This window comes from Moschus berezovskii, chromosome 3 (assembly GCF_049115385.1).
Source record: "Moschus berezovskii isolate FMDL1 chromosome 3, NW_MosBer_1.0, whole genome shotgun sequence".
In the NCBI taxonomy this organism is placed as follows: domain Eukaryota; kingdom Metazoa; phylum Chordata; class Mammalia; order Artiodactyla; family Moschidae; genus Moschus; species Moschus berezovskii.
In genome coordinates this window covers 90,954,371-92,028,859 of record NC_142462.1, presented here as the reverse complement: position 1 = coordinate 92,028,859, position 1,074,489 = coordinate 90,954,371, and the positions used below count along the sequence as shown (strand labels likewise).

Here is a 1,074,489-nt window from a genome sequence, read left to right as displayed (position 1 = left end):
TCCCGGGTTCTTTTAAGGAGGAGTTCGTGGTACGGGAGGATGAGGAGGGCCCCAATTCTCTCCAGAAAAAAAAAAAAAAAAATGAAGGAAAAAAAGGGTTGGAGATAGGAGAACCCGGGAATGTGGAACTGGAGCAACTCTGGGGTGGAGGGGATTGGGCTGGTCTCACAGAAGAACCAACTGGAACACCCAGGGCAAAAGGCGCACCCCTGGATTATCTGTGTGTTCAGGAACACACTCTCCCCTCTGGCAACCTTAAAAGGGATTCTCCATGCTCAGTACACTTAGCAAGAGTAAGCTTAATAGGGGTAAACTTATCCTATATGTACCCAGAGCTCTTGAAGTCTCTGCAGGAAGATCCTACTATTCCTATTCGTTTCTCTCTGAGAGTGTGAGGAGAATAAGGCAGGCGGCCTTGCAAACAGGCCAGAAGAGAATCAGGCACCTGGAATTCTGTGAGTCCCAGAGAGCATCTCACTGCGCCTCTGGAGTAAACAGTTAGGTTGGCAGCACCCATGAACTGCCCCTGGATATCCACTCCTGGGGTAGTCCCCTCACCTTGATTCTAGAAGGCCCTGTGACCTGACTTTCACTAATAAGATGAGATCCAACCAGTCCATTCTAAAGGAGATTAGTCCTGGGTGTTCATTGGAAGAACTGATGTTGAAGCTGAAACTCCAATACTTTGGCCACCTCATGCAAAGAGTTGACTCACTGGAAAAGACTCTGATGTTGGGAGGGATTGGAGGCAGGAGGAGAAGGGGACGACAGAGAATGAGATGGCTGGATGGCATCACCGACTCGATGGACATGACTTTGAGTGAATTCCGGGAGTTGGTGATGGACAGGGAGGCCTGGCATGCTGTGATTCATGGGGTCGCAAACAGTCAATCACGACTGAGTGACTGAACTGAACTGAAGTACACTGTGCCAATTCCAGACCTACACCTTGAGAAACCAGGCAGGTTTTGCTCCTACTGTGTCACCCAGTAAAGCTTCAACTACCCTGCTGTATAAAGGTCCTTGGAGTTCAGTCGCTCAGTTGTATCCAACTCTTTGCAACCCCATGAACTGCAGTTTGTCAGGCCTCCCTGTCCATCACCAACTCCTGGAGTTTACCCAGACTCATGTCCATTGAGTCTATGATGCCATCTAACCATCTCATCCTCTGTTGTCCCCTTCTCCTCCTGCCTTCAATCCTTCCCAACATCAGGGTCTTTTCAAATGAATCAGCCCGTTGCATCAGGTGGCCAAAATATTGGAGCTTCAGCTTCAATATCAGTCCTTCCAATGAACACCCAGTGAACACCTGATTTCCTTTAGGATGGACTGGTTGGATCTCCTTGCACCCTGTAAAGCTTCAGCTACCCTGCTGTAAAAAGGCCCTTGGAGAGATTCCATGGAAAGGGAGAAGCCCTGAGATTACTTGACAGGGAGCAAAAGCCAAATGTCCCTGCATCTCAGCTGAGACCAGCCTCCTGGAGACACACTGGCTGAAAGCAGCCACACAAGAAGTCATAAGCAAGACCAGCAGAAGAACCACCCAGCCAATCCTAGACAAGAATGTGGAATGGTGAGCCAAAAAAAAAAAAAAAGATAGTGGTTTTGTTCAGTTCAGTTCAGTCGCTCAGTCGTGTCCGACTCTCCGTGACCCCATGAATCACAGCACACCAGGCCTCCCTGTCCATCACCAACTCCCGGAGTACACTCAAACTCATGTCCACAGAGTCGTGATGCCATCCAGCCTTCTCATTCTCTGTTGTCCCCTTCTCCTCCCGCCCCCAACCTTTCCCAGCATCAGAGTCTTTTCCAGTGAGTCAACTCGTCGCATGAGGTGGTCAAAGTATTGCAGTTTCAGCTTTAGCATCAGTCCTTCCAATGAACGCTCAGGATTGATCTCCTTTAGAATGGACTGGTTGGATGTCCTTGCAGTACAAGGGACTCTCAAGAGTCTTCTCCAGCACCACAGTTCAAAAGCATCAATTATTCGGCGCTCAGCTTTCTTCACAGTCCAACTCTCACATCCATACATGACCACAGGAAAAACCATAGCCTTCACTAGACGGACCTTTGCTGGCAAAGTAATGTCTCTGCTTTTTAATATACTATCAAGGTTGGTCATAACTTTCCTTCCCAAGTGTAAGCATCTTTTAATTTCATGGCTGCAATCAGCATCCGTGGTGGTTTTGTTACTGAATGCCAATTCATGTAGCTGATGCACACGCAGTGAGCCCAAGCAAACCAAAATGTCAGAGTTTGGAGCAGAGAAAGGTTTACTTCAGGGCCACATAAGGAGAGGGGTAGGTGACTCAGGAGAGGGGTGGGTGACTTGTGATCCCCTAAATCCCCTAAATCCTCAACTCTTTGAAGGAGTTTCAACAAAGCATTTTAAAGGCAAGGTGAAGGATTGGCATGGGTCACTGTTGCAAATTTTTTGGTGTCAGAATCCTTTGTTCTTGCAGCTGTCCCTGGAGTTCAGTTCAGGGTGGTCCTGTAAACTTCCAACTAGACAAATGTTTTTCTCTGTTCTGCACATTTTTAATCTTTATATGAATGCAAAAGTGACCCTTAAAGGTCAGAGCCTTGAGAATGGTCTGTCCTGTACATTTCAGGCTATAGGCAACATTCTTAACATTAAGCAAGAACAATAGAATACAAAGTTTAAAAGAAACAGATTCAGTATGGAGTCAGATTTGTTCTTCCCAATTACAGTTATAAGCCACTAACTTTTGGGATGGTTTGTTACTGAAATATTTATTCACTTGGTTCTTGTTTCCTTAGGCTTCCTATTTATCCCAGCTTGCCTGGGAATGAGGGAGTTTCCAGGACATAGGACTTTCAGTGTTAAAGCCAGGAAAGACCTAGGTAAACTGCTTGAGTTGATCTCCCTGTTTCCAACATCTCAACAAAATAGGTGTTTAACTTCAGAGCAAAGTAAGAGAAATTTGATTCTTCTTTTGGTTAGTATTCAATAGAAAAGGCTACTCAGAAGTTAGGAATTTTGAGTCAGGGGCTTCTGAACCTTAGCTCTGCCTCAGAATGTTGGAATATACTAGAATGTTCTGGAGTATATCAGTCCATGCATGCTCAGTGGCTTCAGTCTTGTCTGACTCTTTGTAACGCATTGGACTATAACTCACCAGACTCCTCTGCCCATGGATTTTTCCAGGCAAGAATACTGGTGTAGGTTGCCATTTCCTCCTCCAGGGGATCGTCCCAGCCTAGGGATTGAACTCCCATCTCCTGCATCTCAGGCAGACTCTTTAGCTTAGCCATCAGGGAAGCCCATGGTTACTCATACTCTGAACACCAGAGTCCCCTCCGCTCCCTTGATGGGCCTGTCTACAGCCCCCATTATAGCTGCCACTGCTTTCTCTTTGATAAGTCAAGGGACAGAGTTCCAACCAATGAGTTTACTTTTTCTCACTTCCTTAGAGGCCAAGCTATCAGTTCCCACTCTCCCAGCCTTTGTCTCTCTTGGCAGTTACTCCCCCACCGAGATAAACACAATGAATATCTTTTGAAATAAAATTGCAAATGGTTAACTTTTCTTATCATTGACATGCCCAAATCTAAATCTGTAGTGTGGGTGGAAAGGCAAACTTGTCACTTCTTGATAATTCTATTTGGAATACATGCTGAGCATATTTTAAAAATTGTCATGTGCATACTGTTATCAAATCAACCAGTATCCATTTTCAGGTTGCCCTGTGGCTCATTCTAGCCACTCTGGAATATTGAGGAAGAATTTTGGGTGATACTTAATTGGTGCGTTATAAATATTTGATGGGGAAAAAAATGCAAGCACGCATGAGACTAGTTTATGAGGATCTATTCTTAGCTATTTATTCTCCTAATTCTATAATAATGCTACTGGAACATGGGTGGAGGGAAAAGCACTCAAACTATTCAGTGATCTTTTTCCTTGGGATAATTTTTTTTCAATTATAATTATAGTTGATTTGCAATATTGTGTTAGTTTCAGGTATACAGAAAAGTCATTCAGTTATACACACACGCATGCACACACACACACATTCTTTTTCATATTCTTTTCCTTATGGTTTACCTCTGCACATTGAATATAGTTCTCTGTGCTATATGGTAGGTCGTTATTGTTGACCTATTTTATATATGTGTTTCTGTTCATCCCAAACTCCTAATTTGTCCCTCCCTCCCTCTCTCCCCTTTGGTAACCAAAAGCTTATTTTCTATGTCTGTGCATCTATTTTCTTTTTGCACATAAGTTCATTTGTTTCATTCTTTTAGATTCCACGTAAGAGTGATATCATATGATCTCTGTCTTTCTCTGACTGGCTCACTTCACTTAGTATGATTTTTAAACATTGTTATGCCATACAGTGGAGTCTTCTTTATACAAAACCTTATGAAAGACTCAAATATATTAACCAGATGCATCATCTTGGGGTGCAAAGAATATTGAGTGCCCAGAGCTCCACCCATGAGGCAGCTTCTTTATTCATTATGATTGTCTTTTATTAAAAATATTTATTTATTTGTCTATTTCTTTATTTATTTGGCTGTGCCAGGTCTTAGTTGCGGCATGTGGAATCTAGATCCCTAACCAGAGAGGGAAACCAGCCCCCCTACATTGGAAGCCCAGAGTCTGAGCCACTGGACTGCCATGGAAGTCCCTCCCTGTGGCTGTCTTTAAGGAAGATCCTTAGAGTTACAGACTTCCCAGGTAGCGCTAGTGCTAATGCAGGAGACAAAGAGGCCAGAGTTCTATCCCTGAGCCAGGAAGATCCAGGTCGGGAAGATCTGGAAGATCCCCTGGAAGAGGGCATGGCAATCCACTCTTACCTGGAAAAGTCCATGGACAGAGGAGCCTGTCAGGCTACAGTCCACGGGGCTGCAAAGAGATGGACATGACTGAGCAACTGAACACAATAACACAGCCTACAGTTAAGTAATTCCCGGTACACAGCGGAAGTTCATAAGATGAGCAGTCTTAGCAGCACCTCCCATCTCTAATATTGCAGGATCCATACTTCTGTGTATGTTTCCTTCATCTCCAACACCACTGGGGCTTCCCAGCAATATTCCTTGTTTGTTTGTGCCTGTTCCTTATAGTGACAGACATTATTCTCCTTGGTCGTTCAAGGAAAAAATGTTTCTTGCACTCCCCACTGTGTGCAGGCTTATGTACAGGCTTATTGACTTCTTATGATACCATATTTCTCCAGATGCTATCTTGTTCACATAGTTTGTTCACAAGATTACTGAAGGGAAAGCTAGGGAAGAGATCGAGTCATCTGTTAACCACTTATTCTTCATTTCTACTCCTTTGATCTATGGAAAGAGTCAACACGACAGGCAAAATATTCTGTGATCAAAAGTGTGTTTTTGAAAACTGTGATTGGGCTGGAGGTGAGTAGAGCATGGGAGTGCCTTGTATATGGTTAGTGTCAAGACAAAACGGGTCTCCTGCAGAGAACTCTTTCCTGCCAAAAGCTGCTTTCTGCCATGTGCTGTGCTAAGTTGTGGCCCACCCTCTGCCATCCCATGGACTGTAGCCTGACAGCCTCCTCTGTCCATGGGATTTCCCAGGCAAGAATACTGGAGCTGGTTGCCATTTCCTCCTCCAGAGGATCTTCCCAACCCAGGAATCGAACTCCAGTCTCCTGCCTCTCCTGGACTGGCAGGCGGATTCTTTACCACTGATCTACTCAGCTACTTACAGGATGTCAAATTATAATATACTTAATGATTATTCAGGTTCATAAACAGCATCACAGCTCCAACCTCAGATCTTCATGTGAACAAGGCAGAATTCCTGAATTAATTCTAACTTCCAATTCACCTTCCTGTCTTCTAAATTGCATTTCAACTTGGTTGATAAGTTAAAAAGACAATTATGACAGGTTTGGGTAATTTGGACAACAGATTGGTTCCAAATAGGAAAAGGAGTACATCAAGGCTTTATATTGTCACCCTGCTTATTTAACTTCTATGCAGAGTACATCATGAGAAATGCTGGGCTGGAAGAAGCGCAAACTGGAATCAGGATTGCCGGGAGAAATATCAATAACCTCAGATATGCAGATGACACCACCCTTATGGCAGAAAGTGAAGAGGAACTCAAAAGCCTCTTGATGAAAGTGAAAGAGGAGAGTGAAAAAGTTGGCTTAAAGCTCAACATTCAGAAAACTAAGATCATGGCATCCAGTCCCATCACTTCATGGGAAATAAATGGGGAAACAGCAGAAAAGGTGTCAGACTTTATTTTTGGGTGCTCCAAAATTACTGCAGATGGTGATTGCAGCCATGAAATTAAAAGATGCTTACTCCTGGAAAGGAAAGTTATGACCAACCTAGATAGTATATTAAAAAGCAGAGACATTACTTTTCTAACAAAGGTCCATCTAGTCAAGGCTATGGTTTTTCCAGTGGTCTTGTATGGATGTGAGAGTTGGACTGTGAAGAAAGCTGATTGCTGAAGAATTGATGGTTTTGAACTGTGGTCTTGGAGAAGACTCTTGAGAGTCCCTTGGATTGCAAAGAGATCCAACCAGTCCATCCTAAAGGAGATCAATCCTGGGTGTTTATTGGAAGGACTGATGCTGAGTTTGAAACTCCAATACTTTGGCCACCTCATGCGACGAGTTGACTCACTGGAAAAGACTCTGATGCTGGGAAGGATTGGGGGCGGGAGAAGAAGGGGACGACAGAGAATGAGATGGCTGGATGGCATCACCTACTCTGTGGACATGAGTTTGAGTGTACTCCAGGAGTTGGTGATGGACAGGGAGGCCTGGCGTGCTGTGATTCATGGGGTCGCAAAGAGTCGGACACGACTGAGCGACTGAACTAACTGAACTGAACTGGACTTTGGTCATACCCAAATTATTGACTAGTGCTTACTCTTACCTCTTTGTTTAAAGACTAAGTCTTTAGACTAAAGACTAAGACTGTTTTCTCTCACAAATGTTAAAAGAGCAGTGAAAGGAGGATGTACTGTACAATTTTTTTGACTGTTTTGTACATGTCAGGTGAAAATATTCATCTCTTCAAATTATGCCAATTATTTATATTTTTTGTTTCACATATATTTTTTTACTAAATTTTGCTTCAATGATTGTCCTTTCCTCTCCTAATTTAAACAAGTCTAAAAATAAAAACTTCCTAACTCTATAAATAATGCATCACTAATGTATCCCAAAATACCACATAAGAGGCAAAAGCTTGGTTTTAATAGGTGAACCACAGGGCACCAAAGAAAACAATAACATTGTATTAAACTGTCTAGTAACTTCAAAGTATTCCACATCATCTTTGATGCTTTTATGCAAAATAGATGAAAAACAGCTTATATACACTAAAACAAATTTGCTTGAACATCACTTAGTAGCTTACAAGCCAACTGAGAGGTCAAGGAGCAAAATAGAAAAGAAACTCTAATTAGCTGTGACTCGTTCTGAAAAAAGGAACAATTCCCTGAAAATATTTTAAGCTATTTTCTATCCACAAATAAGCTATAAAAATTCCCTGTGCACTCTGGGAAAAGGCACATTTGTCTGGGCTACCAAGAACATCCTCTTAATTGCATATAAAGCTGGACTGTTTTAATGGGAAGTTTCCAGCTTGGACAAACCCCAGCTTTGTAACATTGATCTACTTTAAAACCTCCTTAACAAATGCTTAATTTTTATCATGTATTGGCTGGAGACTTATTAATTGGTCCAAGGAATTCATTTTTTATTAAATTCGTCCATATTTATATGTTCCATAAGTATAGCTATTCACATGCCTGTCTTTGGTTGCATGGCTGCTCGCCCAACTCAGCCCATCTTTTGCCAGCACACCCCCCCACACACACACACACCTCTCTCCAAACTGCTCCTGGAGCTGTGACTGCTGACATAGTAGAGGTATTATCAGTTTCCCTCCATTCCACACCCATACTTCAACCAAAAAAAGTGAAGTCGCTCAGTCGTGTCCGGCTCTTTGCAAGCCCATGGACTGTAGCCTACCAGGATCCTCCGTCCATGGGATTTTCCAGCTAAGAGTACTGGAGTGGGTTGCCATTTCCTTCTCCACCCCTGGTTAATGAAGCCAGTCCATGGTCATGGTCTGATTTCATGTGCTAGTAGCCTGGACTTGGCAACGTGTCCTCCCAAAATCTGCCTCCTCCTCTAGAGTACAGCATCTTTCCTCTGTAGAGACCACACAACCTTGTGTCTGGTTACCTAGCCCAAGCTTGGACTGCTCACCACACAACTGACCACTAAATGGAGAGACGAGTCACTGGGGAAAACAATAGTAACTTCATTTGGAAAGCCAGCAGACAGATAAGATGACGGACTAGTGCCCCAAAGAAGTATCTTGCCCAAATTTGGATGGTAGTTTCTTTTACAGAACAAAGAGGGGAAGGTTATGAGGTAAAGTAAAAAAGACAGTAAGTTGGTGCAGACACTTCCTGGTTCTGACATATTCTAGAGGGGATGTGTTAATTTCTTCTTTCTTGCTTTCATTTATAGGGAGTCTGGTCGGGATGTTTCCTGTGAGTTTGCATGCATGCTTAGTCACTTCAGTCATGTCCAACTCTGCAACTCTATGGATTATAGCCTGCCAGGCTCCTCTGTCCATGGGACCCAGGCAAGAATACTAAAGTGGGTTGCCATGCCCTCCTCCAAGGGATCTTCCTGACCCAGGAATTGAACCCGAGTCTCTTATGTTTCCTGCATTGGCAGGTAGGCTCTTTACCACTAGTGCCACTTGGGAAGCCCTGTGAGTTTAACAAAGATATTTTAGCTTAACACTAAGGTATGGGAGGCAGGGTTCTCAGAGATGGGCCATGACTTATACTTTAAGCTACAGGCAATATGTGTGTGTGTATGCTCAGTTGCATCTGACTCTTTGTGACTCCATGAACTGGAGAAGGCAATGGCAAGCCACTCCAGTACTGTTGCCTGGAAAATCCCATGGATGGAGGAGCCTGGTAGGCTGCAGTCCATGGGGTTGCTAGGGATCGGACACAACTGAGCGACTTTACTTTCACTTTTCACTTTCACACATTGGAGAAGGAAATGGCAACCCACTCCAGTGTTCTTGCCTGGAGAATCCCAGGGACGGGAGAGCCTGGTGGGCTTCCGTCTATGGGGTCACACAGAGTCGGACATGATTGAAGTGACTTAGCAGCAGCAGGAGCAACAGAACTGTAGCCCACCAGGCTCCTCTGTCCTTGGAGCCTATTTTCCAGGCAAGAATACTGGAGTGGGTTGCCATTTCCTCCTCCAAGGGATCTTTCTGACTCAGGGATTGAACCTATGTCTCTTATGTCTCCTGCATTGGCAGGTGGGTTCTTTACCACTAGTGCCACCTGGGAAGACTAGACTAGAGTCCAAGGAATCAGACAAGCTGGGTAGTGATGATAGTAGTAGTTCCTATTAGTATTGCTTTCCATGTTACTGTTGTAGGTCAACATTACTGGGCTTAGAGAGGCTTCTGTAAATCAAGTCTAGGACAGAAACTGTCATGGATTGAATTGTGTCCCTGTGATATTGTGATTTATGATAAGAAATATTATGTTTGGTGTTTGTCTCTGTTTTTGCAGTGTTCACCAACCCTTGAAATTTCTCAAGTAATTAGAACAATGAAGGTATTTTTTTGCTATTCTTAAGAAAGCTTCTTTCAATCACATCTGAGTGTATGTTAGTGAGGTGACTTTTGGAATAGTCCTAAGAATGGGGACTTGATCACCAGGAGAATCAACCTGGTGATCATTTCACCCCCTACCCCCCATACCTGTCCCTCCCTCAGACTCTCGGGAGAGGAGAATCAGGCTGGAGATTGAGTTAAATCACAAATGGCCCATGATTAACTCTACCATGCCTATGTAATGAAGCCCCCACAAAAACCAAAAGGATGAGATTCAGAGAGCTTCCAGCTTGGTAAACCCATGGTGGGACAGAGAGATTGGGGCCTGTAGGGGGCTCAGAAGCTCCACACCCTTGCCCACATATCTTGTCCTATGCATCTCTTCCATCTGGCGATTCCCAAGTTATACCCTTATAATAAACCAGCAATCTAGTAGGTGAAATGGTTCTCTGAGTTTTGTGAACTGCTCTGGCAAATTAATTAAATCCCAGGAGGGGCATCATGGGAACCTCCAATTTACAGCCAGTTGGTAAGAAGCACAGGTAATAACCTGGACTTGCCATGGGCATCTGAAGTGGAGGGTGGGACTGAGCCCTTAAACTATGGGATCTGGTGCTGACTCTGGGCGGACAGTGTCAGGACCAAGATGACTTGTAGGACACCCAGCTGGGGCTTCGGAATTACTTGGCATGTTGAAACTACCCCTTGCCGCCAGCATTTGGTGGCCAGAAGTATTGAGATAGAAAAGAAACACACTAAAGGAGTTTTTTATTTACAGTCCCCACAAGAGATAATTGAAGTCTTAGCCCCTGGTACCTGTTAATTTAACCTTATTTGGAAATGAGTTTCATTCCAAGAGTGTGTTCATAAGTCCAATTTGTTTGCAAGTCCAACAAAAGTTAGCCTAAGTACCCAGCTAACACAACTGGCTATATAGTATTGTACTGTAATAGGTTTATAATGCTTTTCGCACAAATAATATGTACAGGAAAAAAAACACAAAAATAAAGGAAACAGTTTTAATCTTAAAGTACAGTACCTTGAAAAGTATAATAGTACAGTATAACAGTTGGCACACAGGGGTTAGTACCCACATTCATCTTTAAAAGTTCACAACTGGAAGGTTCATATGTAGGGGACTTAGCGTTCAAGGTCAGGGGGGGCGGCCTTGAGGAGATACCCCTCATCCAAGGTAAGGTACAGCGGCTACACTTTGCTGGAGCGGCTGTGAAGAGATTTTCCACGACCAAGGTAAGAGAAACCCAAATAAGACGGTAGGTATTGCAAGGGGGCATCAGAGGGCAGACAAACTGAAATCATAATCACAGGAAACTAGCCGATCTGATCACATGGACCACAGCCGAATGTGGTCCACTGGAGAAGGGAACGGCAAACCACTTCAGTATACTTGCCTTGAGAACCCCATGAACAGTATCAAAGGGCAAAATGATAGGATACTGAATGAGGAATTCCCCAGGTCGGTAGGTGCCCAGTATGCTACTGGAGCTCAGTGGAGAAATAACTCTAGAAGGAATAAAGGGATGGAGCCAAAGCAAAAACAATACCCAGTTGTGGATGTGACCGGTGATAGAAGCAAGGTCCAGTGCTGTAAGAGCAATATTGCATAGGAACCTGGAATGTTAGGTCCATGAATCAAGGCAAATTGAAAGTGGTGAAAGAGGAGATGGCAAGAGTGAACGTAGACATTCTAGGAATCAGTGAACTAAAATGGACTGGAATGGGTGAATTTAACTCAGATGATCATTATATCTACTACTGTGGGCAGGAATCCCTTAGAAGAAATGGAGTAGCCATCATGGTCAACAAAAGAGTATGAAATGCAGTACTTGGATACAATCTAAAAAACGACAGAATGATTTCTGTTCATTTCCAAGCAAACCGTTCAATATTACAGTAATCCAAGCCTAGGCCCCAACCAGTAACACTGAAGAAGCCAAAGTTGAACGGTTCTATGAAGACCTACAAGACCTTTTAGAACTAACACCCAAAAAAGATGTCCTTTTCATCATAGGGGACTGGAATGCAAAAGTAGGAAGTCAAGAAACACCTGGAGTAACAGGCAAATTTGGCCTTGGGGCACGGAATGAAGCAGGGCAAAGGCTAATAGAGTTTTACCAAGAGAATGCACTGGTCATAGCAAACACCCTCTTCCAACAACACAAGAGAAGACTCTACACGTGGACATCACCAGAGGGTCAACACAAAAAACAGATTGATTATATTCTTTGCAGCCAAAGATGGAGAAGCTGTATAAACTTGGCAAAAACAAGACCAGGAGCTGACTGTGGCTCAGATCATGAAATCCTTATTGCCAAATTCAGACTGAAATTGAAGAAAGTAGGGAAAACCACTAGACCATTCAGATATGACCTCAATCAAATCCCTTATGATTATACAGTGGAAGTGAGAAATAGATTTAAGGGACTAGATCTGATAGATAGAGTGCCTGATGAACTCTGGACGGAGGTTCGTGACATTGTACAGGAGACAGGGACCAAGACCATCCCCATGGAAAAGAAATGCAAAAGAGCGAAATGGCTGTCTGAGGAGGCCTTACAAATAGCTGAGAAAAGAAGAGAGGTGAAAAGCAAAGGAGAAAAGGAAAGATATAAGCATCTGAATGCAGAGCTCCAAAGAATAGCAAGGAGAGAGAAGAAAGCCTTCCTCAGTGATCAATGCAAAGAAATAGAGGAAAACAACAGAATAGGAAAAACAAGAGATCTCTTCAAGAAAATTAGAGATTCCAAGGGAACATTTCATGCAAAGATGGGCTCGATAAAGGACAGAAATGGTATGGACCTAACAGAAGCAGTAGATATTAAGAAGAGGTGGCAAGAATACACAGAAGAACTGTACAAAAAAGAGCTTCATGAGCAAGATAGTCATGATAACATGATCACTGACCTAGAGTCAGACATCTTGGAATGTGAAGTCAAGTGGGCCTTAGAAAGCATCACTAGGAACAAAGCTAGTGGTGGTGGTGATGGAATTCCAGTTGAGCTATTTCAAATCTTGAAAGATGATGCTGTGAAAGTGCTGCACTCAATATGCCAGCAAATTTGGAAAACTCAGCAGTGGCCACAGGACTGGAAAAGGTAAGTCTTCATTCCAATCCCAAAGAAAGGCAATGCCAAAGAATTTTCAAACTACCGCACAATTGCACTCATCTCACACGCTAGTAAAGTCATGCTCAAAATTTTCCAAGCCAGGCTTCAGCAATATGTGAACCGTGAACTTCCAGATGTTCAAGCAGGTTTTAGAAAAGGCAGAGGCACCAGAGATCAAATTGCCAACATCCGCTGGATCATGGAGAAAGCAAGAGAGTTCCAGAAAAACATCTATTTCTGCTTCATTGACTATGCCAAAGCCTTTGACTGTGTGGATCACAATAAACTGTGGAAAATTCTGAAAGAGATGGGAATACCAGACCACCTGACCTGCCTCTTGAGAAACCTGTATGCAGGTCAGGAAGCAACAGTCAGAACTGTACATGGAACAACAGACTTGTTCCAAATAGGAAAAGTGTACGTCAAGGTTGTATATTGTCACCTTGCTTATTTAACTTATATGCAGAGTACATCATGAGGAACACGGGGCTGGAAGAAGCACAAGCTGGAATCAAGTTTGCCAGGAGAAATATCAATAACCTCAGATATGCAGATGACACTACCCTTATGGCAGAAAGTGAAGAGGAACCCAAAAGCCTCTTGATGAAAGTGAAAGAGGAGAGTGAAAAGGTTGGCTTGAAGCTCAACATTCAGAAAACAAAGATCATGGCATCTGGTCCCATCACTTCATGGGAAATAGATGGAAAAACAGTGGAGACAGTGTCAGACTTTATATTTTTGGGCTCCAAAATCACTGCAGATGCTGATTGCAGCCATGAAATTAAAAGACGCTTGCTCCTTGGAAGGAAAGTTATGACCAACCTTGATAGTACATTAAAAAGCAGAGACATTACTTTGCCAACCAAGGTCCGTCTAGTCAAGGCTATGGTTTTTCCCGTGGTCATGTATGGATGTGAGAGTTGGACTGTGAAGAAAGCTGATTGCCGAAGAATCGATGCTTTTGAACTGTGGTGTTGGAGAAGACTCTTGAGAGTCCCTTGTACTGCAAGGAGATCCAACCAGTCCATTCTAAAGTAGATCAATCCTGGGTGTTCATTGGAAGGACTGATGCTAAAGCTGAAACTCCAATACTTTGGCCACCTCATGTGATGAGTTGACTCACTGGAAAAGACTCTGATGATGGGAAAGGTTGGGGGAGGGAGGAGAAGGAGACGACAGAGAATGAGAAGGCTGGATGGCATCACCGACTCTGTGGACATGAGTTTGAGTGTACTCCGGGAGTTGGTGATGGACAGGGAGGCCTGGCGTGCTGTGATTCATGGGGTCGTGGAGAGTCAGACACGACTGAGCGACTGAACTGAACTGAACTACTGTAATTAAGGTATAAATTAAGATGAGGTCACACTGAAGAGGGTGGGCCCTTTTCAATAGGACTGCAGTCTTTATTTTTAAAAAATGGAGAAGAGACCAGAAATCAGACCTACACTGAGGAGAATGCCAGGTGTAGACAAGACGCAGAGGGAAGAGGGCCATGTGATGATGGAGACAGGGGTGGGCCTTACATAGCTACATTCCAAGAAGCACCAAGGTTTGCCAGCAACTCCAGCAGCTCGGAGGCTGAGCATGGCCTCACTGACACCTGGATTGCAGACTTCCAGCCTCCAGAACTGAGGTTATAATTTCTGTTGTTTTTAGCTACCCAGTTCCTGTTACTTTGTTATAGCAGATCTAGGAAACTCATACAGAATCCAACCTCCTTCTTCAAAACAGCATGCATCTCCAAAAAAAGTATTCCCCAATCCAAATCACTGACAAAGAGATTTCCGAAAACAAGATTTTCATTAGATGGAACACCTCGTGCTCATCTGCTGCTTTCTTCTGAAACAATGTATTTTTTTAAGTGTATGATTTGTCCTTATTTTCCTTCTTAATTTAGTGGAAAGCAGTAGCTTTTGAGTGAACCTGTTACAGGTTGGGTTCTAAGGAAGCAGGAGTGGACTTTGGGGTGCAAATTAGAGATCACTGCATCTGTGAAAGGCACAGGGAGCGAGCAGAATTAGCAGAGGAGGAAGTTGGACACCCAGGCAAGCCTGGGGCTATGTAGTGATCACTGCCCCTTGACTGTCCCCATGCTGCTCACAGGGCCTGGGCCATTACACCAGCCACTGGAGGCCAGTGGCCCTAGGAGGGGTGTGAACTTGGGCCAGACAGCTCTCTGCCAGGGAAACCCACTTGGTAGGCTCTACTTGGGTAGCAGACCCTTCCTGGAGGGAGAACTGGACAGTAGTCACAGGCCATCCTCTACTCTGTGGTTCAGGTGAAGAGCATCTTGAAGATGGTAGATATGTGTGCTTTGGTCCCTTCCAGACATCATCTGCTGTTTCTTCACCCTTTCATCATTTCCTGCCTCCCACCTACACTGAGATATTTGTGAAGCTGATCATCCCCCATAAGGCCCATCCTGCATAAGGCCCTTTTACATTTAAACATGGACCTTTTGACCGTAACTGATAAAGTTAGCAGTCATCTGTGTTGTCAAGGCTCTCTGCTCAACAGCTACTGTTTTTTCAATTGTAATAAACAAGGAAGTTGAAAGTAGACATTCTGAGACTATGTAAATGCCTCATTTTTTGCATCAAAATCTCCCTCCCTCAATTTGGTGTGCATAATGTTTTTTACCTACATTCATTTTTACTAAGATGGCTTTTTGGTTTAGGGGTTTTTTTGTTTGTTTGATGTGGACCATTTTTAAAGTCTTCACTGAATTTGTTACAATATTGCTTCTGCTTTATGATTTTTTTTTTCTTTTTTCCCTCAAGGCATGTGGGATCTTAGTTCCCTAATCAGGGATGAAACCCACTCCCCCTGCATTGAAAGGCAAAGTCTTAAGAACAGGACCACCAGGGAATTCCCTCTAAGATGGATTTTAAATGGTAATTTTCTACTTCTAACAGTCCTACTCTATTTGTCTATTGGTAAGCTGATCGCCGAAGAATTCATGCTTTTGAACTGTGGTGCTGGAGAAGACTCTTGAGAGTCCCTTGGACTGCAAGGAGATCCAACCAGTCCATTCTAAAGGAGATCAATCCTGGGTGTTCATTGGAAGGACTGATGCTGAAGCTGAAACTGCAATACTTTGGCCACCTCATGCGATGAGTTGACTCCCTATAAAAGACTCTGATGCTGGGAAAGGTTGGGGGCGGGAGGAGAAGGGGACGACAGAGAATGAGATGGCTGGATGGCATCACCGACTCTGTGGACATGAGTTTGAGTGAACTCTGGGAGGTGGTGATGGACAGGGAGGCCTGGCGTGCTGTGATTCATGGGGTTACGGAGAGTCGGACACGACTGAGCGACTGAACTGAACTGAACTCCACTGTATGAAAGAGCTTTCTATTTCTTCCCATATCGTTACAGATTTATTATCTATTGTCAATATGGACTTATGATTCTTTTTTTATTCATTCTTATTGATGCCCAAATTATTCCAGAGTTGGCCTGTAAAAACCCCCTTCATTTTTTTTTAAATGTGGCCTCATCATTTTGGCTTCTCAAGTGGTGCTAGTGGTAAAGAACCCACCTGCCAATGCAGAAGACATAAGAGACTTGGGTTTGATCCCTGGGTGGAGAAGATGCCCTGGCAGAGGGCATGGCAACCCACTCCAGTATTCTTGCCTGGAGAATCCCATGAACAGAGGAGCCTGGCAGGCTACAGTCCATGGGGTTGCAAAGAGTTGGACATGACTGAGCATGCATGCATTCTTTTTTATATTATTTTCCATTCTGATTTATTATAAAACATTGACTATATTTCACTGTGCTATCCAGAAGGACGTTGTTGTGTATCCATTCTATATGTAATAGTTTGCATCTGCTAATTCCAAACTCCGGATTCTTCCCTCCTGCACTCCCTAGAGTACTCACTTTTTTTTTTATTGTGCCCCATTTTAAAGTCTTGAATCTGTTACAATATTGCTTCTGTTTTATGTCTGGATTTTTTGGCCGGGAGGCATGTTGGTTCTCAGCTCCCTGACCAGGGATCAAACCCACACCATTTGCATTGGAAGGCGGAGTCTAAACCACTGGACCTCCAAGGAAGTCCCTAGAGTGCTGCTCTTGATGGAGAGGGATGTGCCACTTCTGACATCTCAGAAGTTTCAGGAACATTTGTGGACTTAAGGGTTTCAGGGTTTGCAACCCAGGTGTTCTCATCCCATGTGTTAGTGTCTGTTGTTTCTCAAACAAGAATCTAATCTTGGCATTGAACATCTACCATGGCTGAGAGTTTAACCTTGGAACCCTGCTACCCTGGTGACTGAGTCCTAGGACTCATGGTTAGATTTCCCTGCACCCCCACCGCAGATACCGCCCCCCCCCCCCGCCTCCACTGCACCACAGCATGCCAGACCTTAGTTTCTTGACCAGGGATCGAATCCACTCCTCCCGCAGTAGAATCTCAGAGTCTTAACCAGTGGACTGCCAAGGATTCCTGCAGATACTTTTCAGAGCCTCTTTGCAGTCTCCAGAAGTGAAAGTGTTAGTGAAACTATTAGTAACTCAGTTGTGCCCAACTCTTTGTGTTCCCATGGACTGTAGCCCTCAGTTTCCTCTGTCCATGGAATTCTCCAGGCAAGAATACTGGAGTGGGTAGCCATTCCCTTCTCCAGGGGATCTTCCCTATCCAGAGATTGAACCTAGGTCGCCCGCATTGCATTACTGTCTTAATCATCAGAGAAGCCTACTTCCCTGGTAGCTCAGCTGGGAAAGAATCCGCCTGCAATGCAGGAGACCCCAGTTTGATTCCTGGGTCAGGAAGATTCCCTGGAGAAGAGATAGACTACCCACTCCAGTATTCTTGGGCTTCCTTGGTGGCTCAGACAGTAAACATCCGCCTGCAATTCGGGCGACTTGGGTTTGATTACTGGTTTGGGAAGATACCCTGGAGGAGTGCATGGCAACCCACTCCATGATTCTTGCCTGGAGAATCCCCATGGACAGTGGAGCTTGGTGGGCTACAGTCCATGGGATCACAGAGTCGGACACAGCTGAGCTACTAAGCACAGCACAGCACCAGGGAAGCAGTCTCCAGCAAGGTACTCATGGTGGCCTTTCAACTTCCAGTCAGTTGCTTTTAGTCTTATTTTTTTCTAGATTGTCAATGAATTTTGCACTAGGCATCTGACTCCATAATATTTTTGGTTACTGATTCCTGCTTATTTTTCTTTTTTAATGTTTCAGATGTATGTATATTTATGGCTGATTCATTCTACTGTACAGTAGAAACACACAGCATTGCAAAGCACCTATACACCAGTGAAATTTGATTTTTTTAAAATTTCAGTTTATTGTAATACAAATACTTCATATGAGATCTGCCTGTTCAAATTTTTCAGTATGCAGTACAGTATTGTGGACTGAATCACATCGTACAGCAGATCTCTAGGACTTACTCATCTTGATTAACTGAAACTTTTCACCCACTGATTAGTAATGTATCGTTTCCCCCTCCCACTGGCTCCTGGTAACCACCATTTCACTCCTTGATTATATGACTTTGACTATTTTAAATACTTGATATAAGCAGAAACATGCAGATTTGTCTTTCTGTGTCTTACTTGTTTCCCTTGGCATAATATTCTCAAGGTTTCACTATGTCATGCATATCGCCAAATTTCCTTATTTTAAAAAAAATCTGCCTGTTATTCCATTTTCTGTCTGTACCATATTTAATTTATTGATTTCTATGTTAATGGACATTTAGGGTGTTCCCACATCTTGGCTATTGTGAATAGCACTGCAGGGAACATAGGAGTACTTATATGTATTTGAGATCCTGATTTCAATTATTTTGGGTAAGTATCTGGAAGTGAGACTCCTGGATCATATGGTAGTTCTATTTGTAATTTTTTAAGTAACTGCCCTACCGCCTTCCAGAATGGCTATATCATTTTATATCTCCACCAACAGTGTATAGTTGTTTTTTTTATTTTCCCGTGATAACTGTCTTGATGTGTGAAGTATGATTTTGGCTTGCATTTCCCAGTGATTAATGATGTTAAACATTTTTTAAATATGTGTATTGACCATTTGTATCTCTTCTTTGGGGAAATGCCCATTCATGTCTTTAGTTCATTTAAAAATCAGTTTATTAGCTTTTTGGCTGTTGAATTGTAGGTGTTCATCATAGATTTTGGAGATTTACCCATTATCAAATGTATGGTTTGCAAATATTTTCTCCCATTCCCTAGGGTGCCTTTTGACTCTGCTGATTGTTTTCTTTTATGCACAGAATTTTTTAGTTTAATGTGTCCTACTTGTTTATTTTCGTTGCCTATGCTTTTGTTGTTGTATCTTTGAAATCATTGTTAAGATCAATATCCAGATTTTTTTCTCTACACTTTTCTGCAAGGGTTTTTACAATTTCAGGTCTTTAATTTAATTTAAATTGAAATCAGCTCATTAAACCATTTGAGATGATTTTTATGTAAGATATAAGTGCCCAGTTTTTTTCTTTTGCATATGGCTACCCAATTTTCTCAATATTATTTGTTGAAAGAAATATTAGTTCTGCACTGTGTACTTTTGGGCACCCTAAGATCAATTCCGTCTAGTCAAGGCTATGGTTTTTCCTATGGATGTGAGAGTTGGACTGTGAAGAAAGCTGATCGCCAAAGAATTGATGCTTTTGAACTGTGGTGCTGGAGAAGACTCTTGAGAGTCCCTTGGACTGCAAGGAGATCCAACCAGTCCATTCTGGAGGAGATCAATCCTGGGTGTTCATTGGAAGGACTGATGCTGAAACTGAAACTGCAATACTTTGGCCACCTCATGCGACGAGTTGACTCGCTAGAAACGACTCTGATGCTGGGAGAGATTGGGGGCGGGAGAAGAAGGGGACGACCGAGAATGAGATGGCTGGATGGCATCACCAACTCTATGGACATGAGTTTGAGTGAACTCCGGGAGCTGGTGATGGACAGGGAGGCCTGGCGTGCTGTGATTCATGGTGTCACAAAGAGTCAGACACGACTGAACGACTGAACTGAACTGAACTGAAAGATCAATTGAGTGTGTATGCATGGATTTATTTCTGGACTGTCTATTCTATTCCATAGATTCCTTGGTCTATACTGTTTTGATTACTGTAACTTTGTAAAATATTTCAGAATCAGGATGTGTGATGCCTCTCACTTTATTCTTTTTGCTCAGGATTGTTTTAGCTCTTGGGGTGTTTTTGTGGTTCCATACAAGGTAAAGAATAATTCTTTCTCTTTCTGTTAAAAATGCCTGTGGGATTTTGATAGGGATTACTGAATCTGTAGGTCATTTAGGGGTAGTATGAGCATTTTAATAACATTATGCTTTTTAATCCATGAACATAGGGTGTCTTTTCATTTGTGATTTTTTTTTTAGTCAGTAAATCTGTGTCATAGTTTTTAGTGCCCAAGTCTTTCTTCCTTGGTTAAGTTTACTCCTACATGTTTTATTAATTTCAGTGCTATTATTAATGGGATTATTACACTTATTTCCTTTTCAGATATTCATTGTTAGTACATAGAAATGCAATTGATTTTTATATGTTGAGCTTATGTCATACAATTTTACTGAATTCATTTATTAGTTCTAACAGTATTTTGCCAGTATCATACTATTTTTCATGGAGTCTTTTGGATTTTCTGTACCTAAGATCATACTTGCAAACAGGGATGATTTTACTTCCTTTTAGATTTTAATGTCTTTTATTTATTTTTCATGTCTAATTATTTTTCCTAGGATTTCCAGTACTATGTTGTATAGAAGTAGTAAAAGTCGACATTTTTGACTTGCTCCTGATTTTAAAGGAAAGTCTTTCAGTTTTTCACCATTGAGAATGATACCAGCTATAGGATCTTCATATTTGGCCTTTAATATGTTGAAGTACTTTCCTCCCTCACACTTTCTTTTTAAAATTTTTTTAATGTGGACCATTTTTAAGTCTTTATTGAATTTGTTACAATATTGCTTCTAGTTTTTTGGGTTTGCTTTATGTTTTGATTTTTGGGTCATGAGGTGTGTGGGATCTTAGCTCAACCAGGGATTGAACCTATAGACCCTGCAATGGAAGGTGAAGTCTTAACTACTGGACTGCCATGGAAGTCTCTCCTCCCCCATACTTTTAAAATATTGGCTGTTACGTTTCACCAGCTAGTACATTCTCTTTACGTGCACGTGCATTCATCACTGCTGAAATTTTTAACAACTGTCTGTGCTCCAGTTATCACCAGTGATGAGGTCTTCAGTGGCAACTGGTTAGAGAGTAATATAGCTACAAAATTCCCACTTTAATGTTCATTTATGGGGCCATTCCTGGCAGTAACTGTGTACAGATGGAGTTCTCTAGTCAGTAGTTTCTGAGACAAAGTCTGAAGCACAGTATGGTTTTTAGGAATCAATATCAATAGGAGAGAAACGAAAGAAGCAAATAGGTAAGTCAAGCTATAATGCAAACACAACTCCAAAGAGTCCTGGGATGAAATGGCCAGTCACAGCTTTCCTGTATTAAGCCAAAATGCTTCTATCCGTCGTTAGGTATAGGCCACCCCCAGAAGGGTGTGACTTCGGATGGGTTGGCTTTGGTCTGACAGAATGTGGTCCACTGGCGAAGGGAATGGCAAACCACTTCAGTATACTTGCCTTGAGAACCCCATGAACAGTATCAAAAGGCAAAATGATAGGATATTGAATGAGGAATTCCCCAGGTCGGTAGGTGCCCAGTAGGCTACAGGAGATCAGTGGAGAAATAACTCTAGAAGGAATAAAGGGATGGAGCCAAAGCAAAAACAATACCCAGTTGTGGATGTGACTGGTGATAGAGGTAAGGTCCGATGCTGTAAGAGCAATATTGCATAGGAACCTGGAATGTTAGGTCCATGAATCAAGGCAAATTGAAAGTGGTGAAAGAGGAGATGGCAAGAGTGAACGTAGACATTCTAGGAATCAGTGAACTAAAATGGACTGGAATGGGTGAATTTAACTCAGATGATCATTATATCTACTACTGTGGGCAGGAATCCCTTAGAAGAAATGGAGTAGCCATCATGGTCAACAAAAGAGTATGAAATGCAGTACTTGGATACAATCTAAAAAACGACAGAATGATTTCTGTTCATTTCCAAGCAAACCGTTCAATATTACAGTAATCCAAGCCTAGGCCCCAACCAGTAACACTGAAGAAGCCGAAGTTGAACGGTTCTATGAAGACCTACAAGACCTTTTAGAACTAACACCCAAAAAAGATGTCCTTTTCATCATAGGGGACTGGAATGCAAAAGTAGGAAGTCAAGAAACACCTGGAGTAACAGGCAAATTTGGCCTTGGGGCACGGAATGAAGCAGGGCAAAGGCTAATAGAGTTTTACCAAGAGAATGCACTGGTCATAGCAAACACCCTCTTCCAACAACACAAGAGAAGACTCTACACGTGGACATCACCAGAGGGTCAACACAAAAAACAGATTGATTATATTCTTTGCAGCCAAAGATGGAGAAGCTGTATAAACTTGGCAAAAACAAGACCAGGAGCTGACTGTGGCTCAGATCATGAAATCCTTATTGCCAAATTCAGACTGAAATAGAAGAAAGTAGGGAAAACCACTAGACCATTCAGATATGACCTCAATCAAATCCCTTATGATTATACAGTGGAAGTGAGAAATAGATTTAAGGGACTAGATCTGATAGATAGAGTGCCTGATGAACTCTGGACGGAGGTTCGTGACACTGTACAGGAGACAGGGATCAAGACCATCCTCGTGGGAAAGAAATGCAAAAAAGCAAAATGGCTGTCTGAGGAGGCCTTACAAATAGCTGTGAAAAGAAGAGAAGCGAAAAGTAAAGGAGAAAGGAAAGATATAAGCATCTGAATGCAGAGTTACAAAGAATAGCAAGGAGAGATCAGAAAACCTTCCTCAGTGATCAATGCAAAGAAATAGAGGAAAACAACAGAATAGGAAAGACAAGAGATCGCTTCAAGAAAATCAGAGATACCAAGGGAACATTTCATGTAAAGATGGGCTCAATAAAGGACAGAAATGGTATGGACCTAACAGAAGCAGAAGATATTAAGAAGAGGTGGCAAGAATACACAGAAGGACTATACAAAAAAGAAATTCACAACCAAGATAATCATGATGGTGTGATCACTGACCTAGAGCCAGACATCTTGGAATGTGAAGTCAAGTGGGCCTTAGAAAGCATCACTATGAACAAAGCTAGGGGAGGTGATGGAATTCCAGTTGAGCTATTTCAAGTCTTGAAAGATGATGCTGTGAAAGTGCTGCACTCAATATGCAAGCAAATTTGGAAAACTCAGCAATGGCCACAGGACTGGAAAAGGTAAGTCTTCATTCCAATCCCAAAGAAAGGCAATGCCAAAGAACTCTCAAACTACCGCACAATTGCACTCATCTCACACGCTAGTAAAGTCATGTTCAAAATTCTCCAAGCCAGGCTTCAGCAATATGTGAACCGTGAAATACCAGATGTTCAAGCTGGTTTTAGAAAAGGCAGAGGCACCAGAGATCAAATTGCCAACATCCGCTGGATCATGGAGAAAGCAAGAGAGTTCCAGAAAAACATCTATTTCTGCTTCATTGACTATGCCAAAGCCTTTGACTGTGTGGATCACAACAAACTGTGGAACATTCTGAAAGAGAGGGGAATACCAGACCACCTGACCTGCCTCTTGAGAAACCTGTATGCAGGTCAGGAAGCAACAGTCAGAACTGGACATGGAACAATGGACTGGTTCCAAATAGGAAAAGGAGTACATCAAGGTAGTATATTGTCACCCTGCTTATTTAACTTATATGCAGAGTACATTATGAGGAACGCTGAGCTGGAAGAAGCACAGGGCTGGAATCAAGATTGCCGGGAGAAATATCAATAACCTCAGATGTGCAGATGACACCACCCTTATGGCAGAAAGTGAAGAGGAACTCAAAACCCTCTTGATGAAAATGAAAGAGGAGAGTGAAAAGGTTGGCTTGAAGCTCAACATTCAGAAAACAAAGATCATGGCATCTGGTCCCATCACTTCATGGGAAATAGATGGGGAAACTGGAAACAGCGTCAGACTTTATTTTTTTGGGCTCCAAAATCACTGCGGATGCTGATTGCAGCCATGAAATTAAAAGACGCTTACTCCTTGGAAGGATAGTTATGACCAACCTAGATAGCATATTAAAAAGCAGAGACATTACTTTGCCAACCAAGGTCCGTCTAGTCAAGGCTATGGTTTTTCCAGTGGTCATGTATGGAAGTGAGAGTTGGACTATGAAGAAAGCTGATCGCCAAAGAATTGATGCTTTTGAACTGTGGTGTTGGAGAAGACTCTTGAGAGTCCCTTGGACTGCAAGGAGATCCAACCAGTCCATTCTAAAGGAGATCAATCCTGGGTGTTCATTGGAAGGACTGATGCTGAAGCTGAAACTGCAATACTTTGGCCTCCTCATGCGACGAGTTGACTCACTGGAAAAGACTCTGATGCTGGGAGGAATTGGGGGCAGGAGGAGAAGGGGATGACAGAGAATGAGATGGCTGGATGGCATCACCCACTTGATGGAGGTGACTCTGAGTGAACTCTGGGAGTTGGTGATGGACAGGGAGGCCTGGCGTGCTGTGACTCATGGTGTCGCAAAGAGTCGGACACGACTGAGCGACTGAACTGAACTGAACTTGAAGAGTTTAACAAGGAAAGGTTGTCTTCTGGCATATTCCCAACAGTTGAGCCAACAAGCTTTTTCTTGGTGGTTTTTGAGTGGCACATCCATGCTACCAGAAAGGATAATTAAGCCCACATGTATACAGACTGCCATTCATTCCTCACTTGGAAAGGGCTTGCCTGGTTCTGTAATATAGGTCATTTATACTTTATGGTTTCAACAGGTCTTCAATGTCATTTTTTTTATGTAGTTAATTTATTTTTTATTGGAGGCAAATTATTTCACAATATTATATTGGTTGGTTTTGCCATACATTGATATGAATTTGCCCCGGGTTTACATAAGTTCCCCCTCCTGAACCCCCCTCCCACCTCCCTCCTCCCTTTATCCTCCCTCTGGGTCATCCCCGCATGCCAGCCCCGAGCATCCTATAACATGCATCGACCCTGAACTAGTGATTCGTTTCACATATGACAACATACGTGTTTCAATGCCATTCTCCCAAATCATCCCACCCTCACCCTCTCCCATAGAGTCCCAAAGACTGTTCTATACATCTGTGTCTCTTTTGCTGTCTCGTATACAGGGTTATCATTTGCATCTTTCTAAATTCCATATATATGTGTTAGTATACTGTATTGGTGTTTTTCTTTTTAATACCATTTTAAAAATAAGAATTTTTTTTAGTTTAACTGATACATTGTTGTTTTGGAAGGAACAATGATATTTTATAATGTCAACAGCCTGATCAGCAGTCAAACTTGTCCAACCTTGAATTCTTAATTTCAGTTTTCTTTCACTTCCAGAATTCCTATTTGATTCTTCTCTATAACATCCGGTATATGGTAAAATTCACCATCTTGTCATTAGATTCCTTGAGCTTCTGAGTCACAACTATGTTCTTATCTGATAACTCTAATATTTGAACTTTTCATCTAAATGATTTTTGCCTTTTTCTTTTCAGTCAAATAATTTTCTTCTCCCTCTTTCCTTCCATTTTGCATACCAAGTCATTTTTGATTGAATATAAGATATTTATGTTATATATTATCAAGATAAATTGAGGCTCTTAGTGAAAGTGAAATATATTTTTCTCTTCACCCAAGTGAAATATATTTTTGCTTTTGGTGAGCAATTTGAGGACTGAAGATCATCTTGACCCCAAAAGAGATTAAATTCATTCAAACCTTATTTTGTGTGTGAAGGTTGGGCAATTTATGATTCATTTAATTTTGAGTATCTATCCTTTTGTGGTCCCAACTGATAGCTTAGGGTGTTTGCCACATCTCTTCCTCCTTTGTGGGCTTGTATTCCAATTTTTAATATCTAACTCCCCAGAGACTTCCATAAATTCTACTCATCCTCTGTCTCTATAAGCCTTGGTTGTCTCCTCAACCTCTTGGCCTTGAAACTGCTTTTTAACCAGCAAAAGTTCCCAGCTGACAGCTGGGAATGAAAAATAGTGCCAAATGTTTCAACTACCTCGCTTCCCTAATTAATGTACTCTTACCTTGGAGTCCTCACTGGCTGGGTAGTTCTCTGATGCCTTCAAATATTGTGTGTGAGTGTACATGTGTAATTCTATTCAGCTTTTCTATGCATTCTCAGCAGGTTGGTCTACTACAAAACAGTTCATCTTTGTCAACAACACAACTCCAACCTCTGGATTTACTGAGTTTATATTTTTAGTAACTTGTTTTACAATAAAAAAAACACATGTAGGGAGTTCCCTGGTGGTCCAGTGGTTATGACTTTGTACTTTCACTGTAATAGGCCGGGGTTTCATCCCTGGTCAGGGAACTAAGATCCTGCAAGCCATGTGGCCTGACCAGAAAAAAAAAGCAGCGTGTAGTTTTTGTCTTTATGTGTATAGTTAATTTCACTCGGCATAATATCCTTAGAGTTCATCCATATTGTCACAAATGGCAGAATTTCCTTCTTTTTTCTGGTCAGATGATGTTTCAGTGTTTCATGTTTTATCTATTTATTCATCAATGAACATTTAGGTTATTTCCCTACCTTCATTATTGTGAATGATGCTGCAATAGACATGGGAGTGAAGATAGTACTTGAAGTTCCTGATTTTGTTTCCTTTGGATTATAACCCCAAAGTGGGATTGCTGTTGGTCTGATTGTGCTGTTTTAAACTTTTTTGAGGAATCCTGTATCGCTTTCCATTGTGGCTGTACCAATTTGCCACCAACAGCGCACAAAGGTTCCCTTTTCTTCACATGGCTGCCAACACTTGCTATCTCTTGATTTTTAAAATAATATCCCTAATAGATATGAAATAATATCTCTTGATAGTTTTTAATTTGCATTTCCCTGATGATTAGTGATGTTGAGTACCTTTTTGTATACCTGTTCAACATTTGTATGTCTTAAGTTCAGTTCAGTTCAGTCACTCAGTCATGTCCGACTCTTTGCGACCCCATGAATCACAGCACGCCAGGCCTCCCTGTCCATCACCAACTCCCGGAGTTCACTCAAACTCATGTCCATCGAGTCAGTGATGCCATCCAGCCATCTCATTCTCTGTCGTCCCCGTCTCCTCCCACCCCCAGTCCCTCCTAGCATCAGACTCTTTTCCAGTGAGTCAACTCTTTGCATGAGGTGGCCAAAGTATTGGAGTTTCAGCTTTAGCATCAGTCCTTCCAATGAACACCCAGGATTGATCTCCTCTAGAATGGACTGGTTGGATCTCCTTGCTGCTTATTTAACTTATATTCAGAGTACATCATGAGGAACGCTGGGCTGGAAGAAGCACCAGCTGGAATCAAGATTGCCGGGAGAAATATCAATAACCTCAGATATGCAGATGACACCACCCTTATGGCAGAAAGTGAAGAGGAACTCAAAAGCCTCTTGATGAAAGTGAAAGAGGAGAGTGAAAAGTTTGGCTTGAAGCTCAACATTCAGAAAATGAAGATCGTGGCATCTGGTCCCATCACTTCATGGGAAATAGATGGGGAAACAGTGGAAACAGTGTCAGACTTTATTTTTGGGGCTCCAAAATCACTGCAGATGCTGATTGCAGCCAGGAAATTAAAAGATGCTTGTTCAGGTCCCTAGTCTATTTTTTTTTAGGTTATTTGTTTTCTGTTCATGAATTTTGTTTCTGATTTCATTGAATTATCTCTGTTCTCTTGTAGCTCTCTGAACTTCTTTAAAACAATTTCCTTTAATTTTTTTTATCAAATTTTTATCAAAAAAGATCTCATGGATTTCCATTTGTTTTGTGTCAGTGGCTGGAAATGTATTGTCTTCCTTTCATGGTGTCATGTTTACCTGATTTTATGTTTTCCCTGCAGTCTTTTCACTGATATCCTCACATTGGAAGTATTTTTAACAGTCACTTCTTCCAAACTTTATTGACTGGCTTCTGCAGGGGAAGATCTTCACTTGAGAGTGGATGTCACAGCATTAATGTTACCAAACCAAGTCCGTTTACCCAGCACACTGCAAGCCAAATGCTGATACGCTGAGGTTTACAGCCAAGAAAACATTTATTCACAAAGCAACAAATTGAAGAGACAAGAGAACAAGTCTCAGATTCATCCCTGAAGGCAAGGGGGTTGGAGCCAGTATCTTAGGCTGGGGGAAAGGTGATTGGTGGTAGTGGAAAAGTGCGCTGAGTAAGTTCGTCCAGGTTACATTCATTCATCTGGCATATTCAAAATGGAGGCGCTTAGCCTGATCTGAGAGCAGAGTTTTCCGTCTCTCTGATGTCAAAAGTCATCCACTGAACATATACAAATCCAGTTTTAAGGTCAGTGGCCTGAACCAGCTCCAGCCAGTTCACACTAAGTAGAAGCTGACTCCACATTCCTATAAACCAGCTGGACTATGTGAAATTGAACAGGTATGTATTTAAAGATATTTTTCTCCTATCTTTAAGGAAAAAGAGAGACTTCCCTGGTGGTCCAGTGGGTAAGACTACGCTTCCAATGCAGACCATGCAGGTTTCATTCCTGGTCAGGGAACTAGATCCCTCGTGTCTCAACTCAAGATCCTGCTTGTGGCAACTGAGACCCGGCACAGCCTAAAAAGAAAAAAAATTTTTTTAAGTGAACTTAATCAGTGAAGGCAGTCTACAAACAAAAGGGGTTTTGACATGTTGTTCCTTTGTCTGTTGTTTTATAAGACAAGTTCAACTATTTCTATTAGTTATCAGCTTCTAGTGACCGTTTCACTGATTCAGTGGGGAACACTGTTGTGGCAAGTTTGGTTCTGGGTCCAAGGTCATGTGGGGATACCGGCTTCAGGTGCACCAAATAAAGGGTGCACATAGGCAGTAGCACTCAAACAGGGACTTGAGGGGAGAGGTAATTTCATGATAACATTGGTTCCAGAGAGGCTGAGTGGTGTGGGCTCTCAGAAGCTCCATAGCTGTGGTCCACATTGGTGCAAACTTGGGAGATTCTCAATGGCAGAGGCTGTAGGAGTCCACAGGAGGAGTGAGGCCTTTGTGGGGTCCTCATGGTGAAAGCTGCTGGGGTTCTCCTGCACCTCTTTTCTTCCATGGAGAGCGCCAGGTCCAAGAGGAGTGGCTGAGCTGAGGGATGGAGTGATGCACGTAAAATTCTTCCTTCCCTTTCTTATGTGGCCATTCTTTGTTTTGGGGTTCCACTAGGTTGTTGCAGCTTCTTAATTGTATTTCAGAGCTTTCCCTGAGCTACTTTAGTCTGTGGATAATTGTTAAATCATTGTTTATGTGGGAATGTTAGTGGATGAAAGTTCATATGCCCAACACAGTGAGACCAAACAATACCAAAACCTGGGATTTGGGAGCAGAGAAAGGTTTGTTGCAGGGCCAAGCAAGCAGACGAGTGATTTGTAGCCCCCAAAACTCCAAACTCCCTCAAGGATTTCACCAAAGTATTTTTAAAGGCTAGGTGAGGGAGGGGCCAGGCTGGCTTTTGCAAACTTCTTAATGCAGCTGTCCTTTGTCCACAGAAGTAGGGTATCAATGTTCCTGTAAACCTCCAACAAAACAAATGTTTTTCTCTTTTTTACAACTTTTTGCCTCCATATGAGTGGAAACGTGTTATACCCTTAAATGTCAGACCCTTGAAAATGGGCCATCCTGTATATTTTCAGGCTACAGGCAACTTTCTTAACTCAAAGCAAAAGTAGTAGAACACAAAGATTAAAACAAAACAAGCAGATCTAATATGGAGACAGACTACTTCTTCCCTATTATAGAAAGACACATTCTGGGACTTTCTATCTTCCCCACCTTGCAAACATTGTTTCTAACCTGGGCCCTTGGACTCTTCAGTCAATAGAAATTGATAAGAGGTCAGGTGAGAAATTCAGACAAGGCTTTAATGGGACTCAAGCTGCAGCAGGAGGGAGTGAAAACAAGTAACGGGTGCTCTTGCTTGCTCCCTGCATGTGGGGTGAGGGAGGGAGAGGGTGGGTCAGGCCAGAAGGGTGGTTTAGGTGGTCAGCCTTGATGGTGCTGTGTGCAGGGATCATGCTAAATATCCTGATTTTGCTCCTGACACCCTAGAAGTGGCAGTTGGTTTGTGGTGCTACGTATAGTCCATAGGTTGCAGAGTCGGACATGACTGAAGCAACTTAGCACACACATACACTTATGTGCAGTTATTCTAGTCGTTTATAGTTTCTTTGCATTCTTTTGCTTGAGGAGATGTTTGTCCCTGTGCAAGGGTCCTAGGTCCCAGCCTGTCTCCACATCAGTCCCTGCATATCTTAATTTTGACTGACAGTTGTCACCGCTGTATACACTGCACCAGGCACTCTCCACTCTGCTGCAGAGACCCTTCCATGCAGGCATGTATGCATCTTTCTTCATTCTTTCCTCCTTTGCTTCTTACCTCTCTACCACTCTTTCCTCTTCTTTCTTACTTCCCACTCAGAGAGGTTCTGGTATTTTTTTTTTTTTTTGCTCCTAATTTTACAGAAACTGAAGGGAAGAAGTTGGAAAACTATACACTTTTTTTTTAGTCAGAAAATTCCACTATACCTGGGTTTGTTCCTTTAATGTCATTTAATATTATTTCTGAAATAATACCTTCTAATTGCCACAAAATAAAGTAATGTGGGAATGTTTCATTACCAAGGACTTATACAGTGCTTACTGTGTGCCAAACTCTGTTTTAGGTACTTTAAGTATTTTAATTTCTTATTAAATTCTCTGAACAAGTCTGTGAGTTAGGTATTATAAACCTGTTTTACCAATAAGGGAAACTGAGGCACAGGAAATTCCATAAATATCATAGTTAAAAGGCAGTGGAGGTGGACTTCTGATCCAGTCCATCTGGCCCTGAAGTCTGTCTTCTTAGCTGCCGTGTTCTGAGGTCCATCGTCAGAGTCAAAAGACACTACGTTTGTTACTGACTAGGGTCTTTGAACTGTTTTAATCAATAGAATGGAGAAGGAAATGGCAACCCACTCCAGTGTTCTTGCCTGGAGAATCCCAGGGACGGCAAAGTGGTGGGCTGCCGTCTATGGGGTTGCACAGAGTCGGACACGACTGAAGCGACTTAGCAACAACAAATCAATTAAAGAGGCCAGATGAATTCAAGCAAGGCTTTACTGGGACTCATGCTATAGCTTGAGGGAGTGAGAACAAGTTACAGGTGCCCTTACTTTCGCCCTGAGGCAAGGGAGGTGAGCTGCTTCCTTAATTGTGGTGAAAGTAGGGGTGAATAGGTGGGTTGGACCTGGAGAGTGGCTTAGGTTGTCTGCCCACCCCTTTGGTGGTGTGGTGTGCAGGGGCCACGCACAGTACTCTGCTTTCGTGTCCAACTTTGCCACCCCATGGACTGCAGCGTGCCAGGCTTCCCTCTCCATCACCAACTCCCACAGTGTGTTCAAACTCATGTCCATCGAGTCGGTGATGTCATCCAACCATCTCATCCTCTGTCGTCCCCTTCTCCTCCCACCTTCAGTCTTTCCTAGCATCAGGGTCTTTTCAAATGAGTCAGTTGTTTGCATCAGGTGGCCAAAGTATTGGAGTTTCAGCTTCAGCATCAGTCCTTCCAATGAATATTCAGGACTGATTTCCTTTAGGATGGACTGGTTTGATCTCTTTGCAGTCCAAGGGACTCTCAAGAGTCTTCTTCAATAACACAGTTGAAAAGCATCCATTCTTTTGATTAAGGAGACATTTATCCAGATATAAGGACAACAGTTAAGAATCCCAGATCCCAGCCTGTCTCAGGGCCTCTTGGAAACCTCATATCATGCAGTGTCCACAGTGATTTTCAGTGACCATTCTTCCGTGATATTTCTGTGCCTATAGTTATGAACATATACATATTTCTATATAAGTAAACCACACAAATATACAATATACTCATGTGTAAAAACAAGTGCCTTTTTTGTCATTAGCTTTCACAAAATTGGGACTGTATTCTACATATCCCTCTCTCTCGTCCTCTCTACCCACCCCTACGTCCCTCTCCCTCCTTCCGTCTCTCCATTCCTCCCTCCCTCTGTCTATCAGGATCTCGCACGCCTAGTTTAGCAGCTTCAGGAATCCCCCCAAGTCAGCTTGTGCAGCTCTCCGTGATTCTTTTATAACTGCAAGCTATGCCTTAGTCAGCTATGCCTCCATCTACATAACCATTCCCTCCTTGATAACCATTTGTTTCCAGGAGTTTTAGTACACAAAGACTGCTGCAACCGACATCTGAGTACATGTTTCTTTTTATACGTAAAGATTATATTTCCAGGTGTTTAGATTGTTCTCTTTTTTTAACAGATTTTGTGAGATTGTTTTCAGAAAACTCTGAACAGTTCACGCGTGGATCAGTAGCACATGAGCACCCTGTTTTCCTGATGATTAAGTGCCAACAGTAGGTAGGTGAAATTTTCTTTTAATTTTTGCCAATATCATTGATGTACACTAATACTTCATAGTTACCTTTATTGGTTTTCCTCTGGATACTAGCAAGCTTAAAGGCCTTTTGTTGCTGTTAGCAACCCATTTGGAGTTGTTCTGTGATCTGCCTGTTTCTAACCTATGTCCATTTTTCTATTGCATTGTCTTTATTGGTGTGCTTATAATTTGTTGTTCATATGCTACAGACTCTTTAGCTTTTTCTGCTATAAACTATAAACATTTTATACAATATTTGTTATATTTCACTTTTTAAAATCTTAACATTTGTAAAATCAAATAGAACTAATTTTTTTAGAGGACTGGATAGTTGAGATGAATTTTTATTTATTTATTTTTGCAATAAGGGTTTTGCTTTTTTAATGTATTTTTTGTGGTAAAAGTCACATAATATAAACATAGTGGCATAAGTACATTCACATTGTTGCATAACTCTCATCATCATCCATCTCCTGGATATTTTACCATCCTAAACTCTGAAACTGTCTCCATTAAACACTAAGTCCCATCCCCCTTTCCTAAGCCCCCACCCTCCTGGCCCCTGGCATCTACCAATGTACCTTCTGGCTCTATGAATTTTTTCTAGATATCTTGCATAAATGGAATTCAAGCAGTACTTGTCTGCACCTAATGTATACTGGAATGCATTTAAAATTTTTTTATTTATATTTTTGGCTGCTTTGGGTCTTCATTGCTATGCTATGGCTTTTTCTAGTTGTGTGAGTGAGTTTCTCATTGCAATGGCTTCTTTTGTTGGGGAGCATAGGGTTATAGGTTGTGCGGCTCAGTAGTTATGGCACTCAGGTTTAGTTGCCTCATGGCACATGGGATTTTCCCAGACCAGGGATTGAACCTGTGTCTCCTGTGTTGGCAGGCGGATTCTTAACCATTGGACCACTAGGGAAGCCCCTGGAATGCATTTTTGTGATTAACTTAATATATGTCCTACAAACATATTTTACCTTCTTTTTTCCCACTATGCTACACAGTAGGTTCTCATTAGTTACTCTTTTATACATGGTAGTGTATGTGTGTTAATCTCAACCCCTCAGTTTATCCCACCCCCCACCTTTTCCCCCTTATTGTCCATACTTTTGTTCTTTACATCTGTGTCTCTATTTCTGCTTTGCAAACAGGTTCATCTATACTGTTTTTCTGTGTTACACATATATGCCTTGATAGACAATATTTGTTTTTCTCTTTCTGACTTACTTCATTCTGTATGACAGTCTCTAGGTCCATCCACATCTCTTCAGATAACGCAATTTTATTCCTTTTTATGGCTGAGTAATATTCCATTATATATATATGTATATGTATCCATTCCATTGTTGATGGACATTTAGATTGCTTTCATGTCCTGGATATTGTAAATAGTGCTGCAGTGAACATTAGGGTGCATGTGTCTGTTGGAATTATGGTTTTCTCTGGGTAAAGAAAGGTGAGTGTGGAAGAATTGATGCTTTTGAATTCTGGTGTTGGAGAGGACTCTTGAGAGTCCCTTGGACTGCAAGGAGATCCAACCAGTCCATCCTAAAGGAGATCAGTCCTGGGAGTTCATTGGAAGTACTGGTGTTGAAGCTGAAACTCCAGTACTTTGGCCACCTCATGCGAAGAACTGACTCATTTGAAAAGACCCTGATGCTCAGAAAGATTGAGGGCAGGAGAAAAAGGAGACAACAGAAGATGAGATGGTTGGATGGCATCATTGACTCAATGGACATGAGTTTGGGTGAGCTCTGGGAGTTGGTGATGGACAGGGAGGTCTGGCATGCTGAGGTTCATGGGTCGCAAAGAGTTGGAGACGACTGAGCAACTGAACTGAACTGGGTATATGCCCAGGAGTGGGATTGTTGGTCATATTGTAGTTCCATTTTTAGTTTTTTGAGGGACCTCCTTACTGTCTTCCATAGTGATTGTTTCAATTTACATTCTCACCAACAGTGTAAGAAGGTTCCCTTTTCTCCACAGCATTTTTAGCATTTATTGTTTGTAGATTTTTTGATGATGGCCATTTTGACCAGTGTGATACCTCATTGAAGTTTTGATTTGCATTTCTCAATAAACTGTGGAAAATTCTGAAAGAGATGAGAATCCCAGACCACCTGACCTGCCTCTTGAGAAACCTGTATGCAGGTCAGGAAGCAACAGTTAGAACTGGACATGGAACAACAGACTGGTTCCAAATAGGAAAAGGAGTACGTCAAGGTTGTATATTGTTACCCTGCTTATTTAACTTATATGCAGAGTACATCATGAGGAACATTGGGCTGGAAGAAGCACAAGCTGGAATCAAGATTGCCGGGAGAAATATCAATAACCTCAGATATGCAGATGACACCACCCTTATGGCAGAAAGTGAAGAGGAACTCAAAGGCCTATTGATGAAAGTGAAAGAGGAGAGTGAAAAGGTTGGCTTGAAGCTTAACATTCAGAAAACGAAGATCATGGCATCTGGTCCCATCACTTAATGGGAAATAGATGGGGAAACAGTCGAAACAGTGTCAGACTTTATTTTTGGGGGCTCCAAAATCACTGCAGATGCTGATTGCAGCCATGAAATTAAAAGACGCTTACTCCTTGGAAGGAAAGTTATGACCAGCCTAGATAGCATATTAAAAAGCGGAGACATTACTTTGCCAACCAAGGTCCGTCTAGTCAAGGCTATGGTTTTTCCTGTGGTCATGTATGGATGTGAGAGTTGGACTGTGAAGAAAGCTGATCCCCGAAGAATCGATGCTTTTGAACTGTGGTGCTGGAGAAGACTCTTGAGAGTCCCTTGTACTGCAAGGAGATCCAACCAGTCCATTCTAGAGGAGATCAATCCTGGGTGTTCATTGGAAGAACTGATGCTAAAGCTGAAACTCCAATATTTTGGCCACCTCATGCAACGAGTTGACTCACTGGAAAAGACTCTGATGCTGGGAAGGATTGGGGGTAGGAGGAGACGGGGATGACAGAGAATGAGGTGTCTGGATGGCATCACCGACTCAATGGACATGAGTTTGAGTGAACTCCGGGAGTTGGTGATGGACAGGGAGGCCTGGCGTGCTGTGGTTCATGGGGTCGCTAAGAGTCGGACACGACTGAGCGACTGAACTGAACTGAACTGAACTGAATAATAAGTGATGTTAGCATCTTTTTGTGTACTTCTTGGCCATCTGTATTTGGAGCAATGTCTACTTAGGTCTTCTGCCTATTTTTTGATTTGGTTGTTTGGTTTTTTGGTACTGAGGTGCATGAGCTGTTTCTACATTTTGGAGATTAATCCTTTATCAGTTGCTTCATTTGAAAGTATTTTCTCCCAATCTGAAGGTTGTCTTTTCATCCTGTTTATGATTTCTCTGACTGTGCTGGGCAAAGGCATTTATCTTTAGGTCCCATTTCTTTATTTTTATTTTCACTACTCTAGGAGTTAAGTTAAAAAAGAATTCTTGCTGTGATTTACATTAAAGATTTTCTGCATATGTTTTCCTCTACGAATTTTATAGTGTCGAACCATACATTTAGGTCTCTGATCCATTTTGAGTTTATTTTTTGTGTATGGTGTTAGGGAGTGTTCTAATTTCATTCTTTTACATGTAACTGTCCAGTTTTCCTAGCACCACTTATAGAAGAGACTATTTCTCCATTGTATATCCTTGCCTCCTTTGTTAGAATTTAGGTGACTTAAGTGTGTGGGTTTATCTTTGGGTTGTCCATCCTGTTTTACTTTATCTATGTTTCTTTTCTTGTGCCAGTATCATACTGTTTTAATGACCATCACTTTGTAGTATAGTCTGAAGTCAGGAAGCCTGATTCTTCCCAGCTCCATTTTTCTTAGGATTGCTTTGGCTATTCAGGGTCTTTTGTGTTTCCATACAAATTTAAATTTTTTTTGTTGTAATCCTGTGAAAAATGCCATTGATAATTTGATAAGGATTGCATTGAATCTAGAGATTGCTTTAGATTAGATTCTTCTAATCCAAGAACATTGTATATCTCTCCATGTGTTTATATCATTGTTGATTTCTTTCATCAGTATCTTACAGTTTTCTGAGTAGATCTTCTGCCTTCTTACGTATGCTTATTCCTAGGTGTTTTATTCTTCTTGTTGCAGTGGTAAGTGGAATTGTTTCCTCAATTTCTCTTTCTGATCTTTCTTTGCTAGTGTACAGGAATGCCAGAGATTTCTGTGCATTAATTTTGTATTCTGCAACTTTACCAAATTCATTGATTAGCTCTAGTGGTTTTCACATGGCATTTTTAGGATTTCAATGTATAGTATCATGTCATCTGCAAACAGTGACCTGTTTTACTTATTTTCCAATTTGAATTCTTTGTATTTCTTTTTTTTTCCTCAGGTTACAGTGGCTAAGACTTCCAAAATTATGTTGCATAAAAGTGGTGAGAGTGTTCATCCTTTTCTTGTTCCTGATCTTGAAGGAAAGGCTTTGAGTTTTATACCACCAAGAATGATGTTTTGAATATTTGCTGTGGGTTTGTCATGTATAAACTTTATGATGATGAGGTAGAGTTCTTTCTATGACCAATCAAATATGACTAATTTTTAATAACTTACTTTCCTGCCTCCCCAACCACTAGTTTGCATATATGGTCTCCTACACTTGGAAAAGGAAAGATATAAGCATCTGAATGCAGAGTTCCAAAGAATAGCAGGAGAGATAAGAAAGCCTTCCTCAGTGATCAATGCAAAGAAATAGAGGAAAACAACAGAATAGGAAAAACAAGAGATCTCTTCAAGAAAATTAGAGAATCCAAGGGAACATTTCATGCAAAGATGGTCTCGATAAAGGACAGAAATGGTATGGACCTAACAGAAGCAGAAGATATTAAGAAGAGGTGGCAAGAATACACAGAAGAACTGTACAAAAAAGATCTTCACAACGAAGATAATCACGATGGCGTGATCACTCACCTGGAGCCAGACATATTGGCATGTGAAGTCAAGTGGGCCTTAGAGAGCATCACTACGAACAAAGCTAGTGGAGGTGATGGAATTCCAGTTGAGCCATTTCAAATCTTGAAAGATGATGCTGTGAAAGTGCTGCACTCAATATGCCAGCAAATTTGGAAAACTCAGCAGTGGCCACAGGACTGGAAAAGGTCAGTCTTCATTCCAATCCCAAAGAAAGGCAATGCCAAAGAATGCTCAAACTACCACACAATTGCACTCATCTCACACGCTAGTAAAGTCATGCTCAAAATTCTCCAAGCCAGGCTTCAGCAATATGTGAACCGTGAACTCCCAGATGTTCAAGCAGGTTTTAGAAAAGGCAGAGGCACCAGAGATCAAATTGCCAACATCCGCTGGATCATGGAGAAAGCAAGAGAGTTCCAGAAGAGCATCTATTTCTGCTTCATTGACTATGCCAACGCCTTTGACTGTGTGGATCACAATAAACTGTGGAAAATTCTGAATGAGAGGGGAATACCAGACCACCTGACCTGCCTCTTGAGAAACCTGTATGCAGGTCAGGAAGCAACAGTCAGAACTGGACATGGAACAGACTGGTTCCAAATAGGAAAAGGAGTGCGTCAAGGCTGTATATTGTCACCCTGCTTATTTAACTTATATGCAGAGTACATCATGAGGAACGCTGGGCTGGAAGAAGCACAAGCTGGAATCAAGATTGCTGGGAGAAATATCAATAACAGATATGCTGATGACACTACCCTTATGGCAGAAAGTGAAGAGGAACTCAAAAGCCTCTTGATGAAAGTGAAAGAGGAGAGTGAAAAGGTTGGCTTGAAGCTCAACATTCAGAAAACGAAGATCATGGCATCTGGTCCCATCACTTCATGGGAAATAGATGGAAAAACAGTGGAGACAGTGTCAGACTTTATTTTTTTGGGCTCCAAAATCACTGCAGATGCTGATTTCAGCCATGAAATTAAAAGATGCTTACTCCTTGGAAGGAAAGTTATGACCAACCTTGATAGTATATTAAAAAGCGGAGACATTACTTTGCCAACCAAGGTCCGTCTAGTCAAGGCTATGGTTTTTCCAGTGGTCATGTATGGATGTGAGAGTTGGACTGTGAAGAAAGCAGATCGCCGAAGAATTGATGCTTTTGAACTGTGGTGCTGGAGAAGACTCTTGAGAGTCCCTTGTACCACAAGGAGATCCATTTTCTTTTAAAATGTATTGTTATTCTTTACCTTTAATATTTTATTCTATGTGGAATTTATTCTTATGTGAGAAACAGAATCAAATTTGTTCTTTCCCAATGCATAACCAAGTTTGCTAGTATTATTTATTAAATAAAATACTATTCCCTGATGAACTATAAAATATTTTCCTATATTAAATTCCTAAAAACAGTGGAATCTACTTTAAGGGATCCCACTTTTCATAGTTCCACTTATATCTTTGCCTATTCCTATGCTAACATTATACTGCTTTTTTACAGAGGTTTCACCTGATTTAATATCTTGTAAAGAGTTCCTTTTCCAAATTTTCTTGACTATTCTTGAATATTTATATTTCTATATGAATTTTAAATTCATTTAATCCAAAAGAAAAAACCCACATACCAGGGTTCTAATTTGGATTGCACTCATTTCAATATTAATGGGACAGTTCACATATTCATGATTTTAAATTTACTCAGTAATGCAGTACAACTTTCTGTTTATTCATGTTTTACTTTCTGTCTTCATATGGAATTGACCTTTGTAGGCTCTCATTTGAAGTCATAAAGACAAGAGCATTCTTCCACCTCAGTTAACCCTGAAATAGGAGGAATACATGTAATTTTTGCATCTGCTACATGATGTCCCTAACGGTGACTTTAGCTGATCTCATCCCAGTCTCTTGCCTCTTCTAAGACATTTTTATCCTAGTAGATTTGGGATATCTCCCTTTCTGGCATGTTCTAATCCTTGATGACTCATCCAGATTTCTCCTTATCACAGTCACAACCCTCCACTCTTCCACAGCGCCCTCTAGTGTGTTTTGGAACACCCGCAGGTGGTCAGACATCCAACACTCCCAGGAATTGAATCAACAGCCCTAAAGCCATCCTAGTGAGCCACTCCCAATGACCCCTGACCCAGATTCACAGGAAACTTCAAGAGTCGAATGGCTGTAATCTTGCAGACCTCCAGAGAGACCTCCTCACTTGCACATTATTCCTGCTGTTGTCGCCTAATGTTCTCATGGGAAGTTCTTACCTGGATCTCTGGGATCTTGTTTACTGAGCCACCATGGGATCCTTATATTCACTGATTCCAGGGGCTAGAACATTTGCCCTCCAACTTATTCAGACCCTAATGCATTATTTTCTGAGTATATATGTGCTTTTACTAATGCACAGAACTTTGGCCTCTTGTTCAGTTCAGTTCGGTTCAGTCGCTCAGTTGTGTCCAACTCTTTGCGACCCCATGAATCACAGCACGCCAGGCCTCCCTGTCCATCACCAACTCCCGGAGTTCACTCAAACTCATGTCCATCGAGTCAGTGATGCCATCCAGCCTTCTCATTCTCTGTCGTCCCCGTCTCCTCCCGCCCCCAATCCTTCCCAGCATCAGAGTCTTTTCCAGTGAGTCAACTCGTCTCATGAGGTGGCCAAAGTATTGGAGTTTGTTAAGTAGCTTCAATTTCAGATCCCTCCATCACTTGCTAAGTGACTCCAATTAAACTAAAAACATCCTTACTCTGCACACTCTTCCTTTACAAAGAGGAGAATGGCCTTCTGTAGTTTATTTTCTGAGACACACATAGTTGATGATACACCTGGCCCTTGAATCCAAGCAACATGGTCAGGATCTATACGCAAATGCATCAGGGACCTAAGACCACAGTCTTCCATGCTTCCAGATTCCACTCTACCCCAATTTTTGGAAATGAAAAATGTTCACTCCCACAAGTGTCCATTAGTCTAATTATCAAGCCCAGCAAGGATTTGGTTTAAGTCTTCAACATGTTCAGAAAATCTGTTGATTATTAAGACATAGACAGATGAATATACCCACCCAACAAGTAAGCAACCTTTAAAGAAGGGAGATTTACAAACAACTGTGGGCCCAGACAACAACCGTCCCATTAAGAGTCAATCCTCATTCTGGATCTAGTGGCATGTTTCCTCTCACCAGTATCATTTGTTCATTACATGGAGTATAGGATGCTCTTTAGTCACGCCTAAATGCATTTTCTGTTGAAAAAATTTATAACCGTGACACGACATTGATTATCCTGGGCAAGTTACTCAGCCCATTATGCTCCCATTTCCTCATCTCTAAAATTAGGATAAAAATAGTACCGCTTTCATAAAATTATGTTGAGGATTAAAATAATTAATATATAGTAAACCCTTGGAAAATGGTTTACCAGGATCATGGTCAGTGCCTTGAAAATGTTTCTTATTCTCATCTGCATTGTCACTGAGTTTCATTCTATTCTCTCTACTCAAAATAGAATTCTTTACTTTGGCAGCCTCCTAACCTTGACTTTAATCCCCCTTTGTTACCATTGCCAGGAGGCCTCTTTTGTGGTCTTTCTAGGATCCTCTGAGAATGGATAGAAAAAAAGATCAGTCTGCTTGTAAAAAAAACTTCAAATATTCTTGTGTTCTTTATGAATTCCTCCATATTCAGAAAAGCAGACATTACATTTAAAGCCTATCTCAAAGGAAGGGACTTTAACCCAAAGTTTATATAGACTAAGCCCCTATCTGCATTGTAATGTCTTCTCAAATAGCTGCCTGCCTCCTTGTTACCACAAGAATCCATATCCAATAATATAATTTTTAGCTTCTAGCAAGAGAGGCTTTTAAGCAAGAATGGAAGCCAGTGGAGGCTTTTGATGTTCATTTTCAGGAACAACTTTCTTAATATTCTTCCTGTGGGTTCCTGGCATCTTATCCTTCAGTGTCTGCAGTGCTATGACAATTCCAGGTGTATCAGAGTGTCCAGCAGGCCACTGAAATCCATAACTCTCTGGATATTGATCACACAACAAAATGAAAGAGACACAAAATAAAACAATCCAGACTGCAAAGTAAAACCAGGATCCAAATTACTTAACACTTAAAAAGAGAATAAATTATATCATACTACATACGAATCATTCATTTACTTATGATTACACACACATAATTTAAACAAATGTTATTTCTTAGTTGAAGTATAGTTGATTTACAGTGTTGTATTCATTACTGATGTACAGCAAAGTGATTCAGTTATACATATATATGCACACATATATTCTTTTTCATATTCCTTTCCATATGGTTTATCACAGGATACTGAATATAGTTCCCTGTGCTATACATTAAGACCTTGTTGTTTATCCATCTTCTATGTAATTGTTTGCATCTTCTCATCTCAAACTCTCAGTCCATCCCTCCCGACATCCCTCCCTCTTGGCAACTGCGAGTCTATTCTCTACATCTGTGAGTCTAAACAAATATTACTGAGTGCCTGCTATAAGAGTGTCCATTCACTGTACTGGACAACAGTGACACTGAAGTAGCAACAAGGGTAGTCCCGTAGGGGAGGCTGTTACGAGTTCAGTAGAAGCCCTAGAGATTGACTGAATAATCACACTAGTTAATAGATGCAAATATTTACATTTATATAAGTGCTCCAAGGAAAAGGAATGTAACCTGGAAAGCTGATCTACACTTGTGGGACGTGGACGAGTTCTCTGAGGAAGAGATATTTGACATATAAAGAACGTCTGGCATTACCTACGGAAAGAGAAAAAGGGAGAGCGTTGCAGGCAGCTAGATTGAAATGTGCAAAGGTCCAATGGTGGAACAGAAGATGGCCAGTAAAAGTTGCATGAGGCATCGTTGAGACAGGGTTTACTGGCAGAAGATCAGATGTCTCAGGGAAGAGTCTGGGTTTGGTCTTGGACGTAAGACGCCTTTGAGACAAACCAAAGGATGGTATGAATATTCTGTTGGATATATCCATGTGGCCCTCAGGGAAGTATCTGAGCCTAAGATATAAAAGAGTATGAATAGCTTTGATAGAACAGTTAAAACTAATGGTCTTGGATAGAGTTGCCTAGAAAGATAGCATGTATTAAAAAAAAAAAAAGAACACCTAGGCCTTGGCAATCTTCAAATCAAATGGCTGAGTGTCGGTAGACTATGAGTCCACAAAGGAGGCTGAGAAGGAACAGCAAGGGAAACAGGAGTGTGGTAGCAATGCAGGCAAGGGGAAGAAGAGTTGCAAGAAATTGGAAGTGGTTAATAGCATTTAGGAAGACTGATGAATTGTGCTTTAAGATAAGGTCTAAACAGTGTCCAGTATTTGAAGACAGGGAAGTCCTTGTTGACCTTATCAGAGCTGGTTCAGAGGAGTGATTGGGGCAGAGGGTGGGAAGGAGAGCGTGGGACAGAGCATCCAATCTGGAATAGGTTGAGGAAAGATTGGAAATTAAGAATGGGGAGTCAGAAGACACAGGTGTCTTTTTCAAGAAGTCTGCTTGTGAAAGAAAAGAGCAATTTACAGCATAACAATATGATGATGGGATACAAAAATGATATTGAGAAGGTTTGGTTTGCTTTTCCTTTTGTAATTGTGAAAAATTCATACATACAAAAGAGCCTATGTATAAAGAGTAAAATAAACAGCCATGGACTCACAACTAACTTCAGGTGAAGGATATTATCAGAATTTTAAAAGTCCCTGTGTTTCTTCCCCAATCACATCCTGCTGAAGGGAAGTTATTCTTCAGAGAAAGGAGACTTAAGCACATCTGAATGGTGTTGATAAGGGTCCAGTTTGTAAGGACTGGTTGAATATGCAGAGGGAAAAGGGATATTTGCTAGTGGGGACTGATGGTGATATCAGGAACAAATAGGGGCCAAGGCACAGGAGAAGGTGTGTGCTCACAGGGAGGGACTGTTCTGATGATGGGTACAGATGTGGGTAGATTATGTAGATTTCATATCAGGAAGTTGAAGGAGGACCTGTCTGGGTTCACAGTTCTCAGTAAAATAGGAAATGGTCTCATCTGCTGAAAACCAAAAGGCTTCAAAGTAGGGTGAGGCATGATTTTAAAGCATATTATTGTCTGGAGACGTGTTACTTGAATGTTACTGACTGGAGACATATTAGTAAGTTTTTAGAGAGTGATACCATTAACATCACCATGCAAAGTTGTCAGAGCTTAAAATTGACAAAGGGTTCATTATACAACTTACGATTGTCATTATCATTCACGTTTTGCTCTGTTAGGTTTTTTTCCCAAAATTGTGTGTATTATAAATGCAAGTTTATTACCATAAAATTTTTTAATATGCCACATCATGAAATTTTGAGTGAAGAATTTTGCGGTGAATTTTATGCAGATACTTTCTCTGATTGTCCAAGTGATAAATACACTAGTGTTTCAGAAGATGATAGTTCTTCAGAATATAGTTCTGATTCAGATGATCTTACTATTAGACCAAAAAAATAAAAAGACACAAAAACTTAGTGATTGATTCTGATGCAGAAAGTGAAAATGAAACTCACAGTGCTAGAGAAGTCTTTACAGGTGTGTCAGGTGTAACTATTGAATGTAATAACCTGCAAAATGATAATGAAATAACAGAATTAGTTTTTGGCTGACCAAAATAAAAATCACTGGCCATAGGAGTTAGTTTCTGTACAAGTCCCTGGTCAATAGTGAGTTAAATAGGCATGTTGAGAGCAGAAGAATGATTTGATCTGAGAAATGTGTTAGTACTGCCGGTCAGTCTTGAGGGCATATGAGTCTTGAGACTGATGACCATGTATTTTGGGCATGTGTGCTCAGTTGTATCTGATTCTTTGCGGCCCCATGGACTGTCACCCTCCAGGCTCCTCTGACAATGGAATTTTCCAGGCAGAAATACTGGAGTGAGTTGCCATTTTAAAATTATATCAAGTTCTGTGTTGCTTTTCTCCATGAGTATTTGGCAATTTGAATACAGGTGTAAAACAACCCAGAATCTTACAGGGTTAAACTTCTGCTAGACATATGAAGAAAATACAGAGGGGCAAAGTAGCAGAGAATATTAGTAAGAGCTTAGAAAGAAATCTACATTGTAATAAAAGGAAAATGAACAAGAAAGTCATAACACTGTAAGTTCCAATGAGGGTACACTGTAGTTGGCTAGGGAGTAGGAGGCTCAAATTAGTGATCTGGGGGATGAAGCAATTTTGGATGATGATGTGGTCCAAGCTGCAGGTGGGAAGGATACTTACCCTCCACATTTGTAATTTCCTTTCACATAAAGTAATTCTCTCTTGGGCTTTCTTTCAACTCTGGAGGAGCTGGGAAGTAGAAATTAAACGTAAGTACCCAACTCCTTCTCCTTTATCTCTTTTGCTGCCCAGGAGGTGTACATCCTGATCTGCTTCTCTAACTTCCTCATTAAGAACTTGTGCTTACTCAGCTGAGTTCAATTAAGTTCACTCACTCAGTCATGTCTGACTGTCTGTGACCCCATGGACTGGAGCATTCCAGGCTTCCCTGTCCATCACCAGCTCCCAGAGCTTACTCAGACTCATGTCCATTGAGCTGGTGATGCCATCCAACCATCTCACCCTCTTATCATACCCTTCTCCTCCTGTCTTCAATTCTTTCTGAGCATCAGGGTCTTTTCAAATGAGTCAGTTCTTCCCATCAGGTGGCCAAAGTATTGGAGTTTCAGCTTTAGCATCAGTCCTTCCAATGAATATTCAGGACTGATTTCCTTTAGGATGGACTGGTTGGATCTCCTTGCAGTCCAAGGGACTCTCAAGAGTCTTCTCCAGCACCACAGTTCAAAAGCATCAATTCTTCACTGCTCAGCTTTCTTTATAGTCCAACTCTCACATCCATACATGACCACTGGAAAAACCATAGCTTTGACTAGATGGAACTTTGTCAGCAAAGTAATGTCTCTGCATTTTAACATGATGTCTAGGTTGGTCATAACTTTTCCTCCAAGGAGCAAATGTCTTTTAATTTCATGGCTGCAGTCACCATCTGAAGTAATTTTGGAGCCCAAACAATACAATCTGTCACTATTTCCATTGTTTCCCCACCTATTTGACATGAAGTGATGGGACCAGATGCCATGATCTTAGTTTTCTGAATGTTGAGCTGTAAGTCAACTTTTAAACTTTCATCAAGAGGCTCTTTTGTTCTTCTTCACTTTCTGCCTTAAGGGTGGTGTCTTCTGCATATCTGAGGTTATTGATGTTTCACCTGGCAATCTTGATTCCAGCTTGTGCTTCATCCAGCCTGGCATTTTGCATGATGTACTCTGCATATAAGTTAAATAAGCAGGGTGACAATATACCGCCTTGCTGTACTCCTTTCCCAATTTGGAACGAGTCTGTTGTTCAGTGTCCAGTTCAAATTGTTGCTTCCTGACCTACATATAGGTTTCTCAAGAGGCAGGTCAGGTTGTCTGGTATTCCCATCTCTTTCAGAATGTTCCACAGATTGTTGTGACCCACACAGTCAAGGGCTTTGGCATAGTCAATGAAACAGAAGTAGATGTTTTTCTGGAACTCTCTTGCTTTTTTGATGATCCAATGGATGTTGGCAATTTGGTCTCTGGTTCCTCTGCCTTTTCTAAATCCAGCTTGAACATCTGGAAGTTCACGGTTCACATACTATTGAAGCCTGGCTTGAAGAATTTTGAGCATTACTTTGCTAGCGGGTGAAATGAGTGCTATTGTGTGGTAGTTTGAGCATTCTTTGGCATTGCCTTTCTTTGGGATTGGAATGAAAACTGACCTTTTCCAGTCCTGTGGCCACTGCTGAGTTTCCCAAATTTGCTGGCATATTGAGTGCAGCACTTTCACAGCATCATCTTTTAGGATTTGAAATAGCTCAACTGTAATTCCATCACCTCCCCTAGCTTTGTTCATAGTGATGCTTCCTAAGGCCTACTTGACATCATATTCCAGGATGTCTGGCTCTAGGTGAGTGATCACACCATCGTGATTATCTGGGTCATAAAGATATTTCTTGTAGAGTTCTTCTGTGTATTCTTGCCACCTCTTCTTAATATCTTCTGCTTCTATTAGGTCCATACCATTTCTGTCCTTTATTGTATCTATCTTTGCATGAAATGTTCCCTTGATATCTCTAATTTTCTTGAAGAGGTCTCTAGTCTTTCCCATTCCACTATTTTCCTCTATTTCTTTGCACTGATAACTGAGAAAGGCTTTCTTATCTCTCCTTGCTATTCTTTGGAACTCTGCATTCAAATGGGTATATCTTTTCTATTCTAGGTCCCACAATGGCCACATAGCTAAGTCAAAATCTCTCTTATTATCTTCAGTAAAGATAAATTCATTTCTATCTGTCGTATTCCTCTCTGTATTATAATTTGTATAGAACTTAATTAGAAGAGAGGAGTGGGTCTATTGATTGCCCTCTTCAATCCAATACCATGTCTTTGGGAGATGGTAGCTGGAGAAGAATGGAAGAAATGGTCATTGGAGATGAAGTGATCAAAGATCTAAGGAATAGATTTATCAGATAAGTTTTCCCAACAGATTGTGAGGTCATGCAGGATGCAGAACTTTACCGGGAGCTAATGGCGTGCTGTTCATGGGGTTCTCATGAACAGCACGCCATTAGCTCCCGGTAAAGTTCTGCATCCTGCATGACCTCACATGCAGAGTACATCATGAGGAACGCTGGGCTGGAAGAAGCACAAGCTGGAATCAAGATTGCTGGGAGAAATATCAATAACCTCAGATATGCTGATGACACTACCCTTATGGCAGAAAGTGAAGAGGAACTCAAAAGCCTCTTGATGAAAGTGAAAGAGGAGAGTGAAAGGTTGGCTTGAAGTTCAACATTCAGAAAACAAAGATCATGGCATCTGGTCCCATCAATTCATGGGAAATAGATGGGGAAACAGTGGAAACAGTGTCAGACTTTATTTTTTTGGGCTCCAAAATCACTTCGGATGCTGATTGCAGCCATGAAATTAAAAGACGCTTACTCCTTGGAAGGAAAGTTATGACCAACCTTGATAATGTATTAAAAAGCAGAGACATTACGTTGCCAACAAAGGTCTGTCTAGTCAAGGCTATGGTTTTTCCTGTGGTCATGTATGGATGTGAGAGTTGGACTGTGAAGAAAGCTGATCACCAAAGAATTGATGCTTTTGAACTGTGGTGTTGGAGAAGACTCTTGAGAGTCCCTTGTACCGCAAGGAGATCCAACCGGTCCATTCTGAGGGAGATCGGTCCTGGGTGTTCATTGGAAGGACTGATGCTAAAGCTGAAACTGCAATACTTTGGCCACCTCATGCGACGAGTTGACTCACTGGAAAAGACTCTGATGCTGGGAGGGATTGGGGGCAGGAGGAGAAGGGGACGACCGAGAATGAGATGGCTGGATGACATCACCAACTCTGTGGACATGAGTTTGAGTGAACTCCGGGAGTTGGTGATGGACAGGGAGGCCTGGAGTGCTGTGATTCATCGGGTCGCGGAGAGTCAGACACGACTGAGTGACTGAACTGAACTGAACTGAAAGATTATCAATCAGGTTTTAACATCTTTAGTAAATGAGAGCATAGAATATGAGGACTCTGCTGAGTAACTGGCAGGTCATGTGTGATAACTCCAACTGTGTGAGTTGCCAAGGAGCAAAGTTTGGTTTTATTTGGAGAGATGGTCCTTTTATTTGAAAATGGCCATGAGAGCCAAGAAGAAACAGTCTCCATAAACCGTAAATGGATTAATAGTAAAATCACTTGGAATCATTGAGAGATGTGCTATAGAGAAATGTGGACATCCAGGAGAGCTTATATTTTGGCACTGAAGGACAAAAGCAGAGATTTCAGGGTTGGTTTGGACTAAGCAGTTCCTCTGATCAGTCATGAGTTTAGCTCCCTCAGCCTAGAATGAGAAGATGAAAGGATACATTCTCAGCAATTGCACTCCCCGCCTCTATGGACCAGGTGGGTGAAAAATTCAGAACTTCACAGTCTTTGCATTCATTCGGAGTTGGCCCCAAAGGTTTTAGGCCCAATATTTGTCATCTAGGAAGGTTATCCTTCAACCTAGTAGGGGGAGCCCTGTGGCTGAACATTCACAAAGCAGGATGTATTCATCCCCTCGTGACCTTTCTGTCATGAGCCCCTCCCCAGCCCAGCAGCTGTACCCACTTCTGTACCCACACACCTCAGCTGAAAGGGAATTTCTCCAGGTGCTTCTATCTTTTATTAAGAAAAAAATTGAAAGAGATCTGAGAAGACTTACCCATCATAAGTATTGTTTAGTTTTTTAAATTTTTTACTGAAGTGTAATTACTTTACAATGTTGTGTTAGTTTCTATGTACAGCAAAATGAATCTTTTATACATATAGTTCCTTTTTTTGGATTTCTTCCCCATTTAGGTCACCACAGAACATTGAGTAGAGTTCCCTGTGCTAAAGAGTAAGTTCTCATTTGTTTTCTGTTTTGTATATACTTATCAATAGTGACATAAATGTTGTTTTGGATGGCTCTTAGATAAGGCCATCCTGCCTAATAGGATGGGTTTTCTATCATAAGGGTTTCTCCCAAAGTTGTAAAGGAGCTGAGGAAGGCAAGCCCATTGGAACTTTAGTATCTTCTACCTTTAAATGGGGAGTGACAACGGTGCCAGGTACGTGACAAAGGGGATGTGTGCAAAGGTGAAATTATTTTCCTAACAGATCTTATTTCCATTTATGAGCTCCAATATGGGCTTTTCAGTAGTACATGACTGGTTATTGATCTTGTCTCTTCCAGCTATTTTAGTCACTCCTGTTTTACTTAAAAAAATTTTTATTGACGTATAGTTGCTTTCAGTACTAAAAGTTACAGGTGTACACTATAGTGATTCATTATTTTTAAAGGTTATAATCCATTGATGGTTATAAAATACTGGCTCTATTCCCCATGTTGTACAGTATATCCTTGTAATTTACTTTATACCTAATTGTTTGTACCTCTTACTTCCCTTTCCCTCTATACTGCCCCTTCTCCCTCTCTTCTCCCCACTTGGAACAACTAATTTGTTCTCCATATAATTGAGTCTGCTTCTTTTTTTTTTATATTCACTATCTTCTATCTTTTAGATTCCACATGTAAGTGATATTATACAATATTTTACTTTCTCTGACTTACTTCACTGAACATAATGCCTTTCAAGTCCATCTGTGTTGCTGCAAATGGCAAAATTTCATTCTTTTAATGGCTGAGTAGTAGTGTTCCATTGTGTGTGTTTGTGTGTGTATGTATATAACCTCATGTCTTCCTTTATCCATTCATCTGTTGATGGACATTTAGGTTGCTTCCATATCTTGGCACTAATAAGCAAGATGTTGGCCACCAGCAGCAGTGTTCATGCAGTAGAAGGTTCCCAAATGTGGCTGTTGCCAGTCTCTATCCAGAGTGAGCCTCAGCTGCCCCTGCCTCTCCAGGAAACTCCCCAAGGCCAGCAGGTAGCTTTGGCCCAGGCTCCTATCAAGTTACTGCTTTTGCCCTGGGTCCCAGGGCACATGAAATTTCATAAGCACCCTTTAAGAGTGAAGTCTCTCTTTTCCCCAGTCCTGTGGGGCTGGCTCCCAAAATTAAGCCCCACTGACCCCAAAGCCTTATGCTCCTGGTGCAGGACCCCGGGGTCTGACATGGAGCTCAGAACTCTCGCTCCTGTAGGAGAACCTCTGCAACGTAATACAATTATTCTCCGGTTTCTGGGTTGCCCACCCAGGGATATGAGACCTGATTATATCATGAGTCTACCCCTCCCACCCTTCTCATTGTGGTTCCTTCTTTTATTTATTATTTGGCTGTGCCACACAGCATGCAGGATCCTAGTTCCCCTGAGCAGGGATCAAACCCATACCCTCTGCATTGGAAGCTTGGAGTCCTAACCACTGGGCTACCAGGGAAGTCCCTGTGGTTCCTTTATGTCTTTAGTTGTAGAATATTTTTTTTCTGGCAGGTTCTGGTCTTTTTCACTGATGGTTGTTCTGCAGATAGCTGTGATTTGGCATGCTCATGAGAAGAGGTGAGCTCAGGGTCTTTCGACTCTTGCGTCTTGGCCTGTCTCTGCCAAGGTTAAATGCATTTTAAATGTAATCCTCAAACAAGATCTGGGTCATTTGATGGGATAAACCCTTTCCTGATACCAAACTTGAGATATTTTAGGTTATGTTTTTCGAAGATATTTATCACAAAGCTGACATCTTTGGACAACCTTCTAGTCACTCCTGTTTTAATACTTTGTCTCATTCAGGTAAATACTCAGCTGAAGTGAAGTATTACTTCAAAGCTTATATATAGCTCCCTCTCCCAGCTCTTTCCCATCCTAAGTTCTTCCTCTTATCTCCTATTGATTCTCTTTCTCTTTCCATAGCTTTTAGTGTTCTCATCTCTGGGCAGCATCAGGGAGAAGAAAGTCGTGTCTGTTTCCATGGGTAACACACTTGGGTGGGAATGTGAGGGAGCCATGTATGTCTTTATTTGCATCACATTTGCTTGTCCCTTGTGCCTAACTCCAGCTGGTGGCTGCTGTCACTCCATCATCCTGGATGTAACCAATGTTGGCAATGCTCTTCAGGTACCTAGATGAGCCTTCTGCAGCTCTGTCACTGGGTGATCCTACGGAGACCTAACTGCTTCCTCCCACACTCTGGTGCCTGGTCCACCCAACAGCCTTGAGATCACTTAATCTTAGCAACAAGGATGACTGATAGAGTCTGCCTCTCAGCAAGCTTCAGCAAAAAAAACACTAGTCCTCTATTGTCGAGTCAAGTTCCCTGGAAACTAGACTGATTATGGTGATCATTTCACAATATACACAAATTATATACCTGCTATACACCTGAAACTAATATAACGTTGTATGTCAATTACACCTCAAAGTTAAAAAAAAAAAAAAGGTTCCCCGGGGAAGCCTCTGAGATAAGGATTTGGGTGCAAATGATTTGTTAAGGAACTGCTTCCAGAAAAAGACCACAAAGGGAGCAGGGGTGTTGGTAGGAGGAGAAGGTAGAGAAGGCAAGTAAGGGTGAGCTTTCAGATGGATTCTTAGGGGAGGGTGGCCGCACCCTGATTCCTTAGAAGTCTTTGAGTATCAAATGAGCCTCAGAGCTGTCTGGACCTGAGCAGTTGAGGCCAGGCAGTCATTTTCCACCCCCAACACCGACATACACACATACACACACGAGCGCGCTTGATCATTGGTTAAGAGTCCCAGGGCTGGGAACACCTGGAGCTCTGTGCTCCTGCAGACAAAGTCTGCAGGAAGCTGAGGAAGTCTGGAAGAATCACAGGTACAGAGCTCTGGAGGCAAAAGCAAAGGGAAGCGGGGAGAAGGGTGCAGAAAACTATCCTGGGGGACTGTGCAGAGCTCAGATGATGGCTGCCACATCTGTATTTAGAATCATTTTCAAACTTCTGGGAAGAATTTCTTTAGTTCCTTCTAGGTTATCTACACATGTTCCTCCCTGCTGCACAGATCCTGTCCCCTCCTCTTCCAGCTCTAGGAGCCCTGTATCTTTACTCCAGTAGAGCTGGGTGGGCTGTTCTTTGGGTCTGTATACCTCCCCCCGTAACTCTTTCATCTCACAAGTGGCCATTTGGTGAATGCCATTCCTGTCATATTCTCAATCAGCCCTCAGTTTTATGTATCTCTGTGTTTGTCCACATGTGTCTGTATGCACACACGTGTGTATGAAAGAAAGCATCAGTCACAGGGAAAAGGAAGGAGAACTCACCAGTTTGGTCTCAAATGATCAGTTATTTACATCTTACCTTAAAGTAGGAGGGTTGCCCTTTTGTTTTTATTTTTTTGATATTTTATTTATTTTTTTAAAATTTATTTTATTGGAGGCAAATTATCTTACATTAATATATTGGTTGGTTTTGCCATACATTGACATGAATCCGCCCCGGGTGTACATGTGTTCCCTTTCTTGAACCCTCCTCCCACCTCCCTCTTCCCCATATCCTCCCTCCATGTCATCCCCGTGCACCAGCCCCAAGCATCCTGTATCATGCGTCGAACCTGGACTGGTCACTTATGATAATATACATGTTACAATGCCATTCTCCCCAATCATCCCACCTTCACCCTCTCCCACAGAGTCCCAAAGACTGTTCTATATGCCTATGTCTCTTTTGCAGTCTCGTATACAGGGTTCAGGTTACCATCTTTCTAAATTCCATATATATGCATTAGTATACTGTATTGGTGTTTTTCTTTCTGGCTTACTTCACTCTGTATAATTGGCTCCAATTTCATCCACCTCATTAAAACTGATTCAGATGCATTCTTTTTGATGGCTGAAAAATACTCCATTGTGTATATGTACCAAAGCTTTCTTATCCATTCGTCTGCAGATGGACATCTAGGTTGCTTCCATGTCCTGGCTATTATAAACAGTGCTGCGATGAACATTGGAGTACATGTGTCTCTTTCAATTCTGGTTTCCTCGGTGTGTATGTCCAGGAGTGGGATTGCTGGATCATATGGCAGTTCTATTTCCAGTTTTTTGAGGAATCTCCACACTGTTCTCCATAGTGGCTGTACTAGTCTACATTCCCACCAACAGTGTAAGAGGGTTCCTTTCTCTCCACATCCTCTCCAGCATTTATTGCATGTAGACTTTTGGATAGCAGCCATTCTGACTGGTGTGAAATGGTATCTCATTGTGGTTTTGATTTGCATTTCTCTGATTATGTGGGATGTTGAGCATTTTTTCATGTGTTTGTTAGCTATCTTTATGTCTTCTTTGGAGAAATGTCTGTTTAGTTCTTTGGCCCATTTTTTTATTGGGTCACTTAGTTTTCTGGAATTGAGCTGCAGGAGCTGCTTGTATATTTTGGAGATTAATCCTTTATCCGTTGCTTCATTTGCTATTATTTTCTCCCATTCTGAAGGCTGTCTTTTCACCTTGCTTAGAGTTTCCTTTGCTGTGCAGAAGCTTTTGATTTTAATTAGGTCCCATTTGTTTATTTTTGCTTTTATTTCCAATATTCTGGGAGGTGGGTCTTGGAGGATCCTGCTGTGATTTATGTCAGAGAGTGTTTTGCCTACGTTCTCCTCTAGGAGTTTTATAGTTTCTGGTCTTACATTTAGCTCTCTAATCCATTTTGAGTTTATTTTGGTGTATGGTGTTAGGAAGTGTTCTAGTTTCATTCTTTTACAAGTGGCTGACCAGTTTTCCCAGCACCACTTGTTAAAGAGACTGTCTTTTCTCCATTTTATATTCTTGCCTCCTTTGTCGAAGATGAGGTGTCCATAGGTGCGTGGATTTATCTCTGGGCTTTCTAGTTTGTTCCATTGATCTATATTTCTGTCTTTATGCCAGTACCATACTGTCCTGATGACTGTGGCTTTGTAGTAGAGCCTGAAGTCTGGCAGGTTAATTCCTCCGGTTCCATTCTTCTTCTTCAAGATTGCTTTGGCTATTCGAGGTTTTTTGTATTTCCATACAAATTGTGAGATTATTTGTTCTAGTTCTGTGAAAAATATTGTTGGTAGCTTGATAGGGATTGCATTGAATGTATAAATTGAGGGTTGCCCTTTTGAAGCCTATCCAGTCACCCCTTCCTTCATCCAGTGTCAGCCCAGTGTAGCCCTGACTGCTGGGCAGAATCTAGGAGGAGCTGGCATCTTCCCCTTAGGCTGTTGGACCTCTTCTTTTGTTGTCCATGCATCCTATTCTCCCTGTTACAGATGGCCCCTGCCAGCTCTCTATTCCTTCTGGTCACACGCTGGGTCTCCCTCGTTCTGTGCTTATTTCTTAGAAAACTGCCTGTAGAAATATCAGTCACTCCTGCTCACCCCTCTAGTCATTCAATTCTGTACATGTTGTGAGTTAAATGACCAGGTACAGGATTCCCCAAATCTGCCCTACAATCACACCCCTCCTCCCCCCACATGCTGAAACTACCCACGAGGTAGAGAGCAGGATGACGCAAGTGCCGCTGTGCTGATAGACGTGGGAGGGGACGTATTATAAAGCATCAGACAAGGTGTTTCCTCTGCCTCCCTGTACTCTCATCCCTGATCCTTGTCAGGGCACCAGATGGGGCCCCCCGTTGCTCCAGGAGGAGTTATCACTGCACAACAGCAAAGCAAGGCATCAACATTTTTATTTAAATATACTTAAGGTACAATACTGTTACAAATGAACCTATCTATGAAATAGAAACAGAATCTTGGACACAACAGACTGGTGGTTGCCAAGGGGGAGGTGATTGGGGGAGGGATAGAGTGGGAGGTTTGGGTTAGCAGATGTAAGCTTTTATATCTAGAATGGATAAACAACAAGGTCCTACTGTATAGCACAGAAAACTAGATTCAATATTCTACGAAAAACCATAATGGAAAATAATATAAAAAAGGAATGAATATGTATGACTGAATCACTTTGCTATACAGTATTAATTAACATTTTGTAAATCAGCTATATTTCAGTAAAAACAAAACAAAATAATATTAGTTTCAGGTGTACAGTGAAGTGATTTAGTTATATATATGTATTTATATTCTTTTCCATTATAGGTTATTATTAATGTAAGATATTGAATATCACTCCCTTCAGTTCAGTTCAGTTCAGTTCAGTCGCTTAGTCGTGTCCAACTCTCCGCGACCCCATGAATCACAGCATGCCAGGCCTCTCTGTCCATCACCATACTATACAGTAAATCCTTCTTATCTTTCTCTGTTATATGTGGTGATGTGTATTTGTTAATCTCGTCCCTCCCTCTATTCCCTTTCTCCTTTGGTAACTAGAAGATCGATTTCTATGTCTGTGAGTCTGTTTCGGTTTTGTAGATAAATTCATTTGTATTATTTTTTAGATTCCACATGTAAGTGATACCATATAATGTTTGTCTTTGTCTGACTTACTTCATTCAGTATGATTATCTCTAGGTCCATCCAGGTTGCTACAAATGGCATTATCTCATTTTTTTAGGGCTGAATAATATTCCTTCGAATACGGATAACACATCTTTTTCCATTCCTCTGCAGTGGAAACTTAGATTGCTTCCATGTATTGGCTACTATAGATAGTGCTGCAATGAACACTGAGGTGCATCTGTCTTTTTGGATTAGAGTTCTTGTCTTTTCTGGATATATGCCCAAGAGTGGGATTGCTGGACCATATAATAGTTTTGTTTTTAGTTTTTTAAGGAAGTGCCATACTGTTTTCCATAGTGGCTACCTCAACTTATTTGGTACATTCCTATCAACAGTGTAGGAGGGTTCCTTTTTCTCCACACCCTCTCCAGCATTTATTATTTATAGACTTTTAAACTGTTGACCATTCTGGCCACTGTGACTTGGTAGTTTTGATTTGCATTTCTCTGATAATTAGTGATGTTGAGCATCTTTTCATGTACCTTCCAGCCATCTGTATGTCTTCTTTGGAGACATCAATTTAGGTCTTCTGCATGTGTGTGTGCTCAGTTGCCTCAGTAATGTCCAACACTTTGGAACCCCATGGGCTATAGCCTGCCAGGCTTTTCTGTCCGTGGAATTTTCCATTCAAGAATACTTGGAGCAGCTTGCCATTTCCTACTCTATGGGATCTTCCCAACCCAGGGATCAAACCCAAGTCATCTGTATCTCCTGCACTGGTAGGCAGATTCTTTTCAACTGAGCCACCTGGGAAGCCCTAGGTCTTCTGCTCATTTTTTTTTTTTATCTTTCATTTTTGTTTTCAAATGATACAGCTTCATGGTAGAAATATCTCAGTAGTAGTTAAGAACAGGTGCGATCTAAAACATGCGGACATTTTTGTCAACTCTAGCTACTGAAGTAGCATCACTTCTGGAGGTAGATATAGAATTAAGTTTGGTTATATCAATGCCAAGGATATGTTTCTTTGCAGTGTATGTTAGTACAAGGATCTTGGAAACACTAAGAATGTACTTCTCTTTTGAAACATTTCCCCTTCATAATACATATTTTAACACTGCAGCTAGTAGACTTCACACCTGAAACTGTCACTTAAAACTAATAACCTTGAAATGTAGCTTTATTCTGAACATCCGTTTTAAGAATGACATAGGTAAGAGCTCTGAACAAAGGTCAGTTCAGTTCAGTTCAGTTCAGTCGCTCAGTCGTGTCCGACTCTCCGCGACCCCATGAATCACAGCACGCCAGGCCTCCCTGTCCATCACCAACTCCCGGAGTACACTCAAACTCATGTCCACAGAGTCGGTGATGCCATCCAGCCATCTCATTCTCCGTCGTCCCCTTCTCCTCCCGCCCCCAACCTTTCCCAGCATCAGAGTCTTTTCCAGTGAGTCAACTCGTCTCATGAGGTGGCCAAAGTATTGGAGTTTCAGCTTTAGCATCAGTCCCTCCAATGAACATCCAGGATTGATCTCCTTTAGAATGGACTGGTTGGATCTCCTTGCAGTATAAGGGACTCTCAAGAGTCTTCTCCAACACCACAGTTCAAAAGCATCGATTCTTCGGCGATCAGCTTTCTTCACAGTCCAACTCTCACATCCATACATGACCACGGGAAAAACCATTGCCTTGACTAGACGGACCTTTGTTGGCAAAGTAATGTCTCTGCTTTTTAATATACTATCAAGGTTGGTCATAACTTTCCTTCCAAGGAGCAAGCGTCTTTTAATTTCATGGCTGCAATCAGCATCTGCAGTGATTTTGGAGCCCAAAAAAACAAAGTCTGACACTGTTTCCACTGTTTTTCCATCTATTTCCCATGAAGTGATGGGACCAGATGCCATGATCTTTGTTTTCTGAATGTTGAGCTTCAAGTCAACCTTTTCACTCTCCTCTTTCACTTTCATCAAGAGGCTTTTGAGTTCCTCTTCACTTTCTGCCATAAGGGTAGTGTCATCTGCATATCTGAGGTTATTGATATTTCTCCCAGCAATCTTGATTCCAGCTTGTGCTTCTTCCAGCCCAGCGTTCCTCATGATGTACTCTGCATATAAGTTAAATAAGCAAGGTGACAATATACAACCTTGACGCACTCCTTTTCCTATTTGGAACCAGTCTGTTGTTCCATGACCGGTTCTAACTGTTGCTTCCTGACCTGCATACAGGTTTCTCAAGAGGCAGGTCAGGTGGTCTGGGATTCCCATCTCTTTCAGAATGTTCCACAGTTTATTGTGATCGACACAGTCAAAGGCTTTGGCATAGTCAATGAAGCAGAAATAGATGTTTTTCTGAAACTCTCTTGCTTTCTCCATGATCCAGCGGATGTTGGCAATTTGATCTCTGGTGCCTCTGCCTTTTCTAAAACCTGCTTGAACATCTGGGAGTTCACGGTTTACATACTGCTGAAGCCTGGCTTGGAGAATTTTGAGCATGACTTTACTAGCGTGTGAGATGAGTGCAATTGTGCGGTAGTTTGAGCATTCTTTGGCATTGCCTTTCTTTGGGATTGGAATGAAGACTTACCTTTTCCAGTCCTGTGGCCACTGCTGAGTTTTCCAAATCTGCTGGCATATTGAGTGCAGCACTTTCACAGCATCATCTTTCAAGACTTGAAATAGCTCAACTGGAATTCCATCACCACCACTAGCTTTGTTCGTAGTGATGCTTTCTAAGGCCCACTTAACTTCACATTCCAAGATGTCTGGCTCTAGGTCAGTGATCACATTTGAACAAAGGTATCTGATGCAAATACAAACGGCATAAACAGACCAAAGGACTGATTCAAATTTGTAATTTAACATGAAAATGCTTCAGCATTAAAACTTGTTTTCAAAGAGAACTATGTGAAGGAAAATAGTTTAATATCAGTTCAGTTCAGTCGCTCAGTCGTGTCCGACTCTCCGCGACCCCATGAATCACAGCACGCCAGGCCTCCCTGTCCATCACCAACTCCCGGAGCACACTCAAACTCATGTCCACAGAGTCGGTGATGCCATCCAGCCATCTCATTCTCCGTCGTCCCCTTCTCCTCCCGCCCCCAACCTTTCCCAGCATCAGAGTCTTTTCCAGTGAGTCAACTCGTCGCATGAGTATTGGAGTTTCAGCTTTAGCATCAGTCCCTCCAATGAACATCCAGGATTGATCTCCTTTAGAATGGACTGGTTGGATCTCCTTGCAGTATAAGGGACTCTCAAGAGTCTTCTCCAACACCACAGTTCAAAAGCATCGATTCTTCGGCGATCAGCCTTCTTCACAGTCCAACTCTCACATCCATACATGACCACAGGAAAAACCATAGCCTTGACTAGACGGACCTTGGTTGGCAAAGTAATGTCTCTGCTTTTTAATATACTATCAAGGTTGGTCATAACTTTCCTTCCAAGGAGTAAGCGTCTTTTAATTTCATGGCTGCAATCAGCATCTGCAGTGATTTTGGAGCCCCCAAAAATAAAGTCTGACACTGTTTCCACTGTTTTTCCATCTATTTCCCATGAAGTGATGGGACCAGTTGCCATGATCTTTGTTTTCTGAATGTTGAGCTTCAAGCCAACCTTTTCACTCTCCTCTTTCACTTTCATCAAGAGGCTTTTGAGTTCCTCTTCACTTTCTGCCATAAGGGTGGTGTCATCTGCATATCTGAGGTTATTGATATTTCTCCCAGCAATCTTGATTCCAGCTTGTGCTTCTTCCAGCCCAGCGTTCCTCATGATGTACTCTGCATATAAGTTAAATAAGCAAGGTGACAATATACAAACTTGACGTACACCTTTTCCTATTTGGAACCAGTCTGTTGTTCCATGTACAGTTCTGACTGTTGCTTCCTGACCTGCATACAGGTTTCTTAAGAGGCAGGTCAGGTGGTCTGGGATTCCCATCTCTTTCAGAATGTTCCACAGTTACTTTCATGTTTTATATTTCATTATCATTATTTTAAAATATGACCTGCTTTAACAAACAGTTAAGTAGCAAAATATGAAGTAGATTTAGGAAAATATAGCTGCTGTGTTGATCAGTCACTCAGTCATGTCTGACTCTTTGTGACCCCATGGACTGCAGCACCACAGGCTTCCCTGTCCTCCAACTCCTGGAGCTTGCTCAAACTCATGTCCATTGAGTCAGTGATGCCATCCAACCGTCTCATCCTCTGTCATCCCCTTCTCCTCTTGCCTTCAATCTTTCTCAGAATCAGGGTCTTTTCTAGTAAGTCAGCTCTTCACATCAGGTGGCCAAAGTATTGGAATTTCAGCTTCAGCATCAGTCTGTCCAGTGAATATTCAGGGTTGATTTCCTTTAGGATTGACTGATTTGATCTTCTTGCAGTCCAAGGGACTCAAGAGACTTCTCCAACACCACAGTTCAAAAGCATCAATTCTTTGGCACTCAGCCTTCTTTATGGTCCAACTCTTACATCCATACATGACTATTGGAAAAACCATAGCTCTGACTATACAGACCTTCGTTGGCAAAGTGATGTCTCTGTTTTTTATTTTTTTTTATTCTAAAATTTTTATTTAATAAATGGTACAAAGCACAATGCCAAAAACATTAACAGTTAAAATTTCACCAAAAGAAAAAATACTATAGAATACACAGTTGTAAAAAGCTACATTAAGTTATTTTACAACTGCCTCAGGCTGCAAAAAGAAAAAAAAATCCCAATGCCGTACCTAAGTTATCCCTCTCTCAAAGTAATGCCATTTATGTTATAAACCATGAGCACCCCATCAAAAGACGGGAACTGCTTTTGTTAATTCATATATATATATATGACTGTGTCACTTTGCTATATACCTGAAACAAACACAACACTGTAATTGAAATATAGTACAATATAAAATAAAAATAAGTAACAGACCTTTGGGGCTTTACACAGAGTTAGAGTTCCTATCAGAGGGACAACAGCACCACAGCTGTACTGAATCCTCATGAAGGAGGCACATGAATGACTGGATTACAAGAGTTACAGGAATGAGAGCTGCTCATTTCCCAGAAACTATAGCTCACAGAAAACGAACAAAGGCACGAGATACAGACCATTTACTTATGAATGTGTCGAACTCAAGAAAGTCCACATTATTCCTACAACACGTTGAAAGTGCTTCAGAATTCACACAATACTAATTTTCTTTTGGTTCTGGTTAAATTATATATACCGGTTTATCACAAATGGTAAAATTTGTAACTCTGTTCAAAGTTTTAAAAGATTACTTAAGAATAGTTTCTTGTGTTTCTATGCCACCTTTATAGTTCTGGTTTCTCATTTCTTAATTAGTAAATTCAGCATGCAGGTTCTATCCCAGGCTAATTTATACACTTCCAGAAGGAACGGCCTCTTGAATCCACAGAGTGCTGAGGTGGGGAGCCCCCAACCACGTCAGATTCGTTTCACATATGATAATATACATATTTCAATGCCATTCTCCCAAATCATCCCACCCTAGCCCTCTCCCACAGAGTCCAAAAGACTGTTCTATACATCTGTGTTTCTTTTGCTGTCTCGTATACAGGGTTATCGTTATCCTCTTGCTATATTCCATATGTTTTTTAATATGCTGTCTAAGTTTGTCATAGCTTTCCATCCAAAGAGCAAGTGTCTTTTAATTTCATGGCTGCAGTCCTCATATGCAGTGATTTTGGAGCCCAAGAAAATAAAATCTATCATTGCTTCCACTTTTCCCTGTTTGATTTGTCATGAAGTGTTAGGACCAGTTGCCACAATCTTAGTTTTTTTTAATGTTGAGTTTCAAGTCAACTTTTTCACTCTCCTCTTTTCACCCTCATCAAGAGTCTCTTTAGTTCCTGCCATTAGAGTATTATCATCTGCATTTCTGAGGTTGTTGATATTTCTCCAGGCAATCTTGATTCCATTCTGTGATTCATCCAGCTCAGCATTTTGCATGATGTACTCTGAATATAAGTTAAATAAGCAGGGTAACAATATACAGCCTTGACATTCTCCTTACCCAATTTGGAACCAGTCCATTGCTCCATGTCTGGTTCTAACTATTGCTTCTTGACTTGCATACAGGTTTCTCAGGAGGCAGGTGATGTTGTCTGGGATTCCCATCTCTTGAAGAATTTTCCACAGTTTGTTGTAATCTATAGAGTCAAAGGGTTTAGTGTATCAATGAAGCAGTAGTAGATGTTTTTCTGAAATTCCTTTGCTTTATCCATGATCCAAGGAATGTTGGCAATTTGATCTCTGGTTCTTCTGCCTCTTTGAAACCCAGCTTGTACATCTGGAAGTTCTCAATTCTCATACTGCTGAAACCTAACTTGAAGAATTTTGAACATAACCTTAATAGCATGTGAAATGAATGCAATTCTACAGTAAGTTGAACATTCTTTGGCATTGCCCTTCTTTGGGATTGGAATGAAAACTGACTTTTCCAGTCCTGTGGCCACTGCTGAGTTTTCCAAATTTGCTGGTGTATTGAGTGCAACACTTTAACAGCATCATCATTTAGGATTTGAAATAGTTCAGCTGGAATTCTATCACCTCCACTTGCTTTTTTGTAGTAATGCTTCATAAGGCCCACTTGACATCACACTCCAGGATGTCTGACTATAGGTGAGTGACCACACTGTTGGAGTTATCCAGGTCATTATGATCTTTTTTCAATAGTTTTTCAGTGTATTCTTGCCACTTCTTCTTAATCTCATCTGCCTCTGTTAGGTTTTTACTGTTTCTGTTCTTTATTGTGCCCACCTTGCATGAAATGTTCCCTGATATCTCCAGTTTTCTTGAAAAGATCTCTCTTCTTTCCCATTCTACTGTTTTCCTCCATTTCTTTGCATTGTTCTTTACACTTGGGAAGGTTTTCTTATCTCTCCTTGCTATTCTCTGGGACTCTGTATTCAGTTAGGTACAACTTTCACTTTCTTGCTTGCCTTTTGCTTCTCTTCTTTCCTTAGCTATTTGTGAAATCTCTTCAGACAACTGCTTTGCCTTCTTCCATTTCTTTTTCTTTGGGATGGTTTTGTTACTGACTCCTGTATAATGTTATAAACTTCCATCCGTAGTTCTTCTGGCACTCTGTCTACCAGATCTAATTTCTTGAATCTACTCATCACCTCCAATGTATAATCATAGGGTTTGATTTAGACCATACCTGAGTGATTCATGGGGTCGCAGAGAGTCGGACATGACTGAGCGACTGAACTGAACTGAACTGAATGGTTCCAAATAGGAAAAGGTGTACGTCAAGGTTGTATATTGTCACCTTGCTTATTTAACTTATATGCAGAGTACATCATGAGGAACGCTGGGCTGGAAGAAGCACAAGCTGGAATCAAGATTGCCGGGAGAAAGATCAATAACCTCAGATATGCAGATGACACCACCCTTATGGCAGAAAGTGAAGAGGAACTCAAAGGCCTCTTGATGAAAGTGAAAGAGGAGAGTGAAAAGTTTGGCTTGAAGCTCAACATTCAGAAAACGAAGATCATGGCATCTGGTCCCATCACTTCATGGGAAATAGATGGAAAAACAGTGGAAACAGTGTCAGACTTTATTTTTGGGGGCTCCAAAATCACTGCGGATGCTGATTGCAGCCATGAAATTAAAAGATGCTTGCTCCTTGGAAGGAAAGTTATGACCAACCTTGACAGTATATTAAAAAGCAGAGACATTACTTTGCCAACAAAGGTCCGTCTAGTCAAGGCAATGGTTTTTCCCGTGGTCATGTATGGATGTGAGAGTTGGACTGTGAAGAAAGCTGATTGCCGAAGAATCGATGCTTTTGAACTGTGGTGTTGGAGAAGACTCTTGAGAGTCCCTTATACTGCAAGGAGATCCAACCAGTCCATTCTAAAGGAGATCAATCCTGGATGTTCATTGGAGGGACTGATGCTAAAGCTGAAACTGCAATACTTTGGCCACCTCATGCGACGAGTTGACTCACTGGAAAAGACTCTGATGCTGGGAAAGGTTGGGGGCGGGAGGAGAAGGGGACGACGGAGAATGAAATGGCTGGATGGCATCACTGACTCTGTGGACATGAGTTTGAGTGTACTCCGGGAGTTGGTGATGGACAGGGAGGCCTGGCGTGCTGTGATTCATGGGGTCGCGGAGAGTCGGACACGACTGAGCGACTGAACTGAACTGAACTGACTGAATGGCCTAATGGTTTTCCATATTTTCTTCAATTTAAGCCTGGATTTTGCAATAAGGAGCTCATGATCTGAGCCACAGAGAGCTCCAGGTCTTGTTTTTCCTGACAGTATAGAGTTTCTCCATCTTTAGTTGCAAAGAACATAAGCAATCTGATTTTGGTATTGACTATGTAGTAATATTCATATGTAGAGTCATCACTTGGATTGTTGGAAAAGGGTGTTTACTATGACCAGAATGTTCGCTGCCTTGCTTCATTTTGTACTCTGAGGCAAAATTTGCCTATCTGGAGTGTATCTTGACTTTCTACTTTTGCATTCCAATTCTGTATTAGTTGTAGAAGGTGTTGTAGGTCTTCACAGAGCTGTTCAACTTCAGCTTCTTCAGTGTCAGTTATTGAGGCATAGACTTGGATTACTGTGATGTTGAATTGTTTGCCTGGGACACCTGCCCATATATATATATATATATTTTATTTTTTTGATTGAGTTGTTTGGTTTTGTAACATTGAATTGTATGAGCTGTTTATACCAAATTTTTAAATTCTAGTTTTAGAGTAACTTGTGTGCCTTCTATAGCAGTAAAAAGTTTTTTTCTGATGCTTCTTTTATTATAATATTGGAATAAACCTCTAAAGCACCTATTCCTTAAACTGTTTTCTACCCTTTTCAAACCAAATGGGCAGAGTTTAAAATCTAACTGGCTTGTGGAGTAGTCCTGTTTCCTCTCTAGCACACATAGGATGAAAACTGCACCATACTGGGGTGCTTTTTATTCCTTTCTCTTTGTTTTTGGGCTTAAACACTTCTTTTCCTAACACAGTCACGTATAATTTATCTTATTGGCTTCTCTACAATAAGAAATATAAATATGCCAAGTTCTGAGTCTATTAAACATCTATTTCCCAAACAAATCATGCACAGGTTTGCTCTCCTATCTATCTAAATGAGGCAGTTTTACCCAGGATGCCATGACTCCAACATTTAACCTATCTAAGCAATGGTTTTTCCCGTGGTCAGGTATGGATGTGAGAGTTGGACTGTGAAGAAGGCTGATCGCCGAAGAATCGATGCTTTTGAACTGTGGTGTTGAGAGTCCCTTATACTGCAAGGAGATCCAACCAGTCCATTCTAAAGGAGATCAATCCTGGATGTTCATTGGAGGGACTGATGCTAAAGCTGAAACTGCAATACTTTGGCCACCTCATGTGACGAGTTGACTCACTGGAAAAGACTCTGATGCTGGGAAAGGTTGGGGGCGGGAGGAGAAGGGGACGACGGAGAATGAGATGGCTGGATGGCATCACCGACTCTGTGGACATGAGTTTGAGTGTGCTCCGGGAGTTGGTGATGGACAGGGAGGCCTGGCGTGCTGTGATTCATGGGGTCGCGGAGAGTCGGACACGACTGAGCGACTGAACTGAACTGAACTGAAGCAAGGAGATCCAACCAGTCCATTCTGGAGGAGATCAATCCTGGGTGTTCACTGGAAGGACTGATGCTGAAGCTGAAGCTCCAATACTTTGGCCACCTCATGCGAAGAGTTGACTCACTAGAAAAGACTCTGATGCCAGGGAGGGATTGGGGGTGGGAGGAAATGGGGACGACAGAGAATGAGATGGCTGCATGGCATCACCGACTCGATGGACATGAGTTTGAGTGAACTCCGGGAGTTGGTGATGGACAGGGAGGCCTGGCGTGCTGTGATTCATGGGGTCGTGGAGAGTCGGACACGACTGAGCGACTGAACTGACTGAAGCCTGGGTTAGATGGACTACATTAGTCCCATAATGGACTACATTATTGTGGTTCTGCCTGTCTTGTATTCCCTGTTTTTCATCCTGTTTTTCTTTGAGATTCCCATAAGCAAAATGTCCAAGTGCACCTAGATTTATTTCTAGCCTTTGATTTTATAATATTTATGTATGACTCAGGATAGGTTAAGTTATGCAATAGTAACAGCTCCAAATCTTAGTGACTCACAATGATAAAGGTTTCCTTTTCACTCACATTATCTATTTATTGTGACACATTGTTATGGCTTTTGCTCCATGTCATCTTCATTCTGGACCCAGGCTAGCAGAGCAGCCTCTACCTGAAATATTGGCAACTGCTGTGGCACAGAGGAGAGACATGAAGAACCCACATACTGGCCATTAAAGCTCCTGCTTAGAAAGTATACACATTACTTCTATCCTTATTTCATTGGTCAATGCGAGTCACATGGCCACTCCTGTGTAAGAATGTATAACACTCTTGCAGAAGCATCTAAGGAAGAAAGCTAGACTATCTGGCCTACAATAATATAATCTATCAGAAGCTACCTTAACTCAGGTAATGCAGTCTTGCATAAGGTCCTCAGGTATCTTTATTTATTTATTGGTAAAATAAATTCTATTACCTGCTGTGATTGAAACCACAGTTTGGGTCATGAAATCCTGAAACTGAATCAAAGGTATGTAATTAGCAACCCAAAGTGAAGCTGATACATGGTGAGGGGGAGGTAGGGAATCCAAGGAACTTCACAAACTGCACAAATCCAAGAAGTTACTCATGCCATGGTTGCCTTTGTGGCTCTGGATACACAGTCTGGCAATATGGATCCAGAATCATTTGTCTGTTCCCGGAGTTCATGAACCAGAGGCCCCCAAGGGATGTGTGGAATGTGGATGCTTTCTGCAGTTTACAGTCCCTGTTTGCTGTCCTCGCTAAGAAACAGATGAAAGTGGGAAACAAGCTGATAGCAAAATAGCATTCTCCCCACAGCTGCCGAAAAGTGATAGGCAACTAATACTCCCCCCAGTGTTGGAGGCACCCACTGTTCTGAAGTCAGCCATAAGTGGAACTGAAAGAATCTTATTTCCCAATCATCGCATGCTAGCCTGAGCCAAACCGTCGACATGCACAGAGGCACAAGGAGATGTGGCCTTTCCAGAAAGAACACTGGTCTCTGAACACTGCTTTGTCAGTGTCCTCATGTGGCTGGGCACCCATGCATCACAGTTACGACCCACTGCTTCTCTTCCTTTTCTAGTGACTTCTGTGGAGGGACTGAGGATTAACAACCAGATAGGGAAATACCAAGTTTGTTTATCTATCTTTCTATTTATTTAAGATTTTGCAGTGAAGGTTAACTCAAGCAATGCTACTGCTAAGTCACTTCAGTCGTGTCCGACTCTGTGTGACCCCATAGACGGAAGCCCACCAGGCTCCCCCTTCCCTGGGATTCTCCAGGCAAGAACACTGGAGTGGGTTGCCATTTCCTTCTCCAATGTGTGAAAGTGAAAAGTGAAAGTAAAGTCGCTCAGTCGTGTCTGACCCTTAGCGACCCCACGGACTGCAGCCTACCAGGCTCCTCCATCCATGGGATTTTCTAGGCAAGAGTACTGGAGTGGCTTGCCATTGCCTTCTCCGAACTCAAGCAATAAGTCCCTGTAAAATGGGATCTCTGAAATTATCAAGGAAACTCAGTCACACTCTTTCAAATGAGGTCATTCCCCTAACAGAAAGGGTACAGAGCTCTCTGTTTCTGTTCGTTTCTTTGTTTTTGGCTTCGTGCCTTGTAGGATCTTAGTTTGCCAACCAGGGATCGAACCCCCTACCCCACCTCCTGCTTTGCAAATGTGGAATCTTAACCACTGGACGGCTGGGAAATACCAAATATTAATACTACCTTTATCAACAGCTAAGTATACCATTTATCATCTAAGCTTGAATATTTTCGAGACTGAGAAAGTCTGCTAGGAATGAATCATATAATTTGAAATAAATATTTAATTATTGGCCTTCAACAGATTTTATGATGCTGATAGGCTTCTAAAATAGTCCTATAAAAACTATTTTTTAAAAAAAATTCTTGAGCTTCCTTGATGGGCTCAGTGATAAAGAATCCACCTGCCAATGAAGAAGACATGAGTTTCATGCCCAATGGGGGAGGATCCCACACGTTGTGGAACAATTAAGCCCCTGTTCCATAGCAACTGAATCTGGTCTCTAGAGCCTGGGAGCTGCAACTACGGAAGCCCACGCATCTGGAACCTGTGCTCTGCAACAAGAAAAGCTACTCAATGAGAAGCCCAGGTACCACACTGGAGAGTAGCCCCAGATTACCACAACAAGAGAAAAGCCCACACAGCAACTAAGACCCATCACAGCCAAAAAATACATACATTTTTCTTTTTTAAAAAATAAGAGTTTATAAAAATCACTAAAAAATAAAATAATAAAAGGTAAAATTTTCTCTACAAAATAAAGTAACATTTCCATGTCCGTTAAAGCAAATTTTACAACAGCTTCTTTATTAAGCATTGAAATAATGTAAGTAAAATAATTATTTCTAATACCTATGTTCTGTTCTGTTCTGTTCAGTCGCTCAGTCGTGTCTGACTCTTTGCGACCCCGTGGACTGTAGCCTACCAGGCTTCTCCGTCCATGGGATTCTCCAGGCAAGAATACTGGAGTGGGTTACCGTTTACTTACTTTAATCTGCTACTCTCTTAATCTTTAATCAGGCATATCTCTTTCTCTGTCACTGACAGTTCTCTGAAAAGTTTTTTATTTACTTTTTAATTTTTAAAATTGAAATATAGTTCAGGTATAAAGCAAAGTGATTCAGTTATACATGCATATATACATTAATTTCATTCTTTTTTATGACTGAGTAATTTTCCTTTGTATGTAGGTACCATATCTTCTTCATCCATTCCAGTGTAAGTGGACACTTAGGTTGCCCCATGTCTTGACTATTATAATAGTGCTGCTGTGAACATAAGGGTGCATGTATCTTTTTGAATTAGAATTTTCATCTTTTCTTGATATATGCCCAGGAGTGAGACTGCTGGATGATATGATAACTCTATTTTTAGAAAAAAACTTACTTTAAGAAAAACATTTAGTTTATTGAAGTATTTAGTTAATTTACAATATTGTGTTAATTTCTGCTATACTGCACAGTGAGTCAGTTATATATACATTCTTTTTTTTGGTTTAATCACAGGATATTGTTTGCAGTTCCCTGTGCTATAAGTAGGACCTTATTGTTTATCCATTCTATATATAACAATTTGAATCTGCTAATCCCAAACACCCAATTCGTTCCTTCCCCACCCTCCTCTGCCTTGGCAACCACAAGTCTGTTCTCTATGTCTGTGAGTCTAGTTCTGTTTTATAGATAAGTTCATTTGTATCATATTTTAGACTCCACATATAAGTGATATCATATGGTATTTTTCTTTCTCTTTCTGAGTTACTTCACTTAGCATTGTTACTGAAAATTCTGCCCTTGTCCCTGATGCTGATGAGAATAATGAGAACAAGGTATTGAGAGTAAAGGAAAAAGAAATCTATTGATTTGCCAATAATTGAAGTGGGTAGCCAACTAGTGTCTTGAAATCAACCATTCTGGGAAGAAGCAAGTGTAAAGAAAAGTCTTGAGACTGGGGTTAAGATAAGAGGAACAAGCAAAACAGCGTGAAGGCCTGCCCACGTTAATCAGTAACAAAGAATGCTGAGTTTAGTTCGCAGCAACTGAGGGAGAAGAGAAAAACAGTTTTGCTTAGAAATCATTCATCAAACAGTATTAGCCTCGTGGCCCTGTTACAATATGATGGTCTCTAGGACCATCCATGTTGCTGCAACTGGCATTATTTCATTCTTTTAATGGCTGAGTAATATTCCATTGTATATATGTACTACATCTTCTATATGTACTATACCCATTCATTTGTTGAAGGACATTTTGGTTGTTTCTGTCTTGGCTATTGTAATTAGTGCTGCTATGAACATAAAAGTCAAGTCACTCAGTCACGGCCGACTCTTTGCGACCCCATGGATTGTAGCCTACCACGCTCCTCCGTCCATGGGATTTTCCAGGCAAGAGTATTGGAGTGGTTTGCCATATCCTTCTCCAGGGGATCTTCCTGACCCAGGGATCGAACCCTGGTCTCCTGCATTGTAGGCAGATGCTTTACCATCTGAGCCACCAGGGAAGTCATAAGTGTGCATGTATTTGTTTGAATTATGATTTTCTCTAGTTGTATATCCAAGAGTGGGATTGCTGTGTCATATGACGATTCTCTTTTTAGCTTTTTTACTGTTTTTCATAGTGGCTGTACCAATTTACATTCCTATCAACAGTGTAGGAGGGTTCCCTTTTTTCTACACCATCCCCAGAATTTATTATTTTCAGACTTTCTAATGATGGCCATTCTGAGCAGTGTGAGGTGGCAGTTTTGATGTGCATTTCTGTAAGCATTAATGATGTTGGACATCTTTTTGTGTGCCTGTCATCTGTATGGCTTCTTTGGAGAAATATCTATTTAGGTCTTCTGCCCATTTTTCCGGAGAAGGCAATGGCAAGCCACTTCAGTACTCTTGCCTAGAAAATCCCATGGATGGTTGAGCCTGGTAGGCTGCAGTCCGTGGGGTCGCTAAGAGTCGGACACGACTGAGCGACTTAACTTTCACTTTTCACTTTCACACATTGGAGAAGGAAATGGCAACGCACTCCAGTGTTCTTGCCTGGAGAATCCCAGGGATGGGGGAGCCTGGTGGGCTTCCGTCTATGGGGTCACACAGAGTCGGACACGACTGAAGTGACTTAGCAGCAGCAGCAGCAGCAGCCCATTTTTCAATTGGGTTGTTTATTTTTTGATACTGAGTTGTGTGAACTGTTTGTATATTTTGGAAATTATGCACTTGGTTGCATAGTTTGCAAGTATTTTTTCCCATTTTGATGCTTGTCTTTTCATTTTATTTGTGGTGTCTTTTGCTATGGAAAAGCTGGTGAATTGGTTTAGGTCCCATTTTTACTTTTGTTTTCATTTCAGCTGCCTTGGGAGATTGACCTAAGGAAACACTAGCATAATTTATGTCAGAGAATGTTTTGCCTGTGTTCCCTTCTAGGAGTTTTATGGTTTCATGTCTTGTATTTAAGTGCTTAAACCGTTTTGAGTTTGTTTTTGTATATAATGTGAGGGAGTGTTCTAACTTCATTGATTTACATGCAGCTGCCTAGCTTTCCCAGGACCACGTGCTGAAGAGACTGTGAGAAAAACTTACTATTTTAAATAATTTAAATATTTTTTTTGAAAAGCTTGCCAGTAATCATCTTCAAATGTACATTTTATTAGTAAATTTAAAATTGCTCAAACCTTCACTTTACTCTTCTCTACATACTGCTATCTATATTTTAATTTTAAAAAATACTATTTTTACAGGTATAACATGCAAGTAAGTGTAGAAGAAATTCTGCTCAATGGAGAAAATGTTAAATTCTAATTTCCTTTATACTGATATTTGTAAATATTTCAACTTAAATATTCTCAGAATTTTTATCTCTTGCTTCCATTCAAAGTTTCTTTCAAAGTTTTTTGGGCATTTTAAAATTGTGAGTAAACATACATGAAATTTACCATCTTAACTATTTTTTATAGACATTTAAAAAATGTATTTTATCTTTTTCTGGGCACAAGTATGTTCTTTCAAAGAAAATATCTGTAGTTGATTTTTAGGTGTTAAACCTAACATCTAGAGGAATTCAAAAAGTTACTGAATGAATAACCAAACTTTTTTTTCCTTTTTTATACTTTAAAAGATAACACAACACACAAGTATTTTTATTTTTTAAAATAGGATAGAACACAGACTTTTAGGATACAGTATAGACTTATTACATATACTTTGTTTATATTTTGCCTGCTAGAAAAAGCTATATTTGAAATTTGAAATGTTTCCAGATTTACTTTTAGCTAAAACTAAAATATATGTATAATTGCTTGTGCTTAATATATATTTGAAGCTATAGTAAAAAGAAAAATATTCTTTAATTTTATTCAAGAAAAGAGTTCAGTAGCATTAAGTACATACACATTGTTGTGTAACCATCAGCATTATCTCCCTGCAGAACTCATTTCATCTTGCAAAACTGAAATTCTGTACCAATGGGATTATAGCTTCTCATTCTCCCATCCCTCCAGTCTTTGGTAACCCCATCCTACTTTCTGGCTCTAAATTTGACTACTCTAGATAAGTTACCCAAGTGAGACCCTGAAATATTTATCCTTTTATAACTGGCTTATTTCACTTAGCATAATGCCCTCAAGGTTAATCTATGTTGTAGTATGTATCAGAATTTTCTGCTTTTTTAGGGCAGGATAATATTCTGTTTTGTATATACTATACATATAATATTCCATTTATATATATGGATTTATTATCCTGCCTTATATATACCATGTTTTGTTTGCCCATTCATTCACCAGTGGATACTTGGTTTGCTTCCACATTTTGATTATTGTAAATATTACTGCTATGAACATAGGAGTGCAAAAATGTCTTGACATCCCTACTTTAAATTCCTTTGAGTATTATCTTGAATTGGAATTGCTGATTATATAGTGGTTCCATTTTTAATTTTTTGAGAAACTGCCACTTTGTTTTCCATAGAGGCTGTAGCATTTTATACACCCACAAACAGTACATAAGTGTTCCAATCTTCCGGTATCCTCACCAATACCTGTTGTTTTGATTTTGATAGTAGCTGTCCTAATAGGTATGGGGTGGTATCTCACTGTGGTTTGTGTTCGTATTTCCCTGTTGATTAGTTATGGTAAGCATTTTTTTTTTTTAGTTCAGTTGCTTTACAGTGTTGTGTTAGTTTCTGCTTGTACAGCAAGCTGAATCAGCCACATGTATACATATATCCCCTCTTTGTCAGCACAGAACATTGAGTAGAGTTCCTGGGTTATACAGTTGATTCTCATTAGTTATTTCTTTTATACATAGTAGTGTATATATGTCCATCCCAGTCTCTCGATTCATCCCACCCCCTTTCCCTACTTGCTGTTCATGTGTTTGTTCTCTATGTCTGTGTTGCTATTTCTGCTTTGCAAATAAGTTCATTTGTACCAGTTTTCTAGGTCCCACATACATGGGTTAATATACAATATTTGATTTTCTTTTTCTGACTTACTTCACTCTGTATGACAGTCTCTAGGTCCATTGATGATCTCTGCAAGTGGCACAATTTCATTCTTTTTTATGATTGAGTAATATTCCATGTTTATGTGTGCCACATCTTCTTTATCCATTTTTCTATTGATGAACTTTTAGGTTGCTTCCCTGTCCTAGCTCTTGTAAATAGTGCTGCAATGAACTTTGGAGTGCATATATTGTTTGCAATTATGGTTTTCTCTGAGTATATGCCCATAGTGGGATTGCTGGATCATAGGCTAGTTCTATTTTTAGTTTTCTAACAAACCTCCACTATGGGAACTTAGTGGCTATATCACTTTACACTCCCACCAACAGTGTAAGAGGGTTCCCTTTTCTCCACACCTTCTCCAGCGCTTACTGTTTGCGGAGTTTTTGATGATGGCCGTTCTGACTGATGTGAGGTGATACCTCATTGTAGTTTTGATTTTAATTTCTCTAATAATTAGTGATGCTGAGCATCTTTTCATGTGCCTATTAGCCATCTGTATGTCTTCTTTGGAGAAATGTCTGCTTAGGTCTATACTGAGCATCTTTTCATGTGCTTGTTGACCATTTTTATATATTCTCTTAAGAGCTGACTATTTGAGTCCTTTGCCCATTTTAAAATTGGGTTGCTTATTTCTATTGTTGTTGAATTGTAGGAGTGGTTTGTATAGTCTAGATATTAACCTCTTGTCAGATAGATGATTTACAAATATTTCCCCTCATTCCTTGAGTTGCCTTTTTACTTTGTTGGTTGTGTCCTTTGATGCACTGAAGTTCTTAATTTTGGTATAGTTCAATTTATCTGTTTTTTTCTTTTGCTACCTATCAAAATTGATTTTCATTGGAAAAACTAATTTGTATCTATGATTCTTTCCAATGATAATAAAACTTAGATGTTGCAAAATTAATACATTCTATCTATAAAATAAGATATTCCAAAGTATATTTGCAGAACCTCAAAATTAAATCTTGTATCCCCTTTGCCCTATCATTGTCATTTTGTTCAGTTCCTCTGTAGCTTTAGTAGGTGTGCATGTCAACAGCTTCCTGTCTGCAAGTGTAGTTTTCAAACTGCAATTAGGAAAAAAAAAGTTGAATATTGAGATTTTAAAGACTACAGTTGTTTAATATTTTGAATACAATGCAAACAAATCATATTCACACAAAAGTTTAATACTATTTGCAGGACACTGAATTTGATTCACAAAGTATTTTTTCAATGACTCAAACATCTCTGGGATACTCAGGTGGTTCTGTGGTAGTGAATCCACCTGCCAATGCAGGAGACACAGGTTCAGTCCCTCGGTCAGGAAGATCCCCTGAAGAAGGTAGAATGGCAACTCACTCCAGTATTCTTGCCTAGGCAATCACAGGGACAGAGGAGCCTGGCAGGCTATATGTAGTCCATGGGGTTGCAATGAGTCAGACAAGACTTAGCAACTAAACAGCAGCAACAGCAGCAGCAAACATCTCTAAACTCAGTTGATGATAAGCATCAAAATTTGTATTGCCCTTCATCAGCGTTCTCAGTTTTGACTTCGAGTTTCCACCAAGAAAACGCAGTTCAGATTTACATATTATATATATGTGTGTGTGTGTGTATATAAAGTATTTTTAAAATTTGACAGGTAAAGCTGCTATTTTGATTGTAGGGTGTTTGAATGCAACTGTGAATTACTTGCTGCACAGGCTTCTTAATTTAGTAAGAACATTGCTTTTTTGCCATGACTGTGCTGCATCAAGAGTTGTATTCAGGACTTCCTTGCCAGTCCAGTCATTAAGACTCCATGCTTCCAATGCAGCAGATGCAGGTTCTAACCCTGGTCAGGAAGCTAAGATCCTACCGGCCTTACAGTCAAAAACCCAAAACATAAATTTAATAAAGACTTTGAAAACAGTCTACATAAAACAGGGAGTTGTATTTACATTAACCCAGTAAAAAATTTATCTTAGTTGGATTCCCCCAGAAGCAGACACAGAAGCTAGCACTGAGTGCACATCATCTATTTGGAGGCTCAGGAAACTAGAGAAGACTCTTGACAGTCCCCTGGACAGCAAGGAGATCAAACCAGTCAATCCTAAAGGAAATCAATCCTGAATATTTATCGGAAGGACTGATGCTGAAGCAAAGCTCCATTACTTTGGCCACCTGATGGGAAGAGCTGACTCATTGGAGAAGACCCTGATGCTGAAGACGACTGAAGCAGCTACCCTCTGCAGGAGTCCAGTGCACCCACATTGGGCCGCAGTTACTCATGGATGGATAAAGATCAGGCAGTCTCTCATTAGATGACCAACTCCTTTGGACCACATGTGTGCCCATAGTTGGGACTGAGAGGAGCGGGCAAGGGGTTGCAACCTTGGCTAGGACACAGGTCTACAATGTCTTTGGCTCCACTGTCATGTTTGAGTTTAGAGAGTCAGAAAGCATGTTGCAAATACACTCTAGATAAAGTAGCATGGTGTAGGCATCTAGCATGAAGAAAGTAACGGGGATAAAGTCCACTGTCCAGGAGTGAGAGAGCCACACTGGAAGCAGGAAGGAAAACTCTTCCTCCTGCAGTCTCTCCAAGGTGATTGTTACTGAGTCCAAACTCACACTGCTCATCACATGACACGCCAATAAATCAAGAGACACGTGGTTAGTGACTTTATTCAGAAAGCCAGCAGATGGAGATGATGATGGACTAGTGTTTCAAAGAATCATCTTGCCTGGGTTTGAATGCTAGTTTCTTTTTTAAGGCAAAGGGAGGGAGGTAAGGAGGTTAAATGAACAGGGGTGATAAGTCATTGTGCATGTTTCCTGGTTCCAGCCAGACCCTGGAGGAGCTATTTTAATTTCTACAGCCATTTACAGGTAGGCCTGGTCAGAATGTCTCCTGTGAACTAAACAAAGGTATTTTACCTTAAACTCAGGCAAGGGAGGCAGAGTTATCAGAGATGGGCCATTATGTATACTTTAAGCTATAGGCAACACCCCTTTAGCGATAAATTTGTAGCAAAAGCAATAGAATACAAAATCTGTTAGTTGATCAGTAGTGTCTGAATCTTTGTGATGCCATGGACTGTAGCCCCAAGGCTCCTCTGTCCATGGAATTCTCCAGGCAAGGATACTGGTGTGGATAGCCATTCCCTTCTCCAGGGGATCTTCCCAACCCAGGGATCAAACCTGGGTCTCCTGAATTGCGGGCAGATTCTTCAGTGGCTGAGCCACCAGGGAAGAAACAGATCCAATATGGAGTCAAATTTGCTTTCCACATTAATTTGAAAGCTCTGCTCACTGCTCAGGTGAATCATTCATTCCTAGATGAAACCACAGTAGCCATCAAATGTACAAAGCATAATCTACCAAACTCATCCCAGCTTACTTTAATGTTACTGCCACTACTTTTAAAACAGAAATATTTAGGACAAAGGCTAAACCAGATAGGATATAACGTGACTTACCCTATGGATTCCACATGTCAAATCCTTAAAATTTAATTGGAAACTGTGGCTTAGGCCAGGAAAATCAAGCTGGACTTCTTCCAACTACTGTTCTCTCTGGAATCTAAAAGGCTCTTTTCTCTAAACAGCCCACTGAGAAATGGGTCTGCTTTCGTCACCCAGGCATGGTGGAACCGAGAGAACAGGGGGACATGCAGCGCTGTTCCATGCAGTGGCCTCACCCAGGAAGGAAGCGTGGTTTGAAGAGTATCAGACTCTGACCAATGACATCAGCAACCCTTCCTTTCATGTGGGTGGATGAGTACAGGGATGGAAAGAGACAAGAGAAATACGGGACAAAATACTTGCTTCAGGCACCTCTCTACTTCCACTGAGTGGAAGAACCCCCCAATCACTTCTGCCTCTTCTTCTCCAGCAAGCAAATTTTATCCAGTTGGGCTTCCCTGATAGCTCAGCTGGTAAAGAATCTGCCTGCAATGTGGGAGACCTGGGTTCAATCCCTGGGTTGGGAAGACCCCCTAGAGAAGGGAAAGACTACCCACTTCAGTATTCTGGCCTAAAGAATTCCATGGACTGTATAGTTCATGGGGTCGCAGAGAATCAGACACAACTGAGCAACTTTCACTTTCATATCCAGTCACTCAGCCCTGTCTCCTCTTCCTCCAAAGTATACCAAGAATCTACCCCATCTTTTGTCTCTCCACATTACCCGCTAGAGTTATCTTTCCAGACATGTTTGAAGTCAGCATCCTCTAGTGTCTTTTTTACAAGTAGGGTGAAGTTCAAACTTCTTAGTTTGAAGCTGATTGTGCATGCAAGGTATCTGAAGCAGTTCTTTAAACAGCGAATAGGGAGTTACCTGGTGGCCTAGTGGTTAGGATTTGGGGCTTTCACTGCCGTGGTCCAGGTTGAATCCACGGTTGAGGATTAAAGATCCTGCAAGCCCCAGACACCAAAACAAACAAACCAAAAACTAACTCAAAAGTCATAGCAATTGGTGGTCTCCCTCTCAAAGGCTTGCATGCTGGGGCAGGAGCAGAAATCTGTAGAGAGCTCTCCATCTGTATAGTGCAACCCCAACTCCACTCTCCCCCTCCCCACAACCGTTCATAACCTGAGGCCACAGAGACTTTTCCATTTTCCTACCATGACACACACTTCCATGCAGAGTAATTTTACTCATCTTTCTAGCTTATTCTTTCCTGTTTTTCTTGCCTTAATAAGTCCACATATTTAAACATCTTGCACCAGGGACTGCACTGTGAGGTCCTTAGATATCCGATGGGAAGAGATAGTGTCCTCTTAGTGTCCTATCATACTTCTTATACTTCATCAGGCAGTTCAGTCACTCAGTCGGTCTGACTCTTTGTGACCCCCATGGACTGCAGCATACTAGGCCTCCCTGTCCATCACCAACTCCCGGAGTTTACCCAAACTCATGTCCATTGCATTGGTGATGCCATCCAGCCATCTCATCCTCTGTCATTCCCTTCTCCTCCCACCTTCAATCTTTCCCAGGATCAGGGTCTTTTCAAATGAGCAGCTCTTCACATCAGGTGGCCAAAGTATTGGAGTTTCAACTTCAACATCAGTCCTTCCAATGAATACTCAGGAATGATCTCTGGAATTCTCAAGGAGGAGGAAAGGACAAATGCTTTTTTTCCCCCTTCTCTACATTCCTTAGTCTTAGTCACATAAAAATTTTTTTATCTTTAAACCCAGAACTGATGATAACACAACAAACAACTCAGTTTAAACTCTGTAGTAGGGATTATATAACAACACTGTATCCTGCTTGAGGAGAGTTTCTCCTTCCTGAAAACTTTCTGACTAATCCTGATATCATAAAATGTGTATTATGGGAGTGGGTCTGGTCAGTTCAGTTCAGTTCAGTTGCTCAGTCATGTCCGACTCTTTGTGACCCCATGAATCACAGCACGCCAGGCCTCCCTGTCCATCTCCAACTCCCGGAGTTCACTCAAACTCATGTCCACAGAGTCGGTGATGCCATCCAGCCATCTCATCCTCTGTCATCCCCTTTTCCTCCTGCCCCCAACCCCTCCCAGCATCAGAGTCTTTTCCAGTGAGTCAACTCTTCGCATGAGGGGGCCAAAGTATTAGCATCAGTCCTTCCAATGAACACCCATCGATCTCCTTCAGAATGGACTGGTTGGATCTCCTTGCAGTCCAAGGGACTCTCAAGAGTCTTCTCCAGCACCACAGTTCAAAAGCATCAATTCTTTGGGGCTCAGCTTTCTTCACAGTCCAACTCTCACATCCATACATGACCACGGGAAAAACCTTAGCCTTGACTAGACGGACCTTTGTTGGCAAAGTAATGTCTCTGCTTTTTAATATACTATCTAGGTTGGTCATAACTTTCCTTCCAAGGAGTAAGCGTCTTTTAATTTCCTGGCTGCAATCAGCATCTGCAGTGATTTTGGAGCCCAAAAAAATAAAGTATGACACTGTTTCCCCTATTTTCCCATCTATTTCCCATGAAGTGATGGGACCAGATGCCATGATCTTCGTTTTCTGAATGTTGAGCTTCAAGCCAACCTTTTCACACTCCTCTTTCACTTTCATCAAGAGGCTTTTGAGTTCCTCTTCACTTTCTGCCATAAGGGTGGTGTCATCTGCCTATCTGAGGTTATTGATATTTCTCCCAACAATCTTGATTCCAGCTTGTGCTTCTTCCAGCCCAGCGTTCCTCATGATGTACTCTGCATAGAAGTTAAATAAGCAGGGTGACAATATACAACCTTGACGTACTCCTTTTCCTATTTGGAACCAGTCTGTTGTTCCATGTCCAGTTCTAACTGTTGCTTCCTGACCTGCATACAGGTTTCTCAAGAGGCAGGTCAGGTGGTCTGGTATTCCCATCTCTTTCAGAATGTTCCACAGTTGATTGTGATCCACACAGTCAAAGGCTCTGGCATAGTCAATGAAGCAGAAATAGATGCTCTTCTGGAACTCTCTTGCTTTCTCCATGATCCAGCGGATGTTGGCAATTTGATCTCTGGTGCCTCTGCCTTTTCTAAAACCTGCTTGAACATCTGGGAGTTCACGGTTCACATATTGCTGAAGCCTGGCTTGGAGAATTTTAAGCATGACTTTACTAGCGTGTGAGATGAGTGCAATTGTGCGGTAGTTTGAGCATTCTTTGGCATTGCCTTTCTTTGGGATTGGAATGAAGACTGACCTTTTCCAGTCCTGTGGCCACTGCTGAGTTTTCCAAATTTGCTGGCATATTGAGTGAGGCACTTTCACAGCATCATCTTTCAAGATTTGAAATAGTTCAACTGGAATTCCATCACCTCCACTAGCTTTGTTCATAGTGATGCTTTCTAAGGCCCACTTGACTTCACATTCCAAGATGTCTGGCTCTAGGTGAGTGATCACGCCATCGTGATTATCTTGGTCGTGAAGATCTTTTTTGTACAGTTCTTCTGTGTATTCTGTTATCCTAAAATGTAAATTGTGGGCATGGGTCTGGTAAAATTTTCAAAAACTTGACAATCTTTTTATTTATTGTGATAATCTAATGAGGAGGGCAGTCTCTGTCCCCCTTCTGATGTCTGTGTCAGAAGCTTTCTCTGTCCTTTTACTTACTTTAATAAAACTCTTACACAAAAGCTCTTGAATGATCAAGCCTGGTCCCTGGTCCAGAAGCTAACTCTTTGGAGATCACAAATCCAACATTGTTCACCATAAGCTATCACTGATAGACCCTATCTTGGAAGACGATACTAAGTGCGTGATCTTATTGGCTTATGACTATACTTTGCTGTCTGAGTAAAACTGTTTCATGTGGGGTAGGACCTACCTTTAAGCAGAGTGTCAGAGAGCTTAAGAGTAAAAGTAGGGTGAGGAGAGAGAAAAAGAAGCAAAGAAGCCAAGTCCATTTTCCTCTTAAAAATTCTCCATCAAATAATTCACCCTTAGCCTGGATACCAGTGAAGGGGAAAGGAGAGAGGTGGAGAAAGGCCTGATAATATGTAATAAAAGTTTCACATGAAAATGTACAAATTTGGGAATAAATGCCCCTTAACAGTACTGTGGGCTTGCCTGGTGGCTCAATGGTAAAGAATCTGCCTGCCAGTCTAGAAGACCCAGGTTTGATCCCTCGGTTGGGAAGATCTCCTGGAGAAGGAAATGGCAACCCACTCCACTCTTCTTTCTTGGGAAATCCCATGGACAGAGAAGCCTGGTGGGCTACAGTTCATGGGGTCGCAAAAGAGTCAGTCATGACTTAGTGACTAAACAACACACCCCCAACGGTACTGTAATTATTTTATATGATCATTTCTCATTCTGCCTCTGTAGACTCCTAGAATCCCAAAGATAACTTTATTTATTTTTGCATTTCCTGTGCCTGGTACAGTGTTCAATAAATAATTGCTTGATGAATGCTTAATCCTGGGTTGAAATTAAGACCTTAGATTTTACTGGTACTTGTACCTCAGATTTCTAGATCACACAGCTTCTAGTACTTTCTAATTCCCAGCAGTCTCTCAACATAATTACATGCATTTTCATCATATTTAGACATTGTCTACAAGTGTTATTTTTTGCCTAATTTGCTTCCCCAAATAGCTGAGACATATATCTATTTTTAGTTGCTCTCTTCATTTAAATTCAAATAGGACAAAAGCCAGAATCCAGTGTCCTGCTGCAGTGTACACAGCTTGAGAATGATTTCTAAATATTTGCCAGCTTCTGTAAGAAAAAGAGACTTTGTGAGGCATCACTAATATAGGTTGATTGGGACCAGACATTAATCATATAATTCTAATTTCCATAATCCTTCTTTACATAGGAAAAGGTTTGGTAGGCAGCAGCAGAAAGATGCCCTTTTTGTAGGGGGAACCTATCCCCTAGGCAGCCTGTAGCTGTGTCTGCTTAGTTAAGCTGTGGAATAGTGTGGGCATCAGTAAAGGTGGGGAGAGGCTGAAACAGACCTCGGGAATGAAGTGGGAGGGGCAGAGACCCTTGGGTTGGAACTTCGGTGTATCACTTACATTTCAGAGCTACAGTTTCTTCATTTCTAAGGGGAGTTAATAACATCCCTTTGGCTGGGCTAGTCATAAGTTCTGAGTGAGGACAGAGAGGGTACCATTGGGGAGCAGACACATTCATTTCATTTGTATGTCAGGTTAACCTGTATCATGGGAGCATCACCCCACTTCTCTGTCAGCTCTGTGGACACAGAGCTGGAAGCATTTTCTGAGCAAATTTATTTTTCAAAACCTTCTTTTGAGGCATTGTCCATATGTTCTACACTTGAATTTTTTCATCATGTGTGAAAACGTAAACAGACGTTCAGGCACTTTGACCATATTACAATTACCATACTGTTTATCTTTTTTGCTTGAACACAGGCTGTAAGTTTCAATGCTCATCTGGTCTCCTTGGCTAAGAGGATGACTTCTATGCCACTTCGGAATGGTTGACATTTAAATCTTAGCAGTGACTGTTGGAACACTTCCAGATTAATTTTGAAAATTGATTGAAATCCAATTTTTTTCCTCTGTAAAAACTCATAAGAAATTATTAAGAGTGAAAGGTCCGTCTAGTCAAGGCTATGGTTTTTCCCATGGTCATGTATGGATGTGAGAGTTGGACTGTGAAGAAAGCTGATCACCGAAGAATTGATGCTTTTGAACTGTGGTGTTGGAGAAGACTCTTGAGAGTCCCTTGGACTACAAGGAGATCCAACCAGTCCATTCTAAAGGAGATCAATCCTGGGTGTTCATTGGAAGGACTGATGCTAAAGCTGAAACTGCAATACTTTGGCCACCTCATGCGAAGAGTTGACTCACTGGAAAAGACTCTGATGCTGGGAAAGGTTGGGGGCGGGAGGAGAAGGGGACGACAGAGAATGAGATGGCTGGATGGCACCGACTCTGTGGACATGAGTTTGAGTGAACTCCGGGAGTTGGTGATGGACAGGGAGGTCTGGCGTGCTGTGATTCATGGGGTCACGGAGAGTCGGACACTACTGAGCGACTGAACTGAACTGAACTGAACTTTTGAATGAGAGGTTTGTGAGGGGCAAATGAGCTGTGATGGACATCCTCTGAGACAATCTACCTCCTGGGATTCAGACCCTGTGTTATCCCCTCCTATCTCTTTTTAAGTCTTCACTGATTTTTTTTTTTAAACAATATTGGTTCTGTTTTATATTTTGGTTTTTTGGCCAAGAGGCATGTGGGATCTTAGCTCCAACCAGGGATTGAATACGTACCTCCAGCATTGGAAAGTGAAGTCTTAGCCACTGGACCACCAGGGAAGTCCCCTGTTATCCCCTCTTCTTGAATGTAGACTGAATGTATTTGCTTACCTCTGGTAAGTACAATTCAGCAGAAGAGATGGATATCACTTCCACAATGAGGTTATAGAAAGACAGTGACTTCCATCTTGACTGTTTTCTGTTGCTTTCCCTTGTTTGCTCACCAGAAGGGAAGCTGGTGGCCATGTTGTGGGCTACCCTATGAATAGCCCACATGGTAAGGAACTTAGGGCAGCCTGCAGCCAACAACCCATGAGAACTGAGGCCCTCAGTCCATTGCCTGTAAGGGGCTAAATGCTGCCAGCAACCATGTGAGTGAGTTGGAATATATCCCCCTAGCTGAGCATTTAGATGAGACCGAAGTCCCATCAACAGCTTGACCACAGCCCAAAAGATCTAGAACCAGAGACAACCATCTAAGCAGCACCTGGATTTCTGACCCGCAGTAACTGAGGCAATAATGTTTTGTTAAGTTGCTGCTTTAGGGGGTAAATTTATTACTTGGCAATAGATAACTCATCCAGGAAGAGGGGATGGAAAAGAGCTATAATAAACAGCATTTACCTTTTTTTTTAATGTCTTCGATACTATGAATTTTCTATTTGTATATATGCACTATTTCTACTTTGGGGGGGGCGTCTGTTTCAATGATGGGAGTTTATTATTCAGCTCTTTGGTGAAATATCAGAGTACAGAAAACTTTTAAAAATACTGTCAATGGGTATTATTTAAGAAGGTAGATTATGGCAAACTACAAATTGGCTCACTCAACACCACCACTTCTATTGCCTTCCCATATTATAGAAGCTAGAAATTGATAAAAGAAAAGCAAACCTACGTTTTCCACACTCTTTAGTAGTGGGGGACCAACATGTAACCTAGCTTTCACCAAGCACATGTACTACTTGTGTAAAACAGAGAAGAAAGAAATTCACAACGTGAGATGGTAGCAATTTCTGGCAAATTTGTGGGTAGAGCTGCTGATTATTCTACAGTAACTGCGGCAGAGATTCTGTTGTCTAGGAGCAGATTAGACAATAATCCAGAAGTACCAGTGAGAGGGTGGGGTTGCCATGGAGCTTTTGAAAAAACAGTTTTATAGAATTTGTTGTTGTTGTTCAGTCACTAAGTTGTGTCCAATTTGTGACCACATGCACTGCAGCATGCCAGGCTTCCCTGTCCTTCACTATCTCCCGGAGTTTGCTCCAACTCATGTCCATTGAGTTGGTGATGCCATCCAACCATCTTATCCTGTCCCCTCCTTCTCCTCCTGCCCTCAGTCTTTCCCAGCATCAGCGTCTTTTCCAGTGAGTCAGCTCTTTGCATCAGGTGGCCAGATTATTGGAGCTTCAGCATCACTAAATGAATATTCAGGACTGATTTCCTTTAGGATTGACTGGTTTGATCACATTGCTGTACAAGGGACCCTGAAGAGCCTTTACCAGCAACGTGATTTGAAAGCATCAATTCTTCGTCACTAAACCTTCTTTATGGTCCAACTCCTACATCCGTACCTGACTACTGGAGAAACCAGAGCTTTGACTATACAGATGTTTGTCAGCAAAGTAATGTCTCTGCTTTTTAGTACACTGTCTAGGTGTGACATAGATTTCCTTTCAAGGAGAAAGTGTCTTCTAATTTCATGGCTGCAGTCATCATCTGTAGTGATTTTGGAGCCCAAGAAAATAAAATAAAATCTGTCACTGCTTCTACTTTTCCCCCATCTATTTGCCATGAAGTGATGGGACTGGATGCTATGATCTTAGCTTTTTGAATGCTGAGTTTTAAGCCTACATTTTAGTCTCCTCTTTTACCCTCAAGAGGCTCTTTAGCATCTCTTTGCTTTCTGCCATTAGAGTGGTATCATCTGCATATCTGAGGTTATTGATATTTCTCCCAGCAGTCTTGAGTCCAGTTTGTACCTCATCCAGCCCAGCATTTCACATGATGTACTCTGCATATAAATTAAATAAACTAGGTGACAATATACAGCCTTGTCATACTCCTTTCCCAATTTTGAACCAGTCAGTTGTTCTATGTCCGGTTCTAAATGTTGCTTCTTGACCTGCATACGGGTTTCTCAGGAGACAGGTAAGGTGTTCTGGTATTCCTGTCTCATTAAGAATTTTCCACAGTTTGTTGTGATCCACACAGTCAAAAGCTTTCTCACAGCCAATGAAACAGAGGTAGATATTTTTTCTGGAATTCCCTTGCTTTCTCTATGATCCAATGAATGTTGGCAATTTGATCTCTGGTTATTGTACCTTTTATAAACCCATCTGCCAGTTCTTGGTACACATACTGCTGAAGCCTAGCTTGAAGGATTTTGAGCCTATTCTTGCTAGAATGGGAAATGAGCGCAATTGTGCGGTAGTTTGGGCATTGCCCTTCTTTGGGATTAGAATGAAGACTGACCTTTTCTAGTCCTGTAGCCACTGCTGAGTTTTCTGAATTTCTGGCATATTGAGTGCATCACTTTAACAGCATCATCTTTTAGGATTTGAAATAGCTCAGCTGGAATTCCATCATGTCCACTAGTTTTGTTCTTAGTAATGCTTCCTAATGCACACTTGACTTTGCTGTCCAGGATGTCAAGGTGCGTGACCTAGAGAATAACTGGGTATCATTCATTTGATGCCATTGTTCCATGTGGAGTAACATCCAACATAAGGATTTAACTGACTTTACTACTTCTCTCTCCTCTCCCCTACTCCTTCCAAAATTTTTTAATTAAGTTACATTTAATTTTTCCTTTAGTATCCTAAAACCTTAAGTAATATAAAGCTTTATTTTCATTGCTTCAATCAAATTTAAACTTCCCATAACACCCCACCCCATTAATCTCTAATGTTCCCTCCAACTTTATTTCCCTTTCTTTCCAGTAAAACATTTTTGAGTGTGAAAAAAATGCAGCATTAATAATTACACTGGAACAGTAAGTGTAATCAAATAAACTTTAGTTCATGCCATTTAAATAGCTATATTTCTGCCAGATCTCTCCATTTGACTTGGAAAATATACTTAAGATTTCCTATGGAAAATGTAAGGTCAAAATTGAGTTATATAGTTTTTCTCTCAATAAGTTAAAATACATAGAAAAATATAGAAAGGAAGTGGGCAAAAATATTAGGATTGGTTTTTTCCAGATGGTTAGATAATGGACATTTCTTATTTCCTATTTCTCTGTTTTCTACGTTCTCCTAATTTTCTCCAGTGAGTATGACTTAACTGTTTTTAAACAAGGAAATTAAAGCTGCTGAAAATTTTGAAAAGTTCTTCCTTACAACCCACATAAATAAACAGAAGTTTTAACTCATTGTTCAGAGAACTTTGTCTATTCAGGCACCACATGTTTTCTCTAAATGTCTCTAAATTATGAAAATTAGCTAATAGATCGGCTTTTGCTGGTGGTCCAGTGACTAAAACTCTGCATTCCCATTTCAGGGGACCTGGGTCTGATCCCTGGTCAGGGAAGTAGCTCTCACACGCTGTAACTAAGACTTGGATCAACCAAATTAAAAAAAAATTTTTTTTTAATAGCTAATAGATCATTTATTTCTGACCATGTTGAAGGAGTGTTATTGGGACCTACTGCTCACTGCTTACAAAATCAAAACTCAGAAATGTTGATTTAAAGGAAAGCTGCCTTTAATCAGAAAGCCAGCAATTGGGGGAAATGGTGGACTCAGTGTCCCCCCTAAAACCATCTCTGAAGATTCTGCTTGGCATGAAAATTTTAAAGGGAACAATGGGAGTAATCTCAGTCATTAAGATCAGGGTCAGAGTTGTCGCTGACCCCCAGTGACTAAAGGCTCATTGACTTCTTGTGATCTTCCTCTATAGCATTGTAACTTTGTAAAATTTTTCACCCAGCCACAACCAGCATGCGGTAATCTTAGTTCCGGATCAGAGATTGAAACTGCGTCCCCTGTAGTTAGAAGCACAGAGTCCCAACAACTGGACTGCCCGGAAAGTCCTTGTGATCTTGTTCATACAATTTGATCACACACTTTATTCATGAGATTATTGAAGAGGAAGCTAGGGAAGAGATCTGGTCATCTATTACTTACTTTTCATTTCTACATCTTTGAATCTACAAAGAGAAATAACTAGTTAGGCAAAGTGTTGTGTGATCAAAAGATTTGAAATATGTGCTTGGGACAGAGATGAGCAGAGCATAGGGGTGCCTGGCTTAAAAGTTAGGTACAATATAGCTTTGCAGAAGTGACAAGAAAAGGGGCTTCCTGCAAAGGGTGGTTTTCTGCAAAGATCTGCTTGTAGGAGAAGTCAAAATACAGTTCTACTCTTTAAGAGCATGTGGCAGACAATGAAGGGAACGGAAGCATAGGAATTCTTGAAGGAAATTTTGAACTCTCAGAACAGTGTTGCTTAAGTGCAGTCTGTAGACTGGCAGCTTCAGCATTCCCTGGGATCTTGTGAGAACATCAAATTCAAGAGCCCTACCAGAGACACTGTGATATCAGTTTTATGCAGGTGGGGCCCAGAAATCTGTCCTCCAGGTGATTCATTTTTTAGTGATTTTAGTGACTGTTTTTTCATTTATTATTTTTCACTGGAGTATAATTGCTTTCCAAAGTTATGTTATTACACATGTTGATACATATGTTTGAATGCCACTCTCTCAGTTCATCCAACCCCTTCATCCCGTGTTGTGTCTACAAATCTATCCTCTATGTCTGGATCTCTGTTTCTGCCCTGCAAATAGATTCATCAGTACCATTTTTATAGATCCCATACATAAGCATTAATTTGTTTATAATATTGTTTTTCAAACAAACATACGATATTTATTTTTCTCTTTCTGACTTATTTCACTCTGTATAGCAGGCTGTAGGTTCATCCACCTCACTAGAACTGACTCAAATGCCTTCCTTTTATGGCTGAGGAATATGCCATTGTATATATGTACCACAATTTCTTTATCTATTCATCTATTGATGGACATCTAGATTGCTTCCTTGTCCTGGCTACTATAAATAGTGCTGCAATGAACACTGGTGTGCATGTATTTTTTGGAATTATGGTTTTCCGGTATATGCCCTGGAGTGATATTGCTGGGTCAGATGGTAATTCTATTTTTATTTTTTTCATGTTGTTCTCCATAGTGGCTGTATCAATTTACATTCCCACCAACAGTGCAAGAGGATTACTTTTCTCCACACCCTCTCCAGTATTTATTGTTTGTAGATTTTTTGATGATGACCATTCTGAGCAATGTAAGGTGATTCTTCATTGTAGTTTTGATTTACATTTCTCTGATAATGAGCGATATTGAGCATCTTTTCATGTGTTTGTAAGCCATCTGTGTGTCTTCTTTGGAGAAATGTCTGCTTAGATCTTCTGCCCATTTTTTGATTGGGTTGTTTGTTTTTCTGGTATTGAGCTGTATGAGCTACTTGTATAATTTTTAAAATATATTTTTATATTTAAATGAACTTCTTAAAATATGATTTACATACAATAGACTGCACCATTTTAAACATACAGTAAATAACTTATGAAAAATATATACACTCATGTAAATACCACCACATGGCAGGAGATTATTAATTTTGTTCTTCTAGTCAAAGGACCAGATTATGGCTTTCTGTGTGTCTACTCTTCATAATTATATTCTTTATTTTTCCTTCTGCTCTTTATTTTTGGTATTATAATATGGTTCCTTCTGAAGTAAGACAGACAATCAATTCCATGCCACTCTCTAGCCTCTGGTGGTTTATATATGTTTATACGATTATTTATTTATTAGCTCAACAGGTACTTGACCATTTACACTATGCTAGGTGCTATTCTAGGCACTGGAGATGTAATAGTATTTTTTTTTTTACATCAATAAAATAATTTTTTTTTTTTTTTACTTTACAATATTGTATTAGTTTTGCCATACACTGACCTGAATCCGCCCCAGGTGTACATGTGTTCCCCATCTTGAATCCCTCTCCCACCTCCCTCCTATCCCATCCCTCTGGGTCATCCCAGTGCACCAGCCTTGAGCATCCTGTATACATGTATAATTTTGAGATTAATTCTTTGTCAGCTTCATTTGCAAATATTTTCACCCATTCCAAGGGCTGTCTTTTGACATGTTTATAGTTTCCTTTGTTGTGCAAAAGGTTTTCAGTTTAATTAGGTCCTTCCTGTTTATTTCTGTTTTTTATATTCATTACTTTAGGATATAGGTCACAGAGGATATTGCTGTGATTTATGTCAGAGTGTTCTGCCTATGTTTTTCTCTAAGAGTTTTATAGTTTCTGGCCTTATATTTAGGTCTTTAATCCATTTCAAATTTATTTTTGTGTATGGTATTAGGAAGTGTTCTAAATAATTTCATTCTTTTACATGTAGTTGTCCAGTTTTCCAGCACCACTTATTGAAGAGGCTGTGCTTTTTCCATTGTATATTCTTGTCTCTTTGTCAAAGATAAGGTGCCCATTGGTGTGTGGGTTTATCTCTGGGCTTTCTACCTTGTTCCACCAGTCTATATTTCTGTTTTTGTGCCAGTACAATACTCTTTATTTTTATTGCTTTGTAGTACAGTCTGAAGTCAGTAAGGTTGATTCCTCCAGTTCCATTCTTCTTTCTCAAGATTGTTTTAACTATTCAGAGTTTTCTGTGTTTCCATACAAATTATGAAATGTTTTGTTCTAGTTCTGTGAGAACTGCTATTGGTAATTTCATAGAGATTGCACTGAATTGTTTTGGGTACTATAGTCATTTTCACAACATTGATTCTTCCAGTCCAGGAACATAATATATCTCTCCATCTGTTTGTGTTGTCTTTGATTTCTTTCATCAGTGTCTTATAGTTTTCTGTATACAGGTCTTTTGTCTTCTTATGTAGGTTTATTCCTAGGTATTTTATTAGTTGCAATGGTGAATGGAATTGTTTCTTTAATTTCATTTTCTGATTTTTCATTATAAGTGTGTAGGAATGCAAGGGATTTCTGTGTATGAGTTTTGTATCCTGCAACTTTACTAAATTAATTGATTAGCTCTAATTTTCTGGTGGAATCTTTACGGTTTTCTATGTGTAGTATCATGTCATCTACAAACAGTGAGAGTTTTACTTCTTTTCCAATCTGGATTCCTTTTATTTCTTTTTCTTCTCTGATTGCTGTGGCTAGGACTTCCCAAATGATATTGAATAATAGTGGCAAGAGTAAGCACCCTTGCCTTGTCCCTGATCTTAGAGGAAATGCTCTCCATTTTTTGCCTTTGAGAATGTTTGCTGCTGGTTTGTCACACATGGCCTTTATTATGTTGAAGTAGGTTCCTTCTGTGCCCATTTTTTGGAGAGTTTCTTTTTTTATCATAAATGGGTGTTGAATTTGTCAAGGGCTTTTTCTGTATCTATTGAGATTACTGTATGGTTTTGATCTTTTAATTTGTTTATGTGATGTATTAAATTGATTGATTTGTATATATTGAAGAATCATTGCATTCTTGGATGAACCCCACTTGATCTTGGTGTAGTACTCTTGCCTGGAAGATCCCATGGATGGAGGAGCCTGCTGGGCTGCAGTCCATGGGGTCGCTAAGAGTCAGACACGACTGAGCGACTTCATTTTCACTTGTCATTTTCATGCATTGGAGAAGGCAATGGCACCCCACTCCAGTGTTCTTGCCTGGAGAATCCCAGGGACAGGGGAGCCTGGTGGGCTGCCGTCTATGAGGTTGCACAGAGTTGGACAGGACTGAAACGACTTAGCAGCAGCAGCAGCATGATTCTTTTAATGTGTTGTTGCATTCTGTTTGCTAGTTGAAGTTTTTGCACCTATGTTCATCAGTGATATTGGTCGGTAATTTTCTTTTATGTAACATTGTCTCATTTTGGGATCAGGGTGAAGGTGACCCTTTAGAATGTGCATGGGTTTATTCCTTCATCTGCAATTTTTTGAAAGAGTTTGAGAAGGATAGGTATTAATTCTTCTCTAAATGTTTGATAGAATTTGCCTGTGAAGCCATCTACCCCTGGGCTTTTGTTTATTTGAAGATTTTTTTTTTAATCACAGTTTTGATTTTTGTGCTTGTGATTGGTCTGTTCATGATTTTTAATTCTTCCTGGTTCAGTTTTGGAAGGTTTTATTTTCCCAAGAATTTTTCCATTTCTTCCAGAGTGTCCACTTTATAGTTGCTCATAGTAGTTGCTATTGATTCCTTCTAGACTGTTTTCAGTAATGGTGTAGTTCCTTGATGTTTGTTATTCTTTATTTCTTCTAGGTCTTTGTTAAATATGTTAAATGTTTCTTGCATTTTCTCCATTCCATTTTTAATATTTTGAAAACATCTTTATTTTCATTACTTTATATTATTTTTCAGATAGGTTGCCTATTTCCTCTTCATTTATTTGGTCTTGTAGATTTTTACCTTGCTCCTTCATCTGTAACATTTTTTATCTTTATTTTTTTTTTGTTTGTTTTTGATGTGTGGTACTGTGTTCCTGTCTTACTAGTTGTTTGGCCTCAGGTTTGGAGTGGAGTTTGTAGGCAGTTGGAGAAAGCTCAGTCTTGGTGTTGAGATGGGGACCTCTGGATACCCCACACGGATTAATATTCCCTGGGACCTGATGGTCTTTGTTACTCTAGCAGTTCAGACTCAGCACTTCTACCACAGAGGTTGATTTCTGGCCTGTGAACCATGATCCCACAAGCCATGGGCCCAGAAATAAAAAGAAAAGAAAGGTGCAGAAAAATAACAAAAGTTAAAAGTATGATAAATCTAGATAGTAACAGGTATATTGAAGAATTAAGAGTATATTTGAAACAACCCATAGAGGGTAAACCCAGGTTCCAATAGCAAAGAGAGAAGAAGAAGAAGAAGAAGAAAATATATATATATAAAATAAAAAATAAAAATAAGAGGGAGCAGAATAATAATGAAGAGTAAAAAATAAGTTTAGAAAACTTATAGAAATAGTGGGAAAAATAAGCTTATATATTTAACAACCCTTGAAAGATAAAAATTAACTCCACTGGAAAATAGCAAAACAAAACAAAGCAAAACAAAATCCCCCGAAAAAACAAAGTAACAACACCAACAAGAAAAGGCAGAAAAAAAAAAAAAAGAAAAACCTTGTATGTGAAGGGCTAGGCTTAGGTGGGAGGCAGGGCCTCAGGGGGTGGCTTGGTCTGGGGCCTCAGGAGGCTCCTCAAGGCCGAGTGGGCAGGAGAACACAAGGCAGTTCCCTGCTCCTCGAATCCGATGGTAACCTCCCCAAGCTGGTCTGCCTTTTCCTCCTCCTCCCTCCCTCTCACATCTAGAGGACCCACCCTGGCTGAGTGGACCCTGATGGAGAGAGGGCCCTGGAGGACCACGGGAACCTGGAATGCAGAGAGGGTCCTGAAAGACAGAGGTGGTCCCAGAGGGCGAAGAGGGTCTTGAAGGATGGAGGGCTCTCAGTCAGGAATCTCAGGGGGCTCCTTGGGGCTGTGTGGGTGGGAGAACCTCAGGTGGTTCCCCAACCCCTCAAGCCCCAAAGGAGGCTTCCCCATTGGCCTGGCTTTTTCTCCTGCCCCCACCTCCTCATGCCCATAGGACCCACCCAGACAGAGGGTGCCCAGGAGGGCAGAGAGCTTGGCCTGAAGGACAGAGGGTCTCCCAGGAGTGGAGGACCAGGCCCGGGGCCCCAGGAGGCTCCCCGGGGCCAGGTGTATGGGAAACCTCAGGGGCTTCCTCTAATAGATCCTCTGATGGCTGAGGATCCCTCTTTTCCCTGCCAAGCAAATATGTCTTTCCTGGCACCAGATCTCCCCCCATCACCCAGCAGCTCTTCAGTTGCAGTCTCCTGCCCATAACCTCCCCCAACTCCTCCCTGCCTGGGACCTAGTCACCCCTTCTGTCAGCCTAGCTATGGAAGGTCCCCCACCAGCATTTGGTGAGTATCTTAGGCAAGGGGAGACATGGACTCTCAGTCTGCCCTCACCACCATCTTGACTCTTCTCCCCTCTCCCCACCAGAATTTATTATTTGTAGACTTTTTGGTGATGGTCCTTCTGACCAGTGTGAGGTGATGTGTCATTGTAGTTTTTGTCAGTTTAAAAAAATTCACAAGTGAGAGTTGCCAGTTAAGGTTTATTTGGGGTAAATGAGGACCATAGCTTGAGAGACAGCATTTCAGACAGCTCTGACAAACTGCTCCAAAGAGGTAGTGGGGGGAAGGTCAGTATATATGTGACTTTGGTGAAGGGCAATCATGCAATCAAGCACATACTTTTGCAGAAGGTTACTGCTAGTCATGAGGAGCAGATGTCACCATGAACGATTTTAGTGCTTTTCTAGATATGAGAAGATAGAAGAATTTGGCTCATAAAATTTGCTCCTGAAAATATCTAACTCTCTGAAGACCTGTCCTGCCAGTTTTTTCCAGAGCACAAAGTGCTTCATTTCTGCTCTCTACCCTGCACTCCTTTCAGGGGGTGCTGAAAATCAGCAGCTACAGCAGCACGTAATTTAATCCTTATAGAGGAAGACGGCAAGTGCTAATTTGTAGTTGACATTTTGATTTGCATTTCTCTAATAATTAATGATGTTGAGCATCTTTTCATGTGCCTGTTGGCCATCTGTATGTCTTTTGTGGAGAAATATCTACTTCTGCCCATTTTTTGAGTGGATTGCTTGGGATTTTTTTGATATTGAACTGTATGAATTGTTGAGCATGTTTTCATGTGCCTATTGGCCATCTGTATGTCTTCTGTAGAGAAATATCTACTTCTGCCCATTGTTTTTTGAGTGGATTGCTTGGTATGAGTTGTTTGTATATTAACAAGTCTTAAGTTTTAAGTTGCTTGCTGTTCTTAGTAGCATGATGAAATTTCAAACCATTTTTCCCAGTCCTACCCAGGACCTGAAACATTTCTTTGTGCAGGATATCCCACCTGATAGTAGTTGTCTGGGTTATCAGATCTACTGTCACAGTATGGTAGTGCTTGTGTTCATGTGACCCTTATTTTACTTAAAAATGGCACCAAAGAGCAAGAGTAGGGATCCTGACAACTGGTAAATGCCAAAGAGAAGCCGTAAAGTGCTTCCTTTAAGTGAAAAGTTGAAAGTTCTCGACTTAATAAGGAAAGAAAATAATTGAATGCTGAGGTTGCTAAGATCTATGTTGAGGATGCATCTTCTATTCATGAAATTGTGAAGGAGAAAGAAATCTGTGCTATTTTTGCTATCACAGCTCAAACTTCAAAAGTTATGGACACAGTGTATGATCAGTGCTTAGTTAAAATGGAAAAGGCATTGGATTTGTACAATAAGATATTCTGAGAGAGAGAAACAACATTCACATAACTTACTATGTGTGTGCGCTAAGTTGCTTCAGTCGTGTCCCACTGTTTGTGACCCTATGGACTGTAGCCTCCAGGCTCCTCTGTCCATGGGAATTGTCCAGGCAAGAATACTGGAGTAGGTTGCTGTGCTCTCCTCCAAGGAATCTTCGCGACCCAGGGATCACATCTGCATCTCTTATGTCTCCAGTATTGGCAGACAGATTCTTTACCACTAGCGCCACCTGGGAAGTCCAACTTTTATTACAGTATATTATTATAATTGCCTTATCATTCATTAGTGCTAGTCTCTTACTATGTGTAATTTGCAAATTAAAATTTATCACACATATAGGGAAAAACATAGTATATACATCTGCTTGCCAATGCAGGAGACATAAGAGATGCAGGTTCAATCCTGGGTTGGAAAGATGCCCTGGAGGAGGAAACAGCAACCCACTCCAGTATTCTTGCCTGGAGAATCCTGTTGACAGAGGAGCCTGGCAGGCTACACATATATGGGGTCACAAGGAGTTGGACATGACTAAGCCTGTACACACACACTATCCACAATTTCAGACGTCTACTGGAGGTATTAGAATGTACCCCGTGTAGATGTGGGAGGACTGCTGTATCCCTGAGACTCATGGGGAGTTGGTGCCTGGGATGCTTCAAAATGGACAGAGAAAGAGACGTCTACTCCTTTCCTTCATCCTTCCAATTTTTTTCTCTATCTGTCATTAGAAAAACCTTGCTGAAAACCAGTTGACTCAAGAACCTGGAAAAAATATCTTGCAGGGGATAGTCTCTCTAATAGCTCAGAGCAAGTAGAAGTGAGGAAGGAATCTGAGGTCTGCAGGACTTTGCCCAGGTTGGGTGCAAAGTCTTAATTCAGTCCACCGATTGATAAATCAGGAGGACTAACAAAGAGTGAAGTGGGATAAAAAAGAGTGGTATGAAAAAGTGTATGTTCTATGAAAAAAGTGGCATGCCTGTCTTTTAGGACTTTAAGATTTGTATAGACATATATACCAAACCTCATGCTTAAAAGAGCCCCATGTGGTTTATATTCTGCTGTTGCCATCCTAAAATTCTTGATAATTTTAAACAAAAAACCTCCAATTTTACTTGCATTGTACCCTACAAATTATGCAGTCAGCTGACTGACTGGAAACATTAAATTTTTAAAACATAGAATAATTGTATTCATAATATAATATGGAGATGCTACACCTATTTATAAAAACTCCAAATGATTTAAAATTGAAGTATAATTTACAATGTTGTGTTAACTTCAAGTGTATAGCAAAGTCATTCAGTTATACATGTTTCTGTTCTTTTTCAGATTCTTTTCCTTTATAGGTTTTTATAAGATATTGATATAGTTTCCTGTGCTATATAGTAGGTCCTTGTTGTTTATTTGATATATGGTAGTTTGTATTGATAATCCCAAACTGCTCATTTGTCAACCCCCCACCATACCTTTTCATAACCATAAGTTTGTTTTCTACATTTGTAGTAGAATTAATTTATTCTCATCACTAGCACCAATCCATTTATGTTTCCATGTTTCAGTTATTTTCATAAAACTATAAGGACAAAGGGAAATAGGGTAACAGTGGAAACAGTGTCAGACTTTATTTTTTTGGGCTCCAGAATCACTGCGGATGCTGATTGCAGCCATGAAATTAAAAGACGCTTACTCCTTGGAAGGAAAGTTATGACCAACCTAGATAGTATATTAAAAAGCAGAGACATTACGTTGCCAACAAAGGTCCGTCTAGTCAAGGCTTTGGTTTTTCCCATGGTCATGTATGGAAGTGAGAGTTGGACTGTGAAGAAAGCTGATCACCGAAGAATTGATGCTTTTGAGCTGTGGTGCTGGAGAAGACTCTTGAGAGTCCCTTGTACTGCAAGGAGATCCAACCAGTCCATTCTAAAGGAGATCAATCCTGGGTGTTCATTGGAAGGACTGATGCTAAAGCTGAAACTCCAATACTTTGGCCACCTCATGTGACGAGCTGACTCACTGGAAAAGACTCTGATGCTGGGAGGGATTGGGGGTGGGAGGAGAAGGGGACGACTGAGAATGAGATGGCTGGATGTCATCACCGACTTGATGGACATGAGTTTGCGTGAACTCCGGGATTTGGTGATGGACAGGGAGGCCTGGCGTGCTGTGATTCATGGGGTCGTGGAGAGTTGGACACGACTGAGCGACTGAACTGAACTGAACTGAACTGATAAGGACAAAATGTAATTAATACAAAGTCTTACTTCAGCCCACCAAATGATGACTCAGAAGACCTAACAAAGGGTGAAGTTGTATTGAAAGAGAACAGCAGGCCTGTCTTTGAGGACTTTAAGATTTGTGCCGGCACACCAAGCCTCGTACAACAAAATAGTAACAATATTAAAAGTGGACTATTGATGGACCGCCAGGTCCCACCACTGGGGAATAAATAGAGAGCTTTTGGGTCACCTCATGTAGGCAAGTCTGAATTTAGTACCTCAGAGTGATAGACAGGAATCAGTCATTAAAAAATTTATATAAGTTCACCTTTTATGAAAATCAAATGTAAAAAGTCAAAGATTATCTTTAAGGCAAAAGCTACTGAAAATGTAAAGAGAATGTGACATAAATATAATCATAGACACTGAAACTTGGCATTAATAGCTTATACAGATAAAAATTATACCTGAATAATACAATTAATAAATATGTTTGGTCCCTAATTTTGAGAATATATCTGCTTTAAGAAAACTATAGGCATATTTTCTAGTTGGATGCAAAGATTCAACATTGTAGAGAGATCACATCTTCTCAAATATATCAATGAATGTAGTTGCAAACAAAAAACTCTGATTTGATCAAAGAATTTAAAAGGTCATAAAAAAGAATAGTAGTAGAATAGATGGGAGAAATTATAAAAATAAAAAATAATGAGATGAGTTTGACCTTTGTACATAAAAATGTGTGGCATTATAGCAGTTAGAATAGTAAAGTGAAAGGACCAGGAAATGAATGACTCACAGGAAGTTGGTATATGATAAGAATCATCAGTAACTGGTGTGGCTATACAGTCAATGGCTAACTGCTTGGGGAAAGTAAAGCTTAATTCCTAGCTCACTCCTTAAAGCACACAAAAAATCCAAAAATGGATCAAAATATATGTTACAAAATATGAAAACATAATATACATAAATATTGACCTACATTTTACTACTTTTAGTGTTTGTGTTTAAAGTCTTGTTTACACTTATATCTTTAAACCTTTTTGATAGTTACAGATAACTATCTATTCCTGTTATTATAGCTTTATTGTGCATTTTAATATCTGCTAGGGACAGTTTACCTTCATTACTTTCTTTTTCAAACATTATCTAAATATTCTCACAGATTTATTCTTCTATATTAAGTTTAGAATTATTTTTTATCAAGATTTATAATCTTTTTTAAAGATTTCAGCTGGAATTGTTATACAGATTTTTGTGGAAAGAACTGGTATCATTTTTAACTTTTTATTTTATTTTGGAGTATAGTTGATTTATAGTATTGTGTACATTTCGGGTGAACAGCAAAGTGATTCAGTTATATATACATATATATCAATTCTTTTTCAGATTCTTTTCCCATGGAGTTTATTATAAAATATTGAGTAGAGTTCCCTGTGCTATACAGTTTGTTGTTTAATCACGAAGTCGTGTCTGACTCTTTTGCTACCCCCATGGACAATAGCCCATTAGGCTCCTCTGTCCATGGCATTTTCTAGGCAAGAGTACTGTAGTGGGTTGCCATTTCCTTCTCTAGGGGAACTTCCCTACCCAGGGATTGAACCCACATCTCCTGCATTGCAGGCATATTCTTTACCACCAAGCCACCAGGGAAACCTGTGCTATAAAGTAGATCCTTGTTGATTATCTGTTTTATATATATTAGTGTGTATATGTTAATCCCAACCCCCTAATTTATCCCTCCCCATCTCCTTTCACTTTTGGTAACCATAAATTTGTTTTCTAAGCCTGTGAGTATGTTTCTGTTCTGTAAATAAATTCATGTGTATCATTCTTTTTTAAGATTCCACATGTAAGTGATATCATATGGTATTTGTCTTTCTCTGACTTCCTTCACTTAGTATGATCAATCTCTAGGTCCATTTATGTTGCTGCAAATGGCATTTCATTCTTTTTATGGCTGAGTAATATTCCATTGTATATATGTAGCACATCTATATCCCTTCATCTGTCAATGGACATTTAGCTTGCATCCATGTCTTGGCTATTAATAAATAGTGCTGCAATAAACATTGAGGTACAAGTATATCCTTGAATTATGATTTTCTCTGGGTATGCCCAGGAGTGAGATTGCCAGATCATCTGGTAATTCCATTTAGTTTTTTAAGGAACCTCCATAGTATTCTGCATAGTTGTTGTTCCAGTTGACATTCCCACCAACAATGTAGGAGGGTTCCCTTTTCCCCAACATTGTTTGTAGACTTTTGATGATGACCATTCTTATTGGTGTGAGGTGGTACCTCATTGTAGTTTTGATTAGCATTTCTCTAATAATTACTGATGCTGAGCATCTCTTCATGTGCTTTTGGTCATCTGTATATCTTCTTTGCAGAAAGGTCTATTTAGAACTTCTCATTTTTGACTGGGTTTTTTTTTTTTTAATATAGAGCTGCATGAGCTGTTTGTATGTTTTAGAGATTAGGCCCTTGTTGGTAACTTTACTTGCAAATATTTTCTTGCATTCTGGGGTTGTCTTTTCACTTTGTTCATGGTTTCCTTTGCTGTGCAAAAACTTTTGCATTTAATTAGGTACCATTTGTTTATTTTTGCTTTTATTTTTATCATCCTAGGAGCTGGCTCCAAATAGATATTGCTGCAATTTATGTCAAAAAGTGTTCTGCCTATGTTTTCCTATAGGGGTTTTATAGTGTATGATATTACATGTATGTATTTAATCAGTTTTGAATTTGTTTTTTTTATATAGTGTTAGAGAATGATTTGATTTAATTCTTTTATATGTAGCTGTCCAGTTTTCTCAGTACCACTTATTGAAGAGACTGTCTTTTCCCTTGTATACTCTTGCCCCCTTTGTCATAGATTGACCATAGGTGCATGGGTTTATTTCTGGGATTTCTATCCAATTCAACTGACCTATATTTCAGTTTTTGTCCAGTACTATACTGTTTTGATGACTGTAGCTTTGTAGTATAGTCTGACATCAGGGAATCTGATTCCTCCAACTTCGTTTCCCACCACCACACATGATTGCTTTGGCTATTTAGGGTCTTTTGTGTTTCCATACAAGGTAAAAAGTTTTTGTTCAAGTTCTGTGAAAATGCCATTGGTATTTTGATAGGGATTGCATTGAATCTGTAGATTGCCTTGGGTAGTATAGTCATTTTGACAAAATTGGTTCTTCTAATCCAAGAACATGGTATATACTTCTATTTGTGTCATCTTCAGTTTCTTTCATCAGTGACTTATAGTTTTCAGAGAACATGTCTTTTGCCTCCTTCAGTTCAGTTCAGTTCAGTCACTCAGTCGTGACCAACTCTTTGAGACCCCATGAATCACAGCACGCCAGGCCTCCATGTCCATCACCAACTCCCGGAGTTCACTCAAACTCATGTCCATCCAGTCGGTGATGCCATCCAGCCATCTCATTCTCTGTCATCCCCTTCTCCTCCTGCCCCCAATCCTTCCCAGCATCAGAGTCTTTTCCAGTGAGTCAACTCGTCACATGAGGTGGCCAAAGTATTGGAGTTTCACCTTTAGCATCAGTCCTTCCAATGAACACCCATTGATCTCCTTCAGAATGGACTGGTTGGATCTCCTTGCAGTCCAAGGGACTCTCAAGAGTCTTCTCCAGCACCACAGTTCAAAAGCATCGATTCTTCGGCGATCAGTTTTCTTCACAGTCCAACTCTCACATCCATACATGACCACGGGAAAAACCATAGCCTTGACTAGACGGACCTTCGTTGGTAAAGTTATGTCTTTGCTCTTTAATATACTATCTAGGTTGGTCATAACTTTCCTTCCAAGGAGCAAGCGTCTTTTAATTTCATGGCTGCAATCAGTATCCGCAGTGATTTTGGAGCCCAAAAAATGAAGTCTGACACTGTTTCCACTTTTTCCCCATCTATTTCCCATGCAGTGATGGGACCAGATGCCATGATCTTTGTTTTCTGAATGTTGAGATTCAAGACAACATTTTCACTCTCCTCTTTCACTTTCATCAAGAGGCTTTTGAGTTCCTCTTCACTTTCTGCCATAAGGGTGGTGTCATCTGCATCTCTGAGCTTATTGGTATTTCTCCCGGCAATCTTGATTCCAGTTTGTGCTTCTTCCAGCCCAGCGTTCCTCATGAGCTGAGCTTACACCTAGGTATTTTATTATTTTTGATGTGATGGTAAATGAGATTGCCTCCTTAGTTTCTCTTTATACTAGTCCATTGTTATTGTGTAGGGATGCAAGAGACTTCTGTGTATTAATTTTGTATCCTGAAAATTTACTGGATTCATTGCTGAAGCTCTAGTTTTTTGGTGGCATCTTTAGGCTTTTCTGTGTATAGTATATAACATCTGCAAACATTGACAGTTTTACTTCTTCATTCCCAATTTGGATTATTTTCATTTCTTTTTCTTCTCTGATTGCCATGACTAAGATTTCCAAAGCTATGTTGAATTAAAGTGGCAAAAGTGGACATCCTAGTCTCATTCCTGATCTTAAAGGAATACTTTTTCACCATTGAGAATGATATCCTTTATGGTTTAGTCATAAATGCTTTTATTATGTTGAGGTAGGTTCCCTTTTGCCCACTTCCTAGAGAGTTTTTAATCACAAATAGGTGTTGAATTTTGTCAAATGCTTGTTCTGCATCTACTGAGATGTTCATATGATTTCTATTCTTCAGTTTGTTAATGTGAATCACACTGATTAACTTGTGGATATTGAAGAATTCTTGCACTGAAATAAATCCTACTTTATCACAATGTGTGATCCTTTTCATGTATTACTGAATTTAGTCTGCTGGTATTTTGTTGAGGATGTCTGTATGTTCATCAGTGATATCGGCCTCTAATTTTCTTTTTTGTGGTATCTTTGTCTGGTTTTGGTATCAGGGTGATGGTGCCACGTGGAATGAGTTTGGGAGTGTTTCTTCATCTGAAATTTTTTGGGAAATTTTCAGAAGGATAGCTGTTAATTCTTCTCTAAGTGTTTGATATAATTTGCTTGTGACGCCATCTGGTCCTGGGCTTTTCTTTGTTGAAAGTTTTTAAACCACAGTTTCAATTTCAGTGCTTGTGACTGGTCTGTTCATGTTTTCTATCTCTATCCTGGTTTAGTCTTCAAAGATTAGACCTTCCTAAGAATTTGTCCATTTCTTCTAGGTTGTCCATTGTACTTGCATATGGTTGCTTGTAGTAGTCTCTTATGATCCTTTGTATTTTTGTGGTGTCCACTGTAACTTCACCTTTTTAATTTCTAATTTTATTCATTTGAGCCATCTTTTTCTTCCTTGAGTCTGGCTAAAGGTTTATCTGTTTTATTTATTTTTTCAAAGAATCAGCTTTTAGATTCATTGATATTTTCTATTGTTTTCTTTGTCTCCATTTCATTTATTTCTGCTCTGATCTTTGTGACTTCTTTCCTTCTGCTAACCCAGGTTTTGTTCTTGCTTCTCTGCTTGCTTTAGGTGCAGGGCTTCCCTGCAGGCTCAGATGGTAAAGAATCTGTCTGCAATGCAAGAGACTTGGGTTTGATCCCTGGGTCAGGAAGATCCCTTGGAGAAGGAAATGGCCACCTACTTCAGTATTCTTGCCTGGAAAATCCCATGGACAGAGGCAGGCTACAGTATGGGGTTACAACAAGTTGTACACGGCTGAGCAACTTCACTTTCTTTCTATCTCATAGCATTGGCAATGACCAGTGCTGACTTCTGGAGCTCATGATGATGGATGAAACTTGCACCCACCCCAGAGCTCCTGTAGGTGGTGTCCTGTTGCCTGAGAGCATGCACAGGGAGGAAAAAGCTCTTAGAGCAGTCCCTCCCCTCTCCTCATGCACCACGCAACAGTGCTTGTTTGGCAGGCCCAGGCTTCCTCCAAGTGCACTCTCAGTTAACCACACTCCAGTTTCTTCAAGCTGTCTCCATGCAGCCAACCCTGGTCCTCTCCCTGGATCTTACCTCTGAAGCCTGAGCTTCATACCCAGCCCTGCTGACACGGGTGGAGGTGAATCTCAGGCTGTGGAGCTCAGGGTGGTGGTACTGACTGTGCATGTCATTCTCCATTTTGTCTTCCGAAAACTGGTTACTGAACTCTTCTTTGAGACTCCAACGCCCTCCCTCTGTCCAGGCTGAACTCCTTGCCAATGAGGGGATATCTTAGGGTTAGGGAACCTTTCCTCCTTCTCTGTCCTCTCCCTGGGGCACAGGTGCCATCTTGATTTTTTTCTCCCTCTCTTTTTTTTTAAACATTTTTTCTTTTGCTCTGCCCAGTTACATGGAGGTTTTCTTGACCTTATAGAAGTTGGAAGTCTTCTGACAATGTTCAGTAGATACTCTGTACTAATTCCACTTGTAGATGTGTTTTTGGTATGTTTGTAGTAGGAGGAGACCTCCACATTCTACTCTTCTACCATCTTGATTCCTCCCTCCACTCAAGAATTGGTATCTTTATCATTTTAAACCTTCCCATGGACTTCCCTGGTAGCTCAGATGGTAAAGAATCCGCCTGCAATGCAGGAGACCTGGGTTTGATCCCTGGATTGGGAAGATCCCATAGAGGAGGGCATGGCAAACCACTCCAGTATTTTTGCCTGGAGAATCCCCATGGACAGAAGAGCCTGGCAGGCTAAAGTCCAAGGGGTTGCATAGAGTTGGACACGACTGAGCAACTTAAGCAGAGCACATCCACAAATCGGAGTTTTCTCTCCATTTGTTCAATTATTCATATGTCTCCCTACATTGGTTTTTTTCGTACTGATCTTTTATATTTCCTTTTTTTCCATTTGCTAAATATCTTATAATTTAAGTTCCTATTATAGTTTGTTTCTTCTTTACAGTTTGGTTGCAGAAGTTTGAGTTTAATCATGCTCATCAGTCTGCAGAAGGCTTCATGCTCACTTGTATTTTTTTGTTGTTCCTTTAGTTATTCATTTGGAGAAGGAAATGGCAACCCACTCCAGTGTTCTTGCCTGGAGAATCCCAGGGACAGGCGAGCCTGGTGGGCTTCCGTCTATGGGGTCACACAGAGTTGGACACGACTGAAGTGACTTAGCTTAGCTTAGTTATTCATTAGTTACCAGTTGCTCCACCATTGGATGTGTGTATATTTAATTAGACTAGACTTTGCTCTCTAGAATGGCTATGTTGATCTTCCTGGTATCACACTTTGCAGTGTATACCTTTAGGAGTCACCAGATGTCTCAGTGGTGATTTCCATGCAGTTGTGGAAGTCCTTTTCTCTGCAGTTCCCTTTTCTCCAGGATCTTGGCTCCTCAATTCATAGCTGCGTTGGTTGACCTGAGCTCCAATTTAGGTCTCCCCATTCATGTGAGACAGTGTCAACTCCTCGATCTCAGTTGGCTCTGTTTGCCCTGTACTGTGAATGAGTAAACGCTCTGCAGATTAAAACTCTGAAAGAGGCCCAGCTCACCTCTGAGTGCTGCCTTTCTCTCTCCAAGGTCCTAACTACCTTAGTTGCTCTCTGATACCTTCATACAGGTTTGTTTTGTTTTGATGGGTTTATTGTTGTTTTCCAGCTTTTATTGTTGAGCAGGCCAGGTATCAGCCACTCTGCCATTGCCAAGCACACGCCTCTCCAATTCTCTGAATCTGGAGGGATTCCTCTCCTTTCTGGCTGAATCTAGTGGAGATGAATCTCAGAGTCAAAAACTGTGCTCAAGCCCCCAGGATGTGAGTGGTAGAGAACCTGTTAAAATGAGCTTCTCTAGGGCCTGGGAAGAGAGAGGTTGAAGGGATTTCCCTGCTGAGTGTGATGGGTGGCATATGTGACCCTGGAGGGATTATCATGAACAAGTTTGCTGGAGACTGAACTATTATAATCTAATTGTAGGAACTAGGAAAACAAATCGGAATAGAGAATTGCATCCACATCTTAGCTCAGCAGACTCTGTGTGGCTGGAATAAGTCACCTGTTCTAAGTCTAGGACTGAGCATCTTCCCTATTCCCTATGTACCTAGTTGACTTTAGTGATCACAGGCTTCAGACAGGCCCATCCTGGGTTCTAACCAGGCCATGTCATGGATACATATGATTGGCAGATGCATTTTTAAGGGTCTACCTTGGGAAGGCAGACTTTCCTTTCCCATGGTGGGGAACTATCCAAACTTGGAGAGGATGTTCAGGTCATTTGGAACCCTTGTGAATGATAGATCCCCCTACAGATGGAGGCCTCGGAGACAGAAAGCAGCAAAAACTGACTGCTTCTGATCTTAAAATAAAAAGGAAGGCAAGCAAAATAAATCTTAAAAACATCCAGAAGCACACAGGCCATGGTACTTATCATCTGTTGAAGAGTTATGCCATGCCAAGCATCTTCAAGTCCTAGCACCACCTTTGGAGGTAGGCATTACCATCCTTGTTTCCTAGAGGAACAAGCTGAGGCACTGAGAAGTGAAGTAGATCATCCCAAGTCCCACTGGTTATGTGTGGCAGAACTAGGATGACACGCAGGTGTCCCCTTCTGAAACCTGGGCTCCTCACCAGCACGACAGACTGTCTCTCCTTTTTGGGGACCTCAGTGGCTGGAGGCTTTCACCAGTCAGTCCTGGTATATATAATTATGACAAAGTTAAATGATGTCTAGTGACTCTGATTAAAAAGATCAGTAGATGTACCATGGATAGAAAGATTTTCACTAAATGTAGAAAACTTTAAAAAAAATTTTTTGCACTTTCTAGAGAAAATCTAAATTTATTTTAAAAATCCATGGGTGTGGATAACTTCTGTGACAAATGATAGAATGTTCCACAATTGTTCTATGAATCCTCATGAGTTGTGGCATTTTATATAAATTATATTGCAGCGAGACTCTCACAAATATGGTGGGGGAGGAGGTGACCGTTTACAAATGTCCATGGAAAATAGAAAGACCTTTATATGTGACCTCAGATACTGTTCCCTGTACAAAATTTCATTCTCCATAGAACACAGTTAAGGAACAACCAGCATGAGAACCAACTGGCAAGAAGCCTGGGATCTTAAGATGGCACATGAACTGTATGAACTTTCTCAGGCTGTTTGGAAAATCTGCTTGTTAGAAGCTAAAATGTCCCAGTGGTCCGGTTTTAGAACTTTCCCTCTGAGTCTTTACAGTGTACTAGCGCACTTAGGGTGGGAAGAGGGAGCTCTCGGGAACTTTGTCTGACCCACAGCAGATAGATGCACAATCTAGCTTGTGTCTGGCACTCATTAGCCCCGTGGCTTTTCTGTCCTCAGTTGTGTGGCCATCAGTCTCTTTTCTAGCTTGTTTTCCTCCACTATTAAAGAAAAGTTGGAGCTTCTTGGAGGTCCGGTGATTGAGACAGCCTCCCAATGCAAGGGGTTCAGGTTCTTTCCTTGGTTTGGGAACTAAGATCCCATGTGCCTCATGATCAAAAAAGGAAAACATAAAGTAGAAGCAATATTATAAAAAATTCAATTAAGACTTTAAAAAATGGCCCACATAAAAAATCTTTTCTCTTTCTCTTTTAAATGTGACACAGATGTCCTTTTTTTCGCTCGGTTGTAGGGACTTTGAAGGGCCTCCGTGGTTGTAAAGAATCTGCCTGTAAGGCAGGAGATCCAGGTTTGATCCCTGGGTCAGGAAGTTATCCTGGAGAAGAGAATGGGAACTAACTGCCGTATTCTTGCCTGGAGAATTCCATGGACAGCGAAGCCTGGCGGGCTATAGTCCATGGGGTCCCAAGGAGTCGGACACAACTGAGTGACTAACACTTTCATTTTCATGGACTTTTAATATACTAATATGATTTTCAAAATACCAGAGGGGTGGGAGAGAGTTCGCAATATTTCTCAAACTTATCTTACCACAAAGCCCCTTGTTCTCTGAGCTTGATGTTCCACGAAACACTTTTGGGAAATGGGGTTGCTGAGAGTTCTAAAGACTTCATTCTAATGTTCTCCATTTGTTCTGAAGGTGATAATGATCCTCTCTTTTTTGTATTCAGAAACATTCATTCTGTATTGCAACACGCTAGGTCAACTTAGGTAAGAAAAGGAAAAAGTTCACTCATTTACTAAACAAGCAGGGAGTGTCCACTTAGAGCTATGTATCGTGCCCACTCTTGGCATTAGATTATAGAGACATGAGACACAGTACTTGCTGGTACAGTAGTTGTCCGCCATCTGTGATTTCCAAAGAGTCCTAAGTGCCCTGTGTTTGAGGCCTTGGATTCATTGTACTAGGTTAGATAGGAGAAAATGCTATGACAATAGTGTCACAATAAGACAGAACAGCCAGGGGCTCAAGAGGGAGTGGATATATGTATACATACAGTTGATTCACATTGTTGTACAACAGAAATTAACACAACATTGTAAAGCAATCATACTCCAATTTAAAAAGAAAAAAACAGAGGGCGGCCAGAATCACTGAAAGTGAAAGTCACTCAGTCGTATCTGGCTCTTTGCAACCCCATGGACTATACAGTCCGTGGAATTCTCCAGGCCAGAATACTGGAGTGGGTAGCCTTTCCCTTCTCCAGGGGATCTTTCCAACCCAGGGAGTGAACCCAGGTCTCCTGCACTGCAGGCACCAGAATCACTAAATAAAGCTAACAAAACCAATTACCTATTCAGGGAGAACTAGAAAAATTGACTCCAAGTTGTTAATAATGGTTACCACTAGATGTTGTAATTATAGGCAGTTTTTGTGATTTTATTTTTTTAATTCTTTTTTTTAAAATGAACATGTATATGTTTTGTAATAAGAGAAGAATGCATGTGTGTTTAGTTCCTCAGTTACTACTCTTTGCAACCCTATGGACTACAGCCCACCAGGCTCCTTGTCCATGGGATTTTCCAGGGAAGAACACTGGAGTGGGTTGTCCTCCTCCAGGGGATCTTCCCAACCCAGGGACTGAACCTGCATCCCCTGCGTCTCTTGCACTGCAGGCATATTCTTTACCCACTGAGCCATCACAGAAGCAGCTATATCTAATGTTTTAAAAATTATGGCTAGGTCATTGATCTAAGCAATAAATCCATTTCAGAATAATGAAGTTTCCAGAGAAAGTGGTGTTAAGAGATGGATAAATGATTTGACATATTGTTTTTAAGCAGTGAGAAAAGATCAGGGAAATAAACTATTTGGCGCTCTCTCCTTAAATCCTGTAGAAATGTTTATTAATGGTGACTCCAAAATTAGGCTGCCATGATGGAAATTTAATATAGGCTTTCTCCCCTACACTAAGTAAATCCCATAAAGGGACATATGTGCTTACAAATATGCACAGACAAATATACACTAGACAATTTTTTACTACTTTTTTTCAGTTTTTGATCTTTCTGTGTGGTTTACTTCAGTTGATAGCTGAAAACATAAGTCACTGAGTCAGTGAGTCACACTTACGAGCCACACCACTCACTGTTACGGGTTTTCTTTCTTTTTCTGTCTCTTTTTTTTAGTTGGATAAACAATGCCTTTTTTTTTTTTCAGCCAAAAATGTTCTGATTTTTTGACTCTATATTCCTAGGAAATATGTTCTTCCTACTGACTTTCACCATTAGAACCATCTCTCTATGACACTCTTGTCATCTTAAGCATGCATACACAAGCACACCAACCTAAATATTTCACAAGAAGGATGGGGGTGCCCTTTAACCTGTTTCCCACAGCCATCACGGCTCCCCACAGCCATCAACCTCATAGAAACCCAAACCTGCCTTGTTCTCTCTCCTTAACCCTTCTCTTCTACCCTCCTGAATCTTCCTTCTGGGCACTCTTTAACCACCCCAATTTCCTGACAAATACACACCTCTACACCCAAGAATCAGCTCTTCCATGTTCCCTCCATATCCTGGTCCATCCTCTCCCTGTCCATGTTCCTAGGGGTTCTCTCCAATGCAAACAGCTGCCTCAGCCAGCCCTCCATACCAGGAGGAAGATTCCACGAGTCTGTATCACACCCCCAGTGATGCCTGCGCATCTTTCCTCAACATCTTGGTGAATGGCTACAACAACACACACACCCATCTCCAAAGACATCCCTTCAGCTACCTGCTGCCAAGGCCACACTGTAAACCTTGCAGTTACCCGGAATTACTCATCTCAGAAAAATGTGACTCAAGCACCCCACTCTCCAACCAAAATCTCCTGTCCTCCCAGCCCAGCACCCTTCTTTCTATTTTCTTTGTCTTCATCATAGCATCCATATGTTTGGTCTTCCCCATTGTCAACTGTGCTCCAGTCAAAACTATCTCATCCCTCACTTTGGCTCCAAGAGCCTATCAGTTCAGTTCAGTTGCTCAGTCATGTCTGACCCTTGTGACCCCATGGACTGCAGCACACCAGGACTCCCTGTCCATCACCAACTCCTGGAGTTTACTCAAACTCATGTCCATTAAGTTGGTGATGCCATCCAACCATCTCATACTCTGTCATCCCCTTCTCCTCCTGCCTTCAATCTTTCCCAGCATCAGGGTCTTTTCAAATGAGTTAGCACTTTGCATCAGGTGGCCAGAATATTGGAGTTTCAGCTTCAGCATCAGTCCTTCCAATGAATATTCAGGACTGATTTCCTTTAGGATGGACTGATTGGATCTCCTTGCCGTCGAAGGGGCTCTCAAGTCATCTCCAACATCATAGTTCAAAAGCATCAATTCTTTGCCACTCAACTTTCTTTATGGTCCAACTCTCACATTCATACATGACTACTGGAAAAACCAGAGCTTTGACTAGATGGTCCTTTGTTGGCAAAGTAATGTCTCTGCTTTTTAATATGCTGTCTAGGTTGGTCATAACTTTTCTTCCAAGGAGCAAGTTTCTTTTAATTTCATGGCTGCAGTCACCATCTGCAGTGATTTTGGAGCCCCCCAAAATAAAGTCTGTCATAATTTCCATTGTTTCCCCATCTATTTGCCTTGAAGTGATGGGACCAGATGCCATGATCTTAGTTTTCTGAATGTTGAGTTTTAAGCCAATATTTTCACTCTCCTCTTTCACTTTCATCAAGAGGCTCTTTAGTTCCTCTTCACTTTCTGCCATAAGGGTGGTGTCCTCTGAATATCTGAGGTTATTGACATTTCTCCTGGCAATCTTGATTCCAGCTTGTGCTTCATCCAGTCTAGCATTTCTCATGATGTACTCTGCATAGAAGTTCAATAATCAGCATGACAATATACAGCCTTGATGTACTCCTTTCCCGATTTAGAACCAGTCTGTTGTTCCATGTCCAATTCTAACTGTTGCTTCCTGACCTGCATACAAATTTCTCAAGAGGCAGGTCAGGTAGTCTGGTATTCCAGTGTCTTGAAGAATTTTCTACAGTTTGTTGTGATCCACACAGTCAAAGGCATAGTCAATAAAGCAGAAATAGATGTTTTTCTGGAACTCTCTTGCTTTTTTAATGATCCAGTGGATGTTGGCAATTTGATCTCTTGTTCCTCTGCTTTTTCTAAATCCAGCTTGAACATCTGGTAGTTCATGGTTCACATACTGTTGAAGCCTGGCTTGAAAAATTTTGAGCATTACTTTGCTAGCGTGTGAGATGAGTGCAATTGTGCAGTAGTTTGAGCATTCTTTGGCATTGTCTTTCTTAGGGACTGGAATGAAAACTGACCTTTTCCAGTCCCTTGGCCACTGCTCAGTTTTCAAATTTGCTGGCATATTGAATGCAGCACTTTCACAGCATCATCTTTGAGGATTTGAAATAGTTTAACTGGAAATCCATCACCTCCACTAGCTTTGTTTGCAGTGATGCTGCCTAAGGCCCACTTGACTTCACGTTCCAGGATGTTTGACTCTAGGTGAGTGATCACACTATCATGATTATCTGGGTCATGAAGATCTTTTTTGTAGAGTTCTTCTCTGTGTAATTCTTGAAGAGCCTATCAGTTCAGTTCAGTCACTCAGCTGTATCCGACTCTTTGCGACCCCATGAATCACAGCACGCCAGGCCTCCCTGTCCATCACCGACTCCCGGAGTCTACCCAAACTCATATCCATCGAGTTGGTGATGCCATCCATCTCATCCTGTCATCCCCTTCTCCTCCTGCCTTCAATCTTTCCCAGCACCAGGATCTTCTCCAATGAGTCAGCTCTTTGCACCAGGTGGCCAAAGTATTGGAGTTTCAGCTTCAACATCCGTCCTTCCAATGAACACCCAGGACTGATCTCCTTTAGAATGGACTGGTTGGATCTCCTTGCAGTCCAAGGAACTCTCAAGAGTCTTCTCCAACACCACAGTTCAAAAGCTTCAATTTTTCAGTGCTCAGCTTTCTTTATAGTCCAACTCTCACATCCATATATGACTATTGGATAAACCTTAGCCTTGATGGGACGGACCTTTCTGTTAATGAGCCACCTCTCTTTTTCAGTATCCTGATCTCCAGCCTGACTACAGAGAAAGTCACACAGCCTCACAGAACAGTAGTAGTGACTTGTGTTCTTTGACCTCAAGTGGATCCTCACCCAGCCTTGCCTGGCAGCTAACCTTCCATTCTTTGGCAGTGATGTAAAATCTTCAGAGTTTGAATATAGCCCCAAGCTCTCCTTTCCCCTACTCTGTATATAGCAACAATGTCCTTTTTGCCTCTCCTGCCCCTCAAAGAAACTAGTGGTCTCTGGGCACAACTCAGTCACCTTCCTACACCTCCCTCTATTGGTTGATCTATATCTCCCCTCCTCACACAGCCACTTCCTCTGCTTGTCCTCCAGACTGACTTACTCATGCCTCCTCCTTCATCACATTGCATCTGTTTGTCTCTTATGTCTCTAGCCACTTCTTTTTTAAAATTTAATTTTACTATTTTTTTTTATCCTTTGGCCATGTTTCACAGCATGTAGGTTCTTAGTTCCCTGACCAGGAATCAAATGCATATCCCCTGCACTAGAAAATATAATCTTCACCACTGGCCCAGCAGGAAAATCCCTCTAGCCACTCCTTCAATTTGACTCTTTTTTGCAAGCATTAAAAATGCTCTAGCCTTTCCCATCTGAAACAAGTTCTTTTTCCAGTCCATGTCTCCTTCTGGTTATCACTTGTTTCTGTCCTTGTTCAGCTCTTTGTGTTTTAGACATGGTGAGTTTGAAGTGATTGGGCAAAGTAGATCTATCTAGTAGCTATTCAAATGTGTACGTCTGAAGTTTCAAGAGAGCTGCTGAAAGCATGAATTAAGCCATGGGATTTAGTTGTTGCTGTTTAAACACTAAGTTATGCCCTTCTCTTGTGCGACCCCATGGACTGTAGCCCACCAGGCTCCTCTGTTCATAGGATTTCCAGGCAAGAATACTGGGGTGGGTTGCCATTCCCTTCTCGAGAGGATCTTCCCAACCCAGGGATTGAACCCATATCTCCTGCACTGCAGGCAGAGTCTTTACCACTGAGCCACCTGGGAAGCCCCATGGAATTTAGAGCAACTGGCAAACAAAAGATGATCATTGAATTTACAAGAGTGGAAGTGATTGCTCAGAGATGGGGTTTAGAGACAGAAAAGGCTCCAAGGTAGAGGAACCACTCAGATGCCACAACCTTTATGCAGCTTGAGAGCCACTCCTGCCAGGAGTAGTTTCTAAAAATGAGAAGAATTAACATATACTGAGCAATAATTATATGCCAATGATCACTCTAAATGCTTCATAACCCTCATGACAACTCTAAGAGGCAAATATTATCAACACCCCTGTTTTACAGAGGAAGAAACTGGATCATAGAAGTTGTGTAATTTTGGAAAAGTTGCATCTAAGCAAATAATAAGACCATGGCAGGACATTCTAAAATCTGATTGTTTAACCATATCACTTCTTCTCAACGGTGAGCAGAGAGATGATATGAAGGGTGGGGAGAGTTTGTATTTTGTGTGATGACAGTTTTTTGTGTATATATAGACAGAGTTAAGCAGGAAAAAACTTCTTGTATGGTTGTTTATAAGGATTTATTTGCCTAACAACCTTGTCAATCTATAAACTATTCTTTAAATTGCTTAGAAATGTATTCAAACTGTTTTTTTTTTTCTTGTATCAAGCCTAATGTCTGATAACAGGGATGCAAATGTGGATGAAATATAGCCCTAGATTTCCAGAGGCTCACTGCTTTGTGCAGGATGCAGCTGGAAAAGTTTATAGCAATGGGGCATGCTTTAGTGAGTGGCATGCTCAGTCATGTCCAACTCTTTGTGACCCTATGGACGGTAGCCCACCAGGCTCCTCTGTCCATGGATTTCTCCAGGTAAGAATACTGGAGTGGGGTGCCATGCCCTCCTCCAGGGGATCTTCCAAACCCAGGGATTGAACCCAGGTCTCCTGCAGGCAGATTCTTTACTGTCTGAGCTACCCGGGATTCATTACCATCCGAGTACACTTTTGGTGGAGTGTAAAAAGTTACCTTTTACATTTGTTGTGTATTCCTCTTGTGTAAAAAGATTCTTTGCCAGCTGACCTACCAGGGAAGCCCATATTGGGCTGAGTTCTAAACAATTTTATGCAGATATGGATATGTGAGCAAAAATGTTGTGGGAGGCTACTGAGGATTCTAAGCAGGAAACTGATGTGCATATCTCTGGATTTCTGTTGAACCTTTCTGATTATAGCAGGTGTACAGATAAAGCTGGCTCAGCGATAAAGAATTTGCATGCCAAGCAGGAGACATGGTTCAATCTGTGGGTGGGGAAGATCCCCTGGAGAAGGAAATAGCAACCTACTTCAGTATTTTTGCCTGGAAAATTTCATGGACAGAGGAGCCTGACAGGCTACCATACATGGGGTCGCAAAGAGTCAGACAGGACTGAGTGACTAAAAAACAACAGCAACAGATAAACTGCAGCAAAAATTAAGGCAAGACCAGTTAAGAAGTGTTGCTGTAGTCCAAGTAGTCTTTCCAAATTCCCAACAGGTTAATTTTTGGCATTTGTGAACAATAAGGTGGAATTCCTGGAAATTTTCATGAATTCTCCAAATCATGTTATTCAGTATTTTCCAAAAAGCCCTATTTTTAAAAATTTTTGAATTAATTTTTATTGGCGTATAGTTGCTTGGGGCTTCCCTTGTGGCTCACCAGGTAAAGAATTTGTCTGCAATGCAGGAGCCCTGGGTTTGATCCCTGGGTTGGGAAGATCCCTTGGAGAAGCGAAAGGCTACCCACTCCAGTATTCTGGCCTGGAGAATTCTGTGGACTATACAGTCTGCAAAGAGTCAGACACAACAGCAACTTTCACTTTCAACAGTTGCTTGACAATGTTCTCTTAGTTTCCACTGTACAACAAAGTGAATCAGCTGTACAAATTACATATATTCCCTCTTTTTGGGGTTTCCTTCCCATTTAGGTCACCACAGAACATTGGGTAGAGCTCCCTGTGCTGTACAGTAGGTTCTTATTAGTTACCTTTTTTTAATATACGTAGTAATGTATACATGTCAGTCCCATTCTCCAGATTCATTCCCTCACCCCTCCTTCCTCCCTTGGTATTCATATGTTTTTTCTCTATGTCTGTGTCTCTATTTTTGTTTTTCAAATAAGATTATTATATCATTTTCCTAGATTCCACATCTATGCATTAATATATTATTGTTTTTCTCTTTCTGTCTCACTTCATTCTGCATGACAGTCTCTAAGTCCATCCAAATTCTATTTATGTTTTAAAGTAATAATGAGTGTCCATGATAATAAATGATAACTCATTTTTCTGTCATGTGGTTGTATATTTAAAGTTTCTCTTTTATGCTAAAAAAAGATATGGTAGTAAATGAACCATTTTTTCCACTGCCAACTAATCTATTATGACAAGAAGATATATTTCAATAACATGTAAAAATGATCCCTACCTGATATAGACACCTGATAGTAAAAACATTATAAGATGGAGCTATTAGTATAAAATAAATGCCAGCTGAAATCACTTATACAACTTGAAACATCACATTTAATTTCTAACAGCTATCCATTCTTAAAATGAAAATTTTAAACATATCAGTACAAAGTACCATTGCCCTATCCTATGACTTTGATCTTTCTTTCATGACAGATATCCCAGACATAGAAAAAATTCTTTCTTTACCCCTTGACACTGGGCTGAACTGCTATAAGTGCACCCAAAAGCATCCTCAGGTTGGCATTAGGGTAGCTGCTGCTTCACATGAACTTATTCCCCTTTATCAATGAAACAATTTTGTCTACTTGTCTTAATTTTAGCTTTGCCATCAAAATTTATAATCTGTGTTGCTTTGCTGATTCAGATATCTATGTTTCTAATTTCCCATTGGCAACATTCATATCTTCTTTTCCTGTTTCTTCTGTTAAAGCATTTACACAGAACTGTAACCTATATGTTCACTGGAAAACAATGAATATGACTGGGTAGTATTCGAATAAATGTTTGGATCTCCTAGCGAGATTAACATGCTAGACAGAATCATGTGTCCAAACTTGTAAAATTTGTTATTTCTTGGACTCCAACTCATAGGATTTATATGGAGTATGCTACTGCTACTGTTACCAAGTCGCTTCAGTCGTGTCCGACTCTATGCGACCCCATAGACGGCAGCCCACCAGGCTCCCGTCCCTGGGATTCTACAGGCAAGAACACTGGAGTGGGTTGCCATTCCCTTCTCCATATATGGAGTATACTATGTGTATAAATATTTGTTTCAAGAATGACTCACTAGCAGAAGACAGGACCACAAACACTTGTTTGTAAATATGGCAACAGCTACAAGTAAGACTGTCTCATCAGATGGTAAATTCTCTCTCCAGTCTCCAATCCTGGTTCCTGAAAATGCTGAGCTTAACCTTTGATTCTCAGATCAGGGCTTCCTGTCTTTGATGCCACTGGAGTTCCTTGAAACAATAACATCTTTCTGTTGACTATTAAGCTTTAACCATCACAGAATTAAAATACTTTATCCATTTTCCCAATTTATGCCTTCTTTTTCTTAAGATTTGCAAAATCATAAAGAAAATTTGCTGTCAAAAAGGAGGAATTCCTGCATGGAAATACTAAATCCAACAGCCATAGTATGTTGGAAAGTAGGCTGAATTCAAGCATTCTTTTGCAAATAGAGACAAAAACATTCAGCATCTGCTGAGCCAATGCAGGAGACACAGATTTGATCCCTGGGTTGGGAAGATCCCCTGGAGAAGGAAATGGCAACCCACTCCAGTATTCTTGCCTGGGAAATTCCTTGCACAGAGGAACCTGGCAATCTAGACTTATAAGTTGCAATCATGGAGGATGCAAAAATCATGAGGTTGCAAAAGAGTCAGGCACAACTTAGCAACTAAATAACAACAGGCATGTGAAGAAAAAGTGAGAGACTATTCTAGAATGATTAGAATCATAATTTATTTCTATGCAGGCAGGGCTATCTATCCTAGAGAGTGCTCAAGAGAAATGTGATTAATTAATATTCTGATTATATATTTCTGTGTAACTAATCATCCTAGAAGTTAGCAGCTCTCATTAGGGAAATGCAAATCAAAACCACAGTGATTCACATTCATGAGGGTGGCTTTTATGAAAACAAAAATATAAAGCAACACCTGTTGTCAAGGATGTGGAGAAATTGGAACACTTGGGCATTGTTGGTGGAAATGTAAAATGGTGCAGCCACTGAGAAAAATATTATGGCACTTCCTCAAAAAACTAAACATTGACTTCACCTATGATCCAGAAATTCCACTTCTAGATATATACCTAAAAGGTTTAAAGTAGGGACTTGACTAGATATTTGTATAGCAGCATCACGCATAATAACCAAAGTGTTAATTGCTCAGTCGTGTCTGACTCTGTGCGATCTCATGAGCTGTAACCTGCCAGACTGTCCGTGGAATTCTCCAGGCAAGGAATACTGGAGTGGGTGCCATGCCCTTTTCCAGGGGATCTTCCTGACCCAGGGATCAAATTTGGGTATTCTGCATTGCAGGCAGATTCTTTTACCATTTGAACCACCTGGAAAGTCCATAATAGCCAAAAGATGGAAACAACACACACGTCCACTGACAGATGAATGGGTAAACAAAATGTGGTATATCACACAATGGAATATTATCCATTCTTTAAAAGGAGTAAAACTCTGGCAATATGGATGAACTTTGAGGACATTATGCCAAGTGACACAAGCTAGTCCCAGAAGGACAAAAACTATGATTTTACTTATATGAGGTCCCTGCTGCTGCTGTCACTTCAGTCGTGTCTGACTCTGTGTGACCCCATAAATGGAAGCCCACCAGGCTCCCCCGTCCCTGGGATTCTCCAGGCAAGAACACTGGAGTGGGTTGCCATTTCCTGCTCCAATGTGTGAGGTCCCTAGAATAGTCAAATTCATAGAGACAGAAAGTAATATAGTGGTTGCCAGGGCCTGGGGGAAGGGAGACTAGGGAGTTAGGTTTAATGGGTACAGAGTTTCAAATGGGAAGATGAAAAAGTTCTGAGGAGGAGTGGTGGGTGATGGTTGTAGAACAATGAGAATATGCTTAATGTCACAGAATAGCACACTTTCAGTTCAGTTCAGTTCAGTTCAGTCGCTCAGTCGTGTCCGACTCTCTGCGACCCCATGAACCACAGCACGCCAGGCCTCCCTGTCCATCACCAACTCCCAGAGTTCACTCAAACTCATTGCACAGAGTTGGTGATGCCATCCAGCCATCTCATTCTCTGTCATCCCCTTCTCCTCCCGCCCCCAACCTTTCCTAGCATAAGAGTCTTTTCCAGTGAGTCAACTCGTTGCATGAGGTGGCCAAAGTATTGCAGTTTCAGCTTTAGCATCAGTCCTTCCAATGAGCACCCAGGATTGATCTCCTTTAGAATGGACTGGTTGGATCTCCTTGCAGTACAAGGGACTCTCAAGAGTCTTCTCCAACACCACAGTTCAAAAGCATCAATTCTTCGGCGCTCAGCTTTCTTCACAGTCCAACTCTCACATCCATACATGACCATGGGAAAAACCATAGCCTTGACTAGACAGACCTTTGTTGGCAAAGTAATGTCTCTGCTTTTTAATATACTATCTAGGTTGGTCATAACTTTCCTTCCAAGGAGTAAGCGTCTTTTAATTTCATGGCTGCAGTCAGCATTCGCAGTGATTTTGGAGCCCCCCAAAATAAAGTCTGACACTGTTTCCACTGTTTTTCCATCATACTCTCACCAGCAGTGTTTTACTTTTTAATTAAAAAGTTTTTTGTTATAGTTGATTTACAGTGCTGGGTTAATTCCTGCTGTGCAGTAAAGTGATTGTTGTACATAAGGATAGATTATTTTAAAATATTTTCTGTTCTGATTTACCACAGAGTATTTAATATCCCTGTGCTGTACAGAAGGACTTTGTTGTTTATGCATTCTATATATAACAGTTTGCATTTGCTAATTCCAACCTCCCACTCTGTCCCTCTCACACCTCCCCTCCCCCTTAGCAACCACAAGTCTGTTCTCTATGACTCTGTTTCTGTTTCATAGGTAAATTCATTTGTGTCATATTTTGGATTCCACATACAAGTGATAGCATATGGTATTTGTATTTCTCTGACTTATTCAGTTAATGATAATCTCTAGGTCCATCCAGGTTGCTGCAGATGGCATTATTTCATTTTTTATGGTTAAGTAGTATTTCATTGTATTTATGTACCACATCTTCTTTGTCCACTCATTTGTTGATGGACATTTATGTTGTTTCCATGTCTTTGCTATTGTGAAGTCAGTGCCAAGTCAAATCGATTGGTTTGGAAAGGTCAAGAAAGTCTTTTGCAATCTAGAGATGTTATATCTATTTGACCAACCTTACACAAAAAAAGAACTAGAGCCAACTATTTTTATTGACCGGGACCAGGACCCAGCAATGAGCCATTACTTGTGGCTCCTTCAGTCCTCAGTGATGAAGAGAGATTTAGAACCGTGGCTTCTGTTCCCAGTGTGCCTTTCCCCTAGGGTGCCAGAGGGAAAAGTGCCCTGTGCTGGCCCTTCAGGCTGGACTAGCCATTTCCCCCTCTGAAATAAGGGGAAGGGACCAGACAACCTGCCAAGTCCTTGCAGGCTCATCTTGTACCTTTTCAAGGGACAGGCTCTAGACTCACCTAGATTCAAGCCAGCTGGGTGACCTAGGCAGCATTCCTTAACCTGTCTGCCTCACTGGTCTCACATTTAATAATAGGATGGTTGTGAAATTTAAATGACAAATGTGTGTATAATGCGGAACAGTGTCTGCCACATAATAATTGCTTAAGTATAATTATTACTACTTAAAAGAAACACCCTAGTAGTTCAGAACAATAGCAATCATTTTATTATTTTTTTTCTTTTTTTTTTTTTTTACAATAAAGTACTTGGGTTTGACAGGGCTCAGCAAGGTCATTCTCATTTGATATTGCACTCACATGGTAGCTGGGGTTGGAGTCACCTTGAAGCCTTCCTCATTCATGTTTATAGTGCTTGATGCTGGCTCTCTGCTGGGACCTTAGGTGGAGCTGCTGTCTGGAGGCACCTTAGGCAGAGGTGTTTTGCTGTGTGTGTGGTCAGGACATTCTCAGCACCCTGGGTGAGTTTTAAAAGAACAACATGTAAGTGCAAGGCATTTTTATGACCTAATCTTGATCACCTCTGCTATACCCTAGAGATCCAGATGGTCATACTGTAAAAAAGTATGCAAGATATAGTGTACTAGTCACTTAATAATATTTGCTAATAATTCTTTTCTCTTTCTTTGTTTTCTTTAAGTCCCTTTATCCATGATGTGCTTGAAGAAGGCAGAGAATTAGGGACTTTCCCAGACCATAAATTGTCCCAAGTATAACACCAATGTTATACTTCCTGTTTTGCATGTATTTCAGTGTTCCTGTAATTTATTTAAATAGTCGTCAATGAAAGTGATAGGCACCTAAGAGTAAAAGACAGCAAGCAGACAAAGTAACTTAGAATTTGTTTGGAGCAAACAGAAGACCTTAGAAACCCGTATACTGAGATCAAAGGAGCCTCCGTGAATATTTTCCCCAAAACCACTGCAAAATGCTTTTACATCCAACACTTGCATCTGTGATCAACCTGTTGGAATGGATATCCTCTTCACCCCCTTCATCTTAATAGATCTTCTGTAGATTTTTTCAGGAAAGACCACATTGTTCATATTGTGATCTTGCCTGTCTAACATTTTCTAGGTTATCTTCTTGAAAAGACTACAGAAACATGATTTTATTTCTTTCTTAGTTTAGCTTAAAATTAAACTATTTTTTAAAAGCATTGATCCTAGTAATTTTCCCAGCTACTGGTCACAAGATACACAGACTGAGAAAATAAAATCACGCCTTTCAAAAGAAGGCAAGCCAAGTTTTACCGCCTTCTTAAAAACAGTACATCACCCACAAGCCTGATGATACAGCAAATCCACAGCTTGAGCTGGCTCTGAGAAAATGCCTTAGAAGAGTCATTCCAAAAGTGTATCTTGACCTTATTAAGCAAGACTACAAAGTCACAGAAGTACCTAAATACATCAAAATGGTAGTGATAGAAATATTCTCCTTTGGAGTCAAGAAACACACTTACTTACCAGTGGCACTCAACAGAGTCTTTCCAGGTCAGGGTGAACTTGGAATTGAACTGTTGTTGGAAGAACTAGCAAGAGTGTTTTCTTTCTTAGTCAAGTAAGATACTGAGGGACATACTATATATTAGAAGATGCAGAACCATAGGAATATTTACTTTCAAGAAGGAGACATTCAAAGAAATAGAACCTCCATACTGATAGAAGGAAATTCATTACTGTAAGAATCATATCCTGCTGCTGATCCTTTTAAAATTTGGTATATGCTATCTTTTAGTCACCTAAGTAATGAATATATACATTCCTATGAAAACAGTTCAGACAGCCAAAAAACAATCCCTTTTCTGGTTTTTTTCCCAGGGCCTCTTCCTACCCCAGAGGTAAATTACTGCCATTATTTCTCAGCATTTACCTGCTAATATATGTACCTGAAGAATGTGATTGCTTTATTGTACGTAAGTGGAACCATTTTGTTTGTACTGTTTTGCAACTTTCCCATTTACAGTTTAAAATATGTCATAGAGGTTGGTCCACTATAACCTTTAGGCTGTGCTCTGGAATTCCATGGCATAAACCATGGCTTATGTAGGCTCTTACTGATTGACATTTACAGTGAGCATCATTGGTCATGCTTTTGGTTCACAGGTGTAAGAATTTCTCTAGGATGGATATCTATAAGTTGAATGTCTGCATGAGGTTGTATGTATTTTTAATTTTAATTAATATTGCTAAATTACCTTCTAAAAAATTGTGATCAATTTACACCTCCAACCTACAGTTTATAAAATGCATCTGTTCCCTGTCTGCTTGCCAACAGCCTTGGCATACTTCATTCATTCCCTTAGCATTAGTGAGGTTGTACTTTCTCTATCTCACTTTTTGCCATTTATCTTTGCTTTTCAGTGAATTGCTTCTTTGTATTTTTTATCAGTTTCTTACTTGGGTTGTTTGACTCTTTTTTCTTAAACTTGATCTTAGTTGATTATATGCTCCAAAAATTTAGAGGAATGTCTAAGCTTCTGGAAAGCAGGATTCATGTCCTAATCCTTTTTGTATTCTTTGGACCTACTGCTGTGCTCAACTATTTTTGTGGCGCTTATAAAATTTAAAGACTCTTTTGGGTTAACAGCTTCATGTGACATGACAAAGTCACACCAAAAAATAAGCATAACATATTAACTAGACTAAAAGTTGATACCCTAACAACCAGCTCTGTGTAGAAAAATCTGGTTGGGAAATGAAAAAGATTAGAACACATTTTTATCAGGAAATTGGCACATCTTTTTTTTTATTAGAAATTGAAGCAGGAACAAGGGAAAAAAGAAAGCTGTGTCCAAGGATAGGCTTACAGTCTGATTTTCACCATCAGGAAGGCTCCTGGGTGAATGGACGGGAGCTGCCTGAAATGGCTTTAATTCTCAGTTGTCAGGAAAACAGACTGTGTCAGAGGATTTCTTCAACAATCTTGACCTTCCTTTGGCTTATAAAGTTCTCTGCTTGACTTAAAAGTCGCCTTAATAAACCGTGTTGTTACATGGCTGTTGGGTTAAGAAGCAAGTGATGTGACTCCATTCCCAAGGACAGCCCTTCCCTCTTCCCCAGAACTCCCTTCCTGCCACTCTGACACCTCTAGATTCAAAAGGCTTCCCTTGTCTTTTCCAAAACAATCAATTTTCTATTCCAGCTCCACTAATCACTAAAGATTACGTTCATGTTCTCAAACACCGCCAAAGAGAGTCTTTCCGGAGGGCAATTTGACAATGTTTCAAAAATCTTAAAAATGGGCATATGATGGGCTTAAAAATGATTTCTCTGTCTTGGCCAAGTCTATTGACCTGCTAACACTGAAACTGATTCCCCTTGGCAGAGCCTTGGGACCTCTGTCTTCATCTCCTTCTCCAACCTCAAAGATCACCCTGACTGGGCAGAGACCATGCCCACAGGATTTATGCCTTTAGGGTGAAATCAACATGTCTTGTTCAGGAATTCTAGTAGTAGGGTTGTTCTGGTCATCTTCTCCATTCTCTTGCTTTGTTGATGTTACTGTTAATGAATGTTTGTATTACCATCCAGTTACCACAGCTTTTGAACTGTGGTGTTGGGGAAGATTATTGAGAGTCCCTTGGACTGCAAGGAGATCAAACCAGTCAATTCTAAAGGAAATCAGTCCTGAATCTTCATTGGAAGGACTGATGCTAAAGCTGAAGCTCTAATACTTTGGCCACCTGATGCCAAGAACTGACTCATTTGAAAAGACCCTGATGCTGGGAAATATTGAAGGCTGGAGGAGAAGGGGATGACAGAAGATGAGATGGCTGGATGGCATCACTGACTCGATGGACATGAGTTTGAGCAGGCTCTGGGAGTTGGTGATGGACAGGGAGGCCTGGCATGCTGCAGTCCATGGGGTTGCAAAGAGTTGGACACGACTGAGCAACTGAACTGATTACTATCCAAAGGAGAATGTCAGCCTTTTAAAGGTGAGCAATAGTTAATATTGTGGGTTATGCTGTTCCATCATCCATCCTAAATGACCTCAGTTTTATCTCTCAGCCTCACATCTGCCCTTCTATACCATGGGTTGTGTGCATGTGCGCTTAGTCTCGTCCGACTCTTTGTAACCCTATGAACTGTAGTCTGCCAGACTCCTCTGGCATTTTTCAGGCAAGAATACTGGAGTTGGTTGACATTTTCTCTTCATGGGGTCTTCCTGACCCAGGGATTGAACCTGAATCTCCTGCTGCTCCTGCATTATCAGGTGGATTCTTTACCACTGAACCACCTGGTTCAGTGTATATGAAGTGTATATATGTATGAAGCTCATATACTTTGGGTTGGATGTCTGTAATCTACATTTCCTAAGCTTTCTTAATGGACAGGTTCTTTTTTTTTAAGGATCTTTTCTTTTTTTTAATATTTTTTATTATGGTGAAAATCACAAAATATAAAACATACAATTTTAACTATACTCAACTCTACAGTTCAGTGGCACTGAGTACATTCACATTGTGCAACTCTCACCATCATCCATCCACCGAATTTTTCACCTTCCTAAACTAAAACTCTGACCCCATTAAACGCTAACTCTCCATTCCCCCTCTCGACACTCTGTTCCCTAGTATCTACGAATGTTTTTCTGACTCTATGAATTTGATTCTTCTATGTACCTGATATAAGTGGAGTCAAATAGTATTTGTCTGCACCTAATGTATGTCGGAGAAGGCAATGGCACCCCACTCCAGTACTCTTGCCTGGAAAATCCCATGGACAGAGGAGCCTGATAGGCTGCAGTCTATGGGGTCGCGAAGAGTCGGATACGACTGAGCGACTTCACTTTCACTTTTCACTTTCACACATTGGAGAAGGAAATGGCAACCCACTCCAGTGTTCTTGCCTGGAGAATCCCAGGGACGGGGGAGCCTGGTGGGCTGCCATCTTCGGGGTCACACAGAGTCGGACACGACTGAAGTGACTTAGCAGCAGCAGCAGCAGCAGCAATGTATATCAGAGTATATTTTTAAGGTTAACTTACTATATGTTATATAACCTCCCCCCATGTTATACAGCAGGTTCTCATTAGTTATCTCTTTTATACATAGCAGTGTATATATGTCAATCCCAATTTCCCCCACTTCCCTCTTCACACCTTGGTGTCCATATGTGTGTTCTCTACATCTGTGTCTCTTTTCCTGTTTTGCAAATAAGTTCATTTGTGCTATTTTTCTAGATTCAACATATATGCTTTAATATATGATATTGTTTTTCTCTTTCTGACTTACTTCACTCTGTTTAATAGTCTCTAGGTCCACCCATGTCTCTGCAAATGGCATGATTTCATTACTTTGAATGGTTGGGTAATATTCCTACTGAAGAGACTGTCTTTTCTCTCTTGTATATTCTTCCTTTGTCATAGATTAGATGACCAGAGGTGTGTGGGTTTTTCTCCAGACTTTCTATCCTGTTGCACTGATCTATATTTCTGTTTTGGGGTTGATACCATTACTGTATGGAGTACTGTAGCATTGTAGTGTAGTCTAAAGTCAGGAAGGTTGATTCTTCTAGCTCCATTTTTCTTTTTCAAGGTTGATTTGGCTATTCAGGGTCTTTTGTGTTTCCATACAAATTGTAAAATATTTTGTTATAATTCTGTGAAAAATTTGATAGAGATCGCATTGAATCTGGAGATTACTTTAGGTAGAATAGTCATTTCCACAATATTGATTCTTCCATTCCTAGAACATGGTATATTTCTCCATCTATTTGTGTCATCTTTGATTTCCATCATCAGTATCTGTTACAGTTTTCTGAGTACAGGTCTTTTGCCTCCTTAGGTAGGTTTATTCTTAGGTATTTTATTGTTTTTGTTGCAGTGGTAAATGGGATTGTTTCCTTAATTTCTCTTTCTGATCTTTCATTGCTAGTGTATAGGAATCCAAAAGATTTCTGTGTATCAATTTTGTAGCCTGCAAATTGACCAAATTCATTGTCTAGTAGTTTTCTGGTGGCATCTTTAGGATTTTTTATGGATAGTATCATGTCATCTGCAAACAGTGAGAGTTTTGCTTCTTCTTTTCCTATTTGGATTCCTCTTAATTCATTTTCTTCTCTTATTTTTGTAGCTAGGAGTTCCAAAACCATGTTGAGTGATAGTAGTAAGAGTGGACATCCTTGTCTTGTTTCTGATCTTAGAGGAAATGCTTTCAGTTTTTCACTATTGAGAGTGATGTTTCCTTTGAATTTGTCATATATGGCCCTGGTGCTTTAACGGTAAAAGTGTCTGCCTACAATGTGGGAGACCTGGGTTCGATCCCTGGGTCGGGAAAATCCCCCGGAGAAGGAAATGGCAACTCAATCCAGTACTCTTGCCTGGAAAATCCTACGGACGAAGGAGCCCGGTAGGCTACAGTCCATGGGATCGCAGAGAGTCGGACACAACTGAGCAACTTCACTTTCACTTTCCCTCTATGCCCACTTTCTGGAGAGGTTTTTTTTTTTTTAATCATAAATGGATGTTGAGTTTTGTCAAAAGCTTTTCCTGCATCTATTGAAGTGAATATAATGTTTTTATTCTTCCATTTGTTGATATATTGTATTATATTGATTTGTATATATGGAAGAATTCTTGCATACCTGGGATAAATCCCACATGATCATGGTATATGATCATTTTAATGTGTTGTTGGATTTTGTTTGCTAGTATTTTATTGAAAAAATTTGCATGTATGTTCATCAGTGATATTGGTCTATAATATTCGTTTTTTTTTTTTTTGTGATACCTTTAATTTTGCTGTCAAGGTGGAGTGACCTTGTAGAATGAGCTTGGGTGTATTCCTTCCTAAGGATTGTGTTAGCTCTTCTCTGAATGTTAGGTGAAATTCCACCATGAAGCCACATGGTCCTGGACTTTTATTTGTTGGGAGATTTTTAATCACAGTTTCAATTTCAGTACTTGTTATTGATCTCTTCATATTTTCTATTTTTTCCTGGTTCATTTGGAAGGTTGTACCTTTCTAAGAATTCATCCATTTCTTCTGGGCATCCATTTTATTGGCATATAGTTTCTTGTAAGAGTCTCTTATGATCCTTCTTATTTCTGAGGTGTCAGTTGTAATTTCTCCTTGTTTATAATTTTATCAATTTGAGTCTTTTCCCTTTTTCCTTGATGAATCTGGTTAAATGTTTATCAATTTTGTTTGTTTTCAAAGAACAAGCTTTTAATTTTATTGAGCGTTGCTATTCATTTCTATTTCATTTTTTTCTGCTCTGATTTTTATGATCTCTTTCCTTCTACTAACTTTGGGTTCTGTTTATTCTTCTTTCCCTAGTTGCTTTATGTGTAAGGTAAGGTTGTTTATTTGAGATTTCTAATTTCTCTAGGTAGTATTGGATTGCTATAAACTTCCCTTTTAGAACCGTGTTGCTGCATCCCATAGGTTTGGGGTCACTGTGTTTTTGTTTTCATTTATTTCCACATATTTCTGATGTTCTCTTTGATATCTTCAGTGGTCTTTTGGTTATTTAGTAGCATATTTTTTAGCCTCCATGTGTTTGTGTTTTTTATAGTTTTTTTTTCCCCCATGATTGATTTCTAATATCATAGCATTGTGGTTGAAAAAGATGCTTGATACAGTTTCAATTTGCTGAGATTAACCCAGGCTTGATCTATGACTCAAGATACAATCTACCCTTGAGACTGTTCCATGTGCACTTGAGAAGTGTATTCTACTGCTTTCAGATGGAATGTCCCATAGGTCTATCTAGTCTAATGTATCATTTAAAGTTTGCGTTTCCTTATTAATTTTTCTGTCTAGATGATCTGTCCATTGGTGTCAGTGAGGTGTTAAAGCCCCCTGCTATTATTGTGTTACTGTTGATTTCCCTTTTTATGGCTGTTAGCATTTGCCTTGTGTATTGAGGTGCTCCTATGTTGGGTGCATAAATATAATTGTTCTATCTTCTTGGATTGATTTCTTGATTATTATGAAGTGTCCTTGTCTCTTGTAACAGTCTTTATTTTAAAGTCTATTTTGTCTGATATGAGTGTTGCTACTCCGGCTCTCTTTCAGTTTCTATTTGCATGGAATACTTTTATTCACCCCCTCACTTTAAGTCTGTATGTGTCCCTAGGTTTGAAGTGTAGCTCTTAGAGACAGCATATATAGATCTTGTTTTTGTATGCATTCAGCCAGTCTGTCTCTTTTGGTTGGAGCATTTAGTCCATTAACATGTAAGGTATTATGTAATACCTTACATATAAGGTAAGGTATATCTTATGGTTCTATTGGCATTTTCTTAATTGTTTTGCATTTGTTTTTGTAGGTCTTTTTCTTCTCTGTGTTTCATGCCTAGGGAAGTTCCTTTAGTATTTGTTGTAAAGCTGGTTTGGTGGTGCTGAATTCTTTTAGTTTTTGCTTCTCTGTAAAACTTTTGATTTCCCTGTTGAATCTGAATAATATCCATGCTGGGTAGAATAATCTCGGTTGTAGGTTTTTCCCTTTCATCACTTTAAATATATCCTTCTACTCTCTTTTAGCCTACAGAGTTTCTGCTGAAAAATCAGCTGATAACCTTATGGGATTTCCTGTGTATGTTTTTTTTTATTGCCTTTCCTTTGCTGCTTTTAATATATTTTCTTTGAATTTAATTTTCGTTAAGAGTACTGTGTGTCTTAGCATGTTTCTCCTTGGGTTTATCTTGTGTGGAACTCTGGGCTTCTTATACTTGGGTGGCTATTTCATTTGCCATGTTATCGAAATTTTCAACCAAAATCTTTTAAAATAGTTTCTCAGACCCTTTCTTTTTCTTCTTCTGGGACACCATAATTTGAATGTTGGTGCATTACTGTTGTCCCATAGGTCTCTCGGTCTTTTCTCATTTCTTTCCATTCTCTTTTCTTTATTCTGCTCCTCAGCAGTTATTTCCATCATTCTATCTTCCAACTCACATATTTGTTCTTATGCCTCCGTTATTCTATTGATTCCTTCTAGTGTATTTCAGGTGTTGTGTTGTTCATCACTGGTTTTTTGTTTTTGTTGTTGTTGCTGATGGGCTAAATAATAGCTCTTCTAGGTCCTTGTTAAACATTTCCTGCATTTCCTTGATCTTTATCTCCATTCTATTTCTGAGATTTTGAATCATCTTTACTGTCATTACCCTGAATTCTTTTTCAGGTAGTTTGCTTATTTCCCCTTCATTTGTCTTCCCCTTTATTTGTCTTTTAAGTTTTTACCTTCCTCCTTCATCTAAAACATATTTCTCTGTAATCCCATTTTTGCTGATGGGTGGGGCTGTGTTCCTGTCCTGCTGGTTGTTCAGCCTGAGGCATCTAGCCCTGGAGTCTGCAGGCAGTTGGGCTGAGCCAGGTCTTGGTGCTGAGATGAGGACCTCTTGGCACACTCATACCAATTAATGTTCCTTGGGACCTGAAGATCTCTATTATTCCAGCATCTTGGACTCAGTGCTCCCACCAGAGGGGTTCAGGTTAGACCCCTGGCCTGAGAACCAAGAGCCCACAAATCACACAGCATGGCAAAAAAAGAAAAAAAAACTAAAAATAAAAAGAAGACAAAGAGACAACAAGCAGAAAACAGCAGGAAAACGACAGAATAAAAAATAAAATTGAAAAATAAAAAATAGAAAGTATATGTCTGGGCCACAGTCCAAGAAAGGACCGGGTGTTGCTGGGCAAGTTCCTTTAGCAGAGGCAACAGGGCTGAGACTATAGTGAGGGTACCAAAGCAGCAACAGTCCAAGGTGATGGCAGACTGGGCCCTGCAGAAAGTTTTCTTATAATGGTAAGCTTCTGTGTTCTAATGGATCAAGGCATAAAGGCGGGTGAGATTTCCAGAGCTGGCTCGGGGCACAGCTCAAGAGAGTCCTGGCAGGTCAGAGCCCCAAGGGGAAGGGCTGGTGTCTGCATGTACCTGGCTGGGCCAAGGGGACCCAAGCGATGCCACACCCAGCCCGGCTGTTGGCCAGATGCTTATGTGTCCTGCCAGTAGAAAACATCATGAAGAGATCAGAAGGGAGGAGTAAGAGAAAAAAATGTCCAGTTTCTGGCTCCAACAATGTGGGAGTGCTTGCGGCAGCTTGCTTTTGCTTGTGGTTGCAAATAGTGCTGCTATAGTGATGTGGTGCAGTGTGATACAGATAGTGATCTGGTTATAGATCTAGTGATATGCAGAGCAGTGCCATAGTGACCTAGATATAGATATAGGTAGGGTGATAGTCCAGTGCTAATAATGTTACAGTGCAGTGCTGGGGTGCTTTCTGACTAGCAGCCACTGTCAGCAGTCCCACTGTGGCCAAAGCAGCACTGCTTCAGCACACCCAGAACTGACTGGAATTTTCTCACTGCAAACCAGCTCGTCTCACTTGCCTCGGGGACGGCAGTCCTGTGCCCTTAGCAGCTTCTCATCTGTGGGTCTCTCCCCTGCTTCCTGTTTGCCTCTCCAGTCTCCCTCATTCTTTCTTTTTAGTCTTCAGGTCATCTTTGTCACTACTTCCCTGTGTTAGATTTCCTCTGCTTTAGGTACTGTATGGAGGTTTGTCTTCACCTGATCAGTTCAGACACTGATTATAGTTTCTTAAGGTCAGGGACTGTATTATTCATCTTTTCTTTTAACCCTACTGCCTCGTATGACACACAGAAGCAGTAGTTTTGTCAATGTGAGGATGTATATTGTGGAAAATTCTTGGAGATTGTTTTGTTTTGGTAAATGGAGGTTATGCAGCTTATTTAAATGTATTCACTTTAATGCTTCCTCCTGAGCCAGACTCCTCCCCCTCTTAATCAGTATGGTTTGGATGGGACTGGCTCCATATGAGTGCCTATGAACCACTTTAGGCCAATCAGAGTCAATATAGAGTTTTCTGGAACTGTTAGGGAGGGTCTCTCTTTCCTCTTAGCTGTGCCTCCAATGCATTCTAACAGACTTTCAGGGAAAACCTTAGCTCAGTTCTCCTGAGGCTGATATGTCTTTTCCATTCAGAAACTTTGCCATTTGCCACTGGAAAAAAATGAAATTTCCATGATTTTTGAGGCCACAGAGAAAAATTATATTCATAAAATCTGAGCTGTGGCTACTGCCAGTGACCAGCTGCTAAGGTTATTAAAGTCATTTTTCTCTATTAAATGAATTTAAGAAACTTCAGGTACTTTGGGAAGAAAACTATAATCCAATATGTTTCCAGCAATCTTGAAAAAGTATGCTAAGCATGTATTAAGGGTGTAGCCTTAAAAATAGGGTCATCTAAAGGTTATATGGCATAAAATCAAAGATATTTCAGCCAGGACGGAGGTGCAGAAGAAACCAAGCTAAAACCAAGCAGCTTGGTTCCTTTGTGGGTTTTCCATACTGTGCCTCAGTCAAAATGGTGCCCCTTGGGAAAGCGCCCATTTCATGAATACTTTTTGGATGGCCATGAGGTCAAATCATTCTTCTGTCTGGCTCTGCTTCTTGATCTGTTAGCAAGATGAGAGGACTAGACAGTGACAGCCCTTAGCAAAGCTGTATCAGCTCCCTTTGGAAGTATTTGAATTAAAAAAAAAAAAAAAACCAAACATATATTGAGAACCACTGTGTTTAAAATCCTTTGAAGTGAAGCACAGAACATTCTTCATCTTTCATTCTTTGTTTTATTCCTATGACAGGGAGGCATGTGAATAGAAATTAAAAGTACAGTATGAAAATTGGGAGCTTGCTTCTGACTTCTGACTCTAATGTTGTCTGACTTGGGCAAGTTATTCTGATTCCTTTGGGTCTCAGCCAACATCTTTGTAAAATGAGGGTAAAAGCACTTAATCTCATGGGATTATGATGATGATTACATGAGATGGTATATGTGCCTGGAAGAAAGAAGTGAATGTGGCAAAACGTCCTAATTGTGCTTTGAGGGGGCAGCCTTGAATAAAGGATCATCTAAAGTCAGAACACACCCAGCTATCTTTGGTACTGTTGTCATCTTCGGAGAGTTCTTCTCCATTCCTGGTGGACAGTCATACGTGTATCACAGTTTCGGCTTCCAGAGTTCCCATTCCACTGGAGCTGACGGGCACTTCAGTAACTATGATACGCTATGCCAAAGATGTGTACAAGATACCAGGTGGGCACAGAAAGAGGAGAGGTAAATTCTAAATATTATGGACCTGGAAAAGCCAGGGGTTCTGGAAAATGGCAAGGAAAGTGAACCTTTAATAGAACTGCTCTATCATTAGAGTATCACAGGTCACCAGATACTGATCTCTTCACTATGCTCTATAGAAGATCTGGACTTCCCAACTGAAAGGCCAATATTATTTTCCTCTGTCTTCCTTCTTTATCTTACCCATCTTCCTCTCCTTTCCTCCTCCTCCTTTTCTGCCTTTTCTACCTCCTGTTGTTCAGTCACCAAGTCATGCCCGACCCTTTGTGACCCCATGGATGCAGCATACCAGGCCTCCCTGTCCTTCACAATCTCCCAGAGATTGTCCAAGTTTCTGTCCATTGAATCAGTGATGCTATCCAAGCATCTTGTCGTCTGCTTACCTCTTCTTTTGCCTTCAGTCTTTCCCAGGATCAGGGTCTTTTCCAATGAGTTGGCTCTTCACATCAGGTGGGCAAAGCTTCAGCTTCAGCATCAGTCCAGTGAATATTCAGGGTTTGTTTCCTTTAGGATTGACTGGTTTGCTCTCCTTGCAGTCCAAGGGACTCTCAAAAGTCTTCTCCAGCACCACAATTCAAAGGCATCACTTCTTCAGCGCTCAGCCTTCTTTATAGTCCAACTCTCACATCAGTACATGACTACTGGAAAGACCACAGCTTTGACTATATGGACCCTTGCCAGCAAAGTGATGTCTCTGGTTTTTAATATGCTGCCTAGGTTCATCATAGCCTTTCTTCTGAGAAGCAAGGGTCTTCTAAATTCATGGCTGTGGCCACCATCTGCAGTGATTTCAGAGCCAAACAAGAGAAAATCTGTCACTGCTTCCACTTTTCCCCCTTCTATTTGCCATGAAGTGATGGAACCAGATGCCATGATCTTAGTTTTTTGAATGTTAAATTTTAAGCCAGCTTTTTCCACTCTCTTCTTTCACCCTCATCAAGAGGCTCTTGAATTCCCTTTTGCCTTCTGCCTTTAGAGTGGTTTCATTTGCATATCTGAGGTTGTTGATATTTCTCCCAAGCAATCTTGATCCCAGCTTGTAACTCATCCAGCCTGGCATTTCGCATGATGTACTCTCCATAGAAGTTAAACAGGGTAACAATATACAGCCCTGACATACTCCTTTCCCAACTTGGAACTTGTCAGTTGTTCCCTATAACGTTCTAAGTATTGCTTCTTGACCCACATATAGGTTTCTCAGTAGACAGGTAAGATGGTCTGGTATTCCCATCTCTTTAAGAATTTTCCACAGTTTGTTGTGATCCACACAGTCAAAGGCTTTCATGTGGTCAATGAAACAGAAGTAGACATTTTTCTGGAATTCACTTACTTTCTCTATGATCCAGCGAATGTTGGCAATTTGATCTCTGATTCTTCTGCCTTTTGGAAACCCAGCGTGTATATCTGGAAGTTCTCCATTCAAGTATGCTGAAGCTTAGCTTGAAGAATTCTGAGCATAATCTTACTAGCATGGGAAGTGAGTGCAATTGTCTGGTAGTTTGAACATTCTTTAGCCCTGCCCTTCTTTGGAATTGAGATGAAAACTGACTTTTCCAGTCCTGTGGCCACTTCTGAGTTTTCCAAATTTGCTGACATCTGAGTGCAGCACTTTAATACCATCATCTTCTAGGATTTTAGATAGCTCAGATGCAATTCCATCACCTCCACTAGCTTGTAATACTTCCTGCAGCCTACTTGACTTTACATTACAGGATGTCTTGCTCTAGGTGAGTGACCACACCATCCACCTCCTGCCCCTTCTTTAACCTCCCTGCAGCTCAGAGAGGTTCATGCCTGATTCTTTGGACTCTCTCAAAATCACACTGTGGATGGTGCTACACTTGACCACTTGAACAGAGAGGAGAGACTGAATGAAGACTGTGCCAGATCAGGTTCTGCAGGGGCCACCTTCAGCTGCTAGATCTGGGGTGAGCAGACTGCAGCTGATGCAGAGTTAACTCCACTGTTGTCCCACTAGTCAGTGAATTTGAGTGTCTTTCATATAAATCTCAGGCACTCAACTAGGCACTGGGGATAGACACTGAGTTAATGACACTCCTTGCTGTCTAGGAATGAATAGTCTAATGCGAATCAAATGAATAATTAAATAACTTCAGGAGTTCAAAAGTCTTTGGGGAGGTCCAGGTTGCTACGGAGTCACTTATCAGGGAAGCCAGCCTTACCTGGAAAGGCAGAGAAGGCAACTCTGGGGAAGCGATGTTTAAGCAGAAGGATGGGTAGGAAATAGGAGGCTTTGGGGGGTACCCCCATTCCTATCTGCCATCACTTTCTTCCCAATATCACTCATGGAGGGGAGTGACCCCCTACTCTGGCTGACACTATTTACAGCTGAGAAGCAATCTGTGAAAATGTAGCTTAAAGCAGCAGCTCAAATACTGGGACTTGCCCATGCTCATGGTAAGGCTGTTCCAGGCACTCAGGGGTTCTCCTAAGCTCCCCAGTGTGTTTCTCTTGATTGCACTGGGGAAGTAGACTGTGGGTGCCACCAGCTCCAGGAAGTCAGCCTCATCTCCTCAGGCTGTGTGAGGTTTCCTTTTCTTATAGAGCACTGGCCTCACCAGAGTCACAGTGGCTCAGGCACACTTCCCCCACTTGCAATCTAGAGACTTGACTAAGGCAGTCATGTTCCTGAATGTTCACATGGCTGACAGTTCATATTTCGAACCTAAACCTTTGCCTTTGTTGTTGTTCAGTCACCTAGTCATGTCCAACTTTTTGTGACCCCATGGACTGCAGCACGCCAGGCCTTCCTGTCCCTCACCATCTCCCGAAGTTTTCCCAAGTTCATGTCCATTGCATCGGTGATGCCATCCAGCCATCTCATTCTCTGACACCTTCTTCTCCTTCCGCCCTCAATCTTTCCCAGCATCAGGGACTTTTCCAAGAGTTGGCTGTTTGCATAAGATGACCAAAATACTGGAGCTTCAGCATCAGTCCTTCCAAATATTCAGGGTTGATTTCCCTCAAGATTGACAGGTTTGGTCTCCTTGCTGTCCAAGGGACTTTCAGGAGTCCTCTCCAGCACCACAGTTGGAAAGCATAATTCTTTGGTGTTCTGCCTTCTTTATGGTCCTGCTCTCACAGTCATACGTGACCACTGGGAAGACCATAGTGTTGACTATACAGACCTTTGTTGGCAGAGTAATGACTCTGCTTTTCAACACATTGTCTAGGTTTGTCATAGCTTTCCTGTCAAGAAACTATCTTCTAATTTCATGGCTTCTGATTGTCTTCTGATTTCATGGCTTCAGTCATCATCCATGGTGATTTTAGAGCCCAAGAAGAGGAAATCTGTCACTACTTCCACCTTTTCCCCTTCTATTTGCCATGAGGTAATAGGGCCAGATGCCATGATGTTATTTTTTTTTTTTAATATTTAGTTTTAAGCCATCTCTTTCACTCTCTTCCTTCATCCTCATCAAGAGGCTCTTTAGTTCCTCTCCAATTTCAACCATTAGACTGGTATCATCCACATATCTTAGCTTGTTGATGTTTCTCCCACCTTTCTTGATTCCAGCTTGTGACTCATCCAGTCCAGCATTTCTCATGATGTGCTCAGCAAATAGGTTAAACAAACAGGGTGATGGCAGACAGCCCTGTTGTACTCCTTTCTCAATCTTGAACCAATCAGTTGTTTCATATAGGGTTCTAACTGTTGCTTCTTGACCCGCGTACAGGTTTCTCAGGGAACAGGTAAGATGGTCTGGTATTCCCATCTCTTTAAGAGTTTTCCACAGTTTATTATGATCCACACAGTCAAAGGGCTAGCATAGTCAATGAAACAGAGGTAGATGTTTTTCTGGAATTCCCTAACTTTCTCTATGATCCAGTGAATGTTGGCAATTTGATCTCTGGTTCCTCTTCCTTTTCTAAACCAGCTTGGGCATTTGGAAGTTCTTGGTTCACATAATGCTGAAGCCTAGCATGCAAGATTTTAAGCATGCCCTTACTAGCATGGGAGATGAATGCAACTGTTCAATGGTTAGCACATTCTTTAGTACTGTCTTTCTTGGGAATTGGGATGAGAATTGACCTTTTCCAGTCTTGTGGCCACTGCTGGGTCTTCCAGATTTGCGGACATATTGAATGCAACACCTTGATGGCATTATCCTTTAGGGTTTTAAATAGTTCTACTGGAATTCCATCACATCCACTAGATTTATTAACAGCAGTGCTTCCTAAGGCCCACTTGACTTTGCTGTCCAGAATATCTGGCTCTGGGTGACTGAAAACACCATCATAGCAATCTAGTTCATTAAGATCTTTTTTGTACAGTTCTTCTGTATATTCTTTCCATCTCTTCTTGATCTCTTTAGCATCTACTAGGTCTCTAGCATTTCTGTCCTTTATTGTGACCTTCTTTAGGTGAAATGTTCCCTTGATATCTTCAATTTTCCGGAAGAGGTCTCTAGCTTTTCCCCTTCTGTTGTTTTCTTCTAGTTTTATGCACTGTTCATTGAAGAAGGCCTTCTTGTCTCTCCGTGCTGTTCTTTGGAACTCTACATTTAGTTGGATATACCTTTCCCTTTCTCCCTTGCTTTTCACATTTCTTCTCTCTTTAGCTATTTGTAAAGCCTCCACAAATAACCACTTTGCCTTCTAGTTTTTCTTTTTCTTTGGGATGGCTTTGTTCATTGACTCCTGTACATTATTATAAGCAAAGAGTAGACATTAAACTGGCAAAAAATAAAAGGAAGCAGCAAAATGGTCAGATGGGAGAGACAAGTGAATTTTGAGAGGGAGGATGGGAGTAAGGACCCTGTAGGGACACTGAATTAATAAGCCAGCCATAGATGTGGGTATTTAGACACGACAGATGGGCATGGGATCTGAGCATCAAAATAACAGAGCGTGAGAGAAACTGATTACATTTGCTGTTTCTAGAGGGATTTAGATATGCTTAGAGTGGAAAGGGGCTTTATAGACAAACTCTTCTAACAGGCAGCCTTGCAGTCAGCCAGTTGCGGCCCTGGTCAGAACCAGCCCCTCTCTACCAGAGCAGGACCCCACTGAGAGGGGCATAGGTATCTTCTTACATTGCAGGCATTGGACTGTTCTCTCAGGTTGAGTTTACATTGCTCTGGTGTTAACTTTCACTCACTAACTTCAGCAGTTGGACTTCTGAAGCAACATGAATATATCTTCTTTGCATGTGACATCCTTGTAAATCTTGCAAATCAGTTCAGTCAGTTCAGTTCAGTTCAGTCGCTCAGTCGTGTCCGACTCTCTGCGACCCCATGAATCAGTACACCCCTCAATTTTCACATCTTTGGAACAATTCCTTCACTTGTACCTTAAATGATATGACTTCAAAGTCTATCATACTTCCAGCTACTCCTTGCTACTTTGTCAAAATCTGTTAAAAATGTTCTGATTTGAGAGAACAGCATTGAAACATGTATATTACCATATGTGAGATCAACAGTCCAGGTTCGATGCATGAAACAGGGCACTCAAAGTTGGTGCACTGGGACAACCCTGAGGGATGGAATGGGGAGGGAGGTGGGAGGGGGGTTCGGGACGGTGGGTCACATGTACACCTGTGGCTGATTCATGTCGATGTATGGCAAAAACCACCACAATATTTTAAAGTAATTAGCCTCCAATTATAATAAATAAATGAATTTTTAAAAATGTCCTAAACAGAATACTCTTACATGGAGAACAGAGAATGCTGCTTTCTGAGAGTAGAACAAATATCCATGAAAATACCACATTAGATTACTTTTTAGCAGTCACTGATGGTCCCTATCTGTGGGAAAGCAACAGCAAGCAGACTGTGTTAGTTAGGTACTGCTTCATAACAAATTATCCCCAAATTTAGCAACGTACAACAAGAAGCATTTATGAACTCACACAGTTCCTGAGATCAGGAATCCAGAAGTGGGTCAGGTGGCTGGTTCTAGCTCAGGGTCTTTTAAGAGTTTGCAATCAAGTTGTTGACTAAAACTGCAGACTCTGAAGATCTGACTGATGCTGAAGAATCACTTTCAGGATCCCTATGCTGCTGGTTGTGGGCTTTTGTTCCTCACCAGGTATGCCTCTCCAATCAAAACCTGGCTTCCCCAGGGCAAGTGGTGTCAAACCAGTGTCTTTTATGACCTAACCTTGAGTGAGGTGCCATCAACTCTGCCATATTCTGTTGGACACATGCCAGTCCTGGCAAAGGTGGGAATCACAGGGGCCATCTTGGAGGCTAACATTTCTGAAGCATTTGCAACATACTAGTTGTTTTCCTTGTGCTTGTATTAGCTGAAACTGTATTATGCATCACTTCATTTAATGCTCTCAACATCCTCCAAAGTAGATGCAACTGAGGCATAGAAATGTTAAGTAATTTCCCAAATTGTTTCTTAGCAACAGACCATGGATTAAAATATAGGTCTAACTTTAGAGCAAAATATACCTGTTGTTTTTTTTTTTAAGATTTTTTTTATATGGACCATTTAAAAAGTCTTTTTTTGAATTTGTTATAATAGTGTTTCTGTTCCATGTCTTCGTTTTTTGGCTGCAAGGTATGTGGGATCTTAGCTCCCCTACCAGGGATTGAACCTGTACCCCCTGCATTGGAAGGTGGAGTCCCAACCACTGGGATGCTAGGGAAGTACCAAAACGCATTTGTTTTTAACTTGAGGTATGTTTTCATTTGGATGACTAACCAGGTCTCTCCTGATATACCCTGATACAAATGACTTTTCTGCACATAACTGAAGAACTTTGCATTTCACTTCCATTAAGATTTGGCATACTTTTATTTTAAATTTTTGCAGTCTACATCATTTTGGCATACTTCTTAAATATTACAAGGCAACTTTCTTCTATCATTTGTGAATTCCTTTCAACATCTACAAATCCTCTTCCTTGCACACAGCACATGATGGAAAACAATCTTGAAGCAACCAGAACACACAGATGTGCCTACAAAATATGATAACATTGTCAGGATTAGACTAAAAGCCTCGTGACAAAATGTACATAGTTTCTGAAATAAAATTAGCCAAGAGATGATTAAAGTTGTACTTACTCCATAGCGAAATTTTAAAAGAAAATTTCTGAAGTATAGTTGATTTACAATGTTGAGTTAGTTTCAGGTGTACAGCAAAGTGATTCAGTTACACATACATATCGTTCTTTTTCAGATTCTTTTCCCTTATAGGTTATTAGAGTGTTGAATAGTTATCTACTTAAATATAAGTATATGTTAATCTCAAACTCCTAATTTACCTGCCCTCCATAGCCATGCCTACCCTTTGGTAGCCATAAATTTGTCTTAGAAATCTGTGAATCTGTTTCTGTTTTGTAAATAAGTTCATTTGTATCACTTTAAAAAGTTAGATTCCACATATGGTAATGGTTGTTTTCTGTCTGACTTCCTTCACTTAGTATGATAAGCTCTAGGTCAACCCATGTCACTGCAAACGGCAGTATTTTGTTCTTTTTTATGACTAATACTCCACTGTGTGTGTGTATGTATGTATGTATGTATTTATAACGTCTTTATGGATTTCTCTGTTGATGGACATATTTAGGTTGCTTCCATGGCTTGGCTATTTAGTGCTGCTATGAATATTTGGATGCATATATCTTTTTAAATTATGGTTTTCTCTGGACATATGCCCAGGAATGGGAATGCTGAATCTATTCTTAGTTTTTTAAGGAACCTCTATATTGTTCTCCAAAGTGACTGTACCAATTTACATTCCCATCAACAGTGTAGGAGGGTTTCCTTTTCCCCATAGCCAAGTTTTGTCCATATAGATGTGAATATGGACCTCAACACAGCTGGGGTCACCCAGTCTGTCCTGTGACATTTATATAAATTGTTTGAAGGCCTTTATCCATTTCCTTTAGGAAGGCCAGTCTTCTGCCATCATTTCAGCACATTTCAGTGTTCTTAAATTCTTGTCACTTGCAGGTCTGAACTCTTGTTCCCAGGTAAGTCAAGCTCTTGCCTCTGGCCACTGTTTACTTCTGTTCTTCATAGTCTTAGATACAGAACACAGCTCCTCTCTGTTCCCTAAAAACTGTTCACAGATACCTTGTTTATGTACTAGACTTTACTGAACATTTCAGGGAGATGAAAGGATCCAGTATCGATTTTCCTAAAATTGAATATTAAGTTTCCTTTGCTTAAAAGTCCTTTGAGCATCCAGGTTGCTTAGTCACCTTGTTCCCTAAAACCCTCCCCTTTCAACTGCATTCACTTCAGAAAGCAGAACCACTCAGATCTGCATCCTCGATAGAGCTCTGGGCTAATTTCACTATCTAACAAGTCAATAATTTGCTCTGCTGTGTGGTGAGGAATTGGAAGAGGTTTTGAAGCTTTCTCTCTATCACCCCCCAAGTCTTTACACATGGTAGTTTTTAAAACTGATATGACTTACACAATTTCTCTAGGTGGGCAGAACCTAGTGTCAGTTTTGTCTTTAAGTTACATTATTTTCATCCTCTGTTACATGTAGGATTGAACCAGTAGTGCTGAGTCATTGAGAAGATGACATAATTCTGAGGTAGCCAGGCAGAGTCCTGTTGGCTGGGAGTAGTTTCTAATAGTGCCCATCTCATTTTCAGAATTCTCTGGTTGTGAAGCACAAATTATCTGACTACAGTCTAGTTCAAGAGAAGTTGACAGAATCTTGAAAATGTATCATTGGTGTGCCAACACCAAAGCGAAAAGGCAGAGAGAGGCTATTGAGAACAACTGGGACAAAAAGCTAGATTCATTTTAGAAAAGTATATTTTACTTAAGTTTTAAATTTTATTTATATTTATTTTCAGCTGGGCTGGGTCTTCATTGCTTTGCACGGGCTTTGTCTAGCTGCAGTGACTGGGGCTACTCGTTGCTGTGCTGCGCAGGCTTCTCATTGTCGTGGCTTCTCTTGTTGCAGAGTACAGGCTCTACATGTCAGTAGTTGCAGTTCACAGGCCCTGGAGTGCACAGGTTTCAATAGCTGTGGCATGCGGGATCGTTGTGGCACATGGGCTCAGCTGTCCCACAGTATGTGGCATCTTCCTGGACCAAGGATTGAATCCTGTTCCTGCATTAGCAGCAGATTCTTATCCACAGTACCACCAGGGAAGTCCCTTTAGTTTACTTTTAATTCATTTGAATACAGTAACCTGTGGTGATCTGACTTATTTAGGCGTTTATAGGGTCTGGAGCTAAAGACCTTACCAGTGTGTCTTTTTATAATATTTTATTGAAGTATGGTTGACTTACAGTGTTGTATTAATTTCTATTCTATAGCAAAGTGATTCGATTACACATATTTATTTTTTCATATTCTTTTCCATATGGTTTATCATAGGATACTGAATGTAGTTCCCTGTGCTGTACAGTAGGACTTTTGTTGTTTATTCATCCTATATACACTAGTTTGCAACTGATAATCCCAAACTCCCAATCCTTCCTTCCCTCACACCCTATCTTGGTGACAAGTCTGTTTTCTATGTCTGTGAGTCTGTTTCAAAATATGTTCGTCTGTATCATATTTTAGATTCCACATATAAGTGATATTACCTGGTATTTGTCTTTTTCTGACTTCACTTAGTATGGTAATCGCTAGGTCCATTCATGTAGCTGCAAATGGCATTATTTCATTCTTTTTTATGGCTGAGTAATATTCCACTTCATATATATATATGTGTGTGTGTGTACACACCAAATCACACACAACAAATCTTTATCCATTCATCTATCAATGGACATTTTGATTTTTTTCATGTCTTGGTTACTGTAGATAATGCTGCTATGAACATAGAGGTGTATGTATTTTTGTGAACTATAGTTATATTTGGATATATGCACAGGAGTGGGGTTGCTGGATTATATAACTATTTTTAACTTTGTGAGGGACCTTAATACTATTGCAGACTTTTTGATGATGGCCATTCTGATTGGTGTGAGGTGGTACCTCATTATCGTTCTGATTTGCATTTCCTAAGTAATTGGTGCTGTTGAGCATCTTTTCATGTACCTGTTGGCAATATGTATGTCTTCTTTGGAGAAATATTTATTTAGATATTCTGCTCATTTTTCAATTTGTTTTTTCACTATTGAGTTGTATGTGTTGTTTGTTTATCCAAACTATCTGGGTTTAGTCAGTGAATAGGAAGGTTTGTTTTTAGAAAGCCACAGCATGAACGGGGAACTATAGAAAGTGATGCATCCATGGAGCTATCAGGTTTCAAGAAAGATGAGTCACAGGAGCTACCCAAGCTACCAAGGCTCTCTATATTCTCGCTCTGTCAGAATATTTCCAATACTGCTTCCTAAGGAAAGAACTTCACACCCAGAGGGAGACTGAGGTCTTGCTTAGTCTATCAAGGGACATTTAGTGAGTGTCCCTTCTGTAATATACCTTTGGAGGTTCTAAGATACTAATTTCCTATGAGAAACAATTTATTTGATGAGATAAGACATATATACAGGATAATGTATCACATAAATAGCTTTGTTATGTTTGGGCCACAGTATTGGAGGTTGGAGTGAAAACTGCTTTAGGTTGGGGACAGAGTATGTTGGGGAAGAAGACATGGAGGTTGGACTTTGAAGGCTGGGTGGACTTGGAACTGATGAGGAGGTGGAAGAGGGGATGTGAAGACTTGGGGAAAGATGTATCAGAAGAAATTTCAAACATTGTCAGTATTACACTATCTGAGAACATGATTGGATCAGACTAGAAGGAAGATTAATGTAGTAGCTGGGTATAGAATAAATCAGAGAAATGTGGATATTGGAGGCAGGAAAATTGGGAAGAAATTGCTTATAACCCATCCAGATGCTAGATATTAGGAATCTGGGTTCAAAACTGTGGCAGTGACAATGCAAAAAGCAGAGTGGTGGCAAGAAAAGATGGCAGACTGGATGGGGACACAGAGGAAGAGGGGTATTCAGTTATGAAGCTACAGCTAGGATGAACTTGAGATGGAAGGAGGCAAAAGAGATTTTTTTCATGGTGGTGGGGAGACTCAAGGGAGGAGTACAAGGAGGTGAAATGACAGTATGTCTGTGATGTGAACATCCATCAGGAGAGGTTCACATTTACAAGATATGTCACTCATGTCACAGAACATTATATATAAAAAGGATATATCTCCGTGTGTCTGAACAAGAGAGGAAGACCGGGAGTCCTTTGATTCATCCAATAGACATTTTCAAGTGCCTCATTTGTGACACACTATCATGGGAGACGAACAAGATATGTTCCTTCTTCTTTGCTGAATTCATAGTCTACACTCCAGGACAGACACATAAGTGGAATTGGCAGGATGGTATTTTGATGTAGTAACCATGGTGGGTTGTTTTCCCCTTTGTAATTTCGGCTATTGTTCCCTTGTTTATAAAAAGGCAAGGGTGACACAGCAGAGAGGCAAAAGTTCTAAGAGAGATTCTTAAAAATTTATACAGTCAATAGTTTGCAAAGATGATTACTCCTTGGAAGAAAAGCTATGACAAACCTAGACAGCATATTAAAAAGCAGAGACATCACTTTGCTCACAAAGGTCCATACAGTCAAAATTATCGTTTTTCTAGTAGTCATGTATGGATGTGAGAGTTGGAGCATAAAGGTTGAGAGGCAAAGAATTGATGCTTTTGAACTGTGGTGTTGAAGACTCTTGGGAGTCCCTTGGACAGCAAGGAGATCAAACCAGTCAATCCTAAAAATGAAATCAGTCCTGAATATGCATTGGAAGAACTGATGCTGAAGCTCATATACTTTGGCCACCTGATGTGATGAGCCGACTCATTGGAAAAGACCCGGATGCTGGGAAAGATTGAGGGCAAGAGGAGAAGGGGGTGACAGAGGATGATATGGTTGTATGGCATCACTGATTTAATGGACATGAGTTTGAGTAAACTCCAGAAGATAGTGTAGGATAGAGAAGCCCGGCCTGCTGCAGTCCATAGGGTTGCAGAGTCTGACATTATTGAGCAACTGAACAAAAACAACAGCTTTTTGAGTACCCAAACCCAAATTTACAGAGAAAATAAGATGTGATCACGTAAGAGCTCGTTTCACTGCGCCAATAAGGAAGTGTTCTGCTGCACTGAGGTAGAGCATGAGGATGAGACAGGCTCTGGGAGAAGAGAGCTGAAAAGGAAGGGGTGCCTTGCTCTGCGCCCCAGGAGTGAGTTCTTTGGTCGGGATGTGGCACAGATGGACGCTGCAGAGGTCTAAAACTCTGAACAGAAGGACCTCTCTATTTCCTTTTAGAGATAGTGAGTCTTGCAAACCAAATGCCCACCTTCTCCAACCCTTCTCCCCACCCCCACTAATCCACCTCTTGGATGTGGTGAGGAAGCCACAGAGAATGACCACCTCAATGGGCAAATCTGAATTTTCCAGAGCTGCAAGGTGTGGGGGTGCTGGGAGAGGCTTAGTGGTCAGAAGAGAGTCAGAACGAGGATCAAGGACCAGAGACGAGCTGGCTCTGCAGACAGCAGAGATGCTGGCAGCAGATGCAGGTGATGGAAGGCTGTGGGGATGATGGCATGCATCTCCACCAATGCCAATGTGGACAGAAGACAGTGATGCCTGGATGCCTCCTCACTGCTACTGGACAGAAGGAGACCATCCCCACCACCAGCCCTAAACTCAGAGACAACCAGCAGAGAAGAGCTCCCTGAAAAAATTCAGAAAAGCGTGATTCATCTGAGTTAACAATGAACTAACATAAAATGTATGCTACCAGGTAGAATATGGACTCAAGAGAAGACTTAAGGGTTCTTATTTTTCAGACTTAAGTTTGTGGACTAAGATGCTGCTTGCTACAGAGACAAGCGTAGTGTGACAAAGATGGAGCCCTAGGTGTTCCATGAGGATGAGTGAGAGGTGTCCTACCCACCATCTGCAGAGGTGAGAGTGAGCGAGGAGTCACACTGAGCAGAGCATTGTAGGATGAAGGACACAGACAGAAAGTGAGGGGCACCTGAGGTCAATGTCATGATGGCCAGAGAGGCTGCAAAGTGAAATGCAGTGGGTGGCATCCGTTCCGTTCCGTTCAGTCGTGTCTGACTCTTTGCGACCCCGTGGACTGTAGCCTACCAGGCTTCTCCGTCCATGGGATTCTCCAGGCAAGAATACTGGAGTGGGTTACCATTTCCTTCTCCAGTGGGTGGCATAGGTCAAGCCAAAACCCCAAAGTCCTTTCACATGCAAGGCGAGGGGTTCCTGAGAGTTTAGAGAAATGATGTGATGGTGTTTTCATTCCAAAACCACTGTTCTGGGTGAATGTTAAGAAAGGCCTGGGAGTTGGCTCCCTCCTGGATTCCTGCTTCTGGAAGCTTTTTCCTTCTTCTCCTGCCTTACTTTACTACTAACATCATACCGCTTCTCATCACACCCAAACCTGCATTGTGGGAGAAAAGCAGAAGCTATTTCTTTCTAGATTTTATAAAGTGACAGTTTCACGTCTAGGAATAAGTGTTTGGGAATGAAAGTTAGAATTTCTGATATTTAGCACACAGAAATGTCTCCTTACACAAATATGTACATATAGAATACTTATTGCTACTGAGAATGAATTTGAAAAGAAATTGAGAAACATGTATATTCACATTTATAATGTTTACTTGAAAATGATTCATACTTCTCTGTGCAGCCTGTCCCCTGATGGAGTTGGGGTGGAGGGTCCTAGCAGCCCAGTTCTGGGGGGCTGGGTGAGGCATTCCTGGAAGCTTTGCCTCCTGTTTCTTCAGCCTTCTCAATGATTCTGGAAGCTCTTTGATCACTTTTTGCTACTAGAATGGATTTTGTTTTCAATACACTGACCAAAAATAGGTTCAAAACGAGCCTTTTTTTTTTTAAGGATCAAATATGCACTGGTTATGATCACGGGGCTCTGAAGGCTGACTGCATGTGTTTGAATTCCAGCTGTACTCCCTGCCTGTTCCTTACCTTAGACACACTGTTTAAACTTTAAGTGCCCCAGATTTTCCATTTGTAAAATGATGATGCTGATGATAATAATAATAATGCCTGTCTCATATGGCTGATATGATAATACATGCAAAGTGCTTCAACAGTGCCTGACACAGTGAATGATCAATGTTTGTTTTCATAATACTAAATATGTAGATGTTAGTACTGAAATCACAAATGTAATTAAAGATTTATTGAGAACATCTCAAATTCTCCAAGATGGACATACTTAAACTAGTATAAGATTCTTTTGGCTGAAAACAAAAGCAAAATAAAACCGCTATCACAAAATCACTGGCTTTCTTTAAGGAGGGGAAGGGAAATATGAAATCTACAATGGTGTTCCTCTTCTCCAATACAAATGGTATACCTTTGCTTTTCAGCTATGTTTCATATTGGGCCCACGTGTAAGGTTTGTGTGTGTGTCTTTGTGTATGAAGTAGGAGTTTCTCGGGTTAAAACAAAAAAGAAAATGTAGCAGCATAGCAGAAAGATCCCTAGATTTGGAATAGAGAAATACTGAGAGGGCTGACAGTAACAACAAAGACTTTCTAGTTTTAAATCCTGCATACTAACAGAAATTCTGTCGTCTGCTACTTTAAGTCTTAAATACTAGCGGAAATTCTGTTGTCTGCCACCCAATATTCTTTTTAACTTCAGTGGGAAAAGATGTCCTGTGCATTTGCTCTGAACTTGGACATGTAATTTCATTTTTACTTTCTTTTTTTAAAAACTGAAGTATAGTTGATTTACAATGTTGATTTCTGCTGTGTTGCAAAGTGATTCAGTAATACACTCACACATATATTGATACATTCTTTTTTATAATATTTTCCATTATGGTTTATCGTAGGATATTGAATGTTGATATTGTGCTATATCATAGGATTTTATCCATTCTCTATATAAAAGCTAACATCTGCTAACTCCAACCTCCTACTCTGTTCCTCTGCCGAGCCCCTCCCCTTGGCAGCCACAAGCATGTCCTCTGTCTGTGAGTCTGTATTTGTTTCACAGGTAAGTTCATTTGTGTCATATTTTAGATTTCGTGATATCATATGGTATTTGTCTTTCTCTTTCTGACTTACTTCAATTAGTCTGGTCATCTCTAGTTGCATTCATGTTGTTGCAAATGGTATTTCATTTTTCTTTATGACTGAGTAGTATTTCATTATATATGTGTATCACATCTTTATGCATTATTTTGTCGATGGACACTTAGATCGCTTCCGTATCTTGGCTATTCTGTATAGCATGTTACTTTTCAAATTATCGTTTTGCTGGATATATTGTCACCCTGCTTATTTAACTTATATGCAGAGTACATCATGCGAAATACCCGGCTGGATGAAGCACAAGCTGGAATCAAGATTACTGGGAGAAATATCAATAACCTCAGATTTACAGATGACACTACCCTTATGGCAGAAAGCAATGAAGAACTAAACAGCCTCTTGATGTGAAAAGAGGAGAGAGAAAAAGTTGACTTAAAACTCAACATTCAGAAAGCTAAGATCATGGCATCTGGTCCAATCACTTCACGGCAAATAGATGGGGAAACAATGGAAACAGTGACAGACTTTATTCCTTGGGCTCTGAAATCACTGCACGTGGTGACTGCAGCCATGAAATTAAGAGACGCTTGCTCCTTGGAAGAAAAGCTATGACCAACCTAGACAGCATATTAAAAAGCAGAGACATTACTTTACCAACAAAGGTCTGTCTAGTCAAAGCTATGGTTTTTCCAGTAGTCATGTATGGATGTGAGAGTTGGACTATAAAGAAAGTTGAGCACCAAAGAATTGATGCATTTGAACTGTGGTGTTGGAAAAGACTTTTGAGAGTCCCTTGGACTGCAAGGAGACCAAACCAGTCAATCCTAAAGGAAATCAGTCCTGAATATTCATTGGAAGGACTGATACTGAAACTCCAATACTTTGGCCACCTGATGTGAAGAACTGACTCATTGGAAAAGACCATGATGCTGGGAAAGAATGACGGTGGGAGAAGGGGATGACAGAGGATGAGATGGTTGGATGGCATCCCCAACGTGATGGACATGAGTTTGAGTAGGCTTCCAGGAGGAAGCCTGGCGTGCTGCAGTCCATGGGGTTGCAAAGAGTCGGACATGATTGAGCGACTGAACTGAATTGACTAATTGATCCCCAGGAATGGGATTACTGGATCATATGGTAATTGTATTTACCCAAGCTAGCAAGGCTCTCTCCACTCTCTCTGTCATATTTCCAGTACTCCTTCTGAAGGAAAGAACTCCACACCCAGAGGGAGAATGATATCTTGCTCAGTCTATCAAGGGACATTTAGTAAGTATCCCTTTTGCAGCATGATTTTTCAGATTATAAGAGATTTATTTCCTTTGAGGAACAATTTTTTCAGAAGGTAAGATATGTATACAGAATAATGTATCACATAAATAACCATTATGTTTGGGCCCCAGTATTGGAGGCTGGAGTGAAAACTGATTTAGGTTGGGGACACAGTATGTTGGAGAAGACGACATGGAAACGATAAGACATTAAGTAGTACTTTGCAGGCTAAATGGGCTTGAAATTGATGAGCAGGTGGAGGAAGGGAAGTGAAGACCTGGAAAAGATGTATCAGGAGAGGTGTCAAGCATTGTGAATAACAGAATATCCCGATCAGACTGGAAGGAAGATTATGGAGAAGCTGGGTGCAGAATAAAGCAGGTAAGTGTGTATATCAGAGGGAGAAAAACTGGGAAGAAATTGCTTATAACTCATCCAGATGCTAGATAGTCAGGATCTGGGATCAAAAGAGTGGCAATGAGAATACAAAAGATGGTGTGATGGTGAGAAAAGGTGGGGGACTGGATGTGGACAGAGAGGAGGAGGGATACTCAAAGATGAGGTTTCAGGTGGTATGAACTTTGAGAAGGAGGCAAAGCTTTTTTTTTTTTGATGCTGGTGGGAAGTCTCTCAAGGGAGGAATATAAGGTGAAATGACAGCATGTCTATGATGAGAACATCTATCAGGAGAGGTTCACATTTACAAACCATGCCACCCATATCACAGAATGTTGATATATATATCTTGAACAGGGGAGGAAGATTAAGCTTACTTTCACTCATGGAACACACATTTTCAAATGCCTCTTCGTGTCACTCTGCCACAAGAAAGATGTGGCAATACATTCCTTCTTCTTTACTGAGTTCATAGTACACACTCCAGGCCAGACCCATAAGTGGAATTGGTGCATAATATTTTGATATAGGAACCACTATGGGTTGTTCTTCTCCTTGGGCCTTCTAATATCATTTCCTTGTTCATAGAAGAGCAGAGTTGATACAGCAAAGTAGGAGAAATTCCAAAATAAATTCTTAAAAATTTAGAGTCAAGAGTTTGTAGCAGCCTCGGCCTTTTGAGTACCCAAACTCACAAGTTTTACAGCAAAAACCAGACTTGATCTTGTGAGAACCAGTTTCACTGCCCCAGTAAGGAAGTATTCTGCTGGGCCGAGGTAAAGCAGGAGAAGACAGGCTCAGGGAGAGGAGAGCTGAGAAGGAAGGGCGCCTTGCTCTGTGCCTCAGGACTGGGTTCTCAGGTGGGGATGCGACACAGATGGACCCTGCAGAGAGGACAGAAGCTCCAAAAGCAGAAGGACCTCGCTTTCTGTTTTCTTTGAGAGGGAGTGAGTCTTCAAACTGAACACCCACCCTTCTCACCTTCCTGCCACCTACCCACCTTCTTGGGCATGGTGAGGAAGCAACAGAGGAAGACTACCTCAGCAGGCAAGTCGAGTGAGTATCCCAGAGTCACCAGGTAGACAGATGTGTTGGGGACTGGGAGAGCTGTGGTGGTCAGGAGAGCAGGGTCAAGACGAGGACCAAGGACCAGAGACCAGCTGGCTCTGCAGACATCACAAGAGATGCTGGCAGCAGATGCAGGTGATAGAAGGCTGTGGGAATGATGGCATCTCCCCCAGTGTCAGTGTGGACAGAGGTCAGCTGAGGCCCAGATGAGGCCCTGGAGGCCTTAGAGAAATGACGTGACCGTGTTTTTATTTCAGCACCACTGTTCTGGGTGAACACACAGAACGGCCTGGGGACTGGCTCCCTCTGGGGTTTCTGCTTCTGGAGGTTGAGTGTTTCTTTCTCTCTCCTGCATTATCTTCACTACTAATACCACACTGCTTCTCATCACCCCTAAACCTGCATTGCAGGAGATGGGCATTTCTTTCTAGATTTTATAAAAGGACACTCGGCTCCATGTCCAGGAGTGTTTGTGAAGTCAAAGTTACTGTTTTGTATTGAAATTAGTCTTGATTAAAATTTATCAAGCCCAAGTCCTGATAATCAGGCTCAAGTGGTGTGATATTTAGCACACAGAAATGTCTCTTTGCACAAATAGGTACATAATATCCTTATTTAGTGCTACTGGGAGTGAACTTGAAAAGACACCGAGAAATGTGTATACTTTTACTTATAGAAAGTTTACTTGAAAAGAACGATTTGCACTGCTCTGTGCAGCTCATCCCCTTACGGAGGTAGAGTGTGAGGGCCCTGGCGGCCAGTTCTGGGGGGCCGGGTGAGGCATTCCTGGAAACTCTGCCTCCTGTCTGTTTCTTCAGCTTCTCGGTGGTTCTGGAAGCTATTTCATACTTTATGATAAATCTGTTTCTGCTCCTATAGCAGATTTTGTTTTCTATACACTGACCAAAACAGGGCAAATACTTTTTTTAAAGATCAAATGGGTACTGGTTAAGATCATGGGGCTCTGAAGGCTGACTGCATGGGTTTGACTTCCAGCTCTACCCCCTGCCTGCTCCTTGACCTTAAGACAAATTGTTTAAACTTTATGTGCCCCAGCTGCCCCATTTGTAAAATGATGATAATGATAATGCTTATCTCATATGGTTCATATGAATGATAATACATGCAAAGTGCTATCAGTTGCTGACACATGATATGGATGTTCAATGTTTGTTTTCATATATTAAATATATGTATTTTAGCAATAGAACCACCAAATTAAAAGCTATTGAGACTGTTTCAGAAATTCGCAAAGACAGATATACTTAAACTAGTATAAATGTGATTGCTCAATTTTTTGTTTTCATAATGTTAAATACAGATCGTTTAGCATTAGAACATCCAGTTACATTTTTATTGAGAATGTCTCAAAAATTTTCAAAGATGGACATACTTAAACTAGTATAAAGTCTTTTTGGCTAAAAACAAAAGCAGAACTGTTAACACAAAATAACTTTGAACTTAGTGGTTTCATACTCAGAGAGTAGCTTTTTTTAAGGAAAGGACATGAAATTTGAAGTCAGCAACTACATTCTTCTCAAATATAAGTGGAGTAGCTTTGCTTTTCCGGAGAAGGCAATGGCAAGCCACTCCAGTACTATTGCCTAGAAAATCCCATGGATGGAGGAGCCTGGTAGGCTGCAGTCCACGGGGTCGCTAAGGGTCGGACACGACTGGGCGACTTCACTTTCACTTTTCACTTTCACACATTGGAGAAGGAAATGGCAACCCACTCCAGTGTTCTTGCCTGGAGAATCCCAGGGACGGGGGAACCTGGTGGGCTTCCGTCTATGGGGTCACACAGAGTCGGACACGACTGAAGTGACTCAGCAGCAGCAGCAGCAGCAGCTTTGCTTTTCAGCTATGTTTCAAATGGGGCTCACTTGTAAGGTTTTTTTTTTTGTGTGTGTGTGAAGGAAGAGTTTCTCTGGTTAAAAGTAAAACCTAGCAGTGTAGCAGAAATATCCCTAGTCTTGGAATACGGAAATACTGAGAGGGTTGACAGTAACCTCTAACACTTTCTAGTTCTAAATATTTAAGACTAACCAGTGAAGTCTGTTGTCTTCTACTTAATATTCTTTCTAACTCCGGTGCAAAAAGATGTGCTGTGCATTTCCTCTGAACTTGGCCATGCGATTTCTTAAAGCATAGCCCTGCTCTGAAGTGAGACAGTCACCTTTGTGATAACATCTCTGCACTTTGATTTCTCTGCTGGTAAACCTGGGCATATAATATCTTCTTCTTGGGGTCAGGAGGTAGTCTGGGGAGTCCCATAAGAATGAAATGAGATGCTGCTCATGGGACGACTGTACCAAGTTCAGTAGATGATATGTGTTTGGTGGTCATTAGCATCCCACCCTATCCTCAAAAAGGCAGACACAGAAAGCTGCATTTATTCCCTTTTTTGGGACAAAGAGAGAAGGGACAGCGAATACGTGTTTTTCACTGGGTAGAGGATGGCAATGTAGCCCAAGGAAACGAAACCAGTAACTATGAGACATAGGCACAAATCTGAATTCTCTCCCTTTGTTTGTTTTATGCTGTGTTCCACAAGGGCAAAGGAGGCTGCAGAAAACGTCACGCCCATCCTCCAGCATCAGCCGCCTTTCTCCTGAGATCTCTCAGATTCCACAGCATCACCCCTATCCTCCCTGCTAGCGACACCCACCCACACTCCCTCACACTCTAGGTGCTGAAACTCTCTTCCATTCCTTACGAGGGTGCCAGAATGCTTGATTAAAGTTGCACAACCCAGTACAAGTGAGTCTTTCACAGTGGGAAAAGCTAACATTTATTCGATCAACAAATGCTGAGTGCCTGCCAGGGGCAGACACTGCTGGTCATTGGGACACAGAGAACGTGTCATCGGTCAACATGGCATCAGACTGCTCTTGTTATTCCCAGACATCACACAGTCAGTGACAATATGCACAGTGTTTCATTCAATGCCAATTAAGAAGGTAAGCACAGGTGATGACATACAAAAAAAGCCAAACCCAGAATCTGAGAGTGGCTGCTGGCAGAGGATGTGAAAACAGGGTTCCAGGTGCTGCTAGACAGCCTCAGTGGTGAGGCACTCAGCCATCTGGGACAACTCTCAGCAGTCCATGTTATGGCTGGACACTTTTACTAAAATGTTACTTCTAACTCCAAGACTTCAGCTTCTTTTCCTAAATAATGAGTCAAACAAATAAATGATAAAATACTGACCGTGAATGCACATCTTTCAAGGTATGGCTGGGGAAAGCCCTAACTTCTTTATCAACTGCAAAGAGAAACATCTAGTAGACAGAAGATGCAGAAGCTCTTAAGCATAATCTAAACACGTACGAATCTCCTAACAGCACTGGTGTCCACAAAAGCTTCTGTTGCTGCAAAAGCAGTCCTCAAAGAGCGGCGAGGAAGAGGCTGACAAACAGAACCGAGCTATTTTTTCATCTCCAAAATGGCACTTCCTGGTCCCCGGTGCTTCGCACTGCAGATGTTACAGAACTGCGCAGGAGAGGTCTAAAAAACGCAAGTAAAAATGCAGACTTTTAAAAGATCATCTCCTTCGACTATCATATCCAGATGGGATGCACTGGTGGAGGATGGGGAGGAGCCCATGCGATGTCGCTCCTTTCCCTGGAGGGTACAGCTGGTTCACACGGGATTCTGTCTAGACCAGCTGTTGTTCTGAGACTCAAAGGACGCCCCACAGAAAGATGAGCCTAATGTGACCCAGGGGCACCCCGGGGAACCCACCTTGACACTGAAAAAACAGTAGTGTCATGATACAGAAATCAGGTTGAGAAAGTCAGACAATAAAATACGGTTCTCCCTGAAGTTCGCATCTCTAGAGCCCAACAGTCATCGGTTTTATCTGAACAAATTTATATACATGAGTATGCTTTTATAATGTTTAGTATCATGTACTAAGCAGTTTTACATTTGAGAAATAGGCTCATCACTTTTTCTGATGCGACAAACTGTAACTGTGAGACACAGATGGAGGTTATAACTTTGAACCAGAGGATGTCATAAGAGGATGGTTATCATTTTAAGCACATCCCTCTGGCTGCACCAATTGCTTTCAAGTTGGTGGTGGCCAAGCCACCCACTCACCATGCTGGGCACAGGCAGGCACTCCTTGTGGAACATATGCCGGCAGTGGAAGACCACCATGCTGAAGGGCTTTGCTGCGTCTAGGGGAGAGGGCAGGGAAGAGAGAAGAGCTCAGGGCAAGAGCAGTTTCATTTTCCAGCCAGAAGCTGCCCTGGGAGTATTGCTAATTTACAATCACATCCCAGCCAGGTGGCATGGCTGAACCACAGGGGCAGGGGTCCCTGGTTAGCTGCCTGGCTTCCCAACAGTTACTGCAGCTACACACTGGGGATGATTTCATGGCACGGCAGCAGCCTTTATTGTTTAAAAAAAAATCAGCATGTATATGTGACTGTACAAGGTTCTCCGTCCCCCAGCCCTGTGTACACAGTCGTGACACACCACATACTGAAGTGGCTTCTGTGGTTTGTAAGGATGCTTTCTGCCTGAAAGCATCTGTGTTTGCTAAGACCCTTCACTGAATTCAGGGCAGAGCTGGGCTAACGTCCTTGGTGTGACCGTGCCCTGTGCTGTAAGTCCACTTGGGCACTACACCTCCTCTGCTCCTGCTCAGTGTAGCCAGCTTAGTTCCAGTGAGATTTAACCTTTAACAGATTAAATTAGAAATCTGACTATACTGTGCAGGTGCACGTGATTTCCTCCCATTAAAACATTGAGTAAAACACTACAAAAGCTCACTGCTTTTCCTCCACCCACTACAGGTTTTTTTTTCTTCTATTTTTTATTAAAGTGGATTTATAGTGTTGTATTAATTTCTGCTCTACAGCAAACAACAAGATCGTACTGTGTAGCACAGGGAACTACGGTCAATATCCTAGGGTAATCCATAATGGAAAAGAACATGAAAAAGAATGGATATGTGTATGCATGCATGCTAAGTTGTTTCAGTGCTGTCTGACTCTGTGCAATACTATGGACTGTAGCCCGCCAGGCCTCTCTGTCCATGGGATTCTCCAGGCAAGAATACTGCAGTGGACTGCCACGCCCTCGTCCAGGGCATTTTCCCAACCCAGGGATCGAATCCACGTCTTATTATGTTTCCTGCATCGGCAAGTAGATTCTTTACCACTAGCCCGACCTGAGAAGCCCTGGATATGTGTATGCTGCTGCTGCTGCTACGTCACTTCAGTTGTGTGCGACCCCATGGGTGGTAGCCCACCAGGTTCCCCCGTCCCTGGGATTCTCCAGGCAAGAACACTGGAGTGGGTTGCCAGTTCCTTCTCCAATGCATGAAAGTAAAAAGTGAAAATGAAGTTGCTCAGTTGTGTCCGACTCTTTGAGACCCCACGGACTGCAGCCCAGCAGGCTCCTCCGTCCACGGGATTTTCCAGGCAAGAGTACTGGAGTGGGTCGCCATTGCCTTCTCCGGATATGTGTATAACCCACTGCAATTTTTATCATAAGCACTTAAAATCCAAACCTCGACAGAAGACCTCAAGTGGAATGACTTCCTGTGCTCCTGCCCTATTAAATAATCCCTCAAAGCTAAGTAAATGCTACACAAACTAGGTCGTGTAGTGCTTCTCCATGCTGAATTTACACGAATGAAGCATTTTCTTAGCATCTCAAAAACTGCTTTAAATTCTGCTTCAAAATATGGAAATCTCTCTTTTCACATCCTGTGTGTTATTTGCTCAGTCATGTCCAACTCTTTGGAACTCCATATTTTGTAGCCCATCAGGCTCCTCTCTCCATGGAATCCTCCAGGCAAGAATACTGGAGTGGATTGCCATTTCCTTCTCCACGGGATCTTCCTGACCCAGGAATCAAACTTGGGTTTCTTGCATTGTAGGCAGATTGCAGATTCCTTACTATCTGAGCCACCAGGGAAGCCCAACACATCCTAAATGAGCCATATGTAAAATGCTTTAAAAAAAAAAAATTTATTTGGCTGTGCCAGGTCTTAGCTGTGGCATATCAGGGATTGAACCTGGGCCCCCTGCATTGGGAGCACAGAGTCTTAGCCACTGGACCACCAGGGAAGTCTGTAAAATGCTTTGATTGTAGTTGGTGATAGCTATCTACACAGAAATAAACAAACGTGCACATCTTTTAAGGAACCACAGTTTCCAATTAGAAGGTGAGTAACCATTTCCGTTGAAATACATATGAGATAACTCAAGTGCCTAGATCCACAAAGCAATGAAAAGTTTAAAGAAAAGGGAAAGCTACCTATAATTTTTTTTGCCAAGTATACATATGGTTCTACCTTGGAATCTAAACAATTAGATAGTAAGTTTTCATTTTGTTTTGTCTTATGCTAAGGCAGTGGTTCTTAAAGACTGGCCCCTGAACCAGTAGCATCCACATCACATGGAAACTTGTTAGAAACACAGATTTTGGGTCCTACCCTGAACTACTGAATCACCCGCTACAGGGGGTGGGACCAGCAATCTCAGTTTTAACAAGCCTACCCACAGATGCAGACTCACTCTAAAACTTGGGAACCTTACCCCTAAGGAATTGGCAGCACCAGCATGCAACTGAGTAGGGATATGGCTGAAATTCTTCTCTAAGCTGAATTACCCCAAAGTTTTATGAAGTATAATTTGCTAATTTCAAATTTTTAACTCTGTTCATCATTAACACATAACTGGGAATTTTTTTCCTCCACCCAGCCATCTTACCTGATGGAAGAATAGGGGAAAGGCAGGACTCACAGATGTTCTCCTCTGCAAGGAAACGCACACAGTAAGTCTCCTACATATGAACCTTCAAGTTTCAAACTTTCAGAGATGCAAACGTGCCCCTGGATGCCAGCTGTTGTACCACAGTACTGTACTTTTCAAGGTAATGTACTGTAAGATTTTAAATGTCTACTTTTGGGTTTGGTGGTTATGTATGATTTGTGTGACAAAGCATTATAAACCTATTACAGTACAGTACTACATAGCCGATTATGTTGATACCTAAGCTAACTTTGTTGGATTTACGAATGTGCTCTTGGAACATATGCAGGGGACTTACTGTACACTTGGGATTATACAATGTTTCTCTTTGTCCTGTCTGAAAGTGAGGCATGCAGTTCCAATATGATTCTTTCCATTTGACTCACCATCAACCAGAATGCCTTTCATTTGAGTTCGGTGCATCTTTTTTAGTAAGGACAGTGAGTCGGCTACAAGAATCTTCTTGCAGCCTTCACGAAGCAGAATCTAATGCACACAATGTAAAAGAAAAACCACCTTAAAAAGATTCAAATATGGGGGAGAATCCTCTTACTATTCTCAGGTGGGGGTCGGAGAAGGGTGGTTCCTTTCCCTTTTAAACCAGTTCCTCCGGCCACACTGTGAGCTTCCATTTTGGGTTTGGGGGTTAGGTATTGTATTGGAAATTGGGAGAAGCTGTGTGAGGTGTGCTTAAGCCAGATGTTGTTTTTCACTAGAACTTGCTGCTTTTCAAAGAGGAAAACATTCAAGGCCTTCTGGGAGGCTCTGGTGCAGCATCCATGTAGTCTTCTTCTGGCCCAATGGGTCTGAGCGCACATGGTTCCGTGCGGCTCCATGGACTTTCACAGGATAGAGACATTGCTGCCTCCCAGCTGCCCAGCTCTGGGTCACGACACAGCGCATCTGCCCTTCTTCTCATCAAAGTCATTCTCGACTCTGAAACCTCTGTGGCTGTTCTGCGTTCACACAGTTTCAATTCGTGCCATCAAGGAAGGAAACTGGAAGCAGCCAACTGTGGTCCTCCATCCCGGATCAGCTGTGATAACGCATCTTCCTCTCAATCCCAGGGAGCACAGGTATTGAGTGCATGCAGCCCAAGAGCTTCCCCCCTCATTATATGAGGGCAAAGAGTCATGCAAACAGAAGTGATGCCCAAAGTTCTATTTTAAAAGACTCTTTGAATGCTGAACTTTTTGCTGACACTGCCTTGTTTGTACTGTAGTGCTTATCGTCAGCATGGCACATGAGATAGTCACCTGGTTTCATAAACCCCTGATGTGATACCAGAGCTAGACTGGGAAACCATTTTACCTACTTTCTACTCCATCATTTAAATCACAATGCAATGGGATTTAAATTTTATTTGAAAAAAGCTTCGCCTTTTGTCAGATTTATTATCAAAGATGAATTGCAGAGAAATAAGGCAGAAAGACTCTTAAGTTCTCAGGTTGGAGTTGAAAAAATGATACAAAGTATGCATGTAACTAAGTGATTAGAGAAGCTATAGTTGGTTGCCATAAGCACCTATGTGATGAGGCCAAAGAGAAATAATTTTAAAGGAAAAAATAGATTTTATCTTAAATGTTTATATAACTTTTATTTTCAAGAATATTAAAAACTATCACTTAGAAGAAATTACGAGCTTATATACTGTGTGTTGAAACCCATGTGAGACCAAGAAAAGGTAAGAAAGCAGCCACTGTTTCCTCTTAATCTGTCTCTGGATTTCAAAGTAGAGACCTATGGGGAAATGATAAAGTCATAGGGGACAGTGTGTACATGTGTGCTCAGTTCTGTTTGACTCTATAACCCCGTGGTCTGTAGCCCACCAGGCTCCTCTGTCCATGGAATTTTCTAGGCAAGAATACTGGAGTGGGTTGCCATTTCCTCCTCCAGGGGATCTTCCTGACCCAGGGATCAAACCTGTGTCTCCTGTCTTGGTAGGTGGATTCTTTACCAACTGAGACACCTGGGAGGCCTCTACAGGAGATTATAGAAAAAGTAACTATGGGGAAAGGACTTAGATAAACAGATGTCTGGAGTCATTTATTTATTTAACTGTGTGTGTGCACATGTGTGAAATTTAACTAAATGGAAGTGTTAAGCTTTTTGCTTCTCCTAGGAATATTTAATTCAGCTCAAGAGCCGCTTGAGCAAAGGGCTGCATTCTGCTCACTTCCTGGTCCATGAGATAATACGTGGAGGCTCTGTGAGTACCTATCCAGTGTGGGATCTAACACAGTAGGCACTCAAATATTTAAATCAATATGTCTATAAGCAATCAAACATATAGCATTAAAAAACATATACTGATTGCTTCTTGGTATTTTGGCTAAGATCAAGTGTAAAAAAGTTATATGGAAAAAATCTAAGCTACTTTATTATACGTTCTAAAATAAGTATTATGGATGATTTCCACAGAAATATTACATTAATGCTATGCAGCTGCATTTGCTATAGAAAGACATGTTTATGAAAGGACCCTCTTGAGAATTTGATAGAAATTCTTTAAAGACCATCTAATCTCGAGGCTCTTAAATGTCAATGCAGAACCCAGTGCCAGGCCGAGTGTTTAAGAAATACCAGGGTGGTCTAAGGATCTGCTCCCTGTTCCTCTCCCACAGATCTGGGGTGGTACCAGAAACTAAGTAATTTTTTTAAAAAAAATTCAGAATATTCTGGTGTACAGCCAGGCTTAACAAGTATTGATTTAACCTAATGGGAAAACTGACAGCCAGAAAGTTTACGGGCCCCTTCCAAAGGTCAACAGACTCAATGGCAAAGCTGGGACTAGAGTCTGGGTCTGCAAACACCATGCCCACAGCTCCTTAAAGAAAATAGGCTACCTGTTCATCTTCTAGGCCAATCCTACATATTCCTGTTGCAACCTGCCCATCTCCAGCGACCAATGGGACAACCAGTGAGAAGTACACAAGGTTTAGTCAGAAGGTCTGGGTTCAAATCGAGTTCATCACCTTCCCAGACTGCTAAGTCAAAACTTTCTGAAATGCAAGTCTTCTTATATATAAAACAGAGATGAGAGTTCCTTAAGGACCATTGTAAAGATAAATGACTGTCAAGTGTTTAAAAGCAAAGGTGCTAGGACGCTTAAGAATTCTAAATAAGCTCTAAAAAAAAAGGGGCAAGAGAAGTGGATATAAATGCTAAATATTGGGTTGGCCAAAGAAGTTGTTGGGATTTTTCCATAACATCTTACAGAAGAACTGAACAAACTTTTTGGCCAACCCACTAAATACAAGAACTAAAATTATTTACAAATATAAAACACAGCATAAAAATTGGGAAATTGCGGTTTCTTATAAAAATGGAAATATCATTATATATTGTTTTGTAAGTAACTTATATCAAAACAAATGCTATTTGTCCTTGAAATCAGACCTAGAAACATTTTAAGTTTACGAAGTATGATAAAGGCTACTTTTATCTTTCTTCATGAAGCTCTGAAATTCTACTGAACCATCATACTAACAATATAACAATGTATACAAACGTGTAAAAAAAATTGATAATGTGGTTAATTATTTCTTTAACATTAATGATGTCATAGACAGTTGAAGCTTAGCTGTCAGCTTCTAATTCCGTTTAGATGGAATTAGACATGATACTGAGAAAAGTTATTGCACCTTAGAAAACATGAAATTTTAAAACCAGAAGTGATGTTCAGTTTTTTTCCCCCAACTTTCTAACTTTTCTCTTTCCAAACAGCAATTCACTTGAGGAGTCCTCCCCCAAAGCACTTTCAATACCAAGTAAGTTGTAAAATTCTGTCCACTGAATTATAAATCTGACCCTTAGATTACCAATGCAAATCAGCAAAAAAGGTGCCGAGAAGCCCTGTGATAACCTTTGTCTAACACTTGACCACAGTTTCCTACATTTTACTGAATGGTTCTTAATGTCTCCCAAAGTCATTCCCCCAAACTACCTGTCCCCAGGCAAAACAGGGTCCAGATTCTTGCTGATGCATGGACCTGCAAAATTTCCCCTAAACTTTTTGGGTGTCATTGTCAGAGTTGAAATTTTTTAGCCTGTTAAAACATGTAAAAATCAGCCATAGTTTTATGAAACAACAACAAAACACTAGACAGAATTTTTAAAGTATGTGAAACCTTTCAAGAAAATTCAGACTGCTTTATAAATAGATTCAAGTTATTTTTATAGTGATCCCCAGTAGGTTGTCAGGGAAAGAAAATAGTCATTAATGAAAAGAAGTAGCCTTTTTCATAGAAGATAATTCTAAACTTTTCATATATAAGCAGGAAGTACTTCCTGGAACTCTGAACAACCTGCCCCTGTAGAGCATTTTCTCTCTGTATCCTCCAAGGAGATGTCTGAGGTCTAGAAAAGACTACAGATGCAGCTGTTGCCACAGACCCCGCCCCTTTCTCCATGAGTCCCTCCCATTCTGTCCCAGAAGCCCCTCCCCATGGTTGGGCTATTACAGGCTACCTTGGACCCCCAGGCAAAATAACTCCCAGCCTCTTTAATACACCTCTTTAAATACACCTCTTTACACATCTTAAGGAAAAGCTCTCACTTAAAAATGTAATGAAAAGGATAAAATATTGACTTAGTGGCTAAATTTTTAGATGGAATTCACTTTGCACCTAATAATTTTATTTTATTCCTGGCTGACTCAGAACTATGCAAATATATTCATAAAACATTAATGAGCAGTGAGACCTAGCAGTGCCGCTGAGCTTGGTTCTCTGGAAAGAGCCTAGGAACAGGGATCTATTAGGTATTTTTGGAGGTACTGCAGAGGCTGAGAAAAAAGTAACGCATAAATTTCAACTGAGAGGCTAGGCTTCATGCAGGAGAGCTGGAGGACAGAAGAGGTAATTATTTGGTCACCTTTCTTGGGGTAGAGGTGTAGAGACACTTAAATGACTTCTTGACAAATTGCAATTTGCAACTTCCAGGCAGACCCGGGGTGTTGAGAGCCGGGGAGCTACAGATCATTGTCAAGCTCACTCACATCCAGGGCTTTACAGGGTCTGACACTGGAACTGCTCTCCCTAATGCCAAATTCAAGCTTCAGGATGAAGTGACTCATTTCCGGTCTGGACGGTTCTTCTGCATCTCTTGAGAGCTGCACAAAGCACAAACCCTCCTTGTCACCTCTCCTCACCTTCTCCAGCAACCTTTCTCTGGGTTACCCACAAGCCTCCAAATTCCACTGGAAACAAATGCTTATTTCTCTGGAAGGCTTCTGTGGAAGAGACTGTTTTCCTACTTGCCTAAACCAAGTACTTTTTTCTCTCCCATGATGCCAACTTCCCACAAGCCTTCTAAGCCAAGGCTTCTAGTTTTGTCATATCCACCCTCAGGAAAACCTCTTCTCCTTAAACCTGAGTTATCCAGTAAGGCCAGTCAGCTTACTGGATGTTAACTCCTAGTTTGAGGAGAAAGTTGGACCCTGGCTCACAGCTCAGGGCCCAGCAGACAACTCCTACCCTCACAGTTTCTTGACTAATTCCACTCCCATGACCTCTCCCATCACTGTACGTTCTGAACGCGGTCACAAAGACTACTTTGGAAATGTTTAACAATATCTTCCTCCCTGGCCACAGGCTCCTGGCCCTCCAGTTCTGTCAGTCCTTGACAATTCTTATTTTTCTTTTTGATACCACTGATCTTGCGCATTTTCTTCTCCTTTGCACCTAGTCTCTTACCTGAACTCCAAGTTCAGCGGGTGCTGCGCAAATCCTCATCATGTGCTCCCACTTTCTTACCCTGGAGGCCACTTTTTTCCACCTGCAAAATCTCTGTTTCCGGGAAAGCAATTTCATCCCCATTTAACCAAAAACTCATTTCCAAATGAGCTACAGAAAGAACAGTCTGAATTTTTCAAGAAATGTGCTTTAAATAGTTTCAAGTTCTCTGGACGCTACTAGCGTTCCAAAATACAGTCACGGCTTAGAGGCTATTTTAAGGAAAAGACCAGGATGCTCTGTAATTGGCATGTTAATTTTTTATATGAAGATAATGAGTTCTATGGCTCTTATCACAAATTCTGAATTGAGGGTGCTAAACTTGTAATACTCTAGAAAAACAGACAAAAGGCAAAACAAAATTCTTTATTTTAAAATCTTTTAGGCAATACGATACTGAGGGGCTTCAAGGAAATGATCAAACTATTTGGAGGAAAAAAAAAGTGGTTTTTTTTTTTTCTTTCATTTCTCCAAATGAACAATGCTCATTCTACTTCAAAATGGTTCAGGTGGTCTGATCTGAAAGCCACTGTAACATTCCCTCACACTCTCTAAGGCCATGCTAAGTTTACCCTATAAATGTGAGAATGCCTGCTCACAAGGAGAGAAAATCTGGGGATGGATAAACAATATGTATGCTTCCTTAAAGGGTGCTGCTATTTGTAGCTTCTTTATTTGAAAAATATTCCAAATATCTGGGCCTAAGTACACTGTGACTATCAAATTGAATGGATGTCCACAATAAATCCTAGAAATGTTTATCCAGTAGTCAGTCAATTTACTCAGCAATGTCCACTTATTCAAGAAAGCATGCTTACTTGTAAATTGTAGTCTTGTAGAATTTTAACTAAGGAGTCTCTCAAATTAGGAATCTCCATTCCTTCCTTAATACGGTGAATTAGTAGAATCGGGTCAACATGCGTGCCAATGTTGTTTAACAAGCCGGTGATAAATGCTACAGGATACCACAGAAAACAACATATAAGCAATGGAGTGGATGCAATTTTAGGCAAAATGTTATTTCCTTTTAGTAACTGTTAAAACCATCTGAACTAATGATGAACTAATCCTCCCAAGAACTAATCTTCCTTTACTTTTCTCAAAGAAGCAGCTAAATGAGAAGAGACTTAAAAAGAAAATGAATTGGAGAACAAATGATTATTTCAGAACACAGTTTGTGATGTCAAAGAGAGGTGACTAATATTTATTGAGAATATACTATGGTGCAGTTATCATATACTTTTCTCCAATATTCTGCAAGGTGGGAATGTTTTTTTGTTCCCATTTTACGGAAAAGGAAAAAACAGGATGGTTAATGAATTCGTCCAGGATCACACAACTCGCAATTTTTGAACCCAAAATCAAAGCCAAGGTAGGCCCAGGTTCAAAGTGTGCTTCATTACCACTTTACCTCCTGTAAGATCCTTGAACTGCTACTCTATTATGCTAAACTAGATTCTCAAAGTACCTTAATCTGTAATGAACCTGAATAACACCCTCTTGTATCTCAGAAAAAAAAATTGTAACAGTGATTTCTAGAACTTGAAAATCTTGAAATAGATAAGCCTTCTGACCAAAAAATAAAAAGGGGGAAGGGAGAGATTTTAAACCATGACTAACAGTTTCTGAATCATATCTGTATCTTTAAAAGAGGACTTTCATTAACTTTTGTTTCCTTCCAAAATGGGAGACCCAAGCAGATGGTCAAGGAGAGGCAGCAAACAGACATTCCTGGTGTTGCACTGATAAAACGAGGCAGGAGAGAGAGGCTCGATGCTACAGCAGCAAACCTCCAAACATAGTCAATGTCCAATAATGGTTATGGGTTTCCACAAAGAGAAGTGATAAGGGCTAGACTACACACTTTCAAAATAAATGCCCCCTGTGTACAAACAAAACCAGAATCTTTTATTCCGTGTGGGTGCAGTAGGTAAAACTATGCTTCATGGGAGCAGAGTTAATATCATGTCAATCATTTGTTCTTTATCAAGTTCAGCTAGCTGCTGCTGCTGCTGCTGCTGCTAAGTCACTTCAGTCGTGTCCGACGCTGTGTGACCCCATAGACGGAAGCCCACCAGGCTCCCCCATCCCTGGGATTCTCCAGGCAAGAACACTGGAGTGGGTTGCCATTTCCTTCTCCAATGTGTGCAAGTGGAAAGTGAAAAGTGAAAGTGAAGTCGCTCAGTCGTGTCCGACCCTTAGCGACCCCACGGACTGCAGCCTACCAGGCTCCTCCATCCATGGGATTTTCTAGGCAATAGCACTGGAGTGGCTTGCCATTGCCTTCTCCGTCAGCTAGCTAACATGAATTATTAAGGCTCTCTAATTCCGTGTATAGGGAGAGTTCGGGAAATCATTACTATGTACCTGACCAATTTTTATTATAGATACTTCACCACATTTTTAACTCAGTGCATCTTGAGATGATTCTTACCCTAGACACAACTGGCTAAATGGAGAGAAAGAAGTTATGAAGCCAGATGGGTTTCCTACTTACGTGGTTTGTCGATGGAATATAAAATCAGATCTTCCCAGAGTTCTGCATCGTCCTGCTCCTTGGCAAATTCAATCGCTTTATCAACGTCATGCAATTCCTCCATGATCATCTTTAGGGCACTTCGGCTGTTACCCATTCGGCCTAGAACAATGTGAGAAACACGTTTAGGATAATTTAATTAAACTTTTTAAGAGAAACCACATCTCGCTTTATTTGTTTACATAGTTTGATAGCTATGAGAAAAAGCGTATTTCCTTCTATGACAACTGTAATTTAGTAAAATAAATCCTAATTACTAGGTATTTACTTTGTACTGAGTATTCACTTAAGTGCTTCACATGAATTACTTCGTGTAATCACTATAATTTGAGGAAGTATGTTCTACTACAATTTCAATTTTATAAAAAAGGACAGACATGTTAGTCACTTGCCAAGATCATATAGCTACCAAATGGCAAATCTGGAATCTGAAACTAGGTCTGTCAGACTGACATCCTTCTGATGAAAAGCATAAAAAGAAAAAAAGAACAAATTTGTCAACCCATCCACAATTTATTTTGATTTGCACTGTAAAGTGTGAACTGATAGTTTTATTACACAATACTAATTATTATCTCAGTTCAGTTCAGTTCGGTTCAGTCGCTCAGTCGTATCCGACTCTCCGCGACCCCATGAATCACAGCACGCCAGGCCTCCCTGTCCATCACCAACTCCCGGAGTTCACTCAAACTCATGTCCACAGAGTTGGTGATGCCATCCAGCCATCTGATTCTCGGTCGTACCCATCTCCTCCCACCCCCAACCTTTCCCAGAATCAGAGTCTTTTCCAGTGAGTCAACTCATCGATGAGGTGGCCAAAGTATTGGAGTTTCAGCTTTAGCATCAGTCCTCCCAATGAACACCCAGGATTGATCTCCTTTAGAATGGACTGGTTGGATCTCCTTGCAGTCCAAGGGACTCTCAAGAGTCTTCTTCAACACCACAGTTCAAAAGCATCAATTCTTCGGTGATCAGCTTTCTTCACAGTCCAACTCTCACATCCATACATGACCACGGGAAAACCATAGCCTTGACTAGACGGACCTTGGTAGGCAAAGTAGTGTCTCTGCTTTTTAATATACTATCTAGGTTGGTCATAACTTTCCTTCCAAGGAGTAAGCGTCTTTTAATTTCATGGCTGCAATCAGCATCTGCAGTGATTTTGGAGCCCAAAAAAATAAAGTCTGACACTGTTTCCACTGTTTTTCCATCTATTTCCCAAGAAGTGATGGGACCAGATGCCATGATCTTTGTTTTCTGAATGTTGAGCTTCAAGCCAACCTTTTCACTCTCCTCTTTCACTTTCATCAAGAGGCCTTTGAGTTCCTCTTCACTTTCTGCCATAAGGGTAGTGTCATCTGCATATCTGAGGTTATTGATATTTCTCCCAGCAATCTTGATTCCAGCTTGTGCTTCTTCCAGCCCAGCATTCCTCATGATGTACTCTGCATATAAGTGAAATAAGCAAGGTGACAATATACAGCCTTGACGTACTCCTTTTCCTATTTGGAACCAGTCTGTTGTTCCATGTACAGTTCTGACTATTGCATACACGTTTCTCAAGAGGTTGGTCAGGTGGTCTGGGATTCCCATCTCTTTCAGAATTTTCCACAGTTTATTGTGATCCACACAGTCAAAGGCTTTGACATACTCAATGAAGCAGAAATAGATATTTTTCTGAAACTCTCTTGCTTTCTCCATGATCCAGCGGATGTTGGCAATTTGATCTCTGGTGCCTCTGCCTTTTCTAAAACCTGCTTGAACATCTGGGAGTTCACGGTTCACATATTGCTGAAGCCTGGCTTGGAGAATTTTGAGCATGACTTTACTAGCGTGTGAGATGAGTGCAATTGTGTGGTAGTTTGAGCATCTTTGGCATTGCCTTTCTTTGGGATTGGAATGAAGACTGACCTTTTCCAGTCCTGTGGCCACTGCTGAGTTTTCCAAATTTGCTGGCATATTGAGTGCAGCACTTTCACAGCATCATCTTTCAAGATTTGAAATAGCTCAACTGGAATTCCATCACCTCCACTAGCTTTGTTCGTAGTGATGCTTTCTAAGGCCCACTTGACTTCACATTCCAAGATGTCTGGCTCTAGGACAGTGATCACATTATCGTGACTATTCTGGTCGTGAAGATCTTTTTTGTACAGTTCTTCTGTGTATTCTTGCCACCTCTTCTTAATATCTTCTGCTTCTGTTAGGTCCATACCATTTCTGTCCTTTATCGAGCCCATCTTTGCATGAAATGTTCCCTTGGAATCTCTAATTTTCTTGAAGAGATCTCTTGTTTTTCCTATTCTGTTGTTTTCCTCTATTTCTTTGCATTGATCACTGAGGAAGGCTTTCTTCTCTCTCCTTGCTATTCTTTGGAACTCTGCATTCAGATGCTTATATCTTTCCTTTTCTCCTTTGCTTTTCGCTTCTCTTCTTTTCACAGCTATTTGTAAGGCCTCCTCAGACAGCCATTTCACTCTTCTGCATTTCTTTTCCATGGGGATGGTCTTGGTCCCTGTCTCCTGTACAATGTCACAACCTCAGTCCAGAGTTCATCAGACACTCTATCTATCAGATCTAGTCCCTTAAATCTATTTCTCACTTCCACTGTATAATCATAAGGGATTTGATTTAGGTCATATCTGAATGGTCTAGTGGTTTTCCCTACTTTCTTCAATTTAAGTCTGAATTTGGCAATAAGGAGTTCATGATCTGAACCACAGTCAGCTCCTGGTCTTGTTTTTGCTAACTGTATACAGCTTCTCCATCTTTGGCTGCAAAGAATATAATCAATCTGATTTCAGTGTTGAACATCTGGTGATGTCCATGTGTAGAGTCTTCTCTTGTGTTGTTGGAAGAGGGTGTTTGCTGTGACCAGTGCGTTCTCTTGACAAAACTCTATTAGCCTTTGCCCTGCTTCATTCCGTGCTCCAAGGCCAAATTTGCCCGTTACTCCAGGTGTTTCTTGACTTCCTACTTTTGCATCCCAGTCCCCTAAAATGAAAAGGACATCTTTTTTGGGTGTTAGTTCTAAAAGGTCTTGTAGGTCTTCATAGAACCGTTCAACTTCCGCTTCTTCAGCATTACTGGTTGGGGCATAGGCCTGGATTACTGTAATATTGAATGGTTTGCCTTGGAAACGAACAGAGATCATTCTGTCGTTTTTAAGATTGCATCCAAGTACTGCATTTCGGACTCTTGTTGACCATGATGGCTACTCCATTTCTTCTAAGGGATTCCTGCCCACAGTAGTAGATATAATGGTCATCCGAGTTAAATTCACCCATTCCAGTCCATTTTAATTCACTGATTCCTAGAATGTCGACATTCACTCTTACCATCCCCTGTTTGACCACTTCCAATTTGCCTTGATTCATGGACCTAACATTCCAGGTTCCTATGCAATATTGCTCTTTACAGCACCGGACCTTGCTTCTATCACCGGTCACATCCACAACTGGGTATTGGTTTTGCTTTTGCTCCATCCCTTCATTCCTTCTAGAGTTATTTCTCCACTGAGCTCCAGTAGCATACTGGGCACCTACCGACCTGGGGAATTCCTCATTCAGTATCCTATCATTTTGCCCTTTGATACTGTTCATGGGGTTCTCAAGGCAAGTGTACTGAAGTGGTTTGCCATTCCCTTCTATTATCTCAGTAGCATTTATTAAATAATGCTACCTTCTTTATTAAGCTATTAAGTCTCCTTTTCCAAATATTAAATTCTTATATAAAACAGGCTTTAACCTCTGTTACTATGTCCATTCTTGGAAAATTTATATCACGTTGTTACCCCACTCTAGTTTATGGGGACAAAAATGAAATAAAGCTACTTACTCAGAAGATAAACTGTCTCTTCTACAAAGTTTCTCTGTTGACAGATCTCAAGAGCCTTCAAATAAAGCAAGGTAGAAATGTTATGTGTTATCATATAAAAACAAGTATCTATAGTCACTTAAACATACAAGTTTGAAAGAATTTTTCCACTGCCTCCCTTCAAAAACAAAGCAGAAGTAAGTAAGCCTCTTTAAGTTTTGCTTGTAGCTGTCCAGATATTCCTGAGAGGTGCTGGACCCTACACAATTTACCTAATAACATATTTGAGGCAGAACATTCCAGAATGAAGGCAGAAAGCAAGATTCTGAAACGAAGGTTCTTTCCCACAAAGCTTTCTTTCTTTCTGCTACTTGAGGTTTCTTCATGGCACTGGTCTAAGCCCTGTTTCCTTCCACTGGATTGTAAGCTCCAGGAAAGGACTACTGTTCACAGCTGTATGTTCCCTGTACAGAGCAGTAAACATTTGCTGCATAAAGAATTAAACACTGGGGTGGGAATATTTCTACTGCTGGCTTACAAGGTCTAGAAGAAAACTCTGTTGAAGGATCTGTCAAAAGTGGGAGGAAAACTGAAAAGATATGTGCACCCTAATGTTCACTGCAGCACTATTTACAATAGTGAAGACATGGAAACAACCTGAATGTCCATCAACAGATGAATGGATAATGAAGATGTGGTACATATATACAGTGGAATACTACTCAGCCACAAAAGGAACAAAACTGGTTATTTGTAGTGATCTGGATGAACCAAGAGTCTGTCCTACAGAGTGAAGTCAGAGAAAAACAAATATCATATATTAATGCATTATATATAGAATCTAGAAAAACTGTACACACTAACCTATTTGCAGGGCAGGAGCAGAGACACATATATAGAGAATGCTGGACATGGGGGTGAGGAGGGAGGGAGAGGGTGGGACGAACTGGGAGAGTAGCATTGGCGTACATACACAATCGTGTAAACTAGCTAGCTAGCGGGAGGCTGCTGCAGAGCACAGGGATCTCAGCTTGGTGCTCTGTGATGACTTGGAGTGGGATGGAGATGATGGGGTGGGAAGGAGGCTCAAGAGGGAGGGGGCATACATATACATAATAGCTGACTCACTGCTGTACAGCAGAAACACTGTAATTATACTCCATTAAAAAAAATAGCTTTAGAATTGGAATGAAACTAAGACAATGCTTTAGAGTTTTTAGTAACTAAGTCATGTCCAGCTCTTTCGGGACCCCATGGACTGTAGCCCACCAGGCTCCTCTGTCCATGGGATTTCCCAGGCAAGAGTACTGGAGAGGGTTGCCATTCCCTTCTTCAGGGGATCTTGCTGGTGTGGATTCTTTACTATTGAGCTACCAGGTACACAACCATTTAAATGAGAAAATGAGAAGACCTGAAGGTCACAGTGAGGAAGAAACACCACTGATTACTCACACAATTCCTTTAAAAATTATGGAGCAGATAAAAATGGAAATATAGATCAGAGGAATAGGATAGAAAGCCGAGATAAATCCACGTACCTATGGTCACCTAATCTATCACAAAGAAGGCAAGAATATACAATGAAGAAAAGACAGTCTCTTCAATAAGTGGTGCTGGGGAAACTGGACTGTTACATGTAAAAGAATGCAATTAAAACAATTCCCAATACCATACACAAAAATAAACTCAAAATGGATCAAAGACCTAAATGTAAGGCTGGACACTATAGAACTCTTAGAGGAAAAGATAGGATACTCTTTGACATAAATTGTAGCAAGATCTTTTCTGATCTACCTCTAACAGTAATGAAAATTAGAACAAAAACCAATAGGACCTAATTAAACTTAAAAATTTTTGTACAGCAAAGGGAACCATAAACAAAACAAAAAGACAACCCTCAGAATGGGAGAAAATATTTGCAAATGAAGCAACTCACAAGGTATTAATTGCCAAAGTATACGAACAGCTCATGTAGCTCAACATCAGAAAACAACCCACTCAAAAAAATGAGGGGAAGCTCGAAACAGATATTTCACCAAAAATGATATACAGATGGCCAACAACCACATGAAAGATGCTCAACATCATTAAATGTTAGAGGAATGCAAATCAAACTACAATGAGGTATCATCTCACATTGGTCAAAATGGCCATCATCAAAAAATCTACAAACAATAAATGCTGGAAAGTGTGTGGAGAAAAGGGAACCCTCTTGCACTGCTGGTGGGAATGTAAATTGATACCATCACTGTGGAGAACAGTATGGTGGTTCCTCAAAAACTAAAAACAGAGCTACCATATGACCCACCAGTCCCACTCCTGGGCATATACCTGGAGAAAACCGTAATTCAAAAAGATACATGCACCCTAATGTTCACTGCAGCTATTTACAACAGCCAGGACATAGAAGCAACTTAAATGTCCATCAACAGAGGGCTGGATAAAGATATTACTTATATACAATGAAATATTACTCAGTCATAAAAATGAAGGACACTGCCATTTGCAGAGATGTAGATGGACCTTGAGAGTGTTATACAGAATGAAGTCAAAAAGAAAAAATGTCATATTAACACTTATATGTGGGATCTCAAAAATGATACACAAGAACTTATTTGCAAAACAGAAATAGAGACACCGAGGTAGAGACCAAACGTAAGGCCATCAATGGGGGCAGGGGGTGGGATGAATTGGGAGACTGGGATTGACATTTCTATACAATTCACACTATGTATCAAATAGATAACCAATGAGAACCTACTTTATAGTACAGGGATTTCTACTCAGTACTCTGTGGTGACCTAAATGGGAAGGAAATCCAAAAACAGGTGATATGTGTATAACTGATTCACTTTGCTGCATAGCATAAACTGATACAACATTGTAAAGCAACTGTTCTCTAACAAAAATTTAAAAAGTGATGCGGCAGAGATGGTGAGATGTTCCCTAGTATCCGTTGCCCATTTCTTCTATAGTAGTAAGATTATAGGTGTTGAGTGATTGCCCAGAATTAAAACCTCAAGGCCTCTCCGGTGGTAGGAGACCTATGTGACCAGTATCCACCATGGGGATGAACCAGAAATGTGGGAGGGCAGCCTCTGGGTCTGAGAACACCCTGCTCTCTTATTTTTAATCCTTTCGTCCAAATTGCTCTTGGAAACATGGATGATACAGGAGACGCAGGAGACCTGGGTTCGATTCCTGGGTCAAGATTCTCTGGAGGAGGAAATGGCAACCCACTCCAGTATTCTTGCCTGGAAAATCCCATGCACAGAAGAGCCTGGCAGCCTACAGTCCACGGAGTCACAAAGAGTTGGACACAACCGAGCACATACACAAAGCATAAAAGCATGTTTTCTTATTTTAGATTCTTGAATGTTCCCGAGCTATAGTGCTCCATCTAGAGGAAAAAGTAGGCAAACTAAGATTTTTAAAGCCAACAGGACATACACAGGTGCATGTGTGCAAAAAAGGAGAATGACAGAAAATAAGTGACAAGACAGAATAATAACAAAAATTGAGTAAAAAATGATGTAAAAATAATATTCAAATTTTTTCTTTCCTTATTTAATGTAAGGCTATGGTTTTTCCAGTGGTCATTTATGAATGTGAGAGTTGGACTGTGAAGAAAGTTGAGCACCGAAGAATTGATGCTTTTGAACTGTGGTGTTGGAGAAGACTCTTGAGAGTCCCTTGGACTGCAAGGAGATCCAACCAGTCCATTCTAAAGGAGATCAATCCTGGGTGTTCATTGGAAGGACTGATGCTGAAGTTGAAACTCCAATACTCTGGCCACCTCATGTGAAGAGTTGCCTCACTGGAAAAGACACTAATGCTGGGAGTGATTGGGGGCGGGGGGAGAAGGGGACGACAGAGAATGAGATGGCTGGATGGCATCACCGACTCAATGGACGTGAGTTTGAGTGAACTCTGGGAGTTCATGATAGACAGGGAGGCCTGGCGTGCTGTGATTCATGGGGTCACAAAGAGTCGGACATGACTGAGCAACTGAACTGAACTGAGGCATAAGCAAATCAGATTTGCAAATTTGAAAACTAGGACCTGATGACCACACCTGGAAATGACAGAAGAATGAACAGTTTAAAAACTGATGTCTCTCACAATTCTTGCAATATTGAGGAATATCTTTATTACTATTGCTGTTGTTGTTATTTTACTTAACTTTTTAAACCCGAAAAAAATGATTTCTTATCACAGAGGAAAATATATGGGACCCAAAGTTAAGAGACTCAGGTTCTAAGGCTCAGTATGTTGTCTTACAGCTCTAGACTGGGGGGAAATCTCCTTAGGTTTTAATGAGTCAGTAGTTTTTCTATGTTACAGGTAAACATAAAAGGAATTTACTTCTAAGATGAAACAAAGTGTGCACAGAATTATTATTTCTAGGGAGAAAGGAATGAGATGCTACATGAATTAAAGTCAAGAAAATCTGCTTTAAGATGGCTTGGGGTACCTGAGCAAGGACAGTGATATATTTTTTGCAAATATACAGACTTCCCACAATGGAGTCTCAAGCAAAGATAATCTCCAATAAAGATGTCTCAAAGATCTTTAACATGAAAGTCTAATGACTTGATTACAGTGACATGTTTCAAACATCACTATCTCAAATCCATTTTGTTCAAAATTCTCTTTCCACTGAAAGTTATCTTAAAAAAAAAAACAACAAACTACTTCAAACAAAATTGTTCTCAGGTTTGTGTTGAATTCTCTTATATGCGATTGATTTTTCCCAGTAGCTCAGAATAAAAATTCCAAAGAGTCCACACAATGCTCCAGGTGAGTTCTCTGTATTAGAAATATCATGTGTGGAGATGAGAATTTCTGATGATCCCTTTGTGGGCAAAGCAGTGTGTTTTCCATTGAATACTACCAGACTGTAAAACTGTAAATCAAATGGGTTGAAAGCATGTTCTAGACACGGACGTGCTGGAATCCAAGTGGAGCCTTTGTACGGTGTTCAGTGAAGGGGAAGAAGGATGCCTGGGTGGGTGCTGATCACTCTCGTGTGCGGGGCTCTGGCTCAGGAGTCAACAGGGCAAGGCCAGGTCTGCCTGGAAACACACGATGTTTCCTTCAAAGTGAGGTGCAAACACAAGGGCACAGTTCAAAGATTAAGATTCTCCCTCTTTTTCTAGCTTACAGATTCAGAAGTGAGAAAAGAGAGGAATGTTTGCTTTTCTCAGATGATGTGTTTCCAAATTTATTCTTGAGAAAAAGCCTTAGGGCCCAATGTAAACTGTTAATGTTTTCCATAAACTAATATGCAGGCAAGATTTTTTTTTTAATTAACTGCAGATTCAGAAAATCCACTGAGCTGAAACTGGTTCATAGTAATTTCAACACATTTGAAGTTAATCATCATGGGCTGAAGAAGCAACTAGAAAAGCTGTGACTGCACATAAATTGCATGTTGTCAAGTCAATTCTTAATACGTGTCTTTTACGGGTCAAATACTTTGTTTTGTTGCTACATATGGCTGATGGTAGAAAGTACTTGCTCTCTGGCCATCTGAATTTAGGAAGATATGTGTAGATGATAGAGAGCATTGCAGATGGTGTGAAGAAACATGGAAACAAAACTAAGGGTCTTCAATCATCCAGTTTCTAGTACACACATGGTGAGTATTGTAGTTTATTTTGAAACAGCAAGCTCATAACACTTACTAGTTCATATTCAGCCCTAACTAGAACCTCGCAGAAAACTATTCATTCATCAACTGGCATGCAATAAACATTTAGTGTCTAATGTGTGGCTGGCAACTGAGTTTATGAAAATCAGTGAAACAAACTCCTTTTCCTTGAAGAATTTATAGGATGGTGGGAGAGACTAGAAACTGCAGTTGTAACTACAGTCAACTACATTATAACTATGATGGAACTGAGTGTGACAGAGATAGAGAAAAGTACATCATGTAGGTATTTAAAGCACACAGGATGCAGGACTGAAGTTATGTATCAACTTGGAGTCCTGACTGGGGCAGCTGCCTCTGGCTTTGGGTGGTCCATGTCCCCCTCCCAGGCTGACTTTGCTGGTAAATGCATCAGACTCTGGACAGTGTTTTATGGTTGACAGAGTCCTAGACCTTAGATCAGACCTTTATCCCAGTTAAACCTGGCATAGAGATATTTGAGGTCCTTACCAAAATCTGATCTGATGGACCACCCATTGTGATGGAATGCCCAGCAAAACCTCGTGCCTGGAGAGCCAGTCTTTCCCTTGAATGAGCACGGATGAGCAGAGACAGAAGACTAGAACCCAGAGCTTATCAACAATGACAACTCTCACCTCGCAGCGTCTGAGCCGGGGCATCTGGGACTTACCTTTTCAAGTGGGCAATGGATACTGTCTCGGAGAAATGGAAGCAAGTTGGGTCGGTCGAATTCAGCATAAAGGCTGATCTGCTTCTCATGGTAGCGCTGTCCCTTATGATGGTCTCTTTTGAAAAGCTTATGCAGATACTAAAATGAGCAAAGGAACAAATGAGGGATATTAAAATATGGAAGTGATACCTGTCTAACATTGCTATTTTCAGCCACAGGCTGGCGGAAAAGCAGTTTTTGGGAAAAATCTCTAGATGAAGGGGAAGTGGAAAGGAGACACCTTGGCAAGAGTAAGGAGGTGCTGGTACTTCCTAGAATGGCCCCGAGTGACCTGTTTCTGCCTCTTACCAACCATGTGGCCCTGGGCAGGTCACTAATCTCTGTGACTGAGTTTCTTGATTGGCAAAAATCTTCAGTTGTAAGGACTGAATGAGTTACTATTTGTAAATCACTCAGAACCACACCTGGCATGTAATAGGTACTGCAGAAATGTTAATAACAGGAGCTGTTAATATTCTCACCATCATCTGCTTCACCTCAGAAGTAAAAAGCTTGATCAGTGGTGTTTCTAAATTGTAAAAATTCTCATCCTTTATATAAAAGGTGGTACAGTCATGGAGCAAGAACATGTACTCAAAAATAACTCCAGTAGCAAGTGCTAAATTAATTCTCATATTTTCTAAATCTCCTCTCCTTAAGTTTTACTGAGATCTCTGCCATGAAATGCTGCCTCCACTAGGGACCTCAAAAAGTGAAAAAAATCAAGAAGAGTCCGGTGTTTTGAACCCATTGTCATAGCTGATTCCTTTTTCTGACTGTCTGAAAAAGTTAATGGACCTTCAAGGGAGTGAGTGATTCACTTTCAACTTGGAGTAGTAGCAAGGCTATCAATATATTGCACAGAACTCAGAAATCGACGTTCAATGTTTAGTTCACATTCAGTTCAGTTCAGTTCTGTCACTCAGTCGTGTCCGACTCTTTGCGACCCCGTGAATCACAGCACACCAGGCCTCCCTGTCCATCACCAACTCCCGGAGTTCACTCAAACTCATGTCCATTGAGTCAGTGTTGCCATCCAGCTTTCTCATTCTCTGTCGTCCCCCTCTCCTCCCACCCCCAATCCCTCCTAGCATCAGACTCTTTTCCAGTGAGTCAACTCGTCGCATGAGGTGGCCAAAGTATTGCAGTTTCAGCTTTAGCATCAGTCCTTCCAATGAACACCCAGGATTGATCTCCTTTAGAATGGACTGGTTGGATCTCCTTGCAGTCCAAGGGACTCTCAAGAGTCTTCTCCAGCACCACAGTTCACGTTAAATGGACACAAACACCCTAGAACCCACCTGAGGCAGGAAGACGTCATCACACCAAGTGCTTCGGTGCATCTGCCCCCTTGATTGGATTGGTTCTTCAACACAGAGCAGCAGCCTGCCCTGAGGTGTGATGGGGAATGAAGCTGCTGGAGCCTGACTCTTGCTGTTGTATACGGTCACTAAATAAGCCTAACCAGGACACAAACACGCTGAGAAACCCCTCCTCGGGTTAACCGCTCCCCCTCTCTCAGGCAAGAACTGGGGGAGTCCAAGAGAAGTCCCTGCTCTGATGAAGACTCTGGTCACTCCACTGGCATGGCGTCTGTGTAAGAGCTGACACACTGCAGTTTCCCAGAGGTGCGAATGGATTTAGAAGGTTCTGTGACATCTTTGGGGCAAATGTATAGAGACACTACTTTGCCTGACAGAGACGATGGGCCACTTCAGTGTGAGTGCTGCCGCCATTCTACCACTGCCCTAAACACACTGTCACTCGATACCCGCCGCCTGTAATCCTGTCTCATGGCTGAAGGAAGCCAGAAATCACTGCTTTGCAAACAAATTCCATGATGACCCACACAGAGGTACCTTGCTTGGGTAAGCAGATAATCTGGCGATTTTCAATCATGAACAACAGAGCAAAAAGAATTCAGAAACCACTGAGCAAACAAAGGGACAACCCCTGCCCCTGCCCCCCACCCGGTCACTTCACTTTCCTATATTGGAGTCTTCAAAATCTTCAATGCATGAAACCGACTTATAAATGCTCTATTTCATAACCCTCCTCCCGGGGTGCAAAGAGGTGCGCACAGATACAACAGTCTTATATGATGCTCACAGGCCTACTGGAACAACCCCTATTTTCACTGAAGACTTCTCTGGCATCATTTTGAAAGGACAGAGAAAAACATCTCTTCCTGTTTTGCTCCCATGATGACAGCAATGCAGAGAATCAAAGGAGCCCCCCAACAAAAGAAATCTAGAGTAATGGGCCCAATGGCATCACCACACGACACCGTAAGAAAATAAGGCACAGGCAGTGTCAGAGTGAGATGTCAAGAAATGAGGCTCTGATCTGTGAGTGTTCTGTGTGGTCCTGGACATGGGACAGCTGGGTGGTGTTTCCTTAGCAGGAAAACTTGGTATCTTTGGCGCACAGTCCGGGCACTGGCTTGGCTGTAATTGATGCCATAATTACATTAAATGGTAACTAGAGAACTGTGGACAAAGAACACTACCTGCCATTCGTAAATGATGAATGTTGCCCACAATCAAGCCCTCAAAGCCACTGCAGCCAACCCAACAGTGCACCCTGAGGGGAAGTCAGCTTGGAGGAAAACACACACTGGCCCTGGACAGTTAAGATGCATATCAAAGGGATGATTTCAATGAGCCCAGACTCTACCATCTTCCTATACAAAGGAAGGCACTAAAATCATTAACTTGAGATGTCTGTTTTCTGTGTCTGTGGTTAGCAATACTCTTTTGATGTTTCACTATATTTTTGTTTTTTTCCCAGCAAAAACTGCTATACGTCCTGGCTCCCCTGACCTCTTTGGAACAGTCCCTTAGCACTCTCTAGAAGGCTGCTCTCCCAGGCTATAGTTCTCTGTATGTGCTCAATAAAACATAATTCTCAACTTTCGTGGTGTGTATTTTTTTTTCTTCAGTTGACAGAAGGAAGTTGTTTACTCCTAGGCATAGTTTGATAATACAAAAATGTGGTAACTTTTTTTTTTTTGAAATCACAATTCAACTGTGAGTCAAAGTTAAAGTTCCTGATCTGTTATTAATTCCTACTCTGGATTCTGATCATCTGCTGCATTATAATAATTACAGAATATTGTCTGTGTTCATTCCAGTCTTCTCAAACCAATACTGGAAGGTGACTTGCTGCTCTATTCAATCAAAGGGCAAAAGAGGAGGACTGTCATGCTTACCACGTGCTGCAACTCTGGTCTGTCTTCTAATTCTTCCACTACTTTTTTAATCTATAGAAAAAGAAAATTAAATGTAGAGTTATGAAGATACAAAAACAGCTGTGAAATTATCTGATAAACATCTCTCTTCTTTATGTTGATAGTGGTCTCAGACACTCATCTGTTTCAATACATAAAAAGGCACTCACTGAAATTTTATCTTCATTGTCCAGAAGCATGTCAACAGCTTTCTGCAATATGAAAAAATACCCAGTCACTAAAATTTGCCACAGAAAAAGAGAACACAGAACATAATGTGTTATATATGGTATCACCATGAAAGGCAGAGGGCCTGTTTTACATGGATAAGAGGTTTCTTAGCTTTAGAATGGTTCTTGAGATATTTCTAAATGTATTTTAAAATTTGTTTCAGTCTGCAATCTCTGTTTTGCATACAACATAAAATGGTGCTGTGCTACAACTCACAATACAAAGCATTTGTATTATTACCAGTATCACAAAAAAGAGCTTTCTTTCTGGCCATGTGAATATTGACAGAGTCCCTCTACAGATTCCACAGATACAAGGAGCTGGTCTTATGTAGAGAAGAGGATAAGACACAGAAGGGGGAAAAAAAAAGACACCTGAAGTTTCATAACATTATAAAGCTTATGGATTTACAGAATTGAGTTTAGCTACCTTTATCATTCATGAAATACAAGTTAGACAGTGTTTGTAACAAGAGGTGGTAGGAAGACAGCCCACCAGACTAAGCCTCATACAGAGGCCCTGGGTCTTGTTCTGGATTCTGCTATTACATTGCCTACCTGTCTGCTGCATTTTTTTCCCTGAAACATTAGGATTTTGGAAGAGATTACCCTTAAGTTATTTTCTAATTGGAAAGTTATGTGATTCCTTGAGTTCATGCTCTTGAATAGCAATGAATTTGAACTCATTCATCTTTTGTCTACAGCTTCATATGGAAAATAAGCTCTTGAGACACATGAGGGGTGGGTCAGTCATAAGGGGAGAGTGGCTATGGGAAATTAATTTCTATATAAGTTGCTCATCCCCTTAATCATCTTCTGCCAGAGAAGCAGAACCTCTATACCTGAACTTCCTGGGAACTGCACTATTTTTAGATCTGTACTCCCTAAGGACTTGACTCATTCAGTATGAAAAAGGGGCTTTAGCATCTTTCAGAAAAAGTAGATTTAGCTTCTATTTAAATTAAGTGTGTGAAGGCTAACACATAGCATGTAATAGACACATAATATAGCACATATATACCCCTAGATACAGTAAAATAAAATTTTAATAAGTCCAAGTAACTGTTTTGGAGCCTTAAGTGTTCTACTCTTTATCTAAAATTTCAACCTTCGCGTAACAGCCACTGTTTTATGAATCTCTTTCTTTTCATCACTAGCACTTGGCATTACCTTTCTTTTTTAAAATACATAGAAACAATTTGTATCACTTTGCAAGACCCACTGTGAGATGTGGAGGCTGGATGCCCTCATCAAACAGAAGTGAAAGTGTTAGTTGGTTAGTCGTGTCTGATTCTTTGTGACCCCAAGGACTGTAGCCCTCCAGCGTCCTTTGTCCATGGAATTCTCCAGGTAAGAATACTGGAGTGGGTGGCCATTCCATTCTCCAGGGGATCTTCCTGACCCAGGAATTCAAACCCAGGTCTCCCACATTGCAGGCAGATTTTTTACCATCTGACCCACCAGGGAAGTCATCAGACAAACATGCCACTATTCAAATCCACTTTATTATGAAATATTACATCCCACATGTTCTGGCCTGAGCATCATCTGAACCAATGGAAACTCCATATGCTAAAGCTATGAATGCCAAAGAATAAAAGTGCAACAAACAGGCCAGAATAGTTCATACAGCTTGAATTCTGGGACATATAATTAAGATGATTCAATGAGCTAAAGCAGATGGCTAGTTTCTCTGTTCCTATGAATTACAATGAACTGTTTTACTAAAAAAGAAAATTACTTCACATACACACAACTTTAAAAGTTCCACATCAAGTTATGATTGCTTTTACAGAAAAACTGCATCAACTAAAGGAGTCCTGAATGTCAACTACTAAAGGCACATCTGGTGAGGGTCAGAGTGTTCTGAACAGTTAGCATACAACAGGTTATGTGATTTATTAACTACTCCAGCATGTGGACAAATGTCTATTAAAAACTTGGGACAGCACAAATAATTTATCAGTAGTAAAATAAGAAACACATTATAACTGATTCACTTTGCTGTACACTTGAAACTAACATACACTATAAATCAACTATACTCCAATAAAATTTTTTTAAAACTAAAGAAATCTTAAAAAAAGAAAAAGAAACATTACCTCAGAATCAAAATCCATTAATAAAACAATTTTATCCTTGATAGAACTGAAGAGATTATGCTTGTGGATCAACTGGAAAACATCCTTATGTCTTAACGTTAGGTATATTTCCAAAGCATTGCCATAGTTTTTGTCATAGGTGTACCTGGTAAGACAAAAAGTTTTTACATTAATGTTCATCAACACTTCTAATAAAACATGCATATATATTCAATAAATCATGTTTTACTTTAATGGAAACTGAAACACTTGTTTAGAGAGAAAAATTAACTTTATTGAGAAAAGTGTTCTTTGGGATTGAACTATATGTGACTAGTATTTCTTTTTCAGAACCTTGAGAAAATTTTAGAAAATTGAAAATATTCTATTGTCAATATTGACAAAAACTGAAGTAATTTCTTACAGAAAACTCTCAAAATGTTTTAGAGAAATCCATATACAAAGAAATTATGACCCCAAATGAAGGAAATTCTTATTCTAGTAATAGAAAAATCAGTTACAATTCTTACAAGCAGTATTCAGCTGACAAAAGGGTGATATTCCAAAACTCATCTGTAAGGAGGTTGTATAAAATTCAAATGTGTTTTTGTGTTGAAACAATGTTTTTCACATTGCTTAATTTCGCCAGTCAGCTCCTAAAGGCCAACTGATGCTAAGCCGCGTTGGGTCCATTATTAGTACTACAGAATTATCAGTACTGTTAGTGTTAATACCTAAAGAATCCAAGGAAAACTAGAACAATGTTTCCAGAAGAAAATGATTAGTATTCCAACTCAGTGCCACAAACAAAACTTCTTTGGTGGAAAGTCTTAACAGACCCAATTCTAGGCCATTGATTGGGTTTACTTTACCTGGTCTTGGGCAAAAGATGTGAGAATGATAGAAGGGTCTGTCTGAGATGGTGGGAGTGTGAGGAGGGACTGAAGCAAGATGGTCCTCCTGAGATTAACTACAGTGTGCTTCTTGTTTCACTAATCAAAGGTCCTAGGGCACGGGTGTACCTTATCTGTCTGCCTCTCAGGCATTTAGCACAAAGGCCAAGTCACTGAAAGTGCCCCAAAATACAAAAAGCATTGACCAAGCTTCCATTTTCTGAGAACTGACTCAGTACCAGGCACTGCACTCAGTTCTTAAGAAATTTCATGAAAACCAACCCATACGGAATTGCCCCCGTGATCTTATAAAGAGTCTACAGTTTGAGAAATTTACTAACTTGCAGATCCAAGAATGACAGAAACCAGAGCCTCACTAGGAAAATGACTTGCTGCAGTAGTCTAAGACCTGGCATCCTTTCCTCCCCAAACCACTGCCTCCACCAAGTGGTGCTGACCAAAGTTCCTCTCCTCTGGGAAACAGATTACAATTGTAGTTTCACACATTTCCCTTACCTTACCTTCCAGTTATACACTGGAGGCTTATGAAAAGTTTTTTCTACTAAGAGTGAATATAGGAAGATGGAACATACAAACTTGCATTCTCCCAATTCAGTTTGCTAGATCTAAAATATGAAAACTTTTCATGACGACTGATTTGGGGGGTGGGGGGAAAGCATTCGAATATACTCACAATTCTGCCAGGGTTTTAAGTAAGGTTCTGTTCTGACTATCTTTCTTCAGATGATCCCGAACCGCTTGAACTATTACTGAATTGTTGTACAGATCTCCCGGCCATTCTCGGATCAACGTGGCAAAACCCTAACCGAGGGGGAAAAAACAGAACACTCTTTAAAAAGGAAAGCAATCCCAAGAGTTCAAACAATGCCTGAAAGTTTTCATGGAAAACACACAAAACCATTTTATGATGAAAACACTGGTCCATAAACATATCAATTTTCAGACTATGGGTTTGGTGGTGGCAAGGGAGGCAGAGAATGGCCACATATCCATCTCCATTGGCCATTCCTGAGAAGTGGGCAGAACCATCCCTGCTCTTATTATTGAATGAAATGCACAAGGACCCCGGGGTCCTTCCATTAGGCTCTACTGCACAGAGTTTAGGTCTACTTGCTCGCTCCTCATTGAGGACTAACTGTAACACCTGGAAGGCATTCTCTGACATCTTACAGATACTGTCCAAGTCAGCAGCACAGCCAGCACTGTGCACTTTGCTCCCATGGTGGAATCACCCAGCATCCCACGTTCCGCAAGTTATCATCTCTATCTTCCTTCCACTGGGTGCCTCTGACTGTAGTTTTGTTTAGGGATTTGGGACTTTGGTTCAAGTCTTATCCCCTGCTCTTACCCTGATTTCTTTCTGGATTTCAAATTTTGTGGTTCTCATAGAAAATTCCAGATCCCCTGATTTAACTATCTCTGGGGCTGTCTCCAGAGCTTTCCAGTGCTGTGAGTCAGTGTCCTGGGCAGCCTCTGCCCTGCTGATCCCTAACTTTAGCCCTTTTAAGTCAAAGTACTGGGGAGCAGTTTACTTACTGATCTTTGGCAACTTGTAGGGGAAAAAAAAAAAAACAACCAAAAACCTTAGCTGTTTCTATAGATAGCAAAAGAAATAAAAATATTCACAATATTGAAAAAATTATTAATATTAAATAACTCAACGAAGGCCTTAATAAGGCTTCCCTGGTGGTGCAGATGGTAAAAAATCTGCCTGCAATGCAGGAGATCAGGGTTCAGTCCCTGGATTGGGAAGATCCACTGGAGAAGGGAATGGCAACCCACTCCAGTATTCTTGCTGGAGAATTCCATGGACAGAGGAGCCTGGTGGGCTACAGTCAGACACGACAAAGGGTCAGACACGACTGAGCTACTATCACTTTACTTCAGTGCCTTAATGAACTATTTTTAATTGGTTTAAATGACACTTAGAAATGAAAACAGCGTGGTGGAATTTGCTTCTGTAAAGTACTAGGATTTGGTAAGAAAAAAAATCATGAAAGAATCAGGAATATAGTTTCAAGCCCAGTTTCTACTCAAGTAACCCCTGGGAAGGATGGCAAGAGAGCAGAACAACAGGCTGTATACTTTCTATTCAAACTGCAACTTTCCTTCATGTGACCATGACTATAGTTTGATCTGTGAGATGTGGGAAGGAGATTCACTCAGTAAAGAGGACATATTTTATAAAACCATTGAATCACAACATTAAAATATTCTCTGAATCAAAACGATACTTTGGATCGAGTACAAAGGATCAAGTTTCTGTTTTCTTAAGACTGTAGCTTATAAGATTAAAAGAAAAAAGTCCTGACAAGATTTCTACCCCAACACTAGCAATTCTCAGTAGCCCTAAGACCAGGAATGATACTATTCAGGGAAAGATGAAAGCTTGGCTCCTTTTTTATTTTCCTGATTCAGTTAATACCCTTGCAGCACTGCCAACTTCTAATGAAAATAAGACAAAATGACCGGTCATACGGTGTGATTAAAAATGAGACGACTCCAACATAAACTGAAATAAAACACATCACATTTCACATTAGGCTATTCTCTGCTTAACTGATTTTATGTACCTCTGATTAAATATGAAAAATACTGATGAAATTACCCTGAAGCCTTTAGTAACAATTAGAAGACAGAGTTATCAGGGAGCTATTAGGATCCAGTGGCAAAGTAAGAGAATCCCTTGGTGCCCATCATAGGAACTAAAAGGTTAAGGCCTGTTCATTAAATGAAATGTCACAAAAATCACCTCATTTTTAACACGCTTATATATCTGTTATTAATATTATGAAGCAAGGCTTAACTATTTAAATAATTCCGGTAGGCTGTAAATTAAAAATTAAATTAAAAAATTTCAGTAGAAACTCCATACAAAGAAACCATGAAGCACCAGTACCTTTAATAAAATACTTTTAACTTCATATATTTTTTATATTTTTTATCAATGTTTAGAAAATAATTTTTGGCTGTGCTGGGTCTTCGCTGTGGGCTTTTCTCCAGTTGCAGAGCGTGGGGGCTACTCTTTAGTGGTGGTGCACAGGCTTCTCCTTGCACTGGCTTCTCTTGTTGCAGAGCGTGGGCTCTAGGGTGTTCAGGCTTCAGCAGCTGCAGCTCCCGGGCTCTAGAGCACAGGCTCTATAGTTGTGGCTCATGGGCTTAGCTGCTTCGTGTCATGTGGGATCTTCCTGGATCAGGGATTGAACCTCTGTCTGTGACACTGGCAGGCAGATTCTTTACCACTGAGCCACCAGGGAAGCCTCTTATATTTTTATTTTTAATCTGACCTTTAGTACTTTCACTTTTCACTTGCATGCATTGGAGAAGGAAATGGCAACCCACTCCAGTGTTCTTGCCTGGAGAATCCCAGGGATGGGGAGCCTGGTGGGTTGCTGTCTATGGGGTCGCACAGAGTTGGATACGACTGAAGTGACTTAGCAGCAGCAGCAGTACTATTTAGAGGCACAGAATTTTCATCCACGTTATATGTGATCAAGTCATGCAAGACAACACTGCTATCTGATCAGCTCCGTGACAGTTTAATTCAAAACTAAGTATGAAACTGAGAATGATGGGAGCTAAAATATGAATTACTTACAAGAGCGTATGACAAAACCAAATTACTCATAAACTTCTTAATAATAATGACTAGGAAGACACCCTAAAACATTCAGCAAAAAAAAACATCTATAAGCTTTAAGTTATGCTTATTTCTTCCACTCACAGTCAAAAGTTTCCAGGTATGAATCAACAAGATACCTTTAATGATAGAGGATTTAAAAGTTTCTGGAAAAAAAATGAGGGTTGAATCATGAATTGTAAGAGAATCACACAAATAATAAAATTGCTGTCTTTATTGTTAAATTATATTACTTGAAAAAGAGGCCAAGTATACTAAGCTTTGGTATTTTGAAATAAAGTTCATATTCTTCCCATATTTTCACAGAACACTCATAACTCCTTTTTTTTCTTTGGGAAGATGTACAAAGATGGAATATTTATGACAATTATTCTAGGTACTCAGAACATACTGGAAAGAAACAGGAACAGTCCATCACAAGTCTTTTTTCACTGAAGAAACCTTTTCCAATAACTACAGCCAATAATGACCTCTCATTTTTTTATATAACACGTTACTCAGCCTGTTTTACATATTTTCTGGTTCCGTTCCGTCGCTCAGTCGTGTCCGACTCTCTGCGACCCTGTGGACTGTAGCCTACCAGGCTTCTCTGTCCATGGGATTCTCCAGGCAAGAATACTGGAGTGGGTTACCATTTCCTTCTCCAGGGGATCTTCCCAACCCAGGGATCGAAGCCGGGTCTCCCGCATTGGAGGCAGACGCTTTAACCTCTGAGCCTTACTTGAAGCTTATTTATACCATGTCCCCAGTCTGTAAACCCACTGAAGGCTGGGACTGTGTTTTTCCTCTTGGATCCAAATGAGTACTCAGCCCAGTCCTCGACCATGGTAGGTTCTAAAGATGTGTTGAATTGAACTGAATAGGAAATAAATAAGGAACCATGATCCTAGACTGCATGAGTTAGAACCTAGCATAAATAGCATACCCGATTATCATAAACTCTTCTGTACAGATCTAGAAAGGAATAGATCCAGGCTGGGAGGGAAGACTGGATCTTGACACTAGAACACACGCTAATAAGAAAAGGACATGAATAAATTCTGCCCCATTAGTATGCACAATTAATAAAGAAATATTTTGTTCAATTTTAACTCATACTAAAGCACTTAATCCCCCCCAATGATAAAAATACAGGCTTATAACAGTAAAAGAATTACACTGGTGATACAGGCATCAGAATGCTTGAATTGAACATATCCAGAAACATTTGGCTGACAGTAACTGACCAAGTCCTTGAGTTATTAAAGGATTACAATCTTAAAAGTCCCTTTAGATCTTAAGCTCTAAAAATGAGTGAGAATGTAGTATTTGCATTATTACTTCTCTTTAAATGGACTCGGTTATTGGTTAAAAAAGTGCCCAAGTAGGCACTCAACGGAGAAGGCAATGGCAAGCCACTCCAGTACTATTGCCTAGAAAATCCCATGGATGGAGGAGCCTGGTAGGCTGTAGTCCATGGGTTCGCTAAGGGTCGGACACGACTGAGCGACTTCACTTTCACTTTTTACTTTCACACATTGGAGAAGGAAATGGCAACCCACTCCAGTGTTCTTGCCTGGAGAATCCCAGGGACGGGGGAGCCTGGTGGGCTTCCGTCTATGGGGTCACACAGAGTTGGACACGACTGAAGTGACTTAGCAGCAGCAGCAGCAGCAGGCACTCAAAACACAGTTCTTTTTCTCATGCCCTCTCTGGTTGCCTCTTACTATTTCTATTAACCTTTCTGCAAGTTACCGCACATTCTTATGGGAAGGAGGAAAGCTGTAAATAAAGTCTTCCTTATTTTCAAAACATAACATCAGAGTGTGTGAAGGCAAGGACAACTTGTAACATACTGTGAGGTACCAACAATGAAAACAGATCACTGGGTTAGGCCCCTGAACATTAATAGGAGCTGAAGATGGTACCACTTTTATGAAAGACGGTGAAGGTTGGACAGAAGCTGGAGAATAGGAGCCCAGGGTCTGCAATCTACCAGGGTATGGATCCTCCCAGCAGTAGAAGTCAGCCTTGTCTAGAAGCTGCCCATCAGAAATCTCATCTTTCCCTCTGGTCAGAAGTAGGAGAAGGCTGTCTTTCCACAGCATTTCGTGGACAGCCTTATGAGAGCACCCAACATATGATGTAATAATTTATCTGTTTATCTTCGGGGTTTGTCAACCTCAGTCCTGCTGACATTTAAAGACAGAATTCTTTGTCATAGGGAGCTGTCCCACGCATTGAAGGATGTTTAGCAGCATCCTGCTGGCCTCTACCTACTAAATGACAGTGTTGCCAATTTCCCAGTCATGACAACTAAAAATGTCTCCATCACCAAATACTTCTGGGCGAGTGGAGGGGGGTGGTGTCTGCCCCTGATGAGAACTGCTGGTTTACGTGCTTGGGTGTGACTAGGACTATGTATGAGCTATTGCTAAATGCACATCATTTCATTCACACCTGCAAGCCTAGTGCCCAGCACATTCCTGGAATACAGCAGGCATGAAACAGATTTTCCGAATAAATGTGTGTTAAAGGAACAACTTTAAAAATTATAATCCATTTTGGGAGACTTCACTGACGGTCTAGTGGTTACGATTTTGCACTTTTACTGCCGAGGGCCCGGGTCTGATTCCTGGTTGGGGAATTAAGATCTCGCAAGCCATATGGTGTGGCCAGAAAAAAAAAAAATCCATTTTGGGTACATGCAAACACCAAATTTAAATTCAAACCTAGGCATGCCTATTATATATGGCCATGGGCAAGTTATCCCTTTAATCTTCAGTTCTCTGTAAAACTGGATATTACAAGGTATAGTATTGTTGGGAGTATAACATCACAATAGGCAAGTAAAAGTGCAGAGTATATAGTAGATAAACAATTTATGTACTAGTTTTCTCCTTAATCAATAAGCAAACAGATCACTTCCAATTCCCTTCCTGCCTCCCAACTTCTCTGATCCCTCTTTGGCAAACTGAGTTTCAGAAAGTTCTACATTTTTTAGGGTAGTTAGAAGCATTGTTAGCAGATGCTATTCAATCTCTGAAAAACCCCAAATGGTACTTGATCCTTTTCCTTTAGCTCTATCAAGAAGCTAGCTTTAAGAAAATCTTCAGAATGTCCACAGATTAGACATTTTCTCTAACAAGGTGTACATGTTTTTAATTGTCATCAGAGTGTATGTACCCCCAGTTTCATCGACCACACAGAAGCTGCAAAGCTGTTGCCTTTAAATCAATTGCTCCACTGTGCTATTTTTCTACATTTCTTAACATTTTCCACTGAGAACAAGATGACCATGTTAGAATGTCATACCTCATAATCACTTTCCAAAAATTCATGTAAGATCATTTCATAGATGAGTGGTTTCAGAACTGGATCCCCTCTTGGCAAATAAGGACTAATCGCCTAAGAAAAGAAAAAAAAAAAAAAAAACTTTAAAAAGTAGCAAAGTAAAACTGTACTGCGATAGGAAGCAAATATAAAAGTATACATTTACTTTAAATTTTAAGGCAATACTTTGGAAAAATATTACGAAGATAAAAGATTCAAATAAGCTCTTTTTATAATACATTTTTAAAAGTACTTATGGGGTGTCTACATGTATGAATAAATTTGAATCAAAAAAATTCCCCCTGTTAAGTAAACTTTCTCTCTTCTTCTTGATGAATAATGAAAATCTAAGTTATAAGAGAGAATGTCACAGAAGTTACATGACATCTATTCATGTTTTGAAATTAAGGGGAAATACATCTTGTGTTTTTAGCTTTTTCAGTGCTGTATTAAAAGTTTCCAATTTCCAAACACTTGAAAATAGCTCCACAATGTACTGCCTTACCAATAACCATGCTCTGTCCTGGGGACCCAGAGCTTGGGGCACTGTGTCCAGGAGCTCACAGCCTCAGAGGGAAGATATGCTAATATTTAAACAACCAATTGCGTGCTAAGTGTCTTGAAAGAAGGATGAACAGGAAGCTGTGGATCTTGGAGACTGAAGCAGAAGTGACAGATGCCAGGGGTCTGTCAGGCAGAGAGAGAAGGGTAAGGGTACCCTTACAGAGGGAACAGCATGGGTAAAGGCATGGAACCATGAGCACCCACTACGCACGCAGGGAGGTCAGCATGGCTTGGAGATGAGGCTCGAGAAAAAGCTGAGAGGGGGTTCATGAAAGGAATCTGGATTTGATACTTTCAGCAGGAGGGGATGAGAGGAACATGCTTATTTTTTCAAATAGCTAATTCCAGACTGGGCTTTCCCTATGGCTCAGTGGTGAAAAATCTGCCTGCAACGCAGAAGACTTAGGTTTGATCCCTGGGTCGGGAAGATCCCCTGGAGAAGAAAACAGCTACCCACCCCAGTATTCTTGCCTGGAGAGAGGAGTCTTGCAGGCTTGTGAGACCATGGGGTCTCACAAAGGATCAGACATGACTGAGCAACTAACACGTTCACTCTGGATTAGGGTTGTCCACCGATCTACCAGAAGGCCTTTGTAAGAGCTCAGGCGGGAGTTAAGGCAGTGGTACTGGAAGGGGAGGAAAGGCCCAATCAATACTGATGATGTGAAACTGACAAGGATTGGCAATTAAACAGAAGGAGGAGGTAGGTTACATGTTCTCATCAGGACAGTGGCTTTGAGCTATTAAACATGGAGAAATAGGTATATTGTGATGTCTTCACACACCGATTGAAAGGAGAAAGACCACGCTTGGGTGGGATTGGATTCACGTTGAGTGACCACTGTCAGCAGTATGTACACACAAGGAAAAATGGCCACCACAAACTTCCAACACAGATATGGAATTCATATGGAGTTCTAAGTGATAGAAACATCACGGTAAAAATGGCCAAGGACTGGAGAAGACCCTCTAGGATTGGCCCAATAAACATGACCATAAGTGTCCTTGAGGGTCTCCCGGAGAAGACTTATATTTATGGGGCAAGGACAGGATGAGACACAGGGCTGGTCAGCTGAAAAACTGCAGTTTTTAAAAGCATATTCATAATTCTAGGAGAACACTGTAAAGGCTCACAAAAACTGAAAAGTGAAAATGTTTCACACATACCTACAGGCACAGGAACACTTTACTGATTAGTTTGGATGTTGCACACTACATTGAAAGATTAAAGAAATATCAAAATTATTTGTTGGAGCTACCTGGTCAAAATGTTTCGTCTATCTTCCAGTAAGTAAAATACTGGAAAATGCATTAATTATTCAGTACATGTGAAAAAGCCTTCTGTTTATAATCTACTATAATGAGACCATACCTGTTTTCCATACTCATTAAAAAGAACATTGAAACTTCATCTGAACACCAGGGGAAGTAGAGGGAGATAAGAAAGTGAACATATCATACATGTAATATATATGTATATATTTTATGCACATAAAATGTGAACCAGGCTTCTGTTCTGTTACTAATTTCTAAAAGTTTTTCTTTCTAGTTGAAATGGTACTCGCTTCCCAATAAAGAGCTGATTACTACTGTCTCAATTTTATTTCCATTTCAATATTAATATTGTTGTCGTTGTTGTTTAGTCACTAAGTCATGTCTGACTCTTTTGCAACACCATGGACTGTAGCCTGCCATGCTCCTCTGTCCACAGAATTCGCCAGGCAAGAATACTGCAGTGGGTTGCCATTTCCTTCTAAAGGGGATCTTTCCAATCCAGAGATCAAACCCGAGTCTCCTGCACTGGCAGGTAGATTCTTTACCGCTGAGCTGCCTGAGAAGCCCTCAATATTAATATACTACGTACAAAAATTAAGAGTTAAATAAAGTTTGCTTACCTTAAGCTGTCCAATTTCTTTAAATTTATAAACTTCGTATTCCCAGAGTGCTGCATTTTTCCCAAGAATTTTCTGGCATTTGCTGGTTATAAAAAACATCCCAGGGAGAAAGAAAGTATAAATAAAGAAAATAAACAGAGACAGAATAAGCAGACATTTCCCCTAGTGGTTTAGATAAAACTCTTATCCCAGAGTTTTGAAAAGTTTCCATCTCAAGTGCCAATGAACATAAAGGTATTTATTACTGGTACTCACTTGACTGCATGTGAGTTGATGGAAATCAAGAAAATACAAAATACTTATACATAAGATGAATCTCTTTCAGAAAACTTTGATAAGGGTTTTCCCAATGATTTTCCTGTTCTGCATTTCCTATTTAACCAGATGAATGCTGCTAGTTTGGGGACCCTTATGCCTTGAAGAAATACCATACCTATAAGTATCCATTTAAACCAATTCTTCACTGGCTTTAAATAATGGACTATAAAGTCAGACTTTAGAACATTAGAATTCTACCTCAGTGCATAATACAGAAAAAATGTTTATGTATGAATAAAACGTTGATTTACACATCAAAGAAACACATTTCCCTATATCAGGGGACAAAAATGTAGGCCTGAAGACTATCTTTCCAGGCTGCCTTATAAAATGGGTAAAATCTCAGACTGTCATGTTTTTTGACACCTCTTTCATTGAGAAAAACATTTTTCATTTGGTAAAAACGAGACAGTAGGTGGGTAAATAACATATCAATTCATTCTGCAGTTAAAACTATTACTATTCAAAATTATCCACTAGAAAAATGTAAAAAAAAAAAGTCAGTTGTAAAGAATGACATATCTGTATTGCTAATATGGCTCAATTCTATTTATACTAACAAATAGCTGTGAAAACATCTTGATTACCGTGCTGCTATATCATACTCTCCTTTTGCCACCAGGTGGTTTATATACGCCAAGCCGATGTCCTAGGGAAAATGAAACGAAGGAATTTCCTAATTAACTGGAACGCATGGAGACTGAAAAAGTTGGCTTAAAGCTCAACATTCAGAAAACTAAGATCATGGCATCTGGTCCCATCACTTCATGGGAAATAGATGGGGAAACAGTGGCTGACTTTATTTTTCTGGGCTCCAAAATCACTGCAGATGCTGACTGCAGCCATGAAATTAAAAGAAGCTTACTCCTTGGAAGGAAAGTTATGACTGACCTAGATAGCATATTAAAAAGCAGAGACATTACTTTACCAACAAAGGTCTGTCTAGTCAAGTCTATGGTTTTTCCAGTGGTCATGTATGGATGTGAGAGTTGGACTATAAAGAAAGCTGAGAGCCAAAGAATTGATGCTTTTGAACTGTGGTGTTGGAGAAGACTCTTGAGAGTCCCTTGGACTGCAAGGAGATCCAACCAGTCTATCCTAAAGGAGATCAGTCCTGGGTGTTCGTTGGAAGGACTGATGCTGAAGCTGAAACTCCAATACTTTGTCCACCTGATGCGAAGAGCTGACTCATTTGAAAAGACCCTGATGCTGGGAAAGATTGAGGGCAGGAGGAGAAGGGGACTACAGAGGATGAGATGGTTGGATGGCATCACCAACTCAATGGACAAGGGTTTGGGTGGACTCTGGGAGTTGGTGATGGACAGGGAGGTCTTGCGTGCTGCGGTTCATGGGGTCGCAAAGAATCTGACACAACTGAGCGACTGAACTGAACTGAAGGAAAATTGGGTCTCAGTTCTTGAGTAAGACATGACATTGGGTCCCACTAGCACTGCTGACGAGAATCTATTCATAATATACCTCAGTTTGCTTTATGTATAATTATATTTATTATAATTATGTATAATTATGCTCATTTCTTTCTCAATCATATTTAAATACACCTGCATTTTCACAAATTTTAGAATTCATAATTTTTAAAAAGTTACTACTTTAATAGCTCCTAACCTGCCCTTTTCTAAAAAAATTTCCTACATAAGAAATCTCTGATATGAGAAACACAATCTAATCATTTCATGTTATCACTAGATATAAACTTGTTTCTTGTGCTTTCATCTGTAAAATGTGAGTTATCTGTCTCTTCTACATCAAGTCTGAGGATATGCTGTAAAAGAAAAGAAATGACAGGACACCACTTGAAAGGGAAATATTCAACTTGACATCAATGTGAAAATGAAAAACAGGACATTCAAACCCACAAGTTTTCTGATGAGGAAACAGCCTCAAAGCAGTGAACTGACTGGCTTCCCAGTACTCATGCTCATTCACTTATTCTACTTTGGCTCTGAAACGATTTTGGGTGGCCTGTGTCACAGATACAGGGGACCTCTTATGACTCTTATGAAAGATTAGTTCCATGCAAAAGCATCTGCATTAGAAGCTTAACTCAATATATGTTAAAAATTAGATTTTTAAGTTCTACAAAAAACATATTTTGTGAACTTTCTTCCTAGATGGCAGAAATGGTAGGAGCCCATTTTTCTCTGCTTGCCTTGTCCTAGGAAGGAAATACCCAGGCATGACTAATGTAGAGGACATGCCCATTTCAAGAGAGAAGGGAAATACCCAAAGTTCTTAATTGATTCAATTTTACTTTAAGGACAACTATGTAGGAAATCATATTCCAAATCTGTTGAAACTACAGGATAAAGAAAGGGTGACTAATTTTATTTCTCTGAAAATCACAGATCACACTACCATAGTGAGTCTACAGGTTCAGAGAAGAGAAGCCTCCTTTGCAGAGTCAATTTCTCCAACCTTTTTTCCCTGTGTTCCTTTAACCTTCACCTGATTTTCTCTTTCCCCTTATCATAAGCATGTTAAATGTCCCTCTTACACAAAATACCCAGGACTACTGAAAACCTGCCCGTGATGTCATAGTCCCCACCTGCAGTCTTGAATCTTTTCCACTTTCAGCAAGCCTAATAGTCTCTATTCTACTCGACTTCATCATCTCCTATTCACTTTCACTCTGCCAAGCATGTTAAGAATAAATAATACATGTGCAGAAAATGGACGTGTCACTTTCATGTTACCAAATCCAACGTACAACTGACTAGCTAAGTTAATCTTAATTTTGACCTGCTTAAGTTCAATTATACTCTTGTACTGGCAGGGCCACTCCATTTCTAGATAATTCTTCGTTATTCTCTACAATTTTTAGTGAATAAGTTCCTGAGTTATTTTCTTTGTATACTCTTTGAGAATTAGGCTATTTTGAGGAATTTGAAAGAGAAGTTTAAGGTGGGAAAGTGGAGGCAGAAGAAATTTGCATTGGAACCCAAACAGCCACAAAAGACTAATCTTCGAATCTGCATTTGTCAACCAGGGTCCTGGGCTAGATGATCTCTAGGGATCTTTCACACTCAGAGGATACCATTTCTTTTCTGCCTTTCCATCTGTACATTCATTGTCACAGTTAGCAAAGAAGTGGTCTTTTATTCACAATATTTTCCAGAGTCCAAATGTAATAAAAATGTATCTGATTGTCCTAGATTAGTCACCATAACAAAATAAATTGGGTCTGTTCTTATGGAGACATGGAAGCAATCTAGCTTTATGAAACTACTCTCTTGATAAATTTCATGACAATGTGATTTTACCTATGATTTAAAGAAACTTCCCCATACATAACTGGAAAGCTTTGTATTTAAAGGCTATTTATAAATCCAGGTTCTAAATTACCTAAGACTGCCTCCTAGCAGGTGTTCAAGTTTCTTGTTTACAAGCAGAAACTGATCCAATAAAATGAAATATTTTGACCTCACAGGCTAGAAAATTCATGGGAAATAACTTCTCAAAATGTAGGAAGAATCTGTTCGTCTCAAATTAATTGCAATCTCATAACATATTGAAAGGTAAAGTTACATTTCAAATAGTAAAATTACATACTTACCAGAATCTTATGTCTTTTAATGTTCTTTTGGCTAATTTCAGCTGCCATCAAAGCTTCCTGTGTTTACAAAAGCATGACAAAGCAGGAGGGGAAAAAGGGAGCGAGTAGGAGAGAAAGATATTGAGGTTATAAACACTACATTTATTATGTTTTAAAGTTATGGGCTACATAAATAAGCCCCGCTTTCCCATGGCTTTTGCTTCAAGCACAGGAATTTTTAATGCTATGGTTGAGTGAACCTCACTGAATTCAAACTGAAACAAAAGCAGTCAACCAAAATGAAGACTTCTCTTATTTCCATGTGAATTCATTTCCACATTAGGATACTGGAATCACATTTCAGACACAAATTAAAATACAATAAAATCTCCTAGGTTCAAAGAACAAAAAAAATCCATCTGTCATTCTAAATCTATTTGACATGTATTAACCAAGGGGCACTTTTCCTTTATGAAACAAAAAAAGTAACCTATATACATACATATAGGTATAACTACAGTAAGATTTTGAAAATCTCTGATTCTGTTTTTATTTTATTTTATTAAGTTCACAATGATTACTTTACCACAACTGTTTGAAACCCTATTTCTTTAAGAAACTATTGGATTCAAAGCTATCAAGGTAATAAAGGTTGATATTTAAACCTTTAAATATCAATAACAATAAAGTATCTTAGTACTTGGACTAAGATTAGTACCTGGACTCCAATATTTGGAGTATCAATACCTGGATTCCAAAGAGTTTATATATTATTCAATAAAAACATTTCTTTTCAAATCATGTCAGGTGGTTACAAACTTAAAGCATCAAATAAATGGAACATTTTTTTTGTTTTTTAGCAGCAGATAAGCCTCTCCAGAGAGCTTCCCTAACTAAATCACCACAACAATGCTTTTGCAGCTATTAAAATAATGTTTTCCTTTTTTTAAAAAAAAAAAGTCACGATAGGACATTATTTACTCAAACTAGTCTGACCCAATATTCAATGAAGTGGACAACATCATTCTATCTAAAAAGGCAGCTCAAACCATCCTAAATGAGTATAATTTGATAGCTTTACTTTTACATATGAACTAAGCACAATATAAATGAACTAAGCACCAGATAAATGATTTCACTAAAATATTCAAATAGTTGATCCTGAAATACTAGCTCAATTTTATTTTCCTTGAAAAACCACCAAATAAACACATCAGTAGGCTGGATTTAACCTACCCCCTCCCTCCATCGCCAACTCTTCTTCCATTGAACAGTAAAGCCAGTCAACCTCCTGCCATCTTTATTCCCTCTAATTTTTGAAAACCACAGTGGAAAGTTGTTAGCCTCCCACATATTATTAGTTTAGAGCACTCTAGTTGACCAACATGAAAGATTATTACAAAAAACGCTTTTATCCTCTTTATGTTACTGATCTGTCAATACTTTGAAAAAAGTAAAAGCAAAAACTACTTCATATTTCTTCTTTTCAAGAAGCCAGTCGATGTGGTCATCTTGGTCTCGTTCCTTGGCTACAACAACATCCCTTGGACTCACGATGTAAAAGAGTGACTCCCCTTCTGAGTACTCTAGAGATAAGAGAAGAGAGGAACAACTTGGTGACTCAATAGGAGAAACCTTGGCAGTGGTTTGGGAGGACTTGGTTAGACTACCCAACTTGAAGAGTGAGTAGAAAACTCTCCTACCTTTGAAATAAATGTGTTTGGCTGTGTTTCAAGAGGGTGGGAGACTAGAGGTGAGAATGTCAGAATCTTTTCCAGTGCTTTAAAAAATATTTACATGTAAAAAAATTTGAAGGAAAAAAGAAGGAAGAGAAGGAGGAAGGAAAGAAGAGACGGAAGGAAGGAGGGTGGGAGGAAATACCAAAAAAATATTTTAAAAAATAAAGAGGGCTTAAAAATTATGTTTCATAATTAACATTCTGACCCCAGTTTAAAGTGTTGAAAATTCTTGGTGTCTATTATACATAATTTATCTACTGTATATAAACTTTATTGATGAGCATTTACGGCACTATTTACGTTCTATTTTTACAGAACAATTATGCCCTACAGTTGGCGATAAATGTTTCCTCCTCATCAAGGTCAAGGCCATTTAAAGCATAAACGACAGATGACCCAAGGCCTGAGGATATCATCTATCACTGCAGCATGTTGTGCACATTGCCGATGGTAAGGGTTTCCCGCAGAATTCAATTATAAAATCTGTTCAGAAGGGTTTCTAAGTGTGCAGCCAAGTTTGCTTTAAGGAAAAATACCTTGACTGGATGCATTCTCTTGTAAGTCACATTTGCTTTTTTCTAAGTCCAGAACAGACACTCCCATTTCCTGGCTGATCATGGGCTTCATATAAGAAAACTCAGATATAGCTAATTTCTTCATTTCTCTTGACCAAAATAACTGACAATACTCTCAAAATATGTTAATTGCTTTTAAAGAAGGAAAGACTGTCTCAACAGCCAAAGCTGTTCTATTTTTTCGTCAGTGTATTTTTCAAGAAATAGAGTGACACCAAAAGACCCTGATACTGGGAAAGATTGAAGACAGAGGATGAGATGGTTGGATGGCATCACCAACTCAATAGACAAGAGTTTGAGCAGGCTCTGGGAGTTGGTGATGGACAGGGAAGCCTGGTGTGCTGCAGTCCATGGGGTTGCAAAGAGTCAGGCACTACTGAGTGACGGAACTGAACTGAAAATACAGATGCCCCTGGTATGACTACAGAGTAATGGTTCTCCTTTTCTTTCCAAGCAGTAACTAAATGTATTCATTCATCGACTCGACAAATAATAGCGAAAGTCTAGTATGTACCACGTACCCTTTCAAGCTCTGAGCATTCAGCCACAGAAGGACAATTTCTCTGCCAACCCAGAGTACGCCAGAGTGATCCGGCAACCACAGAACCATGCTGCTTGACATCACTGTAAGTCAGGTGTCACATGAACTAGTTTGGACAGGAGACCAAATGTAAGAACAAAGACCACAAAGCTTCCTTACCTTGGTCTTGGCCCCATCTCTTTCCCTCCCTTCTGCTCTGGGAACTCAAGCAAGTTCTCCAGCATCTCTGGGCCTTGGCGTCTTAATTTTCAACATGCCCAGATTAGCTCTAAGAGCCTTTCAGCACCTTAATTTAAACTTCTGGTTGTGCTACTCAGGTGAAGGGGAAAAAACAAATACAAGAAATCACATGAGTCAGATCCTTGATCTCTCTCACCTAAGTGATAATCTCTACATTCATTTTCCTGAAAGCCCCTCACAGTCAGAGCATCAGAAGAAATCTCTTCACAAGTCTCAGAAAGTGGTTGGATGATATCCAATCTGGGTCTGGCGCAGTATTCTCTTTCCTGGGGGAGGAAGAAAGGCTCATTGGAATTACATTTCTATAAATGATACAAATTAATTCTAGGTATCCATAATTAAATGCCTTGCTTTGATAAATTGGCAGATATAAGCCCTTCTCACCAGCGGCTGTGGAGAGCTTCAGCAGTGGTTTATTTTGACCTTTTGTATGTACTGTATTGTATGTATTATATTGTAATGAGATATACAGAACAGATAGCACTGTACCATGTCAGCAGTCACGGCTGGCTACTGAACACCTGAAAGATGACGACTATGATTGAAAAACTGAGCTTTGAATTTCATTTAATTTTCATTAATTTCAATTTCAATTTAGATAACCCCATGAGGTTAGTGACTACAATTCTGGTCACTGCAGTTCTAGACCAAGATAGAGGAAAATATGCTTTAATGAGGGCCTATGACAATTCCATAGCTTAGTAGGTGACTACAGATTACTCTCCTGAGTCCTTAAATCACCCTCGGGAAGTATTGTTGTTCCTCATTTTATGGAGGAAGGAACTGAGGATCAAAAAATTTACTGAGGTTAAAGTTATGTAAGTAAATGGTAAGACTGGGATTTGTGGAAAAACTGGGACTATATTTGAAATCAAGTTTGTTTTACTGTAAAGCTCATGCTCTCTGAGTATTCAGCACAGGGGCATGAAACATATACTTGGACTATTTTCCAAAGCAACAAGAGCTAATGCAGTGTGGCACTGGTACAGAGAATACCGATGAAAGAAATAGCATGAAAGAAGCCCAGAACTACCTCTGAATCTCCAAGGTCCCCCAATAAAACAGTAAGCCTCACAGATCCCTTTGATCAATTTTTTTAGGTTAACTGAGAAACCATTAGGTTAGCACTGCATCTCATATATTTAAAGCATTCAAAAATTTAAAAAAAAAAAAAAAAAAAACAACTGTAAAAGGTCAACTGGTGGAAGAAAAAACCCCAGTGAATATACAGGATAACTGATCAGATCTGTGGAGAAATGACAAATATCTTAATTTGAAAACAACAAAAAGGAAAAAAACTGAAAGATTTGAATATTTTTAAAAACCATTAACCGCTGTTAACAATGACAAAAAAAATTATCAAAATTAGAATCAAAAACAGAAAAAAAGATCGAACCAAACAATGTTAAAAGAAGCCCACCTCACTAGACCATATAAACAGCTCTGTCATATGTAAGAAATCCATCAGCAAAGTGATGGACGAGAAATCTATCTTCTCACTATTTTACAACTTTTGTTCACTGGTCAAACAGTCCTGCTTATGTGTGAACTTCCTAGGAGCAGGAATTTGGTCCTGTTGACTTTTTTTAAGTCTTTATTGCATTTGTTACAACACTGCTTTTGTTTTACGTTTTGGATTTTTGGCTGTGGAATCTTACTTCCCTGACCAGGGATAAACCCACACCCCCTGCACTGGAAGGTGAAATCTTAATCTTACTGGCCCACCAGGCAAGTCCCTGGTCTTGCTTCTCTTTGATACTCCTTGTGCAGCACCATTCTTAACACACATGTGCTTTATTAATGAATGAAAAAAAAAAAAAACATTAAGGGAGCAGCTTCATAGATTAGGTTATATCAACGAGATGAAATAGGTCACAAGCACCATAAATAATGATGAGAGACCACACAGCCATATGCACAGAGAATGGAATGATGCTCCCCAAAATACAGCAACACAGAGGAGCTTGTAACTATCACTACAACCGTGTGGGGACAGGCATGAAGGTAAAAGATGTGATGGGAAAAATATGCTGGAGTAACATTAAGCCTGGTAGAAAAAAATTTGTTTACTGTTGCATTTAACCTGTTTGATATGAAAAGTGGGGAGGGCAAAGTTGGCCCAAACATGCTTCTTTACTATTTCTGCCTTAATTTTATCAGTTCATTCTGTGCTGAAGGATTTCAGGTGTCCTTTGGTGGTACAGAAAACAGAGTTATATACACCAACACACACATTTTTAAAACATCTCTAAGACCTTCGCTTCTTCCTCTGAAAAAAATTCCATTTTCTAATTTGCTCTTTGAGGTTGGCCTTTCTTGGGTTTTACTCCTTTCCAATATTCTCTTTTATTAGCAAAGATTTCCTTCCTTTCCTTCTTTTTTTGGTCAGGGGTTTATTAGGCTTTCCCTTTTTCATTTTACTGCCTCTTTCCTATGTCTTTCAATCACATTCTCAATCCTCCCCACACTCCTCATCAAAAAGCATTGTATTTACTCCCTCAGGAGCCACTGCTTTTCTTTCTTTTCAAAAAAAATAAAATAAAATAATAATAAACTGATGTCCTGCACAGGGCTAGAAGCCAGTCCTATTGATTTTAGCAGGTTTGAGTGTTCACTTAAGTCTGCAGCATCCCATTGCCTAGCAACATGGGCACCCAGAGCTCCAGGTTACTATAGAGATGGCTTCCTGATGTAAGAGCTCACTCAGAGGCATGCTGGAGAGCAGCGACCACTTCAAAACTGGGACTCCCAGGGTTTTACTCCCCATTTTATTCTCTGCTGTTTGAAAGGGAAAAAAAGGGGAGAGAACACAGATAAGGGGAACTCACTCACTGTAGAGGGCTAGATGATCAATTGTGTTTCTTTTATACACAGTATCCAAAAGAAAATCCTTTACAATAAACTCTCCTTGTTTATACCCTGAAGCCACCCCTAGCCCCTTCCTAGCAGGACCCCTGGACTCTGACAATAAAGATAAAACTAGGAATGCAGCCGACCTAGGCTTCAAAGAAAGACTCAATATGCAGGGCCCTCCACTGGACCCTATAACAGGCTTCATTCCAAAGTCATGTATAATGAAATGCTGATTCTCTGCTGCTTCCTATTAGCTATGCATTTCATACCATCATTTGCACTGATAACTGAGACTTAGCAAGAATCTGATTTCCAAGCAAGAACCAAGCTACTCAGAATCACCAGGCCACTGGGAAGTAAACAAGTATGTCTGGACCACAGGAAATAATGGACTGCCCTCTCGGTAATTCACTCTGACCACAGGGACCCCTGCTGATGCTGCAGATCAACTTCATCGCTGTCATTTCAGTTAATGCACAGTGTCAGTTTAGTTTCTCTGCCTTTCAGCAAAAGGAAATCCTTCATTCCTTTCGACTGGAATACCAAGAGAGATGGAAAAAAAGGAAGAACAATTAAAAAGAAAAAAAAGAGACTCCCTTTTGCTTGGCAAAAGGAACAAAGGCAACCAAGGAGTGGAGCTTCTGAAAGGTAAATACATTAAGTCTGCAGGGTAATCTCTCTGCCCTTGTTTTATAGGTCAGGAAGTTCTGCCAAGGCTGGATCTGAGTTCTTTCATGGCAACATGATCTGGGGGAAAATGCTACAGATGAACCTGCACTTCCCATTGTATTTTAAGTGAAAAAAATTACCGTTTTTTCAGAAACCTCCTTTACGTAGGAAAGTACAACAAGCTGATCACAGAGAGGTGCCAGTCCACTGATGTAGAATTCAGTTTCAAACTGAGACACTGCAGACAAAAGGGGGAGAAGATTCACCATTAACAGCAGCATAAAGCAGCAGACAAAGGAAAGAACACATCTACCAAGAACGCAGAACAGGAGCATTTTAGAAATGTAACAGAAAGGGGGCAGAGATAAACATACTTTCCTGATGATAATCAGGGCCAGAAAAAGATATCTGGGAACTTATCCTTGAAAAATTCTTTTACAAACAGTAAGCAAACTCGACAATAGTAGTAAGCATGAATGGTCACAAGTAACATTACCTAGTTAGTTTAAAAATGACAGTTAAGCCCCATGAAGACAATTTGAATCCATAAAATCCAATCTAAATTATTCAATAACAATTTTCAATTAAAAAATTAAATATTTTAAATAAAAAATACTATTAATGACAAAAATACTTCTAAAATAATTTAAACGCAAATTTAAATCTTTCACAATTAGGGCATTACCATGGTATTATGGTCATGAGAAAAGCTCATGGTAATTGTGAAACTATTAATACTTTAACATTTAATAATCATTTTATCTAAACTCTAAAATAAAAAAGTGTGGATACAGATAACACTATGATGAAACTGATGTTTATTCTTCAGTATTAAATTAAGGTCAGAGAAAGTAAGAAATTTCTCTTCTCTTTTAAAAGACAGTCATTGAAACTTAGAAGTTCTATTTCTTCTATTGCATCACCTACGTATATAGATTTAATTACAATAAACTGCAAAGACCTTACAGACAGATCAATTGTAGAAGTCCAAATACTGCTACAGTATGATTCTAATGACTAGCTGTTGTAATATTTTTAACAAATGACTGTTTAAGCAACTAATTTTGAGGATGGTTTGTTACACAGCAAAGCTAACTGATACAGTATTAGTACCACGAAAAGACTCTTCCCTGAATTATACATATTACTGATAGATTTATTTGGGAGTAAACTCTCATTCGAACACACCACGTTTTCTAAGAATTTCTTGATTCAGTTCTTCTCCACAGTTCTGTGGTATGTGCTTCAAGTTTAGTTAACTTTTATGATAAAATAACCATCTTTTCCAAACCAGGAGGACTCAGTGTAGCATACTGGAAACAATACTGATCGTGGAGTCAGGAAATGGAAATCTGAGTTGTAACTGCAGTTAAATTGAACATGGACAATTCATTTTGATTTCTGCTGATATAACTTTTCCCATGTACAATATAAAGGTATCAGAGTAGAAATAAACCCATAATACAAATAAAATGAGGGGTTAATGAATTTTTATTTTTCCTCCTCTCCATTCTCCTCATAAATCACTTAGTGTTACTTGTCTCTGCTTATTTTTAATGCCTACTCCTTATACGACTGTTTTCAAAATTTAATTTTCATACCAAATTGAAATTGAAGATAATAAACAAAAATAGTTAATGTCTCTTTCCAGGTGGCGCTAGTGGTAAAGAACTTGCCTGCCAGTGCACTAGATGTAAGAGACGCAGGCTTGATCCCTGGGTTGGGACAATCCCCTGAAGAAGGAAATGGCAACCCACTCTAGTATTCTTGCCAGGATAACCCCATGGACAGAGGAACCTGGCAGGATACAGTCCACAGGGCCGCAAAGAGTCAGACACAACTGAAGTAACTTAGCATGCACACAAACAGTTAACAACATAAATATGAAAAAGGATAACATATTTAAGCTGTGTCCTTGGTTGTGACCCTAACATAGAATAGTCAGGGTGCCCTGAACAGAACCAGATGATCTAACTCCAAATTGTGCAGCTCTGCCATGAATACATTTTCTTCTCAACCTCTGAACCTGAACTGAATATTCTTACCCAGCCACTTAAAAATAATTTTGGTAAAGTGCTAATGTGATAAATACTCACATGAAGCATGCTCAGAGATGAGCATGTCCATTGTGCAGCCAGGCAATGAAGGTTGTGAAGAAGTTTCCCCAGTGCTCTGTGTGAATGGAGTGTGTCAGCAGGGACAGGGGAGGGCTGGAATGTGCAGATGCCACTGATCAGTGTGGGGCCACACATGACCTAATGGCCAGAGAGGTGAGAGTTTCACATTCTTGAAGACCTACAGGCCTATTAACAGGAGGTTTTGGATGCCAGTACTCCTGAGGTTGCTTAAACTCTGTTTGGTAGAGAGGGACTTGTGTTCTTCTTTACTAAATCACATTTCATTATTGAAATGCTCCATACCCGGTTCCCTTACCAGCAACTTGGGTGAAGATCAGTCAGTCAGAGGTGCTACAGAGGCTGCTTCACAGGACTCATATGGAGCCTTTGGTGTGCCTCTCTGAAATAGGAACCCGCGGGAGAGCATCATCTAAGAAATCGTGGGTGAATGAGGTATTCTCCCCACTTGAGATGCCAAATAGGCTGTTAGCCTCACTGCCAAGAAGTATCAGACAGTATCCATCCTAAAGGTAACCAAATGCACATCAAGGCCTTGGTGCATATGCATGACTCATAAGACACAGAATAGAAAAGTTAGAAAATAATTCTACTCAACTCTTCCCTCCTTTACATCCTGATTTCTGTCAAGAGCTTGAATTAATACGGAACTGAGTTAATAATGCATAAAATTTCCTATTATTTAATTAAGAACAAAATAAATTATCTAATGTGTTCTTAAAGAAAACAAGGCAATAATGTGAAGAAGCAGATATCTGTTTCCTTCTCAATTCCAGAAACTGTCGCAAATGCTTATTTGTTAAGAGCTAAAGCTGACTACACTTTACTAACTGAAAATTAGTAATGATTTAGGTAGAAATGACATGCAGTGTCTAAAGGACAAAGGAAAAACAAAAAGAAATGTTATTTATGAAGAAAAGATGTGGTATATAAAGACAGCATTGTCAAGATTTCCAGAGGCACAGTTAAGCAAGTTATCACCATTCATAAAAAGTTGTAATTGAAGTAATTCTTTTCATTTTATTAAAATGATTTCAAAACAACAGAAACCTTATGGAAAACAAAACTGCAACTATAGTCACACCCACTATGAGTTATAATTTAATAATTCTTAAACAGTGGCTGCTTTTCTTAGCTTTGAACATTCTACCACTTAGAAATTCATCTCCATGAATACACATTAGTAATGGTATCATGTAAAAAAAGGATTCACTTCCTAGTTTGAAGTCCTAGTTCAGGGAAAGGTCTACAGCTATTCTACATTAAAAAGACATTTCAGGGATTTCCCTGAAGGTCAGAGGTTAAGACTCTTGTGCTCCCAATGCAGGGGATCGACCAGTTTGATCCCTGGTCAGGGAACTAAATTCCACATGCCTCACAATGTGGCCAACAAAAATAAAAACAACAAAAAAACCAATACTTCTTAGGATGAATGATGGGGTTCTGTTTTACTACTTTAAGGCAACAGAACAGGGCTGTTTTAGGATCCATCATGATTCAGTGTATCCTTTATACTAATGCCAAATCCTTGAAGGGCTGGTATGAGACAGTGGTGTCAGAATGAACAGAGAAGTACAAGGAATATTCTAAATGAACAGATAATAACGAAGAGAGTTAAAGAAAGAAACACTGGATGGTAATATTTATTCTTCTAAAGAACATACATAAATTATGTAATAAGTTTATGGACCAAATTTATAAAATGTCTTCACGTCATTACTCCCCTATTTTAAAATTTCTATAGACTAATCAAAGTTTCAGTTATTTTCCCCGAAATATATTTTCCAAGAGTTGTCATAGTTTTAATGAAAAAAAAAAAACAAACAAACTCATTAAAGGAACATAGTTTGAACGTAGGTGGTTTATGGTTCTCATACCACAGAATCTTTCCATTATCTGAAAAAGATGAATCATAAAGAAAAAAAAAAAAGACAACTTCTGTTGGAAAGTACTAAGACAAAATAGAAAGCAAAAGCTGGGGAGCTGGGGGGAAGAGAAAAATGCAGAATTTCTAGAGAAAGTCACAAAAGACAGTAGCTATACTGCAGATCAAGGAGGTGTAGAAGTGAGTTGATGGCTCTGGGGCCCTGCAGGAAGTACTCTGGGGTCCCTGAATTATGCTGGAGGTAAGCCAAGATACCCAGGTTCCATCCTTGAGTTTGGAAGATCCCCTGGAGAAAGAAATGGCAACCCACTCCAGTATTCTTGCCTGGAGAATCCCATGGACAGAGGAGCCTGGTGGGCTACAGTCCATGGGATCGCAAAGAATTGGACAGGACTGAGCAACTAAGACTTTCACTTTCAAGCAAAGACAACATTATAGCTGCAGCACAGCCTTCACCCTGATGGAGATAAAGACTCACTGTACTCTAGTTTATTTGGGAGGATAAAGCATTCCTAGATGTGTTATAAGACATAATTCAAGAAAAGAAGAGATTCTAAGCAGAATAAGAGAGAAAGAGAAAGAAGGTTTCAGAAGGATTATTTACATAAAAATTGTATTCAAGGAGTTATTTGGATTCAGAAAGAGGGCAATTCTATACAGACCTGATCTAGAAGAGAAGCTTCAGATCTTGATCAGTGCTATTCAACAGAGTATTAACATAAGACAAAAACATAACTTATGTATGTTAGTTTTTCTCATAGCCATATTTAAGAGTAAAAAGAGGTGAAATTTAAAAAATATATTTTATTTAATGCAATATATCAACATACAAATATTTCAAGCAAAAACATTAAAAAAATATTGAGATAATTTACTTTTTATTTTCACACAAGTCTTTGGAATCCTAGACACAGCACATCTCAGCCCACACCTGCCACATCTCAAGCAATTAATAGTTAAAAGTGGCAAGTGGTTACCTTATTGGACAGTACAGGTCCAGATACCCTATAATTTTTTGTCTTTAAAAATCAAGTAAGTTTACTCAAGTATATCTTGATGCGCATTGTGGGTTATAATTTTCATATATACACTGTACTATTTTAATTTACAGTTTCTAATTTTTATATCTATTTTGCATGTGTTTTAACACAAGTTTCAGGAAATTTTTCTTGAATTACTGTTTTTGGTATTTATTCTATTTCCTTGTTTTGTTTCCCAGGACCCTTATTTGCAGGCTAATTTGCCTTTGCCCATCTTCAGTATATATCATTTAATAAAAAATCTTTTTTTCTCTTTGCTTTTAATTCTTCAATTTTTATTGGAGTATAGTTTTGTATGAAGGTCAAGAAGCAACAGTTAGAATCAGACACGGAACAAGAGACTGGTTCAAAAGTGGGAAAGGAGTACATCAAGGCTGTGTATTGTCACTCTGATTATTGAACTTTTATGCAGAGTATATCATGCAAAATGCTGGACTGAATGAAGCACAAGCTGGAATCAAGACTGCCAGGAGAAATATTGGTAACTTCAGATTTGCAGATGACACCACCCTAATGGCAGAAAGTGAAGAGGAACTAAAGAGCCTCTTGATGAAGGTAAAAGAGGAGAGTGAAAAAGCTGGCTTAAAACTCAACATTCAAAAAACTAAGATCACGGGATCCAGTCCCATCACTTCATGGCAAATAGATGGGGAAACAATGGAAACACTGACAGACTTTATTTTCTTGGACTTTGAAAATCACTGCAGTCAGTGACTGCAGCCATGAAATTAAAAGACGCTTGCTCCTTAGAAGAAAAGCTATGACGAACCTGTCTGTGTGTTAGTCACTCAGTCGTCTCCAACTCTTTGTGACCCTATGCACTATAGCCTGCCAGGCTCCTCTGTCCATGGGATTTTCCAGGCAAGAATATTAGAGTGGGTTGCCATTTACTTCCCCAAAGGATCTTTCCGACCAAGGGCATGAACCTGGGTTCCCTACATTGTAGGCAGATTCTTTACTGTCTGAGCCACTAGGGAAGCCCTACATATTGATATACTCCTCGGAAAAAAAGCTATGACAAACCTAGACAGCACATGAAAAAAGCAGAGACATCATCTGGCCAACAAAGGTCTGCATAGTCAAAGCTATGGTTTTTCCAATAGTCATGTTCCAACGTGAGAGTTAGACCATAAAGAAGGCTGAGCGCCCAAGAATTGATGCTTTCTCATTGTAGTGCTGGAGAAGACTCTTGAGAGTCCCTTGGACTGCAAGAAGATCAAACCAGTCAATCCTAAAGGAAATCAACCCTGAAGATTCATTGGAAGGATTGATGCTGAAGCTGCAGCTCCAATACTTTGGCCACCTGATGCAAACAGCCAACTCACTGGAAAAGACCCTGATGCTGGCAAAGATTGAAGGCAGGAGGAGAAGGGGACGACAGAGGATGAGATGGTTGGATGGCATCACCAACTCAATGGACGTGAATATGAGCAAACTCTGGGAGATAGTGAAGGACAGGAAACCCTGGCGTGCTGCAGTCCATGGGGTCGCAAAGAGTCGGACACAACTGAGCAACTGAACAATAGTTGCTTTGCACTGTTGTGTCAGTTTCTGCTGTACAGGTGAGTCAGCTATACATACACACACACATCCTCTTTTTGGATTTCCTTCCCACTTAAGTCACCACAGAGCATTGAGTAGAGTTCCCTGTACTATACAGTAGGTTCTCATTAGTTACTTTATACACACTCCTTATTTGTGATTAAAATCTTTTTCCTCTTCCATTTCTCTTGCAGCACTATCTTTACATCTATTTGCTCCCATGTTCCTTTCAGTTTAACCTTTATTTCTGAAATAATTTTTTTATTTATAAATATTTACTGAGTTCTTTCACCTCATTTGAAATTTAATACTGATTTTTGGTGTTCTTCCATGTCTTCTGTAACTTCTTTCAACTATCTTGTATCTTGTTATGAAATAGTAAATTACAGTTGTGATCGATTTTGTGGGTGTTTCTGTCTGATATGCTTTCATTGCCAAGGATGTTATTTTGTTCCTTATTAATTTTTTTCTTAAACCTTAGCAGAGGATTTGAGCTTTGCACTTTTTCAGTGCTTGTTTTTAGGTAAAATCAGTCACTGATCTTGTGGGAGAAGGCAGGAACTGGGGTAACTCTTCTAACCTTGAAGAGTTCCTTCATTCAGAGTTTTCACGTAGTTAAAAATGTTTCCTTGTTTTCTGGTTTTGTCCCCTCCCTGCTTTCATCTGGATTTTCTCTTTCTTTTAGGGCTTCCCAGATGATCCAGGGGTAAAGAATCTGCCTGCCAATGCAGGAGATGCAAGAGATGAGGATTGGGAAGATCCCCTGGAGGAGGAATGTCAACCCACTCCACTTTTCTTGCTCGAAGGATTCCATGGACAGAGGAGCCTGGAGGGCTACAGTCCATGGGGTCACAAAGAGTCAGACACGACTAAGCACACCGGCACAACCTCTCTTTCATTTCTTCTTGCTCATATTGCTTGGGATTTATTCTCCTGCATGAACCCAGCCCTGGCAGGAAGCACTGGCCACTCAACTGTGACAACTCTGTGGGCTGCCCAGCTGTCTGAGCTCTTCAGCCTAACTGCAGGACTTCACCCAGACCTCTCAGAATGGCCTGGGGTCTCTTTTAGAAAACACCCACTGGCTGTTTTGGCATTCTCCTGGGAGTTCTCATTAGAAGCCCCCTTGCTCTCTCGGCCGTCTCTCACACCAAAGCTGGAACCGCAGTGGTTCCTGTGGCTGCTGGTGGGTTTTGTCATTTGCATGCATGCTGGCATTCCTAGGGCTACCTTGCTGTAAATATTGTCTATGGGTTTTTGGTTGTATGATCAAGTTGTTCCATTTCTCTGGAAGAACTCAGCAGGATGGAACAATTATGCAGCAATTAGCACATCTTCCTATAATCCTCCAAGCACAAAATGTTAATGTATCAGGGTTAGATATCAACTTGATATAAGCCAGGGCCAGGATTATAGTCACAAATACATACTATCACTGGGCCATCAACAGTGTACATGCTGTAAGTTTCTGAATGATTGCGTCTGATTGAAATAAAAATGAATAAGACAGAGATTTCTTGTATCTTGAGTTTTATATCTGAGGGTTAGCAATAACTTAATTCAGTAAGGAATTACTGAGCACCAGAAGACACTCTTCTAGAAACATCAGGAAGATGAGTTTGCCTCTGACTTAAAAGAGATTGTGAGTCTAGAAGCTGAAGAAATAAAAAAAAATTCCATGTGCTATGTAAGAATGGAAATAGGTGTAAAGCAACAAAGAGTACAGAGCAGGACAATTTATTCCCAGAGGGGAGGAGATGGGCATAGAAACAATAGCAATTATCATGACTATATATGCCTGTTAAGGGCAGGAATGGTAGTTATACATGAGAGAACAACATTTCATTAAATTTCATTCAAAAAAATTTCATGAAAAAAACTTCATTTAAAAAAATATTAAAAACTAATGTGTATTAGATTGCCAAAAATAAAAATCAAGATTTTATTTGGGCCTTGATAAAAAGATCATCCTCCAAATAATTCACAGATAGTTTATCTCAATAATATCATTGTATTCAGCCCTAAAGAATGATAGTCTTGATTATTATGTGTATCTATGAGCTGTCTTATGAGCTGTATTAACCTTTTCAGAATAATTTAGTAAATCCTCATTTATATCTTTCCCCCCATTCTCTTTCAATTGACTTTATGAAACACGAATGTTTTAGTCTTCTGACTATTAAAAGAAACTGTTTTTCTAACAAAATAAAATAGTCATATTAATAATAGCTTCCATTTAATGAACATTGCTGACAAGTAGGATGCTGAATATATTACAAACATGATCTTTTTTCACCATGATACCTTTATACTTATCTTAAAAGGGACTTGAAGCTCAGGGATGTTAAGTAACTTGACTAAGGTCACTTAAGTAGAAGGCAATAAAAGCAGGAATTTGAAATCTTACTCTCCCGAGATATAAGTCACACTAGAAAACATAAACAAGCCCACAGAATTGCTAAGGGCAAAAGTGTACTATGTTAGCTGGAATGGGAAAAGTGAAGGGTCTGACAACTTGCTGCCACTTCTGCTGCATGCAGCCAGGGTGCCGGGCCCTTCTTTGGAATTTTCCGTGCACTGAAGCACAGAGAACATGTACTGCCTTTTATTTTGGGTTCTTGTTTTTCCTTTGCTGGTGCAAAATGCCCATTAGTTAGATGTGACCTAGAAGGATTAGGGATCTTCACTGAAACTAAATTAAGTTATATCCTATAATTTTATTTAAAGCTTTTTTTTTTTAAATTGTGGACTATTTTTTAAAGTCTTTATTGACTCTGTTACAGTATTGCTTCTGTTCTACGCTTTGGTTTTTTGGCTGCAAGGCATGGGAGATCTTAGCTCCTTGACCAGGGATTGAAACTACAGCCCCTGCATTGGAGGGCGAAGTCTTAACCACTGGACCACCAGGGACATACCTTTCTATAAATTTTGGTTTCTATGATTCTTCAAAAAAGAAAGAAAATTTTAAGCAATTTATAAATAAGAACAATTATCTTCCATTGTCTTATATTCACATATGAAAAGCATCAAGGTCCCTTTATGATAGTTCCTTATTCCCAAGAAAATCTGACCCTTTAGTCACCAGATATTAGTATTTCATAACTGGATACAATGTCCACAGACTCTGAGAAATTTGAACACTCTGTCAACGTGACCACTGATCTAAGAAAATATATTTGGAAATCACATTTCAACATCCTCAGGATTGATATGAAGCTGATGCACTAAAGCAAAAGTGATTTTACTATGCTTTATGTCAGCAAGTTATGGACAAGGTCTCATATAGAGGAGTGAAACAGAAGGGAATGGCTAAAGGATAAAATTACTAAAACATCCAAATCAGGAACCAATATTACATGTAGGCCAAAGCTATTTAAGACAAGTTGAGCCTTCAATTTAATTTCATATTATCAAATCAATACTCAGTACACACTGTGATCAAAGCTAAGCAGATGTGATTATCTCATATACCAAACTTCAGAACTCACAAAGAAACACCAATGCTGAGTGATTTAGTGAGAAGCTGACCACACGGTACTTAGACCATAGACAAGGGGATGTACGAAGAACTTGGGTCAAAAGGTTCAAACCAAATAGTTATACTTTAAGATGTAAAAGGGCTATTTTCAAAAAAACAAAAATAAGTGTTGGTACAGATGTGGAGAAAGTTGGTTGAAATGCAAAGTGTAAAACCACTATGAAAAATAGTATGGAGTTTCCTCAAAAAAAGTTTCAGATAGAACCACCATATGTTCCAGCAACGTCCTTCTGGGTATCAATCCAAAAGAACTGAAATCAGGATCTTGAAGAGACATCAGCACTTCCACGATCATAGCAGCACTATTTACAACAGTCAAGATATGGGATCAACCCAATGTCTATCCACAGAGCAATGCATAAAGATGGAATACCATTCAGCCTCAAAAAAAGAAAATTTTGCAACATGCAACAACATGGATGAACTCTGAGGATATTACGCTAAGTGAAATAAGCCAGTCACAGAAAGCCAAATATTACATGATTCCACTTGTATGAGGTACCTAAAATAGTCAAAATCATAGAATCAAAGAGGAAAGTGGTGGTTGCAAGGGCTGCAGAGGGGAAATGGGGAGTTGCCAATCAACAGACATAAAGTTTCAGTTAAGCAAGATGAATTAAGTTTGAGATCTGCTGTACAACATTATACGCGTCAGCAATGACAATGTATCATACCCTTAAAAATTTTGTTAAGACAGTAGATCTCATGTGAGGTGTTCTTACCATAACAAAATAAAAAAATTCAGAAACATAACCACCTGCACCCCCACAAAAGTTTCCAAAACTACCTTGATGCACCCACTAAACTTATGTTGAACACTAAGAAAGCACACATAAGAGCATTTCCTCTTTTTCAAAGCGCTGCAAGAATCACATCCCAGCCTGGATGTGATTCCCTTTCCTCAGAAACAATTTTGACAGCCATCCAAGGCAACTAGGTTCTAGAGTTCTCTGAGAAAATAATGAAGGGCTGTCAGTCCCAGAATACAATAAGAGGATATAACATTTCTACTTTTCTAAATGAGACACTTCACTGAACCCAAATAAAAACAAATGTACTGCATTTCCATTTTATCTGGCTATTTGAAGAACAGGTAAGCAGACATCCTCACTGGCATATTTAAAGAATCTTCATAGAATTTCTACCCCATGGTTTGTATCTGAGTGCCCAGAGCAAACTGCTTTTCATCAGTTACTCTGGCTGCAAAGGAGGGCAGGGGTTAGACAGAAGGCATGCAGGGAAGAAAGCATGGCACAGTAGTTAGAGGCAACAGCTTTGAAACTAGGCTTATCTGGGTTCAAATGCTGCCTTCTCTGCTTTTGAAGTCATCATCTTAAGCAGGTTACTTGATCCCTCTGAACCTCAGCCTCTTCACCTGTAAGATGGTGTAACAAACCCCTCCACTGGAATCACTGTGAAGATTAAATGAAATTCTTTTTGTAATGCACGTAGCATGTGCCTGATGGTGGGGATTATAAAATGAACAAAATACACTTCTTACTTCAGGTGCTTCAGGTTTCTTACCACTCCTTATTGTAGAGAAAATTTATTCATTCTACTTGCAACCAACATTTGAGCCTCCAGAATGAGTGAGAAAGAAGAGGGGGAATGGACAGAGGAACGGACACGTAATAAAACAAGCACAATAAAACCTTAGTTGCAGAATCGAGGAGGTGAGTAAATAGGAACCCACAGTGAAATTCTTTACTTTTTTGTATGTCTAATAATTGTCATAAGAAACCGTTGGGAAAAAATTAAGGCAGAAGAGAAGAATTAATAGATTAGAGAGAATCGGACTAAATTCTAAGAGATCAGAAAACCACACAGAGTTAAACCCGTCACCAAAACACCGTGAACTATCCTGATTCCTGCTGAGACTGTGACATGGAGATAAACCTTGGTACTCTCGTGCAGAGAACTGTCCCACTGCTGGAACCTGAGTGTCTGGGTCAGAACGCTAACAGGTGGCTGGAGAGAGAGACAGCTAGATCTAAGAAGAGTATTGATTTCACAGCTCTCTTATGTCATGCAAAAAGTCCTTCAATTTCCAAGTCACTGTTTTCCCAATCAAGAGGCTGAAAATAGAACAATGTACTAAACAGAGCCACAGCATATAGTCAACTAAAGATATGGACTCTGTTTAATTAAAGTGAAAGAGATGTCCCTTGCTTTTCTCCTCTCTATCTTCCTGGCTTCTCTCATTCTATGTAGCTTCCCATATAGATTTTCTCTTATTATTTTTTTGAAACAAATTTCCACACGAGATCAAGACTAGGGAGTTAATCATTAATTCCTTGCATGTAAATTGTCTGCCCCTGACAGGAGATACCCCCCAAATGACACATCAATATTGGATTCATTTCCCAACAACATAATATCAGCTCCCAGTTACCATTCCATTAGGACCAAGGATGACTTTAGTGAAAAGTTTCATCTCTGTGTCTAAATCTGAAAGGGAATCAGGACAGTTCAGGGTGTTTGTGCTTAAGGATCTAGCCCTATATGGTTTCCTCCTCTGTTATATTCAGTTTGATTATCTCTATAATCTACTAATTCTTCTGTACTGAGTATTTTCCCCCAACATTTTATTATGAAAAGTACCAGAGGGTTAGGGAGTCCCGTGACAAGATACCCAAGTTAAGTTAAAATAAGTAAAGCAGTCATGGACCACAACACATTTTAACACTGTAATATGGAAGAATAAATGACATCTGAAAAGTCTTAAGTAATCTTAAGTCTTCATGGGTTGGAGACTGGCCAGTAAGCTTCATATTTACTATCAATATTATCTTTCGCTTACAAAAATAAATTAATATCTTATTGAGAGGAATAACTTTTACACTATTTTTAAGATTCTGCCTTGTAAGGAAGAGCTATAAACATCTGGCTTCTAAGAAATGTACAGCCACAGACATTTCTTTCATCTCAATGTCATTTTCACTTCATTTAGTAAAGAACAGTGGCTTATAATGTCTAGGGCTAAAGCAAATTGTAATCCAAACCCGCTAATATTTCTCTTTTCTTTTATCCTAGTCAAGGACTCTTATCCGAACCACTTTGCCTCCTGCTGGGGAAATGGTTTATATTCTTAAAGCTTTGCTCTCAAGAGGGGACAAAAGTGGTACTTAACCCCTAACCATAGTAGTAAAATGTCTGTAATGTGATATTGTTGGTACCCGCACACGGTCTATTTCGTGGAAATTGTAGTACAGATGAACTACACTTTAATAATGTGATCCCAGGGCTCTAGCTACTAGCAGTTGAGGAGCTGGGATTAAAGTCTGCACAGTGATGATAACCACTGTGGTTCAGTGAGCATCTACTGTATGCCAAGGAGTGTGTTGCAGACTTTCCTTACATCACACCTAATTCTCCCAGCCATCAGGGATGGTAGGTCTCATCATCTCCATTTTATTTCTTTTTATTTTTTACTAAAAAATATATTTTTTTGGCCACACCATGAGGCAAATAGGATCTACTTTCCAGACCATGGACAGAACCTATGCCCCCTTCAGTGGAAGTCTGGGCCACTAGGGAAGTCCCTAATCTCCATTTCACAAGTGAAGAAAGTCTAGCTCAGGGACATTAAAGTACTTAATCAAGATCAGACAGGAATTCGGCAAACTGTCTGACCTCCTTGCTTGGTCATTCTCTGGGCTTAGATTCTATCCATTTTAATGCCACGGCATTAAGATCTTGGATGAGTTATTTACCACGAGTCTCAGTTTTTTTATCTATAGAATAAGAAGACTACTACCTGCCCTTCAAAGGGCTGCTGTGATGGTTCAGTTCAGTTCAGTTCAGTTCAGTTACTCAGTCGTGTCCGACTCTTTGCGACCCCATGAATCATAGCACACCAGGCCTCCCTGTCCATCACCAACTCCCGGAGTTCACTCAAACTCACCTCCATCAAATCAGTGATGCCATCCAGCCATCTCTTTCTCTGTCGTCCCCTTCTCCTCCTGCCCCCAATCCCTGCCAGCATCAGAGTCTTTTCCAGTGAGTCAACTCATCGCATGAGGTGGCCAAAGTATTGCAGTTTCAGCTTTAGCATCAGTCCTTCCAATGAACACCCAGGATTGATCTCCTCTAAAGGACTGGTTGGATCTTCTTGCAGTTCAAGGGACTCTCAAGAGTCTTCTCCAGCACCACAGTTCAAAAGCATCAATTCTTTGGCGCTCAGCTTTCTTCACAGTCCAACTCTCACATCCATACATGACCACGGGAAAAACCATAGCCTTGACTAGACGGACCTTGGTTGGCAAAGTAATGTCTCTGCTTTTTAATATACTATCTAGGTTGGTCATAACTTTCCTTCCAAGGAGTAAGCGTCTTTTAATTTCATGGCTGCAATCACCATCTGCAGTGATTTTGGAGTCCGCAAAAATAAAGTCTGACACTGTTTCCACTGCTTCCCCATCTATTTCCCATGAAGTGATGGGACCAGATGCCACGATCTTTGTTTTCTGAATGTTGAGCTTCAAGCCAACCTTTTCACTCTCCTCTTTCACTTTCATCAAGAGGCTTTTGAGTTCCTCTTCACTTTCTGTCATAAGGGTGGTGTCATCCGTATATCTGAGGTTATTGATATTTCTCTTGGCAATCTTGATTCCAGCTTGTGCTTCTTCCAGCCCAGCGTTCCTCATGATGTACTCTGCATATAAGTTAAATAAGCAGGGTGACAATATACAACCTTGACGTACTCCTTTTCCTATTTGGAACCAGTCTGTTGTCCGTCTAGTCAAGGCTATGGTTTTTCCCCTGGTCATGTATGGATGTGAGAGTTGGACTGTGAAGAAAGCTGATCACCAAAGAATTGATGCTTTTGAACTGTGGTGTTGGAGAAGACTCTTGAGAGTCCCTTGGACTGCAAGGAGATCCAACCAGTCCCTTCTAAAGGAGATCAATCCTGGGTGTTCACTGGAAGGACTGATGCTAAAGCTGAAACTGCAATACTTTGGCCACCTCATGCGAAGAGTTGACTCACTGGAAAAGACTCTGATGCTAGGAAAGGTTGGGGGCAGGAGGAGAAGGGGACGACAGAGAATGAGATGGCTGGATGGCATCACCGACTCTGTGGACATGAGTTTGAGTGAACTCCGGGAGTTGGTGATGGACAGGGAGGCCTGGCGTGCTGTGATTCATGGGGTCGCAGAGTCGGACACGACTGAGCGACTGAACTGAACTGAACTGTTGTTCCATGTACAGTTCTGACTGTTGCTTACTGACCTGCATACACGTTTCTCAAGAGGCAGGTGAGGTGGTCTGGTATTCCCATCTCTTTCAGAATGTTCCACAGTTGATTGTGATTCACACAATTAAAGGCTTTGGCATAGTCAATGAAGCAGAAATAGATGTTTTTCTGGAACTCTCTTGCTTTCTCCATGATCCAGCGGATGTTGGCAATTTGATCTCTGGCGTCTCTGCCTTTTCTAAAACCTGCTTGAATATCTGGGAGCTCACGGTTCACATACTGCTGAAGCCTGGGTTGGAGAATTTTGAGCATGACTTTACTAGCGTGTGAGATAAGTGCAATTGTGCGGTAGTTTGAGCATTCTTTGGCATTGCCTTTCTTTGGGATTGGAATGAAGACTGACCTTTTCCAGTCCTGTGGCCACTGCTGAGTTTTCCAAATTTGCTGGCATATTGAGTGCAGCACTTTCACAGCATCATCTTTCAAGATTTGAAATAGCTCAACTGGAATTCCATCACCTCTACTAGCTTTGTTCGTAGTGATGCTTTCTAAGGCCCACTTGACTTCACATTCCAAGATGTCTGTGATGTTAAAGTGGACTAAAGCAGATAGTACCCATAGCACAATACCCCATACCTAGTACTTGTATTGGAGAAGGAAACGACAACCCACTCCAGTGTTCTTGCCTGGAGAACCCCAGGGACGGGGGAGCCTGGTGGGTTGCTGTCTACAGGGTCGCACAGAGTCGGACACGACTGAAGCGACTTAGCATCATCAGCAGCAGCACTTGTATAATAATACAAAGTAAGGAGAAAAGATGGCACTGCTACATTTTCAGGCCTTCCAGGCAATTTTTACATCCTAAAATTCCCACAGCTATTACCCTTTTTTATCTACCTGCATTTAAAATATTCTAATACTTATCTCTTGGGACACAGCATCGAGACTTTCAGGTTTTTTACTGGTGGGCACAGGAGAGGCAGGAAATAAGAGAGACTGAAATAACTATCTTTATCTTCTAGTTCTGCCTTTTTATCAGGTTACTCAGTTTTTCTCAGTACCATTATATTCTGCATACGCCTATTTTGTCCATACCCCAAGCAATCCAAACTGTGAATATATAGATTCATTTATCCTTCTACGGCAAACAACTACAATGATCAAAACCTTACCACCAATTTATGACTTCCAGTATAAAATATTTAAATGTTACACACATATTAGCCAGGTGGGAATATCTTTCTGTTTGTAGAAATACAGTTTTGTGCAAATGATTTATCTCAGCTTCTCCCTGTTTATAACAACCCATCAAATGTATATTCCTCCTCTCCCATCGAAATGGGTAAACAAACTATTTACCTGACACATAACATGGCAAACCTTTTTTTTTGGCCACAAAACTCTGTCTTCTATTGTTCAGTACTAAATAATACAAAAAGAGTTTTTATTCTATTTGTTTAATCGACAAATATCAGTCAGTTTTCACCTTTTCTGTTTGAATAACTTTGGCACTAGGTCATAAAGCTCAAGTTATAAAAGTAGTGGCATAGCCTCCTTGGCATACTTTTCCTGAATACTTGTTTCCCAGAGTCCCTGATTCATTCAACCTAATATTACTTTGTACCTACTATGTGTCATGCATGGTGCCAGGTCCCTGAGAACCAAACACTGAGCAAAACCAAGGAGGTTACAGTCTGATGGAAGAGACAGAAATGCACCAAATAATCACATGATCACTGCAACTCAAACAACATTCAGAAAGGGAAATGCTACCTGTCTATCATGGGGGGATGTGACCTGCTTAGGGATGGCCAGTGGGCTTTCCCAGGAAAGCAACATTTGATCTGAGGTTTAATTAAAGGTGATAATAGATCCATAAGCAAAAAGAGGCAAGACAAACATTCTAGAGAGAGGGGAAGAAGCACAGAAGCAGCATGCGTAGGTGGAAGAAAGCCAGTGGGGCTGGAACACAGAGATCAAAGAGACGCCTGTTACGAGCTGAAGTTAGGAAGGCAGGTGAGTGCCAGTGCAGATCCCTAGGGTCAACTTAAGGAGTCTCACCTTTATCTAAGAACACTGGGAAGGGACTGAAGAGTGGTGACACTGTCTGATTTGTATTTTGACTGCAGTGGGGGGACTAGCGCACAGTAATTCATGGTGGAAAGAGATGAACCAGTTAAGTGTCTGCTGCAGTGATCCAGATAAAAGACCACAGCAGCTTGGACCAGACCAGTGACGAGGAGGTAAATACCAAGACGGCATAAGGAATCAGGACCAAGTGTGAGTACTGTGTTATGAGCTGTGCATGGACTCTTGGAATTCTCACAAACAACCTATGGGACGCATATTCTTTTCTGCATTTTATAGATGAGAATATAGAGGCACGTAGACATCTGTCCAAAGTGCAGGTAGTTTAAATAACAGAACCAGAACCCCAACCCCATGTTTATTTAATGTCAAAGCCAATTACAATTATTGTTAAAAAGTCGAAATAGAGTTAGGACAAAAGATCTCTACAGCCAAGTTTCAAAACTCAGAAGCTTCTTGATCCATTTCATTGAGCTGCCAATGGTGAGCCCTGAAGAACATGGCCTTAGATCCCCCCCTCATAACATGGATTCTCTTTTGAAGGTTTATACCACAGAAAGCATACCTATTTCAACATATCGACTTGGTAAGTCCCTCATTTCACTGGCGTGCCGTTCCTTCACCGAGCATATCTAGAAAGGAAAGCCAAAGGTCATTTTTATTCATCTGATAGAAAACTCTTGATCACATCTCATTCACTATATGGTACTTTTGCTAAATTAGCTACGTAGCACTGAAGACAGGATGCACACATCCTACCCTATGACTTGAGTAACAGAAATTAATTTCAATGACATTCAGCAACCATTACTTATATTCTCCAACCTGGTATGCTCGGTTGGTCAGGTATGTCCGACTCTTCGTGACCTCATGGAATGCGGCACCCAGGCTCCATTGTCTATGGAATTCTCCAGGCAAGAATACTGGAGCAGGTTGCCATTTCCTACTCCCGGGGATCTTCCAAGCCCAGGGATCGAACCCACATTTCTTCTGTCTTCTGCATTGGCAGGCGGATTCTTTACCACCGAGTCACCTTAGGAGCCCTACTCTCACGGTGCCAGGTCCCAGAGAGATTATTCTCCAATAAAGTTTTATTCAGGGACAAAGAAAATAAGGAAGTGAATATAGTTTTAAGACTTTTCCAATGACCCATTTTCTGCAACTCTATTGACAGACTCCCTCAGTCATCATCCAAATAAAACTCCAGCAAAAGCACAGAGCCCCAGATGCCCAATGGCTAGTTTGGGCAACACCCATATAGGTCTAGTGTTTCTGATCACATTTTAGTAATTTATTTCACTGTTGCTAAATACTACTTTGCAAAAGTGTCACACGCTCTTCTTCTCTCAAGCTCATTAAAATAAGTGTATTACATAATTTAAATCAGAGATGGTAACTACAGCCGAGCCTCTGGTCTATTTTTTTACAGCTTGTAAGCTGAAAATAATTTTTACATTTTCAAAGGTTTGAAAAAGTGAAAAGGAGAGGAGGGAAACTGGGAAGGAAAAACAAATAAAAAGGAAATTTCTTGGCAGAAACAATATGTAGCAGGCAAAGGGCTTCCCTGGTAGCTCAGCTGGTAAAGAATCCACCTGCAATGCAGGAAAATCTGGTTTGATTCCTGGGTCTGGAAGATCTGCTGGAGAAGGGATAGGCTACCGACTCCAGTGTTCTTGGGCTTCCCTTACAGTTCAGCTGGTAAAGAATCCACCTGCAATGCGGGAGACCTGGGTTCAATCCCTGGGTCAGGAAGATCTCCTGGAGAAGGGAAAGGCTATCCACTCCAGGATTCTGGCCTGAAGAATTCTGGGGTTGCAAAGAGTCAGACATGACTGAGCAACATTCATTTACTTCACTTAAAGTTTAAAATCTTTACCACCAGCCTTTTACAGAAAGTTTTCCAACTCATATTTTAAATTATATGTATACAGTTTGAATAGAAATTTTGTGCATTTATTTTATATATATGTGTGTGTGTGTGTGTGTGTGTGAGCCACACACACACAGCCGTTAACACATACGTGTGTTAACTGTGGACGTTTTAGGATAATAAGACTATGGATATTTTATGATTATTTTTTGCTGTGTTTTCTAAAGTAAACGTACTCTATTTTGTAATAAGAACTGAGAAAAATTTACATAGTTCAGCCATCCAGTTTAAGACTGTGCTGCAAATGTCCATCAACAGATAAATGGATACACAAGATGTGGTACATATAAACAATAGACTATTACTCAGCTCTAAAAAAGAATGAAATAATGCTACTTGCAACAACATTAATGGACCTAGAGATGATCATACCTGTTGCCAAAGGGGAGGGGACAAGTGGAAGGAAGGATAGGAAGTTTGGGGTTAGTAGATGCAAACTATTACATATAGAATGAATAAACAAGGACCTACTGAATAGCACAGGGAACTATGTTCAATAACCTACGATAAATGATAATGGAAAAGAATATGAAAAAGAATATGTGTATATATATACATGTGTGTAACTGACTCACTTTGCTATACAGCAGAAATTAATACAACATTATAAATCAACTACAGTTCAATTAAAAAAAAAGACTGAGTCATAAGTACTGATCCTATACAAACTTCTTTTATACAGTATTTATTGCATTATTTTATAGCTGTATCCCTAAGTGTACCTGCTGCTGCTACTGCTAAGTCACTTCAGTCGTGTCCGACTCTGTGTGACCCCATAGACAGAAGCCCACCAGGGTCCCCCATCCCTGGGATTCTCCAGGCAAGAACACTGGAGTGGGTTGCCATTTCCTTCTCCCTAAGTGTACCTACAACATGAAAATTTCTAAACTACAGAAAATCCAAAGGGAAAAAACAAATCATACAATGACCCAGAACAAACTGAACACTATTAACAATTCACACTTTTGGAGAAGCTACTTTTCTTAACCTAAAATTACTACAAATAGTTTAATGTGCTATTTAAATATCCTTACATGATTCTTCAATATCTTTATAGTATTTCATTACATGAATGAACTGTAATCAATCCTATTTTAGACATTAGTTTTTTGCTTCTTATCTCTTTCTGATGCCAGCAATAATGCAATCAACATGCCACTATATAAAACTTTTGGACTTCTGTTTAGTTAGGATAAATTCCTAGAGGTAGAATTGATAGATCAATGTACATTTCTGCAGTCAGCAAAAACAAGACCTGGATCTGACTGGTTCAGATCATGAGCTCCTTACTGCAAAATTCAGGCTTAAATTGAAGAAAGTAGACCATTCAGGTATGACCTAAATCAAACCCCTTATGATTACATAGTAGATGTGATGAATAGATTCAAGGGATTAGATCTAATAGTCAGAGTGCCTGAAGAACTATAGATGGAGGCTCGTAACACTGTACAGGAGGTGGTGACCAAAACCATCTGCAAGAAAAAGTAACGCAAGAAGGCAACGTGGTTGCCTGAGGAGGCCTTACATGTAGCCGAGAAAAGAAGAGAAAAGAAAAGAAGAAAGGCAAAAATATATCCAACTGAATACAGAGTTCCAGAGAATAGCATGGAGAGATAAGAAAGCCTTCTTAAGTGAACAATACAAAGAAACAGAGGAAAACAATAGAATGGGAAAGACTAGAGACCTCTTCAAGAAAATAAGAGATACCAAGAGACCGTTTCATGCAAAGATAGGCACAATAAAGGAAAGAAAAGGTATGAACCTAATAGAAGCATAAGATTTTAAGAAGAGGTGGCAAGAACATACAGAAGAACTATGCAAAAAAGGTCTTAATGACCTAGATAACACAATGGTGTGGCCACTCAACTAAAGCCATATATCCTGGAGTGTGAAGTCAAGCAGGTCTTAGGAAGCATTACTATAAACAAAGATAGCTCCAGCTGAGCTATTTCAAATCCGAAAAGATGATGCTGTTAAAGTGCTGCACTCGATATGTCAGCAAATTTGCAAAACTCAGCAGTGGCCACAGGACTGGAAAAGGTTAGTTTTCATCCGAATCCCAAAGAAGGCAATGCCAAAAAATGTTCAAACTACAACCCAATTGCATTCATTCACATGCTAGGCTTCAACAGTACGTAAACCAAGAACTTTCAGGTGTGCAAGCTGGATTTAAAAAAGGCAGAAGAACGAGAGATCAAATTGCCAACATTCACTGAATCACAGAAAAAGCAAATGGAACTCCCCTCCCTCCAAAAAGAAACATATCTACTTCTGCTTCATTGACTATGCTAAAGTCTTCTTGTGATCCATCACAACAAATTGTGGAAAATTCTTAGAGATGGGAATATCAGACCACCTTACCTGTCTCCTGAAAAACCTGAATGCAGGTCAAGAAGCAGCAGTTAGAACTAGACATGGAACAACAGACTAGTTAAAAATTGGGAAAGGAATAGATTAAGGCTGTATATTGTCACCTTGCTTATTTAACTTATATGCACAGTACATCATGCAAAATGCTGGGCTGGATGAAGCACAAGTTAGAATCAAGACTGCCGGTTGTTATAACAACTTCAGATATGCAGATGGTACCATTCTAATGGCAGAAAGTGAAGAGGAACTAAAGAGCCTCTTGATGAAAGTGAAAGAGGAGAGTGAAAAAGCTGGCTTAAACTCATCATTCATTAAACAAAGATCCATGGCATCCAGTCCCATCACCTCATGGCAAACAGATGGGGAAACAATGGAAACAGTGACAGACTTCATTTTCTTGGGCTCCAAAATCACTGCAGATGGGGACTGAAGCCATGAAACTAAAAGATGCTTGCTCCTTGGAAGAAAAGCTATGAACAACCTAGACAGCATATTAAAAAGCAGAGACATTACGTTGCCAACAAAGGTCCGTGTGGTCAAAGCTCTGGCGTTTTCAGTGGTCATGTATGGATGTGAGAGTTGGACTGTGAAGAAAGCTGATCGCCGAAGAATTGATGCTTTTGAATTGTGGTGTTGAAGAAGACTCTTGAGAGTCCCTTGGACTGCAAGGAGATCAAACCAGTCAATCCTAAAGGAGATCAGTCCTGAATATTCATTAGAAGGACTGATACTGAAGCTCCAATACTTTTGACCACCTGATGCAAAGAGCTGACTCACTGGAAAAATCTTTCATGCTGGGAAAGACTGAAGGTAAAGGAGAAGGGAGTGACATAGGATGAGATGGTTGGATGGCATCACTGACTCGATGGACATGATTTCAGCAAACTCCAGGGGAGAGTGAAGGACAGAGGAGCTTAGGGTGCTGCTGTTCATGGGGATGAAGAAAGTCAGACACAACTTGGTCACTGAATAACACCACCAGATAATGCAGGATAAGCTCCCCATCTATGGAGGCTCGGTTAGTCATATCTTTTTGCTCGGCTCTTTACCGCATAAAGAAACATTTATAGGTGGTAGGAATCAGGATTGCTATCTTGGGGATCATAATTCAGCCTAATGGAGGAAGCATTTCCAGTAGCAATCATCAAACTTCTTTCATGTCCCAATAGGCTAGTTTCCCTTTTCTTTCACCAAAAAAGAAAAGAAAATCCCAACTTTAAAACAAGGGAAAAAGCCACTTGGTCTATTTAAGATACTTAAAAACTATCAAGAACATCAGTTTGCTGGATCAGTACTGGGATAGGGAGACGGAGAATCCCTCTCTTGTCCTTGACTTTGAGGTACAACCTCCTTCCTATTATCTTAAATGTAACTGTTGTGTTCATTTAACACAAGGAAACAATTACGACGTGTTCTACTAAGAAAGAGAACCTGAATCATAACTAAATCTACCTCAAACTAATAATGCTTATTTTGATGATAACAATCGCCACATTAATAACTTTTATGCTTTCTTTTCCACAGAGGAATTTTCAATAGCCATGTCTCTTTCATGGCCTTTCTGGAATTTTCTGACATAACTATGACAGTTTACATTTCCTACGCACGGTATGCCAGATCCTATACTAAGTTCTTCATTAAACTGCCCCAAAATGTGTGATGTGAGAACTATCAGCGCTCCCATTTTGCAGATGAGGAGAGTGAGGATGAGAGAGGGTCACACAGGAAGTTCGGTGGGAAAACTGGAATGGATTCCAGGTCCGTGTGACTCTACAGCCTGAGCCCTTCCATTAGACTACTGCTGGGATATCTTCTTACAACACCTTTATCTCAGCTAAGTTTTTTATTTAGATGAAGGTATATACTTTTAAAGGGAAACAAAAAATTTTTGCTCTGAAATACCTAATACGAGACAAGCGCTGCTAGGTACGAAATAAAGGTGAATGGACTTTGGGCCTTGTTTTGCAGAACAGCTTTATTTACCCAGGCATATAAAAGGCAGGCGATATATGTGACAAAACAGTCCCAAGTCGTGTCATCCATAATAAGCCTGGGCCTTTACTCCACCAAACTACTAGCAAGCAAGCAGGATGATTTCATTTCAACCTTATTTTCCCACCATAAGTTCTACTGAAGAAGCTCAGAATCAAAGCTAAGGGAAATGGAAGGAAACAATGAAGGAAGGGACCCAGGTGAACCAGCAACACAACGCATATTCCATAAATAGCGAAGGCCGACTGGGTTACAGGAAATTTAAAAAAGATCAGAAAGGCTACACCATTCTGAACATGGATAAGGTCACGAGAAAAGACAGACACGCTTATCCCATGACCATAAGATGCAGGTGAAAATATTTTGGCTCTGAGAAGCCATTCAAGAACTCATATTCTTGGACTTCCCTGGAGGTCCAGTGGTTGGGACTTGGCCTTCCAATGCAAGGGGTGTGGGTCTGATCCCTGGTCAGGGAACTAAGATCCCACATGCCTCGGGGTCAAGGGACCAGAACACAAAACATAGGCAATACCATAGCAGATTTAACAAGGACTTCAGAAACAGTACACACACACACACACACACACACACACACACAGCACACACACACACACAGCACACACACACACACACAGCACACACACACACACACACAGGAACACATTCCTTTGGACCATCATCAGTAGCTCTATAACAATATGGACTCATGAGAAAGACAAGTAAACCCACCTTGACAGACGTCCCCCAGCCAATGATCAGCGTCACATCGTCCTTCCAGCAGAGGCTACAGGGATACATATCTGGGCGAAGACTTATATCATCCCGGGGCACGTTCGTAATTCTCTGCTTTGAGGTGATGTCAAAAATCTTCACGCCCTGGAAAATAAAGGAGCATTAAGCATCCTTGACTCGAGAGAAGGAAAGTGAAAGGAAATTTAATAACGGCCACTGCTGTACACCAGTGATAACAAGCACTGCAAAGTATTGACAGTGTTTATTGGGTGCCACTGGGAACAACAGAAACGTTCCGACTTCACAGGAATCCGGTGAAAACCCAGAACAAAAGGAAACCTCCATCCTTCTTTTCAGGCAAAGGAGATTTTATGAGCAGATGGCACAGGCAACACAATGGGTAAATGTTTAGATATCAGCAACTACGTTTCCAAAATGACAGACAAGAAACACTTATACATGTATTGTTACACCTCAAGTATGGGAGTTGATTTTCAGAAAAGCTTTGAATCTGAAAACCCACTAGGTAAAGAAAACTACACCTGACGTTTTAAAGTACTCAAATCAAGAAACTTTGAGCAAGCAGCTAAGTGATTATAAACCAAGAGGCCATACATTCAGTGACCGTGACTGTGATCCAGTAAAGACGTAGGAAAAGTCCCATCTAGCACAGCAGCTATTCCATGCAAAATGGAATAGCTGGGGACTTCCGAATGCAAGGGGCTTGGGTTCGATATCAGGTCGGGGAACAGAGCTCACATGACATTGCAGCATGGCAATATAAAAAATGGAATAGCACTGATTTGCTAAATTGTATGTCAAAATTCCAAAAGCTATAGCTATGCCAGATGTCCTAAAGGTAATTTTTAAACTTTCTATTCGCCCTAACTCATATCGACTAAACTTGAGGTAAGTGAAGCATCAAAAATTAGGATCCACTTTTTCAAAGGCAGGCCTATTTTGTGTCTGTGATTATTCTGGGAGTAAAAGAAATCAGCAATATCCTGCCCTTGTTTCATATCGACTGGCACTTGCCCTTGGCTAATAGGCAAATGGTATTTTCAAAACCATGTTCCCATTGCAGCCCTTCCATTATTAAGATGCCTTTTCATTTTCTTGGCTATTCTCCATGCCTCGGGTTTCTTCCTCTAAAATAGAGCCCAGAATATGTTGGAAATTACTCTCTGATGAAAGCCAAAAGCAATCTAATTTCTTTACCCTTCCGGGTATGAGATAAATCGCCATGTGCACCTTTCAGAAACGGCGGTGGGAGGAGTGGCATCCCCACCCTTTGTCACAGCCCTCTGGGTTTGGCCGTCCTTCTGGCTCTGAACAAGCCTGAGAGAGATGGGGGTGCACTGTTACCATATTATTGGCCCAGGCAATCAGATGGCCCCTCCACTTCACACTCCTTATGTTCCCTTCCCCTTCATGCAGAACTGAAGACTTCCATCTGCTCATCCAAGATCGTTCAAATAGCAGCAACTAGGGACAAATATCATAAAAACAGAATTGTAAAAACCAAAAGATATGTTAAATTCCTTATTATTTTTGCCTGGACATTCAACAAGTAACAAATTTAAAAAATAATTAATTGAAGGATAATTGCTTTAGGATGCTGTGCTATTTCCTGCTGTACAAATCATGAATCAGCCATATGTATATATATATTCCCTCTCTCTTGAATGCCCCTCCCATCTCCCACCCCTCTAGCTCATCACAGACCACCAGGCTGAGATTCCTGTGCTACACAGCAACTTCCCACTAGCTTCCCACTATTATACACATAATAATGCCTGTATGTCAATACTACTTTCCCAATCTGTCCCACCCTCTCCTCCCGCTGTGTCCACAAATCCAAGTAACAAAGAAATTACTCTCAATATTTTAAATACAGACTTATAGTGGCACATGATTCGCATTTTGGAAAGTATTCCCAGTCTATCTTATCCTGTCCAGGACACTGTTTAAAATGTTTCAGTACTGAAGTTATTACACAGTCTAGCCACAAGATGGCATCAAAACACCAAAAGTCAGAGAAAAAAGAGCGCATGTATGGTATTTAGCCAAAAGATTTTTACCACAGAAAGTTCTTCAAGTAATTAACCAGGATTAATTTATTTAGTAATTTGGGAAATCAAAACTTTAGAGCTTTTCTCTGAAAATAAGATTAGCCACAGATTCAGCTGCAATGATTAGAAAGGATCTTTCATTTAACTCAAGAAAAGTAACAATGACTTGAGCAGTAATTATTCTTGTCACAAGAGAAATCTGCTTTAGAATTTAACTTCTACAGAAATTTCAGAGTAGCTACCTATCAAAAAAATATGTTGAATAAATTTTATGACTAAAAATAACTGGTCAAACCCTCTACACAGAGATGTAATTCTAGAAATCACACATTATTAAGGAATCAAAAAAAGTTTTTCTTGCTATATCCAATTTAAATCCTGCAAGAAAAGACCTTTATACAATATATAACAATACATACAAAATAATTTATACAATGTAGAACTTAAAATATGTAAGTTAGACATAGAATTCTGAAACACAGTTATCTTTTAAAAGCATTCCTTAATGGAATTTAAAAAATTCCTATTATAAGTGTCAATTTCAATATACCTTAGTATAATGCCCAACCTCCAAAAAAGGAAGAAAAAAAGGTGACAGAAAGTAAATTCACATTATTAATATTTTTATATATCTTTCTCAGTAGCCAGAGGGGCACACACACAAAAAAAGGTGAGGGGGACTTATAATTAAATAAGTGGCCATCATCATAAATAAGCTCAGTTTAGTCTCATAAAAATGCTAGAAAAGTTTCAAGTTCTCTGTCATCCATGCAAGAGCAAGGCAGCCTTACAACATCCTTAGCGGAGACTGGAGTCAGAACTTTTACAAAAGACATGTGGTCCTGTGTTCCCATTGGACATACACAGGACAGAGCTCTTCTACATGCTCAGTGATCTTCTAAGCCATCTCCATTGGCCCAGGTTCTAAGAAATTCTCACCACCAAGGCTGCCTGCCTCCAGTTAGCGACCCTTAGGTACAGCCTCCAGCTGTGACTCAGCCTCTCCCTTGGGTCATGACGCAGAGAACAGAGCTAAGGTGGTCACTGTGTGCGTGTGGGGTTTTGTGATGGGACAGGTCTGAAACTGAGGATCAGAGGTGAAAGCTTGAGAGTATGGCTCCTACCACACATCAGGTCACACTTCACTAAAGACAGGTAGCTACTGACAACTGTATTCAACATGAGGAACCAAAAGGTCTGTCATCCCCACCTCGGTGGCCTTGGTCAGGTGACTGGGACTGTATAAAAGTGGGGAGGGCCAGGGAGAGCTCCAGCAGCACCTGTTGGAAGGGCGGCTCTGCTGGATGGCCAGGGGGAGAGGCATGGAGATGCAGGGTGAGGCATCTCCCTCACCAATTCCCACCAAGAAATGGCCAATGGAGTATTAAAAGGGGAACAGTCTGAACCTGGGTCAGAAAAATTAAATACGCCCTCAATTTCAAATTAAAGTTCTATAAAATATTACAGAAGGAGGAGCCCGGTGAAGGCTGTGAGCTGACTCATTACAAGAAAGAGCCCGCCTCGGTCAAGTATACAGCAGGATACCACAGTGCATTGGGGGCTGGGGCTGAGGGGCGCTCTGGGGAAATCTCAGGCAGGGACACAGGGCCCTTGACCAGCACTGGCAACAGCACACCTGAACTGCCACGCTGGCCGTTGCTCGGAGAAACAGCTGGGAAGGAAAAAGCAAGCAGGCTGGTACTGGAGGGGACCTCCTGAGGGCAACCATGCCCGTTACTGAGGTGGGCAGTACCTGCCCTTCATAAGTACAGAGAACAAGTTTTGTTTTTGTTTTCTTATTTTTTAAAATACAGCACTTCCCTGCTGTGCCAATAATTACTATGTTGGCCAAAAAAGTTCGTGTGGATTTTTCTGTGACATCATACCGGAAACCCAAATGAACTTTTTGGCCAATCCAATGCATTCTTTTGTATCCATTTTCCCAACAGACAATTATGTTCCAATTCAGCAAAATGGAAAACATAAAAGCTCTCCCACCACTGTCCAGAGTAAAAGATTTAGACAAGTTCTCACAAAATCTCTGGACAACTTCACAGCCACGTCTCGTAAATATGAGCTCACAAGAAGAAAACACTGGCAATATGGAAAAATTCAGGATTTGAAAACAATAAAACTTATCTAGGGAATAAGAAAAAAAATCTCCCACTCCTACCACCACATGAATGAGACATAACGTAAAGCAGAAAAGAACTTCAGGAATAATTCTCTTTATTCTCAGGTGACAAGAAAATAAAACAAGAAATTGATAACAAAAGACAAGAAGAGCAAAACAAGAAGAAAAAAAACGGAAATAAAAAAATAAATACTCTCTATCCTTGGGTAAAAGAGGAAATCAAACTGCAGCCAGAGCACTTGGAAAATGAAAATACAAACAGTACAAACCTAAACTTTAGGGGATGCAATCAAAGTTGTAAACAACGGCAAGTCCATAGCTCTCAAAGTTAATAATGGACAGAAACAGATGTGTGTGTACTAGCTACACGGAGAACAAAAACACTTTATTGAGGGACAGAGGAGGAGAGCAAAATAAATGGAAAGATACAGCGTGTATCTGGATGACAAGACTCAGAATTCTCACTGAAGAGCTTAAGTCTTACGAAGTTAACCTACAGTTTTCATGCAAACCCCAAGAAAATCCCAAAGGAATTACTTCTAGAGCTTCTAAAATGCAGTGAACTCATTTGAAAATGCGTGACAATAACCAAAAAAAATTTTTTTTTAATTAAGCAATTTGGGGGTGGGGGGGTGATCTGACCTGCTAGATACTAAAACATTTTTTCTTTTTTAATTAATACCCCCAACAGTAGAGCAGTGGTCTCAGAACTGACAGGTGAAGGAAAAAGGAAAGAAAAATTGACAAAGATGAACCAAAATGATAAGGTCAGACACTGGGGGGAGGGACATGTCTGTGTATATATGGTGTGTGGGTGTGTGTGTTTTAACTATGGACACTTATTTATAGGAAAAGATGTTCTGGGCATATTAAGCAGATTGCAAAATAGATTAAATACAATGACTTTGAAATAAAATATGAATGTGTATCCATATATAAAACCTGAGAGACAAAGCGATCATCACTCCAGAAAGAGAGGACAAGTGATTTTGTATTATTCCTCCTTTTATAATTATTCTACATAGCACACATGAATTATTCTTTATAATGTTAATAGATATGGGGATGAAAGTCAATCCTCTAATTTTAACAGGATAATTTAGGGGAAAATTTGAAATAAAACAAAATAAAAAATTCACTGGAGCTAAGTGAAAAGATCATTTATGGTCTCCTGTCTATGGGTGAGAATTCACATAAACGGTATCTAATTTTTAAATAAAACACTAACTTCTTTAGAAAATTCTTAATAAAATATTGTTGCAATTCCCACCCAAGCCAAGGTCACTCTACTTCATCATTTCTGCTGTGGTCAGTGTGATTTTTGCAATGGGAGGAAGCTGAGACTGCTGGGCCCCGGCCTCCCTTTGTCTCCTGCTCTGGCTCCAAGGAAAACTTCCAGCAGAGGGCAGGAAGGAAAGGAGAGAATGTTGAATTCTGCCTGAATTTCCAGAGTCCTATTACAATAAACCTTGTGTGCCCTGCCCTGACATGAATCAAAGGAGCAAAGAGCCTGGTCCCTTAATGTTATTTTTATAACACGGCATCAGTAGTACCTATCTGATATCACTGACTCACTGATGGGTGCTTGAAAACAACGGGGGAGGGGGGCGGGTGGGTAGCTAATGATCCTAGCTTCTGTAAACTAGTTAAGTTTTAACTCATTTCCATTACAGTTTTAGACACGTTTCATATTATTTTTCTCATGTCTTTCAAATAGTGGTAGTTTCATCACTTTACCTTTATATTTGAAAATTAAGAGATGATCTCTAAACAAATAGCCTTAAATATGTTAGAGAAGATCATTATTTTGGAGAATTCTTTTGCTAAGTCAAATACTGGTTCTGAGTCATGGGATCATGGGTGCCACATCATATCTAGTTCACTGAGAACAATGTATTTACTTCTCATCTCCCCAAATGTATCGGGGAAAGAAACCCAAATCTTATAGATGCTTTGCTAGACACACAAGGAATAACAAATATTAGATACTGAGTAGGTTTTCCTGGGTCTAAAAGTCATTCCTTCTTTCCTTGTCCAAAAATACAATGTATTTGCTAAGGAAGGAGCTGTGTAATTCCCAAATCCTCTAGTCATTTGGCCAGCCTTTAGTTGGCAACGTCTGTACCCTATTTCAGACACAGAAGCATCTGCCCTCACTCACGCATCTAAAGGAAAGGGCCCTACGACTGATTCATCCAAGGAATACATCCGCACACTCTGAGAAAGGGCTCATGTACACTGACACCATGTCCTACTCCTAAAATGCTGGTCTCTCTCCTTTAGCTCAATGTCAGAGGATATAACTTGTGCACAACTTGTCATAAATTTGAAAAGTCCTTTGAAGGTGCTGTGCCGTGCTCAGTTGCTTCAGTCACGTCTGACTCTTTGAGACACTATGGACTGTAAGGCGAGACCTTCTCTATTTGGCTTAGGTTACTGCGGCTCCTTGGCTTCAGGGATGTCCACTGGTCTCCCCTTTGGTCTGAGCAATGATGTCCTGGAATGGGTTTGTCCGCTTGCACAAAGCTTTCTGGAACGTCACAGTACCCACTTCTCCTGTCCTCCCCCCACCCAGCCTGCCCTTCTCCTCTATGTTACTGGCTTGATCCCATGAAGTATTTCTTTCTGTCTTCCCTCTGCACTCCATTCAATTCTTTTAAAAATGCTTTTATTTTATATTAAAGCACAGTTGATTAACAATGCTGCGTTAGTTTCAGCAAAGTCATTCAACTATACATATGCATCTATCTGTTATTCTTTTTCAGATTCTTTTCCCATTTAGGTTATTACAGAATACGGAGCAGCATTCCCTGTGCTATACAGTAGGTCCTGCTTGGTTATCTGTTTTATTGGTTATATATTTATCTATCAACAGAGCAGTGTGTGGATGTCAATCCCAAATTCCCAATTCACTCAACCCTTTACTCATGAGTCCTATCTCCTAGTCCATACATAGCGTAAACTCTTAAATGTCAGCTAGAAATTACAAAATTATTGCCATTATTGTCCTTTGAAACTCTCCAAATAAAATGATGCTGTACATGCAGCATTTGATGGATAACATTTTCCAGTTTCAGATAGGAGGGGTTAGGATTTTTCCATCCTAATCTATGGGAATTTTGGGCAGAAACACATCATCTGGCAGGAAGACCAAGGAAAGTTCTGTTTTGGCGATTTAAGGCATGATAAGTTGCTTTTCTTACACACACTCTATGCTAATTTAACTACCACAAAACTACCTGCTTGTATTTCACTGACATTTAATAAAATCCATCTCTTTCTTCCAGCCATAAAACTGCCTAGAGACCTACTGAGCACGAATCTTCTACAAAGCATTTTGGAGGGGAAGCCATTGAGGGAACTACCCTTAAAAGCAGCTGGTTAATTTATTTGGTTCATCTTCCACATCCTGTAATATTGAATTGTCATTATCACAATACTGAGAGCAATTTAAGCTCAATGGGAGCTAAGTACAGAGATGGGAAAAACTGTTTCCAAGAGGCCTATTTTTTTGTTGGAGAAAGTATTTTAGGGCTTTATTTCCCATAAATCCACATTCTGGCAGTCAGCACTCTTGGTACTTATATTTCAATAGGAGCCCTCACATCCTCAGCAATATACTTTATTCTCCTATGTTTTGTGCTGATAAATCTATCTAGTACTTTCTTATACCACATCCCAGAATCTCCCACACACAGGCTGGGACTCCTATGGGGCTGTAATAAAGCTGCGATTCTGGTAGCCTAACACCCATCATTACCCATCACCCATTCTTCCCTGGTGGAGGAAAAGGAGTATGATTGGACCTTTTTTAATCATCTTGCACTCTTCCAAGTATATAAATCATTTGAGTCATTTGGGCTCCCTAATACCAGCAACACTGCTTGCTGAGGCTGGGGTCTGAGCCCATGGGTGAAGGTGTTTCCTCCAGAAAGGACAGAGAGGCTTGGAGAAAACAGACTCCACAAGAGATAAATGCTTAATCAGAGAAGATACTGGAGCTCAAGATGACAGAGGAATAAAGACAGCAAAATGAAATCCAGCAAATTAGAATACGCTGAATATTTTACTGTCCCAGTAAAAACAAAGGGTATAATGATGAGGAAGGCTTGCCACAGAAGGATTTTTAAATCCAAGATCGGAAGAGATTAGGGATAAAACTGAAGGCAAGTGAGAAAAAAATTGGTGAGCATGGTGAAGACTTGGGGTGGTGGCTGGCAGCAGACAGGAGTCTTGAATCTTGATGGAGACAGAAATGACCAAGAAAAAGCAGCCTGCAGAGCAGGGGAACACCTTTGTACTGCTTCCTGCTTTGGCTCAGTACCGAAGTTTAAAACACACAGCCTTCCTGACCATCACTGAGAAAAAACTCACATCATGTAAGAAGAAAATGGGGATTTCCTAAATATATGACTGCTTTAAACTCAGTGGTTACTTTCTGCACAAGTTCTAGTCCATCCATCTCCTTTCCTGAAAAGTGGGTTAACCTGATTAAAAGCAGTTCAACACAGGCCAGATGTTGCTACCAGAGAAAGTCTTTGTACACAGGTGGATTTCCAGAGCCCATGTGACAGGCCATTTGCTTCCAGGCAATATCTGAACAAACACAACTGAAAAGCAACACAGGTTTTTGATAAATTCTTAAAGTTAATTAATCCTGTGTAAATTATGTACCAGAAATATGCTTTGGAATTAAAAAAAACATCATATCAACCTAAAGTAGCAGTCAATTTAGTAGTCAAGAAATCCAAGCTATGAATTCAGTGTGAACCAAAGAAGTTAAACACAAGAGGTGCCACTTAGGAGCATTTCCTTTATATTAAAAACAAAACAAAAACCTAGCAATGACAGAAATATAGATCTATGTCTACACGCCCACCTATATGGGTTTAGCAATCAATTGTAGCCAGCATGTGGGGAAGATTCCTATTCAAACTAGCAACCTGCAATTTCTGCACATGCAACTCACAACTGCAAATGGGATTCCAGAAATGAATGAGGCATTTAAAAAGTAATTTTTCTACCAAAAAAAACCATACAGCCTTCCACGTGGATCCTGAAGACTTAACAGAGCTGGTTGTTCAAATCAAAAACCTTGAGTCTGTTTTTCAGTTTGCAGCTGTCTGAGGATCTATTTCCTGGGATTGGGTTCAAGGTTGGACACCTTCCCCAGTAGAATAAACACCCACTGGGTGATGCAACTTAAATGAACGTTCTGTGTGATGAACAAATATCTCTAATTTTAACTACACATAATCTCAATCACAGATGACTCAGGAGATTTTTGCACAGTGAGGTTATGAAAAAGAAATACAAAACTGCTAAGTCTTGAATAACAGGAAGAGTCACCAGAATACACAGGTTTATGGATGTGAATAAGCGCTTCACTCAATTCAAATTAAAGCAAAAAGGAACCAACAAGGACCTACCATATAGCACAGCATACTCAATATTTTGTAATACTCTATAATGGAAAAGAATTTGAAATGGAATATATATATATATATATATATACACACAAACACACATATATATATACACATAGATATTTAATGGAATCACTGTGCTGCACATCTAAAACTAACATGATACTTTAAATCAACTATGCAAGCTATGTGTGTTCAGCTGCTCAGTCATATATGACTTTCTGTGACCCCACGGACTGTAGCCTCTCAGGCTCCTCTGTCCATGAGATTCTCCAGGCAAGAATACTGGAGTGGGTTGCCATGCCCTCCTCCAGGGGATCTTCCTGACCCAGCGATCAAACCCGAGCTCCTGTGGCTCCTCCTGGGAAGATCCCCTGGAGAAGGAAATGACAACCCACTCAGTATTCTTGCCTGGAAATCCCATGCTCAGAAGTGCCTGGTGGGCTATAGTCCATGGGGTGGCAAAAAAGTTGACACAACTTATCAACTAAACAACAACAACAACAAATCAACTATATACTTCGATGGAAAAAAAAAATGAATCAAAAGGGGAAAAAGTAAAGATCAGGACACTGCTACAGAAGAAACCAAATCAAATGAACCTGCCTTTAACTGGGCATGGTGGCTTGTTTTTAAGAGCCTTCAAGGAAGCAGCAGGACAGACGGTCTAAGAGCAGACACATCTGTGGAGTAAAATATACTCATCTTTGTACACAGTTCAGCATCTACTCAAAAGTCTCATTATGACTCCTATATAATGCCTCCCTAGAACAAGAATAATTATTCCAGGTTTAGCTAAAATTGGACAAAAGGCTGCAGGCTATTCAGTAAGCAGCAATAATTTGCGCTCAAACTGACAATAAATATCAAATGGACAGTTGTCATTGTTCTGGCTTCTATGGTAATATTAAAAGCTGCCCCGAGCAAAGAATACAACCAGAGAAATCACAAAAGAAGGAACATAAGTGACTAGTAAATAAAAATGCTCAAAATCACTAATAATTCAAGGAAGTTACAAAATAGAACAATGGAGTCTCTTTCTATGTGTATCAAATTGGCAAGTTGATATGGTAAAACAGCTCCTCTAAAACACACAGCTGGTATAAATCAGTATGTTTTCTAGAATGTACCTTTACTTGGCAATATGTATCAAGAGCCTAAAAGATACTTGGAATCTTTGACCCAGTAATTCTAATCCTAAGAATCAGAGCTAGGAAAACATTCAGAAGCACAAACAAAAGTTCATGCCCAAAGATTTCTAACTTCAATACAGCATGATTTATGATAACCCCAAACTGGATACAACCTAACAGTCCAATAATATGAGACCGATTAAGAAAATTAAATTGACCTGCAGGATGGAAAATTACATAATCATTAAAGAACGTCTGAGCTAAGATTAGACTTCAATAATGTAGGGAATTTCATATGATTTAGAATGCTAAGTTGAAAAGAGAGCCAAAATAGTTGAGATTACTTTATACATTCTTTTATTATTGCTTTTTATTATTATAAAAGGCATGTTTTCTACAAAAAAGCAGAAAACAAATGCTAATGAAGGCCAGAAAAAAAAACTAATAATCTTGCTAAGATATTGTTAATAACATGTTAATATTAATATTGTTAATAATCAGTATACAGCTTTCCATGAAATTGCTACACCATACATTTATATTTCTACCAGAAAGGGGAATCAAATAGTATGTATTATTTTCATAAAGTACCTCAATAAGCCATTTAACAAATGTTGGGCATTTTATTTGTCACAATGAAGAAAGAGGAAAAAAGGTGGCATGCAGGAGCTGGTCTGCCATTCAGAGCAGGGCCCTGGTGTTCTCTGGATAAATATAAACAATTTCACACAACACCGACATAAGACAAGGCCCTGTGACCATAAGATGAGGAGAAAAACAGGACCACTCCATAATCACATCTGAACATGGACAAAATATCAACATTTTCCAAGCCACATGAATGATCAAACACCTCCCTATCCTGGCTAAAAGGAAAGACTGCTTCTTTACCAATGTCTTTAGCCTTGATTTTATCTTTCCTCCTTCTGGATATGATGTATTAAGATACCCAGTGGTGGAAAATCTCTTGCTTCCAGACAGCACCTGACCCAGCGCAAAGTCCTACTTCTTGAAAGCCTCCCCACACCACCTCTTATCAACAGCCCAAATCCTGTAACACCCTCCTTCTAACACACCCTCTTCCTCACACCCTACAAGTGTGTTCCTGGAGATCTAGGGTTGCACAGCACTGACACGGCTATTCACTACCACATACACTGCCATTAGAGTGGGTTCAAATCTGCATTGTTACAAACATCAAAGAGGAATATTGGCTGAAAATGAATTAGAAAATTAAAAGGCAACAAACTAACTTATAATGGGGGCGGGGGATCCCCAAATGCTTAATGACAAAGGCCTGAAAAATTACTCCAACAGTAATTTTGCACAGGCAATAACTACTCCAAATACTAAAGAACAACCACAGCATTCTCAATACGCAAAGGAAGATATTTTCAGCAAGGAGCAAAGGATGGTTTGATTACTCTAGGAAGACAGATGGTAAGCTTAACATCAGAATCCAGGAAAGGGCTGCAAACAATACAGAAATATTACACACGGAAAAGTTAGCTGAACTCATTAAAGAAAAAAAGGCTTCTGTTCTCACCAGGTTTTTGATGGCTATGAAACAAGGAGGACGACTAAAGAAAATGTGGTTGCCATGGATCCATCTCCAGGATGTTGGGAGCTCTACATACTGACATCAAAAAAGCAACTAATGTTTGAGATGGATGAACTTAATTTTGAAAGCAAGGAAAAACATCTGTCACTGATATTGAAAATGATTTCTATTTTTAAGCCCTGGATTCAAAATTTTAGCTTCAACCAGTTCAGTACATAGAGAAAAACCCACCAAAATATACTTTTACAATATAGCTATTTACAACTTGGGTTTTACATATCTAAGAACTATTTGTAAAGGTTACATTATGTTTTACTTCCTATTAGGTGGTAGCTTTTAATCAATTTTGGTATGCTTACAGCATAAGATGAATTTCTAAGAATGGAACCACAATTTATAACACCATGCCTAGAAGAGATGAAGGTGTTTATTTACAATGGTTCTATGTGCAACCACTTGGACATAAATTTGGTGGTTGCCTGAAAAGTGATGTGTGAGAAAAGTCTGCATGTAGAAAACTGCCTAAGATCAAGCTTCTAAATGCCTGCAGAAGTATCATTCTCTAGATCCACTGGTCAGCAGACTGGGTGGTATAACTGACGTCAAAGACTTTTTCAGGATAAACAAGGTCTTACTGTACAGTACAGGAAACTATACTCAATATCCTGTTGATAAACCATAATGAAAAAGAATACATATAACAGAATCACTTTGTTGTAGAGCAGAAATTAACACTACATTGCAAATCAACTTCAACACTTCAATAAACTTTTAAAAAATTAAAAAAGATCTTTTATGACCCCAAGAACCCCAGCTTCCACTGACCAGGAGACAAGCAAATATATAAGGAAGCACTCTTCCCTTGTGGCTCAGATGGTAAACAATCTGCCTGCAAGGTGGGAGACCTGGGTTCAGTCCCTGGGTCAGGAGGATCCCCTGGAGAAGGGATAGATTACCCACTTCAGTGTTCTTGGGCTTAAGACTGTGGCTCAGCTGGTAAAGAATCCATCTGCAATGCAGGAGACCTGGGCTCAATCCCTGGGTCAGGAAGATCCCCTGGAGAAGGGAATGGCAACCCACTTCAGTATTCTTGCCTGGAGAATTCCATGGACAGAGGAGCCTGGTGGGCTACAGTCCAACGGGTTGTGAAGAGTCAGACATGACTGAGCGACCAACACCTAACTCTACATTTCACATTTAATGGTCAGAGGAGTTTACTGGGCTATGGGAATTTTTAAAAGATTTGCATTACTACAAAAAACTGCTCCATTGTATCTTCTTCCAAAAAGAATCCAACATGCAATTTGTTGTTTGCTGATCATTTTGGACCCTGAGAAGCTAGCTGATGCTTCTACCTCTGTCCTTCAGGTAAAATCTGCCAGGAGCCTACAACCCTGAATAGTGAAGCACTTTTTCTCATTTCATGCATGCAGGTCCTTGCCTTGTTTGCTGACTGACACTTTCCAGCTTACAAAGCAACCTGTCCCTGCGGCCAGGTCCCCTCATTCTAGTTCACTTCAATGCCAAACAGCTGACTACTTCGTTTCTAAAAATGAACTCCGCTGCAAACAGCAGTGCGACAATTTAATAATTTGTCAAAGGAGGAGAATCAGTTATTATGAAGTATATTTCAGAGTTCAAAGGTAAAGGTCATAGGGAGCTCAAGTTTATCTGCTGACAGAGAAAGCTGAGCAATTAAAAAAACAACAAACAAACCAGACAAGATCTGCCTGGCAGACTTATTTCTAGAAGACATACCTCATTTCTATGCTCATGCATTAGAATTCTTGCTACACAAGAAGGTTTACACTTTAAAAAAATCCATCGATTCACATGTTTGAAAGTTCTCTCCAATGGCACTCTTACGAGATGCGCTTTTTCTTTTCTTTTTTCAACATGGAAACAAAACAGAATTTAGAATAAGCTTTTTATGCTCATGTGTCAAGCACTGGAGTCCATAAATCCAGCTATGCCATTCAACTACTAAAAAGTTACCTTGAAAATCTAAAATAAAAGTTTATGCCAGACAGAAATACTGCCTTCTCTTTCCAGTCCCAGGTGGATAAGGAGCTATCTCCAAAGACCTAAGAAGCTAGAACCTTAAAAAGGAAATATAAACAACTGTGTCAAACTGCAGTTTCAGGTTTTTTGGTTTTTTTCCCTTCATGACTAGTTTGTGGAACTATTCTGAAATGCATGTTCTGATTACTTTTTAAAAAATGTTTACCCCTTGCCCAGTAACTAAGTTTTCCCATCAAATCAACTAAATCTTAAATTAAAAATCTCATTCAAATTTTCTTATGAAATGACATCAAGATTCTCCCTCTGTAGGACATCCATCTTTCCTATTTTGCTTCTGTAGTCGTTGTGTACCTTTCATCATTGTTTACAGAAGTTGACATATAATTCCTAGATGCATTTAGCTGTCAGTCTAGAGAAGATCAGTATTCTTAAGGGTTAAGAATGCCTTTATTCCACATTACACCTTCATTTGGCTAGTCACTGTTTCACTTTTTTTTTAAAGATCAAATTAACCTCTTAGTTATATGATACTTGTCTTGGCTCTTTTTCCGTCATATGATCTGCCATCTACCCTAAACAGGGAGGTCTAGTGCAAGGTTATCACCATTTGCTAAATGCTGGACTCTTCAAACTTGTTCTGCTTAGTTTATGGCACTGGTTGTAAACTGCGGTTGGAATGATCAGAGTTGTGATTGGGCCAATGAAGATTTTTATTGTTTTCTCATTTACAAAGGTATAAAATGCCATAACTCGATTATAAGAAAAAAATCGACTCCCCCTAAAAATTTGCTAACACCTTAAAAAAATTTTTTTTCACAGTATTATCTTTTTCTTAATGTCACCTTCCAAAAGGCTTTCTCTTAGTTTTTAAAATCAAAGGTGCATTCCTTAATGAAATCAGAAATATTCCCTGAAATAACCTCAACTAAATAAATCTATTTTTAAAACAGACAAAACACATTAATTCCAAAACCATGTAGTGCAGGTGATCTTCGCAAGTGCACAACATACACATACAGAAGGAAGAAATCTTTCCAGAGATGACTGCAAAGCATACCAAGCTTCTGTATGTTTTGGCAATCTCTAGCTATTTAACTCTATACAAAGAAGTCACTGTAACTTACTAAATAAACACTAGTTTTTACTATTCACTAAATACATATTTACACAATAAACTTTAATGAATTCAGAGAAATCAGTCAACAGCTTGTATGTTACAAGTTCCTGAATAGAGGGCACGTGCGTGCTAAGTTCCTTCAGTCATGTCTGACTCTTTGGGACCCTATGAAATGTAGCCCTCCAGGCTCCTCTGTCCATGCGATTCTCCAGGCCAGAATACTAGAATGGGTTGCCATTCCCTTCTCCAGGAGATCTTCACAACCCAGGGATTGAACCTGGTTCTCTTACATCTCCTGCATTGGCAGGGAGGTTCTTTACCACTAGCACCACTTAGGAAGCTCGAATAGAGGGCATAGTCACATACTAATGTTTCTTAAACCTCTAACATAAATAGGAAAAAATGTAATGCCCTTTAATTCTATTTTCATTATTTTGTACTGAAGTAGATGCACAGCAAAGTGATTCAGTTACACATATATATTTATCTATTCTTTTTCATATTCTTTTCCCTTACAGGTTATTACAAAACGTTGGGTAGAATTCCCAGTGCTATATGGTAGGTCCTTGTTTATTTTATATATAGCAGTGTGTATCTGTTAATCTCAAACTCCTAATCAATCCCTCCTTTCCCCCTTTAGTAATCATAAGTTTGTTTTCTACGAATGTGGGTCTATTTATGTTTTGTAAATGAGTTCATTCATATTATATTCTTAGATTCCACATATAAGCACTATTATCTTTGTCTGGCTTACTTCACTTAGTATGATAATCTCTTCTCTATCCTTGCTGCTACAAATGCATTATTTCATTATTTTTATGGCTGAATAATATTCCATTGTGTGTTTGTGTGTGTACACCACATCTTCTTTATCCATTCACCTCCTGATGGACATTTAGATTGCTTCCATATCTTGGCTACTGTAGAATAAACAGTGCTGCAATAAACACTGGGGTACATGTATCTTTTCAAATTATAGTTCTCTCTGGATATATGCCCAGGAGTGGGATCCCTGGATCATATGGTAACTCTATTTTGTTTTTTAAGGAACAGACATGTTCTTCTCCATAGTGGCTGCACCAAGTTACATTGCCACCATTAGTGTAGGAGGGTTCAACTTTTCCCCACAGCCTCTCCAGCATTTGTTATCTGCAGAATTTTGAATGATGGTATAAAAATGGCTTTTTAAAGATAATGAACTCAAAATCAAAACGTTTTAAAAGGAGTTAATTTGTTTGTCATCCCGTAAGTAATCAGTGGTTCTAAAAACTAAAAAGGGTACTGGCACAAGGATAGATATACAAACCAATAGAATCGAAAGTCCACAAATAAACTCTAACATTTATGGCTAACTGATTTTTGAGAGGGCCCAAGACGATGGCAAAGGAACAGTCTTTGCAACAAAGAGGGCTGGGATAACTGGATATCCATATGCAAAAGAATGAATTCAGAACCCTACCTTACACCATACACAAAAATAACTCAAGGTAGATTCTAGAGCTGAATTTTAAAGTTAATACTATAAAACTCTTTGAAGAAAACACAAGCATAAATCTTAATGACCTCAGATTTGGCAATGATTTCATAGATACAATACCGAAAGCACAAGCATCAAACACACACACACACAAAACAAAAATTCCACACAAAAACAGATAAATGGCACTGCAGGAAGATTAAAAACTTTTGTACCTCAAATGACACCAGCAATAAAGTGAAAAGACAACTCAAAGACTAGGAGAAAATATTTGCAAATCACATACTGTCAAGAGACATGAATCCAGAATATATATAAAAAATTTTACAATTGTGTAAAAGAAAAAGAAGAAAGACAAATAGCCCAATGGAAAAATGGACAAAGAATCTGAATAGGCATTTCTCCAAAGAAGATAGACAAATGGCCAACCAGCACTCAAAGATGCTCAGCAACCTTAGTCATTCAGTTCAGTTCAGTTCAGTCGCTCAGTCGTGTCCGACTCTCCGCGACCCCATGAATCACAGCACGCCAGGCCTCCCTGTCCATCACCAACTCCCGGAGTTCACTCAAACTCATGTCCATCGAGTCGCTGATGCCATCCAGCCATCTCATTCTGTCGTCCCCGTCTCCTCCCACCCCCAATTCTTCCTTAATCAAAACAAGGAGATATCACCACTTTCCACACACCAGATGCCTACAATCAAAAAGACAGCTACAAATGAATGAGGATGAGAATGTGGAGAAAGTGAAACCCTTACATATTGCTAGTAAGAATGTAAATGGTGCAATCACTTTGGAAAATGACTGGACAGTTCTTCAAAGTGTTCTACACAGAGTTACTATATGATCCAAAAATTCTACACCCAAGAGGCATTAAAATATGTGGCCCCATAAAAAAGTTGTATGTGAATGTTCACAGTACCATTACTCATAACAGTCAAAACATAGAAACAATCCAAATCTCCATCAACTGACAAACAGCTAAAAAAAATGTGATATACCCATACAACGAAAGATAATTTGGCCATAAAAAGGAATGAAATACTGATACATGCTACCACATGGATGTACCTAGAAAACTAAGGAAAGAAATCAGTCACAAGGTCATGTACTCATGATTCCATCTCCATGAAATATCCAGAATTTACATGAAATATCCAGAATTTGTGACCCCCATGGACTATAGCCTGCCAGGATCTCTGTCCATGGAATTCTCCAGGCAAGAATCCTGGAGTGGGTTACCATTTCCTTCTCCAGGGGATCTTCCCAATCCGGGGATCAAACCCAGGTCTCCTGCATTGCAGGAGGACTCTTTACCACATAAGCCTCAAGGAAAACCATTCAGAATTTACATGAAATATCCAGAATAGGCAAATTTATAAAGAATTGAAATAGATTAGAGAGTCCTTGGGACTAGGAAGCAGGGAAAAGGGGTTAGGGAGTGACTGCTAATGGGGACAAGGTTTCATTACTGGGATGATGAAAATGCTCTAAAACTGTATTATGGTGGTGGTTGCACAATTCTGTATACATATTAAAACAAATGAATTGTACTTTTTTTTTTTGGCTGTGCCACATAGCATATAGGATCTTAGTTCCCCAACCAGGGATTGAACTTGCATCCCCTGCAGTGGAAGCGCAGAGTCTTATCCACTGGACTGCCAGGAAAGTCCTTGAACTGTACTCTTTAAACTGGTGAACTTTATGATATGCAAATTATATATCAATAAAGCTATTAAAATAAAAAGACATGACAATATCACTTCCATTGACATGTGAAATCCTATGATTCTTCACTTCAGAATATCACACATACACTTTCATCAAGCTCAATAACCTAAGTCCTTTATACAACATACTAACCCTTTGGTGTGTGTTTCTTTTAAACTATTTTAAAGTGAAGTAAGCCAGAAAGAAAAACATCAATACAGTACACTAATGCACATATATGGAATTTGGAAAGATGGTAATGATAACCCTGTATACGAGACAGCAAAAGAGACGCAGGTGTATAGAACAGTGTTTTGGACTCACTGGGAGAGGTGAGGGTGAGATGATTTGGGAGAATGGCATTGAAACATGTACATTACCATATGCGAAACGAATCGCCAGTCCAGGTTCAACGCAGGATACAGGACACTCGGGGCTGGTGCACGGGGATGACCCAGAGGGAGGATAAGCGGAGGAGGGAGGTGGGAGGGGGGCTCAAGAAGGGGAACAGAGGCACACCCAGGGCGGATTCATGTCAATGTATGGCAAAACCAACCAATATAATATTGTAAAGTAATTAGCCTCCAATAAAAAAATAATAATAAAAAAATTCAAAATAAAAAAAAATTTTAATAAACTATTTTAAGTCAGAAATTCTAACTCAACAGTATCAAGTTTTTCACCAGATAACTTGAACTGTTTTTATATGTACATAATTGAGCATCTTTTGTGCTTGGGAAGAAACGTCTACACATGCAATTTTGGAGACGTGAATAGGAAAATAGAAAAGAGAATGCTCCCTCTTAGAACACTGAACACAGAAAAACCTGTCAAGCAGAGAGTGAAAACCAAAGAGAGGAACCGAATCTTTGATGTTCTTGTCTGTTCAGCGTTCAGTGAATTCTACTTATTTTAGTACTTATCACAATGTAATCTTGGTATCAATTCCAACTTTTTCCCATGTGACCTTGCCTGCACTTGGATCCTGGACTACTTTGTTATCCATACAATTGCTCCACAAGTTTTGGCCCAAAGAGTTACATTCACTTGGTCCTTTCTACAGATGTCTGTAAGCTATGTCAAATGCTACGTAGAAGGATGAACACGTTATTGACACAGTTAACTTGGGCAGCGTGCAAGTTGACAAGACATTCATGTAGCAAAAACTACTCTGGCAAATCAGTTCAGATGATAGGTACCCTTCACAGTATAAAAGCAATTATTAAACCATACCAACAAGGTGACTATTAAGAACACAAATCTATACAGAAACTCCCACCATCAAAGTTTGAGTCCATGTGGACATCATTCATATTATCTCTAATATGTTCTTTCATATCAATACCTTGAAAAAATATGGGACAACTCTAAAGTCTCTAACTTCTGGAATTAGAAAGCTAGAACTCAAAACTGTATCCTCACTTGGAAAATACTTAAACTAAAATGATTTATCAATATTTTAAGTTATCAACATTTTATGAGGGATTGCTATTAAGAAAGCAGCAGACAGTTTAGAAGCAGAATCTACAACCCCAGTCAAGCCTTCAGATGAGTGCAACCCTGGCCAAAATCTGGACTGAAATCTCATGACAGGCCCTAAAACAGACCATACAGGAAAACAACTCTTATATTTCTGACCTGTGAGATAATGACAGTGTGTTGGTTTAGGCCACTTAAAAAACAAAAAACCTAGTGACTTGGCATTTTTCATCCCTAATGAGTTTTAAATAAAAATGAATGGGTTTAAATTATAGCTATGTGAATTCATGCTCTGTCTCACATAAAATTTTCTAACTAGAAATGTGTTTACTAAAGAAATATCAACACTTTATCAGGAAGAATTTTGAAGCTACTCTTTCCAGAGATCAACAAAGACAAGTAAGGTAGCTATTTTTTCCTAGCAGTAAGTCAGCTGCAGATCTAAAATAGAAAATGTTAGCTTCAATCTGTAATTCCTACTGATTAATTCCATACATGCTTCCCAGGTGGCACAGTGGTAAAGAATCTACTTGCCAATTCAGAAGACACAGGAGGCATGGAATGGATCCCTGGGTTGAGAAGATTCCCCAGAGCTGGAAATCACAACCTGCTCCAGTATTCTTGCCTGGAAAATTCCATGGACAGAGGAGCCTAGTGGACTACAGTGCAAGGGGTCACAAAGTGTCAGACATGACTGAGCAACTGAACACAATCCCAAAGACATTTCTGTGTGAGGTTAGTGCTGCTAGAGCCTAAGGATAACAGTAAGTCCTGGGGAGGGGATGAAAGGAGCTGGTTCTCAAACAGAAATCAGAGCTGGTGCAATCTTGGCTTTGTGCCTTGAGATGCAGTTGGAATCTAAAGGACCTGCTACTTAGCCATTACGTGGAGCTAAAACCACTGCTTGAAAAATGCCAACAACTAGTATGCAGTCCTATCATTCTATGAAGCAACAGTCAAAGTGAAAAGGACAGATAACTACCACAGAACATTCAAAACCATTTGGTAGCTAAGCCTCGAAGTATCTATTCCATAGCTATACCTTGCTATAGAAATAAACACATACTGCCTGCTCTCCACTAAGCCCTAAACTGGATAGGAAACAACATTCAGGGTTCTAAGACAGTGGGAACATTTTATTATTAAAAAAAATCACTGTTGAATAAAAACAGAAAAGACATTTAACTTATTCTACGGACAGGGAGGCCTGGCATGCTGTGATTCACGGGGTCGCAAAGAGTCGGACACAACTGAGCAACTGAACTGAACTGATAAGCAGAAAGATTCTTTTATTTTAAAATCTGCTATATCTACAAACATGTCAATGTATAAAACAATTCTTTTACTTTCTCATGTTTTAAATAGCACTAAGATAATAAAAATATGCTAGGAACATGTCACTAAAAAAGAGCCATGGCAAGCTCAGCTCAGTGCTCTGTGTTGGAGGGGTGGGATGGGGGTGGGGAGCGGGAGGCTTGAGAGGGAGGGGATATATGGAAACCCAAAGTCCAAGCAGTTACAAGAGTCGGACATGACTTAGCAACTAAACAACAACAAAACAGCTGATTCACTTCGTTGTACAGCAGAAGCTAACATAACATTATAAAGCAATTATATTCCAATAAAAATAAAATATAAAATTTAAAAAAGAGCCGTTTTTGTTCTAAAACTTTCTCAAGACTTGCAAGAGAGTATCAACAAGTGGAAAAAAATCACTAGTTTACTTGCTCTTACTTTTTAAATGCTACCTATTTTTTGTGTGTGGAGGAGGCTATATTTAATTTGAGTAACATCTGTTTTTGCCCACAACTATTCCAAAGGGATGTCACTGACAAGCACTGAGGCCACACCTCCCCCAAGAGGTAATGGTCTTGCTATTTCACTACACTGTGCTTTCTCAAATTTTCTCCGAATGAAGAGTCAGATGATTTGGGAGAATGGCATTGAAGCATGTCTATTATCATATGTGAAACGAATCACCAGTCCATTTTTGACACATGATACAGGATGCTTGGGGCTGGTGCATGGGGATGACCTGGAGGGAGGATATGGGGAGGAAGGAGGTGGGAGGGGGGTTCAAGAGGGGGAACACATGTACACCCGGGGCGGATTCGTGTCAATGTATGGCAAAACCAACCAATATATTATTGTAAAGTAATTAGCCTTCAATAAAAAAAGAAATAAAATAAAAATATTAAAGATAAATTAAAGAGCAAACAGAACCCCTCAAAGACTGCCTGTGATATCAACACGCAGCGTTTACCTTCTTCCCTCCCGTCACAAACTGCTTGCAGCTGGATCTCACGAAATGCGGGTGCACAGCAATGATCTGCAAGGAAGAGGGAGCCAACACGTCACTGGTTAGGAGTCACGGCTGCAGAGCAGAATGAAAGCCCCTTGTACATGACAGGCAACATGATCGAAAAATCAACCTGGTATCTAGGGAGGAAGTAATCTATTCAGGGAATATTTTGCACCCAGGGAGAGCAAGTTTCTCTCTGGTGTGAGAGGGTCTGTTCTACGAAGTCGGGTCAAAGCTAAAAGATGGGAGTGAACAGCTGTAGTTTCTGGCTGAGTGGGATCCTCTGAGTGGGCGCTCCTCTTTTGAGGCAGCCAAGGAAGGTAATCAAGGCAGCGAGATGTCACAAACGTTTGTAACTGAAGACATTTCATAGAAGAAGTCTAGATTATTTCCTTGTCAGGATGCCTCCCAAGTGGAACGAGGGCTGCAATGCAGCCTCACAGTCTGGAGTGGGCCTCCATCAGTGGGAAAGACAACGGCGCTGCAGAACTGAGCGGAGTTCCTGAGCTCAGAGTCCAGGTCCTTCCCTTTTACCTCCACCGTCAGTTCCTGGGCCCCTGGTTATCACCTGCTCTCCACAATCTCCTACAACCCCTCACAAAGGTTTCTCCCAAGGCTGCCCCATCCCTTATCATCATTTATTTCATTTGTCAGTGGCTTTCTGAGAGTCTGATAGCTCAGCATAAGTTCATCTTCGGGGCTCCCTTACATGGCTGCCAGCCTGCAAAGACCCTGCCTCCTCATTTTCTTATCCCCAAACCCACGTAATCACCAACTAACACAGTGTTGTTTTTCCAGCCCAACATACAGGATTATTTCTACACATTAGAAAAACTGACACAACTATACTTTCACAAACCTTCAACTAAAGACATCTTCTATTCTTATTAATGAATGAATACATCTCCATCTTCCAATGGGATAGATTCCATTTCCTACCCTGTCATTTTGAGGGCATTTATTAGTATGTGACTCTTCATTTCTCTAACCATTCCTCACTTCCAGGTTAGCCCTTCTTTCCTTCCACGCGTGTCTAATCCATCCTGGATACCAATGGAATCATTTATACATTCTGTCGTTACGTGTTCTTAAAATCTTTCTTGAGGGTCCTCTTAGCTTTCTTATGATGCATAGTCCTAGATCACAACTACGAGTGCAGTCATGTCTGTGCCCTCAACCACATAACCTTACCCTTCATTCTTCCTCACCAAGAAGAAACCAAGGCCATCACATCACTGGCCCTGACTGCAGAACCTTCACTGCCCAACTTACTGACACTTGGCTTGGTCTCACCAGCAGAGGCTATAGGACTCACATCCAAGGTCTCCCTCCCTCATCCCTACATGGTGGATCCCATCCCGCAGAGCCACCCCACTAAGTATTCCCTTTTGCTTATTTTTGATCTTTCCCCCTATGATTTTTTGTTTTTTTATACAAACAACCAAAACATGACCGGCAGAAATCCTCCTGGACTTTGGTTCTTTCTCCACCTACCAAATGAACTCCCTTCTACATCACAAACTTTCTTGAAAGAAAAGTCTACCTTGCTTGTTTCTACTTCTTTATCTCCAATTTACTCCTTCCTACATAGTGAGCCTCCTCCTCCTAGACCCTCCTCATTAAGGTCGCCAGGAGCTCATAATTACCAAATAAAGTGCCCTGCTCTTGTCCCTACTACCTGGTAGCTCCACACTGCCTTTTCCGTGCTACTCACTCCTTCCTTCTGGAAACCCTCTCTCCTTTAGTTTCTCCTCCAAACCTCCTAATTCTTCTAAGATCCCTCATTGGTTTTTTTTCTTCCCACTGCCTGAATCTTTAAATTAGCACTACAGGGGACTTCCCTGGATGTTCAGTGGTTAAGTCTCCATGCTTCCAATGCAGGAGGCATGGGTTTGATCCCTGGTTGAGGAACTAAGATCCCCCATGCTGTGGGGCCAGAGAAATAAATAAATAAGATAAACCACCACAGTGATACTGAAAGAAATAATTTTTAAAAATTTAAAACAAAATAAGTTAGTGCTCCAGAATTTGACCCTCAGTCTTTTTCTTCTTCCTCTTTAACTGGATGATAACTTTCAAAATAGTTTCATCTTACTCAGCTGTAAGTACAGCTGGCTACCTATCCAGTTTGTGATTTTGGGGGCCAATCTCCATTCTGAGCTCTACATTCATATTTCCAAAACCTGGACATTTCCACTGGATGGTATGTCTCTACAGTTATCTAGACTCCAGACCAAACTAGCAATATCCTGCCTCAAACCATCTCTTATTTCAACTGACAGCCTTACCACATACCATAACTGAAGCAAGAACCTGGATCTACCCTCAGCTCTTTCATCTTTTATTACCTGAGGTCATCACCAAAGCTTATTAAATCTCCCTCCTCCAGGCTTTTCCAATTCATTACTGCTACTCCATCTTGAATATTCACTATCTTTCTTTTCATTGAGCTCCTGTAACACCGTGTCTAGGGTATGGCTTAGCCTTCTAAATAGTCTCCTGGCCCCAGTCACTCTCTTGCTTGCATACCCCTGCATTCTGGCAGGGCTGGCTTTCTAAAACCTCTATCAGATCCCATCTCTCTTATACCTGTTGATCAATAAATGTTTGAATAAACACGTGAGAAAACTGAACAACCTCTTCCTTGCCAACTATAATAGCCACTGTAACTACAGTGGTATTCTCCCTCATGTCTGCCAGCCTTCTCATCTATACTGAATATAGTTGCTGTATTACTTTGCTTTCAGCTTAGCTCAGTTTTATGCCGCTTCTTTACTCCTCGGCATTCCATAATTTCTCCTTATCTACCAGACAAATTCCTTAGCCTAAATATAAAGCCACCTCAATCTGCCCATGCAGCTCTCCTGCCAAGTCAGTATTTTATGCACCATCTATACTCGACTATTTGCCACTTCCTGAACACAATTTGAACTTTCTAGCCTCTTCATTTATATTATACTGTTCTTCTGCATGGGAAGTCAGCTTTCTCCCTCTGTCCTGTCCATTTATTAAAGCCCAGTCAAACATCAATCCATCTATGGGAGCCATCACTAACAAGAACAGCTAGAAGTAATTCCTCTCAGTTTTAGACTCAACACTGTTTTTACCTCTTTCTGAGTCTTTAATCACAGATTGTGTGATTTGAGTCTTTAATCACACAGTGTGTGTTTATCACCTTACCCACTACATCAAAAGTTGGAGGACACACTGAGGTCACAGTCACATAATATACATTCTGTGCACCTCCCAGGCATCAAATAGTATCCGGTATATTGACTGATGATGCTTACTGACAAAATTAATGCAAGATTGGTAGTGTTCAAAGTATTAGTTTTCTTACTGCCTTTGTTGAGAAAAATCCTCTAAAAAATTAAAAACTTACTGAATACTTACTTTAATGGGACAGTCAAAAGTCTCATGAAATTCTTCTCCAGAATACAGGCCAAACACCTGCACCTAAAAAGTAAGTGGATCCTGTCAGTTCACCATGACAGTAACAAAGAAAGCTGCTGAGTCAGTGACAACACGTACTATCAATAAAAAAGTCAAGCACTTAGTAATCTAAGGTCTTTGTAATCTCTATTAAATATCCTATGAAAACAATTCCATCAGGGAGAATATACCACTGCAATTAAGTTTTTTTACCAGCATATCATGGAGAGAGTTCCCTTTGCCCATCACAAATTTATTTTATTAAATAAATGTCAACTTTAAAAAATGAAATAGAGATTAATAGGTTATTAATATTTTTAATGAATTTTCCATAGGCTACTTCTAAAGGATTTATTTGTTCCTTTCCTTGAAGGAAAAAGGAGCTTCTTCTTTGAGTCACGGATATATAAATCAACCGAGCAGATCCAAGTCGCAAGAGATTAGAACTGCATTTCTTTTACCATCTTATCTTGAATCTATTGAGAGCATATACAAGTAAGATTTAATTTTCTACTTATCAGTGTCTCCCTTAAAGTTGTTTCATCTTAATCTTTCCTTTGAGTAGTTGACTTTAATATTCAATTGTATAATGTACATAAAGGGTCTTCCCTGGTGGCCCAGGTGGTAAAGAACCTGCCTGTGATCCAGGAGCCCCAGGTGCTATCCCTTGGACATGAAGATCTCCTAGAGAAGGAAATGGCAACCCACTCCAGTATCCTTGCCTGGGAAATCCCATGGATAGAGGAATCTGGTGGGCTACAGTCCATGCGGTCACAAAGAGTCGGACACAACTGAGCAACTAACACTTTTACATAAAGGGTACAGATCATAGATTTAGAAACTGACAAATGTTTATGATATGAACATACCCCTGCAGCCACCACCCATGTCAAGAAGCAGAACCCAAGAAACTCCCCTGTGTTCCTCAGAAACTAACTGCTCCTCCAAAATCTATCATGTTTGGTAAGCTGTGCTGATGTTTGAATTTTATATAAAGAGAATCATAAACTATTTCACTGGCTTCTTTTGCTGGATATTTTCCTTCTGATATTTATCCACACTGCTATGCACATATGGCAGGAGCTGGTTCTTTGTTACTGCTGCATATTTCAATGTATGTACATTGCCATTTGTGTATACATCTTCCATTGATTACTTCGGTTATTTCCAAATAGAGGCTATTATGAATAATGCCAAAGAAAGGCAATGCCAAAGAATGCTCAAACTACCATACAATTGCACTCATTTCACACACCAGTAAAGTAATGCTCAAATTCTCCAAACCAGGCTTCAGCAATATGTGAACCATGAACTTCCAGATGTTCAAGCTGGATTTAGAAAAGGCAGAGGAAGCAGGGGTCAAATTGCCATCAAAGAAGCAAGAGAGTTCCAGGGAAACATCTATTTCTGCTTAAATGACTATGCCAAAGCCTTTGACTGTGTGGATCACAATAAACTGTGGAAAATTCTGAAAGAGATGGGAATACCCGACCACCTGACCTGCCTCTTGAGAAACCTATATGCAGGTCAGGAAGCAACAGTTAGAACTGGACATGGAACAACAGACTGGTTCCAAATAGGAAAAGGAGTACATCAAGGCTGTATATTGTCACCCTGCTTATTTAACTTATATGCAGAGTACATCATGAGAAACGCAGGGCTGGAAGAAGCACAAGCTGGAATCAAGATTGCCGGGAGAAATATTGATAACCTCAGATATGTAGATGACACCACCCTGATGGCAGAAAGTGAAGAAGAACTAAAAAGTCTCTTGATGAAAGTGAAAGAGGAGAGTGAAAAAGTTGGCTTAAAGCTCAACATTCAGAAAACAAAGATCATGGCATCTAGTCCCATCACTTCATGGCAAATAGATGGGGAAACAGTGGCAGACTTTATTTTGGGAGGCTCCAAAAATCACCGCAGATGGTAACTGCAGCCATGAAATTAAAGACGCTCACTGCTTGGAAGAAGAGTTATGACCAACCTAGACAGCATATTAAAAAGCAGAGACATTACTTTGCCAAAAAAAGTCCATCTAGTCAAAGTTATAGTTTTCCAATAGTCATGTATGGATGTGAGAGTTGGACTGTGAAGAAAGCTTATCGCCGAAAAATTGATACTTTTGAACTGCGGTGTTGGAGAAGACTCTTGAGAGTCCCTTGGACTACAAGGAGATCCAACCAGTCCATCCTAAAGGAGATCAGTCCTGAATAGTCACTGGAAGGACTGATGCTGAAGCTGAAACTCCAATACTCTGGCCACCTGATGCGAAGAACTGACTCATTTGAAAAGACCCTGATGCTCGGAAAGATTGAAGGTGGGAGGAGAAGGGGACGACAGAGGATGAGATTGTTGGACGGCATCACCGACTCAATGGATATGAACTTGAGTAAACTCCGGGAATTGGTGATGGACAGGGAGGCCTGGAGTGCTGCAGTCCATGGGGTCACAAAGAGTCGGACACGACTGAGCGACTGAACTGAACTGAATGAATAATGCTATAATGAACACTCTTTCCAAATCTTTTGGTCCACTTACATATCCATTTATAAAGAATGGGATTGTTGAGTTGCAGGTTATATCTCTGTTGACATCTAACAGACAGCTGAACAATTTAACAAAGTTGTTCTGATCAATTTACACTCTCACCAGCAAAGCATAAGAATTCCAGGAGCTCTCAAACACTTGGAACCAGCTATTAGGGGCACTCAGAACTATTTCCCAACACTTGGGATGTGTTCACTCTTTTTCTAGTCTCTAGAAGAAAGTGGTGTTATTTTTTTCTTTTAAATTTTTAAGAATTCACCAGTGAAGCTATCTGGGTCCAATGGCTCTATATAAGAAAGTATTTCATTACAAATTCATTTTTTAAATAGACATAAAACCTTTCAGACTTTCAATGTCTTGTTTTCATCTTAGTAAGCTGTGAGTGGTTCATCTGTGCAAGTTTCAAGAGGAAAATGTACTCATATTATCATTCTGGGGAGATATGTTCTTTCACTAAAATATAATATCTTTAGAATATCCCACTCATTTTGTGACTCCTGTGTTTATACTCTTACGCCAAGTATGTTGTTTGGGTTCCAAGAATAGCACATCATAGAATGTAATGTCAAGGGGATATGATCTACTCTGAAGTAGTCTGATAAAACATATTCTTGACATAGCAAATGCATGCAGGCCCCACTACCACCATGCTGCTCATTATTCAGAGGGCACTGGCTCATGCTTTTACATAAATGTATAAGCACCACGTGGCTTCCCAGGTGGCTCACTGCTAAAGAATCCACCTAGAAACTCAGGAGATGCAAGAGACATGGGTTCTATTCCTGGGTCGGGAAGATCCCCTGGAGGAAGGCATGGCAACCACTCCAGTATTCTTGCCTGGGAAATTCTATGGCAGAGCACCCTGGCGGGCTACAGTACATGAAGTCGTGAAGAGTCACATGCGACTCAGCAGTTAAGCACAGGGTACACTGAACTTCTTATAAAATAGAATAATAGAATAATAAAATAGAATGCTCATAGAAAGAAAGTGAAAGTGAAGTCGCTCAGTCGTGTCCGACTCTTTGCGACCCTGTGGACTGTAGCCTACCGGGCTTCTCCATCCATGGGATTCTCCAAGCAAGAGTACTAGAGTGGGTTGCCATTTCCTACTCCAGGGATCTTCCCAACCCAGGGATCGAACCCAGGTCTCCCGCATTGGAGGCAGACGCTTTAACCTCTGAGCCACCAGGGAAGCCCATAAGAATAGCATTATTTGCAAAGTTTTACTCTGCCCAAGGAAGCTGAATGTGAATGAGCCCAAAGAATCCAAGAAAAGAGGCTCAAAGTAAGACAGGTACTGTATCACCTGGATCTTAATAGACTAAATGAGCAAGGGGCCAACTTACTAAAATTACATCAGTAGAAATTCATGGTACTCTAGGAAGTTTATATTCTTCTAACATAAAGCTACTTCTATTCACTCCAACTATATCACAACATGGTCCTGTGTCACATCTTATACTCCTACTAATAACTTGGATGTCAAAATGCTTCCACACACCTTACCTCAGTGGTTCTGATTGGACTACATGGTTAAGATCCCTGGATACTAATAGCCAGACCCTATCCTCGACAAATTAAACTTTTTGGTGGGATAAAATATATATTTTTTCAGTTGAACGTATTTATTTCACTCATAGTGGTCAACTTCTATCTAGAAATGTCTAAATGTTCCCCTGAGCTCAAAATTTATTATTATTATTATTAGCTGTAATTTGACTCAATTTTAACCTATGGAGAAGTCTTCGTTACAACGATGTGAGACCAAGATTCCATTGGGAAAGTGTATTTTAATAACATCGCCTCAAAGAAGTGATGCCATTTCTCAGTTTTCTCAAACTATGCAGGGAAACAATCTTCTGGAAAAGGTCTCTATTGAAATAATCAGTATCATTCTGGTTCTTTAAAAAATGTTATTCTGAATTAAACTATCCTTATGGACTTCAAAATGACAAGAAATACATTTAAAACTGATTTTTAAATGTTCAAAATTCATGGTAAGTAACTAGGACTGAAAATCTTGCTCTTCCTCATTTGCCCCTTATAGCAAGAGGCTGGGGATGAAAGCAAACACCTTTGTTGATGTTCAGTCACTGAGTCATGTCCAACTCTTTTGTGACCTCATGGACAATAGACTGCCAGGCTCCTCTCTCTGTTCATGGAATTTTCCAGGCAAGAATACTGGAGTGGGTTCCCACTTCCTCCTCCAGGGAATGAAGCCATGTTTTGTGCATTGGCAAGCGGATTGTTTACCACTGAGCCACCAAAATAAACAACTCGTCTAAAGTCGTAAAAATCAGGACGACTATTCCAAGCTCTATGCTTCTATATATTGTCATTACAGGAGCTAGTCCAAAATTTGTAAATAAAGAAGATACCTTTCCATATGAAGTGTAAGAAAAGCAAGACTGGAAAAAAATTCGAATGCCTCAAATATCTGCCAAAATAAAGTGAAAGGGAATATCAGGCTATGAATTAGACAACTCTACCACAGAAGCTGAAGTTAAATGCAGCAGACAGTTCAAATGGACAAACTTCCTTCCACCCATAACAGGATAGATTTTAACAACAAAAGTTAAGTGATTTTTATTGTGGGGAAAAGCACACGAGCTGTAAACAAACAAATATGGGACTGCTGAAAAAAGACTCGGGTATCAGTAAGTGAGAAAATATTAGAAATATTGTGAATCTTATGGGGAAAACTAAAACACATATTTCCAGGGGTAAAAATTGTGAATCCAACAAGAAAACAATTATGAATTCGTATGAAGATATAATAGTCGAGTGAGAAGGAATACTAGCGTAAGAAGGCAGGAGGAGAAAAGGACAACATAGGATGAGACGGTTGGATGGCATCACCGACTCTGTGTACATGAGTTTGAGCAAACTCCGGGAGTTGGTGATGAACCTGGCGTGCTGCAGTACGTGGGGTCGCAAAGAGCTGGACATGACTGAGCAACTGAACTGGCTGGCTGACTGAAGAAGGAACAAGCAGAAAAAGAGAACAAGTCATGGAAGTTCTTAGCAAACAGGCTGACACTAAGAACTGCCCTTGAGAACTGCTGCTGCTGCTGCTAAGTCACTTCAGTCGTGTCCGACTCTGTGTGACCCCATAGACGGAAACTGGTCAGAAGCAAAATATCACTATTGTACCCACTACAGAGACTGGAGGGGTGTTTGCTGAAGGCAGTGAGCAAAACTACAACTCTTAGGTTAGTCTTTCTCACTTTTTTTTTAAGATTTTTCATGTGGATCATTTTTAAGTCTTTATTGAATCTGTTCCAATACTGCTTCACTTCCATGTTTTGTTTGACGATGAGGCATGTGGGATCCTAGCTGCCTGACCAAGGATCAAACCCACACCCCCTGCAGTGGAAAAGACTTAACCACTGGACCACCAACGAAATCTCTCTTAGGTTAGTCTCTATTTCTACGCTTAACTGAGTAATATTTTCCTCAACTGTCCTTATTTTCTCTTTCAGGATAGAAAACACTGAAATGTCTCAAAACAAATCTCATAAACTTGATATCAGTATAAGCAGGGTGAATTGTAAAACCTTTGCTATTTTGGTTAATTTCACTGACACCCAAACTAGTAGGTCACAACTTATACTAATAAAGCTCACAAAACCCCAAACGATTCTCATTCATTTCCTCTCTTTTTCATTTTCTCAGTGAATATCACACTGTGAAAAGAAATCCACTGAATGATTGCCTGGAGAGACCTGGCTTTTAGGAAGATCTTGCCTGAGAAAAGAATTATATTTAAAGGTTAAAATTGAAAGGATCCTTTTGATAAGGGTATTTCCTATAGCAGCCCTGACAACTTCTCCCAACTTGTCACAAAAATACCAAATGAGAAAAAGAAAATTCAGAACAATCAATCTTATAGACAATCTACTGCAAAGTCCTAGAGTACTTCTCATTAACTACAAACCCATAGAGCAACATGAGGACCACAAAAGCTATGTGCTATGTATTTACCACCAGAAAAACAGAAACCCTACCCTCATGAAAAAATCAGGAAGGTGTCTGTCTCCACTTTAGCACAGACTTCTCTGAATCTGCCAACCAGAAAATTGGGTGACAGGCCACCTGACACAGAGAAACTGTGAGTAGGGTGGCCGGAGTATCAGAAAACTCTCTCAGCTGGTACTTCATTATAACAGCCCCCCAAACCCAAGCTTCCCAATAACAACTGGTCAAGCATTGAAACAAGAGTGAACACATAAGCTGTAATTCCATCTAGGGCAGTGGCTGGAGGGACCCTCACAGGGGAGATGGCAGGTTTTCATATTCTCCACCCATGGAGGGTGTTACAGACCCAGGAGAGAAGATAGGCGAGGCTCCCAGTTCACTGGAGGAGCTGCCTCAACTGGATACCTCCAGGCAGAGGAAATGGAGCTCGTTAACTGGACCCTGTGTGGAACTGAAGTGTGATTGTACAACACCCAGCAGGATAACACCAAGAAGGATAACAAGCAGGGCTCAGAGCAAGCGGACACTGAATCTGTTTGCTAACTGAGGTTCAGAAAGAGCTTGTCTCCTTGTTTTGGAATGGATACAAGAGTAACAAAAATATACACAGGATCTATAAAAAGAATGAGGCGGAACACAATTTCAAGGACTCCAAGGGAGAAAAACCATGCTTTAAAAAAAATGTTTTAATAGAGACTTTCCTGGTGGTCCAGTGGTTAAGACGCTGTGCTTCCACTCAGGGAGTATGGGTTCGATCCCTGGGCAGGGAACTAAGATCCCATATGCCAAACGGTATGGGGTGGGGAAGGGGCTCGTGTTAACAGTTAACAACAACAACAAAAAAAACTACAAGACTGTTGACTTCAGTAAGAAGAGACCTCTATGAATCTGGAGCAGAAGAAAAGGATGGTGATGATGAGAATGGTGATGAGGATAACTACGGACAATTACTACCTGTGCCTTCTATTTCAGATACTATTCCAAACTACTGACACATATTAACTATTTCCCCTAATGATTAACGGAGCAATAATCATTACTAGATAGCATATTAAAAAGCAGAGACATTACTTTGGCAACAAGGGTCCATCTAGTCAGGCTATGGTTTTTCCAGTGGTCATGTATGGATGTGAGAGTTGGACTGTGAAGAGAGCTGATCGCCGAAGAATTGATGCTTTTGAACTGTGGTGTTGGAGAAGACTCTTGAGAGTCCCTTGGATTGCAAGGAGATCCAACCAGTCCATTCTAAAGGAGACCAGTCCTGGGTGTTCATTGGAAGGACTGATGCTGAAGCTGAAACTCCAATACTTTGGCCACCTCATGCAAAGAGTTCACTCACTGGAAAAGACCCTGATGCTGGGAGGGATTGGGGGCGGGAGGAGAATGGGATGACAGAGAATGAGATGGCTGGATGGCATCACCGACTCTGTGGACATGAGTTTGAGTGAACTCCGGGAGTTGGTGATGGACAGGGAGGCCTGGCGTGCTGTGATTCATGGGGTCGCAAAGAGTCGGACACGACTGAGCGACTGAACTGAACTGAACCCCCTTTTACAGAGGAGGAAAACAGGCTGATGCTCAGAGAGGGCTGAATCACTTAGCTGACACCACACAGCTCAAGCATGGCAGGATAATTCCACTTCCAGCCATTTGATCTCTAATACTCTTAAAACATCTAATACACTAAGAGCTAAGACTTCTCATGACACAAGAAGTCATCATTTTCGTTTTGAAAATTAAAGACAGATCAGGCTGACATGAAAAGAGCTGGGAGAGATCGAAAGAGTTTAGGAAAATTTTAAAGATCCAACAGAATAAAACTCTACTCCAGAAAGCAACATGGACATTGGAAGCAAAGCACATCAGCCAAGGGACCAAACAAGAGAAACTCTCCCTGACTTCAGAGAAATGAGATGATAAAAACCATGAGAAAGCAAAGCACATGTGTGTGTCTGCGTGTCTGTGTGTGTATGACAAAACATGGCCAAGGTTTCTTACAATATATTTTTGAAAGAGAAGGGTGAATAGGACTTATCCATTCACTCCTGTACCTTGAAAAGGTGACAGACAACAGTGCAGGAGGGGACGAGACCAGACTACAATGTTTCAGAAAAGGTTATCAAAATAAAGCAGAAAGATCTGAGAATTTCCCACACACCCCAAATTGGCTCTGCCACATCCCCACCCAGGCCTCACACTGTGCCCACTGCCCAGCTGAGTCAGTGGAGGGCGCTGGGGGTCAGGGAACAACCCTGACCTAACAGAGCAGAGTGGGAATGGAGCCTGGGCAGGTGAGTTGCAAAGCGAAGCTCTCAGCCTCTGTGCAATACCGCCTCCAGCCTCAGTATTATTGAGTTTCTTTGAAGAAATGAAAACACATGGAACTGCAGCAATAATCAAAATCAGGACTGAAGTCAACTTTCCTGAAATGAAAATAATACTTCAGTATATAGATCAAAAGGACTAACTCTCTTTCAGACAAAATGAATGAAAATAGACCTGAACAAGACATTAACTTAGCAAACTGAATTACAAGGGCTGTTCGTTGTTGTTGGTATTGTTGTTGTTATTATGATGAGTCTGAGCTCCAAGGCAGGACAAAAAAAATTTAAAAAGGTTTTGTGAAAGAACAAAGTAGGCTGGCCTCTGACATGTCAATGAAAATAAAGGTTAGACAAAAGAGAGCAGGGTCTCCAAAGCTTTGAGAGAAAATAGTTCAACCCAGAATTCTATATTAAATTAATTCTAGTTTATATATGAAGACAACACAGGCAAGAGATCAGAAAATAAACCTTGTATGTATTTATCCTGAAAGTTACCTAAAAATGTATACCAGTAACATGAAGAGACATCTCTGAAATGGAAGGTAATGATTTTTCTAGAAATCCTAACACACTAAAGAAAGAAAAACCACAACAGCCATTTAAAGATGCACGAGATCTAGATATCTGGAGTTGATCCTTTTAATAATCTTTACATTGCTATCATTACTAACCACTTTACCAGATCATGCTATATTATTAGCTCCTCGGTTTTCACAATACTGACTAACCCATGGTGAGGGCTAGGTTTCATTAACTATGTGCACTGACATATTTCTTTTCAAGTCTATCAATGTTGGTAAAACATATGAGAAAACCACTTTTTAAAATGCATCATGGGGGCTTTCCTGGTGGCTCAACGGTAAAGAATTTGCCTCCCAACGCAGGAGACATAGGTTCAATCCCTGGTCTGGGAAGACCCCACATGCCACGGAGCAACTAAGCCTGTGTACCACAGCTCTTGAGTCTGTGCTCCAGAGCCTGGGAAACGCAACTGCTGAGCCCTGATACCACAACAAGAGAAGCCACCACAATGACTGCCTCACGCAACTAGAGAGTAGCCCCTGCTGGTCACAACTAGAGAAAAGCCCATGCAGCAACAAAGACCCAGTCCAGCCAAAAAACAAAGTTATTTAAAAAAAAAAAATGCACCATGGGTCTACAGCAAAATATGACAGTTACAAATCTGACTAAAATAGGAAAACAGAGGTGTCTGCCAAGAAGTGCACCAGCAGATATCTGAGGGTCATCTCATTATTCACCAGACACAGTAGTTAAAATATCCCACTTCACCATATCAAATAATAATTCTTCAAAATGTAGAACTCTGAAAATTCTTAGATGAAGCAGCTTCCTAAAACTTCTCTTACAATTCAAAAACAATATTCTCCTTCAACAATTAAATTGGTATTAACCCAGAAGGAATTCCCCCTTGCCTTTCAGAAAACAAAAATGGAGATAATCTTTCATTATCGATACAAAATGTTTCAACGCTATGGATAATTCTCAATTTCTGCACAAACCAACTCTTCCCTTATCACTCTTTTGACAGTCTGGCTCATTTCAGAATTTCAGCAAGTACTGTAAAATTTGATAGTGCTTTTTGAAAAGCACGAGTGTTCCAATGACTTTCAAAAGACTCCTTGGACAACGTTAGGCTTAGATACATCAAAATGCATTCATGTATGTCAAGAAGACTTCATTTTTCTTCTGTTAACAGATTAAATGGGTATAAATCTTTTACACTGAGTACATTGTTTTTAATTTACTCATCCTAATGGACCACTGAATTTAGATCACATAAAGAAACATAAAATTAGATTAGGAAATCTGCCGTATGCAGGCAAGAATATGTAAGGTTCTGTAATGATTTTTAATGCATTCTCTTCTTAAACTGTTATTTTAGAAAAGTAGCTTAAATACACTGTGCATTAGAATTTTATCATTGCAAACCAACATTAGAAAAGCCTTCCATTGACTGAAAAACAAAAAAGACGTTCTTGTAAGTGGAAAATCAATCACCACAACCACTAAATGTCACAGCTCAACATCAGCAAGAAGCACTGATAATTGTTAGTTATACACTGCACAAATGATGTATGTCTTTGCTTGAGGAAGTGGGGGCCAGGTTTTTAGAAAACTGTACATATATTGATTTTACATTTATTTAATGCGGCCATTGCAAGACACTTTATTCTTCTGATAAACTATGACTGCTTATCAAAAGATTCTATAATTCAAGAGAAACATTCATAACTGGTGTGTGAAAATGAAAACCACCGGCCCACAGAAATCAAGCCCACAAAATCCAATTTTGTGGATTTATGGCAGAAAGGCATTAAACCACTGTCTTGAAGGAACTGCAGACCAGTCGCTGAAGTCTAAGTGGCACGCCAGTAATGATTAAGGTGACATGTCCCCCTGCCACAGTTGTTAATCAGCTTAATACTAGTTACATTATTGACATTCTTGTAATTACTTTTCCTTAAGGCACATTAGCGCAAAATATATTTTACTTTAATTATGAGCAATCAGGAGTAAGTCCGATACCCAAAAAGAATAATCAAGGTTCTCCGAATGCAGATATCCAGTAAGTGCAGTACTGTTCTGAGGCCCTGGAAGTGGTTACATCACAGTCCCTGGGGCTGGAGCAGTGCTTTCCATGTGATCAGGCAGTCCCCATACCTTGCCATCCTCTGCACACACGCCCATGTGTTCTCCACTTTCATCCAGGCTAACCTGATTAATCTTCACAGGACTCTATTAAAAACAAAGAACAAACACACATGAAAAACATTTTTATGTATCAGAAGTCAAATGTTTCACCTCTTTGTAAAATGTAAATGATACAAGTTTTCTATTCGTTTAGATGCATGAGTCCAAGACAGTTTACTTTTGCAAATGAAAATGGTAAAATATAGCTTTGTTCCCAGACATATAATAAGGGGAGAAACCTCAGATTTCCCCAAATTACCTATTTCATATTCTAAAGTCCAGCTAAAATGGTATTTTTGTTACTTGCTACGTGTGTTTTTATTTATTCTGTTCTATTTACTCCAGAGTCCTATAATTGTTCCCTCGCCAAATTCATTCAAAGAAAAAAAACCCCAAATAAAAATCATGATGTAATGAAAACTATTAGCTTTTAAAAAAATTGAAGTATAGCTTGTTTCTGGTGAATAGCAAAGTGATCCCATTTTATACACACATGCACACATACTTTTTCATATCCTTTTCCATTGTGGTTTATTACAGGATATTGAACATAGTTCCTTGTGCTATATAACAGGACCTTGTTCTTTACCTATTTTATGTATAATAGTGTGTAGCTTCTAATCCCAAACTCCTAATTTACCTTTCCCTCACCTGCTTTCCCATTTAGTAACCATAACGTTTGTTTTCTATGTCCATGAGTCTGTTTCTGTTGTATCATATTTTAGATTCCATATATAAGTGATATCATATGGTATTAGTCTTTCTCTTTCTGACTTTCTTTATTTGTTATGACAATCTCTAGGTCCATCCAAGTTGCTTCAAATGGCATTATTTCATTCTTTTTTATGTCTGAGTAACATTCTTTTGCATGTATATACAAATCTTCTGTATCCATTCATTGGCTGATAGATGTCATGGTCGCTTCCATGTCTTGGCTACTGTAAAAGGTGCTACAATGAATGCTGGGATGCAGGTGTCTTTTTGAATTAGCAACTCTAAAATCAGTTGTTTTATTCTGCCTTACCAGCCAATTCATTTGTTCTTCTCTTATAAATTATGAAATCAACTTTTTATTTATACTTTATGCTTATTACTTTCTGGGGGAAAATCCACAGGGTTTAACTGCTATTAAGTTTGTCATATCCTAACTTTGTCATTCTCCATTCTTTGGAGTAATCTCAAATTTAAAAATCTGTGATGATAGGAATTAGGCATTCCAGTTTAGATGTATTTTCCCAAGAGGAAACACACTGCACATTTGACATTTTTCAGAGATTTCCAGTTCTCTATGTAGCCAGCTGTTTACTCACTATAATATTCACACGGGTGATTTTCTAAATGGAAGGCAAAATCAGGAAATGCTGACAACAGTAAAAAAAAAAAAAAAGGCAAGCACTTCTTTTCCTTTTTAATTTTTTTTTAAATTTCTTTCTTTTTTAATGCAACAAGTGGTATGTGTGATCTTAGTTCCCTGACAAGGGCTCAACCCTGTGCCCCCTGCACTGGAAGCATAGAGTCTTAACCACTGGACCACCAGGAAAGTCCTTTTTCTTCTTAAACGGTGACAGTATCCAACCACCTTTCACAAAACATGACAGAACAAATTAACCATAAAAAGAGAAATAAGCTTTCTTCATTACAATATAAGCCTGCAAATTAGTTTCCCAAAATACCTAACCTTAAAATAATCTGATGAGTGTGTAAAAATAAAATGGAAATACACCAAATTGACTGTTCCATTCTTACTGGAAAATATCTCTGAGTTAGAAAGTAATGGCCAGGGCAGACCAAGACTCCCAGACCTTGAAAGGCCACTCAGGGGCTGATGACACTGAGAGAAATTCCTATGTTATAGGTAGAGACAGCTGGCTATAGAACCCTTTGTTATCCGGATCCCAAAATCTCTCCTGAAATGCAGCTCATGAAAGCCAAGCTACTCCTTAAAAGTTACTAAAATATTAGAAGAGGAAAGGACCTTGCAGACAGATCTTTGATCCATTTACAACAGAATAAACCAATCCCACATGAGATTCACAACAGAAGAACAGAGCCAGAGTTCTGACCTTGAGAGCAGTGAAGAGAACTTTGTGATGGGCAGCAAAGAAGATGCAAAACAAAAGCTGAACTGAGAAAGCATTAAGGCTGGTATGTCTGGACTTTTGGTCAATGAGTCTGGATGACCGGCTTTTAGAGTCTCCTTTGGATATGTTGTTTCCTCCCTGAGTACCTCCTGTTAACAATTTTCTGATTCTGACCTTTTGTTTACCAATTTAATACCCATTTTACTCTTGGCAAATATAAACCCCACCTACCTCTGACTGTAACTTAATTGACATTTGATTATAATCTACCTCAGACTGTAATTTAATAGGTGCACAGAGCATGATCACTGCCAAGGTTTCCTGTCCTGACCAATGCAGTGCTATCCACATGTGACTATACAGAAAGTTTAATTAAAGTCAATCACAGTTAAAAATTCCCTTTCCCACTTGTGCCTGCACATGCCAAGCACTTAATAGCCACATGTGACTAGCAGATAATGTATGAAAAAGCACAAAGATCACAGAACGTTTTCATCATTTCAGAGAGTTCTATGGACAGCGTCATTCCAGGCCCACAAGACTGAGCCGCAGTGCTTCTTCACAAGGCTCTCTGTACAACTTACAGTCGGAAGTATATTTTCTCCATGTATTTGTCAAACTGTTTTCTGTCATTTCTTCTTGGACTCTGTGCTCATGGCCTGTGCTAAGATTCTCAGAATTGTACTATGTTATTTAAAAAAAAAAAAACTGGCATACATGTTAGCTGATCCTCACAACTTTTGAGGAAAGCAGTCAGTCTGAGATGGTTATCTCCATCTCACGATAAGGAAAATGAGGCCTCAAGAGTTTATTTGTGAGCTGATCTTCACAATTAAAATATATCCCAAATCATGAGTCTGATCTTCCTTTCTGAAAGGGCTTCCTGTCTGAAAGGGCTCTTCCTGATGTCTTCCCAATCTGTAATGACTGATACATTCTTCTAGTTGCTCAAGACAAAAAACTTTGAATCAATTCTTGACTCTTTTCTTCTAGACTTTACCTCATTATCTATCAGCAATTCCTACTACCTCTTCAAAAAACATTTCATCACTTTCGCCACCCCAACAGCTGCCATCATGATCCAAGCTACCATTATCCTTATTTGAATTACTGTAATGGTCTCCTAGCTAGCAGACCCACTTCTGCCCTAATTCTCCTAGAAATCCCCTAGAAATTCAACAAACTAGCAGAGTATATGTTTTTAATAGGTGGATCAGACAATGTGATTCCTTTGTTCTAAACTCTCCAATGACCTCCCATCTCAGAATAAGGTCCAAAGTGTTCACTATGACCTGACAGTCTGAAATGTTATGGCTAGAGCCAGCCTTATCCTCTCTTGGCCATGTTCTCTCTCCTCCAGCCACAATGATCTTGCTGTTTCGCCAGCCCTAAAACCTCTGAATTTGTTCACCAGTGCTTTTCTGCCAACTCTTCACTGGTAATCTTCTTGTCGGTGATACTCTCTGGCCACTGGAGCTGAAGTTTCAACATTCTGCCCAAACATTTCATAGCTCCTTCGCTGTTACATGTAGTTTTCCTCCTTAGCACTTGCCACTATTTTACTATGTATTTTACTTATTTATCTTATTTACTGTCAAATTCACTCACTGAAATATTAATTTCATGAAAGATAGTTCAAAGAATACAAACTTTCAATCATACACAAATTCTTTCAGAGAACAGAATAAAAAGAAAATCCTCCTTGACTCATTCTACCAGGACAGCATTACCTTACAAAAACAAGCTTAACAAAGGATGCTAGAAGAAAGAAAAAAATACAACTAAATCTCACTCATGAAAAAAAATGGAAAAATCCTAAAGAAAATATTAATAAAGGCAGCATATACAGAATAGACAATTTTACTCCAGAAATACCAGGCTGATATATGAAAATTAACATATTTTTGCATTGATAAAAGAGGAATATCATAAGATCATCTCAAGAAGAAATTTATAAGATCATTGCAATGATGCAAAAAGTGCTTGATGAAACTGAACACTCATTCATGTATTTGATGAAACTCCACAGTCATTCATGGTAAAAATTCTTAGCATGTTAGGATAAAACTTCCTCAATTTCACTTAAGGTTTAATGTTTAGCTGTCTTTACAATATTGACTCTTCTAATCCATAAACATGGAGCACTTCTCCATTTATCAGGCCTTCTTTACTGACTCTAAATAAAGTTTCCTATGTCTCCCCTTGAAGGTCTCATCATGCTTTGTTTTATTCTGGGAGTAGCAATGACAGTCAGCAGGATTTTCTCATTCCTGATATGTACCATATGACTCCATTTATATAACCTACAAAAATAGGCAAAACTACAACATAGTGTCCAGGGGGTGTACACAGAGGACATAAAACAAAAAAGAAAAGCTAAGCATTTATTACTAAAAAGGTCAATACAGCAGCTCCTTCCAAGAGTACTATGCATAGAAGTGGGAGAAGGGATCACACAGTCTATTCTTGACAGAACAGTAGTGATAAGATTGCTTGCTTTATTACTATTTGTTCTACTGAGCATTTTAAAGTGTACTTTAAAAGTTATATTTCAAAATAAAAGCAAACATCAAAAAATTTTAAATAAAATTTGAAAGAATTTGCCCAAGAAAATGTCTGGAACCTATGCCTTTAATGGGTTATTTCTTGGTTTACATTTTTTCCCCCCACAACTGTCAAGCTACTCAAATGCACTGATTCTATTCTGGTCATTTATATTTTCCCAGAAAACTGTGTATTTCAGATTCTTAATGATGAAATATTTTTATTTTGTATTCTTGTAATATTTTAATAATACTGATGATATTAATACTACTTCTAGAAAGTAGTACGGAGAAGGCAATGGCACCCCACTCCAGTACTCTTGCCTGGAAAATCCCATGGATGGAGGTACCTGGTAGGCTGAAGTCCATGGGGTTGCTAAGAGTCGGACATGACTGAGCAACTTCACTTTCACTTTTCACTTTCACGCATTGGAGAAGGAAATGGCAACCCACTCCAGTGTTCTTGCCTGGAGAATCCCAGGGATGGCAGAACCTGGCGGCTGCCATCTGTAGGGTCGCACAGAGTCGGATACGACTGAAGCGACTTAGCAGCAGCAGCAGCAGTAAGTAGTAACACAACTAGCACTATTACTAGTAAGTAGTTAATAAAACTACCACTGCTACTAAGCAAATATTTACTATATGCTTCTTACGCATCAGTCTCTAGTCTAACAGTTCTATTAAATATTATATCCTTTAATCTTCATAGAAATTACCCCATACCTATGAGATAGGTACTATGCGTTTTACTATTTGGAAATATGACAATATATACATAGTGATATCATGCATATTAATATTTTATTTTTTTCTTTGATTTCCCTTATCAGGTACGTATCAGTTATATTGATCTTTTAATATAAGCAATACTACCATTAATTTGCTTTATTTTTTAATGTTCTCTATTTTATGAATTTCTACTCTTATTCCATATTAATTTTCCGCTTTTGCTTTAGAACAATTTTGTTGACCCTACTCTAATTTCCTGGAGTTAATATATTGCCCATTAGTTGTAACTGCTCATTAGTTAATTATAAAATAATTAAATGTTTTGCATTTCCCTTTGGGTATAACAATGGCCACAAATCAGAGACCAGATAATACTGTGTAATTATAATAAGTATAACACCTTTGAGAAAAGTATTTTGTTTTGTTTCATTTCTAAGGATAGTGATGGTGATATGTGACTATCAAATTATTTAAAAATTCTACTGTAACTAAAATTATGGTCAGATATGTAGTTTGCATCTGTCTCTTGTTAAATTAATTGGTTGTTCCTTGAAACCTAAGACATCATCATTTTGAAATAATTCATATCCTGTATCTTGGAGTTCAAAATACATATATTTTCAATCAGGTTGCATATATTATTTAATTTCTATACATTCCTGTTTATGTTTTTCTTCTTGACCTAGAGAAGACTGACAGAAATGTTTCAAAAACTTCCCAGTAAAATTGTACTTCTGTCCATTCCTCTTTGATTTGCAAATACATCTTCATCTAGATATTAGATGACCTAAAGTTAGGCAAAATATGAGTAAATTGTTATAGTTTCCTTTTAAATTGTTCATGCCATCAATATACTATGCCTTCTGCTGCTTAATGATCTTTTGCATTATCAAACTCATTTTTTTCTCACATTTTTACTGCCAAGATGCTTAATTTTTGCTTGACTTTTTATATTTTTGATCACATCTTTATGTTTTACTTCCATCAGCTTGTAGGGTATTTGTTCTTCAAATGATAAAGCTATTTTCCTTTTATTAACAGAATACCTGGCCCATTTAGTGCTGTCTTAGTTGCTACATTATTTTATATTTTTAAAAATTATGTTTCCCTATTTATTATTCTTTTTTTTTGTAATTAATTTATTTTTTATTGGAGGCAATTATTTTACAATATTATATTGGTTGGTTTTGCCATACATTGACATGAATTCGCCCCAGGTTTACATAAGTTCCCCCTCCTGAACCCCCCTCCCTCCTCCCTTTATCCTCCCTCTGGGTCATCCCCGCATGGCAGCCCCGAGCATCCTATAACATGCATTGACCTTGAACTAGTGATTCATTTCACATATGACCACATACGTGTTTCAATGCCATTCTCCCAAATCATCCCACCCTCACCCTCTCCCACAGAGTCCTAAAGACTGATCTATACATCTGTGTCTCTTTTGCTGTCTCGTATACAGGGTTATCATTTGCATCTTTCTAAATTCCATATATATGCGTTAGTATGCTGTATTGGTGTTTTTCTTTCTGGCTTATTATTCTTTTGTTATGTTACTCAAATTCATTTCTCTTGGTCTTTCAAAGAATTTAGATGTGTTTATTTGGACTGTGAAGAAAGCTGATCGCCAAAGAATTGATGCTTTTGAACTGTAGTGCTGGAGAAGACTCTTGAGAGTCTCTTGGACTGCAAGGAGATCAAACCAGTCCATCCTAAAGGAGATCAGTCCTCGGTATTCATTGGAAGGACTGATGCTAAAGCTGAAACTCCAATACTTTGGCCACCTCATGCAAAGAGTTCACTCACTGGAAAAGACTTTGATGCTGGGATTGGCGGCAGGAGAAGAAGGGGACAACAGAGAATGAGATGGCTGGATGGCATCACCGACTCGATGGACATGAGTTTGAGTGAATTCTGGGAACTGGTGATGGACAGGGAGGCCTGGGGTGCTGTGATTCATGGGGGCGCAAAGAATCTGACACGACTGAGCGACTGAACTGAACTGATTCTATTTTCATCTTATTAGTGATTATCTTTAAAATTACTATAATAGCTGAATTATGTCTCCTCCTCCTGCCTCACATAAATGCAACTGTATTAACTGACTCATTTAGAAGATGAGTTATTTAATACAAGTTTATTTACTCCTCCTTCCTTCCTTATTTTAAAACAAGAGTACAAATATTTTCTATTTCTTAGCTCATTTCAAATAGAATTGAAAAGAGAAGCTAGTTAACATATCCATAAAAACTGCAGTCTTAAACTATATGCTCTAAGCATGAAGCCAGAGGAAGAAACTATTTTGTTATCAGGGTGGCCATAATTTTAAAATTGATTCACAACAGGTTATTATAGATTAGGGACATTTATCCCTTAGTGTGAATACTGCAAACAACTCTGCAGCTTACGTACATTTTAAAATACTCTACAGTTTTTGAAGAAATCTGGATTATTTTTCCTCACATAAATCAAAACAAGTAAATAGACAACTCACAAAAGAAACAGAAAAACTATAAGTTAACAGGAACAATAGGCAACCTCAGTAGTAATCAATAGATGTAAAGTAATGCAATGAAGTATTTCACCTGTAGAATCAACAAAGATTTTTTCCAAATATTTAGTTTTAGAAAGGAAGCACAAAAATAGACACTCCTCTTACACTGGAAGTAGTAATTCAAATTTGGAGAAACTCTGGAAGATCACTTAGCAATGTGTTATCAAAAATTTTAAAAATATGCACTGCCTATTACAACTAAGGAGAAGAACGAAGATTATTTTGCAAAAATATGCTTTCCGTAGCAGATCTCTCTTTTAAGACACTAAGAAATGGAAATTAACTATAGTTCTAAAAGTGAGACATCTAAATGATAATTTTTTTTAAATGATAATTTTTTTAAAATTAAGTTTGTTGTTGTTCAGTTGCTAAGTCATGTCTGACTCTTTGCAACCCCATGGACTGCAACACAGGAAGCTGGGCTTCTCTGTCCTTCACCATCTCCTGAAGTTTCCTCAAACTCAAGTCCATTGGGGCTTCCCTGGTGACCTAGCTGGTAAAGAATCCACCTGCAATGCAGAAGACCTCAGCTTAATCCCTGGGTTGAGAAGATACCCTGGAGAAGGGTAAGGCTACCCACTCCAGTATTCTGGCCTGGAGAATTCCATGGACTGCATACTCCATGGTGCTGGAAAGAGTTGGAGCAACTTTCACTTTCTTTCACTTCCATGTCTATTGAGTTGGTGATGCCATCCAACCATCTCATCCTGTGCTGTTCCTTTTTCCTCCTGCCCTCAATCTTTCCCAGCATCAGGGTCTAAAAAGAAATATTACATAGAAAAAAATTTGGCTTTGATCAAAGAGAGGTCTGTCCTTTGTCTTTGGTTTCTAGAAAGTCATCTATGCCACACCTACATAGCTAACAGGTATGTCTTATAGTCGGGGCTACTCAAAACCAAAGCTGTGATTTAGGGTGATCTCAGAAGCTGAGATCAACCATGTTGATCCAAGGTTGGATCAACCGTGACTCATCAACCAATCATGCCTCCAGAATAGAGCCCTAATAAAATCCCTCAATACGGGAACGGGTGTGCTGAGCATCCTGGTAAGCACACATGTATGTTGAGGTGGGGGTACCAAGCTTCACTCTTTGGAAGCATCCCAGGTACTGTCCTTCCTTTGGTTCAATTATTGATCTGCATCCTTTTCCCGTAATAATCCATCATTGTGAGTAAAACAGAGTTCAGTTGAGTGCTGTGAGGCCTTTTAACTAATTATGAAACATGAGGACGGATTTGGGAACCCCCAGAACTTACAGTTGGTTTCAGAAGTCTTCAGCAGACTTGGGAGCCTAGAAGACTATGCATTCAAACCTTTTAATTTAGCTATATGATCTAATGTTTATAAATGTGTGCGTGCTCAGTTGTAGTCAACTCTTTGCAACCCACTAGCTCCTCTCTCCATGGAATTTCCCAGGCAAGAATATTGGAGTGAGCTGCCATTTCCTACTCAAAGGGATCCTAACCCAGGGATCAAATCACTACTATATTTACAGGTATATATATATATATATGTCTAGAAGGAGATTTCCCAAAATATTAGCATTATTTCTATCTGAATGCTGACATACTAATACTGTGACGACTGCTCCTTTCTAGGTTTTGCTGATTTGGGGCGGGGGCGTGGCAGTGGGGAGCCATGTTATGTAGCACACGAGATTTCAGTTCTTCAACCAGAGATCAAACCTGTGTCCTCTGCATTGGGAGCACAGAGTCTTAACCACTGGACCACCAGGGAAGTCCCTGCTGATTTTTTAAAACAAATATTTATTTTGTTTGTAATTAAAAGATAAATATTTTTAAATTACTATGTAGTAAATCCATGAATCTAAAAACAAAAAGAAATCACAATTAATCTTACTTGTTAAAGCCATCCTTTGGGGGACCTGCAGCATACACTGTTATCTGGAGTGGTAAACTGTGCATGTTAGTTTTTATCAGTTTCATAACATTTAACAAAGAATAAACAACAAGATTTTAATAGTACGGCTGTCAATGGTACATAATCATTCCACTCAGGAACAAATGCCTCACATATATCTGTCTTTTCTAAACACTAGAAATAAGCAGCAACAACAAAAGGAATAAGAAAGGATACAGGAAGAAACCAGGAGTGCAAGATTCAGCTTTCCTTCAATGCTGATTTCTTCCATCTGCCTGCTTTATACATATAATGTAGGGAGCATGCTGCAGAAAGATAGACTACTGGAATAGATGCGGACAAGGTTACAGAACCAGAGGTAAAACAGACTAGAGAAAAATGGCCTCAGCTGTATTTTCCATTAGCTACAATTTTATTCCTAATGGAGACATGTTTGGAATTCTGGACAATATAAGTGAGTTGGTTCAAAAATCAATAATGTCAAGCTGACACCATAGAACATACGAAAATGTTTCCTTAATGGAACAAAAAAAAAGAAGCCCGAGGAAACAGGAGGGGCCCAGGACCAGCACATACCTTCTAAAGCCAAGTCCACGACAGGTGGTCCCAAGGTCTTAAATTTAAAGAAAAGGCAAAATCACCCGCATGTCCGCCTCATGTGATAATCAATTACCTAATGTACGAGGCTTGAAATAAATACACTTAGTATGGATTATGTCAGCTCTTCAATTAGGAATAAATTCACGGTCGTTTCAAAAGCTGCTTTTAATGGTGTTCTTTGTGGCCACTTCTTTTCCCCCGATGCTCCTCATCATCCCACCTTAAGCTATTGGTCCCCCAACGCGAACCTCAGAAATCAATCTGCTAATGTATAATTGGTAAGGCTCCTCTGACTAACAAATGGATAATTGATTCCTTCACAAATGCTGCATCCCCATGGACATGGACTGGAAAGAATAAGAAAGAGAAGATGGGGTTTCGTTTACATTCTCCCGGAGACCCACTACTCAGCAATGGCAACATCCACAGGGTTGCCCACGCAGTTCCATGCTCTGTAGTCACCATGAGCAAGCAAGCTGCCCTCCATCACACGTGTGAAAAGCACATGTGTCCTTTCAGACTTGGGAAGAGCTCAGTTTACTGCTGATTTTCCTCTCCCCTGAGATAAGCCAGACCTCCAGTTGGATTTAAGAAGTCTCTGCAAAATACATCTAATTGTAGGTTTTCTACACATCTACACAACAAAAGTAAGCAAAAGAAACATTTATTTTCTGGTGGACTTATTCTATGGCCAGATGGCCTAACTTAAAAAAGAAATTTATTGAAGAATAGTTGATTTACAATGCTGTGTTAATTTCTGCTGTATAGCAAAGTGACTCAGACACACATACTCATATATTTATGTATTTATATTTTTTCATGTTCTTTTCCATTATTTTTGTATCACAAGATATTGAATATACAGCTCCCTATATTATACAGCAGGATCTTGTTTATCCATTTTATATATAACAGTTTGCATCTGCTAATTCCAAACTCCCCAATACATCCCTCTCCCACTTCCTTCCCCTTGGCAACCACCAGTATATTCTCTGTGTTTCTCTCTCATAGCTAAGTTCATTTCTGTCATATTTTACATTGTGGAATATAAGCCATATCATGTGGTATTTGTTTTTCCCCTTTCTGACTTATTTCAGTTAGTATGATCTCTCTAGGTTCATCCATGTTGCTGCAAATGCAGAAGGGCCTAACCTTAACAAAAAATTCTCAGACCTTCTTAGCTGCTCTTAGATTTCATTTCTAGATTTGCTTTAAATCCTTCCAATCAAGATGGGGAATAATCAAGAGAGGCAACACTGAAGCTGGGGAACCTGTGTGGGATTTTCTCGAAAATCTCAGCATACAGCTTCAGTAAAAGCAAAAGAGAAGACTTAAAGGCTCCAGCCCGTTCCTTGGGAGATCCTCTCAATGTCCCTGTCACTCCTAAACACCATGACACGTGGCCCAGCCCATCCTTACTGCCAAGAGGTCTCCTGAGGCCACCAAGAACTTCCTGAGGTTGAAGCACTTGGAGGCCTTTCAGCTTCACTTTGCTTGATCACTCTGTGACAAATGACCCTGCTGCCCACTGCTTCCCTCCAACTTTCTCTTACCTCAGCATGAGGACCACACCCTCTCCATTGTTCAACCTACCACGAAGGGCTATAAAGCACTATTGAATAACACACTAAACAAACCAAAAGGATAAGGACTCCATGTTACTTATAGACTTGGGACAAAAACAAAATACATCATTCTTACCTATCACATTACAAAAATAAATGGCTAAAAAAATCATAAACCCACAGTATGTTGTTTAGGAGATACAAATATAGTATGTTTTCCTTTAAGAAAATGAGGGAGGAAGAGAAACCATCAAAAAAACTTTAAATCATAAGTGCACATGTATGACAAAGGCTAAGTCAAGAGACTGAAAAAAATCCTAGAAAAAAAGGATGAAGTTTTACTTCGAAGCAATAATAAATTCTGGATATGGAACAAACAGGCTTCCCAGGTGATGCTAGTGGCAAAGGACAAGCCTGCCAATGCATGAGATTTAAGAGACGTGGGTTTGATCCCTGGGTGAGGAAGATCCCCTGGAGGAGGGCATGGCAACCCACTCCAGTACTCTTGCCTGGAGAATCCCATGGACAGAGAAGCCTGATAGGCTATAGTCCAAGGTTTGTTAAGAGTCAGACATGACTTAAGTGATTTAGTAACCATGTAATAAAATTTAAATGAAATAAATGAAGATCTTAAAAATCTTTCACAACAAAAACAAAAGAGTAACAATAATGACGAACACATAATAAGACGCTGGTTCAGGAGTGAAACAATGCAAGAATAAATACTAAAATAACAGAGATAAAAATTAGGAAACTAGAAATTTCAGTTACCATCAGGAATTTAAATTACTGAATTAATTACCAGAAAGCTAGATGATGACCATCATTTAAATGGTAAAGTTATTTACTGTTTTTCACAGCAGGGCAGATAATGAACAGGACAGCACCTACACATTCTCTGGTCCAGTTCACCAGCTTTATACTTCAAAGGTGCAAATTGGTTTCTTAGGTGACTTTCCTCTCCTGTCACTGAATAGCTGAGAGTCACCACTGTGTTGTCAGTGACTTCTCTTCCTGTCCCCTGTTTCCATTCGGAAGCAAGAGATGATATTTAAAGTTGGAGGCATACAGATTGTTAGATAAGTATGCTTAGAATTGAATTATGATAACCACCTTACTCCTTGGAAAGAAAGTTATAACCAACCTAGATCGTATATTAAAAAGCAGAGACATTACTTTGCCAACAAAGGTCCGTCTAGTCAAGGCTATGGTTTTTCCCGTGGTCATGTATGGATGTGAGAGTTGGACTGTGAAGAAAGCTGAGCGCCAAAGAATTGATGCTTTTGAACTGTGGTGTTGGAGAAGACTCTTGAGAGTCTCTTGGACTGCAACCAGTCCCTTCTAAAGGAGATCAATCCTGGGTGTTCACTGGAAGGACTGATGCTAAAGCTGAAACTCCAATACTTTGCCACCTCATGCGACAAGTTGACTCACTGGAAAAGACTCTGATGCTGGGAAGGATTGAGGGCATGAGGAGAAGGGGACGACAGAGAATGAGATGGCTGGATGGCATCACCAGCTCGATGGACATGAGTTTGAGTGAACTCTGGGAGTTGGTGATGGACAGGGAGGCCTGGCGTGCTATGATTCATGGGGTCGCAAAGAGTCGGACACGACTGAGCGACTGGACTGAACTGAACTGAACCACCTACGAAGAGTCCAGAACGTGTCTACAAAATACAAGAGTAACAGTGTTACTGTTTTGTTTTTTTGAGTATTATATATTTGAATTTGATCACAGTCATTCACCAGTGAAAAAGCTTGGCTCACTGCCTTATTTGTACCCCTTTTCCATTTCTCACAGGCATGGATGTGGGAAATATCACATGCTGTGCTGCCATTTATGCCAGCTAATGAGCAAAGGAAGACCCTCAAAAGAAACCAATCACATAAGGTATATTAGAGAAAATAAAAAAGTGACTCCCTTCAACTCCTTAAGCTGATTCATTCACTCACACAGTAAAGGGTTTTTGCCTGAATGCTGCCACCAAAGCTGCTTACGGAAAGGTCACCAACACAGACCCAGCTTTCAAAGTCAGTGGATGTCCTTTGGTCCTCATGACCTTCTGGCATCTGCAACTCACCTCCACTGGCTTCCATATATACCCACTTCTCGTTTCTGTTTTGCCTTTCTGATCACAACTTTCCATTATGCCTCCTGGCTACAGTTCTTTAGTGTCTGTCTTCACTTCTCTCCAGTCTCCCTTTAGAGTGATCAGCTCAAACTCAACAGCTACGCTCAGCTCCATGTCAACTAACCATCTGCAGAACCATGGCCGCCTTCTGTATCTCAGTTTCACCAAATGACCCTCAGCCTACTAGTCATCCAGGACCAATCCTTCTCCCTCACACCCTACAAGAGCAACTGAGAATGACTAAATCCTCTCCTCCTACCTCTCTCGATCAGAGCATGCCTGCTTCACAACAATAACTCGCTTTGTTGTCTGCCTCCGGCACTTAACTTGAGCTCCCAGAGAGCAGAAATTTACTTTATTTACTTATTTACTTTTGGCCACAGCACATGGCTTGTGGGATCTTAGTTCCCCAACCAGAATTTGAACCTGGAACCTCATACAGAGAACTAACCATTGGACTGCCAGGGAATTCCCGCAGAAATCTACGTTAAGCCCAATGGCTGGCACAGAAGAACTTAACGATGCTGCCAAAAGAATAAGAACCCCAGTCTTTCCAAGTGCGACGCTCTGAACCAGAAAACAGGTTAAATAAACAAACAAATGCTCTGTAGGAAGAAAACTAATTAAGAGCAGAATAGATAAAAACTCAAAACAATTTTGCTATAATGCTATTTTCCTAAGAATAAGAGAAGTTTTAAAGAACGGTAAGGCCTCAAAACAAGTTCAACAGGAAGTCAAGTTCTAACACACCCCTGCTCTTTCGAGATCTAAGGTTTTCAATATTCAACATCAGACTTTAAAAGCTGAAGAGAAGCTGATGGCTTACACATAGCAATCAATTTTCCTCGTGGTACCTACTATATTTCACAGTTGAAATGACTATACAAAAACTGTGTCTTCTTATTAAGTCTTAACGACAGCCCTACCATTCTAAGATTTAATATCTACATTAGTTTGAGGTTCTTGAAGTGATATTTCAGTTTTTATAGAAACTGCTCTTTCTGCAGATGGGGGACAATGCTTTATATTTCAGTAGTGATTCACTGCAACTTGAGAAAAAGTAATTTATTTTCTACTCTGAATAAACAGAAGGGACGGTGATGAACTGTAGCATAGCTGCATATAAGTTACATTGAAAATTTTGCATAATAATGTGACTGGAATATCCCTTATTCCACAGCTACTGATCAACTTTTATAAATTTATACCTTCAAAAATACATCCCTTTTCATAGAAATAGAAAAAACATTCCTAAAATTCAAATGGAATCACAAGAGACCCTGAATAGTCAAAACAATCTTGAGAAAGAAATGGAGACATCACACCTCCTGACTTCAAAGTGAAAGTCGCGCAGTCATGTCCAACTCTTTGTGACCCCATGGACTATACAGTCCATGGATTCTCCAGGCCAGGATACTGGAGTGGGTAACCATTCCATTCTCTGGGGGAATCTTCTCAACCCAGGGATCACACCCAGGTCTTCCATGTTGCAGGTGGATTCTTTACCAGCTGAGCCACCAGGGAAGCCCACTTCAAACTGTATTACAAATCTATACTAATCAGAACAGTAGAATTACTGACATAAAAACAGACATGTAGATCAATGGAAAAGACACAATAAATCCACATCCATAAGGTTACCTAATATTTGATAAGGAAGCCAAAAATATTCAATGGGGAAAGGATACTACCCTCAGTAAATGGTAGGAAAACTGGATATTCACATGTAAAAGAATGAAACGGGACTCTTGTATACCACTCACAAAAATTAACCCAAAAATGGATTAAGAACTTACAGATAATACCTCAAACTGTAAAACTCTTAGAAGAAAATAACGCAGAAAAGCTCCTTGACATTGGTCTTTGCAATGATTTTTTGGATAAGACAGCAAAGGCTCAAGGAACAAAGTCAAAAGTCAACAAGTGGGACTACATCAAACTAAAAAGCTGCAGAAGAGAAAATAAACAAAATGAAGAATGGTCTAAAGAACAGAATAAAATATTTGCAAACTACATATCTGATAAGGAGTTTATATCTAAAATATATAAAGAACTCATACAATAACTCTGAAAAAAAAAAGCTGATTCAAAAATGGGCAGAGACCTTCCTTGAATAGACATTTCTCCAAATAAGACATACAAATGACCAACAGTACTTGAAAAAAGTGCTCAACAATACTAGTCATCACGGAAATGCAAATAAAAACCACAATGAGGTATCACTTCACAGCTGTTAAAATGACTATTATTAAAAAGATCACAAATAACAAATGTTAGTGAGGATGTGGAGAAAAGAGAACCCTGATGCACAGCTGGTGGGAATGCAAATTTGTACAGCCAGTCAGGAAAACAGTGGAGATTCCTCAAAAAATTAAAAATAGAACTACCATAAAATTCAGCAATATCACTTTTGGATATATATTCAAAGGAAATGAAATAAGGATCTCAAACAGAAAAATCTTTGCACTTTACATTCATTTCAGCATTATTCACAACAGCCAAGACATGGCAACAAAGTAGATGACCGCCAACAAATAAATGAATGAAGAAAACGTGATGTGTATCTATATATAATATGATTTAACCATAAAAAAAAAAACCCCACCATTTGCAGCAACATGAAAGGATTTTCTGGTGATTATGCTTAGTGAAATAAGTCAGAAAGACAAAGATAAAAACTCATACATGGAATCTAAAAACAATGAACTCATAGAAATGGAATAAAACGGTGGTTGCAGAGGCCAGTGGGTAGGAAAATGCAGAAATGTTAGTCAAAGGGTATAAACTTTTATTTATTTATTTAGCCTTAAAAAGCTTCTCTAAAAAGGGAAACATCAGGTAACAATAATCAACAAGAAAAATCTTGCAAATAAACAATACTCAAAATGGGAATTATTCATAGAAGCATTAAGAATATAAATAATAGAAACAACTTTATGCCTATACATTCAAAGATTAGTTGCCTCCTATACAGGGTTATCGTTACCGTCTTTCTAAATTCCATATATATGTGTTAGTATACTGTATTGGAGTTTTTCTTTCTGGCTTATTTCACTCTGTATAATGGGCTCCAGTTTCATCCACCTCATTAGAACTGATTCAAACGTGTTCTTTTTAATGGCTGAGTAATACTCCATTATGTATATGTACCAAAGCTTTCTTATCCATTCGTCTGCAGATGGACATCTAGGTTGCTTCCATGTCCTCGCTATTACAAACAGTGCAGTGATGAACACTGGAGTACATGTGTTTCTTTCAATTCTGGTTTCCTTGGAGTGTATGCCCAGCAGTGGGATTGCTGGGTCGTATGGCAGTTCTATTTCCAGTTTTTTAAGGAATCTCCACACTGTTCTCCATAGTGGCTATACTAGTTTGCATTCCCACCAACAGTGTAAGAGGGTTCCCTTTTCTCCACACCCTCTTCAGCATTTATTGCATGTAGACTTTTGGATAGCAGCTATTCTGACTGGTGTGAAATGGTACCTCATTGTGGTTTTGATTTGCATTTCTCTGATTATGAGTGATGTTGAGCATCTTTTCATGTGTTTGTCAGCCATCTTTATGTCTTCTTTGGAGAAATGTCTGTTTAGTTTGGGCCGTTTATTTTTCTGGAATTGAGCTGCAGGAGTTGCTTGTATATTTTGGAGATTAATTCTTTGTCAGTTGTTTCATTTGCTATTATTTTCTCCCATTCTGAAGGCTGTCTTTTTACCTCGCTTATAGTTTTCTTTGTTGTGCAGAAGCTTTTGATTTTAATTAGGTCCCATTTGTTTATTTTTGCTTTTATTTCCAATATTCTGGGAATATTGGAACTTGTAAATTTTAATTAAAAGATAAGTTAGTTCCAGGGATCTCATGTACAGCATGGTGACTGCAGTTAACAATATTGCATCATATACTTGAAAACTGCTGAAAGAATAGTGCTTTAATGTTCTCATCATGACAAGGACAACAAAACAGCAGTGAAGTGAGGTGAAGGACATGTTAACTAATCTTACTGTGGTTAACACTTTACCACATATATAGGTATCAAGTCATATATCAAAGCATACCATGGTATACTTTAAATTTATGTATTAAGTCAATTATATCTCAATGAAGCAGAAGGAATGAAGTAAAGCTGTATTGTATGATATCAAATGTGGGATTTAAATATATTTGTATTTATATATAAATATACATAGATTTTATATATTTATATATTACATTATTATATATTAATAAAACATATTATTTATATATATAATATATCAATATATGTTTTATTAATATATAATATATATAATATATAAATAACTTATATAATATAAATAAATATTATTTATATTTATTATTCATTTAATAAATATTAAATTATTTAATAAATATTTATATAAATAAATATTATTTATATTTGTTATTTATTTAATAAATATTAATTTATTAAATAAATATTTATTTAAATAAATATTATTATATATGATATATATTATATTATTATATATTAATAAAACATATATATTGATATATATTATCACCCTGCTTATTTAACTTACATGCAGAGTACATCATGAGAAATGCTGGGCTGGATGAAGCACAAGCTGGAATCAAGATTGCCGGGAGAAATATCAATAACCTCAGATATGCAGTTTACACCACCCTTATGGCACAAAGCGAAGAACCAAAGAGCCTCTTAATGAAAGTCAAAGAGGAAAGTGAAAAAGTTGGCTTAAAACTCAACATTCAGAAAACTAATATCATGGCATCTGGTCCCATCACTTCATGGCAAATAGATGGGAAAACAATGGAAACAGTGAAAGACTTTATTTTGGGGGCTCCAAAACCACTGCAGGTGGTGACTGCAGCCATGAAATTAAAAGACACTTGCTCCTTGGAAGAAAAGCCATAACCAACCTAGACAGCACATTAAAAAGCAGAGACATTACTTTGTCAACAAAGGTCTGTCTAGTCAAAGCCATAGTTTTTCCAGTAGTTATGTATGGATGTGAGAGTTGGACTATAAAGAAAGCTGGGTACTAAAGAATTGATGCTTTTGAACTGTGGTGTTGGAAAAGACTCTTGAGAGTCCCTTGGACTGCAAGGAGATCCAACTAGTCCATCCTGAAGGAAATCAGTCCTAAATATTTATTGGAAGGACTGATCCTGAAGCTGAAACTCCAGTGCTTTGGCCACCTGCTGCAAAGAACTCACTCACTGGAAAAGACCCTAATGCTGGGAAAGATTGAAGTCAGGAGGAGAAGGGGATGAGGGAGGATGAGATAGTTGAATGGCATCACTGACTCAATGGACCTGAGTTTGAACAAGCTCCAGGAGTTGGTGATAGACAGGGAAGCTTGTCTATTGTGCTGTAGTCCCCAGGGTCACAAAGAGTTAGATATGACTGACCGACTGACTGACGCACAGACACACACAAATGAACTTTTCAGAAAAAAGAAACAGACTTACAGACATATGAAACAAACTTATGGTCACCAAAGGGGAAAGGAGGATAGGATAAATTAGGAGTTTGGGATTAACATACACATACTGCCATATATAAAATAGGCTAAAAAAAACACACAACAGTAGATCCTACTGTACAGCACAGGAAATTATACTCAATATTTTCTAATAACCTATAAGGGGAAAGAATCTGGAAAAGGACAGATATATATGTAAAACTGAGTATCTTTGCTGTATACCTGAAACACAACACTGTAAATCAACTATACCTCAATTTTTTTTTAAAGTATAGCCTATTCATACAAGCAAAGCGGATTTCGAAGTGAAAACTACTTGAATAACTTACATTTTAGTTAATATTGAGAGTATTAATACTGTATTGTAATAATATGAAACGATTACATGTCTTATGTCAGGCGAGGTCTGCCATACTTCTAACACAAGAGCAGATGTACAACTTCTATACTTCTAATATAGTCCCCAAATATCACCATTTATTGAACTACAGATGATTCTCCTCTCACAGTGACTTTGAACTTGCTGTTCAAAGTGCTTCAGGTAACTTTAGGGTTCATCACAGCTTTCCCTTGATGCTACAGAATTTATGTAAATAATGGGAAATGTTAAAAGTATGGAGAGTCCTCTGTCCACACTTGACACTGGATAGCCTTCATATTCTACTGATATAACCTCCACAAGAATACTGTTTGATAGGAAAAAATATATATTATCTCTAGTTCTCCACGTAAATGTAACTTCGATTCTAATGATCAAATAACCAAATTATCCTTTTAGATAGTGAACTCTTTAATTTTAACTCTGATATTCTGAACATCATCCAAAAGAAATAATAATCATCTGGGAATGAGAAATAGTTTTGAACAAGAGTTACCTTGCTTGAAAAGAATTTTGTCCATCCACTGTCATCGCTGTTTTACATGAACACTTAAGCTTACATTCTCTGCATTTATAAGACTGCTGATAAATCAGTCCTGCTGTTCACAAAAACCTTCCTAAATATATTTTTTCTGACCTTTGAAAAATATTCTCCAACAAGAATTCTTAACCATTCCCCCCATAAGAGCACACTGGGTGTGCCTCGGATGCTGGCAACTTATAAGGACCACTTGCAACCTCTTCTGACCCCTCAAGGCCCGCTGCTGTCCCCACCTTGCAGCGACAGATGCACGCAGCTGGCTCCCGACAGGCTCAGGGTTCATCTGCTGGACATACAACCTCAGCACAGCAGGGGCACGAATGGTCTTGCTGCTGCAGAAGACTTACTAGATACATGTTCGTTTTCTAAATCCCAACAACCTTTATTTAAAAGCACAGGGAGGATTTGGAAGGGATTGCCTCCTAAGAAGCAGACACACTGCTGATTCCTAGAGCTGCTTTCCTTTTGTTAAATTTCATCTTCTGCCCGTGCCAGCCACATTCCCTGCCACAAGAGTAGGAGGAGGCTGGCTTGCACACACCATGTAACCAAGACAGAGAGTCACGATCTTGGCACCAATTAAAACATAACTTTCATAAAAGGCAAAAACAGCCTTTTGGTCCACATTTCCCTTAATTCATCTGCAAGGGATTGTCCTAGATGTCAGGGGCATGTCGTGAACAGGCTAAATGGGATCCTTGCCCTTAGGAAGCTGGCAGATCACTGGAACACTGTTCATGTTTACTACGGGGACCTTCTGGGGACACAACAAAGCTGCGGTGGTCCCCAACAGTGAGAGGGATGAGCAGCACATTGAAACCGGAGCCTGTCTTCCCCAGAGCGTGCGATGCCTATGTGCTTAACACTTGAGAGCAGACACCTTGGGGCAGTCTTCCTGTGATGACTTGCCTGGCTGTCTACAATACTAAATGTCACATGTGAGGGAGGAAAACTTTAGCAGAACCTTCTAAGTAAATCAGTCTGAGCAACAGCAGAAGGAGACAGCAGTATCTTTTGCTGGTATTTGTACCAGACACTATGCTGAGTTGTGATGCCACCATAAAAACAATCTGTTTTGCTGGAAAACCACTAATGAAGGAACTTTTGCTTATATTTGTACCAGACACTGTGCCGGGTTGTGTTGCCATCATAAAAACAATCTGTTTTACTGGAAAGCCACTATTGAAGGAATTAACATCTGTTACATATATAAATGACCTGAAAAGAAATACAATTGATAGCTTTCAAATGGTGAAATCTAATGTGTGAAGTGTGTCTTAACCTGAGTCAATAGTTTTCTTGTTTATATATGTTCCCAATAAAGATACAAAGGAAGGAGTGATAGAAAAAGGAAAGCAGGGACTTTTCTGGTGGTCCAGTGGTTAAGACTCTGCTTCCGTTGAAGTTGGTGCAAGTTCAATACTGGTCAGGGAAAGGAAGATCCCACATGTTGCATGATGTGGCAAAAAAAATAAAATAAAACTTAAATTAAAAAAAAGAAAAGAAAAGGGAAAGCAGAGGGGATTCCCTGGTAGCCTAATGGTTAGGATTCCACGCTTTCACTGCTGTGTCCCAGGTTCAGTCTTTGGTTGGGGAACCGACATCTCAGAAGCCACACTGTGCAGCCAAAGAAAAGAAAAAAAAAGGAAAGCTGAGTCATGAGAGAAATGCAAAGTCATCAGTTTAGTGTAAGGGTAAAATGCTAAACGACAGCTCACTAACAAATGCATTTCGCAAAACAGCAACTGGTATCAGCAAAACCTTTACATAATGCACAGAGAGTTAAACAACAAACAAGGCCTGCCTTCATGGTGTTTGTGTATGCAGTCTGGGACCACAGTGCTTCGCACACACCTCTAATCTACAATTTAACACATTAGATTACAGATGGTTGTTTATGTAACTAGTTCCACAACTGATTCAACCTGAGAACAGGGGCTGTGTTTTATTATTCTTTATACCTCTTACACATCTTTACAGAATGCTGGCTAGGAATATGAAGCCATCATTGAATGAATATGAAGGATGGACTCTTCTGAGTGGGGTCATCAGGAAGGTATCACAGAGAGGGAAGGACACTGAGCATTTCCACAAAGACAGGAAAGCACGTTCCAGCAAAAGCCAAAGGGCGGTCTGGATAGAGTGCAGGCCATGATGTGGGAGAACAACATAGCTCAGACAGCAGAAGGCCTGGGACAGCTGTTTTATTCCCAGGCATCAAAGAGCCACAGAAGTATTTTCAGGGAGGGGAATGACAAACTCCCAGCTCTCCTCTGAGATGATTTCTTGGGCCACTGGGCAAAGGAGGGATTAGGGGAGACGTGGGGTGTCTAGGGCAGATCAGTGGAATTTCACTGCAAATTACTCAAGTGAGATTCACTGAAGACTTAAACAAGGGTGGTGGCGATATAAAGAACCAGCAAGAGTGTGAGCTATGAGCAGCATCCAGGGGCGATGTGGGGAAAGATGGGAGGCAGACGATGGAAAACAAATGTCACAGAGACAGAAGTAAACAGCAAGGAGGAGCAGAGATGACGCCTTCCAAAGGGATGCTCTTCATCAGGGGCCAGGAAAGCCCAGTCTTTGCAGGTAGTTGAAGACTGGCTTTGTGTCAGAAACCGTGTGTGCCTTAGTCACTTAGTCATGTCCAACCCTCTGCAACCCCATGGACTGGGTCCCATCAGGCTCCTCTGTCCATGGAATTCTCCAGGCAAGAATACAGGAGTGGGTAGCCATTCCCTTCTCCAGGGGATCTTCCCAACCCAGGGATCAAACTCGGGTCTCCTCCATTGCAAGTGGATTCTTTACTGTCTGAGCCACCAGGGAAACCCGGCAATAGTAGTTAGATTCAAAGAGAAACTCAACATTGTCTGGCCCACTAGAGGGCTTCCCAGGTGGTGCCAGTGGTAAAGAACCTGCCTGCCAATGCAGGAGACATAAAAGACGTGGGTTCAATCCTTGGGTCGGGAAGATCCCCTCTGGGAAAGCATGGCAATCCACTCCAGTATTCTTGCCTAGGGAATCCCAATGACACTACTGATAAAGAAACAAGGCCTTATGAGGGCTACATGGTCTAATTAAAAGGTAGGACCTTGCTGAGGGAGGTTAAGTGCTATCAGCTCAGGGAGCCAGGACTCAGCAGAGAAGGCACAGTGTAGGCCCTTCAATAAGAAACCACACAGAACACAGTCCAACTTGCTAAATATTTCAAATAATAACTTAGGTTGGAAATAAACACTGATGTTTGACGACCCAAATACGTTTGACAGACAGGTGATGAATACCGTGTCCTCCACTGCTGGCGGTGTCCCCAAGATTCCCAGCCTACAGGGTTCAACACTATGATTTCAAAATATAAAATTACATTTTTTTCCCAGAGAACACTGCCCCAGAGCATATAATACATTTTTCTATAAGAGTTAAGGCAACAAAAATGGGGCTGTCACCTCTAAGTCCATATACAGTAAGCCCCCTACACGAAACTTCAAGTGGCGCACTTTCAAAGATGGGGATGAGCCCCTGAATGCCAGCTGTTGCGCTGTACCACTGAACTTTTCAAGGTACTCTGCTGTAAGAGTTAAAATGTTTTTGGGGTTTGTTTTCGATGTATTATTTGTGTGAAAAGTATTACAAACCTGTTACAGTCCAGCACTATGTAGCCAATTGTGTCAGTTGGGAACCTAAGCTAATTTTTTTGGACTTAGGAATGCACTCTTGAGACAGAACTCATTCATGTGTAGTGGACTTCCTGTAACTAGAAAAGAATTAATAAGCATATCACTAGTCTTTAAAATTAAGTCTGAAAGGGTTATCCCTTAGATTGTCCAGGTTCTAAGAGTCTGCTATGTCACTGCTAGTCCATCTATGAGCAGAAACGTAACTAACAAAAGCTGCTCAAGAAAGGTGAACACAATGGAAACTCATGACGACTACAGAGCTATCTGAATATCTATCTCACCAGATATCTTTACTTAATTTCTCAATATCAAGTCAAGAAACCATCAATGATAAAGGAAAAGCCTGTCAGGAGTACAAATGTTCTTATCCTTCTCCCTTTTATTTGTGACTTAATAATAGCACAGGGATGCTAATGCATTCTCTTTATCTCAAACCAATCTCTGAGAAAGTAAAGCCTTTGTGTTTCCACAGGTTGGGGGGGGGGGGGAAATCACTTATCCCAAAAGGGCAGTACAAATAGTTTAAATGACTGAGATCAAGTTATTAACCAAATAGAAAATGCCCAAGTTCCTTTTCAGGCATAAGATGAAGAAGACCATTTAAAACTTCACAAATTCATCTCTACTTTTACCACAGAAATTACTGTTCTAATGCTCTCCGGTGTACAATCACTACTTTTATCAATTCTCCATTAAGTCATCTCCCAAGTAGACTGTAATCTCTCAACAGTTCTTGAAAGAAGCATCTTGGAGACCACGTTACAATATCTCTACACTGAAAAGAAACTCCTGAAGTCAACTCACTAGAGCTGCACTGGGATCCATTTGCAGAACCAAGTTACTTAAGTAACATGTTCTTAAAACTTCAAAGAAGTAAGCCTACTTGAGCCCAGTGATAAAAGATGCCTGCTTCCCAAGTAAAAAAGGGATCTGACAGAGCGAGAAGCAAATTAGTAGATAAGAACAAGAGTGTCTTCCCTTCTTTCTCTTTTTTTTTTCTTCCTGCCTCCCCCACTCCTTCCCTTTCTCCCTCTCCCATGTTTGCCTGCTCTACAGAACAGAGTGAAAGCCAACCATACAAATGAATTCAAAACTGACAGCGCTCCTTCAGAAAGTGTCGTAAATGTCATAAAATCAGTCTCTTGACTTGACCCCATTCCTCTTAAGGGCTATCAGTGACTGATCCCTCACATTACATATTTTACAATACATTATTTTACAAAGAATCCTTAAAATAGTCACATAAATCAGGGGAGTGACTTTACATTTTATAAAGAAAGTGAAGGAAAGGTAAAATAACCCACTTAAGCTAATGAAAGATTTATTTGCAAGTTATTAAATTTGACTTGTTGGTGACTTCTGATTTTGAGACATCACATGACTTGCCCAGATCAATACTGTTATTTCTGCTTGACAACAATGAACTTTTTAATTACGAATCAACTTAGAAGTTTACATACATATTGACAAAGTATAGGAAATAACAATTCTCAAAAGAGTACATGGCCTCATTAGTAACCAAAAAACAATATACCTGAGATCAATTAATTCCCATTTTCTAGAAATTAAAGTGGCAAAGAATGTTTGAATGACAGTCAACACAACTTGATGAGATATACCGACATATTCTCACCCAGTGCTGGTGGGAATATAATTTGGTACAACCTTGCAATGAACGAAGAAGGCAATGGCACCCCACTCGAGTACTCTTGCCTGGAAAATCCTTTGGGCAGAGGAGCCTGGTAGGCTGCAGTCCATGGGGTCGCAAAGAGTCGGACACAACTGAGTGACTTCACTTTCACTTTTCACTTTCATGCACTGGAGAAGGAAATGGCAACCCATTCCAGTGTTCTTGCCTGGAGAATCCCAGGAACAGGCTAGCCTAGTGGGCTGCCGTCTATGGGGTCGCACAGAGTCAGACACGACTGAAGCGATTTAGCAGCAGCAGAAGCAGCAAGTGCAATGAAATACTCAACAAACCTTAAAAATGTTCATAGTATAGCACAGGAAACTCAACTCAATACTCTGTAATGACCTACATGGGAAAAGAATCTAAAGAATGACTATATGTAGATGTAAAACTGATTCATTTTGCTGCACACCAGAAACTAATACAGCACTGCATATAAACTATTTGTTGTTGTTGTCTAGTCGCTAAGTCATGTCCAACTTTTGCAACCCCATGGACTGTAGCCCAACAGGCTCCTCTGTCCATGGGATTTCCCAGACAAGAATACTGGAGTGGGTTGCTATTTCCTTCACCAAGGATCTTCCCAACCCAATCAAACCCACATCTCCTGCTTGGTAGGTGGATTCTTTACCACTGAGTCACACGGGAAGCCCCAAACTCAACTACAATCCAGTAAAATAACTTTTTAAAAGATGTTCATAGCATCTGCCCTGGTGATTTCACCTCAAAGGATTTGTTCAAAGGAAAGAATCAGTCACAAGATTCTCCAGCCCACCTAAGAATGTTTGTCCCTCTCTCTCTCCTAGATTCAGCATCGTTCATTTAGGTGTATAGGGCACTGAAAAGTTGGCTCCAGGCAGTTTTACACCTGCTTTTTTTTTAAATTGAGAAACACATTCTATATGATTAGAATGCAATTCAGCCACCCCCTCCCCCCTCCCAATTTCCGCTTTCAACTCAGGCCTAGCCTAAACAACCAATAACCATTAATTCAGGTAGAACAATGCAACCCAACCAGACTCGTCAAAGTCCTTCCTGGTAGGTTTTACCCACAGTCACCGATGGACTCCTACCTTGTTTATGAGGATTATAGTTCTGAGGCATCATCAGTCTTGGACTACGGGCTGACCATGGTGCCCACCAGACAAAAAAAAAAAAAAAAAAACTATCCCAGAAGTGAACATTGCTCTAAGATGCTATGCGGATCCCAAAGACCCACTTCAGCACCACTTGACTTCAAGAGAGCCAGTAAATCCCATGGACAGTTAAGCCTGGCTGAGATGGATTTCTGTCACTGGGCAACCCAAGTTCGCTGACTAATATAATAACTTTTATACACTACAGTAAAATGCAGTCAAATGTTAAGACTACCTAACGGTATTTAATTCTCTCCCTCTGAGATGAAACTCAATTCCTCCAGAAAATCAAATGAAATTCTGGAAGACTTTCAGCTAACAAGGCAGATGTACCCAAACGAGATATTCAGTACAGAATTTGCTCATTTCATTATTTCAAACAAACCCATTTTTCCTGTCTAAAATAGAGTACCCATGCTATGGGGGAACCTAAAACAAATCCTAACTTATTCAGTTATTCCATTCTGAGTTACTGTATGATTTCTATAAAAGGTAGAGCTCCCCCTAAAAGGGATCTACAATATAGAAAATGGATTACTTGTGCAAATACAGAACCAAAACAGAAAAAAGATATTGGCAATACTGGGAAAATTCTTCCATTTCACATGTGTGCTGAACTTCTCGTATTTTCCCCAACCATATTTCATTGGTCAGAAACAAAGAAAATACTGTGTAAGTAACCACGCACTAATCAAGGATGCCACTGGACCTCCAAAGAAGACATTCAGATGTCTAACAGGCATGTGAAAAGATGTTCAACATCACTAAGTATTCAGTTCAGTCGCTCAGTCATGTCCAACTCTTTGCGACCCCATGAGTCACAGCATGCCAGGCCTCCCTGTCCATCACCAACTCCCGGAGTTCACTCAAACTCACGTCCATTGAGTCAGTGATGCCATCCAGCCATCTCATTCTCTGTCGTCCCCTTCTCCCCCTGCCCCCAATCTCCCCTAGCATCAGAGTCTTTTCCAGTGAGTCAAATCTTCGCATCAGGTGGCCAAAGTATTGGAGTTTTAGCTTCAACATCAGTCCTTCCAATAAACACCCAGGACTGATATCCTTTAGGATGGATTGGTTGGATCTCCTTGCAGTCCAAGGGACTCTCAAGAGTCTTCTCCAACACCACAGTTCAAAAGCATCAATTCTTCATCGATCAGCTTTCTTCACAGTCCAACTCTCACATCCATACATGACCACTGGAAAAACCATAGCCTTGACTAAACGGACCTTTGTTGACAAAGTAATGTCTCTGCTTTTTAATATGCTATCTAGGTTGGTCATAACTTTCCTTCCAAGGAGTAAGCATCTTTTAATTTTATGGCTGCAATCAGCATCTGCAGTGATTTTGGAGCCCCAAAAAATAAAGTCTGACATGAGAAATGCAAATAAAAACAAGATATCACTTCATACCTATCAAAATGGCTATCAACGAAAAGTCTAAAATTGCACATGTTGGTAAGCATATGGAGAAAAGGAACCCTCCTACACTGTTGGTGAGAATGCAATTTGGTGCAACCACTGTGGAAAACAAATGAAGGTTACTTAAAAAAATAAAAACAGAACTACTATATGATCCAGCAACTCCACTCCTGGGTATATTTCCAGAAAAACAGAAAATACTAATTTGAAAAGACAGATGCACCTCAAGGCTCATATCAGCACTACTTGCAATAGACATGACATGGAAACAACCCAAATGCCCATCAACAGCAAATTTGGTTAAGAGGTGGTTGGTATATACATACACACACAGTGGAATATTACTCGGCCGTAAAAAAGAATAAAACACTGCCTTTTGAAGCAACATTGATGGACCAAGAGAATATTATGCTTAGTGAAATAAGTCTGACAGAGAAAGACAAATATGATATGATATCACTTTCATGCAGAATCTAAAAAGACAATACAAATGAATGTATGTGCAAAACAGAAATAGACTCACGGATATAGAAAACAAAGTTATGGTTGATAAAAAGGAGAGCGAGCTGGAAAGAGACAAATTAGGGGTGTGAGATTAACAGATATAAATTACTATAGATGAAACAGATAAACAACAAGAATTGCCACATAGCTCAGGGGATTGTATTATCTAGTAATAACCTATAATGGAAGATAATCTGTGAAAATACTACTGAATCACTATGCTATATGCCTGAAATTAACACAATATTACAAATCAACTTACTTCAACTTAAAAGAAAGAAACAAGGAAAATGTTAGATAAAAAAATTGTTTCTCTTAATTTTCCCCTTTGACTCAAAACCTAAAGAAAGGCCAAAGAAGCCCAAAATAAGATAATTTAGATCCCACTCTGTATGGTGTCGCTTATACTATCAAGCACCTTGAAGAATACCCAACAGTTACATAGACACACCTAACGTTTTGAAGTGTAGATAACACCACTGTAAACATGTTATTCTTTCTATAATTTGCCATTTTTATTTTTAAAAAAACAGCTTTACTGAGATGTAACTGACATACAGCAAACTGTATATATTTAAATTTGACAAAGTTGTGACATAAATATATACTAGTGAAATCTTTGCCACAATCACTATAATGAATGTACCACCCTGAAAGTTTCTTAAAGACACTTTTCTTTTGAGATTTTTACATATTTTTAAAATTTCATAACATATTTGATTTATAATGCTGCATTTGTTCCTATTGTACAGCAAAGTATATCAGTCATACAAATATTCACTCTTTTATAGATACTTTTCCCATATAGGTCATTACAGATTATTGGGTACATAGTTCCCTGGGCTATACACAGTAGGTCCTTATCTATTTTATATATAGTAGTGGATTTTCAGGCAGTAGGTCCTTATCTATTTTATATATAGCAGTGGATTTTCAGGCTTTCCTGGTGGTTCAGTGGTAAAAAATCCACATGCCAATGCAGGAAACATGGGTTCAATCCCTGGGTCATGAAGATCCCCTGGAGAAGGAAATGGCAACACACTCAATTATTCTTGCCTATGAAATCCCATCGAGAGAGGAGCCTGGCAGGCTCCACGGGCTCACAAAGGAATCAGACACAACTTGGCAGCTAAACAAGTATACATGTCAATCCCAGTCTCCCAATTTATCTCTCCCTGCCTGCTTCCCCTCCCCTGATAACTGTAAGTTTGTTTTCTATATTCATGACTTTATGCTTGTTTTGTAAATAAGTTCATTTCTGCCACTTATTTTAGATTCCACATATAAGCAATATCATATGATGTTTGTCTTTCTCTAATTTACTTCACTTAGTATGATAATCTCTAGATCTATCCATTCACTGCAAGTGGCATTATGTTGTTCTTCTTATGACTAAGTAATATTCCGTTGTATATATGTATCACATCTTCTTATCCATTCCTCTTTTGATGGACATTTAGGTTTCTATACTACCTTTATAATCTCACCATACTGTTAGGGGAAACATGCTGACTGAAATCACCCATCCTGGCCAGGAACCATAGTAACCACTGCATGAGTTACTTTATGACAGGAAGTCCTGGTAAGGAACATGGAACTAAAAAGTCACCACCAACTGGAAGGATTCGGAAAGGTCAAAGGAGACGCCACGTGTCCTACCACCTACCAGAATTCTTCTCGTTTGGCATCCATGTTGGCTGAGCAACGGGTGCACCACCAGGAAGGGCCCTGCGTCAGAATGACTGGCCACAGACAATCTGGTAACTAATCCCATCACCATAAAACCAGAGACTGTGCGCCATATGACAGAGTAGTCCTCCTGGGTTCCCTTACCCTCCTGCTCTCTGCCCAGGCACCCCTCTCCAATGAAGTCTCTTGAATTCTCAGCACACATGTCTCCTTGGACAATTCAATTCCGAAAGTTAGACAAGAGCCCCCTTTTAGGCCCTGGAAGGGCATTCTGTTTATCTGTATGTCTGGACATACAGACTCACTTTAGAGATATTATAAACAAAAAATTATATGAATAGTCATGCACAAGTCTTCAGATTAGCATATGTTTTCATTTCCTGAAATAACTGGATCATAGAGTAAGTGCGTGTTTAACGTTTTATAAAACCATCATACTGTTTTGCAAAGTGGTCACATCTTTTGATGTTTTCACCAGCACTGGATGAGTTTCACTTTCTTTACACCCTCATCAAGATTTGGTATGGTCAGTCCTGAAGTGTAATTTTAGCCATTCTACGAAGTGGGAGAAATATCAATAACCTCAGATATGCAGATGACACCACCATTACGGCAGAAAGTGAGGAAGAACTAAAGAGTCTCTTGATGAAAGTGAAAGAGGAGAGTGAAAAAATTGGTTTAAAGCTCAACATTCAGAAAACTAAGATCATGGCATCCGGTCCCATCACTTCATGGCAAATAGATGGGGAAACAGTGGAAACAGTGGCTGACTTTATTTTTCTGGGCTCCAAAATCACTGCAGATTGACTGCAGCCATGAAATTAAAAGACACTTACTCCTTGGAAGGAAAGTTATGACCAACATAGATAGCATATTAAAAAGCATAGACATTACTTTGCCAACAAAGGTCCATCTAGTCAAAGCTATGATTTTTCCAGTAGTTATGTATGGATGTGAGAGTTGGACCATAAAGAAAGCTGAGCGCTGAAGAATTGATGTTTTCGAACTGTGGTGTTGGAGAAGACTCTTGAGAGACCCCTGGACTGCAAGGAGATCCAACCAGTCCATCCTAAAGGAGATTAGTCCTGAGTGTTCACTGGAGGGACTGACGTTGAAGCTGAAACTCCAATACTTTGGCCACTTGATGAGAAGAGCTGACTCATTTGAAAAGACCCTGATGCTCAGAAAGATTGAGAGCAGGAGGAGAAGGGGACAACAGAGGATGAGATGGTTGGATGGTATCACTGACTCAATGGACATGAGTTTGGGTAGACTCCAGGAGTTGGTGATAGACAGGGAGGCCTGGAGTGCTGCAGTCCATGGGGTCGCAAAAAGTCAGACACAACTGAGCAACTGAACTGAACTGAACTGAAGAAGTGTATAGTATGCATCATTTCTATCAATTAAACTAAAAAAAGCTAAAGTGCAAAGAGCTAATAGCTGCCTGTACAAGTAATGGATTTCTTATTACTAGAGATACAAACTAAGTACTAAACAACTAAATGATAAGGAAACTATAGAAGAATTTCATGTCTTAGATGAACAAAATATCCTTTAAGTTTCCATTTATGATACACATCATGGTTTTGTCAAATGCAAAAAACTTGGTAATTATAGCCAAAGAAATAATTTTTAGAGAAGGCTCATAAAGCAAAGCAATTCTTAGGATTAACATATACACACTACTATACATAAAGTACAACACCAACTATATATAATTCCTATGGTATAGCACAGGGAACTATATTCAGTATTCTGTGATAAACCATAATGAAAAGAACATGAAAAAGACTGTATACATATACATATATATATATGCATGTGTGTGTGCAATTGAATCACTTTGCAGTCAGTACATCTGAAACTAACACAACATTGTAAATGAACTATATCTCAATTTAAAAAACAAAACAATTAAAATAGAAAAACAGACCGTGTTTAAGGAAGAAGTAATACACCCTTATTTTGAAACATGCTTTTTCAGGGTTTCCAGAGACCAAAAGTCTATTATGAACAAAACAAACTCAAAGCATACACTGTTATTGCTGTTCTTGTTCAGTTGCTAAGTCGTGCCCAACTCTTTGAGACTCCATGGACTGTAGCACGCCAGGCTTTCCTGTCCTTCACCATCTCCTAGAGGTTGCTCAAATTCACGCCCAGAGTCAGTGATGCTATTTAACCATCTCACCCTGTGCCACCCTCTTCTCCTTTTGCCTTCAAAGGTATAAATTATTTGTTATTAAACTGTATACACAGACTCTCGTTTCCATATATAAAGTCTTCTGGTTCAGGACACCCAGTTTCCCATCACTGTTGGGGTTTCACTCACTTCCTTCAACACTCCAAACTCAAAGCCCACGAATATACTCAGGGAAACACTTCTTTTGTTTTTCCTTCCATCCTTCTGGCAAAGCTCCTGCCTAATTCGCTCTCATTGCATCTCATGATCCATTCTTTCCTCTCCAGTCCTTTGTATTCCAGCTACTGGAGGAAGAACAAAACGTATGTGCAGATTAGGTCTATGACCAACATTCCCTATCCCCTGTTTCATAGGTGTATTTCATGCAATACTCTGTCTAGATCCACTCCAACCATCAAGAAATGCTCATCCTTCAAGATTCACCTCAATTTTCACTTCCACACATGTACAAACTTGAACACTCCTCCTCTAAGTCTCCACACTGTTCATGATCCTTTTACTGTTCTGACTTTGCCAAATAAAGATGCCGCATCTGGAATTGTACACTATGGATGGGATATGCTTCAGGTTGATAAAGAAGTACCCTATGGCCAACAGTAGAGCAGGGTTATCTTTGTTCAGGGATAGATGGTTTATGTTTTTAGATCTGCTCCGAAGGTTCTTTTAAAGAATCATCACCCCACACTATCGTGGATACACTATGAGTGAGCCTCAAAGAGCTGGGTTCTTCAGGATAATAATGAATGCCTGGGATTTGCATTTACTCTCAAAGAGATGATCATGCCCATATGACTCCCCTTAATGTACACACAATTATCTTTCTTAATATCTTATTTATTTGCCCACTCCAGGTCTTAGTCGCAACATGCAGGATCTCATTCACTGAGACCAGGTATCCAATTCATACACCCTTCACTGGGAGCCAGAGAAGGCAATGGCAAGCCACTCCAGTACTATTGCCTAGAAAATCCCATGGATGGAGGAGCCTGGTGGGCTGCAGTCCGTGGGGTCGCTAAGGGTCGGACACGACTGAGCGACTTCACTTTCACTTTTCACTTTCACACATTGGAGAAGGAAATGGCAACCCACTCCAGTGTTCTTGCCTGGAGAATCCCAGGGACAGGGGAGCCTGGTGGGCTTCCGTCTATGGGGTCACACAGAGTCGGACACGACTGAAGTGACTTAGCAGCAGCAGTTAGCAGCAGCCCTGGGAGCACAGAGTCTTACTAGCCTCTGGACCACCAGCGAAGCCCCACAATTATCTTGATGGAGAATAAGAACAGGAAGGTGTAAAACCTTGATTATCTGGAATATGGTGCAGACACATGAGACTTTACAGACACAGAACTATTGGTACAGCCAGGTTTCATCAATTTCTCACAATCACCAGCTTGTATGCTGACCACTAAGGATGCAAAGATAAATTAGAGAAACTGCCTCAGGAAACACATTTTCTGGATGGAATGACCTCAACACAGATACAAATAAACTTTGACAAAAGTACTAGATATTCCAGAAGAGAACGAGATGATTAAACCATGGAAAAAATAAAAGATGTGGTTTTGAATACTAAAGATGCAATCTAAGAAGGGAAGTTTAAGGGAACACTCAATTTTCAGGATTATGTTGGCCAAGAAAACAAGAAGAAAGAAGATAATCATTTCTTTTGCTGAAATGTAAATATAAAGATGGGTGAGCCTACAAACAACATTTATATAGCAATACCCAAAAAAAAGAAAACAGGAGCTGATTTATAATATAGATGAATTCCTCTAAACCAAAGAGAGCTAGAAATGCAATCCAAAGATGACTGAGTCCCAAAGCCCTGAGAAATCAGACCATGGTCCCTCACTCCCAGGCAGGATCCAGTCACAAAAAAATATCGTTTTAAACCTCAGGGGAGGAAAATGTCTTAGATATGTGAGGAAAACCTATAATGAATCAGAAGAGCAGAGCAGAAGAGTACGTGAGCAGTGAACAGAGAAACAAAGCAGCTCGAGTCCAGTTCCCCTGCAGCATCTGGTCTTGGCACCTTTTATATCTAGAATGATCCCTAAAGTCTCCTCAGCTTCTACACTTTATTGACTGTATGAATTCCCCACAGCAACTAGGAAAAGTCTGAGTATATCTTAAAAACTTGCCAAGAATCACTGAATGACAAGCTTATTTTCCATAAGTAGGAGTTAACATTCTGATAGCAATATAAAAATTCCTAATTACAAATCCAATGGGAAGGTGAGGGTTGAATAATACACAATAGAGTGGAGATCTGACTCAGAGGCGCTCCTGAGACGCTAAATAATGACAGAAAAAGGACCAGTTTCATGGGTATGTTTCAAGACAATATTATCAGCCCGTATGTTTACTGGGTACCAAAAATCCCCGGAGACGAGAGAGGGGAGAAGTATTGCAGGAGACATGGCCCCCACCCTCCAAAAACTTGAGTGTGAAATATGAAGCTGGAATTGACACGATGAGGTATTAACACTTCAAATGAAACAGCAATACTTCAGGAGTTTGAAGGAGAGGACACTTCAGGACACGCACATCACATAAAGAATGGGACTTAATGGAAGAAGGACTTCCTTGGAATATGTGATTAAAAGGTTAGAACAAACATATCCAAGTCAATACCCAGAAGACAGTGAGTAGATCACAATGACTAGGGAGGAAAGAAACTAAAACTGATACTAGAAACATAGGTTTCGGCCATATGACAACGGTCTTGGCTGCTTAGACCTCTTAGGGGGGTGTTAAGTTACTGTAGTGTGAGCTAGTTTTCACAGAAATCGAGGTTTTTAATTTCATGTGATCAAAAAATTAGCAGTAAGGAATAGAATAATGCCGTTGGCAGCAACATACATAGACCTATAGATTATCATACTAAGTGATGTAAACCAGAGAAAAACAAATCATATACCACTTGTATGCAGGAATCTAAAAAAAGAAAATGATACAAATGAACTTACTTAAGAAAGAGAAATAGACTCACAGACACAGAAAAGAAACACAGTTACCAAAGGGGCCAGGAGTGATAAATTAGGAGTTTGGGATTTAAACAGACACACTACTATATGGATATGTGTGTGTCTATTTATATATATACATAATAGATAACAGAAAAGGACCTACTATACAGCTCTGGAAATTATACTCAATATATTGTAACAACCTATAATGGGAAAGAATGTAAAAAAGAAATATATACACATATATATGTGAGTGTGGTGTAACTGAATTGCTTTGCTGTACACCTGAAAAACAACGTTGTAAATCAACTCCACTTCAAAACAATTCAAAACAACAAAAAAAACAGGAACAGAGCCCACTTCTTCAAGAGATAAACTTTATAAATTTCCCAGTAAGGCTTTTCAATTTTACTTTGCCTTCCAATCCCTTTCTTTTTGCAACCATCCATTTTAGAGGTACTTAACTAATGTCTCCTACCATGGCGCCAGGAGAGCCAAACCTCTGCATTTCCTATTTTTAACAAAGAAAACACCTAAAGATAAAGAGCAGAGATTTGCTTGGTCAGTGGAGTTCCTTGCTCTCCATCTGGCACACTTAGAAGAATAAAGATTTAAAACACATGAAATAAGGCTCCAAAAATAGTTTGCTCATTGCTTCAAAGTAAGTATTCCTAATTAATAATTTGCTCATTTCATAGTATTCCTAATTGAACTGTGGTGTTCGAGAAGACTCTTGAGAGTCCCTTGGACAGCAAGGAGATCAAACCAGTCAATCATAAAGGAAATCAACCCTGAATATTCATTGGAAGGACTGATGCTGAAACTGAAGCTCCAATACTGTGACCAGCTGACACATAGAGTCGACTCATTGGAAAAGACCCTGATGCTGGGAAAGACTGAAGGCAGGAGGAGAAGGGGACGACAGAGGATGAGATGGTTGGATGGCATCACCGACCCAATGGACATGAGTCTGAGCAAGCTCTGGGAGACAGTGAAGGACAGGAAAGCCTGGTGTGCTGCAGTCCATGGGGTTGCAAACAGTTGGATATGACTGAGAGACTGAACAACAGCAACAACAAATTAATATAGTTAAGAAGGCTATTGAAGAGAAAGTAACTACTATGATTAATGACATCATATGGGTATGGACACCATGTGGGAACTTAAAAGGAATTTGAGATTCTCTAAGGATTGTGAAGTCATATGTCACACACTGTGTAAGCAATTAAGACAGCCTTTACTCAGGAGAATATGATCTGATCCATATTTAAGCAGGCAATTTTCTAAGCAACTTGAGCCCTTTACCTGAGAAGCTAGGCCTATTTTAATTTTTATTCTGTGAGTTAAGTAAAATTGAACTTTATCAATTCAATCTGAATATAAAGTTATTCCTAGGGATAAAATCTTTAAAAAACACATGTGTGGCTAAAGCATTTTAATGAGTATCCTTTCAGATGTATTGAAATCTCAACATCAACATGCAAAATAAACCATTACCCTGGTGGTTTTCACTTTTGATCAACAAAGAAGAGTCATAGATGGATGGGAAGCACAGGCTCCTCTCTATCAACCTTTTCATGTACTGATAGAAGAATATACAGTGTAAGAAAAATCTCAGTGGTGTGATTCATTTATATAAAGATCTCTGAACAAGATACCAACTTAGGTACTGGTATTTAGAAACAAGTAGAGGAAAAGGTTGCTTCAACAGGTAGAGGATAATTTGAGCACTGCTCAAGGTTAGAGAGACATACACGTGTGGAGGTATTTCTGTAGGTGTGTGTGCACGTTACTGAGGTATAACTCACACAGAATAAAGTGCACAAATCTCAGATGTGTGGTTCAGTGATTTTTACACATGTACACACCAAGATAGAGACAATTGTTAATACTTCAGAAGATTCTACCTGTGCTCTCTCCCAGGTCAAATCATAATCTGACTTCTATCACCATAGTGTGATTTTTGCCTTCCCTTGATCATCATAAACGGAATCATGCAACAAGAACACGTTTGTGTCTGGTTTCTTTGGTTCAACAATAAGACAGTAAAACTGATTCATGTTGCTGCATGTTGCAATAGTTTCTTCTCTTTAATCACTGAGAATATACCATCATTGGTTTATCCATTCTATTATGGACGAACATTTGGGTTGTTTCTAATTTGGAGTTATTACAAATTAACCTATTAACATTCTTCTACACATATATATTTGGGGGGAAATAGGCACTGCATTCAGTTTTCTTGAATGTGTACTTAGGAGCAGAATTACTAAGTCATTAATAAGCCATCTCTTGGCTTTTGTAGAGTTAATCTGCTAATCAGTATTTCTCCTGAAATATTAATGTGAAAGCAAATCACTTGCAACATGCAGAATGATTTGTTTAGTTATTCCTTCTTTTTTATCAAATACATTTAAAGTAAAGTTATACAGCACCTAATGTAATGACTCTATTCCAATACAAATAGCAGAATCATTTGGGAAATCTTTTAAAAGCAAAGATTCTTCTACGTCCCCACCTCTGCCAAACAAAATCCTATTAATAAATGAGAATTGTGAATACTGCTTTGTTACTTCAATGAAAACCTATAAATACAATGAATGGGTTAAAGAGACAGTTCTTGAGAAAACAAAAAAAGTGTTATGCAAGTGTAAGGTATTATTTTATCTAATTTTAATTTGTTTAGTTTCACCTAGAAGTAATTCACTAATTTTTTTAATACTTGTTTCATTCTTGCTGCATTTCAAATGAAGAAAAAAGTTCTTGACTGAATATGGCAATCACTGCAAAGAAAATCTGCAAATTAAAGCCATAATGGTGTTTTTAGAATCGAATGCTTTTTCAAGAGCACTGATACAGAGCCCCCCCACCCTCAAGCAACCACATCATCAGAAATGGGAAAATAAAATAACAAAGCAGAAAACTCATCTGAGATAAGAAGGTAAAGATTAAGGCCCCTTTCAAAATATGCCATTCTGAAATTTGTCACCTCAAAGTCATATACCTAATACAGTAATGGTTCATGCAGACTCAGGGCCTCATGAAAAACTCTACAGCAGACTCTTAAACTCTAGTGTCAGGTAAACAAACAAAAAGAGCACCAAACCATCTTCCTCTCCTACCAAAAAATAAGTGCAAGCTATAAAGCACTTAAATTTCAAAGATGCCATATGGGCAAGACTGAATACAGAGAACCAGGAATTACCTGGAAAAGGATGTAGAATATACCTGACATAAAACTAACATCAGAGAAGATAAAGCTGAAGGCTGACAGGGAGTAGACATGAGGACTGCATGAAGGAAGGAAGGAAGGAAAACATGAATAAACTCCCACAGTGTTTCTCCTGGTTTCTCTTTTGGCCATGAAACCAGCAGTGTCTGTCTCGTGAACCTGAGGAGTCAAGCAGTTTCTATACAATATTTAAAAGACTTACTTAGAAGCAGAGTGTTAACAGAATCATTAAACTGGAGCTGGAAATTTAAGACAGCATCCAAGTAAGCTTTTTCTTCAAAGTGAAGAGAGCTCTGCCCAGCACCAGCTCATGTTTTAATGGATGAGAAACCTGCATGTGGGTCAAGAAGCAGCAGTTAGAACCCTGTATGGAACAACTGATTGGTTTAGGATGGAGAAAGGAGTGCCACAGGGCTGTCTGCTGTCACCCAGTTTGCTTAACCTATATGCTGAGCACATCATGAGAAATGCCAGGCTGGATGAGTTACAAGCTGGGATCAAAATACACGCGAGAAACATCAACAACCTCAGACATGCAGATAGTACCACTCTAATGGCAGAAAGTGAAGAGAAACTAAAGAGCCTCTTGATGAAGGTGAAGGAGGAGAATGAAAGAGCTGGCTTAAGACTAAATGTTAAAAAAACCTAAGATCATGGCATCTGGCCCCATTACTACACGGCCAATAGAAGGGGAAATTGTGGAAGTAGAGACAGGTTTCCTCTTCTTGGGCTTTAAAATCACTGCAGATGGTGACTGTAGCCATGAAATCAGAAGACGTTTGATTCTTGGCAGGAAAGCTATGACAAACCTAGACAGTGTGTTGAAAAGCAGAGACATTACTCTGCTGACAAAGGTCTGTGTAGTAAAGGCTATGGTGTTCCCAGTGGTCACATACAGTTTTGAGAGCTGGACCGTGAAGAAGGCACAGCACCAAAGAACTGATGCCTTCGAATTGTAGTGCTGGAGAAGACTCCTGAGAGTCCCTTGCACAGCAAGGACATCAATCTGAAGGGAAATCAATCCTGAATACTCACTGGAAGAACTGATGCTGAAGCTGAAACTCCAGTATTCTGGTCATCTGATGTGAACAGCTGACTCACTGGAAAAGATGCTGGGAAAGATTGAGGGCAGAAAGAACAGAGGGTGTCAGAGGATGAGATGGCTGGATGGCATCACTGACGCAATGGACATGAACATGGGCAAACTTCAGGAGATGGTGAGGGACAGAGAGGCCTGGCGTGCTGCAGTCCATGCGGTCACAAAGAGGCTAGGTCCTCTACCATATGTCTGGGCGACTAAACAACAACAATGGAAAGACCAAATCTTTGTTAAATCATCAAAATGGATATCCAGCGTCAAGTAGGGAGAAGAGAAAAGGTCTACAGTATATCCCCCTTGGACTTCTCTGGTGGTCCAGTGGTTAAGACCCTGAACTTTCAATGCAGGGAGCACAGGTTCGATTCCTGGTTGGGGAACTAAGACCCCGAATGCTGTGTGGTGTGGCCAAACAAAAAATAAAGGTATATTCCTCTTGTCTTAAAAGGGATGCTGAAGTAAAACAAGAACCCACCATTTACCTGATGGGATCAGTGATTAGAGTGCATATTTCTCTCCCTGGACTATTCCAAAATTTCCAAGGATTCCTTCATTATTTATGGTTCTTTTTTCTTAAAGCAAAACAAAGCACCCTGAAACCTTTCATATACAATGTGTCAGCTTTAGAAACCTTTGTAAACTACACCAATTCCTTATGATGAATCTTTCAACAAGTGCTGAGTCTTTCTTCACAAAAGGAATATCTGCTCCCTAAAATGATCACCTTTTTGATCGCAAAGGTTCACATTCTCACAGCCTTGGACACTTGATACTTTCAAGGCCCATCTTAAACACCAAAATGAAGCTTCAAATTCAACACTGCTTTCATCCTGGTGATTCCAAATCACAGTTAGAGAAATAAAAACACCTGGCTCTTCTCCTTCAATCAATATAATTCCCTAGAGTTCAACCCTCAAAACATTCACATAAAATATTAGCTTTATATATTTAGAAGAGATAAACTGAACCAGCAAGGTGATCAATCAATTTTCAATTACATTTGGCATCTGGAGAAGATGATGGTACATGTTCTTACAACTGACATTAGTCATCAAATGAGGGGCTTCACACTTCAAGGATTCCACAACGCCCACCCCCTGGCTATGTAAATCAGCACCATGAATCACCAATAAAAGTAATACTTTTTCTTTTAAAAGCAATCCACCTAGACATCCCACATTGTTACAATTTAAAATGAACACACATAGGGATATTTTAAATGCTCCATTTAAAGCCAAATAGATGGCTACAATTACCTAAAGATCTATAATTAAACAGATTCATAAAAAATACATTTTTAAAAGGATTTTATATAGAAGATACCAATGAAAATACATAATGTGTGTATGTGTATACCTATAAATAGAACTCTCTCTTTGTAAGTTCACCTTTAAAATTTTTAACATGGGCTATAAAGTTCAGAGTAGAACTCTTAGCACTCTTGATTTAACTGATAATGACCCTTTCTTTATGTTCTTAAAACAAATGGCTAAAACAAATATTCCAAAGCACAAATTTTAGCATGAAATTCAGTTCACATGTTATTTTATACTGGATACTTACTACATCAAACTTCTGAGTGATGTTCCCCTGGACATCAAGTAAATAAACCTTGCCATAATGTGTGCCCAGTGCCAAGAACTGTAAGAAGAACAGAGGGGTAGAGGGGTCAGTTTCTTAATGGACCATCCATACAATTAGCAATTAAACCATCTGCCAAGTCAAGACACTTAATGCGTAAGTGATCTGCAATGCCGTGGAAGATACACATTCCTTCGAGAAGGCTTGTTTCCAGCTTCAAGGAAATCGCAGAACAGGGCCTACTTTATTGTGATCGTGCAAGCTAGCTGTCAGAATGACTCATGAGGACTCCCATCTGCTGACAACTAATGGTGTGCATGCGGTCTGTACACAATGCCTGATGGACTGAGGCAGCAAATTAAAAGGTATTTGTGAAAGCACGATCAACCTATGGCTGAACTCAGAGTCTGAAGAGAATGATTAAGAAACTCCCCTTCATTTATGGCAAATGTGTAAATCTGTGCTATCATTTAAGTTCAAAAAACACACACACAGACATGCACACACAAAAAAAAGTATTCTTCTGTAGAAAGGAAAATCTGTGCCACAGTGAGAGATGAAAAAACTCCAATGTACTTATACTATCATCATTAGAACACCTCACTAAATGATATTGTCAATGTTCATTTTCGAATGCAAAAAACAAAAAAATCCTTTTCTGTCACACAATAACTGCTGAGCTACATATTCATAGTATGACACAAAACACTAGTTCATAACTCCCACAGCTACTTAATTCTTTGAACTAACCCTAAAGAAATGAGAAGAAACTTTAGGAACTACCTGAAATAAGACATGAGATTTCTCTTGCCTTTAATTTCTCTAAGCAGTCCTCAAATAGTTCCAAATTCTCTGTATTTCATTGCATGTGAGCCTGCCTCATCACAACCTAGAACAAAATGCTCAGATTTACAGGCACTACTGAGCATTTCAGTCGAGCAGCACCATCTTGAAAAAATAACCTTACGGAAAGTCAAGATTTAAAAGGATTTCTTGAAATGGAATTGCTGAAAATGAAATTTCAGATCAGGTGCTTAAAATATGAAGCCACATTAAAGAGTCACAAAAAGGGAAAGAAGGGGTTCATTAGAAATTCAGCCCCTGCAATGCCTTTCACTCCTGCAAGGTTGCCTTTTTTCAGAAAGAAAAAAAAAAAAAGTCCCCCGGGTAAAAAATCAATACTGGTTAATAAAACATCAGGTGTGCAGACATAACTAGGTGTGACGATTCCGCTGCACAGGCCTGCCTGAATGCACCAGGTGCCAGGCCGATTACTCATCCAGGGCAGACAGTGGGCCTGGTGAAAACAGGATGCCGGGGCCCTGGAAAGAGAAGGGGAAAGAGGTAACTCTGTGGGGAGAGGAGCCTTAATATTTAAACCAAACAGGGCTGTTTCCTCCCAAGCAAAAGAACATTCTAATCAGAAATAGAGGACTCAGAGGAGTGTGATTTTTTCTCTGTAGCGACACTCCGACAATATCTGAAGAGAAAAACACAACATAACACTAGCTACGCACAAACAATACTTCATTCTGGGGCATCTGTGGTCCAAGAACAGGTTTTAAAGCACACTACACCCAAGTGCTTGATGGTACTGACTCTCCTCATAATACTGTATTTATTGATAGTTTGCTAAAAACTAATGGGCTTGGATCCTTAAAATATTTTAATACTGGGTCACTCTCTGATACCTCTTTGAAGGCCACTCTTGAACTTCCAATTATATTTTATCAAAATTTTAAAGGTTCCATGCAGAGTACTTTATCCAAACGGGAATTCTTTCCCCCCACTTCTTTTTTTTTCAAAATCACTAATTTCTTTTGTTTGATGTTTAAGATAGGAAATATAAAATAATTATTTTAATGTTACACTTTCAACCTAAAACTATAATTACTTTAGCAGATCTCTGGGGGAAAAAATGGACCGGTTTTGATAACAAGCTAATTTCTGCTTAGAAAAACATTTCATCCTTTGGATTAGACAAACTATTGTTGCTTTCTTTTAGAAAGAAATAACTATGGGCTCTTAAAACAATCAAATTTGATATGGCAATTGTACAGTTCTTTAAAAATTTAAACATTGAAAGCTATTAATGTTTTATTATTTCATTTGCTAGTGATTTTGACTATTTGAAATACAGGTTAAAAAATGCATAATTGGCCACAAATCACAAACAATATAAATCTTTTAAATATGATCCTCCTTCCAGACATGAAAAGCTTTGCACTTTTGTAACTACTGAATTTTATTTTTTCCTTTTAACCCAAGAGAACTTAAAATCCGGCATGGGCAAAGAATAAACTTAATTAGCCCCTTTCAGATTTAAACACAGAAACCTGACCCATAAACTATCATTTGGGCATCCGATCCTTCTGAAGCATCCGCTAACATAAGTGCTTTCACTTTGAATAAGTAGACTTTCTGTTAAGTAAACAAGCAGAAGAAGTAATAAGCAGTCTTTAGGACTACAAAAGAAACAAGCAGCAGCACGTTTCACATGTGGTCAGCCATAGAATAATATCTATGTTTCACCTAGTGCTTCACAGTATTCAAAGCACTAGAGCAGAGAGTCCCTACAATTAAACATGAGGAAATAAGTTCTGAGTGTCTGTGTGACTTCCCCAGAGACAGTCAATGAACAGAAGAGCTAGAGTAGGAATTAAGAGCTCAACTACCCTCAACTGGATCAGAAACCTGGTAAATAGAGACACTCAGACCAAGAGTACATGTACTCAGGACTTCCCTAGTGGTCCAGTAGTTAAGACTGAACCTTTCAATGCTGGAGGTATGGGTTTGATCCCTGGTCAGGGAGTTAAGATCCCACATGCCTTGGGGTCAAAAAATCAAAACGTAAAACAGAAGCAGTATTGTAACAAATTCATAAACACTTTAAAGAATGGTCCATATTAAAAAAAAAAAAATAGTGTGCATATTCTCTTTTTATTTTTAATTTATTTTTTTTATTTGACAATATTATATTGGTTGGTTTTGCCATACATTGACATGAATTCACCCCAGGTGTACATCTGATTACAGTTTCCACCGTCAGGCTCCTTGGCAAGTTGGACTAAGTATGGTGTTAATGAAACTTGATCTCTGAAGAGGAACTTTGTTCTCCTTTTCACCCATTTTGTGGTTTATTCAGCACACACACAAAACACCTACAATATGGTTAGACAATAAGCAAGTATGACGTAAAAGGATGAAGGTACAATGACAGACATAAAAAATTGATTAAAATTAAATTTAAAGAGTATCCTTAAAATGCAAGTACAGTTGACTCTTGAACAACACAGGTTTGAACAGGAAGGATCCACTTATACCCAGATTTCTTTCAACAGGAGATAGTTGGTCTTTAAACAGTGGTAGAGGGGAGCATGTGTAGGGGCAACAACCCGTCCTACAGTCGAGAATCTGTATGTAACTATAGTTGGTCCTACAGATCCATGGTTCCTTCAGATCAGGGGTTCCACAACCTCACATTCAACCAACCAGGGACTCAGTATTTACTATTTTGAAAAAAAAATCTGTGTATAAGTGGACTGAACCAGTCTAAACCCATGTTGTTCAAGGGTCAACTTTGAAGGAGAAGCTAGACAGCAGACACCAAGGCAAAGAGGGAAAGCCTGTGGTAAAGACCATTTGAGGCAGCAGAGGATACAATTTGCACAAAGGCATGTGGTCACAGAAAAAGCAAGACCAAGTCAAAAAATTAAATGTAGTTTTATATGGTAGAAGCATCTGGGGGAGGATGCAGATAATGAGACTGACAAGGTTGGTTAATAGAAGGCTTCTGAATAATTATGGAAGAATGAAAGGTAGCAAAGTTGGTGGGGGGGGCTGGTAGGCAGGGGTGTCCAAATCATAAAGACACGAGGAAGCCAATACAGAATCCCACGATGGAGGAGTAGACAATCAGGTCTGAATTCCTGGAAGATTATTTCAGTAGAAAATGTTATAAATGGATTAGGGTGAAATCAAATTTGAAGGAAAACAGTTTGGTTCATGGCACTTTCACTAGTTCAGGGTAGAAATGACAAATGCCTGAACTAAAAGCTCCTTGCCTCAGGATGGATATGGATTCAAGCAGGTGACTTCAGACTAGAATTCAGGCAGAAGAGATGTTGTAAGAAGAGCCCGTGGTTGCTGCCAGAGCACTACACTTGTGGCAGAAAAGTGTTCAGACATCGGGCCAATACACAAGGAGGCAAGATCTCAGAGAGCCATAAATACAACATGAAGGAGCTCAGACTTTAGCAGATGAGGAAAATCAGACCTGAGTTACATGATATTTTCCACAGAGCATTCTGCCAACTAGGTGGCAAAGAGTTAAAAGCAAATAAAATAATAATAATAAAAAATAAGATATACACTAGTACCTCTACTTTACGCTAGTAAAGTAATGCTTAAAATACTCCAAATCAGGCTTCAGTAATACGTGAACCGTGAACTTCCAGATGTTCAAGCTGATTTTAGAAAAGGCAGAGGAACCAGAGATCAAATTGCCAACATCCACTGGATCATGGAGAAAGCAAGAGAGTTCCAGAAAAACATCTATTTCTGCTTTATTGACTATGCCAAAGCCTTTGACTGTGTGGATCACAATAAACTGTGGAAAATTCTGAAAGAGATGGGCATACCAGACCACCTGACCTGCCTCTTGAGAAACCTGTATGCAGATCAGGAAGCAACAGTTAAAACTGGACATGGAACAACAGACTGGTTCCAAATAGGAAAAGGAGTACGTCAAGGCTGTATACTGTCACCCTGGTTATTTAACTTATATGCAGAGTACATCATGAGAAATGCTGCCCTGGAGGAAGCACAAGCTGGAATCAAGATTGCTGGGAGAAATATCAATAACCTCAGATATGCAGATGACACCATCCTTATGGCAGAAAATGACGAAGAACTAAAGAGCCTCTTGATGAAAGTGAAAGAGTGAAAAAGCTGGCTTGAAACTCAGCATTCAAGATACGAAGATCACGGCATACTGTCTCATCAGTCCATGGCAAATAGATGGGGAAACAATGGAAACAGTGACAGACTTTATTTTCTTAGACTCCAAAATCACTGCAGATGGTAACTGTAGCCATTAAATTAAAAGGCACTGGCTTCTTGGAAGAAAAGGTATGAAAAACTTCAACAGTGTATTAAAAAGCAGACATTACTTTGCTGACAAAGGTCCATCTAGTTAAAGCTATGGCTTTTCCAGTAGTCATGTATGGATGTGAGAGTTCGACCATAAAGAAAGCTGAGCGCCAAAGAATTGATGCTTTTGAACTGTGGTGTTGGAGAAGAATCTTGTAGGTCCCTTGGACTGAAAGGATATCCAACCAGTCAATCCTAAAGGAAATCAGTCCTGAATATTCACTGGAAGGACTGTTGAAGTTGAAGCTCCAATACTTTGGCCACCGGATGCGAAGAGCTGACTCACTGGAAAAGACCCTGATGCTGGGCAAGATTGAAGGCAGAAGGAGAAGGGGATGACAGAGGATGAGATGGTTGGATAGCATCACTGACTGGATGAAGGTAAGTTTGAGCAAGCTCCAGGAGTTGGTGATGGACAGGGAAGCCTGGTGTGCTGCAGCCAGGAGGTCGCAAAGAATCAGACACAACAGAGTGACTGAACTCAACTGAACTGATCTCCACTTCATGGATCACAGCCTTATCATGGTGAAGGGACTTGTATAACTTAATGAAGCTATGAGCCACACTGTGCAGGGCCACAGAAGATGGATGGGTCATAGGGAAGAGTTCTGACAAAGCGTGGTCCACTGGAGGAGGAAATCGCAACCCACCCCAGTATTCTTGCCTCAAGAACCCCATGAACAGCATGAAAAAGCAAAAAGATATGACAATGGAAGATAAGCCCCCCAGTCTTTGTGTGGATCACAAAAAACTGTGGAAAATTCTTCAAGAGACGGGAATACCAGACCATCGTACCTGCCTGAGAAACCTGTATGTGGGTCAAGAAGCAACAGTTAGAATCGGACATGGAACAATGGACTGGTTCAAAACTCGGAAAGGAGCATGTCAAGGTTCTATATTGTCACCCTGCTTATTTAACTCATATGCAGGGTACACCATGCGAAATGCCGGGCTGAATGAATCACAAGTTGCAATCAAGATTGCTGGGAGAAATATCAGTAACCTCAGTTATGCATATGATACCACTCTAATGACAGAAAGTGAAGAGGAACTAAGGAGCCTCTTGATGAGGGTGAAAAGAGTAGATTGAAAAGCAGGCTTAAAACTCAACACTGAAAAATCTAAGATCACAGTATCCAATATCATCACTTCATAGCAAAAGAAGGGGAAAAAGTGGAAGTGGTGACATATTTTACTTTCCTAGGCCCCAAAATAACCGCAGATGGTGACGGCAGCCATGAAATTAAAAGACACTTGCTCTTTTGAAGGAAAGTTATGACAAACCTAGACAGCATATTAAAAAGGAAAGACATCACTTTGATGAAAAAGTTCTTGTATAATCAAAGTTATGGTTTTCCCAGTAGTCATGTACGGATGTGAGAGCTGGACCATAAAGAAGGACGTGGCTTAATCACTATCATGTCCAACTCTTGCAAATCCATGGACTGTAGCCCACCAGGCTCCTCTGTCCATGGAATTTTCTAGGCAAGAATACTGGAGTAGGTTGCCATTTCCTTCTCCACAGGATCTTCTCTAGCAGGGATTGAACTCAGATCTCCTGCAGTGCAGATGGATTCTTTACTGACTGAGCTACCAGCTCACAAGAATTGATGCTTTTGAACTGTGGTGCTGAAGAAGACTCTTGAGAGTCCTTTGGACAACAAGGAGATCAAACCACTCAATACTAATGGAAATCAACCCTAAATATTCTTCACTGTATAGTGAATACTCTTCACTGAAAGTCCTTCACTGGAAGGACTGGGATGCTGAACCTGAAGCTCCAATACTTTGGCCATCTGATGTGAAGAGCAGACTCATTGGAAAAAGATCCTGATGCTGGGAAAGACTAAAGACAAAAGGAGAAGGGGCGGCAGAGGATGAGATGGTTAGAAAGCATCACTGACTCAATGGACATGAATTTGAGCAGACTCTGGGAGACAGTGAAGGACAGAGGAGCCTGGCGTGCTACAGTCTATGGGGTCACAAAAAGTCATACATGACTCAGTGACTATACAATAACAAAAGCATGAAATATCAAAAATGGGCTCATTTACAGAATCAGAAAGTCGATCAGTGGTTACGTGGGGCTAGAAATATGTCTGTTCCATGATACAGCATGGATCACTAGGACAGAAGGGATGAAATGAAGTGAACAACAGATGTGGCCAAAAAGGACCATAAGCGGGAGGGGAAGGATGAGCTGGGCAAACAGTCAGAAATTGAGGCTGATCATGCGTGATAGCTTCCATTTTCTTAAAGAAACAGAAATGACATCATTGTCTGAGAGTGAAGGGATGGTGGCCAAAAAGGCGGATTGGGAATGAAGGAGCTGATGAAGGACAAATAAGTATCAACCCTTTAAGTGACATGTACACCTCACACACAAGGTGTACCAGCACATGGCAGGTGACCTTGTTGATAAAGCACTGACTTTAAGCTGAGAGTTCAGCTGGGACAGTGGGGTTGAGGTGGGTGGCGGGGGGTGGGGGGCGTCCTTGAGAGCAGGGCCATTAGAGAACTGAATCTTCCGGTAAACTTAAGTTAGAATGGCTGACCACTTGACACAGACAGAAAAGAAAAAGAATGGATTAGAGATCAGGGCTCCATCAAGTCACAAAACACGGTTAGTGGGAAGATGAACACAAAAGCCTGAAGGATAAAAAGATTTAGAGAGTTGCCCAAAATATCTTCAAGTTCCAGGGACGGACATAAAGCCTCCAGAATGTGGCCTTAGGGGTAGAGAGATGAAACAGGGCTGAAGGAGAGGGTTCTGGAAAAACAAGAGAGAAAACACAGGTCCTGCTGGCATGCTGAAAGCAGGAATCTATTTACAACAGAATGAAATCTGTAATAAAGGGGAACTGGGAAGAGGCAAGGAGACAGATGAGGCAATACTGCTGGTAACAAGGGGATAAAGCCAGGAGATGGATCAGAGCCAGGTGCCTGCCTTCAGTGGAGGTACCAAGCCTCACGTAGGGCTCATGCGGAAAAGGGAGCAATGATCAGAATGCCTTGCGTCTAATATTCCAATTATGTCCTGGATTGTTTTGGTCTATAATGGGATAAGGGTCTTGTATAGTACTTAGTCTGGACTCAAAAAGTTGGTGGGGGGCTTTTCTACAATGAAGACTGAGATGTGGAATATATTTATTCATTCATAAAATACATAAAAAATAATTTGGGGCCTTTCCATTGATTCCTAAGGCCTCCAATGTAATCTCTTCTACTCTTACAAAAGCAATGAGCTCCAGAATATTGCTCATCTTAACATTTTCCTACTCTACTATATAAGATCTGAGGAATCAAGTGCCAGAGTTTCTGAGAATCACTTGCTACAGATCTTTCACAACCATCATCCTCTTCTATTTGATACACTGTGGCCATGGGTGGTGTGTGTGTGTGTGTGTGTACAAATACACTGATATAATGTCTCTGGTTGTTGTTTCAGTTTTTCAGTGGTGAGAAAGAAGAGAGGAAGAGTGGCAGGGAGACACAATTACCGTAAAAATCCACCACCCAAAGCACCAGACCTCAAAGTATCAGCAAACATACAGCAGAAACGAGTTACAGAAGCATCCGCTACAGGCCACCTTACCTTGTCATGGACCGTCATGCAGCTAGCAGCATCCTTCTGAAGGATTTCAGTTACCCCATTGGAGAGCCTTTCGTACTTCAGTTTGGGCTCCTCTTCACTCTCTTCTTCCTGCATGGAAAACAGAGATGACAGCCCTCAAGGACATATTTGAAAGAGTCAAAGGCTCAAAACACACGTTATAAGGCGGAACCAGAGGTGGTTCCCTCAATGACTGTCAACAACCACAACTACAGCTAAGGGTTAAGATTCTCATGTTTCATTTTTCCAACTGGCCTATCAACTGCTACAACTTCAGTGGCAGAATAAACCTGAAAGCTGGAAAGAGGACTACAGACACCTTCTGTTAACAGTAATCAACTTCAGCATATCAAGAAAATACAAAACTGTCTGTCCCACTATTCGGACAAAAGCCAATAAAAGGTGCACAGGCAAAGACCTTGTCAATGTGCCCTCATGGACATAAAACATAGCAATGAGACAGGAATACAATAAACTTCCAAAAGACACAAATTCTGTATTTCAAGATTGCAAGCATTTTTGTCAGATTTGAGAATATCCCATTTTACTTAGAAAAATTATAAACATTAAAATGAAAGAAAATCAGAAACTTTATATAAAGCAAAGTACATACTTACTCTTCAGATAAAAATATTTTAATATTAATTTAAAATAACTGAGAAACCATGAATGGATATTATTACTTAGTTTATGTTAGAATATGCACTGTTGACTCTCATCTGAATAAACCTACTTATGCATTAAAATGTTCTTAATCTTTTATACATGTTATTACTAACTTTAGATGTTCAATTTCACTGTTGATATAGCATCATAAGACATCCTTAGACTTCAGAGTTACAAAGTTCAGAATCTAGACTGTCTATAAAGGCCAGGAATTAATAAATCAAGATTAGTTATAAAAATTATGATAATGATTCAGAAAAATATTTATTTTACTGGATCAATATACAAAGAGAAGGAAGTATACATATAGTGACAACTATGGTAGAATAAAACTGGCCAAACTAGTCCACAAAAACAGTTTACTCATCATTTCCTTCAAAAATAACTGTGTGGCCTTCACCTTCCAGCTAACATTTGGGTAGTTTGAGGTACATCAATGGTCCCACCCAGAATACCTAGGAATGTTTAATGAAATATAGAGCAATAGCAGTCTAAAGCATCAATTAAAGGGCTGCTGAAGCAGTCTGAACTAGAACTGTGATTCCAAGGTAGTGGAGAAACCAGAGAGGCCAGCTGGAATTCTACAGTCATTTTCTTCCTGGAGGCATTTATCAAAAGGAGGCTGAGACTCTCTGCCTGGAAAGATGGCCACACCTAGAAGTGTGGAAAACAGCAAACCTTCTGGGCTTTCTTGGTGGCTCAGATAGTAAAGAATCTGCCTGCAATGCAGGAGACCTAGGTTCAAGCCCTGGACCAGGAAGATCCCACTCCAGTATTCTTGCCTTCAGAATTTCATGGATAGAAGAGCCTGGCGGGCTGCAGTCCATGGAGTTGTAAAGAGTCTGGTAAGACCTGAGTGACTAACACTTTCACTTTCTGGTACTTGTGGGAACTGGAAGTTTGATGGGGTAATACCCAGTGGAAGAGAGAGGCAAAGAAGGGAGTCTGTTACACAGCCACTTTTCCCCAAAAGACAACTGCTAATTTCCAAAACCACAGAAGGCAGGAGACAAAAAAACTTGCCTCAAAAATGCAAACTCACTGCCTTGACATGTTAGGAAGAAAATGAGATGAGGTCCTGGTGACTACCAAAGCCTCTCATTTGGGACTCCTGGTCCCCAGGACACAAACACAAAGAGCTTCCCAAAACTTCTGTCCAGCTTTGCCTCAATTCATCCCCTGCCTGGAGGAAGGTACACAACCCCCAACCTATCTGTCCAGTAAGGTGGCTCCTTAGCTGCTGCTGCTAAGTCGCTTCAGTCGTGGCCAACTCTGTGCGACCCCATAGACGGCAGCCCAACAGGCTCCTCTGTCCCTGGGATTCTCCAGGCAAGACACTGGAGTGGGTTGCCATTTCCTTCTCCAGTGCATGAAAGTGAAAAGTGAAAGTGAAGTCGCTCAGGCGTGTCCAACTCTTAGCAACCCCATGGACTATAGCCTACCAGGCTCCTCCACCCTTGGGATTCTCCAGGCAAGAGTACCGGAGTGGGTTACCATTCTTAGAGAAAGAATACTATTCAGTTCAGTCGCTCAGTCGTGTCCAACTCTTTGTGACCCCATGAATCACAGCACACTAGGCCTCCCTGTCCATCACCAACTCCCGGAGTTCACTCACTCATGTCCATCGAGTCGGTGATGTCATTCAGCCATCTCATTCTCTGTCATCCCCGTCTCCTCCTGCCCCCAATTCCTCCCAGCATCAGAGTCTTTTCCAGTGAGTCAACTCGTCGCATGAGGTGGCCAAAGTATTGGAGTTTCAGCTTTAGCATCAGTCCCTCCAATGAACACCCAGGACTAGTGGGCTTCTACAATTCTTCACTTACAGTACTAAGAATTCAATTAAAAAAAAACTACCAGGTGTGCCACAAGACAGGACCAAATGACTAAACATCAAGGAGGAAAAAAGTGTGTTAAACAAAAGGAAAACACAGACCCATGGATGACCTAGATACTGGATTTAGCAGAAAAGGACCTTAATATAATTATGTTAATTATTATAAAGTATGTTTTTTTAAAAAAGATGAATGAAATAGATAAAAAGATTTCAATACAAAACTGCAATCTGTAAAAAAAAAATCAAATGATAATTTAGAATTGAAAAATATAATTGAAATTAAGAACTCAATACTATAGTTCAACAGAAGATTAGCAAAGCAGAAGCAGGATTACTAAAATGGAAAACAGGTCAAAAGATATCCAAAGGGAAGCTCAGGGAAGGAAAATGGATGGAAAATACAGATAAATTATGTGCGGTATGTGGGACACAGTGAAAAGGGTCTAACATTTTAAAATATAGTCCCACAAGGACAAGGAAAATAGAAAAATGGGAAGGAGGAGGGACAGGAAGAATATTTACAGAGGGAGCAACTGAGAATTTTCCGAAACTCATAAGACATCCACCCACATGATCAAGAAGCTTTGCAAACTGAAGCAACATAAGTATGAAGAAAATCACACCTAGGCATATCACAGTAAAAAGAAAATTACATAAAAGAAAAATGACTTGTAGACTGTTAAGTACTGGACTTCTTAAAGATTATAATACTGATCAACAATCACACAGAGACCATGAACTCAGATGCCTCCAGAAATCTTTATCCCTGGGGAAAGACCTACTTCATATGGAAAGGAGCTCATTTCTGGATAAACTGAAAGGATGAGATATATCAACCATTATGTTATAGACTTAACACTAGATATCTCATTTCATCCTGACTTAAAAAAAAAAAAGATTATGGTGAGTTAAATATCATTATTCCATTTTACAGATTTTTTAGTAAAAACTGATGATCAGAAATTTTAAGTAATTTCATTAAGATACACAGTGGATAGAAAGCAAAGCTAAAATTAAAATTCAGTTATGAATGCTCTAACATCAATGCCTTGTTTAATATAATACCCCAAATTCCTATGAAAACTACACTACAAATCACAATAGACACCTCCAAGATTTTTATGCCTACAAAAAACTATAAACTGTGATCAACAGGAAATGTATAAAATATATTCATTTAGCAGGTACATTAGTTATAGTTAGATGGATATTTTTCCAACATTTACTGACTTAATACAACAATACTGCTGTTGTTTAGTCACTAAATCACGGTCTGACTCTTTTGTGACACCATAGACTGTAGGTCTGTCAGGCTCCTCTGTCCGTGGGCTTTCCTAAGCAAGAATACTAGAGTGGGTTACCATTTCCTTCTCCAGAGGATCTTCCTGACCCAGGCCTCAAACCTCTGTCTCCTGCACTGGCAGGTGGATTCTTTCCCACTGAATCACTTGGGAAGCCCTAAAACAACAATAAATATGTGCTATTTAATGGAGATCCGGTGGGTAAACAATACACAAGTGGCTTCATTGGGTGCCTGAGGTTTAAGATTTCTTCTGGGGTTGCAGGCAAGGTGTGAGCTGGGCATCTGAAGACTTGACTGGGGTTAGAGTAATGATTTCCCAGATGGCTCACTCAAACGGGTGGCAAGTTGGTGCTGGGTGTTGACAGGAGGCTTCAGTCGCTGGTCTCCTGGACTTCTCCAAAGGGCTGCATCAATGTCCTTAGGATATGGCAAAGGAGACTTCCCCCAGAGTGAGTGGTGCAAGAGAATGCACAGTGGAAACCCTAATGTTATGTACAACCTAGCTTCAGAGGTCACATGCTGTCGCTTCTACAGTATGTTGATCATACAGACCAGCCATGATTCAATGGAAGGGCAGGACATGAAGGCAGGAATAATAAGAGGTGAGAATCACCGGGGGGCATCATGCAGACTAGCTACAAGAGGAGTAATAAAATTTTAAGAGCAATAAACCTTGTTTAATAAAAAAATCAATATTCCATGTCTACTGGTGAACTGTCTTAAATTTTCTTCTCCAAGTATACACAAGCTATTAGTTGTTTATTTAGTAAAAGGGTGGTAAAACCAGAGATAGTCTACCTACTAACTTTTTAAGAATAACTCCAAGAACCAAAAGCCACAGAAAGAACTAGCATGTGCATGGTTCCCTAAAAGCCCTACCCTTCTTTAAAAACGTACTAACAATAATCGCCTCAACCCAATGAGTTGCTGCATGTCCAAAAAGGATCTGCTGTTAAAATATCAAATAGCTAACCCAGTCTTACAAAAATCTAGAAATAGGAAAATTACAAAAAGCAACAAATAAACACTTCTACTTATATATCTAATATAAGCGAAAAAGAGAAATCATTACAAAGTTAACACCAAATGTAGCCAAGGCACGATGTGTGCATTCTGAAGTAAATGTGTTAAATACAAATTGAATCCTGAATGTTAGTCTTTATAATAAGATGCCACATGTTGTTCAAGTCTGGACATCAAATGTGCATCCAATGTGAAAAGTTAATTCTAGCCTCTGGACTATTTTGCATAAAAGCACTCAACCACGGACCATTAGATAAAGTTACTGTAAATAAGGTCTGCCTGTCTTATTCATAAGTGGAAACTAAATAATTTCTCTCACATAAGTATACAAAAATAAATACTTTCAAAGCACAGCTCACTGAAGCATTCGTGCTAGGCTTCAAAAACCATAAATAAAATGAAAACTCCAATATTAGGCACTTGATGTAGCATTTCACGCTTTTCTGACAGGTATCTTTTATGTTAAGTTAAAAGCGGGCTAAAGGTGAATTTTTTAAGGTGTTTTCTGCTTGCTGTAAACAAAGAAAATGGAAAGTGATTCAAAAATACAATTCACAGAGGTTATTCTACTGCTGCAGACTGAATATCACATTTTAAATAAAAAACATTTTAAAAATTAGGTAGATTTAATATAAAGTTTCACTGTAAAAAAAAATTAAACAACAACAAAAAAGACTTTCATGCAATTTGAACTTTCACAGAAAACAAACCAGTGTTAATAAAAAGCAAATCAATAATTTTTGTTAAATTTTAATAATCTTGCAAGCCTACAAATAAAACCATCAACAGTCTGAGTTGAGATGACAGTTAACTGTGTTTCTATGACAACCTAGAGGCACAATACAAGTCCTGACTTGCAGTTCAGTGAAGATATGAACAGAGTGACATTTACTCATACAAAAAAAATCTGAAGCTTTTCTTTAAAAAGAATCAATTCCTCAAATAATATGGACTTTCACTAAGTGGATAACACTTCTAATTAAAGACAAGTGCTTTAGATCATCCTGTAGGATTCTAAAACATCTGAAAATAAATTTCTTATCATGGTCATTTTTACTGAGTTTTGAACCGAAAGTGAAAAAGTCGCTTTTGGGACAACAGACTAAGGTAATTACAGATTTCTACCTCAAAAACTATTTAACAATTTGTTACTAACAACACAGGGTAAATGTACATAGAGAAAATCCCATCACCTAACTTAGAATTATAAAACCAACAAGAATATCATACTTTTCATCTGATAATTTAAATTTTCCGTACAAGAAAAAACTGTTTGGCATTTATAACCAATTTTTCATCCTGTTTTAACTCTAACCACATCTTTCACACATCAGGACATTTTATATACAATGTGACAGTCTAAATGAAGACCTGAATTTTACTTTAAAAACAAAAATGTGTCATATGAATTCAGCGGTTAACAGAAAGATAATTATATTTTCTACAGTTTTTATGAATCTAGAACTCAAAATTTTATTTCTGGTTATCAGTTCTTTGTTAAAATACAGTTTTGTCTTGTTCCGGTTTTTATTTTTTTTCCTTTTCCCACAAAACAATAGTAGATATACAAGAGGAGCGAGATGAGATGTTTACAAAATCCAAGTTAAACCAGTGACAAATATCACCAGTTGAGTGCTCCTAGACAATTTACAATCTCACTCTACGGAGATGCCTTCATCTCAGCTAGACTCACCATGAGAAAGACCTCAGCTGAACCTCCAGGAATTTTAATAAGAGGAATGGGTGTGTTGATCTCTTGTCATCGACTACATCTGACCAGGAGCAAATTCCTTTTAATAAATATCCAATGTTTTAAAGCTACATAAAATAGGGAACATTAACATCCTCAAAAACAAAACAAAATTCTCATTGTCTAAAAAAAAGAGCAGCTTGAACTTGCACAGGAAAAAAACAAGTGTTAATAAAAAGCAAATCAATCATCAGCCATTGGTCTGAAGGTATAAAGGCTTTCCTTCTCTAGAACATTTTCTTGAGACTATCATCACATAATTGAAATTATACTGTAAGTCAATCAAAACACATAATTTGAGGTCTCAAAAAATACAACTAACAAATTTTTAAGGAATAGAACTCTGCACTACAACAGGAGTTGTATCAACTTTATTACCAACAATTAACATAGAGTGAAGAAATATAGAATCATGTATATACATTTATTTGAAACTGTAATGTCACCGATAAAGGACATCTCCACCTATGTCATATCAGTCTTAAACTTTTCCACAAAAAAGATTTAGGATGAGAAAAGCTGTACAAAAAAAGAACAACCACAAGATTCAAAATTTATCAAGAAATAAGGACTTTTATTTATTTTTTTATTTGTGCCCTTCCCAAATGAATGCCACCTCCTTAAAAGGGCAAGTGCAACTATTAACTATTAAGGCTTACAGCTCTATTACAAAAGGATGATTTTATTTACACAAAAAGATGACTGTCTGGTAGGAAAGCTGGTTTCATATATCCTTCTAAAATGTCAAAACATATCAAGAAAACTACATAAAAAAACCAAGAGAGTAACTTCTAGTTTCCATTTTTAACACAAGGTATTATAGCTGCCTCAATGACCAAACTTTTTAAGAAAGTGACATGGAGATAATGGAATTCATCTACAATAAAACAACTGTGGTCAAAGCTCCCACGATGCCTTTCCATCAGACTGGTGACAGACAAGCAATTACACTCTTATATGAATGCAAATAATGCTGCTGTTAAAGTTTTTTACTTTCAAGCAATACTGCTATTACTGAAAACATATTAAACAAAAACAAGTAGCTAAAATTAGGAGCTCATAAATGTATTTTAGAGGATGTAGGTCTACTTTTTCATATGGATAGAAAATTTCAATGAGCCTACGCATAGGTATATACTATCTTTAAAAGTTTAAAATACATATGGTTAAATAAGTCGTCCTCAACTGAAGGTAATGTTGTTCCCCCGGTTCACTCACCTGGGTCTGGGGACATTTTTGTTGTCACAACTGAGTTGGTGGAGAAGACGCTATTGAGATCTAGTGGGTAGAGGGCAGGGATGAAGCTAAACATTCTACAGTGGACAAGACAATCTTCCGGAACAAAAAATTTTCCCTCCCCAAATGCCAATAGTGCCAAGGTCAAGAAACCCCGGGTTAAACAAATTTCACAAGATTAAATATTACACCGACCTTAAAATCTGTTTTCAAAGACAATCTGATAACAAAGGGGAAGGTTCTCAAAATGTCTTACTAGGTGAATAAGGAGGTCATAAAAACCTGCTTTGCACGATCCAAATGTTACTAAAGAAATGCATATACACATGTGGGAGGTAAATGAGAAAAACATCAAAATGGTCATCCTCCTAAGCTTTTTCTTCACATATAGACTGGGAGTGATAACAGGACTTCCATCGCAGGGCTGCTGTGACCATTATATAAGGCGGCAATTAAAAATCACAACTATGATGGGACTTCCCTGGCAGTCCAGTAGTTAAGACTCTGCACGTTCAATGTAAGAAGTGCGAGTTCGATCTCTGATTGGGGAACTAAGACCCGGCATACTGCATGGGGCAGCCAGAAAATTAAAAAAAAAAAAAAAAAAATTACCATGGCTACTGCCAATATTTTCTAAATTTTCTAAAAGAAATAATTATTTCATTTATTATAGAATTACTGTATTTTATACATTTTCAAGCCATTATTCAACATTCTTTTCAAAACTTTACATCTACTGAACTGACTTATCTCTCAAAACCACTCTCCTTACCCTGTCAATACTTTGCCTACAGAAGTGAGAAAAAGTTGAGCCTCTAATAATTGAAGAAGTCTACTTAAGATTCACAAGATATGCAGTCTTCATAAACCCTGGTCTCTCCTTTGCCCTGTAGAATCAGAATTTCATGTTCAATTCAAGGAGGAAAAAAAAAATAAGGTGAAGGTTTCCATGCCCTAAGCCACATACCATAAACAGGATCAACTCCCATCACTTATTTTATATTGGGAAAGCGATAAGAATATAGAGAGTGGTGGGGTGGGGAATGAGAAAAGCAAATAAGCTTTTCATTTCCTTCCAGCCATATGGAATAACCTGACCAATCTTCAAGATATGCCATTCAGGTGGACAATTTCCGCCACTAAATCCAACATAACCCTCTTTTTCTTTCTTCCCAATATCCCTTGGTGATCACAAGATCCTTAGAAGCAGGGTTTAGGCCTATTCATTGTTCTGAACCTCACCTAACAAAACTGTGGGTACCTAACAAAGACCAGTGAAAACACAAGTACATCGTAACAGCAGACAGAGTTTAGTGAGAAGCTTTTCAGAGACATTCTCATTTAGACTTCCACACAAGAAAATCCAAATCGTAGCACAGCAGGGAAAAGGAGAGATTACCTAAATTTTGTACAATATTATGTAAAATATTTACAGACACAGCTGGGGAGGGGGTAGGCAGGGGGAGGTACCAAAGAGAGGGAAACAGTAGCAAACAGGAGCAGCAGCAAAGGTCCTGCAAATTCAGTTTTCATAAAAAACTTAATGTTTGTAATTTACAGGTTTCAGTTCAGTTCAGTCGCTCAGTCGTGTCCGACTCTTTGCGACCCCATGAGTCACAGCACGCCAGGCCTCCCTGTCCATCACCAACTCCTGGAGTTCACTCAAACTCATGTCCATCGAGTCGGTGATGCCATCCAGCCATCTCATTCTCTGTCGTCCCCTTCTCCTCCTGCCCCCAATCCTTCCCAGCATCAGAGTCTTTTCCAGTGAGTCAACTCGTCGCATGAGGTGACCAAAGTATTGGAGTTTCAGCTTTAGCATCAGTCCTTCCAATGAACACCCAGGATTGATCTCTTTTAGAATGGACTGGCTGGAGAAGTCAAGAGTCTTCTCCAGCACCACAGTTCAAAAGCATCAATTCTTTGGCGATCAGCCTTCTTCACAGTCCAACTCTCACATCCATACATGACCACGGGAAAAACCATAGCCTTGACTAGATGGACCTTTGTTGGCAAAGTAATGTCTCTGCTTTTTAATATGCTATCTAGGTTGGTCATAACTTTCCTTCCAAGGAGTAAGCGTCTTTTAATTTTTTAATTTCATGGCTGCAATCAGCATCCACAGTGATTTTGGAGCCCAAAAAAATAAAGTCTGACACTGTTTCCACTATTTCCCCATCTATTTCCCATGAAGTGATGGGACCAGATGCCATGATCTTAGTTTTCTGAATGTTGAGCTTCAAGCCAACTTTTTCACTCTCCTCTTTTACTTTCATCAAGAGGCTTTTTAGTTCCTCTTCACTCTGCCATAAGGGTGGTGTTCTGTTACATTAAAAAGTGCCACAGGTTTTGAGATTATTTTTGTTAGCAAGGAGATTAAATACCTCTCAAGCATCTTTCTATTGCCCATTCTTTAGCACCTGGCTAGCTACTCCCACCCAAGCCTCTGACAGCTTTTCAAAAATTTCCATAAAAAACAGATAAACTCCCCAAATAGCAATAAAAAATTAAGCCATTACCAAAATTAAGGAAAAGTTGATACATATGGTGAGTATGAATTTGAACTCATGACACATCTTGGCTTGTTTCATGAAAACTTAACCCACCTGAACAAAATGCACAAAGATGCTTTAGGTTCTCCCACCAAAGGCCAGTGGACATGAGTTTGAGCAAACTCTGGGAGACAGTGAAGGACAGAGAAGCCCGACATGCTGTAGTCCGTGGGGTCATAAAGAGTTGGACATGACTGAGCAACTGAACAACCACCATCAAAGCTTCATGCTCATGACTCAGAGCCTATCCCACTTGACAGAGCAGATACCTGCCCCACCTATGAGGGGCTGTTTTCATTCTAGACGGTGACTGCAGTTTTTGCCCACTGTTTCTCCACACCTGCACCTTCAACCCTGGCTACCATCGATTTCCAACTCCCTCCAAAGGCAGAGACTGTAAGACCCTGACACCTGAACAGTGCATTACTGGTGGTTTGGGAGTCCCAGCTTTAAGCACTGCAGGACCAAAAAACACTGGCAGCAGGGAGGTGGGAATTTCAGGCAATCAGAGAACACAAATAAAGATAAAAGCAAAGATGCATTAAAAAAAAAGAAAACTGAATAATTAATAAGTCCAAAGTATGCATGTGCATGCTTAGTTGCTAAGTCGTGTCTGACTCTTTGCGACTCTGTGGTCTGTAGCCCACCAGGTAACTCTGTCCATGGAATTTCCCAGTTAAGAATACTAGAGCGGGTTGCCATTTCCTCCCCTAGGGGATGTTCCCGACCCAGGAATCAAACCCACCTCTCCTGCACTGCAGGTAGATTCTTTATTGCTAAGCCACCAGGGAAGCATAACTATAATATCAAAACTCTTGAAGAAAAGTTTTGAAGGGGAAAAAAAAGGAAAAAAAAAGAAAATAAATAGTTCAGTTATCTCAGACATGAATGTAAATGTAAAATTTTAAAGCAGAATATCATAAAGCAAACCCTATGAAAATAAAAACAAAAATAAACAAAAGGGACCTAATGAAACTTTAAAGCTTTTGCACAGCAAATGAAACCATAAACAAAACAGAAAGACAACCTTCAAAATGGGAGAAATATTTGCAAATGAAGCAACTGACAGGGGATTACTTTCCATAATATACAAAGAGCTCATGCAGCTCAATATAAAAAAAGAAAAAACCCAATTAAAAAATAGAGGTAAGACCTAAAGAAGACATACAGATGGCCAACAAACATGAAAAGATGTTCAGCATCGCTAATTATTAGAGAAAAATGCAAATGAAGACTACAATAAGCTACCATGTTATACCCATCAGAATGGCTATTATCAAAAATTCTACAATCAATCAATGTATGGAGAAAAGGGAACTCGGCTACACTGTTGGTGGGAATGTAAACTGACACAACCACTATGGAGAAAAGTATGAAGGTTCCTTAAAATACTGACTATAGAACTATCATATGGCCCAGCAATCTCATGGCTATGCATACACCTGGACAAAACCATAATTCAGAAAGATACACACACCCCAGTGTTGACTTCAGCACTGCTTACAACAGCCGGCCATGGAAGCAACCTAAATGTCCATCAACTGAGAAACAGATGGAGAGGATGTGGTACATGTATATACAATGGAATATTACTCAGCCCTAAAAAGGGACAAAATTGTACCATTTACACAGATGTGGATGGACCTAGAGAATGTCACACAGAGTGAAGTCAAAAAGAGAGAAATATTGTATATTAGTGCAAATACGTGGAAACTAGAAAAATGGTATAGATGAACTTGTTGGCAAAACAGAAACAGACACACAGACACAGAGAACAAATGTATTGATAACCAAGGGGGAGACGGGAGTGGGATGGCTTGGGAGACTGGGACAGACATATTAATATACACACTTCTACACATAAAACAGATAACTAATGAGAACCCACTGTGCCTACACAGGGAACTCAATTCAATGCTCTGTGGTGACATTCAAGAAAAAGGATATATGTATATGTGTGGCTGATTCACTTTGCCACACAGCAGAAACTAACACAACATTATAAAGCAATTATACTCCAATTTTTTTAAAAAAAAAGCAAACTCTACATATATTAATAGAAAACTTGGTGGTGGGTGGGCCTCACCAAATCAGTTGAAGGTCTAAATAAACCCTCCCATTGAGTAAAAACATTCTTCCTAATTGCCTTCCAAGTGAGTGACTTTTTTCTTGTCTTAGGATTTGAACTGAAACATTGGCTCTTTCTGAGTGTCCAGCTTGCTGACTCACCCTGAAGGTCTGGGGACTTGCCAGATCCATAATCACACAAGCCAGTTCCTTAACAATAAATCTTTTTCTCTCTTTCTAATCCTATTGGTCTTTCTCAAATCCTCCTGAATCTCTCTCAAATCTCTCCCTCTTTTCTCCCACCCTCCCCAGTTCCTGTTGGTCCTAAACATAGCCCATTGGTCCTGTTTCTTTAGAGAACCCTGTCTTGCCAAGACAGAGAGAGCTGGCCTGGCCTGTAGATATGCCTCAAGGGCACTTTACAAAGGCTCAGAAGACTCATGGCACAAACTCCCACTATGACACATATTTTTCAAGGAGGTATTCAAATAGAAAGCAAAAAATATAGGAGATGTAGATGAGAAAGAAGGATGATCAAAAAAATCTTGGTAGAGATTTCCCTGGAGGTCTAGTTAGTAACACCCAGCATTTCCAATGCAGGGGGTATGAGTTCAATCCCTGATCAGGGAGCTAAGATCCCACATGCTGTGTAGTGCAGCCAAGAAAAAAAAAAATCTTGGTAAAGTTCACTAATGTTCAGTTCAGTTCAGTCACTCAGTCATGTCTGACTTTTTGTGACCCCATGAACCACAGCACGCTAGGCCTTCCTGTCTATCACCAACTCCCAGGGTTCACCCAAACCCACGTCCATTGAGTCGGTGATGCCATCCAACCAGCTCATCCTCTGTCATCCCCTTCTCCTCCTGTCCTCAATCTTTCCCAGCATCAGGGTCTTTTCCAATGAGTAAGCTCTTCGCATCAGGTGGCCAAAGTATTGGAGTTTCAGCTTCAACATCAGTCCTTACAATGAACACTCCTTTAGGATGGACTGGTTGGATCTCCTTGCAGTCCAGGTAACTCTCAAGAGTCTTCTCCAGCACCACAGTTCAAAAGCATCAATTCTTCGGCAATCAGCCTTCTTCACAGTCCAACTCTCACATCCATACATGACCACGAGAAAAACCATAGCCTTGACTAGATGGACCTTGGTTGGCAAAGTAATGTCTCTGATTTTTAATATGCTATCTAGGTTGGTTATAACTTTCCTTCCAAGGAGTAAGCGTCTTTTAATGTCACAGCTGAAATCACCATCTGAAGTGATTTTGGAGCCCAGAAAAATAAAGTCTGACACTGTTTCCAATGTTTCTCCATTTATTTGCCATGAATGCTACAGTCCCCTCCTTACTAAGCCAACAATCACTCCTGGATGCTTATAAAGATCAAAAGTAACTCATCCCAGGTCAAGTATCTCAAAAATGCCCAACCACTGATGGAAATGATGACAACAGACTAAAATTTTTAGGTTTATACAGGGTTTCCTCACTCCCAACATTCTGTTACTATTTCGAGAGATTTATTTACTTCACTGAGGTCTTTGGAGAAGAAAGTCATATTCTAAAGTAAAGAAATATGACAACATGGATGTCTGTAAATTCCTATATTTAAAAATGGTTGTACTCAAACTGAAATAGCTCATGGATGATATACATGCTACTTAGATTTTTTACAGCATTTCTTGAACCTGCACAGAAAAGAATACCTTAAAGCCTTGACAGGGTAATATCAGGCCCTAATTGTCAAGTAGAATTATCACTTAAACAACATTCTTGAGCAATTATCAGAAAAGATACGTTTTTATAAGTACAGCTCCGGCAGTAATAGCAATTTCAATACAACTGTTTTCTGTATGTTCTCCCTTGCCAGATGTATTTTACTGCCCAAATTCTGACAATAAAGACTAATGAAAAGTGCTAAGCGAATAAGATCATACAATCACATTATTTATTGTGTTAGTTTGCCATTGCTACTGTAACAAATTACCATAAACTCAGCGGCTTAAAACAACACTAATTTTAGCGGCTTGAAACAACACTAATTTGTCTTACAACCCAATACAGACCTCAACAGACCTCTATACAGATCCCATGGGGCTAAAATCAAGATGATAGCAGGAAACCTTTCTCTGGAAACTCTAGGCGAGAATCTGGTCCCTCGTCTTCCCATCTTCTGGAGGCCACCTGCATTCCTTGGCTGTGGGTTCCCCCCCTCTCCTCCACCTTCAAAGCCAGCAAAAGTAGGTTGAGTCCTTCTAACATAACATTACTCTGACCTTCTCTACCTCTCTCTTCCACCTGTAAGGACCTTGTGACCACACTGATCCCCACCTGGATAATATCCCTATCTTAAAGTCAGCTGATTAGCAACATACTTCCCTTTGCCATATTACATTACATGTTCACAGCTTCCAGGAATTAGGATGAAGATTTCCATTATTCTAGCTACCACTATTCTGCCTATTACTGAGAATAATAAAAGGATCAGAGGTGATAAAAATGATGATGGGATATGGTGCTGGATCCCCTAAGCCAAACCCCAGACTACAAGAGTTCTCATTACTTGTCCCTAAATTAAAATCACAATCCTCTTGAAGACATGGGGTGGGATAAAACAGATCTCAGCTTGAGTCTGGAGGTCAGAGGTGGTCACTGCTACTTGTTTTTGGCAAAGGGACTTCTCAAATCCCTAGTTTCACCATCTTCTAAATAACAATACAGTGCCAGTTTCATATAATTGTTGTGAAGATAAATTCATTTGTTCACTTACAAGCACCTCATTAGTGAAAGTAGCTGGCATACAACTGGACAAAAACAACAAAACAGCAGCACATGTTTACCAATCACCTTTTAATGACAAGCAAAAACAGTCACTAAACAAATGTGTCCTTTAGCATTCTAAATATCAACATTTCATAATACGTAAGCTAAGAATTTCTCTGAGCAGAGACATTTTGCCAACTAATTTCTCTTGGGCCCATTCCAGATAGGTTCCAACACCACCTCCCCACTATGAGCCACCATGACTGCTCTTATAAGGATCACACCAAAGGGCTCACCTTTACAGACCCAAGGGTGAAGCCACAGACCTCATCCTATTCCTCTTCCAAGCAGTTATCTGGTAAAACTGACCGTGTTCTTTCTGCCGAGACGCATTCCTCCCTCGGCCTCTGGGACACTGCTTTCTAATGCTCTATTCTTACTTCACTGGTTGCTCCTTCTCACTCCCCTTTGAAGATTTACCTTCATATACCAGATCTCTAAAAAGTTAGAGTACCCCTAGGTCCAGAATCAGGTCTCTTACACATCTGTCCTCATGCCCTAAGAGATCTCGTTCAGTTTCATGGTTTTAAATACCATCCAGATGTCGATTCAAATATTCTTATCTTCAGCCCAGACCTGCACTAGTCTTTTTTTATCCAACTGCCTACTTGACATTTGCACTTGGATGTCTAATTGATATCTCTGACTTAAAATACCCCAAATGGAATTTCTGATTTACCCACCCTGCCCAACTACCACCATCACCACCAACTCACCCTGAGCAACAAAATCAGTGCTATCTAGAGACCTCCCCTATTTCCATTAACAAGAGCTCCATCATTCTAGCTATTCATCCTTCATTCCTCTCTCACTTATACCGCCATGTCCTGGTTAAGAAATCCATTGGCTCTACTTCAAAAAATACACGAGGGACTTCCCTGGTGGTCCAGTGGCTAAGACTCTGCACTCCCAACACAGGGGGCTCAGGTTCGATCCCTGGTCAGCGAACTAGATCCCACATGCTGCAACTAAGAGCTCATATGAAAGTAAAAGTGACAGTCGCCCAGTCGTGCCTGACTCTGCGACGCCATGGACTGTAGCCCACCAGGCTCCCCTGTCCATGGAATCCTCCAGGCAAGAACACTGGAGTGGGTAGTCATTTCCTTCTCCAGGGGATCTGCCCGACCCAGGGATCGAACCTGGATCTCCGGCATTACAGGTAGATTCTTTACCATCTGAGCCACCAGAGAAGCCCCAAGAGTTCGCATGCCACATCTGAAGATCTCATGTGCCACAACTAAAGACCCTGTATGCCACAACTGAGAACGAGCACAGTCAAATAAATAATTAAATAAATAAGCATTAATAAAATAAAAATAAAGAACCACTGCATGTTTTTAAAAAATACCCTAATCTCCATCACCTCTAGCTAGAGTTTTGCCAAAACCTCCTAACTGGTTTTGCTGCTTCCTACTTGCCACCACTCCCTGAATTTTTTCAAACATCATCCAAAGTGATCTCACTAAAACAATGACCCTCCAATGGTTTCCCATTTTACAGTAAAAACCAAAGTCCATAAGCTGTCTTCAGACTCCAGCTCTTGATCATACATTTCTCAGACAAGACTTCCTACCATCCTGCTTCAGCCCAGCTCATATCCTCTAAGACCTCTATCATGACCCAACTTGTAGGTACCGTATTTGTTCTTCCTTTAATCGAGACCTTTCCCTTGAATATTTACGTAAATGACATCTTATCAGAGAGGCCTCCCCGACTGCCCAGGATAAAACAACAACCCTCAGGCCACTCCACAGCCCCCTGACCCAATGTTATTTTATTTTTATCTATCACATTTATTATTACTTGATATATATGTTTTTGTTGTCTGCCTCCTTTATCAAGTACTGGTATATCCTAGCATCCAAAACATACTACTACTCAAACATTCGCTGAATAAAGAAAATAATCAATCCATCTTGGCTGTCTAAAATAACTTCTTCTCCTTAGGCAGTAAAATTATAAATACTATTCAAATATGTACCATACCAGAAAAAGTCATGTTCATCTTCTCAATTGCTAACAAGTGTCAGAAAAACAGATTCACAAATCTTGCATCTGGAAAGTTTCTACTAAGTTTCCAAATGTATAATTTTTATAATATATGCTTCACAGAGAATGTTTATCCTTGCCTGAATGATGCAATAATCAGCAGAACCTGTTAATATTAATAGCTCATTAAATGAAAAAGCAAAATTTTAATCCAAGGGCTATTTGGAAGGATATATTATAATGCCATGCTCCATTTCTCACACCAATCAGCCTCATAACAAGGTACATTACCATTTTAGTTACTAGTTGCGACAATTTGTTTATTAAAATTAATAGATGTAAAGAACCAATTTAAGTTTCAATAAATGATTCACAATGTTCTACCCACTGGTTAAATACTTTTTGTGTGATGCATTTTGATTTAAAAAACCTATCTGCTGATTTCTCCCAATGCCTGGTTTTCATGTCAACAAAGCTGAAAGAAAATTCTCCTTGTGGTAGATGTCCCAGAAGGTGCATTTAAAATTAATTCCTCACTCAACATAAACTATGTATAGGTTTATTTTAAATAGGCTCAGCTATCTGTCAGTGTTTCAGGTTTGTTAAAATTAATTCAGCTAACACATTCAAGGCCTCCTAATTGTGATATCTGCAAGACCTGAGCCAGATCTAAATGGACATCACTTAGAAGGCAAGTTTACTAACAATGGTAACAAAATCATAAAGACGGAAGTGACACTAATTAACAATTAGTTATCACATGCCATGGCCCAGGCACAGGTCATGTAATTTACAGGCAATTTAAAGAAACACACTTAGTCTTAGTTTCACTATTCAGTTGCATTCATGAATAACAAAAGGTCACTGGAACCCTTACTCAGTAGAAAGCAGATCTCACTACATTTCAACTTCCATTTGGTGCTCTTCTCTTTCCTTGCTATTCCCATTTAGCCTGGTGTTTTCCCTCTTGTTATTCTCTTCTTGCTATGCAAGTTTAATCTTGAAAGGTCAGGCTAAGAATTTGATGCTTCTATTGCAAAGTTTTTTGTACAACCCAACAAACTCCTACAAAAAGGTGGAATAAACTTCCAAATAAATAATATACCAAGAACCTATTCAAAGCTGGGTTTAAAAATTATGTATCTCCATGAAGCAGAACAGCTTGTTTCCAGCTTTATAAACAAAGTTTTCCACAGCACATTATACCTGGTCCACAAAAAGGAAAGACCTTATTTCTGTATTGTTAATACCTCAATTTCCTTTTCCTGAACCACTGATTCTACTCAGAAACAAATCTATGGTGTGTTAAGCCACTATAATTTTGGAACTGTTTGTTACTGCAGCACCCTGCCTAATACAGGACTGCTGCTAAGTCGCTTCAGTCGTGTCCGACTCTGTGCGACCCCATAGACGGCAGCCCACCAGGCTCCCCCGTCCCTGAGACTGCAGCCAATATTAAATAATCCATGTAAAGCAAGGAGCATGACACATGGAAGTCATAAGTGAACTCGAAAAAAAAAAAAAGGAAATAACGGATGATTCTTCATGACTTAAATACTGCCTTCCATTAAAATGTCTAAGAACAAAATGAATCAGGTGTTGGAATTATCTGGCAAAGATTTTTAAAGCAGCCATCATAAAAGTGCTTCAACAAGCAATTATAAATTCTCTTGAAACAAATGGAACAACAGACTCAGCAAAGAAACAAGCTATTTTTAAAAATGAGAATTTTAGAACTGAAAAATATAATACTGAAAAGAAATAACTCAATGTTTGGGTTCAACAGTAGAGATGACAGGACAAAACTAATGGACTTAGGGATCAGTCAACAGAACTTACCCAATCTGAACAACACAGAGAAAACAGACTGAAGAAAATGAATGGTCTCAGGGCCCTGTGAACAATAACAAAAGGACTAACACTCATATTACCAAAGTCCCAGAAGGAGAAGAGAATAAAACTGAAAACGCATTTGAAGAAATAATGACTGAACTTTTTCCAAATTTGGTGAAGGACATAAACCTACAGATTCAATTAGCTAAACAAATTTCAAAGAAGAGAAGTCAAAGAAATACTCTAAGAGACATCCTAATTAAATTTCTAAATACTAAGGTTAAAAAAAGAAATCTTGCAAGCATCTGGGGAAACATGACACGTGACTTATGGGGGAGCACCAATTCAAACAACAACAGATTTCTCATTTGAAATGACAGAGGCCAGAAGGCAGTGCCACATAATTTCTCAAGTTCTAAAACTAAACAACTATCAACCACAAATGCTATATCTGATGAAAACATCCCCCCAAAATGAAAGGAAAATAAAGACATTCTCAGATGAAGAAAGACTAAAAGAATTTGTGTCTTGCAAATCTATCCCTAAAGAATGGGCTAAAGAAAGTTTTCTAAACAGGAAGGAATAGAAGATAGAAGTTAACAGAAAAAGGTTTAGAACTTTAAAAACATAAAAATGGGTGAGAGTAGGGGTAAACACAGCAGATTATCCCTCTTTTCATTACTTCTTAAAGCATATTTGATATTTAAATTAAAATGTCTAATACCAACTGATAAGCTCAATGAACATGAAACCTATTTAAGACAACCATACTTAAAAAATGGGAAGTAGGGTTTCTACATATGACTAGAAATATTACAATGCTGGGGATACCAGCAGACTGTGAGCAGTTACACAGGCATATTTTAACACAAAGAGCAACCATTAAGAATATCACACAAAGTAATGTACTCAAAAATACTGTTATAAATAAATCAACGCAGAATTTCAGGAAAATGTTCCAACAACTCACTGACAGGGAAGAAAAGAGAAACGAGAGAAATGAAAAACAGGAACAAACAAAACAAAAAATGGTAGTCTTAAGCCCTGATGTGTCAATAATTGCCTTCAATGTGAATGTTCTCACCATGACAGGGAAAAGACAAAAGTGGCAGAGTAGGAGAAAGTCAGTCTCAAAAGATAAACACACTGTATGGTTCCATCCATATAATATACTTGAAATGACAAACATGCAGAGATGGAGAATAGAACAGTGGCTGCCAGGCATGGGGGTAGGGAAGGGAGTGATTGTGACTTAAAAGGGAACTTGTTTCTCACCCTGTGATGAATGGTTCTATATCCTGACAGCACTGGTGGTCACACGAATTTTCACATGTGATCAAAGTGCACACAATCAAATATACACTTACACACATGAATGCACAAAAAACTGGTAAAATCTGATTAAGGTTTGTAGACAGCACCAATATCAGTCTCACAGCATATCACATTTGATTGTGCAGTATTAGTTACCCAAGATGTTAGCGTTCTGGAACTAGGTAGGCGGTATAAAGAATCTCTCTGTATTAATTCTTACGTTGGCATGTGAATCTACAATTGTCTCAGAATTTAACACTTTTTAAAAAAAACTCAGGAAAAAAAATGTTTATTAGAGTATAAACTATTCTGGTCTTATACAAAATATTGAAAGAACAGAGGCCAAGAAATAAACCAAAGTTTTCCTCTAATTCCCCTGTTTGAGTTTGAGGTAGGGAAGAAAGGACACAGTTTTATGTCAGTTTCCATAACTTTGCAACCCAAAAGTTCTATAACAGCAACTGCTATATACTTTTCTAACATGTATAGACATTAACATGTTTTGTTAAAAAGGAATACTTGTATTGTTTTGTTAAGTATATAAAGTAATGCATAAGCACTTAAGTGTTAGTCGTTCAGACATGTGTGACTCTTTAGAACCCCATGGACTGACTGTAGCCTGCCAGGCTCTTCTGTCCAAGGAATTCTCCAGGCAATACTGGAGTGGATAGCCATTCCCTTCTCCAGGGGATCTTCCTGACCCAAGCATCAAACCTAGGTCTTCTGCACTGCAGCCAGATTCTTTACCATCTGAGCCATCAGGAAAGCCCCATAGGTAATGCATATTTGTTTTAAAAAATTTAGAAAAATGAAGACAGATTATAATAGTAAATGAGAGTCACATGACCCAGTGATAAGATGGCCTTGTATTTTTCTCTATGATCATATGTGCACTTTGGAAGTTGAAGAGAAACTGGATTATACTCTAAATCAGGAATCAGCAAACTACAGTCCATGGCCAAATGCAGCCAGATGCCTGGTTTTGTACAATCTACAAACTAAGAACGACTTTTACATTTTTACATGGTTACACACCTACATAATATCTTCAATACTGTCTCTTGGATTACAAAGCTTTAAGTAGTTACTATCTAAACACTGACCAAAAGAGCTTGCCAACCACCCCGCATGGTATTTTTGTAAAAAGCTTTTCTAAATTATAAAGATAATACAATTCCTTATTTCGAGATACTTAGCCTGTTTCCAAATTTTTATAATTCAAAGTTGTAATGAACATTCTTGAAGCTAAATTTCTGCACACAGAAATTGATATACTTTTCAAAAGGGATGTAACTCATAATTAACATTATTTTATATGTTTATTATTCTAAAATAATATATATTTTATGACAAAACAGGAATTTTATCAAAATTATTAATGTCATACATACATTAGCTAGACAATCCTCTCTTCTCCAGAATAAAAAGTAAGTTCAAAGATTCTGAAATCAGTATCTTACCCTACTAGTTGAATAAACCAAAATCTGTAACATCATCCAAAATATCATACCTATACGACAGTAGCCATCCATCCCTAAAAACTGAAAAGGTCTTGGAGCTTCAAGATGAGAATGACATCTTTTGGAAGATAATATACTTTTCTGTTAAACTTTACAAGAGAAACAGTGTCTAAAAAATAGTCTGGCTCATCATATCAACATAGAAAAAACAGATGACTATATATTAAAAACAAAAAAATAATCCTAGATATGAGGGTCAGTTTATTTATCCTCCAAATTTTCCATTAATTATTAACATGATCACAAGATCCCTAACTATGTAGTTTATTAAATAAACATTACTTCCTATCTGGGTGTAACCTGGCTTTGAATTTCTACTTTAAGTGTAAAGAACAAGTTAAAATTCTTAAAGATTGACATCTTGACATATATACCACTTTCAATTATTTTAATTATACTCCACACCTCAAATTCATTTCATTTGGCTGCAGTTTTCAAGATTAGTGAAAAATATAATGATAGTTCTGAGTATTCAGTGTTATTTTCTCAAACACATTAAAATAAGAACTTTGAAGAAAACACAGGAGGAAGCTTCATTACATTGGATTTGGCAAAGATTTCTTGGATATGACACCAAGAGCACAAGAAACAAAAGTAAAAAGGGATAACTGGATTACATCCAAATTAGAAATGCCTATATACCAAAAGATAGACTCAAGAGAATGAAATAGCAACCAACCTATGTAATGGGAGAAAATAAATATCTGCATATCATACAATTAAAAAGGGATACACATATTAATATATATTCTTTATATATTACCAATATCTTTTATATACAGAGATATGGATGTAAGTAGGGCTTTCCAGGTGGTGCAGTGGTAAAGAATGCAGGAGACACAAGAGACCAAGGTTCGATGCCTGGGTCAGGAAGATCACCTGGAGTATGAAATGGCAATCCACTCCAATATTCTTGCCTGGAAAATCCCATGGACAGAGGAACCTGGCAGTCTACCATCCATGGGGCTGCAAAGAGTCAGATGTGACTGAGCGCACACACACACACACACACACACACACACACACACACACAGATACAGGTAAATCACTTATAACTCCACAAATCTATACCTACCTACCTACTTACCTAGCTATCCATCTATCCATCCATCCTATCCACAGGTTGTTGAGTTATATTTATAGCTACTGAATAAGGCATTAATATCCAGGTATCCATCTGATATCCATATCTACACCTGAAAAGAGTTAATATTCAGAATAGATAAAGAATTCAACTCAACAACAAAAAAAACAAACAACTCTATCAGAAAATGGGCAAAGAACCTGGATATATCTTTTAAAAAGATATACAAATGGCCCACAAGCATATGAAAAGACGCTTAACATCACTGATGTTTGGGGAAATGCAAATCAAACAACAATAAGATATCTCCTCACACCTGTCAGGATAGCTACTATCAAAAAGGAAAATAAGTGTTGGTGGAGAAAAGTTCCAGAAACAGGTTGCCCAACAATGTGAATAAACTTAATGACACTGAATTATATACTTAAAAATGGTTAGGATTGTATATTTTGTCTTATGTATATTTTACAACCAAAATTTTAAAAATTAAAAGTTAATAAAAGACCGTCAGAATAACCTAACACTGTGGTTTTCCTATAATGTGAAAGTCCAGTTTATATGAAATGCAGCATTTCATAAAGTGGTAGAAAAATAAATTACTACACTACATGGTTGAAAACACTAAGTATTGTTCACAAAAATGGAAGTCACCTGAGCACTTAAACATGCTTATTCATAAAGGAAACTCCTATATGGACAAAAAGAGAAAGCTTAATTAACAGTCACAAACCCAAATAGGGGGGACTTCGCTGGTGGTCCAGTGGTTAAGACTTTGAATTCCAATGCAGGGGATGCAGGTTTGATCCCTGGTGGGGGAGCTAAGATCCCACATGCCTTCCAGCAGAAAAAACAATAACATAAAACAAGCAATATTGTAACAGATTCAATAAAGACTCATAAAAAAAACATCTTTACCAAAAAAAAAAAATACCCTAATGGGAAGAAGGGACAGAGGCAGAAAAGGAAGAATAAAGATTCCCTGGGAATCAAGTGGTATGTCAATACCAATATCAATCTTAAAAGTGGAAAGTGGTTCAAACTGAGTGAGAAATCCAAGAAAATCTTCTCCAAAGACTGGATTGCAAGCCAACTCACTATAGCTACAATGACTTCATTCAGCTCTACCACCAGCCTTACTATTCTGCTGGTGCATAAATCACTAGAATCGGTAATATCTGGGATGGTAACCACTTTCCTAGAGCCAGTGTCGGAAGACTCTCCAAGCCCTCAGGTTGACGCACCAGGCTGTAAAATCAGCCACGAGCACCACAGCTAAAATAGAAGCTGGAGATTACTAATATTCCCAGAGTACTTCCCACGTGCTAAATGCCAAACATGATGCCTTGCAAACATCAATCTTCTCTAATCCTGACAACAACCATACGAGGTTAGCAGTCACTCCCATTTTTCATATCAAGAAGCCAAAGAGTGGAAGAATTGATGCGATGCCCAAAGTAACACAGCAAGTATGAAGCACAGCTGAGAGACGAACACGAGGTACCACCCTGAGAAGGCACCATGGCTGGAAGGCAAGATGACCAAAAGAACCCAGAGTCTGGGGACCAGAATCTGAACCCATTTCTCCCACAAAGCAGCTACGACATTAGACCAAAAGCAGCTACGACATTAGACTGTCAGGTTACTTTTTGGGCCTCAGTTTTTGCAACATTGAAATACCTTTTCTTACCATTTCACTCTTGAAATGTCATTAACTTTATTCCTTAACTTCATAGTTTCTGGTTCATTTCTATTCTGAAATTTTTAAATTTCTGGTTTAAGATAGTTTTTTGTGTGCCTGTTTGTTTCAAGATATTCAGCTTATGATGGGGTGTTATGTTGATGTTCTCTTGGAAAATTTTTGATTCTCACTACTTTTTTATCCTGTAAGCAGTTTTGTATGGATGCTACCATTTCAGATCATTTTAAAATGACTCAGATGTTCCTGGACAGCATAAATAGGTGCTCCCAGGGAGAGGTGAGGTGTTTGGGTGGTTTACTAGGTTTCTTAGTTACACTGGTAAGGGAAGGGCATTTTGTTTGTTGTTAAATTTGGGGCATGGCCCATTATGTGTGGGGCATGTGGGTTCTCAGTGCCTCGACCAGGGATCAAACCTGTGCCCTCTGCAAGGGAAGTGCTGAGTCTTAACCACTGGACCACCAACGAAGTACCACATTTTCTTTAGTAAGTGGCATCCTTTTTCTGGTGGTGTGGAGAGAAGAGGTAAATCTCCTGATTGGACACTAGTGTTTGTTTCTGACACCTTGATATCTCTGCTTTTTCCTTTTCCCTGTACCACCAGACCACCCAGGGGATGCCTCCCCCTTGTCTGCAGACATGGCCCCATCCCAATACTGTACTTTTGGTGTTTCAAGCGTTTCCAAACTCCTTCCTTTAAATTCTCAACAATCAGTTCTCAGATGCACTAGGCTCAGACCTATACTCACAACTTCCCCACTTAGGATTGGACATGATTTCCCCTTGTTTTGTGCCACCACTGGGGATTGGCCACACTCCCCTCATTTCCATCCATCTGATCCTCAGCTCCAGTCAATCCAAAGCTGGCTCTATTGGTTTCAAATATTTATTTCCCCACTTTTTTTGAAGTTTACAGTGCTCCCTGTTGCCTAATTATGCTGGAGGTATGGGTTACAGATTCTTTTGTTTGCTCTCTTTCTGGATCATTTCGTATCTGAAAGATGTGTGGAAAGATTTAGATGGACGCAGCTGCCAACATCCTGCTCACCCTGGAAATGAAATTCCTGGACAGGGCTCCAACACTGTAGGATTCTGAACCGGTGATCCTCAGAACACAGGGTTCTCAGTTAAGTAGAGTTCTCCAAAAGTAAAAACGGTGCTCTAAAATGCTTTCAATGCATTACTGAAAATCAACAATTATTATATCCTATCTATAAGTAATTTCAGTTACACTTTACCAGGATTAAGACAGCATCACAGATCTTTAGTAGTGAAAATGTTAGGAACTACAACTCTACAGAAAAACTACAAATGTATGATGGCATAATATGGAAGATGTTCTCTAAAGGAATATATAAAAGAACACCTTTTCTCCCCAAAGCATAAAAGAGACTATCTGCAATATCAGTCCAAATTTAACAGACTATATTAAATAATACATTTAATAGTACTATATTAAATAGTACATTCGTGTGGATTTCCAAAAAGTTATCACAGATACTTTTATAGTCTTCTGAGCCAAAGGAAATACTATAAGGAAAAAAAAAGTAACTATTATTTTTAGTCCATCCATAAAACTAATAAGCTAATTGATCAGTGTTACGCTTAAACTTATTTTTTATGCATAGCCTTGAGAAGAAATTTTTTTAAAGGCTTCCTTTATATATTATTTTTTCTCCTTAAAATACAATCTTTACTACAACTGAGCTCCCTAACAGTTTTTTAGGTAGCCACTTCCCTTTTTATGAAATATCAGTTCAGTGATTCAGAAATTATACTAAAAAGCACATCATATTCATTAAAAGAACAAAGAATAAATACTGCAGACCCTACAATGGTTATTTTTAAAAATAGGTTTTTAACCGTCAAGATTAGTTTGTTAAATTTGGCATGAATTTCCTCACTGCCAACATGCTTAGGATTAAAATATTGTTCAAAATAAGGAAAACACTTTTTGCTCCTTTTCTCATTTATTTTTTCATTGAATCTATCTAATACTTTAAAAGATAACCAACATATTCCTCCTCGAGCTTTAATCACCTATGATCCTACCTTACCTTCCCAAACCCAGGGAATGTTCCATTTAGCAAGGCATGACCAGCTCAAGATGTTGGCTCAGCTAGAAATTTCCATGCTCTTGAATCACCACCTTACCTCAGACTCATCTGTAGATTCTTCCAGAGATCCAGTTTCCTACAAATCATAGAGGGGGGGAAATGGTTAGAACACATGACAAAAGAAGAAAAAATATTTTCGCGGAATAAGAGTCCTCACGTCCCCACCACCAATACCTATTTGCCCTTCTTTGGCAGTAATCTTCAACCCCAGTTTGAAGAACTCCACATGGTCAGACTCTCACAAGCCTCCTACGACATCTCCACACCCTGCAGGGCTAAGATGGTCATCCTGGGTCCACAAGGATCTGTCACTCCCAGTGACCTCCCTCAATGGGTCAGCAGCTTAACAAATGACTCCAGGAACTTCTTATGGGAGGACCCAGAAAGCTCTTCCTTCACTAAAGATGGAACTCGGTTTGACAAAGCAGTCTTTACTGATTTCAGAAGGGAAGAAGCAACTGCCACTTCAAATTGTCCATAAGCCAATTTTTATACAGCAAAGCTCAAAGCTCTTTTGCTATTAATTATTATGTTATTAACCCAGCTGAGTCAAAATGACTGTCTTGCTTAAACAGCTTTTACAAAAGAATTCCCCTAGTGTGGTACCTTATCAGGCACTGAGCAAACAAGCTGTATAATTTACATCCACTCTTTAAACCATTAACCGGAAGACAAATTCTGCCATTTAACACAGTTTCCCTCTTGCTAGACAATGAATCTTGCTGCTCTGGAGAAAACAAAGCAAAAGGGGGGGAAAAATGGACTTGATCCCGCTAATTTCTCACCTGTCCACTGAAAGAGAGAATCTGCTGATGCCATGCGTCTTCAAAGAGGTCAGCAAAACGAAGATTTACTTAACGTGCTTATAGATATCAATAGCAATAAAAGGTTACAACTAACGTGCTGACAGTGAACACAGGCATTTCTCAACCATCCATGAGACATAAAAGGGTGGGGTGGGAGGCCAAGGACATTCACAAGACAAGACAAAAAAAAAAAAACTGGGGGTAGGACATTTTAGATACAAAGAATAATTTTTTTCAAGACCGAACAAATGAACATTTTAAAGAAAGGTGAATGCACATATCACTCAATGCAAATTGGAATGCAGGATGAACAGACACCGGGTGTGTGAAAATATTTTAATTTCATGTGTCTAAAATCTTTAACAGCCTGGCAGGTGGCAGGCTCCTTCCAGAAGAGCCTTGTGGACAGAACAGTCCCGGCTCACAAGTTCATCTGTAAAACGGAGATGAATAATAGTTGTAATTAAGAATCTGATTGTAGTTATAACATTAACCATAATGAACGTGAACATCTCCTCTATATCCTAATATAGCCTTTGTTTTTAAGATAATCTAAATATTAGAAAGTCCTCATTAACTTGGAGCTATGATCTTTCCACAGCAATGTTTTGTTCTTAGCTCTAACTATGACACATAAAAAATCTAATTCTATTGCTTGCCAGTTCTCCAGTTAATGAAATAGATCAAGCTGACTCTTCTAAATTATTTCTCCCCTGCACTAATCATCCCCTGGTTAGTGCACCTGCCATCCTGATCCTTCTATTTTGGACACAGACACACTCCACTTAATATTAATAGTCACTGTTCTAATGTCTTTACTCAACATCTATAATATATCACTCATGATGCTAAATGTTTCACACGTAGCATCTTGAAATTTCCTAATGCCCTCTGAAGTAAAATGCAAAGGCTTAGAGTTTGAACTTAAATGACTTCCAACATCCCTGACAGTTCCTGCACATTAAGTTAGTAGCATGAGTGAAACCAGGCTTTGACAGCTGTGCCAATAAGCCACAGCAAGATTCCTATCTCCCACCTCTAGAACTTTCAGGCAACACTTGACTACTCTTTTCCAAAACTGACATTAAATCGAAGGAAACATTTTTTTCCTAATTTGGGATCCATTCAAATATACACATGGCGTGGTCATGTATGGATGTGAGAGTTGGACTGTGAAGAAAGCTGATCGCCAAAGAATCGATGCTTTTGAACTGTGGTGTTGGAGAAGACTCTTGAGAGTCCCTTATACTGCAAGGAGATCCAACCAGTCCATTCTAGAGGAGATCAATCCTGGGTGTTCACTGGAAGGACTGATGCTGAAGCTGAAACTGCAATACTTTGGCCACCTCATGCGACGAGTTGACTCACTAGAAAAGACTCTGATGCTGGGAAAGGTTGGGGGTGGGAGGAGAAGGGGACGACCGAGAATGAGATGGCTGGATGGCATCACCGACTCTGTGGACATGAGTTTGAGTGTACTCCGGGAGTTGGTGATGGACAGGGAGGCCTGGCGTGCTGTGATTCATGGGGTCGCGGAGAGTCGGACACGACTGAGCGACTGAACTGAACTGACTGAACTGATATAAGGACAAACATCCCACTTACATGCATCATTAAAACAAAAGATAAGTCCCCAACCAGCAATTTCAATCCAAAAACTCAAAATCAAATTACACGTTTGTTCCCACCAGAAAGCATGCAGTGGTAGAATCTGATACCTTAAGGCATGCAAATATCAGACATGAGTCTTCCAGCCCTCCTGTGGCTGTTGGTATCAACAAAGAACATTTATTTCCGGACACTCAGAGACTTAGCATCAGCACCAGCATGAACCCCCCCAAATGGAACGGTGGCCTCAAAAAATGACACTTTTACCCACGATGCTACCAAAGCCCTGCATAAGTGCCTTCAGGAACTGTCCTGGTCTGTTACCTCTTAGCATCCTTCATTCATCCAGCCCCGCTGCTCAATACTGCAGAGAAAGAGGCCAGAGGAAGATCTAAAGTGAATATACCCAGTGAGGGATCCCAGAAGCAGAAGGCTGAACATAGAGAAATAGTGACTTCCAAACATTTTCTTTTTTTTTTTTTTAACTTCACATACTCCTGGTGGCTCAGCAGTAAAGAATCTGCCTGCCAGTGAAGGAGACGTGGGTTTGATCCCTGGGCCGGGAAGATCCCCGATAAAGGAAATGACAAGCTACTCCAGTATTCTTGCCCGGGAAATCCCATGGACAGAGAAGCCTGGTGGGCTACTGTCCGTGGGGTCACAAAATATCAGACACAACTTAGAGACTAAACAAATAACCTTCAAATCATCAAAGTGTAAGTTATAAAACTGTGCTAGCTTCTAAGATAAATATGTCAGACAAAACAAGACAAACATTGCAGTATTCCATTTATGAGACAGAAAGCTGACCAGAGGTTACCCAGAGCTGAGGGTGGGGGGATGAGAGTTATTGTTTAATGGCTACAGTTCCAGTTTTGTGAATGACAGAAAGTTCTAGAGATAGACGGTGGTAATGACTGCACAAAGGTGAATGTACTTAATGCCACTGATTCCTTACACTTAAAAATGGTCTAAATGGTATATATTATATGTATCTTATCATAATAAGAAAAAACTGTGCTGTTCTAGTTGAAACCAAAATGAAGGGCTGGAAAGCATCTAGTGACACAAATGTATAGTTGGACAAGTTCTGGGCAACAGATTGAAATCTAACTAAGTCAACAACTGTTTCATTTTACCTTTCTTTTGCACATCAGTCCCTTAAACTTAATCATGTGTCCAAACAGCATTAACTAAAAATCTCACTGCTCTGACAGGTGACCTCTTGAATCTACTCAACCACTGACAGAATCATCTTCCCAAAACACACGGTAGACTGGTCACTGCTCTCCAGCAACATCATTGAAGCCCACCCCAATGTGGCCCCCAGTACACTTCCAGCCTTACTCCACTCTCTGTACAGACCCATGGCCCTCCAGGCACACTGGTGACTCCTCACCAAGAGATCATATGTTCAAGTCTCTATGTCATTGGGAGCAAGAGTGACTTGCAGTCTGGAGGTTGACTGTAGGTGTTTTGTTTGGTCTAGGCAGTGTTTTTAAGACCTTCACATAAAAATCTATATTTCTGACTTCATAAACTCAGATACACCTGAAATCCACATTTCCACAGAAGATCAGTTGGAGCTGAGCAGCTATGGTTCTGGAGACAGAATGCACTTCACCACCAACACCTCAAAAGTCCCGACACCAGGCAGTCCCATTCATGGCCACTCCACGTGCCCGCCTTGAGCTTGCGATGCTGGTGCGGAGCCTCCTGAAGCACTTCCCTAGCTCAGAAGGCCCTTGGCCCAACTCCACACACTTCCTAGTGCTCCTCCAACTCTCAGCATGCTCCACAGGACAATTCTTAGGAAGCACCTCCAGGAGGTAGGGACAGTCGGGCTGAGGGCCTTCAATCTTGCTTTAACAACACAGCCTAGATTGTATGTCTTCCATTTCCATGTTGCCAATGCGAAGTTAAAAAAAAAGTTGGCTCATTGGCTGTTTCTAAATCCTAAACTTTCCTCACAGCCCAACCTAGCCCTCACCTCACTCACAGAACTGTCTCCAGTGAGTCCAGGCCACAAGGTCCAGATCTGGCCTCCTATGGCCTCTGTTTCTCCTAATATTAATTGTCTGATCCTAGTAGTTATCCTTTTAAATTCACTGTGGATAAAGCCAAAGGCTTTTGCCTGTCTCCAACTATCCTACCCAAAGGACAGGATTCAACAGCTGGTTGCTGATGATCATGATGAGAAGAAACAAGGTGCTGTAGAGAGAATGTGGAGAAAAGGGGACCCTCTTACACTGCTGGTGGGAATGTAAATTGGTGCAGCCACCATGGAAAACAGTATGGAGGTTCCTCAAAAAATTAAGAGTTGCCATATGATCCAGCAACCCCATTTCTGGGCATATATCCAGAAAAGATGAAAAGCCTAATTTGAAAAGATACATGCATCCCAAGGTTCACAGCAGTACCATTTACCATAGCCAAAACAGGAAGCAACCTAAATGTCCATCAACAGAGGAATGGATAAAAGAAGATGGAATACTATTATGCTACTAGTATACAATGGAATACTACTTTGCCATAGAAAAGAATGAAACAATGCCACTTGAAGCAACATGGATGGACCTAGAGATTGTCACACTAAGTGAAATGAGTCAGAAGAGAAAGACAAATACCATATGAAATCACACATGGAATCTAATATATGGCACAAATGAACTAACCTACAAAAGAGAATCACAGAGAAAACAGATTTGCAGTTGCTGGGGTATGGGTGGAGTGAGGAAGAATGGAACTAGGAATTTGGGATTAGCAGATGCAAACTGTTATATATAGAAGAGATAAACACCAAGGTCCTACGATATAGCACAGGGAACTATAGTATCTTAATGTTAAATGTTTAACCATAACGTTAAAGAATATGAAAAAGAATATATATAAATATATATATATGTATAACTGAATCACTTTGCTGTACAGCAGAAAATAAAATACTGTAAATCAATTATGGTGATCAGTCATTCAGTGGTGTCCAACTTTTTGAAACCCCAGGGACCACCAGACTTCTCAGTCCGTGAAATTTCCAGGCAAGAATACTGCACTGGGGTGCCATTTCCTCCTCCAGGGTATCTTCCAGACCAGGGACTGAACCCACGTTTCTTGCATCTTCTGCACTGGCAGTGGGATTCTTTACAACTAGTGCCACCTGGGAAGTCCATAAATCAACCATACTTCAATAAAATAAATCTTAAAAAAAATAAATAAGCTGCTAATCCAAGGCATACTGTACCTCTTCTGTACATTCCTTTCCCACTTATGAGTAAGAGTAGCTGCATTTTCTTCAGCTCATTAGCTCATGGCTACAGGACAGTGACAGAAGGGAACAGAGGGGTGACAGCGGCAAACAAGGACAGAGTGATTCAAACAGAATTAACAACCGATCAGCAGCCCCAGGAAGGAGCTAACTGGGTGCTCGGAAGATCCCCACAGTAAGGTCCTTCCATGCACCTCGACCCCTAATCCCACCATCAGGGCCTCGTGACAGCAGCCCGGAAGAAGATACAGCACAGCCAGCCTCAGAGGCCAGGAGGGGTTCAGAAGATGGTCAGCCCAGGAAGAGAAAGACAAGCCAGGACCTCCAAGCTGTGAAATCCTCACAATTTGGAGGGAATAGTTTGTTAAGCACCATGAAGAGAATTTGGGGGAGAAATGGGAGACTGGAGCCTGAGGAAGGCCAGCTCCAAACTCTGCAAGATGAAGAAACAGAGCAGAGACCAGGCCCGAGAACCAGAGTGGGCTGGAGACGGACGTGAAACACACACTTACTGCCACCTTCTCTCACGTCCCAACAAACTGTGAGCCTGATGACACAGTGTGACAGGTCCCAACGTCTGTCAAAGGCATGTAAAGAGGAAATATTTTGTGTGAATTGTATTTGATATCCTTGTGCACAGAGCTTCCATTACAGAAAGCTTTGGGTCCCGCAAGGACTAGGCTGTTTGAGTAAGAAAGATGAAAGGGTACCCAGGGAGCTGACAGAAGCGGAAGACTCAGGTTACCAATCTTGTTCAACCCACCAGGCTCAACTCCTGCACTCGTTTTACTGTGCAAATGAAGAAAAGCCTCGAGGACTGCTCAAGCTTGGTGCCTAGTGACCCCATCCCAAACCTGACTTTGCATCAGTGGCACCTAAACTCAGTTTGGGGAATTGGCTAATATTTGCTAATTCACTCCATGATTTGTTGAATATAGTTATGGATTTTTTTGAACTGTGGTGTTGGAGAAGACTCTTGAGAGTCCCTTGGACTGCAAGGAGATCCAACCAGTCAATCCTAAAGGAAATCAGTCCTGAATATTCGTTGGAAGGACTGATGCTGAAGCTGAAACTCCAATACTTTGGCCACCTGATGCGAAAAACCAACTCATTGAAAAAGACCCTGATGTTGGGAAAGATTGAAGGAGGAAGAAGGGGACAACAGAGGATGAGATGGTTGGATGGCATCATCAACATGATGGACATGAGTCTGAGTAGGCTCCGGGAGTTGATGGACAGGGAAGCCTGACATGCTGCAGTCCATAGGGTCACAAGGAGTCGGACACGAGTGAGCGACTTAACTGACGGATTTTTCTTTTCCATTATGGATACTGAAGATAGTTCCCTGTGATATACAGTAGGATCCTGTTGTTTATCCATTCTCTATATAATAGTTTGCATCTGTTAATCTCAAACTCCCAATCCATCCCTCCCCTACTTCTTCCCCAGTGGCACCCACAAATCTGTCCTCTATGTCTTTGAGTCTGTTTCTATTTCATAGATAAGTTCACTTGTGTCATGTTTCAGATTCCATATATAAGTGGTATCACATGGTATTTGTCTCCTTCTGACTGACTTCATTTAGTATCCACTCCCTCTTCAGATTCTGATGCAGCAGGTATAAATCAGAGTCCAGATTCACAAGGACTTGATAAAGCAAAAAAACAAAAAAACCCACTAAGAAAGGTCAAGTTTCTAGAAGAAACAAAGGCGAGTGTGACTGAGTAGCCATGAGCAGGGACCTGCATGAAACACAGAAGCCCGCCTGGATCTGACGAGAGGTCTCTCCGCAAGTAAGCCAGGGAGGCTACTAATGATCAGCTGATGTCATCAGCCTCCAGCCAACCAAGCCAGAGGAAGATGGGAGGAGAAACTCACAAAGTACCAAGCTCATTGGCTGAGCTAATTCATGACTATACTTGTTGCTGCTGCTGCTGCGTCACTTCAGTCGTGTCCGACTCTGTGTGACCCCATAGACAGAAGCCCACCAGGCTCCCCCGTCCCTGGGATTCTCCAGGCAAGAACACTGGAGTGGGTTGCCATTTCCTTCTCCAATGTGTGAAAGTGAAAAGTGAAAGTGAAGTCGCTCAGTCGTGTCCGACCCTTAGCGACCCCACGGACTGCAGCCTACCAGGCTCCTCCATCCATGGGATTTTCTAGGCAATAGTACTGGAGTGGCTTGCCATTGTGGTAAAGGCTGGGTTTCCTAAAGATTTCTCTGATCCTGTGCTTTTGCAACTTCTTGTTCAGGGCATTGCTTTTCCTTTAGTTATTTATTAGTAAGTGAAAGTGAAAAGTGTTAATTTCTCAATTGTGTCCAACTCTTTGCAACCCCATGGACTGTAGCCTGCCAGGCTCCTCTGTCTATGGGGGTTTCCAGGCAAGAATACTGGAGTGGGTAGCCATTCCCTTCTCCAAGGGATCTTCCCAACTCAGGGATAAAACCCTGGCCTCCTGCATTGCAGGCAGATTCTTTACGGTCTGAGCCACCAGAGAAGCCCACTTATTAGTAAAGCTGCTTTTAAAAGCTCTATCTTGACCAAACTATATGAAGACTGTCTGCACCTTAGCCAATCCAAGTTTGGGTTATAAATCATTGTCCTATTTACAAGGCAAATGCTTCAATCTGGTACTGTAACATCCTTTATCTCATTTCACACTCACAAGAATCCTGGGGAGTAAAATCCCCAAGCTACAGGCTTGAAGCAAGAAGCCCGTAACACTCAAATATCTGTCACCTTGATTTTTACTTTTACACAGGGCACATTCACATGAGGGTATACCTGCTCACCAATGTACTATCTCATAATCCTAAAATGCTCTACAGTACAGAGAGAATGGCCCTAATTTCTAAAAGGCAGAGGGAAACTCAATATAGAAGCTCTCCAATCTAGTCAAAGAATAGATGATCTGAGTGACGGAGTATTTTAATGGACCGGGTTCCCTGCTGGTTGGGAGGAAAGAGAGTACCCAGGGAATTCACAGAGTAAGGAACGTAGGAAATGTAACCTACAATCCATGTGAATGAAAAGCTTTCAAATCTTTCAGGTAAAACAACAGAACAAATTCTTTGAACCAAGTTTAACAATTTGATGTTTTGAATTCAGAAGGCTAACATGAGTAAACTCTGTGCTCATTCTTGAGGACTCAGCAAACTGCAGTAGAGCTAAGACAAATACATAAACATACAAACAGCCAGACTTTGGGCAGAATGTCGCTTATAAGCATGGTATGGGCAAATAGTGTCAGGCATCTGTGATTACGAAGGTCAACTATAAATCATTTTGGCGAGAGGTAAAATGGCTGGTTAGAGGATTTCCAGACACAATGCAAGGTATTAGCTCTTTCTGTGAACTTATATGCAGTTATTTTTACTAACCACATTAACCATTCTCAGAATAAACAAGGATTTCCCAATGAGTTTTTTAAAAAAGTTCATTCCTATCCAAAAAGTGATCTTTTTTTTTTTTTGGCTGATGACACAACTTTCAGAATCTTAGTTCCCAGACCAGAAATAGAACCTCTGCCTCCCACTGGAAGCACAAGCTCCTAATAACTGGATCTCCAGGATATTCCCGAAAAAGAGATCTTGAGTTTGTGAGTCTGTGAACTGTGTTATATTAACTCAGTATATATCTCACTCTCTTGGTTCTTCCTAAAATTAAGAGGGATAAAAGAGCCATCACCAAAAACACAACACTCAGAAAAGTTAAGAGGAGAGACTGATTTAGAGCAAGTTTTATTTTCTGTTTTTTGGCCAAGCAGCATGCGGCTTCTTAGTTCTCCAACGAAGGATCAAACCTGAGCCCCATGCATTGGAAGCTCGGAGTCTTAACTACTGAACTACCAGGGAAGCCCCTTAAGTAATTTTTAGAAAGGCAGAGTGGTCTGGTAACAAATCATGAGTGTTGGAGACAGAATACTGGAGATTTGTTATAGACACAAGACTGGGTAGGTTACTTAAGGCATATGAATTTCAATATGCTTATCTGTAAAATTCAATCATTTAACACATATTGAGAACCAAGAACTTTTCCAGGTGTCAGGCATACAGCAATGAGCAAATCCTTGCCATCATGGAGCTTACATTCCATAGAAAGAATATATAAAAATGAATACAGAAATAAACAGAATATACAGGGGAGGGGAGAAAGGAAATTTAAAAATACAGTATGTCAGATGGTCATGAGCACTAAGGAGAAAATTACACAGAAGGCAGTTTTGAAGAATGGTCAGGGAAGGTCTCACACAGAAAGATAACACCAGAAACAAAAAGGAAGTGAGAGAAAGTCCTGTTAATATCTGGGGTCAAAAAAAGGGAGCAGCATGAGCAAAGGTCCTGAGGCAGGTATATGACTAGTGTGTTGAAGGCAGAGTAAGAAAACCAGGGTAGCTGATGCAGAGTGACAGAAAGAGGAGAGAGTAGTGGAAAATGAAGTCTGAGAACAAGAACGGGGAGCAACTGTGACAAGGTGCTACAGGGCAACTAGACTATTCTAAGGACTTTTTTTTTTTTTTCAAGAGTGCATAGGAAGCCACCTGAAGGTTTGGAACATAGGAGGTGACTGATCTGACTCACATATCAGAGTAAAATTTACCAACAGAATTCTTTCGTAAGGACCAAATAAAACATGAGACGGTTCTTTAAACTGGAAGGTCATATACAAATGCAAAGCATTCTTACTATCACGAACTTTCTAAGTGTCTTTTTAATAAAACAGTTTGGCTAAACTCCTATACAAAACAGTAGCAGACACTAGGTAGTAAACAGTAAGAACAACTCTCCCCGCTCCTGACGCTGTATCTAAGAATGAAGGAGCTTGGCTTTTTGCTTTTAAATCAAACTACCAAAAATTTTTATTTTAGGGACTTCCCTGGTGGTCCAGTGGCTAAGACTCTGCACTTCCAATGCAGGAAGTCCAGGTTTGAGCCATGGTCAGGGAACTAAATCCCACATACCAAAACTAAGATATCACAGGCAGCAACTAAAGATCCTGAGTGCCACAATTAAGACCGAGTGCAGCCACAGAATTTTTTTTTTTAACAGGAGAGATAAATAGTGTTTTAACCAATCTCACAATCATCAAATCCAGCTAAGTCATGCAATTACATGCGTTTAATGAGCATATCCTGCTAAACTGTTTGAAATGGAAAAAGGGGCTCTAGGGGTACAGAGGAGACTCATCTGTTAACATAATGAAGACCCAAAAACTTAATTTCACCTTGGCGAATTTATTACCAAGATCCAAAAACTTAATTTCACCTTGGCGAATTTATTACTTATTGGAATGTGCGAAAATTACACAGGACAATTTTCATTATGTAATTGAAGTATGCTGCAAATGGTACACAGTAAATTTTTAAAGTAAGTAAACTTCCTATATGATAACAGATAGCGCGTCAAGTCACTGCTTACAAGCAATTATGGAAACTAACAGCCCTGTTAATTCATAAGGAAAAACAGTGCCAAGCTAAAATAACACTGGAAACGCAATTTTAAGGTATTTCCCCAAATTCCGACCTGCCTTTGGGGGTGCAGGATGTGGGGGATGAGGGGTACTCAATGTTACTTTGTCACTTCATCTAATGTCTGGCTATCACTACTGTCTATATGAAAATAACTACTGCCATTACTAATCTTTCCCTAAACTCCAGTGTCACACTGCCAGGTGTCAACTGAACACTGCCAGCTGATAATCAGCAACAATCCCACATAACTTTTACTGGGCCAAACTTCTTCTAAGCACTTTAAATCTGCATTAGACCCAGTCCTTAAATCATCCTTTGAGGACTGTACTATAATTATCTCCATCTCTGCAAACAACTAGCCCAAAGTCACATTTTAAGAAAAAAAAAAAAAAAACGAGCACTAGAGCCTAAGACTTGTTTGCTCCCAGACTGATGCATTTAACCACTGCCAGATAAAACAGATTTGTAACTAAATGAAACTGATCCAAAATAAAACTCAACAGATAACAACATTGACTTAGCTCTGTATGAAAATGAAACTGACCCGAAATAAAACTCATCAAATGCAACACTGACCTAGCTTGGTACCTAAATGAAATAGATCTGAAACAAACCTCATCGACTCTACTTCGCCTTCCTAGCCCACCTGCAGCAGTCCTACTTCCAGCGGAAAGGAACTTAAATCTCAGTCACCTGACCTCAAAACTCAAATCAGGTGTGATGCCTCCCAGAAGCAGCCAGTCCCTGAGAGAGCCCAAGCTGCCTTCAAGCCAAAATTTCTCAGAACACAGGCCACAACGCTAGAGCCAAAGGGAGGGTGGCCCCACAAATGCTGGGGGTGTGTCGAGGCGCTGTCTCCGCCTGCGGTCCAAAAGACTGCATCCCACTTGCCTCTCGGCTCCCCAAAATGGACTTTTGCCATGCCCCAGCCCCACGTGAGCCTGCCTGACCCCGCAACAGCCCCAATCCTCCGCAGCAACCCTACTTCACGCCCCCAGCGCCCCACCCTCGCCTCCCGTTCCCCCGCCTAGGAACTGCAGCCCTTACCTGCTCCTCTGCTTCCGCCATGGCGCAGCCGGGGAGTCACCTGATCCACCCGGAAATGAGACAAAACAGGACCCTGGAACCCAGCGCATGCTGGGAAATGTAGTTTTAGCGTCATCTGAGCGGAGAAATTTGTTTTAGCTGATGAACCTGCTGGACTTCATTTCAGCTTCTGAATCTCCAAGTTAAATGGAATTGTGCTTTGGGAAATCCAGACATAACCATTTGTTAATGCTATGATTTATTTCATCCTTGAGCTTATTGTTTCTGTGGTTACTGTAGTTGAAGAAAAGTTGCGTTGCTCTAGGTAGCCTGGAGTTAAAACGCCCCTCCAGGTCCTCCCCACCATTCTATGCAAAACAAAGAACTCTCTCACCTAAGAAAATATGGACATTAGGCTGATTTAGCCCAGCTTCCAGACGGTCCAGCCTCTGGCCGATCTCCAAAATTCCTTGCCCAGCCTTTTAAGAGGTAACTACTCCGAACAACCTTGAAGAAGAACAGGCCCCCTTAAGACAGTAACTTTCCACATATATGCCTATATATACTTAATCATTTCTTAGGTTAGTGCAGCAGCTCGCTAATCTGACTGAAGCCCCTTCTCGCCTTATTAAAGGTGATCTGTTCTGTAAAGTGCTGGTCTCCTTTTTTTGAACCTCGCCTTCTCTAATTCCCTTACCTTACAATAGTATTTTATATTTACTGTATACCAGGTCCTGAGCTTTGAATTTTGTGTGCAGTGTCTTATTTAATCCGCCCAGCAATCTTTACTCTTATTCCCGTTTTATAGAGGGGAACACCTTGGTTCGAAGTTCACACAGTTAGTCAAGGAAAGAACTAGGGTTCGAATTTGGCTTTGTCTGATGCCAAAGACTCTGTGATTACCAAATCTTGCTTGGTCTAGAAGTGTCCTTGCTTTAAAAAAAAAAAAAAAAAGTACATTATATGAATATAAAGCAATTTTTGAAATAAAGAACCAGAGACAATTTATCCTCCAAATATATTTAGCTCCTACTCTTCGCAGCTACTGTTAAGTTGTTCTCTTCTGGCACCTGGACATGGTAACTTTTAAACAATGTCCATTGCTTAATTATTTAAGTTTTCGCTGAGTATATTCCATGGGTAAATATTCAAGATAGAATATAAATTTGTCCTTGGTAAAATCTGTAAAACAACTGTATTAATTCCATCCTTTAGAATGAATGATCCCCTCTCCATTTTTCTGGACATTATGAAGTCTCCTTCCTAATCCTCAAAATCTGCAGTATCCTGTCAAATGATGGGCATTTCCTTCTTTCCTCTCATCTCCAGGAGGTAGGAACTATTAGAGGGCATCACAAACGACAGCACATGGTGGGTACCCAGTACTTATTGACTCTTGTGCTGCATGAACTCTGACCCAATATAAAGTCATGGACTCAGCACTCTGTTGCCTCCCAGATCTCTCCCTGTAAACTGCTCAACCCATGATTCGTCAACACCCAGGTGACATCATCTGAGACACTTATTTTCTCCCCTGTGCCAAAAGAGCCTTAGTTCCACCTTCTTCCTCCAAGTTTTGTGGGGGTCCCTCTTCTATTTTGCTGATCACTTAGTCACAGGGAATAAAAATGCACCAACACTGTGGTATCTAGGCATATGTAGCAAAGCACTCCATACCCTAATTATCAACCTTTCCAGTTTGATAAGTTTCTAAAATCTGTCACAAAACTTCCCAGGACCAAATATTCATTACTCATGATGGACTTTCAGTCCCACAAGGATCCTTATACCAACTGAAGAGGCTATGGAAGCCCCCATTAGAGTCATCACAGAAAAAAGAAATAAGCCTAGACAGCTACCATTCTGACTTTCCTCACACACTGTAATTGTTCCTTTTCCATTAGGACATAGACCAACCCATAAACTTCTAGGGCTACACCCTCTCCAAATTGGCAATTTCTTCTGCTTAAAAAAATAACAAACTTTTTATTAGATATTGGAGTATCTCCAATTAACAATGTTGTCATAATTTCAGGTGCACTGCAGAGCATCTCAGCCATACATATACTTGAACTCTTCTGCTTTGATGAAACATAGGCTCAGGATTAGGAAGGAAAATAGAAAATTATAACCACTGTCTTGCCCCTAGGGTGTTCTTGTTGTATTGTTCAGTTTTATTGTGGTGAGCGGTCAAGTAACACTTCTAGAAAAAGAGACTAAATACTGGAGATAAGTGAGAAAACCGCCACCTAAATTCGGAACAAAGTCTTTTTCTCCTAAAGTAGTTTTTCTCTTTAAATTAGGAGTTTGGGATTAACATATACACACTACTATATATAAAATAGATAAATAACAAGCACCTACTGTACAAGGGAACAAACTCAATGTCTTATAATAACCACCTGTAAGGGAAAAGGACCTGAAAAAGAATGATTATATAATAACTGAATCACTATTCTGTACATTTGAAGCTAACAAATCATTGTAAATTAATTATACTTTAATTTAAAAAGAGAAAAAGAAGTAAAAAAAATTGTTTTTCTTTCCCAACAGTGTGTGCACCCTCAAAATTCTGGGGAGGTGCTAGCTTCTCTCTCTCCTTCTAGGCCGGCAGTCTTCCTCCTAACCCCTCTTGGCCTCTGATGCCAGCTGTGCTGAGTCTTCTCCCAGACCCCTGTCACTTGGCCCATGTTGATGGTAAAATTAGAGGTGGGGATCAGGGGAAAGCCATTATGGAAAAGATCTTCTGAGAGTCACAATCAGCTCCTTGCCCAGGGCTGCTGCTCTTTGATTTCATTGCGAATATATGCTACCTTTTCTTTTCTTGGAGGCTGGAGATCCCTAGGTCTGTGTGATGGATGAGTCTTCTTCACAAACTCTCCAAGAGACACATTTCTCTCATCTGGCACACAGGTTCTGCTCTGCGGACCCTCTTGATGGAGAGCACCCAATGGCAGCCCAAGAAAGCAAAGTCGGAGCCTGGCCATCAGCTCTGGGCTTTCCTGGTCTTTCTACTTTCCTGGAATGCAGAATGTTCAGCCTCATTCTTTTCCTCAAAAAGGGTGTTATGTGCTTGATTGAAGATGTAGTCAAAGTGTACAGAATTCTCCTCTGTTCATTCAACCTCAGAGACGATGGATGCCCCAAGTCTATTCCCCATTCAGTATACTGGCTGAACTATGATAAAATATGATGGGTATTATATATATTACTGTTTCCTTTGGAGTAGACTGGAAAGTGAAATGACAAAGATATGGAAAGATGAATTAGAGGAAGAAAGCCCCTTCAGGCTGACAGGCTCACATTGTGCCTGTGAACAAGATGAAATTCATATGTGACCTCTGTGCCCCAAGTTCTCTCCTGTAAAATGAAAGTTTGGGGTTTCTCTTATCTAGAATGTTCTCTATCTCCTGTGACTCAGAATGTAGTCCACAGACCAGCACTGTCCATATCACACTGGAGCTTGGAGCTTGTTAGAAATGAAGAGTTTAGGAACTTCCCTGGTGGCGCAGTGAATAAGAATCCACCTATCAATGCAGGGGACACAGGTTCAATCCCTAGTCCGAGAAGATTCCACTAAGCTTGTGAGTCACACTGCTGAGCTCACATGCTGCAACTACCAAAGCCTGCACAGCTCGAGCCTGTGCTGTGCAACAAGAGAAGTCACCATGATGAGAAGCCCGTGGACCACAAAGGAGAATAACTCTGGCTCCCTGCAACTAGAGAAAACCTGCACACAGCAACAAAGACTCAGCACAGCCAAAAATAAATAAATTTAAATATTGTTTTTTTTATTTTTAAAATTTTGAAAATAAGGTAACACAATTACAGGAGACTTGGAAATTACAGAACAAAGTTATATATGCTTCACTATATATTACGATTATTATTTTCTAAAAAAGGAAAAGAAATGAAGAGCTTAGGGCGCCTCAAGAGACATCCTGAACAAGAATCTGAACTTTAGTAATATCCCCATGTGATAGGTATGTACATTAAAGTCTGAGAAATGTTCAGACTAACAGTCTTTCATTTTATGGAGAAATGACTTTTTCTTTCCCATCATCAGGTCACTCCAGCTTCAAGTTGTGGAGGTAAGAGTGAACCTCAGCATCTCATTCTCAGACATAGGACCTAGTACTGTAAATAGTTCACTGACTTGAAGGCTCTGTTTCATATGTTTGTTGTATGGGCCTGGAAGAGTTGACCAACTTGATAAGTTTAGTCATTTGATTCCTAATAACCTATTTCATTGTTAAACACTATGAGGGGCTTTAATATTTTCCATTATAAGATAGTATTTCTAGAGACTTCCCTGGTGGCCTGGTGGCTAAGTCTCCCAACTGCAGAGGGCCTAGATTCAATCCCTGGTCAGGGAACGAGATCCCACGTCTCACAACTAAGACTTTGAATGCCCCAGCTGAAAAGATCCCAAGACCCAGCGCAGCCAAATAAATAAATAATAAATTAATTAAAATATAGTATCTCTAAATTTCAGAAACTTAAAAAATCAAAGTGGAAAGATAAAGCAAAAAAATAATAATAATCATCCCCTTTATCCTTTCTAATTAGATGATGCTTTAAAAAATCTTTTCCCAAACATTAGCTTCCATTCCTTCTTAGATTGCTGCCTTTTTCAGTCTAAAGGTCTTTCTTGACAAGCAGTGACAAGCGAAGTTGCACCACCTTATGCTACTGACTTCTGAGCTATGATATTAATCTTGCTTTAACTTTCTCTCCCAAATAGATAAAGTAATTTTTATTTTTATCAATTTTGGTATTCCTCCACTTATTTTGCAGCTTGGTTTTTCAAAACCTGTACCCACTGAAACCTGTTCCATTCTAATATTTCAGAAGTCATCTTAAGATATAGCTTATTGTAATTTTCCCTGAGACCCTACACTAGATTTTTTTAAAAAGAAACATCTTTCTAATTACAAAAAGAATGTATAATCATGACAGATAGTTGGGAAAATACCAAAGAAATTTTAAAATAAATTCAGAAGTCACTCATAATTTCTCCCTTCTTGTAAATATTTATTCTCTCTCTCCCCTTCTCTTCCTTTCTTTCTCAATAAAAAAAAAAATTCTATCAAGATTTGTCATCTGCTTTCCTCAGTCAAACTTCAAGATCATTTTCCAATAACATTATAAATTATTAGTCTAAAATGTGATTTAATGCTGCATGTTAAGATTGTATTCTGTGAAAATGCCAGTTTATATAATCAACTCTCCTTTTTTGGAGGGTGAGGTGGGGCTTGCTGTGTGACTTGCAGGATCTTAATTCCCTAACCAGGGAACCCGGGATTGAAGCTGGGCCCCGATAGTGAGAGCCCCAAGTCCTAACCACTGGACCACCAGAGAATTCCCTAATCAACTCTTTTTTATTGCATATTTTGAGTATATCTAATTAACATTCCTGTGCATAATGTTGGCAGGTGCTATATTAAAAGATGGTATCAATATAGACATAAATAGAGACAAACAAATAAGAAACACCAGGGCTATTTATTCAGAAACTTCTCCAGCATGGGCATCAGCCACCCTCATCTGTGTTTTGGCAGAGACTCAGTGGTGGGCAGAGGAGTGAGAAAGCTTTATGGTGTAAAAAAGGGAAGGCATCAGGTCTGCCCTGATTAGAGGCTGATAACAAGGGAAGCCATAAGCAAGCTATGAAAAGTAGGGCATTCTGTGTGATCAGCTAGGGAATACATATTTAGTATTTCAGGTTCTAAGTTGAAAGTAAAGACAAAACTTAGGGAAGCTGTTAGTTACTAATCAAGTCTTGGACACTTTGGGCCAATTATTACAAAAGTTATTGTTTAGCTTCCTGACTATTACTAGAGAGAGCAATCTGACTGCCTACAAGTCTGATTTATAGCAGCCTGGCTTCCAAGACTGCTTGAAAAGGGGTTGATTTCCTGGGCAGGCTGTCAGTTAGAATTCTGTTTTTGTATATGGTTTGGCCACTGTGTATTTGTATATTCCATCTCTCATAATTATATTCATAAGACCTATGTATGAAATCTTTATACTTTCCAACCAAACATTCAAGATTATCATTTTCTTAAAAGCATCATCAACTCGGTTGGAAGAAAAATAGTATTTCACTTTTTGTTTAATTTATATTTCTTTGATTTCTGATGAATCGGCATTTTCTTTTGTTTTCTGAATTTTCTACTCTTATTCTTCACTCATCTTCCGTTGGCAAATAGATCTTTTTCTTACTGACTTAAATTATAACATACAGGAACAGGTTCAGTTCAGTTCAGTCACTCAGTCCTGTCTGACTCTGCGATCTCATGGACTGCAGCATGCTAGGCTTCCCTGTCCATCACCACCTCTCAGAAATTGTGAAAACTCATGTCCATCAAGTCAGCGATGTTATCTAACAGTCTCATCCTCTATGGTCCCTTCTCCTCCTGCCTTCAGTTTTTCCCAGCATCAGGGTCTTTGCCAGTGAGTCAGTTCTTCGCATCAGGTTGCCAAAGTATTGAAGCTTCAGCTTCAGCGTCAGTCCTTCCAATGAATGTTCAGGGTTGATTTCCATTAGGATTGACCAGTTTTACTTTCTTGCAGTTTGAGGGACTCTCAAGAGTCTTCTCCAACACCACAGTTCAAAAGCATCAATTCTTCAGTGCTCAGTTTTCTTTATAGTCCAACTCTCACATCCATATGTGACTATTGGAAAAACTATAGCTTAGACTAGATGGACCTTTGTCAGCAAAATAACATTTCTGCTTTTTAATATTCTGTCTCTATTGGTCATAGTTTTTCTTCCAAGGAGCAAGCGTCTTTTAATTTCATGGCTGCAGTCACCATCTGCAGTGATTTTGGAGCCCAAGAAAATAAAGTCTCTCAATTGTTTCTATTGTTTCCCCATCTATTTGCCATGAAGTAATGGGACTGGATGTCATGATCTTTGTTTTTTGAATGTTGAGTTTTAAGCCAGCTTTTTCACTCTCCTCTTTCACTTTCATCAAGAGACTCTTTGGTTCCTCATCACTTTCTACCATAAAAGTGGTGTCATCTGCATATCTGAGGTTATTGATATTTTCCTAGCAATCTTGACTCCAGCTTGTGCTTCATCCAGCCCAGTGTTTTGCATGATGTACTCTGCATATAAGTTAAATAAGCAGGGTGACAATAAACAGCCTAACGTATTCCTTTCCCAAATCGGAGCCAGTCTATTGTTCCATGTCCAATTTTAAATATTGCTTCTTGACCTGCATACAGATTTCTCAGGAGGCAGGTAAGATGGTCTGGTATTCCCATCTCTTTAAGGAAATGGTTGCTTAGTTGGTTTTGAAGCTAAGAGAATTCCGATGCTAGGGAGAAATAGTCTGAGATCTTCAGCATACAATGGGTATTTGAAGTTCAGGGGGACTAAGCAATCAAGGGAAAATAGAACTTAAAATAGAACCGTTGGGAATATGCAGATTTGAAGGACATTGACAGGATGTAGTTTAGATTCAATGTGGTCATTTTCTGGCTGTGAAAGTAGTGTGCCCGGATTTGAGGATCAAGGGGTTTCGCTGCTCAAATTAAATAGTCACAGAATTTTCCCAATTCACAAGAAAAAAAATTAAATAGTGGAGAACATATACCATTTAAAACTTTTCTCTTACATGTTTTCCTAGAATCTTTGACTTTGTTATTGCTAAGATATAAACATGGAGAAGGCAATGGCAACCCACTCCAGTACTCTTGCCTGGAAAAATCCCATGGACAGAGAAGCCTGGTAGGCTGCAGTCCATGGGGTCACGAAGAGTTGAACGCGACTGAGCAACTTCACTTCCACTTTTATGCATTGGAGAAGGAAATGGCAACCCACTCCAGTGATCTTGCCTGGAGAATCCCAGGGATGGGGGAGCCTGGTGGACTGCTGTCTATGGGGTCGCACAGAGTTGGACATGACTGAAGCAACTTAGCAGGAGTAGCAGCAGCAGCAGCAGCAGCAGCAGCTATAAACAAGTACTAAGCTCCCTCCAAAAAAAGCCACTAAAAATAGTAAATTAATCCCAACAAAAGAATCAGAAAGAAACTATCATATTTGTTTTAACAGCTCCCTATATTTTTAATTTTTTATTGAAATGTAGTTGATTTACAATGTTTGCTAATTTCTGCTATACAGAAAGTGATTCAGTTATACATAAATATTCCTTTTAAAAAATGTTCTTTGCCATCATTGTCTATCATAGGATATTGAATATAGTTGCACGTGCTATAGAATAGGACCTTGTTGTTTATCCATTCTGTATTTAATAGTTTGCATCTTCTTAACCCTGAACTCACAATCGTTCTCTTCCTCACCCCTCCTCCCCTTTGGCAACCACAAGTCTGTTCTCTGTGTCTGTGTGACAGCTCTCTCTTTTTCAATAAACATGTGCCCAGCATCTAGCTCAGTGCTTGAACTCCTACTCAGTCCCACATTAATTCAGTTCAATTCAGTTGTTCAGGTTTCTCTGACTCTTTGCGACCCCATGGACTGCAGCACGCCAGGCTTCCCCATCCACCACCAACTCCCAGAGCTTGCTCAAACTCATGTCTGTTGAGTTGGTGATGCCATCCAGCCATCTCATCCTCTGTCGTCCCCTTCTTCTCCCGCCTTCAATCTTTCCCAGCATCAGGGTCTTTTCAAATGAATCAATTCTTCACGTGAGGTGGCCAAAGTATTGGAGTTTCAGCTTCAGCGTCAGTCTTTCCATTGACTACTCAGGACTGATTTCCTTTAGGATGGACTGGTTGGATCTCCTTGCAGTCCAAGGGACTCTCAAGAGTCTTCTCTAACACCACAGTTCAAAAGCATCAATTCTTTGGGGCTCAGCTTTCTTTATAGTTCAACTCACACATCCATACATGACTACTGGAAAAACCATAGCTTTGACTAGACGGACCTTTGTTGGCAAAATAATGTCTCTGCTTTTTAATATGCTATCTCAGTTGGTCATAGCTCTTCTTCCAAGGAGCAAGCATCTTTTAATTTCATGGCTGCAGTCGCCATAACTGTTTGCTGACTGAATTAATTAATTAGTTATATTCAATTAGTCAATTATAATTGAATATATCTCTATTTCATTATGTTTTCCCAGGAGATAGATTTTCTTGGCATCCTGTGGCCATCTATTTTGTGAGAAAATAAGGAGGCATTGAAGGTTTAAGCAGAGCTGGCCTGATGAGAGTGGTGTTTGGGAAGTTAAAGTCAGAAGCCGTGGGAAGCCTCAAGACTTCATGGAGGAAGCATCATACCAAGTGGTCCTTAAAGAATGGGTAAGAGACTGATGGTAGAAAGCAAAGGAATAATATCCCACATACAGAGAGCAGTATGAGAAGAGACATAAAGATGTGAAATACATCACAAGAGTCAGACAATATTAATTAGGTAAGACGATGCTAGAGTCTGTCAACACCAGGCATAATTTTGCATAGTTTCACAGGCAGTTGCGTCAGAGATTGCTAATTGCCTCCCTGATATCCTTTCACTTCTATTTCCTTAGTAAGAGCATATGCGAATAGCTTAGGGGTCCCCAGAGAAAGATAACCGGGAATGGCTTTCTTGACATCAGAGAACCCATTTTGACCTGAGCCATTTTGTAATCTAAACCTAACCATGAAGCTCACCCTTGAACAAGTCTTATAATTAATGATCTTAAGGGAAAAAAGGAATGCAGGAACAAAGAATAGTCAAACAATAGTACACCGAAAAGCAATAGTCCTGGTTCCTCCTCAAGGGATACACATAATTATAGATCTCTGAGTTCTGTCGGAGTTAAGACTCCCACCCAGGTGGAGGATGGAAGGGTGATGTTGACCCTCCAGGCTTCAATCAACTAAGACTTAAACTCCGTTACCCTTTGCCCCATGTCTATGCTGAATACTCCTCTGCTCTCGCATGAACACATGGGTACACTTCGCTTAAAATGTCCCCAGTTTTGCTGACACTGCTTTGGGCAAGATCATCCCTGGTGTTCTCCTTACTCTGTTATTGTTGTTTGGTCACTAAGTTATGTCCGACTCTTTGTAACCCAATGGACTGCAGCATGCCAGGCTCCCCTGTCCTTCACTGTCTCCTGGAGTTTGCTCAAATTCATGTCCATTGAGTCCTTACTGCAAGTAATAATAAATCCTTCCTTCTCCCAGGCTTTGGCTTGGTTGCATCTATTGACCTGACACCTACCGAGTGGCAAACTCAGTTTTCAGGTACAACATTGGGGACAGCAATTCAATTAGATAAAAATACTACATTTCTTGACCTTTATATCATAGATAGGTGTGTCTGTATGATTAAGTTCCAGTCAATGATATACAAATGAAAGTGTTATGTTCTTTCCTGGAAAGACTCTTCAATGGAGACAGACAGCTAGAGATACTTCCTTTTTCCATTCTGCTACTAGGTCCTATAGCAACCATCTGGGTCCATGAAGTGACCCTGAGGTTGGAAACCAAATGCTAAGGATGAAGTAGAAAGATAGAAGAAACCAGGGTTCCTGATGACTTTTTGGAGCCAACATGCCCTCTTCCCAAATCGTGTGCAAAGTCACTTGAGTTGTGTCTGGCTGTGCAACGCTATGGATGGTAGCCCACCAGGCTCCTCTGTCCATGGGGGTTCTCCAGGCAAGAATACTGGAGTGGCTTGCCATTTCCTTCTCCAGGGGAATCTTCTTGACCCAGGGGTAGAATCCATATCTCTTGAGTCTTCTGCATTGGCAGACAGGTTCTTTACCACTAGCGCCAGCTGGGAAGCCCTGCCCCACTTCCTATCCCGCACCAAACTGCCTGCTTCCAATTTTATCTTTAATGAAAGAATAAATCATAGTGTTATTGTGGGTTGTCTATCACAGGCACCCATCTTTCATCCCAACTGATACAGTGGTATACACTCAGGATTTTTGAAACTAGAAATGACATGGCCATAATGACATCACCTACTGCACGTGAATGAATTATTCTTTTTTATTTGCATATATGAGAAATAAGAAAAGGAGAAGAGATCATGCATGCATGTGTGTGAGAAGAAAAACTTCCTTTATGTAAAGTTTTTGGATCTTGGAACTAAAAAAAGGCTAGAACAGTGTCCCCAGGTCCAAATTTGCCTTTGACTCTGTCTAGTTCATTGTGATGTCTAAGAGCTTGAGAACTGCAGAGACCAGGACTCAAATCCTACCTATGCTATCTATAATACAATCTCCCAAAACTACAAGCTACTTTTTTTAAAAAAAGTACAAAAAATGAGCTAATAGTAACTTTCTCAAGGATTTTTGTGAAAAATAAATGAGAAAAGCAGAAAACAGGGACACAATTACTTTAATTATTTACATGTAGCTATTATGTTTCTTGCACTTGAATATCCACATAGTAAACATGGCAATGTCCTCCTCCGGCTCTATTTCTCCTGACCCTCACCTAGAGGTGCATGACCATTCTCCTGCCTTATTTGTTTACATAAGAAGTAAAAGAATTTTGGAGATGTGCCCCTCGAAGGAAACTTTATGTAGGGTTTATCAGAGGCCTTGTATAGGTAAAAGAAGAGTAGACTAAAAAGTGTTATTTTTCTGGGGACTTCCAATTTCCATTTTTTCATGTAAGGAACTGGAAGTTACCACTCCATCCTCAGTTCAGTTCAGTTCAGTCGCTCAGTCGTGTCCGACTCTCCGCGACCCCATGAATCACAGCACGCCAGGCCTCCCTGTCCATCACCAACTCCCGGAGTTCACTCAAACTCATGTCCACAGAGTCGGTGATGCCATCCTAAAAACAAAAAGCTGAAAAAATGGGGGGAAAAATCACTCTTCTAGTGTTTGTAATAGAAAGTAGGGCAAACCCTTATCCCCCAAATCAGAGAGACTAACAGTGGAATATATGGAGTCAGGGGATCACAGAGTAGAGACTCACAAGGAGAAACCACCATGGAAACCAGTGCCAGGGTAGAAAAACCTAAACTGTACCTGACAAAGTGCTGGAGGCTCAGTGTGGACAAGTGTGGCAGTTAGAAACTCCAGGGGCACCTGGGCTGGGCCCCCCACAATATTGTGAGATTTACCTTCTGGAGCTCAATCAAGTTCCCACGGAAAATATTGGAGAAAAATCCCATTGTGCTTCTAGGAGAAGGAGGGGACGAGACACCATTGAAATTAGCCACAGACCTTGTTCTAAAAGGGCTTTCCTGGTGGCTGAGTTGGTAAAGAATTCTCCTGCAATGTGGGAGATCTGGGTTCAATCCCTGTATTGGAAAGATCCCTTGGAGAAGGGAATGGCTACCGGTTCTAGTATTCCGGCCTGGACTATACAGTCCATGGGGTCAAAGAGTCGGACACAACTGAGCTACTTTCTCTTCATGCTTGTTCTAAACAAGGCCTGCCCTCAGGATAAAGTCGTTAAACAGAACCTAACTGACCTGGGAGAAGGGGGATAACCAACTCCAGTCCCCTCTAGCCACCCTGCTCCACCTAAAAAGGGAGAAAAAATAAAGAGAAGTACTTGTGAAAGTTATAGTCCACAGGCACAGGCTCACTAAAAGACTGACACATAATCACAGGAGCACTTTCCTTCTCCCTACACGTCACCACCACATTGAATGTGAAAGTGTTAGTCATTCAGTTGTGTCCAACTGTTTGCCACCCCATGGGCTGTAGCTTGCCAGACTCCTCTGTCCATGGGATTCTCCAGGCAAGAATACTGGAGTAGGTTGCCATTAGGCCTATTTAAGCAGTTCCTTTTACTTGGCATGTCATGCCCAGCTATCAAGAAAAAATACAAGCATACCAAAAAGCAAAAGCACAATTTGAAGAAATAGAGCAAGTGCCAAAACCAGACACAGCAGAAATGTTGGAATTATTAGATTAGGAATTTAAAACATGATTAACATGCTAATCATATTTATCCAAAATGCTGATGGATAAAGTAGACAGTATGCAAGAATGCAGTATGGTATGCATACAGTATGCAGTATGGTATGTGAGCTAAGAAATGGAAATCCTAAGAACCAGAAGAAATGCTAGCAATAAAAAACAGTGCAATGAAAAATGCTTTTTATGGGATTATAAATAAGCTAGACATGGCTAATGAAAGACTCTCGGAACCAGAAAATATATAAAAAGAACCCTCAAAAAAGCAAAGAGAACAAAAATGGGAAAAAAAAAAGATCAGAATATCCAAGGACTGTGGGACAACTATCAAAGATATAACATATGTGTGATGGGAGCAACAGAAGAGAGAAAGGAAGAGAAGAATTATTTGAAACAATGTCTGAGAATTTCCCCCAAATTAATGGGAGACACTAAACCACAGATCAGAAAACTCAGAACACCAAACAGAATAAATGCAAAAAAAAAAAACTAAAAAACCCACTATATCTAGGCATATTATTTTCAAAGATAAAGAAAAAAAATTCTAAAAGAAGCTGGAGGGAGAAAACACTTTTACTATAGAGGAACAAAGACAATCGTATCTAACTTTTCTCTTTTGCTTCCATGCTAGCCAAAAAGAAAGTGGAGTGAAAGAGTTAAAATGTTGAGAGGAGAAAAAAACTAACTTAGAGTTTGGTAGTCCTAGGAAATGATCCTCCAACAGTGAAGGAGAAATAGGATTTATCAACAAGCAAAAATTTGAAGACTTTCTTGCTAGTAAGCCTGCCTTGCAAGAAATGTTAAAAGAAATTCTTAGGAAAAAGAAAATAAGTCAGAAACTCAGATCTACATAAAGAAGGGAAGAGAAAACAATAAGTGAAAGTAAAATTTTTAAATTTATTTTTCATCTTAATCTAGAAGATAAAATATTGTTCAATGACAGTAACAATGTTTTCAACCACGTGTTCAACATGAAGTGTATACTTAAGAATATAGCTTATATATGTTTTTATATAAGTGAAAGGAGTAACAGCAATGATACAAAGAATGAGAAGAAGAAATTAGGATTATTTAGTCATCATAAGATAATAATTATATTACCTGTGAAGTGGTATAGCATTATTTGAAAGTGAACTTGGATTGGTTGTAAACATATATGGTAAACTCTAGGGCAACCATTAGAAAAAATTTTTAAAGAAGTATAACTGATATGCTAAGAAAGGAGAGAAAATGGAATTATATAAAATGTTAAATTAACCACAAAAAGCAGAAAAAACTAGAAGGCAAACACAGTAAAAAACAAATAAAACAAAAAGTCCAAGAAACAAACCAAGGGCTAAAAATAGGAAGTAGCAACAAATATAGTAAATATGAATTCAAATATATAAAAAATCACTTGGAATGTCAATGGCCTAAATCCACCAATTATTAATAAAAGACAAAGGTTGTCAGAGTAGGTAAAAAACAGTGCTCAACTATATGTTTATTATAAGAAACCCATTTTAAATATACAAACACAAATAGATTAAAAGTAAATGGATGGAGACAAATATAGCATGCTAACACTATAGTATGACACCACTCTTATGGCAGAAAGCAAAGGGGAACTAAACAGCCTCTTAATGAAACTGAAAGAGAAGAGTGAAAAAGTTGGCTTAAAGCTCAACATTCAGAAAACTAAGATTATGGCATCTGGTCCCATCACTTCATGGCAAATAGATGGGGAAACAGTGGGAACAGTGGCTGACTTTATTTTTCTTGGCTCCAAAATCACTGCAGATGGTGATCACAGCCATGAAATTAAAAGATGCTTATTCCTTGGAAGGAAAGTTATAATCAACCTAGACAGCATATTAAAAAGCATAGATATTCCTTTGCCAACAAAGGTCCATCTAGTCAGACCTATGGTTTTTCCAGTGATCGTGTATGGATGTGAGAGTTGGACTATAAAGAAAGCTGAGCACTGAAGAATTGATGCTTTTGAACTGTGGTGTTGGAGAAGACTCTTGAGAGTCCCTTGGATTGCAAAGAGATCCAACCAGTCCATCCTAAAGGAGACCAGTCCTGGGTATTCACTGGAAGGACTGATGTTGAAGCTGAAACTCCAATACTTTGACCACCTGATGCAAAGAGTTGATTCATTGGAAAAGACCCTGATGTTGGGAAAGATTGAGGGCAGGAGGAGAAGGGGAAGACAGAGGAAGAGATGGTAGGATGGCATCACAAATTCAATGGACATGGGTTTGGGTGGACTCTGGGAGTTGGTGATGGACAGGGAGGCCTGGCCTGCTGTGGTTCACGGGGTCACAAAGAGTTGGACACGACTGAGCAACTGAACTGGATTGAACTGAACACTAATCAAAAGAAAGCAGGAGTAACTGTATTAATTTCAAACAGTGTTTGTGGTAGTCACTCTAAAACTAACAATTTGAAATTAGAAAGGGTCAATTCTCCAAAAAGACCTAACAATTCTTAATATGTAGGTGCCTAACACCAGTGTCAACAATGTGAGGCAGAAGACTGATAGAATTTCAAGGAGAATGAATGCAGAGATGAATACACTATCATAGCTGGAGACTTCCACATGCCTCTGTTGGAAATGGAAAAATTGAACAGACAGAAAATCAGTAGGGACATAGCTGGACTGAACCACACCTTCAGTCAACGGCTATAATGGACATTTATAGACTACTTCATCTAACAAGAGATTACACATTCTTCTCAGGATCACATGGAACATGCACCAAGATAGACCATGTTCTGGGCCATAGAACACACCTTAACAAATCTAAAATAATAGAAATTATACAATGTCTCCTCACAGATCACAATGGAATTAAACTAGAAATCAATAATGAAAAGATAACTGGAAAAACCCCAAGATGCATGAGATTAAAAAATAATACTTCTTAAAAATACATGGGTCAAAGAAGAAATCTAAAGATATTTTAAAAATATTTTAACTAGATGAAAATAAAAACATAATTATTAAAATTCATAGGAAGCAGTGAAAGCAACACACATAGGGAAATTTATAACATCATATGTAAATATTAGAGAAAGAGATCTAAATGTGATAATCTAAAGTCTCTAATTTAGGTAAATACACAAAGATAAGCAAATTTAATCCAAAGCGATCAGTAGGAAAGAAATAAGAATTAGAGAATCCCATGAAATTGAAGACAGGAAATTAATAGAAAATAAACAAGAAAGCAAAAGCAAGGTCTTTGAAAAGATCAGTAAAACTGGTTAGTCTCAAGCCAGGCTAACTGGAAAAAAAAAAAAAAAGAGACAGAACACAAATTACTCATCTCAGAAATAAAGAGGGGACATCATTGAAGACCCCATGAACATTAAAGATATAATAAAGGAGTACTATGAACAATCCTATGCATACAAATTTGATAAACTATATGAATGGACCAATTCCTTGAAAGACTCAATCTGCCAAAACTCACAGAAGAAGAAATAGACAACCTGAATAGTCCTGAATCTATTACAGAAATTGAACTGATCAATAATTAATAATCTTAAAAATTAGAAAGCACCAGGCCAAGATGGGCCCGACTGGTGAATTCTACCAAACACTGAAGGAAGGAATTACACTAATTCTCTACAATCTTATAGAGGATAGAAACAGAAGATGTTGTTGTTTAGTCACTAAGTCATGTCTGCTTCTTTGTCACCCCATGGACTGTAGCCTGCCAGACTCCTTTGTCCATGGGATTTCCTAGACAAGAATACTGGAGTGGGCTGTCATTCCCTTCTCCAAGGCATCTTCTGAACTTCCTAATTCATTTAAAGAGGTCAGCACTATCCTAACACACAAACAAAACAAAGATATCTTGAGAAAAACAAAAACAGAATATAGACCAATGTCTCTCATGAACATGGATTCAAAAATCCTACACAAAATATAATCAAAAAAAAATCCCAGAAAGTATAAAAAATAATTATAGACCAGGACCAAGTGGGATTTTTGTCTGGCATTCAATATTTCAAAATCAATTAATAGTAATGCATCTAGTTCAGTTAAATCACTCAGTCGTGTCCGACTCTTTGTGACCGCATAGGCTGCAGCACGCCAAGCTTCCCTGTCCATCAGTAACTCCCAGTGCTTACTCAAACTCATGTCCATCGCATCGGTGATGCCATACAACCATCTCATCCTCTGTTGTCCCCTTCTCCTTTTGCCTTAGATCTTTCCCAGCATCAGGATCTTTTCCAAGGAGTCAGTTCTTCACATCAGGTGGCCAAAGTATTGGAGTTTCAGCTTCAACATCAGTCCTTCCAATGAACAACCAGGACTGGTCTCCTTTAGGATGGACTGGTTGGATCTCCTTGCAGTCCAAGGGACTCTCAATAGTCTTCTCCAGCACCACAGTTCAAAAGTATCAATTCTTCAGCACTCAGCTTTCTTTATAGTCCAACTCTCACATCCATACATGACACTGGAAAAACCATAGCTTTGACTAGATGGACCTTTGTTGGCAAAGTAGTGTCTCTGCTTAATGCGCTGTCTAGGTTAGTCATAGCTTTTCTTCCAAGGAGCAAGTGTCTTTTAATTTCATGGCTGCAGTCACCATCTGCAGTGATTTTGGAGCCCCGAAAAATAAAGTCTCTGTTTCCATTGTTTCCCCATCTATTTGCCATGAAGTGATATTACCAGATTCCATGACCTTAGTTTTCTGAATGTTGAGTTTTTAGCCAACTTTTTAGAATTCATCAAGAGGCTCTTTAGTTCCTCTTTGCTTTCTGCCATAAATGTGGTGTCATATGCATATCTGAGGTAATTGATATTTCTCCCGGCCATCTTGATTCCAGCTTGCGCTTCATCTAGCCCAGCATTTCTCATGATGTACTCTGCATATAAGTTAAATAAGCAGGGTGACAATATGTAGCCTTGATGTACGCCTTTCCCAATTTGGAGCCAATCTGTTGTTCCATGTCCAATTTTAATTGTTGCTTCTTGACCTGCATACAGATTTCTCCGAGATAGTAAGCTGGTCTGGTATTCCCATCTCTTTCAGAATTTTCCACAATTTATTGTGATCCACACAATCGAAGGCTTTGGCATAGTCAATGGAGCAGAAATAGATGTTTTTCTGGAATTGTCTCGGTTTTTCTATGATCCAGTGGATGTTGGCACTTTGATCTCTGGTTCCTCTGCCTTTTCTAAAACCAGCTTGAACATCTGCAAGTTCACAGTTCACGTATTGTGGAAGCCTGGCTTGGAGGATTTTGAGCATTAGTTTGCTTATGCGTGAGATGAGCTTATTGTGCGGGAATTTAAACGTTCTTTGGCATTGCCTTTCTTTGGGTTTGGAATGAAAACTGACCTTTTCCAGCACTGGCCACTGCTGAGTTTTCCAAATTTGCTGGCATATTGAGTGCAGCACTTTCACAGGATCATCTTTTAGGATTTGAAATAGCTCGACTGGAATTCCATCACCTCAACTAGCATTGTTCATAGTGATGCTTCCTAAAGCCTATGTGACTTCACATTCAAGGATGTCTGGCTCTATGTGAGTGATCACACCATTGTGATTTTCTGGGTCATGAAGATCTTTTTTGTACAGTTCTCCTGTGTATTGTTGTCACCTCTTCTTAATATCTTTTGCTTTTGTTAGGTCCATGCAATTTCTGTCCTTTAATGTACCCATCTTTGAATGAAATGTTCCCTTGGTATCTCTAATTTTCTTGAAGAGATCTCTAGTCTTTCCCAGTCTATTGTTTGCCTCTATTTCTTCGCATTGATCACTGAGGAAGGCTTTCTTATCTCTCCTTGCTATTCTTTGGAGCTCTGCATTCAAATGAGTATGTCTTTCCTTTTCTCCTTTGCCTTTAGCTTCTCTTCTTTCCTCAGCTATTTGTAAGGCTTCCTCAGACAACCATTATGCCTTTTTGCATCTCTTTCTTTGGGGATGGTCTTGATCCCTGCCTCCTGTACAATGTCATGAACCTCCGTCCAGAGTTCTTCAGGCACTCTATCAGATCTAGTCCCTTAAATCTATTTCTCTCTTCTACTGTATAATCGTAAGAGATTTGATTTAGGTCATACCTGTATGGTCTAGTGGTTTTCCCTGCTTTCTTCAATTTAAGTCTGAATTTGGCAATAAGGAGTTCACGATCTGAGCCAGAGTCAGCTACCGGTTTTGTTTTGCTGACTGTATAGAGCTTCTCCATCTTTAGCTGCAAATAATGTAATCAATCTGATTTTGGCATTGACCATCTGGTGATGTCCATGTGTAGAGTTTTCCCTTGTGCTGTTGGAAGAGGGTGTTTGCTATGACCAGTGCGTTTTCTTGGCAAAACTCTATTATCCTTTGCCCTACTTCATTCTGTATTCCAAGGCCCAATTTGCCTGTTACTCCAGGTGTTTCTTGACTTCTTACTTTTGCATTCCAGTCCCCTATAATGAAAAGGACATCTTTTTTGGGTGTTAGTTCTAGAATGTCTTGTAGGTCTTCATAGAACCGTTCAACTTCAGCTTCTTCAGCGTTACTGGTTGGAGCATAGATTTGGTTTACTGTGATGCTGAATGATTTGCCTTGGAAATGAAGAGATCATTCTGTCATTTTTGAGATTGCATCCAAGTACTGCATTTCGAACTCTTTTGTTGACTAAGAGGCCTACTCCATTTCTTCTAAGTAATGTATCTAATCAATGATTTAAAAAGGGAAATCACATGATTATTCCAACAGATGCATAATAGTTACTCAAGGTAAAAGAATTCTCAGTACACTAGCAACAGAGAGCAATGTCCTCAACTTGATAAAGCCCATCTACAAAAACCTACAGTTAATGTCATGTTCAATGGTGAGAAATTCAAAGCTTTCTCACTAAGTTCAAGTACAAGGCAAGGATGTTCCCTCTCATCAATCCTTTTAAACACTGTACTAGCACCCTTGCTAATGCAATAAGGGGAAAAAAAGAGGAAATGAAAAGTATGCAGATTGGGAAGAAAGACATAAAGCTATCCTTGCTGCGTATTAAATGATTGTCTATTTAGAAAATCTGGGGGGGAAATCACCAAGGCCTTCTGAAACTAATAAATAAGTGATTAAAGCAAGGTTGTAAGATACAAGGTTAATACACAACACCAACTGCATTTCTATATAACAGCAATTAATTAATTAATAATTATTAATACTTTGAAATTAAAACCACAATGCCATTTATATGAGCATCTCAAAAAGGTGAAATTCTTAGATACAACTCTAACAAAATATGTACATGATCTATTGAGGAAAACTATACAACTCTGATGAACAAAATCAAAGACTGACTAAATAAGTGGAAGGATATTCCATGTTCTTGGATAGAAGACTCAATATTGTCAAGCAGTCAGTTCTTCAGTTTGAAGACTCCACGCAATTCCAATCAAAATCCTAGTGAGTTATTATATGAATATTGACAAATTGATTCTAAAGGAGAGGCAAAAGACCCAGAATAGCCAACACAATATTGAAGGAAAAGAACAAAGTGAAACTACCAAACTTCAAGGCTTATAATGCTACAGTTAACAATGCAATGCAGGAGACCTGGGTTCAATCCCTGGGATGGGAAGATCCCCTGTAGAAGGGAAAGGCTACCCACTCCAGTATTCTGGCCTAGAGAATTCCATGGACTGTATAGTCCATGGGGTTGCAAAGACTTGGATACTACTGTGGTAGGCTATGGTTTTTCCAGTGGTCATGTATGGATGTGAGAGTTGGACTGTGAAGAAAGCTGAGCTTGATGCTTTTGAACTGTCGTGCTGGAGAAGACTCTTGAGAGTCCCTTGGACTGCAAGGAGATCCAACCAGTCCATCCTAAAGGAGATCAATCCTGGGTGTTCATTGGAAGGACTGATGCTAACGCTGAAACTCCAATACTTTGGTCACCTCATGCGATGAGCTGACTCACTGGAAAAGACTCTGATGCTGGGAAGGATTGGGGGCAGGAGGAGAAGGGGACGACAGAAAATGAGATGGCCGGATGGCATCACTGACTTGATGGACATGAGTTTTAGTGAACTCTGAGAGTTGGTGATGGACAGGGAGGCCTGGCATGCTGTGACTCATGGGGTCGCAAAGAGTCGGACATGACTGAGCGACTGAACTGAACTGAACTGAGCAACTTTAACATAGTTATCAAGACAGTGTGGTCCTGGGGAAAAGTCAGACAAATAGATCATTGGAACAGAGTTAGACATGATCTATGAAATAAATAATTTGGATTTCATTACTATTAAAAATTTCAGCTCTATAAAAGACCATGTGAAGAGAATTAGAAGACAAGCCACACTCTGGGAGAAAATGTTTGTAAAAAATACATCTGATAAAGGATTTACCCAAATATACAAAATACTCTGGAAACTTGACACACAAAAAAGCAGCAATCTGATTAAAAACTGGGACAAAGACCTTAACAGATCCCTCACCAAAGAAGATCTATAGATGGCACATCTGCATATGAAAAAATATGTTCTGCATCATATAACACCAGAGATAAGGTGAAATTAAAGTAATAATGAGATACCACTACACACCTATTAAAATGGCCAAAAGTGGAACATTAACAATACTGAATGCTGACAAGGATGTGACTCAATAGGAACTTATATTTTGTTGGTAAGAATGCAAAATGATAAAGTTACTTTCAAAGTCAGTCTGAGAGTTTCTCAAAACTAAACATACTCTTATACTATCCAGAAATCTTGCTCCTTGGTATTTATCTGAAGGAGATGAAAACTTATGTTCACACAAAAACCTGCATTTTGATGTTCATGGCAGCTTGATTCACAATTGCCAAAGTTTGGAAGTAACCAAGATATCCCTCAGTAGGTGAATGGATAAATAAACCATGGTACATACAATGGAATATCTTTCAGCACTGAAAGGAAATGAGCCCAGTTGATAGAAAGCTTAAATGTATGTTACTAAGTTCCAGAAGTCAATCTGAAAAGGCTACATACTGTTTGATTCTAGTTATATGATATTCTAGAACCTCATTGCATAATGGTAGTGTATCTGAGTCCAACTATATGGCATTCTAGAAACAGGAAAGCTACAGAGATGATAAAAAATAATAGAGTTTGCTGGGGATGGAGTGGAGGTAGGATGAACAGGCAGAACACAGAGGATTTTTAAGGCAGTGAAAATATGATTAATACATGTCATTATACATTTGTCCAAATCCATAGAATGTATAACACCAAGAGTTAATTCGGAGGTAAGCTATGGGCTTTTGATGGTTATGATGTGTCAATGCAGATTCATTAGTTGTAACAGATGTACCACTTCTGTGATTGGTATTGATAGTTTCAGGAGGCTATCATGTGTGAGGGCAGTGGGCATATGACAAATCTCTACCTTCCTCTCTATTTTGTTGTGAACCCAAAACTGCTCTTAAAAATAGTGTATTTCTTAAATATATATTTTCTGTTTAATTACAGAATGTACACAGTTGTATCTTACCGGTAATGAGAGTAGAAAATCCTACTGGTCATGTTTTTCCCATAAGTGATCATTGCTTTATGCATGTTAATGCTTTCTATCTGTGGATTTGTAAAAAGAATGGTGAAGTTTAATCTCTTTGTGGGCTTATCCGGTGATTCAGTGGTAAAAAAAAAAATCTGCCTGTAATGCAGGAAATGTGGGTTCAATCCCTGGGCCAGGAAGATTCCTTGGAGGAGGACATGACAACCCACTCCAGTATTCTTGCCTGGAGAATCCCATGGACTGAGGAGCCTGGTGGGCTATAGTCCACTGGGTCACAAACAGTAAGACACAACTAAAGCTACTAAGCACACATGCATGCAATCTCTTTGTAAAAAGAAAAAGGTAATATGTAAGTGACCTGTCAAATATTACTCAGTAATAAAAAAGAGAAAAGATCAAGATGGATATTTTTTCTTATATTTATTTTAGGGTATATTTTCCCAGGTGTTTTTCCAATTGTGTATATACAGGGGACTCCTTATATGTGAGTTTCAAATACAATTTGGATAATACTCTACAGTTCTATGGCACATTTTTATTTTAATTATTAATATGTAAAATGTAATTTCATTTATTAATATATAAAATGTTGATTTCACATAAATATTTTCAACTATGTAGCTACATAATTGTCTACGCTTCTACTGAATTGATTATTATAATTTATGTAGCAATGCTCTACTTTTAAATATTTAAACTGCTTTTCAATTTTTCTATTAAACCATGTTGTGTGGTGCATTGTAACTTTGTGTACTTGACAATTTATATATCCTTAGAAAAATATTCAGAAATTGAATGACTTGGTCAGAGGACCTTTGAAGTTGTCATAAAGTTCTTTGGAAATAACAAAAAGTGTCTAAAAAATCCATCTTTTGAATGCTCTATTGTGGTTGTTTTGAATAATTTTAGGAAATCTTTTATTCATCTTCGGATCGCTGTTGTATGTCTTACTAACAAATACTTCAAATACCATCTGTTTGGGTTTTCCCCAGACAGAGACTGCTTATGTGCAATCCACTTACGGAACTTCTTTCATATTTTTGACAGAAAATCACAAAACTAATTTTTTTAACTTAAAGCGTGGATTCAATCTGTTCAGAATCCAGGTGTTTAGCTGTGCCAAGAAAATGTATTATTTTATAGAGAATCTTTCATTTTCAATCAAAATTTTGAAACAAAATACTTAAACACATCCTGCCATTGGATCCAAATATCATTTGTGAAACAAGGTGCATTTTTCAGCAAGAATCCAATTTCAAGGTTTGTTTGTGGAGCAAGAGACTTTCTCTCCTATATATCGGAGGCCTTCAAACACAAAGACACAACAAATTGAAAAAGAAGAGGAAGACAAGAGAAAAGATGATAAGGAGGAAGGGTCCGCTTCACTAGGTAAAAGCAATAACAATTTTCAGTTGTATTTCAAAATTTAATGTAACCAGTATGTTAATTGTTGAAACTTATTAGTAACTCTTTTTTATAAACAGTAATATAAATGTTTTTAGACAGAAGACTATTTAATCCATAATGCTGTGGAATATGTACATGTTATGAAAAACTGAAAATTACTATTGCAAAAATTAAATAACAAAAATGCTATGATGTTGGTTGAATTATTTTGTACTTACACTGAATATTGGTTAATGAGAAAAGCCAAACCTTATCATCACATGGTTTTCTTTTTTTCACTTGATAGTGTTTTTCCAGGATTCAATAATTTATTAGAATATGACAATCATGGAGTTTCTCTACTATTTAAGGAATCATTATCATAAGACAGTACCACTTTAATTACAGATGCCTGGCCCAGAAATGGGGCTTAGAGCCTTTTGCTTGTAGCATTAAGGAGAGAAATTACCGTAACCATCACTAGAGAAGATTTAGCCCCTAAAAAAGAAAGCATACAAGGAGAAAATGAGAAAGAGGTTCATAAAATGAACATGTAATATAACATTGCGTCCTAAAGCAAAGCCTCTACCTGCATCTTTAGATAATCCTTGTTAGATTCCTATGTGACATTTCTAGCTGGTTTGACAGCTATTGGAGAAAAATTGTTAACTCTGTATCCACCATACACATGTAGCAGCACAAGAACCCAAGGCCTGACATCTCTAATTGATGTATCATTAACTTCTCCTGCAATTTCCCTGGCGGTGCAGTTGTTAAGACTCTGCTTTGATTGCCTGGGGCATAGGTGCAATCCCTGGATGGAGAACTAAGACCCTGCAATCCACAGAGTGCAGCCAAAAAAACAACAAAACAAAACCCAACTTCTCCTTTCAAGTATACATGTCTAGAAAGTTCTGAAGGAAACTCCCCTGCCCCAAATGCCCACCAACCACTTCCCAAGGCCATCTAGAACTCTCCTCACTCTGGTTCCTGTAGTGAAAGGGAAAGCCGCTCAGTCGTGTCCGACTCTTTGCGTCCCCATGGACTGTACAGTCCGTGGGATTCTCCAGGCCAGAATACTGGAGTGGGTAGCCTTTCCCTTCTCCAGGGGATCTTCCCAACCCAGGGATCAAACCCAGGTCTCCCACATTGTGGGCGGATTCTTTACCAGCTGAGCCACCAGGAAAGCCCAGGTTCCTGTTGATCCTACTTCTAACTGGGATGTTCTAGACTTGCTGTTCCCAAAAGCCAGGTCCTACCCCCTTTCCCTTATTTCATTCTAGAGTCACTACCCCCTTGTTTTCACTGTTTCAGTGCCTGACATTGGTGCAAGTGAGTTGAAAAGATTTTTGTTTTTTGGAATATATTATAGGAAAGGTGAGTGGCAGCTGCAGGTATTATGCTGACCTGTGCTGTCAATGTCTTTCCAAGTTCTTCTTGCATGCAGTGGGAGATCCCATAGCCACAACAAGCCACAGCCCTTGGAATGGAAAGGTCTTTATGATAGGACTGGCCATGGAGAAGAAAACCATGTCTTCCTATATGTAGTACATGTGCTATGTCACTTCAGTCGTGTCCGACTCTTTGTGACCCCATGGGTTGTAGCCCACCAGGCTCCTCTAACCATGGGATTCTCCAGGCAAGAATACTGAAGTGGGTTGCCATGCCCTCCTCCAGGAGATCTTCCTGACTCAGAGATCAGACCCACGTCTCTTACGTCTCCTGCATTGGCAGGTGTGTTCTTTACAACTGAGCTACCAGGGAAGCCCTTAAGTTGGTATAAATGATAGGCTTCTCTGTCAAGGCTGATCCTGATTTTCTCTGGACTCTTCATTACAGCTGAGAAGGCTCAGTGGTACAGAAAGCCTGTTATAAGTTTTTATGAAGTATTGTGGTAGACATTGATTAGATTGTCCATCCAGCACCCTTCCCAGGGTTTTCCTCCCTATCACTCCATGCTTCTGGCCTACCACCGAGTGGTGCCTACAAAGCCCTTCTGCTTGCTGGATATATCAATAGTTTATTGATCTTCATCTTTCCCTGGTATTTTTGGAAATGAGGCTGAAAGATATAAAAAGATTTGTTGATTCAGTGAGATATCCAGGAAAATTTTTTGTTGTTGAAATAAGTTTAAATTAGTTTTATGATGCTTTCAGTCATAAAAGTCCTAACTTTTAAATGATATGTACATACACACAAATACAGACACACATACACACACAATCACGCATGCATAGACAGTTGGCTTTCTCCTCTAAGCTATCTTATATCATATCCTCCCTACCCTTGACTCTAGTAAATGGATTTTGGTAGCCAGGGAAACGGTCTTGATTCTCAGCCCTTGGGGATTAAGGAAATGTCTCCAGTAAAGACAGGACTCAATGCCTTGTTCTTTGGATGAGCATATAATCACCACTTTCACCTCTCCTTTGTATGTTTCCTCTCTTGCCTGTAGGACTTTGCCATCCTTCTGATGTTGGGGCTTCCCTGGTAGCTCAGAGGGTAAAGAATTTGTGTGCAATGCAGGAGAACCAGGTTGGATCCCAGGGTTGGGAAGATCCCCTGGAGAAGGAAATAGCAACCCACTTCAGTATTTTTGCCTGGAAAAATTCCATGAACAGAGGAGCCTGGTGGGCTACAGTCCATGGGATCACAGAGTTGGACAAGACTGATTGACTAACACTTTCTTTCCGATGTTAGCTGAATTTCAGCCTGAAACTGAATTGACCATGCTTTCTTTGCTAGATTTCAGATAAATCATTATAGATGAGCTAGATACAGAGTCAGGAGCCATTTGATAGGCAGTTTCAAGTTCAGGAGAAACCATGATACACCCTCAAAGACACTGGTTCAATTACCTGGTTCATGTACTATGTCAGTAGTGGGCTAGCCTTGGTTTCCCAGTTCTCATTGATCTGGAGGTAAGAGGACTATGAAGAAGAGAGTGTTCAAGAAAATCCTAACTGCAATCAGGCAGCCAGCTGAAAACCTACCTGCAGTTGCTCAGCAACCTACCTGAGCGTTCCTATTGTAATAACTATACTTGCTGCTGCTAAGTCACTTCAGTCATGTCTGACTCTGTGTGACCCCATAGATGGTAGCCCACCCAGCTCCCCATCCCTGGGATTCCCCAGGCAAGAACACTGGAGTGGGTTGCTATACTTAGTGTTCAGATAAACACATCCCTTATTTAAGTGGTATATAGTTAGAAGGAATAAAGCGCTGAAGAACCAGGATTTAGACATGGCTTTTTGCAATTCAACCCTTCTTAAAGAAGGTACAGTCAACTCTAAGAGGACAGTTCCCTTCTGTGAATTCTCATAATTCCTGGAGGTCTTTCCTCTTCCACAAACAGACTGGAATGACAAGTTTTTCTCTTTCTAATGATGTAAAGTATTGCTGCTGCTGCTAAGTCACTTCAGTCGTGTCCGACTCTGTGTGACCCCATAAACGGAAGCCCACCAGGCTCCCCCGTCCCTGGGATTCTCCAGGCAAGAACACTGGAGTGGGTTGCCATTTCCTTCTCCAATGTGTGAAAGTGAAAAGTGAAAGTGAAGTCGCTCAGTCGTGTCCGACCCTTAGTGACCCCACAGACTGCAGCCTACCAGGCTCCTCCATCTATGGGATTTTCTAGGCAAGAGTACTGGAGTGGCAAAGTATTGCTAAGTTTGCATTTTGGTCTACAACTTGTAAATATTATCTAATAGCAAGCCTGAAGAAGCATACTGAAAGATTGAAGCAAATATTCAGAGTTTAATAGGGACAGTCTTTGCAGACCTGGTATAATTTCAGTGTAGTTTCATAACCGGGAAAGGATTCACTGGTAACAGTTATATCCTAGGCTCCAAGTAGCACGTTGCTGTGAAACACTGGAGGATCAATGCCTTGACTGCATCTACAAATCCAAAAGTCACTTCATCCTGTAGTAATGGCTCTTCTCTGTATTTGCTCATCCTGTATTCCATGGATTGGGATAGCCTAGTTGAAGCTCTTAGATATCATGCCATAGTGACTCCAGGTCCACTGTCCACATAAGATCTGTGCTACCTTGTGGGTAACATGGGTTACAACCTGAAAGCTCTCTCCTGACTTTAACAAGATGTAGGTTCTTGCAAAGTCAAGGGCTTTTGGCTCCTCATGTGGCACCACACCTACTTACAATGTCAGGAAGTTATCTTTAACTCCATGCGTGAGATACTGGTATTTATAATACACTAAACCTGGTGACAAGTAGTTAATATTGTAAGAGTACAGTGTACTTCAATGCATTCTCTCATTGTTTACTGCAGGAAGGACCCTGGGAGAATTTTTATTCAGTCTATCCAAAGGACTACTGTCCTAGTGTTTCCATGAGTTTGTTCTTGGGCCATTTACTAGATTCTTTCATCCATGAAATGTATCCAATATCCCTGGTTCCCTCTCAGAAATATTAACAACATATAATATGTAATTTGTTTTGAATATTGTTCAAAAGGCATTGTTATTATTACTTATTTTACCCAGATAGCACTCATTCATTTAACAACTGGCTTGTAGCAAGAGTGGATACATGAACCCAAAGATTAAGGGACAGTTCTACCTAAGGGTAGATATCACAGAATATGAGAACATTCAGCTGAATTTACAGAGACTCAAATACATTGCCATCATAAGATATTGCTAAGCCTTTTCCTTCTCTTCTCCTTTTTATGAGGAAATGAGAGGGTAATAGGCAGAAAGGCTAGGGGTCTCCAAACGGAGGAAATAGGCTGCAAGTGTCAGACATTTTTTTATCTTTCTCTTAAGCTACAGGAGGAAACAAACTACAAGTGTCAGATTTTTTCCCCTTCTCTATACAAAATTAAAAGGTTTCTTTTAAAATTCTGTGTTGCCCTGATGACAACAATTCAGGTTCCACCTAAATTTAACTTTCCTCAAACCTTGAGCTAACCAATGCATTTTACTTATGGAAATGTTTTTCGTAAGCTATGTTAATGAACTATGTACCTACCCTAGACTCTGTCTTTGGTTCACCTAAGACTCAGAACCTATAATTGTTCAAAAACCCAGTATGTTTTACTCATGGAAATGTTCTCTTAAGCTATGTTAATGAGACTTCGTATTTGCTTGGAAATCTGCCTTTCTTCAAGATTCATGTCAATGATTTTATGGCCTGGGATGACTCAACTTGTGCCAATGTTATCTCAAAATGCATGTTGTGGGTGAGGGGCCTGGTGCCACTTTCTGAGTTTTGAGACATTTCCTTTTAGCAGCCTGCCATTAGGTATATAGCTTCTTGCTAAAAACTAGCAAGGGGGCATTCTTTCTGCCCCCTTCTGATGTCTATGTCAGAAGATTTCTCTCTTTTATACCTTAATGAAACTTCATTATGCAAAAGCTCTGAGCGAGCAAGCCTCGTCACAGGCCAAGGATTGAATTTCTCTCCTCCAGAGGCAAAGAATCCTGGTGTCTTTCATGGCTCAGCAACAACCTTTCAGAAATATCCCAAACTGAATGGATTGCCTCTCATCCAAAACGTCCTCCTCCTGAGTTTCTTTTTCCCTATGATTGACACCACTTTATAATGTAGTTGCCCCAGTAAGAAAGCTGGAAATAACCTCAATGTCCGTTGACAGATGAATGGACAAAGATGTGGTGTGTGAATACACACACACACACGCACACAGACAAACACACACAATGGAATACAGCTCAACCATGAAAAATGAAATAAAGCCATTTGTAGCAACATGGATAGACCTAGCAATTATCATACTAAGTGAAGTTAAGTCAGACAGAGAAAGACAAATACCACATGATATTGTTTATATGTGGAATTTGAAAAAAAAATACAAATGAAATTATTTACAAAACAGAAATAGACCCATAGACATGGAAAACAAAATTACGGTTACCAAAGGGGAAGTGGTGGGGGGAAGGATAAATTAGAAGTTTGGGATTAACATATACACAGTACTATGTATAAAACAGATAACCAACAAGGACCTACTGTATAGCACAGGGAACTACACTCAATGTTTTGTAATAACTTATAAGGGAAAAGAATCTGAAAAGCATATATATATATATATTTGTGTGTGTGTGTGTGTGTGTATGTATTGAAGAAGGAAATGGCAACCCAATCCAGAATTCTAACCTGGGAAATTCTATGGACATTGGAGCCTGGCGGGATATAGTCCATGGAGTTGCAAAGTCAGATATGACTTAGCAACTAAACAAAAGATGTATATATGTGTGTGTATGAAAGTGAAAGTCTTATTCACTCAGTCATGTTCAACCCTATGATTCCATGGACTGTGACCTGCCAGGCTCCTCTGTCCATGGAATTCTTTAGGGAAGAATATTGGAGTTGGTATTCCAGTCTCTTCTCCATGGGATCTTCCCAACCCAGGTATCAAACCCAGGTCTCCTACATTGTAGGTGGATTCTTTACTGTCTGAGCCACCAGGGAAATCCCAGAATACTGAAATGGTTAGCCATTCCCTTCTCCAGGGGATATTCCTGACACAGGGATCGAACCAGGGTCTCCTGAATTGCAGGCAGATTCTTTACTATCTGAGGTACCAGGGAAGACCCAAGTGTGTGTGTGTGTGTGTGTGTGTGTGTGTGTGTGTGTGTGTGTATACACATGTATCATATACCTGCAACTAACACAATGTTGTAAAACAATTATACTTCAGTTTGAAAATAAAAGGAAGCTGGGTGTCATCCCTGATTCACCTCGTTCAGTTATACTTCTAGATCTCACTAGGTCACCAAGTTCTGCTAATTCAACCTGTTAACATCTCTCTCTGTATTCCTCTCTCCATCCAAATGTCTTTCCTAACTCAGCCTACCACCAATCCTCCCCTAGACTGTTGTAATAGCTTCCTGAAAGGTCTGTGCCTCCATTCCTTTCTCTCTCAACTTCTTTTTTCACATTGCAGCTAGAGTGATATTTTAGAAGTGATACATGATTACAAAACTCCTCTGCTGTATACCCTTCTTTAGTTCTCTGTTGTGCTTGGGATAAAATCTAGAGGCTTTATGTCCATCACCTCTCTAGCCTCACCTGCCACCAGTCTCTACCTCTTCCTTCTTCAGTCATATAGACTCTTTTGAAATGCCTTATGTGCCTCACTCTTCCTAATTTCTGGGCATTTGCACATGTCGACCTTTTTATCTACAATAATCTTCCTGTCCCCTGTCGCTCTAACCCACTTCCATACTTGATTGCTAAAGCCTCAGGCTTCAGAACCATCACTTCTTATCACAATAGCAATAAAAATATCTATTAATCTTTTCTCAAGGAAACATATCTTGATTTGTACTTATATAAAGTTTCCTAGAATTTTAGGCAGGTGCAACATACCATTTTCTATGCCGGGTGACCACAAAGCTATAACATTTCTTTGCAGTCATTGAATGGTTTTTCCATTCTAGGCAAGTGAGTTGGGGATCATGGAAACCAGAGCTCTTCTAAGTCACTAGGGTATTATTCCATAAACAGATGACTATTTACTTCAAAGTAAGCTTTGTCTAATATTGTCTATAACAACATTCCTCCCTCTTCCAGGCTATCATTTGATGACAAAAATGACTTAACACATTACTACATGTCATCCATCCAATAAGGTATATAATAACTTAGCCCTCCAAGCAAATCTTTGACTCTTGGAATCTTAGCTTAGTTTTTTCTGAGTCTTTGCAGATTGTTGTCCTGCTTTCTGAATGACATTCAATTCTGGTATTGCTTCCCCTCCAGCTCTTATAAGACAAATTTGATAAATATATTTGATGAAATGTGCTATTTGTATTGTTCCACAGCCAGCTACGTGGACTGTCTCTGAGGCTCTGAGTTTATAGTAACTGATCAAGAATATTCAAATCATGGGCACTTATTCTTAGGGCTATAAATATTTTGTTTATTTGCTTTCATGAGCAGAGACTTTAGAAACATATTGGTATACAATCATTAAATGTGGAAAGCAAATTTGATTTCTTAGTAGGACTATTTAATCTTTCCAAGTGCTAGGTAGAATTAATTTTCATCTTCTAAAAAATCAAAAGTATGCTTGAAAGTCTCACTGTTAACTCACTGTATCTTAAAGGTTTTTGTTTTGGGTTTTGTTTTTCTTCCTACCTACTGCATTCCACAGAAAGAAACACATTCTACATTATGATCTGGCTAGTTAGATGGGTGATAGACAGAGGATAGATCACACACACACACACACACAAACACACTCAAAACTTCCATGAAATAATACCCTTAGTTTATGTGGTTCACACTGACATCATGAAATTTGTCTTTCTGTGCAGCCCTATGCTATGCTATTATACAGATAAATACATTATCTGCATTTGAGGTCGGTCGGTTGAGTCGCTCAGTTGTGTCCGACTCTTTGCCACCCCATGAATCACAGCACGCCAGGCCTCCCTGTCCATCACCAACTCCCAGAGTTCACTCAAACTCATGTCCATCGAGTCGGTAATGCCATCCAGCCATTTCATTCTCTGTCGTCCCCTTCTCCTCCCGCCCTCAATCCCTCCTAGCATCAGACTCTTTTCCAGTGAGTCAACTCGTTGCATGAGGTGGCCAAAGTATTGCAGTTTCAGCTTTAGCATCAGTCCTTCCAATGAACACCCAGGACTGATCTCCTTTAGAATGGACTGGTTGGATCTCCTTGCAGTCCAAGGGACTCTCAAGAGTCTTCTCCAACACCACAGTTCAAAAGCATCAATTCTTCGGCGATCAGCTTTCTTCACAGTCCAACTCTCACATCCATACATGACCGCGGGAAAAACCATTGCCTTGACTAGACGGACCTTGGTTGGCAAAGTAATGTCTCTGCTTATTAACATGCTATCTAGGTTGGTCATAACTTTCCTTCCAAGGAGTAAGCATCTTTTAATTTCATGGCTGCAATCAGCATCCGCAGTGATTTTGGAGCCCCAAAAAATGAAGTCTGACACTGTTTCCACTGTTTCCCCATTTATTTCCCATGAAGTGATGGGACCAGATGCCATAATCTTAGTTTTCTGAATGTTGAGCTTCAAGCCAACCTTTTCACTCTCCTCTCTCACTTTCATCAAGAGGTTTTTTAGTTCCTCTTCACTTTCTGCCATAAGGGTGGTGTCATCTGCATATCTGAGGTTATTGAAATTTCTCCCAGCAATCTTGATTCCAGCTTGTGCTTCTTCCAGCCCAGCATTCCTCATGATGTACTCTGCATATAAGTTAAATAAGCAGAGTGACAATATACAACATTGACATATTCCTTTTCCTATTTGGAACCAGTCTGTTGTTCCATGTCCAGTTCTAACTGTTGCTTCCTGACCTGCAAACAGTTTTCTCAAGAGGCAGGTCAGGTGGGCATTTGAGGTACAACACTGCAATTTGAAAAGCACTGGATTATAGTTTTTGGCAATAAGAAAACAAGGCAAGAAGATTGGATTAACTCTAGTTTTTTACTTTCTATAACATTTTCCTATCCTTTTTGCTTTGATTTCTAGGTGATCCTGGTGGGGGTCAGTCCCACTGATTTCCTCACCATTTCCAGTCTTTGAGGTAAGCAACTAAAGTTGGGCCTATTGTAATACATTTCCTCCTGGGCACAGTAATACCTCCAAGTGAACAAAGATAATTAACTCAAGGCCCACTGGTCAAAATTTCTCTGCTGGAATGAGTGCAGAGAATGGCCTCTTTCTGTTGGATTTGCCAAGTTGTAAGGATGTGGGTGTGGACAGTTGGCAGCACTCTTCATCTTGCTGGAGAAAACCTGAATGAATAATGAAGTCAAGCTCTACCAACAGAGGGCAAGAGGCAGAGAGAGCCCTGGGAGCAGTGTCTGAACCACTGGATCAAGAGGTAAGGAATCCTAGTTTTATCTTGTATTTCTCAGGTATAAGTGAAGCAAAGTGGCTCAGTCATGTCCGACTCTTTGCAACCCCATGGACTGTAGCTTACAAGGCTCCTCTGTCCACAGAATTTTCCAGCCAAGAATACTGGAGTGGGTTGCCATTTCCTTCTCCAGGGGATCTTCCTGACCCAGGGATCGAACCCGGGTCTCCTGCATTGCAGGCAGACACTTTACCATCTGAGCCATGAGGGAGGAGATAGTACAATTTTCTTTATCTTTAAGCTATTTTGGATTGAGTTTTCTTACCCATCAAGTGCAAGTGGAAGAGTTCTGACAAAAGGTAAACCAGATGGGCACAAAGGAATTGATATTTGTAGTGTGAGTGTAAAGATTTTGTGCATGCTGTGTCTACATGGAAACTATTACTAGAGGCTATTTTCTACCTCCCTTCTTACATCCTTGGAGAAATGGGTTGTTCAGTGGCTTATGTGGCAGGATAATCTATTTTAAGAGTATTTTAAGTATTAATTCATATGTCCTTTCCTGCCACCAGTTCTTTACCCCCATTTTTTTCTCCCATTCAGTTAGTTTGGCATTCCTTATTCATTTCCTCAGAAAAAGCACAGCACAGCAGAAATATAGAGTTTTAGCTTTTAATTTTCAATTGCCTAGGCTTCAGGAGAGCATGAAGGAGGTGCGATGAATAAGATAAAAAGCTTACTAACTGTAAGACCAGTAAGGAATACCCAGGCTCGGGTGGGAGAAATTTGGGAGAGACACTAGGAAAATTCACCCAGTTCTGCTCAAGCATCTGGTCCCACAAGCCGGGTTCAGCTGGGAGACTTCCTGGCTCCATTTTGGTGAGGATGATGTGTTCCCTGTGCTGAGGAGTTTTGTTAGTCATTCAGGCCAGAATACTGGAGTGGGTAGCCTTTTCCTTCTCCAGGGGATCTTCCCAACCCAAGGATCGAACCCCAGGTCTCCCACATTGCAGGCAGATTCTTTACCAGCTGGGCCACAAGAGAAGCCCAAGGGAATATTACTCAGCCATAAAAATAATTAAATAATGCCATTTGCAGCAACATGGAGGGACCCAAAGATTATCATATTAAGTAAGACAGAGAAAGATGAATATCATAATATCACTACTATGTGGAATCTATAAAATAAATGATACAAATGAACTTATTTACAAAACAGAAATAGACTCACAGACATAGAAAACAAACTTATGGTTACCAAAAGGGAAAAATAAGGGGAGGAATAAATTAGGAGTTTGGGAGTAACATATACACACTTCTATATAGTCAACAAGGACCTACTGTATAGCACAGAGAATTCAATACAATATTCTGTGATAACCTATATAGGAAAAGAATCTGAAAAAGAATGGATATATGTATAACTGAATAACAACTGAAACTAACACATTGTAAATTGACTACATACTTCAATATAAAATAAAACTTAAGTTAAAAAAAACACAAAAAATCCAACCTGACCCCCAAACTTCCTAACACATATCATTACCATGACCACCACACACTTAAATCTATAGTATGTGTATATATACTATATATATGTATGTATAGAGTTGAAGAGGATTCAATCAATCTGCAGTTAATATTTTATATATTTTTCTTTCATGGGTTTTCAACAGATGGCAACAATGCTATGCACTGGTAACACAGGGCTGATTACTACATGATCCCAACCCTCATGTTGCTTATAGTGTAGGGAGTGGTGGGTGCAGAAATGTATGTATCTGATCCCATTCAAAGAACTAATGGAATGACGGGTCTGTCTGAGTGGCCTCCGGAGATCTCTTCCCGTCTTTCACTAGACAATTCTTAATTTTTTGGTCAAAAACTACCTGGGATTGTCACAATTTTCATTTCAGTTTAGCCATAAACATTCAGCCGGTATAATTCAATGAAGGAGTTTTCCTATAATATTTCCTGAGGGGTAAAATCTGACATTAATTACAGTTTAAAACACCCAGAATAAATGATGCACAAAAGAACCTCTGATAGATCACTTTCTGCACTTGTATTGATAAATTCTGATGGCAGTGAGGGGGCCATTTTCCACCCACTTCCATCCCCATGCTTTCCGCTGGGTCTGGCTGCTAATCACCACCTTATGAACAGGATGGCCTTCTTCAGTACAATTTCCACTCCAGTGCTGTATCAATTTTTTTCTTTTCATAGAAATAGCCTGCCCTTCCTATTTCCTCTCTTCCTCCCCAAACCCCTTTAGTAATTGAGACTCACCTAGAGCCTGGCACCCTTGGGCAGTCCTTGATTAAGAGGCCACTGAGTGGCCTCATCCAATGTCAGATCGTGGTCTCTGAAGGTCAGCTCCACGCCGTTAAGTGGTGCTTGAAAGAGACGGCTTAAGTACCTGGCTTTGTGGTGGGTTCCCCCCCACCCCGCCACTGCTTCTTCTCATGAGCCTTTCTAAAGAAATATATTTTGAGCTAAAAGCCTCTTCCAGGGCAGAGGGTATATCTGTAGGTTTCAAGGAATTAAAAACGAGGCCACCGCCCCTCCCCCACCCCATCCATCAGGATAGTTAAGATGAAGCCAAGCAACTCTCATGGAGGAGGAGGTTGCTCCTGGTAAGGAAATAAACCAGGAGAGAAGAATTTTCCAGAAATGGTAGGCATATGTTTTTGAAAAGATGTGGCATTTCAGAGACACACACTTGAAGCAGAATGTTCTAATTGGGTGGCTGTGATACAGAATAAGTCAACAACTGAACTAAACGCATCTTGAGAATAGACAAAGCACTTCCTTGAACAGTGTTTTTTCTACATTTCCTTCATTCTGGAGACTTATGAAAGGTATTTTGATGGATCAGGAGCCTTTAAGAACCTCTAACCCAGATTTCAGTTCAGTTCAGTTCAGTTCAGTCGCTCAGTTGTGTCCGACTCTTTGCGACTCCATGAATCACAGCATGCTAGGCCTCCCTGTCCATCACCAATTCCCGTAGTTCACTCAAACTCATGTCCACAGAGTCGGTGATGCCATCCAGCCATCTCATTCTCTGTCGTCCCCTTCTCCTCCCGCCCCCAACCTTTCCCAGCATCAGAGTCTTTTCCAGTGAGTCAACTCGTTGCATGAGGTGGCCAAAGTATTACAGTTTTAGAAAAGCTATAATCACTGCATGCTGACGTTTCATAATAAGCACATCTCACCCCTCCAGGCTCCCAGCCCCCAGATGAACTCCAAAGAATATAAACCAAAAATCAGGAACTACATGCACTAAAAATTATGACCAAAGTTTAACATAACCCTGCCACATTTTGGCAAGGTTATCTCATTGGATTAGGGATTAGATATTGAACTGAAGTGCCATTGCTAATTAATTTATAGAAACACTCAATGTGTGGTCAAGATAATAAGAATAAAATTATTCATGGTCTTCACAATTATGGCAGGAACTTCATCACTTTGATATGTTCCAAGGTTGACAATAAAGAGAAATTTCAGATGGGAAGGACTGGCTGTGTCCCTTGGCTGAGGCCATTTTTCCACATTAATGTAGATAGTTTACGACTTTTTTTTTTTTTTGTGACTTCCAGCAAGAAACGTTTACCTCTGGCTAAGGGTCAGTTTCTAATTTCTTGTTTTGGAATATTTTTCCCAGTATGATGGACACATAGGAAATTTTCCTCCTCTAGAGGAAAACATATCTCTGAACAGTGGGACATGGTCTTACTTTATCTCCACAAGGTATCATATTAGAACACCATAATCTGATATCAGACAAGATAGAGTGTGTGGTCTTTTCCTTACATTATCACCTGTAATTGATCACCTATAAGAAATAGAATTATAATTCACACAAATGTAGTCCATTCACATATAGTTGCTTATTAAATTCTCTCAACATACTGGCCAGTTAATCATGCTCATGCCCCTTCCCTACTCAAAATATTCTAGTAAAGTTAAAGTTAAGTCACTCAGTCGTGTCCGACTCTTTGCGACCCCGTGGACTATAGCCCACCAGGCTTCTCCATCCATGGGATTCTCCAGGCAAGAATACTGGAGTGGGTTGCCATTTCCTTCTCTAAAAATATTCTAGTAACTCCCCTTAAACTACAAGATAAAGTCTTTAGTTTGACATTCAGCATCCTTCAAGAAGTTGAATGAGAAATAAAGTTGAACAGCCCTCCAATGTTTTAGTTGTGGCCAGTTCTGTAGGTTTGGCCAATCCCTGGGCCTGGAAGATTCTCTGGAGTAGGAAATGGTATTCTTACCTAGAAAATTCCGTGGACAGAGAAGCCTGGCAGGCTACAGCCCATGGGGTGCCAAAGAGTCAGATACAACTGAGCATGCACATATAGCACAAACTGCATGGCAGGCAGGATCTTAGTTCCCCATCCAGGGATAGAATTCATGCCCTTGCACTGGAAGTGCAGAGTCCCAACAGTGGACCTCCATGCAATTCATGGCCAGTTTTCTTCTAGATTGTAGTCTTTTTCAAGTGCATGATTGCATTCTAATCCTGTTTCCGCCGTTTTCCATCCTTGGGACTCAGAGAAACAACTCAATGTTTCTGTGCAGGAAACGGTTTCAGAAGCATTAACTGGATGGAAAATGGCAGAGATGGGGTGGGAACCCAGTCTGACTCCAGAGCTGAGGTCCTATGAGTTTGTATGGGTCTGGTCACTGATGCTCCCAGTGAAAGGGCCGTAGTGAAAGCTCAGTACAATTCACTCAGTACAAGTCCACCCACATGGCCACAGAGCTGGCATCACCTCTGGTGATTAGCATCTCATATATCTTTAACTGATGATTAAATTTAATGACTTCCACTTCTCAGATGAGGAAATTTAAACTCAGGGACACTAAATGGCCTTCAGAGTTCTAGGAGGAGAAAGAGGCAAAGTCAGGATTAGAATCCAAGTCCTTTGACACTTATTCTGGTGTTCTTTCTGTGCCACTTGCTAATCCTATATTTAAAATTTAGAGTTAGGTAGATGTCTAACTGAAAATAAAAGGATAAATATTTAAGCTTTCTAAGAGAAGAGGCTCTTGGAGGAATTTTCACCTTATTCCTTCACTGGTAGGATTGACAAAATAGCTATCGTTTTAAAAGTAACCCATGATTGTACTTCTAAATCAGAATTTTAAAGTAAAATCTATGCTTCCCTGTAGGTGAGTAAAACCAGATTTTAGCAGGTAGGCTTAGAGGTGATGGAAGCATATTATGATAAATAGAAAGGAAATCTATTTTTATTGACTCAATCCTTAGGATATCAGAAGGATTTATACTTATATGTGTGTGGTTATGTCTTATCCTCCTAACCATTTCTTCCCTTCAAAGCTCAGGTCATCCTACTTGAAAATATTCAGGGGAACAGGACAGATTCTAGCATTTACAGATTTCTTAGCCTTTGACATGAATAGAATAAAGGCACAACCTAAAAAAGTCAAATGTGGCCTTGGAAAAAGCAAATGTATTTGTTAGGTTTTCTGTTCACTCTTCTTTTTAGAAAATATTATCCATCTAACATTGAAAGTGAATATAGCTTTAAGCTAAAAAAAAAAAAAGGAAAAGAATGTTCCACTCCCTAGAGTTGAAACAGCCTATTAAAAGCTTGAGAATAAAACTTCCTTCCCTATCCATGTTTTTCTTTTCTATTAAGCAAATATTGATTTCCCCTCCCCCGCTTTTAATACAAGAGGCCAAATGACCATGGATGGCCCTTCTGCTCTGTTTCCTTCTTTGTGTGCTGAGGACTGACAAGGCTGTGTTTATGACTGCCCACTGCTTGGGCAGCCGACAGGGGGTGCTCACTGCATATTTGGATGAAGGTAAAACAGATTTGATTCAAAACGATCTTCAGTGTTATTTTTTTATACTTTCAGTGCAAAAGTAAAGACTACTGTTCTCACACACAAAGGTTTTGCAAATATTTTCAGAAACAAAGTGAGACAAATCGCTGGTCAGTGAAAGGGCATTAGGAGAGTCAGTATTTACACATGAAGTGGGGATCGAGTTACCGAAGGATTTGGGTCCCTGAAGGATTTTGGGTCATTGATCAATAACACTTGAATTTTCTTGGCTAAAATGACTACATTTATTGGATAATTTATCATCTTCTTACTTTGTGTTCATTGAAACAGAGTGAGTAGTGAGAAAACATGTTCTAATTTTGCTTTTCCCCCGTTGCTCCTAGCACATCACTTGGTCTTAGCCTTGCCACACAAAGAACAGCAGAAAGGGATGGTGGGTTCCCACAGATAGTTTCTCGTATGAACAAACTTCTTGGTGTCTGAATGGCATATGAAAATAAAGACATTTTGGCGTACAAAATTTGAGGGCAACTGTACATTGTAAAATGAAAGAAAAAACTGGAGCAGTGTTAAGATTTTAAGTAGTTCTTACCTAATGAGATTCAGATTCACTTTAATGTATAAAAATTTCTAAAAATAAAAATACACATGGCATATCCAACTGCTGTAGGATTGGAATGTTTCAATGATCAAGCTTAAACTTGGAAGCAGATTACAAAGAAGTTGCTCGAACACGAGACAAATGCTGAGAGAAACAAGTTATTTAGAATCATTTGCCTCTGAAGACAGATGGAAAAGGTCAGAAGTAAGCAGCTCTCATTAGAAGAAATAAGTAGCAAGCCCTCTAAAAATGATTAGGGTATATCATTAAGAAATATCAAAAGTCACAGGGACTTACTGAGATACTTACATAATTGTTATTGCTGACTTTTGATCAGACTGGTAAATAATGTTTTCTTTAGAATTAGTAAAGCTTTATTTTGATTTATCAAGACTTCAGAAAGAGTGATGGCCTTGTTCATTATTCAACAAAAACCACAAGTAAAAATGTACATCTTAGAAATGTACTTTGTTTTCTCTTTCTGGAGCCCAAACAACTTCTAGCTAAAAGACATATTTTGATTAAGATAATATTTTTCCCTAATCAATATTTCTTACCTCTGGGTTATTACTTCCTTGAAGGCTTCTCTACCTTTTTTTCTTTCTAAATTAGCCCATGTAGTTTATGAGAAATCATCAGCCCTGCCATATGCTGCCGTTTACATTAAATCTTTCCCTTAATATTTACTGCTGGGTGACATGGCTTGTCTCTAGCCTTTATGGTTTGGCATCAAATCCTGAAATGTGTATTTTATATTTAATTGGAATGGGGATAGGAGAGCAGGAGCAGAATTAACCATTAATAAAATAAGACTCCTCTCGACCGACATTCACCAGTTTCCAACTTGGCTGGTAAAAATGCTTGGAAGGTTCCTGGGTTTTGAAGCCATTTTCAGAGTGATGTGCTTGCTTTGTCCATGTGCCTAGAATCATGTACTATCAGATCTGTGTCAAACTGCTAAAAAGGTATCTAGATGCTTACTCTGGATTTCTGTCCTTGTCCCATTGCAGACTGGTGACAGTGGTTTGAGGACCAGCGCTGGTCTGCGCAGCACACTTTGAGAGCACTGGTCTGAATGTGAGAAGGGAAATGGGACTTGCCCTCCCTTTGATATTGTCGGCCCCCTTCTACCCTCCGTTGCCCTTTATTCTCCCAAACACTCAATGGCTGACCATCTCCACCCCCTTCCCACCCCAATATGTGCACATGCGCACACACGCAGACACAAACAAGTGGTTCAAGGTCTCAAATTAAGGCTAATATTATGTATTATGTATTGACAGTGGTACAATTGGAAGCACCTTAGATGGCTTCACCACTGGTCCCCCAGCCCGCTTTGCTTCCATGGATACAGTCACCTCCTAAAAAACTCTCCGTGTCAAAGGACAAGCTCTGTTCCAGCTTTTTCTTTTGTGGTGGGTTTTACTTCTCTGACTATGCATGGAATTATTCAAACAAGCCAATCACATGCTCCCATGGGAACCAGGGGCACCTCGTCCTCTTGATACTACTAAGACCGCCGTTCACAGCTGTTTTGTTTTCAGTACAAAGTGAGATTTATTTGCTAACTATCCCAGTGTGCCTCTGTTCATGTCCTAGTTCACCTTCTAGGTTGTCCACACTGTCCCTGAGCACAAATCTCAAGTGACCCTGTGTGGAGTGTGATGTTGTCTGATTGTGAGTTTATGTAACAAACTGATCTCATCTGTCCAGTGTTGGTATCATGGGCTCAACCAGCCTCCCAGTCCTAAGATTGGGGATCCGTCCCTCACCAGTGAGGTGAATAGGAGAAAATCAAAACATGCACAAACCTGGTGCACATGGACGCACCCATTCAGAGCTCCTGAGAAGGAAGAACTTTACTCCAAGCAGAATTTCTTAGGACAATGCCTTCAATTATAGTCCTGTCCCTGGACTATTGCTCTAAACTAGGGTTTGCACTTTAGAATGAGGAGGAAAGAATTAGAAAGAGGAAGATGTGGATACCCAGGTTTGGAATCCCAAAGATCTAAGATGAAAACAAATAGCATCAAAAACTCCCTGCATATCCTTCCACAACATCATTGTGTGGTCCAACGGTATTGGATGTATTTTTGTAAAATGATGTATGATGTATGATGATTTTTAAAGGGGGAGGATCTTAACATGATGGCTAGGTCACAAATACTGACCCATTCCACCATGTTTGCCCACTGAAGTACCCATAGGATCAAGCCAAAAAATAAAAGAAGTAACATTGCAATTGCATAGACTCAAGGAATGGCTAGTGTCCTGGCAGACACAGAGGCTATGATGATTTTGGTAAGAGAGGTCAGGCAATGCTGCCCTGTCCCTCCCATTTTCTTTGGCCTCATTTGTTCTCCATGTATCCAATTAAATTTTTAAAATTGTGGCAAAATACGTATACTATAAAATAAACCATCTTAACCATCTTTCAAAGTAGTATGGGAACATTCAGTTCAGTTCAGTTCAATTCAGTTCGATCGCTCAGTCGTGTCCGACTCTTTGCGACCCTATGAATCACAGCACACCAGGCCTCCCTGTCCATCACCAACTCCCAGAGTTCACTCAAACTCATGTCCATCGAGTCGGTGATGCCATCAGCCATCTCATTCTCTGTCGTCCCTGTCTCCTCCACCCCCAATACCTCCTAGCATCAGACTCTTTTCCAGTGAGTCAACTTGTCGCATGAGGTGGCCAAAGTATTGGAGTTAGGCTTTAGCATCAGTCCTTCCAATGAACACCCAGGATTGATCTCCTTTAGAATGGACTGGTTGGATCTCCTTGCAGTCCAAGGGACTCTCAAGAGTCTTCTCCAGCACCACAGTTCAAAAGCATCAATTCTTCGGCAAACAGCTTTCTTCACAGTCCAACTCTCACATCCATACATGACCACGGGAAAAACCATAGCCTTGACTATTTGGACCTTGGTTGGCAAAGTAATGTCTCTGCTTTTTAATATACTATCAAGGTTGGTCATAACTTTCCTTCCAAGGAGTAAGCGTCTTTTAATTTCATGGCTGCAATAGGCATCCGCAGTGATTTTGGAGCCCCCAAAAATAAAGCCTGAAACTGTTTCCACTGTTTCCCCATCTATTTCCCATGAAGTGATGGAACCAGATGCCATGATCTTTGTTTTCTGAATGTTGAGCTTCAAGCCAACCTTTTCACTCTCCTCTTTCATTTTCATCAAGAGGCTTTTGAGTTCCTCTTCACTTTCTGCCATAAGGGTGGTGTCATCTGCATATCTGAGGTTATTGAAATTTCTCCCAGCAATCTTGATTCCAGCTTGTGCTTCTTCCAGCCCAGCGTCCCTCATGATGTACTCTGCATATAAGTTAAATAAGCAGGGTGACAATATATAACCTTGACGTACTCCTTTTCCTATTTGGAACCAGTCTGTTGTTCCATTTCCAGTTCTAACTGTTGCTTCCTGACCTGCGTACAGGTTTCTCAAGAGGCAGGTCAGGTGGTCTTGTATTCCCATCTCTTTCAGAATGTTCCACAGTTTATTGTGATCCACACAGTCAAAGGCTTTGGCATAGTCAATGAAGCAGAAATAGATGTTTTCCTGGAACTCTCTTGCTTTCTCCATGATCCAGCGGATGTTGGCAATTTGATCTCTGGTGCCTCTGCCTTTTCTAAAACCTGCTTGAACATCTGGGAGTTCACGGTTCACATATTGCTAAAGCCTGGCTTGGAGAATTTTGAGCATGACTTTACTAGTGTGGGAGATGAGTGCAATTGTGCAGTAGTTTGAGCATTCTTTGGCATTGCCTTTCTTTGGGATTGGAATGAAGACTGACCTTTTCCAGTCCTGTGGCCACTGGTGAGTTTTCCAAATTTGCTGGCATATTGAGTGCAGCACTTTCACAACATCATCTTTCAGGATTTGAAATAGCTCAATTGGAATTCCATCACCTCCACTAGCTTTGTTCGTAGTGATGCTTTCTAAGGCCCACTTGACTTCACATTCCAAGATGTCTGACTCTAGGTCAGTGATTACACCATCGTGATTATCTTGGTCATGAAGATCTTTTTTGTACAGTTCTTCTGTGTATTCTTGCCACCTCTTCTTAATATCTTCTGCTTCTGTTAGGTCCATACCATTTCTGTCCTTTATCAAGCCCATCTTTGCATGAAATATTCCCTTGATATCTCTAATTTTCTTGAAGAGATCTCTTGTTTTTCCTATTCTTTTGTTTTCCTCTATTTCTTTGCATTGATCGCTGAGGAAGACTTTCTTATCTCTCCTTGCTATTCTTTGGAACTCTGCATTCAGATGCTTATATCTTTCCTTTTCTCCTTTGCTTTTCGCTTCTCTTCTTTTCACAGCTATTTGTAAGGCCTCCTCAGATAGCCATTTTGCTTTTTGCATTTCTTTTCCATGGGGATGGTCTTGGTTCCTGTCTCCTGTACAATGTCACGAACCTCCATCCATAGTTCATCAGGCACTCTATCAGATCTAGTCCCTTAAATCTATTTCTTACTTCCACTGTATAATCATAAGGGATTTGATTTAGGTCATATCTGAATGGTCTAGTGGTTTGCCTACTTTCTTCAATTTAAGTCTGAATTTGGCAATAAGGAGTTCATGATCTGAGCCACAGTCAGCTCTTGGTCTTGTTTTTGCTAACTGTATAGAGTTTCTCCATCTTTAGCTGCAAAGAATATAATCAATCTGATTTCAGGGTTAGAGACACCGGCTCCGGCGGCGCAGACGTGAGAGACGCCAGCCCAGACGCCGGCTCCGGGGCAACCGACCACGCACAGAAGCGTGGCGGAGAGGAGCTACCCCACATCCAAGGTAAGGTACAGCGGCTGCGCTTTTCTGGAGCAGCTGTGAAGAGATATTCCATGACCAAGGTAAGAAAAACCCAAATAAGACGGTAGGTATTGCAAAGGGGCATCAGAGGGCAGACAGACTGAAATCATAATCACAGAAAACTAGTTGATCTGATCACATGGACCACAGCACTGTCTAACTCAGTGAAACTAAGCCATGCCGTGTGGGGCCACCCAAGACGGATGGGTCATGGTGGAGAGGTCTGACAGAATGTGGTCCACTGGAGAAGGGAATGGCAAACCACTTCAGTATACTTGCCTTGAGAACCCCATGAACAGTATCAAAGGGCAAAATGATAGGATACTGAATGAGGAATTCCCCAGGTCAGTAGGTGCCCAGTATGCTACTGGAGATCAGTCAAGAAATAACTCCAGAAAGGATGAAGGGATGGAACCAAAGCAAAATAAATACCCAGTTGTGGATGTAACCGGTGATAGAAACAAGGTCCGATGCTGTAAAGAGCAGTATTGCATAGGAACCTTGAATGTTAGTTCCATGAATCAAGGCAAATTGGAAGTAGTCAAACAGGAGATGGCAAGAGTGAACGTAGACATTCTAGGAATCAGTGAACTAAAATGGATTGGAATGGGTGAATTTAACTCAGATGACCATTATACTACTGTGGGCAGGAATCCCTTAGAAGAAATGGAGTAGCCATCATGGTCAACAAAAGAGTCCGAAATGCAGTACTTGGATGCAATCTTAAAAACGACAGAATGATTTCTGTTCATTTCCAAGGCAAACCATTCAATAATACAGTAATCCAAGCCTATGCCCCAACCAGTAATGCTGAAGAAGCCGAAGTTGAACGGTTCTATGAAGACCTACAAGACCTTTTAGAACTAACACCCAAAAAAGATGTCCTTTTCATTATAGGGGACTGGAATGCAAAACTAGCAAGTCAAGAAACACCTGAAGTAACAGGCAAATTTGGCCTTGGAGCACGGAATGAAGCAGGGCAAAGGCTAATAGAGTTTTGCCAAGAGAATGCACTGGTCATAGCAAACACCCTCTTCCAACAACACAAGAGAAGACTCTACACATGGACATCACCAGATGATCAACACCAAAATCAGATTGGGTACATTAGTACTTTGTAAATGGGGCCAGTAATGTTGGGTACATTCTCTCTCATAAATTGTGTTCTGATAAACACAGTATGGACTTTTGGAGATGGATTTTAATTGTTTAATTAATTTAAAAAATAATATTCTTCTCTCTCACCTTAATGTGGAAATAGTGATACTACCAACATAATAGTCATGAGGATTACAATAGATAATGTATATGCAGTATTTAGCAGAGTTATGGTACTTAGCAAGTTTTCCATAAATGGTGGCTACATTAATTCTGCAACATTTTCCAAATATAATATTTCAAAAAATCATTGTTATAAATGTATCAGTTTTACTCAAAAGAATTTATAGATTTAGGGCAATCAAAATACAAGGCAGAGTTTCCTGTGACTCTGAAAAACATTTCTAGTTATTCTTGAGGAATAAAATGACAATACTAGCAAAAAAAAATTTGAATAGAGGAGCACTGTTTAAGTATTCTCCTAACAAATATTACAATGTGTAACAAAGTTACAATAATTAAAACAGTGTGAAAATACAGATTAATGGAATAAAGAACCTAAAATAAATTCTACTTACTATTTGCCCAAAGCAAAAAGGAAACAAAAACACACCTGCACGGTGAAAGATGAATTATTCAACAAATGGTGTTCAGAATGTTGATGCTTTAAAAAAAAAAGATAGACCCATGACCTCATATTTGACACACTGAAATAAACTGCAAATGGAGTTAAGTCTTTAAATGTTTGACAAGACAAAATATAGTACAGGTGAATATTTATAACTGTGCTTAGTATGGACAAAGACTTTCTGATTATAAATGCAAAGAAAAAATGAAGCGAAATGAAAACTTTGATAGAAATTGTGTGCATCAAAAATCCTTTAAAAGGTTACACCACTATAAATGAAACAAATAACCATCAAGGACCTACTGTATAGCACAGGGAAGTCTACTCAATACTCTTGAATAACCTATAAGGGTCAAGAATGTGTAAAAGAATATGTATATGTATAACTGAATCACTTTGCTCTACCTCTGAAACTAACACAACATTGTAAATCAACTATACTCCAATACAAAAAAATAAAATGAGAGCAATAAATATTTTTTAAAAACCCTTTAAAAAGAAACAAATCATAAGATGCTCATTTATATGTATATATACATATATAACACACACACATATTTTATTGGAGTGTATTGACTTACAATGTTATATTACTTTCTGCTATAGATCACAGTGAATCAGTTATACATACACTTATATCCACTCTCTTTTATACACTTTTCCCTGTGCTATACAGTAGGTCTTTATTAGTTAAAATGTCCATCTTTAAAGATCACATAAATTCGTAGCAAACCATATCCAGAAAAAGGGGGAAAAGACAGTTTACAAAAGTGAAGCTGAAATTGCCAATAAACATATGAAGAAATGCAACATATTTTGTTTTCAAAGAAATTTTGGAGTAAAGTAAAAATAGAAAACATATTTTGCTTGACAAATAATGAGGCTGATATTTAACATGTTAACGTCCAATGCTAAAGAGTATCTAGTGAACTGTCTTGGGAATGGGAATGAGCATTAAATATTGCAGAGACTTTGTCCCTACCTGCAGGAGAAAGGCCCTGAAGTGCATTTCAGGTGAAGGAGTGAGGGAGTGCAAAGGTTTTGCAGTCAATGAGTGTGCTGTCACAGCAAGGTACAGGGTGGTAGCCAAGAACAATGACAGGCCAGATGCTCCTCACTGTCTGCCAGTCTTAACGCTGAGGATGACTAACTCTGTGTTATAAAACACATTTCTTTATCGCAGACATGTGAGTCAGTCAATAAATTCTTGTCTTACACTATAATTATATATAAACCCTGTCCATATGAAAAATGTCTGGAGATACCAAAAAAAGTGATCCTTTTTTCCTCCTGGGATGAGGTCACAGGGGATTATTTTTTCTGTTATTGTTCCCCAATACAGGCAATTCTCTTTGTCAAGTGTCCTGCACAATACTAGGTTTAATCGGATGCTAAAATAGACTTTATAGTGATGACAATAAAAGCAATGCCTCTCCTCACAGAAATACATACCTTTTTGACTATAGCATGTACTCAAAGCTTTTAGAACACTCTTGTACATCGCAATTTATACATCTACTACCAGTTGCATTAGGAATAAAATGTAGTGTCTCATGTCTCTTGAAGTCAATTTTAAGGTCATTGGAACAATTTTGTATTATCTCAAAATAAAAATCACAAACTTTTTCTGTTCCAAGACTGATAATGGCATTAAAACAGCTGTAGAATTACAGACATGCCAACCATCATAACCACTGTTTTCCTGTTTTCATGACCTAAGTGCGAGTTTGCCCCAGTTGCTTTGTATTGGTGGATGCATTTCCCTGCCTCCCTGCACAGGTGTACCTATGAGTATAGCAAATCTAGACAATTTAGGATTTGTATAGCTCTATTTTTTTAAGTGCCTCTTAGGTATATGAAAACTCCTTTACACCGTCTTCGCAGAAGTCGATAGGACGAATCTTGATTTCAGTAACAAGCAACTTAAGACGAATGTGACTGGAAAAGGCCTACATTTATCAAAGGCACTGGCTTCCTCCTATATCCAAGGCTGAATATTTCTGGGTAACTCCTGTGGTTGTGTTGTACCTGAACCAAGTTTTCCCAAATAAACTGAAGATTTCTCATGAGAAACTATACAAGTTTTGTGTTTATTTTGACTAGACATAAAACTCAGTATTTTCATGATAACAGGCACTGAAAAAATGAAGTAAAAGCATAACTTGGATGTATCTCAGAAAAAGTACAGCTTAGAACACACTACCTTTAGATATCTTTTTCAAGCTTTGTGGTTCAGCTCACCATGTTTATCATAAGCATGTGGACAAAGTAAGAGGTTATTTGTGAAGGGTCTTGTAATCTATTTTAGTGTTTATGTGCTTTGCTTCCTTGATGAAGGTGATATTTACCAACTGTTAGTACCAAGGCTAAGAAATGCCAAATATATCCTAACTTGAAGCATGTCACTAGGGTCCACATAAACAGTAATGCAAAAACTCCTTTAAAGTGACATGTGGACCCAGACTTGCAAGATTCAATGTTGACCAAGTTTAACGTATAACTTTTCTAGAGAAAGGTATAATTGCAAGACAATCAGAACCTATCCATGGAGAAGAAGCCTTGGCTATCCACTTTGTGCTCCATTGTCAATAGTTTTCCCAAGATAGAAACAGATGAGATGAAACAACGTAACCTGGGTGTTAAATATTTGATTTGCTGATTCATCTACTTAACATCCATGTTTATCAGATAACTTTCATATTTTTACTTATCTCCTCCTTTAGGTTCTTTTATAGGACTTTCCTCCGGGAGTTGGTGATGGAGAGGGAGGCCTGGCGTGCTGTGATTCACGGGGTCGCAAAGAGTCGGACACGACTGAGCGACTGAACTGAACTGAACTGATAGGACTTTCCTTGGTCATGTTGAGCTGAATTTTGGCCCATATGACCTCTGTTTCTCATTATAAATCAACAAACTCGTAGATCTGGGGTCAGAACTAGTTTTGCAAACACTTTGGTTTTGCCAAACAGTTTCCTTTGTCAAACAGTGCAGGGCTTTATCACTGACAGGATTGTCTTATTCAGCACTTCTTGAAAGATTCTATCCTAATCTAGTTAGCTTGTTTCATCTCAGCTCTACCTTGCCCATATTGAAATTTTCACATGACACAAAGCGACAAAGTGAACAAATACAATTAATTTTCTTTATTCTTATCTCACCAGCATCCATTACTCATTCATTCAACATTTATTAGAAATGAGCTACTTGTCCAGCTCTATGCAATGTGCTGCCCAAGTCTACATTGACCCTGACACACTGAAGCTCTGGCTATCAGAGGGTTTTGAACCCATCTGAGTCAGTTTGGTCATGCACAACTGTTAGGTTCTTTTTTGAAGATATTCACTTCAGGTCAGTTCAGTCGCTCAGTCGTGTCCACCTCTCCGCGACCCCATGAATCACAGCACGCCAGGCCTCCCTGTCCATCACCAACTCCCGGAGTTCACTCAAACTCATGTCCACAGAGTCGGTGATGCCATCCAGCCATCTCATTCTCAGTCGTCCCCTTCTCCTCCCGCCCCCAACCCTTCCCAGCATCAGAGTCTTTTCCAGTGAGTCAACTCATCGCATGAGGTAGCCAAAGTATTGCAGTTTCAGCTTTAGCATCAGTCCTTCCAATGAACATATTGGTAGCCACTAAAATTAAAATTTGATTAACTCTATCAACTAACTCTGATAGTTAACTAATTCTCCACAGTCTGGTTTTAATGAAAGCAACAGCTCAGAACAAATTCTGCCATATGCACAAATATTAGATAAACATTTTTAACAAGCAGACACATAAATCATCATTCAATTCATTCTGCAAGTTCCATGGGCACTTAGCCCTGTTATTTAAGTGATCAGTGAACACCTTGAATGAAGGTTCATTTGAAGCAAATGTAGCCACAGTACAAACAGAGATGTTAGTTGACCTGATAATTGGCCACAGAAGACCATTAACCTTTAAAATTGACACTGAAATCATACCCAGCTGCTACCTTGAGGTCTTGCCAGTTCATGCAAGGACAGCATCTACGTAAAGTAATTTACCCAGTCCATAAGTTGCAAATATCACTTGTTCAACTAATTTAACCATTTCTAACATTCTTTGTCCTGATAATCAAGTCCAGTAATTTAACCAACACAAATCCATTTCAATACTCAGTATGTAAATTAGCAAACTGTCTACTTTTGATTGACGATAAAGATAGCTATAGCCTCTGGATAGCTGTGGCCTTTCTGATTAAATGCTAGCTGACCCCCTTCAAGTGTAAATTCTTGATTAGGATAAGTGACAGCCTCTAGGGTATGTATTAAAATTAACACACACATCTATTTACATCATGCTGTTTGTGCTGAAGTATTTTTAAGCAAATTATAGACAGTATAGCACAAGGTTTTAAGATGTACACAGTTTTAAGACCATTACAGTTTTTTTCCAGGAAGAAGTTAAGGATGGAATTTTGGCTCCTTCCCTGAAACTATATTAAATATACTCCTTAATAACAACTCTATTAAGATAGGAAAAATGCTATTTTAAGTTTATTTACTTATCTATTTTTCAACTTAAGCTTGCAGGCCTTGGAGAAAGGTAGAATTCCTCTTAGGGTAAAAGCTTCTGTTTTCTAGAATGAAATAGCTTCCTTGATAGTAAAAATCTGTAAGGTATAGTGGAAAGTTAAGATGGAGGTGTTACAAAGTAATGGGAAATTTTCCCCGTTGGATAAAAGCAGTCATTAGGAGGCTCCAAGCTTGAGTGGGAGTTGGGAGCACTGAGGGAGAGATGGAGATGTGATGTAGTTGAGAGCAGGGACCCAGGGGAATAAGCAAGTGGAGTCTGGATGGGAAGAAAGACTCACAAAAAATTATCTGCAGAAGAGATGACCTCTGGATCTTAGCACAGGGATGTCTAACACTCAATTTTATGTGGTTGCCAATTCTAACCTGTCTGTACGTAATTCACTTCTGTTAGTCTAAGCCTTCAATAAAAGGTCGCTACACAGAATGGCTGTGGTTAGTAGTCCTTTGAGGAAATGCAAGACAGGAGATGGGGTACAGTATGGATTAAAGGAGTTCAGAGAGAGGACAGCAGCCCACTCATTGACCAATGAATATAGGTCTCTCTCTGAACTCACTTGACCAATTAAGAATTCAGAAAGCACATACATTTAGAGTGGGAGGTAACCATGAACTCTAAAATCTTGGGGGAAGGCTTGAACTTCTTACCATATATGGCATCAATTGGTGTCATCCTAGCTCAGATATTAAAGGAAAGATAGCTCTGGAGACTGAGAAACATGTAGACCTAGAAGCTGATATTAAGTAAAAGCATATTCAAGTTTAGAATTCAATGGCAAGCCACTCCAGTACTACTGCCTAGAAAATCCCATGGATGGAAGAGCCTGGTAGGCCGCAGTCCGTGGGGTCGCTAAGGGTTGGACACGACTTAGCGATTTCACTTTCACTTTTCACTTTCACACATTGGAGAAGGAAATGGCAACCCACTCCAGTGTTCTTGCCTGGAGAATCCCAGGGACGGGGGAGCCTGGTGGGCTTCCGTTTATGGGGTCACACAGAGTCGGACACGACTGAAGTGACTTAGCAGCAGCAGCAGCAGCAAGTTTAGAATGTATCACTTGACATCTGTTTGTTACATTTTGTCATTGATAACTGAACAGGTTGAACTTACATTCAGTTCAGTTCAGTTCAGTCACTCAGTCGTGTCCGACTCTTTGAGACTCCATGAATCACAGCACGCCAGGCCTCCCTGTCCATCACCAACTCCCATAGTTCACTCAAACTCATGTCCATTGAGTTGGTGATGCCATTCAGCCATCTCATTCTCTGTTGTCCCCTTCTCCTCCTGCCCCCAACCCCTCCCAGCATCAGAGTCTTTTCCAGTGAGTCAACTCGTCGCATGAGGTGGACAAAGTATTGGAGTTTCAGCTTTAGCATCAGTCCTTCCAATGAACACCCAGGATTGATCTCCTTTAGAATGGACTGGTTGGATCTCCTTGCAGTCCAAGGGACTCTCAAGAGTCTTCTCCAGCACCACAGTTCAAAAGCATCAATTCTTCGGCAATCAGCTTTCTTCACAGTCCAACTCTCACATCCATACATGACCACGGGAAAAACCATAGCCTTGACTAGACGGACCTTTGTTGGCAAAGTAATGTCTCTGCTTTTTAATATGCTATCTAGGTTGGTCATAACTTTCCTTCCAAAGAGTAAGCGTCTTTTAATTTCATGGCTGCAATCAGTATCTGCAGTGATTTTGGAGCATGCCCCCCCAAAAAAGTCTGACACTGTTTCCACTGTTTTTCCATCTATTTCCCATGAAGTGATGGGACCAGATGCCATGATCTTAGTTTTCTCAATGTTGAGCTTTAAGCCAACTTTTTCACTCTCCTCTTTCACTTTCATCAAGAGGCTTTTTAGTTCCTCTTCACTTTCTGCCATAAGGGTGAAGCGCAGAAGCGCGGTGGAGAGGAGCTACCCAACGCCGAAGGCCAGGGGTGGCGGCCGAGAGCAGCAACCCCACATCAAGTGGCCGCGGTTGCATGGCTGCAGGAGGGCCAAGAGGAGCTAATCCACGTTCAAGGTCAGGAGGGGTGGCCGTGAGGAGATACCACTCATCCAAGGTAAGGAGCAGCGGCCGCACTTTGCTGGAGCAGCCGTGAAGAGATACCCCATGACCAAGGTAAGAGAAACCCAAGTAAGATGGTAGGTATTGCGAGAGGGCATCAGAGGGCAGACACACTGAAATCATAATCACAGAAAACTAGTCGATCTGATCACACGGACCACAGCCTTGTGTAACTCAATGAAACTAAGCCATGCTGCGTGGGGCCATCCAAGACAGGCAGGTCACGGTGGAGAGGTCTGACAGAATGTGGTCCACTGGAGAAGGGAATGGCAAACCACTTCAGTATACTTGTCTTGAGAACCCCATGAACAGTATGAAATGATAGGATACTGTATGAGGAACTCCCCAGGTCAGTAGGTGCCCAGTATGCTACTGGAGATCATTGGAGAAATAACTCCAGAAAGAATGAAGGGATGGGGCCAAAGCAAAAACAATACCCAGTTGTGGGTGTGACTGGTGACAGAAGCAAGGGCCAATGCTGTAAAGAGCAATATTGCATAGGAACCTGGAATGTTAGGTCCATGAATCAAGGCAAATTGGAAGTGGTCAAACAAGAGATAGCAATAATGAACGTCAACATTCTAGGAATCAGTGAACTAAAATGAACTTACATTAGAATAATAAGAAGAACTTCATCTAGTATTGACTGTCCCCAAATGCAGGGAGTTTATTCAAGGAAATTTTGCCTGTTTAAATGAGAAAATAAATTGTTTTATTACACTGGAAAAATTTTTAAGGAAGCAATATTCTTTGTGATTAAAATATACCTTCATTAAAATGTTTTTAAAGCCAGAATGACTTGGTGTTTAAAGTAAAACTGTAAAGTAAAACATAAGTCATAGCTGTTATGCCTCTATACCCTACCTAGTACCGGAGATTTGGTATGGTACTAAGGGTTGAGATACACAGAGGAAATGATGGTTACTGTCGTCTTTGAGCTCCTGCAGAAAGTTAAATACTGTTGAATTTTTTTTTTTTTGGCTGCGCCACATGGCATTTGGAATCTTATTCCCCAACCAGGGATCTAACCCACACCCACTGCAATGGAAGGTGGACCCATAATCACTAGACCACCAGAGAAGTCATAATGTTATTGAACTTAAGGAAATCTGATTATTCTTTATTCAATCGAAGCAACCTTTCAAAACTTAATATGATGACTTTGAGATCATTAAATATACATTCTTCTAAAAATGTATCTGAGACTTTTTGTGCTGTGGATATTCAGGGAAGACCCAATGCCAGATTCTGATTCTGAGGAGGCCAAGTTTGCCTTTGAGATTAAAGTTTATTCATAAACAAACCATCTCTACGCATCACTCCCCACCACTATACAAGGTGTTATGATTGTTCTCTAGGTAAATGATCATTTTGGACTCTTCATTAATCTTATTTGGGTTTTAACGTGTCTAAAAAAAATTTAGGCTGTTTGTTTGATTAGAAAATCTTAGAGCAACTAGATGGCAGAGTAGAAAGCTCACCTCCTCTCACAGAAACACCAAAATCACAGCTGACTTCCATACAGCCATTGACAAAAAAGAACTGGAACCTATCAAAAAAGATCATCTACTTTCAAAGACAAAGAAGAAGCCACAAGGAAATGGTAGAAGGGGCACATTTGCAGTACAATCAAACCCCATTCCCACCCACCCATTGGGTAACTCACAAACTGGAAAATCGTTATTTTGCCAAGGTTTTCCCACAGGAATGAGAGGTCTGAACCCCATGTCAGGCTCTCCAGTCTGAGGCTCTGATATCAGAAGGAGGAGCGTTTGGAGTATTTGGCTTTGAAGGCCAGCAAGGCTTGATTGCAGGATTGGGAGAAACAAATGCCAATCTTGGAGGGCACACACAAAGTCTTGTGCACATTGGGACCAGAGGGAAAAGAAGGGACTTCATAGGAGCCTGGGCCAGACCTACCTGCTGATCTTGGAGGATCTCCCAGGAGATGGGGAGAGTCTGTGCCTCACTGATGGGACAAGGACACTGGTAGCTGAGATAGTGGGGAGTACTCATTGTTGTGAGCTGTCCTAGAGGCCACCATTTTGACACCACAAGCTGGCCCCCCTCAACAGCTCAAAGGCTCCATACAGGGATTCCTCAGGCCAAACAACCAACAGGGCAGGAACACAGCCTCATCCATCAGCAGGCAGGCTGTTTAAAGTATTTGTGAGCCCACAGTTGCCTTCGAAAACCTCCCTTGACACAGTCCCGCCCACAGAGGGACAAGGCCTAGCTCCACTCAACAGTGAGCAGGCACCAGACTCTTCTACCAAGAAGCCTGCACAAGCCCCTGGACCAAACTCACCCACCAAGAAGCAAACACCAGAAGCAAGAACCATGATCCTGTAGCCTGCAGAAAAGAGACCACAAATACAGAAGTTTATACAAAAACAAGACAACAGAAGAATATTTACAAGATGAAGGAACAGATAAAACTCCAGAACAACCACCAAGTGAACTAGAGATGGGCAATTTATCTGAAAATGAGTTCAGAGTAATGATAGTAAAGACGATCCAAGAGGCACAGATTGAGATGGTCCAAGAAATGTTTAACAAAGAGCTAGAAGATATAACAGATTTGAACAGTAAAATAATTAAAATGAAAAGGTACACTACAAAGAATAATTACTAGCAGAATCAATGAGGCAAAGAACATACAAGTGAGCTGGAAAACAGAGTCGTATAAATCACTGCTGCCTAACAGAATTAAGAGAAGGAAATGGGAACCCACTCCAGTGTTCTTGCCTGGAGAATCCCAGGGACTGGGGAGCCTGGTGGGCTGCCGTTTATGGGGTCAAACAGAGTCGGACACGACTGAAGTGACTTAGCAGCAGCAGCAGCAACAGAATTAAGAAAAGAGAATGAAAATGAATGGGGACAGTTTAGGAGACTTCTGAGATTACATTAAATGCACCAACATTTGCATTATAGGTATCCCAGAATGGGAAGAGAGAGATATGGCCTAAGAAAATACTTCAAGAAATAATATCTGAAAACTTCCCTAACATGGGAAATAGTCATCCAAGTCCAGGAAGTGCAGAGAGTCCCATACAGGAAAAAGTCAAGGAAGAACATGCCAGGACACATATCAAATCGACAAAAATTAAAGACAAAGAGAAAATATTCAAAGCAACAAGAGAAAAGCTACAAATAACATACAGGGGAATCCCCATATGGTTACCAGCTGATTTTTTCAGCAGAAACTGCAGGCCAGAAGGGACTGGCATGACATAGTGATTAAAGTGAAAAACCTATTAATAGAACCAAGAACATTCTACCCAGAAAGATTCTTATTCAGACTCAATGAAGAAATCAAAAGCTTGACAGACAAGCAAAAGCTAGGAGAATTCAGTACCACCAAACTAACTCTACAACAAGTGCTAAAGGAACTTCCTTTAAGCAGAAAAGCAAAGGCCACAACTAGAATCAAGAAAATTATGAATCAAAACACTTATCTGTAAAGGCAAACATAAAAGTAGGAAATCATCCATACACAAATTTGTCAAAACTAGAAATCAAAACTGCTGCTGCTGCTGCTAAGTCGCTTCAGTCGTGTCCGACTCTGTGCGACCCCATAGACGGCAGCCCACCAGGCTACCCCGTCCCTGGGATTCTCCAGGCAAGAACACTGGAGTGGGTTGCCATTGCCTTCTCCAATGCATGAAAGTGAAAAGTGAAAGTGAAGTCGCTTAGTGGTGTCTGACTCTTAGTGACCCCATGGACTGCAGCCTACCAGGCTCCTCCATCCATGGGATTTTCCAGGCAAGAGTACTGGAGTGGGGTGCATTAAAACTAGGAGAGTAAAAATGCAGGGTGTTGGAAATGCATTTGAAATTAAGATACCAGCAACTGAAAACAATCTTGTATATATAGAGGTTGCTATAGCAAAACCTTACAGTAACTGCAAACCAAAAATCTACAATAAATACACACACAGAAAAAGAAAACGCAATCCAAACACAAAATAAATATAGTCATTTAAATCACAGAAGAGAACAAAAGAGAAAAATAAGCAGAAAGGCCTATAAAACAAGCCCAATACAATTAACAAAATGGCAATAAGAGAGTGTATAAATCAGAAATTACCTTAAGTGTAAATGGATTAAATGCTCCAACCAAAAGACACAGACTGACTGAATGGACACAAAAACAAAATCTGAACATATGCTGTCTACCAGAGATTCAGTTCAAATCTAGGGACACATACAGACTGAAAGTGAGGATGTGGAAAAAGATATCCATGCAAATGGAAATCAAAAGAAAACTGGAGTAGCAATACTCATATCAGACAAAATAGACTTTAAAATAAGATGGTTACAAGAAGCAAAAGTCTCTGGACCACTGTCTTACTAGCCTCCTGGTCCAGGAAAATATTTCCTCTTGTTGCTTTTTCCCATACCCAGAGTCACTTTATTACAATTATTGATCTCATATGGAACTGTCAGTTCAGCATTATATCACAGGCTCAGTGAAACAAGTGACATAGAAAATAATATAGCCATAGCTAGCAGTTATTAGTAGAATAAGAATTATAAGTCAAGAACTTTCGTTACATAAAGCCTGGTATACCCCAAGGCCTGGTCCAATTTTAGCACACTGAGTGGCCCATCACTTCCCTAGACCTGGGAATGAGCCTTCCCAGCACCGCGGGACACAATGGCCATGAAATGGTGTCACATGGTCAGATATGTGGCTATGAAGGGACCCTGCTGACTGGAAGTTGGTCCTTGCCAGCTGCCTCTACAAAGATTACATCATGACCATTGCAAGCTGCTGAACTTCAACACCCCCTGAAAGAAGTTCAGGGTGAAAATCAGATGAGGCACTCTGTGCTCTGAAAAAAACAAAAACAAAAACTGGCAGAACAGGCCTTCAGATAGTTAGATCTCTTCAGAAAAAGGTTTTGTGAGTTCCAATTCTTGCATCTTCTCATACCTAGAAAAACACTGATGTCATTAATGGTGAAATCTGCTTTGGCGATTAAAAAAAAAAAATTTTTTTTTTTACAATTAAAAGTCAAAATAGAGTAGCTATGGTTCAGACATCCTGGGAAATAACTATTTCCCAGATATCCTGAAAAATGATATTATGGGTGTGATTTCAGATTAGACGCTGTGACCTAATGTAGAACTTAATGCTCCTGTATGCACTTTTGCTTCTGTACTTTGCTTGCTGCTCGTAAAACCAAAGTTACTCCATTTTAAGATAAGGTTGTTTTTAAGTAAAGATTCCTAAAATTGTTTTTGAAAAAATAAATTAAAAAAATGCCATGCAAAAAAAATAAAAAATAAAAAAAAATAAGATGGTTACAAGCGACAAAGAAGGACACTATATAATGATCAAAGGATCAATCTAAGAAGAAGATACAGCAATTATAAGTATATATGCACCCAGTATAGGAGCACCTCAATATTTAAGACAAATGCTAACAGCTATAAAAGGAGAAATGAACAGTAATATAACAATAGTAGGAGACTTTAACACCCCACTTACATCAATGGACAGAGCATCCAGGCAGAAAATCAATAAAGAAACACAGGCCTTAAATGACACATTAGACCAGATGAATTTAATTGATTTTTATAGAGCATTCCATCTGAAAGCAGCAAAATACACATTCTTCAATTGCACATGGAACATTCTCCAGGATAGATCACATGCTGGGCCATAAAGCAAGCCTCAGTAAATTTAAGAAAATTGAAATCATAGCAAGTATCTTTTCTATTCTCTTAGTGTCGTGGTCAGAAATAAACCAAAGGAGGGGAAAAACTGTAAAAAACACAAACACATGGAGGTTAAACAAAATGCTACTGAACAACAAATGGCTCACTGAAGAAATAAAAGAGAAAAATAAAAGATACCTAGAGACAAATGAAAGCAAAAAATATGATGATCCAGAACCTATGCAATGCAGCAAAAGCAGTTCTAAGAGGAAAATTTATAGCAATACAATCTTGCCTCAGGATACAAGAAAAATTCCGAATAACCAATCTAATCTTACACCTAGACAAAGACAACTAGAGAAATAAGAACAAAAAATAAAACTCAAAGTTAACAGAAAGAAGAAATTAAAGATCAGAGGAAGAGACAAATGAAATACAGAAGAAGGTAATAGTAGAAAAGTTTAATGAAACTAAAAGCTGGTTCTTTGAAAAGAAATAAAATTTAAAAACTTATCCAGACCCATTTCAAAAAGGGAGCAAGGTCTCAAATCAATAAAAATAAAAATGAGAAAGGAGAGGTTACAATGGACACTACAGAAAATTATTATAGCTCAATTGATTCAGTAAAGTTGCAGGATACAAAATTAATACACAGAAATCTGTTGCTTATCTACGCACTAACAATGAGAGATCAGAAAGAGAAACTGAAGAAACAATCCCATTTACCACTGCATCAAAAAGAGTAAAATATCTATATATACTCTATTCTGTCTTAAGAGAGTACTCATCATCATGTGCTTAGTCATGTCTGACTCTATGGACTGTAGTCCATCAGGTTTCTCTGTCCATGGGATTTTCCAGGCAAGAACACAGGAGTGGGTTGCCATTTTCTTCTCCAGCGGATCTTCATGACCCAGGGATGCAATCTGCATCTCTTGTGTCTCCTTCGTTGCAGACAGATTCTTTACTGCTGAGCCACTAGGGGGGCTCCAAGAGAGTACCACAGCAACTATATGCCAATGAAAAGGAGAACCTAGAAGAAATAGACAAATTCTTAGAAATTTGTCTATCCCCCAAAACTGAACCAGGAAGAAATGGAAGATATGAACAGACCAATCATAAGCACTGAAATTGAAACTGTGATTAAAAAACTCTCCACAAAGAAAAGTCCAGGACTAGATGGCTTCACAGGCAAATTCTATCAAACATTTAGAGAAGAAATAACACCTATTCTTCTGAAGCAATTTCAAAACATTGCAGAGGAAAGAACATTCCCAAACTTATTATATGAGACAACCATCACTCTGATACCAAAACCAGGCAAAGATATCACAAAAAATGATATTACAGGTCAATATCATCGATGAACATAGACACAAAAATCCTCAACAAAATACCAGCAAACGAAGTCTAACAATACATTAAAAAGTTCATACACCACAATCAAGTGGGATTTATCCCAGAGAAGTAAGGATTTTTTTCAGTATTTTCAAATTATTGTAATACACCACATTAACAAACTGAAGAATGAAAACCATACTATCCTCTCAATAGATGCAGAAAAAGCCTTTGATAAAATCTAACACCCAGTTATGATAAAAACTCTCCAGAAAGTATGCATAGAGGGAACTTACCTCAGTGCAATGAAGGCCATATATGTCAAACCTATACCTAACACTGGAAGGACTGATGCTGAAGCTGAAGCTCTAATACTTTGGCCACCTGATGTGAAGAACTGACTCATTGGAAAAGACCCTGATGCTGGGAAAGGTTGAAGACAGGAGGAGAAGGGGATGACAGAGGATGAAACATCACTGACTCGATGGACATGAGTTTGAGCAAGCTCCGGGAGTTGGTGATGGACAGGGGAGCTTGGCATGCTGCAGTCCTAGGGGTCGCAAAGAGTTGGACATGACTGAGCAACTGAACTGAACTGATAGCTAAAACTATACTCTCAGTGAAAAGCCAAAAGCGTTTCCTCTAAGATCAGGAACAATACAAGGATGTCCAATGCTGTACTTTTTTCCAACATAGTTTTGGAAGTCCAAGCCACAACAATCAGAGATGAAATAGAAATGAAAGGGATCTGCATCAGAAAAGGAGTAAAACTGTTACTTTTTGTAGATGACATGATATTATGCATAGCAAATCCTAAAGGTAATACCAAAAAATTGCTAGAACTCAATGGATTTTGTAAAGTTGCAGGATATAAAATACACAGAAATTTGTTGCATATCTATATACTAACAATGAAAGATCAGAAAGAGAAATTCAGGAAACAATCCCATTTACCTCTGCATTGAAAAGACTAAAATGCCAAGGAATAAGCCTGTCTAAGAAGGCAAAAGACCTGTGTTCTGGAAACTATGACACTGATGAAAGAAATCAAAATGACACAAACAGATGGAAAGATACATAATGTTCTTGGATTGGAAGAATCAATATTGTCAAAATGCCTATATATCCAAGACAGTCTACAGATTCCATGCAATTCCTATCAAACTACTAATGATATTTTTCACAGAACTAAAAGAACTTTTAAAAATTTGTATGGAAACACAAATAAATCCAGAAATGCCAAAGCAATTTTTAGAAAGAAAAATGGAGCTGTAGGAATCAACTGTCCTGTCTTCAGACTATATTACAAAGCTGCAGTAATCAAAACAGTATAGCACTGGCACAAAAACAGAAATATAGGTCAATGGAACAGCATGTAAAACCCAGAAATAAACGCACACATCTATGGTCTATTACTCTATGACAAAGAAGGCAAGGATATACAGTGCAGAAAAGAAAGCCTCTTCAATAACTGGTGTTGGGAAAACCAGATAGCTACATGTAAAATAAAGAAATCAGAACATTTTCTAACACCACACACAAAAATAAACTCAACATAGATCTAAATTTAAAACCAGACATTAAAAAACCACTAGAGGAAAACAAGTCAGAACAATTTTTGACATAAACCACAGCATTATTTTTTGGACAATCTCCTATAATAATGGAAATGAAAACAAAAATAAACAAACAGCACCTAATTAAACTTAAAAGCTTTTGCACAGCAAAGAAAACCATAAACAAAATTTAAAACAACCTTCAGAATGGGAGAAAATATTTGCAAACAATGCAATAGATCAGGGATTAATCTTCAAAATACACAAACAGTTCATACTACTCAATATTTAAAAATACCCAATAAAAAATGAAGAGAGGATCTAAATAGATATTTTTTTCCAAAAAAGACATATAGATATACAACAACCACATGAAAAAATGCTCAGCATCACTAATTATTAGAGAAATGCAAATCAAAACTACAATGAGATATCACCTCACAGTGGTCAGAATGGCCATCATCAAAAATTCTACAAATAAAGGAAACTCTTCTATACTGTTGGTGGGAATTTACATAGGTAGAGCCCCTATGGAGAACAGAATGGGTGTTCCTTAAAAAAAGCTAACTATAGAGCTACTATATGATCCCTCAATCTGACTCCTGTGAATATATCCAGAGAAAACCATAATTTGAAAAGATATATGCACCTCAATGTTTATGGCAGCACTATTTACAATAACCTAGACATGGAAGTAACTGACAAAAGAATGGATAAAGATGTGATATATACACACTATGGAATATTACTCAGACATAAAAAATAACAAAATGCCGCCATGAGCAGCAACATCAATGGACATAGAGATTATCATACTAAGTGAAGCCAGAAGGAAAAAGACAAATATCATATGATATTGTTCATATATGGAACATTAAAAAATGATACAAATTAATCTACAAAACAGAAACAGACTCATAGATGTAGAAAACAAATTTACAGTTACCAAAGGGGAAAGTGGGGAGGAATAAATTAGGAGTCTGGGATTAAAATAAACATACTGCTATACATAAAATAGATAACCAACAAGCACCTCCTGTATAGCACAGGTAACTATAATCAATATCTTGTAATAACATATAATGGAAGAGAATGTAAAAAAGTATGCATGTATATTTATATAAGTATAAATGAATCTTTTGTTGTATACTTGAAACTAACACAATATTATGTATCAACTATATTTCAATAAAAATGTTTAAAAAAAAAGACATGGGGCAACAGAGAGCAAACAATAATTATCTGAGGAAACTACTGACCTTGGGGAAAGGATCCCTGAAAAGGAATAGGAAGGATAATCTTGATAACTCATAGAAAGTCAGGGAGAGTTTGTTTTCATTAGCCAGAATGAAGAGACCTCCTAACACACAAGGTATCAGTTAAAGTTCTCAAAAGTGTATTAGTCTGTGGTGGGACCAAACTAAATCTAGTCTGTAAAGTCAAATCTCTGTTTTTCCAGTAGTCACGTATTGATGTGAGAGTTGGACCGTAAAGAAAACTGAGAGTGGAAGAATTGATTCTTTCAAACTGCAGTGCTAGAGAAGACTCCTGAGAGTCTCTTGGACAGCAAGTAGAGCAAACCAGTCAATCCTAAATGAAATCAACCCTGAATACTCATTGGAAGGACTGATGCTGAAACTGAAGCTCCAATCCTTTGGCCACCTGATGTGAAGAGCAACTCACTGGAAAAGACCCTGATGCTGGGAAAGATCGAAGGCAGGAGTAGAAGGGGGAGACAGAGGATGAGATGGTTGGATGGCATCACCAACTCAATAGACATGAGTTTGAGCAAGCTCAGAGAGACAGTGAAGGACAGGGAAGCCTGGCGTGCCCAGTCCCATGGGATGGGAAAGAGTCAGTGACCGAACAACAAAAGGCTGTTTAGCACACAAAATGCAAAAATGATGTTCATGAGCATCAAACTGATTCTCAATAACTTAACTGTGTTTCAGACCAAAGGCTAATATTTTTTAAAGGAAGGGTAATAAAAATCACTCACAGGGGACTTTCCTAGTAGTATAGTGGTTAAGACTTTGCCTTCCACTGCAGGGGTCACAGGTTTGATTCCTGGCTGGGGAGCTAAGTTCCTACATGATTGGCCACCAGGAATCCAAAACCATATTCTAACAAATTTAATAAAGATTTTAAAATTAAAAAAAAAAATCACTCAACAATGTAAAATCCACAAGTTCTGATAACAAATGAGAAATTGACAGGAAAGCAAAGACACAGGAATACACTCTATAACTTAAAAATATATATATGATAAATATATACAATATATACATATAATATAGCTGTATGTCTATAAGACATATATATTTAATAGAAACATTCTCATAATTAACACAGATAATAGATTCAATTGATAAAGACTTGGAGACAACTATTGAACATTACATGTTCAGGAGGGTAGAGGAAAGCTAAAGATAAGCAAAAACACCCAAAATTTTGGATATTAAAAAGCATAATATCTGAAATTTTGGAATTAATGAATGGGATGAGCAACAGGTTAAACTCTGCAAAAGATTGAAATATTTTGAATATATTGAAAACATACCAATAGAAATATCTAAAGTAAAACACACGTATTAACAAGAATAGAAAAACAAATGAACAGTGCATTAGTGAGCTGTGTGCCACATAGTGCCCTGACACACATGAAATTGAAGTCCCAAAAGGTGAAACGAGAAAAGGAAATATTTTAAAATATATTTTTAAAGAAGTTATCTTCAAGCAGAAGAAATGTGAAGAAAAGTATACTAGTGCGTGTCATAATCAACCTATTGAACACTAGTAAGGAAAAATTCTTAAAAGCAGCTGGAGGAAAAGGTCAGATTATGCACAGAAGAACAAAGATGAGAATGAATAGTAATTTCTAATTGGAAACAACAATACAAAATAGAGAACAGTGAAGGACTATTGTTAGAATACTGGAAAAAAAATGCTATAAACTTAGACTTCTATCCCCAGTAAAAATGATTTTTCAAAAAGTAAAGACTTTTTCAGACATATGAAAGCTAAGAGAATCTAGTAGAGCAGGACCATAAGAAATGCTAAAGGATGGAAAAGAATCTGAAAAAGAATATATATGTATATGTGTAGTATGTGTGTGTACATATAACTTAAACACTTAGCTGTATACCTGAAACTGTATACCTGAAACACCATCATAAATTAAGTATACCAAAAAAAAATTACTAAAGGAAGGCTTTTAGGCAAAAGGAAAATGATACCAGATAGAAATTTGGATCCATTTAAAAGAAAACAGGGCTTTCCTGGTGGTTTAGAGGATAAAGAATCCACCTGCAATGCAGGATACATAGGAAACATGGTTTGATCCCTGGATTGGGATCCCTCATAGAAGGAAATGACAACCCATTCTAGTATTCTTGCTTGAAAAATCCCATGGACAGAGGTGCCCTGTGGGCTACAGTCCAAAGTGGTACAGAGAGTTGAACATGACTGAGGGACTAAGCATACACAGTAGAATAAAGAACACCAGAAATGGTAAATATGTGGGTAAATAAAATAAGAAGACTTTTTTGGTTGTTATTTTTAATCTCTGTGAGATTAAGGCAAGGAGAGTATTTGTTTTATTTTATATGACACCTGTTCAGTTCACTTCAGTTCAGTTCAGTCGCTCAGTTGTGTCCGACTCTCCGCGACCCCATGAATCACAGCATGCCAGGCCTCCCTGTCCATCACCAACTCCCGGAGTTCACTCAAACTCATGTCCACAGAGTCGGTGATGCCATCCAGCCATCTCATCCTCTGTCGTCTCCTTCTCCTCCCGCCCCCAACCCTTCCCAGCATCAGAGTCTTTTCCAGTGAGTCAACTCGTCGCATGAGGTGGACAAAGTATTGCAGTTTCAGCTTTAGCATCAGTCCTTCCAATGAACACCCAGGATCGATCTCCCTTAGAATGGACTGGTTGTATCTCCTTGCGGTACAAGGGACTTTCAAGAGTCTTCTCCAACACCACAGTTCAAAAGCATCAATTCTTCGGTGATCAGCTTTCTTCACAGTCCAACTCTCACATCCATACACGACCACGGGAAAAACCATAGCCTTAACTAGACGGACCTTTGTTGGCAAAGTAATGTCTCTGCTTTTTAATATATTATCAAGGTTGATCATAACCTTCCTTCCAAGGAGTAAGCGTCTTTTAATTTCCTGGCTGCAATCAGCATCTGCAGTGATTTTGGGGCCCAAAAATAAAGTCTGACACTGTTTCCACTGTTTTTCCATCCATTAAGTATATTATTTAATGACTTAAATGTTCATGCAAATAAATGTATGTGTGCAAACTATGACACACACTCTGAAATAAAAGTACAGAATACTAGGAAAGAAGCGAAAAGCCTAATCTCTGACTGTCTGGGGAAGAGACATCTAAGCTGAGACCTTGACATTGGCAAGGTGCTAGTGAGGCAGTGCTGGGGGACTGAGAAGTCCAAAGGCTCTTGTGGAAAATATCAACACTTTTTAGTAATTGAGAGGAGACCAGAAGGACTGGAGATTAGTGACCAAGAGGGAGAATCACAGGGAGGAATTTTAAAAACTAGACAGTAAATGTTTGAGTGGAGAAGTATTACGGACAGAATTGTGCCCCCTTGAACCCCAATTCATATTTTGGAGTCTTAACCCCCTCTACTTCAGAATGTGATTATATTTGGAAATAGAGCTTTTAAAGGATAATGAAGGCAAAATGAGGTCATAATCCAATAGGATTGGTGTTCTTACAAGAAGAGTTTATTAGGACACACACACACAGGTAAGACCGTAAAAAGACACCAGGAGAAGGTGGCCTTCTACAAATGGAGAAGGTCTCAGGAGAAATCAACCCTGCTGACACTGATTTTGGACTTCTGGCCTCCAGAATTGTGAGAAAATAAATTTCTCTTGTTTAAGCCGTCCAGCATGTGTACTTGGTTATGGCAGTCCTAACAAATTCATACAGAAACTGACACTATGATTTACTTTAAGACATTTAATTTTGATTTGGATTACCTTATGGTAATCATGCCAACATTCAAGTATGTGTCAAGTAAAATTTTAGAAAGCTATTGTTTGGAAAAACTACTGGTAAATAATCCAAAGGTGGCTATCTAGTCCTCATACACCAGATGCAAACCAAATGAGAATATTTCCCTCTGTCCTGAATCTTCTGTGAGATTGGTAAGAAAAAGACATCCTCTATGGCATTTATTTCTCATGACCTAAGCTGTCTATTTAAAGTATATTTCACAAAGCTTTCAGTAGTTGCCAAAGTCACAGGACTAGGTGTTTTTGGGGAAGCTTAGTCTAATTATCTAGTGAGCATCTGTGGGCTGGATTTGGTTGGCTGTATTGTTTTGCTCTCCTGTTTTAAAAGATACCCATGGATCACATCTATCCAAACTGTTTTGGAGTAGGTGGGCTTGACAGTCTATCAAATTTCAGATTTCTTTCAAGTTTAATATTAGAGGACTTACCTGCTTCATAATCTACTCTGCTTAGCATGTTCAACGTTAAGGCTACAGCATGCTTGAAATTGCAAATATTTTCTTGTGTTGGAAATAGTAACCTTCAGATAGCCCTACACAGTTATAGACAATAACTATTATCTATGTTTAGCTCTTGCAAACTATGATTTCTTGACATCCAATTCATAGCACTGGGCTCTTAAAATAGTTCTCTTTGATGTATTCTCCCAGACTGTTGTTCAGTAAGACATAATTATGCCCATAGAGGAAGATGTGTTGGAAACATTCATAGCAGGATATACTTAAAGTAACTCAAGTTGAATGGAATTACATTATTCAAACTGAAAAACTCAGTGAGAAATTTGTTACAGGATCTCGTAACAAGTTAGATGTCTCATTTGGAGGGACATGATAATGATTTGCCATTTATCATGAAATGTGACTTTTTATTTCAGTAATCAAGTAAAATAGATAGTGAGAGATGTCTTGGATCAGAGTTTTTCAGAATAGCGTCAGCAACTTCAAACACAATGTTAATCATTTGCTCTGGCTGAAACACAAGAAATAACAAAATATCAAAGATTTTATTTTGACATATGGTTTCCCTGCTAGTTATTGAGAAGCAACAGATATTCAGGGTTCAGGAGTAGAGAATCAAAGAATGAAGTTAAGAAAAGGTAAACAGCCTAGTTCTTCAAGATTCAGAAAAACAGATTTGGAAGAAGGGCACAATGTAGCCAGAAGGTCAAGATTTACATATTGCTAAAAAAGAAATTCTACTCACAATAAAAACCAAAACCAAAACCTATTCAGTAAGAACCTTAGAATTGTGAAGTTATAGGAAAATATTAACAGTTTATTGAAACTTTAAAAAAGTGGAAAAGTGAGAATCTTAGATGAGTGACTAAACATAGTAAAGCTGTGAATTATTTGGCTTCCCTGGTTGCTCAGATGGTAAAGGACCTGCCTGCAATGTGGGAGATACAGGTTTGATCCCGGGGTCAGGAAGATCCCCTGGAAAGGGGAATGGCTATGCACTCCAGTATTCTTGCCTCAAGAATCCCATGGAGAGAGGAGCCTGGTGGGCCACAGTCCATGGGTTTGCAGAGTCGGACACAGCTGAGCAAATAACACATTGATATACACATAGTTCTAATAGACAGTATTAGACTATGATTAATTAGTGATATATTTCTGGTGATTTCTATTCCTTTCATTGTACTTTTCTGGAGATATTAAACTGAGTTTATAAAAGCAGCCAATACACAGTTTTAATCAAAAAAAGTTATAAAAATTTATGTAGTTTTAACTATTGAAAATACCTTTGTATGTATGCTAAATGAAAGCATATCATTGGTAATCTGTGGGTTTATTGTCCTTGCTTGACACTGCAGGGACATGTATTGTAAATCTCTGGGATCACTAATCACATCATAGTCTGGAATTATGCAGTGTACAACTTAAGCTGCTGTACAGGGCAACCTGACCCTTCACACTGAGAGATTTTTGTTCTTGCTTTTCCCCTGACTATGGAAAGTCTCCTATTCCTTTTCTTTTTAAAAGATACTACATTATATATATATATATGAAATGTATATACTATGTTTGTATAAATGTATATATTCTACATTATATATATAAATGTATAAAGAAAGAAAGAAAGTGAAGTCACTCAGTCGTGTCCGACGCTTTGTGACCCCAAGGACTGTAGCCTACCAGGGTCCTCTGTCCATGAGATTTTCCAGGCAAGGATACTGGAGTGGGTTGCCATTTCCTTCTCCAGGGGATCTTCCCAACCCAGGGATTGAACCCAGGCCTCCCGCATTGTAGGCAGACGCTTTACCGTCTAAGCCACCAGGGAAGTTATAAATGTATACATATATATATATATATATATACACACACACACACTACATACATTATATATATATATATAACCTGACCCTTCACACTGAGAGATATTTTGTTCTTGTTTTCCCCCTAACTCCAAGGAAAGTCTATCCCTTTTCTTTTAAAAAAATGTATATATATATATATATATATATACATATATACAATACATACATTACATATACACACATACATATATATTTTTTATGGTGTGAAAAGAAGGAGGTCTCATTTAAATGGAGTTGGGAAGCCCCACAGGGGGCAATCTTAAGCCTTGCCACTTTCCACTTGTATTCCACAACAGGAAGAAGCTTACTTTTCATACCCCAGCATGAAGAAAGATTTTCTCTTAGCTAAGCCCTATGAGAAGCCTCTGAGCTTCCCTTGTGGCTCAGCTGGTAAAGAATCTGCCTGAAATGCGGGAGACCTGGGTTTGATCCCTGGGTTGGGAAGATCCCCTGGAGAAGGGAAAGGCTACTCACTCCAGTATTCTGACCTCGAGAAGTCCATGGAGTCGCAAAGAGTCGGACAAGACTGGGCAACTTTCACTTCACCTTCATGTATAAGAAGCTGCTACTCTGAACTCCCACTCTCTAATGAATTTTCATACAGAATAGCTCCTCCCAACTTCCTCCTTTCCAAGACAACATTGTTCTTTGTACTCCAGATTTGCCTGTGATATGCCATAGTTGCATATCCCAAATTACCATTCCTCTTCTAGTTCCTAGTAAACTCATTTTGTTAGTCGAGTAACTGGCTATTTTGTTTTTAAGGTTGATAAGAGGTAATTTACCTTACCCAAGTGTTCACATCTTTATAAAACCTATCTGAAAGGTCATATCACCAAGTGGCTAAGACGTCACCAGACTGAAAACAGGATGGTCACAAAGCTCTTAAAGGTATTTATTTATTTTTTTTTGGTAATTAATTTATTTTTTATTGGAGGCAAATTATTTTACAATATTATATTGGTTGGTTTTGCCATACATTGACATGAGTTCGCCCCTGGTTTACATAAGCTCTCTACTATTGTAATGAAAAAGCAACACACCTCATCAAGAAGTTGCTGAATCCTAGCAAGAACTCTTCATCTAAACAGGGATTTAAGCATTGGTATGTTGGAAAGTGGGCTTCCCAGTTGGCTCAGTGGTAAAGAATCTGCCTGCCAATGCAGGAGACACAGGTTAGATCCCTGGGTGGGGAAGATCACCTGGAGAAGGAAATGACTACCCACTCCAGTATTCTTGCCAAGGAAATCCCATGGACAGAGTAGCCTGGTGGGCTACAGTCCATGGGGTCACAAGAATTAGATTTGACTGAGCATGTACTTATTGGAAAGTAGGTCATTAGCTGTCCATCAGTCAGCTGACTGGTAGTGGTAATGATGCCAACATTGATTATAGAGATTGTGCTATAGAAAGGATAGATTTTAACTTTCTGTAGAAAGGATAGATTTTAACTTTTTAAGAAACCTGCCAAACTATTAGCTTTTGTTACAAAAGTGCTAAGTTGCTTTAGTTGTGTCCAACGCTTTGCCATCCTATTAACTATAGCCCACCAGGCTCCTCTGTCTATGGGATTCTCCAGGTAAGAACACTGGAGTGGATTTCTATGCCCTTCTCCAGGGCATCTTCGTGACCCAGGGATAGAACCCATGTCTCTTATGTCTCCTGCATTGGCAGGCGGTTCTTTACCACTAGTGCAACCTGGGAAGCCCATAGCAATTCCACACTTTTTGCAAAACCTAAATACTCAATAAAGTACCAAATGTTTTTAAATCCTAAACAATGTTGTCCCTCTAAATAGCAACAATGAATTCCATCATCCACATTGAGCACAGCACCTAGGTTTCAACAGAGGCTGTACTTGGTTTTACAGGATCATAAATGTAATTTAGCAAACACCCTCTTGCCTTAAATCTGTGAAGAAACAAATGGCATGCAAAGCAAGTATTACCCAATGATGTGTTTGTCATATCTCTAGTTCAGTTCAGTTCAGTTCAGTTCAGTCGCTCAGTCGTGTCCGACTCTCCGCAACCCCATGAATCACAGCACGCCAGGCCTCCCTGTCCATCACCAACCCCCGGAGTACACTCAAACTCATGTCCACAGAGTCGGTGATGCCATCCAGCCATCTCATTCTCCGTCGTCCCCTCCTCCTCTAGAGAGACTGCATAAAATGAAAAAAATTTTAAAAAGAGATTTTAATTTCTGCTCTCAAAATTTTTCTATTGAATGTTTTACAAAGATGAGATTAATTTCAAATTTTCTTAATATACTATAAAAACAATTAATTTTCAAATTAATTTTTATTTTTATCACAATATGTATAGGCTCATAGTTAAAAAGTCAAATAGTAATAAAGACTTATAATGAAAAGCAGTTTTCCCTTTCCATCTTGCTCTTCAAAAGCAACAGGTTTCAAGCTCTTAGTTTTCCCTTTTTTCTATATAGCTGGCATTTCTTTTCTGTTAAAGTCATGGCAAACCATAATTTCTGGTTTAGTCTGTCTTCAAGGTGTTAGTTGTATGACTGTATCAGGCAACCCTGTGGGTCATCAGGCATCTCGGGTTCCTGATCCTTCTAGCTCTCTAGACCCTTTTGGTAAGATATCATTAAGATAGTGAAGCAGCCTAATGCCTTGCAAGATTAAACTTGTATTTTTCTATTAACATGAACCATGAGATTGCACCTGTTGACTGTGTAGGATATCTTTAGCGTGATTTCATTTCTCTTATTCAAAGTCTTCAGTTTTTGCTGGAATAGTAAAAGCTTTTAGATCCATATTATACTTATTTCTTACATCCCATCTCTCTTAAGTAGCTGTTTTTGTCATCTGTATTAAATGCTAAAAGCAAGTTGCAAAACTGGATGTCAATAGAGCTAACACAGTCCCTTAAGATCTTGTTAAGACTGTTGTCCAAACTTTTACAGCTGGCCACATGACAGGCCAATAAATTGAGAGACAAGTCGTTGAGGCAAGGAATAGCCCCTTTATTTAAAAAGACAGCAGATCAAGAAGATGGTGGACTAGTGTTCTAAAGAGCCATCTTCCAAGTCAGAATTTAAACTTCTGTTATACTAAAAGCAGAGGGAGTGAAGTCATGGTTCTGTTCAGGTTCCAGAGGGAATATGTTAATTCCTGTGAGTTAAATAAAGGTATTTTAGCTTAATGCTCATCACCTGGGAGGCAGGGTTCCCAGGGATGGGTCATTACTCACTTAAGTTGATAGGCAACATTCCTTTAGTGATCATTTTATAATAGAATATAAGTTTGTTTCCTATTACAAGGTCTCATCAGACTGGTGTGTGGACACTGTATGGTTTTACTAAGATCTGTAAAACTTTTCAGAACTTTGTGTTCATTCGAGTTACCTATGGTGGTTCAGATGGGAAAGAATCTGCCTGCAGTGCAGAGGACCCGGGTTTGATCTCTGGGTAGGGAAGATTCCCTGAAGAAGGGAATGGCTACCCACTCTAGTATTCTTACTTGGAAAATTCCATGGACAGAAGAGCCTGATGGGCTACAGTCTGTCAGGTCACAATGAGTTGGACATGGCAGAGTGACTAACACACACACACACACACACAAGTAACCTATGACTCTGAGTTCTTACAACAGACATTCTTCTTAACTCTTCCATCCTTCAAAATGATATTCAGCAAATGAGGAGTATGTGTTTGTTTCCTGAAGTTTCGGATGTGTAACAGGGAAAAGCTGTGCAGGAAGATGGGGGTAGTGATGAGTTCATTTCAGCCTCACATAGTAAAAAATGGAAAGCATAAGGCTGAATGTACCTTCTTATGATGCGTCAAGTTTTTTCAACTCAATGCCAGTGTCTTACTAATGTTTTTGTTGTTTAGTGGCTGTCATGTCCGACTCTTTTGGGACCTCATGGACTGTAACCCACCAGGCTACTCTATCCATGGGACTTCCCAGGCAAGAATACTGGAGTGGGTTACCATTTACTTTTCCCAAGGGATCCTCATGACCCAGGAATCAAACCCACGTCTGCTGCATGACAGGCTGATTCTTTACCACTGACCCAATAGAGAAGCACCTCTTACCAAGGTGCATCAAGTAACGCACCTGTCCTCTCCTGTCTCTCTCCTGTCCTCTCCTCGTCACTCATCTGTCCCCTATTTTCAAGCTCCCGCTAATAAACATTATTATTGTTCATTATTGTTTTTTAATTTATTTTTTTATTGAAGGATAATTGCTTTACAGAATTTTGTTGTTTCCTGTCAAACTTCAACATAAATCAGCCATAGGTATACATATATCCTCTCCTTTTTGAACCCAACTTCTGCCCCATCCCATTCCTCTAGATTGATACAGAGCCACTGTTTGAATTTCCTGAGCCATACAGCAAATTCCCATTGGCTATCTATTTTACATGTGGTAATGTAAGTTTCCATGTTACTCTTTCCATACATCTCACCTCTCCCCTCCCCTCACTATGTCCGTAAATCTATTCTCTATTTCTGTTTCTCCATTGCTTCCCTGTAAATAAATTCTTCAGTACCATTTTTCTAGATTCCATATATATATATATATATGCATTAGAATACAATATTTATCTTTCTCTTTCTGACTCACTTCACTCTGTATAATAGGTTCTAGGTCCATCCACCTCATTAGAACTGACTCATATGTGTTCCTTTTTACGAGTAATATTCCATTGTGTAGTACCACTACTTCTTTATCCATTCATCTGTCGATGGACATCTAGGTTGCTTCCATGTTCTAGCTATTGTAAATAGTGCTTCAGTGAACAATGGGATACATGTGTCGTTTCAGTTTTGGTTTCCTAGGGGTATATGCCTAGGAGTGGAATTGTTGGGTCATATGGTGATGGACAGGGAGGCCTGGCGTGCTGTGATTCATGGGGTCGCAGAGAGTCGGACACGACTGAGCGACTGAACTGAACTGAACTGAACTGAATGGTGGTTTTATTCCTAGTTTTGTAAGGAATCTCCATACCATCTTCCATAGTGGCTGTACCAGTTTACATTCCCACCAACAATGCAAGAGCATTCCCTTTCCTCCACATCCTCTCCAGCATTATTGTTTGTAGAATTTTGATGATTGCCATTCTGCCTAGTGTGAGGTGATATCTCACTGTAGTTTTGATTTGCATTTCTCTAATAATGAGCATGGGCTTCCCTTTTGGCTAGGTGGTAAAGAACCTGCCAATGCAGGAGACCTGGCTTCGATGCCAACATCTGTTGGATCATCGAAAAAGCAAGACAGTTCCAGAAAAAAACTACTTCTGCTTTATTGACTATTCCAAATCCTTTGACTGTGTGAATCACAACAAACTATGGAAAATTCTTAAAGAGATGGGAATACCAGACCACCCGACCTGCCTCCTGAGAAATCTGTATGCAGGTCAAGAAACAACAGTTAGAACTTGACATGGAAAAACAGACTGGTTCCAAATCGGGAAAGGAGTATGTTAAAGCTGCATATTGTCACCCTGCTTATTTAACTTCTATGCAGAACACATCATGCGAAATGCCCAGCTGGATGAAGCACAAACTGGAATCAAGATTGCCAGGAGAAATATCGATAACCTTAGATATGCAGATGACACCACCCTTTTGGCAGAAAGTGAAGAAGAGCTAAAGAGCCTCTTGATGAAAGTGAAAGGAGAGTGAAAATGTTGGCCTTAAACTCAGCATTTAGATGCCAGTCCAGGTACAAAGCATGAGACAGGGTGCTCAGGGCTGGTGCACTGGGATGACCCAGAGAGATGGGATAGGGAGAGAGGTGGGAGGGGGGCTCAGGATGGGGAACACATGTACACCAATGGCTGATTCATGTCAATGTATGGCAAAAAACACTACAATATTGTAAAGTAATTAGCCTCCAATTAAATAAATTAAAAAAAACAACTTGGCATTCAGAAAACTAAGATCATGGCATCTGGTCCCATTACTTCATGGCAAATAGATGGGGAAACAGTGAAAGACTATTTTTGGGGGGCTCCAAAATCACTGCAGATGGTGACTGCAGCCATGAAATTAAAAGACACTTGCTCCTTGGAAGAAAAACTATAACCAACCTAGACAGCTTGTTAAAAAGCAAAGACATTACTTTGCCAACAAAGGTCAATCTAGTCAAAACTGTGATTTTTCCAGTAGTCATGTATGGATGTGAGAGTTGGACTATAAAGAAAGCTGAGCACTGAAGAATTGATGCTTTTGAACTGTGGTGTTGGAGAAGACTCTTGAGAGTCCCTTGGACTGTAAGGAGATCCAACCAGCCCATCCTAAAGGAGATCAGTCCTGAATATTCATTGGAAGGACTGATGCTGAAGCTGAAACTGCAATACTCTGGCCATGTAATGTGAAGAACTGATTCACTGGAAAATACCTTGAGCTGGGAAAGATTGAAGGCAGGAGGAGAAGGGGATGTCAGAGGATGAGATGGCTGGATGGCATCACCAACTTGATGGACATGAGTTTGAGTAAGCTCGTGGAGTTGGTGATGGACAGGGAAGCCTGGTGTGCTGCAGTCCCTGGGGTCACAAAGAGTTGGACACTACTGAATGACTGAACTGAATAATGAGCAATGTTGAACATCTATTCATGTGTTTGTTAGCTTTCTGTATGTCTTCCTTGAGGAAATGTCTGTTTAGGTCTTTTTCCCACTTTTTGATTGGGTTGTTTGATTTTTTGGCATTGAGTTGTATGAGCTGCTTGTATATTTGGGAAATTAATCCTTTGTCACTTGTTTCATTTTTTATTATTTTCTCCCAATCTGACGGTTGTTTTTTTCACCTTGCTTATAGTTTCCTTTGCTGTGCAAAAGCTTTTAAGTTTAATCAGGTCCCAGTTGTTTACTTTTGTTTTTATTTCTGTTACTCTAGGAGGTGGATCAGAGGATCTTGCTTTGATTTATGTCATCGAGTGTTCTGCCTATGTTTTCCTTTAAGAGTTTTATAGTTTCTGGTCTTAAATGTAGGTCTTTTATCCATTTGGAGTTTATCGTTGTGTATGGTGTTAGGCCTTGAAAACCCCATGAACAGTAACAAAGGGCAAAATGATAGGATACTGAATGAGGAATTCCCCAGGTCAGTAGGTGCCCAGTATGCTACTGGAGCTCAGTGGAGAAATAACTATAGAAGGAATAAAGGGATGGAGCAAAAGCAAAACCAATACTCAGTTGTGGATGTGACCAGTGATAGAAGCAAGGTCCGGTGCTGTAAAGAGCAATATTACATAGGAACCTGGAATGTTAGGTCCATGAATCAAGGCAAATTGGAAGTGGTCAAACAGGAGATGGCAAGAGTGAACGTTGACATTCTAGGAATCAGTGAATTAAAATGGACTGGAATGGTTGAATTTAACTCAGACGACCATTATATCTACTACTGTGGGCAGGAATCCCTTAGAAGAAATGGAGTAGCCATCATGGTCAACAAAAGAGTCCGAAATGCAGTACTTGGATGCAATCTTAAAAATGACAGGATGATTTCTGTTCGTTTCTAAGGCAAACCATTCAATATTACAGTAATCCAGGCCTATGCCCCAACGAGTAATGCTGAAGAAGCCGAAGTTAATCGGTTCTATGAAGACCTACAAGACCTTTTAGAACTAACACCCAAAAAAGATGTCCTTTTCATGATAGGGGACTGGAATGCAAAAGTAGGAAGTCAAGAAACACCTGGAGTAACTGGCAAATTTGGCCTTGGAGCACGGAATGAAGCAGGGCAAAGGCTAATAGAGTTTTGTCAAGAGAATGCACTGGTCATAGCAAACACCCTCTTCCAACAACACAAGAGAAGACTCTACACATGGACATCACCAGATGGTCAACACCGAAATCAGATTGATTATATTCTTTGCAACCAAAGATGGAGAAGCTGTATACAGTTAGCGAAAACAAGACCAGGAGCTGACTGTGGCTCAGATCATGAACTCCTTATTGCGAAGTTCAGACTTAAATTGAAGAAAGTAGGGAAAACCACTAGACCATTCAGATATGACCTCAATCAAATCCCTTATGATTATACAGTGGAAGTGAGAAATAGATTTAAGGGACTAGATCTGATTGATAGAGTGCCTGATGAACTCTGGACGGAGGTTCGTGACATTGTACAGGAGACAGGAACCAAGACCATCCCCATGGAAAAGAAATGCAAAAGAGCGAAATGGCTGTCTGAGGAGGCCTTACAAATAGCTGTGAAAAGAAGAGAGGCGAAAAGCAAAGGAGAAAAGGAAAGATATAAGCATCTGAATGCAGAGTTCCAAAGAATAGCAAGGAGAGTTAAGAAAGCCTTCCTCAGTGATCAATGCAAAGAAATAGAGGAAAACAACAGAATAGGGAAAACAAGAGATCTCTTCAAGAAAATTAGAGATTCCAAGGGAACATTTCATGCAAAGATGGGCTTGATAAAGGACAGAAATGGTATGGACCTAACAGAAGCAGAAGATATTAAAAAGAGGTGGCAGGAATACACAGAAGAACTGTACAAAAAAGATCTTCACGACCAAGATAGTCACGATAACGTGATCACTGACCTAGAGCCAGACATCTTGGAATGTGAAGTCAAGTGGGCCTTAGAAAGCATCACTACGAACAAAGCTAGTGGAGGTGATAGAATTCCAGTTGAGCTATTTCAAGTCTTGAAAGATGATGCTGTGAAAGTGCTGCACTCAATATGCCAGCAGATTTGGAAAACTCAGCAGTGGCCACAGGACTGGAAGAGGTCAGTCTTCATTCCAATCCCAAAGAAAGGCAATGCCAAAGAATGCTCAAACTACCGCACAATTGCACTCATCTCACACGCTAGTAAAGTCATGCTCAAAATTCTCCAAGCCAGGCTTCAGCAGTATATAAACCGTGAACTCCCAGATGTTCAAGCAGGTTTTAGAAAAGGCAGAGGCACCAGAGATCAAATTGCCAACATCCGCTGGATCATGGAGAAAGCAAGAGAGTTTCAGAAAAACATCTATTTCTGCTTTATTGACTATGCCAAAGCCTTTGACTGTGTGGATCACAATAAACTGTGGAACATTCTGAAAGAGATGGGAATCCCAGACCACCTGACCTGCCTCTTGAGAAACCTCTATGCAGGTCAGGAAGCAACTGTTAGAACTGGACATGGAACAACAGACTGGTTCCAAATAGGAAAAGGTGTACGTCAAGGTTGTATATTGTCACCTTGCTTATTTAACTTATATGCAGAGTACATCATGAGGAACGCTGGGCTGGAAGAAGCACAAGCTGGAATCAAGATTGCCGGGAGAAATATCAATAACCTCAGATATGCAGATGACACTACCCATATGGCAGAAAGTGAAGAGGAACTCAAAAGCCTCTTGATGAAAGTGAAAGAGGAGAGTGAAAAGGTTGGCTTGAAGCTCAACATTCAGAAAACAAAGATCATGGCATCTGGTCCCATCACTTCATGGGAAATAGATGGAAAAACAGTGGAAACAGTGTCAGACTTTGTTTTTTTGGGCTCCAAAAATCACTGCAGATGCTGATTGCAGCCATGAAATTAAAAGACGCTTTCTCCTTGGAAGGAAAGTTATGACCAACCTTGATAGTATATTAAAAAGCAGAGACATTACTTTGCCAAACAAGGTCCGTCTAGTCAAGGCAATGGTTTTTCCCGTGGTCATGTATGGATGTGAGAGTTGGACTGTGAAGAAGGCTGACCGCCGAAGAATCGATGCTTTTGAACTGTGGTGTTGGAGAAGACTCTTGAGAGTCCCTTATACTGCAAGGAGATCCAACCAATCCATTCTAGAGGAGATCAATCCTGGATGTTCATTGGAGGGACTGATGCTAAAGCTGAAACTGCAATACTTTGGCCACCTCATGCGACGAGTTGACTCACTGGAAAAGACTCTGATGCTGGGAAAGGTTGGGGGCGGGAGGAGAAGGGGACGACGGAGAATGAGATGGCTGGATGGCATCACTGACTCTGTGGACATGAGTTTGAGTGAACTCCGGGATTTGGTGATGGACAGGGAGGCCTGGCGTGCTGTGATTCATGGGGTCGCGGAGAGTTGGACACGACTGAGCGACTGAACTGAACTGAACTGAAGGTGTCAGGAAGTGTTCTAAGTTCATTCTTTTACATGTAGCTGTCCAGTTTTCCAAGCACTGTTTATTGAAGAGGATGTCTTTGCCCCAGTGTATATTTTTGCCTCTTTTGTAAAAAATAAGGTACCCATAGGTACATGGGTTTATTTCTGGGCTTTCTATCTTGTTCCATTTGTCTATATTTCTGTTTTTGTGCCAGTATCATGCTGTCTTGATGAATGTAGCTTTGTAGTATAATCTGAAGTCAATAAGATTGATTCCTCCAGTGCCATTCTTCTTTCTCAAGACTGCTTTGGCTTTTCGGGATCTTTTGTGTTTCCATATGAATTGTGAAATTTTTGTTCTAGTTCTGTGAAAAATGCCATTTGTAGTTTGTTAGGGATCACAAATGAATCTGTAGATTGCATTTGGTAATACAGTCATTTTCACAATATCGATTCTTCCTACCCAGGAACATGGAATATCTCTCCATCTGTTTATGTCATCTTTGATTTCATTCATTAGTGTCTTATAACTTTCTGTGTACAGTTCTTTTGTCTCCTTAGGTAAGTTATTCCTAGATATTTAATTATTTTTGTTGCAATAGTGAATGGGACTGATTCCTTAATTTCTTTTTTTGTATTTTCATTGTTAGTATATAGAAATGCAAGTGATTTCTGTGTATTGATTTTGTATTCAGCAACTTTGCTAAATTAACTGATTAGCTCTAACAATTTTTTGATACTATCTTTAGGGTTTTCTATGTATAGTATCATGTCATCTGGAAACAGTGAGAACCTTACTTCTGTTCTGATTTGGATTCCTTTTATTTCTTTTTCTTCTCTGATTTCTATAGCTAGGACTTTGAGAACTATGTTGGATAATAATGGTGAAGGTGGACTCCCTTGTCTTGTTCCTAATCTTAGGGGGAATGCTTTCAATTTTCACCATTGAGAATAATGTTTGCTGTAGCCTTATCATATATGGTCTTTACTATGCTGAGGTAGGTTCCTTCTATGCCCATATTTTGAAGAGGTTTGATCATAAATGGGTGCTGAATTTGTCAAAGATTTTTTTCTGCATCTATTGAGATGATCATATGGTTTTTTATCTTTCAATTTGTTAATACAGTGTATCACATTGATTGATCTGTGCATATTGAAGAATCCTTGTATTTTTTGAATAAACACAACTTGATCATGGTGTATGAGCTTTTTGATGTGTTGCTGAATTTTGTTTGCTAACATTTTGTTGAGGATTTTTGCATCTATGTTCATCAGTGATATTGGCCCATAATTATTTTCTTTTTTGTGCTGTCTTTGTCTGGTTTTGGTATCAGGGTTATGTTGGCCTTATAGAATGAGTTTGGAAGTGTTTCCTTTTCTGCCATTTTTTGGAAAGAGTTTTAGAAGGGTAGGCATTAGCTCTTCTCTAAATGTTTGATCAAATTCTCCTGTGAAGCCTGGGCTTTTGTCTTTTGGGAGATGTTTGATCACAGGTTCAGTTTCAGTCCTTGTAATTGGGTTGTTCATAATTTCTATTTCTTCCTGGTTCAGTCTTGGAAGATTGAACTTTTCTAAGAATCTGTCCATTTCTTCCAGGTTATCTATTTTATTGCCATATAGTTGTTCATAATAATCTCTTATAATCCTTTTTATTTCTGCCTTATCTGTTGTAATGTCTCCTTTTTCATTTCTAAATTTTTTTTATTTGATTCTTCTCTCTTTTTTTCTTGATGAGTCTGGCTAAAGGCTTGTCAATTTTGTTTATCTTCTCAAAGAACCAGCTTTTAGTTTTACTAATCTTTACTATTGTTTCTTTCATTTCTTTTTCATTTATTTCTGCTCTTATTTTTATGATTTCTTTCCTTCTACTAATTTTTGGGGTTTTTTTGTTCTATTTTTTCCAGTTGTTTTAGGTGTAAAGTTAGATTGTCTATTCTATGTTTTTCTTGTTTCTTGAGGTAGGATTGTATTGCCATAAACTTCCCTTTTAGAACTGCTTTTGCTGCATCCCATAGGTTTTGAGTTGTCCTGTTTTCATTGTCATTTGTTTCTAGAAATTTTTTGATTTCTCTTTTGATTTCTTCAGTAACCTGTTGGTTATTTAGAAACGTGTTATTTAATGTCTATGTGTTTGTTTCTCATAGTTTTTTTCTTATAATTAATATCTAGCCTCATAGCATTGTGGTCAGAGAAGATGCTTGGTATGATTTCAATTTTCTTAAATTTACTGAGGTTGACTTGTGATCCAAGTTGTGGTTTATCCTGGAGAATGCTCCATGTGCACTTGAGAAGAAGGTGGATTCTTCTCCATTTGGATGGAATGTCCTGAAGATATCAATGAGATCCATCTCATCTAATGTATCATTTAAGACTTGTGTTTCCTTATTAATTTTCTGTTTTGATGATCTGTCCATTGGTGTGAGTGGTGTGTTAAATACTCCTACTATTATTGTGTTACTATCAGTTTCTCCTTTTATGTCTGTTAGTGTTTGTCTTATGTATGGAGGTGGTCCTAGATTGGGTGCATAGATATTTGCAATTGTTATGTCTTCCTCTTGGATCGATCCCTTGATCATTATGTAATGTTCTTCCTTATGCCTTGTAATCTTGTTTATTTAAAGGTGTATTTTATCTGATATCAGGATTGCTACTCCAGCTTTCTTTTGCTTACCATTTGCATGGAATATATTTTTCCATCCTCTCACTTTCAGGCTGTATGTGTCTTATGGTCTGAAGTGGGTTTTTGTAGACAGCATATACATGGGTCTCATTTTTGTATCCATTCAGCCAGTCTGTGTCTTTTGGGTGGTGCATTTAATCCATTTACATCTAAAGTAATTATCGATATATATGTTTCTATTCCCATTTTCTTAATTGCTTTGGGTTGATTTTGTAGATCTTTTTCTTCTCTTGTATTTCTTGACTATATAAGTCCCTTTAACATTTGTTGTAAAGCTGGTTTGGTGGTACTGAATTCTCTTAATTTTTGCTTACCTGAAAAGCTTTTTATTTCTCCATCAATATTGAATGAGATCCTTGCTCAGTACTGTAATCTTGATTATAGATTTTTTTCCCTGTCAATACTTTAAATATATCCTGCCATTCCCTTCTGGCCTGTAGAGTTTCTGCTGAAAGATCTGCTGTTAAGTACATGGAGTTTCCCTTGTATGTTACTTGCTTTTGCCTTGCTGCTTTTAATATTCTTTCTTTGTGTTTAGTTTTTGTTTGTTTGATTAGTATGTGTCTTGGCATGTTTCTCCTTGTGTTTATACTGTATGGGACTCTTTGTGTCTCTTGGACTTGATTATTTCCTTTACCATGTTGGCAAAATGTTCAACTATCATCTCTTCAAAAACTTTCTCATACTCTTTCTTTTTCTCTTCTTCTGGGACCCCTATAATTCAAATGTTGGTGCACTTGATATTTTCCCAGAGGTTTTGAGACTGTCCTCAGTTCTTTTCATTCTTTTTACTTTATTCTGCTATCCAGAAATTATTTCCACCATTTTATCTTCCGGCTCACTGATTCGTCCTTCTGCTCCAGATATTCTGGTATTGATTACTTCTAGAACATTTTTAATTTCTGTAATTGTGTTGTTTGTTTCTGTATGTTTACTCTTTAATTCTTCCTGGTCTTTCTTAAATTGATTCTTGCATTTTCTCCATTTTGTTTTCAAGGTTTTTGATCATCTTTACTATCATTGTTCTGAATTCTTTTTCAGGTAGTTTGCTTATTTCCTCTTCATTTATTTGGACTTCTGTGTTTGCAGTTTGTTCCTTCATTTGTGTAGTATTTCTCTGCCTTTTCATTATTTTTTTTTAACTTATTGGGTTTGAGGTCTGCCTTTCCCAGACTTCAAGGTTGAAATCTTTCTTCCTTTTGATTTTTTCCCTCTTAAGGTTGGTCCAGTGGTCTGTGTAACCTTTGTATAGGGTGAGACTTGTGCTGATTTTTGTTCATTTGTTTGTTTATTTTTCTTCTGATGGCAAGGCTGAGTGAGGTGGTAATCCTGTCTGCTGATGACTCAGTTTGTATTTTTGTTCTGTTTGTTGTTTAGATGATGCATCCTGCACAGGGTCCTACTGGTTGTTGGGTGATGCGGGGTCTTGTATTCAAGTGGTTTCCTCTGTGTGAGTTCTCACTATTTGATACTCCCTAGGGTTATTCTCTGATAGTCTAGGGTCTTGGAGTCAGTGCTCCCAATCTAAAGGCTCAGTGCTTGATCTCTGGTCAGGAACAAAGATTACACAAGTAGTTTGTTACGGCATTAAGTGAGAGTAAAACAAATATCCCAAAACGAGAAACCAAAGATGAACCCCAGACAAATGGCAGTTACAAAATCAGGTAAATAATAATTAAAATACTGGAATATACACATATACATATATTCCCATGAGCAAAGTGAAAACAGTCCAACAAATGTAAAGTACAGTAGACTGATCCAGCAAACAAAGGAAATCAAAAATTATATTTACCAGTTAAGAACAAAACTGACTAAAGTACAAACTGGAAAACAAAACTCAAGCAGAATGCCAAGTGGGGAATAAAGCAACGAAAACAAAACTAACAAATATGTTGAGAGGAAAGGAAAGAAAGAAAAAATAAACATGAAAGTTAAATAGAGATAGATAAAGATTTATATACATTAAAGACTAACTGCAAGGGGAAACGGAGAAGGCAATGGCAAGCCACTCCAGTACTCTTGCCTAGAAAATCCCATGGATGGAGGAGCCTGGTAGGCTGCAGTCCGTGGGGTCGCTAAGGGTCGGGGACACGACTGAGCGACTTCACTTTCACTTTTCACTTTCCACTTTCACACATTGGAGAAGGAAATGGCAACCCACTCCAGTGTTCTTGCCTGGAGAATCCCAGGGAAGGGGGAGCCTGGTGGGCTTCCGTCTATGGGGTCACACAGAGTCGGACACGACTGAAGTGACTTAGCAGCAGCAGCAGCAGCAGCAAGGGGAAAAGAACAGTAGGAAAGGCAAACAAAGGAATAAATGTAGAAAAAATATAGTAGATTTTTTTTAAATTAAAGATTAAAATTATAAAAAAGAGAAAAAACAAACAAACAAAACAAAACAGAAGAAGGAAAAAAAAAGGAAAACTCCACAGAACTGCAAAATCCCAATGTAGAGACAGAGGTTTCTAACAGTGATAAAAAATGTGACTGAGGGGAAAAAAAGCTCTCAAAAGCTTAATTAGATTTCATAGTGCCAATAAAATCAGCAACTACAACAGGGGGGTGGGAAGGGGGAGAGGAAAAAGAAAAAAATCCAAAAGAATCTACAGAACAAGTCAAAACATAAGAATAATAAATGTTTTTCTTGAGTCACTGCTGTCAGAGTCCTTTCCCTCGCTGGGAGTCACAGGACACCTCACCTCCCTAGGATGCCTTCTAACACTGTGCTGATCTCTGGACCTGCTGTAGGGGCAGTTCAGATTCTAATCTGGTCCTACTCCTATGTGTTCTTGCTTCCAGTGTCCACAGCTGTCAGAACTAGTGTGCTTTCTTTCGTGGGAGCTTTCAATGACCTTTTTATGTTCCATAGACACAGAGTCTGCCTAGTTGATTGTGTGGATTTAATCTGCAACTTGTACCACTGGTGGGAAGGTTTTGGGTCTTCTTCCTTAGCCATACTGCCCCTGGGTTTCACTTGTGGTTTTATTCTTCTGCATGTGTGTTATCCACTGGGGTTTGCTCCTGAGGCTGCCCTAGAGGACTTGGGTTTGCCCCTGTGAGGGCCAGTTGTGGAGGTGATACAGCTGCTTGGGTCACAGGGTTTCTGGCAGCACCAGGTACTCAGGGACAAGTTGGCGGCTAGGGCAGCAGGAAATATAGTGCTCTAAAAGGGTATGTGGCAACCAGTATTTGCCAATATATACTCCAGTATTCTTTCCTGGAGAACCTTCCTCCCTGACAGAGAAGCCTGGCAGGCCACAGTCTACAGGGTCACAAAGAGTTGGACACTACTGAAGCAACCCTGTGTGCATAGATGTAAGACTTTTTGCCCGTGCCAGCTCTGTCCCAGTGAGAGTTGAGCATGAAAGTGGCACAGCTGCTTGGCTTGTGGGGACCCTGGCAGCCCCAAGTGTGCAGGGACACGGATTGCCTCCACTGCAGGAGTTATGGCCCTATCAGAGACTTTTTTTGAGCTTCTTGTAGCTGGCGATCAGAAGGCCTCTTTGGCCAGCCTTTCTCTGTAGCTCTGCCTAATCAGGCAGTTAGAGGGCTCCCTTGCCTGGGGTCATTCTCTATTGTTGAGTTCATCAGGCACGTAGAGGGGCTCCCCTGGCTGGGATCCTACTCTGCAGATCAGCGTGTCAGGCACTTAAAGGGGCACCCTGGATGGGGTCCTGCTCTGTAGTGGCACATCAGTCATTTAAAAGAGCACCCTGGGTAGAGTCGTACTCTGTAGTTCAGTGTGTCAGGCATTTGATGGGCCAGCCGCTCTATTGTTCACCTGCTGATAATGGTGTGTGGGGAGAGAGAGGCTATGGTGATGGCTCCACCCCCTACTTGTGACTCAGCAGTATCACCTTGCTTCCATGGCTGCCCGGCTTTCCTCCACAAGAATTTCCCATCACCATCCCCTCCCTCACCTCCCCTCGATCTGCCTCTCTGCAATCAACGGCAGCCCTCGCCCTGGGATCACTCCACAATCCCTAAACTCCAGCTCCCAGTTGCTCCACATTCCAGGGGACCCTGGTCCCTGTCTGGGATAAATATGGCTGTGGCAAGGACTGTCTGATTCTCATTCCATTTAGGCTGCCACAGATCAGCTGTTTCACTCTCAGTCTTAAATGTTTCTTTGACTCAGACAATTGCCCCACTGTGGGGATCGGACTCCTGCTTCAGTTCCCCCACCCTTCAAGGGCAGGTCCAGTCCTACTAATACTCCTGTTTTCCCCCCTAGCTCCTTCATCCTACCAAGTTTTCCGTGGTTCTGTATATTCTTCTCCCCTGGTCAGGTACTCCTGTCTTCTTTCAGCTGGTATTCTGCGTGCACTTCTGTGCCTGAAGGTGTATTCCTGATGTATCTGTGGAGAGAGATGTACTCCACATCCACCTACTCCTCCACCATCTTGTTCTCCTTCCATTATTATTTTAAATTTATTTTTATTGGAGTATAGTTGATTTACAATGCTGTGTTAGCTTCTTCTGTGCAGCAAAGTGAATCAGTTACACACACCTATATATATATATATATATACACATATATCCACTCTTTTTAAAACTCTTTTCACATATATGCCATTATGGAATATTCAGTAGAGTTCCCTGTGCTATACAGTAAATTCTTATTAGTAATGAATATTATTAACTGGCACCTAGCTCTAATAACCAGTCCATTCTAAAGGAGATCAATCCTGGATGTTCATTGGAGGGACTGATGCTAAAGCTGAAACTGCAATACTTTGGCCACCTCATGTGACGAGTTGACTCACTGGAAAAGACTCTGATGCTGGGAAAGGTTGGGGGCGGGAGGAGAAGGGGACGACAGAGAATGAGATGGCTGGATGGCATCACCGACTCTGTGGACATGAGTTTGAATGAACTCCGGGAGTTGGTGATGGACAGGGAGGCCTGGCGTGCTGTGATTCATGGGGTCGCGGAGAGTTGGACACGACTGAGCGACTGAACTGAACTGAACTGAGCTCTAATATATTGGAGAAAGCAATGACAACCCACTCCAGTACTCTTGCCTGGAAAATCCCATGGATGGAGGGGCCTGGTAGGCTACAGTCCATGTGGTCGCAAAGAGTCAGGCACGACTGAGCGACTTCACTTTCACTTTTCACTTGCATGCATTGGAGAAGGAAATGACAACCCACTCCAGTATTCTTGCCTGGAGAATCCCAGGGACAGGGGAGACTGGTGGGCTGCCGTCTATGGGGGTATACAGAGTCGCACACGACTGACGCGACTTAGCAGCAGCAGGAGCAGCTCTAATATATACTTGGGCATTATATATACTGTGTCCACTAAATGCTCTCACAACTCTATGAGGTAGATATTATTATTCCCATTTTACAAGTGAGTATTGATCAAGAGTTTAGTAGTGAAATACATTCAGAAACTGTACACCTGAAAATATCTCTCTGTTGTTCCCCTAGAATTCGGACAATACACAGGCCAAAGGTAGAAATACTGTAGCTATTACCTTAACACCATTCCTTCATTTTGCATAAAAGTCTGATGATAATTTGAAATTAAAATACTTCCAGATAATCTGAAATTATCACAACAGTGTCAATTGACTATACTCCAATATAAAATAAACAAGTTAAAAGAAGAAAACCAGGAAAAATACTTCTGAACATCTCAAAACTAATAAAATAGAAATGGAAAACTGAGAGAGAAATCAGATGTGAAAAATTAATCAAGGAGTTAACAATTATCCTCCAGAAGAAAATAAAGCAAACTGATTGGAAAGAAATGTATTACATTACACAAAAGTTTTTTCAGGTTTAAAAAGACTCAGAACAAGCCACATGTTAGAAAAAATTAACAAGGGGAAGACTAGGAAACATCCAGCCTGGAGACCATTTTCTTTATGATGGTGGGGAGATATTGAGAGTTTACACATTTTTTTTTTTTTTTGGCCTCACAGCAAGTGGGATCTTAGTTCCCCAACCAGCAATGGAACCTGAGCTCCCTTCTCCCTTAGCCACACATATTGGAAAGGAAACCTTAACTGCTGGATGGCCAGGGAAGTACCAACACACTGTTTTTATTTTCAATTATTTGATGAAAAGCTGGAGATAAAGAAAATGGAAAGTTTGTGGATGGAAATGGCCCCATTTCAACATGAACAAACCAAAAATGATATAAATCCTGTGGAAGCCATGCAGTCATCCTACAAAGGTATGCAATAACAAATTTTGAGAATGTAGACTGTCAACCACCGATTAAAAGTACTTCTTTGGAGGAATAAGAGAAGATAATTTTTGATAGTATTAGTATCTTAAGGAAATTTCAAGGAACATGAATGCTATGAAAGCATCAAAGAGTATTTGACAGAAGAGTAAGCAATAAAATGAAACCAGTAGAGCTATGAAAAATTGAAGAGACGAACAAAATATATTGCATTTTTGGTTGTTCTTTCAAACATATCTTCAGTTCAGTTCAGTTCAGTCGCTCAGTCCTGTCTGACTCTTTGCGACCCCATGAATCGCAGCACGCCAGGCCTCCCTGTCCATCACCAACTCCCGGAGTCTACCCAAACCCATGTCCATCGAGTCGGTGATGCCATATCTTATAGTAAAAGAACTGTAAATACAACTAAAGCCACCCCCATCCCTTTCTAATCCTGTTCTCTAACATAATCACATTCTTTAATTTGGTGTGTTTCCTTTCTATGCATGATTTTATACCTTTACTACAATGAATGTGAGTATTAATAAGATATAATATTTAGCCTCCAATTAAAATAAATAAATTTTAAAAAAGATATAATATTATTTTATGCTTTTAAAATTCACACGGTCTAGATGATGTTCAGTTCAGTTCAGTTCAGTCGCTCAGTCGCGTCCGACTCTTTGCGACCCCATGAATCACAGCACGCCAGGCCTCCCTGTCCATCACCAACTCCCGGAGTTCACCCAAACTCATGTCTACAGAGTCGGTGATGCCATCCAGCCATCTCATTCTCTGTCGTCCCCTTCTCCTCCCGCCCCCAACCTTTCCCAGCATCAGAGTCTTTTCCAGTGAGTCAACTCGTTGCATGAGGTGGCCAAAGTATTGCAGTTGTTACATACATTAAAATTGCAACTTTTTTTTTCTTTTTCAACTAATTACTACCTTTTAAAAAGTTTTTCCATGATGATCTATTTTGGTCAATTAAACTGTTGTATAGCATTCCATAGTATACATATACCTCAATTTGTCTGTTCTCCTACTGGAGATTTTCTATGTCACTTACAATTTTAAGTGGTTATGGGTAAATATCTGTTTAAATGTTTCCTTAAGCACATATGGATGTGAGATTTTCTCCAGAATAGACTTCTACAAGAGGGTCAGTTTAAGGGTCAATACACATCTTCAATTCTTCAATTTGACAAAGTATTAATTTTCTCCAAATTATATTATCATCATAATGCAAATAGTTTCAATTTCCTCCCATGTTGCCTGATTTGTGTTTTAAACTTTTCAATATATAAGTTTATTTTCACACTTGAATATTTTGCTTTATACTTCCATTGTGTTTCTTTCATATTTTATTTCTTTCTTGTTTCCTATTAAATGGATTATATTTTATTGGCTTTTATCTCTCTATTGGCTAAGTTACCTTAGATTTTCTTCAACATTAGAGACATCTATTTCCCAATGATTTCTTGCCATTTAAAATTTCAGAATAAAACTCTTTTGCAGGTGACCATTTTCATATGTCTATTTGAAAAGTTTTAGTCTTTATTTTAATTTGGTGCTTTGCTAAGAGACTTAGCTTTTGTTACTTTTTATTAGTAAAAATTGCAAAAATATACAAAATCAAAGAATACAAGGAACTTCTGAGTAAGTTACTGTACAATTTCAACAAACATCCTCCCTACCAGACTTGTTTTGTTAAATCCTTTCTGCTTTCTTGGCTAGAGTATCCTAGAGTAAAACCCCGATATTTGTTCATCCAATGATAGACACTTCAGTTCCGTCAGTCAGTTCAGTCGCTCAGTCCTGTCCGACTCTTTGCGACCCCATGAATCACAGCACGCCACGCCTCCCTGTCCATCACCAACTCCCGGAGTTCACTCAAACTCATGTCCATCGAGTCGGTGATGCCATCCAGCCATCTCATTCTCTGTTGTCCCCGTCTCCTCCCGCCCCCAATCCTTCCCAGCATCAGAGTCTTTTCCAGTGAGTCAACTCGTCGCGTGAGGTGGCCAAAATATTGTAGTTTCAGCTTTAGCATCAGTCCTTCCAATGAACACCCAGGATTGATCTCCTTTAGAATGGACTGGTTGGATCTCCTTGCAGTCCAAGGGACTCTCAAGAGTCTTCTCTAACACCACAGTTCAAAAGCATCAATTCTTCGGCGATCAGCTTTCTTCACAGTCCAACTCTCACATTCATACATGACCATGGGAAAAACTATAGCCTTGACTAGACGGACCTTTGTTGGCAAAGTAATGTCTCTGCTTTTTAATATACTGTCTAGGTTGGTCATAACTTTCCTTCCAAGGAGTAAGCGTCTTTTAATTTCATGGCTGCAATCAGCATCTGCAGTGATTTTGGAGCCCCCAAAAATGAAGTCTGACACTGTTTCCCCATCTATTTCCCATGAAGTGATGGGACCAGATGCCATAATCTTTGTTTTCTGAATGTTGAGCTTCAAGCCAAACTTTTCACTCTCCTCTTTCACTTTCCTCAAGAGGCTTTTTAGCTCTTCTTCACTTTCTGCCATAAGGGTGGTGTCATCTGCATATCTGAGGTTATTGATATTTCTCCCAGCAATCTTAATTCCAGCTTGTGCTTCTTCCAGCCCAGCGTTCCTCATGATGTACTCTGCATATAAGTTAAATAAGCAGTGTGACAATATACAACCTTGACGTACTCCTTTTTCTATTTGGAACCAGTCTGTTGTTCCATGTCCAGTTCTAACTGTTGCTTCCTGACCTGCATACAGGTTAGATTGCTTTAATATCTTGGTTACTGTAAATAATGAACATGGGGATACAAATATTTCTTCAATATCATGTTTTAATTTTCTCCAGATATATTCCCAGAAGTAGAATTGCTCCATCATGTGGTAGTTCTATTTTTAATTTTTGAGGAACCTCCATACTGTTTTCCACAGTGGCTGCACCAACAGAGCACAGAGTTTCCCTTTTCTCCTCTTCCTCACCAGCATTTATCTCCTGTCTTTTTAATGAAAACCATTCTAATGGACCTGATGTGATATCTTATTGTGGTTTTCATTTGCACACTTATGATTAGTGATCCTGAGCACCTTATCATGTACTTGTCAGCCATTCATATATATTCTTTGGGAAAAAAATATCTATTCAAGGTCTTTGCTCATTTTAAACTGAACTATTTTTTTTTTGCTATTGAATTGCAGAATTTAATTTACTAGTATAAATGTGAAGATTCTCAAAAGACAGCTTGCAGAATGAGAAAAGTATTTGCAATGACAGATCTAATAAGAGGTTGATATCCAGAATACATAAAGAATTTTGACAAAAAACTAAATCAATTTAAAAATGGACAAAGGACCTGAATAGACATTTTCCCAAAGAAGATACAATACAAAAGAAAACAAAAAAAAAAAAAAGAAGAAGAAGATATAATAGTCAATAAAATATTGCAATCATGCAATCAGTGTCCTTATTTTTAAAGTCAATATAAAAATATTTGCCTTCTAGGGTCAATGTGAAGATTAAATGTGTTAATGTATATAAAGTGCTTTAGGGCAGTACATGGCATATAGTAAACACTGTATTATGTCTGCCATTCGCAAACTTTTTAATCTTAGGACCTCTTGACACTATCATAAAATTGTTTAGCACCCCCCACACACAACTTTTGTGTTTACAGGTTATATTTATCAATATTTACTACATTAGAAATTAAAGCCAAGAAACCTTAAAAAGGTTTATTTATGAAGTCATTTAAAATAACTACATGGTAACCTAATTTTTAAATGAGAAAATAACTGCATTTTCCCCAAAAAATTAGTGAGAAGAGTGGCATTACTTTACATTTTTGTTCACCTGGGGAGCATCTGGCTTACTATGAGACTTGGAACCATACCTGCTTCTGCATCCAACCTGCTATAAATCACACATCAGGAAGCCTTAGGAAAATTCCATGTGCTCTTCTCAGAAAACAAGAGTGAAAAAGGCAAATCTCATTTTATTATTTTGTGAAAAAGTTTTGACCTTGTGACCCCCAAGAAGGGTCTCAGGGACCCTCCAGAGTCCTCAAACCGAATTATACCTTTAGAATCCTTCTCTCCATGTTTTTTATTTTTGTTATGGTTATCGTTATTGATGATGATGGAGAAAGCCAGGATAGAAGTGGGTTTTCCAAAGTTAGAGCTGTGTGTAATAAAACTAGTTCTTTGCAGATATCATTTTAAAAGTGCTTGTCTTTGTGGGACCAGGTTTGGGTTAAAATGCTGTGAACCAGGACTTCCCTGGAGCTCTAGCAGTTAAGATTCTTCTATTCGTCTACTGCAGGGGGCGTGGCTTTCATCCCTAGTCAGGGAACTAAAATCCCACATACTGTGTGGTGTTGCTGAAAAATAAAATCGGTCAGTCAGTAAAAGTCAGGTGAAGAAAATATTTTAATAAACTTCTGTGAACTTACTGATATTCGGAATAAATGGACAGCTGTATTTTGTTTTTTCATACATGTGGAGCTATAGCCATGAAGTAAAAAGGAAAAAATCCCCTTAGTGCATCGTTGCTGTAAGGAAACAAAGCGTGTGTTTGTACCACTGTGGAAAATTTTTATGAGAAATTATGTGTTAGCATTGGGCTCAGACACCAAAACTGCAGCTAGTACAGTGAAATCCAAAAGCATTCTAATGCTCTTTTTTCAAGGATGTTCAAGCAGAAGAAATATATTCTGAAGACCAAAATGCATAACTGTAACCAAAGCATTTCATGAAAGGGGAAAATGGAAATTAAAGGATCTTGGCTCCCTGGCCTGGATTTTTCTGTTTTTATTGAGGATGGTAACTTGGTAGAAAAGGTAACAATGTTGAAATTCTGATAATACATCAGAATATTCACAGCTCAGTCCTGCCCAGACAACAAGGTGTTGAACTTCTTAGCTATTCAGTTTAAAGGCAAAATCTTGTCATTGTTTCTCAGGGAAAAATAATGATTCTAAGCCATGTTGTAAAAAGGAAAAAAAAAAAAATCACAGGTCCTCATGACTGATGGTGTTTGGCTCAGCAAGCCAAACCACTCTGGATCCTATATTCCCTAGGCCTTGTTATGTAGGTTTCCCTCTTCCCCCTGTTCTCTTTTAAAAATACTCATTCTGCATTTGGAATTTTTCCTGTCCTCAATTTTCCCAGAAATATGAAAATAACAACAAAAGATCCCAGGGTACAGAGTAGCTATTCTGCTCAAGGACCTGTGGAAGTAAAATTCATCTAATGTTGAGAATGCTTAGGGAAAATGATTGAAAACACTATTCCAGAGAAATGATCTACAAAACTTAAAAGTGGAGGCAAAAATGTGATATTACGGGGATGGTGCAAAGAGAGAAGGGAATGGCTCATTTCAAAGGCTGATGGTGTCAAATGAAATTTCAGGAAAACCTGACCTTGAGAAAGACGTACAAGATGAATCAAAAGAGAGGGAACTAAAGACCACAAAGAAAGTCCATGAGATGCCTTGACTATGTGTATCTAACTCCTCCATACTATCTCTTGTCTACCTGTTATCCTGGTTCCTACATCAGCCCTGAAAATCCTGAAACAGCTGCATGGTGAGGCATACTCTAGAGGATGTTCTGTCATGATTCATACTCTAGGAAAAAGACTGAAGTCATGTGGACATGTAACAAGAACGAGAGTTGGGAGATCTGGTGAAAAAAAATAAACTATTGAGGTAGTGTTGAAGATGGCGGAGGAATAGGACGGCGAGACCACTCTCTCCTCCACAAATTCATCAAAAGAACTTTTGAACGCGAGTAAAGTCCACAAAACAACTTCTGAATGCTGGCAGAGGACGTCAGGCACCCAGAAAAGCAGCCCATTTTCTTCGAAAGGAGGTAGGAAAAAACATAAAAGATAAAAAGCGAAACAAAAGAAGTAAGGACGGAGCTCCGTCCCGGGAAGGGAGGCTTTAAAAAGAGAGAAGTTTCCAAACACCAGGAAACATTCTCACTGGCGATTCTGTGGCGAGCCTTGGAAGCTCAGAGGGCCACATAACCCTCTTTTTTTTTTAAGATTTTTTTAAAACCCACAGATTACCCACCAAACGGTAACTCCCAGCGGAGAAGCAGTGCAGACGCCTGCATACGCCATTAGCAAGCGGGGGCTGGGCAGGGAGGAGCCGGCTGAACTGCTGAGAGAGAAGACTGGGCTTGAATGCAGCGAGAACAATTTGAGAGAACTGGGGAGAGCAAAGCAGACTGTGGGATAGCTTCCCCACGAAAAGGCGGAAAGCTCTAACCTATGACTTGGCCAGCCCCGCTCACAGAATAAAGGACTGAGCAGAGCGAGCCGGCTGCGGTCAGCCCATCCCCCATTCCCCGCCGAGACAGGCAGGGAGCGCAGCCAGAGCCGGAGCGGGCAACCACGGCCCCAGAAAGGCATCCGATACAAACTGCAGGCAGGCTTGTTGCTATTCAGGACTTCTTGGGCTCGGGCCGGTCGATATCCCCCTGAGAAGGTGCGCCGGTTGTACACCCAGAAAACTGAGTGGTGGGGACTGGGGAGGCGATAAGTCGCAGAGACCGCGCTCGCCAAACACCTGGTCCCCTGAGCTGCTTGGACCTGGGAAGGCACAAAACGCAGGCCCAACCAAGTCTGCGCCTTTGTGGAGTACCTGAGAACCTGAACTTGAGCCGCTCAGACCTGGGAAGTCCTTCAACCCGGTGCCGGCCTCGGACAGTTCCCGGCAGAGCAACCTAGAGCCTGTGCAGTATAGACTGGGACAGCATACGTGCTGTGAGCGGGGGCAAACCCAGTGTGGCCAAGACGCTGAGAGCACTCCCCACAGACGCCAGAGATAATCGACTGCAGCGTTCCTCCCTTCCCAGAACAGGACTGAACAACTGAGCCTTAAAAAGTGTCCACCCACCCCCTAGTATCAGGGCGGAAATTAGACACTGAAGAGACCAGCAGACAGAAGCTAAAACAGAGGGAACCACCTTGGAAATGACAGATAGAGACATCTAGAGACTACTCCAAGAATAAGACCAAAAACCAGAGGCAAGAGGCTTAAGCCCGAATCCTGAGAACACCAGAGAAGTCCTGACTCCAGGGAACATTAATCGATAGGAGCTCATCAAACGTCTCCATACCTACGCAAACCCAAGGGTCAACAAGTTCCAGAGCAAGACATACCACGCAAATTCTCCAGTAACACAGGAAACTAGCCCTGAGCTTCAATATACAGGCTGCCCAAAGTCAATCCAAACCCACTGATATCTCATAACTCATTACTGGACACTTCATTGCACTCCAGAGAGAACAAATCCAGCTCCACCCACCAGAACACCGACACAGGCTTCCATAACCAGGGAACCTTGACAAGTCACCTGTCCAACCCCACACACAGCAAGGAAACTACATAATAAAGAGAACTCCACAAACGGCCAGAAGAGGGAAAGGCCACCCCAAGCAAAGCATTATAAGCAAGATGAAGAAGCAGAGAAATACCCAGCAAGTAAAGGAACAAGATAAATGCCCACCAACACAAACAAAAGAGGAAGATATAGGGAATCTACATGAAAAAGAATTTCGAATTTTGGTGGTGAAAATGATTCAAAATCTTGAAGGCAAAATGGAGTTACAGATAAATAACCTGGAGAAAAGGATTGAGAAGATGGAAGAAAGGTTTAATAAGGACTTAGAGGAAATAAAAAAGAGTCAATATACAATGAATAATACAATAGATGAGATCAGAAACACTCTGGAGGGAACAAACAGTAGAATAACAGAGGCAGAAGACAGGATAAGCGAGCTAGAAGATAGAATTGTAGAAATAAATGAAACAGAGAGGAAAAAAGAAAAACAAATTAAAAGAAATGAGAACAATATTAGAGACCTCTGGGACAATGTTAAACGCTCCAACATTCGAATCATAGGAATCCCAGAAGAAGAAGACAAAAAGAAAGACCATGAGAGAATACTTGAGGAGATAATAGTTGAAAACTTCCCTAAAATAGGGAAAGAAATAATCACCCAAGTCCAAGAAACCCAGAGAGTCCCCAACAGGATAAACCCAAGGCGAAATACTCCTAGACACATATTAATCAAATTAACAAAGATCAAACACAAAGAACAAATATTAAAAGCAGCAAGGGAAAAACAGCAAATAACACACAAGGATATTCCCATAAGGATAACAGCTGATCTTTCAACAGAAACTCTTCAGGCCAGGAGGGAATGGCAAGACATACTTAAAGTGATGAAAGAAAATAACCTACAGCCCAGACTACTGTACCCAGCAAGGATCTCATTCAAATATGAAGGAGAAATCAAAAGCTTTACAGACAAGCAAAAGCTGAGAGAATTCAGCATCACCAAACCAGCTCTCCAACAAATGCTAAAGGATCTTTTCTAGACAGGAAACACAGAAAGGGTGTATAAACTCGAACCCAAAGCAATAAAGAAAATGGCTACGGGATCGTACTTATCAATAATTACCTTAAACGTAAATGGGTTGAATGCCCCAACCAAAAGACAAAGGCTGGCTGAATGGATACAAAAACAAGACCCCCATATATGTTGTCTGCAAGAGACCCACCTCAAAACGAGGGACACATACAGACTGAAAGTGAAGGGCTGGAAAAAGATATTCCATGCAAATAGAGACCAAAAGAAAGCAGGAGTAGCAATACTCATATCAGATAAAATAGACTTTAAAACAAAGGCTGTGAAAAGAGACAAAGAAGGAAACTACATAATCATCAAAGGATCAATCCAAGATGAAGATATAACAATTATAAATATTTATGCACCCAACATAGGAGCACCGCAATATGTAAGACAATTACTAACAAGTATGAAAGGGGAAATTAACAATAATGCAATAATAGTGGGAGATTTTAATACCCCACTTACATCTATGGATAATTCAACTAAACAGAAAATTAACAAGGAAACACAATCTTTAAATGATACAATAGACCAGTTAGACCTAATTGATATCTATAGGACATTTCACCCCAAAACAATGAATTTCACCTTTTTCTCAAGTGCACATGGAACCTTTTCCAGGATAGATCACATCCTGGGCCATAAATCTAGCCTTGGTAAATTCAAAAAAGTTGAAATCATTCCATGCATCTTTTCTGACCACAATGCAGTAAAATTAGATCTCAATTATGGGAGAAAAACTATTAAACATGCCAACATATGGAGGCTGAACAACACGCTGCTGAACAACGAACAAATCATAGAAGAAATCAAAAGAGAAATCAAAATATGCATAGAAATGAATGAAAATGAAAACACAACAACCCAAAACCTCTGGGACACTGTAAAAGCAGTGCTAAGGGGGAAGTTCATAGCAATACAGGCACACCTCAAGAAACAAGAAAAAAGTCAACTAAATAACCTAACTCTACATCTAAAGCAACTAGAAAAGGAAGAAATGAAGAACCCCAGGGTCAGTAGAAGGAAAGAAATTGTAAAAATTAGGGCAGAGATAAATGCAAAAGAAACAAAAGAGACTATAGCAAAAATCAACAAAGCCAAAAGCTGGTTCTTTGAGAAGGTAAATAAAATTGACAAACCACTAGCCAGACTTATCAAGAAACAAAGGGAGAAGAACCAAATCAATAAAATTAGAAATGAAAATGGAGAGATCACAACTGACAACACAGAAATACAAAGGATTATTAGAGAATACTATCAGCAATTATATGGCAATAAAATGAATAACCTGGAAGAAATGGACAAATTCCTAGAAAAATACAACTTTCCAAAACTGAACCAGGAAGAAATAGAAAATCTGAACAGACCCATCACAAGCACGGAAATTGAAACTGTAATCAAAAATCTCCCAGCAAACAAAAGCCCAGGTCCAGACGGCTTCACAGCTGAATTCTACCAAAAATTTAGAGAAGAGCTAACACCTATTCTACTCAAACTCTTCCAGAAAATTGCTGAGGAAGGGAAACTTCCAAACTCATTCTATGAGGCCACCATCACCCTAATCCCAAAACCTGGTAAAGACCCCATAAAAAAAGAAAACTACAGGCCAATATCACTGATGAACATAGATGCAAAAACCCTTAACAAAATTCTAGCAATCAGAATCCAACAGCATATTAAGAAGATCATACATCATGACCAAGTGGGCTTTATCCCAGGAATGCAAGGATTCTTCAATATCCGCAAATCAGTCAACGTAATACACCACATTAACAAACTGAAAAATAAAAATCATATGATTATCTCAATAGATGCAGAGAAAGCCTTCGACAAAATTCAACATCCATTTATGATAAAAACGCTCCAGAAAGTGGGAATAGAAGGGACATACCTCAACATAATAAAAGCTATATATGACAAACCCACAGCAAACATTATCCTCAATGGTGAAAAACTGAAAGCATTTCCCCTAAATTCAGGAACAAGACAAGGGTGCCCACTCTCACCACTACTATTCAACATAGTTCTGGAAGTTTTGGCCACAGCAATCAGCGCAGAAAAAGACATAAAAGGAATCCAAATTGGAAAAGAAGAAGTAAAACTTTCACTGTTCGCTGATGACATGATCCTCTACACAGAAAACCCTAGAGACTCTACCAGAAAACTACTAGAGCTAATCAATGATTACAGTAACGTTGCAGGATATAAAATCAACACACAGAAATCCCTTGCATTCCTATACACTAATAATGAGAAAATAGAAAGAGGAATTAAGGAAACTATTCCATTCACTGTTGCAACGAAAAGAATTAAATACTTAGGAATATATCTACCTAAGGAAACAAAAGACTTGTACATAGAAAACTATAAAACACTACTGAAAGCAATCAAAGAGGACACTAATAGATGGAGAAATATACCATGTTCATGGATTGGAAGAATAAATATTGTAAAAATGAGTATACTACCCAAAATAATTTATACATTCAATGCAATCCCTATCAAGCTACCAACAATATTTTTCACAGAACTAGAACAAATAATCTCACAATTTGTATGGAAATACAAAAAACCTCGAATAGCCAAAGCAATCTTGAGGAAGAAAAATGGAACTGGGGGAATTAACCTGCCGGACTTCAGGCTCTACTACAAAGCCATCATCAAGACAGTATGGTACTGGCATAAAGACAGAAATATAGATCAATGGAACAAAATAGAAAGCCCAGAGATAAATCCACGCATCTATGGACACCTCATCTTTGACAAAGGAGGCAAGAATATAAAATGGAGAAAAGACAGTCTCTTTAACAAGTGGTGCTGGGAAAACTGGTCAGCCACTTGTAAAAGAATGAAACTAAAACACTTCCTAACACCATACACCAAAATAAACTCAAAATGGATTAGAGAGCTAAATGTAAGACCAGAAACTATAAAACTCCTAGAGAAGAACGTAGGCAAAACACTCTCCGACATAAATCACAGCAGGATCCTCCATGACCCACCTCCCAGAATATTGGAAATAAAAGCAAAAATAAACAAATGGGACCTAATTAAAATCAAAAGCTTCTGCACAGCAAAGGAAACTATAAGTAAGGTGAAAAGACAGCCTTCAGAATGGGAGAAAATAATAGCAAATGAAGCAACTGATAAAGGATTAATCTCCAAATTATACAAGCAGCTCCTGCAGCTCAATTCCAGAAAAATAAATGACCCAATCAAAAAATGGGCCAAAGAACTAAACAGACATTTCTCCAAAGAAGACATAAAGATGGCTAACAAACACATGAAAAAATGCTCAACATCCCTCATAATCAGAGAGATGCAAATCAAAACCACAATGAGATACCATTTCACACCAGTCAGAATGGCTTCTATCCAAAAGTCTACATGCAATAAATGCTGGAGAGGATGTGGAGAGAAAGGAACCCTCTTACACTGTTGGTGGGAATGCAAACTAGTACAGCCACTATGGAGAACAGTGTGGAGATTCCTCAAAAAACTGGAAATAGAACTGCCATATGATCCAGCAATCGCACTCCTGGGCATACACACCGAGGAAACCAGAATTGAAAGAGACACGTGTACTCCAATGTTCATTGCAGCACTGTTTATAATAGCCAGGACATGGAAGCAACCTAGATGTCCATCTGCAGACGAATGGATAAGAAAGCTTTGGTACATATACACAATGGAGTATTATTCAGCCATTAAAAAGAATACATTTGAATCAGTTCTAATGAGGTGGATGAAACTGAAGCCTATTATACAGAGTGAAGTAAGCCAGAAAGAAAAACACCAATACAGTATACTAACACATATATATGGAATTTAGAAAGATGCAAATGATAACCCTGTATACGAGACAGCAAAAGAGACACAGATGTATAGAACAGTCTTTGGAACTCTATGGGAGAGGGTGAGGGTGGGATGATTTGGGAGAATGGCATTGAAACACGTATGTTGTCATATGTGAAACGAATCACTAGTTCAGGGTCAATGCATGTTATAGGATGCTCGGGGCTGGCATGCGGGGATGACCCAGAGGGAGGATAAAGGGAGGAGGGAGGTGGGAGGGGGGTTCAGGAAGGGGAACTTATGTAAACCTGGGGCAAATTCATATCAATATATGGCAAAACCAACCAATATAATATTGTAAAATAATTTGACTCCAATAAAAAATAAATTAACTACAAAAAAAAAAAATAAACTATTAATAGTGGAGAAACATTCAGGCCAGAAAGCAGAAGCATAAAAAGCAAAGAGTAGGAGAGAAACAATAACAACAACAAAATTAAATCTGTAAAAAATGAAGAAACAATTAGCCAGAGAAAGAACAAATCTTAACAGAGAGAAAAGGAAGGTAGTACAGATTTTGAATTAAACCAGCATGTTGTGATGGCATCAGTGGAAATAGACTGAGTAGGACTGGATTCTTCTTGGTGACTTTTTGAATGTTTTCTTCTCTTGATCCTCAGTTATATTATCTCTTCTCCCTTTAAACACTGCAGAAGATTTATTGAAAAACAGATGGCCAAAACCTCTATTTTATGTTGATTCCCTGATGGCATCGACTCTGTGGACATGAGTTTGAGTGAACTCCAGGAATTGGTGATGGACAGGGAGGCCAGGCCTGCTGTGATTCATGGGGTCGCGGAGAGTCGGACACGACTGAGCGACTGGACTGAACTGAACTGATCCTTAGGATTTTAGTCATTAAGAAATTAAGGACATACTGGGAAATATAGACAATATTTTATAATAATGATAAATATTTTATAATAACTATACATAACCTTAAAAAATTGTGACTCACTATATTGTACACCTGGAAGGTATATAATATTGTACATCAACTATACTTCAATTAAAAAAAATAAATTTGGACATCTCTATTTTATTTCCTGAGAAGTTGGAGACAGAGTCTGATTTGTGGGGACCTGTTGTCTTATATACCAGATGGTATCAGTTGTTGGGGCTGTTGGGAAATTGGCATGTCTAGATGATCTGTGATGCAGGAAGGGATTGGAAAAGTATCATTTTATGAAAATTTGGCGGGTAGAGGGGAAAGCAGAAGAGACGATGGTAATGACGAACATTTCACTTCAGGAATTTTCTTTCCTAAACTTGTTTGTGAACCTGGGAGTAAAAATTAGCTGAAACGCTTTCTGTCCCTCTCCATTTGTTTTCCACTGTTTTAACCTTAAAAGCATCTGACACCCACACTGACAGAGGAACAGATGGTTCTTCTCATGCCCTTCCCTTTGCCCTAAATAGAAAATGCCCTCTGTTTATATCATAAACAGAATCCTTCCACCATCTTCATGGTGGTGAAGAATTCATCTTCCCTGCCTTCCTATATTCCTTCCATATGGGAAAATAACTACCACTTGCTGGGTACCTACAGCATATAACTCAATCAGCTCTCACAGGACATTACCTCCCCACATTCTTACGGTGCCCTGAAGGACTTACGAGATGAGAAACTCGAAACAGAGGAGTGGCCACTTTCTGAAGACCACACCAGTCAGAGGTAATGACTGGAGGAGATTCTGACCCCAAACTGTATGTTATGGTACCTTAAACTGTAAGCATCTTCTACCAAATACAAGGAAATAATCCCAAGAGATAAACTTTCTTATGCATTTAGTTTATTTTTTAAACAGCAATTTGTGCTGTATTTAAGTCTTTTACATATGTGTGTGTTACCTGCTAAATTAAGAATTTTTGATTGTCAAGAAGCAGGTCTTATTCAAGCCTCTGCATTACCCAGAGTACCTCCCAGTTCAGTTCAGTTCACTTCAGTAGCTTAGTCGTGTCTGACTCTTTGCAACCCCATGGACTGCAGGACGCCAGGCCTCCCTGTCCATCACCAACTCCTGGAGCTTGTTCAAACTCATGTCCATCGAGTCAGTGATGCCATCCAACCATCTCATCCTCTGTTGTCCCCTTCTCCTCCTGCCATCAATCTTTCCCAGCATCAGGGTCTTTTCGAAGGAGTCAGTTCTTTGCATCAGATAGCCAAAGTATTGGAGCTTCAGCTTCCGGAATATTCATTCCTTCCAATGAATATTCAGGACTAATTTCCTTTAAGATTGACTGGTTTGATCTCATTGCAGTCCTAGGGACAGGAGTCTTCTCCAACACCACAGTTCAAAAGCATCAGCTCTTCAGTGCTCAGCTTTCTTTATGGTACAACTCTGACATCCATACATGACTACTGGAAAACCCATAGCTATGACTAGTCGGACCTTTGTTGGCAAAGTAATGTCTGTGCTTTTTAATATGTTGTCTAGGTTGGTCATAGCTTTTCTTCCAAGGAGCAAGAGTCCTATAATTTCATGGCTGCAGTCACCATTTATAGTGATTTTGGAGCCCAAGGAAATAAAGTCTGTCAGTGTTTCCATTGTTTCCCCATCTATCTGCCATGAAGTGATGGGACCGGATGCCATGATTTTAGTTTTTGGAATGTTGAATTTTAAGCCAGCTTTTCACTCTCCTCTTTCACTTTCATCAAGAGGTTCCCCAGTTCCTTTTCGCTTTCTGCCATAAGGGTGGTGTCATCTGCATGTGGTGGTGGTGGTGGTGGTGGTTTAGTTGCTAAGTCGTGTCCGACTATTGCGACCCCATGGATTGTAGCCTGACAGGCCCTCCTGTCCATGGGGTTCTCCAGGCAAGAATACTGGAGTGGGTTGCCATTTCCTTCTCCAGGGGATCTTCCCAACCCAGGAATCGAACCCAGATCTCCTGCATTGCAGGTAGATTCTTTACCTACTGAGCTATGAGGGAAGCCCTATCTGAGGCTATTGATATTTCTCCCAGAAATCTTGATTCTAGCTTGTGCTTCAACCAGACTGGCATTTTGTACTCTGCATGTAAGTTAAATAAGCAGGGTGACAATACACAGCCTTGATGTACTCCCTTCCCAATTTAGAATCAGTCTGTTGTTCCATGTCCGGTTCTAACTGTTACTTCTTGACCTGCATACAGATTTCTCAGGAGACAGGTAAGCTGGTCTGGTATTCTCATCTCTTTAAGAATTTTCCAGTTTGTTGTGATCCACACAGTCAAAGGCTTTAGCATAGTCAATGAAGCATAACTGGATGTTTTCCCAGAATTATCTTGCTTTTTCTATGATCCGATGGATGTTGACAATTTGATCTCTGGTTCCTCCGCCTTTTCTAAATCCAGCTTAAATATCTGGAAGTTCTTGGTTCACATAATGTTGAAGCCTAGCTTCGAGAATTTTGAGCATTACTTTGTTAGTGTGTGAGATGAGTGCAATTGTGCAGTAGTTTGAACATTCTTGGCTTTGCCGTTCTTTGGGATTGGAATGAAAACTGACCTTTTCAAGGACCTATCAGGAGATCTTACTGTTGATGCTAAATAGAAGCTGTTGAGGCTTCCCAGGTGGCTCAGTGGCAAAGTATCTGTCTGCAATGCAGGGGAACAAGTTTGATTCCTGGATCAGGAGGATCCCTGGAGAAGGCAATGAAAATCCACTCCAGTATTCTTGCCTGGGATATCCCATGGACAGAGGAGCCTGGCGAACTATAGTCCATGGGGTCGAAAAAGTTGGACAGGACTTGGTGACTAAAAATTAACAGAAGTTGTTAATTGAATAACTCAGAACTAGCTTTTTATTTTTTCATTCTTCTTTCCTTGCCATGCAAGGCCTGAAGCTCCATCCTTCAGTTTTTATTTAGGCAAGGTCTAGCATCTCAACCAATCTTTTACACCAAAGATGCCTTTCATGCCATCTGGAGACTTGTCATTGTGGGGACTCCTAAGAACAGTTCTAGTTATCAATTTTACCTTGGTTTCCTGGTCCGTCCATCTGTCCAGTCGCTCAGTCGTGTCCTACTCTTTGCGACCCCGTGGACTGTAGCCTACCAGGCTTCTCTGTCCATGGGATTTTTCAGGCAAGAATACTGGAGTGGGTTACCATTTCCTTCTCCAGGGGATCCGGTTTCCTGGTAGGACAATTTTAATCTGCTGGGCAACCCAGACCCACCAACTCATTCCAAAGCAGTCTAATGCAGGTGTCAAGAACCTGGATTTCCCCCAGATGAACCTTCCCTTCTGCTGCCTGACCATGGTCAAGTAGCTTCATCCCTCAAATCCCTAGACTTTTCATCAGAAAAAGGGGGATAATCATTCTTAACCTGAAGATTGTACTGAAAATAAATCTCAAACTAAAATTATGATACAGGGAACTTCCCTTGTGGTCAAATGGTTAGGACTCCACGCCCCAATGCAGGGGACACAGGTTCAATCTCTGCTCTGAGTACTAAGACCCACAGGCTTCATGGCACAGCCAGAAAAAAAAAAACAACCAAACTTAAAACTAGAAGTATAATCGTTACCGTCCTTCACCAACCTGCTTTTCCTTCTGATTCCCTAGCTCAGCAAATGGCATCACCCACTGTACATTTTGTGCAATCCAGAAAGACATCTCTTGTTCCTTCAAGTTATACCATCAGTCAGTCATCAGGTTCTGTGAATTTTACCTCTCATCTTGAAATCACGTAGTTCCCTGCAACACCAGCACCGCCGCCCCATAACTAACTAGTCTCACCAAATCCACTTTTATTATCCCAGGCCCAGCTTTAACTTTCCACACTATTGCCAGAGACATCTTTCAAAATTAAAAGTATGAGACATTGCTAAAATATTCTCAGTGCCTTCACAGTGCTCCTGGCTCGGGTAAAGAATCTTCCATACCTAGGAGACCCTAAGTGCTTCTGTTCTTTGCTTCCAGTCTTCCTTTCCCTTCCAGTCTGCGATCCAACCAAGGTAGAAAGCCTGCTTAAAGTTCCTCCAATAAGCCACAATCCTCCATCACCTTTTGCACATTCTTCTGCAGAGGATGTTTACTCCATCATGCCCTTTCTCCCTTTCCCTGATTTTTTTTTCAACTTTAGTTTATTTCAAGTTAATTGCTTAATTCCCCTTTGCTCAACCTACACACCCACGACTTAGGTCAATGTTTTTGATACAGATTTTGCTAGTACGGTTTTGCCTTCTTCCATCACTCTCAGAATAATTTAAAATTCCTGCGATTATTTGACAAGTTTCTGTACTAACACTAGAATGTAAGACCCCTAAGGAACTACGTTTTGCCATATCTCCAGCACTAAACACAGCACGTGGCACATAGCACAGGTTCCATAAATATTTGTTGAATGAGTCTGTACTGTACATATGGTAACCTGTTAGCCCAGTCTCTGATTTCATATGAAAAACTCCATCTTTGGATTCGGCGCAGGTTTAAATCATGTCCCTGTTAATCTGGAGGAGCTATGTCTTTTGTGCTCATCTGTAAAATGGGAATGACTGTCCCTGCCTCACTGAGTTGTGGAGGCCTTAGTGAACACAATGTCAAGTGTCTGCCTGGCTCAGAGCTCCCTCCGCGATGGACAGTAATTACGGTAATTAACACGGGTCGGAAGGTCCTGTAAATAACCGGAGCGTTAAGCAAACAATTGTCTCTACGCCAACCTGGAGCTTCAGAGGGGGTCTTTGACCTCAGTAGCCTGCCCCCCAGCCCAAACCCAGCCAAACTGTCCTGGAAGTTTCCATCCCAGGGGAAGGCTGAGCCTGCAGGGAGGTGGCAACGAGAGGACACCGGCTGCGCTGCAGAGGTGGGGCGCAGCCCATCCCCTACGTGGCTCATCCGGTTCTCTGCAACTTTCCAGGTCCCGCCGCGCTCCCTGTTTGCCTGTCGGTGTGTCTGTCCCCCTGTCCCATGAAGGAGACTCCAGGAGCGGCAGCACCCCACCTGGCTTCTGCGAGCCCGCAGGCTTCGGGCAAGTTTGGCGCAGCCCTCGCGGGTCTCACGGCGCCCCCGGCCCTGATTTCCGGGCGCGCGGGTGGGGGGCGCTGTCCTCGCGTCCCCTGCGCGGCCGGAGGTGGCGACCGGCGCGCGAGCGGCGTCTGATCTGGGGTGGCTGCACAAATACCCGGGTGTGTCCGTGTCTCCGCTTGTCCGTGTCAAGCGCACTCTGTGCATTTTAATCTTGTCTAGGAGGACCTTCCTGTCGTCAGTTCCTAGGAGGGCTACCCAGTTGGTGCAGTTTCTTTTTCCTTTGGGGGCGCACATTTAAGGGTGTGTGTGTGTGTAAATCTTTATATTGTGGGGCAACTCTTAATTAGAAGTCCATGAGATTTAAATCCTTAGTTTATTCCTCCTAAAGCTTTGTTTAAATATGTTTGCAAGTTGGTTTTTTCTCTTTCCTTACTTGAAGTTCATTTTACTTAATTTTCAAGCAACGATACAATACAATGTTATAATATACATAATAATATGTATTCTGTTGTTAAACATTTCTCAATACTCCTCTATCTTTCAAGCTTAACATTAGATTTGAACCTTGAAAAAATATACTCATTTTAATAATACAAAGTATTCCTGTAAATTTTGTTGAAAAGTTAGAGTACACCAACTAATGAACTTAAGTTTAAAAAGTGGCCAAATGCAAATGTTAACTCCACAAAGTCACCAAATCAATGGATACTATTCATGGTTTTGGATTTTCAAAGAGCAGTTTTGCAGCATCTGTCAGATTATCTTGAAAATCAGGTTCGGATTTTAATCCTGAAAGGGTTAAATAACTTCTTGGTCGCTCTTACAATAGCTGACTACATCAATAATCTTATCCTAGGGTGTGTGGAATCAAATAGTGTAAGTGAAATGAAAATAAGTTGAAATATTTGTCACTACGTTGTGTGTTTTATCAGTTTAGATGAGTTTGCAAGTAAATAATTTCCTAACCTTTTAAGGATGAACAGCTACTATCTACACACTTTGAATAGTTTATAGGCATGGTCATCACAGTTTACACTGGTGATAGGGTATATGCATTTGCAATCAACAAATAGCAAGGTATCTGTGTTATTGGATGGTTAACAGCCCACACTTTTCCATAAAGGTGACATTATATAAAACTGTAGAGATTACTGAATAGTATCAAAAGACCATTTTGAGAATCTGAAGATAAAATCATTAGGGATAAGTTAAGAGACATAGGGTAATGAATTATTGAAAAGAATCATATGGTAGCATAGATATCAAATTCTCAATTAGCACATGAAATAGTTAATTTTGTTTTTGTTTTAAACATAGGTTTCCAGAGCATTAAAAAAAATCCTCTTAGGTTTGTTAAACCTTTAGTAGAAGATTACAGCCAATGTTTTGTGTTTGGTGAATAGCTGTTTGTCTCACTTTATTTACTTGGTATTGGATATTTGTCAATGTCATTTCATATCTACAAAAAATTCTTACGCTCTATGGAGGTAGTGAATGTGTGTGTGTGTCTGCCGGAGGTCACATGACAGTTTCATCCTATTTGGTGGAGCAGCTTGACTCCCCCCCCCTGCTTTGGTGATGGTTGTGAGTACAGAAGTTGATTGACAGATGCATGCCAGAAACCCCCATTCTCCTTTTCAAAGACAACATATGATGGATTGCGATCTCTCAGCCCAGCAGGACACGGGGACCATGCAAGCTGTAATTGGTCAGGTATGGAGTCAGCCATTTCTCAACTCCCCTTTTTTCCACAAGGATCTCACCATATGATTCACATAATTCATATTTACAGTACCATCTTTCTATCTGTATCTTCAGCTACCTGCCAGCGTAGCGCTGAAAGTGCGAAAGGGAAAAGGCACCCATTAAAATCTAGCCAGGAGAGCTCAGCTTCAAACTTCAATGCGATGCTTAGAAAACCAAACTAATACAACCACCACCAAAAAAAAAAAAAAAAGCAGAGAACAAATTGAATTTATCCTTTGGCCTGAATGTTTAAAAAATATATATATTTTAGAATTTATTTTCTGTTGAGAGATAGTGATCTCTGAAAGAAAGTGTGAGAAGAGAATAAAGTAGTATGTTTTCTCGGTAGTAGTTAACAATTTTCTGTTAAATATTTTGATTTGGACTGTCTTCTGTTGCTCTCTCTTGCTCTCTCTCCCTTGGTGTATGGAAAATATAAATACATTAATGCACGTGCCTTTACTCCCAGCCCAGATAGTGTGTGATCGAGCCTGGGAGATGTATGTAGTGGTCTTGGCCGCTGCAGAGGGGCAAGCTGCAAATTAAACACTGCCACAGTCTGAAAGGTCCAGGTGGTCTGCCCGCGTCTCCTAATGCAATCCACACAACAGCTTTAATAAACAGCTCTATTTAGTGCCTCCTCCCTGTATCCAGGGAGGTGAACTGGTCTGGGGCTGCTGTGATGAAATGCCAGAAGAATATCTCTCAGAGGCCTCACAAGCTGATTTTTAGAGCTTTCCTGTTCTGTCGTCTTTGTCTTCCAAATGGGTCAGTGAGTCTTGCTCTTTTCTCTTTTGATGCTTTCCGTGAAATCGGTAGTTTCTGTTTGTGTGTAAATGTTTGCGTCCTGAGGTAAATCAGAAGAGGAAAGGGTCGTTGTATTTTCATTTGCCTTCCAATAACGGAAGGGACGAGAGGGATGAGAGTGCCCTGCTGCAAAAGAAGGGTGATTTTTCTGACTGTGATGGGGGTGGGGTGAGGAAAAAGGGAATATATGTGGTTGCTTCCTGGGTTTTTTTGTAATGTATTTTTGACCAAAATTTTTCCGACTTTTATCTCTGCTTACTTAGAAGCTGTTAACTCATAAATCAGAATATGGTTGCGAATATTTATGAACTCCTAAAAGTTTTTTCTGTTTTTATTTTTGCACACTTTCCAATCAAGACAGTCTGGTGAGGTGATGACCTAAAATTTGTTTGCTGTATGTTAATAACATGGAAGGAAATATACCATTTTACTGTGTTATCAACAGAATTATAGCAAAGCACTTCAGAGGTCTGAAAGCACATGGTTTATTAACACCAGCATGCTTCATAATGCATTTTACAAGGAAAATGTCAGATATATAATGCCATGTTTCCACAGGTTCACAGTATTTTAAAAGCGGTAGATAACTACTTGAACAGAACAGTATTTTTTAAAACTTTCCAGTTGGTTTTTGTTATACAGACATAAACAGAGTGAAGTCTCTGGGCATATATTTGTCAGAAAAAAAACGTAAAGACTGATTTTATATACTGTTAATACCCGTTTCAGTGTTCACTGATGAGCAAGCAGGTGTGTGAAATACAGCTAAAGTAATGGTGCCATGTGGAAATAAATACATACTTGTTAAAATAGATAGCCATTTCATGTAGAAATAAAACTTAAGCTTTGATAACTGTCTTGTCCTGCTAAATAAAACTTTTGTTGGTTGGCAAGCATGTTCTCACTTCTGTAGATCATAGTATGGTCTTAATACTTTGCAAAATTACTGTGTTTCAGTACCAAATATGAAACATTTCCTTTTGTATTTATTTCCCTTATTTGGGAAAAGAAAGCTTGGTTAAAACAAACAGAAGAGATACTTCTAATTTGTTATTTGATATTGTTTATCGGAATTAATTGTTGATATATATATTTTTAAAAGGTTTAAGAACATACTGAAAAATAGGAAATGGCATATACTTTACAGATATCAGACTTAAACTTCTAATTTGTTAGGATTTCATATTGGTTGTTATTACTACAGTGCTCTGGATTTTGTGTGTACTTTAAATGATTTTTAAAGGCTTTTATGTGTATCCAGAAACTATATATGTTAATTATTTGTTATGGATACCTACTAAACAGTTGCATCAAAGTAGCCAATTTTTTTTCTGAGGATTTCATTTCTCATAAATTATTTTATAAAAACTCAGGTACTTATGTCCAACTAGTAAATTATAAAAGCAATTATTCTGAAGGTTGTAAAATTTTCTGTACTAAAAACGGTTTTGTATATTTTTAGTTCAGAAACTGAAACACAATTTTTTGGAAACTGAAACAGTAATATTCAAAAGAAAAGAAAGATAGCATCCTGTCCCATATGCATATCACAAAAATCAGAAAACCTAATTGAACTTATACATAGCTATAACAAGAAAGATGATATCCAGATTTGAAATTATTTCCTTTTAATTGTTATAGCACAGATAATAATACTGACTCAAACCACTACTTCTAACAATAAGGACAAGAATGTGAAAACAATTTTCCTTGCTTTTCAGTCACTTATAATCAGAAAGAGATGGTTTATTTTTCTGCTCTTGATTTCAATATCATCTTTTCCCTACTCATCAAATGTGAATCAGTCTCAGTTGATGATACAAATGTTTGTGAGTGTTCCTTCTCAAATACGTACTGAAATAATAATTATTTTTGTCTTTTATTTTTCCTTCTGGTCTGAGTTCTTTTCCTACATGGCATTGAGTTAGAGCAGCAAATCACTCGTTTTCAATGATATTTTCCTTTCAGAAAGATTCCCATGAAACAGTTCTTCAGGTTTTTTTATTCATCTCTGGGATCACATGTCTAGATGCTTCCACTGGAGGGGATGAGGAGACTTCTCTGTGTTGCTGGTCAAGATCCAGCTCTGGGGAGTGCCAAGGGCTACATGGAAGAGTTCCTGTGTGCCTTCCCCCCCAGGACCTTACCTCCCCAAGCCAGCAATTAAGCAGTCTAGTACTTAAGAACAGACTCTCTGCCTAGTATCTCGAGATCAAGAAACTTGGTTCATTCACACAGTTTTTGGGAAATCAAGTGGGGTTTTTGATAGTTATCTCTAGCAAGCTTACTAAACCTTGGAAGCATAGGATGGATTTTACCTTTAGATGATTTTCAAATCAATTCAGACTAAACAGTTAAGCAGGTTCTGAACCATGAGTTTGAATAGCATTTAAAACTGAAGACACATTTCTACCTCTCATGGCCCTTCAGTGTTTACTGCATCTTTTTTGCAGACCTGAGCTTGTGAGTGACAGATTAGTTTATCAATATTACAGACCTCTTGGGTTTTTTTCTCTTTTTTTTTCTCATCTCATGCAGACGGGTCATGGTGTCCAATCCTCTTCTGGCACCACTGTCTCCAGAGGACCCTTGGCTAGCCTGCCATCTTGATGTGTAGGCCTGAAGGTCCAGGCTTGGCTGTATTTCTTTAGACTGACTTCTGCAAATATTACAGGACTGAGGCTATTAAATTAGTTGTTAATAAAAACAACAGATGAAGCAAATTAGATAAAAATATGTATCAGGCAGATCTAAGAGTTTGCTGGGAATGGCAGAGACAGCAGGATGAAGGGGCTCCTGTGTGCACTCCCAGTGGACGTGGCTGAAGTATGCGGAGAAGAGTGGAAAAGCCATATTTAACAGCATATCAAAAGCTTTTGTGGTTTTCCTTACCAGTAAAATGGGTCTTTTTTTCCCCAAGGTAGATTTGGACGATTTAAAGTGTTTGAAAGTGGCATGTTAGAAAGTGAATGCAGTTGTCTGAGACCGCGGTCAGTGAGTGTGCTAAGAGCTCAGAAGGGGAGTGAGTGTGGCTAACTGGGTGCTTTTGGCTTAACGGTATTTCAGTGTGTGTGTGTGTGTGTTTATGAAGTTTCCAGACACACAAATATTTTGATATTGTAGTATCGAAACAATTTTGTAGTGGGTTTGTTTATACCCTCCCTTGTTCCCAGAAGTATTTTAATGATGCTTAAAGAACAGTATGCTTACCTAGAACATACTCAAGCTGATGTGAAATGGAGGTGGGCTAGGAAGAGAGGACCCTGTAAATAACATGCTTGCAGATTGTTCTTAGTCCATGGAGACTGCTTTCTATGCCCCTTCTATAAAAATTAAACTTTGAGGCTAACCTAACCCTGTCTTATGGGTGCCAAGCATAACCCTCATATACATTTAAAAAGTCATTTTTTTTGTAGGTATGAATGCATATTTTTGGGCAAACTGATATATTCACTTTAACAAATTTACGTATTTTGAAGATATGTAATATCATTTGGATTTAATTAGGAATACTTTTTTCCAGAGTACTGTTATAAGTAACAGTCTATCACTAAGTTGCTTCAGTTGTGTCAACTCTTTGCAACCCTGTGGACTGCAGCTTGCCAGGCTCCTCTGTCCATAGGATTCTCCCGGCAAGAATACTGAAGTGGGTTGGCATTTCCTTCTCCAGGAAAATAGTCTATTAGAAAATATGCAAATTAATTAAGGATTAATTCTTACTTCTTAGTTATTTCTTAGTTCTTAATTCTTAGTTCTTTCTGAATACAGAGTGGTGCTGGTATGCTTTTTCTAAGTGGGGGAGCTCAACAAAACTGAATTTGTACTGTGTATTTCTGCTGCTGCTGCTGCTAAATCACTTCAGTTGTGTCTGACTCTGTGTGACCCCATAGATGGAAGCCCACCAGGCTCCCCGGTCCCTGGGATTCTCCAGGCAAGAACACTGGAGTGGGTTGCCATTTCCTTCTCCAATGTGTGAAAGTGAAAAGTGAAAGTGAAGTCACTCAGTCATGTCCGACCCGTAGCGACCCCACAGACTGCAGCCTGCCAGGCTCCTCCATCCATGGGATTTTCTAGGCAAGAGTACTGGAGTGGCTTGCCATTGCCTTCTCCGACTGTGTATTTCTAATTATCCTTAAATGCTTCATGCAATATTCCATTTAGGCGAAAGTTGATGTTAGCTTTTTATATTCTATCAGATGAACTCAATTTTTATCTTTAAAATATTTTAAAATTGAAGTTCACTGTGTTGCTTGAGCAGTAATTCAAATCGCAAAGCCAATTTTGTCCCTTAAAGTAAAACATGTCAGTATAGTAATAATACTATACAATGTTAGCAATAATACTGAACAAGAAACACATGAAATCTGGTTCTGAAACTAAATTTTGTTTTATATTTTTAAGATTTAGTGAAACTTTCTCTATATACTATTCAGCTATTATTTATTTATTTTAGTGCTTAAGAATTGAAAGCTTTTGGATTCATATCTTGAGAATATGGAGAGAGGTTGTTGAGACATGTCAAACATGAATGCTTATGAAATAAAATTTGAATGCAATGTATTTCCTGTATATAAAATCTATAGTACTTGTTCTTTAGGTCATTGAAAGAAGGTATTCTTTCCTTGACCATTTTTGCTATGTAAACAGTTTGCCCAACAGTTTGAAGCATCTTTCTCTTTTCACCTTCATTGTGTGCTAAAATTACAGTTTAACTAATGTGTTCATAAATATTGAAAAACTCCACTTTTCAGTTGCATTATGATTTCATATAGGAGAAGGCAATGGCAAGCCACTCCAGTACTCTTGCCTGGAAAATCCCATGAATGGAGGAGCCTGGTAGGCTGCAGTCCGTGGGGTCGCTAAGGGTTGGACACGACTGAGCAACTTCACTTTCACACATTGGAGAAGGAAATGGCAACCCACTCCAGTGTTCTTGCCTGGAGAATCCCAGGGACGGGGGAGCCTGGTGGGCTTATAAACTGTTACTTTTTTAAATGCTTGAGTAGAAAATTAAGTTAAGAAACAAAATGCAAATATAAAAGGATCAGACCTGAAGAAACAGTGTGCAAAAAGGTGAGTAATGATCTGAATTTAAACAGTGAAAGAAAATCCAGCTTATAAAACTTTAAAATAAATTTATATTTTGTAACCAAAATTTTACTTGGGAAATAATAGTTGCTCTAAATATATTTTCAAGCCTGCTTTTATATTCTTCTTTACTCCCTTCATTCCTTCCTTCGTTTTTTTTTTTTTTTGGTAGGTGAAAGTGTGTTTCTAATAAAGTAAATTACCAGGTGAAGCTTGGTTCTGGGATCACGTGTCATTTATGGTGTTGATCCAACATATCTTGAGCTGGTCCAAAATTGTAATCAAATTTATAGAAGAAGTTGTGAGAAATTGTCATTACATTTTGGTAAGATTCATTTTCCTTTCTAGCTATTATTTTCTTGTTCTTCCTAGGTATACAATGTGAGCCAATTATGGTGGAAATTGACTATTATTTGGTAAATTCTTTCCTGGTTTGCCCTATGCTTGTATTATTTTCTTTAGCACATCTGGCCATATTATTGTTATTTCAAGGTTTCCACTTCTTTTAAATATAAAACCATTATATGTAAGCAGTAGCAAAATGATTGAAAACATTTCTGATTACTTATATTAAAGACAACTCTCTAAATTTTTAAAAGCACTTTCTGTTTCAAGATGGCTGGTTTTGGAAAATAGCTTTTTGTCTTATCACTAGCTTTAAAACCCCTATGATATGAAGGACTCTTTCTTCCAAAGAGAGAGGTTAGCTGTTGATACTTGGTACTGATTCTAGATGAATTGTAACCTTATTCCCTCGGCAGCATTTTTTAAAGCAGAGAATAAGAAAGAAAACTGAGGATCAACAGAATATTCTAACTTTCACCTAATTTCAGTACACCTGCAAGGGGTGGATTATTCCAGTGGCAAGAGATAGATACTCCTACAATTTCTAGCTCCCGCCTCCTAAAGGTCAGAGATGCAAATCAATGTCTGGACACCTTGAATGAAAAGGACATAGTTACTTAAATGCATTGCTCTGTTATTTTGCTCTCTTCCTTCAGTGTCATTTTTCCATCAGCTTTTCTTCTCTTTTCCACTGTAACCCAGAGTCAGTCAGATGAGTAATAAGTGAAAAGTGAATCCTTGTGGGCTGTCCAGGCAGCAAAGGGCACTGGAAAGAGAGACAAGACCTGAAGCAAAACAAAGCAGAACGCTAGCAGAAAACTCACCAACACACTTGCTTCTGTATTTAATTTTTTGGTGAGGTATTTCATGAGCTTCCTTCATTTCATCTAGCAATAGCAGATCATGTAAATACATAGTAAAGCAGTAGTTTAGAACAAGACCTGTAAAATTTTAAAACAAAGCCAAAAGGAAAAAAATTAGCTTCACGGTGCTGGAAAAAGAATTTTAAAATTAAGAAACACTTTTTTCTGGAGCTTTTTACAAGATTTTTTTATGACTGCCTGGGTGCTGTGAAACTGCAACCTTATTAATAATATACATGTTTCTGGTGGTTAATATGATGTCAACTCTGCATATTTTACAACTTTGACTTTTCATGATTAATCAGAAGCTATTTTAAGAAGAAAACATCTATTTCTAACACCTAAAAACGTAAACATATATACTTTTAAAAAAATGAAATATCTATTACATGGTGCTTTTAACCTCGATCAAAAGAATTCCAGTAGACTTGTCCTTAAAAGAACAAACTGCATCTTTAGAGAAAACTTTGTTTTCAATGCAGAATTTATACACAGATTTTTTTTTTTTTAATAAAAGACTTCATTTTTAAGAGAGGCAAATATTGCACCAATGCAGAGGCATGGGTACCAGAATCCCTAATGGATATTGAAGATATGTGTCAAGAAAGGTAGATATTTCTTAGATCTTCAGTTATATTCCTCCAAAATTGAAGAGCAGCATGGGCAAGAATGAAGCCAGGCACCTACTATTAGGCTATGGCAGGGCAAACTTGCTTCAGACAGACCTAGTTAATTCTATAAGCCTTAAATAACACTTGAAAACAAGGCTCTTTCAACCTTTTGGAGAAAAGGTTGAGAGTTGGGACAAATGTAAAATGCTGCTTAGTGTGCACGAATAAAGCCAAGAACATCAAGCTCATTTCACTCTGTGTCAACCCTGATGATTCATCGTGATGGTCAGGGCAAGCTGTGGTCTCTGGGTTGAAACAATTTTATCCATTTTTTTTTTTTAAACAGAATGTTCCAGCTTGGATCTTATATCCTTAGGGTTCCAATATTGAATTCTGAATCAGGAAACTTAATCTTGCAGCCAGATTTGACAAGATGCTGGTTGAATGGGAGGCAGAAGTGATGATTGTGGGATGAAATGCCCCAGGTCAGAATTTGGGAAAATAAGATATTTTGTGGAAATTTGGCTATGATATAAGAACCCCCCATTTGAAAATTTCTCACTACTCATATTAGCAGATGGTGTTCAAGGATCTGAAAAGTAGATCACTGCTGTATTAATTTTCTCTGCTTCAAGTCTTTCTTTAACAGAGGGAGTTTTTACACATTCTTAGGTGCATTTCTTAGTGTATTTCTAATGTTGCTAATATAAAAGGTGTTTGTAGTAACAGTCAAAAGGTTTCTGGGAACAATGAATAACATTATGGCTCAAATCTGAGATAGTCATACTTTGTTCCTGGCAAAAGGTTAATACTTAGTTTAGGAACTAAACTTTCTTTTTAGAAAACTTTCCATTTGTAAACATTTGGTGGTAGTGGTGGTGGTTTAGTTAGTAAGTTGTGTCCAACTCTTGTGACCTCATGGACTGTAGCCCACCAGGCTCCTCTGTCCATGGGACTTCTCAGGCAAGAATACTGGAGTGGGTTGCCATTTCCTTCTCCAAGGGATCTTCCCAACCCAGGGATCAAACCCTGCATTGCAGGCGGTCTCCTGCATTGCATGTGGCTTCTTTATGGACTGAACCACCAGGGAACCCTAAAACAAAACTATGTATGTATTCCCAGAGACTCAGGGATTTAGGGGTGTCCCTGGTAGCTCTTCCAATGAACATCCAGGATTGATCTCCTTTAGAATGGACTGGTTGGATCTCCTTGCAGTATAAGGGACGACGGAGAATGAGATGGCTGGATGGCATCACCGACTCTGTGGACATGAGTTTGAGTGAACTCCGGGAGTTGGTGATGGACAGGGAGGCCTGGCGTGCTGTGATTCATGGGGTCTCGGAGAGTCGGACACGACTGAGCGACTGAACTGAACTGAACTGAACTGGTGGCTCAGATGGTAACGAATCTGCCTGCAGTGCAGGAGACCTGGGTTCGATCCCTGGGTTGGGAAGAACCCCTGGAGAAGGGAAAGGCTATCCACTCCAGTATTCTGGCCTTGAAAATTCCATGGACTGTGTGGTTCATGGGGTTGCAAAGAGTGACTTTGACTCACTGAAAGGGATTTAGAAGAAAACTGAAAATGAGGCAATGGAGGCCTGGCGTGCTGTGATTCATGGGGTCGCAAAGAGTCGGACACGACTGAGCGAATGAACTGAACTGAACTGAATTATTGAAAACACATACACACACCTCTTAGTCATTATAGGGGTACCTGATGATTTAACCCCTAATAATCTAAAAATGGGCTTTCCAGGTGGCTCAGTTGTAAAGAATCTGCCTACTAATGCAGCAGATGCAGGTTTGATCCCTGGGTCAGGAAGATTCCCTGGAGAAGGAAATGGCAACTCGGTCTAGTATTGCCTGGGAAATCCCATGGACTGAGGAACCTGGTGGGCTACTGTCCATAGGATTAGAAAAGAGTTGGCTACAATTTAGCAACTAAATAACAACAATTCTTAAAATATGTTAGCTCTATGTTTTCGATTTTAATACATAAAAAAATTATGGACCATCATGTTTACTTAAAATACTCCTCCTCTCAACTAAATTGTTCAAGACAATGGATAAATATTTTGCAACTGCTAGAGATCAAGATCATCTTAGAAATCTGATTACATAGTTGATCAATATGCTGCAGAAGGATGATTATTGTGGTTATATCCTTCACCAAACAGGGGTTCTTTGTTGGGCAGTGTAGTTCTATTTTATAACAGCTTTCTACAAGTACTATAATATATCAGCTGAGATTGTTTTCTCTCTTTCTACCGTGATTCATCATATAGAAGTTAAGCAACTAGTTCAGGCAGAGAGTGAAGCATCTGAGTAACACCTGCAGAGAAATTCTTTTTTGGGGGGAACAGAGAAAGGTTTATTGCAGGACTAAGCAAGCAAAACAGGTGGCTTATGCTCAAAAGAAACCTGAATTCCATGAACACAATTCTTATATGCATATTATTGAGGCAAGTTATACAAGCCTACAAGTCTTTTTAAAAATTTTTGTTGAACAAATTATAAAAGTCATGCATGCTTATGACAAATAATTTAAGCACAGGAAAGTTGAGAGTGAAACACGAAGTACCCCATTATTTAACTCCTCAGAAATAATCATCATCAGTAATTTCTTATATCTTCTTCCAGAAATTTTCTCTTCATGTATAAGCATAGAAAATCTTTATACAAGCTAAGTAGATCCATACTGTGCAGAGTTTTGCAAATTACTTTTACATTTTAAAATTGTATTTTTAACATGCCGTGTTGCTATCAGGAGATCTGCACTCTTCTCTATATTTTGCATTTTATGGGTACACTACTTTTTTAACAGTTTTTTCTTTTTTAAATTAAAAAAATTATTGAAATATAGTTGATTTACAATATTATGTTAATTTCAGGTTCACAGCAAAGTGATTCATATATATTTATATGTGTGTGTGTGTATACATACTCTTTTTTACATTTTCTTCCATTATACATTATTACAATATATTGAATATAGTTCCCAGTGATATATAATAAGTTCTTGTTGGTTATCTATTTTGTATATAGTAGTATGTGTATTTTAATCTCAACCTCCTAATTTTAATCTGTTGTATTTTTAAAAAAATTTGATCTGTAATTGACATTTCACATTACTTTCAGGGTATAACATAAGGATTCAATATTTGTACATATTGTGACATGATCAACACAATAAGTAACCAGTTATCTCTTGATGAATACCTGGCTTTTCAAATATAACTTCCTGTCTGTAATGAAACTAGCTAGCAGAGATGTTTCATTTCTTTTAGCATAAAAAATTCTGGAATCTTCCAAAAGGGGTTTTGCTTTATCAAAAGAACTTTAAATAGTGACTCCTAAAAGAAGGTGAGGTGTAATGTTAAAAGTGAAGGATAGCTTATGCCACAAGAATAGATATTTATCACTTATATATTGAATACTCAAACCAATTAAAATTAGCACTAAAGATCATAGTATTGTATTCAGTGACAAAGAAGGAAGTTCAGTTCAGTTCAGTTCAGTCGCTCACTCGTGTCCGACTCTCCGCGACCCCATGAATCACAGCACGCCAGGCCTCCCTGTCCATCACCAACTCCCGGAGTACACTCAAATCCATGTCCACAGAGTCGGTGATGCCATCCAGCCATCTCATTCTCGGTCGTCCCCTTCTCCTCCCGCCCCCAACCTTTCCCAGCATCAGAGTCTTTTCCAGTGAGTCAACCCGTCGCACGAGGTGGCCAAAGTATTGCAGTTTCAGCTTCAGCATCAGTCCCTCCAATGAACATCCAGGATTGATCAGAGATAATAACATAAAGAGACTGTTCTCATTCAGATGTGACCTAAAAAATCTCTTGTTTGTTCCAAGCTGAACAAGGTGCATAACTTATTTTCTTTCATGGGCCTCAGTGCTGTTTATTAAGCTAATTGACAGAGATCTATGCTTCCAATGCCTGATTCAGTTAGTATACCTAGATTAGTGAAAAGGAGACTAGAAGATATTCATGGTAATTAATGTTAGTTAAATTCCTGTTTTCTATATTTCATATTGCCAGACCAATCCTTCAACTGTGATTTGTAGGTTAAATAATACAGTCAGGAGGAGGACTGAATCAAAAGTAACCAGACATAGTGCCTGAAATCAACTAATTTAGGGTTTTGGTAAAGTAGACAAATGGCTCAGATGGTAAAGCGTCTGCCTACAATGCAGGAGACCCGGGTTCAGTCCCTGGATCGGGAAGATCTTCTGGAGGAAAAGGCAACCCAGTCCAGTACTCTTGTCTGGAATATCCCATGGACGGAGGAGCCTGGTAGGCTATAGTCCACGGGGTCGCAGAGTCGGACATGACTGAGTGACTTCACTTTCACTTCACTTAAATATTTAGTAGTTAAGAGTTATGTTTTATGTTTCTTTCTTAGGATATATCTCTCATTCATTTTAACCACATCGTTTCACATATACTAAGATGGAAGTGGAAGAAAGGAAATCGTATTTGTGTAAGAGATGGAAGTGTAGGCTGATTGTGACAAGAACAGTCAAGGAACTCTCTGAACTGATCCTAGGGAGCTCCTAGTTGGGTGGGTATATGCTTCCTCCTTCTCTGTTCTTCTTTCAGATGCTGGGACAAGTAACCTGGATAAGAAATGATCACGTTTCATTTATAACCTTAAAAGTGGCTGACTCCCTTACGTGGAGTTCCAAGCAGACTTTTAGGAACAAACTTCAGAGGAACTCTCTGAAATTAATACTTTCATTTGAAACCCACAACTCTGAGAAGTAGGAAGTGAAAACTGCTCAAAGAGGTTATAGGTCTTATTTATAGCCATATTGCTGTGCTTAGAAGGGAGGTTTGGACCCAGATATTCTTTTTAAGGATTCACTGTTTTTTCCTACACCAGCTCTTAACTGTGGCTGCCTTTTAGAATTACCTTGGGCAATGGGAAAAAATCTACTGATACATAGAGTAAATCCCTAGAAATTCTGATCCACTTTACCTTGGTAGGGCCTGAATATTGAGAATATATAAAAAGCTTTACAGTGATTCTGGGCTCTCCAGATGGTTCAGCAGTAAATTTTCCCCTTGCATTGCAGGAGACACAGGAGACATGGGTTTGATCCATGGGTTAGAAAGATCCCCTGGAGGAGGGCATGGCAACCCACTCCAGTGATCTTGCTGGGAGAATCCCATGGACAGAGGAGCTGGGCTGGCTACAGTGTTCAGTTCAGTTCATTTCGGTCGCTCAGTTGTGTCCGACTGACTTTTTGCGACTCCATGAATCACAGCACACCAAGCCTTCCTGTCCATCATCAACTCCCGGAGTTTACCCAAACTCATGTCCATCGAGTCGGTGATGCCATCCAGCCATCTCATCCTCTATCATCCCCTTCTCCCCCTGCCCCCAACCCCTCCCAGCATCAGGGTCTTTTCTAATGAGTCAACTCTTCACATGAGGTGGCCAAAGTATTGGAGTTTCAGCTTCAGCATCAGTTCTTCCAATGAACACCCAGGACTGATCTCCTTTAAGATGAACTGGTTGGGTCTCCTTGCAGTCCAAGGGACTCTCAAGAGTCTTCTCCAACACCACAGTTCTAAAGCATCGATTCTTCAGCGCTCAGCTTTCTTCACAGTCCAACTCTCACATCCATACATGACCACTGGGAAAACCATAGCCTTGACTAGACGGACCTTTGTTGCCAAAGTAATGTCTCTGCTTTTTAATATGCTATCTAAGTTGGTCATAAAGTCTGACACTGCTTCCACTGTTTCCCCATCTATTTCCTATGAAGTGATGGGACCAGATGCCATGATCTTAGTTTTCTGAATGTTGAGTTTAATGCCAGCTTTTTCACTCTCCTCTTTCACTTTCATCAATTGGCTCTTTAGTTCTTGTAGAAGAGGCAAAAATAAATTATGATGGGAAAATCAAAATAGTGACCGCCTCGCCTCTTTCACTTTCATCAAGAGGCTTTTTATTTCCTCTTCATTTTCTGCCATAAGGGTGTTATCATCTGCATATCTGAGGTTATTGATATTTCTCCCAGCAATCTTGAAGAAGCTTGTGCTTCTTCCAGCCCAGCGTTTCTCGTGATGTACTCTGCATATAAGTTAAATAAGCAGGGTGACAATATACAGCCTTGACATACTCCTTTTCCTATTTGTAACCAGTCTGTTGTTCCATGTCCAGTTAAAGGTTGCAAAAAGTTGGACACGACCGAGCACACACACACACTGCACACACTACATGCTACAGTGATTCAAATGCAGTGTATCACAGTGCCTCTTAAATTGTATGAATTTTTTTAAATAAAATAAGATAATGAAGATTATAATTTAAAGGACTGTCTCCAACCTGGATGGAAGGACTTTTTTCAGAAGAAGCTACACTACACCAGGATGAGAAGACTACGACATCAGAGGTAGACAGCTTGCCCAAGATGCTGGACCTGATTCGTATGATCATTTATAATGTTTTCTTGACTTCTTAGCCCTCTGCATATAAATCAAATGCTTTTCTACCATAGGCCTGATCCTATGCTAGTTTTAGAAACTAATCCAATTGTCGGGTTTGTAGAAAAATAAAAGCTCATTCTGCTTATACAAAAACTCTGTTAGACTTGTGCCATCCTAATGTCCTTAAACCATGGCAACAGTCTACTTCTAAATTGGAAAATTAAAAACAATAGCTGGAAATCAGAGTCAGGGCTATAGGAAATCCAAGATGGCTGCTTGGCTTTTCCCAGCTCCCTGACAAATCTCATTTTTTATTTGATGGGTTAATGCCACCCTGGCTACAGGGCCTCCATAATGAAAAACCACGGAATATTAAGTTTTGTAAATTGTTAAATTAAGTTTCTAGTTTTGTTAATGTTTAGTGTTTACTAAGACTCACTGCTGAGACAGTTCCTTGTTACATGATACTGCTAAAAGATTTAATTAAGTTATTAAAAAGGACACTCTAGGTTAGTTTCTAAGGCTTATCTCAGTAACCAATCTTCAGATAAAGGTCGGATGCTCCATAATGTACAACCAGGAGATTAACACCAGACTATAATCATTTAACAAATGAAGTCAGGACTTGGGGTATACTAGGCTTTATCTAATGAAAGTTCTTGACTTATAATTCTTATTTTACTAATAACTGCTAGCTATGGCTATATTATTTTCTATGTCACTTGTTTCACTGAGCCTGTGATATAATGCTGAACTGACAGTTCCATATGAGATCAATAATTGTAATAATGTGACTCTGGGTATGGGAAAAAGCAACAAGAGGAAATATTTTCCTGGACCAGGAGGCTAGTAAGACAGTGGTCCAGAGACTTTTGCTACTTGCAAGCCCTGGTCCAATTTTAGCACACTGAGTGGCCCATCACTTCCCTAGACCTGGGAATGAGCCTTCCCAGCACCGCGGGACACAATGGCCATGAAATGGTGTCACATGGTCAGATATGTGGCTATGAAGGGACCCTGCTGACTGGAAGTTGGTCCTTGCCAGTTGCCTCTACAAAGATTACATCATGACCATTGCAAGCTGCTGACCTTCAACACCCCCGGAAAGAAGTTCAGGGTGAAAATCAGGAATGAGGCACTCTGTGCTCTGAAAAAAAAAACAAAAAAGTGGCAGAACAGGCAGAACAGGCCTTCAGATAGTTAGATCTTTTCAGAAAAAGGTTTTATGAGTTCCGATTCTTGCATCTTCTCATACCTAGAAAAACACTGACGTCATTAATGGTGAAATCTGCTTTGGCTATTAAAAAAATTTTTTTTTTTTTTTTTACAATTAAAAGTCAAAATAGAGTAGCTATGGTTCAGACATCCTGGGAAATAACTATTTCCCAGATATCCTGAAAAATGATATTATGGGTGTGATTTCAGATTAGACGCTGTGACTTAATGTAGAACTTAATTCTCCTGTAATGCATTTTTGCTTCTGTACTTTGCTTGCTGCTCATAAAACCAAAGTTACTCCATTTTAAGATAAGGTCGTTTTAAAGTAAAGATTCCTAAAATTGTTTTTGGAAAAAAAAAAAAAGATTGCAGTATTGACCTGGACATGGAACAACAGACTGGTTCCAAATAGGAAAAGGAGTACGTTAAGGTTGTATATTGTCACCCTGCTTACTTAACTTATATGCAGAGTACATCATGAGGAACGCTGGGCTGGAAGAAGCACAAGCTGGAATCAAGATTGCCGGGAGAAATATCAATAACCTCAGATATGCAGGTGATGCCACCCTTATGGCAGAAAGTGAAGAGGAACTCAAAGGCCTCTTGATGAAAGTGAAAGAGGAGAGTGAAAAGTTTGGCTTGAAGCTCAACATTCAGAAAACTAAGATCAGGGCATCTGGTCCCATCACTTCATGGGAGATAGATGGGGAAACAGTGTCAGACTTCATTTTTTGGGGCTCCAAAATCACTGCAGATGCTGATTGCAACCAGGAAATTAAAAGACGCTTACTCCTTGGAAGGAAAGTTATGACCAGCCTAGATAGCATATTAAAAAGCAGAGACATTACTTTGCCAACCAAGGTCCATCTAGTCAAGGCTATGGTTTTTCCCGTGGTCATGTATGGATGTGAGAGTTGGACTGTGAAGAAAGCTGATCGCCGAAGAATTGATGCTTTTGAACTGTGGTGTTGGAGAAGACTCTTGAGAGTCCCTTGGACTGCAAGGAGATCCAACCAGTCCATTCTAAAGGAGATCAACCCTGGGTGTTCATTGGAAGGACTTATGCTGAAGCTGAAACTCCAATACTTTGGCCACCTCATGCGACAAGTTGACTCACTGGAAAAGAGTCTGATGCTGGGAAGGATTGGGGGTAGGAGGAGACGGGGATGACGGAGAATGAGATGGCTGGATGGCATCACCGACTCAATGGACATGAGTTTGAGTGAACTCCGGGAGTTGTTGATGGACAGAGAGGCCTGGCATGCTGTGGTTCATGGGGTCGCTAAGAGTCGGACACGACTGAGTGACTGAACTGAACTGAACTGAACTGACCCCCACCCCACACACATCATAAATCCACAGGAGAAGAAAGGAGGGAATTTTGTTTGGTGTTCAGTTTGTGTGTGTGTGCACTTCAGTGGGAAGCTTGTAAGTTTATTGAATAGCCAAGAAAATGTTTGATAACATTTTTCATCCAGAAAAGAGCTAGTCAGTCATTTTAAAAGTTATGTTACTACTAATAACCTACCAATTAGTGAGTGCTTCCTGGGTGCCAGGAAATTTAGACATTTTTGAATCCTTGCAGTAGCTCTGTGAGGTTGTTATTGTCCCCGTTTCATTAAGTAGGCGACAGAAGAGGTGGCACAAGTTCGTATGGACAGTAAGTGGCAAAGCTGGAATTTGACCTAAGGATGTTGGATGCCAAGGCATAGATCTTTAATCGTGCAAAAAATCACAGAGTTGAACCATGGCACTAAACATTACCTGTGGGAGGTATGATTCTTAGTATCATGTCTCTTTTTATTTAAAAGATTTTTTTAATGTGGACCATTTTGAAAGTCTATTGAGTTTGTTACAATGTTGCTTCTGTTTTATGTTTTGGTTTTTTAGCCACGAGGCATGTGAGATCTTAGCTTCCCAACCACAAATCGGACTTGCATCTCCTGCATTGGAAGGCGATGTCTTAACTACTGGCCTGCCAGGGCAATCCCTTTAGTATCATCTCTTGATGAAGGCATATTTTATTGCAGAAATAATTGGTAGGGCTTGGTAGGCCTTGGTAGGACTGAGAAAGAGAAATCTCTCCCTAGACAGTAATTTGAAATTTTTACAAAACATCTGTTTTGTTTACATTTGTGTATTATGTCTATAGAACCAGTAGAGTTTACTCTTAAATATATCCTTTAACTTTTACACAGAATTCAGTTATGTCAGAACTCATAGACAGGTGGTTAGTAAACAATATGATGATTTAGAAAAATGAATCATCATGATCTTCCACAAAGTACTTACTGCTTTGGAACATCAGAGGTGAACATAACACTTGGTAAAGACAGTGTTTTTTGCCTGGAGCTTGCAACCCACTGTAGTATAATACATCTTCTATCTTGGCTTGCCACCTCTTCCCCACCTACATCCCTCCTCTCAGTGACCACTGGGAATAAGAGGTAGGAGAGATGCTCCACAAGACACAGTGGATCCTTATTTTTAGCACATCTTAATGTAGAATCTGAAAGCATGAAAAGGGGTACAATAATTCCTCCTTCCACAGTGGTTCTGGGGCATTTTGGGGGCAAATTTCTTTGCCCTGGGGATACAAGGCCCCAGCTGTTATGGCACCACCAGCAGGTATGGATACATGTGAGCAGACAGTATAGATGTTTTAGAGAATAGAGATCGTCAAGCCTAACTGACCCAAGTCCCTTGTTTTATTCAAAAAAGTGAAATGGTTAGACTAAAGTCAGTGGCCAAACCTCAGTGAGAGAAACTCCACTCTCTGGGCATTATGTCGTCACTCTTAGACCACCTCTGATTGGTCCCTAAGCAGCTATCCTGTTGGTTCAGAAAAATGTGCCAAACAGAGACCATTCTTTTTTTTTTAAAAAAACAAACAATATTTTGTTTTATTTACTTGGTTGTTCTGTGCAACATAAGGTATCTTAGTTCCCTAACGAGGCATCAAACCTGTGGCCCCTGAAGTGGAAGGGTGAAGTCTTAACCATGGATCACCAGAGAAATCCCAAGACTGATCTTTGCAAAATTATCTTTCTACTCTATTTTCTCTGACCAGTTTTATAATAATTCTTTTTTCTTTCCCTTGTTCCCTTTCCTTCCCCACTCCTACCAGCACTATGCCCCCCTCACCCCCTCCCTGCCCCAATAATTATCACATGAACAATGTATGCAGTAGTTATGCATCACTTTACTACTCATTCCAGTTAATAAATTACCTGTAACTTTGCTCTAGACCCTGAAACTTTCTGAGGTCAGAAGTGGGGGAAAGGAATCTTCTCTCGTATTCTTTATCAGGTACACTCTGGCTTGAGCTGTCTTAAGTGATTAAGGTGTACTGGAGTGAATTTTAACAACTCAGGAAGAGGGGTTTGCAGCCAGCTCCCAATGAGAGAGGAAGTTTACACAGTTTACAATATGTCTTATGTTTAAAAAGCATACCTATATTTAGACTTAGGTATATTTTGATATTGAGATGTCATGGGATACCTAGAAAGCCATTAGGAGATCTTAACATTTGTAAATAAGTAGAAGCATGTTCTATAAAATTATTTTTAATGCAAGAGGAATGTTAGGAAAATTTAAGCAGTGAACATTTTTTGGTGTTCATTGTTGTTTTAAGGGTGAATTGGAAGGAGGCAAGAGAAGAAAGGGTGGATCACTGTGTTAAGCTTAAAGACTCAACAGTAGAAAGCCCAGTGATGGACATTAGGAGGTTACTTTAAGAGACAGATGTTAGAGTTGAAGTAGTGCGAACTGGGGGTTGATTTTTTTTTTAATTTTATTTTCTGGATTAGAGAAGGCAATGGCAAGCCACTCCAGTACTCTTGCCTGGAAAGTCCCATTGGTGGAGGAGTCTGGTAGGCTGCAGTCCATGGGGTCGCTGAGGGTCGGACACGACTGAGTGACTTCACTTTTCACTTTCACACATTGGAGAAGGAAATGGCAACCCACTCCAGTGTTCTTGCCTGGAGAATCCCAGGGACAGGGGAGCCTGGTGGGCTTCCGTCTATGGGGTCACACAGAGTCGGACACGACTGAAGTGACTTAGCAGCAGCAGCAGCAGCAGAGTTGATTTACAGTGTTGTATTTCAGATGTATAGCAAAGTGATTCAGTTATATATATATACATATATTAATTCTACTTCAGATTCTTTTCTCATAGAATATTGAGTACAGTTCCCTGTGCTATACAGTAGGTCCTTGTTGGTTTGTTGTTGTTTAGATGCTAAGTCATGTCCAACTCTTTTGAGACTCCATGGACTGTATATAGCCTACCAGGCTCCACTGTCCATAGGATTTCCCAAGCAAGAATACTGGAGTTGGTTACCATTTCCTTCTCCAGGGGCTCTTCCTGACCCAGGGATTGAATCAGACTGTCCTACACTGCGAGGCAGATTCTTTACTGCTAGGGCACGTTTCTGCTTTGGTAACCATAAGTTTGCTTTCAATATCTGTAAGTCTGTTTCTGTTCTGTAAAAATTTGTTTGTATTTTTAAAAAATTAGATTCCACATATGAGTGATATCATATGGTATTTGTCTTTCTCTGACTTATTTCACTTAGTGTGATAGTCGTTAGTTCCAGCCATGTTGCAACATATTGCCTTTATTTCATTTTTTAAAAGACTGAGTAATATTCCACTGTATATAGATACCACATCTTTATACATTCATCTGTTGATGGACATTTACGCTGTTTCCATGTCTTGACCATTGTAAATAGTGCTGAAGTGAACATTGGGATACATGTATCTTTACAAATTATGGTTTTCTCTGTATATATGCCCAGGATTGGAATTGCTGGAGCACATGGTAGTTCTATTTTTATTTTTTTTGAGGACGCTCCATAGTGTTCTCCATAATGGTTGTACCAATTTACATTCCCACCAACTGTGTAGGACGGTTCCCTTTTCTCCACATCGTCTGCAGCAATTATTGTTTGTAGACTTTTGATGATGGCCATTCTGAGTAGTGTGAGGTGTTATCTCATTGTAATTTTTTTTTTAATTTCGTTAATTATTTATTATTGAAGGATAATTGCTTTACAGAATTTTGTTGTTTGATGTTAAACCTCAACATAAATCATACATATATCCCTTCCCTTTTGAACCTCCCTCCCATCTCCCTCCCAGGTTGTTACAGACTCCTGTTTGAGTTTCCTGAGACATACAGCAAATTCCCATTGTCTATCTAGTTTACCTATGGTAATGTAAGTTTCCCTGTCACTCTTTCCATACATCTCACCCTCTCCTCCCCTCTCCCCATGTCCATAAGTCTATTCTCTGTATCTGTTTCTCCATTGTTGCCCTGTAAATAAATTCTTCAGTACTATATTTCTAGATTCTGTATATGTGCATTAGAATATGTTATTTATCTTTCTCTTTCTGACTTCACTTTGTATAATAGGTTCTGTGTTCATCTACCTCATTAGAACTGACTCAAATGCATTCCTTTTTATGGCTGAGTAATTCCATTCTGTATATGTACCACAACTTCTTCATCCATTCATCTGTTGATGGACATCTAGGTTGCTTCCATGTTCTAGCTATTGTAAATAGTGCTGCAGTGAACAGTGGGATACATGTGTCTCTTTCAATTTTGGTTTCCTCAGGGTATATGCTTAGGAGTGGGATTGCTGAGTCACATGGTGGTTTTATTCCTACTTTTTAAAGGAATGTCCATACCATCTTCCATAGTGGCTGTATCAATTTACATTCCCACCAACAGTGCAAGAGCATTCCATTTTCTCCACATCATCTCCAGGATTTATTATTTGTAGAATTTTTGATGATGGCCATTATGACTGGTGTGAGGTGATATCTCATTGTAGTTTTGATTTGTATTTCTCTAATAATAAGCAATGTTGAGCATCTTTTCATGTGTTTGTTAGCCATCTGTATGTCTTATTTGGAGAAATGTCTGTTTAGGTCTTTTTCCCACTTTTTGATTGGATTGTTTGCTTTTCTAGTATTGAGTTGTATGAGCTGCTTATGTATTTCAGAAATTGACCATTTGTCTGTTGTTTCCTTTGCTATTATTTTCTCCCATTCTGAGGGTTGTTTTTTTCAACTTGCTTATAGTTTCCTTTGCTTTGCAAAAGCTTTTAAGTTTAATCAGGTCCCAATTGTTTACTTTTGTTTTTATTACAATTACTCTAGGAGGTGGGTCATAGAGGATCTTGCTTTGATTTATGTGTTTGAGTGTTCTGCCCATGTTTTCCTCCAAGAGTTTTATAGTTTGTGGTCTTACATTTAGGTCTTTTATCCATTTTGAGTTTATCTTTGTGTATGGTGTTAGGAAGTGTTCTAATTTCATTATTTTACATGTAGCTGTCCAGTTTTCCCAGCACCATTTATTGAAGAGTCTGTCTTTGCTCCATTGTATATTCTTGCCTCCTTTGTCAAAAATTAGGTACCCATAGGTGCATGGGTTTATTTATGAGCTTTCTATCTTGTTTAATTGGTCTATATTTCTGTTTTTGTTCTGGTATCATGCTGTCTTGATGAATGTAGCTTTGTAATATAATTTGAAGTCAGTAAGGTTGATTCTCCCAGCTCCACTCTTCTTTCTCGAGACTGCTTTGGCTATTCGAGGTCTTTTGTGTTTCCATATGACTTATGAAATTTTTTGTTCTAGTTCTGTGAAAATGCCATTTGTAATTTGATAGGGATAGCATTGAACTTGTAGATTGCATTTGATAGTATAGTCATTTTCACAATATTGATTCTTCCTACCCAGGAACATGGAATATCTCTCCATCTGTTTATGTCATCTTTGGTTTCACTCATTCAGTTCTGTTCAGTTCAGTTCAGTCGTTCAGTCATGTCCGACTCTCCACGACCCCATGAATCACAGCACGCCAGGCCTCCCTGTCCATCACCAACTCCCGGAGTTCACTCAAGCTCATGTCCACAGAGTAGGTGATGCCATCCAGCCGTCTCATTCTCTGTCGTCCACTTCTCCTCCCGCCCTCAACCTTTCCTAGCATCAGAGTCTTTTCCAGTGAGTCAATTCGTCGCATGAGGTGGCCAAAGCATTGGAGTTTCAGCTTTAGCATCAGTCCTTCCAGTGAACACCCAGGATTAATCTCCCTTAGAAGATTAATGGATCTCCTTGCAGTCCAAGGGACTCTCAAGAGTCTTCTCTAACACCACAGTTCAAAAGCATCAATTCTTCGGCGATCAGCTTTCTTCACAGTCCAACTCTCACATCCATACATGACCACGGGAAAAACCATAGCCTTGACTAGACGGACCTTTGTTGGCAAAGTAATGTCTCTGCTTTTTAATATACTATTAAGGTTGGTCATAACTTTCCTTCCAAGGAGTAAGCGTCTTTTAATTTCATGGCTGCAATCAGCATCTGCAGTGATTTTGGAGCCCCAAAAAATAAAGTCTGACACTGTTTCCACTGTTTCCCCATCTATTTCCCATGAAGTGATGGGACCAGATGCCCTGATCTTAGTTTTCTGAATGTTGAGCTTCAAGCCAACCTTTTCACTCTCCTCTTTCACTTTTATCAAGAGGCCTTTGAGTTCCTCTTCACTTTCTGCCATAAGGGTGGTGTCATCTGCATATCTGAGGTTATTGATATTTCTCCCAGCAATCTTGATTCCAGCTTGTGCTTCTTCCAGCCCAGCGTTCCTCATGATGTACTCTGCATATAAGTTAAATAAGCAAGGTGACAATATACAGCCTTGATGCACTCCTTTTCCTATTTGGAACCAGTCTCTTGTTCCATGTACAGTTCTGACTGTTGCTTCCTGACCTGCCTACAGGTTTCTCAAGAGGCAGGTCAGGTGGTCTGGTATTCCCATCTCTCATAATTTCCCACAGTTTATTGTGATCCACACAGTCAAAGGCTTTGGCATAGTCAATGAAGCAGAAATAGATGTTTTTCTGGAACTCTCTTGCTTTCTCCATGATCCAGCGGATGTTGGCAATTTGATCTCTGGTGCCTCTGCCTTTTCTAAAACCTGCTTGAACATCTGGGAGTTCACGGTTCACATATTGCTGAAGCCTGGCTTGGAGAATTTTAAGCATGACTTTACTAGCGTGTGAGATGAGTGCAATTGTGCGGTAGTTTGAGCATTCTTTGGCATTGCCTTTCTTTGAGATTGGAATGAAGACTGACCTTTTCCAGTCCTGTGGCCACTGCTGAGTTTTCCAAATTTGCTGGCATATTGAGTGCAGCACTTTCACAGCATCATCTTTCAGGATTTGAAATAGCTCAATTGGAATTCCATCACCTCCACTAGCTTTGTTCGTTAGTGTTTTATAATTTTCTGTGTACAGTTCTTTTGTCTCCTTAGGTAAGTTATTCCTAGATATTTAATTATTTTTGTTGCAATGGTGAATGGGATTGATTCCTTAATTTCTCATTATGATTTTCATTATTAGTATATAGAAATGCAGGTGATTTCTGTTTATTGATTTTGTATCCTGCAACTTTGCTAAATTCACTGATTAGCTCTGGCAATTTTCTGATACTATTTTTAGGGTTCTATGTACAGTATCATGTCATCTGCAAACAGTGAGAACTTTACTTCTTCTTTTCTGATCTGGATTCCTTTTACTCCTTTTCTTCTCTGATTGCTATAGCTAAAACTTCCAGAACTATGTTGAATAATAATGGTGAAGGTGAACACCCTTGTCTTGTTCCTGATCTTAGGGGGAATGCTTTCAGTTTTCACCACTGAGAATAATGTTTGCTATAGCCTTATCATATATGGCCTTTACTATGCTGAGGTAGGTTCCTTATATGCCCATATTTTGAAGAGGTTTGATCATAAATGGGTGCTGAATTTTATCAAAGGTTTTTTCTGCAACTAAAATCTCTTAAAAAAATTTCTCATGCCCTTTCTTTTTCTCTTCTTCTTCTGGGACCCCTATACTTCAAATGTTGGTGTATTTGATATTGTCCCAGAGGTCTCTGAGACTGTCCTCAGTTCTTTTCTTTCTTTTACTTTATTCTGCTCTTCAGAAGTTATTTCCACCATTTTATTCTCCAGCTCACTAATTTCTTGTGCTTCAGATATTCTGGTATTGATTACTTCTAGAGTATTTCTTATTTCAGTAATTGTGTTGTTTGTCTCTGTATGTTTATTCTTTAATTCTTCTAGGTCTTTGTTAATTGATTCTTGAATTTTCTCCATTTTGTTTTCAAGGTTTTTGATCATCTTTACTATCATTGTTCTGAATTCTTTTTTGGGTAGTTTGCCTATTTCCTCTTCATTTATTTGGACTTCTGTGTTTGTAGTTTGTTCCTTCATTTGTGTGGTATTACTCTGCTTTTTCATTATTATTTTTTTTAACTTATTGTGTTTGAGGTCTCCTTTTCCCAGGCTTCAAGAAAACTTGATTTGTTTCCTTGTAGAAGGTTGAATTCTTTCTTCCTTTTTGTTTTGCCCTCCTAAGGTTGGTCAAGTGGTTTTTGTAACCTTTTTATAGGGTGAGATTTGTTCTGAGTTTTTGTTCCTTTGTTTATTTTTCCTCCAATTGGCAAGGCTGAGTGAGGTGGTAATCCTATCTGCTGATGATTGGGTTTGTATTTTTATTTTATTTGGGGTGCTACTGGTGATTGGGTGATGTGGGGTCTTGTATTCAAATGGTTTTGTTTGTGTGAGTTCTTGCTATTTGATACTTCCTAGGCTTAATCTCTGCTAGTTTAGGATCTTGGAGTCAGTGGTCCCAATTCAAAGGCTTAGGGCTTGATCTCTGTTCGGGAACTAAGATTTCACTAAGTGGTTTGTTATGGTATTAAGTGAGATTAAAACAAATATCCAAAAATGAGAAATCAAAGATGAACCCCAGACAAATGGCGGTTACAAGGTAAGGCAAATAATAATTAAAATACTGGAATATACAGCTGAAACTCCAATACTTTGGCCACCTCATGCGACGAGTTGACTCACTGGAATAGACCCTGATGCTGGGAGGGATTGAGGGTGGGAGGAGACGGGGATGACAGAGAATGAGATGGCTGGATGGCATCACCGACTCAATGGACATGAGTTTGAGTGAACTCCAGGAGTTAGTGATGGACAGGGAGGCCTGGCGTGCTGTGATTCATGGGGTTGCAGAGAGTCGGACATGACTGAGCGACTGAACTGAACTGAACTGAACACATATATGTATACACCCATGAGCAAAGTCAGAGTAGTTCAACAAAAATTAGGTACAGTAGCTTGATTCAGCGAACAAAGAAAATCAAAAATTATATTTAGCAGTTAAGAAGAAAACTTACTAAAGCACAAACTGGAAAACAAAAGTAAACCATTGCCATTTGGGGAATAAAGCAATGAAAACAAAACTAACAAATATGTTGAGAGGAAAGAAAAGAAAGAATAGATATGCCAAGTTAAACAGAGATAGATAAAGAAAATGTATGTACATTGAAGATTACCTGCAAGGGGAAAGGAACAGTAGGAAAGGCAAGCAAAGGAATGAATGTAGAAAAATAGGTTTAAAAAATTAAAACCAAATTATAAAAAAGAGAAAAGAAATAAAATTAAAGAAGAAAGAAAAAAGGGGAAAAAAAGGAAAACTTAGAACTGCTTAAGTACAACGTAGAGGCACAGGTTTATAACAACAATAAAATGTGTAACTGAATATACACACATACATATACACCCATAAGCAAAATCAAAACAGTTCAACAAAAATAAACTACAATATTGATTGACCTGGCAAACAAAGGAAACCAAACTATATCTACCAGAACAAAACTAACTAAAGCACAAACTGGAAAACAAAACTAAAGCAAGGTGCCAATTGGGGAATTAAGCAATGAAAATAAAATTAACAAATATGTAGAGAGGGTAGTAGAGAAAAAAAGAAAGAAAGAATAGATATGCAAAGTTAAATCAAGGTAGATAAAGAAGATTTATGTACATTAAAGATTAACTGCAAGGGGAAAAGAACAATAGGAAAAGCAAACAAAGGGGTAAATGTAGAAAAAATAATAGGTTTAAAAAATTAGAAAAAAGGAAAATGCCACAGAACTACAAAAGCTCAATGTAGAGGCAGAGGTTTATAACCACAATAAAAAAATGTGACTGAGGAAAAGAAAAAGATCAAAACTTAATTGGATTTCATAGTGCCAATAAAATCGACAACTTCAACAGAGACGGGAAAAAAAGAAAAAAGAAAAGTCCTAAAGAATCAACAGAACAAGTCAAAACATAAGAATAATAAATGTTTTTCTTGAGTCACTGCTGTCAGAGTCCTTTCCCTCACTGGGAGTCACAGCCCATCTAGGATGCCCTCCAACACCCACTGATCTCTGGACCTACTATGGGCACAGCTCATATTCTGATCTGGTCCTACTCCTGTGTATTCTTGCCTCCAGTGTCCACAGCTGTCAGAACTAGTGTGTTTTCTTTTGTGGGAGCTGTCAATAATCTTTTATATGTTCCATAGACACAGAGTCTGCCTAGTTTATTGTTTGGATTTAATCTGCAGCTTGTACAGCTGGTGGGAAGGTTTTGGGTCTTCTTCCTTAATCACACTGCTCCTGGGTTTCAATTGTAGTTTTATTTCCACCTCTACATGTGTGTCATCCAGTGGGGTTTAGCTCCTGAGGCTGACCTGGAAGACTTGGGTTTGCCCCTGTAAGGGCCAGGTGTGGAGGTGGTGCAGCTGCTTGCTTGGGTTGCAGGGGTTCTAGCAACACCAGGTACTCGGGAGTTGGCGGCTTAGGGCAGCAGGAAGTATAGTGCTCTAAAAGGGTATGGAAACCAAGTATTGGCCAATACGCTCCAGTATTCTTGCCTGGAGAACCCCCTCCCTGATAGAGAAGCCTGGCAGGCCACAGTCTACAGGGTCACAAACAGTTGGACACTACCATAGCAACCCTGCGTGCATAGACGCAAGACTTTTTTTGCCTATGCCAGCTCTGTCCCAGTGAGAATTGAGCATGAACGTGGCACAGCTGCTTGGCTTGTGGGAACCCTGGCAGCGCCAAGTGTGCAGGGACATGGACTCCCTCTGCTGCAGGAGTTATGGCCCTATCAGAGACTTTTTTTGAGCCTCTTGTAGCTGATGATCAGAAGGCCTCTTTGGCCAGTCTTTCTCCATAGCTCCGCCCATTCAGGCACTTAGAGGGCTCCCTTGCTTGGGGTCATTCTCTATTTGTTGAGTGCATCAGGTACATAGAGGTGCTTCCCTGGCTGGGGTCTTACTCTGCAGATCAGTGCGTCAGGCACTTAAAGGGGCACTCTGGATGGGGTCCTACTCTGTAATCAGCATATCAGTCACTTAAAGGAGAACCCTGGGTGGGCTCCTGCTCTGTAGTTCAGTGCATCAGGCATTTGATGGGCCAGCCTCTCTATTGTTCAGTTGCTGATGCTGGTGTGTGGGGAGAGAGAGGCTATGGTGATGGCTTTACCCCCTACTTGTGACTCAGCAGTATCACCTTGCTGCTTATGGCTTCCTTTGCTGTGCAGAAGCTTTTAAGTTTAACTAGGTCCGGGATTGGGGGTAGATTCTAATAACATCTCTACTTTGTATAGACTCCTCTTCATGTCATTTGAAGGGTATTATGGAAAGTTTCTGCCTTTTGGCCACAGAGGAAGGAATTCCCCATTCCATGTAGAACCATAACGTCTCAGTGCCATATCTCCTCATCAGCTACTTGAGACAGGGGCCATATTTCTCTGCAGTCTCTAACAAAATGCTTTACACATAGTAGGCTCTCAATAAGGATTTGTCAGGTGTATGAATGCGTAGGGTTTCTGTAAGCATGTGGTTACAAGGCTGTTCAGGTGGTTCGTACTCCATTTTTATTGCCATTCAGAACTTACAGCTCCCATAGTAACAATAACTTGTACCCCTCGAGCATATATAGTATTTAGTATTTCTGTATGTGATGTCAACTTCATGTCATAATATACTATATATGTAACTGGTTAAGTTACAGTTGTGTAGGGAACCACAGGCTTTTTTCTGTTTAAAATAAACTCTTGCTAGCCATCCTAGTCTACACAGAGGTAACATTTGCTGTATGACTGTCTCCTGCCTACATCCCTCCTCCTCATCCCCAATTTGGTAGACACATCTAGTCATAAGCTTAATTGCTGATTATAAAGACAATTCTGTGTTCAATAGTCTTTTTGCTAGTTAACATCATAACATGAATATATCCAAAGGCCACTTTTATAATTGCTACTGTATTTTCAGAGGTACTTTATATTATAGCTGTACTTTGAAAAAGGGGATTGATTCAAGAGTTGGTCTGGCTGTTTGAGATTTTCCTAGAGACAATGACATAGAACACATACATTCCTCATCCTGCCTCCTAGAGCCCAAGAGGAAATGTAATGACTTTGTTTTCCTAAAATAGATCCTGTAAGTTTTACTATTTTGCTCATAATTACAGATTTTCAAAAATTGAAATAGTTAATTTACAATATTCTGTTAGTTTCAGATGTACAGCAAAGTGATTCAGTTACACACATACGCATTATATATATATATATATATATAAAATATATGTATGTATATATACTTTTCAGATTGTTTTCCATTGTAGGCTATTATAAGATACTGAATATAGTTCCCTGAATTGTACAGTAGGTCCTTGTTGTTTACCTATTTTATATATAATATATATGCTGCTAAGTCGCTTCAGTCGTGTTCGACTCTGTGCGACCCCATAGACAGCAGCCCACCAGGCTCCCCCGTCCCTGGGATTCTCCAGGCAAGAACACTGCAGTGGGTTGCTGTTTCCTTCTCCATATAGTATATATAGTAGTATGTATATGTTAATCCAAAACTCCTAATTTACCTCCCCCATCCGCTTTGGTAACCATGTTTGTTTTCTGTGTCTGTGGGTTTATTTCTGTTTTGTAAATAAGGTCATCTGCATCTTTCTATTTTAGATTCCACGTATAAGTGATATCATATGATATTTTCCTTTCTCTGTTTGACATTTCTTGTTGTTCAGTTGCTCATTTGTGTCTGACTTTTTGTGACCCCATGGACTGCAGCATGCCAGGCTTCCTTGTCCTTCACCATCTCCTAGAGCTTGCTCAAACTCATGTCCACTGAATCGATGATGCCGTCCAACCATCTCGTCCTCTGTCATCCCCTTCTTCTCCTGCCTTCACTCTTTCCCAGCATCAGGGTCTTTTCCAGTGAATCAGCTCTTCACATCAGGTGGCCAAAGTATTGAACTGTCCGATATACTTCATTTAATACGATAATCTCTAGGCACATCTACTGATTTTTAAGGAGTCTTGCTTGAAACTTGGAGGAATAACTAAGTCTTACCTTAGTTGTTCTTGTAAGTCACCCGTGGATAGAAAGCAAAGGAAAGGGGGCAGTGCTCCTGTGAGGGGGCAGTTGGGGAAAGTCCAGTGGAGTATAGTGCTCTCTTCTCTGGGTTCCAGTAGCTCATTTGGGAGGATCCTGGGCCACACTGTTTAAGCCAGTTAGCCCTTAGCCAGCAGATATTTCTGTTTGTGTTCCTCGAAGATTAGAGATCTGTGTGTTGTACTCTGTCAGGGAAAATCAGAGCCTATCTGTGTCTTTCTAAATTGAGAGCATCTTATTGTTAAGACTGATTTACTTATAAAGATTTTACCTTTCTAGTGATCACTTAAACCATTAGTGAAGCAAGGATGATGTTTCACCAATGTTTATCACACTTAGGTAACTAGCCTCAGATTCCTCTTCACTGTATTTTTTCTGCTAAAGGTTCCCTTAATCCCTTTTAATCTCTCACCTTTCCACTCTCTCTACACACACACAGGCACACACACACACACACACACACACCCCTCCCTCCTCAACTTACAACAGTAGATCCTATATCTTTTACATTTGGACCCCTGGCCTCGAGACTGAACATATTTAAGATCTTTGTTTCTCCTTCATAGTGGGTTCACTCAAACACAATTGTTGAAATGGAATATAAAATTTTACTTATAGAATATCTGGAAAAAACTGGAGGCCTAATGCCTAATGAGGCATTTTCCCGACTCTTCTCTTCTCTGTGTCTCTAAGCACGGGAAGCCCTGGCCCAGTGTCTGGTCCATCTTTATAAAAAAATGTAACCTCTCCTTTCCCTATATCTTCCAATACCTTTCTCTGTCCTTGGTAAGTCAAAAACCACCTGTTGAGTGTTCTTTGTTCAAACAATCTGATAAATGATTTCATACCTAAGTGTAAATATGTGAAATACTATGTATATTCATATTTTCAAAGGAGTTTCTTGGCATTACAGGATATTAACCTTTAATAAGGATTAATATAATTTGGAGGACTTCTCATTGGGCAGGTGAGAGAGATATTTCTAAGTGGATCACTTAGCCTCTCAATGACTTATTATGGGTATAACAGCACTAAAGTCCATAGTGACGGGCTTCCCTTATAGCTTAGTCGGTAAAGAGTCTGCCTGCAATGCAGGAGACTTAGGTTTGATCCCTGGATCATGAAGATCCCTTGCAGAAGGAAATGGCAACCTACTCCAGTATTCGTGTCTAGAGAATCCCATGGACAGAGGAACCTGGCAGGCTATAGTCCATGTGGGGTTGCAGATTCGGACATGACTTAGGGACTAAACCACCACCACCATACTGAGACAAAATAACTAGAAAGGTCATGTTGCATCACAGTCAGTTTGTGTATGTGTGTTAGGTTAGAGTTAAGGACAGGTGTTTATAATTGATTATTTAAATCATATGCTTTGTACTGAGTACCTGCCATAGGCCAGGCACTGTATAATATCATGAGGCTAGGATGGTGACCAAGAAAATTGTGGCAATTATCTGAATCTAGATTGCAGGAAGGATAAGGAAAAAGATGAAAAATAAGTAAAAATAATACAAATAAAAATACTAATTTTTGATAAGTACTAGGAAAGACATAAAAAATATTACTAAGATGGTGAATTAGGATTGAGGGTTGGAAACCTACTTCCAATGGAGGATATAGGAGAAGGCCATGTTTAAGCTAAGTCTTGAAGGTTGAATGGTCAGCTTGTGGAGAATGGGGCTGGTGATGGGATGGGAGAGATGACGATGATGGTGATGGGATAGATGGTGATGCAGATGGTGGTGGTGGTAATGGCAGTGGTAAAAATGATGGATGAAAGTGGTAGCAGTAGTGGTGGTGGTGATGGTGATGATGATGGTGATCATTAAGCACAATGAGATTTAAAACAACTCTGGTAAAAATAACAGCTACATCAAATGTTAGTCCTTGATATTTTATCTAAGGAGATCTGGAAATAATAACAATTAGGAGAATATTAAATAACTTGTTTAATCTTATCTGTGAACAATTTGCCCTTTAAAGTACATTTAGTACCAAAGAAGTAAACTATACTTCTATAGTCTGTGTGGTTCCTTTTATAGATTATGAATTCTAGGAAAAAACAAACTGACTGCTATTACTTTATTCTTCTTTAGGCAAAATTCAGGAGTTTTGAAACTGGTTTTTTAATATAGTACTGGTTTTGCCTTGAGGTCAACGGTTTACAGGTATCAAGGAGAAAAATAACATTTAAGAGCAATAAACTGATAACTGACCTGCTGTTTTGGTAATTTATTGATTTGATAAATTTCTTCAACCCCCTAAGTTTGTTTTTCTCTTCAGGGGGAGTTTCTAAATATTTTCCAATGGTTATGTCCTCCTTTACTGCCATCTTTTTTTCTTCCTTTTTCTCTCTCGCCTGCCAAAGTAACCTCTCATCTCCTGCCTAGCATAGAAATATAAGGATATCATTAAGGATCAGGTATTAATGTTAAGCAATGAACAGAGATAGTGTTTTCAAAGTTTCTGAGTTGCTATTCATTATAGTCAGTGTTATTCATTATCTATGGAGAAACACATTTGGAAAACACAATTTGGTTACTTTTTTGTTTTTGAATTTGAAAGATTTAATGACATAGAATCTCAGTTATTTCATAAACCAGAAAAAACAAGTTATAATACATTATGTACTACATGCTTCAATTTTATAAATAATAGAAAAATATGAAATACATATATATCTATAAATATACTAAGACATCTGTCTCTTACTAGTGGGATATTTTGAGAAAATATTGTTTTTTCTTCCCTAAGTTCTAAAATTTCATCGGTGAAAGATATACTTTAAATAAACCACAAATAAAACAATAGTTTGTCTTAGCCTTTGACCTGGTAATCCTAGTAATTTAGAAAATAACCAAAGATCTGGGTGAACAAATTGTGTCCTTTTTGTCACTTATAATAGCTCTCACATGTGTAAGGAAAGATCTGATGTCTAAAAAGAGGGGAGTGGCTAAATATATGAAGTTAATCCCTAGATCATGTGACATTAAAGTTGTGTTTCCAAAGAAGTTGAGTGACACAGGTGTGTGCTTAACATATAATGTGCAATGTTAGGTGAAAAAAATTAGTTTATGTAGTAAGATACTAATTATGTATGTAAGAAAAAAAAAGACCATAAATAACCAAATTTTTGTCAGTAGTAATTTCTAAGTTTGAGGAATCATGTTTCTTAATTTTTCGATGAATGTGCATTCCCTTTAAAATGAGATACATTAAACATTATTATAATTTAAAAGATCAGAACAAGATGACAGACAAGAATTTATTTAGATGTTTGGGTGAAAATAATTACGCCTAGAAAATGTTCCATTTCTTTACGTCCCTTCAGTGACTGAAGTAAACAATAGCAAATGATATCCTTGAATTTCTTGGATACGTTGTATAGACTGTCTAAAGTCTAGAGAAATTCAAAGAAATACCAAGTTTTAGGATTGGATTGTTGGATTGTTTAAGTGGGTGTAAATTTGGACATGTTATTGCTAACATGATTATTAGAGACACTATCAACTCTTGTCAATTGATTAGGAGACTTCAGTCAGATTAAGAAGCAACAGAAGGGCTTCCTATATTTTCTTGCATATTGGACATATGGACTAAGAATGGACTATATTAACCTCAGAGACCCCTTTAAGCTACACGACAAACCTGGTGTAGGAACCGATCTAATTACTTAGGAGTCCCTGAACCTCTGGCTCAAGGAAAGAAAGTCTGTAGATTTGCAATGCCCTGTACAGAAGAGACTCTCAATAAACAAATGAATGATCAGAGCACAACTAACACACATTTGATCCTGTCTATATCCCCCTCCACAGTTTTAACCAGAAAGCAAATTCTTCATATATGATAGTTACACAAAGGGTAACTGTCTGGGGTAAAAAAGTCCAAACAAGAAGAGTAACTGTATAGATAGTAATAAAAAGGTGCTGAAAATTATGGCTGCCAATTATTGTGTCTGTGCAGTGTGCCAGGCCCTGCAAGTGCTACTGGTATATTTCTGCTCCTTAATCACTGATGCCCGCCCCAATACGCTCTGGGACTGGCCTTCACTGATGCTTATAACTGTACAAAACACAATGACCAGGCTCTCAGTTCATAGGGTGTCTGATAGTCCTCATCCCCTGTCTGCCCCTGGATCTGGTCTGCACCCTGATGGTGTTCCATCTCTGTCTCAAGCGGATGGCATTCAAGGTGAGAGAAAGAACAAATTCTGTAAGGTAATCCTGTCACTCACCTCATCTTCATAATCTTCCCCGAGCTTCCTCCACCGCTCACCCCGGTATTGATCGTGTCACAGGCTATAGCCGACGGAGGCAGGGGGCTTGAAAACCTTTCCTCCCCAGCCCCGCCGGTGTGCCTGTTTCAGCTCCAAGAAGAAAAGCCTGCTGTGAAAACAATCAGTGCATTTGCTTTAGATCTAAGTGATTCCAACTAGGTCGATGCTTCATGCTGATGTGTTGAAAACATTTTAAAAATTTCTCAGAGTTTGATTTCCACGGGAACATTGTGGCATGTGTCTGAGTGTCTGCCGCTGTTATTTTTCACAGACGCAGCTGACAACTGCTTCCTGCCACTGCATACAAAAGCAAGACAGAAATCAAGGCTTTTGTCTGCGTGGGTATTTACCACGAGGGCTTTTTGGGAAAAAGGAAGGAACATGTGTGCAAGTTTCGTTGATGGTTGCATGTTAGCTTGACCTACAGTGGTTGGGTTCTGTTTTTGTTTGTTTCACTCCGGAAGTGAATATGATCCAACATTGACTAAGTCGAGAGAAGAGAGAATGGGCAATCCTCTGGTTTGGTTTTGAATATTGAGATTTTCTTTGTTTGGGGACAGGCTTTCCTAAGGTCAATCTTGTATAATAATACCAAGAGTGTCTCTTCTTCTAAAAGATACATCAGATCTCTGCCAGCGCAGGTTTATACTCAGAAGCCATTTGAACTCTTCATTGCATATTGGCATCAAGCGGCAAAGTAGACATTGTAGAAAGGAACTATCCTCACCCCAGTTGATAGTTACTTAATCTCTGTCACCAGGACAGTATTTATGAATTAAATCAACAATATAATCTACTAAATTTATTAATATAAAGATATTATAATTTGGGGGCTTTCCAGGTGGCTCAGTGGTAAAGATCTGCCTGCAATGCAGGAGACACTGAAGCCAGGTGTTCGATCCCTGGGTTGAGAAGTTCCCCTGAAATAGGAAGTGGCAACCCACTCCAGTATTCTTGCCTGGAAAACCCCATGGACAGAGGAGCGTGGTGGGCTATCGTCCATGGGGTCGCAAAGAGTCGGACATGACTGAACAACTGAACCACATGCACACGCACATGGAGGCACACGTGCATTATAATTGTAGAATGTACAGTCACAAATTTCCCCTTGAAAAATAGTCCCTACAGGGAGGGAATGCTACACCAGTGTTTATGTGGTGTTGGAAGTGGGGTAGGGGTCTTGTTTTTAGAAATGCAGGTCAAAGGCATTTGGAAACTTATTATACTTAATCACATTTCTAGGTTCCTCATCCTGGTTATTAATAGTAGAGCCCAGGGTTGTTATTAATAAAATCAAAACAAAAGCAGTCTACAAGCCAGACCTTCAAAATGACTTTTTCTTTATTTGGAAATGAAATCAGAGGACTGACATTAGGATGTTTTGTTTTTTCCATATTGTGCCTTGGGGTGGAGTGTCTATGGCTGAGTCAGAATTAGAACTCACTTGGTTAGCATTTCATCTGCCAAGTCCTAGAAAAACGGTGTCAGTTCAGCTGAGTTTTCTTTGCAACACCATCATTTAAATCAAATGTTGGGGTTTTCTTCTAGGCATGAACTCTCTGGGGTTGTGTTACCCTGTTTGCTGTTTACTGTCAAGATGCTGAGAGAATGTTCTTATAAAGATCCAAGTGTTTGTGTGTCCTTAGTCACTCAGTCATGTCCGACTCTTTGAGACCCCATGGATTGTAGTCTGCTAGGCTCCTCTGTCCATGGGGATTCTCCAGGCAAGAATACTGGAGTGGGTTGCCATGCCCTCCTTCAGAAGATCTTCCCAACCCAGGGATCGAACCCAAGTGTACTGCATTGCAGGCAGATTCTTTACCATCTGAGCCACAGGGAAGCCCAAGGATCCAAGAGGAAGTGGCAAATGCGTGCTCCTCATTTTGTTGATTTTTGTTGGTTTTGTTATTTGTTAATTTCTCAGAATGCCTACTGATTGGAAAATCTCTACAAAACTAAAATCTGTGAGTTTGTTGTATGAAATCCAAGGGAAAGAATTGCCAAATGAACTAGAACCCCTGTGCTCTGATCTGTTGCTAACCAAAAGTTAGGTTTATTTTGAGTCAGAAGTTTTCCTTAATGCCTTACAATAAGTCCCCTACCTTCAAAAGAGTTCCATTCTGAGAGCATATTTGTGAATCCAATTAGTTCGTAAGTCCAATAACGTTAGCCTAGGTACACAGTTGGCTATGTACTGCTTTTATGCTTGCTTCTGGACATCCTGGGCTTGAAATAAAGGTCCTGCACTACTGTACTCTGTGCAGCACTACACAGTCAAGTACAGACAAACACAGCCACTTGCAGAGGACGCACGCATGTGAACAGTGTACTGTCTCAGACATGTGAACTAACTTACGTGATTGGACGTTTGAATGCATGTTTGCCTCTTTGAAAGTTGGCAACTTGAAGGTCTGTGTGTAGGGGACTTAGTGTACCTGTTTCCCACCTGTGGTTAGTTCTGTATCTGTATTATGGTTTATTTTGCTGAACATCTACATTGAATACATGTTGTTTGCATACTTAACTATAGAGCTTATACTCCAAATACAAACTGCTTATGGATCACCACTTATGGAATTTTTATTATTTTTATATATCATTAAAAATAGGATATGGAGTATGTGGCTTTTAGAAGGAAAGATACTATGGGTCTTGGTGTATCACCTTACTCTTGTATTTTGATTGATCTGTTTATCTGGGAAGCCCAAAGTGTTTCCAGGGTTTTAAGTCAATGATACTTAGAGCTTCCTCATGAAGAAGGTGGGAAGGACATTTCAAACTGAATGTACTTTCTTCCTCTTGAAGGCTCAAAAGACTTGTGTTCAAGGGGAACCTAGTTCAGTGCTAGTGGATCTGGGAACAGAATTTGTCTCCTGCTTTCTAATTTTCTTCTCTATCAAATATTCGCTTCTCTTAAATGGGACAAGTCTTCCAAATGTCTTGATCTATAGAGTTTTAAGAGCTTGGGGATAATATACTCAACCGATTTAACCATGACAGTGATTTTCAGTGTTCCAAATCTTTAAAAAAGGGAGCATTTATGTAAAACTGTGTCCCTTTTCTTGCTAATAGTAGCGTTTGTTTGAAAACATGGAGGGAGTGGAGCTGCTGCAAGTCAACAAGTGGGGAAATAATTCTAAAATGTCTTCGTTCCAGCATCATTTCATTCATTTAAAAAATACACTGTGTGGGTGTGCTGTAGAACTACTATTTGTGCTTTCAATGTACTATCAAGAGCCCTATTTGTAAGGAATTTATGCACTTAATTTATGTACTCAGCTTGCTAAGTTACTTTGTTTCTACAATCCCCCCCACGCCCACCTTCAGAGCCTTGGGAGAGTCTACATGAGTTGCGGAAAGAAAAACTATAGGCTTATAATAAGCTTATACTGGCTCATGCATGGAGATCAAACTATATAGATTTTCCAGAAAATCAAATATGGATGTGGCAGAAATATCTTTTCTTGCCAAAGAAGTGACTCATTAGGGGACTGTTAACAGGGTATCTCTTGAGAGTGTCTAAGTGATTTTTTGAAAGCCAATGTTTACCAGGAGAATTTTCAGAGAAGCGAAACCCAGTGCTGGCAGTTTGGTAAAGCTGCTTTAGATGAACATTTCCCCACAGGAAATTGTTTTAGATGGGCTTGTGAAAATGGCAGGTGACGCGGATGGCAGGTTCTCTTTTAGCTAATTGGAAAAGCATGTTTTCATGAGAGTAGATTCTATATCTATCAAACTATTTTTTATAACATCTTATAGAAAAACCCAAATGAACTTTTTGGTCAACCCAATATAAAAAAGAAGATGTACAGGTAAAATGAATAAAATTTATTTTAAGGAAATCATTAAATTGTAGACACTGTTTAGCAACTTTTAATGCTAGAAAATCTTTCCTCTCTCTGTTGTTGTTCAGTAGGTAAGTCCTATCTGACTCTTCGCGACCCCATGAACTGCAGCACGCAGGGCTGGCCTGTTCGTCACTATCTCCCAAAGTTTACTCAAACTCATGTCCATTGAGTCGGTGATGCTATCCAACCATCTCATTCTCTGTTGCCGCTTTCTCCTGCCTTCAGTCTCACCCTGCATCAGGGTCTTTTCCAATAAGTAGGCTCGTTGCATCAGGTGGCCAAAGTATTGGCACTTCAACTTCAGGATCAGTCCTTCGAATGAATATTCCGTGTTGATTTCCTTTAGGATTGACTGCTTTGATCTCTTTGCTGTCCAAGGGACTCTCAAGAGTCTTCTCTAGTACCACAGTTTGAAAGCATCAGTTCTTTGGCGCTCACCCTTGTTTATGGTCCAACTGTCACATCCGTACATGACTACTGGAAAAACCATAGCTTTAACTAAAAGGACCTTTGTCTGCAAAGTGATGTCTCTGCTTCTTAATACACTGTCAAGGTTTGTCATAGCTTTTCTTCCAAGAGTCTTTTAATTTCATGGCTGTAGTCACCATCTGCAGTGATTTTTGGAGCCCAAGAAAAGAAAATCTGTAACTGTTTCCACTATTTCCCCATCTATTTGCCATGAATTGATGAGACCAGATGCCACGATTTTACTTTTTTGGATGTTCTGTTTTAAGCCAGCTTTTTCACTTTCTTCATTCACCTTCATCAAAGTCTCTTTAGCTCCTCTTCACTTTCTGCCGTTAAAGTGGCATCATCTGCATGTCTGAGGTTGTTCATGTTTTTCTCAACAATCTTGACTTTAGCTTGTGAGTCATCTAGCCCAGCATTTCACATGATGTACTCTGCATATAAGTTAAATCAGCAGGGTGACAGTATACAGCCTATTGTACTCCCTTTCCAATTTTGAACCAGCCCATTTTTCCATGTCTGGTTCTGTTGCTTCTTGTCCTGAATACAGGTTTCTCAGGAGACAGGTAAGGTGGTCTGGTATTCCCATCTCTTTAAGAATTTCTCACAGTTTGTCGTGATCCACAAAGTCAAAGGCTTGATGTTTTTCTGGAATTCCCTTGCTTTCTCTGTGATCCAGTGAATGTTGGCAATTTGATCCCTTGTTCCTTTTCTTTTTCTAAATCCGGCTTGTACATATGGAAGTTCTCAGTTAACATCCAGCTGAAGCCTAGCTTGAAGGATTTTGAGTATTACCTTGCTAGCATGGAAATGAGCACAATTATATGGTTGTTTGAACATTCTTTGGAATCATCCTTCTTTGGGATTGGAATGAAAACTGATCTTTTCCAGTCCTGTGGCCACTGCTGAGTTTTTCAAATTTGCTGACATGTTGAGTGCAGCACTTTAACAGCATCATCCTATAGTTTTTAAAACAGCTCAGCTGGAATTCCATCATCTCCACTAGCTTTGTTCATGGTAATGCTTCCTAAGGTCCACTTGACTTCACACTCCAGGATATCTGGCTTTTGGTGAGTAATCACACCATCATCGTAATCCAGGTCATTAAAATGTTTTTGGTAAAATTCTGTGTATTCTTGCCACCTCTTCTTAATCTCATCTGGTTGTTAGGTCCTTGCTGTTTCTGTCCTTTATTGTACCCATCTTTGCATGAAATGTTCCCTTGGTATCTCCATTATTCTTGAAGAGATCTCTAGTCTTACCCATTCCATTGTTTTCCTTTATTTGTTTGCTTTGTTCACTTAAGAAGTCTTTCTTAACTTTCCTTGCTATTCTCTAGAACTCTGCATTCATTTGATATATCTTTCCCTTTCTCCTTTGCCTTTCATGTCTCATCTTTTCTTAGCTATTTGTAAGGCCTCCTCAGACAACCACTTTGCCTTCTTGCTTTTCTTTTTCTTGGGGGCAGTTTTGTACAATGTTGTGAACCTCTGTCCATAGTTCGTCAGGTACTCTATCTACCAGATCTAATCCCTTGAATCTATTCATCACCTCCATTGTATAATCATAAGGGATTTGATTTAGGTCATACTTGAATGGCCTTGTGGTTTTCCCAAGTTTCTTCAAATTAAGCTTGAATTTTGCAATAAGGAGTTACAATGATCAGAGCCACAGTCAGCTCCAGGTCTTGTTTTTGCTGACTCTATACAGCTTCTCCATCTTTGGCTGCAAGAATATAATCAGTCTGATTTCAGAATTGAGCATCTAGTGATGCCCATGTGTAGAGCTGTCTCTTGTGTTGTTGGAAGACGGTATTTGCTATGACCAGTATGTTCCTTTGGCACAACTCTGTTAGCCTTTGTTCTGCTTCATTTTGTACTCCAAGGCCAAACTTTCCCCTTTCTTTGCCTTAGACAGTGTGAAAGCAACATTATTCATTAGTTTTAGGGTAACTTTTTAAAGAAAACATTCTATTTTATATTTGAGTATAGCTGATTAACAATGTTGTGAAACTTTCAGGTGCACAGCAGAGTGACTCAGCCATGCATGTACATGTATCCATTCTCTAGGGGAAATATTGTGTGTGCGTTTTTAGTTGCTAAGTTATGTTGACTTTTTTGTGACATCTTTTAGGACATGGACTGTAGCCTGCCAGTCCTCTGCCCATGTGATTTCTCATGTAAGATTACTGGAGTAGGTTGCCATTTCCTTCTCCAGGGGATCTTTCTGACCAAGGGATTATGGCAAGTCTTAATTCCTTTTATAAGTCCCATTAAAATTTTGTGTTCAGTCTTATGGGTTCAGACAAAATTGAACTGCAGAGTATCTGTATTTTACCAATTTGTTTTTATCCTGTTGTAACCTTCTACTTGTCACCAGCGCTTTAGTCCTGGAAAGGAAACTGCAGGTTTCTGTTTTATTTATTTATTTATTTTTGATTCTTTTCCTGGCCTTCTCTGAACTTCGAGGGTCATGTGCAACATCCTCTCACAAATGTTGGAAAGATCTTTTTCACAGTAGGCAATAAAAATATATCCCTGGTTTAATAAATGACAGGCCTTTCCCAGTTCTTAGCTTCCTTTTGGCAAACGCTGAATTATTTCCACAAAGATGTTGCTTTTTCCTTTCTAGAGCTATTGGCTCTATTTTCTGTTAGTGAGAGTCAAAAGCCTTTTGGCAAAAGGATGGTATATGAGAATAAATTATTGTTTTCCTCCTCATCGCTTTCATTCAAATGATCCCTGAGAATATTTAACTATTTACCTCGGGATACAAAAACCACACTGATTTAAAAAAATCTTATTAGGAATGGGGTCACAATATTCTATTTTGTTGACAAACAGAATTTTAAAGCTATTTAGATACCTAATCTAAATTTTGTTCTTCAAATCTATTTCCTCCTTTAAAAAATATATTATGATGACTCAATCATACCTGTAGGTCTGATTACATCTTTTTTCTCATGACATAAAGTGGAAAGAGATTTCTTTCAGAATTGGAGGTTGGTTTTAGGAAAAAGAGTTATTTGCTTATTCATTTGTGCATTCATTTTATTTATTCTTTATTCACCAATCAAACGCGAGATATGTGTTTGGCTTTGTAAATGATGTGCATTTTGTTGAATGTTGAAGATAAAGTACAAATATACCTGATTTCTGCTCTCAAGGAGTTTATGGCTTATTGTAAAAAAAAGTCAGCAAATAATCATAAGGTAAAGGTCTGTCTAGACAAGGCTATGGTTTTCCCAGTTGTCATGTATGGATGTGAAAGTTGGACTGTGAAGAAAGCTGAGTGCCAAAGAATTGATGCTTTTGAACTGTGGTTTTGGAGAAGACTTTGAGAGTCCCTTGGACTGCAAAGAGATCCAACCAGTCCATCCTAAAGGAGATCAGTCCTGAATGTTCATTGGAAGGACTGATGCTGAAGCTGAAACTCCAGTACTTTGGCCATCTCATGGGAAGAGTTGACTCGTTGGAAAAGACCCTGATTCTGGGAAGGATTGGGGGCAGGAGGAGAAGGGGATGACAGAGAATGATATGGCTGGATGGCATCACCGACTTGATTCACATGAATTTGGGTAAATTCCAGGAGTTGGTGATAGACAGGGAGGCCTGGTGTGCTGTGATTCATGGGGTCGCAAAGAGTTGGACACGACTGAGTGACTGAACTGAACTGAACTGTATGATAATTGCTTTCATCCATTATTGAATTCATCCATTCAAACATTTTCTGTTTGTCAATTCTTTCTATATTCTAGAAAGTTCCCTTGACTGTCTCATCTGGTATTCTGTCAAGCTTTCAAATGTCAACAATTACATTCTGAATTTTCACAAACTCTTATTTCTTTTATCATTGCAACCTCTTCTTGTTTTATGGGTAAAATAATTTGTCCAATCTCTTTCATAAAACTAATTAAATTAAGATTCCTTCTTCTTCCTTGAATTATTTCTTTCATCCAGTACCAGTAGATTGTTCTTTTTAAGCTTTTTTGGTTATTTGCTGTGATATATCTCATGCATCTGACAATAACTGGTTGTTCATTTGTATTTATGAATAAAGGAATAAGATAATGATAACCTGTTGCTCTGCAACTTTCCCTTGTAGTTTATCTCTGTCAGACTTTGCTCTGTGACAAATGGAACTAGGAGCAGGTGAGCAAAGTGAATGCTGGATTCTACTCTGAGGTCCCATCTCTCATTCCACAAGCCAATGTCTCCATTTTGAAAAGTGTTGGCAAGGATCAGAGGGGACTTCCTCATTCAGGCCCTGGTTAAACAAAATGATGTCTTTTTAATAAGGCTGTGAGATGAAATATTCAGAAAGATAAGAGAAAGGGATAAAATATTTTAATCTAGTCAAGATACTCAATTTACTACTTAGATTATTATTATATAACCATAAGATATAGCCATATTATTTTCTTAGTCTACTCTTGATGTAATTTCTTTCCTTTCCAGTGTCTGTGCTGATGTCTTAATTTTCACAATTATGGCATTGAGGATAAAGTGCAGACTAACTGCTGTTTCTGCTTTGAGGAATTTGTTGAGATGGTCTTGGCAGTCTCATCTACGACTCCTTTTCATTACTGTCCCATGAAAATTTGAAAACAGTATGTATTTTACATCTGTAAGATACAGTATTCCTCTTTTACTCTTTCTCCTCAATAAATAAAACCCCTTAATTGTGTTATTCAAGGAGTTTCTGTTTTTTATCTACTTGTTCTGTCATTTTCTGAAAGAACTATATATTATCTCCCTTAAGATGGCAATTTTTGCCAATTCCTTATTGTATTTCTAAAAGTTCTTCATCTGATGTATTTTGAGTTTAGATTTTTTTTTCAATCTATAAAGTTTCTTGACATATCTGTTTGGCAGAATATACCTTCCATATATATATGTAATATACCCCATTTAATGCATTTAGCTTGAGCTATGCTTCAATAGTAATATTGCCACCTGCTTTCTTTTTGTTTCCATTTGCCTTGCTCTTAAGGAGACCATTGGATATAAGACTTGTGACTTTCTTCAACTTGGGGAAAATTTCTTTGATTATATTTCTGATCAATTTTCTCTTTTCATTTGTGATATGCTCTATTTGCTTTTTTTCTGTATTATTTTCTCTGGCTTTCCAGTTTACTAAGTCTTTTTATTCTCATTTGTCAGTTGCTCATTTTTCATGCTCGATTGCTCTTTTTTCTGGTCAAGATATTTTCTCAAATTCACTGAAATGACTTGAATATATATGTCTATTTAACATTCACTCTTTTTTTGTGGTTTTATTTTTTCTGTGTTATTATTTTAATTGCTCATCTGGTTACTGCCTCAATCCTCATTATTTTTTACAATAAATAAAACACTCAGATGTACTTTTCAATCAGTTTTGATACATGTGTATAAATGTGTAACCATTACACCAGCCAAAACATAGAGTACTGTCATGGACATGGAAAACTCCCTAGCTCCCCAGAGGCAGTCACTATTTTGTTTTCACATCAAAATTTATTTTTGCCTCTTCTACATGAACTAAAGAGCCACTTGATGAAAGTGAAAGAGGAGAGTGAAAAAGCTGGCTTTAAACTCAACATTCAGAAAACTAAGATCATGGCATCTGGTCCCATCGCTTCATGGGAAATAGATGGGGAAACAATGGAAAGAATGAAAGACTTTATTTTTGGGGACTCCAAAATCATTGCAGATGGTGATTGCAGCCATGAAATTAAATGATGCTTACTCCTTGGAAGGAAAGTGATGACCAACCTAGGCAGCATATTAAAAAGCAGAGACATTACTTTGCCAACAAAGGTCCATCTAGTCAAAGCTATGCTTTTTTCCAGTAGACCTATATAGATATGAGAGTTGGACTATAAAGAAAGCTGAGCACTGAAGAATTGATGCTTTTGAACTGTGGCGTTGGAGAAGACTCTTGAGAGTCCCTTGGACTGCAGGGAGATCCAACCAGTCCATCCTAAAGGAGATCAGTCCTGAATATTCATTGGAAGGACTGATGTTGAAGCTGAAACTCCAATACTTTGGCCACCTGATGCGAAGAACTGACTCATTTGAAAAGGCCCTGATGCTGGGAAAGATTGAAGGCGGGAGGAGAAGGGGAAAACAAAAGATGAGATGGTTGAATGGCATTACTGACTCAATGGACATGAGTTTGAGTAAACTCCAGGAGTTAGTGATGGACTGGGAGGCCTGGCGTGCTGCAGTCCATGGGGTCGTGAAGAGTTGGACACGACTGAGCAACTCAACTGAACTGAACTGAGATCTTCTTATAAACAGAATCAAACAGTGTGTACCCTTTTATGTCTTTTCTTTCCCTCATAGTGTCTATGAGATTCATTCACATTTGTGAATGTATCAGTCTTTCTTTCCTTCTTTCTGCCTTCCTTTCTCCCTTCCTCCATCCCTCTCTCCCAGTCTTGCTTTCACTTCTTTCCTCCCCCATCCCTCCTCCCTTTCTTTTTTTCCTTGAAGGAGTATTCCACTGGATGATAAACCAACCAGTTCATCAATTCATTTTTTTAACTTTATTTTTTAAGAATGGGGTATAATTGCCTTGCAATGTTGTGTTAGTTTTTGCTGTGCAACAGTGTGAAGCAGCTGTCTGTATACATCCAGCCCCTCCCTCTTGAGCCTCCCTCATCCCACCCTTCCAGGTCGTCACAGAGCACTGAGCTGAGCTCCCCATGCTCTGCAGCAGCTTCCCATTAGCTATCTGTTTTACACATGGCAGGGTATATATGTCAGTGCTACTCTCTCAGTTTGTCTCACCCTCTCCTCCCCCAACCCTGGGTCCACAGGTCAGTTCTCTGTATCTGCGTCTGTATTCCTGCCCTGCCACTAGGTTCATCAGTACATCTTTTAGACATTTGGGTTGTTTCCAGGTCTGAGCAACCATGAATGAGCTGCTATGAACATTTTTGTACAAACCTTTGCTCAGACGTATGTTTTCATTTCTTTTGGGTAAATACTTAAGAGTAGAATTGCTAAGTCTTAGGGTAAATATGTGTTGGGCATCTTTTCATATGCCTATTGATCATTTGTGTATCTGCTTTTGAGAAGTATTTGTTCAAATCTTTTGCTTAGTTTCTAAGATTAGTTTGTTTAAAAAATTAATTGTTTTGAAGGGGTTTTAAAATGTATGATATATGATAGCCTTTATTGGATCTTTATATTGTGATTTTTTTCAGTCTTTAGCTTGCTCTTTTATTTCTAAACAAAGACTTTTAAGAACATAAATTTAAATTTAAATTTTGATGAAGTCCAATTTGCCACATTTTTCTTTGTAGGTTGGTGCTTTTCTGTATCTTGTCTAAGATGCTTTGTCCCTAGTGGACATTGACAACTTCTTCAATATCTGGAGCCATTCTTGTTTGTCACAGTTTGGGTGGGTGAGGGGTTGCTAGCATCTAGTGCTTAGAGACCAAGGATACTGCTAAGCCTCCTACAATGTACAGGACAGCCCTCTAACAGCACAGATATTCAGCCCCAAATATCAGTTAGTGTCAAGGTTGAGAAATCCTATTTAAAGGGACACACAACCTCCCAATGAGTTTTCCTTTTTTCTTACTGGAGAGTTTTACTAGGAAGGTTTTCCCATCTAATTTATGAATTTATAAGGTCTTACATTCTCCTGTATCTTACTATGGCTACCACATACTGAGTACTTACTGTGATGCAGGCTCCATTCTATGTACTGTATGTATTATCTCACTGAAGTCTGACAAGTAGGTTTCCTCCCCACTTTACAGATGGAAAATATGAAACCAGAAAGGAAAAAGGCCCAGTAGTCAAAGAGTCAAGATTTCTGTTTAGATAGTGTGAGAATTGACTCTAAGACTCTAAACATTCTTTTGTGTTTATTTTCATATAAAACAAGTGATCTCTTAAATTGCTTGTTTTACTTTGTGGTGCTTAGTCGCTTCAGTCGTGTCTGACTCTTTATGAGCCCTTGGACCACAGCCCGCCAGGCTCCTGTATCCATGGGATTCTCCCAGCAGTAATATTAGAGTGGGTTGCAGTTTCCTTCTCCAGGGGATCTTCCTGACCCAGGGATTGAACTTGGTCTCCTGCACTGCAGGCAGATTCTTTACCACTGAGGCACCTGGGAAGCCTATTAAAATAGTGCTGATATTCAAAAATAGATGTGCTGTGTTGTGCTGTGATGATACAGTATTTCAGGTTGAAAAGTAGGGTAAGAAGGATATAGATAATTTTATTTCCATTTTAGAGATTGCCAAAACTAAGAAACTGAGGCCAAGTGCCTCATCTGATACCCTGGAATGATTTTGGCAATTGACTGCTCCTCCTTCTGTTTTTGTTTTCTGTTTGACTGTCCAACTTTCTGATGATTGAAAGTAGTATTGAGCAGGCTTTGCTTAGGATCTAAGAAAAGACATGAGCAATTTCTCCTGACAGCACAGAAAACAATGTAAGTAAAGTACTTATGAAGATTATAGTGTATTTCCAGAGTGCTTTGAGCAATTTGAATGAGTAATGGGAAATACATTTATATGCTTGAGACATTTGAAACTCCTTTCAAGCACATTGGATACCTTTGATATTATACTAGATATCTTTCCAGAAATCCTACCCGTTACTGTGTATTGAGCAGGTATTCTCTAAAAACAATCCTTACTTAGGCTTTCTGCCACCCTCCAAGTGCACTGAGTTACTTGGGTTACTCTGTCATGTAAATTAAGACTGGCACTACAGAGCTCAAAACACCATTGCCCACAAGGGCTATTTTCCCCCCTGTGCCCAAGACTTAGGAATATTATGATATATCCACAGGGACCACCAAGGAGAGCAACGAGGGGCTGTGTCCCCCTCCTCCCCCACCCTTGGACCCAATCGCTCCAAATTCAGTTAGAGCAGCTCTACTATTGTAATTTTTCATATTTTGGAAGTTTGATTTCAAGGGGTTTTGTGACCAAGGTGCATGGAAAATTTTGATCTGCAGGACAAAGTACAAACCGTTAACACTATAGAAATGGCGAACCATGAGTTGCCTCTTTCCTATATTGCTGATCACATCTCCTTCCCTTCCCTCATAAAACCTAAAACCTTGTTAAGATTTTTAACTTGCATGTCTTTTATGAAAAGAAAATTGGGGAGAATTAACATTTTTATGCTATAGAGTTCCCAATCAATGATCATGGTATATCTCCTCATTGATTTAGGTTTTCTTTCTATAATACTTTATACATATACTTAGAAAATTTGTAAAGTTCTCTTTGTGCAGGGCTTAAATATCTTTTTAGATTTTTTATTAACTACCTTGTGGTTTTGTTGCTTTTGTTTTTAACTTAACTTTGCTAACTATTTGCAAAACTTTTAAATTTAGATTTTCTAACTATAGTTGCTGATGTGAAGATCATAAAGCAGTCTTCTTGTCATAAATTAACCCTTTTACCTGCATTTTTAATTGTTGTTTTTCAGTTGCTAAGTTGTGTCTGACTCTTTGCAACCCCATGGACTGCAGTATGCCAGGCTTCCCTGTGCTTCACTATTTCCCAGAGTTTGCTCAAACTCATGTTCATTGGGTTGATGATGCCATCCAACCATCTTGTCCTCTGTCACCCCCTCCTCCTCCTGCCCTCAGTCTTTCCCAGCATCAGGGTCTTTTCCAGTGAGGTGACTCTTCACATCAGATGACCAAAGTATTGGAGCTTCAGCTTTAGCTGAATATTTATTCATCATTCCTTCCAGTGAATATTCACTGTTGATTTCCTTTAGGTTGACTGCTTTGATCTCTTTGCTGTTCAAGGGACTCTCAAGAATCCTCTCCAGCACCACAGTTTGAAAGCATCAATTCCTTGGTGCTCAGCTTTCTTCATGGTCCAACTCTCACATTGTACATGATTACTGGAAAAACCATAGCTTTGACCGTACAGAACTTTGTCTGCAAAGTGATGTCTCTGCTTTTTTAACATGCTGTCTAGGTTTGTCATAGCTTTCCTTCCAAGAAGCAAGCGTCTTTTAATTTCAAGGCTGCACACATAGACATCACCAGATGTTCAATACCAAAATCAGATTAATTATATTATTTGCAGCTGAAAATGGAGAAGCTCAATACAGTCAGCAAAAACAAGGCCTGGAGCTAACTGTGGCTCAGATCATGAGCTCATTATTGCAAAACTGAGGCTTAAATTGAAGAAATTAGGGAAAACCACTGGGCCATTCAGGTATGACCTAACCCAAATCCCTTATGATTATACAGTAGAAGTAACAAATAGATTCAAGGGGTTAGATCTGGTGGACGGAGTGCCTGATGAACTATGGATGGAGGTTTAGAATATTGTGCAGGAGGTGGTGGCCAAAACCATCACCGAGAAAGAGAAATGCAAGAAGGCAAAGCGGTTATCTGAGGAGGCCTTACACATAAAGGAAGGGAAAGAGAAAAGGAAAGATATACCCAACTGAATGCAGAGTTCCAGAGAACAGCAAGGAGACATAAGAAAGTCTTATGTGAACAATGCAAAGAGATTGAGGAAAACAATAGAATGTGAAAGAATAGAAATCTCTTCAAGAAAATTGGATATATCAAGGGACCATTTCATACAAAGATAGGCATTATAAAGGACAGAAATGGCAAAGACCTAACAGAAGCAGAAGACATTAAGAAGAGGTGGCAAGATTACACAGAAGAACTGTACAAAAACATCTTAATGACTTGGATAACCACTATGGTGTGATCACTCACCTAGAGCCAGATATCCTGGAGTGTTAAGTCAAATGGCCCTTAGCAAGCATTGCTGCAAACAAAGCTAATGGAGGTGATAGAATTACAGATGAGCTCTGTCAAATCCTCAAAGACGATGCTTTTGAAGTGCTGCACTCAGTTTAGCAGTAAATTTGGAAAAACTCAGCAGTGGCCACAGGACTGAAAAATGTCAGTTTTCATTCCAATTACAAAGAAAAGCAATGCCAGAGAATGCTCAAACTATCATACAGTTGTGCTCATTTCACATACTAGCAAGGTAATGCTCAAAACCCTTCAAGGTAGGCTTCACAAGGACATGAACCGGGAACTTCCAGATGTACAAGTTGAATTTAGAAAAGGCAGAGGAACCACAGATCAAATTGCCAACACCCATTCTGATCATAGAAAAAACAAGGGAATTCTCCAAAACTTCTACTTCTGCTTCATTGACTATGCTAAAGCCTTTGACTGTGTGGATCCTAACAAGCTATGAAAAATTTTGAAAGAGTTAAGAATACCAGACTACCTTACCTGCCTCCTGAGAAACCTGTATGCAGGTCACAAAGCAACAGTTAAAAATGGACATGAAACAATGGACTGATTAAAAATTGGGAAAGGAATATGCCAAGGTTGTATATTGTCACTCTGCTTGTTTAACTTCTATGCAGAGTACATCATGCAAGATGCTGGGCTGGATCAATCCAAGCTGAAATCAAGATTGCTAGAAGAATTATCAACAGCCTCAGATATGCAGATGATACCACTCTACCACTCTAATGGCAGAAAGCAAAGAGGAACTAAAGAGCCTCTTGATGGAGGTGAAAGAGGAGAATGAAAAAGCTAGTTTAAATCTTAACATTCAAAAAACTAAGATCACAGCATCCGGTCCCATCATTTCATGACAAATAGATGGGGGAAAAGTGGAAACAGTTACAGATTTTATTTTCTTGGGCTCCGTTTACAATATTTTGTTATATTCTTTTGGATTTTCTATGAAGAAAATTATATAATCAAAAATTTGTGTACTACTTTTCTATCTCTTATACCTTTGGTTTTATGTCCTATTAGCACTGAGGATACTGATTGCAGCCATGAAATTAAAAGATGATTACTCCTTGGAAGGAAAGTTATGACCAACCTGCTGCTGCTGCTGCTAAGTCACTTCAGTCGTGTCTGACTCTGTGTGACCCCATAGACGGAAGCCCACCAGGCTCCCCCGTCCCTGGGCTTCTCCAGGGAGAAGTTCTCAGGCAAGAACACTGGAGTGGGTTGCCATTTCCTTCTCCAGTGTGTGAAAGTGAAAGTGAAGTCGCTCAGTCGTGTCCGACCCCTAGCGACCCCACGGACAAACCTAGGCATCATATTAAAAAGCAGAGACATTACTTTGCCAACAAAAGTCCGTCTAGTCAAGGCTATGGTTTTTCCCGTGGTCATGTATGGATGTGAGAGTTGGACTGTGAAGAAAGCTGAGCGCCAAAGAATTGATGCTTTTGAACTGTGGTGCTGGAGAAGACTCTTGAGAGTCCCTTGGACTGCAAGGAGATCAATCCTGGGTGTTTACTGGAAGGACTGATGCTAAAGCTGAAACTGCAATACTTTGGCCACCTCATGCGAAGAGTTGACTCACTGGAAAAGACTCTGATGCTGGGAGGGATTGGGGGCAGGAGGAGAAGGGGATGACAGAGGATGAGATGGCTGGATGGCATCACCGACTCGATGGACATGAGTTTGAGTGAACTCCGGGAGTTGGTGATGGACAGGGAGGCCTGGCATGCTGTGATTCATGGGGTTGCAAAGAGTCGGACACGACTGAGCGACTGAACTGAACTGAGCACTGGCCAAGTTCTTTGACTCCAATATTTAATAAAAATAGTGATAGTGAGAATGTTTGACTTGCTCTGCATTTTAAAGAGTATTTGCCATTTTTCATGATCAAGATAATGTTTCCCATAAGCTTGTTATAGATGTCCTTTAAAATAATGACATGCTCTTCTGTTCCTAGTTTGCTAAAAATTTTCTTATATTTTATATCTATAGTGAAATTTTAATGATATGCTTCTTCTCAGCATGTTAAAAGACAATCGTATAATTGTTCACTTTAATCATTTAATGTATTGAGTGTCCTTTATAGATTTCAAAATGTTAGATAATCCTTGCATTTCTTGGATAAATGATCATCATGATGTATTATTTATCTACACCACTATATTTTGTTTGTTGATATTTTATATACTTTCTATGAATGAGATCACCCTGTAAATATTTTTTTCCTATATTCTAGTCTAGTTTTGGTATTAATTTATTGCTTCATAGATTGCAGAGTATTCCTTCCTTTTTTCTCCTTTGAAAGAGTTTTTAAAAATCAGATTGACTTTTTAATACTTTCATCTTTAAAATTATCTGAGACAATATGTGTGTGCATGTATATATGTAAACTAAAATTATGGATTCAATTTATTTTAAAATGATGGGAGATGTTCATGCTTTTTTATCTCTTCCTAAATCTTTTAGAAATTTTCTAGAAAATTGTCCATTTTTGACTAGGAATTTATACTCATTGATATATTCTTTACTGAATTCTCTCTTATCTTTTTGATATCTGTTTCATTTGTAGTTATGTTTCCGTTTTTATTCCTAACATGGTTTATTTGTGCATTCTCTTTTTTTTTTTTTTGGCCTCAATCAATCTTGATTGAGATCTGATTATTTATGGTTTTTCAAAGGAATAATTTTTGCTGTTCTTCTCTGTTTAGTGAAGTGAAAGTCGCTCAGTCACGTCTGACTCTTTGTGACCCCATGGACTATACAGTCCAAAGGAAATTTCCAGGCCAGAATATTGGGGAATGGGTAGCCTTCTCCTTCTCTAGGGCATCTTCCCAATCCAGGGATCAAACCCAGGTCTCCCACATTGCAGGCGGATTCTTTACCAGCTAGGCCAAAAGGGAAGCCCAAGAATACTGGAGTGGGTAGCCTATCCCTTCTCCAGCGGATCTTCCTGGCCCAGGAATTGGGAATTGTATTTTAATGGTTTGCTAAATATTCATTATAATTCAGGTTTAAGTATTTTAAATTTCAATTATTATTTCTTAAGTTGTTAGATTTTGTTAACATTGCCAAATATATGGAGATTTAATATGTATGTTGATATTGATTTCTAAATTAATCACATTTTAGTGAGATGATGTGACATTCTTGAATATGATTCTTTTTCTGAGATTTACTTTGTGACCTAGGTAGTTTGCATAAGTGTTCCAGTTTTTGAGAAGAATATTTACTTTATTATTACTAGGTGCAGAATTCTATAAAGGCCAATAGCTCATGTTTCATAATTATATTGTTTACATTTTCTGTATTTTTACTACATAGCAAAAATTGAGATATGTTAAAATCTCCCACTCTGGCAGTGGATTTTTAAAATATCTCTGCAATCTTATTACTTCTTTCTAGATTTTTTAAGCTATATTGCCTAAGTACATGTAAGTTTAGTATATTTTAGCTTCCAGATTAATCAAATATTTTATCACTGGCATGGGTAACAATAAAGAGACCAGTTAAGAAGCTATTGAAATAATCCTGGTGAGTGGTGGCGGCCTGGGCTGAGGTAGAAGGGCTGGAGTTGGTGTCAAGTGGTTGAGTCTGGATATATTTTGATTTACTGTCGAATTAGGTGTGGTATGTGGAAAAACCAAGAGTCAAATACACCCCTCAAAGGACCTGTGCTGCCAGGGGGATGAGACTGCCATTTGCTGAGATGCAGACTCCTAAAGGAGGAACAGGCTTTGGTGGGGGTTGTTGTGGGCTTTAAAAGCAGCCATTCATTCATAGACAAGAAAAGTTTAAGATGCTATGAGATATTCCAGTGGAAATACATGGAAGGAGTGGTTGGATGTTTGAGACCCAAGAATTAGGCAAGAATGAAGTATTTGGGGATGTCAGCTGGTGTGGCTGGACTTTAAAGCCAAGAGCCTGGGTCAGGGGTCCGAAGGAGAGAAGGTAGGTAGAGAAGAGAAAGCCAGGGGAACCAAGTCTCTAGGGCACTTCAGAGCTCAGAGGTGGGAAATGAAGAGGCATCCCCAAAGGCTGTGGAGGCCTGAGAGGTAGAAGGGACATGTGACAAGCGTCATTTCCTGGAAGCCAGGAATGTTTGAAGGAAAAGAGAGTGATGGGTTGTGTGAAAGGCTGCTAAAAGGTCAAGGCATAGAGAACTGAGAATTGACTATTGGATTTGGAAGTGTGGCAGACCTGGTAACCTTTAGTAGAGTAATGTGTTGTAACTGGTCTCCCTTCATGAATTTCTGAGAAGAGAGACACATCAAGCCTTGGCCAGTGGAAACATCCAGTAATAAGTGCTAGACATCATTGTTCATCTGATTGCTGGGCTGCAGCTTGTACTTTGCTTTGTAGGAAACAGCTGCCAAGAAGAACACATGGTTTTTCCACCCACACACATGCTGCTGTCCCAGAGACCCAGGCTTTCTCTAGAAATAGACAGAGGCCAGCCCTTAGACTCTCCCAGTGACTTAATGCCCTGGGACTGTTGTCCACCAGACCAAGGACATGGTGTTCCTTTCCTTCTAGGCAGATGACAACCAGACTCTTTGATTCAGTTTGAGGCTGTCTACTACTTCAAGTGGTCCTCAAGATAAGACAAGAAGGACTTGAAAAGCCCTGTGGGGCAGGGGAAGATGCCAGTGCTGTTGTGGCAGAATTAAAAATCTTCATTGAATAAAAAACGGTATTGACCTTGTCCTCTTTCAATAATCAATATGGGCAGAGGATGGATTAAGCACTTGAAGTATGAAGATGATGCCAGGGTAGGAAATATGAAGCAGAGGATATGAATCCAATCTATACATTATTGATATTCCTCAAGGAAGTTCTAGAATGTTCAGGAATAGAAAAGGAAATTGAGAAGGAGTGGCCAGTGGTGTAGGAGAGTCTGTCAGGGGCAGCATCCAGGTTGACAGGTATCCACAATCTCTGTTCTAACAGAAAATCTCTTTTCTGTGCTATTGCTGCTGCTACTGCTAAGTTGCTTCAGTTGTGTCCAACTCTATGCAACCCCATAGACAGCAGCCCACCAGGCTCCACTGTCCCTGGGATTCTCCAGGCAAGAACGCTGGAGTAGGTTGCCATTTCCCTCTCCAATGCACGCATGCATGCTAAGTCGCTTCAGTCGTGTCTGACTCTGTGTGTCCCCATGGACAGCAGCCCACCAGGCTCCTCTGTCCTGTGCTAAAGAGACCCCAAATCTGTAGACCAAAGGGCTCACTCACCAAGAACTGTTATTTAATAGATTATCTATTTTTAAAATGTTAGAACTTCACCTTACACTGAACACCAAGAGAAGTTTCAGATGGGTTTAATAGTTAAATAGAAGAGAAAATTAGTTTTTGAAAGTCAAATTGAAAAATATGAGAGTAGTTGTCTGTTACTGGATTTGAAAAAAATTTTCCTAGTTATGAACAAGTCTGGAAGAAGATGCAAGAATGGCAAACTAAGAGATTCAGCAAAATATAAATGTGAAACGTCTATAGGTCAAAAAACACTGTAAATAAAATACAAGAGGAAATGAAAAACTCAAAGGAATTTGCATATGGTGATTATTTCACAATATGTACAAATATTGAGACATTATGTTGTATATCTGAAATGAATATAATGTTATATGTCAACCAGATCTCACTTAAAACTTTGCATAAATATTACAAAGGATTGGCATCATTCCTATAAAAATTCATTCAATTTGATGAGAGAAATGATACTTCAGAATAAAAAATATTCAACAAAAATAATAAACATATGAAATAAGAAATACATGCAGGAGCATCTAGGTACACAAAAGTTGAAGGAAGTAATTAAACTTATGAGATGATATTCTTCATTGGGGGAAATTTATAGAAATGAAAAATGACTGACAGTATGTAGAGATGTTAAAGGAAAAGAATGTTGAAATGTAAGGTATTATACTTGGACCATTTTGAAAAACAATTTTACATCATGTTTTTTAGTCCAAAAAACTTAGCGAAAACCCTTAAGATTATAACCTTCAGCAAGGTAATTTTTCATATTAGAAAATGTTATATGATTATAGTGATCTGAAAAAAATGTTTTAAAAAAGATGCTCATAGTCTCCTTAAATGTTAAAATATTGTGAATAGCTTAAATATCCAGCCATAATACAGTGACTACCTTGAATATTACATAGCCATTATGGTACAACTGATGAGGAATATTGAGTCTGAAAAATCTTAAGCTGAATGAAATAGAATAGTAAATATACCACATAATACCAAATTCATGTGTGGATGTATTAAAAAAAATATGCCAAGTAGTGTGACTGTGAAATGCATACATTTTCTAATTCATATGTATATTTTCAAAATTATCTTCAGTGAGCACTGTTTCTTTCCATATTACCCTATATTCATTATGTATTATAAGAATGTACTATTAATACTTATAATAGTGTGTATTATCTAAAGATGAGGAGGACCTGGAGATAAAAGAAAAAAAAGAAAACCAAAGACTGATATTACCAAGAGCTATGGAGTTCATCTAGGGCAATTTAGAGGGAAAAGGACACTTTCTTTTTTTAAATTAATTTTTATTGGAGTATAGATGCTTACAATGTTGTGTTAGTTTCTGTTGCACAGTAAAGTGAGTCAGCTGCACATATACTTATATCCCCTCATCTTTGGATTTCCTTCCCATTTAGGTCATCACAGAACACTGAGTAGAGTTCCCTGTGCTATACAGTAAGTTCTCATTAGTTATCTGTTTTATACATAGTGTCAATAATGTATGTATGTCAATCCCAATCTCCCAATTCACCCCACTCCCCTTTTCCCTCTTGGTACCCGAATGGCAAAGAGATGCTCTCGAAAGTTGATGCTTTTCTCATTCTTCTCAATTGTCTTGAGAAAGCAAAAGGAGTAGATTCTCCCTAAACTTTGAGTAAGTTGGCCCAGAGAGACCCATGGGACGATTTCCATTTTGATTAGCCAGTTTGGGTCAATGAGATTGTTTGCTTTGACCAAACAGTTTCATAGCATAAACCAAAGTGGTCAGGAAGAACTACTCAATTTACCAAAACTTTGATGCACCGGCTGCACACAAGAATGTGGTCCCTTTTACATGATTGGCACCTTCTCTTGTCTGATGAGCCCCAGCCAGTCTGTGCCACAGTCATTTCATCATATTGCCCAAAAGGTGATGCCTTTGGCCAGAACCCCCAGTTATATTGATTTTAGAAAATTATCCGTAAGCCATTTTGTTAGATGCTTAGTAAAGGGTGATTATTAGGATCAGCAAAATAAACTTGTGATAATAATAACACTTTTTAAATATAGAATGCAAATTGGAAAAACATTAGAGGATACATTCCATTTTAAGGTTCCCCCGTGAATAGGAGTATGTAACAAAACACCTACTCTCTACATGTCTATTAGTATTTTATTTACTAAGTGGCTCTTATTTCTTCTTTGAAAGGGGTCTGAATTTCCTCCCTCCTATCATTTAATGTTCCTTAGAATGGCACTTGGCATTTAATAGCTAAGACTCCAGACTCCTTGGTATCACAAGCTTGGACTTAGAGGAATATTAAAATTTATTTACTTATGTTTGTGCTGGGTCTTCATTGCTTCACTCGGGCTAAGTACAATGAGCAGGGGCTATTCTTCATGGAGGTGCATGGGCTTCTCATTGCAGTGGCTTCTCTTGTTGCTGAGCCCAGGCTTTAGGCTTGTGGGCTTTAATGGGTGTGGTACACAGGCTTAGTTGCTCCACAGCATGTGAAATCTTCCCAGACCAGGGATGGAACTCATGTCCTCTGCATTGGCAGGTGGATTCTCATCTGCTGAGCCACCAGGGAAGTCTGATTTAGAGGAATTTGAGTTTTTATATTTCAATAGTTGATCCCACTGAATCTGGGTCAGAAAGGATGCTACTCATTGTTTCTAGATCCATATTCTATTTTGGATGCTTGATAGAAGAAGCATTTCCCCCAAACGTTTAGAGATATCAAGAGCTTTTGTTTCATTTGCTACCCCAGATAACATATATGGTTAACTAGTGGGTATTGGGTGATGACTTTATATAGAAACTTTGACCTGGCATCTTGAAACTCAAACCCCCTCTCCTCAGAAAACATTACAAAGTCCAGATTGTGGGAAAGAACACAATCATATGAGTCCTTCTTCTTTCAAAAGAAATTATAGTCACTCTCTATTGTACATGAATGAGTGTCAATATAGCATTACTTAATGAAGAAAAAAATAAGGAAAAGAGGCATGTAATAAAAGTTTCGGCACAGCCCCCACCCCTGAAAAGATACTAGTACATATAATTCCTATAACATTGTGTACAGTCAATCCAGTGAGATCCATATGCTGGTGGGCTTCCATCTATGGGGTCACACAGAGTCGGACACGGCTGAAGTGACTTAGCAGCAGCAGCAGCATGCCAATTTTCTCTCTCCTTTCTTTGTCCAAGGATGCTGTTTGTGAACATAGCGCATCCACAGAAAACCTTTTTCCCCCAAAGGTGCTATCCTGATGTTAATTCTGACATACTTGCATGAGGAACAGAGAAATTCAGGTTTGAGCCTGTCATGCTGAGATTTTGCTTTGTTTTATCCTGGTCACAGGACACAGGATGTTTAGCATGCTCTGAGGCCCCTGAAATACCTTGCTACCACACAGGCCATCTTTTTTAATAACCACTTTTACACAGTACAAGGGAAATCTCAGCCACATACAGCTCAGGATGCTATAAGCAGAGAAACTCCTGGGAGCCGTCGATCCACTCCTCGGCTTGTTTTCTCATGACACACATCTTCAGTTTGAATTCTTTGGTGAGAATTCTTGGCTCCCAGAATAAGAAGGAGCATGGACACCCCACTTATGAAACAAATGGGGGATGTGGAAGTTGGGAGAGCTGTAGCCACATCAGTTCAGTGTCATAGAACATGTGTGATAAAATCAGTGTCTGAGGTTTCCTTGGTCTTTGCCTGGAGAGAGAAAAAGATATTCCTGAAAAAAAAGAGTAGCATCCCAGGATTAGAAGCACATTACACCCCTGCTATTTTTAGGCACTGGGATAATACACATTCTCTACTGATGAACAGGTACCCAAAAACCACACAGACATATTTGGCTGAGGAATTCTGAAAGCATATCCTGTGGCTCCCCAGAAAACTGATGTGGTTAGAAACATATATGTGTGTATGGCTGTAATGACATTTCCTTGTATCACATCTATCAGGTTACAAGCAGCTTATAATTTTCTTTTTCTAGTCACAGCCAAACATTATAATGGCACAAACCGTAAATCAACATCGACAGAGAACATTGCTTAGCACGTATAAATGTATGTGCATTGCAGAGCGATCTGAGATTACAAAAATATATCAGAAGTCAAAAGGAGCTGGTGGAGAGATGCTATGTCTTTACTTTATTGAGATTGTTTGGAGGATCCTAATGTACTGTCACTGAAAGAATAATTTTTCCTTTACAATCTACTTAGCAAAGATTTATCGATCCTTCCCCCTTCATAGAGAATTACTGATCCATTTTAGAAAATCAGATTTTCACACCTTTCATGAGAATGTACCCAGTGTGGTTCTCAGGGGACCTGCCAGGGAAGTTGACTTTGATACGCGGTCCCTTGAAACTTACACACCACAGCCTAGAGTCTCATCACTGATTTGTTGCACCAGGCAGTAACATACTTCCATACATTTATAGAGAAATGATTGTACTGCAAGGACTTATTTTTCCATGCTCATGGATGTATTCAGAGTACTGTTATTTGTGTAAATAGCATTTTTCAGATGCGTTGCTTTTTATTTTTTCTCACTGTCTTCTCAGTTGTGATGTGATGAACAGTAAGGTAAGATAAAAGTTGTTGAAATTCATGCTGCAAGGCTGTGGGATGCTGTAGAATTTCTCAGTGTGTGTGTGTAAATAACTTTCTTAGTGCCATACACATCTGCTTGCCCCTCATTATGGGATCAGCCGTGGTAGTGAGGCAGCCTGCATGGTATATTGAAGTATGCATCATAATGAAGATGATTTATTATAATTAAAACAGCATGGTGGGGAGCTTTGCATCAGACATACTGTTTCACAGAAGAGCTTAATAAAGAGCATTATTATTAGTTATGGATTTGGGTGAAGGATGTTGTTTCCTGGGAGTTATATGGGTATTAGTTAAAGTCTGAAGTTGCTCTTTCGAGTTGTTCTGGACTGGGAGGTAAGAAAGACTCAGTAAATGAAGAATTTTCATACCAGTGGGAGGCTAGTGTGGATGTGTTTGCGTGTAAGTAGGAGAGAGATGGGAGAGAAAGAGAGAGAAGAAAATGACGTGCACCTGAACTGTTCTCTGCAGGCGCGGTTCTAGAATACTTTATTATATATCTGTGGAGACAATGGCATGGATTATAAGTAGCTCCTGTCTCTTGATGTAATAATGCACATAAAGTCGGGGTCAGACTGGGTGCGCTCTGGGCTTTGATGCTGCGGAAGGTCACTGGGGGAATCAGTGGACCAAAATGAGCCCTGAGTTTCTGCAGTCGACGCGATTTTTCTGTTTACAGTGGACACTGCTGGGTGTGAGCCTCACGCGTCAGATGCGGTTTGGCTCAGCGTTTCTCAGATCCTGAGTAGATGGCAATGCAAAGAGGTGGCTTATTATCATAATTGAGATGAGACGCTGAATGCAGGACTGGAGAGGAAGTCTGCAAACATTGCTTTCAAGCTTGGCGCCCTTGTTCTTTGCACAGCCGAACTAGTAGCTGCTTGATTGCTAGGAGATACCTTGTTCTCTGTTTATTTTGTAATTTTTTAATGAGTCAAGAATTAAGGGAATCGTATAAAAATGAAAGAAAAAAGAATTGTTACTAAAATCAAACTATTTCTAAATCTTTTCTGTATTCTATCTATTCTATCTATCCACCCACCCTCCCACCCATAATCTTTCCATCATCATGATCTATCACTACCATCCATAATGTTTGCTGATTGGATGGTATTTAGAAGAATTCTCTTATGTATTTTCATCGCTACCATTTCTAAAATAAATTTTCTGAAAGTTTGGCCCTGTCAGATGTGAATGGAAGAATTTGATTGTCTGAAAATCTAGATAGACTTCTGATTTTGCATTGATTCTTTAAGTTCTCTGATTCTCTGCAGGGTCAAGCAGTTTCCTGTTTCAAAGGACAATTTATAAATGCAGTTTTCCCACCAAAATGAAAGTTTTGGAGCTACTGAAGGATCTTTTATGGGTTTCTTTTCATCATGTCACACTGCCACTGGGATACACTGTATGTCATTTAAGGAAACAGATTACAGGGAGACAGTACTGTCATTTCTGTTTGGGGGAGAAGGCATATAAGAAAAGACTGGGATTTGTAAAAATATTCTGAGTAAGTTTATGAAGGACACCTCTTTTGCTCTATCCCATAGGAGGACTGCAGTGACTGAGACAAATGTAACTGATAGATCCTACATTTTACTTAGGGCAAAACTTTGCATCTTCCTGGGAATCAGGACTCTAATCCACTGAGAGAAACGCCAGTCTCCCAGTTACTGAAGGGCCAGGAAGTTGGAGGAATTAAGGAAAATTAACCTGTCACACTGAAGCACCTTTACCACTGAATGGCCACTTGATATTTTTTCTTCCACTCTAAAAGACAAAATTGCTGCCTGGCTTTTAATTTAAACTTAATTTAATTGAAACTTCCATGGTTTTAATTTAGTAAAAGAAGGCGATGGAGGAAACAGTTGACACCTCTGTTGACCTGAGGCACAAAACCAAGTTCACACTCTCACACAGGCCCTGGCTCCCTTTCACATTCAAATAAATATTTCCCCTCTTCCCACCCCGCCACCCCACCGCAAAGAGCCTATAAAGGCTGCTTCCCAAATGGCGCTAGTGGTAAACAATCCACCTGCCCATACAAGAGATGCAGGCTCCATCCCTGGCTTCAGAAGATCCTCTGGAGTAGGAAATGGCAACCTACTCCAGTGTTCTTCCCTGGAGAATTCCATGGACAGAGGAGCCTGGCGGACGATAGTCTATGGGGCAGCAGAGAGCCTGACAGGCTACAGTCCATGGGGTTGCAGAGAGTCAGACCCAACTGAACAACTGAACACACACAGTTAACTATACTTGTATTGATATGGGCCAAGTACAGAGGCCTAAATTTATTTGCTGCAACTGGAAAAATGTGCTCAGGGAATAACAGGTGATGAGAAAAAGTGGAGGGGAGGTGTGCAGATAACAAGTGAAGAATTTTACCTGTAGGATCTTGTCGCTGGACTTCTGATGCTGGGGCAGGGTGTTGTTATGCCTGCAGTTATGGGTCTTTATGTGTAGGGTCCAGTCGGAGTAGTTTGGTTTGCATTAGCGTCCTTACCCCTCAAAAAAAATCTTCTTTTAATGATTCAAGAATTTGAGGCTGAAAGAATGATTACAGTTCTTAGCCAAACCATTTTGAGTTTGTGTGTTTAATTATCATAATCTCAGAACAAATAAGAAATATACTACTGAAAATAACATTTTTGAGTATGTTTCTAATGGAGTAGAACCTTAAATCTTAAGAATTTATAATATGCACTTGGTAAAATACCTGAAAGATAGGAAAAGAATGATCTAATCATTATCAATTGTCATGAATGATGCTGCACTGTTAAGTCTAATCACTAAGTTATTTTCTGAAGTGAGTCATCAACATTTAGTCTGCTGCTGCTGCTGCTGCTGCTGCTGCTGCTGCTGCTAAGTCACTTCAGTCGTGTCTGACTCTGTGTGACCCCATAGACGGAAGCCCACCAGGCTCCCCCGTCCCTGGGATTCTCCAGGCAAGAACACTGGAGTGGGTTGCCATTTCCTTCTCCAATGTGTGAAAGTGGAAAGTGAAAAGTGAAAGTGAAGTCGCTCAGTCGTGTCTGACCCTTAGCAACCCCACGGACTGCAGCCTACCAGGCTCCTCCATCCATGGGATTTTCTAGGCAATAGTACTGGAGTGGCTTGCCATTGCCTTCTCCGAACATTTAGTCTACATAATATTAAATACAAAATTTAACTTGCGATTTTTTCCCCTTTGTTTTACTAGTGATTCTATAAAACAGATGCCCTTTAAAAGTGAGAAGGAAGGGGAACTCTGAGATTTGTAGTGGTGATTTGTATTTTCCAGAATTAGTTTATTTGTGAAAATAAGCTGCTTAAACTTTCTCTGCCATAGGTTTATTTTATTTTTTTGTCCGTGATGTGTAGTATGTGGGATCCTAGTTTTCTGGTCAGGGATCAAACCCACAACCCTGGCATTGAAAGGTCAGAGTCCTAACCACTGGGCTGCCAGGGAAATCCCTTTCTCTGCCATAGATTTTTAAAATATCGTAGGCTTTACATTCCAGGAAAACTTGAGAAATAGAAAAAAGGAAATGTACTTTTCATATGAACTTGGAACATATGTCCTTATATATTTTTCCATATATTATGTAATATATTATTTTATTTTTATATTTATTATACATATTGTTCCATTTAACTCACAGAGTCCTAGTATTCTAACTTATAGAGTCCATGGGAAAATTAAAGCATACCCTTTATGGATTATGATTTTTAAATCTTTCTTGCATAGTCCTTCTTTGAAAAATGGATTTGAGTGACTCAGTCACTGCTTAAAGATCCTGTAGATCCTGAACCCTTTAGGGGAGGGTGAATTAAGACTGCCACTGAGATGCTTCTTCCAACAAAATCACTTCCCTTCAGATGAGGATACTGAAATAATAGAAAAATCCTTAATCTCAAAAGCATCCCTGAATGTGCCATCCTGAAAATTAACCTCATTCATCCCCTTCCCCCACCTTCATTTTTTCTCTTTTTTGAGATCTCAGAAAAATTGAGCACATAAATTAGTGTCCCTCTAACTGCCCTAACTTATGCAACCAACATTAACTCAACAGAACCCTGGGTTACAGTGACCTTGACAACATCACAGAGGTCATATTTTCATCCAGATGAACTGCTCAGGAGGAATTTTTTTCAATGTCTTACAGCCAAACAGGCCTTTTTGTTTTATTTCGTTTTATTTCAGAGACAAAGGCTGCCTTCTTTTTTGTCTTAATTTTTTTGAAAAGACATTTATTGTGGCTATTTCTGGGAAAAATCCCACTTTCCTGTTTGGTTCACTTTCTACTTGTGTATCTCCAGCAATAGATCAGGTGAGTAAAGAGGTACAGGCTCTTATCCTGCACTTACATGAATTCTTTTTTCTTTTTTTACTTGGTGGCACTTCTTTTCCTGTTGCCAGTATTACAGTCCAGCAGGCCATGTTTATTGATCTTTCTCAAAAATCTAGTTTTTGAGTCTAGTTCTGCGGAAAGGTTTTGACTGATGGTGCTCTCTGGAGAGATACTTTTCCCCATCACCCTGTTTAGAAGTTCTAGCCGAAGAGGTTAGGATATCTTTCTAAAGTTTTCTGGAGGCCAAGAGTAAATAAAATCTCTCTCCACTCATTATCTCCCCCAAATTAGATTTGGTAAAGAGGAAAGTGTAGTAAACAGTTCCCCATAAAACTCCCATAATTCGAATATATAGCAGGTTTATGTCAATGATCTTGGAAGGCAGGCCCTTGTTGGAATTGTTTGCTCTGCTGGGTAATCCATTGAAGGGACCTGAATGTGTGTGGTCCACAGACCTGTGATGATAGAAACTGTAGCTGATTGAGAAATCAAAAATTAAGGAAGAGTGGCTTAGCAATGTTGGGGAGGAAGAAATTTTCCTTTACCCTTCAAGGTTCTTCAGGATGGCCTAAGAATTAAACTGATGTAAGACAGATTAACAGGAGAAAATCAAACAGAGATTTAATAACATGTATACAAGGGAGACACCCAGGAAAACTGAGCAACTCTTCCAAAATGGCTGAAATATACCATCTTCAGCTAAAGACAAAAGAAGATATTAGGGGTAGTGGTTTGGAGCCTCAAGTGGGATGAAGGCAATTGGTGTGGAGATGGAAAAGCAGATGTTTGGTAAATAAATGTTTGCTGAACCATGCACAGACCATGGGACACAGAGAGTAATTTTAACAAATAGCCTTTCCAGGTTCTTCCCTCTCTATAGACCCTGTTCTTAATGGTGATAGCTCCCTTCCTGGAACAAGTCCTGAGTCTAAATTTTTGATGCAGTTAGGGGAAGATCAAATATTCTTCCTGAGTCTTTGGGGCATTGATTGTTTTCAGTTTGAAATAATTCATATGCCAAAGAGACCTTTTCACGTGGCAAATTTCACTTATCTACATCATTTCTGGAACCCGTCTCTTGTAACATGATTATTCCTTTCCACTCTTGTAAGAACTGTGTGCTGGTCTTACTCTGTTTCACTAAGATGTACATACAGTCCACTTTTTTTTTTTTTTTTTGCCTCCTCCTTATACTGTCCGTTTCCTTCCTTTAGATCATCTGGTCCCTCTAGACACTGCAAAATTTGCATCCATTTTAGAGGAAAATTAAGCTATTTCTAAGGAATTTGAATACTTCTGTGAAGCCTCTAGTTTTCATAGGAAATGCTGTTTTCAAGGAAAATACATTTGAATCCCCAAAGGCTTAAGTTAGTTTCAAAGAAGATGAAAGTGAAAGTGAAAGTCACTTAGTCGTATCTGACTCTTTGTGACCCCATGGACTATATAGTCCATGAAATTTTCCAGGTCAGAGTACTAGAGTGGGAAACCCCTTCTCCAGGGGATCTTCCCAACCCAGGGATCAAACCCAGGTCTTCCACATTGTGGGTAGATTCTTTACCAGCTGAGCCACAAGGGAAACCCAAAGAAAGCTATCTATCAAAGAAGATAACCAATAACAAAGGTTCCACACAAAAAAATTGCATCTCTAAAACATAGTCTTCAGGCAATTAGAATCTTGGAAAAATCTCTTCCCATTTTTCAGTATGGCTTGAGTTTGTGATAACCTTGGAATTAAGAGCAGTGTTTATCTTTCTTGTAGCTCCCTTTGAAAAATCTCTTTAGTGATGCCGCTAAACTCCTAAGAACCTTGTCTTATTACACATATTCACTTTATTTTTTTGTGTTACCTTAACTTTTAGTTCTCTATTTAAATCTTGACTGGCATAGAGTGGGCCCCATGAAAATAACAGTTCTTGGGCTGACCTTAGTTAAACCTTCCTGATTTGACTTGACCAAATGAGAGAATTTTTCTTACCACAGTCTCACCTTCTGTGGACAGAGAATATTATGTCACTACAGAGACATCAGAGGGGAAAATGTGGTTGCTTAATAAGGATGGTAGACAGAAGTGCTTATAAAATGCTTCTGGGTCCTTGGGAGGAAGTAATATATAAATACATGGATTAAGGGCATAGTTTCCAGACAGTTTGAATTCACATAACTTTTGTTGGACAATTGTATCACAATATTGACTCAAATCCAGGTTAGGGCCTCTGGGGTGTCTCTTTCTCTACTGATTTGCAGTTTATTGGTTCTGCGATTCCATTACTCTCTATCTGATTTCCTCAACATTTCCCTTGCTGTTTTACTGTGGTCAAAAGTTCTGTTTGGGAACAGCAGATACAAGAGGTTACTCTTGTATAGAACATTGGCACCACATTTAATTTTCTCAATTCTGGGACATTCACTTTGTTCTCAGTAATTTATTAGACGAAGAATCGATAATTTAAAAAGCCTGTTAGTTAATTTCCATTGAAATCTGACTTTTTTTTTTAGTTATCTCTGTCCTTGGATGTCTACATCTTTAATTTTGTGAAGTATGGATGAGCCCTTTTATGAATGCATCAACTAATTGCTTCACTTTAGGTAAAAAAGAAGAGACTTTTTTGTTTTTTTCTTTACTCACTCATGGTAGACATTCTCCATAATTGAAAAAAGAAAAGAAAGGTACAATAGCCATCCCAAGTAATCCTAATTAGCTCAATGGATATTTGAGCTCTATCAATTACTTAAATAACTTAGGGAGTGGGGGTAGCTGGTAAAGAACCATCAGCCTATGGGTCAGTAGTCCCAAGTAAAACAAATGGCTTGAAGCACAGGTAATGTCCCAGACTCTCATCTCGAGACTTGAGACTCTCATCTTAAGCATCTGACATGCTTAAATATTTGCATTTCTAGTTTTTGAACAATGAGCAAAGGTTAGGTGAAGGGTGAATTTAGAAATGAGGCTATGAAACCAGAAGTTGATTGGAGATGTACTTGGTGAGGTGCCAGATTAAGTACAGAGCTCAATTCGATAACTTCAAATCCATGGTGAATACATGTGTCTGGAATCCTGGGCTTCAGCCTGTTGTACTGAATTCCGTCTCCTGCTTTTTATCAGCAGCTGTATTGACAGGATTTTCATTGCTTCCTAAAAGTCTGCACTGGTTTGCTTTATTTTTCTTGTTAAAGTTTGACATGAATATATATGTATATATGTCACTACCATGTTGGTCACTACCAATTTCATCATCCTTCACATTTATTAATAGTCTTACTGCTGCTGCTGCTAAGTCGCTACAGTCGTGTCCGACTCTGCGCGACCCCATAGACAGCAGCCCACCAGGCTCCCCTGTCCTTGGGATTCTCCAGGCAAGAACACTGGAGTGGGTTGCCATTTCCTTCTCCAATGCATGAAAGTGAAAAGTGAAAGTGAAGTAACTCAGCTGTGTCCGACTCTTCATGACCCCATGGACTGCAGCCTACTAGGCTCCTCCGCCCATGGGATTTTTCCAGGCAAGAGTACTGGAGTGGGGTGCCATTGCCTTCTCCAATTAATGGTCTTAGTTGCTCTCAAATAATTCTTTCCTTCTTGACATATCTGTGAAATCCTTTGAACTCCATTATCTGGAATTAACCCAGTCATCTTCCACTGTTTTCTGTTTGTGTGGCAAGCATAACCATTTTCTTCTTATAAAGTAATGTATATGAAGTGATATACATATGTAACTGTATATATATATATGTAACTGTATATATATACACATATGTAACTATATATATATGTAACTGTATATATATATGTAACTGTATATACATGTAACTGTATATATATAGTTACATATATACAGTTACATATATATATATACAGTTACATATATATATATACAGTTACATATATATATACAGTTACATATATATATGTATATATAGTTACATATGTGTATATATATATATAACATGTATGCTGCTGTAATACCTCCCCTGGTGGTTCAGACGGTAAAGCATCTGCCTGCAGTACAGGAGATCTGGGTTTGATCCCTGGGTCAGGAAGATCCTCTGGAGGTGGACATGGCAACACACCCTAGTATTCTTGTCTGGAGAATTCCATGGACAGAGGAACCTGGCAGGCTACAGTATATGGGGTTGCAAAGAGTCGGACACAACTGAGCAACTAACACTTTCACAACATGTGTACAAGTATATATATGTGTGTGTACATGTGTTTATCAATGTATGTATGTATATAACAAGTCAATAGCATTTTTAATCTCTACTACCATAAAAACATATCTGTGTTAACATTTTAAAATAAAATTTGGTGACTTGGTATTAGCATGAATTGCATGTAATAAGATCTAGTCATTCTATCTTTAGTATCTATTTTGTAATCTTAACCGTTAATCATTAATGAATGCCGCCTTTAAATAATAAACATCATTTCTTAAAGAAATAATCAGAAATGGACTCAAAATTTATATACAGCTAACAGTTGCTCACAAAATGTAAACTTGTTTGAAAAATCCCAAACCTAGGTTTTTCTAGGAAAAACAACTGGAAGAAAATACACCAAACTTTGTGGTTTTCCTGAAATAGAAGAATTAGGAGTAATTTATATTTTCTCCTTTATCCTCTTTTGTATTTTGCAGTTTTTCTATGGTAATAATGTATTACTTTTGTAAGAAAATACTTAAATCTTAATTTAAGGAAACTAATAAAGCAACACATGTTCAATGGAACAAATCCAAACAATAATACCAAAGTATGAGAAGTACAAGGTCCTACTTTTCCTTTTATCCCACTGGGGCTCTGCTCCAGTTTCTATTTAACTTTTCTGATATTTTGTCTGTGCCTCTACCATCTCACACAAACACATGCTTGCATAATTACATACATATGTCTTTAAAAACTGAAAATTGTCCCATATACTGATCTGTGGAATTTTGTAAGCAAATTTTTAAACTTTTGGTAGTTTGAATGTAACTATGGCAAGTGTGTTTACCTCATGGAAATCAGCAACCGAAAATCAAAGCTTCCTTTAAAAATGAGAGCTGGTTTCCCAGCACACCATGGACTTATACTATGTATTTCATTCTGTAATTTCCTTTTTGTTTAGCAATGCAGACCATGTTCCATATCAGGACTTATTTATAGGTCTTATCTAATTCTTTTTATGGTTATGTGATCTTCTGTTGCAATGATGTCATGATCTCTCTATTGATAAACTTTTATGCTTTAAAATTTTTTTGATATCACAAAAGAAATATCATGCTTATATCTCTTGATGTACTTGTGCAAGTCACTCTGTAGGACAGAGTCCAAGAAGTAGGGTTTTTTTGGTCATATAACACAAATTTAAAGTTTAACTACTACTGGCAAATTGCTGTCCAAAATCATTATTCTAATTTGCACATCAACCAATTCTTTATCTCTAGTCATTACTTGAGATGATCAATCCTCTAATCTTTTAATTAAAAACATTTTTTTGGCTGTACCCCGTGTCATGTGGGATCTTAGTTCCCCAACCAGAGATCAAACCTGTACCTCCTGCATTGGAATTGTGGAGTCTTAACCATTGGACCACCAGGGAAATCCCTTATCAATCTTTTAAACTTTTTAAATTTTATAGACAAAATAATTGGTACTTTGTTTAATTACCTGTAAAGCTAATCCTATTTTTATAAATTTCTTGTCCATATGTATTTCTTTTTAGTCTTTTGTTATTGGTTTATAAATGCTCTTTACATATTAAGAATTCTTTTTGTTGTATGTGTAGTAAATAGTTTCTTCCAATATATTATTTTTCTTTGTCTTATTTAAGGCTTATTTTGCCTTCTGGGAGTTAAAATCTTGCTTTATGACAGCTAGGTTTAATTTAAGGATTATAAATTGTTCTCTAATCTAAGGCTACGAAATTATTAGGTGATGTCCATCAGCTTCTTCCACGTTTTCATGGAAAAGGGTACTTCCATTTCTACCCAAAGACCCAAAGAATGTTGAAATGACCTGTTCTCTTCTTTACTTGTCCCCATGAGAGGATTAACTGCTAATTTGATTGGTAAGAATTATGAGCATTTATTGGGTCAAATTTTCAAATGTGTGGCCTAATTGTTAAAAGTCAAAGTTTCCTATGGCACAGCCTCTTGACTTCTTGAAGATATATGTTAAAGTTTGGAGAGAGAGTGGGCAGAAGAGGATGTGGGATGAATGAGAGAACAGTTGGTTTTCCTGTATATATTTTTGTAGATGTGCCTTTTTAATACTTGTCTAAATGGTGAAACTAAGACATTTTAGGAAGCAGAAGAAAATGGGCAATTAAAATGTGAGTGGTCAAGTTGGGAGATACATAGAAAGCAAAATGAATGTAGATCTTAAAATGCTACACCCCATTGTAGTATATATCCCTAGTATTTATAATTTTCTGGTCCATGAGAGGAAACTGTAGTTTTCTGTCTCTTTGAAGTTAGGAAGAGTCATTTAATAAGTTCTGGCCAGTAGATTGTGGAGAGAAGTGATGTGTATCACTGTCCAATCAGAACATTAAGTTGAGGCTTTGAGATCCTTAGTTGCAGTGGTCATGGAAGCACAGTGTGTTGAGAAGGCCACTCTGCCAGCAGGGACTCTGAGTGACTATGATGAGCAGAGCCCCCTTGACAACCTGTGTTTGACATATTGCCTGAGCAGGTAGAAAAATGCTATTTTAAAGTTCCTGAGATTTTGAAGTGGTTTGTTACTGCAGCCTGACTTAGCCTATACTGATTGTCACATTCATCAACAATACTGTAGGCCCTACCTTTTAACTCATTCCCTTTATAATCAGCCTCTTTAGTAAGGCTTGCTTTGCATCTCCTGTCTCCAAGTGGTAAACAAATCTTATCAGCACCTACTGGAGACCCAGAGTCTGCAGGGTAGATGCCTGCTTTTTCTTTGTTTCAGCTTTTTGCTTCCATATGGATGGCTAAGTTATGCTGTCAATGTACCCTGACCTGTTTTTAATTGGGGCAGAGGAAATAGAAACCTTTTCATCTCAGACTCTCTCCTTCTGCATCTTCCTATCAGAAGCCCTTTCAGGGACTGGGGACACCTACCAGGACATGAATGAATTGGCATTTTAATCTGCACTGGGCAAGTGGTTCTAAAGTGTGGACGTGTTCTCTGTAGGTTGAAATCCAGAGTGGGTAATGGAGTATGTTAGATTTCCTAATATTCCACAGAAAACATTCTCCTTAATTTTATTCTTGTGATAATTTATATTTATACCACAGAAACAAAGTTTTAACAACTTATATTTTGCACATCGCCATGTTTACACATGACACATTTAATTCAGGAATGCAGTTCTCAACTTTACTGCCTTTGAGTGTAAAAACAGCAAGAAAATACAGTGGGAAAAAATTTCACTGTCTGGCCTAGGAATGGACATCAGGACAGCAAAGTGAAAGAGTATTTGTGAGACCAATTTGTGTGACATTATTCTGCTGCCTATAAGTATGTCCTAGATGCAAGAAAACCAAGGAGGGGGACACTTCTGTAATACTCCCTTAGGGAAGAGGACTCCTTTCCAAACCGAGGCAAGTGCTGTTGCAGTAATGGGGCATCAAACAGGCAAAATTGTATGTGTTGTCAATGGTGACAATATAATTTTATTGATTTACAATGCTGAGTGTGAAGACATGATTTCTAGCTTATATAAGGTGTCACATTGGAGTAATTGCACACCAACTGGATTTTATGGCCAGAAAAGAGCATGGTTAAGCCCACACAGATTCCTCAGGCTGCCTTGCGTTTAGGGTTGTTCAGTAATCAGAGAGTTATTATTAGCAATTGTCCTGCTTGAATGCTCATGGGAGGCACAGATGTTCTGTGGCTTGGGTTTGGTTTTAGTATATGTATTTGAACCATGTAAAAGAAAGTGTTTTCAAGTTGCTTCCGTGGTTTAGTCCAGAGCCATTCTGTTCTTTTGGTCTCCAGTTGTCCAGACATTCATAAACTTCTAACCAGCATTCTCCGTCATGAACTTTTTCATATCTCAGCTTCTGTACAAAAGTTTTGGGAAATACTGCTCCCTTTAAGCAGAGCACGGGAATCTGGAGTGGTATCTATCGCTCAGTGGATGATTCTCAGACCACTTGTATCAAATCACTGGGTTGCTAGGCACCATTTCAGAGGAAACCTGTCAGTGAGGAAATTCGTACATCAACTATGACTCATGAAATTTTTAAAGAGTATATGGGTTTTGTTTTCATTTTGTTTTATGTGTCATATCTTTATTGAGAGAAATCTAGAAATCCAAGTTTATATCAGCTTTACAAATAATTTTCATATTGCTTTAAGACATGTCACATTCAAAGATTTGTTGTGCATAATAATACATGTCCGTATATTTATATTTATACAGGAATTAGCGTATATTTTATGTAAAGACCTTGCTTGTAGTTCACCTGTGCTATTCTTGACAATGAAATGCTTCAAGATATTTTGAGAAAATTGTATCTAGTGAAGAAGCAGACTGTAGCATTTTTATTTGAAATTAAAACATGTTAGTTTTTCTGAGCCTGAGCGGAGTTTATAAAGTGATTCTAAAAATATTGCCACCTCACTTGTGAAATAATAAATGTTTCCTGAGACTGACCGCTACTGTGATGTGATTAAATTAGAAAGCCATTTCTGTTCTTACAAGTTGCTGTGGTCAAATAAGGGATGTCATTTCTCACAGGCTAAAAATTGCTGACCAAGACTATGAATAAGTTGATAAATATGAGCATTTTTCTACATAAAAAAATATGCTCAAGTTAACATTCAAAAGAAGAAAGGATATCTTTTCATATGATGTTTTATAAGAAGACTGTGATAGTTTTGCAGTTGTGACTGGTTTAGCTGGGAAACATCAGTCAGGAATTATCAATAACCCTCTCTGAAGGCACAAAAGGTAAATTCCTATTTGTGTTCATCCCAAGAGTATGGGTTTGCCCCTTTCTGAACTCTCATCAAATACAAATTTTATGAGACCTACTTTATAACAGTTCTGTAAAAGCAGACTAGTACAGGGGATCTAAGGCTTTCTGTTAGTGACTTCTCTGTGGATACATGCACCCCCACCCCTTGCAATGACTTTTCTTGAAACTTTTGAAGGTTGACAATCTTAGAGTTATGATGTGGGCACATCACTGTATTAGTTTCAGTTCCTTACAGGTAGCATCATGAAGTCACATCCAGATTTGAGAAATCGTCAGCACTTTGGTCAACTCCAGAGCCAGTGGGTGGAAGCCAGAGGGGGGCCTAGAATTCCCACTGTCACCTTAAAATGAACATTCCGTTCAATTCGGTCGCTCAGTCGTGTTCAACTCTTTGCGACCTGATGAATCACAGCACGCCAGGCCTCCCTGTCCATCACCAACTCCCAGAGTTCACTCAAACTCATGTCCATCAAGTCGGTGATGCCATCCAGCATCTCATTCTCTGTCGTCCCCTTCTCCTCCTGCCCCCAATCCCTCCCAGCATCAGAGTCTTTTCCAGTAAGTCAACTCATCGCATGAGGTGGCCAAAGTATTGCAGTTTCAGCTTTAGCATCAGTCCTTCCAATGAACATCCAGGATTGATCTCCTTTAGAATGGACTGGTTGGATCTCCTTGCAGTCCAAGGGACTCTCAAGAGTCTTCTCCAGCACCACAGTTCAAAAGCATCAATTCTTCGGCGATCAGCTTTCTTCACAGTCCAACTCTCACATCCATACATGATCACGAGAAAAACCATAGCCTTGACTAGACGGACCTTGGTTGGCAAAGTAATGTCTCTGCTTTTTAATATGCTGTCTAGGTTGGTCATAACTTTCCTTCCAAGGAGCAAGCGTCTTTTAATTTCATGGCTGCAATCAGCATCCACAATGATTTTGGAGCCCCCAAAAATAAAGTCTAACACTGTTTCCACTGTTTCCCCATCTATTTCCCATGAAGTGATGGGACCAGATGCCATGATCTTTGTTTTCTGAATGTTGAGCTTACTCTCCTCTTTCACTTCCATCAAGAGGCTTTTTAGTTCTTCTTCACTTTATGCTATAAGGGTGGTATCATCTGTATATCTGAGGTTATTGATATTTCTCCCGGCAATCTTGATTCCAGCTTGTGCTTCTTCCAGCCCAGCGTTCCTCATGATGTACTCTGTATATAAGTTAAATAAGCAGGGTGACAATATACAACATAGACGTACTCCTTTTCCTATTTGGAACCAGTCATTTGTTCCATGTCCAGTTCTAACTGTAGCTTCCTGACCTGCATACAGGTTTCTCAAGAGGCAGGTTGGGTGGTCTGGTATTCCCATCTCTTTCAGAATTTTCCATAGTTTATTGTGATCCACATAGTCAAAGGTTTTGGCATAGTCAATAAACCAGAAATAGACGTTTTCATGGAACTCTCTTGCTTTCTCCATGATCCAGCGGATGTTGGGCTGCCTAAATATACACCAGTGGCAACTTCTTCCTTATTTTTCCCAGGAGGTGAAAGAAGGAGTTTCCAGGAAAGGTTATAGCTCTTGCTCCTCTCTTTGCCAAGATCACAATTTGAAGATTTTATGACATTTCCTGATACTTATTTATTTGCCTTTAACCTCACTCTCTTCTGACTTCTCTTTCATTATTTTCTGTGTTCTCATATTGGGATTAGGCTCTTTGGAGTGATGACCAGGTTCAATTTAGAAAAATCTTTACTGAGCCATAACTACCTACTGTACATTCACTCATTGTAAATGTGCACTTTGATAATTTCTAGAAACTTACAGAGTTGTGTAACCATCACCATATACCAGTCTGAGAACACTTCCATCATTCCAAAATGTTTCCTCATGTCATTTTGCAGCTGATCTCCACTCCTACCCCTAACCTCAGACAACCCCTATCTGCTTTCTGTCACTACAAATTTGCCTTTTCCATACATTTTATCTTTAAAAATTTTAATTGCAATAATATTTTATTTATGCATTCATAGTTGTTTGATTGTTTCTAGTCTTTTGCTACTATGAGTAAGGTTTCTATGACCATTCACATACAAGTTTTTGTGTGGACATATGTTTTCACTTTTCTTAGGTAGATTGCTAGGAGTGGAATTTCTGGATCATTACTGATATAGCTATGTTTCCTTTTTAAGGAAAGTGCAAAATAGTTTCCCAAAATGGCTGTTCCACTGTATGTTGCCATCAGCAATGTGTGTGAAGAGTCCAGTTTTTCTAAATTCTTGCCGAAAATGGATCTGGTCTGTATTTTTCATTATAACCATTTAGTAGATGCATAGTGGTGTCTTGTGAACTTGCCTAATGACTAAATAAGTTGGACATCTTTTCAAGAAAAGTCATTGCAAGGGTGGGGTGCATGTGTCCACAGAGAAGTCATTAACAGAGGCCTTCGATCCCCTGTATCAACCTGCTTTTATACAGGTGTTATGAAGTAGATCAGATAAGATTTGCATTTGATGAGAACTCAGAACAGGGCAAAGCCATGTCCCTGGGATAATAACAAGTAGGAACTCACCTTTTATGTGTTTAAATCTTTTACTTATTTTAATATTGAGTTGTTTGTCATATTATTGAAATGAAGAGTTGATTATGTGTAGATGCAAGTTCAGTTCAGTTGCTCAGTCGTGTCCGACTCTTGGCGACCCCATGAACTGCAGCACGCCGCGCCTCCCTGTCCATCACCAACTCCCAGAGTTTACTCAAACCCATGTCCATTGAGTTGGTGATGCCATCTAACCATTTCATCCTCCGTCATCCCCTTCTCCTCCTGCCTTCAATCTTTCCCAACATCAGGGTCTTTTCAAATGAGTCAGCTCTTCACATCAGGTGGCCAAAATACTGGAGTTTCAGCTTTAACATCAGTCCTTCCAATGAACAGCCAGGACCCATTTCCCTTAGGATGGACTGGTTGGATCTCCTTGCAGTCCAAGGGACTCTCAAGAGTCTTCTCCAATACCACAATTCAAAAGCATCAATTCTTCTCTGCTCAGCCCTCTTTATAGTCCAACTTTCACATCCATACATGACCATTGGAAAATCCATAGCCTTGACTAGATGGACCTTTGTTGACAAAGTGATGTCTCTGCTTTTTAATATGCTGTCTAGGTTGGTCATAGCTTTTCTTCCAAGGAGTAAGCGTCTTTTAATTTCATGGCTGCAACCACCATCTGCAGTGATTTTGGAGCCCCCCAAAATAAAGGAAGCCATTGTTTCCACTGTTTCCCCATCTATTTCCCATGAAGTGATGAGACCGGATGCCATGATTTTAGTTTTCTGAATGTTGAGCTTTAAGCCAACTTTTTCACTCTCCTCTTTCACTTTCATCAAGAGGCTCTTTAGTGCTTCTTCCCTTTCTGCCTTAAGGGTGGTTTCATCTGCATATCTGAGGTTATTGATATTTCTCCTGGCAATCTTGATTCCAGCTTGTGCTTCTTCCAGCCCAGCATTTCTCATGATGTATTCTGCATATAAGTTAAATAAGCAGGGTGACAATATACAGCCTTGACATACTCCTTTTCCTATTTGGAACCAGTCTTTTGTTCCATGTCCAGTTCTAACTGTTGCTTCCTGACCTGCATACAGGTTTCTCCAGAGGCAGGTCAGGTGGTCTGGTATTCCCATCTCTTTCAGAATTTTCCACAGTTTATTGTGATCCACACAGTCAAAGGCATTGGCATAGTCAATGAAGCAGAAATAGATGTTTTCCTGGAACTCTCTTGCTTTTTCCATGATCCAATGGATGTTGGCTATTTGATCTCTGGTTCCTCTGCCTTTTCTAAAACCAGCTTAAACATCTGGAAGTTCACAGTTCACCTATTGCTGAAGCCTGGCTTGGAGAATTTTTTTTTTTTCTATTTTAGTCAGTACTGTTTATTTTTTATTTAATTGGAGGATAATTACTTTACATTATTGTATTGATTTTGCATACATTGACATGAATCTGCCCCGGGTGTACATGTGTTCCCCATTTTGAACCCCTCCCACCTCCCTCCCCATCCCATCCCTCTGGTTCATCCCAGTGCACCAGCCATGAGCATCCTGTATCATGCATTGAACCTGGACTGGTGATTCGTTTCACATATGATAATATACATGTTTCAATGCCATTCTCCCAAATCATCCCACCCTCACTCTCTTGCACAGAGTCCAAAAGGCTGTTCTATACATCTGTGTCTCTTTTGCTGTCTCATATACAGGATTATTGTTATCGTCTTTCTAAATTCCATATATATGCGTTAGTATACTGTATTGGTATTATTCTTTCTGGCTTACTTCATTCTGTATAATAGGCTCCAGTTTCATCCACCTCATTAGAACTGATTCAAATGTATTCTTTTTAATTGCTGAGTAATACTCCATTACGTATATGTACCAAAGCTTTCTTATCCATTTGTCTGCAGATAGACATCTAGGTTGCTTCCATGTCCTGGCTATCATAAACTGCTGCGATGTGGAGTACATGTGTCTCTTTCAATTCTAGTTTCCTCGGTGTGTATGCCCAGCAGTGGGATTGCTGGGTCGTATGGCAGTTCTATTTCCAGTTTTTTAAGGAATCTCCACACTGTTCTCCATAGAGGTTGTACTAGTTTGCATTCCCACCAACCGTGTAAGAGGGTTCCCTTTTCTCCACACCCTCTCCAGCATTTATTGCTTGTAGACTTTTGTATAGCAGCCATTCTGACTGGCCTGAAGTGGTACCTCATTGTGGTTTTGATTTGCATTTCTCTGATTATGAGTGATGTTGAGTATCTTTTCATGTGTGGGATGCCCCACAGGGCAAACAGGTTTATTGCAGCTGCAGCCGGTGATCAGCGGTTAGACTTGGCCAGGTGCTCCATCTCGTCCTTCTTCTTGCTGGTGTAGGAGTTGGAGGAGCCCTTACCTGCGTTGATGAGTTCATCCGCCAGGCACTCAGCAAGGGTCTTGATGCTCCAGAAGGCGGCCTCCCGGGCGCCAGTGCACAGCAGCCAGATGGCCTGATTCACAGCGCCCAGTGGAGACACGTCCATGGCCTACCGCCTGTTTCAGCTCGCCCAGTGCGGGTGGAGTTCTCCCCGGGCCGCTGTTGATGATGGCGTTCACCAGGACCTGCAGGGGGTTCTCGCCAGTGAGCAGGTGGATGATCTCGAAGGCATGCTTGACGATGCGCAAGGTCATGACCTTCTTGCCGTTGTTGCGGCCGTGCATCATCACGGAGTTGGTGAGGTTCTCCACGATGGGGCACTGCGCCTTGCGGAAGCACTTGGCTGCATAGCGGCCTGTGCTGTGGGGCAGGTACTTGGCATACTTCTCCTTGACAGCAATGTAATCATGCAGGGAAATGTCGTTGATCTGTACGTCATCGGTGCTCCACTTTCCAAAGAGCTTGATGTCAGGGGTCTCTGCCACAACAGGTGCAGCTGTTTCCCACTCCGTCATCCTGAAGACACAGCCGAGGCATCTCTATCACTCTGCGTTGACCATGCACTGCCCAGGCACAGACAGGAAGAGCTGGTTTGGAGAATTTTGAGCATTACTTTACCAAGTACTTGTATAGAAATATAGCTTGCAAATATTTTTTTCCCAGTTTATGGCTTGTCTTTTTATTTTTTAATGGTGTAATTTGAAGTGTAAGGGTTATTATTTGAACAATATGTTTTATTTACAAATAGACTGTTTTTGGAGTCATATATAAGAACTCTTTTTAAAAAAATTATTTATTTATTTATTTGGCTTCATTGGGTCTCAGTTGCAGTGCAGGCTTCTTAATTGTGGCACGTGAGCTCAGTAGTTTTAGTGCTCCAGCTTAGTTGCTCCAAGGCACGTGTGATTTTAGATCCCTCATTAGGGATCGAATCTGCACCTTCTGCGTTGGAAGCACAGAATCTTAGCCACCAGACCACCAGGGAAGTCCCGGAATGATTTTAAATAGTACCTTTTTGGTAAGCTAACAAAACAGCATGGAAATAGTGAAACAGCAGAGTTATTTCCATAATGACTTCTCAGAAAATGTCACATCATCCTTAAGTGTTCATATAGGTACTCAGTAATGAGCTTCAAGAAGAATTTTAGAATATTATATTTATAGATAATATAAAGATTTTAATTAGCAAAGGAAAGCATTGTTGAGATCTTTTAGGTTAAGTTCTTAGATAAATGCATATGTACTTCTAAGAGACTCAGGTGAGAACAAAGCAGCAGGGGAAATGATTATTAAAAATATTCAGAAATTCGAATATAATGTTTTAAATGAGTGACAAGACCTCATTCATAAATATAGTATTTAAAACATACTCAGTTTTTGGAAATCACACAGGAAATTCTTTACACCCACTAAAATAGCTATAATAATAAAAAATAAGTGGAAAATAACAGATCTTAGAGAAGATGTGGGACTTCTTTAGTGACTCAGTGGTAAAGAATCTGCCTGCTAATGCAGGAGACTTGCAGCAGATGTGGGTTCAATCCTTGGGTCAGGAAGATCACCTGAAAGAAGAAATAGCAACCCACTTCTGCATTCTTACCTGGGAATTCCATGGACAGAGGAACCTGACCGGCTACAGTCGGATCGCAAAAGAGTCAGACATGACTTAGCAACTAAACAATACCAACAGAAATGATGTGAAGTTGGAAGCCTTATACATTGCTGGTGGGAATATAAAAAGGTGCAGTTGCTATGAAAAATAGGGGAAGCTCTTTAAAAATTTAAACATATAATTCCCATGTGATCCAGTAATTATACTCCTGAGTACATTTTCTAGAATTTAAGAATGTATGTATATTTTTAAAACTTGCACAGAAATGTCTAAAATAGCATCATTCATAATAGCTAAAAAAGTGAAAACAACCCAGGTACTTCTCAATTGGTATATGTATATATTGGAATATGATTCAGCCATAAGAAAGAATGAAATCCTGATACATGCTAGAATATGGATGAACCTTGCAAAACAGTGTTCTCAGTGAGAGAAGCCAGTCACAAAAGTCACATATTATATGACTCCATTCATAAACCTATAGAGATGGGATGAATATTAGTGGTTCCTTAGGACTGGGTGGATGAGGAGATAGGGAGGCAGAGCAAAGGAGTTTTTTGTTTGTTTATTTTTGAGTTATTGAAATGTTCCAAAATTTACTGTGGTGATTGCACAACACTGTGAATATACTAAGAATCACTGAATTGTATACTTTAAGAATGGTGAATTTTGGGTATGTGAATTATATCTCAAATTTTAAAAAAAGAAAAATTTTTCAATTTTCCACTGAAATAGATGAAGAAATTGATAACATGAAAATTTACAAAATTCCCAAGTAGAACTGGGGCTTCCCTGATGATGGCTCAGTGGGTAAAGAACCTGCCTGCAATGCAGAAGGCACAGGAAACATGGGTTCGATCCCTGGGTTGGGAAGATCCCCTGGAGAAGGAAATGGCAACACACTCCAAATTTCCTGCATGAAAAATCCTATGGAGAGAGGAGCCTGGCAGGCTACATCCATGGACTTGCAAAGAGTCAGACACAACTGAGCCACTAAACATGTGCACTCACACAAGTAGAACTAATATCCCCCTATTTATTTTCCAAATCTGAAAGGAATCTTTTATAACTTCAAGATGGAAGAAGTTTGAATAAAAAATGCAGTTGATGGTCCAACAATGCTTTTAAACAAGAAGCAGAAAGTAGAAATTTGTCCCTTTCTATCTGCACAAAATGAAGTGGTGGTTCTCAAACATTTGAACTCAAGACTTCATTAGAATCTTAAAAATTGTAGAGAAGTGCAAAAAGCTTCATTTATGTGGGTAATAGCTATTGATATTACCCCATTAGAAATACAAATTGAAGAAAACTTGAATTATTATATACTAAGGCTTTTTTATGGAGAAGGAAACGGTAACCCACTCCAGTATTCTTGCCTGGAGAATCCCATGGACGGAGAAGCCTGGTAGGCTACAGTCCACGGAGTCGCATAGAGTCGGACATGACTGAGCAACAGAACGGAACTGAAGGCTTTTTAAGATAATAAACTGAGAAATTTTTTGTTAGAAAACTATGTTTTCTAAAATAAAATTATTTATGAGAGCGATATTGTTTTACATTTTGACAAATTTCTTTAATAAAAATTTCATAGAAGATAGCTAAGTCTAATATCTATTTCAGCATGCATTCTGTTATGATATGTTCCTTTGGTCGAAGTTTTACAAAGACATTGACTGTCCAGCAGATATGTTACAAGAAGGGGTACTTAAGTTGTTTTAACACAATCACAAGTAGTTATGATTATTCTTTGACAGTACACCACAGTCTGACAAGTGGTAGTTTCATAAAGCTTTATTGCAATGTAGAACCAAAGAGCATATTAACACTTTTTTTTGGTACTCACTTACACAGTCCTTTGATGGGCCTTGCACTTTGAATTAAACTTTTAACAGTGCATAATTTTGCCATATCATCCTTTGGTCATTTGAAAAATACTGATTCATTGTGTCATGCAGCTCCTTCAAATGTTGACACATTTCACTGCACAATATTAAAATAATACTCTTTGTTAATATCACCACTAATTTCAGCAGAAAAGTCTTTAAGTTTTGGGAAGTTCTCAAACTCTTGGTGGCAGATATACGTTTTCCAAAATCCTAATTTTCTCTTTAGAGTTTGAACTTTATTATTAGCAACAAATACTTTCAGATATTTTCTTTAAAGTGACACTCATTTCATTCATTTCCCTTCAAAATGTCTGCCTGTCTCCCACCACCAAAAAAAAAAAAAATCATAGTTTGTCTTCCACTGGTTTTTTAAGTATGCCACTTAAACATCAAACCAATGCTTTTTCTTGAAAAAAAAAATCATGATATTTTGGTATGCAGACAAAGCTCTTTGTGTGTACTTCCCAGTTCATCACACAGATTATTTTTTTTTAATGTACTCAAGGACTCCAGTTTAATATAATTGATAATTTGATCATTTTTGTTGCTCCATCAAGGACATTTTAAAGTGAAACTGTCTTCTACTTTTGAAAAAATTTTAATCTGAGTTCATGGATACTACAAATGTCATTTGGTGCCATTATTATGATTTATACCAAGACACTAGTAATTTTACCCACCATTGCTTTTACATCATGAGTGTTAATGTCAACTTAGTAAAAAGGCAACTAATGTTGAGATATTACCACAAAATACTTTATGTTATAATATTATAGCATTACTATGAAAGTAATTTTGACCCTGCAGTCTCCCTTAAAGGGTCTTAGGGATTTGCCAATTATGCTTTGAGAACTATGGAGTAAGATCACTTGTAAGGCCCCCTTTTCTCATGGAGTATCATATACTGAAGCAATTTGAACTCAGATCTGATTGTGAACCTTCCACCACTTATCTTGACCTTTTATGTACAGTCTGACTTTATTATTACCAAAAGCAATGATGTATAAATAAGAGAGTAGAGGCATTTGCCCATTTCATCTCAAGATAGAAATTTTTATCATGTTAGCATGAGAGGTGGGAGCAGAGATACAAGTGGAGCATGAGAATTGCTACTAGAGGTTGTACTTTCTCATGTACAACCTCAGTCTCAGAAAGTCAGGCAGAGAGGGTAGAAGAAGGTTCAACTTCAGTTTCCAACAAAGTCATACTGGATAAAACTTTAATAGATACATAATCTTTAATGTCTCTTGGACAGCAAGGAGATCCAACCAGTCCATTCTAAAGGAAATCAGTCCTGAGTATTCATTGGAAGGACTTATGCTGAAGCTGAAACTCCAATACTTTGGCCACCTCATGTGACAAGTTGACTCACTGGAAAAGAGTCTGATGCTAGGAATGACTGGGGGTGGGAGGAGACGGGGATGACAGAGAATGAGATGGCTGGATGGCATCACCGACTCGATGGACATGAGTTTGAGTGAACTCCGGGAGTTGGTGATGGACAGGGAGGCCTGGCGTGCTGAGATTCATGGGGTCGCAAAGAGTCGGACACGACTGAGCGACTGAACTGAATCTTTAATGTGACAGTAGTCATTGGAAGGAAGCAATCATATCTAGGACAAAAGAAAAATTATAAGACTCTGCAAATGAGACCAGGAGTTACATGTAAAGCCAACTCCTGGTCAGTGTAGATCTAAGAAAGAGATTTGGTGATTCATTTAAGGGGGCTTCTGAAAATGGGGCCAAAGTCACTTTTTAGCTCTGTATATAGTAGCCTAGATAGCTTTCTTCTGTTGGGTAGATTAAAAAAAGGACAGTATTAGACCTATATAAAGAAGCTACAGAACAAGGAAAATGAAAGCATCTCATGAACAATATAACAGCACGCTTCTAAATATGAATTATGGTAAGAATCGGAAGGTTTTTAAGAAAATTCATTAGCACCATTAAAAGTATATAAAATTCTTTGGATTCCTGCCATAGGATCAGAAAACCATAAGAGAAAAAGGAGCATGACTTCCCTGGCAGTCTGGTGGTTAAGACTGCAATTCCACTTCTGGGGACACAGGTTCCATCCCTGGTCAGGGAACCATGGTGCCACATGCAATGCAGTGTATCCCCACCCTACCCCCCCCCCCAAAAAAAAGAGAGAGACAGGAGCAAAGAAGAAAGCTGAATAAGACGCAGAGTGGAGCTCTGGCAGTGAGAAAGCATTCCAATGACAAAATAAAAATTTAACATTGGAGAATTGAAACTGAGGATTTCTATTGGCAGATTAAATCTGTGTGTAGAGAAAGTGAAGTTGCTCAGTCGTGTCCTTCTCTTTGCTACCCCTTGGACTGTAGCCTACCAGGCTCTTCTGTCCATGGAATTTTCCAGGCAAGAGTACTGGAGTGAGTTGCCATTTCCTTCTCTAGGGGATCTTCCCAACCCAGGGATCAAACCCGGGTCTCCCGCGTTGCAGGCAGATGCATTACCATCTGAGCCACCAGGGAAGCCTGAAGGAACTTGTAAAACTCTTGCAGAACATTGACTCAGAGGAGCTTAAAATGATGAGGCACAGAGTGGGTATAGAGGAAAGAGAATGGAGAGCAATCTAAGACTTCCTGAAGACTAGCTGAAAAAATTTAAAGGAAAGCAGTGATCAAGGCCACAATTAAGAAAAACAATGGAAACTGAGTGGGAGGGGAAAAAAAGTGAGAAATGAAGATTGAGAGGATTCTCTCAGTTTTAAGAAAACCAATGGAATAGACCCACCCCAGAGATAAGTCAGACGTTTTTAAAACTAACTTTTAAAATTATTATTTATTTTGGCTGTGCTGGGTCTTCTTTGCTGCATGGGCTTTTTTCTCTAGTTGTGGCGAGTGGGGTCTACTCTTTGTTGCAGTGCAAGGGTTTCTCATTGCAGTGGCTTCTCTTGTGGAGCTTGGGGTCTAATGCACGTGGACTTTAATAGTTGTGGCTCAAGGGTTTAGTTGCTCTGCAGCCTGTGAGATCTTCTTGGACCGGGGATGGAAACTGTTTCCTGCCTTGGCAGGCAGATTCTTTACCACAGAGCCACCAGGGAAGCCCTAGACTTTTTTTTTTTTTTTAAATAGCAAAGAGAAACAGAATAACTACAAGCATTAAATAGGAAAAAAAAAATGTTATTTACAGAGGAACAAAAATCAGGTTAGTCTAAAAACACTCCCATTCAGAAACAAGTTCTAGTAGACATTTGAATAACCTCTGTAGAGTTCTGAGCTCAAAGTAGCACGATAAGAAAAGTACTTAGTCAAGATAACTTTAATATGTGAAACGAATAGAAGGCCATTATCAGATAAACAAGTACTGAGACAATATACTACTCACATAATCTTCTTTTAAAAATTGCTAAAAGATAATGAGAGATAAATCAAAATTAAGAACCAAGGAAAAGGGACATCACAAGTAAATGGACTGCTGTTGAACTTTGAAGCCAATTAAATACAAAGTGGACTAACTAATTACAGTATAGTTAACAGAATAGAAATATAATACAATATTGATATAAAAGTTTCCATATATTAAGTATACCAATTAGTAAATTTAGTATAAAATTCCAAGTCAACAACTTGGTAATCAAAATAAGATAAAATATACTGATTATGAAAATGAACATAAACATTTTAAATTTTTCCATAAAATACAATCTGCCATTTTGCCTTAAAAAAATCAAGATGTCTTAGTAACAAGAGACATAACCTAAAATAAAATATTGTAAAAGAAGAAGCAATTGTTTATCAGCAAAATTCAAATAAATAAAAACCCAAAGCAGAATTCAAGAAAAAAAAGGCTAAATGAAAAATAGTTCATTTATAATGATGGAAAATGCAGTTGACAATTAATTGAGACATTACACATCAAATATAAAATTAAATATACATAAAGCAGAAACTCTTAGAAATTCAATGCAAAATTGATTACAAAACATAATTCTGAGAAATATCAATATGAGTCAATCAACTTTAGCTAGACCAAATGTTTACAAAGTAAATAATGACACAAATTTCTATTTTAATTTCAAGTGTTTAATTTCAAGGTTCTTATGCAAACAGAGAGAATAATTTGTTTTTATATATCTATAGAACATTTTAAAAAGCTGATCTAAAACTAGACCACATACATAAAATTCTCCCAAAAAAACTTGAAAATCAAGTTCTCTGACATGTAAAATTAAATTAAAAAATAACAGTAAAGATTAATTTTTTAAACCTTTACTGTATTTAAAACTCCTCCAAAATAATTGTTGGCTCAAAAAACAAAACAAAAGCACTTATGAATTAATGAAAATATAAAGGATAAATACAAGGATTCATAGGATATATCAAGCTCATAACCTTCAATTCTCTCATTATTTTTTAAAAGGATACATGAATTAACTAAATGTGAAAATTAAGAAACAGAAGCACGTGGGAAAGAAAGATATACTAAAGATCAAATTATTTTTTAAAAAGTTGACAAATATAAGAATTAATTTTTGAAGAAATGAGTTAATAAAAATATTTGATAAATCTAAATAATATAAAATAAGAAAAATGCATCAACATTAATGAAATTACATTATAAAATGGGAATAAAGGCGATTCCTCGAAAAACTAAAACTAGAACCGTATGATCCAGTAATTCCACTCCTGGATTTATATTTAAAAAGTATCCCACAAATTTGAAAAGAAACATGCACCCCAGTGTTCACAGCAGCATTATTTCCAGTTGTCAAGATATGGAAGCAACCTAAATGTTCAGCAACAGATGAATGGATAAAGAATATGTGAGATATATATGTGTATACACACACACACACACAATGTTATACTACACAGCCATTAAAAAGAATGAAATTTTGCCATTTGTAACAGTATGAATGGACTTGGAAGGTATTATTCTTAGTGAAATAAGACACAGAGAGAAAAATACTGTGTGTTTTCACTTATATGTAGAATTTAAAAAGTAAAACTACTGAATATAACAAAATATTTTCACAGATACAGAAAACAAATTAGTGGTTACCTGTGTGGAGAGGGAAGGGGGGAGGGTAAGATGGGGGAGGGACTAAGAGTTACAATAACTGAAGAAGGATATAGTATACAGCACAGGGAATATAGCCAGTATTTTACAGTAGCCATAAATGGAGTATGAGCTTTAGAAACTGCGAATCATTATGTTGTATGCTGAAAATTTATATAATGTTTTAAATCAATTGTATCTCAACAACAAAATAGAAATTTGCTGCAGAAAAAATGATAAAAGGATATCATGTACAATTCTATTCATATATACTTCAAACTCTTAATTAATATTAATTATCCAAATTGACTAAGCAATAAGTAGGGTTATACTATAGTACACCTGTCTGGCTTTCTTCACTTAGTATAATCTCTAGGCCCATCCGTGTCACTGAAAATGGCATTATTTCATTATTTTTATGGCTAATATTCGGAGAAGGCAATGGCAAGCCACTCCAGTACTCTTGCCTAGAAAATCCCATGGATGGAGGAGCCTGGTAGACTGCAGTCCGTGGGGTCGCTGAGTGTCGGACACAACTGAGCGACTTCACTTTCACTTTCACACATTGGAGAAGGAAATGGCAACCCACTCCAGTGTTCTTGCCTGGAGAATCCCAGGGACGGGGGACCCTGGTGGGCTTCTGTCTATGGGGTCACACAGAGTCAGACACGACTGAAGTGACGCAGCAGCATGGCTAATATTCCATTGTGTATATATACTACATCTTATTTATCCATTTATCAGTCAATGGACATTTAAGCTGCTTCCTTGTCTGTACTATTATAAATAGTGCTGCAGTGAACATTGGGGTGTGTGTTTCTTTTTGAAGGAGTGGGATTGCTGGGGCATATGATAGCTCTATTTTTAGTTTTTGAAGGAGCCTCCATATAGTTATCCACAGTGGTTGTACCAGTTTATATTCCCAGCAACAGGAAGGTACCCTTTTCTCCAGGGCTTCCCAGGTGGCACAGTGGTATAGAATCCGCCTTCCAAGCAGGAGACCCTGGTTTGAACCCTGGGTCAGAAAAATGCCCTGGAGTAGAAAATGGCAACCCACTCCAGTATTCTCTCCTGGAAAATTCTGTGGACAGAGGAGCCTAGAGGGCAATAGTCCATGGGTTGCAAAGAGTCAGACATGACTAAATGACTAAGTACATCCTTTTCTCCACATTCTCTTCAGCATTTAATATTTGTAGACTTTTTGATGGTGGCCATTCTGACCACTGTGAAATGATACCTCACTGTGGTTTTGAAATGGAGCAGGACACCATGGTTCTTGCCCTTAGCCTGCCTTTTGTCTGTAGAAAAACTTTAGCCAAAGAATAAGTTTAATCAGAGAAGTGAGAAAATGCAGAAACAAGGGAAAACATTCAAATGAGACCAAATAATAATAAAAATAATTAAGCAAAGTCAAGGAGTATTAGTTCCTCCTCAATAGCTATAGACTATTCTGAGCCATACCTTTGAACTGCCTTGTACAGACTGAAATCCCCACCAGGTGGAAGAAGTTAACTACCTGATGATCAGATTGTAGCCAAGACATGTGTATGCGTGCAAAGTCATTTCAGTTGTGTCCGAGTCTCGGTGACCCCATGGACTTTAGCCCACTAGGCTCCTCTGTCTATGGGATTCTCCAGGCAGGAATACTGTAGTGAATTGCCATGCCCTCCTCCAGGGGATCTTCTAGACTCAGGGATTGAACCTGCACCTCTTGTTTTCTGCATTGGCAGGCAGGTTATTTACCTGGGAAACCCAAATAAACACTTGGTAGCTCAGATGGTAAAGTGTCTGCCTGAAATGCGGGAGACCCAGGTTCGATCCCTGGGTTGGGAAGATCCCCTGGAGAAGGAAATGGCAACCCACTCCAGTACTCTTGCCTGGATCTTGCCTGGAAAATCCCATGGATGGAGGAGCCTCGTAGGCTACAGTCCATGGAGTAGCAAAGAGTCGGACACGACTGAGCAACTTCACTTTCTTTCACTTTCTCATCCTGGAGATGCTCCAGGATCGAACCAGAGGTCTCATACATACAAAGCATGTGCTCTACCCCTGAGCTACATCTGGCCTCAAGCAGAGGCTGGAACTAAAGACTGTTGAAAACAGTCAAGATGATGCTTATCAGAGCAATGCACACCTCTCCTTCCATCTATAAACACTTTTGCCCCTTGATTGTCAGTGCAGGGAGTCAGCCTCTGAACAAGAGTCTGTCCTCTCCTGCCCCACCCCCCAGTTGCTGGTCTTGGAAATAAAGCAAACGTTCCTTTCTACAACCTTGCCTCTTTATTGGCTTTGAGCAGCAAGCAGCCAGACTCCCCACGTTCAGTAACAGTTCTTCAGCACCCAGTGTGAGTGTGTGTTCTCATGACATCTGGCTCCCTGCAGTTTTCTGAGTAGAGCCATGGCAACAAATGGCTGCAGTAATGAGCCAAGATGGTTGCAGTGAGCCAGCTGCTTGTGGCTAGGTGGCCCCAAGTGGAAGATCCTGGGGGACATTCCTAGCTGCAGCCAAAACCATTTATTTGGGGAACTCCCCCTGATTCTCCCCTGGTTCACACTGACTACCAGCATACGCTTTTCCGTGGTAAAAGGAAAACATGCACCTGGACAAGCTGATGAATTCCAAGACTGAGTTCACCTGGGCAACCTTCTCTTTTGAGCATGAAATGCTATTTGGGCATTTTTGCCAGTTGGTTCTGATGCGTGTCTGATGTTGAGGACTGTTTGTGTTGGGGAAGTATTTGTTTGGGACTCCTTTAGAACAACTTTAGAACAACTTGTGACAGTTCGGTGTTCTTCCATTTGTGTGATTGGTATCTTTGTTGTCTTTTGTAAGATGGGAAATTCAGGTACAATTACTTAGTAAATTTCTTTTAAAATTTTTATTTTATGTAGAAGTGTAGTTGATTAACAGTGCTGTATTAGTTTCAAGTGTGCAGCACTGATTCCGATATACACCAAGGCTATGGTTTTTCCCGTGGTCATGTATGGATGTGAGAGCTGGACTGTGAAGAAAGCTGATCGCCGAAGAATTGATGCTTTTGAACTGTGGTGTTGGAGAAGACTCTTGAGAGTCCCTTGTACCGCAGGGAGATCCAACCAGTCCATTCTAAGGGAGATCGATCCTGGATGTTCATTGGAAGGACTGATGCTAAAGCTGAAACTCCAATACTTTGGCCACCTCATGCGACGAGTTGACTCACTGGAAAAGACTCTGATGCTGGGAGGGATTGGGGGCAGGAGGAGACAGGGACGAGAGAATGACATGGCTGGATGGCATCACCGACTCGATGGACATGAGTTTGAGTGAACTCCAGGAATTGGCGATGGACAGGGAGGCCTGGCGTGCTGTGATTCATGGAGTCGCAAGGAGTTGGACACGACTGAGCGACTGAACTGAACTGAACTGTGAACATTGGGTACATGTATATTTTAAAAGTTGGTTTTCATCTTCTCTGGATATATGCTCAGGAGTAGAATTACTGGATAATATGGTTACTCTATTTTTAGTTCTTTAAAAGAGCTTCTATTCTATAGAAGCAACCGTTTCTGATTAAAAAAGTCAGAAATGACTTTCGAGTTTCCTCCATGACAAAGCTGGTCTTTAAACCAACACCAAAAATGCTGTAAATATACCAGAAGCATTGAGATCTCAAAGCACTATTGTTATGAGCTATTTTTCTTACAGTGTTGTAAAATATGAAATAATCATAAATACAAAGGAGGAGACATCTATTTTTATTTGTGAAAAATATGCATATATATGTACAGTCCTAATAAAATCAACTGAAAACTGAATCCTTGTCTAAATAAGAATAACCATATAGAACTTGATCCTAGAAAGGGAAATTGATTTTATTTACAATAGGAGCAAACCAAAAAATATTTGGAAATGTTAAAGCAAAACGTCTGCAATAGACATAAAAAATAGCCACACGTCACTGATAACAATACGAGAAAATTTAAATAAATGAAGAAAAGGACCAAGTTTCCCGATGTTGACATGAATATTTTAAAGACTTTTATCTGTTTAATTTTGAAATTAGACAAAATGATTCTAAAGTTCTCCTGGTAGAACAGCAGAGACTATGTAAAAAAAAAATTTTAAGAGAAATAGAATATAAAAAAGATTTTTGCTCTGTTATATGAGAAATGAGGTTTTGAGTAAAAAAAAGCATAATGTATCATTGGGTTCATAATACATTCACTGGGTTCAACTAGTTGTGTTCTAAAAATTGACTGTTTAGAAAACTAAGATTTTCAGTAAATGCCATATACTTATATAAATTCTAGATGGATTCTAGAATTATATTAAAAGTAAAATCAGAAAAAAATTGATGACTTTTTGCTTTCACAGATGATTTCTTATAATAAAAACAATAGAATAAGACATAAAGGAAAAGATTGATAAATATGACTGGTTCTAACATTTAAGATATATTTATTAACCAACATTAATAACAATCAAAGGGATAACAAATTCTAAAGAAAAAAAAATGAAGCTCTTGCAGTTTGGAATCAAGAAGACTCTGCCCTGTTACATGCTACTTAACTACATTCATCTCAATTTCATAGTCAATGAAATGGGATAATAATATGCTTGATTGTTTAAAGGACTAGAAACAAAGTCTAGTCTATTTGCAGCATAGTCGATGTTCAACACAATGTGTCAGCCATTGTTTTTTATGATTATTACTATTTTTATATATCTATATGAAGTTCGATGTAAAAATAACTTAGAGCTCAATAGAAAGACAAAAGATGTGAGTAATTGATGAAAGAAGAAACTTAATTGCTTATTAAGCTTAAAAATTTTTGTCTTGCTAATGAGATGCAAATTAAAACATTAATAAAATGCCAATTTCTGTGTAATAAATAAGAACAACTTTAGATATAATATGAAAGCGAAGCTTTCTTAGACACTGGGAGCATAAATTTTCCACCAACTGACCTAGAAGGCAATTTGGCAATGATCCATCCTCTTTTACTTGTAATTTTACTCCTGAGAATGTGTTTAAAACTGTCAAAATTTTATTTTTGTGTGAATAATTGAATATATCATAAATCATACAACTGCAGGGTTTCGTGATAACTCAGCTTTGTCAATGAAAATAATTTTTACCATGTACTATTAATATATGTAAATTTATTTAGTGCTTTTTTGGTATTATCCATTTTTACTGCTCAAAATCATCCACAAAATAGAACTGAAAAAACTGGAATAAAAATAGAAATCCTAATACTTTCTTCCTGAACCTCAATGCATTACATGTACCTCATTTCTTGTGTTCATGTACCCCATTTCAAAGATCACTGCCCAGACTGTTCTGTAATTAGGAAAGATTTCAATAAGCCATGGCACATCTATTAGTGTAAATATTATTTAGTTGCTTGAAATCACAATTTTGGATAGTAATTCACTTGCAGAACATAGTTACACTATAATATAATATCTGTGATGGCAGATATAGTGCTCAGCTGGCTTAACACGTGGTAGCTGATAGAGATTGTTAGAGCTCTAACAAATATTTATTGAATGAAAAACGAATTATAAAAGCAGGATCCTAGCAGGAGAGATAAATTATGAGGTAGGGATTAACATATACACACTTCTACATATAAAATCAGTAACCAACAAGGACCTACTCTGTAGCACAGGGGACTCTACTCAATATTCTGTAACAACCTATAAGGGAAAATAATATGAAAATGAATATATATGTATACATAAAAAACATTGAATCACTGTGCTGACACTTGTAACTAACACAACATTGTATATCAACTATACTTCGATTTTTAAAAATACTTGGCAGAAAAAAATACTTTATTGCCAAATAATGATAGCCATCAAAAAGATCAGGATGCTAACTTGTATATACAGTATGGATCTATAAACATTAACAAAGGTAACAAAGATTGCATATAGACATACTATATGTATCTGTATGTATATATAGATGCATGCACACATACAGATATACAACTGTCAAAGATCTCTACATTGAGATTCATATTTCCAAAGTTCAAGGTAGACACAGATGAAAAAAATAGAGTTTAAAATATAATATGACTCAAAATGAATGATGATATTGAAAGGATAGAAGATAAAAGTTGGAAATATAGAGAATATGCAATAAATGGTTCAATACCCCAAACTTTACAACTCAGAGGACAGAATAAGAGGGAGTTATAAAGTGTTCTCTCACTTAAAAGTTATTAATCTGTCCTTTTCAGTGGCATGCTTTCTTCTGAAATGTTGAGAAAATTTGGTAACCTTTTGTATTCCTCAGAACATACCTTTAAGATAGGGCTTCCCCTACGTTAGTGTTCATAAGAATTTTCTGTTCGTCCACTTGGGTAATAATTTAATCAATCCTGAAAAACAAGAAGGAAGCAGTCAGGGCAGCTTCTGGAAAAGCAGGTAAGGCTGAGAGATCGTTCATTTAATTAATTTCTTAGAAGAAGTTAAGATGATGTGAAGGCTATTGGGGGTAAGATAGCAAGAAAAAATTGTGGCTAGAATTTGGGGTTTTATAAGATTCAGGTTACTGAAATGTTTTCTGGTTCCATAGAAATAATACCTTTTAGGTGGTACAATAGACATTTTGTAAACTTTTATTTTAATAAAATTTTATCATAAAAGGAGGAAACTTTTAGAGGTGATGGAATATGTTCTTGTGATGGTTTCACACGTGTTTGCATATGTCCAAACTCACCAAATTGTATACATTAAATATATAGTTTTTGTGTGTCAGTCACAGCTCAATAAAGCTGTTTAAAATGTTTTTACTCTAGTACCCAAACTATAAGGCATTTCTCTCTAGGCTTCACTCTGCCTCCCACAAAGCAATCTTTTGAAAGACAAGGGAGATCCTGTTGCATCTTGCTCAAAATGGTTTCCAGTCATCAGTTCAGTTCAGTTCAGTCGCTCAGTCATGTCCGACTCTCCGCGACCCCATGAATCATACTTGGAATTAAATCCCATCCCCCAATGGCCCATTAAGACCCCACTTGATTATGCCCATTGATCATGCCCATTGGCCATGCCCATTTCTCTGGCACCCAATTTTCTGTCCTCCCACGCACCACCCACTCATTCCCTCTCAGCCGCCTTAGCCTCCTGGTCTTTAAAGACCCCACAAAGGCTCCCAGGCCAGACTCTTTTTCTCAGAGTCCCCTTATGATGTTCACATGGCCTTCCCCTTGCTCATGGTGGCCTTTGCTCAAGGGTCCCTTATTTGTGCCACCTCTCTGATCATCTTATAGGTTACACACCCACACTCTCCCCACACTAAGTTTCTTTCTTTTTTTTTTAATTGGAGAATAGTTGCTTTGCAATGTTGTGTTAGTTTCTCCTGTACAACGAAGTGAATCATCCATGTATATACATATATCCCCTCCTTCTCGGACCTCCTTCCCATCCCCTCCCTGCATCCCGCCCATCTAGGTCATCACAGAGCAGTGAGCCGAGCTTCCTGTGCTATACCACAGGTTCCTACTAGTTATCTGTTTTACACACTGTAGGGTATACTTGTCAATCCCATTCTCCCAATTCAGCCCACCCCCTCCCACTCCCCACCCTGTGTCCACACATCCATTCTCTATACCTACATCTCTATTCCTGCCCAGCAAATAGGTTCATCTGTGCCATTTTTCTAGATTCTATATTTATGTGTTAATATATGATATGTGTTTTTCTCTTTCTGACTTAGTTAACTCTGTATGACAGTTTCTACATCCATCCACATCTCTACCGATGACCCATTTCCCCCTTTTTATGGCTGAGTAATATTCCACCATGTATATAGATACAGATTCCACATCTTTATCCATTCATCTGTCAATGGACATTCAGGTGGCTTCCATGTCTTGGCTTACTGTAAATAGTGCTGCAATGAACATTGGGGTGCATGTGAATTATGATTTTTATTCATAGCACTTTTTGAATTATGGTTTCTATTCGTAGCACTCATCACCACCCAGTATCATGATGGTTCCTTATTTGTTAAATTTGCTATTGTCAGTCTCCCCAAGCTATTGCAATTGCAGGGTGGCCTACACTTGACCTTTCTTGCTCAATGATGTGTTCCCAAAACCATGAAGAGTGATAGCATGGCACACAGTACTCACTCAATACATATTTGTTGAAGAAATAAATAGCATTAAAAAGCCACTCCCGATATCAAAGTTAAATCAAAAGTAAAGAATCTCTAATAATCCTTCAGTTCAGTCCAGTTCAGTTCTGTCGCTCAGTCGTATCCAACTCTTTGCGACCCCATGGACTGCAGCACGCCAGGCCTCCCTGTCCATCACCAACTCCCATAGTTTACTCAAACTCAAGTCCATTGAGTTGGTGATGTCATCCAACCATCTCATCCTCTGTCTTCCCCTTCTCCTCCCACCCTCAATCTTTCCCAGCATTAGGGTCTTTTCAAATGAGTCAGTTCTTCCCATCAGGTGGCCAAAGTATTGGAGTTTCAGCTTCAGCATCAGTCCTTCCAATGAATATTCAGGACTGGTTTTCTTTAGGATGGACTGGTTAGATCCAAGGGACTCTCAAGAGTCTTCTCCAACACCACAGTTCAAAAGCATCAATTCTTCAGCGCTCAGCTTTCTTTATAGTCCAACTCTGCAATGACAAATCAAACTATTTCCCACTGGATTTAAAAAACTCGATTTTTAAAAATCTATCACCATTGCTTCTATTTTTATATCAAAAGCTCAGGAATGTGTTTCCTAGTTGATTTCAGTGCTGATTTGAATTTACTTTTCTGCTTGTTTTCAATCAAAAAATGATTTCCTCCTGATTTTTTTTCAACTGAGTACTCTACAGGTTTGATTAGAGTTTTGCTTGACATACTAAGGAAATGACTGTCCACAGGTGGCCCTCTCAAGATTCAGAAGCCAAGGGTGAGCCTTGCAGGCAGAGTGTGAATCCCGCAGAGCTTCCCAGCAGGACCCATCTGTTAGTGGGCACGGCGAAAAGAAGAGACATGAGCCCTTGTAGTCTAAGTAGCGAGAAAGGAGAACTCAGCAATAGTCCAATTCTCATTCATTTTGTGTGGGAAACAGGAAAACTTTTCAGGCACAGTGCATGTGCAGGGGAGAAATTGTGCAGAAGCTCAGTGGAGTAGAATAAAAGAGGATTGTATAATGAGTCTGCATTCCAGCTGTGGATGATGATTGAACCTTCTTGGGGCCACTGGTACCGTAATATCATTGGGATGGACCTACTTACATAGATTCAGGATAAGTCAGCTGGCCTTGAGTTGAAATTGTGCATTTTTAATCTGTGAAACAGTCTTCTAGGCAAATTCATTGGGGATGGGAATGAGAATGAAGGCGTCTAAACCCACTGAAAGAGCCAGTTCGTGTATAAAGACTTCAGCAAATCTATTTTTCTCTGCTTTTATGACTGTGCCTTACTGATTTGTCAAAACAGGTCTGTTTTCCTCTTGACAGCACATTACCCTTTTTTGTTACTGTAGGTGCTTGAGAATATGAGGGAAGCAATTCTTTAATTCATAACTCAGATCCTTCATCTGCTCCACTTGGTAGTACAGCCCTTGATTGCCAGTGATCCTGTGGATAGTTGTGTTGCTACCTTGTTTTAGTTTCTGAGTCAAAAGATAGCTGGTCATCAGTTGAAGTTTAAGGTTAGAAAATCCAGTTAAAATGCCCTGACAGGAAGCCCTGGCGTGCTGTGATTCATGGGGTCGCAGAGAGTCAGACATGACTGAGCGACTGAACTGAACTGAACTGAAGCAACATACTTATTTCATTAGCATTTGTAATGATGTTAAAACAATTCTTCAAAGAAATGGTGTTACATGTGTGTGTGCAGGCATGGTCCAAATGCTTAGTTTGCACTGACATTTTACAGAAAAGGAAGATAAAAGGATGCCAAGAAAATGTTGTATATGAGAAAGAAAGTATACAAGGCTCATAGAGGATGCTGAAACCACTCTTTTACTGATATCTATAGATGGTGAATTTTTTGATGGTAGCAAATGTTTTTTGAGCCTTTCATTCCCCATCGTCCCTAGCACAACACTTCGTACATGATGAACTGTCAATAAGCATTTGTTGAACTGCATCAGTTTTGCCTTAAGGAGACCCTGATTCAGAGCCATCCCCAATCATGCAAACCAAAGAGGACATAAATAAATATTAATACAAGCCAACCTTGCTATAAAATTGCCCTCAATTTCAAAGGCTAGAGATTTAAAGAAATATTCAGTTAAGTCTCTTTTTATGGTTGGGTTGGAAACAAAATATTTTTAATAGAGGTTAATAAGATAGCTGAGGGGGTGGGGAGAATCCATAAAAAAACAAAACAAAACTCCCAGCTCATGTATTTGTGAGAGCCCAAATCCCTAGGAATGAGAAGATTTAGCTAATCTTTCCAATCACATTCTCCCTCCCTCCCCACCCCCTCTCCTTGGAATTATGTTATCTCTGCTAGTCTTAAAAGCTCAGAAGCCTTTTGAATTGGAGCGGCATTCAAAGGACAGTCAAGGGTCACCCTTGGAATATTAAAGGAGAGTGGATTACAGGAGAGAGAGGGAAGGGGAGCAGCTGGGGTGAGGCTCAGCCTTGTACCGACCCAAGGCAGAAAAGGAGAGGCAAACCACAGGAGCTAGAGTGGCTGAGAAAAAGCTGCCTGAATTGCTAGGAAGGACAGGAAGTAGAAGGAAGAAAAACCGTGTTATTAGTCCAGCCCAGGTTATTGCATTCTGAGAGGAGAGGAAAGGAAAACACCTATTAGTGAAATCAATTAGACAATGGCCTTTTGAACAGAGAGAGAATGGCTCCTTCAAGAGAATGTGACTACATGAATCTTGGAAAATTAAAAACCAGATACTGTTACAATTCAGGGATACAGTTCTGCAGAACTTACAACCTGCTGACCATTCTTAAAATAATAAGATCTGAGGATTTATAAAGCAAATTCCTTCTCAAAAAGACATCAAAGTAACTTGGTTTTTAAAAATCAAACAAATTTGTGGTCTTTCTCCCATTATTTATAGATGTCGATTCTTGTTTTTGTTTTTCAAATAAAATAGATGGATATTTAGTGAAGGCTTATGAAATGCCAGACACCATCCTAAAATTTGGAGTAGGAAGATGCAATGACAGGCCCTTATCCCTCAGCAATGATTACTTACTGATTTTTTTGGTAGGGAGAGGGGCAGAGGAGATGAGGAGGTAGATCATGAATCCTTTTGAAAATGAGGTGAAGGTTAAGGAACTTTTCCAAGACAAAATGCTCACATATTCATATTTTGTTAGGAGAGTCATAGACCTCGACCAATATATATAAATATATCTGTTATGATTCGTATGCACTTCGCCTGTTGTAAGCATTCTTTATGAATTATTTATTTAATCTGCAAAGCTATCCCCTGAGGCACATACTATTATTACTCCCATTTCCTCTCAGGGAAACTGAGGCTCAGAGAGGGTAGAAAGGTCCTTGCCCCAGACTCTAGCATGGGCTCTCTGTCTCCAGTGCCCAAGTTCTCATCCTAGCACTGGGGTGTGGAGATGTACAAGATCCTGGTGAGGCTGGCTACAGGAGGCCTTTGCAGACCAAAGGGAAGGCATCTCTGTGCAAATTAGACAGGGACTTCCCTGGTGGTCCAGTGGCTAAGACTATGTGTTCCCAGTGCAGGGGACCCAGAATCCATCACTGGTCAAAAGATCCCACATGCCACAACTAAGACCTGGTGTAGCCAAACAAATAATTAAATAGATAAATATTTTTAAAAAATTAGACCAGACAGTCCTGGACACTTTACTGACACCTGCCAGAAAATCATCTTAGTGTGTTTACAAATCTTTACAAAAATGTGAACAGCGCTTTCTATGGCCATACATTGCCTAGCTGTACTCAGCCAGAGAAAAGCTAGATCCAGTCGGAGAGGGAGGGTCTGGCATGTTAAGTAAGATTTGGGCCCAACATAGAAGGTACTGCTAAAACTTCTGGTTTCAAACTGGATTTTTAGGAATGTTAGTCTGACAGCAGGGGGCAGAATGGATTTTTCTATTTACTTATGGAAATTTGAAACTATAAGGAACTCGATACTTTCTGAATAAAAAGTTTTTTTCCTCCACTGTCCGTCTTCGGCTACTCAGAATGGAAGGACAGAATTAGATGTATCCACATATTTAATGGATTACTCATTTCATTCATTTCTTGGAATATTTGCTTCTGATAAAAATTATAGCGTTAGAACATTTGTAATAAAATATTTCTAATGTGCTGTGTGTTTGATGATACTGCTCCTGAATGACCATGGGGTAACTGGGAACGAGAGGGAACGCTGTAGGAGCGGCATCAGAGGGAGAATCTTCTAGGCTTAATGAGAGGCATGGAGAGAGCTATGAGGCTGAGGCACGTGGTAGGCCAGCCAGGCCCTCATCTGAGACCACCTGAGCCCAGCGTTGATGCCTGTGCTTGGTCAAGCTTATCCCCTGGACTAGAGGTAGCTTTGCTTCCAGTCAGCCTCAGTCCTAAGGAGAAAAAAAGGACTCTCCTTTTCTTCTTCTAGCATTACTGTTAAATTCCTCCATTCTTGTCTTATGGTAAACAAAGTAATAGAATCGCATAAAACCAAACTCCCATTTCTGGAGGCAGAATATGACTCAGTGTGTACATGCGTTCAGTGTCAGAGGGGTAAGATAGTCAAGTGAGGCCTCTGTCATTGTTCAGTCACTCAGTCGTGTCTGATTCTTTGTGACCCCATGGACTGCAGCACACCAGGCTTCCCTGTCCTTTACCATCTACCAGAGCTGGCTCAAACTCATGTCCATTGAGTTGGTGATGCTATCCAACCATCTCATCCTCTGTCGTCCCCTTCTCCTTCTGCCTTCAATCTTTCCCAGCATCAGGGTCTTTTCTAATGAGTCAGCTCTTCGCATCAGGTGGCCAAAGTATTGGAGCTTCAGCTTCAGCATCAGTCCTTCTGATGGGTATTCAGAATTAATTTCCTTTAGGATTGACTGGTTGGATCTCCTTGCAGTCCAAGGGACTCTCAAGAGTCTTCTCCAACACCACAGTTCGAAAGCATCAATTCTTCAGCACTCACCCTTCCTTATGGTCCAAATCTCACATCCATATATGACTACTAGAGAAACCATAGCTTTGACCAGACGGACCTTTGCTGGTAAAGTGAGGCCTTAGTTCCATATTGTGTAATTTCAGACATGATTAGATGTATGTTTAAAATATTAAAAAAACAACCCAGAACAATTCTTACTCTTAACGTTCCTCCCTCCCTTCCTCCCTCCCTTCTTTCCTTATTCTATCCTCACAATCAATCAATAAATCACAACACATTTTTTGAGAGGGTTTTTTTTGCATTAGACATGGTACTGGGGATTCTGAGACAGGTCTGTCTGCAAAGGATTCAAACATCTCAGCTGTAGAGTCTATCGCTTAAGTCTTTAGGAAAAGTAAGTGATTAACCAACCGAAAAACTGTCATGATTTTATTGCATCTGTGATGCATTGCAAATATGTAACATGGGCAAACTTGTGAAACCTTTTCTTCAAGTACGCTGAAGACTCCATACAGAATAGATGAGAGAAGCCAAAATGGTGTTAAAAACTGGGAGCAGTCATTCTGGTCCTCCCCTGCCTCCTTTGAGGTCCTAGAGGTACCTCCCTAAAAACTTTAGGGTTTCTAAGATCAATGCTCAGTTTGAAAACTCTGAAACTAGAGACCAAGTCTTTCCATTCCGTGAATCAACTATATCATCCACATTTGCAAAAAGTTGCTATAAATATATAAAGTACCTCTTAAAATTTTTAAGATGCTAGAAAGTAAGTTTTGTGGCATAGAGATAACATGTTTTTTTCTTTGTAACTCTTGTACATTCAAATCTCTACATGCAAGTCCTTTTTAATCTGTGTTGTTTTCTGATTAAATCTGATACCTAGTTGAAGCCATCAGATTATAAAGAATGTATGAATATAGGGTATGTGTATGCAATGTCGATACTGCTGTATAACCCCATTACCAAAAGACCAGATCGAGATGAGCCTGGATTGAACTCTTATTGATGCTTTTTCACGAAGGCAGCAGGAAATTGAATTGATGGTGCTATTAGGTTGTCAATATCAGTGTCTCCCTTTCTTCCTAGATAAGTATACATGAAGCATCACCCATACAGTCCTTTTAACCTCTTGGGAGCAAAGGAACTATGGAGGTTCAAGGTGATGAGCTAGATGAACTAAGTCTATCTGCATACTAGATGCTTTGCAGAAGTCCAGAACTAGCAGACAACTGATTATGATGTTCTTATTTCATCCTACATTGATGGGCTGTTTTGCTTGTTTGTGTTTAAATACAGCTTGTGCCTGATGCACAATTGGAGTTGTCTCTAGACAGTTAGCATAGTTAAGAGGATGTGGCACTCATGGTTGAACACGGAGAAAGATAGGAAACTCTGATAGCAAGTGAGAGGGAAGGAGGAGATTGAACACTTAGCTGAAGTTCCACAAACCTCAACAAAAAGACAAGACTCTTAAACTCTGCCTGTATGTATGAAATAAAATATCATCCTCTGACACCACAGCAAATCAGATATTTTGCAATTTTATTTTGTCCTTCCAAATGATTCTGGGCATTCATCCTAACTAACTATCCCCTAGATAAAATATTGGGGACTGGTGGAGGCAACAGTGTTTAAGTTTCCTGGGCCATTTTTTGAAAATGAGTTCTGGACTGTTTTCCACTCTGTAAATGACCTTACTTGCCCTCTAAGACACTGTGGGTCATCACCCAATGTAATGGCTTATGTTACAATGGCGTAAGACAGATTTCATTTGCATGATTAGTGTGCTCTTTTTGGTGGATGATTTTCTGTTAGTAATGATTTGATATAGGAGAGACCTTGCTTCATCCCCAAAGCATTGTTACCTGGTTACAATGAAAACAAGTTCTGAGACCAAAGCTGCCATACATAATATACTTATTAACTATCACCCAATATTATTCTTAGCCCCCAAATTATTAATCATCCCCAAATAGTCTGTTCAACCTGTCTGTAAGCTTGATAAAGTCATAGCTCTTTGTCATTTTAGGTGAAGAGTGTACACCTGGTATGGAAAGTTCATTAAAGCAGATATGGCAAGATTCTAGAAGCAGGATGAGTTTCCCTCATGGTCATCATTAGGCAACTAGAACTCTCTGACCCAAAGACTGGACATGGGACAGTTTGAGTATCAAACCTTAGGCCACTAGCCCCAGGAGTGTAGGTGACAGGACTTGCTAGATTCTTAATATTCTCTGGTTCCCTGCAAGGATGGGAAATGTCGCCAAAATATTTTAGCCAAAACATAGATCTCGAATATGACTAATTTAACCAAATGAGAACTCCATTCTAACCTCCATTCATGCTGATCAACAATTTCACTAAAAATTACTATTGGTTCAGTTAGTTGCTCAGTCATGTCTGACTCTCTGAGACCCCATGGGCTGCAGCAAGCCAGGCTTCCCAGTCCATCACCAACTCCCCAGAGCCTACTCAAACTCATGTCCATCGAGTCAATGATGCTATCCAACCATGTCATCCCCTTATCCTCCAGCCTTCAATCTTTCCCAGCATCAGTGTCTTTTCCAGTGAGTCGGTTCTTTGCATTAGGTGGCCAAAACATTGGCGCTTCAGCTTCAACATCAGTCCTTCCAATAAATATTCCAAACTGATTTCCTTTAGGATGGACTGGTTGGATCTCCTTGCAGTCCAAGAGACTCTCAAGAGTCTTCTCCAACATCACAGTTGAAAAGCATCAATTCTTTGGTGCTCAGCTTTCTTTGTAGTCCAACTCTCACATCTATACATGACTACTGGAAAAACCATAACTTTGACTAGACAGACATTCGTTGGTAAAGTAATGTCTCTGCTTTTTGATATGCTGTCTAAGTTTGTCATAGCTTTTCTTCCAAGGAGCAAGTGTCTTTTAATTTCATGGCTGCAGTCACCATCTGCAGTGATGCTGGAACCCAAAAATATAAAGTGCTTCACTGTTTCCACTGTCTTCTCATCTATTTACCATGAAGTGATGGAACCAGATGCCATGATCTTAGTTTTTTGAATGTTGAATTTTAAGCCAGCTTTTTCACTATCCTCTTTCACATTCATCAAGAGGCTCTTTAGTTCCTCTTTGCTTTCTGCTATAAGTATGGTATCATCTGCATATCTGAGGTTACTGATATTTTTCCCAGCAATTTTGATTCCAGCTTGTGCTTCATCCAGCCTGGCATTTCACATGATGTACTCTGATGATAAGTGAAATAAGCAGGGTGACAATATACAGCCTTGATGTACTCCTTTCCCAATTTGGAACCAGTCCATTGTTCCATGTCCGGTTCTAACTGTTGCTTCCTGACCTGCATACACATTTCTCAGGAGGCAGGTAAGGTAGTCTGGTATTTATATCTCTTGAAGAATTTTCCACAGTTTGTTGTGATCCACACAGTCAAAGGCTTTAGTGTAATCAATGAAGCAGAAGTAGATATTTTTCTGGAATTCTTTTGTTTTTTCTGTGATCCAATGGATGTTTGCAATTTGATCTCTGGTTCCTCTGCCCTTTATCAATTCACCTTGAACATCTGGAAGTTCTCAGTTCATGTACTGTTGAAGCCTAACTTGGAGAATTTTGAGCATTATTTTACTAGTGTATGAGAAGAGTGCAATTGTGTGGTAGTTTGAACATTCTTTTGCATTGACTTTCTTTGGGATTGGAATGAAAACTGACATTTTCCAGTCCTGTGGCCACTGCTGAGTTTTCCAAATTTGCTGGCATATTGAGTACAGCACTTTAACAGCATCGTCATTTAGGATTTGAAATGGCTCAGCTGGAATTCCATCATCTCCACTAGCTTTGTACTAATTAACAAAAGGTAGGTTGAGGGATTGGTGGAGAGTGAATAGAGATAGCTGTGGGATTGTGGTGGCCAAGCCTGGAGTGGGGACTTTCTGATTAAATACCAACTCTGGATCATGAATATCGATTAAGGCAACTGACCAAACTCAGAGTTGACCTCAGGGGTCTGAAAACCTTTTCTGTTACAGGGGCAGAGAATAAGTCTGGCCTTTGAAGGCCATAAGGCAGAATCTAGGCTGCCCCTAAGGAAGGGACATGACCTTGGAAGAAGCTCCATTTAGGCAAGGTGGCTCCTGGGAAGAACATCCTTGGCCAGCATCTCTGGCAACTGGGAAATGAGTGCCTTGGTCTTGAAACAAGGATCTGTGTAGCACATCACAGCATCCACTACAGCTTACCTTCCTGGTCCAGTTGAAGGTATGGAGAGAAAAGTAACCCACAGTTCACTGGATGCCTTAACGAGGGAAGAGGTGTGGTGAAAAATGGTCTTTCTGTGTAACACTTTCTACCTTTCAAAATGTATTCCTATGCCACTATCTATAGATGACCTTGCTCAGGTCTCATATTTTTTTCCTTGAGATAATAAAGCCATGTTGGCCCAGAATCCAAGATGGAAGAGACAGTGATTCATGCCAGTCATGCAGATGCTAAATCAGGGGACATCCATGTCATGTCCTGAAGTTTCCTGAGTACTTTACTCTCAAAGTCCAGCATTCCTTTCATGTTTTGAATACCCTGCTTAATTTTCATAAAGCATTCATCTTCTTTATTATGGGATAGGATTAACTAAAAGTGGAGAGACAGGAAAGAAATAACAGTTGGGAGTATCAGGTTGAAGAAGCAACCTACGTTGGGATTGATGTGTGACTGTGAAATCTACTGTGGGGTGATTTTTACTGAGGGTGTATACATGTTTGAGCTTTATATCAAATTTACTGTAATACAAATTTTGTCTGTTGAGTATTTGCTAAAAATGTGGGATATCCTGCTTTTCTCAAAAACAGTTTTTGTTTGCAGTCTAGGAAGTCACATTTAAAATAAAATAATCAGTGGTGGGTAAATTTATGGTATTTTTGTTGTCTTGTAGTCTTCATCAATATTCAGAATTTTTAACTGTGTGTATGTTAGATATAGGTATATAGATATGGATATATAGATATATATAAAGGAAAAACATAAAAATGAACGATGGTCTTATATTCAAAAGTCAAATAGAATGTCTTCTTAAAATGTATTGCTAGAAGGAAGAAGTATTGAATGGTAAAATATTAAATTAGAAACTCTGTAACTTTTGGGGGAAAACATTTTTTAGTACATTAAACTTCATATTGAGAACTAACTTCATTAACCTTATTAATACTTGGTAATTGGTTAAAGAAAGAGAAAAAAAAATTCTTTTCATGACTAAGGTAACAAATCCACACTTGAAGTTTCCTTCTCCCCAAACCCGCTAAGGTCTGCTTTCTTCCTCTTTGTGCATTTATGATTTTGATTTTTACTTCTTCGCAGTAGGGGAAATTAAATACAAAATATGATGCTGTCTTTGCATCTTAAATTGGCTGTAAGTAATTTGTTTCTACTGTTTTCTAAATTGAAACATGGCATTTTAAGGGGTGGGGGAAAAGAAATCCAATATAGTTCTTTTTTTTTTTTTATAATGGATGTAATTTTTCTATTGAGTTCTAGAAATAGCTCTGTTGAGTATAACTTTGTCCTACTCTGGCACTTTGTGACCCAATGAATTGTTTCCTTGGATTTCTGAAGCCTGCCTGCCTATCTAATTTACATTTTCCTCAAAGCTGTTCTGATTGCCTGCTTCATAGTTGGTTTGTGTGTACATAAAAATATGCTGGACTTAGTTCAAGCTCAGTTTAGAGGAGCGAGGGTATTTCCAACGCGTGGCTGCCACTGGACACGGATGCTTTGCTGAGTTAATAATCTTGCTATCTTTAGTTTTCTCTGACTATAAAATGAGAATGATTATGCTTACAAAAACTCTGTTGGTTAAGTTATTGAAGCCTTAGCTGAATTGTATCTTTGTTTATTTTGTATTGTTTTTTAACAGCCTGGTGAAAGTCCAAGATGAATCTTCCGTTTTCACAGTACCCTATGTCTGCTCTTCACATAAAGATTTTATGACAGAAATACATAGGGACATCCTTATTTAAAAATTGAAGGGCATCAGAAATTAGCATATGAAGAGAGTATTTACAGTTAGTATAGACTAAACTGTGTATAGTTGTATGTGAATCAACTGTAAGGAATATTAATTGGGTAAACGAGTATGAGAAGCACTGGAAAAATTCTGGACTTGCTGAAGCCTTCTAGCTTATCATTAGAGGGTGGTTAAAAATGAGAACTATGATTTACATTAGCTGCAATCGAAACAGGCACAGTCTACAATGTTTCAAGAAGCACTAGGTCCGTTAGATAATATAATGAAGATTATAAGGAAAAGGTCTTCCATGGTAAGATAATTTGGGGAAATGCTAGCTTAGTCAGAGTTGAATTGGTTTCTTTCCTCATAGACTTTTCTGGTGTATTTTCCATGTGTGTATGATTGCAGAACTCCTTTATTGTAGAGTCTATTTTAGGACAAGTGTTCTGTGGAAAGCACTTTGGAAAATACTGTTTTATTTCGACACCTTCATTTTCCAGATGAGAAAACCGAGGGCGAAGTAGTTAAGTGATTGCTGAGTTTATGTTGAGTGTGACACTGTCTGACGTCCCGCATACCACACCCTGTCACCCCATGGATTAAACTCAGACAGCATCAGACAGAGATGTGTTTTGTTTCTAGAGACTGAAGCAAATAAGACAGTATACACAGCATGCTGTGGGAATCAGTTATCCAGGATTTAAAGCCTTTCCTGGTCCATAATTGATGTTCTGGGAAACACCGTGGATTACCTAATCCATGAGCCTCGGTTTTTTTCACCCAGTAGAGGGTGCTGTATAAAAAAATGCTGATTTTTGGAAATGAATTTCCTAGGGTTCAAAATACAGGTTTGCCTTACTAGCTGTGTGACTTTGGGATAAGTCATCTAACTTCTCTGAGTCTCAGTCCGTCATTCCTGAAATGAGGTAAATACCTTGCATACTTTGAGTGACATTAAATATAGCTGAGTTGCCTATTTGGTAAAGGCAGTCAATATATGTGATCTATTTTTATTTCTTTAACAATACCCAAAGGAGATTTAAATAATTATTTGTGGTTCTGTTGTTGACTGCAGTCCCTTCATTGTAGGACATGGTGAAAATTTTTGTTGACATTTTGTTAATGGAAACTGAATCTCTCATTTCTTTTTTTTAACTGTCTGGCTCTTAGGTCTCTTCTGACCTTTGTGAGTAACCTATATTGGCACATGCATGTCCTGTTCTTGCTCATACTTGAGAAGTATGAGATCCATCTTGGACCAGTCCCTTTCTTTAATTAGGGCCGATGAACGAACTGCAGAGAAATCCCAACTTCTACAACTCTAGTTGTGACAGTTTCAAATTTTCAAGTAAGAAGTCTTCACCCACTGTTTTTTTGGCTTGAAGTAGTTCTTTCTCTTCCTATCTGCTGCTTCAGAGATCCTCGTACATGTGGAAGTGGTACACGTACCCAGGTCGGTGCATGTTGGAAATCCTTTCCTTACTTTGGCAGAAAGTATTTTACACACTGCCATCTCTTTGGGCAGGGAAAAGTCAACTCCCAAGTGCTATTTGAAGGAGGTAACCACCCCCTCCCCCGCCCCCCCCCCCGCAATCCCTTATAAGACTGTACTCTGTGGTTACTGCTTGTGACACATTTTCTAATGGACCCCCCAGTGGCTGCAGCTGTGATTAAAAGCTGTCTGCTCTCTACCTCGCTGGGGGTTTGCTGTTTAACCATGTCAAGCACATATATATGTGGGCTACAGCTGCATCATGGAAATGGTAAAGGATTTTGTAACATGAAAAATCAAATGAGTATATGAATGAGAAACTCCTGAATTTTCGAAGCTCAAGTCACTGAGACACTAGTTGGAAACCTAGCCATGGATGAGGTACATAAAAGTAATTTAAAGAAGAAGAGCTAATGGTCAGGAATATACACCATCTGCCAGTACATGTTTTGCACACATCAGCTAGACTGAAACATCTTAAAGATTTAAGTGCACTTGAACTTAGCAGCTGCATTTCAGCTCCTCTATGGCATTCAGGATTCAGTTTGACCATTCACAAATAAAGCAGGAATAGAATATTCTTTTTCTGAAGTCTGCCCAGATACTCGCTGGTACATAAGTATGCTTGGCTTATCACGGGGTAGAGAATGTCATTCTCAACACAAGTTTTCTTTTAACACCATCTTCAAAAATGCTCAAATGAGCAGTGTGGCCACAGAGACTGAATGTCTCAAATGAGTCACACCCCCTTCTTTGGATCAGAGAGACTGAGGATTCAGTGTTTCATAAAGTAAAATGAATGTCCTAGAATTTAAACCTGGGCACTCTTCTTCATGTGGAGCTACGAGGTAAGGCAATGTTCTCTTTCCTGCCTTACCCTTCCCTACTCACCAAATCAGAAGAATCCAAACACGTGTTCTTTCTTAGCTACACAGTAAAGAAATTGGGGGAAATTTGGAGAAAATTGTGTGTCCTTTCCCCTCTGCCTGTCCCATTCCCCCCCCACCCGATTTTCAAGTGCTCCAAACCTCTGCCTCCAAACACAGTAAATGAAATGCTAATCTATCACCAGCAAATTTAGGCTGACAATACTGTGCATCGGCTGCATTGATGACATTGATTACATTTCAAATATTTACAATACAGTGAGACAAGCCTAATTTATTCTCTAAAGAGTTCAAGGTAGGTCTCACCGTTTTCGAGGGGGAAGACAATGGAGGAATGTTTGTGGTTGCTATCTGCAATAATCTGATGCTGACAGAGAGTAGTATTTTATTTAGTAATTAACAGTGTAAAGGGGAGAGAAGCTGTCATGTTGGTTCTTAAGCTGGGGAATGTGATGAAAGATGATATCTGCGATCTCATCCTTTCCACTTGTTTAGGATTGTCAGGATGAGAAATGTCAGCATTATGAAAGCTCGGCTCTGCTCTTGATATGATAAAACCCTTCAAAAGCCAGTCTTCCTCGCTTCCCTTGGCCCCCTCCTTTCTCCGTCTCTCTGCACTTGCTTTTTTATTTATCCTGTTTTGTTAGATGGCAGAAATATAATTCTTTTCTTTCTTCCTATTATAAGCCACCATTTTTGTTTTATTATATGTTTCACAACCCCTAATGCCCCACTGAAAATTACCTTGTTAAATGACAGTGTTTCAAAGCCATGAATCCTTTCCACCATTCCCTCAGAGGTTTGAAACAGTCAACAGACTGTAAAGAATAAATAATAAAAAAGTATTGATTATTTTGATGACTGTGAGATTCAATTAAGTATTAATTTTGCCCTCCAGTGGACCTATCAAGGTATTCAAAAGGGAGGATTCAGCTCAGCTAAATGCGTGCTGAGTGCTTCAGCCTTAAATAGGGAGAAAATGTGTTTACCTACAGTATTTGAAGAAGAAGTGCATTGATGCACAGAGTCCAATATTTAAGTGCTGTGCAAATTAAGCCCTGGTGACAGTGACATTGTTTTCTGTGGTATGAGTATTGACTAAAGAAGTGCATTTGATGACAGCTTAAACTATTTGTATTGATTAACATTTTCATAGATTATCATGTGTCATATCAAATTCACTTTTCAGGCATGAATACATTAAAAAAAAATAACCACAGGCAAACCGCAACCAATGTAATGATGGGACAGGGAGCGTGTGGCCCCACCTGCTCTGGCACTGGTCACCTGTTTCCTGCTCAGGAACCATTTAGGCATGAACTTGGCAATAAATAGCTCCCAGATAATGCAAAAGGGGCACTTTTGGCTTTTCTGCATCCGATTTCGGTGCCACCACAGTATCATGCGTCTTAGTTAGCAAGTGGAATAAAAGGCTTCCCTTGGAAAATATTGCTGAACCTAAAATGCCCTCCTAATGAGCTGAAGATAAAGCAGATTTAAAATACCGGGGGGTAAAGTTTGCCTTTTTGGAGGTGATTTTTGTTTTCTTTTTCTTTAATGCTCTGGGCGTAGGGTGCTCTTAGGTATCCGAATTGTTGAACAGAGTTTGTAAGTATTTTTTTTCCAATTCCTTTCAAAAACTGTAAACCAATTTTCATCTCTTTTGTTGTTCGCTTTCAAATGTTCATTTGATTTGGGGTCAGCTGCAGTCCCAAATCTGGGACCAGCAAAGTCAACTTCTAAAGGTACTGCTAGAATTTACATAAGAAATCTCTTTCATTCCATTGAAAGCCTTTGGAGGACTCTTTTCTCCCTGTCTCTTTTTTTTCTGCTCTCAGGATAGGGTTTAATTGCTTCTCCCCCAGGGAGAGGGCTTCCTAAAATAGCCCATGGGTCCTCCCTAGGGTGCTCCTTCCTTTGAGTCTGTGGCCGAAGTACAAACCCCGCACTTCTCCCCCTCCTCCTGCATTCAAGACAGCACAAGGTGTAAAAACATTTGCACAAAAGCACATCCCACAATTAAAGCTGTGTTGGTTAGGTTGCTTTCAAAGAAGTTTTTTCTTTCCTTTTTTTTTTTTTTTTCCTCTCGGAAGCCTCCTGCATCTCTCTCATGCTAGTTGAGCTTTAATAGGGTGGGGAGGAATGGAGAACTCGGATCTGTAATAGCTCTTCACTTGACTGCAGCCAGCAATAACAGCGGGAGCAGTCAGAGATAAGAGAGAGGGGAGAGAGGGAGTGTGTGTGTGTGTGGAAGAGAGAGAGAAGAGGAGAGGGAGACAAGGACACGCACACACTCAAGCGGCCACTTTTTTCCTCCCCTTCACTCTTTTCCCCCGTCCTAGGATCCAATGATAGCTGGACAAGTCAGTAAGCCCTTGCTGTCAGTGCGGAGTGAAATGAATGCGGAGTTGAGAGGTGAGGACAAGGCTGCTACTTCAGACAGCGAGCTGAATGAGCCCCTGCTTGCGCCCGTGGAATCAAATGACAGCGAGGACACTCCCAGCAAGCTCTTCGGTAAGTCTGTCTAGGTATTTCATTTCACTCCTACCATGGTGTCCGGAAGAGCCATCCACACCCCCACCCCTCCTCTTTTTTTCCCCCTGTTGTTCATTCAATTTTCTTCTAAGTACCAAAGAGGATCTTGGCATCTTGGAGGGGGCTGAGCCACCCCAGCTGAAGCCAGGCTGGCTGGGAGGGTGTCCTCCAAACTTTTTCCGACCAGGAACTTCCTCCTGCCCCTTTGGACTGGTCAGATATTGCTAGCGTCCCCAGGCTAGAAATCACTGGGGGAAAAAAAAGAAGATGAAAATCATCATCAGGAAATCAGTTCCATTGTGAGAATTGGTTAACGTTTATTGAATAAATATCGACTCGGTTTCGGGTTGCTTTGCCGCCTTTTGTTAAGGGGAAGGAGAGTAAAGAGTTATTATCTGTAGTCAAAAGACCAAAGAGGGGAACTGAAAAAATATCAATACTGGTCATTCTCTGCAGGTAAACAAAGGTGGCTCCTGGTATGGCTCAAAGACATAACATTTTGTAATCACAATTAGAATGAACGTCTCTTTTACAGGCTTGATGAGGGAAGAAAATAGGTCCTTGGCATCCCTCCCCTCAGCCATTCCCTTTTAACAGATGTTTACAGCCTCATCCTAAATGTGAAGGCAGCCCAGATCCTTTTTAGAAATCTTTGTTTCGTAAACAAAACAAGAACAAACAGAGTGCCACTCCAGCAAAGACATCTGTCATTCAAACAGATGACACTCTGTAAGCCAACTCAAGCAACTGTGATCTCTAATCAGAAAGGGGACCAGGCTGTGTTGAGGCGTGTGACTGAGTGATGGATGGTGATAGATGTCTCTGCTGGAGAAGCACTTTATGGGATAGAGTGACATTAGGTTTTCAGAATAGTTGTTCCTGAAACACTTGCTTTTAATTATTTCCAAATGTTTATATACTTATGACACTGAATATATATTATATATACACATATATAACACATACTAATCTGTTATACCTATATATACTAACCTGAGATATGTGTGTGTATATATATATATAGATAGATAGATAGATCAGACAAAGAACAAGTTAAAAACAGTCAAGTGCCTCAATTTTAAAGAAGCACAGCATCATAGTATAGACTGCTTTTTTAAGAAAGTTATTAATTCAATTAAAAAGATAGCTGAAAAATGCAAAACTATAGAAAGAAAGCACCTTAGATAGTTTGGCAACTTCAGGCCAGCTTCAGCAGAGGAGCTTTCGTCTGATTTTAAATACTCACTCAATCCGACATGAGAGGAATGTTGCAGAGAAACTTTCTGTATCAAATTTTCTGTTGGTAAAATGCTGTTTTATACTTAAGAGTATAATAGATGCCAGTTATAAGAAATTCGGTCCTATGACCCTTTCTTGGAAAAGCAGCAGTTTCATCTCTGACATAAATTTTCCATACCTTGGCATTAAGGTTTTAGCATTTTCACTCTCAAGAAATATTTTGTTGTAGTCTAAGTTTTTATCTGTGTAGGAAGAGTTATGTCCTAAAATACTCATTTCATTTCAAAGGGTTAGTGAGAGAAGGCAGATAAAATTGTAAATTACAGGAAGGCTTAAGTTGCACTCCAGGCTCTTTGATGTTGAATATACTAATACCAAGCACTTTGACTTTTAAAATATAATCAATTATGAATTCAACATAACTGCAGATAATGAATTATGTGTTCTTAAACTTTGCGTGCGTTTTTTAAAAGTAAATGCTGTTTGTAGACTTTGACTTGAAACCCCAGATTGTTTTTTTTCCAAGTAAAGCAGTTCCTTTGACTTCTCAACATTTGTTTAGATTTTCCACTGTTGAAAATTGTCGTAGATTTGTTATGTCACCTTTTACTGACTGGTGTGGTGTGTAGAGAAATAAGTTTAAAAAAAAATCCAAGGTGGGAGGGGGATCAAAGAAATTTGAATGAAAATTTCTTTGAAAATATATTTTTTAAGTGGAATCTTTACGGAGTAAACTGAAGAACCATAGTGAAGTTTAGAAATCTTAGTAGGTTTTAGATGATACTCATCTTTACTTTTTGGAATGCTCGCCTTCTGAGTCTATGGCTGAGAACCCTGCAAAATCTACATCTTATATCTAATATATCTTGTTTATTCACTTAATTTTATTTGATATCTAGAGTGCTTTTTAAACACAATGTGAATATGTTTCAGTTTCTATTAGATAAAGTAGAAACCAGTAGATGAGCAGTTTTGAAAACTTAAGAAAAAAACTGAAGAAAATATGAGACAGACAGACTAGAAAACACCCCAGAGGGATGCCTTTTTTTCCAAACTGATTTTACTGTGAAATTCTGATAGATGGAAAATTAAATTGAATGTTTATCCTGTCCATTTCATTTAACAATAATCTTGCCATTTATTGTCTCAATGTTCTTGCAGGTTTCCTTAGCTACTAGGTCTGTTCTGCTCTCTCCTTTAAATATTATTGGGACTTAGCATTAGGAATTCTAGTTTATGTAACTGGCTAAACTTTTAGTATAACTCTTTCAGAATTTTTTTGCAACATTGACAACACTTAACTGATACTAATTTAATGGACGTTTTTTATTTGACCTGAGTATGTTCAAGTTTTTCATTTTTAATATATAGTTATGATTATACTCTTCTCTTGGTAATGGAGAATTGCATTCTTCCTAAATAACTGAGAGGGTCCAGGTTTATCTCTAAACAATGATTTTCTAACGTATTCTCTCAAACCATACTTCTTATAGCATGTTCCTTGTATTTTTGAAAACCAAGTTTCTGGAATGAAAGGAGACGATTAAGACAATTTTTTTGTGTATGATCTGTTTACTTTTGTGGACAGACATTTACTGACAGGAGACAAAAAGTTCCAGTTTTTATTGTAACTGAAATTTCAGTATAAATAGAGTTCTTTGGATCTCCATCCTCATTTTGTGTCTTGTTAAATTAGCAGTCCAGAAGACAAGTCTGTTTCTTTCACAGTATGACACCTTCAGCCCAAAAGTACAGGAGAAAGGCTAATACAGATGCCCTCTATGGATAAACAAAGGAAATTCCAGGAACCATTGGGCCTTTTATGCCTCTCCTTAAATTGCACCTCTGCACTTAACAGCATCCAAAGGGAAACATACTGTGCAGACTGTTTCAGTGCTCTGCGCAGCTCAGCATACCAGAAGGAGAAACCAGCAGCCATATGCCAGCCTAAGGAGAAAGTTCAGAAAAGGACCCTTGTGTTTTATAAAGTAATTACATCAGAGGTAATGTTTTGCTTAACTTGAACAGCCATGGAAACTAAAGTACACTTAGGAGAGATGAATTCACATTTCATTGAGAAACATGTGGTTAGCTTGTTCTCTGTGATATCATTAAGTAGTGCATTATTTGTTCTTGTAAAGACTGTGGAATAAGTTTTCCCTTTTCAGTTTCTGACTTTGTTATGCTAAGCTCTGAGCCGTAGGAAACAGTATGGAGGAAGAGTAAACTTGCACATCAGGAAGTATTATCAGAGAATCTGGTTCTGTGTCTCCCTGTGTTTCAGCTTTGTGATCAGATGAGTGATGCCACACAGGGCCAGTCATTTAATATGTAATGAATGATGTCCATATTCGAAACCACTCTCAAAACTGGCCTTTGGCAAACAATCTCAAAGGGAAGAGGTTGCTGTGTTTCTCTAGTGACATTTATAGCACTTGTGTCAATGTGGTGCTTCGTTTTTAGTTATGCCCATCAAGAATTCAATGTTCCACATTCAGTCAAGTTGGATGCTAAAATTCAAATGGTAGCATCAACAACTTGGTGAGGAAAATGGCCCCAGAAAGGATAAAAATAATATATATCCCTAGAAAAAAATCTGTACTAAAGTTTTCCCATGCAGTCACAGCAGCAGAAGTGAGATCATATAAAACATGCCCTAAATATTTTCTCTCATATATATTTGAAATTCGAAAGATGATTTATTAACAGTCTTTCTCCTGGGAATATTTTTATTGTTTCAAGTTAAACCTTATGATTGCTTTTCTTGTAGTCCCAACTACCTTGGGTGGCTGGGTTAGTTGCTTACTTATACACACTGCATGGGAACTGGGCACACAGCTCTAAAGCCTGAGCTGAGACATAAGCAAACAAAAAAAAAAATCATTTACAAACGTTGTACCTGAAATAAAAATTGGTGGTTGGTTTTCTCTTATGATAAGGTGTGTTTTTAGGTTAAAAGCAATTGCATGCAATGATACTTATAATGGTGGGTATTTTCAATGTCATTTATTTATGAACTATTGCAAAAGGATTGAAAGTTGGGTCAGTGATTCTTCGCCTAGACAATGCACTCTCTATGGGGTTTTTCTTTTCCTTTCCTTTCTGTTATCTTTCTCAGAAACAGGCATTAGGAGATTTTTTTTTAAATTGCCGTCCAGTTTGACTTGATTAGAATTTATGGCAGTGGAGTCGTTTCCAATGACAAAAGGATAAAGAACTAAATTGTCTGTCACCCCTTGAGACAGTGGTCTCTGCAGGTCAGCATGGAGGTCATTGGTGGGGCGTTATAAGAACTGCACTTTGTGGTAAAGCTGCCTTTCGCCTGTGCATTAGTGAAGGCCTTCATCATGGCATCCCTCTGTTACTTTATTTAAACATCTTTCAATGTCTTGATATTTATAATATTCTGATAAAATAGGCTGGGGCCAAGGAGTCAGTTAATGGGGCTTAAGCCCAAGAGGGATTTAGCTGGGAGTTGATAAGGAAAATTCCCTAGAGAAATAGATGTATTGAAAATATGTACCGTGCTTTGGATATTTTAAAGTTTCCATATTATGGCTATTGAAAATAAATACTAGTTTTTCACTGAGGAAAGTGTGTTTTGCTAGAGAAACCTTAAAATAACATCTTTTAAAGTCAGCTAATCTGAGTCAGAGATTAGAGTTAACCAGTGATTTAAAAGAAACCAGTAGAAACCTCAATTTGCATAAGTAAGTGAGGTGCATGATAAGGTATTTGTCAAAAATCAATTCTGGTTTCATAGTCAAACAAGCCCATGCGGTGTTGTTCTCTGACTACTGAGTGGGGAGTGCACCTTTAGGGGCATTTCTTAACATTTAAGAAAGTCTACTGCACCAAGGTATTTCTTTATAAAATCCCTGTGTGTGTTTAGACAAATTAAGTTTAGTGTCCCTCCCCCCACCAAAAAGTATTAATATACTGCACTGATAAATAAATCCACTTTGAATAATACTAGTGTGTAAGCTTGGAAATAAAAATAAATTCCTATGAAATGTCTCTGATGTTCAAACTTCTCACCATGTTCTCACTATGTTACATTGAACTATTCATTTCTATGGGGCACTGTGATGGACGAAAGTGCACCATATATGACATAGATTCAGTGGGAACTTTCTCAGTGTTTTCTTTTTCCATCTCATTGCCATGCCTGGGGTACTGAGGTCAGACCTCTGTATAAAGACTGAAGTTCTATATTGCAGTATCTGAGGATGCTACTACTTTGTAATACATTAGTGAATCAATATACTGCACTGATAAATAAATCCACTTTGAATAATACTAGTGTGTAAGCTTGGAAATAAAAATAAATTCCTATGAAATGTCTCTGATGTTCAAACTTCTCACCATGTTCTCACTATGTTACATTGAACTATTCATTTCTATGGGGCACTGTGATGGACGAAAGTGCACCATATATGACATAGATTCAGTGGGAACTTTCTCAGTGTTTTCTTTTTCCATCTCATTGCCATGCCTGGGGTACTGAGGTCAGACCTCTGTATAAAGACTGAAGTTCTATATTGCAGTATCTGAGGATGCTACTACTTTGTAATACATTAGTGAATCAAAATGCAGATTCAGATTTACACTTTTTCTTTCATTTTGATTGCTAGGATGCTTATAGTTTGTTGTCTTTATGGTTAAGTGGTCCTGTAAACAATTGGAAAGAAGATGAAGTATTAGAAATTACATTACACTGTGCCATCACCCCTTCAAATGATCCCTTTTTAGTATTTTCAATGTCTGGGAGGTTTTGATTTAAAGGTTACATGACATTATAGTATTTTTGTAGTTCATACAGCTTGGTTTATGTCATAATTAATAAATAGAGCGGCATTCTGGATTCAGGCTCCCAAGGCTTAGCCCTTTAGTAGATTGTTTTTTTTTCTAATTACCTAATTTAATGACAATTATTCTTTCCAAGAACTGACCAAATAAATATTTCTCCCACTTCAAAAATGAGATATAAGTGACTTTGGCAGTGGACTTTACTGGTTATTAGACAGTAAACAGATAATTTGTGAGAGAGTAGGTATTTTCTTTGATTGGTAACCTTGCTGGTTTATGTTTGGGGATTAATAATACATCAGACATTCACACATTAAAAAGAAAGTAGATGTGAAGGAGGAAGGATGAAGGATGCGGCTCTGCTATTGGGCTGCTCCTGATTATCTGGGGCCTCCCTGGGAATGGGGGCCGTCGGAGGAGACAGCGCATTTGCCCAAATTTGCACCTGGCTCCACTTCTCATGTTTCTTGATTTTCTTATGCTAAAGAAAAAGATAGCAAAGTGTTTATACCAAACTGGCACCCTGTCAGGGGGCAATCTGTGTAAAGTTTCCTGCTGTCAGGTTAATAAATTTTTAAAAAATATCCAAAGGCAGAGGTAGCTAGAGAAAGCTCATAGTGACAGTTGCCATTCTCCACTGGATGGGTGGATGGGTTTCTCTTTAATATCCAAAGTGGCTCTGAAATTTTCTTGTTTATTGCCTTCCTAGGTTCTGTACTTCACTGGTGTTTTTGTTCAGCTGTCCTTTTATGAAAGCCATTTCAGTCTTACTTTTTAAATGTTTTTCCTGTTTAAATTTCCAATGTCTTTTCTTTGAGACGGAAATAAGTGAGCATAGTTTGTTTTGGAATGGTATTTTACAGTTGCACATATACCCTATGCGATGAGCCTGAATGAGGTTCTAAATCTGTCAACTCTGGGCTTTTCTTTGAAAATAGCTTCAAGTAATGTTTATATTAAAATTCATTCATAAAGGACTACTTGGGCTTTGGCATTCTGGGGGCTTCTGATGAGGTGTGTTTATTAAACCTGTTGACCTGATTCACTGTTTGAAATGTTAACTCCCACCTGCTTCTCAAAATCAAGAGAAAATGTATCTAAAAAAAAAAATGATACAAGTGAACTTATTTAGAAAACAAAAATAGACTCACATACATAGAAAACAAATTTATGGTTACAAAAGGGAATAGCAGGAGGTGAGGGGGAGATAAATTAGGAGTTTGATATTAACTTATACACACTATTGTATATAAAACAGATAAACAACGAAGACCTACTGTATAACACAAGGAACTCTGCTCAACATCTTGTAATAATCTATAATGGAAAATTATCTGAAAAAGAAAATATATATGAGAACATATAACTTTTGTAACTGAATCACTTTGCTGTACACTTGAAACAAACACAACATTTTAAATTAACTAGACTTCAATAAAAAAATGATATAAGAAAAAGTCCACCTTAAAAAAAAATCAGATTGCCTACAAATATGAAACAAAGGCACACTAGTTTGGTTACATCTCTTACTTTATGTTGAGCCACTATTGTGAGCTATCAAAAATGGACCAATCCTTTTTAATATGAACGCAGAGGTCAGGAAAAGTAGCACTGAATCACTTGTGGTTGAAGAAATTTGTCATTCTCAGAGTAATGGAAATTAACTTTTTGAGTAAGTGCTCAAAGATCATTTTTAAAAACCACCCTAGCCAAGGCACATAACTCCTTTTTTAATCGTTAACTGATACTTTTTCTTAAAAAAAACCTAGATGTTAGATAAATATATATATATATTTCATTTGAGTTTTTAAAAGAAACTCTAAGCTCACACTTCTCTTATTCTTTCTTTCAAAGTGCTTTTAAGGTCTTAGAGTGGCAAGAATATACTGGTTTTTATTTTCATTAAAATGAAACAACAACATACCTGGAACAACATAGCTAATATAGTATGAGTCACTTTTATTAGAGGACTGTACTGCTATCAAAACTATTTGAAAATAGAAAAAATGATCATAATGCAATTAAAGAAACTAAGTAACATCATTACATAATTAAATACATTACATAAGAGTTTTGTTGTACTGAAGACCATTTGAAAATGGGATTCTATAATGAAACCTGCATTCCTTAAGATGGTGAATAATTAAAAATCTGCTAGTTTAGCCTGAGAATGAGGTAAAATATTAAAGATATTTTTAAGACACTTATCATGGACCAATGACACCTGACATGAAACAATAAAACAACTTAATGAATGTGTTCTGAGTGCTTTATCTTTTTCTATGAAATAATAGTTTTTCCATGTTGATGTACTTTTCAAATATCTTGTGTTATTTTAATTTCATCCTATTAATGAGGGAAAAAAAAACTCAGGTGAGATAAAAGTTTGTGAAAGTCAAGAAACTCATATTTAAAGATCAGTATTAATATAGTGTTTTAAATTAACAATGCACATTTTCCATTTTCCTATCAATTCTACATTTTATCTTTGTTTTTTCTTTCTAAGGCACTATGAATGCACAGGAATGTAAGACTACCCATGTAAAGCATTTGTGAGTGTCTAATATGTGTTCTTCTCTGTTCTTTCTCCTGTATTTTTGTGATACTTCAAATTGTCTTGCTAAATTTGTAATATGCATGTATTTTCTCTATCATAAAATTAAGAAAGGCATGCACACATCACTTAATTGTCCTTATCCCATACCTATGTATATTTTAAAATATTGTTTCCAGATAAAATTAATAGCTTGCCAGTAAAGGACAACTAGTTATATTATAGCATTGCTTCAGGCACAGTTGGGCTGTAATCCAAGTTCCAGTGTCTTCTTTGAAGCTGCTATTCACTGAGCAGAGGAGACAACAGGATTTCTCAGAATTTGTGCAATTTATTTCAGTAAAGAGATTTGAGGGTTTACATACAGTTGGATTTATATGGAACAGATTTTAAAAACATGCAAAACTTGCCCATGCTAAAGAAGACTCTAAATATTGGGAACTTAAATATTTGTATACTTGTGGGATATACATATGCTACAATGTAATATTTATCTTTTTCTTTTTTAAAGTAAAACGCATTTTTGCAATAGGCAGTAAGCACAATTTTGGTTACACATTTCTGTAAGAATTACATGTGCCTAAACATATATTTACATATACACATAGCAAGATATTATGGGTGGTTGATGCATGTTAAGAAATCACATTTTAAACATTTGCTTTTAAAATACTGTGGTGTAATTAATCTCCTTTCGCAGTTCTTGATGGCCATATATGTGGTGATTTGTCTTTTCATATCAATATGGCAAGATCTATTTTTATAAATTAATGGTTTGGGGTTACTTATTGCATGAGAGAATCATCATGGTTAAAGTAGAAGAGGGGCTGAGGATTAATTTGATTTAAAAATGCAAACATTTGAAGCTGTTTAAAAAGCATATTACTGCACAATGAATTCTTGCAAAACCAACCAAGGGTATAAGAGAATAAAATATTAAATAGGAAAACATATTTTTTCCCATACTAAAAAGTATACAGATGCAGAAGTGGTTTGTAGGGTGAAATGCCCTTTACCAAACCTGATTTTTTTTTCTTTAGCATATCTAACTTCATTTAGTAAAATACTGCAGAATAGAAATGTGTCCAAAAGGAAATATCCAGTTTTCAAAATGAGAAGCATGAAAGGAATATCACAAAAAGCTAACACTTTGGCTCTCTTTAATTATATTTATGTACTTCACTATTATGTATGCAGGGGTATATATTCAAGATAGAGATTACTTGATTTTTGTGGGAAAACTTTCATACAGTTTTGGAAAGCAACATGCACCATTGTTTTAGATGTAGATTAGCTCATCTTATTCTGACTTCTAAAATTAAGGAAGATTTTATTTAAGAGCTACCTATGGAATTGCTCAAATTTTCAGCTATACAAGTCTATTTATTCACTTTAGTCTTGAATCTTTACTTCTCCAATTATATTTCATGCTCATAGTAATTCTGCAACAATTTAATAGGAATCTGCAGGCAATCAGAAAAGTGTTGAAATTAAGCATTACTTTAAAAGGAATTAAAGTCTACAGCTGCCTGCTTTAAAAAAAAAACAAAACTGGTCAGATTGGAGATTGCTGATGGCATTGACATGGTTGTATTAGCCTAGGATGGTAGCTACCTGTCTTGTCGGCTGTAGTGTATCAATATGTTTTTATAATGATACAATAACCTGAACCCTGTAACAGTTTATGGTCCTTTTGAGAATTCTTATGGATTCTTAGAGTGACGGAGGTCTGAGAAAAGATCTTGGAAGCTTTCACAAAAATCTGGCTAGGTGACAGAAAGCTAGCATGACTGTGATTTAGCTGCTAAGGAATCCTATTGACTGGGAACATCATTAAACTTTTAAGTTAAAACAAAAATCACAAGACAAATGGTAGATATGAAGGGCAAAGGGTACCCAGAAGGATGGCAGAAATTAAAAAGTGCTGAAGGGTCTGAGATAAAAGGCAAAATTCAGCAAGCTCAATGTTGATCTGAGTATTCTACTTAGAAAAAGGATTTTTGTTCATATACTGTTCTGAGTAGTGCCATGTGCCCTGGAAATCGGTATGAGTACATTTCCTTCCTGGAATCTATCGGACTTCGTGATTGCTTTTTTATTTTCCCTGATTATTTTTAGTCAATGATAAATAAAGAACTTGAATTTTCAATCTGGCACCCATGAAATATAAAACCAGAAGCAGCAGGAAATAACCAGGACAAGTAACTTCACATCAGTTTATGCCCACAGATATCAATCTTCTTAACATTGGTAATACTGCTAATTTCTCTGGGCTTTTTAAAATACACTTCCACATGAGCTCTCAAAACCCATAAAAGTGTGACATGTAAAGTAAATTGTTTGTCACTTGCCGATGACCTGCCATATTTATTGTCAGGAGAAATGGACATTCTCTGGAAGAGCAGTTGTTAAAGGCCAAACAATTTTTAAAGATGGCAAAGATGCGTGAGGGTTTTCCTTTTTCTAACAATGAGCCACCCCTTCAGACATCAAAAGACAAGATAATAAGACACTTCAAGCACAATTCAAGATTATATTCAACATCTAAAGGCTCATCTCTTGTCAGTTTGCATTTACTCTCTCAGGGATGTGATGCTTCTATCATCTTTCTGTCAAGAGGAGTCTGGCAGAAGAGGCGAGGGCTCTTATTTCACACACTTAGGGTTTTTTATCAAATAGCCCACACTCGTTCTGATTCAGCCAAAATGGGGGGATAATTTGAAAAAGGTCATGCACAAGCACAAAAATCTCATATTGATTTGTGTGATTAGAAGGCATTAAAATTGCACGTTTATGTTAGTTGCTGAGATATTTTGTCAGTTTATTTGGTAATACACTTTTGCAGCCTAGAAAAAAAATGACTTAAAAATATCAAATAGATGACTGAAAGCTAAAATTGTCTCCTTTAATGTAACCATGTTTGAACATTTAACAAGTGAACATAAAATTGATTTAATGCTTTTAGTATAACAATATTTGAAATTATCTTATATATTGAAATACTTCATGCAATGTAAAAGCAAAATAGCACAATTGTGCCTATCAGAGGAGAGAAATATATATGTGAAATTATTTTTAAATACTTTAAAAATCGATTTCATATATTTAATATAAGAGAAAAGATGACATTTTCAATATAAATGTAATTATGAGGTTAGTTTATAACGGTTATCAAATTTTTAACATTTTGTACTGTTTGAAATTACAATGCTATTATATTTGTCATTTTATGCCATTCTTAGTATATATACCCTTTTCTGGAGAGGGTACTAAAGAATAAATAAAGGAATTTTAAAGTTATTATTATTATTCTCTGTCAAAATTCATCCCATTTCCTCCTTTGCTCTTTGAGACTCACAAAGCCATACAAAGAAGCATTCTATTTTTATTTTTGGTGGTGGGGCAGGGGCAAGTCTATAGGAGTTAGAGGAACCAGTTTTTCCTAGAGGAACCAGTTTTTCCTTTCAAAACGGTTGATGAAAACAAAACCATGATATCCTGGGATCATTTCTATATTAAATCTTTGAAATTACTTTTCCTAAGAATTTTCATCAACTCTATGTGTCTTCATTTCTTACATTTTTCTTTGCAGTAAGTGTTTTGAAACTGACCTTCTTACCTTTCTGCTACTTTCACATATCAAAACAAAGGAGGTGTGCATATATACAATGTAATTACGGCATGGTGTAATAGAATTAGAACCCATAATCTGTCCTACTTATTATATGAGTCTTTTCTTTACAGTTTATGCCTTTAACAAGTAACAGTCAATTCATCGATTCAACAAATATTTGTGAGTATCCTCTTTGTGGAAAGGAGCTGTGTTCTGAGCACTCAGTGGAGAATCATCAGAATCAATCACCTAGTCCAGTTCTCCCATTACCAGGATGCTGAGGATGCAAAAATGAACAAGACAGGGTGGCCCCACCAGTAAATAGCCCACAACCAACATTATATACTGACATTCTATATTTACTTCTTCATGTCATGAGACTCTTCAGGAAATCTTAATCTTCAGTGTTATGCATTCCAGAAGTTATTTATTGGTCATAACCTAAGAATTTAGAAAAAATATGACCTGCAAAAAGTGAGAAAGAAGAGAGGATTATGAAGCAATTCAGGCCAGGAGACATTCATAGTGTTTCCATTAGTTTGGTGCTTATGATTTAAAACAAATGCGATTCTTTAGCAATTGTCCCTTAGTCATATCCGAAGGATACATGAAGTCGGTTTATCTTTTCCTCTCCTGCTTTTACAATCCTTCCAAGATTCTTGTTTGCTTATTGTACAGTGTAATATAATGGGCAAGGCTCCAGAGTGAGCTGGTTGGATTTGAGTCTGGCTCTGCTACCTGTCAGTACATTAAAATGCTTAAGCCTTAGCTTGTGTGTGTTATTCGCTCAGGAGTGTCGGACTCTTTGCAACCCCTTGGCCTGTATCCCACCAGGCTCTTCTTCCATGGAATTTTCCAGGCAAGAATACTGGAGTGGGTCACTGTTCCCTTCTCCAGGGGATCTTCCCAACCCAGGGATCAAACCTGATTCTCCTGCATTGCAGGCAGATTCTTTACTGTCTGAGCTACCAGGGAAGCCTCAGCTTCCCCATCTCTAAATGAGTTACTGATGGTACTTACTTTATAGGAAAGGCTTGAGGTTAACATGAGATGACATGTGTAGAGCCCTACTGAGTGCCTGTAATGCAGCCAACAAACACCAGCCTACCACACTTTATTAAGAGTTGAAAATGAACTTGCCATTTTCAGAAAGAATTTGATTAATTTTTAGCAACAGATATCTGAAAAACAACAACCAAAATTGTGAGGACTTTGGAATGAGCCATGCTTCTGGGAAGTATCAGCCCCCCAAAATTTTCTTGGCCAAAGAAAGATTCTGTGCATCTTTCCTTCTGATGACAATACCCTTCCTTCTTTAGGAACGTGAGTCACTGCTTTCTCCCAAAGTCTGTTCAGGAAAGGATTCAGATTTACAATAGATTATGGGCAGTTTCTAGAAGGGACAGTACTTGATGATCTTCATGTTGAAGAGCATGTGGGCCAAGTGGTGAGCCAGAGTGGAGGGACAGTTCCATATCTTCCTCTTTTCTAAATTTGAAAAGTTGGAGTATGTGATTCTTTCAAATCATAGAAATTTAAAAAACAATTTTGGCAGTGGGAAGTGATATGAAACCATATGTCTGTGGGTGACAGCAAATGCTTCTCTAACTTGTAGATCAACTGGATTGCCTGGTGGTGGACTGTGTTTGGGTGGTATTCCTTTAAGGTGGACAGTTTTCTCTCTGATGGAACTCGCTGCTCTCAGACCAAGCAGGTATTTCTTTCCACCTTGACCGCACTGTTGCCAAATGAGGAATGTAGCATTGGCCTCCAGTTAAATGCTCAGAGAGATTTAGCAGATGATCTTCCCTGGTGGCTCAGACAGTAAAGCATCTGCCTACAATGCGAATGACCTGGATTCAATCCCTGGGTCGGGAAGATCCCCTGGAGAAGGAAATGGCAAACCACTCCAGCACTCTCATCTGGAAAAACTCTGGGAAATCCCATGGACAGAGGAGCCTGGTAGGCTACAGTCCACGGGGTTGCAAAGAGTTGGACACGACTGAGCAACTTCACTTCACTTATATGACCTTATCAAGGTGAACTACGCAAAGTTTCAGAGACAGTTAAACATCCCATTGAAGTCACTTGAAGCTAGAGGAAGAAGATAAGCAGAAAGATTGTAACCAGGGTTCAAATCACTGCTCTTGGCCTATGCTCAAAGCTATGCCTCTTTTGTCTCTGTTTCCTCTTCTGTAACACAAGAGCTTGAATGACATTCCGATAGGGTGTTAAAGGGACTTCTCAGGTGGTACTAGAGGTAAAGAACCCTTCTGCCAATTCAGGAGACATAATAGATGTGGATTTGATCCCTAGGTTGGGAAGATCCTCTGGAGGAGGGCATGGCAACCCCCTCCAGTATTTTTGCCTGGAGAATCCCATGGACAGAGGAGCCTGGTGGGCTACAGCCCAAGGGTCACGAAGAGTTGGACATGACTGAAGTGACTTAGCACACACTTAGGGTGTTAAAGATTACATAAAGGAAACAAGTTAGGTGCCTGCTCATGGGAGTGTTTAATAAACAAGAGTTACTTTTCTTACCTCTTAGACCAAATATATCTTTCTGATATTTAGAAGTGACCCTGTAGAGATTCTGGATTAGATATTAATGATCAGATGAGGCAGGGGTTTTGAATGATCAGATCTGCTGTTTGAATTTAACTTTCTCCACAAAAGCCAAACTTCAGCTGAAAATGAGGACTGTAATCTCTGCTCTAGAAATAAAGTGGATTCAGTTAGGCTATGTGTCCACCCCAGTGGGGAGCTCTTTTTGCCTCCAAAGTCAAACACTTTTCTCCTAATGTTAGTTGTGTGTTGATGAGGTATTGAATACTTGGCTGCAGACAGAAGTCCATGGTGTCTTCATACCTTTGGAGATTTTTCTAGCCAATGTTTAATGAGGACTTTCTAATATTCAAGAATGAACTCTTCATATTTTTTTTAAAAAAGGAATAAATCAAAACTAAGATAACAGTCTCAAAACTCTTTCAATACTATTCCACTAAGAATTGAACATGCTGTGAATATTTGAATAGGCTAAATTTACATTTGAAGCCATATTTGTGGGAAATGTGTCATTACCTTTATTAAGGATATTTAGAGACTTTTGGCTGAGTTTAATAAAACCTACTTCCTTTTCTAGATACCAAAGTGGTCAGGATCACCAAGGGAGAATCTTTCTGTTGTTGTTACCATGGTAACCTCACATATTTTAAATTATATTTATTTTAATTATATTTATTTATATTTATTCATGCATTATGCACATTTATCAGAAATTATTGGCATTCCTTAAACCACATATTAATGTGTCAATTCATGTCAATAAATAAGCAGTGATACTGAAATATTAAATCATGCTTTCAGATTGAATTAATGTACATGGTTGTGTTCATATTAAGCAGAAGAGACAAATTCTTCTTGAAGCCAGTGGCAATGACCATCCCCTCCATATATAATGTGTCTATTTGACAGTTTCTACTTTCTTCTCTGAATGTATAGATTATTTTTCCCTTTACATGTCCTGGCTTTTGTTACTGTTTCCTCAGTGAGTTTCTTACTGGGTAAAGAAACAGGTCTGTCTCCACTTTGCTGTGCCACTGGGTAATGGCAGCATGAAAAAGATGCTACTGGGAAAACTAATACAAGATTGGGTCTATTTTGGGGTTTATATTGTACAGAAGGAAGAAAACCCTCCTCTTCAGGCCATGCCAGGAGTTGGGTACAGATTTATTTACTGAGCCTGTCAGCCAGCTCTGATGTGCTTCTCCCATGCCTTTCCCTTCTGGCTACCACCCAGAAGATACTTTCATCAAGTACTGCCCCCTAGAGCTGAATCTTCCAATTTTTCATTTTTTCATGAAAGTTAAGGTGCACTCTTAACTTGTCCTAACTAAAAGTTAGTGCTTAGAAGAAGAATTGCTTCTTCCAGGTAAGATCTGTTTGTTTGCTTTTTCTGCTTTTGTGTTCCATTGTGGTTAAAAATCTTTCTCAAAATCCTCAAGACTCTAACAGTCTTAAACACCCGTAAGCGTTCGTAGTTTATTTTCTTATTAAACATTGAAATAGATGTGCTAACTATTAGGCATTCTTGAAGGCAATCGGCCCTATGCTTTTATGCTACCCTTTGAAAGGACATCTTGGTTCTTGGGCTTCTTATCCTTCAGTGATGCATTTTTTTCCTATCAGATATCAGCCTTTTAGAGAAAAATCTATAGACTCTATTTTGCAGCACGTGTTAGCTAATATCACTTCATTTCAATTAGGTTAAAGGGGTGAGGCGTGAATAACCATTTACTATCTTGATGTGATCTCTAAGTTGCTCATTATGAACTCATTGAGAGATTCATTTATTCAAAAACCTTTATTGTGTCCCAGTCTGCTGCCCACCCTTTTTTGTGGTCAAAAATCTTTGGACCAAGTTTCCTGCTTTCCCAGATTACAGTGGAATGTTTCCTTCCCTTGCTTTCCAACTGTTCTCTCATTTTTTAACCTCTTTTGCAGCCACTTCCAGTGTTTGCCTCGTAATGCAATGATTTGTGCATTTGTCTGCCTCCCTTGTTGAGTAGCAAGCCTCCAGAGGACAGATAATAGATCCTGCATATTTTAAGTGTCAGATAAATGTTTTTTGAATTGAACTGCTTCTGAATTGGATGTTTCTGGACATCATCCACACTTGGTAAATCCTTACTGAATATTAAGGGGAAATAGACTCTACCCACAGGAGTCTACTATTCAACTAAAGTAAGAATGTGTGTGTGTGTGTATTAACAAAAATGAATGACAAAGCAAAGGTAAAGAGACTTCTCTGGCAGTCCAGCGGTAAAAACTCTGCCCTTCCATTGCAGGAGCCATGGGTTCAATCCCTTGTCTGGGAACTAAGATCCCATAAGCCCTGACACGTGGCCAAAACAAACCAAAAACAACGGTAAAGAAGTGTTTATTCACATAGTCAACAAATATTTACTGAGCACCTTTGTGCTTAGTATTGTCCTAGGTGCTGAGAGTATAGTGACGAATTAGAACTGAATTTTTTTTTCATGGAGTTTACAGATGATAGGGAACTCGAATATGAAGTGATGATTGTCTAGAAACTTAGTAATTCACCACTGTAAGAAATGCTTTATGACAGAAGTGGGAATCCTATAGGAATGAAATAAGGGACTCTGACTTAGTTTGAAGGTTCATATGTGATATGCAGATGACACCACCCTTATGGCAGAAAGTGGAGAGAAACTAAAAAGCCTCTTGATGAAAGTGAAAGAGGAGAATGAAAAGTTTGGCTTGAAGCTCAACATTCAGAAAACGAAGATCATGGCATCTGGTCCCATCACTTCATGGGAAATAGATGGGGAAACAGTGGAAACAGGGTCAGACTTTATTTTTTTGGGCTCCAAAATCACTGCGGATGCTGATTGCAGCCATGAAATTAAAAGACGCTTACTCCTTGGAAGGAAAGTTATGACCAACCTAGATAGCATATTAAAAAGCAGAGACATTACTTTTCCAACCAAGGTCCTCCTAGTCAAGGCTATGGTTTTTCCCGTGGTCATGTATGGATGTGAGAGTTGGACTGTGAAGAAAGCTGATCGCTGAAGAATTGATGCTTTTGAACTGTGGTCCTGGAGAAGACTCTTGAGAGTCCCTTGGACTGCAAGGAGATCCAACCAGTCCATTCTAAAGGAGATCAATCCTGGGTGTTCATTGGAAGGACTGATGCTAAAGCTGAACTCCAATACTTTGGCCACCTCATGCGACGAGTTGACTCACTGGAAAAGACTCTGATGCTAGGAGGGATTGCAGGCAGGAGGAGAAGGGGACGACAGAGAATGAGATGGCTGGATGGAATCACTGACTTGATGGATATGAGTTTGAGTGAACTCTGGGAGTTGGTGATGGACAGGGAGGCCTGGCGTGCTGTGATTCATGGGGTCACAAAGAGTCGGACACGACTGAGCGACTGTACTGAACTGAACTGAGGAGATCTCAAGGGAAACTACATAGGCTAAATTTTATAGCTGCTTCCCTTCTTTCCTTCTCTCTAGCCTGAGACCCAGCCAGAGTGTCCATCACTAGTCCTAAGGGTCTTCTACTAAATTTAGATTTAAAGTACCGTTTGATTCTTAAAGTGTAAATACTCTAGTTACAATGATACAATTGCTTAGTCTCATTATCTATTGCTGCATTACAACCCACATCAAAACCTGGTGGCTTAAACAATGACAAAATTTATTTTGCTCCCGTATCTTCAGTTTGGTAAGTGATTGGTCGAGGCCATTTCTCTTCCACATGGTTTCAACTGAGGCCGTTCAAAGGCTAGGAATTGGAATCATATGAAGGCTTGTTTATTCACATGCCTGGGGTTTGGTCCTGACTATTGTCTGGGACTTTATCTAGGGTTGTTGACTGGAATACCTATGTGTTCCTTCATGTGACCTGGGCTTCCTCATAATATGGTGGTTGAATTCCTCATAATATGGTTGTATTACAGGGCAAGCAGTGCGAGAGAGAGAGAAAGCAAAATAGATAGATAATAGTGACACCAGGTGGAATATGACTTTCCTAAACGAGAGTTTCCTAACCTGTCCTTGGAAATCAGCAGCATCACTTATACCAGTTTTTATAAAGCCATCACTGTGGTAATATTACTTCTGCACATCTCTTTTCTCTCTGATAAATTAATATATAAGTAAATACATTTTGGAGGCAATGTCCACTTATTTAGTGAACAGACATTCTAAATGAATAATCAGATCTTGTTTGAGGCAAGGCTATATGGGGGATAACTTCTACATCATTTAATGAGTATAGCTGAATATCTTCTAGATAGTTCTGTGTTTATCCTACTGAAGTTTACCTTACTTTTATCAATTTCATTTTTCTCACAGAAATGAAGAAGTTTACTTTAGATTTTGGAAACTGAGTCTTTACTCTATTTAGTTCAGTTCAGTTCAGTCGCTCAGTCGTGTCCGACTCTCTTTACTCTATAAACATGAATAAATAAAGGAAGTCTTATTTTAGAGTGTCAGAGGCAGATGGAAGGTAGAATCTGGAAGACCACTATGTCCACACTATGACAGACCATTGGTTATAGCAAATGAAAATAGATTTCCCAAACCTAAGATATTAATTTCAATACGTTTCTCTTTGATAATAACACACAGAAATTTCAGTTATAATAAACCATTTCTGAACTTTTATGTCTGCCATCAGACATTCTAAAGAAGGATGAGCAGTAGAAAGAAAGTTGGTATGTTCAAAGTCATTTCATATAACTATTGTCATTTATAAGAAAATCATCTGATTACAATTTTTAAAAAAATATTTAAATATTAAATACATTCTACATTTGAGGAGTTTTACCTCAAAACTTTTCTAGTTATATGAAGGATACATCCTCTTCATATATATATTTTTAATTTTTAAAATTATTTATGTATTTTGAATTTATATAAAAAATTGACTCCACACTTTCTAATGTCTGATAATTTCTATAAAAAGGGTCGCCAGAAGCAAGAATGAGTATTCTATGTTTTAGATAGATAAATGAAGTATAAGGTTTTTTCTGGTTCTGTTGAGAAAAGTGAGGGAGCAAGAAGCAACATAGAAACTCAGAATTAGCTGTGGTTATTTTAAGTATAGACTCAGCAGATTAAAATGTTCTGGACTCCTATTTGTTGTTCAGATGGTGGCCTGACCAAGGGCTTTTAGTAACTGAAAAGTCATGAGCTGAATTCTTGTCAGTATTAGAAGAGTTATAGCCCAAAATCCTGTTTTCCTTGGATCAGTAACTTCCAGCCCTTGTTTTCCCCAGGGAATACATAAGAAGCCAAGCTAGAACTCTGCTGGTCACCAGCCTTCACACACGGGACTGTCAATGAGGTCTTTGGGTGGGAACGGGGAGTAGGGAACTGTGGGAAAAGGACCTTGGGCTCCTAACCATTCTCTATAGGTTAGAGCATGTGGCACAAATATGCAGTAGGAGATGCCAGTCTACAGAACTCCTTACAAAAAATACTTCCTTTAAATCCAGTAAAACAAATTTAATGACAAAGTAGATTTCCAGGTGTGTCTACAAGCTAAATCTCTACTACTTCCAGACTTTCTTTGGCAATGACAATGATGACAATGATGATGATGATGATAGCTGTATAGACTAGCTTCTTCAAAGTATTTCTTCTTGCAGAAATTCTAGGTTTGTGTTTATCAGGACTAAATAAATAGTCTGGTTATCAGACTTCAAGTAATATAGAGTTTATAGGATTATAAGTATTGTTTTTCTCCACTACCTGAAGCCTTACGGTGGCTTCCTATTGAACTCAGAATAAATTTCAAACTACCAGGACATGGCTCCCATGTTCCAGAATATACACCCTCTGTTGACCTACAAGTAATCTATAGCAATGCTGAAATAAAATGCTTTTTTAGTTTGCTTTTTCCTTATTTAGCTTTTGTATTGGAGTTCTATATGGTAAATATTTTCCTGGGGAAACAAACATTTTTATGGCAACAGCTTAAATGGCTATGAGGTATTTTGTCATATGGGTGTGTCATCATCCATTACAGGATGGTTAGATATTTTCCAATTTTTAAAATTGAACTTTTTGTAGATAAAAATTTGCTTAGATCCTTAATCTTGTCCTTAAAAATTAATTAGTATAATTAATTAATTTATTAAGTAGAATTACTAGATTAATAGGTATGCATATTTTAATGCTCTCCAGAAAGGATATGCACATTTTTACATCATGAACAGTACTTGAGACAGTCCATTTTCTGATTCCATTTTGCAAACCTGATTTTTATCTTTAAGTCTTAGATAATTTGAAAGGTAAGGTATGATATCTCTTATACTTTACATTTCTTTGATTACTAATCCAGCTTAAATCTTTTTATGATTTTTGTTTATTGGTAATTCCTCTGGAGTATTGCTTCTTCTTGACTACTCCTGGGAAATCCATCTTTTTTCTTATTGCCTTTTGTGAGCCCTTTATGTAGAAAAACATCAGTATTAAATCTCCCTTATTTATAAACTTTCATAGACATTGCAAGATAGAGCATATAAGACATGTTATCAAAAGTGTGATGGGAAATGTTTTCTTTTGAATCATCTACTTATCTAAAGGCCAATAATTGTTTTATACATAGCAAAATATTATAGCAGCTGTTTTCATCAGGATCCTGGCAGGAAAGAGATGGCACAATCAGATTAGGTGAATTAGGGAAAATGTAATAATAGTACTATTTTTAAATGTTTGGATAGAATGTAAGGAAATACAAGGGACAGTAGAAATGGTCTCCCCCTTTCCAAGATAAGTAACACAATGCCCTGATCACACTGGACCCTTGGAGCTCATCACCCTTGGACCAGTACTTCCTCCCTTTCCTGAAAGGATAAAGTTACCTCAAAAGGGTGAAGGAAGGGACAGATCCAAAAACCAAGAGAGTGTTATTTGGAAAGGACCACCTCTCTTGAGGGATGCAGCCATCCCAAGACCCCACAGGAAGGGCAGCAAGGTACTAAATGTCTCAGTTTTATTCTCTTCCCTCCTTCCATTGTCAATATCCAACTAGAAGCCAGAGGGAAAGAAAGGTTTTGACATGGTGTGTATAGGTCAGCCCCTCAGGGCACCAAGCAAAATGGAAAAGAGTAGAGCATAATCTGTAGGAACAAATGGTTTTAGCACAGTGGGATAGAACTGTGGTTCTTAAACTGGTCTCAAGAAGGCTCACTTCCCCAGTTTTGCCACTTAACTGTTCTTTAATTACGGTGATCCTCATCTGTAACATGAGGATAGCCATAGTGCCCACCTCAGATGGTTGTGATAGTTGAAGATAAAGCATTTGGTAGAGTCTTGGCATATAGTGTATATAGTGTAGAGGCAGTTGAGGGTCCAAGGAAACTGTTTCCTTGTGTTGATGTTTTCTTTCTCTTTCTCCCTCTCCTTTAGTAATCCCCACTTCTAGCCTGGTTGCTGGTTGAGATTTGGCTGGGCATCTGGAGTGTAAATTGTCAGGGGCCAACACTATTCCTTTCCTCAGCCCTCAACTAGATAGTTGATGGCAATGTGCAACGTGCTATCCAAAGACTTGCATATCACCCTATTGATCCTTTGACCACTGATGCAGGGGGAGCTCTGGGGTATCTCATGCCATGTCCCCAGATATTTTATCATATTCTTCCAGCCTAGGCACTTTCCAACTGTGGCATATGCTCTGAGAAAATATTTCCTGGAGATGCTTTCACTTGTTCAGAGAGATTATGAAACAAAATAAATATATCCCCCAAAGGGAATTTTTCTCTTATTCTCACAATAACCATATGAATGTACACACCACTGTATTTAAAATGGATAACCAACAAGGACCTATCTGATAGCACAGGGAACTCTGATCAATGTTATATGGCAACCTGGATGGGAGGGTAGTGTGAGGGAGAATCAATTAAGTTTAGTCACTCAGTGCTGTCTGACTCTTTGCGACCCCATGGACTTCAGCATGCCAGGCTTCCCTGTCCATCACCAAGTCCTGGAGCTTGCTCAAACTCATGTCTGTTGAGTCGGTGATGCCATCCAACCATTTTGTCCTCTGTTGTCCCCTTCTCCTCTTGCCTTCAATCTTTCCAAGCATCAGAGTCAGTTTTTCACATCAGGTAGCCAAAGTATTGGAGCTTCAGCTTCAGCATCAGTCCTTCCAATGAATATTCATTAGTGATTGAATATTCATTGGGGAAGAATGGATGCATGTAAATGCATGGCTGAGGTGCTTTCTTGTGTACCTGAAACTATCACAACATTGTTAATCAGCTATATTCCATACAAAATAAAAAGTTAAAAAAATAAGCATATAAGATGAGCCTTTAGCAGCTGTCCACAGACTTTTGTTTCAATGTTGTTTTCTAGATAAAAATAAAACAAAATCATCAACCCAACAAAATCTATATGTAGAGAATATTTTATATTGAATATGCATGAACACATCGAGTTACATATACTCTTCAGATTTCCTAGGCAGTAATTTGCAACAAAAGTGTGTTTTCTTTTGAAACATTAGTAGAAGAACTTCCCAATCAAAACTCGAAGACAATTGCAAGAATATAATTACACACAAAAATTATTTATTTTCCTGGGAGCTTTTAGTTTTTGTGTATTTGGTTTCCTAATTTTATTGTTTCTTATTACTTTCTGAGAGAAGTAACAATAATTTTACATATAGTTACTACCATTTTAATACTCAGTGTTGGACATGACTGAGCGACTGAACTGCTGCTGCTGCTGCTGCTAAGTCACTTCAGTCGTGTCCGACTCTGTGTGACCCCATAGACGGAAGCCCACCAGGCTCCCCCTTCCCTGGGATTCTCCAGGCAAGAACACCGGAGTAGGCTGCCATTTCCCTCTCCAATGTGTGAAAGTGAAGTCGCTCAGTCGTGTCCGACCCTCAGCGACCCCATGGACTGCAGCCCACCAGGCTCCTCCATCCATGGGATTTTCCAGGCAACAGTACTGGAGTGGGGTGCCATTGAACTGAACTGAAAAAGTGTAAAATTGCCACATTTGTGTTTATTGGTGTTAAACCAATGCATTGATAGCTTACCTGAGTTGGTATTAAAAAGGAATAAATTCTTTCTGATGAATAGTAACAAAACGAATCACTAGTTCAGGGTCGATGCATGTTATAGGATGCTCGGGGCTGGCATGCGGGGATGACCCAGAGGGAGGATAAAGGGAGGAGGGAGGTGGGAGGGGGGTTCAGGAGGGGGAACTTATGTAAACCCGGGGCGAATTCATGTCAATGTATGGCAAAACCAACCAATATAATATTGTAAAGTAATTTGCCTCCAATAAAAAATAAATTAATTACCAAAAAAAAAAATGTGACCATGGATATAATCAGACCTTCTCTCCATCTGCAGAGAAGCAATTTTAATTCTTGTTTATGAGCTTCCAGTATTTTTAGAGGATTGGTAAAAGTAATTGTTAAGTTTTGTAATTTATATTTTATTTTAATGAATTAGAATGAATATTAGACATATAGTTATGGTACATCTATTATGCAGTAGGAAATGTAAATCACGAGTGGCATTAGATTAAGTTATTTTGACTTTAAAATGTGAGTAGTGTTTCCAGTTTGAGTCCAATGATTTCAAAACTCAGAGTGGAGTCAGTAGATCAAGGAAGATTTTGAAAAATTGAAAATCTGTCTAGATGTGTCACTAGTGCTGTGTTGGAGCCAGCTTATGCTGTCCTGTGATCAACAGCCATTATATTTTCACCATTGTGAGTCTTTCGTTAAACGTAGTCACTGTTAAGAACTAAATAATATAATCTTATAATTATATAAATTATATTAAAGAATAAAATTAATGTATATTCAAAACCCATTACTTTCTAAATATTTTGCTATACTTTAAAATCTGTGTTCTTGGAGTTATTTAGATCCATCTGCGTGATGGAAATACTATAGAACAGTATTGTGTATCTTTTCCCAACTCTGCATTCAGTGACATGATGTTGAAGCTGGCCCCGGAGAAAGTATTTATACCATGGAAGCAGGCAATGCTAAAAATCGGGATTATATTTATTGTCTTGCTGACTGTCTAGACTTGAGAAAGTGATTTTAAGGTTAATGTAGATTAAACTTATAAGTATGTTATCTCTATGGGTGTATATTGTGACTAGTGCAAAAATATGAAGAAATACTCTTCCTGTATTAAAAAAATATTAAATGAGTCTACAGGGAAATCACTATGCCATTGACAAACAAGTGAAGTTTGGCATATCTTTTTGTTATATTCACTTTCATTTTACTTGTTAACATACATGAAAATATCAACCAACATTTAGCATGTTTGTCAATGGCATGAGTGACTTTTTGATGAATCAGAGAGTAATCAAGTATCTATCTGTCATCTGATTTTGTAACACTACTGTTGATAATAGAAACTCACAGGTAATTCCCTGGTGGCCCAGTGGTTGAGACTCTGCCCTCTTACTGCTGAGGGCCCAGGATTAATCCCCAGTTGGGCAACTTAGATCCCACAAGTCTGTGGTATGACAAATAAATAAAAGGAAAAAAAAACCTCACAGTAGATTTTGTAAGAAATAGTAAATCATAGTTATAGCTTTACATAATTTTAAATAAAAAGTATTGCCTATTTTGTTATTATTTGTAAACCATGTTACAGTTCTTTATATCTGTTTATAACAAATGTATGTATGTATAAGAAATGTATATATGCATATTCTTTTACCCTTGAGAGCTGGCCATTAAGCTGTTATCAGCACACAGTTAATTGGATGCTATTTGGTCTAAAAACAAGTTTGAGAAACTCTGCCTCTTGGTCTCAACATAGCTTTAGGTTTGAGGGGCCCACAAAGAGATTAAGAAGTTTTACAAAGAATGATTTGACTAGAAAACCATCATGAAGACTTTCAGAAAGAATTACCGTGGCAGTATTTTGGCTCTAGTGCCAACTTATTTATTTTTTCTTAAGAGAAGAAGCTGTTTATGAATTATTCATACTATTTAGATTTTTATGGATAGTAAAATTAAGTGAAATTGTAGCAAATTTAGATCAACATAGTTTTTCTGCCTAATCATTTAGTGTTTTTGGTTAGTGTTTCTCTGAATAAGGAATTTAGGAAATATTACAATCATGGATGTTACCTATTATATTCCCTAGCTGAACTATAGTTATATGTATATACTTACGTTAGATAAGGGTAAAGATTTAAATATAATTATATAGATATATGTAGATATATTACATGATATGCTCTTAAATATATATATATATATTTATATATATATATTTAAATATATATATATTTATATATATATATATATTTAAATATATATATAGATATATGTAGATATATTACATGATATGGGCTTCCCTGGTGGCTCAGAGGTTAAAGCGTCTACTTCCAATGCGGGAGACCCAGGTTCGATCCCTGGGTCGGGAAGATCCCCTGGAGAAGGAAATGGTAACCCACTCCAGTATTCTTGCCTGGAAAATCCCATGGACAGAGAAGCCTGGTAGGCTACAGTCCACGGGGTCGCAAAGAGTCGGACACGACTGAGCGACTGAACGGAACGGATGCTCTTAAAAGTGAGGAACATTTATGATATGTTCTTGAAAGTGAAGTTTTAGATGCCACCTGTTTAGAAAGTGAAGGTTGGCAGCATGTTCTGATGAAATGCCCTGGAAGAGAAAAGGATTCACAATCATGTCACAAAGGACTGAATCATGAAACAAAACCGTCAACCTGCAATAATGAAAACTTAGAAGCCCATGGGTGCTAAGTCGCTTCAGTTATGTCTGACTCTTTGCAACCTCTATGGACTGTAGCCCGCCAGGCTCTGCTTGATCATGGAGTGGGTTGCCATGCCCTTCTCCAGGGGATCTTTCCAAGCCAGAGATTGAAGCCTGCATCTCTTATGTCACTATGGGAGAGATCTGTACATATGGAAGGTGTTTAAAAAATGTTGGAGAAAGACTGGGCTTATTCTGGGTGGTTTCAGAAGGTTTAGCAAATCCCAGTGGATTTGTAGGGAGGTTAATTTGGCACAATGTAAGGAGAATTATCTAATAACTAGAACTATCCAAAATTAAAATGTACCTCCTAAGAGGTGATTTTTTTTTTTTTTTGTCATTAAAGTCCTCAAGCAGAGCTGAGGGTTGTTATAGACGGAATTCAGATTATCTTTGTGGTCATGCTTCCAATTCTATAATTTTGTGCATTACTTGACTGCTCATTGTATATTAAACCCAAAGCAGGAGCCAGCCCTTGTACCTGTGCTGGCTTATTTGAAAACTGGCTGACCATGTCAGTTCAAAAAGTTAAAAATTGAAATTAATCTTTCAGATTTGAACAGGTGAAATACACACATGATCATATACTACCTTTAAATAAGTGAATTGTGGTAAAATCACACTGAAACAAATCCCTCTACAAAGAAGTATTCTCTATAACAAAAATGTTTCTGTATATTGGAGGAACATTTATCTATTAATGATCTATAATAGTAGATCCTGTTATCTATTAATAGTAGATGACATATTGTATGCTTCTAGGATGTGCTATGCTTGATCACAAATTCCTTCTTTGCCCACTCATTTCTCAATACACTTATTTTACAGCTAGAAAAGTGGGCAGGGAAGAGAGGAAACATTCAAAAATACTGTTTAAACTGAGTTGCTACTGGTAAGCTATTTCAATAAGTATCCACAATTGCATGGGCCATGAGAATTGAGTGGGTTTTTTTTTTGTTTTACTTTAAAAATACATTATACCCTCCAGGGGCCAATTATCCCCACAAATCAGTGTTTTGCTTGAAAAAGTTCATAGATCAAATGAACAGAAATGAATCTTGACTTGCACTCTGGAATATTAATTATATTTGGCATGCATCTATATGATAACTACATATTGAAAGGATCTGTGTTGATTAGCAATGCTAATCAGAATTCTAAAGTTTCTCTTCCCCAGAGAAAACATACTGCCATCTTAAGTTATTGTGGATTAGATGTTTATATTTTTAATGCCCTAATTAACTATTCTTGATTTTTACAAGACAGTTGCAATGTTTAAATTTTAATTTCATTCGTAGACAGGGAAAAAATTATTTCCAGGGATCAGAAAACTCACACGAATATCCTAGTTTTATTCTTGAGCCAGTTTGGAATACAAATCACAAAGAAACACAAGAAATAAAGAGAAACATAAGGAAAAAATTTGAAATATATCGTTGTCTTGAATTTAAACTCAAGAGTGTCTCTTGCTACCCATTTTATGAAACTGTATCACCACTGTTTGCAAAGCAGTGAAAGTAGAGAGACTGTGTCCTTGGTTTCAGTCAGTTCAGTTGCTCAGTCGTGTCCGACTCTTTGAGACTTCGGCACACCAGGCTTCCCTGTCCATTACCAGCTCTCTGAGCCTACTCAAACTCATGTCCATCGTGTTGGTGATGCTATCCAACCATCTCATCCTCTGTCGTCCCCTCCTCTTCCTGCCTTCAGTCTTTCCCAGCATCAGGGTATTTTCCAATGAGTCAGTTCTTCCCATCAGGTGGCCAAAGTATTGGAGTTTCAGTTTCAACATCAGTCCTTTAAATGAATATTCAGGACTGATTTCCTTTAGGATGGACTGGTTGGATCTCCTTGCAGTCCAAGGGACTCTCAAAGTCTTTTCCAACACCACAGTTCAAAAGCATCAATTCTTCTGCGCTCAGCTTTCTTTGTAGTCCAACTCTCACATCCATACATGACTACTGGAAAAACCATAGCTTTGACTAGACAGACATTTGTTGGTAATGTCTCTGCTTTTTAGTATGCTGTCTAGGTTGGTCATAGCTTTTCTTCCAAGAAGGAAGCATCTTTTAATTTCATGCTGCAGTCACCATCTGCAGTGATTTTGGAGCCCCCCAAAATAAAGTCTCTCACTGTATCCATTGTTTGCCCATCTATTTGCCATGAAGTGATGGGACCAGATACCATGATCTTAGTTTTCTGAATGTTGAACTTTAAGCAAACTTTTTCACTCTTCTGTTTTATTTTGATCAAAAGGCTCTTTAGTTATTTTTCCCTTTCTGCCATAAAGGTGGTATCATCTGCGTATCTGAGATTATTGACCTTTCTCCCGGCTATCTTGATTCCAGCTTGTGCTTCATCCAGTCTGGTATTTCGCATGATGTACTCTGCATATAAGTTAAATGAGCATGGTGACAACACACAGCCTTGACATACTCCTTTCCTGATTTGGAACCAGTCTATTGTTCCATGTCCAGTTCTAACTGTTGCTTCTTGACCTGCATACAGATTTCTCACGAGGCAGGTAAGGTGGTGTGGTATTCCCATCTCTTTAAGAGTTTTACACAGTTTGTTGTGATCCACACAGTCAAAGGCTTTGGCATAGTCAATAAAGCAGAAGTAGATGTTTTTCTGGAATTCTTTTGCTTCTTCGATGATCCAACAGATGTTGGCAATTTGAAATTTGGTTCCTCTGCCTTTTCGAAATCCAGCTTGAACATCTGGAAATTCACAGTTCACGTACTGTTGAAGAAGCATGGCTTGGAGAATTTCTAGCATTACTTTGCTAGCGTGTGAGATGAGTGCAATTGTGTGGTAGTCTTATCATTCTCTGGCATTGCCTTTCTTTGTGATTGGAATGAAAACTGACCATTTCCAGTCCTGTGGCCACTGCTGAGTTTTCCAAATTTGCTGGCATATTGAGTGCAGCACTTTTACAGCATCATCTTTCAGGATTTGAAATAGCTCCACTGGAATTCCATCACCTCCACTAACTTTGTTCATAGTGATGCTTCCTAAGGCTCACTTGACTTCACATTCCAGGATGTCTGGCTCTAGGTGAGTGATCACACCATTGTGGTTATCTGGATCATGAAGATCTTTTTTGTATAGTTCTTCTGTGTATTCTTGCCACATCTTCTTAATATCTTCAGTTTCTGTTAGGTTCATACCATTTCTGTCCTTTATTGTGCCCATCTTTGCATGAAATGTTCCCTTGGTATCTCTAATTTGCCTGAAGTGATCTCTAGTATTTCCCATTCTATTATTTTCCTCTATTTCTTTGGACTGATGGCTGAGAAAGGCCTTCTTATCTTTTCTTGCTATTCTTTGGAACTCTTCCTTCAAGTGGGTACATTTTTCCTTTTCACCTTTGCCTTTCGCTTCTCTTATTTTCACAGCTATTTGTAAGGCCTCCACAGACAACCATCTTGCTGTTTTGCATTTCTTTTTCTTGGGGATGGTCTTGATCACTGCCTCCTGTATAATGTCACGAACCTCTATCCATAGTTCTTCAGGCACTCTATCAGAACTAATCCCTTGAATCTATTTGTCACTTCCATTGTATAATCATAAGGGATTTGATTTAGGTCATATCTGAATGGTCTAGTGGTTTTCCCTACTTTTTTCAATTTAACTTTGAATTTGGCAATAAGGAGTTCATGACCTGAGCCAGAATCAGTTCCCAGTCTTGTTTTTGCTGACTGTATAGAACTGCTCCATCTTTGGCTGCAAAGAATATAATCAATCTGATTTTGGTGTTGACCATCTGGTGATGTCCATGTGTAGAGTCTTCTCTTGTTTTGTTGGAAGTGGGTGTTTGCTATGACTAGTGTGTTCTTTAGGCAAAACTTTGTTAGCCCTGACCTGCTTCGTTTTGTACTCCAAGGCTGAATTTGCCTGTTGCTCCAGGTATCTCTTGACTTCCTACTTTTGCATTCCAGTCCCCTATAATGAAAAGGACATCTTTTGGGGGCGTTAGTTCTAGAAGGTCTTGTAGGTCTTCACAGAACTGCTCAACTTCAGCTTCTTTAGCATTACTGGTCAGGGCATAAACTTGGATTACTGTGATAGTAATTTTTTAAGCATCAGGAATAGGAAAGGAAAACATAAGTGAAATGAATATGCAACATTTGGTAGACTTTTAAAACACCACCACCAAACAATCTTTTCCTGGGGTTAAGAGTTGATGTCTCAGAGTTTCCTGGATGCATCAGCCCAGGTTACTCCTTGAGGCAGCCCATTAAGGGAAAACATACCTCATCTTTGCTTCTCAATCAGTATAAAAAGATTATTAAAGAAGAGAAGAGTTGAGGAAGTAGAGGATGTTTTTTAAGTTAAAGAAAGGAAATAAGAGTTTAAGTGAGTCAAAGTAAGATCATGACTCCTGATGACCTGGCTACCTCCCCAGTCAACTCACAAATGAGGTAGAAATTGAGGGCAAATTGGCTGTGATATTTTTGCATCTCTCATCCTAGACTTATTTTCATTGCAAATTGGTTATTCAGGGACTGAGCCTCAGAAACAGTTCATCTTTCCTTACTATAACCTAGGGAAGTGCCTCAGTTCAATAACATCTACCCTAGATCAAAATAATCTGTGAACCAAGCTTACAATGGAGATTCATCAAACTACATTTGCTTCCAACATGGTGCATAGCATGGTTAATGGCTGACTGAAGGTTACCAAGTGAAGAGTGCATAAGTACCACTTATCAGGAAAAAATTTCCAGGAAAACTCCCCTCACAGCATACTTACGATATATGGGGTGGTCAGAGTTGTACCTCTTAAGAGGCAGTTTAATAAAACCTTAATCTGAGGTCCACCAGGGTGCTAGACTATAAAGTTTACAAAAATGCATGAATACTTTTGTATATAGGCAAGCATATATTGAATATGGACATGGAATTGCATACAAAAGTACTTAGGTCTCTCTCAAACACATGCACACAAAGATTACAGAGTAAGTGATTGGATAAAGCCAAATTTCTTTGACATTTTTGTCATCATGAACAGATAAGTGATGGTGATGGTGGTCATAATTATCACCTTTCACCTGATAGTAAAAATCTTATCCATCTTAGAGTAATTTAAATAAGAGGTAAGTTCATTCATTTATTCTTAAGGGTTAGAATGAATATTTGACTGTAGGAATTTAGCATGTACCCTTCATGGGTCAATGGGTAAGTGAGTCTTAAACCTCTTTAGGTGGTGATTATTCTAATAGAAACTTCCTCCAGCCCCTTGCCTTTCAAAGGCCCAAAGCAATATTCCATATTTCTTAGGAGAAATGAGGTCAAATGTGGGGAAAGTGCAGATAAACAGTATCATTCACATGGAAATCATCGCTTCAAGTTAATAAAAACATGATTTTTCTGGAAAAAAAAAAGAAGATGGAACTGATTTTTGATTGTATTAAAGGCAAGGAATTTCATTTTAAAAAACTGTTGTTGGCAAGATGCAGAATTATAGTTTTTATGCTATTAAAATGAAGTTATTAACTCTTACGGCAAAAGAAGATGATTGTCCTTTAATGTTTAATAGTAATTTTTTGTGTTGTGAGCACTGTGCTGCTAATTAGAGAAATTCCCAAGGTATCTTAGCCAAAGAGGAATTTTAAATTTTATAGAAGATGCATTACTTAAATACTTACACGAGTTCATATGTAGAGATAGGTAGGTAGATACAGGTTTGTGCTTGTGTTATATGCCTGTACGCTTTGATTTACGCAGGTGTAAATTATAGTGATTTACGCAGCTAAAATACATAATAGCAGTTAAAATACAAGTAATTAACAGTTTATGTTCCCTGTTGTGAAGAGAGAAGAGGTACCCCCATCATTAGGTCAACATAGAAAGCAAGCCTTTAGGATTATTGGCCTTACTCTTCATTCACAAACAAGAACTGTGAGACTGGTTTAGATCCCATGATACTGCAGCCATTGAGGGAAAGCCAGACCCAACCAAGGTCTCCTGACTTTCTGTCCAACATTCTTCAGCTCTCTCTTTTAATACTAATAACTAATCTCTCAGTTATTACTTGTTTAGGTGTCAGGAGGTGTGATGAGCACCCTGTTTTTTTCTTGGTAAACTTCAGCTTCTTTTCATTTTATTAAATCTCAGCTTTTCTCAAAACCTTCAAAGCTTTTTCACTATGCCTTCGATTTATGTTGCTTTTCATTCCTCCTTTGTGTTTGTTTTTCAATATTTGGAGCTCCAAAGTGACAGCTCCAGTTAGAAGTCCCTCCTTATACCTCTCTGGAGGCTGATCTTCTACCTCCCACTGAGATTTCACATCTCTAACAGCCAGATCAGGGCTTACCTAATCCACAGAAGTGTCTTTGATTGCCTGGAAATCTTTAGAAGTGAGAGCAGAAAACTTTTCTATATTTACTGAGACAAAAGTCAAGTTGTGTTTCGAGGAAAGGTAGTTGATCAAGTTGAAGCTCCCTGAACTCAGGTGTCAGGTTTATTTGTTCCCACATGCCATCATTTTTCAAAAATTGAAGCATAGTTGATTTACAACGTTGTTTTAGTTTCAGGGGTATAGTATACATAATTTATTACAAATATTGGGTATAGTTCCTTGTGCAATACAATAGCTCTTTTTTACATATAGCAGTGTGTTTATGTTAATCTCAAGCTCCTAATTTATTCTTCCCCCTTTCCCCTTTAGTATCCATAAGTTTGTTTTCTATGTCTGTGAGTCTATTTCTGTTTTGTAAAAAATTTATTTTGTACCATATTTTTAGATTCCACATATATGTGATATCGCATATTTGTCTTTTCTGTCTAGCTTACCTCACTTAATATGACAATATCTAGGTCTATACATATTGATGCAAATGGCATTATTTCATTCTTTTTTATGACTGAGTAATATTCCATTGTATACATGTACCACACCTTCAGATACGACTATTTTTAACAGGGGGAAGAATGAGAGGATGTGGCAAAAATAAAATGAAGAAAGATCTCCTTTTTAAAAAGGCATCTTCTCTTTGTATAATGTAGGTTTGTTGCTCTGGCAGTGGCTATTTTTACCTGAATTATGGAAGCATTTATTGGTTATAGGCCAAATTCAACTCTGAGCACTTGTTCCCACTTACAGATGAGAAAGTAAGAGATTGTTCTTAGTTAATTAACTCATTCATTTTCTTACAGTAAAGTAGGGTACATCTACTCAGCAGATCTGCACCTGGGTTTTATCTTTGGCACTGAGACACTCAGAGCCATCTCTAGTTCAATTTGGCAAGGCAGTTGTTATCATTATCACTATCATTTATTGAGCATTTATGTGATGCCAGGCACTTTACTAAGCACTTTACATATATAATCTCATTTAATCCCACAACACCTTGACATGGATATCATCTATGTTTTGCAGATGAGAAAATGAAGAAATAGGTTAACTGTTTAATATTACACAACCCATAAATGAGAAAAGAACCTGCCGTGCAATTTAATTCCAGAGTGCCATAACTGGGGCATCTCTTACTGATACAATGGCCAAGAGGAATCAGAAACCCAAGTTAGAAAGGTTCAATGAGAACAAACTATCAGGGCTGCAAAGGAAGCAAAAAAGGCTATGCAAGCGTCTCAAAGGACAGGAATGGCTGCTGCAAAGGCTCCCACAAAGGTAGCACCTAAGCAAAAGATTGTGGACTGTGAAGGTTTCTGCTTCTTGAGTTGGTGGAAAACACTAAGTTAGCAGATCAGATTTTTAAAATAAAGATCTGAGTATAACTAAAAAAAAAAAGCAACAACAACGAACAAAGAGGAAAGTAGGATTTGAAGCCAGGTCTTTCCAATCCCTAAAGCCCTTCTCTTTTCCTCTAAATTACTGATCTAAGCTCCCTAACATCCCTGCCATGGTGGCTCAGACAGTAAAGAATCTGCCTGCAATGTTGGAGATGCAAGTTAGATCCCTGGGTAGGGAAGATATCCTGGAGAAGGGAATGGTTACCCAGTCCGGTATTCTTGCCTGGAGAATTCCATGGACAGAGGAGTTTGGCAGTCTACAGTCCATAGGGTCGCAAAGAGTCAGACATGACTGAGCAGGTAACACTTTCAACCACTTTAACAGGATCTTTGGTGCTTTCACTCTCTGCAGACCAATGCCCTTCTCTTTTTCCAGAACATCTTTCCCTCTTCCCTCCAGTGTTAGGTACCTTGATAATGTCTCTCCAAATAAAAAATCTTCAGATATTTCATTTACACTCAGATTTTTATATAACACCTTCTAAGAGTATTTGCACATCAAGGAGAAAAAGTCTTAGACAAAAAAAAAAAAGAATTTTAGGAAGAAATTTTAGGGGTTCAAGGGTGAGTTAAGCGTCTATTCTCATTTCTCTGAAATGACTTTATGTTGTGGTTACCTTATTATATGTGGAACTTGAGAAAACTCCCTTTTCAAAGTGATAATTACAGCCAAGAGTTGCTTATCAATTTTGTGCTTTTTGAAAGATAGGCTTATTTCAAGAGAATTCAGCAGTGTGTACCCAGAAAATTACTTAATAGCAAATAAATTATTGCTTCACTTGTTGTATAATAAATTCCTATGATAATAAATCTTTGTAGTTGCTGAAAGCCTGAGCTTGGGGATGTGGAACAGCAGAGAAGTAAACAGAAATGACTCACAAGAAGGACAAAACTTGAGTTACCAAATTATCCTCCCCAGAAAACCAAGTCCCAAATTGATAGCCCCAGGCGAGAGATAAAACAAACAAACAAAACCAAATGAAACCATGACAGAAGACTTTTGGTTAAATATGGGAGACTAAGAACACATGCATTTCTCTCTACTTGCTACCAAAACACAATAATAACCACAAAGGAATTTTTAAAGGTATAAAACTCTAAGGACAAAGAGGAGGAAAGAGGAGATGGTCCTGAATAGGGTCTGTCAACAAGCTTTTAGAAGAGGGGAAATAGATGGGTAATGACTGACATCACTGAGAAGAGACAGTGTGAGCCCTTCAGTTCAGTTCAGTTCAGTTCAGTCGCTCAGTCGTGTCCGACTACTGCAGCCAGTTCACGTGCCAGAGCTCCCAGTCCTCTCTGGAACTGGAGATGCCTAATCCCTCTGCGCAGTTTATGTTAGGGAGACAAGAGGATTGGTTGAAATCTTATAAAGGGCAGTTGGAGCTCCAAGACCTTTTTTCATCCCCCCTTAGAAAGAAAGTGAGTGATTTCTCCCCAACCCAGTGGAGACAGCAACCTCATTCTCTCGGGAAACTGAAACAAAGAGATTCAGACCAACTCAGACATCCAGGAACAACCAGACTAATAAGGGGGAACTCAAAGGTCTGAAAACAAAGGCATTGAGTGAGAACCGGATCTACAGAAGTTGGACTCTCAATTCCCATTCCCTGTTCAGCCTCTAGAACACCAGTGGTTAGACTTACTCCCTCATACCACCACCACTACCACATTCTCCCTTAAACAGAAGATTAGAGAAATCTCCTCTGGAGAAATGGTGGTAGTCCAGTGGAAAAAACCTACACGGTTGACATGAGTGTTCCCCAGCAAAATGCCTGGTTCTCTACCTAAAAAATTGTAAGCTGATAAAATCTACCAATGTATAGTGGGCTCAATCAGTGTTTTATTGCTGTACTTTTATATAACTACTGACAGCTAAGGATTACCTAATATTAGAGGAAAACCTTTACTATGAAAGGAAGATGATAAAGAAATAGCTTTGGGGGAGGAGTTCTGAAAAATGGAACTAAATATAGACTAAGATCAAATTGGAAGAAAATAATAATCCCCTCAGCAACCTAAGATGCTACAATTATGAAACAAGAAAAGAGTGCTACAGGAAAGGGACATTCAGAGATCAAGAGAAAGCTCTTTGAAATAAAATATACATATATTTATATATATATATGAGAGTTGAAATAAAAATTCAGTTGAAGTTTTGTTTGGAAGAGATAATTGAAATCTATGGGTCATTTTCAGAAAAATATTAAGCATAAGATAGAATAATTGAAAATCAGAGGGTAGAACCAGGAAATTCACCATCTAATTAACAGGAATAGTGGAAGAAAAATGCAGAAAACGGAAGGGAGGAAACCATCAAAGAAGTAGCACAAACCAATTGCCCATAAATGAAGGACATGAGCTTCCAGATCAAAAGATCAAAAAGTCTGCTAGATACCTTACATATAATGGATGACAAAATATTATGGCATTATGACATTTTACAGCATTCTGAACATTTTCAGAAACAACAAAAGGGGCACATATCAAGAATTGAGATGGTGTTCATTTTCTTGATGTAACTTGAGAGCTTAGAAGACAATAGAGCAATGCTTAGAATTATACGAGGTAAGAGATAGTGTTCAGCTTTCAAAAAATGTATCTCCCATAAACTGCTTCTTGGGGAGTTCCTGAAGGATGTCCTCCACCAAAATGAGAAGATAAACCAAGAAAGGTGAACTGAGAGCCATAGGGGCTGCGACCCAGGGAGGGAGAGAATATGAGGATGGTAAACAAGGCCTGGAGAACAGGCATTTCTGGAAACTGGAGAATGTTGGGGCGTTCAGGGCTGTCTCTAAAGTTTGAAAGGGCTCTGTCAGATGCCTGATGTGTTCAACAAGATTGAGGGCATTTTATAGATTTTGGGAGAAGAAAAAATCATTCGTGGATAGAGAATTACTAAATAACTAATAATGTAAACATCAAAGACTGACTTATTCAAAAACAATGATGTCATTATTTGGGGAGGGAGCCAAAAGAAGAATGGAGCAAGGGAGAGAGAAAATGGGAAAGAAAACTAAGTTCTCATCTTCCAAATGAGAAAGCTATAAGTAATGGCTAAAATAGGAAAATCAAGAAATAGAATGGTGAGCATCTTATTTAGAAATATGAGTATCGAGGGGAGCTAAGGAGTAAAGAAGAAGGGGCAGGGTAAGCAGTTTCTCCTATAAGCTTTGTACTACTTGACTTAAAATCTGCTGGTGTGTTGCTTCAGTAAAAATTAAAAGTGAGTTTACAAGCCTAAAAGTCTGATCTATGGAAAAAGTAATTTTATTTCAGACCTAAAATAAATTAATAGTGGATTTGGTTCATTAACATATCATATCTCCATGACTGAGTGCTAAGTCGCTTCATTTGTGTCTGACTCTTTGCTACCTTATGGACCATAGCCCACCAGGCTCCTCTGTCCATAGGATTCTCTCGGCAAGAATACTGAAGTGGGTTGCCATGTCCTCCTCCAGGGGATCTTTCTGACCCAGAAATCGAAACTGCGTCTCTCTTAAGTCCCCTGAATTGGCAGGCAGGCTCTTTACCACTAGCGCCACCTTGGAAGCCCTATCATATCTCCAGGTTGGTAAAAATAAATGCTATAAATGGCCCAAATACAAGGTAATGTTTGATAAAACCAAGAGTTTGCAATTCATATAAAAGGAAGGAGTCTGTGATGAATTGAAGGTCTTAGAAAAGGGTCACACAAGGCTTTTATATGATGCTATTTGAAATGGTGTGCTATAAAAGTTAAGGTGCTGCATGGTAAGGAGGAATTTTATGCTAATACTTCTTGACCAGACAAGCATTTCACCATTTACTGACCAGAAGCCCATTCAGTTCAGTTCAGTTCAGTTGCTCAGTCGTGTCCAATTCTTTGCGACCCCATGAATCACAGCACGCCAGGCCTCCCTGTCCATCACCAACTCCCGGAGTTCACTCAAACTCACGTTCATCGAGTTGGCGATGCCATCCAGCCATCTCATTCTCTGTCGTTACCCTCTCCTCCCACCCCCAATCCTTCCTAGCATCAGAGTCTTTTCCAGTGAGTCAACTCGTCGCATGAGGTGGCCAAAGTATTGCAGTTTCAGCTTTAGCATCAGTCCTTCCAATGAACACCCAGGATTGATCTCCTTTAGAATGGACTGGTTGGATCTCCTTGTAGTCCAAGGGACTCTCAAGAGTCTTCTCCAGCACCACAGTTCAAAAGCATCAATTCTTCAGCGATCAGCTTTCTTCACAGTCCAACTCTCACATCCATACATGACCACGGGAAAAACCATAGCCTTGACTAGACGGACCTTTGTTGGCAAAGTAATGTCTCTGCTTTTTAATATGCTATCTAGGTTGGTCATAACTTTCCTTCCAAGGAGTAAGCGTCTTTTAATTTCCTGGCTGCAATCAGCATCTGCAGTGATTTTGGAGCCCCAAAAAATAAAGTCTGACACTGTTTCCACTGTTTCCCCATCTATTTCCCATGAAGTGATGGGACCAGATGCCATGATCTTCGTTATCTGAATGTTGAGCTTCAAGCCAAACTTTTCACTCTCCTCTTTCACTTTCATCAAGAGGCTTTTTAGTTCCTCTTCACTTTCTGTCATAAGAGTGGTTTCATCTGCATATCTGAGGTTATTGATATTTCTCCCGGCAATCCTGATTCCAGCTTGTGCTTCTTCCAGCCCAGCGTTCCTCATGATGTACTCTGCATATAAGTTAAATAAGCAGGGTGAAATTCCTTGTAAATGATAATATTTATGAAACAAATTCAGTACTCTATGAAACTTCATACATCTGACTCTATAATGCCCTGTGTGCTTAATTGCTTATAACACTAGGATAAGACCCCAACCAATGAAACAGACTTCCATCTTTCTTGAAAATTCATAGTTTTAATAAAAAGCAACACATTGTACATAATATATTTCTGACTATTACATTAATTTGTTGAGAAATAAAGTATGCTTCTTTTTTGTAGCTATCCCATGAGAGATATAGATGAAGAGAAACCCAAATTTTCAAATTTATTGGCTCAGCTCAGCAAGGTGACCTTTATATCAAAAAATTTTCTATCCCGTTCTTTTATATTTCATTTTTAAAATGTTAATTTCTTTCCAGAGTCATGAAATCAATCGAAGTGAAATAATGATAGCATGTATTTTTAAAAAATAGAATAAAATAGAATGTTGCAGAACATTATGGAATGGAATATTTGTGATATAATTTTAAAAAATAACACAGAATTCCGTATTTGTTCCTTATACCACACAATTCAATATTGCTTCCTTAATAGAAACCCTATCCCTTTTACTATACTTTTCTAAAACCTCATCCTCATTAGAATCTGCTGGAGCAGTGCCAAGAATAGTGAGAATTGTTATCAACCGAGAAATTTGGCAAAACAGCAGTTTTGGTGCTCAACAGAATTTTTAGCCAATTTGCAAGTCTTGTAGGCTACTCGGCTATTTTTCAATTCCTTAATGAAAATGCTTTTTTTAACCATGATACATAGTGAAAAAAATGTTGCTTTGCAAAGAGTCTCAGTGAGGGCAATCACTGTTCTGTAAAATTTTATTTCAGTAATAGATACAGGAGTCCCCAACCTTTTTAGAACCAGAAATTGTTTTGTGGAATATAATTTTTTCCACAGATGGAGGGTTGGTTTTAGGATATTCAAGCACATTACATTTATTGTGCACTTTATTCCTATTATTATTACTTCGAGATATATAAGAAGCTAGTTGGAGAATCTAATGCCACCACTGATCTCACAGGAGAGAGAATTCGTGGTGATGTGAGAGATGGGGAGTATCACCTCCTGTTGTGCAGCCCAGTTCCTAACAGGCCAAGGACCAGTGCCAGTCCATGGCTCAGGGTTGGTAACCCCTGGATGGATGGTTGGATGGATGGATATAGACAGATAGATAGATCAATCAATAACTAGGGCAAGTTACTTATCCTTTGGGAACCTCAATTTCCTCATTTGTAAAATAAGAATATCTTCCTCATATGATTCTTTACAAGATTAAATATGATGATACCTGTTACACTTTTCCCAGTTCATAGCGGAGAGAAAACCCTCAGTAGAGGCTAGCTTTCATTGTCAAAGGTTTTCTCTCACCTGGATAGGTCTCTCACCAGATTTTTTTTGCTAAGTGGCCAAATTAAGCCTAGCAGTTTATAAATGACTTCCCCAACTTCCCAGGTGGTGCTAGTGGTAAGAAATCTGCCTGCCAATGCAGGAAACTTGGGTTTGATCCCTAAGTTGGGAAGATCCCCTGGAGGAAGAAATGGCAACCTGCTCCAGTCTTCTTGCCTGGGAAATCCCATGGACAAAGGAACCTGGTGGCCTACAGTTGATGGGGTCAAGAAGAATTGGACACAACTGGGTGTACATGCTTAGAGAACCCCAGCCGGTTGGGAAAGATGGGTCAGTATTTGTCTGTCAAAACTTGTGCTTCTCATTCTTCTTCTTTCATTACCTTCTAATATTTCTGCTGTTTTCTTATTTATGTGATTTGGACAGCGTATCTTTGTTCAAAAATTTTTATGTCCACCAAAAAGGAAAATTTTAATATGCATTAGCTTAGCTTATTTGATGCCATATAGATAAGTATTTAATAATCAGGTTTAGGTAGCATTGGTGATATGCTGGGAGTAAGTGACCTGATTCCATTCCCATTTTCCTACCTAATTTGAAATGAAATCATAAGCCCATCATTTGAAATGTGATTTTGGCAAATACCTGTTTTATGAAATGTGTGTAGTATATATACTTTGCAGAAGGATTTTGCACTTCCTGAAATTTGTGCTGCAACCTACCTTTAGTCGTGAATTTTCCTTGTGTGTTTAGAATATGGCTGATTTATACCATCAACAGAATTTGCATGCACTGGGATTTGGGCTCAGCACGAGGAGCAGCAGGACCTAGTGGGAAAAGCACACACTCTGAATGAGCAGACCTCCACTCAAAAGCTCCACCTGGTACAGTGGGTCCTGGTGCAAGCTAACCTCTAAGAGACTCCATTTCTCTGGCAATTGAATGGGCAAGTTTATAGTCCACCGTGAGAAGTAAAGTTTGCAAAGTATTTAGCACAGGGTCCCCTGCAGAATAAGCAGTTAAAGTAGCTTTAACAAAAGAATTTGGGGTGTACATATACCTGGGAGAGGGGAAGGAGTCTGAGGAAGCAGGAATATTGCCTTTCCCTAATGCTCTTTTCTTTTTTCTTTATTTTAAACTGACCACTTCTGTCTCAACTTGCTTGCTGATTGGGGTTCAGCTGGAAACCTAAACTGGGGAGGTCATGGATACAGATGCCTCTTAATGTTCCACCAGTTACGAGCAAGTAATCACTTCATTTCTCTAAGTTTCCTCTGGCTCAGCTGGTAAAGAATCTGCCTGCAATCTAAGAGACCTGGGTTTGATCCCTGGGTGGGGAAGATCCCTTGGAGAAGAAAATGGCAACCCACTCCAGTACTCTTGCCTGGAGAATTCCATGGACAGAGGAGACTGGCAGGCTACAGTCCATGGGATCACAAAGAGTTGGACATGACTGTGTAACTAACTTTTTCAAATAAAAAACCACTTTCAGTTATTGTGCCAATGAGAGCTGACGTGCATAAATCAACTGTCATGGAAACAGACAGAAGTATTAATAGTAGGTCCTCAATAAGTGCTAAAATGTTGCAAATGGATAATCTGAACAATAGAAGCCACCATTTGGTTTTGCTATATGTCATATGCACTTTCTCTTTCTTTGTCAGCCTGTTTTCCTGTGACAGGTGTACATATTCCCCAGTCCCTGGGGACAACAACTGGATGATTGATTCCTTCATCAGAGAAATAGGAAAGCCCCAAACACAGATGTAAGTTAATAACCAAGGAATCAAGTGTTCAGAGAGTTGGTAGGAAATAGAACACTTGTTTGATTAGATACTTGCAGGGGGAAAAAAATTTCTTCAACTTTCTTTTCTTTGGACCTAAATTAAAACATGTACTTCTAAAATGTAATTCCTTGTAGTTAAGCACAATTTCTCAAATATTACAAAAACAATTGCTTTTGAATTTGGGGGCATTTTCAAAAAATTGTGGATTTTCTTTATTATCCTTTTTGGCTTGACCAGGATTTGAAATATAATAACATTTCTGTTATCTCTCGCTCATTTTCAAAATGTCTTGGTCATTTTTAAAGCATCTAGTTTGATTGTACTGCCTCATAGCAATGACTCCTCAGTTTCTTGGAGAGGGAGTTTTAGCATTCCTTAATCTTTATTCTATTCTTTATTCTTTTTAAAAATTTACGGTGTGTATACTAACCAATGACTTCAACATGTCAAGAAGATAAAACCAAGTAACTTATTTTAGAATCTATAGATTAGTCTTTAAAAGTATTTGTACACATACCTATGGTATAGATTAATTGCATCTATGCACACCCATGTGACTATACATGACTAGGAAACCAAAAATGGTCTCCAAGCCTACATAACCTTACCCTACCTTCATTTCCTTGTCTATAGAGTAGGCTTTTCCTGACTTATGCTTGTGCAGATATGGTGCAGATTAATGAGTCAATGTCTATGTAACATTATATCTGAATGCTTAGGGAAACAAGGGCAGTGGGAAAAAATACTCCTGGTTGGTTTGCCAGTAAATTTAGTTTGCTAGTAAATTTTCTGGAGAAGGCAATGGCACCCCACTGCAGTACTCTTGCCTGGAAAATCCCATGGATGGAGGAGCCAGGTAGGCTGCTAAGAGTTGGACACGACCGAGCGACTTCACTTTCACTTTTCATTTTCATGCATTGGAGAAGGAAATGGCAACCCACTCCAGTGTTCTTGCCTGGAGAATCCCAGGGACGGGGGAGCCTGGTGGGCTTCCGTCTATGGGGTCGCACAGAGTCAGACACGACTGAAGCGACTTAGCAGCAGCAGCAATAAATTTTCACCAACACGGAAGTTTTATTTATCTTTGCACATTTTCAGAAATGAAAATGCACCATGAAAATGTAGTGTTTGATGGTTAACAATCATACTTTTTAATGAAATGCCCATCCTTGGAATCAATAACTTCCCAGACAGTGGGAGGACTCTTACTGTCATCATTCTGGTGGCAATAGTAGCTTCTGAGACACACTGGAGAGTGTAATTCTCAAATGTTCTCCTGCACAGTACTAAGGACTCATTTCATAGAAGCAAATTAAAGTGGTAACTACCACAAAACCCAAAAGCCCACTGGTTACAATTGAGTCTTATGGCAACACCACGGCAAACATTCAGTGGATATGAATCACATGACTCATAGAGTAAAACACTAGTGGCCAAGGTTCTTCTGTTAAATTTTCCTGTCTCTCTCTAAAACCAGGTATATCTTCAGCAGTAGAATTTACCTACATTTTGGTTGATACAGTTGGTGGACGTACAGACACATCCTTAGGTTTCTGGTCAGGCTTTTACTTTTTGTCCCTTATTTATATTTTTTTGTGTGTGTGTGTGTGTTCATAGAAGAAAGCCATGTTGAGGTTGCCTGTGAAAACACTGATAGATTTACCAAAATAATCCAAGTGTGTATGAAGCCCCTAATGTTAAATGTCTATTAAAATGTCAGTGTCTTACATAATCTAATAACATTATATATCATAATTTACATAGTATTATAGATCGTGAGCCCTTCTGTGAAGATTCTTATCAGAATCCCCTTTATTTTTTCAATCTTTCTTTTTATTTGCACTTTAACTTCCATAGAAAAATACCATTATTCAGTTCACAAATGGAAAAAAACCATGCCTTTAGACTTGAAATCAAGTCCCTACTTTAAAACTTAGGAAGCATGTCCATGTGAGGTAGGCATTTCTGTATCTGTGGCAGTGTGTTAGCAGAAAGATTCCTATACAGTTGAAATTCAACATTAGATGGTATTTTAAAAGCTGAAATTAGATTCTCTGCTTTGATTATTCCATTGTGGGTCCCCAGTTATATTTTAGTGTCCTTCACCCTTTCCTCCTTTATTATTTATAACCTGTACTCTTTGAGCAATGACCAGTACTAATCTGTAACCTTCTGTCCTTCTGCCTGATTCGCTGCCTCTTTTGAAATTCCAAGATTGAAGCATATATTCTGAGACTTTCTGTTAAAAAATATATTACATTTTTTTCATATTTCTGAGCCTGAAATGAGAGTCAGTGCTGGGTTTGCTTGTCTCATTCATTTTCAGCAGGCTGGTTTAAAAAAAGAGATAAAAAAAGAGAGGGGGAGTAGAGAAAGTATAGAGATGTCACACTTTTATATTCATTATGTTATAATATCTCTCACATGAGTACACAGATATACTTTTGCATACACATTTTTACTTATTTTTTCTCTCTCTTGATTGCTAGATTAATGCATTGAGTCTTTCTTATTTCCCTTGTCTTGCTTTTTTTCCCCCTCTATCCACAGTAGCTAGACCTAAATAATAATAAAAACAAAGAATAGCAATTCATTTGTATTTGGTGTGCATTAAAAAGAAGTGGGGCAGAAAGCAGCATTAGTGGTAAATTCCCTGAGGACCCAAGATTCCCACTGGTTCCAGTCTCCTGAATGGTGCCTTTCCCTCCCACGCAGCTAATGACTGAAATAGGATCCATTGCCACCGGGAGCTTTTAATTTCTTTACATTGTTCAGGTCGCTCTGATGCGATGCAAAGTGACAGCTTCCATTTCAGGCTGGCTCATTATCAGCTCTTACACCAGACAGCCAGGATATACATCTTTATCTGCACATTGGAATTAACCCTCATTGCTATGAAAACTGAATTTGGCTTGGCTGAGGTATGCAGTATAAAGTCATGTGGGCCTGTGTGCAAACCATGTCATAGCCAAAGAAAAGGAACGTGGAGGCAAGGCATGGATTCTTCGGGACTCACAAACTGAAAAGCTTCTGTTTGGTTCAAATCCACCACTTAAAGGGCAAGAAAACTTCTGAGGGGTGTCCAGCTGTGAGATGGTGAAGGCAAATTTAAGATGTAGATCTGGGAAAGTATGCAAGGCTCCTTGGCTTTCTGTTGTCTACTCTTGGCTGTTACACTCAGCCATGACCATGCAGTCGTTAATCAGATAGTGGGTCAGTCTGTTCCAGTTTAGTATGTGTCCTGAGTTTCTTTTTCTCTAGGAATGTCTTCATGAACTACGGCATGGTTCATGGATTTCTGCCAAGTTCAGTCTTTCTTTAAAAATCGAAGTTATCAAATCTGGCCTTAGCTTCTCCTAAGCAGGCCATAGCCAACAATTCAGAGTCCAGATTTTCAGTATTTTAATAATCTATTCCCCTTCATCTGAAGACTGACCCTCTCTAACGCTGCATATGAGAAAGCTGAAATCCTTTGTGTGTATAATCTTTCTTAAATTTACACAGAGATATGTCCACACAGATATTTATAATCTATACCAAGGTATACTTACTTGTAAGATGTTTATTGGTATTGAGTGTAGAGGGTGAGTTTGCTCAGTGGGCTAGAGAAATAGGTAAAAGACTGAAAAGTACTTGAAATATGTTTTAGATATACTTTCCAAGCACTATTCAGTAGAAATTAAATGTGAGCCACATGCTCAGTCACTTCATCATGTCTGATTCTTTTGCAACCCTGTGGACTGTAGCCCGCCAGGCTCCTCTGTCCATGGGGTTTTCCAGGAAAAAATACTGGAGTGGGTTGCCATGTCCTTCTCCAGGAGATCTTCCCTACCCAGGGATCAAACCCACATCTCCTGCATTGCAAATGGATTCTTTACCCACTAAGCCGCCTGGGAAACCCCATATGTAATTTTAAGTTTTCTAGTAAGAACATTTAAGAAGTAAAAAGAAACAGGTGAAATAAGTTTTGAAATTTTTATTTAATCTAATATATATAAAATGCTACCATTTCAACATGCACATTAAAATTGTATATGGGTTCAAGTTAAAATTATTGGGATATTTTATATTCTTCTTGTTTGTATTTATAGTCTTTCAAATCCTATATGTCATTTACACTTCACAGCATGTTGCAATCAGACTTGGCAGATTTTAAGTGCTCAAATATCCACATGTGGCTTGTGACTGCTATAACAGACAGCAGAGCTTTAGACAGACATAGTGACTATTGAGAAGTTATTATTCCTTTACCAAAATGTTGCCCGTTGAAAAATAATGAAGAGGAATTATTTTAGTATGTTCTGGCTGCTGTAACAAAAAATGGCTTAAAAAAATCCTACAGATTCTACATATAAGTGATATCATGCAGTATTTGTCTTTCTCCGTCTAATTTATTTCACTTAGCATAATGCCTTCCAAAGCCATCCGTGTTGCTGCAAATGGCAAAATTTCATTCTTTTTTTATGGCTGAATAGTATCCCATCTTGTGTATATACCACACCTTCTTTATATATTCATTGGTCAATGGACATTTAGATTGCTTTCATGTCTTGGCTATTGTAAATAGTGCTGCTATGAACACTGAGGTGCATATATCTTTTTGAATTAGTGTTTTTGGTTTTTTTGGATATATACCCAGGAATGGAATTGCTGGGTCACATGGTAGTTGTTTTTAAAGAAACCTCCATACTGCTTTCCACAATGGCTACACCAATGTACAACAAAATAGTGAATACAACAAAAAAAGCAGCAGCCTGAAAGCCAGGAAGAGATTTTTCACCAGACCTGACCATGCTGATATCCCAATCTTGGACTTTCAGTCTGCAGAACTATATATATATATATATAAAGTGTCCATTGTTCATAAAAAAAAGAAGTAGAAGCAGACTCACAGATGTAGAGAACAAACTAGTGTTTACCAGTGAGGAGAGGGCAGGGCTGGGGTGGGCAAATGGGAGGCACAAACCACTGGGTGTGAGACAGGCTCGAGGTTGTACAACATATACAACAAGGGAAATATAGCCAATATTTTGTAATAACTGTAAATGGAGTGTAACCTTTAAAAATCATGTAAAATTTAAGCAAATTAAAAAAAATAATCCACTCAGAAATATTATTTCTCACAGTGCTTAGTCCCAGATCAGGGTGCTAGCCTGATTAGGTTCTCATTCAGACCCTCTTCTGGGTTGCACAGACAAACTCTCAAGTATGTCCTGACTTGGTACAAGGGGTGAGAGATCTTCGAGGGGTCTTTTTTTATGAGAACATTCATCTCATTAATGTGGACCCCACCCCATGATCTAAGTACCTCCCAAATGCCCTACCTCTTAATACCATCATATTGGGCATTAGGATGTCAACATAGGACATTCGGAAGGAAACAAACATTCAGACCATAGCAGGGCTCTTGATGGTATCTTGGTTTAAGCAACTAGCATTCAATCAGTGGTTCATTCAACCAGTGTCCAGGGCCTGTTATGTACTGGACATGTAAGGAATGAAAGGAACTATCTTGTAGGATTAGGGGTGGTGTATAAGAAGACAAAAAAGACAAAAAAGGTCTCTTCTATCATAAAGCTGACATTACAGTGAGGGGTACAGGAAGAGAGAGGGAGACAAATAATTAAGTATCCCATCAGATGGACAAAATAAAACAGGGGAGAGAACTAGAGAGTGATGGGGGTGCCATGCTGGATTGGATGGTGTGACAAAGGTGTCTGGTAAGGGGACATTTGAGCAGAGACCTCAAATGAAGGGAGACATTGAGTCCTGTGGCTCTCTGAGGAAAGACTGCTTCAGGGAGCAACTGCAAAGGCCCTGAGGCAGGAGAATAAATTTCATATTCTCCTGTAGGCCACTGTAAGAACTCTGGCTTTAACTGAAAGTTCTGAGCCGAGGTTTAACACGATCTATTTGGATTTTCCCTGGAGAAGAGACAGTTTAGCATTCTGTTTAAACATCTGAGTAATATTTATGTGTGTATGCATTTATATTTGTACTTCTTTGTGTTGATCTACTTTTAAGCATATCATCACTCGAAGATTAAACTCAGTATGGAGCAAAATGACATTTCTAAATTCTAGTCAAACAATACTATTGTTCATCAAGGAACTAATGATGAGATCTGCCTCCCCAGTAGAGAAGAACTGAATCCTGGACATAAATTGCTTTAGGGCAGAGATCAGGTAGTTAGTCTGAATATAAGCAAAAAATGTGATGTGCAGATTACTGCATATAAATGGGTTGTAATAGATGTGTATCTTATTTTGATGATTAGCAATGGGAAATATACTTGCATAAGGACTGCATGTTTGGGCTTCTTGGTGTGTACATGTAGTCTACTGTCAGTCTTTACACAAAATTCTGATTATCAACAGTGATGAATGTGCACAGGATGGTATTGGTAGTATTTTCATCTTATTCAAAGTGTGTATCACTAGGAAATAAGAAAGAAAACCAAAGGTATCCAGTTGCTTGAATCTATGATCGCCATGTGTTCTCAAGCAGCCTCGCAGCCGGATATAAGCCATTTCTTATCTCCTATTAGAATCACAAGTTATTCCTGCTCCCTGATTTAAGTTTTCTGCAGAGTGAAAAAAAGTACATTTACCTCTGAAAAGGAATTCAGCTGAAATTCTGTGGAAGTATATTGGACTCTAAGAACAAATCTCTTGCCAGCATCCTTATTTAGTAAAAGACTCTCTAAATGCAGTTAGGATGAAATCCAGGATCAAGGTAAGAGTAGATATTGCTTTTAGAACATCATGGTGAAAATAAACATATCTGAAAAGACATGAATGCCCCTCAGGAGTTCAGACTGAATAAAAAAGACTGGCGAAGGATTCAAACGGGAGAGTCTTTATCTTGGTAATTGGTTATTTCTTAGTGTGGTCAGAAAAATTGTTTTTAAGTTTTGCTTGGTCATTATAACTGTGCTTTCTTGGGAGAATAGCTCTCTTGTTGAGAATCTCAAGATTCAGTAACACCAAAGAAGTCAGTTAGAATCCCAAGCTCCATGAGAGCAGAAATTGTGCTTATCCTGTTCAGCATTGCATTCTTATTGTCTACAAGGGCACTTACTCTACAATAGATGCTCTAGAAATATCAGTGAGATGAAATTTGACCTGAATGGACTTAAATATAAAATATTCTTTAAGAAAATCTTTAGAACTACAACCGATTCCTCTCCCCCACACCCCCATCCTCAGTTTAACTGACAATGGACTTATGTGATGTGGTTTTCAAGTAATGGATGTTCTTTGGCATTTAATCATAATGGCTGTTTTTCAGTTGGAATGTTATACTCAAACTACTAACAAAATGTGTTTCATGTGTCCAGATAGATAGTTGTTAAATAGAATCAAACTCCTGGCCCCTTACTCATTATTTTTAACATAATTTGAAATTTTTTTTCCTGTCAGATAACAATTCAAACTTTAGCATTATTATAATTATTATAATTTTTTTCACAGCATAGACTAAAAGAATATAATTTAAAAAAAAAACTAAAGAAAGGTGTGTGTGCATTTTAATGTCTTTTTCTTTATGTAGGATCTACTTTATTAACTGGGGAAATTACATTTTGTTATAAAGAAAAAAACAAAATGAATGAAGGTCATCAAATTCAAGTAACTTCCCACTCTTGGAAGGCAAAGCAACACAGTACCTTTAGAACAGGTGACTTGCATTTTTCCTTAAGAATTTTACTCTTAAAAAATAGGATGCCCAGTTTAGACCCACAAAGACTATCCTATTTGACTTGGTTGAAAATATATGAAACTGCATCAGAGCTGTAAAAAAATTCACTTGGGAGAAGTCACATAGGTACACACTGAGCTGAGTGTGCTAGGGCTTGGAATTTTCTGACTGAAAGTGTTTCCTTCTCTCCCTACACAAAAGTAAAATGAAACTATCAATACATGTAAAAACGAGGGAATCCTTCCTAGATTGTCTTTTAGAAAACAGTTTGCCAAATATATACAGCAAGAGCACAGTGAAGTTTATTACTCAGAAGAACAACAGAAAATGCATATTTTTCAAATAGGAAGAAAATGATTTGTTCATCAAAAACAATCTCTTCTGGACCAATGTCCTCAAATGCGTCTGAAATTTTAAGATGCTAAGTCGGGTTTGGGTGGGATTGTCCGTCACCCTGAATGAACAAGTGGTATCTTAAAAGGTGCTGTTTAATTAAAAGCGCACACTTGGGATATCCTTTCCGGGCATTTGGGAGGCATCCGGGCCGTCAACCCTCCCACCTGCTGCCCGGCGCGCCGCCAGCGCTGTCACCGTGTCTAGCAGATGCAGGTGAAGCTGGTACTGAACCACTTTCACAGTCCAGAAAGCATGACATTCCCTGTTACCAGTGGGAGGAAAGGCTAATTGAGAAGTGTGTATAAAGGCTGTAATGAGTAGCATTTACATGTATTGATTAGAAGTAGGGCCACCGTTTCTCATTTATCACCACCGGCAGCTGTGAAATTTTCCCCACGTCGATTGGCACGGCTCATATTCCCGCTCCTCTAGTTCTTTATTGCTTTTTCTTCCCCTTCCCCTCCTGAAGCAGAGGGCTGATCCACGGGCTGGAATGGCCTGGTAATTACTCCAGCTCCTCCACCAGCTGCCACAATTGCCAAACCGCTGGAGTGAAAAATTCCATCCCGCATTTCCGATTTTTTACATTACCATTGCATAATCATATTTGACGAATAATTAACCTGGGTTAATACTTCAGGGAGCCATTTGCAAGTAAATTGATAAGCTGAGTGCTGTAACAGCGCACGAGGGCTGGGAACTGGGGTGACATGCTGCCGCTGGGGCCTGGGAGCATCCAGGGGAGGGAGTATGCCCTCTGATCACCTAAATCCACCTCTGATGCTGGCTTTTAACAAGAGCCCTTGACCATGACTCAGTTTGATCAGAGAAACAAGGGCGCGAAATCTAAGATCACCTTGAATGACTGGGAGCTCTTTCCTAAAGGACTACCCTCATTGTCCATATCCTGGAGGTGGAATGGATATTTTAAGTGCTATCAGCCCATTTTGAGAAATAGACTAGCTCAGGAGATTGTGGGTCGGTATTTAGGAAAATATTAGCTTGATTTTGCTTTATCTTCTGATGTTTCACCGAAGCATGGAGAGGTTTTTTTTAGGTGGCTAAGAAATGGTACGCTTCCCTCTTGTACAAGTGGGGTGATTTCAGAAGTAAAAGAAAGATGTACTACTAAATCTACCTATGAGTACATGTTAGTATGTGACAGGAAGAATGCTTAGAAGTCAGTAATAACCATATTTCCAGATTGAAAATAATTGGTCTGGCCATTTTGGAAAACTCTTTGTAGGACTAAAGTCATAGAAAAGGACCAAAGTCTAACCATCTAAATTTAGTGTTGTTCATAAACCGGTATTTTGTGGCCAAATGGGATATTGAATTTTTTTTTTTTCAGTTGCCTAATTCTGCTACCTCTTGATTTCTTATCTCTTTGCTGTTGATTTTAGGCGATGGTCTCTTTCAAGGCTCATCAAGGGTGTAAGGGCTAACTTTATGATTTCAGAGAGATATTTGTATCATGCAGGCTGGGCTTTGAGATGTGAGCTGACTATCCTGAAAGTGGAATCAGTGGTGTGTACAAGCCAGAGAGTCAGCACTCAGCATTTGTCACCGCATGAGGCACTGCAAGGAAAAGCAGTTCCTTTCAGACTCAACTGTAGCACTAAGTGAAATCAATGGCCAAACGATCTAACACAATTGGTCACATATTGATAGAATTAAACACTGCTGTTAACGTGACTTGTCATTGATCTGACAAAAATGGAGTTCAGGGTAAAAGTAGCCTGAAGCCTTTCAACTCTGTGTTTATGGGGAAGGACCAAGAGAAAAGAGAATGATTTAGCACCATCTGCTTAAACCGTGATTTTGTTTTCTCTAGCCACCATACTTCACAATGGAATACACGTTGAGCATCTCAGTTTTTTCCATTGGAGACATGAAAGGGGGAATTAGAGGTAGCTCATTTAAAGTTCAGATTTGATGTTTTGCTATCTTCTTGGTGGTGTGTGAGATTACCTCTTGGAGAGAAGTCCTAGAGATTCCTGTGGACAATGAAACAAATCAACCTAATTCCTAAAAGATCGCATTCTACCCTATTCCATATCACTGCCTAGGAAAAGGAATCTTCTTTTCCAATACAAACTCTAAATTCATCCTTTACATGAAGTCAAATCATATTGCAAAATATTGCAGCCAGGAGACCCAGGCCATATCATTCCTCATGGTACCTCTGAGCACTGGAGTCAGCTGTTTCTGGGCTCCATCTGCCACAGGCACACGTAAGACTGATAAGAGACTATCCTGGTTGGAGCAAGTCAGCTGCTGCATGTAGCCTGTGTCTGTGGTTTGAGTCAGAGTAGCCACATCAATTGCTGTTTCCAGGGGTATTTTGAAAGAGGAAGCAGGGCTATGTCAGTGCCTTGTCTCTGCCATAAATAAAGTCAAGAGATGGAATATGTTTGAGAGGAAGGATCTGTCTCCTTACTGTGTTTCATAATGATTGTAGGTGCATTGGTGAATATACTCAAGGATTTGAATATGAAATCTTTTTCTCCTTTATGTAACCCACTTGAGTTTCTTCAAAGTACTCTCAGAGTCTACAGTTATGCATTTTTTTAAGCAGTTTACTGTCTTCCCCAAAAGAAGGTAGATTCCATGAATACGACAACATTGTCTATCTTGTTCTCTATAATATCACCTTAATGCAAAACCATGGTCAGAGTAACAGCCTGTTGTTTGGTAGATTGTGCTGAACACTGCTTAACTCTGGAGTGGGGGCTAGTAACATAGACTGCAATGTGCAACCTGTATAAGCTCTACATGGTAGCCCTGACAAACCAGAACACAGGAGACTATCTCCTTGAAATGAATGAATTTTTTCTTATATTAATGTGGACCTATAAAATACCACTTTATTTTATTTAATTAGCTAAGTTTTTATTGCAGTATAGTTAAATGACAATGTTGTGTTAATTACTGCTGTACAGCAAAGTGACTCAGTTATACGTATAAATACATTATTTTTCATATTCTTTTCCATTATGGTTTATCACAAGATATTGAATACAGTTCCCTGTACTATACAGTAGGGCCTTTTTCTTTATCCATTTTGCACATACCATTTGTATCTGCTCATCCTGAATGCCCAGTCCAACCCTTTCCTACACCCCTCCCCTTGGCAAGCACCAATCTATTCTCTATGTCCCTGATTCTGTTTCTGTTTCATAGATAGGTTCATTTGTATTGTATTTTAGATTCCACATATGTGATATCATATGGTATTTGTCTTTTCTTTCTGGCTTACTTCACTTAGTATGATAATCTCTAGCTCCATCCATGTTGCTGCAAATGATATTATTTTGTTCTTTTTTATGGCCAAGTAGTATTCTATTGCATATATGTACCATATCTTCTTTTTTCACTCATCTGTTGATGGACATTTAAGTTGTTTCCATGTCTTGGCTATTGTGAGCAGTGTTGCTATGAACACTGGGTTGCATGTACCTTTTTGAATTATAGTCTTGTCTAGATTTATGCCCAGGACTGTTTGTGTGTGTGCTCAGTTGCTCAGTTATGTCCAACTCTTTGTAACCCCGTGGAGTGTAGCCCTCCAGGCCCCTCTGTCCATGGCATTTTCCAGGCAAGAATATTGGAGTGGATTGCCATTTACTACTCCAGGAGATCTTCCTGACCCAGGAATCAAACCTGCATCTCCTGAATCTCTTGCATTGGCAGCCAGATTCTTTACCACTGCACCACCTGGAAAACCCAGGCAAGATTGGATCATATGGTAACTATTTTTAGTTTTTTGAGGAACTTCCATACTGCTTTCCATAGTGGCTGCACCAACTTACATTCCCATCAACAGTGTAGGAGGGTTCCCTTTTCTCCACAGGCTCCCCAGCATTTGTTATTTGTGGACTTTTTAATGATGACCCTTCTGACCAGCATGAAAATACCAATTTCTTTATTGCTAAATAATGCATCACTATTCAGCAGTGGCTCTTTAGCACACATGTGAATAATTAGGGAATTTTTCTCAAGCACAGATGGGTGAGCCTCACTCCCATGGCCCCTGATTTAGCAGATCTGAGGTGGGGCACAAAAAGTGGCATTTTACCACATTCCCAGGTGGAGCCAATGCTGGTCCAGAACCACTGCTAAGAGACCCACAGATTATAAGGGTGCTAAAGGCAACGAGAGATGATACCAGTGACAATTCCTCTTTCACGTCTATTCTACCTTTCATATTGGAATTTCAGTGCTATTATCCTGAAGAACCAATCAAATCTAAGCTTTAAGCCTGCTGTCAACTTCTGATGGCTCCTTGTATCTAGAGCACAAAGTCCAAGTGCTTTCACACAGTGCTGAAAGTCAGCTGCCCTCATTGAGAGTCACCAACCTTTCTCCGCTTCTGCAACCCAAACCCTGTGAGTGAGCTCTGGGCACAATAGAACTGTATATCTCATCTGTGGCTGTGTATCAAAACCACCCATGGAGCTCTCCCAGAACAGAGATGCCTGAATCCCTATTCCAGAGATTCTGATTCATAGTTCCCAGTTAAGACCTAACTTTTGAAAAAACTTTACAGATAATTCTGATGCACAGTTGTCCTAAACCTATCAACTTATGAGGTGTGAGCAAGGTTGTTGTCAAAGGCCAGTTTGTAATTTTATCACCTTTCATATTAAAAAATGAATAGAAAAGGAAATAATTAAATTATATAAAGAACAATAAAAGAAAAACTGTAGACTGACATAAAAATAAAGACAAGAGAATTCAGTAAATTAGAAAACTTAAAAACAAATAGAAGGAACTCCCCTGGTGGTCCAGTGGTTAAGAACCCACCTTCCAATGCAAGGGGCTTGGCTTCAATCCCTGGTGGGGGAACTAAGATCTCACAAGCTGCATGATGCAGCCAAAAAGAAAATAGATCTTGAAGAAACTAAAATACTCAAGGCTCTGATAAATATAAATACATTAATAAATACACCCCAAGAAATTTGGAAAGTGGATGATAGGCGACTTTATGAGAAAGCAATTATAAACATGGCTCAATAACTTTAAAAAATACCAAATGTATTCTATTAGCTCAACAAATATTTATCAAGTACTTTGTATCAGGCACTGTCATAGGCAGAGGGATAAAAATCCCAGCCCTTGTGAGGTTAGCTTTTTATGAACCCAAATGTCAAACTCCAATAGCCCATGCTGCTGCTGCTGCTGCTAAGTCACTTCAGTCGTGTCCGACTCTGTGTGACCCCATAGACGGAAGCCCATCAGGCTCCCCCATCCCTGGGATTCTCCAGGCAAGAACACTGGAGTGGGTTGCCATTTCCTTCTCCAATGTGTGAAAGTGAAAAGTGAAAGTGAAGTCGCTCAGTCGTGTCCGACCCTTAGCGACCCCACGGACTGCAGCCTACCAGGCTCCTCCATCCATGGGATTTTCTAGGCAAGAGTACTGGAGTGGCTTGCCATTGAGTTCTCCGCCAATAGCCCATACATAGAGGGAAATAGATCAATTACATAAATAAATAAAGATGAATAAATTTAAGTAAAAGACCAGAACACTAAAAGTTCAGCAGCCCATTAAAAGAGTACTCATTTATACTCATTCCAGGATTTTAATGAAGGTTTAATAATAGCAAGTGTATTAACATAAAGCATCAAATCCGTAAGTCCACTAGTTTTAAGAATGTTGATCTCTGTAGGTGCTAGAAAGGTATTCAGTGAAATGAACTGTCTATTCCCAATAAAAATCACTTGGAACACTAAGAAAGGAGAATATTCCCTCAACCTGATAAAGGATATCTGAAACCAAGACATCATACTTCATATTGAGACAGTGGAGGAATTTCCATGTTAACTGGAGACAAGAGATGAATTCTTACTGTCACCATGGTTATTTAGTGTTGTCTGAAAGTACAGACCAATACAATAAACCATGGAAATAAGAAGAATAGCTTTAGAAAAGAGAGAGAAAATTATCGTTATATGATGGCAGCATGATTAGACACATCTAGGAAATCCAGGGCAACAACTAAATTATGTTTTGGATTAATAAGCAAGTTCATCAACAGTAGATGGCTGCAAGATAAATATAGAAGCATCAGTGACAGTTCTATATAACAGCAATAAACATGTTAGAAGATATAGTGGCAACAAGAACTATGAATTATCAAGGGATGTGTGACACCTATGTGAAGAAAACTACAACATTTTATTGAGCAATATAAAAGCAGATTTAAATAAATGGAAGTACAGATGCATTCTTGGATGGAAATACCATAAAATAAAATGATCTTCCTTCCCCCCACTAATTAACAGTTTTCATATAATGCCAGTCGGAATCTGTATGAGATTATTCAGCTGATTTGACAAAACCTAAGTATAAAAAATTAAAAATTATGAAATACAAACTTTTTTAAAAAAAAGTAAATGATGGAGACAGTAGAGTAGAACTTGCCCTACTAGATACTGAAATGCATTATAATGGTATAAATGCTGAAATAGCAAGGTACTGTCGTGAGAATTAAAGGTCCACTCAAAGAATAGCTTACCTCCAAGACAGATCCTAGGATATGTGAATGTTACAGCACTGTGACTGGAACAGCATGTTCAAAGGTCCTGGGGTAGAAGGGGGTTGCCATATTGAAGAACTGAAATCTAATGTGGGTGGGGTGCAAATAAGTTTAGTACACATTGAAACAAACTTTTTATGAAAGTAATTTTCATATTCTTATAAAATATGCTATCTTAAATACAGGAATAAGGTCTTTGACTCAATGATTTTTCCTCATAGAATCCCAGAAGTGAATAATAAAGGTGCATATTAGGTATAAAAATGATTCCTTGAAACATTGTTAATAATAATATTGAAACTCAAAATAAATGACTAGCAACAAGGAAAATGTTAAATACATTGAAGTGAAGTAGCTTAGTCGTGTCCGACTCTTTGCGACCCCATGGACTGTAGCCTACCAGGCTCCTCGGTCCATGGGATTTTCCAGCCAAGAATACTGGAGTGGGTTGCCATTTCCTTCTCCAGGATAAATAAATTGTGGCACTTCCATAAATTGGGATATGTTGAAACTATTAGTAAATGTGATTCAAATGTATATTTTCAATACATGAAGTGAAAAATGAAAGTTCAAACTATACTCACTGTACAATCCCAACTTTATTCAATATGTATACATGCAAAATATCCTAAAAGATATCATATTATTAATAATGATTAATCTTGACATAGATATAGATTTCTTAATAGTTATAAAATTTTCTTTCAAGATTTACAGCTGTCATAAAATAAATACTAATAATCACAACATAAACATAAAATATGCTTATGTCATTTCATGCCCAGCTCAACTATTACATCCTCTGTGAATTCTTCATATTTCCTAATTGCAATTAATCTTCCCTCTCCTGAATTCTTAAAACTCCACATATCTCTTTTCAATCCTATATATAACAGTCCTGGGTGAGTTAAATGTCTGTACTCCTTCCATTTTAGTTGATTGCCTCCATTTAATTCTAAGCTCCTCTGCGTTGCCCAACTTGACTAAAGATTTCCCATGGGAATAGTCTAAAACCCTGAACAGAGGTGTCCACAGCCTATGGTCATATAACCGTACAACTAACACAGAGACCAAGGAACAGGAGTGCAAAGTTTTGGCTGTCTTAGCAAAAGGATATCTTTATTTGTATTATAGGAATTGGGAATCTGAAATATTGTGCTATTGATTTAGGTGGTTGGTACTTTTCTAGATACTTGTTGAATGTAAGGAAAGAGGGTAAGGTAGTAATTACAAACAAGACATTTTAGCTTTGGAAATATTAACCCTCCTGAACATCAGTTTCTTCATCTATAAAATTTGGAGGATATTATTATTTAGTGGTAGGTGAAGGTGAAAAATAAGATGATGCATGTTTATAGGCAAAATGCCTGGCCCCGCAATGAGTCTTTTATGTAGCAAATACACCATCAGGAGAATTCATTTGTTTTCAATAGTCTGACTGGAATGTCCTGCATCTTTCTCTTTGACTGTGTAAAGTCAGGGTTTGAGAATCTCCCTCTCCCGCATCTTGTGCTTCAATCCAATAAACTGTAACATATCCCCCTGTCTGGAGGGGGAGCTATCATTCATTGCAGGGATCAGCTTTATGATCAGGAGACTACGTTTAACACTGGTACCATCTTGATATCTGTAATAATTTGAACAAGAGGCCCCATGTTTTCATTTTGCACCAGGCTCTGCAAATTTTGTAGGTAGCCCCATTCAGTAGGCTCTCCCATCTACACTGGGCTTCCCTGGTAACTCAGATGGTAAAGAATCTGCCTGCAATTTAGGAGAACAGGTTTCATTCCCTGGGTTGGGAAGATCCCCTGGAGAAGGACATGGCTACCCATTCCAATATTCTTGTCTGGAGAATTCCATGGACAGAGGAGCCTGGTGGGTTACAGTCTATGGTGTTGCAAAGAGTTGGACACTACCAAGCGACTAGCACACACCCTTCTTACTGATCTCCACAGTGGTCACTGAAAGGTTATGCTCACCAACGGACTGTCACAGTTCCTAGAATATTGAGGCTTTAAGGATATATGATTTGTCTAACTTCCTTTATATATAATATGAGAAGCAGCCTTTACCCAAGAGAGGCAGCATCTTGGGAGACTGGGCTTAGGGGATCACTTCCATGCTGATAGGGGCTTCCTTGATAGCTCAGTCAGTAAAGAATTTGCCTGCAATGAAGGAGACCCCAGTTCAATTCCTGGGTCGGGAAGATCCCCTGGAGAAGGGATAGGCTACCCACTCCAGTATTCTTGGGCTTCCCTTGTGGCTCAGCTGGTAAACAATCCTCCTGCAATGTGGGAGGCCTGGGTTCGATCCCTGGATTAGGAAGATCCCCTGGAGAAGGGAAAGGCTATTCACTCCAGTATTCTGGCCTGGAGAATTCCATGGCCTGTCCAAGGGGTCACAAAGAGTCAGTACACGACTGAGCGACTTTCACTTTTACTCCATGCTGATATACTGACATTTTGCTGCTCATCCTAGGAATCTACATCTAGAGCTTCTCTTGTTCCACTTGTGCTATCTGCTACCTGAGTTATTTGTAAGATTGACCAGTACTCTTTGGCCGTGAAAGCTAACTGCTGTCTTTTTTGTCTTATCTGTATGCTTTACTGAAAGTATGTTGCTTCTGCTTTTGATGGCATAGACTGCTTTCTAACCCTGATTCCCTTCCAAAAGGTTCAGCTACTCACATGTTCTTTGTTTCATCAGGAAAGGGATTGAGAGCACACACAAGCTGAACTGACCTTACTGCCTAATCTCACCTTTCTCAGAAACATTTCTAGTTTAATGAGCAACAGATCTTCATGAAACTACCTGGTTGGGATTTCTGGTGTCAGGAAGCAGTGGGAGTGGGAGTTTGGGGGAATGGATTTGGTTAATTGGGGGAATGTATTTTCCCTCCCTCTATGGGCAAAGTCCACCTTATTCTTAGGACTTTTCAAAATCCTAACTCACACCTAGACATACAGAACTTTCTTACAGTTTGAAATGTGGGGAAAAAAAGGCAGGGAGGCCCAAGTGATTTTTTTATTCTTTAAGACACCAGTGACCTCATTTGACTATGATCTTATCATTTTCTTTATACATCTTAAACATAATTCCAGAGATCCTTAATGCTGTTTAGTTCTATTCTTAGTTTATCTCACAGTCCTGAGCACAGATACTGCAAGTGAAAATGAAATGTTATGGCCTTAAGTTCCCTGCCTCAATCTCACAGTAAACAATAATAGCAATAATAATGAATATTTGTATCATTTAAAATTATGTTTATAGATGGAGTTTGGGGAATGCCATGAAAGAAGACCGAAAAAATATTTAAAGTGTCACACCGAACCAAAATCTTTGCTGTCTTAATAAAATATCGAGTAGATATCTTCTAGCCTATAATTGAACTCTCTACCCTTTTTTTATGAAAAGTTAATGGCGTGAATTAAAGCATCAAGGCCTGCCCTGTTGGCTGGCAGCTTGATCTCTGCCTTTGCAGAGAGCAGTGGTCTGCTTGTTGGTCTCAGAACACTGTATGATGAGCCAGTAGAGGAGAATATTCAAGTCATTTGTCATCCTACAGTGTTTACACCTTCTGTAGAGCAGAAGAGGTGGGTAATGAACTGCTGGGCATTTTTACAAGCTTGTAGATGTCCCATTGCATTTAGCTACAAGACTTTTTCTATTAATATTATTCTTGGGGTATAGTTTCTTCACAAGGTTGTGTTGGTTTTTGCTGTACAATGAAACAGATCAGCTATATGTATACATATATCCCCTCTTTCTTGGCCCTCCCTCACACCCACCCCTCATTCCACCCCTCTAGGCCATCACAGAGCACTGATCTGAGTTCCCTCGGCTAAACAGCAGCTTCCCCACTAGCTGTCTGTTTTACGTATGGCAATGCACATGTCAGTCCCAGTCTCCCAGTTCATCCCCCCACCCTGTTTCCACACGTCCCTTCTCTATATCTTTGTCTCTGTTCTTGCTCTGCAAATAGATTCGTCTGCACCATTTTTTTAGATTCCACATGCATGCATTAATATGTCTTTCATACAGAGTGAAGTAAGTCAGAAAGAGAAATACAAGTCTGTTTTTAAGGAAGAGAAAGAATTCACATGTAACTAATGAAAAAGACAAGATAAAGACTGTTTAAAGAAACACATAAAAATATTACTTCTTGAAGTTCACATAATGAAATTAGACATTCCATGAAACTTAATACACACTTGATTTTGTTTCCCTATTGATGTTTCTTGTATCAGGAATAGCTTGAGTCATGTAGTCTTGGCCCTCAAAAAACTTTGAAGTTTTAGTTAAAGTCCTCAAAATCTCTTTCTCCTTGTATGCTGCTGCTGCTACTAAGTCGCCTCAGTTGTGTCTGACTCTGTGCGACCCCATAGACGGCAGTCCACCAGGCTCCTCCATTCATGGGATTTTCCAGGCAAGAGTACTGGAGTGGGGTGCCATTGCCTTCTCCGTTCTCCTTGTATAGGAGACAAAAATATATAGCCCACCACACCTTGTTTCCTTTAAGTTAGCCTGTTAACATTAATGAACGTTATCAGTTGTTCATGTCCTTGTCTATATAGTGTATGATTTTATACACGTTTTAAAGGATTTGTAAATACATTTAGATTTTTAAAAACTTGTATATATTTATTTAATAAACACTTATTTAAAATAATAGCTCACTAAACAGATTTTTATTGAATTATCATGTGTCCATCACTGTTCTGGATGCTGATAATATAATAGCATTGAACAAAACAAATAAAACCCCCTGCCCTCACTTATAGTCTTGTGTATTTTTTTTCCCCCGAGGAAAGTCTCAAGATCTGGAATAGCTTTGGTTTAGAGAAGTATGATGCTTCGAAACCATTTTATAGAGCTCCCTTACTTTCAGTAGTCTCCAACTTGGACTTCATTGTGATGAAGTTTTGAATCATAAGAGAGCTGCCAAACATGGATAAATGAAAGGAAATGACCATCTCAGTATGCCTTCACTGTCCTCTATGTGAGGCATGGGAAGGCAGGGATCTGAGCTCATCTGCAAAGGATTTGGTCTAACTGAGGAGGTGAAATGCCTATGTACAGCCTCCTGAGAACTACTGAAGGAACATGCAGAAAAGGTTGGCTGAAGTCAGATTTGATTCATCAGAGAAGGAAGGGAATAGCTGGAGTGGGGGAGATAAATTAGGAGTTTGGGATTAACATATACACACTACTATATATAAAACAGGTAAACAACAAGGACCTATGATACAGTCCAGGGAGCAATACTCAATATCTTGTAATAACCTATAATGGAAAAAATCTGAAAAAGAATATACATACATACATATATATATATATATATACACACACACATATATATAACTGAATCACTTTGCTAACCCACTTGAAACTAGCACAACATTGTAAATTAACATACCTTAATAAAAATTTTTAATTAAAAAACTGTTACAAACTTTGAAGAAGATGAAAATTTTATTATTTTTTTTGGTAATTTATTTTTTATTGGAGGCAAATTATTTTACAATATTATATTGGTTGGTTTTGCCATACATTGACATGAATTCGCCCTGGGTTTACATAAGTTCCCCCTCCTGAACCCCCTCCCACCTCCCTCCTCCCTTTATCCTCCCTCTGGGTCATCCCCACATGCCAGCCCCGAGCATCCTATAACATGCATCGACCCTGAACTAGTGATTCATTTCACATATGACAACATACATGTTTCAACGCCATTCAAAGAAAGAGTGTTATATGCTCTTTCAAAAAAATAGCAAAATTTACCCAAACCATATCTACTTTATGTAAGCAAGTTACCTTGGCTGAGCAGAGGTGGGCATTTAGGGGATAAGAGTAGATGAAGGGGTGAGAATTGTTGCAATAGAGACAGGAAGAGGAGGTCGGGGGAAGGGAGGACTGCTATCTGAAGAGTTGAAACTTGAATTAATTCACTCTATGTGTAAGGTTTATTGATCTACTACAGTTACCACTTTTTAAAGATTCACTCACGGAAGAAGCTGAGATCCTGAGAAATCTTCTAAAGAGTTGAATTGAGGGCTTTGGACAAGCAGGCCAGGAGATGTGGACATGTTTTGCATTGCGTTGCGTTAGTCGCTCATGTCTGACTCTTTGTGTCCCCATGGACTGTAGCCCGCCAGGCTTCTCTGTCCGTGGGATTCTCCAGGAAAGAACACTGGAGTGGATTGCCGTTCCCTTCTCCAGTGGGCATGTTTAAGAAGTCTAAATACGAGGGTTACCACCACAAGCCCAACAGCTTATAACATCAAAATAGTCCAGCTTTTTGCGATCCCATGGACTGTAGCTTGCCCAGCTCCTCTGTCCATGGAATTCTCCAGGCAAGAGTACTGGAGTGGGTTCAAACATTTATTAAGTTGCTACTAAGTGCTAGGTACTGAGAACAAGAAATTGAGCACAATTTGGCCTCTGCCTTTGAAGAATTTGCCTTCTTAACCAAGAAACTACTATATTCTCCGTTTCTGAATGAAGTTGTAGGATAAATATATGAAAAACTCATTTTCAATGAGGAGTGCCCAGACCTTATCATTGTAGATGGAAAATAAAACTATTGGGCAGGAAAGTATGCTCCTTTTAAAAGTTTCTCATATTACATCATGGATTATTTCTGAGAAAACTATGGACAAATGTAACCATTGAAAATAAAGTATACTTTGAAATAAAATGTATTTCCTTTGACTTGTATTATAAATTCTTCAGAGTTCTACTTTAATTGTTGATGGCATTGGAGGCAGCTATGGCTTCAGTTTCTTTTAGGTTTATTCTATTACCATTTCATCCTCTATCCATCCCCTTTTGTCACTATAAGTAAATAGCTAGCTTATTTGAAGCATTATTGTTTGTAACATGAAGTGGCCTTTAGAGTGTGAGTAATTGCCATGTAATTCCTGTATGGTCAGCCAGCATCTCTGTGAGTTTCTGTAGGGGTTTTGATGGTCTCTGTTTCTCCATCCCAAGGAAATTAGCAACTATCTTTCTAAATGCTTCCTTTTTATTTAGGAGATCTTAGGCAGAGCTCTCATTTGGTATAATTGTGATGACAAATTCTTTTAGAATTAGCTAAGATATGCAGATGACACCACCCTTATGGCAGAAAGTGAAGAGGAACTCAAAAGCCTCTTGAGGATAGTGAAAGAGGAGAGTGAAAAGGTTGGCTTGAAGCTCAACATTCAGAAAACAAAGATCATGGCATCTGGTCCCATCACTTCATGGGAAATAGATGGAAAAACAGTGGAAACAGTGTCAGACTTTATTTTTTTGGGCTCCAAAATCACTGTGGATGCTGATTGCAGCCATAAAATTAAAAGACGCTTACTCCTTGGAAGGAAAGTTATGACCAACCTTGATAATATATTGAAAAGCAGAGGCATTACTTTGCCAACAAAGGTCCGTCTAGTCAAGGCTATGGTTTTTCCAGTGGTCATGTATGGATGTGAGAGGTGGACTGTGAAGAAAGCTGATCACCGAAGAATTGATGCTTTTGAATTGTGGTGCTGGAGAAGACTCTTGAGAGTCCCTTGGACTGCGAGGAGATCCAACCAGTCCATTCTAAAGGAGATCGATCCTGGGTATTCATTGGAAGGACTGATGCTAAAGCTGAAACTCCAATACTTTGGCCACCTCATGCAAAGAGTTGACTCACTGGAAAAGACTCTGATGCTGGGAAGGATTGGGGGTGGGAGGAGAAGGGGACAACAGAGAATGAGATGGCTGGATGGCATCACCAACCGATGGACATGAGTATAAGTGAACTCCGGGAGTTGGTGATGGACAGGGAGGCCTGGCGTGCTGTGATTCATGGGGTCACAAAGAGTCGGTCATGACTGAGAGACTGAACTGAACTGGACTGAAGGTTGTGTTCCTCATCTGGGGTGTTAGACACATTGCAGGGGACACAGCTTTGAAGATGTGGAGTGTTACCCTGGCTCCTCCTCCCAGAGGCTTCTCTGGCTGTCATGGCCTCCTTTCTCGGGGTTTTTTATTGTTTACTCACGGGCAAGATGTTGATGGACTTCTGTCATGAAGGCTTAATGCACGTTGTGACACATTAGACAACTTACAGTGGACATTCCCAGACAGACTGCCACCTGTACCTTCTTCTGGGTTCTCTCTTCACTTACGTATGATATTTTGGGATAAAACAAATAGGAAGTGAGCCCATTGTTGCTACTCTATAATATCTTTTTAAAATTTTATAAAATATCAAACCAACGTTTCATTCCCTCTAAAATTGATGGATCAGTATGTTCTTTGAGAAATCTGCAATGAGACAAGAAATTAGACACATAAAAATAGACTGTGAAAACAATTATATTGTCATTTTAGACTGTACTTGGAATTGGTGGGTGTATGATGTATATGAGAGAGAGAGTTTTGACTGGCATAGGTCATTTATTCTAAGCAGTCAAGTAAAACTTGCCTCAACAGAGAAAAATTAGTCTTCGGCACATTTGGGGGGCTTATTTGCAAATGTATAGAGAGGACATTTTAACCTTCCTGCTTCTATCTGGCGATGGTTTTAAGAGGTCCTGACTAAAATAGACCAAAATGGAAAATGTCTGTCAAGTGTTTCATTAGATTCATACTCATTGCTGCAGGTTAAGCAGTTGGGTTTGGGAGATTTTCATCTCACTGGTCAATTTTAGGAGAGTCAGAGGAGGAAGGATTCCCATGGTAGGGCCATTATCCCTGCTCCCCACCCCTTCCTCAGGAGTTGCTGTGTATATTTCTAAGGGAGTGGGATTGTGAATGGTTCTTTTTTTTTATGTTTTCTGTAGAGAGAGAAAGAATAATATAATTCATCCTGCATATGTTTTTATTTATGTACTTTTCTGTGCCTGATATCAGAAAGGATGTGAGAAAGCTTACTGAACATAGACCACTCTAGGCAAAATGCAATTTAAACTATTGGGAGGAGGAAATTGACAGAGAGGAATTTATTCATTTTTTTAGACAGACATGTATTAAGTGCTTACAATAGTGCTCAGAATACAACTGATAAACCAAACAGTTCTACTTGCATGGAGCTTCTAGTCTAAAGCACATACACACACATGATAAATGTTACAGGACTGGAGCACAAGATATTATGTTCTTATTAACTCAAGGGAGGGAGGATGGATATTATCAGCATTCCTCAGAGGCTAAATAAATAAGGATGGGAATGGTCACTGGGGGTCAGCACAAGCAAAAGTTTTTTTAAGAGCACTCTTGGGCTATTGGTGGGTATTATCCAGAGAGTGATATGTTAGATTTGTTTTTACAGTGAATGCAAGAGAGATAAAAGGATGTCAGGGTACAATGAATGCTCCAAATCTAAATTTTAAGGTTTCATAATTTGATATCTGGGATCATGACTTAGAAGGAGCAAAAGAAGATTGTTCCTAGCAGAGAGCAGGGGGAGATGCAGCAGAGTCAGGGGGAGGAAGCTTCCCCCAGCACTCCCCAAGGGTTGTGGAGAGCTAGAAGTTCAAAGCCTGAGCTTTCTCCATGGAAGTGGCTGTGATGGGTTGGTTGAAATTACTTTTTCCCTAACTCTCAATCAAAGCACAGGGAACTGATATACAGAGAAGTACAGTGATTTGTCCGAGGTCACACAGTATGTTAGTGGCAGAATAAAGGTAGCTCAGCTGGTAAAGAATCTGCCTGCAATCCTGGAGATCCCGGTTCAATTCCTTGGTCAGGAAGATCTCCTTAAGAAGGGATAGACTACCCACTCCAGTATTCTTGAGCTTCCCTGGTGGCTCAGACAGTGAAGAATCCGCCAGCAATGTAGGAGATATGGGTTCAAGCCCGGGTTGGGAAAATCCCCTGGACAAGGGAACAGCTACCCTTTCCAGTATTCTTGCCTGGAGAATTACATGGACAGAGGAGCCTAGCAGGCTACAGTCCATGGGGTCACAAAGAGTTGGATACAACTGAGTGACTTTCACTTTCAAATTATCCCAGGCAAGGGGACTGTCCACCAGGCAGCCCCTATTATTGGTTCACATCATTTAAAGTACTTGTATAAAGAGTTCAGTAGCTTAAATATTCTAAAACTAGGTAACATTATATGAAAAAATAAGCTGCAAAATACTAAATATAAATGAGCGTTTAACTATGTAAATATATGTCCATATATATTTTAAGTGTATTTGCACATACACATAGAAAAACGAATGGAAGAATGTATATTAAAACATTATTTTATCTGAGTGGTTGGATTACTGGACAGGTTTTATTAACTCCTTTATACATATTTAGTTATATTTTCTGAATTTTCTACAATAAGAATGCATTGATTTTTAAATTATTAAAAATAATTTAGGTTGTAAATTTTATCCTCTCTGATAAAATTTTCAAGGAAACTAAACATAGCATATTCAAGTAAATCCTACTTAAACCACAGCTCACATGTATATATATTTAATTGTAGGAGACAATGCATTAGCTGTTTGGACCTAAGTTTATAGAACATGAACATTCCAGAAAAATACAAATTTAACCTATGGGTGAGATGAAGTTGCTTGTAAACTAATAAAGACCAAGCAAGGAAACAAGTTTTCATTTGTAAAGATTGATTTTTGTGAAACATACTTGAAGGGGAAAGAGCCACCAGGTTGGGCTATCCGTGTCTCCACATCATTCAGTTCTCTCCAGTCCCTCTTTCTCTTTCTTCTCTTCCCACTGAAAAATGCTCCAGGGTATTTGCCTTTCTATTTTCCTCTCCATTCTTCTCAGAGTAACTTATATGGGTGAGAAGGGCTGGAACTTGGGGGAACTTGGGATGCTCTGGAAGTCATAGTGGGAAATAAACTTCTCTCATTCCAGAATACAGACAACTTGAGTCTATAGCTTGTGTACAGTTACCTAACTGTACTTTATTTCAGGAAGACCCCCGTTACCACAGGAGGTCCCTAGAAAAGGTAGAAATCCACCCTTGCTGTCACTTTATACAGTAAATCACACACTCACACACACACACACACACACACATACTCATCAAATCTTCAAAAGCAGTTTTTAAATACTTCACATTTTCCAAAGGAGATATTGCTCCTTTCTACCCCAGGTACCACCTCCAACCATATGCTTTTTAATTGGTTTCACCTTACCGTGAACTTGGCAGGAGCTCTTCCAGGGACATAAAAAATTTTACAACTGGGATGGGTGCCTCAGCCATCAACAGAAAAGAAAGGAGTCTTCATCTTGACTAGAGTATGGTCTGTCTCTTTGCCACGGGCATTGCCCTCTGGACAGGTGGCACCAAGTTCAGCTTGGATCCCTTAAGAATTGAGAGGATGAGAAAAGGGGCATTTAGATTCAGAAGCTGGTTCACCTCCTGACTGTGTATTCATACCTGGCTGCCTGTTGCTTCCTTCTTATTGGGTTCAGAGTTTCATATTTTTCTTCTCAGTCTCTGGCATGACCACTTGCTTATCACAGCTTCTGTTCCTTCAGTCAATCCTGGTTTTGGATACCCTCCCCAAGAATAGTGTTAACAATGATGATTATAATAATTATCTTCTTGAGAGCTTTCTGTGGGCAGAGCATGAACTCTGTAAGGGAATACTATTGTCATCCCATTCACGTACAGAAGAATCACAGATGAAGAGGTTAAGTAACTTCCTTACACTGACATATCTAGTAAGATATGGCTTCAGCTTCCAGTCCTGCCTCTGACTCCAAAAATCCTCCTTTATCAGCATTATTGGTAATCCTAAATGGTGGGGTTGAGTAGTGATGGGGTTGATGAGGATGTTGTAGGTGATAACATTCAGGACTCTGGTAGTAAAGAGTCGAAGGAGTGGGAGGGATTCCTTGGGAAGGATGGAAGACTTGTTGTTTTTTTTTTAAAAAAGCATTTATTTATTTGGCTGTAGCAGATTTTAGTTGTGGCATGTGGGTTCTTTAATTGCACCATGCAAACTCTTAGCTGTGGCATGTGGAAGCTAGTTCCCTGACCAGGAATCGAATCTGACCCTCTGTATTGGGAGCATGAAGTCTTAGCCACTGGGCGAGGAAAGTCACAGAGGGCTTGTTTTTTTGATAGTAGAACTTTCAGTATATTTATTTATGGAGGAGAAAACACTAGTAGAGAAAAAGTTGAGGATCCAGGAGAGAGGGGTGATTGTTGATGAAGGGAGACCATGAGAAAGCAGGAGAGGAGTCTAGGAGGAATCAGACTCAGGGAGGCATTCTTGAGTGGATGTTTTGTATGTCGTGATATATTTGCTTTGATGCATCCATTGCTGTTTCAGTCTCTCTTGCAAGTCATCACTTATGCTTGCCATGTATTAATGATGGTGCAATGTCCATTAATTAGTGCATTAAAATTTGCATCCATATCCAGCCATCTCCTTAACTACAGGGAATTTTATGGCCAAATCTCATGAGAATACCTTTGAAATAATACAGGAGGTCATTTATAGAAGAAGGAAGGGAAGGAGAGGGAAGATCATTCAGGAAAAAAGAGTTTTTCCTGATAATACAGCTTATTCTCTGGGGTGATTATGTGAAATTGACTCTTCCTGCTCCTTTTATGTTCCCAGAAATCTTCTGTCCTATGGGAAGTGGCGCTCTACTCTCTGAGATCTCATGATTTCAAATACATGCTGAAGTGGCATTGTTTTCTTTGCTATTAAACATGGACTTTTTTTTTTTGCCTCTTCTAGAAGGTTCCTTCACTGAGAAGAGGTCAGCAAGCTGCAAGGTCTAGCCATGATTGATCCAGCCCCATGTGGCAATTTACAAAGCTGAAGTAAAGATGGCCTGAACCACTGCACAGTAAAAGTGGTTTTATGTTTCCAGTGCCTATACTAAAGTAGTTTTAGAGGTCAGTATTAATCAATAAATCATTCTGATCACATGGATCCTTTCTGGAGGCCCATTAGTTGGTGGTAATGACTCAGTCATCTTGCCATCAGCTTCCTTAGACCAGAAGTTCTTGGGACCACAGGTTCAAATCTCTGCTGATCTGATGGAGCTCTTGACTCTTCAGAGCTAGATAAATTGAGCTTCACCTAATTTGTTGTACAGAGATTGTTGTGAAGCGTCAGCCACCACTCAGTGGCAATACAGTATCTATGACCCCACCTCCCTTTTTTAAAATCAACTATTATTGGAGTATATTTGCTTTCCAGTGTTGTATTAGTTTCTGTTGTGCAGCAAAGTGAATCAGCTATGTGTGTACACATATCCCTCTCTTTTTTCTTGGATTTCCTTCCCATTTAGGTCACCTCAGTAGAGTTCCCTGTGCTATACAGTAGGTTTTCATTAGTTATCTATTTTACATAGCAGTGTATCTATGTCTATGATTCCCCCCTTTAAAAAAAAAAAAGGAGACAATGCCTGATCCTATCCTTGACCATTCTGTTTTCATCTAACTGTCAAGTAAGGCATATTTGTGGCTTCTGAAATGGCTGGATTCACTTGATTCTTGAAAACAGAATGTCATGACAGTAAGGGCTTTTGTCGATAATCTCACAGCCTTCACAGTGCACAAATGATGTGAGAGGTTAGGAGAAACACGATTTCAAATCTGGTGGTTCCCAAACGACAGCAGAGGATCGGAGGCAGGAATTGAAAAAGGATGGGACCATTACAACCCCTTTGAAAGACAGGAAACTGGCTTCCTAGCATATCCTGACAATGTGTGATTCCAGGGCAGTGCTGCAAATGATGAGGCAAAGATCCCACTGCCTGGGTGCTGCCTGTCATGTGGCTACAGAGATTCCTGGAAGTGGTTTTTCTCCTGTGCCTTGTGACTGGTGAGGTTATCAGGATGAGAGTAGCATTCAGGGTGCCTTATCTTCCCCCTGTAGCCACCAGGAGGGCCCGTGATGGGGGAAAAAGTGCTTCACAGGCTCAGGGACATTGTTCACACTGTGTACCTATATATGTTTCTGCTTGCAATGTTAGAAAATACATCAAGCTATGAGCTTTAGTGGGGTACAGTTATATCTATAAGGGAAGCCCCAAAAGTATCAGGAATTATTCCCAAAATTGAGATGCTAAGCATCCTTTTAAAAAGTCCTAAACAATCAGTACCTGCTTAATCCTCCTCCGTGAATCCTGGGAAATCAACTAAGGGCCAGTATTATCTTCTGGGCTTGTGGGTGGATAAGTGGCCCCCAGCTGATCGTTAGGAACTAACCGTGACCATTGTTTATTTCACGTGCCTGGAAAGGGCAGGACAACCATTCTCTTCCCAAAGGTCCTGCTGGCCTGTCATCCTGGCCGCGGGGGAGAGATGTGAGGAGAGTGTCCCAGGCTACAGTTCTCTTCCTGTCCCAAACCTTGTCTCCCTTGTCTCTGAAATAAGAGGCTTCCCACTTCTGCTGGCACAGTCCCCTAATAGGAATGGGTAGGCAAGCAGTGAGGGGTGTGAGCCCGCTTACCGAACTCCAGTCTGTCTGAGGCTAGGCTGGCTGAGGTTCCCAAGGTCACTCAGTGATTTGCTGCCAGAGGGGAAATCAGTTCTTTGGTCTCTGCCTCTGTATCCTGCTCTCCATCCATTAGACCATGCCGCCTCTCCCGCCAGTGAGACACACTCAGGACACTTTAATTTCAGAGTTTGATTCTATGTCTATTTTTCAGCTATTTGCTACAACATTCTGGGAGAGGAAGGTTTAAATTTCCTACCATCCAAATCATTTTCTAGTTTACTTATAAGTGATTCTGAAACAGTTGGCCCTGGAAAGCTGACAACTTGATAAAATGTATCTTTCAAATCAACCTAGTGCTGCCTTTATATATAGTTAAATCATCCAAATCCAGCGTGCCGAGTTAAGAAACGGAGATCTTCTGTTCTCAGGCTGCCTGTCACTTTGGGTAAGAAAACACACAGAGTTATGCTCACTTACGCTTACTCAAGTGTGGTCTCTTGGGAAAGAAATAAGCACTGGCTTTTGGCAGGTTTATCTGCTTTTAGCCAATAAGAAATGGTTCCTGCAGTGATATGCATTGGACAAAGGTGGTTTGGGGAGACTTAGTGTCAAAAACCAGCAGCCAGTATAATGTTGATGGACAAAAGATTTTATATATATATATATATATGTTTGTATGTATTTAAGGTTAGAGAGTTGAAGAGCTATCCTGAACATTCAGCACCAATGATGGCAGTTTCTATTCATTTAACAAATAGACAAATAGATGTATTTGTACTTGAACTGATATGACATCTGCTCGTGAGACCTAGCTGAGATGCATGTGACATACCTAGCACTGTCCTGGCCCTAGTCAAGGCTCACAGACATGGTGGCTTCCATCCTTTGGGGAAAAGGTAGCTAAGAGTCTGAAAAAAAATAAGAGTTATCTCAAATTCTCTAAATTTATGAAATTCTGGATTCTGGGTCTCAACAAAAGGGTTTTAATGCATTTCTAGATCAGGATAAATTAGTGAAATGAAATCAGTAAGTCTTCATATCACCACCGTGTTTCACAATTATTAAAGAAGTTAAATAAAGGTATAGTGATTAAGCAGAGTGTTTATTTTTCCATTTTTTAAATTTTAAAAATATTAAAATTTTTTTGGCTATGCCATGCAACATGCAAGGGATCTTAGGTCTCTGACCAGAAATCAAACCCATACCCTTTACATTGGAAGCATGGAGTCTTAACTGCTGGATTGTTAGGGAAGTAAGTTCCTTTCCATTTTTTGTGAATTGAAGTATAGTTGCTAGACAATATTGTGTAAGTTACAAGGATACCATTCACAATTTTTTAAATGTTGTATTACACTTTTAGTTATTATAAAATATTGACTATGTTCCCCATGTTGTACAATATATTCTTATAGCTTATTTTATACTTAATGGTTTGTACCTGTTAATCTCTTGCCCCTATATTGCCCTTCCCCCTTCCTCTCCCCACAGGTAATCACTAGTTTGTTCTTTATATCTATGAGTCAAGAAAGAGGTCTTAAATTTCAATAGCCTTAATAAAATTGTGGTGTCATTTGTTCAGTTTTATTCCTTCATCTTTGTATGTCATTTTTGTTACTGAAGAGTGGAAACAGCATTCAGTTGGGGGCCTGAACATCCTGGCAAGAGACTGCAGTACCACCATTGGCCTCTAAGGCAAAGAGGCTGCTGCACTTTGACAAATGCATTTAGCCAGGTTGTTGGGAGGGCAAGAGACCAAACTGGCACCCTTGCTACTCTGCTGGGAAAGGTAAGTGAAAGCTAATTTAATATCCTCTGACACATACAATGTTCACAAGTAAGTGGTAGGTACACATGAACAGTATCCATTAGAAATCTTGGCTAGTCTGTGCTGAAAATTAGCTTTCAGAAATGAAAACTGATTATTTAGATTTGAGAAACAATGTTTGGGAACACAATGAACACAGCACATTGTTTGTAGCTTCTCTAACCAAAAATTTCAAAGTACAAACATTAACCCAGTAAAGTTGTTCAAAATCAAACAACAAAGCCTGTGTTTCCCACTCATCCCAGACTCCTCATTCCTCTATTTTCTGAATGCTAGCCATGCGAGCCTTGTAAGACAGTGGTCAGACAGAGCATGGGTTTTGCATCCTGGGTTTGCTCCCTGCTTCTACAGTTCTTTCTGACCTTGCTATATAAGCTCTCTTGGCTCTGAAAATTTTTGTAGAACTAAGTAAGATACATATACCTTGTTGGTTAGTTACTTGGGCAATAGTTGCTAGTTGCTCACCTAACAACACATTACTGTTACGTGCTATTCGTGTGTCTGATCATTATGCCGAAGTTCATTAACGTATAAGATCCACAAGGGCAAGACTTACATATGTCAGGGTCTTCTCTAAAGAGCTTTGCATATTTCTAATTGTTATATATATTATTGAAATTAATTGTATTAGAAATTGCAGAAGTAGACCTCAGACACAGAGAACAAACTTATGATTACCAAAGGGGGAAAAGAGAAAGGAATACATTTGGAGGCTGGGATTTTATACACTACTGTGTATAAAAGAGATAACCAAGAACCTACTATATGGCAGGGAACTCTACTCAATATTTTGTAGTAACCTATAAAGGAAAGGAATCTAAAAAGAATGTATATATAACTTATGTATTATGCATAACATATAATTATATTAATATACAATCTTTATTTGGTTTTATATATATGTATATAACGGAATCACTGTTCCACACACCTGAAACTAACACATTTTAAATCAACCGTATTTCAATAAAAAATAAATTTAAAATATAAAAATGGTTAAGAAAAGAAATTGCAACCATAGGCAGAGCCATTTCCAAGTGTTGATGGACCCTGAGTGAAATATGAATTTGTGTCCTTTCGTGTAGAGGTTCTGTGGGTGAGGCTGAGTTGGAATGAAGACTCTGGGAAAGGGAATACTTTGGTTGAAATGAATGCGTTGATGAGTGTCCGAATGTTTCAAGGCACGGTAATCATTCCATCTGTTTGCTGCGAAACTAGGGAGAAACAGAACAGCGAACAAGTTGGCTCTGTCTCTATAGTGATTTCAAGGCATAGAAACATGAAAATAGTTCAACGTGCCCCATCCAGTTGATCTGATATGCTAATTCATGCTCCTAGGTTGTAGGACAGCTGGAATTTTATCCAGCAGGTGGATCCATTGGGCAAAATGACTCCAGTACATTGGCCCACAAAACAGCAGCAAACCCTACCTGAAGGATCTTCTTGAAAAGTCAGAAAGTATAACAGTGATTCTCCTAGTTGGCCAAGGGAGTGCTGAGAGTAACAAAGCAGTCTCATACAGAAAGCAAGAAAGCAAGATAAGGTTGAAGATAAGCATTTCGAGTTTGAAGGGAAGTTAGCAACTTTGGAAAGGAATGATCGTTCCAAACCAATATTTCTCTTCATGTGTTGATTTTTCTTGAGGAGTTCAGTATTAGAGATTTATTTTTTTAGTTGTAAGATAGAGCAGGCACCCCACTCCAGTACTCTTGCCTGGAAACTCTCACGGACGGAGGAGCCTGGTAGGCTGCAGTCCATGGGGTCACTAAGAGTCGGACACGACTGAGTGACTTCACTTTCACTTTTCACTTTCAAGCATTGGAGAAGGAAATGGAAACCCATTCCAGTGTTCTTGACTGGAGAATCCCAGGGACGGGGGAGCCTGGTGGGCTGCAGTCCATGGGGTCACTAAGAGTCGGACACGACTGAGTGACTTCACTTTCACTTTTCACTTTCAAGCATTGGAGAAGGAAATGGAAACCCATTCCAGTGTTCTTGACTGGAGAATCCCAGGGACGGGGGAGCCTGGTGGGCTTCCGTCTATGGGGTCGCACAGAGTCGGACATGACTGACGTGACTTAGCAGCAGCAGCAGCAGCAGAGCAACTTTTTGTGAGAGGAAGCAGGAGAAGAGGTGAGATGGAAAGAACATTAAGTATCTCTTTCACTATTCTCAGGATGCCTTGCTTCCAATGGTCTGTGGAAAATGGCGAAAAAGTGGTTTTCACATGGGGAGAAAGAGGGAAGAGGTTAAGAGGGTGACTTTTGGAAGGTCTTTCTGAAAGACTATAATTTCCACGTTCAGTTCAGTCACACAGTCGTGTCTGACTCTGCGACCCCATGAATCACAGCACACCAGGCCTCCCTGTCCATCACCAATGCCTGGAGTTCACTCAAACTCATGTCCATCGAGTCGGTGATGCCATCCAGCCATCTCATTCTCTGTCGTCCCCTTCTCCTCCTGCCCTCAATCCTTCCCAGCATCAGAGTCTTTTCCAGTGAGTCAACTCATCTCATGAGGTGGCCAAAGTATTGGAGTTTCAGCTTTAGCATCAGTCCTTCCAATGAACACCCAGGATTGATCTCCTTTAGAGTGGACTGGTTGGATCTCCTTGCAGTCCAAGGGACTCTCAAGAGTCTTCTCCAACACCACAGTTCAAAAGCATCAATTCTTCGGCGATCCGCTTTCTTCACAGTCCAACTCTCACATCCATACATGACCATGGGGAAAACCATAGCCTTGACTATACGGACCTTTGTTGGCAAAGTACTGTCTCTGTTCTTTAATATACTATCTGCTGCTGCTGCTGCATCACTTCAGTCGTGTCCGACTCTGTGTGACCCCATAGACGGAAGCCCACCAGGGTCCCCCATCCCTGGGATTCTCCAGGCAAGAACACTGGAGTGGGTTGCCATTTCCTTCTCCAATGTGTGAAAGTGAAAAGTGAAAGTGAAGTCGCTCAGTCATGTCCGACCCTTAGCGACCCCACGGACTGCAGCCTACCAGGCTCCTCCATCCATGGGATTTTCTAGGCAAGAGTACTGGAGTGGCTTGCCATTGCCTTCTCCAATATACTATCTAGGTTGGTCATAACTTTCCTTCCAAAGAGTAAGCGTCTTTTAATTTCATGGCTGCAGTCAGCATCCACAGTGATTTTGGAGCCCCCCAAAATAAAGTCTGACACTGTTTCCACTGTTTCCCCATCAATTTCCCATGAAGTGATGGGACCAGATGCCATGATCTTTGTTTCCTGAATGTTGAGCTTCAAGCCAACCTTTTCACTCTCCTCTTTCACTTTCCTCAAGAGGCTTTTTAATTCCTCTTCACTTTCTGCCATAAGGGTGGTGTCATCTGCATATCTGAGGTTATTGATATTTCTCCCAGCAATCTTGATTCCAGCTTGTGCTTCTTCCAGCCCAGCATTCTTCATGATGTACTCTGCATATAAGTTAAATAACCAGGGTGACAGTATACAGCCTTGACGTACTCCTTTTCCTATTTGGAACCAGTCTGTTGTTCCATGTTCAGTTCTAACTGTTGCTTCCTGACCTGCATACAGGTTTCTCAAGAGGCAGGTCAGGTGGTCTGATATTCCCATCTCTTTCAGAATTTTCCACAGTTTATTGTGATCCACATAGTCAAAGGCTTTGGCATAGTCAATGAAGCAGAAATAGATGTTTTTCTGGAACTCTCTTGCTTTCTCCATGATCCAGCGGATGTTGGCAATTTGATCTCTGGTGCCTCTGCCTTTTCTAAAACCTGCTTGAACATCTGGGAGTTCACGGTTCACATATTGCTGAAGCCTGGCTTAGAGAATTTTGAGCATGACTTTACTAGCGTGTGAGATGAGTGCAATTGTGTGGTAGTTTGAGCATTCTTTGGCATTGCCTTTCTTTTGGATTGGAATGAAGACTGACCTTTTCCAGTCCTGTGGCCACTGCTGAGTTTTCCAAATTTGCTGGCATATTGAGGGCAGCACTTTCACAGCATCATCTTTCAGGATTTGAAATAGCTCAACTGGAATTCCATCACCTCCACTGGCTTTGTTCGTAGTGATGCTTCCTAAGGCCCACTTGACTTCACATTCCAAGATGTCTGGCTCTAGGTCAGTGATCACGTTATTGTGATTATCTTGGTCATGAAGATCTTTTTTGTACAGTTCTTCTGTGTGTTCTTGCCACCTCTTAATATCTTCTGCTTCTGTTAGGTCCATACCATTTCTGTCTTTTATCAAGCCCATCTTTGCATGAAATGTTCCCTTGGTATCTCTAATTTTCTTGAAGAGATCTCTTTTTTTTCCTATTCTATTGTTTTCCTCTATTTCTTTTCAGTGATCGCTGAGGAAGGCTTTCTTATCTCTCCTTGCTATTCTTTGGAACTCTGCATTCAGATGCTTATATCTTTCCTTTTCTCCTTTGCTTTCACTTCTCTTCTTTTCACAGCTATTTGTAAGGCCTCCACAGTCAGCCATTTTGCTCTTTTGCATTTCTTTTCCATGGGGATGGTCTTGGTCCCTGTCTCCTGTGCAATGTCACGAACCTCCGTCCATAGTTCATCAAGCACTCTATCCATCAGATTTAGTCCCTTAATCTATTTCTCACTTCCACTGTATAATCATAAGGGATTTGACTTAGGTCATATCCTAATGGTCTAGTGGTTTTCCCTACTTTCTTCAATTTCAGTCTGAATTTGGCAATAAGGAGTTCATGATCTGAGCCACAGTCAGCTCCTGGTCTTGTTTTTGCTAACTGTATAGAGCTTCTCCATCTTTGGCTGCAAAGAATATAATCAGTCTGATTTTGGTATTGACCATCTGGTGATGTCCATGTGTAGAGTCTTCTCTTGTGTTGTTGGAAGAGGGTGTTTGCTATGACCAGTGCATTCTCTTGGCAAAACTCTATTAGCCTTTGCCCTGCTTCATTCCGTGCCCCAAGGCCCAATTTGCCTGTTACTCCAGGTGTTTCTTGACTTCCTACTTTTGCATTCCAGGCCCCTATACTAAAAAGGACCTCTTTTTCGGTGTTAGTTCTAAAAGGTCTTACCTCAGTTTGCAACTTATAAGTTCTGAAGTTGCAAAAATCTTTGAAAAGCTTTGTTGGCAAGTTTCAATCAAATGTATTCTCTCATGCTTGTCTAAACTGGTTTAATGTTTCCTGTTACATTTTAAATTTGATGAAACCCTGCATTGTATCAGAGAGTGAACTAAATAAGGGACAAACATCCAATTTTATAATGCACATTCTAATTCTGTGGTCTTAATCTTTGTCCCCTGAGCTTTCAGAAAGGAATATGGGCTTGAGAGAAGAAAATTCATTTGGAAGGTGAACCTATTATTTAATTTATAGCATGAAAATTTAATGTATATATATGTAAGATAATATGTAAATAACAATATGGCAAACACTATTTTATCACTCAGATTAAACAATAGAACATTATTTGTAGTTGAAGCCTCTGAGTACCCCTCCTTAAACAAAGTCCCCTCCCTACTTCCAAAATATATCACTGATCGATTCAGCATTTGGGAAGTCACATTATTGTTAATATTAAATAGTAATTAGACACTTTTAACAAGACTACATGTCAAGTATGCATTTTAGCTGATGGAACACAGTGACCTAAAGAAATGTCCATATCTTGTTCTAAACCATCTAGTAAAATCCCATTTATGAACTTCTTCCCTGGTACTGGCAGTAGCATACATGGTAGAGCAGCGTCTATGTGACCAAGATTGCTGGGTTATGATATGATAGCCAAACATGCATTTTACAAAAGGACATCTTCACCTCAGACCCCCATCAGACCGTTTAGTTAGCTGAATGATCATGAAGAAATTGGCTAATGTTTATTGACTTTTGAGGCTTTTCCATTATTCAGTAGCTATTTTGCAGTTTCATGTGATTTTTCCCGTTTAGCCTTGTCTCTAGTCTTCTTCACAGACAAATAGTTTATGTCTAGGACTGTGCTTTAGATTAATTGGGATTATATATATAAAGGATTTAGGAAATTGTAAAGCATGAGACAAACATCATTATAATTGCTTTGTTCATAAGAAAGGAGCCAGAAATTTCAGAGGTATTAGTTAAATGATAATGGGAAAAAATCTCAGAATGAGCTTTGCAAATTAGTTATTGCATATGAAGGACTTAGTCCTAGATTTTCTTTTATTGAAGGATAGTTGATTTACACTGTTATGTTGATTTCAGGCTTATAGCAAAGTGATTCAGTTATGCACATATATATGTGTATATAAATATATATTCTTTTTCAGATTATTTTCCCTTATAGGTTATTACAAAATATTGAGTATAATTCCCTGTGCCATATAGTTGGTCCTTGTTGTTTATTTTATCTACAGTACTGTGTATCAGTTAATCCCAAACTCCTAATTTATCCCTCCCGCAGCCCTTTCCCATTTGGTAACCATAAGTTGTTTTATATTTTCTTTTGTTTCTACTTTTAAAAAATGTGGTCTCTCTCAGCCTTGTCACCACTAGATATATCTTTAGAACTTCTTTGTATTTTTTGTAATCTGTGAATATTGTGTTTTACAGCTTGTAAATTAGATATAGAATTGAATACTGTGGCAGTGCACAGAGTGTTAAAGATGTTAAACTCCAGTGGGGAAACCAGGGAGCAGTTAAAGCCTGCTGCATATAATGTTAATATTACATTAAGTATGATGTTATTGCACAAGATGCTTATTGCTGATGTCTGTGGGGAGGATCCGTTTCAAAGACTTCAATTTCAATAAACAGATTACACAGTTCCACCATATACAATTATGGAGGTGGTAATGAAATGGTTATAAAGTCCCTTGTGGATCTGTCATCTTTTTTTTTAATTTTGTAAATAACATCGGAAGCATTCTAGAGGGAAGTGCTTATGCATTTATTTATTATTGATTTTTTAAAAATACATTTAACATTACTAGTTATTGCAAATCTCATCTTAGTGAGCTGAAGAAGATAAGCTATTTCTACATTATTAAATGCTGAATGTATAGGGAATTTGAAGTGGTATCCTTTATATAAACATATTAAATATTAATGGACGATGATTACTAGAAATTAATTTACAGCTACGTTTACTTGCCAAATAAAATCTTTTCAAGGTTTTACCCTTTTGTTGCACTTAATGCATGTTTATGATACATGCCTTCAGTGAATGGTTTTGATGACAACAAGTCATTTTGTACTACAGCAGAATCATGTACAGCTCCTGAGAATAAGTTGGATTAAATGTACATTTTTTCAAGAGGCAACTAAGTATTAGAAGGGTGACGTCAATAAACTGCCAGAGTTTTGAAGTATCCCCAAACAGTTTGAAGTATCCCTAAAGGAATCCCTGTTATTCCTTCTGGGGAGTATAACAAAACAGTAACAATGAATGCTAGATGACTAGTAGGCAGTATATCTGCTTGGAAGAAGATGTTTAATACAGTAGATAAAAATTCAGCATGCCAGGTATCACTCAGGAAACCCTACTTCAGGGGCTGGGGTGGCAGGGGTTGAAGCAGGCTGTCAGGATTCAATTTTTCCAACATGGGCAACTTGCAAAACTGCTCTGAGTTTTGTTATCTTCATCCGTAAAATGGGAGTAATAAGAATATATTTCTCCTAGGGTGTAATGAAGATTCAAGGAATAATACACATTAAGTACCATGTTGATTATCCTGTTCAATGATTATTCAGCTCAGTTCAGTTCAGTTGCTCAGTCGTGTCCGACTCTCTGCGACCCCATGAATCACAGCACGCCAGGCCTCCCTGTTCATCACCAACTCCCGGAGTTCACTCAAACTCATGTCCATCAAGTTGGTGATGCCATACAGCCATCTCATTCTCTGCTGTCCCCTTCTCCTCCTGCCCCCAACCCCTCCCAGCATCAGAGTCTTTTCCAGTGAGTCAACTTGTCGCATGAGGTGGCCAAAGTATTGGAGTTTCAGCTTTAGCATAAGTCCTTCCAAAAAACACGCAGGATTGATGTCCTTTAGAATAGACTGGCTGGATTTCCTTGCAGTCCAAGGGACTCTCAAGAGTCTTCTCCAGCACCACAGTTCAAAAGCATCTATTCTTCGGCGCCCAGCCTTCTTCACCGTCCAACTCTCACATCCATACATGACCACGGGAAAAACCATAGCCTTGACTAGATGGACCTTTGTTGGCAAAGTAATGTCTCTGCTTTTTAATATGCTATCTAGTCATAACTTTCCTTCCAAGGAGTAAGCGTCTTTTAATTTCATGGCTGCAATCAGCATCCGAAGTGATTTTGGAGCCCAAAACCATAAAGTCTGACACTGTTTCCCCATCTATTTCCCATGAAGTGATGGGACCAGATGCCATGATCTTCGTTTTCTGAATGTTGAGCTTCAAGCCAACCTTTTCACTCGCTCCAAAACCTTCCTCAACTCACGTTCCCATGAATCCATGACAGATTTCTCAGCTATCTAGAAGAGAATTCCAGGAGATAGTGAAGGACAGGGAAGCTTGGCATGCTGCAGTCCATGGGGTTGCAAAGTCAGACACGACTTAGCAACTGAAAAACAACAGCATTCTACAAGAGCCAAAAGGGCCAATTTGTGTTCTTTCTCATGGGATGTTGTTTCTTTATGCACCTGATATCCATCTAAAACTGGGCCTTCTGTGTTTCTTTTCTCAAGCCCATCTTCATCTTCATTAGTCAAAATCCTGCCTCTATTTTAAGCTCTATTTAGAAATCAGCATAATTCTTGAAGATAAGGCTGATGAATTCTTCCCAATTGGTTTCTTCCTCTTGCTTGTCTCAGTGTTATTCAGTTCAGTTCAGTTCAGTCGCTCAGTCGTGTCCAATTCTTTGTGACCCCATGAATCGCAGCACTCTAGGCCTCCCTGTTCATCACCAACTCCTGCAGTTCACCCAAACTCATATGCATCAAGTCGGTGATGCCATCCAGTTATCTCATTATCTGTCGTCCCCTTCTCCTCCTGCCCCCAATCCTTCCCAGCATCAGAGTCTTTTCCAATGAGTCAACTCTTCGCATGAGGTGGCCAAAGTATTGGAGTTTCACCTTAGCATCAGTCCTTCCAATGAACACCCAGGACTTATCTCCTTTAGGATGGATTGGTTGGATCTCCTTGCAGTCCAAGGGACTCTCAAGAGTCTTCTCCAACACCACAGTTCAAAAGCATCAATTCTTCAGTGCTCAGCTTTCTTCACAGTCCAACTCTCACATCCATACATGACCACGGGAAAAACCATAGCCTTGACTAGATGGACCTTGGTTGGCAAAGTAATGTCTCTGCTTTTTAATATGGTGTCTAGGTTGGTCATACCTTTCCTTCCAAGGAGTAAGCGTCTTTTAATTTCATGGCTGCAGTCAGCATCTGCAGTGATTTTGGAGCCCAGAAAAATAAAGTCTGACACTGTTTCTGCTGTTTCCCCATCTATTTCCCATGAAGTGAGGGGACCAGATGCCATGATCTTAGTTTCCTAAATGTTGAGCTTTAAGCCAACATTTTCACTCTCCTCTTTAACTTTCATCAAGAGGCTTTTGAGTTCTTCTTCACTTTCTGCCATAAGGGTGGTATCATCTGCATATCTGAGGTTATTGGTATTTCTCCTGGTCAGTATTATTAGCACTGACAATATTCTAACTTGGGAGATCATCATAAACTTGTAAAATTCTCCTTGCTAGTTTTAAATCCCTTTAGTGTTGTAAGTACCCAGAGGATAACTTTCATCAGAGAATTGCTGAGTAAGAACATAACCTTTTCTGATGTCCCCTCTGGTGCCTAAAACAGTATCTCTCATTTAATAGTTGCTCGTTCAACAGATGTTGAGTTGACTTCATGGCAATCACTAATATATTTCATTATTCCTTAAGTCTTCCCTCCTTGTGCAAAAATGTAGAAACACTCTGATGAAAATTCTGAATTAGACTATCAGAACTACTAGATCTTGAGAGAAACAAATACTAAGGGATATTAGAGGAAAGATGCACCACATCTTAGTTATCTGTTGTAGTTTCTCCCCTATTTTCATCACTACCTATTCCTAACTGCAATCTCTTGCTGCTGCTGCTGCTGCTGCTGCTGCTGCTAAGTCGCTTCAGTCGTGTCCGACTCTGTGCGACACCATAGAGTGCAGCCCACCAGGCTCCCCCATCCCTGGGATTCTCCAGGCAAGAACACTGGAGTGGGATGCCATTGCAATCTCTTAGACTCACTTATCTTTTTTCTTTCCTATACTGGGTTGTATCCTCACAAATCTTTTGATGGGGAGATAGTTTAATACCTTAAAATTCATGTAGTACTTTATCTTTTCAAAAGAATATCACCTGCATCTCATTGAAACTGATATGCTACTTGAGTCATCTCGATCTGCCTTGAGCATATTTCTTTGTGCCAAGTTGGTCTCATTTCTGCAAAGGTCAGTAGAATTGTAGTACTAAAGTTTAGTATTTCCTCAGTTTTCAATCTGTCAAAGACAGTTGTATGACAGATATGTTGGTATGGGTATTAACCCTGCCAGACAGATCCATATTGGTTTTATAGATGAGAAAAAAGGAGCCCAGAGAGGTCAAGTGATTTGCTCAAGGTAGCTAGCTCCAGAATGGCCTGTGTAGACGGATGAGGTATCTCTCCAGTTCTGAGAGCAAAGCCATGTGGGTGTTGCTTGGCTCATGGCCTCGTTGGTTGGTGACAGGTACCTTATCTCCCCACAATTTCATGATACCAAAGCAATACTATGGAAATCAGGGACTATCAGGAAAAAAATGGATGAAGAATATGGGAAACAATAAATGAATCATGAGTGACAAGAGATAGACTGTCCTGCCCCTGCTTAAGTCTACTTTGCTGTGATATTGAGAACCCAGGATTTTGGTGTCATGAATCGTCATCCTCTGTGGTCCTGTTCATCTTCAACGTTCATTTAACCCTCGTGGTGCAATCATGCTGTCCTTGGATCGGAAAATAAGGCACCTGACCCACCATTCATCATGATACAGGCTTTGGATGTTTTTTTTCCTATCTGTGGGGATGCCTTTCTGCTGATCCATTTATTCCCTTGCATCAAGTTTCCATGGTGACCAGGATGCATTTTTGTAAAACACATGATTAGGGGTTTGGGGTACAGTCCGAGGCCATAATACACAGAGAAACTAAGTACATGTCACTACAGAGAAACCTGGTAAATAAAACTGTGTCACTTTATGGAAAGCTTGCAAGGGGAGAAGATCAGAAATGTGCAAGTAAGATTGAGTAGAGAGCATTTAAAGTACTTAGGATTTTTTTTTTTTCAATTTTGATTTCTACAATCTCTTTAAAAGACTGAGACATGTTCACTAAGCAGGCCTGGTTGTAAGAACCTGAGGTTTTATTCCTGGTACCCTTCATTTTGTCCAAGATCAGATAGTGTCCACTTAGCAAGTCAGATAAATCCCCATGATGCAAGCCACTATCCCACTTATGATACTGTGTCTCCCAACGTGTGTCTTGTGGGGTACCACTCCAGTGGGATGTGGTGTAATACAAAACCATACTTCTGGGTCAAGTAAGTTTCATGTAAACAAAGATAAACAGTCATAACATTCTCAGAGCCCATATGCCTTTCTGCTGGTAAATTTCTAAGTGGGCGGGGAGAGTATTCAGTATTTCCCAGACTTTTTCATAAATAAAATACTTTTCTCTAGGACATACATAAAGATGTCTTGAAAAACTAAGATACTAGGTAAATGCTGTTATAAAGCCTGTGTTTCCCAGGTATCTGGGACATCGTTTCATCATATCACTACAAGGAAGATTGGGTAAGGAACAGAGTAGAGCCTAGTAATTTTGTGTCTTTACTGCTGCCCACTCGCTCTGGAGGATCCATACACCACTGAGCCAACCCTTTGCTTAGCCTTCAGATAGCTGGCTTATGACTTTTTGCCAGTATGAGTTTAACTTTTATTTTCTCACTAGAGACAATTGAAAATTCATGGTGTCAGAGAAAGTGTCACCAACTAGATTCTGAGTGACATGAAGTGAGTACCAAGCCTGATGAAATTGTCTGGGCAATTAATTAGATGATTTCTGAAAGGCTGCTGAGAATCGGGTCTAAAAGCCATCAGTACTGACTTAAAGGAGCTTCACTAATTCCCCTGTTTGAATGGAGTAGGAAGCTGCCTGTTGAAGCCAATTGCAGTCACAGAGAAGTTTCTAGAGACACTTCTATTTGGTGTTGAAAGCAAGAGCAAAGAGAACAAGCCATCACATACGAAGCCCTATCTGTGGTGAGAAGAGTTCTAGATGCAGATGCAGGATTTAGTCCCTGCTCTGACCCTTTACTTACCCAGTAACCATGAACAAGTCCCTTAAAACCTCTCTTGGCCTCACTTGTCTCTTTAACATATGACGGTTAAACCACTGATGTTTTTTCTCACCATCTTTTCCTTCTCACCTCCAAGCTTTTTCAAATGAATTCATTTCTATAAAATGAATAAAAAAGCATATGTGCTAAAACTGTAGTGAGACTCAGAGTTCCACTACTCTCCTGCCCTATCACTTCCCAAGGGCACCCCTTGGAACCTCCGGGTAGGACTCTGGTCCAGGATAGGAGCATCCTTTCTCCCTAAGACCCATATCATCCATCAGGCTTTGTGCCAACTAAGTCCTGATGAGGGCTGAGTGCAGTGTCAGGTGGGAGGAACACTCTGGAGGCCCTCACTGTCCGAAGCTGCTGCCAGTCGCCCAGAGCTCACAAATATACTTCTGTGGAAATGTAGTTCTATGTCAGGGAAGGGAGGAACAGTGCATATTAGTCTTATAACAAAGGCAAACAAAGATGAGAAGGAAACACTTGAGTATACTGAAGTTAAAGATGGGTTTCTAGCAAGGTTTTTGTGTCTGCCAGTTACAAATGATGAGGCTCTCCACCTTCAGTGAGCTCAGTTTCCAACACTGCCTTAGTTATGGGCCCCCTTTTCTTTCTCATTAATATTAAAAAACCACAGTGCCATCCTTTATTTCTATTTCTTAAAGTCATCCTTGGCCTATTTATTTAAATTATGCAAGGACTTGTATTTCCTAAGACTACAACTTCACTGGGATCAATTATTATGTTCTGCTCCCCCCGGGGATTATAGCCCACTTTGACTGGCAGCACACTCAGTGCTTTTCCAGCCCAACTATAACCTAATGTATGTAATGAAAAGGCAGCCACACTCCCCCCAGCCCCTCAGAAAGTGAGCCCCCAGATATGACTAACCCGTCCTTCACAGGTTAACCCTTTTCAGCCAGGCCTTGGGTATGTGTTGGTAGTGTCTGATGGGATGAAAACTCTTTGAACTTGAGGGCCCGAGGAGATCTTAGAGATCATGTGATCTATCTGAGTTCATCCCATTTCGTGTGAGAAAATGGACAGAAGTGACTTGCCAAAGTAGAGGTGAGAACAATGATAATGCAAACATTTACAAGCATTTGCAACATGCCAAGCACAGTCTAGATGCTGTATCTATTATGGTGTTTAATTTCTGTGCACTGTGCTGTGCTGTGTTCCGTCACCCCGGTCATGTCTGACTCTTTGTGACCCCATGGACTGTAGCCCTCCAGGCTCCTCTGACCATGGGATTCTCCAGGCTAGAATACTGGAGTGGATTGCCATTTCCTTCTCCAGGGTTCTGTGTGGTACCAGGATGGAACTAATACCAGTATTTTGCAAATAAGAAAGTTGAGAGCCGCAGAGCTAAATTGTCCAAGTCTGTAAGTCTGCATGATCAGTTATGACTGGCTGGATTGGCCTGCATCCCTCTGGCTCAGAGCATATTCCTCCCCTACTGCCCTACCCACCACCACTCTGAGCCCCTGCTATTGCCAGTAGCTGTCATACTTAGCCTTTCTGTTTTTCATGTTCTTGACACCTTTTAGTATACTAGAGTTTTTGGTGGCTCACCAATTTGAAAAACATCATTCCCATTAAAAAATAAGAGGGGGCTTCCCTGGTGGCTCAGTGGTGAAGAATCTGCCAGCCAATGCAGGAGACACGGGTTCAATCCCTGATCCGGGAGGACCCCACATGCCACGGAGCAACTAAGCCTATGTGCCACGACCATTGAGCCTGTGCTCTAGAGCCTGGGAGCCACAAATACTGGGCCCATGTGCTACAACTACTGAAACTTGCAGCAAGGAAAGCCACCACAGTGAGAAGCCCACAGACCACAGCTGGAGAGTAGCCCCCACTCTCCACTACGAGAGAAAAGCCCATGCAACACTGAAGACCCAGCACAGCCAAAACAAATGCAATTATTTTTTAAAAAATAAGTAAAAGAGAACTAAAAACCCAAAACGCAAAGAAAACAGTCCTCCTACAATAATCACTCTGTGTGCATGCGCAGTCGTTTCAGTCATGTCCAACTCTTTGCAAGCCCAGAAACTGTAGCTCACCGGGCTCCTCTGTCCATAGAAATTCTCCAGGCAAGAATACTGGAGTGGGTTGCCATGTCCTCCTCCAGAGGATCTTCCTGACCCAGGGACCAAACCGGCGTCTCCTGCACTGCAGGCGGATTCTTTACTGCTGAGCTACTGTGAAAGCCCTACAGTGATCACTCTGCTGCTGCTAAGTCACTTCAGTCGTGTCCGACTCTGTGTGACCCCATAGACGGAAGCCCACCAGGCTCCCCCGTCCCTGGGATTCTCCAGGCAAGAACACTGGAGTGGGTTGCCATTTCCTTCTCCAATGTGTGAAAGTGAAAAGTGAAAGTGAAGTCGCTCAGTCGTGTCCGACCCTTAGCGACCCCACGGACTGCAGCCTACCAGGCTCCTCCATCCATGGAATTTTCTAGGCAATAGTACTGGAGTGGCTTGCCATTGCCTTCTCTGACAGTGATCACTCTATTCCCCAGCAAATTGTGTTGCTGTCTCACTTGAGCTGCCCTGTGCTCAAACAGTGCTCTCTCTTCTCAGTGTATTATTCTTGAACATGCTATTAGACAGGAATCCTGGTTTTACTTTTTATTTGCTGCCCCTTACCCATCGCTATCCCATTTTACTTTAAATGTCTAAACTTCTCTGCTCAAAATTCTGTCTGATAGACATCATAGAAAATATCTCTTCAGTTGCAGGACAAGTAAATGATACACATTTATCAAAGCTTGGCAGCCAGCCCTACATGGGTTTGCAGGGCACCCAGAGACCACAGCATACCTGTGAGAACTGGTTATAGATTAAAGGCCAAGTTCCTGAACCCTGGTTGAGCAGTCTTTGCAGTACATTTTTTTGTGCTGTATTTTGTGTTATATATTTTTGGAATCCACATACCTTACTAGTTTTACTTCTCCCCTGTATCAGAAAGATTAATTCTTTCCTTCTTGAACCTCCAGCACTAAAAACATGCTCCTGCATTATCTATTAATTTTGAAAATCCTTTTATTTATTAGTAACAGTATTTGTGAACTAGCCATCAATAATACAATTATGAAATTGCTTTTGGCTATTTTAGAGGTCTATTTCATTTCAATAAGTATTTATCAAGCACTTGAAATGTGACTAGGATTATTCTAAGCATTATGGAAGGGTGCAAAGTAGAACACATGGGGAAGCCCTCAAGGAGCTTATAGTCAGCATGAAATAAAATCTGTTCCCTTGAAACCATTTAATAGACTGTGCACAAATTGTCATCATGGATATTAAATCTTCCCATAGTTGTTAAGAGAAAAAATTCCATGTATTTCAGAGGCTTGAATGGGCCCTCCAATTGTAGGAGAGATGGTAACAAATGGAAAGAGGCCATTTCAGATCTAGAGATGGGAGGAATGGACCTGCACAGGTGACTCAGTAAAAAGAGGTTGGATAGGCTGTGGTTAACTTCACTCTGCAGCTTGAGGGGTCCTGGGAGGGGAGGATTGCCTTGAAATATGGATCCAGAGCCATTCTGTAGGGGATTCAGAAACAACCCAGAATGTGTATACTTTATCCTGAGGGTGTGAGGAGCTCTGAAGAGCTCTGAGCCCAGGAAAAGCTTAATGACAGTGATGCTTGATGGACATCAGTGAGAGGACAGTGGGTAGGAGACAGAGAAGCAAGGGAAGAGTAAAGTCAGCAGAAAGGGCAGATAGGAGCCTATTACATTCCTTCAGGCACAAGGCAGTGAAAATCTAAACTAGCTGGTGACTGTGGGAATAGGATGTGAGATAAGTTGTTCAAAGAGATCACACAAAAGTGAATGATTATACTTCTGTATATAAAACAGATAAATAACAAAGACCTACTGTATAGCGCAGGGAACTATATTCAAAATCTTATAATAACCCATAGTGGAAAAGAATCTGAAAAAGAGTACACACATATATATGCACACATATAACTGAATCATTTTGTTGTACACCTGAAACACTGTAAATCAACTATGCTTCAGTTTTTAAAAAACTGAATGATTAATTAGACATATGAGATGAAGGGAATGATTTGAAACTGGCTTCAAGGTTTCAAACATTGGTGTTGGTAGGGATTCTGGTTTGTATTTTTTCTGTGCGTGTGCACCATGCCTCGGGGCTTCTGGTTCCTTACTTCCCCGACCAGGGTTCGAACTTGCATCCCCTGTAGTGGAAGCATGAAGTCTTAACCACTGGACTGCTAAGGAAGTCCTGGGATTCAGTTTTGAGAGAGAAACCTGACATATATTGAGAATCTGATTTATAAACACTGTATCACATATACTGTAATAAAAACTTTACATACATTGGTTTATTCATTCCACAGATTATCTTGAAAGTCAGATATAAATGCAGAACTTTCACACAAGGATTCTCAGGTTCAGTGAGGTTTTGTAGCTTATTCAAGTTTACTCAGCTGACAGAGCTGATCCCAGCAAAGATGCCTCTTGATCCAAAGCCCACACTCACCAGTCTTTGCCATACTTACTATATTGGGTTGAGATGAGATGACCCCCCTGTTGCCAAATGCAATGGTCTCTTCCTGATATTCACATTGGCTCTTGGACTTAGTAGGCTCTCCTGACAATTCTTCAATTCCAACTCACCAAATCCATGTCAAATGTCGCAGGTCCTGGTTGACAACTGCTTGGTTTGTGATGAACAGCTGTATATCCGGAGAACCTCTTCCCATTCATTTCTCCCCTCTCTTCAGGGTGCCTTATGTCACCCCTCTGCCCTCCTGCTGTATCTCTGTCTCGGTCACTGCACCTCACCACCCACCAGTACAAATACGTACTTGTCTCTAACTTATCCAGGAGTCTGTAATATCTCTTGATTTTTTTCAGTACCCAGCAAATTGTCAAACACAAGGTATTTAATCAAAAGCTGTTGGATTAAATAAAAGAATAGACAAGGCTTGCTGCAAAAACCTGAGATATTTTATCATTTAGGTCCTATTTTCCAAACTGGTATTCTGCAGACAGTGTGGAAACTTGGTTGTTCCCACAATTAAAAAGAACTTATAGATGCTCTATAATATAACCGCTTAGAAATATTTGCAGTACATTTTACATATTAAAGGTAGTTAGACATTCTCACTAAGTTAAACTTGGCTCAACATAGAATTTCCCCAACTTATTTGATCATGGAAACTTTATTTTCCCCCTAAATTTCCCAGGGAATTCAGATTCTGTAAGACACTGGTTGGGAAACAGGCCTTCGGAGAAGGTGAATGTGCTTGGAAAGAGGTACAGTGAACTTCAGTTTTGGCAAAACCCACCATCAGCTTATTATCTGTGAAACTTGGGTCATATCACCAGTGATTAGAAAAATCATACCCAAGGGAACCCCGACCTTGTCCCTACCTATTCCCATTCCTGCGCTCTCTGGAGCTTTTTCCCTTGTTTACTCTAACTGTTCCTTGTTTGTAACCATGAACTGGTAAACCCACTAGAGGAATATATAATTGGAATGTTGGACTCATCCTAGGAAGACAAACGCCTTTTTTGCAAGTAGGTTTACTTTTTAGAGGATAAAGGAGACATTTCTGTGACCACTGGTTTCCCAACCATGCATGGGATTTCCCTACAGACTAATATTAGCTCCATAAGTTTTAAGTGTGTGCATGTGCCAAGTTGCTTCAGTCGTGTCTGACTCTTTGCCACCCTATGGACATAGCCTGACAGATTCCTCTGTCTAGGGGATTCTTCTGGCAAGAATACTGGAGTGGGTTGCCATGCCCTCCTCCAGGGGATCTTCCTCACCCAGGAATCAAACCTGCATCTCTATATCTCCTGCATTGGCAGGTGGGTTCTTTACCACTAGGGCCCCCTAGGAAACCCACAGTAGGTTTTATAGAGAGAAAGAAACTTACCATGTTGGGAAATCATTGTGGTTTTGTTGTTGACATGTGAATAAGACATGCTGTTAGTAACATATTCAGATCATATAGTATCTTTATTCACTGCCTCATCCATTCCTCAGTAAATGTTTTGAATAGGTTAGTTTAAATTCTTCAAACCTTTTTACATATTCAAACAAACTTGATACATATGACAATAAAGAAATAGACAATGTAATAGTATATACACGCAGTTGTTTTGTTACCTAATAGTCTCATCCTATGAATATCATTTAGAACTTTTTTTAACCCCACAAAAGCCATAAACATCTTTCTGTGCAAGGCTTGCTTTTTAACATCTGCATAGTATCCTAGTATCTCTTACGTGTGCATGTGTGCATGCATGCTTGGTCATGTCCAACTCTTTGTGACCCTATGGACTGTAACCTGCCAGGCTTCTCTTTCTTTGGAATTTTTCAGTCAATATTGGAGTGGGTTTCCATTTCCTACTCCAGGAGATCTTCTGATGACCCATAATTTATTTAAACAGTCTCTTTCTGATCGATTTATCTTTGGGTCATTTGTAAAATATTTACTTATAAAGTTTATATCTCCATGAGTAGCTTGAACATCTTTGTATTAATGTGACTATTACAATAGGAAGGACATCTAGAAATGGAATTACTGTCTCATATATGAATATCTTCCACTTTAATAAATACTACAAATTTTTCCTTCAAAATCCTGTACATATTTCTCCAATTATTAGTGATGCTAAGCACTTCTTTTCCTTTGTTGGTAGCTATTTGTATTCCTTTTATGAATTTATTATTCATATTTTTTACTTGTTTTATTAAATTATTTCTCTTTTGTTGTTGAGTCATAGGCAATGTTATAGTTTATGGATGTTAATGGGCTATTACATTTGTAGTTATATTTTAAACCAATTCTTCATTGTCTTCAAAATGTATTTGTGCCTCAGAGAAGTTATATGTTTGTATGTAACCACATATTTTACCCTCTCTTGGCTTTTAGATTTTGTGTGATGACAGTAAGGCTTTTTTCTAACTCAGGCCTATAAAACCATACTCATATTTTCATACAGGACTTTTTCAATCTTAATATGTTTTATAAAAAGTTATTTAATCTGTTTGTAATTTATATTGTGGATGGCTTATGTTAGGAATTTTCAAGTTGAGAAGAATACCACAGAAAACATATTTACAATTGTAAAACTAATAATTACATTTTATAAAAGACTTGTTAAAATCTTAGTAACAGTAAAATTAGATATTTTGGCCAAGCATCAATTATGTCTGTGTGCTCAGTTGCTACGTTGTGTCAGACTCTTTGTGACCCCATGGACTGTAGCCTGTCAGGCTCCTCTGTCCATGGAATTTTCCAGGCAAGAATACTGGAGGAGGTAGCTGTTCTCTTCTCCAGGGGCTCTACCTGACCGAGGGACAGAACCCATATTTCCTGCATTGGCAGGTGGATTCTTTACCACTGTGCCACCTGGGAAGCCCAAGCACCAATTATAAACTAAGTCTATTTTCTCCAGCTATAACATGACAAAATGTTTCATATCTGCGTAGTGCCTTAAAATTTTCCAAACATGTTTGTATCTGTCTTCTCTTTATTAGCATCGTTACAGCCTTTTAAGGGAGATAGAGCAGATGCTATTATTTATTTTAAATGAATGACCTCTCTAAAGTCTCCAAGATAATTCATGGTTTTATTGATACTAGAAACCAGCTCCCTTTACTTCCCAGTACTCTTTCTACTATTATAACAATTACAACCTGTGCACTAGGCATTACTCTGCATTAGGAAAAAAAAAAAATCCCAAGGCAGAAAGTCTGGACTATAATAAAAGTAAAAGAAGTTAAGCAATGTAGATTTGTTAAAACCCTTGGTCACTAGCCCTTTATTCCCGTCTCTGGTCTGACATAAATGGTCGTGACTGAGTTACCAACCTGCTAGAAATGAGACTGGGTTGGGTGCCGGGTGCAAGCTTAACTGGAGAGGTGCAAATTGTGCCAGTGTAATTCCTAATACAAGACAGTGGAAAATTGCTAGCACAATTGAGAGTTGTTAACACAATAGAAAGGACTCTGAAGCAAAACCTGATGTGTCTCTCCTGCATCTTTTTTTGTCCCCACTGTCATTTTCCGAGGGGATAAAATGAGATGACATTGGGAAGAAAACTACCACACCAGAGCTAGCAGTGATTGCTGCTTTGAATGCCGTGCAGCTGCGCCAGTGTGGCCAGATTGATCCATTTCAAAGCAATGGTCATTATATTGCATTTTACTCTGAAAATGCAGTGCTTTTCTGTTTTCTGAGTTGTCTGTTGGGATGGATGGTATGATGTTCTATCTCAGTACATTATTTTATGTTTAACACTCTTGTATCATGAAATTAACTGAGATGTAGCTTTTAGTAGTGTCCCCAAAGAAAGTCTGAACTATGAAAAGAATGCAAATTAGGGGAGAGAAAGTTTAAACAGTAGGACAGAGTTCTCTTTTGGTCCAATGCTCTTTTAGATCAATTATTCTTTATATCTGATTATATCCGGCATCTAATTTTCACACCATTAGTTTAATGACCACTGATTTTTATTCCCAGAGAAAATTCTGAGATGAACTGAAATCCTCTTTAATTTCTCTCCTTTTTAAGCTTAATTTTAAAAGGACATGCTGTTTTGAGAATGCTTTAAGGGGAGAATTTTATGAAGCATAAGCATGAGCTCAGACATGGTCAAAAATTGTCATCCCCCCACACCAAATGAACAAACAACAACAAAAACTTGTCTGAACAGAATAAAGTTGACATATCATAGGTATCAATACATACCCACTCTGATGAATAAAGTGCCATCAAATTATACCACATTTAGAACTTTTTATCTTGTGTTTGTCGTGGGCCTATTCTAGACATGCAGTCAGATTGTAACTAAATACACCCAGACCTTCTACCACATACACTTGATATCTGACCTGTAATAGCACAAAGAACAGTGTCCAGCAGGGTCCAACAATTATTTGTTGAATAACTGGATAAATTCATGAAATAAAAGTGAATGCTCAGAACAAAATATGTATTTGTCTTACTGTGAAATTATTTTTTATAAAATGTTATGTGATATGTTGTGAATGTAAAATTGAGTTAAAAGATAAAATATCCTGTTGGCTGTTAAGAATTTTTTTTGCTCAGGTTCTGCATATTTCTGCCTCTTACTATACTTTAAAAAAATTTATTTATTTGTGGCTGTGCTGAGTCTTCATTGTTGTGCGAGCTTTTCTCTAGTTGCGGCAACTGGGGCCTATTCTCTAGTTGTGGTGCGCAGGCTTCTTATTGCTGTGGCTTCTCTTTTTCTGGAGCACGGGCTCTAGAGCACAGGCTCAGTAGTAATCGCTCATGAGATTAGCTGGTCTGCAGTGTGTGGGATCTTCCTGGACCAGCGATCAAACCCATGACTCCTGCATTGGCAGGGGGATTCTTTACCACTGAGCCACCAAGGAAGCCCCACTTACTATACTTTTAACTTTGCATGTTGGAGAGTTGGATTGGTAAAAATGCATATTCTTATATTTGGTCTATCTTCTGCAAAGGAAAAAATGAAATTAAACCTAAAAGATACCCAAAATCTTTTGCAAAATATAGACTGGATATAGACTATAATGGCATGCTGCAGTCCATGGGGTCACAAAGAGTTAGACATGACTTTTGTGACTGAATAACAGCAACAACAATAGACTATAATAAAAATTTTGTTAAAACAATTAGGTCTGTGTATCATGGACTAGTTGATATGGCCAGGAGAACTATAATTTTCTAATATCCTGTCTTTGAACAGCATAGCCACGCAATTTCAATATTGCAATATCTTTGTATGTATTTAATCATAAACTAAGAACCATAGAGACAGAAGATATATTAAGACCTTCCTCATCTTCATTTACCTCATCTAAGAACCTCCATACTCCTATAGAATGATTAGCTATTTTAAATGACTTTTCATCAATTATGGAACAAAAATCAGAGTTGAAATGGAGTTCACATGTATCTTAGACGTTTTTATAATATATTTTATCCTATAAGTTCTACTATAAAATATTGCTGTGAATTCTATTAAATTATTAACTTCAAATTAAACAATTTTCCTTAGATATTTTCATAGTTATATTAAAGACAGAACATCTGAGTTTTAAATATCAGGGCACATTTTAATTTGGGAAACAGCCTGAAAATTATAAAATTTCTATCAGTTAGATTTAGATTTTTCTTAGACATTTCTGCAAGCATCTATCTTTGAACATTATTTTTGTTCCCCCCAAAAATCAAATAAAAGAAGAAGAAAAAGAGACTATTAGATTTTAAAAATTCAACGATAAAACAAAAATAATCCTTCCGTTGGTTAATGGCAGTAATAGACTCCAGCAAGAAATCCAAATTTCAGAGGATTTAGCCCTAGGATACCTATTATTGTTTCTTTTCATGTAGTGTTAGAAAGGAAGAGACGGAACCCTGTCCTTGGTTCTGTCTTGGGCAGCAGACCCATATACCCAGTCTTCTCTTTGAAAATCACTTCAGCCTTTTAACATGTTCAAGTGCCAGAAACTTTCAAAGTCAGAAGAGACTTCCTTATATTTGCCTTCCTTCCTTCCTGCTCAATGGTTTCATGATTGTTAAAGAGCAGGACCATCAAACAAGTTTTATGTTTGCCTTTTTTTTCCTTTTGTTTATTTGTTTTTATTAGAAGTAGAGAAGGGGAGCAGAAGGAATCTGGAAAAGAAACAGTGGTTGACTTCAGAAAAGTTGATTTTTATAAAAGAAATGTTTCCTTTTTTTTAGAATAATCAGTAAATCAGAAAGATGTAAAGAGACTGTCTCTTTAAAAAAAAAAAAAGGTCCCAAGCCTCACTTCCTCCATGAGAGGAGGAATTGTTAACATTTTGGTGTTCACATATTTCAGATAATACTGGCAGTTGACATTAGATCAAGATCAAAACATTTTTCTGTATTACTGTAATCTTTGTAGATGCATCATTTTAAATATTTTACTTAACATTCAGTCTCAGATATAGTTGTAATTTACATGAGCGTCTCTACTGTTGGACATTCAAACCATTACCAGGTGTTTACGAAACATTGCATTAGATCTGAACTTCTATATCAGTTTAATTCCTTGCTCACATAGCCATAAGTAGCTTACTCCATAGAATGTACTGGATTACTCTATAGAACTTGATATACTGAACATGATTCTTAACTAGGTATTATTATTTTTAAGATATTTGAACCCATGAAGCATACTTAAAATAATATCTGAGGATCAGTTGCTGCAGAATTCTCCTCCTTGTTCCAGAAAATTGAAGATAAGAATTAGCAAAGGCTTCATAATTCATGGAGATATGATATGAGCCTCAAATGTGAGGCACAGATATAATTTGAAATTTTCAGTAGTCACATTAAAAATGTAAAAAGAACAGGAAATTATTTTAAATAATATATTTAATCCAGTCTACTCCAAATATTTTCATTTCAAACTTCAGTCAATATAAAAAAAAATTGAAGGGGATATTTTATATTATTTACATTAACTGTTAAACAACTGGTGTGTACTTTATACTTATAGCACACCTCTGTTCAGTCCAGCTACATTTCAAGAGTTCAACAGTTACAGGGAGCTAGTAACTACCATATTGAATGGGGCAACTGTAGAGACACGGTGTGGGCAGTAGATAAAAAGGTCGGTTCCATCTGGAGTTTGAGCCAGCTCTGTATCTTATTACCTAATCTCAGGCAAGTCACTTAATTTCATTGCTTCAATTTGCCTATCTGTAAAATGGGAATAATAATAGTAACTGTTGGGTAGTGTTGCTGTAGGGATTCATGAGATAATTCACGAAGAAAGTACTCAGTAAATGTTCCACATAGGAGTCTTGGGAAAGGATCTTAGTAATCCTATTCTAATTTAAACAATTAGCTTCACTATCCTATGGTCTTCCTTCCTTAATCTTGTCACCATTTTTCCTAAGAATGAATTATTTAGAAGATAATCTCTGCTCTCATGCCCTGGGAAAGGGGTTAGTACTTCACCCATAGCCTGGATGATCAAAGTTACGTGGAATCATGTGCCTCTTTGTAGCGGAGGGTCAGCACCACTAGAAAATTTAGTCTGAAAGGTCATATAGCTCTCTATAAGCTTAGGCTCTCATAGCCTGATACCATCAAATATGAGATTCCTAGTTTTCCTCTCTAGTAAGACTTTTAACATTTTCAGATTAGGAAGTGTCTCACAATCAATTACACTTTCAATATAGCATTTTTATTTAAGAAGTTATTACACTGATGCTATATTTTAAAATCAATGATTTCTCTGAATAGATGAATCTAATATGCATCTTATTTCCTTTGCTGGAAATTGATGTTTACAAACATAGATTTGTGATTGTAAATTGTATTCTATGTAGCTCTATCTGTATCAGTCTTTTTCAAGCTTTAAAACTTTATTTTTCTCTAAATATAAAAATGCTATTATCCTTCATCCCCCACCCCCGAGCCCCTATGAGTCTCTCTTCAATGTATTGCCATTGAGTAAGAAGAACTTGTGGAGTTTTAGGTTCTATGGTTATATTACAAAAAGAAACCTTTACATTTTATTTTCAAAATATTTTATTTTATAAGTAGAGTAAAAATTGCGTTAAAATTATAATAGTAAATATACTTTTAAATTTATCCATGCAGAAACTCTTTCAGTGGAGAAGCAGAGCCTACTGAGAAAGAATGTATTGTTTTTAAATTAACTTGGTATGTTGCCAATTTGGTGTCTACAAACCTTGTGAACTTGCTAAACAAGTGTCTGTCCAGGAAAAAAGCTCCTCTACATGAACCAGCAGAACCATAGTAATCAAGTTCATTGTGGTGACCTCACCAATGGGACTGCTTGGCAGGGAGAGCCCGCCCACCTTTCTAGGGGCCTGACATCAACAAAGGCCCTTCTGGGCAGAGCACACACATTTGTATCCTCTGTCTGTGGCTTGTTTCCCTTCTTTTCATGGCTGTGCTAGAAAAAGGCCCTTTTCCAGATATTTTTATTCAATAAGAGTATTTCTTTCTGTACCCAAGGCACCTTGACCAAGTGTGTTTCTGGGGCATGGCCTTCTCAGTTGAGTTTTATTAGGGGGAATCAAGGCTGTCTTTTCATAATTAAAGAGCTATAGGGTCTGCTCTGAAGGTCTTCTGGAAGCCTGAGTTTCCAGTGTTCTGCTGCCAAATAGCTGGAATTACAATGGCATTAGGATAATATGACTATATTCCACATTATTATAGCATTACTGATCAGTGAAGAAAACTTCAGTCACTGCTACTTTATCAAGACTGTCCTAGATGGTGTGGAGTGATCCCAAAAGACCAGCAAGGATGTGCTTATTTCATCAGTGAAATGGAATGGGATAATGCATTGAGAACATGCATGGTGGTGCCACACTTCCTGGGTTCAAACCTCAGTGCTGCCACTTTTACAAGATTGGGCACCTTGTAAAATGTAGATCAGAGTGAAACTTTCCCCTACTCTGGCTAGTGTTGTCATGGGGATCAATGGAGTTAGTGTCATGTGTTTAGAAGAGTCAAAGTGCCTAGAAAATCCAGTGTGAGTACTTGCTATTATTATTATTAACTGTGGGACTCAGAGGGACCACACACACACAACCAACAGCAGTAATTCTCAATTTTTGATACACATAGAAACTACCTGGGTATCTTAAACCATAGATTGGGATCCAGAGGGACCAGGGTGATCCGAGATTCTGTGGTTGCTGCTGACCTATAGCCCATACTTCCAGCACTAGAGGTCTAGAGCATATGAAGCACCATGTTTACAGAAATTATTACTGAGAGCGGAATTAACATAACCCCAATTAGAATCATTCCTTGTCTCCTGGAAAGTTCCAGAGTTGGTGGGGCCTAGAGAGGATTCAGTTCTGGCCCTGTGCCTGCCATTGACCAGCTGCGTGTCCTGTCACTTAGGGCCTGCCACTTCAGTGCACTGTATTTCATTTTCCCCATCTTCCAAATGGGGATAATAATCCTTCCTTTAGCTACTTCACAGGATTGTTGTAAGGGTCAAATGAGAAAATGTATGTGAAAAGCTCTTTGAAAAATTAAAAGCGCTACCCAGTTGTAAGGGGATCAATAGCAGCAGAAGGAGGGGTCGGCTGGTGATGGAGAGCTCCCCAGAAGAGTAAATTCTCAGCCTGGGCTAGATGGAGGTAACTGCTAATGGAGCAAACAGCACAAAGATAGAAGCAGCTAAGTCTACTGTGTGTGGACCTATTTGAGAGCCACAGCGAATCAGTCAGGGTTCCATCCCAGGGAACTGATGAGATGTTAAATTCAAACAACAAAGAAGAAGAGCTTAAAAGGAAAGGTAAAAACCTTACTCCATATTATCTTTTAATCAAAACTTTGTATCATATGTTAGAGTACACATGGTTAATAATGTTGTAATCATTTAAGGTGGACAGCAAAGGGATTCAGCCATACATATACATGTATCCTTTCTCCCCCAAATTCTCCTCCCATCCTGGCTGCCATATATCTTTTTTGCTTTCTATTCCAGAGGACTTCAAACTTTTTGACCTTAAATTCCAGTACAAGAGATGTTTCATATTGGGACTTAGACTACACTTAAATATAATATGTAACTGAAACTAAGATTTCTTGAAATAACATTTGCCCTATTATTTCTTGAAATAATAATGTGTGCCAAGCATTCTGTGTGTATGTGTGCACACACTCAGTTGTGCCCTACTTTTTGTGACCCCATGGTAGCCCTCCAGGCTCCTCTGTCCATGGAATTTTCCAGGCAAGAATACTGGAGTGGGTTTCCATTTCCTTTTCCAGGGGATCTTCCTGACCCAAGGATCAAACCTATGTCTCTTGTGTCTCTTGCACTGATGGATGAGCCACCATCAGTGCATCAGCTTTACCAGCTGAGCCACCAGGGAAGCCACCAAGCATTCTATTGCAATCTTATTCTACTGTCTTCTATCACATTCTGTTTTTTCAAATGCTGATTGCAACTCACTAAACTTATTTCACATCCCACTAATAGACTACAACCCACAGTTTGAAAATCACTGATCTAACCCAACCTGCCTGTTTAAGCAAATAATATACAGTTCTTCACTTGTTATATATTCTTCCACTCACTGAAATGCAGCCTCAATGTCCATTATTCCAATGTAACTGCTCATACTAACATTTCTTCTTCCAGTATTTTAATTAGCTTGTATATGTTAACATATTAACAAGTCTAGTGGACATTTTCTCTTCTTCTCTTACTTGACTCCTTCTAAAGCATTTGGAAGCACTGTCCTCCTGCAAAATCTCTCCTTCCTTGGCCACTGGATGGTCTTGAACTCTGAGTTCTTATCTCATTCATTGAGTGTTTTATTTTTGGTTCATTCCTGGCCTCTTCTTTTCTGCCACAGTTCTGAACTGTTGCTGATCCCCAGAATTCTGTCCTTAAGTCATTGCTCTTCAATGTACTTTTCCTGGGAGTCCATCCACTCTATAGTTTTATATACTGCCTGTTTGTCGATGGTTCCCAAGCCCATGTCTCCACCCTACATCCTCTTCCTTGAGCATCTGGTAGTGTCAACCTCTCCACGGGAGTCCCAGAGGCACTTAGGATGTATTATACCCAAACCTGAACTTTTTATTCCAGAAAAGATACAATGAGGAGAATCATGGGTTTTGTAACCTGGGTCAGGAGCAATTGACAGTGTCCTTTAGAGCAATAACCCTCATGTTTGCTTGGCCTTGATGATGCTGAGACTTCTTGTAGACCACCTTGTCCTATTGCTTTCATTTGCCAAAGAATGAATTTAAAAGTTGGCATTACTATTCATGATCCACTATGATGAATATAATTTCTCTTCTTAAAACTTATTTTTATTGGAGTATTGTTGACTTATATTGTTACGTTAGTGTCAGGTGTACAGATTATTGCAAAATATTGACTGTAGTTCCCTGTGTTATAGGTCCTTATTGTCTATATTATGTACAGTAGTATGTATGTGTTAATCCCAAACTCCTAATTCCTTATTATTATAATACAGAAGATGATAATACAAATCTGAATTATTATTGCACACTCCAAACTGAAGTCTGGAGTTACCATATTCTCAACATCAAACCTCTAAGAATCCAGTATACCTGATAGAAAGTCTTTCTACCTGATAGAAAGTCCAGGATGACACTTGCATTCCTTGTCAGTTCTCATAAATGCCAGCTTCCTCCTATGCCAAGAGCCTCAGTCCTTCTCTGATAGACAATAAAGAGGGATAGTTTAGTCCAAGAGAAAGAACAAACTGGTCCATGTGGATAGACCATTAAATCACAGACTTATTTGCACAGCAATAGAACCATCATGAAGATTAGAGTCACTCAATCTATTAATTTTTATTTTTCTCAATTTCAGTTATCTTTCCCCCCTCAGGTGCAGAAACTTTGGGTCAATGCCAATTTGTTTAACTGGATTTTTAAAATAAGCATCAAAAATATCAAGCTGTTCTTTTAAGCTCTTATAGTGAACTCAGCCAAATCAATTAAGCAAATTGCTTTCAAAAGTACCTACAAATTCCAAATAAACCTCTTCCTTACTTCAGAGATAGTATATGGCAAGGTTTATGCAGAGAAAATTTTTCCAGTTGAATTATCCACTTCTTAACGCAGGGGATTTTAAAGGGAAATGCTGACATGATCTCAGCCATGGTGGTGAAAGAGTGCAGCTCTAATCCAGCAGGGCTGTTTTGACAGAGGTTAGGAACAAGGCAATACTGGCCTGGAGATGCTTCCCATACTGTGACCTGATTTGTTTGTGCCTCTGGTGGGGCACTAAGGGCTTCCCTTGTGGTAAAGAATCCGCCTGCAATGCGGGAGACCTGGGTTCGATCACTGGGTTGGGAAGATCCCCTGGAGAAGGGAAAAGCTATCCACTCCAGTATTCTGGCCTGGAGAATTTCATGGACTGTATAGTCCATGGCATTACTTTGCCAACCAAGGTCCGTCTAGTCAAGGCAATGGTTTTTCCCGTGGTCATGTATGGTTGTGAGAGTTGGACTGTGAAGAAGGCTGATCGCCGAAGAATCGATGCTTTTGAACTGTGGTGTTGGAGAAGACTCTTGAGAGTCCCTTATACTGCAAGGAGATCCAACCAGTCCATTCTAAAGGAGATCAATCCTAGATGTTCATTGGAGGGACTGATGCTAAAGCTGAAACTGCAATACTTTGGCCACCTCATGCGACGAGTTGACTCACTGGAAAAGACTCTGATGCTGGGAAAGGTTGGGGGCGGGAGGAGAAGGGGACGACGGAGAATGAGATGGCTGGATGGCATCACCGACTCTGTGGACATGAGTTTGAGTGTACTCCGGGAGTTGGTGATGGACAGGGAGGCCTGGCGTGCTGTGATTCATGGGGTCGCGGAGAGTCGGACACGACTGAGCGACTGAACTGAACTGAACTGATAGTCCATGGGGTCGCAAAGATCCGGACACAACTGAGTGACTTTCATTTTGGTGGGGCACTCAGATTAAAAATATCCACATTCATTTTCCCCTCCTCTTTAGTTTGCTTAAATAAATACACGTGAAATCTGAAACACCACCTGGGTGGAAGGTTTCTTGGTTTTCTTTTTCCCTTTTGTTTGCCATCTCACCTCTCACCTGCCATTTCAGCAATAGAAGCACAAGAGCTGTGTTTTTGTGTGAGTGGCAATATGTAACCAGAACAAACAGAGGACATAGGAAAGGTGGAGAAAAGTTAGATATATAAGCAAGAAAAAGTGAGTTATTGATTTTATTGACTGGTCTGTTAACTTCTGACATTGCAATAAAGTCTTATTTATTTGTATACAGAAGACTCAATTACATAGATACATATCATTTTAACAACTGGGTTATTTACAGGAGAATTGCAGCTTCATAAATAATATAGAGCTGGGATTTCTCAAGCTGATGTTTATCCATTGTTACCTAGGGAAGTGGTGATGGCTATGCACATACCTCTGTGCATTCATTAGAACAACATCGGATAGGCTTGGGGAAAAGAAAGGAGCGGGCAAGGAACAAGAAGGAAATAAGGACAGGAGTCTCAGCACAGCTAAAATATATAGTAAATAATCCTGGGTTCATCAGATCCAGATAGAGTCTCCTTCCTCCTGGCAGTAGAGGAAAGCTGTCAATGGAGACAGCTGGGTTCAAGGATCAAGGTCTTAAAACTTTCCTTTATATTTTGTTATACAAGCCATTAAGATTCTATTACAGATCTTGGTTTAGGAAAAAAAAAAAAATGAAGGATATGTTTCAAAGGAAGTTTTAAAGGAGAGGGTCAAGAACTCCCAAAAATCTTCTCTTGGGGAGGCAACTGATGGAAATGGAGACTGACATCCTGGGGCTGCCCCTCGTCCCAGAAGTCTTGTACAGGGGATCTCCTGAAACAAGTCTTTATTTAACTATTAGTTTAATACATAGCTTCCCTGCTAGGCTGTAAGCCTCAGAGGCCCAGGAACCATATCTGGTCATTATTCAGTCAATATTTTTTGGGAATGAGTGAGCAAGAGAAGTAGGACAACACAATACTATTTTATGAGTCCCTGGCATCTTGTAAAATACCTGCCACCTAGCAAGAACTTAATGTCTTGATGAGTGAATGATCAAAGAGTAGGGTTAAGGATCCCAACTTTCAAATGAGGTGGTTAGAGCTCACATTTGGTTTTGGATTCAGAACCCAGACCCAGATCCCAGATTTTAGAACTCAGAATCCCACGAGAATAACTCCCCTACAGATCAAGAACCTGACTGCTCCTGATGCAAGTGCAGATAAATGGTGGCTATAAGAAAATACAAATATATCTTGGTTACTGTGACTAATGCTTCAATGAACATGGGAGTGTAGAATGTACTTCATATCCGTAGACTATATACCCTAAAATGAGATTCCTGGATTACATAGTAGTTCTGTTTTTATTTTGAGGAATCTCCATACTGTTTTCCATTTTATATTCCCATCATCAGTACATGAGCTTTCCATGTTCTCTACATCTTTGCCACCATGTGTTGTCTTTTTTTTTTTTTTTTTGAGCTATTCTAACAGGTATGAGATGATAGCTCTTTGTCCACAATAGCCAAGATATGGAAACAATCTAAATGTTCATCCAGGTATGGATGAGGAAAATGTAATGTAGACATACAATGGAATACTATTCAAAAAGAAAGAAATCCTCTGTATGCCACATGAACAGACCTGGAGTACATTATGCTAAGTGAAATAAGCCAGACGCAGAAGGACAAACACTTCATGATTCCACTTACGTGAAGTATCTTAAATTTTCAAACTGATAGAAACAGAGAGTTGAATGGCGGTTTCCAGGAGACGGGGTGGGGAAGGGTATTTGCTCCTCAGTGGGTTTAACATTTCAGTTATTCAAAATGAATAAGTTCTATATAGGTGGTACATTGTACCTATAGTTAACAATACTGTATTGTGTACTTAAAATTTTGTTGAGGGTAGAGCTCATGTTAAGTGTCCTTACCACAGTAAAGTAAAATAAAATACAAACAGAATCCAGACTGTGCCCTGAGCAGTCACTTGCTGTTTACTCACTCGTGAGGGCAGTCACCACCTCCTTTGTGGCTGTGTCTATTCATTTTAAGAGTCTGCTTATATATACATCCATGCTTAGGATCCACTTAGGAGTCAAGTTCTTTTTTGGACTGATGTTTGTACGCCACCCAGCCCATGTATAGATTCCTAGGCAGCAATTGCACCATTGTGGCCAAAGCCATCACTACCAGACATTGCCCTGAAAATTATACCTTCCACTTGGGAAGTATAATTTCTTTTTTACTTCTGTACCCTAGCTCACACTTGCCTGTGTGTCCTTCTGTGCTGAGTGCTCTCTCCCCTGGGTCAGAGCTGGGAGCGATGCCTGTCCTCCCTCTGCCCCAGAGCCCTTGCAAACCTCTAGGCGAGGTTGCTGCCGGATCTGCTCCATCTTATCTCTGTGCTCCTCTCCTGACTCACCTGCGAGCTCTACCCTGCCCTTGAGGCACTGACGATGTCTGAAGCTAATGTTGAGCATCTTTGTCAGATCAAACAGCTGTGGCCACAGTTCCCAGGCCTGCTGTCTAGAGTGCTGCCCACTCTGTGTGTTGTACACTCTGTGTACAACAGCCTTTCTGGACGATGCACTCAGATATGTGGACTGCGGCATAGGGCTCTGTCTCCCTTGAAGTGTAGTAGTAATGATAAGAACAACAACGGCAATGATAAGAAAGCTCAACTTGACTGTTTACTATGTACCGGAAACTTTGATTATGTGGATTAGTGTACATAATCCTCGCTTTATGAGGGAGGTACTATTCTTATTTTAATTTTACAGATGATGAAACTGAGCAGAGGAAGATTAAGTCACTTGAGCTTCCATCTCTGGTACATGATAGAGACAGCGAGCAATCCGGCTTCAGAGCCTGTGCTCCCCACCATGAAGCACGCCTGCTCCCTTTACATCTCTCCCTGGAGCTGGCCTTTACCAGTGACAGGTCTCCTGACAGACGTGTCACCATGCTCACCCCAAGTCCTCACCACCCCCCATCTGCAGACCCGAGAGGTAGAAGCCAAAGGTGGGGGTATCTCCAGTATTTATAGGTCTCACCAGCACCAGTGTGTAGGATGGATGAGAAACAGGACAGGTCAGAGGCAGGGTGACTGTGCCCATGGTCTGAGTGATGAAGAGGGCAGCTGAAACAGAGAAGGGGGCGTGGCATGCAAGGCTGGAGTGCAAGATTTGGGGATACACTGGTTGGCTATCTCTGGGGGTGAAGGGGTGAAGCAGAAAGACCAGGCAAAGAGAATTTAGAGATTTGCTTTCGGAGCATGTGTGATGAGAGGGTGAACATGAATGGGAATTGTGCATTTGGGAGGAACTGGAGCTTTTGAGAGGGAAGATGTTGAATTTTTTTGTTTGTTTGTTTTATTTTATTGGAGGCAAATTACCTTACATTAATATAATGGTTCGCTTTGCCATACATTGACACGAATCCGCCCCGGGTGTACATGTGTTCCCTTTCTTGAACCCCCCTCCCACCTCCCTCTTCCCCATATCCTCCCTCCAGGTCATCCCCGTGCACCAGCCCCAAGCATCCTTGAGGGAATTGTGCTGTTCAGAATCACTGGGCAATACTTCAGAGGAGTTTTTAGATATGGCAATTTAGAGTCAGGCATCATCCTCATTCTCCAGTCTTCCTGCATTTTTTCCTATACCCAAATTCATTCTTGGATATGGGTTGCATGTGTCTGATTTTACAGGTTCCTCTAAAGGGTGTTCTCTGTGGTCACGTGCTTTCCTCACTCCTTCATCAGGATCACCTGTGAGTGGATAATCATTTGTAATAATGCTCAACTAATAACTGATGGTGAAGCCAACTTCGTTGAGAGTTTATTTTTTTGCCAAACACAGCGCTGGGCCCTTTTCACTCTGTAATCTGTTTCCCTATCACAACTATAATACAGGTGCCATGACTACCTCCATTTTACAGTTGAGGAAACTCAAGATCAGAGAGGTTGAGTAACTTATCCAGAGCCACACAGACATCACAGGTGAAGCAAAGATGAAAACACAATTCTTTCTAACGCCAGGCTGTATTGTCAGAATACAATGGCTGGGCACTCAGGAGGCCTCGATGTCCTCTTCCTGAACACAGTTTCACAGAATAACATCAGAAAAGGTCTCTCTGACCAGGATGGATTGGGACAAAACCAAAATCACTTCATAGTCATGTCCAAAGACAGACAAAAACAAGAACATTGTCAAGACCACAAAATGATCAACTAGTCACCCATCCTGGCTAATAATCAGTGACTATTTTCTTTTTCCAATTATAGCTTTAACCCCTCCTTCTTTCCTATCTTCTACACAAGAATTATTAAAATATTCAATCATAAGATTGCTCTGACTTCCAGATAGCATCCAGTCCAGAGCAAAGCCCCACTTCCTCAAACCCTCTCTAAAAATCACTCAACCCAAGCCCAAATGAATGTCATCTTTTCATACTATGATGTCCCACTGCAGTCTCCCTCCTGTCAATGAGTCTATAAATCAAGTTCAACTTCATGTTAGTCTTTGGCTGAAGCATGTTGACATTTCTAAACACTCCTCATCATACACATTCTTAGATTTGCGTGCATCTCATAGATTTGCTTACAATGTGGCTTGAAGCCCCAGACTTGACCAAACGTGGGTTTGAATCCCATCTCCTCTTTCTCCTCCTCCTTTAAAAAAAAAAAAGCTGTGGATGTATGTCTGTTGCTTAAATTTTCTGAACATGAGTTCTCATATCATGGTGGGGGGGGGGGGGTTTGGTTAGAAGATTAAATGAGGTGACATATGTGGAATATTCTAGTCTATTGCCAGACTGATGCTCTAGAAATGTTAGTTTCTTTCACTGATCCTTTCTTGATTGAATCTTTTCTTCTAAATAAGGCATTTTATCCAACTATCATATTCTAGTCATGAAGTCTGATTCACCAAATCTTGAGGATATTTAGAGATTAATGTAAAATTTCTAGTTTATGCTATTACCTATTCTCTGTGCTATGAGAGTTCCAGAAAAGCATCTGCTTTATTGACTATGCTAAAGCCTTTGACTGTGTGGATCACAACAAACTGTGGAAAATTCTTCAAGAGATGGGAATACCAGACCACCTGACCTGCCTCATGAGAAGTCTGTATGCAGGTCAAAAAGCAACAGTTAGAACTGGACATGGAACAACACACTGGTTCCAAATCAGGAAAGGAGTACGTCAAGGCTGTATATTGTCACCCTGCTTATTTCACTTATATACAGTGTACAACATGAGAAGTGCTGGGCTGGATGAAGCACAAGCTGGAATCAAGCTTGCTGGGAGAAATATCAATAACCTCAGATATGAAGATGACACCACCCTTATGGCAGAAAGCGAAGAAGAACTAAAGAGCCTCTTGATGAAAGTGAAAGAGGAGAGTGAAAAAGTTGGCTTGAGGCTCAACATTCAGAAAACTAAGATCATGGCATCTGGTCCCATCACTTCATGGCAAATAGATGGGGAGACAATGGAAACAGTGACAGACTTTATATTTTTGGGCTTCAAAATCACTGCAGATGGTGACTGAAGCCATGAAATTAAAAGACGCTTGCTCCTTGAAAGAAAAGTTATGACCAACCTAGACAGCATGTTAAAAAGCAGAGACATTACTTTGCCAACAAAGGTCCGTCTAGTCAAAGCTTTGGTTTTTCCAGTAGTCATGTATGGATGTGAGAGTTGGACTATAAAGAAAGCTGAGCGCCAAAGAATTGATGCTTTTGAACTGTGGTGTTGGAGAAAACTTTTGAGAGTCCCTTGGACAGCAAGGAGATCCAACTAGTCCATCCTAAAGGAAATCAGTCCTGGGTGTTCATTGAAAGGACTAATGCTGAAGCTGAAACTCCAGTACTTTGGCCACCTGATGCGAAGAGCTGATTCATTTGAAAAGACCTGGGAATGGGAATGATTGAAGGTGGGAGGAGAAGGGGACGACAGAGGATGAGATGGTTGGATGGCATCACCGACTCAATGGACATAAGTTTGAATAAACTGTGGGAGTTGGTGATGGACAGGGAAGCCTGGCATGCTGCAGTCCATGAGGTCACAAAGAGTTGGTCACAAAGAACTGAGTGACTGAACTGAACTGATTCTCTGTGCCATATTAGCAGATATATTACGGCCAATGAATACTAATGCATTTTATTCATTCTGAGATATACAGCATTCTCCCTCATATTTTAATGCGACATCTTAAAGGGAAGATTTTAGGATGAAAATTCGGATGTGTCTTATAATCAGTGTTATGTCTTGGTATAATTGGCAGCTTTTTTTTTTGTTTTTGGTGGAACATATAATATTCATGAATTTTGTATCAGTAGCATCCTAGATTTGATGAAATGTGGTATATATTTTTAAATGACTGGACAGCTCTTCTTCCAATCTTTCATCTTTTCACCATTGTAGTTAATAATTGGCTCTGTTTTCTATTTCATTTCAGAGACTAACTACCATTGTAAAGCCAAATGTAAGCTCGAGAAGTTTAGTTTTTAAAATATTTGGACTTAAAACCTTGCTATTATCATCTGAGTCCAAGTCATGTTTCGTAGGCATATTTGTATAATATGAGCTCTGACACAGATCCAAAAATAAGTTAATATAGCAAATGGAAATTGCTACAAATTTGATCCTGTCATGTAATAGAGTTAAAATAATACTAAAAAACAATCTGAACAAGTTCTGTGAAGCTTTTGTTCTATTTGACTTTAAGTGGAACAAAATCTTCAGAACAAGAGGACAACAAAATAATGCTTTGCTAAAAGGCTGAAAGAATATGACCTAAATCTATTAGTGATAGAACACTCTATGAATGCACTCAAGTTAATAGCATCTTTTAGCAATTGATACTTTTTCAATTACAGTAATGCTAAGAAATAAATAGGCTAAGTGAGAGAAAAATGGTCAGAGACACATGAATTGGACTAGTTGTTTGTTCAGTTTTTTATAACCAATTCTCAAGGGGCAGAAATCTAACCAACAATCTATTGATGGGTCATTAATTTGAGTTTCCATATTCTAGATCTACTTCATCTTATTACAGGGGCAGTGTTTTGTTGCCCCAGCTCCAAAGGTTTGGCAGCACTTAGCAATCTGTACACTGAGTTGTGCAACCTCCTTTTCTTCCTGCCCAATCTTGTGTTGTCATGCTGTCATAGAAGCTCCATTACTGTAAAGTCTTGCTAACTAGGTGTGATGCTACAATTTCATGCAATGTAATTCCTCTGGGGGTATTTCCTTCCTGTCCTTTGCTGAGTTCTAAATGACCCCACTTTCACCAATCTTTAGTTGCACGCAAGAGTGATTGCAAATGCTACCCTTTTGGAGTATCTGTGTGGAAATGCAGTTTTATTTCAGCTTTAAGGGGTTTAAAATTTTTATTCCCCCTTTTTAAAAGCAGTGCTCTGGCTACTTTTGCAAAGAATGTGCTGTTCTGAGAGTAAATAACTGAAATGGAGAGGCAGACTCTTATCTTCATGGAAGCTCACAAATGGAAAAGCAAAGATATGGATATGGAAAGAGAAAGTGTCAGGAAAATTGCCATAAATCACAGAGCAAGGATATTGGGCTACATCTAGCATCAGTTTTGTTGTGTTTTAAAAAGGATAAATATGCTTCCCTTTAAGAATGTAGTAGCAACTCTTCCCGCTGTGAACCTCTTCACTGGGAGTCCTCCCACCGGGTTGCACAGGGTGAGACATGCTCCAGGGTTATTACTGTGATTGAGAGTGTGTCTCTGGAATGTTTGCTTTTCAGCATTCTCACCTGTCCCCGCCCAGCTTTCGTGAGACAGGATGTAACAGTCCACTGCCAATGTCTGCTAAAAGTTGGGCGTTTTAGGTGCAGCTACACTTCAAATGCCACCCAAGGGAATGAAAGAAGGAAGTTGGGGAGGAAGGAAGGGAGGAAAGTAGAAGGGAGGGAGGGAAGGAAGAAGGCAGGAAAGGAGTTATAAACGCAAAACCAGTGCTTCTCACACTTTATTGTGAGTATGAGTCACCTGGAGATTTTCTTTCAAGGCAGATTCTGATTCAGGGAGTCTGAGACCCTGGGTGGACTGAGACCTGCAGGTCTGCCTTCTTAGCAAGATCCCAGGTGATACAGGTGCTGCTGGTCCAGAGATCACATCTTGAATACGGAGACCCTAAACTAAATGCACGTGTCTTTTTGCTGATTATGAACATTATTTTAAAGGAGATTGGGATGCTTACTTCTTAGGAACTTGTCAGGATATATCTGGGAACAAATGGGACACAGGAAAAACCTGTGGAAGTCACTGGGCTTCTCTGGTGGAAGTCACTCTCCCTCACTGTGTTCCATTTTCCTTTCTCCATCACCCACATCCCAGACCTGGTACCTAGAGGTCTCTGGAGCCAGGGTCCACTAGGTACAGAAGAAAATACCCCCCGAATACGGTTTCTATCACGATATTGGGATTTATTGTGTTCTGTCTCTCTGGGACATTTCATGTGATTTATAGGGCAGTGTAAGTCTTGGAGTCAGATGGAATTTGGTTCAAATCCCGATTTCAAATTCACTAACTGTGGCCACAGGTGAGTTGCTTAACCTGTCTAAATCTCAGTTTCCAGATCTGTGAAAAGGGAATGATAATCCTGTAACACAGGGCTTCTTTGGAGATTTAATGAGAAAATGTATACAAAATACTAAACAAAGTGTCTGGCCTATAGTAAGTATTCCATGGATTCTAGCTATTATAAAATATTTGAGCAGTGGAGTAGTCTAGCTGATACAGATGAGGGCTTTCCATCGATCAGATAGCCTGGGATATAGTCACGTCTGTGTCACTAACTGGCTTCCCAGGTGGCTCAGAGGTAAAGAATCCAGCTAACAATGCAGGAGGCAAGAATTCAATCCCTGGTCCAGGAAGATCCCCTGGAGAAGGAAATGGCATCCCACTCCAGTATTCTTGCCTGGGAAATCCCATGGACAGAGGAGCCTGGTGGCTACAGTCCATGGGGTTGCAAAAGAGTTGGATGTAACTTAGCAACTGAACAACAAGTACATATGTTAGGTATGTATATAACTGAGTTACCTTCTATAAAGCTTAGTATCCTGTACAAACGGACATAATAATCATGAGCACCCTGCTGCTGCTGCTGCTAAGTCGCTTCAGTCATGTCCGACTCCGTGCGACCCCACAGACGGCAGCCCACCAGGCTCCCCCATCCCTGGGATTCTCCAGACAAGAACACTGGAGTGGGTCGCCATTGCCTTCTTCACATAAGCACCCTATAGGGTTATTATAAGGGTCGGTGGGTTTCCCAGGTGGCCCAGTGGGTAAAGAATCCGCCTTCAATGAAGGAAATGCAGGAGGTGTGGGTTTGATCCTTGGGTGGGGAAAATCCCCTGGAGGAGGGCATGGCAACCCACTCTAGTATTCTTGCCTAGAGGAGGAGCCTGGCGGGGTACAGTCCATAGGGTCACAGAGTCGGACATGATTGAAGTGAATGAGCACACACACATGCACGCGTAAGGGTTAATGCTGCTGTTTATTCGCTCAGTCGTGTTGGACTCTTTGTGACCTCATGGATTGTAACCCACCAGATTCCTCTGTCCATGGGATTCTCCAGGGAAGAATATTGGAGAAGGTTTCCATTCCCTCCTCCAGGGGATCTTCCCGACCCAGGGATCAAACCTGGGTCTCCCATATTGCAGGTAGATTCTTCACCATCTGAGGCACCAGGGAAACCCAAGGGTTAATTAGACATATATATGTGTGTAATGCATTAATGTGTAATTAATGTAGTACTTGGCACATAGAACTTTATATATCAAGCAAGTTATACCGATATCTCTATAAAATGATCAAGGCAAAAGAATTATTTATTCAAAATAAGGAACATTTTAGGAGTTGGTCAGACATTTCTTATGCCTGGAGGAGTGAAAAGAGAGAGCTGCTATGACTCCTCAAATCCTACCAGGTCACCCAGAAGCTCCTGAATGCTTTTGGACAGACCAGTGTCCCTCTGCAACAAAGCAGACACAGAACAAAGGGAGAATGGGAAGAAATGTCCAATGCAATGAGTTTTTCATTAACCTGAATTGCTTCAATTTAAAGGATTTTCCTTCAATCAGAGAATACACCCTTTGGGGTGGGAAAAAGGCTTTAAAATGTGTGTGTTGTCAGATCATGAGAGTATGTAGCAATTTAAAAAATATTTGTACTTGGCAAAATGAAATGTTGAGATCTTTCTATTCGCACAATCATTAATTGGCTGCTTTAATTGGACTGCCCCGTGAAATCTCAGTCTGGGAAAGTCAACAGTCTGTGATGATCTAATCACCTGCTCTTTGCAGTCACTGTGGATCTAGGGCCATGCGCTTACTGTACTGAGGGTCTCTGAGATCTTGTACCACATGTGTTATCAGAAGCGACTGCACCCAGAGGCCATCATTTCCAATTGAAAAAATGATTTTTTCCATTGTGGTTCATGGTTAAATCATATTCTGAATGTCAGTTCAGCAGCCTTGCTGCTGAAAGGCTGTGCAGAGTTCAGACCTCTGGAAGGCATGTAGGTCTGGAGAAGAGGGAACCCATACATCATTGTGGTTTCCACCTGACTTCTGTCTGAGCCAGGAGTTTGAGCTCGTGTAACCATGACATAGCCCTTCTATGTTACCTTCATCTCCTTCTCAGACTTGAGGTCCAAGTATCTGCAGGCACACCTTGTTTTATTGTGCTTTACTTTAATATGCTTCACAGTCATTGCATTTCTTTACAAATTCAAGATCTGTGGCTACCCTGTACTATCAGATAATGGTCAGCATTTTTATAAGTATTTTAAAATTACAATGTATACATTTCTTAGACATAATACTATCGCATACTTAATGGACTACAGTATAGTGTCAGTGTAACTTTTATATGCATTGGGAAACCCCCCAAAATTGTGTGAATTGCTTTATTGCATTATTTGCTTTGTTATGGTGATCTGGAACTGGATCCACAGTGTTCCTAAGGTCTGCCCATCTTGGGGGCTGCTCACCTAAGAACCTTAATATACTGAAAACAGTTTAAAAACTCAATGCGACTTTTGATGGGGCAGGTCTGTAGGTCAGGGTGACTGCAAGGAAAGCCTTGCAGATATTAGAAACAAACCCGAGTTGCTGTAAGAGGCTGGAGGCAGGGCTACTGCAAAAAGAACCATAGCAACTTCTGACCCTACCATTTGTACTGTGACGATGGCGAGAAAAATGGACTAGTTTTCCTCCCTTCTGCCTCATCTCCACCCTACCACACATGTGTGTGTGTGTGTGTGTGCACGCGCACACACACACACACACACACACACTTCACGTAAGCTTGCACCAAAATTTTAAAGCAAATTATCATCTTGGACCAGCTCAAGCATATTTAAAGTTAGTTCTCAGTAATTCATGCATATTTTACCATGGGTAGGCGACCTTTAAAATTAGGCCAGTGATTCCACCTCAGACTGTCTTGATCTCATTTCCTTGTCGTCAAACTTGGCAGCTGGTCAGGAGGGGAAAAAAATCTGTTTTTTGTTAGTGAAAGTGTAACACTGTTAGTAAGATAAGTCCGCAACTGAGAAAATACATCTTCTCTGTGATTTCTCCTTTAAGGAATTCATGCCCCGTCTCCCCATTTTAGGGATAGGTACTGAGGACTGATAGAAAACTAAGCAAAATTTTATCTTAAATTTCCACCAAATGGTATATTTACATGGTCATTGATAATAACATGCTAATTTGTGAATTCAGTCTTTTTCGGGGGAGAAAAAAGCCATGTCTAAATTCCTCTGGGGACACAAACACTCTTATCAGAATTCGCGCTGATTTGGAAAATGACCCTCAAAGCAGTTGTAAGTTTACATGCAATTTTCAAAATTTAAGGACCTTTGACAAGAAGGTCCCTAGGGCAGGCCATGCTTCATGGGCCATCAGCCACCGCAGGCACACACATCTCAGCACCCAGCAGGGTCCCATATTTGGAACTTAATGCTCTGAGGTCACCATCCTGAAATTCTTAATAATTTATCTTTGAAATTGTGTTTTGTCAGTCAGGTCCAATGGGATGACAAGAACATGGGGTGGGATGCCGGGAAGCTTGGAGCTCTGGGGGTCCAGCCACTATGTCCCCACCTCCCCAGGACACAGTGATTCTTACCCACCTGCTCTCTGCTTTGGGTGCCCTGGGAACCCTGAAAGCTGGAGTGTGACTCTCACCTTCACACCTCTGACCTTTTTTGGGGATCCGGGCTCAGGTGTGGGGAGAGTCATACAATCAACATGAAACTCACCACAATCCAGGTGTCCAATGCATCCCAGTGTGGAGATTGCAATCTCTTGGGTTTACCCATCTGGCATGGATTAAGGCAGCAATCCTGAGGAAGAGGGAGATTGACTTCTCAGCCCCAGGCTAGGGACTTGCCTTTGCATTTGGCATTCACCCCTGTAAATTATGTAGGCAGCCCTCCTGAGCACGGAAACCAACTCCCTAGATGGACATTAAAACACAGGATCGACACAACCTTCATGTCCCAAGGGGCTATGCCAGGATCCCCTCAGTAGGTTGACAGCAAGGACATCATCCCTGAATCCAGTGCAGTGTTGAGCATGACCCCCTGGTAGTGACCTTGCCAGAGGAAGTGGCCATTTACTGGCAAAAATGTGTTGAAGTTAGTAAAGCTTCTTAGATCAGGAAAGACATTTTTTAAATGAGACGGATCATTTTCAGGTGTCTTAAAATCTGTTTTCAAATTGTTTCAGCACATGTTGATACATATCTTCTTCATTTTAGGAACCACATACCTAAACACCAACATACCTATGTACATACATACATAACATATACACATACATACATAGGAGCATACATACATTCCAAGTCCAGAGCTGGCCTACAGCAGATACAAAGGTGAGTGGGAGTCTTTGCCCTAAAAGAATTTATACTCTTGTAGAGACAGCAGTGCTCAAGGGATAATCCATACCCCAAAGCTCTCCACATACCAACAGTGTGTTGTGGAATTTTGCTTAAGTATATTTGATGACTGTCTTTTTTCATCTCTTTTCTGAGAGGAAGAATTTACAGAAATTGAGAACTTTATTGGCCTGTATATCACAGGAGTTCAGCTATGCTTTTATGAGATGGATGTGAAAAAAAATGGTAAAAATTGTTGAATGAAGACTGAAGGGAGATTTAGGAAATTTTGAGAAGGGAAAAAAATATCTTTAAAGGTTTCCAGAGCACACATGGAGTAAGTCTACATGGAGGACTGAAGAAATTATTGAATAATTTTGATAGATACTACAAAAGCATCTTCAGATAGTCAACTCCAAATAAGGGATTTGTAGGTTTTCTTGTTCTTCTTTACCTGGATATCTTGAATCTCTGTTTAACTTTTCATGCTTCTGTGCAGCCTTAACATAAATATAGCTTTTAAAACCATGAAGGATCTAGACCCCTCACTCAAACATAACTGGATTTCCCACCACCAAAGGCCAGATAAGTCACCTGCTAACAGAATAAAGAGATCCATTCTTCCCATTAATGTCATGGACATTTACTGTTCTCCTGGCCTCCTTCAGTGGGTGAAGTTACAAGTACTTGACAACAGAACTTGCAAAAATGCACAAACCCTGTGTGAATTAATAAATGTTAGCTTTTTCAAGTGCAGCTTATTACTTTAGAGTCTCCAGGTCCACTGGGGATCTGTATAGTGTTCTGGACATAAATACATGTGTGACCAGTATCCTAAAGGAAACTTGACAGGTAATAAAAAAAAATTGCAGACAGTAGCAGTGGCTCTGGAAAGGTTTTTATAGACACCTCTGCTCCCTCTTGGCATTTAGGAATCTTGAAGAAATTGAAAGAAAGGGAAGTTTAATTTTGAGGGGGCTTCTGCCCTGCTTAGCTGAGTTCACATGCCCAACATGAAATAATAATGCATTCAACCACCCATGTTATAACAAGCAACCTCTGCATCACCTCACTCCCTGGTGAAAACAGCAGACAATGGGCAGGAAAGATATAAATGCCAGAAAAAGCTGAGGGATCCCTGTGACCTTCGTGTGATTATGTTTGTGCTAATGCATCACAGACAGAAACCCAAACTCTCCCTCTGAAGAACCCGATTCATTAAAAATGCATTGGTCATTAGCCAGGGAATCTCACAAACTGACTGTTCGAGGGATGGCCGAGGAGAAAGTGGAACTGGTGTATTCCGATGAGCCATTCAAACGTGCAACTCTGTTTTCTCCTCCATCTGCTCCTCTATTCTGGAGTGCAAATCTGTTTTACTTTTAGAAATGCCAAGATGTTCTAAGTCTTATTTGCCTCAGTTAATAAAAAGCATTATACAAAATAATATTTTTTTTAATTTGCAAAAGCAAAGCTAACTTACTATAAGGAATGCAGTGATGGTCATTCAGGAACTCTGACCTTGACTTGGGGGTGGGGAAGCATGCAATTTTTGAGACTTCTTCAATCCAGAAGGCACTAAAGGGGTATCACCACCTCCCTCCCCAGTTCTGTGGATGGCCAGGCCCCCCAGAGCAGAAAGAGCAGCCAGCAGCTTTGCAGATATTAGATATAAGACCAACACTGGAAAGGTAGTGTTGAATGAACCAATGCTCTGACAAGCAGGCATCTCAACAATTAAAATTAAGTTTTATTGTGGTATTTCAGCCAAACTCCTGATCAGTCTTTCAGTGTCTCCAACATTTATGAGTTATCCTTTCCTTAGCAGACTTCTATCAGGGATCCCTGTATTTAGAGAAGTGACTCCTATTATATAGCTATTTTATTTTATTTCCTGGTCACCTTAGTATTTATTTTTAACTTAGGCACTCAGAAATTAAAGCCCATTAATATATTTTGACATTGGGGGGAAAAAATTGAATGAAGACCCCAAACTGTAAATGTTATAGGAGGCCAATTCATTTGCTTTTCAGTCAACAACATTCATTAATTGCATCTGATAAAGCTACAAAAGAAATAAGAAATGGAATATAGCTATTTTAAATTTTATGTTATGATCCCTTTTAAAATCAGGTTTTGGACTACTTGAGGTACCTATGAACATTATAAAATAGATGCATCTGACACGGGTTGTCCCCTTGCTGAGCTAGAATGCCACAGGGTTACAATGGAAGAATGCTTCAGCTGAAGGAACTTGAAGGGCCAAGGGAGTAATTCTTGCTGATGACCCATCTGCTGTTGTAAAACTAACTGTACATGGCATCCTCAACACAGAGAGATTCAGACTTGCCTGGACAGCATCTGAGCCACTGTGTGTTCCCATGGTCTTCTATCACCAGTGGAGTTTTATAAAAATGTACACATTGGCCGCCTCTTAGATAGTCTGTCAGTAGCTTTATGAAGGATGTATTCAGCAATCTCCATAGACAAGCTATGGTCTTGGTGAGAATTTGGGAGCAAATTGCCAGTATCTTTGTGCCATATTACCTGGTCATGTTACTGTGGACCAAAGGAAGCATTATCGATGAACATCTCACTTCGTAGGCTCTTATAGGCCTGACCATTTAGTTCAGATCCAAACATTTATCGAGTGGTACAGAGCACACAGGTAGGGTGGGGTGTGAGTTAATGGGGACAGCACATGTAGGCATGGGAGTATGTATTGAGTAGACTTGGGGCAAGAAGATATGATGGGCAAATTAAATAACATATTGTATTGAATAGAAATTAAATCTTATAACTAGTCAAGAGAAACAGCAATTTTGTGACAAACATGCACTTTTCTAAGATATTTACAAATATATGTGCTCATTTAATTCTCACCATAGCAACCCTATGAAAGACATAGAATTATTTCCCCAGGTTTTTGCAAGAGGAAGCTGTCCTTACACATGAAGAAACTGGAAAACTGGCCCAAGTTCACACAGCTAGTTAACTGGCCAGGCTAAATCTCAACCCAAATATAGTTTCAAATTTAAGAGTCCTTGCTTTTATCCTGTCCACCAAACTGCTTTTAATATCTAAACTAGAATATATAGCTGACAAGGAACTACTGTATAGCACAGGGAACCTATATGGGGAAAGAAGCTTAAAAAAAGAGTTGATATATGTATATGTATAACTGACTCACCTTGCCATACAGCAGAAAATAACAGAACATTGTAAATCAACTATACTCCAATAAAATTAAACAAGCAAAAAACAAAACAAAAATTGGAATTGTGATTGAATTTGCTAAGAAGCTAATAATTTAGAGATATTTCCAAAATTGATGCTAAACAAGAGTAACTAGTGAAGTGGATGTCCATACTATTTTAAAGGAATTATACCAGCCCCCAATTAAAAGCCAAACCTCTGTCTCCATTGAGTGAATATTCAATCAATGTGAATGATACCTACATTTAAAGCTGGACATAAAGCATTAAACCAGCGAACATAGTCCTTGCCCTTCTAGATCTCACAGTTGCTGCCTGACAAGTCCAGACTATTAAATTCAGAACAGGCCACAGAGGGCTTTCTGTGCTTCTTTGATATCCAGAAAGGTAGCATATTTCCTGGGACTGTGATCAGGAGTAACCTGCCCGACCCATGTAAGTTCACGTTTTCATATCTGTGCCCATATCTAACCTCAAATTCTCTGCTAACTTACAGCTGAGCCCTGCTTCAAATCTCTCTGAAACCCTTAGCCAATGTCATTTATTCTTTCTGACTGCTGTATCCCCTCTCTGACTTCTGAGAAGGCCCCTGATTTGGGAGCTGCCTTATGACCCAGACTGATTAGTTTATAGTCCTACAAGGTTAAGCATGATACATACGTTTGGGGGAAATGAAGATGCGCATTAAGAAGAAACATTACTCTTTGATCCAGGCAGAAGAGCATACATAATCTTCTCTAGAGCCTGTGAAAGACTTCATTTTACACATGAAATTGTGTGGAATTGCCCTGGACCGCACTGAACATGGTTTTTGAGAATAACCAGCCTCAAATCAAGCTGCTATGTGCTGGTGAAAGCCTCCAGCAACAGAGAATAAAATGTAAGCAAATGTAATCTGTGTCAAGTTACGGGTAACAAAGACACCATCTTGTGACACTGTGCCTGAATGGGACAGATCTCAAACATTACATGATGTGGCATTAGAAGCAGAATCAAAAAGTGGTCCTAGTACTGATGAAAGAAGTATGAGACAGAAGGGCCTGGCACAGTATAGAAAAAATTTTAAATTAAAATATATGTATTTTGGGGAGGGTGGTTTAAGAGAGTTTAATGTGAAAGCATAAAGATATGCTGAGGTCATTACTGCAAAATAAAAAAGAGGCATGTGTTTGCAGATAACTTGAGCTGAAGATATAAAGAAAGAAACATACTTACATCATGATCATGATATGATCAACATCAACATGATCAACATTAGCGATCATTCCTATTTTCATGCAAAAGTCCTGCAGGCAATCATTGCTCCTTTCTGAAAATGAGATAGTTCGAGCATTCCAACAGGAGAGTGAATCAGTGGCTTAAATTTGTTCACTCCCTACTCAAGATATGTGTGTTTAAATTGTATAAAAAGATTTTTGTCTTTTTCTGTGCATTGTAAAACTTCCTTCTTACAGTCAGACATAAAAAACCATGTCCGGAAAATATAAAGAACAAATCAATTTTTAAAAGCATCTTCATAAACTAAACCAAAGGAGGTTTTTAACCATTTGAGAATTTACCTAATTGATCATCACTAGGTATCTGGTTAGCTCTATAAAAGGAGATAAAGCTCTACTGAAAATTTGAAGGCAAAATAGGACTTGAGTGTATAAGAACTGAAGTTGTGAGATTTACACTGCATAATGCACCTCCCAGTTTAAAGTGCCCTGCTACTCAAGCATAATAAATAAATCACATATAAAAAATTTAGAAGAAAGGTCTCCTGCACATTATGGGAAAATTGTGGGCATCTTATGATGGGTCATCTTACCCTTGTTATTAAATGACAGCAATCATTAAAATGCCAAACATATTTTGACAGAATTCACTTTATAAAATGTCAGCAAGGCTGTGTTTTTATTAGTTTGTTCCAAATCAATTTAGAAATTTCAATAGAATGCTTGTAAGTATTCCCCAAGCAATGTCCATTCCTGACTTTCTGCGCAAAAAAAAATATTACAAATTAATCAGATTTTCAGATTTCTGTATAATGGCTTTGCACATTTATTGCTTAATCCTATTATAAAATGCTGTTATGATTGACACATGGCTGTGGAGATAGAAGTCAATTGAATAATATGTAGCAGTCAATTTTATTTGTAGCTTAATACGCTGAAGTGTTTTTTCCCCATTTCCATTATTTATAAGTCTGTCCCTTTGGAGAATATATAGAAGAATTCGTTTTAAATGAGCCAATAATACCTTCTTTAAAATTTATAAGTGTGACAGAATCATATCTTTTCTTCTTGGTCATCCATGGCCTGCCAGTAAATAGGGCTTGAATTGTCTTCCACTTGCTATTCATAGGACAAACATCAGAAAAGAGGATCTTGTTAAGGATGGCTTGGAATTGGATTTCAACCACCAAGAAAACAAAAGCTTCCATCTAAGAATCCTAAAAAATGGCTGCTAGCTTTATTTATTTGTTTGCTTGTTCATTTATTCCTGTATTTATTGTTATGGCCACTATATCACATTCTATGGTTGATCCTGAAACAGAGCATATAAGCAAACCCAGAGAACATTTAAGAAGATTTGAAAGATCTGCTATTTTGATTGAATTTTGTTTCCCATCCTTTAGCATCCAACAGGATTCTAGCAAAACAAATATGTTATGTTCTAGGCTCACCACAGTGGGGCTCCTTGTGGGTAGGGTGATGGTCAGTTAGCACGGAGGAAATTTGCTTAGGGAGATACATGTACTTTTTAGGACCTAAGTGCCACCGCAAGAACCTACTGTACAGCATAGGAAACTGTACTCATTTGTAATAACCTATAAGGAAAAAGAACATATATATACATTACCTATATATATATATAACTAAATCTCTGTTCTGTACACCTGAAATTAATACAACATTGTGAATCAACTATAATTCAATCAAAAAAAGGAAAAGGTCTTGTTTTCTGGAAAATGCATCCATGAGATTCATGTCTGAAGTATGTGTGGAGAAAGAACTCAAGGGTATGAAGCCATGTTAAGGGATAATATAGATGTGCTTGGTCATGTCTGAGATCACGTTTTCCCTGGCTTTGGGAAATTAGATTAGGTGTTGCCTGCCTATGCATAAAGGATGCAGTTTCGCACACAGGGGCCGCATTGGCACACCCCCTGCAAGCTGATGTATAATGCAAGCCTATTAGCACGAGGGATGATGGTGTCATTTTCTCTGCTGTCACGGCCTTCTCCCTCCTGGAATGACTTTGTCCATCCCCAGCGTCCGTTAGCATAATGTATGCAGTTGACAAGTGATTTGAGCTCTGGAGCTATTGATAAAGCACTCTGGCATATCATCTGTGCCTTAATGTTATGTGACATCACAGGAAAATGGGGTTATGTGAAGTTCCCAGGCTGGATTTTATATTAAGGGCTCACTTCTCTTTTGAATTCCAGGGGCCAGAGGAAACCCAGCACTGTCAGACCCAGGCACTCCTGAACACCAGGCCAGTCAGACCCACCCCCCTTTCCCGGTTGGACCACAGGTCAGTATCTTTCAACTGCTGTATTTGGCTGCATTTCCAATGGTTTAACCGTATAAGTAACCAAACAAATGAAATAAGAATGAGTTAAAACCAGTTAACTCCAACAGAGCAAAGATGGTAATAAATTTTTGTATGGGAAGCTGTATGACTACATTATTTATGAAATACCATCAAGAAAAAAGAATGTGTTAGCAGAACTCTTCTCTTTTTCAAGGGGATGTTGATTTTAATCATTTGGAAACTTTTTTTTCCCCTAAAACCCACTACAATTGTGCTGTTGGTTACCATGCAGTTTTCTGGAAAGTAAAACTTTAATGACTGGAGTGTGAAGAAAATTAAGTTATTTCAACCTTACTATAGCTGGTTTTTGAAATACAAGACATGATTTAATATAAAAAAGTTAATGCAATTTTAATGCAAGTTCAGCTTATTGGGTTTGACAATATTGTACATCACATATAGCTCCTGCATTAATAAAGAAATACATTCATTATTTTTTAAAGTCCAATATTTGTTTTTTGCCGCCTGGTGTGGTTATATGAAGATGTAGAATGCAATTATAAAAGGCTGGGCATTTAAAAAAAAAATCTCTGCCCTTTAGTGTGAAGCTCTCAGAGTTCACCCACTGTTACGGAAAAGGATGCTGATCCTTGAGCCTTTCTCCCTCTTTGGCTGTGATAGTTTTTCCTGAAAATGAGTCACTTTCAGCACTTTGGGGATCACCAGGCCAAGCAAAGCTTGAAAACCCACGTTTAGAGCTTGAGTTGGTCTTGACTTTCTTATTCCAGCTGCCATCACATCTCAGATTGGCCTCAGATTCCAACGTCCATCTCAGAGCATGGATGCCTCTGTGCTCCAGACAGAAAGCCTGGGGAGATGCCTGAACTCTGATGGAGCCTAGAGGGAATTTTACTGGGCATCTCAGAAACTAACTTCTTTTGGTCATGCCCTTTCTAATTTCATGCTTGTGACATGGTGTGTGTGTGTGTGAGCATACCAAGTGTAACAACTCTAATGCCTTCAGGTTAGAAACAGAGCAAAACAGACCCAGTGAGAAGCAAGGGACACTGGGACAAAGTAAGAGTACGTGCCCTACTTTAATCCCTTGAATTCAATTTTTAAAAAATGCTACAGGCTGCATCAACCAAATCTGTGGCTTGTACACAGTCTGACACTGCCTATTTGCCTACCCTCTCATCCTGGTATTACTATTGGCAGCGATATGACACCAGCAGTCTGAAGATCAGCTTATCATTTTGTACTTATTCCTAAAAACACGTTTATTTTCTCTTTTAGTGTAACTTTTAAAAAGAGGCGGAGAAGGCAATGGCAAGCCACTCCAGTACTCTTGCCTAGAAAATCCCATGGATGGAGGAGCCTGGTAGGCTGCAGTCCGTGGGGTCGCTAAGGGTCGGACACAACTGAGTGACTTCACTTTCACACATTGGAGAAGGAAATGGCAACCCACTCCAGTGTTCTTGCCTGGAGAATCCCAGGGACGGGGGAGCCTGGTGGGCTTCCGTCTATGGGGTCACACAGAGTCGGACACGACTGAAGCGACTTAGCAGCAGCAGCAGATATATTAGGTGCTAGTCCCGTGGAGTTCAGAGGAGTGGTTCTAAAACCAGGGTGCATGGGGTTCCACTGCTTCTTCAGGGGGCTCTCTGGAAGGGGTCTTGAGGGGTGACTTTAGGGAATAACCAGAAAGTGGGCCCAGCTCTCCCCACCATGCTTGAGATAAAGCCACCCCACCTCTCCAAATCTGTTCTGTGTATGGAAAGAGGGGTGAGGTATGGGCTCTGGAATAGCCTGGCTGGATCTGAAACCCCCCACCCCCCTTCTGTGAGTCATTGGTCACTCATATGTCATTGGTAGGACATCAGAGTTAATACATGTTAGAATCATGTCTTGCTATTATGCATTGGGCTTTGTACTATGCTTACCTTTTCCTTTATAGAATCATACTGCGTTAAAAACAAAAAAGTTGAAACTCCCCAATGAGAGTTTTTTATTGGTTCCTCTAGAAGAGAAATGAGGATGGAATTAGGTCCATTGCTCCTTCAGGGGTGCAATGAAAGTCCCGTATATCACCCTTCTGGTTATCTGGTCTGGTTGCTCAAGGAGTCCTTCCTATTCGTCAGTCATCCTGAAGAGCCACACCTGTGCTCTCACCTGAGCTCAGACACATCTGGTGCTGAGAAGTCCACACCTGTGCAGTTGCCTTGCCATGTCAAACAGTGGCTGTTGGATTAAGTAGTGGATATAAATATGTGTTTTTAGTGTTGTTTTAACTGGACAAAGAATATTAGCATAATAACAAAAGAAATTTTTTAAAGCTTTTAAAATTTATCCTCATCAAATGTCTTTGTTTTCCTATGTTCCTTAATGTGTAATTTTACTATTTTAATAGTGATTTCTTAATCATTTACTTAATTATTATCCAGTTAATTTTATATATTCTCATAAATATTTTCTGTTTTTCTAGAGATGTCAGAATAACCCATTTTAAAGACTATGTAATATCTTACCATGTTTAGTACTGTAACAAACTTTTTTAACATTTATGTATTTTTAAATGTAATGCATATTTTCATTTATCTTTTTTAAAAAATTATATCTTCAGAAATTCCAGGAATATTTTCTGAGTCAAAAGAAGATGAATATTTTTGTAGCTCTTGATACGGATTTTCAAACTGCTTTCCAAAAGGCTTATGCCAGTTCACATGTCCTAAATCCATACAGTGGTGTCACTATAGACTTACCAGCTTTGGGTAAATCTTTTGCATTTTTTGCTAATGTAATAAATGAAAATAGTATTTCACTGCTCTTTTTGAATCAACAAATTCCACTGATTCTAATGAGTTATTTTTGAAACAGAATAAGTTAACAGAGAGTTTCAGATATATAAGAGGTAGGGTTCATTGGAAGAAAATATGTAAGTGAAAATTCATTTAAAGAATAATATATAAATGTAGAGTATTATTTTGAAAGATATTTGTGCTTTCCAACCAAATAAAAGTTTCCAAAAAATTAATGAAATACAATTTCGATTTTGTTTTCTACAAGTCACTCATTTTCTCTGGAATAGGACTTGTTTCTTTGCTACTTGTTCAGGAACTTTCTGACCGAGCTTAAGTGGAAGAAAAATGCTCTAAAAGCCCATATCTTAGTTCCATTGGAAAGTGAGCTGGGATTGTCTGTTCCCTTGCAGCCACTTCTGACAGCACAACAGTTAGCCTCTGCAGTTGCTGGTGTGATGCCCGGAGGCACGCCGGCCCTCAACCAGCCTATCCTCATCCCCTTCAACATGGCCGGACAGCTAGGGGGGCAGCAAGGACTGGTCCTCACACTGCCTACTGCGAATCTCACCAACATCCAAGGGCTGGTAGCAGCAGCTGCAGCCGGAGGCATTATGACTCTGCCATTGCAAAATCTACAAGGTAACCCACTGTGTCTCTGTGTCCTATAGGGTGTTATCCACTGACCCCTATTCTCTATAGTGGACAAGTGCTCTGAATGTTGAATGTGGTTTAAAGTTGCTTTCACCATAAAGGCAATGGAAGGTTTATGTAGGAAGCAAAGTTTCAGGGTGTCTGTGAATCCTGAGTTTGCTTAAGTCATGGACTGTATCAGTCTTTATGTTTTAATATTGATTTGAGTCTTTTCAGGGCTTCTGGAAGCATTTATGAGCAATCATTGAATGACACATCAAAAACTTAGATGTCAAATGATTGTGTCATTATTTGAGGACTTGAAATATAATCTCATGAGTTCTTCAATTTAGCCACCTGCAGAGAAAGGTTAGACATTACTTTGTGTGTGAAGTATTTAGAATATCTCAAATAAAAGGTATCATTTGGAATAAACTTATTTTTCTTAATATATTTTAGTTATAATTATTAAAGAAAAATTATGTTATTTGAGGTCATATTTTATAATGTGAAAAACAGACATATAGAGAACTCTTATCTTATATAATCATGAGCATGTAATAAGAATTGAACTCTAACTTTACTCAGGAAGAGTAATTCTCTTGATAGCATGAAAGTTTTTATTTTTTCATTAGAAGATTTGGTAACACTGACTGATAGACTGATTTACAAAAGACTGTCAGAGGAAGAACTGTTATGATGAAAGATAGCTTGAATATGAGGAGGATGCCTAAAAAGGAGCAAACAAATTTATTTTGGACTGATCAAAGAAGGTTGCTTTCTCCATTGATATAAATGTTGGAAAAAAATTTTTTTTTCAAAGTGAGACTTTGGTTGGGCAAGTTATCAGAATAATGATGTAAAGTACTTTTTCAGTTGGTCAAAAAGTCAGGGCTTCTTGTTTTCTCCATTGGTATAAATGTTAGCAGTTGAATTTTTTATGGAGTGAGAGTTTGGTTGAGCAAGTTATCAGAATAACAAATTTAAAGTACTTTTTGTAGCTCAAAAGTTAGGGCCCTTTAAAACCTATTAAATTAGTCAGAGTGTCAGTCCAACGATTAAGGAACAGACCGAGTAAGACCTGGTTAACTCTTGACCCAAACTTCTTTACACACTGTTTTAGTGTCCCACCCATTGTGGCCACTTTTTGACTTTCACTTTAATGTTTAAAACAAAGTCTCTCTTATACCATTAAACTGTGCCAAGAAACCTGCCGTTCATAAATCATGCATGCTCAGGACACGCTAATGCACAAACTTTACTTGTTTCAAATTTGAGAGTGCCTGGGAGGCCAGGATCTCAAGATTAAGCAAATAAGGCAGGAATAAACAAGGTGAAAGCTAAAGCAACAAAGTGTAGGGAGAGGCTTTTTAATGTCGGTGGATGATGAAAACTTAATGAAGAAACGGGCATTATCAAAATGCAATCTTCCATTTGGAACATTTGCGCTTATGGGAATATTGAATATTATAAATAAACATAAGCTCACGGAGTTCCTAGGTCATGAATTAATCTTGTTTGGTTAAAGTGGATGCCAAAGACAGAGTCTAAAAAGGCCAGTCTTTTTGTATCTTTATTATGATTTGGTGTTCTTAGGATTTTAGTGCCTGATTATTTTTAAGGGTTCGGTATGAGTGACTGGTCCAGTGTGGACTCCCGTCAAGATTTCCCCCTCTCTCTCTTTTTAATTATTCAATTTAGTATTAGCTTTTAGTTTGGAATTTGGTTCTTTGGAATTTGGCACCTTTGGTTTCAGAAAATGAATCCTAAGATTTGTATCCTGTTTAAGTAGTTTCCATAACAGTGCTAGCTCTTCTTATCCCTTGGTGCTTCTCACACAATTTCCATATTGGCTCCTCTTCAGAAGAGTATTAAAACTGATGGTCAAGTTCTTCTCTAAGGGGACATTTGTCCCTTTGTCTCCATGTTTGAAATTTCAGTAATGCTGGAGGGGAGTCAGGAGGTCATTAATAAACACCTCCCAGTTGTAAGTCAGCCAGTTATAGGAAGTTTCCTAGTTATTCTTAACACTCAAACTCTTCCTCCAAACACCTTTCTCTTGTTTATCATTATGAATGAATCCCAACTTCTAAGTCACTGTTAGGGTCTGAGAAAGTTCTCTCCCAGTTTCCTTGGACTTTTTGTTCCTGTCACATCTTCCTACATAAGTTCTTCACCACCCAGAATTCACTAGCCTGAGAAAAGACCAACCATCCCTATTTGCAGGGCACTGGGGATTTTTCTTGGACATAAGACTTTCACTGTTGAAACAAGCAAGTCAGTTCAGTTGCTCAGTTGTGTAAACTCTTTGTGACCCCATGGACTACAGCACGCCAGCCTTCCCTGTCCATCACCAATTCCCAGAGCTTGCTCAAACTCATGCCCATTGAGTCAGCCATCCAACCATCTCATCCTCTGTCATCCACTTCTTCTCCTGCCTTCAATCTTTCCCAGCATCAGGGTCTTTTCCACTGAGTCAATTCTTTGCATCAGGTGCCAAGTATTGGAGCTTCAGCGTCAGCATCAGTCGTTCCAATGAATATTCAGGACTGATTTCCTTTAGGATTGACTGGTTTGATCTTCTTGCTGTCCCAGACAAACCATAAAGAGATGGTCACCCTACAAAACATCCAAGGATAATAAGGATGGGAATCAGGGAAAGTCTCATCTCTGCAAGGTATCCAAGATCAGTGTCCACCACCTGAAGGACAATGCCAGTTGGTCACTTTGTTGCCCAGCAGCCAAGCTGAGGATGATCTCACCACCTTAAGGAAGCCTACTGTGGCTCTTACAGCCAATCCCTTGGCTGTGTCTATGACTTGCATAGCTCCCCAGTTTATGTCACGAAAGGTTATGGGACTCAGGAAGGTGGGTGAATGGCTAGCAGCCAGAAAGTCATCTGCAGTGGTCCTGGTTGACTCTGAGACTGACCCAGTCCTAAAAGTCCTCAGGTTTCATCCTTTTTCAAGGGTAATGGTCTTATAAGTGGGAGACAGTATTTGAGAAGGCGTGCTTACACGCATTTATATAGCCAATAGAATAGAATGCTCTGTCTCCTCCCTATGGCCTGCTTCTAGACAATGAAAATGGAACCTCAGCCTGAGACTTTTTAAGAGTCTTTTAAAACAACCAGTAAGTCTGCCCACCTATAATAGCTAGCCCACCTTCTCCCATAATTTTACAAGACAGATTTGATTCGTCACTCTGAGGGGGAGGCGCTCAAGTGTTCAACCCCTGGTCTGAAGTAGGGCCTGTTTCCACAGGAGGCACTTAGTTCTGGATGGTTCCCCTTTTCCTTCCTGTGAAGCGTTAAGATCTTATTCATGAAATGAGTCTGCCAGCTGGAATTATCTCTGATTATTCTCCAGCTCTCCTGCCTAGTCCTTCAGCTTGTCTGTTCTTCTAGTTCAAAAGCTACAAGTTTGCTAAGAAAAAAAAAATAATACTGACATCCATTTCTTAATGGTTTGGAATCCCAGGGATAAATTTTCAAGTATCTTCCTCTTTACTAAAGGGATCAAGAGCTGGTTCATTTAAATTCCCTATCAAGTGATGCAAAATAGCTCTCAGAGCCTCAGAGGCCTGATTCCTGCATGTATTTTAATGAGTACTAATGATACGTTAGGTGAGAGCAGCTTCTCTCTGCTCAGGCAGCAGGGGTCCTATCACAGTCTCTTTGTCTCTCTCTATGCGTGGTCTCCAGACCAGCGGCTTCAGCATCTTACCAAGGCTGTATCCCAGACACTTTGAACAGAATCTACATTCTTAAAAGGGGATCCCTATGTACACTAAGGACTTTCCTGGTGTCTCAGATGGTGAAGAATCTGCCTGCAATGCAGACCTGGGTTTGATCCCTGGGTTGGGAGGATCCCCTGGAGAAAGGAATGGCAAGCCAATCCAGTATTCATGCCTGGAGAATCCCATGGACAGAGAGCCTGGGGAGCTACAGTCCATGGGGTTGCAAAGAGTCAGACACAACTGAGCGACTAACACACACACACACACATAAACACACAAGTTTAAGAAATCCTGGTTCAAGGAGTATTTTCAAAACTCATTTGGCCCCTCCTCTGCTCTCTCCAGCAACCTCTTCAGGACTCTGAGTATTTTAAGATCACCGGGAGCCATGTAACTACGATAAGCACCTTCATTAATTCTCCTGCTCTCTCTCACCATGCCAGGCCTCTAAATGAGGATAATGACCAAAAGAAATAACTTATTTGAGAACATTTTTGTTTCCATAAGATAGTCATATCCCCAAGACCAAGAGGCATTCTCTTGCATAATTAAAACATATGGAAGCCTTTGCTCTGAGATTTTATCCAGCAAAAGCTTTGCATCCTGAAATAAAGACCATATTGCCCTGCAGAAAACCCATCTGCTTGGCTTAGGGATCATTTTCTCTTTCTCTTCAGATCCTTCCAAGTGAGAAAGAGATACACTCCTGTCTCATCAATGGTGGAATGAGACCTGTCTGCTCTCTTCCCCTGTTCCTCCTTGTGACTCTTCCCTACCATGCTGGTTGACTTTTCGCTAACCCATAATTTTGGTTCATTCATATTCCATTCTGTCTTCTTGGAGTCCATGCAACTTCCCAGCTCATGTACCTCTCAGGAACTCTCCACTGATATCTCTCCTTCCGTCACCTCTATCTTCACCCTGCTGTCTCCACTTCTATCTAAAATTCAAGCTCCCTGAAACTCATATTCCTGTCAATCTGACCCTTTGCATTCTAGGCTGCCTACCTGGTCACCTGGAGCTTGACTACCCACGTGGAAATGTCCTCTCCTGTCCAATCAGCTGTAATGTGGGGATGGGGGGAAGCCAGGATGACATGGTATGAAACACAGGCAACTTATTTAAGAAACCACTGGGACCTCCCATGGTCTGAATTGGGAAAGGCCAAAGCTGGGGTCTAGGTTCTGAATGTTTTAAGGAAAGTCTTTGAATGTCCTGACTGGGATGCAAGCCCAGAAATTCTCTATACTCAAATAAGACCAGGAAATAACGTACTCCTCGACACATTAAATAATTATTAATTAATTATTATTACCTGTGATCATAAACCTCAAGGAAAGAAAATGCCTAGGGTTGCTCCATGACATACTTTATAAACTCCTTTAAATCAGAGTCTTCCATCTTTCTTATTATTTGGAAACACAGATAGCTATACTAAAAATATAATTTGCAGTTGCCCTCATGTGAGAATGAGATTATTATTTAACAAAATATGCCAAATAATTATTATTGACATATGGATTATTATTATGTGACAAAGTCCCCATTAGGGAACCCATGCAAATGTGTTGGATTTTTGGCTTTTTTAGATGTAGGCAGAAAATATAGATTAAAAACAACCTCCACACAAGGGATGAAAACAGCAGAGGGTTTAATGGGGCAGCAGATGTGTGTTAACTTCTAGGACAGAAGATTCAAGTTAGTGACTTGTTCCCATCACACAGGCCAAGATAACCCACTCATCACTGTGGGCAATGTAAATGGAGAATATAAATGTGCTATGTAGAAGATTTATATCAAAGTGTGAACATTCCTGTTAAGTCAAGCATAACATTTAAATTAATGACTAAAAATACATTAGAGAGTGCTGCTTACCCTGAACATGGAAAAGCAATTAGGTTCAAGGCAAGTTGAAAAATCAAGGCCAAGGATGGTTTTCCTGCCCTTAGCAGTGGCAGGAAATCTGACCTGATTTTCTCCAACGCTACAAATTAAAGTCAATAGAGGCTAAAATATATGGGAAGAATTTGGGGGATTAGGAATTTTATGTGCAAGTGGCTTACATTGCCTTTTTTGTTTGTGCTGTTATTGTTGATTTCATTGAGGTATCATTTCAGTTCAGTTCAGTTCAGTCGCTCAGTCGTGTCCAACTCTCCGCGACCCCATGAATCACAGCACGCCAGGCCTCCCTGTCCATCACCAACTCCTGGAGTTCATTCAAACTCATATCCACAGAGTCGGTGATGCCATCCAGCCATCTCATTCTTGGTCGTCCCCTTCTCCTCCCGCCCCCAACATTTCCCAGCATCAGAGTCTTTTCCAGTGAGTCAACTCGTCGCATGAGGTGGCCAAATATTGCAGTTTCAGCTTTAGCATCAGTCCTTCCAATGAACACCCAGGATCGATCTCTCCTAGAATGGACTGGTTTGATCTCCTTGCAGTCCAAGGGACTCTCAAGAGTCTTCTCCAACACCACAGTTCAAAAGCATCAATTCTTCGGCGATCAGCTTTCTTCACAGTCCAACTCTCACATCCATACATGACCACGGGAAAAACCATAGCCTTGACTAGACGGACCTTTGTTGGCAAAGTAATGTCTCTGCTTTTTAATATATTACCAAGGTTGATCATAACTTTCTTTTCAAGGAGTAAGCGTCTTTTAATTTCATGGCTGCAGTCAGCATCTGCAGTGATTTTGGAGCCCCAAAAAATATAGTCTGACACTGTTTCCACTCTACAAAAGGCATGGATCTAAGTGCACAATCCAATGAGTTGATAAGTGTTTATATCCGTGCAACCCCCACCCACCACAATCAATAGAGAAAATAGTTCATTATCCCCAAATATTCCCTTATGTCTCTTTGCAGTCTTCTTCCTCCCGAAGGAGGAAGAAAACTCCCTATCTTCTTTCTGTCATTATCCATTAGTTTTGTGTGTTCTAGAACTGCATATGAATGGATTCACAGAGAATGTATTCTTTGGTGTCTGGCTTTTCTTGCTCAGCATAAGCTCAGCAAGTCTCAGTTATTGAGATTTATCCATGTTGTTGTATATGTCGATAGTTTCTTTTCGTTTTCCAGGAGTGTTCCATTGTGAGAATGCATCACATTTTGTTTATCCATGGCCATTCCCACATCCCAGGAGGCAGCATCAAGACGGTCTCCTCCCTTGAGGGGGGTGGAGAAGATGTTCCTCCAGTGGGAATTTCTCAAAAAGCACCCTTAGTCACTGTTCACCTTGGTCCTTGGCTACATTTGGAGAGAAAGTTGAGGAATATACCTTTCTTTGAGGGTTGAAGGTTGTTAGAAGTTTCCAACTACGTGTACACCCGGGGCAGATTCATGTCAATGTATGGCAAAACCAATAAAATAATGTAAAGTAAGTAGCCTCCAATTAAAATGACTTCTTAGCCCTCTGCATATAAATCAAATGCTTTTCTACCATAGGCCTGATCCTATGCTAGTTTTAGAAATTAATCCAATTGTCAGGTTTGTAGACATGTAAAAGCTCATTCTGCTTATACAAAAGCTCTGTTAGACTTGTGCCATCCTAATGTCCTTAAACCATGGCAACAGTCTGCTTCTAAATTGGAAAATTAAAAACAACAGCTGGAAATCAGAGTCGGGGCTATGGGAAATCCAAGATGGCTGCTTGGATTTTCCCAGCTCCCTGACAAATCTCATTTTTTATTTGATGGGTTAAAGCCTCCCTGGCTACAGGGCCTCCATAATGAAAAATCATGGAATATTAAGTTTTGTAAATTGTTAAATTAAGTGTCTAGTTTTGTTAATGTCTAGTGTTTACTAAGACTCACTTCTGAGACAGTTCCTTGTTACAAGATACTGCTAAAAGATTTAATTAAGTTATTAAAAAGGACACTCTAGGTTAGTTTCTAAGGCTTATCTCAGTAACCAATCTTCAGATAAAGGTCGGATGCTCCATAATGTACAACCAGGAGATTAACACCAGACTATAATCATTTAACGAATGAAGTCAGGCGACTTGGGGTATACCAGGCTTTATCTAATGAAAGTTCTTGACTTATAATTCTTATTTTACTAATAACTGCTAGCTATGGCTATATTATTTTCTATGTCACTTGTTTCACTGAGCCTGTGATATGATGCTGAACTGACAGTTCCATATGAGATCAATAATTGTAATAATGTGACTCTGGGTATGGGAAAAAGCAACAAGAGGAAATATTTTCCTGGACCAGGAGGCTAGTAAGACAGTGGTCCAGAGACTTTTGCTTCTTGCAAGGCCTGGTCCAATTTTAGCACACTGAGTGGCCCATCACTTCCCTAGACCTGGGAATGAGCCTTCCCAGCACCGTGGGACACAATGGCCATGAAATGGTGTCACATGGTCAGATATGTGGCTATGAAGGGACCCTGCTGACTGGAAGTTGGTCCTTGCCAGCTGCCTCTACAAAGATTATATCATGACCATTGCAAGCTGCTGACCTTCAACACCCCTGAAATAAGTTCAGGGTGAAAATCAGGAATGAGGCACTCTGTGCTCTGAAAAAAAAATAAAATAAAACTGGCAGAACAGGCCTTCAGATAGTTAGATCTTTTCAGAAAAAGGTTTTATGAGTTCTGATTCTTGCATCTTCTCATACCTAGAAAAACACTGATGTCATTAATGGTGAAATCTGCTTTGGCTATTAAAAAAAAAAAATTTTTTTTTTTTTTTTTTACAATTAAAAGTCAAAATAGAGTAGCTATGGTTCAGACATCCTGGGAAATAACTATTTCCCAGATATCCTGAAAAATGATATTATGGGTGTGATTTCAGATTAAATGCTGTGACCTAATGTAGAACTTAATGCTCCTGTAATGCACTTTTGCTTCTGTACTTTGCTTGCTGCTCGTAAAACCAAAGTTACTCCATTTTAAGATAAGGTTGTTTTTAAGTAAAGATTCCTAAAATTGTTTTTGAAAAAAAAAAAAGACATAGAAAAAAATACTAATAATCTCGGGCTCACATAGTTGAACAACAATAAATTCTGTTGAATGAACAAATATGTAAATGAATGTAGGAACATAGAAGATGTACAAGTGTCACCTAATTAAATATATATTCACTGAGAAAAAAATGAAATAAAATAAATAAATTATAAAAAATAATAATAAAATGAAATATAACAATAAAAAATAATAAATAAAAAGATTTGTAGCTTCTTTGGGAATCAAGTTCCCTCTGAAACTAAGAATGCTTCTGACTTTTTTGCTTCCAGTGAGTTCCATGTGCCAGAGTTTTTTCTGAGACATACATCTGCAGTCTAATTTATTTTGCTTTCTCAACCTCACATGCTTCTTTTCCAATTCATTCAGTCTCTGTGTAGGTCCCTGATCCCCTTGGTGTTCTTTAAACATACTCCTACCCAGGGGCCTTTGCACAGGCTGTTCTCCAGAAACTGTATCCTCAGAAAGCATCAAGCCTACCTCCCTCCTTGTCCCCACCCCAATACTCCTTTCCCCCTCATCTGCTTTCCTTTAGGTCCTTTGTCCATAACACTTATTACCTTCTACATAACCTAAAAACCTCAAAAATGGTTGACTCTTGTTTTTCCTTCCTTTTTAAGCACTTTGGGTCATGCCTACTCTAGCACATGGAACAGTGGAGGCAGCATTGTGATGCTTGGCCCTCATGCTCTAGAGCACACTATTTGCATATAAAGTATTTACAATATGTATTGTCTGTGCTTGGCTCTGTCATGGAACATAAGCCCTGTGATAGGCATCTTTGTTTGATTAGTTGTGGTCCAAGAACTGGAACAGTGCTGGCTCATTATAGGTAAATAATAATGAATGATAGATGGATAGATGAGTGAAGATACATGCACGCCAGTATTTATAGCATCATTATTTGCAATAGCCAAGACATGGAAGCAACCCAGTCAATAGATGATTGAATGAAGAAGCTGTGATACACACACACACACACACACACACACACACAATGGAATATTACTGAGCCATAAAAAATGAAATAATACCACTTGCAAAACTGTGGATAGTTCTAGAGAATATTGTACTTAGTGAAATAAGACAGAGAAAGATAAATATCATATGATATCACTTATATGCAAGATAGAAGCAGATTCACATGCAGAAACAAATTCACAGATATTAAAAACAAACTTGGGGTTATCAAAGGGAAGAGGAAGCAAAGGTATGGGATTAACAGACACAAACTTCTATATATAAAATAGATAAGCAACAAAGATATACTGTATAGCACAGGGGATTATAGCCACTCTCTTAGCCTATAATGGAGTATAATCTGCAAAAATATTGAAACACTATGCTGCATACCTGAAACCAGCATAATACTGTAATCAACTATACTTAAAAAAAAATAGTAGGAGTTAACTGTGTGAAGAATAGTAAAGAGAACCTCCAATGTAGAGAAGAGGAATGAGGAATGTGGATTCTACAGAGTTCTGTGGTTGGTTCTGGTTGTTGTTGAAATGAAGATTAGGAGTCTGAGATGACAAGAAATCAGACTGAAGGGGAAGGAAGGGGTGACACTGGGGGATCTTATATGCCTTTCTTGTGCACAATGAGTACATAATAACATTGTCTTTAAGAACATTTGTCTCTGAGCTCTGATGTGTTAGAGACAAACATACCTAAAGCAATGCAATTATGCTGTGGTATTTGCTTGCATGTAGGTTTGTGTGTACTTAGTTGTGCCTGTGTGATTCTAAGGATTCAAAGCATCTTGTAAGAAGCATGAATGATAAAAGCTGTTTATTAGAAAAAGAAACTTAGACAAAGATTTAGAACTAGAGGATAAGTCAAAGGGGAGACACATAATATGATCCAGTTTTAATTATCTGACAGTAAAAGAATCAGTTCAGTTCAGTCACTCAGTTGTGTCCAACTCTTTGCAACCCCGTGGACTGCAGAACACCAGGCTTCCCTGTCCATTACCAACTCCTGGAGCTTGCTCAAACTCATGTCCATCATGTCGGTGATGCCATCCAACCATCTCATCCTCAAAAAGAATCATAACAAGAAATGGGCTTATTTATTTTTGCTTTTCTTTCTTACTAAATTTATTCATTTACTCAACAAATATATATTGAACTTTTCATCGTGTTCTCGGCTGTGATCTTGACCTGTGATATACCAGTAAACAAACCAAAGAGAGTCCCTAAAGGCACTTCTATGCTTGTGTGGGAGTAAAGGGATGGAAGGATGAAGGGTCGCAGGAACAGGGATGTGATTTACTCATACAAGGTCACTAGTGTTGGTCTCCCCACTAGACAGAGCCCTAAAAGACATGGGGGACCAAGCTTTACAATATCTGGAAGAAGCATGTCCCAGAGTAAATCCTTGGTGCTTAGAAAAGTTAATGATATAGATTCTCAGGGAAGAAATATCAAACAACCTGATGGACAAGACATTATCTTTTAGCTTTCCCAAAATTGTGCTTGAAGAACAAACAGGCTCAAAATCTCAGTGAGGGACAAGGAAAGTTTATTTTTCTGTTTATTTCATCACACATGTGGGCTGCAGGTGGGCGGTAGTTCTGTAGCACATCTTTGTTCTGCGATACAGGCTGAAGGGACAGCCTCTCTCTAGAACAGGGCTTTCTTCTCAGAGTGGGAAGACAGACTAGCAGAACCAGTGGCTCATAAAGCTTTGACTCAGAGGCAGTGCACATCACTTCTACTCACATCCTGTGAGCCAGAGAGGTCACCTGGTCAACCCGCTGCCAATGGAATGAAGCTTCTAAGGTGCGGAAGGCAGAGCACATAATGGAAAACACATTACAAAGCAAGGGCTGTGGTGTTCAGAGGTCATTGCCTTAAAGATACACAGCATGAGTATTTGAGTTAGGTGACCTTAAGGGTCCTTCCAACACTAAGATTCTATATTAGATGAACTCATTAAGACATATGGACTATCCGGGTAGAGGTTAGAACACAGCACATTAACAATGTATTAAAGCAATGTCATTCAAATGAAAAATAAAAAAATGGATAGTAAATGTATGGACCAATTGGGGACTATTTAATATTGCAAATAAGCACATGTAAAAGTACAGCTCTATTGATGCAACTTTCAGGGAAAGGCAAAATTATAGGAACAGAAAGGAGATTAGTGGTGACTGGAGACAGGGGGACAGGGAGGCAGTAAAGGAGCACAGGGAATTTGGGGGACTATATGCATTTGTCAAACTTGGACAGCTGCACACTAGAAAGGGTGAATTGTACTTAAGTTAAATAAACCTCAACATTTTTCAAAAAAGAAAAGAAGTAAGTGGATGCTGGATGCTTATGAAATACCAATAAAATACTAATTTATTTTAAAACATTTAAAAATGTGGGTGAGTACAAAAAAATGTGTGTGTTAATGGAATGAAAGCTAGATAAATGGGAACAAAAGACCCTCATTTTCCCATTAAAGAAAACATTTGTGGCTCTGTTTCATAGATTCAAAAGCTAATAATACTAAAATAATAAAAAGATTTCACATGTACACAGTTTGATCCAAATCATTTAAAAGCCCAAACATACACACACTCCTCACAGAGAGAGGGGAAGAAAAAAAACTATATACAACAAAGTGCTACTCTAGACAGTGAGATTATGTATGATTGCTTGCTTTCTTAAAGTTTCTATGTTAAATATTATTGCAAAATCAGAATGCTTTGAATCCATGAAGGTACAAGGTCATACCCCAGAAAAACACTACCAGCCTTGACAAGGTTAAATCTCTGGGTCTGTGGTCTTGACTTTCTGACTATTTTTCTTAAAAAGCACCGCTCAACTCTAAGTGAATTAATTCTCAAACTAAAAACAATACAACCACAAAGCAACTCTTTGTGGATTTATTATGTATGAGCAACATCATAATGTTGCCTTTAAATGTACTAGATTTTATCAACCAAAGGAGAATAAACATGTGGGTGGGGTATGGGGAGGAGTATCCTTCCCAAGGACAAAACAATTAGGTGACCATGTGTGCACTGGCTTCCCTGTTATTTTGTGCTAGTCTAGTGAAGCCCACACTAGAAAAAAGTCACATCCCCAGGAGCATGATGTACATACAATAGAAATCTAATACCCCTCCCAGAAAGAGCAACTCAGTACCTGCCACAGACACAGAAGAGCAGTCTCTAGCTTTTAGTATGCAGTGATTTGTCAGTCTCTGGTAAGTGGCTTGCTGTCTCAAAGTCCAATATTAAAAATACCTAGAGCATAAATTCATATTTGCTGTGTTATTCAGAGGAGCCCCACATGACACATGTTATACAATAATACCAAATCCGCCATAAAGAAGTTATGAAAACTTGTTGCAATGTCTTACTTTGGCAGTTTTTCAAACCTCCATATCTCTGAGGCTTCAGACTTTTTATTTAAAATACCTGAAGAGCTCGTTCCACAGTATATTATCCTTGAAGCAGGCTTCACTGAGGCAGTGGGGCATGGATTAAACTGGAAGCACATGAATGAGAAGTATGACTAGTATAGTGTGTATTTAAGAGATACTGTCAATGGAATAAAGCATTGTCAAAGGATAATGGTTTCCACCTGCCACATAAATGTCAAAGCAAAGCCAAAGCATTTATTTTCAAAGCAAAAGGCAGGAAAGTAATGTGATCTCCAGTTTGCACATAATAAGGGTGTAAATCCATCTGGGCTCTTGATGGCATCTATCCATGTGTCTACACTAAGGTGTGCAAACTGGATTAGATTCCAAGTTGGTGATCAGAGCACTTTTCCAAGATGGCGGCCACTAGACTGGAAAAGCAGAGAAGGCAATGTCACCCCACTCCAGTACTCTCGCCTGGAGAATCCCATGGACGGAGGAGCCTGGTAGGCTGCAGTCCATGGGGCCCCTAAGAGTTGGACACGACTGAGCGACTTCACTTTCACTTTTCCTTTCATGCATTGGAGAAGGAAATGGCACCCCACTCCAGTACTCTCGCCTGGAGAAGCCCAGGGATGGAGCAGCCTGGTGGGCTGCTGTCTATGGGGTCGCACAGAGTCGAACACGACTGAAGCGACTTAGCAGCAGCAGCAGAATGGAAAAGACTGCTTGAAATGCTTCCACAATCTCCCTCCATTACCAAGGATGACAGGGAATTGGGATTATTGATTCCAATTTCCTCTGGCACTAAAATAAAGATGATTTCTGTATCTGAGGAAAGTGTGTGAGGGGAAGGAATGGAGAGGTATTGAAAATAGGGAAATGAGAGGTGGTCTTCAGTTTCCCTCTGCCTGTTTAGATAATGGAGAGCTAATGCTCTCCAAAAATGTCCTGTCTTCTCTTATGTGTGTAATAACTTGCAGGACAGATTCCTAGTAAGAGGGTATAACTATTATTTATCAGCTCCCTGTAGGGAAAAGCCAAACCTCATTTTCTGCCATGACTGTGCACAAAGATTGATTGATCAATTTCACAAAGATTTACTAATTTACCAGACACTGTGGCAAGCACTCCAGTGTAGTTAGGAAGGAGGCTATGGCAGTTATCTGGAAGAAAATGGTCCTGGTAGCTTCCATGGTGGCTCAGATGGTAAAGCGTCTGCTTGCAATGCGGGAGACCCAGGTTCAATCCCTAGGTTAGGAAGATCCCCTGGAGAAGGAAATGGCAACCCACTCCAGTACTCTTGCCTGAAAATTCCAAGGACAGAGGAGCCTGGTGGACTACAGTCCATGCAAAGAGTTGGACATGACTGAGAGCAGTAATGAAGAGCAAAGGACTGATTTAGGCAACATTAACAAGATGGGTTTGGTTCAACTTGAAGATGGAATATTTTATTTTAATTGGAGGATAGTTGCTTTACAATGTTGTGTTAGTTTCTTCTGTATAACAAAGTGAATCAGCTATACATGTACACATAGGTGCTCTTTTTGGATTTCTTTCCCATTTAGGTCACCACAGAGAATTGAGTAGAGTTCCCTGTGCTATACAGTATTTTCTCATTAGTTATCTGTATATGGGCTTCCCTGGTGACTTAGCAGTAAGGAATCAGCCTGCCAATGTAGGAGATGCGAATTTGATCCTTGGGTCAGGGAGATTCCCCTGGGGTAGAAAATGGCAGCCCACTCCAGTATTCTTGAAATCTCAAGGACAGAGGAGCCTGGCAAGCCACAGTCCATGGGGTTGCCGAGTCAGCATCTATGGGGTCACACAGAGTCGGACACGACTGAAGTGACTTAGCAGCAGCAGCAGCAGCAGCCCCCTTCCCCATTGGGATCAATACATTTGTTCTCTACATCTGCGTCTCTATTTCTGCTTTGCAAATAAGTTCAACAGTTCTATTTTTCTAGGTTTCACATATATGCGTTAATATACAGTATTTGCTTTTCTCTTTCTGTCTTCACTCTTTATGACATTCTCTATCTAGGTCAATCCACATCTCTGCAAATGACACAATTTCATTTCTTTTTATGGATGAGTAATATTCCATTGTATACATGTACTACATCTTCTTTATCCATTCCTCTGTTGATGGATATTTAGATTGCTTCCATGTCCTGGCTATTGTAAATAGTGCTGCAGTAAACACTGGAGTGCATGTGTCCTTTGGAATTATGATTTTCTCCAGATACATACCCAGGAGTGAGATTTCTGGATCATATGGTAGTTTTATTTTTAGCTTTTTAAGGAACCTCAGTACCGTTCTCCATAGAATGGTAATTGTAATTGGCTGTACCAATTTACATTCCCACCAGTAGTATAAGAGGGTTCTGTTGGTGATAGGTTAAATGTAGAGGGATCAGAGGAAAGAGGGAGATGGTCAGTTGAGTTTGATGTGACTGGTTCAAGCTTCATGTGGAAAATTTAAGTGGAGTTGGAATTTAAAGTAATTAAGTAGCCAGTTGGAAATACATGGATCTAAAACTCAGAATGGGGTTGGTGCTGGAGGTCATGATGAAGAAATCTTCAACATGTGACTAAAGCCAGGAAGGGAAGAAATTTCTGGGGGAAAAGAGATTAGGGAAGGAACACAGTTCAAGTCACTAGAAGAGGAAGAAGGAAGAGTGCCCAATGTGAATGATTGTTCTGCTTCAGGTTTGATTGGGGCCCCTGTAATATTCTGTGTTCAGATTCTCTTTCACTGGACATAATCTACACATTCATGTTGGCACTTTTGATTGTTGCCTAACCCTTATACAGCCAGAGTGCCACGAAAAGGAGCAAAAAAAAAATGTATCTGTCAGTTTGCTTTTTATCTTCTAAAGACATGCCAAGTTTCCATGTAGAAAGAAGCTATTTTAAGAGCTTGTGCATAAAAGCTTCAACAGTGTTTGCTCTTTTGCTGAAAAGTTACTCAATTGATTTAAATCTATTATTTAAAAATGTAGCTATAACCTTAAAATCTCAAAGTGAAAATGCTGGAGTCCTTTTTTCCCCTCCTTTCTTCCTGTTAAAGCACTTTGGGTCATGCCTACTGTAACCACCACACTGGACGGCAGAAGGAGCAGGTTGTGCTTAGTCCTGGAGGACATCTGAGCTTGGGAAAAACTGTAGTTTAAATAATATAGTGTTAATTTGGGGAAATAATTTATCCTGGAAAATGTTGTCTTATTGTAAGCAAAATTAACCTCCAAAAACATTCATCTTTTCCTTTGGTTTAGTGTCATCTTCTCCCAAATAATATTAATCAACTATGCTCACCAAGTTTATAGCCCAAACCCAAAAATAAAAAAAAAAAAAAAGAACTGAGGACGGTTGCCATTTGTCACTAGATGAGGATTAGCATGAATATGCAGATTCATTAATACACCCTTATGCATCCCTGTTCCCCTGTGTGCCATTATTTTAGATTTCCTTAACAAAACATCTATATATTCAACATTTGACATAAGATAATTTGAGTTTGCTGTGTTTGGAAAATAACTCACAGGGGAGAAAGTTGCATTAAATAAATAATAGAGATAAAATTTATACTTCCATACATTTCAAAGCTAATGTCGCTAACTTACAATGGAATGGTAACATGAAGACACAGTGCTAATTTGATTGATTTGTTTTGACAGCAGCCAAATAATTGAGAGTGAAAGGTGTCAGCACAGATGAAATATTGTATAAGCCACGTTCAGAAGGCAACCCCGGCAGCTGCCACAAGTGGAGCTTTATTTCCTTTGATTCCGAACTGGTACTCACCTCCAGTTTATTATGAAACCATGAAAGGTGCATGACTTCTCCAACTAGAGAGACTTTTATAGAGGAGCTAGAAATAAAAGTTTGTCAAGTAGTTGAACAATGGATGTAGACAAAAGGATGGCCCATGGCAGCAGTGTGCTGAGCTGTGACAGCAGCTGTTCCCTTTCTTCTCCAAGTGTGCCACTGTCCTGCATTTTTACCTCATTTGAAAATGATTCTGAGTCACGGCAAATACCAGCCCCTAGACAGGAAATGAGCAAAAGACACAGGTACGCTTAGCACCATCTCTGGGTCCAGATAACAGATGCTTGCCCAACTGAAAATTCAAATGCCTAGCAAGCATCAGAATTGAGGTGCTGGGTGAATTTAGAAGCTAAATGGTCAGGGGAGGATTTATTAGGAGACAGGTTCTGTTTGTAGGTGACCCTTGAGCACAGCAATTCACAGGGTGAAACATGAGTCACACTGGCTTGATTTAATTCCACCTCTACCACTTGTTAGCTGTGACCTGACTTCTGAGCTTTTCTTTTATTTGCTTACCTCTGATACTTTATTGTTGTTGTTGTTTGGTCACTAAGTCATGTCTGACTCTTTGCGAGCCCATGGACTGCAGCCCGCCAGGCTTCTCTGTTCATGCAATTTCCCAGTCAAGAATACTGGAGTGGGTTGCCATCTTCTTCTCTAAGGGATCTTCCCAACCCAAGGATGAAACCCACGTTTCCTGAATTGGCAGATGGATTATTTACCAAAGGAGTAAATGTGATACTATTTGGAACATGCCTGACACTTCAGTGCAAAATGAATGAGTGTTAGTTGTTCATTCATGTTCGACTCTTTGAGACCCCATGTACAGAAGCCAACCAGGCTCCTCTGTCCATAGGATTTCCCAGGCAAGAATACTGGAGTGGGTTCCCATTCTCTTCTCCAGGGGATCTTCCTGAACCAGGTCTCAAATCCAGGTCTCCTGAATTGCAGGCAGATTCTTTATCTTCTGAGCTGCCATTTGGGAAACTCAAATGAATGAGAGCCAATTTTATTACTTAGAGCCACAAAGTCCTATATGGTAGCCATGAGTCACATGTGAATATGGGGCCTTTCCAATGTGGCTAGTCCAAATTAATATATGCAGTAAGTGCAAAATCCACCCAGTTGCCAAATATCTCATTAATATGTTTATCTTCATAACCTGTTGAAACTGATACTTTGGATTTATTATGTCAAATATAATATATTATTAAAATTAATTTTACCCTTTCCTTTTTACTTTTTTATGTGGATATTAGAACATTTTAAATTGATATGTGTAGCTCATATTTATGGCTCAAATTATATTTCTTTTGGATTGCATTGACTAACCTGGAAGGCTCTAAATCTTACACAGGTGGCATGTGTTAAAAGAAATGTTTATTTAAAATAGAAATAATAAGCATATGTTTAAATTTTGGACCCCAGGTAGAAAATCACATGGGATCCTCTTTTGTATCAAAAATTAGAAAGAATACATTTTGTAGATTCTTGGCTATAGTTTAGGAACTGTTTGGGAATTTTATCAATATATAGAGAAAAATGATACGATTTTTATGAGCAACTTTTATTTATTAGAATCTAAAATTCTCTTTCCTTTTAAAAAACTTTGTACTTTGAAATAAAGAAGAAATATATATCATATATACATGACCTAGGATTAACAAGAGATAGCATTTGCCACATTTTAAGATTTTTTATTTTAAAAAATGAAATATTATAAACAGTGCTAAGATCTCGTCTCTCTCCACAGTCATTCCATGGCATTTTCTCCCTCTTAGAAGTAACTACTACCCTTCTGGTGCATTTGTGTATAAATTTACTATATGTATATATACATTATATATATGTGTGTGTGTGTGCATGTGTATAAACATATATATACATATACATGAAATACATAATATTATTCTGAAAGTATTAAAATTCTACATAATGGTAGCACACTCTAGATATATTTTTTATCTTGCCTTTTTCTTTCATATTTTGCCTTTGATATTTATCTATGTTTTGGCAAGCCACTCCAGTACTCTTGCCTAGAAAATCCCATGGATGGAGGAGCCTGGTAGGCTGCAGTCCTTGGGGTCGCTAAGGGTTGGACACGACTGAGCGACTTCACTTTCACTTTTCACTTTCACACATTGGAGAAGGAAATGGCAACCCACTTCAGTGATCTTGCCTGGAGAATCCCAGGGATGGGGGACCCTGGTGGGCTTCTGTCTATGGGGTCACACAGAGTCGGACACGACTGAAGTGACGCAGCAGCAGCAGCATACCCATAGATAGGGACATAGAATTTATTTCGATCATCTTATGGGTTTTTTAAAACTGTATTTTCCTAGTTTCTTGCATTCTAACGGATTTGTCACATCTTCTATTTTTCTTATTGATGTATAATTGACTTACAATTTTATATTAGTTTCAGGTAAACAACATAGTGATTTGATATTTTTATACATTATAAAATAATCACAGTATTCTGTCTAGCTACCATCTGTCATCATACAAAGATGTAATATTATTGGCTGAATTCCATGTGCTACATGTTATATTCCCATTGTTATAGGGTTTTTTCTTCCATCTACTGGATTAGAAGTTAAACATCTATTTTTATCCTTTTAGTTGTTACCCACATATTTTAAACGTGTTTACCTTAAAAAAACAAATCATTATTTTCATCTTTCTTCCTAAATGACAGTTGCAAACTTTTGATCACCTCCTCTCTTCTATTTATTATTACCCAGCAGGATTATTCTTCATATTATTTTGTTTATAAGCTCACTTAGCTTTCATTCCATTTGCAAGATTTTTTCTTTTTTACTCTTCATTATGTCTTGTATTCCATTCCGTACTTCTAGGGCTTTCATATTCTTCTAGTGATTCTTTTGTCTTATTATTTAGTTGGACTTAGCATTATAAGTTAATGCTTACTATTTTTAGTGAATGAAGAAATTATTGTCTGGGCTCTATTTTTCACTGATAATAAATATATTGTCAGTTTTAACTGTTATTCTTTCACAGATAAAATGTCTTTTTAAATAATGCTTGATGTTAAGATTTTTCTCTTTGTCTTTGGGATTCACTAGTTTTGCTCCAAAAGAGCTTACTATGGATTTATTTTCATTTATCCTCCTTGGGACTTGTGATTCCTCACATTTCAGTTCTTATTTATTCTCCCAAATTCTCAGTTCTATCCTTTAGGGACTCCTATTACATAAACACAGTCTTCCATGTCTCGTAACTTCCTTCACATATTTTCTGTCTCTTTATATTTTGCACTGCACTTGTATGATTTCCTTAGATCTGTCATCCAGTTCACTAATTCTCTCTGAAATATGTTTAATCTTATGTTTAACCTTAAAATTTTCATTTTAAAGACTACATTTTTCACCTCTAGAAGTTGTATTTTTTAACATTATGTCTTCCTTTTTTTCACTCTCCTTAATCACTTTAAAAGCTTATTTTATAATCTTCTTCAGACTGCCTTTTAGCTTGTGTGCTTGGGGAAATATTAATTATCGCTGTCTCTCTTTTCCTCATAATAGAATGCATCTTTATGTTTTAAGCAATTTTTAAAATTTTGAACTCACTTTAAACAGAAGGCTTTTTACCTATGAAATCCTTTAAACTTTAAGTTGCATGAGTATTGCTAATAAGAGGCTTTGCACTTGCTTCTGCAAAATGCCCAACAGATTTCACAAATTATCTCCCTGCTAGGAAATAGCTGCACCTTGTACTTGGTAAAATTTAGACTCTAAACTATGGAAGAATCAGACCTGGGTTTCAATTTCTCATAGACATTGCCACCTACCATGTGAAAAAAAAACTAAAGGGCTGTCTGAGAAGGCCTAACAAATAGCTGTGAAAAGAGGAGAAGCAAAAAAAAAGGAGAAAAGGAACGATATAACCATTTGAATGCAGAGTTCCAAAGAACAGCAAAGAGAGATAAGAAAACCTTCCTCAGTGATCAGTGCAAAGAAATAGAGGAAAACAATAGAATGGGAAAAACTGAAGATCTTTTCAAGAAAATTAGAGATACCAAGGGAACATTTCATGCAAAGATGGGTTCAATAAAGGACAGAAATAGTATGGACCTAACAGAAGCAGAAGATATTAAGAAAAGGTGGCAAGAATACCCAGAAGAACTGTACAGAAATATCACGACCCAGATAATCACGATGGTGTGATCACTCACCTACAGCCAGACATCCTGGAATGTGAAGTCAAGTGGGCTTTAGGAAGCATCACTACAAACAAAGCTAGTGGAAGTGATGGAATTCCAGTGGAGCTATTTCAAATCCTAAAAGATGATGCTGTGAAAGTGCTGCACTCAATATGCCAGCAAATTTGGAAAACTCAGCAGTAGCCACAAGACTGGAAAAGGTCAGTTTTCATTCCAATCCCAAAGAAAGGCAATGCCAAAGAATGCTCAAACTACCGCACAATTGCACTCATCTCACACACTAGTAAAGTAATGCTCAAAATCGTGAACCATGAACTTCCCAATGTACAAGCTCGATTTAGATAAGGCAGTGGAACCAGAGATCAAATTGCCAACATCCGTTGAATCATCGAAAAAGCAAGAGAGTTCCAGAAAAACATCTATTTCTGCTTTATTGACTATGCCAAAGCCTTTGACTGTATGGATCACAACAAACTGTGGAAAACTCTTAAAGAGATGGGAATACCACACCACCTGACCTGCCTCCTGAGAAATCTGTACACAGGTCAAGAAGCAACAGTTAGAACTGGACATGGAACAACTGACTGGTTCCAAATAGGAAAAGGAGTACATCAAGGCTGTGTATTGTCACCCTGCTTATTTAACTTATATGCGGTGTACATTATGAGAAATGCTGGACTGGATGAAGCAGAAGCTGGAATCAAGATTCCCAGGAGAAATATCAATAACCTCAGATATGCAGATGACACCACCCTTTTGGCAGAAAGTGAAGAAGAACTAAAGAGCCTATTGATGAAAGTGAAAGAGGAGAGTGAAAAAGTTGGCTTAAAACTCAACATTCAGAAAACTAAGATCATGGCAGGTGGTCCCATCACTTCATGGCAAATAGATGGGGAACCAGTGGACACAGTGGCACATTTATAGTTTGGAGCTCCAAAATCACTGCAGGTGGTGAGTGCAGCCATGAAATTAAAAGCTGGACTCAAGATTGCTGGGAAAAATATCAATAAACTCAGATATGCAGATGACACCACCCTTATGGCAGAAAGTGAGTAAGAACTAAAGAGCCTCTTGATGAAAGTGAAAGAGGAGAGTGAAAAAGTTGACTTAAAGCGCAACATTCAGAAAACTAAGATCATGGCATCTGGTCCCATCACTTCTTGGCAAATAGATGGGAAACCAGTGGAAACAGTGGCTGACTTTATTTTGGGGGACTCCAGAATCACTGCAGATGGCGATTGTAGCCTTGAAATTAAAAGACGCTTACTCCTTGGAAGGAAAGTTATGACCAATCTAGACAGCATATTAAAAAGCAGAGACATCACTTTGTCAGCAAAGGTCCGTCTAGTCAAGGCTATGGTTTTTCTAGTGGTCATGTATGGATGTGAAAGTTGGACTGTGAAGAAAGCTGAGCACTGAAGAATTGATGCTTTTGAGCTGTGGTGTTGGAGCAGACTCTTGAGAGTCCCTTGGACTGCAAGGAGATCCAACCAGTCCATTCTAAAGGAGATCAGTCCTGGGTGTTCATTGGAAGGACTGATGTTAAAGCCTAAACTCCAATACTTTGGCCACCTGATGTGAAGAACTGACTCATTTGAAAAAACCCTGATCCAGGAATGATTGAAGGCAGGAGGAGAAGGGGACGACAGAGGATGAGATGGTTGGATGGCATCAGTGACCCAATGGACATGAGTTTGGGTCAACTCTGGGAGTTGGTTATGGACAGGGAGGCCTGGCGTGCTGCAGTCCATGGGGTTGTGAAGAGGCAACACAACTGAGCGACTGAACTTAACTGAACTGACAGAACCTTTAACAGAAAAAAAATCTTCGCTAATTTCCTGGGCAAGTGAATAGGGTTTTTCTCATCTCTTCTCAATGCTGGAGTAGTCCTTTCAGGGTGCTGGATTTTCATGAGAGACTCAGTCCAAATGGGTCTCTTTGCATGGGCCCAGGGTCTCAGATCCCTTCCCTGTGTTCATGGTCAATTATCAGTTCCAGGCTGACCAGGCCTGTACCTGGTCTCACTGTTCTTGAATTCTGATGCCTGAGAATTTCCTTTTCTGCTTGTATATTTAAATATACATTGTATATTTATCCATAATTGCTACATACTAGAAGTAGGAGGTTTGTCTGTGTAGGGTCAGTCTAAAATTTTGCCATGAAAAGTCTCTTCTTTTTCCTGTTGTCAATTTCTCTAGATAGATCAAGTATGGATAACTAATCCTTAGCAGATAATTCCTAAAAATTTCAAGCATTCAATTGCATTTGGTAGTGACATAAATCAGTTTTTTCTGGAATTTTCAAATATTTACAAATATCCTTTGTGGAATAACTGAAAATTTTTAATAAGAAAGTTAGTTCAGTTGCTCAGTCGTGTCCAACTCTTTGTGACCCCATGGACTGCAGCACGCCAGGCTTCTCTGTCCATCACTAATTCCCGGAGTTTACTCAAACTCATTCATTGAGTCGGTGATGCCATCCAACCATCTCATTCTCTATCATCCCTTTATCCTCCCTCCTTCAATCATTCCCAGCATGAGGGTCTTTTCAAATGAGTTAGTTCTGAGCATCAGGTGGCCAAAGTATTGCAGTTTCACCTTTGGCGTCAGTCTTTCCAATGAACACCCAGGATTGATCTCCTTTAGAATGGACTGGTTGGATCTCCTTGCAGTCCAAGGGACTCTCAAGAGTCTTCTCCAGCACCACAGTTCAAAAGCATCAATTCGTCAGTGCTCAGCTTTCTTCACAGTCCAACTCTCACATCCATACATGACTACTGGAAAAACCATAGCGTTGACTAGACTACTTTGTTGGCAAAGTAATGTCTCTGCTTTATAATATTCTATCTAGGTTGGTCATAACTTTTCTTCTAAGGGGCAAACATCTTTTAATTTCATGGTTGTAGTCACCATCTGAAGTGATTTTGGAGCCCAAAAAAATAAAATCAGTCATTGTTTCCCCATCTATTTGCCATGAAGTGACGGGACCAGATGCCATGATCTTAGTTTTCTGAATGTTGAGTTTTAAGCCAGCTTAAAACTTTCCTGTTTCACTTTCATCAATAGGCTCTATAGTTCTTCTTCGCTTTCTTCCATAAGAATGGTGTCATATGCATATCTGAGGTTATTGATATTGCTCCCGGCAATCTTGATTCCAGCTTCTGCTTCATCTAGTCCAGCATTTCTCATGATATACTCTGCAGATAAGTTAAATAAGCAGGGTGACAGTGTACATTCTTGACATACTCTTTTCCTGATTTGGAACCAGTCTGTTGTTCCATGTCTAGTTCTAACTGTTGCTTCTTGACCTGCGTACAGATTTCTCAGGAGGCAGGTAAGTGGTGTGGTATTCCCATCTCTTTAAGAGTTTTCCACAGTTTGTTGTGATCCATACAGTCAAAGGCTTTGGCATAGTCAATAAAGCAGAAATAGATGTTTTTCTGGAACTCTGTTGCTTTTTCGATGATCCAACGTGTGTTGGCAATTTGATCTCTGGTCCTCTGCCTTTTCTAAATCCAGCTTGAACATCTGTAAGTTCACCGTTCACGTACTATTGAAACTTGGCTTGGAGAATTTTGAGCATTACTTTGCTAATGTGTGAGATGAGTGCAATTGTTGAGCATTATGATAGTTTGAGCATTTTTTGGCATTGCCTTTCTTTGGGATTGGAATGAAAACTGACCTTTTCCAGTCCTGTGGCCACTGCTGAGTTTTCCAAATTTTCTTGCATACGGAGTTTAACACTTTCACATCACAATAAGAAAGTAATAGACCCATTACAGATATATCCAGTATTGTCTTCTCACATTCCCCCTATAATATTCTTTTAGGTAATAGGTATATCCTTCCGTCTGTCCATTCCGTCGCTCAGTCGTGTCCGACTCTTTGCGACCCCGTGGACTGGAGCCTACCAGGCTTCTCCATCCATGGGATTCTCCAGGCAAGAATACCGGAGTGGGTTACCGTTTCCTTCTCCAGGGGATCTTCCCGACCCAGGGATCGAACCCGGGTCTCCCGCATCGGAGGCAGACGCTTTAACCTCTGAGCCACCAGGGAAGCCCAGGTACATCCTTGGTTCTTATTAAACAAACCAGATTCTGTGTGGATGCCCAAAGCTACTCAGCTAACCTTTGGTTTTGAAAATAAATAACAAACAGGGATCAGAAATAGGTCACTGAATTTGTGAATTCCAAACATACATAATATTTTTTAATTTTTAAATTTTAATGTATTAATTTAATACATTTTAAATTTACTAGGGATGTGGAATTCTGAATTAATCCTCCATTTTAAAAAATTCTTAATATTTTTATTTTGAAATATTTAAACCATTGCATAGAAGTACAGTGAATAACAAAAGAACACCTATGTGCCTATCACACTGTTCTAGAAAATTCTAACACTTTTCCTTTCTTGCTGCATAGTGCATGCGTGCTCAGTTGTGTCTGACTGTTTGTGATCCCATGGACTATAGCCTGCCACGCTCCTCTGTCCGTGGAATTTTTCAGGCAAGAATACTAGAGTGGGTTGTCATTTCCTACCCCAGGGGATCTTCTTGACCCAGGGATCGTACCTGCATCTCCTGTGTTTCCTGCATTGCAGGCAAATTCTTTACCTGCTGAGCCATTGGGGAAGTCCTCTTGCTGTATACTGTTTATTAGAAAAACATTACAAATACAGTTAAAGTACACTTTGTAACACTCTCAGATCTCATTTGCCTCCCTCTTTTTTTCTAGTCTTAAAATCTTCCCTACCTTTGAGTGCTGTCTAGACTCCTTCCTGAATCATAAGAATTTCCTCCACGCTAGAGTGTTGCTTTATTTCCTTTTTATGCCATGAATGCTTCTACCATACTCGTGGTTCAGTCTGATTAGGACGATTTTCTAATCAATCAGAGTGTGGTATTTACTTTTTGAGTAAATGCTATGCTCCAGTTCTTGTTTTACTCTAGTCTAAATTTTTATCTTTCAAAACTTCAAGTAAGTTCATTCTCTCCTTTAGCTTTTCTATCTAATCCTATATGCCTAATAGGTTATTTTAGACATTTCTGTTGCATTTTCATATGTAATAGATGGTATTGTTTAAGTCAAGTGATAACTGCAGGTAGCAGAGCTACACTTTACCAGAAATTTTTTTTGTTTTTTGCATTTTCTTAATATACAGTTTGCTCTATACTCTTGCAGAGAACATGCAGGATAAAGTAGGCAGATTGCCTCAAAAGAAAGAGTCAGTGTACAAAAGCCCCTCAAAACCACAAAGTTATTGGTGCTCATAAAACTATATTACCCACTTTTTTCTGGAGATTAATGAATGGGTCATAAAATAGCATTAATTTTTGGCTGAATTCCAGACAGAAAGTTGTGTTTTCCAGGTAGTGCTTTTCCAACTGGAAAAGCCTTGCTCTGAGAATATTTGCAGTTTAAAACACGAGTGCTATCACTTTTCATCACTTTAAAAAATACAGAGGAAAAGTAGCTATGGAAATGGCTAATCTATCCAGTCTTCAGCTCAGTTATGTCTTCGGCTAAACCCCCTGCATCATGGGGATGAAGATGATGCTAAAGAGCACACAGGGTTCCCATGGCCATTCCCCAGAGCTGCCTGATTCCAACTAACACCTTGAAATATAATTTATCTGTTATAAGACTGATAATCTTATAAAATGCAAACCCAAAAAAGAAAAAAATCACTACTACTGGAAAAACAAATAACAATTGATCAAGCCTGAGAATCTGTATGATTACACATTCACTCCCCTAGTGAGTACAGAAAAAGGACAAGTCCAATCACCATCACAGCTTCTCAGAAATTCTGGGAGTACCTCAGTAAATGTGACTGAGACTATAAGCACAGTTTTCCCTCTGAAACCTGGGAAAGGCTTCCATGCTTGTTTCTTGCTTCCTAAATGTTCCAGAATGTTATGTGAACGTGTGATGTACGGAATTACAATCATCTGTCAGCTGTGTTTTAAAACTGAGAACTCCAAGCACTTCTCACCTAAAATATTTCAATCATGTTCACATAAAAATATCATTTATGAATTTTAAAAAAAGTTAAACCACTTTGAATTTCACATGCCTTTGGAATACATTAGGAATATTATCCAATGTAAAAACCTTTTCAATTTAGAATACCATTAAAATAATAAACTTTTAATTAAGGAGCTAAAATTCAATAAGAGACCTGTTTTTATGATGATTTGGGGTTCCATAGTCTCCCAGCTCTCTCCCATATTATTGTTTTAATCAAGGTATTTTACATTCTCAAAACAAAAGCAAAAGATGACCTTTTCGGTCTGATATTTCTAAGACGCTCTCAGTGTACTGAGGTTGAATTCTGTCTTCTCCATCAAGGAGAAACCTGCATTCCCAAAGTGCGTTCCCATCAGGGCAAAATTTCCACATCTAAAACCTTCACAGAACTGTTGGGTATAAAGAGTCTTGATCTAATACTTGATCCATCATTATATTTTTAAAATCTAGACAGCATACCCACATGCCTGTGTATGGAATAGCTTTATGTGCCTGTCTGTGTTCTTTAGCAATTGTGCTCTGTTTTTTACTGGTATAAAATGTTGCCATATTTGTTAATTTTATCGTGACACATGCTTTACCATGTGTGATTGCATGCCTTAAAACTACATCTGCATTTTAGGGGGAAATAGGATGCCTTGGGTCTCATGCCAGATTTTAATATAAAATTAATTCCTTAAAAAAAGGTTTTTAAAAACACAACATTTTTCTAATGTACATTAAGGATGTGGGAGAAGTTCACTGAAGCATATGCCTTGAGCTTTCAGGAGCAATCTGGAGTCAGGCATTTTAAATGAAAATTGATTTGTGATTTACATGGTCAGTGGAAAGAAAATTAACTTATGGAAGGTTGTAATGAAATATTAGACAAGTAAAAAAGTAGATGGTGATCTAGTGGAACTAAAAGTCCCATCTGGAAGAATTCTGTGACATTTTTACATTTATCTGTGTTCTGCATGAGTTGTAATGTTAGTGGTAATTTTATGGGACTGAACTGAAATGAAAAGGGTGTTATCTCAGATTGCCTACAATATAGGATTGTGTTCAGTGGAGAGTCCTGTATCCTTTTCTCCATTTTCCTATAATATGACTCATTGCACTTTTTTCAGCTACTGTTGTTGAATGCATTCAGCCTTTTACTTGAGGTTATTAAAGAAGAACATCAAACGCTCACAAATACAATCTAACCTCACACTTAAAAGCAACACTGCAGCTTCCCCTAGTTCTGCATTGTTTAGGTAATGTCCAAGAAAGAACCTTCAAAATGTACATGAGAGTGGCAAGTGCACTGAATGTAAAGCTTTTACCTTAACCTTTCCCTTTCTTGTCTTAAAAATATGATTAACACCTCACCAAAACTAGAATATATTAGCATAATGGAGATTTATATCTTCCTAGAAATGAGTCCTTCGACATGTGTCCATTTTCTCCCTTTTTATTCCTATTTTGTAAAAGTAATCACAATTGTTTGTGTGGTCAGAGAAGTATGTTTGATTTAAGAAAGATGAAGACTCTTCTCTTTGATCAGGAATGTCCATCATAGTTCAGTATTTATTAACTGATGTGAATGCAGAAAGCATAGTGGATTTAATTCCATGTTTTTCTTGTTCCATTTTGCATTTACTCTGCTTGGCAGATGGTCATGATTTTTCGAAAGTATTCAGTGTCTGAATTACTGTACCTTAAACATTTGGTATCATTTAAATACTTTGACCCTCTGCTAAAGCATAAGCCATGAAATTATAGGCCTTAGAATTTAAAAATCTATTTTCTGTGTTTTTTCTTTTCTCTCCTCTAATCTCTCTCTCTGTGATCCACAGCTGAATATAGGTAGAAATTCTAAAAAATTCTAAAGATTAAGGTCTTTGGCTGACTTGATCCTTCTTGTACTATATTTAAACAAATCCACTAGATGTGAAAAATCTTTTAAAATGGGCAGTTTTGTGTATCTTTTTATTTTAAATTATTTTCATCAACTATTAATATTTTTGATTTGTCAAGTTTCTCAACTGTACTTTTCTTATGATTTTCTCCAATAAGGAAACACCTCATTTTTAGGTTAAAATTGTATCATATTTATTTCAGCCAGAATGATAACTTTCTATCCCCATAACTACAGCAGGGTCTTCAAGCAAGGCTGCCTGTTAAAATCACCTGGTAGCTTTGTAGAAAATATCAGCTCCTAGGCTCCATCTCAGAGTTCTGATTCAAAGGATCCAGGGTACCTCCTGACACTGGTACATTTTAAAAACTCCCTGGTTGAGTTAAATGTGCAGCCAGAGTTGAGCCTATGGTTCCATAGGATCATCCATAGGATACTCCCTGTGGAGTGACTCTGTGCTGGGTGTGGGTGAAGAGTTGGGGAGAACTGGAGGGTGTGGAACTGGATTCACTCCTGCTTTCTCAAGGGACACAACTCCACCTTCTCCTGTGTGCCATTTTTAGCATTCCAGAAACCATTATTTGGCCCACGATATTTGGATTTGAGCATGGAACCCAAATGCATGCAAACCAGAATATAAGAGAGTTCTGAGTTGCTTATTTAATTTGCATCTTCAACTGTATACTCAAAATATATTTTGGATCTGTTAGCTTATTGTTGTTTGATGACTTAAATGGAAACTTCTGATTTCCCTAACCCCAAATGAAATTGTAAAAACCTTGAAATTGACTCCTGAGAGCTAGCTAGAAGGGTCTGTTCTTATAGGCAGATGGAAGCCCACTGCTTCCATTGTTGAAGCTTGATTTTTCATTGTTTCATTCAAGTGGAAAGCAGAGAGCCCCCTACCACCATAGCCCCTAAAAGTCTCTGTGGGTGCTGACGTAGCATTTAAACCACTATTTGACATCCATCCCTCCTGTCATTTCTGCTGCGCATTCGGTTCATAGCATTTCTAGGGGTAAGGTCATGGATCTGTCACCAGCAGTGTTTGTGGCACTCAGAAAATAAAACAGGGTGGTTAATGATAGCTAGGGCAGCCCGAGTAATCACAGGATGCCGCCGAGGTCAATATTTCATATTGGCTTTCCGTCCTGTCCATCCGAAACAATATACTACAGTAAATGTAATCAGTAAGTGGTTGCAAATGAATCTTTTAGGGACATCACCATTACAGAAATAAGAGATTCAAGAAGAGATGCTAAGTGGATCTTTGGGTTTGTAATTGCAGCCCTGGGAATCATTACCCTAATTAATAGCTGCTAAACCTGCACCCTTGCTCCCCGGGCATGTGGGTGATTTCAGAATTGCTGTTCTGGGAATATCTTCTGGGCTCTGGAAAAAGTGTCAGTGGGGTAAACAGACCCAGGGGACCAGACTTAGTCTCTTGGAAGCCTCCTGGCCCCTGTCTTTTTCTAACCACAAGAACATCTCTGGCCATCAGATAGCTCTCTCCACAGACCGCAAAGTGCTGAGTGGTGGTGGTGGAATAGGACAAAGAGATCCATTTCAGCCTGAAGTTCCTGTTCAGCCAAGAGAGCCTTAAATGTACGCTACTTCCGCTGGATTGATAGCTCTGGTGGGAAGACAGTAGCCCTCTTGACATTTTCCTGGGACTCTGATAAAGAACCCAAGAGAGAGACTTATAACAGTTTTTGTTTGTGTCTCCTCCAGCTAGCTGTGCTTCAAGTTCACTATCTCTTCAAGATAAACTCTTGTCTGAACGATCAGGCTTAGGCGAAACTGAACAAGGCCAAGTTTGTTTCCCAGCCCTCAAGTGTCCTTTGCCCTCTTCAGTGATGGTCACTCTCTGCCCTCCTCACTTGCATCAACTGTCTAAGTCACTCAGACCCTCTGCTTCCTTTTCTGGTCCAAACTTTGTCTCAGAAAAGGTCCTCATGAACTTGCACGTTCTGAGGTATAATTCCCAATAATGCTTCCAGAAACATTTGTATTAAACAAAGGCATAAGTCAGGTCTCAGTTAACTGGATTTGGGAATTATTAGGAAGGGATGAAAAAACCTTCCACATTATAGCTTCATTCTGGAGCCTGATTGATTTCACTGAGGAGATATTAGTTATGGAGAAGCTGATTCTTAATAGAGTCATTGATGTACTCATTGTATAAGCGGATGTGTGTGTGATGTATGAAGAGCCATGGCTGATCAAAGTTTTCTCAGAAATGACCCAAATATATTCATGCAAAAGGTGTATCCACATCCACATTCTCTGAGTGTACATGTTAGGGAAACAGGTGGGCATTTTCTAATAGCAATATGTGTCTCTGTATGCCTTGTGATCTTTACCCTAAACAACCCATGTGATGTTGGACATCATGAGAGAAGGGGAGATATTAACTCAAACAATTTGAGGATCTTGATGCAGGTGTTCTGACTTAAATTGAGCTCACATTTACTGAGCATGTGCTGAGCACTCAAAACTCGCCCACACTCTGTGAACCTGGCATGACCCTCCTCACCACGCACAGTAGTTAAAAGAGACGCAGGTGTGATGCAGAGCTTTGCCCAAGATAGTGTCAATACCACTAGGAAGCAGCAGAGTCTGAGTCTGAACTTGAGCTTTCTGGATGACTCCTTTATTCCTTCCACTATAAGGCTGAAGTGATTTGGAGAGTCTATGTTACCTGCCATTAGTTTAGAAGATTGTAAATGGTTCCCATAAGCTCTAGTCCAAGGCAGCATGGTTGCATTACGTAATTCTGGTATTATGGTAGAATGTGCTCAATAAAATCATGGATGAAATTAACTGGAGCCACCTCATGCCTCTTAATATATAATAGCATTGCTTCTTCCCATAGCAATGGAACAGTTTGCAAATGAACATAGACACGGAGAGAATCACCTGGGGTCCAACAGTAGTGTCAATACTGATTCAAATATTTTCTTTCATCTTAAAAATAAATAGCATTGACATATGTACACTACCATGTGTAAGACAGATAGCAAGTGGGAAGCTGCTGGAGAGCACAGGGAGCTCAGCTCAGTGCTCTGTGGTGGCCTAGAGGGGTGGGATGGAGGTGAGGGGTTAGGAGGAAGACTCAGAGGGAGGAGATATATGTATATTTATAGCTGATTCACATTGCTGGACAGAAGAAACTAACAACATTGTAAAGCAATTATACTCCAATTTTAAAAAAAAATGTTTTTAAATAGAATTACCACATGAAAAAATTTAAAAACCAGATACTACAGTGGTTACTTATGTAAATCACTTTCCTTCTCTCTGAGCTAAAAAAAGAACCACAAACTAAACTGAGGTTCAGGAAACACACATTTGAAAGATATTTTATAATGCTAATAAAATAGCCTTGTAGTGTGTCATAGTAGGACAATTACAATGCTTACTGAACAGAAAAAAAAAAAGGAAAAGAATATGAATAAGCAATGGAAAAATGTCAATCAGTACCGCTTGATATACTTAATGTGACCTTTTTGTGTCCAGTGAATATAATTGTTAAAAATTTTTAAGTTTAAATTTTAAAACTTTTTAAAAATTTTAAAATTTAGTGTATAAACCTCACCCAAAGTGGTGTATGTGCTAATGGGGTGAGAAGATGCCAGACCAAGGGACCTTTGGCAATATCTGGAAGCATTTTTAGCTGTGACAGTTGAAGGTGGTATTGCTACTAGCATCTAGAGGGTAGAGACCAGGGATGCTGCTAAACATCCTATAAGGCACAGCACAGCCTCCACACAGAAAAAGAAAAAAAAATTGTTGGGGCCCTCAGACTTTATTTTTTGGGGCTCCAAAATCACTGCAGATGCTGATTGCAGCCATGAAATTAAAAGACGCTTGCTCCTTGGAAGGAAAGTTATGACCAACCTAGATAGTGTATTAAAAAGCAGAGACATTACTTTGCCAACCAAGGTCCGTCTAGTCAAGGCTATGGTTTTTCCAGTGGTCATGTATGGTTGTGAGAGCTGGACTGTGAAGAAAGGTGATCACCGAAGAATTGATGCTTTTGAACTGTGGTGCTGGAGAAGACTCTTGAGAGTCCCTTGTACTGCAAGGAGATCCAACCAGTCCATTCTAAAGGAGATCAATCCTGGGTGTTCATTGGAAGGGCTGATGCTAAAGCTGAAACTCCAATACTTTGCCACCTCATGTGATGAGTTGACTCACTGGAAAAGAGTCTGATGCTGGGAAGGATTGGGGGTGGGAGGAGAAGGGGACAACAGAGAATGAGATGGCTGGATGGCATCACCAACTCAATGGACATGAGTTTGGGTGAACTCCGGGAGTTGGTGACGGACAGGGAGGCCTGGCGTGCTGTGATTCATGGGGTTGCAAAGAGTCGGACACGACTGAGTGACTGAACTGAACTGAACAGAACTGAAACATCAGTTGTGCTTAGACTGAGAAACACTGAAGGATTAATATTAGGGGAAAAAATAACAAAGGGTAAAGAAGCCTGGTTGAATTTATAATCTCAAAGGGCAAGTGTGTTTTGGCTAGAGATTACAATAAGAAACGAGTCTCAGTATTGTGAGTTTGATTGAAAAAGTATTTCAGTGTCTTTCACAGTTTAACAGGATTAGCCTCCTAAGAAATTTCGATCTGAGATGGAGCTGAATTCCTGGAAAGTGAAGTGAATGAAAGTCGCTCAGTCATGTCCGACTCTTTGCTATAGTCCATGGAATTCTCCAGGCCAGAATACTGGAGTGGGAGGCCTTTCCCTTTTCCAGGGGATCTTCCCAACCCAGGGTTCGAACCCAGGTCTACCGGCATTGCGGGCAGATTTTTTACCAGCTGAGCCATAAGGGAAGTCCAAGAATACTTTTACCAGCTGAGCCACAGGGTTCCTGGAAAAGAGCAATGATAATAAGGAGCACATTTCGTCCACCTATTGTTTGTTAGGCATTTACTTTACGCTTTATAAGCATACAATCATCAGAGCACTATGATGTATGTTTAATTATACCTTTATAGGGGTTCCGTGGTGGCTCAGTGGTAAGGAAACTGCCTGCAATTCACGAGATGCAGGTTCAATCTCTGGGTCAGGAAGATCCCCTGGTGACAACCTACTCCAGTATTCTTGCCTGGAAAATTTCATGGACAGAGGAGCCTGGCAGACTACAGTCCAGAGAGTCACAAAAGAATCAGATATGACTTAGTAACTAAACAACAACAACAATAGCCAATAATTAATTAATAATTTTTGTAGAACTCTGTTACTGCAAAGCTTCTTGCACTGCTATTTGTTCTCGTTCTCTGGGGTTGCAGGGAGGGTCTGTCCCAAGGATGATCTTCCCCCCGTCCCTCACTACCTGGAGGAAAAAGCATGTCCAAGGGGCTGGGCAATGAGTGGGTTCTGGAAAGCCAGGATGAGGACCCGGGTCCCAGCATCCTTTCCCAGGCTCTCCATCATGGCCGCACTGCTCATTCCAATGGCCAGGGTTAGGCCAACACCAGCCAGCCGTCCCCAGAAGAAAGAGAGTGAGTGAGAGTCACCGCACACAATATGGTGACATTACTAAACCTCCTGGTGACTCATTTTCTCCTGCATAGCTGTCTTTAAAAAAACATAAAACCCGAGAACTTTAATTATACCAATCCATCTGCTTAGTTGTCCTCCACTTGTGTTTTCCAGGCTCCCAGTTGTGAAATCAGAGCATGTGGATACGTCCTCTGAGATTTGTCATTAAATGGCATTCAGCACAGAGAAAGGCAGTGTTGAATCTTTAATGTTCATCTCCCCATAAATATGTGGGCTTCCTGTCTCACTTGTTTTAGTGTAAATTTGATGGAGACTACATTCTTTAGTATATGTCGCACATGCAGCGCCATGAGATTCCCGCCTCCCCTTGTAGAAAGGAATTCAAGGGTATTGTCACATCTCTGTTAGATAAAATGCATGTTTCCCGTTTAGTGACAAATTGGCCTGTTCAAATATTGAACAGGATGACACTCTAAGGATTTCTTGTGATTGAAATTAGATTATTGAGGAATCTGAATAAAAATACTTGGTGAACCTCTGATTAGTGCATGGGTGCTAGCAACATGGCCCCACTGACCTGTATTCCATCAAAGAAAACACAGCGTAAATGGTGCCCATGGTATTATGCAATATAGCCTGTGTACTCTTGAGCCTTTGTCTTTATGGATTTTGTGCAGAGGCTTATTTTGATCAGTTATTGGATTTACCGATATTTTCTGGGGAACACAAAATGCAACCATGTCACTGTGTGTTCATTTCTGGGAAGGAAGTTGACAGTAAGGGAATGAGATCACATTGTTATGCTTTTGGAAATACTTTTCTTCATATTTTTTGCTTGTCTATTGACTGCCTCATGGGCAACCTCTCAGTAGATGCAAAAGCGTCTTTTGTTCCAGTGAAACCGCTCACTCTTTTTTCACATGAGCAAAACTACTAGTTAATCGAGACTTAAAAGAAATTCGTTCTCTGCTAATATCAATTTTCTTGCCAACACATTGAATTTTCCATGCATCATTAGTATCATTGTTCCCATCTATTTCTATTACACATAACATTTTTCTAGAAGTAAAACTATCCAGATAGGGCATCGGCCAACAAAATAACTATTATTTTTTGCCAGACTGCTAACTGAATAAAAGCTGTCTTGTGCATAACTCCCTGATCTTGGCTTTCTCACTGTGTTCAGAAGCCAATTCTTCCATGCTAATTCAACACAAAATCTGTCTTCCTACTTTTAATTCCTGCATTCCTAATGCTTGTAGAACCCTACTGTGATGCCCTTTTGAGGCTACACTCTGTACCACCAAGATGGCAATTCTGATTCCACTTTGGACATTCTATGATTGCCACTTTTACCTTAGTTAATTGTAATTAACACCACCATTTTTTTGTCCCTCACTTTATAAATACTTGTTGCTCTCCTGCTTACTTCTCCTGGCAGCTTCTGACCCAGATTGGTAGCCACTCATTTTTATGAAAGAAGCAACCTAAGCAATAGAATATTTGTATCTGGGCAGATCATCAAAGAAAGAGCTCCCAAGTATCAAGTACTGTACTCAGAACTACCATCTAGTGCCCCATTTATACACATAATCATCTTGTGAAGTTGTTAGCATCATCTCCACTGCACTTGCTTATGGTCACACAGCTAGTGGTCACGATGCTCAGATAAAAAACCTAAGTCCTCTCTGCTTTAACCACTGCACCTCACTGGCTCTTCTTGTTCCCTGGGCCTTCTCCCCCAGGAGTCTGAGTTCCAACCTGTCTCCTCTTTGAGGTCCTTAGTATTGACAAAACCTCAGTCAGATTTCAATTTATCCCTTTATTCCCTTTATTGTCCCTGTTTTAACATACAGGGATCCTTGCCTTAGAATAGCTGTCACGTGGGCCCATTGTGATTTATACCTATTGACACTTCGCTGCAGGTAATTCACCCTTGCAAACTCGCTTTCCACTGTCACCAGAAGTAGCTAGCAAAAGAAATCATATGCATGGTGCCTAGCCACAAAGGCCTTGTTGTTGCTGTTGCTGTTAAGTCACTTCAGTTGTGTCCAACTCTGTGTGACCCCACAGACGGAAGCCCACCAGGCTCCCCCATCCCTGGGATTCTCCAGGCAAGAACACTGGAGTGGGTTGCCATTTCCTTCTCCAATGTGTGAAAGTGAAAGTGAAGTCGCTCAGTCGTGTCCGACTCTTAGCGACCCCACGGACTGCAGCCCACCAGGCTCCTCCATCCATGGGATTTTCCAGGCAAGAGTACTGGAGTGGCTTGCCATTGCCTTCTCTGGGCCTTGTTGTTACCAGATGCAAATACATGTGGGGAGATATGAGCCTGTACTTCCTGGACAACATAGATGTCCTGTTTCCCAGAAAGAGCATCATTTGATGACATTGACACAAACGATAAGGGAGGATTAGCCCCTAAGATATGATCATTATTGAACTAAAATATTTGACGAGTGCATCTGCATTTCCCTCTAGTAGATTTTTTTTTCTAATTCTTGTGTTTAGTAGCAAAATGCAATTGCAATTTTCTCTGGAAAAAAAAAAGCTATGAGCATAATATGTACTGAAAAACACAGGACACTAACCATTTCCTTTTGAGTACTCAAAGATAAGAATCAGGAAATCACAAAATTTTCTTTAAATGGAAGAGAATTTAGAAATTATTTGTCCCCCAGCTTCTACTTACCAAATAAAGAAACTGAGGTATACAAATATTAAAAGACTTGCTCAAGGTTAAATGTGGTAAAGTCTCCTCAAGTATATAATGAAAGTGTCTCTCTCACTCTCAAATTAATAACATGGCAGTTCTGTACATTCCTGCACCCCTTATTTTTCTCTGCTTCAGTGGTGCCTATGATAAAAACCATTTAGACATTCAGTAATCATGGAAACTTATTCCTTCCTTTGGAAGGTGCTTGCATTTTTTGTCTCATCCTTGTGGTTTGAAACAGTTAAAGCATCAGCTCCAACCAATATGCAGTTGAATTTGAAATTTACTGTATGATGCTTCTGCTTTTCATTTTTTACCATTTCACACCTTGTCCGCATCTTGAGCAAGCTTGTAAGTTTCCAGCGCATCCATTTCTTGTGATGATATATTGTCCTGGTGGAAAATTTCATTTACTGGCTGTGCCCTTTGCTGAACCTGTTGCTAGTCAGGGAACATGATAAGCGTATAAGTAGCATGCTACTTCATTTATCATATATCGTTTTAGACACTCAAATATCTCATAAACAATTCTGCATTCTGCAGAGAGGGGAACTACCCGACTCTCACACACACAGACACACACAAAGATCTTCAAACAAATTGCCCATTTATGATATATAAATGTATCATCTTAATAAAAATTAATCATAGTTTACACTAAATCTGGAAGTATCTTTTATTCTTTTTATAACCCTACTAACCACACACTATCAAACACTAATAGAAAGGATCTGGCTTTGGCAATTTGGTGCATAAGAGAATTGGGAGATATAAAAATGCCATCTGTTTTCAATAATTGAATTACATGGTGAAATAAATCAGGGTGTTGGGAATTTCAGCAGTGTTTCAACGGTTCTCTGGTGCCACCCTTCTCCTTGGGGGGAGCCCTTCAACTATTCCTTCTGTTACCTTAAGCGAAAACTGCCATCCATCAGAACCAACATTTTGAGAAGTTTGAATGAGGCTGAAGAGAGAAGATGGGCATCCGTGAAATGAAAGCAAAAAAAAAACAAAGCTCCAAGCATTTACCCTAGACAGTCTTTTTTTCTTTTGAGGGTTATTTTCCAAGGCTGCTTCAGGAGGTCAAACCTACTTAATTTCAGTAACTTTTCATGTATTGATTTCTGCTCTTCCCCTGCCTGTCATTACAGTCCTTTACTAGCACCCATGTTTTATGTGTAGCATAAAAAAATCTACATCCTGTCAGAATGGGGCCCTTGAATTTTGAAAGTGAAACTTGATTTACATTAAACACTGCTTGGACTAATTAGGCCCTTTCTCAGAGGAATTATGGACATGAAATACAGCTAACAATTATGCAGTTGCTGTCTCCCTAGTCTTTACAGTCTAAGTACTTTAGCTGAATAGAACCCATGTGGACAAGCAAGGATTATAGGCACACAAAGATATAAATATAAGTCAAGGCCTAGATGTTCTTGTTTATATAGGACTTCTATCCTTCAGAAACAACAGTGTTGGGAAGGGATAAATCAGGAGTTTGGCATTAACATACGCCCACTAGTATGTATAAAATAGGTAACTAAGAAGGACCTACTGTAGAGCACAGGGATCTATACTCAGTATCTTGTAATAAGGGAAAAAAATCTGAAAAAAAAAGATGTATGCATATATAACTGAATCACTTTGCTGTACACCTGAAACTAACTTAACAATGTACATCAACTGCACTCCAATAAAATTAAAAGTGAGAGAGAGAGAAAGAAGAAACAAAAATGGTGGCCATGGCATATTCCAGCAGCAAGCTCACTTACCTGCATGTCAACACGGCCCAGGTGGGCCTGCCTTACGGGAGATGCTCCTACAAAAGGGGAGATGCCTTTCAAATTAAAACTCACTTGTTTTATAAAGATTTTTCCTTTATGGAACCTAGGATGAGGACACAGAATTTAAATGCCACATCCCTTCTCCACCAAACGAACACCTCGACTAGATAATTGGTCAAAAACCATTTGACTGTCTCCATTTCTTATGTTGATAAGACTCTAGGCCTTGGTTCTTCCTGCTCCTTGGATCACAAAGTCTATGTGATGGCAATGAAAGTGAGGATCTTCTCCACAGAAAAAGGCACGTGCCCTGGGACATACAGAGGTCTGCTTATCAGTCATTGGGTACAAGTGCTCTGAGGCTCACCCGTGGATCCCTGAATGTGGCAGAAAGAGTGCTGGGTTCAAATCACTAGCTGTTAACTGGAGCACGTGATTCAGCCTCTCAGAACTCAGTTTGGGCATCTGTAAGATGAGCACAAAAATAGTACAAACAAGCCTGTGAGGGTTATCATGGAGATGAGACAAAACAATAAGTGAATGAGGGCAAACTCTGCCAGACACATGTAGCTGCTTAGTCAGTGTTGGTTTTCTTTTCTCTCTTTGATGAAGTTACAGGAACCAGTCATCCACTGGAAAGCAGTGCAGGGCCAAATCTGACCAGGCACGCTGCTTTTCTAAATAAAGCATTATTGGGACACGATCCTATTCATTTGTTTACATTGTCTTTGATGGCTCTTGTACCACAGTGGCAGAGTGAAGTAGCTGTCCTAGAGATTATGTGGATTTCAAGACCAAGATACTTAACTATCAGGTTCTTTACCAAAAAAGTCTTCCAACCTCTGCTATAGAGCTATCAATAAAAGTCAAGGTGAGTTGCAGCTGGTTCCCTTCATTTTGATTGGAGAAATCTGTTTATCCTTATTACGACTTTCCCCTTTGGAGGTAGGATGTGGGGTAGATGATGACGGTCGGTGGCGATAAGATCTGAGAGTGAAGACTCCAACGCAAAACTGGAATCAAGTGTAATGTCCATCAAGAGGAAGATGGATGAACCCAGACAAAACTGAAAAAAGATACATACCTGCCATTGTTCATAGCAGCACTACCACAATAATCAAGACATAGAAACAACCTAAAATGTCCTTTAACAGATGAATGGGTAAAGAAAATGTGGTACATATATACAATGGAATACTACTCAAGTCATTAAAAAGAATGGAATAATGCCATTTGCAGCAACATGGATGGAACTGGAGATTATCATAAGTGAAGTAAGTCAGAAAGAGAAAGACAAATACCATATTATAGCCTGTGTGTTTTCATGCTGGGTTACTTCTGTCAAGCCCGATTCTGTGCAACCCTATGGACTGTAATCTGCCAGGCTCCTCTGGTGATGGGATTCTGCAGGCAAGAATCCCGGAGTGGGTTGCCATGCTCTCCTCCAGGAGATCTTCCTGACCCAAGGATCAAATCCATGTCTCTTATGTCTCCTGTAATGGCAGGCAGATTCTTTACCACTAGAATCTATACCATCTGGGAAGCCCCCATATGATAGCATAATATGTGCAATCTAAAATATGACACAAATGAATTTATCTACAAAACAGAAGCAGATTCACAGATATAGAGAACAGAATTATGGTTGCCAAGGGGAAGGGAGGGGAGGGGAGGAAAGGGATGGATTGAGAGTTTGGAGTTATCAGATGCAAACCATTATAGACAGAATGGATAAACAAGGTCCTACTGTATTACACAATACCCTTTAATAAACCACAATGGAAAAGAAAACTTTAAAGTATGTAGCTATATTTATAACTGAATCACTTTGCTACAACAGTAGAAATTACCACAACACTGTAAACCAGCTACACTTCAACTTTTAGGAAAATGGATGAATACATCATGGAACATTTGTACAATGAAACAGGACACATCAGTGGAAAGAAACATGGATTCAACAAAGGAAGCTGGTGTAGATGAGCACACATGTATGGCTACAACTAATGAAGTTCTAGAATCTGCAAAACTGATTCATGGTGCTAAATCAGAGTAGTGGAAAAGAGGATGGTCACTGGGAAGGGGTACAAAGGAAGCCTTCTGAGCTGCTGGATATTCTGTACATTGATCACATCACTCAAGAATATAGTTACATATGTAAACATTTATTAAGATGTATGTTTAAAAGCAGCACACTGTCCATACTTGGTATGTTATATCCGAAATGAAATGAGAGTAGAGAGAGAGAGGCAGAGGGAGAGACAAAAGGAGATGGAGAAAGACAATGCTCTGATCTGTTGTTTTCAATTCTGATTCCATCACCAACTACTTTTGGGATTTGGGGTCGCTGTCTTTGTGGTACATCAGTTTCCTCAATGACAAAATAGTTGCATAGGTCTACATTTGCTTATCTAACAATTCCAAAATCCAGAATCTCTGAAAAGCAAAAGTGTGTCCATAATTTATTTAGCAGCAAAACTAAGCTTAACCAGTACTGGATATTTCATGTTTTTATCAATACCACTATAGATTTTGCTATAGAAATAGTAATGTGTTTGATTATGGAAAGCTCTCTAGATTGTACTGTGATGTATGATATATATTTCCCATATTAACTTTCTAAAATATAAAAAATTCTAAATTCTAATATATCTGCTCCCCAAATTTTCATGTTTTATAAAAGATTGTAGATTCGTATCTGCCTCACGGAGTTGATTAAATAAAGTAACACCTAAAGAGCCCTTAAATCAATGCCTATCTCATGCAAACACTCAACAAATATTAATATTACTATTTCCTGTGACTATTGTTTTCCATGGGGTCAGTTGACACCAATTGTGAAAAAACAATCATGAGCCTAATTTCAGAGGACCAGCGTCTATATAAACTTTCCCTTCAGCAAACCTTATGGCAAAGAGGTGAAAAACTCACAGAGGGGAAAAGCCCTGAATTATCACTAGGGAAACTTCAAAATTAGACCCTCTTAAAAGAGGCTGTTTTCTACCACATCTTCAAGTGGCCACTTCTTCCACTAAAACAGAAATTGCTAAGTGTCCTTTAAGATGGTATGAGGGTTTCTCTGAAGGACTGGGAGAGGGATTTTATCTAGTGCTGATTCTACCTGAGTTTAAAAACTACACCATTTATAGCATTCTAGGGATTCTGCTGGGATTAAGGTGGCAGTGAGCTGGGAAATTCTCTCAAGTTAGAACAAGGGCAGGAAAAATTAACTGAAGACGCAAATTGCGTAATGGATTCTTCAGAAGGATTTTCAGCACTTGCAACTCATCCAGAGAAAATGCTCCTGCTTTTGTGGAAAGACCCTAAGTACCAAACTCCAGCCCTGGCTTCTGCCACTACTAGCTTGAAAACCTTGGATGTGCCTCAATTTCCTCATTTATAAATTGAAGAGATATTATAGATTTAAAGTTAATTTCTAACATTCCTCCCAATTCTATGAATTGATTGTCAATTTTGGAAGGCTAGAAACCAGTTCTTAACAGTCATTTCAAAATCTTACACAGGACATGACCTGAGGCTCTAGACATGACAAAATTCATACAAAAACTGGCTTTAAAAATGCCTTTTGGGAATTCCCTGTCAGTCCAGTGTTTAGGACTCTATGCTTTCACTGCTAAGGGCCGAATTCAGTCCCAAGTCAGTGAACTATGATCTCACAAGCCATGCAGCATGGCCAAAAATAAATAAATAAATAAATGGCTTTGCTTTGTTCACTGTTGCACCCCAGGGTCTGACATACTGCCTGGAACAAAGTAGGTACCCAAAATGTATTGCTGAAATAAATGAGAGAATAATTATTGTAGTGATAAGTCTGACATTAAGGCAACAATAGTTTCTTTGATAAATAAATACTAGTAAAGGTTATATTACTTTCATGATTCTTGCAAATCATAGTAGGATATTTTCAGGCCCACAGAAAACCACAACTCAGAATGACTTACAAGGAAAAAGTTTTATCTCATTTAATAAAAGTTCAAGAGGTAAACAGTTTTTACTGGCATATTCGGGGTTCAAGAAAGTCATGAAAGACCCAGGATTCTTACATGTTAGGCTCTGCTGTCTTTGGCATGCTAGTTTTCTTGCAACTGCCTTGCCTCTGGTTGCAAAATAAGTGTTTCATTTCCAGGTGTCACCTTTTCCAGAATATCCCAGCAGACTTCATCTCATTTGTCATTGGCCAAAATCAGGTCAGATATCCACCCTTAATCTATCACTGGCAAGGGTGCCAATATTTATTTATGCTGTCTGAGATAATTTAGGGGACTTGGTTGAACCCTGTACAAAATTAAGCTTCTCTGAGACAGAAGGAACTATGGGAATAGATTAATGTGGTCAACCAGTAGTGATCACCCCAGTATTAAATATTTGTTTAATAAATATCTGATCAACTATAAGAGTAAGTGAATGAGTGGAGAGGTGAATGATGTGAAGATAAAAAGCCAAATGTTTAAATTCCAAATTAGTGATCCAAAGCTTAAATGCTAGGAGACATGACTGTAAACTGGTGTGAGCAAGAAGGGGCCTCTGATATGAAGGCTCATGGCCTGAACTTGGATGGTTTGGTGTGGCTCAGGGTGAAGTTATTTCATTTGTGGGGACAGACATACATCTAGCATGTATTAATAGCCAAGGGGACGTTGAATGACAAGAGGAAGGGTCAATAGGGGACAGTAATTAAGGATCAATTTAGAAGGATAGATGTTATCACTCAGCTAATTAGCTCTGGATTTTATTCAGTTGATAATGGGAAGGATTTCTTTCTCAGACAGGTTTATTGAGCTGTACTTTACATAAGTAAAATTCACTCTTTTTAGTGTATAGTTCTGGGAGTTTTGACAGACACATGCAGCCAGTAATAACTACCTCCACAATCAAGACAGAGAATAGTTACAAAAACTTTCCCTCATGTCTCTTTGTAATTAACCTCTCCTTGATTTCCAGCCCCTGGAAACACCACTCTGTTGTCTGTTCAATAGTTCCGCCTTTTTCTGAAAGTTGTTTTTGGTGTTTTGAATCTGGTCTCTTTCATTTAGTATTGAGACATCAGAGATTCCTGCATGCTGTGTGTGGCAATAATTGTTTCCTTTTTCATTTGATGAGGGTTTAGTTGTATGGATATACTACAGTTTATTCATCAATTGAAAGATATTTGAATCGTTTCTAATTTGGGAGCAGTTATAAATAAAGCCACTATAAATATTTGCCTACGGGTATTTCTGTGAATATAAATTTACATTTCTCTTTGGTAATATATTTAGGAGTGGAGTTGGTGGATTGTATGGTTTAAGTGTACATTCAGCCTTATAAGAAACTGCCAAATTGTTTTTTAAAGCTGTTTTGCAGCTTTACAATCCCACCATCAACGTATGAATATTCTGTTTACTCCACTTCCTTGTGAGCACCTGAATTGACAGTTTTTTCCTTTCTTTTCTTTCTGTTTTTTAAATTTATTCTACTGACAGGTATGTAGTGGTATCTTATTGTGGCTTTAATTTCCATTTCTCTAATAACATCTGTAACAGTAATGATATTGAACATCTTTTCATTCACTTATTTTCCTACCATATAACTTCTTCAGTTAAGTGTCTAATGAGAAAGGTTTTATTATTATTTATTTTTAGATCATGACATGGTGAAAGCAAAACTTTAGAAAGATGAATCTGAATTTGGAAGGAGGCTATTGGTAATATAGAAATGGGATGGGTTCTATTGACTAAGTCAAATCAGAGGTGATGAATGGGACAGTGTATCTCTAACTAGTATATTAGTTAGTGGTATCTATTAGTGGGCAACCCTCAGCAATAGACATTGAAAACACTTTGCACTGCTGTTTACAATGCCCAGACACATGCAGGCATACTCATACACCTAATAACTGTAAACCCTTTTATCTTCCTACCACCATGGAATTCTGGTTCTCTCCCTTGTTTTACATCTGAGGAAACTTAGATACAAAGAGCAAAATTGCTCACTTAAGCTCACCACACAGCCACTAAGTGACTGCAAGGATATCTGAACCCAGGTGGTCTGCTTCAGTGCCCATCACATGTCTGCCTCTGTGCCCATTGCATCTGAGACGCACTTCCATTAATGTTTATTGAATGAACTGAATAAATAAACTAAGGGCTTCCCAGGTGGTGCTAGTGATAAAGAACCTGCCTGCCAATGCAGGAGACTTAAGAGACAATGGTTCGATCCTTGGGTCAAGAAGATCCTCTGGAGGAGGGCATGGCACTCCACTCCGGTATTCTGGAGAATCCAATGGACAGAGGAACCTGGCAGGCGAACCTGGCAGGCTACAGTCCATAGGGTTGCACAGAATTAGACAGGACTGAAGTAACTTAGTGTGCATAATAAACTGTAAATAGTCACCAGTCATGCCTGTTTAGAATAAAAACTGATTGACAAAGACAAAAGATGTAACTTGTCAAAATGATATACAGCACATGGACTATATTGTTTGGACAACGATAACAATATACTTCTTTATTTATCCAACTGGATCAAGAGTCTGTGTGCATTAAGTAGCTTCAGTTGTGTCTGACTCTTTGTGACCCCATGGACTATAGCCCACCAGGCTCCTCTGTCCATGGGGTTTTCCAGGCAAGAGTATTGGGTTGCCATGCCTTCCTCCAGGGAATCTTCCTGACCCAGGGATTGAACCCTTCTTTTATATCTTCTGCATTGGCAGACAAGTTGTTTACTACTAGTGCCACCTGGATCAAGAGTGGTAGTCCCAAAACAGCAGACACTGCAAGGTTCTTTATCCGTTCTCTGTGATTCTGTCTCAAATCTGACCTCCTGCTGATAGAAAGGAGAGACACCCCACTTTATCCCCCACCCTCATCCTACCTCACTCAGCCAGTGCATATTCAAGCCACTTCTTCACTTGGCCAGATGCATGCCCTCTCCACATCATGCTCTAGTAGAAGACCAGCATCACTTTTCGAGAGCATTTATGCCCCTCAAGGGCATGGCAGCACGCACCTTTGAAACCACCTCTACAGAGCCTGAAGGATGAGGGAAAACAAACAAAAAAGCACAACAGAAAGCCTTTTTAATCCTTTCTCATTTCATGACTCAGTTCTAGGACAGTTATTTCATTGAGTGCCCCAAGAAGAGATAAGAAGTGCTAATTGTACTATCAATAATTTAGTCTAGGGACCATGGCAAATTATGCTACTAGATCAAAACAGATACATTTTTAGAGATTTTATATTGCAAGAGTGCAAAAAGCCCAGATTTGTCAGGATAGAACATTCAGTTCAGCTCAGTTCAGTCGCTCAGTCATGTCCGACTCTTTGCGACCCCATGAATCACAGCACGCCAGGCCTCCCTGTCCATCACCAACTCCCGGAGTTCACTCAAACTCATGTTCATCGAGTCGGTGATGCCATCCAGCCATCTCATTCTCTGTTGTCCCCGTCTCCTCCCACCCCCAATCCCTCCCAGCATCAGACTCTTTTCCAGTGAGTCAACTCGTCGCATGAGGTGGCCAAAGTATTGCAGTTTCAGCTTTAGCATCAGTCCTTCCAATGAACACCCAGGATTGATCTCCTTTAGAATGGACTGGTTGGATCTCCTTGCAGTCCAAGGGACTCTAAAGAGTCTTCTCCAGCACCACAGTTCAAAAGCATCAATTCTTCGGCGCTCAGCTTTCTTCACAGTCTAACTCTCACATCCATACATGACCACGGGAAAAACCATAGCCTTGACTAGACGGACCTTTGTTGGCAAAGTAATGTCTCTGCTTTTTAATATACTATCTAGGTTGGTCATAACTTCCCTTCCAAGGAGTAAGCGTCTTTTAATTTCATGGCTGCAATCAGCATCTGCAGTGATTTTGGAGCCCCAAAAAATAAAGTCTGACCCTGTTTCCACTGTTTCCCCATCTATTTCCCATGAAGTGATGGGACCAGATGCCATGATCTTTGTTTTCTGAATGTTGAGCTTCAAGCCAACCTTTTCACTCTCCTCTTTCACTTTCCTTTAGAGACTTTTTAGTTCCTCTTCACTTTCTGCCATAAGGGTGGTGTCATCATTAAGCCCCAGATATGAAGTCCCCAGGATCCATCAAGTTCGTCTCTCAGTCAATCAGGAAATTGAGAATTTGCTTTTTTTTTCTTTAACTGGGAACCTTCTTTGAAACAGATATTTGACCCTGCTGCTGCTGCTAAGTCGCATCAGTCGTGTCCGACTCTGTGCTACCCCATGGACTGTAGCCTACCAGGCTCCTCCGTCCATGGGATTCTCCAGGCAAGAGTACTGGAGTGGGTTGCCATTGCCTTCTCCATATTTGACCCTAGGCACTAGTAAAGTTCATCTATGGACGGGCTGGGAGGTTATAGCAAAGTGTCGGGCCTATTTTTGGTGCTAGAAAGTTTTCAGTCCATTGATAAAACATCTGTCTTCAACATCTTAACGTGAAATGCTTGTTGAGAAAGGAGATTAAAGGAAATTTTTAATAAAAAAGACAACAGCATTTGATAAATTCTTACTAATTGACTTAGTCTTTCCACAATAATGTCTACTATGAGTTCAGAAGTAGGTGGTCTCAGTGAGGAAAGTTTGGGTTACTATATTTCCAGAAACAATAGGACTACAGATTGAAAAATTGCAATCCCCTAAATCATTAGATTTAAAAAAAAAAAAACAATTGTGTTATGAAATATTATTTTAAGTCTCAACTGTTATCATTAACTTTAGATTGTGCAGTGTCTTTCTGAGGCATAGTCATATTTTAGATTGCGTCTAAAAAGACAGAAAACATTTTTATTCCCCAGTACATGTTAGTACTGCAGTAAATCCCACACTTCCACCTTTTGGTTAACTGTGGGAAGTGGCAAGTACTAGGCCACTTACCGCTTATGTGGCCATGACAAATTTCCTTCTCTGAGACTAAATTTCCTCATTCATAAAGTGGGCATAAAAATATTTATTATTTTTTATCAAATTTTATTGTATTTTTACCTTCATTTTTTATTTTTAATTGGAGGATAATTGTTTTACAGTATTGTGTTGGTTTCTACCGTACAACACAAATAGGCCATAAAAAAATATATATATATCCCCTCCCTCTGGAGCTTCCCTCCACTCAGCCCCACCCCACCCCTCTAGGCTGTCACAGAGTGCTGGGCTCAGCTCCCTGTGTTAACAGCAGCTTCCCACTAGCTGTCTGTTTTACACATGGTAGTGTATATATGTCAATGCTGCTCTCTCAATTCATCCCACCCTTTCCTTCCCCCACAGTGGCCACAAGTCCATTCTCTTTGTCTGTGTCTCTATTCCTGCCCTAAAAATAGGTTCATCAGTACCATTTTTCTGGATTCCATATACACGGTATACAAATATTTAATATCTAGGGTTATCATGAGGATTAAGTACATTAATGTCTGTGAAATACCTATAAAAGAACAGTCACTAAATCATTGATAGCTTCTTTTTTATAAAATTATATCATAATATCACAAGGAATTTCATGTACTCTTTCATTCCTACACACACAGACATACACACACACACTTTTCAAACAAGCCATATCATGTTAATATAGGAGAAATCCTAGTCTAAGAAAATCTACCATGTAAAGGTCCCAATCCAAGCCAAGTGTTTACAGTCATGGTTCCCATTTATACTTACCATTAACAGAATCACCATCTCCACCTCAGGGCCCTAGAGCTGTTCTTCAGCATTGCCTTATCGCTGCCCCTAGCCCAGAAATGATTCTTCCATTGAAAAAGATTTGATTTATAAAAATTGTATCTTTTAATGAGCCAGAAGTCAATATTAGCCACAAATGCTCCAAATAACCTTCAATTTTGCCAAAGAAATATTAAGAATCTCTGAACTTCACAGAAGCCCATGGTGGGGGGCCAGGAATGTGTCCTAAAGATGTCCAAATTCTATAACCTTGTAGGTATTTCATAGAAATAATGTGAGGCTTTGATAATGAATCACCAAAGTTAAGAATTTTGTTGAGTGAATTACTATTGAGCAAATATAAGTCTGCTTCAGTTCTATAAATCATGGAAATAAATATCTTTAAAGGTTAGACTTGCTTGGAGAAAATATCTGGCCCTATTTTAGGATCTTGAGTTGAAGATAATGTCAAAATTAATTTATTAAAAGCTAGCAGACAGCTTCATAAAACATGACTCACTTAAAACTTGACTCATATTTTCTTGAGAACTGCCCAGCTCTCCTTTTACCCTGAATTCTGTAAAGTGTAAATTATGTACGATTATTTGTGTTGTTGTTGTTTAGTCACTAAGTTGTGTCTGACTCTTTTGCAACCACGTGAACTGTAAATCACCAGGCTCCACATGGGATTTCCCAAGAAAGAACACTGGAGTGGGTTACCATTTGCTTTCCCAGGGCATCTTCCCAACCCAGGGATTAAACCCATGTCTCCTGCATTGGCAGGCAGATTCTTTACCACTGAACCACCAGGGAAGGCCAAAATGATTTACCCATACATTTCTATACCAAGTCAATGGGCCTGTCCATTCTATTTATCATTTAGACCCATTAGGAGAATATCAGTGAAGGCATTAGGCCAAAATATTGTCTCAATAGCAATACCCACTCCTTTGAAAGAAAATTGTTCCCTAAAATTTGCTTTCTGATGAATTTTTCACCTTCCCCTTAAACCTATTAGCAAAATACGGCTATCCCTGATTTATCCTTCTGTGTTTGGCAGTCTTTTAATTCTACATGTTGGATTAGGATTAGTTTGTTTCCATCTTAGTTTTTGCAGGAAATTATGTTACCATCCCCAGTAAAAACGTTTGTTGTCCCCAGTATAGCATAAGGGATTGCATATAGTTCCACCTAGATTTTCAGTGAAGGACACTGATGGAAAAAGAAATTATCCTTTTAAAGCAACTAGATGATCCAACAATCCCACTGCTGAGCATATACTCAGAGAAAACCATAATTCAAAAAGCCACATGCACCCCAATATTCTCCTTTTCAGCACTATTTACAATAGCCAAGACATGGAAGCAACCTAAATGTCCATTAACAGAGGAATGGATAAAAAAGATATTATATGTATATGCAATGGAATATTACTCTGCCATTAAAAGGAACAAAATTGCTTCCCTGGTGGCTCAGAGGTTAAAGCGTCTGCCTCCAATGCGGGAGACCCGGGTTCGATCCCTGAGTCGGGAAGATCCCCTGGAGAAGGAAACGGTAACCCACTCCGGTATTCTTGCCTGGAGAATCCCATGAACGGAGAAGCCTAGTAGGCTACAGTCCACGGGGTTGCAAAGAGTCGGACACGACTGAGCGACGGAACGGAACGGATAAGAGATATGGATGAACCTAGAGACTGTCATACAGAATGAAGTAAGGCAGAAAGACAAAAATAAATATTGTATATTAATGCATATATGTGGAATCTAGAAAAATGGTGTAGATTATCTTATTTTCAAAAGAGAAATAGATACCGAGAACAAACATAAGGACACCAGATGGGGGAAGGGAAGGGTGAGATGAACTGGGAGATTTAAATTGACATATATACACTATTGATACTATGTATAAAACAATAAGAGCTTACTGAATATAGCTCAGAGAACCTAACAAAATGTTCTGTGGTGACCTAAGTGGGAAGAAAAAGAGAAGATATATGTATATGTGTATACTATAGCTGATTCACTTTTCTGTACAGTAGAAACTAACACAACATTGTAAAGCAACTGTATTCCAGTAAAATTAATTAAAAACAAAAGCAGACAAATAGAAAGCAAAAGGTCAAACAATTTGACCAAGTGTGTCTTGGTTCTGATGGCCTCTGTTGCTTCCTTAACCACTTCCAGGCCTTTTCCTACAAACATGTGAAGGGCACAAAGATGGCATTTGAAGATAAGCAATAGGATTATAGAGGAAGAACTTAAATATTATCTGTAAGTCACCTTCTTCCCTTTTCCTTCACTGATAATTCCAGGAGCCTGCCTTTCCCTAAGTATTGGGAGAGCTGTTAAGAGAAAGAAAGAAAGAAGACTTTAAGGTGATAAAAACTGAACCCAAGGTTTTTTTACCACCTGCTACCACCCTTCAGAATTTTCTAATTGGATTAATGTTGGTCAACATTTAGGAACACTATCAATGAAATCATGTTTTAGTTTGATCAACAAGTATAATATATAATAAGTCCTCCTTACATCCCAGGCATTGAGGTAGGCACTAAGGCTATGATAGGAGATCCAAAATGCTTGATTTCAAGAGGGACATTCTACTGGGAGGACAGTCATTTAGCCACGTAAGACCATAGACAGTATGTGAAAGTGACGTCACTCAGTTGGGTCCGACTCTTTGCAACCCCATGGACTGTAGCCTACCAGGCTCCTCCGTCCATGGAATTTTCCAGGCAAGAATACTGGACAGCACAGTACTTATCAATAGTGTGAAGAAGGAGAACACTGTGTCCAGATAGAGAAAATAAGGGAGATGTAATTATATTGAAACAGCTCAGGTTGACCGCCTCCTGAAAGTCATTTAAAGAACATTCATGGAAGGCAGTGTGATGGAGTGACTAAGCCAGGATGCCTGTCAGTTCAGTTCAGTTCAGTTCAGTCGCTCAGTCATGTCCGACTCTCTGCGACCCCATGAATCACAGCACGCCAGGCCTCCCTGTCCATCACCAACTCCTGGAGTTCACTCAAACTCATGTCCATCGAGTCGGTGATGCCATCCAGCCATCTCATTCTCTGTCGTCCCCTTCTCCTCCTGCCCCCAATCCCTCCCAGCATCAGTCTTTTCCAGTGAGTCAACTCGTCGCATGAGGTGGCCAAAGTACTGCAGTTTCAGCTTTAGAATCGCATCTCAATTCCAGCTCTAGTTATTTGACCTTGGAAAATTTACTTAACCAATCTGAACTGTGGTTATGTCATGTAAAATTGGGATGACAGAATAACCTGTATCATGAAAATGATGGGATGGTTCTCTGAGAATGAGCTAATTCCTATAAATGGTCTGTGCTGTGCTTAGTCTCTCAGTCATGTTTGAGTCTTTGTGACCCCATGGACCCTAGCCCACCAAGCTCCTCTGTCTGTGGGGATTCAACAGGCAAGAATACCCTCCTCCAGGGGATCTTCCCAACCCAGGGATCAAACCCAGGTCTCCCGCACTGTAGGCGCATTCTTTACTGTCTGAGCCATCAGGGAAGCCCACGAATACTAGAGTGGGTAGCCTAACCCTCCAAGAGATCTTCCCAATCCAGAAACTGGACTGGGGTCTCCTGAATTGCAGGCAGATTCTTTACCAGCTGGGATAGCAGGGAATTCCATAAATGGTTTCATAAGTAGCAGTTATCACCACCATTGCCACCATCATCATCAATGGTGCGGTTGCTGCCAGCAGTGATAGCAGTAGTAAGCTGAGACCCATCAAATTAAGACACTCTTGCACTCAGTTTCTCCTTAACAGTTTATTCTGTGGATATTTCTAGCCAAAAAGAGAGATTAAAAGAGTCATCTTTCTACTCAGTTTTGAGATACATTCTAGCTCACCTCAAATCCAGGATGGCTTTTTTCAGCCAGTCATCACTCTAACTGGGGAACAAGCCAAAGAACCAACATTACCTCACTGTCTCCTAGCAGCCCAAGCTCTGTGTTAGGTATTTTCTCTTAGAGTTGCTACGATTTATTCACAACCACTGTTGGTCTAGAATTATTATTTCTGCTGTGCATATGAGGAAACGAAGGCTCAAATAGACTCAAGAAGGTTGTTTAGTGTTAGACAGCTAATAAATAGCGAGCAGGACTGAGATCAAAGCTATCCAAACTCAAGTCCAGTGCCCTTTTTATTCTAAGAAAGTCACTGAGACATTGGTCTAATCATTGATGTACCAGGTACTTATCAACACCTGTTTAGTGGCCAATCTAATTCCCATAAGAATCCAAGAAGGAATTTCAGAAATCACCCACTTCTCCTAAGCTAGCTTGTGCTTCAGCTGAAACCAAGAGGTTACAGACTTGCAAGTTCATGGTCATTTTTGATACAGCAATCCAAAGCATCTAGTAGGAGGTAATTCTGTGAGATTCTGAAAGTCCTCTGCTGTTTTCTAAGCACTCTAGAATATTTTTACTTTCCACTGCTATTTCTGGAATAGAAGTTAGGTCTTTCCTGGCAGTCTGGGATGAATCCTTTCCCAAGAGATCATAAGGTACATTATAAGGTACATATACCCGTTATTAAAGGTGAATTTCGTGTGTTGATTCTAATAGACCTCACAGTCATTGTCTCTTTTCAGAGACAAGAAGCTCTGTCTTGTCTCCCACTCTGGGAAAAGTGGGTGTATTGACTTATTAAGAGGTATTTTTGACACTCCAAGTGCCAGAAAGATGCTTAACAGGATATAGGATTAAAATAGTATTCCTGGCCAATGAGCCCACTTTCAAACTAAGCATCAACAAAGGAAAAAAGTATCTTCCCAGTTAAAAACAAAACTTAAGGAAGAATCCTTACCAGGGAGCTAACAGAAAGGTATTTCAAAATGATGAAGCATGTTCAGGAAGGCATGCATGCATGCTAAGTCGCTTCAGTCGTGTCTGACTCTTTGTGACCCTATGGATTGTAGCTCTCCAGGCTCCTCTGTCCATGGGATTTTCTAGGCAAGGATTTGCCATTTCCTCCTCCAGGGGATCTTCCCAACCCAGGGATCAAACCTGTATCTCTTATGCCTCCTGCATTATTAGCAGGCAGGTTCCTTACTACTAGCGCCACCTGGGAAGGCACAGAGGATGAAAGAACATCCTCAGAACTCCAGCATGAGGATGCTTCTAGGATTGCCAGATATCTCTACCTCTCTGCTGTGTCATGCTGGCCCCGTGATCATGGAAATCCTTTTTGCATTGAGTTTTGAGCTGCAAAGTTCCTTCTCAATGTATGCATGGATAAAATTCTTTGGGGGTCATTTTTGTGAAATACATCCAGAGTTCATGCCATATCTACATTTTAAATCCTTATCATCAGAATAACCATGGTGCTCCATCCTTATCATCAGAATAACTATGGTGCTCCTGGCAGTGTTCAGTACTCTGTTGTTTTGTTTTTGGTATGCAGACATAAAGCCACCTTTACACCATTAATTTAGAGGCTTAACTCACTTGCCTTGGCGGCCGCAGTGTGCCATGTATCACATGGTGAAAGGGACAGGCTAGCTTTGTCACTTACCACACAGGAGCTCTTCTGTCCCCACTGGGGGTTCTGCCCACCTCGCTGGAGGCTTTTCAGAGTTGGAAACAATAGCATTTCCCACTCTCCCTCGGGACAACACCACATAAGCACAGTTTTTCATGGCTCACCAACAAGGCATGCTCTCCTGCCACGGTTTAACCTCCAGATTCTTGTTAGGATGGCTCATTTTGGTCCATGACTTCGCTTTTCTACCTGGTCCCCTGTGCCAGTCTCTGCATTCCACCCACCCACCCTTCTGACGTTGGACCCCCATGGAGCTGTAAAATCTTTGTTGCAACAGGGTTGAAAGTAAGAGAAAAATCATCTCCATGTTGTTGCTGACTGCTAATTGCTGTCACAACATGTCTTTGCTTTCCTTTCTGACTGAATTAATTTCAAGGATTGTTTTTTCTTCATCATTAAATTCCAACTTGTAAGCCTTCCTGAGCTTCCACTTAATAGACGCCAGTAGCGTTTTAAACCAGGGTTTGGACCTGGTCTGCCTCTCCATCCTCCGCATCACCCCCGGGGGTGTATGGTCTGCCTGTGGAACCACAGATGCCGTGCTCTGTCTTTTCAAAACATCTGGCACCCACTCCATTTCCGAGCTTTCTAAAATCACGTCTGGGGAAACTGAGAAGCTCTTTTTGAAGGATTACATTACGGCTTTGATTTTTATTTATAAAACGTAAAGGACTAATATATATCAGTTAGGACATTTTGCTTCCAAAGTGCATTGTAGCAAAATAATTGGAAGGCAGTTGCGCTGTGAAATATATGACAGCTTTACAGGACATAAAAAGCAGCTTTTTCTTTGTAATAGTGTAATTGCCTTAAACCCCACAATCATAATTGTTATCAAAAAATAATCCCAAGGAAAGGCTAATATAAGGTGAGCAGACTATTATAAGAGCTCTAATACACTCGATTCCTTGAACAGCAAAAGCGGCTCTCAATCTCCCCGAGCTTTTAGTGTCAGTCAGAGAGCACTCAGTCATTTCTGTGCATCAAGCCTGCAGTATTGATTTTTCCACTGACTGAAACAGCCATATAAGCATAAATTTTGCATGAGCCTTTCACTTTGTAGACTCTCCTTTGGTCAGATGACACATGATGTGAACATGAAGCCTGTATAATAACAATGCATGGTCAACCTGCAGGCATTAAAGCGTGGGCTCTTGCAGTTCTGAAGGACAAAAGCTGGGTCGGGAAGTGTGCCGCCTCGGCGCGCAGGGCCAGAGAAAACAAATATCATCTCCATCTTGGCAGCCTGAGTGCAATTGTATTTTCTACTTCCCTCCTATATTTTCACATCTTCTTTTCTAAAAATCCCTGACACACACATACAAACACACACACACACACACTCATTCCCAAGCATCTGACCCATCTCCACTCACGCCAGGTAAGACTGGACTTTATGAAGGGAGTCACTGGGATGCTGACTAACCTCGCTTCCTGCACCTCCCTTTGGTTTTCTCCATGTTGTTGGGTTGTATTCCATCCTTAATGGCATTTCTTTTGTGTCAGCCCTGGAGAATAAACACTGTGTAACAACATTTGATAAGATCTGGGATCAGTCTGAAAAAAAAAGCCTTATCTAAAGATGTGGTTTGTTGATACCTAGGGACAAGAAACACCAGCTCTACCTAATAGTCATGTTCTATTTACCCTGCCTTGGCCCTGTTGGATATCTCTTTATTCGTTAATAGTTCTTTATCTTACATCTTTACAATTTAAAATGTTCAGTGTGGAGCACAATCATTCTGTTAGAATTTTTTTAGTGGAAACAAGGGGCAAATATAATCCTACCCTCGCGTGTCTTATCCTAAATGGCACATTTGCTCACATAACTCAGATCCAGCTACCCTGCCCTGTCACACACCCTTGGGCCATTTGATGTAATTAATTTATATTCCAATATGAAGAATTCTCATCACTAAGTTGAATTAGCCTGGATGGAAAATTATCTACTAAAACCAAAAATTCCCATTAGCCAGACAGAGTCAACCCGAAGGAAGTACCATTTTCTTTTAAATAAAAATCATGGTGCAGACAAAAACTTTCACTAATGAATAATTGCAGATGCATTCAGTTTTTCTCTTTAGGTAACCATTAGGAATAACAGTGACAGCGTTCACCGTGAAGCTTGGTAACCTGGAAGAAGGGTGGTGCTGAACCAGGTAGAAACCACTCCAAACTTCAGTGTCTCGGGAAGGTTATAAACCTCACACATTGGCAGCATTAGCTTATGGTGAGCGTAAACAGGATCTGATATATTTTTAAACAGAAGAGGTTTGCATTCACCTGGAATCTTTCCTTGACTCATAAGGAGATATGGACTCTACCATTTTTAATTCTTTTAATATTTCCCTTTTCCCGAGGCGGCTGACTGCTTTTTTTCTGTGATTGGCTTCATCAACGCTGCTCGTTGTTTGAAAAGAGTTTTGAAAATTATTCTTTTTATTTCCAGCTGATGGCATCACAGGAGATATTTCTACTTAAAACCAAAGTTATTATAGTGAGCAGTGTTCTCTGAAATGAGTTCTGGCCAAGGCGAATGAGCAAAATGACACTTGTGAGTCTAAGCTTGTTCTCCAACCTGGAGTGTTAGAGGAAGGCCTGGTTTGTTTGTTCTTACAGGAAACAGAAATTTCGTGGAGAAAATAGAGCAAACTCCACCTGGTAATGCTTTATTGAATGGCCTCTTCCCCTTCAAATTGGCTCAAATGCCAACGGGTTAAAGTAAGGATGTATGTATACATATAAGTGATTCATTTTGTTGTATAGTGGAAACCAACACAACATTGTAAAGCAATTATACGTCAATAATAAAAAATAAGGGGGGGATGTTTTCATGTTAAATTAAGAGCCATAAAAATGAGAAGATGTCTCCTCATCTCAGCTGAGCACCCACTGCTGAAGCTCCTCCCTTAATTTAGGAAATGCGTTCTCAGCTCTGGGTTCCTGGGAGATGTTACACAGAGACACAGGGAGATGAACCAGGATGGTGCACCCAGAAACTAGAATCTGCTTACCTGACCATTAGCAGAGGATGAGAGTTCCTTCTCTTTGTTCTTTTCTTTGTTTTATCTGTCTTTAACTGCCCACTCCCACCATTATCCCCTCATATTTTGATTATACAACAAGTGAAAAAAATAGATTCAGAGACATGGAAGAGCTGTTACAGAGTTTGCAGTGGTCATTTCCATGCCCGTTGCCTCAAACCCACCCCCTGTCTGAAAATGATTTCTGTCCATTCAGCGGCCTGTCTGAAATGTAGTGGCCAGCTCTACATTCTTCCAGACCTGTGCTGTCCTTATATTTCCTCTCATTCTCCTTAAGTCTCTGTGGAGAGACCATCTCATGATGGGAAAGGAGGCCAGAAGACTTGATGGCAAGAGCCTTCCCATGAGCTCTGGGGGAATTTTTCATCATGTAGCAAATATCCTGTCTTACTTCCCTTTGTCTGGTCCTCAGTCCGAATGTGAACCTGGTTCCACTGAGAGGACCCTGGGGAGCTTAGGATTATCCATAGATCAGTTGTGAAGTTTAGATCCATAGGCCTTATAGACTGTCCACAGTTATCAGAAACAGACAGACACATACAGAGATACACACACACACACACTTCTGAGCATTCCTAGCACTTTCCTAGGTCCAGTGGGTATTTAGGAATGAGCATTATGTGATGCTGACAAAACAGCCTCTTCTGATCCCAGATCTGGCTGGATGTAATGGTGGGGTGTGTGTGTGTGTGTGTGTGTGTTAAGAAAAAGCGATAAAGAGAAAGAAGGGGTGAGGGAGGACAGGAGGAGGAGACTCTTGTTTACTAAGTGCCAGACAGGGAGCTAGGTATTTATAATGGCTGCATGATTTAATCTTTATAATCATCTTTCTGAGTAGCATTCTCTTTATTTAAAAATTACGTTTTATGAAAAACAGATTTGGAGGAAGGAAGGAATTGACTTGGCAAGATCTCTCAGCTGTTAAATGACCAATGATGTACTCAGGGTTTGCGTTTTGGTTTCTTTAACTTCAAAACTCATGCTCTTTTCACTGTATCGTAGAGAAGCCCCCTTTACACTAGCAGATGCCACATGATACAAACATTGGTATTAACTTAGCAGTGAAAATGAGGAGGAAGAGGCTTGTCTGCACAGGTTGAGCTGGGGGCATGGTTGGTTAAGTTGTCCCTGGTTGGAGTATAAGTATTTCAGATTGTGGGAAAATAAATCTACTGACTAACAGCTTGAAGTAGAGGCAATATTACCAGTATGAAATAAAAGCATTAACCCAAAACATGTTTCAGTGTTTACACAGCTTTCTCTGCCATAGAAATGGTTCTTCCATTATGTTATTCCTGTGTACAGAGGTGGGACACTTATGTTTGCAGAAACAGACACATGTGCTCGGAGTCTTTATGATGTCTGTTCCCTTCCCTTGGAATGCTTTTCCCTCCAGTGTCCATATGGCTCACTTACTGCCTCCAGGTCTCTGCTCTTGGCATCTTATTAGCCAGATCTTCTTGATCCACCCTACAAAAATTAGTGCCCTCCAACTCCTACACCATTGAACACCTTAAGCCCACTTTCTCCTTTATTTTAGCCACAGTTCTTAATACCAAGTGACAAACCGTGCATTCTCCTGGGTTCCTGCCTCCCTTTTGGAATGTAAGCCCCAGCAGGGTAATAGATGTGTGTACTCTCTGCTGGTCTCCAAGCCCCTGAGGCACTGCCCCCATGGGCATATCAACATCCCTCCTCTGAAGGGAGCATAAATGACTCTCTCCATCTCCCTATCCAACAGAGGAGAAACATCTAGAAACAGAGATGTCCCTTTGATCCCAGGGTGCTGCTCAGGACAAAGTCCCCAGTGTTTGAGCAAAACAGGAAGACTCCATGAAGGGACCCTTGTAGCCACTTAGTTTGGAGACTTCCCTAAAAGATGCAGGGTTCTAAATGTGTCTGTCCCCTTCTTCACCTCAGATAGAGGGGACCTGTGTGCTGACAGAGGCAGGAAGCAGGGTAGATGCAAAGTTTGCTGATCAAAGTGCCGGGGAGCACCTGGTTAACAGAGCTTGGATTCTACAAAGGTACACAGTGCCTTATGATAGACAAGCTTTATAGAATAACAGCAATAATAGCCTTTATTTAATTTTGGTATTTCTATAGCTTTGTACATTGCCTTTGGGCACAGTGCAACTTTAATAAATAAACACACACCTTCTAATGAGGGAATGAAATTACAGAATCTCTACCAATCACAGAACAACAGCCAATCTCTACTGCCCGCTGCCTAAATGAGAAGCAGGTAATTTAGGTCACAGTATTGAGAAGTTGGGGACCCCAGTGTCATGCAAAGTGGAGGAGGAGGTAGAGGAAGGCATGGGGAAGGGGGCACAGAGATGCCTAAAGTAACCACTGAAAATGAGACACTGCCAAGAAACCTCTATTTCCTTTCTCTTGTAAGTTTACAATGAAGTTATTTAACTATTTGGTACCTATTATGATTTACATGAAGATAACCAAACTGTTACTTTTTTCCCTTAGAATTTACTTGTTATCAGAATTCTTCCTCTTTATGAATGCATTCATCTCCATTGATTTCTAAAATTTATCTTATCTAGAATGTTACATACCTGACCGGGAACTACATTGATCTGCCATAGCATTTGTTGTTATCCACATCTTGGATAGAAGGAAACTGAGGTACTGAATGGTGAAGTAACTTCCCCAAACACATTTTGGTAAAAGCATCAGTGACAGGATTTGTTTTTCATTTTCTTCTGAATTTGGTTAATATTATAATTTTTTGTAAGTAACTGATAACACAACATATTTCAAGCTTTGAAATAAAACTATTTAGTGTAAAAGGCAATGGCAAGCCACTCCGGTACTCTTGCCTGGAAAATCCCATGGATGGAGGAGCCTGGTGGGCTGCAGTCCGTGGGGTCGCTAGGGGTCGGACTCGACTGAGCGACTTCACTTTCACTTTTCACACATTGGAGAAGGAAATGGCAACCCACTCCGGTGTTCTTGCCTGGAGAATCCCAGGGACGGTGGAGCCTGGTGGGCTTCCGTCTGTGGGGTCACACAGAGTCGGACACGACTGAAGTGACTTAGCAGTAGCAGTAGCAGTGTAAAAGAAAAAAAGCCAGGGCATACTTTAGGGTCGTCAGAAAGTTAGTGAAAGGAGATGTTCATCAGCATATGCCTTCTTCGGTCATGGCATATGCTGCTTGGTGCCATAGTTTTCTCACTGTGTAGTCCCCTTCCCAGAATCTCCAGGGCAGGCACTGGCTACTTTGTCTCTGAATCTGTGCTGCTGCTGCTGCTAAGTCACTTCAGTCGTGTCCAACTCCGTGTGACGCCACAGACAGCAGCCCACCAGGCTCCCCCGTCCCTGGGATTCTCCAGGCAAGAACACTGGAGTGGGTTGCCACTTCCTTCTCCAATGCATAAAAGTGAAAAGTGAAAGTGAAGTCGCTCAGTCATGTCCAACTCTTAGCGACCCCATGGACTGCAGCCTACCAGGCTCCTCCGTCCATGGGACTTTCCAGGCAAGAGTATTGGAGTGGGGTGCCATTGCCTTCTCCGCTGAATTTGTGACCCCTGCCCAAATATTTGCAGAAAAGATGGAAGACTAATTTGAAACTCAATGACAGTGAGATTTGCTTCATACTTTTTTGCTAAAGTAGTCCAACAGCCTGCTACTGCTGCTAAGTCACTTCAGTCGTGTCCGACTCTGTGTGACCCCATAGATGGCAGCCCACCAGGCTCCCCCGTCCCTGGGATTCTCCAGGCAAGAACACTGGAGTGGGTTGCCATTTCCTTCTCCAATGTGTGAAAGTGAAAAGTGAAAGTGAAGTCGCTCAGTCTTGTCCGACTAGTAGCGACCCCATGGACTATAGCCCACCAGGCTCCTCTGTCCATGGGATTTTCCAGGCAAGAGTACTGGAGTGGTTCCAACAGCCTAATACCCATCAAACAATGATCTTCTATGCAGCCTTTCTTCAAAAAAGAGTGCAGCTCTTGCATGACCAGAAGTTGTCAAATGGGAGAATCACAGTTTATAAAATAAGTTTCCATGCTAGTTTGGCTCCTTTAGTGTGAGTAGCAGAGGCACACCGAGTTGCTTCAAGTCAGAGGGAGTCTATTATGAATATAATATTATAAGTATTCATGAGGATCTCTTGAGAATCTGCCAAACAATTGGATCTCAGGGAACCAGCTTTGAGAAGCCATTGGGATCCCATGTCATGCTCCCAGGGGCTTTTTTTCATAGCATCTCTGCTTCTCTCCATGGATCTGCCTCTTCCCCTCCCTCTACAAACTGGAGGACTCTTAATTATTCACAGTTCTCTATACTTTTGGCTTCTTACAGTCATCTTGACCATCCTCTTTTTATTTTTTAATCTAACAATTTAGGAGCTTCCCAGGTGATGCTAGTGATCAAGAACCCGTCTGCCAATTCAGGAGACACAAGAGACAAAGGGTTCGATCCCTGGGTCAGGAAGATCCCCTGGAGGAGGAAATGCCAACCCCCTCAAGTGTATTCTTGCCTGGAGAATCCCATGGACAGAAGAGCCTGGCAGGCTACAGTCCATAGGGTCCCAAAGAACCAGACATGACTGAAGCAACTGAGCACACATGCTAACATTTTATGGGGGTTGGGTTTTTTAAATTTTTATTTTATATTGGAGTATATTGATTTACAATGTTTTGTTAGTTCCAGGTGAACAGCAAAGTGATTCAGTTATACATATGCATATATCTATTCTTTTGCAGATTCTTCAGTGCTCATGACTACAGCTCTCTCAGTCCCTCATTTCACATTTCAAAGAGAAGTATAATTGGCTCTGATCATTTATTTGGGTCACAACACATGCATCTTCTAAGATAGATAGAATTAATTGTGGGCTAGAATACTGTGGATGCTTCCTCCAGAAAGTGGGCCCAGCTCAAGGTCTCAGAAGGGGCATAAAGTTTAGACACAGAACATTGCAAAATTTTGTAATTCTGCTCAACCCATTCAGGTCATTCAGTAGCCCAAGAATAGCTACATAGATTAATCTGCAGAAGATATAAATAATATGGAAAATTTGTAAAATATGTAGACAGTTTTGAGAGTCTGACTGTATCAGTTGATTAATAGTTGAGTATATAAATATAAAAGATAGCTTGAAATACTCCTAAAAATTAAACTTCAGTTTTAAAAAAAATCATGAAAAGTTTTGAAAATCAACTTGGATTCTTTAAACTGAAGTACAAGTGGCATTCTTCCTTAATGATAAATGTTTGCTATGGGCTTCCCTGGTGGCTCAGAGGTTAAAGTGTCTGCCTCCAATGCGGGAGACCGGGTTCAATCCCTGGGTCGGGAAGATCCCCTGGAGAAGGAAACGGTAACCCACTCCAGTATTCTTGCCTGGAGAATCCCATGGATGGAGAAGCCTGGTAGGCTACGGTCCACGGGGTCGCAAAGAGTCGGACACGACTGAGTGACAGAACGAAACAGATTGTTAAAATTATTTTCACTAAGAATAAGATTTTGGGAATCAATAAGTTACAGCTGCTAGATTAGAAGAAAATCTTTAAAAGGTTTAAATAAAAAAAAAATTATAACAGTATACCTTCACAGAGTAGATGAGAATACACTTCACTAAATTATGAGGTATGCCTAACAGAAAGAAAACATGTTATTCCTGTGTTATAATTCAGGACAAAGAAGCATGCCTGTTTTTCATCTTTGTGTGTCTGGTGTCAAGCTCAGAACCTGACACCTATTTGTGCCAATAATGTTTGGGGAATTAAAAATAAATGAAAATGGCCTTAATATTTTGGGAAATGGAGCAGAATGTAAACTACTTTGGGAAATAAAAAGATTCTAGTTCCAATTACTTAAAAATTAAACCAGCTAAATGCCTGGCTTGTGTGAAGCAATCACGAGATAAATCATAGCCTGTAACCTGTCTAACTTCAGAAGTGACAGTCACGGTTTGGGGCAGGGAAAAACATTTCAGGCAGGCTGTCCATCCATAGCTGAGGGCACTCTGGGAGATTCTACTGCTGCTGCTGCTGCTGCTAAGTCACTTCAGTCATGTCCGACTCTGTGCGACCCCATAGACGAAGCCCACTAGGCTCCCCCGTCCCTGGGATTCTCCAGGCAAGAACACAGGAGTGGGTCGCCATTTTCTTCTCCAATGCATGAAAGTGAAAAGTGAAAGTGAAGTTGTGTCTGACTCTTAGCGACCCCATGGACAGCAGCCTACCAGGCTCCTCTGTCCATGGGATTTTCCAGGCAAGAGTACTGGAGTGGGGTGCCATTGCCTTCTCCGCTGGGAGATTCTAGATGATTTCATTTGAGGAAGTTGGTGTGTGTATATGTGTCCCCTTCTTCCCCCTTAAAAACAGCTTCCCTACTCAACCCTCCCAGTTTGGGGACCATGAGTTCCTTCAGGGGAACAACTGTATCTCTCTGCTTTTCCATCTTCTAGACAGTGCCTAGTACTTGTTTGATGAATGAATAGATTTTTCCATACATGGACAAAATTAAAAATCACCTCAGTTCAGTTCAGTTCAGTCACTCAGTCGTGTCCGACTCTCCGCGACCCCACGAATCACAGCATGCCAGGCCTCCCTGTCCATCACCAACTCCCGGAGTTCACTCAAACTCATGTCCACAGAGTCGGTGATGCCATCCAGCCATCTCATTCTCGGTCGTCCCCGCCTCCTCCCGCCCCCAACCTTTCCCAGCATCAGAGTCTTTTCCAGTGAGTCAACTCGTCGCATGAGGTGACCAAAGTATTGCAGTTTCAGCTTTAGCATCAGTCCCTCCAATGAACACCCAGGATCGATCTCCCTTAGAATGGACTGGTTGGATCTCCTTGCGGTACAAGGGACTCTCAAGAGTCTTCTCCAACACCACAGTTCAAAAGCACCTAGGAGGATGGAAATAGGATCCCAGTGTGTTGATGTACTTGTGAGAGCTATAATTATAGGAGTAGTTGCTAACCTTCCCAGGGTCATTCCACATAAAGATCATCTGACGTGCTCTGCTTTTCTGGTCCCAGTCATTTTCTTTTTCATTGCTTTCATCATCCTGAGCATATGATTTACATTTATATACTCCTATTTTGGAGAAGGCAATGGCAACCCACTCCAGTGTTCTTGCCTGGAGAATCTCAGGGACGGGGGAGCCTGATGGGCTGCCGTCTATGGGGTCACACAGAGTCGGACACGACTGAAGTGACTTAGCAGCAGTAGCATTTTGAAGAAGGCAATGCAACCCACTCCAGTATTCTTGCCTTGAGAATCCCATGGACAGAGGAGCCTGGTGGGCTGCCGTCTATGGGGTCGCACAGAGTTGGACACGACTGAAGCGACTTAGCATCAGCAGCAGCACTCCTATTTCATAAAGCACATGAATTTGCACATGGTAGGCCATCAACAATTATTTAGTACAAGAAGGATGGAATCTGATGGAGCAAAAGAACAATGTGCTCAAAGGAAAACCTGGATATTGAAATCCCTGAAAGAGAATGCCATAGGACAAAGAGCAAACAGAGAATGTTTACTTATTCTTTTTGTTTCTTCCTTCTCAGGGCACCCTATCCACTCTTTTGTTTATTTATTTTTTGTTGGAATATATTTGCTTTCAGTTCAGTTCAGTTCAGTCGCTCAGTCGTGTTCGACTCTTTGCGACCCCATGAATCACAGCACACCAGGCCTCCCTGTCCATCACCAACTCCCAGAGTTCACTCAAACTCATGTCCATCGAGTTGGTGATGCCATCCAGCCATCTCATTCTCTGTCGTCCCCTTCTCCTCCTGCCCCCAATCCCTCCCAGCATCAGAGTCTTTTCCCGTGAGTGAACTCGTCGCATGAGATGGCCAAAGTATTGGAGTTTCAGCTTTAGCATCAGTCCTTCCAATGAACACCCAGGACTTATCTCCTTTAGAATGGACTGGTTGGATCTCCTTGCAGTCCAAGGGACTCTCAAGAGTCTTCTCCAACAACGATGTTGTAAAGCAACAATGACAAAATCGGGCCATTTGTAGAGATGTGGATGGACCTAGATTCTGTCGTACGGAGTGAAGTAAGTCAGAAAGAAAAAAACAAATATTATATATTAATGCATATATGTGGAATCTAGAAAATTGGTGCAGCTGAAACTATTTCCAGGGCAGAAATAATAGATATGGTGATAGAAGTTAGTTATTCTTTAGGGGGAAGGAGACGAGTCAGGAAGACCAGAATAGAACGTACTCCCTATTAAACTCTCCGTGTTGTAGGCAGAACGATCCCTGCTGAAAGATGTCTGTGTCTTAATCTCTGGAACCTGTGAATATGTTGTGTTATATGGAAAAGAGCAAGTAAGGTTGCAGACAGAATTAAGGTATTGTTAATCTGCTGACTATAACAGAGGGATCAATCCTGGGTGTTCATTGGAAGAACTGATGCTGGAGCTGAAACTCCAGTACTTTGGCCACCTCATGCGACGAGTTGACTCACTGGAAAAGACTCTGATGCTGGGAGAGAGTAGGGGCAGGAGGAGACGGGGACGACAGAGAATGAGATGGCTGGATGGCATCACCGACTCGATGGACATGAGTTTGAGTGAACTCCGGGAGTTGGTGATGGACAGGGAGGCCTGGTGTGCTGTGATTCATGGGGTCGCAAAGAGTCAGACATGACTGAGCAACTGAACTGAACTGATAACAGAGGGACATTATCCTGGATTATTGGATGGAACCAATCAATAGGGTCCTTTAAGCAGAAGAGGGAGTTGAAAGAGTCAGAGTTAAAGAAGGAGATGTGATGAAAGAAACAGGTCAAAGTGATAGGATGTAAGAAAGACAGACTGGCTTTGAGGATGGAAGAAAGGGCCACGAGCCAAGGAATATGGGAGTCCTAGAAAGTGGAAAAGACTAGAAAACAGACTCCCCCCAAGGAGACAAGGCAGAATAAAGAATGGAACTGTGCCAACACCTTGATTTTAATCCAGTAATTTAAGATGAATTCATGTTGTGTCTACTGCTAAGTTTGCAGTAATTTGTTACAGCAGCAAACAGAAAACTAATACATACCACGGGAGTCTATCAGGAAATGGCACGTGCATACCTACACGTTTGCCAGCTCTCTTAGGTGGAACTCCATCAGACCCTGTCAGGTGAAGCCTTTCCCATCTGTTTGTTTCCACAAGCAAAGCTAAGCTCATCAACCACATATATTTACAAGTTGGGGAGCTTAGCCTAGAGAACAAAGGAGAACAGTAGGGAAGAAACAGATGGAGATTCTCTCCTTTCTCATATAATGATGATGTGAGATGATACAAGGATGATTGACACACTTCTAACACTTTAGGGAAAATATTCAATATATGTGCCTGGAGACAGAAGTAGGTTTAAGATCTGTAAGACCCAGATAATCTTAACATCGTAAAGCCTACTTAGAATTTCAAATCATCTAAAGTGCTTGGATATAATTTTCAACTTCTGAAACTCTTACGAAAATAGTAACATTTTACACTCCTATTTGTGTTGGGTTTTTTTTTCTTCTGCTGCCCCTCTGAAAATCATTATGTGTTATCCAGTAATGAAAATGATAATCAGCCTTCTTTAAAACATCTACACAAAAACAAACTTCTGGTTCCCAAGGGGGAAAGGAGGGATGGAGGAGGGATAAATTGAGAGATTGGGATTGACATAAACACACTGCTATTTATAAAACGTATAACTAATAAGGACCTGTATAGCAGAGGAAACTCTACTCAGTACTCTGTAGTGGCCTATATGGGGAAAGAATCTTGAAAAAGAGTGAATACATGTATAACTGATTCACTTTGCTATACAGCAGAAACTAACACAACATTGTAAATAAACTCTACTCCAGTATAAATGAGTTTAAAAAATAAACCATCTATACAGTGTCTCCACATGACTATACCCCTACAAACCAGCTGTGGGAGGTGTGAAATGAGCAGCCTTGGGTTCTGTACATAGGAATCAAGCTTTGAGAAGAAGCTTACTAGGGAATAAAGATCAAAACTAAGGTAACAAGGGAAATGGGCCTAAAATAGAGACTAAAGCTGAAACTCCAAGCCTCAAATACCTAAAATAAAAATATAATATTTACACATCTGAATAAAAATCACACATAGCATGAAAAATTCCACTCAGAAAAGACACATCATTGAACTTTTGTGTGCCTGGAAGCAGAGCCAGCACAAAGAGGATTTATACATGCTCCGTACCCCCTTGCTTATTCTATTTTTATTCTTTTCTGTAGAGATGCTTTCACTCACATAAAAGCTTTCAGACACCTATAACTTTTATGCAAAGGCAACAAAATTCTAGAAGGAAAATACTGATACTTAATACTATTTACATCCACAGTTTTGAAACTAAATTATTAGGTCTGTCAGTGCATCCCCTTGTTTCATACCAATGCCAAATTTGCTGGAGAGAAGAAATTGAATGTAAATTGAGACTAAACACAGGTAAGGACATCAAATATTTTAGCTCTCATATCCTTGGGTCAGGGAATTAACTCTCAGATAATACTGCATAGATGACTTGGTTATGATTGTAATGTACAAGAGTTCCATAGTTTTATTTTTCATTGATTTGTCTCATAAAATAGAAAAAAAAAAAACACTTAGAAGCAACAGCACTAGACTGTACTCTGAGAGATTTGAAGGAAGCAGATCTGCCTTTTACTTTTTGAAAACTCTGGGTGTCAGTGAGAAAAAATAGGAAGGAATATGAGCCATATCTTTATTCTGGAGCTTTGGGTTTCATCCAGTGGATTTACGTATCAGTTTTACCTGGCGCTTCATGTTCTGTCCTCATTAGTAGCTGGCATGAGCCCCAAGCTTTACATTTGAACAATCTTATGCTTAAACCTCATATATAATAAATTCATCAACTCATCTTTTTCCTGATCATTTCATTTTGCAGCAACTGGAATACAGTAACATAACTGTCACTTGCTAATTTCTTACTGGGCTCAAACCGTGTTTAACAGCCTTTTGACATCTGGAAGTGTAAAAATCAAGTCACAATTTCTTTTTTTTTTTCTGGCTGCTTTGTGTATTTTTACTCTACATGGTTAAAAAAAAGTGGGGGAAGGGCCAGGATTTGTCCTATCAAGTGATCCAGGTGGACAGAAAATCACAGCAGCGGCTATAAAACACCTTGTTGCTTCCACATGACAAAGAATGTAAAACAGAAATGGAAAGGAAGAACGCTGAAAAGAAAGCGAGTGAATTGTAGGGCATTCAGAACTGCCAAGAATGGGTAAACATATTACCCTTCTCCTTGGTATAACATACTGTTCTGGGTGAATCACCTAATTTTTTTCTTATTATGCCATTTGAAGGACAAACTCATTCTTCATAGAAATTGCTTCAGGGCCTGAGGGCTCATCATGTAACTTGTTTAATCGTGATTGTTATTTGATAACATTACCTGGTAATCACTCTATCCAAAGTTGGGTGATGAGCTAGCAGCCATGTTAAGCAGAGATGTGTAAAGACACAACTTGATAAAAACCAACAAGCCAACTGCTCTGCCTTCCTGACAATACAGACCCTGAACTTCGGAGTGGCTGGTTTTGTTTCCACTCTCACTGCTGTGCAGTCACAAGGATAAATGAAAGCAGTGGACAGCTTTTGAAGCCAACTCACAATTTATCGGAAGTAACCCTCGATGAGGGCTTTAGCTTGATTTGGAGTTGAAGTCTTCTCAATCCTTGAAAATAGACCATCCATCTAGTGCACACAGACCACTACTTACCCTTGAGGAGGGAGAAAACAGAATGGCCTTTGGGGCCCCCAGGGAGGTGACAGGGTCGTTCTGATGGGTGGTAAGGTCAAAGGCTCGAGGACAGCTCGGACTGCAGACAGGGAGGGCCCAGTGGTGTGCAGCCAGCTCCAAGCCCTTAGGGCCAAACTCCTCCTTGAGGACTTCCCGAGTTCAATGTAGCTCTTCTGATGCCAGTAATGACCATGGCCACAGAAGTAGTCTGACTGTGTGGTCCCAAGTTTCCCAGGCCTTGAGAGCAGAAGTGCGGTCTGTAGAAGCCCATTCAAGCACTAATTCAGCTCCTACCCATGCCTCTGTTTCTCTAATGACACCTTTCTCTTCAACCACTGCCTCCCATCCCTCCACCTCAATGCCAATTCCTTCTGGCCTTTTTCTGCCACGGGTGTACTTGTATATGCACTGGAAATTTCTGTCTCAAAGTCCTTCACCAGGCTGCTCCAGATTATAGCTCTGTGTATCTCCTTTAATCCTTCAACAGCTTCCCCTAATCCTCAGGGAAATTTGGGGAGTGTTCCTTTCAGTCATTTACCCACCCTCAACTGGGCTTCCCCAACTTATGAGCATAACTGTAGCCTCAGGACCTGGGGGTGCCAGTGGGGCTAGGAGCCCAGGTGCAAGAGTACATACACACACACAGTCTGTCTCCTGCCTCCTTCAGGCAACAATAGAAGCTGCCATTGAGTCAATCTCAGACAAAACTTGAGCCACTAGTCCCACAACCAATTAAGACCCAACCAGGTTGTCTGTCCTACAGGCATCCTGTCGTGATGGGACACTTCCTGCCTCACCAGCTCTTCTCCCATCAAACAAGTGTCTCCAAAATGTCAAATTCCTCCCTAACACCTTCAGTTCAGTCGCTCAGTCGTGTCTGACTCTTTGCAACCCCATGAATCACAGCACACCAGGCCTCCCTGTCCTTCACCAACTCCCGGAGTTCACTCAAACTCATGTCCATTGAATCGGTGATGGTATCCAGCCATCTCATTCTCTGTCGTCCCCTTCTCCTCCTGCCCACAATCCCTCCCAGCATCAGAGTGTTTTCCAGTGAGTCAACTCGTCGCATGAGGTGGCCAAAGTATTGGAATTTCAGCTTTAGCATCAGTCCTTCCAATGAACACTCAGGACTGATCTCCTTTAGAATGGACTGGTTGGATCTCCTTGCAGTCCAAGGGACTCTCAAGAGTCTTCTCCAGCACCACAGTTCAAAAGCATCAATTCTTCGGTGATCAGCTTTCTTCACAGTCCAACTCTCATATCCATACACCACTGGAAAAACCATAGCCTTGACTAGAAGGACCTTTGTTGGCAAAGTAATCAGTCATCTTTTATTTTTTTGGCCATGCTTGCATGGCTTGTGGGATCTTAGTTCCCTGACCAGGGATCAAACCCAAGCCCTTGGCAATGAGAGCAAGGAGTCCTAACCACTGGACCACCAGTTGATTCCTGTCACTTTATTATTAAAGTACATAACTTCAAATGATTACCTTTTAACAACTCGTCCAAGCCATAATATGTATTTCTCAATTTGCTTGGGATGAACTTCAAATTCCTGGCTGTGTTGAAGAATTAGCTTTTCTGTTTTTTTAGTTGAAGAATTGTTGATTACAGTATTATATTGGTTGGTTTCAACTGTACAACATAGTGATTCAGTATTTTTATAGATTATACTCCATTTTTGGTTACTGCAAAATGTTGGCTATATTTCCTGGTGCTATACAATATATGCTTGTAGCTTATTTATTTTATACATAGTAGTTTGTACCTCTTAATCCTCCACCCTTATCTTGTACTTACCCCCACTTCCCTCTCACACTGGTAACCACTAGTTTGTTCTCTTTATCTGTGAGTCTGTTTCTGTTCTCTTATGTTCATTAATTTCTTTTTTTTTTTTAAGATTCCACATATAAGTGATAACATACAGGATTTTACTTTCTCTGTCTGACATTTCACTAAACCTAATACCCTCAGGATCGATCCATGTTATAAATGGCAGGATTTTTTTTTATGACTGAATAGTACTTTAGTGTATGTGTGTGTGTGTGTGTGTGTGACATCTTCTTTATCCATTTATCTGTTGATGGACACTTAGGTTGCTTTCACGTCTTGGAAACTTTGACTAGTACTGTTATGAACATAAAGACACATGTACCTTTTCAGATTAATGTTTTTGTTTTCTTTAGATACATACCCGGGAGTGGAGTTGCTGAAGCATATGGTAGTTCTATTTTTACTTTTTTGTGGAACCTGTATGCTGTTTTCCATAGTGGTTGCAGCAATTTACATTCCCACCAACGGTGTACTAGGGTTCCCTTTCCTCCACATCCTCACCAACCTTTGTTATTTGTAGACTTTTTGATGATAGCTGTTTTGACACGTGTGAAGTGATACCTCATCATGGTTTTGATTTGTGTTTCACTGATGATAAATGATATTGAGATTTATTCACATACCTGTTGGCCATTTGTATGTCTTCTTTGGGGAAAAAAAGGTATAGCCAGGTCTTCTGCCCATTTTTTTAATCTGGTTGGGTTCTTTCTGATATTATGTTGTATGAAGTGTGTATCAGTTAAGTTCAGTTGCTCAGTCATGTCCAACTCTTTGCCACCCCATGAACCACAACATGCCAGGCCTCCCTGTCCTGTCCATCACCAACTCCCCGAGTTTACACTAACTCATGTCCATTGAGTCAGTGATGCCATCCAACAATCTCATCCTCTGTCATCCCCTTTTCCTCCTGCCCTCAATCTTTCCCAGCATCAGGGTCTTTTCAAATGAGTCAGCTCTTTGCATCAGGTGGCCAAAGTATTGGAGTTTCAGCTTCAACACCAGTCCTCCCAATGAACACCCAGGACTGACTTCTTTTAGGATGGACTGGTTGGATCTCCTTGCAGTCCAAGGGACTCTCAAGAGTCTTCTCCTGCACCACAGTTCAAAAGCATCAATTCTTCGGTGCTCAACTTTCTATGTAGTCCAACTCTCACATCCACACATGACCACTGGAAAAACCATAGCCTTGGCTAGACAGACCTTTGTTGACAAAGTAATATCTCTGCTTTTAATATGCTATCTAGGTTGGTCATATCTTTCCTTCCAAGGAGTAAGCGTCTTTTAATTTCACGGCTGCAATCACCATCTGCAGTGATTTTGGAGCCCCTCAAAAAACTCAGCCACTGTTTCCACTGTTTCCCCATCTACCCACCATGAAGTGATGGGACCGGATACCATGATCTTAGTTTTCTGAATGTTGGGCTGTAAGCCAATTTTTTCACTCTGCTCTTTCACTTTCATCAAGAAGTGTGTATAGATTTTGGATGTTAACCCCTTACTAGCCATATCATTTAAGAGTTAACTTTTTTGGATCTGACTTTTATAAGGTGTTGTACTCATCAATTTGCTTGAAGTGTCTCACTGAATATTCCCTACAGTCCTGAGGTTGGTATTGTCATTAACCCTGTTTCACAGATGAGAAAACTGTGGCACAGCATGTTTAACTTGTTCAAGACCACTCAGCAAGTAAGTGGCAGAGACAGGATTTAAAATTGGCCCAGACCACATTACACTATGCTGTCACTTCTCATCTAAGGAACTGCAAAATGTAGCTAGTTATCCCAAAGGTCCTCTTCATTTCTATAGCTTGTGATCTGTCTCATACTATGCTGTTCAGGTAAATGAGTTTTTATTTTGTCATATTTATGCAGATTGGTTTAACCAGAAAATTCAGTAGTATTTATGTCTTTAAGAAGTCAGAGTAGATGGAAAAGAAATGAGCCAGTAAATCTAAATCACATTCAGTATTTTCTCTTGTCTTGATATTAAGCTTTGTGGGAATCAGTAGGGGAGAAAGGGAGCTTAAAGTGAGTTTTCTGAGTTGGCTGCCACTGGAAGTAGTTTACAAGGATGGAGAAACACTGGAAAGAGGGTCTGGGACACAAGAAAATCACTCAACAGTATCAGTTTGGGGGCACCTCTAAAGGTTCAAAATCTTTCACCTTCAGTAAGTTTATAGCTAAGTATGAACTTCATACGTTACATAACTAAGTTTAAGACAGTGGCCCAGAAGATTCCCACTCATGATTGGAAAATAGTGTTGTATTTAGGCCTCAGAGAGCCATCAAGAGGAAGAGACCCAACTGCCAACAGTCAGTTTTGGGGAAAGGACAGCCTAACACAGGATAGGCATGAGTGACCCATGAACTGTCCCAATGACTTGCATGCATAGTCCCAGTGCCCAGAGACTCCAATATGCTCAAGTCTCAACAGATGCTTTTTGGCTGTGATTTCAGACCCATTTTCTTTCCCCCTGTGCCTCTATATTAGTAAAACTTCACTGATGGCATTCACATCGCATCCTTGTTCGTTTCATCCTATACATGCCAAACCCAGCTGCTATACAACTGCATAGAGAAATTTTGTGCTTTTTAAAAAAATAAATAACTAGGTTTTAATACTTAAGAAAAGCATAATAATATACTGATCAACACCATACTGGGAAAACTTTCAAGTTATCAGCCCAGAAATATGTAGAATTCTATCAGAACATAAGCATCTTTAATTTCAAGTCTTATAGTATGCATTTTATTTATAGCATAGTTGTAGTTTTTTTCCAACCTACATGAATCATAGAGTCAGACTTTTTTAAAATATAAAATGCGTTGGAACCTATAACATATACTTAACAAAATTACCTAGTGCATTTTCTGTGAATAGTATCCCGCTCTCTTCCCCTTCTTTTCTGACAACAAGAGTGCTATTGCTCAGAAAATCACCCTTCCCTCTCACTTTTATTTGACTGAAAACAGCCAAGTTTCTATGGGCTTCCTAAGGTAGGGTGCTCAGCTTATCTGATATGAGATCACGTTAAAGATGATTGTGGCAATTTGTTTCCTCTTGTTGGGAAACCACACGCTGTCCCCAGAAATTCAATCACATTTTTAGAGAGTTCTTTTGTGTGCTTTTCATTATTATAAACATACCATGCACAACTTGAAAATTCAAAGAATTGCAGGAGAGTATTAAAAAGAAAATTACAATACTCCTCTAATTTGTCATGAGATTAGGGGGAAAAAGTGCTTCCCTCTTTCTGTTTTCAGTATTATTAAAACTAAAAATTCATTTTCAAATCACTTGGTATCTTAGAATTCCGGTTAACGACTGGTAATGTTTTGGTGTTTCTTCCTACCTATGTTTTAGTTATTCATATAGATTGTGTCTGTATATTTAAACATTTAAAGCACACTCTCTGTAGTAGTCAGGGTCTTTAATTTAGCATCCTGTTCTGAATGTATTCTTCAAGCTGTGCCTTCAGCTTTGAATTTAAGTTAATCTGTGTAGATAGGGGATTAATGTTTCCTTAAGGTACAAGACGCTTACTCCTTGGAAGGAAAGTTATGACCAACCTAGATAGTGTATTAAAAAGCAGAGACATTACTTTGCCAACAAAGGTCTGTCTAGTCAAGGCTATGGTTTTTCCCGTGGTCATGTATGGATGTGAGAGTTGGACTGTGAAAAAAGCTGATCGCCAAAGAATTGATGCTTTTGAACTGTGGTGTTGGAGAAGACTCTTGAGAGTCCCTTGGACTGCAAGGAGATCCAACCAGTCCATTCTAAAGGAGATCAATCCTGGGTGTTCATTGAAAGGACTGATGCTAAAGCTGAAACTCCAATACTTTGGCCACCTCATGCGACGAGTTGACTCACTGAAAAAGAGTCTGATGCTAGGAAGGATTGAGGGTGGGAGGAGAAGGGGACGACAGAGAATGAGATGGCTGGATGGCATCACCAACTCGATGGACATGAGTTTGAGTGAACTCTGGGAGCTGGTGATGGACAGAGAGGCCTGGCGTGCTGTGATTCATGGGGTTGCAAAGAGTCGGACACGACTGAGTGACTGAACTGAACTGAAGGTACACACAGTTATAGAATGTGGCTATCTCTTGGATACTGGAGTGGGTAGCCTTTCCCTTCTCCAGGGGATCTTCCCAACCCAGGAATCGAACCCAGGTCTTCTGCATTGCAGGCAGCTTCTTTACCAGCTGAGCCACAAGGGAAGCCCATCTCTTGGATAGAATATATGAATTAAGAAAAATAGAGTCAAAAGTGGAGATTCTGATATAATCGATATTGGTCTTTGATTCGTGAAACATACTAAATATGCTTTGAATTACACACATGCACTTGCACGCGCACGCGCACACACACACACACACACACATGAATGCTGATGCGTTAGCACTTGCTATCCCCTCTGCCTGTCAATTTCTTCCTGTGCATATTCCCACGGCTCACTCCTCACTTTTCTCAGGTTAAGCTTCACCCCTCGGAAAGAGGTGAAACTAAAAAATTACAGTCTGTTTGGCAAAATAAAGTAAAATGGTAGCCACCCGACCCCTACAAACACATACACTGTCCCCTGCCCACTGCACATTCCTAACTGCCCTCATTACAACCAGACAGGACATTGCATCCCATTGGTTACTGCCTGTACCTCCCACCACTGTCACCACCTCCCACACCCACGTGTAACCTCTACAAAGGCAGGAACTTTGTTTACTTCACCATGGTATCTCCAGTACCTAGAACAGTGCCTGGCACATAGTAGGTCTTCAACAAGTGCTCGTGGGGTAGAGATGTGCACAGGACCATTTCTTGTCCTTTATTCCACCCCTGGGTCTGGCATCTGGGGCCAGCTTGCTGATTTTCTGCTCGCTGGCAGGAAGGACTGACTTTAGGAGGTACTTCTGGACAGTCCCATGGTCTCTATGAAATAAGCTCAGGTCACTCAAAGTGCTATCCAGAACATGAGCTCTGGAGCTGACTTCTGAGTCTGACTCCAGTCTACTCACTTCCTCCCTGTGTGGATGTGAGCAGTTCCTCAGTCTCTCAATTGCTGTGAGCAGTCAATGATTTAATATCCGTGAGACTCTTAGAATAAGACCTGGCACATAGGAAATGCTCTACTAGAGTCAGTTGTTATTAAAGGAAATCAGAGAGCTGGGAAGTAGGAAGGCAGGTGCATTTTCCCAATGGACTTGAACACCCAGCTTTTGTCATCCACTCACTTTAGCCTGTCTCTTCCAGAAAAATGTCACTGAAAAGAGAGGGATGCTGCAGTGTGTGTCCCCTAGAGGGTAGGTAACAAGGAGAGAATCGAGGTCTGGACATGGGGAAATGGTCATTTTTCAAAGAGAGTGAATTGCCTGGTTAGCAAATTAAGTCTCACTGTTATAATGAAAAATCTGAGAATAATACCATTCTGATCCCAAGACTCGGCTTATGGAACACCAGGTTATTCCCTGAGTGTGTTGTTTTGGATGCGGTGAGGGCCTCACCTTGTGCCTAAACTGTGCTAAACTCTGTGACTGCCAAGTATGGTCATGTCTGGGGGATCGAAGGATAAGGTCATCAATTATCTTTACCCGTCTGGTTCCCCTATAAACCTGTATCCTTGGTACCTATCTTGGGACCTGTTGGATGCTTGCAGTTCAATAAATATTCAGTGGATGAATAGATCAATAAATAATACATTCAATAAATAATCTAGATGTTCAGAGTGTTTATATATATATGTGTACTTGTGTGTATATAAACATGTACGTGTGTGTACATAAACACATGTATGTGTATATATACACACATAAACACATATACGTGTGTATATATACACACACACATATTCCATGTATACCACAAAGAATTGTTCTAAAGAATAAAAGAAGGAATCTAAATCTGATTGAATAAGTTGCAAATGTCTTTCCAAAAAAAAGCATTTTTCTTATCATCAGGTGTGGCCAGAGAAGGATTATTAGAGAAGTTTCTAGGCCTCAAGGTGAGCTTTCAAGGAAAGGTGAAGTTTGGCCAGGTAGAGAAAGGTTGGCCTGGTGAAATAAATGGAAAATGTCAGAATGTGGACCTCAGGTAGTTCTTGATTTGCTGCTTTATAGAAAAAATAAAGCCCCCCACCCACCCTGCCCAGTGAAAACTCTTCTCAGGTTCTGAGAATTTGGCATAGGAAGTCCAGGTCTGCCCAGAGCCAGCCTGGCCTGTAGGGCACTTGAGAGCCGAGTGACTTTGGGGATGGCTTTGTGGGGTGTCACTGCCCTTCTACACTGACTTCCTTCAGGGAAAAAATCAGGACTCCACAAAAATCTCAGACCCGAGGCTTTTCTTTGTAACATCTAATCCCATGTTATTTATACTTATGTTTAGTAGTTTAGTTTGTTTGAAAGGGAAGTTCATGCATTTACACATTTACATGTGTGTTCCAAGAGGAACATGCCGTTTTAATTAAGTTATCCATATTGCAATTGAAATACTACCCAGTTTAGAACCTATTATTGGGTTTAAAATATTAATAATTACTTTTTCATCAGCAGTGTTTTTATTCAATTTGGTCCTCCCGGAGCTGGGTTTTATGTGGTAAGACTGGCAGGCGAGATTTCCATCTGACTTTGACTCCATTAAAGTAAGCTTCTATAAACAGACATCAATTACAACCAGTTTTAAGGGTTTTAAAATGTAATCCAACAGTGCTGCTTAACTAAATGAATCCCAGGAAGTGATCTCCAGTGAATTAATAGAGCCGTGTGTGGACGACTCGCTATGGGCCTGAGTTAATGACTGAAGAAGATCAAATTAATTACAAGTGTCTCCAAGGAGTTTCTAGGAAGAATGCTCCCTTATCAGTTAAAGTCTGTTTAAAGCTTCGTGTTCAAAGCCTGTACATCTTCTAATTGTTACAATATCAAGTAATAATGGGGAGAGAAAGGCTGCTCTGCCCTCTCCTTCCAAGTGTGGGTTTTCAGATGCATCAAAGCATCTCTCCCCACTGGGAAAGAAGAATCCCTGTGAAGACACTCTGATTCCCCAGGCCTTTTCACGGCCGGGTATCCAGCTGGGTTTGTATTTGACCCATCAGCTGAGTTCCCTTGGCAAAGAGCCACGGGAGACTTTAATGAAGTTTTTACAGTTAAAAAGTGTCCAAAAGATAACTTTAATTGGAGGTGGGGGATAGCTTTGTGAGCAGGGTCAGAGAAAAGCTTGCACTGACCGGGAAGAAGAGTTCGAGGTCATCAGACATACAGATGGCAAGGATATATGGACAGTAGCTTGTCAGCCAAGAACTCCTGGGCGAGCTTCTTTCCCCAGGATATAACAGAGGGGTATCCTTCAGGCCCTGTTCATCCACACTATTTCAGGCCTTCATGAATCACCCTCAGCCCAGATCTGGGCTGTGGCCTTTGAATTTCCCTGTGAATTGATTTTGAGATGAAGATTCCGTATTCTGAACACCAGCTGCCCTGTATTTCATTATTATTGTGACCAAGGATTATATTGGTGGGTGCCAGGGCTGGAGGGCTTTTTTGAATATCATAACCAGAGAGTGAAATGGCAGCAATATACAAAAGGAAAAAAGAGGCAGGTTGGAAGTAAAAGGTGAACAACAGTGCTTGAGGAGAATGTGAAATAAGAAAGAGAACACACATATGAAAATTATCTTGTGCTTGGAAGCAAACAAGACATCCTTCAGTAGGTTGATGGGTAAATGAAGTGTGGTACATTGTACAATGGAATATTATTCAGCATTATAAAGACATGAGCTATAAAGCCATGAAAAGACATGGCGGGAACTTGAATGCATGTTACTAAGTGAAAGAAGAAGCAAATCTGAAAGGCTACACACTGTGTGGTTCCCAACATACACAACAAGGCAAAACTATAAAAACAGTACAAAGATGGGTAGTCATCAGGAGTTAGGGAAAAGGAGGGATGGATAGGCAGAGCACAGAGGATTTTAAAAGCAATGAAAATACTCTACAATGCTATAATGGTGGATATATATTATTATAAATTTGTCCAAACCTGTAGAGTGTACAACGTGAACACTCTATGTTAAGAGTGAACCCTAACATAAACCGTGGGGTTTGGATGATGATAAAGCATCTACTTAGATTTATCAGTTGTAACAAGTGTACCTCTCTGGTGGGGGATGTTGATAATTGGAGTGGTTATACATGCATGGAAGCAGGAGAATGTGGGAAATTCCCATACCTTCTGCTGTGAAGCTAAAACTATTCTGAAAAATAAAATCTATTTTAAAAATCATATTACAGAAATAAAAGGAGGTGGGCTTCTGGGTTCTCTGTTTTTCAGGTGTACAGTGTGATTTTCTGTAGTCTTAACATCTTTGAGCCACCCCTTACTTTGATCTGTTCATGAATTAATTCATTTCTATCATCAGTACATGTTTACTGAGAGGCTTCTTCCAAACAAGTCACGAGCCAGGCCCTGGGAAAGCAGCAAGGACCCCACATCTGTTGCCTGTTACCACATATCCTGAAGACATAGTTTGTTTCAGCCTGATGCGAGGAGAATCCCAGTGACTTTCTGTAATTTGCATGATTTGGAAAAGAGATGCTTCTGTAATATCCCTAACTAGTACTGGCTTTGACTTTTCATAAAATTATTGACTTTAATGATGATGAACCATAAAGAGCTAGTCAACTGGCACTCTAGTTCTTGTCAGACTTTTTTCAGTACTTAATTTATTCATATGATGAGATTTACTCTGCCCGAGCCATTTGTCCATCCATCAGGTCTTTAAATAAGGTAACTAATACACAGTTTGCTTGTGAATAGAGTTTGAATAGTCAGGTTTACTGAGTTTGATCCTTCAGGTACATCCTACAGCAATGCTGGACTTCTCTTTAAAATAAATGAATTCCAGAGAAGCATCAGCTCTTGGTGACTTTCTTCATTTCAGCCTCTGAGTTAATATGCCACATTTTTATGTATTGTCTGCATAGGGAGATGTGGCAACAGACTGTGAAAGTCATAGAGTCACGTGGCAGACAGACTGTGGTATTGTGACTGCTGTAAAGTCCATCAAAGATAATGGAAAGTAGATAAAATAAAATCACAGGCTCGTTCTGCACCCGCCCGAGCTGGAATTTCAGTGCCGAGGCACTAATTGGTACCAGTTTAGATCTGCCTGATGGTATCTTTATGAGTGTACTTGCGGGATGATCGCAGAAGGGAAGTCCATAAAACGCTGAGGCAAAAGGTGTGTGATGACTTTTAGTGGATGTTTTTAAGCAAAGAGATAGAACTGTTGTTAAGTTGCTCAAGCAGAAGTGTCTACAGGGCACTCCAAACGACTGTGTTTAAAAAGAGCTCCTCTGTCGCTTCATATTCCATAGCGTAATGGATGAGGGACAGCAAAGCTGATGTCTTACAACACAGGGGCCAGCCTTGCACAGTGAAGTGTCCTCTGACCCAGCATGGCTCTCACCTGTTCTGCCAGACATTCGCATTCATGAGAAACCTGTTATCATGATCTGAGCTGATGAACTTAAATCCATTTGACATCTGAATCCAGATACATTTTGGTACAGAGTAAATACACATTGAATTTTCCAGGAATGGATCTGCTTGGTGTTGACATCAAATGAGGACTGAACTTTGTTTTGTTCAGCTTTGCCACCAAACCCACCAAGAGTTTCAAATGTTGCTGGTGGTATTTATGATGCTTATCTCATGTTTCTGGACCATTCTCTTTACAATATAATCTTGATGGGATTCTTCCTATTGGTACGAAAATCAGACTGCTTCCCTTTGTCATTTAATATATGTTTTTTTTTTCTTATAAATCAGCTTCTTTTCTTTCTCTTTTATGGTATAGTTGAAAGCTTATTTTGATTTTTTTTAGGAAATGTGGTGTATAGATAGGTTATAGTGCTTCATTTCAGGCTACTAAAGGGATGCTATAAAAATAATTTTTATGAATAAGTAGGTGTGGGTTTGATGCAATGGCCCAGTGCAAGGAAAGGAAGGCATAAAGCTCATGGTGTGCAACTTTCACAGTGAGCCATGCATGGTCCTGGCCACTGCAGGGCACCTGGGTTATGTCATTTCCATATGATGTTGATTATCCCTGGAAGACTCCTCCCACTGGGGGAATGCAGGTGCTTCAGGGATCAGGAGGGAGGCCTTGACATTCCCTAGGTTCTTCCCAGGACACTCCAGAACCCATGACACAGCCCTCTGTGGCCCAGGCTGGGCAGGACAAGTTAGTCATCCAGGGTGAAGCTGTCCCCTCTAATTCATCATGCATCCTCTCCCCATTGACATGGTTCTCTTTTCTTCATCAGTTCCTTTTACCTCCAGCCACAGTCTCTGCCTCTGCAAGATGTCTCATCTTCAAGAGAGTAAGGCAGGCCTTTGTCGCCTGGCACATCTCCTCAGGAAGGCCCCTGAGTCTGTTAGAGCAGTGAGGGTTAAAGCTCTGTGTTCAGTCCTTTTTGCAAACTCATTGCTTGGGATGCTCTCTTTTCTGTATTATTTACATGGAAAAATGAGGCAAGAAAGGGTGAGAGTCGTATAGTCATGGGTCATATTGATGATGTTTTTGTTGCCATTGTAAAGTCCATCAAAGATAAAGGAAAGCAGATAAAAGGACATCAAACCACCCCATTCCAGGATCAGCTGGACTCTCAATGTCAAGACAAAGTCCAGGCGAGTTCTCAAAGTATTTTTAAAAACAGGAATAGTGCTTATCACTATTGTTGAAACAGTAATCATTAAGAAAGGAACCAAGACAGAGTACTTGAAATATTCCCTGGCAACCTCTGTTCATTTATCCGAGTTTTTCCCTTCAGGGGAGAGAAAGCAGCATCACAGTGAAGAAAATGAGTAGACCTGGCTTCAAATTCCAATGGGGGTGACCTTGGGAAAGTTATTTGCCCAAGTCTTGGTGTCCTTATATGTGACACATGATTAGTACCCACCTCTAAGGGTCATTCGGAGAATGATGAAAGAGTGTAAACATCTACAATGCACCAAGTACTATCTTAAGAACCTTATGGGTGTAACATCAGGCACACAATTAGAATAAAGACCTGGTCAAGGTCCAGTAGGGATTTGTGATAGAGATGGGACTTGAACCCAGGCAATTTGATTTTGGAGATTCTGCTTTTAACATCTATGCTCTGTTGCCTCTAGGAAAGGTGTCAACCCTATGGACTGTAACTCACCAGGCTCTTCTGTCCCTGGAATTCTCCAGGCAAGAATACTGTAGTGGGTAGCCATTCTCTTCTCCAGAGGATCTTCCCAACCCAGGAATTGAACCCAGGTCTCCTGCATTGTAGGCAGATTCTTTACCATCTGAGCCACCAGGGAAGTCCATAGTAAAGTGGTAGCTATATTACTTCGTGCTGTGGTTCATGGGGTCACAAAGAGTCGGACACGACTGAGCAACTGAACTGAACTGAACTGAATATTACTTCGTGCCCTTTTCTTTCACTTTCCTTCTCCGGTGGGGTGGAGGGAAGCAGAGAGGCACAGCCTTTGCAGGTAATGAATGAAGTGTCAGTGGGGCTTTTGCTTCCCCAACCCACACTGCCCAGACCTGAATCTTGTCATGGCAACAAGCTAAGCTATGATGCAATATTCATCCATCCATTCATGCACTGAGAGACGTGGTCACTGTGCCACTCAAACTTCATTTTCCTATCAGTTATCTTCAGTTCAGTTCAGTTCAGTTCAGTCGCTCAGTCGTGTCTGACTCTCTGCGACCCCATGAATCACAGCACGCCAGGCCTCCCTGTCCATCACCAACTCCTGGAGTTCACTCAAACTCATGTCCACAGAGTCGGTGATGCCATCCAGCCATCTCACTCTTGGTCATCCCCTTCTCCTCCCACCCCCAACCCTTCCCAGCATCAGAGTCTTTTCCAGTGAGTCAACTCGTCGCATGAGGTGGCCAAAGTATTGGAGTTTCAGCTTTAGCATCAGTCCTTCCAATGAACACCCAGGATCGATCTCCTTCAGAATGGACTGGTTGGATCTCCTCGCAGTCCAAGGGACTCTCAAGAGTCTTCTCCAACACCACAGTTCAAAAGCATCAATTCTTCAGTGCTCAGCTTTCTTCGCAGTCCAACTCTCACATCCATACATGACCACGGGAAAAACCATAGCCTTGACTGACTTTGTTGGCAAAGTAATGTCTCTGCTTTTTAATATATTACCAAGGTTGATCATAACTTTCCTTCCAAGGAGTAAGCGTCTTTTAATTTCATGGCTGCAATCAGCATCTGCAGTGATTTTGGAGCCCAAAAAAATAAAGTCTGACACTGTTTCCACTATTTTTCCATCTATTTCCCAAGAAGTGATGGGACCAGATGCCATGATCTTTGTTTTCTGAATGTTGAGCTTCAAGCCAACCTTTTCACTCTCCTCTTTCACTTTCATCAAGAGGCTTTTGAGTTCCTCTTCACTTTCTGCCATAAGGGTAGTGTCATCTGCATATCTGAGATTATTGATATTTCTCCCAGCAATCTTGATTCCAGCTTGTGCTTCTTCCAGCCCAGCGTTCCTCATGATGTACTCTGCATATAAGTTAAATAAGCAAGGTGACAATATACAGCCTTGACGTACTCCCTTTCCTATTTGGAACCAGTCTGTTGTTCCATGTAAAGTTCTGACTGTTGCTTCCTGACCTGCATACAGGTTTCTCAAGAGGCAGGTCAGGTGGTCTGGTATTCCCATCTCTTTCAGAATTTTCCACAGTTTATTGTGATCCACACAGTCAAAGGCTTTGGCATAGTCAATGAAGCAGAAATAGATGATTTTCTGGAACTCTCTTGCTTTCTCCATGATCCAGCGGATGTTGGCAATTTGATCTCTGGTGCCTCTGCCTTTTCTAAAACCTGCTTGAACATCTGGAAGTTCACGGTTCACATATTGCTGAAGCCTGGCTTGGAGAATTTTGAGCATGACTTTACTAGCGTGTGAGATGACTGCAATTGTGCGGTAGTTTGAGCATTCTTTGGCATTGCCTTTCTTTGTGATTGGAATGAAGACTGACCTTTTCCAGTCCTGTGGCCACTGCTGAGTTTCCCAAATTTGCTGGCATATTGAGTGCAGCACTTTCACAGCATCATCTTTCAAGATTTGAAATAGCTCAACTGGAATTCCATCACCACCACTAGCTTTGTTCCTAGCGATGCTTTCTAAGGCCCACTTGACTTCACATTCCAAGATGTCTGGTCAGTGATCACGTTATCGTGACTATCCTGGTCGTGAAGATCTTTTTTGTACAGTTCTTCTGTGTATTCTTTCCACCTCTTCTTAATATCTTCTGCTTCTGTTAGGTCCATACCATTCCTGTCCTTTATCGAGCCCATCTTTATCTTACATCTTCTAAAATGTGGGAAAATAAATATTTCTAGATCAGAGAGTCAACACACCAGTATTCTGTTCCCAATTAGTCACCTAACTTCATTCAGGTCAGCTAGTTACCTTCACTAAGACTTGCTTTCTTCACCTGTAAAATGAGTCTGTTTTATTTCAATGATCTCTGAGACCCCTTCCCCCTTGAGTGTTCAAGGATGCTCTTTCAGAGTCCTGCACCAAGACCAACCCTGCTTTTCACACCCCTGAGCTAAAAATGTTTTTAACATTTCTTAATGGTTGAAAAGGCTTCCACGGTGGCTGAGATGGTAAAGAATTTGCCTGCCATTCAGGAAACCTGGGTTCAATCCCTGGCTAAGGAAGATCCCCTGGAGAAGGAAATGGCTACCTGCTCCAGTACTCTTGCCTGCAGAATTCCATGGACAGAGGAGCCTTGCAGGTTGCAAAGAGGTGACATGACCGGACAACTAACACACACACACACACACACAATTATTGAAAAGAAATCAAAAAGTGAATCACATTTTCATGGCACATGAATGACATGAAATTCAGATTTGCATCCTTAAATGGTTTTATCAGAAGCCAGCCTTGCTCATTTGTTTGCATATTAGGTCTGGCTGCTTTTGTTTCTGATGACAGAGTGGAGGGGTCACAACAGAGAGAGCTACAAAGTCTAAAACCTTTACTATCAGGCACTTAACCAAAAAAGTTTGCCAACCTTGGATCTCAATGAGCAACAGGAGAAAATGTTTCCAGGTTTAGCTTTGTTCTGCTTTTATTTCAAAAAGGAAATCCAGATTGTGTCCTGTGTTCAGTCAGTGAAACAAATAACCCTGATGACCGGGGAGCAGTCCCCAGAGTCAAGAAATTACAGAAAGCTCCGTGCTGGCAGCCTGCCCACAGAAGTGGCCATGGTGGCTGTGTGAGCAGCAGGGATTTTCAGATTATCTCAGCAGTGGGAGCCTGTCGAAGTGCCCCTCTGGTGGTCGAGGAAGCCTGCTTGATGTGCCACAGCTTTCCATCAGTAACATGCCTAAACACTCATTTCCAAACATTATCTCTGCCTGGAGGGATAATTTGCTGTAATGTGGGAGTAAGAAATCCAGGAGTAGTTCAGCCAGTCATTCACTCTATTTTATTTAAAAAAAAGAAAAAAACAACTAAGAATCCTGGAAATGAAAATGTTTTCAGGAAAGCCAATTTGCTGTGGAAGAAAAAAATCAACAGATTTTTTTCCTGATCAGGTAGGAGGCTGGCATGATTTAGTCCATAAGCATATGAAGAGAACAAGGAACTGGTAATGAGTGTGTGTGTGTGTGGTTGTGGTGGCAGTGGTGGTTATTAGACTAGACGCCTAAAAAGCTAGACAATTAGGTGGTAGAGATGGAGATAAATTTAAATATTATGATGACTATGCAGACAATTTGGGGAAGGTCCAGAGATAACCCAGGGTAACAGGGAAGAAACTACTCCATGCTTTTTTAAATTGAATTATAGTTGACTTACAATGTTGTGTTATTTTCAGGTATATATAGCAAAATGATTCAGTTTTACACATATATAAAAAATTTATTCTTTTTCAGATGCTTTTCCATTATAGGTTATTACAAGATATTTGATATACCCTGTGCTATACAGTAGGCCCTTGCTGGTTATCTATTTTGTATTAAGTGGTTGCATTGATAAAGATGAGCTATAAATTCTAAATAGAAATTTATTAAGAATTTGTCAATTCATAATCCCTCTCAGTTACCACAAAGAGGTTCAGGGTCCAGACTGGCTTCTACTTTACTTTCATCACAGTCAGCTGCTAGAATCTTTCCCAGCCAGCCTCGTTCAGGGCCAGGGGACCTTCTCTTGTGCTCCCATAGCACAAGGAACACACTCTGTCCAGCACTTGTCAGATTGCATTGAATATTTCTGTTGATTTGTCTTGCTTCTCTATCAACCTAGAAACCCCTGGAAACCAGGGTTTTATTCTTCAGTGAATCCAAGGACTGCCGTGCAGGCCAGAGTCATAGTAGAACCCAACAAATAAAATGTTTACTGAACACAGCCAAATACCAAGAGACTGAGAGGAGGAACTTCTTGTTGAGTTTTGGACCTCGCTGAAGACAAAGAAACTAAGTATTACAGCACAAAGAAGTTTCTCAAACTTAAATTTCAGAACTGAGTTTCTTAAATTCAGTTTGAGGTTCAATGCACCTCAGTAAAAAAAAAAAAAAAAAGAGTCAATTTGTTGTGTTTTACTTCTGGATTTATAATTATTTGCTTTTAGAAAGATCTATTTTTAAGAAGAAAGGAAAGTGCTTACCTAAAGTGATTTATTGAGTGGCAAAATATTTCTCGTTCCCAAAATTATTCCTTTCTAAAATAAGTAGCAGAGGAATTAGTGAGCACTTTACTAAACAAGCAATTAACACTAGTTAAAGAGCAAGCAGTGAGAAAATTAGAGCCACTAACTTCCTTCTTGGGAAATAGATGGGGAAACAGTGGAAACAGTGTCAGACTTTATTTTTTTGGGCTCCAAAATCACTGCAGATGCTGATTGTAGCCGTGAAATTAAAAGATGCTTACTCCTTGGAAGGAAAGTTATGACCAACCTAGATAGTATATTAAAAAGCAGAGACATTACTTTGCCAGCAAAGGTCTGTCTAGTCAAGGCTATGGTTTTTCCCGTGGTCATGTATGGATGTGAGAGTTGGACTGTGAAGAAAGTTGATCGCCGAAGAATTGATGTTTTTGAACTGTGGTGCTGGAGAAGACTCTTGAGAGTCCCTTGGACTGCAAGGAGATCCAACCAGTTCATTCTAAAGGAGATCAATCCTGGGTGTTCATTGGAAGGACTGATGCTAAAGTTGAAACTCCAGTACTTTGGCCACCTCATGCAAAGAGTTGACTCACTGGAAAAGATTCTGATGCTGGGAGGGATTGGGGGCGGGAGGAGAAAGGGACAACAGAGAATGAGATGGCTGGATGGCATCACTGACTCGATGGACATGAGTTTGAGTGAACTCTGTGAGTCACATAGCCTTGACTAGACAGACCTTTGCTGGTGATGGACAGGGAGGCCTGGTGTGCTGTGATTCATGGGGTCGCAGAGAGTCGGACACGACTGAGTGACTGAACTGAACTGAACTTCCTTCTGGAATTCCTTGATAATGAAGAGGAGAGATGACTTAAAGCAAATTATAAACACTTTTGGGGTTGAAAGAATGGGAGATGATGGGGGAAAGTGAGAGAATATGATACTTTGCAGGATATTAACCAAGAATCCTTAAATACTAACCCAGGCAAGTCACAGGTAAGAATAGGACAAGAAGAAGTCTTAAATCTTCCTTAAAGAAGAATTCAAAATAACGTAAACATATTCCCCCACCTTCCTGGAGGTGGAGCTTAAGTCTGCCCTTTTCCCCACCCTACCCTCCAGGATGAGCTGGATTTTATGACTTGCTTCCATAGAACAGAGTATGAAAAGGGAAAAGTAGAACTTTACAGTGAACAACTTTGGCAGGCCCTATCTTAACCAAGTAATGAAGGCAAGCATCCCCTGTAATGCCTTGTAGATATCATGAATCTTCTGATAGGATGTAATGAGAAGGCTCTTCACACCTGCAACATTCTCTCCCCAAACCCATAACTGTTGAATCAAGATAAAAACAGTAGGCAGATCTAGGTTGGGGGACAGTCTATAGGATACCTAGTCAGAACCCCTTGGAACTTTAAGGTTATAAAAAATGTGGAAAAAATGAGGAACTGTCACAGACCAGAAGAGCCCGGGGAGACATGATAACTAAACGTAATATGGTGCCCTGGATTGGATCCTGAAAAAGAAAGACACCGTCAATGGAAAAACGAGTGAAAGCCAAACAAAGCCTGCTGCTGCTGTTGCTAAGTTGCTTCAGTCATGTCCGACTCTATGCGACCCCTAGAGTTTACTTTAAAAGGGGGGAAAAGGAGTGTCAGAATAGATACAAACCACTACAACTTATCAACTACTTTCTCAATATAACTCTTCTGTTGTTTCAGAAAAGTTAAAGAAAATTCCAATTTTTAAATGTTTAAGGATCTAATGTGAAACATGGTGGCTATAGTTGCTGACACTATATTATATTTGAAATTTGCTAAGAAAGTAGAATTTAAATGATCGCACCAAGAAAAAGAAAAGATGATGAATGTGTTAATTAATTAACTGGATGGGAAGAATTCTCTTAACAATGTTTACCCAAAAAAAAGAAGTCTATATTGGCAACAATTGTAGTGATAAACAGTGAAAAAAAATGTAAATGACTAAAATATGATATAGTTAAATCACTTTTTGGAAATTCATTTATAAGATGTAAAGGGTAAAAAGAAAAATAATGAATAATATGAACAATAGGCATATGGCTATAACAGTTTTGCATGTTTACTCCCAACAAATTTAATTTGCTTAACACAAATAGCAGCTATATAGAAGAATCAGGTGAACCCCTCACTTCACCTTCACACTACCTACCAAAATATTTATTGTTGCCCACTGGTGTTTAATTTTTATAAAATTGTTTTTCAAAAGATAGCTAGCAGCCTTGAGCTTCTGGAGAAACTGTATTTCAATTGGAAAAACAATAACTAAGGTTTAACAAACAGTACAATTTCATTATGATATTTATGCCCTGGTTGGATTTCCATTCATAAGATTTCGAGGGTGAGGAGGAGGGAAGGGGACCAATATGGTCAGGGTGAAATCTCTGTAGGGAAGCTGTTGACATCAAGCTGCCTTATGGTGTAGGACAGGGGAACTCTGGGTAAGGAACAGTTCCTCTAGGTCATATGCAAGAGGGACTCTTGGCTACAGCAAAGAAGGATGTTTCGTTTCAGAAAAGCACCTGAAGTAGGAACCTCCGGACACTTCAGCATTAGAGTGTGGTCAGACAATGCAAATCAGCCCCATGTATGTAAGTCCAGAAAGCACAACATTCATTGGAAGGACTGATGTTGAAGCTGAAGCTCCAAAACTTTGGCTGCCTGATGCAAAGAGCTGACTCATTGGAAAAGACCCTGATGCTGGGAAAGATTGAAGGCAGGAGGAGAAGGGGACGACAGAGGATGAGATGGTTGGATGGCATCACCAACTCAACAGATATGAGTTTGAGCATGCTCCGGGAGATGGTGAAGGACAGGGAAGCCTGGAGTGCTGCAGGCCATGGGGTCACAAAGAGCTGGACAGAACCTATTGACTGAAAAACAACAAAGAAGCACAAGCCAATGACACTGAGCTTGCTTACATCCACCTTCTGGATGGTATCAGAGGGTAAGGGAAGTTTGCTCATCCTGTTTTACTCATTCTCCGTAGATTCCAGACAGGGTTTCCTTGGCCCAGGTTCCAGTGTTTTTCAGCTCTGTCCTTCATGAAAAAGAGTTAGTGGAGAATGGCTGAACCCACATTCCCTGATGAGATTGTTTGCAACTTTCTGTATACAGGGAGATGCAGTGAACCAAGGCTGTTCAGTGGATTCTGATACTGGTTCCCACATCTTCATAAGGGTGACTAGGTTGTAGGTGGCTCAGTCTGAGCTCCCACCTTGCACTTGGTCCTCTCTGTTCCAAGTGGAAGAATCCCCATCACTGCTTTAGGGCACTTCTTTCCCATCACTGGTCAGGGAAAGCTTCACTGACATAGGAAAGTTTCTTCACAGAAGTATACCATGTCTGTACCCCTTCTTCACACCAGTATCCAGGGGTGACTCTGCAGGCATGAACAATGTGCTAAGTGCCTGTCACCAAGTCAAGCATGGGACTCAGCTTAGAAGCATTTTTGTGCATTGCTTCCTGGGTGTCCCCTTTCTCAGTCAAGGCATCACCAGACAGGTCCTTCAGGCTGGAAAGCTGGGTCTTGAACCTCCTTCTTGCTGATCACTAATCCCTTCCAACCTGAGAACGCCCATATCCTGGATTCCATCTCTAAATTCACTTCCTACTCCTTAATTCCATTCTCATATCCTAAATCCAAACCCTCATTGCTTCTAATTGGTATTAGGAAACACCCAACCTCCCAGCTCCTCCCTTCTGGCTCTAGTCTCTCTAAACCACCTGGCATGACATACAGAGCCATTCAGAGTTGGGCTCCAACCACCCCTTCTAGTCTCATCTTTGTGCCACACAGCCTGTATCCTAGTCATCAAGCACTTCTCTTCATCCACAGCATCCTCTTTCTTCATATCACCCAAAATACACTCCCAGGCAAAGTCTGCTCTGTTATAAACCCAAGTTGCCAACTCAGATGGCACAGCTCATCAAATGGCAACTCAGATGCCACAAGCCAAACCTCCCAGATGCCCCAAGCTGCTCCCCCCACCCACAACCACCAGAAGTTCCACATCTGTAAAGTAGGAGAGAAAAATATAGTATCTGTTCCATAGTTCTATGTCTCGAGATGAAATAATGTGCTGGTTTTCTAGGGCTGCCATAACAAAGTACCACAAACCAGATAGCTTGATATAGCAGTCTCTATATGCACATGATTGCTTTATGCTGCTGGTCTCCTTGTTTCAAATGCATTTCAAATATCCTGCATTTATACTCTTGTCCTCTCACGATGACTGGTTTTAATATCTTATTTGTGTGTGGATGATTTCCTACCTTCACTGTATGTTTGCCTTTACCAGTGAACTTTCCCATTTTGTAATTTTCTTGTTTCTAGTTGTGGCCTTTTCTTTCCCGTCTAGAGAAGTTCCTTTAGCATTTGTTGTAACACTGGTTTGGTGATGCCAAAGTCTTTCACCTTTTGCTTTTCTGAAAGCTTTTGATTTGTCAAAATCAAAATTTGTCAAAGCCTTGCTGGGGGAGTATTCTTGTATTCTTGGTTGTATGTTTTACCCTTTCATTACTTTAAATATATTGTGCTACTCCTTTCTGGCCTGCAGAACAAACCAGGTAGCTTGAAACAGCAGAAGTTCATTGTCTCGCAGTTCTAGAGTCTAGAAGTCCAAAAACGAGGTGCTGGCAGGGGGGATTTTCCTTGCCTTTTCCTTCTTTGCCTCTTCCTAACTTTCAGCAATCTTTGGCATCCCTTCCTTATAAATGCATCACTGCAATGCTCCATCTTCACCCGGCCATCTTCCCTCTGTGTGTGTCCCTGTCTGTGTCCAAATGTCCCCTAAGGGACTGCATCCATTAGGACACCAGTCATGTTGAATTCGTGTCCCTTAGTGACTTCATTTTGACTTTACTTCTGTAAAGACATTATTTCCAAGTTCACATTCTCAGGTATTGATGGTTAAGATTTCAATGTATCTTTTTAAGGGGAAATTAATTCAGCCCATGAGAAATAACACATGCTAAGTTTGAGTATGTGCTCAGTTCAGTTCAGTCGCTCAGTCGTGTCCGACTCTCCGCGACCCCATGAATCACAGCACGCCAGGCCTCCCTGTCCATCACCAACTCCCGGAGTACACTCAAACTCATGTCCACAGAGTCGGTGATGCCATCCAGCCATCTCATTCTCGGTCGTCCCCTTCTCCTCCCGCCCCCAACCTTTCCCAGCATCAGAGTCTTTTCCAGTGAGTCAACTCGCCGAATGAGGTGGCCAAAGTATTGCAGTTTCAGCTTTAGCATCAGTCCCTCCAATGAACACCCAGGATTGATCTCCTTTAGAATGGACTGGTTGGATCTCCTTGCAGTATAAGGGACTCTCAAGAGTCTTCTCCAAAACCACAGTTCAAAAGCATCAATTCTTCGGCGATCAGCTTTCTTCACAGTCCAACTCTCACATCTATACATGACCACGGGAAAAACCATAGCTTTGACTAGACGGACCTTGGTTGGCAAAGTAATGTCTCTGCTTTTTAATATACTATCAAGGTTGGTCATAACTTTCCTTCCAAGGAGCAAGCGTCTTTTAATTTCATGAGTATGTACTAAGCCTGTGTTTTCCCACAGTGTGTTCAGAAGGCTCGCTCCCTCCACTCTCAGAGAAAATCCCTGAATCCAGAACAGGCAACTAAATGTGCACCTTGAACAGAGAAAAGACAATTGGTGCTGCTGCCTTTCCCTCCCTCACTCCCAAGTGTGCATTTACAGCAGACCTTTAGGGACCCCAGAATCTGAAACTATACCACTGGGACTTCCCTGGTGGTCCAGTATTTAAGAATCAGCCTTGCAATGCTGGCGACAGGGGTTCGATCCCTGGTTGGAAAACTAAGATCCTACATGCCACGGAGCAGCAAAGCCAGACAGCCCCAACTAGTGAGCCCTTGCACCGCAACATAGATCCCACGTGCTGCAACTAAGACCTGAGGCAGACAAATAAATACATAAATATTTTAAAGAAAGAAAGAAACTATGCCGCTTAGATATGATACCAGCCCAAAGATAAGGATTCACATGGACCATATCTCTGGAACTTTACTTTCAATTGCTCCTGAAAATTGCTGAAAAGGCAATTACTGGCACGTGTTGGTAATGGAAATAATTATGACTACTTACTGAAATTATATATTTGTTATATTTCTCACAGGTAATTTCAGGGGCCAGTGAAGTGGGCTAGGTGAGTTCTTTCACTGAAAGCACACACTACATAATTGAACAACTTAATGGAGGAAGAAAATGACATAAGTGAGATAATACATCCAAGAGAAAATATAAGTTAACATGCTGATTGCTTTGAGATTTCACTAGAATCTCACAAGTGAAGCACTGGGAAAGATCTGAGTGTTAAGACGTTGTCTGCCTGCTTAATGATCATCAAATACTATCTTAGGACCCTGCAATGTGGTGATCCTCACAAGTTGGCAGACACCAGTGATGTTCCAGAGAGCCACGATCCTTCTAGAATCCAGAGCAGCCTGATACAAAATCTCTTAGGGCTGTACTAAAGGATGTTTTGCAAGATAAATGCATCTTCTAAAAGTTTTAGTGTTACATTTACTAATTGAAGAACACCATGGAAATAGAGAAGGCAAGACGTATGAAAACAGATTCACTTACAAATCATGGATTATTTTTTTATTTTTAGTTCCTTCTTTTAAGCATGGTAACATAAGCGGAGACATTACTTTGCCAAAAAAGGTCCATCTAGTCAAGGCTATGGTTTTACCAGTGGTCATGTATGGGTTGAGAGTTGGACTGTGAAGTAAGCTGAGCGCCAAAGAATTGATGCTTTTGAACTGTGGTGCTGGAGAAGACTCTTGAGAGTCCCTTGGGCTGCAAGGAGATCCAACCAGTCCATTTTAAAGGAGATAAATCCTGGGTGTTCATTGGAAGGACTGATGCTGAGGCTGAAACTCCAATACTTTGGCCACCTCATGAGGAGAGTTGACTCACTGGAAAAGTCTCTGGTTCTGGGAGGGATTGGGGGCAGGAGGAGAAGGGGACAACAGAGAATGAGATGGCTGGATGGCATCACCGACTCGATGGACCTGAGTTTGAGTGAACTCCGGGAGTTGGTGATGGACAGGGAGGCCTGGCGTGCTGTGATTCATGGGGTCGCAAAGAGTCGGACACGACTGAGTGACTGAACTGAACTGAACCGAACGTGAACCTAACATAAACTTTACCAGTGTAACCATTTTTAAGTATATAATTCATTGGCACTGAGTGCATTCACACTGGCATGCAATCAGCACCACCATCCATCTCCAGAACTTTTTCACCTTTCCAATCTGAAACTCTGTCCCCATTAAACACCAACTTCCCATCTCTCCGCCCCCCTCACACCTAGTAACCACCATTCTACTTTCTGTCTCTATGAGTTTGTCCTGTATGAATTTGATTACTCTGGTTACCTCATATAAATATAGAGTTTGTCCTTTTATATCTGGCTTATTTCACTGAGCATGATGTCTCCAAGTTCTATCTATACTATAATGTGTCAGAATTCCCTTCCTTTTAAAAGGTTGAATGATATCCCATTAATGTTTTTATTACATTCTGTCTATCCACTTATTCATCAGTGAACACTTGGGTTGTTTCTACCTTTTTGCTCATGTGCTAGTCATGACTTTTTTAAATGAAGTACAGTTGATTTATGATATTGGGTTCATTTCTGGTATATGACAATGATTTGGTTATATATATTAAAATATACTATATATTCATATATAGTATATATATGAATATCCTTTTATATTGTGATTTATTATAGGATATTGAATATAGTCTCCTGTGCTATACAGTAGAATCTTGTTGTTTCTATATTTCATATATAGTAGTTTGTATCTGCTAATCCCAAACTCCTAATTTATCCCTCCCTGATAAATTTGTTAACCATAAATTTGTTTTATGTCTGTGAGTCTGTTTCTGTTTCATAAATAAGTTCATTTGTACCATATTTTAGATTCCACACATTAGTGATATATGATATTTGTCTTTCCCTTTCTGACTTACTTCACTTAGGATGATAATCTCTAGGTCCATCCGTGTTGCTGTAAGTGGCATTATTTCATTCTTTTTATGGCTAGTAATATTTCATTGTGTGTGTATGTATATATATATATATACCACATCTTTTTTTAACCATTCACCTGTCCATGAACGTTTAGGTTGCTTCAATGTCTTGGCTGTTGTAAACAGTGCTGCTGTGCACATACAGATGCATGCATGTTTTTGAAATATAGCTTCATCTGGACATATGCCCCAAAGGGGGACTGCTAGATCACATGGTATTCTATTTTAGTTTTTAAGGAACTTTCATACTGTTCTCCATAGTGACTGTACCAACTTGCATTCCCATCAGCAGTGTGGGAGAAGTCCCTTTTCTCCATACTCTTTCCAGCGTTTGTTATTTGTCGACTTTTTAATGATGCCATTCTGACCCGTGTGAGGTGATATCTCATTGCAGTTTTGCCAGTCATACCTTTTTAAGCTTACTTTAACTCACTCCCATAACCCACTGATTTTATCCACTAATCATGGCAAAGGAACACAGTTTCTGAATATCTCAGCTAAAAAACAGTTTCAGTTAACAGTTAATAATATTAACAGTTAACAGTTAATAATATTCCTACCTGACTTCTGAAAAGTTTAGTACCTAACCCTCTCAAAAGGTGAGACATTCATTATCATTGCAATTATTGCAAATGAGGATACAAAAGTTTAAACTTAAGTGACTTGCCCACATACATCTGCTAGTAACTGATGGAACCAGGATGCAAATCTGTCTATGTAACTTCTAGTCTGAGCCTTTTCCCTACACCACCATCCAAGCCCTACCCATTTCATCAAGATCATAGAGCTTTGGGGACTTCCCTGGTAGTCCAGTGGTGAAGACTCCATGTTCCCTCTTCAATCTCTGGTCAAGTAACTAGATCCCACATAGCACAACTAAGTTGTATGTTACAACTAAAGATTCCACATTCAGCAACAAAGATTGAAGATCCCACATGCTGCAACTAAGACCCAACACAGCCAAATAATTAGATAAGTGTAATTTTTAAAAAAGATCTTACAGTCTCATGAAGCCAGACAATTTCTTTGTAAAAGAGACTTGGTAACTGAGATCAATTTTCCCTTCAAGCACGTGATTAAAATAGATCCTTAGTGTGGATGTTGGAGATCTCTTTGATTCCATGCAGGACTGGTACAGCTCTGTATATATAAATGCGTATTTAGCCCAAAGCTTTCACAGTGGGAAGCAAACTTACAAGGCAGGGACACAATCAAGCGTTGTGAGCTCTGGGCTTTCCGTGGGTTTTGCAGCTGTGGAGGTAGCTATTCACAAGATAAAGGGATCTGGTAGAGCTTTAAAGGGCTGCCACGCTTTCCTGTGTTTTCTCCTATGAATGTGCTGTAGGAAATTTCTCCTGACAGGTTATTATGACTACTTTAACGTACATATGACCAGCTGTCTGGAAAACAGTTCAAATTATAAATTGCTCATAAATATACTGACATACTTGGTGACAGCACATGGTGGCGTTGAACATTTAATTTGATCTTTGTTCTTTAAAATAGTGATACTGCCTTCAGAGTGGGAGTAAGGTACTATGTCCTTTGCAGAAACACACATCTCTTTTTTTTGTGAGCTAGCTTTCAAATGCGTGCTTGTTTGTGAATTGCTCAACATTAAAATCATAACTAGTTTTACTTTCTCCATGCCGCTCAAGGAATAAGAAATGGATTTTCCTTCCTAAGTTAAATGCAGTCAAGGTTGGTAAGAATATGATATTAAGTCATTTTAGGGGCTATCTCCTCTTCTTCTGACCATGTAAGATCCCTGGGTGTATGTAGCTCTCAACACTGACCAGGGTCCTCAATCAGGAGACTTCTCAGAAGGTGTTGCGCTAGTGGTAAAGAACCCACCTGCCAATGCAGGAGACTAAGAGATAGGGGTTCGATCCCTGGATCAGGAAGATCCCCTGGAGAAGGGCATGGCAACCCACTCCAGTATTCTTGCCTGGAGAATCCCATGGACAGAGGAGCCTAGCGGACTGTGGTCCACACGGTTGCAAAGAGTTGGACACGACTGAAGCAACTTAGCATGGATGCACACTGTGTTAGTTAAGTGAGTCAACTATATATATACCTATATCCACATATACCCCCTCTTTGTCACCACGGAGCATTGAGTAGAGTTCCCTGTGCTATACAGTAGGTTCTCATTAGTTATCTACACACTGAAGCGTATATATGTCAATCCCACTGTCCTAATTCATCCTACTCGCCCTTTCCCTCCTTGGTGTCCATTCATTTGTTCTCTACATTTGCGTCTCTCTTTTTGCTTTGAAAATAGGTCATCTATACCATTTTTCTAGATTCCACCTATATGCCTGAATATACAGTATTTGTTTTTCTTTTTCTGACTTACTTCACACTGTACGACAGTCTCAAAAGATACGTGCACCCCAATGTTCATTGCAGTACTATTTAAAATAGTCAGGACATGGAAACAACCTAAATGTCCATCCACAGAGGAATGGATGAAGATGTGGCATATATACAATGGAATATTACCCAGGCATAAAAAGGAACAAATCTGTACCATTTACAGAGACATGGATGGACCTAGAAGCTGTTGCTTCTTGGCTAGGCTTGTGGGATTCCTTTCAAATGAAGGCTGAAGGCTTCACTTCCTCTCTATCAAGTATCTCCACAGAGCATGAGTACCTCCACATAGCGTTTGAGCCCACAGTGTTTGGTGGGGGTCCCTCACAGGAGATAACCTCCCATCTTATAGACAAAGAAACCCCACTGTTTTAGTGGTTTGCCTTGGTCATATAGAACATGTCAAAGTCTGGATTTTATTCCCAGATCCTGAATCAACAATTCTTCCTATTTTGTCACACCTATATTTGTTGGATTTTTCCTCCTGCAGTGTTTGTAACTCATCTGTGATACACCCCCTCACTTCAGATAGCCTATGTCCCTCTGAAATCTCTGATGCTATGACTGGTTATGTGTATGATGCATTGACTGACAATGAGACAGCATTTTTTCAAGACTGCCCCAGAAACTTAGGGTGTACAGCTACTATGTCCATTGTACTTGTGTATTAGTCACCCATGGTTCTTTGGGTGATAGATTTCTTACCTGCAAATTATCAAAAAGGCCTTTAAAATATGAGATTTGTTTCCACAGCCAGTAGCAAAGATTCAGGAATTCCAACTTAGGAATATAGGGAGAGTTACCAACTTGTTTTAAAAAATGCTATTTGGGCAGGGCTTGAATTACTATGCAGTGTTTCAAAAAATTTGGATGTCAAGTGTATCGATCTTAACATTTTGTAAAACTAACACTTCCCTGTTAAAGAACTAAAACTGTTCTTTAAATCATGTGAATTAGATTTTGAAAATATATATCTATCTTAATCAGCCACAGAGGAAAGAAATCTGAAATTATATGCATTTATTTTGCTCTGATGTTGGCTTCCCTGCAACTTTCATTCACTGGCCCTAACTCAGCTATTGACATCAGCATTTTCCAGAGAGTTTCCTGAGGATATGACTTGCATGGTATGTGAAGAAGTATTATTTTTTAAAGGGAGAAAAGAGTGTTGTGGTCAAAAAAGAATGAAAATCCTAACTTGAAAGATATCAAAAGAGCCTGCTTGCTCGGGGACTTCTCAGAGTCTTGAATAGACTAATGGATGCTGTGAATCTCTCTGAGCAGTTGGCACAAGGCAAGTCTGTGATCCCAGCATCACTTGCTTCCATAGAGCCTTTCTCAAGATTAATAGCCCAGCAAGCAGTGTTTGCAAATATTTATCCAAATAAACATAAAATAAATCTACCTTTCTGTCCACCTACAGCTCTCCAAATGTCTGAAGAAAATCATAAGGAAGACAAGCCATAAATCCAGGCTCAATATCTTAGCTCCCAAGTCCCAAGGTTTTATTTTGATCCCAAATTTCACTATCCTCCAGCTTCCTAACTGTGATTCTGATCTTGCCCTAAACTAGAGCTATACTACCCAAATATAATTTCTTTACTCAGGGGAACATCTTAACGTACATTAGGACAACACTCATGTTTCTCTTTTCTGCTCATCATTTCTCCCCCAAATCCCTTCCACCTTGGTACCTCCCTCTGGCGGCTCTGGTCAGGTCCCCTCATTCAAGCATCACCTGACACAGTCTATGCTTCTCCAGGCCATCTAACCCAGCACTGGGAACTAGACAACCAAGCCCACAAGGGCTGGTGTATCCTTGATTTAGACACCACTCCAACTGTTAAACCACCCACCACATGATCATTTTCTAGCCATGTCAAATAGTTGTGTTATAGTCAACTAAAACCCTTTGGTTGGTTCCTATACACTACTATAAAGCTAAGTTTTTCTGGTCTTACATTTGTAGATCTTTTTTTTAAAATGAAAAAAGCAGGACTTCATATTTTTTCTGTTGAGGCCCACTTTAATGTCGATCAAGGTCTTCCAGCATTTTGATTCGACTGTGGAAAATACTAGCTATCATTTTTCATTGGCAGTGTCTATCAGTGATCTGGTTTCTGGCTATGTGCAATTCTAGTATGACTGTTGATCATTCAATATCATTAAAATGGTCCTTCAGAGGAAAATGAAAATAGTCAATTTTTAACAGTTTTCTCCATAGTCTGAATTTATGGGTGAAAAGAGTTGTTACTGCTTCTGATAGCTGATTAGCACAAATACCCTAGACTCACAAGCAAGAAGCTAGGTCATTTACAATTAGAAATGCATTTCCATTATTGTTTGTAGTTTGGGACAATCTTCAGGGAGCTTATTATGTCACCTTTGGACATGTCATCCTCAGATTCTCCATCAGCAGTATGAGATTGTTCCTTATAAGGCATCTTTGCTCAATGACATGGGCTTTGGCCTTCGTAATGACCACCACAAAGTCCCAACAATACTTACAAAGAATAGCATTCATAATTACAAATGTAAATCCATTTCTTTTTACTAGAAATTATCAAGTAAAATAGCATCCAAAATTGGAAAAAATATAACATAAAGAAATGTATATATTTTTTACATAACATGTTAAGTTTATTTTAGATCTCTTCTTATATGTATGAATTTTCAGGGGTTTTTTTGATCCATTTCACAGTTTAGGTTGTCAGCTTCCTGTTTCATGTTGGTCTGTTTCCTCATGGGAGAACTGCCTAAATTGTTCTTCAAGACTAGTACCACCAGGGTTGCCCATCCCCCTCTAATTCCTTTCAGAATCCAGATTTCACTCCCAGGATTCCTGTGCGGCAGCCCACTCAGCTTCTACCTGGAGCATCTGCCTGGAGCCAGGTTCACAGTTTTAGGCTGCCTGGATAAGTCTCTCCACCAAGCCACTCCACCTATATTTTTTTCTCTGAGCTATTTGCTCTTATATTCCAGGTTCTAAACACAGCAGTGCTGTATTCCATTGAATCTACATCCTCAAGCTGAACCTGGCAAATAGCTTTGCAGGTGCCATTTTTTCCAGGACCAAACATACCACGCTACAAAATCAATATATGCTATATTAGAAGTTAATCATAATTTCTGGCAAATTGAAATTAGCCTAGAATTTCACTAAAGGTTTTTATTTATTGTTATTATGTTTTCTTCTCTAAGAAGGAGATTGTGTGTTGATCTTACACAGATCCATCCCTGTTCTCGCTTTCCAACCTCCTGAAATCTTTGGAAGGACTTTCTATAGGGACTGCAGATCTGTGAGCATGAAAAAGAAACAAAGTGAAATTCACCAGACCATATTAAGACTTTAGTCACACAATCCAGTTGCCAACCAATAGGAGTGGGCTGGACTAATGAAATTACAAATCTTGTAGAGACCATTAGATGATTGGTCCAAATAATGTCACTACCGTAAAGTAAATTCTAACCTAGATTTTATCAATTCACTTTGGTCTGGGTCTTTGTAACAATATTTAGAGGCAAAGAGGATGAAAAACAAAACACCAAAGGGTTACAAAATGAGAAACTCATCATCATTGCTCAACTTTAATTTGTTATCTAGTGATGGATATAAACTTGTGGCTCATGAATTACCTCTCTTTGCTAATGACACATAGCATTTGGCAAATCGATGCTTTAAAAATTCACAAATGAATCCCCATCTAACTAGTCATCATTTCCTTTCACTTTAGGAAAATTAAACATAAGCTAATTAAGTGAGTCTTTGGGAGGTGGAATCATTTGATAGTGTTAACCTACATTTGACCCACTATGGATGGTGTATGAGATTCCCAGCAAAATTGGTGTATTATGTTAGCTTTCTCATTATGTTGTTGTGACCAGCTGTAATTATAAGGAGAAAAAAATTTTCCCTTATAGTCGACACATCATTTTAGATGGCTTCCACATAATTACATTCCATTTTGTTTTTCTCTTTATGAGATGCAAAGATCTTGCCATCCTCCAATTACATTGGCTCACAAGCTTTTCACCTGCTAAGATTTAATTACATTTTCAAACACTGATACCACGTGTGTGTTTTCAAGTTATTCTCACTCCAGGGGCAATTTCCCCAGATGGCTGTGGGAGAAAATGGTCTTTAAAACAGTGCTTTCTCTGGAGCACTTGAGAAAGGACAGGAAGCAGGAGAACCTCAGAAGTTGAGGCCATGCTTGAAGCACAGTTTCATTAATACTGGATGGCAGAAAAGGAGCCAAGTCCCAGATAATGAGGAAGGAGTTGCAATTTTTTTAAAGCTATCTGGTGACAGGGAAAACAAAAATGACATTCAGCTGACGAATGAGCGGAGTTTGACCTAGCCTTTTGACCCTTGACAATCAATCTTACCTGCTACTTCATAAAGAATTATAGCTCTGCCACTCACATTTGACTCTGGATTTTTACTATTCCCTTTACCTTTTTTTTTTTTGAGTACATGGTCCAAGAAGATAAATGTTTATGTTGTCTATAGCAGAGAGGAGGAAATATGGGATACTTAGAAGGGGGAAAAAAACTGAGAAAGAGAGAAGGGAGCGACAACCGGACCAACAGTCATAAAATGGTTTACACATGCAATTCAGAATTGTCAGGGATGTTTTTTATGTGGCTGACCAAAATAGCAACTGGAAATAAAGGATGACCCCATCCACCCAGTCTAGATGTGAAACCCCGAAGACTGGGGGTGAGATCCAGGCCTGCCTCCCCTCAACTTCCCACCTACCCCCACCCCCAAAGGCATCAAATGAATTTTGATGAATCCATTCCCTGTCCACAGGCTCTGATTACAGTGTGTGCTGGGCAGGGTTTCAGTGCCATTATTATAGGAAAGAAAGGGCGGTGGGTCCAGGCTACAAGCTGTGTTCAGGATGTGTTAATAGCACCAGTGCAAGCACTAAACAGTGTGTGCTCTGTCCACCTTGCGTAAATCAGCAGGGCTGAGGACCATCTCACTGGGGAGGAAGAGGATTCACCTTAGGAATAAGAGATAAGGTCTTCTTTGGCATTGGAAGTGCTTTGTTTCTCTACGTAATTTGATGCAGTTTGTCCCGAGACTCTCAAACCCAGGCTCGTCAGCAAAAGCCAACTTTATGGAGCTTGCCAGGTGCATAAGTTGGCCGCAGGGACTTCTTGCCTTTATAGAGTCGAGATGCTTTTTCATAGCTGTGCTGGAGACTATCAGCACAACCACAGTCTCCTAGAAGCAGAATGCAATTTCTGACCATTTAATCCATCCTGGATCACTGGGAGCACAGAGCTGTTTTCTGCATCTGGCTTGAAATAAGAGAGCCAGGTTGGAGGGTGTGGGAAGATGGATGGAGACTTGCAGTAGTTGTCAAAAACAGAAACTAAACATTGGAGTGGGCGGTGTACAAATTGGCCCTTTTGGTAGCACATTTCCAAACCTGAGTCATAGGTTCCGACTACCTCGCATCTTACTGAAGAGAGAAAGGATCCTGGAAAATAAAAAGAAGCCCAATTATGACGTGAAAAGCCGCCAATCTGTCACTGACAACTTTCTCTGTAAATAGGCGTCACTCTTAGCCCTTAACCTCTTCCCAAACCTGTGCCTATGCCCACCTTTCTCTGGCCATGACCATGCCAGGTATATCCCGCAGCCCCATCTGGCTGGTCAACTGGTCTCCAAGGTGTGACCATCCCTCTCCTTGGCCTGGACTTCATTCCTTCCAGTATCACAAGGCTGACAAGCTGTTTATAAGAGGTTTCTGGGCTGTATGTTCATAAAGAATCCCCCCTCAAAACAGGGTGAGCTCGTTAATGGAGGAAGTGAGGTCAGTGCTCTGACAGTCCTAACAAGATGACAGAATTTATGAAGCGCTGAGGTAGAGAGATGGAGTTATCTGCAGTCTATTCATATAATAAGGCCACTGGGGGCCTGTCGTTGCTCCCCTTGAATTTGCCATCCTTTCTTCCTTCCTTTTCTGTGGGCTGGCTCTTCCTTGGCTTCCCTTTCTGATCCACATAAAATCATGATTACTTTGGATGATGTCATAGCCGGAGTAAATGGTCTCCCTTCCTCATAGGGATGGATGGGCAGCTCCCTGTGCTGTGTGTGAACCAGGGTGACAAGGGAGAATTGTATGGACCAAGACCTTGGGTCCACTTTTGTGTAAAATCTAAATGTGGAATCCAATCAACAGCATCTTACACCTAAGTTAAAATTTTTATCTGAAAAAACTTGTTGCAATTTTTTTAAAAAAAAAATTTTATTTGCGTGTAGTTGATTCACAATGTTGTATTAATTTCAGGTGTACAGCAAAGTGAATCTGACATATATCCACTCTCTTATAGATTATTTTCCCATATAGGCCATTACAGAGTACTGAGTAGAGTTCCCTGTGGTAAACAGTAGGTCCTTATTAGTTATCTATTTTATATAATAATGTATATATGTCAATCCCAGTCTTCCAATCTGTCCCTTCTCCCCTTAGTCCCTGATAACCATAAATTTGTTTTCTACATCTGTAACTCCATTTGTTTTGTAGATAAGTTCTGCAATTTCTTTTTAAAGTCCAGTATCCTTTTAAATCCAATGTATGGTAATATTCCTCTTATCATAACTCTGTGAGGTGGAGGTGAATTGTATTGTCCCTGGTATAGAATCATCATTGCCCAAATTATCAGGGAAGACTTGATGGAGATGTACAGCTTGGGATAAACAAGAATGGAGCTAAATATTTGAAAGGTAAAAGGGAAGAAGGAAAAAAGATAAGCCAACAATTTTTGGTATTCAAATGAGGAGAGAGTTTGCTAATAGAATCCATTAGTTGTAAAAACTAGTAACAGGCTAAGTCAATTATTAACCAGGAATTTTTGTGGGAATTTTTTCGAGAACATAAGAAAGTAGAAGAGTTAGTTGAGAGTTGTTAATTATAAGAACTCTAAAATTAATCACTTTCCCCTTTATTTTCCATAACTAAGCTTCAGTCTTAATTCTGGGCTTCCCTGGTGGCTCAGAGGTTAAAGCATCTGCCTCCAAGGCGGGAGACCAGGGTTCGATCCCTGGGTCGGGAAGATCCCCTGGAGAAGGAAACGGTAACCCACTCCAGTATTCTTGCCTGGAGAATCCCATGGACGGAGAAGCCTGGTAGGCTACAGTCCATGGGGTCGCAAAGAGTCGGACACGACTGAGCGACAGAACGGAATGGAACCCTATGAAGCTCCCTGGTGAGCGAGATTCCATGTCTCAGTCACTTAAATAAGTGACCATCCTCTCTCCTTCCCAAAACCACTCTGTACTTAACACTACATCTAGAGTGAAAAAGTAGTGAAAGTGTTAGTCACTCAGTCATGTCTGACTCTTTGTAACCCAATGGACTGTAGTCTGCCAGGCTCCTCTGTCCATGGAATTCTCCAGGCAAAAATACTAGAGTGGGTTGCCATTCCCTTCTCTAGGGGATCTTTCCAACCCAGGGATCACACCCAGTTTTCCTGCAGTGCAGGCAGATATTTTACCATCTGAGCCACCAGGGAAGCCTACCTAAAATAATCTTTTTAAGATGCAGTTCTGAGCACAGTGCACCCTTATAGGTCTGGGAATAACATCTCATCCCTAAACACAGCCCCAAGGCCTCCTTCTCCAGTTTCACCTTCAGCTATGCCCATTCCCTCCTGCTCAGAGTCTTTGCAGGTGCTGTCCCTCTACCAGGAAGTGCCTTCCTCCTCATCTTATTGACCCAGACTCAACCTCGGGGCAGCTTGCCTTCCTGCCTGCACCACTCCCAGAAGAAAATAAGGTGTCATTTTGCATTTGTATATGTGGTTACAGAGCTCATATGTGTTTTGTCCTCTTGAAGGTCTGTAACATAGCTCTGTGACAACAGGCTCTGTGCCTGGTTTGGTCCACTCTCATTTCCCCGTACCTGGCCAGTGTCTGGCAATTAATAGGCAAATTAATGAATGAGTAAGTTTTACTGCTCCATAAAGTTTCATTGAATCAATGTCACTGAAAAACAGCAGACTATTTTTATTTTCCACATGGTTTATTACAGAATATTGACTATACTTCCCTGTGCTAAATAGTAGGACCTTATTGCTTATCTATTTTATATATAATGGTTTGCATCTGCTAATCCCAAACTCTCTATCCATCCCTCCCTCACCCTCCTTCCCTTTGGCAGCCACAAATATATTCTCTGTGTCTGTGAGTCTGTTTTTGTTTCGTAGGGTAGTTTCATTGTGTCATATTTTAGATTCCACATATGAGTGATATCATGTAGTATTCGTCTTTATCTGTCTGACTTACTGCATTTAGTATGAACATCTCTAGATCCATCCATGTTGCAGCAAATGGCATTATTTCATTCGTTTTCATCGCTGAGTAACATTCCATTGAATATATGTACCACATCTTTATTTATTCATTGGTCAATGCACATTTAGGTTGCTTGTGTTTTGGCTAGTGTAAATAGTGCTGCTATGAATATTGGAGTTCATGTATCTTTTTGAGTGATAGTTTTCCCCAGATATATGCCCAGGATTGGGATACTGGATCATAAGGCAACTCAATTTTTAGTTTTTTGAGAAACCTCCATACTGCTTTCCATAGTGGCTGCACCAGTTTACATTACTACCAACAGTGTAGGAGGGTTCCCCTTTTTCTACACCCTCTCCAGCATTTACTACTTGTAGACTTTTTAACGATAACCATTCTGACCAGTATGAGGTGGTATCAAATGTATTAAATGCATTGGTTTGCATTTCTCTAATAATTAGAGGTGAGTATAATTTTATGAAAAGATACAAGAGTTTTTAACAGTGACATGCTCTGAAATTCTAAGGTATCACACTATGTAAAGCCTAGAGAGTTTTTAGCTCTAAAATAATTTTAAGGGCCTATATCTGTTTCTACCTGGGAGAGAAATAAACTACATTCAAGAAAAATTAAGGAGAATTAATGATTAAGGTAAAATCGCTGATGAAAATTCTCTTGAAATTATATTATTTAATATTTGTGCTGAATTATTTTAAAAATAAATTTCAAGTTAATCATGCTGTTATTATTAAAATTATTATTTGGCCACACCACATGGTATGTGGGATCTTTGTTGGTTCCCTGACTAGGAATCAAACCCACACGCCAAGCACTGAAAGCACAGAGTCTTAACCACTCAACTGCCAGAGAAGTCCCTGTTCTTAATTATTTTAATGGTTTTTACACACACACACACACATACTTTCACACTTTCCCTCACATACACACACATATACACACACATTCTTTCCTTGGAATGAATGAAACATGCCTGTAGGAAGTCTGAAAATTTGTACCGCGACACCATATCCATCACCAGTTTCCTGTTCTTTTCACCTTCACTGTAAGACAGAAGTCATTTACAACTCACATTTAACAAGTGATGACATGGGCCACAGTATTATACTAAAAGGAAAAGTTTATGAAGTATATAGTTCTGCCTCAGCTCAATCTTATATCTGTTCTTAGAACCAGAAAGTTGGGGGTCCAAAAGCTCATTGCTTTATATGATCACAACCTGAATTTGTTTGTGAAACTATTTTGATTACACATCATGGGAAATAGATGGAAAAACAGTGGAAACACTGTCAGACTTTGTTTTTTTGGGCTCCAAAATCACTGCAGATGCTGATTGCAGCCAGGAAATTAAAAGACGCTTGCTCCTTGGAAGGAAAGTTATGACCAACCTTGATAGTATATTAAAAAGCAGAGACATTACTTTGCCAACCAAGGTCCGTCTAGTCAAGGCTATGGTTTTTCCAGTGGTCATGTATGGATGTGAGAGTTGGACTGTGAAGAAGGCTGATCGCCGAAGAATCGATGCTTTTGAACTGTGGTGTTGGAGAAGACTCTTGAGAGTCCCTTATACTGCAAGGAGATCCAACCAGTCCATTCTAAAGGAGATCAATCCTGGATGTTCATTGGAGGGACTGATGCTAAAGCTGAAACTGCAATACTTTGGCCACCTCATGCGACGAATTGACTCTGATGCTGGGAAAGGTTGGGGGCGGGAGGAGAAGGGGACGACGGAGAATGAGATGGCTGGATGGCATCACCGACTCTGTGGACATGAGTTTGAGTGAACTCCGGGAGTTGGTGATGGACAGGGAGGCCTGGCGTGCTGTGAATCATGGGGTCGCGGAGAGTCGGACATGACTGAGCGACTGAACTGAACTCACCCCCTCTAAATTCTACTCTTAAAGAAAAGTAGGTGTCCTGGCACATATTGCTACAAAATAGCTGCAAGGCTGGAGCAGCCCTGTTTGTGATGTGTCAGTGGCAGTGTGGGCTGGCATCCAGAACAGTCAAATTAAACTACCCCTTACCTACTTTCTGTGCCTGGCCTGTCAGATACTTGCAGTTTTATTTTTCATCACTTACTTCACATATTTCTTTTCATCTTTTTTGAATAAACAGACAATCTTATCTGTCGACCCTTTTGGCTCCTGCTGTGTATTTCATCTATCTCATAAAGATCTGCTTGGGTTCACTTAGAGAGGGAGCCCAAATAATTAATAAACCCATTCCCTGAATGGTGCCCATAGCACTGGTACTTGTGAAAGACGCTGAAAGTAAACAAAACAAAACCAGCCTGAAGTGTGTCAATTTCACAGCAGGCCATGAAGAGCACCCTCCCAGCAGAAAACTCCTAGTAAATAGGTAATGAGGAGCTGGAATTGTTTTCAGACTGGGTCCAGGCTTCATTCATCACTGAATGTTGAAATCTAGAAATTGTGAGAATTACATACAGTGGATTTAAGGGGCATTTGCTTAAAACCTAAACCACGCTCAGAGGCTCCCCATCTCACTGACATTGCGCTGTTTCTGCATGTAGGTCCTCGTTCAATGCCAAAGGGCCTTTGCAGATGTCAAGGTCCCCCAGGCAGGACTCGGGAAAATTCACGGCTGGGAAAAGGTGGGGAGCAGGACTTGATTAACTTAGCATCAGGCATCTGCCCTAGGCAACTTCCTTCAGGCCATGCTTTTTGCTGCCAGCTACTGCACTTTTACTGGAGGGACTGATGCTAAAGCTGAAACTGCAATACTTTGGCCACCTCATGCGACGAGTTGACTCACTGGAAAAGACTCTGATGCTGGGAAAGGTTGGGAGCGGGTGGAGAAGGGGACGACAGAGAATGAGATGGCTGGATGGCATCACCGACTCTATGGACATGAGTTTGAGTGAACTCCGGGAGTTGGTGATGGACAGGGAGGCCTGGCATGCTGTGATTCATGGGGTCGCGGAGAGTCGGACACGACTGAGCGACTGAACTGAACTGAACTGCACTTTTATTCCCCAGCCAGCAGGCAAAGGTTCCATCCTAGCGCCCTCCCTGCCTCTCCTGGCAGTCCCAGAGCGGCCTCCCTGACTTCAGACTGAAGAGCCAAAGCCCTCGGACCCCTCCAAAAGCCAGTCAAACAGGGACAACCTGGAACATTCCCCCAAAACGGATGCTCTTCAGTCACTAACAAGACTCTCGAACCAAGCGTCGAGAAGAACATCCTTCACTAAAAGGTTGTTAGGGAAAAAATGAATAAATTTGATTTTGTAAAGTTTGACTTCTACTAGACTCAACTAAACGTTGTAACCAAGTAGCCCACATTTTTCCAACTTATTCACACAGACATATGAGTGACTTTGTTGACTAATTCTGCCTAAATCCAAATAATAATAATACTTTTTATACAGCTTCCTCCAAATCGACAAAGTTAAGTTTATCAGGGGTGTGGGGAGCAAAGAATCCTTTCATTTAATTTGCGCATGGTTAATATGTGCTAACTTTCGTTGTCAACACAGCTCCTTTTAAGCAGTTCAGTTCAGTTCAGTTCAGTCACTCAGTCGTGTCCGACTCTCTGCAACCCCATGAATCACAGCACACCAGGCCTCCCTGTCCATCACCAACTCCCGGAGTTCACTCAAACTCATGTCCATAGAGTCGGTGATGCCATCCAGCCATCTCACTCTCTATCGTCCCCTTCTCCTCCCGCCCCCAATCTTTCCCAGCATCAGAGTCTTTTCCAGTGAGTCAACTCATGGCATGAGGTGGCCAAAGTATTGCAGTTTCAGCTTTAGCATCAGTCCCTCCAATGAACACCCAGGATTGATCTCCTTTAGAATGGACTGGTTGGATCTCCTTGCAGTCCAAGGGATTCTCAAGAGTCTTCTCCAGCACCACAGTTCAAAAGCATCAATTCTTCTGCGATCAGCTTTCTTCACAGTCCAATTCTCACATCCATACATGACCACTGGAAAAACCATAGCCTTGACTAGACGGACCTTTGTTGGCAAAGTAATGTCTCTGCTTTTTAATATACTGTCAAGGTTGGTCATAACTTTCCTTCCAAGGAGTAAGCGTCTTTTAATTTCCTGGCTGCAATCAGCATCTGCAGTGATTTTGGAGCCCAAAAAATTAAAGTCTGACACTGTCTCCACTGTTTTTCCATCTATTTCCCATGAAGTGATAATCACCTATTTAATATGTTAGCTGTGAGTTTTGCATGAGGATAACATCAATTATTCCCACCGATAGTTTCCAAAACCACCCTCTCCCCTTTTGAAAATTACCACATTTTCTCAATTTCACACTCCACTCTCCTATGCAAATTCAAAAGTTATGAGGCAAGTTTTGTCAAAAACTTGAACTATTGAAACCTAAGAACTCACCAAAAGGGGTAGATCTACTCCTCCAGGAAGAAAAATCAAAATAGATGGGCCCAATACCAGAAATAGGGCTTTTAGGGGTGGCATTTATTTTCTCTTGTGGAATTTTTTTCCAAAGCCAAAATCTTGGATAAGACAGTCATTTGAAGATTAGTACAGGGGAAAGGAGAAACTCAGTTGTTCCAAGTTTGAAATGAGTGTTTAATCCACATCTTATCTTGATCATGCCTCTTTCCTGCACGTTCAGTTGGTCCCAATGAAATTCTAAGTTCCTTGAGGGCAGAATTATGTCTGTTCTTTCCTTAGGAGCCTCCACCATGACCAGTTCAGCCCAAGACTCACAGAATTTCAATACATACTCACTGTCTGAACTTGAAAGAAATAGTTAACAGCCAAGAAACTGGGGTAAAATCCAAACTATGTTTTTCATGACATGTGTGCCTGCATCTTTCCTTCCTTTGTAACTTGAGCATCCATCATAGAGATGGTTATAGGCAGAGCATAAAAAGCTTGCAGAACTGAACTCATAGTAGGTATTTAATGTTAGGTGAGTGATGCATGACTGTCTGTGATCAAGACCCGAGGGCTAATCTAGTGCAGTGGTTCTCAAACTTGAATGAGTAGGGCTTGTTAAAAACCGATTGCTGGGCTCCCCTGGGAGTTTTCTACCAAGTGATCTAGGATGTGGCCTGAGAATTTTCTTCTCTTATAAGTTCCTAAGTGATGCTAATGCTGCTAGATTGATGAGGGACCACACTGAGGGAACCATTGCTCTTGCCAATGTGCTTGCAAAGGCAGCAGATGTTATAAGAGTTACTGCCCTTTCTACTGACCCTGCTTTATGTTTTCATTCCTCTGCTTGGATATCTTATGTGGATTTGTATGAACACCTCACATTCTCAGGTTATAATGGCCCTTATCCTGTATTTTTTCATAATATTCTCATTCCTATGACTGTTGAGAGATGCAAAAGGAGTTGATCTTGTAGCCTGGATAGGGTGAGTGATACTCTGGAGGTATCAGGGACTGACTTCCTTTCCTTCAGGAAACATGGAAGCAAAACATGGGTACCAACTTTGTCCTATATAGTCAAGTCCCAGCAAGCTGTAGCCATCGGAATGACCACAAGTTCTCCATGTTTACAGAAAAGGAGAGGAGGGTGAGAGAACAAAATGCACATAAGTCCTAAGAAATAATCTCATCAGTTCCTCGTAGAGAAAAAAGTAGTTAAGAAATATAATTCATCAAAGACTTACATCAAACTTTATTATTTCTTACTAAGAATGTTACACTCAACACTGCCCCTCTTTTCTCTTCAATCCACTTCAAACTCTCCCAAATACAATATCCAGTTCTTTCATTAAACCAGTCCTTTCACTAAACCACTCCAGAATGCTAGAGTGGGTTGCCATGCCCTCCTCCAGGGGATCTTCCTGACCTAGGGATCAAACCTACATCTCTTATGTCTCCTGCATTGGCAGGCAGCTTCTTTACCACTAGCGCCACCAGGGAAGCCCACTCAAATTAGGGAGTGACCCCTAGTGAATCAGACAGTAAAGAATCTGCCTGCAGTGCAGGGGACCTGGATTCCATCCCTGGGTCGAGAAGATCCCCTGTAGAAGGGCATGGCAACCCATTGCAGTATTCTTGCCTGGAGAATCCCACTGACAGAGGAGCCTGGTGGTCTACAGTCCATGGGGTTGCAAAAAGTCGGACATGACTGAGCAACTAACACGTGTGCACGTGTGCACGCGCGCACGCACACACACACACCCCAACGTGAGCCTTGGGCTGAAATCCCTCATTGATTACTATGACTGCCAATTCAGGTCAGTCACTCAGTCATGTCTGACTCTTTACAACCCCATGTACTGCAGCACACCAGGCTTCCCTGTCCATCACCAACTCCCAGAGCATACTCAAACTCTTGTCCATCAAGTCAGTGATGCCATCCAATCATCTCATCCTCTGTCATCCCTTATTCCTCCTGCCTTCAACCTTTCCCAGCATCAGGGTCTTTTCCAAAGAGTCAGTTATTCATACCAGGTGGCCAAAGTATTGGAGTTTTGGCTTCAGCATCAGTCCTTCCGATGAATATTCAGGACTGATTTCCTTAGGGATTGACTGGTTTGCTCTCCTTGCAGACCAAAGGACTCTTAAAAGAGTCTTCTCCAACACCACAGTTCAAAAGCATCAATTCTTTGGTGCTCAGCTTTCTTTATAGTCCAACCCTCACATCCGTACCTGACTACTAAAAGAAAACCATAGCTTTAACTAGATGGACCTTTGTCGGCAAAGTAATGTCTCTCTCTGCTTTTTAATATGCTATCTAGGTTAGTCATAGCTTCTCTTCCAAGGAGCAAGCATCTTTTAATTTCATAGCTGCAGTCACAATCTGCAGTGATTTTGGAGCCCCAGAAAATAAATTCTGTCACTGTTTCCATTGTTCCCCATCTGTTTGCCATGAAGTGATGGGACCAGATGCCGTGATCTTTGTTTTTTGAAGGTTGAGTTTTAAGCCAGCTTTTTCACTCTCCTCTTTCACTTTCACCAAGAGGCTCTTTTGTTCCTCTTCACTTTCTGCCATAAGGGTGGGGTCATCTGCATATCTGAGGTTATTGATATTTCTCCCAGCAAGCTTGATGAAGCTTGTACTTCAGCCAGCCTGGCATTTTGCATGATGTACTCTGCATATTAAGTTAAATAAGCAGGGTGACAATATACAGCCTTGACATACTCCTTTCCCAACTTGGAACCAGTTTGTTGTTCCATGTCCAGTTCTTACTGTTGTTTCCTGACCTGCATACAGATTTCTCAGGAGGCAGGTCAGGTGGTCTGGTGTTCCCAACTCTTTCAGAATTTTCCAGTTTGTTGTAATCTACACAGTCAAAGGCTTCAGCGTAACCAGTAAAGCAGAAGTAGGTGTTTTTATGGAACTCTCTTGCTTTTTCACACTATGAATGCCAGAATGTGATAATAAATTCTAGAAAGTAGAATCATATAGACTATCATTTAATTGAAAGTCTCTCCCTGGTGGCTCAGCTGGTAAAGAATCCACCTGCAATGCAGGAGACCTGGGTTCAATCCCTGAGCTGGGAAGATACCCCAGAGAAAGGAATGGCTACTCACTCCAGCATTCTTGTATTCTGGCCTGGAAAATTCCATGGATAGTCGGTGGGGTTGCAAAGAGTTGGACAAGCATGTTTGATTCCAAAAGTCAGTATGAGTCTTAAAAGCCAAAATAATAATAATTATCATTCTTGAACATTTAGTGCTGAGATAAGCTCTTTAGATATTTTATTTCATCTTCACAGTAATTTTATTAAGATGTTATTCTTCCCCTTTCCTCTTGAAAAATCTAATGCTTAAAGAAAGCAAGTAACTTGCCCAAAGGCATACAATTACTAATAATAACATCACTGATCTTGCACTTCTTACTCTGTAATCAATGACGAATGCCTATCCAGTTGTTTTCTAAAATGGTTTCAACTAAAAACGGATTCAACTTAAGTACCTTCCCCATCACTCTTAGAAGTAACAAAAATCAGAACAGAACTCTGATTTTATTATGGGTTTATTAACACGGGACCAGTATAAACAGACTGGTCATAAGTGTTCACGCTGTAATCAAGATGTTTATACAGATGTGCGGGAAGCATTTGTGGTTTTTATTAGGAGTTAAAGTCCTTGAGGTAGAAATTTTGAGAAGGTTTTCAGTCATCATCCTTACATGCGAGGACTCTTGTAGAGATTTTTCCCTGCTGTGCAATTCCGGTGAGAATATACAAGTGCAACCTGAAGGGGAAAGGCTGGCTTAATTTGGCAATATTACACATCTCAGAAAATGTAAGATGGTAAACAGGGACTTGCTAATGTTCTTCAACATGCAAAGAATATCCTGAAGCATGCTACCTTGAATTGTCAAGTACATGATTCACACTGAATATTTGTAAAAGAAAAGAAATGAGCTAAATTTACTCCCAGAAAGCTTCGATGGATAGTTTTCATTGTTAGAATGAAATAGTAAATTCTTTAACCACCTCGGAGGATGGCTCAATTTCCTTTCCTTTAAGAATAAACCTCATTCGCAGGTTTGATCTCTGGGTAAGGAATATCCCCTGGAGGAGGGCATAGCAACCCACTCCAGTATTCTTACCTGGGAAATCCCATGGACAGAGAAGCCTCACGAGTCCATGGGGTCATGGGGTTGAAAAAGAGTTGGATAACTTAGTGACTAAAAAACAACAATAAAAGAGTTAATATTCTTCCCAACGTTTCTAATTATTATCAAATTGAAAATCCAGCATCAGAGAGAATGAAATCATGAAGGTTTTTGTTTTTCTAAGGTTCTCTTTTTCCTTTTTTGTGGTTCATTTTTAAATGTGACAGATGTGACTTTTTAAATTGTTTTTATTTTTTAATTAAAAAAAAAGAATAACCCTCATTTTCTGTAATTATTAATACTTAACTGTAGGGAGAAACATTACATTTGCAAATTTAGTCCATGAAATCCTAGATACATGAACAATATTGAAAATTTCTGGGCTTCTAACAGATGGAAACCAAGTTCACAAATCAAGAGAGCTCAATCCATTAAATCAACCAGAACTGCCAGCTTGTCAGTGGTCAATAAATTAGCATTGTTGAAAATATAGTCACACTTGTTTATAAAGCAGTTGTTATTTGAGACTAAGACTTTGACCTGCAAACAGAAGCAGTGGCTTAAACCCACTAAGGAAATCATACCTGTCATCTGTTGCGTATCTACCAGACACTGCTGCTGTATGTTTTTGCTTGCACATCCTTGTGGGTGGGTATTATCAAACTAGCATTATAGATGAGGAAACTGAGGTTCAGGGAGGTTAAGTAACATCATCAGGGTCAGTTAGTAAGTATTAGAGACCTAAACCCAGGGCTTCAAAATCCATGTTCCCCTTATATCACTACAGAGGTACCAGTTGACACTCTTCTGTATGATTCCATTTTCTAAAATGTATAATAATACATTAATTCCAGACATTGTAATACTGGAATTCATTGTAATCATTGTTTTGGGGTTTTCCGTTCCAGCATTACCTTTGGGATTACTACCTAATCTGAATATTTAACCAAATTCAGAAAAACAGGTCAAGAATTTAAATTTTTCTGCAGAACCAAAAGCTGTGGATTTCCTTTCCAAACAGAAAGGCATGCTATTTGGGTATATTCTCGACATGAGTGAAAGATTGTTTTTTATGTTATTTCTTATATCAGGGACTTCTGTCAAAATAGGAGTTGATGGTTTTTATTTTCTGTACCAGAGGGATCTATTTATTGGGTGTTTCCATCAGAGTTGGGATTTAGATTGCCCCTTGACTTCTTTGCTCCTATTTTTCATCAACTTTGACATTAGAAACTTTCAGTTCTGATTTGGGTTCAGGATTTTGGAAGATCAGTCAGGGGAGGTTCAGAAGGAGTCCGGAGAAGGCAATGACACCCCACTCCAGTACTCTTGCCTGGAAAATCCCATGGACGAAGGAGCCTGGTAGGCAGCAGTCCATGGGGTCGCTACAAGTCGAACACGACTGAACGACTTCACTTTCACTTTTCACTTTCATGCATTGGAGGAGGAAATGGCAACCCACTCCAGTATTCTTGCCTGGAGAATCCCAGGGATGGGGAATCTGGTGGGCTGCCGTCTATGGGGTCACCCAGAGTCAGACACAACTGAAGCAACTTAGCAGCAACAGCAGCAGCAGGAGTCAGTCATGAAGGAGAAGTTTGAGGTCACCGGATTGTTCAGATGTTCAAGAGACCTACTAAATAATGGCTCAAATGGTGGTGATTTTCTACAAAGCTCTCAGAAGACTATTTCTGCAGTTATTGTTACATATTTAAAATAATGGATAGGTAGCCATGTCTTTAAAAAGCAAATATCTTTTTATTAGGTCAGTATTTAACAAATTAGAATCTCTCTTCAAGGGCAAGTCTCAGGTTGTAGAGCCTAAAGCTCTCTTTAAGAAATAGTATATAAAATTAAGAATATAAAATTATATATTATAGTTAATATTTTTAGAATGGGGAAAGAAGTCACAATGTATTACAAATACAAAATTTGGGAAAAAACCATAAATATCACAAATTTCCAAATATCATACTAATATCTCCTACATTCTTTGGTTAATATTTTTTATTGCTTCTTCTCATAGCACTTTTGTAAGGTCAATTTCTATAATTATTGAGTGATGTTTCAGTGTTTCCTCTGTCATGGATAATCTTTTTTTGAAGTGATACTTTAGAAAAGTTTCATAGAGCTTCATTTGTTACTGGTAAAATTTTAGGATTATAGTTGAATTTGAGAAAAACATTTACTGAGTTAGTTTTATTATCAGAGATTTAGAAGAATTTTTCACAAACTAGCTTCTAGTTTGTACATTATAATTGTTGCCTCTGCCATCCACATACCTCCAAGTGCTGGGTGCCATTGAACAACTTCCTATGTCCATGTATATCCATCTTATAAAGATAGGTGGTAAGGATGTTGCTTCAAACTTCTTCCTATGTCAAGATATCTAGCAACAATGTAACTATTCACAGTAGTAATTTAAGACCACATAAAAAATGCTGAAGCTGAAACTGCAATACTTTGGCCACCTCATGCGGTGAGTTGACTCACTGGAAAAGACTCTGATGCTGGGAAAGGTTGGGGGCGGGAGGAGAAGGGGACGACAGAGAATGAGATGGCTGGATGGCATCACCGACTCTGTGGACATGAGTTTGAGTGTACTCCGGGAGTTGGTGATGGACAGGGAGGCCTGGCGTGCTGTGATTCATGGGGTCACGGAGAGTCGGACACAACTGAGCGACTGAACTGAACTGAAATGAACTGAAAGACAGCCAGTCCATTCTAAAGGAGATCAATCCTGGGTGTTCATTGGAAGGACTGATGCTAAAGCTGAAACTCCAATACTTTGGCCACCTCATGCGACGAGTTGACTCACTGGAAAAGACTCTGATGCTGGGAAAGGTTGGGGGCGGGAGGAGAAGGGGACGACAGAGAATGAGATGGCTGGATGGCATCACCGACTCGATGGACATGAGTTTGAGTGAACTCCGGGAGTTGGTGATGGACAGGGAGGCCTGGTGTGCTGTGATTCATGGGGTCGCGGAGAGTCAGACACGACTGAGTGACTGAACTGAACTGAACTGAAAGACATCCCACTAAACCAATACTAAATACAGTCCCAACTCAACTTCCCTACAAATGCCCACAACCACTCCAAATACCACCTGACCGAGGGAAGGTGATGGGGGAGGGATGGGTATCAAAATGGAAAATTTCAGCAGACAAGCTAGCTGCAGTTAAAGTATCTCAGTAAAGCATGTCATTGGGTGAACACAGTGTTGGGCTCCCCGCAGGGGTTTTGAAGAGGCTGTACCATTGAGGCACTTGTGTGTCTATTAATCCCAAACTTCTAATTTTTCCCTTCCCCCACACTTCCTCTTTGGTAACCAAAGTCTGTCTTCCATGTCTATGAGTCTATTTCTGTTTTATAAATAAGCTCATTTGTGTCATTTTTCTAGACTCTGTGTCAGTGATATCACATGGTGTTTGTCTGACTTACTTCACCTAGTATGAGCATCTCAAGGTCCATCCATGTTGCTGCAAATTTTCAGCCCTAGGTATTGATAGCTGTCTTGGAAGCTGTCTCACAGCTTCTCCCTTCAGGTTCTGTGGCTCAAACACTCACCTATACGCATGCTACCTTTGTGAGGTCTCTCAAAGGGAACCTTGCTGCTTGCAGGCAGCCATGAAAAGACCCCTTCCCTGTCACCCGCATCCTGTTTGTTTTTTCCCTGTGTAGATAAAAATAAAGCTCTCCTGGATATAGACAGGGCTTCCCAGGTGGCTCAGTCAGTAAAGAATCTCCGTGCAGTATAGGAGCCCTGGGTTTGATCTCTGGGTCAGGGAAGACCCTCTGGAGAAGGAAATGGTATAGATAAGAACAAAGAAGGGGAGAGACACAAAACAGAGAATTGAAACAGACTCAACTACCATTTCTGGAAAATCAGGACTTGGAGGGGATTCCCAGGAGTTTCCTCTCAGGAGGGAGGTAGCCAGGACCCTCTGTGAGTGAGAATATGGTGTCCATGCTAGGGAGGAATGGTGGATGAACAATCCTTGCTGTCTATCATCTCCATCCCCCACTCTATCTCTCTAGTCTCTGAATAACGGGGGAGGCAGGGTGGGGTGAGATGGAAAGTTCTTGGAAGAAATGAGAGAATGGAGATGCTGAGGGAAACCCCCAGTAGTGGCCATGGCCACTGGCTAAACACCAATCTCCACGGATATCCATAAAGAACACAGGTAAGAAGGAGATTACCTCACTATAGATAGTGTTTTGTAAAAAAACTTTTTTTCTCAGGTTCACAAACTGAAGGACATTTAAAGAAAACCGAAGGGCTAGTGTAATGTCAAGGTTAACATTTTAATTGCATAAAACACCGAGAAAGCCTACGCTTGTCATTTTTACAAGGTTACCTTTCCTGTACAATGGAGGCTTTTATCCAACAACTATATACAAGTTAGTGACATGACACAGAATGTGACTTACATAAACGGGAGAGCTCACACTCTCTTTTTGCCCATAGCTCCTCCAAAAGGCACCATCAAGTAGCTAAATAGTGGCCTTTAAAACCTTTCCCCACAGATAAGAAATGCACACATATGTGTCATTTTGTAGTTTTGAATGCTCAGGGCTTAATTCTCCTGCAGTATGTCTGCCCCTTCCCCATGCCCAGAGCCCCAAGGACTTCAAAGAGGGGTTTGCAAGTGGAATAACAGATAAGCGCTGGAGAATTTAGCTCTTTTGGATGATGTGATCGCATAACAAAAGACTGCTGTAACCCCTTGAGAAGGTAACTTTAAGGTTACCATTGGAGCCTTAACTCTGAATTCCCTGAATCTAGGGCAATGCAGAGTATATAGCCCCACAGCGTAATACTTCACAGTGTTTTACAATGAGCAGAAGAAGAAAAAGAAAAAAATCTTGTAAAAAACGGGAAGCCTTTCAGATCTATGCATAGAATCTTTTTTTTTTTTTTAAACATAAGTTCCAAGATTGAAAAGTAGCTTGAGGTAAGTTTCAACACATTACACATGCTTAGGAAAATAACAGCTTTGTATATGAATACATGGTATGCAAGGAATGTGTCCTTATTGGTCGATACTCAAATGTCTAATTATATTTTCATCTCATAGGGCTTCCCAGGTGGCGCTAGTGGTGAAGAACCCACCTGCCAATGCAGGAGATATAAGAGATGTGGGTTCAATCCCTGGGTCAAGAAGATCCCCCAGAGAAGGAAACAGCACCCTACTCCAGTATTCTTGCCTGGAGAATCCCATGGACAGTGGAGCCTTGCAAGCTACAGTCCACAGGGTCCCAAAGAGCTAGACACAACTGAAGTAACTTAGCATGCATGAGACTCAGGAACAAAAAGGCAGTTGTCATCCATAAGCACAAACTTATTCTTAAAAGACCCTCATTCCCACAATCAGTCTTGAGATAGAAATCCAAATCCTCAAGCACAGATGAAAAATATTATCAGTGCCTTACATCTCAAAATGAAGATGCAATCCCATTAAAACAGGACTGATTCTTTTTAAAATTAAGAGAACACCACCGTTCAGTTTATACATGGTGATGCTGAATGGTAATATCCAATAACTTATGTTCAGCACACTAGTTTTGTTCTCCCAGCCAGGAGGAAGGCAGGTTTGTGATCACCCAGAGCTAGAAACATGGAACTGGCTGAAAGAAAGCCAAAACAGCAAACACAAGAGGGCCCTGACAGAAGTTCCCTGCCCCAACGCAGGCAGGGGCCTTTTTGACAGGGTCCTGTTTCGTTACATCACTATCTAACATACTCTATCTACTTTGTTCTTATTTCTTGTTTCCTTTCTTATCTGTTTCCCCCTACTAGCATATAAATTTCCCTAAGGACACAGATTATCTGTTTTGCCTATTTCTGTATCCCCAGAAAGTGCCTGGGACATAGAGGCATTCAGATATTCATTAAATGAATGAATAGATTCCTTGATGTACAAATCCATCTCTTCCCATCCATTCCCTCCAAATGTTGGATTCAGAGTGAACCCAGAAGGTGATGAACAGGTTTTTTGTCAGGATAATCTAATAACTACTTGTGTGCATGTGTGCTAAGTCGCTTCAGTCGTGTTCAACTCTTTTCAACCCCATGGACTGTAGCCCACCAGGCTCCTCTGTCCATGGGATTCTCCAGGCAAGAATACTGGAGTGGGTTTCCATGCCCTCCTCCAGTGGATCTTCCTGACCAGGGCTCCAACCCACATCACTTATGTATGTATTGGCAGGTGGGTTCTTTACCATTAGTGCCACCTGGGAAATCTTTCTGTTAATTGACCCTAAATGTGTTAATGGACCCTAAATATCAAAGAAATCTCTTATTGCTTCTTTGGCATTACTACAGAAATAGAATCTGGACACTTGCAGAGAGGTAGATCTTCTGTTTTCTAAGAAAATCACCTGACAGTCAGCATTTACGATGGAACTGGCCTCCTGATGAGTGCTAAAGAGATTCCCTGACAGTGGAGATTGGAAAACAGGTATTGGGTGTTTTCTGGCCAGAGCCCTGTAAACGAAATTCCCACCACATAAGGGAGTTTTGGAGAAGGCACTGGCGACCCACTCCAGTACTCTTGCCTGGAAAATCCCATGGACGGAGGAGTCTGGTAGGCTACAATCCATTGGGTTGCTAAGAGTCGGACACGACTGAGCGACTTCACTTTCACTTTTCATTTTCATGCATTGGAGAAGGAAGTGGCAACCCACTCCAGTGTTCTTGCCTGGAGAATCCCAGGGACGGGGGAGCCTGGTAGGCTGCCGTCCATGGGGTCACACAGGGTTGGACACGACTGACGCGACTTAGAAGCAGCAGCAGCAAGGGAGTTTAGTCTGGCTTTTTTAAGAGTTGTCCCAATTTCCTCTCCATCATACAGGCAGTTTCCGTGGCTCCGAGCTGCATGGTTGTGTTTTAAAGACATGTACACTCAGGGGTTTGGAGTTCTGCTCCTGACTGCAGGTCTCCTTGGCCATTTCCCCCAGCCCCTGGCTGTGCTTTGAATCACAACACTGCCAATAGGCAGGATCTCAGCAGAGTAGCTTGACTGGATTTCCTCAAAGAGATTTACTGTTCAGCAGTAACACCAACAGGAGAAATCTGTTTACTGTAATTGAGTAAGGAGGTCACATCATATTTCTTTCGAAAATTATGACTTCATTAATATGATCTCCAGGCAGTTTCTTCAAGCTAGACATAGGCCTTGGTTAAAGGACTGCAAGGAGATCCAACCAGTCCATTCTAAAGGAGCTTGATCCTCGGTGTTCATTGGAAGGACTGATGCTGAAGCTGAAACTCCAATACTTTGGCCACCTCATGCAAAGAGTTGACTCACTGGAAAAGACTCTGATGCTGGGAAGGATTGAGGGCAGGAGGAGAAGGGGACAACAGAATGAGATGGCTGGATGGCATCACCGACTCGGTGGACATGAGTTTGAGTGAACTCTGGGAGTTGGTGATGGACAGGGAGGCCTGGCGTGCTGTGATTCATGGGGTCGCAAAGAGTCGGTCACGACTGAGTGACTGAACTGAACTGAACTGAACTGAATGACTACATTATATTTGGTCTCCTTTGTTTTTCTTTGTTTCTGCATATTCTCACTTCCCTGATTAAACTTAGTTTTTGGCTAAAGTTTTTCCACAGACAAAAGGCAGGCAGAAGACATGGGAGACAAGGACTGTAGGGTCCTGCTGTTTCATTAACGTACATCCCAACAGTCAAAACTTAAAACTCATTCCTATATAAAAAATACTTATTTGAATGGAAAGTTGGATGCTAAATTAATTGTGACTTTATTTTATAGGATATATGAACCAAATTGTAATAAAGGCATTGGAAAGATTTGAGGCTCTGGAAAAAAAAAAAGAAAACATTATTCACAATAGTTCTTTAGAAATACACTATGTGAAGTCCCAACAATCAGCCTCCTGAGCTTTAGAACAGGCAACTTTTTAAAAGAATCTTTGACCATAGAACCATGACAGTGATCACCTTTGAAAAGATGGCCTGGATGAAGCTTTGGATGATCAAAATTAAAACATAACAAAACCCAAAACCTCTGTGATCTTAAGTACAATACTTCCTTGTGTTTCCCACCATTTTTGTGATTAAGATTTATGGTGCTGTCAGCTTGAGCATCCTGTTTTACAACCACCGAAAAAAAGGTTCATGTTTCCCATTCATTGCTGAGTCAGGGAGAGCTGTGTACAGGTTAGGACTACTGAGAGAGGCTGACTGTTCTGTTCTGAGAGACTGTCTGAGAGAATCTTCTTTCCACTGGTAATGTTTCCATAACAACACACAATGTTAATTTTTCCGGAGGTGCATACAGACTCAGATCACTGTTAGAAGGACTTTCCTGGTGTGACTTACGGCTGGCCATTGGCAAAGGTCCTTAAGCCATTTGAGCCAGTTTACCATCAGGGTTTTTACAAGGGTTATAGGAGGTTGAGCATGGCACATAGTAAGCACTCAGTGAATGATCAGTAAACTTTTTGTTTGTGTCAGTTGGTGTTTTCAGACTGATTACTCTGTATTGTTGGAAAAGTAAATGCCCACTAGTTCATGGACAGTTTCCGTTCTCCTCCCTGGCTCTGGCCAGCAGCCTTCCTGAACCAATGGCCTCAGATCACAGTTCCTGGAGCAGTGCAGCCTTGCTTAAGGAACACCTTCCTTCTATCCCTCTTTATATTCTATTCCTCTTTCTCCTTCAAACTCCCCTACCCACTCCACGTACCTCTTACTTCCATCCAGGTTGAAGCCTCAAGAGCAGAAAGAGCAGAGGGTTAGGGAGAAAAGAAGGAAAGAGTGAATGCTTTGGAGAGTCCTGCCTCACGGATGGCACCAAGCTAGGAGCTTTACATGAACTACATCATTTTAGTTTTCTAACACTTTTGTGGAGTCTCTCACTTTTCTTTTTAAAAAATTTTATTGGAGTAGAGTTGATTTACAATGTTGTGTTAGTTTCAGGTATACAGCAAAGTGAATCAGTTCTACATATACATATATTTTCTCTTTTTAACATATACAAATATCTTCCAATGTAGGCCATTCAGTTCAGTTCAGTTCAGTCGCTCAGTCGTGTCCGACTCTTTGTGACCCATGAATCACAGCACGCCAGGCCTCCCTGTCCATCACCAACTCCCAGAGTTCACTCAAACTCATGTCCATTGAGTCGGTGATGCCATCCAGACATCTCATTCTCTGTCGTCCCCGTCTCCTCCCGACCCCAATGCCTCCCAGCATCAGAGTCTTTTCCAGTGAGTCAACTCTCCTCATGAGGTGGCCAAAGTATTAGAGTTTCAGCTTTAGCATCAGCCCTTCCAATGAACACCCAGGATTGATCTCCTTCAGAATGGACTGTTTGGATCTCCTTGCAGTCCAAGGGACTCTCAAGAGTCTTCTCCAGCACCACAGTTCAAAAGCATCAATTCTTCGGCGATCAGCTTTCTTCACAGTCCAACTCTCACATCCATACATGACCACGGGAAAAACTGTAGCCTTGACTAGACAGACCTTTGTTGGCAAAGTAATGTTTCTGCTTTTTAATATACTGTCTAGGTTGGTCATAATGTCGGCCATTACAGAATATTGAATAGGGTTTCCTGTGATATACAGTATGTCCTTATTAGTTATCTACTTTATATATAGTACTGTGTATTTGTCAATCCAAATCTCCCACTCTATCCCTCCCCTGGAGGAGGAAATGGCAACCTGCTGCAGTAATCCTGCCTGGAAAATCCCATGGACAGAGGAGCCTGGTGGGCTACAGTCCATGGGGTCACAAAGAGTTGGACACAACAACAACTAACAACAACAAGCCTTCCCCACTGGTTACCATAGGTTTTTTTTCTACATCTGTGACTCTATATATTTTGTAAAGAAGTTCATTTGTACCATTTTTTTATATTCCATATAGACCTAAGATTTGAGTAAACAATTTAACCCAAATTAGTTATTTCATCCTTTTGCTATACTTGTCCTATGAGGAAATCCTTCCAGTTAAGTAAGAGAGAAGCAGTTCAGTTCAGTCGCTCAGTCATGTCCAACTCTTTGTGACCCCATGGACTTCAGCACACCAGGTCTCCTTGTCCATCACCAACTCCCAGAGTTTACTCAAACTCATGTCCACTGAGTCAGTGATGCCATCCAACCATCTCACGCTCTATCATCCCCTTCTCCTCCCCCCTTCAATCCCTCCCAGCATCAGGGTCTTTTCCAATGAGTCAGCTCTTCGCATCAGGTGGCCAAAGTATTGGAGTTTCAGCTTCAGCATCAGTCCTTCCAATGAATATTCAGGACTGATTTCCTTTAGGATGGACTGGATGGATCTCTTTGCTGTACAAAGGACTCTCAAGAGTCTTCTCCAACACCACAGTTCAAAAGCCTCAATTCTTCAGCACTGAGCTTTCTTTATAGTCCAACTCTCACATCCATACATGACTACAGGAAAAACCATAGCTTTGAATTCCTTAAATTCAAGTTCTATTTAACCCTATGTTCTAGTAATAATGGTGGCAATAATGCAAGTAACAGCAGTGAGAATAGTCATTGTAGTCGTGGAGTGATGGTAGTAACAGTACCAATGACAGTCATAGAAATACTAGTAATCTGTCTCTTGATCTACTGGCAAGAGTTCAATATTCAGCCTTGTGTCTTTTGAGTTTTCATGTTTTAGATGTTCAAACAGTACCAATAAGTTCCCTGAGTTTATGAATTTGAATTTATCTTGTTTCCAGGGACTTTTTGGACACTAGTCGGAACACGGTGTTTTGTTTTCCATTTTTAACTCTAACATTAACAGAGCACCTGTTATCTTTTTCGGGGCTGCATTTGACACTTATCCCCATGGATCCAGGGTCTTAAATAAGAAGATTTGACACAAAAAGGTTATGATCTCTGTGACTGAGAAATACCTCGGAACACAGCCTGCCCCGAGGCTCCTTTGAGCTCCTGGCCAGTACCTGCTGATTATGATGTAAGTCACACCATGAGGATGTAGGGAGAATCAGGGGGTGAAAGTAGGAAGGGGATTGGGGGATAGCAAGCAGCCCCCACCTTTGCAAAGTTCTTCGTGTTCTTTTCCAGGAAGACTTAGGACTTTGGAGAAAGTCAGTCAGTCTAGCACCACGTGCCCTGTGTAAGGTACTATCTGAAAGACTCTCCCTTTGTTGTTTTCAATATTATTTATTTGGCTTTGCCAAGTCTTAATTGCAGCATGTGGGGTCTAGTTCCCTGACCAGGGATTGAACCTGGGCCCCCTGATTTGGGAGCACAGAGTTTTAGCCACTGGGCCACCAGGGAAGCCCCCAAACTGTCACTTTCTTAATCACCTTTCCAAGTTTGGATTCACATATTTTCCAAGTACATATTTCTAAGACAGTCAGCAGCAGGTTCCTCCATCCTACTGCTCATCTTTGCTGATGCTGAAGGGAGTTGAAATATTGTTGCAATTGTCTTTCAGAGTAGAAATTTATTTTATTAATGATCCAATAATCAAATAGAAAAAACTTAACTAATGTAGCTTTGAGTCTTTTAAAATACCCGTCCTCTGTTTAAATTGTTTCCCTTGAAAAGGGAGGGGCAAACCCAGACGGTACACTTTTAAGCATGGCCAAGAGTATGAACGCTTCTTGGTGATTTCAGATTGTCTCAATCCTAGTGGGACGCCTCTGAAACACTCCCAAAGGAAAGATTAGGGACTCATCTTCTTTCTTGGGATAAGAAGATGCTCTATTCTTGAGCAGGAATATCTCTTTCTTGAATCCATGACGGTAAATAATCCACCTGCAATGCAGGAGACCCAAGTTTGATCCCTGGGTCAGGCAGATCCCCTGGCTAAGGGAGAATCCCATGGATAGAGCCTGGTGGGCTGCAGTCCATGAAGTTGCAAAGAGTCGGACACAACTGAGTGACTAAGCATGAATGCATGTCTCTACATTAAGCCATCCTTTAAGCTAGAAGGAAGTAGATGTCACCAGAATGCTTTACCTATCCTTGAATGCGTTGGAGGGACAATCATTCCTGGAGGACACCCCAACCCCCAATTCAATAGCATGTACAAGCGACTACCCATCGGCGGGATCTAGAAACTGGCTGCCCATGTGGCCACCACTAGTGATGATTTGTAAAAAGCCAGAGCACACCCAGAGAAAGCTGCAGTCTTTTCTAATGTGAGTCTCTCCTTCTTTAATATTCCCGTCTTGCCTGGAAGCAGGACTGCCTGGAATACAGCAGGCACTCAATATGTGTGGCCTGAACAAATAAAGATGTATACACAGTTCAGTTTTTGTACCAATATCTTTCAGGTTTAATAATTTATGGTCAAAAGCAAAGAGACAATAAATTACCATGGGAATATTTTTTCCCACTCACTTGTACTATCTTAGATAAATAGTTCTTTAAAAACAAAGTTTTGGATCCCTAATTATTTCAGTCATTGAGTCACATATTTATAAGAAAATTAACTATTAGATTAGAATTGCCTCTAGAATTCAAAGCCAATGAAAGACTCCCTTTGGTAAAATAGTTATTGGTTCAAGATAGATCCAAAATACATGGATAAGCAATCCTAACTTTTCCTCTCTGTGCACTTGAGCAAATCACTGAAGGTCTCCAGATCTCATTTTCTTATTTCTCAAGGGTCAGGTTGGGTGTGATGAGTTCCAAGGACCCTGCCAGCTCTGATTCTTATACATTTGGCAGAATCTTGGCAGAAGAATTATCAGATTAGAAGTCATGCTTTCACTGTGGGTGGCCCCTTAAAGACCACCCTTCGATTTCCCTTTCTCAGCAAACCTAACTCTCATACCAATAGGAACGCCTCTCTTTTTTGACACTTAGAGTGGATTTTCTCTTTCTCTTTTCTTAAACTAATCCTATTGCTGTCCCATGGTTGGTATATATCTCCAAAGAAATAAGTGCATGCTTATTAATATGTCAGTAATTTGAAGGCTATCTGTGTATGCCACCAGACTTTAAAATTTTTGAGAATAAGATGTATACTTGGTTGTTTGTGACATCATAGGCCCCTAGCACTGTATCTGGAATCCAGTAGAGACCATAGCTACTCAAGTGTGGACTAGTCACACTGTGCATGAGAAGCTTGTTGAAAAGTTGCCAGTTTCTCACCACCACCACCATCCCAAAACTCCTGCTGGAGATCTATGTTATCAAAATCTCTGAATGCAGAGCCTTGGAATCAGCATTTCAACAAGCATCCATGGGGATTCCTCTGCACCCTGAAGTTTGACAATCTCTGCAGTATACTGCCCATAAATATGTTTCCAATGATGAATAAATATTTCCATAGCAAGGGAAACTTATCCTTTCCCCAAACAAAGGTCTTAGACTCAGAGGACAATACCAAGGAGCAAAGGCACCAGAAAAAAAAAAAACAAAACCTTGCACTTAAACTAGTAGTTATTAAGTATTGGCTGTAAAGTTACCTATCTGCAGTCATAGGAAAATGTAAACCCAGGCTCTGATCCTCTAAGGTCAGTGGAACAATAGACTGAACAGGAGAGACTTTGTTCAAGTTTATTTTGACCCCATTGTCACTTTAAATTCCCTGATTTGGGCTGCTCCCAACTGACAAATCAAGGAGGTCCCACCCCTCCTAGATGATACACTTCAGAAATAAAAGAACACTTCACTTCTATAAAAATAAAGTGCAGATGAAGGTAACAGTCAAAACTCCTGCTTGATTTGAAGTTTCCATCTTCCTCATCTCCCACATCTCAGCCAAATGGTGAGCAGAGAGCCTGTGTTTGGGGAATGGAGTCAAAAACGTTCTCTCTCTTTGTTTCATCTGAAGCTTCAGCTCGTTCTCCTCTGTCATCAGTTTCTGACCCCTTCAGAAGTGAGGAAAGTGGGCACAGTCCTACGGGCACTCTGCCAGCTGGCTTTATGCTCATAGGACTGGGAGATACTTATATCTTTTAAGACTTTTGGGAGGGTGATTTTGTGGTTTTTTGGGAAACCACCAGTCCTGGCCACTCAAATATAGATCCCTTGTTTGGAGCAATGAACTACCTCTACAGTCTCTTTGCTGACATCTGTCCACTCCTCCTCGGACAGCCCTCAGGCAGGGTCTAAGATGTCCACACCAGGATTCTCTCATCCAGCCCCTAGGAAATTGTCACTCACACCAGAAGTACTAGTCACCAGGGCCTCCATCTCTCACTGGCTTCCACATTGGAGCAGCTAACCAGGCTGTGTCTCTCCTTTTGCACTTTCCAAGCAAAAGCCTGACACAAGTCCTGTGTGTCCCCTAACGCAAGGACATAATAATCTGTCCTCCTTGGAAACCCCTCCTTCTTGATGTCAGGTGAAGAAGAAAGAGCCCCTACTCCTTGGAGGGAGTGGGATTCACAGAACACCAATAGCTCTTTCCAGTGGGACTTCCCTGTTGGTCCAGAGGTTAAGACAACATTTCCAATGCAGGGAATGCTGGTTCAATCCCTAAGTTCCCACAGTCCTCGTGGTGAGCCAAAGAAATAAAAACATCAACAAATAAAAAAATAAAATTGTATGCCTTTGTAACATAGGTGAAGAATTAAGAGGTGTCCATTTAATTCTCAGATCTCTTTAAAAATCTGCACTTTGCTCCAGCAATGTACTGCAGTGTCTGACATCTGCCACCATAGAATGACCTTAAGTCCCCATAACAGAATGAGATGGCACTGAAATATTTAATCATGACTTTAGTCCAAGTTCAGAGGGTAATTGAGCTCACTCAGAATGAATCTCCATGTGGCAGAGAGCCTTTTATTCTGCCCAACTGGGACATCCAAAGCACAACTGGGAATCAAGATCTTACCCCAGAGAATAAAAACCATCCAAGGGTCGAAGTTCCCTCAACCACCTGTGGCCTACCTTCCAAATTCTAGTTCTCTTTTCTGAGGACCTACCTCTCTCCATCAAGGCATACCATCAAAGGCCATATGTTTCATAGCTTGATCCCCCAACAGAAGTTCTTAGCCTTTGTAAGAATCTATGGATGGGCATCAGAGGGGCCAGAAACCCCCCCCCCAAAAAAGGTATGTTAAATTTACAAATATAAACATGTCTCTTGGGGAAATGATGTATATTTCTAATAAGATTCTCAAGGAGGTCAAGATTAAAAAAGAAAAAAAAGCTCATCTTAACCTTCAAATCTTTACACGGGCATAACATGGCATTTCTGATAGGTGTAAATAAGACACACATGTGCCATAACCAAGTATTTCTTTGTACATACTAGGGGCTTCCCTGATAGCTCAGTTGGTAAAGAATCTACCTGCAATGTAGGAGACCCAGGTTCAGTTCCTGAGTTGGGAAGATCTGCTGGAGAAGGGATAGGCTACCCACTCCAGTATTATTTGGTTTCCCTGGTGGCTCACCTGGTAAAGAATCCACCTGCAAAGTGCAAGACCTGGGTTCGATCCGTGGGTTGGGGAAATCCCCTGGAGAAGGGAACAGCTACCCTCTCCAGTATTCTGACCTGGAGAATTCCATGGACTGTATGGTCCATGGGGTCACAGAGTCGGACACAACTGAGTGACTTTCACTTTCACTAGGTGCTAGGAGGAAGCAGAAGAGGTTACACAGAAAGATGAGCTGGGTTTTGATCATGATAGACAGTGATTAGGGAAAGACCATTTCAAGAAGTGGGATAACCATGAGCAAAAGCATGGACAAAGGAAAGCCAAGTACATGTAGGGGAATGACATGCAGGTTGTCTGATGGGAACAAAGGGTACATGTAGGTAAATGGCGGAGTCCAAGACACAAAGTGGGGATGAGGCTATGGTGTGAATGGCTCTAATATGAATGGTAAGGACTTATTTTGGAGACAAAAGAAATTGGTAAAAATCTTTAAATAGAAGCATTGACATATCATTGTATCATGAATGGGCACCTACATATCTATTTTCCCAGATAGAACATGAATGAACTTTGGGAAAGCCAAATCAGAGTCTAGTTCAGGTTTATACTTCGCGAATATCCCCTGGCATGTGGTAGGTGCTTAATAACCTCTTAGAGAAAAGAGAGAAGATGGGTAAAGAGGAATGGAGGCAGGAAAGTGGGGGAAGAAGAAAGGAGGAAGATGGGAGCGGGAGAGGCAGAGGGAGGAGGGGAAGTTGGTCTTTACAAATAGATGAACTGGAAGAGAGAACACAAGGCTGTTGCACTGGTCCAGGCCCAAAACAACAAGAGCATTCATGAAGGGAGAGAGTAAATATTTATGAGATGCTTAGTTGCCACAAAATTCAATTTCTCATCTTCCTCTGAACAGCTCTTCTATAACCTGCTTAAGGTTTGTATTTAGGGATTTAATTCAGTATAAGCAGAAAGGACCTGTATGTGTTGTTTTACCAATACTGTTAATGAGTCTGTGCTCATCTATCCTAAGCTTTTGCCCAGTTTCTGTGATGAATAGAGTGTGCATTTACTGACGGCTAGGAGTAGAGTACAGGTGTGGAACAAGGAGATAGAAACTGCCCCAGGGGGCCCCTGGATCTACATCGTGATTTTGCCCATTCCCCTAACAAGGCAACACTTGTTTATATCTGACTGACTTTCACATCCTGCTAGCCCAGACATCCTAAGAACCTGACCTTCAACTCAAACCCTCTTAATCCATATGCTCTATGATGTTTCTCACCAGATTGGGTAGATTTTGGGTCAGCCTGGGTTCTGATGACATTTTTCACTCTTCTAAGATTACGATTTAATCTGCCCATCTCAGACCCACCTGAAGAAGCTCTTTTCTGTCTTTGCAGATAACCTTTCAGGGCACTCGAAGCCTGTCATTTCCTCTTTGACCACATTTTATATACAAGTATTTCATGTTGAATTTCTATAGCACCCCTTCAAATCCTGAATCCTGTAATGGTAATTTTCTTCCTTTATGAACTTTGTGAACTAGTTCATAAGCAAAATTATGAATAGTTGATAAACAAAACTATGCTACAGAATTTCAGGACATAGCTTCAGATGTGTCAGAATGGCTATCTCTGTCTGTGTAACTATAAAAAAAGGAACATAGGAATCATAGAAATTTACCTTAGTTTTTTATATAAATATAAAAACATTCTTCCTAGTTAATTGAAGATCCTTACACTCTCAGAAATCACATAACTGGCATGTAGTCACCTAGAAACCCAAGAAGTGAATCTTTTTAAACTCAAGAATCCTACCATTACATATATCTTCCTTTGTGAGCCAACCCATAGCAAGCATGTGATGTTAGGGTAAGAAGAATAAGATAAAATTATATCTGTTACATATATATGTATATCCACTTTTTCTTAGATTTTTTCCCTATACAGTTCATTACAGAGTATTGAGTAGAATTCCCTGTGCTATACAGTAGGTCCTTTTTAGTTATCTGTTTTATACATGGTAGTATGTAAATGTCAATCCCAATCTCTCAATTTATCCCTCTCCTGTCTTACCCCTGGTAATCATAAGTTTGTCTTCTACATCTATAACTCTATTTCTGTTTTATAGATAAGTTCATTTGTACCCTTTTTAAAAAAAATTCCACATATAAGTGAGATCATATATTTGTCATTCTCTGATTTACTTCACTCAGTATGACAATCTCTAGGTCCATCCATGTTGCTGTAAATGGCATTATTTCATTCTTTTTATAGCTGAGTAATATTCCATTGTGTATAGGTACCACCTTTTCTTTATCCATTCCTATACTGGAGGGCATGTAGGTTGCTTCCATATCCTGGCTGTTGTAAATAGTGCTGCAGTGAATATTAGATTGCATGTGTGTTTTCAAATTGTGGTTTTCTCCAAATACATGCCCAGGAATGGAATTGCTGATTCATATGATACTCTATTTTTAGCTTTTTAAAGAACTCCATACTGTTCTCCATGGTGGATGCACCAATTTACATTTCCACCAACAACATAGGATGGTTTCTTTTTCCCCACACCCTCTCCAGCATTTATCATTTGTAGATATTTTTTAAAATGATAGTAATTCTGACCAGTGTGAGGTGATACCTCATTATAGTTTTGATTTGCATTTCTCTAACAGTTAGTGATGCTGAGTCATTTGTCAACTATTTAGTGAACATCTACTATATGCAGGTTGCTGAGAAAAGGCAGGAAGATTAAGGAGGGAAAGGAACTGACTAAAACCTGGCTCACTTCTGTTGGAAGCCATTTGGTAAAAGAGCCAACTGAGTTCACATTATTCATTGTAGTACAGAGGACCCCATAAATGTCCCCTTATGGAAGTGCAGGGGACAATTCATCCTAGCCACTATGAGCACCAGCCCTACCTGGCAGAGCATCTGCTACTCAGCTCTGGTTCCCAAACAGGAATGAGAGCCATGTGGCCAAACTTTCCAGATTATTTTTAAGAATAGTGGACAATGCATATTTTATGTTCACTCTCCTTAATTTTTAATCTTGTCAACTAATTCAAACTTTTTAAAAGTTCTATTTTTGTATGTGTGGGAATGGGGCATCCTGGTCTTTATGTCCATGTACCAGCTTCTACCTCTGAACTAGAAGTGAGGGTTCTCGACAGGGGTTATAATGAGTCTAGAAAGGTGGGCTGAAGCCAAAGTCATACTCCAAAATGGGCTGAACTGTATGATTTCATTCTCTGATGAATAGGAGCTATCATAATCCTTTTTAATTTTTTAATTATTGGTATAATCCCATCTATATTTTAGAAAATTAACTCTGGTGGCAGAGGAGCACTTGACACATGATCTGATAACATTTGCTGAATTAATGAATGAGAGAAAGAAGGAACAGGGAAGGTAAGAGTTTAAGAGGTCAGTTAATAAGTTCTTTCAATGATCCAGACAAAAATGAAAATGGGAAGAAAGTAATATATACAGAAACTATCTGGAGGGCAGAGTGATGCTTTTGTGGAGATTGTTAATGCTATTTACCAATTTTTTCTGACTCTCCCCCTCTCTAGGACTTGATAGTATGACACTTCCTGGTCCCCTTGCATTTAGCCACAAGCAGAATCCCAGGGACAGCAGAGCCTGGTGGGTTGCCGTCTATGGGGTTGCACAGACTCGGACATGACTGATGTGACTTAGCAGCAGCAGTAGCAGCAGACTTGTGGCTACTGCTGACCAATGAGTTGTGAGAGAAAGTGATGGGATGACTTCTGAATCACAGCATTTAATTCCCACCCTAAAAAACTCTCTGTCCTTTTCATATCATAAGCAGTGTTCAAGATAGTGACAGACCTATCAGCTGGGTACCTGACTATACTAAGCTAAAACCCTTCTGACAAAATTTATTATAGCACTAAGAGAAAAAAAAAATCTTTGTTGGGCTAGCCAATGAGTTTAGGGGCTGCTTGTTACCACAATATAACTAACCTGTGCTGACTGATACATTTGTGTTCACCTCTTCTGTCCACATTGCATTAATGAAGTAAAAAGAATATCACTTTACTTCCCATAGCAAGATCAACCAGCCTGGTAAAAATCCATGAGACAATTGCAAAAACATTTATACTTATGTAAGTGATATGACCTCATTACATTTTAATTCCATTGATATTCCAGCATCTATTGCTTTCTATGAAATTTCCCAGGATTCTTTTTTTGATGACTTTTTTCTTCCAGTAGGATTATCATTAATGTAGTTAATTATTTCACTAAAACTATTTGTTTTCTTCTTGTTTGTTATATATGAAAGCATAAAATAATATGAATTGAATGACTGATTTGCATATCAATACAAAATAACCAAATTACCCATGCAGTATATTAATGATCCTGCTAAAGAATTCTACTTGTAGAGATAGAGAGAGGAAATAAGAATGAGAAGAGTGGGCATCCCTGGTAGTTCAGTGGCTAAGACTCCAAGCTCCCAATGCAAGGGGCCAGGTTTAATCCCTGGTCAGGGAGCTAGTTCCCACATGCCACAACTAAAAAGATCCTGCTTGTCACAATTAAGACCCAGAGCAGCCAAATAAGTAAATAAATAAAAATAAATATTAAAAAAAGAATGAGAAGAGTAATAACATTTGTGATGTAATATGAGGGACTTTTAAATAGTAAACATTTTGATACACAATTAAAATCAACTGTTACTGGTTCCTTTTCTATGACTCTAGAATAGAATTGCAAATCTGACAAGGGTATATCTTTGATATCTGTCTCAAAATACAAAATAGATGTAGCTTATTGAAAGTTCTATCATTTATTATGGAGGCCACACAAAGCTAGGAAACATATGGTCCCAGAATCATGTCTGAGTTTAGAGTTCTTCATCTATAAAGTGAGGGGAGACATACACTATTTCTTCTTTTCAAAAAATAACCAAGAACCAATAAGGTAAGATCTATAAAGCCATTTGGCAAACCAGAAGTTGTCGTAGAGGAACAAAATTGAATTGCCTTTTTATGGAGTTTAAACTTCAGCCTAGATAAGGAAGATTTGTGGTGATCGGAGGGAAATTAAAAAGAAGAGAACATAGTCAGATTCTTAAAACGAAATCTCTTACTGTACAGCATAGGCTTCTAAAGGAATCAGCCACTGCATCTTTGTCACTTAACTTTTTTTAATCTGAACTGACAGACCACTGAAGAATAACTGTAGGGAATAATCCCCACACTGGCAGAGGGGATGGATTAAATCAACCATGAAAATAAGCACTGGCCCATGTGTCTATAGCCTAAAAGAAATTTGAGTGAACACAGTCCTGTGTTTAAGCCAGGCACAGTATCCATTGAACTGCCTGTAACATCTTCTGCAAATGCCTATTTGAAGGGAAGGGCAAAAGTCGATGCTTTGAAAGTCAGGGTACATCTTACTTGCTCTGCTAAGTTTAAAAAAATTATATTATTTCATTAGCCTAGAAGTATAAAATGAGCACATGTGTTCCTTTCCCCCATATCCATGGTTTCATTTTTAGTAAGTATGGCTTCATTTCTCCCCTAATAATTTTAAAATATACCCAGGAAAACCATATTCAGTAAATGTTAGCTGTAATTTTAAACCATTTGCCCTCCAGCTAAAAGGTCTGAGAAGTTATCAAAGATGTAAATAATTGTTTTCCATATTTAAGGAGGAAAAATAACGGGATTAAATTTTACACGAGCACTTCTATTTCACCCAATTGCACTAAACAGATATGGTATTAAGAAGGAAATGTGGCATAGTCAATGATGCACTCTTAATCGCAAACCTCTAAAAAAAACAAAACCGTAGATTATCCATGTACCGAAGAATGAGCAGAGCAGAGCAAACTGACATCCAAGGAGATTCTGATGTTTCAACCAGGTCGCTGATGTTTCAACCAAGCCTCTGCCAAACTCCATGAGAAAAGGAAACCAGCTCTTCTGGGAGGGTTGGGATTCTCTGATGAATAAATCTGGTCTCCTCCGTTGAATAAACTGATTTCATATCAAGAGTGAATGTTTCCTATACAATGTGATTCCCTGCCGGTTAGCGAAAAATCAATCAAGCAAAATCAAGGAACAGAATCTATCTACCGGAATTTAGTCAAAATGCACACTCAAACCCTACAAGTTCTAATTTTATATGGTATTACTACCTGAAGAAGACTTGAAAATCTGATGGCAACAGGCAGGAGAGAGTTATTTAAATCTTTTTTTTTTTTTCTGAAGGAAGATCTTATGTTCACAAGTTTAATATTGACAGAGCTTCATTTTCTTGGCCCATGTTACATGCTCATTTGAAGAAAGAACATCCACACCAGGTTCCTCAGAGCTAAAAATCCCTGACACTGATGTTTTTCCACTGATGGAGAGTCCTGTTAGGCCCCAGGTTGTCCTAGTTAGTAACAGAAAGGTCATTCTAGATTGTGGCTTTCCCAAACAGCTTTTGTTTTGCCTGAAATTTATAGTTTCCTTTCTTTTTCATATCATACTCTCAAATTCTTCTAAATACTGTATCACTTCTATGGAATTGTGCTTTTTTTCCCTAGAAATATCTCTCTAGAGCCCTTTCTTTATGCTGCAGTATTATTAGAACTTCCAGGCATCTATCATAGTAGGGCTTCCTTGTATTGTCTTTAGAGGGAGGACACACACTGCTTCCTGCATCCTAAATCTTCCTCTTTCTTGGTTCACTACCTTATTTTACTGAAGTATCTATTCAACTTCCTAAGAAAGAGTAAGTCAAGGGAAGGTCCTTGTAAGTTCCGATGTGGGCCTTCTTCCACTCTTGCTGATAACAGTTTTACCAGCAATAGAATTCTTGGCTAGAGATCGTTTTCTTTCAGAACTCAGAAGGCATTGCCCCACTAATTTTAGATTTTTAGGTGGTGATAGTGGTAATGCACCTGCCTGTCGATGCAGGCGTCACAAGAGACACAGGTTCGATCCCTGGGTTGGGAAGATCCCCTGGAGAAGGAAATGGCAACCCACTCCAGTATTCTTGCCTGGTAAATCCTATGGACAGAGGAAACTGGCAGGCTACAGTCCATAGCATCACAGAGTTGGACACGACTAAATGCCAACAAAGGTCTGCCTATAACTTTACTCCTTGGAAGGAAAGTTATGACCAACCTTGACAGTATATTAAAAAGCAGAGACATTACTTTGCCAACAAAGGTCCGTCTAGTCAAGGCTATGGTTTTTCCAGTGGTCATGTATGGATGTGAGAATTGGACTGTGAAGAAAGCTGATCGCCGAAGAATTGATGCTTTTGAACTGTGGTGTTGGAGAAAACTCTTGAGAGTCCCTTGGACTGCAAGGAGATCCAACCAGTCCATTCTAAAGGAGATCAATCCTGGGTGTTCATTGGAAGGACTGATGCTAAAGCTGAAACTGCAATACTTTGGCCACCTCATGCGACGAGTTGACTCACTGGAAAAGACTCTGATGCTGGGAAAGGTTGGGGACGGGAGGAGAAGGGGATGACAGAGAATGAGATGGCTGGATGGCATCACCGACTCTATGGACATGAGTTTGAGTGAACTCCGGGAGTTGGTGATGGACAGGGAGGCCTGGCGTGCTGTGATTCATGGGGTCGCGGAGAGTCGGACACGACTGAGCGACTGAACTGAACTGGACTGTGGTGCTGGAGAAGACTTTTGAGAGTCCCTTGGACTGCAAGGAGATCCAATCAGTCCATTCTAAAGGAGATCAGTCCTGGGTGTTCATTGGAAGGACTGATGCTAAAGCTGAAATTCCAATACTTTGGCCACCTCATGCGACAAGCTGACTCACTGGAAGACTCTGATGCTGGGAGGGATTGTGGGCAGGAGGAGAAGGGGATGACAGAGAATGAGATGGCTGGATGGCATCACCGACTCGATGGACATGAGTTTGCATGAACTCCGGGAGTTGGTGATGGACAAGGAGGCCTGGTGTGCTGTGATTCATGGGGTCGCAAAGAGTCAGACACGACTGAGCGACTGAACTGAACTGAAAGCAACTTAGCATGCGTGCAATGAGAAGTATGAGGCCCATTTGAGTTGTGCCTCTTTTAATATTTACTTATTTATTTACTTTTTGCTGTATCAGGTAGTAGTTGCAGCATGTAGGCTCTTCATTGCACTCTGTGGGCGGCTCTCTAGTTGTGGCATACGTGGGCTTAGTTGCTCAAGTGGGATGAGCAAGTCATGTGGGATCTTAATTCCTCAACCAGGGGTCAAACCCACGTTCCCTGCATTGGCAGGCGAATTCTTAACCACTGAACCACCAGGGAAGTCCCTGAGTTATGTCTCTTTTTACGTGGCCTTTTATTTATCTCTCTGAAATTGTATTTAGGATTTAAACAAATCTTTATCTTTCGTGTTCTGCAACTCCATGGGGGAAGTATCAGTATCGTGGGGGGCGTTTTTCCTTTCACCTTGATTGGCACTCAGTAGAAACCTGGATGGACTTCCTAAGGACTTGGAAGAACCATTAAGAGCTCTGTGTATTGGGGTGAGACTATGAACTTTCTGGTTTCTTCGAGGTGAATGAGAAGAGAAGGGTGTACCTTTGGGTGTCACATCCACATTAGAAATCCTAAGTCCTCCCCAGTTTTTTCTATTTCATAATAGGAGATCCTTTCTGTTATTTTCCTGAGAGTTCAAGCCTCACTGGGGGCCGTCCTGCAGGCAGAGATGTTGAGAGGTCAGCTGGTCCAGAGAAAGGCCTTGGGAAACCCCTCTGGGGATTTAGGGAACTCCTCAGTCTCCCTGCCTGCTACGTTGTTGGGCGGGTACTATCCCCTTGGGATGACCCATGCCACCACTTCACCCCTTCACTTTACAGTCAGAGCTTTCCCTCACTTTTTCTATCCTCCCTATTCAGTGGGGCATCTAAAAGCTAATATTATGTCTCAGATTTAAGATTTGCTCCCCAAAATATCAACAAAGGCAGAAATGAGTGGTGAATGGCTCTACTATCTTAAATAAGGTGCTAAAGAACACTGGAAAATTCCCAGTGTCTGTTTTCTTTCCAACCGATATTTTCTGTTTCCATATTTTTTTTTTGCTAATAAACAGAACAAGTTCATTTTTCACAAAGCAATATTCTCAAAGTGATGGAGATGGATAAACAAGTTGCTCAGGTTGAAGGCCAAGGGAAGAGACTTCCCCTCCTGGATAGGCTGCCAGGAGCCCCAAGGCCAGTGGCTCCTGATCCCCATGGGTAGGGGCTTTAAAATGCAGACTTCTTCCTACCCCCTGTAATCTACTTGTCTAACAAGCTCCCCAGGTGGTTCTGGTCCATAATTTGAGATAGAGTAGGTGAAAACACCTGACCTAAGGAAGAAGCTTGTGTGGTTCAGGCAATACATGGAAATTAGTGGGGAGATTTTCATTGGAAGAATTTACTTTTTTCCCCCGATATCTCAAGAGATACTTAGATTGCTGCCTTAAATGCAAAAGAAGCAAATGACAGGTTACAGATATGTATGGCAATATTTAAAAGCTGATGACACTGACCTCATATGAAATAGTTACACATCATAATCTTTGAGGCAGAACTGATTTTGCTTGTTTGGGGCATAGTTGCCAAGAGTAAAGGCAAATTTTCCAGAACATCTTCACCTTCTGCACTTTTTCAAAATCCCAAGTCCCCAACACACTGTTTCCATCTACTTTGCAAAAACTTCTGCCAGTGCAGAAGGGATGCTCTTTATGAGGGTACCAGGAAGAGTTTCTGACCTGCCTCCTGGCTTTAGCTACCTTAGATGTTATTACTTGGGGGGTTGCTGGGAGGGAAGATGTCTAATTTTACCAACTCAAATTCTTCTGGATGGGTTGTTCTAGATTTCACCTTTTTTCTTCTTCTAGGGATTTTTCTAGGCAAGAAAAATGAACAGTAAGTACAGAGTTAGGGAAGCAAAGGCTCCATACATCAGGGAGCAGACAGATTTCCTTTCTCCAGTGGCCCATGAGCCCACTGATTTGTAAGACTGGGGCCAATCTGGGAGTCACTGTCCCCAGTTAAGGAAGAAAGCCATTTGGAGAACTCTTAGCTGCCACCTGACAATACTCTAGAGGCAACACATCACAGAGTTCCATGGACAACATAAGGTGATGCCCTAGTCAGTTACTCTCCTTAAAATGCCACCAAGCTTTGCACAGTGTTGCTGCCGCCCAGTGTCTAAGTGTAGAGGAAGTGTTCTTCCACCAGCAAAGCAAACTTGTGACATGAATCAAGTGTACTGTGGCCCTTCCCTACCTCCTGTCCACATATACCCTTCACCCCCTTTCCCTGGATTCCATGTCCCTGTTCTTATAATAACTCATGGCTCACACTCAAATTAGCATCTTTATTCTCAAAGTGCTGCTGCTGCTGCTGCTGCTGAGTCACTTCAGTCGTGTCCGACTCTGTGTGACCCCATAGACGGAAGCCCACCAGGCTCCCCCGTCCCTGGGATTCTCCAGGCAAGAACACTGGAGTGGGTTGCCATTTCCTTCTCCAATGTGTGAAAGTGAAAGTGAAGTTGCTCAGTCATGTCCGACTCATAGCGATACCATGGACTGCAGCCTACCAGGCTCCTCCATCCATGGGATTTTCTAGGCAAGAGTACTGGAGTGGCTTGCCATTGCCTTCTCTGACAGAGTGAGGTTAAGTCCTATAATTTGCCAGTAAAAGAATTAACTAAGAACCAAAAAAAAGGGGGGGTCTGGGGCAAAGCTTCAAGGAGATGACTACATTTAAACTGGGTTGCAAAGAGCAGGATTTTTAAAAATAAAAACCATAGAATTATAAAGCTGGAAAGAAATCTACATTACATTTTAAAAATGTTTTGCCTGCAGCAGGATAGAGGTTCAACCATATACACTTTCCCAGGAGCTGAACGATTCATCCCTGAACCAATGCCTTCAAATGAGCCTCTGTAAACTGAGGACCTCTGCCACCTCTTCTCAAGAGCGGTGCCATGGAGGGCATCCCTCTATGAGGGAATAGTTATCTTTGTTCCAGCCCTCAGGGGGAAATAGGTTACCCCTGATGCTGTTATGTTAAGAGGCTTTGGGAAGTGGCAGACTTAAGACTGAATCGTCCATAGTACCTGTCAGCTGAACTCAGGTAGGTCATTTAAACTTTCTGAGCCCAGGTTCCACAGTTTTAACATGGCAGTGATATCATCTGTTCATAAGGTTGTCCTGAAAAGTTAATTTATCCATATTAAATGAAAGTGCTTTTCAAGCTAGGAAGCTCTTATTTTGAACCCAAGTAGCCATCACTGTTCTCCGCCAACTCAGAGTCTAGCTTCGACAGCATTTCTAGAGGGGTGTCTTGGGTGCGCCCAGGACTGAATTCACAGTCCATGTTGAGAGCAATCCATTTTTCCCGCTGCTAGCCTGTGCCTCTCCATCTTCAGCAGACTCAGCACTTCCCTCCCAGAGCTGCGGGGCATCCTGCAGCCCTGCCTATATCTCTCCCTCTGCTCTGCCAGGCATAGCCCTAGGGACTACACAGCCACACAGAGTAGAGAAGGATTGTTCTCCTCCATTGTGGGGTCCCAGAGCAATGTGGCTTGGCCATGTGCTAAGTCACTGCAGTTGTTTACAACTCTTTGTAACCCCATGGACTATAGCCTACCAGGCTCCGCTGTCCATGGGGATTCTCCAGGGCAAGAATACTGGAGCAGGTTGCCATGTCCTCCTCCCAGAGATCTTCCCAGCCCAGGGACTGAATCTGCATCTCTTGTGTCTCCTGCATTGGCAGGTGGGATCTTTACCACTAGCACCATCTGGGAACCCCTGGCTTGGTCTCCAGGGTATATATATGGAGAAACAGCTATTTATTATTACTGTTGTTATTGTTGTAGTAGTAGAATAAACATAGCATAAAATTTGCCACTTTAACCATCTTAAAGTGTACAATTCAGTAGCATTAAACACATTCACCATGTTGTCTAGCCCTCAGTGCTATCTCATTCTAGAACTTTCTCATCACCCCCAGCCAGAGCCCCATCCCCAGAAGCAGTTACTCTCCAGTCCTCCCGCTCCTCACCCCTGGCAGCCACTAACCTGCTTTATGCCTCTGCGGATTCACCTATTCTGCCCATTCCATATAAATTCAACTATAGAGTATATGGTCCTTGGCATCTGGCTTCTTGCCCTCAGCATGTTCAAGGTTACCCTTTGCTCTTTCTTTCCATAGGACTAGGCTTGCACCAGGGGACTGTACTCAGAATGGGCTCGAACAGCCATTCAGTTCAGTTCAGTTCAGTCGCTCAGTTGTATCCAACTCTTTGCAGCCCCATGAACCGCAGCACACCAAGCCTCCCTGTCCATCACCAACTCCTGGAGTTTATCCAAATTCATGTCCATTGAGTTGGTGATGCCATCCAACCATCTCATCCTCTGTCATCCCCTTCTCCTCCCGCCTTCAATCTCTCCCAACATCAGGGTCTTTTCAAATGAGTCAGCTCTTTGCATCAGGTGGCCAAAGTATTGGAGTTTCAGCTTTAACATCAGTCCTTCCAATGAACACCCAGAACCGATTCCCCTTAGGATGGACTGGTTGGATCTCCTTGCAATCCAAGCGACTCTCGAGAGTCTTCTCCAACACTCCACAGTTCATAAGCATCAATTCTTCAGCGATCAGCCCTCATTACAGTCTAACTCTCACATCCATACATGACCACTGGAAAAACCATAGCCTTGACTAGACAGACCTTTGTTGACAAAATAATGTCTCTGCTTTTTAATATGCTGTCTAGGTTGGTCATAACTTTTCTTCCAAGGAGTAAGCATCTTTTAATTTCATGGCTGCAGTCACCATTTGCAGTGATTTTGGAGCCCAACAAAATAAAGTCAGCCACTGTTTCCACTGTTTCCCCATCTATTTCCCATGAAGTGATGGGACCAGATGCCATGATCTTAGTTTTCTGAATGTTGAGCTTTAAGCCAACTTTTTCACTCTTCTCTTTCACTTTCTTTTTTTGTTGTTGTTGTTTGTTTTTTTTAAATTTTTATTGGAGGCTAATTATTTTACAATATTATATTGGTTGGTTTTGCCATACATTGACATGAATCCGCCCTGGGTGTACTTGATCCTCTTTCACTTTCATCAAGAGGCTCTTTAGTTCTTCACTTTCTGCCATAAGGGTGGTGTCATCTGCATATCTGAGGTTATTGATATTTCTCCCGGCAATCTTGATTCCAGCTTGTGCTTCTTCCAGCCCAGCGTTTCTCATGATGTACTCTGCATATAAGTTAAATAAGCAGGGTGACAATATACAACCTTGACGTGCTCCTCTTCCTATTTGAAACCTGACTGAGTTGTTCCATGTCCAGTTCTAACTGTTGCTTCCTGACCTGCATACGGGTTTTTCAAGAGGCAGGTCAGATTGTCTGATATTCCCATCTCTCAGAATTCTCCACAGTTTATTGTGATCCACACAAAGGCTTTGGCATAGTCAATAAAGCAGAAATAGATGTTTTTCTGGAACTCTCTTGCTTTTTCGAACAGCCATTACCATCACACTTTTGCAGGATTCCTGGTCTCTTGCAGGAGATAAATCCTTCCTGCTTCCTTCCTCCTTAGCACCGGTCCACTCACCTCTGAAAACATATTGCTATGAGGTGACTCAGGTCCCAGCCAGGCTGGGAGCTTGTAATCCTTCCCAGCAGATTCTCAAACCCAAGGCTCCAGTTTGCCAACCATGCCCAAAGATCCCTTAACTTGATAGTCCCAGAAAATGCTGACACTGAGCCCCCAACTAGAATGATTATAATAGTCTGAGTTGCACTTTGTGTTAACAAAGGTGAGCGTGTTGCTAAGAATCACACAACCTTTAGCATTTGAGTCCCATTCCACTTTCAGTGAATCACAAGGTGTTTGAGTACCTTGCAAAGTACAAGAGACATTTGTATTTCTCCCGAATCACTCATGGCCTTGCTCATGGGCAGAATTTCCTTTCCATTTCCCTGCCTCAGAAGTAATTGTATGTAAAGCCCCTCCAGGATAGTTCTGTTGCCTCTGTGGTGTAGCTTTTTTTAATGTATGTGGTTTCCTGAGAACATCTTTATCAAAGATCCTAAAGAAGACATTTTTTTTTCTAATTTACAGTTGATACATAGAAACTGAACAAATGGAGGGATGCAAGCTTCTAGACTTCTTTGTCTTATTAAATTATTTATTTGGGAAGTTCTGACCCACTGGTCTTGTCTTACTGCTTTCTTCTCTCTAGAAAAGTCAAAATTTGATAGAATTTTTTTTCTTTTATCTGCACCACCAGGCTTTCAGGATCTTAGTTCCTCAACCAGGGATTGAGCCCACACCCTTGGCAGTGAGAGGGCAGAGTTCTAACCACTGGACCACCAGGGGATTTCTTGATGGAATTTTGTTTTGTGTTTCATTTTCAAAATTGTAAGTTTTAAAAATTTAAAACATCCTTATATAAATTTTTGTGCATCTCTTTAAGTTCTTCCATATCTACTGTTACTGTAGTTAAATTTTACATTTAACTTTGGCATGCAGTTTATACATGGAGTGTATAGTAACCAGACATAGAGGAAATAATCATTAAAGGACATAAATATCAGGGAAGAAAGTAAAATCTTTAAATTGCTATGCATAGAACCAAAGTACATAATCACCCAACAATCATCATTTTATCTGCAAACATTTTATTTTCCTAACTTATGTCTGTACCTCTGTGCTTTACACAATGAGCCATTTAGAGGCTCCATATTTTAGTATTTCTTTGCTTTTGTTTTCCATATCATTGTGTATGTGCCTTTGGCATTTTTGAGACCAGAATTACATTCTTGTACAGCCCCCTCATGCTTTCCTTTGCGCCCAGTCCATACCTGAACATAGTTTACTGTCCTTCATTCCTGGCTTGCAGATGCCAAATTAGTTGATGTAACTCAAAGAGATTTAGTTTAGGTTAATCCCTTTCCAGGGAGGATGCAGGTTACAAGAAAGAAATAGCCAAGCAATGTGAACTCACCAACATCAAGAAGCAGAGACACATCTGGGACCCACGTCTCATTAGCAGGTTAGGGTCTGCTGCACCTACCTGTCTGCCAATATCTATCTGCCAATATTTCCCAGTCTTTCCTATTTTCAAACACTGATTTAGATAAATGATTTTCTAACCAAAATGAAACAGTATGGTATTTAAGTCAACCATGAAAATAAGCACTGACATATATGCCCCCTACCCTGAAAGAAATCAGGACAGGCTTGATTTGAATCTGGCAGGAGGCCAGATGCAATCAGGTTTCCCAAATCTCTAACTCCACAAAAGGAGAGATCTAGCCCCCTCCGGATTACAGAAGATCCCAGGGGTCATAACTGAGCTGGGCTCCCTGGTCTTCAATAAAACATGGCTTTGTACAATAGGAGCAAGGAGAGGGGAAACGGCAAAATCAGATCATTCTTTTCAAGTTCTTATAAATGGGTATTTTTTTTTTAATATGGACTTTAGTTTTTAGAGCAGTTTTAGATTCAGAGCAAAACTGAGCAGAAAATTCAGAGTTCCCCTTGACTGGATATTTTCCAGCCCTCTCTGTCACATGCTGTCTCTACCAGTAGAGTCCCAGAGTACACTATATTTGCATCACAGGCAGGACACACACTGGTCTGAGTGTTTGAACAGACCTAGAGTAACTCACTGACCCAGGGGGACATTTGTCATCCCCACTGGTCCAACATGGAAGCTCTCCATGTACCTGAGAGCAAAAAAAAAAAAACAGAAAAAAAGGTATTTGATGCCCCTGGGAAACAGCAAACTATCATTTCATCAGTATAGCTATGCCGTGCTTTAAACAAACCTGATTATATTTAAAATCTGACTTATAACAAAGGTGAATTGGGAATGATCCATGTTTCCACCATGTTCAAAGTCAGGCTTCCACCACTCTAAAGTCTAAAATCATCAAAGCTTCTGCTCCAGGCAGTTCATTCTCCACAGTGTCCTTCAGAAACATCACCTAAGTCATGCTGTCATCTGGGTGTCCTCCTGCCTGGAATATCCTCCCTTCCAGGTATAGAACTCACTCTCTTGAGCCCTCTCTGACCTGATTCTACATTCCCCATGAACACTGCCTTAGCCTCCCTAGCCCACAAAGGAACCACTCTCCTCATTCTCCTGGCCCTTTTGGGCAATTTTCACACTGTTGACCATTTAGACAAGCAATTGATTTATATCAAGCACTTACCATTAGCAGGATTATAACAGGCACCTCAAGCCTGATCATTTCTTATAAGTTCCTCTTACCTCCATAAATCCACTATAAACTGCTTAAAGGCAGAACTATGTCCCCTTGTTAAATCCTACCTACTATCAGAAGAACACTGGTACCCAGTTGGTGTTTACATTTTACAAAACGATTCTTAACTTTACAAAAATAGTCACTGGTTGACTTCTTTACAGAGGAATTTCTTCAGATGTGCTCAACATAGGGTTCCATGTACATATATTTTTCAAGACCATCATTGTCATATGAAGGTGGGTATATGATGTCACTTTATAGAGCCACTATGTATTTTTTAAAAAGAATTTTTTTTTAATTGGGACTAGTTTAATGTTGCAAATAGTAGTTACTACTTTTGGGAATCTTGATGAATTCTAAGTGGGGGAGGAATGGAATAGCATAGAAGCCAAGGCCTATGGTTTCCTTACATTTATTTATAGGCTTATGGGAAAGCTTTTAGACTGATATTCAGGCAAAGAAGAAAGTGAACTTGTAGCAATAATTTTCTCTAGACCATTCTTCAGCCAAACTGATTTCCTGCTGGAGAAATTGTTCAGGGCTAGATGGGCATATGAAAACAAAGTTAGTGATCTCAGTGTTAAGACAGTTTATCCTACCAACTCTTACTTTTCACAGAATAAGAAAATCTGGAAATATGATTTCTTTCTCTCAGTTCCTGGCCTGTCCTTGAGGTCCCAATGTGACTAGTCACCACAGTTCACAGCTGACTATACCCTTTCTGGTATGGGGGGCTCTGTGGGGCTCCCAAGGTGGCTCAACGGTAAAGAATCTGTCTGCCAATATGTAGACTCGACTTCAATCCCTGGGTCAGGAAGATCCCCTGGAGAAGGAAATGGCAACCCGCTCTAGGATTCTTGCCTGGGAAATCCCATGGACAGAGGGGCCTGGCAGGCTACAGTCCATGAGGTTGCAAAAAGTCAGACATGACTTAGTGACTAAACACACATGCACGTCTTTTTAACGAGCAGGCAAAAAGTTCAGACTGAGACTTTTGATTCTGCAAAACTGAGATGCATGTACTATCTTCAAATTTAAAAAAAAAACACTGTAGAAACGAAACTTACATATCTGAGCAAGTTGGCAGAGGCCTGATGCAAGTGGAAATTACACCATGAGTGGCACTGATGGTGAAAAGGAGATGGCACACACTTTAGCTTTCTGTGCTTAATTCCATTCAAGCATCTGCCAAAAAGATTTAAACAAGCTGACCTTTTAAAATCTAAATAAGACCTTGAAAATCTAAGTGTATTTCCCAAGCAGGATGGAAAGCGAGAGAGGGAGAAATTACTTAAAAATTACCTCTGTCCTAGTCCATCCCCTTGGTTTTGCACCTGCTGTACCCCTTAGAATGTAATGCCTGGTGTGTTACACTCTAGTGAAGTTGCTCAGTCGTGTCCGACTCTTTGCGACCCCATGAACTGTAGCCTACCAGGATCCTCCGTCCATGGGATTTTCCAGGCAAGAGTACTGGAGTGGGTTGCCATTTCCTTCTCCAGGGGATCTTCCCGACCCAGGGATCGAACCCGGGTCTCCCACATTGTAGGCAGACACTTTACGGTCTGAGCCCCTCCCTAAATTTTAAAATTTCCCCAAGAACTGACTCTCGTACTCCCGGTGCCCCACAACCCTCTAAGACATCAAGGAGTTGCAGGGCATGAGGGTTAACATTTTCTAAAGGAGAGCCTTCTCAGCTCGCAGCTGACCGGTTGTCACATCCACAGCCAGCGGTGTGATGGTGTATTTTCAACTCTACGTGTATGTTTCAGGTTCATGTGTTTGTTGCAACTCCACGTGTGCGTTTCAACTCCACGTTCGCTCTCTCTCCTTGCAGCTACCTCATCCCTGAACTCCCAACTCCAGCAGCTCCAGCAGCTTCAGCAACTCCAGCAGCAGCAGCAGCCGCCACCGCCCCCGGCCCCGCCGGGCAGCCAGCACCCGCAGCCCGCCCCGCAGGCGCCCCCGCAGCCCCAGCAGCAGCCGCCCCAACCCGCCCCGCAGTCCCAGCAGCCGCCGCCCGCCTCCCAGCCCCTGCCGGCTCCGCCCGCGCAGCCCCCGCAGCCTCCAGCCCACCCTCACCCCCAGAGCCAGAACCAACCGTCTCCGACTCCGCAGAGCGCCAGCCCCCCTCAGAAAGCCAGCCAGTCTCCGGGACACGGCCTCCCGTCGCCGCTCACGCCACCCAATCCTTTGCAGGTACGCCCCTCCCCGCCCCGCCCAGGCACTGGGGGCCCGGCCGCCGGGTGGCGCGGCCTCCCTGGAGGCAGAGGGCCTGCCAGACTTAGCATCCACTTGTGCAGCGTCTAATTCAAATTGATCTCTTAGACGGAGGGAAGAGGGAGCAGATAGCAGGCAACTGGGGATGCATGTAAACGAAACAAATAGAAACCCATTGATGTTGCCTCCGAAGGATAAATGTTATCTGTTTCCTCCGGTGAGAGGCCGGCACTGTAAGTGCACTTGTAGCTTGTAATAACTCCACTTTATGATACTTTTTGAAGGCAGCAAAGATAGCATCCAATTAAAATTATTACTAGCAGAGTTTTGTAGCCCCGTGGAGAACTACATCTCCTGTCCATGAGGCATGGTGGTTATTTCTCTATATTATGAATACAGTAGTGTCTTACCTTAAGTACTTCAGTGCTCTTTTGTTTCTATTTTCCCAAAGATTCTCTGGGGTTAGGAGGGTAAAGAAATTTAGCCCCAGTCTTATGTCCCAGATTCCAACCATTACTCCATGGACTAACAAGTGCTCTAAATTCACACCAAAACTCTCAACAAATATGCATCTTTATAAAATAATAAAGCTTCTCTATATTTACTTTATTGCTGTGAAGCTGAGGGCATCCAAAATAGAATTTCAGGCTAATCATGAAAGCTCATCTTTATCTACTATCACTGAGGAGCAATGAACAGGAGCATTCAGGAATATATAACTTTAATGGTTCAGAAACTCATTCTTAACTTAGATGCCTTTAAAATAAACTAGCTTCAAAAGATAACAACTGATGTCAACACATCAGATCCAGAAAGTAAAAGCTCAGTTTGGGACTTAAAAAAAATAAGGATATTTTTTTTCCCAATGAAATTTCAGATGGTTTAGTACATGTGTAGTGCAGTGACAAATTCCTAAAGAGTGGAAAGCCTATGCTCACTTCAAACACCAACTTACCTCCCTCCTCGAGGGTCCTTGACGCACAGTCAGTCAGTCTAGCCCAGCCCTTCCGGAGGACCACAAAAGTGTTGTTATCCTTAGGTCCTAAATAGCTAAACATGCAGAATCAAAATAGATTGGCCCACAGACAGACAGGCAAGTAGATTAGAGACTTAATATTTTAGAGCTGATTTAATTTGTTGTCCTGTATCTTTGTTTCTATGAGCTTGGTTTCTCAGTGGTGGCTCAGAGTTTTCTTGGAAATGGAAACATTTGGGTGAGATAAGTAATTGTGTCTTCCTTGGCACTTGGGTCATGGCTACATGGCAATTTGAACATTTTCCCCAGTTGAGTTTGAAGGTGTATTTTTAAAATATTGCAACTATGAAACAACATAATGCCTTTGACGTAAATTAGATTGAAATGAACACAGGCTAAAAAAAGTCTTGATTGTACACTTGGTATCTATGGGATATCATAGATATCTAAGTAGACCTAATCAGATTTACCAGATGCATGATTAGAGCATATTTTCGACATTTGGAATTCAACAGTGGTTATTCCAAAGAATGGGTTTAATGTATTTTTTAAGAGCAGTTAAATTAGATATACCTCCGCACCAAGTGATTAAACACTTGCTTGATCTAAACCATCAAACTAGGTGAATTACCAAAGAAACCATGTGTCCTGCTCTGAAGGATGAGATTACTAAGCCCTGCCCCCTGTTGTTCAACTTAATCCAGTATTCTATAGAGTTGAGTGAAAGCTTTGAGTTCTGTGGACATCAGTCTTCTCAGAACACTGTCAACATTGTATAAATCTCTATCAGCCAGTAAAAAACAAGTGTAGACAACCCACTTGAATGGCTGTTGACAGGGCTTTAAAAGAGGTGACCACTCAGCCTCGTGGAAACTAATTCTGTAAGGAGAATTTCCAGACGTTCTCCTAAAGGTTTCCCGTGGAAATCTGGGAGGTATTTCATTTTGTGTTTTTGCAACAAATGAAGGCTCAAAATCACATTTATTTCTTTATAACCCTGAGAGACTATTCTAATTTTTCACTGTTGAAGTTTTAACTTATAAGCTTACTAAGTACATTGATAATACTCTATCTTCTTATGTGGATCTAATGAATGACCACTGAAGGGGTGATTTGGTGAAATTTTAAAGATATTATTGATAGATAGAGAACTAATTTTGAAAAGTCCACAACTGTAGGAATAAGAGGATTTTTTCCTTTCACTATAGGCATGTGTAAAGGAAATGAAGAATTCTGTGGTTTTGAAATAGTATATTTTTTTCTACATTAGCTGAAGGGTTTTTGAGTTTGTTGAACATGTAATGTTTGAACTTTTGAAAAAGAAAACTATTTAAGAGGATATAAAAGATATTTAACCCTGTAATGATCTTTATGAACTAGAATAAAATATTTTTGTTTGAAGGTTATTAAGAGAATAATGATCAACTAAGTTCATATATGACAGCTTAAATTCTATTTTACAATTATCTATTTTCATGTGGGCTTTGCCTTTTTACATTGTTCAAAATCTGTCAGAGAGATATTAGTTTAAAATATGCAACCTAGGTTGTTAGAAAGGATAGTAATAATTTCTAAAACTGTACAGATACTGTCATATCTTCAGAAAAAAATAATAAATGAACGTAGCTTATGTAGGTATATTTGGTGGGGTTTTTCCTTGAGATGAAAAAAATAATAATAATAGTGCTGACAGGTAATAACACTCTAGACTAAAGTTCTCCAAATAGTTCTGGTCAGGTTTTTGTCTAATACTGAAATTTTTTTCATTCTTTTACTCAATTCCATGAAATGAATTGCATATCCAAAACCAGGTTGTTGTTTTAAGACAGATAAGAGTCTAAAGTATTGTCACCTCAGAGAACTAATTTTGATGGTTTAGAGTTATAGGGGGGTTGGTGGTCCAGCATGGATATCAGAATCTGGCCCCTGGAAGCCTGTGTTTAAACTCTTCAAGGGATTTAAGGTCTGTTCACCCAATTTCATTCTCAGGAGGGAGAAGTTCTGAACAGGATTATAAGTGCAAAGATTTAGGGGCCAGGCAGTCAGTATAAATAAGTAAAGCAGATTTGAATATAAGGGCTTCCCTTGTGGCTCAGTTGGTGAAGAATCCCCCTGCAATGCGGGAGTCCTGGGTTTGATCCCTGGGTTGGGAAGATCTCCTGGAGAAGGGAAAGGCTACCCACTCCAGTATTCTGGGCTGGAATATTCCATGGACTCTATAGTCCATGGGGTCGCAAAGATATCAGAAGATATCCACAAAGATGGATATCAGAAGCTGGCCCCTGGAAGACTGTCTTTAAACTCTTCATGGGATTTAAGGTCTGCTCACCCACAGCTTCATTCTCAGGAGGGAGAAGTTCTGAACAGGATTGTAAGTGCAAAGATTTAGGGGCCAGGCAGTCAGCATAAACAAGTAAAGCAGGCTTGAATATAAAATCCAAGTGAAATTTTGGAAACAGTGTGTGGGACAAACAAAATGCATCTGTGAGTTGAATTTAACCCTTAGGTTCCAGATAGATAACAATCCATGCTCTTTATTTTTGTCCTAACCCACCTGCCACAGGCTGCACCAGAATCTAAAACTAGCGATGTAGTGTGTGTTGAGTGGGAACAGATCAGAAACATATATGGAAGCAATCTTTGGAGGGAAAAGATATGGTCTAATCATTCCTGGGTAGAAAGAACAATATGCAGTTTTAATTTCAGTGTATGATATTTATCTGAATAAAAATCCCATAAGCCTAAGAATGACAAAATTCATTCCTTTCTGTGACCTTTGAGATGACTTTTCTTGAGACTGTTCCTTGGGAGTTTTTAACTCTCACTAAAGAACATACAAACATTGTGTAAAACTCTAGTGTGTTCCTACATGAATGATCTGGAGATGATCTGGGCATGGTTGGAGCATAGTCATGGTGCCATGGGAAGAGGAAGCTTATTCTAATTCTGACCCTGCTTCCAACTAACTCACAACTTGGGACAAGTTCTTTGGGCTTTGTTTTCTTTGTTAACTGTGTGGTGTATATCATTTGTCAGATCCTTTTTGGGTCTTTGAGTCTATAATCCAAATGTTGGTAGGCCTCTAGAATTTTACTGGATACTGAAAACCCAATGTTCTTGAAGATTCTCTGAGTATTCTTCAAGGTCAGGTTAATTTTTTCCCACTCAGCTGGGTGGCAGAGTAGAAGGAGAGTGAGGACAAACCTAAGTGGGATAATGATAGCAGAAGCAGATTTTATCTTAGCCTGAGAGTCAAAATTAAAGTCAAGTTTTCATCCTCAGAGAGTCAGTGCCGTAAACTCTAGGTCCCAGATTGCTTTTTCACACCTATACATTAGAGAAGCTTAGGAAACCAAATGGTGCTTTTAACCTTGGCCTTTTGCATACCGTCTTGCATGGCAGGAAGCAGGATCATCTTTTTCTCTTGTTGTATTGCACATTTTAATGAAAAAAAAAAAAAAAAAACACAGAGAGAGAGAGAAATCCGTGGAAGCAATTAGGGGAGAGAAAACTCTGTGCTTGTTCGAGGAATGAGGAGCACAGTCACCTCTCAGAGGTGAAGCTGCTCGAGAGATAACATGAAATTGTCCTCTACCACGTGCATTTCTTCATGTAAAGGTCTTGGTACCATTCAGGCATCAGCAGTAAACCTGCATTCAAATTCCACCTCTGCTATAGATAAGGCTCAGCTTCTTGATCTTCTCATATGGGATGTTTTCCCTCTAGCAAAGTTTCAGTACTACTTTCCAGAGTGATGGAGAGGGTGATGTATTATCACTTTTTAAAACAAAGAGCCCAAGCCCTTGAAAAGGAGTTAGACCCACATGATTTCCTTCCTTTTAAATCTCCAATCATGTCTCCTTCCTATAAAAAAGACCCAGTGTTTGGGGCCAACCCCCTCTCTCCCCAGTAGTTAGTCTTAATTTAACACAGTATTAGTCAAAGCTTGGTGGTTCTAAGTTTTTTTTTTCATCTATAAGTGGAAGGGGTAAACTTACATACTTTCTGGAACTCTTTCCCTTCTGTTTGGAATTTGGGGTTCAGTTCAGTTCAGTCGCTCAAGTCGTGTCCGACTCTTTGCGACCCCATGAATCACAGCACACCAGGCCTCCCTGTCCGTCACCAACTCCCGGAGTTCACTCAAACTCATGTCCATCGAGTCGGTGATGCCATCCAGCCATCTCATTCTCTGTCGTCCCCGTCTCCTCCTGCCTCAGTCCCTCCCAGCATCAGAGTCTTTTCCAGTGAGTCAGCTCTTTGCATGAGGTGGCCAAAGTATTGGAGTTTAAACCTCTAAAACTCACCTTGGGTGACCTATGCAGGTGCAGGGGGAAAAACCCTTTTTCCCCTCTAATCATTCTGGGTTCTCAAACTGGAGATCTATAAATTAGACTAGAAAAGACAGATTAAGAAGAGAAAAACAATTTTTTATGGTATGTACTTCCTGCATACACATAGGAGCACTTAGTGATGAGGAACTCAAAGGGGTGATTAGAACTTGGGCTTAACTAGCATCTTAATAAAAGAACACAAGGAGTAACAAGACTGAGAAAAAGGACCATAAGCTTCTAAGGGTGGAAAATTGTGGGAAGATGATATATGGGGAAACTAATAGTAGATAAGCAAGATTTGTTATACCCATTTTTCTGGTGCCATCTCTGGACTGATACAGGTCTAGACTTGTCACCAGTCATTAAATTCTGTCCTTCCTGGTAGAGAAGGAGTTGGGGGAACACCTTTACAAGTTTATGTCCTGCTTTTAGTCACAATAGGAGGATGGCAGAGAGCTTGTCTTGTATCTGTTGATACTTAATTGCCTTCAGCTCAAAATAATCCTCATGCCAAAGTGGGCATGTTTTGAGGTGACATATTCTGCTACCTTTTGTAGGTATAGTTATGTAACTCCCTTGTGGCCCTTATAAGTTCTAGTAGAACTGTATTTACACAGGGCTGAATCAGGTGTAAAATTCCCTTCACCTGGACCAAGACTAAGGTAAATGAGGCATTCATCTCAGATGCGGAATTCATCTCAGGTTGGATGGCATCACCGACTCTGTGGACATGAGTTTGAGTGTACTCCGGGAGTTGGTGATGGACAGGGAGGCCTGGCGTGCTGTGATTCATGGGGTCGCGGAGAGTCGGACACGACTGAGCGACTGAACTGAACTGAACTGAACTGAAACCCCAAAATGCAGTCATCAAGACAAATCATATGTTAATGCAATTTTATAAAAAATCAAAATGAATGCCAAAATTCATGATGACCTAAATATCACATTTTAAAATATAACATCAGTAACAATAATGAGCCATTTTGAAGTCTGAGACAAAAGGAAAAAATCAGTAACACTGATTTTGTTAGTCATGAGTTTTTTGCATTCATTTATATTTTTAAAAATAATATCACATTAGATGTTACTCATCTTACCTGGAAAATCCCATGAACGGAGGAACCTGGTAGGCTGCAGTCCATGGGGTCGCTAAGAGTCGGACACGACTGAGCGACTTCACTTTCACTTTTCACTTTCATACCTTGGAAAAGGAAATGGCAACCCACTCCAGTGTTCTTGCCTGGAGAATCCCAGGGGCGGGGTAGCCTGGTGGGCTGCCATCTATGGCGTCACACAGAGTCAGACACGACTGAAACAACTTAGCAGCAGCAGCAACAGCATCTTGATTAGTGTATTTGGGACACACCCTTAAACTCTGCCTGAGATGAGTACCTCTCTTGTCTCACATTGGCTACCAGCTATGTAAATGATTTACTTAGCAAATACTCTCCAAGGTCAATAGCATTCTGTCTATTGGAAATTTCAGCTAGGTCTTGGATGCCTTTTTTTAGTTGAACTTGAAAATTGCACCAAATTTTTGCACAGTGGAAAAAGAAGTGTATATTGGATAATGGATTGGGGTGGAGAGGTGGCGTGGAAACCCATCCTCCCTGTGTAAAATAGCACAGGTCTAATAAACCAATCATTTTTTATTGAATTGAAATGTTATGACAATCCAAAAGGTACAGACTTTCAGTTATAAAATTAAGAAGTCATGGGGATGTAACATACATCATAGTGACTAGGGCTAAAACCATTTTATTTAGAAAAAAAGAAAATGCATATTATTACTAAGAGCTACATGTAAAATTTCTTGCAATTTTATATATATATATATATATTTACTTTAGTTCCACAAAATAAAAAAATATATAATTCAAAGTAAAATCTTTGAATTATATAATATATATTTCTTTATTGTTCTAGCAATACAAGTACAATTAATGACTCCTGAAAAAAAAAATGTTATGACAATCAAAAAACTTCTTTGGCTGATATTTATCACTGAACTAATTTACGGTTTTATGAGAGTAAGTTTGGTAAAAATGACAAAAGTATTATTATACAGACAACATTCTCCCAGAGAAATCCAGGCCATGAGGATCTTTTAAAAACTGGAATTGTCCACAGAGACTGAGTAAGGTTTCCTCCTGGGCTAAAGAGCCAAAAGAAATTGCATTATTATGGATGAGAAAAATCTATTCAAACCCAGAGAGTTCCCAGGAAGATTAAATATGATATACTAATGAAAATGTTTTGTAGGGTATGCATTTGTTAAGCAAATGTTGATAATACTACAGATATGAAAGTATGAATTTATTTCTGTTTATATGACCATACGGTAAATTGAGGGCTTCATTCATGATTCCCTCATTCAGCAAGAGGTTGGGTGAGAAATGGGAGTCCCTTTACCCAATTGTATTCAGCCCTGAATACAATAAACAAAACATATTTAGCTACATTCTCTGCAAAGTACAATTTTTCCTTTTATGAAAGAAAGAAAACCTCCTTTAAAAAAAACCCTCAGTTCAACATTACTGACATTTCAAAGAATTTATTACAAGCATTTGAGATCCAGGAGGAACAACAAAGTTTATATTGCTTTGAGAGTGGCAGGGGGAAAAATTAGTTTAGCAAGAATATACTTATATACTGTGGTGCTTCTTTGTCATTGTCTAGATGTACCGTTCCTAGGTACTGCTCTGTAGATTAGTCAAATCATGTAAAAAGGAGCTTAACAAAGCAGGTGGTGTGTTCACAGCTCTGACTATGGAAGCTTTTGCCCAGTAGCAATAGATGGAGAGAGGGCCAGACTCAAAGCGGGGAGCATGGAAAGATTCCTGCAGTATTTGAACTTGGCAGCTTCTGTCTTCTCAAGGAAACTGCTCTGATCACTACAGTGGGGTAGATTCCTGGCTTGTCCACGGTGAGTTCAGTGGTAACCCTGGAGCCACACACCCTGCCAGGTCCCATCACTGTCTGCTGGATGTAACTGATAGACTGACCCCAAAGTCTAGTTCAGAATGCTTCTAAAACAATTTTGCCTGTATGTGCATAGTTCCAGGTTTGAATGGCAATGAGAGCAGCCCAAAATGTGCTGGCTGGTATTTTGCTCTGAGTTAGCAAGACATGATCAAGTGTTACTTCTCATAGTTTAGGCTCAATTTGTTCAAGGTAAATATTGTGGTAAATTTCCACAGGTCTTTTGTGGTTTTTTGGGTTTTTTTTTACATTTACATGTATCTTTCCTTTTTCAAGTCCTTTTCCTATTCAGGTTATTCTAGAATATTGAGCAGTGTTCCCTGTGTTGTACAGTAGGTTCTTGTTGGTTTTAATTTATAATTTTAATTGAATAAAATTTAATTTTAAAAATAAACTATTTTAAATATAGCAGTGTATACATGTCAGTCCCAAACTCCCCAGTTTGTCCCTCTTCCCCACCCATCCTGCCTGGTAACCATTAGTTCCTTCTCTAAGTCCATGAGTCTGTTTCTGTTTTGTGAATAAATTCATTTGTATAGTTTTTGTAGATTCCACGTATAAGGGATATATGATATTTGTCTTTCTCTGTCTAACTTACTTCACTTAAGATGATAATCTCCAGATCCATCCATCTTGCTACGAATGGCATTGTTTCATTCTTTTTAATGGCTGAGTGATATTCCATTGTGAGGAAGCCATAACAACCCACTTCAGTATTCTTTCCTGGAGAATCCCATGGACAGAGGAGCCTGGTGGGCTACAGTCCATGGGGTCGCAAAGTGTCAGCCACGACTGAGCAACTAAGCACAGCACAATATTCCTTGTATATATGTACCCAATCTTCTTTTTCCATTACTCTGTCAGTGGACATTTAATTTGCTTCCATGTATTGGCTATCGTCAACAGTGCTACAGTGGACACTGGGGTGCATGTATCCTTTTGGATCATGTTTTTCTCTGGATATATGCCCAGGAGTAGGATTGCAGGTCATATGGTAGCTCTATTTTTAGTTTTTCAAGGAACTTCTGAACTGTCCCCATAGTGACTGTACCAAACTTCCTATCAACAGTGTAGGAGGGTTCCCTTTTCTTCAGACCCTCTCTAGCATTTATTGTTTATAGACTTTTTGATGATGGCCATTCTGACTGGTGTGAGGTGATATTTCCTTGTAGTTTTTAAAGGCCAACAAGGTTTTTGGTTGACTCCTGAAATACAGGTTTGCATGTGAATATTCTCCAGATCATAAAGAAAGCACTTTTACCATTATCTGCATTTATTAAGCTCATATGGGATGCACTGTGCCCTTAAGGAAGGTTTGAAGAACACCTTGATGCCATAGGACAAGCAGTGTGTTTAGAAGCAGACACACCTGGGCTCAGATGCTGATTCTGCTGGATGGTTATGTGAGATCAGCCCATCTTTCTGAGCCTCAGTTTCCTTATTGGTTGGAGGGTTGATGTGAGGATTGAATGAGATTATTTTTATGGGAGTATCTAATTCAATTCTTGATAGCTGGCTCTCAGAAAATATCAGTGTCCTGCCTACCTCTTTGCTTCCTTGACTATAGATATTATAATCCAAGGAGGACTATGAAACAAACAGACCCACTCAAAGTTGAACAAAAAGAAAATAATCATGGGAATTGTAATGCATGTGTACACCATAAAATGATGCACGGCACACTACATGAAACCCCATATAAGCTAGAATGCAGCTAATAATGATAAGTGAGTTTTGTAGCATGAGAGAGGCTAGGAGGATTTCTGAAAAGGGGAGCATAGCAGAGGGAGGGTAGAACAAAGCACAGGCCAGGACTGGACCTGGGAGGTGTGTGGAGAGCAGGGAGAGAGAGAATCATGGCCTTGTGCTTGTGTCATCTTAAAGAATTCTCACGTCAACCCCCATAAACTTGATTTCACCACCATATTATTAAGAAGTAAAAATTCTTCTTTCCTGCTATATTCCCAATGTTGTGGTTTTTAACACATGAGTAAACAGGAAGCATCTTGGTGATGCTGATTCTGCCCTTAACTAGCACTGTGACCTTGGGTAAGCCACCACGTCTGTGGGACTCAATACTACATGAAAAGTTTGTATTAGATAACCTTTAAGTGCATTCTAGCTTTACATTCTGTTTATGAAATAGCACAAATAAGGTGGTTTGAAGTATATATGTGCAACATCATAACCCACAACACACATGCAGGACTCAAGAGGTTCTCTTGATAGTATTTGGCTGATATTTGCCATGTGTCTTGAAATTTACAAAGTACATTTTTTAAAATTTATTTATTTTTGGCTGTGCTGGGTTTTTGTTGCTGTGCAGGCTTTTCTCTAATTGTGGCAAGTGGGGGCTACTCTCCAGTTACTACATTCGGGCTTCCCATTGCTGTGGCTTCTCTTGTTGTGGCACACTGGCTCTAGGGTTCACCGACTTCAGTAGTTGTGGCTCCCAGGCTCTAGAGCACAGGCTAAATAGCTGTGACACACGGGCTTAGTTGCTCCTCGGCATGTGGGATCTTCCCGGATCAGGGATCGAACCCAGGTCTCCTACATTGGTAGGCAGATTCTTACCACTGAGCCACCAGGGAAGCCCTAAAGTACATTTTTATATACATTATTTCATGCATTTAGCCTCATAGGTTCACAGTTCTGATTGGAATAATCATTATCATTGTTCAAATGTATCTTATACTCTCTAAAGACTTCAACTTCTCATTTTCTCCTCACAACAACCCAGAAGAGACAAAAAATCATCTTTATTCAGATCCAAGAGTATTAGAAAGTTGAAGCAACTTCCTTAGCATCACTGTCAGACTTCAAGGCACTTCAATTTGTGTTTTACAGTCTCTTCAGTGTTAATTGGAGAGTTGGCAAAATTTTTTATTTCCTAATTTGGCTGCCAGCATTTTTGTAAGGCAGCATTTCTCAAAGTGTCTTCCACAAAATGCTAGTCCAAAGGGAGTTTATTGAAAATGGATTCCATAGTAGGTAGGTAAATAGGTAAATAGATGTGTGTGTGTGTGTGTGTGTGTGTGTGTGTGTGTGTGCTTAGTTGCTCAGTTGTGTCCAGCTCTTTGTAACCCCATGGACTGTAGCCCGTCATGCTCCTCGGTCCATGTGATTTTCCAGACAAAAATACTGGAATGGGTTGCCATTTCCTACTCCAGGGGATCTTCCCAACCCAGGGATCAAACTTGCATATCCTGCATTGGCAGGAGGATTCTTTACCACTGAGCCACCTGGGAAGCCATATAGATTGGGAGGGAGATACATAGATAGACAGACAGATAGATATCACTGTTGTACAGTATATGCTGTTCCTGGATATTTCTTGATGAATATTAGAATACCAAAAGTTAAAAGACATCCTGTAGTAAAGATGTCTAGTTTAAATTATTTAAGAAATAATTTAGAAAGAAATTCCCAAATATATAATCACTGAACCTTTTTTTTCATGTAACACTTATTAAATATCCCATAGAAAATCTTTCAGGAACCAGTACTTCAAGGCTTCCTTCTCTGTTGTAGTATCCACACAACTAAAATAACCCTGCATCTGCTTACCTAGAACTTCATGCAAAAATCCGCAGATCTAATCCAATGGACAATGGAGAAAAGGAAAGAAAGAAAAACTCAAAACCAAAGCAAGAGCAGAGAAAGCCAAAACCAAGGGTGGTCTTCACAGTTGACAACAAGCAAAATCACTAAGTGAAAAAAACAAAGGTCGCACTGGGGTGCCCCCTCTTGGGACTGAGGTCTTAGGGATTCTTTCTCCTTCAGGTGGTCCTTCATCCATCTCCTCTTCTTCACTGCCATCATTTCTTCTCTTCACACACACGACAATTGGACTCATGCCTCCCCACAGCAGGGCCGCATAGTGACCACTGGACCCCACAGCCCCTGGCAAGTCCATGGAATCAACAGGACAGCAAGAAGGGACACCCTCCCCTCCCCTCACCTCTACCCTCCTGTCTTGTGACTGAGGAATTTCCAGGGATCAAGAGAGTCCCTAGTGCCCTCAATCTCAGTCTCCATCCCTGTGTTTTAAGAGGGGTTGAATTCCAAACAATAGGTCAAGTCAGTCTAAAATCTATAGGGGTTAAATCCTCTAGAATACTAGGCCCTGTGTCTCTGGGGCCATTCTTGCAGTTATAAGGCTCTTGTCCTGGCTCTTTTTCTGTTTCCTATTTAAAAGAGAGAAGAAAAAAAAAAAAAGACCCTCCAAGGCACTGGTGTTTTCCTTCTCTTTTATCCCCCACTGTTGAGAAGTGAATTGGGCATTCTGGCTTCAAACGCACCATGTCGAGAAGACCAGTTCCAGAGTCTCTTCTTTCATGCATAAGAGAAACCCACATGTCAAAGCCTCAGATGCCCCTCAGAGTGGCCGTCCACGGGAAAGGGCAATTCTGTATCTTCAGCCACTTGTCAGTGGGGAGGCCTGCGAGGCCACAGGTGAACACCATGGTAGATTTGTATGCTGACGGCTCTCTTCTGGGAACTAATGTCTGAAGGCCCAGTTGGGCTCCAATCAATGCAACCTTTCCAGCCTGATACATTTTGTCTGAACTGTCATTTGACAGGGATCCACCTGGTGCCACCACTTAGTTTTCTACACCAGAAGATATTTAACTGACATTGAAAAGAAGTAAAGTTAGGGATCTCCTTCTTTTTCTCAGCTGGACTCCATACCCTCCCAGAGGCTAGCTGCTCTTTCCAGAGTTGAACTCTTTGTCCTTTGCACTGGGAGGTTACCAATGTGGCGTTTAAAGAGAGCAGAGCGATGTGAAAGGCTTCAGAGAGGATAAGATTTCAGAGAAACCCTCTCACTTCCCCCAAGGAAAGCACTCTTGCGTCTGGCTGGCTTGTAAACATCTAATATTTTAAATCAGAGGGAAAATAACCTTGTGCTCTTGTCTAAGGTTCTAAGAAGTAACATTCCTTAGAGTAGTTATTACCTTCAGTATTCTGCACCCCATGAAAGAAGTTTGAACAATTGAGGATGAAAACCAAATGGTTCTTGGAAGCAACCTGGACACAACAGGGAGTTACTAAAGGCATAAAGCAAAGATGGGGTATTTTCCAAACTCCCTGTAACAATCACAGTGGATTCATTTTAAGCATCTTCAAGGCACAACCTGCATACCAGGTTTTCATTGGCAGTTAGTATCTGTAAGTGACATACCAGAAAGAAAGACCCCTGAATATTTTCTACACTCCAGGGGACCATCATCTCACTGCCTTGCTTAACTTTCTTCCTCTTTTTGCCTCCCTGAGGTCACACCATCTCCAAACAGCTGGAGGCGTGCCCATACCACCCAGTATATTTTGTTCAATATTTACTTTCTTTTCCAAAGGAAAATTTCCAAAGTCATTGCCAGTGATTCTTCGCATTGGACACACTTTGGGATTACCTGAGGAGTTTTTTAAGAATACCAAGGCCTGGGTCCCACCCAGAGATTCTGATGGAAACTGAGTGGGGTAAAACATGGGTATGAGCATTTTTTAAGTTCCCTAGGAGACTCCAATGTGGGGCCAGAGTTCCCGACAACTACCTATTTATTGTCTTATAAATAGGCTCCCAATTGTTCATTTCTAAAAGAGCAAACACCTACCTCTTGTTTATACAAAATGCTTTTTCACCGGCTGTGTTGGTTGCATGAGTTGGCACTAACTTTACTTCTATGATACAATAAAACTAGGTCCACATGTCTCAAAACAATGAGCCCGTGTTAGTTCTACCCTGTGCCCTCCCCAGAATCACAGCCATCACAGAATGAAAAGAACTGTATCTGTACTTTTTGATCCACTAAAGAGTCTCCCTAATTCTGAAGCTGGGTTATTGGCCAATATTTGCAGAAGAATCTCGAACCTGGTGATTCACATCTGATACTCAAAATATAACAGAATATACAAAATATTTTTGTAATAATATACAAAAAATATAAAATATATATATATATTTTTAAATATATAAAATATAATAAAATGCATAATCCTTCTCTCCCCAAACAAGAGCTGCTACTGATTGAAAACTTGTTAGACGTTCCAAATGCCGATAAAACGTTGACTCATCTAATCTGTACTAAGGCTTTCCAAGCTTTTGTTTACATATGAATCCCCCTAGGACCTTGACAAATGTAGACTCTGACTCAGCTCTCAAGTAAAGAGTGCACACCAGAGTCTGCATTTCCAACTAACTCTCAAGTGAGGCTGATGCTCTGGTGTAGCAGACTCTACACCGTAAGCCTTCAACGCCCCACTAGCTTCATTTCACAGATGAGGAAGTTAAGGGGAAAGACTTATGAGAGGCAAGATTCAAACCGAAGTCTACCTGACCTAAAACCTTGTCCACTGGGCGAATCTGCCTCATTGTGTTCTTCCACTGTGGCGTGACCATCTTTTAGAAGAAATCTTGCTTAAATCACATAATGATTTGTCTCCTTTCAGCTGAAGATGGAGGTAGAGGCTCTGTTGGCAGAAAGACTTACTTTCTTGCTTGGTCTTTCTTCCTGATCACAGTCTTGATCTCATCATGGCTCGAGAACCAGTAACTCTGAGGTTGGGGGTTGAGGTCTCAACCACACCTTCTCTTTATTTAATAAATGCGCTAGTTTTGTTGAAACTGTTTCCACCAAATTGAAACTCAAGAGGTGAAAGTGGCGTGTGGCCACTGACTACCTTAGAGCTGAGAGAGCCAACAGAATCTCTGTGAGAAGGCAGAGTCTCATTCCACTCATCAGGCCCAAGACCGCCTGGCTATAGAACCAGGCACAAAGATCACTGCTACCTACTTTCCTTCCACCATCTTTCATGCAGCATGAAAGTGCACTTGAGACTGTGTACTTTGGCAGGGGGTGAGGGAGTGTCCTCTTCCATCTTCATTTCAATACACTTTTTTAAGAGCAAAAGCCAAGCTGCTTTCCTGGTGGTTCAGATGGTAAAGAATCTGCCTGCAATGCAGGAGACCTGAGTTCAATCCCTGGGTCAGGAAGATCCTCTGGAGAAGGAAATGGCAGCCTACTCCAGTGTTCTTGCCTGGAGAATCCCATGGACAGAGGAGCTTGGCAGACTACAGTTCATGGGGTCACAAAGAGTCAGATACGACTGAACAACTAACACACATATGTAAACAGGTAACAGAATCATTCAGACAGAGTCAGAATGGTGAAAACTCCTATTGTGCAGCTTATAAAATTTCTTAACCCTCTTAATCAGGGGTGTGGAAGCAGTGTACAAAATGACGTTCAAATGCAGCATCTTCATTCCAGCCACATTTGTTTTCCAAGAGGCCATTCCTATCAGAATGGAGGAGTTGCTTTATGATCACTGAAAGCTGTGCCATTATGGTTAGGCGGTGTCTGCTCCATAAAGCGCAAAATAAGTCTTCAAAAGCATCTGCTCTTTTGAAGTTCTTACCTGTTGTTTTGTACTTCTTGTAAGTAACCGTGTAGACCCAGTAACTCAGGCACATCCTTGACACCAGTCCAATGTCTGTCTGTACCGGATCAGACAGGCAGGTCCTGCTTGTTAACATCATCTTCAAAGAATAGAGACTAGGGATTTTCCTGTTGGTCCAGTGGCTAAGATTCTGCACTCCCAATGCAGGGGGCCTGAGTTCAATTGCTGGTCAGAGAACTAGATCCTATGTGCCACAACGAAGACCCAGTGCAGTCCAATAAATAAATAATGAATATTTTAAAAAAAGAAAGCAGAGACCACCTACCAGACTTGTACAAATATCAGCCCCTAACCTTAGGATGCATACATGAATGCACAGGTTGACCTAAAAGAAAACAAATTGAAGAGGTGCACCCTTAAACCCTGCCAATGCAAATCCAATGCGTAGAGGCTGGCTGTACACTTGCATTAAAAGGTTAGGCTCTGTGTGTGTGTATAGACTTGAAATCTTCATAGTTATATGTCTGTGTATTCCATATTTGTGTGTGAACATCTCTGTGTTTCTTTGATACGTACATATGCACTTTTATATTTAAAATCTTTTTCATAAACACCAATTCAGGGATTCTGTCAAGTGTCCACTTACATAATTACAAGGTTATCCATGGAGTCTGGGCAGATCAGTGGAGTGTGAGCACATGGGGAGAAATGACATTGTCTGGGGCTTTCTTTTCTTCCCTTTTCTGCCCAGGATGTTTTGAGAGAATGACTAAGCAGTGCTGGAGATTATGAATTTGCTTAAGTGTGAATGGGTGATGGCTGGGTGCCGCACAGCCCTCCCCAAAGGTGATTGACTGGGGCGGCAGGTCTTCACACTTGATGCCTGGATTTGACTCGGAAAGTCTGCCAAGTCTTTTACTCGGAAATTTATCTTAATTAGATCTGAAAGACCTGCCACAGCAGAATAGTCACACCGATTAAAATGAAAAACAGGAGAAATTACTGATCAAATTAATCATAATGTCGGGTTACAGCTGTAGGTCTGATGTAATTTGCCAGTCCAGTGAGTTACATCGGCCCCGGCCCAGGAAAGGGAGCTGGTTTTATGCTGATCCGTAACACCCGCCCGCTCCAGGCGGCCCAGCAGGAGGCTGATTCCATTCATTTTCCTGGCTTGCTCTGACCTCCATGCAGCAACTAGAAACAAATCAGGCACCAAACAAATGCAGGGATGGGAGGAGGTAAACGAGAAATATTCTCTTACCACAGCGATCATACTCTTTCAAGAATGGTGAGCTTCTAAAACTGGGCCCGCAGGCTTGGGCCTTTGTGCCTGTTGGGATTTAGGCTTTTGGTTTTTTCCACTTAACCTCCTTTTAGTTTTACTTGCGGTGACCTGACATTGATTAGATGCAGAACGAGAATCAAAAGGTCAGAGGACAAAACCTCTGGCTCCAAGCCAGCAGAAGAAAAACCTTTAGAAAAATCTCCTTGCCAACCTGTCTCTACAACTCCGGTGTGGATTGAAATAATCTAAAGTGTCACAACAGAGAAGGAAGAAACCTAGCCAGTATGAGCTGATTGTTCCCCTGAGGGCATGGTCCTGGTATTCTAATTTTAAAATAAACACCACTTTACCCCACGCTGTGTGTTTGGGGTGGAGGTGGAATATACTTCTTTATTAAAGAAAACAAATCAGGGTCCTGATTCTGTTCAGTGTCTAGCCCTGCTCTGAGCTGTGATTCACTGTGTTTACAAAACCTGTCTCTCCATTAGCAATAGAGAAGGGGCCTTAAAGCGCACCCCAGTATAGACATGCCATGGTTAGATTTTAAGTGCAATGTAGGACTGAGTAGGAACAGGGGAAGGAGGCCTCCTCCCCAATCAGTAGTTATAAGACCTTTCTCTCTGACCCCGTGATGGGTTGTCCAAATCCCACTCATTCATCCCTGGACCAGACGCTTATACCCTTTTACTTCCAGTCTGAAAAGGCCCCCATCCTTTCTCCATCCCATCGAGAATGAATCTGATAAATGACGGAGATAGGCAGGCGTAGAACCCCAGGTGGTCTTGGCACTCAACAGGCTACACTTTCTGGACCATTTTATGGTGCCTGATGTAGAATCAGGTGGGACCACATGCCCAGATTGGGGAAGGCTATAATAACCACATTTTGAGTGATTATCTTATCAGTTGGTGATGGACGGGGAGGCCTGGCATGCTGTGATTCATGGGGTCACGGAGAGTCGGACACAACTGAGCAACTGAACTGAACTGAGCTTATTGGTTTAGTAGTTTGTAACCAGAATTTTGTAAAGAAAATAAAAGCTTCAGTTTAAATTATATACATGTAGATATATAGAGTTACATACGGGCATAGATATGTAGATATATATATAGAGAGAGATTTCTATACATGTTTGTATATATGGGACGATCCCAGGAGAAGGAAATGGGAACCCACTCCACTATTCTTGCCTGGAGAATTCCGTGGACAGAGGAGCCTGGCAGGCTACAGTCTATGAGGTTGCAAGAGTCGGACACGACTGAGCGACTAAGCACACACATGTATATATATATTTCTATATGTATGTATGTACTGGTTTGAGTTATAAGATGTATTTCTTGCTATGGATGTGAGAGTTGGACTGTGAAGAAAGCTTATCGCCGAAGAATAGATGCTTTTGAACTGTGGTGTTGGAGAAGACTCTTGAGAGTCCCTTGGACTGCAAGATCCAACCAGTCCATTCTAGAGGAGATCAATCCTGGGTGTTCATTGGAAGGACTGATGCTAAAGGACTGATGCTGAAACTCCAATACTTTGGCCACCTCATGCAATGAGTTGACTCACTGGAAAAGACTGATGCTGGGAGGGATTGGGGGCGGGAGGAGACGGGGACGACAGAGAATGAGATGGCTAGATGGCATCACCAACTCGATGGACATGAGTTTGAGTGAACTCCGGGAGTTGGTGATGGACAGGGAGGCCTGGCGTGCTGTGATTCATGGGGTCGCAAAGAGTCGGACACGACTGAGTGATTGAACTGAACTGAACTGAAGGCAAGAGCAGAAGAATTTGAAAAACACTTCTTTGAAAGACCTAGCTCTTAAGGGAGCAGAAGTGGGAATTCTTAGACAGATAACAGCTCAGGGCTTCCCTGGTGGCTCTGAGGGTAGAGCGTCTGCCTGCAATGTGGGAGACCCGGGTTCGATCCCTGGGTCAGGAAGATCCCCTGCAGAAGAAAATGGCAACCCACTCCAGCATCCTTGCCTGGAGAATCCCATGGACAGAGGAGCCTGGTAGACTACAGTCCATGGGGTCACAAAGAGTCGGACACGACTGAGTGACTTCACTTTCATTTTCACACTTTAACAACTCAGGAAGCAGATTAGAGAAGGGAATGACTACCCACTCCAGTATTCTTGCCTGGAGCATTCCATGGACAGAGGACCCTGGTGGGCTACAGTCCATGGGGTCGTAAAGAGTCAGATATGACTGAGCGACTAACACTTTCACTTTCAACAAACTGAATGTGCTGATGAGCTCCTAAATGCTAGACATTATCCCCAGTAGTTAAAAGACCAAAACATTAATGCAAACCCCTCACTTCCAGCCACCACACATTTGAACTACAGGGAAATTCAACTTTATACCACTATCCAGGCAACTGAAAACTCACACGAAATGAAGAGTTTAACAAATTAATTGAGAAACAAAATAATGTATTAAAAGCTAAGTCATCCCACCAGAAATGGGGTGATGATTCAAAAGAGAACGAGAAAGGAGGGAGAAAATGGCTGTGAGAAAGCACAGGGCCCCACATTGATGAACTGACTGTTTTAGGCTTGTGTAGGATTCACCATGGGAAAAAGTCTTTCTAGGAGTTGCAGGCCAGAAGCCAGGTCGCTGGTGCCTGGTCAGAGGAATCGTGGGCTGGAACTTTCCTCAGTTTTCCTGACTGGGCTGGCTCTCCTTCTCCCTGTTCTGGTCTTTTGTAATTCTGTTTTCTCCCTGATTCTGTCCACTTTGCAAACAAGGAGCAAGCAAAACTTCCTGAAAGAACCCTCTGCTTGCATTCGCCCTCATTCAGATGCAAGGTTCTTTTTTGACTTTCATAACCTGCCTACTCTTCACCCATCTCCCTCCTCCCTCCACTGCCCTACCTGCCCCCCACCCCCCACCCCCCAGGCCCTGCAGCCACCTTCCTGACTCTGTGGGTGCCAGACCCATTACCAAGACCTCCCACTCTTCTCACCACGGATCCCTCCTGGCTCCTGTCACCTCCTACTCCTTCCACATAGCACCCACACTTGCCCAACGCTCAATACTTGCTCTGTTCTCTGAACTCACATGATGAACACTTAGCCTGTGCAATTTTAGTCATTCTGGGTTTGTTTGTTTTTTTTCTTTTTCTTTTTAATGGACAAAGTTGTTATCTTGCTTGAATTATAAGTCCCTTAAGAACAGACACTAAGTCTCACACCTCTGTAGATCCCAGCACTGTCAATAATTGTGATGAGTGATGATTTCTCATTTAACAGCTATTCATTTCACAAATCTGGAAGTGCCTGTGACCTATTTTAAATTTATTTGCAAAATGGCTCAATGAAGATAACAATTCCTAATGAAAGAAATATTGCCTTTTTATTTTTATATTTAGGAAAATGCCTGGCACATAGAATAAGGGCCATAAATAAATAGAGTTTATAATGACCATGATTCCTTTGAAATATTTTTCACCCTATTTTTCTTTGCACTGTCTTATCAATGGACTTTGGGAAATGCAGTCTTCATTTAGACTGCTTGAAATCAGTTCCTTTCATTTGGAAGGAAATGTACAATCAAAGCAAGGAACACGATTTTCCAATCAGTCTTTTGTTTCTTTTGCCCCACCATCTCAACAATGTCTGATGGGTCTTGTTATTTAGAATGTAATAGAGGAGTGGGCTTTCTTAGTATTTTATAGGTCTGATTGATCTGTGAGTTAAATTATATTTTTCAAAACATAAGAGTATCACAAAGCAGATAGAAAAACCCAAGGACAAGGAAAGTGGTTCTCCTACCATGGGTGCACCTCACACCCCAACAGTGGATACTGGAGACTCATATGACACATTCTGGTAGCCCCAAGCCCCACTAGTAAAGTGGACAAACACATCCAGAATCTCCCAGTAGGAAAATGATAGTCTGGTTTAAAAAATAAAAACACTGTTGAGCATTCAAGGCATGCTAGGTGTTCTGTATATGTATTCTGACATTGCTTGGTCATCAGTTACAGGAATAAAGACAGCAGGACTCAGAGAAGCTGGGAACTTGTCACAGATGGAGTTGGGATTTGAGTCTGTCTGGCTTCAGCCTGGGCGACCACACATGCCATTTTGACCAGGATGGTCTGTGTGTCTGTCTGTCTGTCCAGTGTAGTTACCAATAGCACCCATTCCGTTCTCAGAACAATCCTGTTTGGGACATTTAAATTATCTGGGCACCTCATCCCATGTCACACCACTTCCAACTTTTATCCAGACTTCCTCCACCTGATTTAGCTCCTCTATACGCCATGAAAGTTAAAATATTTGGATGTCTTCTTAATTTACTGAGAAGATGGAATGAGTCGTTCTTATAAATATATTGTCTTCTTACTACCTAACAACTTAACTAAAAAGTATTCAAAATGTGATCTTACCTGAGACAAGAAAATCCGTGGATGAAGAACCATAGGAGACACCTTCTTCCTCCAAATGATTTGGAAAAACCTAATGGGATTGTTCTTGGATCCTTGCTGAGATGCCCAGTGCCATGCTTACAGAACTATAATTTAGGACAGGGAGGTTCCCCAAGCCCCAGAAAGATGATATTCAAGAAGGATAAACACATATACTATAAAGAGAGGAAAAAAAAACACACACATATGAATGTAGAAATAATGGGTTTAAAAAAAAATCTCAAGGTGATCAAGGGCCAAAAATGCAATGTTATTAAAAGGTTTGCAGGTGACATGGAGGAGAAAGAGTATAGAGTGTCATAAACAAAGGTGAGTACTCCAGAGCACTGATTGCTCCAGTCTTTCTCCCTCTGGGTGGCCCTTAGGAGTGCATCAGAGCAGTCCTGATTTCCAGATTGGCCACACATCAAAACTCCATGGAGAGATTCCTTCAACAAATAAATTTTAAGAAAAAGAGACAGAGAGGAACACCTGGAGGATTGGACCTGTAGGTCAAAAGACATAGCAACTGATTTCATTACATGAACTTTGTTTAGATTAGGATCCAAGCTACAAAAAAGCAAAAAGAATGACATTTATGACACAGATGGAAATGTGACTACTGACTTGGAAATCTGATGATGTTAAGGAGTTACTTTTAATATTTTTAGGTATGATGATGATATGTAGTTATATTTTTAAGAATGTCTTTTGAAGATACTGAAATACTTACAAGTGAAATAATAGGATGTCTGGAACATTTTTTAAAAGGATATGGGGAGGAAAATAATATATGACGAAGGGTTGTTGGGTGAGGTATAAATGAAAGAAGATTGAGCATGAGTTGATAATTATTAAAGCCGGGTGATGGGTTCATGGGAGTTATACTATTGTGTCTTCTTTTATATTGTTTAGTTTTTTGCATGAGAAAAAAAGAAAAAAATCTTTGATCGTTTGGTAATATAGACATTTAGTAATATAGACTACCTTCACCTGACCTAAGAACTACAAAATCAGAGTCTCTGCAGTGGACACAGTGATTCCAATGATCAATGAAGTTTGAGAGCACCTGCTCTATAGAATTGTGAAGAATTTATTAGATAAAGATAGATTAGTTAAGGCTCAGGGGCAGTATACCAAAAATGGCTGATGGGTTAAGACACAGCATCTTAAGAAACAGATTTTTCAGCTGAAAGATTAAATAACTGAAGATAGTTGTGAATATCTAAGGAACTGGAAAGACTGGGAAAGGTACTAGAGAACCAAAAATAGAAAAAGTCTTTCCAATTCTCACAAAGGAAAAAAAAAAAAAAACACGGGAGGACCTCCTTTTCAACTGGGGCAGATTGAATACACTGAATACATTTATCTCCATACTCTCCCACTAAAATGACACTAAAGGAAAACAGTTTGCAATTTTATAAATCTAAAGGGCAAAGAGAAGTGGAGAAAAGACAACAGTGGACAAGTAGTGTCAATAAACTTTTGGAAAAGCAGCAGCAGGAGTTAATTAAGCAGAAAAATCTAAATACCAAAGACCTGAAAGAGACATATGAGGAGAAGCGAGAAAGCTCTGGAGCCCTCAACAGTCTTGGGGGTTGGAGACACCAGGGACTATGAAAGATGAGGGTGGAAGAGGATGTTGGGAAAAACAGGAGGATTGGTTAATGACCGTATGATGGACCTTGAGATCCTTAGCTCCTTCCCCAATTCAGACAGGCAACTATCTCTCAAGCAGCTTGTGAGAAACTGACAAAAAGCCAGTCTAGACATGGAGACACAGACATGATTGTATGTAGCAGTGAATCTTACTGATAAGCGGGTCACTGACGGAAAGTCTGCATCCTGAATGATGGGACCTGACCTTACTGGGCCACTCAGATCTCTACACAGGTATTCCAATGTGCAGGCATCTCGCCACCTCTCTACTTCATACCCGCCCAGGTAATTCGTGGATTCTACTTGGGAGAAACTACACGGCTAATCAGAGAGCAAAGACTCAGCTATAAATGTCTCCAAAAATACAGCTAGGTATCTGCCTTATTCTTCTTTATGAAAGGACAACACAAAATGACTCAATATTTCAGAAATGTCTTTTCCTGAACTCAGAAACCAAACCAAAACAGAGTGGGAGAAAAGAAGTTCATAGGAAATAGAGACAATACAGAAAGGAGGAAAACTTTATAAAAACTTCAAAATTAGTATCCTAGAGAATATTCATAGAGAAGACAATGTATCTATAATACAAAACACATAATAAATGCTACATAGAAAACAATCATGTAGGTAACAGTTAAAACAATTAAAGCATAAGTTTAAATTTCAATAGACAGTTTCAAAAATCAAGAAAATCGCTCTGAACGTAGAACAAAAGGACAGAGGAGTGGGGAAAAGAAAGGACAAATCAGTAAACACAGTGAGGGAATATCAGGGGGAGAATAGGAAATCCAAATTCTAACCAACTGAACAAATAAAAATAGAGATGAAGTATCAAAAAAATTCAAGAAAAATTTTCAGATTTGAAGGCTGTCACCTCATGTAAAGTCCCATTGAAGGCATAACCTGTTTTAATCTCTGTCTTGTCTGACTCTTTGAGACCCCATGGACTATAGCCCAACAGGCCCCTCTGTCCATGGAATTCTCCAAGCAAGAATACTTGAGTGGGTTGCCATGCCCTCCCCCAGGGGATCTTCCCAACCCAGGGATCAAACCTAGGTTTCCTGCATTGCAGGTGGATTCTTTACCAGTTGAGCTACCAGGGAAGCCCTAATGTATAACCTAATACATGGGGAAAAACCCTTTTCAAACACATCATTATAAAAATTTTCCAAAGAGAAAAAATTATATATTAAATACAGAGAATAAGGACTCAGAATATCATTGCATTTAGGTAGGTGAACTTGATGGTCCTGTCCAACTCTGAGATTCTGTGGCCAACACTGAGAAAAAGACAAAAAGGAAATGTACTTCTGTATAAAAACTGGGCATGAGAGGAATATGCTTTCATCACCAGCTGAGTTAAGCTTTGAAATAGATGACAGAGGAAAGTTAGAATATCTTCTTGGCAGTGCTTTAAACACATGGGCTTGGTTTAATGCATCTGTGTGTCTTATTTGCCTGTGTCCTTCATGCCTAATATGGAACCTAGAGAATGTACCATATTTAATGTGGCTATTTGAGACAGCTAGTGGGAAGCTGCTGCATAGCGCGGGTAGCTCAACTCAGTCTTCTGTGCTGACCTAGAGAGGTGGGATGGGGGAGGGAGTAGTGGGGAGGGGATAAGTATATGCATAGAACTGATTCACTTTGTTGTATGGCGGAAACTAACACATTATAAAGCAGTTATATGCCAGTAGTAAAAATGCAAAAATAAAATGGCTGTTTGAATGTTGTGAACTTCTCAGACTGGTTTGCTCCTGGAGATGACTCCCATGAGGAAAGGGATAATTTTTTTCCTGGATTTGGTATGAAAGGAGGGAGAGGGAATCTAATATGGAATAAGGGCCCAGCAATGTGTCATTCAGTATGTAAAGGATTTTTCCCGTCTATACTGTTTGGTTTTAGAAAGTCTCATTGATGTTTGACCTTCTCAGTGGCCCCAAGTACTAGGCATGGCAAGTAGAGAGAAACAGCATCTAAAGATTTTCTCATATTTTTTAAATATCTTGTGAATTTATTATAAAAAAAGAAATCCTGGATTATAAAGTTTGTGGTTTTCCCTACTAAAACTTTAAAAAGATTCTGTATTAAAATATTTTTATGTGTAACATCTGCTCTCAGCCCTAATTTATTGAAATAGGAAAATAGGCATATTGCAGATTTCAGTTGCTTAAATTAGCTCTTTCCTAGACCAGAGACAGAGAGAAGTAGAAAAAAAAACTACAGAAATGAAATCTTGTTTTATTTTCCCATGTACCCAGTAGTTTCTGTAACAGCTGATCAGAGTGCTGTCAAATGCACTGATGAGAGGTTTCCCAAAGTTAATTTTTCTCATAACACAATAACTAAATTTGCTTTAACACTTGAAAAGGCCCATCCATACTAAAAAGAATCAGTTGCTTAATCCTAAAATTAAAGGTTATTGCATACAAGAGAAAATAATTACATGCTCAAAGTATGGAAAAAAGAAAACTTTTTTTAATATGTAGGTATTTGTATAATTAAAGACTAATCAAGCATGGAAGGTTGCTGACTAAACCAGAAAATGAGATTGTTGGCAAGCAATATTGTAATGTAAATGCCATTTTTGTTTAACTACTAAGAAGCTGGAGAAATGATATCCTGAACAGATTAAAAGCAAACAACATTGATAATAAATATTTATCAGATTCTAAATGCAACACAGAGGATTTTTATATTTTACATGCAAGGTTTGTTTGCTGTGAAGTGTTCAGGTACTTTTCAAGGGGTTACTTAACATCCTTACTCAAAATTGCATTTCCAGATAGTATCTTCCTACTGTTAAAGTACATGTGAAATATTAACCAAGGGAAAATGTCCCTTTTGAGATACCACTCACAATGTAGTTACCTATTAATTAAGATTTTCTTAATATTAATCCCATAGTATTAGGCAAAGATTTTCTAATGAGTACAGACATACCTTGGAGATATTGTGGGTTTGGTTCTAGACCAGCACAGAAAGCAAGTATCTCAATAAAGCAAGTCACACAATTTTTTTGGTTTCCCAGTGCATATAAAAGTTATATTTACACTATACTATAGTCTATTGTGTATAATAGCATATGTCTAAAAGTCAATGTACGTACCTTAATTAAATATTACTAAAAAATGCTAACCATCATCTGAGCCTTCAGTGAGTCATAGTAGTAACCTGAAAGATGACTGATCAGAGATCACCATAAGAAATATAATAATAATGAAAATTTTCAAGTACTGTGGAAATCACCAAAACGTGATACACAGATGCAAAGTGAGTAGATGCTTCTGGGAAAAATTGGCAGATAGATTTGCTTGACACTGGGTTGCCACAAACCTTCAGTTTGTTTTAAAAAAAAAAACAATATCAGCAACGCACAATGAAACAAAATATACCTGTATACTGAATATATTCTTATAGAGAAAGATGAGGTACAAGTCACACACAGTTATTAAAACAAAAAAGAAGCATCAAATATAAACAATTTCTATAAACTTAAGGCATATGGTTTAAAGTAGAAAGAGAAAAGAGATTTCCTGGGCAGCCCAGTGGTTAAGATTCCACCCTTCCACTGCAAGGGGCACAGGTTTGATCCCTGATCCTGGAACTAAGATCCTTTGTGTTGAGGCCAAAAAATAGATAAGTAAATAAAATAAAAAGTAAAAGTGCCCCTCCATAAAATAGAAGAAGCTGAAATCACATATAAACATTCTGAGACTTTCTGCAACTATAAAATATTACGTGGTGTGCCCGTTTGTCTTATATGAGACTTACTTGATTAAATAATATAGATAAAGCACCTTTCAGCCCCTAGGATGTAAAAGTCACTAGTGAATCTCAGTTCTTTTCCTTTCTCACTTTCTGCTGATTGTGTTCAGTGGCCACTCACAAGTCCATTCTCATGACGACATTGTTGCCTTTGGAGACCCTGCTAAGGTATCCAAGTCTGCATTCCACTTAAGCACAAGAGCCTGACCAAATCCGACCCATCATTATTTCTGAAATGTAAGAGGTGTCTGAGGGGTAGAGAGAGTCTGGAATTTTTCTCTTGACCAGAGAGAACTTAGAAATTCAATACGAACAAATATCGCACAAAAAGTCCAAAGATTTTAACCTGAGGAAGCCCTCACTGTAAAACTTACTGTTTGTATGTGCTGATTTCCCTATGTTCAGCTCTGATTTGTCTTATGAAACAAAATTTGCTACATAACTGTGGATGTGAGCTCTGAAAAGCAGACTCCTTGACCTACTGATGAAAAATAGGAGTGAATTAATCAACAGTAGTTTTCAAAACTCAAATGTTGTGTGCTGCAAGTAGGTTGTTTTCACAGAGCATAATTACAGGTAAGTTTTCAAGAGAAGAGGCAAGATTGTCATTTTTTACCTTCAAAAACAATAGAAGATTCACTTTTCAGTTTCTAAATTAGAGTCTGTCAGTTTGACTGTTTCTTTTGGGTGTTCTGTGTACGGTATGTGATCCAGAAAGTTGAAAGCTTAGAGACCTACTGCAATGCATTTGGGGATTTTTCAAAAGCAGATTACTGAGTGACAAGATGATAGCCTGCAGGCTAACTGCTGAAAATTTTTATTTAACTTATCTTTTTCCTATTGTGGTAGTGAAAGTGAAGTCACTCAGTTGTCTCTGATTCTTTGCAACCCCATGGACTGTAGCCTACCAGGCTCCTCCATCCATGGGATTCTCCAGGCAAGAATACTGGAGTGGGTTGCCATTTCCTTCTCCAGGGGATCTTCCCGACCCAGTGATCGAACCCGGGTCTCCCACGTTGGAAACAGACGCTTTAACCTATGAGCCACCTGGTTCAGTTCAGTTCAGTTCAGTTCAGTAACTCAGTCGTGTCCGACTCTTTGCGACCCCATGAATCACAGCACGCCAGGCCTCCCTGTCCATCACCAACTCCCGGAGTTCACTCAAACTCATGTCCATCGAGTCGGTGATGCCATCCAGCCATCTCATTCTCTGTAATCCCCTTCTCCTCCTGCCCCCAATCCTTCCCAGCATCAGTCTTTTCCAGTGAGTCAACTCTTCGCGTGAGGTGGCCAAAGTATTGGAGTCTCAGCTTTAGCATCAGTCCTTCCAATGAACACCCAGGACTGATCTCCTTTAGAATGGACTGGTTGGATCTCCTTGCAGTCCAAGGGACTCTCAAGAGTCTTCTCCAGCACCACAGTTCAAAAGCATCAATTCTTCGGCGATCAGCTTTCTTCACAGTCCAACTCTCACATTCATACATGACGAATGGAAAAACCATAGCCTTGACTAGACGGACCTTGGTTGGCAAAGTAATGTCTCTGCTTTTTAATATGCTCTCTATGTTGGTCATAACTTTCCTTCCAAGGAGTAAGTGCCTTTTAATTTCATGGCTGCAATCAGCATCTGCAGTGATTTTGGAGCCCAAAAAAATAAAGTCTGAAACTGTTTCCTCATCTATTTGCCATGAAGTGATGGACCAGATGCCATGATCTTAGTTTTCTGAATGTTGAGCTTTAAGCCAACTTTTTCACTCTCCTCTTTCACTTTCATTAAGAGGCTTTTGAATTCCTCTTCACTTTCTGCCATAAGGATGGTGTCATCTGCATATCTGAGGTTATTGATATTTCTCCCAGCAATCTTGATTCCAGCTTGTGCTTCTTCCAGCCCAGCATTCCTTATGATGTACTCTGCATATAAGTTAAATAAGCAGGGTGACAATATACAGCCTTGACATATTCCTTTTCCTATTTGGAACCAGTCTGTTGTTCCATGTCCAGTTCTAACTGTTGCTTCCTGACCTGTATACAGGTTTCTCAAGAGGCGGGTCAGGTGGTCTGGTATTCCCATTATTTCAGAATTTTCTACAGTTTATTGTGATCCACACAGTCAAAGGCTTTGGCATAGTCAATAAAGCAGAAATAGATGTTTTTCTGGAACTCTCTTGCTTTTTCCAGGATCCAGCAGATGTTGGCAATTTGATCTCTGGTGCCTCTGCCTTTTCTAAAACCTGCTTGAACATCTGGGAGTTCACAGTTCACATATTGCTGAAGCCTGGCTTGGAGAATTTTGAGCATGTCTTTACTGTGAGATGAGTGCAATTGTGCACTAGTTTGAGCATTCTTTGACATTGCCTTTCTTTGGGATTGGAATGAAGACTGACCTTTTCCAGTCCTGTGGCCACTGCTGAGTTTTCCAAATTTGCTGGCATGTTGAGTGCAGCACTTTCACAGCATCATCTTTCAGGATTTGAAATAGCTCAACTGGAATTCCATCACCTCCACTAGCTTTGTTCATAGTGATGCTTTCTAAGGACCACTTGACTTCACATTCCAAGATGTCTGGCTCTAGGTGAGTGATCACACCATCGTGATTATCTTGGTCATGAAGATCATTTTTGTACAGTTCTTCTGTGTATTTTTGCCACCTCTTCTTAACATCTTCTGCTTCTGTTAGGTCCATACCATTTCTGTCCTTTATCGAGCCCATCTTTGCATGAAATGTTCCCTTGGTATCTCTAATTTTCTTGAAGAGATCTCTAGTCTTTCCTATTCTGTTGTTTTCCTCTATTTCTTTGCACTGATAGCTGAGAAAGGCTTTTTTCTCTCTCCTTGCTATTCTTTGGAACTCTGCTTTCAGATGCTTATATCTTTCCTTTTCTCCTTTGCTTTTCACCTCTCTTCTTTTCACAGCTATTTGTAAGGCCTCCCCAGACAGCCATTTTGCTTTTTTGCAGTTCTTTTCCATGGGGATGGTCTTGATCCCTGTCCCCTATTCAATGTCAAGAACCTCCATCCATAGTTCATCAGGTACTCATCTGATAACATGTACTTATTTTCTGAAGATGGTGGAAAACTTCATCCAATGACAGTTCAAAAAACATTATAAAGTTTATTCTTTCCCTTTTTATGTAACTTAATCTGGGAACCAGGAAACAGCACGAAAAGACGTGTCTCTCTACCACTTTCACCCCACTCTCATGGTTTGCAAAGGTCATGGGAAATTGTAAGCTCTGCAGTCTGAAGACAGAACACCCACAGTTGTTTGAGCTCTGGTTTTAGGGAAGACCTGAAGTTATTTGCACTAACCCCCTTGCACTGTTGGTGGGAAAGTAAATTGTTACAGCCACTATGGAAAACAGTATGGAAGTTCCTTTAAAGACTAAAAAAGTGCTACCATGTGACCCAGCAATCCCACTACTGGGCATATACCCAGAGAAAATCATAATTCAAAAAGATGTATACACCCCAGTGTTCATTGCAGCCCTATTTACAATAGCCAGGACATGGAAGCAGCCTAAATGTCCATCAACAGAGGAATGGATAAAGAAGATATGGTACATGTATACAATGCAATATTACTCAGCCATAAAAAGGAACAAAATTAGGTCTTTTGTAGAGACATGGATGGACCTAGAGACTGTCATACAAAGTGAAGAAAGTTAGAAAGAGAAAAACAAGTGTTGTATATTAATGCACATATCTGGAATCTGAAAAAAAATGCTATAGATAGTCTTATGTACAAAGCAGAAATAGAGACACAGACATAGAGAACAAATATATGGATACCAAGGGTAGGGGAGTGGGAGGAATTGAGAGATTGGGATCAATGTATATACATTGCGTACTATGTCGCTTCAGTCGTGTCCAACTCCTTACAACCCAATGGGCTGCTGGCCAGGCTCCTCTGTCCATGGGACTCTCCAGGCAAGGATACTGGAGTAAGTTGCCATGCCCTCCTCCATGGGATCTTCCTGACCCAGAGATCCAACCCACATCTCTTATGTCTCCCGCGTTGGCAGGCAGGTTCTTTACCACTAGTGCCACCTGGGAAACCAATATATACACTGCTGCTGCTGCTGCTGCTAAGTCACTTCAGTCATGTCCGACTCTGTGTGACCCCATAGACGGAAGCCCAACAGGCTCCCCCGTCTCTGGGATTCTCCAGGCAAGAACACTGGAGTGGGTTGCCATTTCCTTCTCCAATGTGTGAAAGGGAAAAGTGAAAGTGAGGTCAGTCAGTCGCGTCTGACCCTTAGTGACCCCACAGACTGCAGCCTACCAGGCTCCTCCATCCATGGGATTTTCTAGGCAAGAGTACTGGAGTGGCCTGCCATTGCCTTCTCCGAATATATACACTACTATATATAGAATAGATAACTAATGAGAACATGCTGTATAGCCCAAGGAACTCTACTTAAAGCTCTGTGGTGACTTAATGGGAAGGGAATCTAAAAAAAGAGGAGATATATGTATACATATAGCTGACTCACTTTGCTACATGATAGAAACTAACACAACTTTGTAAAACATCTATATTCCAATAACATTCTTTTAAAAAGGACCAAGTTGGTCAGGCAATAAGAAAGAGCCCACAACAAGTGTCACCTGGAGACAGCGTGTCCTTCACATGCTGCCAGTGGACAGAGCACCTGTCCACAGAGGACAAGTGACAAGATTCCCTTTTGTTGCCAACACCTAGTGGTGAGCTCTGAGATTATAACTCAGTTCACTCACCCTAAATATCTACAGCAGTTTTTGCTGTCCCTTGTCTGGCAATATGGAGCTGCTATTTAAAGTAAATCCAAACAAAATTATAATCTCATCTTTGTGCTCAGTCACTCAGTTTTGTCTGATTCTTTGTGACCCCATGAACTGTAGCCTGCCAGGCTTCTCTGTCCATGGGATTCACCAGGCAAGAATACTGGAATGGGTTGCCATTTCCTTCTCCAGGAAGAAATCTTTTAAGTTGCTCAAAAAACACCTTCCACTAAAATATTGGGTTAGCTGAAGAGTTTGTTCAGGTTTTTCCATAAAATAGTATGGGAAAAAGCAAACGAACTTTTTGGCCAACCTGATACATCTTGAAGTTTCCAGTCTAGACCAAAATTTAGAGAGCATACACTTGGAAAATGCCCTTTTATCTTCTATTGAAAGCCAGTAACTTTCTGGGGAAAAGGGGAGTGGGGAGAAGAAGTGAAAACATTGATTCCAGTGCATATATGGGTTGAAGAACAAATTTACCAGGGTCCCCTTTGGCAAGCCCCTCCTTTCTGGGCATGACTGCTTAGAAGAGCAAAATCAGAAGCATTTGTGGGGTCTTTGGAAAGGAGCTTAGCATGCTCGCTCTTAGAGACAAAATACAGGTAGGTAAAACACAGACATAGATACTCTGGGTGGGTATATGCAGGAGTGAGACGATGTACAAGTTCTCTCCTGATTGATTCTTTTTTTCCCAGTGAAGTAAGAAAAGCTATGACAAACCTAGACAGAATAATAAAAAGCAGAGATATTACTTTACTGACAGAGGTGCATCTAGTCAAAGCTATGGTTTTTCCAGTGGTCATGTATGGATGGATGTGAGAGTTGGACCATAAAGAAAGCTGAGCGCTGAAGAATTGATGCTTTTGAACTGTGGTTTTGAAGAAGACTCTTGAGAGTCCCTTGGACTGCAAGGAGATCTAATCAGTCCATCCTAAAGGAAATCAGTCCTGAATATTCATTGGAAGGACTGATGCTGAATCTGAAGCTCCAATACTTTAGCCACCTAATGTGAAGAATTGACTCATTGGAAAAGACCCCAATGCTTGGAAAGATTGAAAGCAGGAGGAGAAGGGGGCAACAGAGGATAAGAGGGTTGGATGACATCACCGACTCAATGGACATGAGTTTGAGCAAGCTCTGGGAGTGATAGATAGGGAAGCCTGGCGTGCTACAGTCCATGGGGTCACAAAGAGTCGGACACGACTGAGCGACTGAACTGAACTGACTAAACTGAAAGATCAAGAGCAACAGCTGAGAATAAGAATGGTAAGGCAGGTGCTGGAGGGTTGAGTAGAAACAGGAAGACAGAAAACAGTCCTTTAAGGGAGTGGTAGTGTGATCTGATGGGGCGATGTCATACAGTTGCTAGGTGGTACCTAAGGTCTGTCTACTTGAAGTTCATGGGTTTGTAAGTGAGGCCAGTCAGTACAGCTGTGAGGTTTTCTCCAACCAGGTTCAGCTCTGTGGGCACCAGTAAGAAATCTAAGCTCTGTGAAGAAAGAAGGACTAAAATTGGGGAGGTAAGGGGTAGTAGAACAGTGACAGGATTCATGGATTATAGATTCCAGGAAGAGTAAAGAGCTATTAAAGTTTGCAGTACTAGTACTAGTTTGACACATACGAGAGAGAAACTAGAAATGAGATGCTTGTAATTGAGATGATGGAAAAGTTGCTGTTGTTGACAATCATAGAGTATGACCTTCAGAAAAAGAACATGCTCATTAGAGGAGAGTAAGTCAAACAACTACGAGGCTAGGGAATCAGAAGATATAAAAATTATATACACACACACAGATGCAGTTTTAATTCCATAAAGTGTAACAAAGGTCCAGGAACAATAGTTTCAAGGAATGAGGTAGGGTGACTTAAAGATCTCTAGATTATTACAATAAAGAGGAGCAAGTGGGACAGTCAAGGCATGAGCTTCAAATCTGGGGTTTTCAAGGAGACGGGAGGCAGAGTGGCCTGACACCACCCACCTCCAGGCCCAGCAGTGGCAAGATAACAGCCACCACATACGAGGTCTTCAGAGAAGCAGTGTCCTCAGGGGAAAGCTGGATGTCTGTTAGTGCAGGAAACCTCACAGAACATTCCAAGAAGACATTGAGGAGATAGGCAATTTGACTGATGAAGGACCACAGTGGAAGAAAGGGTCTCAGAAACAGAAAAAGTGAGAGATATGGGCTCTGCAGTGCCATATGAGGAGATTATCCAGATGATGAGGACTAGCTGGGATTCTTGGGTTTCCTGGGTAACTGAAACAAACAAGGGTACAGGATATGATGGCTTACTCCTGGTGACTTCCAAGGTAGATGATGGTGGGAGCTTTGAAAACCCAGGGGCAAAGAGGTGGGGTTTTTCCAGAAGTAAGAAGTTTGAGGGCTTGTCTTCACCCCCAAAGATAGAAATGGAGACTAGGAGAGGGGCAACATTTTGAGAATCACAAGGAGGCTTTCAGGTTCTAGTCACTCATGCCAAACTCTTATTTGATAGAAATTTATTTTATAAGGCTGATGAATTAGAAACTCCTGATACAATGAAATTTGAATCTTTAATTTTAAATTTAAATATTTGAATATATAATGAAGCTGGTAAGCTATTTATCTAATAGACACCCATGTCATGCAAATAAATGTAATTTTAAAATCTGAGAAAGTGTGTACTTAGAAAAACACAGAATAGAAGAATATCAGGATAGCACAGGAAAATCCTTTTTTAGCATTTATTTTTTTATGTGCCTGTTCCAGGTCTTAGTTGCAGCATGAGTACTCTTAGTTGCAGCATGTGGGATCTAGTTCCCTTCCAGGAACCCAGGATCGAACCAAGATCCCCGACATTGGGAGCATGGAGTCTTAGCCAAAGGGCCACCAGGGAAGTCCCTAGCACAGGGAAATCTTGGCCACCCATTGTTAACCTTTGGACCCTCAAAGAAATAAGTACCTCTTGATAGCTGAATTTTCCCAGAAGAGTGAAGGGTTAAAGCTTTTAGAGTAGAACTATAAAACTTGTAAAATGTAAATCATTTAAAAGCATTTTACTCCCATCTCCTGCCTTCTTAAACAGAATATCATAATCATAAAATTCTTCTATTTGAATCATACTTTGTGGTTGACAGAGTACTTTTACAAACATTATCTCATATTATCCTCCAAGATCCTAGTAAAGTAAGTATTTCAAAGATTTGACAGATGGCTGAGTTGGACAGTCACAGTGGTGTGAATTGCCCAGTGCATGTGAAAGGGAACATAATTGCAACTTCCTGATGACTTTGGGTCATTAGGTTGGTATCAATTATAAGAATGTTCCCAGAAGGCAGGACTTACATGCAATATAAGAAAACATAATGAAGGATCCAACTGTGTGGACAGACAGAAAGTGCTCTCAGAGACCCAGAGAGAAGCCAGCTGAGGACTGGAATGTCCAAGAGGACTTCATGGAGGTGGTAGAACTTGAACAGGGCTCTAAAGTGCTAATAGTGTCTGTGAGGGTAAGAAGATCCAGAGGAAGACATAGTAAGTGTGTGGCTTGGATATTGGAACATCAGTAGAAGTTATTCACTTAGATGACTTCTGTTTTGCTGCAAATGAATACCACTGCCCTTTGCCCACTCCCCACTGCTTCCCCTGCCACCTAAATTATTCCCTGAGATGGATGATTTTATGTGTCAGTTAGACTGCACCATGATGCTCAGATGTATTCAAACATTATTCTTCATGTTTCTGTGTGGTTGTTTGGGGATGAGATTTACATTTAAATCAGTGGACTTTGAGTAAAGCAGTTTGCCCTCCATAATGTAGGTGGGTTACATTCAATCAGCTGAAGGTCCAAATGGACCAAAAAGCTGACCTTCCTGAACAAGAGAGAATTCTACAGCAAACTGCCTTCAGACTTGAACTTCCACATCAGCTGTTCAAGCCCACCCTGGATCGCCAGCCTGCCAGCCCACACTGCAAACTTTGGACTTGCCAGCCTCTGTATTCACATAAATCAATTCCTATCCTATTGGTTCTAGTTTTGTTTTTGTTTTTTTTTCCTTTCAGAAGAGCCCTGAATAATGCTGTCCCTTTCTCATAAATTACATGAATTTCCTAAAGGGCAAAGGGGTACAATTCTCCAGAGTATGGACCTGTTCAGGGGTAAAAAGACTTTTCCTACCCATAAAATCTTACCAGGATGTTCCTGAGTTTATCAGGGCAAAAGAAGCCAGACTCTAAGAAGTGGTTCTTAAATTCGTTCTGGTAGAAACCCAGAGCATTACAAGCTCTCACTGTTGTGCTCAGAGCCACTTCACCGGTTTTCACATCTCCTATAGATTTTCCTCTTGAGCCAGCTCTGACCTTGCCCAACACCAACCAAGGGAGAATTGTGTTGGATACACTATGGTTTCTCTGTCATGTGATTCCACTGATAATTCTGCCAAACACTCAATCAAGATGGACAATCAAACTAACTAGATAGTTCAGATTCAACCAGAGGCTCATCGCCATAGTGCAGGAGTTGAGAAACATTTTTTGTAAAGGGTCAAATAGTGAATAATTAGGGCTTTGTGGGTTGAGACCACATTTAGAATATTCTTTATGTACTTATATAACAAGAGAGGACAAATTTCCATTAATTCCTTATTGATGAAGTTTGTAATATATTAATAGTAACTGAGTAGAAATTTTTGTTTTACCAGTTACTAATGAGGAGAATCGGAGAAGGCAATGGCAAGCCACTCCAGTACTATTGCCTAGAAAATCCCATGGATGGAGGAGCCTGGTTGGCTGTAGTCCGTGGGGTCGCTAAGGGTCAGACACGACTGAGCGACTTCACTTTCACTTTTCACTTTCACACATTGGAGAAGGAAATGGCAACCCACTCCAGTGTTCTTGCCTGGAGAATCCCAGGGACAGGGGAGCCTGGTGGGCTTCCGTCTATGGGGTCGCACAGAGTCGGACACGACTGACGCGACTTAGCAGCAGCAGCAGCAGCAATGAGGAGAATGGAATTCTTTTCTTGGTAGGGGGAGTATATTAGTCTGGGTTCTGGAGAGAAACAGAACCAGTAGTTTCAATGCACATACATAATGTGGAGATTAGATAGACAGATACGTAGATATACATATATGGATATATTATACATGTACAGCTAACCCTTGAACAACATAGATTTGAATTTCACAGGCCCACTTAGGCATAGATTTTTTTCAATAAACACATGAACGCATAAACACAGTACTACACAATCCATGGTTGTCTGAATGCACAGATACAGAACCAAGGATACAGAGGATTGACAAGTGGATTTTCAACTGCCAACCCCCACATTGTGTTGTTCAAGGGTCAGCGCAAAGAGAAAGCAAGAGATTTATTATTTATTATAAGGAATTGACTCATGTGGTTATGGAGACTGAGAAATCTAAAGTCTGCAGAGCTGATTTCCAATTTGAATTCAAAGATTTACAGGCAAGAGAATTCCCTGTTATGGAAATATCCAGAATAATGTTTGACCAAATATCTGGGCACCTGTTGGCCTAGTGAAGTTGACACATAAAATTAGCCATCAAGGAGGATAACATTTCAATTTATTAAAATTCAAAATTAGTCATTGTCATCATCAAAGCAAGTCCAAATATTCATCTGTAGAAACCGTATTAGCTAGTGGGCTGTGAAAAAAAAAAAAAAAAAGCTCTGGACCAGAGTTGGCCCATGAGAAGTAGTCTGCCAAACCTGGCTATAGGATAATATTTTAATGATAATAATGATAGTAATCCTCTTAAATAAAGATAATAAGACTCAGCATATTATACAGTTGAGAGAGGAAACTGCCTGGGTTGGAATTTTGACTCTCTCACTTAGTAGCTGCATGATTGTAGGCCTATCGTTTAACCCTTTGAGATTCAGTTTCCTTCTTTTAAAATGCAAATAAAAGTAGAAACCTCATAAGTTTTCCATGGAAATTAAATTGGTATCTGCAAAGCTCTTAGAAAAATGTCTGATATATATGGTGAGTGTTATATAATCAGTAGATGTGAAACTGGTATGATGCTGATGAGATTAGAGGAAAGGAGAGAGAAGCTCAAAGAAAATGGGAAATAAATCCTTCTGATGCCAGGAGACTGAGTGGTTTCTACAGGTTGAGAGTGCTACAAGAAATATGATGCCCTGACCTCTGAGATTGACCAATCTTACCAACAACTCAAACATGCTCTTGTGCTCCAAGCATCAAGAGTCATGGTCATGTGTTGTAGCCCAGCCATCAAGATTATTAGCGTTTATTGCACTCTGAATACCCATCAGCTTAGGAAGAGTATGGACTGGGGGAGAATGGGGCCATGGGGGAAAATTTTGGTTCTTACCTTCAGGAATTATCCTAGAACCCAGCACACAGGAGATGGAGACCTGACTACCCAGTCCGAGCTAACTGTTAGTTTACTGGAGAAGCAATAATTTTACAAAGAGGCTGGGAATTGCTGTTCTTATCGAATAAAGAATAAGCTCCCAGATTTACATTCATTGATTTTCTATCTAGTTTCTATCTATGTTCATCATGTTGAATTTCTTAGTATCCAAAAATCAAGTCATTGAGAATGCAAAAGTGTCTGTACCCCTGTAATGCCCACATCCTTTGTAATGTGGCCAACTTCTTATAGATCTTAACTCTTAGTTGTACTCACTCGAAAGAGTTTTTTTAGAAAAGAAGTAAGAGATTCTGAAAAAAAAATCTAGCCTTATTGCTTTGATGAAGACTCACCACCCGTGACCCTTTAAATATTGAACTTGGACTATAAAAATATCACTTCTTATTGATCACATGGTTATTAAAGTCAGTCAAATGCTGGATTTATATGTCAAACACTTGTAATCTTTCCTGTAAATATTAGGGCAAAGGGAAAAGATGATAATGCCACTTGTGAAGAGTCACATCAGATTTGTTCAACTTTACGTAACTGAAAAGTAATAAAAGTGTCGTCAAGAATTTCATTACACATGCCAGGCACTTGTCAAAAACCGCTGCACATCATTTTTGCATGTTGATGTGTCTGTGGATGAGCCCAGAAAACACACATACACATGTGACAGGAAGCAGAGTGAAGAGTGATCTGTGTGCCTCTCCACCCACACGGGCTCTATAACAACCATGTGAGTGACAGCTGCTAGGATTATTCAGGAATAGTCTGCTAGGATTAATTAACTGCTCGGATTATTCAAAGGCTTCTGTGCATACACTCATTCAGGTTTGCTTTTTTCTGAACTCCAGTCCCCTGGGGGATGCTGACCAATGATCTAAGTCTCGGAGAAAGCTTCAGAGCTCAATAAATCAGTGAATCATCATTAACAGTTTAAGGCATTTTTTTTTTTTTTTTTTAGTGTCAGTGGCTAGAGACTTTCTTTCTTTCTTTCAGCTGTGCTGAGAGGCTTGCAGCATCTGAGTTCCGTGACAAGGGATCAAACCCGTGCCCTCTGCAGTGGAATCTCAGAATCTTAACCACTGGACCACCAGGGAAGTCTCAAGGCAGATTCTTAATCCCCTCAAATTCAGGTCCCCACCTAATGAACCTTGAGAGTGCTTTGAGGGAGAGGTCAGCATAGAGATCTTTAGAGCTCCTGTTTCCCCCAACACAACTTTTCATCTAAGCAAATGCTTTCAGATGAGTAAAAGAAACCATTGGCCCATCCCGTGCTTCCTGACTGGGAGACTGGGATCGGAGGCCTAGGGGAGGCCTGTGAACAGAGCAACGGGTAGGCATTTCTAATGGCATTTTGATGTACATGCACAAAATTGATGTCGGAAGGATCATTGTAAAGTCCCAAACAGTGGAATATTGAGGACATTTTCAGGTGGCACTCTGATTCTGGCTGGGTGAGCCCAGTATATTTTCTCATGTCACAGTTGATTAGGTTCACGGGGAAGTAGAAAGAGTAAAAAATTCTCTTATTACTGCAGCAATGCCATCTCAGCCTCTTTTCCCTTTGAATGCAACATTAGTTTTTGTCCAGAAGTCTAACTGCTTTCTACAGTTTGGGGAATTGTAAAGCAGAAACAATTTTCCCAGCCAGGCTGACCTTCACAGTAATGAGAAATGACTGGAATTTCTCCCTATTTCTCTAACATTTGGGGAGGTTTGGGAAGGTGGGGGGAAGGAAGAATATGCTTGTTTTACCTGATATTATGTCATGAGTGTCCATTTGGTACTTGGAGCCTAATTTTTTTCCATTCAGGGGATTACATGGACTGTTGCACCCTATGACCCAGGAGTCAGACCACAAGTGTATTGAGAAATGACAGTAAGGCACTTGAAATCTTTTGTTATCACAACAGAGATGGCATTTTGTTTCAGCCACTCAATGAATAAATATTTTTCTCCAGAGGATGGCTATTTTCATTTACTCTCCAGCCCTTACTCAGGTGATGAGCAGGAGGGTAAGGAAATTCAACCTTCATTTAGGCCATGCCTCTCAAGTCTTTGATGCCTGTGGAGGCCTGCCCCATCCCTTTCAGCCTCTGGGACCTCCCAATGGCACTCCCCCATGAGCTAGCCAAATGGCGCTTCTTCTACTTGGCCTCTTGCTTAGTCCTCACCTTGAGCTTTACCAAGATGGTGAGACAAATGGGCTCTTTGTCAGGATTTATGCCCAGGATTTGGATTGCTGGATCAAATGGTAACTCTATTTATAGTTTTTTTGAGGACCCTCCATACAGTTGTCTATCGTGGCTGCACCAACTGACATTCCCACCAACAGTGTAGCAAAGTTCCTTTTGGCAGAGACAGTAATTTATTGGGAGGGGGAATATTTCATAGCTACTTTTCTCTGACCTCAGACTCTATGTCTACCTCCTTTTCGGGTCAGCAGTAGGACATCATCATGACTATTCTAAATTTATATCCTACTCTGCCCCTCACTAGTTGTGTGACCTTGGAGCAGGCTACTTAAACTCTCTGAGCCTCAGTTTCCTCACCTGTAAAATGGAGCTATAATAATACCTCCCTCTTAAGGCTTTTTCATTTGAAGGAGAAAAAAAAAAATACCACTTAGCATGTTTCCTGCTGTATTCCCTCACTAAACTATAGCTTGTGTTATTAATTCAATTCTCTCCTTTTTAAATATACTGTAAATTGATTAATTTGCTATATAGTATCATAGAAGCCCTCCACTATAAATCCATTCAGTGGTGTGTTCTATAGAATGGGGTGCTGTTGGATGCCTGCCAACATCTTCATCTGTTTGGCAGATGAAGAGACACATGGTTTGGGACCGAAACTTTCTTTTTCTCTAGTCTGCCTAGTACCTGAACTTACACGAGATGTAGTGCATGCTAAGTTACTTCAGTCATGTCTGACTCTTTGTGACCCCATGGACTGTAGTCCACCAGGCTCCTCTGTCCGTGGGATTCTGCAGGCAAGAATACTGGAATGGGTTGCCATGCTCTCCTCCAGGGCATCTTCCAGACCCAGGGATCGAACCCACATCTCCTGCATTGCAGGCAGATTCTTTACCACTGAGCCACCGAGGAAGCGCCCATGAGATGTAGTAGTGAGGGCTAAAACTAAGTGTTAAAACAAACAAGTGGATTAAGGCACTGGAAGAGTTGGTGGTCAAGAATCCACAGGAGGAGGCACCAAGATGTGGAGCTCCTTGCCTAGTGATTGTGGGTGATGAACGCTGCTCAGTCTTAGAGTCTCCAGGGCATTTTCAGTGCCTGTTCTGTCTCCATCTCAGTATTAAGCTTTCTGCTGAAGGACTTGATCTCAGGCCTTTTTACCTGGCTGACATTCTCAAGCTCTCTCATTTCACGTATTTAAAAAGTAAGACCAACAGTATTTAAGAAGCATTTCTGAGACCACATATGCCCAATAAATAGATGATCTCTAAGGACTTTTCCAATTCTAAATTTATGATCTCCTTAATTTTATTTGCTATTTAAAATAGCCCCAATTACAGTACTAGGAGCCCTTAGTGCCTAGAATAGATGTACAGACCTCAAAATAATGCTGTAAATATATGATTATCTATAATAGACCTAGCTTTTATTTTTAGTGTTTTTTACATTTTATTTTAATCGTATTTTGTGTGTTGGTTGCTCAGTCATGCCAGACTCTTTGAGATCCCATGGGCTGCAGCCCACCAGGTTTCTCTATCCATGGGATTTTCTAGGCAAGGATACTGAAGTGGCTTGCCATTTCCTTCTCCAGGGGAACCTTCCTGACCCAGGGATCGAACCCAGGTCTCCTGCACTGCAGACAGACTCTTTACTGACTGAGCTACCAGGAAGCTCGATACTAAATACTAAAATAGTAGTTTAGTCCATAGAATTTTCCAGGCAAGAATACTGAAGTGGGTTGCCATTTCCTCCTCCAGGGGATCTTCCTGACCCAGGGACTGAACCGCACCTCTTACATCTCCTACATTGGCAGGCAGATTCTTTACCACTAGCACCATCTGGGAAACCATACTTTAATATTAATATAGTTTAATATTTAGTATATTTATTATATAGATATATACTTATATTTGTAATTATATAAATACCTGTATACTTACACCTTGTATATAAATATATGTGTACTTATATATTTAATTATATATAAATATATAATTTTACTAGTACGTTTAAATATTTGCCAAACTTAAGAGATCTTTTCGAGGATTCTCTTTGTGGGTCCACGTCTCCAAAATTCAGCAAGGCAGCTTTACAGGAGAGACTTTCAGAGCTTATTTTAATGAGTCCAATTTATGGTTCAAATGACAGTAAACAGTTCTCTGTCTCCACCATACAACATGAACCTTGAGGCAAGAGGATTTAAATTTACTTGCTTTGTCACATGTGTCCAAAGATGGCTTCAGGACCTAAAGATATGGGTGTGATCTCAGAGTTCCCCAAGGAATTAGTGGTAGGCTTGGGAGGAGAGTTTGGTAGAAAGGTGAAGATTTGTAAAACACAAACAAGCAAAGACACAAAAACCTTATTAACTTAGAACATGAGTTAATGTTCTAACCTCCATTACAGCCATGAAAAGTTATTCCTCTGAGAAGAGTTGATTTAGGAGAGGGCCTTTCCACTCCTCGAGTGCTTCCTTCTCCCTCTTGCTAATTTCTGCCAGCAATACATCCCTTAAGCAATCTGAGTCCCTCAAGATATTTTGTTTCACTCATTGGTCCAATGATATAAGTGAGTTTGTGGAATCCATCCTCTGATCCAGGGTGCTGGCACCTCATGAGTGGCTTACTCTCTATACCTTGGAAGACTGTCACTTCTCATAATGATGAGAATGTGTTTCAAGACAATCTCTGTCCCAGAAACATCTTTGAGCAACAACAGGGAATTATGGGTACAAAGTCACGTTCTTTTTCTCAAATTCATTCCCTTCTCTCTGTCCTTACTGCCACATCCTAGGTTTCATCTATAACTTCTACTTTCTATAAGAGCTCTGGATCTTTTTCCCAGACTCCCTGACCCTGTGCTTCCCCCAGGCACCTCCCAACCCATCTCCAGATCAAGATAACCTTCCTGAAACTTGGGCAATAATCAGCTCATGTTGATAGCCTGATGTGCCATGGTGTGGCATACGTGCTGTAAAGTGATATGATGTGCCATGGTGTGGCATGGAAGAGCATGAACCCAGAGAGGCAGAAGACAGCACATTTTTAAAATTAATTTATGTAATTGGAGGCTAATTACTTTACAATATTGTAGTGTTTTTTGCCAAACATTGACATGAATCAGCCAAGGGTGCACATGAGTTCCCCATCCAGAACCCCCCTCCCACCTCCCTCCCCATCCCATCCCCCAGGGTCATCCCAGTGCACCAGCCCTGGACCGGTGATCTACTTCATATATGATAATATACATGTTTCAACGCTACCCTCTCAAATCATCCCATCTTTGCCTTCTCCCACAGAGTCCAAAAGACTGTTCTTTACATCTGTGTCTCTTTTGCTGTCTCGCATATAGGGTCATCGTTACCGTCTTTCTAAATTCCATATATATGCATTAGTATACTGTATTGGTGTTTTTCTTTCTGACTTATTTCACTCTGTATCAGTTTAGTTCAGTCACTCAGTTGTGTCCAACTCTGCAACCCCATGAGCTGCAGCAGGCCTCCCTGTTCAATACCAACTCCTGGAGCCCACCCAAACTCTGTATAATAGGCTCCAGTTTCATCCACCTCATTAGAACTGATTCAAATGCATTCTTTTTAATAGCTGAGTAATATTCCATTGTGTTTATGTACCACAGCTTTCTTATACATTCGTCTGCCGATGGACATCTAGGTTGCTTCCATGTCCTGGCTGTTGTAAACAGTGCTGCAGTGAACATTGGGGTACACGTGTCTCTTTCAATTCTGGTTTCCTTGGTGTGTATGCCCAGCAGTGGGATTGATGGGTTGTATGGCAGTTCTATTTTGAGTTTTTTAAGGAATCTCCACACTGTTCTCCATAGTGGCTGTGCTAGTTTGCATTCCCACCAAAAGTGTAACAGGGTTCTTTTTTCTCCACACCCTCTACAACATGTATTGTTTGTAGACTTTTTGATAGCAGCCATTCTGACTGGCGTGAGATGGTACCTCATTGTGGTTTTGATTTTCATTTCTCTGATCATGAGTGATGTTGAGCATCTTTTCATGTGTTTGTTAGCCATCTGTATGTCTTCTTTGGAGAAATGTCTGTTTAGTTCTTTGGCCCATTTTTTGATTGGGTCATTTATTTTTCTGGAATTGAGCTACAGGAGCTGCTTGTATATTTTTGAGATAAATTCTTTGTCAGTTGTTTTGTTTGCTATTATTTTCTCCCATTCTGAAGGCTGTCTTTTCACCTTGCTTATCGTTTCCTTCATTTTGCAAAACCTTTTAGTTTAATTAGGTCCCATTTGTTTATTTTTGCTTTTATTTCCATTACTCTGGGAGGTGGGTCATAGAGGATCCTGCTGCAGTTTAAGCACATCTTGACTCTGCCTTTCACAATCTGTCCTGAAAATATGTTGCCATCCCTGGACTTCATTTTCCGTTTCTTAAAAATTAGCCTGTCCATTGCTCGCATGTAAGATCCCTTGTTTCTCCAACTTTAAGACATTTCTCCAATGGAATATGGGTTATCAATCAAATTATCAATTGTTATCAAATGGCAGAAGGACTTCCCTGATGGTCCAATGGCTAAGACTTGATGCTCCCAATGCAGATGACACAGGTTCAATCCCTGGTTGGGGAACTAAGATCCTACATGCTGTACAATATGACCAAAAAAAAAGAAAGAAAGAAATAGTGGCAGGAATGCTTCAGATTCTAGGAGAACCAGTATGAGATCCTTATTAGATCATTTCTGATAGTTCAGTTGCTCAGTCATGTCTGACTCTTTGCAATCCCATGGACTGTGACATGCCAGATTTCCCTGTCCATCACCAACTCCCAGAGCTTACTCAAACTCATGTCCATCAAGTCGGTGATGCCATCCAATCATCTCATCCTCTGTCTTCCCCTTCTCCCACCTTCAATCTTTCCCAGCAACAGAGTCTTTTCCAATGAGTCAGTTCTTCACATCAGGTGGCCAGAGTATTGGAGTTTCAGCTTCAGCATCAATATTCCAATGAATATTCAGGGCTGATTTCCTTTAGGATGGACTGATTTATTCTCCTTGCAGTCCAAGGGACTCTCAACAGTCTTCTCCAGCACCACAGTTCAAAAGCATCAAGACATAAATAAGCCATTCTTGGCAAGACATGTGATCACAGGAATGTCTGATGTTCACACTGTGACTGAATTATGTAGATATTCAAGGTTTTCTCTGGTGGGAAAGAAAAATTAAACATAGAAAGTACTAGAGACAGAGCCAGGAGGATGATCATGCCATTATCCAAATGAGAAGAGTTGGAGTGATAAAGAAGTGATCACAGCAGTGATAAAGAAGAGGAGAAGTGGAAAGTCTTCAGAGTCTAGATGATAAGATTTAGTCATTGATTGAAACTTAGAGGTGAAGAAGGCAAGAAGTCAGAGAAGAATAATGCATGGACTGAGGAAGAGGGGGCTCTCGAAGGCGAAACTGAGTTTTGTTTTGAACAAGCTGAGTTTTTGAAGTTGTGCATCACTTCATGGAAATACACAATATCCTGTTGGGATTTGTCTGGAGGCAGGCCACAGTTTCAGCTAGAACCATATTTCATATGGAGTCACAGTCACCAAAATCTCTTCTGGTGTGAACATGGCCTTTGATCCCTTACTCTTCCTCTAGAAATCACTCCCCTCTTTTAATACTCTTGGCTTTATAGTCTGCGTCCCATTTTGAAAATGATGTCACCACTTTCTCCTTCTGCCCCTTAAACAACCATCCCTGATCACTCTGCACCTACTTCCTTTCAGTATCATTTCAGCTCCTTTCCTTAAATTCCATCCCTCCTAACCTAGTTGTCAAGGAACATGCATAACTTATCTTCTTTATTTTGCATCTGCTGCTGCTGCTGCTAAGTCACTTCAGTCGTGTCCGACTCTGTGTGACCCCATAGACGGAAGCCCACCAGGCTCCCCCGTCTCTGGGATTCTCCAGGCAAGAACATTGGAGTGGGTTGCCATTTCCTTCTCCAATGTGTGAAAGTGAAAAGTGAAAGTGAAGTCGCTCAGTCGTGTCCGACCCATAGCGACCCCACGTACTGCAGCCTACCAGGCTCCTCCATCCATGGGATTTTCTAGGCAAGAGTACTGGAGTGGCTTGCCATTGCCTTCTCCGTTATTTTGCATCACCCATCACTAAATGCTCTTCAGGTAAAATTCTGTCCAGTCACTTTAATCCTAAAGTGGAGCCAGTCAGCTTACAATCTCTGCTATTTCCCACAATGGTTACTATTACTCTCCTTTTATCTTTGGAGGGGGGGGGGGAATGTTTAAACAACAACAACAAAAAAAATGCAAGGCTGGTTTCTCCTCCTGATTCTACCATCCTGCCTCCCCTTTGTATCACCAATACCAACTTCTCTGGTTTGCAGAGCAAACTGTTCACTTGGGTCAGTGCATGAAAGGATATTCCTTCACAAAATGAAAGCTCTCGTCATTTCGAGGGAAAATGCCCTTCTAGACAGAGCTGTATGACTTTCTAAAAGAGGGCATTTATAGAACCTCAAATAGATGAATCGTTTTCTTTCAAGCAGGGAAATGTATTTCACTCTTCTTGCTTCAACTGGGATTGAGCCCATTCATTTCATTTTTTTATGCTCTCCTGTTTTATTTAGAAATGATCTATTCATCCCAACCCAATTGAAGAAATATAGATAACTCAGAAAAAAAATGCCATATTATTCACATGAGGAGCATAGATGCTCCCACTGAATATTTTCAGAGCTCCATTTAATTTGTGCCGTATAAACCTGGTCTACAAAACTCTCTTTTTTTTTATTTGTTGTACTCAAAGAAAGCAGCAGCATCCCTGGAGTCAGTGAGACCCAGACTCTAATTGCAGTTGCTTTCATGCCCCTTGGACAAGTTATTAAACTTCAAGGATAATAGAATCTATTTTCCAGTGTGCTGGGTGATTAAGATGTTAAACATCTGGCATATACTATGTTATACGGGAAATATTCTCAGAGGTGTAAAGTCATCTTCAGCAGGAATCTTTTTGCATCTCTGGTATCGTGGATGTACACGACTCTGCTAATCTAATGAGGAGTACTCTCTGTTTCACACCTCTGTTCTTAGCTCAGCACTGCTTGTATTGCACATTGCAGGGGATTTTTTTAATTTCAGTAAAATAAGAATATTGTGAGTGTGAGAGTGCTAGATGCTGGCACTAAAAAACAAATTGCTTCATTTTCACTAAATTGAATCCTTTTTTACATAATATTTTTGATGATCAGTTTTGCATTTATCTACCTCTATGATAACTGTCTGTGTAGAGGCAAACAATTAGACATTACTGAAGTCCTGACTCTTACTGTTTGATTTCCAGAAGTCTCCCTACTTGGACTCCCTTCACTGAGATATTTAGAAATGTCTTGAGTAAGATGGATTTCACAACAGATCCCCAAATCCTGCTTCGTGGTGCCAGGTTCATCAGAAATTCTACTCATTTTCAGACCACTGCTCTCTCCAGAGGTTTCTGGGAGAAGCTCTGTGTAATATTTAAGGGGGACAGTCGTATGTCTTCCAGTTACTCAGCCTTCAGATGTGGGAGCCCATGGCACGTAAATAATGTAGGAAAAACATGATCAGCAAACTGTGCTCCCATCTCTTCCATCTTTATGAACATGGTGAACTCTGCTTTCCCTCACTAAGCAAATGGCATTTTACCTTGAGTCACTTCTCACCAGCCCATCCAAAGCTACTGTCAAGAGAACCCCAGTAAGGTCTTCATTATGGGCTACAAAAGGCTGATTCTGTATATTCAGGTGTTTCTCTTCCTCGGGATATTTGCATGATTGCAGGGGACTAGGACCCTGTTCCAATTTAAACAGAAATTATGGCCTAATTATGAAATGGATTCTCATAATCAGTTGATTACATTCCTGATTTCCTTTTATTAATCCAGTTTATGTCTTTAGGAAGAGTATACACACTCACCTAGACCCTGTTTACCTTTTTAAGAAATCTCTGAACTCACCACTTCGTAATTTCAGTCAAAGTGTAAGAAAAACACATTTGTTCAGGATATAACTCTCCTATGGGAAACTCCTCTATCCAGCTACTTGACTCTTTTAGAACAGTTGAGAACCAAGAGACAAACTAATAATGTGCAAGCATGCTGAGTCGCTTCAATCATGTCCGATTCTTTGCGACCCTATGATCTGTAGCCCACTGGGCTCTTCTGTCCATGGTGTTCTCCAGGCAAGAATACTGGAGTGGGTTGCCATGCTCTTCTCCAGGGAATTTTCCCAACCCAAGGATCGAACCCGCATCTCTTACATCTCCTGAATTGGCAGGCAGGTTCTTTAAAACTAGTGCTACCTGAGAAACCCAAGCTCTTTGCGACCCCATGGACTGTAGCCTACCAGGCTTCTCCATCCATGGGATTCTCCAGGCAAGAATACTGGAGTGGGTTACCATTTCCTTCTCCAAACTAATAATAAGTATGTACAAATTGCAAAAACCTTTGTCAAAATACCCATGCATATTATTTAGAGGAGAGAAAAAAACACTGGAGCCCTCACCTAACCCAACCAGGTTGGCTATTATTTTTAATTTTTTAATTCAAAAAAATGAATTAAAAAGATCATAAAAGCCACAGCAGATTATAAGCAACAAGTCACAAGGGAAAGAGGAACTTTTAGAAGCAGATTGGAAAACAGTTGAGAAAAGTGGCCTTGCTATCAGGATGGGAGTGTTCGGAAACATGCAAGTCACAAAGCACAGCCTTCTGGGCCCCTATGGGGTGAAGCCAAGGGTCCGGTAACCAAGAGGGCACAGCAGCTCAGAGCCCCAGGTCTGGATAAGCAGGAGGAACCAGAGTGAGAGAGGAGATGGGATGAGGCAGGCGAATGGAACAGACTCCAGTCACACCTGAGATTTTCCTTTACCTGTGAATGAGAACCTCAGTCTAAACCATCGGCTAACAGAAATTTTCTATACTACTATCTCCTGCAATATTTTAGGTTGGTAATATAGGAAAACGTTAAATTTCCTTTGATCAGGAGCTCAGAGAGCCTGAATTAGACTATTCTAATGGTGTAAACACTTCAGCATTATGAGCTGTCTTTGACCTCTTTTCTCTTTGCCAGTGGGGTATCGAACAGTAGAGTCCACAGAAGTCACTCAGGGATGTTTATCTTTTGATCAAACCCCAGAAAGTTTACATGAAACCATAGCCATTATCTAAGAACAGGGAAAGCTGTACATGTTTTAAAAAGTCAGGGGTTTCTGCACCTGTAAGAATCCAGGCAACTTCTTTGAGCTTCAGTTTCTTCTTGCTTTCCTGTTGCACAAGCTCACATGGAGACACAGCTTCAACTTTTGCTGTTTTCTCTCATCCATTTCCTCAAAGGAAGAATGTTTTAATTCTGTCATCCTCTCCAAAAATGCAAAATTTGAATCTAACAAATAGGCTCCCCAGATGAGGGTCTTAATATATGTGATAAATAAATCATTCAAGCATAAGGAACTCAAGAAATTTTAATTCAAAGGCTGATTCAATAATCCAGAACACTGCCCAGTGAGAGGTCAGGGAGTGGGGGATGAATCCAAACTAGCCCCAGTGGTTCTCATTTGCTCCACTGAATGGCTGGAGAAAGAACTTTATTGACTGTGGTTCATAAAATAATAGATACTCCATTCTTAAAAATACTTGCAATTTTTTTGGATCAACTGCTCCAGGGCTTGCACCAGACACCACGGCTGGGCTGTTTCCTTTTAGCAATAGCAGTGACAGATTGCTGTGTTAAACACCTTGTAAACTTTTTAAAGTTTTATCAAAATACATTGCAATTCAAAGTGTGCTCACAATGGTGATTGTGACTGTAGTCGGTAGAAATGTAGGGTAACAAAGGAGTTAAACACTGAAGGGTTGCTTGCTGTCTGCATTTATTTTGTGATTCTTTTTAAAAAATTTTTTACTTTATATTGGAGCATAGTTTATTAGCCATGCTGTGTTTGTTTCAGGTGTACAGCAAAGTGATTCAGTTATACATATACATGTGTCTATTCTTTTTCAAATTCTTTTCCCTTTAGGTTATTACAGAATTTTGAGCAGAGTTCCCTGTGCTGTTTTTTTATTTACCAAAAAATATGCCATGTGTGTTAAGCATAAACTAAAATAACCAATATTCAAATAATTACAAATGGTTTTCAAACCTGGGCTTGTGAACAGCCTTGCTTATTTCTGCCTTGGGACTTTTGCACATGCTTTCCTCACTCTGGCCAATCCTTTGTCCAGTTATTTACATGCTGGCTTTCTCTTGTCTCTAAATTCCCACCTCATGTCTTGCCTTCTCAGAGAACTCTTCTCCTGACCACATTATCTAAAATATCTTCTTCCTCTTCCCCCACCAATTCCTATTTTAATTTCTTCCGAGTTCTTCCTGCTACCTAAAATTATCTTGTCTATCACTTACCCATTTACTTCTGTCTCCCCCTACCAAACTGCAGGCATCTTGTGCCCCACATCAATCCTGCTCCGTACTATACCTATAGTACCTAGAATAGTAGCAAGTGTGTGACAGGCACTCAGTAAATGTATGCTGAATGAGTGACCCCACTTATTTTCCCCTTTGTTCCAGCATCTCTATTTCTGCTATAAGGACCACATCTAGGAAGGCTCTTTTCCACATCTTAGCTATATCCCTGTGGAATGGAAGCCAACTATATTGGGTTAAGGTGATTCAGAAAACAGTTGGAAGCTTTGCATTCTATAAATAAATCCTTCTAAGTAGCAGGGTCAATTCTGCACACATGGTAATACCTAAGTGTTTTTGAAGGCCAAACTTTATAAGATGTTATTTGCATATATTTAATTCACAATCTGCCAGCTCCCAAAATGGCCTGAGAGGCTTGTGATTAAAAACGTATAATACTCATAAGCAGAGTCAATAAAACAAACACCTAATCCGTGCAGAGTGAAAGGAAAGTAAGACACCAAATGCCTAGGCTAATATAATTTCACCCTGGAGAAGGACATGGCAAACCACTCCAGTATTCTTGCCTGGAAAATCCTGTGGACAGAGGAGCCTGGTGGACCATGGCCCATAGAGCCGCAAAGAGTCAGACATGACTGAAGCGACTTAGCACACACAATATCACTTCTGCAACCGCTCACTGGGGCTTCCCTTCCCTGGTGATTGGGACTCCACGCTTCCATGTCAGAAGGCACAGGTTCGATCCCTGGTCAAAAAACTAAGATCCAAAATGCTGTGCTGCAAAAAGAAATACAATTGCTCATCAAAAAAAAAACCCTGGGCTTCCTTTGGGTAAATGTAGAAAAAGATTCTGTAAATCTCAAATCCTTGCAATAGGAAGCTCCATGTCATGAATGACCTCTCCTCTCTTTCCTATATTCATTCGACAAACATACATCACTTGCCTCACAAGGCACTAAAGAGTAATATGTGCCTCTGCTCTTGAGTTGCTCATGGTCCTGAAGGAAGAGGAGAAAATCACACATGGCTCCAATTAATTATACTCTGATAATAGTATATTTTCACTTTCATTTTTCACTCCTCTTTCACTTTCACCAAGAGGCTTTTGAGTTCCTCTTCACTTTCTGCCATAAGGGTGGTGTCATCTGCATATCTGAGGTTATTGATATTTCTCCCGGCAATCTTGATTCCAGCTTGTGCTTCTTCCAGCCCAATGTTCCTCATGATGTACTCTGCATATAAGTTAAATAAGCAGGGTGACAATATGCAGCCTTGACGTACTCCTTTTCCTATTTGGAACCAGTCTGTTGTTCCATATACAGTTCTGACTGTTGCTTCCTGACCTGCATACAGGTTTCTCAAGAGGCAGGTCAGGTGGTCTGGTATTCCCATCTCTTTCAAAATTTTCCACAGTTTATTGTGATCCACGATGGCTGGATGGCATTACCGACTCTATGGACATGAGTTTGAGTGAACTCCGGGAGTTGGTGATGGACAGGGAGGCCTGGCATGCTGTGATTCATGGGGTCGCAAAGAGTCGGACACGACTGAACAACTGAACTGAACTGAACTGAATAGTATATTAGAATCACATACAAAGGTGCTATGAGATTAACAGAGAGGGAGCAATTCATTCTGGCCAGGAGTAAGCCTTAGAAGGCAGATCATGTTGGCTCTTTATTGGGAGGAACCTCGCCAGTGAGAAAAGTAGTCTAGTCAGAGGCTGGGAAGGATGAGAGAACATTAGGTTCTAGAAGCAGCAAGTTATTCAGAGTGGTTGGAGTATTAAGAGTCCAGTGATAAGCATATAATAATGTAGTTTTGGGGAGCTTCTCAGGTGGCACAAGTGGTAAAGAACCTGTCTGCCAATGCAGGAGACGTAAGAGACTCAGTTTTAATCCCTGGGTTGGGAAGATTCCCTGGAGGAGGAAATGGTAACCAACTCCAGTATTCTTGTTTGGAGAATCCTATGGATAGAGGAGCCTGACAGGCTACAGTCCATGGGTCGCAAAGAGTCGGACATGACTAAAGTGACTCAGCACTCACACAATATGGTTTTTTAGCATTTGCGGTGTGCCTGGGAATTGAACTTCAAACAGATGCCGCAAGGTGAACGCTCTTCTTACTCCCTATACACTGAAGGGGACTGAGGCTTGTAGAGGCTACGTGTGCTGGGTCCTGTTGTTGTTGTTCAGTCACCCAGTTGTGTACAACTCTTTGCAACCCCATGGATTGCAGCACACCAGGCCTCCCTGTCCCTCACCACCTCCTGAAGTTTGCCCAAGTTCATATGATGCCCCCAGACCTCCCTTTTTGGAACTTTGGATAGGATAGTGCCAGACCAACATCTTTGCATACCCTGCCTTCGTCCAAGTGGGAGGCAAAGCAGCCCATCTGTAGGTGCAAATAAATTTGTTGTTCTTGTAGTTGTTTAGTCACTAGTTCTGTCCAACTCTTTGCAACCCCATGGACTGTACCCACCAGGCTCTTCTGTCCATGAAATTTCCCAAGCAAGAGTACCCAGGAATAGCGGGTAGCCAGTTCCTTCGCCAGGGGATCTTGCTGACCCAGAGCTCAAAGCCGCATCTCTTGCTTGGCAGGTAGATTCTTTACCACTGAGCTACCTGCTGCTGCTGCTGCTTAAGTTGCTTCAGTCATGTCCGACTCTGTGCAACCCCATAGAGGGCAGCCCACCAGGCTTCCCCGTCCCTGGGATTCTCCAGGCAAGAACACTGGAGTGGGTTGCCATTCCTTCTCCAATGCATGAAAGTGAAAAGTGAAAGTGAAGTGGCTCAGTCGTGTCCGACCCTTAGCGACCCCATGGACTGCAGCCCACCAGGCTCCTCTGTCCATGGGATTTTCCAGGCAAGAGTGTAAGGTCGGACCTCGGCGGCCACTGTGGCCTCTTCTCCTTCCCCCCTTCCTTTTTCCCGCTGGTGGAAAAAAAATAAAAACTGACTATTATGCTCTGTTCCCTCATTCCCTCCCCGACTGCTAGAATGTCCTTGGTGTATCGGTTCCTGGTAGAAATCAACCTTCTCCTAACCTCCACCTCCTAACCTCCTGCCCAGAAACAGCAAGAACTATTCCACTGCGTCAGCACAACCTTGAGCAGATCGGGCAACCAACCCGGTCTTGCCAGCCCACCAACCCCCACGCCCCGGCTAACTGCCCTATGAGGGACCACCATTCCAAATCTTGCCTTATTCGGGAAAAATTTCGCTGTTTCTTACTGTAAAGCTATATAAGCTGCCTCTTGTCTTTGTTCGGGTGCGGACTTCCTCGACCTCACTTGCTTGGGTCCGGGAACCCCTCCCGGGAGCGCCTCGCTATTAAAGCCTGTTACACTATCCATCTGGTGCCTGGGTCGTTTTTACCTTACAAAGAGTCCTGGGGTGGGGTGCCATTGCCTTCACCAGAGTTACCTGGGAAGCCCTCAAATAAATTCGGCAATATTTCTAAGCTTGGGGGGTTAGAGTAGGAAATGGCAACCCACTTCAGTATTCTTGACTGGAAAATTCCATGTACAGAGGAGCCTGGAAGGCTACAGTCCATGGGGTCACAAAGAGTTGGACATGACTGAGCATGCATGCACATTCCTAAGGTAAACAAAAAATGCTATGGTTGCAGAAACTAAGGAAAATGAAAAATCAAATGTAACTTGGTAAATTTGCTTCTTAATACAAAGATTTTCTTCTTAACTGCAATATTGTGTGTCTTTGAAAATATGTGTTTTTTGTCTTGTTAACATTGAGGATTTAAAAACAAAATGAAAGCCTTAGTGGCCATTTTTTTCTCTCTGATTAGCAATTATCTACATACAATAGAAAATAAGAGTATTATTCTCAGGACATCCATTGGTTAGAACTCTGCCTTCCAATTCCCAGGGTGAAGGTTGGATCCCTGGTCTGAGAACTAAGATCCCACACACCAAACAGGGTGGCCAAAACAAATAAGAATTATTTTCAAGCTAGACTTAGGCATGTCAGCCACAGGTTGAGTTTGAAACCTGTAGCCTTTAAAATAGACAGCATGGCTCTCTTTCAAAAAACATCCCCACATACCAATACTGGAAGCATCTTCAAGTTTTCCACTCTTGAGGCTTTCATTTTAACACATGTAGTTTGCTTTCTGATTCCGTTCGAATCTGAACTCTTTCTGGGTTATATAAGGAACTGTGTCAAGTATAACGACAAGGACACCCTCAGACACCCTGTGCTCATTTAATGATGATAGTTCATCCAACAGTCACTCAAAAATATTGTCATCCTGCTCACTGAGTGGTAATGCAGCTATGTTTGTGAACACGCAAAGTTTGTGCAGTCTCCAGGGGTCTTTTACAGTCAATAAATTTTATCTTAGCCAATTTGCATGAACATTAACAGAAACACCAGAAGGAATTTTATCCAGATCCACGTGGTTTGTAGAACATCTAGGTTTTGACTATAAAGTCCTTCCTGTAAAAATAGTTGATGAGAAGGACTTCCCTGAAATGGCTAGGACTTTGCCTTCCAGTGCAGGGGCTGTGGGTTTGATTCCTGGTCAGGGAGCTAAGATCCTACATGCCTTGCAACTGAAAAGCCAAAACATAAAACAGAAGCAATATTGTAATAAATTCAATAAAAACTTTAAAACACTAAAAAGCCATCTTAAAAAAATAGTTAATGAGAATAGCCAAAGTGGATTACAGGCTTATTCCATTGGCCTATTTGTCAAATTTATGGATAACAAAGTAATACATCATCCAGATTTTCCCCAAGTGCATAGCATACAATGCAAGTTCCAGGGAACAGTATCACATGCAAAGGGGGAACCATGATCAAATATTAGTGAGAAATAGAGAGTGAAGCAGGTTGAGCAGGCTTTCTTTTGTAATCATCAAGAGGTAGATGCTTCATGCAGTTTCCCACACCTTTATTCCAGAGCCAATCAAGGACCAGAATTCCACTGAACACACTTTAGAATTGCTGTCATTTTCAAGTGTTCCACCAGAATATCATTGTTTGCTCGCATGTAGAGCCACAAGCCCAAAATTCATTGTTATAGACACATTCCAGACTTCCAGTATACTTTGATAAATTCTAAGAAATTTACATTTCACCTTGTTATTTGATGGCTTTTTCTTTAAAACCCATGTGACTGTCTTGGTCCATGTGTCCAAGTTCTTAAAACCGAAATTTTGGAAAAGTAAACCTGCTTATTTACTTCTTTTTCATTTTCTACTTCTATATTTTAAGTGATGTTTTCCAGACAATGATTATGTAATCATCTCTAAAGTTATATAAATTTCCTTTTATTTCTTTCTTTATATTACTGCAATAGGGAAGCAAAAATGGATAGAGAATTTTAAAATGTGCTCTTATTTTTTTAAGTGATATACCGAGCACATAGTAAACAATATACATGTGCATCTGAAAAATCAATAAAAGCATGAATAAAACTTTCTACTATCCAGACACCAGAATATATTCCGCCCCTCAAAAAGCCCAAATGATTCTGGAGTTCCATACTGAAGTTATAGGGGTACGAACCCCCAGCAGCTGTATCTCTGCCCAAGTTTCATAGTGATGACTAGCCCCATTTTATTCCTTCTGCAGTGGCTTTTTTCTTTTTTTTCTTTTTTTCAGTATTTGGACAAACTGGGATATGCCAGTTCTGAGTCTTTGCTTTCGTCCTTGAAAGCTTTTGCCTACTTGATTTGCAGTTACTTATTCAATATTTTATTGATTTCCGATTCTATTGCTGTTTCCTATGGTGGAAGAGTGTGCCTGGTCTGATCACACAAGAAAGCCGTGTAACCCCAGTCTCAGCCCAGTCTCAGCTCACTGGCTGCTGGGAGCCTGCCCCAAAGTCAGTGAACAGCACGGTCATTTCAGAAACTTGCTGTAAGCCCCAAGAGCCTTATGTCCCCACTAGCTAAAGCAGATTTAGAAAACATTTTTTTATTTAACATATTTATTTAGTAACTCTTACAGAAATAGAACTCAAAAAATTATAGCACTCTTGTAAGTTTTCTTCTCCCATTTGAGCAGCATCATGGAATTTTACTGTTTTTACATGGAAGGTGCTCTAGAGATCATCCAGTTTGGGGTTCTCAGGTTTGAGTGTGCATCAGCATCGCCTGCAATTCAGCTGCTAAAAGCCAGATTGCCACTGCTACCCCAGTTTCTGATTCAGCAGGTCTGGGGTAAAGGCTGAAAATTTGCATTTTCAGATCCCTGCTCATGCTGATGTTGCTAGACTCTGGACCCTGTGGTAAAAGCCCTTTCTTCAAGCCTGCTCCAGGGAACCTGAACTTACCTGGAGCTAGCCTGCAACCCAAACCCTGCAGAGCTATCAGAGAGGGGAGGAAGGAAATTGTGATTCCTCCAGGTCTTGGAGCAGCACCAGGGGTGATGGCTTGGTGGACTTCAGTGTTTATCAGGTGTGTTCATCAGGGACTTACTCCATAGCACACATCCCTGAAACTACTGGGGCTTATCTGCCCATCAGGGGCCACATTTGGGGAATCACCAGGGTGGCGCTAGTGGTAAAGAACCTGCCTGTCAATGCAGGAGACATGAGATGCGAAACCCAGGTTCGATCCCTGGGTCAGGAGGAGGGCACATGATAACCCACTCTAGTGTTTGTGCCTGGAGAATCCCATGGACAGAGGAGCCTGGCAGGCTTCTGTCCATAGGGTCACACAGAGTCAGACACAACTGAAGCGACTTAGCACACGCTTGACCCAGTTCAACCTTCTCGTTTTAAAGACAAGGAAATAGAGCAAAGTGGGTTGCCATTTCCTTCTCCAGGGGATCTTCCCAACCCAGGGGTTGAACCCGTGTCTCTTGCATTGGCAGGCAGGTTCTTTACCACTGGGGCCACCTGGGAGGCCCCAGGTGGAAATGGAGTTAGGGCAGGGCAAGTGGCCATGCCCAGTTGGCTGCTGACTCAGGAAGAGATTCCGCTGCCCTGCATTCCAGCAGTTCCACATTCCTCATCCGTCACTAGTTTACCTAGCTTCTGCCTATAAAGACACAGCTGGGCTTTTCTCAGTCGTTACCTCTACTGCAAGAACGTTTTAAGCATATTTTACTCTGCGCTGATTGGGTAGATTGGTTTCTTCACTCGGTCATATCTTACTCTTTTCTCCTGAAATGTGGAAAATTCCAACACAGCCTTGCTTTTGCTCTTAGTGAGATTAAGCTTTATGTTTTTTAACCTATGTTCAGTTTTATTAATGGAAACTTCCCAAACGATCTCTACAACAACTTTTTATATTTTCATGGCTTACGGCTCCTACTGGTAGTGGTTCTACTGTTAGCTTAATGTTTTTAGAACAACCTATAACCAATATATTTTGTGAACGCAGAAGGATTTTATTTACCTCTGAGCATTCTGGTCATGTTTTTTTTTTTTTTTCCCCCTCTTTCTTGTACTTATCTCTTTCTACAGAGTCGTATTTTCTCTAATAATTCGGACCGTTTGTTTTTCCTAATGGCAAAGTTTTCTTTTGGGCACTGAGCTGCAGCACATCTTATGTGGTTGTGGAGTTGTACTCTGTACCCTTATACTCTTGACAGTAAAGGAACCAGCATAAAAGCTTAAGAACATCATCTAAAGATGGATGCGATGTGACCAGAAATTCATTACCTTCTCCCTATAATAAAAATGGTTAATCTGGTCCCACTGTAAATTTAAGAAAATAAAAGTTTGAAAAGTTACATACCAACAATAAATAGGTTGATTTCTGCTGGTCCTTTGGAGAAATTAATGCACGACCCAAATGTAGTGTTGTTTTGTGGGAAGAAGAATGTATCTTTTGACTAGCCTTCTTCTACAACGGCTGTTCAGTGAATAAATTTTATGAGGCAAGCAAGCCATTATGCATAATAATAAAATTCAGTAACAGCTTAGACAAGGCTCTCCACTGCCCATGGGTGAATAAAATGAAGATTATTATGTATAACATTTGTTACAAGCATATTTTAATAACCAATGTGGTTATTGAGAAGGAAGAAGGATGAGGCATATGTTTTGTTCTTTATAAGTGATAGATTGAACTAGTTTGGACTTATAAGAAGTTGTTGAGTTTCGATGGTAAAATTAATATCTATAGGCAAGAGTGGGATGCCATCGCCTTCTCCGATAGAAAATATACATGTACTTAATTACTCAGTTGCGTCCAACTCTTTGCGACCCCGTGGACTATACAATCCATGGAATTCTCCAGGCCAGAATACTGGAGTGGGTAGCCTTTCCCTTCTCCAGGGGATCTTCCCAAACCAGGGATCGAACCCAGGTCTCCCACATTGTGGGTGGATTCTTTACCAGCTAAGCCACCAGGGAAGCCCAAGAATACTGGAGTGGGTAGCCTATCCCTTCTCCAGGGGATCTTCCCAACCCAGGAATCAAACCAGGGTCTCCTGCTTTGCAGGTGGATTCTTTATCAACTGAGCTATCAGGGAAACTCAGTTATAAGTAGTAGATTGCACTAGTTTGGACTTATAAGAAGTTTTTGAGTTTCAATGGTAAAATTAATATCTATAGAAAATATACATATTCAGGAGTAAAATAGGCCAGAGTAAATAAAAGTCTTCTGTCTTCTTTGGGTAGATTCTCAGAGACCTGAAATTTTATTGTAAACAAATACAACCCTTATAATAAGTTTATAAAATTAAAAATTACAAACTCACAGCTCAATCTTTTGTTCCCAGCCACCACGTATGCAATGGTTGGATACAGAGTTTGAGAGCAAACTCCGGGTAATAGTGTAGGATAGGGAAGCCTGGCATGCTGCAGTCCGTAGGGTCACAAAGAGTTGGACACGACTTGGCAACTGAACAGCAACAGAGATACAATTTATCACTTATATTCCATCTTTGTGATTTTTTTATAACAGAAAATATCCTGTATTTTAAAAGATGATGACTTGCTTTTATGTTTCAAAATTCAGTTGTTGCGGGGCGGGGTGGGGGTGGTCAGTCACCAGTTTAGATTCCCATTTGTATGAATATAAAATAAATGAAAGTATTCTGTGATTTAATGACTGCCAATTAGTGTTGCTTCCTGAGCTGCAATGCTGTCAGGGCTATCTCCATTATGCTGCAAAAGGAGAGGAATAATTAGGTGCTTTCGAAGCAACAGCTTGCAAGAGAATCTCTCAGGAGATGCTGTATACCTTTTATGAACACATGCGTACCATTCAAACATCTACTTCCTAATTTCTACTATTCTACCTTCTTTCTCTGCCTTTGGATTTTTTTCTTTCTCTGAATTTCCCTAGCCCCATCTCCTGCCCTAATTCTGGCCATTCACAACACACCAGGCATTCTGATGTTCCTACAGTTTTGAACTTATTCTTTCTTTGGCTCTAACTGCCCTTCTTCTCCTATCTGCTTACTTCATCTGCCTCCTGTCAATTATTTCCTGGCGCTTCCCTCACATCTGTCTCCCACCTAGGGAGCTAGCAAGTTCCCCAGTATTCCCCAGGTCACTTATCACACTGCTGCCCCACCTGTGGCTCCTTTTATATTTTACTAAGGTATGAATGACAGAAAACATTATAGTAGTATCAAGTGTACAACAAAATGATTTGACATTTGTTTGTACTGAGGAGTGAATTCCACAATAAGTTTAATTAACATCCATCACCAAATAGAGTTAGAAAATTTTTTCTCATGATGAGAAATTTTAAGATCTACTCTTTTAGCAACTTGCAACTATACAACATGTGTTATTAACTAGAGTCCCCATGCTGCATGTTATATCTCCATGACTTATTTTATTACTGGAAGTTTGTACCTTTTAACACCTTCATCCATTTGGCCCATCCTCACCTCTGGTGACCACCAATCTGCTGTATGTATCTTAGAACTTCAGTTCAGTTCAGTTCAGTCGCTCAGTCGTGTCCGACTCTTTGCAACCCCATGAATCACAGCACGCCAGCCCTCCCTGTCCATCACCAACTCCCGGAGTTCACTCAAACTCATGTCCATCGAGTCGGTGATGCCATCCAGCCACCTCATTCTCTGTTGTCCCCTTCTCCTCCCGCCCCCAATCCTTCCCAGCATCAGAGTCTTTTCCAGTGAGTCAACTCGTCGCATGAGGTGGCCAAAGTATTGGAATTTCAGCTTTAGCATCAGTCCTTCCAATGAACACGCAGGATTGATCTCCTTTAGAATGGACTGGTTGGATCTCCTTGCAGTCCAAGGGACTCTCAAGAGTCTTCTCCAGCACCACAGTTCAAAAGCATCAATTCTTCGGCGATCAGCTTTCTTCACAGTCCAACTCTCACATCCATACATGACCACTGGAAAAACCATAGCCTTGACTAGATGGACCTTGGTTGGCAAAGTAATGTCTCTGCTTTTTAATATGCTATCTAGGTTGGTCATAACTTTCCTTCCAAGGAGAAAGCGTCTTTTAATTTCATGGCTGCAATCAGCATTCGCAGTGATTTTGGAGCCCAAAAAAATAAAGTCTGACACTGTTTCCACTGTTTTTCCATCTATTTCCCATAAAGTGATGGGACCAGATGCCATGATCTTTGTTTTCTGAATGTTGAGCTTCAAGACAACATTTTCACTCTCCTCTTCCACTTTCGTCAAGAGGCTTTTTAGTTCCTCTTCACTTTCTGCATAAGGGTGGTGTCATCTGCATATCTGAGGTTATTGGTATTTCTCCCGGCAATCTTGATTCCAGCTTGTGCTTCTTCCAGCCCAGCATTCCTCATGATGTACTCTGCATATAAGTTAAATAAGCAGGGTGACAATATACAGCCTTGATGTACTCCTTTTCCTATTTGGAACCAGTCTGTTTTTCCATGTACAGTTCTGACTGTAACTTAGGTGGTTATTATTGCTGACGTTCACATATGTGACATCACACAGTATTTTCCTTTCTTTCTTTGACTTATGTCACTTAGCATAATGCTTTTGAGGTCTATCCATGTTATGCAAAAGTCAAGATTTGTATTCTTTTTTATGACTGAATAATATTCCATTGTATATGTGAATGTGTGTGTGTGTATATATATATATATACACCACATTTTCTTATTCATTCATCCTTACTTGCTTCCTTGTCTCATCTATGGTAAATGATACTGTAGTGAACAGGGGGCTACAGATATATTTTCAAGTTATAAATACACAGAAGTGGAATTGCTGGATCATAGGGTAGCTCTATTTTTGACTTTTGAGGACCCTCTGTACTGTTTTCCATGGTAGCTGCACCAATTTATATTTCCCCCCACCCCAACAGTGCATGAGGGTTCCATTTTCTCCACCTCCTCATCAATACCTACTATTTCTTGTCTATTTGATAATAGCCACCTCCTCACCAATACCTACTATTTCTTGTCTATTTGATAATAGCCATTCGAACAGGTATGAGGTATCTCTCATTGTGATCTGGATTTGCACCACTGGCTCTTAATTTATCTGTCTACAGATCTGTCTTTCCCACCCCCTGGAAGCTCTTTGGGGAAGAGACATATAGTTGATGCTCAGTGTTTGCTGAATCAGTGCAGAACAAGCTAGACTATATTCCATGTAAAAGTTATCCCAAGCTAAAGCCCTTCTCCCACTAAAGGGCAGCCTATAGTCTTTGCTCCAACAGCCTCCTGATCTCTGTCTTCAAGTTGACCCACTCCTACCCCAGAACAACTCAGTCACCAAAATGACCAATCTAAACCTAAGATCTGATCATGTCCCTCCACTCTCGCCTACAGAATGAAGGACAAGCCCTATAAAGTGTCATACAAAGTACTCCATTTATAATCTCACACCCCATCATCTTCCACTCCCCTCCCCCACTTCATGTTCCCCAAAATATCCCAGCACCAATGTAGTGACTCCACACCCATGAAATGTGTCTCTGGTCTCCATGCTATTCCTAATGTTTGAGAAGCCTTCTCTCTCCCCTTCCCAACTCCTCCCCAATCAACTTCTAATCATCCTTTTTGATTCTCAGATCTTAAGTGGTTTGCATGCCTGAGGTCTACTGAGGGTCCCTTTTCTGGGCTCTGGGCACCCCTTTCTTATAGCACTGGCTACACGGGGTGGAAATCAGCAACTCATCCATTAGACTGGGAGTACCTCAAGGCAAGAGACTCTTGCCTGATCACCTCTTTATCCCTGGGTCCTTCTCCAGGGTTATGGGAAACTATCTGATGAACAGAACTGTCCTAAGGCTACATAAGGCAGACCATGCCTTGTCTTTTTTTGAGTGCCGCATCTTTTCTTGTCTTTCTTCTGCCCTATTTTATCTGCAGGGAGTCAACCAGTGTTAGGGAGTAATTTAAGTAGTTAAATGTGGGTGTGGCAAGAGTGTGCTGTGCTTTCCAATCGCTAGAAACTAGAATAATACCAACTGCTGTACCAGGGAAGCAATTTATTCTTTTTTTAAAAAAAATAGCCTTTTTTCTTTCATCTCAGGAGTGCTCCCAATCAGTTGTTTAAACCGGATGATAGAATAAAAAATAAGAAAGAGTAATTTTGAAATATCAACAAATTCACCTAACTAATGTGCCATGACAATAGGCAATTGGTAAGAAGAGCGCTATTGTATGTAAGTCAGAAAATAGCATGAAACTCAATAAAAAGATAGATTTTCAGGTTATTAAACGGAGGACTAGACAGAAGAGGAAATGAGATGTGTAAGCGTGTCGTAATACAGTATTGGTCTACATGTAACTTGGATAAAATCTGATTTAGAAGTGGTGGGTTTCCTTAATACTAACCTCTCTGCTTCCAAATCAAATGTATTGGGGTAAGTTAAAAAGTTTTTCCCCTCAGCTCTGGGCTTGAAAATTTTATCAGTAAATTTTAAAATAAAACTTAAATGCATCCCTTCAGAGAGCTTTCTACTAGTTTTCCGCTGAATCACCGTGTGCTGGCCAGACTTGTTTATTTCCTTCCCCTCCATCAAGTGTTCCCTGTTTCCTCAGCACAGACACATCAATCATCCTACAGAATCTGGACCCCAGCCCTCTGCAGACTCCACCTCTTTCTCCAGTGTTCTTCTAGAGCACTCTCTAGGGCGTTCATGTGTGTGTAGACTCCCTTCTCTTTACCAGCAATGATGTGTAGGGTTTGCAAAGCTATCTGAGTAGAATCTCACTTTTGATCCTGTCTCCGGTGACCTCCAGGAACCATAAACCATCTAAATGCCCAAGTGGCCGACACCTCCTGAAGTCCCACCATAGTGATGCTGCACAAAGGGAGAGTATGTCCCCCTCCTTCACCAAAGTCACACTCTGAGGGACACATGGATCCATCCTTATCTGGGGGGAAACAGCCCCTTCTGCTCCTGCCCCTGATGCCGTCTGCAACAGCTTTACTCTAGTCCACAAGGTTGGGCTGGGGATGTAGACCCATAGGCTAACTGCACCTCCACCAGCATGGCCCAAGGATAAAAACAATAATAGCCTTCATTCACTGCCTCCTTATCCTTCAGTTCCCAAATAACATCAAACCTGGAGCTTAAGGCCCCACCCAGCCCCATCCCCACCCAGACACTCTTCTATATTCCCACCAGCTCTCTAATTATTTCAGAGTGTATCCCTGTATCATTTCCTTGTACATGTTTTGGTATGAATCTCTAAAAGAAAGGGAGTGCTTTTTAGATAAAGTAGCATGAAAGGAAATGGCAACCCACTCCAGTATTCTTGCCTGGAGAATCCCAGGGACAGAGGAGCCTAGTGGACTGCCGTCTATGGGGTCGCACAGAGTTGGACACTACTGAAGCAACTTAGCAGCAGCAGCAAGAAAGGTGTCGCTAAGGAGGTGACCTGGGAGAAAAAAGATGTGAATGGCAAAGGGTTACAGACATAGAAACAGCAAGTGCAAATACCCCAGAATAGCTGAGGATCTTTGAAAGGCCCAGCATGATTCCCCTCGAAGGAGTAAGGAGACAGAGAGGACTCAACTCTAAAACAACAGTATGTCCAGAAGTTCCTGGAAGGAATAAGAATTATTATAGGAAAACTTGGATCATGCTTACCATATGCCAAGAACTTTTCTAGTATTTTACATATTAATTAACTCATGTATTTTTCATACCATCCCTGTGACTTCATTACTTCTATTATTATTCCCCCTTTCCTAAAACTGGTAAAAACAGAGATACAGAAGTGTTCAGATCCCTTTGGGATGCTATAACAAAATACCACAGACTGGGTGGTTTAATAAATCAGAAATTTATTTCTCACAGTTCTGGAGACTGGGAGGTCTAAAATCAAGGCACCTGCACAGTTGAGTTGTGTTGAGAGCATTCTCCTAATTCTCACTGTGTCTTTATGTGGTGGAAGGGGCTAAGGATCTCCATGGGGTCTCTTTCATAAGGGCACTAATCCCATTCATGAGGGCACCACCCCCTTGACTTAAGCCCCTTCCAAAGGCCCCACTTCCTAATACTGCCATCTTTAGGGGTTAAGATTTCAACATATGAATTGGAGAGAGGGGTTACACAAACATTCAGACCTTAGCAGAAGGGTAAATTGAGTTCCTGGCAGCCTCATAATTAGAACTCAGGCAATCTAGTTACAGAATGCAAGCTCTTAATCCTTACACTGGGCTTCCCTGGTGGTTCAGACAGTAAAGAATCTGCCTGTAATGCAGCAGATCTGGGTTCAGTCCCTGAGTTGGAAAGATCCCCTGGAGGAGAGAATGGCTACCCACTCCAGTGTTCTTGACTGGAGAATCCCATGGACAGAGGACCCTGGTGGGCTACAGTCCATGGAGTCACAAAAAGTCAGACACAACTGAGCGACTAACACACACACACACACACAATCCTTACACTGTGCTGCTCCCCTTTCCCTTCTCGTATAGAATGGCTCATTCATTACCAGTCACATTCTGTGCAACTCTGAGAGAGTACAAGGTAGACATATTCAGAACTGCCCTCCCAGGACTATGAACCCACCACCTCCTCTCTCACAGACCCCGCCCCAGACTGCCACTCCCTCAGATCTGGATACTACTCCCTGGACAGCTCATCTTTTCCTGCTTCCCATCTCTTCCCACCAGATCTCTTTCTCTCTTTGACTATAAGCCCACAGAGGGTAGGGAACACGTCAATCTATCTTTCACATTGTCTCCCTCACACTGAGCCCAAAACATAGTGGGTACTGATTAAATGTTTGCAGGGTGAAGACTATTTATTATTTTTTTTTAGAGCCGAGACATTTTTATTCTACTGAAGCCTTTGAGTTCATAATAGTACTTTTTTATTGGAGTATAATTGCTTTACAGTGTTGTGTTAATTTCTGCTGTGCAACAAAGTACAGCAGAATCACTCGTATGTGTACATATATCCCCTTCCTCCTGAGCCTCCCTCCCCAGCCCCATCCCACCCCTCTAGGGTATCACAGAGCATCAAGCTGAGCTCCCTGTGCTATACGGCAACTTCCCACTAGCTATCTATTTTACACATGGTAGTATATATACAATCAATGCTACTCTCTCAATTCATCCCACCCTTGCCTTCCTCCACCCCATGTGTCCAGAGTCCACTCTCTACATCTGCATGCAGGGTGAAGACTTTAATGAATGAGAGTGATAGTTGCCCTGAAGCAATGTGTTTGTGTTCCACCCAGATCCCCTGGAATTCTTTTCTGTAAGTTGCCCCCGCTTTGTGCCTGCATGCTCAGTCGCTTCAGTTGTGTCTGACTCGTTGCAATGCTATGGACTGTAGCCCGCCAGGCTACTCTGTCTATGATATTCTCCAGGGAAGAATAATGGAGTGGGTTCCCATTTCCTACTCCAGGGGATCTTCACAATCCTGGAGTGGAACCTGTGTCTCTTGTATCACCTGTATTGCCAGGCAGATTCTTTACCACTGAGCCACAGGGGAAGCCCGCCCCTGCCTTGGGGGCTTTCAAAAACCAGCACCAGCAGCCCTTCTTCCAAAGACTCCACTTTACCCCAAGAGCAAAGAGCCAACAACACCCAGGTATTTAATTCCCAAGCCTCTCCTTCATCCCAGGGCTGTGAATTGGGACTGTCTGGTGTGGAGGGTGGACACCAAGCTTCTGAGCCTCAGGGTGGAAACTCACACCCCTACCAGATTGGGATCCTTCCCTTTCCACTCCATCCTGTTTCTAGGAAACTCAACCTCAGACTTCAGGTTATTTTCAAAATTCGTCTGTGAGATAATGTGGCTGGGTGTTGATGGAAAATGACTAGAGCATTCATGGAAAGTTACTGTATTTGTGTAGCCACAAAATGAAAATAAAATATAATCTGTTCTGAAACTAGACTGAAATCAACATGATTTTACCTTGATGATTCAAAGGTATTTTAGGAAGTTGCACTGCCTTAGAGTCATCACAAAAAATCTCAAACACTCCAGTCTGGGGGGTCTCAGACATGGTGACAAAAACTTCTGGTAGGCAGAGAATTGGATGGTCAGCTTCCAGGACTGTCTCTCCAGGGAGATGAGAAGAGAGCAAGCAGCAAAGCTTGGTTCAATATTAAAACTCACAAAACTGATTTCTAACTGTTATGAGGATTTCATAACACATTAATAAACATGAGACCAAAGGGAAAGGTCTAGTTGGACAGAACATACAAGCAGGTTATTGAGATGAATATGGCTTCTCTTCCAGAATTTGTCTATTGGTATTTCCTTGACCTTTAAGAGAAGACTTGAGGGTAAGAAGTGGAAGTACAGATTTGGTTAAGAGTCCCAGTGAATTAAGAAACCTGTTTCACAGCATAAGAAAAGTCAAGGACCTCAGGTATAGCAATGAACTTGAAGAGCCACGTTTACCCTATTTCTAGGCAGCCACTGCTAGTCATTTCTGGCTTTAAATGGGGAATGAATGGTGATCAATGTGTTTATGAACATCCTCATTTAAAAACAAACGGCACCACAGGTTCAGAGTTTTAAATTGTAAACTTAGTAGCAAAAAGAGCTGCTCCAAAATCCATAGTCTATAAAATTCACATAGCTCATGAGGAGAATGATAAAACTATAGATCATGGGCATTTATGCTCCAAAGAAAGGTTGAACCATGCTGCTCATGCTCAGATTCAAGAAACCTGAATTCTTTAGCAGCATGAGGAATGGGAATCTTTCAGAGAAAGAGAACCTGGGGCAAGGCTTGGACACCCCACCATCACATTTATGTGACGTCACACATATGATGTCATCTAAGATTCCTCCTTGAGGAAACTGTATTAAAGCTTTTCTTTCCATCACCATTTAGGATCCACAGATAACAAGGATGTGCATAGTGCACTAGAGATTTGGGAACATGGATTTATTCTCTTTATGAGATGAGTACTCAGTATCCCCATCAATATGTGAAGGTAGAAATCAACCACTGCAAATCCTAAGGGAAATGTTTTTTATAAATCTACTTCCTGCATGCCTTCACTATCAAATCAGCAACTATGAAATAGACTCATTCACCATATTTTGACATGAGGAAGGAATTAGACTGCAAAATTGATGTCCTGGAATCCTAACAAATATTGTAAACCGAATGTGAGACAACAGATCAGACAAAAAAGGTCTTCTCTTGTTGGCCTGCCACCTACCTAGCCTGTCCTCAGAATCAAAACACTGCTTTCTCTATAAATTTCTCTGTACGTGATCAAATATAAGTCCAAGAGCAGCAGGTGACATCATTGCTATAACTATTTCTTCCTGATGTTCTCCAGTCTGAAATATTTTCAAACAGCATATTATCTTTTAAATCATGCAACTCACCTCATCTAACAGTCACATTACTTGCTAATAGATTTCTTCAGGCTACTCTTTGCAAACAAGCAAAACAGGGACTTCTCTGGTGGTTCAGTGGTTAAGAATCTGCTACCATTGTATAGGGCACCAGTTTGACCCTTGGTCTGGGAACTAAGCTTTTGCATGCTGTGCATCAGGGCCAAAAAATAAATTAAAAAAAGTAAATTTTAAAGTAAGCAAATAAAGTTATAGAAAATAGTTAAAAATGTTAAAATGGAGAATGCAGTCACTTGTGTTCACATTCTTTCCAGAGTAAAAGGATCTTTGTGGAGGTCTGTTCTATTCTGATCAATTAGTTAGTTTAAAATCCTGATGCACAACATGAACTGTGAGGATAATAGCTAGCATTATTTTTATTTTTTTTCTTGATATATGCCAAGTATCGTTCTAAAACGTTTTTGCATCTGTTATCCATTTAATTTTCATTGTTACTCTATGAGAAGTGGTGCCCTGTTTACACCCACTTAACCTAAGAGAACATGAGGCCTGGTTGACTGAAAGTCACAAGCCAAGGCAGCCTGGTTTCAGAGTGGATGCCCTCAGCTGCATGAATGGATGTGCAGGCTCTGTGAGGTCTGAAGTCCTTGCTTACAGAATTATTTCCTGTTATTCTAGTATTTTATTCTGTAAAACTGAGGGGGCTGTCTTAAGAAATTTGTGTTCCTATTGGGTTTTTAGGCTATCTGATAAGTATCGAGCTATAGCTTGATATATTCAAGGCCCAGAATCCATGTGAATGTGACATGAAGATGCTGTCTCTCTGCAAATTCTAGCTTTGAGAGTTTCCACATTTATAATCAAGCATACACCAGAATGCAGCCTGTCTTTTGAATTGGACTGTTGCAAACACGAGTATGTAACACAGTCAGACCTCATTGGGGCCATCCTTTGCTGGTTGGGTACATTGGCAGTGAGAGATCTGAAGGCATATACTTGGCAGCGACTTCAAAATGCCCAGTTGGTCCCAGAATGTTAACATGCTCATTATGTGCATTTACTGTGCCCAGGCTCCCCACTGTCCAAATCTCCCCCGAGTCCCCAATCAAGAAGAAGTATTGAGAGGAATACTGCTAATATGACATGACTGAGGACAATACAGAGTGACATGACCGGAGGTGATGAAGAGCACACTTATGGTTTCCTGACTAGCCCCTCCCCCATCCCTGCCACATATCTTAATGCATACTAACATCCCTGCCTTGGCAGTCCCAGACAGAAAAGCCAAAAGGTATTTATGAAGCTGCATCCATCAACAACATCAGTGGTCCACCAGAAATGCTGTCAGCTTACAGATTGACTTGTACCCACTGTCTGTATATACCACTCACTTCCCCACTTCACTTCTAACTCTGCTTCCAGGGGCCAGCAAGACATCTCCCCAGAGCCCCTACATCTTCACAAAGACTTAGGCATGCAGGATAGGAAGTAAGAGAGCCATCAAGTCACCATTTGCTTCATTAAGAGGGAAAAGCGGCAAAAAGAGGAACACATTGGATTTCAATGTAGGACCAGGATATACAGAAAATAAACAAAAAACAAACAAAATCTGTACATCTGTGGTTGCTGAAGAGATCTTCCAAAACAGAAGTGTACCCATTCCTGACCCCATAACACAAAGGTTCAGGGCCTGATTTTAGGTAGGTGCTTTTTTTATGTTCAGAACAGTTCACCTTTTATATGATGCCTGAATTTATTGCAAATACAAGGATATAGCTGAATAACACACTAGAGTCCCAAACACTGAGAATTCCCAATGACACTACTGAATATATCCAGAGAGTGATTCCAGATTTTCTCATGTGAACTCTTGATTGACCTGGATGTTAGGAAAATGTCTTACAATTTTTAAAAATATGTTCTCGTCATTAAATGGGAAACACTATCTTTTTCAGAATGTTTCACTCAAAATTCATGGACAAAATTGCATATTCAGCATTAAAACCAAATTGCACATAATCTTTCTTTAAGATTAAGAAGCTTATTTTGAGACCTCCTTGAAACTCAGGAATTTCGTTACGATTTAAACTTGTATTGCATGAAAATAAATGTGAACATAGCAACTGGCAGATGACCCGAGAATTGTGTACCACTGGGCAGTGTGCATCCTGGTCATTTAGGGAAAGTATTCCTCAAGGGGTCTTCTCACTTTGGAAGTGAAACAAAGAACACACTATAAACTCTTTGACTTCAGGGAGTCAAGCCAACAAGAAGAATTTCCATTCAACATATACCATTACTTGCCTCATATACAGTATACAAATATATTCAGAAAACCAAGATCAAGACCAATCTGAATCTTAAATCCCATGGTGGTAATCTGGGATAAGACAGGGTTTCTTTTTAGGCTGATGAATGAGAATTTTTTTTCTCCTTAAAAGGAAATCATTATTATCTTTGAGGAGAGACATAAAGGCGAAAGATACATAATGTAATGAGCTGCAAATGGATTCTCATTTCTAACAAAACCTGCTGGGTCAATGGAATTTCTGTAGAACTAGTGCTGTGAAATTTGGTTATAAAAGAATAAAGAAACCAATAAGATAAGGATATCACATTAATGGAGGGGGGAAAATTATTAAATTCCTCTCCCTTTTGACATTTCCTCTGACAGTTAGCATTTCCATCCTCATCAGATGATGTTAATGCTAGGCAAATTTCCAAAGGAATTAAGTCATAAAATATGTTTTGAGGGAAAGGAGGCGGGGGGAAGGAAAAGAAAGAGAAAAAGAGAAAGTAAAGAAGAAAGTTTTTTTTTTAAAAAAATCATCTTTAAAAGAGCTTCCAGGACTAGAATTAAGTATGGTATTAATTTTTTTTCCACAAAGTCTTAGTCTTGGCAGGTTTCTGCTAAATGCAGGAATTTCATGGATGCAGGAACCGGTGATGGAAAATGCATTATTATACACAACAATTGTTGTACTTGAGAGGAACTATATGGGAAAAATAACACCCTAGAATAAATACAAATGAAATTCATGTATCAAAACCAATACTGTGAAAAAAGTTTAAATGTTTCTTGCATTTATATCTAGTCATTAACCTAAATGCAGATTTTAGTTCAAGCTACACTTCTGCCTCATGGTCAGAAGGCCTGAAAACCTGTGACGTGGAAAATTGGCAGGATAAAGAATATTGAATTGGCCTCCATGGATAAACAAAATTTGGCAGCCATAACCTTCTCCTTAGGCAACTCCCCCCACCACCAGCCCCATCAAATTTTCCTCCATAGCTCACTCTTTTCCCAGGAAAGAGACCAAGGGAAGGCCATATATGAGCTCAAACAGCAAGCCAATGTCACCCTGACCATTCACCAAAGGATCTTTCTCCTTGACCTTGAATCCCATGCTTTGAGTGAGGCCCCCCAAAAGTCCCAGCTCTAGACTCACTCTCAGAGAGCACAGAGGCTAGAGGAGTCAGTACCTCCAGACTTTGGTTTCCTTCTCCTCTGGAGAAAAAAGTGGAGTGAGGCATCTTCTTTACTGGATGTGAAATTGCAATTCACAAATGAAAGTGATAAATTCCTTTGCAGAAATCCCTAAAGTCTATTCCCCTCCTCCCCCCCTCCTCCCCCGCTACTCCCATCCTATTTTAATCCCACTTTAGGTCTGGTTGCCTCAAGCAAAGTAGACATTGTCTCAATGTTTTATTTAGCCTAGCAAACAAAACCCAGGGACTTCTCCAAAATTATTTCTCCACCTGGGGAGATCCTAACGACCTACCTCACCCCTGGGGCCCACCTCTCTCCCTCCTGGAGCTCACCTATCTCCCTCCTGGGGCTCCTCCCAAACTCAGGCTCCATTAAGCAACCCAGTGCTGATGGAGAATATTTCCCTTCCAGCCCATTTCCAACCTCTCCCAAGCCCTGCAGCTTCAGAGGGAACATTCCCCAGGCCCCCTCGCTGGGTTCCCAGACCTTTGCATGAGCCATTTCGAGTGAGAACCTCCTTCCCAACGTGAATGTTGTTTCCGTTGTGCTGTGCCTGTGTGTGGTGGTTTCACCCTGATCTTTTCTCTCTTTGCAGCTGGTTAATAATCCACTAGCAAGTCAGGCTGCAGCGGCTGCAGCAGCAGCAGCCATGGGCTCCATAGCAAGTTCACAGGCCTTTGGCAATACCCTCTCCAGTCTGCAGGGTGTCACAGGTCAACTAGTTACTAATGCACAAGGACAGGTGAGTGGGAGTGGGAACAAGAGTGAATTTGTATGGCAGCTTGAACTCGGAAAAGAAATGAATTTCTTTTGCATGACAGTGATATGTAACCGCAGTCATTCATGGCAAATAAATAATGTTGACCAGCTATGTCAAGAAGAAGAGAAGGCTTGGAAGGTGTTTCTCTATTTTAGAAACAAGATTTTTTTTCCTTCCCCTAGAATGTCTACTAAGTTTTATGTGGGTTTTATTTCTGTACAATGACTTGTGTTATGACCTTAATTAAAGAAATTACTTTTCAGGACTGGGAGACCCTTGCTAAGAAAATATCAGTTACATTTTACAAGTAAGATTTCTGTTTTGTTTTTAATTTTTTTCATTTTTTGAAACTTGGGTATTGGAGGAAACTGGTAAGTTTCCTTCCCTAATTGCTCTAAGATTTCTAATTAGCCTTAAGAAAGCCATTTCCTGGGGGATCTCGCTGGTGGTCCAGTGGTTAAGACTCCATGCTTCCACTTCAGGGGGTAAGGGTTCAATCCCTAGATGGGAAACTAAGATCCCATATGGTGCACTGTGCAGCCAAAAAATAAAATAAAAATTTTTTAAATTAAAAAAGAAAAGAAAGTTAATTTCTGGTTGTATGGGGAGGTGATGGGAAACAATTCAAGATGTTCTATAAAGGAAACAAAGAAAAGGTGTGAATTAGAATAAAGCCAACTGTCAGTCGATGCATGTGCCCAGCCTCTTGCTGATTCTCCCAAGAGCTCCGTGGTTTCTTGCGTGCTTGTCGATTTACTTCAAGCTGCCAGCCCAGTAAACTTTCCTCATGTCACCAGCAGGCACATCTGTTCCCTCCCACTGCACATGGGCCTGCATTGCGGCCACCAAGACTCTGACAGAACTTCAGATGGAAGTCATCCCTCTTCAAGACCCCAATAAACCTAAAAGCTGCATGCAGAACAGAAGAGGGTGAAGCTGATGGTGTCAGGGGTGCCCTCTCATTCAGAGGCCTGACACAGAGCCCGGCCTCACTGCTTAGGGCATCTGGCACTCAAACATTCCTGTGTCTGATGATGAAATGCAAGAAAGAAGCAGCTTTGCATCCTTGCTGATATTTTCTTCCCCCAGGGTTATTTTCCCAATAGCAAGGTTACCACTCTCTTGGCCTGCTCTGGGGGAACAGGAATTTTGATGTCTTGAACCTTGCTTTATTTTACATAAAGAGTAAACAGAGATGCATTATAAGCTAAACTGTCTCCAACCACGTCCCAGGGGGGAAAAAAAAAGCTGACCTTGTTATATTTCCTGGGCGGGTGCAGGATTGTCCCGTCAGAACCCCGAGGGCTGAACGATGGAGCTTGTCAAAGAGCGGCCCCAGGTAATGAATCATCTTATCACAGGTGCGCACCACACATATTAAAGGAGGGATGTGTGAACACCGTGCCCTCCACAGTCACCTTTCAATGTCGGCTTTAACCCTTGTTCCAATCCCTTTTCATCAAAGAATCATTTTATGCAGCCAGCTCTAAATGGAGGCTCTCAAAAGCCTATTAAGATTTCTGGAGGGATGGGGTATTAGTGTGGAGGAAATGTTGATTATAATATCTGTAACTCATACTCAGATCAGGTCCATCCTGGAAGCTGTTTCCTACAGTTGAGCCCAAAATAGAACACCTTGATTCTTTTCTGCCAGGCAACTGACTCTTGAAATGTAAATTTTAAAAGTCTAAGATAGAACACCATAACCACTGACTTGTATTTGCCTCTGATTTCTCTTGTCCCCATGTCCAAGTGAAATATACTACTGTGCTCCACCTCTTGAGTATTTGTGCTGGAGAAAATGCTTTAGTGTTTAGAAGGAATTATTAGGAGCTTATTCTTCTGATGATGTAATGCCTGATCTTTTTTGCCAGTTACAAACCTGCCTCCTTCTCAGGGACTTGAGTTACAACGTTTGCTTTTTGTAGCCTTTGCCAGCTTTCGTCTCAGGGATGGCTCTCCCAACCCATAAGTACTCCTAAGGAAATGGAATTCAAAGTTGAAGCTTGATTGGCACTCTGCATATATTGAATAAAAGTTGATTTTAACCATAATTTTTTTAATTTTAGAAATTGTGTTAGGATAGGTGATTTGACGTGATACACAAACCTTCTAAAGTAAAAAACAACTTACAGAGAAATCAATTATGCCCAGTTGTGAAGTCTTGCCTGAGAGTTTTAGACATGTCCCAGTGTCATCATGTCCTCCTGCCAATGCAAGAAAAGACCAAGATGCTCTCATTTCCAAAGTAGAGGAACTGGCCACATTGATGCAGCACTGTGCCTTTTTAATCTTTGTAATTTAAACACTGTCCTCTTCCCAGAAAAAGGTGCATGCCCTGTATCTCTTGACATCAAGATACTTGGCTGAGCTTTATGGAGAAGTCAAATTATACTCCCAAAAAGGCAAATATTATTTGTTGTGTGTGTGTATACTCCTTTGGCTTGTGTTACTGTGGTACAGAAGTTAAGACTACTTTGGAATCAGGTGATTACAATTGCCATGCTCAGACTGCCATGTTAACTAGGATTACAGCATTCAGCCCATTTTCAGCTCCTTAAAAATCTCTATGGAGCTTTTGCAGAAAAGATCCAGAGAGAACTCTAAATATATTTAGAGATGCATTCATTTGAGTTCGTGACATCAACTATTTTTTAAATGTGAAAGTTCACGTGGAAGTCATAGCATTGAAATCTAAACTAAGTTAGAAAAGCATGTTTCACTCCACTGATAATTTGCTACTGTAGGTCTGTTGAGGCACACAGGGACCTTGTGTTATCAGAAATGGTCTAATCCTTGATCCCCACTACTGAGATTCTCTTGGTTCCCTGGAAGCCAATGTGGGATTACACAGTAGTTTAGAGTCCTGGCTGAATTCAGACCTACTTGCCTGAGAGTGGGTTTAGGTTCCACCTCTTTTTTGTCTTTTGACGTGAAGATAATGATTTAACTTTCCTCAACCGAAGCCTCATCCTGTGAATTCTAACGCAACTCCTGCGAGGTAGCCTGGGTCACTGGCTCCAGCTCAGAGGGCAGGAGGTCCTAGGTCTGCCTCCTTGGCTGGGCAGATGCCCACATAGGGAGACATTTCCCAGATCTTCCTTCAGTCTCTAGGCTTAGACTCAACAGGAAGACATCCTACCATCTGAGACTTGCAGTTTTGCTTCCCAAGCTTGGAATCTATGTTTTCATTTACCGAATCTCAGTAAATTTAAAGGACATCTCAATATAGTCAAGGATTTTTTACAGTTTTTTTTTTTTCCAAGTAGTAGTTTTGAAGCAAATATGGAGGGAAAACCTCAGATATTTCACACCTTTCTAAGCTTGCCATTCATTAGCAGTTAATTCAGAAGTCAGACACTGGTCCAAATACTAACAAAATACTTCATTCTTTTCTTTACATTTTTAAATTAATTAATTCGTTTATTCATTTGGCTGCTCCAGCTCTTAGTTGTGGCACAGAGGACTTTGAGTTACAGCATATGGGATCTAATACTTTGACCAGGGATCAAACCCAGGCCCCCTGCATTGGGACTGCAGAGTCTTAGCCATTGCAACACCAGGGAGGTCCCTAAAAAAACTACTACATTCTAAATTCACAAAGCACATATCTTACCCAGGGATGTTAACGTATTTTAAATTATATCACACACAGCTTCACTGTGAGGTGGGAAGGTACCAAGTGTCTTGATGATAATTAGTGATAATGAAATTGACAATGGCTGTCACAGTGCTGAGAAGAACATTTTGATTCCTTCTGTTTCCACGCCAGTGTGAAAGGTAGGCAATAGAAAGAATGCTAGCTATAGGCTCATTTGAGTCCATAGTCAGTCAGTTACTAGCTCTGTGACCCTAGGCAAGTTACTTGATCTCTCTCTGGCCTCGGTTTTATTTGAAATGAAAATAATCAAAACTAAGCCCTTAGATTATGAAGTTATATGAGATGTGTGTGAAAAAAAACCTACTATAACACCTCAGTATGCTATTAAGACTCAATAAATTATTATCATAATGTTCATCATCATTTAGAGTTTGTCTAACATTTTCTGGAATATTCCTTTGGTTAAGATATGCAGCAGAGACTGATGTTCACAAGCTATGAGACCTTAGGCAATTGATTTACCCTCTCTGTGCCTCAATTTCTGCATCTGAAAAATGGGGATTATTATGGCACCAGCTTCTAGGACTAAAGGGCTTAGAACAGGGTCAGGCACATAATGATCATTCAATAATACCATCATTCAATAAATGCTACCTAATAGGATTAATCAAGGAGCTGTGTTTTTGGTTTATAACTGTGCACTGGTTCATAATTCTGCAGTGTCTGAGGAGTTTGAGAATGTGAAAATCTTAACAGTAGGACTTTAATTTTCTTTAGAGAAATGTCATCCCTACCCTGGATAGTTCAGTAGGGGTGTGTGTGTCTGTGTCTGTGTCTTTGTGTCTGTGTGTGTGTTCCTAACACTTATTCAGTGGGTCTGTTCAGGATTTGGCATGTAGATTTACCATCGATTTGTTCAGCTATAGAATTGGTTTCCCTCAGGCCCCTGGCAATATCTCCTTATTGGCATTATTGCAGAAAAGTAAAAGCAAATGAAATTTTATTTTATCCTGGGGCTAAAGAAAGCATTTTACATTTTAACTGAAGCTTAGAATGTTTCCTGATGAAATTAGTTCTCGACCACTGTGAAATTTTCTTAAGTGGCAGCAAGGCAAGTCAAAAACCCTCCCTTCAGTCTTTAAAGAGCCAGTCAAGTGAAAAAAAAAAATCAGCTAAACAATATTACTCTTTTATATATATAAAGAAGAAAAACTTAAAGGACTTACCCATTCAGGTTAACTGAGAATACACACAGCATCCTGTGAATAAATGATGGCTGAGCAGAGCTGGATTGGCGAGAAGGAAAGATGTGCTGTAGTAGGGGATGCTTCCTAAGTGACCCCAAGGCCATAATTAAACAAAAACAATCTGCTGATCCTAACAGTAGCCTAGGCTGGAGAGGGGTGGATGAAAAGGCTGGACCACCAGTGGTAACAACTGGAAGGCCATTTCAATATCATAGCTTTCTGAAGTGGTGAGAAGTACATGTCTTAGAGTGAAGAAATGTGATGTTGACATTGGGATAGCCCTCTGAATTATAATAATAGTAAAGCTCCATAGCATCTCTAGAAGGCAAGAGGGTAGCTAAGAACATTGACTTTGAAGGACACAGGTCTGATGGGAACACATTTCTAGCTCTGTGGCCTTGGATAAGGTCTAGAACCTTCCTGGGCCTCTGTTTCCTCATCTGCAAAGTAGAAATGATAAGACTTCTCACATTCTTTTGTGGTGGGGTTAGACGTGATAACAGCAGGGAGACTGCTGAACACAGTGCCTGCTAGGTCTTAAGCATTTAATAAATTGTATTCATTGTTCCATAAGTTAGTGCTGTAGCTATTGTTTTTAGGATGAAAAAGCAGCAATTGATGCTGAACTATGAATTGCTAAAATCATTCAATACATATATGAGTTTCCTGGCTGTCCAGTGGTTAGGACTCAGCACTTTCACTGCCAGGGCCAGGGTTCAATCCCTGGTCTAGGAATTAAGATACCTCAATCCACACTGTCAAAGAAAAAAAAAAAAAGAAAGAAAGTTAAATAAAGTCATTCAACACATAATTTAATTAGAAAGGAGAATCTTTTAGAATCACTACAATATGAGTGAATATAAAGTTATAATAAATGCAAATCTTAGCCAAAGGATTAAGATATAATGAACTTATACATGTCTGTTGAGGCCCTCTGTGGGTTTGATTAGGTCTGTCTGTGTAGGACAAATAACAAAGCCATAGCTGCCCATGTTGTAAAACTAATTTTAAACTTTACACAAAGGAACAAATCGATGGTAAGTCTACTTTAACAATGGGACTAGAGTCAGTGAGATGTGTTTGATGTATCCAGCTAAAACCAGTTGAGTGGGAATTTAGGAATTTCATATCAACTTCTGTGTTTCATATTTCATAATGAAACATGTTAACTCTAGAGACAAATAAAAGTTTTTTTCATAAAAAATAGTACAAAAGACATTCTTGATAAGCCACCCAGATAGTGACCTTTTTCCGTGCAAGCTTAAGTTCTTTTGCTTACTTTTAAAGGAAATAAAACATTCCTGATACAGCTAAGGCCTTCAAACTCCTCCCATTCCTCTCCTTGCCGTCCCCTGGTGATTACAATAACAATGGTGATTCCTTTCATGCAAATTTTGCATTTTTACTACAAAATATTGATTTTTTAAAGCTACAAAATCATTACAGAATACCATCTTAATACAACAAATAGACTATATTATTTAGAAACTTTGCACAAATAAGAATCAAACATGTTTTTTAAAAATTTCAGTCAGTATCTAAAAATTCCAAGTAGGCAGCAGCAGCAGGCATCTTATATACCCCTGCCCCCAAATATTATGAACAGAGCAATAGACACAAGTAATACATTCAACCAGTGAGTTTGGCCATGTTTTCTAAATCAAAACTCAAAACGATGTGAAAAAAAACATTTTATTTTCTCATATCTAATCACTGTGTTTTTCACCTGGAACTTAGGGTATTGTGAGCAACTATACGTCAGTTTAAAAAAGATTTAATTTTCTCATTTGCAAATATCATTATATGAAGTTTTTTTTTAAGGTGTAAAAATTCAATCCCATTCAGTGAAATACATATAAAATAGCATTGTTTAATAGAATAACAGCTCATTCCAGGGACTGGGAAATCTATGTTTATGGGGTTAGTAATATTATACGGATTTTACCCTGGCTTCATCCGAGTAATAAAGATAAAACAATAACCACAATAAACCACCTCAATCTTTCCACTAACATATCAAATTTCCCCTTTGAGCCCAGTTAAGAGCTCTATTTCCTCATTTCAGGGGAGGCCATTGCATTAAAGCAGTGCTTCCTTAAGTGTGCCCCTCAACACTCCTCACAAAAGGGGGTTCTCTGAGGAGAAGTGGGAGGTGCTGCAGTCGATGAATATACATGAGGCCTGGCAGGGGACCCGCCCCACCCAGCAGATGAGCCAAAGACCCCTTTAATTTTTTTAACCCTGCTTTCCCCAAATTCCCTGCCACCCGCCGTCTCCTTCAAAGTTACAGTTTGGAAAATGGTGCAGGAAGTAATTTACTTGCATCCCTATCCACATTTTTGAATAATACTGCTCAGTTGCCTCAGACTCTTTGTGGCCCCGTGTACTGTAGCCCACCAGGCTCCTCTATCCATGCAATTTTCCAGGCAAGAATACTGAAGTAAGCTGCCATTTACTTCTCCAGGGGATCTTCCCAACCCAGGGATAGAACCGGTGTCTCTTGCATCTCCTGCATTGGCAGGCAGATTCTTTACCAGGAGTGACACCTAGGAAGCCCTTTGAATAATGACTTTGATCAAAAAGGAGCCACCTCCAGGAAGGTTCTGCTCTGTCACGGGGTTGGGAGTGGGAGGCTTTGTGGTGATTTCTGCGCTGCTGTTTTGAGTGCACACACCTGCATTGCACATTTTGCAGAAAGAAGGGATCCCACGCCGCTGAGAAGAACTCCCAGGGGTTGCAATCTGAGCACTGTGGGCAGACAGACAAATAGGTGGCAGCCACCAGGCCTCCCACTGCAGTGTGCTGGCTGGAGCTTTGTCACCCGCTGTGACTGGGCAAGGGAAGGATGAAGGGTTCCTCACCATTCTGAGAAAGGAGATGCCCTTCATGGGAAATGGCGCTACACAAGCCCCGATGGCCCACAGTGATCCAGGGAGATGGATTTGATGAAGGCCTTGCTTTTGCAGTGGCTCAACTGCTGATACATGGGACCTAATCAGGTCTCAGAGGCTGTCCGTGCCACCAGCAGAAGCTCCAATCTGTCCCTCATTGTGACAGCAAACTGTTCAACCCAGCCCTTGCTGCCTGGCCAAGGGTCAGCTCCTCTCTCCCTCTCCGACTCCCTCCTTACCACCCCCATTTCTGAAATGAATGGGTTAATCCCATTAGTGTCATCATTCCCAAAGAGATGGCCAAGTTAAAGAGCTGGAAAATGAAGCACCCTCAGAAATCTTTATACCTTCCTCCCAGAGCGGAACTCAGCAGGGCAGCATGTCCTGTACAACTAAAGGGTGGACAGATGGACAGAAACAGGAGGAAGATCCAGTTTGGGGGATTCCCTCTGAAGACTAAATCTGAGAGAACCAAGGTCTGTCTCATCTAAAGCAGTGATTTGGATTACAGTGCTGACACTATTTTCCCCTACTCTGGTCACTACATTTTTTAAAAGAAATTCTTCTTTCATGAGTATTACATTTTCCTGGAAATAGGGAAATGTTTTCTTGTGTAGACTCCTAGAGTAAGTCAGTTGGGCAATCTTTCTGGCTAAAGAATAAGAAAGGGAGCAACCTAATTAACAGCTGTGATTCTAGAAAGGCTGTAAGTTACAAGACTCCAAGTTCCCTCAGAGCTAGTCTGACTTTTCCAATCTTTGTTTCAAGAATATAGTTTACATTCCAATGAGTGTAAACTTAATGGCAAAATAGTATCACTGACTAATGTTCATGGGATTCGTTTCAGTGTGCTAAACTCTTCAGCCATCTTACAGACAGTCTTAGAGCGGTGCTAGGTTTTAGCTGAATGCTCCTTTAGGCTAAGTGATTTCTAGAAAAGCAAAATGGAACTCTAGCTCCCCACGCACTTCGGCTTCACCATGGAGCAGGTTTCATATGTGGTCCAACGGGAGCACTTCCCCACAGGTTTGATGATCCCAGCCGTGCAGACGAGCAAACTCGGGAGAGTTCAGGCAGCTCCCCGGGATGATGCCTTTAGTAAGTGGCAGACCTGAGACGTGAGCCACAAATCGTATCCATCCTACAGCTTCTACCTCACCTTCTGGGGTTCAAAGACCCAGGTTCATTTTCTGGATGCTCCATAGATTTGTCACAAATCCAGAAACTGCATTGCCCCATCTACAAAGGGGAACTGTAATTCTTTTCCTATCAACCTCAGAAATTTCTCTTGATGATACACAAACCCTCACACACTGGAAACTGTTAAGAGCTATGCTGCTGCTGCTGTTTAGTCGCTCAGTCATGTTAGACTCTTTGCGACCCCATGGACTGGAGCACGCCAGGCTCCTCTGTCCAACAAGTTCTCCAGGCAAGAATACTGGAATGAGTTGCTATCTCCTTCTCCAGGGGATCTTCCCAACCTAGAAATCAAAGCTGCGTCTTCTGCTTGACAGACGGATTCTTTACTACTGAGCCATCAGGGAAGCCCAAGTCTTAAATGAAAGTGAAAGTTGCTCAGTCGTGTCTGACTCTTTGTGACCCCATGGTCTTTAGAGTCCATGGAATTCTCCAAGCCAGAATACTGAAGTAGGTAGCCTTTCCCTTCTCCAGGGGATCTTCCCAACCCATATGCAAAATTAAGGACCATTTATTTAAAAGGTAATTCTGTAAAGTGAGTCTGAGAAACTACTGATCTTAAGCTACACCCTCAGTTTAATAACAGTTTTTTTTTGTAATGGAAGAAAATTAAACAAATGTATCAGTTGTTAGGGGCAGCTTAATTTTACAAATATTAAAAAATGTAAAAATTATAGGGATTGTGTAATTGAGGAAATGTTATTTATTTGATAAATCATCAACCAAATCCAGCATCAGAAAGACTGGGCTGTTGATGATGGCTCTCCTTTTAGTAATTTTTAGTGAAAAGTCAGAGATTAAAGTAGAAGCTATTTATATCTCAGTTTTTCCAAATAAAGGGTGAAAATTAAACTTGATTTGGGTCATGGGCAATGAAAGAGAAGAAGTGTTGAATTTTTACTTAAAATCCCTAGAGCAACATCAGCTTTTTCTGCAAGCAATTCTTATGGTTAAGCAGAACATTCTCAGAGAGGGGAAAATATCAAATTCACATAGGAGACTCAGTCAACTTCCCAGTTTGTTCATTATACCATTTAGTACACCATATGCCCCAATAATGCACCCAACTTTCTTGTTGGCCCACAAGTTGTTGACATGATGCATTCTTCTTAGAGATGTAAGCATCATATCATCAATCAGAGATAGCCAGCAATGGAAAAGTCACAACTCAGAACAGTTAGAGGAGCCAGGTTCAAGTTCAACTGTACAGAAGTAAGCCTTCATATGATGCAATGGAATACAATGCTCCAAACTTTAGAACATTGCTCCAAACTGCTATTCATCTCACCACCTAACACATTCCACCTTGTAAAAATAACAATACACGTTAGATGCCAAGAAGTTGTCATAAGGTGCAGACTTCAGAATGTGCCAGTAAAGTCAAGATGTGATATGATTTATACTTACTAATAAATGGCATCAATCAAGCAGCACACAGGCACACAAAGGAAAACACTACAAACCCCTGATCTAACACTTGTCAATAGATATCACAATAGTCCAGTCGCAGAGTGATAGAAAACGTGCAAGTATCTGTGTATTCATTGGGAAGGCAGTCCGTGGTAAAGAGCACAGGCTTTCAAATTAGACTCCATCCCCAAGTAGCTCTGAAACCCCAAGCAGGGCCCCTAATCTCACTCAGTTTTCTCTTCCTGGCAATGGAAGGCATTGCTGTCCTCTGATGGAAGCTGCTTGCAGCATCACATGTCTAAGTCCCTCCTACCACACCTGCCATACAGTTGTCATTTCATACATATCATGCTCTCCCCACCTCTATATATTTTATCCACTGCTCCAAAGTAAGGTCTGTTTTGTATACTGAAGTTTTATATGGAAATGCTTTTTTTTATACTTTAATGCATAATACCATCCAGTATTACCGTATTTGATGAAAACGACATTTGTCTATTTTACTTAACTTTCTTCAATTTTTTAAACCACTCTACTAACATTTCAGGGTTGTTGTCAGGAGTAAAAGCAATAAAGGGTATTAAATGCTTGGCACAGCTCCAGGTACATACCGAGCACCAAGCAAGCCCTGAGTCTCTCCCTCACTCTTGACCACCAGGGTTTTGAAACCCATGGTCACCCCAGCATGCAGAGAGGGCCAGTTTGATGATTTTTCAGCCCACTGCTCACACTATTAATAACCAAGTAAGCTGACTGCCTGTTTTCTCCATATTATCAGCAACAGAAGGCTAAGTGAAGTCTAGCTTGCCTCTGTAACATGACTACGTGGCTGAGGACAGGACAGCACCCACTTTTCCTCATAACAAAATGTTGTACTTTGTTTAATCAAAAAGCAGAGCCACAAGGTTTTACCTGCGGGGTTCATTAAACTATTGTTCATTTCTTATGATGCTCTAGAATAAAACCATTTCTGTCTACCTTCAGTAAATCTGCAAGTGATATTAGCAAGCTCTCCCATACCACCAAAAGGAGGGGATGTAGTGATATGTACAGCTAGAGAAACAAAAATCTGTTTCAAATTCAGAGAATTTGAGAATTTGATTGCAAGTTGAAACTGATTTTAATGTGAAGATCTTCTCAGTGTAATTGGTTACAAAAGAAAGTTTTGTAATATAAAAGGTGATACCCTTAAGCAGAAAGATACTTAAATCATTTATGTTTAAAAGGTGATGCACAGAGAATTCTCTGTCTGTCCAGTGGTGAAGAACCCGCACTTTCATTCCAGGAGTGCCAGTTCAATCCCTGGCTGTGGAAATAATATCCCATAAACCATGAACACAGCCAAAAATAAAATAAAAGTCTCTTACTAAAAAAATTTTAAAAACAAAGAGTGGGATACAAATTGCTTAGATGAACACAGAAGGGAGTGAGATGGCATGCTACTCAGAATTCTAAGAACTCATTCTGAATTTTTGAGATCATAAAATTATAGGGGCTTCCCTGGTGGCTCATAAAAGTATATACATTTTAAAATATTAGCAAGAGTTTCTGCTCCCCCTCAGCTCACATGGGAATAACATAGTAGAAATGGAGATAATGTCGATGGTTTTACACATTTAAACTTGTTCCTGCCATCCTAATCTAGAGGAATCAGAAAGAACTAATAAAGTACCCTTCTCAGAAACTGAATCTTGGTACCACATACATTGCTAGAAATGCCCCCCAAATTTTTAAAGAAGTTAAACAGGTTATTTTTTAATTCAGAGTTGATTAATTTATTGTTTTGTGACTAAACATCTCCATTGTTCTTCAATGTAAGTATCACTATGCCAACTTCTACATGATTTAATAATATTACACAATATACATGAATGGATTCATCTGGCATGACAAGAAACATTCCTAACAAGCCTGTACTTATAGCTTCGCAATTAACAATTCCAAAATTTGTATTATTGGCACAAATTTTTATTTCTTGAGCTTAGGATAGTTGGAAAATCATTATATTAGTGAGATCTTTTGCCACTTTATTTTAATTTTTTTTTAATTTGACTACACCAGGTCTTAGTTGCGGAACATGGGATCTTTGATCTTCATTGCAGCATGTGGGATATAGTTCCCTGACCAGGGGTCGAACCCAGGTCCCCTGCACTGGGATCATGGTGTCTTAGCCAGTGGACCACCAGGGAAGTCCTGGTTTATTTTTAATATTAAATTCATTGTCCCATGACCAAATTTGAAGTATCAGATGTATATATAGTATATGTATCATATATTGAAAGTGAAGTGAAAGTATTAGTCACTCAATTGTGTCCAACTCTTTGCATCCTCAAGGATTGTAGCCCACCAGGCTCCTCTGTCCATGGAACTCTCCAGGCAAGAATACCAGAGTGTGTAGCCATTTCCTTCTCCAGGGGACCTTCCTAACTGAGGGAATGAATTCTTGTCTCCTACACTGTAGGTCGGAGAAGGCAATGGCAAGCCACTCCAGTACTCTTGCCTAGAAATCCCATGGATGGAGGAGCCTGGTAGGCTGCAGTCCATGGGGTCGCTACAAGTCGGACATGACTGAGCGACTTCACTTTCACTTTTCACTTTCACATATTGGAGAAGGAAATGGCAACCCACTCCAGTGTTCTTGCCTGGAGAATCCCAGGGACAGGGGAGCCTGGTGGGCTGCCATCTATGGGGTCGCACAGAGTCGGACACGACTGAAGTGACTTAGCAGCAGCAGCAGCACACTGTAGGTGGATTCTTTACCATCTGAGCTACAAGGGAAGTCCATATCATATATTATACTCTGCATATTTATTTTATATATATTATTGACACACATATTATATTGTATATATGTATTATATGTATATACTTTGAGGGACATTTAAAATAGGAACCAGAAAATTATGAGAAACAGCTAGAAGAGTGCAATGGCCCTCTGTCCTTACAGTTATCAAAACCTGCCCAATGGTTAGGGGTAAGAGAGTGAAAATTGGTCACCTATGAAAATGAGGATGCTATTTTATGAGAAAAACTCATCAGCATAATTCTAATGAGTTATAGTCTTTGTTGTGAGAAATGAGAAATTCAATAGTCTCACCCTAAAAAACATGGAAAAAAACATTACTAAGAGGAAATTGAAAAAGTAAAATATGGTAAAATGATGAAGACAACTTTTTTCTGATTGAACAGATAGATAAATATTACATGTAAGTATCAAAATACATTTAATTTTACCACAATAATAGATATTCTCTTCACAAAAAGCATATGAATCATCCTGTACTCATGAAAGTGGGTGGTAGTAAACAGATGCCTCTTTAATGACACCTGGCATGGCTTCATTCCCCGACCCCATCCCCCTTTTTTTCTTTTTTTATAGCCTTGTTATACTAATTTAAATTCAGCTTTACAGCCTGAATGCTTGAATGCACTCACAGTACTAGGTGATGATAAATGCATGCAGCACTTTCTTTTTTTCTTTTTCTTTTTTTTTTTTTAAGAGCAGAAAAAGGTTTTTTGCAGGGCCAAGCAAGGAGTACAGGTGGCTTGTGCTCAAAAAACCCAAACTCCATGCAGCACACTCTTGAGCAAGTACCTTCATTGAGTCCCACTGCTCCAAAGAATTTGGGATAATGAAGATCACTGGTCCGTGATTTAGGTTTTTTGCTATCATTGCTGTAGCTCTTTCTTCTCTCATTTGGGAAGAAATATATAATAAACAGTGTGTAGGTCCAGGGCTTTATTTAGGAATGTTTACTAAAGCTTCTTAGGGCTAAGACTGAGTCAAACTAAAAAGCAATAGCTAATTGTAATCTGATTTAGTCACTTAAACTGGCATCAACGGGCAAAACCAGAAATACTTCCTCACGTTCTAGGTAATTTTTTGCCGGCATCAAAACTTAGAATCTTAGGCAAAGCCATGTAAATGCTTACAAAGTTCATCTTCCTGCAAAATGATGGCTTCACCACAGTTGTGATTCTCTCTGCAGGGGAAAATAAAGGTGTTTTAGCAATTCCATAGTGCTGGCAACTGTAAAGAAAAAAAAAATTGTAGTCATTGGGGAAACGATGAAAGGGATGATGAAAATAAATGTTTCCAGTTCATCTTTAAGAATTTGTTTTTGTTTTCTGGTACATGGAACATCTGACTGGACAAATACAATGAACATTATAGTGACAAAATCTCTAAAGAGAATTGAAAATTGAAGCATTAGATATTATTTATAAAGATTTTCATTTCTTCCATTGAAAATAACATGAGTGTGACTTCCCTGGTGGCTCAGTGGTAAAGAATCCACCTGCCAATGCAGAGGACAAGGGTTCAATCCCTGGTCCAGGAAGATCCAGCTTGCCTCGGGGCAACTTAGCCCATGCACCACAACGATTGAGCCTGTGCTCTAAAGCCTAGGAGCCACAACTGCTGAGCCCACATGCCACAACTGCTGACGTCCATGTGCCTCCATTCTGTGCTCCACAATAAAAGAAGCCTCCACAATGAGAAGCCTGCACACTGAAATGAAGAGTAGCCCCTACTCATCAAAACTAGAGAAAGCCTGCACACAGCAGCAAAGACCCAGTGCAACAAAAAATAAATAATATAAATAAATCTTAAACTAAAAGTGAGAAGCTACAAGTTTGAAACCAAGGCCATGATGGAGTGAAGGCATTTGCTTTTATGTGAAACGTCACACTTGTCCCTGTTATAAATAATTGCATATTGAAATATACTTTTGTTTTTATTCCAATTAGGACTCAGTACATAGCAAAATCATAACATAGTCACAGATGAAGTGGGAATCTTTGAGAGCATGGTAGAACCATGTAATGAATTCACATGGATCCTTGTGGTGGAATCAAGATGGCAGAGGTTATGACTGTTGTGTGGTCGCTGAGGAGAAACATTGTCCTGTGAAAACTGAAGAGCATTCCCCACTGTGTGCCTGTCATTCTACTCTGCCATGGGAAATGGGCAGTTTCAGTTATGTTCTTGGGGACCAGATGTCCCAAGGGATCTATTTCCCATCTACCCCCCAACACCTGCCATGAATAACTCAACCCTTATTGATAACTGACTTCAAGATGGCAGACCCTTTAGCCATCTTCTTTTCCATGATCAAATTTATTTAAAAATAAAATCTAGGATCAGGAGGTATTTCTCAGACTCCCGAAATCTAAAACAGTGCCTGGCACATAATGGGCACTCAGTAAATAGAATGCAGAAATCAACTTTTAATATATTCAGTTCAGTTCAGTCGCTCAGTCGTGACCGACTCTTTGCAACCCCATGAACCACAGCATGCCAGGCCTCCCTGTCCATCACCAACTCCCGGAGTTCACTCAAACCCACCTCCATCAAGTCGGTAATGCCATCCAGCCATCTCATTCTCTGTCATCCCCTTCTCCTCCTGCCCCCAATCCTTCCCAGCATCAGAGTCTTTTCCAGTGAGTCAACTCGTCGCATGAGGTGGCCAAAGTATTGGAGTTTCAGCTTTAGCATCAGTCCTTCCAATGAACACCCTAGATTGATCTCCTTTAGAATGGACTGGTTGGACCTCCTTGCAGTCTAAGGGACTCTCAAGAGTCTTCTCCAACACCACAGTTCAAAAGCATCAATTCATCGGCAATCAGCTTTCTTCACAATCCAACTCTCACATCCATACATGACCACAGGAAAAACCATACCCTTGACTAGACAGACCTTGGTTGGCAAAGTAATGTCTCTGCTTTTTAATATGCTGTCTAGGTTGGTCATAGCTTTCCTTCCAAGGAGTAAAGTGTCTTTTAATTTCATGGCTGCAATCAGCATCCGCAGTGATTTTGGAGCACCAAAAATAAAGTCTGACACTGTTTCCACTGTTTCCCCAACTAAGATTTTTTTAAAAACAAACAGTTTTCAGGAGAATATAAGAACCTATTTTAATGACAAGTGAATTCAGCTATCCAATGACACAAATGAGTAGGCAGTCAGTCCTTGGAAAGGAGGAACTTGGGAGATCCCCTCAAGCCAGTGACAATTACAGCAGTTTCCCTGGAGGAGAGAAGAGCCAGCAAGACCATTGTTAACAGCAGGAGTTCTAGTTTTGTGTAAACTTCTTCAGTCTTGACCATCCCAACTACTGAGAACCTAGGCTTTCTTTTCCATTGGCAGGTTGTTGGTGCCATATTTGGCAAGATATGCAGAATGCTCCCGTTAATCCCAAAGAAAGGATTTTCATGGATTCAGATAGCAGGATAATCCCCCAGTCTTGTACAGTGGGAATGACAGCAATGTGGTATGGCCCAAAGCTGGGCACTGAAAGTTGCTGAGTGAGTGGGTGGGTGAATGAACATGTGAGTGATCAATTTGTATGTGAGTAAATGCACAAAAAAACCAACATTCTTAATTTTACACCATTCAGAACAAAGCAACTATGTTTAGATAATTGCCTACCTTTTCCCCTTCTTCTAGAATTATCTACATAGTTACGTCAATCCTCCATTCTTGACAATGAAAATTCTGCCAGTATATCTGTATTATCCATTCACATAGGCATACTTTTAATGTGTAAAATACTAATATTTGTATAAACAACCAAACTCATATATTCTAAGCCTTTGGGTATATGCTAGTTATATACATTTCGAAGGAGAAGACATGCATAGAACAAAATGACAAGCTCTCTGTCCGTTTCCAAAAGAATCTCTGCAAATTCCACTTCCTTTGCCCAGAGAAAATTGCATCAGTGGTGAAAATCTTGCTTATATGACCTTTGCTAAGAGAACCTACTTTGCATCAGTGAGAATTTCTTCCCAATCAGTGAAGCCAGTCAATTTCTGATTACAACATCATGCCCAATCAAACCTTGAGCTAATATTTTGCAAAATTTACTCTCCGTTCTTCTGTCTTCCTCATCCGTAAAGGAAAAACGACACCTTAGAGAAATCAAGAATCTCTAAATAATCCAGAGCTTGACAATATGCTTTTCTGTAAGTATACAACTCAGATATAATTTTGAAATTTGGGTTGATGGTGGGTCCCTATACTGTGTTCAAGAAAAGGGTTTGTTTCCTGGGCACTGATCTCTGCCCACCACTGACTCGAGGAATAAGCCATGAGGGCAGTTACGATGCCTCCTCACTTCATTTTCATCTCCGTGTAATATCATCTTATATAAGTTTAATTTAATCTTTTGATTATACTCTGGATCAAAGCTTCTATTAACACTTGAGTGGGAACTGAAATAAAAGAGAAAATAACAAATCTCACAAATACAGTAAACTATTTAGGAACAGATATGATGCATCTTAAAATTTAAAAGTAAACAAAGCAAATAAGAAAAAACAACTCTAGAGTGTAGCGTATGCCAGATTCAATTGTAGAATTATTGTAGTAGGAACTGTCAACTGCTCAGAACAGGGCTGCAGCTGCTAACTTCATTTTGCCAAAGGACTCAAGAAAGATTCAGGTCCACTAAGAATGATCATTGTATCAATTGAGTTGACTCTTACCTGGGAGACCTGTCAGCTCCCTGCGATGTGGATTTCCTTCCACAATGTTTACTGCTAATGGGCTGCATAACTAGGGTTCAGCTTGTGCTCCATAAGCAAATCGTTCCTGTAAAACACCTTTGGAACTGACATTATTCATCCTGTCTTACATCATTGAGAACAGAATCTTTTCACCGCCACCTCCCCCCCATCATTTGTAAGTGGGAAACAAACGCATACACATTACATTTCTTTTTTCTCAACAATTAAAAGACTGTGTTTACAGTGTGTTTGGGAATATAGGGTGAGTCTTGGCTTTTATTAAAGATGAGAGAGGAAATAGAGACCCATCAAAGCACATCATTACTATACCTTAGAAATATTGCTGATTACTACTGAGAATAATCTTGCTAATATTATTGTCAAATGACCATGTCTAAATGGTCTGAACCTTCTGACCTTCCCTTTTCCTAGATATTGTTACTGTTTTCTCCTTTGGTGGGCATTGGTTTTTCTTGTTAGAGTTTTCAGGTTTTCGAAAGCTTCAGAAGAACTTCAGCAACTAAGACATTTGAATAGTATCCATTTTTAAAGTCCTGAAACCAACAAGTTTATAAATAGTGTTATAAATAGCAGCAGCACCTACTTCCCAGAAATAAACCAAATTCATAGTTTATGGGGGGGAATGTATGTTCTGCTCACAATTTTAAATTTTCTACCTCTGCTAGCTTGTTAAATTTTCTCCTCCCTTCCTCCATGTCCCCTTCTTGTTTACCTTTCTCCTCTATTTTTCAAGCATCCTTAGTTAACAAACTCATGACAGTATGATCCACAAAATCTCCTTTTTTCATGTTATTGATGGACCTTCCATCATTGCAGTCAAGACAGTCCCCATTTTTACCTGTTTTTAAAATTAACAGATAGCAGTGGCTTAGAAAATATTGAGTAATATTCATGAATAAGGTCATGTTTAATTTAGATGAGCTACTTACAGATCCAAAATGCTAAAATTAAATTTAAATATGAAAAGGTTGGTTTTGATCCTCTGGCACATACAGTGGTGAGTTAGCCCAGAGTGGTGGGAGACTTGGAGAGATTTACAAGTTTAAATTTCATTATGCAGTAATTTACAATTATCAAACCCCTTCCCATATAAGTGGAGAAAGAAGACAGAACTGAAACTCAGAGGATCATCATCAAAGGCTCCCACGGTCCCTTTCAATCCTCCAGGTGGCCATAGGCCTGACCCTCCCCCTGGCTAAAAGCTACTCAGGGGGCGGGCCACTTTCCTGAGGTCTTCTCAGGCCCCGCTGGGATATTCCAAGGGGATGTTGCTATGGCAAAGTGGTTTCTTCCATCTCCTCACTCCCCTCTCAGCGCTTGGTTTTCTCTTCCACTCCTCAAGCCTCTCTTAGTGTTGCTGTCCCAGTGCCCATAGCTCAGGGCTCCTCTGGGACAAAGATTTTATTTTTTTTAATTTTTTTTTAATTGTGGTAAAAGCCACATAATATAAAACATACTATTTGTTCAGTGACATTAAGTACATTCACATCATTGTGCAATTCTCACCATGATCCTGAATTTTTCACCTTCCTAAACTGAAGTTCTGTCCCCAATAAACACTAATTCTCCATCCCCTCTCCCCACCTCACCCCCAACCTCTGGCACCCAGCTTCTACCAATGTAATTTCTGACTCATGAATTTGACTCTTCCAGGTACCTCGTGTAAGTGGAGTCAAACAGTGCTTGTCTGCACCTAAAGTATATCGGAATGCATTTTTAAGGTTAATTAATATATGGGACAAGGGTTTTAAATAGCTTAGACCTATGAAAATGAGTCCAAGGAAACACACACATTCCACTTACCAGTAGGAGCATTGCTGGTGTAAATTCACTGACGCTTAGGCACATGGGGGCCGGCCGGGGCTCTCGCTTTCTCTCTCTCCCTCCCCTTTTTCCTCTCTCAGCCTTTTTCTCTTCCCCACTCAGCTCTTAAAGCCACACTGTCTCACCTCTAGATTCTCTGGGTGTATATTCCCTAGGTTGAGGGGACAATATTTATTCAACCACGTTCATTCATGTTGAAGAGAAGAGAAAGCTTTCCTTCCCCATCCCTAGAGTGACGAAGACATGCAGAATTTCAAGAATTCTGTTTATCTACCCTTATCATGAGCACCCGAGTTCTGGAGTGATCTAACTGGGTTTCACAAACCTCTTTTGCAAAAGCATAAACATCTAGTCCCTCCTTTGGAACACAGCACCTATTGAACCTTGGTGCCTCCACCAAAACTCCCGACTTTGCATTGTGACAGGACAAGGAAGATTTAATTATTTTTTCATGGGAAACTACCATGTTCTGTTCTTCATGGTAAAGTCTTTTCACAGTGAAATGATAACACACAAAAAAATTCAAAAACGCTTTTCAACTTAGTGCAAAGGCCCAGGGATTACAAAAGCATGTAAGAAAAATGAAGTTATGAACAACATTTATGGAATACCTCTTTGGTTGTTAGAGTACCTTGTTGGGTGCTCTGCATATGTTAACTTAATGAGTCTTCACAATAACCTTATAAAGTGCACATGATTATTCCCATTTCCTAGAATAAGTAGACTGAGGTTCTAAGAGGTGAAATAATCACCAACAATTTTCCACTAGTTAGTGGCAAAACCTAGACTTGTACCCAACCAGTGGGGAATTTTTTTCCTCTCCTTCTCTTGGTATATTTACCTCATGAACACTATTAAGAAAAATTACCTTTACTGTCTCTTAAGTGAGTGTGAAAGTCACTCAGTAGTGTCCGACTCTTTGGGACCCCATAGACTATACAGTCCATGGAATTCTCCAGGCCAGAATACTGGAGTAGGTAGCTGTTCCCTTCTCCAGGGGATCTTCCCAACCCAGGGATCAAACCCGGGTCTCCCACATTGCAGATGGATTCTTTACCAGCTGAGCCACAAGGGAAGCCCAGAAGCCATTAAAGGGGAGAGGATTTTCTTATTGTTGTCATTGCTGTTTTTACAGCATCAGTTTTCATGCAAATTATCCTTCTCATAATGTGAGTCAAAGTGACATTTTAAAGATTATGACACTTCCAGTTCTTTACTCTTGTCTATGAGTGTGTTTCTAAAGTTGAAGCCAAGTGGTAGAGCACTCAGCAGCAAGGATCCTCATTCTAACTGACAGTGAGAAACATTGAGTAGGTAGATATTCCCAGAGGTGGAATACTTATTGATACCCATAGTGTAAGCATTAAACTGTACACTATAAAAAGCTCTTTCTCGCACTCATTAAAAAATTGTGTGTCATCTATTTCTTGCAGTTTGACCTAAGATAATTTGTCTCATGTCCTGGGCTTTAGTTATGTCTCCTTCAGACATACCTCCATTCCTTATGCCCATACTCTTGCCAGACATTGTTAATAAGTCGTGGCACTGTTTCTTCCTGAACACTGGAACCTTCAGAGCTCCAGGAAGCCATAGCCAATTGGTTGATTGATTGATGTTGCCTGCAACAAGATTAAATCTATTTATCCTTAGTTGCGTGTCTTCCTCTAATTAAACTCATTGATCTGCTTATCTTTATGCCTTTACTATCTCTGGTTCAGATTCTCCAAAGGAAGCCCTCTAAATATTCATACTTTTCATGTCTCCCTCTTTGGACACAGCTATTGTACAAGAAGGCACTAGATTGCATGTCACAAAATAACTTTTGTTTGGGAAATGGATATATTTCCCTATTCTTCCTGAATCGACATCCTAATTGGAACTGCCAAAACAACCAAGTTTAACCTTAAACTTGAGAGGACCTGAGACTGAAGTCAACATATTATGTAAAGAAGACAAAAATTCCTTGGAGGAAGAGAGAACACTGGCTTTGGCCAGACCAGAAGGGATAAGGGAAGGAGACAGGTGATCACTCGCTACCAGCTCCTCAGCTCTCAGAAGCTAGAGTTCTATGTTCAAGAATGGACAAAGTGATCCCAGGTGTTAATAAAAGCCTCTTGACCAAAAAGTGCTGAGGTTACACAAATATTTGACAAAGAATTGTCTCTGCTGATGGATTGAAAGCCCTGAAAAATCACCCATTTCCAGCATTGACGGGTTTCCTTTTCCTAAAGATATGTGCAACAGAATTACTTGTCACATTGACATCTGCAATCACATTCTCTGTGGTAGAGTTTAACAGCATGTCATAGACTATTACGACATGTGGCCCATCAGACGACTTGTCTGGATGCCCTAGGCTTCTGTGATACCCCCTCAACTGCTGCTGATGACACCTACATGCTGGCAGTGAATAAATTCAACACCCATTCCCCTCCATCAGTCATAATGCATCGCTGCTACAGTCACAAGATAATCTTTATGGTAGTTTAAATCATAATGGCTATTGGATAATAATAGCACACTTATGTGCAAGTCATCCCCATTCTTATGGAAATAGGGAGATGTGCTAATGAACACTAGTAATCATTTCAGTGATTTTTTTTTTTAGTTACTCTTACAACATGGACTTTATTCTCCCTTGTGGTTTATGCTCTTAACCCTTTTAAGCAAAGAGACAAGTGAACATGAACAGCAACAACCAAATAAGTCCCCTGTCAGAGAAGCTGGAACTCTCAGGTCACAAATTATCATTGCAGTAGCAGTATGGTCCTCGTCCTGGTTAAAGCATTCATCAGAGATGAATCATTACTGTTGGAGTCAGGGAAAAGACAGAGGGGATCATTGCAAATGATGCCTGAGCTATTTGCTGTGGGATTGATGGGCCAATAACTTCACTCAAAAATTTCTAATGTTGCAACCTAGGCATAAAGTAGACCATGCTTGTTGAATTGAAGTGGAAGGCAACGAATCAAGCATCCCCTGTGCCAAGGATTCATAGAAGCTTTTTGCTTCACACTTGGAGGACTACAATAATATCCCAGTGACTCATCTCCTGGCCAACCACCTGTTGACACTCCAGTCCATTGTTGTCACACAGTCACGTTCTCATCTGAAATAGCTCCATTTCCGTAATCTCCCCTGGAATTTGACCCTTCCAGGCCAACCTGTCACTGCCCAATGTCTGTACTCTCTTTTGCATGAAACTAGTTAACTCACCACCGCCACGTTTCTCACCGCCCATTTGAAATGGATTCTCTGACTTGCCATATCCCACCCAACCTCCAAGACGCTCTTCCGCCCCTGTTTCTTCTAGGAAGTCTTCCTAGCCATCATCCTCATCTTTCTTCCTCTGAAACCACTCATTCATTCCAAATATACCTCTGAGCACTGACCACATGAGTAGAGAGATTTTTATCAGAGAGTCCTTGACACTTTGACACATATCATTTCTCCATCGGGTTGTTAGAATCTTTGCATGCAACGAGCCTAGTTTATCACCCCCTCCCCTGCCCCAGTTGTGTCTTCCTGGTGTCTTCCATGGCACATGACACTGTGTGTTACATACAGAAGGGTCTGGAGGTACGAGGCTGTTCTACCAGAGTCCTCAGCATCTCAGGAGAGCTGGAATATGAGAATATCTCTTGTGTGTCTGATGCCTGGATCCGGAGTCCCAGCACAATGGCCGTTTGCTAGGTGACATGTGTTTCCATCAGGACATCTCCTTGTGGTAAATCCTTAGCCCTAGGAACCGTAAAATCAAACTCCAAAAGCTAGTCCCTGGACTACAAATGCTTTGAAAGTGGTTTCTTTCTATCTTTGTCCTCAAATCAATTTCGTTATTGCCTTTTCTTTTTTTTTAATTTATTTTTGGCTATGCTGGGTCTTCATTGCTTTGTGAGGCTTTCTTTAGTTGCAGTGAGCGGGGGCTACTCTTTATTGCAGTGTATAGGCTTCTCATGGCAGAGGCTTTAGGCACACGGGCTTCAGTCGGTGGGGCATGTGGGCTCAGCAGTTGCAGTTTATGGGCTTACTTGCTCCCCGGCCTGTGGAATCTTCCTGGACCAATGATCGAACCCGTGTTCCCTGCATTGGCAGGTGGATTCCTAACCCCTGAGCCACAGGGAAGCCCCCTTATTGCCTTTTCAAACCTAAGCTATGATTTCCTGATTTAGTTGAAGGATATGTAAATGCAAATACTTCCTTTGAATATTGAAAAGCTTTTCATTTAAAACACAAGTATTCCAGGTCAATGCACCTCCCACCTTGCTGCCTCGGCTCCTCACACGTCCTTGTGACCACCTTTTGGAAGTTAGAATCTAAAAAGAAGTTACAGTGAGATCTATGTAAGCAAAATTGGCACATCTGACAAGTTTTCAGCAACACAGTATGTGACGGCCTCCACACTTGGATGCATGGGAGCAAATGAAAATGAGCGAGTTGTAAGGCACTGGGGAATATTAAAAAATTCCCCACAGAGTACTGCCAAGGGTTTGACAAGCTGAGATGGTGATCCCAACTGTGCTGAAAGGAGAACAAAAATGAAAAACGCTCAACTTCACAGAAGCCATCCTGACTTTAGAACCACCCAACCCCACCCTTCCACCTCTCAGACAAAGCCTCCCATTAAAGGGTTCCCTCCGTCGGGCCATTGTGGGTCCCTCTGGCTCTGACACTATCACTGCCTTACCCTCAGTAAGTGATGCTAAGGCCCAGGAAAGAAGAGAGGAGCAAAGGAGGGGTGAAGGGGGACAAAAGTGGCGCCATGTTTTAGTAATGTCACCGTGAGGTGTTGGCAAGCGAGACTGCACTTGGGGAAGAGGCTGGTGAGACGCTGTGTTTGCCTTTTCTTCTTTGCACTCAGAACGCAGGCAGAGCATCTCATTACCGCCAGGCGAGCACAGACTCGTGTCAATCTTCTTGGAAGCAGAATGCCTCACTCCACATCCCAGTGTGTTCTGTAGCTGTCAGGTGCCTGCCTCCTCTGAAGCCTTCTCCCGGGCTAAACACGCTGACATCCTGCCTAAAATAGAACCCACAACCCTGCCACCTGAGTGAATCCAGCTTCCATAGGCTTTCATCTGGGACCAGTCAGGAGGAGTGGGGCTTCCCAGACCCAGGAAAGTCAGAAAGGATGGGTGAGCCTCTGGACTTTCCCAGTGCATTGAGGACAGGGGCATTGTACATTTCATGGTGCAAGTGAGGAAAGTTGGAGTAGCCTGCATCAGAGTCAGACAAGGAACTTGCTGCCCCCATTGCCTGTGGAGTCAAAGCCTTTGGACCCTGGGATGTTAATGCAAGACCATTCATCAATAAAGTACTTATGCTCCCTGATCTATTGATGTGGACTCCTGCTGACCTTTCTGGCACTGATGGGACACGCTCATGGCCACTGCTGCTGGAAGGACAGTGCGGTCTTGCTCAGTGAGACTGCGGAGCTGCAAACTCCCTGCAGAACCACTGACCACTCTCTCGGTAACGACTTGACTTTGATCGTCCACCATTGACAACTGCCCCGGATACCTGATATTCGCACAGCTCCTCCATTAGCGCCATCCCACAGGAGCTTCTGTGATGGAAGCATGGCCTGCCGAGTGAGGAGGGATGTCTCTCAGTCCTGATCTTTGGATTTAATCCTGTGGTCTTGCAGGTCTTCTGCGGTGCCAGCTGTATCTGGAATCCAAGAGACAGCTGAACCCAGAAACCATTCCTTCCTAAGACAGCTACTGAGAAACTATGTTCCAAGCCCTGCCTGGGGCACTGTGGGCACAGAAAATGGAATCATTTATAAACTTAGTCTACCAGCAGCTAAGCATCTGGTGGGAAACTGCAAACAGGATGCAGGGCTTTTCCTAAGAGCAGTTGCCCTCCTGTGTCCTCCCTGTGGTGGCAGCCAGGGGGTATATGGAAAAGTGAGCATTTGAGGGTCCTGCAGACCTGGATCCCAGCTCTGCCACTTGTGAACTCCTCTCTGAACCTCCACTGTCTCACCTGCTAAAAAGGGGTGAGACTAGTGCCCACAGGACTGAGCTGCTGTGAGAATGTGGAATGAATGAAAATCAGACCCATGAAAGCACTTCCTGAGATAGTATTGTTAATATGTTGGGGTGGCCCCTTCAGTCCACGTTACCACAGTTCTGGGAAGTGTCTCTGGAAGACAACCAGCAGAGCAGAGCAGCATAACCATCCTGGGGTACCTGGAGGGAACAGCATCCAACCTGAGTTCCGTGACTTTCCCTGGGAGAGTCCATGACATTGGAAAACAGAGTTTTATTTTCTTTTCTCACCAATTAGATTTGTCCATGTCAACTTATGAATGCGTCTGTGTTTCCAGATTTTATGATCACCTCTGTTCATGCTCTCTTTCTCCCTCCATGGTGATTGAATCCAGCCAGGCCCTCCTGTGATGCTCTGCATGAGCTCTTTACTGACCCCAGAGGCTACCAGATACAGAGAAAAGCCTCTCCCACCTGCCACAGAAGCCTTGATCCTCTCACCTTTAGGGCCCAGTTTAAAACCCATGTTTTAAAATGCACTTTCAGAGACTTCCCTGGCAGTCCAGTGGTCAGGAATTTGACTTCCAGTGCAGGGGCTGCTGTTTCGATCCCTTGTCAGGGAACTATGATCCACGTGCTTTGTGGCCAAAACCAAAACATAAAACAGAAGCGGTATTGTAACAAATTCAGTGAAGACTTTTAAAATGGTCCACATCAAAAAAAAAAAAAAATTGAAAACAAAATGCCCTTTTAAAAATGTTCAGTCCTCAATCATCATTTCACCTCTGTTTTGAGTTTCAAATATCGGTTAATGATCCCAGTTATCACTCAGAAAGCATAGGCTCCTTGACGATGTTGTAGAGGAGGCGGCACAGCTGGGAATGGACTTCTGTATCCCTGAGTCCAGAACCTCGGGCTCTCCACCACCATGATCACCAGGGTGCTGTTGGGGCATCCAGTCATGCTGGGATGTCAGAGAGCTAGCTAACCCCCGACCTGAGAGAGGAGCAGGAGAGCAGGGAAGGGAAGGAGGGTTGGAGAGGAGAGACCCAAGCAGAGGAGAGGGTATAAGGAAGCACATTGTGTGTGAGGAGCCCTGTGGGGAAGGGGCACGTCTCCCCAGCCCGATGAGGGCCTTCAGTGCCTGAGTCGTTGTCGCTCCGTCTGCTTCTGAGACAGAGCAGGTGTGTCTGCTGCCCTGGCAGAAGTCACATGTTTCTGCCCTCACTGATGCCCGAGTTTCCTTTCTTGTTTTTATATTGGAGTATAGTTGTAGTGTAGTATAGTATTAGATATTGTGTTAGTTTCAGGTGTCCAGCAAAGTGTCCCAGATATACATAAACATATATATATATATATATATTCTTTTTCAGATTCTTTTCGCAGATAGTTACAGAGTGTGGAGTAGAGTTCCCTTTGCTAGACAGTAGGTCCTTGTTGGTTATCTATTTTGTATATATTAGGGTATATCTGTTAATCCATGATTCTTATTTTAAATAAGATGTTTCCCCTTTTCGTCCAGGCACTCGGTCTACGTGTGTTTCTCTCTCCACATGCTCATCCTTTGCCACTTTCTTTCTTCTCCAGATCAGTCCAAGGATTCTGAATCGGCTCTCAGGGAGTCTCCAACAGAGACCAGAGCATGAGAGAGGTTCAGGGGCCTATGCCAACTCTGAGCAGAGCCTGGAGCCTCACATGTGGGCCTGTTTCTTGCAGATTATTGGGACCATTCCTCTGATGCCAAATCCAGGGCCCTCAAGCCAAACAGCGAGTGGCACTCAGGGCCTTCAAGTGCAGCCGATCACCCCCCAGCTCCTGACAAATGCCCAGGGCCAGATCATTGCCACAGTCATCGGGAACCAGATCCTGCCTGTGATCAACACACAGGGCATCACGCTCTCCCCCATCAAGCCCGGCCAGCAGGTAAAGGCTTCTTGTCCAGACAGCCGTGGCTACCTGGACACCTCTCCTTACTGTCCTTCTTTTGTTTGGGCTCAATCAATGAAAAGTAATTTTTAAATTAGAAAATATTTAATCTCACTAATCCTAACATATCAATACTTATTTTTTAAAAAAAGCAAGTGGCTTTATTTTTCATTCTTAGTGAATATGAGTGACAACTAAATAATTGCTAATCTATAAACATGAATATATTCGGTTATAACAGGGACGATTTCCTAAGGTTCAATAGATATGTGTTCTTATTTATCACAGCTTATGATACTTAACTTTCAGTCAATTTTAAAAGGGGTCAAGAAGAAACTAAGGCCAGTTAACATCTTATCTGTAAATGGGGGAAAAAAGTATTACACATTAAGAGATCCCATATTGATGCCGCTGAAAGTGCTTCCTAGAAATTAGGCAATGAAAAATAGGAGGTTCTAATTGGTAGAATTTCATTAAAACCGTGAGAATCCAGTATGTTTTATCCATTCAAATATCAATCAAGCATTTTCTGTGTGTTATACTAGAAGCTGGGTACACAGCCCTGAAGAAGAAGAACATGGTCCCTGACCTCATGGAGTTTCTGGTTAATTGTTTTCTTCAATAAACCTTTCTTGATAACCCACTATACACTGAGCCCCTGCTTAATGATAAGAAACAGGGGTGAAAGAGTGACAATTTCTTGTCTTAAGGAGCTCATAGTCTTGTAGAGGACACAGATGTATGAGCACAACCCCATTATGCAATAAAACAGAATGCCCTGGGACTTCCCTGCCAGTCCAGTGGTTACAAATGTTGACCCATCATTCACCCGACTGACTCCAACCCATTCATCAAGACTCACTTCCAAACCATGTGAGCACTTCCACTGTGGAGGGGGTGGGGGACAAGGTGGGGGGAGCGAGCGAGGAACTAAGATCCAGTGACACGGCCAAAGACATTTTAATAAATAAATAAGACAGCATGTCCTGTAACAGGACAGGTATGCACAAAGTTTAGTATCATCACAAAGATGGAAGTGACTGACTTTGTCCAGAGAGTGCTGAGTCCTCACATGGTTTGGAGGTGAGTCCTGATGGATGGGTTGGAGTCAGCCAGGTGAATGATGGGTCAAAAACATTCCAGGCAGTGGGAAGAGCAGGCACAGAGACAGGGACACACGAAGAAGCCTGGAGTGCTAAAACACAGGAAAAAAGGTTCATGTGACTGAAACGCAGAGTCTGAGAACAGTCATGGAAGGGGTCTCGTTCAAACTGAAAAGGGTGACTTTGTCCCAGTGTGATCTTGAGGCATTCCTCATCTTTGTGCCTCAGTTTTCTCATCTGTAAAATGGGAAATGTCAGTATCTCCCTCACATCGCAGTTGGGGGGCCTCTCTTACTCCCGCTGGTTCTCCCTCAAAATGGAAACCACTGCCTGTAAGCCAGGGTTCCCACCACCCTCTTCCCCAGCTTTCTCACAGGCAGTGGGACAGTCCCTGACAAATGTATCATGCGGACTTCTACCCCCTCCCTCTGCCCCTGTTTCTCAGCTGTTTACTTTCTTTTACTATTTACAGGATTCCACTGTATTCTTTAACCTTCTAAATAGTTCCCCCAAGGGAACTGGACTGGTGCCTGCTGGTCCAGTGGTTAAGACTCTGAGCTTCCACTGTAGGAGGCATGGGTTCCATCCCTGTTCAGGGAGCTAAAATCTCACATGCCACACATGTGGCAAAAAAAATGAATAAATAGTTCCCCAAAATTTTTCATTGACTTTTTAATCCCTAGTTCTATCTGTTCAAACCTATGTTCAAAATTATCTCTGGGCGCAGAAATGAGAAAATTAATCTTTTCGTACAATCTGCTAAAAAACTATTTCTGTCACCAAACCCAAGCTGTAAATTGCCAAGAAGGTGATGAATTAATTAGAGATCATCAACATTTAATACAAGCAGCTCACTCTCACTTTGAATTTCTAAGTAGGGTGTGTGGGTGATAGACCTCTGCCATTGTACAAGATGACAGCTCTATATTTGAGGTAGTACAGTTTTGATCTAGAAGGACCTAAGAAACAGCAAGTAAGAGGGAGGTATGGTGCTGCTCCTCAAACCCTTGCCCACTGTCAACAGCGTGAATCCATTTACACAGTCTCTCTCGTGAGCATAGATGCACCTCAGAATCTTGCTTGCACCCTACCTGTTGACCCCTGGAATGAAACCTCATTATCACGGTGGAAATGTCTGGTCCTCTGCTAGTCTAATCACTGCCATCAACCCTGTTGATAGAACTGGAGATCTAGCAACTGGGAAGAAACAGCCAGCCTCTAGAGGATGTGCCTCGCCCATCCAACTCATGTCATTTACAACCAGCATCGCAGAGAGCAGGACTTGCCTTGCCAGTATGTGCATGCATCTCTCATAAAAGTGCATGCTGAGAGGACATGTGCACACAGCTGAACAGAGTGACACTCAAACCTTCCTGAATCTCAAGTCACGGCAGGCACCCATGGACCTGTCCCGTTGTTCAAGGCACGTGCCAGTGGTCTACTCAAGCCCTAGAAAGGTCAAGAGAACTGATGATGGACCTGGTGAGAAATATCAGGAGAAGAGCACCATAATGTTTCTTGGCATCAGCTCTGATTGAAACACCTTGGAAGGTGTAGTAAAGTTAACAAGTTGGGTGAATCGACAGGAAATGCTCAAGTCTGAGTCCCAGATATAAAAGGGGGAATTCTGAGGATAGAGGGTCATAAAAATGCCAAGAGTCCAAAAGTAAAAAGCTCAGACCTAGAGATATATATTGGAGAAGGAAATGGCAACCCACTCCAGTGTTCTTGCCTGGAGAATCCCAGGGACAGCGGAGCCTGGTCGGCTGCCGTCTATGGGGTCGCACAGAGTCGGACACGACTGAAGCGACTTAGCAGTAGCAGCAGAAATATATATAAGACTAGTGGTCTTCAATTTTTTTCTTTAAATATTACCCTTTACATTGAAGAAATATTATATGGACAACCACTAAAAAATAAAGGATTTCTCTTGTACAGTAGAGAAGTTTCTCAATTTATTTTTTGATGTGATTTATGACAAATGCTTGATCTCACCAGAGCATAGTTCCAACAGTAAAATATGTCATAAATTACAAGAGCAGAGAAGTCCCTAACTCGCACTGAAAAGGAAGTCCACTTTTTATGGAGTGAAGTACAGGTCTCTTGGGCTAGATGACCTGGAGTGATTCGTTTTAATTTAATAAAAATAATTTTAAAATATTACTTTTTACACATGCCTACCACTAGTTAAAAGAGCCTGGATAAAATCCAAGAGTGAAGAGTCAACTACTCTTGAGGATGCTTTATTCCAATGATGAAAGACTGAGAACCTGCAAAGTTATCATCTGAAATACAAACAGTATTTTTTAAAAAACATATACCAGGATCTGATAGTCCTAGATATCACTTCCACAGTATCAAATCAGGAATCCTTGGTGAGCAACGCAAACAAATAAAAGTCAGAAAATGACTAGACAAGAAAGAGAGGGGGACTTCCCTGGTGGTCCAGTGGTTGAGACTCTGTGCTCCCAGTGCAGGGGATGTGAGTTTGATCCCTGGTCAGGGAAGTAAGATCGCACATGCTGCACAAATATACATATATATATATGAGAGAAAGAGAAGTATCTTTCTGTGCATGAAACAAAGAACTTAATACAAAAATATTTGGTAGAACTTGAAAGTAACCTTTCCTTTCCTCCATAAGATTCTGCAGCTCCAAAAGTCAGAGTGACCCACATGCCAGGGTTAGACCTTATTGTTCTGTGCTTGTGAATTAATGATTTCTTCATGAGCAGCACAGAAATCATGTTGTGTATATTTATTCTTCCTCTGACTAAATCCCAACAAAAGTTTATGGGAGATTGTTAATGTCATTAAGAAAATAGAGACACAGGAAAGGGAAAATGTGATTTATAAAATCAAAGCATTGAAATTTTTCAAAAATTAAATACCATGGCTATGATAGTTGGAGACTGCCATCCATGAAAGCACTCAATTGTTTTTCAAAATGTAATCTTGGTGCTAAAAGGAAGCCAAAGGAAAATGGTTTATTTAAACTAGCTCTCTAAAATGCCCTGCATGCTAAGTCACTTCAGTCATGACCAACTCTTTGCAACCCTACGGTCTGTAGCCTGCCAGGCTCTTCTGTCTATGGGATTCTCCAGGCAAGAACACTGGAGTGGGTTGCCATGCCCTCCTCCAGGGGATTGTCTTGACCCAGGGATCAAAGCCACATCTCTTACATCTCCTGCACTGGCAGGTGGGTTCTTTACTACTAGCACCAAGGGGAAGCCCCTAAAATGCTATATGATTCTCTAAATCCATCTTTTTTTTTTTTTTAAGTAAAAAAATACAGTCACCAGTTTTTTCCCAGCCGTTACCTAAATCAGTTTCCAATTTTTTTCTTGGAGCCATCCAGAATGAGACACAAATGAGGTATTTCCACCCATACAGGATCTAAAATAGTCATAAGGGTTTCCTAGAGAAAGGAAATGTGTGTCAGTGATCCATAAAAACAGACCTTTGACCTTCGAGCCACACACCCGGGCATCTCACCTCTGTGGTCTCTCCTGGTCGCTCCCAGTCGAGCTCAGCTAACAGAGCACATGCTCCCTGCCCACCCCAGCCTGGAAGGCCCAGGATCCCTCCTTTGTGAAGCTCCCATTTATCATTCTCTCACCTCAGTTTTCCCCCTCACTGCATTCACTGTCATCAGTCTGTACTGTCTACACCTGGAAGGCAGGGACCAGACTGATTCAGCCTTGCTCAGGCCCCAGCCTATGCTGCGTGCTCCATCCATCGTGTTTAACTGCTGCCAAAAGGTAGTGTTTCCCTATCCGGGACACCAGATTCCAGAGTCATGCTCCCTGAGGAGCCCAGCCCAGGCCCTTCCGTGGCTTTCCGATTCTGTGTCTTCTGCCATTTTCCAGTATGTTCCAAACCAGCACCTGCCGGTAGCTTGCGGAGAACTTCCACACAGCACTCTCTTCCCTAATTCTCTTTCTTTCTCTGTTAACCCCTTCTTCTGCACTAAGATGCAGAGTTCTATCATGTTCTAGACATGATACCCAAGGGAGATTTTAGCTATCAGAATTTATCAAAATTTTAGTACTCAAAATTTTTCAAGGTAGGTTGTCCTGAGGTCAACCCTGAACCTTACAGCAAATTTAACACCTGCACAGTTGGCCATGTCCACTGTAGAATGAAATCCTCGATAACATTCAGGTATTCTTTATGTTCTCCTAATTATTAAAAGTTCTTACTAAATCTGGGTTCTGGTTTCTCTTGTCTAGATGCAATAAATCTACTTTCTTTACCCTTTTTCTAAGACAAGATCCTTCCAAAACCTTAAGTGGTCCCTCAACCAGTAGCCTTAGTTTCCTTGGGAACCTGTTAGAAATGCAAATTCTTGACTCCCACCTGGACCTACTGCACCAGACATTGTGGGGGTAGAGTCCAGGGATCTGTATTCTAACAGCCGCCCAGGTGATTCTGAAAGCACTTAAATCTTGAGAACCACTGATTTCATTTCTTCTGCACCCACTTTGCCTTTACCTGTTTGGAAAGTTTCTTCTCCCCCCTACCCAAATGAATTTCTCTATATCTATATTTGAATTTTATTGTTTATATAAATTAACTTTTTCCAATTTATCTATCACATTCTGGTTCTTCATTTTATCCCATTTTTCAAGATGCTTGTCACCTCCGCTTATTTTTATATCAATCGTGAATTTAATTCAGTTCAGTTCAGTCGCTCAGTCGTATCTGACTCTGCGACCCCATGAATCTCAGCACGCCAGGAGTCCCTGTCTATCACCAACTTCCAGAGTCCACCCAAACCCATGTTCATCGAGTTGATGATGCCATCCAACCATCTCATTCTCTGTCCTCCCCTTCTCCTCCTGCCCTCAATCTTTCCCGGCATCAGGGTCTTTTTAAATGAGTCAGCTCTCCGCATCAGGTGGCCAAAGTATTGGAGTTTCAGCTTCAACATCAGTCCCTCCAATGAACACCCAGGACTGATCTCCTTTAGGATGGACTGGTTGGATCTCCTTGCAGTCCAATTGACTCTCAAGAATCTTAGCCAACACCGTAGTTCAAAGGCATCAATTCTTTGGCTCTCAGCTTTCTTTATAGTCCAACTTTCACATCCATACATGACCACTGGAAAAACCATAGCCTTGACTAGATGGACTTTTGTTCAAAAAGTAATGTCTCTGCTTTTTAATGTACTGTCTAGGTTGGTCATAACTTTCCTTCCAAGGAGTAAGCGTCTTTTAATTTCACAGCTGCAATCACCATCCGCAGTGATTTTGGAGTCCAGAAAAATAAAGTCAGCCACTGTTGCCACTGTTTCCCCATCTATTTGCCATGAAGTGATGGGATCGGATGCCATGATCTTAGTTTTCTGAATGTTGAGCTTCAAGCCAACCTTTTTACTCTCCTCTTTCACTTTCATCAAGAGGCTCTTTAGTTCTTCTTCACTTTCTGCCATAACGGTGGTGTCATCTGCCTATCTGAGATGAATTTAATTAGAAGATGCTTTATTCCAGAAACTAAAATATTATTAAGGATATACTGTGTTACACAGGGAAGACAGATGAGGAATACTGGCACAGAAAATCCAGATAGCCTTCAATGTGTGCTTATATCTATTTTTGTTGAATACAGTAAACATCAGCAGTGCCAGCCAACGCAAACAAACCAACAAAGGCAGCCTATGAGATGCAGTGAGAAGCGTAAAGCTTAATGGACTCTGAATCCTATTTCTGCCTGTCTCTCAATCCTATTTCTGCCTGTCTCTCATCCCCTGTGTGGGATGAACATCCCCACATCCTTCTCTCCTTCCCTGGATAAAGCAAAACCCCAGGCTAACACGAACTGCCCCTTCCTTTTCCTCCTTTTTGGTGGACTTTCCATGCCTATATTAATTTTCTAGAAATGCCATAACCTTAAAATCTTGATTCAAGTAAGAACCTTTTAGTTTTTTTATAGGTTATTCTGAACTGTTTGGTTGAATGCTGGAAGGTAAGCAGGACCCCAGTGTTCTTAAAAAAGTGCTTATTTCCTTTGGACAAAATACAGCTTTCCTAGATTCATAGTTATCTTAGATTCATCTCTTTCTTTGACTGTGTAGACATAGAACAAACTCTCAACAGAGCTATTTTGTTTTCTTCTAGAATTCTTTCTCTTGTATAGACTTCTAAGTGAGACTGAAGCCTAGTAATTTTTCTTTACCGAGTGTGTATGAGAAAAAGAAATTTAAATTGATTATTGTCTTATCCAGTTCCTTGTTGGTACTCTGCCACGCCCAGGGCCAATAAAATATTGATGAAATGGTAAAACCAAAGACTAGCTTATGATTCAGTAATTCAAAACTGTGCAAAGCTTTTGTCAAGTAACAATATTTAGAAGGACAACTCAATAGGTTAGAGGGGGTAGACTGACATGCAAATATCCATCACATTTTATTAAGCAAATTAAAAATAGATTTGATCTTCAGTGTGTGTTCCTACAGAATAAAATTTACTGGATTCGATTGTTGATTATGTGCTCAGCAGATTGGCTAATTACTTGAGGCAGATGCTTGTTGCATATTAATTTGAGTTCCCTGTCAATTACAACTACCTTACTTCACAATCTTAGCACAGTGGAGTAACAATGAGGATGTTCCCTTGAGATGTAATTGCAGGAAATTGTGGAACAGGACAGCCAGCCTGGCATCCTGGAAAGAGCCCTGAACTATGTTGTAAGAGCCTGGATTCTAAGGCAGACTCATTGTCTTGGGAGAGTCACTTACTTCCCATAATCATGCCAGCTATATCTGCTGCATAGAGCTAGCCTGTGAATCTGGAGAGCAAAAGCATTACCACGGAGTGCGGGGGGAGGGCAGGATGGGAAGGGAAATAGGTCCCTAAACACATTTCCAAAGTAGCACATGATTAACAATTGTTTGAAAGTAGAATGTTAATTGATGGTTAAAAACACTTTAGGGAATTAAAAAGACTGTCAGTCACAGGTGTTGGTGATGCTGCACAGCAACTGGAATTCTTATACATAGCTGGTGAGCATATCAAAGGCTCCAACCACTTTGGAAATCAGTTTGGTAGTTTCTTTAAAAGGTAAATGTGCACTTAAGGTATGACTCAGTCATTTCCACAGTTCCACTCATAGGTATTTACATATAAGAAATGAAAACACAGGGACACACAAAGATTTGTCCATAAGTGTTTATAACAGTTTTCTTCATCATAGCCCCAAACCAGAAATAACCCAAATGTCCATCAACAGATGAAATGCATAGACAATCTTTGACATAAATATGCATACAGATATATAACAATACTATACATATTTCTCAGCAATTAAAAAAATGATTTACTGAAATATCCAACAAAACTGGGTAAATCTCAAAAACAGTGTCTGAGCAAAAGAAGTCAAAGGCAAAAAGAGTACATACCATACAACTCCAGTTTTAGAATTATGCCAAATGAGTACTTGTGGCAGAAAGCAGCTCAGTCCCTGTCTGGGGCCAGGAGCTGGAAAATTGATTACAAAGCAATTAGGAAACTTTATAGAATGATAAGAAGGTTCTATATCTTGATAATATGGTGGTTTCACAGATGTATATATTTGACAAAATTCATCAAACTATATGCATAAAATGTATATATTTTATAATGTGTAAATTATATCTTGATAAAGTTGAATTAAAAAAAACTGAACACACACACACTGGGAAAGCATAGACAAATGTGAAGTTGAAATCTTCAGGCTGACTCTTAGATCCTGAGGAGGTGGTCAAAGATCAGTGCCTGTTTTGTAGTTGGCTCTCTTTTCACCAAAGTTCAGGGCCTGGCCTGATTCCACTCCCAGACTGACTTCCTTTTATTAAAACCCTTTTTTGAAAACCTTCCTACACCTCTGGGAGCTGTGATGATGGACAGGAAAGCATGCTGGAAAGTACTCTGTCTAATCTGTGTCTAATCAACAAAGGTGGCCACTGCTGAGGCTGCTGGTGCCCTTGTGCCAGGCCTAGGGCTGTCATTTGCATCCGCTTCCTAGAGGGTCAACACGTGGATGGAGAGAGACCACTCCCAGGTGTCCAGGTGGACCCAGAACCTGTGACTGTCCTCTTTTCTCTCTCCTTCCTCCCTTCAGTCGAGGTTCTCACCTCCCAGAACAATAGCACTTTGATAACCTGGAAAGAAGTCTTGAGTACAATGACCGCCTTTCTTACGGCACACAGACCTGAAGTGAGTTCTGACTTCTGGCCCTGCGACTAAGAGCTCAAGCCCAGGGATCAGACTTCATAGGTCTGGAGATCAGCTCCTCCACACCTGCCGAAGGAAGACGCCAAATCCTTTAAACTCTCCGTGCCTCAGCTTCCCTGGTGGTAAAAGAATAATACCCACTCCACAGGCTGATGTGGGAGTTTTAAATGAAAGGGCATGACAGTGCCAAGCAAAGTGCTGGCACATTGTAAGAAAGTGACAACTAAGAGGGACAAATATCAATCAATACATTTGTCCTGACTGCCCCCATTTCTCTTTTAATTTCGATAGGATCTTAGAATTTTTTCCCAGCTCCACAGTAATATACCCAGACTCTTGTTTGAGAGAGCAGGAAGTTCCCATACACAATCAGCCTAAATTGGAACTTTCCTAAAAACACCAGTTACATAAGACAAAATGATTGGGCACAACCCATTCTTGATCTTGAGTCTTGCGGTCTAAGTTGATGGCAGGTATTATATTTTATCTATACGTACTTGAGAAACCTGTCAAGCGCCCTGGACTTGCATGAACAGGCAGAAAGAGTCCAATCACATGTGGCGGTCAAGAAATGTAGAAAACTAGATGCTTCAGCAAGCCAAGTAGGGAATTAATATATTTAGAAATACTAATAAAATGCCTGTCGAGGCAGCAGCCACATAATATATACAAAAGAAATAAAGAAAGAAAACAAAACCCTGCCTTTTGTGCAGGGTGTGAATTATTCCAGAGAAGTATATATTCTTAGAAATAAAATGATTCAGCCCTGATAACACTTCTATTCCCTGGCATTTTCCTCCTAATTTTTCATGCCTTTGTGTATTTTTTTACATCCCTCTGCGTAGCTCCACCAACCCTCCCAGACGTCAGTGGGTCAAGCAGCCTCCCAAAGCAGTCTTCTGCACCTGGCTCACAGCCAAGCATCCATGTCTCAAAGCCCCGTCCGGCAGGCTTCCTCCTCTTCCTCCTCATCCTCCTCTTCTTCAGCTTTGAGCGTGGGCCAGTTAGTCAGCAGTAAGTATCCTTTCTGGCTCGGTTAAATCATGGTGGCCTTCTTGTTGCCAAATTGCAATGCCTCTCTCTCTCATCCCTCCTATCCCTTCCTCCCTCCTTCTCTCTCTGATCTTTCAAACAGAAGAGAAGTTTCCTGGCACTGGTAGGTCAATATTGGGATGAGGTCCATGCCCAGGGCCAGTGGTTCACTGGGGAAGCAGACACCTCCACACCTCATCAGTGAATGCATGGAGGGGCCGTTTCCACCCCAAGATGCCTTCTGATGGCGCTGAGTCAGTCTGGCCACTTCAGAAGGAAGAAACTGATCAGCTTTCAGGGTGTGAGCCACATAGCTCAGAACTGAAATAACCAACAACAGGCACTCAGCCAGCAGGTCAAGCTGCTTTTCTGTGTGTTTGAAGTCCCTGCCATTCTATTTGTAGGTGTCAGAAGAAATAAAAGAGAGTGTGCCTATGGGCGGGTGGTGTGTGCATCACGAGCTGCCCCCAGTGGCGCGAGGGGGAAGCTGCATGGGCTGGAATCTGATGAGAAACCTCTGAACAACCATTCATAAAATAACGTGAGCCTGCAGGTCTGCTTCCCTGAGCAGGCCATGTAGACGTATTTTAGAAATGGTAAGTGGCCCTAGGAGAAGACAGCGTATGTATCAGATGCAAATAGAAATATGTTGAGATGAATGTGACAATGATCTAATTTAATGTTAGTTGTTCACCTTTAGTACAATTTTTACCTGTATATAAAATCACAGAATAGTGCATGAATTATAATTCTCCAGGCCCCAAAAACCCAACAGCTATGGGTTTAAAGGGCTACAGCACTGCAGAGGCATCTGTGGCACGAAACAAGGATATATGTGAGTATCTGTGTTTGGTCAAGTGTCATGAGTGACCTGTTATAATAGGAATAGTAGGGATTCTCCGTATCATGGGCCAAATCTAGGGATGCAAGGCAAAATGGAGGGTTGCCGTGTCTCCCTCACACACACAAGCAAGCTCCCCAAAACATATACATGTACATATATACATACGCATGCATATATGTATGGGTGACCCTCGGTTCCATCTTGACATTTGTCTCTAGCTGGGCAGAGAAGGATTAGCCTTTTTCAGAAATCAGTTACAGAGCTACTTAATGGACCAAATGAAATTTCATTTACACAGAGGCCAGTGGGACATTCTATGAGTATAATGAGTGAACCATAGTCCATGTCCTTGAGAGGAAATATTAAAAACTGGGGAAAAGAGACTCCTTTACCACAGGCACTTGAAGCAAGAAACTCCAAACTCATATGTAGAGCCTGAATGAGGTACCTTCTCTGGGAGATACGAGAAGGTCCAGGACTATACCTACCAGGGTTTGGACTTTACACAAACCCATTGCTGGGCTTAGGACTGCTACAGATTTTGAGCATTTTGAGCATAAACCCAATATAGGATAAATAATACATGGAACATCTTCTGATACTGATTATTCCCCAGCAAACTTCCATTTAAGATTTCACTTGTGGACTTCCCTGGCAGTCTAGTGGTTGAGATTCCATGCTTCCACTGCAAGGGGTACAGGTTTAACTTCTGGTCAGGGAACTAAGACCCCACTTGCTGTGTGGTGTGGCAACAACAACAACAAAAAAGACTTCACTTGTAGAGTTTTCAAAGCACTTTCAATATTTTACCTATTTGAATACTCACAAAAAGTAATATAAATTATCATTTTCGGATACTGATGCTGGCATCAAATAGATCCTGCAAAATACAATCCATCTTATGTCAGGGAGGCCAGATTCAGTCTTAGTTGAGAGACCTTGACACCCTATGATGAATCTCCTGGGTGATAAAGCCAAGATGATAACCCAGGCAGTCAGATTCAATGGGTCATACACATTCTGCACACGACTGCTGCCTTAAAAAGACAGGACGCTTTCACAAAATTTTATCCAGTGCAATTTGAATGATAAAATACATCAAATCACCTAAATATTCTTCAAGTAATTGTTAAATGCCTGAACCCATGTCTTATAATTAAAGCACAGGATTTTTCTCTGAGCCAATATGAAGAGAAACCCTAGACAACTTTCGTGTTTTGAAATGTATATTCAAGCATGCAATATGCATTTAAAATTACTTTTGTCTAAGATTAAACTTTGCCAACTTTGCAGATAGGCTAATGTGGGGGAGACCCAACCCTTATTTCAGATGTAATTGTTATATACAGGTTAAATTATAGGAGGGAAAACGTGTTTTAGTCAAAGGATGTCAACTTAAAAAATTTAAATGTGGGGAAAAAAAACAACTTACTTTTTGAGCACCACATATATGTGAACCCAGGAATAGAAACAAAGAAAGAAAAAATAAGCAAGATGTGGTCCCTGCTCTGGGGGGAAGGTCATGAACTGATAACAAAGAAATACAGTTACAACAAAGGGAAATAAATGCTATGGTCAACATATAAATAAGGTCTGTGGCAGTACAGTAGATAGTGATCTCATTTTTGGAGACTGAGACGGAACAGAAGGACATCTGAAGTAAATAATCCTTCAATTAAGTTGGATGGTTAATGGATCAACAAATCCCTCCACTAAGCCAAGGCCATAGTTTGAACCAGGTCAAACTCGATATGAACCTATGGTCAAAACCTTGGTGAGTGAACCTTCCTAAGTCATGGTCAAAGTGGCCTGATGCTGGGCAGCCTGCCATTGCTTCAAATGAATGGGAGTGGGTGGGGCATCCATAACCTCCCCTACTCCAGGTGAAAAAATGCAGAGTTAATACCAAACATGCATGCATGCTAGGCTTCCCAAGTAGTAAAGAACCCGCCTGCCAATGCAGGAGACACAGGAGACTTGAGTTCGATCCCTGGGCTGGGAAGATGCCCCAAAGGAGAGCATGGCAACCAACTCCAGTATTCTTGCCTGGAGAATCCTATGGAGAGAGGAGTGTGACAGGCTACAGTCCATAGGGTCGCAAAGAGTTAGACATGACTGAAGTAACTTAACATGTACCCTCCATCTATTATCTGCAGAATAAGGTTGAACAGAAATGCGCATGTTAAGTCACTTCAGTCGTGTACAACTCTCTAAACCTGCAGACTGTAGCCCACGATGCTCCTCTATCTATGGGATTCTCCAGGCAAGAATACTGGAGCGGCTTGCCATGCCCTCCTCCAGAGGATCTTCCCAGCCCAGGGATGCACACTCCTTAAAACATCTGCATTCTGTTCACAGCACTGCACAGCCTGCCCTGTGTCAAACCTTGCTCAGTCACCAGGGGTAACTACAGGTTCCATAAGCAGAGCTTTTGGAAAGTCTAGAAGAGCCAAACAAATGACAAAGTCCCAAACTAACTTAAGATTTACACAGTACTTTTCAAAAAAAAGTAGATATGGGACTTTTGTGTTCTTTTCTGGGTTTGGTTTGGCTTTTCAGGACAAAAAAACCCAGGCTTTTCTGGGTTTGGTTTGGCCTGTAAACTCAATTCTCAAACAGCAAAAGGACTGAGAGCTAATATAAAAAAAACACAAACTATAAGGTGAACCTAAAGATGCCTGGTACTAAGAAATTTTTTAAAAACAACAACACAAAAAAAAGACTGTCATTCATATCATGCACACCTGAAGACTGAATTATATCTGCTTCGAAAATGAACTTTTCCTGCTACACCGAAATAACAATATGGTAGTACTGGATGCCATAAAACAGCCCTGGCTCCTTTGTGGACTCTCCTCTTTGAAGTTTGCATGCTTAAGGATCCCAAACAACTAACAAACTAAAAAAAAAAAAAATGCCTGGTGATAGCTATGGCACAGTGGGACCCCCGATTCACTTGATCAATTTCACGCCATTTTCTACAGCTCAATAAAGTCACCACATTGTAAGCAGGCTGTTCTCCCAAATTACATTGCACATTCCCAAATGGTTTCTATGTCTCAGAAATATTTGGTAAATATGCCCATTTTTTGCTATGAGAGTAGCACTAAAAAGCAGATGGATATTTATAAGGCAGTGAATTCAGACTTGGCACTGTCTTTATATTAGATGTGTGTTTCTTCTGTAACAATCCCACAAGCAGAGAGTGTAGAAGTGGTGTGTGGGTGGAATGAAACTGTTGGACCCTTTTAGCAACCCCTTATACTGATATACAGGGAAACAGTTGGAAGAAGCTAAATTTTGAAAATTAAACAAAATAACAGTCCTGGCCCATCCTGAGCACTCAGTTCAGTATGGGCTCAGTGACCAAGCAATCCGATTCTACAGAACAGGTTCGTTTTCACACACTTTGCATTTAGCTCCCATGAAAATCTTTTATTGTTCAGCCCATACATTCCAGATTTGGGAAATGTCATCATTATACTTAAGGGTTGCTGCCAACATTCAATGCCAGTGTAATATAAGTCTCCAGGTGAACCAATCCCTACATAGGTTGATCTTCTGTCTCCTTTAGCAAGGCTCAGATTCAAGGCAAAGCCTGGAGGTCTTTGCCTTCTGACTCTATTTAACACTGAGTAGGCCAAAATGTTCATTCAGTTTTTTCTGTTAAGATGTTACAAAAAAAACCTGAATTTTCTGGCCAATCAAATGTATTGGACTGACTTAATCTGGAGCAAACTTCTATAAGAGATGCATTTGCACTTCCTTCCCAGTGCAGAGAAATACCAAGTTGGGTTTCCCCAGAGCTGGATTCAAGGTTCTGGATTTACTTCTGGGGGGACCTGAGGGTTCCCTCTGAAGTCCCCATTAAGGAGGCTTGAGATTCATCCTTAGAACTAACCCAACCCCCGCAGAGCCAGGAGAAGGAATGACACAATGGAGAAAGGAAAGCCAGACTTCCCGATCCCAGGGTGGACTGTCAACCTCTGGGCCAGATTGAGAGCTACAGTAACCTTTAGGGAAGCTTCCATTTACCATTCACCATTCATCTCTCATTTCGTCTCTTCAAGCAGAAAAGCATATAACCATTAATGAAAAGGAACTGTCCAACAGTGGAGAGAAAACCTTAAGCACTTAAGACAGAAACTTTGGAACCAAAAAAAATTGCATTAGTTTTTTTATTAATTCAAAACATGTTATGGACACCATCTAATGCATTTCAATGCGGGAAGACAAGTCCCACATGTTGCAATCAGAGTAAAACTAATATTCATCCATGCAAACACTGTCTCGCACAGGTCTTGGGATCCGTGGAATTAAACCATCATAATACATTTGCCATCTGATTTTTATGGATGAGAACAATAATATAAAGAAAGCCAAGCAGCTCATCTCCAGCAATCAACAAATTGCACAAAAAATGAACTACTGATTTTCCCTCCCCTGGCCTTTGTCCAATAGAACATCACCCTGTTTCAATTTCACCATAATTCCTATCTTATGAGCTCTCTAAGTAGAACCAGGAAAAAGACAAGAGTGGGAAATGGGTGAGACAAGGAAGAAGATGTGATGAATGTTTGTTTGGGGTCTTACAGAAGCCTGTGGACTCAGGGGGCCAGGCACCCACCTTTATGAGCTTCTTAAACACAGCTGGTCAGTAAAAGCAAGTAAGAGGTCATAGCTTTCTTTTCAACCCTGATTATTCTCAGCGATCTGGCCAAGAGCAACCTGCACAATCACACACATGGATTTCACGGCTGGTCTCAGGGAAGTAGTAAGGGGATAAACAACAAAGGCAAGGAAGACATAAGCTGGAAGCATCTTGCACAAAATTGCCTCTGAAATCATAAACCTGCCTGGTACTGCACTGCCAACTCAGGTGGACCCTGGGACTAGAGTCGACCCCAGAAATCCTTCCAGATTAACGCTCTTGCTTCCTGTTGGTCTAGAGATGGGGCTATTATAAGGCAACAAATTTACTTCCCTACCTAGCTTTGCTCAGAGAAAAACTCTCCCCTCAACTCCAGACTCCACTGGCCACCCAGCCCACTGACTCCCAGACATTTATCCCTTGCTATGAATGGTGGAGCCAGAAGTGGAGGCAAGGATGGGGCGCCTACTGAGTCGTCTTTCTGGCCCATCATCTTTCAAGGTGGTAGAGATCTCTGTGGAGAGGAACCTGGTGAATAATGATGGTTAAGCTTCCAGTGGAGCCACGCAGTGGATGCCACATCCAGACTCGGACTGGCCACAACTACAGGGAAACCTTCTGACCCTGGGGTCAGTAGGTTCTCTGCATCAGAGTCGCCTGTGATACCTGTTAAAAATGCATGTCCCAGGTCTTAACAGGTGACTTCTAGACCTACTGAATTAAGAAAACCACTGTCCTGGGGACTTCCCTGGTGGTCCAGTGGCTAAGACTCTGCACTCCCAATGCAGGAGGCCCCGGGTTTGATCTCTGGTCAGGGACCTAGATCCCACATGCCACAGCTAAGACTCAGTCCAGCCAAATAAATTAAACAAGAAAGAAAAAAAGAAAACCACTGTCCTAAAGCCACGTTGTTACAGGAAAGTGTCCAGCTTCCATTTCTTCATCCTCAGTTTTGAACCTCCACTGCTCATACTTGCAAAGCCACCAGTTCCTCTTCCTTTTCTCTTGGAGAGAGGCTAAGCCCCCTCTCCCTGTGCCCCTGTTCTGTTCTGTACCAAGTGTCCCTTTCTGTTCTACACCAGATCTTCTTGACTGTTAGTTTACTATTGCCTCCTCCCTCCACAAGGAATTCGTTTAGACTTTCCTGTCCTAGCTGGCCCCCTTCCTCAGTGAAATGTTAGCACCACAGGTGTGCCCCACACTGGCTCTGGTCATGTACCTCAGCCCTTCACGGGAGTGCAACAATTGTGCTACCTAAGACTTTTCCTCTTCCCCACTGCCACCTCGGAACCAACTTCCACCCCCTTGGGAATGCATGCTCTAAAGGCAGGGTCATAAGACAGGCTCAGCACGGCAGAAGGTCTAAGGAGGGCTGGAGGTAAGGATGCAGAGGAGCTGAATAGGCAGCCTGAAGCAAGGCCAGCTGACTGATTTTGCCCAAGTGTAAGTGTGGCCCTCGTGGACCAAATCTTCTAAAATTTCAAAGAAAAAAATGACAAATTTTCGAAATCTCCCGGTGTTTAATGTTGTCAAGTAATTCCCCCAAATTGTACGCACTCAAAAAACTAAGTTTTCTTTGCAAGATGTTCATTTGCAACTCCTGCTCTAGGAATTTTTAAAGGAAGAAACACAGCAGAGGTTCTCAACTGCTATGTGCATGGATGGGACTTCCCAGAATCCTTAACAAATCCTCCCAGCTGCACCAGGTGCACTGTGGGCGGGAATTAAGATCCAGAGGGCAGCCCTCACCAGGCACAGCCTAAACAAGTCTTCATTGACCAAGTGATGCCAGGCTTCCGAGTCAGTTGGGAGAGAAAAAGCGGGACTATAATTAATCTCAACAGCCTATCAGTTTTATAGTCATCTTCTGCCCTGTCCATGAACATAGATTCTCTTTATACTAAACTGAAATATTCACCACTCACAACACAAGCTCTCCCTCCCCCTACCAAGATCCCTTCAGGCCCCTACAGTGCTTGGCTCCTCCCCACACCCAGGCCTGTCTGTACCCTGCTCCTATGGACCAGAATAGTCTCTGAAAGCTGCCCACTGGGTAAGACCCAGATGAATCCTCTCTCCTGTCACCTCTCCCTTCTCTTAAAATTTTGGTGTGGGTGCCACACTCCTAGTTCTTAACTGTAGGGAACCTGGTATTTTCCTCTATTTCTCATTCATAATGTTGAGCCCCAACCCCCTGTAGACAGCAAAGTCCATAGAGGCTGGACCTGCGTCTTCTCTTTCTCTTGCTCCTTCTCTCCACTTATTAGGATTCCCAGGAATCACTTAAGAAATACTTAGAGGGAATCCCTGACAGTTCAATGATTAGGACTCTATCTACACTTTCACTGCTGTGGGCCAGGGATCAATCCCTGGTCAGGGAACTAAGATCTTGCAAGCTGCACACCCAAAATCAAAACAAACTAACAAAACATAAAGAAAAAAGTAGAAATATTTAAAGACTAAAGGCAATGATTATACCACTTTTCACACATTTTTCTGGAGAAGGCAATGGCACCCCACTCCAGTACTCTTGCCTGGAAAATCCCATGGACAGAAGAGCCTGGTAGGCTGAAGTCCATGGGGTCGCTAAGAGTCAGACACGACTGAGCGACTTCACTTTCACTTTTCACTTTCATGCATTGGAGAAGGAAATGGCAACCCACTCCGGTGTTCTTGCCTGGAGAATCCCAGGGACGGGGGAGCCTGGTGGGCTGCCATCTCTGGGGTCGCACAGAGTCGGACACGACTGAAGTGAATTAGCAACAGCAGCAGCAGCACACATTTTTCTTCCATGAAATTATGCTTAATGACGTGAAAATTCTATAGGACTTTGTTTTTAATGAGAAGATAGGGTACAGTGTACACATTCACAACTGATTTAACTGACAGATTCTATTTGCCCTGTAATGTGAGAACCTATACAGGAAGCTCCAAGCCCCGCACAGATGTTAACATGTTTACTTCAAGGTTCTTAAAAAATTGACCCTGGGGGTACAAATGTTTGTTTCTTTTCATGATAATAGTAGTTTCTATAACCTTAAACCCAGAAGACTGATAGAGTCCACTCCAGGTCCTTAGAGAAGTCCTGGAATGGACTGAAATGGGTGGGTGATTGTGCAGAAAATGGAAAAGAAAAACTTTTCACCTAAATCCAGGGGAGAGGTGAAGAACAATAGAGTCAGCTTGCAGGGAGGATGGCTTCGCTCCAGGCAGGATGGAGCTGCACTTTGAAATCTTCCACCATCCCCAATTCATGCTGTCTCCAGCTTGGTGTAGGCTTTCATTTATCCAGGGATCAGTAGCTGGGGGTGGGGGGGTTGGGGGGAGAGTTTCATTCTCCAGCTGTTGTGTCATTTCCCTTGATAAGTCCTAAATTGACTGCGTTATCTGGCACCAAAGGAGCTTTCCTGCAGTGGGCATTTTTTATTATGTGCCCTTTCAGGGGACAAAGACATCTGTGTCAGTAAATTGCTATGGGGTGGCGGGAGAGGGGCGAGGGACAGTGTTATTCCCACAGCTTCATAAGTATGCTATTCTTAGGGGCTAATGTGAACACAAGAAATTAGGCATCTGTTAGCCTGGCTGGAGCGGTGATCAGGTAAAAGGAAATACAAAATACTATTTTTCTCCAAGGGCAATTTCTAGCACTGAACAGTCAAGATATATCAAATAGAAATCTTTTCACCTTTCTATTTTTGCATGATATCTGAACATATTTATGGGTAAAATGGAGTTGTACTCCCCCATAACTGGTATGTCCCCGCACCACCACCGCACCCACCACCTCTGCCCCGGCACTGGTAGTATCTGCTAAGCTCTAAGGAACTCACTCTTATATTGTAGAAGTGGCAGGATGGGTTCACTGTGGTTTTCATCTGGGACAGAGCTATCTCAAAGAATGATTGGTGCTGATGGAAATGAGTTGAGGCTAGGGGCTTGAGCTCCACCCCGGGGAAACAAAGAACATTCTGCCATGTGGCTTCCCCACCACTCTGCTTTTATAAACCAAGCCACTTTCTCATCAGCCATCATGAACACATAGTACTCGGATGTGCACTGATGTATTGATCCTATTTTTAAAAACATCTCCACAGATCCTCAAACGGCTGCGGGTGAGGTGGATGGGGTTAATCTGGAGGAGATCCGAGAATTTGCCAAAGCTTTTAAAATCCGGCGCCTGTCCCTTGGCCTGACCCAGACTCAGGTGGGCCAGGCCCTCAGTGCCACCGAGGGCCCCGCGTACAGCCAGTCGGCCATCTGCAGGTAACCCGTGCCCGCATGCTGTCACCTCTCCCAGCCGGCCCGGGCCTCGTTTGTCCTCTCGGCTCAGCTTTTCTTCTTCGGGTGGGCAAAGCTGGAAGGGTAGAGTGTGGGAACGAAGTTTGGGGTAGCTATGTGTTGGGACTGGTGATGTTGATGGAAATGAAGTTGCTAAAGCAGATTTGGGGGGCTGGCTTGATAATACCCATCAACTCACAAAGAACTTCCAAGGTGGTTTCATTGGAAACCCACCCCCCCACCCCCACCTCCCCAGGGCCAGAGGCTTCCTTCAGGATCCACAGCCCTCATAGCTGAAATTCACCGTTTCCTGTCTGTGGACTGATGTAAAGCTGCCGGTCCCAGATGGTGTTAATACTCACACCATTTCTGCTTCGGGAATGGCTCTCTAGATTTTCTAAGAAAACACACCGTAAAAGAAAAAAAAAATAGAACCATCTTGTGACCATGAAGGATTTTTCTAACTCATCTCATCAGACACAACTTTAAAAGCATATTTTTTAAAAGAAGCAGCTGCTTTACATAGCTCAGAAAAGCACAGTGCGAATTTGGCCTAACCTAGCCCACTCCCTCCCCAAATTAAATACATAAATGACAGAAGCCAGCCTTGGTTGTGTTCGAGTTGATCTGGGTCAAGCCGCCAGAAGCGGACCCCGCGCATGCATGTGTGTGTTGCACTAATCCCATGTTTATGCATGAGGTAACAAAGGCACTTCAGTAAGAGCTTTTTCCTCTTGGGCAATGTCTTATGAGTCCTCCTCCATCAGGAAAAGCCAAGAAACCAACTCTAAACTCATTTAAGTGGATTTTGTTCTTGGTGATCCATGAAATGCTGTCTTTTTATCTGCTCTTTATACTTTTAATGTATTCCCCAAAGGACGGAAGTGTACTTTTCCTGCAGTTTAAGACTAAGGTTATAAATAACATCAGTATGGGGTAGTAGCTTGCAGCTCACATTTTGCTCAATGATTTTCCATAAAACCCATTGATTGTTGTTAAATACAAAAAGCACCATAGGATCCTCTCACTTCTATGGTCTCCCCTACTGTTTTTTCTTATAAGATACCTCCCTGTAGAAAATAACCTTTATTCAGTCTATACAAGGCTACTACTGCTGGGAAATTTGTTTCCAGGCTTGTATATGTTATTCCAAACAACATGTACCGAAGCATCAACACTAACAAGCAGCATCAAATGATATGAATACTGTTGCTCCCTGTCGGGAAACATTAATTTTGTTTCATCTCGACAAGCTGGTGATAAAGGCTGCCACAGGTTTTGAAGTTGTTGCCCATGTACTATTGTTGCTAAAGTCCTCTTTGGCTTATTTTTAGTCCTAAAATGCAATTTTCTTTTCATGGTTGAAGTGCTGTGTAAGGTTTTCACTAACACATGTAGTGTTTCTTGGGCATTCCCAATCAAAAATGTTGATTTCTAAAATCTCTTTTGGAAGCCAAAAAAACTATGGCTGAAATGAAAAGGTGACTTGATGGGTATTCACTGTTTAATAGAAAATGGCAGATGGGGACTTTGGGGCCCTTTTCTAGCTCCTAGTGTTTCAACAGGGTAGTTTTAGAGCTAACTACCAAGGGGGGAAAAATGGAAGTCTTGAAAGAGACCAACATCTGACACTGGAACAACTCCGGTTAATTTAAAGTGGGGAGGACTCTGCATCTGCACACGCTCTAGTGTCGCTCTCCCTCTCCCCTTATTAGCTGCAGGGACTCGCTAAGGCTTTGACCATTGCCCCACATCAGAGACACAGAGGAAAACACACCATCAGTAAACTGGGCATCCTTATCACAACCTTTGTCCCCCACACCACAGTGCTGTAAAGACTGTTGTCATACTATCAAGACTTTCCCTTTGGGAGTTTTGCAGCAAATGATGGTAAAGTGTGGTATGTGGCAAATGAACGCAACAATGAGCGCTTTAGCAGAGCCTGCCACGGTGAGCAGCTCATTAAATGATACTAAATAATTAGTTCATTTTATACTGGAAGCAAAATGTACTTCTTTCCTCTTTGACCAGCCGAAATTTGGGAGTTTTTTAAATAAACAACTTCTTGATCTATACGTGGAAGGGAATGCTATGGGAATCACATTAAATTTTGATACTACTGGTGCTGCTTATCACAGCGTAAGATATCTAAAATGGAATGCCAAAAAATATGATTAAGGCACATAAAGGAAGCCTATCCTTTTGTGTCCTTTTGCAAGCATCCTCCTAAAACATGCTGTGACAAGAGCAGGTTCATTTTCACTCTATGAAAACAGTCAATTGTAATAAGATGCACTCTGCAGTCAGAAGGTTGTTTTTCAACAGCATTGAACTCGAAAAGATAGAGGAGAATGCTGTGGATCCAAAGTTGTCATCCTGGATGGTTGTGCATTTAGTATTAGAATAAACAAACAAACAAAAGGAATGGGTACTGTATTTCATTGAGAGTGTGTATGAATTTGATACCAGGATGACCTCTTAAAACACTGTATATAATTTTGTCCAAGATGCTTCATATTTTTTTAAGTCAGTGTAGCAAAGAATTGCTGATGGCAATTGATATATAGAAGACCTCATTTACAGAAAATGATATCATTCAAGTACAGTTTGCAGATATAGCACATTAAACACAGCTTGATACCCTGGTGCAAAAGTACACCATTACACTGGACGGTGTTGAAAGGCCTGAGGTGGCCCTAGCACTTCCAGGGAGTAGGGGTGTTCATAGTAATTACAATGTGTTCAGCTGTTTGAGTCCAACAGTAGAGTAACAAGGGGTTATGTTTAACCTGAAAAGGGAGCATATTGTTAACTTACATATGGTGAAAATTGTTTGTTACCAGAGAGAGACAGAGATGGGAGGGAGCTTGGGGGAAGAGAAAGAGATTAAAATGAGACACAAAACAGAGATGAAAAGAGAATCATAAAAGAAACGTGTCCCAGTTGCCATCACTGATGATTAGAAAGGATAGAACGTTTTTTATCGCCAAGTCAATGGGGGGGATTGAAAGAAACCAAATGGAAAACACACAAAGAATCATTTTAAGCAAAAGAACATGACAGCTCTTGTCTTTGATGTCATTTCCTGGCATTAATTTTTGCCTTAAGGATTCTGAAGTTTGGATGAATTGGTGCTGGGTAGATTCAAAGCAAAGCTCAGATCGCAAGCATTTTCAGGAATAAGATCTATGAGTGGTTTTTTGTTTCTGTCCTGGTGGCTGCTGTGTTGTGCTGTGTCCACCCATGCTCACCTGGTCCTCATGTGGGTGTGCGGGCTGCATGTGGGGGGCATGAAGCATGCAAGCGGTGGGCGCTGGCTTGAGTGGGGTGGGCTACCTTACAGCTGGCTGCTTATCTGGAGTGATTTCGCTCTGCCAGTCAGTCAGTCAGGCAGGCAGGCAGGCAGGCAGAAGGCCCACCCTGGCAGAGGACTCAGTGTAAGACTGTTCTTTCTCAATTTTCCCCCCAGACACACCATCCTGAGAAGCCACTTTTTCCTACCACAGGAAGCCCAAGAGAACACTATAGCTAGCAGTCTGACAGCCAAACTGAACCCTGGCCTTTTGTATCCTGCCAGGTTTGAAAAGCTGGACATCACTCCTAAAAGTGCCCAGAAGATCAAGCCGGTGCTTGAGCGGTGGATGGCTGAGGCTGAGGCCCGCCATCGAGCAGGTATGCAGAACCTGACCGAGTTTATCGGGAGTGAACCGTCCAAAAAGCGCAAGAGGCGCACCTCCTTCACGCCCCAGGCCCTTGAGGTCCTCAATGCCCACTTTGAGAAGAACACACACCCCTCTGGGCAGGAAATGACCGAAATTGCCGAGAAGCTGAACTATGACCGGGAAGTAGTTAGAGTTTGGTTCTGCAATAAGAGGCAAGCCCTGAAGAATACGATTAAACGCTTAAAACAGCACGAGCCAGCCACGGCGGTCCCTCTGGAGCCCTTAACAGACTCGCTGGAAGAAAATTCCTAAAGAGACACCTACTCAAAATCAGAAGAAAAAAAATCCACGGAAACTAAACTCCACCTTTGGGACTTCATCCCATAACCACCCCTCCCCACAAAAAGAAAAAAAAAAAATTACATTAAAAATAAATTTTAAGATAGCCCCAGTCATCACCCTTGTAAGTAAAAGACTAAGAAAATTACCAAGTGGACAGGATAGTTTATACGCCTCCATGGGTTTTCCAAAAAAGAACAAAAGGATTTTTTTGAAAATTTTTAAACAAGGAGTACACCACATTGCAGGTGTCCGGGGGAGGATAGGTCCCTCCCCCACCTGTCTCCCCAAAGCCAGTTTTTTAATGGATTTAAAGCAAACCAAATAACCACAAACTCTTTTTCTGTACATTATGGATATGTGAACACATTTTAAGGAAAAAGAAAAACAACTAAACCAAAAAAAAAACAACCCAACAACAAACAAATGAAAACTTTTCTCTGTTCAAAGCGAATACAAGCCTGCCACCTGGAGGAGGGACTATGGACGGCATTCTTTCAGGTTCTAAGTGCTGATTCACTATGAAACCTATTAACCAAAGTCAGAAACACTGCATTGCAAACGCGACCATGAGTCTATTCTTCTCTGCCTGTCAAGTTGTGTTCTGAGATTTTACATTTGTACTTAACGGAAAAATAGCAAGCCTGATTTCTCCCATCTTTCCTATCTATTGTTACCACCTATGGGGTGGGCGCCATTGTTGAAGCCATTCTGTAAGGCTCACTATTGGTTTTTCTTTGGTGGGAGGGTCTTATTTTTTCTTTTTTTGTCTTTGTTTGCGGGGGGGCATCCTGGATCGTGTGCCAAAGCATCTGTTTCTTTTTTCTCACTATGACCTGTGGGTTTGAGAAAAGAAAATTTCTCAGTTTCCTCCATCTCTCCATCTCTCCCGCATGTGGCTGCCAGGGTCTGTGAGAAGGCCATAGAGTGGGCACTGTGTCTTTCCACCCAGACCCCTGTGAAATGCAGGAGAGACTCCAAAATACCTGGGGCTTTGCTCAATGAACTATCAACACTGGCATAAGCTGTAATTGTGCTCGCTGTCCACACCAGAGCTTGGGATTTTTCTCAGTCTGTTGGCCACGTACATGGAGAGCTGACCAAAACTAATTTTGTAATATAAACATAAGCTGCACATTTGGTTCAATACTTACATCTATGTTATGCTTCTGTGCAAAGCAATTTCTCTCAGAAGTCTGATAGCCAAAGAAATGTCTCAAGATTTCAGTCAAAATGCACACATAGCATGCACACACCCATATACACACAAAGAAAACAGGCCAAAAAGAGAGAGAGAATGACCTGACTGTTAAAGGCCATCGAGCATCCTGTAAATTCCATCTTTTCTGCTACCACTTCCATTCCAATAGCGATGGTAGACTTTTTCCCAGGAGTTGGGGAAGAGCAATTATTTGGGGATATACAAGGGCAGCAGAGAGTTGGCAGATGGATTAAACAATGAGAATTGCAGCTGGGTTCTTGAGGGGATAAGAAGTGTTAACAAGGAAGTGCCTCCACTAACAGGAAAAATATAGAAGTGGGTTATCGAGTACATCAGAATAGCCTTCACACTTAGAAGTAGGGGATTATTCCACTTTTCAAAATAACCTACACATCTGTGGGAGAAAATAACCTAATAAGTCAGAGGGGAAAGGTAAGATGTGAGGATGGCAATGCAAATGAACACTTGGGACCTGCAGTTGATGTTTTCCACAGGGAGAGACAAAAAGTGTTCCATTATAGATGTGGGCAAAGAAGAGTGTCAGTTTCCCTGCTATCGAGACATAAATATTCCTGAATAATTAATTAATAATTAATACTATCTAGAGGTAAATTCTGAAAGTAAAAAACCAACTGATTAGAAATGCCATCTTCTCCCCCTAACATACTTTCCCTCCCCTGTTATGGGTTTGAGTTTCTTCTAATGTTTGACCTCTGTGCTGGTGGAGTCGATTCAGAGGTGTAACTGTCCCCACCCTATGCCCCCTGCCTAGATAATTCATGCAGGAATCAGGGGACCACCAGCAAGAAAACTCTCAATGAAACACAAGCTTGTACAGCTGTTTCCCTTTCTCTGATCTGATGCTAATTGGATCACAGCTAACTTGATCTTCAGTGCCAATGACATCCTGGTACCCATTTGGCCACCTCAAAAACTGCACAAATACTAACAACGCAGAAATCCAAAAAATGTATCGATTAAACAGATTTTGTATTCTCCTAGGACCTGCTCCAAATTCCATCAAGAAAAGCTCCCCAAGAAGAGAAGGTAACAAGATAACATATGATGGATGCTAAATGTTTAAACATATGCCAGCAGCACTTATATAAGGCCTGCTCAGTTCGGAGATCTATAATTGGGAGGGTATAACTAGGACAGTGAAAATATAAAATAAAATAATCTTCCAGAGTGGAATAAAAATGAAATATATTCATCCCACAGTCGTAAAACCATTCATGTGCAGTGATTTTTTTATAGTTTTATAATTTTGTATTGTTTTATAAATTATTTATAAGGTGTTGTAATGCTTCTTATATTAATTTTTTACAGATAACTTTTTTGCTACAAGGCATAAAAAGGTGCCTGAACAGATTCTTAGGAATATAAATTATACTGTGTAACTTGTAAGTCTTTGGGACCACACCTACTGCTTAATTTTATTACTGCATTTCTTATTCCATTTGTAAGCAACTTCATATGCCAGTAGCATTTAAGTGTCTTTTAGGTTTCCATGAACTGAAGGTTAAGGTTGCCACTCACAAAAGTAAAAGTCGCTTCAGGCATATGTGATTGTATTTCAAGCTTCAGTATTTTTCTTACGTATTTTTAAATGACTGTCATCTTTATTTTCTTCATTGTTTAATGAAAAAGAAAAAATGACTGATGTTATACTTGACACTTGTTTGTGGGTTTTTTTTTTTCAATCCAAAAAAAAAAAAAAAACATTGTGAACAGTTGAGAGTTTTAATTGCATTGCAAGGCTTTTGGTTTCTTTATGTTGTAGTCACACAATACACACACACACATGCACACACACACACACACTCCACAGAAAGAGAGAACAAAAAAGCAAAAGGAGCTAGGGAAAAAAAAAACAAACAAGTAGAGGTGTATCAAAGAACTCAAGCTATAACCAAAAAGATTGTAAAATGCCTTTGCTCATCTTCTCTACGCTGGACCAAAGCTCAATATTTGTAGGTATATGCACATTGTATAGATATGGCTAAACGTTGCTGACAATCTTGCAATACTAAACTGTTCCTATTTTAAGAAAAAAAAAAAGAAATACAAACTGTTCATCAATGTTTTACCTCAGCACTCTACTTGTACCCAGTTAATGATCAAGTTTAAAAAAAAATGGAGAAAAAGGAAATTGATTTTCATTTCAAGGTTTGACTGGAATATCTGTTTGGATAACATTTTGTAATGGGCTTTTTGTCACGTGATTTGCCTGTCTTCAACTTGAAATTCTGTGAGGCACAATTTGTTTATTTGTTGTTAAGGAGGTGATTTCCTTTTTTTTGTCCTACGTGCTGTGATCCAGACTGGTTACCAGAGTCACTGATGAGACATGGCAAAGAAAGCTGCTTTCTCTGCACCTGGAGCAGGCAGCAGAAAGGAGGGCAGGAAACAGCCTGGGTCGTTTTGAAAAAAGCATCATGACGAGACACTGACATGATGGACTTGTGACCAAGAAGCCAAACTGGATATTTAAAAGCTCCTTACTTGCTCTGACATTGAAACCAAAGCTGATTTATCTGCACAGGTTGCTTAATGTTTAAAAAAAAAAACTGACAAAACTGTACTTAATCTAGAGCAATATCTGTATGGTCAGTTAAGCTGCACTTTGTGTATTTCTTAACAGCTTCAGATCTGTCACTTTTAATTTGTACCATAAAAAAATAAAGAATTGTTTGACATGAGCTTCTAGGCTAAATGTGTCTTGAACTCAAGATAGGTAATTTAAATTGCAATCCTGGAAATAAGTATGTGGTACAATCCCAAATGTTATGGAGGGGTTTTGTGACATGGCAAGCCACTCCAGTACTCTTGCCTGGAGAATCCCATGGATGGAGGAGCCTGGTAGGCTGCAGTCTGTGGGGTCGCTGTGGGTCGGACACCACTGAGCGACTTCACTTTCACTTTTCACTTTCACACATTGGAGAAGGAAATGGCAACCCACTCCAGTGTTCTTGCCTGGAGAATCCCAGGGATGGGGGAGCCTGGTGGGCTGCCCTCTATGGGGTCACACAGAGTCGGACACGACTGAAGTGACTTAGCAGCAGCAGCAGCAGTTCATATCATGATTATTTAATGTTTTCAAATGACATACTATTAATAATTCACAATATATGAGTTAGGACTCCTTTGATTGCAAATTATAGAAATCCAACTCAAACTTATTTAAACACAGTCTGGGAAGTCTAGTCAGGGACATCAAGCACAGCTGGACACAGTGGCTCCAAGAACATCATCAGCCAGTCCTCCTAGACTTCCTTCTCAGGTGAGAGCACCCAGACGCTGAGTCACACATCTGTCTCTAAACTGGGGATGATGTACTTGAATCAGCCACTCAGGGTCCCAGACTCACTCCTGTCTGTGGTAGTGGGGATGGGGCCTAATGACAACAACCCTGAAGGACCACGAGGATAAAGGAGGAAGTCTTCCTAAGAATCAGAAGACAGAAGATGAGAAACCATAAAAGATAGGCAAACCCCAGAGACATCACGGTCTCTGAATAACAGCCAGTTGTCTGCCAGGTATTACCGTGAATTCTACTGGAAAGGAGTTTTGCTGCTCTTAAGCAAATGCCTTGTAATTGTATGTTCTGGAAAAATGTTGGCGTTTAGAAGATGCTCTTGCTTGAAGTTTTATGTGGGTAGGAGGGATGAGTTAATGTTTCTAAGTAATTTACTAATTCAAAGGGAAAATGGAAAATCTTGCTTAAAAATACCAGGAAATTTTTTTAATTAGAATCACTATCGCTATACTTCTAGTAATGCTTAGCAAACATTTCTTATGCTACATAGAGCTCCATGTATCAACTTTACATTATGGTTTATAAGAAGTGCTTTGGGGAAAGCAACAGAATTAAAACTCCCAAGTGCCCGTGAACCACAAATGGACAAGAAAAGTGCCAGGAAACTCCCAGACTAACTTTAAAGACAAGCAGAAAAAAAAAAAAAATGCTGATTCTTCTGCCCTCGTGGGTGGAGAAAGATAAAACAGTCATTTTCAAGTTTTGTTTCCATCTAAAATACTCTAAAAGTATTCTAGGCTAAGGTCCTGCCTATGATTATACCTATTACTATGAAATATGTTTGACTTAGGAAATTCTGAAATGTCTTCGTTAAAAATATACCCATTATTTAAATTCTGTCATTCCATGTTCCACAGATATCTGCTGAGCACTTCATATGTGCCAGAAACTTCTATGTGCTGAGGACTTATAGCACATAAGAGAAATAAACAAAAGGAATGCTTGACTTCAAGGAACTCACATTCATTCTGCAAAAACAATAATATTTCTCCATTTCTCCATAAATGAGAATCATCGCATGCTTTTTATACTGCAATATTTTACAAATAAAATAAATTTCAGAATTAAAATTACAAAAAACATTTCTGAAGCTGCCTTTGAAACAGCCAATTAATGGGTAGAAATAGCCTCAACCTACAAGACAATCACCTGTTTTAAGTGACTTTGAAAGCTGTTCCACTAAAAATCTTTCACTAAACCAACCATATACATATAATCTATTCAGTGTCAGTCCAGTGGGTGGATGAATTTTGTCAAAAATCCATGGTTGGGAAGAACTTAGAAGCAATCTGTCATAAAATAGTTGAAACCAGCCCTCTACTAACACACACAAGTCGAGACGCGTCATCCACCCACTCTTCCACCCTTTGAAAGGCGTCCAAGCAAACAACTCTTCTGACCTATTTGACTGATCTACTGGACCATGTAGAAAGCCATGCTTAGAAGAAGAAGATGGCACCTAAGGAGGTTTTCAGAATATTGGATGAAACTCTATCTAACATATGTGTTTTCTTTAAGTTAGATTATGGACATAAGTTACCCTCTTCTTGATTGACTTTCTCCTTCTGTTTACTTTGTCCTTATTAATAGTTCTGTCAGCCATCCAAAACAGAAGTCTGCAAGTCATCCTGATCCCTGTACATACACACATACACACACACACACCAGTTCTCTAGAAGTCTGGGAATTCTGTCTCATGAATTTCTTTTGACTTGTCTCCTGCCCTCCAGCAGCCCCATGGCCCCTAGCTGCCCTGCCACTACTTAGTTCAAACCCTCCCACCTCTCACCTGGACCATCAAGATAGTTTCCTCCCAGTCTCTCTATCCATCAAGTACTTGCCACAGGAGAAATCATTCTAAAAGATCAATATGACCATATCTCTCTTTTATTTAAAATCTTTCTAGTGTTTACCATTACCTTCAGAATGAAAAACAAACTCCAGCCTAACACAGAGTATCTTTTATGACCTGGTCCTTGTTTACTTCGAAAACCTCATCTCTCATCAATTCTCAGTTCATCCTAGCCTCACCAAACTTTCTAAAATTTCTCCAATGCTCAAAGCACTTTCGGTGCTGTTCCTTCTGCTCAGAAAATCATCCATTACACCATTGACTTATCCAACTTCTACTCATTCTTTAAGACTCAATTCTGTTCAATTCCACAAATAGTTATCAGACTTGTGCTATGTGTCAGGCCCTGTGCTGCCTTCATCACAGCACTACTGAATCTGCATGTTTATTAGTAATCACTCATGTGTTTCAACATCACTGCCAGACACTGCTGAATGACCTATAGACTCGGCTTATAGATAAGTGTAGTATGGAAACATATTCTAGCAAGTTGTCATTTGTGTGCAGCTGATCTTCCTTGTCCAATAAGAGTAACAATAATCTCATATTTGTATAAGTTTTCAGAGGTCTTTCTTGTACATTCTTTTATTTGCTCCTAACATAAGCCCTTGGAAGTGATGATTTCTATTTCATAGACTAAAAATTCAATAAACTTAACCAATACTCCAAAGCACAAGAGTAGAGCTGGCATTTGAATATACCAGTAATTAAAGTATTTGCCAAGATGAATACACACTGAATTCTGGTGAAATGGTGTCTGACACCCACAACCCGTCTTTGAATCCCCTCTGTAGAGTACAGTACGTGATATATGATATATTTCATGAGAATCTTACTGCTGTTGATTATAAACTCCAATTATCTAACTACTAAGTCCACTGTGATTTAGGTGAACATAGTCTGAATGATGAGTACTTGGCAGAAATAGTAAACACCATTTGAAGGAAAATTAGAAATGCCTATACATGTTGTGTGCTTCCAAATTAAGGGCTCCATATAAGGAGGCAGAGAGTTCTAATCATCCCAAAGGCAAATGAGTTGAAGCCAGTAAAAAAGTGAAGGAGAAAGTCAATGAATCCTACAGGTTATTTGACTAACCCCATCAGCAAGTGATGGGCTTTCCAGGTGGCGCTAGTGGTAAAGAACCCACCTGCCAATGCAGGAGACCTAAGAGACCTGGGCTCGATCCTTGGGTCAGGAAGATCCCCTGGAGAAGGGCATGGCAACCTACTCCAATATTCTTGCCCCAGAGAATCCCCATGGACAGAGGAGCCTGGTGGGCTACAGTCCAGGGGGTCACGAAGAGTTGGACACAGCTGAAGCAACTTAGCACATCCACAAATATAGGCAAGTGAAGAACATGCAGTGAGTGTAGAAACAGGAAGCCGGGCCGGGAGCTAGACTGGTGGGTCTACTCCAGAACCTTCTTTAACACTCTAATGTCACTTCTAAGATTTTAACTGTGCTCCTAACCAGACTTGCCGAGATTGTCACTTAGGAGCAAGGCATACTCTTCCCATGGCTGTATTTTTGCCACTCAAGTCTGGTATCTGCATGGCAGCCCTGGTGTGTGTTATTGGGCTTTATTATTGAAGTCAGTGCTGCATTATCTCTGTAAGCGGGGATGCTCCTAGGGTGCTGGGCTATGTGGACATATGCAATAGTTGGAGGGACAATATAATCACACAGATCCAGAACTGGAATTGCTCCCAAAAGTGGACTACAGTCAAAAAGCAAGGGGCCCATCTGCAATGACAACATGTCTGGTGAACTGTAACACAAGATCTTTCACAGATGCTTTAAGATGCTGATGAAAGCAGAAAAGAGACTGACGCTTCTTAGATTCCTACTGTATCTCCATATTTTGCACCTCATCTGAGATTGGAGGCCTGTGATTCATAAGCAATAAGATCACTTTTCTGGTGTGAGTCATAGGTGGGCTCAAAGAGCAATTTGAAAGAGGGGTCCAGAAGGTGTTTAACCTTTGTCAGTAACATTGAAATAAGGAAGCTATAATGAGGGATAATTTTTTGGTTTTGTTGTTTATATTTTGTAAGCAAAGTCTATTTTGTATGGTGGTGTATTTCTTTAGGAACCGTTGTGGTTTTTTTTAATACTTGCTCTTTTATTTATCCATTTATTTACATTTATTTATTTGGCTACCTCAGGTCTTAGTTGCAGCTTCTGGGATCTTCTATTTGACACATGGGCTCTGGAGCACGCAGGCTCAGTTGCCACATGGCGTATGGGATCTTTGTTCCCCGACCGGGGACTGAACCTGAGTTTCCTGCATTGGAAGGCAGATTCTTAATCACAGGACCACCAGGGACATCCCAGGAATCAGTTTTTCATCTCACAGTCCCAGGATAAATGTACCCACATATAAAAAACCACCCTGTATGCACAGAGACAATAACGACTAACCAGCTGTCTTAGTCATGAGCTTTGCAAAGAGCAGCAATAGGCAACTTGGGCTAAGAAAGTGAGGAAAAGAAAGACTTCTTTAAAGGGGAGTTATCGTGTTCAAGTTGCCTAGCATCCACGCCAGCAAGACAAAGTTGCAAGAAACAACATCAGAATGAATAACTTAGGCATGCATTCAATAAACCAAAAGGATCAGCACAAAGAGGTAAGCAAACTAGACTCAGAAGATAAAATTTTAAAAAGAGACAACCGCAGGCACAGGAGGGCAAGGAGAGGGAAGAAATGGAGGAATCAAAATGAATCAACACAAAATCTACAAAGAAAAGCAGAATTATAGATCTTAGAGCTGAAAAAATAAATCACTAGGGCCACATAAACCCCTGGGGAAGGCTGTGCTGTCCGCTGCACTAAAACCCTTTCGTTTTTCATCTGCTTGGCTCTGAGCATCCAGAGAAGGGCCTCAGTCTTCAAACAGCCCATTCTCCATTGTTAAAGTTGAATCCTTATAGCTGAAAAGTTTCCCTCATCCTGATGAGGTCCATTACTCTGTGCTACACTTTTAACCACAGTCAATAACTTGTCCCTTTTCCTTCCGTTATTGTTCCTTGGTATTTATAGATGCATCAGTGGTTTCTTTCCTTCAAAATGTACATATTCAATTCCCTCGATCCCAGCTGTCTTCAAAATGCATGATTTTGAAGGGTCATGTTTATGATCCTTTGCATATACCCACTTTATCAAAGTCTCTGCAACTCTGAGAAAGACCAAGCTGGACCAGGCATTCAGTCATCTAAGTGGGCACATCTACCAGTCCTCCCTGTGTATTGATCAGTTGATTGATTTTTAAGATTTATAGAAATGCACACACTGCCAAGGTCTCAGGGCACCTCTGTGACAGTCACATTAAGAGGTGGATCTTTCTTGTCCCAAAGGCTTCTTGCCATTCAAGAGTTCTTTTTAATGCACATTAAAAGGCAGACTTTATGCCATGCACTGGAAGTCATTCAAACAAGATTTGTTCAGTGGTTAAAAGGAAAATGTTTACAGTACCAATGACAATCCTATACAAAGTTGCCTCTCCCCAGCCTTGAGAAATTCAAAGAATCATAGTCTTAGAAGAGCCATTAAGGTTACCCAATGTGTAAAATTGAAAACTGGTAAGAAGTTGCTGTATAACACAGCCTGGCGCTCTGTGATGCCCTAGAGGTGTGGGGTGGGGGAAGGAGAGGGAGGTGATATTATGTATAATTATGGCTGATTGGTGTCATTGTATGGTAGAAAACAACACAACACTGTAAGGCAATTTTCCTCCAATTAAAAAAAAAAAGACTACTCAAATACTAACTCATGGTGTACAGCCTGTCTTTTACTGATCCAAGTAAAGTTAGAAAAAAGTCAATGTAAGGAACTTTTTCTAAATGCCAACTCAATTTAAAGAACTAATCAGGGGACTTCTTTGGTGGTCCAATCGTTAAGAATCCGCCTTCCAATGTGAGAGACACGGGTTCCATCCCTGGTCTGGGAACTAAGATCCCACATGCCATGAACAACTAATCCCGCATGCCACAACAAAGACCCAGTGAGGCCAAAATCAAAAAACAAATATTTCCTTCTTAATCACCTTTGTATTTTCAGTGTTAGTACAAGTGACTGGCACCCAATAAAAAGCAAGATGAAGAAGTGAATGAATGAGTACCTGAGTGAATAAATCTCCTAACTATGATGACTTGATGTCTCCTAGAAAAAAGATTTGAGAAAGAGAGTTTTAATGGTTGAAATACGATTGGCCCTGGGACCTTATTAGATGTATGAATATGGGAACAGGAGCTGCTGCCTGTCTTCAGTATAGAGGCTCAGATTCTAGGGAAGTAGGAAAAACTCACTCAAATCCAGACCATGTTTATATCAATATTTTACAATATTCCTTAATTGCATGACCCACTTGAGAAACCCTTACCTACCATGGTCCTCCATTGAGAGGGTTGAGGACTGGGAGGGAGTGGCCTACAAAGGGCAGTAGATGTGACTTTGAAAAGACATTTACAAAGCGAGTGAAGTGAAAAGAAGCAGCAGGGACAACAGCAGAAGCAGCAGGCTTCATAAACTCAGAACCAAACCAGTCTGGGAGGAACAGATGCCTCCATCAGAGCAGAGTCCAACTCAGGAAGGGAGAGGTTGTTCCACCTGCCATGACCTTGTCTGAATCCCTTTACAAGTGAACTATTGGATCAAAATGACCTCAGAGGTCATTTTGGGAGGTGCCTGTAGGTAAGATAACCAGGGTTCTTCTTCAGCCTTGGCAAAAAAAAAAAAAATTGGCTTGGTATGGAAATGCAATAAACTTAAAAGCAGTAGGTCCATTATTTTTTCTCTCAAGACTGACATTTATCAATAAATATCAGTTTATGCCTAGCCTAGACATGTGCTATTTAGTCATATGTGTCACATTTGCAGTAAAAAAAAGTTCACTGATCAAAAAAATAAAATAAAAAATAAAGCAGATCATTTAAATTAAATATTTTCTCTATTTGATTTCATTTTCCAGCTGTTTTAACTTAATAGAATTTTTTCCTTGATTTCAAACTATATAATGCCTTTTGGCTGAAAGATGATTATCTTTCCAGCCCAATGGCCTTTTTCTGTCAATGGCAATTAAATCCACAGAGATGATTTGCTTTCTGTTTGAGATTCTTGTTTTCCCGCTGCACATCAGAAATTTGCTCAAGTCCACCAAATTTTGTTAGGGAAATTTTATTTGATAAGACAGGATCCAAAATTCTCAAGTTAAAAAGCAAATGGCTTCAGGGCATAACAACTGCAAGGTGTTTTATTATGTAATTATTATACAGTTTTGTACATATTGATGAGCTGCAACCAAGATCTACTGGTTTTTTGTTTTCTTAAAGTGTATTTTCTGGAATCACACCACTCCTGTTCCAATATAAACCTCCACAAAAAAATTTGGATATTCTTTACTGTTGAGTGGCTACATATTTTAACGTGGGATTTCTAAATCTCATTATTTCAAATGATTGTTATCTATTACTCAGTGAGCACAGGTGAATCTTTTAGGCAACAGTGAACAAATTATAGACCCTTAGGCTATTTTTTAACCTACATTTTAAATTTCTTTTCAGACTGTGTGTGTGTGTGTGCACGCACACGCACGTGCGTACACGCGCACATACACACTCAAACTCCATCATATCCCACTCTTTGCAGCCCCATGGACTATAGTCCTCCACGCTCCTCTGTCTTATCCTGGCAAGAATACTGAAGTGGGTTGCCGTTTCCTCCTCCAGGGGATCTTCCCAACCCAGGGATCAAGCCCAGGTGTCTTGCATCTCCTGCATTGGCAGGAGGATTCTTTACCACTGAGCCACTTGGGAAGCCCATTTCAAATCATGAAAATAACCAGATCAAGAAATAAATAAAAGGCTTTGATTCTTCCTTTTTTCCCATTTCGAAACCATGCAAATCAGTTGTATGTGTTAATGCACTTTTTAAAATGGCTTTTAAGTTCTTGAAACTCAAATTAAACCTTTTGTCTTACTCACTGAAACACATACACTCTAATTGATCCCATACAAAACTTTCATACAAAACATCACTTTTTTCTACTTGATTTTATTCAACAATCTAAATGCAATGACCAGTGAGGTTATGATCAGTGAAGTCATGACCAATGATGAATACTTAATGTAAATGTTCAGAAAGAAAAAAAAAAATATATATATATATATATTTTTTAAAAACTATTCTAGAGTCAGATCTTGAAGTAGGGGGAGAAATTATTCCCAAATTGTCTCCATCCTAACTTCCAGAAAGGAAAGACAAACCAACATGCACTCCATCATACCCACAGAAGTTACTTAGCCAAGAAAATCTAAAATGTTTTTCTCCATTTCACTTTAGCTGAGGACTAGAGTCCCTTGGACTGCAAGGAGATCCAACCAGTCCATTCTAAAGGAGATCAATCCTGGGTATTCATTGGAAGGACTGATGCTAAAGCTGAAACTCCAATACTTTGGTCACCTCATGCGATGAGTTGACTCACTGGAAAAGACTATGATGCTGGGAGGGATTGGGGGCGGGAGGAGACGGGGTTGACAGAGAATGAGATGGCTGGATGGCATCCCCTTCTCGATGGACATGAGTTTGAGTGAACTCCGGGAGTTGGTGATGGACAGGGAGGCCTGGTGTGCTGTGATTCATAGGGTCGCAAAAAATCGGACACGACTGAGTGACTGAACTGAACTGAACTGAAGACCTCTGGATTTTTGTATTTTATCTGAGTATAACACATGCTCCTGTGTGCCACCATAGCAGTGTGTACAAAGCTATTTAACTGTAACAAGAATAACAGCTGCTACTTATTAAACTCTTCCAGGAACTGAACTAAGTGCTTCACCAAAAACTGTGTGTGTGTGTGTGTGTGTGTGTGCACGCATGTGGAGTCCTGTCCCAAGGCCACAGGGGCAAGGCCTTGCATCAAGGCTACAGAAGCAGAGCCCAGAACCAAGGTCACCTCTGAAACTGACTGAGCCCCTCTATAATCACTGCCAAAAGCCCCCTGATCATCACCAGCAGGCTTCCTGACCACATATTAGTAAAAAAATGCCTACCCCAGTACTTGCTTATGGCACTTTAACCAATCACCTAATGCCACCATTCCAGCAGGAATTTTGTTTACCTTGAGACTATAAAAACTGGCTATTGACTCATGAAAGCATTTCCCTTGAGCCCACCCACTGTTCTAATAGTATCTGGTCTACTCTCCCTGGCCTGTCAGGAGGTGTCAGCCACCCACTCTCGGAGTGCCCATGTTATCTCTGCTCTTTGTTCTTAATAAACTCACTCCTTCCTGCTATATTCTGTGTCTGGAAATTCTTTGCCAACCACATTCAGGCTGCCACGACAATGCACATGGGTGAACTCATACATACATGCACCTCTGTTTATTTAATTTTCATAGCAACCCCATGAAGGAGTCTTACTACCTCCATTATAAGCATGAGAAAAATAAAGCTTGCCAAGTTTAAGTCACTTATCTAAGAAAATGCCTGAAGTAGAAATTAATCCTATCTGATTAATAGTCGATGCCCTGAATCTCTCCTCCAAAGGCCCATATTGTATTTGTTGTAACTTCCTTATTTCTCAAGTGCTTCTCATTCAAGAATAAGGGTCTCCAGCCCCAGAGTCATTGGCATAAGGTCTCCATTCTACTGGAAACCCAGAGCAAAACTTCAACTTTGGAGCTTTCAGGCACTTCTAGAATTTCCCAGCATGGAGGTCTACATGGCACCCGAGATAACACATTGCATGTGTTCTCTGACAACCACTCATACCTGGGAATCAGGGGAAAAGAAATAAAATAATAACAACCAGTGTCTACATCTCTTCAACCTTTCTTGTAGGCTCAGAGGAATAGTTAGTTGCTTTCGCTACTTTGAAGCCTGGTTTCAAAACACAACTCAAACCACAAAATATGATAAAACGTTAGCATCTTCTGAGAGTCAGAAAGTGGCTTCATGCAAATCTAAAGGTCTTTATTGCAGTAAAAATCACCAATATGTTCTTAAAAGAGAAAAAGTTGGAAATTTACAGTTTTGAAAACTGCTATTTCCCTCTATGGCACTTGTATATGATAGAGCACTTTGCAATCATGCACAAGGTCATTAAAGTGCTTTGCTAATGTACAGATCCACTTTGATTTAAAAAAAAAACTTTCAAGGAACAAAATAAGTGACAACTGAGCAGAAGTTTTCTTTACTTTGTAGGAATGAAAAAGAGAGTTCTTCTCTAAAACAACATCTGTGTGACACTGTTGAGATGTGCTATCTGTTTCAAGCACAAAGGATTTTGTATGACTATTCGTTACAACCTGTAGTTTAACCTCCTCAAAACTCATTCTCTACTGTCTACTTGTTCAAAGCACTTTTGATCTATTTTTCAATATAACATGTATTACTAAAGTGAAATTTTAAAAGGATAAAGAAGGAATTCCCTGGTTGTCTAGTGGTTAGGACTCCATACTTTCATTGCCGAGGTCCTGGGTTCAAACCCTGGTCAGGAAGCTTAAGATCCCACAAGCCTTGTGGCATAGCAAAAAAAAAAAAAAAAGACAAGAGAGTCAGGCATAATTACAGCTTTCCCCTATCCTATAGCAAAGCAGGGGTGAAGAGCTGGACAATCTTCTACCTTGAAGACACTAAGATAGGAAGATGGAGTCTCTGAGAATTTCCAAAATAGTACTTTATGTATTTTGCTCATTTTTTAATTAAAATTTATAATTTTGAGAAGTTATTAAAAACCTGAATTAGTAAATTCATTTCTCATTTGCAGAATACATGGAAACAACTTTCTTACTTTGATGGTGGAAGAAAGGAAAAAGCAAAGAAAGTGAATTGTTAAAAGCCATAAATATTAGTAGTGGCTTTGTCCTGAACAGCTTGAAACTTTGTATTTCAAACAGGGCAAATAAACACATCCTGAAATAGTTTAAGACAAAGTCCATTTTCATTTTTTTATCACCAACCCAAAGAGCTTTCTCTGTGGTCACAAATGCATTCTCCTTTAATGATGAAAACAGTAGACTGGTGATGATGTTACTAATAATTAAGAATCTACCATATGCCTATTCTATACTAAACGCATTACATAAATTATCTCATTTAATTCTCACTTTATGTATAAAGAAACTAATGCTCATGAGTATCACAGCACCAACCAGGAATCAACACAAAATATTGGTGAGGCCGTGGTTTTGATTTAAAATAGGTAGTTGATCTAATGGAGTAATTTCATGGCGGTCACAGGAAGTAACAATTTGATGCAGAGCTGATGGAGAGAAAGAAAGCAAGCCGAATCTAAGTGGCAGGATAGTCACTCTGCAAAGTGCAGCATGGTCATGGCCAACCGTGTGTCACATTTCATAAGATCTCCAGGTCAGCGAGAAACAACTAATCCTGGGAAAACATTGGGAGGGAGGGCTCCTCACTCTCCCTTCCTTAAATGCCCTCCTCCTCCTTTGATGAGGACGATTGGGATTGCTTTCACACAAGCTCTCCGTTAGTTCCTTCCGTCAGTCATTCAATCCCTCAGTCACTCCAGTGGGACTATCTGCTCACCTCCTCTTCAGCAGTCTATAACTATCGCTTCCCCTGGACCCAGCTCTCAGCTTCCAGAAAGCCTTTTCTGATCTTCTGATCACTCCTCATTCTTTCTTTCATCAGACTCTACAGAACGTGGACTGGTGCTTACCTAACCAGACTGTCAGTTCTATAAGTTACCCAACCAGACTGTAAGGGCCAGAATTCTACTTCTCCCATCTGTCCAGGTGCCTGTTAAATTAATGCACTCATGATAATTTTATTCTCCTTTAGGTTAAAGATGTTGAATGCAGAGGATCTGACTTCCAAACCACACTAATAAATCAAGATACCTGTGACTCAGGGACTCTCCTGAAGACTGCTTAATGCATTATTCAGCCAGTTTATTGATTCTATTTCCCATCTGTAATAAATGTACATTCTGTCTTCCCAAACAATATCTCAGTAAATAGAAGATAATTCAACTTCACTTAAAACCTCTCACTGGTTTCTATGAGCTACTAAAGCACTCACTTTTTATGAGCTCTGAGTTCCTGGGTCCACCAAAATTTTGGTCTATGAACCTTCTTGATTACATCTCTCTAAATTATGACATCACTTCTCATTAAGTAATTCTACCCATCTGTATTATTTCAGCTAACCTGTGCTGTGATGTCAAACAAACCCAGATTTCTTGGTGGTTTTAATGTAGCATAACAGTTTAGGTTTGGCTCACACAAGTCCTTGCTTTGGTGAGGAAGGTTCTCCTCCATCCAGTTAAGAACAGATGGAGGAGAATTCACTGCCTGCACCTAATAGGGACTCATGTCTCTTTCACTTTAGTCCATTGGTCAGAAATGGTCACATGGTCCCAACCCACCTGTAAGGGAAGCTGGGAAATGTCAGCATATAGACTCTCAGTAAACATTTACTAACAGTCTGTGACACACCATCCTTCAAGGCCCAACTCAGATACCTTTTCCTCCACAAGGTTTTCTCCAATCTTCCCCCAAATAAAAGTGGTCTCATCTTCACTCCAAATCCCCAACACCCCACTGGTCCCTGTCCATATCTGCCATAGTTTTTGTATACTCTGCTATAGATGGAATATGCTTGTTTTACCCACACTTTTCAAACCCTAAGCTCCTTGAAGGAGGTGACTATGACATACTCAGCTCTTTAAGACCCCTTTTAAAATCTAGCATTGCTCAAGGATGCTTGCTAAATTCACAAAAATCAGAGACCAGAGAAGGCAGAAATCCAAAAGCACCTTTGAGGAAACCAAAGAGGAGAAAGAGCAGCAAAGTTTATTGAAATTCAAAAACAAAAGTCTCTCTTTGGAAAAAAGGTCCTCATTTGCTCCTGTTTAACGGGCACAGCAAGATGGCATCATTTGAAGACATCAGCCATGACTGAACAATATATTAGAGATTGTTTAATATTGGCAGTTTTTAAAAAAATGTTCTTTTGAACAGTCTCCTCCAAGTCAGAGCTCTCTCTCCCAGCCCTGCTTTAAAAGTTAGAAGGCAGTCTTCTGCCCATTCCAAATCACCAGAAGTGAAGTATCAAGTTGTAAATACCCCCCAGTGACTGACTGGGAGAGCTGGTACAAGTTTTTTCCCTTCTACTTTGCAGAAAGAAAAGACAGTAAAAGTTCCTTCAGCAAGCTGCCAAGGTGCTCCCAGGCCATTGTGCAGAATCATTGTCAGGTTAAATTAGGGAGTACAGACTCCATGAGTGTAAAAAAATCAATACTTGATGGAAGATTGCTCCCCGGAAAATCTGTTTTGATTCCAGGATTAATTCGCGACCAAAGGCTTCTGCAAAATGACATGCCATTAGTCAGAAAATGAACACATTCTATCCTTGAAATTGGATGGAAATATGTCAGCTGATTGACCCATTCATTCTCCTCACTCTCTGGGCAGAAAGAGCGGGTGTGGTAGCTATGTGAACTAGTGCCCCAAACCTGGTCCATTTTCAAAACAGGATAAAAAAAAATACATTCTGCTAAAGTCCAATGTGAATTGGGAGTAGTCTCCAGACCATTGTTGGAAAGCTATTGCAAATGTGTTTCGTCAAGGCAAGTGCATTTGTCTGGAAGGCCCGACTCTCCTGAGTTTTCTAAGCCTCAGAATAAACCCTACTAAAAATCTTAAAATAAAACAAGGATTTTGCCCCCAAAGCAATGACCTGCAATATTAATGACAATGTAATGCCTTTGTCATATATAAAGTAACACTCCTCCCATTCCTGTCTCTTAGGTTTCTTCAACTAAAAACTTTTTCAAGAGGCAAGTTCTAGCTTTTCACATGTGCTAATGTCATCAGTCTTCAGGACCTTTCCCAACTGGTGTGGTCAGATCCCCAACAGAACTGAAGTTCATTCCACAGATCCTCAGACACATAAATATCACTGGCTTTATTTCCTTTCATCAAGTGAAGTCTGATTCTGAGGTGCATCAGTCATTATTAGGATTGCTTCTCCATCCCCCAGAGTGATGACAAGGGCCCAAGAGTTTTGACAGACCACATGTTCAAAGATGCCATTCTGGAGGACTTCCCTGGTGGTCCAGTGGTTAAGACTTCAACTTCCAACGCAGGGGTGTGGGTTTGATCCCTGGTAGAGGAACTAAGATCTCACATGCCTCGAGGCCAAAAAAACAGAACATACAAAAACAGAAGCAATATTATAATGAATTCAATAAAAACTTTAAAAATGGTCCACATAAAAAATATTTAATAAAAAAAAGACACCCTTCTGTTCTTCTGGGTCACCACCAACGGCCACAGAGTCCAAGCCCACACAGTCCATTGAAAGTGGTTCTTTTTCAGTCAGGGACAGACAACTTGCCAACCTTGTTGTCCTCCTGCCAAGAATCAGACTGCCCTCATTTCTCTGCTTCCTACCATCTTCCCTAAAAGATACATACCTCTCTCCTCCTCCTCCCTGAGTCTCCTTGATAAGCTCATCATTGCCAAAACTAAGACAAGGAAAGGGGATTGTTTTCAAACAAGCAAGATTTCCATTCTGCTTGGTAAGACACACACATTCCTGGTTAGCTTGTGGGAATAGGAGAGGAGAACCAAAGGAAGACAAAACCCACCGAATATGTCAATAACTATCCATGCGTCCACAGACACACCCTGAAGGATGCTCCTGCCCCATCTCTGTTGAAGCCCCCTGCCCCTGCCCCTTCCTGCCAAGTCATAGGCCTCATCTCCCATTAAGGACATTCTAATCTACTTGCTGATGTCTCTGGGCCTGCACAACGGCTGCTAAGAGCGTCCAACACGCTGAATGTGTAGAACAGGAAGGGGGGGGGTCACGACATTGGATGTTTGTATTCATTTTGCTGGGAGAGGAATCGCCAAGGTGAAGCTCACCTCCTTCTCTGAGCATCTTTCCCTGCAGATACCAAAGATAAAGACAGCAGTTGCGCAGCTAACAACCAGGCAGCAGAAACAGTCCCTGCAGGAGAGGACCGCGGGGCTGAGCCTCATCACCCACAGCGACTTCATTAGAATCCTCTACTCAGGAGTAAATGGAGATGGCAGGAGATTGTCTTGAAACCCCATTTAAAAAAGAAAAGCTTCAAAATTGCTGTGTAGGCGCCAAGGCTCCAAATGCTCTGAGAGCTCCTTGTTATCCCAGCTTAACAGCTCACCCTCCAGACTATGTCTCATGTTGATAATATCCGACATTCAGAGAGAAAAAGGACCTTAGAGGAAAAAAACAGACAAAAGCACCCAATGGATAGCACGCCAGCCTGCAGTCCCACATAAAGCATCTAATTCCCATAGTTCAATTTCCTTGAGCAGCCCCTAGCCCCTTAAGCATTCAAATTAGTGACCCCAGGGCACAATTATGATAATGTGAATCTTCACTCTTTAAAAAACAAAAGTGTGGATTATTGTAAAACTAAATAAACTAGGTAACTAAACCAAGATATATGATGTTTCCTTCCTCACCCTCACTTGCAAATGGGGAGAGAAAAGGCACATCAGACATCCACATGTTCCAGTAACACACATCGATCCTGCTTATTTCTTTTTGCACTGTTGCAGTTATGCTAGGACATCAGAAAATAAGATTTCTTAGCAAATGGAAAGAGAACTGTGAATACCCAGTCCCCACTAGACATGACAGAACAGTTTCAACTGAAATTAAGACCATAACTTCTGAAATCTTTCCCCGAGTAGATGAAGATTGAAGAAGTTGGTATCATAATTGATTACACCAAATATTTCCACCTTTGCTTAAGGATCTTAAACATTCAGACTCAGTTACTGAACATCCCTCTTTTATTTCTACCTCAGAACATCACTTGCAAACACTAGAAGTATATCCAACCTTACCACAGAATAACACAGGGACTGGAACCGTGAATAAGGAATCTAGAAATGTGGACTCTTTGGCCAAGTTGTCCATTAGTTCCAGATTTCTAGGGCTTTCTACAAAATATAGAACTTTTCTAAACCACAGATAACTGGAAAGATTTTTAAATCCTGTTCTCAGAACTTCTGGTTTCCCCTTTTGCAGACACATTGTAAAAGAGGTGTTTCCACACACAATGCATTGAAGATGTGGTACTTAAACAGGCATAAAGAGGCATATGAAAGAAGATCAGATCTGTTAGTTCTCCTAATGGGATCAGTCTTCAACGGTATTAACAAATGGTGACCCAAAACACTGATTCTCTCTGATTCTGTCAAAGCTAAGGCAACTTAATGCCAACATTCTTGATTGACTAATAAAGTTTGTTGAAAGTGAAAGTGAAGTCACTCAGTCATGTCTGACTCTTTGCGACCCCGTGGACTGTGGTCTACCAGGCTCCTCCATCCATGGGATTCTCCAGGTAAGAGTACTGGAGTGGGTTGCCATTTCCTTCTCCAAATGTTTGTTGACAGAGTCTAAATAACAGTGCCTGTGTATATTCTTTTTAAGGAATTTTTATTGGAGGATAGTTGATTTACCATATTGTGTTAGTTTCAGGTGTATAGCAAAGTGATTCAGTTATACCCATAAAAGTACCTATTCTTTTTCAAATTCTTTTCCCATTTAGGTTATTACAGAATATTGAGCCAAGTTCCCTGTGCCATATACAGTAGGTTCTTACTAGTTATCTATTTTATATACAGTAGTGTGTATGCATCAACTCCAGTTTCCCAATTTATGCCTCCCACCTCTCGTCCCCTGGTAATCACCAAACTAAATCTCCCTGCACAAGTTTCAGTTTTGAAGTTCATTTAGACATTTCTGAAAGGAATTCGTTTGTGGGCTTTTCTATTCTGACTGATAAAGCACAATGAACTTTACATGTGACTTTCATCAGAGTTTGCAGATGTAGTTCACAAGAGTTAATGACTTTTTTTCTCTTCAATTTCACCTGGTAAGATAAAAGCGAGCTGCACTAGCGGTTTCCTATACTGAGGTGACTAGTCAATACTTTGCTGCTTGCTCTGTCAATGCCATCAAAATATGGTTTAATAATTTAGGAACAGCCATGTAATTTTCTTCTCTAGCAAGAGCAAATTAGGCACTTACCAAATAATTGACTAAAATACTTAATTCTAGGGATGTCTTGAGGATGTGCTACTATCAAAAAAAATTTAAAATAAAACTGTCCTCCAACTCTTCAGCACGTGACTTTCATTTTCATGTTATTTTCATGTCTGGTCATGAAAACTACTAGACTTTGTCCCCTTTCTAGCCTGATTCCCTTATTCACAAGTGGTCTCCTGGTGTCTGTACATGATGTGCGGGTGCCGCCCCTGGTCAATACCAGTCGAAAGATGGGCTTGGACTTGAATGGGTTGGACAAAGCCCCTCTTCTTTAAGTCTGTCCCAACCAGGAACACCAATGGGGCACCAAGAAGTTTCTGTTTTTAGAGTTTTAATCTCAAATAATGAGATGCTGTCATCAAGGCCACTTAGACTTGGAACCCTTTTCACCTGGCCATCTGCTAAAATAAATGCTCCCTCATCAGCAGGCTGTGGAGCTGAGATCCATCTACTCAGTCAGGCCCTCTCTTAAATATCCCACACGCAGGCCGTCAAGGCACTTTACTTAACACTTAACTTCTGAAATGCCCAGGGTAGACCCACAATTCATGGGCCAGCATATTAACCCATGACTTTACAAGTTAAAAGGGTAGAGGGTAAAGGTATATCAAGTCTTCTGTCCCTAGTTCAACAAATAGATGCTTTCTAGAATGTGCTCTTCTCAATCGATGTCTTCTGCTAAAAGTACAAGTTCAATGATAATACTTAAATTACTCAAATAAGATTGATTTCTGCCCCTCTCCCTCCCTCCCTCTCTTCCTCTGCGTTCCTTTCTCTCTCTCTCATCACAGGAATAGAGGTGAGCATCAACCATCTCTCTGATACCACCCTCTCCCTCTCCCTCCCTGGCTCCACACACAGCTTCTCCAGGAGCTGACATTTGAAGAAAGGGTTCATCATGTGAAAGGGTTCAGTACTGCTCCAGCCCCACGGGCAGCATGACTGCAGGGTTGTTCTAGAATCCTTGAACCATGGCCCAGTTATAGAAACCCAGAAATTATTTTAGAGACTATCTTTATGGATGGAGATACAGATATCAGAATTTCAGCAGAGGACAATGTTCTAACAATGCCTAGCCCTTGGGTTGTGAAATCCAGGCTACTCTTTATATACAGAACCATGACAAAATACACACATTATACCACTCAAGATAATTCTAACAGTGCCTAGCCCTTGGGTTGTGAAATCCAGGCTACTCTTTATATACAGAACCATGACAAAATATACACATTATACCACTCAAGATAATAAAAGAGCACTTTCAGCTTTTCTTGACTCTCTCAAGGAACATGAGCACTCTATAGCCCTCTTCACGCTATAGACCTCCTTCTCACTACTCTGCCCCTGGTTTCCTTGGCACCCACCCCCACCCATGAAGACTTTGACCTTTGTTCTTTCTTTTTTCCTTTTCCTTCTACCACTAGCCCAGTCTCTTCTACCCCATCATAAAAGCCTGTGAACTGGGTTGGTAGAAACAGCAAAGGATAATAAATATGAAGTTCATGCTCTGGTGAGGGAATACAGACAATAAATAAATAAGCAGTAAACGAAAATTATCAGATAAAGTGTGTTTTCTGGCTGACATAGTGCTTAACTGCAAAGAAAGTAGAAGGTGGTAAAGTTAAAAAAAAAGAAAGGTAAGGAGAGCTGGTAGGGGAAGTGGGGCAGTGTCACAAGATAAACATTTTTGAGGAAGCGACTTTAAAGCTGACATCTAAATGATAAGAGAGGGACTTCCCTGATGGTCTAGTGGCCAAGATTCCACACTCCTAATACAGGGCTCCCAGGTTCAGTCCTTGGTCAGGGAACTAGATCTCACATGCCACAACTAAAGATCTCACATTCTGCAACTGAGTTCACATGCCACAACTAAAGATCCTGTGTGCTGCAACTAACACCAGGTGCAGTCAAAAAAGAAAGTAATGACAAGAGGAAGCTATTCTTGCAAACATCTGAGAGAAAAGCTTTCTAGGAATATGGAATAGCTATATTGTCACCTTGCTTATCTAACTTATATGCAGAGTACATCATGAGGAATGCTGGGCTGGAAGAAGCACAAGCTGGAATCAAGATTGCTGGGAGAAATATCAATAACCTCAGATATGCAGATGACACCACCCTTATGGCAGAAAGTGAAGAGGAACTCAAAAGCCTCTTGATGAAAGTGAAAGAGGAGAGTGAAAAGGTTGTCTTGAAGCTCAACATTCAGAAAACGAAGATCATGGCATCTGGTCCCTTCACTTCATGGGAAATAGATGGAAAAACAGTGGAAACAGTGTCAGACTTTATTTTTGGGGGCTCCAAAATCACTGCAGATGCTGATTGCAGCCAGGAAATTAAAAGACACCTTCTCCTTGGAAGGAAAGTTATGACCAACCTTGATAGTATATTAAAAAGCAGAGACATTACTTTGCCAACCAAGGTCCGTCTAGTCAAGGCTATGGTTTTTCCCGTGGTCATGTATGGATGTGAGAGTTGGACTGTGAAGAAAGCTGATCGCCAAATAATTGATGCTTTTGAACTGTGGTGCTGGAGAAGACTCTTGAGAGTCCCTTGGACTGCAAGGAGATCCAACCAGTCCATTCTAAAGGAGATCAATCCTGGGTGTTCATTGGAAGGACTGATGCTAGAGCTGAAACTCCAATACTTTGGCCACCTCATGCAAAGAGTTGACTCACTGGAAAAGACTCTGATGCTGGGAAAGGTTGGGGGCGGGAGGAGAAGGGGATGACCGAGAATGAGATGGCTGGATGGCATCACCGACTCGATGGACATGAGTTTGAGTGAACTCCGGGAGTTGGTGATGGACAGGGAGGCCTGGCATGCTGTGATTCATGGGGTCGCGGAGAGTCGGACACAACTGAGCAACTGAACTGAACTGAACTGAGAACAGCATGCCTAAATAAGCTTAAAAATAAAATAAGTTTAACATAATGATACAATTGTAGCAGAGGAAGAGAGAAATGCCTGGAACTAATCTGTAGAACTGCCTCCTTTCACCTTCTCATAGCAATGTCCTGAAGCCTGAATGCTTCTTAGGTAGGGTCCCCAAAGCAGCAGATGTAGTAGATCTTATTACTCTTTATCAGTGTTCTCTGCACCCTAAAGGCCTCCACCCCCATTAAACTCAGGTGTGGTCCCCTGACTTATTTTAGCCAATGATGTGTGATTTGCATCACTTCCAGGCAAAAGCTCTTATAGTCAAATGCACATCATTGTGTCCTTCTTCTTTCCCCTCTGCCAGGTCACCAGTGGTATTCTAGAAAACAACCGCCCTATTAGATTGAGTCCTGGAATGAGGCAGTGATGCAGAACAAAGCCCTTAGCCAGCCCACTATGAAAGCAACAAGAGCAAGAAGTAAACTTCTGTTGTTTTAACATCCATGTTTAGGGGTTATTTGTTATTGCAGCATAACTTTACCCAGCCTAACTGATACAGAGTCCTTGAGCAATACCCTAAGATGACTCCAACTCTAGATAAAAGTTGTTACCCAACTGGCCTCCCAGAACCAGATCTATAATTCTATGCATTTCCAATAAAATTTCAACAGTTGTGTTTTTTTTTTTAGAAATAGAAAAACTAATTCTGACATTCACAGAGAAGTACAAAATATTAATATGATATCAAATCACCAAACTAACTATGAAAGAGATCAATAGTTTGGCAAACTAACACTACCTGATTTCAAGGCATTGTAAAAGTGAAGTGTTAGTCACTCAGTCACTCAGGAGCTCTCCAGGCTCCTCTATCCAGAAGTCTCCAGGCAAGAATACTGGAGTGGGTAGCCATCCCTTCTCCAGGAAGACAGCATAAAGCTATACCAATAAAGACAATATGGCATTGGTATTATGATCAATAAATAGATCAGAATAAAGAGTAAAGAAATAGACCCTCATATACAAGAACACCTGAGTGTTTTACAAACATGCAAAGGTAACTGGTGGAAAAACAATAGCTTTTCAGCAAATGTCCTGAAACAATTGGATATCCCTATGCCAAAAGAAAAAGAAAAAATGAATCTGAATCCACATCTCACATTATATCTAAAAATTAATTCAAAATAGATCATAGACTTAAATGCATGCTTTAAAACAAAGCTCTGGAAAGAAAATACAAGAGAAAAATCTCTATGACATTCAGTTAGGCAGAGCTTTTTTAATTACAAAGCCAAAAACATAATACATTAAAAACAAATAACTAAACTGGATTTCATCAAAATTTGAAACTTCTGCACTTTGGAAGACACTGTTGAGAGAATGTAAAGACAAGCCACAAACTGAGAGAAAATATTTGCAAATCATAAAAAGGGCTTCCCTTGTGGCTCAGCTGGTAAAGAATCCACCTGCAATGCGGGAGATCTGAGTTCGATCCCTGGGTTGAAAGAATCCCCTGGAGAAGGGAACGGCTACCCACTCCAGTGTTCTGGCCTGGAGAATTCCATGGTCTGTATAGTCCATGGGGTCGCAAAGAGTCAGTCACAACTGCGTGACTTTCACTTTCACTTTCAAAATCTACAAAAGGACTTGTAGGACACCTAGCAGTTACAGAGACTTTTTAGGGACAGACATAGTGCTAAAGGCTGTCTGGCATTTAATCCTCACAACCCTGTGTGTTAGGAAATATTTGCCACATTTTACAAAGAGGAAAATAAATCTTGGAAAAGTTCACCTGGATTACTCATTTAGTTTCACAACAACTCAGGATAGGCAGTAACAGAAACCAGCAGAACTCACTGGTGTCACACAGCAGAAGTGTGTTTCCTGTTCACACAATCAGCTGTGGCTCCAGGTAACTCTCCATGGCCACTGTTCTCCACACAGAAACTCTGTCCCAGGCATTGTCTGGAATATAAAGCCTCAAAAGAGCAGAAAAGAAAGAAGCCGGCAAGTTTTCCCACCAGCAATTAAAAACTTTGGCTGGGAAATTACATGTTACATCTACTTACAAGGCATTGGCCAGAATTAGTCACGTAGACCCAACTAACTTCAAAGAGAAAAATATCCACATGGGTGCCCAGAAAGAGGAGAACTGAATCTGGGTGAGCATTAGAATCCTGTTATAGACAGGTAACATTTAGGTTGTATTTTATGTAACAGGTTAGAGAAACCTCTTTCTCCCCCAACTAAAGCACTCTTCCTTGATGTATACAATGGTCTTTATAGTCTCTTCCCAATGCTCTTGTTTAGCATCTTAGAATAGCGTTTGATAGCAAAGATCCAGGTAGGTTTCCAGAATTTTTAAATTTTCTGCTCTTCTTCATCGAGATGGAGCATGAGGGGATTGCAAAAAATTTAAGCCACAGTCGGACATGACTTTGCAACTGAACAACAACAGTAGCAAGATTGGAAGGGTGAAGAGAAAAGAGTGACTCTCACTGTTCATGTATGTTTAGATATTCTGGCTCTGATTTTATGCAAACTATCCCTCATGCCTGTGGTTCCTAGAATTATCTAAAGACAATCAGAGGACAAACCTGATATTGTAAACATAAACCAGGAGAGGCTGGGTCACTTGCTGAACATCTGTAGGTCTTCTTGCTGTACCAATCAACTAGGAATGAAAGGCATTTTTATGGCCAGATAAGTGAACTGAACTGAACTGAAGTGTAGTAAATTAGACAAAATAATTAGGTTTGCTTTTTGCAGAATTTTGGCAGGAATCATCAGGAATCTAATACTAATTATGGATTTCATAATGGGAATATTATATAAAATGTTTATCAAACTTACTTGGTCTCAGCAATGTGTTGACATCTTGAGAAATCCTAATACTTGGCAAAAACACAGTTCAGGAAATGGTGCCCTGAAGAGATTGAAATGAGATATTAGTTCTCCCACACAGTCTTCTCCCTATACTCTAATCAGCACCATTAGCACCACTGCACACCAAGAGCTGAAACCACAGGCTGGTTTCATGAAGTTAAATGTGCCCCCTGTGGCAGTCATCTTCCTGGATACTAACATCTCTCTCCTCTTAGTTCTGGCTGATTGGCCCAGGCTGGAGCATATCCATCTCCACCAGAGAAGCCCTGAGTTGCCCTGTTTCACTCCACATCATCAAATACTCATTCCAAAAGAGCTCACATGTACTAGATACTGCATGCCTCTAGGCTGAACCCTACCCAAGCTGATGGTAGTCTCTTCATAAGGAAAATTCTCAAAGCTATTCTTGGGAAAATGTTCCATGATGACTTAACACAAGGCTTAAGGTTAAGAATAAGGTGTGCCTATTTTCCCTGGTGGACCAGACCATAAAAGTGTCTGCCTACAATGCAGGAGACACAGGTTCAATCCCTGGGTCTGGAAGATCCCCTGGAGAAGGAAATGGCAACCCACTCCAGTACTCTTGCCTGGAAAATCCTATGGATAGAGGAGCCTGGTGAGCTACAGTCCACAGAGTCACAAGGAGTTGGACACGACTGAGCAACTTCACTTTATCAATCAGTGGGGCTGTGCAGTGCTGGAATGGCTTTCTTATCTCTGCATTCAAATGGGTATATCTTTCCTTTTCTCCTTTGCTTTTCACTTGTCTTCTTTTCACAGCTATCTATAAGGCCTCCTCAGACAGCCATTTTGCTTTTTTGCATTTCTTTTCCTTGGGGATGGTCTTGATCCTTGTCTCCTGTACAATGTCATGAACCTCTGTCCATAGTTCTTCAGGCACTCTGTCTATCAGATCTAATCCCTTGAACCTATTTGTCACTTCCACTGTATAATCGTAAGGGATTTGATTTAGGTCATACCTGAATATAGTCTAGTGGTTTTCTTTACTTTCTTCAATTTAAATCTGAATTTGGCAATAAGGAGTTCATGATCTGAGCCACAGTCAGCTCCTGGTCTTGTTTTTGCTAACTGTATACAGCTTCTCCATCTTTGGCTGCAAAGAATATAATCAATCTGATTTTGGTATTGACCATCTGGTGATGTCCATGTGGTTGAATCTTCTCTTGTGTTATTGGAAAAGGATGTTTGCTATGACAAGTGCGTTCTCTTAGCAAAACTCCATTATACTTTGCCCTGCTTCAGTCTGCTCCAAAGTCAAATTTGACTATTACTCCAAGTGTTTCTTGGCTTCCTACTTTTGCATTCCAGTCCCCTATAATGAAAAGGACATCTTTTTTGCGTGTTAGTTCTAGAAGCTCTTGTAGGTCTTCATAGAACCGTTCAACTTAAACTTCTTCAGCATTACTGGACAGGGCATAGACTTGAATTACTGTGATATTGAATGGTTTGCCCTGGAAACGAACAGAGATCATTCTGTCATTTTTGAGATTGCATCCAAATACTGCATTTTGGACTCTTTTGTTGACTATGAGGGCTACTCCATTTCTGCTAAGGGATTCTTGCCCACAGTAGTAGATATAATGGTCATCTGAGTTAAATTCACCCATTCCAGCCCATTTTAGTTCACTGATTCCTAAAGTGTTGATGTTCACTCTTGCCATCTCCTGTTTGACCACTTCCAATTTGCCTTGACTCATGGACCTAACATTCCAGGTTCCTATGCAATATTGCTCTTTACAGCATCAGACCTTGCTTCCATCACCAGTCACATCCACAACTGGGTATTGTATTTGCTTTGGCTCCGTCTCTTCATACTTTTTGGAATTATTTCTCCGCTGATCTTCAGTAGCACGTTGGGCAGCTAACGACCTGGGGAGTTTATCTTTTAGTGTCCTATCTTTTTGCCCTTTTGGAAAACTCAGCAGTGGCCACATGACTGGAAAAGGTCAGGTTTCATCCCAATCCCAAAGAAAGGCAATGCCAAAGAATGTTCAAACTATAGCACAATTGCACTCATCTCACACGCTAGTAAAGTAATGCTCAAAATTCTCCAAGCCAGATTTCAACAGTACATGAACCATTAACTTCCAGATGTTGAAGCTGGATTTATAAAAGGCAGAGGAACCAGAGATCATATTGCCAACATCCATTGGATCATCGAAAAAGAAAGAGTTTCAGAAAAACATTTCTGCTTTATTGACTATGCTAAAAACTTTGACTGTGTGACTCACAACAAACTGTGGAAAATTCTAAAGAGATGGGAACACCAGACCACCTGACCTGCCTCTTGAGAAATCTGTATGAAGGTCAGAAAGCAATAGTTAGAACTGGACATGAAACAATAGACTGGTTCCAAATAGGGAAAGGAGTATGTCAAGGCTGTATATTGTCGCCCTGCTTATTTAACTTATATGCAGAGTACATCATGAGAAATGCTGGGCTAGATGAAGCACAAGCTAGAATCAAGATTTCCAGGAGAAATATCAATAATCTCAGATATGCAGATGACACCACCATTATGGCAGAAAGTGAATAAGAACTAAAGAGCCTCTTGATGAAAGTGAAAGAGAAGAGTGAAAAAGTTGGCTTAAAGCTCAACATTCAGAAAACTAAGATCATGGCATCTGGTCCCATCATTTCATGGCAAATAGAAGGGGGGAACAGTGGAAATAGTGACAGACTTTATTTTGGGGGAGGCTCCAAAATCTTGAAGATGGTGATTGCAGCCATGAAATTAAAAGATGTTTACTCCTTGAAAGAAAAGTTATGACCAACCTAGACAGCACATTAAAAAACAGAGATATTACTTTGCCAATAAAGGTCCATCTAGTCAAAGCTATGGTTTTTGCCAGTAGTCATGTATGGATGTGAGAGTTGGACTATAAACAAAGCTGAATGCTGAAGAATTGATGATTTGAAACTGTGGTGTTGGAGAAGACTCTTGAGGGTTCCTTGGACTGCAAGGAGATCCAACCTGTCCATCCTAAAGGAAATCAGTCCTGAATATTCATTGTAAGGACTAATGCTGAAGCTGAAACTCCAATACTTCGGCCACCTGATGAGAAGAACTGACTCATTTGAAAAGACCCTGATGCTGGGAAAGACTGAAGGCAGGAGGAGAAGGGGACAACAAAGGATAAGATGGTTGGATGGCATCACCAACTCAATGGACTTGAGTTTGAGTAAACTCTGGGAGTTGGTGATGGACAGGGAGGCCTGGTGTGCTGCAGTCCATGGGGTGGCAAAGATTCGGACTCGACTGAACGAGTGAACTGAACTGATGGATCAATGGACCATTTGAAAGACTAATTAACAAATAGATTCAAATGTCTCAAACTTGAGATTCATGCTCCAAAGCCAGCTCATACTTTAAATAGCCTATTACCTTTTTTGTGTGTGTGCTTGGTCACTCAGTCCCGTTTGACTCTTTGCAACTTCATGGACTGTAGTCCGCCAGGCTCCTCTGTCCATGGAATTCTCCAGGCAAGAATACTGGAGTAAGTAGCCATTCCCTCCTCTAAGGGATCTTCCTGACCCAGGGATCAAACCCACATCTCTTCTGTATCCTGAATTGCAAGCAGATTCTTTACCATCTGAACCACCAGGGAGGCCCGTTATCCTTCTTAGCCAGCTGATAATATATTTTCAGTGGCAACAGTTTGACAAACCTGGAGCAATGCTGACAAGGAGCCATTGTCTGAGAAGATCCTCCTACAAAGATTACATCAGCTAGATGAGTTGGATTTATAAGAACCCAAAACTTTTCAATAGAGTTTATTAATATAATCTCTATTAACCACTGCTGATAGCTCTAACACTGCTTGCCTTCAAATCACCATTGTTAACCTGTTAGAACATGATAAATATCTTTAAATTTGAATATATATTTTTCTAGACAAATTTCAGTGTCCAAGAGCATGATTATTGGAACTTCCATGGCAGTTCAGTGGTTAAGACATCATATGTCCTTGCAGGGGGTAAGGGTTCGATCCCTGGTTAGGGAACTAAGATCCCACATTCCATGCAGCACAGCCACAAAAAAAAAAGACTATGATTATTAAGGATCCATAATTGCTTTAGAATGAAAATATAATTTAGTTTTCCATGTTTGAGATTACTTAAACCATAAATATCAGGCTAAGTCATTCACCCTATATGTTTATTGGTGTTCCTGCCTGTCTGCAGGCTAGCAGTGTGGACCAGAGTCCCATCACTAACTTGAGAAGCCGACAACCCCTCTGGGCCTCCATTTCCTAATCTACAGAACAGAGAGCATCACAAGCATGTCAGTCACCTTACAGGGTCTACACATAAGAATTATACACAATTTAGACCACTATTTTACCTAAAGAAGGGTGAAAGGATTCTGAATGCTAAAATATATATATATGTATATATATATATATGTCCTACACTTTGGATTTAAAAAAATAATACACGTTTGACAAGTTTATATGATTGCCCAGTCCCCAGGACATGTCCCAAACATATTTTTATTTATTTATAAAGTTTTACTAAGGGGAAAAAGACAGTGAAAGTTAAAATAGAAACACACTTAAGGTTTCTTTCTTCCTTATCTCCTATCTTACCCAGAAAAAAAAAATATATATATATATATATACACACACACAATTACTAGCCTAACACAGAGAATAAGGCACATGTCTCTGACAAGGCAGCTGGGGCATAGAGAGCCTTATGTCATAATGAAACAGAATTCAGCCCATGAAGCCACATCAGGGTTGAAGGCTTGGAGACTCTTACTTTCTGGCTGGTGTCTGAGCTGCAGAAAAAAAAAAAAAAATCTGTGTTATCTCCAAAAAGACAAATATGTATGTATATAAATAACATTACCATTTCAAGGGGGCTGAACAAAAGATCCTATCTAGGTATCTTGCCTTTGGATCTAAATAAAAGGATGCAATACATCTCCTGGAAGTATACATAACTCCATAGTGCTACTCAGGCCCTCTGTCCCATCACATTGAGTGCCCCATCAACCCTACTGGACTACTATTACCCTCCGCCCCACCTGCCACACACTCACACTCACACATACTGTCACACACACTCATACTCCTATTCCACCAGACCTGGGCAGGGCAGTCATTACACCAAACAGCATTCAAAATAACTTCAAAATCAAGTTTCTTTTTTTTGGAATCCCTTAGCACGGCTATAAAACTCCTTATGATATAGAAATGCCTAGAGAGAGCAGAGACTTCAGATTTGGGTGATAGGTACAGTATTAAATAAAACAACAACAATACAGATGGTTCAGCTAATGGAGTCACAGCAGTAAGCCTATATTCTACGAGGGGGACTGAGATTACTAAAAGAGAAATAAAATGCCTCAGGATTAAGCAAGGCTCTAGCTGTTTTCTACTAGGAAAACCTCAACGGAGCTGAATGTTCTTAACTTCAAAAATTACTCAACAAAAAAAAAAAGTTGAAGATGAGGAGAGAGACGGGAAGGGGGTAGAATTTGGTTGAGAAAGAGTTGGAAAGCAACTGAAGCTAGTAGACATGCAGACTTAGAGACACAATCCATTTTTCAACCCACTAAGGAGGCACTCTTATTAACCACACATATTGTGCCATGCAGGTGAATTTGCCAATAATTTTGATAATTAAAAAATGGTGCTTCATCTTTCATACTCTTATCTTGGTGGAAACTGGAAAGCTTATGAGATGTTCAAAACCTCCACTCGATGTTTAATAAGAATCATAACACAAAGTTTATTCATAATCGATATACATAGGGTTTGATTCTTGAAAAGAGAAATAGGAATTAACTATTGCCACATAAGTGTAAACTAAAAGTGATGTATGCAGTGTGCGTGCCAACTTCACAACTCACTTTGCATGCTTTTTTTCACTTCATTTCCTAAACCCTGATTCTAATTGCTTTTCCTTTTTTTAAATTATTTATTTATTTTATTTAGTTGCCTGTGCCAGGTGTTATCTGCAGCATGCAGGAATCTTTAATTGAGGCTTGTGGGACCCAGTTCCCTGACCAGGGATTGAACCCTGGGCCCCCTGCATTGGAAGCTTGGAATCTTAGTCACTGGACCACATCTAATTGCTTTTCTAATATTGTGTCTCGTTTCTATTATTGTTGATCATATATAGATTATTTTTAAAGGCTTAATCCATAATTCTCATATTTATTTGTGCCTTAAAATACACTGTTAAATCCCTTTTGGCTCACCTTTGTTATAGTCCAGAAGTGTACACATGAGTGTCCATTCATGACATCATTAATCAAATCAACTGCCATGGGAAACTGAATGATAGCAGTGGTTTTCAACAATGGCCCCTGGAGCTACTGGGTATCACCTGAGAACTCATTGTTGTTGTTCAGTAGCTAAGTCATGTCCAACTCTCTGCAACCCCACGAACTGTAGCACACCAGGCTTCCCTGTAAATGCAAATTCTCAGCTGCCTCCCACTCTCTCAGAACTACTGTTTAAAATTTTCTAGTTCTGCCTAACAAGTTACCACAAATTCAGCAGCTCAAAACAACACACATCTATTTATCTCACAGTCTTCATGGATCAGGAGTCAAGAACAAGTTGGTACAGTCCTCTGCTCAGGACATCACTAGGCTGAAAATCAAGGTGATTTTCAGGGCTGTGATCTCACCTGAAGCTTGTTCACTAGCTGTTGGAAAAATTCAGTTCCTTAGAGTTGAATTCAGTTCCTGCAGTTGCTTTCATGCTGGCTGTCAGCAGGGGGCCATTCCAGCTCCTAGAGACTGCCCACATAGTTTTCTCCACACTGTGACAGTTTGCTTCTTTGGGGCCAGCAGGATAGCTCTTGCTTTGAATCTCTCCGGTCTGCTGAGATGAAGACATAGAAAACATATTATAATGTTTAAAAGTGAAAGTGAAGTCATTCAGTCGTGTCCTACTCTTTGTGACTCTATGGACTGTAGCCCACCAGACTCCTCTGTCCATGGGATTTTCCAGGCAAGAGTACTGGAGTGGGTTGCCATTTCCTTCTCCAGGGGATCTTCTCAACCCAGGGATCAAACCCATTTCTCCCGCGTTGCGGGCAGACGATTTACTGTCTGAGCCACCAGGGAATTTGGCCAAAAAGTTCACTCAGGTTTTTCTGTACCATCTTACAGCAGAACCTGAATGGACTTTTTTGGCCAACATAATAACACAATGTAATGTGTTGATTATCTCATCACCTTTGCCATACAATGTAAACTAGTCAAGGGAATGACATACCATCATATCCAAAGTCCCTGCCCACAGTCGAGGGCAGGAAATGCTGCAAGGGAGTGGGCATCTTGGGAACCATCTCAGGATTCTACCCACCATACCTGTTGAATCAGAGTAAACAATCTGCCACCACACATGTTGAATCAGAGTAAATAATCTGAAATCCCAGACTGTTTCCCCATCTCTCCCCACTCTTCAGCATAAATCGAGACATTTAAGGGGATGATATAATTTTAGGATTCTGTTGAATGAATGCTTGCTTGGTCTTTCAAAAGAAGCTTTTCCCCGCAAAAGCACTGTGCTACCTTGAGCCTCACGGGGACATTCCACTCTACATCAGAAATCAGACTTTCCCTGGCAGCTGAAAGACCAGATCAATCAAGGGGTTAATTACACAGCTCATTTTCCTGGCCCCCATGGGCATAAAGGTTATAAATGACCATGTATTTATACCACCAGTGTTAAAAATTCAACCATGGCATTTATTTCAATGAACTTTGACTACATGTTAAACAGATGCACTAAGGGAATACATAAAACATTATCTCTATTAGTTCAAATTTTCTGACTCTTTAAAAGCTTCCCGTGACTGAAGGAAAAATGCATCTGTAATATACCCTTCTGCCATTACAAATACATTCATTAAACTACAAGCAGCTTGACAATAAGTGGGCATTAAGCACTCTCTCTCTCTCTCTCTCTCTCTCACACACACACACACACACATACACAGAGTAGCTTGAATGTGGAAATTTTTTAACAGTACATTATGTTTAAGACTTTACAATTAATAATAGACCTGGATAGTACATACAAACTACCAAAATGCTGCTTTTCTTTAGATGTTTCCTAAGTACTTCTAATCCTAACTGCACAGTGCTGCCTGGTACTGTCCGCAGTGGACAGTGGGGCTTATTCTCTGTTGGACTCTAAGTAGGCAAAAGGGAGGCTTATGTTCTTGGAGGTCTTTGTTTTGTCCCTGCCCAGTTTCCAGCATCAAATCTCCTTCTGGGTAGAAATGGGTTTGTAAGGATTTCCCTGGCAGTCCAGTAGTTAAGATTCTGTGTTTCCACTGCAGGGGGCACGGGTTTTGATTCCTGGTCAGGGAACTAAGATCCCTCATAAAATAAAATTAAAAAGAAAAAAGAAAACCAAGTTATTTTTTAAAAGCGGTGTTGTAGCACAGTACTAATTCATATGGCGGGTCCTACATCTTTACCAAAATCTACCCACGGAGAAGTCTCCAAAAGCATCAAATTTCTGTCCAAGTTTACTGATATGAAGAAAGTTGCCTTTGAAAGAATAAAAGACATTCCCTTCGAGAGTGTCTGCAGTGACTTTACCCAGTCACCACACAAGTCGGAATCAAGTCACCTTTCCTGGTGACAGCGTGGTGTGCCTGTGCCCCACACCTTGTATACTAAGTCAGGTACACTTAGAGAAGCTAGCTGATCGGGACCACCTCCAGATAACACACCCTCAGTGCTTTTTCTGCCCTGCCCCCTAGTGGAATAAAGCTCGTTTGAAATCACCGAATATTAAGTCGCATCAACAGAAACCACTGTGCAAAAAGCATGAAAAGACTAACTCTGCTAAAAAGAACAACCTGAGGGCCACTATGAAAGAAGTGGTTTTGCCTATTATCACAATAGTCAGGGAAGGATGCCCCTGTAGGTTCAGCCCCTGCCAGTGCGGAGAATAACTGTTTGTCCTTGAAAATTCACCCAGAGAGGAGACCCTCCAGCTCTTCTCTGTAGGGTGTGGAGAGCCCCAGGCACTCTTGTTGGAGAAACAGGGAGTCTACTATCAGGAGCAGGATAATTTGACAATACCAGCACCAGTGAGTTGGGGTAACACATCCCAGACAGTAAATAGAACATCTCCCTGTCCTGGATTGAAGCTGGATGGAGGACAGGGAAATAGGAGCTGTCATTAAGAAGGGAGTCATCCTTCATTCCTGGTACTGACTAAGGTAGGGGGTCACCTGTCTTGAATTACATGCATTTTTCAGATGAGAAGTTGACACCGAAAGTGTTTGCACCACAGTTGGGACTTCCCTGGTGTCCAGTTCTTAAGACTCTGTGCTTTCACTGCAGGGACCACAGGTTCAATCCCTGGTTGGGGAACTAACATCCCACAAGCCAAAAAAAAAAAAGAGAGAGAGAATTTGATTTGTAGCACAGCAAGTTGTTGATAATGCCAAGACACACTTTGGTCCCCAAACACTGTGTTTATTTTTTCAACATGATCTTCCCATCTTAAACCCATCATGAAGGAAACTTATTGCAGTCATCATTTGCAACACAAGTATATATATATATACACATATATATCTCAAATCTTTATGTTGTATACCTTAAGCTTATACAATGTTATCTGTCAATTATATCTCAATAAACCTAGTAGGGGAACCCTATCTTATGCCTCAGACAACATGAACTTGTCTTTCTAGAATAGTTTAGGGGCTTTAAGTGAAAGACATTGGAGAAGTGTGGAGTAATGAATGTTTTCTTGTAGAATCATTGGCTATCTGTGGGAAGAGATTACCTTAGTCACATTCTAACCTTAGACTCAACTGTTGAAGAAGCTCATAATATCCTTTCTTTGGTTTCAATGCTCTCTTGGGCTGAATGAGTGTCAATTAGCAGCTAAGTGTCTAAATACCACTTCGAAAAGAGAAAGTTGAAATAAATGAAGCAAACACAGAAGCCCAGGAGAAAAGGTTGTCCCCTATTAGTCAAGGAATGACTGTCCAGGTTACACTGAGCAAAAAGATTAGAACCAAGCTAAGGACACCAGAACAGTTAACCCTCCCCCCTGTCTGCCCCTCCCTTGTCTCAGGGAGGACCTTCAAACAGGGAGGAGTTGGAGTGAAGATAGAGGGTTAACTCTTTTCAGTTTAAGTCAGCAACCCAATTCCTGGTGCTACTATATTTGGGGGTGACCCCACTCAGGAGGCTCCACCCTCAATCTCCCTCTAACAGGAGGAAAATAATACAAATAACAACGCCAATACACTTAGTGTGAATGCCAGGGTCAGATCAGGCTAGACAAATAGTGAAGTATCCATTCAGCGTGATTTACTTCGTTCAAAATTTGTCCCCCAAATGTGGGGATGATGTTTCCTATTCCTCTAAAAGGAGGGTCCTTAACCAGTCCACAAAAATTGCATGTAAATCAAGCAATCTTCAAGATGCCTAACTCTAGGCCTGCTTTTTTAGTGAACTTGACTTCAGAAAAAGAAAAAGCTGACAGTGGCAGTTTCAGACATTTTAAAACTATCCCTCTTTGCCCATCCCACTCCCAAAAGCAACTTCCCGTAGACCCTCTCTCTCAATGTTCCAAGACCTCTGTCCAAGGAAGCTCCTTCCAAGTGATTGACTCCCTGCAGGAATATTTATCATTCTCTAACTTGGTAGCCTCTGTTTTCTAGGGCCGTTGTAGTATTACCAAAAGGTAGAGTCCAGCTGCTTGCTGCTTAAAAGCCAATAAACAGGCCAAGTTGGTGGAAAGGCAAGTCTACTTTATTTCAGATGCCAGCAACTGTGGGGGCTAATGCGGACATCTGTCCAAAGGGTGATTCTCCCCCCAACCCCCACCAACAAGCAGAGGGTGTGCCGGACTGTGTTTAGTCGCTCAATCATGTCCAACTCTTTACAACCCCATGGTCTGTAGCTCGCTAGGCTCCTTTGTCCATGAGGATTTGCCAGGCAAGAATACTGGAGTGGGTTGACAGCCTCCTCCAGAGGATCTTCCCAACCCAGGGATTGAACCCAGGTCTCCCACATTGCAGGCGGATTCTTTATCAGCTAAGCTACCAGGGAAGCCCTGATAAGCAGAGGGTAAGAGCTTTTTCAATAACCTCAGATATGCAGATGACACTATCCTTATGGCAGAAAGTGAAGAGGAACTCAAAAGCCTCTTGATGAAAGTGAAAGAGGAGAGTGAAAAGGTTGGCTTGAAGCTCAACATTCAGAAAACAAAGATCATGGCATCTGGTCCCATCACTTCATGGGAAATAGATGGAAAAACAGTGGAAACAGTGTCAGACTTTATTTTGGGGGGCTCCAAAATCACTGCAGATGCTGATTGCAGCCAGGAAATTAAAAGACACCTTCTCCTTGGAAGGAAAGTTATGACCAACCTTGATAGTATATTAAAAAGCAGAGACATTACTTTGCCAACCAAGGTCCGTCTAGTCAAGGCTATGGTTTTTCCAGTGGTCATGTATGGATGTGAGAGTTGGACTGTGAAGAAAGCTGATCGCCGAAGAATTGATGCTTTTGAACTGTGGTGTTGGAGAAGACTCTTGAAAGTCCCTTGTACTGCAAGGAGATCTAACCAGTCCATTCTAAGGGAGATCAATCCTGGGTGTTTATTGGAAGGACTGATGCTAAAGCTGAAACTCCAATACTTTGGCCACCTCATGCGACAAGTTGACTCACTGGAAAAGACTCTGATGCTGGGAAAGGTTGGGGGCGGGAGGAGACGGGGACGACAGAGAATGAGATGGCTGGATGGCATCACCGACTCTGTGGACATGAGTTTGAGTGTACTCCGGGAGTTGGTGATGGACAGGGAGGCCTGGCGTGCTGTGATTCATGGGGTCATGAAGAGTCGGACACAACTGAGTGACTGAACTGAACTGAACTGAACTGAAGAGCTTTTATAGATAGAGGGAGGGGGTTACATGCAGAAACAGCATGGTCATCTCTGACAGTCATCTTGGTCATGATTGGTCATTGGTGGTCTGACCAGCATCATCTTGATTGCTTTAGATACAGTTAATCTTCAGTTCCTGGGTCGGTTTGTTTCCATTTCTTTGAGGCCAACTCTTGGAATTATGGCAGCTTATGTCATGGGTACAATCTGGTTATCATGTAGTTAACTTCCTCACCTGGGTTTCAATTTCTATAAGACAACTCACAGGATATGGCTCAGAATACTATCTACAGCCCTTGAGAAGGACTTAACTATGCTTAATGAGCATTATTATTATTTGGTCTTTTTGACTGTTTTCCTGTTTTCCTTTGTTTCTGAATTTTCTCACTTCTCTGATTAATCTTATTCTTGGACAAAAGGCAGGCAGAAGACATGGTGGGGAAAGGACCACAGGGTCCTGTTCTTCAATAACAGGTCGTTTCACTTCACCTCTGCTCCTCCCCTTTCTGTCCTCCTGGAGGCCCAGTGGAAGGCGTTTCCTTTAATTTTTAAATCTACGAGCTCTAGTTTTGAGATGTGATTTTTCATGGCCCTAGAGAAAAACAATTCTGAGCACATTGGAGACTTCTGAGAGGGGCAGGGGTTGGGGTTAAACAATAAAAGCTGAACTGGAGGGAACTGTGACCTCATCACCCTATGGTGTTTGAGCCTGGAGTGATGAAAGCTGTTTTTACACAACTACTCCTGAAGAAGGAACTTCAGAGCGTGTTATTTTCTTCTCCTGCTCTCCTCGTCCAGGCTACATTCCTTGTTGTTGCGTGCACATGCTCAGTCGGGTCTGACCCATGGACTCCAGCTCCGCCAGGCTCCTCTATTCATGGATTTCTCAAGGCAAGAACACTGGAGTGGGTTGCCGTTTCCTTCTCCAGGGAATCTTCTTGACCTAGGGATCGAACCCACATCTCCTGCGTCTCCTGCACTACAGGATGATTCTTCACCTGTTGAGCCACTGGGGCTTCCCAGGTCTACATTCCTGGGTACCTACAATGGTGCGACCAAGACTGTCCACTCCAAAAAGCAACTTCACGTGAGATCTTTTGTCCTTTAGAAAAACTGTGCTTTTTGGTCATTTGTGACCTCAGGAAAACTACGGTGTAATCCATACCTGGAGGGTGTCACCTCTTCAGAGAAGGGATCTAGACAATTCAACAATGGCTATCCTTAGCACTGACAGGTAGCAAGGACAATGTTTGCCCTTCTTCCCTGTAATCCACCCACTAAACAAGGAGCATCATCGTTATGCTTGTCCCAGTCCACAGGTTAGAGCACCAAATGGTCAATTTCCAAGCTCAGTCCTTTAGCGCCACCTGGTGCTAACTATTCTAATCACTCATTTAGCCAATAAAATGAAAAATGCCTTTATATTATATATTTCAAGTCCCAACTACATAAAAGTCTGTTAAGCTCACAGAGGAAGGTAAAATTTGGACTGAATAGCAGCATTAGTATGGCCGTTCGTTCAGTGAGTCACAGGGCATGGTTTTGTTTTGCTTTGTTTTTTGTCATCATTGTTGTTGCCAACGGAACTCCAAAGAGGGGGATTTAAGAGAATGTGTCCAAGATATGGTAACTTTTTCAAATTATCAATGAACTGCACTTGATAAAGCACAAGTAATCTAATGAGTATAGTGTTCATTGTTAAGGAGATAATAACTCAAGTAATTAAAATGCTTAAAGAAAGCAAGTGTTCCATTATCCATAACAAAGAGTTATGTTTCCTTTTTATTTTTATATTTTAGAATATTCCCATAAATAGGATGTTTGTGCCAATCTCTCCATGAGAAAAGGAAAATATAAGAAATAATAGAAGCTGTGATGATTTCAGAATTATCTCAGGGACCTTGAAATTACCATTCTGAAAATAAAACGGTTTCTAACAAAAGCAAAAACTATTCAGTACTCAAGGTGTTGTATATGTATACACCAAAAGCCGATGTATATGTTTCATTGTTATACTTTTTCCTAAAATTGAATGCCACAAACATCTCTATTAATTAAACTAGACTCTGCTACACAGAAATGCACTTTATAAATGAATACGTATTTGCAAATTCTCACGTATAACCTGTCCCAAGGGCTCAAGGTCTGAAAGAAATTAGTGACAACTCTGAGCTATAGGATGATAAGAATCATGTCATTTGAAAAATAAGTTTGTCCCTGGTGTATTGTTCTAAATAGAGCGTAGAGACTAAGAAGGAATTTATTAAACAAAAGCAATAGAATCAAAATAACTAACCTTGGACCATTTATTAATACTATCTGGCCAGCACTGTTCTTAGTGTTTAACATGTATCATCTCATTTCATCTTCACAAGCACTTCATGAGGCTGTTACACACTTAATTCTTCTGATTCCTTGTCACTAATTAGCTCACACACAACTGGTGAATGGGGGTGATGTGTATAACACATCATGCTGTTTCATACCTGATTTTTCCCAGCATGTTAGGGTTTTTAAGGGATCAGAGACAAGGTTTCTCACAATGAAAGAGGAGGCTTGGCAATAAATAAAGACTTCAAGGAAAAAGAAAACATATATTCAAATGGAGGCTGATTTAGAGTTTTCAAAAACCACTAGTTGGCTGGGATTGATTGAGAGATTGGGACTGACATATATATCTGTGTATAAAATAGATAACTAATAAGAGCCTACTGTAGGGCTTCCCTGGTGGCTCAGAGGTTAAAGCGTCTGCCTCCAATGCGGGAGACCCGGGTTCGATCCCTGGGTCAGGAAGATCCCCTGGAGAAGGAAATGGTAACCCACTCCAGTATTCTTGCCTGGAGAATCCCATGGATGGAGAAGCCTGGTAGGGTACCATCCACGGGGTCGCAAAGAGTCGGACACGACTGAGCGACTTTACTACTACTACTACACAGTAGGGAGTCAGTCCTGCAAGAGTGACCCCAATTCAAAAAAAAAGAACCTACTGTCAAGCTCAAGGAACTCCACTTAGTGCTCTATGGTAACCTAGATGGGAAGGTCACCAGGGATGAAAGGATATATGTATATGTACAGCTGATTCACTTTGCTGTACAGCAGAAACTAACACGTAAAGCAACTATGTTGTTGTTCAGTCGCCCAGTCGTGTCCAGCTCTCTGTGACCCCATGGACTGCAGCACACCAGGCCTCCCTGTCCCTCATCATCCCCTGAGGTTTGCCCAAATTCATGTTCATTGCTTCGGTGATGCCGTTCAGCCATCTCATCCGCTGACACCCTCTTCTCCTTCTGCCCTCAGTCTTTCCCAGCATCCCTGGTGCTGGAAAGCAACTATACTCCAATTTAAAAAAAAAAAACAACAACAACACTAGCTTTCCATTGTGTTAATGCAATTGGTGAAGCTTCAAGTGCTAATGAAAAAGCTTTGAAATATATCTTCCTTATTAAAACTGTGCATTAATGACAGTTAGAAACAATGCCCTCTGGGATGCATAACCTATGGTCTGAAGGACCCACAACTGGAAGGAGGAATGTCAAGGTTGCAAAGTATTGGCTAACTATAATTCTAGGTGCCAATCCCTGGAGAGAACGACACTAGTATTTTATTAGGATTGTTATTATTTTTGTTAGCGCTCTGATGACAGTTTCATAGGTTATATTTTGTCTGCCCCAACCCTACTTTTCCCAGGTGACTTTTAGTACACGATTTTTCAGAACACATTTTTTTCTTTCAGGAATGAGTAGATGATAAGTGACATTAAGGCAGAAACATATACTATCATCATTCCCATTTCACAGCTGAAGAAACTGAGGCACCAAGAATTAAGCAATCTTTCCAAGATCACACAGCAACTGTAGGAGGAAACCTCAATTTGGCTACAGGTTTTGCTTTAAAAAAAAAAGAAAATTTGGCAGCACCACACTGCATGTGGGAATCTTAGTTCCCTGACCAGGGATCAGACCTGCCCCAATCCCCTCACCCCTCCAAGTCCCCTCCCCAGCATTGGAAGTGTGGAGTCTTAACCACTGTACCACCAGGGAAGACCCTGGCCCCATCTTGACTGTAACAACCAGCTAAGCCATTTCCACAGTCTCCTGACCCTCAGACTTGTGAGATGATAAATGTCTGTTGCCCTAAGGTGCTAAATTTGGGGATAACATTATATAGCAACAGAAGTATTCTCTAGTAAGTAAAGCAAGTGGCACACTCTGATTCCTTTTTTGCTTAGAATATATCAAGGTATAAGTAGAAAACAAATCATAGATACTGCCATCTTTCGGTGGAGAAACTATTTGTATTTTTCTCCTTTTGACTTATTATTTTCCTACTTTTCTACACTGAATCTCTTTATTTCTATAATAAAAAGCAATTATTACTTTTGATTTGCTTTATAAATGAAAAATAGGTCAAAGTATGGAAAAGCTTTGATAATAAATGAGACACAGAGCTTGTACCAGAGCAAGAACCATGTCAAAAAAGAAGCCACAAGCGATGTTTGGAAGAAGAAAGAGGCAGAATTCGCTGAATGACCTAACGCAGGAGATGAAAGACCAAGAGGAAAAATGGAGTCCACACAGATCTCAGTGACTGCATTGAGTCACCCTGTCCTGTAGTTTCAAAGTCTGGCTGTGCGTCACCTGCTATCCGAGGAGCACTGCCCTCTCTCCACTACGGAGATGTTGATCCATCTACCTTCAGTGCCACTCCGAGACTCTTCAACCACTGGGCATGAATCTCAGAGAAACCTCTCATTTTTCAAGGAAGATAAAAGACTGCAATCTTAGGAATACTTGCCTTAACTCACATTATCACAGCCCAGGGCTGGATGTCGGTTGTGGTTCAGATTCATCCCATTTGTTGCATAGCATTAAACATTTTCTAGGTGCCAGCACTGAGCTCGACACTTTCTTTTTTCTTCTTTCTTTTTTTAATGGAAATATAGTTGACTTACAATGTTGTGTTAGTTTCAGGTGTACAGCAAAGTGATTATTAAGATATATAAATATATTCTTTTTTCAGATTCTTTTCCATTACAGGTATTACAAAATAATGAATATAGTTCCCTGTGTGATACAGTAGGACCTGTGTTTATCTATTTTATATACAGTAGTGTGTATCCATTAATCCCAAATTCCCAACTTAACCACCCCCACTTTGCCCTTTGGTGACCATAAAATTGTTTTCTGTGTCTGTGAGTCTGTTTCTGTTTTGTAAATAAGTTCATTTGCATCATTTCTTGTATATGATGTTTCAGTTTTTCCTCAGAACTTTTCCTATAAGTAGTGTAAGTATTCTTTCAGTGATTTAGACAAGAGGAAACTCCATTTGAGAGAGGTTACATGACTTTCCTAGTTAATGGCAAAGCGGGTGTGAACTCACTTCCATCAAAAGAAGCAGAGTAACCCTCTAGCAGCCTGTGTACAGCTGACCCAGCATGCCTCCTGAGAAAGACCTGAGTTGCTGGTAGCACCGTGGGGCTATGGGTTTGGTGTTGGCTTTGCTGTGTTGGTGTTTATTTCTTCCCCATTGGCTCAGTCGGTAAAGAATCCACCTGCAATGGCAGAGACTTGGGTTCGATCCCTGGGTTGGAAAAACCCCTGGAGAAGGGAACAGCAACCCACTCCAGCATTCTTGCCTGGAGAATTCCATGGACAGAGGAGCTTTGCTACAGTCCATGGGGTCATAAACAGTCAGACACAACTGAGCAACTTTCACTTCACTTCATTTTTGCTAACGTGAAGGAAGCTGTCAATTGTTTGGTGATAGAAGAAAAGGAAACAACAGTGCTTTTAAACAGCAGGCTCTGAATTCTGTCAGTGGGAATATTCACAGAAGAATAGGAACTTCATTAAGCCATAAAAAATAAGTAAATAATGGTTTCCGGACAAAGGAGACCAAGAAACAGATGTTTCTCAGAGCTCACAGGGGTGTTGAGCAGGAATATGAGTAAAAGAAAAATAAAGGTGCATTCTCCCAAGCATCCCTTATTCTGGATGAAAAGCAAAGAAGAAAAATGAGAGGGAAGGGAGAAAGGAGAAGGCTGCTGAAAGGAAAAAGAAACCAGAGAAGGGATATGCTGGGAAGGAATTTGGATGGGGGCAGGGGGAGAAAGAGGATGGAGAACCGAGATCAAGGGACTGAAGTAAAGAGAGGAGGAAGAACCAGCATCCTCCAGCTCCTGCCGGGACTCCCCAGGAGCCCCTTCACAAGGAAGAAAGAGGGCCTTCCTCAAAGAAGCCTTTACGTTTTTCCTCTTATAGTCTCATTTCCCAAAAGGGATTTCTGAGAGGGGAAAAGCCTCCAGTCTTCAATGAACTCCAAAAGTTTAAGGACTCTCTTTAATTAGTTTCTTAACCTCCAGAGTGAATAGCAAGTTTTGCGCTATAGACAGACCTCTTTCTCTGATGGTACATACACACACACACACACGCTCACATGCACGTACACATACGCAAACACTCTCACACACTCAGGCATAAACATCACGTATGCACAGCCACACCCGCACACTCACACACATATACCCACAACCAGTGCCCATTTACACAAATACACACACACTCACATACACACACAGACACTCATACCTCTCCATTAGGCAAGCCCCGGCTCATCTTTTTTAGTATCTATGGCCTGTGCTTTGCCCTGTAGAGGTCCTCCTGGGGCTTTCTCTTCCTTGGGAACTGAGCCCTGTGCCTTGAAATTCTAATACCACTCCCATACAAAAAAAGTTTTGTTCTGTTTTTTAATCCTATATACTCTAAGAAAACAGTTTAAGGTTTGACCAATTCTAATTGATTACCTCACTTTTTAAAACAAAACTTGAAGAAAGAAGATGGGAGGAGAAACAGAAGAAGGGAGGGAGGGAGGGAGGGAAATATATAACCCTCACTAAGAACCTGCAAGGTGCCCATGCTATGCTAAGTGTCTAAATTCATTCAAGCTGCTATAACAGAAATATCCCAAACTGCGTGGCTTCCAAATAACAAAAATTTATTTCTCCCAGTTCTGGAAGCTGGGAAGGGATGAGGGATCTCTCTGGGGTCCCTTTCATAAGGGAACTAATCCCATTAGTAAGAGCTCCACACTCCACTCTGGAGACCTAATCCTAATGCCATCACCTTGGGGCTTGGGGATTCAACCTCTGAATTGTGGGGGAGCATGAACATCCGGTCCACTGCACTGAGTTCTACATTTGTCCTCTCATTTATTTCTAAAAACAATTTAAGGAGGTAGATTTATTATCCACTTTTGAAGATAAGGAAATAGAGGCTCAGGAATGTTAGATCATTTGTCCGAAGGCACCCAGTTAGCTCCGAACCAGATGTGAACCCAATCTGCCTGGTTGTGAGTATGGAATTGAGAAATCTGTGTGGGAGGAGGGGGGACAGGGGTGCTACACATAGAAACTGCCTGAGCACAGAGCTCCCTGAAGGAAGGCAGTGTCTTGTTTTGCCTCACTGCAGACTCCTTTTGTTCCCTACTCTTGTTTCACTTCCTTCCTATGCTCCTATGCTATCCAGTCATATTTTAAGTATCCTTTGAAGTCTCTGTCAATCTGTTTTTTAAAAACATGCCTTACAAAAATATATAAACCAACTAATTTTTAAAATATGCAGACAGTATAAATTCCAAGTCCCCTAGGACCATGGTGGCTTAATGGTGATGACATTGATGGAGGACTGATTTAGGTTTGGGCTGTGAGAGGGGCCTAAGCCTGGCTACATTCTCCAAATCAGACTTGACCTGCCACAGGTTTCCTGTATGAGTCTGGTCAGTTGTTACTGTACAACATGTGATAACAGGATTTCCCATGAGGTGTTTCAGAAAGGTTTTGAAGTGCTTGGGTGAAAAGAACCATAATACATCTCTCTCTTTTTTTCCCTTGAATGTCAATACCTCACACCTACTTTTCAGTTACCTTTTAAGAGCAGCTGAAATTTGTTGTGCTCCAAAACTGCTGACTCTGAATGAGGAATTGGTCACTGAAAGTAAATGAGGGCTTTTTTCAAAACAGTGAAAGGAGCCCAGTGATGCCCCCAGATTTTCTTGTGCAAGATAGCTCTTCCTCACTCCACAAGAGCAGCAAGGCCTTCAAGTCACAAACAGGCCCCAAGCAGACAGACAGACCAGAGTTCAAACCCTGCCTTCACCACGAACTAGCTCTATGATCTCTACCAAATTATTTCACCACTCTGGCCTCTAATTCCTTGTTTAAGAGATGCAAATAATAACAGTACCCATGTCAAACTGTGTTATGACAATTAAACCAGATACTGGATATGATGTGATCTGTGACTCTGAGTTGCTACTCTCAGCGGCATTAGCAGCAGCCATGGCACCATCCTTCAGGTGGGTGTTCATCCTCTTTTTCCCATGTGTCGTTTCTTAGGGCTGACACAATAGAGGTTTTGGGTGGTGACGGAATTCGTTATGGACCTCGCAGGAAGTACTAGGAACTCCGTTTTATTGACAGAAAACATTTGCAAGTCACTCCTCTCCTACCCACTGCCAGGGTTCTGACACGGTCTTCCTTAAAGCCCTCACCAGTTGCTGTCCAATACCATTGCTGCCTCCCCCAAGCCCACCCCCTATCTGTAGGATTCACCCAGGCCACCATCCACATGGAAACTGAAGGCAAGATTACGTGCAGCTAGGAAGGCAAGAAGTCTTGCCGTCCAAGTCAAGGAAGTTAGGGGCATTAAACACTCAGGACTCCCCTCCACGTCTTTGTTTCTGTTCTTTATAGAATTTGGATCTTTTTATGGGATTTAGGAGACACCAGAATTAGGAGGAAAACTGGGGGACTAGATTGACATTTACACAAGCACTTAAGTAGGATTGCTCCTAAGGTTTGTGGGGCCCAGGCAAATATTTTTTTACAAGGTCTCTGTCTGTATAAACTATTTGAGTCACCAAAACTTATATACTAGCACAGCTGGTGGCTCAGTTCCTTGTGATCCCGTGAAAGAAACACCAGTCAATCAAGAAGAGCTATTGTCTCTCCAAGCAGCCCACCCCCAAAAGGTCCCTGGTTCCAGGATGACATCACAAATATGAGGCTCAGGTCTCCTTGGGCATCTGGTCAACCCCAAAGTACAGTAGAGGATGGGAAGATTCCCTAAAGGGAGGAATGAGCACTATGGGTCCTGGTACAGGGTCAAGGAGTCCCATCTGGATGGCACTGCTAACTCTGACTTGCCAGTATCAAGGGAGAAATGAGAAAATTTCAAGGTAGGAACTTCAAAACCAGACACCCACGAGGGGCAGCACTGGTCCAGGGACCCTGTTTGCCCAGGTCTCAGGACAGGTCTGCATTTGATTCCAAACTCTGCATGGAAATTCCCCTCTCTGTGTCAGGCTCAGAAAGAACACTGTCTCCTTCCCCTCATAGAAAATGAACATCATGACATTCTCTTAAATTCTAGGCCATCCATTCTTCTCCTTTTTAAGTTATCCAATATCTCAAGGACCAAAGCTATGGGTTGTTGTTGTTGCTCAGTTGCTAGATGATGTCTGACTCTTTGCAACACCACGGACTGTAGTCCTCCAGGCTCCTCTGTCCATAGGACTCTTCCTTCTAATGCTATTATCGTGAACTATTTGCCCAATTAGTGACGTGGCAGTTAGAGATAAAAACAGTTAAAGCTGAATCTAGGACAGAGGGGTCAGCCAGTTTAATTCTACCAGGAACTATTTGAGAGTTCAGTATTTTCACTTGGAAAGTTGTTTATAACATAACTGGACTCCAGTGCAGGTCTGCCCCTACCATTTGCAGACCTAGGGTAACAATATGAATGGAGGCACCTGGCCCACAGCTCACTCCCTTCTCTGGATCCTCCTCTGGTTCTGCTCAGATCATGAAAGACCTTTTCCATGTGCACATGGGTATCCCAGCTCACTCAGTCAATCTCTATATCCCACCACCCCTGCCAAACAGCCACTCCTTGGCCACTGTTTGGGTACTTAGGTAGCAGGTACCATAACCCTCAAAAGACAGACCTGGAGAAGAAACTCATGCAACTCTTGGTTCTTAGGCAGGGGATTCAGTGTCCCTGGTAGAAACAGGGTGGCATGGGCTCCATGTGGGCACCTCCCTTGGCCTCTAGGACTTCTCATCCCAGGGGGAAGGTAAGGCTCAAAGAGGGCCAGACCTGGCCCTTGTAAGTATGGGACCAGATCAGAGGCCCATCTCCCTAGGCCTAAGAATAATACACTTGTACCTATAATTTCCAAACCCACACACCAACCTCTACTTCACTTTTCAGTTTCTACTTCCTCAATATCCTTCAGCCTACTCCCGTACTACTCCTTTTTTCTCTTGTATAAGAATTCCCAGTTCCTATTTTTTAGTCATCCTGATTCTGACCTTGAAGTTGTGTTACACAAAAAAAGGAGATATTATATCTTTTTTAGAAGTCTACAGAAACTGAATATTTATGATATGCCACATCAAGATGTCCTGGTAAAGAAATGTAATTCTTGTCACCTATGGCTACTGAAAAATGACTTTCTGGATATACTAGTGGCACTTTTTATCTTTCACAGGCTGACAGATAATGGGATTGCAAGTTTCAAGCAGTAATCTCCCTCATCTGATTGTGGTTTCTGGAAGAAGAAGAAAAAAGGCAGCACAGTTCTATAGAGAGCTGAACAGACAAGCAAACAAAATAACACTGCAGGCAAGAAGTCCCTGTTCTGTAAGAGATCTGAGGTAACTCACACTCTTTCCAGGGGAATTGGCATTGTTCAGCTTTGTGATGAAAGGGTAAAGGAGAGGCTATAAGATCTGCCCCAGAAGTCAAAACCAGGGTTGGAAGACTCCAAAATCAAAGTGCTTTCACATTTCATGATATCCTGATATCACAATATGTGGTCTTAAAAATAGATCGTATCTTTCTTTTCTTTGAAGCCATGTAATACTTTACTTGCAATTTCCTTATGGCAGTTTTGATGTAATAAAAAATAAATATTTGGTCTTTGTCCCCAGTTCCTGTGCTCCTAAAACCCTTGGGATCCCCAGAGTGATAAGAATGTCTTTTGTAGGCTATTGCAATGAAGGAAGGGGTTCTGGCTAGCTTCCGAATGGGGGATGGGCTCTAGAAAAACCAGGCCTGGATTAGAAACTTGGAACTATCTGCCCCACCTTTCAACCTCCAGAGAGGGAATAGGGGCTGGAGAATGAGTCCAGTCACCAAAGGCCAATGATTTAACCATTCATGTGTGATAAAATCTCTGAACAACAGGATTCAGAGCTCTTCTGGGTTGGTGAATATATCCACATGCTGGGAGGGAGGATGGTACACCCCAACCCCACAGAACAGAAGCTCCCATGCTCAAGACCCTTCCAAACCTCATCATGTGTACCTCTTCATCTGGTATTCGTTTGTATCCTTCATAATATCCTTTGTAATAAACTGGTAAATATGTGTGTTCCTGAGTTCTGTGAGCCTTGCTAGCAAATTACCAAACCTAAGGAGGAGGTTGTGGGAACTGCCAGGTTAGAGCTAGTAGGTCAGGAGTATGGGAGGCCCAGGATTTGTGACTGGCATCTAAAGCAGGGCACAGACTTGTGGGACAGAGTCCTTGAATTTCAGGGTCTGCACTCACTCCAAGTAGTATCAGAATTGAATTGAATCACTGACCACCAAGCTAGTGTCTGAAGAATCAGAGAATTGACAGTTGGTGTGAAAAACACCCCAGAGTGGTTATTTGGCACTGCCCTATAGTATAGTCATCTGTCCTGGTTTTTCCCTCCTATTGGTTGTATTTTCTTTGAGGGTAAAACCTGGGTCATATTTATCATTGTAATTCTTATGATACCTAACAAAGGGCCTAGCCCACAATAAAAGATTAATGAATAGAGTTGAATAGGTTCAAATTTGTCCAACTGACAGCTCCTTGGGTCTTCTTATGCTGGTGAAAGTTTAGGAAGGTTGGGCTGGGCCAGATTGGGTGATGGCTTATAGTCACAAGGCATTTAAAGATCACAGCATTCACCAAGGATGTGTCTCCAAGCTTTCTCACACACAACAACATAGAAAGAACAGGACAGGAAGGGCTACTATAAGAAATAAAGACTGGGCAACAAGTTGAATCCAGTCATGAAGTAACTGGCTCTGAGCCACACTACCTGGTAGTTTGGTAACTCAGATTCATGCTTCACCAATATTTTGCACTTTGCCGTATAGAATGGACTTCCAGATCACACTCAAGTGACTTAAACTTCAGTGTTACAATCATAAATGGCCAGGGTCTACTATGTGGGAAAAATTGCTGCACATTCTAATCACCCGAGAAGGAAAGGAAGGGAGGAAAGGAGGTAGGGCCTGCATGACCAATCAGTGCAACATGTAAGACAAACGCCACACACAACAGTCTTAACTGGACGAGCCATGGACATGAGTGCCCACCAAGGCTCAAATTCTAAAATGCTTCAATTCTTCATTTCAGCCTGAGGGAACTCAGACTAGTTGTAGCAAAGGATTCAATAAAGCAAGACCTGACTGGACTCCCAACTCTTAACCACAAAAGACCATTTTGTGGGTTTTGTAGCTATTTTAGTTCACTCCCTGGACAAGAGTCCATTTGACTCCCTGCAGGAAAATCTCCCGTATATCACCCAATCTATTCTCAAAAGCCTCAGGTGGTGGGATTTTCAGAGCTTCCCTTGGGAAGCTATTCTTAAAGTTGAACAGCAAGGGTGTTTTTCCTGACATCAAACACCCATCTCGCCTTTTCTTAATGTCATCCCCATTATCCTGTGGCATAAGCTCCTGCTCACTGTCTTCTCTCTTAGTGTTTACTGATGCATTTCCCAGGTGTACTTACTTCGGCATCCATGCACTAGAGCCTCAGAGATCAAGAAACGACTGAGAAATGAAATGACAAATAAAGGCTCTTCCCATTTGGGTGGCATAAGCAGAAACGAGATGGGAGCCTAAAATCTCAATAAAGAAAGGATCATCATCAATCCACATTCTGTTGTCACAGAGCCCCACAACAACAGCGGAATAACTCTGCAGGGAGTGATCTTCTGCCAGTGGGACCCTGTTCTCACTGTGATTCATTTTCACAACCTCATGAGCTCAACTTCCCCCAAAATGATTTTATGAAACACCAAATCTATCTTACCATATGTGTCTTTAAGTGCATTCATCCCACTTGTTATACCTTTTATCTTACTGTGCTACATGTGAAAACAGTTGCCTGGTGCATAAACTCTCACTGTACAAAGTTTTGAGAGTTGAGCAGTAAGGTGGTCTGCTATTCCCATCTCTTTAAGAATGTTGACTGTGTGGATCACAACGAACTGTGGAAAATTCTTAAAGAGATGGGAATATCAGAACACCTTACCTGACTCCTAAGAAATCTGTATGCAGGTCAAGAAGCAACAGTTAAAACCAGACATGGAAAAACACACTGGTTCCAAATTGGGAAAGGAGTACGTCAAGGCTGTATATTGTCACCCTGCTTTTTAACTTATAATGCAGAGAACATCATGTGAAATGCCAGGCTGGATGAAGCACAAGCTGGAATCAAGATTGCCAGGAGAAATATCAACAACCTCAGGTATGCAGAAGACACCACCCTCGTGGCAGAAAGTGAAGAAGAACTAAAGAGACTCTTGATGAAAGTGAAAGAGGAGAGTGAAAAACTTGGCTTAAAATTCAATAATCATGGCATCCGGTCCCATCACTTCATGGCAAATAGATGGGGAAACAATGGAAACAGTGACAGACTTTATTTTGGGGGGCTCCAAAATCACTGCAGATGGTACCTGTAGCCATGAAATTAAAAAGATGTTTACTCCTTGGAAGAAAAGCTATGACCAACCTAGACAGCATATTAAAAGCAGAGACATTACTTTGCCAGCAAAGGTCCATCTAATCAAAGCTGTGGTTTTTCCAGTAGTCATGTATGGATGTGTGTGAGAGTTGGACTATAAAGAAAGCTGAGCACTGAAGAATTGATGCTTTTGAACTGTGTTGTTGGAGGAGCCTCTTGAGAGTCCCTTGGACAGCAAGGAAATCCAACCAGTCAATCCTAAAGGAAATCAATCCTGAATATTCATTGGAAGGACTGATGCTGAAGCTGAAACTCCAATACTTTGGCCACCTGATGCAAAGAACTGACTCATTTGAAAAGACCCTGATGCTGGGAAAGATTGAAGGCAGGAGGAGAAGGGGATGACAGAGGATGAGATGGTTGGATGGCATCACTGACTCAATGGACATGAGTTTGAGTAAGCTCTGGGACTTGGTGATGGACAGGGAAGCCTGGCGTGCTGAAGTCCATGGGGTCCCAAAAAGTTGGATACAACTGGGGGACTGAATTGATTCCTCTCTCCCTCTCTTTATCTGTATGCTTTAATGGCATCTCACTTTCTATCTTATATTATGGTTTTCTGAAGTTCATAACTTATTTTCCTGGCTAGATAATAAGCTCTTTGCTGGCAAGGAGCTTACCCCTATTATGAAAGGGTAAGCTCACACTGAAGTCAGAGATATATTGCGATCCATCTTTGAATTATCTTTGTATTTACAACCTGGTGTGGTGTTTGGCACTTAGTATTCACAGAATGAAGACATGAATGAAAATCAGTCAATCTCAATATAGTGAAACCCACCAGACTAAAGAGGAATTAATATGTGAAGTGAAGACGCAAAAATTGCTAAGTGGAGTAGAAGGTGTATTCCTTTCTACACATGGGGCTTGCATTAGTCAGGGTTCTCCAGAGAAACAGAACCAGAAGGACACATACATAGAGAAAGGTATGAGGAGATTTGTTCTAGGACCTGGCTTATGTGATTATGGAGGTTGAGAAGTCCCACAATCTGCTGTCTGGAAGCTAGAAAATTAGGAAAGTTGCAGGCGAAGTTCAGCCCCAGTCAGAAGGCCTGAGAACCAGGAGGCTGATGGGCTACATCAGAAAGACCAAGAAACAGGAGCACCAATGTCCGGGGGCAGGAGAAGATGGAAGGCCCAGTTTAGGCAGAGAGAGCAAATTCCTCCACCAGTTTGTTCTATGCAGGCCCTCAACAGATTGAAGGATGCCCACCTGCACTGAGGAGTGTAAGCTTCTTTGCTCAGTCCCCTGATTGAAATGCTGGTCTTCTGAGATACCCTCACAGACACACCCAAAATAATGTTTCACCAATTATTTGGACATCCCTTAAGCCTAATCAAGTTGACACAAAAAGTTAACCATCACAGGGTTCATGGGGATATCAAATCTATTTGGCAGTGCTTACTATTCAATTTATTTTTTGCCTAGAATCCTGGCTTAGAAATTTTTGAATCAGAATCAACGCACAAAGAATAAAAGAAACAGCTCAAATTTTCCTCCTAATAAGATGATTATTGCTTAGTCTTTTTCTCCCAAACCTGCAAAGCTTTTGAGAGCAGTTGTAAAGTGCTTTCTCAAACCTGTAGACCACAAACCAACTTCTGTGGCTAGGCAATCTACATTATCCATTATCCAATGATTTGGGAAGATGTGAAAACTTTGCCAATATTTAGTGATTTACACTTTCCAATAGGAGTTGAAAACAGGAAATGTAGACATTTTCAAACCATGAAACTTGGCAAATTCCACTCACACCTGTCATCCCCAAAGAGTGAACACAATCCCTGCCTCTCTCCACATGAAGAACTGCTGAACAACTCTGAGAAAATTATTTTCCCCTGAACTCAATGGCTGGTGAGAAACCCTAGAGAAGAGAAACAAGAAAAGAAGCAAAGACTAGAACACTGATCTACATTAAACTGACTCAACTAAATAAACAGACTCAACTGCTACATTTCACAATGCAGGGGGATGTTTCCGTTTTATTGCTATCATAAATTCCGACCAAAAAGTGACAGCATATTAGCATTTCAATCAAAGTAGCTTCATACAGACACACACATACACAGTGTGCAAGCACACGCTCACGTACACGTCTCTTGGCCAGCCCACTCAGCACTGTGTGTTGAAAGCTTTATGAAAAGAAAAGCATCCTGTGGAGGATGTCCACAGACCGCTGACAAGATTCAAAGGGATGGAGTTTTACAAATCTTTATAAAAGAACCAGGAGCCTTGCCAATGGGAATTTGAAATATGTCCCTCCACTCCTCTGGCTGTACAGAAGAAAAAAATCATAAACCACTTGCAGAGGATATACATTCCCACAGAACACATCGCCCTCAAGCTAAATGCTCACTGTCTTTTCTTCTTCCTTAAGAAGTAGGAATCAGTGACATTACTGGGGCAATACAGATCCGCCTGACTCCTTCAATCACTTGGCAAATTATAAAACAGGGCTATGTCACTTCAGCTATTGAAATAAGGAGGCAAGTCAGCATTACCAAATAAGCACGCGCAGTGCAGAAGTATAAGAAATGGGGCAATATTTCAAGTGCTTGGGAAGTGACAAATTTTATGTTGAGCCATATCCACTGCAGGGCACCATTTGATATTTCTTCAGGCGCCGACACTGCAGGAGGGTAAGCTGTTCCATGCACATTTGTAAAGTATTTCTATTCCACCAGCTTTCTTGCCTGTCGGAAAAATAATAGCGGTTCTTTGCACTTATGCCAGATGAGTTTTATAATGGAAGTCGTGGCCCGTTTCTAAGTAAATTATTAAATCACCAGCTTTTTAGTGAAATGGAATTGTCTACACTGATCTTCCAGATAAAAGATACTGTTTTTTAGAAAATGATTGTTGAAGAATAGAAGAATTAATTCAACCACATGCTTCTGAAGATTGTGGAAAGTGAAGTAAAAACCAGAACTTATTGAGTGAAATGCCAGACACTGAGTAGGCACTCGCTATGCGATTTCACTAAATCCTAATATCAATCTACAAGGAAAGAACAACTACGCCCATATCAGAGAGGAAGCAGTCAAACAGGCTAAAACACTTGCCCAGGAACACAATGCTCAGAAGTGACAGAAATGAGACTTGAAAATCTAGGTCTTATGAAAACCTACCCTCTTCAAATGCTGTATACTAACTGCCGACTTGGATCAAAGTGGCCTAGATAATCTTGCACTGGCTTCTGTACCAATGCCCACATGTATTCATGCATATAGACTATATGCCCTCATATAACTGCTGTTCATAATCACAGGTATGATCAGAAGAATTTTTTTTAACAGTTGAGTGGGAAGCTAAGGGTCATCTAATTCATCCTTCTGTTTGTTCATTTATTCATTCAACAAATATTTATTGGATCTTCCCTGGTCACTCACTCGGTAAAAAAAATCCACCTGCAATGCAGGAGACCCGGGTTTGATTCCTGGGTCAGGAAGATCTGCTGGAGAAGGGATAGGCTACTCACTCCAGTATTCTTGGGCTTCCCTGGTGGCTCAGACAGTAGAGAATCTGCCTCCAATGTGAGAGACTTGGGTTCGATCCTTGGTTTGAGAAGATCCCCTGGAAAAGGGAATGGATGCCCACTCCAGTATTCCAGCCTGGAGAATTCCATGGACTTTATAGTCCATGGGATCACAAAGAGTCATACAAATATTTATTGAGTGCCTATAGGTCATGCACTGTTGTAGACACTGAGAACATAGGATTAAACAAAACATATAGCATCTCTAGTGTCAGAGATTTTCTATTCCAATAGTGAAGACAGGTAATTAATAATACCTTTACTATTGTGAAACCTGGAAGACACTGTATTAACCAAGTGATGATGGTTAACATTTGCAGTATGTCAGGTGGATGTCATTTATCCCCGATAGGATGTGATTAAAAGGGCACTTCTCAGGATTTCCCTCGTGGTCCAGTGGTTAAGACTTCATGCCCATAATGCAAGGTGCAAAAGTTCAATCCCTGGTTGGGGAACTAAGATCCCACATGCCACACAGCATACCCAAAAAGAAGAAAGAAAGAAACTGCCAGACCATTTTACTAGTAGTATCATGTACTAAAATAATACAACATGTAACCTTTTTAGCATGCAATATCAAGAGGGGAGTACTTGAGAGTTTCAGTTCCTTCATATCCTCACCAGAAATTAGTATGGTCAGTGTTTTTAATATAGGCCATTCTAATAGGTGTGTGAGTGCATGCTCAATCGCTCAATGATGTCTGGCTCTTTGCAATCCCATAGGCTGCAACCCTCCAGGCTCTTCTGTCCATGGGATTTTCCAGGCAAGAATACTGGAGTGGATTGCCATTTCCTACTTCCTAATAGGTGTATAGTGTTGTTTTCTTGTAGTTTTGATTTGCATTTCCCTAAGGACTAATGATGTTGAATTTCTTTTCACCTGTATGTCTTCTTTGATGAGGTGTCTGTTCTAACCTTCTGCACTGCATGTTTTTATAAGGGCCTCAAAAGTTGAGGTACAGGGTCATATCAGGAGCAAAACTTTTTACCTCTTTTTTCTCCCTACAGCCTCTCTTCCCATTCTTACAAAATTCAAACTTTCTGCAAGAAGTTTTTCAGTATTTTTAAAATAACAGTTTACTTTTTAGAGCAGACTTAGATTCACACCAAAGTTGAATAGAAGGTAGATATTTACTGTGTACCTCCTGCCCCTTCCCTGGCCTCCATGAACTACAGTAGCACATTTCTTACTACTGACGAACCTACATGGATACATCATTATCAGAGTCCATAGTTTACTTCAGGGTTCACTCTTGGTGTTGTGCATTCTGTGGTTTGCTGGTAGAGGTTTTAGTCCCTTAGTCGTGTCTGATTCCTGTGACCCCATGGACTGTAACCCACCAGGCTCCCCTTTTCATGAAATTTCCCAGCAAGAATACTGGAATGGGTTGCCATTTCTTGCTCGAGGAGATCTTCCTGACCCAGGGATCTAACCTGCATCACCTGCATTGCAGGTAGATTCTTTACCACTGAGCCACTCTGTGGTTTGGACAAATTTATAATGGTGTGTATCCACCATGATACCTAAAATATCATACAGGGTAGTTTCACTGCCTCTGTGCTTCAATTATTCATCCTTACTATCTCCATCATTTTGCCTTTCCTAGAATGTCATATAACTAGAGTAATGTAGCATTTTCAGACTGACTTCTTCACTTAATATGCATTTAAATTCCCTCCATGGCCTTTCAAGGATTGATAATCCATTTCTTTTTATTGTTAGAAAAGATTCCATTGTTTGGATGAAACACAGTTTAACATTTCACCTACTGAAGGACATCTTGGTTGCTTCCAAGTGAGGGTCCTCTTGTTACTGGGTCTCCCTGGGCCTCCAGGAATTTGTCGATTGCAGTTCAGGTTTTCCTACCCTGGCACTGGTGTCCACGGAGGCGTCTGCTTTGGGGTTTGTGCTGTTCAGTTCAGTTCAGTTTAGTTGCTCAGTCATGACCGACTCTTTGCGACCCCATGAATCTCAGCACGCCAGGCCTCCCTGTCCATCACCAACTCCCGGAGTTCACTCAAACTCATGTCCATAGAGTCGGTGATGCCATCCAGCCATCTCATTCTCTGCCGTCCCCTTCTCCTCCCGCCCCCAATCCTTTCCAGCATCAGAGTCTTTTCCAGTGAGTCAACTCTTTGCATGAGGTGGCCAAAGTATTGGAGCTTCAGCTTCAGCATCAGTCCTTCCAATGAACACCCAGGACTGATCTCCTTTAGAATGGACTGGTTGGATCTCCTTGCTCTAGTAAGTTGTTACTCTCTGCACCCACTTGCTGTCTCTCCAATTTGGGAGACAGCAGTTTGCCCTGTAACCTCACTTCTCTAATGGATTTGAGAAGAATTGTTGATTTTTCCATTTGTTCAGTGTTTTAATTTTTATTAGGATAGAGTGGTAACTTCTGAATTCCTATGTGCCAGTCCAAAAATCAGTCTCTCAGTTATGTTTCAATTAAAGCCATCTAGTAGGTATACACCTACTGATTGCAGCATTTGTTTTTAGTGGGACATATTAATGATGTAATGGGCTTCCCAGATAGCACCATGGTAAAGAAACTGCCTGCCAATTCAGGAGGCACAAGAGATGCGGGTTTGATCCCTGAGTTAGGAGGATCCCCTGGAGTAGAAAATGGCAACCCACTCCAGTATTCTTTCCTGGAAAATTCCATGGACAGAAGCCTGATGGGCTATATTCCATAGTGTTGCAAAGAATTAGACACGACTAAGCAAACACACACAGATTACAGAATATAATGGTACATCTTACAATTTATGGTGTGATCTTCATTTTATAGATGAGAAAACTGAAGTATAGGGAAGTTAAACCCCAGGCCACATAGCTAGAAAGTGGGAGGGCTATTTTATTTACTTTTCTATATTGAATTTTTTGGGGTCACACAGCATGCAGGATCTTAGTTCCCTGACCAGGAATCAAACCTGAATCCCCTAAACATAGTCTTAACCACTGGACTGACAAGGAAATCCCAGGAGGGCTAAATTTTGACTGAACCCAGGCAGTCTAACACTAGAGCTCATGCTTTTTATGTTTTGCTTTTGACCAACTAGATAACTATGTGCATGTTCGTGGCTCAGTCATGTCTGACTCTGTACAACTTCATGGATGGTAGTTGGCCAGGCTCCTCTGTCCATGGAATGCTCCAGGCAAGAATACTGGAGTGGGTTGTCATTTCCTTCTCCAGGAAATCATACCAACACAGGGATAGAACCCAGGGCCTTATTATACATTGCAGACAGATTCTTTACCATCTGAGCCACCAGGGAAGCCCAAGATAACTTTACAACTATAATAGCTATACAAATAAGTATAACTTTGACATTCTACAAAATATTTTTTATTTCCTGATGTGTATCAGATCATGAACTCCTTATAGACAAATTCAGACTGAAACTGAAGAAAGTAGGGAAAACCACTAGACCATTCAGATATGACCTAAATCAAATCCCTTATGATTATACAGTGGAAGTGAGAAATAGATTTAAGGGACTAGATCTGATTGATAGAGTGCCTGATGAACTCTGGACGGAGGTTCGTGACATTGTACAGGAGACAGGGACCAAGACCATCCCCATGGAAAAGAAATGCAAAAAAGCAAAATGGCTGTCTGACTAGGCTTTACAAATAGCCATGAAAAGAAGAGAAGCGAAAAGCAAAGGAGAAAAGGAAAGATATAAGCATCTGAATGCAGAGTTCCAAAGAATAGCAAGGACAGATAAGAAAGCCTTCCTCAGCGATCAATGCAAAGAAATAGAGGAAAACAACAGAATAGGAAAAACAAGAGATCTCTTCAAGAAAATTAGAGTTACCAAGGGAACATTCCATGCAAAGATGGGCTCAATAAAGGACAGAAATGGTGTGGACCTAACAGAAGCAGAAGATATTAAGAAGAGGTGGCAAGAATACACAGAAGAACTGTACAAAAAAGATCTTCACAACCCAGGTAATCACAATGGCATGATCACTGACCTAGAGCCAGACATCTTGGAATGTGAAGTCAAGTGGGCCTTAGAAAGCATCACTATGAACAAAGCTAATGGAGGTGATGGAATTCCAGTTGAGCTATTTCAAATCCTGAAAGATGATGCTGTGAAAGTGCTGCACTCAATATGCCAGCAAATTTGGAAAACTCAGCAGTGGCCACAGGACTAGAAAAAGTCAGTCTTCATCCCAATCCCAAAGAAAGGCAATGCCAAAGAATGCTCAAACTACCACACAATTGCACTCATCTCACACGCTAGTAAAGTCATGCTCAAAATTCTACAAACCAGGCTTCAGAAATATGTGACCGTGAACTTCCAGATGTTCAAGCAGGTTTTAGAAACGGCACAGGCACCAGAGATCAAATTGCCAACATCCGCTGGATCATGGAGAAAGCAAGAGAGTTCCAGAAAAACATCTATTTTTGCTTCATCGACTATGTCAAAGCCTTTGACTGTGTGGATCACAATAAACTGTGGAAAATTCTGAAAGAGATGGGAATCCCAGAACACCTGACCTGCCTCTTGAGAAACCTGTATTCAGGTCAGGAAGCTACAGTTAGAACTGGACATGGAACAACAGACTGGTTCCAAATAGGAAAAGGAGTACGTCAAGGCTGTATATTGTCACCCTGCTTATTTAACTTATATGCAGAGTACATCATGAGGAACACTGGGCTGGAAGAAGCACAAGCTGGAATCAAGATTGCCGGGAGAAATATCAGTAACCTCAGATATGCAGATGACATCACCCTTATGGCAGAAAGTGAAGAGAAACTAAAAAACCTCTTGATGAAAGTGAAAGAGGAGAGTGAAAAGGTTGGCTTGAAGCTCAACATTCAGAAAACAAAGATCATGGCATCCGGTCCCTTCACGTCATGGGAAATAGATGGGGAAACAGTGGAAACAGTGTCAGACTTTGACTTTTTGGGCTCCAAAATCACTGCGGATGCTGATTGCAGCCATGAAATTAAAAGACGCTTACTCCTTGGAAGGAAAGTTATGACCAACCTTGACAGTATATTGAAAAGCAGAGACATTACTTTGCCAACAAAGGTCCGTCTAGTCAAGGCTATGGTTTTTCCCACGGTCATGTATGGATGTGAGAGTTGGACTGTGAAGAAAGCTGATGCTTTTGAACTGTGGTGCTGGAGAAGACTCTTGAGAGTCCCTTGGACTGCAAGGAGATCCAACCAGTCCATTCTAAAGGAGATCAGTCCTGGGTGTTCATTGGAAGGACTGATGCTAAAGCTGAAACTCCAATACTTTGGCCACCTCATGCGAAGAGTTGACTCACCTGAAAGGACTCTGATGCTGGAAAGGATTGGGGGCGGGAGGAAAAGGGGACGGCAGAAAATGAGATGGCTGGATGGCATCACCGACTTGATGGACGTGAGTTTGAGTGAACTCTGGGAGTTGGTGATGGACAGGGAGGCCTGGTGTGCTGAGATTCATGGGGTCGCAAAGAGTCAGTCACGACTGAGTGACTGAACTGAACTGAACTGATGTGTATCACATAGTTTTTAATCTTATGCTTGCCTATGTTTCAACTTAACACATTTTTAACACTGTTTCCTCTTTCTCCATTTTCGTTCTGCTAGCCATTGGTAGCTTATGGTGAACGATGTCAGATTCATGATCTCTGAAGATTCAGCTTTGGGACCAGGGACCAGGCTTGATCACTCAAGAGCTTTTGTGTAGCAGAGTTTTATTAAAGTGAAAAAGGGACAGAGAATGCTTCTGACATAGATGTCAGAAGGGGGATGGAGAGTACCCCCCTAGCTGGCCTTATCAAGGCCTTATATACTTTTTTTCCGACCCAATCCCACAACATACATCTTAAATTAACAAGATTAGAATGAACAATAGAAAGATCTTATCAGACCCACTCCCATAGTATATATTTTAAAATGACAGGATTAGTCAGAAAGTTATTGTTAAGGAGAAACATGTCCTCAAGCAAGATACATTGTTATATTGACTAAGACAAAGCAATGTAGAGAAGAACATTTGTCCTTTTCTCCTTGAGAGCCCCAGACCCCTTTCTCCTTCTCAAGGGCTCCGGACCCCTTTCTCCTCCTCGGGAACCCTGAACTTATCAACCTACCTAGAAATTGACTCTCTCACCATCTTGAAGTAACTTTGTCTGGTATAAACTGTACCATTGAATTTGGCTTTACGTGAGTGAGTGCTTGTGAGCGCTCATTACTCCTTGGAGGTCTACATCTATCTATTAACACTTATTTGAATTTTCTGTCTGTCTCACTAGAATATAAACTCCACGAGGCTTGGACCTTGGCTTTCTGAAGAGCTGTATCACCGATGCCTAGAACAGTGACATTCAAAAAGTATTTGTTAAAATCAATGTTCAAATGCAAAAACAGAAAAAAACCTGTAAAATGGATGCTATATCATTATTAGAGACACCATGGTTTTCAAACACTGATGGTGCATTGTGGTCTTTCAGTGAAGTCTGTGCAATAAAATAACAGACTGTCTTCAAAACTAGCCTTCAGTCTTCTAAAAGTACAACCTATTAATTTTTTAAAATTTCATTCTTCTCTGCTGACAATTCTTAAAAGTTGAGCTATAATGCTCATGCCATAAAAATCCATCTTTTAAAGTATATGATTCAGTAGTTTTTATTATATTTACAAAATTGTGTGACTATCAACATTATCTAATTCCAGAATATTTTCATTATTCCACAAAATAAAACCTCATACCAATTAGTAGTCACTCTCCCCTTCAGCCTCCTCCTGATCCTTTACAAACTTGATTTTCTACTCTGTGGATTTGCTTAATCTGGACTTTTCACATAATGGCATCACAGTATGTAGCCTTTTGTGACTGACTTCTTTTATTTTGCATAATGTTTTCAAGGTTTACCCATGTAATAGGATGTACAAGTACTTCATTCTTTTTATGGCTGAAAGATATTCCATCATATAGATGTATATAGTCTATTTTGTTTATCAGTTCATCGCCCATATGCAACTTCTCTGCCACAGTTCCTGTCAAAACACGGAGGGCACAGTCGTTCTAGTATCTGATATTGAGAATACAGGAAGAAAACCAGGTTTGGGAGAGAAAGACAATGAGTTCAGTTTTAGACACATTAAGTTTGAAGTACCTCTCTGCAGATGTCCAGTTTATAATTAAATATGCAAGTCTAAAGAGGAGGCAAGGTCTGGTGTGAAGATATTGATGAGGAGAGAGAGAATTGAATTAACTGAGTGCTATTTGAAACCATGGGAGTGTAAGAAAACACCCAAAAAGATCAGACAGAGCACATTTAGTACTCACATTTGTAGGACTCTGCTAGGTAATTTATTTATTCCTACTAGCTTAACAAAAAAAAAATTTTTTTTTAATTTTTTGCTGTGGACAATTTTTAAAGTCTTTTTTAAATTTGTTATAACATTAACTCTGTTTTATGTTTTGGTGTTTTGAGATCTTAGCTCCCCAACCAGGGTTCAAACCCACAGCTCCTGCATTGAAAGATGAAGTCTTAAACACTGGACCACCAGGGAAGTCCTTAGTTTAACAAATTAGGAGTTCGTTTCTACCTTACACTTTGGTTCTCCAGAGACATTCTCTCTGAGGGATAACTCAGAGATCCAGGCTGGCTCTGTCTTGTGACCTCACCATCCTAATTCACGACCACTATGATTGCTGGGGAGTGCTAAGAGACAGTTGGAATGCAGTCAGGAGCCGTAAGAGCCTAAGCTGAGAAATGAAGAGTATCATTGCTCTTTACTACCCCTAGCCAAAATAAGTCATGTTTGGACCTAACTAAGTGCCAACAGGTTTGGAAACATAGTATTGTGGGTAATCAGAAACAGGAGAAACCAGGTGAGTGCTAGCAATGTCTTCGGAGAAGGCAATGGCAAGCCACTCCAGTACTATTGCCTAAAAAATCCCATGGATGGAGGAGCATGGTAGGCTGTAGTCCATGGGGTCGCTAAGGGTCGGACACGACTGAGCGACTTCACTTTCACTTTTCACTTTCACTTTGGAGAAGGAAATGGCAACCCACTCCAGTGTTCTTGCCTGGAGAATCCCAGGGATGGGGGAGCCTGGTGGACTTCCGTCTATGGAGTCACACAGAGTCGGACACGACTGAAGTGACTTAGCAGCAGCAGCAGCAGCAGCAATGTCTACCACACTTCCAATGGGCAGCAGTCTTCAACTCTCATTCCAATTCTCATTCCGACTAACATCAAAGAGGATGGAAAGTGGGAAAGACCAAGAAGCATAAGATTCATTGTGCCTACTGTTTGTGTCAGCTGCTCAGTTGTGCCTGCCTCTTTGCAACCCCATGGACCGTAACCCGCCAGGCTCCTCAATCCATGGGATTCTCCAGGCAAGAATACTGGAGTGGGTTTCCATTTCCTTCTCCAGGGGATCTTCCCAAACCAGGTTTCAAACCCAGGTCTCCCACATGGCAGGTAGGCTCTTTACTGTCTGAGCCACCAGGGATCTTAGTGCAGCCTGAGATCAATTAAATATTTACACCTTAGGATAAATAACTATTGAAAAACAGTTACAAAGTTGAAAAGTTTTTTAAAATCCATGAAATGTGATTTTTTTTTATTATAGCTTTCTGTGTCTTGCCTCACCTACCTTACCTTCCCCTGTGACATCCCAATGTTAATCAATTCTTACTTAATTTAATCTGGATTTCAGTTCAGTCGCTCAGTCGTGTCCGACTCTCCATGACCCCATGAAGCACAGCACGCCAGGCCTCCCTGTCCGTCACCAACTCCCGGAGTTCACTCAAACTCATGTCCATCGAGTCGGTGATGCCATCCAGCCATCTCATTCTCCGTCGTCCCCTTCTCCTCCCGCCCCCAACCTTTCCCAGCATCAGAGTCTTTTCCAGTGAGTCAACTCGTCGCATGAGGTGGCCAAAGTATTGCAGTTTCAGCTTTAGCATCAGTCCTTCCAATGAACACCCAGGATCAACCTCCCTTAGAATAGACTGGTTGGATCTCCTTGCGGTACAAGGGACTCTCAAGAGTCTTCTCCAACACCACAGTTCAAAAGCATAGATTCTTCGGCGATCAGCTTTCTTCACAGTCCAACTCTCACATCCATACATGACCACGGGAAAAACCATTGCCTTGACTAGACGGACCTTGGTTGGCAAAGTAATGTCTCTGCTTTTTAATATATTATCAAGGTTGGTCATAACTTTCCTTCCAAGGAGTAAGCGTCTTTTAATTTCATGGCTGCAATCAGCATCTGCAGTGATTTTGGAGCCCAAAAAAATAAAGTCTGATACTGTTTCCACTGTTTCCCCGTCTATTTCCCATGAAGTGATGGGACCAGATGCCATGATCTTTGTTTTCTGAATGTTGAGCTTCAAGCCAACTTTTCACTCTCCTCTTTCACTTTCATCAAGAGGCTTTTGAGTTCCTCTTCACTTTCTGCCATAAGGGTGGTGTCATCTGCACATCTGAGACTATTGATATTTCTCCCAGCAATCTTGATTCCAGCTTGTGCTTCTTCCAGCCCAGCGTTCCTCATGATGAACTCTGCATATAAGTTAAATAAGCAGGGTGACAATATACAGCCTTGACGTACTCCTTTTCCTATTTGGAACCAGTCTGTTGTTCCATGTCCAGTTCTGACTGTTGCTTCCTGACCTGCATACAGGTTTCTCAAGAGGCAGGTCAGGTGGTCTGGTATTCCCATTATTTCAGAATTTTCCACAGTTTATTGTGACCCACACAGTCGAAGGCTTTGGCATAGTCAATGAAGCAGAAATAGATGCTCTTCTGGAACTCTCTTGCTTTCTCCATGATCCAGCGGATGTTGGCAATTTGATCTCTGGTGCCTCTGCCTTTTCTAAAACCTGCTTGAACATCTGGATTTACAGACAGTTTATTAGGAGACACCCTATGCTGCTGCTGCTAAGTCGCTTCAGCCGTGTCCGACTCTGTGCGACCCCATAGACGGAAGCCCACCAAGCTCCCCCATCCCTGGAATTATCCAGGCAAGAACACTGGAGTGGGTTGCCATTTCCTTCTCTAATGCGTGAAAGTGAAAAGTGAAAGTGAAGTCGCTCAGTCGTGTCCGACTCTTCGCGACCCCATGGACTGCAGCCCACCAGGCTCCTCTGCCCATGGGATTTTCCAGGCAAGAATACTGGAGTGGGTTGTCATTGCCTTCTCCGAGGAGACACCCTATAGACAGTAAGATACGTGAGTCTGATGTACAGAGAAGACTTGGGCTGGAAGGAGATTTGAGAGTCATCAGCAAAAATACTGTAACACTTTCCCCTCCTCCCTCACTCCCATCTCAAATGGAATAGTGGGGTCAGAAGCCAGATTGCAGTGGATTGAAAAGTGAGAGGTGCAGAAATGGAGACACTGACTTTTTCAAGAATTGCAGTTCTAAAGAAAAAGAGCAGCAGAGAGCAATAGCTAGAGGAGAGGCTGGGATTGAGGAAGGATTTTTTTTAAACATTCGACAGACTTGAACATGCTGAAATGCTATTAGACATAGCCATCCATTGACAGGCCATTAGAAAGATCAATCGGGCTTCCTGTCTGAAATGTCTACCTCATCCTTTCTAATAATCAACAATATCCTATATTGGACTAAAAATTTTCCTCTTAGCTTTGACAGCTATATTATAACTAGGATCTTCAACAGACACAGCACTTAAAAATAAAAAAGGCAACACTGCCCAGGATCTTGTTACTATAAACAGTCTTTATTCTAAGGTCGTCTCTTTAGAAGCCATATTTTTAAAGCTTTCCTGTCATTATCGCCACAAGCAACAATTTTATTATTCAAAGACACATTTTACGGCCTGGTATAAGCAATTAAAAGACAGCACTCAAAGACTTAGTCACTAGATACCATAGAGGCTCATAGATCATATGAAAGTTTTGAAGGGACAAGAAAAAATGGACAACTATCTCCCTTGGCATACAGAAATCTGGAGTTTTCCTGGCTGGTTTCCAGAGACTTAATGATTAAAGCCAGTATGTTAGGAATTTTGAAGTGGAATTGCGAAAAGGTCTGTGCCCTCTTAGAGTTTATTATAGCAACTACAAAATCAGTTCAGTTCAGTTCAGTCGCTCAGTCATGTCCGACTCTCCACGACCCCATGAATCACAGCACACCAGGCCTCCCTGTCCATCACCAACTCCCGGAGTACACTCAAACTCATGTCCACAGAGTCGGTGATGCCATCCAGCCATCTCATTCTCCGTCGTCCCCTTCTCCTCCCGCCCCCAACCTTTCCCAGCATCAGAGTCTTTTCCAGTGAGTCAACTCGTCGCATGAGGTGGCCAAAGTATTGCAGTTTCAGCTTTAGCATCAGTCCCTCCAATGAACATCCAGGATTGATCTCCTTTAGAATAGACTGGTTGGATCTCCTTGCAGTACAAGGGACTTTCAAGAGTCTTCTCCAACACCACAGTTCAAAAGCATCGATTCTTCGGCGATCAGCTTTCTTCACAGTCCAACTCTCACATCCATACATGACCACGGGAAAAACCATTGCCTTGACTAGACGGACCTTGGTTGGCAAAGTAATGTCTCTGCTTTTTAATATACTATCAAGGTTGGTCATAACTTTCCTTCCAAGGAGCAAGCGTCTTTTAATTTCATGGCTGCAATCAGCATCTGCAGTGATTTTGGAGCCCCCAAAAATAAAGTCTGACACTGTTTCGCAGTTTGCAAAAGGTGAGAATAAAGTGTGGAAGACTGAGATAAAGAATGAAACTTAGCGGGAGATAGGAAATATGACATAAGAAAGAATTGCTGAAAGCTTTGAAAGAAAAGACAAGGATGAACGATAAGCAGAACAGGAAAAGAACTGAGTGAATCCCAAAGGCTGACCTCATCATAGAGTATTTATGTAAGAGATATTGAGCTGCAAAATAAGTTTACTAAATACTTTCAGTAAGTTCACACTGTGACACCAAAATTTATGCAGGAAATGTCACTGTTATTTACAAGCTCCTTTAAAAAGAGGGGAGCACCCTTTTGGAAAAAAATAGAAGCACACACTTAAAAGAACCTGAAAGATCATCAGTTTCTTGACAAAAAGTACAGCTGTCAGCCTTCAGCTCTTAGCACCTACAGGATGCCCCTCAGATTTCAAGCCAAGGCATGCTTGCAGGATACTCCCCAGCCAATTCTGAGCATGGCAGGAGTACCAAGGCCTGCCCATGTGTCCCTAGTGCAGTACTCCTCTGTGCCCTTTGCTCTAGCACCCCATCATGTTGGCTAAGACTTTGCCAGATCTACATACAATCCGAAGTTCTTTCTGCCCAATCCCGCTTCCTCCCCTCTTCCAGTCCCATCACAGGGATCAGGTAGGCACTCCTTTACATAGGCTTTTCCTGCCTAATCAGACTTCCTCCTTTTTTTATCTTTCACAGGCATTACGCTTCCTCTCCCCACAAAACTTCATGAACTCCTAACTCTATCTTTACAATCATTTGATGGATACAACTAATGCAAAGAACATAATTACAATTCATGTATCTGACAAAAGACCTACACCCAGGATATATAAAGAAACTTTAAAATACATTAATAAGACAATCAATTTTTTTTAATGGGCAAAGACTTCATTTTTACAATATGAAAATGACAAATAGGCACATGAAAAGATTTTAAACATCATAAATCATCTGGAAAATAAACATTAAAACCACAGTAAGATATCACTACACACATATCAGAAGAGTCAATATTAAAAAGACTGAAGTGGTCTTTTTAATAATGGAATATTACTCAGGCCTAAAAAAGAATGAAATAATGTGATTTGCAACAACATGGATGGACCTAGAGATTATTATACTAAATGAAGTAAGTCAGATAAGGAAAGACATGCATCATATGACATCACTTATAAGTGAAATTTAAAAAATGATACAAAACAATTTATATACAAAACAGAATAGACCTACAGACATAGAAAACAAGCCTACGGTTACCAAAAGGGAAAGCAGGGGAAGGGACAAGTTGGGAGTTTGGGATTAAAACATAAACATATACACTCTACTATATATAAAATGGGTTTCCTAGGTGGTTTAATGGTAAAGAACCCACCTGCCAACCAGGAGACATGGCTTCAATCCCTGGGTCAGGAAGGTTTCCTGGAGAAGGAAAGGTCAACTCACTCCTGTGTTCTTGCCTGGGAAATCCCATGGACAGAGGAACCTAGCAGGCTACAGCCAGTGGGGTTGCAAAGACTCAGACATGACTCAGAAAGTAAACAACCGCAGCAAATATATAATATAGGTGAACAAGAAGTACCTACTCTAGAGCACTAGGAACTATAATGGAAAAGAATCTAAAAATGAATAGATTACATACATATGTATAACTGAATTATTTGCTGTACACCTAACAGTAATACAATATTGTAAATCAACAATTCTTCAATTTAAAAAATTCTAAGGTTTTTTAAGTTAATTTTTAAAAGATTTTTTTTAAAAAAGTCTGACAATTCCATGTGAGGAACAGGAGGTGGAGCAACTGACACTAGTATACAATGCTGGTGGGAACATCAAGTGGTACAATCACTTTGGAAAACAGTTTGGCAGTTTCTTATAAAGTTAAACTTATATTTACCACATGACTCAACAATTCCACTTCTGGATATTTACCCCACAGAAAACATGTATACACAAAAAGACCTCTACAAGAATGACCATAGCAGTTTTATTCACAACAGCCAAAACTGGAAAGCAATCCAAATGGACAAACCATGCTATATCCATACAATGAAGAGAGTGCTTGGCAATAACAAAGAACCACCTACTGATACATGCAGGGCTCCCCAAGTGGCACCAGGGATGAAGAACCCGCCTGCCAATACAGAAGACGTAAGAGACCTGGGTTCGATCCCTGGGTAGGGAGGATTCCCTGGAGAAGGGAATGGCAACCCACTTCAGTATTCTTGCCTGGAGAATCCCATTGACAGAAGAGCCTGGCGGGCTGCAGTCCGTGGGGTCACAAAGAGTCAGACATGACTGAAGCGACTTAGTGTGCACACTGGTACATACAACCAAATAAAGAAATCTCAAAAACATTATATTGAGTCAAAAAATCCAAAAACATAAAATGACATGCGATTCATTTCTGTGAAGTTTTTAAACTGGCAAAACTATTCTTGAGTAATATAAATTAGATTGGGGTTCCTCTGTGAGGCATTAGTGATTGACTGCAAAGAAGTATCAGGGAATTTTCTAGGATGATGGAAATTTCTATATCATAATTTTATTTTTATTTTTGGCTGTGCTGGGTCTTTGCTGCTTCGCAGGCTTTTCTGTAGTTTCAGAGAGCAGGGGCTACTCTCTAGTTGGCATCCTTGATCTTCTTATTGCAGTGGCTTATCTTGTTTCTGAGCAACAGCTCTCGGGCACATGGCTTCAGTACTTGTGGCTCGAGGGCTCTAGAGCACAGGCTCAATCGTTGTGGCACACAGACTACGCTGCTCCACGAAGTGTGGGATCTTCTCAGGTCAAGGATTGAACCTACATTGGCAGTCTGATTCTTTACCACTGAGCCACCAAGGGAGCCTGGAAATTTCTATATCTTGATTGGGTGATAGTTACACAGATATACATGTATTTGTCAAAACTCATCAAACTGTACCCTCACAACGTATGCATAGTTCAGTTCAGTTCAGTCGCTCAGTCGTGTTTGACTCTTTGCGACCCCATGAACTGCAGCACGCCAGGCCTCCCTGTCCATCACCAACTCCTGGAGTTTACTCAAATTCAAGTCCATTGAGTTGGTGATGCCATCCAACCATCTCATCATCTGTCATCCCCTTCTCCTCCTGCCCTCAATCTTTCCTTGCATCAGGGTCCTTTCAAATGAGTCAGTTCTTCACATCAGGTGGCCAAAGTATTACAGTCTCAACTTCAACATCAGTCCTTCCAAGGAATATTCACGACTGATTTCCTTTAGGATGGACTGGTTGGATCTCCTTGCCATCCAAGGAAAACTCTAAAGAGTTTTCTCCAACACCACAGTTCAAAAGCATCATTTCTTTGGTCCTCAACTATCTTTATAGTCCAACTCTCACATCCATACTTGACTACTGGAAAAACCATAGCCTTGACTAGATGGACCTTTGTTGGCAAAATAATGTTTTTGCTTTTCAGTATGCTGTCTGGGTTGGTCATGACTTTCCTTCCAAGGAGTAAGCGTCTTTTAATTTCATGGCTGCAATCACATCTGCAGTGATTTTGGAGCTCCCAAAAATAGTCTGCCACTGTTTTCATTGTTTCCCTATTAATTTGCCATGAAGTGATGGAACTGGATGCCATGATCTTAATTTTCTGAATGTTGAGCTTTAAGTCAACTTTTTCACTCTCTGCTTTCACTTCCATCAAGAGGCTCTTTAGTTCTTCATTTTGCATTTCTCATGATGTACTCTGCATATGTTAAATAATCAGGGTGACAATATGCAGCCTTGACGTACTCCTTTTCCTATTTGGAACAAGTCTGTTCTTCCATGTCCAGTTCTAACTGTTGCTTCCTGACCTGCATACAGATTTCTCAAGAGGCAGGTCAGGTGGTCTGGTATTCCCATCTCTTTCAGAATTTTCCAGTTTATTGTGATCCACACAGTCAAAGGCTTTGGCATAGTCGATGAAGCAGAAATAGATGTTTTTGGAACTCTCTTGCTTTCTCCATGATCCAGCGGATGTTGGCAATTTGATCTCTGGTTCCTCTGCCTTTTCTAAAACCAGTTTGAACATCTGGAAGTTCACAGTTCATGTATTGCTGAAGCCTGGCTTGGAGAATTTTGAGCATTACCTTACTAGCATGTGAGATGAGTGCATTGTGCAATAGTTTGAGCATTCTTTGGCATTGTCTTTCTTTGGGTTTGGAATGAAAACTAATTTTTCCAGTCCTGTAGCCACTGCTGAGTTTTCCAAATTTGCTGGCATATTGAGTGCAGCACTTTCACAGCATCATCTTTTAGGATTTGAAATGGCTCCACTGGAATTCCATCATCTCCACTACCTTTGCTCATAGTGATGCTTCCTAAGGCCCACTCGACTTCACATTCCAGGATGTCTGGCTCCAGGTGGGTGATCACACCATCCTGATTATATGGATCGTGAAGATCTTTTTTATACAGTTCTTCTGTGTATTCATACCACCTCTTCTTAACATCTTCTGCTTCTGTTAGGTCCATACCATTTCTGTCCTTTATTGAGCCCATCTTTGCATGAAATGTCCCCTTGGTATCTCTAATTTTCTTGAAGACATGTCTAGTCTTTCCCATTCTATTGTTTTCCTCTATTTCTTTGCACTGATCACTGAGGAAGGTTTACTTATCTCTCCTTGCACTTCTTTGGAACTCTGCATTCAAATGGGTATATCGTTCCTTTTCTCCTTTGCTTCTCTTCTTTTCACGGCTATTTGTAAGGCCTCCTCAGACAGCCATTTTGCTTTTTTGCATTTCTTTTTCTTGGGGATGGTCTTGATCCCTGTCACCTGTACAATGTCACGAACCTCCATCCATAGTTCTTCAGGTACTCTGTCTATCAGATCTAGTCCCTTAAATCTATTTCTCACTTCCCCTATATAATCGTAAGGGATTTAGGTCATACCTGAATGGTTGGGAGAAATATCAATAACCTCAGATACACAGATGACACCACCCTTATGGCAGAAAGTGAAGAAGAACTAAAGAGCCTCTTGATGAAAGTGAAAGTGGAGAGTAAAAAAGTTGGCTTAAAGCTCAACATTCAGAAAACTAAGATCATGGCATCCAGTTCCATTACTTTATGGCAAATAGACAGGGAAACAGTGGAAACAGTGGCTGATTTTATTTTTCTGGGCCTCAAAATCACTGCAGATGGTGATTGCAGCCATGAAACTAAAAGATGCTTACTCCTTGGAAGGAAAATTATGACCAACCTAGACAGCATTTTGGAAAGCAGAGACATTACTTTGCCAACAAATGTCCATCTAGTCAAGGCTATGGTTTTTCTAGTGGTTATGTATGGTTGTGAGAGTTGGACTATAAAGAAAGCTGAGCACTGTAGAATTGATACTTTTGAACTGTGGTGTTGGAGAAGACTCTTGAGAGTCCCTTGGACAGCAAGGAGATCCAACCAGTCCATCCTAAAGGTAATCAGTCCAGAATATTCATTGGAAGGACTGATGTTGAAGCTGAAACTCCAACACTTTGGCCACCTGATGCGAAGAGCTGACTCATTTGAATAGACCCTGATGCTGGGAAAGATTGAAAGCAGGAAGAGAAGGGGATGACAGAGGATGAGATGGTTGAATGGTATCACAGACTCAATGGACATGGCTTTGGGTAGACTCCAGGAGTTGGTGATGGACAGGGAGGCCTGGCGTGCTGCGGTTCATGGGGTTGCAAAGAGTCATACACAACTGAGCAACTGAGCTGAACTGAATGGTCTAGTGGTTTACCCTACTTTCTTCAAGTTACGTCTGTATTTGGCAATAAGGAGTTCATGATCCGAGCCACAGTCAGTTCCTGGTCTTGTTTTTACTGACTATATAGAGTTTCTCCACCTTTGGCTGCAAAGAATATAATCAAGCTGATTTCAGTGTTGACCTTCTGGTGATGTCCATGTGTAGAGTCTTCTCTTGTGTTGTTGGAAGAGGGTGTTTGCTATGACAGGTGTGTTCTCTTGGCATTATCCTTTGCCCTGCTTCATTCTGTTCAGTTCAGTTCAGTTCAGTTGCTCAGTCGTGTCCGACTCTCCACGACCCCATGAATCACAGCACGCCAGGCCTCCCTGTCCAACACCAACTCCCAGAGTTCACTCAAACTCATGTCCACAGAGTCGGTGATGCCATCCAGCCATCTCATTCTCTGTTGTCCCCTTCTCCTACCACCCCCAACCTTTCCCAGCATCAGAGTCTTTTCCAGTGAGTCAACTCATTGCATGACATGGCCAAAGTATTGGAGTTTCAGCTTCAGCATCAGTCCTTCCAATGAACACCCAGGATTGATCTCCTTTAGAATGGACTGGTTGGATCTCCTTGCAGTACAAGGGACTCTCAAGAGTCTTCTCCAGCACCACAGTTCAAAAGAATCAATTCTTCGGCGATCAGCGTTCTTCACAGTCCAACTCTCACATCCATACATGACTACGGGAAAAACCATAGCCTTGACTAGGTGGACCTTTGTTGGCAAAGTAATGTCTCTGCTTTTTAATATACTATCAAGGTTGGTCATAACTTTCCTTCCAAGGAGTAAGCGTCTTTTAATTTCATGGCTGCAATCAGCATCCGCAGTGATTTTGGAGCCCCAAAAAATAAAGTCTGACACTGTTTCCACTGTTTTTCCATCTATTTCCCATGAAGTGAAGGGACCAGATGCCATGATCTTTGTTTTCTGAATGTTGAGCTTCAAGCCAACTTTTCACTCTCCTCTTTCACTTTCCTCAAGAGGCTTTTGAGTTCCTCTTCACTTTCTGCCATAAGGGTGGTGTCATCTGCATATCTGAGGTTATTGATATTTCTCCCAGCAATCTTGATTCCAGCTTGTGCTTCTTCCAGCCCAGCGTTCATCATGATGTACTCTGTATAGAAGTTAAATAAGCAAGGTGACAATATACAGCCTTGATGTACTCCTTTTCCTATTTGGAACAAGTCTGTTGTTCCATGTCCAGTTCTGACTGTTGCTTCCTGACCTGCATACAGGTTTCTCAAGAGGCAGGTCAGGTGGTCTGGTATTCCCATTATTTCAGAATTTTCCACAGTTTATTGTGATCCACACAGTCAAAGGTTTTGGAATAGTCAATGAAGCAGAAATAGATGTTTTTCTGGAACTCTCTTGCTTTCTCCATGATCCAGCGGATGTTGGCAATTTGATCTCTGGTGGCTCTGCCTTTTCTAAAACCTGCTTGAACATCTGGGAGTTCACGGTTCACATATTGCTGAAGCCTGGCTCGGAGAATTTTGAGCATGACTTTACTAGCGTGTGAGATGAGTGCAACTGTGAGGTAGTTTGAGCATTCTTTGGCATTGCCTTTCTTTGGGATTGGAATGAAGACTGATCTTTTCCAGTCCTGTGGCCACTGCTAAGTTTTCCAAATTTGCTGGCATATTGAGTGCAGCACTTTCACAGCATCATCTTCCACGATTTGAAATAGCTCAACTGGAATTCCATCACCTCCACTAGCTTTGTTTGTAGTGATGCTTTCTAAAGCCCACTTGACTTCGCATTCCAAGATGTCTGGCTCTAGGTCAGTGATCACTTTATCGTGACTATCGTGAAGATCTTTTTTGTACAGTTCTTCTGTGTATTCTTGCCACCTCTTCTTAATATCTTCTGCTTCTGTTAGGTCCATACCATTTCTGTCCTTTATCGAGCCCATCTTTGCATGAAATGTTCCCTTGGTATCTCTAATTTTCTTGAAGACATGTCTAGTCTTTCCCATTCTATTGTTTTCCTCTATTTCTTTGCACTGATCACTGAGGAAGGTTTACTTATCTCTCCTTGCACTTCTTTGGAACTCTGCATTCAAATGGGTATATCGTTCCTTTTCTCCTTTGCTTCTCTTCTTTTCACGGCTATTTGTAAGGCCTCCTCAGACAGCCATTTCGCTCTTTTGCATATCTTTTTCTTGGGGATGGTCTTGATCCCTGTCACCTGTACAATGTCACGAACCTCCATCCAGAGTTCATCAGGCACTCTATCTATCAGATCTAGTCCCTTAAATCTATTTCTCACTTCCACTGTATAATCATAAGGGATTTGATTTAGGTCATATCTGAATGGTCTAGTGGTTTTCCCTACTTTCTTCAATTTAAGTCTGAATTTGGCGATAAGGAGTTCATGATCTGAGCCACAGTCAGCTCCTGGTCTTGTTTTTGCTAACTGTATACAGCTTCTCCATCTTTGGCTGCAAAGAATATAATCAATCTGATTTCAGTGTTGACCATCTGGTGATGTCCATGTGTAGAGTCTTCTCTTGTGTTGTTGGAAGAGGGTGTTTGCTATGACCAGTGCGTTCTCTTGACAAAACTCTATTAGCCTTTGCCCTGCTTCATTCCGTGCTCCAAGGCCAAATTTGCCTGTTACTCTAGGTGTTTCTTGACTTCCTATTTTTGCATTCCAGTCCCCTCTAATGAAAAGGACATCTTTTTTGGGTGTTAGTTCTAAAAGGTCTTGTAGGTCTTCATAGAACCGTTCAACTTCAGCCTCCTCAGCATTACTGGTTGGGGCACAGGCCTGGATTACTGTAATATTGAATGGTTTGCCTTGGAAACGAACAGAAATCATTCTGTCATTTTTAAGACTGCATCCAAGTACTGCATTTCGGACTCTTTTGTTGACCATGATGGCTACTCCATTTCTTCTAAGGGATTCCTGCCCACAGTAGTAGATATGATGGTCATCTGAGTTAAATTCACCCATTCCAGTCCATTTTAATTCACTGATTCCTAGAATGTCTGTGTTCACTCTTGCCATCCCCTGTTTGACCACTTCCAATTTGCCTTGATTCATGGACCTAACATTCCAGGTTCCTATGCAATATTGCTCTTTACAGCACCGGATCTTGCTTCTATCACCGGTCACATCCACAACTGGGTATTGGTTTTGCTTTTGTTCCATCCCTTCATTCCTTCTAGTTATTTCTCCACTGATCTCCAGTAGCATATGGGGCACCTACCAACCTGGGGAATTCCTCATTCAGTATCCTATCATTTTGCCCTTTGATACTGTTCATGGGGTTCTCAAGGCAAGTGTACTGAAGTGGTTTGCCATTCCCTTCTCCAGTGGACCACATTCGGCTGTGGTCCATGTGATCAGATCGACTAGTTTCCTGTGATTATGATTTCAGTGTGTCTGCCCTCTGATGCCCCCTCACAATACCTACCGTCTTATTTGGGTTTCTCTTACCTTGGTTGTGGGATATCTCTTCACAGCTGCTCCAGCAAAGTGCAGCCGCTGCACCTTACCTTGGATGAGGGGTATCTCCTCAAGGCCGCCCCTCCTGACCTTGAATGTGGCATAGCTCCTCTCGGCCCTCCTGCACCCGTGCAGCCACCGCCTATTGGACATAGGGTAGCTCCTCTCGGCCGCCAGCCCTGGTCTCAGGCGTGGGGTAGCTCCTCACCGCCGCACTTCTCGCGTGGTCGGTTGTGCCAAGGCCGTCTCTCGCGTCTGCGCCACCGGGCGGGCGTCTCTGGTGTCTGCGCCGCTGGGGCCAGTGTAGTACTCCAAGGCCAAATTTGCCTGTTACTCCAGGTGTTTCTTGACTTCCTACTTTTGCATTCCAGTCCCCTATAATGAAAAGGACATCTTTGGGGGGTGTTACTTCTAGAAATTCTTTTAGGTCTTCATAGAACCATTCAACTTCAGCTTCTTCAGCATTACTGATCCGGGAATAGACTTGAATTACCGTGACATTGAATGGTTTGCCTTGGAAATGAACAGAGATCATTCTGTCGTTTTTGAGATTTCATCCAAGTACTGTATTTCGGACTCTTCTGTTGACTATGATGGCTATTCCATTTCTTCTAAGGGATTCTTGCCCACAGTAATAGATATAATGGTCATCTGAGTTAAATTCACACATTCCAGTCCATTTTAGTTCACTGATTCCTAAAATGTTGATGTTCACTATTGCCGTCTCCTGTTTGACCACTTCCAATTTGCCTTGATTCATGGACCTAACATTCCAGGTTCCTATGCAATATAGCTTTTTACAGCATTGAACCTTGCTTCCATTGCCAATCACATCCACAACTGGGTGTTGGTTTTGCTTTGGCTCTGTCTCTTTATTCCTTCTGGAGTTATTTCTCCACTGATTTTCAGTAGCATATTGGGCACCTACTGACCTGGGGAGTTCATCTTTCAGTGTCTTCTCTTTTTGCCTTTTCATACTGTTCATGGGGTTCTCAAGGCAAGAATACTGAAGTGGTTTGCCGTTCCCTTCTCTGGTGGACCACATTTTGTCAGAACTCTCCTCCATGACCCTATGCATAGTACTGCATGTAAATTATACTTTAATAAAATTGACTTTTTAAAATGTATCCCCAAGTGTTTATAAATACTATACTAATAAACACCAAATGCTGAATATATAAACACTATATCTAATAGTATTTATTGGTATTGCAAGTGGAATATTTATCTAATCTATGCTTTTAGATGGTTACTGCTAAAAAATAAAGAGGCTATTATTGATCAATTTATTTTTCCTATATCCAGAGAACTTCTTGAATTCCTTTATTTATTTTGTTTTTAACTGAAATCTTAGTCTTGGGCTTCCTTAATAGCTCAATTGGTAAAGAATGTGCCTGCAATGCACGAGATCCTGGTTTGATTCCTGGGTCAAGGAAGATCCACTGGAGAAGGGATAGGCTCCCCACTCCAGTATTCTTGGGCTTCCCTTGTGGCTCAGATGGAGAAGAATCCAGGAGACCTAGGTTCCTGCAATGCGGGAGACCTTGGTTTGATCCTTGGTTTCAGAAGATCCCCTGGAGAAGGGAACAAGTGCCCACTCCAGTATTCTGGCCTGGAGAATCCCATGGACTGTATAGTACACAGGGTCAGAAAGAGTCAGACGTGACTGAGCAACTTTCACTCACTTCACTTAGGCATGCTATCACATAAACAGCAAAAAATAAAAATAATTTAATTTATCATTTTCCAACATTTATACAGATTACTTTGTTTACTTCTCTTTTGCATTCACTAATCTCCAAATTAATGCTGAATAATCATGGTGATCACCAGATGTTCTCTTTTCCCTATTTTAAGGGAAATAGCAATGGCAAGCCACTCCAGTACTCTTGCCTAGAAAATCCCATGGATGGAGGAGCCTGGTGGGCTGCTGTCCATGGGGTCGCTAAGGGTCGGATACGACTGAGCGACTTCACTTTCACTTTCACACCTTGGAGAAGGAGGTGGCAACCCACTCCGGTGTTCTTGCCTGGAGAATCCCAGGGACGGGGGAGCCTGGTGGGCTTCCATCTATGGGGTCACACAGAGTCGGACACGACTGAAGTGACTTAGCAAGGGAAATAGCTTAACGTCTGAATTGTTAGGATAGTACTTGCTGTTGGACTTCCTTATAAAATCCTTATCAGCTTGTGTTTTCTATATTATTTTGTTACGAATGAGTCTTTCTTTAAAATTTTAAGTGTGTGATCTTTTCGGCCCCATGGACTGTAGCCCACCAGGCTCCTCTGTCCATGGAATTTTCCAGGCAAGAATACTGGGGTGGGTTGCTATTTCCTACTCCAGGGGATCTTCCCAATCCAGGGACTGAACCAATGTCTCTTGAGTCTCCTGCATTGGCAGAAGAATTTTTTACCACTGAGCCACCTGGGAAGCCCAATTGATTTTTCTGTTTTTATTAGTACAATACATGGTTTCTCTTTTAAATTGTTGATGCAGTGAAATATAGGTTTCCTAATATTGCAACAATTTGCTTTCATGAAATAAAACCTCTTGAATCATTCTTTTGATAAGATACTGGATTCTCTTTTATTTATTTTTTATTTTTATTGGAGACTAATTATTTTACAATATTATATTGGTTGGTTTTACCATACATTGACATGAATCCGCCCCGGGTGTACATGAGTTCCCCCTCCCAAAGCCCCCTCCCACCTCCCTCCTCCCTTCATCCTCCCTCTGGGTCATCCCCGCATACCAGCCCCGAGCGTCCTGTAACATGCATCGACCTTGAGCTGGCGATTCATTTCACATATGATAATATACATGTTTCAATGCCATTCTCCCAAACTATCCCACCCTCACCCTCTCCCACAGAGTCCCAAAGACTGTTCTATACATCTGTGTCTCTTTTGCTGTCTCGTATACAGGATTATCATTTGCATCTTTCTAAATTCCATATATATGCGTTAGTATATTGTATTGGTGTTTTTCTTTCTGGCTTACTTCACTCTGTATAATAGGCTCTAGTTTCATCCACTCATTAGAAATGGTTTAAATGCATTCTTTTTAATGGCTGAGGGGGCGGGAGGAGAAGGGGATGATAGAGAATGAGATGGCTGGATAGCATCACCGACTCTGTGGACATGAGTTTGAGTGAACTCCGGGAGTTGGTGATGGACAGGGAGGCCTGGCGTGCTGTGATTCATGGGTTCGCGGAGAGTCGGACACGACTGAGCGACTGAACTGAACTGAACTGAATACTCCATTGTGTATATGTACCAAAGCTTTCTTTTCCATTCGTCTGCAGATGGACATCTAGGTTGCTTCCATGTCCTGGCTATTATAAACAGTGCTGCAATGAACATTGGAGTATATGTGTCTCTTTCAATTCTGGTTTCCTCAGTGTGCGATTTCCAGGAGTGCTATTGCTGGATCATATGGCAGTTCTAGTTCCAGTTTTTTGAGGAATCTCCACACTATTCTCCACAGTGGCTGTACTAGCTTGCATTCCCACCAGCAGTGTAAGAGGGTTCCCTTCTCTCCACACCCTCTCCAGCATTTATTGCATGTAGACTCTTGGATAGCAGCCATTCTGACTGGTATGAAATGGTATCTCATTGTGGTTTTGATTTGCATTTCTCTGATTATGAGGGATGTTGAGCATTTTTTCATGTGTTTGTTATCCATCTTTATGTCTTCTTTGGAGAAATGTCTGTTTAGTTCTTTGGCCCATTTTTTGATTGGGTCACTTATTTTTCTGGAATTGAGCTGCAGGAGCTGCTTGTATATTTTTGAGATTAATCCTTTATCAGTTGCTTCATTTGCTATTATTTTCTCCCATTCTGAAGGCTGTCTTTTCACCTTGCTTATAGTTTCCTTTGCTGTGCAGAAGTTTTTGATTTTAATTAGGTCCCATTTGTTTATTTTTGCTTTTATTTCCAATATTCTGGGAGGTGGGTCTTGGAGGATCCTGCTGTGATTTATGTCAGAGAGTGTTTTGCCTACGTTCTCCTCTAGGAGTTTTATAGTTTCTGGTCTTACATTTAGCTCACTAATCCATTTTGGATTCTCTTTTAAATACATATTCATAAGCTAACTTGAACTTTGGGAGTTCTTTCATATTAACTTTAGCAGATGAGAGTAAAGCTGGTTTCATGAAATGATTTAGGGAGTTTCTTTTTCTGTGCCCTACAAGAGTAAAAAAAAATGATATGTATTTATCCATCATTCTTTAAAGATTAAAAGGGATTTAAAGCATTTAACTGTGAAATTCTCATCTCTATGCTATTTTTATAGTAAATAGTTAATCTCCAATTTTTCTATGGTAATTAGTTTTTTCATGTTTTCTACTTGCTTGATAAATTTTATTAGGAATTCATTCATATCACCTGTTTTCAAATGTGTGACAAGTTTTAGTAATTTAAAATATTTTCCTTCCTTCTCATTTTTATCTTGTATAATTCTGTTCTTTTTTTTTTTATCAGGGTCAGAAAAGGATTGTCTGTTTTATTGGTGTTTTCAAACAACCAGCTTTTGGAATTACTTATGCAAGTTTGGGTGTTCGTATTTTATTAATTTCAATTGTTTTCAATTGTTTTCTTTACTGCTTCCCTTATTATCAGTTTGTTTCTAACTAAGATACATAGTAATTCTCCCTTTTCTTTCTTCTTTAATAATAACATTAAAGCCTCCAGAATTGCCTAATAAGACAGCTCTCATTTGTTCTCAAGCTTTTTTGGTATGAATTATTATGATTTTTATTGTTTATTATGTTGTTTTAATTTTTACTTTTTGATTCAAATGTTATTTAGGAAGATGCTTATGTCCAATATATTTAAATTAAAATTATTGGAATAACTTATTATTTATTATCAATTATATTAGGATTATGATTAGTTTATTATGGTTTTTTGTTACAAAGTATGCAATGTTTTTATACATATTCCATGGACCTACCAAGTATTGCATATATTTTTCATATATTCTGTTCCTGTTCCGTCGCTCAGTCGTGTCCGACTCTTTGCGACCCCGTGGACTGTAGCCTACCAGGCTTCTCCGTCCATGGGATTCTCCAGGCAAGAATACTGGAGTGGGTTACCGTTTCCTTCTCCAGGGGATCTTCCCATATATACAAAAAATTTTATCTGAACATTTAAAATGATAACATATACTCCTAACTGCCCTCACTCACACACATACCCATAGCTCTCTTTACTTTGTTTTTAAATATTTTTTCATAGCATGTATCATAATCTTGTAACAAACGGTATAATTTACTTATATAGTGTTTATTGCTTATCCTCTGGAACTTCCTCATGAATGTCAGAACTGGGACTTCCTTTGTGTTGTTCACTGACGTATCTCAAAATCATATAACGGTGCCAAGCACAAGGCAAATATTCAAGAAAATTTGTTAGCTAAGTAAATCATCATTACCACATGGGCTTCCCTGGTGGCTCAAACTGTAAAGAATCCACCTGCAATACAGGAGACCATGGTTCCATCCCTGGGTAGGGGAAATCTTTTGAAGAGGGAATGGCTACCCACTCCAGAATTCTTCCGTGGAGAATTCAATGCACAGAGGAGCCTGTAGGGCTACAGTCTGTGGGGTTGCAGAGTCACACAGGACTGAGCTATGAACACACACTACTACATGAGCGCGCAAAGGGCCAAACAGGAATACTGATGGTATCCATTCATTAACTTTTGTTTCAACACCTACTGCAGTTCGGAACAGTGCTGGTGCTGAGTTCTTATATAAAAACAAGTCTCCATCCTCACTAGTAGTCTTTTCTGGCATTTCAGAAGGAACAGGAGTCAGAGAAGGATGCTGTGAATCAATGAGAAATTTTTCGTTTTATAAACGCTCTCTGTATTTACTGATCTCAAAAGGGCTGCACTATCTTAACTTCTTTAATGTACTTTGTTCCACGCTCCTAACAACTGAAACAGTCCGGCAGTCCAAGCCTTTAAAGGCACTGAAGGGGATTCTAAAATGCGGAGTGCCTCAAATGAACTACCTCGAAGGGTTTTGCCAATGCACGCGTCTCCAAAACTCAGACCCCAGCAGACACCATGGTATAAGTGCACAGTGTTCATTGAACGCTGGCGCTGCCTTCCGCAGTCAAGGTCAGAGGGGTTCCACGTGGGAGGAACCTGCCTCGCCCACAAGTGCACGGCGACATTTCCAGCTTAGTAAGGGTACTTCCAAATGTCACGGAGGAAAAGCCTCGGGGTGTGTGGGGGGGGGGGCGGGGAACCAGGGCCTTCCTGGGATCCGCGGCCACCCTGTGGACCCGTCACAACTTTCACACAGCCTACACCTACGCGCACGCGCAGCGGTGCCGCGAGCCCCGCCGTCTGTCTTCGCCCCGCCCCTCGGACCGGAAGGAGTTGCCGGCCCTTCCGGCGTCCGGCGGCCCCGCGGCTGCCTCAGTGATGTCGTGGGTTCACGCTGCTTCTTTGGTCCAAGCTCCTGAAGGGGAAGGGGACGTGTTTGACGAGGAAGCTGATGAGTCACTCCTGGTGCAGCGGGAATGGCGGAGCCAAATGCAGAGACGAGTCAAAGTAAAGCTGCGTGGAGGGGGCGGGGGTCTATTGCTGTACCGGGTTGTTAGCACTGGAGCTGGGAGTTGTGACGAAGTGGGGTCCCAGGATGAAGGCCGGAGTGGTCGCGGCCTGGCCTGGCGCTGCCCTCCCTCTCCCTTACCATTCAGTCTGGCCCATGTCCTGATAGGGCTTCCCAGTGGGTTACTTGAAACCGTGCGACACCACAGGTTGCTTTCCTTGAGCGCCCGTGAAATGTGTTGGATGGACACCGGGGACCGAACAAAATAACCTTTGTCAAATACTCTGAAGAGATTTCTGTTTGATGGGCATCCGAGGGAAAGGGATGGACGAGAAACATTTACACTGTTCTAATTATGTCTTCCAACCAGTCCATTCTAAAGGAGATCAGTCCTGGGTGTTCATTGGAAGGACTGATGCTAAAGCTGAAACTGCAATACTTTGGCCACCTCATGCGACGAGTTGACTCACTGGAAAAGACTCTGATGCTGGGAGGGGTTGGGGGCGGGAGGAGACGGGGACGACAGAGAATGAGATGGCTGGATGGCATCACCGACTCGATGGACATGAGTTTGAGTGAACTCCGGGAGTTGGTGATGGACAGGGAGGCCTGGCGTGCTGTGATTCATGGGGTCTCAAAGAGTCGGACACGACTGAGCGACTGAACTGAACTGAATTATGTCTGTCAAAGGACATGTAGGCAGTTTACATGGGTTGTTTGAATGAGTGGGGAGCCTAAAGTTAGGAGTAGTGTTAGTCAGGACAGATGGAAAAAGTGAACTTAAGAATGTTGTCAAAGGGCAGTAAGAGAAAGCTAATAAGGAATGGAGTCAGGGAGTCATACAAGGCTGAGCGACTAAGGAATGGTGGTGGCTACGTAAGGGAGTATTAATGTTTTTTTTTAATTTGTTGGGTGTGAATTATCCATCTCTAATTTGTCTTAGTATTCATTGAGTCTCAGCTTAATATCACACACCTAGTTTCCAGGTGGAGCTTTCAGAGCTTAGTTCAGGGTGAGGACCAAATGGTGAGATCTGTGCCTGCTCGTGTCCTTGCCAACCATTAAATTGCCAGTAAATCTGCCCTTGTTTAATGTCTCAGTAAAATAATATTTGCTTAGCGCAACAACGTTGTCAACTTCAGAAATGCCTTACGTGAAGCTGAGGCTAAACCAGTAAATACTGAGCACCTTTTGAGTGTTGTGGCAGGACAAAAATCCTTCAGTTTCAGTTCAGTTCAGTTCAGTCGCTCAGTCGTGTCCGACTCTCTGCGACCCCATGAATCACAGCACACCAGGCCTCCCTGTCTATCACCAACTCCCGGAGTACACTCAAACTCATGTCCACAGAGTCGGTGATGCCATCCAGCCATCTCATTCTCCGTCGTCCCCTTCTCCTCCCGCCCCCAACCTTTCCCAGCATCAGAGTCACTTAAGGTAAATTTCTAAATCAAGCAAAATTTCTAAAACCAGACCTCTCATCTTCCTTTTACTATACCAATTTCCTCTTTCCCTACTCCAGTTCCAAGACCTTGGTAACCCTGCCCTGCCTTACCCACCCACACCAAACCAGTTTCTAAAGGACCAGACACCTAATTCTCCATGTTTCCTTTCGTGGAGCTATTGCTAACACGGATTTTTTTTTTTTAATATGTAGAATCAGTATTTTAAGATGTGTCCAATAAATCTAGACTACAAAAATGGGATAAACCAACAATAAGCTTTTATGAGAAGCATAGTTTACTTTGGTTGTGTGATTACGCCATAGTTATAGAACCATGATGTTAAATAACACAATAGAGGCCTGTTTCATCAGTTTCTAAATTGGTTCTGTGACTTCCTAGAAAAACCTACACTGGTTTACTTGGTGTTAGTTACAGCTGTAATTCTTCATTACTTATTTTTAGGAAGGCTACAGAGATGGAATAGATGCTGGCAAAGCAGTTACTCTTCAACAAGGCTTCAATCAAGGTTATAAGGAAGGTGCAGAAGTCATCATAAACTATGGACAACTTAGAGGAACATTGAGGTAATTTTTGAAACTTAAATGCTGAATTATTTTAACCTTTGTACTAGTAGAGGGTTTTGATGAAAGTAATATATAAAAATAAAGTGTAAGCTGAAGTGTTTCCCCTAGTGTTAAATCCACAAGAGGGTATGCAGAGCATAGACTAAAATTGCCTTCAAAAAGTCAACCCACTTTAATATGTGAGCCAGATGTTGTCTTTTGTTGCAAAGAAATGATACAAAGGTGTCTTCTTTTTTGCTACCTGAACTACCACCAATCTGTATCTCAAAGTAATTGAAAAAAATCTTCAGGTTTTGGGTAACGTTTTTATTCTGGCACATGCGGCAGAACACAATAAAACAGATGTCTGGACTAGGAGTACCTGATGAAGAGTATAGCCAGTAACAGAAAATTTATTCCATTTACTTTATTCCTGAACTTTGAACACCTGTCAGGATTTCATAGGAATAATGGCATGTGATCCAAAGGCACATGGAGCTAGGAGCACGGCAGGCTTGTCCTCTTTGATGCTTTGTACCTTTTAAGCAGTCCTCTATAGAGAAAAACATAAATACTTCAAAGAATCACTGATTTTTACAAGGTATGAAATAAAAGTTATCAAAACAGGACAGAGACTTCCCTGGCAGCCCAGTAGTTAAGACTCTGTCTGCACTTCCAATTCAGGGGATGCAAGTTTGATCTCTTGTCAGGAGATGTAGATACCACATACCATAAGGCGGCACAGCCAAGAAAAAAATTAAAATTAAAAATAAAATTAGAAAAAAGTTATCAATACAAAAGTTCATTACATTTGAGGTTTTATAAAATTCAGCTGTCAGGAATCAGCATTTATAGTATACTATAGTAAGAAAATGATCATGTGTTCATCTTCACATCAAGTTAATTTTTTATAAGCTTAGAAAGCTTATTGCAGGGTATCTGCTGGCAATGCAGTGGATTTGGACTTCATGTTTTCATTTTCACAGTCTGCTTTCAGTCCCTGGTCTGGGAACTAAGTTACCACAAGCTGTGTGACATGGCCAAAAAAAAAAAAAACTTGTTGCTAACATTGTTACTTTTCACAACAACCTTTATTTTGTGACATGAATAATATGAATGTAGGAAAGTAAAAGTACTATCTATACTAAAAAAAAGGTAAAGAAAAATAATTATTAGGACTAGAAGAATTGTAACCTTCTTCAATAAAATTGTTAGTAAAGTATCTACTCTAACAAAGTTAGGAAAGTGAGTTGTCTCAAAACCTTTTTTCCCCTCACCTTCAGTTTTTATGTCAAGCAGGTGTATAACAGTGATTTTTAACCTTGGTTATACCTTGTTATCAGCTGGGAAGCTTTAAAAAAATAACACCCCCAGAGTTTCTGATTTAATTGGTCTCGGGTGTGACCTGGACCTTGATAAAGTTTAAAAGTTTTGCAGGTAATTCTGATGTGCATCCAAGATTGAGAATCACTAGTTTAGAAGCTGGTTGCTGCCTTTAAAAGAAAAAGTAATGTTTCAGGTTTTTTCTTTCTCTTGAGTTGTATCCATCTTCAACAGAAGCTACACAATCATAAGGGGAAAATAAAATTAGGAAAAATAGATGAGGACTTGTGAAGGAGTGGTTATGAATTATAAACAGTTTATATGATTAACTCCAGTTTTTAATTTCTGTTGAAAGATAATGTCCTTATATTTATAATCTTATTTTACCATCATTACTTTCCTGACTTTGACTCACATTGCTATTATTAATAATTTTTGCATGATTTTATCTAGAAGAGAAACATGTAAGCCTTAGCTTCAAAAATTCTAAAAGCCTTTGATTGTTTAATTTTTTCCTCTTTAACTGTTATTTATATTTTCGTTCAGTGCTTTGCTCTCCTGGTGTCACCTTCATGATAATAGTTCGGCTTTGATCAGTAAAATAAATAATCTTCTGGATGCAGTTGGCCAGTGTGAAGAGTATGTGCTCAGACATCTGAAATCAATCACTTCACAGCCACATGTTGTAGATTTATTGGACTCCATTCAGGATATGGACCTTTGTCATGTAGCTCCAGCTGAGGAAAAAATTGATGAAGCTAAAGATGAAAGATTCTGTGAAAATAATGCTGAGTTTAACAAAAACTGTAGTAAGAATCTTAGTCAGGTAGATTGTTCATCTTTAGAATGTTGTAGAGCCCAGGAGCATGCACGCTCTGAAAACCCAAGCCTCACTTGGATTTTAGAACAGACAGCCAGTTTGGTAAAACAGCTGGGAGTATCAGTAGACATATTACAACACCTCAAACAACTATAAGAATTACCTTCACTTTAATAATGGAAGCAATGTTCAGAACATTATTAGAACATTTTGTTTCTGAACAAGCTAACCAAAATTGACGCTGGTTTCTACACTTCACTTGGAAGGGTATCCCTTCATGTAATGTTGAAACATCTTCAAAATTAATACTATTAAAGGTAATATAATCCTTCTTTCTTTGTCACTGGTAATTTTTATGTGGTTAGAGATATGCTCAAAAATTCCAGTTATCTTCATTTTCAAATTTCTGGGGACTCATTACTATCAGAAATGAACAAGAATCAGACTACAGTTGACCCTTGAACAACCCAGGTTTTAAAGGTACCCATCCACCATGCAGTAAAAAAATCTGCATACTACTTACAGCTGGCCCTCCATATCTGCTGTTATTAGTCTCAGATTTAACCAGCCTCAGATCGTATAGTACTGTAATATTTACTATTGAAAAAGGTCCAAGTGTAAGCGGACCCTCAGGGTTCAAACCTATGTGTTCAAGCATCAGCTGTTATTTTGTAAGGACTTAGCCCTACTTTCTGCTCCTGTCACATTGTCTTGTGATTAGGACCTCATCAACTAATCAGACCAAAGTTACAAAAAATAATCTAATGGCTAAAGTTGTAAATAGACACATACAGATATATATATATATGTAGATGTACTATCTTGAAATTAAGAGGCTAATAAGTGTAAAGCTGAAGACATGTTTCTATTGATAATTAAAAACAATTCTAAAGTTTGCTTTAGTTTTTTTTATTGACGTATTACTGATTTATTGTTGAAGTGTAATTTTTTTATAATGTTTCAGGTGCACAGCAAAGTGATTCAGTTATATATTTTTTTCCATTATAGGGTATTACAAAATATTGAATATAGTTTTATGTGCTATACAGTAGATTCTTTTTATCTATTTTATATATAGTAGTGTGTACATGTTAATTCGAAACTCCCAGTTTATCCCCACCTCCTTTCTCTTTTTAGTAACTATAAGTTTGTTTTCTATGTCTGTGAGTCTGTATCTATTTGTATAATTTTTTTTTAGATTCCACATATAAGTGATATCATATGATATTTGTTAAAGTTTGTTTCAGTTTTGTGATGATTGCTGCTAAGTCACTTCAGTCGTGTTCGACTCTGTGCGACCCCATAGACGGAAGCCCACCAGGCTCCCCCATCCCTGGGATTCTCCAGGCAAGAACACTGGAGTGGGTTGCCGTTTCCTTCTCCAATGTGTGAAAGTGAAAAGTGAAAGTGAAGTCGCTCAGTCGTGTCCGACCCTTGGCGACCCCACAGACTACAGCCAACCAGGCTCCTCCATGCATGGGATTTTCTAGGCAATAGTACTGGAGTGGCTTGCCATTGCCTTCTCCGACAGAAAATACGTTTCATGCTCAAGTACTTACCTAGCTTTTCCAAGTTTTAACCAGTTAGTAGTATTGCTTGACAGTGTGCCAGATTTTTCCTAAACTGCAGTTTTCCTTCATATTATTTAGTAATAAAACATTGAAGCCACTGACTTCTTTATTACCTTGTAGCAATATTCTTAGTCTAGCATAGACAAAATGAGATTCAAATTTTTGCTCTAGGACCTAAGCATATAAGATCAGGAAAAAGTTTTCCATCACTTTTTTGCCTGAAACACAAATTTATGTAACAAATCCGACTTCAGAGACACCCAAATGATTGCCCCTCGTTGATAGCCTTAACTTATATCTATCGTCTGCTCTAAAAGACAGACTTAGCTGATAAAAGAGGTATTTCAGGAGATCAATAAAATGTACTACTGCAATCTTGAACTTCCTTAAAGTTCACCAAACATTATGAAATTGAGGCAACAAATTTGAAATTAGAAAACCATAGTGTTTAGAATTTACTAAAACATACTGAAGATAAGTGAAATTTTATAGCTCATTTTTAAAAAGTATCTGATTACATCTCTCTAGATGTAAATATTATTATTTCAGAGATTTAATAATTTGCCTTGTTATACAGATACTATTACCATATGTATGAATGCAGCAAAAATCTCAAATCCACCTGGAATATTATAAGCAGTCTCTAAAGTCTTAGATATGAAATATACCCATCTTTAATAATATATCCCAAGAAAGTCACCCTGAATAAAAATTTCACGAGAGCAGCAAATCTAGAGATTTTATCTGGGCTCACCCTGACATTCCCTGAAGATAACAACCTTTGGCGCCATTGAAAATAGGGTGTTTTGTGTAGATGTTCACAGAAAAGGGAGCCAAGAGAATTAGGTGAGTTAAATGAGACTGTTAGATTGAAAACATCTCTTTAAGTTTACATTGCCTTTTGAGAAACACAGAAGTTCCTGAACTGCAGAGAAAACGTAATGGAATGCTCATTTTATACCTGTGTTTCCTGAGCCTCTGTACTGAAACCAGCAAGAAACCTTACCTTGTGTCTTTTACCCTGCCTTGTATATTGTAGGCCTACCAATTCTTGCCATGAAAAGACCCTAGATAAACATAAATGTAAAACAGGATTGCCCCAGAGCAGATATAGCCAAGAGTTTCAAGACCCAGGATCCAGACACTAGGCTTGGAGTGATGTGGTTTCCTTAAAAACAGAATTTTCACCTTATTTCTAGATACTGACATACCTGGAGTTTTTTATTTGTTGTTGGGTTTTTTTAAGCCCATAATACTATTCTTCTCTGACAGAGCTGTTGAAGCCACCAAAATTTTTGTGATACACAGACAAGTGGACAGTGGGCAGCTGAATTCACCTACCTCATCCTTACCTCATTTATATCCTTAGCATTGCTCATTAACTGCTTTTGTGGTACACCAAAATAAAAGCCTTGAACCAAGTCCAAGCTGTGATTTTCACCTATCTTCAAATTAATTAAAGCTTTATATTTCAGACTAAGATAAAGAGAAATAAATATATAGAGAGATTCTTTTTTCACATTCTTTTCCATTATGGTTTATTACAGGATATTGAATATAGCTCTCTGTGCTATATAGCAGGACCTTGTTGTTTATCCATTCTGTATATAATAGTTTGCATCTGCTAATCCCAAACTTCTTATCCATCCCTCCCTGACATCCCCTCCCTCTTGGCAACCTCAGGTCTGTTCTCTTATGTCTGGGAGTCTGTGTCTGTTTTATAGATAAGTTCATTTTGTCATATTTTAGATTCCACATATAAGTGATGTCATATGATGTTTCTCTTTCTCCTTCTGACTTCACTTAGTTTGATAACCTCTAGTTCCATCTATGTTGCTGCAAGTGGCATTATTTCATTTTTTAAATGGCTGAGTAGTATTCTGTTATATATTTGTACCACATCTTTATCCATTCATCTGTCCAGGGACATCTAGTTGTTTCCATGTTTTGTCTGTTGTGAACAGTGCTGCTGTGAACATAGGGGTGCATGTATCTTTTTAAATTATAGTTTTGTCTACATATATGCCCAAGAGTAGGGCATTTGCTGGATTGCTGGATCATATGGTAACTCCATCTTTAGGAACCTCCATACTGTTCTCCATAGTGGCTGCACTAATTTACATTCCCACCAACAGTGTAGGAGGACTCCCTTTTCTCCACACTCTCTCCCTCATTTGTTATCTGTAGACTTTCTAATGATGGTCCTTCTGACCGCTATGAGTTTTCACTTGTATTTTAAAGAGAGATTCTTAATTTCTGACCAGTAGATGAAGTGAATATCATATGTCATGTTAATAAACTACCATTCAGATTTCTTGCTCTACAGAAATTCTCAAGTCTCCGTCATTAATATATCAGTACTTCACCACCATAATTACTTTTCTTTCTTTTGCCCTCATTTACTGCCTTTTCTCAACAAACCTGCAAGAGTCTGCTGTCATTGTCTCAATTTTTTCCCCATTCACTCCTCAGCTTCAGACTACTTTTTGCCAACGTCACTGGTGGCTGCTAAATCATACAGCTGCCCTGACTGACTGCTTTCTAGTCTTCTCACTTGTCTCCTCCATCACTGGGCATCTGCCTTTACATTCCACCTGCCTGCCTTCTGCAGCAGCACTTTTCCTCTTTGTCCTACTCATTACTACTTGCTTATGCTGGGTAAATTATAAACTTGAATTTCATTTCCAGACCCAAGCAGCACTGTCAGTCTTTCTCATCCTGCATCCTGCTCCCCTATGCCCACAGACATTCTACACTTCTTTATATACTTCATTGCTTTGCGGACAATTCCCAACTTCTAAATTTACTCACCCTGACTCTTCTACCTGGAAGAGTAGAAGACCATCATTCCTTCCCAACATCCTTTCCACATCATTCTTTCCCAACAAATTCCTATTTATCTGTCAGTCCTAACTCAGATTTTACTTATCTTAGGCAGAGGTTGTTGCCCTTCCCAGTGTTCCCTCTGCATCACTTTGAGTACCTCTAACTTCAGATTTACAGGGAAGTACTTTATTCATCATTATATCCCCAGCACTTACCATTGCACCCTGTATATAGATGCATATGTGCTGCTTGATGAGAGGAAAAAATAACTATATCTACCAGCCACAATAAAAATGAAATCAGAAATTTAGAATCCCAAAATGTATCACGTTATATTTTATATTTAGACAAGAAAACAGACCTTTATGTTTGCCTTATAAATTTTTTTTTCTTTTCATTTTGCATGTTAATAAGAATGCACATATACAAGTTCTGTCTTTATCTTGTACTAAGCTAAATAATGGCACTAAGACTATTATTTACCAATTGCTAAATGAATACTACAGTATAATTTTTAGTGATAAAAATTTAATTTGAACAATTTTAGTTATTAAGGACAGAAAGATACTACAAAAGAAAAAACTGGAAGGGTATACAAATAGTTTCTATCTGACTGCCTGGTACATGGTGTCCAATGACAATAAGAAGGAATTGGAGGAAACAGAGGAGTGGAAAGTTAAGAGCTAACATGGTATACAGGATACACAGGCAGTGTTCTGAAAATTTCACCTGTATTACTTGTTTAATCCTCATAATGTCCCTAAGCATCAAGACTATTCATTATCCTCATTCTAGAGGTGGGCTTCCGTCTATGGGGTCACACAGAGTCGGACACGACTGAAGTGACTTAGCAGCAGCAGAGGTGAAGAAACCAGAAACCGAGAAGACTGACTTATCTAATCACAGATATTAAACGGGCAAGTTGAGATTGAAAGCAAAGCAATTGTACCTGCAGAGTTGGTGCTCTGGGTAAATGTGCGGCAGCAGTGACTGTGTTTAGTGAAGGGACTATGAACTGTATTTCCCCCTTGCTGTTAATTTCTATGTTTCTGCATTTTTCCAATCTTACCTAGTCAGCAAGTATTATTTCTATAACATGTATAGTAATCAACATTTACAAGAAGAGAAAAATTTGTTTGCTATATATCTCAAACAAGAAATTAAATTCCATTTCCTATTGTGAGAATATCATCTAGAAAGTGTTAACGAAAGGTGTGTTCTGCATATACAGAAACTAGGTCTCCATGGACTCAGACTTTCTAGAGCCCTTGTGGAGAGGATAATTTGTATCACTTGTTGCCATAATGTTTCTTTCGCTTTCATAAATTTCCTACTTTCAAATACAGATTGTGAGTTCACAACTGGCAAGAATATGTATTGCTACAGATCTGCCAAAAAGAGCCTAGAGTCCTTACCATACATCAAACTGTTTTCTTGCCCTATAGTCTGCTCTTTCATAAAGAAGGTTAAAGTATAATTAGAACTACGCACAACGAATTCAGATCTGCAGAAGTTGAATCCTGTTCCTTTTGTGGACAGTTCACAGTTGAGAGGCCGGCCCTGAACTTCTGGATCTGGTTTATTTCCAAGAGCTGTTGAATTAGTTCACAGCCACTGGGTGGTGCTGGTGCATCCTGATACCTATTGTGCCCACAAGACAGGAAGCCAGTGATTATTCCTGAAGCTAGAACAAATTGAGTCTTTTGTAAGATTGGGAGGATAGGGAGAGGTTTCTGGAGTATGTAAAAAAAAACAAAACCCAAAAAGGTAAAGTGCACTCCAACCGCTTTTTTTTAAAAAAGGGAGACCCGGGTTCTGGATACTCCACTTCAGTATTCTTTCCTGGAGAATCTAATGGACAGAGAGGAGCCTGGTGGGCTACAGTCCATGGGGTTACAAAGAGTCAGACACAACTAAGCAACTCACACTTCAGGCTGAGAATTTTTCTCAATCAAAATAATCAATCATAAGAAAACCTGGTGGCAGGAAAAAAGCACCATTTATTCTCCAAATCCCTGAGACCTAAAAATAAATGCCTAGCATATAACCTTCAATCAGAAGTGATGTAAGATTATAATTTTACATGCATGAAGCATTTCTACTTTGTCAGGACTGTGCCTAAACTGTTTCAAACATTAATCTCTCTCACATACACAGATACAAACAACTCAGGATTTAGGGATAGGGAGATAGAGACAGCAACTTACTTTTTTAGCCTATCAAATAGGTCACAACCCTGCTTTTTTAAGGCAACAAATACACGACTAGGTACATTTTCCTCACATTAAACACAGTTCATTCCAGCTAATATTTAAGTCTATTTCCTTATGGATTGCAGAGTCACCATAATATCATACTGCTCTGTTATTTATAAAGTAAGGTTTTACAAAGAATTGTTGACATAAAGCTAAAGTGATTTGTCAAGTCCCTTGTAATAATAATATGAATGATTTGACAGTAATCATACTGACAGCCCTTGCCAATAAAGTAAAGCTGGACTGGAATGAGGATATAAAATAAATAACCTGAGAATAACATCTTTCTTTTTCTTATTTGGAAACTATTCTATAAAACACCTTCCTTCAAATATCAGATCCTACAATAGCCAGAGATTCTAATTTATGATGATAAACTACAATGAAACATCAAATCATTCTTTGAGAACCTTCAATGATGAAGTCTTTACTTGGTATAAACTAACCACAATTTTTTAATCTATATGCTATACTAAAAATCAGGGCCTTCCCAGATGGCACAGTGGTAAAGAATCCACCTGCCAATGCAGGAGACACAGAAGACATGGGTTCAATCCCTGGTTGGGGAAGATCCCCTGGAGGAGGAAATGGCAACCTACTCCTTTATCCTTGCTGGGAAAAACTCATGGACAGAGGAACCTGGCGGGCCTCAGCCCATGGGTTCGCAAAGAGTTGGACACAACTGAGTGACTGAGCACACACATCCTAGAAATTATTGCCATAGAGTTGATTATGATCCAAAACTCATTTAATGCATTTAGACATTTAAATCCCAGGTGGGAGCCAGTTAAACTACTTTCACTTGAAGTCACTTTGTTTTGCTATTCAAGATGCCAAATAACACATTACTAGTCTGTATTTTAATCTTATAGGCCTGTATGAGGTTCATTGGATGTCTAGAATATGGCATAGTATTTATTGTGACCCCAGCTCAGAGACTGTTTTTCTTTCTGTCCATGTGCTAGAATAAAGGACTGCCTTCATGAAGGTAGCAGTAGAGCTGGGGTCAGGGATGTGAGCCAGGTTCACTCAGCTGCTCACAGGCCCCACCTCTTTAGTAAACATGAGGCTCCTGACCTCATCACAGGATACTGCTGTCACCAAGGAAGTAACCAAGGGACAACTTGAGAAAGTCAGGCCACTGACCAAGTGAGTGACTCCTAACAGATCCTGTTCAGTTAATGGGAAGAATGAGCAGAGAGACAGATATGGGTGCTGAAGATCAGTATAGCTTCTGGCTTGATAAAGCAGAGTATGAATCAAATCAGAAACACCCGTATTTAGGAATTAGATCTAAGAAAATAATTAAAACATGCAGAATAAACCTTCAGCACAAAAATATTTATTGCCTATGCTGAGTAGATAAAGATTAACAACAACCTAAATGACCAACAGTAAAAGAATTGCTAAGGGTATTTTGATATATCCACTCAGAAATGTGAATGCAGTCATTACAGATGATCACTATGAGATCTATAGAAACAGGGAAAATAATTATGGTATTTTAAAAGTAAAAGTCACTGTAAAATGTTTCTTATGTATGTGTACAAATTATGTAAAAAATGTTTTTGCAGACAAAAACTAGAATATGAGTCTCATATACTAAGGTACTAATGTGGTAGGATTAGAGGGTTGTTGTTTTTTTTCTTTTTCAGAACTTACTTTAATGTCACTGTGCTGTTTTACAATAAAAAAAGAAAAATATTTGGAGAGGCATTGGTTTTTAAGAAAAAGAGCAATATGTACTTTATCATGAAAATAAAAATCTGGGGAAAAGGTATATACACTTAATTCAAAGTAATAGATCAGAAGAAGATCCCCAGATAACTATCTGGTAAGGAGGGGGAATACAAGAAATCAGAAGATTTTGATTATATTTTTTTCCAACTATGTAAAAAAGAAAACCATTCCTATTTGACCTTAGTACATTTTTTGAGAGCCACTGTAAGGTTTTACTTCAGCTTATACTAACAATTACACCAAACTAACTGAGGTGGTACCCTGAGAATGTGGGTACATTCTTGGTAGCATGAGCAAACTAGCTTTCTTAAAAATCTGTGGTGCTGCTACTCTCTTAACAAAATAAAATAAAACAGATAAAATGAAGTCTTTATTGAATCTGTTACTATATTGCTTCTATGTTAAAAGAGAAAGATCAATCAGTTCACAAAATTGAGACTACTATTAGCCAACTGCATTATTTTACTCTCACTCTTGGGGGAAACTGATACCACACATATAAATCAGTTCTACGCAATATATAATATCCAATAATAAGACACTTTGAACCTCAGAAAGCTCAATGAGAAGTGACTGACTGCTACCTTAAACAGATTTGAAAGAGAATACATATTTACATAATTTATTTAGTTCTCGATATTGATTTGATTGTGGTAATAATTTTGGCTAAGTTTGCCATTATTTTGTATATGTTAATAAACTATATGTATATAAGCTGTCTGCTTCCCCAAAGAGGTTTGAGCCTCTTAGTTTCCAAGTCTGTAAAATGGAGGTGATGATAGCAATCTCATTGTCTCTGTGAAGATCACATGCTATGAGATACATAACAGCAGTGCTTACTAGGTGTCAGGCACCCAGTAAGCACTCGGTAAGGAAGAGCACATACCCTGTGGTGGCTCAGCGTGGCAGCCCTGAAGCGAGACTGTCTGCTTCAAAGCACAGCACCATCATTTGCAAGGCATTGCACCTTACTGTGCTTGTTCCTTCTTCTTTCAAATATTAGTGCCTATCATAGCTTTATTGTAAAGAATAAATGAGTTTTATATGTAAAGCATTAAAGACAGTGTCTGGCACATATTCAGTGCTCACAACACGTTGTTGTTTTGTCGCCAAGTTGTGTCCGACTCTCTGACCCCGTGAACTGCATCATACCAATCTTCCCTGTCCTTCACTATCTCCCTGAGTTTGTTCAAACTTATGTCCATTGAGTCAGTGATGCCATCCAACCATCTCATCCTCTGTCTCCCCCTTCTCCTTAATCTTTCCCAGCATCCGGGTCTTTTCCAGCGAATTGGCTCTGCGCAGCAACAGCTTCAGCGCGATGCATTAGCTATTACTATATTTGCTCCTGAGCATCATGCCTATAATTTGGATAAAATGCAGCAAGACATTGAACTGTCTTTAGACAACGTTAGCTGTCATGGTACTCTGCCATGACTGGGACACAGCCAAGCTTCCCACTGACATAGCTAAAGGTAATTAGTGTGATTTCTCCCTGTGTTATCTTAAAAGAAAGGGAGAGATGGAAAGAAGAAAACACTTCCAAACATTTGCAAATGTTAGTACAAAATTACTTTAAAGTATTGATGATCAGTGAAGTTTTTGGTTGCCAAAGTGATGGTGGAAGGATGCTCCTTGGCAGTACTTGCGCGAAGAGGATGCTGTGTATCTTGCCCTGCCAGGTCGGTCCTGCAACAAAGAATTGTCCTTCAGCCCTCGAATTTCACACAGCCCGGGAGACATTCATGTAAATGAAGATGCAGTTTGTAATTATCTAAGCCTAGAATACAGCTATATTTTAATTATGAACACACAGTACTTTTTGCTTTGTTCTAACATCGCTTTTTGAAGTTATAAAATAATTAGGTTCCTTGTACAGAAACATTGTAAAAATATATTATTTAGGAAAAGTAAATCTTCCATATTGCTACCAGTTACGGACTGAATCGTGTTCCCCAAAATTAATGTCAAAACCTTAGCCCCAAGAACCTTAGAATGTGACTATATGTGGAGAGAGGGCCTTTGAAGAGATGATGAAATTATGTTGATATGTGCCAGAAACAAACACAATATTGTAAACCGATTATCCTCAAATTAAAAATAAATTAATTTAAATTAAAAAAAGAGATGATGCAGTTAAAATGTGTCTATGAGGATGGGCCCTAATCCATCTGACCTGTACCCTCCCAAGAAGAAGAAATTTTGACACACAAAAAGACATCAGACATATGAGTGCACAGAGGAAAGACCATGTGAATACACAGCAAGAAGGTAGCCATCTGCACTCCATCCGAGGGCTGAGGCCTCAGGAGGAACCACACCTGTTGCCATCAGATACCTAATCTCCAGAACCATGAGAAAATACATTTCTGCTGTTTATCGTCCAGCCTGTGGTGTCTTATTATGGCAGCCCTAGCAAACTAATGAAACGCCCCTCCAGATTCTTCCAGAATCTTTCTATACACATTAGCAAATGGCACAGTTTTATTTTCTAGAAATTCATTGTTTCATCAGATCTTTATTGAGTACCTATTATATTCAGAGAGGTTTCATTGGCATGCAAAACAAATCCCTACTGAAATGAGATCATACCAAGTATACAAAAAGCAGCTTTATTTTTTCACTTAAAAATGTATCTGTGTCAGTAATGATAACCATAATTTATTAAGGGCTTTGTAATCTCCAGGCACTGAGGGTAAACACTTTGCTTACAGTGTGTTAAAGTGCCCCCGTCTCTCCAAGCCAAATGAGATGATAGGCTTGAAAGCCTTTGGAAACTGAAGCTTAAGCTACATATAAAGGCTATACCCCCGACTGCAGCCTTCAGAGATTCGCTGACTGATAAACATCAATCCTAGAAGGAACCTTCATAAGCCAGGGATTCTAATTACTGTGTATGTCAGGAAACTGAGGCCCCGAGAAAACAGAACCTGTTGTGACCCTTAGATGAGATCATCAGATTGGCTCTCGACAGCAGAAGCCAAAAGAATAACTTCTTGCAGGATTTCGGGAACCAAGGGAGAACCAAGCCCAGAAAGCTAAAGGAGGGGGCTGTGGTTCCCCCAGACACTTCTGGCCACTTGGACTCTCAGCAACACCACCCACTGTGAATAATCTGTAATGACTCCAAGATTTTGTTGAACCTCTTCCAATTTTAAGTCCCAGGCAACAGTGTCCAATTACATGTTCTGCCAGGTACCAGGAGAGGGGATATCTGGTACCTCACACTAGGAGGAAAAGCCCTGTCTCCCAACAAGCCTCACACTGCAGAGGACCCCCAAATCATGAAAGGACACTCAGATGCTGGGTACCCAAAAGTCCTGATGTCCACTATGGAGGGGAAAATTCAGGACTCTGAAGTCAGGTGTCCTAACTTTTAGTTCTGTCTTTTTTCTACAACCCTTTTCTTTACCTTCCTTGTACATGGTTTCTTTAAAATCATGAGATATTTTTCTTTGAGTGGGAGTACAATTTAATACACACTGAATTTTCGGGGGCTGTGACTACTGCGTTAGTAGAATGTTGTACTATGTTGTCTTTGGAACTGACAACTGCACTGCTTCTGGTATCAAGTCACCAGTGCAGCTCACCTGCCAGACTGCCCCTTGTCTCCATCAGACTCCTCTATTGTGCCTTAGTGGAGTTGTGCCCAAGCATTACATGTAGAAGTACAGATTCTTTTGCTGATAATATTCTTCCTTTCATTTCTCCTTTAGGTTATAATTAGGGCTCTATCATAATTTTTTAAATAGATGAATAGGAAAAGGCTGTTGTGTCTAAAAACCACTACTTTAAGGATAACAACTTATTCTGAAAGCACAAACTTCTGTCGGTATCTTCCTCACTTTTTAAAATCACTATCTACTTTCAGGTTTTTTGTTTGTTTGTTTTCTTGACCAAGTGATTCCAATTTATCTTGGTTTCTGCCTGAAGAATCCCGCAGTTCATGGGGTAGCAGAGAGTTGGACACGACTCAGTGACTTCACTGCTGATTTCCAGGACTTTTTAAATGCTCCAAACCACTATACTTGTCTTTTCAGTTCAGTTCAGTCGCTCAGCAGTGTCCGACTCTTTGCAACCCCATGAATCACAGCATGCCAGGCCTCCCTGTCCATCACCAACTCCCGGAGTTCACTCAAACTCACCTCCATCGAGTCGGTGATGCCATCCAGCCACCTCATTCTCTGTCGTCCCCTTCTCCTCCTGCCCCCAATCCCTCCCAGCATCAGAGTCTTTTCCAGTGAGTCAACTCTTCGCATGAGGTGGCCGAAGTATTGGAGCTTCAGCTTTAGCATCAGTCCTTCCAATGAACACCCAGGACTGATCTTTAGAATGGACTGGTTGGATCTCCTTGCAGTCCAAGGGACTCTCAAGAGTCTTCTCCAACACCACAGTTCAAAAGCATCAATTCTTCGGCGATCAGCTTTCTTCACTAGAAGTGTTAAAATTTCTCCAATCTTTCTTTTATTCCAGCCTAGATTTAATTACTATGTTACTGTGAACTGCTTGGTTTTGAAAAGTTAGTGTTACTTAGTCCTTTGTACATGTAAGGAGCCTGTAAGCTTGACAAAGCTTGGAAGTAGGAAAAATTACAGCTACCCCACCTCTTGCACAGCAGCCGCAGAAATTTCCACAATATTTCTTTTCTAATAATAATAGTCTCCTCTCAAAGGAGAAGGCTTTCCCACGTTTATTAAGTATGTGGCTATTTGGTTAGAATTTGTTCACTGATTATATCCACTTACTTGGTGTTATTAACAGATTAAATAAGGCTTCCTATTTATTCCCTTGCAGGCACATACCTTTTTTTAGAAATTTAAAAATTATACAATTTTAGCTTTAGTTTAAAATAAAAGGCTTTTTAAGGACTTGAAAGTCCCTTGGACAGCAAGGAAATCAAACCAGTCAATCTTAAGGGAGATCAACCCTGAATATTCACTGGAAGGGACTGATGCTAAAGCTGAAGCTCCAGTATTTTGGACATCTGATGAGAAATGATGACTCACTTGAAAATCCCTGATGCTGGGAAGGATTGAGGGCTGAAGGAGAAGAGGGTCTCAGAGGATGAGATGGTTGGATGGTATCACCAATGCAATGAGCATGAAATTGGGCAAATTCCGGGAGATAGAGACAGGAAGGCCAGGCGTACTGCAGTCCATGGGGTCGAAAAGATTCGGACGTGACATGGTGACTGAACAAGAACAAGGATTTCCCTGGTTGTGTAGTAGTTAAGACTCTGCCCTTCCAGTACAGGGGGCATGGGTTCAAATCCTGGTCAGGAAACTGAGATCCCACATGCCACGAGGTGTGGCCAAAAATAAAGATAAAGGAACTTTATAATAAAAAATAAGTCACTTGTAATCTTAGAAGCAATGAAAACTAATTTACCTTATAAACTGTTGAATGTTGAAAAGTGATATCTATAGATAAAATTTCCCATGTAAGTCAAAAGCTTTGCTGAGAAAATAAGTGTATGACTATATTTGACAACATAAAATCTATTTTTCACGAAAAATTTTCTATGTAGTTTTCTGTATAGCTAGTTTAATGACCTCAAGAGCACATGTAGTTTAGAATCTGAAATCCAAAATTGAAACTGTCAGTTGTTTAATGGTTTATAGAGAACTGTTGGTGTTCCAAATCTAAAATGTGTTCTTCAGCTGGGGTGTCAGTTTTGCAGGACCTGGGCTGCTTAATTGGAATACGCAGTGTCCTAACCTTTCAGTTCAGTTTCAATTCAGTTCAGTCACTCAGTCGTGTCCGACTCTTTGCAACCCCATGAATCACAGCACGCCAGGCCTCCCTGTCCATCACCAACTCCTGGAGTTCACTCAAACTCATGTCCATTGAGTTGGTGATGCCATCCAGCCATCTCATTCTCTGTCGTCCCCTTCTCCTCCCGCCCCCAACCTTTCCTAGCATCAGAGTCTTTTCCAGTGAGTCAACTCGTCGCATGAGGTGGCCAAAGTATTGGAGTTTCAGCTTTAGCATCAGTCCTTCCAATGAACACCCAGGATTGATCTTTAAATAAATTATCTTTAAATTATCTTCTTTTACATAATTGGGGACACCAAATCCTATTGGGTGTTAGTAACAAAAAAAATCCCTCACATTCTTCAGCGTTTACAGCTCAAACCCAGTTTTTAGCTGTATAAGAAATCCTATTTTCTTCTCTGTTTAACCACCTTGGTTCAAATCCCCCACCCATCCTATATACCCTACTCCACCCCCACCTCCAGGATAATCTTCATGACCCCCAAACTCCTGAGGAATCCTGTTGTCATGAAAGGCCAGTTTCATACCTACCTAGTAAGGCGAATGTTAGACCTAAATACATAATAGGTAGTATTAGTATTATTACTGTGTACTCTCTTAAAATCTTGCCATTGGTTTTTGTAGATTTTCTCCTGGACTCCATGAGGAGACAGAAATCTAGTGTCTAATAAGAGACAAACATGTGGAGTTAGTTGTCTGCTTATTGTTTGGATGGTTTTGAGAAAATGAATCAGTGCAGATATTTGTTGGTGTGTAGCCAACACTATCCTGGGGAGGGCGGGGAAGTTTCCTTTAGCTGAACACTCAGGATTGCCAGAAAGATCTTTCTAAAACACAAGTTTGATCTTATTGTTCTCTTGCATGTCTCCTCATGAGAGGAAACAACTGGTCCCAGCCTTCATTTCCAGTGTCATCCTCTGTCAGATGACCTCACATATCAGTGATAATAACAAATGCTGTTTCCTGAAGTTCCATGTGCTTGTAAATTTGTTGCTGTGGCTGGAATGAATGTTTTCCACTGTCTCCTCCTTTAAATTCAACTGAAGTATCATCACTAGGAAAACCATTACTCATTCTCCCAAGGCTGAGATAATAACTTTGTGTTTCCCTGGTACCTCTTACCCACCATAGAGCACGTTACAGGTACTCCTCAGTGTTGCCTCATTAGCTTGGGAGCTCTTTGAAGGGTTGAATACTGCTACTGCTACTGCTAAGTCACGTCAGTCGTGTCCAACTCTAAGCGACCCCATAGACGATAGCCCACCAGGCTCCTCTGTCCCTGGGATTCTCCAGGCAAGAACACCGGAGTGGGTTGCCATTTTCTTCTCCAATGCATGAAAGTGAAAGTGAAGTCGCTCAGTCATGTCCGAGTCTTAGCCACCCCATGGACTGCAGCCTACCAGGCTCCTCCGTCCATGGGATTTTCCAAGCAAGAGTACTGGAGTGGGTTGCCATTGCCTTCTCCGGAAGACTTGAATAGATATTACTAAAATCTGGCTCCTCAGCATTTAGTAAAGTGCTGGACACATATTGAGTAAATGCTCAATCAGTTCAGTTCAGTCACTCAGTCGTGTCAGACTCTTTGCAACCGCATGGACTACAGTACGCCAGGCCTCCCTGTCCATCACCAACTCCCAGAGTTTACTCAGACTCATGTCCATTGAGTCCGTGATGCCCTCCAATCTCAGTAGACATGTATTGAATGAACAGCATTCCACAGGATAATTCTTTTGTTTTCCCACAGTCTTAAGGAGACTTCCTTAAATTCATTGAAGTGCCTTTTTACTGGGAAGGGTGTCTTGAATGTCTAGGGGGATTTTGTCCTCTGTAAAGATATTAACAAATAAAGTGACGCAATCAGTCTGACTTGTTTCTGTCTCTTGAATTTAGTTTATATGACTCAATTTGCCAGACTCAATTTGATTCCTCTGACTGAATGAAGAAACAGAATATCTGAACACACAGTAGGAATGTAACAAGTATCCAAGGGAACCCACCAGACATGTGAGAATATTCAGTAACAGTTACATTTTTCTCTTATTTGGTTCTATTCCTGGAATATTATCTTATTGAAACAGATAGATAATAGATTGGGATTGCTTGTTGGTGTGTGGTTTAAAAGTTTTTAAATAGACACCATTCTTTCACTATTCTGTTCAATTATTGCCTTAGTGGTTTTCTTAGTATTTGTAACGTGTAGTTGTTTCTCTTTTTATTTTTATTTTTTTTTGGTTTTTGGTAAATCATTTTCCAAGTTGAAAATAATTAAACTATCACTGACTCATCATTGAGGGTTTAACTAATTGTTTCTTTGACATTTGCTGACATAGGAATTGTTTCTTGGTCATTACTCTTTCGTAATTTTTTCTGAATGTGTTGTTTATTGACATTTCTTTCAAATGTAAGGGTGGTAATTTTTTCTTTCTTTTTTAGTGTATTTTAGTTGTGATTATAATACTTAGAGTAGTGCTTGGTAGTATTTACTGTTTAATAAATATCTGTTCAATGAATGAATGAACATAAAATCAAATTCTTTTTTTTTTTGGCCGCGACATGGCATGTGATCTTAGTTCCCCATTGGACCTGTGCCTCCTACAGTGGAAGCTCAGAGTCTTAACCACTGGACTGCCAGGGAAGTCCCTCCAATCCTTCCTTTTTTAATCTTCCAATTCCTACTACCAGTTATATACATAAATTGATTTTATCTTTTGTTGAAATCAATAAAGTCATCTTTAATAAAAATAAAAGTATTAAAAAATGTGCTCTCAACAGGCCCTGAATAAAATTTTGAAGTAAATTGGGTTTTTCAGTCTCAGTTATATGATCTGAATATTTTTAATGTGAAGATAAAATTTCTGTATTTAAAATTTTATCCCTCTTTACTGCTAATAAAAAATTAATCTATTTTGATCACTAATTCTGAGTCTTTGTGTTTTTCATAATTAAAGTTAATTTACTTGAGTATGTGACATCTCTCTTATAAAATATTTTCCTGTTTGCCAGGAGGTCTATCAAGGGTAATTCCAGGAATGTGGCAGTGTCTACAGCAATAACAAAACCACTGCAAGCAGTCAGCATTTAGGGAACTGTGGCCTTATTTCAGGAAACCATGCTTGAAGGCAATAGGCAGACAATAAGGTCACCTGTCACCACAAGACACCAAATGATGACTCACCAAAACTCCCCTTCCAAACCTTGGCACTTAGAGGAAGAAACACCTGACAAGCATCACTAATACAATATGTATCTATTATACTTTACAGAATATGATTGTAGCAGCAGGAAACTCAGAACACAGAGAAATATAATTTCAGTATGGCTCAGCTCCACTGACATGACAATCATGCGTATATAAATGAATTATTATTGAATGTAATAAAGTATTTAATATGTTGAATATTTACTAAGACACTGTACCAAACACTGTAAATCACTCATAATACTGTTCAGATTCCAACATAAGTAAAATTTGAATGATTTTTAATTACTGTAAATACTTTAAAGAAATTATCACATATACTAATCTCACAGTGTTGTCATGGAATCAAATGATAAAATAATGATACTAATTGAGCACGTAAAATATGTCAAACACTGGCTAAGGGTTTTCAGTGGACTGTGTTATTTTATTCTCATTAAGTGGTGTTATCCTTATTTTATAGATAAATAAAGAAGTGAGATTGCCGGACTCCAAAAGCTTGTCCCCTTAATTACTTTGATCTTTAGCACCCTTCCCTCAGACCTTTACAAAGGAGTGCCCACAGAGCTTAATAATATACCTTTTACTGGCTGCCTTTCTCGTCCATCCCCACTTCTCTACCGTGTTTCCTAGTATCCCCTAATATATTAGTTTGCTAAGGTTGCCATAATATAATGCAACCATCTGGATGGCTTAAACCACATAAATTTGCTTTTCCTGGTTCTGGAGACTAGAAAGCTGAGATCACGGTGTCAGCAGGTTTAGTTCCTTCTGCGGCCTCTCTCCTTGGCTTGTAGATGGCCTCCTTTATGTGTCCTCGTGTGGTGACTCCTGTGCACACACATTCCTGCTGTCTTTCCACATGCCCAAATGTCCTCATCCTATAAGGACATCCATCATTTTGGACTAGGGCCTACCCTGAAGACGTAATTTTTACCTAACACTATAAAGCCCTTACCTCCAAATAAGTTACATTCTGAGGTGCTGGGGATTAGGACTTCAACATACAAATCTGGCAGGGGGCAGGGGATATGGCACATAATTCAGCACATAATATTACCCAATAAACTACTTCAGTTGAAACTTTGTTCCAGGTTTGATTTCTTGGCAAACACAAACTACTACTTAAAATATGAAGGTTTCTGTTTGGTATGTAGTATTAAATATTTCAATCTGATTTCGGTGTTGACCATCTGGTGATGTCCATGTGTAGAGTCTTCTCTTGTGTTGTTGGAAGAGGGTGTTTGCTATGACCAGTGCATTCTCTTGACAAAACTCTATTAGCCTTTGCCCTGCTTCATTCCGTGCTCCAAGGCCAAATTTGCCAGTTACTCCAGGTGTTTCTTGACTTCCTACTTTTGCATTCCAGTCCCCTATAATGAAAAGGACATCTTTTTTGGGTGTTAGTTCTAAAAGGTCTTGTAGGTCTTCATAGAACCGATTAACTTCGGCTTCTTCAGCATTACTGGTTGGGGCATAGGCCTGGATTACTGTAATATTGAATGGTTTGCCTTGGAAACGAACAGAAATCATCCTGTCATTTTTAAGATTGCATCCAAGTACTGCATTTCGGACTCTTTTGTTTACCATGATGGCTACTCCATTTCTTCTAAGGGATTCCTGCCCAGAGATTGATTATATTCTTTGCAACCAAAGATGGAGAAGCTGTATACAGTTAGCGAAAACAAGACCAGGAGCTGACTGTGGCTCAGATCATGAACTCCTTATTGCGAAGTTCAGACTTAAATTGAAGAAAGTAGGGAAAACCACTAGACCATTCAGATATGACCTCAATCAAATCCCTTATGATTATGCAGTGGAAGTGAGAAATAGATTTAAGGGACTAGATCTGATTGATAGAGTGCCTGATGAACTCTGGACGGAGGTTCATGACATTGTACAGGAGACAGGGACCAAGACCATCCCCATGGAAAAGAAATGCAAAAGAGCGAAATGGCTGTCTGAGGAGGCCTTACAAATAGCTGTAAAAAGAAGAGAGGCGAAAAGCAAAGGAGAAAAGGAAAGATATAAGCATCTGAATGCAGAGTTCCAAAGAATAGCAAGGAGAGATAAGAAAGCCTTCCTCAGTGATCAATGCAAAGAAATAGAGGAAAACAACAGAATAGGAAAAACAAGAGACCTCTTCAAGAAAATTAGAGATTCCAAGGGAACTTTTCATGCAAAGATGGGCTCGATAAAGGACAGAAATGGTATGGACCTAACAGAAGCAGAAGATATTAAGAAGAGGTGGCAGGAATACACAGAAGAACTGTACAAAAAAGATCTTCACGACCAAGATAGTCACGATAATGTGATCACTGACCTAGAGCCAGACATCTTGGAATGTGAAGTCAAGTGGGCCTTAGAAAGCATCACTACGAACAAAGCTAGTGGTGGTGATGGAATTCCAGTTGAGCTATTTCAAGTCTTGAAAGATGATGCTGTGAAAGTGCTGCACTCAATATGCCAGCAGATTTGGAAAACTCAGCAGTGGCCACAGGACTGGAAGAGGTCAGTCTTCATTCCAATCCCAAAGAAAGGCAATGCCAAAGAATGCTCAAACTACCGCACAATTGCACTCATCTCACACGCTAGTAAAGTCATGCTCAAAATTCTCCAAGCCAGGCTTCAGCAGTATGTAAACCGTGAACTCCCAGATGTTCAAGCAGGTTTTAGAAAAGGCAGAGGCACCAGAGATCAAATTGCCAACATCCGCTGGATCATGGAGAAAGCAAGAGAGTTTCAGAAAAACATCTATTTCTGCTTCATTGACTATGCCAAAGCCTTTGACTGTGTGGATCACAATAAACTGTGGAACATTCTGAAAGAGATGGGAATCCCAGACCACCTGACCTGCCTCTTGAGAAACCTGTATGCAGGTCAGGAAGCAACAGTTAGAACCGGTCATGGAACAACAGACTGGTTCCAAATAGGAAAAGGAGTGCGTCAAGGTTGTATATTGTCACCTTGCTTATTTAACTTATATGCAGAGTACATCATGAGGGATGCTGGGCTGGAAGAAGCACAAGCTGGAATCAAGATTGCTGGGAGAAATATCAATAACCTCAGATATGCAGATGACACTACCCTTATGGCAGAAAGTGAAGAGGAACTCAAAAGCCTCTTGATGAAAGTGAAAGAGGAGAGTGAAAAGGTTGGCTTGAAGCTCAACATTCAGAAAACAAAGATCATGGCATCTGGTCCCATCACTTCATG

General features: G+C 40.1%; 3 protein-coding genes, 1 non-coding gene and 1 pseudogene across 7 annotated transcripts; 2 read left to right on the top strand and 3 right to left on the bottom strand.

The window, feature by feature from the left end:
* Positions 1-150,112: 150,112 nt before the first annotated feature.
* On the bottom strand, positions 150,113-350,279 carry VPS41 (VPS41 subunit of HOPS complex). Of its 2 annotated transcripts, XM_055421159.2 has the most exons (29): positions 350,230-350,279; positions 338,072-338,110; positions 311,217-311,324; positions 302,453-302,530; positions 260,781-260,855; positions 249,211-249,273; positions 245,779-245,844; positions 224,750-224,869; positions 223,382-223,528; positions 216,926-216,992; positions 199,079-199,176; positions 195,553-195,682; positions 193,792-193,907; positions 192,343-192,399; positions 189,356-189,417; positions 188,451-188,532; positions 185,974-186,066; positions 179,713-179,840; positions 178,147-178,291; positions 175,985-176,026; positions 175,797-175,847; positions 172,547-172,684; positions 166,224-166,278; positions 162,351-162,491; positions 160,672-160,808; positions 154,505-154,604; positions 154,077-154,121; positions 151,450-151,529; positions 150,113-150,852 (listed from the first exon to the last, which is right to left on the bottom strand). In XM_055421159.2, exons 1-29 carry the CDS (start codon positions 350,248-350,250, stop codon positions 150,772-150,774), a joined length of 2,565 nt encoding a protein of 854 aa, XP_055277134.1. In that variant the 5' UTR covers positions 350,251-350,279; the 3' UTR covers positions 150,113-150,771. The 2 variants fall into 2 exon arrangements, with proteins under 2 accessions (XP_055277134.1, XP_055277135.1); XM_055421160.2 differs by lacking the exons at positions 195,553-195,682; positions 199,079-199,176.
* A 25,006-nt stretch (positions 350,280-375,285) lies between these two features.
* On the bottom strand, positions 375,286-375,416 carry LOC129552856 (small nucleolar RNA SNORA44). The gene has a single exon (XR_008685341.1). It is a non-coding gene; the product is annotated as a small nucleolar RNA SNORA44 (small nucleolar RNA).
* Positions 375,417-457,898: 82,482 nt separating this feature from the next.
* POU6F2 (POU class 6 homeobox 2) lies at positions 457,899-965,739 on the top strand. Of its 2 annotated transcripts, XM_055421162.1 has the most exons (10): positions 457,899-458,114; positions 567,585-567,756; positions 690,260-690,348; positions 693,560-693,788; positions 841,108-841,469; positions 913,861-914,007; positions 941,435-941,641; positions 951,806-951,974; positions 961,582-961,750; positions 965,235-965,739. In XM_055421162.1, exons 1-10 carry the CDS (start codon positions 458,010-458,012, stop codon positions 965,737-965,739), a joined length of 2,154 nt encoding a protein of 717 aa, XP_055277137.1. In that variant the 5' UTR covers positions 457,899-458,009. The 2 variants fall into 2 exon arrangements, with proteins under 2 accessions (XP_055277137.1, XP_088688552.1); XM_088832426.1 differs by lacking the exon at positions 913,861-914,007.
* Positions 535,195-535,842, bottom strand: LOC129552587 (small ribosomal subunit protein uS7 pseudogene; annotated as a pseudogene).
* An 83,835-nt stretch (positions 965,740-1,049,574) lies between the features above and the next one.
* YAE1 (YAE1 maturation factor of ABCE1) lies at positions 1,049,575-1,068,840 on the top strand. 2 transcript variants are annotated; one of them, XM_088834639.1, is made up of 3 exons: positions 1,049,575-1,049,758; positions 1,051,664-1,051,785; positions 1,063,569-1,068,840. In XM_088834639.1, the coding sequence occupies exons 1-3, from the start codon at positions 1,049,630-1,049,632 to the stop codon at positions 1,063,627-1,063,629; spliced, it is 312 nt and encodes a 103-aa protein (XP_088690765.1). In that variant the 5' UTR covers positions 1,049,575-1,049,629; the 3' UTR covers positions 1,063,630-1,068,840. The 2 variants fall into 2 exon arrangements, with proteins under 2 accessions (XP_088690765.1, XP_055277130.1); XM_055421155.2 differs by lacking the exon at positions 1,063,569-1,068,840 and adding an exon at positions 1,053,634-1,054,238 and having other exon boundaries at positions 1,049,576-1,049,758.
* Positions 1,068,841-1,074,489: the final 5,649 nt, after the last annotated feature.

Excerpts from the sequence above, each read along its gene's own strand:
- VPS41 (XM_055421159.2), bottom strand. The coding sequence starts at position 350,250 with ATGGCGGAAGCAGAGGAGCAG. Across the intron at positions 193,908-195,552 it reads ATGTAGAGATTATCACTTAG|AGTACTCAGAAGGGGAGTCA; the intron begins GTGAGAGAGATC and ends TCTTATCTCTAG. Across the intron at positions 151,530-154,076 it reads TTCCCCTATTCTTCCATCAG|ACGCAGCAAAGCCCTTCAGC; the intron begins GTAAGATGGCTG and ends CCTCTCCCCTAG.
- POU6F2 (XM_055421162.1), top strand. The coding sequence starts at position 458,010 with ATGCATGCCAGAAACCCCCATTCTCCTTTTCAAAGACAACATATGATG. Across the intron at positions 693,789-841,107 it reads GCCATTGCAAAATCTACAAG|CTACCTCATCCCTGAACTCC; the intron begins GTAACCCACTGT and ends CTCTCCTTGCAG. Across the intron at positions 951,975-961,581 it reads CGTGGGCCAGTTAGTCAGCA|ATCCTCAAACGGCTGCGGGT; the intron begins GTAAGTATCCTT and ends ACATCTCCACAG.
- YAE1 (XM_055421155.2), top strand. The coding sequence starts at position 1,049,630 with ATGTCGTGGGTTCACGCTGCTTCTTTGGTCCAAGCTCCTGAAGGGGAA. Across the intron at positions 1,049,759-1,051,663 it reads AAATGCAGAGACGAGTCAAA|GAAGGCTACAGAGATGGAAT; the intron begins GTAAAGCTGCGT and ends ACTTATTTTTAG. Across the intron at positions 1,051,786-1,053,633 it reads CAACTTAGAGGAACATTGAG|TGCTTTGCTCTCCTGGTGTC; the intron begins GTAATTTTTGAA and ends ATTTTCGTTCAG.